At 43.4% G+C, this 1,153,433-nt stretch overlaps 1 protein-coding gene, 1 long non-coding RNA gene, 1 other non-coding gene and 3 pseudogenes across 4 annotated transcripts; 4 read left to right on the top strand and 2 right to left on the bottom strand.

Annotated features, from left to right (window-relative positions):
- Positions 1 to 88,194: 88,194 nt before the first annotated feature.
- LOC126101022 (uncharacterized) lies at positions 88,195 to 195,331 on the bottom strand. Of its 2 annotated transcripts, none has more exons than XR_007522245.1 (3): positions 195,203 to 195,331; positions 179,946 to 180,143; positions 88,195 to 88,340 (listed from the first exon to the last, which is right to left on the bottom strand). It is a non-coding gene; the product is annotated as an uncharacterized LOC126101022 (long non-coding RNA). The 2 variants fall into 2 exon arrangements; XR_007522244.1 differs by lacking the exon at positions 195,203 to 195,331 and adding an exon at positions 193,983 to 194,106.
- A 288,207-nt stretch (positions 195,332 to 483,538) lies between these two features.
- Positions 483,539 to 483,656, top strand: LOC126102437 (5S ribosomal RNA; annotated as a pseudogene).
- A 41,231-nt stretch (positions 483,657 to 524,887) lies between these two features.
- LOC126102416 (5S ribosomal RNA) lies at positions 524,888 to 525,005 on the top strand (annotated as a pseudogene).
- Positions 525,006 to 561,282: 36,277 nt separating this feature from the next.
- Positions 561,283 to 1,065,626, top strand: LOC126101354 (optomotor-blind protein). The gene is made up of 9 exons (XM_049912023.1): positions 561,283 to 561,327; positions 561,514 to 561,959; positions 779,550 to 779,663; positions 788,843 to 789,005; positions 1,003,042 to 1,003,188; positions 1,005,295 to 1,005,371; positions 1,050,661 to 1,051,080; positions 1,054,138 to 1,054,482; positions 1,061,542 to 1,065,626. The coding sequence occupies exons 1-9, from the start codon at positions 561,283 to 561,285 to the stop codon at positions 1,062,128 to 1,062,130; spliced, it is 2,346 nt and encodes a 781-aa protein (XP_049767980.1). The 3' UTR covers positions 1,062,131 to 1,065,626.
- Positions 823,119 to 823,236, bottom strand: LOC126102480 (5S ribosomal RNA; annotated as a pseudogene).
- Positions 913,942 to 914,013, top strand: Trnat-agu (transfer RNA threonine (anticodon AGU)). The gene has a single exon. It is a non-coding gene; the product is annotated as a tRNA-Thr (tRNA).
- Positions 1,065,627 to 1,153,433: the final 87,807 nt, after the last annotated feature.

The raw sequence follows: 1,153,433 nt of genomic DNA, 5'->3' as shown, positions 1-1,153,433 counted from the left end.
GGGATCAGTTCCATCTCTTACCAGTTTATGAGATATGAATCTCTCAATTGCTGTTGCCACTATATCTTTGAATTTGAGCCACATCTCGTCTACATTTGCATAGTCAGTTCGGAAGGAATGGAGATTGTCTCTTAGGAAGGCTTCTAGTGACACTTTATACGCTTTTTTAAATAAAATTATTTTGCGTTTGTTTCTGGTGGATTTGGAAGAAACGGTATTGAGCCTAGCTACAACGACCTTGTGATCACTAATCCCTGTATCAATATAGACGTTTCGACATGGGTCGATACCTGGCACCTCAGAACCGCTTATGCTGTTGATCCATAAATGTAATCTTTTGTGTACTCCATGTGTACTGTTATAACAAAAAATCTCGAGTAATTGGAAATTTCTAAAAAGGCGTAGTAAATTTTTTTCCAGCAGTGTAGACAGATTTTCCTCACTCCGTCATCCCTGAAAGTTTCTGCCACATCACGGAAAGGCCGTGTACGTGCGGCGGTGGAACCGTTCTGCGCCACCTCCCCGGATTGTCTGCCGGCGGCGGCTGCACAGTGTGTGAACCGCTGTGACAAACGCGCCACGGATCGTGATGTTACGAGACTGTTCCTTACGCGCCCCGCGCGCACAACGGCCGCACGCAACTGGGAGGAGAACAGAGTGGCCGGGCTGCGTGGCGACACTAACCGCGGGCCCCGCGCACGGCCGCGTCACGCGACGTTCCGGCCGGCCGGCCGCCACAATGGTGTCCGCGGCCGTAATGGCCCGCCGCTTTGTTTCCACGGCTCTGCGTGTCGCGCGCAATTACCGGCCGGTCACAGTCACAGTCACAGTCGCATTCACAGCAGCAGCCGCGGCAGCAGGCGCGGGCGGCGCCCGCTCCGGGTCGCGCCTCGCGGCGGCGTTCCCGGCGTCGTGGGACGGCGAACAGCCGACGCAATTGTCGTTCGTGGACTACTGAGACACCGGATGCAACATACACTTGCAGACAAAAAAAAAAAAAAAAGTCCCACCTCGGAGGAATCGATAGATGTGATGTTTAATGTGTGTGAATTCCTAAGGGACGAAACTGCTGAGTCATCGGTCCCTAGACTTACATACTACTCGTTGTTGTTGTTGTTGTTGTTGTGGCTTCAGTCCTGAGACTGGTTTGATGCAGCTCTCCATGCTACTCCATGCTGTGCAAGCTTCTTCATCTCCCAGTACCTGCTGCAAACTACATCCTTCTTAATCTGCTTAATGTATTCATCTCGTGGTCTCCCTCTACGATTTTTATCCTCTACGCTGCCCTCCAATGCTAGATTGGTGATCCCGTGATGCCTCAGAACGTGTCCTGCCAACCGGTCCCTTCTTCTTGTCAAGTAGTGCCACAAACTCCTCCTCTCCTCAATTCTACTCAATACCTCCTCATTAGTTATGTGATCTACCCATCTAATCTTCACCATTCATCTGTAGCACCACATTTCGAAAGTTTCTATTCTCTTCTTTTCGCCAGCCGGAGTGGCCGTGCGGTTCTAGGCGCTACGGTCTGGACCCGGGCGACCGCTACGGTCGCAGGTTCGAATCCTGACTCGGGCATGGATGTGTGTGATCTCCTTAGGTTAGTTAGGTTTCATTGGTTCTAAATTTCTAGGCGACTGATGACCTCAGAAGTTAAGTCGCGTAGTCCTCAGAGCCATTTTCTCTTCTTGTCTAAACTATTTATCGCCCATGTTTCACTTCCATACATGGCTACATTCCATACAAATACTTTCAGAAACGACTTTCTGACACTTAAATCGATACTTGATGTTAACAAATACCTCTTCTTCAGAAACGCTTTCCTTGCCATTGCCAGTCTACATTTTATATCCTCTCTACTTCGACCATTATCAGTTGTTTTGCTCCCCAAGTAGCAAAACTCCTTTACTACTTTAAGTGTTTAATTTCCTAATCTAATTCCCTCAGCATCACCCGACTTAATTCGACTACATTCCATTATCCTCATTTTGCTTTTGTTGATGTTCATCTTATATCCTCCTTTCAAGACACTGTCCATTTCGTTCAAGTGCTCTTCCAAGTCTTTTGTTGTCTCTGACAGAATTACAATGTCATAGGCGAACCTCAAAGTTTTTATTTCTTCTCCATTTTAATACCTACTCCGAATTTTTCTTTTGCTTCCTTTACTGCCTGCTCAATACACAGATTGAATAACATCGAGGATAGGCTACAACCCTGTCTCACTCCCTTCCCAACCACTGCTTCCCTTTCATGCCCCTCGACTCTTGTAACTACCCTCTGGTTTCTGTACAAATTGTAAATAGCCCTTCGCCCCCTGTATTTTACCCCTGCCACCTTTAGAATTTGAAAGAGTGTATTCCAGTCAACATTGTCAAAAGCTTTCTCTAAGTCTACAAATGCTTGAAACGTAGGATTTCCTTTCCTTAATCTTTCATCTAAGATAAGTCGTAGAGTCAGTATTGCCTCACGTGTTCCAGTATTTCTACTGAATCCAAACTGATCTTCCCCGAGGTCGTCTTCTACCAGTTTTTCCATTCGTCTGTAAAGCATTCGCGTTAGTATTTTGCATCTGTGACTTATTAAACTGATAATTCGGTAGTTTTCACATCTGTCAACACCTGCTTTCTTTGGGATTTGAATTATTATATTCTTCTACGTTAACTAACCCAAACTAACTTATGCTAAGAAAAACACACACACCCATGCCCGAGGGAGGACTCGAACCTTCGGCGGGAGAGGCCGCGCAATCCGTGACATGGCGCCTCAAACCGTGGCCACACAGAGCGGCAGATGTGATCTACTCGCACATGAAAAAAATGATTACAGTTTCAGAAAAATCGAATGATTTATTCACGAGAAAAACCTTCATAAACTGAGCAAGTCAACAATTCGTTGGTTTACCGCTGATCCTCATGCGAGCAGTTATTCATCTTAACATTGATTGACAGACTTATTGGACGTCCTCCTGAGGGATGTCGTGTCAAATACTGTCCAATGGGCGCGCTGGATCGTCAAAATCCCGAGCCGGTGAGAGTGACCTGCCCAAAGCGCTCCAAACGTTCTCAGTTTGGGAGAGATCTGGCGATCGTACTGGCCCAAGGCAGAGCTTGGCAGACACAGAAATAAGTGGAAACTCTAGTCATGTGAGGACGGGCATTATCTTTCTGAAGCTCAAGGTGGTTTGCAATGAAGGGCAACAAAACGCGGGGTGTAATATCGTCGACTCACCGCTGTGCTGTAAGGATGCGGCGGATGACAACCAAACAGGCATGTGACGAAAAGAAATGGTACCCAGACAATCAGTCCTGGTTGTCAGGCCACTGTTTGGGGCGTCTCCAGACGCGTCTTCGCTGGTCATTGAGGCTTAGTTCAATGCGGGACTCATCACTGAATACAGTCAAGTGGTTCAAATGGCCCGAAGCACTATGGGACTTAGGAGCTGAGGTCATCAGTCCCCAAGACTTAGAACTACTTAATCCTAACTAACCTCACACTCATCCATGCCCGGAGCAGGATTCGAACCTGCGACCGTAGCACCAGCGCGGTTCCAGACTGAAGCGCCTAGAACCGCTCGGTCACAAGGACCGGCGAAGACAATCCTACTCCAGTCAGTGAGATTCTAGTTCCCAATTACCGGTGAAGAAGTGTCTGGATACACACCAGACAGCGGTTAGATAGTATCCTGAATGGCACCTGCCATAAGGCCCAGATTTTTGGTCTGGGGTAACATTTCTTTTGATAGGACACCTTTGGTTCTTATATGCGGCAGCCTTACAGCACAATGTTACGTCGATGATATTCTGCGCCCAATTTTGTTGCCTTTCATGACAGTCCATCCTGGCCTTATACAGGGTGTATCAGAAAGAATCTTCCGATCTGGCACGTCTATATTTCTGAAACTAATAAACATATACAATGAATGGCAAACTTAAAAATTTTTTCATACCTTTCCATAGGTGTTCAAATTGCCCTCCTTGAGATGCACTGCATACGTCAACACGGTTTTCAGGTTGTTCCCACACTGCAGCGAGCATGTCTTCAGTTACAGCTACCACAGCTGCTGTTATGCGATGTCTCAGTTCATTCATTATTGTTGATAACTGAGGTACAGAAACAGAGTCTTTTACAAACCCCCACAAGAAATAATCACATACGGTAAGGTCCGGTGACCTTAGGCCAGTAATGTAAGTCTTAATCATTTGGTCCAATGCGACCGATACATCGTTCCTTTTATTTAAAAATTCCCGATCTTCTAGATGTCAGTGTGGCGGCGTACCGTCCTGTTGGTAAATGAATTCGTTTGAATCAGCCTCCAACTGTGGGAAAAGAAAGTTCTCAAGCATATCGCGATATGTGCGTCCTGTAATAGTCTTCTCGGCAAAGAAAAATGGACCATACACCTTTCCCCATGAAACTGCACAAGAACATTACATTTAGAAAAGTTCCTCTCATGTTGTACAACTTCATGTGGTTGTTCCGTACTCCATATTCTCAGATTATGACAGTTCACCTTTCCATTTAAATGGAATGTTGCCTTATCACTAAACACTAAGCGTGGAAGAAAACTGTCATCCTCCATCTTACCAAAAACGAAATTACTTAACTCCGCACGTTGTTGTTTGTCATCTTCACGAAGAGCTTCAAATGGTTCTAAGCACTATGGGACTTAACATCTGAGGTCATCAGTCCCCTAGACTTAGAACTACTTAAACCTAACTAAGCTAAAGACATCAAGCACATCCATGCCCGAGGCAGGATTCGAACCTGGGCCCGTAGCAGCAGCGCGGTTCCGGACTGAAGCGCCTGGAATCGCTCGGCCACAGCGGCCGGCACTAAGAGTTTGCAGTAGCTGAATTTTGTTTGTTTCATGTTTAAACCTCGACACAACACACTCCAGGCGGACATCGGGGATATGTTGAGCTGTCGAACCGCACGGCGAACGGACATCTGTGAAAGTATGGCAGATGGGTTCGAAGTCTGTGTCAGACACTCGGGGACGGTCCGGCGATTTGCCTCTACACAAACAGTATGTTTCTCGGAATTGTGCATGCCATCGTCTAATGCTCTGTGCTCCAGGAGGATCCATACCATACCTAGTACGAAAGTCACGCTGAACGGTAATTACTGACCCTCACAGCTCTAAAAGTAGAACACAAATCGCTTTCTGTTGTCCCAACACCATTTTTACTAGAACTGAAGTTGTTGTAGACTGCTGTATCTAGTTGGAACCTGGTAAAACTCGAGAGTTTGCGCTTTCTAACAGTACGTTGTTCACGCACATGTATCAAATAACATAATAGTTAAAATTTTTCTTGAATCGGATGATTCTTTTTGATTCACTTTGTATGTTTCACCAAGATAATATTAGAGTTTCTATTGCTTGTCTTCGTGATTGCCAAACCCTAACTTGGCCAGCAAGGTCAATGGATCTCACCCCAATTGAGGCCTTTTTGAGCAATACCCTCTGGGCCCTCCAATTAGCTCGGGACTTCCAAGATCTAACGAGCCATTTGGACAGACTTCGGCATAATATTCCTCAGGAGGACATCCGGCAACTCTGTCAATCACTATCAAGTCGAATGAGTGCTTGTGTAGCGGCCAGAGGTGGACCAACACGTTACTGACTCGCTTAATCCGGGAGTTCTTTCTCTTGAATAAATTAACCAGTTTTTCTGAAACTGTAAATATTTGTTATTCTGTACATGCGAATCACATCTGCCGACTTCCGTCTCATTCGGATATTTTCTTCGTGGCGCGACTTCTTTTTATTTTCTTTTTCTGCAGTGTCATTGTCTGCAGCTCGTGGTCTCGCGGTAGCGTTCTCGCTTCCCGAGCACGGGGTCCCGGGTTCGATTCCCGGCGGGGTCAGGGATTTTCTCTACCCCGTGATGACTGGGTGTTGTGTGACGTCCTTAGGTTAGTTAGGTTAAAGTAGTTCTAAGTTCTAGGGGACTGATGACCATAGATGTTAAGTCCCATAGTGCTCAGAGCCATTTGAAACTTTTTTTTTTTTTTTTTTTTGCAGTGTCATTGGTCTTAGAGTACTTACGAGACTTTCACTCAAATAACGACATATTTAAAAGTCTTTAAGAATGCAGAAAGACACTATCTAGCGATAATGAGTACCTGCGCATCTCTATGTGATAGGTATTTATGCTACGCCTAAGTGACGCCGATAAAAACGGAGTTTTTACAAGGCTTATATCTCAGATTCTATTGATAATACTAAGGTAGGATCAAGTGTTTTGGCTATCGCTTGGACTAGGGACCGTTTGTATACCCATTAGAAAGATCGTCTTACAGTAAGATCCTACAATACAGGGTCGAAATTTGAATACACACGCTTCCTCTAGCTTAGGCAAATGGAGTAAATCAGTTTGTCCATTTTGCTTTAGATGTGGTTTACGGTGCGCCTTATGGCGTTTGGAGGTACCATTTAATTCAAGGGTAGTGCCTGAGAAAATCGACAAAAGTGTTTTTCACCGTCAGCAGCAGATATCTAAATAACTAACAGGAGCAAACTGTTCAAATTTTAATGGTCTATTCTCCGTCTATATAGCTATAATTTCCATCTTCCTGTTCACAAAAATCTTTTTTCATTATAAAGAAACATCCCAGAAACATGAGTTTCGGTCACTAAAACCACCCCTTGGATTTCAAGACGGCTATACTCAGCAAGTGGCTGCAGTTCTTACAATATATTCCTTATATCCTGACCTCGAACAACCTTGAAAATTTTTCTGATACCCTGTCCCTTTCCGAAACACAGAGGTTCAAATCTACCCTCGTTGTACTTGTAAAATAAGACGTAAAACCCAATCTGAGATTTAAAATTACTTTTGCGTTACCTAAATTTCACATGAGTAAACTATTGAAATTTTGCTGACCCATAAAGCTGTTTTTATATGGATGACATGCCATACTGTAGCAGGAAAAGAAGGAAACGAGCGGAAAAATGCGCCTGTCGCAGCCCAAGTAGGCGAATATGCCCTGTTTAAATGTCTTTGAATGAAAAATGGGTTATCAGCTGCATCTTTCTCAGCACGTTTAAATATTTCCCAGACTTTGTGGCATGCGTGCATATTCGCGTTGAAACTTCTTTATTTAAATGAGTGTGCCTGTACTTAAATTGCAGAATGACTGAGAAAATGAAGTTTCTACGTTATTTAATTCTGAAACAGCTGAGTAAAACTGAACGTACTGAGCCTACTTTCTCTTTACTTTTTCTTATCATGTCAACATTGACCCACAAAATTCTAGTACAACGCACTCTGACTGCTCAAAAAAAATTACAATCTGACTTCAAATAATTAATTCAAAAGAATGGCCCTGACTAAAAAGAAATCTTAACAATAACCTATACATTTCATTAAGCACTTACCTCACAGAAATCTTCATTTTTCGAACTACTGCAATACAGTGAGCGTTAATACTGCAAGCTAAATAAAATATTCTAACTACTAAAACCACTAACTAGTAATAGACATGTGGTTAGCAAAGGAAAGATATTGATGCAAATCAAATAATGTATTTTTTATCGTAATAATGTGACATCCAGTTCATACACGAATATAAATCGTCATTGACATCTAGTACAAAGGTATATAATCATGAATAATATTCAGTCTCCAAGTCGAACATGTACAGATCGTTAGCCTATGCTAACACTTCAGACCTCGACCCTCCATCAATGCTAACTTCTGACATCTAACATCCATCACTGCTGGCTGTTCACCTCCAACTGCCCAACAGTACTTCCATCACTGCTGGCGGCTAAATTTCAACTGCCCAACAGTACTGGCGATTAACTTCCAACAACAAGTCCGACCAGCCACAGAGTTATAAAAAAAGCGCAGTCAGAGATCCAATGCAAAGCGCTGCACAGCGCCGCCAACACAGAAGCAGCCCACTTACAGCGTTTTTTTTTTTTATTATTCTAAGAGATAAGAAGACAGTGGCAGTGGCAAAGAGACAGAAAATTAACAAATAAGATCGTAGACAGTGCTTGTGGTACAGAAAGAATAATGGAGACAGTGGCAGAGAGGGAGAAAGAGAGGAACAGTGGCAGAGGAACGCAGTTGACTGTGACAGAACGGTGCTAGGAAGAGAGTAAAGGAGACAGTAACACTGGAAGATGAATAAAAAGAAGGAGGAAGTGGAAGTGTGTGAGAACCAGTGTTAACGACGGTCGGAGTCCTTGCAAAGACAACGAGGAAGGAAGAGTTAGTGACAGTGAGGGGGGGCAGCAGCACTGGTAAGAAAAGAATGAGACAGCAGCTGTAAGAGAGAGCAAGAGTGAGACAGTGGCAGTGAGAGGATGCAATAGCAGTAGGACAGAACGAACGAGAGGCGGACCTAACAGAATAAAAGTCAGTACAGAAGCAGTCACAGCAAAATGGATCGTTAACGAGAGCTCAGTGACTTCGAACGTGGACTAGCGGCTGGATGTCACTTGTGAAACAGAACAATGAGTAACATTTCAACTCTTCTAAAGCTGCCCTAATCAAGTGTTGGTGATGCGATTATGAATCGTCACGTTAAATCAAGTCCAGGCAAACCTCATATATTGACGGGTAAGGACAGTCGAGCGTTGCGGAGGGTGGTTGCAAAGGAAACACAGGAACGCAGCGGAAAGAATCACTCGTGAGTTCCCAAGTGCTCCCGATAGTCCAACTCGCACGACTGGCTGTAGGGAATGAAAAAGAATGGGATATAATGGTTGATCAGTTCACTGTAAGTCACAAATTGGTGTAGTCAGTGCTTCGCTTCACATCAGACGGCGTAAAGAGAGAAACCACTGGAAAGTAGATGACTGCAAACGAGTCATATGGAGTGATGAATTACACTATAATCCGTAGCGATCCAATATTATCTGTGTGACATACACCTATCTTTCCCAGAAGGAATTCTGAAGTGGTATGTGCAAAAAACGACAAGCAAGATGACAAATGAATGGACTGTCAAACACTGATTATGGTTGTAGTACGGCCCATAGTATTATATCCGCTGAAGAGAATGTTGATTTGAATAAAAAGAATTCTCCATCATCACTTCCTTTTATGTGTACTTTTTTTTAAAAAGTTATCAGTTTCCAGCTTTTAACGATTAAATATATTACCGAAACATAACATTACAAACCCACTCTCTTGTCTGAGAAACACATTTGCCTCATATAACAATGGTAATAAAGATGCCCAAGTAAAATTATGACACAAATTAAAAATTTCGCCTAACTTTCCCAAAATGTGTCCCAGTAGACGTTGGCCTTTAAAAACATACGATTCAGTTGTCTAAATGTGGCTAGGAATTAAACAAGACTGTCACACGATAAAGTGCTGGGAAAAAAAAAAAAAGAAAACGTAATTCGATAAAAGGCTTATCCACTGAGGAGTGTGTGTGATGGAACAGGGGAGTGGTGGTTTATTTTTGAAATAGTTGGAGAAAATCCTGTTTTTCCGGGTAATAAACCATTATAATTTCACATTAAATACTGGTGATAAAAGTGAAGTCATTAATAATCCTGACCGAGCGAGGTGGCGCAGTGTTTAACGCACTGAACTCGCATTCGGGAGGACGACGGTTCAATCCCGCGTCATGCCATCCTGATTTAGGTTTTCCGTGATTTCCCTAAATCGCCCCAGGTTCCTTTGAAAGGGCACGGCCGACTTCCTTCCCCATCCATCCCTAATCCGATGAGACCGACAACCTCGCTGTCTGGTCTCGTCCCCCAAAACAACCCAACCAATAATCCTGATAAAAGTGATTGGACGTTACTAATGCTGATAGTGATGAAAGTGATATTTCAATAATCAACTAACATGACAATAAATTATAACAGGTCATTAATAAAACCGTAAGGCCAAGTAGCTGACTTGTTTAAAAAAATGGACTCTTTGTCTCAAGGAGGATATTGGCCCTTGACCCTGAAGATAAGGAGAGCTACTGCGTCAGCACACGCACTGATCAGCCAAAACATGATGACCATTGCCCACCGCAACGTTAGAGGCTGCGTGGTGGCGTTGAGGGTACGTGACAATTTAACGAAAGTATGTAAGCGGAGCAGATATGGACAGGGGATTATCGTAACGAAAATATGGGCTGCAAATGTGTAAATCCATTGAGATAAGTGACTTTGACAAAGGACAGATTACCATTACGGAGAGCCTGTGAACGAGTATCTCTAAAACGGCGAAGCTGCTCGAATGTGCACGTGATACATTTGTGAGCATCTACGGAAAGAGGTAGGATTGTGAAACTACCACGACTCTTCACAGAAAGTGATGTTCGGGTGCTTGTCTGCTTTGTACAATAGGATGAATGGCAATGCCAAAAGAGCACAATGCTGGTGCACGCACAAGTGTTTTGGAATACACAATTCATCGTGCACTGTTGAACACTGAACTCCGCACCAGACCACCCCTACACGTAGTTCACATGTTGACCCAACGACATTGCCAATTACGATGGAGTGTGCCTGAGGCCATCTAGATTCGACCGTCAATCAGTGGAAACATGTCTGCTGTTCAGTGAATCACATTTTTGCAACACTAGGTCGTTGGTCGTCTCCACAAACGCCGTCATAGTGGCGAATGGCGACTCGAAACGTGCAGCGCTCTACGGACGCAGGCTGGTGGGAGCATTATTATGCTATGGGAGACATTCTCCTGCGCTTGCATGGGACCTGTGGTAGTAATCGAAGACGCACTGACAACTGGGGAATCACCTAGATCCCTTCATGCTTGATGTCTTCCTCGAAGGCGATGTCATCTTTCATCGATATAGCTGTCAGTGTCTTGAAGCCATAACCGTGCTACAGTGGTTTCAGGAGCATTTTAGTGAACTCACGTTGATGTCTCGACGACCAATTTTTCCTGATGTAAATCGTATGGAACCCACCTGGGTGACTGTCGGGTCCGACCAACGCCTACGCCAAACAGCAGCCCATTATTTACGCGAATTACATCAGATGAACATTGACATCTAATGCTATATACCTCCACAAACGTACCAAGGAACTGTCGGATCTCTGATGCGCAGAATCAGTGATGTATTTCGTTCCAAATACGGACAGACTAGTAGGTGGTCATAATGTATTGGCTCTTCAGTGAAGAGTCTGGAATAATCTGACCACTGTCCTTGACATTTGACCTTGCTGATAACAATGGACCCATTATTACAGGAACGGATTTCACCCATTATTACCGTTAAGCTTATATTTTGAATGGATTATGCCATAAGAATTGTGAGTTGCATATTGAAACCGTTCGAATTAATGACGACAGTGCCTTATTATTTCATATGTACCTCAAGCCCTCACCCAATAAATGGAGATGTTAGTAACAATATAAAGTAACATAGGGTCTACAAAATGAGTTTCTGTGACCTCTTAATGAAACTGATGAGTGTGAAGTCGTGAACTACACCGGAATCCTCTCCATCTCAAGAGTAACATTTTTTATTGAAGGTGGTAGCCTGCCCAAAATTTGGCTTGGCGGTCGATTGCCTTCTGCCACTGACTAAATACTAATCACAATGCTTTCGAATATTTTCTATGGTTTTTCCAAAAACTGCATTTTTCATTAGTTCATAAACAAATTTTCAGACGAGTACATTGTGCAAGCCGTCTTTTCAGTTTTAAATGAATGTAGTCCTTCAGCCAGGACGACTGATCGAATGTAATAACACAGTGGACTTTACTCAGTTTCATCCCCAGCTTCAGACATAGCTGAAGTTTCCTGTAATGTACAAAGTATCTTGCTTTTCCCTCCACTGTTACCATCAACTTTGGTTAAGTATTTTACCACAGAAATTGGCGGTCAGTACACAGAGGTAAATCAATGTGTACTCATGCAGACTATTAGGATATGTCATGTCTACCTCCATGACCTATCATAGAATATACTGCCGTAGATGAAAAATCTCGTGATTTAACGATTTCATCACTACATAACGTCGAAATCCGTCCAATAGGTAGAAATTGCTGCATGGAGTATGCATACAAATTATTGACATCCAGATATGGAACATAAATTGAACTGACAGAATTTTGTTGAACATTCCACTCATTCTCGGGTTATTTGCATTTGCATGTCCATGCATGCATTGGAAAAGTCCTCTGTGAATCCCTCGTTCAAAATATAGTAATATGTCAATATCTGTTAACACTGATAAACAAGACATATTTCTTTTCAGTATTACATCCTACTAGAGCTGTGGTGCGTAGTGGCAGAAAGCGGGATGCATTTCGACATTTCCATGCATACATTCCAGAAGTGGTCGAAGCTATCTACAAGTAAGCAGACATCAGTATTCATATCAAGACGTGCATACTCCCCTAAATTAGAGACTTTTTTAAACTAATCCCAAACACGAAGCATATGTTCATATAGCAATGTTGTGTAACGTGGTTTCACTGAATCTCTCCGCCGAATCTAAATATTCGTATGGGAAGACTTCTATCCTCATTATAAACTGAAATTTATCATCATTCGGATGTGCAGCTCGAGTGAGATGCAAATGCCCCTGACGAATGGTTTTGGCAAGTTTATACAACAGCCTGGATGAACATTAATGAGTCCAAGAAGTACAGTGTAATACATACAGCATTCTCTTTGAAAATGAGATATATTTCTCGGTGCTGTTGGGTGTAGCACTAGTCTGATCATTGCACAAATCGAATATAGGCGATGTCTCAATGAGGACAAGAGCATCATACCTGCTCTAATCATGGAAAAAAAATGTATGTCAGGGAAATTTATAATTCATATTGCACCACAGATTATGGGCAACACCTCGAAATTTATCTGTAGACGACAATTATTTCATCGCAATTTCTTCTTTATTAGCTAATGGCTGCCATAAATATGTCAGTTAACTGTTTCCTCGTACACTGACTGATTTATCAGCGTTATGTTCATAGGAATGGTTGTGTGATAAATCGCATAAATTTCCTTTACAGAAGGTCAGCAGTCTTGCAGAATTTTCCCCAATGTATGATCCAAAATGATAGAGAGTTCTTTTTTTTTTTTTTAAAAAAAAAAAAAAAGAGATCTGCCTTGTTTGATGCAACCCCAACGAATATCTCTCCTGTGCCAACCTTTTCGTCTCAGTATATCCCAATATCTGTCTTTCTCTACAGTATTTTACCCTCTACAGCTCCCTCTAGCACCACGGAAGTTATTATCTGACATCTTAACAGATGTCCTATCATCCTGTCCCTTCTTCATGTCAGTGTTTTTCATATATTCCTTCCCTCATCGACTCTGCACTGAACCTCCTCGTTCCGCAAGTTATCAGTGCAACTAATTTTCAACATTCGTCTGCAGTATCGAATCTCAAATGCTTCGAATTTCTTCTATTCCGGTTTTCCACGGTCCATGTTTCACTACTAAACAATGCTCTGTTTCAAACACACGTTCTCAAATATTTCTTCCTATTTATTTGACACTAGTGACTTCTCTTGGACAGAAATGCCCTTTTTTCCAATGCTAGTCTGCTTCTCCATCCACTACGGGTTATTTTGATTCCTAGATAACAGGATTCTTTAACACCGTCTATATAGCGATCACACTTTCTTATCGTAAGTTTCTTCCTGTTCTCATTTTTGCTACTTCTTATTACTTTCGTCTCTCTTCAATTTACACTCAGTCCATATTCTGTACTCAAAACTGTTTATTCCATTCAACACATCCTGTAATTCTTCTTCACTTTCACTCAGTATAGCAATGTCATCAGTGAGTTTATCATCGACATCCTTTCGTGCTGGATTTTAATCCTACTCTTGAACCTTTCGTTTATTTCCGTCATTGCTTCTTCAATGTACAGATTGAACAGTTGAGAAGAAAGACTACATCTCTGCCCTACACCCTTTTTAATCCAGGCCTTTCGTTCTTGATCCTCTATCGTTATTGTTTCCTCTCGGTTCTTGTACATACTATATATTATCCGTCTTTCCCGATAGGTTGTCCCTATTTTTCTCATAATTTCGAAAATCTTACACCAGTTTACGTATTCGAGACTTTTCTACGTCAACAAATCCTATGAACGTGTCTTGACTTTCCTTCCGTTTTACTTCAATTATAAACCACAACGTCAGAACTGTATGTCTGGCGCCAAACTGATCGTCATATAACACATCCTGAATTATCTTTCCCATTCTTCCGTATTTTTCTTGTCAGCGGCTTGGGTGCGTGAGCTGTGAAGCTTATTGTGCGCTAATTCTCGCAAATGTCGACTCTTGCAATCTTTCGAATTTTGTGGATGATGTTTTTCCAATAGCCTGATGGTATGTCGCCAGTCTTATAAATTATACTATTAGCGTAGATAGTCGTTTTGATGCCATCTCCCCCAATGATTTTAGTAATTCTGTTGGAATGTTATTTATCGCTTCTGCGTAATTTGGTCTTAAATCGGCCAAAGTTCTTCTGAATTCTGATTCAAATACTAGATTCATTATTTCTTCCCTGTCGACTGCTCTTTCGTCTTCTATCATATCAGACAAGTTCACTCTTTCCAGCAATCTACTCTCTCCTCTGCGTTTAACAGTGGCATTACCATTGCACTGCTAATGTTTTCAGCCTTGCTTTTAATTTCACCGAAGGTTATTTTGGTTTTTCTACAGTCTGAATCAGTCTTCCTGACAATCATTTCTCTCTTTCGACTTGCTGACGTATTTCATGCAGCCATTTCTCCTTACTTTCCCTGCCCTAGCTTGTTATATCATTCCTAAATGACTTGTATTTCTGTATCCCTTAATTTTCCAGAGCATTTTTGTACTTTCTTCTTTCATCGATCAGCTGAACTATTTCTTGTGACATCCATGGTTTATTCGCAGTTACCTCCCTGGTACCTACGTTTTACATTCCAACATCCATGATTGCCCTTTTTAGAGGTGCCCATTCCCCTTCAACTGAGCTGTTTACTGAGCTATTCATTATCACAGTATCTACAGCTTCAGAGTTCTTAAAGCGTGTCTCTCCATTACTTAGTACTTGTGCATCCGGCTTTTTCGGCTCATTGAATCTTCCTGAGCAGTCTCTTAATATTTAGCCTATTCGTCATCACTACTAAACTGTGATCTGAGTCTATGTCCACTCCTGGATATGTCTTACAATCCAATATCTGCTTTCGGAATCCGTGCCTGACGATGACGTAATCTAACTGGAATCTTCCCACATTTCCCTATGTTTTCCTAGTGCACGTCCTCATCTTGTGATTCTTGAACAGAATAGCCGTTATTACCAGCTAAAATTTATTGCAGAACTAAATTAGTCTTTCTACTCTTGCCATTCCTACTATCAAGCCCTTATTCTCCTGTAACCGCTTCTTCTACTCCTCCCCTCCAGTCGCATTCCAATCCCGCATGACTGTCAGATTTTCATCATCCTTTATGTAGGGAATTACCAGTTCAAAGAACTTCCGTGGATGGGGCCTCCCGGCCGACGATGCCATACGTTCATTTCACCAGTTCAATAAACTCATATACTTTTTCCATCTCTTCATCTTCTGCTTGTGACGTTAGCATGTATGCCAGAACTATTGTTGTCAGTGTTGGTTTGCTTTACATTCTGATGAGAACAACACTATCACTGTACTGTTGACTTAACTCGCACCCTGCCCTACTTACCTTTTCATAAATATTCCTACTTCCATTATACCAATTTCTGCTGCTGTTGATATTACCCTATGAGTGCCTGACCAGAAATCGTTATTTCCTTTCCGTTTCACCTCCCTGACACCTACTGTATCTAGATTGGGCCTTAACATTTCCTTTTTTCGAATTTTCCAGCTTCCTTAACACGCTCAAACTTCCATGCCCCGACTAGTAGAACATTCACCTTTTTCTGATTATTTAGTCTTTTTCTCATTGTCATCTCTCCCTTGGCAGTCCCTGGGGATCTAAATGGTGGACAAGTCTGCAGTCTTTTTCTAATGGGGAGATAATCATGAAACTTTTTCAGTTACAGGTTATGTTGTGTATCTATAATGCAGTGGTTTCTATTGCCTTCTGTACCCTCATGACGCTGATAATTGCTGATTCTTTCACCTTTCAGGGTCAGTTTCCCGCGCCAAAGGAAAGAGGTTGCCCTAAATCTCTCTCCACTCATCTACCCTCTGTAACAAGGCCGTTAACTCAGTGAGGATGACTTCTTAGGCCAGAAGTCTTCGGCTGGCATTACTCACGGTTTTTTGTTGAAAATTTGAGCTCTGGTGTGTTTCGAACCTGGGACGCAGCACGTTTTCGTTCTTGCCTTTGGTTGAATTGTATGAACACACTACTTGACCAGCACCTGCATATGTCATGTGTCATTATGTTATGGTAGTGTGTGAGATAGAGGGGTCACCTTGACAGTACACCACAGGAGCGAGAAGACGTTCAAGGTCAATGTATACAGCAAATGGTACTCGCTCCAGCAGAGAAAACTCCAAACCTTTAATAATTTATCTACCTATCTAAGCGTATCTGTATGTACTGAGGCTTGTGTACAGCAATGCTGGTGATACTCTGTTGATGTATCACTAGTAAAAACCACGTTCAGACACCTAGGACGAAGATGTTGTACATGAGCATATTTAGTTAAATGTATTGATATAAAGCATAACATGTTTATCGAGCAGTAATATTGTATGTTGTCATCCAAGATTCTGCATGTTTGTGCCTCTGAACAGTGAAATGAGAAAAGTTAAGGGCCTTACGTAAAATCTTATTATCATTACACCTGCATTCACCCAAACCATGTACATGAATAGGTATATTTGAATTCTGCCTCTCTAAATTACTGATGTCCTCGCCATGGATAATTGTGTTCTATCATGTGTATAGTACGTGTAAACATCATACATGTCATAATAACAAGTGTGGTATATATGTTTCTTGAAATTTTTCCTGCAAACTAGAATGTATCATGCAAAGCCAAGTTCATCAGCAGTTTGAACATTAATAATAACCATTTTTTTAAGTTATATATTTTGGAAGCTAATACACCAAGATCCTCCCATTCATGGATTGCTGATGTGTGGGTAGACATCCAAGTACAAGACCAAACTTTGAGTTTTCTTGAATATATTTGTTAAAATTCAGATAATCCGGTCTGTAAAAGATTACAGATATGTTTTTTGTACCATTCATCGAATGGGGTGCCTTACTATATCACTTCAGTTTTGCTCCACATATATAAGTATAACTGGTGTCTCTGGAATTCCATGCCGCTTAGAAATTGTGAAATCACAGCATAACAATACATTGCATTTAATGGCTGGATATTTCAGTTTATTTGTGATATTGGAAACTCATCATTCTCAAATAAGTTACACACATATAGAAATATGAGGGACTTACCATAATGAACAATACTGTTGACTCAGGCCTATGACATTTTAGTCCTAAGTGTACCTCACTTCAATGAATATTGTAAATCTATGTCTCAGATTATCACAGATACTTCGTGAGTAGTGTGGGCAGAGGATCTACAGTTGGCATTATTGTTATTATTTTATTATTATTATTACAATGATACCCTGTATTAAGGAAATGCTTAGCCCAAGTTGAGGCACAGACCAACTCAAGCAGCTGGGTTGTAGTGCCGTGATGAGACACTGGGCAATGGTATATGGTACCAACACATGCAGGCTTCAGAAGTGGCACCCACTGTGAACAGCTGAGCTGTGGCGGTAGCACACTGATGTGTAGGGACTATGTGATAACATCCACTGTGAGCAACAAGTTTTCACTTACAGAATGTTAGATTCAGTTGTAATCAGACATTCATTGAAGAATGTAGATGCTTTGCCAACTGTGAACACCTGAACATTGAAACAGAGGGGGAGGGAGAGGGGGGGAGTTTAGGCCACCTCGAGCTATAGTGTTATAGCTCAGATGGTAGGGCACTTGCCCGCGAAAGGCCAAGGTCCCGAGTTTGAGTCTCGGTCTGGCACACAGTTTTAATCTGCCAGGAAGTTTCATATCAGCACACACTCCACTACAGAGTGAAAATTACATTCTACTATTAAAGCAGTTTCAACAAATGGTTATAATGGAAGGTTGATGTTTGTGCAGTAGCTGCTTAAGAACTTTCACATAGATGTTACAAACTAAGAAAGAGGGCACTGTTAAGAGAGTTTCTCTCTCTCTGCAAGCACTAATCCCGACTTGCAGGGGTCTGCTTGTTAATTGGATGTGACATGCTAATTTTAAGGTGTAGCCGGATGTCCTTCCTGTCGCCACCTCGTACCCCCTGGGAAGGAATTAGTGTACACCCTGCATCTAGTATAATTCATGAAGTAGTGCAAACGTGTTCAGATGTCTGCAAGCCGTGAAATTGAGGCGGAACTTGGCGACCAGCTCGGTATTCACTGAATGGGATGTGGAAAACCACCTAAAAACCGTCATCCAGGCTGACCGGCACACTGGCCCTCATTGTTAATCCGCCGGGCAGATTCGATCCAGGGCCGGCGCGCCTACCCAAGTCCAGGAAGCAGTGCGTTAGTGCTCTCGGCTACGCTGGCGGATTTTTAAGAGAGTTTATACAGCTAGATAAATGTATTTAATTTAAAAGCACTTATTATAGACTAGGTATAACTGATAGTTACTTATAGACTCTTTTTGTTAACACGCATAAAGAAAACGGTTGCCATTGCCACATACTGCTATATAAGATCTTTATAAGAAAACATATATAGAGAGGCGATTAGACATGTGTAGAATATAGGATGACATATACTTTATGCTTGATAGCCATTTTCATATAATGACCCATTCCCACATACACGTACAAGAGTGATCATTTAACATTGGTTAGTGTACTACAATATAAGAAAGACTAGACAGTTACAATACTTAATACAGCAAGATAATTATATCGATACCACAACCCAATTATAATAGTATGATAAGCTAGACATAACCTGTTGTCATTCATAAACTTATCTGATCAAATGCGAGAAAATACCACTTATATTGCTGCCGAGGTCTTACGTCATAAAATGCTTTGCCTGGATTCTGCAACGTAAGATACTTACAAATATATATTGAAGTTGGACATCTACGATTCCGCTGTGTGCATACACAAACTCTTGAGTCTGAGATACTATCATCGCGAGTAGTAGCGAGCGAGCAGTTGTCGAGGGGAGTCAGAAGTGTAGGACGCGGGTTGCGGTCGAGAGAAGCCGCGCGGCATGAGAGGTCGCAGCCTGCCGTGGTCGTGCTAGGAGTGCCGGATGAGACTTTGGTATTAATTGAGGAGTTCTTGGTAATTTGCCTTCTCGCTGCCTGTAGTTGTAGGTTGCTTGCGCACTGGAGGGATTTTGTCAGATTTATGTAAGCATACACTCAAAGTCATATTTGTATTTTTGCTGTGGCCAGGATCGTGTTTATTGAGTATAGACATTGTGGAATAATTAAAAGTCTGTGTAAAGTTTGTCAGCATTTAAATCATCAGTTTTCTGTATATAGTAAATTAAAAGTTTGTGTTGGTTTCTTTAATTTTTCTTTACATCGTTTTTTAAGGTTAATTGACCAAACCACTCCTGATAATTCAATTTCTACGTATAAAAGTGTGCCAGAAATTATTGCAATTAGTCCATGCACTGCACTCTGCCTGGAAGGCAGTATTGCTTTTTTAAATAGTTTAGCATGTTGCTGATCACGAAGGTGTAGCGGCAAGACGAGGCAAGTTGTCTGTTGCGTAAGGAGCATTGCAGAACAGTTGATAGGATACGTTAGAGGATATTTTAAAACTCGCAGTCAGTTGGTTGAGAATTGATATGTTATAATTCGTGGGAGTTTATGCCTGTGACGCAGTCACTGCCCTGTGGAAATGTACTGCCTCACCAACACAGTTAGACCGCAATAGACCGGTGATGCTGTATTGTAACATATCACCCCGGACTACAAGTCCATTATAAAAAAAAAAAAAAAAAAAATATGCCTTTGTTTGATTCCGGTCAGAATTACAGTAGTATCTGAGACAGGATGCCAAATACATACGTTTAAATTATATACTCGTACACTTTTACACGCCTCTGATCCTCATCATTATCCTTTCTGTATAGTAGGTGTCACATATTTGGCACCAGTACATGTATTTAAAAAAAACACTAGGCTCAAAATATCCTGTTCGTAAAATTTTATCCTTGTGAGTGTATGTACGATTTAGGAATTGAGATTTCTGAATTTTTTTTTTTTTTTACATATTTGAATGCTTGCTAATTTTATCAAGTGCCAGTCATGAATATGTCAGCAATTGTTGTAGTGACTGGAACACTACCCATTATACATGGAACGTGTTCTTCATTGCACTGCCACAGTGTAGAAACATTAAGTACGCGACACACTCCTTTCTAGTTCATCTGTGTATGTAATTCAGAATTCTATCCTTGGATGGAAGGATGTAGGCTGCGGTAGGCACTGGGAGGAAGCTTGCACAGGATAGAGTAACATGGAGAGCTGCATCAAACCAGTCTCAAGACTGAAGACCACAACAACAACACATCCGTAGTACTGAGAGGCTTCAATTATTCTCTCAAGGTACAGAAGTGTTCTGTTATTTAGGAAATAGTACTCTCTTCATAGTTGGCGAATGCTAACTAAATATAATACTTAAATCTGTACCGCAGACGCCGAACTGCAAGTATATACGGCACAGGCATCTCAAATGTGTCACATACAGAGCTGAACATCACATTCACCACTTGGAGAGAAAAGGCACACAGGGTATCCAAGACTGTATAACCATATATTGCAGACAACTCCTTTACAATACCCATAGTCCACACTAATATTATAAATGCTGAGGTAATTCTGGATGTTACACTTTCAAGATTAACCTGCTCAAGCGATTTTGAGGAAATTTGGGATGGATATAGCTTGAACACGGAGGAAGAACATCGGCTACTTTAGAAAGTGAGTAATGCAAGATACTTACTGATTTCAAGAATATAACTCGAAATATGGAGCAATAATCACTCTCTGAAAAAGCTATTTAGTATTTGACTTTTGAACTTCATCGTATTTGTGAATACTGTACGCTTTTATTGCTTGATATGTTCTATAGTATATGATTCAACATAATAAATACAGCACTTATACAATCCTCAATGTATTTAATCCATGCTTCTAATATGTCACAAACCAGTCGTATTTTAACGGCTGAGAGTCACGCGCCTCTTCCGACTTCTGAGACACTTGAAGACTCACAACGGTGTCCTTTAAATGCTGTACAGTAAACAGAGAGACGTTGTGATTATACGCGTAGAATGTGGGAGGCTTATTTTGAGGTTGCGTTCGATTATGATATACAAGCAGTGCAGCGGGTAACAGGCAGAAGCGTGAGGATTGTGTCGTTATTGTACGTACAAATGTTATAAAATTCACTCTACAACGTTGTTGTTGTTGTTGTGGTCTTCAGTCCTGAGACTGGTTTGATGCAGCTCTCCATGCTACTCTATCCTGTGCAAGCTTCTTCATCTCCCAGTACCTACTGCAACCTACATCCTTCTGAATCTGCTTAGTGTATTCATCTCTTGGTCTCCCCCTACGATTTTTACCCTCCACGCTGCCCTCCAACACTAAATTGGTGATCCCTTGATGCCTCAGAACATGTCCTACCAACCGATCCCTTCTTCTGGTCAAGTTGTGCCACAAACTTCTCTTCTCCCCAATCCTATTCAATACTTCCTCATTAGTTATGTGGTCTACCCATCTAATATTCAGCATTCTTCTGTAGCACCACATTTCGAAAGCTTCTATTCTCTTCTTGTCCAAACTATTTACCGTCCATGTTTCACTTCCATACATGGCTACACTCCATACAAATACTTTCAGAAATGACTTCCTGACACTTAAATCTATACTCGATGTTAACAAATTTCTGTTCTTCAGAAACGCTTTCCTTGCCATTGCTAGTCTACATTTTATATTCTCTCTACTTCGACCATCATCAGTTATTTTGCTCCCCAAATAGCAAAACTCCTTTACTACTTTAAGTGTCTCATTTCCTAATCTAATACCCTCAACATCACCCGACTTCATTCGACTACATTCCATTATCCTCGTTTTGCTTTTGTTGATGTTCATCTTATATCCTCCCTTCAAGACACCATCCATTCCGTTCAACTGCTCTTCCAAGTCCTTTGCTGTCTCTGAAAGAATTACAATGTCATCGGCGAACCTCAACGTTTTTATTTCTTCTCCATGGATTTTAATACCTACCCCGAATTTTTCTTTTGTTTCCTTTACTGCTTGCTCAATATACAGATTGAATAACATCGGGGAGAGGCTACAACCCTGTCTCACTCCCTTCCCAACCACTGCTTCCCTTTCATGTCCCTCGACTCTTATAACTGCCATCTGGTTTCTGTACAAATTGTAAATAGCCTTTCGCTCCCTGTATTTTACCCCTGCCACCTTTAGAATTTGAAAGAGAGTATTCCAGTCAACATTGTCAAAAGCTTTCTCTAAGTCTACAAATGCTAGAAATGTAGGTTTGCCTTTCCTTAATCTTTCCTCTAAGATAAGTCGTAAGGTCAGTATTGCTTCACGTGTTCCAGTATTTCTACGGAATCCAAACTGATCTTCCCCGAGATCAGTTTCTACTAGTTTTTCCATTCGTCTGTAAAGAATTCGTGTTAGTATTTTGCAGCTGTGGCTTATTAAACTGATTGTTCGATAATTTTCACATCTGTCAACACCTGGTTTCTTTGGGATTGGAATTATTATATTCTTCTTGAAGTCTGAGGGTATTTCGCCTGTTTCATACATCCTGCTCACCAGATGGTAGAGTTTTGTCAGGACTGGCTCTCCCAAGGCCGTCAGTAGTTCCAATGGAATGTTGTCTACTCCGGGGGCCTTGTTTCGACTCAGGTCTTTCAGTGCTCTGTCAAACTCTTCACGCAGTATCGTATCTCCCATTTCATCTTCATCTACATCCTCTTCCATTTCCATAATATTGTCCTCAAGTGTATCGCCCTTGTATAGACCCTCTATATACTCCTTCCACCTTTCTGCTTTCCCTTCTTTGCTTAGAACTGGGTTTCCGTCTGAGCTCTTGATGTTCATACAGGTGGTTCTCTTATCTCCAAAGGTCTCTTTAATTTTCCTGTAGGCAGTATCTATCTTACCCCTAGTGAGAGAAGCCTCTACATCCCTACATTTGTCCTCTAGCCATCCCTGCTTAGCCATTTTGCACTTCCTGTCGATCTCATTTTTGAGACGTTTGTATTCCTTTTTGCCTGCTTCATTTACTGAATTTTTATATTTTCTCCTTTCATCAATTAAATTGAATATTTCTTCTGTTACCCAAGGATTTCTACTAGCCCTCGTCTTTTTACCTACTTGATCCTCTGCTGCCTTCACTACTTCATCCCTCAAAGCTACCCAATCTTCTTCTACTGTATTTCTTTCCCCCATTCCTGTCAATTGTTCCCTTATGCTCTCCCTGAAACTCTGTACAACCTCTGGTTCTTTCAGTTTATCCAGGTCCCATCTCCTTAAAGTCCCACCTTTTTGCAGTTTCTTCAGTTTTAATCTACAGGTCATAACCAAAAGATTGTGGTCAGAGTCCACATCTGCCCCTGGAAATGTCTTACAATTTAAAACCTGGTTCCTAAATCTCTGTCTTACCATTATATAATCTATCTGATACCTTTTAGTATCTCCAGGGTTCTTCCATGTATACAACCTTCTATCATGATTCTTAAACCAAGTGTTAGCTATGATTAAGTTGTGCTCTGTGCAAAATTCTACCAGGCGGCTTCCTCTTTCATTTCTTAGCCCCAATCCATATTCACCTACTACGTTTCCTTCTCTCCCTTTTCCTACACTCGAATTCGAGTCACCCATGACTATTAAATTTTCGTCTCCCTTCACTATCTGAATAATTTCTTTTATTTCATCATACATTTCTTCAATTTCTTCGTCATCTGCAGAGCTAGTTGGCATATAAACTTGTACTACTGTAGTAGGCGTGGGCTTCGTATCTATCTTGGCCACAATAATGCGTTCTCTATGCTGTTTGTAGTAGCTTACCCGCATTCCTATTTTCCTATTCATTATTAAACCTACTCCTGCATTACCCCTATTTGACTTTGTGTTTATAACCCTGTAGTCACCTGACCAGAAGTCTTGTTCCTCCTGCCACCGAACATCACTAATTCCCACTATATCTAACTTTAACCTATCCATTTCCCTTTTTAAATTTTCTAACCTACCTGCCCGATTAAGGGATCTGACATTCCACGCTCCGATCCGTAGAACGCCAGTTTTCTTTCTCCTGATAACGACATCCTCTTGAGTAGTCCCCGCCCGGAGATCCGAATGGGGGACTATTTTACCTCCGGAATATTTTACCCAAGAGGACACCATCATCATTTAACCATACAGTAAAGCTGCATGCCCTCGGGAAAAATTACGGCCGTAGTTTCCCCTTGCTTTCAGCCGTTCGCAGTACCAGCACAGCAAGGCCGTTTTGGTTATTGTTACAAGGCCAGATCAGTCAATCATCCAGACTGTTGCCCTTGCAACTACTGAAAAGGCTGCTGCCCCTCTTCAGGAACCACACGTTTGTCTGGCCTCTCAACAGATACCCCTCCGTTGTGGTTGTACCTACGGTACGGCCATCTGTATCGCTGAGGCACGCAAGCCTTCCCACCAACGGCAAGGTCCATGGTTCATTTATTTATTTTCATTCATCGTCACTTTAACGCTGTTTAATAAATTTACGAAGCCAGCATTTTATTTTATTACCGTCACCATCACTTATCGTAACAAAACTACTGATAAGCGTCAACAACTCGTGACCATGGGGTCGTCCCAGGTTCAATACTCAGCCGGGTCCGATTTCCTCCGCTCGAGACTATGTATGTATGAGACTATGTATGTATGTATGTATGTATGTATGTGTGTGTTGTGCTTATAATCATTTTGTCATCATCGATGAGCAAATCACTGAATCGGCGGCAAATGAAAACAACTTACACCAAACGGCCGAACATACCAAACGGCGTCTCCTGGTCAATAAAATCATATGCACATTTCATTTCATTCATATGCGAGCGCAGCTGTGCGGAACAGCTGATAATATTATAATGCGAAAGTAACACTGTCTGTTACGTTTTCACGATTAAACTGCTGAATTGGCTTCATTGAAATCTGGTGTCGAGACAGCTGGAACCCTGAGGAAGAACGTAGGTTACTTCGGTAAAAAAGAAAGAGAAAGGATTTCAGCCGGAAGAGAGTGAAGACCTTATTCAATATCGTATGTTCCATAGTGAATGCTCACAGTTCGACCATCTGCTTTCTGTACTATACGGCCTGGTGAAGTGACGTCTGGAACTGCGTTATATCTCTGCAACCTGGTCTATACGACACTCAGTGATTTTTTACTTAAATCTAAAGAAGGAAAATAATTTGCACACAGGATTAAAGATCTTCCTTTAAATGTCACTGAGTATGACATCTCACTACATGAAAGTTAGACTAATGTGCAGATGTTTGCTGCCCGATTTATTTGCAGTCATCGTGAGGAACATAAGGCACAGGTGTCGGATATATATGCATTGAAGTTTTAATAGCACTGAAAATTATAAAACGCATTCTATACTGTGAAACAGTAACCTAATACTTCAGGAGGATTTTAGTCTCCAAACGAATCAAAGTAGCGCATATTATCTCAGTTTTTCTTTAATGGATGCCACAACCTCTTTCAACATCTAAATTCACAATTCCACATTCATTTGTATTCCGTACGTATGACGCATAAACACTCCTCAAAATGTTTGTGTGTGGAACTTTTTCACGGATTTAAGCAGATATGTGTATTTGGGAGTCTGTCTGGTAGAAGAGGTAAGAGCTTTTTTATGCATCAGCAATCCCATCCGAAGTCGGTTAAGGTTTTAAATATAATGCTTTTGCTATAACGACAGTGTCCACAGATTTATTGTGTCTTTTGGCTTCAGCAAGCTGTTATTGAGCGATTTTTGCATTCTTTACTAGTATAGCGAAGGTTGAAACGCCTCCTGCTAGAAACTCTATCGCCGGCACATCCCCGATGCAGATTCTTAGAAACGGGAAAATCCACCAGATGTTTTATGCATTGGCAGAATGCTTAATGTTGTAACTTCTTTATTTGCTCTGTGCCAAGGGTGGCACTATAATTTTGTTTACATTACAAGGCCTGTGAGTCACTGGGCTGGCGTACAGTATGTGCTATCGGGCGCAAGAAGAGAGATTTCACATTTCCAGGCCATGCCGTGGCAGATGGGCTGCGAGCCGAGTTCTGGAGTGTTGTTGACTGCGGAGTCCGAGCAGTAAGGCAACAGACGCTGCCCAGCCATTTGGGGCATATCATGGATTTGTTGGATTGGGACGTGGCGCTCGCTAGAGAAGAGTGGGCAGCTGTAGCTGTGATTCGTGACACGTTGTTCGCAGTACCTAACTGCGAGAGCCACTAGTAACTCTGTTTAACACACATCCAGAGAGGCAGTTCTTCTGCGAGTACTGTAAGTTGTGTCATAATTCTGGCCTCGCTTAGACGCAGTGGCAGTTTTGCAATAGCTTAGTTTTTCATGTTCTGGTCAGGCTGCATGCCACAGGTTGCTTTGCATGTCATGCGCGTGATCTTTCGGAATCAGTTGTCCTTTTTTAAAGTCTATTTAGACTGCTGTAAAATGTTGCTGTGCATTGTGGCTGATACTGAATTGTTTCAGGTAACCATTTTAGTGGTTAACTGTGATGTAAACTATATAGGGTGATGAGGTTTCATTGTTTGGCAGTCCGCATGCGAATAGAACCAGGTGGATATTAATAGTAGTCCACTTTCAGCAAGTATGTCTGGGATTCAACTGAGTCATTGATTTTCTCCCTAAAAGGGAAGCTACTGTTCTTCATTTATAAAATCATCTGTTTGTAATTATTCTGACGCTCCGGTTTCATTGCAAAAATTATTTTGGGTGCATGATTTTACTGTTAGAGTTCTTTTGTTTCTGTTACAATTAATTTTGTTATTAGTACAAGTATTTTCAGCTGTTTGTTTATTTGATCTCGGATCTCAAAGGAATTTTACTGTGCTGCTCCAAAGTACGATTTGTTAAATTTTGGTGTCTTCTTATTTAAATAAATGTACAGAATTTTGTTATTGGTAGCTCAATTCAATCAACCTATCCTATCCTTTCACCCTAACGCCTCAGTACCACCACAAACAATGGTATCAGAGCGCGCGCAATTGGCTGATTTGCGTTGCAATATGTCACTTGTCTGTTACGTTGCGACTGCCGTATTTACTTTATTTTTCAGGATGCCTGGTGATACGTGGGGCCCAGTTCTGTTCCGTAGAGAGGAGATTTCCAATGAATTGAAAAGATGGAAGATAGAACAGATCGGTATCTAGTTGAGCAATTACACCGGAAGAACCACATGCCTGTCGTAAAACGGATTACCCACCCAACCAAGGTTTTGCTGCTGCTGCAATCAGCACCGTCTTGGAAGAAATTTTACAGGTTACTCATATGGAGGCGGGTTGTACTCCGAATCAAGCGTGAAGATTGCAGATCCATTTTAATGACTATGTATACAGAAAAGATGACCTGGTGGGCGTATGTAGAGACCAGGAACAATGTTTAGAAACTTATAGCAAAACTATTACTGATGGGATTCAGGTTTGTAATGGGAAGTTAAGCGCATCTGAAACTGAAGCATATCAGAATGATAAAAGTCGCGATGACGAACAAGCGACACCTGAAAGTCTGTTCGCGAAAATTCAGAATCCATTCATGAACTTAAGAGTGAATATACTGACCTATATTTGTATTTGGTATACCAGATATTTAAGTTTTTTATTTTACTGTGGAATTTCAAAACAGGTCATCTATTATGGAAATGAGAGATTTGAATATGGTGAGGTTGACATTAGTAAAGATGAAGGATGGGTTACTGGAAGAGATATGACAGCCTACACGGAGAAATAACATTTTCAAGTAATGTAGGGGTAGAAAAAAATGGCTCTGAGCACTATGGGACTTAACATCTGAGGTCATCAGTCCCCTTGAACTTAGAACTACTTAAACCTAACTAACCTAAGGACGTCACACACATCCATGCCCGAGGCAGGATTCGAACCTGCGACCGTAGCGGTCGCGCGGTTCCAATGTAGGGGTAGAAGGCTCCGAGGCTCTGAGCACTATCGGACTTAACATCTATGGTCATCAGTCCCCTAGAACTTAGAACTACTGAAACCTAACTAACCTAAGGACAGCACACAACACCCAGCCATCACGAGGCAGAGAAAATCCCTGACCCCGCCGGGAATCGAACCCGGGAACCCGGGCGTGGGAAGCGAGAACGCTACCGCACGACCACGAGAAGCGGGCAGGGGTAGAATATGCCCAAGAATTTCTCCCAGAGAGCTGCAGGATGGCCACGAATAAGGGACGCGGGATTCAGTGGTAAACTAAGCAGAATGCGTTAAAAATGTGGTAACTTCGGGTCTCTCCTACCATTTATGTGGGTTAGCACGTGACACTAGATAAAGCGCCATATTATGCGCTCTGCCCAAAACCGTAGCTCAGCTGCATGTAGTTGATATTGTGGAGAGTCCAGGCATATAGAAAGGGAACATACGCAGGAAAAAGCCGAAGGTAAGAATTATTACAGCTGAAGCCCAGAAATGCTAAATTAATGAACGCTGTTAAAGATAACGGAACACCAGCTTTGCAACTTCTTTATGGTTCATTGGATAAATGACCAGTTTGTGTGTTGCTTGACTTGGGCAGTACTATTTCTGTAATATCACGTATCGATACCCCGTAACGGTGCGCCACAGTTGGCAATGGAATTGCAGGTTTCCATCAGACACTGACAGTGGTCACGTGGGATCTGGCGGACTCAATCGTGCTCGCCCGCTGAGCCACATCCCCAGCGGCTTCATAACTCTAGCGCCATCTGCCACTAAAACGTGGGAAGGCTGGCGACAGCGACTCAGCCCACTCGCTCTCGGATCCATTTCGCAACCTGGTCCTACACAGACGCCGCCTGGTTGCGGCTCCATCTTCAGCGTCCATGCTTTAGCACAGAGATACTCTCTTTCTTGGTGCCTTATTCGTAATCAGCCTTCATACAATTGAAGAAATACAAGTTAAGTAAATCTTCTGTCTACTGTATTAACTTGTTCAGTAATCACTTCTGCTCACGCCCAGCTTTCCTATGACGACAGTTGCCGCACTTCTCTGTTGCTCACCTCTCCTTACCTTTGTGTACGAAGTCGTGAACAACAGTTTCTGTAGTCAATAACCACTGTTTTGTTGCTAATAAGGGAGTCTGTAAATAGGGATGATTACTCTTATGTTCTGGTATTCTGGAGAGTATTTTACCGCTGGTAAATAAAGCCTGAGTTTAAAGGGATGGTTGCAGGTCAAGGTAACCATTGGTGATTTATCGTCGAAGGTCAGTATAAGATTGGTAGAGAATTTAGCGCCGAATTATTTTAATGGTACCGTTCTTATCATCAAGGTTGGTTTAATTCCTTACTGGTCTGGGCGAAAATTTAATTTTATGTTTGGTCCTCAAATTATGTTTCTGTTTTGCCATGGAACGGTCGACCAACGGGTATGGTAGTGGTTGATTCTGATAAACCTACCACTGGGGCAACTAGTGAGCACGACTAAGATTACTTAAACAAGCAATTAGCATATTTAGAAGAATTTCTTAAAATGCAGATCAAGGCAGCTAGTGCAGAATTACCAATTCTTTCATGCAAGAATTGGGAGTTACCAGTCTGCTAGAATATCGTATTGAGCTGACTGACTATGTCCCAGTTCAGAAAGCCTCATATAGATAACCAAATCGTAGTATGAAGACATTGAAGGAGTTGGTGGGTAATACACTAAAGAGTCAAAGAAACTGTTATACCTGTCTAATATTGTGAAGGGCACCTGCGAGCACGCGGAAGTGCCACAATACGACGTGGCACGGATTCGACTGATGTCTGATGTAGTGCTGAAGGAAACTGACACCATGACTCCTGAAGGGCTATCGATAAATCCGTAAGATTACAAGGGGGTGGAGATCTCTTCTGAACAGCACGTTGCAAGGCATCCCAGATATGCTCAATAATGGTCTTGTCTGGGGAGTTTGGTGGCCAGCGGAAGTGTTTAAACTCAGGAGTGTGTTCCTGGAGCCACTCCGTAGCAATTCTGGACGTGTGGGGTGTCGCATTGTTATGATGGAATTGCTCAAGTCCGTCGGAATGCACAATGGACGTGAATGAATGCTGATGATCAGACATGGTGCTTACGCATGTGTTACCTGTCAGAGTCGTATCTAGACATGTCAGGGGTCCATTGTCTGAGTGACTGTAGTTACCCAGCTAGATTTTTGCAGGTAAGGCTCATGCTCATTAAGAGTAACCATCAATGATTATTAAACAATATTTGAAACATTTTATCTAATATGCATACTGCTTTATATTCTGGAAAATGGCTGTCATAAAACCCCTTTTTAGAACAAATTTTTATATGCAAGTTTATGTAGTTCATGAATGACCAATTTCATAACCATTTGATAATGCATCTTTGAGATTGTCATCATTTGTCATAAAACCCCTTTTTAGAACAAATTTTTATATGCAAGTTTATGTAGTTCATGAATGGCTAATTCCATAACCATTTGATAATGCATCTTTGTGATTGTCATCATAGTTAATAATTGTGTTGAGAAATTTTTGATTCCCTTATACCACTAACATCTTAATTTCATAATTTTTTGTATTTTCTCATGGAGCTATTTCATATGTAGTACTTCAGCACACTTCATTATGTCTTCTAATAAATGTCTGCTGAGATCATATGTTTTTAAGAATATTAACTTTAATAAAGAGGGCGCTAACGAAAAGTCTCTTTCTCCAATATGTATTACTTCCTTCTTAATTTTACTCAATGTGCACCTAGTCTATATGGTCATTCACAGCTGACACCATATATTCTATCTAAATCTATGGTTCTGAGTCGTTTAAGAAAATTGTCAATCTTATCCCATCGTAGTGAAACACGTAAAGTGCTTTCAATAACAGGTTTAAATTTTGTTTGAGATATTCACCTATAGCCAGCTATCCTGCTCTCAAACATCGTAATTTTTGATGAATGGCTTTACATGTGGCAATAATTTGCTGTTTTGTTTACCTTTTTTCGCCTATTAAACTAGCATAAAGAGTGCATGTATAGACGGCTGCAGTGGCCGTGCGGTTCTGATGACCTCAGAGGGTACGTCCCATAGTGCTCAGAGCCATTTGAACCAATTATTTTGAAGTGCATGTGGATTATATATGCATTTGCAGACCACTTGTGGTAGACGTTTCTCCCACACTTTCAGGTGTGATGACAATGCTTTGAGGTTGAGTGTCGATTAACCTTTATAAACTTTCCAATTATTTCATCTGATTATCAGCCTTATTAATTTTTATGTTGATTTCCTTTTTCATGTTATCTTTGCCCACTTTCAGATGTCTAATACATCATTCAGTCATTACTAGTTTTGCTTCAACATACAAAAGTAATTTTTGTCTTTGAACATTCTCAGGGTTTTTTGTGAGGTTCTTGCAAATTTATTCATAGTGTGAGATACTGATATCACTCCTCCATTTAGATATATTTTAGTTCATTTTACACTATCTATATTTTTTTAAAACACACATGAAAATTTCTTCTATAGTCTGATATTTAATAGTTGTAATTTATCGATAAAAAGAAATCATACTTACTGTGATGCCAGGAGTTTGCACAAATGCTCTTGCAGTTATTGTAGGTCATATCAGTACAAATGTGATTTTCATAAATGTGTTTTATGTTCATGGTATCCTTTTTGAGAGCGATAATAAGATTTACATTACTAGAAAGAATCTATGTAAGTATTCTTGAATGTGTTCCGGAAATACAGAATAGATGTTTATTGTTATGCATAGGAAAGCAAAAAATTTTTGTTATCTGACCCTGCTTCTTGCACACTTCGTCAGCTGAATATTAAACTGCATTTGGTGTTACCTCATCTCATGGTGGTACTGCCACGTTTTCAGTGTGTTCATTTTATGTTAAATCATCAATTCCCAAAAGTATAACAGATATTTGGGCTGAAATAGTGCTTTTGAAATAAAGTATACATTTTCGAAATGGAGTCCCTCTGTAAGTGTTAATAAATGTCACAACAACATTTCCCTTGCCACAGTCTCAAGGACTGACAATCATTTATGGTGTATTGCTGGGTAAGATGCTGCCTTTCTGTTCGTCTTCATTTTCTTAGTAGTATCATATGAATTGTTGTTTACAGTTAGCTGTTTGGAGAGAGGCTGCTTCATCCATGCTGACACGTTGCGGAATACGAGTTTATATTGCTTTGTAAGAATATTAAAAAAATAGATCAACTCACATAAATGGTTTATACTTTTTATTTATTTCAAAGCATTTTATATATATTTGGACAGAAATCTTTTTTCGATAAGACCTCAATTCAGTTTGTCTCCTGTATGATGGGTTGATGACAGTATCACATATTTATACACAACAGCTATCATAATGTCTTGCTTATTCTGCTGGATGAAATTCCCAGTGCACACACTTGCAATAAATCACATTATGGAATTAATTTTTGTATACACTATTCATATGTTGCTGCTGGCTGCCTATCTTCCAGCACATGTATATTTTCATTATCATTAGAAATTTTCATGCAGTGTGGACAGTCCCCTTCACACACCATGTGATGTTCTAATTTTACTACCAGAGTTTGTATATTTCGGCTAACATAGCTGACATGTGAACATTCAGACTGTAGTTCCCATTCACAGCTGGTTAATACCATACTGCTTTTAAACTATAGCAGGTTTCTATTCACTATTATTCAAACAGTAGGTGCTGCCTTGTAACAGTATTGGTATAATTGCAAGATCTGACATCTTTTCCTGTGTGTTTTCCAAGACGTCACCTGCAACGAGGATAGCATTATGATGAGTTGTTATGTAACATTCATATAAAATATGATTTGATAGTATATAAACGAAATCCTATAGGCTGGGGACTACATATGGCATGACATTAATGCAGTGTGTATTATGTTGGTGGTTCCATACTTTTACTCTAGTGAAAAAAATTATATCTAGTTGTTTTTAATACTTATTTATAATGTCATTAATGTGCCTTACCTATCGGAAAAGTTCAGAAGTTAGCCAAAGCTATTACCACTTTCAATGCCATATCCTCAGTGTAAGGCTACCATCCATTAGGGATGAGCTTTCACATCCCACTTTCCCGGAACTTGTTATTAACTTATTGGCTGGAAATGACTTTCACTGTCTAAATACAGTGTTTCTCCAGAGTTCAATACGAGTATACGTTCCAGAATGAGTTTCGATGTGCATGGAGAATGTTTCTGCAGGATGCAATTAGCCTACGCACTTGTACCAGGTGAAAATGACTTCGTCCAAAATGATGATTTATATCAGGGAATCTCATAGCTGCAGTGTTCCACTGAGGGCTGAAACAAGGAGGACATAAAAAGCAGACCAGCACAAGCAAAAAGTGCCTTCCTGGCCAGTACTGTATCAAACATAGACCTTAATTTGAGGAAGAAATTTCTGAGTATCGATGTTTGGAGCACAGTATTTTATGGTAGTGAATAAAGAACTGTGGGATAATCATAATAGGAGAGAATCGAAGCGTTTGAGATTCGGCATGACTAGATAGTTTTGAAAATTAGGTGGACTGATACGGTAAGGAGTGGTCGGATTCTGCACATAATCGGCGAAGAAAGTAACGTGTGAAAAACAGTGACAAGAAGAAGTGATAGGATGAAAGAACATGTGTTTAAACACCACGTAAAATTTCCATGATACTAGCTATAGAGGGTAAAAACTGTAGAGAAAGACAGCGTGGAATAAATCCAACAAATAATTGAGGACGAAGGTTGCAAGTGCTGCTCTGAGATGGAGAGGTTGGCACGGCAGAGGAATTCCTGGTGGGCTGCATCAGATCTGTCGGAAGACTAATGAGTCAAAAAAAAAAGTTACCTGAGCATTTCGCATATAGGGTGAAATTAAAGTTTCACATTGTTTACCTCTGCAGGGAGGAAATGTAAGATCTCGCTTTACTTTTGTGCAACATCACTTTGTCCATCACCCTCTTCTTCAATGGTTCGTTTTGCTTTTGTGCATCTTCGCGTAATTCTTTACCCCGTTAAGAACTATTTGTAAAAGTAATTGGAATTGGTCGGGTGCATTCCTTCACCTGACACGTCGTGCACTTTGTGTGTTCATGTGAGTGATCGGATGGCTTCCAGTTGCCAATATGGATGTCTGCTAAGCGGCAATGACGGACGGGCTTTTAGGGAAATGGGGCGGGTGTGGGGAGTGGAATCTCCAAGATCACTGCGCTCACTTGACTGCGCAGCCAAGTGAAAGCTCCCACCAGTGCCCTCTTCCCCAGGGACTGTGATGTCACATCGCCTGCGTCGGCACTGATTAACACCCATGTCCCACATATTTGTCTTCACTATCGGATTGGGTTCTCATTTCTGTCTTATCACGTTTCGCTTGCATCTGCATATTTTGGTAATCAATACCATCTGAACTAGCTCTCAGTCGCAATCGGTAATGTCTGTTCCTACGTCTTTCTTCAAATGAAGGATTAACATTACATGATCGACATTAACATTACATGATCGACTCTGTCTCTTAATTTAATTTCTAACATCTGCGAATCAAGTATCTAAAGATCAGAGATGATATTTTAAATTTGCAATAATGTTGCTCTTTGGACTAGAGTATTCTAATTGGCTGTGTAGTTCTATCAAAACTGTATACACTCTGCGTTTATGTAATGCCTGCATGCAACATATCTAACTAAACTTTCGAGTAACAGTTGCTCGCAAATTAAACAACAACTCAGTTCGGTGGAAGCGAATAAGATAATTCATTGCAGTGTTTTCTCTGTAATATATGAACTACCTTTTAACGTTTGTACACCGTAAATGCTAAAGTTTATAACTTTTTATACAAACTTCTTTTTATTTTTATACGAGGGTCGTTCAGTAAATAATGCCTCACATAAAAAAAGTTAATATAGACAGGCAAACGTCCTTGTTGCTGCTTCACATCTGATGTTCGTTTTCTGCGCCGGTGAAGTTTCGATACATTCTGGCAGACGGCAGAGCCGTAGTACAGCGTCAAAATGGCATCTACGTACGACTCACGTTACAAACAGCATGCTGCTATTGAATTCTTGAGTGCAGAAAAAGAAACCGTGGTGAACATCCATAAACGTTTCTGTGCAGTGTATGGAAATGCTGCAATTGATGGGAGTACAGTTAGGCGATGGGTAAAGAAAGTTACAGCCTCAGGAAATGCAGAACAGAGCTCCATGATCAGCCACGCTCGGAACGTCCTGTCACAGCCACTGCTCCAGACATGCTGGATCATGCGGATACCATTATTCTTGCCGACCGGCGTATCACAACTCGACAATTGCCTCTACAGTTGTCGGTCAACATTAGAAGTGCGTCTGTAATGATCGAGACTCCTGGATATTCAAAGAAGTGCACACGATGTGTTCCATAAATGCTCACAGCGGACCACAAGATTCAACGAAAGGCCATTTCATCTGAATTGTTGGAGCGTTTTGACACCGATGGAGAGGCCTTTCTGTCCCTGATCGTTGCACACTCTGATGATGACGAGAGTGTCTCACGCAGTGAAAACGTAGCTACGGTTTCAGGACAAGAGCTTTTACCAGCAGGGAATACATGCTCTTCCATAACTTTGGGATACGGCCATAGAACGTGGTGGAGAATCCGTAGCAAAATAGGACATGGACAAGACATATTGGTGTATATTGTCACCATATTATGACTGTCAACAATAAATATGTTGTTGAACGACCCTCGTATGATCGAAGCCGACAGCAAAAGGAAATATTAGTGAGGGAATATGTGACATGCAGTAACTATTCTTGAGCACTTAACCCCTTAGTCCTTGTGCTAAAAAGGGTGTCGTGTTCCAACTTGTACATTTCAAAAGATGGTTTTATGAGCATGCTATAAGGGGCGATTGAAAAGTTTCCGTTTGGAGGCCGCACAGTTCATGCCCATCAGACAAAATTCCCGTGAGCACAGAGTCGATCATCCCACCAACACATCAAGTTGAGGTTACCCGTTTCGTGAAACGCCGTACCTTGCTGCATGAAAAAGTCGGTAACTGTCTTCTGCACATCCTTGTCTGACAAGAATCATCGACTCTTCAAGACCATTCTTAAGACCTCGAAGGATTGATCATCACAGGGAGAGGTATCGGGACTATCGGGCGGGAACTCGAGTCTCTCCCGTTTGAGTTGGCGTAACTTCAGCATTACGACATTTGCGATATGGGGACGGGCGTTAACATGAAGCACCAACACCACTTGTCAGATCATTCCACAACGTTACTTTTCGACAGACGTGCTGCCACATACAAATTCTTCATTCTCCGATTGATGTTTACCGGTGTTTGTCCTTTGCCAGCCAAGAAAAGATTATCAGCACGTTGGCCCTGTTTGGATACATTTGCTAATAACGTCGCCATATTTCACGTTCTTTCATTCACTGCACGCACGTCGGAAAAACACAAATGTCACACTAATTCCTTCCCCACATGACAGTGCTCACATTCCCGCATATCAGTCGCGCTGTTTTGCGTATACGTTGCAACAATGTCATCATAGGAAACCTTTTTGATCACCCATGATAACAATGCGCTCTGTTTTACCTGCAACATAGCGGCGGGTCCTCGTTAACTGTGTCACTCTTTTCACGATGAAATTTTGCGGTTAGTCGTTTTGAGTTGTAAATTATTATTGTTCACCACCAATTGTTAGTATTCTAAGTTAGTAACAAGTGCTCGACCTCGAATTACCATGCTAGACATTTTTTCGACACTTGGCATTACTTCTATGGTTATCTCATTATTTTGCTTCAAATACTCGCATCTTTTTAACACCCTCGACGTCGTATCACAAACGTTAAATTTCTGTAACGTGCACGCACTCTCAGGGTCACTTTTCGTTAATGCCTTCACTGATACTGTCCGACTCGCTATGACTTAACGATATTTTGTAATCAAACAGTCACATCAGAGTGGCACTGAGTTCATGGGCGTATGTGGATGTTCGAAAACGAGTAAAGAATTATTACATGAATGAAAATGTGGGGTGAACTCTGTGTTCGCTGAGGGCATGGTCATTTAGCACATTATGAAAGTTGGTTGTTAAAATTGTGTTTAACTGAATTTCTCAATAAAAATCTGAAAACTGCCAGATTTCTAAATTTATGATTACAGATTCAGATCTACGTTGAATAGTTGTATCTCCCTCTTTTCCAACATGAACTTATTTATGGAAATTACTTTTGCAAATGCCGGCCGGAGTGTCCGAGCGGTTCTAGGCGCTACAGTCTGGAACCGCGTGACCGTTACGGTCGCAGGTTCGAATCCTGCCTCGGTCATGGATGTGTGTGATGTCCTTAGGTTAGTTAGCTTTAAGTAGTTCTAAGTTCTAGGGAACTGATGACCTCAGATATTAAGTCCCATAGTGCTCAGAACCATTTGAACCTTTTGAAAATGTGATTTTAATTAATCAAAAATGCATCTAAAATTAGTGAAAAACAGTTTAATTCGCAATCTTATTTTATTTAAATATACCAGTTTCGGCCTAGTCTCAGGCTATCTTCAGAATAGCATTGTGAAGGACAGAAATCGTGCCAGTTACATAAAGAAGTCAGTGACTTGAATAAAGTAATTTGTATTTCTTAAAATAGAAGAGTAATTACCCTTGAGCTGAAACTAACAATGTCCAGAACAGTCAGTAGATCACAGTCGCTGAAACTGCCACTGCCGGCTAGGCATCATTGCGTTATATAGACCTGGTGAGGTTGTGTTTGTGCTGTATGACGTCAGCGTCAACCAATGAGGAAAGATCTACATAAATTACATATCATTTGAAGATACAATTTATGTAAAAGTGAATAATCGTAAAAAAGTTGTACCTTTAGGACAGAACAAATTGTTGAAAATAATGAGTAACTCTAATAAGATTATTTAAAAATTACTTCTCTTGTTTCTTGTCGTACCATCTGCCTGAAATAATTTATTTAACCAGTATAATATATCAGTAACATCGGCTATTTAATCAACAGAAGGTGTGCATAGAATAAACAAATGGATTTATGTAAAATAATTATCATCTCTTGTAATTACACAGTAATTACACTGTCTTCTGAATAATACGAAATTTAGTAGAACACTGGCGCATTGTTCTGGCCTGAACTTGCTACCTACTAATGCTGTTCCAATGGAGGCGTCGTGGTAAGATGGCCAGCAAATACCAAGGATGTCTCATGGACGCAGTGTGTTACCATAACGACTGAGGTCTATCGCAGCTGTCAAAGATAATCAGGATGTTGTCCTCTGGAATGGCTCCAGAACAGTTTTTACTATAAGTTGCCAGCAAAAAGCTAGTCCTCTTCATACTACAGACCTGTTTTGCACAAGTATAATAGCACTTGGAAGCCAATAAACTAACTGACAACTACTTCTAATAATCTGTCGAAAATGTTTATAGAGGTCCTATAACAAATTCTTACCTTGCAACAGATAACTTGACTCTGCTCTGGGTGCACTGAAAATTATGATCTGTAGTAAATCATTGTGCAGCTCTTTGAACTTTTAATTTTATGTTTTAGCAAATACGTTTTTTTAATTCTCTTAGAAGCTAGGTTAAAGACAGGCAATCCTACCTTTTTAGGATTTGTACACTTAGAGAAAGCTTTTGACAATGTTGACTGGAATAGTCCGTTTCAAATTCTCAAGGTGCCAGGGGTAAAATACAGGGAACGAAAGGCTATTTATAATTTTTACGTAAACCAGAAAGCAGTTATAAAAATCGATGGGCGTGAAAGGGACACAGTGGTTGAGAAGGGTTGAGACAGGGTTGTAGCCTGTCCCTGATGTTACTTAAACTGTATATTGAGCAAGCAGTGAAGGAAAGAAAAGAAAAAAATTGGGAGTAGGGACTAAAAATCAATGGAGAAGGAATAAAAACCATGAGGCTTGCCGATGACATTGTAGTTCTGTTAGAGACAGCAAAGGACTTAGAAGAACGGTTGAACTGAATGGTCAGTGTCTGGAAAGGAGGATATCAGATGAACATCAACAAAAGCTAAACCAGGATAATGGAATGTAGTCAAATTAAATCAGGCGACGCTGAGGGAATTGGATTAGGAAATGAGACACTTAAGGTAGTAGATGAATTTTGCTATTTGGGCAGCAAAATAAGGATGGTCGAAGTACAGAGGATATAAAATGTAGACTGGCTATGGCAAGGAAAGTGTTTCTGAAGAAGGGAAATTTGTTAACATCGAGTATAGATTTAAATGACAGGGAGTCTTCTCGGAAAGTATTTGTATGGAGTGTAAGGATGTGACACATGGATGACAAACAGTTTAGTCAAGAAGAGAATAGAAGCTTTTGGAATGTGGTGCTACAGAAGAATGTTGAAGATTAGATGGGTAGATCACTCAACTCATGAAGTATTGAATAGAATTGGGGAGGAGAGGAATTTGTAGCACAACTTTACCAGAAGAAGGGATCGGTTGGTAGGACACGTTCTGAGGCATCAAGGGATCTTCAATTTAGTACTGGAGGGAAGCATGGAGGGTGGTGGGTAAAAATCATAGAGGGAGACCAAGAGATGAATACAGTAAGCAGATTCAGAGGGATGGAGGTTGCAGTAGTTACTCGGAGATGAAGACGCTTGCACAGGATAGAGTAGCATGGAGAGCTGCATCAAACTAGTCTTTGGACTGAAGACCACGACAACAACATTCAGAGTCAGTTTTTATGGTTCACAGAAAAGTGCAAGGCGTGACAATACAAATTTTGCAAAATATGTTTTTTTCAACAGTGGGTTATGATTTGTGAAACACTTATAAATGACCAAAGTAAGTGTTCTGAAATTCAGCCTTTTTAATGACACAAAAGTAAATTTCAGGTAAAATGAATAACCATCATTCTCTCTCTGTGCATTGTCATAGTCGATAGTGTGTGCTTCCACAAAATATTTCATTACAAAAATTTGTTTAAGGAAAGGGAAGCAACTATTGATGTCACCTGCATCGGGAATTTCATCGGAATCAGTGGCAACGAGTGAAAGTGTGTGTCAGACTGGGATTCGAACCCCGGATCCCCTGCTTACTACAAAGTTGCGTTTATTATATATATAGTGAGGGGAAATAAATTGTACATATTTTTTGTATTTTTAATTTTAATTTTTATTTATTTATTTATTTGTTTAGTATATTTGTAATTTGTATTTCCTATATACCACACTGAAAATAAATGTACCTAGCACCGCGTCATGTACTGAGTAAACAAAACAAATATCTCGGTACTTTCCTACACTGAGGTAATATATATGGGGAAACGAAAAATGTCAATGGGTATCTTCTCCAACCTGTTGGCGACCCAGCTGCGCAGAGGGTCGTGGAGGACGCTCCCTAAATAATTAAATATTGTCCATATTGATGTTGTAGGTAGGTCCTAACGTCCAGTACACCTTAAGGTCCATCGTGAAATAAGTATTGTACTGCATGCCCACGGACCCACGTGACCGTGTTGGTTTTGGTGCGCGGGAAATACTGTTCATCCGGAAATAGTAGAAGCCGAGGTGTGATGTGTTCCGGAGTCAGTCATAGAAAATACGACAAAATTTGTCGCACCAAGCGCCATACGTCTTCTGCCGCGCCACATGTGAGACAGTGCTCGTCCATGTACGGTACTCCGCAGTCTGCACGTAGAGGCGAGTCCGCCGTATTTATCTTGTGGTGGCGTGATCGGGTGATTTGTTTACCGTTGACTGTGATTTACCATGCGGATCACACGTCTGTATCCAGTGTAACCGTGTGTATCGTCCCCCACACCACCTTCCAACTAACCTGAGGGTTTTTGGCCTCCATGATGTTTGGTGGGCGCTTCTGCTGAAGGATGCGATATAGATCCCGCGCGGACTGCTGTTTTGTCGGCGGTACTGTGAGACGGACATAACTGTGTTCAATGTAAAAGTGCATGATGTAGTAGTAGGATGGGGGTATGTTCTGCGTCGTCAGTGGGGGCCTAAGGGAGGATGGAGCTAAAGACTACAGCAGCAAACCTGTCAAACTTTCCGATTGGTGGCGCACGTTAAACACTGTGCCACCTGAACACAGTGATTGTCGCAATTGTGCGTACTGCCTCGGCACGCTTCCCTGCCGACCCACATTCCCACCCAGCGCCATCTGTCAGCAGTCCCCGCCCATGTCTTCTATGCTTGCTACTTTTAATTCCTGCAGGAAGTCGAAAGTACTTGTGCATCTGCACTGAAGATGATAGGTCCGTTGACCAACGAGGCAAATCGGTTCTACGACTTTTTTCGGAATTCATATAATTCATACCCTCGAAATGGTCTACACTTCAAAATCTCGTTCCAAAATCTCTGTCTTAGCATTATATAATGAATCTGAATTCTTTTGTTGTCTCCATGTCTCTTTCACATATACATCCTTCTTTCATGTTTCTTAAACCAAATGTTAGTGATGGTTAAATTATGGTGTGTGCAGAATTCTACCAGCCAGCTTCCTCTTTCATTCCTTCCCCCCAGTCCATATTCACCTATTGTTTTTCCTTTTCTTCCTTTTACTAGTATCAAATTGCAGTCCCCCATCACAATTAAATTGTCATCTCCCTTAACACTCTGAACAATTTATTTCATCTGATCACACATTTCTTCAGGCTCTTCACCATCTGAGGAGCTAGATGACATATTATAAACGTGTACTGCTGTGATAGCTGTGGGCTTCATGTCTACCTTGGCTACGATAATGTGTTCACTATGCTGTTCATAATATATTACCCGAATTCGTATTATTTTATTCATTATCAAACCTAATCCTGCGTTACCCTACTTGACTGTATTTATGATGCTGTATTCACCTGTCCAGAAGTACTGTTCCTCCTGCCACCCAACGCCACTATTTCCCCATGTATCTAACTTCAGCCTCTCCATGGCCCTTTTAAAATTTTCAAACTTACCTGCCTGGTTAAGGGATCTAACATTCCATACTGTGATCTGTAGAACGGCAGCTTGGTTATGCAAAAAATACAACCAATAGTTAAAAAAGGTACAACCGTCCACAGATAAAGGACATAAACGTAAAGTGTCACGTTTAGGTATTGTTATGCATCTGATCTTGGGTCACAGTGAAGAAATCGGTTCCCTTACCACAGTAATGTGATGGTTGATCATGAAGTGAAAACATTTACATAATATCGGAATTACAGTTTTACCGTAGCAATCATGGAGTATAAGGAGTCAAAATATATTAAATGAGATTCTGTAAGTAGTCGTCCTTCAAAAGTAAATCCACAACGCTTTGTGGCAGCTTCTAACGGTACACAAGACATTGATAAATTCAGTCTGTCTCACACAGATATTTACACGAGGGAACGTGCGTAGGAGCGAAACAAAGCGCAAAGATAATGTGAGGAAAGTGTAAGAAAGGGCAGGTACAAATCGACACGGGTATGTCATATTAAATATAAAAAAAAAATTTTTATTCAAAGGGCATGGCACAAATTAAATTAAAAAATACACATAATTTGGTCAAGTGAGCAGTGAAATTCTTACTAACTTAATAAAGTTTGTTTGAACGTTAAAGAACTCAATTCTTCTACTGGCTTAAATGTGGTGTGTGTGTGTGTGTGTGTGTGTGCTGGGCTCAGTATTCATAAACGACGCTAACAACAAGCTGCACACGGTGCTGCAGCCCTCTTTCCTGAGAACCTGTAGCGCTATCATTCGTTATACACAGGTGTGCAAAAACTAAGGACAAAAACCACTTTCGTGTGATGTTTCACTGACAGGTAACACAGCTCGATGAAACTTGGACTATTCATAGGAAGAACTGCTACAGCATAGTACAAGAGGTAAATGAAGGAAGTACGCAATGAGATGAACACAAATTTCTCTTTTATTCAAAGACAATAATTACATTGAACTCAGAGCTATTCTCTATGGTCTCGTGGACATTACAATAGGCTGGAGATGGAACTTAGAAGGATATGTGATCACCACTTACAGTAATATACCCTGTGCTACACGCTCTCATGCTGCACACAAGGTAGGTTAGGAGTTCTTGAGGTAGGATGTTCCATTCTTCCACCAGCGGAGTTGACAACTGCTGTATAGTCGTTGTTGCATGAGGACGTGCTCCAGTACAACTTCCAATGCTTACCGCTGGTGCTCAGTGGGGTTTAAGTCCAGGAAATGGACAAGCAAGTTCAGTCGCTGAATATCCTCTCGTTCCAAGAAATCATCGTCCAGTGCTGTTCGGTGTGGTCGCTCGTTGTCATCCATAATAATGAAATCAGATTCGGACCTCCCCCCTTGAAAAGTCGCAAATGGGGAAGGAGCACAGTGTTTCAGTAACGTTGACCAATGAGTGTATAGTGTTCAAAGATTTGGAGGTCATTACATTCATGAAACATTATGCCTCCACACGACATGAAAATGGACCACCAAAACGAACATATTCGACAGTGATCCTGGGTGTATGACACCTCTCGCACCATAAGAGTATGTCCAGAATCATCCCTGAAAACGATTCTATCCTCATCCGAGAAGACCCCTAGATCTACTCTTTGTCGGTCCAGTGTCTATGTTCTTAGCACCATCGGATTTCGTCCTGCCAACATCCAGGTGTTTATATTTGGAAATTTATTTTAACATTGCTCATTGAAATTTCAGCATATTAAACTTGATTCATAACTAAACTGGTGCCTTATTTAGGATTGTGTAAATGTGAGTTTGTAATCTTACAGAACACATCAAATATGGAGCCAAGATTGGGAGACTGCATACAACACTTCATTCATAAAGTAACACACGAAGAACGTTGAAACATATGCAAGAGGAAGTTAACCACTACCAACCGGTTCAATTTTCACCCAAAGAAGTTACGTTCGTTGCGCAATTCTGTCTGTCATGTAATTACCACACACTGGTATACTAAATTCATATTAACTCTCTGAGAAATCTTCCCGAAAAGAATAGCTGAGGGCTACTTTGATGATTACACCACATGCTTCGCGTGGTCAACTTGGTTTACACAAAGAGTGTAACTCCACAATAATTTTGATAATTAAAATAAATTAGATCGAAAAGCAATTTACAAAAGAAAAACCTCGAACTGGTTACTATCGTCTTACTATTAACCTGATGGGTGAAACAATTGTATAAGCACGTGGTACTGGTCTCACAAAGGACACCCCACGTGGGTTGAACATAAAGAAAAGTTGCTATATTGAAAAATATTGTCAAGACGAGACGTTATAATCTCACGAACATTCGCATTTAAGATTGATGATCTTAGTTAGAGTTACTGATCAACACGTGGTTCCACTTTACTCACAATGTAGTGACAAAGCAACTACTGGAAGATATTCTGAAATGTACACTCGAATCACTGCGTTGCAATTTAAGATAATATTAGATATCTTTAGAGATAAACCTGAAATAAAGGTGATTAAATTTTCAGTTATGCTGAACGTAAGAAATCCATTGTCCTACGGACTTAGCAGACACGCAGTTAGTCGGAGATCTTACCACTTCAGACGCTCGCCATGGACAGACTGCCGTGGTCCCTTCCTGAGGGTGGCTCACAAATACAAACGGAAGTGGCCAGAGGGGCAGCTTCCTATACCAACATGACAAGAGACGGACAGGACCATACTAAGAATAGAAACCTCTCTGCTTTTAGAAGGTGTAGCTACCTGTTCCAGCGTTGATCCTACTGTTCTCTAGCAGACAGGCTTGTCTGCTACCCTCAAGCATGCAACTAGAAATACATTTGCTCATTCATCCCCTCACACAGAAGGGAAGGGGGATGACAGTATCTTATCATATACAGTATATAAAAGAATGCGGATGTAGGTTCTGTCTGAGACTGTGTGACATGAATTACATATAAACTGTGTTTTAAAGTGTAGTAGTGTGACAGATCATAACCCCAACACTCTGGGAAAAGACTGTGCAGGGAATTTTCTGGCCATGCTAGGACATTCCCAAGCAGGCTTCTCACACCCTACTTAAACCAAAAGTGTAAAGAAAAGGCAAAAGGTCACCAGCTACTTGCTGAAACACAATAATTTCAACAAATCTTTAAAATCTACCAATTTCAAACAGAAAAAGAACACAATCTGTGACACCTATTTAAAAGATCGTGTTGACCTAATTCGGTCAGCAAGTAAAAACAATGGTCCCTGTGTCTTTAATATGGAAACAATTTCTGGTTGTTACCCTTATGGAGTTCACCAGTATTTGCTCATTGCAAGAGCCAACTGATCACAGGAAAATTTATGACTGTTTATTAACAAGTAAAATTTATGAAAATAGCAAACATCTAAAAAAACACCAATAAATAAAACACCTGCAAAATAGAAGAGTCAGTCTAATAAACACCAATAAATCGAAACCCTGCAAAACACACGAGTCAAAGTTTCTCTGACAGAAACACACGTATATGCATTGAACTAAGAACCGTATAATCACTGTTCACTGACACACTCAGTAGTTCCACTGTTTCGAGGCACAATATAAGGGGAGGGGGGGGGGTTCGTCGCCACAGCTGTCAGTAGGGATTTTTGTCGATCTGTTGCGTGCAATCCCCCCATCTCTGCCCTCTCATGAAGTTTCTCTTGGTGACCCATGTCACGTGCATCTCGATTTGGTTCCATGTTTGTGTTGTCAAATTCGTGTGGTATCCTCGTTTTACAGACCTGGTTGATATTCCTGGGCAAGGATGACACTTAATGGCTCTTCTTTGTGCCACCCTTAGCGACCAGAGAACATCGAACTATGATATACTGTCGCTTGACAGTAGGCATCCGTCAGGAAATGTTGATAGGCGTCGTTGAAGTCTGCCAATTTCTCTGGACAGTACATGTCGAAAGGCTCCATGCCCCTTTATCCCCTGTCTTCTCTCGTTTCACCGCGGCCATCTCGTCACGGTTGCGTGCGTGTGGTGTGTTGCCAGCAGATAGATTTCCAAGTGGTGGACCGTTCGGCCATCTCAGGTCATCGCCTCCACGAAGGGTCGCACTGGTGCGGCCGGCCATTAGCTCCGGGCGCAAGGGAAAGTGTTTTTCCCGTACCCTTCTTATGTTGTGACCGCGCTTCCGAAGTGGCCCGGTTGACAGTGTGTCTTGCTGGGAAACCCGCCTGTTTACAACTAGTTCTCCTCCTCGCTGCTCCCACTGTCTCGTAAGAGTTTAGCCGGTTCACTTTCACGTTCTCAACTGCATTCACAGAAATTGTTCATCATAGTTATGTGATTACAAAATGTCATACATAATACCGCTTAGTATTGTCTTTCACAATTTTTAAGAACTAAAGTGAGACTTATTCTTTTTTTTAAATAAAAAAGTTACATAAATCGGCAATATAAAAAATAAAAGTTAAATGACTTGACAATATAAAAAAATAAAAGTGAAATGGCTTGACAGTATATAAATTGAATTTAATGAACTGACAATATAATAGCTAAATCTACATCACTAATGTGGTTCACTTGCGTTTTAAAAAATCAAATGCTACTTATTAATTCACTAAAATGAATAGGATTATGCCTTGTGCAAGTATAGGTCAGGGCAGCATAGGGTTCACATGTTATTTACACACACACACACACACACACACACACACACACACACACACACACACATGCACACCTGTTGTCTATACTACAAACTAACTACCCATAAACATGTATTACTCAAAATTCTACTTCTATCCACTAGTAGTTAATCCAACAAGCTACTTCAATGCTACTTCAACAAAGTGTTTACACCACTACAACATTGTTCTAATTCGTCTTCTTCCTGACGCTCGCCGCATATGTCTTGTCACATGATAAATATGGAGAACTTTCCTTAAACATACACAGTAAAAAGAACAATCGTTATTTACACGCCAAAACATTTATACCAGTTGACACACCTGGTAAGAGACTCGCAATTATACATTTATCATACTCATATATTCGCACATAAAACAGTAAGAAAATTTCATCTAAAATTACGTTATCACAAGAATTAATTACATAGATGACTCTGAGCAGGGTAAAAATATTTTCCTTATACAGGTTTACTACATTTTCTTACCCATTTCGTTCCTTCTTTAAGTTACCTTTCGCTTCCAAATCAGTTATTTCGCCTGTGGTGGTTATTCCGGATTTATTTCTCATGAATGGCAAAATTGTGGTCTCCTCTATTCTGTTAAACAGTTTCATCTTAACATATTGAACTTACAACAGACACAAAAGATCCGAATCCTCCTGTAGTTTAAATGACAAATGTTTTGCTTCATCCTTATTACCTTAAACCAAGCTTTCCTTCGGTCCCATAATTAAAATTATTTAATCTTCCTCTACCTTCTAGAGGGAAATTTCCTCAGTACAAATTATATAGGCTGCAGTGCATCCCGCACCAGCGAAAACAGTAAGCTGTAATGGTCACAGCATCAGCAAAACACATAAACGTCGCTTTTCTAGGACAAGTATTAACGCATAATAATTTTTCAGGCTCTGGCTCAACATCATTTAAGACTACAAAAAGGATCCAAATTTCTGTTCCATTCTCCATTTGCTGGCAAACTGCTCGTCATTTGACTACCATAATAAAGTTTCAGGGCCACGTAAAGTACACAAACCACAACTCTTCTTTGACCTTGAAGGGAGTCAATCTACTTACGAAATCCACAGACAGCACTTTACGTACTCAGCTATAAAGAACAAAAAAGACATATATCATCAGTATTAACATATTAGCGTATATTGGGAAGCCATTGGTTAAACAATCGTATTATTGCATTATTGTTTTCAAGATTCCAAAGTTACTCATTCCTTTCTCAGAGTTCTCCTATCTTAAAATATTCATACAGCACACATACTATAGTAAGAGATCCTCATTTATACTGACAGATATAGAATAGTAATAGATAGATGGTAGCACTGAAAGCAGAAAATCGGAAACAAAGCTACTAACAGCTGGGGACCTGGGTTTGCCAGACCCATAATACCCACAGATCGGATATTCCCCTGAGTTTTGCATTAGTTCAACATAGATCTTGCTTCTCTCAGGAGCGACTCGTTTCAATTTAAACAAAACAACTTAAACAGTATTTCACTCGTTCACAAGGAAACCTTTTATCTTCACATTTGAACCAACCTAAATCCTAATTGCACAAGGAAAGAAAAAAAATTTATAAACATCACTTCAATCAATCACATAGAAACATCTTTATCATTATTTTTACCAACATACTATTCAAAATGCATACGTCACAAATTTAAACTAATCAATTCTTTCTCCTCACCGTCCTCTTTGCTTCTCACTGTCCTTTCTACTCATTTGCCATGTCGCTCATTTGTTCCGATTGGGCGCCTTCTGCGCTGATCGTTTGTCATTGCCGGTTTTGTTCATTTCCGTTTGCTGGATTATGTCTAGGGTTAGCCGGCCGAATTCCAACATCATGAGGTGCTCCGCCTACAGTCCTATTCCCACCGTATTCATCATAGTATCGATTCTGGTTGCTGTACCTGTAGCGTTCATGATCTTGTCCACGTCCTCGATCATTTCTGTTGTTCCACCTGTGTTCGCGACTGTCACCCCAGTTTCTATACGGCCGGTCCCGATTATTGTTCCGTTCGCGTCGCGACGACCAGTCACGCCATTGATTAGTAATACGGCCACGACTGCGGTCGCGCTGCTGTGCCCCGTAATAACTTTGTGCCTGATTAGGTGGGCATTCTCCTGTATTGTATTCCAACTCTTGGAGAAGTGTCTTAAACGTTTCCACGTCCTCTTTGCATCGTCCCGCAAGAATGACGTGGCGCAAGTGCAGCGGCTATTTGGTGATGCATATCCTCATTAGTTCCGCAGGCCCGTATGGATCATATAAAAATTGATTTGCCTGCAGCATGTGGTCGAATAGGCGTGATGGGCTGCCGAAACCAGACTGGTTCAAATTTGACAGAATAATTATGCCATGCTTGACCCTATCTTGTACCACTTCCAACCAATAGGCGGACAGAAAGGCTTGTCGAAACTCCCGAGTGGAGTTGCAGTGACGCACTGCCGAACTCACGCGAATCGCCGGTTCGCCTTCCAAATAGCCACACATATATTCTATCTTATGTGAACTTGCCCAGTCGGGGGGAAGACAAAACTCAAATTGCTCGAGCCATGGTCGTGGATGTATTCCTTTTTGCGAATTTCGAAATATCTTAAACTTTCTCATCGTAAGGAAATGTTTAAAATCAAATCCTCGCATTTTCTCCCGGCGAGGCCCTTGAATGTTTCTATTTTTCTCATGTCTGCCTCTCAAAATACATTCTTCCCTGTCGTCAAAATCTCCCTCGTGGCCGGAGTCCCTCTCTGCACTGTTCGTACGGCTATTATTAGTGCTATTGGCGAGTTTGGAATCACACGCCCTCCGTTTTTCCAGATGCGCCACGCGTTCTTGTAATTCGCCTGTTACAGCTTTGCGCCGCCTGTACACTTCGAACTGTCCCTTCTGAAATCTAAGAAGCGAACGCACTTCTTCGGTCTCTGCGACCGCTACCGGTGTAGTATTGTTGTCGCTATCCGTCACCTTCATCGTGCCTACAATGTCCGCTAATGCCGCAATCTTATCATGTATTTGTCTGTTGTCCTCCGCCCCAGTCTGCTTCAATTGTTCTACTTGCTGTTTGAGTGCGTGAATCGCTTGACTGTTGTCCACTACTGTGTTGCCAATGGACGTGGGACAATGCGTTTCCGTCTCCTGGACCCTTGAGTGTACCTGCTGGCGTTCCCTTTGGCATTCTTCTCTCAGCGCTTGGAAATTCCTAAGTAGCTGTTCTTCGAACTTCGATTCCACATCACGACTCCGCTTGCCCTGTTCTAAGGCTTGCAGACGATCATCGATTTGTTCAAATGCACGGTGTAATTCTTTCATAATATCACTTTTTATTTCACTTGCCAGATTGTTTATTCTTTGTGAGATATAATCGGACACTCTCTGCATCGACTTGTCGACTTTATTTGTCTGCTGGATTAGTTTTTCGTCTATTTGTTCGCCTAGCTTGCGGATCGATTTTTCAGATTTCTGCGTCATTTGTTCACCTAGCTCTCGGATCGATTTTTCGGATGATTCTTTTTGTTCTCGGAACGATTTTTCTGATTTCTATGCGTTTTCTTTATTTTGTTGCAATAAGGCTTTCATGAGTTCTGCCAAATCAGTTTGGTTAGTTGGAGGCAAATTAATTTCTGGCTCTGCTGTGAGCCCGTTCGTCCTGTTTTGCATTTCGTCTGAAGTATTTCCCATTGCATTTTTGGAACCGTCCGACACGTTAATATTCGAAATTAAATTACCCCCTTGGTCCATGTTGCTTAAGTTGTTGGACCGCCTACTTTTAGCTTGGTTACGTGTCTGCATTAGTTCAATTTATACCCGTTACGTGACACACTAATCAAAATAAACGCATCCCCCTAAAATTACGACAGTCACACGAAAGGTACCCAACCTAGTACGCACCTTTTCACACGCAAAACAAATTTATATCTTTGATCGAAGTCAGTGCAATTTACAACGAGAAAAAAAACCACATACATATAAAACAAACAAATATAGAAAACAAAACAAGACAAACAACACAATGCCGCTCAACAACGCCGTGAATCTTTTGAAAGTCTGCTCAGAAACAACGCAGAGGTTGTTTGAGCGCTGTAGGGGAAAAAATTAAGATTATACAACGCTCGCAATCTAACGTTTCAGAGATTCCAGAGTCTAGCGGAATCCCTGAGCAGGGTCGCCATGTGTAATGTTTTGCTTTAATTTGCTATTCACGACCATAAAAGTGGGTTAATAGCTGTGAGCTGTCTGAGGAAGTTAACCTTGTATTACTGAGCAATTTTTTCACCAGGTATCCAGTCTAGCTTACCAAATTCCCAACCAGACTAACATTAATTATAATCTTTTAATAGTCATATGACAACCGTTGATATATATATATATAAAAGAGAATTTAAATAAAAAGAAATAAATCAGTTTGTATTTGGAAATTTATTTTAACATTGCTCATTGAAATTTCAGCATATTAAACTTGATTCATAACTAAACTGGTGCCTTATTTAGGATTGTGTAAATGTGAGTTTGTAATCTTACAGAACACATCAAATATGGAGCCAAGATTGGGAGACTGCATACAACACTTCATTCATAAAGTAACACACGAAGAACGTTGAAACATATGCAAGAGGAAGTTAACCACTACCAACCGGTTCAATTTTCACCCAAAGAAGTTACGTTCGTTGCGCAATTCTGTCTGTCATGTAATTACCACACACTGGTATACTAAATTCATATTAACTCTCTGAGAAATCTTCCCGAAAAGAATAGCTGAGGGCTACTTTGATGATTACACCACATGCTTCGCGTGGTCAACTTGGTTTACACAAAGAGTGTAACTCCACAATAATTTTGATAATTAAAATAAATTAGATCGAAAAGCAATTTACAAAAGAAAAACCTCGAACTGGTTACTATCGTCTTACTATTAACCTGATGGGTGAAACAATTGTATAAGCACGTGGTACTGGTCTCAAAAAGGACACCTCACGTGGGTTGAACATAAAGAAAAGTTGCTATATTGAAAAATATTGTCAAGACGAGACGTTATAATCTCACGAACATTCGCATTTAAGATTGATGCTCTTAGTTAGAGTTACTGATCAAGACATGGTTCCACTTTACTCACAAAGTAGTGACAAAGCAACTACTGGAAGATATTCTGAAATGTACACTCGAATCATACTGCGTTGCAACTTAAGATAACATTAGATCTTTTTAGAAATAAACCTGAAATAAAGGTGATTATATTTTCAGATAGGCTGAACTTAAGAAATCCATTGTCCTACGGACTTAGCAGACAAGTGCTTAGCCGGAGATCTTACCACTTCAGACGCTCGCCGCGGGCAGACTGCCGTGGTCCCTTCCTGAGGGTGGCTCACAAATACAAACGGAAGTGGCCAGAGGGGCAGCTTCCTATACCAACATGACAAGAGATGGACAGGACCATACTAAGAATAGAAACATCTCTGCTTTTAGAAGGTGTAGCTACCTGTTCCAGCGTTGATCCTACTGTTCTCTAGCAGACAGGCTTGTCTGCTACCCTCAAGCATGTGGCTAGAAATACATTTGCTCATTCATCCTCTCACACAGAAGGGAAGGGGGATGACAGTATCTTATCACATACAGTATATAAAAGAAAGCGTATGTAGGTTCCGTATGAGACTGTGTGACATGAATTACATATAAACTGTGTTTTAAAGTGTAGTAGTATGACAGATCGTTCTTGTTTATGTGTAAAAGTAACACGTTCCACTACTCAGCCTCCTCCCAGATAGTCAGAAACGCCACAGTAAATTTAGAAGAGGAATTTATGCCGTAAATGACAACAGATTTAAGAAATTACCATGAAAGGAATCCAGCAGAGACCTTTTAACAGTTGTGTTACATATCTTGAGCAAATGATGTCAGTTACCAAAAGTCAGTTTAGAATGATCTTCTAATGCCTAAACAATCTTGACACTAATGATTTGTGCTACCAAGAAGTGTCCACGTGACTGTTTAAGTGAGAAACATTATTTTTTCTCTTCCAATTTCGATTGAAAAAATACCGAATTTGTTGTGGGACATCGTGGAATATTTCCACTTCAATCCCTATAATTTGGTGGAGTAGCGATAGGCGGCAGTGCTATACGTAGCTTTCAAAATGACATTCTAAGCACAGAGCTGTCAGTTACTTTCTTTTGGTGGAAAACCAGATCTCGCAGATATTCACAGGCGCTTGCACAATGTCTGTGGGAATCTGGCAGTGAATGGAAGGATGGTGAAAAGTTGGGCTCGGTGTTGTATTTCTCACATGCCGGCCAGCTACACTGCTGTGACTTTTGTAATATTGAAACATGTGGACACTGTCATTCGAGGTGATAGACAGACCACAATCAAACACCTCGCCACACAGCTGGACGTCTCTGTTGACAGTGGTGATACACGCATCCATCAGTTGGGCTACTCATAGGTATGTGCCCCCTTGGTACCTCGTTACCTAGCAGAAGACAACATAGAGCGACGAAGGACCATCTGTGCGGAATTGCTTGCCATTACGAGACTGACTGTGACAATTTTTTGTCGACATCATAATAGGCTATGAAACATGGGTTCATCACTTCAAACCGGAAACACAATGGCTTTCCATGGAATGGCACCACACCAACTCTCCGCCAAAGGAAAATTTCATAGCCAAACTGTCAGCTGGTAAGTTCATAGTGAAGATCTTCTGGGACTCTGAAGGGGCTACCCTGTTTGATGTTTGAGTGATCTGGTTTTGTGTAATCCTCCCCACCACTTGCTCTGAAAAGCAAAATACCAGCTGGGGTGGCTGAGCGGTTCTAGGCGCTACAGTCTGGAACCGCGCGACCGCTACGGTCGCAGGTTCGAATCCTGCCTCGGGCATGGATGTGTGTGACGTCCTTAGGTTAGTTAGGTTTAAGCAGTTCTAAGTTCTAGGGGACCGATGACCTTAGAAGTTAAGTTCCATAGTGCTCAGAGCCATTTGAAAAGCAAAATATTAAGCCAGATAGTGACATCCCAGACAGGCTCACTGTTAAACATTAGAAGAACAGCTGTTATCGGTGTACCTAAAATATGTCAGAGAGGAAGAGGGATCTCTATTTTAGGACAAAGGTTTACTTACACAGATTACAATACACATTCGGGCTCAGGATGCAAAAATTGAAGTCTTAGGAGCCGGAGGAGAAGCAGGTTAGTGTTGTAATCTTTGGAATATCCTACAGAGTCTAGGAAGATTCCATACCAAGAATATTAGGCAAGGAAAGTACAGTCATCAAATTAAATAAGAAATTAATGTGAAAAAGTGTGCAAGTCGAAATCTAACTGAAATTTCCGTCAGAAATATTGATAAACTAAGCAACTGTAGCCGGAAAATGTATCCTATCACCTGTATGACTTTGTTGTTGTTGTGGTCTTCAGTCCAGAGACTGGTTTGATGCAGCTCTCCATGCCATACAGTATAGCTGCATGCCCTTGGGAAAAAAATTATGGCCGTAGTTTCCCCTTGCTTTCATCCGTTCGCAATACCAGTACAGCAAGGCCGTTTTGGTTAGTGATACAAGGCCTGATCAGTCAATCATCCAGACTGTTGCCCATGCAACTACTGAAAAGGCTGCTGCCCCTCTTCAGGAACCACACGTTTGTCTGGCCTCTCAACAGGTACCCCTCTGTTGTGGTTGCACCTACGGTACGGCTATATGTATCGCTGAGGCACGCAAGCCTCCCCACCAACGGCAAGGTCCATGGTTCATGGGGGAAGGCTGTATGACTTATCCGAATTTAAACCTCACAGTGACGAGGCTGTCACGAGCATGAGGGAATTCTAGCTATTACTCTAAGCTTATAAAGTTCTGAGGTAAAAGCACGCTACTTACTTCAACATTTAGTGCCTCAGCAATGCGTCATTTACCTTTCACACTGTGCTGGCTTGTGACTGAATTTAACCAGTCGAAAACTTCCCTAAAATTCCGCGAAACAGAACACTGTATGTGTCCCTAGGCTATGACAAAATCGATCCGTACACTCGCCAAGGCTGGGCAACGTGCACAATATTGCCCTCCAGGTTCTTGCAAAAACGTTAACTAGAACGACTCGTCCCGTTTTCTCCGCTTTGGAGATCTACGAGGCATGCAACACAAATATGGCTGAAACAGAGCCCAGTGAACCAAAACTGTTTGCGGAAAAACCTCTCTCTGCGTCTCCACAGGGCGTTAAGCGCCCCGTTCAACACACGGTGCCTCTCTAGGGAAGACATTCTCAATTATCCATCCGAAACTGTGTATATTGTCATGAACTTCCCGCACTGTACCGTGGCCTTGCCTCGCACCAACACTGGTATTGCCAAGTGGGAGAACTCGGTACATTCCGTTGTTTGTTCAAGGTAACAGAGTTTTTCCTAGAAAACCTCTGCGACGCAATAACGTTGCCTTATCTCTCCTTGTCTCCCTTTCGTTCAGTCATTGTCCGAGTTTTTGTTACGCCGTTTAAGTTTCGTCTCGACAGATGTACTAGTATATACATGTTAAGCCCACTCGCCATTCAGAACAGGATCACGTGATCCAAATGTTTATTAAAACTACGCCTTAGAAATGTACAGAGTTGAGGACGCAGTCCATTGTCGTCTTAAATTGGCTCCCTGCGGCGAGGGTCGGTTTGTTGTGCCCTGCAAATGTTTCCTAAAGTGGATTTCCCTGTCGCGCTTCTGCGTCCTAACCTGAGCGACTGGCCCTTTTTACTTCAGTCCCATATTGCTATAAAAACGTACACGTTCATCTACATGCAAATTAGGAAGGTACTATTAATACCGTGTATACGAAAGACACTCCTCATTATGCAAATCAAGCTAATTACTTCCAAAATATGGTACATGTTGTATCAATCGAATCAACGTATAGTGAAGAATCACGCGTGAGGTGGTAAAATACACTTCAACGTTACATGGAGAAGGATATTTTGCTACCCTCAGGAAACTGAAGAAATGATTTGAGCGTGTTCGCCTCCACAAAAATGCAGCCCAAGGCCTCATCCAAGTCTGCGCACTGAATAGAAGCCAAAAATTTTCATTTGAAAGTTCTTCCTCATCCACCTTACAGCCCGGATCTGCCACCTTTCGCCTTCCATCTGTTTCGCTCAATGAAGGATGCACGTCACGGTTAGCAACATATGGGTAAATGGGAGGTTACTGATAGACTTTGTGTCAGGCGTCGACCAGTAGATTGGTACCATGCAGGCATGTAGGACATCCTAATAAGGTGGTGTAAGGTCGTCACACTGAACGGAGATCATGTTGAATAATAGGGTTTTGTAGTCGAAAGAGTGAGGAATAATATGGTGAATTGGATACCTGAATAAAACCAACCTGCTTTCAGAAAAAATGTGATTGATTAGTTATTGGAAGTTCCTCTATAACGTGTAGCACCTATATCCTACAAATTTCATCACCTACGAGAAATGGACTGGATGACAATATATAGTTTTTGTTCATATTATTAGTGTGAGCCTTTAAATGTTGATCTTGACATAATGTCATCGAAAATAAAGTGTAATGCTGCTATGATGTTAGATTAAGACAACTTGGAGGACCTTCTGTCAGGAAGTCGTGACTTTCGTATTGATTAAAGTGGAGTCAAGGCAACAGGTGAGCTGCCTTGTCCAGTGGTCGTATCTGCATGATAGGCAAGTACTTAGGGGCAACCAATCACTTTATCATAAAAATACACTGGAGAAATTATGGAAATAGATTGTTAATATAAAAAAGTTCCTCATGTCTTTGTTCCACGTTCGTCTCTATAGGCATGGCGAGGCACGCAGTACTATCTTCCGGATTGGCTCTGAGCACTATGGGACTTAACATCTGTGGTCATCAGTCCCCTAGAACTTAGAACTACTTAAACCTAACTAACCTAAGGACATCACACACATCCATGCCCGACGCAGGATTCGAACCTGCGACCGTAGCAGTCGCGCGGCTCCGGACTGAGCGCCTAGAACCGCGAGACCACCGCGGCCGGCTCTTCCGGATTTCCAGCCACTAGAATCTTTGTCTCCACAGCTCGTTCCTTTCCGTGCCCGTTACGTTAGTGGTGAAGAAGAGAGAAAACAGGATAATGTGTCTGCTGGAGCAGCGCCTCAACTTCTTAACTGCTGGAGTGTGATCACTTTCCTCGCTGTCCGCAAATGACTGTCCCTGGAGGAGCTCCGTATGTTTTCGCCCTCGTGTTTGCCTCGGGGCTGCGAGTAATTCCCGGGCAAGATAGCGCTGGGGAGGCGCCGTCTTAATCGTTATCTGCGTGCGTCGGCGCCGCGGCTTATCAGACGCTAGCCGCGCGGCAGTTACGGTGCAGAGGGCCGGGTTTATTGTCGCCCCGCCGTCCCAGGGCGCCCGTTGAGCTATCCACCAGCACCGATATGCCTCCACGATTGCCCAGTGTCCCCGTTTCGGGCCTCTTTCTTCTCCCTGTTGCAACTTTTCAACGAGTCTCTTGCTTATTGCTTAACTTTGCAGCAATAAATTTTCCTTACTTCATGAACACAGTTTTCATACAGATTGATGCAACGAAGCAAAAGATGATGCACGAAGAAAGGAAATAAAGATGAATGCTGATTGACGTGAGCCCACTGGCGTCACATTTAGGAGGACCGGCCGTCCAGATTTAGGTTTACCGTGATTGCCCTAAATCGCTTCAGGCAAATGCTTGTATTGTTTCTTTGACAGGGCATGGCCAACTTCCTCCCCCATCCTTCTCTATTCCGATGGGCCTGATGATATCGGTGTTTGGTCTCCTCCCCTAAATCAACCAACGAATCAGCCATGAGTCCACAAGCACGTGTTTTATCAGGATATGAACGCTTCTTCATAGCTGCCTCTCACTTTGCATGCATTTACATCAAAATTATATTTTTAGTGCTCACATATGTACATTATCTGTGATAGGACATCTTTTAAGATGTGGCCGGTGTGGCCGTGCGGTTTTAGGCTCTTCAGTCTGGAACCGCGTGATCGCTACGGTCACAGGTTCGAATGTATGGGAAATAAAAATAAACAAATAACAATAAATTTTTTTTAAAAAATTAACTTTTCAAAAGTGACAAGAACCTATAGTCACATAGATAAATTATAAGATCTGTAAAAATCATACAAAGTGATTATGAACAATTTTCGCATGTAAAACTGAGGTCATCGCTCACGACACACGTCTCATGGAACCATCTGTTGCACTGGCCAACACTCTTGACCCAGTTTTGTCCAGCAGTATCATAATAAAAACCACGGCATTCACCACAGCAGTTATCTTTGTCAAATGGTTCAAATGGCTCTGAGCATTATGGGACTCAACATCTTAGGTCATAAGTCCCCTAGAACTTAGAACTACTTAAACCTAACTAACCTAAGGACATCACACACACACCCATGCCCGAGGCAGGATTCGAACCTGCGACCGTAGCAGTCCCGCGGTTCCGGACTGCAGCGCCAGAACCGCTAGACCACCGCGGCCGGCTGGTATATTTGTCCTTGAGATTCGCAGACGAGCATGCTACATTCTCCTGTAACGTCGCTTTGATTGCTGTGTGGATGCTTTCTCCCACAGTTGTCTTCTGTAATTTTTGGATGTGAGAACGACAGACTCTTGTTTCCTAGACACATTTCTTCCAGAAACCTTACTTATTACAACTGGCACTGGTGATATTTCCTCAAATGACAACTGAGTAGACAACGGCCACACGAAGTCAGTGCCCACAGCGATGTCATCTCCTGCGGTGACTTGAGCAGTATCGTGTAGTGTAGTGACCAGTTCATATCCGAAGACATCATCAGCTTGTACATCTGAATTATATGGATAGATCCCACTCATTACATTGACAGTGGTTGTTGAGCACGTTTGAATATGTCGCGACATCTTCCTTTTGATGCCCTTTCCTGGGTGGTGACGGACGAAGATTCTGCACGCCTCATTGTAGAAGTGTTTGAGGCTTTTGAACTATGATACGTCAAGAGGCTGACATGTCACGTGTGCTGTGCGCAGAAAACACTGCATCTCGATCCCTAAGTGTGTTGGTTTATTTAGCACACTGGGGCCTTTATAGTGGGAAGCATGATCATCCAAAACAAGAAAATGTTTCTTTGAGGTCTGCACCCGTATTTGTTCAGATGGCCCAGGAAGAAAGAAAATACCTCATTGACTGTGTATCCAGATTCGGGCACCTGAATCGATGATCCATTTGACAACTCTTTTGAATACGAAGGTTTCTGTCTAACGCCATTCATGATTACCAAAGGTGGAATCGGGTTCCCTGTCACACTGCTGCAAACCAATACAGTCGCAATAGAACCCTTTTCTTCTGCAGTTGCGTGATAAGCGTCCTTCTTTCCTCTCGGAGAAATGACTTTTCCCTTTTAGAAAATTAGCTGAAGACCAACTTCGTGTGCACTGGTAATTCTTCCCGAATCGTCCCATTATCCAAGTGTGGCGAACAGTGTTCTGAGATTTGTAAAAATTTTCCAATTCTTCTGTATTGAGTCTCCTTGAGAGAGCATAAGACAGTCCCTGAGCTTTTTTCACAAATTGTAATGTTTTACTAGGAAAGAATAAATCCAATCATATCCTGCCTGCGCCGTGGCGGCAGTATTCTCGATCGTTGGGCCTCAGAGTGGTGCCTCTTTCTCCGTTGCGGGGCGCTTCCTGGCGGCGGGTGGCGCCGCCTCTGCCCGGTGGCGTGTTGTGTGCGCAGGCAGTCAAGTTTGGGCACGAGCGGCGCGAGCATTGCCTTTTGCGTCCGACGGTGGGTCCCTCCGCGCTGTCGCTGGCCGGGGCTGGTGTTACTTGCTGCTCCCCGGGACGGTGGTTGGAGTCGTCGCCTGATTACCAGCTTTCCTGCCCTGTCTGAATGCGCCTTGCTGAGGTCTGGGTGACAATATTCGTGCTGGATCATCTTCCTAGCGACGATTTCCCTGGACCGCGCCTAGGCATGAGCTTGTGGCTGTGATGCTCCCGAATATATTTTACAGGGGAGTACTTTTCCGTCCTCAGAAATTTGGTGCTGTTTGTATGTTTCAGCGTGCTATGGCTAAGAAGATTATCTTCATTGTTATGACAGTGTCGGAAACGTGGGCAAAACCCAGTGTTCGTGTTTCTCGGCATTCTGTGGGGTGATGTACCTTACTTAGTGTGTTTTTCTTGGCGTTCTATTGTGCCATTGCAGAACATTGTTTAACCTTTTCCCTCCTTACTCATCTGCAGAGTGCCTTTGGATCCCGTGGCCTGTAATTTCGCTTGTGCCAAGATCCGGGGTTTTCGCAGATAATTGATTAAATTATGTTTTGGAATTTATGGGATTCTGTGTATTTGTCTGGGGTTTTTGCTGGCCTGTGCCCATACGATTTCCCGTTTCCTCTCCCGGGCGTCGTACGTAAAGATTAAGGTGAGTGAATTTTGGTACTTTCCGTCGAGTGGTACGGTGGGCCCTATGTCGTTTTTTTTTTTTTTTTTTTTTTTTTTTTTTTTTTTTTTTTTTTTTTTTTTTTTGCACACTGCATGTCCCATCTCCCTGGCTTAAGGTTGGCTCCTCTGTGCCCGTGCGCGAGTGTGTATGTGGGCGACAGTGATTGTTTTCTGACTTGTTTACCGATTCTTGCCGACTTCCAGCATAGACTGCCGAATCTGTAATTCGGTCTATGCCATGTTACGTTTGCTTCAAGTTGGTTCGCACACTTCCCTTGGTAATGACATCTGTGCACCTATGAGATTGAATAATATTTTGAACTATTGTAAGCTGGCAGTTGTCACCGTGTGTGTTAAATTTTAACTTATATTTGAGTTTTGGTGTAACTGTATTTTGTTAACTGAGATAATTTTATCTTGCCTACTGCTGTGATGTCAGAAAAAAATTTTTAACAATCATAAATTTAATCTTACCTGTGAAGCCATATTTGTGGAGACTTGTTATTTAAATTTCATTGTCTTCCCAGCTTGCCCTTTGCTACTGTATTAAAAAAGTTTGTTGTTTTGATTAATAGCAGCTGCTTGTCTTAAAGGACTAAAGCTGATTTTGAAACATTGAGATATAGTGTAACTGTTCACTCCAATAAAGCCACCCTGTTAAAAGAAAAATTTTGGTGCTACCATTTGTTTCCACCCTGTTTCCCTTTCACAGCTCACTGCCATTTGTTTCGAACAATTAAATATATGACCAATATTGTTTCTTTCTGCATATTTGAAAGCGAGTTCTGTAACCTGCTGAGGTCATCGGTACCTAGCCTTACACACTACTTAATCTAACTTAAACTAACTTATGCTACAGACAACACGCACACCCATGTCCAAAGGAGGACTCGAATCACCTACAGAGGGAGCCACTCGAACCATGGCAAGGCGCCTTAGACTGCACGGTTACTCCGCGTGGCTATCATCAGTCACAGTCAACCCAAATCCTTTGGCATCCAGCAGTAACAAATGTCTTAGGAGTGTGTCCTTTACAGAAATATTTAGAGTGGCTCCTTTCCCATTTTGTCGATCACACACGTTGCCATTCAGAACTCTTGAATGCAACGTGTTTCTCGCTACCGAGAGTCGTTTGGCGGCAGTTTTAAGGGTCATTCTGCTGTCTCTGACTTCTTTAATAGCGGCCGCCAAATCCTCGGACATCCACTAGCAAAGGATTTCTTGTTTTTATAGACACCTGAAATATATATATTCACGTTACTGCAATTCAGCAATTCCAAAAATTTGGGGAGAAATCGACATGTCGGGGGCACCACAAATCCAACCAAGTTACACAACTAAATAAGAGATGGCACTGTAGTCAGCCAGTGAGTCATGAAATTTTCCCCTCCCCAGAAAACAAAGCTAACAGCATGCTTTCAAGAACACAATGGTTAGAAATCATCAGGTATTGTCATTGGTAATTTATAAATGGATTGTTGTAGCACATGACTCACAAGATTCTTCTTTGCGCCTTATTTCGTTGTTTAAAGTTGTTTTGAAAAACCAACACAATACGATCACGTTAAAACAAGATGTCCCACTGCTCAGAAATGTGTGTACTTCTAATCTCCTCCAGTGGTGTGTACTATTTTGCTGAGCAGTGTTGTGTTACAAGTGTCGGGATCTCATAAGTGTCGAGATATACCAAAATTATGTTATCCGTATTTACATTCGCCTTGTTACTTGCCCGGCCTCTGTGGCCAAGCGGTTCTAGGCGCTTCAGTCCAGAACCGCGCTGCTCGTATGGTCACAGGTTCGAATCCTGTCTCGGACATTGATGTGTGTGATGTCCTTAGGCAAGTTAGTTTTAAGTAGTTCTAAGTCTAGGGGACTGATGACCTAAGATGTTAAGTCCTATAGTGCTTAGAGCCATTTGAACCATCTTCTTACTTGTGTTGAAGCAAGTCAGGAAATGCATGAAATTTTTTGCTCGCAATACATACTTGATGCACATAGTGAGTTTGAAATCTGAGAAGACAGAATGTATTGTAAACACTGATTTTTTAATGATGCCAAAAAATCGCAGTAAGTGAACGGAGACAAAATTAGCGCTCTGTGCTAACTTTCCGTGACCATATTTCGATTGTGAGAGATCTCAAGAAGTGTGGTTTAAACAGAATGGCGCAGTTTGCTAAGAATGGAAGTTCCACGAAATGTTACTATGGATGTTTTCTCGTCGACTAAACTTCTTGCAAGGATGGTGTGGACTGGTAACCAACGATTTAATGTCCTTATCAGTTTTCACTGAGAACGCGTAAAATGTCAGGTTGGTTCCAAGAAACACATTCAGTCCCTGAAGACTACAGTTATAGATGTAATTTCCAAAAAGGAGCTAAATAAGTAACGAAAAATTACGTCAAAATAAAGAGACTGTGAGAACACAGTTTTGGGCGACATTTGAGTAATATTTTATGCATTTCTCAGAGAACGTACTTTAAATATCACAGATTTTTTGTTAATTGTTTTGTTATTACGATTTTCAAAACATCACGTTATTCTATATTAAGAGGAGGGTAAAACGACACCTGATTTTCCTTTAACAGTGAAATTTGTAATGCAGCCTCAACATTTATGGAGTACACATACGTAGGTTAACAATGCGAAAGCAAGTGTCGCATATACGCCCCGCACAGGGTATTTTTCGACTGGATGTGACTTGAGTGGGGTCCAGCCAGGACGAAGGAAGAGAGGTCAGTATTTTATGTCCCATCGATGACGATTTCAGTACGTACGGAGCACATACATGAAAACTGAAAATGTGGAACAGGAAACCAGCCTGTCCTTTTGAAAGTAACTACCCCGGCATGTCCATTATCGCTTCTGGAAAACCACATAAAACCGGTTTCCCTAAGCCCATATGGGCATATAATAGTTGTACCTCTAAAAAGCGAGTCTCTTACTCGATATGTCAAATAAGGTACTGCATGTAAGGGTAGTCATTCCCTTTGACCCGCAGTTTACTGAATTACAGTCAAATCGAAAGACTGACGATGGACGGCTTTATAACGATTCACGTTCAAATGGCTCCGAGCACTATGGGACTTAACATCTGAGGTCATCAGTCCCCTAGAACTTAGAACTACTTAAACCTAACTAACCTAAGGACATCACACACATCCATGCCCAAGGCAGGATTCGAGCCTGTGACCGTAGCGGTCGCGGGGATCCAGACTGAAGCGCGTCGAATCGCTCGGCTACTGCGGCCGGCAATGATTCACGTATTTCGAGAAGAGCTGTTATGATAAACAGTGTCAGGTACTTTTTTGTCTTTACTCAAGTTCTGTAACTACAGCAGAGGAGTATGTTATCGTATCCCAGTCCAAGAAAACTGACAACAGCCAAGAGAGCGGTGTGCTGGCCCTACCCCTGTCCTTACCGCATCGAATGACGCCAATCGCAGAGGATGACGAGGCGGTCGGTCGGCGCCGATGGGCCCGCCACGGGCTGTGGACGGAGTTTTACACTATCATATCGCTTCGAAGAACAGAAATCGTTAAAGGATCAAAAGTATTTGAGTTATAAACTGTATAGCGGCAGGTGTGGCAGCTAAATTTGTATGTTTGGCAAGACTTTCAATGTTTTCCAGCAAATTTTAACATGAGTCATCAGTTTAGAGAACCATACTTGTCCCATCAATGATATACATGTTAGCCGCTGGCTCATTACTTATGTTTAAAGAACATAAATGAGAAGACTGGTTACTGGTTTTCGGAACAGTGGCGCGTACAGTGACCAAGTGAAGTAAAGAGATACTACTGTTAATGTAACTCAAATAACCATCTTCCACGGAGTAAATTCTACTCTAACAAAATCTTAAGGTAGTGTAAAAGAGTGTAACAGGAAATCACAGTCGAATGAATGGACATGTTGTCCATTAAAGAGAGAGAGAGAGATAGACAGAGTCTACTAAACTAGGAGATTAGATGACAGATAGCTTGAGGAATGAGGCAGTTGTAGTTGTGTAGTTTTGTTTCCTTTTTCGTACCGATTTACTCAGATTCTGAAATGCTTTCTCTTATATGCCTCAAGTGCATATAACTCAGACTGTTGAAATATGGACGCCCTCAAAACAGAATTATCGAAAAGGGGGGGCAGAGTATGTGAGTCACTAAAATCGCATTTTCGAGGAGCGTCGTTCAAATTACCGATCATCGGTCCTGATTTAGATTTACCATGACTCCCCAAATAAATATGGCGCACCAGTTGCTCTGAAAACGCCACGGACATTTTTCCGTCCATGTCTGTGTTCAATTGGAGCTTGTGCTCCGTTTCTAACTGCCTCGTCATGCACAGAACACTACATATTTATTTTTCATATTTCTTTGGAATCAGAGTTTACAATATTCATTAGCAGATGGCGTACAAGATGAATTTCTTATACCTCGTACTAGTCTGTTTCAGTCAGAAGGGAAGGTGAAAATACCGTAAACGGTCAATCGCATCTACTGAAAAGCTATTTCCACTCTCTGATAATTCATGCAACAAATCGATTACACATAAACATAACGTCAGTTTCGCTATTGAATTCGATTCAGAAAAGAGAGTTAGAATGTGGAAAAAGTCAACCATTTCGACTAATTTAATGGACATCCTCGATGCTTGTGGATATAGCATCAATAAACGTTATGAATCATCTCCAGATATGATAACATGATTTGTGGAGAAATTTGTCTTCATCTGTTATGGTCCCGACGAAGAGCACTTATCAAGTGTCAATCTTCCAGTCTTGGCGCAACCTTTATTAACGAAAATAAACATGGCTTCCTGTACATCAAACACTAAACATCTCTAAGATAACTTAGAAATATTGTTGACTCCTATGTATATTGTTGTAATAAAGCAGTACAATTACATCTTGCGCTTTCTCCGTTTACATAATTTTGTTTTCTTGTATCAACAAAGGGTACTTCTGATCTACAATCGATTGCACCAAAGCAAGAGGTTGTTGATCTTGCCTTGTTTTGTATGCACACCTGTTGCCGCAAGAACTGCTTGGTCACCAGCTGACCTGGGGCGCTCCAATGAACTTCCGTACATGAGCCTGTAACTAACTTACAGGGTGTTTCAAAAATGACCGGTATATTTGAAACGGCAATAAAAACTAAACGAGCAGCGATAGAAATACACCGTTTGTTGCAATATGCTTGGGACAACAGTACATTTTCAGGCGGACAAACTTTCGAAATTACAGTAGTTACAATTTTCAACAACAGATGGCGCTGCAAGTGATGTGAAAGATATAGAAGACAACGCAGTCTGTGGGTGTGCCATTCTGTACGTCGTCTTTCTGCTGTAAGCGTGTGCTGTTCACAACGTGCAAGTGTGCTGTAGACAACATGGTTTATTCCTTAGAACAGAGGATTTTTCTGGTGTTGGAATTCCACCGCCTAGAACACAGTGTTGTTGCAACAAGACGAAGTTTTCAACGGAGGTTTAATGTAACCAAAGGACCGAAAAGCGATACAATAAAGGATCTGTTTGAAAAATTTCAACGGACTGGGAACGTGACGGATGAACGTGCTGGAAAGGTAGGGCGACCGCGTACGGCAACCACAGAGAGCAACGCGCAGCTAGTGCAGCAGGTGATCCAACAGCGGCCTCGGGTTTCCGTTCGCCGTGTTGCAGCTGCCGTCCAAATGACGCCAACGTCCACATCGTTTCATGCGCTAGAGTTTACACCTCTATCCATACAAAATTCAAATGCAGCAACCCCTCAGCCCCGTTACCATTGCTGCACAAGAGACATTCGCTAACGATATAGTGCACAGGATTGATGATGGCGATATGCATGTGGGCAGCATTTGGTTTACTGACGAAGCTTATTTTTACCTGGACAGCTTCGTCAATAAACAGAACTGGCGCATATGGGGAACCGAAAAGCCCCATGTTGCAGTCCCATCGTCCCTGCATCCTCAAAAAGTACTGGTCTGGGCCGCCATTTCTTCCAAAGGAATCATTGGCCCATTTTTCAGATCCGAAACGATTACTGAATCACGCTATCTGGACATTCTTCGTGAATTTGTGGCGGTACAAACTGCCTTAGACGACACTGCGAACACCTCGTGGTTTATGCAAGATGGTGCCCGGCCACATCGCACGGCCGACGTCTTTAATTTCCTGAATGAATATTTCGATGATCGTGTGATTGCTTTGGGCTATCCGAAACATACAGGAGGCGGCGTGGATTGGCCTCCCTATTCGCCAGACATGAACCCCTGTGACTTCTTTCTGTGGGGACACTTGAAAGACCAGGTGTACCGCCAGAATCCAGAAACAATTGAACAGCTGAAGCAGTACATCTCATCTGCATGTGAAGCCATTCCGCCAGACACGTTGTCAAAGGTTTCGGGTAATTTCATTCAGAGACTACGCCATATTATTGCTACGCATGGTGGATATGTGGAAAATATCGTACTATAGAGTTTCCCAGACCGCAGCGCCATCTGTTGTTGAAAATTGTAACTACTGTAATTTCGAAAGTTTGTCTGCCTGAAAATGTACTGTTGTCCCAAGCATATTGCAACAAACGGTGTATTTCTATCGCTGCTCGTTTAGTTTTTATTGCCGTTTCAAATATACCGGTCATTTTTGAAACACCCTGTAGATTACCATGGCTCAGACTACAGGTTTGTGGCCACATCTTCTTGCTGGTTGAACGCCGACTTTAGTCAGGTTTGGCTACTGCACTTTTGTCTTATAAATTTATTTAGCTCTAGAGCCGCGCTGCCCCTCCCGCCGGAGATTCGAGCCCTCTCACGGGCATGGGTGTATGTCTTGTACTCAGCGTAAGTTAGTTTAAATAGTGTGTAAGTTTAGGGACCGATGACCTCAGCTTTAGCTTTGGCTTGTTTTGCTTCTTGTTTGGCTGAAACTAATCGGACTCCTTTTGATTTTGCTGAGGGTGCCTTAGAAATTCACACGCGCATTTAGCTCTAGAAGTACACTGCGAAGATGTTTAATTATGTTTAGTTTTATGGTAAGGGACATATATTTATATTTGTCGTAAGATCTAGAGTGAACGGTAGCTGTAGTTTTAGGCAGAACGGCAGAATCACTCCTCTGGGAGGAAGACTTTTCTTTAAAATGCAGCTCCTGCAAAAGATGACAGGTAGAGGAACAAACAGTTCTAGAACAAAGCATTGTTAAGCCAGAAGACACTGTGCACAAATTTAGATTGCGACACGTGAAGTTCATGTGTGTCTTTGCTGTGTAGGCTACGAACGTGTGGAACTAAACGTGTTCCTTCGTTTCTTAAGTTCCGTCACTACAGCAGACATAAGAATCCACATACAAACTCCTTATACCGGCACAGATATACTTAAATAACGTACAGTCACGTTTCTGATCCTGATGGTTCCTCTTTTCAGTGCTGAGGCATCTACATTGGTCAACGGCTGTTCCGGTTCACCGTTAGTGACTCAAGTCCCATTCGCGGGTTGCCTATTTAACGACTTCCAAGCGCAACAAAAATAACATTTTCAATATTTCGCGTTGTTGCTACCCCAATATAAAATTTTTAAATGCTGCCATAATCCACTTAGTAAGAGGAAAGGTTGAACACAGTAAGACAGGTATTACAGTATTTTACAATGTACGTGTTGACGTAGGGTAGCTCACTGTTCGCTGATAGCCAGATTGCACTCTTATAGTATTTGAGAAGGAGAGCAGTTAGAGACTTGGCACAAGCTTTATACATAGTTTCAAACCGTTACGAAACATTTTCTTGATAAGGCCCGCAGAATGATAAAAGAAAAAAGTTTATCTCTTACTACATTTTCGCTGTTCATGCAGTAAATCTGTCACATCAGGCATGACAGTTTATTTGATTTCTTCTTTACTACTATATTCGCAAGACAGGATCCACATACAGCACTGAATGTACCTGCAAATTTATATCACCGTACGACACATAGTTCAGGTAATATAAACACTGAGATGCTTGAAAAATTAGCTTTTCCTTGAAAGAGAGCACAAATTACACAGACACTACAGTGTTTGATAATAAGAATACTTAAAGACTTACAACAAACTTTAAACATAATTTCAAATCTTTTACAAACTACTTCTTGCTTACATGATTAACGTCAAATATGTAACACTTTCACTCACTTGTAAAGTAATTATAAGTTTGTAGCTGTTTTATACACGTGTTTCAAGTCTTTAAAGAATCGAGAATTTACTGATGTTTACCTAATCCTTAACGTTTACTGAGTACATTAACACACCAGGATTCATATACTACACGCAGGATAAACACAGATTAATATTACAAACTTACAATTGGTACCAAACTCATACAATCATAGGTGTTAAAAAACAAATTAACCAAAGGGTAATACAGACACAAAACGAACACGAAATTAACCAAAGATGCAGATATTAAAGTACAAGACCCTAATATCTTTCCAAATCGGGTGGAAGACACGTGATTGTGAGATTAACAACATCCAGAAATAATGGACAGTATGAATGTAAATTCAGTGGAAGTGTAGGAGACTGTGACGACACTGGGTGATAATGACTGGAGGGAGAAGTCACACCCTAAAGCCAGAGGCTTACTATGTTGTGTGAACAGAAGCACATCCAAAGTACTGTTGTCCTCCTTATCTACTACATTTTGATAGACGTATTTAAGTGAAGCTGTTTGAAAATTGTGATTACCTCAGTATATATTATTTTAAAAGTTACCAGCTTCATCATCTTGCTCATAAGCAGCATGAAATGTCTTAGCAATAGAATTAAAAGAACTTTTGAGATCTAAAATTGAAGATTCTCTGCCGTCTCTTCATATGACGTCACTCTACTGGTGAGTCTGTGGTTCGGGACTGCACTTGAAATTTTTATTTCTGACATCAGACTAACACATTGTCGCCATTTTTCTTGGAGCCAGTGTATGTAGTCCGATGTTAGCTACCCTCAGAGATCATGTAGAAGCCCTTTATTTGTTTTTATGTCCCATTTTGTGCAACCTGCTTCTCTGGTCATCGACTTCAACTCATTAGTTCCCCTTCTAAGAAAGTCCAAGACAGTCTGACATAAAACGTGTAAGCCTTAGCAAAATTTTGTATATGAGGAGGCCATCGTCTCTTCGTCCAAGATTTATGTTCATTATGTTCAAGATTTATGTTCATTACCTTTTTTTTATACACTTACCAGGCACCTCAATTTTCCTCACATACTTGCATATGATAGAAGTTATAACTTAAAATTAAGATACCATAGTGATAAGTAGCAGTGATGTAATATACATTATCTAAAAATGTATGAAAAGAGGGCACTGACGAATAAATTTGCATTGAGATCAATTTAGAATCGATGTTCGAATTATGTGAAAATTTCCACATTTTGAAAGACACGTGCAACTAAAATCAAGTTAAAATTACAGTTACTTACATGACAATGTACAAAGGCACACATAGAGATTAAAAAAAAAAATCTGTTTCTGTACTTAAACAGGTAATAACGGATCTTGGGTCAGCCCGAACGTGACTCTCCTTGCAGATGTCTTAAAAGAACCCTGATATGTTCCGGTTACCAAGTATGCTGATCCAGTTTTAAAATCCATGCTAGAGGTAAACACGCTATAGGCGTGAACCCAACGCAAGTTTCAGTTACCAGGACTCAGAAAAGAACGGGGCTTCCGCAAATCGCATTCAACCAAGCAAACGAGGTGCTTATCTTCTTTTTCTTTTCCTTTTTTTAAAATAAATTTCCACCGTTTGACTGTTAACTGTTCTTTTTGTATATAATCATGATTTCGGCTCTATAGTCATTCTCAAGTGCATGGTGAAAAGTTAAAATATGTCTGACCTGTCTGTGATATGTCACCTTCGAAATAACATGTTTCTGGTCTTACAGACCAGTTGCCGTATCACAGGATACGAATGCATATCGAAGGACTTCCATTATGAGCAGTGAAAAAATCATTATCACACAGTATGGCGTATTTACTGTACACTAATGGTTTTTTCACTGTGCGCATGCGCAGTGTAGCCCTAATACGTATCTTTGATATGTACTCATGTCCTGCAACACGGCAACTGGTCTATAAGAGCAGAAATATGTTTTTTCAACGATGACATGTCACAGACAGGTTAGACATATTTTAACATTTCAACATGCACTTGAGAATGGCTATAAAGCCGAAATCATGATGATTAACAGTCAAATGGCAGAGATTTCTTTCAAAAAATTCTGTATAATTGTGGTTCCCCAAAAACGTAAGTGCTACTAACCATTCATTTCTACTCCGGAGAGAACTGACACGAGCAATGCTGGCAGGACCATATCCATCAACCAGAGCACCAAACCTGGGAACTATCCGACCAGAGGATACAACCCATATCCACGAAGGCAACAATGATTCTCCAAATGGCGTCGGCATACTCTCCCCGGTTAACATCTGACAACGACTACACGGCGACCATGACTCCATCTTCGGCTAGTGAGCCCTCTTAGCGTGCGGAACAGCCTCCAAGACAATACTCCACAGTGGGCCATGCGTGTCATTAACACATCCGTGACGATCTACTTGTGATTTATTTCCATTTGGGCCTGACTTTTGTTCCAACTTATACTGAAACTAAACGACTCAGAAATACGATAATACTATAAAAAATAATTATGCCACCATATCATTATAATTTTGACGTCAAGCCACAGTGGCCTGCGCAGGCCGACAGGAGAAACAGTGACGTTACGTTAGGCAAACCCGCATAACAACCCACAAGCAGGGAATCTCTTTCCACACTGAAAATTGTTGTTTTCCAGTTTTCATTCATATTTTGAACGGTGTATTTCATATTTTGATCTATTTTATAACTCTGATCACTTTTATTGACCTTGTTATATATTTTATAAAAATGTCAAAAACAAATCTCTTTATTTTTGTTTTTGACGGGATTGTTCTCTGTTCAAACGGAGACATAAGAGTTTTAGAAAATTAGAGACAAATAATAATCGATAGAAAGATTGTATTTACTATACAGGGGAACAGTTTTACATACAAACAATTGCAAATATATAAAAATGGAACATTCATTGAAATAAACTCACTTCTACTTATATGTATAAATGTATATCCAAAACAAATCTAAATTTCAAATTTTGAATGAATATATACGAGTATTATAAAGTATTAACAATATGTACATAACTTTCCTACTTGTATAAGAATAAAGAAACAAAACAATAAAATAGGAGACAAATTATCCTAGAGTTTCAATATAAAAAATAACACATATTTAAGAGCAGCAATAAAAAGCAACTAGTACTTATGGTGCTCCCTAAAGCAGGGAGAAAGACAAAACCCAGTTTGTTCTGGACACTGATGGGAAAAACAAACTGAGCCCACCCTTTTTTTTCTTCTCGTCCACACAATATTTACACCTTTTAAGACGCGTTCTTCCACCTCGAGGTTTTCCATCTGTTCTGGCAGGTGAATTTGCGTGATTGGTCTGTTTATTGCAGGATCTTCTTGATCTGGGAGAAAAATTTGAAACTATGGCCAAATGAAAATTGTGAAGATCAATTATTTCTGTCGCACGCGTCAGGTATAAATAGTGTGCATTTACGAGCATAAGATACAACGTATGAAGTCCAACCACCTCACGCCATTCCAACGGCTTGCGGGAAATGGAATAAACGGTCAGCATTTGGTCATTACTGTCACCGCCTTTCATATATTTATTGTATTGGGCAGTAGAGTTTGGTTTCTTCATGGAGATTCCACGGTGAGCTCTAGTGTCTACCAATTCGCCCCCTAATTCACTGGATATGACCAGTACTTCCGTTTGTGCTTCCATTTACAAAAATACATGCCATATTCGTTGAAACGACAAACTAACTCAAGTTTTTTTCAATATCATCGCAACAGTTTCTAAAGGATTACCCTTCCGAATGGAGCGAAGAGTACCAGTGCATTTTATTTTTTATTTTTGCAAGTAATTCATTGGCGAGGGAAACACTATTATAGCAGATCTCCGAAGAGAAGCCTGCTGCCAACATCATCCCCTCCATCATTTTCCTAATCACTTTTATAGCGTTATCCTTCCCTCTACTACAGGGTCTTTAGCACCACTGTATAAGTGGAGTTTGTTTACACTCCCATTAACATCAGCTAGTAAGCACGGTTGTATCCCACACTTGTAGCGTTTCCCCTGAACGTACCGACAGAACTTCAGCCTTCCCCTCTAACAGACTATCGACTCATTTATCGAGAGATTATGCCCGGATAACAGATTTTTTCCTAGAATTTACTGAAATGATTTATCACTGACAGAATTTTTTCGATAGGTACCATCCAGCATAATTTGTGGAAACATGTAGGCATGTCATGAGTAAAAGATACCTATTTCTGCTCATATGATTAGTGACGGACAATCTAAATATGTAGTGTTTTTTCCAATAGTCCTTCACCCTATTCATTAGCACGAGCCTCAGGTAAAAGATTATACCCAAAAATGTTTTTATTTCTTCGATGTTGGCACGCTCGTTTCACTGTCAAAAAACGCTTCCAAGGCAAAGGCATTTGTCTCTATACGTTCCAAGAAGTTTTGGGTACATAACACAAAGAAAAATGATATTGGTGTAATAGGAGAGGGGAACAAGTAAAAGATACATTCTTCCTCACTCCACTTGCCTTCAGAAAGGAAAATGGAAGACTTGGGAGGATGGTGCGTTTGAGAAACTGTGTCGGGTTATGAAGCCACGTTACTGGGCTCTGCCATTGCTGTGTCAGATGTAGCATCTGATACTTCAGAAGCGCAGGGTACTTCTATAGCGGCGGGTATATTTCCAAAGTTAGTGGCTTCCTCTTCATCCTCATCCGAACGAGATTTATCCGACAAAAATTCTAACACATCGTCCATCCATTTTCCACACTCGAAGTAGTTAAGGACTTTTTCTGCAGTGTAGGTTTTCCTGTTTTTACTTCCAGACGGCCAGATGAATGAACTCTCCGACATCTAAAAAGCGCGAAAGAAGAGAAACATTAAATTTTGCCCCAGGGAAATACTATTTATAGAAAAATTAGTTTATGTTTATTTTATAGGTACAGAGGAAACAGTAATCCCATTAGCGAACATTTGTGGACTAACGGGAGAAATAAATTGTTACTCCAGTAACAGACCATGCCCGAAGAACTAATTTTTCGTTGTTGGAAAACATCCATAAAAATGAAAATGCCGACGTGAAAAGACACTATGTCTTCCCTCCCTCCCAACCAGTTTCGTCAAAAGGCCCAGAACGTAGCAAAAAAAAAAAAAAAAAAAGATCTTGGATATGTCCCTGAGAATTTAATTTTATGAAATAAATTAAATCATTGTCTTACATTTGAGATCAAAAAGAAAACTATCAAAATGCTGGAGGTGAATATTCGATGAACTGGATCTGTTCATTTCACACTACGAATCATGGACGAGCCAGCCCGAATAACAGCAAAAGCTCTACTGAGGGCCTGGTCAGTGGTCAGAGTGTCCCTTTCGATCTGAAGGCCGGGCCAGGGTAGGTGCCTCGGCGTTGTGAGGGGCAGCTCACACCACACAGGCGTGCGCCGTTCGGGTGGCGCGAGGCGCCTTGAATGTGCTAAAACGCCTTCCAGCCCTCAGGCTGCCCTCTAACTAGGCCCCAAGTAGGCCGTCACTAGGGAACGAAACAAGGACGCTGAACCAGCGGCCGGAATCGGCTTGGTAGGGGCTTCAGCAGGCTTTCCCAGGGTAGTTTCGATCTTCAAGACACTGTCTGTTCAGTTCTTTCAATATCCCTCAGCCACTCTCCCAGTGTCAAACAAACCTGTGATCATTTGTTCTGTCATCCTGTGTTCACTTGCGATATCCCCTGTTATTGCTATTTGGTATGCGTCCCAGGTGTTCTAGAATGGGTCGCAGAAGTGATTTTTAAGCAACCTCCTTTACAGACTGACAGCATTCCACAATTAAACCAAAGATTTATGTATGTTTGCAGGTGGGGTATTCAGTCGGCAAATAACTGCTAAAATTCATGGTCAAGCATTCAGCTGTCATTTATTTTGCACTATTCGCTAGTAGTAATGGTTATTGACCGAAACTAGTACCGAATTATGCAATATAAATGATAGCTGAAGGTTTCATCATGAATTTTAACAAACCAAAGATCGCTACCTCCTGTACCCACGACTGAGCCTATGTGATCGTTCCATTTCATGTGTCTATAATGTGCTATACGCATGTTTTTGTATGAGTTGAGAGATATCAGTTGTAGCTGATAATATAGTCATGGGATACTATGCTTTTTCTAGTGTTACGAGCACAGTTGTACATTTCTGAACGTTTAAAGTAATTTGCCAGTCATTGCACCACTTAGAAATCTTATTGGGATGTGAATGAGTTTTAGTGAAGCCTCTTTCAGGCTTTCACACCCGTAGCTACTTCTACGCCTGATGACGTTTGGGGCACTCAACTGCGCGGTCGTCAGCGCCTGTACAAAGTTCCAATTTTTACACAGTCCAGTTTTTACACATTCCAGTCTAGACCCTGTCACGAATGATGATGATGATGATGATAACAACCAAATGGTGAGGATAAAACAAACACCCAGTTCCTGGCAGAGAAAATCCCCAGACCGGCCGGGAATCGAACTCGGGACCCCGTCATCCAGAGGCATCCACGCCAGCCAGTAGACCACGAACTGCGGACACGCCTGCCGATAACTGTCCATCGAAGATAACTTGCTGCGTCCTCCCTATCAAAAAATCCTCAGTCCAGTCACCAATCTTTCTTGAAACTTCTTAAGACAGTACTTTCGATAATAAGCGTAGGGGCAGTAAAGACATAGATGCTTTTCGGATATTGAGAAATCCATCCAACTGTCTTCATCCATGGCTTTCAGTGTGTCATATGAGAACAGCGATGTTTTCGAAATCAGTGCTCGTTGGCAAAGAGGAGGTGATTCTGTTTAAGGTACCGTAAATGCTGCTAAAGTCGATCAAAATTTATATATCTTTTCTTAAAAATATTTTTCTTTTGGTAATAAATTAAAACGTGGAATACATAATTTAGAATCCTCCACCCATCTTATTCTATAGTAAAAATTAAGTGCACATCTGTAATTATCGATACATGTTAATCGATAGAACAGTGATCGATTTTAGCATAGGAGGTAGCTAAGCTAAACTCGATCACCATTGAAAAAACACAGAAACATAATTTAGTTAAGTCGAACTCTAATTTACATTTCTAAAAAAAAGAAAATGGAACAAATGCAAAATAAACAACACCTAGGAACCTTTCTTAACGTATTATAGTTATTAATTGACACGTTATTTATGAGTTACAAACTTCAGGATATAATTAGATAACTTCAGACTCTCCGCAGCTCGTGGTCGTGCGGTAGCGTTCTCGCTTCCCGCGCCCGGGTTCCCCGGTTCGATTACCGGCGGGGTCAGGGATTTTCTCTGCCTCGTGATGACTGGGTGTTGTGTGATGTCCTCAGGTTAGTTAGGTTTAAGTAGTTCTAAGTTCTAGGGGCCTGATGACCATAGATGTTAAGTCCCATAGCGCTCAGAGCCATTTGAACCATTTAATTTCAGACTTACTTAACGGCCGGCCGGAGTGGCCGTGCGGTTCTAGGCGCTACAGTCTGGAGCCGAGCGACAGCTACGGTCGCAGGTTCGAATCCTGCCTCGGGCATGGATGTGTGTGATGTCCTTAGGTTAGTTAGGTTTAATTAGTTCTAAGTTGTAGACGACTGATGACCTCAGAAGTTAAGTCGCGTAGTGCTCAGAGCCATTTGAACCATTTGAACTTGTTTAACGTCCAAGGGAATAGTGTTTCTTAACAAGACAGAGCCTATCACAAACAAATAACGCTACTTCAGCACTGTAAAAATGTCAGTATACTGACTGATATGTGTAATATCAAAACCTGGCATTAAAACATATCGACCTCATCTGATATCCCGAGTTTTCCCTTTTGTTACAATATCAGCCTGCTTTACGGAAGGTTCGCCAACACCCTGAGGAAAGCTACAACACGCTTCTTTTCCTCATGAAACTGATTGTGAGGACCTGTACCTCATTACTGATATCAATAATTATCCCAACAAAAGATGTATGATTTCCACTAGTGTCTTGCAGATCAACTAGAACAAGATCTCCTGTGTAAATATTTCCTTCCGCAGAACTACTCTCAATATTAGATTATGCGGGAGAGCTTGCTCCTCTTCTAGCACTCATTTATCGTAGATCGATTGAGCAACGAAGGGTATTAGCTACTGGAAAAAAGTGCAGGTCATTTCCGATTTTCAAGAAGGGCCGTACGACAGATGCGCTCAATTATAGACCTATATCGTTGACGTCCGTCTGTTGTAGAATTATGGAAAACGTTTTATGCTCAAGAATTATGACGTTCTTGTAGAAGAAAAATCTCCTCTGCAAAAATCACCATGGATTCCGCAAACAGAAATCTTTTGAAACTCAGCTCGCACTGTTTCTCCACGAAGTCGACAGTGCTGTAGACAATATCTCTCAAACTGGTACTTGTGTTCCTTGACTTCAGGAATGCATTTGACACCATCCCGCACCCCGCACTGCCGCTTAGTGGAAAACATCCGAGCTTATCGAGTGAAGTGAAATGTCGTGTGGCTGGGACCTCCCATCTGGTAGACCGTTCGCCTGGTGCAAGTCTTTTTAGTTGACGTCACTTCGATGACTTGCGTGTCGAAGGGGATGAGATGATGATCAAGACAACACAACACCCAGTCCCTGAGTGGAGAAAATCTCCAACCCAGCCGGGAAACGAACCCGGATCTCTTAGCATGTCATTCCGTCTCGATGACCACTCAGCTATCGAGGCGGACAGCTTATCGAGTATCGGAGCAGATTTACGACTGGATTCAACACTTCCTTGCAGACAGAACTCAATACGTCGCTTTTAACGGTGTACTCTAAGGAAATATGATAGGACCGTTACTGTTTACAATATATATCTTCTAGAAAGGGTCGGATGATCTCCAAGGCAGTTCGCAGATGGTGCGGTTTTCTATAACGAAGTAGCAACGCCAGAAATTATTAACGATTTGCCGAATGATCTCCAGAGAACTGACGAATGGTGCAAGCTCTGACAGTTGACCCTGAACATAAATAAATGTAACATATTGCGCATACATAGGAAAATTAATACGCTATTGTATAGCTACACTATTCATGACAAACCACTGGAAACAGTATCTGCCGTAAAAATCTAGGAGCAACTATCCGGAGCAACTTTAAGTGGAATGGCCATAGGAAACAAACAGTGGGAAAAGCAGATTCCAAACTCAGATTCATAGGAAGAATATTGTGGAAACGTAAGTCATCCACGAAGGAAGTGGCTTATAAGGCGCTTGTTCGACCCATTCTTGTGTATTGTTCATCTATCTGCGATTACTACCAGGTAGGACTGACGGAAGAGATAGAGAAGATCCAACGAAGAGCGAGACTTTTCGTCACGAGCTAGTTTAGTCGGCACGAGAGCGTTACGGAGATATTAAACAAACTAGACTGACAGACGTGACAAGAAAGGCGTTGTGCATCACAGAGAGATTTACTATTGAAATTTCGAGAGATCACTTTCCTGGAAGAGTCGGACAACATAGTAACTTCCTCTACATATGTCACGCGTAATGACCATGGGGAGAAAATTCGAAAAATTAGAGCCAATACAGAGAATTACCGACAATCATTCTTCCCACGCGCTATTCACGAGTGGAACAGGGTTGGAGGGCTCAGTTAGTGGTACATAAAGTACCCTATGCCACACACCATTAGATGGCTTGCGGAGTATGATGTAGATGTAGATTAGGCCTGTCTGAGACGTCTCCTACTTCTGCTTGCATTTCCTCATCTTCACTGAGAGAAATACATTCTCAGTTGCCATTTTATTCCGAGGGCCCACTCTAGTTATTAATTCCATCAGGTACATATTCCCTTCCTCCTACTTCTGTATTATCTTTGTTCTCACCGCAGAAGATATCTTCCATGCAAATACCTTTCCCAGGTGGAAGGGACACTCTTTTCCCTTTCTCCTCTACGACTACGCAGTTTCTCCAGCACGAGCTCTCTGTAGAAGAGCGGTGAAGGCATCCGTCCAGTATGATTTTCTGGACCAACTGTCATCTAAGTCTGGAATTTTTTACAAAGTTTGTCAGGATTGAACGGGTATATCCCAGAGACCATAAACATGACCTTCACGTTTGTTGCAGACCTCAGATTACCCTCCTAGAAGGCTTTACAAAGGACAACTGGAAAAACACTTTCGTGAAGAAGCCGTCTGTTCTTGCTTTTCCACTGATTTAATATCTTCCTCGAAGGTTTCTTCAGAGGTCTAAAACATGTAACATCCAAAAGCTGGAGGTAGTAAGACGAAAGATATGTCAGTTTCCTCACAGAGTTTAACTACCTGCGGAGACAAATGACTGGATAGATTGTCACAAATTACAATTTCAGTCCCGGTTAATGTTCTTATATGTGGGAGCAAAACTTTCCTGAACCAAGTGACAGTTAGAAGGTCAAACCACTAGCACTTCAGTTTCAGACTGCTCCTCTCACACCTCCTCCACATCATCCTTGGTAGATGTGTTTTACCTTATAGTCTGTATAATGCCCCATCACCTGATGCACAAATCATGAGACTCTTGCTTGATTTACAAGTCTGCAATCAGCTCCGCGTGTTTTAGACCACGTTTTACCACAACTTTGCTTACTTTCAAGTCATATGTAAAACTGATTTCGTGAAAGTTAAATATGTTAGACGGTGGCATATCATGGAAGGTTTCCTGTAGATTGGTAAAGTAGCCCCTCGTTATCTCCCTTGTCATGGTATATCTTGATCTTTTTACATTCTCACATAATCGTGTTGTTACTGTTTTATTTCGTTGCATGAATTTATGCACCCATTCCTTTCCTGGTCTGTTACCTATAAATGTGCGTTCAACCCTTCCTTCATTATTCAGATAATCTTGAACTACGTCACAAAACGTCCTTCTTTGTCATAGGGAATCCCCATTCAGCAAATGTCATTTTCCCCTCCGCTGAATGTCGTTCTTCATCACAGGTTAAAGCTGTCTGCCGCCCACAACATAAAGAAAGCCTGTTATTAACTCTGTCATTGAGTGTAGAATATGGCACAGCATATTCATGGGAAGTCCTTCTGATTACCATTCGATCCGATTTCACAGCTTCAACTGCAGACAGCAAATACTTTTCGTCATAAATTTTATTCTGTTCGAGGCACTTTCGTTTATCTGTTGTTCTCGGTATGATCGACTTTATCCTAAAAAAAATGAATTTTGGAATTACTTGAATAATCCATGCGGCCGCTACGGTCGCAGGCTCGAATCTTACCTCGGGCATGGATGTATGTGATGTCCTTAGATTAGTTAGGTTTAAGTAGTTCTAAGTCTGTGGGACTGATGACCTCAGATGTTAAGTCCCATAGTGCTTAGAGCCATTTGAACCATTTGAACTTGAGTAATTTTTGATAGAAAACGCTTTTATATTAGAAACGGTGCCTCAATAGCACTGTTGTGGACATGTTTGAACTACGAATTTGAATTTTACGACGTTATCATTTTTAAATCAGCAAGTGCTATAGTTTGTTATTAGCTATTTGAAGCTTAATTGAAAAGATGATTCAAAATATGATATTTTTGCAGCTATAATCACCAAGATATAGATTATTAACTGCTGGATATCAAAGCAGTATCCTTTCCACTAACAGCTGCACAGAATTTGTAGTTACATCTGCGCCCTATAGATGTCAGATCGTGAAAATCTGAGATAGAATGTAAATGATTAACTCTAGCGTTCCTGATCGACTTCAGCGGCACTTAGGTGGGAGCAGAAATATGTTCCACATTTCTAAAAAAGTTGGAGTCAAGGATACTGAACGGTAGTTCTGTGCTTACAATCCGCTGCAGTGTGAAAATCTCATTTTAAAGCCGACAATTATTTCCAGTTCGAATTGCCACAAGATGAGACCGGTGTTAGTATCGTATCGAGTACTACCACTCGGAAAGAATGCAGTTTGCGCTACTCCCGTGGCAGAGCTATTATAAAGTGGCGACCGATGATGAAGATGTAAATTGTAGGTGATTGTTTGATGTTTAGTCATATATGTATGTATTTTCTGTTTCATGTACCAAAATGTGGAAACCATTCAAAAGACTGAACAACAGAGGAGAAAGGAATCCTTCGGTGAAGCAGAAAAACCGCAACTTTGAAATCCAGCAGCGTAAGTGTTGGTGGCAGCGCTCTCATGCTGCAGTGGCGGCTGTAGGAAACGCGGCGCCTTGACTGGCGCCGCCGGGTTTGAAGTGTGGCCGACCGGATGACGGCCAATACCGCGTAATTTTATAACTTTTGTTTTATTTAATAAGCTTTAAGAGCTTTAAAAAAAGGAATCGGAGGCATTACGTTTCAGCAGGCTCTTGGAAACAAGTCTATATGAGAAGGAAATATGAATTTGTATGTGTGTATATAACAAGCAAGGTAGATATTTCTACTACCAAGGGAACTGTGTCTTATGTAGCCTATGTAGACTGAAGGTGAAAGAGTAACCTTTATTAGTTGGTTAAGCTATAATTATGGTAACAAAAGTTTAAACGAACCAAGACAGAATTAGCTGAAGTAGTGTGGACAAATTCTGCCGGTGGCGGCTGTGGCCAAGCGGTTCTAGGCCCTTCAGTCCGGAACCACGCTGCTGCTGTGGTCGCAGGTTAGAATCCTGCCTAGGGCATGGATGTGTGTGATGTCCTTAGCTTAGTTAGGTTTAAGTAGTTCTAAGTCTAGGGGACTGATGACCTCAGATGTTAAGTCCCATAGTGCTTAGAGCCATTTGAACCAAATTCTGCCAGTCATTGCTAGTTGCAATGTTATACGGAAATCAGAAAATAGTAATGCAAGTATTATAGAATATAAGCTAGTGTGTGGTCTTCATCCACAAATATCAATAGTTAGTACTAAATGGGAAAAAGGACTATGGAATTATCCATTCCTTAAGTAACACGGACTGCACTTCGCAGACTAAGTGAATTTTAGGCTTAAGTAAGCTGTGTTTAATTAATACAAAGTAGAGATTGTGCTACGGCCTAGGTTCACAACTGTATGGACTGTTGTGCAGTTTTACGTAGTTTGCTATTATCTATTGGATCTGCTATGGTGCACTTTCTACAGACATGTTGTTACTTAGTTTTGTATAGAACAGGCAATCTACGAAAAATCCAGCACTCTGTCTAGGCAACAGCCGAATATCAGAACCGTTAGCGCTCGAAGTGACAGCCAAGGAAGTGACGAGAGAAGCGGTTATGGGGCAGAGCTGTTACACAGGCTTTAGAAGTTCCTCACTTCAGGTTTCTCTGAAGTATTTGCTGGAAGCGATTACTTTTGATTTTCATGGGTATTCCAATCGTCAGGAGTTTGGTAGAGCAGTCGAACAGATTGAATTGTGAGGATGTGATGTATGTCAGACAGATTTAATTTTAATAATGAACAGCAGTAGAGTTCCAGTACAGCACTCGTGGCTGCCGCATCGCGATCGCCAAGTGGAGTCGAGGCAGGGGCAGATAAGTTTTATAGTCTGACGATAATTTATGAAATTGTAGTTTTAGCTTAACGATGTCCATTATGGACAAACGGTAGATACTGTTATTCTGAAGAAGGTTGGGTTATCCCGACTGAAACCTGGGTAAATTCTAGGTAGACTGTGCAACTGAGGCTGTTCATTATTAAAATTAAAATTATTACATATACAGTTGCTGACATGGACGCGAAATATTGAAGATATTTTTTAAGTCAGACAGATTTGCATCCGAAGGTTGACAATGCAATCATTTAAAACGTTGAATAATCAAATCACGAGTATATGTACTGACACTGCAATGTGATCAAGGGAGGTGAACGAGGTAAACTAGTAGGTAAACGATGAAGTGCGTAAAATTCTTACCTTCACAAGACAATCCTGATCTCGAAGTTGTGAAGTCATACTAAATGAATGAAACATCACCTATTCACAGTTTAAAATAATGCGTTAAGATGCTACTTGCATACAGCATGTTACCGGGAATACAAACACACACACACACACACACACACACACACACACACACACACATAAGGGAATGCCGAACAGATATAGCTAGATATATGTAGTACCGAGGAAATGAAATACTCAGGGCGGACCAAAACTATCAGTAGCGTCGGTTTCCACAATGGGAGGCTACAAAAGGCGTCTGTATCACATGTTAGTGGCGGCCTAAACTAAGCTCCTGATCTGGAAAATCAGATTGTAGTCGGCAACGCGCCACGAATCCAACCACTAAACATCATGATGGAGCAAAGAGGAAAATCTCTCTACCCCGGCCCCAGTCAATAGACCGGAACAGTCGTGAGCATCGGATTCCGGGGCCTCACGGACATCATCAGAAGAATCGGAGCTTCTGTTTCAACACAGGTAACTACAGAATATACAAGGGAAAACCATCGGTACACAGTCTCTATGGCACAGGATTTGCAATACACAGGACGATCACAGACGCAATAATGGACTTCACATCGCGTAACGAACAAATCAGCATACTGACAAATATGTCGGCAAACAGGGCATACACGATCATAAACGCACACGCACCGACAAATGACCACAACAGGAAGGACCTAGACGCCATTGAGAACTTTTGGACAGTAATGGAGGAGATGATGATGATGATGATGATGATATGGAGGAAACAATCAAGAATTCTATTCTAGGAGACTTAAAACTAGGAAAATAATACAAATACAGACACATTACAGGAAGATACACACCACACCGTGACACAAACCTAAACGGGTAACACCTGATAGAATTCTGTGAGACCCATGACCTCAAAGTCATGTCAACGAACTTCAAGAAACCCATACAAATATTAACCACATGGAAACTCCCATATGGCAAGAGAGAATTACAGATCAACCACGTCATAATACAAAGAGAAGCGCAGAGGGAAATCCAGAACATCAACACACGAAAGTGCTTCTTTGACTCGGATCACCAACAACTACAGATAAAGACCGGGGATATCTATCACACAACCAAGAGAAAATGCTGGAGAAAATTAAGATAGGAACAACGCATAACTGGGATCAGCTATCAGGAAAGCTTCAGGAAGCCATGAAATTGGCAATAGCACCGAGAACCAGAAAACAACGCTGGTGGAACCACATATGTGACCTAGAAATAGAAAGACGAATCAACACATGGAAGAAGTTCAATAGCAACATGATACCAGAAAACTGGCAAGAATTTCTCAAAACACAGAAACAGACAAGTAAAATTATCCGTAAAGAAAAACGAAACTACGACAAAGTGAAACTAGAAGAGATAGAAGCAGACTTCACAAGGAACAACACGAGGAACTTCTACAGGACGTTCAGAGAAAACATGATGGAGTACCAAGCACCGAACCTCTGCTTTAGGAGACCGGAAGGCACACTAGAGACCAATAGCAAGAACAACTGTAACCTCCTAGCGAAGTGCTTCGAGAAACTCGTAAACGCAGAATCACTAGCACAAACTGGACACAGAGGAACCCGCAACAAACCCAGATAGCGAACCGCCATTATAGAAGTAAGAGAAATCATCAAGAACCTCAAGAACAATAGAGCAAAGGAAAGAATGGAGTCATCGAGTAATTCTGGAAACTAAAAGACCCGGATGTCACAGAACACTACACAACATCATGAAACAGATGTGAGGATCAGAAGAGATACCGAAAAAATGACGCACAGCATTGATACATCCTCTACACAAGAAAGGGGATAAGTCGGACCCAAACAACTATAGGGGCATCTAATTATTACCTATCACATGTAAGATATTTTCGAAAGCACTGCTAAACAGATCAGAGAAGCAAACAGACCACCTGACTGGCGAATACCAGGCTGGGTTTCGTAAACACACGTCGTGCCCTGAACAGATATGGAACTGTAAGATGATACTGCAACACAAGCAGAACATAACCATCATTTTCGTCGACTTCAAGAAGGCGTACTACTCAACAGACAGAGACACCCTCTTTAAAATCCTGAAAGAATACAGAGTAGATAGGAAGACGCTAACCATAATTCAGCACACATCTAAAGTGAAGTTCTGTGGAGAGCTCTTAGAATAATTCGAAATCAGAACAGAGTCAGGCAGGGAGACGGCCTCTCGCTACTGCTGTTCAACATAGTACTGGACAAAATAGTGAAGGAATGGGAAAATACACAGAAAGGAGTCCTGTTAGGAAAAGTAACAGTCAAGTGCCTAGTGTTCGAAGACGATGTAGCCATCGTAACGGTTATTTTGCTGATATTAGAATCTCCTAAACATGTCAAATACAAACGTTGGGATTACTCAAATCCTACAATAAGGAGGAAGTGCCACACGGCACAAGCTATGACGATTGTTTTTGTCGTATTGAATATTAGCACTCAGAAACAAGGCTTTTGTGTTTCTCTTGTGGTAGTCGAAATTTTAAAATAGTGATTGCTAAGTACTATTCCAATACATTTAAAACACGACGTAAAACACTGATCTCAAAAAGGTGCACTTGACTGTCAACAAAACTTGCACGACCTGCCCTGCGAAAATTCGTCTTTTATTGAAGGGGGAAAGTGTTGGATGTTGAGGAGGATAGGAAGAGGGGTGTAAGGAATGGAGCACTGATAGGTAGTACCGGTGGACAAGAACTGAATGTTCAGGAAGGAACGAGTAGTTAGGGGCGTCAGTAAGAACATAATTTGAATGGAAAAAAGAGCGCAGAGAAAGAAGGGGGAAGGGGAAAAGGGGTAGAGAGAAGCAGGGAAGAAAAGAAAAGGAAGCCTTCCTGAGGTGGAACGTGTGGATAGGATTTGCAGCTGGCAGGATGCGTAAATGTCGAGGCAGAGTTCATGATCTGTTGAGAGGATGTATAGTGTGCGCGGGTGAAGGGTTGGTGAAAAGCGTTGGTAGGGCCGCGGAGCGGCAAGGTACTGGAATAGGAAGCTGGAGGGGAAATAATAGCATTATTAGAGTCGAATTTGTTGGATATTCGAAGGTGTCCATTGTGTCTGAGGAGAGGTAGGAGCTTGATGGGCTGGTGTACGATCCACGTAGGGAAGGGAAACGGATGCAGAAAGTAAGGTAGGGTGCATGACATTCAAGCATTTGGAGGGACATACAGAATTTCTGTTGGACCGATATCTATGCAACATGTTCGTATGAGTTAGTGGGTCGGATCAAGCTTTCGTAGGAGATGAGGATATTCGAGAGCTATAATCCCCAAATACGGCCAGTTGGTAGTTTTAGAAGTTTTTATCTATTATGGGCTTTTTGTTGGATGGTTAACAGGTGAGGTTTCCATGTTAGTTACTAGTCGAAGGTTAGTCTAAAAATGGTTCAAATGACTCTGAGCACTATGGGACTCAACTGCTGAGGTCATTAGTCCCCTAGAACTTAGAACTACTTAAACCTAACTAACCTAAGGACACCACAAACATCCTTGCCCGAGGCAGGATTCGAACCTGCGACCGTAGCGGTCTTGCGGTTCCAGGCTGCAGCGCCTTTAACCGCACGGCTACTTCGGCCGGCGAAGGTTAGTCTAAGATGCTTTAGTGTATTATTAATCAGGACAGAACGTTCCTAAATGTTAATATAGAAATCACTTTTCGATAAGTTTAATAAACACGACGGTTACACATTAGAAAGGCTGTAGTCATCAATGATCTGCCAACGCTGGGTAACTTTTCGATTCCACGACTGTAGAAATCATGTACTTTTGAGGCAAAAAACTCGTCGAGACATGCTTGAAGCGCATTTTCATCCGAAAAGAAGTTTCCTGAAGGTTGTTCGGCAGAGAGCGGAAAAGGTGAAAATCTTAAGGCGTACGATCAGGAGAATAATGTGGGTTGCGGAACGACTTCCGAACCCAACTCCTGTAGAGTGTTTCCTGTCAGTCTAGCAGAATGCGGACAGGCGTTGACCAAGAAGAAGCATCTCTTCACACAGTCTTCCTGGTCATTGTTCTTGGATTGCGTGTGCAAGACGTACCAGTTGTTAACAATAAACGTCAGCAGTGATGGTTACACCTCGGGGAATGGATTCGTAGTACACCACGCTGGAGCTGTTCCACAAGATGTACAGGGTTATTACAAATGATTGAAGCGATTTCACAGCTCTACAATAACTTTATTATTTGAGATATTTTCACAATGCTTTGCACACACATACAAAAACTCAAAAAGTTTTTTTAGGCATTCACAAATGTTCGATATGTGCCCCTTTAGTGATTCGGCAGACATCAAGCCGATAATCAAGTTCCTCCCACACTGGGCGCAGCATGTCCCCATCGATGAGTTCGAAAGCATCGTTGATGCGAGCTCGCAGTTCTGGCACGTTTCTTGGTAGAGGAGGTTTAAACACTGAATCTTTCACATAACCCCACAGAAAGAAATCGCATGGGGTTAAGTCGGGAGAGCGTGGAGGCCATGACATGAATTGCTGGTCATGATCTCCACCACGACCGATCCATCGGTTTTCCAATCTCCTGTTTAAGAAATGCCGAACATCATGATGGAAGTGCGGTGGAGCACCATCCTGTTGAAAGATAAAGTCGGCGCTGTCGGTCTCCAGTTGTGGCATGAGCCAATTTTCCAGCATGTCCAAATACACGTGTCCTGTAACGTTTTTTTCGCAGAAGAAAAAGGGGCCGTAAACTTTAAACCGTGAGATTGCACAAAACACGTTAACTTTTGGTGAATTGCGAATTTGCTGCACGAATACGTGAGGATTCTCTACCGCCCAGATTCGCACATTGTGTCTGTTCACTTCACCATTAAGAAAAAAAGTTGCTTCATCACTGAAAACAAGTTTCGCACTGAACGCATCCTCTTCCATGAGCTGTTGCAACCGCGCCGAAAATTCAAAGCGTTTGACTTTGTCATCGGGTGTCAGGGCTTGTAGCAATTGTAAACGGTAAGGCTTCTGCTTTAGCCTTATCCGTAAGATTTTCCAAACCGTCGGCTGTGGTACGTTTAGCTCCCTGCTTGCTTTATTCGTCGACTTCCGCGGGCTACGCGTGAAACTTGCCCGCACGCGTTCAACCGTTTCTTCGCTCACTGCAGGCCGACCCGTTGATTTCCCCTTACAGAGGCATCCAGAAGCTTTAAACTGCGCATACCATCGCCGAATGGAGTTAGCAGTTGGTGGATCTTTGTTGAACTTCGTCCTGAAGTGTCATTGCACTGTTATGACTGACTGATGTGAGCGCATTTCAAGCACGACATACGCTTTTTCGGCTCCTGTCGCCATTTTGTCTCACTGCGCTCTCGAGCGCTCTGGCGGCAGAAACCTGAAGTGCGGCTTCAGCCGAACAAAACTTTGAGTTTTTCTACGTATCTGTAGTGTGTCGTGACCATATGTCAATGAATGGAGCTACAGTGAATTTATGAAATCGCTTCAATCATTTGTAATAGCCCTGTATAACATTATCTTCTCTGGATGTGCGGAGGTCTTCGTAAGTGAAGTTTCTGCTTTGTTTGGGCTCAGTCATTCCTTTATTTTCCTTGTGTTAACATGAAGACACCATTTCGCGTCACCAGTAACGATACGGTATGAGAGTGGTCGGTGTTGTTCACAAGCCAATTGATGACGAGCAAGCAGAGATGCGCATAAAGCCTCCCGCTGAGTTTTGTGATTTTGATATCGAGCATGCAATTCTCAAACAACCAGTTTTTGAACTTTCCCCATTGCATGCAAATGTCGCTCGATGGTGGAGTGATCACAGTTCATGACATTTGCCAGTTCTCGAATACAGTGACGTGGATCATAGCGGATCAACGCGTTTAAATGATCTTCATCAAATCCCGGAGGTCTTTCTCAATGTGGAGAGACATTAGTGTCAAAACGATGCTCCTTAATATGAGAAAACCATTTACTTGCCGTGCTGTGTCCAGTGGCGCTATCCCCGTACACTGAGCAAATATTTCTGCCTGCGTCCCTCTCTTGAACTCAAACAGAAGACTATGTCGCAAATGTTCCGCTTTCCACACTTGGCACTCCATTCTGTAGCATCCACAGCTCCACTCACTATCTGCAAATGACAAAATGGCAATACATATTGAACTACAAATAAAAATTACAATTGATAAATAAATATAAAACAAAAGAAAAGAGAACTGCGAAAAGATGAAAAACGAAAATTGTAAGATGTACGACCTGTTCTTAAAAAATGGGTAACAGGTGTATAATTTGGCAATAAATAAATAAAATAAAAAAATCGATAAATAAAGTCATAGCAGCCAGAATACTAACGTGTAAAACAAAAACGCTGCGATCTTACGCACCAGCATAACAGAGTGTCCCAGGGGGAATGGTCACTATTCGTATGTCTGGTATGATCATTCGAACCATTAAAGTCTAGTACACACGGGCTCCAAAGTGCTTAGCTTAAGGCATGTGAGCATTTTTTCATCTCCACTAATGTGAAACACGTCTGTTATGGCATGAATTTTAGAGCTTATGTTTACCAGACAATTTTTACTTGTTTTTTTCCGTATCACCTCCCAACAAAGTATGGAAATCAGAGAGATGGCAGTAGGAGAGTCTTGTCCATAGTTTCGAAGATGAAGTGCTCATAGCTCTGAAGCTATGTGCTTTAGAGCCCATGCTTGCTAGACCTATTTGCTTCGAATGTTCGTTCGTGTCATATCTTTGAATATAGACCATTTCATCCTGCACAAGAGCAGTTCTATCACGAAGCTGGTGGGCTACTTACGATACCTTTGTCTCCGATGAACACTCGCTGTCTAGGTTCTATTACTTCAGGCAGTAATTGTCACCGAGCGGTTCTAGTCGCTTCAGTCCGGAACCGCGCGACTGCTACGGTCGCAGGTTCGAATCCTGCTTTGGGCATGGATGCGTATGATGTCCTTAGGTTAGTTAGGTTTACGTAGTTCTAAGTTCTAGGGGACTGATGACCTCAGATGTTAAGTCCCATAGTGCTCAGAGCCATTTCAACCATTTTTTCTATTACTTCAAAAGTTTTGTTTGAGCCACCCACATATTGCGTATGCTCGGATGTTCGTTAACAGTCTGCAGTGTCGTACGTATTTTAAATAATGGTGTCATAAATACATTCCCTCGAAGCCGTTCTTCTGCTTCGGACACGTGCGTCTCTTGCTTTCTCCAGCCTGAAGCAGGTACTAAGAAATATTTCGCGTGGTGTCTTTTGTGGTACAACGGCTCCCCTCGACTTCCGTGTCTTCGTTTGAATATCGCAGGGGAGGAGAAGCGGGCGAACGCTTTTGTAGGCACAATTCCGTGCCCACGCATAAGCGCACGCACACACACACAGTCACACTCACGCACGGCCGTTCCTGCGTCCTCATTCAAGCAACCGGGCGGTGGCCAAGTCGAAATCTCGTCCCCGGAGAATATAATTGGCATCAAACGATCGCCGTAAGAATGGCGGCGGCGCATTCCGGCCGGGATAATGCGGCAGCGGCGGCGGCCTGTTGGTTGTTATTACAATAGTAAATAATATTCGGATTACAAAGAGCGCCGGCGCGCTTTGTTTGCCGGCGAGTGAATTAGGCCGGCCGGCCGCGGGCCTTTGTGCGCCGCCGCCCCCTCCGCCCCCGCGCGGCCGTGTTTACCCAGTGGCGGCCGCCTAAAGTGCCGGCGAGGAGAGGCGGGGCCCTGCCCAGGCGGGCGACCGGTAGCCGCACCGGCGTCTGCTGCGCTGCCGTCGGCAAACAGCGCAGCGGCCGGCCGGCGTCCACGGTAGCCGCCAGCCGCGCCGCGCCGCGCCGAGCCGCCGTGAGACCCGACAGGGCAAACCCGCCGTTCCTCGTACCGCCGCCCGTGCGACCCACACCCACGCTACATGCTTTTCCACTACCCGCCGTCTGCCGGCGGTGTCTGCGCCTCTGCCCGCTTAAACAGGCGCGTCCCACGCCGCGCCTCCATCGACGGTGACCGTAGAAGGTACCGTCTGGAGATCCTTCTTATCTCGACAAAGCGATAGTTTTCTAAAACATATTTCCGCCATTTGACTGTTACTTGTTCATTTATTTTACACGATCATAATTTCGGTTTTGTAGCCGTTCTCAAATGCATGTTGAAATGTTAAAATACGCGTCACCTGTTTTTGATATGCCATTGTCGAAAATTTTTTTTCCCTTAATTGTTATTTCATCCCTCTCACCCCATGTGGGTGGGGAATGGACTGTCAGCGCCACGATATTCCACTCTTCAGCCAAAAGATTAAAAACAAAATTAGACACAAAATATGGGGCTGTTTTTCTACTTAAAAATCAAAGACGGACAGTTAAAAAAGGAAAACTTCAAATTTTAAAAATACACAGAAGGACGGTGGTGTTCTGACAAAAAACGCTGAAGCACTGCACTTTCACTTAGAATTTGGAATGTGTGCACAGGGTGAGGAATATTGTCGGAGGAGACAGTATACTGCACAGGATTGAGGGGTGTGAGTAAAAATAGGCGTCTGTTAGGTAGAAAAACTGTGGAGATGACAGGTAGAAGCTGAGGAGGCTAGTGTGAAATAAAGTCGATGGAAAAGACAGAGGGTGAGTAACAGTCTGATGAGTGGGTAGGGTAGTGGTTACAAGAGGAAAGGGATGGGGATGGAAGGAGAGGAAAAAGGAGACAGGAGCTGTGATGGAGAGTTGGAAGGGTGGGGTAAGTGTTAAAGTTGGTAGGAGAGGTAAATGTCGGGGCAGATTGTCTGGGAGATAGAGTTGGCTGAAGTTGTGCTGGGCTACGATAAGGGGTGTGTGTAGTTGTAGGGACGGAGGGATGTGTTTGTGAAGGCGCGGCAGCATACCAGGGTTGGTGATCAGAGGGTAGAGGGTACAATTATTAGAATCTAGTCTGCAGGTAGCATAGGAGATTCGGGGGCGTTCGAAGTGTGGGAGGAGGTGCGGAAATTTGTTGAGATGGTACCAGATCCAGGTGGGGGAAGGTAGACGGCTGCGGAAAGCTTGACAGAGTACATGGCGTTCGGGGATTTGGAAAGATTTTCAGAACTTTGGTGGGGCGAAGATCCATGCAATATTCGCATAGCAGCGGAGGGACGTGTTTGTGAAGGTGCGACAGCATACCAGGGTTGGTGATCAGAGCGGAGAGACTAGAATTATTAGAATCTAGTCTGCGGATAGCATAGGAGATGCGGAGGAGTTCGAAGTGTGGGAGGAGGGATGGAAATTTGTTGAGATGGTACCAGATCCAGGTGGAGGAAGGTAAACGACTGCGGAAAACTTGACAGAGTGCATGGCGTTCGGGGATTTGGAGGGACTTACAGAACTTGCAATATTCGCACATCAGATGATCGATTCTTCGAAGAAACATATTTCTGGTCTTGTAGACCAGTTGTCGGATACAGGATATAAGTACATAACGAAAATATATAGTACAGCTGACAATGTGCACAGTGAAAAACCATTAACACATTGTATGGCCTATTTGATGGCCAATATATTCCTGTGACCTTTCGTCACTTCCCTTCATAAAGTGAAATATTGATGAACACAAGAGACGAATGCAGGTCACAGGAATAAATTTGCTGTTAGACAATCCAGTGTGTTACTGGTTTCTCACTGCCAATATTATGTACTTAGAATGTACTCATATCCCGTCTACAAGACCAGAAATATGTTTCTTCGATGTTGACATTTTACTCACAGGTCAGATATATTATAACACTTGAACATATACTTGAGAATGGATACTGAATAGAAATTATGATTGTGCAAAATAAATGAACAATCAAAAATCAAATGACAGAATTTCTTTCAAAATATTCTATATGACTGACTAACTGATACACGAAGGGCAAATCGTTAACATCGATATGAGTTCATGACTAGAGCTGTTGGTACTACTATTAGCGGTAGTAATTTTATTCATCTGTGGCTCACTTTGGCAAAAAATGTTCAAATGTGCGTGAATTCCTAAGGGACCAAACTGCTTAGGTCATCGGTCCCTAGACTTACACACTACTTAAAGTAACTTATGCTAAGAACAACACACACACACACCCATGCCCGAGGGAGGCCTCGAACCTCTGGCGGGAGGGGCCGCACAGTCCGTGACATGACGCCTCGGACCGCGCGATCACTCCGCGCGGCCTCACTTTCGCAGGGATTTTCGACAAGTCATGATATTCCAATTTAAGAACAACGAAGCAACATGACCGTATTACAACTGTCCTACTGAAGTATCACCTACGAAAGTAATACCGGATATGCCCCGCTCTCATATACAGTAAAACAAACTTGGGAAATTTAGTGTTAAGTATTTGATTCTAACTTCACTATCTACAGCAAGCCTAAGCAATCGGTTGCAAGTCTCGAAAGTGAAAGACTGGCACATTCTAGAAATATTGTGCAAAGCAGAAAACAAAATGTTTCAAGGGGCTAAACCTTTTTATATTGGTGTAATGACTTCAGATCTTGAGCCTAAGAAAGATCTAGAAAATCTAAGTGAAGTTAAATATGTGTCTTTTCTTGTTAAAAATAAAGTTTACATGACGTTTTGTGAAACGAAAGTAAGGAAAACATTCTGAGTGTTTGAATGTATACAAGCATTCACATACCTCTAAGTCTAATTTGACAAGAATGGGAGCCATCCCGGAATTTGCCAGAAGTAATTTACGATAACAAAGGAAAGCCTACATCGAGATGAAGATTGGAACATCCACCGTCTAGGACATAAGGACAGCATGTTTAAAACAGACCTAACTCATTTGGTTTATAAAGCAGAAAACAAGTCTTCTAATAAACAGCAGAATTCGGGCGGAAATTGGAGGAATAAGATCGGAGACAAGGCTAGTAGCCGCTGCAGTCCCTCAAGGCTCGTTCGTGTCCCCACTACTTCAGATCATTTACGAAAACATCCCAAAAACAGTCAGAGTGATAGTGGTCTGTTTTACCAGTGGGTGGCGTCACAAGGCAAACATGGCGAGCATATATGCACAACTGAACTTCTATGTAGAATGATGCAGCAAAAAATAAATAAAAATAGACCTAGGAAAGAAAGTCATTATTACTGTTTCAAGAAGCGACCAAATGTAGAAACAACGTTACGTTTCCACGAAAAAATTATTACTTGAAGCACAGCAATGAAATGTTTTGGAGTACTGATGAACAGACAAATGTTTTTCCATCATCACTTCCAGTAGAGAAAAAAAGCAGAGTTCTTGAATTGGCTTGAAAACTTATCCCACTTCTTTATAACCAGAGATATGAAATAAACAGCAGAAGTGTGGTTACACAAAGCTACAATTTAAGTAAAAATACTATATAGCAACACCCTCTGTGTCCTCACCACTGAGACTCAACAAGCGCTGCAAAAGAAAGTTCTACATTTGATCTTAAGACATATACGAATACAGAATAAGCAAGAACAACATAAACCGCACTGCTGCTACGGTCGAAGGTTCAAATCCTGCCTCTGGCATGGATGTGTGTGATGGCCTTAGGTTAGTTAGGTTTAAGTAGTTCTAAGTTCTAGGGGACTGATGACCTCAGATGTTAAGTCCCATAGTGCTAAGAGCCATTTGAACCATTTGAAGAACAACATAACATGAAAACAACAGAAGACCTGCTCAAGTTGATTCCATCCAAATTCACGACAAAATTCAGCAAGAAATATGCTTAACCTGACACATTCTAGGCGTCGGACTCTCCAATATACAACCCTGGTACCAACAGATGGTCTCAAAGGCTTTTGCTCTGAAGTGAATCATAAAATGAGGCAATAATTAAAAGAATGCGGAGAAAAACTTACGGACGTAATAAATACTCCCCAACAGCATTAAACGGGTGTTCAAAAATTTCCGTGAAAAACTTCGAGGACTTGTAGAGTGGTGTGAGTAGATAATGTTCTGTGCAGGAACTCGTGTCCGGAAACGTACGGTTTCCGGTCTTCGACGGTTTCAGTTCAGGTGTGTAACGCGTCCGCATCTTCTGAGAGAAAAAGAAAGGACTTAAGAGTTGCTTTTCTGGAATGAAATAGGGCAGAAATGATTACGTGTGCTGCCACTGAATGTCCGTCATGAAATGTGCTTTAAGCATGATGGTGCACCACTTGACGCTTCACGCGCGGTTCGGAGGAATGTCAGCAGACGATATGATGAAAGATGAATAGGCTGAGGTGGTCTAACCGCGTGGACACCGCGATCGCCGAATTTAACTACTTTGGACTACTTCTTGTGGGATCGTACGCAAAGTTTAATTTACGAGATTCCTGTAGAGGCAGAGGATGATCTGATGGTACGATTACTGGCCAATGTACTAGAAAATGAAGAGACACCGGGTGGAGTGAAGATGTATACCAAAACATGCAATGTCTGTAACAACGTTTGTGATCGCCGTATCTAGCCGCTATTGTAATGCATCAGTACTGTTCTGTACGTACAGTAGGCTGGTTTTTTTGTTTTGGAATAATGTAAACACGTAATGTTTAAGCGTTAATACAAACAGCTGTGCTTAAGTGATAAATGGATGTTTCATTATGTTTCCTTTCGAATTGTTACCCTATAATTGTACTGCGTCACGCCTAATTCAATTCCTCAAGCAGAAGTGGAAGAGATAAACCACTGAATTGAAATCATCGTAGAACGGAGACAGTATGTTTCCAGACGTGGATTCCCATTCAAAATATTATGTACACACTCCCCTCTAAAAGTCCTAGGAGTTTGTAACGTGAATTTACGAACACTGTATAAAGAGAAAACTAAAAATCTCAAACTGACAATTAGAAGTGGGGTCACCAAGAAGGAACTTTACAGAAGCGGATTTCCCAGTCAGAAATTACTCTTGAATCTTGGTGTTTTAGAGAAGATCGTCGTATTCCTAGTATAACAAGGAGAAACGCCTAGCAGCAGGCGTCGGAAATCGACATCACAGGATCGTGGCCTCTCTAGACAACAGTTCATCGTTACGGAATACTGGTACGTGGATCAGTCGAGATCCCATGACCGTGATGCGAATATGGGACAAACGGGTTTCTTGAGAGCTATACTCGACGTCATTCAGGATCTCAGCTGCCCCACCTGACTTGCACGCAACAGGATAGACATGTTCACTACAAGGAATTACAGACCCATATCACTATCGTCGATTTGCCGTAACGTTTTGGAACATATACTGTGTTTGAACACCATGAATCACCTCGAAGAGAACGATTTATTGACAAATAGCCAACACAGACTAGAAAACTTCGTTATTGTGAAACAAACTAGCTCTTTATTTACGCGAAGTAATGAGTGCTATTGACAGGGGATGTCAAATTGATTCCACATTTTTAGATTTGCAGAAGGCCTTTGACATCGTCTCTCACAAGCGACTTCTAATTAAATTGCGTGTCTATGGAGTATCGTCTCAATTGTAGGACTCGATTCGTGATTTCCTGTCAGAAAATAACTCGTAATAACTGACGGAAAATTCTCAAGTAAAACAGAAGTGACTTCTGGCGTTACCCTAGAAAGTATTATAAGCTCTCTGTTGTTCCTGAACTATATAAACGATGTACAAGACAATATAAGCAGATGATGCTGTCATTTACCGTGATTTAAATTGCAAAATTATTTAGACAAGATATCTGTATAGTGCAAAAACTGGAAATTGACTTTAAATCATGAAAAGTGTGAAGTCATCCACCTGAGAACTAATAAAATCCGATGAAATTCAGTTACACGATAAACCATACAAATCTAAATGCTGTAACCTCAGATAAATACTTTGGGCTTACAGTTACAAATAAATTAAACTGTAACGATCATATAGGTACTGTTGTGGAGTAAGTAAACCAAATACTATGATTTATTGGCAGAACACTTAGATCTACTAAAGATACAACTACACTGCTTTTGCTACGCCTGTCCGCTCTCTTCTTGAGTACTGTTGTGCGGTGTGGGATCCGCATCAGATCGGACTGAAGGAGGACATCAAGTTCAAAGAAGGGCAGCTCGTTTTGTATTATCAAGAAATAAGGAAGAGTGTGCCACGGATATGTTACACAAAATCATGTGGCTGTCATTAGAACATAGGGGTTGTTCGCTGCGGCAGGAACGTTTCATGGAATTTAAATCACCATCTTTCTCCTCAGAATGGGAAAATATTACATTGGCGCCCACATACATAGGGAAAAATGATCGTCATAATAACATAAGGCAAATCAGAGATCGCAGGGGCAGATTAAAGTTTTGGTTTTTCCCGTGTGCTGTTCGAGAGTGGAACGGGCGAGAAGTATCTTATCGATGAACCCTCTGCCAGGCATTTAACTGTAAATTAAGAAGTAATCATGTAGTTGTATACACAGAAGAACGATTACTTTAGTAAATGTTGACACAAACTGTTAGCGTCTATATCGTTTTCGACAACCTAGCCCTAATCAATAACTCAAATTTTTTTCTTGGCAAATGGCTGTGTGAAAGCATGCCGAGAGACAACCTACTTGAAATGTTGCTCCTAGTATACTTTGACTGAGCCATCAGCCAAGAAATAGTTATGGGCTGTTGATGATGAGTATGTAGTCGAAACTCGAAACCGGTACAGCCAGGAAACAATTTATATGAACATTTATTGAATTATTTTTCATTCATCGCTTCAGTCTGCGTATATACATCATAGATGTTTGAGATTTGAAAAGGTTTGTGGAACCACATAGTTTCATTTCACAGTACACTGAGTTCTGCAAGACGACGATTCAGCTCCCTGGCTGACAGATGTCCCTCCTTATCCTTCACCAGTCTTGTATTTCCAGTGAAATGCTGTTACGGTCCATAGCTTGATGGTGAAGAGGAGCAGTTCCCTTTAGCAAGCCGATACAAAACGGATCGGAAGACACGCAGCAGTTACACTGTGTTGACTCGCTCTCTCATCAGCAGGTGGTAATTGGAATTACCCTTTACAGTGGACTGAGGTTATGCGATAACATCACCCTGTCCCACTGAGGACGGTCACTACCACCGGGCACTGCCGTGTGGACGGATGTTAAAGAAGCTTAGGACCATACCGTCCAGTAACCCACAACATTTTGTGTAACTGAAAACCGCTGATGCCTGAAGTTCTTGATACGTCTGGGTAAATTTGTGAACGAATACAGGTCGAGTCCGTTTCCACCAGATTGGTGGTGTAACTGCCTTATTACCTGTCGTGCAGCATTTTATCACCTTGACGTACATTACTGCTTGATTCTCGGTCATGAGAGCTTCTATTTATTCATAACATCTCAATTAATTTTGCCACATCTAACGCACTGGCACCGACTGCTACACTCTTATCTACCCGGTACTGACAGACTTCTCGTCTATGATTGTAACCAGTCACATGACATCGTTTTATCATTTTCTAGCAGATTTATTTATGTTCATGGCATTACTAGAAGACTGCTGATTCGTTCCATTTACAAACAGGGTTCTGAAGCCCTGACTTTCAGTTCGAATGTAGATGACCATCTCTGACATGCCAGCTCCGATATTGGTGTTGTATTTTCCTTTGCAAGAGCTAGCGGGAAGCTGTAGCAACTTCATGAAGAAAAAAACGGTTCAAATGGCTCTGAGCACTATGGGACTTAACATCTTAGGTCATCAGTCCCCTAGAACTTAGTACTACTTAAACCTAACTAACCTAAGCACATCACACACATCCATGCCCGAGGCAGGATTCGAACCTGCGACCGTAGCAGTCACGCGGTTCCGGACTGAAGCGCCTAGAATCGCACGGCCACCGCGGCCGGCTTCATGAAGATACTTTGCTATAGCAGTTGTCATGGCCGTAATTATTCTCTGATTTAAATTTCCGTCAACAACCAAGTGAAGTAATCGACGGAAACGACACTAGGCAGACGAGACTGCCAAATATTGAATATGATTGACAAACAGAATCGTGGGACTAAAGTATATCAAGAAAACTGATAACAACTTGTTATCATGCTCTAATACCAGCAGAATAAATGGACCCGTCTCTAATTTCTGATCACAAACAAGAACAGCTGAAATGACACCTTTGCTATATAAAATGGTCTAATAAAGGTTGTAATTCAGCAAATGGACGACGAATGGTTCCAAGAAACATGGTCGGTCTCAGTATGGGGGCCGTTGGAAGAACCCATTGCTTCGGACTGCTTTTGGTCCAGTTTTTACCTCAAAGGAGTACAAGTAAATGGGATACTGATGTACTGAGCGACGTTGATGTACGTTCTGAGTGCTCTGTGACTGTAAAAAGTGCAAAGTGAGTATCATAATAGTTGGTTGAGTTGACGAAGACTGGAAATTACCAGAAAGGTTAGAAACTGCATAGATGAGCATAAGTCAAGGAAAACAGCCCGGAGAATACGTCAGTAAGAGAAAAAACCTCAAATGAATGCCTAAATATGGAAATACAAAAAGATTCATGGATGAAGGTGTGAATTAGTTAGAAACGAAATCAGTAGAAAGAAGATAAAGCGAAATAACCTGAGCATACAAAGAAGTCAAAGTAATTTTCGGATAATAGAAAAATAACCGTGTTAACGAGAAATAAAAAGTCAATTCCGCGGTGAAACGTTGATGAGAGGGAGTGTAGATGAAAAAAGTACATTGGCGGCATCTACGAGGGGGAGGACTGTCGAACTGATGCAAGATGAAAATGGTATCGATTTGGGGGGGGACGTAGGAAACCCAGTGCAGGATTAAGACCTTACTGAGATTTGGAAAAATGCGTTTAAACACTGCAGCTAGGTAATGATAACATTTGTTTGAAATTTCTAAATTCATTGAGAGATGTAGCAACCAAACTATTATCCACATTAGTATACTGAACTTATGTGACTGGAGATATACCACTAGACTTTCAGAAGAGTATTGTCTATACAATCCCTAGGAAAACAAAGGTAGCCAAATGCAAAAAATACCGTACAACCAGCTTGACTGCTCGAACATTCTAGTTGCTGATTAGAATAATGTACTAGAGAATGGAAAAGAAAATTGTGGATCTGATGGATGACCAGCAATTGGGCTTCAGGAAAGGTAAGGCACCAGAGAGGAAGTTCTGACGTCGTGCTAATGTTGTGGAAGCAAGACTTGAGAAAAGTCAATAAATTTTCACAAGATTTCTTTCACTAGACAAATACGTTCAATAATGGAAAGTAAATGTAGACGGTCCGCCTGTCCTGGTCTAGCGGTAGCGTTCTCGCTTCCCGAGCAAGGGCTCTCGGGTTCGATTCCCGGCGACGTCAGGGATTTTCACCTGTCCCGAGATTACTGAGTGTTGTTGTGTCTTAAGCATCATCATTCATTCCCATTACGGTCGGAGAAAGGCAACGGCAAACCACCCCCATTAGGACCTTGCCTAGTAAGGCTTAGCGGGTCTCCCGGAACGTTTCCTTACGCTCTGCCAAGCAGCAAGGGACTTCATTTCCAGATGTGGACGATTGGATTATTCAGAAAAGCTAATATACGCTTTAGACGAAACGAAGCAAGAATACTACAACCAACGGGGAAGAAAATGAACAGAGCAGACGAAAACAGTGGTTCTCGCACTACTAAAAGAAGTAAATGATTAGAATGACGCCGTTCTCCTCTGACGTTTAACGTGTGTATCGAAAAGAAACAACCAAAAGTAGGATCAGACATTAGGGTGAACGGATATCAATGATAAGAGTCGCAGGTAAGCGGTAATCACATGTGAAAGTAAGGAAGAATTATAGGACCTGTTGTGTGGAATGAACAGTCTACTGAACAAAAAATATGGATTGAGAAAAAACAAATAAAGACGAAAATATTAAGATGTAGTAGAAATGAGATTAGTGACCAAATTAATATCAAAATAAGGAAAGATATTCAAAGCATCGAAATCGTTAGGTCCAAAATACACAAATGGCACCAAGAGGAAAACCGAAAGAAGACCTGAACAACATGATCTGAAGAGAGGAAGAAAGCCTGAAGGAAGAGAATGAAAGAAATATGGCCACAAACTCAAGCAAATTACTGCCTTTAAATACTTTGTCCAGACCTAATGGGCTTATTCGCAAGTAATAACAATAGAAATACGGAAGGACTTCATAGAGTCTCTGAAGGAATTATGCTGCCATGACAGCAATTTAGAAGGAGACTAGCACTGGTAAAGAGAGAACACACTTTTCAGGTGCTCTAAAGGAATTCTGCCACCTTGATGGCAATTTATATGATGACGGACGAAACAGTATGGACTTAAAAAGCAGACTTGAACAACTAAAGAGCGCAGTCATCGTGAAATGAAATCCACCGCTAACAAGATATAGCTCTTAACTTCAGAAAGAAATTTTTGAGAATGTACTTCTGGAGCACAGCATTATTTGGAAGTGAATAATGGACTGTGCGAAAACAACAAAGAAGAAAATCGAGGTGTTAAAAATGTGCTCTGTGATTCTATAGAAGGGAGCTGAAACAACAATTTACTGGTAAGTAATAATAAAGTTATTTGTTGAATCGGAGAGGAAGGGAATAGATGGAAAACGCTGACTAGAAAGAGACATAGAATGACACAACTTGTGTCAAAACATGAGGGAATAACGTCCATAGTACTGAAAGGAGCCAGAAAGGGAAAAAACTGTATTCGAAGACATAGATTAGAATACATTTAACAAATAAATGGTGCTCAGAGAGAAGACTGATGACACAAAGAAGTGACCTCCTGTAAATTGTATTTTTCGTAGGCCGTTCTGATCAATCACAGTTTGGCAGTTGTCTCACTCACAAAACAACTTGCTCGTTCAGCGCAGTTTTAAATATCTTCACGTTGGTATCCTTTTACACATTTAGCCAGGCAGAGTGAAAACAAACAGCGACTGGTCATTTCAATTGTCGTTCGATGCTTGGTCACATGACATGCGTAGACACTTCATTTTCCCTGAGCTAGCTAATCATATGAGCTGTGCATAAATAAGCACACGATTCCGATGCAGATTCCCTCGTCCATAATAGTACACAGAAGTACAAACCAAATAGCATGAAAAAATAAATTAAAATTAAAATGAAACAATCCAAGAAATGTTTTATCCATATTTTTTATCCCTTCGAATATTATCTTTAATTTCAGATGATAAGTAAGTTTCTATATTGCTTCGACTGACTGTTATGTGGCTTGCTTCACTCGACAATCCCGTCTGAAATATTATAATTAATTTAACAGTCTGTTTAACAATAAACTTTTTCATTTTCTCACACACTTTAGAAGTTAGTGTAACATTTACCTATTAACTGCAATTATCTTCCACATAGTGCAAGAATGCAGATTCTTGTGAAAAAAAATCCAGGTTACTACATCGTAATAGTGATTCTCCATCAGTATTTTCCTTGTAGCCTTACTTTTTAAAATAACACACTTTTCTTGTATTCTTGAAGTTTATTGTTGCATATTTTTACAATTAGTCTCTCCTGAGGCTGTTTTCTGTTCTTGCATATAAATAAAGCATGCATTTTTACATTGCTCAAAATCTTTGTGCACGTCATATCCTGTGACGCTGTGCTCATCATAGCTACCACAGACTCATTTAGTAACGAAAGGTTCTGAATGCTATTGCTTGCAATTCTGAGGAAGCTAGTGCTGATTACAGTTAATTTAGGTGATTGTATTTGTTTATGAGTCACATTTATAGTGTGTGTGTGACGCTTACTTACAACTTGGAATGTGATAATGTGATACATATTTCTGAAAAGCGTGTCATATATGAGGGTAATGTCTGTAATGTTTGCATGTCGGCCATTATGAGCTATATATATATATATATATATATATATATATATATATATATATATATTCTAATTTTTTCTATTCTTGCTCCCAAATAAAACATACATTTTTTCCACTGCTCAGATTGTTTCTGCATGACGTTTTTCTTGACGCTGTGCCTGTCGTGACTACCGCAGAAATATTTAGTAAGAAAAGGTTTTGAATGACGTTGTTTGCTAGTTTGAAGAAGCTGATAAATGGGATTACACGTATTAATCGCTTAATTTTATATAAACACTATTCCCCATCAAATTTCCCATGAATAAAAACCAGTCTTATTTGAAGCAGTTCTAAAATATTTTACAGATTGGTGGTTGAAGATGGAGCGATTCGTACCAAAAGAGTTGTTGCGTTTTACTGCACGAGCTGACAAGATTCGAACAACCTCCCTCACTCATCTAAAATGTCTAGGTACCAGCTCTTTCACATTGTGTCTGCTGCAGTATTTGACGATGATAGTAAAGTGCAACATGGTTACCATATACCACTCATTTCCAACCTGTCAGTCAGTTTCACGCTTAGACATGAGAAACACATTTAATACAGTGAACTCTTGCTCGCGAGACGTGGGGATTTAGTTCCTGTTCCTGGCCGAATACTTTTTGAGAAACTAGTTGTGTTTAAACAACTTACAGCAAATTTATTACCATATTATAATGTCGTTACGAAGCAAATGCGGATTAGAAACACAAAATGAATGTTCTCTACGAAATTCGGCTTTGATTTTATTCTTCGACGTTAGGAAATGAGAAAACATAATGCTTCCCCCCCCCCCCCCTCCCCCTCGCAACTTCGCAATTTTCACGATTATGGTATGCAGGTAATATAAGGCATATAGTAGCCGGAGATTCGTCTACTATTTAATACACCTTTTCTGAATATATCTTTCAACTGTTGTTATTTATAACGAAATGTTCCTCAAATATAGTTTTAGCTTCTGGTTACACTACAGATCAATCTGTTACCGCCACACTTATTTCGTATCCACATTCGTTGGCTTAGCACAAAACACAACCAAATTTTAACCTTCTAACTTAACCATGTCCTCGAACTACGCCACAGACCAGTTCTGTCCAATAATAAACAAGAAGGAAGAAAACCTTCCTGACGCCACATACCGTAAAGAAACACGACATCCACAGGTAGTTGTGAATCTGTATCCTTAGCAATGAGCAAAATCAATTCTTCGAAATGTAGGCTACACTGCAGCTAACATAAATTCTAGTTGTAACACCAACATATCTTCTCTTTTTTGTAGTAGGCTTTACACAGTCACAAAGAAGTAAATTATGTACAAAATATTTTGTTCCCTCGAAAAAGGAACTAAAAATTAACTTATTATTCTTGTCACTACTAATCCGTGGACGAATATCACAAATGCTGTTCTTTTCCTTGGGAAGGAAAAACAACGGGCGCCTATGTACCGGGGTGGTACACAGCCACACGAGTAGACCTACTTAGAAAATTCTGTACTTCGGTGACTCATACTATACTTGTAATTGTTTTTAATCTTACTTACTCTGTGTGGAGCGCTGCACCTTCGGACTTAAGAGCACAATAATAATGTATGAGCAACTCATAGTTCATCTCTACAGTAAAGGTCTAAGACCTACATAAGTAACTGCACTTTGAAATGTTCATTGATGGATAATATAACATTATTTTGTGACAGTAAATGGAATTTTTGATTTAACTTTACACTGTTCTAGTCCTCAGGCTCACGAGGAAAGCCACTACGTTTTCAACAGATGCATGTAGTGTTCAGTATTGTCGTAATAAACTCACAAATTGCTTTTGCCTTGTTGATTTGAAGTGTAAAAATTACTAAATTTTGACTGATTTTGTCAACTGTTTCTATGAAGGGTCTCCATTCACTAAATTCTCGTGTACAGTGTGTATCTCACGGTTTTTTATAATGAAAGTGATGGCCAATAATAAAACAGCCGTGACACTGTGTTACTCGTCTCGTCTTCTAGAAGAGAGGTTTTCAAATTTCTACTTGGTACACCACAGTTTCATCCTAATTTACTCTAATCGCGTTAGACAATTACTGGTTTCTAAGCTCCGCCTGTACCCAAATGAGCTCCACGACCTGGCCATCGACGACTCGTTTGTTCAGTAGAAACTTCTTCGCGTTTACCTTTTATCTTCTGAGGTGGCGAGGCGCAAGAAACATCAAAGACGCGTCGTCATCGTGGATTCTCAGAGTAACCGTTAATAGGAAAATAAACGAGCAGTTTCGAGGAATTAATGATTCGCTCACTGTTTGCGTTCCGGACCGTCGTTTCTTCCGAGAGAGATTTATGAGCGGGCACGTAAAATAAATCCATAATTTCATATCAATGTGTAGCGCACAAAGCGCTGCCAGATTTATATCAACGCGTTACGGAAGTATAACAACGCATTGTTTCGCCAGGCGGTGGTTTGTCTTGCAGAGAACAAAGGAGCTGTGACCCGCATTTTTAAGATGGCGCCAAGCTTCTTATCTCACACATCACGCTCGCTAATACAGGTATGTATATGATAAAGTTGGAATTCAGCAGTCGAAGGACCGTTCCTAATTCTTTCCTTCCCCTATTGGAATAAATACAGCAGTCCGTAAATAAATAAGAAGAAAACTTGTTTTTAAGTAGTAAAGGTTACAGTGTGCGAGAGCATACTCTGATTCTTAGAAGAGAAAGAACCTCCAAACATTGTTATTCATGAGAATGTTTTTGTGAACGCATCTAAATTGAAATGTTAATATCTGACGGTTTCACTGCTTCTACGAAAGATAACAAAACCATTTAAAAATGAATTGTACGTTTCGACCGTTTTTGAAAATGAGGCACTGAATGTAAAGTTCTCTCTCTTTCTTGCCTCTTGCACACAGACTGACTCGCAAACACATGCACACACAAAGAACTAATTTATTTTAGCCCACAAAGCAACATCTGAAGTTGTAGGTCATTTACTTGTGCATGTCCCGCAAGAGCTATGTCGTCTTATAGCTATCTACTGCCTACTTCGTTGCTTTCCAAACGACAGATACTTGTAATTCGTACTTTCAAGTACAGATGCGATACTAAATGTTGCTGTATGAAAGAAGGACGAAATATAGGATAGTTTCTAAATGGTGTTGTCACATTTCAATAATTACATATAACCGGAAACGTTTCCGCTACAGTACGATGGATTAGTGACAACTAAATCCATTGTTTTACTACATGCAAAACCACAATAAGAACTTCTGATACATGTCGAAGTTTCGATGAGATGAATTACACACCTAACAGATCGGTGTAAAACATTTGGCAAGTACTGTTATAGGTAACGTGAGCAACTGGCTCATTAGAAATATTTACTTTTAACAGAGCAGTCTGAAGGCATTTCGCAAGTTTTTTTTATTTTTTTTATTTTTTCACAAGTGTTCAGGGACAGCACATCTAATAACGAACCCTTGTGAGCAATGTCTTTGCTTACGTTGTCTACGACGCCCACTCAAGGTCTTGATGCAAATTCCTGCACTAAATTTGAAGAAACTTTAAAAGACTTTCATACACCGCATTTTGTTTACGTCTACATATCTAAGAGTTACGTTCTACAGATTCTTATTATATACTACACCTTTTCCCTCGCATAGCTGTTACATTCCATGAAGATAAATTGTTGTTACTGCAATTGTGGAGCGAAATGAAATGAATTGTAAATTAGATGTAGGAGGCTTTTAGATACATTTACAGTGCAATCAGACGTTATAAGCTTATGCTTATTAACGTGATAGGAAGTTGATAACATTTCGAGCCTTTTCGACACTTAATAGAAGACCTGATTCCTTTCAGTAAGTGTCGTGATTTTAGTAGTCATTTTTGTTACCTGTCTCGGAACAACAGGTGAGAAAGACTAATGAACAATTTGAAGAACACAAAATAAGAAATAAAAGAATACTTTTGAGCTTTACAGTAAAGAGATAGTAACCGCTACCATGGAACTGAATTCGAACTCGAATGAATGACACTTAGTATTACATCCAACAATAATGAAGGAACTTAATGCCTTGTACCTAATATATGCTGTCGTATTACTAATTCCTTAGTCTTTCGAATTATCATATTTCGCAAAGAGCACAACATAACTGCATTTAAGTTTGTATCTTGAATGAATACAAGAAATACTGCACTTCAGTGTAGCCTGTATGTGATAATTATGAGCCTCTAGTGGAACATAATTCCTGGCGCATTCCTCCAGCAAGTTTAACACAGTGAGTGTGCTGCAGCTCAAGTAGTGCTTCTGTGATCTTTCCTCTCACACGTACAGAAAGGTTTCTGTCTCTGACGAGGCGGTTTGGTCGCTTATATAAGCGTTCATTAATTATTCGTTGCTCGTGATTCCAATTGCTGCGTCGCTCGCGTCTAATTCTTCTTCAGTGTGCCTATAAATTCAGATGGTATCTGATAGTCGTTTCCATTCCCGTATATTTAATACCTCCTAAAATTGTAGACTGTGAATAATTGCTTTCTGTTCCTCCACTTTCTCATTAATTAATCAGTGCCGACGGGTAAAGATTCACAGTTGTAATATATAGGCTTTCCTAAGCAGTAACGGTTTTTGTTTTTGGTTTAATCTCCATAATTAAGGTACTGCAGATGATTATCAATTAACCCTTTTTTCGCACGGAACTGTAAACTCCGGGAATATAAAGTTGTTACACTTCGCTAAAATTATCTTGCAACATTAAGATAAAGATCTTGCACAGTTGGCTGCGAGCATCTTCTATTAGTAAAGTAAACTGCAAGTGTGTAAACAAGAATTACTTGGTACCTATTATTGCCCGTTAGTTCAGTGACACGTATGAAAGATATAGCAGTATACACATACGATATGAAGCCTTATTGGATTTCGTTACATATTACGTTTGAGTGCTATGACGTCTTAACTCTCTACTGGTGAAATATAACGAGTGGTGGGAGTGCTGATTTTTACCAGTTTCAAAGTATCTGGATTTGGAATATGACATTCCGGTCTGCAGAATCTATTATCAGTCATTGTGTTTCTGAACTCTGACTGTGGAACGCTTTCGACAGACACAAATCAAGGCAGTAATTTATGATTTTGGTCACTCTGGTCTATGTTCTGAGATACATTTTGACTGTGGCATATAACAAAATTCATATACGTCTTCAACATTTGAATGTTATCACAACTTTCTAGCGTATCACAAAATTTCAAGATATGTCGTGATATATGAGTCAGTCGTAGTGGCTATTTCCGACAATTTGATTGCACTTTATGTTATTATGCGATGCTGTACACAGTCATGAGGCAACTAGATTTTATTAAGCTGATCAGTTTCTGAACCTGTCTTTCAAACCCTTTGCATTCCATTTATTTGTGAGCGTTTATATAAAAATTATTCAAGAAGGGCAAAACACGCTACATGGTTACTGCGCTAGTTGAGAAGTAGAATGATTAACTTCAGTTCTGTTACTGTAATAACAAAACACAGCTGTAACTTCTGTCTTTTAATACGCAGTTATTACGTTGGGGTCCTTTATTGTCTTTACACAGTGAAACATTTTTCGCATGTAAAAAGGAAATATGACTATTGTTGAATATTTCTCGGGTCTCCAGCAGGGTGGTAGCGTTGATATATCGCGACGTTTCGGGAAGTGTCATACTACCCATCTTCTGGCGAAGATGGGTAGTCGCAAGATATCATTAGTCTACGCTGGGAAAGCCTACAGTCACATACAGGAAATATGACTTCAATTTTCTGACAGAATCTGCGTTAGAAGTATTCCTTTCGACATTCATTATTAAAAGGGACATAGAATAAGTCAATACAGTCTCTGTTTCTCATTCTAAATCTTTATTACAACACAAGACTGAAAGTAAGAATAATTATTATAACACTAATAAAAATCTTCATGTACTTTTACATTCCTTTCAGGGATTAACCTGCGACAAAAAGACGAAAACTGTTAAAAGTTTACCAAGAGTTTGCGAAATGGAAAGGGCTTGCATGACAGTGAAATGTAAAGTAGAAAATTAGCCTAAGGCGGAAATACAGCTAGCATTGTCTTGAATTTTTTTGTGATTCATTTCGATGTTATGCTTCCGTCGTGCGATCATATATTGGCTCCCTACAAATGTCCACGTTTACGTAGTAATACAAACAGTACACAAGATTAATCAAACCACAACGTTTATGTTAAAAACACACATTCACTTCATTGACCAAAGTTAAGAATACACTAAGTGACTGACTATGTTGTACAACAGTTTTCATTAAATTAAATGTAATTTTCAAGGAAATACATTCCACCACGGTAGAACAGCTGGGAGAAATTTAATAAGTTTAACGATTCTATCCGTGAAAGCTAGCGCTTCACGGTCTCCTTTATTTTTTTCCGTGGCCTCTATATTTTTACTTCAACCTGCAGATAACTTAGTGGTATTAATTTTTCAATTTTTATCACTGTCGAATAAACACGTGGAAATACAGTTGAACAAGAACTCTTTATCGGTGTAAATAGTCTGAGTACGAATCCCCGATGGGGCTGAATTGGTCATGATAGAAGACGTAAATTATCGTTTGATAAGCCGGCCGCAGTGGCCGAGCAGTTCAAGGCGCTTCTGTCTCGAACCGCGGGACCGCTACGGTGGAAGGTTCGAATCCTGCCTCGGGCATGGATATGTGTGATGTCCATAGGTTAGTTAGGTTTAAGTAGTTCTAAGTTCTAGGGCACTGATGACCTCTGATGTTAAGTCTTATAGTGCTCAGAGCTATTTGAACCATTCGTTTGATAAATGCGGACAGGATTGACTAAACATACACTAAACGATCGTTGCACTCTAACATTTACAATCAGTAAATAAAACACGCAGCTTTAAACAAAATGTAGTACACGTAATTATAGAAAATACCGTCTACTCAGTGCCATGCCGTTTAGGATTGCGTTGAGACGAGCGAAAGAATGTTGTTCTTCTTTGTGTAGTCAATAAGGATCTGCATGGGAACTATAGTAACCTGTATTAATACAGATCTGAACGGTATTCTTGCTCCGAGTGAAGTAATGAAGCAGCACAGCGCTGGCTGTACTGGTTTCTTGTAGTCTGGCAGATTATTATTGATAAAGTCTGGCGATGTAATAACGTATTTTGCATTGGAAGAAAACGGCGAGCGCACGTCTCGAAGTCTAGTAACACGGCACGTTTGCGATTAGGCCTACGAGGGCGACACGTCACAAGTTAACCGCGTTCTTGCTGCTTGCAGCGGGTTACTACTGGACAACATATCTAAAAATTAGCCAACAAAATTTGTTTAGAAAATGGTTCCAAAACGTTCTTTCTGATTTCGTGAGATAAAACATTACTGCATTTCATTTATTATTGCACTCATTGAAATACGGAGAAACTACATCACTACTAATCCTAAAACCTTGAAAGAATAGTTTAGTTTATAAAACAAGTACAAAGGGCAGTTGTTGTTCTGTATCTGTTTCATTCATAGCGGAGGAAATAATGAACAGTTGATGGAATCACCTCTGTTGCTCCTCCCTTTTTCCCCTTCCTAAGAATTAATTAATCATGAAATCTGTTACGGAATGAAACAGATTTTTAAAAGTTGTTGCGACCCTACGTAATATGGTAAACAGTAATAGTAAGACGCCGCCAGATTTTGTTTATGGGGCTGTCACAGTGTAAGGTTCATATGGATGCTTTTACAGTAGGCATCACATGAAATTTGAAGTATAGTGTTGAAGCTAGGCAATTCTTAAGTTAGCGACTTGAACTTCCTTAGAAGTTGTACGACTCTTGGAAGTTACTTAGACATGTAAATTTATTGGTGTGGTTCTTTTTATGGTTACATGAGCAAAGTTATGAATACCAAGTTTGTATTTAATGAAACAAAGGACTGAAGGACTTCCTAAAGCAATTTTCCACGTCTTGTGCTTTACGATTCTATCTGCATTTGTGTGTGTGTGTGTGTGTGTGTGTGCGTGTGTGTGTGTGTGTGTGTGTGTGTATGTGTGTGTGTATATATGTGTGTGTGTCTGTGCAGGACGAATGTTACACTGACTACGGCAGTATGCACTGCTTGCAAATTTAGCATAACCGTCAGATAGTTGAATCGCATTCCTTTCATATTTTAAATAAGTCAGGACAATTTACAAAGTTTATTCTTCTTGGACTGGATTGCGGAGAGAAGTAAAGTAATGGTAAACAGAAAAATAAAACGAAGTTAAACATTTTAATTTCTACTGTGAGCTGCTTCTGAGTCAATTTAGATTAAAGTATTATAACAGGTCTACAATCTATTTATGCTTCACCAAAAATTTAAAAGAGAATGGTTGTGATAAAGTATTTGTAGGCGTGGATTAAAGAAAATCAGAAATCCATGTTACAACAGTTGTGGAAGTATTTAATTTCGCAAATTTCCAATTTGCACGTCCCGTAGCATATCACAAGCTTTTGTACTGCTACGAGTGTGCTGGAATATTTCGATGTTACGTCAGGTTCAATAATACGAGCACTCAACATATAAATATAATCCTGTAAAGAATAAGGCAATTTTGTAACAAGAATTATTTTTAAGGGAGAAGAAATAAAAGAACTGAAGTTTGTCAGTGAGATTAAAGTCTAGTCAGAAATGATAAAAGAATTTGAAGAACGCATGGAAGTAATAAACATTGTCTTGAAAATAGGTTATAACATGGTTACCTACAAAATGAAAACAAGAGAAATGGAATGTAGTCAAACTGAATCAGGCGATGCTGCTAGAGGCAGTAGACGAATTTTACTACATGAGCAACAAAATAACTGGCGATGGCTGAACGAAAGAGGATATAAAATGCAAACTGACAACAGAAAGAAAAGCAGCTCTGAAAAACAAAAATATCTTACTACAGAAAATAAATCTAGCTGTTAGGATATCTTTCAAGAAACATTTGTTTGGAGTGTAGCGTAGTATAGAAGAGACACCTTAACGACAAACAGTATAAAGGAATAGATAATTTAATAGAAGTTTTTGATACTCTTATTACAAAAGTATGCTGAAGATAAGATGGGTAGATCGAGCGACGAATGAAGAGGTACTGAATCGAAATGAGGAGAAAATACGTTTATGGCAAAATTTGTTTAAGGCAGGTAACGAGGTTAATAGAAAATATCGTGTGGGATCAAAGACGTAGTGGAGGGAAGTGTGTGTGTGTGTGGGGGGGGGGGGGGGGGGATAGGAGAGGGAGGGGGGAGTGGCTAGGCAGAGACATTGCTACAGTAAACGGGGTCCAATGGATGTACGTTGCAGATGTTATCGTGGAGAGATCCATAAAACCAGTCTTTGGTTGAAAACCACTATAGAAACAGTGAGTAACGTACACTACCCAAACCGTCAACGGTATGAATAAATGTTGTCGACAGTTACTGGTTGTTATTCTTACCTACGTATCGCCTCATTTCGTGCACGGACTTTCTCATAACATCCTTTATGGATCGAATTACGAAGACTGGCCTTAACCCACATTGCATCGTGCCCAAAATGGAATCACTTCTACCAAAATTTGAACTGCAAAGCCAATTTCGACAAGAGCTTTCTATGTTTGGTTGTTAAATTTTCCATCCTTAATGATGTTTGCTTCAACACTGGACACACTAAAACCCGAGTTTTTCAGTGGAAATTATCAAGTACCTGATGTTACAGAGTCTAATTGCTAGATAATTACCTGTGAACATGATAATTAAGTTCGTTATGTAAAAAAAAAGCAGCGTTGGCATCCGTTTTAATGCGCAAACAGTTTTACGAAATTTGAAGAAAATTTAGGTTGTGTTCATTGCAATGAGTAGATACTGGACAATTAGATGAAAGTAAAATGAAATAAATCGCGAATGACTGTTGAAGAGATCGCCTCCAGAGTTGACATTTCTGTGGGTTCTGTGCACATAATCCTGCTGGACGACCTGAAAATGCGAAAAGTGTCATCCAGGTGGGTGCCACGAATGCTGACGGACGACCACATGGCTGCCCGTGTGGCATGTTGCCAAGCAATGTTGACGCGCAACGACAGCATGAATGGGACTTTCTTTTCGTCGGTTGTGACAATGGATGAGACGTGGATGCCATTTTTCAATCCAGAAACAAAGCGCCAGTCAGCTCAATGGAAGCGCACAGATTCACCGCCACCAAAAAAATTTCGGGTAACCGCCAGTGCTGAAAAAATGATGGTGTCCATGTTCTGGGACAGCGAGGGCGTAATCCTTACCCATTGCGTTCCAAAGGGCACTACGGTAACAGGTGCATCCTACGAAAATGTTTTGAAGGACAAATTCCTTCCTGCACTGCAACAAAAACGTCCGGGAAGGGCTGCGCGGTGTGCTGGTTCAGCAAGACAACGCACCCGTACATCGAGCTAACGTTACGCAACAGTTTCTTCGTGACAACAACTTTGAAGTGATTCCTCATGCTCCCTACTCACCTGACCTGGCTCCTAGTGACTTTTGGCTTTTTCCAGCAATGAAAGACACTCTCCGTGGCCGCACACTCACCAGCCGAACTGCTATTGCCTCAGCGATTTTCCAGTGGTCAAAACAGACTCCTAAAGAACCCTTCGCCGCTGCCATGGAATCATGGCGTCAGCGTTGTGAAAAATGTGTACGTCTGCAGGGCGATTACGTCGAGAAGTAACGCCAGTTTCATCGATTTCGGGTGAGTAGTTACTTAGAAAAAAATCGGAGGCCTTAGAACTTGAATGCACCTCGTAGTAGTTCAGAGGATGTCGAGAGCAGTCGTTCTGCTGGGCGAGAGAGTGTAGACGATCTGAGTGTTGACTGAAATGTTGTACTGTTCCGTTGGTGTAATGTATAGATGGAAGAAGATGCAACTGTCAGAATATATTTGAGAAAGGAGACGGGCTTGAGTTATGATTTATGATATACAATGAGGTAAAATGGTATTACAGTTTTCTTTAATAACAATCCCTCTTGCTCTCAGGTACAGTCAACAAAGCATCTGGCTCATGTTCATTTATTATACTTGTAATTCTGGTTTCTATGTGCAATTATAGTATTTCTGGTTTTTCAATTAATTCATTGTAAATGGTGTTTAAAATATTTTGTCTTATTGAGAAAGAACAGAGCCAGATACATGTACGTTGAGTCACACTACCACACACAGAACAGTTACACTTGTGCTTTGTTGTTTCGTAGCTTTTATAGTTGCAGTGGACTTAATTAATTTGGACTGATGACCTTAGCTGTTTAGTCCCCCTTAAAAATCGCAACAACCACCACCACTTAATTAATCAATTGTGTTAATGGAAATTCCTTGTCATTCTTTACTTTTATTTTATGCAGTCAGATTGCGTGCTAATACTAGTCAGGACCAACCGGTTAAGAGACTTCGTAACCAGTCACACAGCTAGTAAAAATAGTGCATTTATTCATTAATATTAGTCTTTTCTTTTTAATTACGTCCCCTTGCAATGGCTTTAAAATTTTGAGTTAAGGGAGATATAGAGCAAAAAGCATGTGTTGCAAATGAAGGAAAAAAGAAAATTCGTGTGTTAGATGAGTATGAAACAATAATTTATTCTCTTAAAAGAACAATTGAGCAATAGCTTGATCCAATAATTAAACACCCTGTGAAGCACCTATCTTTAGAATCCTGCAGTACAGTGAACAACGCTAATATCTAATCATTTCTAGTTGCTGATCTGAAAATTTTTGCAGGCAATATTTTACTGACATCTCAAATTATCCTCACTGTGATATATCTCAGATAAAATGTATTTAGAAATCTTTGATCTGAACTGACCTGATTATTGTACGAAACTGAATGGAAAATCTAGATTACGCAGTTATTTTTGAGTCATTCACTTATCACTCCTTAGTTTACCAAACTTTAATAATTTTAGATCGGAAAAGGAGCTTGAATATCAGTATAAACGGATCAGAAAATTTGCATTCAATCTTCATCTCTTACGGCTGTTGCGAAATAGTTGAAAGGAAAAAATAAGGAAAGATGAAGAAAGCAATAAGGGAAATACAGGTTTACATCCAGCATAAAGTCTACACCTTTACCTTTATTCCTGATCACGACATTAAGCAAATGTTAGTCTAGTCAATAAAATTTATTATGTGCGTTACCACATTTCATTGCATTCTCCAGCTAACCTTGTGCTTTCGAAATAAAAATTTCTTATAATGATTCATTGGATTTCTCTAGAGAAACTGATCTAATCTTGAAAAAGATACGTTATTACTAAAGAACAATATTTTGAAATAATTGAAAACCGAATCAAACATTTTCTTCTACTGATAGTACATTGTATTCCTTAAACTAAATTTTTAATTTGATTTTTTGGAAATTTGCCTAATAGAAGGGAATTTACTTAAATTGGTTATAAAACAGTGCATGGTGGAAATTAGTTCGTTTTAACCATAGATTAAGTGGATTCTGCTCTACTGTTGCCTATATTTTGCTTATGTTTTGGGAAACAGCTTAAACGTCGCCTAATCTTCCTCACCTTCCGTGCACCACTTCTCCTTCGGATGCTAAGCATGCCGTATATTGACTGAATATAATGGAAGTTTTACAATGCCATAAATAAAGTGACACTTGTGTTTGTTGTCTTTTCTGACACAAGGCGCATGCTCACTAAGTCAAAAGAAACTAATGTCATGACATGCATGTGTGTTTTGTGTTCATCAGAGACCTAAATGGTACGGGTACATTTTCATTTCATGATTGGAAGTTAGTGTTCTCTTTTCTTCGTAAGAGTAGAGCGTTTTGAAAAAACTCCTTCATACGATATTTGAGTAGAGTGATATATGTAGACAGGGTCCTCGCCATTTCGGACTGTTGTGACCAGCTGCTTTATTTTAGGAGTAAGTTTATTCCACTCACATTTCGGTAAATTTTGAAATATTTGAGAACTGAATTTAACTTACCACCTGACATATTACTCTGCTCACTTTCACGGAACGCTCTATACTTTCGGGTACAGTAAAGAGTTAACTAGATAAAAGAGAATCTGTGTGGATCCGCAGTTGCCAAACGTGAGACAGTTATATAACATGAACCGAGAAATTTCTTAAATAACATACTGAGTGAGTGATCCGAAGTACTACACCATAACGAGAAATACACTTGCGACCGTCGACATTCAATAACTTTGTCTCGAAATCCTATCATTTGAATTATTTCCTGTTTATAGGCCGAGAAGTTATTTCGTCCCTTAGCAAATATAAAATGAAATTCTTAAGCAATCTACAAATAAATATCAGTATGTTATTATTGTTACTATAGCCATGTGAAGTCTTTCCGCGAAGGGGTTCAGATCTTGACTCCCGCTGTCCTCGACATTGTCATTGTGGCCATATTCCATGCTGTGTTACTATCTTCATTATTATTTCTCTTCCTCCTTCTGCTACTGTTACTACGGCTGCTGCAATTGCTGTTAATTTTATCATTATTATTATTAGTATTAGAAACAACACCGAGCGAGGCCTGCAGACCTCCCATCCAGAGTAAATTTCCTTTGGCAAAATCGGGGATAGCAACTTCGAAAGGACGCAGGACGTTTGTTCTCCATCTCCAGTGATCTCGTCATACTTCTTTCCATCCTTTATTACTTGTTGGTGTGCGATCTCAATTTATCGTTTGATTGCAGTGTAACCGTCTATTCATTGCCTAGAACAACTTGAATCTGGTGTTTAATACACGACTGTTTCTCATGTATAGCAAGTCAGAGGTTCGAGGATTCTGTTACGGAATCACGTCTGATCTTATATCCTAATAATGTGATACTTTTATAGCTGGCTGTTATGCAGCAAATTTTCTCGTGTGTACTGTTGTCATAATGATAACTTTTTCCTAAGACAGTCAGCGTGAAATCCTTAGATTTGGGAATTAGCTGCCTGGAAGCAATAAGATACTGTCAGTCCAATTTATCATAGATTGAGAATTAAATCAGGATCAGCTTCAAAACTGCCTGTAAATATACTCAAAGAACTGTCCCATAATTCTCCTTAAGTAAGTTGGGAAAGCCTTAGAAAACCGGTTTCTCTGTGGTCCAACGTGCAATTGAACTCCGTTCCTGCCACTGATCGTTCAAGTATGTTACGATGAAGATGAAAACCATTTAGAAGTGTAAAGCGTCCATTTGGTAGTCAGTTAGCACCTGACATCTGATCCAGTCCAACTTTTCTTCAGTCTTCCTTCGGGTTGCAACCATCGTAAATGACGATTTTGGCACTGATCGCTGAAGGAAGAGAAATGTCACTCGGATAATATACCACGCTAATATTTGGAAAGAAGCTTAGGAGAGCTTATGTCATCTTTCCGTCGTGTCTTTACATGGAATGTCACCGCAGTGAACGGAGGCAGATTAGAGTCTCATAAGCCGTCACACTGACGTCGATAAAGAGATGAGTGTCTTAATCACTGTGCCATCTGAGTTACTAACTGTATGTAGGCCCATCTGCAGTACGACCCTGAGGTTTTCACAGTATGTAGAATAGAGAGTAGGACTTTCTGTTTTTTTTTTTAATGACAGCTTCGTTGTGTATTCTTTCAATAATAATTCTTTATTTGATATGAGTAATCAGCCTCTAAGACTATAAAAAGTATTTCCGACCCTGCAATATCTGACGTTAATATCTCACGTCGTTGCATCCATGGGTCAGTCGGGGAATGCTGCGTCTTTATTGACTTCACCAACTCTAGCAAGGTATTCTAATGAGGTGCGCACCAGCTGCACACTGACTACACCGGTAATTGACAGAGCGACTGTCAACAAGAAAACCTCAACAATGATTGTGCCTCTGCCTTGAAAGATATTTCGGAAGTCCTCCCCACAATCTTTCATTCTGAGCAGAAGCCTGGGTTACAGGCAACATGCATTGTGTATGAAGGTCGCAGGGTGCCGCAATAGCCTTCAGGGGCATAACCCATTATATAAGACGCGTAGCGTTCCTGGGAAGCGTCAGTGAACATTTTTCCTGTAACAACCGTTGTCCCCCATGACTTGATCTAGTACCCATAGAAGTTTGATGAAAAGACTTTGAAACACGCTGTGTACTGATGATTATTCACTGAAGGACCAAAGAAACCGGTACACCTGCCTAATATCGTGTAGGACGGCCGCGGGCACGCAGAAGTGCCGCAAAACGATCTGGCAGGGACTTACCTGATGTCTGAAGCAGTGCTGGAGGGAACTGACGCCATGAATACTACAGGGCTGTCCATAAATCCGTAAGAGTATGAGGGAGTTGGAGATCTCTTCTGAACAGCGTGTTGCAACGCATCCAAAATATGCTCAATAATGTTCATGTCTAGGGAGTTTGGTGGCTAGAGGAAGGGTTTAAACTCAGAAGAGTATTCCTGAAGCCACTCTGCAGCAACTCGGGAAGTGTGAGGTGTCTCGTTGTCCTGCTGGAATTCTCGAAGTCCGTCGAATTGCACAATGCACATGAATGGAGCAGGTGATCAGACAGCATGCTTAAGTATGTGTCACCTGTCACAGTCATATCTAGACGTATCAGAGGTCCCATACCACTCCACCTGCACACGCCCCACACCGTTACAGAGCCTCCACCAGCCTAAACAGTCCTTTACTGACATGTAAGGTCCATGGATTCATGAGGTTGTTTCCATACCCGAACACGTCCATTCTGCTCGATACAATTTGAAACGAGACTCGTCCGAGCAGGCAACATGTTTCCAGTCATCAACAGTCGAATCTTAGTGTTGAAGGGTCCAGGCGAGGCGTAAAGCTTTGTGTCGGGCAGTCATCATGGGTACTCGAGTGGGCCTTCAGCTCCAAAAGGCCATATCGATGATGTTTCTTTGAATGCTGACACTTGTTGATAACTCAGCACTGAAATCTGCAACAATTTGCGGAAGGGTTGCACTTCCGTCACACTGAACAATTCTCTTCAGTCGTCGTTGGTCCGTTTTTTGCAGGACCTTTTTCCGGCAGCAGTGATGCCGGAGATTTGATATTTTACGGGATTCCTGATATTCACGGTATACTCGTGAAGTGATCCTACGGGAAAATCCCCTCTTCATCGTTACCTCGGAGGTGCTGTTGTCCATCGCTCGTGCGCTGACTGTAACACGACGTTCAAACCCACTTAAATCTTGATAACCTATCATTGTAGCAGCAGTAACCGATCTAATAACTGCTCCAGACCCTTTTTGTCTTATACAGGCGTTGTCGACGGCAGCGCCGTATTCTGCCTGTTTAAGTATCTCTGTATTTAAATACGCATGCCTGTACCAGTTTCTTTAGCGCATCAGTGTAGTATAACAATGTCAGTTATTAATAAAGATTTAAATGTTTTTCTCAAAACTTAATGTTCTTTTCGAACGTGAGCAATGACTGCAGTCCAGATTTTAATGACTAGTCATATTTTTTCCGAACGTTAGGGTGAATTTCACTACAATTTATGCAAGAATCCAGGTATTGCACCACAGAAAAATGTATTTTTACGGTGCATATAAAGTCGTATTTAAACCTTTTTCATAACAGATCATATTTCGGCCAACTTCTGTGATAACAGGTCATATTTCGGCCGACTTTTGCTAAAAATTCATAAATTTGTCGGATCTTTAAAGGCACAAGAATAAAAACATGTAAAGGAGGAGGAGATTAGTGTTTAACGTCCCGTCGACAACGAGGTCATTAGAGACGGAGCCCGAGCTCGAATTGTGAAAGTATGGAGAAGGAAATCTGCCGTGCTTTTGTCAAAGGAACCGTCCCGGCATTTACCTTAAGCAGTTTAGGAAAATCGCGGAAGACCCAAATCAGGATGGCCGGATGCTGGGTTGAATCGTCGTCCTCCAGAATGCAAGCCCAGAGTTTTAACTACTGTACTACCTTGCTCGGCGAAGCATGAAAATATCGCTAACGTGACACTCTTTTAGCTGATATTCTCACAAAGAAACATAACAGCTACTAAAGTGCTTCATTTGTCAGCACTACACCAGACAAGCGGCGTAATACACTATACGGTTCGCTGAGGAAAAACATTGTTACGTTGGGTCGACTAAACGTTCTCAATGCCAACAAAGGTGGCTTCCGAGTAACAAATATCGCACACGAGGTCACACAATAAGTATGAATACAAACTCAGTCTGGACCAACATGCCGAAAGTAAAGTGCTCCGACAGCATGAATTTGCGTGGTCTCGTTGGTGATTTTGGAGAGAAGTCTTCAGCACTGTCGGAAATGTTATTTTCTAAACTCTGTGAAGCTATAGTGTAGAAAAGCGCTTTAACGTACAACAGCACTGTAATACAGTCAAAGAAGAGAGGTGCTGAAAAGACAGCAGACAACGCTGTTATTTGAGCAGACAGGTCCATTTTCGACCGTGGAATTATTCTTCAAGGACTTATATGAGATTATGGTGACTTGCAATATTACTCTGGGGAGGCTGAAGAATCCAAGCTCCATACAGTTCTTGGAGAAGTAATCTACGCATCCAGTCCCAGATGAATCTACGTAGAGAAAGATCTATTTATCTGCGTGCTATGAGGAGATGGTCAACAAAATACGTGTTAGTGTTGCTGATCAAAAGGTCTGGCTGTCCATAGATAATATCACAAATGTAGTTGGGCATGACGTTGCAAATGTTGGTGTTGTAAAAATTGACAGGCCTGCCGAAATCTTCCCCCTAACATGTGAAGTTCTCGAAAGAGTAAGCAACTCGACAATTGTCATTTTGTTCGACAGTTCTATGATATTACTGTGGCCGGATGATGTGAACACAGACAACGTTTTGATGCTTCGTAAACAGCCGAGGGATTTCAGATTATCGCTGTGAGGTGTACATCAGTTGCCTTCCACATGCGTTGCACAGAGTGGTGGAAGAGATATGATCAAATTACGCTGATGTGGACAATTTAATTACCTGTGGCAAGAAAATGCATGTGAAATCTCCACTACGGGCGCAGAAATTCAGCGCTGCTCCTCCTCCCTCAGCGTTTCTTATACTATAGAGTTCTTGGGTTAATGACGCTGAGTTTCACTGCACCAAATACAAGAAAACAAAGACACTCTTTTGTGAGCTAGATCGTGAGGAATCAAGTACTATCAAACTGTGAAAGAGATCTTTACAGATACCTTGTCCTGAAAGTTGGCATACATCAAAGCCAACTTTTCAGTGGTACCAAAAGCCATCACACGGGTGAAAGCTGATGATACTCAACTGTGTGACGCCTTGGACGTTGTACAAAAAGTGCAGAGCTCGTGGTCACGCGGCAGAAAAAGTGAACAAAAAATTGCAAAGTGCTCTCCGGCGGAATCCTGGATATTCTACAATGTGCAAAATTGGTGACAGCTGTCTGGGAAGGCCACAATATTTGAAGGCAGTGAACCAAAGCTGGCCTGCTGTGACCTCGCCGACTTCAAATACGCTCCTGTGACATTCCTGTTATGAGGAGAGAAGCTTTCCTAGGTAGAAAACTATTCTCAGCGACGATCTTAGATCTTTCAAAATGGAAACGTGAAAATGCACCTTTGTCCAGTGCAGTTCTGCAGAAACTGAAGATTGGCAGTATGTGTTGACAGATTAGGAATACTTTACACCTGTGGTGCGCAGTGGTAAAAACATAGTTTTGTTGTTTGGATAGGGGTTAATGTCTTGACTGTACATCGTTTCTTTCAGACACATGCAGACCTCTAAAAATAAGTGCCAGTCAGTTTCAAACTGTGCAAAAACAAAGTACTATTCTTCATTTTGTTCAGAAATGAATTTTGTATTACATGGTGTATAAAAAAAATCAACAAGAATGCTTTTAAATAAGCTTAAGTAAAGTATTTTATTTTTAAGGTCGTATTTATATAAGTCCTAGGTCATAAACGCTTGAATATCTCGCTGTTTTTATGTTACTGAAATCCGGGCTTTTGTATTGACGTATTTAACGTAACGAATCGCAGCAGAACAGGGACCCAGTTTAGTGAATAAATTGACTAGTTCAGAAAAGAGCGACATATGATAGTATAAAGTTATGGCATGGGGTGGAAGAAAGGAAAATTAGAGAGAGATGGGGATAGCTGAGAAGGTGTTGACGATGTGATGGAAATAAAAGGCCACTGTTGGAGAGAAGGAGACAGCTGGGATACAACAAGAGAGGGCTGCGCCGATGATAATAGACACTGATCTCATCTCCTGTTGAATACACTTCTGTTTTTGGACCAGATACAGGTTACTGGGTAGTTTTTCCGAGAGGTGTACGGCTCAAGAGAAACAGATAATGAAAGATTAAGTTATATACTGTCCGTCCAAAACGTTGCAAGACTGATTTCATTCCTGACGTATAAGCGGCGAAAGGTCATTGAGTACGGTGACATTTTCAGCTTACAACCGTAAACAAAAGACGTGCTTCGACCAGTCAGTTGTGGGGAGACGGTGTCAAGTAGTGGACCTGCGGCTGTACTGCGTCAAAATTATTGTGTCGAAAATCGCAGTGGAGCAACATGGCTAAATCAAGCTTTCAAGACAAACTCCAGGACGATTTGGAGAAAAGTGTATGCAATGTTTGTCCCGCACTTCCGCGACTCCCGTACAGAAACGACGCCGCTTAGACTCCTGCGGCCACTTGTTTGAAATGCGAAACGAGGACAATTTATTTCTGTAAGAAATCATCACTGGTGTCGAGACTTGGTGTTATCAACACAAACATACCAGGAAAACGGCAAAGTGCAGAAATTCACATGAAAGATTCAAAGCTTTGATGACATAACCGACATTCCAGTCCGTGTAACGCACGAGGTGAACAACATCCCAATGACGGACTTTTATGAGACTTCAAATGAAGGTACTGCGACTTGTGATCACGTGGAAAGGAGACTATTCTGAAGCATTAAAACCAGCATTTACCTTTCCTCTATTTCTTATTAATCCAATCTCGACTCTTTTTGACTGATGGAATATGCACAGAATGATGCCGGTTTAAGATCTAGTGTCGCTGTTGTGAAACCATAGTAGATGTCTGATGTGAGACGACAGATTGAGGACACAAGTTCATAAGAAACGCATGTCGAAAACATAGCGTGATATAATGGTGTCGCCGCGCGTGGTAGCCGGTAGCTATTCATGAACAACATCCTCCAAGCTTTTAAATACTTTTGGTAATATGCTGACCGATCTGTAATCGCACGGTAACTTGCATCAATACCTTTTGAGTTGGTGTTCTGCTATTTTATAAACAGTCTCTCGTATTGATCAGCATTGCTCACTGTCTCCTTCCAATTGCTGTCTCGCCTTGTCTTGTCGAAGGACCGAGCGAGGTGGCGCAGTGGTTAGCACACTGGACTCGCAATCGGAAGGACGACAGTTCAGACCTGCTTGCGGCCATTCGGATTTAGCTTTTCCGTGATTTGGCTAAATTGTTCCAGGCAAATGCCAGGATGGTTCCTTTGAAAAGGGACCGCCGGTTTCCTTCCCCATCGTTGACACAATCTCTAACGACCTCGATATCGACGGGACGTAAAACACTATTTTCCTTCCTTCCTTTTCCTTATTAAAGCGCCCTGTAACAATTATCATATCACGTGCTTGGATTATCTTGTCATCTCTCTTCTTTGTGGCCTATACATAAAACACAATAGTAAAAATTGGATACAATAAACGTGTTATATACCTCTTGAGTCAGCCTGGAAACGCTACTATACTCCTACCGCACGGATTCTGTTCCTGGCTTCCTTGTCAAATACACTCCTGGAAATGGAAAAAAGAACACATTGACACCGGTGTGTCAGACCCACCATACTTGCTCCGGACACTGCGAGAGGGCTGTACAAGCAATGATCACACGCACGGCACAGCGGACACACCAGGAACCGCGGTGTTGGCCGTCGAATGGCGCTAGCTGCGCAGCATTTGTGCACCGCCGCCGTCAGTGTCAGCCAGTTTGCCGTGGTATACGGAGCTCCATCGCAGTCTTTAACACTGGTAGCATGCCGCGACAGCGTGGACGTGAACCGTATGTGCAGTTGACGGACTTTGAGCGAGGGCGTATAGTGGGCATGCGGGAGGCCGGGTGGACATACCGCCGAATTGCTCAACACGTGGGGCGTGAGGTCTCCACAGTACATCGATGTTGTCGCCAGTGGTCGGCGGAAGGTGCACGTGCCCGTCGACCTGGGACCTGACCGCAGCGACGCACGGATGCACGCCAAGACCGTAGGATCCTACGCAGTGCCGTAGGGGACCGCACCGCCACTTCCCAGCAAAATAGGGACACTGTTGCTCCTGGGGTATCGGCGAGGACCATTCGCAACCGTCTCCATGAAGCTGGGCTACGGTCCCGCACACCGTTAGGCCGTCTTCTGCTCACGCCCCAACATCGTGCAGCCCGCCTCCAGTGGTGTCGCGACAGGCGTGAATGGAGGGACGAATGGAGACGTGTCGTCTTCAGCGATGAGAGTCGCTTCTGCCTTGGTGCCAATGATGGTCGTATGCGTGTTCGGCGCCGTGCAGGTGAGCGCCACAATCAGGACTGCATACGACCGAGGCACACAGGGCCAACACCCGGCATCATGGTGTGAGGAGCGATCTCCTACACTGGCCGTACACCACTGGTGATCGTCGAGGGGACACTGAATAGTGCACGGTACATCCAAACCGTCATCGAACCCATCGTTCTACCATTCCTAGACCGGCAAGGGAACTTGCTGTTCCAACAGGACAATGCACGTCCGCATGTATCCCGTGCCACCCAACGTGCTCTAGAAGGTGTAAGTCAACTACCCTGGCCAGCAAGATCTCCGTATCTGTTCCCCATTGAGCATGTTTGGGACTGGATGAAGCGTCGTCTCACGCGGTCTGCACGTCCAGCACGAACGCTGGTCCAACTGAGGCGCCAGGTGGAAATGGCATGGCAAGCCGTTCCACAGGACTACATCCAGCATCTCTACGATCGTCTCCATGGGAGAATAGCAGCCTGCATTGCTGCGAAAGGTGGATATACACTGTACTAGTGCCGACATTGTGCATGCTCTGTTGCCTGTGTCTATGTGCCTGTGGTTCTGTCAGTGTGATCATGTGATGTATCTGACCCCAGGAATGTGTCAATAAAGTTTCCCCTTCCTGGGACAATGAATTCACGGTGTTCTTATTTCAATTTCCAGGAGTGTAACTTTATCCCAATATCGTGTTCCAGATAGTTGCATTTAATAAAATTTATAGAATATTCTGTCGGTGAACAGAAGACATTATAAACTCAAATACACAGTGCAGGCTATTTTGCTATCCGTGTTCACTAATCTGTCTGTTCTGAATATATTCTCGTACACGTAGACTGAAGAAAACGTAAAGTTGATGGAAGAAACTCAGTGTGCCGAAAGCTTCACCACCCTGTCCTTACTCTCTCCCATCAACAATAGTACAAACAGAAACACACTGCTGTATAGGCACTCTCACAGACTAAAACTAAACTCTCTCAGAATAGGTCTTGAAAGACCAACGGTACTGACAGCCGCGTCATCCACAGCCTACCGACGTCACTGGATACAGACGTGGAGGGGCATACGGTCAGCACACAGCACTCCCTGCCTTTGCCAGTTCACGAGACCGGCGCCGCTACTTCCCAATCGAGTAGCCACAAAATGTGCCTCAGAAGGGCTGGGTGCAACCCACTCGCCAACAGCACTCAGAGGATCGAAACGGTCGTCCAGATCAGTGCTAGCCACGCCCAACACCGCTTAATCTGACGGAACGTGTGTTATCACTGCGACAAGGCCGTTGACACTCTCACAGGTATCTGCACTAAAATGTTGCGGACATCAGTCACACATCAATACGCCACGGAGTCAATGTGAGTGAACAAAGATACTGATTAACTTATCCACAAGGATTATTACACAGTCTTATAGGCTTAATTGTGTATCAATAAGTATCATAGATTAAATGACATGGAATTAGATGCACTGGTGCAACGTATCTACTACAACCAGAAATTGACATGACAATCATTTGTTCGTAATAGGTACCTTGGCTCGTGGACTTGCGTGAACCAGAGACACTTATTAAACTGTCATAAATGAGAAATGGAATTTAAAAAACACAAAAAAACTAAATGTAAATTGTGTGAAAATGCATCAATTCACAGCTGTGGTAAGGGTGAAACCTTATGTACTTTGGAAAAGGAGTACTCAGTAAGCAATCATGAGCAAACAATTCTTTTCAGGGGCGGCTTACTCATTTGGCAGTACACCACTGAGACTTGTGTGCTCTCGATACGTAGCCGAAAGCGCGATGTAGATGTTATGCTGTAGGTAAGCAACGGCCTGCTTACCATCCCGCCAGGAGGCATATGCGCAGTGCCCCGGCTCAGCCTCCGTTGTTACTCGCCGATAATAGGAGAATGGCCATCCAGTAGCAGCTCCTGGCGGTTAGATGGGACGTGGACGCTGCAAGCAACTGCTGGAGCTGAGTAGCACTCTGAGCGAAGGACTAGATTGCCAGTTTGTCAATTATATGGCTGAGGAATAAGCTCGAATCTGGTGGAAGTTGGCCTAGTGACTGGCTGAGCCGTATGGATTTGTTTCTTGATAATCTTAATGTGCAGACTGCACGTAAAGCTATCTGGAGTTACGTACTGTGCATTGCGGTTCTTATCTTGGGTGTTTTAGGCTTCAGTTAACGCCAGTATTGTTAAGCAGTGATTACCGCTATTTATACTAGTAAATCTGGTTTATCCATCTTCATTTCATGATTATTTTTTTCTCTCGCCTTTGTGTCTTATCGATAATAAACTCATGAATGGTATGACTTGTTCCTGTTATCTGTAGTTATATAAAGGCATGTTCAGTTTTCACATCTTAATTAAAACTATATTGGTATTATGGTTCAAATTTTGCTTTTACATTTGTATATGGAAATTAGAATCAGCCCACGTACAGTGTTAATGGCACATGTGTATTTATACTACAATCAATCCTGTTTACTGGGTTCGACCCCAATTTGTAATTTAGCTGTATTATCTGTGGTGTCTTCGGTGCGCAGAGTTAAATATATTGCTTGCTGTTGAAGACAGCTAAGAATTGTTCCTTAAATTTCATTTATACTTTCTTTATTGCTTCCTGTTTGGAGTGTTTGTGCTCATTGCCTGTTCTGAGTTAATGATGAAAGGGTACAGTACTGCCCGACATAGAAAAGATGTACAACAACATACTTTTTTTGTTCTTGCAAGCACAGCGTTTTTGTGGAATAACACCATTTTATTTAATACACTGAAGCCGGATACCAATGTGGGAAAGAAGGGCAATTTGTATGTTTAATTATTCAGATATGCACTTCCTTAAAACAGATCCTTGAATCCAGTTTGGTAATGTCTGTGAATTTAATGAATGGCTGGTCGTCTGCTGACCACATTTAGTTAAGGTAGATTATATAATTATCTTTGAGACAGTTCTTTGGTCACCTTTGGCTGAACAAAAGAGAGAAAGTATACCAGAGCACCAGAGGGCCTGGAATGTGGCTGACCAATACGGTGGCAAGGTCCTACCCCACTTCTGCGGAAGACCGGGATGACCATATGAACAGCCATGTTTCAGCACTCTGTCGCTGGTTCCTGAGGTGTGAAGACCTGCCCTATATGTGCTCCAGAAAAACAAAGTGAAATGAAAATGGTATGCACTTAGAATATTTAGGAGTAGATGAAGTAATAATTTCTCTTTTCGGAAACTTTTGGTGGGAGGCTGATGTAAATTGTTCTGAGAAAGATAGGCATGTAAAAATTCATGGGGAACATAGGATTCTTCTGAAGTGACAAAGAAACCTGTGTTGTAATCATCAGACGAAATACTAGCGTGTGGTAGTATTAACATGAAATACTTGCGTGTGTAAATCTAAGTTGAAAATAATTAAGATTTCCGAGTGCATAACTTGAATTAGAGACAAGCACGTAAGCGTGGTGAGTACAGTGGGAGTCTCTACCTTACTATGAGACAACAAAAAGGAGAATTAGAAGTGCTTGTCCTAGCATTCAGTTGAGGATCCGTGTGTGAAATAAATACGATACCAAAACTTCCATTACGAGATATATTCGTGTGACGCCAGCTTGATATTCAGATACTCTGAGAGTGAATTAAGGTGAGTGTATTTAATCTGTGTGATATGCATGAGACAGTAGCGAATTTAGAGGATCAAGCATGATTTTTTCCAGTACAGCACAAAATTCAGTCAGTTCGTTGTGTTGCTAATGAATGACATTACGAGAGTGTGGGAGAGAATGAAGTAGCAAAAGATTCCTTATCAATCCAGAAAGTGAACCGTAGCAATAGACAGAAACATTACGACACCATAGAATAGTAAATTTCTTATCTTATATCATGCCCATTGGGTGGAGAATCACTTGTTTTACTATTGTGTTTAAGTGTAGTGCAAGATATTTTGCAACATTAGCATGAAAGAATTTATTGTGATATAAGAGGCGATATATGAGATAAATAGTGGTCTTGATTATTTTGTGGGTAGCCATTTTGCTGAGGTATTTTAACATAACCTCCATTTTCTTGCTGGGTTGTCCAAGCTTTGGATAGAGTATATGCGACAGGAAGGAAATGTGGACTTGCCATGGTGGAGTGAGTCCATCAGAAATGTGCAATAGCTCTTAGTAAGATGCGTTATCCATTCCGTCGCATTAAAAAGTAAGGATGAGAATAAATTATAGCTTTACTGATAGGCACTAGGGCTCATATTTCAAGCATAGTTACTGTGAGTGTGATAATCATGAATATATTTCTGATGTACGAATAATAATTGCACTCGCTTGGCAAGCCACTCGTCTAGTAGGCCTGACTATTAGATGCCACAGAATGGGATAGGAACCTCCCAATGACTCAATGTGCAGTCTTGTTAATTTTATTGGTATGCTAACGGAAATGTTCTTCTCTTTGTTTTACTAAATAGTGCGCTCGTTTAATTTATGCTGAAATATAACGACTGCACTCAGCTGACTCTTAACAGTTTGTTGTTTTAAGGTAAAGTGTCCAATTTCTAAATCTAGAAGTGTGTTCTCCATTTGCTTATTTAACTTCCGCAGACTCACTAAAGGTATGCTAAAGAAATACATAAATACTTGTACATTCACGAAAGAAAGTTCCAACACCAACAAATTCTTAATGAGGAGTAATGAAATTTCGGGAATACATTTCTCTAGGTAACATATTGAAGTGATTAACATAGCAGGAGCTCTGGTTAAAGTAAGCGTGAGATAAGCCATTGGAGATGTGAAATGCTGGTACATTAATAGCCGGTTAGCAGGGGTCACGACCAGAATGTTGAATGCAAACATGCAAACTTGTATGTATTGTGTTGCGCCGGTGTCGCATGTCAGTTTGTAGAACGGAGTTTCATGCCTTTTTCACCTGTTCGGTCAATACAGGGACGGTTCATGCTGTTTGTGAATGACGCTGGAGTTGTCGTCCGGTGATGTCCCATATGTGCTCGATTGGAGACAGACCTGATGATGGAGCAAACCAAGGTGACACGTCGACAGTCTGAAGAGCATGTTGGGTAACGACAGCTGTATATGGGGTAGTGTTATCCTGTTGAAAAACACTCCGCTGCAACCTAACAGGTCGAATCACCAGACTGACGTACAAACTTTCAGTCAGAATGTGTGGGATAATCATGAGAGTGCTTCTACTGTCACCCCAGACTTCAACTCCAGGTGTAGGTCCAGAGTGCTTAACATGTAGGCAGATTGGTTGCAGGTCCTCAACTGGCGTCTTCGTAACCAACATCCATCCATCATTGGCACCAAGGCAGAGCCAGCTTTCATCAGAAAACGCTATAGACCTCCACCCTGCTCTCCAATGAGTCCTCGCTAGACACCAATGAAGTCTAAATGGCGGTGGCTTGGGGCCAGTGGAATGCACGTCTGACTCGGAGCTGTCCTCGAAGTAACCGATTCGTAACAGTTCGTTGTGTCAGCTAACTCTGACGACCATTACAACGGGTATTTAAAGCAAACCTGTTTTGCATCTTCATAGTGGGACTACTAGCACCACTCTTATGCGACCCATGCGAAATTTGAATGTGCATCGTCTGTCAGATGTAGAAATACGCCTACGAACTTTCGATTATGTAGCGCAACTCCTTCTTGGTGTTGCGATTTTTCCCGTTAGTTTATTATTTATAGAACCATTTTTATAAATTAATTTCGTTTTCGGGTTGAAACAGTATTTTTTTATGCCCTGGCACCTCGCTACCATGGTACATGCCAGCAGCGACACTGGAACTGGTCCTACAGTCAAAGATGCTAGCTGATGTTGTCGCCTCAAAAGGAAGATCCCGTTATTTCTTATTCCCATCTTGCCATCCACATTTCTGTTTTACTTGTCTCTAAATCACTTAAAGGAAATACCGGAAAGTCCCACTCATATTTATAAGGCCCGAATTTCTTCACTACTCCTCTCCAATCCGAGCTTAAGCTGCGTTCTAATGACCCTAATCTTCCCACTGACAGTTAGTGGCGTCGGCGGCCGTAGTCTCGATCCAATGTCATTGTGTCTTGAGCTTCTAAAATGCAAAAGCACGAAAATGGTTCAAATGGCTCTGAGCACTATGGGACTCAACGGCTGTGGTCATCAGTCCCCTAGAACTTAGAACTACTTAAACCTAACTAACCTAAGGACATTACACACACCCATGCCCGAGGCAGGATTCGAACCTGCGACCGTAGCAGCAGCGCGGCTCCGGACTGGAGCGCCTAGAACCGCACGGCCACCGCGGCCGGCTGCAAAAGCACCATCTCTTTGTTATTCTCAGGATGCGGGACCTGGTGACCAAAAGCTACTGGGTCATGAAGTACGTCACAACACAAATTTCTAATCAAAGTAAACTTTTTTAAAAAGTAAAACAACGCGAAAGCAAATATTTTGTTATTTTTATACGTATGCATAATACAATACCGTGAAAATACTCTGTACAGAATACAAGTAGTCTGCCACAAGATAGTCTTTCCAATAACAATCTGGGGCTTCTCTCTAATAACATTCAGTTCTCCAGTATGACTATTATAAGTACTCTCCCGTCAGATTAATGTAAACTCCGTCCGGACAGGCCATGAAGGCCCAACGTTACCGACCGGCCGCAATGTCATCCTCAGCCCACAGACATCACTGAATGCGGATATGGAGGGGCATGTGGTCAGAACACCGCCCTCCCGATGGATGTCACTTTTCGTAACCGGAGCCGCTACTTCTCAATCAAGTAGCTCCTCACTATGCCTCACAAGGGCTGAGTGCACTTCGCTTGCCAACAGCGCTGGACAGACTGGATGGTCACCCATCCGAGTGCTAGCCCAGCGCGACAGCGCTGAACTTCGGTGATCTGACGGGAACCGGTGTTACCACTGCGGCAAGGCCGTTGGCCAGTTTAATGTAACCACATGTCAAATGTCTGCAAAACCACCTTTTGGAGCATCGACCACTGCGAAACGTGCAGGAAGGGAGCCAGTAAGGTTCTGGAAGGTACTGACAGGCCATGCCAACTCCAGTGTTGTTAGCAGCTGCGTTAGGTTTCTGGGTTGGGGATCCGAGGCAAGTACAGCGCGATCTAGGCAGTACCATAAATTCTAGGTTGTGCTTAAATCCAGGGAGGATGGTGGTCAGGGGAATACGGTAAACTCACCCTGGTGTTCTCCGAACCATGCAGTAGACTGCAGGCTATGTGACACGTTGCACTGTCTTGCTTGGAGATGACATAGTGCCAAGGGGAAATAAACTGCATGTAGGGGATGACCTGGTCACCAGGGATAGATGCGCACCCCAGTAACTGCCATGAAAACATTCCCCAGAGCGTAAGTATCCCTCCTCCGCCCTGGACCATAACGACAACTACTGCAGGCTGTTTGCGTACAGACGTTTCTCGCCGTACACGCCAATGGTCATTTGTCTGATGGAGCATAAAACAGCTTCATCTGAAAAGGCCACTTGTCATCACTCAATGGACATCCAGTTGCTGTATGACGTGCAAATTCCAACCTACATCGCGGATGGACAGCAGTTGGTTTGGTTGTTGGGGGGGGGGGGGGGGGGGAGAGAGACCAAACAGCGAGGTCATCGGTATCATCGGATTAGGGAAGAATGGGAAAGGAAGTCGGTCGTACCCTTTCAAAGGAACCATCCCGGCATTTGCCTGGAGAGATTTAGGGAAATCACGGAAAACCTAAATCAGGATGGCTGAACAAGGGACTGAACCGTCGTCCTCCCGAATGCGAGTCCAGTGAGCTAACAACTGCGCCACCTCGCTCGGTTGGACAGCAGTCAGCAAGGGTTAATGGACCAGGAGCCTCATGAAGAGGCCCATACGCAGCGTCGTTTTCTGTACTGTCGTCGAGAAGACACTGTTGGTAGCCCCTTGGCTCATCTGAGCGGTCAGTTGCTCAACAGTTGGGCGTCTATTCGCCCGTGCACATCTGCGCAGTTGTCGTTCATCCCTGTCACCTACGGCCCATGGAGCATCACTATTGTCTCGGCACCAATTTTGGTTTGCGGCATTATACCATTCACAAAATACTTTAACAGCCACGTCGAGCGAACTGTTTACAAACATAGCGTTTCAAAAATGCTTCCGCCCTTGGCTCAAAAGGTAATGATCATCCTCGTTTGGGCGTCAGATAAATCGCTCCATTTCTGCATTACGACAATGACGTACTGTTTCCGCGTCCCTCTGACATGCCTTATATACCCTCAACCTCCAGTGCTACCGCCTGTCCTCTGTGAGTGGTTACTGCATGTTGACACTGTACATAGGTGGAGCTCACATTAATAGCACTCGGTTGTACACTTACGGCATGTGCCATGATAATGAAAATCGTTTTCCTGTCCATTGTTCACTAGAAGAATACTGTGGTTTCTTTCCACTTTCTTTTCTTGTACAGGACTGGCTGAGTCAGAATTGCAAGACGCCTGAACAATATCAGCCGGCCGGAGTGACCGAGCGGTTCTAGGCGCTACAGTCAGGAACCGCGCGACCACTACGGTCGCAGGTTCGAATCCTGCCTCGGGCATGGATGTGTGTGATGTCCTTAGGTTAGTTAGGTTTAAGTAGTTCTAAGTTCTAGAGGACTGATGACCTCAGAAGTTAAGTCCCATAGTGCTCAGAGCCATTTTTGAACAATGTCCTACACCGGTTTCAAAAATGGTTCAAATGGCTCTGAGCACTATGGGACTTAACATCTGTGGTCATCAGTCCCTTAGAACTTAGAACTACTTAAACCTAACTAAGGACAGCACACACATCCATGCCCGAGGCAGGATTCGAACCTGCGACCGTAGCGGTCGCGCGGTTCCAGACTGAAGCGTCCAGAACCGCTCGGCTACACCGGCCGGCATGCTGACATAGGTTACAAGATATATAGTAGTTACAATTAAGTTAAAATATACTAACATATTGTTGCGGCGTAGGTATCAGGTGAGTTACGCAGGCCAATCATCTGCGTAATTTTGCTGCAGGGCATTGCACTAATGCTAGCGAAATGGTCTGGAGATCATGGGTTGGTTGGTTGGTTTCGGGTATAAAGGGGCAAAACTGCAGGGTCATTGCTTCCTTTTTCCTGACGCAAAGAAGGCTCAAGGTACAAAAACACCCAACCACACACCTAAAAAGAAAACGAATGGAACGAACAAAAAACGGGGAAAACATACACCACAAGGAAAAGTAGTAGAAGGTATTAAAACCATAGAGCATACGGTCTGGGCTGGCGTGGGTAGCACTGGTCGATAGCTTATAGGCTGGCCAAGGAGTCACTACAGAGAAGAAACGACTCGCCAGGGCATGAGCGGATGCGCTCAAGAGCACGAGAATTGGCCGCCAGCTCTGCAGTGAAAACACTGCAGCCATCTGGCAAGAAGTCCTGTTCAGTATGTCCTCCATGAACATACGCGAAGCCAACGTGAACATCAGCCATCGAGCCGTTAGTGTAAACCACTTCATGGTTCCGGTACATGTCAAGAATCGAGAGGAACAGACAGCAGAGAGCTGCGGTGTTAACTGACCCTTTAGGGCCATGTGAAAAGTGCAGGCGAAGCTTCGGCCTAGGTGTACACCATGTAGGTGTACTTGAATGGACCTCGAGTATAGGTGGTAAAGGGAAGGACTCCAGACAGATGAGATCGGACGCGAACCGCAAGCTTAAGTCGAAGCGGGAGATAAACCGCCGTGTATGGGAAAAGGAGGTGGTAATTCGGATGCTCAGGAAAAATATGAATGTCTGAAACGTAACTGGCGAGCAGTTGCGCAAGCCTAACATTCAATGGAGGAACTCGGCCTCCAACGGGACGCTGGTCACTGGACTCGTCCTAAAAGCACCTGTTGCCCATAGAAGGCCAGAGTGGTGCAGCACAGGGCCGAGTAAACGCAACGCTGAGGGCGCCGCCGAACCATAAACCAGAGTCCAGTAGTCAAGGCGTGATTGTACGTGGGCTCTGTAGAGCTGCAGCAGCGTAGAGCGGTCTGCAAACCAGTTGGTGTTGCTCAGCCATTGGAGAGCACTGAGGTGCTGCCAGCACTTTCGCTTCAGCTGACGAAGTTCAGAAAGGCACATCAATCGGGCGTCGAAAACCAGTCCTATGAATTGAATGTCTCCACTACAGTGGATCCTCATTAAGGTAAAGTACTGGTTCCGGATGAACGGTACGACGCCGACAGAAGTGCATGACACACGACTTCGCGACTGAAAACTGGAAACCATGGGCTAGAGCCCATGACTGCGCCTTGTGGATGGCTCCCTGTAGGCGCCGCTCGGCAACACCAGTACTGGAGGAGCAGTACGAAATGCAGAGGTCGTCTGCATACAGAGAAGGTGAGACAGCTGCTGCTAGATCGTTAATGGCCACTAGAGATACACTCAATACAGAGCCATACGGGACCCCATTCTCCTGGATATGGGGCGAACTAGAGGAGTTATCAACTTGGACACAGAAAGTACGAAGCGATAGGGAATTTTGGATAGGGAGTGGACCCCGGAGACCCCGCCCATATAATGTGGCAAGGATATTATGTCGCTAGGTCGTGTCGTAAGCTTTTCGAAAAAAAAAAAAAAAAAAAACGGCAAAACGGCAAAACGGCAGCCAGGTGCTGGCGCCTGGAAAAGGCCGTTCAGGTGACAGACAAGGGAAATTAGATTATCAATGGTAGAGCAACCATGACGGACACTTTCCTGGCATGGAGCCAGGTAAGAGATGGAACTGATCCCCCATGGTACACAAAACAGGTCCGAACGCTGTTGCGGAGGCAACGGAAAAAGCATGCGAAGTTCAGAAGCAAGCGAAATCCCGAAGATTGGCTAAAATTTACAGACGCGCGAAATTTGGCACGGACTTCAATGCGAGATGCCTTTAATAGCTTCCACAACGAAACATTGTCTCGAAATTTGGTAGAAAATCCGAAGAAATTCTGGTCGTATGTAAAGTACACAAGCGGCAAGACGCAATCAATACCTTCGCTGCGCAGTGCCGATGGTACTGTTACCAACGACTGTGCCGCTAAAGCGGAGTTATTGAACGCAGTTTTCCGAAATTCCTTCACCAGGGAAGACGAATGGAATATTCCAGAATTTGAAACACGAACAGCTGCTAGCATGAGTTTCTTAGAAGTAGATACCTTAGGGGTTGCGAAGCAACTCAAATCGCTTGATACGGGCAAGTCTTCAGGTCCAGATTGTATACCGATTAGGTTCCTTTCAGATTACGCTGATACAATAGCTTCCTACTTAGCAATCATATACAACCGCTCGCTCACCGATAGATCTGTACCTACAGATTGGAAAATTGCGCAGGTCGCACCAGTGTTTAAGAAGGGCAGTAGGAGTAATCCATCGAACTACAGACCTATATCATTGACGTCGGTTTGCAGTAGGATTTTGGAGCATATACTGTATTCAAACATTATGAATCACCTCGAAGGGAACGATCTATTGACACGTAATCAGCATGGTTTCAGAAAACACCGTTCTTGTGCAACGCAGCAAGCTCTTTATTCGCACGGAGTAATGGCCGCTATCGACAGGGGATCTCAACTTGAATCCGTATTTCTAGATTTCCGGAAAGCTTTTGACACCGTTCCTCACAAGCGACTTCTAATAAGCTGCGGGCCTATGGGGTATCGTCTCAGTTGTGCGACTGGATTCGTGATTTACTGTCAGGAAGGTCGCAGTTCGTAGTAATAGACGGCAAATCATCGAGTAAAACTGAAGTGATATCAGGTGTTCCTCAGGGAAGCGTCCTGGGGCCTCTGCTATTCCTGATCTATATAACTGATCTGGGTGACAATCTGAGCAGTTCTCTTAGGTTGTTCGCAGATGATGCTGTAATTTACCGTCTAGTAAGGTCATCCGAAGACCAGTATCAGTTGCAAAGCGATTTAGAAAAGATTGCTGTATGGTGTGGCAGGTGGCAGTTGACGCTAAATAACGAAAAGTGTGAGGTGATCCACATGAGTTCCAAAGGAAATCCGTTGGAGTTCGATTACTCGATAAATAGTCCAATTCTCAAGGCTGTCAATTCAACTAAGTACCTGGGTGTTAAAATTACAAACAACTTCAGTTGGAAAGACCACATAGATAATATTGTGGGGAAGGCGAGCCAAAGGTTGCGTTTCATTGGCAGGACACTTAGAAGATGCAACAAGTCCACTAAAGAGACAGCTTACACTACACTCGTTCGTGCTCTGTTAGAATATTGCTGCGCGATCTGGGATCCTTACCAGGTGGGATTGACGGAGAACATCGAAAGGGTGCAAAAAAGATCAGCTCGTTTGTATTATCACGTAATAGGGGAGAGACTGTGGCAGATATGATACGCGAAAGCCATTTCAGCAAAGACGTTTTTCGTCGCGGCGAGATCTATTTACGAAATTTCAGTCACCATCTTTCTCTTCCGAATGCGAAAATATTTTTTTGAACCCAGCCTACATAGGTAGGAATGATCATCAAAATAAAATAAGAGAAATCAGAGCTCGAACAGAAAGGTTTAGGTGTTCGCTTTTCCCGCGCGCTGTTCGGAAGTGGAATGGTAGAGAGATAGTATGATTGTGGTTCGATGAACCCTCTGCCAAGCACTTAAATGTGAATTGCAGAGTAGTCATGTATATGTAGATGTAGATGTGGATGAGGCCACTTAACTCCAGGACCCAACATAACCGCCGACTTAACATACATTCTAACAGCTTACAAAAAACGCTGGTGAGGCTGATGGGGCGACAGCTATCCAAATCAAGCGGGTTTTTGCCGGGTTTGAGCACTGTAATGATGGTGCTCTCCCGCTATTTCGATGGAAAGACGCCATCGCACCAGATCTGGCTGAAGATGACAAGGAGATGTCGCTTGTAGATGGACGAGAGATGTTTGATCATCTGACTGTGGATCCGATCTGGCACAGGATTTGTGTCGGGGCAATATGAAAGGACGCTGAGGAGCTCCCACTCTGTTCACTGTGACGTTCAGTGCACGAGTCCTTTCCTTTCCATCCACGAAATACTGGGGGATAATTCTCTGACGTGGAGGCTCGAGCAAAGTGCTCAGCAAAGTGCTTGTCAATTGCATTTGCGTCGGTAGATAACACGCCATTGATGTTAAATGCAGTAACACCTGTCGGGGTCTGATACTAACAAACACGTCTGATCTTCGTTCATACTTGGGAAGGTGACGTATGGCACCCAATGGTCGAGACATACCTCTCCCAAGACGACTGTTTCCGTCTTTTTATAAGCTTGCGAACGTGGGCACGGATCCGTTTAAAAGCTATTAGGTGTTCTAGGGAAGGGTGCCTCTTATGTCGCTTTAGAGCTCGCCGACGCTCTTTAATGGCCTCAGCGATTTCCGGCGAGCACCAAGGTGCTGACTGTCGCCGGGGGCACCCTAAGGAACAAGGTATCGTGTTTTCCTGCCGCAGAAACGATAGTTCTGGTGACTTGTTCAACTACCACATCGATGGTTGCATGTGGAGGAGATTCAGCGGTGACAGCAGTCGTGAAAGCTTGGCAGTCTTCCTCGTTTAAAGCCCATCTTGGTGGGCGTCTGGGCGAATGGCGCTGGTGGAGTGACAGCAAGATGGGAAAGTGGTCACTACCACACATGTCATCGTGGGCTCTCCAGTGGACAAATGATAGAAGTCCTGGGCTGCAGAGGGATAAATCAACGGCCGAGTACTGCTATGTGCCACACTGAAATGTGTGAGGGCCCCAGTATTTGAGAGGCAGAGATCGAGTTGCGACAGGGAAGTTTCGGCATCTCTACCTCGGCCAGTAAGCACCCCAAAAGTAGGAAAGGTTTAGAGACTTGATGAGTCAGTGCAGCCAATTCGTTCAGGGGTACTGCGCCATCTGGAGGAAGATATACATTGCAGACAGTTATTTCCTGCATCGTCCTTATCCTGACGGCCACAGCTTCAAGAGGGGTATGAAGGCGCACAGGTTCACTGCATACCGAGTTCGGGACATAGACACAAACTCCACCTGACACTCTATTATAGTCGCTACAGTTCTTGTAATATCCCCTATAGTCACGAAGGGCAGGGGTCCACATTGCTGGGAACCAGGTTTCCTGGAGGGCAATGCAGAAGGCAGGTGTAAAGCTTAACAACAGCAGCTATTCCACTGGAGGATGACGTTATCATGAGGCTGGGAAGGCATGAAACATGCAATGAGGCAGGTTACACATCAGGGTCACCTGCTGCCACCGACTGAGTGGATGAGGCATCAGTGAGATCCAGGTCCTCAGGGAAACAGAGATCCCCACCTCATCCGCAGGTGCAACACTGGTAGGGAGTGGTGGTTTTGGGGCCACTGGCAGGTCCTTTTTCTTAGCAGACTTCTTTGTTTGCTTGCTCTCTCGCTTCTCTTTAGAGCCTGGCTTAGAGGACTTCTCTGAAGTAGCTTAAGGCACGGAGGAAGACCCTGAAGCTCTTCATCCAGCAGCTTTGGCTCCTTTAGTCACTGGCGAGTGTTCACTGTGTCATTAGTGGAGACCTTAGGACAGAGTTTCCCAAGGGACCCGTTCTGCACGAGAGGAACCGGAGGAGGTTCAAATGGCTCTGAGCACTATGGGACTTAACATCTGTGGTCATCAGTCCCCTAGAACTTAGAACTACTTAAACCTAACTAACCTAAGGACATCACACACATCCATGCCTGAGGCAGGATTCGAACCTGCGACCGTAGCAGTCGCGCAGTTCCGGGCTGAGCGCCTAGAACGAACCGGAGGAGGCTGTTGCTTATCTGGCTGGGGGGAGGTGACCGATGCCCCTGCATTTGGGAGCACCTTGCTCCCAATGTAGGTACTTTGGGAGCAATGGAACGACATTTTCCCCCTACCACCAAAGGGGTGGTGGCCCCGAGGGCCCACTGTTGGCGGCACAGAGATTGGTATGACTGGTACATGTGATGGCGATGGCAATGTAGCTGCAGCGTATGTGGATGTCAACCGAAAGGGTTGTAGTCGTTCAAATTTACGTAAGTCAACTGGTCCAGGTTCTTGTACTCCATGATTTCCGCTCCTTTTGGAGTTCTGTGCGGTCTGACGAGCAGGGGAAGTGCTGCTCTCTGCAGTTGATACAAGTGGGAGGAGGCGCACTGGGAGTATCTGGATGCCGTCTTCACATGTGGCGTTGGACGTGAAGGGGCAAGACATGTGCCCTCTATTTCCAGCTATTAAAGCACTGCATAGGGGGAGGGACGTATGGTTTAACGTTACAGCGGTATACTATCACCTTGACCTTTTCAGGCAATGAATCACTCTCAAAGGCCAAGATGAAGGCACTGGTAGCAGCCCTGTTGTCTTTGGGTTCCCTGTAAACGCGCCGGATGAAATGAACACCAGGAGCTCGTCGTCAGACTGCAAGAGGAGGTCGCGATGGAAATAATCGCCTTGACCATGTTGAGGATTTTATGGGGAGTGGCGGAAACAGGAATATGACCTAGCTAGTCACAAGCGAGTAACGCCCAGGATTGGGCTGGGGATTCTCTCTGAATCAAGACTGCACTGCTTTTCATCTTGGACAACGCTGTCACTTCCCCAAACTTACCCTCAAGATGTTCAACAAAAAATTGAGGCTTCATAGGTAGAAAGGAGTCCCCGTCCATTCTGCTATAGACTAAATACCAAGGTGAATATGGCTCTGTTCCTTCTGTAGCCCTACGTTCCTCCCATGGTGTAGCGAGGGAGGGAAACGATTTAGGGTCCTATGTCTCACCATCGTACTCGATCTGGCCCTTCTTAGAGACTACTGGCGCCTCGCGGTCACCAGCTTAGTCCCCTTCATTGCGCGTCATCCGTCCTGATGACACACACTCCGATCAGGAGCTCTCCTATGCGCGCCATCCAGCCACAGCAAAAGCCACCTGGCATGATGACTGTCGTCGGGAGTCCTGATGTCCCAGGAAGACAGGCATCTGCTCCTTGGCACACATGGGGAGTTTACAGCTCAGGCTTCAGCAGTGCGACCCCTGTGTTGTCGGAGTCCAAGCGTCCAGCGTCCAAGCGTTTATGCCAAACGATAAATAAAATACAATAATTATACAGAACTTCCTTGGGATACCCTCGAAATTACCTTTGCAACTGTCGATTTCATACGTTAAAACTGACATACTAAGATCTTTCTTCTAGAAAGTCCTGAATCCAGTCACAGATCTGTTCTGATGATAGGTTAGCTCATATTTTATTCGCAAATTACAATGCGGAACTGTACCAAATGTCTTCCTGACTGAAATCAAAGAACACGACATCGTCCTGGGCGCCGATCTTTACAGATTTCATAGACGATCAGAGCGAGCTGCCTTTCCCCGATCACTATTTAGAGAATCCATGCTGATTTTCGTTCCTTAAAAACTCTTAATGGTTGAGCAAACAACATATTCCACAATTTTACAACACTGAATAAGCGATCTAAGGGGTAGGACAAAAACATAGAAACACCACGAGAAATGTGGCTCTCGCGTGCCTGGCCGAAAGGCGAAGGTGGGATCTGGCCGCGTGGCAGCTGCCTTACCCCTTTCCAACAGGTACGGGGTGCTTCCTAGTGGTGATGACATCGTTTCCGAGCCACCACAGGATGCCTCGCCTGTTGGGCCAGTGGCCGATTCTCCGGCAAGGTCCCGACAGTCACAGAGGGCGGGCCTATTAGTTATAGGGAGCTCCAACGTTAGGCGGGTTATGGAGCCCCTCAGGAAAATAGCGGGTAGGTCGGGGAAGAATGCCAGTGTGCACTCGGTGTGCTTGCCGGGGGGTCTCGTCCGTAATGTGGAGGAGGCCCTTCCGGCAGCTATTGAACGCACTGGGTGTGACCGGCTGCAGATAGTAGCACATGTCGGAACGAATGACGCCTGCCGCTTGGGTTCTGAGGCCATCCTTGGTTCCTTCCGGCGGCTGGCTGATTTGGTGAAGACAACCAGCATCGCACGCGGAGTGCAAGCTGAGCTTAATATCTGCAGCATAGTGCCCAGAGTCGATCGCGGTCCTCTGGTTTGGAGCCGTGTGGAGGGTCTAAACCAGAGGCTCAGACGACTCTGCGACTATAATGGTTGCAAATTCATCGACCTCCGTTATTGGGTGGAGAACTGTAGGGCCCCCCTAGACAGGTCAGGCGTGCACTACACACCGGAAGCAGCTACTAGGGTAGCAGAGTACGTGTGGCGTGCACACGGGGGTTTTTTAGGTTAGAGGGACCCCCCCCCTTGGGCGAAACGATAAAATACCTGACGGCTTACCAGAGAGGACATTATCATCGTTGATAAAGAACGTCCGTCCTCAGAGACCAAAAACAGGAAAAGTTAACGTAATATTGGTAAACTGCAGGAGTATCCAGGGCAAGGTTCCTGAATTAGTATCTCTTATTGAAGGAGATAGTGCGCATATAGTATTAGGAACGGAAAGTTGGTTAAAACCGGAAGTGAACAGTAACGAAATCCTAGACACAGAATGGAATATATACCGCAAGGATAGGATAAACGCCAATGGTGGAGGAGTATTTATAGCAGTAAAGAATTCAATAATATCCAGTGAAGTTATTACCGAATGCGAATGTGAAATAATCTGGGTTAAGCTAAGTATCAAAGGTGGGTCAGATATGATAGTCGGATGCTTCTATAGACCACCTGCATCAGCAACCGTAGTAGTTGAGCGCCTCAGAGAGAACCTGCAGAACGTCGTGAAGAAGTTTTGTGATCATACTATTGTAATAGGGGGAGACTTCAATCTACCAGGTATAGAATGGGATAGTCACACAATCAGAACTGGAGCCAGGGACAGAGACTCTTGTGACATTATCCTGACTGCCTTGTCCGAGAATTACTTCGAGCAGATAGTTAGAGAACCAACTAGTGAAGCTAACGTTTTAGACCTCATAGCAACAAATAGACCGGAACTTTTCGACTCCGTGAATGTAGAAGAGGGTATCAGTGATCATAAGTCAGTGGTTGCATCAATGACTACAAGTGTAATAAGAAATGCCAAGAAAGGAAGGAAAATATATTTGCTTAACAAGAGTGATAGGGCACAAATCGCAGAATATCTGAGTGACCACCATCAAACGTTCATTTCTGAGGAAGAGGATGTGGAACAAAAATGGAAAAAATTCAGAAACATCGTCCAGTACGCCTTAGATAAGTTCGTACCGACTAAGGTCCAAAGCGAGGGGAAAGATCCACCGTGGTATAACAATCATGTACGAAAGGTACTACGGAAACAAAGAAAGCTTCATCATAGGTTTAAGAGTAGTCGAATCATAGCTGATAAGGAAAAGCTGAACGAAGCGAAAAAGAGCGTAAAGAGAGCAATGAGAGAAGCATTCAACGAATTCGAACATAAAACATTGGCAAACAATCTAAACAAGAACCCTAAAAAGTTTTGGTCATATGTAAAATGGTAAGCGGATCTAAATCCCCTATTCAGTCACTCGTTGACCACGATGGCACCGAAACAGAGGACGACCGAAGAAAGGCAGAAATACTGAATTCAGTGTTCCGAAACTGTTTCACTGCGGAAAATCGTAACACGGTCCCTGACTTCAGCCGTCGCACGGACGCCAAAATGAAAAATATTGAAATAAACGATATCGGAATTGAAAAACAACTGCTATCACTTAGTAGCGGAAAAGCATCCGGACCAGACGAGATACCCTTAAGATTCTACAGTGATTATGCTAAAGAACTTGCCCCCTTTCTATCAGCAATTTATCGTAGATCGCTGGAAGAACGTAAAGTACCTAGCGACTGGAAGAAAGCGCAGGTCGTTCCCATTTTCAAGAAGGGTCATAAATCAGATGCGAATAATTATAGGCCTATTTCGCTTACGTCAATCTGTTGTAGAGTAATGGAACATGTTTTGTGTTCTCGTATTATGACGTTCTTAGATAATACAAATCTCCTTCATCATAACCAACATGGATTCCGCAAACAGAGATCATGTGAAACTCAGCTCGCCCTATTTGCCCAAGAAATTCACAGTGCCGTAGACACTGGCGAGCAGATTGATGCCGTATTCCTGGACTTCAGGAAGGCATTTGATACGGTTCCGCACTTACGTTTAATGAAAAAAATACGAGCTTACGGAATATCGGACCAGGTTTGTGATTGGATTCAGGATTTCCTAGAAGAAAGAACACAACATGTCATTCTTAACGGTTCAAAATCTGCAGATGTAGAGGTAATTTCGGGAGTACCGCAAGGAAGCGTGATAGGACCTTTATTGTTTACAATATACATAAATGACTTAGTTGACAACATCGGTAGCTCCGTGAGGCTATTTGCAGATCACACGGTTGTCTACAAGAAAGTAGCAACATCAGAAGACTCGTACGTACTCCAGGAAGACCTGCAGAGGATTAATGCATGGTGCGACAGCTGGCAGCTTTCCCTAAACGTAGATAAATGTAATATAATGCGCATACATAGGGGCAGAAATCCATTCCAGTACGATTATGCCATAGGTGGTAAATCATTGGAAGCGGTAACGACCGTAAAATACTTAGGAGTTACTATCCGGAGCGATCTGAAGTGGAATGATCACATAAAACAAATAGTGGGAAAAGCAGGCGCCAGGTTGAGATTCATAGGAAGAATTCTAAGAAAATGTGACTCATCGACGAAAGAAGTAGCTTACAAAACGCTTGTTCGTCCGATTCTTGAGTATTGCTCATCAGTATGGGACCCTTACCAGGTTGGATTAATAGAAGAGATAGACATGATCCAGCGAAAAGCAGCGCGATTCGTCATGGGGACATTTAGTCAGCGCGAGAGCGTTACGGAGATGCTGAACAAGCTCCAGTGGCGGACACTTCAAGAAAGGCGTTACGCAATACGGAGAGGTTTATTATCGAAATTACGAGAGAGCACATTCCGGGAAGAGATGGGCAACATATTACTACCGCCCACATATATCTCGCGTAATGATCACAACGAAAAGATCCGAGAAATTAGAGCAAATACGGAGACTTACAAGCAGTCGTTCTTCCCACGCACAATTCGTGAATGGAACAGGGAAGGGGGGGATCAGATAGTGGTACAATAAGTACCCTCCGCCACACACCGTAAGGTGGCTCGCGGAGTATAGATGTAGATGTAGAAATGCAAGTTCGGAAATAAATAAATAAATACTAGCTGTTGTAATTTATCACTGACGGCACCTGTATAATATCCTGAGCACATTGTCTCAGTCGGTGTCAGAACAGTGTTCTCTACAGTTCTGAAAGCGTCGTGTCGCAGCTCAGTGAAGTCAAACGTGGAAAAATTGTTGATGATCGTATGCTGGGTGAATCAGTAATCAACGTAGACGAAGTGTTTGGTGTTTCAAGACGTACCGTGTCTAATATTTGCACCGCTTACAGAGAAAGCGGAGAAAAGACATCGCTGAATCACAATGTGGACGAAAATGTGTGCTGAGAAATCGTGACAAACATCTGCGTCTGTATCTACGTATATACACATAATCCGAAATCCACTGCACGGTGCGTGGAGGGCGGGGGTAGGAGAATAGTTGTGTAGTCATCTTCAAATGCCTGTTATCTAAATTTTCTCAATAGTGTTCCTCGAAAAGAGCGTCGCCGTCCCTCCATGGATTCCCATTTGAGACCTCGAAGCACGTCCGTAACATTTGTGTGTTATTCCAAGCTACCGATAACAAAACTAGCACATCACCTCTGAACTGCTTCGATGGCTTTCCTCCATCTAACCTGGTGAGGATCCCAACACTTGGGCAGTGCTCAAGAATAGGTAGCACTGGCGTCCTATATGCTGTCTCCTTTACAGATGAATCACAGTGTCCTAAAATTCCATGCAATAAACCGAAGCCGACCATTCGCCTACCCTACCACAACCCTCACATGTTCGTTCCATTTCATATCGCCTTGCAACTTTACGCCCAGATATTTAAGCTACGTGACTGTGTCAACCGGTACACTACTAATGCTGTATACAAACATTACCAGTATGTTTTTCCTGCTCAATCGCATTAACTTACATTTCTCTGCAATTATGGTCAGCTGCCATTCATCATACCAACTAGAAATTATGTCTGATTTATCTTTTATCATCCATAGTACCTGATGAAGATTGTTACGAAAACTAAGAGGACGGCAGCCGCGAAAGTCAATGCAGAAATGAAAGTCCACGCGAACGCGCTCAGCACCAAGAAAACACGGAGCTCCATAACAAGGCAACTGCGGAGCGATCTGCAATTCTAAAACCACTCGTCAGTGATGCATATGCCCGTAGCAGGAAAACGTGGTATCGAAGCCATAAAAACCGGGATTATGCAGCAATCAAAGAATCATTTGCTCGGATGAGTCTCTTTTTACTCTATTTCCAATTTCTCGCCGAGTTAACGTCCCAAGAACGAAACATGGCGGTTATGATTTGGATAGCCATAGTGATACTCCATGGGCCCCTTGGTTGCTCTGCAAGGTCCCAATGCTGCCAAGAATTATGTTACTATTCTGGCTGGTCAGGTCCATCTCATGGTACAATATTTGTTGCCATGTGGTGATATTGTGTTCCAAATGACAGGGTCCCTGTTCCCCTGCTTACGCAGCCCGCATCGTCCAGGACTGGTTTTATGAACACGAGGATGACTTGTCGCTTCTCCACTGGCCACCACATTCACCAGATCTCATTATTACTGAGCTCTCATTACTACTAAGATCTTATTATTACTTTGGTGAGAGGGGTGCATGATCGCTATGCACTTTCATCGTCGTTACCTGAACTTTCCAGTTCCTTGAAGAATTAGTTTGAATGTAAACGGGTTTCCTACGCCGTATTAGGAATGGTAATGGTCTGTGATTGTAATGTTTCGTTATATTTGCACAACCCCTATAGGCACATACACTTAGGTGCCAAAAGTAATGGGCTACCTCCTAATATCATGTCGGACCTCCTTCTACCCGGCACAGTGCAGCAACTCGATGTGATATGGACTCAACAAGTCATTCTAAATCCCCTGAAGAAATAATGAACCATGCTGCCTCTATAGCCGTCCATAACTGCGAAAAATGTTGTCAAGAGTAGTATCTCATGCACGAACTGACCTCTCGATTATGTTTGACAGATGTTCGATAGAATTCATGTCGGATGACCTGGGTGAGCAAATCTTCCACTCGAATTGTCCAGAATGTTTGTAAGTAGGCTGTTTATGTTCTTATGTTGGTAACACCACGTAGCGCTCTGTATGAAAATCACTGACTGTGCTATGTACAGTCTGTGGCTGGTTGGACCCATTGTTGGAATACTCGCTTGTGTATTGTTGGGCAGTTGGAGGTGAGCCGCCAGCAGTGCTGGACGTGGAGAGAGAGATGCCAGAGTTTTGAGAGGTTACTATAAGGGTACGCTCTCGACGTGTGTCCGCCAGAAAAAGGAAATCTGTAAAGATGGATGTCATTAATTGATATATATATGACTTTTGAACATTATTTAGGTAAATATATTGTTTGTTCCCTATCAAAATCTTTCATTTGGTAACTATGCCTATCAGTAGTTAGTGCCTTCGGTAGTTAGAATCTTTTACTTGGCTGGCAGTATTGGCGCTCGCTGTATTGCAGTAGTTCGAGTAACGAAGATTTTTATAAGTGATACATGAAAGGTATAGGTTATTGTTAGTTAGGGCCATTCTTTTGTAGGGATTTTTGAAAGTCAGATTGAGTTGCGCTAAAAAATATTGTGTATAAGTTTAGTGATGATCAGAATAAATAAAGAGACAACTGTCTGAGTACGTTCAGTTTAACTCAGCTTTCTTTGTATCAAATAACGCAGAAGTTTACTACACAGTCATTCATAATTTTTCAAGGGGATGTTTCATGTTCTTCAGATCAATTGCGAACCATTGTGGCCCAGTGGCATGGCGCATTGCCATCCGTAAAAATTCCATTATTGTTTGGTGGACATGAAGTGCATGAATGGCTGCAAATGGTCTTCAAGTAGCCGAACATAATCATTTGCAGTCAGCGATCGGTTGAGTTGGATCAATGGGCCCAGTTCATTCCTTGTAAACACAGCCCACACCATTATGAAGCCACAACCAGCTTTCACAGCACTTTGTTAAAAATTTGGGTCCATGGTTTGGTGGGGTCTGTGCCACACTCGAACTATACCATCAGCTCTTATCAATTGAAATTAAGACTCGTCTAACAAGGTCACTATCTTCCAGGGTCCCACCGATATGGTCACGAGGCCAGGAGAGCCGCAGGAGGGGATGTGCTGTTAGCAAATGTACTCGCGGTGGTCGACTGCTGGTATAATTCATTAACGCTACATTTTACCGAAATGTCGTAGCGGATACGTCCGTCGTACGTCCCACGTTGATTTCGCGCCGTGTTGCTTGTGTGTTAGCACTGCAAACTCTCCAAAACCGCCGCTGCTCTCTGTCGTTAAGTAACGTCCATCGGCACTGCGTCGTCCGTAGTGAGAAGTAAAGCTTGAAATTTGATATTCTTGGAACACTTCTCGAAATATTGAATTCCGTAACGATATCCGTAACGGAATGTCCTATGCCTATAGCTCCAACTACCATTCCGCGTTGAGAGTCTATTAAACCCCGTCGAGTGGCCACAATCAGGTCGCGGTTCTAAGCGCTTCAGTCTGGAACCGCGCGACCGCAACGGTCGCAGGTTCGAATCCTACCTCGGGCATGGATGTGTGTGACGTCCTTAGGTTAGTTAGGTTTAAGCAGTTATAAGTTCTAGGTGACTGATGACGTTAGAGGTTAAGTCCCATAGTGCTCAGAGCCATTTGAGCCGTAATCAGGTCGGACGTCTTTCCACGTGGATCACCTGAGTACAAATGACGGATCCGCCAGTGCACTGCCCTTCTACTCTATGTGTATGCGATACTGCCCTGTCTTTGTATGTGAATATCGTACTAGCATGACATGTGATCCCAGTGTAGTTACACTACTGGCCATTAAAATTGCTACACCAAGAAGAAATGCAGATGATAAGCGGGTATTCGTTGGACAGATGTATTACACTAGAACTGACGTGATGACATTTTCACGCAATTTGGGTGCATAGATCCTGAGAAATCAGTATCCAGAACAACCACCTCTGGCCGTAATGATGGCCTTGATACGCCTGGGCATTGAGTCAAACAGAGCTTGGATGGCGTGACATGTATAGCTGCCCATTCAGCTTCAATTCGATGCCACAGTTCATCAGGAGTAGTGACTGGCGTATTGTGACGAGCCAGTTGCTCGGCCACCATTGACCACACGTTTTCAATTGGTGAGAGATCTAGAGAATTTGCTGGCCAGGGCAGCAGTCGAACATTTTCTGTATCCAGGAAGGCCAGTACAGGACCTGCAACATGCGGTCGTGCATTATCCTGCTGAAATGTAGGGTTTCGCAGGGATCGAGTGAAGGGTAGAGCCACGGGTCGTAACACATATGAAATGTAACGTCCACTGTTCAAAGTGCCGTCAATGCGAAAAGAGGTGACCGAGACGTGTAAGCAATGGCACCCTATACCGTCACGCCGGGTGATACGCCAGTATGGCGATGACGAATACACGCTTCCAATGTGCGTTCACCGCGATGTCGCCAAACACGGATGCGACCACCATGAGGCAGTAAACAGGACCTGGATTCATCCGAAAAAAATGACGAGTTGCCATTCGTGCACCCAGGTTCGTCGTTGAGTACACCGTCGCAGGCGCTCCTGTCTGTGATGCAGCGTCAAGGGTAACCGCAGCCATGGTCTCCGAGCTGATAGTCCAGGCTGCTGCAAACGTCGTCGAACTGTTAGTGCGGATGGTTGTTGTCTTGCTAACGTCCCCATTTGTTGACTCTGGGATTGAGACGTGGCTGCACGATCCGTTACAGCTATGCGGATAAGATGCCTGTCATCTAGACTGCCAGTGATACGAGGCCGTACGGATCCAGCACAGCGTTCCGTATTACCCTCCTCAAGCCACCGATTCCATATTCTGCCAATAGTCATCGGATCTCGACCAACGCGAGCAGCAATGTCAAGATGCGATAAACCGCAATCGCGATAGGCTACAATCCGATCTTTATCAAAGTCGGAAATGGTACGCATTTCTCCTCCTTACACGAGGCATGAAAACAATGTTTCACCAGGCAACACCGGTCAATTGCTGTTTGTGCATGAGAAATCGGCTGGAAACTTTCCTCATGTCAGCAGGTTGTAGGTGTCGCCAACGGCGCCAACCTTGTCCGAATGCCATGAAAAGCTAATCATTTGCTTATCACAGGATCTTCTTCCTGTCAGTTACATTTCGCGACTGTAGCACGTCATCTTCGTGGTGTAGCAATTTTAATGGCCAGTAGTGTATATGCATTTGTCGGACGACACTTCTTTGAAAACGATAACGACCTGATATGCTAGAACACCACGGCAGTTAACTGCTGACTTCGATACTGCTGGACCAACTTGACAGCTCTTTCTGAGGTGCACCACCCGTTACAAAGGTTACTCACCCGCCCGGCACTTGCTGGCGCGCATTCGGCGGTGGGAGCCGCGTTTCGTCACGTCGCCGTCTCGCGCCGGACACGTACGCGGCCAGGGACAAACACAGGGCACGCGTGCCGCCGACCATTTTCAGCGAAACTGTTCCGGGAAAGCGACAAGATCTTTGTCATTCGAGGCGAAACCATGCCGAAAACCCGAGTGGGGCGCGGGCGCGCATACAGATGGCGCCTGCCGCTGTATACGGCCGCGCCGTGCGATATGAAAACCGCCTTCTCGGAAGCTCGCCCTCCTCCCCTGGCCGCCACCCGACTTCAGAAGGCGGTGGGCCGCGTCTTTGCCGCGAAAGAAAAATGTCTCACCGCGGCGCCCGCGGCATCGAAGCGAGGACCTCCGCCGCAAAAAGACCGTCACGTCCCGTCCGCCGACGTCTAAATTTGGTAGCATTCGCAGCGCGGTATAAATCTCTCTCGCGTTTTTGCTGCCGCGCGGCCCCGACATTTCCGTACCTCCCCGCAGCAGAGCCATTTTCACCTCGCGACACCGGGCGCCGTTTTTACGCAGGCGGCAGAAGTGGCTGCGAGGGCGCCGGACCGAGCCACCGGATCGGCGCTTCCAGCGGCGCTCGCCGGTCACGGCCCTAATGATGAAATAAACCACGGCTAATGTACGGCTCCGTCCTTATTAATTGACCTTCGGCGGCGGAATGATAAGCGGCAGACGGCCGAGAGAGGAAAAACGGGGAGCGAGATGCCAAATACAGGAGCGCCCTAGGCCTATCTGACGTTCCGGCGGACTGGCGCCCCAAGAAATGAAATTTATTATGGATTCCCGAGTAATATTGAGGGTCATTCTCATTCTGTCGCGGGAGGGGTAGAGAAGTCTGGAGGAGCGGTTGATTCGAGTTCTTCTGAGGCAGCCTACTCTTCCCCCCTCCCCCCCCCCCACATCCCCACCTCACAGCCGCGTCGTTCATTTCGTATTTCAGTGGTCAGAGATTCTTCCTCCCTCTCCAGATATTATGTCTTTTGTAGTTCGAATGAAGACGGCTTTTGACGTCCTAAACATAAAATGCCTCATTCTTATAGCCAAATAAAAAAAAAGGATTGAGTGTGTGCACAACAGTGTGCCGACGGCAGCGGCGTCCACACTTTTTCAGCCTCTGCTCCCCCCCCCCCCCTTTCCACCCTTTCTTATCCCGTTCCGCTTATTTGTGAATTCTTTTGTTGGAACAGTTTCTCGGCGGTTCGCTCTGGACGTCGTAACTCGTTAACTCGAAATATCGACGACCGCCAGCGGCAGATAGCTGCGGTCGTCTTAAGCAAGCCGCTACCAATGTGGGAGGCGTTATATGTGACTCTTACGTACAGTGTGTATCACAATGAACAGATAAAACGGTAATGCTGAAATACACGATATTAGAAGCAAAAATGTTCCAGTGTTTGGACCAAAAATGAAGCCGTTGGTTATAGCGTAGATACCACAAATTACACTACTTGTCAGTAAAATTGCTACACCAAGAAGAAATGAAGATGATAAACGGGGACTCATTCGATAACTATATTATACTAAAATTGACACGTGATTACATTTTCACGCAATTTGTGTGCATAGATCCTGAGAAATCAGAACTCAGAACAACCACCTCTGGCCGTAATAACGGCCTTGATACGCATGGGCATTGAGTCAAACAGAGCTTGGATGGTGTGTACAGGTACAGCTGCCCATGCTGTCCTTTTCTGAAGTTCCAAAATTTAAAAGACTTTAGAAGTAGTTTCTGAGGCCTGCAGTCCTACTGGTTAAAAACCTAATGCTTTATTTCTATACTTTAGTTATCACAAATACAACGTTTTGCTTAGGGTTGTGGAACTTCCATAGGCTACCGTAGACTATCTCCGCACCAGGTAATTGAGTAGTCAGCGCGAGAGAATGTCAATCCTAAGGGCCCGGGTTCGATGCCTGGCTGGAGCGGAGATTTTCTCCGCTCAGGGACTGGGCGTTGTGTTATCCTAATCACCATTTCATACCCACCAACGCGCAAGTCGCCGAAGTGGCGCCAAATCGAAAGACTTGCACCAGGCGAACGGTCTACACGACGGGTGGCCCTCGTCGCACGACATTTACATTTACCATAGACTATCATAAGAATGCGTAGACTATGGTAGATTTCCTGGTAGCATGGGTCAGTCAGGGCGATAACCGTCTTACCTTTACACCAGGTGTGTTGCATACCTATTGGGTTGGTTCAAATGGTTCAAATGGCTCTGAGCACTGTGGGACTTAACTGCTGTGGTCATCAGTCCCCTAGAACTTTTTTTTTTTATTGGTCATCAGTCTACTGACTGGTTTGATGCGGCCTGCCACGAATTCCTTTCCTGTGCTAACTTCTTCATCTCAGAGTAGCACTTGCAACCTACGTCCTCAATTATTTGCTTGACGTATTCCAATCTTTGTCTTCCTCTACAGTTTTTGCCCTCTACAGCTCCCTCTAGCACCATGGAAGTCATTCCCTCATGTCTTAGCAGATGTCCTATCATCCTGTCCCGTCTCCTTATCAGTGTTTTCCACATATTCCTTTCCTCTCCGATTCTGCGTAGAACCTCCTCATTCCTTACCTTATCAGTCCACCTAATTTTCCACATTCGTCTGTAGCACCACATCTCAAATGCTTCGATTCACTTCTGTTCCGGTTTTCCCACAGTCCATGTTTCACTACCATACAATGCTGTACTCCAGACGTACATCCTCAGAAATTTCTTCCTGAAATTAAGGCCGGTATTTGATATTAGTAGACTTCTCTTGGCCAGAAATGCCTTTTTTGCCATAGCGAGTCTGCTTTTGATGTCCTCCTTGCTCCGTCCGTCATTGGTTATTTTACTGCCTAGGTAGCAGAATTCCTTAACTTCATTGACTTCGTGACCATCAATCCTGATGTTAAGTTTCTCGCTGTTCTCATTTCTACTACTTCTCATTACCTTCGTCTTTCTCCGATTTACTCTCCAACCATACTGTGTACTCATTAGACTGTTCATTCCGTTCAGCATATCATTTAATTCTTCTTCACTTTCACTCAGGATAGCAATGTCATCAGCGAATCGTATCATTGATATCTTTTCACCTTGTATTTTAATTCCACTCCTGAACCTTTCTTTTATTTCCATCATTGCTTCCTCGATGTACAGATTGAAGAGTAGGGGCGAAAGGCTACAGTCTTGCCTTACACCCTTCTTAATATGAGCACTTCGTTCTTGATCGTCCACTCTTATTATTCCCTCTTGGTTGTTGTACATATTGTATGTATATGACCCGTCTCTCCCCATGGCTTACCCCTACTTTTTTCAGAATCTCGCACAGCTTGCACCATTTTATATTGTCGAACGCTTTTTCCAGGTCGACAAATCCTATGAAAGTGTCTTGATTTTTCTTTAGCCTTGCTTCCATTATTAGCCGTAACGTCAGAATTGCCTCTCTCGTCCCTTTACTTTTCCTAAAGCCAAACTGATCGTCACCTAGTGCATTCTCAATTTTCTTTTCCATTCTTCTGTATATTATACTTGTAAGCAGCTTCGATGCATGAGCTGTTAAGCTGATTGTGCGATAATTCCCGCACTTGTCAGCTCTTGCCGTTTTCGGAATTGTGTGGATGATGCTTTTCCGAAAGTCAGATGGTATATCGCCAGACTCATATATTCTACACACCAACGTGAATAGTCGTTTTGTTGCCACTTACCCCAATGATTTTAGAAATTCTGATGGAATGTTATCTACACCTTCTGCCTTATTTGACCGTAAGTCCTCCAAAGATCTTTTAAATTCCGATTCTAATACTGGATCCCCTATCTCTTCTAAATCGACTCCTGTTTCTTCTTCTATCACATAAGACAAATCTTCACCCTCATAGAGGCTTTCAATGTATTCTTTCCACCTATCTGCCCTCTCCTCTGTGTTTAACAGTGGAATTCCCGTTGCACTCTTAATGTTACCACCGTTGCTTTTAATGTCACCAAAGGTTGTTTTGACTTTCCTGTATGCTGGGTCTGTCCTTCCGACAATCATGTCTTTTTCGATGTCTTCACATTTTTCCTGCAGCCATTTCGTCTTAGCTTCCCTGCACTTCCTATTTATTTCATTCCTCAGCGACTTGTATTTCTGTATTCCTGATTTTCCCGGAACATGTTTGTACTTCCTCCTTTCATCAATCAACTGAAGTATATCTTCTGTTACCCATGGTTTCTTCGCAGCTATCTTCTTTGTACCTATGTTTTCCTTCCCAACTTTTATGATGGCTCTTTTTAGAGATGTCCATTCCTCTTAAACTGTACTGCCTACTGCGCTATTCCCTAGAACTTAGAACTACTTAAACCTAACTAACCTAAGGACGTCACACACATCCATGCCCGAGGCAGGATTCGAACCGGCGACCGTAGTGGTCGCGCGGCTCCAGACTGCAGCACCTAGAACCACACGGCCACATCAGCCGGCACTTATTGGGTGTTGCCTCATTTCGATATCTTTTTGTATGCGTGTGCCATCAGTGTCTTTGTAGATTCCCCTAGAAACTAGAAGGGGTGAACTGTCTAGAATCTAAGAGCGGATGTATAAACGGCCACGGATAATTTGTTCTACATAGTTTCCTTCTGTTTGTTACTTTTTATTACAAAATGAAAACTGTCAATGTTTAATTCAGGTTTTATTCGAAAATTGTTGATTTGTAACGTGAAACTAAGGGACGTTGCAGTAAAAGTTAAAAAGTGATTTATCATACAGCTCTAGAAAACGCTATTTCCTCAAAAATTTGAAGAACAAAAAATTCAAATCTCGCATCACTGCTTCGTCCACCTTATAAAAACTTGTTTATGTTATTCATAAACAACTTTCGCACTTATCAATAAAAACACGAAACTCTTACCTTTCATCATGTTGAAGTACTTTCTATTGAGTACAAAATAACAACAATAATCATACAGATCTTTTATGTTGCATGTAAAATATACTTGCATCACATGCAATTGCCTTGGTTACATAAAACGTTTCCGCTCTTCAGATCTGTCTCAAAGTATACTCTTCAATTACGTTACCATCTAACTGGGCTCTTCTTTGGAATGACCTGTGCTTTACCAATCATTACAACGGTTCGCTTTTCCAGGACCCTACCATATACTGCTGCTAGAAGAAGTTAAAGTTCTCTCACGTACTCTTCGTAGAATCGAACTGGGTCCAGTGATAGTGCAGCATTCGTGTCTTTGAGTGCGGTAACTGCAGAAACGTGAACTGTGGCGATGTTATTAGCAAATTCATCAAAACAGGACCAACGTGCTGTTGTTATTTTCTTGGCAGTCGAAGGACAAACACCCTCGGAAATCCATCGGAGAATGTTATGGGGCCGCATGTCTGTCGAAAACCACGTAAGGAAAACATGCGACGGGCGGTGCTGCTACTTGATGATAACCAACGTACCCTTGTCGCAAGCGTCCTAACACAGAAGTTGCACCAACTTAGCATACTGGTCTCTCCCTGCGTGATTATCACGCCTTCGGTCCCTTAAAAGCCTTGAAGGGTCGCCAATTTCTGTCGAAAGAGGGTACGCAGCAGGCAGTGACGGACTTCTTCACGCAGCAGGACACGGTGTTTTCAGTACTTTCAAGATCAACCTATTCTATTTATACACTACTGGCCATTAAAATTGCTACACCAAGAAGAAATGCAGATGATATACGGGTATTCATTAGACAAATATATTATACTAGAACTGACATGTGTTTACATTTTCACGCAATTTGGGTGCATAGATCCTGAGAAATCAGTACCCAGAACAACCACCACTGGCCGTAATAACAGCCTTGATACGCCTGGGCATTGAGTCAAACAGAGCTTGGATGGCGTGTACAGGTACAGCTGCCCATGCAGCTTCAACACGGTACCACAGTTCATCAAGAGTAGTGACTGGCGTATTGTGACGAGCCAGTTGCTCGGCAACCCTTGACCAGACGTTTTCAGTTCGTGAGAGATCTGGAGAATGTGCTGGCCAGGATAGCAGTCCAACATTTTCTGTATACAGAAAGGCCCGTACAGGACCTGCAACATGCGGTCGTGCTTTATCCTGCTGAAATGTAGGGTTTCGCAGGGATCGAATGGAGGGTAGAGTCACGGGTCGTAACACATCTGAAATGTAACGTCCACTGTTTAAAGTGCCTTCAGTTCGAACAAGAGGTGACCGAGACGTGTAACCAATCGCACCCCATACCGTCACGCCGGGTGATACGCCAGTATGGCGATGACGAATACACGCTTCCAATGTGCGTTCACCGCGATGTCGCCACACAAGGATGCGACCATCATGATGGTGTAAACAGAACCTGGATTCAACCGATAAAATGACGTTTTGCCATTCGTTCGTCGTTGAGTACGCCATCGCAGGCGCTCCTGTCTGTGATACAGCGTCAAAGGTAACCACAGCCATGGTCTCCGAGCTGATAGTCCATGCTGCTGCAAACGTCGTCGAACTGTTCGTGTGGATGGTTGTTGTCGGATCCAGCACGGCATTCCGTATTACCTTCCTGAACCCACCGATTCCATATTCTGCTAACAGCCATGGGATCTGGACCAACGCGAGCAGCAATGTCGCGATACGATAAAACGCAATCGCGATAGGCTACAATCAGACCTTTATCAAACTAGGAAACGTGATGGTACGCATTTCTCCTTCTTACACGAGGCATCACAGCAACGTTTCACCAGGCAACGCCGGTTAACTGCTGTTTGTGTATGAGAAATCGGTTTCAGAACTTTCCTCATGTTAGCACGTTGAAGGTGTCGCCACCGGCGTCAACCTTGTGTGAATGCTCTGAAAAGCTAGTCATTTGCATATCACCGCATCTTCTTCCTGTCGGTTAAATTTCGCGTCTGTAGCAAGTCATCTTCGTGGTTTAGCAATTTTAAAGGCCAGTAGTGTAGTTGCAATCCAGAGACGACTTCATCCTTGTCCATTTATGGTATGGCTGGTTCAAATGGCTCTGAGCACTATGGGACTTAACTTCTGAGGTCATCAGTCTCCTAGAACTTAGAACTACTTAAACCTAACTAACCTAAGGACATCACACACACCCATGCCCGAGGCAGGATTCGAACCTGCGTCCGTAGTGGTCGTGTGGTTCCAGACTGTAGCGCCTAGAACCGCTCGGCAACCCCGGCCGGCCATTTATGGTATGCACATGGGCATATTAGTAGCTATCTTCCCAGTGAAGAACATGCCGTTTCCCATGTCAAGGGTAGATATAATTTTGCTATGTGTCTTTTCGGGTTAAGTACGTTTAATCACATATTATCTAATCAACAATAGCTTTCAATATAAGAGGCGATGTTTCTCTTTAGTAGCACGTAGTGAAATTGATCTGTGTCGGTCGATAGAGTATAAGGGCGATAAAAGGGCGTTGTACGTCCTTTCACGCAATTACCATATTTTTACACGTAAACATAATTTGACCTATGCTGGTCAATCGCTATTACATGGCGATGAAATGACGTTGTTCGTTCACTCACGCGTTATTTTTAGTAATTAGACAAAAATATTAAGCTTGATAATATTTTTCATTCAGTGCGTGTCAGTAATAGGAGGTATAGCTACATCAACTGATAAAAACACCTACTCGAACATCAGTGTACAGGTTATCCGAAATTATTGCATTTTGGCGTGTCTTATCTTGCGGCTTCGCAGGCGAAGCGAGTTGGTTGTTAGCTGTCGACGGGTAACCCTCGAGATCTCGTGTCATTCGCGAGGGAGACGAGTGTCAACGGCTGGCGAACGCGAGTGTGATGACCGTTACACGTTTTGGAGTGAAACTGGTTGGGCGTTTTGCCGACAAGGGCAGCTTGGAGACCCAAGTTCTGTCTCTTCCCTGGGAACAAAATTTGAAGGGAAACAGTGAAGCTGTCGTCCTTCCGAATGCGACCACAGTGTGCTAACCACTGCACCACTTTGCTCGGTTCCGTATAGTCCAGAATCGGTATGCCAACTCAAGCAAAATCAACGTTAGCATTGGGGTAATCACCCTACAGACGCACCAGATTGAAGATGCTCGTTTGGTAAAACACCGTGTAATATATAAGAAAGTATCAGCCTCGATTGCAATAATGAAAGCGTTGCCTAGTTATCAGCCCAAGTAATTGAACCTTCTTCAGAAGATATATCTGATACTATAATATGTCTACGAGGGCATGGTCTAGAAATAAAACTAAAACAGCCCTAATAGGCGTAGTCACATTTTAAAAATGCGGTAGATAGGTACTAAGTCATCGTCCAGATGTCCGGTAGTCTCCAATGTGCGTTCACCGCGATGTCGCCAAACACGGATGCGACCATCATGATGCTGTAAACGGAACCTGGATTCGTCCGAAAAAATGACGTTTTGCCATTCGTGCACCCAGGTTCGTCGTTGACGGAAGACATCGGACGCGAAACACAATCTTAAGCCCTCACCTGGGCCTCCGATGCGGGAGATAAACCGCCGTGGATGGGAAAAGGAGCCGGTAATTCGGTTGCTGGCAAGAGGACTAGTCGACTGCGGTGTACCACAATTTGCGGGAAGTAACGTGGGATGTGAAGTTGCAACATAAAGTGACTAAGGGATCGAGACGTGGCTGCACGATTCATTACAGCCATGCGGATAATGTGCCTGTCATCTCGACTGCTAGTGATACGAGGCCGTTGGGATCGTGTATTTTAACAACTGAAAATTAGTAACCAATATGTAGCGAAATGTTGCATAAGATGCACCAATGGCCACACCAGGAAAGAAAATACCCGTGAAACCACTGATCCACAGAGAGATGGGCACAAAGGCATACAGAACGCTTCGTGGAAGATATTAACAGAGACCGACGTAGTTAACTCAAATTGTCTTTTATATCCAAAAAAATTGAGATTCCGCGCGTGATCTCTACGTCGAAGCGTTACGTTTGCGACACCGGTGGGCCTGTCTTCTGGAGCACTGTGGGTGGAAGGCGAGGGGCTTCCGGCGCCGCTGGCTGTCCAAGGAGGTGCGGCCCACATGCGACGCCAGGGGGCATTCGCCGCCGCCTTGCACGGGCGGAGTCGACGCCATTAGGCGATCCGCTAAAAGGTTCGTCAATATTTGAGCGATACCAAGACGGCCGGCCAGCGGCCGGGGCGCGGGGCCCACCCGGCGCGCCGGCTGAGGACCCCGTGGTTGAAGCCGGCGCAGGCCGCAGCCGCAGGCTCGCAGGGGCTTCCCCGCGCCTCTTCTGGCCACCGCGTAACACGAGAGCGTCCAGCCCGGTCCTGCCGTAGCGTCCTGCCGCGGTGCTTCAGCTTTTACTTGCTCATCACCACCGTCATTCACGAAAGGCGGTGTCCTTTTGGCGTAGCACCCACGCCCATCCCCCACCTGCTTGCATCCGCGGGTCCAGTATTCGGTTCTCCGAAGTGTCATAGTTTCCGTCTCTCGTTCCCACGCCAATTCAGCATTCCACCACCGCCAGTTTTAATGTGCTATAGATACACTGCGAAGTCACATTAATGTGACCACCACCTATTTTCCATGTCAACGTGCGAGGCGTGTTTTTTTAAGTAAGTTGTTGTTGTTGTTGTGGTCTTCAGTCCTGAAACTGGTTTGATGCAGCTCCCCATGCTACTCTATCCTGTGCAACCTGCTTCATCTCTCAGTACCTACTGCAGCCTACATCCCTCTGAATCTGCTTAGTGTATTCATCTCTTTGTCTCCCTCTACGATTTTTACCCTCCACGCTGCCCTAAAGTACTAAATGGGTGATCCCTCGCTGTCTCAGAACATGTCCTACCAACCGATCCAAAATTCTAGTCAGGTTGTGCCACAAGCTCCTCTTCTCCCCAATTCTATTCAATACCTCCTCATTAGTTATGTGATCTACCCATCTAATCTTCAGTGTTCTTCTGTAGCACCACATTTCGAAAACTTCTATTCTCTTCGTGTCTAAACTATTTATCGTCCACGTTTCACTTCCATACATGGCTACACTCCATACAAATACTTTCAGAAACGACTTCCTGACATTTAAATCTATACTCGATGTTAACAAATTTTTCTTCTTCAGAAACGCTGTCCTTGCCATTGCCAGTCTACATTTTATATAAAAAAAATGGTTCAAATGGCTCTGAGCACTATGGGACTTAACTTCTGTGGCCATCAGTCCCCTAGAACCTAGAACTACTTAAACCTAACTAACCTAAGGACACCACACACATCCATGCCCGAGGCAGGATTCGAACCTGCGACCGTAGCGGTCACGCGGTTCCTGACTGAAGCGCCTTTAACCGCACGGCCACACCGGCCGGCACATTTTATATCCTCTTTACTTCGACCATCATCAGTTATTTTGCTCCCCAAATAGCAAAACTCCTTTACTGCTTTAAGCGTCTCATTTCCTAATCTAATTCCCTCAGCATCACCCGACTTAATTCGACTACATTCCATTATCCTCGTTTTGCTTTTGTTGATGTTCGTCTTATATCCTTTTAAGACACTGTCTATTCCGTTCAACTGCTCTTCCAAGTCCTTTGCTGTCTCTGACAGAATTACAATGTCATCAGCGAATCTCAAAGTTTTTATTTCATCTTCATGGATTTTAATACCTACTCCAAACTTTTCTTTTTTTCCTTTATTGCTTGCTCAATCTACAGATTGAATAACGTCGGAGAGAGGCTACAACCCTGTCTCACTCCCTTCCCAACCACTGCTACCCTTTCATGTCACTCGACTCGTATGACTGCCATCTGATTTCTGTACAAATTATGAATAGCCGTTCGCTCCCTGTATTTTACCCCTGCCACCTTCAGAATTTGAAGGAGAGTATTCCAATCAACAATGCCAAAAGCTTTCTCTAAGTCTACAAATGCTAGAAACGTAGGTTTGCCTTTCCTTAATCTTTCTTCTAAGATAAGTCGTAGGGTCAGTATTGCCTCACGTGTTACAAGCTCCGTAAGTACCGTTTAGAAATTTGAAAAAGACGTGCTAAGATATCTCAATAATTTTTTTTACATGTGTACCTTAATCTACTTTTCTACATAATTTCCGCCAATATTGAGGCACTTGTCGAATAGTTGTACCAGTTTTTGAATACCTCCTCATAGAAGTCTGCCGCCTGACTTGGTAACCACTGCATTCACCACTGTTTTGACTTCGTCATCGTCTTGAAGACGCTGACCGCCCAGGTGTTTCTTCAAGTGCAGGAACAGATGGTAGTCACTGTGCGCAAGATCTGGGCTGTACGGAGGATGACCTAGAGTTTCCTATCGAAGAGATGTGATGAGATCTTTGGTCTGATTCGCCACATGCGGACGGGCATATTCTTGCAGCGAAACGATTCCCTTGCTCAACTTCCATTGACTTTTGCTTTGATTCTGGTGCGACGTAGGCCACCCATGTTTCATCGCCCGTAACAATTTGGCTTAGGGAATCATCACCGTCGTTGTGGTACCGCTCAAGGAAAGTCAATGCACTGTCTAAATGTTTGGTTTCGTGCACATCCGTCAACATTTTCGGTATCCAGCGTGCGCACAGTTTTTGCTAATTCAAGTGCTCGGTCACAATGCCATACAAAACAATACGAGAAACATTAGGAAAGTCATCCCGCAAGAAGGAAATCGTAAAGCGTCTGTTTTCTCTCACCTTCTTTTCCACTTCCTACACCAAACTTTCATTAACGACTGAAGGACGCCCACTCCGTTGTTCATCATGCATATTTATGCGGCCATCTTTAAATGCTCTCACTTACTTTCTTACCATTCCATCACTCATAATGTTTTCTCTTTAAACTGCACAGATCTCACGATGAATATCGATCGTTTTTAGGCCTTTAGCACTAAGAAATCTTATAACAGCCCGTACTTCACAGTCGGCGGGACTCACGATTATCGGAGGCATCTTAAACACTCAATACACAACGTAAACAAGGAAGAATCAGACTGTAATGGCTCTCAAATTGCTCTGAGCACTATGGGACTTAACATCTATGGTCATCAGTCCCCTAGAACTTAGAACTACTTAAACCTAACTGACCTAAGGACAACACACAACACCTAGTCATCACGAGGCAGAGAAAATCCCTGACCCTGCCGGGAATCGAACCCGGGAACCCAGGCGCGGGAAGCGAGAACGCTACCGCACGACCACGAGCTGCGGACGACAGTAATGGCGTCAGTGCGTAGATTAAGGTACAGGCTTTCATGTAAAAATAAAATTATTGAGATATCTTAGCACGTCTTTTTTTAAATTTCGAAATGGTACTTTCTTTAAAAACACACCTCGTATAATAACTACACACAGGTGGCTGCTTCCAGTACTATCAGTGGAGGAAACAAAGTGTGTGCTGCGTATGCGGAAAGCAGTCAGTCGTTGTTGTAATGCCGGAACGTAGCGATTTGTCTGACAAAGAAAAGGATAGGATTTAGGGGCAAGAGTTACAGCATTTCCGATACGTTGTGATTAAGGTATACCGTGCATTCCAAAATGGTGCTTTCGAAAACCGACGCCGAAGCCACAGACCATACACGACAGGGATGAATGATGGCTGCGAAGATGTGTACAAGCAAATACACGTGCAACGGTTGAGCAACTGAGCAACTGATCGCCGAAATGAACCAAGGTCTCCTCAACGATCGTTCAGCGCACATTGCTGACGATAGCATCTAGCAGCAGGATAACGCAAGGTGTATGGTTGCAAGAGTACCAGGATAAGCTTACGGTACTGGTGGTGGTGGTGATTACTGTTTAACGTCCCGTCGACAACGAGGTCATTAGAGACGGAGCACAAGCTCGGATTAGGGAAGGATGGGGAAGAAAATTCGTCGTGCCCTTTCTAAGGAACCATCCCGGCATTTGCCTGAAGCGATTTAGAGAAATCACGGAAAACCTAAATCAGGATGGCCGGACGCGGGATTGAATCGTCGTCCTCCAGAATGCGAGTCCAGTGTGCTAACCACTGCGCCACCTCGCTCGGTACGGTACTGCCATGGCCATCAAACCCAGTATTTGAAGCCAATTAAATATCTGCGGGACCAGTTAGTTCAGGGCTGCTCCACATCTCTGTCGGTACTTTCCTGAATCTCATTCACTTCCTACCTGCACGTCTCGCAGTGGTTCGCGCCCCAAAATGTGGTCATTGAGGCTTGTGACAGATGGTGACTTTAATATGACTTGATAGTGTACTATTCATCGTAATAAAGTCCGCCCCCATTAGCTGAGTGGTCAGCGTGACAGAATGTCAATCTTAAGGGCCTGGGTTCGATTCCCGGCTGGGTCGGAGATTTTCTCCGCTCAGGGACTGGATGTAGTGTTGTCCTAATCACATTTCATCCCCATCAAAGCGCAACTCGCCGAAGTGGCGTCAAATCGAAAGACCTGTACCCGGCGAACGATCTACTCGACGGGACGCCCTAGTCACACGACATTTTCATTTACATCGTAATAAAACGGTAAATGGGTAAAAAATTAATTTTCCTACATAAGTGCTTCGTACATCACTTTATCGTAACTTACAAGAAACTTCAATTCATCGGAATACATGGGGACTTCAGAAAAGGTACAGGGGATGGACAAAAGTATATAAAAAACACAGGCGCAACACATATAGAGTAAGGAAACCCTTAGCATTCAAAACGGTTTCCAGTCGTCTCGGAATTGTTAAATATTAGTTTTCAAGGCACTGTTATATAGTTTTTCCTGCAAATTATTCAGTAAAGCTGATTGGGGGGGGGGGGGAGAGATGTGGACAGCAATCACACACCCTTGTCTGCAGAGTAGACCACGGGGGCTGAATAATAGTGATATCTGGTGACTTTGATGCCCGGGAAGGCGCGACAATACATGTTCGTGCTGACTAAACCAGTTCTGGACGATGCCAGCTGCATGACTAGTAGCCCCGTCTTCTTGAATGACAGCATCGCCAAAGATTGTACCATTGAGTGGATTTGATCAGCCAAAATGGTCATGCAATGCTTGACACTAATGCGACCTTGCATAGTAATCACGCGGCCTATGGAATACCACGACATGACTACCCAAATGATCGCCGGACTCCCCCACTCCCCCCCTTCCCCTCACCACCGCAAGTTTCACTCTTGGGACGTAAACTTGGTCAGAAATTGGAAAGTGTCTGAAAGAAGACTCATCCAAGGAAATGACTTTCCTCAGTGGGTCCATAGGCCAGATTTCATGGGTCCGGCACCACATTTCGTATCACTTGCATTTGCATCACTGATAGGTGCTTTTAGAATTTCAGCTCTCCCTGTAATTCCCAGCTTATGTAGCTCCCTTCGTGTTGGTTATGAGTGCGACATTCAGTTCAGGCATGTTCTCATCTTTTGTCACAATCCTCTTTAGTGATCGACCGCAACAATCACTCAACACAGTTTCGTCTGCGGATGACATACCTCTTCTATTCCTGTATGCAGATACACCAAACACTTCGGCTACCTTGGATATAGGACAACCCACCATACGAGCACCAACAATTTACCCAAGCTCGAAAGCACTGAGCTCCGACGTAATGCATTTACCAATAAACAGATCAGTGTTCTGACCATGACTGACACTTGCAGCGTATTGAGGACATTCGACAGGTTCTGCTAATGGTCAAATACAACAGTGCAACCTGCTAGCTTGGTTAGCATCAGAATTTGTGTCCAAGTACGCCTTTCTCTCGGTGTTTCCATATTTTTGTCCATCCCCTGGAAGCTACACATTATTATGGCGGGCCAAGTACGTTTTATTGAATGCTGCATTTCACTTCAAAGCGACTCAAATACATGACGCTATTTCTCAACATAGTCATCAAGTCTCCATAAAAACGGCTGGAACGTCCTACGAATCGTTCAATACCTCGACGGCAGAAATCCGCTCCTTGGTGAGGGATCGACTCGATGACCTGTGTATGAACGACCTCATCGTCGGGAAATGTGCGATTGCTGCGCATCAGTTCCTCGATAGCCTGTATCTGTCCTCTGCTATCGATGTCGATGGTCTTCCTTCATGATGAGCATAACCCGCGGCTGTGTGACTTGGGTCAAATTGTTGACAACATTTCACTACGGCTGGATGCAACATTGCGTTTAATCCATACACCGACAGAATTTCGGAGAGTATTTGTGTTCAATTTGGAAGTTCCACCTACAAGAACTCAACTGTCGCGTGTACTTCAACTTTGGAGTGCGTTTCCAGTCGCCGCGCCAAGTCACTCCTACACTGTGATACTTTTGTTATTCGCACAGCAACAGAAGCATGTCTACAAGAAACCCAGAACCATGTACTTTCTTCCGAGAACGCGCCGCTGATGTTGCACTATAGTCTTAGAGTGGGAGGGACGGCTCACTTTTGAAATACCTTATACACCATTTGAAAAGAATTCGTCTGAAAATTTGAGAAGTAACCTGCTTGTGCCTTGCAAGTGACTGTAAAAACTATAGATAACAGCACCATCAAAATGTACACGATATAAAACTGAAACTTGTATACACCATTAGCAGTATTTAACTTAGCACTCGGCTGTGAACACAGAATTGCATACTGTGGGTGTGTAAGTGCAAGTGGGAGGACCGCTGTTTCTTTCAGCTATTTCCACATACAGTCGGGCTGTCAAATTCTCTGTAATTTTTTCTGTTTTCCCTTTCTCAACTTTGTGAGCCCCACTCGTAAAATTTCTCGGCAACAAGTACAGTCAGCCTGTGAATAGGTGACTTCACCTGACTACCATGTTCTACACGTAAATACTGCCTGCATGCCTACAGACGTGGGCAAGAAGCTGTAAAGCACCCCGTGTTAAACACAGCTAGTAATTGACTAGACATCCTAGCCATTTTCGTGACTCTTAGCATACGTGTTACTTCATGCTGTGAATGTTAACCGACAAATTTTGGCACTGATACATACAGCGCGTAACAAAAATGTAGGGCACAAATTGGAGAACAGAGCGTCACACATAGACGAAGATATTATTAAGCATAGGCCTGAAAACGCTTAGTTGCCCTGTTACAACTCAGTTTCAACAATCCCTAATGTTCCTATACTGCATCAATAGTGTTCTGCTTGAAATAATCACGTCGATTAAATATCTAGACGTAACGTTGCAAAGCAATATAAGATGTAACGAGCGCTTGAGGATTATTGCAGAGAAGGCAGATAATTTATTTGGAGAATTATAGGGAAGTGTGGCACATCTGTAGAGGAGACCGCATTTAGAACTCTTGTGCAATCCGTTCTGGAGTAGTGCCCGAGTGCTTGGATCTCCACCAGATCGTATTAAAGGAACACATCGAAACAATTTACTGGCGCGGTGCTAGATGTGTTCGACCAACACGCGAGAATTACGGAAGAGCTTCGTGTCCTCAGATGGAGGGGATACGACATTCTTTTCACAAAACACTAATGACAAAATTTAGAGAACCGACATTTGAAGCTGACTGCAGAATGAGTCTACTGCCGCCAACGTACATTTCGCGTAAATTTGACGAAGAGAAGAGAAATAAGTGATCACACGGATGTTTGCAGACAGTCGCGAGTGACTAGTAGCCGCCATGCCCCACACAGTGGTATGTGGAGTATGTACGCACACGTAGACGTTCATCAAGACCGTTTTTCATTCGAAAATGTGCCTTTCACTCTGCAGTGAAGTGTGCACAGTTTTGAAATTTCCTGGTTGCTTAAATCAGTTACCTGAACCGAGACTCGAACTCAGAACCTTGCATGTCGCAGATAATTCTCTAGCTGGTTATTTGAGGAAATTTCCTGGTTGCTTGAATCAGTTACCTGAACCGAGACTCGAACTCGGAACCTTGCCTGTCGCAGATAATTCTCTAACTGGCTGGTTGAGGACGTCTCACGGCCTGCTCTCGCCGGTTGTCTTCCGCCTGTACGTTTCTCTTACCTTCCAGTTTTCAGAATAGTTCATCTGCGTACCTTGCGGGATTACCACTCCTGCAAGGAAGGAAGGGTGGGGAAGGTTTCAAGGTAGGAGGGAGGTGCTGGCAGATATGATACGCTGGGGTCAGACCCTGATTCTGGACCAGATACATTAGCCAGGTTAGCTGGCTAGTAGAATTGAGAAGGAATTTAATTTAAATAAAAAATATAAACAAAGAAATTATCTCATGAAACGATACAGTTACGTCGGTTAATTTCTTTCTCCGTCAAGAACACTGTGTTATTAAAAGAATGAGTACAGTTTTCATGGAAGGAATTTGAGAGGTGTCCTGGAACATCCACAGAGGAAAAACGACGAAAAAACAGATAGAGAAAGAAGTTGGTAAAACTGCCCATGAGAGGCGAGATTCCCAGTTCGAGTCTCGGTTCAGTTCTAATGTACCAAAAAGTTTCTACGTCCAATTTCAGGTAATTACTCTCACAATCTACACTACTGGCCATTAAAATTGCTACACCACGGAGATGACGTGCTACAGACGCGAAATTTAACCGACAGGAAGAAGATGCTGTGATATGCAAATCATTAGCTTTTCAGAGCATTCACACAAGGTTGGTGCCGGTGGCGACACCTACAATGCGCTGACGTGAGGAAAGTTTCCAACCGATTTCTCATACACAAACAGCATTTGACCGGCGTTGCCTGATGAAACGTTGTTGTGATGCCTCGAGTAAGGAGAAGACATGCGTACCATCACGTTACCGACTTCGATAAAGGTCGGATTGTAGCCTATCACGATTGCGGTTTATCGTATCGCGACATTGCTGCTAGCGTTGGTCGAGATCCAATGACTGTTAGCAGAATATGGAATCGGTGGGTTCAGGAGGGTAATACGGAACGCCGTGCTGGATCCCAACGGCCTCGTATCACTAGCAGTCGAGATGACAGGCATCTTCTCCCCATAGCTGTAACAGATCGTGCAGCCACGTCTCGATCCCTGAGTCAACAGATGGGGACGTTTGCAATACAACAACCTTCTGCACGAACAGTTCGATGATGTTTTCAGCAGCGTGGACTATCAGCTCGGAGACCATGGTTGCGGTTACCCTTGACACTGCATCACAGACAGGAGCTCGTGCGATGGTGTACTCAACGACGAACCTGTGTGCACGAATGGTAAAACGTCATTTTTTCGGATGACTCCAGGTCTGGTACAGCATCATGATGGCCGCATCCGTGTTTGGCGACATCGCTGTGATCGCATATTGGAAGCGTGTATTCGTCATCGCTATACTGGCGTTTCACTCGGCATGATGGTATGGGGTGCCATTGGTTACACGTCTCGGTCACCTCTTTTCGCATTGACGGCACTTTAAACAGTGGACGTTACATTTCAGATGTGTTACGACCCGTGGCTCTACCCTTCATTCGATCCCTGCGAAGCCCTACATTTCAGCATGATAGTGCACGACCGCAGCTAGCAGATTCTGTACGGGCCTTTCTGGATACAGAAAATATTGGATTGCTGCCCTGGCCAGCACATTCTCCAGATCTCTCACCAACTGAAAATGTCTGGTCAAGGGTGGCCGAGCAACTGGCTCGTCACAATACGCCAGTCACTACTCTTGATGAACTGTGGTACCGTGTTGAAGCTGCATGGGTAGCTGTACCTGTACACGCCATCCAAGGTCTTTTTGACTCAATGGACTCAATGCCTAGGCGTATCAAGGCTGTTATTACGGCCAGAGGTGGTTGTTCTGGGTACTGATTTCTCAGGATCTATGCACCCAAATTGCGTGAAAATGTAATCATATATCAGTTCTAGTATAATATATTTGTCCAATGAATACCCGTTTATCATCTGCATTTCTTCTTGGTGTAGCAGTTTTAATGGCCAGTATTGTACCTGCTGAGTCGTCATTTGAAGCCGTTTCCTGAATCATTTTTAAGCTTTCTTGGGATAGCTTTCCTCTATCTTTGTCTTTGACTCTCCCCTAAGGATGAAAAAAAAAACCTGTTACCATTCGTGCTGCCCTTCTCTCTGCAGGTTCTATATCCCCACTTAGTCCCACTTGATATGGCTGCCAAACATTTGGGCAATATTGTAGGAAACGTCGCACGAGTGGTTGGTAAGCAGTGTCCATCTTATAATTCACTGCTACAGTATGAGTGTTGAATGGCTTACTACTGCTAGAACTCTTCTCACTTTACTTCGCAATAAGGAATAATAGAAAGAAATGTAGGTTTAATTGGCACATAGCCGGCCGCTGTGGCAGAGCGGTTTTAGGCGCTTCAGTACAGAACCGCGCTGCTGCTACGGTCTCAGGTTCTAATCTTGCCTCGGGCATGTATGTGTGTGATGTCCTTAGGTTAGTTAGGTTTGAGTAATTCTAAGTCTAGAGGACTGATGACCTCAGATCTTAAGTCCCATTAGAGCCAGTTGAACCATTTTTGTTAATTGGCACATAAATGGAAGGCAACATTTATATAAACGTTTGGCGTTTGGTCTACGGCAAGGTCGTCGATGAGAGCAAACTAGTCATATTTGAAACGCAGGAGGCAAGGGACTGGCACTGGCCTTAACTCCCAGTACCGGCGTTCAACTGAAATTATTGAAGCATAGTAACAAAAACCTCAACTAGGATGGCTCGTATAGAAGTTGAAACCCGATCTTCCATAATACCGGTCCATTGGTTGTCTGATGGTGCAGTGGTTCAAACAAAAGTAGTGCGATCATCTCTTCCATCGATTAAGATGCACATGACCTCTTAGAATGGAAAAACACAAAACGGTAAGGTCACTTACCTCCATCGTACACTTTCTGATTTGACGCCAATAAATCACAATTCACAAAGCTCACATTTACAGCATGTGTACGGTTTCAGAGCAATGAAATACTGCATCTCTTGTCGCGTTTTGCCACCGAGCGGATAAATGTTTCTCCGCAACACACATATCTTTATGAAGCGATTCAGTTTTCCAATACAGTGAATGATACACGCTGGAAATCCTGCTGCATTCCTGTTCAAATGTGTGTGAATTCCTACGGGACCAAACTGCTGAGGTCATCGGTCCCTAGACTTACACACTACTTAAACTGACTTAACGCTAAGGACAACCCTCACACCCATGCCCGAGGGAGGACTCGAACCTCCGACCGGAGGGGCCGCCTCTAACCGCACGGCCACTCCGCGCGGCTTGCATTCTTGAACGGTACGTTCCAACTGAACGTCTGTGCACGCTCAAATTGTTAACTCACTCAACTCAACTACGTGTTCCTGAAGAACACTGTCGGTGCGTACTGGCTGCAAGAGAGGTATTGCGTGCTGTCGGGAGGGCTGTATGGTCAGAATAGCTTGTGTCTGCTGTCCGACATTGAAGCAGCTACGTTGCACTCGAGCAGCTCCTAAATTCGTCTCACCGTGCACCTCGTTCCAGTTTCCAGTCTCCTCAACAAGGAAAAATCTGTAGCAGTATCGATAATCAAATCTCGACCCTGATTACGAAAGACAGATATGCTGGCCGCTGTACTGCTAAGGCGAACATTACTAAGTCGTTTTATTTCATTTATTTACAAATTTATATTCAGTTTTTATTACATGTACAAGTTGTGACGTAGTCAGGAGAGCTTTCCAGTGATCCAGCAAAATGTTTGTTTTATTATAATGAAATGTCCTCTTTGAAAAATTGTACAGGACTGTGCTTAAACTGACACACAATATTTTTAGCGCAACGCAATCTGACTTTCAGAAATCCCTACAAAAGAATGGCCCTGACTAACATTAACCTATGCGTTTCACAAACCGCTTACCTCACAAAAATCTTGGTTACTCGAACTACTGCAATACAGCGAGTGCCACTACTGCCAGCTAAATAAAAGATTCAAGCTACGGAAGGCACTAACTACTGATAGGCATAGTTAGCAAATGAAAGATTTTGATAGAGAACAAACAATGTATTTACCTTAATAGTGTTGAAAAGTCATAATATACATAGCAGTTCATGACATCCAGTCTTACAAATTTCAAAACTCCGCCATCTCTCTCCCCACATCCACCACTGCTGGCGGCTCACCTCCAACTGCGCAACGCTACGCGCTGTTCACGTCCAGCTGCCCAACACTACAATGGCAGACAACAATGCAAACTAGCCACAGACTGCACACAGCACAGCCAGTGATTTTCATCCAGAGAGCGCTACGTGGCGGCGGCGTTACCAATATAAGAACCTAAACAGCCTACATAAAAGAACCTAAACAGCCTACTTACAATAATTCCAGTCTTGGATCATAACGTTTATTAGTAATTAGGTCATTAACTTCGGTTGGTAGTGGCCAATTTCAGACCTAAAGAATATAAACACATAGAGGAAACCCATTTTACAAAACACTCCTAACTATAAGAATGTAAATCAGAAAGTAATTATAATACGACTGTACAAGGTAACCACACCTCAGTAAAAACGGTGCGTTGCATAACACAGATCACGCAATTACGTGTGATGGTGTGGTCAGACTCATTAGTCATTTCCGTTCGTCGAACAAATGGTATGTAACTGGCACCAACGAAGAGTATACACTGCACATGAAGAGTGACACAGTTACAATGCCGTGAGACGGCAAGGAACGAGCCTCAATCCAAGCCTGCTAGACGACGCCACTGCACGCAGTTTACACGATGCTTTACTTGATCACACAAATCTTGCAATTCACAATTACCGGTTTGGTCTACTCCCATCTTCAGGTCCGTTGCAAATAGAAAAACAATGGTGCAACGAACTCAGTTCGATTAAAATGGTTCAAATGGCTCTGGGGACTATGGGACTTAACTTTTGAGGTAATTAGTCTTCTAGAATTTAGAACTACTTAAACCTAAATAACTTAAGGACATCAGACACATCCATGCCCGAGGCAGGATTCGAAACTGCGACCGTAGCGGTCGCGCGCTTCCAGGCTGTAGCGCCTAGAGCCGCTCGGCCAATCCGGCCGGCTCAGTTCGATTAGCTGAAGCAAAATCTAAAACAGGCCTAGTGACACATAAGAAAAATTTAAAGAAATATTTACATGAGTAGCAGCTAAGCATACCAGCAATACATACCATAAAATGTTCTGATGTCGGCATCAACGACAAAAACTATACATTTACTTACCTAGAAAGTGCTGGTGATGGCCTGCATGCGTCCAGTATTTATACAAATAACTTTGGGCAGCAGAGGGCACTACAGCCAGGGCACAATAGTGACCAGTATAGTAAATTCAATACTCAAAATGAGATACGCGTAATCATTAATTAAAATTACTTCTTGTGGCAAAAAGAGCGTCTGACAATAAAACACTGACACACGATATGTGGAATTAGATCCATAGTTAACATCCACATAAATCTTGTAAAGAGTAATAATGGGTTGCTGCTAGCCTGGAAAAGTAAATAACACACAATTGAGAAAAATCTAGAATAAAAGTTTAAAAGTAACATAAAATCCACAAATCGAAAAATTTCAGCATGACAAAACAATTTGAACAAAGCCATAAGTGCAAGGTTATTAACAACTAGTAACTGAAATCTGGGTAGTCGTTGATACATCCGGAGTGGAATCTCAGTGGGGCCGCCTCGTGTCTTCTCTGTATGAAGTTGTTTTCGTGTGGCAGAGCTTGCGGAAGAAAGTCTCCCGCCGCTGGTGGTCGTCGCACATGACCGGACACCCAGCTGTCCAGCTGCTGCGGCTCTCGATGCTGCTCAAACTAGTAGGTTTCTGAGTACATCAGAATAAGAATTCAAGTTAACCAGCAATTCCGGTTGCGTTTTCTGTGTAAGTAAAATTCTATTCCCTCGAGTACATTCAGTAATTGTCCTTTTGGTGCCTTATGCAACACTTCCCCATTATCCTCTATGCTTCGACCCATAAGTTTTCCTTTATCCACAGGTCTGCCGAAAGCGCTCTTATTTTGTCTATATGTGTGCTCTCTACAACGAGCCATGAAATTCCTCCCCGTATGACTGCTATACAAATTGTCACAGTCTTGGCAGTTGATCTTGTAAGCACTAGACTCTAAATACACTCCTGGAAATTGAAATAAGAACACCGTGAATTCATTGTCCCAGGAAGGGGAAACTTTATTGACACATTCCTGGGGTCAGATACATCACATGATCACACTGACAGAACCACAGGCACATAGACACAGGCAACAGAGCATGCACAATGTCGGCACTAGTACAGTGTATATCCACCTTTCGCAGCAATGCAGGCTGCTATTCTCCCATGGAGACGATCGTAGAGATGCTGGATGTAGTCCTGTGGAACGGCTTGCCAAGCCATTTCCACCTGGCGCCTCAGTTGGACCAGCGTTCGTGCTGGACATGCAGACCGCCATGAGACGACGCTTCATCCAGTCCCAAACATGCTCAATGGGGGACAGATCCGGAGATCTTGCTGGCCAGGGTAATTGACTTACACCTTCTAGAGCACGTTGGGTGGCACGGGATACATGCGGACGTGCATTGTCCTGTTGGAACAGCAAGTTCCCTTGCCGGTCTAGGAATGGTAGAACGATGGGTTCGATGACGGTTTGGATGTACCGTGCACTATTCAGTGTCCCCTCGACGATCACCAGTGGTGTACGGCCAGTGTAGGAGATCGCTCCCCACACCATGATGCCGGGTGTTGGCCCTGTGTGCCTCGGTCGTATGCAGTCCTGATTGTGGCGCTCACCTGCACGGCGCCAAACACGCATACGACCATCATTGGCACCAAGGCAGAAGCGACTCTCATCGCTGAAGACGACACGTCTCCATTCGTCACTCCATTCACGCCTGTCGCGACACCACTGGAGGCAGGCTGCACGATGTTGGGGCGTGAGCGGAAGACGGCCTAACGGTGTGCGGGACCGTAGCCCAGCTTCATGGAGACGGTTGCGAATGGTCCTCGCCGATACCCCAGGAGCAACAGTGTCCCTAATTTGCTGCGAAGTGGCGGTGCGGTCCCCTACGGCACTGCGTAGGATCCTACGGTCTTGGCGTGCATCCGTGCGTCACTGCGGTCCGGTCCCAGGTCGACGGGCACGTGCACCTTCCGCCGACCACTGGCGACAACATCGATGTACTGTGGAGACCTCACACCCCACGTGTTGAGCAATTCGGCGGTACGTCTACCCGGCCTCCCGCATGCCCACTATACGCCCTCGCTCAAAGTCCGTCAACTGCACATACGGTTCACGTCCACGCTGTCGTGGCATGCTACCAGTGTTAAAGACTGCGATGGAGCTCCGTATGCCACGGCATACTGGCTGACACTGACGGCGGCAGTGCACAAAAGCTGCGCAGCTAGCGCCATTCGACGGCCAACACCGCGGTTCCTGGTGTGTCCGCTGTGCCGTGCGTGTGATCATTGCTTGTACAGCCCTCTCGCAGTGTCCGGAGCAAGTATGGTGGGTCTCACACACCGGTGTCAATGTGTTCTTTTTTCCATTTCCAGGAGTGTATTTGTTGCTGTTGTTGCCAACTTCGTGGCGTAATCTAGAAGCAATTGAACCTTTCTTTTGAAATCCAATTTTTACTTTTCTTCTTCTGTAACCTTGTGCAATCCTGTCGGAAAAAGAGCTGTTTTATGACATCCCAAAAAACTTCTTGCTCTTTGGATCTATTGCCTCCTTCTTGTCATGTGGTTTTGAATTTAGCTTGTTATAAAGGTTCATTAAATCACGGTCATCATACCCATTTTCCATGGCTACTTGTTTAATGACATTTAATTCTTCCTCTTCGTCTTTAGGGCTGAGCAGTAGTTGTAGCATCCTGTTGAAACAGCTCTGAAGTACGTCTGCAAGTTATAAGTTTACATGATTTCAAAGAGATACATTTCTTATAGTCAAGTATATAAAAACTTAGTTCATATTTTAAAAAAGAAAATGTAGAAGATAAAACGAAAGTGATTGTCGTTACATGTCCTGTAATAAATGTAACGGGAAAGGAGGCTTTATTAAAACAAAACCCTATGTCAGAAGATTACATAGTCTGTATACAATCGAAACAACTTAATTACAGGATGAACTGCAGCTCACTACTGAAAACATTATCAAATGTGGAAAGACGGAGGTAAAAGTCCCGCTTTCGTGTCTTGGTGCGGCACAGAATTGCATCAGATTCGCCGTTAGCTGTAAAGATTGTTTCACTACAGCAGCTTCGACCTCAAGGCCATTATCAAGTGAAAACACAAAAGATTTTGCTTCAACGTATGTCACACTTAAAAATCTTCCCATATGTGTACACTTCAATGTCAGAAGTGAGCCTTTTCACTGTAAGAATATAGTAGCACTGCACGAGCGCGAAGCTTCTTATATCGTGAAATTACGTAAATTACATGAGCTTTTGCCAGTGCCAACATCCAGTATTATGAAAACAGCAGCTCAGCGTGTCATCTTTACGATGAGTAGCAATCTGTCCTTTTCATTATTCAGTGCTAACATCCTGAACAAAAATTACCATCAACTTTTTCTATTTTTCATCAGCCCATACAGCTTTTTTTGCTTTTCCACTCTCTGAATTCATCAGTCCACATGTTAAACCACTTATATCGTTCTTCTGTTTTATTTATTCATGTCAGATGCAAATACAGTTCACAATAATTACCATTAAAAACAATAGAGAGAAAGACCTATTAAGTTACACTACTGTCGCCCAAAATCTTGCAATGTCAACTACTCTCGGATTTAAGAGCAGATCATCATCTTTTGTGCAAATGCAGGGCATAGTTGACAGACTAGAAGATTTTCCATAGAGTGTTCTTATCGCAGTCATAACTGGCGGCATCCACAGGGAAGTGGCATTTCTGGCGGTTACTCCTGGATCTCCTAATTCCAGATCGAAGACGGTTGACTGAACTCAACACTATCATGTCCAAGTGGGAGATTTACGAATGAGGTGACCAGCTCGAGTTGTTCTCAAGTCGAGAAATTCACAGTTTTTAATCCATGCTGTAGCTGCTGTTGCTTGCAGCACGGACGTAGTACTAGTGGAACTTCTTCTCGACTTCAATCTAGGGGCCGCTGAAATGTGCCCATATAATGGATGGGTTTCCTGATAAGTCTATTTTGTTCACTTCGCATTGGCAACTACTTTACAACGAACATCCAGTGACGCTATGCCTGTGAACTGGTAGACTTCTTGTAAAAAGTGGCGTAGGTTATAGCTATCCTGTAATAGGCCAACACGTTTCGTTTACTCTCTTGTCAACATTGTTTGTTTGGGTAGCTACGTAGCAGATGTGCACGCAAACTCTGAAATACTGTAACATGTTGCTGTTTCTGTCATTCCCAGGGTCTGTCGTCGAGATTCCCCCTCACACACACACACTACCAAGGGTCTTGCGGAGGATATTATTTCTGGATCAGTTTCATTCTCGTATTCTCGCAGTGCTGCTTGTACGTCAGAGTACGACCAGAGTGACTCCCATTTGTTTTGCGCACAGTTGAGTTTTAACTGAGTTTGGACGAAGTGGATTACGTTCAACACTCTCAGTGCGTCTATGAGATGACTTTCAATATCTTTAAAAGGTTTCACTTAATTCACTAGTGCCAAATCATCGGCATAAGGGAAACGTGTTCGCCGGAAGTGGCTAATTCTTACCGATTCTGAATGGTGACTCAGTGCGATCTCTGAAGTATTTTCTTATCATGTTGTTCTTGTTCTGTCATTTACCAGGCAGTTTCCTTCCATTTCCTTGTACCTCTGGGTTTCCCACAGACCTTCTCGGTTATCGTAACGAGATCTTCATTCAGAACGTTCCAATTCTGCTCAGCTGTTTTGGACCCAGACAAAACATGTTTGTTAACTGTGTACACAGTAAAGACGATGATGAAAAATGCCTCTGAGCACTATGGGACTTAACATCAATCTCCTAGAACTTAGAACTACTTAAACCTAACTAAGCTAAGGACATCACAAGCATCCATGCCCGAGGCAGGATTCGAACCTGCGACCATAGCAGTCGCGCGGTTCCGGACTGAAGCGCCTAGAAACGCTCCGCCACCGCGGCCGGCAAGTCGATGATGAGCTCGACACGTAAAGAATAAGTAATAAGTGCTGCTTTCAAAGCTTTCCATTCCTCCTCAACTGTTATGGTCCCAAACAAAATATTTTTCTTTCAGTCTGCAGAAAGTAAAGTCAATGATATTCTCAAAATGCAAAGTATACATCTTTACTCTTGTCTTTGAGAATATGTTCCGCTTTATACGTCGCGTCGGAAGGTACTGCGAGTGAAATGTCATGGTAATGGCATCGTAATCTCTAGTTGCGCTGGACAGTGCTACAATATTTACTCATGTGTGCTATAGCTGTGGCCTGCAGCTCGTGGTCGTGCGGTAGCGTTCTCGCTTCCCACGCTCGGGTTCCCGGGTTCGATTCCCGGCGGGGTGAGGGATTTTCTCTGACTCGTGATGGCTGGGTGTTGTGTGATGTCCTTAGGTTAGTCAGGTTTAAGTAGTTCTAAGTTCTAGGGGACTGCTGACCATAGATGTTAAGTCCCATAGTGCTCAGAGCCATTTGAACCATTTTTTTGCTATAGCTGTTTCTTCGACAGGCACTCGATTTCTCGACAGAGCCAATGGTGGTTATTCTCAGAAACTCGGACGTTCATAGTGAATTAACGTTACAGGTGGTCCGAATGCAGTTTTTGTAATAAATCCGTCGGGAAATATTTCACCATAATTTTATTATTACAATTTTATTTGCTGCCACATAAAAGCTGCATTTTTTCACTAACGATCTTCACGAACGCATGCAAGCATTGTCTTCGGAATCGATTGGCTGTCATTTTAGCAGATACCCTATTGCCCCATTCAGTAGGATTCTACTATGTAAATATTTGCTTTTCTATAGCCTTTCTCGAAGATCAGTAGACTGTCAAACATATTCTGCTCTTTTCGAACTATTTTATCCTTAACACACGTAACTGAAATAGAGAAAGAACGATTTAATAGAAGTATTTCCTCATTCATGTTATCTCTACCATCACCTATGTTACTTCCAGCTTGTTCAGCTACGTCTCTTTTGTCGCAGAAATGTTATCTACGTTGTAGTTTTCAAATTATTCTACGTCTGTTGCACGAATATTGTTTTCATTGTACATTAGATTTTTATTATGCTACTTCGATCAATTTATCTCCCTTGATTGTCTTTTTTGATACTTTATAAGCTTACATATGTATGTTCTTGCTAACTGTGTGCATCTGGTTGAGTTACGTACCTTTTCCATCTTTCTTGTTCGCTTAAATCGTTAGGGTGTCGTGTTGGTGCCTATGCTGTTTGTCGTTATAGTATTTTCTGTTGTTTTCAGCTGGTTATTTTCTTGTAAGGATTTTCCTGTTCCCAAGTTTCATATCAGTGAGTGACTGCTTTTGTTACATCTTTTCCAGTTATTTCAATTAATGTTTAGTGTTTTATCGTCTAATATGAGTTCATCCTTCTTTAGGAAGATTTAGTATATTTCTAGGTACAATAAAAACGATATTTTATCATTTTGCAGGAGGTTCGTTGTGCGTATTTGCTCTGGATCTTAGTTTTTCCTCTTACTGTATTATTTTATTTTTCTTCCTGCACATTCGAGGCATACTTATTTTGCATGTTTTCTATTTTTCATTCTAAGAAAACGTTCAATATACCTATCAATGTCCACAAAAATTAAATTATGTCCTTCGTGAATTTCAACAATTTTGGACAATTTATGTCCTTCCGCTGTAGAAGCAGATGCTAATACTAATATGTCATATGTAACACAATTCTATTGTTTTTACATTTATAGCTCCTTCTCGTTCGTTGCTGATAAAGGAGGTACCTGATTTGTTTACCCCTTCTTTTGCCTATTTCAGACGGCCGGAGTGGCCGTGCGGTTCTAGGCGCTACAGTCTGGAGCCGAGCGACCGCTACGGTCGCAGGTTCGAATCCTGCCTCGGGCATGGATGTGTGTGATGTCCTTAGGTTAGTTAGGTTTAATTCGTTCTAAGTTCTAGGCGACTGATGACCACAGCAGTTAAGTCGCTGTTCTAATGATAAAATTAATTATTTGTTTGTTATTAATGAGAGAGCATTTAACAGGCAGTTTAATCATTCGTACTGATTTGAGTTCAGAAGAATAAGAATATTTGCGAAGAGAACGAAAAATCGAGACGCCTAGTTACCATTACTTATGACGATAATGCAACTGTAAAATTATCAAGAAATTAAAGTTGTTAGGAAACAGGCAACTCAGTGTCTTAGTTGTTATGGTATCAACTGACGAGAAAAAAGAAAATGGATACATAATTCCAGTGTGGTTCAGTATTCACAGTGGAACATCGGCCTGCAAGGTGTTCCCCTCTGATAATCTGGGAGCTTTTCGCTCGCATACAGTACGTCAGGCTTGAGCTGGAGTTCGGAAACGTGCTGTTTGCGCGCGGCGTGAATAAAAGTGAAAAATAAAGGATTCCATTGTCCCATGTATGTTGGGTGAAAGAATGATATGAGTTTATTGTGCAGATTCTGGTGATTATTACCACTGTAACAAACTAATGCAGCATCAAATATATTTACAGATCAACGATTTCGGTCGTCTCAAACGGTTACTGACAGACTGTCAGTCTAACATCACATGGCCCTGCTGCACAGCTAGTGGTTCTGAAGACGCATGTCTGAGACTGTCTAAACATGCTAGAAAATAAAACAAAAACTCTTTTAGTAATCACAGTCGTCACCAGATGATGAATCAAAAAAATATCGTAGTTTGTATAATATGGTAATAATATCCAAAGTCAAAGGACAAACAAAACCTATAGCATTTGCGAGTCAGTTTGTAATGTTTGAATACAGCATTAATAGTGTGCTGCTCGGCACAGTCACTTTGATTGAATATTTAGTCGTGACGCTGAAAAGGGATATGAAATGGAACGAGCATGTAAGGACTGCAGAAGGGAAGGTGAATGGTCGATTTGGTTTATTGCGAGAATTTTAGGGAAGTGTGATTCATCCACAAAGGAGGTGACATACAGGACACTAATAAGACCCATTCTTGAGTACTACTCGAGTGTTTTGAATCCTCACTAGGTCGATCTGATTGAAGACATAGATTCGAACCAGAGACGGGCTGCTGCTTTGTTATCGGTAGGTTCGCAAAACACGCAAGTATTACGTAAATGCTCCGGAAACTGAGATGGGAATCCCTGGAAGGAAGGCGACGTTTTTTTCGAGGAATTCGATTGAGAAAATTTACAGAACTGTCTCTTGAGGTTAACTGTAGAACGATTTTATTGCCACCAACGCACATTTCGCGTAATGGCCACGAAGATAAGAGAAATTAGGGTTAGTACGAACGTGTGCAGGGTCGTCACAAACAGTTTCAGAAGCTTGGAAAGGTGTTTCTGGGTAGGTTGTACTGAGATACACTTCTTAAGAAAAAAATTTCATATGTTGCGCTGTTTCCGAGTTAGTTAGTACTTATGTTAGTGGATCACTCCGTTGCGCGCGCAGTTCAAGTGGCTCGCCAGATACAATTAGTGTCAGTTGCTCTCAAAGCGTTGATGATAGCGCACGAGACTGCTCAGCTGATGGTTCAGGTTCGATACTCACTACCGTTTCCCATACGAATGATGTATCGCTCTATTGCTCGGTTTTAGGAAACCAAATGAAAAACACATTTGGCGACACGGTCTCTGGCGGGCCGTTTGAATTTGTGCATGCAACAGCCAGATCGTCTAACTTCAAAGACGATTAAATGGGGAAAAGCGCAAGGTATGGATCTTTTTTCTTAACAATTACTTCTCAAGCTATCCTGCAGCAACTTTACGAGCTTTTCAGACTGTTTCTAACCACCCCGTATAGACAGTCGTTTCTCCCTTACTCTGTTTACGATTGGAACAGAACATACAACTAGTTGTGGAACACGGAACACTCCGCAACGCACCTTGCGATGACTTGCGAAATATCTATGTAAATGTAGATATACGCTTTGTCTCCACCTCCACAGATGGTCGGGACCCTTTCCGTTGCTACAACAGTGTTTAGCATCTTTGGACACCAATGATGCACATCGTCTCCCAAGGAAGTGTTGTGTGTCTATTACTAATAAATAAGTTCAACACTTACGTTACACAAATATTAGTGGTTGCTGTCTTGGAGATTCCAGCTCGATTCATGTAGTTCCCCTCCAATCTTCTGTGAGCTAGAAAGTTTGAAACTGACTCCATCATTCTCGAGAGGCCAAATGAAAATAATTTCTTATGTGCGCTGTACCACTAACATTCAAGCTGTAGAATGGCCTCAACTGGAGATGCTCGTATCAACCTGCGAACAACAGGAAACTTATTTATTTTTATTCACACTTAATACTTATTATCTACTCCCATTCTGTCTACAGGTGACATTATCATTTATGTGGAAGTGATATGCCTAGGAAAGTTTTGCGCAATCATATCAGATTATTTGAGAGGAACGTATGAATGAATGGGTAACACATTACTCTAAAGTTAGAGGGATGAGATGTTGCAAATTAGTAGAATTTATCTCACTAATCTGATATTCCATTTTTCTTTGGTATATTTACGTGACGCGAGGCACAGGCCGCACACTCCACACTTTCCTCGGCCTACCATAACATGTTCGTCTCTCTCTCTCTCTCTCTCTCTCTCTCTCTCTCTGTCTCTCTCTCTCTCTCTTTCCTACATTCTTTCCTTCAGTGACTACTCGTGTTGTTGTTGTGGTCTTCAGTCCTGAGACTGGTTTGATGCAGCTCTCCATGCTACTCTATCCTGTGCAAGCTTCTTCATCTCCCAGTACCTACTGCAACCTACATCCTTCTGAATCTGCTTAGTGTATTGATCTCTTGGTCTCCCTCTACGATTTTTACCCTCCACGCTGCCCTCCAATGCTAAATTTGTGATCCCTCTATGCCTCAGAACATGTCCTACCAACCGATCCCTTCTTCTAGTCAAGTTGTGCCACAAACTTCTCTTCTCCCCAATCCTATTCAACACCTCCTCATTAGTTACGTGATCTACCCACCTTATCTTCAGCATTCTTCTGTAGCACCACATTTCGAAAGCTTCTATTCTCTTCTTGTCCAAACTAGTTATCGTCCATGTCTCACTTCCATACATGGCTACACTCCATACAAATACTTTAAGAAACGACTTCCTGACACCTAAATCTATATTCGATGTTAACAAATTTCTCTTCTTGAGAAACGCTTTCCTTGCCATTGCCAGTCTACATTTTATATCCTCTCTACTTCGACCATCATCGGTTATTTTACTCCCTAAATAGCAAAACTCCTTTACTACTTTAAGTGTCTCATTTCCTAATCTAATTCCCTCAGCATCACCCGACTTAATTCGACTACATTCCATTATCCTCGTTTTGCTTTTGTTGATGTTCATCTTATATCCTCCTTTCAAGACACTGTCCATTCCGTTCAACTGCTCTTCCAAGTCCTTTGCTGTCTCTGACAGAATTACAATGTCATCGGCGAACCTCAAAGTTTTTACTTCTTCTCCATGAATTTTAATACCTACTCCGAATTTTTCTTTTGTTTCCTTTACTGCTTGCTCAATATACAGATTGAATAACATCGGGGAGAGGCTACAACCCTGTCTCACTCCTTTCCCAACCACTGCTTCCCTTTCATGCCCCTCGATTCTTATAACTGCCATCTGGTTTCTGTACAAATTGTAAATAGCCTTTCGCTCCCTGTATTTTACCCCTGCCACCTTCAGAATTTGAAAGAGAGTATTCCAGTCAACATTGTCAAAAGCTTTCTCTAAGTCTACAAATGCTAGAAACGTAGGTTTGCCTTTTCTTAATCTTTCTTCCAAGATAAGTCGTAAGGTCAGTATTGCCTCACGTGTTCCAACATTTCTACGGAATCCAAACTGATCTTCCCCGAGGTCGGCTTCTACCAGTTTTTCCATTCGTCTGTAAAGAATTCGCGTTAGTATTTTGCAGCTGTGACTTATTAAACTGATAGTTCGGTAACTTTCACATCTGTCAACACCTGCTTTCTTTGGGATTGGAATTATTATATTCTTCTTAAAGTCTGAGGGTATTTCGCCTGTCTCATACATCGTGCTGACCAGATGGTAGAGTTTTGTCATGACTGGCTCTCCCGAGGCCATCAGTAGTTCTAATGGAATGTTGTCTACTCCCGGGGCCTTGTTTCGACTCAGGTCTTTCAGTGCTCTGTCAAACTCTTCACGCAGTATCTTATCTCCCATTTCATTTTCATCTACATCCTCTTCCATTTCCATAATATTGTCCTGAAGTACATCGCCCTTGTATAAACCCTCTATATACTCCTTCCACCTTTCTGCTTTCCCTTCTTTGCTTACAACTGGGTTGCCATCTGAGCTCTTGATATTCATACAAGTGGTTCTCTTCTCTCCAAAGGTCTCTTTAATTTTCCTGTAGGCAGTATCTATCTTACCCCTAGTGAGACAAGCCTCTACATCCTTACATTTGTCCTCTAGCCATCCCTGCTTAGCCATTTTGCACTTCCTGTCGATTTCATTTTTGAGACGTTTGTATTCCTTTTTGCCTGCTTCATTTACTGCATTTTTATATTTTCTCCTTTCATCAATTAAATGCAATATTTCTTCTGTTACCCAAGGATTTCTATTAGCCCGCGTCTTTTTACCTACTTGATCGTCTGCTGCCTTCACCACTTCATCCCTCAGAGCTACCCATTCTTCTTCTACTGTATTTCTTTCCCCCATTCCTGTCAATTGTTCCCTAATGCTCTCCCTGAAACTCTCTACAACCTCTGGTTCTTTCAGTTTATCCAGGTCCCATCTCTTTAAATTCCCACCTTTTTGCAGTTTCTTCAGTTTCAATCTGCAGTTCATAACCAATAGATTGTGGTCAGAATCTACATCTGCCCCAGGAAATGTCTTACAATTTAAAACCTGGTTCCTAAATCTCTGTCTTACCATTATATAATCTATCTGAAACCTGTCAGTATCTCCAGGCTTCTTCCACGTATACAGCCTCCTTTCATGATTCTTGAACCAAGTGTTAGCTATGATTAAGTTATGCTCTGTGCAAAATTCTACAAGGCGGCTTCCTCTTTCATTCCTTCCCCCCAATCCATATTCACCTACTATGTTTCCTTCTCTCCCTTTTCCTACTGACGAATTCCAGTCACCCATGACTATTAAATTTTCGTCTCCCTTCACTACCTGAATAATTTCTTTTATCTCGTCATACATTTCATCTATTTCTTCATCATCTGCAGAGCTAGTTGGCATATAAACTTGTACTACTGTAGTAGGCATGGGCTTTGTGTCTATCTTGGCCACAATAATGCGTTCACTATGCTGTTTGTAGTAGCTAACCCGCACTCCTATTTTTTTATTCATTATTAAACCTACTCCTGCATTACCCCTATTTGATTTTGTATTTATAACCCTGTAATCACCTGACCAAAAGTCTTGTTCCTCCTGCCACCGAACTTCACTAATTCCCACTATATCTAACTTTAACCTATCCATCTCCCTTTTTAAATTTTCTAACCTACCTGCCCGATTAAGTGATCTGACATTCCACGCTCCGATCCGTAGAACGCCAGTTTTCTTTCTCCTGATAACGACGTCCTCTTGAGTAGTCCCCGCCCGGAGATCCGAATGGGGGACTATTTTACCTCCGGAATATTTTACCCAAGAGGACGCCATCATCATTTAATCATACAGTAGAGCTGCATGTCCTCGGGAAAAATTACGGCTGTAGTTTCCCCTTGCTTTCAGCCGTTCGCAGTACCAGCACAGCAAGGCCGTTTTGGTTAATGTTACAAGGCCAGATCAGTCAATCATCCAGACTGTTGCCCCTGCAACTACTGAAAAGGCTGCTGCCCCTCTTCAGGAACCACACGTTTGTCTGGCCTCTCAACAGATACCCCTCCGTTGTGGTTGCACCTACGGTACGGCCATCTGTATCGCTGAGGCACGCAAGCCTCCCCACCAACGGCAAGGTCCATGGTTCATGGTTCATGGTTCATGGCTACTCGTAGCAGGCAGTTTCTTTGCAGTAGAAATTCGTGCCAAGATGTTATCCTCATTCCTATGATTTCCAATAATTTTCTTTCCTCTCCTATTCTTAGAAATTTTTCTGAACGATAAATTACGCAAGAAAATGAAAGAAGATTACTAAGTTACATGTATTAAAAAACAGTTAAAAATAATTCGTATGTAATACTCAATACACTATTGAAGACGACAAATACAACTCACGAAAGTGGTAATCACGAAAGGAGAAAAGTACAACACCTTGTTATATTACAATACACTAAATAATGCATTTCACAAGAAAATTTTGTAACGAATATCTGTAGCTCATGGTAGTAATATCTTCTCATTCTCGTGAGCTCGACATCTCACTCATCGTGGAGGTATGAAGGTTGTGTAAAAGCCACAGCAACTTTTTTGTGATCCTGGAGTCACTACCGGCTGCCAGGCGTTCTGTGCAATGATATAGTAGAGCCAGGCGAAGAAACGCTGCAAAACTATTTTTTATAAGTTTGCTCGTGCGAATTTTGTATAATAAAAAGCTCTTTGCACAATAGAGAGCAACATTATGAGGCAGTACAGTTGTTAAGACGTTGACCTCATATTCGAGAGGTTTTCCTAAACGATTTTGGCGAAATGACGAGAAGGTTGCTTCAGAAATGTCAGGCCGACCATCAGTTCTTTTCTCATAAAGCGACATACATATTTCCTGTTTGTCCGTACATTTTGAGCTACCGTAGTTATAAAAATCACATAGAAACAGTCCCGACCGCGTTTTCAGATTTTTTATTCGTTAGCATCCGTTTCGACCTTTTCCTCAGACCATCTTCAGGCCTCTCACCGCCACTATGGCTGCTGGTGGTGGCAGACGGAGCGAGATCCTTAGGTTATCACTTCTAAGGATTTCGCTCCGGCTGCAGCCACTAGTGGCCATAATGCCGGTGAAAAGCATGAAGATTGTCTGAGGAAAGACCGAAACCGGTAGATACCAAATAAAAAGTCAAAAAACGCGATTGAGACTGTTTTTATCTGATTTTTAGCATTCATACCGATCGCTGTGCTCCAGAACGCTTTCTAAAATTTTAAGTACTGTATTTAATTTCATTGCATTACGATGAGGCATCATCATCAGAAAATCCCTCGATGAATAAAATAACTATTTTAATTATGTCGCTCAGTTCCGCGTTGAGTACTTTGTTCCACAGACACAGACATAGACCGACGACCGGCAACCGAACGGGTGTGTAGAATCTATGAGACGTGCGATGTACCATGAAACCTTCGGAAACGTAACATCCACACAATTCCGACCATAGCGACGGCAGATACGAGTGAAAACTGAAGCAGTCAATTCAATATCTCATGCATTCCAGATGCTAATAAGAATAATATATAGAAGAATAGAAAAGAAAGTTGAGGATCTATCAGTTTTGCTTTAGGAAAGCTGAAGGTGCCATAGAAGCAGTTCTGACTTTGCATTTGATTGTGGAAGCAAGACTGAAGAAAAATCCAAATACACTCATAGGATTAGACAATATAGAAATAGCGTTCGACAATGTGAAATTGTGCAAGATGTGCGAAAATTTGAGAAAAATAGGGGAAGCTATAGAGAAAGACTATATGTATTAAAACCAAGAGGGAACAAAAAGACTGGAAAAAGAAGAAAGTGAAAGTGCAGAAGAATTACAGAATCTACTGAATGGAATGAACAATCTAATGAGTGCAGAATACTGATTGAGAGTTAAGCGGAAAAAGACAAAAGTAATGTGAAGTAGCAGAAATGAGAATAACGAGAATATTAACGTCAAAATTGGTGGTCATGAAACAGTCGAAGTTAAAGAATTCTCCTACTTTTGAAACCAAATAAGCCATGACGGGCGAAGCAAGGAGGACAGAAAAAGCAGACTAGCACGGACGAAGAAGGCATTTCTGGCCAGGGGAAGTCTACTGACATCTGACACAGACCTTAATTTGAAGATTAAATTTCTGAGAATGTACGACTGGAGCACAGCTTTACATGGCAGTGAATCGTGGACTGGGGAAAAACTATACAGAAGAGAATCGTGCTACGGAAGAATCGGCGAAGGAAGCAGGGTAAGGGAAACAGTGATAAGAAGAAGGGGCAGGATAATAGTATATGTGTTACGACATCAGGAAATAAACTGTAGGAGTTAAAACGGTTTGTAAGACGGAGATTGAAATACATTCAGCAGAAAGATGAAGTGGCTAGAGGTTAATTCGTGGCGCGCAGCACCAAAGCAGTCAGAAGGCAGATGAGTTAAGAAAAATCGTTTCCAAAAGGTAAAGTACGTGCATATTATGTGACGTCTGTGTGTAAAGCGTAACTGGCCACTAGACGCCACTGGAGGCTGGGTCGTCAGTATAAAAGGAAACGAAGAGTATGGTGTTGTCAGCAGAGAGAATGTAACAGCACGGTGGATCGGTCATTGACTTTGAACGGGGATTGTCATTGGATGCCATCAGTATGACAGATTCATCATGGATATTTCAATCCCTCTACTGCTGCCTGAGTCAAGTGCTGATGATATGACTGTGAACTGGAAATTTCAAACAACAACAGCTTACCATCAACAGGCAGACATCATAGTCTGACTGATTGACCCATCGAGCACAGTAAAGGAAGGAATCACTTGAGCTCCAAAGTGCTATCAGCAATGCAGGTAACACAGTAACTGCACGTCTGGAGAAAAAAGGAATGGGATACGATAAGCCACACATTTCTGTAGTCACTCCTAAGCGACACTTGAGATGGTCTAAAGAGCGATGCCCCCGGACAGTAGACAACTTTACACGAGAGATCCGCAGTGGTGAATCACGATAGACCCTTTGGCAATCTGATGGAAGCGTTTGGGTTTGGTGAATGTCTGGAGAACGTTACTCGCCATCATATGTAGTGCCAACAGAGAAATATGGAGGCGGTGGTGTTACGGCATGTGGGTGTTGTGGTATCAACGTTCGACGCCACACTTGTTAGGTGTTGCAGATATCGACCGTGGTCGGTAATAGATATCGCTGGACCCGCGAGTAGAGCCGCTCCGCGGTTTGTGACAAGTATCTAGCGAGCTCTTGTTCGCGTCGTCAACTAGGAATGCAGCATAGCCTTCAGCTGATAGGTAGCAACCTCTAACAAGGCGCTTAGTTAAGTACGGTACAAGTAATGCCTCTCTAGATATTTGTTTGTAATTATATGTCCTTGTGACTTTGATTTGATTCCGAAGATGAAGGAATCACTTCGTGGCATTCGCTTCAGCCGTCCGGAGTGGCCGAGCTGTTCTAGGCGCTACAGTCTGAAACCGTGCGACCGCTACGGTCGCAGGTTCGAATCCTGCGTTGGGCATGGATGTGTGTAATGTCCTTAGGTTAGTTAGGTTTAAGTAGTTCTAAGTTCTAGGGGACTGATGACCTCACAAGTTAAGTCCCATAGTGCTCAGAGCCATTTGAACCATTCGCTTCAGAACTTTTCCAGAGTTTCGACATTCAATAGACCGCTCCACTCTTTTGTATCGGTTGTGAATAAATAGTTGCCACTATTTAAGTCCCAACCCTCGTACTTGCTGCCCACCGGACGTCAAGGACGGCAGTGTGTACACGGCCTTCTGCTTCCAGGTATCCAGAGGGAAATGAAGAACAACTCTCTGACACCTACGTAGTAACTCAACTAGAACTCTCCGCAACACGTTTTTAGCTTCCTCACTCCTAACGCTACCAATCTTTGCTGCTACCGTTCTTTACCCTGAAAGTGTATTCGCCCTTAATTAAATTATCGGAAGTATGGGGGAAGATCGGCTAACTGTGGGGGTTCTCTCGCCTGCCCTGATCCATCTACCAGCCCGGGTTTTCTCCTTAAATTTGTTATCAATTATGGAACAAACATTGGTTTCCAGGTCTAGGTTTTCCAGTCCTACATATTTTCATAATCCGATCACATTGTGACGGACGTCCCTAACTCCAGATGAACTACCTCTTGACCGAGGTGCTGTTGACCTCGCTGTGTCGTCCGTTAACCAACCAATCAAGCAGCCAAACAATCGGATCTCTGCCTTTCCCGTTTACTTCCCTAGTGAGTCGGACAGATCACGTGAGAAAGCTTAGCTCTACAGGTTACAGTTTCGGACCAACGCATCACAAGTGTTTATCCAAACAGTAACAGAAACTTTCATTCTTGAACGTTTGGATGATATTATTTCTGTCTGTCATACAAGCTTTCAACTTGTTTGCTCTAGAACATATTGCACAGTGCATTACCTAGTAAACAGGTCAGAATGCGGCATTCCGCAGCTAACCTGTGTGACTGTCGTCTCCTCCTATTTACCAAAAAGCCACCGCACATTGTTTGTCTCAAGTTCTTCTAGACTGAACTTAACTGAGAATGAAAATTCTTAGTCTGTATCAGTCAGTGTTTTGTTGTACTGAGAATTCCGACGGAAAATTGTCGGCTCGTTGTCTGTTACCTATCAAAATAGTTTTAGTCAAGTAAGTTAAAAATGTGGAACTATGGGTTGAAAAATAGTTTTTAAACACATTTCTACTCGACTACTTATTTCTGTTCAACAATGTCTCTTCAGTATCCAATGAGCTATTAAGGTAAAACAGTTTTAATCTACACTTTGAAAAAACTGTAATGAGTCTCCGACATTTTATTTCGGCGAAAGGACTGCCGAAGAATTTTATTGCTGTGCATTTCACTCCTATCTGTGGCATGTCATTGACGCTACATGATAGTGCACACAATTTTTACTTCTAGTAGCGTATTTGCGAATTTCTGTATTGATTTCAAACGTAAATTGACTGTTAATAGAAATTACATCCATTGATGAATGGTCAGTGAGGATTTGGTTAATATTTCCAGCTGTGTGCATAGTGTGTACCATGGGACCCAGATATAATTCGAGTCACCTTATTTTGCGGAATGTGCACTTTTCTCCCACGTGAAAGGCTATCTAAATCGATTGATCCGTATTAAATAAATAAATTAAAGTACGTAAAACATCTTTACTTGCTGATTTCTATCTCTTCCAAATTGTGAGTTATTCTTAGGGGAAGAGTGGAAGGACCTGAACAGTTTTCAAGGTATAGTGGATAGTGTTTAGTTTTAGTGTGTCATGAAAATGCTTGTCGGAATGTTTACTATTCGTATTTCTGGTTGACGTACTATGTTAATCTAAGGTGGGGAATTTGTGACGCTGCAAATCCTAAAGAGAAGAGTGTGCAGGTGTTTCCTTTTTTCAGTATCCAACGTTAACATATTTGTGAAAAACGAGTTAATAACGCTTAATCGCGTCAGAATCGATTAAGTCTGCCTGCTGGATCAAAAGAGAGAGAGAGAGAGAGCTGTAACGCCCGCATGTTCGATACTTCGGCCCAAATCCTGTAATATTTTCCAGCGCTGATGAACTGATGTTCCTCTGCGAATTACTTACCTACAGCCTAGTGAATGGTTTGGATTGTTTTTCATAGGCAGGAACTAAACCAAACCCAAATGCCACAGTGAATGAGAAGGCTAGTCTTTTGAAATCATATTTGCGATTATCCCATTCCTTCACAAATGTGTGATTATGCGTGATTACGTCAACTTCAGAAAAAGTTTGGAATGCGGTGTAAGAGAAGTTTAGATGGTAGTTCTTGACATCTGTGGAGTCATTCTTTCTACAAGACGCATAACGGCGGTTTACTTATGTCTGTACAGCCGTGCCTGCTTTCGGCTACATAGGATCATTTTGAATCAACAGTAATTACCTAGAAATTTAGGCCGGATAAGTCACAATAAAATTGTTACACTACCTGACAAAACATCTATAGCACTCAGATGATGAGGACGAAACAAAATAAAACTTCGTGAGTAGAGAGTGTACGTGATGTTATTTCAGTGATTACTACATCGCGTCCAACACAGAAATAACTTGGTTGTATGAGTACACTTGTCAGTATGGCACTGCATGCGCTCTGGGCTGGATGCATACACTTGTGCGGCTGGGAAGGATGTCATAAGGCCACTGTATCTTATACAGCGGCAAACACCTGCTGTAATTGGTCTTTGGTATAGTGGATAACGGGGTTGACGTCGGAGTTGCAAATATTAAGCAAACCCTTACTGAACATTTATCAGCGGATGTAGTTTGCCTTAGCAGCGAGCTTACGTTTGAAATCAGTACAGAAATTCGGAAATACACTACTAGAAGTGAAAATTATTTGCAGTATCATCTAGTGACAATAACCTTGCCACAGACGACTTGAAATATACCGCCATAAAATTGTATGGAAATACACTAGTCGAAATAAAATGTCCGAGACACATTAGAAGTACTGTATCGGGAACAGATCTGGGTGTTTTCTTGGTTTAGAGAGTACATAAACATCACGCTAAGAGTTCATAGAGATACTTGCGCTGGGTGGACGAGTATTGTTCTGCTGAAAAATGGCACCACGATACTGTCGCATGAGAAGGAACGCATTAGAACGTAGGGTGTCCGTGACATTCTGTTGCAGCCTAAGAGTCCCGCAGCCGTGACCTGAAGTCATGCCCGACAGCTCCCTGCGCCAAGACGCCACGAAGAACACCAGTGTGCCTCGCCAAAAACATTAGAATAATGAGATCTCTCCCCAGGTCGCCAACATACCCGCCGACTATGGTCATCCGGGGCAGTGTAGAGCCGCAATTTACCTTTGGACACAATGCGACGTCATTCGTAAACAGTCCGTGGTTCCCGGACACGGCACCATTCCAAACGCAGCCGTTTGTGTTGTGATGTTAAGGGCAGTCTCCGAATGGGACGGTGATTCACTTGTCCGGCAGCTGCTAATATCCAGACAATGGTATGCATTGACACAAAATGTTAAGATGAGTCTATTTCTTGTTCTCTGATGGCAGGCGCAGATTTGCGGTTACGATATGCTTGGTGTTCAATACGGCGATACTCCGTTATGGGAGTCAGACGTAGTCGACCGAAACCTTGATGACGAGTATGCAGTCCAGTATCGGACCACTGTCGCATCCAAATGACCGAAAAATCTGGATGCTGCACAATTTGACAGACCAGCGAAATGGAGACCAACAATGAGGGGCCTTTCAAACTCTGTAAGGTGCTGATAACGCTCTCTCAGGAGAGTACGCGGAATCTCCTCGTCGTTCGCTGCTATACTCAACGTCTGACACACACACACACACACATACACACACACACACACGGGCACACGCACACACACACACATTGACGTCTGAAAGTCTCTGAACCTGTTTTCATAATTTGAGCATTCATGATGCCTAGCTTACATATACTCTGGGATTGGGAGATTTAGACTTCAAGGTTATTGTTTGTCTGCTCTTGCCATCCAATTTTTCTACAACTGCTCTTGCTATTTGCCACAGAATTTCTGCTCGAGTACCAGGTCCGGCCAACGAGAGGTCGGTCGCCAGTGGACCTGGTTGTCCAGTTTGGCGGTAAACCCATTCTCTAACTGCTGCGCCAGTGCTTAGAATTGGCGAACAGTCTTTCTAAATCTATCACCAAGAAGTGGTACGCCTGTCATCTCCAATTCTCTGGTGTTCTGTTCTCGCTCTGGGAGACGCAATGCAAGGCATGAAGCTTTGTTTTGTACCCGGTGCAGTGCGTCAATATGTTTATTGGCTGCTTTGCCCCTACACCGCAATAGCGTATTCTATAACAGGTCGTATAAGGGTCAGGTACAATGTTACTCCACAGAGTCGAACTGGGGTTTAGTAGGGAATAGAGCTTTGTCATACGTCTGTAGCTGTTCACGCCCCTTTATACCCGACCAGTACTTGAAACAACATAAACAAAAACAACACTAATGCACTGTTGTGGTAGTTCTAACTGTCACAGAGAATTATAATTCTAATCATTTACAAATCCACTGCTGGTAGGTACGAGTGCCAATTACATTGACATCCGACGATGTCATATGGGTGCTTATCTTTTTTTTGTCAGACAGTGTATAGGTAACAGGATAGCTTACTCTTAAATTTCTCATAGTAAATACACTAAGATGGGCCAAGGAAAGGTATTTGCTCCAGCTGTGACGAGCTCGTTCAGCGAACATGAGAGTAAAATTGGAGAGATACGTGCCTACGGCCTGAGTTTCGTCGTCATTACCACGCGAATAGGGACCATGTTAAATGAAATTGGTCCAATTTCTACACTCTGCGGCTCGCCAAGTCCTCACTTTTGGAGAGCAGATGTACATCGAAACACTGATGAAGTCGACAGTATTATCAAACAATTTATACATCTGTTGTCGCCAACAGAAATCGGGGATACAAGTTAATGAAAGAGGCATCGGACACTGTTCTTTTTAACGACCGTAAACGAAGTGAACCTCGAATCGTCATTTGAAGCAATTTTTCATGGTTAAAAGAATGAATAAATCAATAAAATAACGAAATACACTTACGCATGATGGCGGAGAAGTCACATTACACTTACAGAATTATGAAGGTAAATATTTTATAGTAGTTGAAGTGTCGGCAGAATTGCCAACACTGTTTTTAGAGGAGGCCGAAATGCACGCTATAAGCTCACGCAGGCTGGCGTGAGGTCTGAAACAGGATACATAATGAATGCTATAAAGAAAAGTACGTAGCTTCTGGAATACTTAACTTTAATCCACATTTGTAGAACATTGCTCTTGATGATACAGAAGTATTATAGCAATTGAATACGGCGCCTTGCTAGGTCGTAGCAAATGTAGCTGAAGGCTATGCTAACTATCGTCTCGGCAAATGAGAGCGTAATTCTCAGTGAACCATGGCTAGCAACGTCGGCTGTACAACTGGGGCGAGTGCTAGTACGTCTCTCTAGACCTGCCGTGTGGTGGCGCTCGGTCTGCAATTACTGACAGTGGCGACACGCGGGTCCGTCGTATACTAGCGGACCGCGGCCGATTTAAAAGCTACCACCTAGCAAGTGTGGTGTCTGGCGGTGACACCACAGTAGTGTTGAAAGACTGAATTAGTGTGATGGTCGTCGTAAAAATCTCTTACCGGATACTTGCTACACGCAAGGCTGCAGTGAAATAGTAAGAGAGGCTGTAGCTCTGGCGGCAGCTCAAATGGGGGTTTAACGTCCTGTCGACAACGACGTCATTAGAGACGGAACACAAGCTGTGATTAGGAAGTGTGCGAAGTACCTGGCCGTGTCCTTCATCCCGGCATTTTTCTCAAGCGATTCATGTGATAGTTGATTGCTGTCCGTGTAGCCGTGAGTTAATTTTTCACAAGGACAACCAAAGAACGGAGAATTTGATTTCACAAATACGTTGCTAGTACAGATCGTGAATGCAACATAAATTTCCAGTAGAGTCCACTTTGCGTACAGATGTTACATTCATAAGAGCTGAATAAAATTTATAGACACCCTGAACAGTCGGCGACAGAGGACAGCAAACAATCGATGTATGAACGGAAAGGGCAACGGTACGTTGTAGAACTACTTCAGTTACATGAGTTGTGTTGGTCTTCATTATTTTTTATTTCTTGCACGAAGAAGAGAATAATATGCACTGTACAAATATAGGGTACCCTCAGCTGTCCGGAATCCGTGCTTCCTGAGTCTACGAATACCTCCACACGTGTCTCTCAGAAAACAGCAAGTGGCACAGTGCTGCCCTCACAGACAACCACACACTTCATGTGCTCGAGCTATGGTGACGAACATGAACTATATGCTGATCTTGTACAAAAATACAACACACACAAATTCACCAGACAATGGCATGCTGAATATATGGGCAATGCCTATCCGTCAGTCTAGCTGATTTTACACAAACAGAACTTAAATGTGCGAATTCTATTTCTGTTGGTCAGTTTGTTGGAAGATAACAGAGAGCGGTTTGTGAGGTGGCACTTCAACAAAGGTCTGCTCCCAGTTTACGTCATAACATATTGTAATCAGATATAATGACCTCAGTATTTTACGTTGAAGCAAACAGGGATATCCACTTGCACTGGGAAATTTGTGTACTTTCGGGTCAAGCGCTGAGTTAGCCATTGGCAACTTTTTGGGGAGTCACTGGAACTGTGTGCTTGTACGTATGGAAACAATCCAGAAAGCATGCTCATAGCTCTTAAGATATGCATTTTAGATGCCGTGTTTACCAATATTTTTTGCGTGCTTTTCTCCATACCATCACCTCTGAAAGTTTGTCGGTAGAGTTCTGGTTCACCCTCGTTTTGCTTTGCACCTACACGTGATGAGCAGTATTTGTCCGAGGTGACTCCAGCTGAGCACTGAAAAACGAAAATGCAAAATATCTGTCGAAACACCAGAGAAAATGCGCCTTGCGGATCTTAGGAAGAACACGCTGTATGTATGTGTGTGTGTAGGGGGGGGGGGAGGAGGGGGGGGGAGGAGGGGGGGGGGGAGAGGGAGTGAGAGAAACAGTCTCCAGTAATTCGTGAAGGTAACATGCCTTTTCAAACTTTTCTACTTTAGTTTGCGAGTTATGTAGCGACTTTTATCCCTCTATCTGTAATTTTGCTTTTTACGAGTTATTATTTTTCGCTCTCAAAAAGTTCAGCGCATCTCAAAGGTAATAGCGATTTCCAAGGTACTGCCAATTTTATTCCCTTGGAGGTATAGTCTTCGGCCTCATTATCCTGTTTAACCATGATAAAAAAAAGCCTGAAAAGGCCACTCTATACGTCCTCGTGCCTAACTCATTATTATTGTAACTTGGCGTGGTATGCTGTTACCATAAGCAAAGAACTACAAGATTCTCCTTTATCAATTTTTTTAACGGCTGGTAACAGCGCAGTTCGAAAAACGTGTGTTTTGATCCACGCAGAATTTATACTGCCGGCATTGAATAGCCTGTTTGGAAAGGAGGAAAGCCGTACGTAAAGGTGAATGCGATACCGTCTGTACCTGAATTATGATTACTTGTCGTCGTTTAGTAATTGCGGTGTACCACCGGCGTACGTTACGCGCGAGCACCGCGCACAAACGATTACCTGTCAGCTGTGCAGCGGCGTCACAACTCCACCCACTCCGCGCCCGCGGACAAAATTGTCAATTACTCACGGCGGGATGAAATAAGCGCTCGCGTATCCTCTGCGACGGGAACAGAATGCGCGGCTTGTATGGCGGACCGCGCGCGACATCATCGCATGTGAAGGAGGTTCCCGGCCCCGCACTGTTTAAAAAAATCCACCCGACCCGCCCCGCGCCTCCACGAGGCCTCCTGATTAGCCCCGGCGGGTGGGAGGGGTAGGGGAGGGGGCGGGGAGGGAAAAGGGAAGAAAGGGGAGGAGCGGCCCGCACAATGCTCACACAATAAAACACGCGCGCTGAATGGCGTAATTGCGCATTTCCTTACATGAAAAGCGGCTGCTGGCGGCTGGCTGCAGGCGGGCACGCCGCGGCCGTGGCGTGCTGCGGTGCGCTGGGCCCTGGGCTCCGGGCTTCTGCTCTCTCGCTATCTGGCCGCCCGCGCTTCCCTTATTCGGGCGCCTCCGCGGAGCGTGCCGCGAATGCAGCGCGCCCGCTCGCCGCGATGCTATCTGGCGCCGCGGACGCTGCCGCCTAGCGCTAGCGCCGCCAAGCGCTATCTGGCGACCCCGCCAGGACCGCGTGGGGGGCACGTACGCTCGCTTGCGAAAGCCGGTTGCGCACGTGCATCGCGCCATCGCCAGTATCCTGGCACCATATAGGCAGAAACGTCGTACGAGACTCGATAGAACAATTATGAAATGAACAAAAAGAAAACGACAAAATGACTCTGAACACTACAGATTCTCACTGCACTAGGCACGAAACTCAATGATTATAAAAAAAAATGGTTCAAATGGCTCTGAGCACTATGGGACTCAACATCTTAGGTCATAAGTCCCCTAGAACTTAGAACTACTTAAACGTAACTAACCTAAGGACATCACACACCCATGCCCGAGGCAGGATTCGAACTTGCGACCGTAGCAGTCCCGCGGTTCCGGACTACAGCGCCAGAACCGCACGGCCACCGCGGCCGGCTCAATGATTATAGAAATTCTTCCAATCCATATGTGGCACACAGCAAAACAGTCTTGGTTGCAATTTTAGTTTTTTTTTTAGTTTTTTATTTTTCAACGACGCGTTTCGCCTTATTTAGGCATCTTCAGGTTATCTTTTCTAGATGGACGCGAGAGGCATAATGCTTACCACCTGAGCCCCCATCTTACTCTGTTACTCGCTCCTGTGAACGGGAACGCCTTATGCAGATCTTGGTGCCTCTCGCGTCCATCTAGAAAAGATAACCTGAAGATGCCTAAATAGGGCGAAACGCGTCGTTGAAAAATAAAAAACTTAAATTGCAACCAAGACTGTTTTTAACCAATACGCTATAATTATGCTTTTTTAATCCTGTGAATCTTTCTGGAAATACAATTTCTTTCCTCACTTTTTTCCAAATTCTGGCGTAAAAATTTTTCAGTGCAGGTGAATCTTATTTACAGCTGGCGATTTTACAACAGGAAGTAATCACATGGTTGAGATTGGTGCTGGCAGGAGGACGATTCGACTGTGGTGTACCACAATTTGCGGGAAGTAACTGGGGTGTGAAGCTGCAACTTAAAGCGACGTAGGAAGCCTGCGACCTTGATAGAAATGAACACAGGTTCTTATATCACCGCTGAGTGGGTAGCTACATATACAAGAAGTTTCTCCTAACAATCGTCACATGGACTTTCTCTGTTGTGCCAACAGATATTTACAATCTTGTTTCTGCAGTGGTTAGCTGGTGTCAGTCCAATCAAATACTGCTCATCAGATGTTTCATTTGACTCCCAGTCTCAATGGAATGCGTCGGTTCGTTTCCTTTTTTGAACAAAGTGACTTTTAAACCGGAATATTACGTACCCATTGGATAGAGAGCTACCGGATTAGTCTAGTCCGATATTCGTTTTACCGATATGTATTAGCAGAAACAGTAAAACACGAGGAATAGCCGGTATTCCTACAGCGACAACGCAGCACGCTTCTGGATGGCGATAGCAGTCAGCGCTGGCCAAGGTGGTGGTGTTGCTGCTGGGGTACTGGTTATTCTTCGTGTTTTGCTGTTCCTCTTAGTATGTATCGATAAAACGAATGTCGCTCTGGACTAGTCTGGGATCGCTCTGTCAAAAAGGCACGTAAAATTCCACTTCAAAAATCATTTTACTTGTAAAGAGAAGCAAACCGACGCTTTCTATCGATTCCGAACGTCGCCTGAAAGACGTGATGAGCAGCATTTGTTTGGGCTGACTCGAGCTATTCGTTTCCAAATCAAAACTGCAAATACCTGCTGTAAAACCAGAGAAAATGCACCTGGTGACTCTTAGGAGAGACACCTTAAATATATTTGGGCTTAGCGTTACTGGTTCTTACCTATATAAATCACGACTCTTTTAGTTACCTTCCTAATATACTACTCCCACCCCTTACCCTCCTATCCTTCTTTAGTCCTCTTGCACACTGGTTCATTGTGTTCTTGCGCATTCAATGTAAATAATTGCATTGAATTTAACGACTAAGTCTCTTACCGGATTTCCTTTGTAATTCTGAAATACCGTTTCGTGTCAATCTGTTCCTCTACTCTGTAAATCCTACAGACTACACTACTGTCGTACAACCACACCATCTGGAGACATTTTCGATAGATATAATTTGTCGCGGCGATTCACTGTTGGTTGAGCACATATGTTGAAAAGTTATGAGTGTGATACCATACTTTGTAAAAACAAAAAAGAAGGAACAAGTGGGTACACAGTACGGCAGACAAGAAGGTCATTGAAAATGGAGCACAAGCTCTGATTCTTTCAAGAATGGGTAAGGAAACTGGCCGTGCCCTTTCAAAGGGACCATCTCGATATTTTCCTGGACTGCTTTAGGAAAACCACAGAAAACATAAATCAGGATGACCGGACATAGATTTGAAACATTGTACTTCAGAAAATGTAGGTCCAACGTGCTAACCCATTTCACGACCTTTCTCAGTATTGTATTTTGTATGTAGACATTCTGTATGGTATGTGTATTTTTGGAACAACCGCAACATCCTTACTCTTAATGATTATTGGATGGTGTGCTTCTGATCTCATTGCCTTATACTTCGTTTGAAGACGTTCTAAAGACGCACTACGCCCAATATGCGTCAAATAATTTGTTAAACCACAAGTGGTCTGTCCGTTTCAGGCGACACTGGATGTGCTTCAATGTCTCTTGTAACGCAGCACGATGATCCCAAACAATCGTTCTCGAGATTTCTTGACAAGTGAGCGTACAGTCGTGTGTAGCTGATCACTGGCAACCCTTTGTTCAACATGGCTACTTTTTTAGATGCAAGTTGCCATCATTTTCTTTTCAATACTTCAAGTCACACAGCACTCAATTCATCATGTTTATGGGGAACGACCAACTCTGCCGAGTGATTCTTATTTTTAACATGGAAGTAGTGAATGGTAAAACAGAGATGCCCGTTTGCTATTCTACCAAAGAGAGGAGAGGAGTGGCTATCGAGACGAAACTCTTTCGTCTCTATCCTACTTGTGTTTGATTTTGGATGCAACTGGTGAAGCACTTAAACGATAATGTCCTTAAATGTAGTTTTATTGTGGTCTTGAACCTATTTTCTCAACAACGGCGATGTTTTCTTGCGTCATTGCACTCACCAGAACTTCACCCTTCCTAGATACTTGCCGTGTAGTCTTGCCTGTTCGATAATCTAAAAATTTCCAAAAGACTATAACTTGCGAAGGAAAGAGGTGGAGAAAGCCGGTTGCAAATGCTCCTGGCTTACATGCTCATTTAATCCACTTCTGTAATCGAGACGAAAGTCATCTCATGAAAGTGATCGCACTTCTGCTCCCTACTGGTTAAAACAAATTCAACAACAATAATAAGGAAATTGAAACTTCCATGGGTTACCTACGAAGGACACCACTTTTGAACGTATTTCTCCGAAGCGAAATTAGGAGGTGAGTATGACACAGTCTGTCTCACAATTCTTTGTGACCACTGCCACCCTTACTAGACACAGTAAATAGAAAAGGTAGAAAAGCGCCTTTCGTCACATACTCCTTTGTTACACACGAGGCATCATCTAACTCCATTTACAGATGATACAAGAGAGGCGTCATGCATTACAGCGAGAATTACTGTTAAATTCCTGGAAATGTATGTTCCAAAAACTACCAGGGAACTTATTTCTTTGCTTCCATGCACACACACACACACACACAGTCACACACACACACACACACACACACACACACACACACACACACACGTACGCACGCGCGCGCACACAAATCTTTCGAAACAATCACTACGAGAACATGAGCGAAATTGAAGCTCATACGAATGTTCATCGATACCTATTGTTTCCACGCACCATTCGTGAATGAAATACGAAATACATACAGGGTGTAACAAAAATGTACGGCACAAATTTCAAGGCTGCATTCCTCACATGTAGACGCTGAAATTACGTTACATCAACATGGATCTGAAGACGATTTTGTTTTCTTCAACTCATTAGTCATGGGCAATACACACGAACAGAAAGCACCAGCATACCACATGCAACTCTTTCTCACAGGAGATGTTCAATATGCCCTCCATGGGCAGTCATACATGCATCAGCCAGCCGTCGCAGTGACTCTCGTCGGATGCTCTGACGTATCCCTGGAGTGTTGCGTATGGTTTCGCAGCTTTCCACGATACGGGCACGGAGCCTTGAACATCTTGTATTGGGGTGCCATACATAAAAGCTTTCATATGCCCCCACAAATAAACATCCAATAGGTTTAGGTCCGAAGAGCGTGGAGGCGAGGCAATTGGTCAATCTCTACCTATCCATCTACCTTCGAATCTGTTATTTCTAAGCCGATGGACATTAACATTAAAATGAGTAGGTGCACCATCGTGCATGAAATCCATGTTTTGTCGCACAGCCAAAGACATGTCTGTTATCAAATCAGATGGAACATTCTCTAATTATGATAACTTGTGCGCTGAGCCTGATTGGAAGAAAATGAGGCCTTACCAAACAATCAGCAAGCAATGAAGTATGTCGCATGGTAGCAGGGACATGTGAAACAAAACACTAACGGTGCACAACGTAATCAGACGTCACCGAGTGTGCATGTCCCCCATGACTTTAACGTTCTGTTCATGTGTGTGTCCCATGATTAATGAGTTGGAGAAAATGATTTGTAACATGGAAACAAAGTGCTTCCATACGAATGTTCATATAACACAATTCCTTCGCCTACGTGTGATGAATGTGTCCTGCAATTCGTGCCGCGCATTTTTATTAAACCCTGTATATAGTGGTACCAGAAGTACTCTCTCACACTCACCGGCAGTGGATACGGAGTACTGGTTTAGATTTTGCTGCATGAGATAGTCAGACAATACTCATAACATATTCTTTATGTATTGCTTAAGAGCAACAAGCTTGAAAACATCATTCCTAGAAACTGTCCATTCTCATCAATTAATCTCATTGTAGTTTCCCTGTGTTTACATAAAAAAAATCTAGAAGATGACTGCGTAACCACTCACTTCATCATCACTCTGAAACTTCTGTACTTAGTGCTATACCAGACAAACTTTCAGTATGTGGCAAATGTTCAAAAGAAAGCTCAGTAAATTTTAGTGCCGTTAACTGGTATGGTAAGCAAGGACGGGTGAAGCAAGGGGGTCACTAAAAGTAGATTGGCACAGGGAATTACAGGCCGAGAGAATACTAGCATGAAATATCGGCATTAATTTGAGGAAGAAATTTATGAAATCATGCGTTCGAAACTAAATCGTGTAGTGGAAAAACCGGAAAAAAACGAGATATGATGCTATAGAAGAATGTTTCCAATTAAGTGAACCGATAACACAATTAACGAAGAGGTTCTCCGCAGATTCGGTTAGGAGAGGAGCGAGCATGTGAAAAACGCTGATAAGAAGGAAGCAAGGACTATGGGATATGTGTCAAGACATCAGCGAGTAACTGCCTTGGTACAAGAGGGAGACATACACAGTGAAAACTGTACAGGAAGACATAGATGGGAATATAGCCAACAAATAACTGAGGACGCTGAGTGTAACACCCTGAGACGAAGAGGCTGGCATAGGAAAGCAGTTCCAGTTACAAGAAATAAAAAAAGAAAAAGAAAAAAAAGCTGAATTATGTTACGTGTAGCGAACCACGAGAAGCACTACGCTTTTTGCTATTTTGTAAATAATGACATCATTGGAAAATCTTGAACGCTAGTGATACACAACGTTGGTAATGTACAGCATCAACCAGATACGATTTAATTTTGGTTCAGTTCATTGAAGAAGCACCATTACCAGTTACGAATTTGTACATTCATCTTCACACAGCTTACATGCTGTTATCAAAATAGATTGACACTGGTTTTCCGGTGAGCTTCCGTGGAATGACCACTTGGAACATTTGTTTTCATCGTTTTTCTGCAACGAGCAACATGCCGTTCTTCACGTTCTCACATACACTTACAGTGGTCTTTCCAAATATTCATCTACGTCTGCATGAACGCCTTACGGTTTGTGGCTGAGGGTACTTCAAATACCACTATATATTCCCTTCTTCCCTCTTCCATTCGTAAATACGGGAAAGAACGACAAATAGCTCTAATTGCTCGAATTTTCTGGTTATTGTCAGTTCACGGGATGTATGTGGAGGAATGTTTCCCGACTCTTTTTTGAATGTTCTCTCTCTGATTTTTATTTGTAAATATCTCTATGCTGCGTAATGCCTCTCTTGTAGTATCTGCCACCGAAGTTATTAAGCATCTCCTATTGCTCCTGTGTCGACTAAACGATCCCGTGACGAAACGTGCCGCTTTTCGTTAAATCTTATCCATCACTTCTACCATGTATTAAACCAACCTGATAAGGATCCCAGACTGAGGAGTAGTACTCAAGAATAATTCTAACAAGTGTGATTACGTAAGCTTTCCCGGCGTAATAAATCTTGAAAATCTTTTCGGGTTTGCTGCCGGATCCTAAAATCAACTTGACTCGATATTTCGGCGATCCAACTGTTCGCCATCTTCAGGAATGCTGCTTCTGCTGATGAGTCCCGCTGAGAACTGACGCAAGATTGCAATGGGTTTCCTCTTAGCAAAACGTGGAATCCCGTATTATCTCGCATCAAAACTGAACGTTCTTCGGTTCGGCATGGATTGCGATATATCGCTGCCAGCAATGTTTCACCAAGGGCGGCGCCACCTCCCTGTTTTGAAAGGTAGAAACCGTGATGGGCGGCGCATGCGCCGTGTACTGAACGGTGGCCTATATAGGACGTTGAATTGCAATCTTGCGTCAGTTCTCAGCGGGACTCATCAGCAGAGGCGAACAGTTGGATCGCCGAAATATCGAGTCAAGTTGTTTTTAGGATCCGGCAGCAAACCCGAAAAGATTTTCAAAATTCTAACAAGTGTTTTGTAAGCCACATCTGTCACGGATTAATTACATTTTCGTAAGATTCTTTCAGTGAACTTGAAATCTGATTATCCTACATTTAGTTTTATACAGTCTTTCTACTGTAGGTAGCTGCGAATAGTTACTGCCAGGTATTTTACGGCATTTACTGTTTCCCGTGATTTGTCGACAATAGTGTAATCGAGCAGTAGCGTCTGTCTTCGCCTATTTATGCACGCTACATTACAGTCATTTACGTTCAGGGCCGACTGTTAGTCTCTGCACCAGTTATCGGTTTTCTGCAGGTCTTCCTGTATTTCGCTATAGACTTCGCGTTGCTATCTTCTTGTAGATAACCGCATCTGCGAATAGCCGTATGGAGCTTCCGACACTACGCACAACGTTATTAATGTAGAGGATGTTTTTTATTGTAACTTGAAACAGCTAAATATCTGAAAATGTCGTACCATGCGAGAAAAATATCATAGGTGAAAAGTTAATACTAGCAAAGTGACATCAGTCTGTGTTATGCTGTCCACCTCGTAACAACTTCTCTTGCAAGGGTAAGGTCAACTTCGTATTTCGAATGGAAACCCGCATTTTTATTGCATATTAGGATTTTACGCTAAAAGATACAACCGGTCTACCCAGACAACTGTTTCTCATTCGTGGCAGATTGCACTGCAAGCGATAAATATCAAGAGTTTCTGCTTTTGCAATTAATAACCGACACATCTGTTTCTACACTTCATTTATGATGTATGTGTATACCTTGGTGTTCTAACGGTTGATACCGATGTTGAAATGTTATTTCAGTGTTTCAAATGTGATTGTACAGTACAAATAATATGGCTAGACATTGACATATATGGCAGACTATTACATCGACGTCGTTGTTCCTGGATCACGCTAACAGTAGTTTCGAACCAGACACTGAAATGGCTAATCATATTGTACTGTACATAAAATTTGCAGCACTAATGTAAATTTCGAACATAAATATCACCATTAGGACATCGTAAATGAAATGTAGAATCATATGTATCGGTTCTTAATTGCAAACACAGGCGAATATTTTTCAATAGCAGTCCCGTCTATCATGGATGGAAAACCGTACGTATTTTTTGGCGCAGAATCCGATTATGCAGTAAAAATGGTGGGTTTTTGTTTGAAAATACGAAGTCGACACCGCCCACGCAAAAGGGATGGCTAGGAAGTGGCCAAATGTAGCACACATAGATGTCCACCTTTACTAACTTTTCACGTACAACATTTTTTCGTATGATACGTCGCTTTCGAGATATTTAGTTGTCTCAAGATAAAACAAACGCCCTGTGTACTGTAAACAGTAACGGTCCTATTACACTTTATTGGTGTACTCCTGAAATTACTTTTACATGTCAGTCAGTCATCTGTTCAGGTTCTTTGGGTAACAACACCACATGTTTTGACTCACTACCCTTTAATCTGATTGAAGTCATCAAAAGGTTGCCAACTGCATCGATATTTGATTCCAGCAGCAACGACTGGGCTCTACCTGTATTTCAGTGGGACTAATCCTGAACCCAAACGCCTGAGTCTCGATCATAAAAGAAATTATTTACGTTCAAAGCGTGATAAGCGTGATTAACCACGACTCAAGCACCGATTTATTACCATCTATAATTGCACCCACTATCCTCCTAAACAAAACCGGAGGATAAGAACAGATTTGAATGATCCGAAACCTAAATTTCAGAAACATAAGATGGACGTAAGAGTAGAGGTACTGCGCTTAGACCAACGAAGCGGCGTTAGGAAAGAGTAGTGGACGCCCACAGGAGTCTCCGTTAGCCCGTCGCTGCAGCCCGATATGTTATCGATTAATTGTACTCATCAGCAGTGATGATCTGGCCAACCGCCAAAGATATTTTAACGATTGATAGAGAAATAAGAAATCAACTGTTTCATACGACATCCATCCCGAAAGCCAATTCCCGCCACTCTGAAGGTAATCAATATTCTCATAGGCAACCGATAGTTAAATAAGGCTAAATACAACAAAAAACTACAAAATACACTCATCCAATCAAAATTATGTTCAAAATTTTTCCAAAATACTCACAGTAATAACGAAAATCAATAAATACTGAACATACATTACCAGAAACTCCAAATCCCTCAAATTCTTGTTTGTTTCTATCTTAATAAATTGTTACTCCTTTTAGTGGAGTGATGATGATGATAGGTGTATCTGTAGCATGCAGTAAGCTGCTAGTCACGAACTTTGAATCGGTAGGTTATTAATAGGTGTAATGTGCTGTTGTCACGAACTTAAAAATCGATGGGTTTTATGTAGGTGTACGAAATATTTTAAATAATATAAGAAACTTTTACTGTTATGTTACTATCACAAAAAGGGATAGCTGTCTGATTTTGCAATGGTTTTGTTTTACATGTTTTTGTGGGTAATTAACTATTGTAAATCTGTTGACAAAACGTAGTCCTTAAAAGTGAAATTTAGTTCCACGACATCTTTCAGAAACGTAACACGTAAAACCAAATCATGATAAAAAAACACATCAGATAACATTCTTGATTCGTCTCATGCATTTCCTCCAACCAGCAACTTTGCTCTCTATATCCTTCTCTCCAATCTCCCTATCGAAGCTCCGGCAGTAACAACCCAATGGTTTTTAGTTCGTCGTCCGGTGCTGCCCTCAAGGGACAAGAACGGGAACCGTCCGCGTGACGTGCGGAATTCGTATTCCGTTTCAGGATTTTCGTGCATGAAAAAACTTAATAATTACAAACAAGTGCATGTTTGAGGTAATAGTTCGTGCTGCGATCCAAAAGAAACATCGCAGATATGTGACTCGACTGATTTCCTTTGAAGCATCATTTAGTCACAGAGGACAGATAAGGAACAGGCAAGGAATTAAGAAAGTAGTTTATATTTATTGTCTATAATACAACACACAGTTACCAGTAATATTTATTTTACAATTGTTCTTGCCTACTTCAGCCCAAATAAACAGGTACTCGTCAGCGTTCAGCTTCTTCTTTCTTCTTGTTGAGAAAACAAACGGCTTATCAGGAAGCAAAGTGCCATACCGGACCTTAGCTTGTCTCTGATATACTCCATGTCTTCCACGAAAGAATATTTGCATCAGGGAGAGCTTCAAGGCCACCGTTGTGTGCATGGTTCCCCCATTTAACAGCCAATGTCAACCATGTACTGCCTCGAGCTGAGCTGCATTCTCAGTCCACGAAAAACATTTGGACCATCAATAAGCTGCTGCTTATTGAATTGGCCAGCAAGGTCAATGTCTATTGTCACAGACTTGTACACAGGCACAATGCGCCGGCAACGGCGACGATAATAACGTCGCCCACACATCGCAGAGGTACGTTAACACAAACGCAGACGGAGGATACGAGATAGACAAGTGTTCGGTCTTGCGCTGTGTAGAAACTAACAAGGTACTTTCAAGAAGTGTCTCGCGGGCTTAAACTCATGTTTTGACGTAGGCATAATCGATCCACTAGATGTCAGTAATGTATATTTTAGCTGCAGATTCCAGCTGGTTCGCAACAGAACATCAGTTGTAGGTAATCCATGCGAGCCGCAACATATTGCCTTGGCAATGCAAGAGAAGTATATCGTGACACTAAAGTATTTGTGTAGAGTGGTGCAGTGAGTTGAAAGTGGACATTTGTATTTGTGTTTGTATCGCGAACAATGAGAATTGACACAAACAAGGAGTTACAGATTTTACACTGGTCTGAATTACTGTCTTCATCACGTGAAGCACAAGAAGAAGAAAGAAACACTGCAACAGTTATTAAGACACTTGCCACTATCACTAATATCCTGAAGAATGAAGGACTATTGCAATATAACTGATATAGGAACAGCTTACGAGGCTTTTCCTAATGATTATGTTCCTTTAGATTATGTGAAGTAGGTAACCTGAAGCAAGAAAGTAAAGGCCGGTCATTGAAAACAGTTATACAACACTTTAGCCAGAACATTATGACCACCGACCTAGTATCGATGTAAACCGTCCAGGTGATGGCACCGTCACTTGGCGGGGAATGCTAGTCGGACACACGCACGGTGTATTTAGTATCAGTGAGCGTGCTGTCAAGTGTGTAGAGCGAGGAAGGCGCGCTATCTATCTGAGTTTGACCGAGGGCAGACTGTGACGGCCTGAAGGCTCGACACGAGCATTTCGGAAACTGCACGTCTTGTCGCGTGTTCGAGGAGGCTGTGCTGAGTGTCTCCAACACGTTGTGAAACCAAGGAAAAACCAAGTCGAGACGTCATGGGGTTGGGCGGACATTCCTTATTACAGATGTCGGACGTCGCAGGCTGGGCAGACTGATAAAACAGGGCAGGCGGCGAACTGTGGCACAGCTATCATCAGACTTTAACGCTGGGCAAAATACATGTGTGTCTGAACACACAGTGCACGGAACTCTCCTAACGACTCACTTCCGCAGTCGGCGGCCCATTCGTGTGCCAATGTTTATACCACGACATCGCCGAGTAAGATTGAATTGGGCACGTGACCATTGCCATTGGATGTTGACTTAATAGCCGGCCGCGGTGGCCGAGCGGTTCTAGGCGCTCAGTCCGGAACCGCGCGACTGCTACGGTCGCAGGTTCGAATCCTGCCTCGGGCATGGATGTGTGTGATATCCTTAGGTTAGTTAGGTTTAAGTAGTTTTAAGTTCTAGGGGACTGATGACCACAGATGTTAAGTCCCATAGTGCTCAGAGCCATTTGAACCATTTTTTTGTTGACTCAATAGCAAAGCGTTGTACGGTCTGATGAATCCCGATACGTTCTTCATCACGCAGGTGGGAGGGCGCTAATCCGTCGTCTTCAGGGGAACAGTTCCTTGGCACCTGTACTGCAGCACGGAGACAAACTGACGACGCTCCATTATACTCTGGGGAACCTTGACGTGGGCATCCTTGGGACCATCGGAGCTCGTGCAAGACACCATGACGGCCAAGGCGTATCGGACACTGGTTGCCGATCAAATACACCCCGTTCATGATGATCGTGTTTCCCGACGGTGGTGGCACTTTCAGCAAGATATTACGCTAAGTCACAATGCCAGGAGTGTGATGGAGTGGTTCGAGGAACACAGTAGCGAGTTCCAATTGATCAACTGATGTGCAGCTCCCCACCCCCCACCCCGCCACCACAACTCGCCAGATCTGAGCCCGGTGGAAACCATCTGGATTAAGATTGGAAATGGCATCAGAGCCCATCGCCCCCTCCCCGGAATTTACGGGAATTGTGTGTGAAGATGTGGCCTACCAAGGCCTCATTGTTTTCAAGCCACTACTCGTCGCCGCTATTGTCCTTGCCAATGGAGGACATACCAGCTATTAAGTAGGTAGTCACAATGTACTGGCTGATCAGCGTATCTATGTCTCGTTGTCAGAGATATTATGAACAACAAGGAACAAAACGTGAGGAACTCAAGGTCATATAGGAGTACGTCTGATCTACTTTTCAAGAGGCGAAGGCTAATTTCATGGTTGTTCATGATGCATGTACAAAAGCTAGAGCACTTGGACTGACGGATTTCAAAGCTGGATCTACCTGGCTGTGGAATCTTGAGTCACTTCACAGGATTATGTTTCACAAAGTTGAGCAATCTGTAACGGACATCCAGGATCAAGCGCAAGAAGAAAAAAATGGTTCAAATGGCTCTGAGCACTATGGGACTTAACATCTGTGGTCATCAGTCCCCTAGAACTTAGAACTACTTAAACCTAACTAGCCTAAGGAAATCACACACATCCATGCCCGAGGCAGGATTCGAACCTGCGACCGTAGCAGTCGCGCGGTTCCGGACTGCGCGCCTAGAACCGCTAGACCACCGCGGCCGGCAGCGCAAGAAGAGATAGACAAATCTGCGATTGCGTTTGGTATTGAATTCACGGACACTATCATTTCTAGTTATTCAGCAGCTGAAGTTCTAAATACCGACTAATCTTGATTTAATTATAGTATCGTCAGGGTGCACCCAACGTCTGGAGTATCACATTAGTATACAATGCAGCCAATTATTTCCATGGAAGGTAGACTTCTTCGTTCACTACTCATTATCTTCCAAGGACCAAGTGGTATATTTGGCCCGTTGTGCAAAAGAAAATGAACCGACATCCGAACATAAACATAACGGCTTCAAAATCCGGCCAAGTCGATAAGAGTATTCTTGAACAGTGGCAGGATAACTGTCTCTCTCCCAAAATTGTAACAAAATGTTGTCTGTTTCTGGATTCATTGCCACCTCATCAACAGGACCTGTTCGTAATTCCAAATAAGAACATGTAGGTAACCGTACCATTTGGCACAATTTTCCTTGTTCAGCCTTCAGATGTATACTTCTTTCCACAGTCGAAAAATTTCACTAAACGTTTTTATGACGGAGTTTTACTCGACAACATTGATACTGAACTCCACAGTCGTAACGCTATCATCAACCTTCATGCACGGAAGATCCAAGTTGCTCAACACCCAACTGTACAACTGCATCATTTATCCAAAGCGCATGTTGTCGTTTACATTAGTGTTTAAAGAATCTCTACACCAAAACCCACAAACATGCTCAATAATAGGTATGTACAACTAAATGGAATAAATACATAAATAAATTAATAATCGTTATGTTATACGTATGTTTCCTCTCCTATTCGTTACTACACCACTATCTATAAAGGCTCACCGGCGTGTATAATTACGGCTGTGTGCAGCTAAAATTGGTGCATGAAGTATTGATTACACCTAACGTTTCCATCATAACTGATTTATTTCAATATCGGTTAAACACCTCTCGAATTTCCAACTTCACGTTCGTCATCTTGAGAAATTACATCCGAGAACAGCAAGGACAAACAGGCATAAGTTGTTACGTAATTGAAAGCGTAGTACCTCATTCGCATCAAAAGTACTCTCTGCATTTTCAGAATCCACCACGTTGGTGATATTATCAAGTATATTCCACAAAGGTTTCGATAAATGTTATGCATTTGAAGCGCCAATACTGTGTGGTTCGTTCGCCGTTTGGGAGTCGCAGAAGGAAGCATTTTCAATGGATTGGACAATATGTTCCCTAGGATGGCTATCAGGGGAGGAACGTTATTCTGGTTTGACTTGATGAGAAACATGACCGCCTTATAATGCATCAAACTGCGGCAAAAAGAGATGCTTTCAGGCAAGCTTATATCTAACTGTGGAACAACATATCTATATGTTGAGTCTGCAATATGCTTTACGTTTACTGGAGAGATTTAGAACCCCCAATATTGTGAACACATGTCTGTAAATACACAATTATTTTTTTATAAATCTCATTCGTTATTTGTTCTATAGGCCTCCTCTTCAGGTTTGAGACATTTTAGTTGTGTGTGTTGTAGGCGTTCCCAATGAACAAATTAAATGGTAAACTTTCATAATGTATGTCGAATACTTTTAGATAAAAAATTGCTAACCCAGACGTTCACTGATAAGTAATTCACGATTTCTAGTATATGTGACGCAAACACACGTACAACTGTGTAAGTACATGTCTGACACACATTACGTTTTATCTGCCTTTGACACTCCACTGCCTCCCACCATTAGTAGAGGCTGCTGCTTTTAACACAGTGCTCGTGACGTCACAGTCAAAGCGTCAAGCGAGCTATTGGCTCACTTCTCAAACGGAAGTTCTTTGAGACTTCCTGGAGCATTAAAAGTGCCACTATGCGACTCGAAACCAGATCTTTATCGTTCACGAGAATTGCACTGACAATGAGAAAACGCCCTCCTCGAGTGACTTTCCTAGGCGACCGGCGACTCTCTACCAACAGCACAACCATGTTATTCTGAAAGATGCTTCTGTAAACTGTGCCACGAGTGTCTTACGACAGAAGACAGCAAGATCGGCGAATTTGAGAGAATAGCGACCGTCAGGCTGTTAAGTGCCTGCCGAGATTAGCAGGTTTGGTAGATAAGGCTGTACAATGTAGCTCTGTCATTTGCGGACAGGTTTTCAATACGATGTTGCTTTCACGGGTCCGTACTGTAAACTCTTTGAGGGAAAAATGCCAGTACAGACTCATACTCAGGACGGCTTCACCTGCGTACAGTTGTAATTTACAGTCTAGGTCTACTGAGTACTGATAGTAGCGACCGCAATCACGTAGATTGACACCGGCTTGCATTGTAAATTCTCGAAGAGAAAAGGACTAGGATTCCATAGGAAACATTGTTTCTGGACATAACACAATATATCGACAAAGATGGAGTCGGGTAGTGCTTTAATAGTATCTCCTGAGAAGATGGTACTTCATCTTGAAAAACATCGATGGCTATGAAAGCCTTAACTCTCATTTTTCTCCCTTCCTCTTGAACCAAGCGCTTTTCACCTACGTGGTGCGCGAATGAAGTAGCTATTCATAAAGTTTAGTCTAGCAATTTCAAGCAAACAGTCGGAGTTTGAAGACGTTTTTGGCTACATCCAAGTCTCAGGCTCATAGCTCAGCTTCTGACAGCTAGAAAACTTTGAATCTAGTATCGTTAAAATTTAGTTATGACAGAATCCTCTGGCAATGATCAACTAAACGGTGTATCCATAATTTCCCTATCCATTTTATTTTCAGTTTCTTGCTCCGTTAACGAAATTTCTGAGAGAATAGAAATTTCATCATAATGATTCCTAAATTATTATTTAAATAAAATAAAAAATTGATTTATAACATAAATTGTTTTTAAGTCTGACTAAAAAGTATAAAATAATTTCTCCTAGCCCCATAATTATTCCTAAACCCATATACACAGTTCTGAAAATATGTGGGGCGTATGCAGTACATAATTGATGGATGCATAATTAACCTCCAAACTATTATCTATTGCATGTGCTCCACATTTCTCAGAATAAACCTTCCAAGTATTTTCTTAGCTATTAAAAATTCACAATCATAAATTGTCAGAACTATCTGTATGGAGTTAGGAATCTGGGGCTAGGCAAATCTGTGACTAAACTAACGGTGCGTATTGACAACGACACAACAGTGCAACAAATATGCATTTGAAGGTAGGGCTGCAACACAGCTAGCTTTATAGTGCGGTCACAAGCAAAAATTGGCTGGCAAGGCGGGCGCCACAACGCCACCGCCTCAAGTCATACTAATTCTCGCAGATATAGCACAGCCATCTAGAAACCATATTCGAATACCGCACATGCAGCATGGATTGCATACCGATACCACCTGCGCAATACATCGATCCTGCAGCGAAGTTGAAATGTCAGGCATTATCAACCCCCCCCCCCCCCTCTCCCTTCCCGTATGAGGGCTGGATGAATCAGACAGAAAAGAAAGCGAGCTACTATTGCATTGTCAGCCAGTTTTTAGTTATGCAGGGAAGCCCTGATGTCAGGGATATCAATCCTCCCCCACCCCACCCATATGACGGTTGAGAGACAAGGAAGCTAGTAAGTATTACACTGTCATCCAGTTTTGTGCTAAGTTCAAAATTTGAAGTCTCCAGTTCATCGGAAACTTAGCTTAAAATGAACTGAAAACTTTGTGCCGAACAACCACACAGAAGAGCGACTTAATAAATCGTGTTAAAAAAATTTAAATTTCATTCTGGATTGTTGGCTGGAATATCCAATGGTGTGGGTTCAACCACTTAGGCTGAATGGTTGTTCTTCCTCCATACACATTGACCTCTTTCCTTTAGATAAGTGTTGTATTTATGTTTTTGAAGTGTAGATGAGGGTAATGGATGTGTGTATATTGTATGTGTTATGTTTATTTTGTATGAGCATGATGATAATGATGATGATGAGAGAAGGGAGAGGATGAAATCCAGTGCCAGCACATAGCCTACGTTTCTTGTATAGCACTGATGGGGCGCCAGACATGAAGCTCCCATCTGACAGACAGATCGTCTTCAACAGTGTAACATTTTTAACCCAGGACATTGGCGCGGAGACGTGATCAGGGACTCATCGCCACCACCTCTCCTTCCCTTGACAGCCCAACACTCTCAGCGAAAATTTCATCCACCACTAGGATTCGAACCGACATATGTCCGAGTCGAGTGACACTGCACCACCGAGCAGATGTGGGTTAGCAACATCAGTTACGGAGGTACGTCATTTGAAAGTTCGTGTTACGGTAGCGGTGTGGTCGTGGCCTGTCGAAACTGTAGTTCATCGTTCCGGTCTATTACTGCTTGTGATGGTCAGGATTAGATATATATCACGCGAATATGAAATCGATGGACTGTGGAAGGCTATACATAATACCATGCAGCCTCCTGCGACTATCGCCTGGGAGGGAAAACATATTGTTCCTTATGCCATTCCGCATCGTGAAACTTCTTCAAATACCTTAGTTAGAAAATGGGCTAGCCCGAAACATAACAAATATCCATCTGAATCATCAGTGGCTGTCACCACGGCGACCATTGTTAGTGCTTCCCTTGCGTCAGTGGCAGAGAGAGGCACACGGCACTGGTTCGCCCAGAACCAACACTGCACACATGCGTAGCATTATTTCGTCTTTCCAGACGAGTTCCTGCTTGGCCTTTAGAATCACTACTGGTTTGTCATGAGTGGAAGGTCTGAGGAGATCGAAAGTGGCCACACTGCATATGTCAGCCTCATATGGGTTCACACCTGGTGTGATGGTATGGGCTGCCACTGCGTACATCCCTCAATCACCTCATATCCGCGCAGCCTGCATAGCCTGTATTCTGGACAACAGATTACCATTCTGTCTCTTAAAATCGGTGGTTGCAATGTATCTTAGAAGTGTCCGTGACACTATTTTTCAGCAAAATGATTCGCTTGTGCTGCTCTAACCTAACCCAATATACTGTGTGTTCGACTGTTGGTCAGCATGTTATCCAGATCTTGGGGCCATTGAATCATCTGCTAGTTGATTGACAAGGGACTCGAATGTCATCACTCGTCACCCGCTACGATTGATGAACTCTCGCTTCGAGTAGAACCAGCATAGAAAGACGCAGCCATGTCTGTTATCCAGTTCATTTCGGCTGGATATCTATATGACTAGAGGTCTGTCGCTGCTAGAGGTGGCATCTATCCGTGCTTAGTTTCACTTAAAATTAAATCATCTATTCTTCCTACTACACTGCATACATAAAATAAGTAAAATTTCATTATATGCAATTCTTCTTGATGTATCATTTATAATGCACAGCAGTGTATTATCTATGTGGTTCGGGAAGACTTTATGAATATCTTTCACATTATAGAGAGGAGGCTGATAGATCTACAGTTTTGCGTGTGTTGTAAAATAAAGCTTTACAGTAGTAGTGTTTGAGAGAAATCCTACAACTGAATTTACGTATTTCTGTCTCTAGAGTAGCTCCAGTATCCCATGATGTATTACAACAAGATAAAACAGAACTATGTAGCTACCAGGTTTAATATATTATCTCAGCGTGAATCCCGAAACCAATTATCCTTCGAAAGTCTTTCGAGCCATCTAATTTTGCTACTACTGTAACAAAGATTACAGCCCAACTATACGATATGTGGATTGAAATCTCCATGATTTAATATTTGCTTACTACCGATAAAAATTAGTTAAGATAATGATCGTGATTTCGTCGAAACATCGGAAAAAGCTAACGTTTCAACCCTTTGAGTAAAATAGTGTTGTAGGCCAATTTTGCGATAAGGATTAACCGTACTGAATATCTAAAGTAAAAAAAAAAATTATTACCACCACCTAACAGTCCTCGTGTTAGCATACAGAAAATAAAGGAGTTATATCCACTCGCTTCCCTTACAATGCTGCTGGTGGGAGAAATATTGATTGTGTTTCAATTTCAGATATCTGAGTAACTACGGTAATGATGTCTTGAACCTTTTGAAGGGTTGGAAACTTTGGCTTATTGCGACATTGCAAATCAAGTCATTTCCATGTAGTTAATACAGAGATAAGTACTGCGTTCCCAAGTGAATAGCTGTCTTTTATTCGGAGAGCAGCGTGTGCGCGAGTTATGTAGAAATAGAGAAGAATGCGTGCGGAGCTCTCGTATGACGTGCGAGCTAACGAGCATTACGGGAGCGCTAATTTGGCTAAAGCTTAGGTCCGCGCGTGTATCACGCCAGATGGCGAGACCACTACAGTTATTAGCGACGCTGAAAGCTCGGCTGTGTGTTTGCTTTAGATTCCATGAATCACGCCACCCTTCGAACTGAAAGTTAACCTCTGTAGTACACGAATACAGCACCGACCTTCTTGTCATTCTTGGATGCCTGTCTTTTTCTAGTAGGACGCTGACTGAACTAGTGTTAAGCTAATTAAGTCACCTACTAGTAAAGTCTCAGATTCGTAACTTTAAGGTTGGTCGTACAACTTTCTTATAACTTTTTACAGGGACAGTACTTTGCATGCATGCGCTTCAAAGGAATCTGCCGCTTCCCCTTTCCTGGGCAACGTGATTCCCAGATCAAAATAAAAAGGTACAGCTCTAAATGGACCCTGCTTAATGTGGCGCTTTAACATTCAAACTGACGTTCGTATTGGGGTCATTTTGTATCACCACGAGTGGTCGAAGTGTCGTAATTCTGCAGACGAAATTAAAAACTCCACTATTTTTTTTAAAGAAAATGTACTAATTAAGTTTTACAAGTGATATTTAATTATGTCTGTCAGAGGTCGTACAAAACTTGGAATATAAGCAAAAGGAAAACAACGGTAATGGAATGCGGATTCGAATTAAATGGGGTAGGAAATGAGACACTAAAATTAGCAGGTAAGTTTTGGTTTTTGCGCTGCACATGGGACTGGCACAAACAAGAAGTGTTCCTGAAAAAGAGAACTATCTGAACAATTAATGTAAATTACAGTATTAGGTAATCATTTTTGAAAGCATTTGGGTGAAGTGTAACGTGGAGTTTAAGCAGTTCAGACAAGAATTTTATGAAATATTGTGCTACAAAGAATGCTCCACATTAGACGGGTAGATTAGATGACTAATAAAGGGATACGAAACTGAGAGAAAAAAAAAGGTACGACAGACTACCAGAAGGGAACGGTTTGACTGACAGGACACATCCGGAGACATCAGGGAATGTTCAGTTTGGTAATCTAGAAAGTGTGAATGTGTGTTGAGAGGCGGGGAGAGCGGAAGTTGAAACCTGTAGGCATGTATACCTTAAGCAGGTTCAAAGGCGTGTAGACTGCAGTAGTTATGCAGAGATGAAGAGGCTTGCACAAGATGGAGTAAGGCGCAGAACTGCATCAAACCAGTCTTCGGACTGAAGAGCACAACGGCAATATTTTAGAAAGTAATAATATTAGGATTTAATATGTTCTCTAGAGACGGAGAGGAAGAAAAGCTTGGGAAAGGAAATCCACCGTCTCCATTTCTATGGAAACATCCCAGCTTTCACACTAAGCGATTTATGGAAACGTCAGAAAACCTAAAGCTACAATATTGAATGGTGATTTAAGCTGCACTGATAAGTAATCAGTCACAATCTGCATTGTCTACCGCTAGTCATTCAAACAACTATTATGTTCTCTGTATCTACTCTTGTGAGTATTCTTCGAGTTAATTATGAAACTATTAAAAGATTTCTTTATAGTTAAGGCAGTAATGCATATGATTTCCTGACTGCGTAGATAATGCTACTCACGCACTTTGAATCACTGGCAAGTCACAGTTGGCTCGGAGGCCGTGATTGACACTGTAGTCACTTACTTAGAAAAGCTTACTTCACACACATTACTGCGTTTCTATCATCTTATATGAGAACTTATTACAGCTGCTTGTAACCAATAGGCGTCAGGTATAGCATGGTGTTTGTGTTGTTGTTGGCATAGGGAATTGGTGAAATATAATGAAGTCATTCAAGTTACTTTTCCTAGAACAGCACCAAGAACGAAACTTAATTAAGTGTTTTCATCCATTAAACGTATCACAATCAACAGCTACCAGGTCTTGTTTTCTAAACACGTTGAAGAACGATTTTGACTTTAACTTAAGTCACAGACTGGCGCCCTGATGATCAGAAATACTGTAGACGCCCCTACTTTCATCCTATTGGTGTCCACGTATATGTGCTCCTCCAGGAGTCGAATAATTTATCCCGTGTTGAACTAAATCCCAAATAAAGAGACAGGTTAACTGCTGATTAATATTGTTTGGTCCCTTAGTTTGCAGCTACATGTCTTCCAATAAATAACTGATATTTTGTTGATACCGTGCGCTGAAACGACAAATTAATTTCTGTCGAGAATAATTATCTAATTAATTTGTCTTTCAATTGAACCACTCTATACCTCTCTCTGTTGGAACAGCCTGTGGTTTGTTTCTGTATTAGATCACGTATTGTTGCAAAGTAAAGTTCTTGCATGTATACATTGTTCTTCTTCATAAACAATTCCTTATGAATTTTTAAGAGATTTAGAGGTTTTACTTTTCATCTACGCTATACGCTCGAAATGCCGCTTCTCTTCTAGTATTTTCTAGTGGTTTCCTTTCTCTCTTACTATGCTAGTGGTTTAAAAGACGTATGCTAACTGCTACATTTTTAACGCTGGTACATGCATTAAGATATTTAAGAAATGAAATGTTTAGCTTACATTAGCTGACTCTTGAGAATCAGATTTCGATCATTGTCTTCCTGCTACTTGTAATTTTTCGCCAGCTATCATTGAACAGTGTTTTTATCTGCTCCATTGTTAGCTGGCGTTTTCTCAATAGCTCTTCCTGAATATATTAAAGAGGAAAAGTGTAAAAACTTAATCCTTTCAATGTTTTTTGGATATTTATCCATTCAGAAGAATAATTTGTTCAACAACAAAAATGTAAAGATTTTACAATTTCAATAATTTTTTCATTCTTTTCGATCTGCATTTCTGCAGATTATATCGTTGGTCAGTTGTTGGATTGCGTAATACGAGATATTGATGAACTTACACTGAGCATCATGAGATGGCTATTTGTTCTACTTTTTTATTTAAGTACTTATTTTCAGCTATTTGACATGTTTCTTCTGATAGTAGTTACCCCACAGTACTGATGACATTGATGATTCAAATTTATAAAATAGGCCTTTCCAGCTGTCGAGTTACAAATATCGATACACTTAAAGCCGAAAAAAGAACGACCAAGGATGTAACACTTTACATAGGTTTAATAGGATCGCTACTTGGTGTCTCAAAAAAACAGATTCCACAGAAGAATCGTAATAAATTTTATGTGTCAGCTCAATCAGTGGGTATATTATCCCTTAGCATGATTTGTGTAGAGTGTAATATTGCAACGAATTCATATCTCAACGACGAATTGATTCACTCAGTCTACAGACTCTTCCCTACAGATATACAATTTTAGAGGAGCCACGCAACGCCATTTACCTTCCAGTGACCGTTCAGACATTGTATGATCTCAAATTGAATAATTAGAAACAAAATAGGAACCTCACTGATTTTCACTGTGGAAAAATCGACTACATTTTTTCGTTTGGAAGAGGATGGGCATAAGGCAAAACCAGCACATGCAGTCAACAGCACATTGCTTTACAATGGAAGCACGGTGTGTTATCGCCAAACAACCGTCATTTTCTTAAATAACTAGGCCTTAAACCGTGCAAGAAAAATATCTTTACTCAACATAACAGCCTCAGTTACATATGATAAATGAATTAGCCCCTAGGAATACTTCTTGCACAAACCTTTTCCTTCGTCATCATTCGAAAACAACGATAATATGCGCATTATCATCCAACACCAATATGCTTTAATCTTTCCAAGCCAACAGTTTCCTACAACTGGAGGGAAAATTTGTGAAAAAGGCCTCTACCCACAGTGCTGTAAAATCTATCAGAGGAAGTAAGTTGTGTGCTCTAGTGGAACGTGATAGCATACATTCCTAGGCGACAAAGTCACAAAGTCAGAGACATGACAGGAGGATAACGTCTGTCGACAGGGACTAATGCACATCTTACAAACGTCTCAAGATTCTGATGTGTTGTTTCAAGGACATAAAGCACATTCTACTTAATGTAAAGCAAGAAATCTTTTTAGTACAATTTGAAATTTATGGTAATGCATACATCTATGGAGCTGCCAATCTTGAAGAGATCAATTCTGCGCTTGACAAATTAATTTGGAAAATGGCGAATATCCCTGTAGCTGATGAGGAATTTTTAAAAGTTTTTAAGATATTGGGAGCTTTTTGAATTTTCTTTTTTTCTAAAAGTATTTTGAGAATCATGGACTATTAAAATATATGGTCGATTGGGATTATATTAAGTTGTCATACTTGCATTTCAGACCAGTATGAAAGCAAACCTGATATGTGTTTTGAATGAATTAGACAATTGTAATTCAACAGATGCACAAGTTTACCTTAATTCAGAAATCTATCTAATGGCAGTTTACAACAAGATTGAACCAATCTACAGCCAGCTGTTTGATATGTATGAAAGATTTCATCCAGCGTACTTTGGAGGTGGAGAGCCAGGGTTGTTTGCTAAGTCCAACGGATTTTAAGAAGCCAGCTCCACTGGAAATTATAAATTGCTCAAAACAGAACGTAAGTGTGAAGATTGTGATGATTGATGTTCATACTGAACTCGAAGCGTTTCAAAACTTGCCAGAAAACACAGCTGCATTTGCATTAATACTCCATGATCCCATTATAAACTATTCCCATATATGGGAATTACGTAGAAACTTGTGTAAATTTGTAGGTCTAGTTTTACACCTAAAGCATTTCATTATAGAATTTCAAACTTGCTAATTTTATAACCGATATCTAAGACTTCCTTGCTAAATATAGAGAATTCATATCTAAAGAAACGAGTTTGTTACCTACACAGCATTCTCTACAATCGTCACTCCCAGAAAACATGTCAGAGACATGAAATGCCACCACATGACAAGCAAAAGCATACCAACATTAAGTCTAAATTATCATGCAGTGCATCAGGTGATTATGGTATGACTTCTGAAGATATGAGACATCAATTCGAAATTTTGAACACATTGACTTGTTTGTTTCCATAAGGGGTGCTGATTAATCAATATATGATACATGAATTCTACAAGAACTCTGGAGGATGGAAACTGGAAATTTATGGGTATCCTCCACTGTATCACCATAAGCGGAAGAAGAAGAATATTTGGTGTGTGCATTAGATAATGTAATTAAGTTAGATGGCAGATAAAAGATTTTATATTTTAAAACAACCTCTCATCACTTATCTTTTCATACATGTGCCCTGAGTGCTCATACTTGCTGTCATCCCCCAAGATCAGGTGCATCCTTACTGGCTGAATTTTACCCCTACTACCACTATGGCCACATTCACCGTTATATAATGCAGGCCAGTAGTCCATACATTATTTCAGTCTGTTTGTAGCATTAATTGCACCAACAGCATTACAAAACACTCCAGCAGCTGTGACAGCAGTGGCAGCAGTGACGGCAAATGACTTCATCCTGAGATCAAGGAGGATACCATGGTATCCCTCTTGTTTAACGTAGTGATCTTGCACCATTAATGCAACACATTTCAGTGGAAGGCCTCACATATAAGGACCAGTTGACTTCTGTGTGCTCGTGTGTGTGTGTGTGTGTGTGTGTGTGTGTGTGTGTGTGTCCTTCGCGTTTTACTTGTCAAGTGTTGTTTTAGGATTGTTGAATTATGTCAATTTTTAAGCAACCCTGTAGATGTAGTCGATTTAACCACATTCTATGAGAATCCTGATGATGATGATGATGATGATGATGATGCTATGTAAAAAGCCTTACGCATATATAGCGCCTGTGTCTTCTGCAAGAGTACTTTTTCTATAAATTTTTAATTGTGGTAATTTACCACCTGCATGCCCAGTTCACATCAATGCCAGTGAGTGTGAATTGATGTAGGGACACTGACAACAATGATTTGGCTGCACAGTCTCATGGTATCATATGTGAATGTGTGGAAGTGTGTACATATGTGTGTAATACTTATTCATGGAGGTTTTCTAGGATTGTTGAATTATGATGTTTTACCACCCATCCAGTTTACTGCATCGACTGTGTCACAGGAATGGTGACCTGATCTGGACTAATGCATAAATATTTCGACGTACACATCTCGGCGCCATGATGACGATGATGGTTAGTAGTATACCTCTACATGTGAGAGCATGTATGCTTTCTGAGTGCTGTTTTTCTGTGTGTGCCCTTGCGTACTTACAAGCACTGTTTTCTATTTCTAGTGAGCATGACACCCTCAACATGTGGCTGCCAATCCATTACAGGCTGTTATGTTTGACTGAACCAGCTCTGTATAATGTGATGACTGGTGCAAACTGATGGCATTAACAGGTGCGTACATATGTTAGAGGAGAAGCTCGAAATGGGATGCATATCCTTGACTAATTCAGCTGATGTTGAGGTTTAATGCAAGTAATCATCCCCCCCTCTCTCTCTCTCTCTCTCTCTCTCTCTGTATATATAATGTGGTCCACTGATCGTGACTGGGCCATATATCTCACGAAATAAGATTCAAACGAAAAAACTACAACGAACGAAACTTGTCTAGCTTGAAGGGGGAAACCAGACGGCGCTATGGTTGGCCCACTAGATGGCGCTGCCATACGTCAAAAGGATATCAACTGCGTTTTTTAAATTGGAACCCTCTTTTCTATTACAAATTCGTGTTGTACGTAAAGAAATATGAATGTTTTAGTTTGACCACTTTTTTCGCTTTGTTATGTCTCATAGGTGAAATATACATATTCTGTATCGTGCACTTCAATGTTACCGATAAACTGTGTTAAAAATGGATTTCACAATGTTGAAAACATAAAAGCATCAACAGTAAGAATCCATTTTGACCCTCTAAACTGTGGTCAAAGTATGGTCCATGATTTTGAAATCGTGTAAATGATTCAATCTGTGAAAATGTACAAGTCTGAGAGGAATATATTGTACATATGTTTTTTGTGCATGGCAAAGTTATCTTTGTAAATACGGTATATAATTTCTGTGTCTCAAATTTATGTAAAAAAGATATAATTACTAACCGAACTGTGAAACTGTATGAACTAATCCATGTCGGAATACACATATTTTGAAAAGTATATTATCTTAAATGTGTAATCTATTTTTAAGAACACTGCTATGTCAAACTTAACTCACCCTCAGTCCTGCCAGATGTATATTTATGATATGAAAGTGCTATACCATACAACATGCTCTTACTTACTCATTGCACAAGTCTTATCTGTAAGAAGAAATAGATTTATACTTCATTAACGGTGTTCATTTTTATTGCATGCAATGAGCAGGTAGCCTGCATTGCACATATCTTTATATAAGAACAGATACTTTTCACTAAAAGATTACAACCATTGAGTGTGTCAGTAATAACACAGGGTGACTTTTTGAGATGTGCTGGCAGTTCGATACACACATCCACTGTAGGATTTGGAAGGCCAGCTGCATGAAAAGCAGCCCACATCCCTCCCAGCATTGTACAGTGTAGTACAGGCCCACCAATGTTTAAATAAAGATTCAGTTGCACCCACATCATCTCAATTTAAATGTTTAAACTTTAAATATGAGCATACCATAGGAGGACCAAAACTTAGGGCAAGTCAGTTCTTGAATTTCAGATTAAGGGTGGCAACTGTTTGAACATGCAAGATTTGTCAGTGAACTGTGATGTCAGAGGGGGCAGATGGGAGGGGACTGCTTAAAAATGCAAGCCTCAATCATTTTAAACTTAGAATAAATGGACTCATAGTCCATGTGAACTTTAAAGTTATGAGAGTGGAGAAGAGTAATGATTTTTTTTTAATTTCCCACCATTTAAAACTTAGGACTGGATTATATACGCAGCTCTAGTGACCTGGCTACCTAGCTGGCTGTTAAAGTATCCACCGTGTCTGTCATCTTGGATTCTGACAAACCAGGAAAACTGTCTGACGTCTTCGATGTTATACTTAGGACAATTAGGTTAGGTCTACCATTTTGGATTCTGACGTCATAAAGGCTGCCCTAAGGTTTGCCATTTTGTATTTTATACATAGAGCAACTGGGCTCACTCCGCAACCTTTAATTTTTTAATTTTGTTGCATTTCTTTATATTTTCTGCCATTTTATGTATAGGGCACATGGCCTATGAGGTCATAGGAGTAGAGTGGAGGGAAAATCTAGAAACAAGTATGATAACATCAATGACATATAGGAGGGGGAAATGTGTCAGCAGTGCATACTGTCCCAGAACGAATCAAACCACTCTGCACACTTATAGAAAGTAAAATTTTGGTTTTACAAGCGTACCATGTCAGCAAAATTATGCATTGCTTTTTGTTGGAGTTAAACTGTTTTAAACGGATCTCTGATAGGCATATGCTCCAGTTTGTATCTACCCTATGGAACCCTATTAGATACATCATTTACATTATGTTTCTCTTCTTTCATAATAACACTGGTGTCAACTGCAAAAATCAATTTTGGTGTCATCTTTCATATTAGTATCATTTGTCATGTTTAGTGGACCCATACCTGATCCCTGTGGCATCCCCAGCACCACCACCACCATACTTTACACAGCCACAATCATATTCATAACTCCTCCCTGTTTAGTAGCACTGCGGACAACCTTCTGCTTCGTACTTTCCAGATATGAAGTGAATAATTGTCGTTCTTCCTCCCTAATCCCTTAAAGTTCCAAATGATGCGAAAGTTCGAATGGTCCATAAAATCAAATGCTTTTGTTAAATCAACGAAAGTACCTATTTTTCTCGACCTACGGTTTGGTCCTTCTCGTGCCTCACACACAAAAGAATAAACAGCATTTTCTGTGGATACTCTCGTTCCGAACCCAGCTAAGAGTCCGATAGCAAATTATGTGTACTGAGATACGTTACTACTCTCTGGCAGTTTACTTTCTAAAAACCTTTTGAAAGTACTGGTGGCAAAGAAATTGGTCGATAGAGGCATATATTATCTCTTTCACCCTTTTTGTAAAGTGTCTTCACTAACGAGTATTTCAGTCTGTCAGGGAACTGAGAACACCTAAAGGACATGGTACACAAATGACTGTGTAGAGAACTGTTGAATGGTGCTCTGATCTCCATAGTCTTACTTGAAATATCATTAAACTCATGGGACGCTTTGCTCCTTAATAGTGTAATAATTGATGCAGTTTCTCCAGTACTTCTGTCCTGTAGTTGTATGTGATGTAGTTGTCTCAAAACACCTGCTTTCAAGAGCTCTACATATTAAATTAAAATTTTATTTTTTACAAGCCGACTACTGACAAGATGTGATTATGTCCTTTACAAATTTCCTGTGCAGGATCCTTGAGAGTATTCTCATCTTCAGTATAACGAGTTTTCTAGAGAGAGCGGAAATCTCCTATATCTAAAATAGCATCGCTCACGTGAAACATAACTCATGCTTTTCATATACGATACCCTATGCAACACGGATGCAGACCAACAGGCAAGTTCTGCAGTTCTACATTTCCGAAAAGCATTCGTCGTTGTAGTGCTTTGCTCGCTGTGTTTTTCTTTCGTACTTCAGTCAACCCCAAATTGTATCGCATGGGTTTTTCATTCAGTTTCTAAGGGAGGAGTATGCTGTATATTTTTAAATGCTGGATTGATTTACTCTTAAATGCTGCTTTTTGTATTTTCTTATTTTTTGTTCGTTAATGTTCGAGAATACACGAAAGGTTCTCAAATGTGTGACTGGATCGATAGTGTTTTAGTAACAGAGCTGATACTTTGTCCTATATGGCGAATGTTCATCACATGTGCAGGAGGGAAAAGTGATAATTCCATGAACATAAATGATCTGTTGGAGAGGGCGGACAGTAATCTGCAACTGTTTGTTGATGACACCGTTGTGCACGAGCCAGTATCGTCGTTGAATATCTGTAGATTGACGTGGTAAAGATTCAGCCCATTGTTTCTTCTTTTTGTTCCAGTATTTCTTTATTTGTTCGCTGTGTTTTTCTTACGTACTTCAGCCAACCAAGTGTTTTACCGCATGGGTTTTTCATCGAGTCTATAAATGTGGATCGTGTTGTACTCGTATATTTTTATATCTTGGACGATTTGCTCTTGAATGCAATTTTTTTAGATTTTCCTTAATTTTTGTTGGTTTACTGTAGTGAATTTTCCTTGATAAGACGGGGTTCAAAAATTCTGTATGATTGCTCGTAACCATTATGTACAGGTACAGAAAGCTGAGGTCGCTGTTTTCCTGCGGATTCTGTCCTTCCTTTTTCTTTATAAACCAGTAACCAGCCACTGTTAATAACGCTGTTTATTTTCACAAATAGTGTCGTTATCGGTTTTGAACTGACAAGTTCATCCTCAGATGGCTGCTCGAGTTTAGACAGACATAAATGATGTTTACAACAGTTTCCAGCTTTTTATTCCCCCTTCTGATGTATGTTCCTTGGAGTGGTGGTGTATTATAGCAAAAACGAATGTGAGAAACTGTCTATTTAACAGTAACTGTACCTTTGCTTTTAATCTGATAAATTCAATGTGATTTTTTTCATTCACTTTCCATTTTAATCTTTTAATTGTAAAATTTTCCTCGGGACTTCCCCTTGTTCTCAAATTTTCTATTAGAGACATGGTTTCAATGCCATAGTTTCTGGTGCATAAAGTGCTTGTGTTCTGACAAATGTATTATGGTGTCGTATTTTGTCTTTCGTGATGTAGAATTCTTGTTGAATCTGCTCCAGATGAGTTTTCATCAACTTTGTAATGCTTCATCTCTTTCTTTATTAGCTTGGCTATGCCAAAAATATCTCCTACACACTCGAATTTTTCCACCTGGAAGATGTTCTGTAGTACGGCGATTAAAGGTTCACTGTTGAAACCTGTTTAGCTCCTTTCCATTCACTGAATTCCTTGAAAAATTTTTGCTGTTCTCCTATAAAAATTTCTCTACAAAGTAAATTCTTCTTATTAGTTATTGCAGAGGATGGTAATGCAAATTATTTGAAAAGAAGGTGAATTTCATTTTGCATATCTTATTATTATTTATTGATTAATTTCCTAAAGCTGCATTTCTGTTTGTCTACAGCAGGTCATCTAACATATTCTTTACATTAATTATTCTCCACATAACATTTTTGAAAAAATTCCTACCTAAAATATTGCAATATTATAGATATTAGTTCATACAATATGACATAACAGTAAATAGTCTATTTATATTCTACATACACAGACATCTGCACATTTTCTTCGTTTAAAAGATATCAGCTAACAGTAACAATTTTATTTTAATTTGGTTATATCTTAACAGTATTTTCCGAACATCAAATGTTCTCTTTATAAAGTTCGTTTGCTTAGTGTTCTGATATTTTTGTTGTCTAAAAATTTGTCTAGCATGGCATACAATATTCGTTTGTCTACAGAATTAGATGTTTTCCTAAAGCTAAGCTAAACTCCATTGCTTTACCAATTTAAAGGATGGTTTTAAAGGATTTATTTTACACGTGAACTTTTACCTACATCTTTTACCTTTTTTCCTACATTGCCATCGATTTCTCAACGCAATTCTTCCTTTGTAGAACCAATTTCCACATGCTCTGTTCGTAGTAGTGCGTTTGGTTGGAGTATAGCCATCTGCTGACTGCTGATTTCACTTCTGCATAAATCGCGAATTTCTTCTTGGGACTAAACAGATGAAACTGTAACGGTGCTTGGACTCTACTGTATGGTGTATGCCGGAGCACCACCCACCCAAATTTGTCGATTATCTCACAAATAGGCGTAGTAACATGGGACGTACATTAACATGAACATGTTTGACACCGTCAGCATTAATGTTAGGCCTTTCGTCACGAAGGACACGACCCAACTTAATCGAAGTTTTAATCTCGGCCTCAGCATTCACAATGGTCCTGTGTTCAGCAAAGTCCACCAGTTATGTACCATGCATATCCCAGATCACTGTCACAAGGATGACTGAGTCACTTTGAATTTTTGTCGCACTAGGGAAGCAGCATGTCTTCACTCCATAGAGGCCTGCATGATTTCTGGCGTGTAGTTAACGCCCACATCGACAGTGAATATTCCTTTCAGAATGTAGTGCCCTTCTGCGGCGTAACTCTTTTAGTGTTCCAAGCTTGTCATCATTCACTGGCCCTTCTGGTTGTCTGTCAGGTTCTTAGGCATCCAGCGAGTACTAAGTTTACAAAATATCAACGTGTCATGAAAAATATAGGAAAAGTTGAACTGTTGCGATAAAGTTCACAGTTGCACACACCGGTCGTTCAAAAATGCTACCTCAATTGCTCCGACGTTCTGCTGGGTAGGGACTGTTACCGGTCGCCTGGAGTGTGGTGAATTACTAAGATTCACACGGCTCTCTTCGGAAAATGCACATCACCTGGAGTCACTTGTACGGTCCATACACGCCAAACATGTCTCTGTGAATTTCACTCGGTTTCTGCTCTTTGACGCACATATATCGAACTACACTTCACTGCTCTTTACATGTTGACGACACTGATATGCAAGGCACGTCTGCTTCGTAGTTCACGGTTCTCTCGCTAGAGCTGCAAGTGAAGACAAAATACCCTCTGTAGAGCAAACTTCAAACTATATTGTCGTAAAATTTCAACATTTCAGCAGTAGTTCCAGACGAGAATAAAATTCCTGTGCGTTACCTTCCGATCTTCCCCGCATATTTATGAAGAAGAAAAAAGAGCCACATTTGAAATGGGTACTGAACAGAACAGCTCGTATAGAATGGAATATAAAATACTACATAGATATGCTGGAGAGCTATGTCGGAAAATTAACCAACAAATCAGGGATGTAAAAAAAAAAAAAACATTCACCGGTATACTTGGGAAGGCAGGGGAACCAGATCTGTCATTGACTATATAATAACAGATCAGGAATTCAGGAAGGCTGTGAGGGACACACGTGTATTCAGGGGATTCTTTGATGACACTGATCATTATTTAATCTGCAGTGAAATTGGGATTGTGAGGCCGAAAGTGCAGGAGGTCAGGTCCATATGTAGGAGGATAAGAGTGGAGAAACTTCAGGATAAGGAAATCAGGCACAAGTACATAACAGCGATCTCAGAAAGGTACCAGGTAGTTGAATGTAGCCAATTACAGTCATTGGAAAAGGAATGGACAGGGTACAGGGACACAGTACTAGAAGTGGCTAAAGAATGTCTTGGAACAGTAGTGTGTAAAGGTAGGATGAAGCAAACAGCTTGGTGGAATGATACAGTCAAGGCAGCCTGTAAAAGAAAAAAGAAGGCGTATCAAAAATGGCTACATACCAGAACCCAGGTAGACAGAGAAAGCTATGTTGAGGAATGAAACAAAGCCAAACAGATAATTGCAGCATCCAAGAAGAAATCGTGGGAAGACTTTGGAAATAGGTTGGAGACCATGGGTCAAGCTGCTGGAAAACCATTCTGGAGTGTAATTAGCAGTCTTCGAAAGGGTGGTAAGAAGGAAATGACAAGTATTTTGGACAGATCAGGAAAACTGCTGGTGAATCCTGTGGATGCCTTGGTCAGATGGAGGGAATATTTTGAAGAGTTGCTCAATGTAGGTGAAAATGCGATCAGTAATGTTTCAGATTTCGAGGTAGAATGGGATAGGAATGATGATGGAAATAGGATCACATTTGAGGAAGTGGAAAAAATGGTCAATAGATTGCAGTGCAATAAAGCGGCTGGGGTGGATGAAATTAAGTCGGAACTCATCAAATACAGTGGAATGTCAGGTCTTAAATGGCTACACAGGATAGTTGAAATGGCCTGGGAGTCGGGACAGGTTCCATCAGACTGGACAAAAGCAGTGATCACACCAATCTTTAAACATGGAAACAGAAAAGATTGTAACAACTACAGAGGTATCTCTTTAATCAGCGTTGTGGGTAAAATCTTCTCAGGTATTGTTGAAAGGAAAGTGCGAGTATTAGTTGAGAACCAATTGGATGAAAATCAGTGTGGGTTTAGGCCTCTTAGGGGGAGTCAGGACCAGATCTTTAGCTTACGGCAAATAACGGAGAAGTGTTATAAGTGGAACAGGGAATTGTATCTATGCTTTATAGATCTAGAAAAGGCATATGACCGGGTTCCTAGGAGGAAGTTATTGTCTGTTCTACAAGATTATGGAATAGGAGGCAAACTTTTGCAAGCAGTTAAATGTCTTTACATGGATAGTCAGGCAGCAGTTAGAGTTGACGGTAAATTGAGTTCATGGTTCAGAGTAGTTTCAGGGGTAAGACAAGGCTGCAACCTGTCTCCACTGTTGTTCATATTATTCATGGATCATATGTTGAAAACAATAGACTGGCTGGGTGAGATTAAGATATGTGAACACAAAATAAGCAATCTTGCATATGCGGATGACTTAGTTGTGATGGCAGATTCGATTGAAAGTTTGCAAAGTAATATTTCAGAGCTAGATCAGAAATGTAAGGACTATGGTATGAAGATTAGCATCTCCAAAACGAAAGTAATGTCAGTGGGAAAGAAATATAAATGGATTGAGTGCCAAATAGGAGGAACAAAGTTAGAACAGGTGGACGGTTTCAAGTACTTAGGATGCATATTCTCACAGGATGGCAACATAGTGAAAGAACTGGAAGCGAGGTGTAGCAAAGCTAATGTAGTGAGCGCTCAGCTACGATCTACTCTCTTCTGCAAGAAGGAAGTCAGTACCAAGACTAAGTTATCTGTGCACCGTTCAATCTTTCGACCAACTTTGTTGTATGGGAGCGAAAGCTGGGTGGATTCAGGTTACCTTATCAACAAGGTTGAGGTTACGGATATGAAAGTAGCTAGGATAATTGCAGGTACTAGCAGATGGGAACAATGGCAGGAGGGTGTCCACAATGAGGAAATCAAAGAAAAACTGGGAATGAACTCTATAGATGTAGCAGTCAGGGCGAAAAGGCTTAGATGGTGGGGTCATGTTACACGCATGGGAGAAGCAAGGTTACCCAAGAGACTCATGGATTCATCAGTAGAGGGTAGGAGGAGTCGGGGCAGACCGAGGAGAAGGTACCTGGATTCGGTTAAGAATGATTTTGAAGTAATAGACCTAACATCAGAAGAGGCATCAATGTTAGCACTGAATAGGGGATCATGGAGGAACTGTATAAGGGGGGGCTATGCTCCAGACTGAACGCTGAAAGGCATAATCAGTCTTAAATGATGATGATGATGATGATGATGATGATGATGATGATGATGATCAGGGATGTAGTAATTGCGGAAGTGAGAAACAATTATCATGGCAAACAGGAATTTACATACAAAATAATGAAGAACTTGAACGAAAGTACAAAATATGATGGAAGAACAGAAGTGATAAGTAAGGCACAATGGCTGGACTACTATAACAAACTTCTGACAACAGGAGACGTTCTAAATAAAAAGTAAAGAAAATGATATTCACGAAGAAGAGAAACAGATAACAGTAGATATAATAGAAATGAAGAAATTAGAATATGCAATGTGTAAAATTAAAAAAATAGAAAAACACCGGGGATGATGTAATTAACACAGATCTGATTAAATAAGCATCCCGCACACTGAAATCTCGATTTCTCAGCTATATTAACAGACGCTGGACAAATGAACTTCCTGAGGACTTGAAATTTGCTGCAATAATAACTATGTACAAGAGAGGTTACAGAAGACATATCAAAAACTATGAGCATGTCTCTCTCCTAAGACAAGGTACAAAACAATTCAGTAGAGTGACACATTTACTATTCAGAGACTAAGTGAAATCTTTCGATTAAGAATAGAGAGAATCTATGGAAGACAATGAACAAAAGAGGAATACCTTTGCACATAATTAAGGCAGTTGAAAGCCTGTGCGACGCCCACGATCAGAAATCGGCGTCATAGGAAATGGAAAATCCAAGCCCAGGACAAGTTTGGCAGTAAGACAAGGATATAGTTTGTCTCCGACTCTTTTTAATACGTATACTGACGGTATTATTGGGCAGTGGACAGGTAAATGTAGTTTTTATACTTACGCCATCAACGACAAGAGTTATTGTACCACATTACTCTTTGCTGAAGGTCAAATTATGATTACTGATAGCGAGAACGCACGCCAAATACTTGCTCATTATTTATCAACATTTTATAACGCACTTAAACTTTTAGTATCTCCAAATAAAACGGAAGTTTGTCTTGCAGGGGTCAGGAGCCAATTCCAAGCAAACTAACAATAAACGATCAGACAGTAGAAAGTGTAAACTCGTTCAGCTTCGTAGGAAATACGAGGTGCATTCAAGTTCTAAGGCCTCCGATTTTTTTTTCTAATTAACTACTCACCCGAAATCGATGAAACTGGCGTTACTTCTCGACGTAGTCGCCCTGCAGACGTACACATTTTTCACAACGCTGACGCCATGATTCCATGGCAGAGGCGAAGGCTGCTTTAGGAGTCTGTTTTGACCACTGGAAAATCGCTGAGGCACTAGCAGCACGGCTGGTGAATGTGCGGCCACGGAGAGTGTCTTTCATTGTTGGAAAAAGCCGAAAGTCACTAGGAGCCAGGTCAGGTGAGTAGGGAGCATGAGGAATCACTTAAAAGTTGTTATCACGAAGAACTGCTGCGTAACGTTAGCTAGTTGTGCGGGTGCGTTGTCTTGGTGAAGACGGCCGCGGTGGTCTCGCGGTTAAGGCGCTCAGTCCGGAACCGCGCGACTGCTACGGTCGCAGGTTCGAATCCTGCCTCGGGCATGGATGTGTGTGATGTCCTTAGGTTAGTTCTAAGTTCTAGGGGACTGATGACCACAGATGTTAAGTCCCATAGTGCTCAGAGCCATTTGAACCATTTTTTTTTTTTTTTGTCTTGGTGAAACAGCACACGCGTAGTCTTTCCCGGACGTTTTTGTTGCAGTGCAGGAAGGAATTCGTTCTTCAAAACATTTTCGTAGGATGTACGTGTTACCGTAGTGCCCTTTGGAACGCAATGGGTAAGGATTACGCCCTCCCTGTCCCAGAACATGGACACCATCATTTTTTCAGCACTGGCGGTTAGCCGAAATTTTTTTGGTGGCGGTGAATCTGTGTGCTTCCATTGAGCTGACTGGCGCTTTGTTTCTGGATTGAAAAATGGCATCCACGTGTCATCCATTGTCACAACCGACTAAAAGAAAGTCCCATTCATGCTGTCGTTGCGCGTCAACATTGCTTGGCAACATGCCACACGGGCAGCCGTGTGGTCGTCCATCAGCATTCGTGGCATCCACCTGGATGACACTTTTCGCATTTTCAGGTCGTCATGCAGGATTGTGTGCACAGAACCCACAGAAATGCCAAATCTGGAGGCGATCTGTTCAACAGTCATTCGGCGATCCCCCAAAACAATTCTCTCCCCTTTCTCGATCGTGTCGTGAGACCGGCTTGTGCAAGTCTGAGGTTGTTTCGGTTTGTTGTAACATGATGTTCTGCCTTCATTAAACTGTCGCACCCACGAACGCACTTTCGACACATCCATAACTCCATCACCACATGTCTCCTTCAACTGTCGATGAATTTCAATTGGTTTCACACCACGCAAATTCAGAAAACGAATGATTTAACGCTGTTCAAGTAAGGAAAACGTCGCCATTTTAAGTATTTAAAACACTTCTCATTCTCGCCGCTGGCAGTAAAATTCCATCTGCCGTACGGTGCTTCCATCTCTGGGACGTATTGACAATGAACGCGGCCTCATTTTAAAACAATGCGCATGTTTCTATCTCTTTCCAGTCTGGAGAAAAAAAATCGGAGGCCTTATAACTTGGCCGGCCGCGGTGGTCTAGCGGTTCTGGCGCTGCAGTCCGGAACCGCGGGACTGCTACGGTCGCAGGTTCGAATCGTGCCTCGGGCATGGGTGTGTGTGATGTCCTTAGGTTAGTTAGGTTTAATTAGTTCTAAGTTCTAGGGGACTTATGACCTAAGATGTTGAGTCCCATAGTGCTCAGAGCCATTTTGAACCTTAGAACTTGAATGCGCCTCGTACTGTCACATTCACGACACTGATACGAAAGGAGGTACAAAGATATAATTATATTGACAGAACAATCTACAGAGCCCTCAAAACTAAATTAAGAGAGGAAGACCACTCTATATAAGTTCTACAAAACGATTTCAGTTGCAACCATGACATATGGAAGTGAGTCGTAGACGGTAACAAAAAGAAATGAACGAACGATAAAAGTATCGGGAATGGGGTTCCTAAGAGGGGTAGCTGGGTGCACTCCATCCGGCAGAAGGGTGAGTGCTGACATCGGAGAAAACTGGGATTTAAAACCTTAAATGAGCAGATTAAGAAATAAAGAAACAACTGCAAACAACGTGTAACAAAAATCGAAGACGGTAGAACACCCAAAATTAACGATGAATTATTTCCTAGTGAGCAGAAGATATCTAGATCAAGAGGGCATAACAGCCAAATGTCTAAGAAGAAGAAAAGGAGTGATGAACTGGGGTGAAGAGTAACAATCTCTAGAAAAGTATGTTACTTCTCACCAATTATACAAAAAAGGCTTATAAGCAGACTCGCAGGAGGTACAGATGAGAGGAGGCTGAAAAATTAAAAAAAGGTAATTCCAAATCCAATTATAAATAAGTTAATGTTAAATAGGTGAAATCATTTTGCTAATCCTGTAAGCATAAGAAAGATTATTATCCCTCAGCAACACAAGCATTAGAATGGAAATCTCTGTTTTACTCATGATGACATCTCATACAGCTGTCCGACTAACACTGATACAGCACACAATCGCATTCAGGAGCCGATATAGAATAATTAACATACAATCTCTCTTCCACACTGGCGAAGTGCTCTGAGATCTACAAGAAGTATTTTATGTTCGTGTTAAACTGCAAATACATATTAATAGCGCATTTGTTTGAACTGATTATATCATACCCCATTATTCGCTATTTCTTCGCGTAATCAATTACGAAACTTATTAATCTGATCGTTGTTCGTTTACTTTCAGCCATCAAGTGCTCAGCTAGTGCTAGTGCTAGTGCTAGTGAGTGATGGGTGAGGATGGCCACTACATTGCTCAGTTTATGTGATCTATCACTGACATAATTTTGACCTATGCGAGACCGTTTAACCAAAACTATCGTAGAATGAAATTTTCAGTCTACAGCGGAGTGTGCGCTGATATGAAACTTCCTGGCAGATTGAAACTGTGTGCTGGGTCAAAACTTGAACTCGGGATCTTTGCCTTTCGCGGGCAAGTGCTCTACCAACCGAGCTACTCAAGCACGACTGACACCCCGTTCGCAGGAGAATTTCTGTGAAGTTTGGAAGGTAGGAGACAAGGTACTGGCGGAATTAAAGCTATGAGGACGGGGCGTGAGTCGTGCTTGGGTAACTCAGTTGGTAGAGCACTTGCCCGCGAAAGCCAAAGGTCCCGAGCTCGAGTCTCGGTCCGGCACACAGTTTTAATCTGCCAGGAAGTTTCAAAACTGTCGTAGCTTACACAGTATCTGAGCAAAGATACCCGGACACCTGTTAGTGGAAATTAAGTTCGGGTGTGTCCACTCTTCTCCTTTATGACGGCTTGAACTGTGCTGGGGACACTTTCAACAAAGAGTCTGAATGTCTGTGGAGATGACGGCTTGAACTGTGCTGGGGACACTTTCAACAAAGAGTCTGAATGTCTGTGGAGTAATAGCAGGCCATTCTTCCTCAAGAGACGCAACCAGAGAACGTAATGACGTTGGACGCTGGAATTTGGAGTGAAGTGGTTGTTTTAACTGATCCCAAAGGTGTTCCATTGGGAAAATATCGCGATATGGGCAGGCCAGTCCGTTTCAGGAATGTTACTGATTACAAACCATTCTGTCATATATTCTACTTTACGACATTGTGCATTGTCGTGTTGGTAAAAACACTTATCGCCTCAGAAGTGTTCCTCTAATGTACGCAGTGTACAATGCTGGTAGGTATGTTCGTGTCCTTTCACACTTAACGTTTGTTAAGCACAAGAAGGAGACCACACGCTAATCCCGAAAGAAAAAGCACATACGTTAACAGCATCTACTCTGTACTTCATGTTGGCACTAAACATGATGGCGCGTAATGTTCTCCATGCATTCCACCACCTCCTACATAGCATAACATAGCATTGCCTACAGATATGTGTGGCTTCTGATGCGTTACAGGATCGACGTACCCCATTCTTTCTAACTCCCAACGGACAGTCATTGTGCTACGTGAATTACTCGTAGCACTTCGGAACTCAAGAGTGATTCCTTCCGCTTATTTTATGTGATTTTTTATAACCCCATTCCGCAATGTTCAATGGTCCTTTCCCGTCAGTAGCTGAGGTCAGCATGGTCTTGGTTTAGCTGGGGTCGTTCCTTCGCATTTCCACTTCATGCATTTCCGCCTGCTTAGCTGGGTGGTGACGTGCACGCCTCCCATGCAAGCGGATGCGGGCTCGATTCCCGGCCGAGTTGGAGATTATCTCCGCTCGGGGACTGGGCGTTGTGTTGTCCTCGTCATCATTTCATCCCCATCTCCGGCGCGCAAGTCGCCCAATGTGGCGTCGAATGAAATAAGACTTGCACTTGGCGGCCGAACTTCCCCAACTAAGGGCGTCCCGGCCAACGATGCCATACGCACATTTCCATTTTTCTCCTCTTCATAGTTACATGACCAATAGACGACTTAGGCGGCTTTAGAAGGACTGAAATTTTGCTGATGGATTTGTTGCTCGGTTGGCAAACAATGACAAGTCCTCGTTCCAAGTGACAGAGCGCTACAGATAGACCCACCACCGGCCGGAGTGGCCGTGCGGTTCTAGGCGCTGCAGTCTGGATCCGGGCGACCGCTACAGTCGCTGGTTCGAATCCTGCCTTGGGCACGGATGTGTGTGATGTCCTTAGGTTAGTTAGGTTTAATTAGTTCTAAGTCCTAGGCGACTGATGACCTCAGAAGTTAAGTCGCATAGTGCTCAGAGTCATTTTTTTGATAGACCCACCTAGCTTCTATTGCTTCTCTACTGACAATACAATACTGCACGCTTGCTATTACATTGACGGGTCGCTTCTGGTGACAGATATTGGTGAATTCCGTGTTACATAGGTTGTCCGGATACTTTTGATCAAATGGTTTGTACATTAGGAGGAGGATTGTGGGGCGATGTGCAGTGGTGATGAACAGTGAGATGCGTCAGCTTGTAGCGTGCACGTAGAACATTAACGTCGAATTGCATGTTAGTTTAGATATGGTGTGAAACTTCCTGGCAGATTAAAACTGTGTGCCCGACCGAGACTCGAACTCGGGACCTTTGCCTTTCGCGGGCAAGTGCTCTACCATCTGAGGAGCTCTACGTCTGCCAGTATCTCGTCTCCTACCTTCCAAACTTTACAGAAGCTCTCCTGCGAACCTTACAGAACTAGCACTCTTGAAAGAAAGGATACTGCGGAGACATGGCATAGCCACAGCCTGGGGGATGTTTCCAGAATGAGATTTTCACTCTGCAGCGGAGTGTGCGCTGATATGAAACTTCCTGGCAGATTAAAACTGTGTGCCCGACCGAGACTCGAACTCGGGACCTTTGCCTTTCTCAGGCAAGTGCTCTACCATCTGAGCTACCGAAGCACGACTCACGCGCGGTCGTCACAGCGCTATTTCTGCCAGATGGTAGAGCACTTGCCCGCGAAAGGCAAAGGTCCCGAGTTCGAGTCTCGGTCTCGGTCGGGCACACAGTTTTAATCTGCCAGGAAGTTTCATATCAGCGCACACTTCGCTGCAGAGTGAAAATCTCATTCTGGAAACATCCCCCAGGCCGTGGCTAAGCCATATCTCCGCTATATCCTTTCTTTCAGGAGTGCTAGTTCTGCAAGGTTCGCAGGAGAGCTTCTGTAAAGTTAGTAAGGTAGGAGACGAGATACTGGCAGAAGTAGAGCTGTGAGGACCGGCCGTGAGTCGTGCTTCGGTAGCTCAGATGGTAGAGCACTTGCCCGCGAAAGGCAAAGGTCCCGAGTTCGAGTCTCGGTCGGGCACACAGTTTTAATCTGCCAGGAAGTTTCATATCAGCGCACAGTCCGCTGCAGAGTAAAAATCTCATTCTGGTTAGATATGGTGTGTTTGCATCACCTGTATGTTCTTCAGTATCTGTAGCATAAAGCTAACACAAGTACAACGTCAAAAATTTTAACCAACGTGGTAAGGGGGTGTTGTTGATTGTAAATTAGAAAAATAGTTCACGATTGCAGACTATCTAATTTATTAAAATGTCCTGTTTTAGCACGTTTTCAACTGCCATATTGAGATTATGAGCTCTGCGAACTGCAACACGAACACAATTCAATGGAAAATCGCAAGATCTCGCAATGGTGGAGGTTTCTCTACTCGAATCCAAATGCACTCAACTTAAAGCTTGCAGGATCCGGTTCACGACGAGGTCGTGCACTCTCTGTGACCACAGGCCTTCGATCCGTCAGTCCATGCGCGCCACCAACGGTGCCGGCGTGCTCCCGTACTGCGTAGTCCTGGCTCCTACTGAGTCCCCAAGAGAACTACCCACTGACACCACCCGGAAGAACAACAACGTCGCCCCAAAGACAGGGCCACAGTTACTACATATCGATAACCGCGGCTGATGCCACTGGTGGATAGGCAACGCTTGCGAAACCAAGTGGCGCCAGTCAACATGAGTAGAAGACACACCATAGCAACCATGTCCACTAAACGATATGGTCTGGCCTCCAACAGAAGACATAAACCTATAACAGCACCAACGCGAGCCGCAACACGGCTCAAGTTACATCTTTTAGTGGTATACACACAATTGTCTTACTATTTTTTACATTTTATTCGCACGTTATAATATTCTTTACGCAACTTAAGTCCACATTGGCTGCAACTGACGTAATGCAGCAAATGCGCGCCCCTTGTCACTAGCTGCAGTTACCGTAGCGACCTCACGCAGCTGTTCACCACACTGGCAGCTCCAGTAAAGTGGGTAAACACCACGCTGTAGTACCTCTGATCTTTGTACAAGTCATATTCGAAAGGTAAGGTCCGATTAGGCGCGAAATGGAAACCAGTGTGAAAATCCGATCGAGCTTTGCACAGATGTGTTGAGCATTGTCTTTAGTGTGCCTGTCGATCGCCTCTCAACGCTCTTTTCAGTCCAGAGCGCAAAGTGATCTCGCAGAAATGCCTAAAGCAACAGTGTCTCCCGCCAAGTATGTGGACTTGGTGAGAGATTTCACCTAAAGCTATGCAGCCCACATAACATAAATGTCATGCGTTTCTTTCTTCAAGACAATTCTCAGCCGTTTTCTGCAGGGGTAATGAAGACGCTCCTGCATCGTTTCCAATGGGAAGTGTTTGATCACCCACAATACAGCCCTTAATTGGCTCCCTATGTTGTTGATGTCTGCTCACACGAACCGCTGGCTATGAAGACAACTTTCTGGCACAAACAACGAAAGGCAGACCAGCGTAGAGAATTGGCGGAAAGCACAAGCTGCTGCTTTCTGTGACAAGGGGACTGGAAAGTTTGTACAACGCCACGACAAACGTCTAAGTCAGAGCGGCGACTATTTAGAGAGGTAGCTGAAGGTGTGTCTAACTTTTGCGAATAAATTTTTTTTTCTTTTAATTCTCACTGTGGTTTTCATATCGCGACTGATCGGACCTTACTTTCCGAACAGCACTCGTATATTGTGTAAAGACTGACTTCTGTAATCAACAAGCACTTCCATATCTTTATAGTGCTCATAATATGAAGATAGCTGTTTACACGTTCTGCGATCTTGACTAATTGGTAGTGCGTTAAAGGCAGCAAAGATTGTTTTCCGAGCATGTACATTTTTCTACTCGGCGTCTTCATCAGGTGTTCCCTGAGACTGTCTCATGCAACACCTGATGAAGACGCCGAGTTACGACGTCGAAATATCGTGTTAGGAAGACGCGAACCGCCGGCAGTACACCCGATTCTACGAGATGACAACATATCGCCCGGAAAGTCTTAGAAATTATAGAGAAATACGTGTTTCAGTGATTCTGGAAATTCACCCATAAGTGCAGAAAATTTGTAAGAAATTAATTCCGTACATTAAAAAATTTTAAAGCTAAATTTATGAAAATTGGTATTTCATTTCTCGGTTAAATACAGGTTGATTCAAAAAGAATACCACAACTTTAAAAATGTGTATTTAATGAAAGAAACATAATATAACCTTCTGTTATAGATCATTACAAAGAGTATTTAAAAAGGTTTTTTTTCACTCAAAAACAAGTTCAGAGATGTTCAATATGGCCCCCTCCAGACACTCGAGCAATATCAACCCGATACTCCAATTCGTTCCACACTCTCTGCAGCATATCAGGCGTAACAGTTTGGATAGCTGCTGTTATTTCTCGTTTCAAATCATCAATGGTGGCTGGGAAAGGTGGCCGAAACACCATATCCTTAACATACCCCCACAAGAAAAAATCGCAGCGGGTAAGAACAGGGCTTCTTGGAGGCCAGTGATGAAGTGCTCTGTCACGGGCTGCCTGGCGGCCGATCCATCGCCTCGGGTAGTTGACGTTCAGGTAGTTACGGACAGATAAGTGCCAATGAAACTTTATAGCTCCCTTAATTTGCCGACAGATAGTGCTTAGCTCTGCCTTTTGTCGTTGCAGAGTTTTAAATTCCTAAAGTTGTGGTATTCTTTTTGAATCACCCTGTATAATGAAACACTTGTGAGGGGATTAAAGTTGCTACGGGTATATCCCACAAGAACTTGATTAACAAAAAATTTGGACTCCAGCTACCAGAATCGTTAATTTTTTTGTTGTTCAGAAGTACATTCGGAAAGAACATGATTATTTGGTCTTCATTAGCACGAAAAACTTAGGCGCTTTTACTTGTGAATAGTATAAAAATACGATTAAATAAAAACAAAACAAGAAAATTCTGCAGGCCATACAGTCTATGCCAGCGAAGCAGCAGGTAGTAAACTAGTTTGATATAAATCTGTCACTTCCTTCACACACTATTACACTGCATTTAAGCCACATCTAATCTACATTTACACCATGTGATCAAAAATATCCGGAGACCTGGCTAAAAATAGTTTACATGTTCGTGGCGCCCTCCATCGATAATGCTGGAATTTAATATGGTGTTCGTCCACCCCTAGCCTTGATGACAACTTCCAGTATCGCAGGCATACGTTCAATCAGGTGCTGGAACGTTTCTTGGGGAATAGCAGCCCATTCTTCACGGAGTGCTGCACTGAGGAGAGGTATCGGTCGGTGAGGCCTGGCCCTAAGTCGGCGTTCCAAATTATCTCAAAGTTGTTCTATAGGACTCAGGACTCTGTACAGGCCAGTCCATTACAGGGATGTTATTATCGTGTAACCACTCGACCACAGGCCGTGCATTATGAACAGTACTTGATCGTGTTGAAAGATTCAATCGCCATTCCGATTTGCTCTTCAGCAGTGGGAAGCAAGACGGTGCTTAAAACATCAATGTAGGCCTGTGATATGATAGTGGCACGCAAAACAACAAGGGGTGCAAGAGCCTTCCACGAAAAACACGACCACACCATAACACCAGCGACTCCGAATTTTACTGTCGACACTACATGCTGGCAGATGACGTTCATCGGGTATTCGCCATACCCACACCCTGCCATCGGATCGCCACATTGTTTACCGTGATTCGTCATTCTGCACAACGTTTTTTTTTTCCACTGTTCAATCGTCTGATGGTTACGCTCCTTACACCAAGCTATGCGTCGTTTGGCATTTACCAGCCTGATGTGTGGCTTATGAGCAACTGCTCGACCATGAAATCCAAGTTTTCTCATCTCCCGCCTAACTGTCATAGTACTTGCAGTGGATCCTGATGCAGTTTGGAATTCCTGTTTGATAGTCTGAATGGATGTCTGCCTACTACACATTACGACCCTCTTCACCTGTCGGCGGTCTCTATCGGTCGACAGGCGAGGTCGGCCTGTACGCTTTTGTGCTGTACATATCGGTTCAAGTTTCCACTTCACTATCACATCGAAAACAGTGGGCCTAGAGATGTTTAGGAGTGTGGAAGTCTCGCGTACAGACGTATGACACAAGTGACACCCAAACACTTGACCACGTTCTAAGTCCGTGAGTTCTGCGGAGCGCCCCATTCTGCTCTCTCACGATGTCTAAGCACTAGTGAGGTCGCTGATGTGGAGTACCTGGCAGTAGGTGGCAGCACAATGCACCTAATATGAAAAACGTCTGTTTTTGGGGGTGTCCGGATACTTTCGATCACGTAGTGTACATCAGGGCTGGGCGCGTGAGCTGCCCGCAAGCATAGGGGGAACGTGTACCGCCGTGCGGGGCCGACGCCCGCGCAGTCGCGTCCTCTTGCTTGCGGGCAACACTAAACACTCCCAGTAATACGCAATTGACAACTGACGCTCGAGTCTGCAGTGACGCCAGTATTCTTTACACACTCGTAATAGTTATAATAATACGACAATGACACGAATTCTTACAGAGCCAAATAACATCTGTGTAGTATCTTGGGAAGTGTAGCTATAGAGAGGAACCTGGTGTTACACAAAAATGCCATTATTTGAAAAAGTAGCAACAGCTCATAACAATTCTGTCGTGGAGAAAAGGAAATGAATTTACGCAAATGTGCATGTTTTATGTGCTATCTCGTCTCATAAAGCTTTGCATCTCTACGTAAGTTGAAAAAACGTTGTAAAACAAAACACCTGTACACAACCAGCGTACTTCACGAAAAATACTGCTGATTCTCGTAATATTTTGGCACATTTTGCCAGCAGATTAAGGCGATGTGATATGGCGTGCAACGCTGATGTATCCTGCTGGATACCAGCTTGTTTCGCCTTGTTCCTCATCAAAGCACATACACCTGATTTTTGATTAATGGTTACAGGAGATTCATCTGTTGCGATCGACGAACGTTTCTACCAACGAAGGTCATATTTGTCAATAACGTTTTCTGAGCAAGAAAATTTGTCATCGGCAGTAGCTGCATGTGCATTGCCACTAAATCAGAGAGTTCCTTTATCAAGGTGAACTCAACGCCAACACTTCTCACGAATCCAGCAAGCTGTTGTTTCATTTGAAAAGAAAAATCGTCTTATCTTTCAGTTGCGTGTACATTTCGTTTAGCCGTTTCTTCGATGTGACAGTCCGCCCCCGGTAGCTGAGTGGTCAGCGCGACAGAATGTCAATCCAAAGGGCCCGGGTTCGATTCCCGGCTGGGTCGGAGATTTTCTCCGCTCAGGGACTGGGTGTTGTGTTGTCCTAATCATCATCATTTCATCCCCATCGACGCGCAAGTCGCCGAAGTGGTGTCAAATCGAATGACTTGCACCAGACGAACGGTCTACCCGACGGGAGGCCCTCGTCACACGACATTTCATTTATTTCGATGTGACTGCAAACTGAAAGACGAACTGTTTTCAAAGCCAGAGGAGTCTCTGGACACAAGATTGCTGCGGCAGCAACGTGATGCTGCTTTGGGTATTTTAAGAAGTAAATGATAGCTGATTCTCAGTGGATCATCACTGTTGACGACCAGGTTCTCTCCCTGTATATACGGTACAAGAAAGCGATAAACTGATGGCTAAACCACATAACGCTTTATAAACAATAGTAACATTTTCGAGAAATGACAATACTTCCATCTCTCTTTTGTGTTTTACCTCGAGATGTGTGGTCTTGTACGTATCCAAAATTATTACGAACTTCCCGGGACGGAGCTGAAAATGCACCTCCAGATTTTACTTTTTCCACGCAGATAAAATAGCATTACGAAACAGTCACTGAGGGCTGTTTTGTGTGCCAGAAAAAATTTAATCTTCTTCCCGCTGTTGTTTGAAGTGTAGGCATCCGATCCATTTTCGTTTTTCGGATCTAACTCTTTCTCAGCCATTTTCCTCTCACTAATTTCTACGTATTACGAACAGCCAAAGACACTTAGACACAGACAACATAACGACACGATTGAAACAGGAAAGTCTTGCAGCGTGCGCATCGGTAGCAAACGAGCAATGGTAGCAGAGGTGGCGGGGGAACTGCTCGTTGTCAGCGCCCACGAGCAAGCAGTATGGGCACCCGCGAACACGCGCTCCCACAATAGCGCATCTGCCGACGCCTGACTTACTTAGTGACGTGGGAAGGAGTGAAGGTTGTCTCTTAGGAAGGTGTCAAGCGAATTTTTATCTGCTTCTTTAGACTCTCCCGCCAGTTGCGTCGTTCTGGCGCGTCAGCCTGTAGCGTTCACTTCGTACCGAACGAGGTGTGCAGCGGTTAACACGCTATGCTCGCATTCGGAAGGACGACGCTTCAAACCTGCGGCCTGCCATCCTGGTTTACGTCTCCCGTTATTTTCATAAATTGGTTCAGGCAAATGCCAGAATGGTTCCTTTGGAAGGGCACGGCCGATTTCCCTCCCCATCCATCCCTAATCCGAGCTTGTGCTCCGCATCTAATGACCTCTACATCTACATCTACGTAAGATATTCCTCAAGCCACGGCACAGTGCGAGTCGGAGGGTGCCCTGTACAGCTACTAGTCATTTCCTTCCCTGTTGCACTCGCAAACAGAGCGAGGGCAAAATGACTGTTATATGCCTCCGTACAAGCCCTAATTTCTCAAATCTTATTGACATGTTCCTTAAGCGCAGCATACGTTGGTGGTAGTAGAATCGTACGGCAGTCAGCTTCAAATGCCGGTTCCCTAAATTTTTTCAATAGCGTTTCTCGAAAAGAAAGTCGCCTTCCTTCCAGGGATTCCCATTTGAGTTGCCGAAGCATCTCCGTAACACGCATGTATTGTTCGAACCTGCCGGTAACAAATCTAGCAGAGCGCCTCTGAATTCCTTCGATGTCTAACTTCAATCCGACCCGGTACGGATCCCAAACACTAGAGCAGTACTCAAGAATGTTTTTCACCAGCGTCCTGTATGCAGTCTCCTTATAGGTAAACCACTCTTTCCTAAAATTCTCCCAATGAAACCGACCACTAGCTTTCCCTACCACAATTCTCTAATACTCGTTCCATTTCATATCGCTTTCCAACGTCGCGCCTAGATATTTAAACGACTTGACTGTGTGAAGCAGGACACTAGTTACACTGTAACCGAACATTACAGGTTCATCCTTCCTACTCATCCGTAATACCTTCAATTTTTCCGCATTTGGAACTAGCTGACATTCATCACACCAACCAAAAATTTTGACTCAGTCTTCTTGTATCTTCTTACAGTCATTCAACTTCGACACCGTACCATACACCACACAATCAGCAGCAAACAACGGATTGCTACCCACCCTGCCCGCCAAATTATTGCTGTGTATAGACAACATACGGTCGCAGGTTCGAATCGTGCCTCCGGCATGGATGTGTGTGATGTCCTTGGGTTAGTTAGATTTAAGTAGTTCTAAGTTCTAGGGGTCTGATGACCTCAGATGTTAAGTCCCATAGTGCTCAGAGCCATTTGAACCATTTTTGCATAGACAACAACAGCGGTCTTGTCAGGCTGCCATGGGGCACTCTGGACGAAACTCTTGCCTCCGATGAACATTCGCTGTCGAGGGCAACATACAGGGTTCTACGAGGGTAATCCCAAAAGTAAGGTCTCCTATTTCTTATAAGTACATAGACCTGTTTATTTCTACACTGGTTTACATCAGTTTACAGCTTGAACATGTAGCTATTTTTCGACATAATCACCATTTCTGTCAATGCATTTTTGTAGACGCTGTGGCAGTTTGTGTATGCCCACGTCATACCAGCTCGCCGCCATGCTGTTCAGAAAGTTATGAAACTCTTCTTTCACCTCGTCGTCGGAGCTGAATCGCTGGGACCACTATTAACGCTGACAGGTTCTGTGAGACTCTGAAAAAACTCCAACGGGCAATTCAGAATCGGAGAAGAGGAATGTTGAGCAAGGGCGTACACATACTCCATGAGAACGCTCGCCCACACATCGCTCGGCCAACCATTGCTCTCCTGCAACAGTTTCAGTGGAACATAATCACCCACCCACCCTACAGTCCTGAGTTGGCGCCCAGTGACTATCACCTGTTCCTAGGTTAAAAGAACATTCGGCCGGAAAGCGATTCAGCTCCGACGACGAAGTGAAAGAAGAGGTTCATAACTTTCAGAAGAGCATGGCGGCGAGCTGGTTTGACATGGGCATACAAGAAGTGCCATAGCGTCTACAAAAATGCATCGACAGACATGGTGATTATGTCGAAAAATAGCTAAATTTTCAAGCTGTAAACTGGTGTAAACCATTGTAGAAATAAACAGTTCTGTGTACTTATAAGAAATAGGAGACCTTACTTTTGGGATTACCCTCGTATTGCTTAAGAAGTCTTCGAGCCACTCACGGATGTGTGAGCTTATTCCATACGCTCGTACCTTCATTAACAGCCTGTAATGGGATTATGTGTCAAAAGCTTTCCGGTAATCTAGAGATATGGTACCTGCCTGTTGACCTTCATCCACAGTTCGCAGTAGATCATATGAGAAAAGGGCAAGCTGATTTTCGCACGAGCGATGCTATCTAAAACTATGCTGATTCGGCCTCAACAAATTTGTCGACTAGGCATTAAACACTAATCTCCTCATCCACTGTTGCCTTCGTGGTGCAAGTGGAACATTTACGTCGATTTCCATGTTAGCTTCGATATGGTGAGTTTACTTCATCACTGCAGTGTTCAGAATGGGAATCATCTTGCAAACAACGCAAGCATTGCATTAAAGGCAATGGAGATAGTTCTCACAGCGTATAAATTGTTTATGAGAGAGTTTAAAGCAGAAACAAAGGATCAATGTATGGCTTACCGTAGCGTTGCCATTTACCAGCGGAGACAACGGGCTGGATCGTGCAGTATGGGATAGAACAGAAATCACAATGGTGGCCCCGTAAAGCGTCTCTCTGCGCAGAACGTAACAAGCGGCCGCCTTCTTACGAGCAAGCCACTTTTATAGGAGGTCGTAACAGCGCGATTCCACAGTGTATCTACTCCTATTACTATCAGCCGTCCATTACACCACAGGACTGTATCCCCTTGTGATACGCTACATAGTGGAGTGAGGGATTTCTCACACATGTGAACGTAGCGAGGCGTCTGGCTGCTGACGTTGGCAGTTACGTTGCTGCTGGTTAACCAGCAGGTTGCCCTGCTCGAGCACCGTCGGCGAGCAGGGAGGCGACGGCCCGTTGTGTAAGCAGAGCGGTCTGTGCCGCGCGGATGCCGGCTAACGAAGCGACTGATGTAAGCGGCCAGCCCGCAGACAAAGGCGGCCGCCTCGCTCCGATGTTGGAGGCTAGGATCGTGTCCGCCTCTCTGCCGCTGCTAGCTTTTATATAATGCGCGGCCGCGTTACGCGCGGTACTCAACAGCGTGAAAGCAGCGCAAGTGCAGGCCGGTCAGCGTACGCCAAAGCCGTGAAAAGTGGTCAGCGGAATCAATAGTCAGAGCTGAACTGTAATACACCGACGTAAAGTAACTGTTGTATCTTACACTACTGGCCATTAAAATTGCTACACCACGAAGATGACGTGCTACAGACGAGAAATTTAACCGACTGGATGAAGACTCTGCGATATGCAAATGATTAGCTTTTCAGAGCATTCACACAAGGTTGGCGCCGGTGGTGACACCTACAACGTGCTGACATGAGGAAAGTTTCCAACGGATTTCTCATAAACAAACAGCACTTGAACGGCGTTGCCTGGTGAAACGTTGTTGAGATACCTCGTGCGAGGAGGAGAACCGCGTACAATCACGTTTCCGACTTTGATAAACGTCGGATTGTAGCATATCGCGATTGCGGTTTATCGTATCGCGACATTGCTGCTCGCATTGTCGAGATCCAATGACTGTTAGCAGAATGTGGAATCGGTGGGTTCATGAGGGTAATACGGAACGCCGTGCTGGATCCCAACGGCCTCGTATCACTAGCAGTCGAGCCGGCGGCGCTGGTCTAGCGGTTCTGGCGCTGCAGTCCGGAACCGCGGGACAGCTACGGTCGCAGGTTCGAATCCTGCCTCGGGCATGGGTGTATGTGATGTCCTTAGGTTAGTTAGGTTTAAGTAGTTCTAAGTTCTAGGGGACTTATGACCTAAGATGTTGAGTCCCATAGTGCTCAGAGCCATTTGAACCATTTTTGAACTAGCAGTCGAGATGACAGGCATCTTATCCGCATGGCTGTAACGGATCGTGCAGCCGCGTCTCCATCCCTGAGTCAACAGATGGGGACGTTTACAAGACAACAACCATCTGCACGAACAGTTCGACGACGTTTGCAGCAGCATGGACTATCAGCTCGGAGACCATGGCTGCGGTTACCCTTCACGCTCCATCAGAGACAGGAGTGCCTGCTATGGTGTACTCAACGACGAACCTGGGTGCACGAATGGCAAAACGTCATTTTTTCGGATGAATCCAGGTTCTGTTTACAGCATCATGATGGTCGCATCCGTGTTTGGCGACATCGAGGTGAACGCACGTTGGAAGCGTATGATACTGGCGTATCATCCGGCGTGATGGTATGGGGTGCCATTGGTTACACGTCTCGGTCATCTCTCGTTCGCATTGACGCCACTTTGAACAGTGGACGTTACATTTCAGATTTGTTACGACCCTTGGCTCTACACTTCATTCGATCCCTGCGAAACCCTACATTTTCGCAGGATAATGCACGACCGCATGTTGCAGGTTCTGTACAGGCCTTTCTGGATTCAGAAAATGTTCGACTGCTGCCCTGGCCAGCACATTCTCTAGATCTCTCACCAATTGAAAACGTCTGGTCAATGGTGGCCGAGCAACTGGCTCGTCACAATACGCCAGTCACTACTCTTGATGAACTGTGGTATCGTGTTGAAGCTGCATGGGCAGCTGTACCTGTACACGCCATCCAAGCTCTGTTTGACTCAATGCCCAGGCGTATCAATGCCGTTATTATGGCCAGAGGTGGTTGTTCTGGGTACTGATTTCTCAGGATCTATGCACCCAAATTGCATGAAAATGTAAGCACATGTCAGTTCTAGTATAATATATTTGTCCAATGAATACCCGTTTATCATCTGCATTTCTTCTTGGTGTAGTAATTTTAATGGCCAGTAGTGTAGTCTACAATTGTAAGGACTACCTCAAGTCTGTATGCATCATTCTGGCCCTAAATAGAATGGATGGACAAGAATACGGGGCCGTCCTCTGTGGCCGAGCGGCTCTAGGCACTTCAGTCCGCAACCACACGGCTACTACGGTCGCAGGTTCGAATCCTGCCTCGGGCATGGATGTGTGTGATGTCCTTGGATTAGTTAGGTTTAAGTAGTTCTAAGTCTAGGAGTCTAGGGGACTGATGGCCTCAGATGTTAAGTCCCATAGTGCTTAGAGCTATTTGAACCATTTTTTGAAGAATACGGAAAGACCATAAACATAACACACTGCTACGCCTCATATGGTATATGAAAACCGCGTTCCACTCTTGTCAGAATGGTTTCCAGTGTAATATTAACCAGAGGTCACCAAACGTTTTTCACAGTTGACCGGATAATCGACAAAATGACGAAGGCGGACCACGTCATCATTCTGTTCATCACTTGCTAGTCAGTACGAAAGCTTTGGAGAAAAAGACGAAAAACAGCAACGGTGAGCGAAAAACAAAGTTCATCATCCCCTGTTAATCATGGGCTGAGGGAGATTCAATGCACAATAGAGAAGGTCGACCAACATATTTACTAAAAAAATGTCATCAGTTAGGCGGCTTTGGAAAAGAATATGTTACATCTCGCATAGTAGTGCGCACATATTCGAATCTCACAAACTAAGCAGCAAAAACCGTTAGTGTGATTTGCGAAACTGACATTTTTACTTCAAGATATCATCGATATTTGGTTCGGTATTGCAGCATTCAATCAAGGGAACTGCATTCAAATGTTCATCAGTCAATTAAGTTCGATGTTCTGACTTGACACACTACATTTGTGAAAACGTTTTCTTACAGCCATATGTTCTAAACACTGATGCAATGCCATCGGCAAATTGCTTCAGTTTCGGAAACTCGACACCGGCTAAGCAGTGTATAATTTTCCCTTCTATGTGCTTTTCTTTCCGTAAGTCATTTGGTTACAAATCAGTTAGCTGCAACTATAGTTCAACTGGCACGTGATCAAGATTCTGGAACAGCAGAATGTCACTCTCATTTCCGTCAAGATATGAAATCTCTCCAAAAAGTGATTCGTCGAGTCATGAATAATTTTTTTCTCCGCGCGGAGTGGCCTCGCGGTTTGAGGCGTCGTGTCAAGGATTGCGCGGCCCCTCCCGCCGGAGGTTCGAGTCCTCCCTCGGGCACGGGTGTGTGGTATAATTTAGTTTAAGTTAGTGTAAGTAGTGTGCAAGTCTAGGGACCGATGACCTAAGCAGTTTCGTTCCTTAGGAATTCACACACATTTGACTTTTTTTCACTAACGGTAAATATGGTTGGTAATTCGGTGGCTGTAGCACAAAAGACTTTGAAACTGTTCGATAACGGTAAATAAAGGTTCGAATCTTCGGTGGCTGTAGCACAAAACTCTTTGAAACCGTGAAAGTAGGTTTCCTCCTTCCAATTGTGCTACAAACAATGACAGATTTCTCCGAAATCCGTTTATGATTCTGTAGGTATCAAAGACGAGGTTATTCTTTCCCTAAGGTTTCAAGTTCACTTCATTCATGTGGGTTGTATTGTCGACTAAAATAGTAAGTTCGTCAGCCAGATCAGCTGTGGATCAGCTGTGGATCAGCTCTATCTTTTTCAATAAAAATAATATCAATTTCGTAATTTCGGATCTCGTAAAAACGGAGTAGAACTTCAGAACTTTACCTCAAGTGAGCCACCTACCTGCTATGTGATAAAGCAAGTAAGAGAAGTCCGAATCATTTTTCTTTTTCAATAAAAGCGTGGACCTGACGGTGATTGAGTGCATGTTCTCGAACAAAGTTCACAGCAGAGAAAGTCTGGTTTCAGTACGCAAAAAGTATTTAAGTGTTTTTTTTCCACATAGTGCTTACTGATGTACGATGGAGTCTATGAACTGATCTTCCAAATCAGTCCCGGTCATTTAACATAAAATAATTTAAGGCACATAGCAGCCAGGAAGTGTCCGCATGTGTGAAGATCTCCTAATATTCTAAACATAATACTGAAATTTAAATTGTATCGCAATGTCTCGTGTTGCCTCGGCGGGCCGGACGAATTGACGTTGCGGGCCGCAGTTTAGCGACCCCTGTCTTATAAATAGTGGCAAGTTCAGGAAAAGATGCAAGTGAATAGCATTCATGCACCTTTCTCTCCAAAACAAAGTTTCAATGATATTGAGCTCTAATGACTGTGACAACCAGAGAAGATCCCACAATTGTAGCTCCTGCTCACAAAATCAGTTCTGCACGATTTGACCAGCGTGTCATGGATTGGTCCTGATCAGACAAAATGGTCACGCCATCCTTTGCAGTAATGAGACTTAGTAGAGTATCCACGAGGATCATGGAGTACCACGATGTGACGGCCAGCATCATCACCGAGCTCCCACCATATTTCACTCTAGACGTAAACTCGGCATTTTCCAACTGCTCAGTAGTCCGGTTTTTACGACTTCGCCATTACGTTCTCCTGTTAAGAGCAACTGCATCACTGATGAGTGGGTTTGGAATTCCAGCAAGCCCTGCAACTTTGTGTCTCTGGAGCTCACTTTGTGTTGTTTTGGTGCAGCTTTCACGCTTGTGGCATTCAGTTATGCAGTGACTTCTGCAACTGTCACTCTTTTATTTTTCTTCATAATCCTTTTCAGTGACGATCACTCAGAGACTTCCGTTCGCATTGTCTCTATGCCGCTGAAATTTTCCGCTTTTCCTGTATGCTTTATAAATCTTCCATACGCTCCCTCTTGAAACACTAAACTCTTCGGCTGCCTCCGTTACAGAAGCACCAACAATTTGCCCATGTTCGAATGCACTTAACTCGGACAAAATGCACTCATAACTACACTGAACACTCTTCCGACTATGACTGACGCGTTGAGGACACTGCACACTCTTCGTTCGTGGTCAAATACAATAGCGCAAACTGCAGGCTTGGCTAATATTTGTATTTATATTCCAGCACGTATTATTATGGTGTCTCCATATTTTTGTCCAGCCCTTGTACGTTAAGTATGTTTAAGCTCTGGAAAATTTGGAAGCTTAGAGGCCAATATTATGCTTTTGAAAGTGTTCCAACCATTTACTCATTCTCGTCGGTTTTTAAAATGACGCACTCTGTTTCAGTGAGACCTCAATCTGCCCAGAGAGGACTATCATGAAACAATGGCGTACGTCCTTGTCGAGAATGTATCCTTAACTAAGTCGATCATGGATGTGTAAGTAGGCTGTTTAGGTTTTTATGTTGGTAACATCACATAGCGCTCTGTACGAAAATCACTGGCTGTGCTGTGTGCAGTCTGTGGCTGGTTTGCATTGTTGGAATAGTCGCTATTGTAGTGTTGGGCAGTTGGCTGTTAACAGCGCGTAGCGTTGAGCAGTTGGAGGTGAGCCGCCAGCAGTGGTGGATGGGGGTAGAGACATGGCGGAGTTTCGAGAGCGGATTATCTGGACGTGTGTCCATCAGAGACAGTAAATTTGCAAGACTGGATGTCATGAACTGCTATATATATTATGACTTTTGAACACTATTAAGGTAAATACATTGTTTGTTCTCTATCAAACACTTTGATTTGCTAACTATGCCTATCAGTAGTTAGTGCCTTCGGAAGTTAGAAATTTTTTGTTTACCTGGCAGTAGTGGCGCTCGCTGTATTGCAGTAGTTGGAGTTACGAAGATTTTTGTGAGGTCAGTGATTCATGAAAGGTATAGGTTATTGTTAGTCAGGGCCATTCTTTTGTAGGGATTATTGCAAGTCAGACCGCGTTGCGCTAAAAATATTGTGTGTCAGTGTAAGCACAGTCATTTATAATTTTTCTAAGGGGAAGTTTCAAGTGCTACCCACATGCATTCTGAAGAACGTAATGAAAGATTTCTACTCATGCTAATGTTGACAGCACTGTTATGCATTCTTCTACAATGGATGAAACGAGTACATTCTGTACGTTCTGCGAGGTTAATTACCACACGACTGAGTAAACCTTCTAATGGAAAATGGAAGAAGATAGAGACATATCATATATTTTACAGACGCTCGAAATTTATCGCGGACTTCAGTACGAGATGTCTATAACAGTTTCCACAGCGAAACTTTGTCTCGAAACCTCGCAGAAAATCCAAAGATATTCTAGTCGTATGTGAAGTACGTTAGCGGCAAGAAACAATCAATGCCTTCTCTGCGCGATAGTAATGAAGATACTATCGAAGACAGTGCTGCCAAAGCAGAGTTACGAAACACAGTCTTCCGATATGCCTTCACAAAACAAGACGAAGTAAATATTCCAGAATTTCAATCGAGAACAGCCGCCAACATGAGTAACGTAGAAGTAAATATCCTCGGACTAGTGAAGCAACTTAAATCATTTAATAAAAGCAAGTCTTCTTATCAAGACTGTCTACCAATTAGGTTCATTTCGTAGTTCGCTCGACGAAACATCCATACCCAAAGACTGGAAAGTTGCACAGGTCACACCAATATTCAAGAAAGGTTGTAGGAGTAATCCACTTATTTACAGGCCCATGTAGTTAACGTCGATATGCAGCGGGATTTTAGAACATATATTGCCGGCCAAGGTGGCCGAGCGGTTCTAGGTGCTACAGTCTGGAACCGCGCGACCGCTACGGTCGCAGGTTCGAATCCTGCCTCGGGCATGGATGTGTGTGATTTCTTTAGGTTAGTTAGGTTTAAGTAGTTCTACGTTCTAGGGGAATAATGACCTCAGAAGTTGAGTCCCATAGTGCTCAGAGCCATTTCAACCATTTTTTAGAACATATATTGGGTTCGAAAATTATGAATTACTTCGACGAAACCGGTCTATTGACACACAGTCAACATGGATTTAGAAAACATCGTTCCTGTGAAACACAACTAGCTCTTTATTCACATGAAGTGTTGACTGCTATTGAAAAGGGATTTCAGATCGATTCCGTATTTATGGATTTCCCGAAGGCTTTTGACACTGTACCACACAAGCGGCCAATAGTGAAATTGCGTGCTTATGGAATATCGTCTCAGTTATGTGACTGGATTTGAGATTTCCTGTCAGAGAGGTCAAAGTTCGTAGAAATTGACGGAAAGTCATCGAGTAAAACAGTAGTGATTTCTGGCGTTTCCCAAGGTAGTGTTATAGACCCTTTGCTGTTCCTTATCTATATTAACGATTTTGGAGACAATCTGAGTAGCCGTCTTCCGTTGTTTGCAGATGACGCTGTCGTTTATCGACTAATAAAGTCATCAGAAGATCAAAACAAACTGCAAAACGATTTATAAAAGATATCTGAATGGTGCGAAAAGTGTCAGTTGACCCTAAATAGCGAAAAGTGTGAGGCCATCCACATAAGTGCTAAAAGGAACTCGTTAAACTTCAGTTACACGATAAATCAGTCTAATTTAAAATTTGTAAATTCAACTAAATACCTGGGTATTGCAACTACGAACAACTTAAACTGGAAGGAACACACAGAAAACGTTGTGGGGAAGGCTAACCAAAGACTGCGTTTTATTGGCAGGACACTTAGAAAATGTAACAGACTTACTAAGGAGACTGCCTACACTACGCTTGTCCTTTTTTAGAATACTACTACGTGGTGTGGAATCCTTACCTGATAGGACTGACGGAGTACATCGAAAAAGTTCAAAGAAAAGCAGCACGTTTTGTATTATTGCGAAATATGCGAGAGAATGTCACAGAAATGATACAGGATTTGGGTTGGAAATCATAAAAGGAAAGCGTTCTTCGTTGCGACGGAATCATCTCACGAAATTGCTATCACCAACTTTCTCCTCGGAATGCGAAAATATTTTGTTGACACCGACCTACATAGGGAGGAACGATCACCACGATAAAATAAGGGAAATCAGAGGTCGTACGGAAAGATATAGGTGTCCATTCTTTCCGCGCGCTATGCGAGATTGGAATAATAGAGAACTGAGAAGGTGGTTTGATGAACCCTCTGCCAGGCACTAGAATGTGATTTGCAGAGTATCCATGTAGATGTAGATGTAGAACCATACACTATCGCGCATCAACGTTTATTTCTTTACGGTGTCTCGGTAATATAGCGTCAGACTAGGATTGCATAGGTATCGGGTTAGATCCCCCTTTAGTCCGGTAATATTTCACTTCCTTCACAGCTGCCGATGTTTATTAACGCGAAAAATTCCGAGTTACACTGTAATTCGAAGCCTAGCCCTGCAGTATGACTTGCCTAGTAAAGCATTTTGGCGTTCAAACGAACTTTCGGGTTGAAGACAGCTTTACATTTATTGAGATATTTGGAACATACAACTTTTTTTTATTATTCTAGTATATTCCTAACTAAAATTTGTATAGCACTGACTCTTAAAATGAAATGGCTCAGAGTGCAACTCAATGAACTTCAGTTTTATGATTTAACTGCACTTTGAGCCATTTTCTATATTAGACTCTGCTTATTACAAAACTGTGTTACCACTGTTCCGTCAGCGATGGAAAGTTTAAATATTTATGTAGCCCTTATTCTTTCTTTTCTAACGGTTTAGTTACTGGTTAATGTTTCTGGTTCATTACATTTCAACGTGTGTTCTATAGCTATTATAATTGTTATAATATTTTTATTAAATTTGGTGCTTAGAGCTGTGAGTGCAGGTACGCTACCTGGCGACTGCCGCCAAATCTGCTGGTTCTCTGCTAGCGCGATTGTACCACAATATGATGTCAACATTCGCAGCAATTAGTACCTTCTTTATGAAATGTCAGCGTGATGGACGTCGTGTTATGGTTTCTGTTTATTGAGTTGCTTAATGTATTCCGCCTAGGTTTTTTAATTGACGTCATCTTATTGGCGCAATAGCCTTTATTCTCTGCAGGTTTTTTTTACATATTGACATTCATGTGCTTCTTTATCTACCCTATCACATAAGACAACACCAGCTGGTTTGCATATTACATTACGTGATTTACAATGACCAGTTATTTATGTTTATATTTTTCGGCCATAAAACAAATACGCAGATCGGACGATGGCCATCAAAGACCGAAATGGATAGTAATTTTTTCTACGGTTGAGTTGAAAAGTAATTAAAATGTAATTGCCAATAGGGGTTAACTCTGCTCCACTGCCAACCCGGCTCGTATTTGGATGAAAAGTCCCGGACTTTATAATGAGCCATTACTCGACAAGTTCACGTCCCGCGGAGAATGAAAAGCAGATTTACAAAATTAGCCTAATACACTGATGAAACAGAAGTAATAGGATACCTCCTACTGTCGTCCCGGCCCTCCTTTTGCTCGTCGTAGTGCAGCAGCTCGACGCAGCATGGACTCAACAAGTCAGCTGAAGTCCCCTGCGAAACTACGGTGTAATCGTGCTTCTACAGCCGTCCGTAACTGCCGAAGTGCTGCTGGTGCAGGATTTGGTGCCGAACTGAGTGGCCGAGCGGTTCTAGGCGCTACAGTCTGGAACCGCGCGAGCGCTATGGTCGCAGGTTCGAATCCTGCCTCGGGCATGGATGAGTGTGATGTCTTTAGGTTAGTTAGGTTTAAGTAGTTCTAAGTTCTAGGGGACTGATGACCACGGCAGGTAAGTCCCATAGTGCTCAGAGCCATTTGAACCATTTTGAAGCAGGATTTGGTGCACGAACTGACCTCTCGATTATGTTCCATAAATGTTCAATGGGCGTCACGTCGGGCGATCTGGGTGGCCAAGCCACTCGCTCAAATTGTCCAGGATGTCCTCAACAATTGTGGCCCGGTGACACGGCGCGTTGTTATTCATAAAAAATTCCACACTTGTTTGGGAACATGAAGTTCACGATTGGCTACAAATTGTCTCGAAGCATCCGAACACAAATATTTCCAGTCAATGGTCGTTTCAGTTGAACCAGAGGACCCAGTTCGCTCCATGTAAACGGAACCACACCATTATGGAGCCATCACCGCTTCCACAGTGCCTTGTCGACAACTTAAGTCTATGGCTACGTGGGGTCTGCACCATATTCGAGTTCTACCTTCAACTTCTACCAACTGAAATCGGACCTCATCAGACCAGGCCACGGTTTTCCAGTCATCTAGTGTCCAACCGATATGGTCACGAGCCCAGGAGAAGGTGCCGCTGGCGATGCCGTGCTGCTGGCGAAGGAACTCGTGTTGGTCGTCCGCTACCATAGCCCATCAACGCCAAATTTCGCCACACTCTCTTAACAGATACGTGCGTCGTACGTCAACCATTAATTTCTGCGGTGTTTTCATGCGGTGTTGTTTGTCTGTTAGCACTGACAACTTTACGCAAACGCTGCTGCTCTCGATCTTTAAGTGAAGGCTATCGGCCACTGCTTTACCCGTGGTGAGTAGTCCTTGAAATTTGGCATTCTCGCCACAGTCTTGACACTTCGGATCAGAGACTATTGAATTCCCTAATGATTTCCGAAAAGATTTTTTTTTCATAATGCGGGGCCACAGTCATAATATGTTTCTTTAAAGTCAGTACCGTCATTAGACTGTTATTTATTTACAGTGTTACATTTACACTTTGTAAGTAGGCTGTTTAGGTTTTTCTATGTAAGTAGGCTGTTTAGGTTTTTATGTTGGTAACGCCACGTAGCGCTCTGTATGAAAATCATACAGTCTGTGGCTGGTTGACATTTTTGGACTATTCACTATCGTAGTGTTGGGCAGTTGGATGTGAACAGCGCGTAGCGTTGCGCAGTTGGAGGTGAGCCGCCAGCAGTGCTGGGGTGAGAGATTTCAGAGTTTTGAGAGCGGACGATCTGGACGTGTGTCCGTCAGAAAAAGGAAATTTGTAAGATTGGATGTCATGAACTGATATATATATATATATATATAATGACTTTTGAACACTATTAAGGAAAATACATTGTTTGTTCTCCATCCAAAATCTTTCATTTGCTAACCATGCCTATCAGTAGTTAGTGCCATCAGTAGTTAGAACCTTTAGCTGGCAGTATTGGCGCTCGCTGTATTGCAGTAGTTCGAGTAACGAAGATTTTCGTGAGGTAAGTGATTCATGAAAGGTATAGGTTATTGTTAGTCAGGGCCATTCTTTTGTATGGATTATTGAAAGTCAGACTGCTTTGCGCTAAAAATATTGTGTGTCGGTTTAGTGTTGATCAGAATAAGTAAAGAGAAAAATGTCTGAGTACGTTCAGTTTTGCTCAGCTGTTTGAAAATCAAATAACGTAGAGGTTTCCCAGCAGTCATTCTTAACTTTTCTAAGGGGATGTTTCAACTTACTCAATCATGATTTCGGCTTCAAAGTGCCATTATCCAGTGTTTTAAGTGTTACAAATTGTCTAATAGTGTATTTTAATACGACAGCATGCCATCTTATGCAATTTATAACACTTAAAAACACTTGATAGTGGCACTTTGATGCCGAAATAATGATTGTGTCAAGTGTAAATGTAACACTGTAAATAAACAACAGTCTAATGGCGGTACTGACTTTAAAAAAATTTCCGAAATGAGTCTAGCCCCAAGAACCATTCCACGTTCAAAGTGTGTTAATTCCTATCGTGCGCCCATTATCACCTTTTCACATTAATTACCTGAGTAGAAATTACACCTCCGCCAAAGCACTGCCCTTTTATACGTTGTGTACGCGATACTACCGCCACCTGTATACGTGCATATCGCTACCCCAAGACTTTCAACACTTCGGTGTATGTTTAGTTCGGATAACAGCAAGTACTGAAGCATGTCAGTAATGATGAAAGCCGCGTAAATTGCCCTCGCTCGACGAGAGAGTCTCCAAAGATCCCTGTAGAATTTGACTGATGTTGCCCGGCGAGTTTCGACTGGGATAACGTACAACGTGCGAAATCGGCGCGGTAGCCGGGGCAGCGCGCTGCCATCAATGGGGGGAGCGGAGGCGGCTCGCGGCACAATGGGCCATAACTCGGCCGTATCGCGCGCCATGCATCGGCAGTCACTCACCACGCAGCGGAGCCGCTACTGCCTGCCGTGGCGGCTCCTCACCATTTGCCGCACTTGCTGGACTCTTGGACCAATACCTTTCCATACCTTTTCAATAACTCCCCATATTTTCCTCTAATTGGTCAAATATTAGAGCGAAGCGAAGATAAGGCTCTCTGAAAATTACACAACAAATTTTTGCCCGTATTTTCAAAGCTAAAGGAAGAGTCGCAAATGGAAAAATTGAGCAGCGTAAAAGATAGTTTACTTGCTTGAAAGTTATCAGGGTAGTTTCTAAAAATTTATGATGTGTATATCCAAACTGAAGTGAAGAATGAAAATTTGCATGAAGGCCGGGTTTCGAGCACGGGCCTCCTGGTATTTCATACATCCCATGCAAATGTGCTAAACTCATAGCTACCCTGGCACAGTGGCTTTGCACAACTACACGGACTATCCTGAAACGCCTCCCTCCGCAGTCCAAATTCCCATTCTTGTCTCAACCTCCTTGGCATTCTCCCTAAGCTCGAATAGCATAGCAGAGGCCCCCCAACTATGAGGTAGTACCTCACCACCGAAAGAAAGCAAGAGACCCGGTTTAGAATCCCATCCATGGTACAGATTTTCATTCTTCTCTTCAGCCTGCATGTATTGTAACACCCCAATTATAGAACCTATAATGAACACACTTTTGTTGCAAAAAGAAATAGAAAGATCAGTCATCCTGACAGTGATGACAGCTACCGACAACAAAATTTACACTCTCGACAGTTTGATTAACAGGAATGTTATGTAAATACCAATGCTTATCATAAAGAAGAGACTGAATGAAAGAATACCTTATGATACAAAACAGAAACTTTAAAGAAAGAACTCAAAAATTACTATTTACGAAGGTTAAAGCCCAGACCATAAATTGACCAAAGATAACATTCATCCTAGAAGAGAGTGGTAGCCGCATCGAGCTGTAAGTTCGATGTGGCTACATTGTAGCTCGGTAATGGAGATGTTAACTTCACTTATCTCTTGTACTCTTGCAATAGTAGTACGCATGTTAAGCGTTACTATATTGTTTTGAAAGTTTTACGACTGGAAGTATTAGTCAGAAATCGGACTGAAGTAAAATCATCTTTACCGTTTAGACAGATAACGAGATAGTTGATATATGTGACAGAAAAATAACTCGTGTGATTACTGATTGGTGATGGGACTTACTCTTCGTTATACTTAACAGTTACGAACATCAAAGGACACAGAAAGAGACTGATCGCCGACATAAACTCAATTATTAGACTTGAGTAGGCAACAGATTAACGCAGTCACGAAGAACTTACAATTCTGCTGTATTGTCAGAAGCTATCGTCAAAGTTAGAATTGCTGATGTTAACAGACGCAATCACCTGAATGATATATCGGTGTGTATGCTCAGTGTAGGGACAAATAATTACGAAGAACAATAAACTTTAATTCAGCTTTAATTCTTCGTTTCGCCTACATCATAAACGGACATTTAATTTGTGTTTGTGGAATTAACTGATTCTTCGGATAACATAAAAGTGAAAAGTGATTTAGTGACAATTTAACTGTGAACAACAATAAGTTATACCGAAATACGGCGCATTATGAACATTGCTCAAGGGTATGTTATCTCTGGAATTACGTCATGTAGTTGTTGAATACGCGACGTAGCGACGCCTTGACGAAGGAATAATAATTAACAGCTGAATATCGCAAAATCATAATGTGGCATCGCCTTCAGTGATGGACTGACGATTCAAGACATTACATTTTCAACGTTTGGATACCCATTCTGAAACCGGACATAAGAACTACAGTCAGCAAGTTCGCGTGAACTGAAAAGTCTGTCGCGAACACTCAAAGGACTTTTGGTTACCATTTCAGATCAAGGGAGTCATCGCGTTATCGAGTGGTGTAGTCGCGCTATTTATAAGTGGAGAAGATCGACTGGCTTCGAACACCATTACTTTAATTACAAGCAAGGGCGGCGCACACACTCCGGCGTGCTGCTCCATCGGGACGTTGACATCAGTTTTGAGAGACAGTTTCTGGAAAATAACCAAACCGCGCGAGGAGTTTGTTTTTCTCATAGTTCCAAACTGGCGTTGTGATCGACGGACGCCGTTCCACGTCATCTCGACTGGACAACCATCGCCATCGACCCGATACAGAACCATACGTCACGGTATACAACACAGACGTTTGAGACTTGAAAAGGTCTCTGGAACCATATAGTTCCATTAGTTTAAAAAATTAATTCGTGATTTGAGGGAAAATTTTTGTCTGTATTTTCATAGCCAAACGAAGAATGGGAAATGGACAACAGTGACATCACTTTTGCTGTGAAGTATTCAAGAGGTTGGAAGTAATAAGAGTAATTAAGAGTAAAAAGACTTTATAATAAGAAATAATGTGTAAAAAAACTGCCAAATGTTCTGTGAAGTGATTTGTCTAAAAATTGGGAATAAAATAGCTTAGAGAAACTGTTGAATCACCTTTGAATGATGTTCTGAATCATGTACAGCAAACGAGGTGTCGATCGAGAGTTTAAAGTTCAATGTTTGACTTGGAATCTGAAAGAGCTGTAGAGGTATCGGCATCTCATATCCTATACATGATTTCGAGCATCAAATACGTCTCTAAACTCTTTTATTTATTACTTTTAGACAAATCATTTTACAAAACGTTTAATACTTTCTTTTTTCTCTAGACATAATCGCCGCAAGTTATACATTGTCAGTAATTGAATGCTCATTTCCCAAACAGGATCATTATAGAATAAGTCCAAGTCTATTTACGCATTTTAACACACAAGAGATTTACATACAGGCAGGGTGTTTCAGAATGATTCATCCGATTTCACTAGACTGTACGAGGATGATACAAATGAAAACCTTAAAAATGCAATAAAATTACTGAAAGTTGTTCTGTCAATTTGGTGGCAGGCGGGAGCTATGCATTTGTTTCGAGAAATGACCAACAGCAGGCAGTCTCTTATGCGTCACAGACAAGAAAGCCGTGCAAGTACAAATTCAATCATTCATTCATTCGTTTATGGTATTTCATACATCCCATGCAGAACTAGTCAAGGTGCACATTGACAAAAGATGAAAGAATCACATAAACTTGACTTGGGTATTGTATTAACAATAAACTGTAGCTGAGCTGCTTAATGCTATTCCCGCTTATGTCGTATATATTTAATCAAGAAGTTAGAAAGAAGCCAACGGCCTTGCCTTAGTGGTGACACCGATTCTCCTCAGATCGCCGAATTTATGCGCTGTCGGGCTTGTGTATGGGTCTCCCGAGAGCTGCTGGCAAGCGAGGTGCACTCTGTCTTTGTGAGAGAGCAATGAGCAGCAACTTGACAGAGAAGTAGCGACTCCAGTCATGATAACTGTGCGCTGACAGCATTCCCCTTCACACCCGTGCCCAGTGAAACCTACGGCTTGAAAATGAGACGGTCTTCGGTCAGTACCGTTCGACCTTCAGCGCCTATGAGGGTAAAGTGTAGTTTTAGTTTTGAAATTAGAAACAAAGCTCCTACTCTGAAAAAAGGAAAAAAGGAACGGTGCTGCCTCCCCATGGTATGGATTGTTTCAATCCCTTTGCATCAGATGTCTAGGGGTGATTTTTAAATCGCGTCATGGGGTACTACTTCCATTGCAGACAAAACGTGCACTGACGCTTCTCGGCGTCCCTAGACGTCCTTTAGTATTCGCCGGCCCTGGACGATGAGACATCACATAACTATCAGGTCTGCTAACCAGCTGTACTGCGTAATATCTTCCCAATTATATTGATAGAGCGGTTTTCAAGAAGAAAACCGGAAGAATGAGAGTCCCTTAGTAAAGAAAGATATTTTAGACACGAATCAGGAACTTTAATTTTGCTGGGCCTACTCCCTTTTGTACAGAGAAAATGAATGAATTATAGGAAATGCACAAGGCATACAGGTGCCGCAGAGTGCACACACCCTGCCCCCCTCAGGGGCATAACAAACTAAAAGGCACACCTATTGTCACTGGGAACCGTCAGCGAAATTTCGTCTCTAGCGTAAGTCGTTTCCCAGCACGTGGTCTTTCACCTCTCGATGTTTGTTTCAAATACTTGAAGCAACCTTTACAATAAAAATACCGTTTCTTTTTATTTTTGCTTTACTGTCATCAGTCTTCTCACCGGTTTTATCCGGTCTGCCACGAATTTCTCTCCTGTACCAACCACCTCATCTCACTGTAGCTCTTTGTACCTTATGTCCTCAATTATTTGCAGGATATATTCCAGTCGCTATCTTCCCCTGTAGTTTTTATCCTCTACAGTTTCTCTAGTACCATGGAAATTATTTTCTGATCCCTTAACACACGTCCTATGACATATCATCATGTTCCTTGTTTTGTCTGTGTTTTCCATATGTTCCTTTTTTCGCCCACTCTGCAGAAAACCTCGTCATTACTTACATGCTCAACTGATTTTCAACATTTTTATGAAGCACCACATCTGGAATGCTTCCCTTATCTTCTGTTCGAGTTTTCCCACAGTCCATTATTCACTACCATACTACACTGTGCTCCAAACGTATATTCTTTGAAATCTGATGTTCATAGTTTAATACTTGGCTAATTACAATTGTTTTTTGCAAAGAATATATATACCAGCATCTTTAATAATTCAGTACTGTTTGCAATACTTTCCTAATTGCCGAGCAGCTTTACAATGACAATAGCAAACACAGTTGTTCAATCCTTGACCCTAGATATTCAGCTAAGTTATAGAATAAGTGGGTAACGAAGTATGCTTTTTATTTTACTTTCAGTTGATGTGAATCCCCAGTTTCATGTGTTATACTGGACCCCCCTGGTTGTAGAACATCTTCTAACCTGAGCACATGAATGCTGAACGGTGGACAAGGAGTCGATGTCTACACGAAAATTATTTTTGTGTCTTGTACTGTGACTGTTTAAATCACAGTTCAGCAGCAACTCATTTTAATTACGGTTGCCCCATTGTAGACTTGCACGTCGGCCGGAGTGGCCGAGCGGTTCTAGGCGCTACAGTCTGGAACCGCGCGACCGCTACGGTCGCAGGTTCGAATCCCGCCCCGGGCATAGATGTGTGTGATGTCCTCAGGTTAGTTAGGTTTAAGTATTTCTAAGTTCTAGGGGACTGATGACCTTAGAAGTTGAGTCCCATGGTGCTCAGAGCCATTTGCACCATTTTTTTAGACTTCCACCTCGTCGGAGCAGCACTCTGTAATAAATTCTTTGAGTAGTTGAAAGTTCCCTGCTAACGTCCACTTTCTATTTGTTAATGATTTTCAGTCAGTAACTGGCGCACTTATCTCTGATGATATCTGCAAAAGATGACTTTGTAACCAGTATCGATATGTACAGTATGGATTCTTTGATTTCGAAATGTTGAGGGGAAAGAGTGGCCTCCTCGGATGGCTTTTGGGGATTTACAGCCAACCAACGAGTTGACAGTGTAACGTACATGCTTTCGATAGGTTTTGGAAGAGTCTGTTTTCGAGGGGCAGGGGAAGGGTTGGAGGTTAGATGCACTTTGCAGTTATTGATAGAAAGTTTTTTCTGTTTGTGGTTATTCGAAGTGTTTGCTCGTTGGGAAGATTTGCTATCAGATCATTCGTGCGGTGTTCGTAACCCACAGATTAATTTTCACTGATTTTGTGTATTGAACTTTCTGTGATTTTCAGAACGGTGTTAAGAAGTTTCGTATATTTGTAAGTTTTTTAAGCCTGACGCTGGTTGTATATATATAATGATTTTTGAAAGCAACTAACGTAAATACATTGTTTGTTCTGTATCAAAATCTTTCATTTGCTAACTATGCCTATCAGTAGCTAGTGCCTTCAGTAGTTAGAATCTTTTATTTAGCTGGCGGTATTGGCGCCCGCTGTAGGGCAGTAGTTCGAGTAACGAAGATTTTTGTGAGGTAAGCGATTCATGAAAGGTATAGGTTATTGTTAGTCAGGGCCATTCTTTTGTAGGGATTGTTGAAAGTCAGATTGCGTTGCGCTAAAAATATTGTGTGTCAGTTTAGTGATGATCAGAATAAATAAAGAGAAAACTGAGTAGGTTGATTTTTGATCAGCTGTTTGAAAACCAAATAACATAAGTTTTTCTAGCACTGTAATTCTTTACATTCAAAGGAGAAGTTTTAAGCTCAATCGCCCTATCCATCAGTTAAGCTCATCTTATGTTCTTCATCGAATCGTGCTATTTGACTCTTCTGATTGCTTGGCTTCTCAGTTCACGGGCACGGCTTTTTTTTTGCGGGGGGGGGGGGGGGGGTGGAGCGTAGTGGTTTGAGTTGGATTATAACTTGATTTTGCAGACAATCATACGCTGTTTTTCATTTTCACTTTACTTTGTTGTTAACAGCTCCATTTATCGAAGCCCCTGAAGCATTACGAGTGCTGAATCAAGAAACGCTGTGGCTGAGAACGTAATATATTATAGCGTATGTGTCCATGTTGCAGTAAGTAAATAACAGAACGTTACGTCGAGGTATTCAGTATGCTTCGATCTGCACCTTATTCGAATGGTTTTGGGATGTACTGCCAAAAGTAGCTCATTTTTATATATGACTATTAAAATTACAGAGAGGGGCCCACCGAGCGAGGTGGCACATTGGTCAGCCCACTGGATTCGCATTCGGGAGAACAGCAATTCAAACCCGTGTCCGGTCATCCTGATTTAGGTTTTCCGTGATTTCCCTAAATTCTTTCACGCTAATATCGGGATTGTTCTTTTAAAAGGGCACGGCCTATATCCTTCCCTAATCCGATGGGACGGATGACCTCGCTGTTCGGTCCCCTCCCCCAAAATTAACCAACCAACCAACTACACAGGGGCGTAGTTTTAAATTGCACAGTGATCGACTATACACTTGTCACTATTGTACTTAGTAATTTTGTTACGATCTTAAGAGTGAACTTTGTATTCATGCTATGCCTGCTTTTCGTTAAATTCTTCGCTTTTCATTAGTACGAGGTACATTTATAATTTCCTTTTTCGTTGGCGAAGTCGGATGAAGTTACAAAATTGGTTACTGAGTCATGAATTTAATTATAACAAGGCGTAGTTTCACTTTATCAGGGCTTAATGGTTTTACTTACACTAGTAGTTCTATTATTAGAAAGAGTAGGTGACTTAGAATTGACCGACCACTGATGACCTTGAACTGCGGCTCTTCGGATTCCTACATTATCTGCAGCTGTAATTGTTTTATTTCAAATCCTGTCTAAAGGTCTAATTAGACGCTGATGTTACTAAGCCAGTGGAATTCATTACAGTGTGAAATCACTTTGCACTGATTCAAGTGTGTTATTGCAGCAATTGTACGAGTGGTACAGAAACTTTAAAAGAGGCCCAAATGTAGTGGAAGACGCTGGAAGGACGATCCATGTACACCGCGTTGTGACGAATAGAAACACTGCCGCAGTGGAAGAGCTTGCGAAGGGAACAGTCGTATTACTATAAACGAATTAGCTATATGTTGCATATTGCTGTTGGTTCAGCACACAGTAATTGTCCATTATGTGTTCCGATTCAGTAAAGGGTCGGAAAGATGAGTACCACGTCATTTGAGTGCTGAATTAAGGGATCGTTGCGTCGATGCCTGTGATGGACTTTTGCGTCGCTCCCAGGCCGAAGGTATTATATCTGTGGACAGAATTCTTACAGTAGATGAAACCTGGATGCACTATCACCAACCTTAAACGAAATTATTGGGCAAGAAATGGCACTATAGCTCTACCCAAAAGCAAAACGTTCAGCACTCACTTACCGGCTGGAACAGTATGCTCACTCCGGAATACAATAGCGATAATTTTGGAGCCTTGAAGGTGATTAACATTGTCTGCTAAATCATACTCAAATTTGCCATAAAATCACGTATGACCTGCCATAAGGAGTAAACGACAAGGGCTAGTGATGGCAGGTGTTTTGTTTGGAAACAAAATAGTGCTCGTCCTCATACTGTCCGCTCATCCGTAGCAGCAATACACGATATGAAGTCTCAAGTCACGAACAGCGATCTTGCTCAGCAGACCTTTCCGCGAGTGACTTTCGGACAATTGAAAGAAGCCCTGATGGGCTAGCATTTCAGAAGCAATGAAGGGGTGCAAATATAGGTTCACGAGTAGCTGCATCCACAAACAAAATAGTTCTACATGCGAGAAATCCAAGCACCTCCGAAACGGCTGCATGACTGCATTACACGTCATGGGGACGACACTGAAAAATGATACACACAAAGACAAGAAAAAGACGCTCCTCGAGGGATATCGTGCCAAATTCTGTCCAATCGGAGAGTAAGATCGTCAAACTCCCGAACTGGTTGGAGGGCCCTGCCCATAACGCTCCAGACGTTCTAAGTTAGGGAAAGTGAGGAGACATCTGTCGACCTTGTTGACCAAGGTATCGTTTGGCAAGCACGATGACAAACAGTTGAAACTTCGGCCGTGTGTGGACGGGCATTGTCTTGCAGAAAAGTAAGTCCAGAATGGCTTGCCTCGAAGAGCAACGAAACGGAGCTTAGAATATCGTCGAAGTATCGCTGTGCTATAAGCGTGCCGCGAATGACGACACTCCAGACCATCACTCCTGGTTGTTACGCCGTGTGGCAGGTGGCAATCGTGCTGGTATCCCAACGCTATCTGGAGCATCCTGCTGGTTATCTGGCCTCAGCTAGAAGCGGAACTGATCACTGAAGACAATTTTACTCCAGTCAGTGAGATTCCAGATCGAAGGAGAGTCTGGAGACGCCCCAGACGGCGGTGTGGTACCAACATGTCACCCGTCTTAAGGCGTGCCAGCCAGGAGTGATGGTCTGGGGCACCATCTGCTTTCGTAGCATCGCCCCTTTGGTTGACAACCGTGGCACCCTTCGGCACAGCTGCACGTCGACGATATTCTACGCCCCGTTTTGTTATCCTTAATGGCAAGCCATACTGGGCTTACATTTCAGCAAGACAATGCCCGTTCAAACACGGCCAAAGTTTCAACTGCTTGTCTTCGTGCTTGCCAAACTCTACCTTGGCTAGCAAAATCTGGGGACCTCTCCCCACTAGAGAACGTTGGCAGCATCATGGGCAGTGCCATCCAATAAGTTCTGTGTTTTGACGATCTAACGCGACAATTGGACAGAGCTTGACACGACATCCCTCAGGGCTACGTCCAATAACTCTGTAAATCAGTATCAAGCCGAACAACTGCTTCCATAAGGACAGGAGGTAGATGAACGAGTTACTGCATTTCTCAATTCTGAATCTCTTTATCTTGAGTAAACCATTCCATTTTTTTGAACTAGTTCTCAGTTGTCAGTCTCTAATGTGCATAACATATGCCGATTTCCGTCCCATTCGAATAATTATTTTGTGGTCTGTCTTTTTTTTTTGTTTTAGTGTGTGACTAAGGTTTTCATTTAAAAACACTTATTCCTTCTAAATGAATAAGACTGAAAAGTGGGTGAATTTTAACGTAGGCAATGACGTTTACATGGGCATCAGTTGTAAGTATTCAACTCACGTGGTCTCCGATACGGGTCTCTGTGATGCAGAAAGCAGTCAACACGTCTGCAGAGCTCTATGAGAGAATTATCACTGAGTCATTTCAGTTGAATATGACTCATCTGAATGAAATTGTGAACCGTTTCCTCACCAAACAGAGCAACTTCAAAAGCCAGAGCCTGTGTTAAATTGTACTAGCATGTCAGCCTTCCTTGTAAAAATGGCTCTGAGCACTATGGGACTCAACATCTGAGGTCATCAATCCCCTAGAACTTAGAACTACTAAAATCTAACTAACCTAAGGACATCACACACATCCATGCTCGAGGCAGGATTCGAACCTGCGACCGTAGCAGTCACGCGGTTCCGGACTGAAGTGCCTGGAACCCCACGGCCACCGCGGCCGGCTCCTTCCTTGTAACTTTGTTCATTACGAAGATATGAACAGTTGCGCTCCAAAATGATATTCCAGACGGTAGTACTCAATATTTAGATTGGAGTATCGAAAAGGAAGAAAAGTCGATATTGCATGTAGCGTGGGCGCAGCGCCGAGTTCATTAGCCCACACTAACCGAGCTTTATGACCAAGGTGCCAGTTCAGGAGATTGACCTCACGGGGAAGGGAGCGTAGCATCACTTTGCTCATAATTTATAGTGAAGTAACAAAGTGCGAGCCGTTCGCAAGAGCATCTTCACAGCACTTAGATGCTGCAGGAACAACCAAACGTAAAGCTTGAGGTGAAGTGTGGTGACACTGAAGTGCATTGCAGAGTGCTGATGGGTTCAGGAACTGGGCGCCTATTCGGTCATTCTTGCCACAAGACTATGTCTTTGACATAGACCGACCGGTACAAATATTTCCCGTTAGCGTGCCCAGTTGGAAAGGTAAATATTAAATGTTAGTGGAGGACCATGAATGTCTGAGGATTGTGCAAAGGCTGGGATCCATTCGGATTGAAATGAAAGACTACAGCTGTTGAATAATTATTATTCACAGTATGTTAATTTCCGTAAGTTAAAATATGAAAATCCGCCATTTAGCGTACATAACATTAGCGACTAGCTTAGGACAGCTGACTGACCGAGAGTCCATTCACATTACTATCTTCGCTGCGGCAAGTGTACCGTAATATGCCCTTCCACGTGTAGCCTATTGATTATTGTACTTTGAGTACAAATTCCTCCAGAGAGGGCATCACTTTCCAGTGACTAAGTTCAAAATGGCTCTGAGCACTATGCGACTTAACTTCTGAGGTCATCAGTCACCTAGAACTTAGAACTAATTAAACCTAACTAACCTAAGGACATCACACACATCCATGCCCGAGGCAGGATTCGAACCTGCGACCGTAGCGGTCGCCCGGTTCCAGACTGTAGCGCCCAGAACCGCACGGCCACTCCGGCCGGCAGTGACTAAGTTGAACTTAACAAGCCAATACTCTAACATCCAAAGATCAGGTCTCAGCTTGCAGCTAACCAGTCCTAGGTGAGACGTGGGATGTTTCATCGGCAGTCCGCCTAGATGACTTCGATCTACTATGTAGCATCCAGCGCGGCCTGATGGACTTGACTGCTATGAGTTGCTGCCGCTCATCTTCGCCGTCGCGTCTGAGAAGACTTGGTGTCTCCTACGGCCAGGGCTCCTTGAGGCCTAGTTGATGGTAACTGGTAAGCTGCCAAGCTACCACCATCCTGCGGAGCACAGTAGCTGCCGCCCTCTGACCTGCATCTACGAGCAGACAGACATTGGCGTCGCGGGCCGTTTTGCGGAAAGGCCGTGACGTAATACCTCGCAACTGCGGCTACCTCATGCACAGTTGCTGGGTTCTTTTCTAGGGCACGGTCTACGACATCAACAAGAGTGTCTTGGTAACTTGCTAGCCATGCTGCTGGCTATCAGGACCATGTATGTAATGTCTGTAGTGTGTCTGGTCAGCAACCCCCGCTGATGCAGCTGCCCGCTCCGTGTGCATCACCGTCGCTGCAGCAGACAAAACTGTCAGACGAGCAGGTGTCGGTGCATTCAACCTTGATTGAGCTTCAAATTCTCGCCTTGCCACTGGCCACCTTAAAGAAGATATCTGTGTACTCATGAGCAATAAATATATATTCTGGTAACAGTGTCTTACTGACATCTAAGGGCACGTCACAGATTCTGCCCCTGCACTCTGCACCACACCATCCCAACAACCGTAAACGACATGGCACAGGCCCTCTGTACGAGAGCAATACCTCTTTTTTTCAAATAGCGGCCTATATTTTTTTTCAGTAATTCTCTTTTCTCTTCAAGATCTGTTCTAAAACATATCACATTTTCACCTAAAAACAACATTCAACCTAGGTGTCGTAATACAAAACAGGAACGGGAATTTTTATCACCAATTTGTAGTACTGTAATTAGAGTTGTAAAATCATCGTGAACTACCGTAGACTTTTCCTAGTAGTCTTGGTCGGTTAAGAGGATAACCGAGTTATCTGTATGTTAGGTGTGTCGCATACCTGTTGGGCATTACCTCATTTACGTCTCTTTGATTGCGAATGCGGTCTATGTCTTACTAGAGTCTCCTAGAAACCGGAAGCCGTTAACTGTCTAGAAACTGAGTGAGTATTTGTAAAGGGCCGTATTACCTACGAAACATTTTTGTTCTACATAATTACGTTCCTGTCTATTACTTAAAAGTAGACAGTATTCATAGCAAAATTGAAACTGTCAACGTGTATCGTAATATACATAAAAATACAGATTTATCACACAGCGTTAGAAAACGCAATAACCTCGAGAAAAGGTAAAATTAAAATAAAAAACACTGTTCACCAAAAACACTTCAAACACAGGTTCAGTGCTTCGTCAGTTATAAGCAGCTTTTCTACTAATCAACAATAACAGAAAACTTGTCGTTTATCGTGAAGAAGAACATTCTATAGAGTGCTAAATAACAATAACAATTTATAGATTTTTTTTATGTTTGTGCATGGAAAGTATACTTGCATCAAAAGCAACTGCTTTGGTTTCGCAAAGGTGCAGAATTTGGGTACTCAACTAATTTTTATTACTTACAAAACGCAATTTGTATTGATATAAAATACATAGTGGACCAACACTGAACGATGTGTGGCTCTGGTTGTGTGCAAAACAAATACACACAAAAAAGGAGAAATCTTCGTCTCCCAGTTTCTCTCATAGATTGATTTGTGTTTGTTTCCCTACCAATACTACCAATTCTACCCGTAATCCTATCATTTGCTACGTCTTTTATGTAGTGTACCAATACTACAGAACCGTGGTTTTGGTAGAGCGCGATTCTAACTGTAATCCACTGCGCATCCAAAATCCGGTAGAATATTCGGAGATGATCAAAGCAGTGACCGTGGACAGTGATACACATTGGATGAAAGAATTAATAGCTGCTTGCAACGTTGACTGCTGAAATGAATTATAAATAAGCGTGATACGTCCCTCGATGTTCTCTGGAGTCTCTGGAATATCGCCATAGACTGCGTCTTACGTTCACCCTTAGATAAAAAGTCCGGAGGGAAGTCAGCAGACAACTGTCCCTCCACAACAAATCCTTCTAGCAAGATGGCATGGGTTGAGACATACATGCGAGGCTTATGTGCTGGACATCCATCGTGTTGGCACTACATAAATAAGCACTGTGATTCTTAGCGGCACTTTATCCAAATGACGAGAAAGTATTCTTGTGAGAATGTTGGCATATGCCCTGACATTTAAGTTACACCTGATGACATGTAGGGCAATAATTGTAGCACCAAGTGTCCTATACCAGACATTAACTCACCACTGATGATGATGTTCCAACTGTCTAAGCCATTGTGGACCAGTAACGCATGTTCTCCGTATTTAACTGTCCTCTGTTTGAGAAATACATTCATCAATAAAAATAATCTCTGAGAAAAGATTTACTGCTTGTGTCCAATGACATAACAGTACATGACTCTGAAAATTATATCCATGCAGCTCTTGGTGTTGCACCCTGCGATGTCACCCTTGGGCTCGACGACGCTGCAAACAGCATGGGGTCGCTGAGCCGTGCTCCGTCTCGCCTTCGTGCCTTTGACAGGATGGCGTCGTGTATCGAGATTGTCACCTCTCGTCTGTTCACTGGCGCCACTAAGTTTGCTCTCTTTCTCTGCCCGTGAGTGGGAGCAGCGACGTTTATCGATAGCAAGCACTGTGGTACTATCTTTGCAGCGACCCTTCTGTGTCGTAAAGGATACGTAGTGGAACGCCCATTGCATTTTTCCAGTTTGTGTACGATATCTGTAAGTAATATGCATCAAAAAACGTCGGATGATTGTTCATTTTCTAATATATGTTTTTTGGGGATGACCCAGTAGTTTTATTTTTTTTATTATGAGAAATCCATTAAATGTGGGAAAGTGCATTTAAATACGCCGCAAACAAATATTAGGCAAAGCCACACGTCTGTCTGTTACCACAACCGTTATTTCTCATTCGCTGTGTTCCACAACTGTCGACGAAATTATCGCTTTTCAACCTAATGTAGACCTCAGACTATGCTACAAATAAAGTTATTACTCCAGCTAAGGTTTCTAGGGAAAAGGGGGGAAGGGGGCGAAATCCAGTATAGTGCTCTAGCCCAGACATGTGCTCTTGCCCAGTGTGTGTTACCGATATGTTTAAGTTTTGATCGTTGTTTTCCTGTAAACAAACAGCTATATGCCAATCACATCTTCCTGTATGTAGTTTCTCAAAAATCCAGTTTATGTGATCTTAAGATAAAAAGAGATCAACGAGGGAATATTAACAGATCTAAGCAGTAGGCTTACTGACATCTCCAAATTGTAAGACTGCTATAGATGCAAGTCACTGATTGTCAGAGTGTATCAGTGGGACAAAACATTTGAAGTAAATCATAAAGCTTTAGGTTAGTTCAACTATTACTTCTTAATGTAGTAGGCAGTTACAATTTTCTTCCATATTTTCATGTATCTACATACTACACAAGCAACCAAATAGTTCCTGGTGGAGGGTACCTTGTACCACCACAATTCTTTGTTAATGGGTGCATAATAAGATTCTTTTTTGGTATACCAGTGCTCAGTAATAATCTGGTTTATTAAAACTTGCTATTACGTCCAAATCATTTAGCTTATTTCCTTGGTTCGTAAATTTTTGGAGGATGATCTTGGTTTGCAGGTTGCAGTCACCACTCTTTTTTTTCTGTTTTTGTTTGTACCCATAAATATCTTCATTAAGTAAATCAACTGTGCTTGTCAAACTGGGAAGAGGAGACGAAAAGGCCTCACATGTACAAAATAATAATAAAAGGAAAGATTCCAAAAGAGTTCCTGACAGCAAAATGTAAAACTTAATTGTTTTTGGATATATTACTTACTTATATCCTTCATTCAAAAACTTAAGAAGGCTGTTAGTTTAGTGTCTTCAAGGCATAATGCTGTTTCATTGAGCATCGCAACAATCAAGCCTGAGACAGTAGTGTACTATGATACTACCTATGAAGAAATTGATGCACTGGGTGTGAAGTGCACGGTTTAGTCTACCCAGCAGGTGTTTCAGAAGATGGCCCTGCACTATTCTATAGCATCACGAATATTTGTGTGGTATATACATTAGTGATATATTCATCACTGACAGAAAATTGAATAATCACATTTTTGCTTCAAGATCATCCTGCAGACATTTATTTAAGGATCTAGGGACATTCACAGTAGCTTCTCAGTATATATACTCTCTTACGAAATTTGTTATTAACAACCAAACACAATTCAAAAGTAATAGCAGTGTGCATAACTACAATACTAGGAGAAAGGATGATCTTCACTATTCAGGATTAAATCTAACTTTGGCACAGAAAGGGGCGAATTATACTGGCACAAAAGTCTTTGGTCACTTACCAAATAGTATCAAAAGTCTGACAGATAACCAACAAGTATTTAAGAAGAAATTAAAAGAATTTCTGAATGACAACTCCTTCTACTCCATAGAGGAATTTTTAGATATAAATTAAAAACAAAAACAAAAAATTATTAATAAAAAAATAAAAAATAAAAAAAATAAAAATAAAAAACAAAAAATGAAAAGTTGTTATATTAACATAAGTATGTTGTTAAATTAACTTAATTATGTCTTGTATTGGAAAATTTGACTCGTTCCACATCATTACGAAATATCGTATTCATGATCCATGGAACTAGTATTAATCTAATCTAATCTAATCTAATCTGTCGTGGTGTGTCAGGGAGTTGGCTTAGGACGGAGGAGCAGTGAGGTCCGCACAGCGCCAGTGCTCGCCGGGACAGCTGGCGATACATGCACTGGCCGATGGAAGGATATGGTCCCGAGAGTGCAGGACCACCTCGAGGTCCGGATTCAGCGAGTTTAAGTTGAATGGATCGTTATATTCGATTAGTGCCACCCTCAGAGGTGTGTGTGTGTGTGTGTGTGTGTCCGTCCGTGGAAGTGACCTCATGAAAATAAGCTGTCAGCCGACGATTCATACGGGCACTTTTCCCTTGCCTGACTTGAGCGGGGACGACCGTTGGTTTGTCGTTCGGTCGGTCGGTCGTCTCATCGGACGACATGTATTTGGTCTTGCGACCGCTTCTGGGCCCTCTATATTTGTGTCGACTTGTGATTCGTGCTTGTTGTTTCACAGTGACTGGTTTTAGTATTGCTTGAGTTGTTGGTGGAACTGTTTTCGCGGGTCGGTGTGTAGTGTATCTAGTGTGTTTGAATGAGCAGCTGTTTTAACGCTGTCTGCGGACTGCATTGTTGAAGGGGTTCCTTCTGTCGATCGGTGTTTTAAAAGCCGGATTCTGCGGACGCAGTGCTGTCTGTCACTTCGCCCTCGCCTGAATTATTCCATCGCTGTACTGGTGATCAGATGTTAGGTTGATTTGGTAAGAGCGTTGGTCGGCGTTCAAACTGTCCCTAGTTTGAGCTGCCATCCTGTTACGTGAGCATAACGCTTGGCTGTCATTCTCACCGCTTACACAGCTGTAGGGACTTTTCTCAGGTCGATCCTTGGAGCACTATCTGTGGATCACTCCCTTCTTTATTTGGTCGGATTGTGTCAATTGTTTAAAAATATTTTCTTTAAATTATTCCTATTGCTTGTGGCCTTCAGCCGACAAATAATTTGAATTATTTCTTAATAAGGCCTTCAGTCGTCAGCATAGCTTGTGTTACAGTCTATTTTTTTTTAAATGATTGTTTTTAAAAAATTATTTCCTTACATAAAATGTATGTGTTTACGGTGCAACCAACGGTAACTGAATAGGCCCCATCCACAACTTTTCCTGCTTTCCCTAAGTACCACGTCTCAGTCGCCATATGTGAAAAAAGCCAGAAGTCAAAATGTGACGCTTAAAATGGGTTAATGATCTCATGTTGGCACAAAATTTCACCACAGTTCTGGCCAACAACACCGTGGACGCGTCACATGATGGAAAGTTCGTCACAGACCCTCTTAACCAGAGTTCACCCCCTGCTTTGGAGGTCAGAACCGCGACTCCCAACTTTGAAATCACGCGTTTTTCTTATGAATGGCCGAGGAAGACGTTTAAGACACACCAACGCTCAGGATCGATACGAAAAGACATCAGGGGCTGGCACAATGGGCGTCAATAATACCAGTCCTTTTCTTGACACTTTGATTCTCAAATATTTCACGATTGAAAACAACAGTTTGCAGTGCGATGAGCAACAGGAAGAAGTTCTTGATGATCTTTGATACTGCTGGCATCTCCCTGACATTTCAACCATTCTCTAAGGACATTCTGGGCTAGTACTCCAGTTTTACGTAATCTAGCCCCTTTGGAGCGCAGCGGGACCGAAATTTTTGCTCTGTTGTACGGAATGGAGCCACTAGGGGCTGCTCAGAAGAACATGATCCTTAGCAGCAAAGGGTATTTATGTTTCTCAGTGCTCCTATTTCACGTCCTCCTGTGGCGTTATCATGGAGGGATTCGACGTGAATATAGTGGCAGAATTTCCTCTAATAACCTCCCACCTCCCATTTCGCAATACCCTCGGTGCCACACGCCCACATTTATTGCGAAAATTTCAAAAATGTGTCTTTACAGAGTAAACCAGGAAGATCGGAGGGGTGTCAGATTGTTACCTAATAAAAAAATAAAGATAAAAAAGACCTCCTCCCGAACAGGCCTTGAAAGTCCAACGGTACTGACCGGCCGCCGTGTCATCCTCCGACCACAGGTGTCACTGGATGCGGATATGGAGGGGCATGTGGTCAGCACACAGCTCTCCCGGCCGTATGTCAGTTTCCGAGACAGTAGCCGCTACTTCTCAATCAAGTAGCTCCTCAGTTTGCCTCACAAGGGATGAGTGCACCCCGCTTGCCAACAACGCTCGGCAGACCTGATGGTGACCCATTCAAGTGCTAGCCCAGCCCGACAGCGCTTAAATTTGGTGATCTGAAGGGAACCGGTGTTACCACTGCGGCAAGGCCGTTGGCACGATTTGTTGCCTACCTGCAGTAATCAACCTACTGCCGCCATAAAATAGGTGTGGTGACAGGAAAAGCAAGGCAGTATCAGCTCAAAATTTTTTTGGGTTTGCTTGGTTTTTGTAATAAATCCCTCAAAGATAGAGAGAGAGAGAGAGATAGAGAGAAATATCCTGGGTGCTGCAAACGTTATGATTTAGGATTAGTTTACGATATTGTTGCGCGATTTACACCTTTAGTGTATATGTTAAGTATTCACTTTCCCTACAGAGAGAAGCGTGGGAAGTATTTCAGCGGACGAAATCGCCCCATCAGAACGCAGCGGACTACACGCGTCCAACAGCCCACAGCGTAAATACGCGCCAGGTGTGTCGGTCATCGCCTTGTTTGCTCCTATCGCTGCCGGCGTGGCCCGCGCCACTAGTTTGCGGTCGCGCTCCCAAAGCAGCCCTTAATTAACGAACCCTGGCCGCTGCAGCTCGGGAAATAAAGGCAAATTACTGCAGTGTGATGAAACACGGCGTACAGAAAATTAATTCGAGTTCGAATTCCCAAAAACGTGATTCGGGGAATCAGGTAAATTTGTTACGCAAATATGACGGACAGACGGAACGGAGGTATTTTCGAAATGGTCTTTCTGTTTAATGCGGCAGTATCAAAACACAGCGTACTGAATTCAGGGACCAAACAATTTACGACTGGAAGAGGCACATGCGGGACACAGTTGTCAAATATTTCTGAATCGTTGTTCCATTGACGCGGGAAGGGCCGCACGAACACTTTATTTTTTCTACCCTTTCACTACTTTCCCATTACTAAACTAAATATTGAGTTTCGAAAGGCACTATTGCTGTTATCAATTGAGATATCTATGTCCACGCAACGCATTCAGGAACATCAACTCGCTTGTTATTTTTCACGTACTTCAGTTCCTTTAGCTGTTATACTACAAACAGTGAATGACCTACTTGACACACCTACTTGGGAAGAGAGCGTGACGACTGCAAATCGGGATACGGCCTGAGGTGGGTACTGTGTACCAAAACCGGTAACACTAGGCAAAATAAATATACTTTTCCAGTACTGTATTGTTCCGCAGACAATATTTTGGGAACATGAATGAACTTCTCCAACCAGCAAGTATCACGTATTTCCTTATGGCCACAGATCTTCTACAGGGAAGTTCACTTCCTTCCACTAAACTCCGTCGCTCACAAATGTATAGCATCATTTGGAACATTACTGCAATGTAGCACAGCACACAGAGGTATGCAAAGTGATGCAAAATTGTTTTTCTTTTTCGTGCAATTACAGTCCCACGGCTTCAGTTGCTTATTCTGTTATTTGTTCGCTACTTATTTCGGGGCCGCAACCCTATCCTCAATCTTTTAGATCACTCTCAGGTCAGCCAAGCCGTCATATTGCCTTTCAGCTTCTTTCCGGTCAACAGTGAAGATTTTGTAAGTAGGCTGTTTGTATGTTGGCAGCGCTATAGATCGCGTTAATATCGCGCCCTCAGCAACAGATTCTGTGGTTGGACGGACTAGCAGTTACCGATTGCATAGAGAAGAGTGTGTGTGTGTGTGAGTTCTTAAGAGACCAAGAGAAGTGTATGGACGTGTGTTTCTTAGCGGAGACTCTATTCTGGTAGGACATGCATTGTAAAGTGAGACGCAAGGAAACGTAAAATGAGGATAGATGTTGTTGGTAATGTTTGGTTTGTGGAATTATTGATAACTTTATAAATTTTGGAACTGGATGTCACATGAATAAGGTAAAATTTTCTAAATACATTGTTTGGTCTTCAACAACATCTTTCTTTTGGTAACCATATACCGCCTAGTAAATAGAGTCTACAGTAGTCAGAACCTTTAATGTAGCTGGCAGTAGTTGCTGCCTTTTGTAATTGATGTAGTTCGTGTTACGAAGATGTTCTGTGAGGTAAGTGACTTACAAAAATAAGGGGGTTCACGACTGAAATGAGTTTAGGCAATTAAGAGAGTTGGAGGTAGTTTCATATTTCTTTAATTTCATATTTTTGGAATTTTATTAATGTTTGGATTTCTTGCAAATCAGGACCATTCTTTTGTGTTAATTATTGGAAGTCTTGTTGTCACCGTATATCAGTCAGATTGCTTTAGGCTTGTATGTTGTGGGTAATAAATCAGTAGGTTAAGTTTGAGTTGCCTTTCTCAGGGAAAATTCTGTAGGTCAGTGTTTAAATGATAAAAATAATTAAAGACGTAGTTTCAGTTTCATGTTGCAGCACGACGGTCTTGTTGATCGCAACGAAACCGCGAAACTAGTAGCGAACGAATACGAGAGTCATTCAATAAATAGTGCAACACAACATTATGAATCACCTTCAAGAAAATGACTTACTGATGCATAACCAACACGGATTCAGTAAATATCGTTCTTGTGCAACACAGCTAGCTCTTTATTCCCATGAAGTAATGAGTGCTGTCGACAAGGGTTCTCAGATCGATTCCATATTCCTAGATTTCCAGAAGGCTTTTGATACCGTCCCTCACAAATGACTATCAATCAAATTAAGTGCATATGGAGTATCGTCTCAGTTGTGTGACTGGATTCGCGATTTCGTCTCAGGGAGGTCACAGTTCGTAGTGATAGACGTTAAAACACCGAGTAGAACAGAAATGATATCTGGCGTTCCACAAGGCAGTGTCATAGGTTCTCTGCTGCTCCTGATTTATATAAATGATCTAGGTGATAATCTGAGGAGCCCCTTAGATTGTTTGCAGATGACGCTGTAATTTACCGTCTAGTAAAATCATCAGACGATCAATTCCAATTACAAAATGATCTAGATAGAAAAGTGTGAGGTCATCCACATGGGTACCAAAAGAAATCTGATAAATTTTGGGTATACGATAAATCGCACAAATCCAACGGCTGTCAATTTGACTAAATACCTATGACTTACAATTACGAGCAACTTAAATTGGAAAGTGGAATGGTAGAGAAATAGTATGAAAATGGTTCGATGAACCCTCTGCCAGACACTTCAGTGTTAATTGCCGAGTAACCATGTAGATGTAGATGTAGATTATTTTCTGAGAGTAGGTTGCCTTTATTCGGGATTCCAATACACCATATTATTCCCTACTCTTTTGGCTACAAAACCCTATTTTTCAGCATAATCTCAGTTCAGTGGGACGGCCTCACGCCATCTCACTGGGAGGACCTGTGTACCCGCATGGCACCACACTACTGGTCGGCGTCGGAGTCAACGAGTTGCTGCATGACTACTGTTCCCATCATCCACGCACTGCTTCCCGCAGAGTCCACCCTTCATTGGGCCAAACAGGTGGAAGTCGGAAGGTGCGAGGTCCGGGCTGTAGGATGGATGAGGAAGAACATCAAATGAAATTTTTTGAGCTCCTCTCGCGTGAGGGCTTACGTTGTCATGGAGAAGGTTAAGTTCATTGCGTTTTTGTGAGACGAGCACGCTGTAGTCGTTTCTTCAATTTCTTGACGGTAGCACAATACACTTCAGAGCCGATCGTTGCACTATGAGGGACGACATCAAACAGAATAACTACTTTAGAATCCCAGAACACAGTCGTCTTGACTCACCGGCTGAGGGTGCAGCATCGAAATTTTTCTTCGGTGGAGAGGTGTTGTGGTGCCACTACATGGATTGCCCGTTTGCTTCCGGTTCGAAATGATGAACCTATTTTTCATCGCCTGTGACAACGAATTGTCTCGATCAGCCTAGTAATGCGCAAGCAACTCTGCACAGATCGATCTTCGTTGCTCTTCACGGTCTTCAGTTAGCTGACGAGAAACTCAGTGTGCACACAAAGTACCCCAACTGGTGGACGAGAGAGTCGGCACTACGAACAGAGGTATCCAATTGTGCGGTAAAGTGTTTGATTGTGATCCGTCGATCCCGGCGAATGAGCCTGTCCACAGTTCCAACATTGCAGGTGGCACAGCTGTGTGCGTCCAGCCGGCACGTGGGACATCGGACTGGTTTGCGCGATCTTGCTGCGATGACGACGAACGCCTCGCACAACGACTCACCGTGCTGTTGTTCACTTCCAGCTCTCCGTAGACGTTCTGCTAGCTCCTATGAATATCTACTGTGCTCTGGCTTTCTGCCGAAAGAAACTCAGTGACATCCCCCGGTTTGGAACGCTTCTCCGTTACAAACGCCATGTTGAAGGCTACGTATAAGATCGCCATCTATCAGTACCTCATGAAACTATAGAATCTGAAGGGATTTTATTCCACGATGTCCCACAACAAATTCTGCACATTTCCAACCAAGTTGGCGGAGAGGTGTGTCGTATTACTTATTGAACGTCTCTCGTTCAATGTAACGCAGCATGCAGTGGTGTGCGAAGTAATGCGGAAAACGTTTTTTCCACGTGTTATTACAGTTCCAGTTATTTACCCTGTTATTCCTTTGTTCGTTGCCAATTTCGTGATCGCAGCCAGATACACAAGTTATCGTTTCCTTTCAGATAAATCAATCTGGCATCCTGCACGCCGGCTCTTTTACTGTGAACAGGGAAGACTACAGCACGAAAGCCATGGTGATCTGAACGAGATCGAAATCTCGAGGTTGGGTCTGCGATCTTGAAACAGTAGCGAACAAATAAATAACAAAATGAGTGGCTGTTTCCAGTGGAAACCATGTCATTTGCATTACTGCTCGGTAAATTTTTCTCCCCATGTATTAAATGACGCTAAGCAGAAGTGGAATCGGCCTGGAAGCTCATAGCATCCGTCTCCAGTAAAAACGTACTACAGTAAAGAACAAATCTCTGATACTGCTGCACACATGTACCAGAAATGAAATTTCGTCATTGAGCTTAATGTCATATATTTATTTACGCTTGAGATCTAGTAAGCTAACAGTGTTTTAGAACTGGATCTAGTGGACAGTGAAATCCCAGAAAAGTGCCTTCTTTTCCCTGTGAATCTTTAGCCTGACATTAATCTGCATTAGCAGCGGTTAGATCTCCGAGGTAGAAATGTACGAGTGTCGTTCGCTTATCGTCCCATAAGCAGGACTGTGTGTTACCCCATTTATAATTCTAGCTTTGCTCAACAACGAAAACACCATCACAGTGAAACAGCACCTTTGAGTATTTATGATTATACCTGTAAGAAAAAAAAGGGATTGTTTATTTAAGGGAGAAGTTGTGGGTATTAGGATACATAAGTTGAACATAAATAAGTAAACATTTGCAGATGTGTGGTGTCTTTTCTGTCAGACTTCTCCGACAGACATATGAATGATCCACCTGCCCCTAACGTTGGGTTTTATGCAGCCTGCAGTGCTTTCAAAAGCCACACGGAAGATTTTCGTATTGCCTCGCTCACTATGCACGAATTATTAGCTCTACATAAAAAAATGAATAGGATCTTTTTGTAGTAAATTTAATGTTGTTAAATTTCAAGTTAAGAAGCATTTTCGCTAGAGGCTATGGTTTCTGAACTGTTAAAGGAAAACATACAAGAGGAACATTAAAATGCTTTTTTTATTTTTGTAATTAAATTTTTTACTGAGATATGTTTACTCTAGAGGCCATAGCTAACTGCTGAGATGGTGCAAAATGTCTCACGTTTTACAAGAACGGAATGGTAAGGTCTTTGTTGACATCCTTTCGGAACAGACATTTGCTATGTCTCAAGAGAGCACTCAGGTGCTAAAGCATCTCTCATGGATCGTTCCCTGCAATTTGTTACCACTTGCATAATCACCCTGTATATCTCTAAAATATATTCTTTTACTTCGGTAAATAATTATTTACTTAATTTATTCTACATACCACTGAATATGCTTTAAAGTTTTTGGTGAAATGTGGATTCGTTAAAAACAAAAATAAATAATCCTAAAAGGGAGTAACAATTAAGCCTTGTCGAAGTATCGACCTTGCTAGATAAAGGATATAGTAGGGGTCAGTGAAGTGAAGTGGAAGGAAGACAAGGATTTCTGTTCAGATGAGTATCGGGTAATATCAACAGCAGCGGAAAATGATATAACAGGTGTAGGATTCGTTATGAATAGGAAGGTAGGGCAGAGGGTGTGTTACTGTGAACAGTTCAGTGACCGGGTTGTTCTAATCAGAATCGACAGCAGACCAACAGCGACAACGATAGTTCAGGTATACATGCCGACGTCGCAAGCTGAAGATGAACAGATAGAGAAAGTGTATAAGGATATTGAAACGGTAATGCAGTATGTAAAGGGGGACGAAAATCTAATAGTCATGGGCGACTGGAATGCAGTTGTAGGGGAAGGAGTAGAAGAAAAGGTTACAGGAGAATATGGGCTTGGGACCAGGAATGAAAGAGGAGAAAGACTAATTGAGTTCTGTAACAAGTTTCAGCTAGTAATAGCGAATACCCTATTCAAGAATCACAAGAGGAGGAGGTATACTTGGAAAAGGCCGGGAGATAAGGGAAGATTTCAATTAGATTACATCATGGTCAGACAGGGATTCCGAAATCAGATACTGGATTGTAAGGCGTACCCAGGAGCAGATATAGACTCAGATCACAATATAGTAGTGATGAAGAGTAGGCTGAAGTTCAAGACATTAGTCAGGAAGACTCAATACGCAAAGAAGTGGGATACGGAAGTACTAAGGAATGACGAGATACGTTTGAAGTTCTCTAACGCTATAGATACAGCAATAAGGAATAGTGCAGTAGGCAGCACAGTTGAAGAGGAATGGACATCTCTAAAAAGGGCCATCACAAAAGTTGGGAAGGAAAACATAGGTACAAAGAAGGTAGCTGCGAAGAAACCATGGATAACAGAAGAAATACTTCAGTTGATTGATGAAAGGAGGAAGTACAAACATGTTCCGGGAAGATCAGGAATACAGAAATACAAGTCGCTGAGAAATGAAATAAATAGGAAGTGCAGGGAAGCTAAGACGAAATGGCTGCAGGAAAAATGTGAAGACATCGAAAAAGATATTATTGTCGGAAGGACAGACTCAGCATACAGGAGAGTCAAAACAACTTTTGGTGACATTAAAAGCAACGGTGGTAACATTAAGAGTGCAACGGGAATTCCACTGTTAAATGCAGAGGAGAGAGCAGATAGGTGGAAGGAATACATTGAAAGCCTCTATGAGGGTGAAGATTTGTCTGATGTGATAGAAGAAGAAACAGGAGTCGATTTAGAAGAGATAGGGGATCCAGTATTAGAATCGGAATTTAAAAGAGCTTTGGAGGACTTACGGTCAAATAAGGCAGAAGGTATAGATAACATTCCATCAGAATTTCTAAAATCATTGGCGGAAGTGGCAACAAAACGACTATTCACGTTGGTGTGTAGAATATATAAGTATGGCGATATACCATCTGACTTTCGGAAAAGCATCATCCACACAATTCCGAAGACGGCAAGAGCTGACAAGTGCGAGAATTATCGCACAATCAGCTTAACAGCTCATGCATCGAAGCTGCTTACAAGAATAATATACAGAAGAATGGAAAAGAAAATTGAGAACGCGCTAGGTGACGATCAGTTTGGCTTTAGGAAAAGTAAAGGGACGAGAGAGGCAATTCTGACGTTACGGCTAATAATGGAAGCAAGGCTAAAGAAAAATCAAGACACTTTCATAGGATCTGTCGACCTGGAAAAAGCGTTCAACAATATAAAATGGTGCAAGCTGTTCGAGATTCTGAAAAAAATAGGGGTAAGCTACAGGGAGAGACGGGTCATATACAATATGTACAACAACCAAGAGGGATTCCAGTCATGAAGTGACTGGTCTGTTCCGCACTCGGCGATATGGCGAGTACATCTCAGTCTATTCCGGGTTTGTTGTTATCCATCTTGGTTTCTTAGAAAGTCTCTCAAGATCTTCTGTGATACCTCGTGTGCCAGGATGTTAAGGATGCTGAAGGTATCGGCACGTTGTATTAGGGCATAGGCGTCATTGTTGGGTAATTGTGGTTCAAATGGCTCTGAGCATTATGGGACTTAACATCTGAGGTCATCAGTCCCCTAGAACTTAGAACAACTTAAACCTAACTAACCTAAGGACATCACACACATCCATGCCCGAAGCAGGATTCGAACCTGCGACCGTAGCGGTCTCGCGATTCCAGACTGTAGCGCCTAGAACCGCTCGGCCACTCCGGCCGGCTGGGTAATTGTGCTCTTAGGTCATGCGCCACATCATCATATAACAAACAGTCATAGATGATGTGCTCATCTATGACTGTTTGTTATATGATGATGTGGCGCATGACCTAAGAAAACAATTACCCAACAATGACACCTATGCCCTAACAATACGTGCCGATACCTTCAGCATCCTTAATATCCTGGCACACGAGGTTTCACAGATCTTGAGAGGCTTTCTAAGAAACCAAGATGGATAACAACAGTCTCACTAACATAGGTCATAAAAGATTTCATCTGCCACCCGCTCTGATCAAACTATATCATAACAGCATCCTATCATCAGTAGTAGGTTATGCGTGTGGGGTCTGGGCGCGCAGGCTCACGAGGGTGATACCAGCCATGGCCGTGAGAAGAGTGCAGAGAAACATGATAATGCGATCTGTAGGGGCCTACATAACGACTCCTGGGGGGGGGGGGGGGCTCTACTGTTGCTGATGGGGTTATATCCATTAGATATAAAAATAAGAGAACAAGCAGCGTGGTACTGTGTCTCCAAGGAAAGGTAGACACGACCGGGGACATCTTGGGGGTTCAGGTGGGAGACAAACTTGCTATCAAAAGAAGGGGGGAGGGGAGGAGTTGTGGCAAACATCATGTAGGTTCGGGAAAAGAGCTAGCCAGCGTGTGACTGTGGCTCAAGATGGTACACCTGAGCACATCATCTACCTGGTAAGACAAACAGTACGTGAAATTGGAGAATCGGCTGGTAATTTGATACACTATATTGAATTTTGCTGTCTTATTCATGTGACGTTAGAAAGGGAGTAACGCTGTCTGTCGTTTTGAGGAAAGGATCGCTCAGTGGGATGGGTAATGCCTAAGAAGTAAAATGCTTTTAATTATCAGGTATATTTTGTATGGTTTTTAAATGGGTGTATACGATTGCAAGTGACAAGAAAAGCTTTATAAATTTTCTACCGCATGGTACACTGAAGACCTGAAGAAACTGGTATATCTGCCTAGTATCGTGTAGGGCATCCGCATACACGCAGAAGAGGCGTAATACCAGCTGGCATGGACTCGACTAATGTCTGAAGTAGCACTGGAGGGAACTGACCCCATAAATCTTGCAGGACTGTCCATAAACCTGTAAGAGTACGAGGGGTGGGGATCTCTTCTGAACAGCACGATGCGAGGCATCCGAGGAATGCTCAGTACTGTTTATGTCTGGTGATCTTGGTGGCCAGCGTAAGTGTTTAAACTCAGAATAGTGTTCATGGAACCACTCTGCAGCAATTCTGGACGTGTGGGATGTCGCATTCTCCTGCTGGAATTGCCCAAAACCGTCAGAATTCACAATGGACACGAATGGATGCAGATGATCAGACAGGATGCTTACGTACGTGCCACGTGTCATTGTCGTATGTAGACGTATCAGGAGTCCCACATCACTCCAACTGCACAATACCCACGCCATTACAGTGCCGGCCGGCCGAAGCGGCCGTGCGGTTAAAGGCGCTGCAGTCTGGAACCGCAAGACCGCTACGGTCGCAGGTTCGAATCCTGCCTCGGGCATGGATGTTTGTGATGTCCTTAGGTTAGTTAGGTTTAACTAGTTCTAAGTTCTAGGGGACTAATGACCTCAGCAGTTGAGTCCCATAGTGCTCAGAGCCATTACAGTGCCTCCACCAGCTTGAACAGTCCCCTGCTGACATGCAGGGTCCATGGATACATGAGCCTATCTCCATACCGCTCGATACAATTTGAAACGAGAATCGGCCGACAAGGCAACATGTCTCCAGTCATCAACAGTCCAATGTCGGTGTTGACGGGCCTAGGCGAGGAATAAACTTCGTGTCATGCAATCATCAAGGCTACACGAGTGGGCCATCGGCTTCGAAATCCCATATTGATGACGTTTCGTTGAATGGGTCGCACGCTGACACTTGTTGACGGCCCAGCACTGAAATCTGCAGGATTTGCGGAAGGGTTGCACTTTGTCAAGTTGAGCGATTCTCTTCAGTTCTCGTTCCAAAAAAATGTTCAAATGGCTCTGAGCAGTATGACACTTAACATCTATGGTCATCAGTCTCCTAGAACTTAGAACTACTTAAACCTAACTAACCTAAGGACAGCACACAACACCCAGTCATCACGAGGCAGAGAAAATCCCTGACCCCGCCGGAAATCGAACCCAGGAACCCGGGCGCAGGAAGCGAGAACGCTACCACACGACCACGAGCTGCGGACTCAGTTCTCGTTGGTCCCGTTCTTGCAGGATCATTTTCCGGCAACAGTGATGTCGGAGATTTGATGTTTTACTAGGATTCCTGATATCCACGGTACACTCGCAAAGTGGTCGTGTCGGCAGGGGTGGCCGAGCGGTTCTAGGCGGTTCAATCTGGAACCGCGAGACCGCTACGGTCGCAGGTTCGAATCCTGCCTCGGGCATGGACGTGTGTGATGTCCTTAGGTTAGTTAGATTTAAGTAGTTCTAAGTTCTAGGGGACTGACGACCTCAGATGGTAAGTCCTATAGTGCTCAGAGTCATTTGAACCATCTTTTGAAGTGGGGAAAGTCGCCACTTCATCACTGTCTCGGAGATGCTGTGTCCCATCGCTCGTGCGCCGACTATAACGCCACGTTCAGACTCACTTCAATCTCGATAACCTACCATCGTAGCAGCAGTAACTGATCTAACAACTGCGACAGACACTTGTCTTTTAAAGTCGCCGACCGCAGAGCCGTATTCTGCCTGTTTACATATCTCTGTATGTAAATTCACATGCCTATACCAGTTTTTTTTGCGCTTCAGTGTATAACTAGTGTGTTAGAATGTATTTGCTCAGAACTGAGTGTGACTGGTGAAAGCCTAGTACGTGAGTTAACAGCATATGCAGTTTTTATTTTATGGAGTTATAGTTTTATTAACTGTAGTTCTACTACAAATTTATAAGAGAATTTACTTGTATAGACAATATTTTCAAAACAAAAAAAAATGGTTCAGATGGCTCTAAGCACTATGGAACTTAACATTTGAGGTCATCAGTCCCCTAAAACTTAGAACTATTGAAACCTAACTAACGTAGGGACATCACACACATCCATTCCCGAGGCAGGATCCGAACCTGCGACCGTAGCGGACAATATTTTCGAGAATTAATGTTTTTGCTAAGAATTTGGTAATATGATACAGCTGTGCAGCATTGTTTGATTCTTGTTTGGACTACCGATGTCAGGTAAATGTTTTCAAAAATTTCTTTTGACATTCATGTGGTTCATGGTGTGGGTTCCTGCAGTCATGTCCTAGTTCACGAACCACGGGCAACGTATGAGTGGCCAAGTAAGTGGTCCCGACAGTCGGGGTACCAGTTACTTTGGAATAAGGCAAGGCATCTCGGACATATTCTGAGTCGTGGTCACCTTCGTGCTCATACGGCAAAGGCTACCAAATCCACCGGTTAGTCCCTCAGCCGTTAGGGGTAAAACCCAATGGGACTCGGGGCAAGTAAGGCTAGCAACCTGCTTCCCTGGTACTTTAAATATGATGCTGGCAACAATCAGAGCAAAATGCCTCGGACCTTTGGAGGTGACGGAGTTCCACCTCTAACTGACAAATCAGGGGCTCCTAAGATACGACTTGGCAAACAAATGGTAATGAGATGGAGAGCTATTAATATGAATGGGGGCTACTCTGGGAAGAAGGTAGAGCTGGCAGAGGCTGCAAGTAAGATGGGGCTGGACGTTTTAGCTGTTAGTGACAGTCGGGTAAGGGGTGAGAAAGAAGAGGAAGTGGGAGAATACAAGATCTACCTGTCAGGAGTCAAAGCAGGAGTAGCACAATGGGGTGTAGGGCTTTACATCAGGAAAGAAATGGAACCCAGCGTAGTTGCAATAACGTATGTAAACGAACGACTGATATGGATAGATTTGACAGTGTCTAGCAAGAAAATTAGGATTGTGTCAGTATATTCGCATTGTGAAGGGACAGATCAAGAAAAGATGGATAGTTTTTATGAGGCACTCAGTGATGTAGTTGTTAGAGTAAAGGACAAGGACAGTGTTCTGCCCATGGGTGATTTTAACGCCAGGATTGGAAATCGAACAGAAGGGTATGAAAAGGTTATGAGTAAATTTGGAGAGGATATGGAGGCCAACAGGAACGGGAAACAACTCTTGGATTTCTGTGCCAGTATGGGCTTAGTAATCACAAACTCCTTTTTTAAACACAAGAACATTCACCGGTATACTTGGGAAGGCAGGGGAACCAGATCTGTCATTGACTATATAATAACAGATCAGGAATTCAGGAAGGCTGTGAGGGACACACGAGTATTCAGGGGATTCTTTGATGACACTGACCATTATTTAATCTGCAGTGAAATTGGGATTGTGAGGCCGAAAGTGCAGGAGGTCAGGTCCATATGTAGGAGGATAAGAGTGGAGAAACTTCAGGATAAGGAAATCAGGCACAAGTACATAACAGCGATCTCAGAAAGGTACCAGTTAGTTGAATGTAGTCAATTACAGTCATTGGAAAAGGAATGGACGTGGTACAGGGACACAGTACTAGAAGTGGCTAAAGAATGCCTTGGAACAGTAGTGTGTAAAGGTAGGATGAAGCAAATAGCTTGGTGGTATGATACAGTCAAGGCAGCCTGTAAAAGGAAAAAGAAGGCGTATCAAAAATGGCTACATACCAGAACCCAGGTAGACAGAGAAAGTTATGTTGAAGAAAGAAACAAAGCCAAACAGATAATTGCAGCATCCAAGAAGAAATCGTGGGAAGACTTAGGAAACAGGTTGGAGACTATGGGTCAAGCTGCTGGAAAACCATTATGGAGTGTAATTAGCAGTCTTCGAAAGGGAGGTAAGAAGGAAATGACAAGTATTTTGGACAGGTCAGGAAAACTGCTGGTGAATCCTGTGGATGCCTTGGGAAGATGGAGGGAATATTTTGAAGAGTTGCTCAATGTAGGTGAAAATGCGGTCAGTAATGTTTCAGATTTCGAGGTAGAATGGGATAGGAATGATGATGGAAATAGGATCACATTTGAGGAAGTGGAAAAAATGGTCAACAGATTGCAGTGCAATAAAGCGGCTGGGGTGGATGAAATTAAGTCGGAACTCATCAAATACAGTGGAATGTCAGGTCTTAAATGGCTACACAGGATAATTGAAATGGCCTGGGAGTCGGGACAGGTTCCACCAGACTGGACAAAAGCAGTAATCACACCAATCTTTAAACATGGAAACAGAAAAGATTGTAACAACTACAGAGGTATCTCTTTAATCAGCGTTGTGGGTAAAATCTTCTCAGGTATTGTTGAAAGGAAAGTGCGAGTATTAGTTGAGGACCAATTGGATGAAAATCAGTGTGGGTTTAGGCCTCTTAGAGGTTGTCAGGACCAGATCTTTACCTTACGGCAAATAATGGAGAAGTGTTATGAGTGAAACAGGGAATTGTATCTATGCTTTATAGATCTAGAAAAGGCATATGACCGGGTTCCTAGGAGGAAGTTATTGTCTGTTCTACAAGATTATGGAATATGAGGCAAACTTTTGCAAGCAATTAAAGGTCTTTACATGGATAGTCAGGCAGCAGTTAGAGTTGACGGTAAATTGAGTTCATGGTTCAGAGTAGTTTCAGGGGTAAGACAAGGCTGCAACCTGTCTCCACTGTTGTTCATATTATTTATGGATCATATGTTGAAAACAATAGACTGGCTGGGTGAGATTAAGATATGTGAACACAAAATAAGCAGTCTTGCATATGCGGATGACTTAGTTGTGATGGCAGATTCGATTGAAAGTTTGCAAAGTAATATTTCAGAGCTAGATCAGAAATGTAAGGACTATGGTATGAAGATTAGCATCTCCAAAACGAAAGTAATGTCAGTTGGAAAGAAATATAAACGGATTGAGTGCCAAATAGGAGGAACAAAGTTAGAACAGGTGGACGGTTTCAAGTACTTAGGATGCGTATTCTCACAGGATGGCAACATAGTGAAAGAACTGGAAGCGAGGTGTAGCAAAGCTAATGCAGTGAGCGCTCAGCTACGATCTACTCTCTTCTGCAAGAAGGAAGTCAGTATCAAGACTAAGTTATTGGTGCACCGTTCAATCTTTCGACCAACTTTGTTGTATGGGAGCGAAAGCTGGGTGGATTCAGGTTACCTTATCAACAAGGTTGAGGTTACGGATATGAAAATAGCTAGGATGATTGCAGGTACTAGTAGATGGGAACAATGGCAGGAGGGTGTCCACAATGAGGAAATCAAAGAAAAACTGGGAATGAACTCTATAGATGTAGCAGTCAGGGCGAAAAGGCTTAGATGGTGGGGTCATGTTACGCGCATGGGAGAAGCAAGGTTACCCAAGAGACTCATGGATTCAGCAGTAGAGGGTAGGAGGAGTCGGGGCAGACCGAGGAGAAGGTACCTGGATTCGGTTAAGAATGATTTTGAAGTAACATGTTTAACATCAGAAGAGGCACCAATGTTAGCACTGAATAGGGGATCATGGAGGAACTGTATAAGGGGGGCCTATGCTCCAGACTGAACGCTGAAAGGTATAATCAGTCTTAAATGATGATGATGATGATTCATCAACTCTCAAGTACGTTCCAGGTCCCTAAACCAATATCAAGCCATCGTTAACAGTTATTGTTATCTGCAAGATGGTGAGACAGTGAAGAAAATCGGGAATGGAAAAGTAATATCTCCAGTATTACGTGTTTTTAAGGCTGCCGTTCTGACGTTAGCTAAAAATGGTACGCGCAAAGTGCGTAAGCCAGAAATCCCAACGGCTCGCCGGCCGGCGAGGCCGGGCGGTTCTAGGCGCTACAACCTGGAACCGCGCGACCGCTACGGTCGCAGATTCGAATCCTGCCTCGAGCAAGGGTGCGTGTGATGTCCTTAGGTTAGTTAGTTTTAAGTATTTCTAAGTTCTAGGCGACTGATTACCTCAGAAGTTAAGTCCCATAGTGCTCAGAGCCATTTTTGAACCCAACGGCTCAATTACGAGCTGAACCGCGTTCCTGCGGCGTACAGCAGTTCTGATATTGTAAGAGCGGTCTCGTGGCTTCGTTTGCTCTCGCCGTAACGCAGGTTGACGTGGCCCGCTAGTTGCCGTTTCTTCTGCCGGAGCTGTTAGCGCAGGTCGCTAACTAACCAAATTCCCGCTGCCGCTGCGCCACCCGCGGCGACGCCCGGTCGCGGTGGGCAGGATGTTAAGCTAACTGCAAACTGCAGCCGGCTTTATGATGGCCGTAAAAGCGTCTCTCATCAGCGCGGATGAAAAAATCGCTTTGGAAACGAGCATCAACGGCGAGCACCTGCACCCGCCGCGGCGCCCCACTTGTTCACTTACAGTTCGGGGAAAGTATGGACTTAACGTCCGTCGACGACGAGGTTATTAAGGACGGAGCACGAGCTCGGAGGTTGTCCGTGTCATTTTCAAAGAAAATAGAAAGCAATATTTCATATTTATTTATTAGCACAAAATAATCATCTTTGCCTGATAATGACGAGTAGTAAACTAGTCGAAACGTTGCAAAAACATTACGCCGTACTCGCCTCATAACACCTGAAGATTTCATCAATAATACGAGTAAGTCTCATACAAAATTATATCCTATGAAACTAAATAACTATAAAGACCACTGACATTGGCAACTTAAGTTCACCATGTTCAGTAACTTTTATTGCTTTAATTGAATGCTCCGTCGGTTTGTTGTGGTCTTCAGTCCAGAGACTGGTTTGATGCAGCTCTCCATGCTGCTCTATCCTGTGCAAGGTTCTTCATCTCCCAGTATCTACTGCAACCTGCATCCTTCTGAATCTGTTTAGTGTGTTCATCTCTTGGTGCCCTCCAAGACTAAATTCGTGATCCCTTTACGCCTCAGAACATGTCCTACCAACCGATCCCTTCTTCTTGTCAAGTTGTGCCACAAACTCCTCTTCTCCCCAATCATATTCAATACTTCCTCACTAGTTACGCGATCTACCCATCTAACCTTCGGCATTCATCTGTAGCAGCACATTTCGAAAGCTTCTATTCTCTTTTTGTCTAAACTATTTATCGTCCACGTTTCACTTCCATACACTCCATACAAATACTTTCAGAAACGACTTCCTGACACTTAAATATATACTCGATGTTAACAAATTTCTCTTCTTCAGAAACGCTTTCCTTGCCATTGCCAGTTTACATTTTATATCCGCTCTACTTCGACCATCATCAGTTATTTTGCTCCTTTACTACTTTAAGTGTCTCATTTCCTAATCTAACTCCCTCAACATCACCCGACTTAATTCGACTACATTCCATTATCTTCGTGTTGCTTTTGTTGATGTCCATCTTATAACCTCCTTTCAAGTCACTGTCCATTCCGTTCAGCTGCTCGTCCAGGTCGGTACTTGGATAAAATAATTTCATGATATTTTGCAACAAGTTTACTGTTGCGTTATGATAGCGTAACACACCGAAAACCGGTTTGTCACTACATAACATTTCTTACAAAACTTCAAATGACTGTATTGGTTTTCATAATATATAGGGTGAGTCACCTAACGTTACCGCTGGATATATTTCGTAAACCACATCAAATACTGACGAACCGATTCCACAGACCTAACGTAAGGAGAGGGGCTAGTGTAATCGTTTAAGACAAACCATACAAAAATGCACGGAAGTATGTTTTTTGACACAAACCTACGTTTTTTTAAGTGGAACCACGTTAGTTTTGTTAGCACATCTGAACATATAAACAAATACGTAATCAGTGCCGTTTGTTGCATTGTAAAATGTTAGTTACATCCGGAGATATTGTAACCTAAAGTTGACGCTTGAAACCTCCGACGTTCAGTTGCGTGTTGCAACAAACACGCGCCACGGTCGGCGAGCAGCATCTGCAGGGCCATGTTTACGATAACGACCGTGTTTACGAGTGTGGCTGTAGTGCACTGTTGTGGTTTGGTCTAGCTGTCGCAGTGTCCGCATGAAGCGCTTGCTGCTATTGTTATTCTGCATTCGTCTCCGCACGCAGACCAACTGTAGTACACCCTGTTACCAGACGTCTGTGATAGTGTAGTGTTGTAGGAACTGTGACCATGGTGTATTCGAACTCTGAAAAGGCGGAGATAATACTCATCTATGGCGATTGTCGACGAAATGCAGCTGAAGCCTGCAGGGTGTATGTGGAACGGTACCCGGACAGAGAGCATCCGAGTGCCGCACATTGCAAAACATCTACCGCCAACTGTATGCAACAGGTATTGTCGTAGCACGCAAACGGGTCCGTAGCAGGCCCGTCACAGGAGAAGCGGGTGCAGTTGGTGTGTCAGCTCCTGTTGCCATGAACCCACACATCAGTACACGGGACATTGCGAGAGCCGGTGGACTAAGTCAAAGTAGTGTCATGCGCATACTGCATCGTCACCGCTTTCACCCGTTTCATGTGTCGCTACATCAGCAATTACATGGTAATGACTTTAATCATCGAGTGCAGTTCTGTCAATGGGCATTAACAGAGAATGTGTTGCAGTTCTACCTATTTACCGATGAAGCGGGTTTCACAAACCACGGGGCAGTGAATCTACGGAACATGCATTAATGGTTCGTGGACAATCCTCGCTGGCTGAGACAGGTAGAGCGACAGCGACCGTGGACTGTAAATGTATGGTGCGGAATCATTGGCGACCACCTCATTGGTCCTCACTTCATTGCAGGGGCCCAAACAGCTGCAACATACATCGCGTTTCTACAGAATGATCTGCCAACGTTGCTCGAAAATGTCCCCTGGAAACGCGTCGACGTATGTGGTATCAGCGTGATGGTGCACCTGCACATTCCGCAATTAACACTAGGCTGACCCTTGACAGGATGTTCGAGGGGCGTTTCATAGGACGTGGAGGACGCATAAATTGGCCAGCCCGTTCTCCTGATCTTACACCTCTGGACTTCTTTCTGTGGGGTACGTTAAAGGAGAATGTGTACCGTGATGTGCCTACAACCCCAGAGGATATGAAACAACGTATTGTGGCAGCCTGCGGCGACATTACACCAGATGTACTGCGGCGTGTACGACATTCATTACACCAGAGATTGCAATTGTGTGCAGCAGATGATGGCCACCACGTTGAACATCTATTGGCCTGACATGTTGGGACACACTCTATTCCACTCCGTAATTGAAAACGGAAACCACGTGTGTACGTGTACCTCACCCCTCATGGTAATGTACATGTGCGTCAGTGAAAAAGACCAATAAAAAGGTGTTAGCATGTGGACGTAATGTGCTGTTCCAGTCTCTTCTGTACCTAAGGTCCATCACCGTTCCCTTTGGATCCCTACGTAATTCGGTGCTCTCCGATACACACGATCGAACAGCGAAGGAGTGGTACTCAAGCGTCAACTTTAGGTTACAATATCTCCGGATGTAATTAACATTTTACAGTGCAACAAACGGCACTGATTACGTATTTGTTTACATGTTCAGATGTGCTAACAAATCTAACGGGGTTCCATTTAAAAAAAACGTAGGTTTGTGTTAAAACACATACTTCCCTGCATTTTTTTATGGTTTGTATTAACCAGTTACACTAGCCCCTTTCCTCACGTTCGGTCTGTGGATCCGATTCGTCAGTATTTGATGTGGTTTACGAAATATATCCAGCGGCAATGTTAGGTGACTCACCCTGTATAATCTTCGGGTACGACAAACTTAGGAAGTGGCAAGTTCATTTCTACACCATTCTTAGGTAATATGTCCTACAAGACTAGCCGCCTTCTGACTAGAAAATACGATTATAAAGCTACCTTCTCTAATAAAAATATTTTGAAGAAAAATTCAGTGCTGAACGAGATCCTTTACAAATTTTGGCGTCTATAAAATCGTATGAAAAGACTGTCCTAGCTGTTATATAGGGAAGACTGGTTGCACCTCTTGCGTGAGAAAGGGGGAAATATTCATAATTTTTCTTTTTCTAAACATTTACTAATTTCAGATCATTGTAAGAAACTGTAATTTTACTTAAGGAAATAAAAGGCTGGAAATTAGCTTTACCAGAAGAACTTGAAACATATAAACGTCGTACTAAGAGAGGTGGTAACGTTTTGAACGATCAGTTGCAACTCGCGAGTAAGCACTTACTTGACCGCTGTAAGCAGCTGCTCACGGTCGCATAATACATGTTTACTGATCTCTCCTCAAAATATTTCTCTGAACTGTCTAGTTATGTTATATTATGTTGACCGGGGACCTAGAAACGACGGAGAGGCTCCGTCACCGCAGCAGTCGCAGTGGTCCACAACCCACGACGACTACCGCAGTCCACTTCACCCCTCCGCCTCCCACACAGAACCCAGGGTTACTGTGCGGTTCGGCCCCCGGTGGACCCCCCAGGGAACGTCTCACACCAGACGAGTGTAACCCATATGTTTGCGTGGTAGAGTAATGGTGGTGTACTCGTACGTGGAGAACTTGTTTGCACAGCAATCGCCGACATAGTGTAGCTGAGGCGGAATAAGGGGAACCAGCCCACGTTTGCCGAGGCAGATGGAAAACCGCCGAAAAACCATCCACAGACTGGCCGGTTCACCGGACCTCGACACAAATCCGCCGGGCGGATTCGTGCCGGGGACCGGCGCTCCTTCCCGCCCGCAAAGCCGTGCGTTAGACCGCACGGCCAACCGGGCGGGCTGCTATCTAGTTACTTACATTTCATATCACTGTTTTTCATTTTCATGCCCTTTTCAGTACATGTTCCTGTAGTTGGTATTCCACAAAACTGTATTTTGTAATACGGTTTACATTTTTCTACGTAAGCCTCCGTACAGTTAAGCAGAAAGATCTCATTTTTTGCGTTGTAATGTAACTGTATCCATGTTACTCTTTCCTCCGCCTTTTTCTAAGAGAAGTAATTTTTTTTGTGATAGAATTGTAATCTTTCTACACGCTAAATGTACGTGCAGTGTCATTCTGCTACATAAATGATTTACAGATAATTTTGTATTTAATGTATACCTTTAAAATTACTGTATTTATTACTGGCCTTCTGTAAAAATTGTCATTTTGCCTTAAAGTAAAACTACATTACTTAACACCAGCAATACGAAGTGTACGTGTATGTATATAGCGCCCGCTGCATTCCAGTTTTTCCTTACCGCTTAAGCTTCCATAGTGTTAAGCGTAAGTTTCTCTTTTTAGCGACGTTGTTTTAGCTCGTATTTGCTCTTCTTTCCCCATGCATTTGTAACACTGGTCCTTTGCAAACAGAACTCTAGCTTCTGAACACTGAATTTACGTACAGTATTACTCTGTCAGCAAATGTATTAGAAGTCTTATACGGAATACATACCTGTACATTTATTGCATTATTAGTAGGTTTGTAGAAGAAATTTTCATTTTAAATGATTCAGATAGCTCTAAGCACTATGGGACTTAGCATCTGACGTCATCAGTCCCCTAGACTTACAACTACTTAAATCTAAGTAACCTAAGGACGTCTGGTTGAAATCGGTCCACTGTTTTAGGAGGAAATTTGGAAGATATATATATATATATATATATATATATATATATATATATATATATATATATAATTTGTGTGGATAATTTAGGGTTTATGAGAATGAAACATTCCGTAAAATGTGTGTCTAGTTTACATTGCTTACAGAGATACAGGTGCTTACAGTCACAAGTTTTCATTTTGCGTGTAGGTAATGCGGTACCTAAGGGTTTATTTGTTAAATGCCATTTTTGTTTTGAAGTTCAAACTTGTGACGTTCAAACTTGTGACATTTAGACTTGTGACGTTCAAACTTGGGATTCTGACGTCCAAACTTGTGACGTTCAAACTTGTGAAGTTCAGACTTGTGAAGGTGTGCTTCGGTTTACGTAGTTGAACTTTTCAACTGTTATTTGTGCCGTGTCGAACGGAACATTTGATTTCTGAGATCCAGAGAGTAATTTTGAGCGGAGTGCCGCGCTGGAGCCGCAGTACGTGACTGTTAACGAGCGTCGCCATCGTCGTGCTGGTAGCGAGTACGAATGGCGGAGAACGCGGTCAGCTGCAGTAAGTGGATCCAGCAACATCTTCTGAAGCCCAGTGCCGTCGTCGCGGTGGACCGGCCTGCGGCGCGTCGCCAGGGGCTACAATGGCGCGGTGGCTGAGGTGTCTGTAACTGCAGGCTGGGCGTGAAGGGGTTGGAGAGGTATGTCGCTGCACGGAGACGAACGCGCGAGGTCTTGGCAGAGCCGTGAGTGAGGACCTCGCGAAGCTGGTGTTTTAAAGTATTGGCTCAAATGGCTCTGAGCACTATGGGACTTAACATCTGAGGTCATCAGTCCCCTAGAACTTAGAACTATTTAAACCTTACTAACCTAAGGACATCACACACATCCATGCCTGAGGCAGGACCCGAACCTGCGACCGCAGCAGTCGCGCGGTTCCGGACTGAAACGCCTAGAACCGCTAGGCCACCGCGGCCTGCTTTAAAGTATTGTCAGGCGGACGTCACTGCGGTGTGGGCGTGTCGTGGCCACTGTGTGGACACAACAGCCTGGAACAGCCTTTGAACATTTTTGATAACATGGTACACGGAAGTACATTATTGGTGTGTTACAAGCTGTGGTTGCTTATTGATGGTTTACAGGAGTGCGAGCGAGTGCGCGCCCGTAGATTATGTTGAAAAATAGCATTATGTAGCCTAACGAGTGGGGAGTAATTGGTGAGTAATATGGAGTGTTGTAATCCCGAATAAATCCAACCTGCTTTCGGAAAAAAATGTGTTGTTTATCTCATTAAACGCTCCTCGTATATATATATATATATATATATATATATATATATATATATATATATATATATATGCTGAGTATGCCAACTTGGGTATTCCGTAGGTGTGTTTAACGCAAACGCTGCTTTCACTTACAGAGAATATGGTAGATGTTTTCTTAACCGAAGAGTACAGGATTCAAGAGTTTTTACTCTTACGTGGTACGGGACCAGCACCCGAATATACATACCAATTTGCATGTTACCAGAGTGTGGTTGAAGTGCAAGACATTATTCAGTTGGTATAATGTAGCCCTGCAACAAGAACACACAGAATTTCTACACGTATTCACATACCAGAATACGACATCCATTACATATAGACAGATTCCTTATCATTTACAGTCGAGTGAACACCTTTACGAATGATGTTAATGGAAACTATTGGAGCTTTGATCTTCTGACTAGTGTGATGGAACGTGCCTCGAATTCCTCTCCTGTGTCGGAAACGTCAGCTCAAAGTAGGACTTGCATCTTACATCCACAGCTATTTGCAGGATGTATTCCAGTCTCTGTCATCCTCTACGGTTCTTCCCCTGTACAGTTCTCTCTAGTACCACAGAAATTATTTCCTGATGTCTTACTGGTGGCCGAGCAGTTCTATGTGCTTCAGTCTAGAACCGCGCGACCGCTACGGTCGCAGGTTCGAATCCTGCCTCGGGCATGGATGTGTGTGATGTCTTTAGGTTAGTTAGGTTTAAGTAATTCTAAGTTCTAGGGGACTGATGACCTGAGATGTTAAGTCCCATAGTGCTCAGAGCCATTTGAACCTGATGTCTTAACAAATGTACTGTCATTCTGTCCCCCCCCCCCTCCCCTATGTCAGTGTTTTCCATAACATTCTTTTCCTCACCGATTTTGTGAAGGACCACCTAACTCCTTACCTTAACAGCACATCCAATTTTCATCATTCTTTTGTAGCACCACATCTCAAATGCTTCTATTCTCTTCTGTTCCGATTTCCCCATAGTCCATGTACATTCACAGAAATTTCTTCCTCAAATTGACACCTATGATCGATGCTGGTAGATTTTCCTTGGCCAGAAACGCCCTTTTGTGCAGTGCTAGTCTGCTTTTGATGTCTTCCTTGCTCTGTCCGTCTTGAGTTATTTTGCTGCCTTGGTAGCAGAATTTCTTAATTTCACCTGCTTCGTGATGACCAATTTTGATGTTGAGTCTCTCGCAGTTCTCATTCCTCTTACTTCTCATTACTTTCGACTTTCTTTAGTTTACTCTCAGTTCATATCTGTACTCATTAGACTGTTCATTCCATCCAACAGATCCTGCAGTTCTACTTTACTTTCACTGAGAATAACAATGTCATCAGCGAATCTTATCAGGGATATCCTTTCACCTTGAATTTTAATCCACTTTTGAACTTTCATTTCTGTCATTTCTTCTTCGATGTGTAGATTGTACAGTAGAGGCGAATGATTGCATCCCTGTGTTGTACAGCACTTCGTTCTTGGTTTTCCACTCTTATTGTTAGAATTTCGAGGATCTTGCACCATTTTACATTGTCGAACGCTTTTTACGGATCGAAAAATTCTATGGAAGTGTCCTGATTCTTCTTCAGTCTTGCTTCCATTACCAACAACAAAGTTAGAATTGCTGTTCTCGTATCTTTACCTTTCCTAAAGGCAAACTTATCGTTAACTAACAGATCCTCAATTTTCTTTTCCATTCTTCTGTATGTTAGTCTTGTCAGCAACTTGGATGCATGAGCTCTTAAGCTGACTGTGCGATAATTCTCGCACCTGTCGGCTCTTGCAATCTTAGGAACTGTGTGGATGAAGTTTGCCTGAAAGTCTGAAGCTATATAGCCAGTCTTATGGATTCTACACACCAAAGTGAACAGTAGTTTCGTTGCCAGTTCCAGCAATGGTTTTAGAAGTTCCCATGAAATGTTACCCATCCCTACTGCCTTATTCGATCGTAAGTCTTCCACATCTCTTTTGCAGCCTGATTCTTGTACTGGATCCCCTACGTCTTCTATATCGACTCCAGTTTCTTCTTCTGTCACATCAGACATGTCCTCCCCCCATAGAGATTTTCAGTGTACTCTTTCCGTCCATCCGCTCTCTCCTCTGCATTTAGCAGTGGAATTCCTGTGCACTCTTTGTCGTTAGTTAACAGCAAGACGCCGAGGAAGCTCATTGGTACTGTTTACTGCCGAAGGCATTTTTACTCTTATGGTATCAATAACACTAACATTCACCCCCGCAGTTTTTAGCCTTCAAGTGACACATCATCGAAACCTGAAGATGGCTGGGCAGAAATGGTCACGTTTCTTGTCCATCAACGTCGTTTCAACTTACCCTTTTAGATTTTCCCCCGAGGGGATGACTGAAAGGCGAATTCTGCAAATTCAAAGCAAACATAAGACACGAATTCATCGTTTGGGTTATGAATCGTGCTGTCTCTGTAAAATGACCCCAAGACGTCACATGAAAAGCTAAGATGGTGCTGCGAAGAGAATTCAGATGTGCATTAAAGTTAGAGATATAACTTATGAAAATAACTTTGAATTTAATTTTTCTTTGCTTAAGGGGAGCCGGAGGTGGTCAAATCCAAAAAATTACGATTTTTTTTACTACCAAAAATTAATTGGAACATTCCTCTTTAATGTAAGCTTTGAATTATTGTTCTACTCGCCATAGAAGTGGAGTTATTACCATTTTCTCCCAAGCCTGCAGAGGAAATGGGCGGCCGCTGAATGCATCTAACACCCTCTCGTGACTTCCTGGCGAACTGCTTGGGATTTTCTCGGCCTGCTACGCATACAGCGCTTTACGTTACGCATACAGCGAGTGTGCAATGGTTGGCTACATTGTTTTCTGTGACAAATGAAGCGCTAAGAGTGCGGAACATCGTCTCTTTGCTGTTTACCGTTTCGAATTGGTTCAATGTTGCGCCTGTTGTTGGTAGTATTATACTTCTTGTGTAAAGCGTTGTTCTGGTTACGATGCCACGTTTTAGTAACCGTGTATATAAGAAGAGGAAGAACGTAGGGAAAAGAAAATTAACACTAATACCAAGTTGCGATACTACAATTACTGAAACAGTGCGTTGCCGGCCGAAGTGGCCGTGCGGTTCTAGGCTCTGCAGTCTGGAACCGCGAGACCGCTACCGTCGCAGGTTCGTATCCTGCCTCGGGCATGGATGTGTGTGATGTCCTTAGGTTAGTTAGGTTTAACTAGTTCTAAGTTCTAGGGGACTAATGACCTCAGAAGTTGAGTCCCATAGTGCTAAGAGCCATTTGAACCATTTGAAACAGTGCGTTCTTCTGCTAAGCAACACATGGCCGGCCATAGCCCTGTGACATCTTCTAGCAAGAAGCTGACTGGTGGAAGTGACAGATTTCGTGAATATGTTAGTGACAGTGATGATATTAACGAAATACTGAATACTGGATTATTATCTTCTGTGCTGAAAGAAAGTGTTCTGTGCAAAATGTGTTCAAGTGTAGGAGTGGGACTAGAGACAACAAAGCACTTTGGTTTAGCTTGTGAGATGAAGATAATCTGTGCACGTTGCAAGTATCAAGTGACTTTCTACAATTCACATGCCAGAGAAAATGGACGATCTAGAGTGTTTGATGTGAATGTTCGACTTGTGTATGGTCTTCGACCCATTGGAAAAGGGTCTGCTGCTGGTAAACTTTTTTGAGGTATTATGAACTTGCCATCGCCTCGAAGCAAATTTGGGTGCTACTGTGAACTGGTAGGATCCTCTGTTGAAGATGTGGCTTTGAAAACCATGAAGGAAGCAGTGGAGGAATCTGTAGAAATGAACAGTGGTTCTAGGTATTTGGTAGTGGCATTAGATGGTTCCTGGCAAAAGAGGGGTCATAAATCCCTGAATGGGGTTGTAACTGTTACTTATGGTGATAGTGCAAAAGTGATAGATGTTGCAATATTATGAAAACATTGTAGGTGCAAAAATAAAATCAAAGGAGAGCACAGTGGAACCTGTGAGGCAAATTTTAGTGGATCAAGTGGAGCAATGGAAGTGGATGGAGTGAAACTAAATTTTGAACGTTCAGTTCCCAGATACAATGTTAGGTACAAATACTACCTTGGGGATGGTGACTCCAAAGGTTTCAAGACTATAGAGGAACTGAAACCATATGGAAATGAATTTGGAGTTGAAAAGTTGGAATGCATTGGGCATGTGCAAAAGCATATGGGTGCACGGCTTCGAAGGCTCAAACAAACTTTGGGTTCGAGTAGGCTCAGTGATGGAAAGACAGTAGGAGGGAGAGGCAGGCTTACTGATGAGGTGATTGAACGTCTACAGAGATACTGTGGGTATGCTATAAGGCAAAATACTAGTAATGTTAGTGACATGCGAAAAGCAGTGTGGGAATTGTTCCTTCATATTGCCTCTTCCAGTGAATACCTTCAACACAGCCTGTGCCCAAAAGATTCCTGGTACAAATATAATGCATAAAAGGACTATGATCACAAAAATAGTTTGCCAGCAGCTGTGATAAATGCAATAAAACAAATTTTTCATGACTTAGCACAGCCAGAATTGTTACACAAATGTCTACAAGGAAAGACGCAGAATCCTAATGAGAGCGCAAACAATTTGATTTGGCTCAAAATGGCTCTGAGCACTATGGGACTTAACATCTGAGGTCATCAGTCCCCTAGAACTTAGAACTACTTAAACCTAACTAACCTAAGGACATCACATACATCCATGCCCGAGGCAGGATTCGAACCTGAGACCGTAGCGGTCACGCGGTTCCAGACTGAAGCGCCTAGAACCGTTCGGCCACACCGGCTGGCAATTTGATTTGGAAAGTGATTTCTAGAAGGGTGTTTTTAAGCATAAAAACACTGCACTTTGGCATTTATGATGCAATAGAAACCTACAACCAAGGGAACAGTGTGAAGTGTGAAGTTCTGAAGGCATTAGGATTTACAGCTGGGGGTGAACACTGTACGAGCACTAAGAAATATTGACAGAGAAAGGTTAAGAGGAGCAGAAAGAAGAGAAAGGCATATGAAGTATGATGGAACAACAGGCCAGAAAAGAAGACAGAAGAGGAAGCTTTTGGAGGATGAAGAAGAAGACTGTGATAATCCATCCTATAGTGCAGGAATGTATTGAGAAACTTTGATAGCCATTTCCCGTAAATTATAATTTTTCGAATATAAGGAACATTTTCTCAAAATCCACTCAAGCTAGAGAGATGAAATTTTTATACAGCACTCCTAGTGGTCAAACTTACATTGTAACACAGCCATTTAGCAATATGTTCAGTAGTTTCATTTCAGTTTAATTATAAAGCAATTATTTGTAAAAAAATTTGGGTCATTAATAAATAAAATAATTGGAAGGAAACTAGAAAGGATACTCCAAAATCCCTCTGTCATAACTGCAATACTAAACCACTCTATAGGTAAAAAAAAATTCAAATTTTTCTATTTGGTAGTTTACTCATAAATGTTCCTCAAACTTAGTGATTTTAACATGGGCAGCATAGGCACCTCCGGCTCCCCTTAACACTTTTTGTATTTGTTTGGGTTACATTCTAACAGCAACCATTCAAAACTGTACATATATCATGCATCATGTTATTTTGGAATTAGCCTCTGCCAGCACTTCCTAAAACTTACCATACAGGCAGTTTTTCTTGATTTCAGCCAACTAATTAGCTCATAAACGACGCATCATACGAAAAAATTCGTCTAGGTGATAAGTCAATATTAGTAATGGGGATATGACTGTTCTATACATGGCCACATTTTAGCTACGCCTCCTATGTGGGTGGGGTCAATGTTGTATTTTCAAATGTGAACCTCCACCTCCACCCAATTTTTATTGCAGATTCGGTTTTTACGCCAAAAAATACGTACAGTTTACGCCAACCAATGTTTGTCATTCCAGGCAGATTGCGCTGCAATCGACAAATATCAAGAATGCCTGTTTTTGCAATTAAGAACTGACAAACTTGATTCTAATTTTCATCTGCGATGTGAATGTAAACATTTTTGTTCTGACGGTTGATATTTATGTTCGAAATTTACTGAAGTGTTAAATATTTGATTGTACGGTACAATATACTGGCCGTTTGATTGTCTGGTTAGAGATGTAAGTAGGCTGTTTATGTTTTCTTTATGTAAGTAGGCTGTTTATGTTTTCTTTATGTAAGCAGGCTGTTTATGTTTTCTTATTGGTAACGTTACGTAGCGCTCTATATGAAAATCACTGGCTGTGCTGTGTGCAGTCTGTGGCTAGTTTGCATTGTTATCTGCCATTGTAGTGTTGGGCAGTGGCAGCTGGATGTGAACAGCGCGTAGCGTTGCGCAGTTGGAGGTGAGCCGCCAGCAGTGCTTGATGTGGGGAGAGAAATGGTGGAGTTTTGATATTTGTAAGAATGGATGTTATGAACTGCTATATATATTATGACTATTAAGGTAAATACAATGTTTGTTCTCTATTAAAATCTTTCATTTGCTAACTATGCCTACTAGTAGTTAGTGCCTTCCGTAGTTTGAATCTGTTATTTAGCTGGCAGTAGTGGCGCTCGCTGTATTGCAGTAGTTCGACTAACGGAGATTTTTGGTGAGGTAAGTGATTTGTGAAAGGTATAGGTTAATGTTAGTCAGGGCCATTGTTTTGTAGGGATTTTTGAAAGTCAGATTGCGTTGCGCTAAATATATTGCGTGTCAGTTTAAGCATAGTCGTGTATAATTGTTCTAAGGGGACGTTTCAGAGACTACATTTAGAATAGCCCAGGAACAACGAAGTTGATGTAATAGTTTTCTGTTCCCATTGGGAAACTTGATACCGGTTATTCCCCTTGCCTTCCACCACTGGGTTGCTCGATTTCTGTGAGTCCTCTTGCCTCTCACCAACGTCAGGTGCTTGAGAATCCATGTCAGGTGCACCTGTCATTATCACTTCGTAGACGTATTTCCTTATTACAGTGGCTGTGCTTTGTATTCTGCCAGTAGCCGATTTGTGGACTCAGCACAATCCATACGCTAGCGAACGGGAAACTACGTTACAAGTACCTTTTTTGCCAGAAATGTCAATGTCTAGCCTACTTGTACTGTACAGTCACATTTACAATACTCAAGTAACGTCTAAAGATCGGTATCAATCGTTAGGAATCAAGGTTTTATTTTACATCATAAATTATACGTAGAATCAAATTCGCCAGTTCTTAATTGCAAAAACAGGCACTTTTGATATTTGTCGATTACAGCGACATCTGCCAAGAATGGGAAACATTGATTTGAATAAATCGCACGTATTTTCTGGCGCAGAATTCGAATATGCAGGAGGCGTGGCCAGAAAGTGACCATGTATAGCACGGACAGATATCCCCTTTACTAACATTAACTTTTCATCTGGATTTTTTTTGACATAATAAGCTGTCTGGCCATCCTGATTTAGGTTTTCCGTGATTTCCCTAAATCACTGCAGGCAAATGCCGGGATGGTTCCTCTGAAAGGGCACGGCCGACTTCCTTCCCAATCCTTCCCTAATCCGATGAGACCGAAGACCACGCTGTCTGGTCTCCTTCCCCAAACCAACCACCCAACCAATAAGCTGTCTCAAGTTACAACAAAGCCCCTGAATATTGTTATGTCGCGTAGCCTGAGGAACAGCGCCCAACAGCAAGTATTCGGCAGCAACAGGGCTACAGAGTATGCGGGGAAACCGCAGTGGCCAACGACGTCGCCTCGTGACGATACCTCAGCCACTCCATAGCCGCCTTTCGAGGGGATGGCAAAGCGCGAGGGGTCGCGAGCCTCAATAAAATGTTATGTGCTGAGATCAACCGAGTGGAAGGCTTTTAAGAGGGAGATTATAAATGTTTCACCCGCGGTAGGGAGGCGAGCTTAGCCGCGGGATCCGGGGCCGCTGTGCTCCGTTCCCTTGTTGACCCTACTAGCGCACCTTCTTGCTTGGCCACTGTCTCTCTCTCTCTCTGCGTTGTGTTTGTGTGTGTGCGTGTGCGTGCGTGCGTGTATGCATGTGTGCGTGCTACGCTCGCACGTTACCTCTCCGTCACTTTACTCTGTGTATCTGCGTTTTCACTTTCTCGAGCACCATACGACTGTAACTAATTAGAGAAGGATGCTCACAGACATATCTTCCGTGGATTAGATTCTATCCACAGTGTGGTTAACAAGTAGTATACCTCGTGCCACAGGGGCAGTTTTAAGAATGAAGTGTGAACTATAGCAAAATCGAAATTCTACAATTCAGTAGTCTCGAATGGTATCTAACAGACCTCTGCAGAAGGAGGAATGACGGGAGAGGTTCTTACACATATATGAGTATTACTGCTCACATACTATAAAAATGGTTGTACTTATTTATGCATGTATGTATGTATGTATGCACGTATGCTCCATATCTCCTCCTAAACCACTGGACGATTTCAACTAACCTTGGCACGCAAATCACTGTCTGGGAATCATCGGTGAGGGGATGAGTGCCACCTACCTATCCAAGGAGGAGGGTGAGAGTGAGGCTGAAAAAGCAGAGTAGCCCACGACGTGAGAATACTCATACTTCAGTTCCCCAGTACTTGAGAATGGGAACACTTGGAGAGTTGCAACTAACTTTACACATATTTTAAACCGCATGAAACTACTTCTCGCTGACTACCCCACAAGTGATGGAAGGAATAAAGCTTTTCGTTTCTTACATTTTCGCTGTCCATGCAGTAAAACTGTAACTTCAAGCATGAAGTTTTAATGTATTACTCTTTACTACTGTCTCTATTTGCCAAAAAAATGTTTAAAGGCAGTATCCAAAAAAAAAATTTATCCTTGTACGACATAGAGTTCAGAAGGTACCACGTCATAAACATTGAGCTGCCTAAAAATGAGCTGCAGCACGATTTCGCATGTACACTATGTGATCAAAAGTATCCGGACACCGCCAAAAACTTACGTTTTTCATATTATGTGCATTGTGCTGTCACCTACTGCCAGGTACTCTATAACAGCGACCTTACTAGTCATTAGACATCGTGAGAGAGCAGAATGCGTCGCTCCGCGGAACTCACGGACTTCGAACGTGGTCAGATGATTGGGTGTCCCTTGTGTCATACGTCTGTACGCGAAATCTCCACACTCCTAAACATCCCTAGGTCCACTGTTTCCGATGTGGTAGTGAAGTGGAAATGTGAAGGGACACGTACAGCACAAAAGCGTACAGGACCACCTCGTCTGTTGACTGACAGAGACCGCCGACAGTTGAAAAGGGTCGTAATGTGTAATAGGCCGACGTCTATCCAGACCAACACAGACGAATTAAAATCTGCATCAGCATCCACTGCAAGTACTATGACAATTAGGTGGGAGGTGAGAAAACTTGGATTTCATGGTTGACGGCTGCTCATAAGCCATACATCAAGCCAGCAAATGTCAAACGACGCCTCGCTTAGTGTAAGGAGCGTAAACATTAGACGATTGAACAGTGGAAAAACAATGTGTGGAGTGACGAATCACGGTACACAATGTGGCGATCGGATGGCAGGGTGTGGGTATGGCGAATGCCTGGTGAACGTCATCTGCCAGTGAGTGTAGTGCCAACAGTAAAATTCGGAGGCGGTGGTGTTATGGTGTGGTCGTGTTTCTCATGTATGGGGCTTGCACCCTTTGTTGTTTAACGTGGCACTATCACAGCACAGGCCTACATAGATGTTTTAAGCACCTTCTTGCTTCCTAGTGTTGAAGAGCAATTCGGGGATGGCGATTACATCTTTCAACACGATCGAGTACTTGTTCATTATGCACGGCCTGTGGTGGAGTGGTTACACAACAATAACATCCCTGTAATGAATGGGCTGGCCTGCACAGAGTCCTGACCTGATCCCTACAGAACACCTTGCAATGTTTTGGAACTCTGACTTCGTGCCAGGCCTCACTGACCGACAGCGATACTTCTCCTCAGAGCAGCACTCCGTGAAGAATGGGCTGCCATTCCCCAAGAAATCTTTCAGCACCTGATTGAACGTATGCCTGCGAGAGTGGAAGCTGTCATCAAGGCTAAGGATGGGCCGACTCCATATCGAATTCCAGCATTACAACTGGAGGGTGCCACGAACTTGTAAGTCATTTTCAGCAAGATGTCCGGATAATTTTGATCACATAGTGTAAGTATACGGTCAAAGCTACGTTATAAAGCCCATTCTAAATCCTTGGAACGATTTCAACCAATTCAGGTACACGTATTACTTACAATTTGAAAACAAATACTGTTCGGTAAGAACCACCAGCCCCTACTGGGGAGAACATGATGACGTGGAGAGAAAAGGGAGAAGGGAGAGGAGGAGATGGACAGACAGCAAGGAGGAATGAGAAGATGGACACAGATATGGGTAGGAGGATAGAGAAACGAAAGAACCAATGGGTAGAGGGGGAGGAATAGAGAGACCGAGAGAAGGATGATGAGGAGGAGGGCAGACGAGTGGAGGCTGATGTACAGAGGAAGGTGAGGAGATGGACACAAGCTTGAGCAGATGGTAGAGAAAGGAAAGAGGAGGAGATGAATTACAGTGGGCAGTAGGAGATGGACAAAGAGGGAAGGAGCAGATGGACAGAGGGGGGAGGAGTTGTCTCTCAGAGAGAGGGGGCTGAGGAGACTGGCATAGAGAGGGACAGAAGGAGATGAACAGAGAGATGGTTAAGGAGGAAATGGACGGAGAGAGAGGGGGAAGAAGGAGATGGGCTAATAGAACACCCGAAGAAATACATTCGATCATTTCTTAGAAATCTCGTTTTTGCTCCCTGAATTTTCTGTATCAACATATTTGCAAATGGTTCATATTTCAGTATCAAACAACCTTCGTAGTATTCTTTTCTTATTATGCATTATATATCATACCCAGAGACGTAAATATTCGTAACTAGCCTACACAATGGGAGTCTCTCCTAACAGTCGTCAGGCACAATATTTCTGGTGTTTTGGCAGATAGTTGTAATTTAGTTTTTGCATTGTATAGCTGGAGTCGCTGCACGAGTACTCGTTATTCATTATTCATCGACATATACTGTCACTGTTAACACATGTCCATAAAACAAATATCGCACTAGACTTGTCTGGGACCGCTCTAACGAATGGACACGTAAAATTCCGCTTTAACAAACATTTTGATTGTAACGAGAAACAAACTGACTCTTTCCATCGACACGGGGCGTCGCGAGATGTGATGAGTGGTATTCGTTTGGGCTGACTACAGCTACATAATTCAAAAACGAAATTGTAAATATCTGCTTACACACCAGATAAAATACGCCTGACTACTCTAGGGAGAGACCACCCAGTATTCCTACCTTCTCCCAGAAGTCACACTGTCTTCTCGTTTAAGTTCCAACAGTACTATTCTGGCGAATTTTCATTAAATATAGTGCTTAGTTTTTACATTACATATTGACGTTTAAAACTTTCACCCATTAAGGGGATGAAAATCTCGACCGCCGGCCGCTGTGGCCGAGCGGTTCTAGGCACTTCAGTCCGGGACCACGCGGCTGCTGCGGTCGCAGGTTCGAATCCTGCCTCGGCGTGGCTGTGTGTGACGTCCTTACGTTAGTTAGGTTTACGTAGTACTAAGTTCTAGGGGACTGATGACCTCAGATGTTAAGTCCTATAGTGCTTGGAGCCATTTGAACCATTTATTGAAAAACTCGACCGTGGTGAATTAAAGTGTTCTGAAATAACAGCAAATAGCAGACTTTTCTTATGGTTCAATTTTTATTATACCACAATACCCCTTAATGCCACAGACAGTCATTAAAAGTGTATAGCATCTGGAAACTCAAAACTTGTGACGGTATGAAAAAAAATGAACGATAACAAAAGACGACTACTGCATTTAGTTCTGAAAACCTATACTGACGCTTAATTTCTAAGACACTCAGTATCTAATCAGACGTTGCAAAGACTTCTGTGTTATACACAGACGCATACACACGCAAACACACACATACGGCAAGCATGAACTGCGCTGGTAAGGGAAACTAATAAAATTGACACGTGAGTAGTTTTCTTGTTCCCAAATATAAATACCTCTGTGACGATCTAGTGCTCTAGGAAATATGCCGACACAATTTTCAGATATCGTATTTTTTCTGGTGTATACAGATAGAAAAACGAATTCTAATTTCATTCAGATTGTCTCAGAGGGGCACCATTAGTCAGATTCCGTAATTTCAGTTTAATAATCAGTAGACTCTTTTCGAGTGTTCTTAGTAAATCCCGAGCTGCTTCGCAGTATGTCATGGAGAATGCACGATTGCTATTATTAATGGCGGTCGTGCTATAGAATGGCCATAAAAAGCTGCGTGGTCGAATTAGTATTGTACGAGAAGAGTAGTCTATGATTCGACATTGGATTTCACTCTCGTCCTTCTCTCTCTTCTCATCCTTATCAATAACATAAACGTAACACTTCACTCTACAAGCATTCATCGCCGTCACATTCACCGGAGTATTGTGCGAGAAACCGAACATTCAGTATTTACAATGGGAACAAGCCAAACAGTATTGTGGCCAGAGAAACAACTTTCATCCTGCCTCAACTGTGGGTTCCATAATTACTCTGGGAGATGTCTCACCAAATTGGAACACATGAAATATTAATTCACTTTATTACATTAATGACTAAAAGATTTTCTTAACTTTGACACACTTCTTTACCACGACAGTAATGGATGATTTACTACTGTCATTGGCTAGCAAAGCACCACTTGATGCACAGATTAACGAACTATCCTCTCGCAGCACAAAATGCAACATTTAACAGCGCTACATGTTCATCTGGAACTTTAACTACACGTTGGTCCTAGATGTTGATATTGATTGCTGTAGATGAGGTCTCGATCTGTGTTGAGCTCTTGCATGCTCTACACTATATTGACCTCCGCGTGAGATCGCTGCCATAGTGGGAAAAGTCTGGTCTTCAGGAGTACCTCCCATATGTCGTTGCGGATTGCAGTGGGCCCTCGATAATGTCTCTGGTATCGATTCGCGTACCATCTCTGGACGATTTTACAATTAGTAGGGATGAATAGAAACTTTTCGATTTAGGCGGATGAACACTTGGCAGGCACACAAGCCAGTAATTCCGTACAGGATTCATATACACTCCTGGAAATTGAAATAAGAACACCGTGAATTCATTGTCCCAGGAAGGGGAAACTTTATTGACACATTCCTGTGGTCAGATACATCACATGATCAAAAAAATGGTTCAAATGGCTCTGAGCACTATGGGACTTAACATCTATGGTCATTAGTCCCCTAGAACTTAGAACTACTTAAACCTAACTAACCTAAGGACAGCACACAACACCCAGCCATCACGAGGCAGAGAAAATCCCTGACCCCGCCGGGAATCGAACCCGGGAACCCGGGCGTGGGAAGCGAGAACGCTACCGCACGACCACGAGATGCGGGCATCACATGATCACACTGACAGAACCACAGGCACATAGACACAGGCAACAGAGCATGCACAATGTCGGCACTAGTACAGTGTATATCCACCTTTCGCAGCAATGCAGGCTGCTATTCTCCCATGGAGACGATCGTAGAGATGCTGGATGTAGTCCTGTGGAACGGCTTGCCATGCCATTTCCACCTGGCGCCTCAGTTGGACCAGCGTTCGTGCTGCACGTGCAGACCGCGTGAGACGACGCTTCATCCAGGCCCAAACATGCTCAATGGGGGACAGATCCGGAGATCTTGCTGGCCAGGGTAGTTGACTTACACCTTCTAGAGCACGTTGGGTGGCACGGGATACATGCGGACGAGCATTGTCCTGTTGGAACAGCAAGTTCCCTTGCCGGCCTAGGAATGGTAGAACGATGAGTTCGATGACGGTTTGGATGTACCGTGCACTATTCAGTGTCCCCTCGACGATCACCAGTGGTGTACGGCCAGTGTAGGAGATCGCTCCCCACACCATGATGCCGGGTGTTGGCCCTGTGTGCCTCGGTCGTATGCAGTCCTGATTGTGGCGCTCACCTGCACGGCGCCAAACACGCATACGACCATCATTGGCACCAAGGCAGAAGCGACTCTCATCGCTGAAGACGACACGTCTCCATTCGTCCCTCCATTCACGCCTGTCGCGACACCACTGGAGGCGGGCTGCACGATGTTGGGGCGTGAGCGGAAGACGGCCTAACGGTGTGCGGGACCGTAGCCCAGCTTCATGGAGACGGTTGCGAATGGTCCTCGCCGATACCCCAGGAGCAACAGTGTCCCTAATTTGCTGAGAAGTGGCGGTGCGGTCCCCTACGGCACTGCGTAGGATCCTACGGTCTTGGCGTGCATCCGTGCGTCGCTGCGGTCCGGTCCCAGGTCGACGGGCACGTGCACCTTCCGCCGACCACTGGCGACAACATCGGTGTACTGTGGAGACCTCACGCCCCACGTGTTGAGCAATTCGGCGGTACGTCCACCCGGCCTCCCGCATGCCCACTATACGCCCTCGCTCAAAGTCCGTCAACTGCACATACGGTTCACGTCCACGCTGTCGCGGCATGCTACCAGTGTTAAAGACTGCGATGGAGCTCCGTATGCCACGGCAAACTGGCTGAAACTGACGGCGGCGGTGCACAAATGCTGCGCAGCTAACGCCATTCGACGGCCAACACCGCGGTTCCTGGTGTGTCCGCTGTGCCGTGCGTGTGATCATTGCTTGTACAGCCCTCTCGCAGTGTCCGGAGCAAGTATGGTGGGTCTGACACACCGGTGTCAATGTGTTCTTTTTTCCATTTCCAGGAGTGTATTTTGGCAAAGATATTCAAAGCTATGCTGTATCGCCTTTCTAGTGATTTAACATCGACATTGTTGGCCAGCCACACAGGAGTACAGTCCCAACAGCACAAATTACGCAATGAGTAAAACCCGTATTATGAAACCTGGAGGCTTGTCTTGTAATGGTTCTTTGTTTTTTTTTATTTATTTGAGTAATCCCTTTTGAGGGTACAATAAATCAACTTTGGTTTTGCTTCTTTGTGTTCGGTTGTCATTGCTCCCAGACTTTCATCATCATTCGAAACTGTCGTGCCGGCCGGTGTGGTCTTGCGGTTCTAGGCACTTCAGTCTGGAACCGCGTGACCGCTACGGTCGCAGGCTCGAATCCTGCCTCGGGCACGGATGTGTGTGGTGTCCTTAGGTTAGTTAGGTTTAAGTAGTTCTAAGTTCTGGGGGACTGATGACCACAGATGTTAAGTCCCATAGTCCTCAGAGCCATTTTTTCGAAACTGTCGTTCCTTTTCTTCCTGGGTCCATCTCTTCCTTTTGCAGATCTCTTTCTTTTTTGAAATCCTGCCTTTTATGTTGCTTCTCTAAAAAGTATTCTGTTGTCTATTATGTCCACTGTCATTCCTGTGTTTTTCGTATCTTTGTCAATTTCGGTGAACCGTGCTGGATTAGATTTGTAGCATTTTAGGAAGTTGAAGATTTGCTTGGTTGGTCTGTTATTATTCGCTCGGTAGATGTGACCACAGAACTGTAGTTTGCGTCTCCCCCTTTTTAGGTCTCAATATTTTTCTTAGAGTTATTCTTTTAGCATTTTTAAGTTTTTCAGGATCCCCAGATCTCAATAGTTTAAGTGTTACTGCTGTATAGAGCGTTTCAGGTCTTAAGACCGTTTGATAGAGATTAGTTTTGTGTACCAGGACAAAGTTTTTCGGTTGTATATGTTTTTGTTATTTGGAATACCCGTTTGCATTCTACGTACTCTATTTTCTATGGCTTTCGTTTTGTGTAGCCTATTATCCATTCTCCTAGGTGTTTAAAGCGCTTTGTTTTAGATATTGTATTGTTAGGAATTTTAAAATTGGAAGGGCATCATTGACATCTGGCATCAAATGTGTTTCAAATGATATTTTTAGTCATATTTTGTCTACTTGTTTCTTTACTTCTATGATTTGTCCTTTGGCAATACCCAGTTAGTCAGTAATTGATGTCATGTCATCTGCAAAAACTAGACAATCAATGGTCATTTTATTTTAGTTTCTTCCTGGTTGAACACCCTTAGTATTGATGGATTTTTTCCCTTCCCTCACTGTCTTTTCTAATGTGCAGTTAAAGAGTAGGGGTGATAAACTACTCCCTGTCCTACCCCTCTTTTTATTTCAAAAAGCTTTGACATTTGTCCATAAATTATATTTTTGGTGTTTTATGGTTGGATCCAAATTCCTTTAAATTGTTAATTAGTGCAGTTGTGTCAGTTGAATCATATACCTTCTCAAAATCTAAGAAAGTTAACTTGTATTTCAAGTTTTTGGCTTTCGTCATTTCTGTTATACTCTTCACATTTAATATTTGCACTGCATAAGACCTTCCCCTCCTAAATCCTGCTTGATACTCTCCTAGTTGTGGATCGAGTTATTCTTCAGTTCTCTTTAAAAGTGACATGTCACTGGTAAGAGGTACATGCCTTTATATTTGTTAGGATCAGTTAGTTTTCCTTTATTATGTAGCGGATGTATTAATGCCGATGTCTGTTACGATGGTAAGCTGTACGTTGTCCAAATTTCATTAACGATTTCTATTAGACACAGAATAATGTTCTCGCTAAGGTGTTTCCACAAGTCAGCAACTATATTGTCTTTTTCTGATGCTTTGTTATTTATAAGTTGTTTTATGAATTCCTCTATTGTTGGTGGCTTTGAATCTGATTGTGTTTGGATTACATTATCAAAATGAAATTCGTCTTTTGGTGGATCGCACTTGTGTAGTACTTCGCAGTAGTCCGGAAGCATTCTGCAGTTCTCCGTGTTGTTACATGCAGTCTTTTGTATTTTTGTATTTATGAACTCCAAAATTGGTGGCCTGTACTTCTTTAAACTATTTATCAATCTTTTATAAAAGTTCCTTGTATCGTTTCGACTCAACTGACGTTAGTTGACCTTTTATGGGTTGTACTCTGATCTTTTTGAGACCTTTTAAGGCATGTTTCCTCGCGTCTACAAAATTTTTCCTGTTCTTATCATTTTTATTTCTGTTGCAGATATTCCAATCTCGTTGTCTCTTTACAATTAACTCATCACAGTCATCATTTCAAAAGCATGTTTCCATTTCTTTTGAAGAGGGATAGTTTCTTCTGCACTTCCAATAATGTCTTTTTGAATTTGTTCCCAGCATTTAGATACTTTTTTCCAACACCATTTCGTAATCGGTTTCTCTAGATAACTTCTGTATGTCAGACTTTCTGGGTTCATATTGGATCTTTCTTCTAGATATGGGTCTACCTCTGAATTTAATGCTAATGAAACTGGCGCTCTTGGCCACTTTTACATTGAGTACCTCCACTGCAGAGTATCTATTGATAAAAACGCTATCGATTTATTTTTCACCCATGTCGTTTGTATTCTAGGCAGTTTTTTGAAGAATGTAGATTTCAATACTACGTTATGCTGCCTGCGTAAGCATAGGAGACTTTTTGTGTTTGCATTGGTTCTTTCATGTATAGGAACTTTTCCTACTATTGATCTGTGCTGACGTTCTTTACCAGTTGGTGCATTAAAGCCTCCAGGTACTACTTTGTTTTTAGATGGAATGTGATCAAGGGTGTTTGAGACATTTGGTCAAAAATTTTCTGTTTCCATTTTCTGTATTCTTGTTCACTCGTTTGTTGGTGAATGTGTATTTAAAATCGTGTAAATTCTGTTTGATGATATGAATGTTAGTGTGGAAAGTCTTTCATTAACTTATTAAGAATTTGTAATTGAGTTTAATACGCTTTTGTTTTCGATGAAACCTGTTCCAAACGTCGGTACGTTTTCCATAACTGTTTTTTTTCTGGTTTTTCCTCAAATATCCCGAATCCTTCTGAATCGAAAGAATGCTGATCAGAAAATCTTGTTTCTTGCAGTGCTGTTATCATTCCGTTTTCTTCATTAGAAAGTTTTTCAGTACCTTTTTTTTCTTCGGCTAATGTATTACGATACCGATTTTCATTGAACAAAGGCTGATCGTATATTTCTGAGAACAGAAAAAGTAAAGAAAATGAACCATGGAGTATTAGGCTTTAATGTCTCGTCAACTATGTGGAGACGGAGCATATGTTCGGATTGTACCAAAGGCAACATTTCGGCGTTTGCGTTAATCGATTCAGGAAGTTCACGAAAAACTAACCTGACATGTCAGTAGTCAAACAAAATAATAAACTCCGAGAGATAAGAAAATAAAATTGGTAGACTAACAGTATAGTCAATGCTATGATAAAAATGGAAGGTACGTAACTGTGATCAGCAGCTTGTTCACTTCTAAGACAAACTCCCAATTGACGTCAGTGTCTTAGTCATCCTGAATTAGAATGCTGTAATGATTTTTGTACGCATGTTCTATTACCATGATGGACGGCGGTTGTTTGTTTGTTGCGAAAACGATATAAAAGAGCTCGACTTTTCTTACAATTAGGAAACCTCATAGTTGCAAATAAAGTTACGCCCTCAATTAAATTATGGGTGATATCTTCGACAGCCTCATATTTTTTACTTACTGATTTGGCTCACGATTTCCACTAAATATGCTAGTTGCGACAGGGTCAGCGCAGAAAATCAGTGTGCTTTTCGTAGCTAAAAAAAGGGAACCAATTCAACTTGGAACCGGATCATTTGTGAAGCCTTGTTTAATGGAGCGTTTACGCTCCTAGCAGCGTACAGTATCACCAATTTCAGTTTTCAATATTAATTATAATACACTTTATATGACAATAACATATCAGGAAGAATGAAGGCGATTCATCTCCAGCGTATTCGTCACTATGCCCTTCATCGGTACGGCGTTAAACGATGATCTGTCTTCCTTTCCCTAGTAATACAACAAACTGATGAGGTATGCAAAACTCGTTAATCAGCCACTGTAAGTGGCAACTACAGGAAACAACTGCGAAGGCCGACTAATGCTGATGTAATAAGTATGCAGGCAAAAAAGGACTGGGCAGAGGGGCAGGACGACATCAAAGAAGTAGAGACGCCATTAACTTTAAAAATGTTTATTCATTGTATAATTTAATTACATGTCTGTCTGAACCACTAACAGTTTACTAATTTCTGCTCTCGGGCTACCAACCATCTTCAAAAGGGTTTAAAATAGATCGATACAACGTATTTCGTTTACTTTTTTTTTATTAAGAATCTAGATTTTTCTCTTTCCTCTTTCTCGTCATCCCTCTTCTTTTATAAGAAGCAATGCAATAAAAGTTTTACCTTTTTTGAGTAAATTCCTTAAGATATCATTGGTAACAGGTAGAGGTTGCGGTTGATCTTAACATCACTTCTATCAGGTACTCATCTGCCTCATTTGCTACGTGAGAGGTTACATGTAAATGGCCAGAAATAAATAAATGTTGCTGCGCGGTCTAACGGCAAATGTGTCATCGTGCATTCTTTGTCCAGGAAATACTCGACGAGAATTGTTTGCAAAAACCCAGCGGCGAGCGCAAAAGCAGCGGGATCTGTGTCCCGCAGGGGCCCGTTAATGGATTCCTGAAAGCGACGGCATAACCAGATAAACAGAATGCGAAGCGTTTGCGGCCGATCGTCGCGCCGATGCGACTGCGACTGCTGCTACTGGAATCGCGTTTGTCCGCAATATTCGGATATAATGGTAATGATAGGGTGCGCAAATATTGGCTCCAAACTAGCAATTCCGTGCCCACGCCCTCTGAACATCCACTCCTTTGTGAGAGCAAACGAAATTAAAACGCCATTAACGTCCCCAAACAAGCCGCTAGGATTGAAGCGCGGCAAAACAAGGCAGTGTTTTTTTTGTGTCGCCTCGGCTCGCGCTGCGGGAGATGTTTGTGATCGTCGCCGGGCGAAATGGGTGCCCGACCGAAGCGCGCGGAGTAAGCGCGATGCGGCCTCCCGGCTCTTGACTGCCCCAGCTCATTTCATTCGGTACAAGGGGACGGTTTTGAAATTTTGTGCTTCTTGTGTAATCCTAAGTGAAAGCTAGACATCTGGATTAGATAAACTCTCAGGTAATTAATGAGGAACCAGGTTCCTCTCTTCTCCCTGGTACGTAGGACACATGAGAAGGGCGAAAGTCCCCGAACTTCAAGAAGAACGTTTTAATAACGGTACCAAAGGAGACAGCTGTATTACCGCAGTAACACTATCGTAAGCTATGGTTGCAAAATGATCTACAGGACTGGTTCCCAACGTTTCTGAATCTGTTATCCCCGAATGCAATCAGATGTCAGATGGTCGCGTCCCCTCCCCCCTCCCCCCTCCTCCCCTTTCCACATTAATCATCATCAGCACCAAAATAAATTTTGTAATGAAAAAGAATTTTCTTTAATCACTTTCATTTTTCAAATGACAACTGATGGAAGGTAAATAATATTTGGGTCGTGTCCCACATAAAACCTGTACCCGTCAAATACCGGTTAATCATCTCTAGTTGAATTCTTGTGAGGTGGCAATACTGTCTCGAAAGTTGGCTACACTGCATTTCATCGGAAGTTGAGTGCAACTCTGTGTTGGGGCTTCCGTTGTGAAGAAGCTCGTATCGTTGTGTTGTTACAGAAATGGAGCACTTTGCATTAGAACGGCGAATTGACACTGCAGAGTTTTACATGCATACAGGGTTCATCAAGGAATGTACGTGAAACTAAAAGAGTGGTAATAGAGTGTATTCGAATTAAACACGATTACGCTACAGGAATTAAATTAGAACAGGAAACGTTAAAAGAAGTAATGAGTATTTCAGTTTTGTGAGGAAAATAGATTATGATGACCCAAGTGAAGAGGATATGCAATTGAGACTGACAGTACCAAAGACTTTGCTGAGAAAGAGAACAGTTAACTCTGAATGTAAATGAGGTATTCTGCATCTACATGATTACTCGCAATTCACAATAAACTTGCTGACGGAGGGTCCAATGAACCACCTTTAAGCTACTTCTCTAAAGTTCAATTCTGGAAAAGGAACACTTAAATCTTTCCGTGCGAGCTTTGATTTCTCGTATTGTATTATTATGAGTATTTCTCCCTGTGTGGGTGAACAGCAACAAAATATTTTCGCACTCTGAAAAGAAAATTGATATCTGAAATTTCATGAGTAGATCCTGCCGCAAAGAAAAACGTCTTTGTTGTAACGATTTTCATCCCAATTCTCGTATCATATCTGTGGCACTTTCTCCCATATTTAGCGATAACACAAAACGAGCTGCCCTTCTTTGAACTTTTTCGATGTTCTCCGTCAGTCCTGTCTGGTAAGGATCCCATACCGCGCAGCAGTACCACAGAATAGGACGGACAAGCGCAGTGTAGGCAGTCTTTTTTTTCTTTCGTTTTTTTTCTTTTTTTAACCTTAGCATTTTCTAAACGTTCTGTCAATAAATCACACATTATCTGTGTCATCGTTGCAATTTAATTATTCGTAATTGTAATCCATAAGGGTTCAGCTTAAGTTACAGCATTTAGGCTTGTGTGATTCATCGTGTCACCGAAATTTTGCTGATTCCTTTTAGTACACAATGGATGAAATCATACTTTTCCCTATTTAAAGTTAACAGTCACTTTTCGCTCCAAGTAGATATAGTGTCTAAATCATTTGGCAATTGCTTCTGATCATCTGGTGACTTTATAAGACGCTAAATAACTGCCTCATCTGCAAAAAAACTTGGGGAGCTGCTCATATTGTCTCCTAAATCATTTACGTAGATCAGTAACAGCAGAGGGTCTATAACACTTCCTTGGGGAACCCCAGATTTTACTTTTCTTTTAGTCGACGACTTTCCATCAATTCCTATGAACTTGAACTTTCCGATAGGAACTCATGAAACCAGCCACGCAAGTGAAACCTTCACAGGCACGTAGTTCGGTTAGAAGATTCGGTTGTGTAAAAATATGTAATCAGTTTGACATCCCTTGTCGATAGCACTGCTTGCTTCGTAAAAGTAAAGAGCTACTTGTGTTTCACAGGAACGATATTTTCTTAATCCGTCTTAGCTGTGTGTCATTAAAGCATTTTCTTCTATGTAAATTACTTTGTTTTAACACACTATATGTTCCAAAATCCAACTGTAAATCCACGTTAGTGATATGGGTCTGTAATTCAGCGGATTATTCCTATTAAGATGTTTCTTCTTACTGTATTTGTCTGCCCTAAACAGAAGTGAAGCGTGAATGGTAAACAGTTCAGAGAGAAGGAGAATGAATACGAGCTAGCGGTATTGAAAGGAATGTTGCGGATTAGATGGGTAGATTGGACAAAGGATGAATAGACCTTATGAGACTTCCACCCAGGATCCTACCTACATTACTGGATCGAGCAACACAGAAAGAAAGAACCACAAAAGACAGATTGTTACGCGATTCTTTAACATTTTTATTTTGTGGTTTCATGGACAACCCCAACTCAGTACCTTGTGACTCATATCCATTCTTTCGGAACACGTACTTAAGATTCTTAATGCCGTAATTCAGGTGGTACCCTTCAGAAACAGTTGTAGATGTATTTAAATGCTAATGTATTTAAAACATCTCTTTTCTGGAGAGGGTGGTCAAAACACTGCACACTGAGAGCTCACGGTGTACACAGTGGCCGAGCTGTCCATCAAATGTTCGTTCAACCAAAAAATCTAAAAATATCAGCTTTCCTTCTCTATGTGTCTGTACAGTGAACCAGATGTTTGGATAGATGTTATTCATATGATCCATGAACTGCTACACTATTACACATCATCGGCCTCTCGGTAAAATTAAGATGGGAGAAATGAAGCCAAATTTTATGTGTGTTCCTCAAAATACTCCATTAATAGTATCACCACTGCAGGAGACAACGGATAACCCTTAGATATTCCATCTATGTGCTATGAATGGGCACTTCGACAGTAGCCACGACAGTCAGTTGTTTAGGACGAAGAGGATTGGTGAATTCGTCAACAGCTCGAGATTAGTCCTAGATTTGATTATGAGTGCCAAGTGAGCTTACCTACCGTTTTTATAGAACTAGCTTATTCCATTGTTGTTTTCAGGGTTGGGGAGGGGGTGGTATTGATACTGTAATAATATGATATTTTCTGTTGTAAGTACACAAATAAATTTCCCTGCAGATATACGTTCTCCACTGTGGTACTTCCAGAGAAATCTGACTTCATAATTGTACAGAGACAGATAGTGACGTTCAGAGCTTCGATTTGAAGCCAAATTCAAGTACACGTCAATCTACAAATCTACATTTTAAAGCTGTAGGGTACAAGAAAAAGGGACAGCATGATAGTACATGTGTTAAGGGGTCAGGCAACAACTTGTACGATGCTAGAAGGTATAAAATAATGAAACTAGTCGGAAGACTGATAAAAAAAGAAAAGGCGTGACAGTACTGTGTGAAGTGGTGTAATGCTAAAACGTAGGACCATTATTTACGAGGTCAACGACTCATCTACATCAACGTCCACAGGCTTACTTTGCAAGACAAACTTAAGTGTTTGGCAGAGAATTATAGGACCACTTTCAGACTACTTCTCGGCCGTTCCACATTCGAATACCTGAAGTACGTGGGGAAAATGAACAACGAAATCTTCCCGTGCGAGCTCCGATTTCTCTTACTTTATTACGATGTCATTTCTTCTTCTCTAGCTGGGAGTCAACAAAATATTTTGACATTTGGAAGAGGAATATTGTGATTCATATTCCGTGAAATATCTCGTCGCAACAGAAACACCACTGTTTTAATGATTTCCACCCCAACTTACTTCTCATATTTATGACACTCTCTTGCCTTTTCGCGAGCATTCACAGCGGGCTGCCTTTCTCTGCACTTTTTAGATTTCCTCCGTCAATTGTATCTGATAACAAACTCATACTGCATAGAATTACTCCGAAAGTGGGTGCTACCAGGTGAGATGGCGCAGTGGTTAGCACACTGGACTGAGGACGACGGTTCAAACCTGCGTCCGGCCATCCTGATTTAGGTTTTCCGTGATTTCTCTAAATCGCTTTGGGCAAATGCCGGGATGGTTCCTTTGAAATGGCACGGCTGATTTCCTTCTCCATCCTTTCCTAATCCCACAAATCAGCCAACCAACCAAGAGGACGGACAAGCAAATTGTAGGCAGTCCCCTTAGTAAATATTTTTCACCTAATAAGTGTCAGCCAATAAAACGCAGTCTTTGATCCGCCTTCCACATAACACTATCCGTGCGATTGCTCCAATTTTATTTGTTCGTAATTGTAATCCCTAGGTACTTAGTGGAATCGACAACCTTAACTCTACGCAATTTAACGTGTAACCGAAATTTGACAGAATTTTTTAGGACTCATGTAGGAGACCTCAAATTTTTCATTGTTTATGGTCAACTGCCACTTTTCTCACCATAGATATATCTTGTTTAAATCATTACGCGACACTTTTGATCTTCTGATGACTACCAAACAGTAAACAACATAATCACCTGCTAAAAATATAAAAGAACTGTTGTGTATGTCTCCTACGTCACTTATAACCGATTAAAAATATGTGAGGGCCTTAAATACTTCCTTGGAGAATTTTAGATATCATTTACATATCATTAGATGACTTCCCGTTACTTACTACGAACTGTTGCCCTTCTGATAGGATATTCAACGGGTTAGTTCTGTTTAGCTTCTTGTGGATTGATGTGTACTATACACAGCCATACACATTTATGTTTTCCTTTATTTCCCCGAAAGTGGTTCAGACCAATTCCAGGCTGATTCCTATGAAGAGACATATCCAATCCTCCCCCCCCCCCCCCACAACTATGCTTTCTCAGTCCAACCTTGTGCTACTTCTCTAATGACCTCTGAATCTTCCTTCCACTCTTCCCTAGAGCTAAAGTTCATGCTTTAAAAGAGGGACAATATTTTCACGGTAGCAAAATATAATGTGTACCACTTCCTGAAGGTGAGCTGAAAGCTGAAACAGTTATGTTTTTAAAAAAATTACATTTTTTGCTTGTTTTTCAAATAATTTCATCGTACAAAACATGCTACTGTTGCAGTTATCAAGCCAGTTTGATGTGCATATTTTATTCGTTACATAGCCGCAGTTAGTTCCATACAATCCAATTTCATATATGAGTGATCGATGTCTTTCCGTCAAGGCCTCTTCTCTCTATCTCCTGCCTCATACGTATAACAACGAATGATGAACAGGTTTTGAATTGCTCCCACCCTAATCGCCGGTCCAGTACGGCAGATGACCTACTGTGCGCTTGCCATATCTAGATGCTCAGGTAGCTTCTCTTACCAAATAATAATTAGGCGATCTTTCCACACTTTATCGCTGTATCCAGCGATCTTAGTCAACACCAGTTTTTCACAGTAGTACCTCACACACTCCTATTCATTAGCTTGAGGCGACAGTTTTTGGCAGCTTTCACAAGCACCGAAGAAGGCGATCACCGCTGCCACAGCAAATGAACCAAGGACTGCATACATCGTAATGGGACCCCAGATGAGGTCGTCCATCGAGGGCTTGATCGTCACTGCCATCTGAAACGATATGAAACGAATTTTGTCAGTGTAAGAAAGAAAATTATTTTTTATCGAAACGGATTGGTACATATGAAAGCAGCAAGCTCTTCTTCATTGATGGCTATTATCAGCCAACGCTATAAACCTCTTACGGCCTATAAACCCGGAGAAGCGTAAAACCCTCCTCGGTTATCTCGGCTATCCATTCATTCAAACACCATTACGAATAAATCTGCGCAGCCAGAAAGAAACTTTCACTATAGAGTGAAACAGCATGGCTGATCAGGAATATGTCCTAAGCCTTAGCCTCTACAGTGACAAATCTCTCAGGAGCTGAATCATTCTATACGCAAATGAGTTGCTGCCCCGTATCTGATGGTGGAAAGTAAAACTTTAGTAACATTTTTGGTACGTCATGCGCTGTACTCTGGTAAAATTCATCCAATTTTTGAAATGATATTAGATCAGTTTTATTCTTAACCAAAACATCTAATTTGACTGCTGGTTTGGCATCTATTTGCCCTTTTCGAAAACCTCACTCAAATGGTAGAAACACACCTTGTGACTGAATCTGTATGATACGCATTCGTCAGTGGTCGGCAGTGGCTCTCGATTAGTCACGACAGAGTATCCTCTAAAATATGGTTGAAATGGCTCTAAACACTATGGTACTTAATATCTGAGGTCATCAGTCCCCTAGAACTTAGAACTACTTAAACCTAAACCTAAGGACATCGCACACTTCCATGCCCGAGGCAGCATTCGAACCTGCGACCGCAGCAGCCGAGGGGTTCCGGACTGAAGTGCCTAGAACCGCTCGGCCACCGCGGCCGGCAGAGTATCCTCTACAGAGATTAGTAATGGGCACTGGTGGATGGATCATAAACACAAGTCAGGGATGAGGAACATTTGTATCGCATTGTTAAGAGATTTTAAAGAATATTGTAAAATTATCAAACCATTAGTTTAGAAAGTCACGGTTGCGAAATATTGAGACTAATTGTTTACAGAAGGATGGGAAAAGCGATAGAAGCCGACATCAGGGAAGATCGGTTTTGGTTCTAGAGAAATTTGGGAACACGTGAGGCAATATCAGCATTGTGACTTTTCTTAAAACACGTATTGAGAAAAGACAAATCTATATTCCTAGCGTTAGTAAATGTAGAGAAAGTGTTCGAGAATGTTGACTGGAATACACCCTCAGAATTTCCTAATGGAGCTCTGATAAAATATAAGGTTGTCTCCAACTTGTACAGAAGTCAAACTACAAGTAGAAGGATATGAAACACAGGCAGTCACTGGAAAAGGAGTGAGACTCAGTTGTAGGCTTGCCCCGTCGTTACTCACTCTGTACATCGAGCTACCACTAAGGAAAACCAAAGAAAAGTTTGGAAAAGGAACTAAAGTCCAGGGAGAAAAGATAAAAATTTCGACAGAATTACAATATCACGAACAAACCTTATTCGTATCTCTGTATACGATGCTAGGGATCCGTCCCGGCATCGTTGGCGTAGCAAAAAGTATCTTGACCAGACGGCATCCATCGCTTAGCGATACAGAATGGTCAGAAACCGACTGAAAAGCTTGTAAGGATGTTGTAGAGTAGGCTGTGCCGAGAAATAATTGTTAAGAAATAAATTCGATACGTAGCGCCATTTCCGAGTTTATTAGCACTAAATTTTGCCAATCAGGACGATGCACGCGCAAATTCAAACGACCGGACAAGTACAATTAATGCCACTTGTTCCCGTAACGTAGACAATAGGGCACGAAACCGCTAAGTCTTTGGCTGAGGTTCGATCTATACTAACATCCCATGCCCAATTTCTGTATCGTTCTCTTGTTCGGTTTTAGGAAACCATTCAAAAAACACGTTTGGCGACAACGTCTCTGGCAGCTTTCCCCACAACATTATGTGTGTGATCGTTCTAGTTTAAGTTAATTGTAATCACTAAATATTTAGCTGAACTTACAGCCTTTAGATTTGTGTAATCGTGCAACCAAAAATTAGCGCGTTGTTTTCAATATTTAAGTGGACGCTTTCGTACTTTCATTATTGACAGTTGCCACATTTGGTACCACACAGATATTATGTGTAAATCAGTTTGCAACTGGTTTTGATTATGTTATGTTCTTACAAGACGGAAAATGACAGCATCATCTGCAAACAATCAAACAATCTGAGAGGGCTGCTCAGATTGTCTCCTAGATCGTTTAAGTAGATTGTTTTTTACATCTACAATGACTACTGTACAATTCACTATTTAGTACTTGGCAGAGAGCAGAGAGCCAACTTCAAGCTATTTGTCTACCGTTCCACTCTCGAACAGCGAGCGGGAAAAACGAACGTTTTAATATTTCCGTGCGAGTTCTGATTTCTCTTATTTCATTATGATGATCACTTCTCTCTATGTAGATGGGCGGCAAAAATGTATTTTCCCATGTGGAGAAGAAATTTGATGATTAAATCTCATGAGAACATCCTGGCACAATGAAAGCGCCTTTTTTTTTTAATGATTGCCACACCAACTCACTTTTAATATTCGTGACACTCCCCCTCCCGATTTCGCCGTAATAGGAAACGAGCTGCCCTCCTTTGAACTTTCTTACAGCCTTTCCATTTTTGCATTCGTAATTCAACCGGTAACTAGCGCATTCTTTTTAGTATTTATGTGGATGCTGTCAGACTTTCTGTTATTGAGAGACAGTTGCTACGTTACGCAGCATCTAGATGTTTTGTGTGAATCATTTTGAAATTGGTTTCGGTTGTCTGATGTTCTTAGAAGACGCTAAATGGCAGCATCATCTACAAACATCTGAGAGGGCTGCTCAAATTTTCTCCTTCGTTGTTTATGTAGATGAGGAACAGCAGAGGGCTTATAACATTTCCTTTGGGAATACCAGGTGTTACTTCTGTTTCACACCACCAATCCAGTCTCACAACTTAACCGATACTAGTTTGATTAGATACAAGTTTGATTAGAAGTCGCGAGAAACGGTGTCAGAAGACTTATGGAATTCTAGAAACATGGAATCGATCTGAAGTCTCCTATCGATAGCCCTCATTACTTCGTGAAACAAAGAGCTAGTTGTGTTTTACCAGAGAGATGTTTTCTGAATCCTTGTTGGCTGTTTGTCAGAAAACCGTTTTCATCGTGGTTCTTCAGAATGTTTGAATATAATCGACGTTAATGATATGGATCTGTAATTCATCGAATTATTCTTATTTTGTTTTTTGGGTATTGGTGTGACCTGTGCGTCTTTCTACTCTTTAGGTACGGATCATTCGACGAGCGAACGGTTGTATACGATTTCGAAGTATAGAGCTATTGTATCAGTATACCCTGAAAGGAACTTGACTACATCCACTTGAATCTGTTTACTGTAGTCAAATATTCGGCTCCCTCTACAATTTGTCACCCAACACACTACCCTCAAGTACAAAATTAACTCTCCCTTGATGTCTCAGGCTGTATCCTATCAACAAGTCACCTACTTTAATGAAGTTGGTTATTAATTTCTTTTCTCCCCAATCCGATAAAATATTCCTTCATGAGTTATCCGATCTAATGTGCAGCATTCTCCCTTAGCATCGCCCTTCAAAAGCATCGGTTCTAATTCCCTCAGAATCGCCTGATTTAATTCGACTGCATTCCATAGCCCTCGGTTTACATTTGTTGATGTTCATTATGTAATCTGTTTTCAAGAGCCTATCCATTACTATGAGCTGAACTTCATCGTATTTGCAAATCAGTGAGGAGGTACAATTGTACCAATTATTTTAGGGGATTTTGAGATAACCGATGTCTACCGATACTGGTAATTAAGAGACTGTACAAAATAGACTGTCAGTGAACTTGTGCTTTTCACATCGTCGATGACGTCACAGCGCTTTTAATGCGGCGCAGCCTGTGGGAGGAGCCAGCGCGTGGAGCACGGAGCGGCGCCTGACCCCGCGCCTGCAGGGCGGCAGCGACGCGTGAAGACGCCAACGCCGACGCCGACGCCGCTGACTCAGCGGCGCCTGCCCCTGCTCTTCCCCTCCTCTCCCTTCCCCTCCCCGGCGCCGCTTGATGATCCGTGCGAGGCGGCGTGGCGCGGCCATCTTGTCATTAGGCGAGGCGGCGCGCACGCACGTCTCGCACGCTCACGCACCCCGATGCCCCCCCCCCCTTCCCCACACATCAGGCCGTCAGGACGTCTACCGCTGCACCGGCGTCGGCGCCGGAGACGGATTTTTCGGCCCGCCGCCGCCGGCTCCCCATCCGAACAGACAGATGAGCGGCTCCGAATTAACAACGCCTGCCGTGCAGTCCTTGCCTCGCAGTGGACACGCACCTGTGATTCAGGGGCGCGACAAAGGCGTCAGCTCCCGTTACTCTGCGCATCGCCGGTCTCCCTTAATTGCTCCTGTACCGGGATCTCACAATAATGACTGCACCAGCACCCCAACAGGCGCTATCTACACTATCTGATCAAAAATAATCCAGACACCTATTACTGGACATTAATATGTGGTGTGTTTACCCTTCACTTTTTATGGCGGCTTCAGCTCTGCTGGGGACACTTTCTGTGAGGTGTCTGAATGCTTGTGAAGAAGTGGCAGCTCATTCCTCCTCAAGAGCGAAACCAACGAGTAGGTAGTGATGCTGGACGCTAGAGCCAGGTGCGAAGCTGAACGTTACAACTCATCCCGAAGTTTTTCCAATGGGTTCAGTTCAATATCATGGGAAGACCAACGCATGTCATGGTTCAAATGGCTCTGAGCACTATGGGATTTAACTTCTGAGGTCATCAGTCCCCTAGAACGTAGAACTACTTAAACCTAACTAACCTAAGGACATCACACACATCCATGCCCGAGGCACGATTCGAACCTGCGGTCGCGCGGTTCCAGACTGTAGCGCCTAGAACCGCTCGGCCACTCCGGCCGGCCGCATGACTTGCTGCTATTTGACAGGGTGCATCGTCACGGTGATACAAACAATCATTGTATCTGAACTTTCATCTGCTGCCCACGGTACGCAATACTGTAAAATAAACTATGTAATCAAAAGAATCCGGACGCCTGGCTAAAAATGACTTACAACTTCGTGGCACCCTCCATCGACAATGCTGGATTCAATATGGTGTTGGCGCACCCGTAGCCTTGATGCGAGCTTGCTCTCTCGCAGGCATACATTTAATCAGGTGCTGAAAGGTTTCTTGGGAAATGCCAGCCCATTGTTCAAGGAGTGCTGCACTGAGGAGAGGTACCGATGTCGGTCGGCGAGGCCTGGCACGAAGTCAGCCTTCCAAAACATCCCAAAGCTCAGGACTCCGTGCAGGCCAGTCCATTACAGGGATGTTATTGTCGTGTAACCACTCCGCCACAGGCCGTGTATTATGAACAGGTACTCAATCGTGTTCAAAGATGTAATCGCCATCCCCGAATTGCTCTTCAACAGTGAGAAGCAAGAAGGTGCTTAAAACATCAATGTAGGCCTGTGCTGCGGTAGTGCTACGCAAGACAACAAGGAGTGCAAGCCCTCTCCATGAAAAACACGACCGCACCATAACACCACCAACTCCGAATTTTGCTGTTGGGCCGGCCTGTGTGCCGAGCGGTTCTAGTCGCTTCAGTATGGATCCGAGCGACCGCTACGGTCGCAGGTTCGAATCCTGCCTCGGGCATCGATGTGTGTGATGTCCTTAGGTTAGTTAGGTTTAATTAATTCTAAGTTCTAGGGGACTTATGCCCTCAGATGTTAAGTCCCATAGTGTTCAGAGCCATTTTTTTGTTTTTTTTTTTGTTTTGCTGTTGGCACTACATGCTGGCAGATGACGTTCCTCGGGCATTCGCCATACCCACACCCTGCCATCGGATCACCACATTGTGTACCGTGGTTCGTCACTCCACACAACGTTTCTTCACTGTTCAATCGTCCGATGTTTACGCTCGTTACACCAAGCGAGGCGTCGTTTGGCATTTGCCGGCCTGATGTGTGGCTTATGAGCAACCGCTCGACCATGAAATCCAAGGTCTCTCACCTCCCGCCTAACTGTCATAATACTTGCAGTGGATCCTGATGCAGGTAGGAATTCCTGTGTGATGGTCTGGATAGATGTCTGCCTATTACACATTACGACCCTCTTTAACTGTCAGCGGTCTCTGTCAGTCAACAGACGAGGTCGGCCTGTACGCTTTTGTGATTTACGTGTCCCTTCACGTTTCCACTTCACTATCACATCGGAAACAGTGGACCTAGAGATGTTTAGCAGTGTGGAAATCTCACGTACACACGTATGACACAAGTGACACCCAATCACCTGATCACGTTCGAAATCCCTGAGTTCTGCGGAGCGCCCCATTCTGCTCTCTCACGATGTCTAATGACTAGTGAGGTCGCTGACGTGGAGTACCTGACAGTAGGTGGCAACAAAATGCACCTAATACGAAAAACGTATTTTTTGGGAGGTGTCCGGATAGTTTTGATCACATAGTGTATGTTGACGTTCTTCCGTCCTCCTGTGTCCTTAAGTACAATAACTGTATCACACCCTAACGTCGAAAAACACAATTTGTCGGTTTCCCCCTAGGTATATTTTGATCCATTACACAACTCTTTTCCAGTCACCCAGTGGGGTCGGTCTTTAGAATACCTAAAGGGTCGATTAGCATTGGCTGTAGAGATGTGATTCGTACTAGAAGTTGCTCGACCGTTTGCCCCACTCTTTTCAACTTCGTACGCAATTTCATCGCGATATTTGGACTGCTAATAGCACTTTCTATCTCAGGAATGATTCCTTCCCCTGATTTCTAGCAATTTTTTATATCCACCCTCCGCAACACTCGATAGCCCTGTCTATCAATACATGAAGTGTGCCTTGTCTTGGTTCAGCTAAAGTCGTTCTTTCGCGTTACTCTTTCACGCTCACATCACCAACAGTAGACGGGCAGCTTTAGCAGAACAGAAATGTCCCTGATGGGTTTGTTACTCAGGTAACATCCACTGACCAGTCGATTCTCGAGGTCACTGGAGCCTCCTGACCCATTTTGCTGTGATTGCATCCCTGCTGACAATACTCCCCGCCTCCTTTTATACCTGTGGCTGCTTCTCTCGTGACATCCAGTGGCCAATTTCTCATTACATAGCAGTGTCCGGGTGCTACTGATCAGATAGTGTACTGCATCTTCACTATTATGATAATTCCTCACTACACTGAATAATCACACGCCATCTATTACAAAGTGACGGCGAGTGTGTGAAAACTGCAAGTAAGCAACGTGATCTACACTCGAGAGAAAATAAAAAAATTGCCCCTCTGATGGTTTAAGGCTGCGTTTTCCACAAGAAATGTCTTTCTTCTGAAGATACTTCAGTTTTACGGCAACTAATTATATCCAGCTTTCTCACAAGGACTAGATGCCAAAAGTACTATGCGGAAAGGCCTACAAAATGCATCTCCCATGAAAATACATCGTTTGTCAAGCTCACACTTGCAGAATGTTATTGTGGCACAAGTGCGTGACTAATAGATGTCAAATCCATCTTTTTCCGAGTTGAGATATCTCCTCTGTGGCGATGTTGGCAGATGAAATATTCCGTGTTTTCCCATTTTTTTGTAGTCATTAGTGTCAGGGTTGTGCTATCACATCTAAAACACCACCTCTTGAGTACTGATATGTATTTGTTCTCTTAATGCTCAGTTGTTCGCCGACCAGAGTGGCCGATCGGTTCTAGGAGCAACAGTCTGGAACCGCGCGACCGCAACGGTCGCAGGTTCGAATCCTGCCTCGGCCATGGATGTGTGTGATGTCCTTAGGTTAGTTAGGTTTAAGTAGTTCTAAGTTCTAGGGGACTGATGACCTCAGATGTTAAGTCCCATAGTACTCAGAGCCATTTCAACCATTTTTCAGTTGTTCCGATGGAGCTCTATTAATAATATTTCCATATAGATATGGTGTAACGTATTACGTAAATAATTATTTACTTTCATACTGAGATGACTGTTATAAACCGGCCGGCCGGTATAGCCGAGCGGTTCTAGGCGCTGCAGTCTGGAACCGCGCGACCGCTACGGTCGCAGGTTCAAATGGTTCAAATGGCTCTGAGCACAATGGGACTTAACTCATGAGGTCATCAGTCCCCTACAACTTAGAACTACTTAAACCTAATTAACCTAAGGACATCACACACATCCATGCCCGAGGCAGGATTCGAACCTGCGACCGTAGCGGTAGCGCGGTTCCAGATTGTAGCGCCCAGAGCCGCTCGGCCACTTCGGCCGGCGGTCGCAGGTTCGAATCCTGCCTGGGGCATGGATGTGTGTGATGTCCTTAGGCTCGTTAGGGTTAAGTAGTTCTAAGTTCTAGGGGACTGATGACCTCAGAAGTTAAGTCCCATAGTGCTCAGAGCCATTTATTATAAACCGAAACCGGTAGTAATAATACAGGAGTGTTCAAAAAGAAGGAACAGATTTCAAACATTTATTGCATCCAAACTACAAAAGATAGAAACGCAGTTCCAATGCTCCTGGAATGAGAATATTTCAAATTCTTATGCACTCAGTGTGAGCATCATGTATTACACGATAGTTAATATAAAAATGTGGCTCATTTCCTGCCACACACCAAACAGCTGGTCTGTTGTTACAGAATTCACAGCTTCTGCAATGCGATGTCGGAGATTTTCTAGAGTGTCAGGCATAGTGGTGATAAGGGGAGATATGAAATACGGCTTGGAGGTTCAGCTCCTGCAAAAGGAATAGCTTCATCCAGATGCTCCTTCACGTCTTTACTGAGAAAATGCAACGGTAAATAATGAAGGAAGCGAATCTGTTTCCTGCCAGCACAGGATAAAGGAAGCTGCTTTCGTTTCATTTTTAGTTTTATTTCAATTAATAATCAATAAAAAAACAGAAAACATGTTATAACGTCTTCAATGTTTGTAGTCCTGTCGACCTCGGTTGCGTATAATAACAGGGTAGGTCGATAATTTTACTTTGTGACTGTCTGAAAACAAAATTTCAAATTCCGATTATAAGATGAAGCGTAGCACTAACAAAGTAAGTAAAATACAACAAAAAATGGTTCAAATGGCTCTCAGCACTATGAGACTTAACATCTGAGGTCATCAGTCCCCTAGAACTTAGAACTACTTAAACCTAACTAACCTAAGGACATCACACACATCCGTGCCCGAGGCAGGATTGGAACCTGCGACCGTAGCCGTCGCGCGGTTCCGAACTGAAGCGCCTAGAACCGCTCGGCCACCGCGGCCGGCAAAAGTACAACATATAGGTCAATATCCACTAAATCCGCAAGCAGAACCTTGAATTATTACTACATCACAGAAAAGCAAAATTCCAAAACTGTTTATAACCTAAATGTACAACACCTTAAGTGTCAACTAAACAGTATAAACAAAAATATATACACATTCCAGGCCGCTGATGATGTTTTACAAAGAATAAAGATGAAAAGCGTGTGACACAAAAACTGTGTCTCATTCAGTTGTAATTAAGCGGTGGTCACTAAGCAAAAATTATCAACATACAGTAACAGAAAACATGTCACATTAATTGCAAGTGCTGTCGGTTTTTAGTTGAATATTTTGTACCTTGTGAATGAAATAACATAGGAAGAACGGTAAGGAAATGTAATTCGTCGATGGAAGAAGCTGATTTCATCCCCAGGCAAGATGTTGCCCTCCTCGCTTCTCTATGCGTTTACGACGTTACCTGAATGACACCATTCCAGGACGTTGGACTGCAAGAGGAGGATCAGAAGATGAACTTCATTGCCGGTGGCGTCCCATATCTCGGACATCACACCTTATGACTTGTGGCTTGTTACGTAACAGTCCGCGTTTTTATCCCCCTTCGACTGACACTCTTTAAAGTCTCCGATATCGCATTTTTGAAGCTGTGACTTCGATAATGACAGACCAGTTGTTTCGTGTGTGACAGGAAATGAGCCACCGTTATGATATTTCTCGTTTAACACATGGTTCTCACACTGAATGCATAAAATTTGGAACATTCCTCTTACCAGGAACGTTGCACTTGTGTTTCTAGCTTTTGTTGCTTGGAAGAAATAAATGTTTGAAATCTGCCCCATCTTTTTGAACAGCCCTGTAGAGATCACACAGACAGCTGCGTATGATATATTCCTCAATCAATTCGAATCATGTCATCCATATTATTTCATAAACGCTTCATCACATCAAAATGAGGTTTTAAAAAATCGATTTTACGCGAAGAGTTTGAGTAGTTCACTACGTTGGTAAATAACTGAGAAGGTAAGGTGAAATGGGATATCGCTGCGTCACTCCTAGGTTAGTTCAGTACTTGTGCTGATTTCTAGTACATTATCTCAATACAATGTTTGAGTAACTTTCAAAAGTGTGACCGAATTCGTCTGGTTGCTAATACACTCCTGGAAATTGAAATAAGAACACCGTGAATTCATTGTCCCAGGAAGGGGAAACTTTATTGACACATTCCTGGGGTCAGATACATCACATGATCACACTGACAGAACCACAGGCACATAGACACAGGCAACAGAGCATGCACAATGTCGGCACTAGTACAGTGTATATCCACATCTCGCAGCAATGCAGGCTGCTATTCTCCCATGGAGACGATCGTAGAGATGCTGGATGTAGTCCTGTGGAACGGCTTGCCATGCCATTTCCACCTGGCGCCTCAGTTGGACCAGCGTTCGTGCTGGACGTGCAGACCGCGTGAGACGACGCTTCATCCAGTCCCAAACATGCTCAATGGGGGACAAATCCGGAGATCTTGCTGGCCAGGGTAGTTGACTTACACCTTCTAGAGCACGTTGGGTGGCACGGGATACATGCGGACGTGCATTGTCCTGTTGGAACAGCAAGTTCCCTTGCCGGTCTAGGAATGGTAGAACGATGGGTTCGATGACGGTTTGGATGTACCGTGCACTATTCAGTGTCCCCTCGACGATCACCAGTGGAGTACGGCCAGTGTAGGAGATCGCTCCGCACACCATGATGCCGGGTGTTGGCCCTGTGTGCCTCGGTCGTATGCAGTCCTGATTGTGGCGCTCACCTGCACGGCGCCAAACACGCATACGACCATAATTGGCACCAAGGCAGAAGCGACTCTCATCGCTGAAGACGACACGTCTCCATTCGTCCCTCCATTCACGCCTGTCGCGACACCACTGGAGGCGGGCTGCACGATGTTGGGGCGTGAGCGGAAGACGGCCTAACGGTGTGCGGGACCGTAGCCCAGCTTCATGGAGACGGTTGCGAATGGTCCTCGCCGATACCGCAGGAGCAACAGTGTCCCTAATTTGCTGGGAAGTGGCGGTGCGGTCCCCTACGCCACTGCGTAGGATCCTACGGTCTTGGCGTGCATCCGTGCGTCGCTGCGGTCCGGTCCCAGGTCGACGGGCACGTGCACCTTCCGCCGACCACTGGCGACAACATCGATGTACTGTGGAGACCTCACGCCCCACGTGTTGAGCAATTCGGCGGTACGTCCACCCGGCCTCCCGCACGCCCACTATACGCCCTCGCTCAAAGTCCGTCAACTGCACATACGGTTCACGTCCACGCTGTCGCGGCATGCTACCAGTGTTAAAGACTGCGATGGAGCTCCGTATGCCACGGCAAACTGGCTGACACTGACGGCGGCGGTGCACAAATGCTGCGCAGCTAGCGCTATTCGACGGCCGACACCGCGGTTCCTGGTGTGTCCGCTGTGCCGTGCGTGTGATCATTGCTTGTACAGCCCTCTCGCAGTGTCCGGAGCAAGTATGGTGGGTCTGACACACCGGTGTCAATGTGTTCTTTTTTCCATTTCCAGGAGTGTATCTCCAAGACTTGGTTTTCATGAATAACGCAATTTCTTGCCTCTTAATAACACAGTTTCTTCAGTTTCTCTGTTGATACAAATGTTAAACATTATGTACATTACACAGGACCTCGTACGTTACCCCTTGTTGCAAGTATTGTTGCAATACCTTGAACCTAGGTGAATCATTAGAAGTGTTTCGTTTAAATGTCAGGTGTTTGAGATTTTCCATGAAGCATCTAGCTCCACGGAAACAGGCCACAAAGAAAGAGAAAACTATTTGCTAGGCAATCAAACTAAACGGGCGAGGAAGCAGAAAAGAGCGCTTTCTTCAGCAGAATAACTTCGAAGTAGAGAACAGCAAATTACCGTCAAGTTAGTAACAATGACGCATGCTGAGACCTGAGTAGCAGTACATCTCAGAAACGAACCGTAAAGAGCCCACTGCTGACCTGTCACAGAGGCAAAAGATATTATCGCAGAACGTGGAAACAGAAGTTGGAAGTATATTCTTAGAAAACAGGTTATCTCTATGTGGTTAATTCTAATGTCCTCCCTTAAAGTAAACCAGAGGAGGTAACATGGTGTGGTTAACGTAAAATGAATAAAGTATCTGATCATTTGAGCGTCACTGATTACCGTACCAAAAAAAATTGAGCTTTTGTAGAATATAATGATGTCCGACGTGCTGTAATAGAAAAAAAAAGGATCGCACACTGCTATGGAGGTGGAGCTGGAAGCAAGTCTATAAAACGGCTGCTTCTACCAACCAGAAACAATAAAAATGTGAGTAACATAAGCCATCCTCATAAACATTAATGCCCGATCCCAAATTAGTTTGAAAGAAGCAGAAATTTCTCTGGTGAGAAGTAATTATTTCTGGAAGCGTTTAATGGCCTACATCGCTTTTAATAGACCTTTACCACTTTTACATCCTTAAATAAAAGTGCCATGCCAGTAAAATCTTAGCGTATCTCCCGCACGCGATGCAGGTCCTCGTGGGTGGTAAAGAAGACTTCACAATAAATTACGAGACGGTGGTCGAATTCCACAAAAGGCAGCGGTTTGGCTCCCAACACTCGTGCGTCATCCTTCTTTACGTAACGAGGCGGGCAGTTTGCGAGGAACGCCGCAACCAGCCCCTTGGCACCGATTACCCACAGTCTTGTGTTCTGCAGCCGCTGAGAGACAGCCGGCCTGATGTGGGATTTAGATTTGCAGGCTTGAAGACAAGGATTATATAATTAATGGTGACTATACTGAAATTACATTTTTCGTTGAGTCTCTTGACACGAATGAAATTCCACCTCCCTTTTTTAAATACAATTTATGTTCCGTCGCTGCTGATTTTTTTGAGCGAGCTTTAAAATAAAAAGAATGCGCTTGTTGATTTTTCCGCTGAGTTCTTTTATACCGTTTTCTACATTATACACTGGTCGACTGTTGCTACGTAACAGAGTCATTGTTGGGAAGGAGTAATCACAGGCAACGATGGACGACACGAATCGCAGGTATGTACGTAATAGAGATGGAGTGGTATAGTTCTAACGAAAAGTAGTATAGATTTCATTAAATGGGAAAACTGGATAACAGACATTAATATTGTTTAATACAAGTCAGATCCGCAGATAAAGGTCTATATTGGATTGTCAGTAAGGAATATCCCCACCTCAGGTAGTAATGCACATTTTGCACCTGTTATTCATTCTGACAGTTGAAGTGTAGAGAAGTCCGTGGTGGCTATTTTCCCACCGCTCTCTCAAGGTAGTTTTCAGTTCTGCCCTGTCCGCCCCCGGTAGCTGAATGGTCAGCGTCACAGATTGTCAATCCTCTGAGCCCGGGTTCGATTCCCGGCTAGATCGGGGAATTTTCTCGGCCAAGGGACTGGGTGTTGTGCTGTCCTCATCATCATCCTTTCATCCTCATCGACTGCAGGTAGCCGAAGTGGCGTCACATTGAAAGACCGGCGCCCAGAGAACGGTCTGCCTGACGGGGTGCCGTAGCCATACGATAAAATAAAAAATAAAAGTTCTGCCCTGTTCGGGGAAGGGGTGTTCTTTGAGAAACACGTCCGCCAAGAGAATCCCAGACATGCTCTTTAGAGTTCATGTCCGAGAAGTACGCAGGCCATCCCATTCGTTCAGTATCTTCACTTTCCAATGTGTCTGATGCCTCAGAGATCCTCTGTGGTCTGGTATTGCCGTCCACAAACAGAAGTTCAAGACCTATCGCACCCCTAAACAGACGGACATAATCTTGAATAATACCTACCGGACCCATAAACATGATCGACAACTATCTCCTTACCATACCGTTGTGCTGTGACGGTACCTCGCGCAACGATATGCAGTGGCATTTTGCCATTGTACAAAATCCTGCCCACATCATAGTATCTAGGCCATACCGATGACATTCGTGAACATCCTATGATGCGTAAGGCGTTCCCCTCTCTCTCCCACTAACTGGTGACCACAATCACTTGCCGAAGCGGGATTCGTTGGAGGACATCACTCTGGACCACTATTGCCGACCCCAACCAACATGCTGCTTCCACCAACAAACTCTTTCTCGACGTTGACGTGGCTGAAGTGAGAAGCATTTAACAGAATTTCAAGCATACAAACCAGCCTAATTTAATCGCGGCGATATGGTTCTGGCAGAGACACGTGTACCGGTAACGTTTACAAGGTCTGTAGCCATCTGCCTTGGAGTGATATGTCTGTTCCTTTTCGCCACTAGGACTACGAGTCGGTCAGCTTTCACATAGCGATTCGACCTTCAGAGGCCTTTTTTAATCGCGTTACACGCACCAGTTACTGTGGCACCCTGACTGAGTTCCAGCCGTCCAGCAGCTCATCGACGATCGTAAGCACTCAAATGATGTCTGGCGGACATGCCACCGTACCACGAAATGTCTCACTAATCGGTTCCACAACAACGTTCGTTAACAATGTACTGCATGAACTGTCGAATACGCGCAGAGCGTTCGTGCAAAGGCTTCGTTGCAGTCAACACGTCCCGCCATCGGCATTTCCTTTACTGTCACTGGTCGTGGATCGCGTAGCAATTTTGGGTTTTCGGTAGCAATTGGCAGTTGTTTCTTAGGAATTGTCAGTTGTTCCTTAGCAGTTGTCTGGCAGTGTTCCATAGCCATGATATGCACATTAATGTTATTACCATCACTATTTGCTATAATAGTTCGGTAAAAATTTTCATTACAGCGGTAACCAATGACTACATGTACAGGCAGAGAAAATTCCTGACCCCGCCGGGAATCGAACCCGGGAACCCGGGCGTGGGAAGCGAGAACGCTACCGCACGACCACGGAGTCTCGAAGTATGAACATTACACAGTTCAGCATATGGAGCAAATGGTTTGGTTATTTCGCATTTGATTTGGTCTATGCTATGCCTTAATGCGTTGATGGAGGCGGTTCCTTAGAAAACCCAAAAAGGTGGGTTTTTTACCATATTTTCGTACCAAGGCCGAGCCACGAATTCCAAGACCACTGTGCACAGTAAATGGCTGAAATTTTTATGACGTGTTCCTAAGATCCAGATCTGCAACAACGTTGAAAATTTTCTTTATCCGTTTCCGAGATACAGAGTTTCAAAGCTACGTTATATGTATACGTAAAATAAACTCGTAAAATCCTTTGTGAGACGAAATCTAAATGATAAATAACTGAAAAAAATTTCTCAAATGTTCACATATCCTGTAGGCATTTATCTGGATGTGCCACCTTCCTGTTTTCAAAAATCTTTATCTGTTATCCATAAACACACCAAAAATAAGGCTTTAGGATACCAAACCCGAGCCGCAGCTTCCAAGACGGCTATGAACAACTCGTGGCTGTAAGTTTTACGGTATATTCCTAAGATACCGATCTCGAACATTCTTTGAAAATTTTCATGATAACTTTATCTATTTACGATATACAGATGTTCACTGTTACCTTAGTTGTACATATAACACACGCAAGTAAAATATGCACGTAAAATCCACTGTCAGGCGAAAACGTAGTTAATAAAGTCATGTAGTAAACGAAACTTTCAAATCATTCGTTTTTTCCTAAGACGGGTAGCGGGAAACAACTGCTCTCTTTTCATAACGAATGAACGCTCTCCAGCTAAATACAGGGCGGTCCATTGATAGTGACCGGCCCAAACATCTCACGAAATAATCATCATACGAAAAAACTACAAAGAACGAAACTCGTCTAGCTTGAAGGGGGAAACCAGATGGCGCTGCCATAGGTCAAACAGACATTAACTACGTTTATTTTTTTTAAAATAGGAACCCACATTTTTTATTACATATTCGTGTAGTACGTAAAGAAATATGAATGTTTTAGTCCTTTCGCTTTGTGATAGATGGCGCTGCAGTAGTCACAAACGTATAATTACGTGGTATCACGTAACATTCTGCCAGTGCGGACGGTATTTGCTTCGTGATACATTACCTGTGTTAAAATGGACCGTTTACCAATTGTGGAAAAGGTCGATATCGTGTTGATGTATGGCTATTGTGATCAAAATGCCCAATGGGCGTGTGCTATGTATGCTGCTCGGTATCCTGGACAACATCATCCAAGTTTCCGGACCGTTCGCCGGATAGTTACGTTATTTAAGGAAACAGGAAGTGTTCAACCACATGTGAAACGTCAACCACGACCTGCAACAAATGATGATGCCCAAGTAGGTGTTTTAGCTGCCGTCGCGGCTAACCCGCAGATCAGTAGCAGACAAATTGCTCGAGAATCGGGAATCTCAAAAACGTCGGTATTGAGAATGCTACATCAACATCGATTGCACCCGTACCATATTTCTACGCACCAGGAATTGCAAGGCGACGGCTTTGAAGATCGTGTACAATTCTGTGACTGGGCACAAGAGAAATTACGGGACGATGACAGATTTTTTGCACGCGTTCTATTTACCGACGAAGCGTCATTCATCAACAGCAGTAACATAAACCGGCATAATATGCACTATTGGGCAACGGAAAATCCACGATGTCTGCGGCAAGTGGAACATCACCGACCTTGGCGGGTTAATGTATGGTGCGGCATTATGGGAAGAAGGATAATTGGCCCCCATTTTATTAATGGCAATCTAAATGGTGGAATGTATGCTGATTTCCTACGTAATGTCCTACCGATGTTACTACAACATATTTCACTGCATGACAGAATGGCGATGTACTTCCAATATGATGGATGAATGGCTCTGAGCACTATGGGACTTAATTTCTGAGGTCATCAGCCCACTAGAACTCAGAACTACTTAAACCTAACTAACCTAAGGACATCACACACATCCATGCCCGAGGCAGGATTCGAACCTGCTGTTCCAGACTGTAGCGCCTAGAACCGCTCGGCCACCCCGGCAGGCCATGATGGATATCCGGCACATAGCTCGCGTGCTGTTGAAGCGGTATTGAATAGCATATTTCATGACAGGTGGATTGGTCGTCGAAGCACGATACCATGGTCCGCACTTTCACCGGATCTGACGACCGCGGATTTCTTTCTGTGGGGAAGGATATTTGCTATCGTGATTCACCGACAACTCCTCTCAACATGCATCAGCGCATGTGCGAACATTACGGAAGGTGAACTACTAGCTATTGAGAGGAATGTCGTTACACGTATTGCCAAATGCATTGAGATTGACGGACATCATTTTGAGCATTTATTGCATTAATGTGGTATTTACAGGTAACCACGCTGTAACAGCATGCGTTGTCAGAAATGATAAGTTCAGAAAGGTACATGTATCACATTGGTACAACCGAAATAAAATGTTCAAACGTACCTCCGTTCTGTATTATAATTTAAAAAACCTACCTGTTACCAACTGTTCGTCTAAAATTGTGAGCCATATGTTTGTGACTACTACAGCGCCATCTATCACAAATCGAAAAAAGTGGTCCATCTAAAGCATTCATAGTTCTTTACGTACTACACGAATATGTAATAAAAAATGGGAGTTCCTATTTAAAAAACGCAGTTGATATCCGTTTGACCTATGGCAGCGCCATCTAGCTGGCCATCCATAGCGCCATCTGGTTTCCCCCTTCAAACTAAACAAATTTCGTTCTTTGTAGTTTTTTCGTTTGATGCTTATTTCGTGAGATATTTGGCCCGGTCACGATCAATGGACCACCCTGTATACGCTTTTGTGAAATTCCCTGACAGATGAAAACTGTGTGTCAGGCTGGGAGTCGAACACAGGCCCTTGTAGGTGACAGGCAATGTTTTTCTCCTCTGAGCTATCTAGGCGCGACTCGGGATCCGCTACCGCAGATTCAATCCTGCCGGCACCTCTTCCGCTTTTCAAACTCGCCCGAAGTTTCCCAGAATATCTTTCTGGCCTAGCGATGCCGCAAGAATGAGTATCATGGAAAATGGCGCAGTACCGACCTAGGGGCTATTCTCGGAAAGAATCTTTGCTATGGAGTATATATACACTGTTTTGGATCTTTTCAACTCATTATGACTGTGTGCCTGTGAGGTTTCGGAAGAAACGGCACGAGGATGATATAGCTGCTGCAGTGAAGATTGTCCCTTGTGTCTGCATAGCTCAAATGGTAATATCTTTGTCCGTGAATTGCGAGGGTTCAGGTTATAGCCTGTCTGGTACTAATTTTTAAACATTCATGAAATTTCATAGCAGGGGGCATTCCGATGAAAAGTGAGATATCTATTCTAGAAATACTCCGTTGGCTTTGACTAAGCAACATCCACATGTCATCCCCTCTCACAACAGTGCTCGTCCTTCAGTCTATCTGAAGAGCTTCTCAAGCATTTAAAAATTTTTGGATGTATAGATAGAACTGGCACTATAAAAGTGGGGTGTGAGTCGTGTGTGAATAGCTCAAATGGTTCGTTGTTTTATCTTCAGTTCTACTCCCAGAACTTCTTAATACGGTCTCATGGATTCCTACTAATATTTGCTTTCCTCACTTCCTCAGTTCCTGCCACTCTTTAAACAACATACACTTTGAACCACAAAGTCTTTCCAACACGAAAACTGAAAGGTTTGTATTATGACTATCTAATTGTTACGTCAAACCTCTTAACCTGAACCGTAGCCCATCCAGCTGATGACCACTTGGCGTCTAATGACTAAAACTGGTCGTAGTCGCGCATCTTCTTGCAGCTGTGACTGAAACAAATAACTCATTATTTTGAAGAGCACTCTATTCATTAACCATTCCACTAAGTGTAGCATATATTATTATTCATAACTGCTAAACGTTCTAAAAATAAATTCCATTCGCGTCTTCAGCAGTCTGCGAGATGAAGCTACGGCGTTACTTACTAATAGTGTAAATATATTACCTTTTTATCTACTGTCATGGTAGCTATGAATTTTCTCACTACAGTCAACTCAGTTTACTGTCTTGAACGGATGATACGTATTTAGAGAGTTAACATTTTGCCTCAGTCATAATCATAAATCATTCTTAACTAACCGCCGGCCGCGGTGGCCGTGCGGTTCTGGCGCTGCAGTCCGGAACCGCGAGGCTGCTACGGTCGCAGGTTCGAATCCTGCCTTGGGCATGGGTATGTGTGATGTCCTTAGGTTAGTTAGGTTTAAGTAGTTCTAAGTTCTGGGGGACTTATGACCTAAGATGTTGAGTACCATAGTTCTCAGAGCCATTCTTAACTAACCACGTCACGAGTGGAAAATATATTCCATACCTCATACGATTTAATTGACGATTTACCCTGACAGACCCATTAACCCTTAGGTCTTTTAACTGCTGCTCACAACATGGACCAGCATTTGAAATTTATTATACAACCGATCATTGAGGTGTTGTGGAATCTTCATCGCAGTCCTTCAACAGCCAGTGCACTTCCGCTAAACACTGTACTCTCTCCCTCTCTCTTCTTCCTCCTCCCTATTTCCATCCTCCCCTTTGCGTATGTCTAGGTGTCATCTCTCCTTCGCCATCGCTCTCGCTCTCTCTCTCTCTCTCTCTCTCTCTCTCTCTCTCTCTCTGTGTGTGTGTGTGTGTGTGTGTGTGTGTGTGTGTGTGTGTGTCTCAGAGTAGCAAAAAGGCCAGCTGATATTTGCAACATGTGGAAAACCTCCGTTCTATTTATTCATGTAATGAAGTACTCACAATATCTGTGTCTCAGGACGAACTTGAAAATCGTCCCATGCTATTAGTAAACGTACAGAGAATAGTTCTTGACATCGTAATAGCAGATAACACAGAAAATCACGAAGAGGGAGGAGTTGGAAGAACATACCTCGTTTGGTAACCGATTCTCATGTCTCTCCTCCATTTGTATTGAAGAGGCCGAATGTAAGCAAATAAAATGACAATGTGACGAACACACCCATCTGATGTCCAGGATACTACCGTTGATTTCAAGTGATTGCAATAGACTCATATGAGAGGAGTATGAATGTCTTAAGAAAGAATGCACAGTAAAAAGATGCCTAAAAAATAAATAATGACATTGCTACGAGGAGATGCTGAAAAGTATTGCCTCCAAATTTTTATGTGAAAACGTTTAAAGATTTTTAAACAAAACTAACTTTATTAACATTCCACATACTTCGTGTATGCTTGTCTAGTACTCAGAATCGTCACCCTGTTGACGAACACATTTCTCCCTACAAGAAAGTAATTTGTTGACACCGTCACTGTAGAATGTCTGACTTTGTTGACGCAGACACAGCCTCACCTCCGCTTGCGCCGCTTCAACACTATTAAAGTAAAGCCCTCGAAAGTGTTCTCTAAGTTCCGAAAACAGATGAAAATCGGATGAGGTCAAGTAGGGACAATATGGAGGATAGTCGATGACAATGAATCCAGCGCTCTTGTGTGGCCTGGCATTGTCGTGCTGAAGGGGAGGGATCTCCGTGTGTGTATGAAGTGGTCTACGCCTAGAAACTCGATTAAAGCACGCTGTTTGTCACGGATCACCACAGTTATGCTACACATCGCCATCTTACACACTGCAATTCAGAGTACTTTATCCATCTTTTTGATTTGCAACTCCTTGGATTGGCCGTGTTTGCAGTTAAAATTTTTTTTGTATGTGAGGTCCGCCAGGTACGCAAAACACCGTTTTTCTCAGTACCCAAATATGTTTCGGCACCACTATGCCATCATCAGTGGGTTTTCGTTTTTATTTATTCACAGACAACACGGTCGAATGGGCTCATCCAATCGTAAATTTATGTCTCGAACGTCTCAAGCGAACTTCATTCGAGATACAGAACTAAAATTATGATGCTTACGAAACGCGTGTACCAAATCCACTGTACTTAAGAACGGCATGTGTCTGTACTAGCGACGTAATGATATGCATAGTCTGCAGAACGCTTACTGTCCAACATCACGCCGTAGAACAGTGAGGTGAATTTAGACGGAATGTATCTTCCCAACAACAATTCTATTTTGCACATCTGAATGCTCGCTGCAGAGGGTTGCAATTTGCGTCAGCAAAGCGAATACTAATATGCATAACATGAAATATCCCAACCGATATTGAGAACAGAATAAAAAATTCGGTGACATTGCTTTTCAGCATGATCTCGTACACCGATGGTCACTACGATAAAGCTTCGAAGCGACAAGAAATAGATTTCACATAAAGCACTTATTATTTCATGCAGGGTAGCCAATAGAAATGGAAAAAATACTACATATATTCTATGAATAACTTTGTGATTTTCATGGTTTCTTTCGAAATGTATGTCGGTGTAATCATCAAGTTACCTGAATTAATTCAACTGGCTCTGAGCACTATGCAACTTAACTTCTGAGGTCATCAGTCGCTTAGAACTTAGAACTAATTAAACCTAACTAACCTAAGGACATCACACACACCCATGCCCGAGGCAGGATTCGAACCGGCGACCGTAGCGGTCGCTCGGTTCCAGACTGTAGTGCCTGAATTAATTGTGTGCAATTTTAAATACGTAACTTTTCTATCGGTCCAGCTTCAAACTTTCCGGAGCCGGCCGTTGTGGCCGAGCGGTTCTAGGCGCTTCTGTCCGGAACCACGCTGCTGCTACGGGCGCAGGTTTGAATCCTGCCTCGGGTATGGATGTGTGTGATGTCCTTAAGTTAGTTAGGTTATGTAGTTCTAAGTCTAGGGGACTGATGATCTCAGATGTTGAGTCCCATAGTGCTCAGAGCCATTTGAACCATTTCAAATTTTCCGGACAGTCGCTAATAGCCGCTAAAATTGAAGCCTATCATCCACTCACGTAATTTTTACACGACCGATTTTCTCTTTACTCAGTGAAACGAGAGAAATAGCTCACCTGTTAATTATTGCACAATTGATGGGGCATGTTTTGCTATTGTATTCCCACGTCTCATTTGTAAAAAAGGAAACTTCTTACTGCTGATAGTTTCTGATGCTTTTTCTACGTGGCACTGTTAGCGAACACCTGTTGCATGTCCCAGAGTGTTACTGCACTGCGGTTTTGCCCGTGAAGCAGACGGCTCTTGTGACGACTCAGTAAAACTACGGGATACGGAGGGCATCGAGGGACATTCTGTACCTAGGTGCCGTGTAGCAAGAACATACATTTAATGTGCAAGAACCAGTACTCAGCAAGCTGACGTTGTGGAAGTCGCTGGACAGTGCATGGAAAAGAAGAAGATGTGACACTTTCACAATAGCTCTAGGACTGTGAAGTTGCTGATACAAGAGAAGAATGCAGCAAGGATGTCACAGTTGTTCAATGGCCAGGTCTCGCACAGTGGCTTAGAGGGAAAAACTGGCGCTGTGGCACTGCCTAGCTAAAATACTCCCAAAACTAAGCAGTTGCTCTCAGTCATCGCCAGCTACCAGCTGAGGGGAGGTAGGTGACATTCTGTGCACCGAGACGTAACATCCAGCTGCTGTTACCAGATTCAGCCGCCAACAGCTACAGTTCACTGCCTGAGCTGGGTCTGAATGCCACTGACTTGGCGCCTTTACAGCGGCGGGTCACTTGCTGAGTGACTGCCATCTGTAGCCAGTAGTCTTCCTGGAAGACCGGTGTTCGAGTATGGGCATCTAGCTGATCAGCCATCGTGACCTTGTGCGGGCAAGCACAGTCGATGTCCGTGGGCCAGTGGGGACACATGCTATCATCTGCCAAGCCAGAGACCACAGTTTCTTCTGGTCACCGCTCGTCGCTGTCAGCGCCTCTGCAACCGCCTCTCTAGCCGCCGCCATCGCCCTGGGGTACACAAAGGGTTGCCGTTCCGGCAGGCTACTTCTTACTGGGACGCCACACCTGTCATTGGCCACATTTCCAGCTCCATTTTCACTGCCATGATTGTTACGAAATAAAGGACCATTTCAACCAGCATGAAGGACCACTGTACGACACATACCGCTGCTCCACTGCAACCACGGCCTGGGACGTGACGTGAACTGCCACAGATGCTGATCCATCATAGCCAGCTTCACCTTCCCTCTCAGCTGACGCTAGCCAGGAGTGATACGCCAGTATAACGATGGCAAAGTACTTTCTACCTGGTAGTTTACATTGATGACCCAGTGATGACCAGTAACAGCAACAATCATTTGTGAGGTGTAATAAAATAAAATTACTTGCTTTCTAGACGGAAAACTGAAAATCAAATGCTAAAATATCATTGCCTCTGTCTCGGATTTTATGTTATACCTGGTCAAAAGAAGTTTACTTAGGATCAGATGCCAATCGAGTTCACAGACCTTCTGACACAGCACTGAGTGCCGCTTAGAATGGATAAGGCAATGGATACGTGGCCTTAGAGGCGCTGTAGACTTGCCACATTTCAAGCCCTCAGAAGAGGTTTCGCTTGTGGAAAAAGTCGACAGAAATTAATGGTATTCCGATGCAACACTATAGCAAGAAAACAAAAATTTATAATATTATCGATTTGGCAAGAGTGGCTACAGCCACCCGACATTGAATGATAACATCGGTAGGCAAGTGACAACTTGCGCTACCTAACAAAAAGACTGCGCATAAAAACGGGGGTCTTCCGGGGCTCCTACCTCGGGTTCTATTGGTGAGAGATAGGTATGGTCAAATATTTTCAATAGCTCCTGGGTTAGGGAGTCTCGATTCAAAAATTGGTTCAAATGGCTCTGAGCACTATGGGACTTAACATCTATGGTCATCAGTCCCCTAGAACTTAGAACTACTTAAACCTAACTAACCTAAGGACAGCACACAACACCCAGTCATCACGAGGCAGAGAAAATCCCTGTCCCCGCCGGGAATCGAACCCGGGAACCCGGGCGTAGGAAGCGAGAACGCTACCGCACGACCACGGAGTCTCGAAGTATGAACATTACACAGTTCAGCATATGGAGCAAATGGTTTGGTAATTTCGCATTTGATTTGGTCTATGCTACGCCTTAATGCGTTGATGGAGGCGGTTCCTTAGAAAACCCAAAAAGGAGGGTTTTTTACAATATTTTCGTACCAAGGCCGAGCCACGAATTCCAAGACCACTGTGCACAGTAAATGGCTGAAACTTTTATGACGTGTTCCTAAGATCCAGATCTGCAACAACGTTGAAAATTTTCTTTATCCGTTTCCGAGATACAGAGTTTCAAAGCTACGTTATATGTATACGTAAAATAAGCTTGTAAAATCCTTTGTGAGACGAAATCTAAATGGTAAATAACTGAAAAAAATTTCTCAAATGTTCATGTATCCTGTAGGCATTTATCTGGATGTGGAACCTTCCTGTTTTCAAAAATCTTTATCTGTTATCCATAAACACCCCAAAAATAAGACTTTAGGATACCAAACCCGAGCCGCAGCTTCCAAGACGGCAATGAACAACTCGTGGCTGTAAGTTTTACGGTATATTCCTAAGATACCGATCTCGAACATTCTTTGAAAATTTTCATGATAACTTTATCCATTTACGATATACAGATGTTCACTGTTACCTTAGTTGTACATATAACACACGCAAGTAAAATATGCACGTAAAATCCACTGTCAGGCGAAAACGTAGTTAATAAAGTGATGTAGTAAGGGAAAATATGCTGTAAAGTGTCACCGTTATCTTCAGAAATCTGTTAGCCCCATATTGTAGTACTGAAGCACATGCCAAATTTTTGAGCACGTAAAATCAGGCCTGATGTGTAAAATTAGGTTTGCGTTATTTCAGTGTCACATAAGTGAAATATTAAAATTTTACTTACTCAGCTATGGGAGCTTGTGTGAGTGAAAGGTGAGTTTCATGCCAAAATTTTTAGAATAAAATTTAAAGATGCGGGACAAGGCAGAATGAGGCAGCTAGTACCTGACTTTTCTGTCAGAATCCTTTAAACAGCAGCATATTTGTCTTCTCTGTTCCCCGACAGGAGCATTTTTCCGCTGGTTTTACCATACATCCTTTCATTGGACGAAGCGAAACTTTCCTGTATTTTGTGTCTATTACTGCACAGTTTTTACAGTATGAAACCATTTTCAATTTAATTTATAAACAAAACCAACCCAAATGGTCATATTTGGATAGGAGCGTAAGATCGCATCCACTGATACATGTAATTGTGTAATCCCAGCAGACCGATCATGTTATTAGATTTCACAGTCACAGGAATGAGAAGTGTATCTAGTACAGTAGTTGTTCAGCGTATCACACAAAACATATGGACGATTACAGCTGTGAGTGGTACATCGGATATCTCCAGGTAATGAGCCTTGTCCTCTTGAAATGAACCATCCTGGTGTTTGCCTTAGAGATTTGGAAAAAACAAGGAAAAGCTAAATCTGGATTTTCAATTCTGAGCCTGGATCCTGCTCGTTCTGAACCCGTGTACCGTGTCTTAACCACTGTGCCATGTCGTTTGGCAACGAGAGACCACCACATAACACAGAAGTGTAGCAATCCTACGTGTACGGCGTTTAGTCACATACATCGAGTAGTTCAGATAACGCACGCCTAACTTTAAATGTTTGAGGTACATCCGGATCGAAAGGTTTTGGAATATAGCGCGTGGTTGAAAATGGTTCAAATGGCTCTGAGCACTATGGGACTTAACTTCTGAGGTCATCAGTCCCCTAGAACTTAGAACTACTTAAACCTAACTAACCTAAGGACATCACACATATCCCTGCCCGAGGCAGGATTAGAACCTGCGACCGTAGCGGTCGCGCGGTTCCAGACCCAGACGCCTCGAACCACACGGTAAATTTAAAAGCAAAGATGGTAACGTTAAGAGTGCAAAGGGAATTCCACAGTTAAATGCAGAGGAGAGAGCGGATAGGTAGAAAGAGTACACTGAAGGCTTCTATGAGGGGGAAGATTTGTCTGATGTGACAGAAGAGAAGCAGGAACCGATTTATAAGAGATAGGGGATCCAATATTAGAAGCAGAATTTAAGAGAACTTTGGAGGATTTAAGATCAAATAAGGTAGAAGGGATATATAACATTCCATCAGAATTTCTAAACTCGTTGGGGGAAGTGGCAACAAAACGACTGTTCACGTAGGTGTGTAGAATGTATGAGTCTGGCCTCATACCATTTGACTTCCGGAAAAATCATGCACACAATTCCGAAGAGTACAAGAGCTGACAAATATCGCACAATCAGCTAAACTGCTCATGCATCCAAGTTGCTGACAAGAAAAATATACATATGAATGGGAAAGAAAATTGAGGATGCGTTAGATGACGATCAGTTTGGCTTCAGGAAAGATAAAGGCACTAGAGAGGCAATTCTGATGTCGCCGTCGATAAAGGAAGTAATACTAAAGAAAAATCATGAAACTTTCATACGATTTCTCGATCTGAAACAAGCGTTCGACAGTGTTAAATGGTAGAAGTTTCTCGAAATTCTGAGGGAAAAAGGAGTAATGTATAGGGAGCGACGGGTAATATATAATATATACAAGAGCTTAGAGGGAATAGTAAGACTGAACGAACAAGAACGAAGTGCTCGGATCACAAATGATGTAAGACAGGAATCTTAGTCTTTCTCCCCGACTGTTCCATCTTCGCATCAAAAAAGCAATGATAGGAGTAACAGAAAGGTTCAGGAGTGCAATACAAATTCAAGGTCAAAGGAAATTAATGACAATATTTGCTGCTCGGTTAAAGTGAAGTAGAATTACAGGATCTGCTGAATGGAATGAACAGACTAACGAGTACAGAATATGGATTCAGAATAAAAGAAAGAAAAACGGAAGTAATGATAAGTAGCAGAAATGAGAACAGCTAGAAACTTAATATCAGGATTGATGGTCAGAAAGTAGATGAAGTTAAGGAATTCTGCTACCTATGCAGCAAAATAACCAGTGACGGACGGTTCAAGGAGGACATCAAGAGCAGATTAGCTCTGGAAAAAAGGGCATTCATGGCCAAGAGAAGTCTACTAGTATCAAACATAGGCCTTAACTGGAGGAAGAAATTTATGAGAATGTACGTCTGGAGCACAGCAGTGCATGGTAGTGAAACGTGGCCTGTGGAAAAACCGGAACAGAAGAGAATCGAAGCATCTCAGGTGTGGTGTACAGACGACTGTGGAAAATTAGATGGATTGATGAGATGAAGAATGAGGAGGGTTGCGCAGAATCGGAGAGGAATGTAATGTATGGCAAACACTGACAAGAAGAAGGGACAGGATAATACTGTGTGTATTAAGACATCAGGTAAACATCCTTGGTACTAGAGGGAACTGTAGAGGGCAAGGGCAAAACTGTAGAGGAAGACAGAGTTTGGAATACATTCAGCAAATAATTGAGGACGCAGGTTGCAAGTGTTGCTTTGGTATGAAGAGGTTGGCACAGGAGAGAAATTGGTGTCGAGCCGCATCAAATCAGTCAGAAGACTGACCAAAAAAACACAGTAGTTACCGGTCCGGATGGCCGTGCGTGTTACAGAGCTACTTCTAGAGGAGAACTGCATCGGGTCCGGGGCCCTGTGGGTTAACTTCAAGGGTCCGTGTGCCGGCCAGCCTGGGTGTGGCTTTTAGACGGTTTCCCACATCCCAATAGGTGAGTATCTGGCTGGTACCCAAGTACCGCCGCACTTCACGATTCTCAAACGTTTCAAATACTTTCGCTCACCTTCCCATGTATTACAGAATGTTGAGGTAAACATGTTTGGTCCCGGGGAGCAACGGGGTGGCAGACAGGGAAGACATTGGGCCACCCCTTAAACCAACCATGCTAAATCCGTAAATAACAACACCGGACATGCTCCGATGCGGGATAAAGGAACAAGCCAAAGAATAAATATTTCGCACAGTTATTGACCGAATTTAAAAATGTAAAATTCTGTCATACTCTACTCATTAAGAGACAGAATGTTACGTTGAAGGTTCAACACTATACGTGACGTATTAAAGTTAGGAACTGTGTTTAACTTCACTGTATTTACACAGCACTTCAAAATGAGAGCATAAAGTTTAAACATAAGTTATTCTCGCTTACGGTCCCCCAAAATAATAAAAGGAAAACAGTGCATCATCTACTAAACGTTGGTTGTTCATGCAGTGAAATTTCAGCATCAAGCATGTTTTAATTTATTATTTCTTTACTGCCAACTGTTTTCGCTACCTATTTGGCAGACGGCATACTATTGATACGTACAAAGTTATACCACTGCACAATTCATAGCGTGCAAAAAAAGGTCGTTTCAGAAGAATGTAAATACTTCTCTAAATGAGTTGAATAAAGTTTATTTATTTATTTACACGTCAAGTTCCGTAGCACCAAATGGAGGAGCAAATCTTCAAGTTCATGGAAGGTTTCAGTGCATGAAATTACAACACAAAAGAAATAGTAGATCAAAATAAATGGGTATGAAAGTCAACCGATAAGTTTAAGTAAACGCAATCAACAATACAACAAGAATCGGCTTATTTTTCTAGGAATGTTTATGGATGTAAAAAAAGAGCTTATGAAGGTGGTTCTCATAGTACTCTACCACTGAAGTCAAACATTTAGCATATTAAGGAGTTTCTAAAGTAATCAGACGTTTGAAATACGAGTCGTTTTATACGTGGGAGTTCGAGTCTTCAATCAATCAGAGATGGGGGAAGGGGTTAATGGTCTGTTCTAAGTGTATATCAGGTCGACTGAAAAAAATCAGAGATTTTAAAAATGTTTTGTGCATACATTCTTTATTTTTAAAATATCTAATCAATTCCTATTAATTAATACCAACAAGTTTCTTTCTGGACTTTCTTCCGAACAGCAGTAGATCTGATGGGGCAGACTGATACAGCAAGTACAAGGTTATTATAAATTATTGAAGCGATTTAATAAATTCACTGTAGCTACATTAACTGACATATTGTTACAAAACTCAACACTTCAGATTTCTGTCACGAGAGCGCAGTAGTGAGGATTTAGGCAAGATGGCGACAGGCCCCGAGAAATCGTACGCTGCGCATGAAATGCATTCACATCAGTCTCCGTAACAGCGCAACGACACTTCAAAACAAAAGTTCAACAAAGATCCACCATCTGCAACCTCCACTAGGCGATGGAAATCAACGAGTCGACCTGCAGTGAGTGAAGAAACGGTTGTCCGCGTGCGGAAGAGTTTCACTCGTAGCCCGCGGAAGTCGACGAACAGTGCAAACACAGTGCTGAACATGCCACAGAAGACAGTCTTGAAGATTTTAAGGAAAAGACTGAAGCTGAAGTTTGTAATTGCTACAAACCCTGACTACCTATGACAACGTCGGACGCTTTGAATTTTCTGCAAAGTTGCAACAAAGGGATAATATTCGTTAAAAAGTCATCATCAGTGATGAAGCAAGATATTTTAGTGACAGAGACATCAGACTGGCACAATGTGCGAATTTGGGCGACAATACCAGGCTATGGTGCAGCACGTTCGAGATCCGCCAAAAGTTAATGGTTCTGTGCAGTCTGACTATTAGAAGTTTACGGTCTATTTTCCCTCTGAGGAAAGACCGTTGCAGAACACGTGTATCTGGACATGCTGGAAAATTTTCTCATGGCATAAGTGGAGACTGACAGTGTGGACTCCATCCATCAACTGGATGGTGCTCCATCCAACTTTCATAGTTTTCTTTCTTTTTTTATATTTTGCGATCATCAGTCTTTGAGTTGATGCTGCCGTCCAATTATCGCTCTCCTGTGCCAAACTCTTCATCTCAGAGTTGCACTTGCAATATACATTCTCAATCATGCTGGATGTAGTCCAGTCTCTGTCTTCCTCTACAGTTTCTAGCCTCTACAGCTCCCTCTAGTACCATGGAATTTTCACTGATGTCTCAGTAGATGTCCTGCCATCCTGTCCCTTATTGTTGTCAGTGTTTGCCATATATTCCACTCCTCTCCGATTCTGCGCCAACCCTCCGCATTCCTCACCAAATCAGACCACCTAATTACCCACATTCGTCTGAACACCGCATCTCAGATGCTTCAATTTTGTTCTGTTCCCGTTTTCCCACAGTCCATGTTTCGCTACCATATAACACATAGATGCAGACGTACATTCTCAGAAATTTCTTCCACAAATTAAGGCATTAAGGCTGATGTTTGATATTAGTAGACTTCTCTTGGCCAGGAATGCCCTTTTTGTCAGTGCTAGTCTGTTTTTTGTATCCTCCTTGCTCCGTCAGTCATGGGATGTTTTGCTGGCTAGGTAGCAGAATTCCTTAACTTCACCTAATTCGTGACCATCAATAATGGTGTTAAGTTTCGTCTTTCTTCGATTTGCTCTGAATCCATACTCTGTACTCATTAGAATGTTCATTCCATTCAGCAGATCCTGTAATTCTTCTCCACTTTCACTGAGTAGCAATCTCATCGGCGCACCTTCTCATTACTATCCTTTCAGCTTGAATTTTTATTGCACTCCTGAACCTTTCTTCTTATTTCCATCATTCCTTCATCGAAGTTCAGATAAAACGGTAAGGGCGAAAGACTACATTCCTTTCATAATGATGTTCGTGAATTCTTAAATAGGAAATTGAGAAACCGATGAATCGGTCGAGGTGGGACTGATCATCATCAGTCATAACATCGACTCCATACTCTCCCGATGAAATCCAATACCATATGTTTTTGTATGTGTGTGTGTGTGGGGGGGGGGGGGGGGCAAGGATGACGTAAAAGATTCAGTGTTTAGGCATCCTCTACAAACAAACCTATCAGAACGGCGACTTCGCATCATCAGTGCTTTTGAACAGATTGATCGGGCCATACTGCGCCGTACGTGGGAAGAACTTGATTACCACCTTAACATCTGCAGAGTCAGTAGGAGTGGTGAGTGGGACACACATGGAACACTTGTTTAAAGAAGCTTTTTGAGTTTTTCTGTGTGTGTGCAAAGCTCTGCAGAATCAGTAGCGGGGCACTCGTGTAACATGTCAAAAGAAGTTTGTTGAGTTTTTATCTATATGTGCAAAGCCCTGTGACAATATTTCAAATAATGTAGCTACAGAAAATTTGTGTAAACGCTTCAGTAATTTGCAATAACCTTGTTCATGCTGTCACCCACCGATGGGTAGAAACGTCATTGAAGATCAAGGCGAAGCAGGCATGTTTACGTCGTGCCCGGTAAACAGAAGTGTAAATGAACATTCGGGAGTAAGTGCATCTAGAACAAGCAGCGGTGCAGCGAGACAAAAGCGAGTGTCCCGCCAGACACAAAGCTACGCCTGGCGGGGAAGACAGCTTTCGCAAACATTCGCGCTGCTACGCCGTGCGGCGGTAATAACGCTTTTAACAACTGGGACCGAGTCCTCGTGACGTTTACACAGTGGCGCAGTAAAGAAATGTTCTTATCGCGGATCAAATGTTTCAGGCCGCTTTTTTTTTCTCTCCCTTTTTTTTTTACCCCCGCCGCCGTCACATTCGGTTTACGTAATACGTTCATCCAGCCCCTATTAACAGCAATCGTCGTTTACATCCGTCAACCGCTCCCATTAAGAGAGATAATTACCCATAAAAGTGTGCGTCCGGCTCTGTATCCGCTGCCATAAAACACGCTCGAGATAAGCGGACGCCGACTTAAAAGGAGAGGACGCGGTCGGAAGAACAAAGGCCCGCGCGGGCGACGCGGCGCTTTGCATGGAAACATCAAATTGTTTGCGCCACTGACACACACGCGCGCGCGCGCGCGCGCGCCCGCGCGCACACACACACAGAGACGGAAACCGCAAGAAGCGCGTGGCAATCCGAATTCCAGCGCGCGCCACGCCGCCCGCAGCTGCCCGGATTACTGGCGTAATAAAACTGCATACCAATGCCGAAGGCTACACCGGCCTCGGCGGCAACTCGCATTCTGTGCGTTAAAGAAAAAAGTGCATCGTGCTCTGTGTTGAAACGCCAGAGTTTTGAAGTTCACTGCTCTAAAGCTTCACCGAACTTATATCTTTACCAGTGCTGTACAGGGTGTCCCACGAAGGACCTATCAATATTCACTCATATGACAGCAACGATTATTCGAAACAAAAAATGTCTAATAAACATTTCATTATGTATGCAGACAAAAGTGACAAGTAAAAATTCGTACCAGCGCAGGCATTTGAAATGGCTCAAATGACTTGCTGAAAGAAAAGCATAGTGAAGGAAAAATTGTATTTTACTACTGCTTAACCGATGTCGAGCTTCCGAAACTGAAGCAATTTGCCGATGGCATGGCACCAGTGTTTCGGACATATGGCTGTAAGCAAACATTTTCACACATGTTGTATGTCAAGCCTTCCCCATGAACCATGGACCTTACCGTTGGTGGGGAGGCTTGCGTGCCTCAGCGATACAGATGGCCGTACCGTAGGTGCAACCACAACGGAGGGGTATCTGTTGAGAGGCCAGACAAACGTGTGGTTCCTGAAGAGGGGCAGCAGCCTTTTCACTAGTTGCAGGGGCAATAGTCTGGATGTTTGACTGACCTGGCCTTGCAACATTAACCAAAACGGCCTTGCTGTGCTGGTACTGCGAACGGCTGAAAGCAAGGGGAAACTACGGCCGTAATTTTTCCCGAGGGCATACAGCTTTACTGTATGGATAAATGATGATGGCGTCTTCTTGGGTAAAATATTCCGGAGGTAAAATAGTCCCCCATTCGGATCTCCGGGCGGGGACTACTCAAGAGAACGTCGTTATCAGGAAAAAGAAAACTGGCGTTCTACAGATCAGAGCGTGGAATGTCAGATCCCTTAACCGGGCAGGTAGATTAGAAAATTTAAAAAGGGAAATGGATCGGTTAAAGTTAGATATAGTGGGAATTAGTGAAGTTCGGTGGCAGGAGGAACAAGACTTCTGGTCAGGTGACTACAGGGTTATAAACACAAAGTCAAATAGGGGTAATGCAGGAGTAGGTTTAATAATGAATAGGAAAATAGGAATGCGGGTAAGCTACTACAAACGGCATAGTGAACGCATTATTGTGGCCAAGATAGACACGAAGCCCACGCCTACTACAGTAGTACAAGTTTATATACCAACTAGCTCTGCAGATGACGAAGAAATTGAAGAAATGTATGATGATATAAAAGAAATTATTCAGATAGTGAAGGGAGACGAAAATTTAATAGTCATGGGTGACTGGAATTCGAGTGTAGGAAAAGGGAGAGAAGGAAACATAGTAGGTGAATATGGATTGGGGCTAAGAAATGAAAGAGGCAGCGGCCTGGTAGAGTTTTGCACTGAGCATAACTTAATCATGGCTAACACTTGGTTCACGAATCATGAAAGAAGGTTGTATACATGGAAGAATCCTGGAGATACTAGAAGGTATCAGATAGAATATATAATGGTAAGACAGAGATTTAGGAACCAGGTTTTAAATTTTAAGACATTTCCAAGGGCAGATGTGGACTCTGACCACAATCTATTGGTTATGGACTGTAAATTGAAACTGAAGAAACTGCAAAAAGGTGGGAATTTAAGGAGATGGGACCTGGATAAACTGAAAGAACCAGAGGTTGTACTGAGTTTCAGGGAGAGCATAAGGGAACAATTGACAGGAATGGGGGAAAGAAGAACAGTAGAAGACGAATGGGTAGCTCTGAGGGATGAAGTAGTGAAGGCAGCAGAGGATCAAGTAGGTAAAAAGACGAGGGTTACTAGAACTCCTTGGGCAACAGAAGAAATATTGAAGTTAATTGACAAAAGGAGAAAGTATAAAAAATGCAGTAAATGAAGCAGGCAAAAAGGAATACAGACGTCTCAAAAATGAGATCGACAGAAAGTGCTAAATGGCTAAGCACGGATGGCTAGAGGACACATGTAAGGATGTAGAGACTTATCTCACTAGGGGTAAGATAGGTATTGCCTATAGGAAAATTAAAGAGACCTTTGGAGAAAAGAGAACCACTTGTATGAATATCAAGAGCTCAGATGGAAACCCAGTTCTAAGCAAAGAAGGGAAAGCAGAAAGGTGGAGGGAGTATATAGAGGGTCTATACAAGGGCGATGTACTTGAGGACAATTTTATGGAAATGGAAGAGGATGTAGATGAAGATGAAATGGGAGATACGATACTGCATGAAGAGTTTGACAGAGCACTGAAAGAGCTGAGTCGAAACAAGGCCCCGGGAGTAGACAACATTCCATTAGAACTACTGATGGCCTTGGGAGAGCCAGTCCTGACAAAACTCTATTATCTGGTGAACAAGATGTATGAGACAGGCGAAATACCCTCAGACTTCAAGAAGAATATAATTATTCCAATCCCAAAGAAAACAGGTGTTGACAGATGTGAAAATTAACGAACTATCAGTTTAATAAGTCATAGCTGCAAAATACTAACGCGAATTCTTTACAGACGATTGGAAAAACTAGTAGAAGCCGACCTCGGGGAAGATCAGTTTGGATTCCGTAGAAATATTGGAACACGTGAGGCCATACTGACCTTACGACTTATAGAAGAAAGATTAAGGAAAGGCAAACCTACGTTTCTAGCATTTGTAGACTTAGAGAAAGCTTTTGATAATGTTGACTGGAATACTCTCTTTCAAATTCTAAAGGTGGTAGGGGTAAAATACAGGGAGCGAAAGGCTATTTACAATTGGTACAGAAACCAGATGGCAGTTATAAGAGTCGAGGGGGATGAAAGGGAAGCAGTGGTTGGGAAGGGGGTGAGACAGGGTTGTAGCCTATCCCCGATGTTATTCAACTTGTATATTGAGCAAGCAGTGAAGGAAACAAAAGAAAAATTCGGAATAGGTATTAAAATCCATGGAAAAGAAATAAAAACTTTGAGTTTCGCCGATGACATTGTAATTCTATCAGAGACATCAAAGGACTTGGAAGAGCAGTTGAACGGAAAGGAAAGTGTCTTGAAAGGAGGATATAAGATGAACATCAACAAAAGCAAAACGAGGATAATGGAATGTAGTCGAATTAAGTCGGGTGATGCTGAGGGAATTGGATTAGGAAATGAGACACTTAAAGTAGTAAAGGAGTTTTGCTATTTGGGGAGCAAAATAACTGATGATGGTCGAAGTAGAGAGGATATAAAATGTAGTCTGGCAATGGCAAGGAAAGCGTTTCTGAAGAAGAGAAATTTGTTAACATCGAGTATAGGTTTAAGTGTCAGGAAGTCGTTTCTGAAAGTATTTGTATGGAGCGTAGCCATGTATGGAAGTGAAACGTGGACGATAAATAGTTTGGACAAGAAGAGAATAGAAGCTTTCGAAATGTGGTGCTACAGAAGAATGCTGAAGATAAGATGGGTAGATCACATAACTAATGATGAAGTATTGAATAGAATTGGGGAGAAGAGGAGTATGTGGCACAACTTGACAAAAAGAAGGGACCGGTTAGTAGGACATGTTCTGAGGCATCAAGGGATCACAAATTTAGCATTGGAGGGCAGAGTGGAGGGTAAAAATCGTAGAGGGAGACCAAGAGATGAATACACTAAGCAGATTCAGAAGGGTATGGGTTGCAGTAAGTACTGGGAGATGAAGAAGCTTGCACAGGATAGTGTAGCATGGAGAGTTGCATCAAACCAGTCTCAGGACTGAAGACCACTACAACAACAACAGTATGTCAATGTCAAGTCAGAACATCGCACGAAATTGACTGATGAACAATTTAATGCAGTTCCCTTGATTGAATGCTGCAATACCAAACCAAATATCGATGATATCTGGAAGTAAAAATGTCAGTCTTGGAAATCGCACTGACGGTTTTTGCTGCTTATTTTGCGAGATTCGAATATGTGCACACTACTATATCAGATGTAACCTTTTCTTTTCTAAAGCCACCTAATTGATGACTTTTCTTAGTAAATATGTTGGTCGACCTTGTCTGTTGTGCATTGAGTCCCACTCAACCCATGATTAACAGGGAATGATGAACTTTGTTTTAGTTCACCGTTGCTGGTTTTCTTTTTCTCCGGAGCTTTCAAACCTACTAGCAAGTTTTCAACAGAATGATGACGTGGTCCGTTTTCGTCATTTTGTCGATTATCCGGTCCGCTGTGAAAAACGTTTAGTGACCTCTGGCATAATATTACACTGGAAACCGTTCTGAGAGAAGTGGAACGCGATTTTCATGTACCCTATGAGGCGTAGCACAGTGTTAGTTTGTGGTCTTTCCGTATTCTTCAAAAAGTGGTTCATATAGCTCTAAGCACTATGGAACTTAACATCTGAGGTCATCAGTCCCCTAGAACTTAGAACTACCTAAACCTAACTAACCTAAGGACATCACATACATCCATGCCCGAGGCAGGATTCGAACCTGCGACCGTAGCAGTAGCGCGGTTCCGGACTGAAGTGCCTAGAACCGCTCGGCAATCATTGCCGGCGCAGGGATTTGAACCCAGGTCGTGTGACCATGCAGCAGGTACTCTAACCACTACACCAGCCTGACACAGTGGCTTTGCATAACTCCACAGATTACCGTAGAATGCGTCCGCCCCCAGTAGCTGAGTGGGCAGCGCGACAGAATGTCAATTCTAAGGGCTCGGGTTGGAGATTTTCTCCACTCAGGGACTGGGTGTCGTGTTGTCCTAATCATCATCATTTCATCCCCACCGTCGCGCAGGTCGCGGAAGTGGCGTCAAATCGACAGACTTGCACCCGGCGAACGGTCTACCCGAAGGGAGGCCCTAGTCACACGACCATAGCACGCCGCCCTCCTTAATCCAAATGCCCATTCACACTTCAGCGCACTTGGTGTTTCCCCAAATTCGAACAGCATTCCAGAGGGTCTCCACGAAGGCTTTCCAACTGTATTCATTCGGTGCTGAGATGTTTTTCCAATACTGTTGGAGAGGCTCTGCAACGCCATCAGATTTTAGGGGGAATACCAAGTGGGCAGAGGCGTGAATGGGAATTTGGCTTGAGCAGGAAGGCGAAGCTTTACAGAAGTGAACTTCAAAACTGTGGCGGTTCAACACACTGCATGGTGCACTTTCTTCTGTAACGTACAAAGCCACTGTGCCGCGGTGGTGTAGCGGTAAGTGCATCTGCCTAGTGAGCGCCGGCACGGTAGCTAAGAGTGTTCGGTCAGAGGGCTGCATGCTCTCTGTAATAAAAAAAACTGAGTCAAGGAATCAACGATCAACTTGAACGGATGTCTTGTGACGTCCGCCCAGACCAAATGAAACGAACTATATCGAACAAAATGAAAGAAAAAAGTGAGTAGGTGACCCGGGTTCAATACCCTGACTTGGTACAAATTTTTATTTGTCACATTTGTCTGCATATATGATCAAACATGTTTACTAGACGTTTTTTGTTTCGAATAATCGTTCCTGTCATATGAGTGAATATTGACCGTTTTTCATGGTGCACCCTGTACAGTACCAGAAAAAATATAAATTAGGCGAAGCTTTACAGAAGTGAACTTCAAAACTGTGGCGGTTCAACACATTGCATGGTTACTTTCTTCTGTAACGTACAGAATGCGAGTTGCCACCGAGGCCGGTGTACCCATATACACTCCTGGAAATGTAAAAAAGAACACATTGACACCGGTGTGTCAGACCCACCATACTTGCTCCGGACACTGTGAGAGGGCTGTACAAGCAATGATCACACGCACGGCACAGCGGACACACCAGGAACCGCGGTGTTGGCCGTCGAATGGCGCTAGCTGCGCAGCATTTGTGCACCGCCGCCGTCAGTGTCAGCCAGTTTGCCGTGGCATACGGAGCTCCATCGCAGTCTTTAACACTGGTAGCATGCCGCGACAGCGTGGACGTGAACCGTATGTGCAGCTGACGGACTTTGAGCGAGGGCGTATAGTGGGCATGCGGGAGGCCGGGTGGACGTACCGCCGAATTGCTCAACACGTGGGGCGTGAGGTCTCCACAGTACATCGATGTTGTCGCCAGTGGTCGGCGGAAGGTGCACGTGCCCGGCGACCTGGGACCGGACCGCAGCGACGCAAGGATGCACGCCAAGACCGTAGGACCCTACGCAGTGCCGTAGGGGACCGCACCGCCACTTCCCAGCAAATTAGGGACACTGTTGCTCCTGGGGTATCGGCGAGGACCATTCGCAACCGTCTCCATGAAGCTGGGCTACGGTCCCGCACACCGTTAGGCCGTCTTCCGCTCACGCCCCAACATCGTGCAGCCCGCCTCCAGTAGTGTCGCGACAGACGTGAATGGAGGGACGAATGGAGACGTGTCGTCTTCAGCGATGAGAGTCGCTTCTGCCTTGGTGCCAATGATGGTCGTATGCGTGTTTGGCGCCGTGCAGGTGAGCGCCACAATCAGGACTGCATACGACCGAGGCACACAGGGCCAACACCCGGCATCATGGTGTGGGGAGCGATCTCCTACACTGGCCGTACACCACTGGTGATCGTCGAGGGGACACTGAATAGTGCACGGTACATCCAAACCGTCATCGAACCCATCGTTCTACCATTCCTAGACCGGCAAGGGAACTTGCTGTTCCAATAGGACAATGCACGTCCGCATGTATCCCGTGCCACCCAACGTGCTCTAGAAGGTGTAAGTCAACTACCCTGGCCAGCAAGATCTCCGAATCTGTCCCCCATTGAGCATGTTTGGGACTGGATGAAGCGTCGTCTCACGCGGTCTGCACGTCCAGCACGAACGCTGGTCCAACTGAGGTGCCAGGCGGAAATGGCATGGCAAGCCGTTCCACAGGACTACATCCAGCATCTCTACGATCGTCTCCATGGGAGAATAGCAGCCTGCATTGCTGCGAAAGGTGGATATACACTGTACTAGTGCCGACATTGTGCATGCTCTGTTGCCTGTGTCTATGTGCCTGTGGTTCTGTCAGTGTGATCATGTGATGTATCTGACCCCACGAATGTGTCAATAAAGTTTCCCTTTCCTGGGACAATGAATTCACGGTGTTCTTCTTTCAATTTCCAGGAGTGTAGTTCATTTGATTCTAGTGAAAGTGTTCTCTAAATTGCATACCCTAAGAGCTATGAGCACTTCTTCATCTTCGCTACTGTGAAACACATCTCATCTTACTTCTGTAGTGGCAGAAACTGGAAGATTTATTTTTCTCAGTACTTTGTGGCTGGCCACTGTCACTAAGAACAGTAACAATAATAATAATAACAGTAGCAATAATAGTGTGAAGTAGGTTTCACATGGTTACTGTTGTGTTGTGTTGTTAATTGGTTCGTTTATTTGTTGTGAAGTGATTAATGAAGCAGTTTCTGGTCGACAGCGGAACATTTTACAGTTCGGAGAAAGCATTTTCAGGAGGTGTTTAATAATACATGTCTCCATTTTACAGTCACACACAGATAGCATTAAGTAAAAAAATATGTTTGCAGTGGGTGGATTATGTGACGAAGACGACGTTCACACATTCTTTTCACAATCTGTAACCTCCACGACATTGGGTCAAGCGATAATATTAGTATTTGTACAGTTCGAACTCGTACGGCCGTGATCACATTTGATTTGGCTGCCATGTGTGTACGCTTTTTGCCGCTTTGAATAAACAGAGTGTTGTCCTGGGTGAACAGTCCTGGAGGTTATCTACATATACGAATAAAATTAAAGTCTGCTCATTCCATCTATCCAACAGGAAAGTAAACAGAGAATTGAAAGTAATCTTCCGCAATAAAAATTTACTACATGTTCGACACCCAAAATATTTGTGGGTGTCTCGGATTCGTAATAATTAGGAAACACCAAAACTTAACAGGACACAAAGACTCAAGAAATAACGTATTAAGATAACTGGCTGCTGCTAACTGGGGATCTAATGCATACATCTTAAGAACTACAGCACAAACATTGTAGCCGAACACTTTCCCCCGCGTTTGGAGTATAAGTAACCATGTCAACAAAGCAGATACCCATCTAAATGACGAGATGGGGATTGAGACAGTAACTCTCAAATCTACACCAATACCATGGCTGTCAGTGTTCGCCAATATTGCCCCTGCAAATTTCCAACAATAACAAGCAATAACAAAAGAACTGAGGAAACTCAAACGACCGAGAAACTGACTGAACAAATCAAGAAACATTAAACAACTTACCACGCACCCGAACAGAATCTAGAGAACCATTCTGACTAAACAATGGCCAAGTCGTCCCACAGAGCTATAATGTAAGACATGACTAGAGAAATCAGTAGACTCCTTCGGCGGTCATAAAAAGTTACGTAAAACAGATTCAACCATCCAAATCCCGGGATTGAATCAATGAAGAAAAATATGGAGCTCACTCAGCCATAACAGAACTGGCCAAGCCGGGGCCAAAGCAACGCTACACAAGTGGGGAATTACCGATGACAACCAATACGATTGTGGAAACCGGAACTAACATTGGAGCACATTTTGCACAATTGATCAAAAAGAAACTTCATGGCACCTAAAGCAGTTAACTGACTGGACTCTTTATATACGAGGGCAGTTCAATAAGTAATGCAACACATTTTTTTTCTGAAACAGGGGTTGTTTTATTCAGGATTGAAATACACCAGGTTATTCCCCAATCTTTTAGCTACACAACACTATTTTTCAACGTAATCTCCACTCAATGCTACGGCCCTACGCCACTTTGAAATGAGGGCCTGTATGCCTGCACGGTACCATTCCACTGGTCGATGTCGGAGCCAACGTCGTACTGCATCAATAACTTCTTCATCATCCACGTAGTGCCTCCCACGGATTGCGTCCTTCATTGGGCCAAACATATGGAAATCCGACGGTGCGAGATCGGGGCTGTAGCGTGCATGAGGAAGAACAGTCCACTGAAGTCTTGTGAGCTCCTCTCGGGTGCGAAGACTTGTGTGAGGTCTTGCGTTCTCATGAAGAAGGAGAAGTTCGTTCAGATTTTTGTGCCTACGAACACGCTGAAGTCGTTTCTTCAATTTCTGAAGAGTAGCACAATACACTTCAGAGTTGATCGTTTGACCATCGAACAGAATAACCCCTTCAGCGTCCCAGAAGACTGTAACTGTGACTTTACCGGCTGAGGGTATGGCTTTAAACTTTTTCTTGGTAGGGGAGTGGGTGTGGCGCCATTCCATTGATTGCCGTTTTGTTTCAGGTTCGAAGTGATGAACCCATGTTTCATCGCCTGTAACAATCTTTGACAAGGCATTGTCACCCTCAGCCACATGACGAGCAAGCAGTTCCGCACAGATGGTTCTCCTTTGCTCTTTATGGTGTTCGGTTAGACAACAAGGGACGCAGCGCGAACAAACCTTTGAATATCCCAACTGGTGAACAATTGTGACAGCACTACCAACAGAGATGTCAAGTTGAGCACTGAGTTGTTTGATGGTGATCCGTCGATCATCTCGAACGAGTGTGTTCGCACGCTCCGCCATTGCAGGAGTCACAGCTGTGCACGGCCGGCCCGAACGCGGGAGATCAGACAGTCTCGCTTGACCTTGCGGCGATGATGACACACGCTTTGCCCAACGACTGACCGTGCTTTTGTCCACTGCCAGATCACCGTAGACATTCTGCAAGCGCCTATGAATATCTGAGATGCCCTGGTTTTCCTCCAAAAGAAACTCGATCACTGCCCGTTGTTTGCAACGCACATCCGTTACAGATGCCATTTTAACAGCTCCGTACAGCGCTGCCATCTGTCGGAAGTCAATGAAACTATACGAGACGAAGCGGGAATGTTTGAAAATATTCCACAAGAAATTTCCGGTTTTTTCAACCAAAATTGGCCGAGAAAAAAAATGTGTTGTATTACTTATTGAACTGCCCTCGTATATCCGTGTTTCCGTTGTCGTAAGAAGTTACGTAAAATAGATTCAACATCCAAATCCTGGGATCGAATCAACCAAGAAAAATATGAAGCTCACTCAACCGTATCAGAACTGCTTGCATTGATAATAATATTATTCTTACAAATAATTTAGTTTCGTGATCCAAACACAATCGAACCTTTATGCTTTTACCCCTCAGGGGGCTAATTAAACTCAATATTAACCACATATCTAATATTTAACAAAGAAATTCACCAAACAGCCATGCAAATTGAGAAGTTATTTTATTTCATTTTCGCTACCAATTTCGGCTATTCAATATGGCTTCTTCAGGCCCCGTATGCACATCTCAAAAATTATCGATATTTGCATGCTGGGACCATCTATTTCTGGTCGTCGTGAATGCTCGAGTGCTACCCTCGGAGACTTGGCTTGAGTTGCAGCGAAGTCTTCGAAGGTAGCACTTGAGAATTCACGACATCCAGTAACAGATTGCTCCAGGATGCTAGTATCTATAATTTTTGAGAGGTGCATATGGTGCCTGAAGATGCCATATTGCCGAAACTGGTAGCGAAAACAAAACACCTTCTCAGTTTGCACTGCTGTTTCGCGAAATTCTGTGTTAAATATTTGACCAACCATTGTCCCATGCCCACAATGGACAAAGTCAGCTCTATACCTTGAAATACATATTACGAAATGCTTCAGCGATGTGGATGCGCGTTCATGCACAAGAATAGAACGCCGTTTGTAAGAGATATGGGCGTTTTTTACGAATTACAAGCTTCAACCAGTTACAAAGCATATCACTGTGACATTGTTTACTGTTGGCTACTTCTCCTGATAATATTTCGGAATTGGCGCTTGGGAGTTCCAAAAGAACCTGTCACTTTCATTTTTCCTGTGAACTTGAACTTCTTTTAGGTTTTAGATCCTGAGTATGTTCATTCCATGTTCTGGTGTTCGCTCTCTGGTTAAAAGTGATAAATTCAACATCACCAGTAATAATTCGTTTCAAAAACATTTCTCTCCCAATAGCTTGACCGGCCAGTTCTTCATTGAATTATGTTGAGACCTACAGCTGCGCCAGTTATTGATTGTGACATATGAAGGGACTGTGAGTAAAGTGCATTTAGTTTGCCATTTCATCAAGAATAATTCGATGGTTATTCAAAATTACATCAAAGACTTGCACAATATTGGCAGCAGTAGCAGATGTGAGTGGCCGTTCTGTTCTTTCCTCGGCTTTCACGCTTGTTCGGCTCCATTTAATTTGCTCAATGAAATGGAAAACACTTTGGCGTGGTAAAACTTAAGCCCCTAACAGTACTGGAAGTCTGTTATAGATTTCGCTCCATAGTACACCTTCAGACCTCAAAATACGGATTAAAGAAGGATGTTGTTCATTGGTACAAATGGGGAGTGGCACAACCAGTTTACTTCGTAACTGATTAGACACGCAGAGACCTGCCACTAGCCAAAGAGATTGGTGCTTTCTAGCGACTAGAGAGCTCACGAAGCTGTACTACCAACCTAACGAATGTATACGGTAGATTCTTATTTGATAACCTCCTAGAAGAGGAAGACTACGATTCTGCAAACAGATGTGGAGAGATCGATGTGACCTGATGATAATGAAGATGTAGCTGATGTGGGAGGTTGTATTGGTGGTGATAGTGGTTGCGGTGGTGGTGATAATGATTGTGGTGGTGCTGTGTAGTTACCAACCTTAACAAAGACAATAACTTTGTCAACAAACGAAAATATCTTATAAACCTCCACTCACGCGTGACTGGGTGTCTTCGGAAAAAAATGGAAAACGAGAGGTATACTTTAGGAAAGGCCGCCCGCGCTTTAACCTCCACGTGTATGTTGGTAATACTTGATAACAACAGTCTTGGGAAGTTATGAGGGTGTGACACCTCATTTGTTAGACAGTCACGTTTAACATGGGAGAAAAATTGAGTTTTTAACATGTAAAGTGTTAGGGTGCGTGCAAATTGGATCTTCGGAGAAAAACGTTTCGCCTGCAAGGTAAAATACACACTAACATAAATGAATAAGCTAATACTGAGTTTCCATTTTCTGATTTTGTCACAGCTTGACACTGCTATTACTGATATATACTCGTATGTACAGTGAAAGCCGCTAGACGCAAGTAAACAGAAAATAATGGAAAATGGAACTATCACCTTCCAAGTTAATATATTGTACATCTCCGGCTACGCCGCCAATCAGTCTGTGTACAAAGCCAGTACTTCACATTGACATTCGTTAGCTTCGCCAACTCACAACCAGACCATCACGTTCCAATTTAACGTAGACTTCGGGCTGTGCTACAGATCAGTCTGATTCCGCAACATAGATTCCGTCTTTAACACGAAATCAGTAGCAATATTTGAGCACAGACAGCGTAAATAGCAAAATAAGAAAATGAATTCAGTGCTGTCCACACAACATTACTAAACTGCATCATTTTGTCATCACAATCAAGATCATATTTCAGAAGAAATCGTTAATAAAAGGCGAAAGGCCCAAAAGTGATTATATAGGGTAATCCCAAAAGTAAGGTCTCCTATTTTCTTATAAGCTCCGACTACGAGGTGAAAGAAGAGGTTCATAACTTTCTGAACAGCATGGCGGTGAGTTGGTATGACATGGGCATACAAAAACTGCCACAGCGTCTACAAAAATGCATCGACAGTAATGGTGATGATATCGAAAAAAAACTAAATGTTCAAGCTGTAAACTGATATAACCATTGTAGAAATAAACAGGTCTAAGTACTTATAAAAAGTGGGAGGACTTACTTTTGGGATTACCCTCGTATATACAGTGTTATTACAAATGATTGAAGCGATTTCACAGCTCTACAATAACTTTATTATTTGAGATACTTTCACAATGCTTTGCACACATACAAAAACTCAAAAAGTTTTTTTAGGCATTCACAAATGTTCGATATGTGCCCCTTTAGTGATTCGGCAGACATCAAGCCGATAATCAAGTTCCTCCCACACTCGGCGCAGCATGTCCCAATCAATGAGTTCGAAAGCATCGTTGATGCGAGCTCGCAGTTCTGGCACGTTTCTTGGTAGAGGAGGTTTAAACACTGAATCTTTCAGATAACCCCACAGAAAGAAATCGCATGGGGTTAAGTCGGGAGAGCGTGGAGACCATGACATGAATTGCTGATCATGATCTCCACCACGACCGATCCATCGGTTTTCCAATCTCCTGTTTAAGAAATGCCGAACATCATGATGGAAGTGCGGTGGGGCACCATCCTGTCGGTCTCCAGTTGTGGCATGAGCCAATTTTCCGCGGGCTACGCGTGAAACTTGCCCGCACGCGTTCAACCGTTTCTTCGCTCCCCTTACAGAGGCATCCAGAAGCTTTAAACTGCGCATACCATCGCCGAATGGAGTTAGCAGTTGGTGGATCTTCGTTGAACTTAGTCCTGAAGTGTCGTTGCACTGTTATGACTGACTGATGTGAGTGCATTTCAAGCACGACATACGCTTTCTCGGCTCCTGTCGCCATTTTGTCTCACTGCGCTCTCGAGCGCTCTGACGGCAGAAACCTGAAGTGCGGCTTGAGCCGAACAAAACTTTATGAGTTTTTCTACGTATCTGTAGTGTGTCGTGACCATATGTCAATGAATGGAGCTACAGTGAATTTATAAAATCGCTTCAATCATTTGTAATAGCCCTGTATATTACAACAGAATAATATGAAGCAAAAGTAAAATTAGAAGGAAATATCATCCACAAAATGCCATTAACTCGTACGTTAGTGGTACAAAAGTATGCAGAGGTCAGGGAAAATACGGGATCACGAAGAACACAACACTTTACTGTGTCTAATAGGGGGTAAGAAAACAATTGGTATTCAAAACAGCTTCTAGTCGTCGCGGAATAGATAGGTACAGGTGTTGTACGGTTTTCAAGAAAGTCTCACTCAATTCTTCCTGGAAAATAGTGGCAAGTTCAGTTAACGGTGATGGCAGTGGATAGGGGTCACGCACGATTCTCTACAAAGTAGACCACAAAGACCCAATAATACTGGGATCTGGTGACGCTGCTGGCCAGGGGAGACACGATAACCCATCCTTGTGCTCTCAAAAAGAGACATGGATCTACATCTACATCTACATCTACATGACTACTCTGCAATTCACATTTAAGTGCTTGGCAGAGGGTTCATCGAACCACAATCATACTATCTCTCTACCATTCCACTCCCGAACAGCGCGCGGGAAAAACGAACACCTAAACCTTTCTGTTCGAGCTCTGATTTCTCTTATTTTATTTTGATGATCATTCCTACCTATGTAGGCTGGGCTCAACAAAATATTTCCGCATTCGGAAGAGAAAGTTGGTGACTGAAATTTCGTAAATAGATCTCGCAGCGACGAAAAACGTCTTTGCTTTAATGAGTTCCATCCCAATTCGCGTACCATATCTGCCACACTCTCTCCCCTATTACGTGATAATACAAAACGAGCTGCCCTTTTTTGCACCCTCTCGATGTCCTCCGTCAATCCCACCTGGTAAGGATCCCACACCGCGCAGCAATATTCTAACAGAGGACGAACGAATGCAGTGTAAGCTATCTCTTTAGTGGACTTGTTGCATCTTCTAAGTGTCCTGCCAATGAAACGCAACCTTTGTCTCGCCTTCCCCACAATATTATCTATGTGGCCTTTCCAACTGAACTTGTTCGTAATTTTAACACCCAGGTACTTAGTTGAATTGACAGCCTCGAGAATTGTACTATTTATCGAGTAATCGAATTCCAACGGATTTATTTTGGAACTCATTTGGATCACCTCACACTTCTCGTTATTTAGCGTGAAATGCCTCGTGCCACACCATACAGCAATCTTTTCCAAATCGCTTTGCAACTGATACTGGTCTTCGGATGACCTTACTAGACGGTAAATTACAGCATCATCTGCGAACAACCTAAGAGAACTGCTCAGATTGTCACCAAGGTCATTTATATAGACCAGGAACAGCAGAGGTCCCAGGACGCGTCCCTGCGGAACACCTGATATCACTTCAGTTTTACTCGATGATTTGCCGTCTATTACTACGAACTGCGACATAAGTGAACACACGTCCCTATTGTCTTGAAACTAAGGATAATTTACGGATCAAAACACTGCAGCATGAGATGGACACGATCAGCCAAATTGGTCTCATAATTCTTGTCCGTAATGCCACCTTGCCGAGTAACCATGGAATACGGCGATATGGCTTCCAAATACTCGCCGAAGTCCCGCCATGTTTCATTCTTGGGACGTAAACTCGACCAGAAGTCGGAAACAGTGAGAAACAAGACCCAAACGTACAAATGACTTTCTTCCATTGTACCATAGTCCAAGTTTCTCGCCTTCGACATCACACTTCCCTGTTATAGGCGTTTGCATCACTGATAACTGGTTTTGGAATTCTAGCTCGGCCTGCAGTTCTCTGCTTATGAAACTCCTCCCGTTTTGTTTTTGTGCTGACAGCATTCGTGAGTGCGACATTCAGTTCTGTAGTAGATTCTGTAGCTATCGTTCTGCCATTTTTAGTCACAGTCCTCAATGACCGTGCATCACGATCATTCAACATACACATCTGTCCATGTTGTGATTATCCAATTATGTTTTACCACGTTCTCTGTATGCAGCATAAATCTTCGACACGCTACTTCGTGAAATACCAAACACTTCGGCTAACTTGATTACGGAAACACCCACTATAGGAGCACCAACAATTTGTCGGTTTCGCTTGTTGAGGACATTGCACAGGTGCCATTCGTGACCAAACATTACAGTCCAACCTGCAGACTTGGCTGTCATGTAGATTTATGTTTTAGCATCTATTTCTCGTGGTGCTTCCAAATTTTGTACTATCCTCTTATTTGTTGCCTTCAGTTTAGTACAAGAACGCATTACCAGCATCTGCACTGCAATGTAACAAGTGCAATATGTGAACAACACTTTATAAAGTTTGCCCAAGTTAATTACGTAGAGTTGTGTAAAATGCTTAGTTACATACAGTTTGAGCTGTGAAACTGGTAGCTTACATCGGTAAAATGAGCAAGGCATTCATAATGGAATTCGTTGTTTCCTGTGACTTGCCAAGTCATTTCATTTTTACCATTTGATGTGTCATGATTAGACCTACTTGTATGTTCCATTAAATATACGTGTATGTAGCTATTACTTGCTTCACATTTTCTTTCACAGTTTTACTCGTTTCTTCGTTTTACATTACTACATATACAGCGAGCAAATTCGTCTGTTGTGGGTATATATTTTACAAGTCATATGACACCCATTTGAGATACTAATATCTTTGCACTCTCAGGCTCACACATTTTGCGTGCTTACACCATTTTCATTTTACCACTGTTGATATCCGACATCATATTGCCTTCACGAACGATTCCTTTCATGATGTATTGTAGATGTTGTTTCTATTTTTATGCAATCTGATTGGTGTTTCTGTGCTACCCACGTGGCTACTGCTCACACAGTATGTGGAAGAGCGGGTATACGTGTACCACTAGCAGCGGCCGCCGAGGCTTCGTATGAGTTGCACTAAGCAACTACGGCCGGACACGTCGTCTGGCGCAGTGGTAATAAATTATAGACACAAATCTTCTACGGAAAGAAAGCGCTGCGTGGAATTTAGTTCAAAATAATGCACCAAATTTGCACTAATTTTTTATAGATTGTATAGATAAACGTTTACCTTGAACCGGTCTGTCTATCAGTAAAAAGCATATGAAAACTCCTACAGTAGTTCTTGAAATCAGTCTTCACAAACAGGCAGAAAAACATTGCGGGGGGACAGTATTTTATCATACATGTAAAGAAAATATGTGAAGAAGGATTCTGGTGAAACTCCGCTGCTCTCTTGAGTACTGATGGCTGTTTACTTCTTTACCGCTGTTCACCTATCAATCATATTTGATCATTCTGATAGTTTTAAAACTTGCCTGAAGAGCGGAATGTTTTAGCGTTGGTTGGTTCAAATGGCTCTGAGTACTATGGGACTTAACATCTGAGGTCATCAGTGCTCTAGAAATTAGAACTACTTAAACCTAACTAACCTAAGGACATCACACTACATCCATGGTGTAGTTGTATATATAAATGTTTCCCTTGAACCGGTCTGTCTATCAGTAAAAAGCATATGAAAACTCCTACAGTAGTTCTTGAAATCAGTCTTCAGAAACAGGCAGAAAAACATCGCGGGGGAACAGTATTTTATCATACATATAAAGAAGATATGTGAAGAAGGATTCTGGTGAAACTCCGCTGCTCTCTTGAGTACTGATGGCTGTTTACTTCTTTACCGCTGTTCACCTATCAATCATATTTGATCATTCTGATAGTTTTAAAACTTGCCTGAAGAGCGGAATGTTTTAGCGTTGGTTGGTTCAAATGGCTCTGAGTACTATGGGACTTAACATCTGAGGTCATCAGTCCTCTAGAACTTAGAACTACTTAAACCTAACTAACCTAAGGACATCACACTACATCCATGCGCGAGGCAGGATACGAACTTGCGACCGTAGCAGTCGTGCGGTTCCGGACTGAAGCGCCTAGAACCGCTCGTCCACCGAGGCCGGCTGTAGCGTTGGTATCCCAACGGTTCCCCCCCCCCTCCAATATGGAGTGAGAGAGATGAAATAAGACCAAAGAGAAAAATATCTGTATTCAGATTGCTGAGAAGAAAGTTCAAGCATATCACGATTTAAAGTTGGTGGACTTTAACATCCCACGTAAGAACACTTACGTTTCAAGTTTGGTTTATTTTTAACTCCATTGTTTTATATTTGGCGATTGCTTTCATTGAGCTTGACAATGACAAAATATCGAAATATCAGTCGCAATAAATATTTTTAGTAGAGGGGATTAAAAGATGAAATACCATTTATTATGGAAGGCCAAGTAACTTTTATCAAATCTTACTCTACGCTTCAAAAAGACACAGATATACGACGACATAATCACTAAGTCCCTTTGAACAACGGTTAGAGAGTTCTATCCAGCGTCCATTTCCTTGGTCACTGAGCCCTCGAGAAAGGTGAACGTCCTAATCGCCGAAAAATATGCAGTGCGGCGAATCACTTCCTCGACAGCCTCGATATTGTGGTGTGTAGTCGATTCGTTCCCAGTCAACATCACCCACATCTGTGCAGCCTTGGTGAAATTATGGGCACCATTTCACTGCGGCTTGTAATCGACATTGCATTTGGTTCGCCTACCGCCAGGATTTGCGGGTGTGTAAGTGTGCAATGTAGACCATTGGTCGTCAAACTGCGGCTCGAATCACATATTCCTACGGCCCACCGTATTCAGCCGCATTTTAGAGGAATATGCATCTAACAAGTAACAGCCGAATCCAAAAACGTCAGCTAACGTTAAGAGCTTAAGAATGTAGTTTTCCTTCTCATTTACAAATAAAAGTGCTTAGAGAGACAGTAATGCTTTAAGATGTGCTTAATTTCAGTTAACGATGGTGAATTTGGCCGTGGGCTAAGTAAAGTTAATTGCTTACCTAAATGGCAGACGAACAGGTAGCGATGCTGCCACATGGTTAGAGGATGTGGAGGGGTAATGGTTTTTTTTTTTCACCCATGGCTGACAACTCACGGCCGTGTGTTCGTCGTACCGCTCAGATGCATGGCATGAATTTCAGATGGAAATAACATGGATTCATGAGTGCGTATTAGATGATGGTACTGTTTGTTTCGTGGGGCGCTCAACTGTGCGGTTATCAGCGCCCTTACAAATTCCCAACCTTCGCTCAGTCCAATTTCGCCTCTTTCATGAATGATGATGAGATGATTAGGACAACACAAACACCCAGTCATCTCGAGTCAGGCGAAAATCCCTGACCCCGCCGGGAAATGCGTATTAGAGAGGCTGTTGTGATGCGAACCAATCAGTAGAAGAAAAATGATACTGAAGACATTTAGCAGATATTGTGAGTGTGCATTATACTGCACAACGCATTTCAATGTAATTACCGCCATTAATCAGTTAATCATCCACTCACGCAGACAACACAACAACACATAGTCAGGCACTTACAGTGCGACATCTTTGATGTCGCTGAGGCTGGGAACACTGTGTAACAGTAGACACAAAATGTTCCGAACAGTGCTTTTAATGTACTTCAGTATAAATTTGAAAACTGAATAAATCACGGAAAATGTAGATAGAGAGCTACAAATTGACTCACATGCTTGGAATGACATGAGGTTTATTAGAACAAAAAAAAAAAAAAAAAAAAAAAAACGAAAGTTCAAAAAATGTCCAACAGATGGCGCTTCATCTGATCCGAGTAGCAATAATTAGCATAACAAAGTAAGACAAAGCAAAGATGATGTTCTTTACAGGGAATGCTCAACCATTATTCCTGAACAATAGCTGTAGTCGAGGAATAATGTTGTGAACAGCACTGTAAAGCATGTCCGGAGCTATGGTAAGGCATTGGCGTCGGATGTTGTCTTTCAGCATCCCTAGAGATGTCGGTCGATCACGATATGCTTGCGACTTCAGGTAACCCCAAAGCCAATAATCGCACGGACAGAGGTCTGGGGACCTGGGAGGCCAAGCATGACGAAAGTGGCAGCTGAGCACACGATCATCACCAAACGACGCGCGCAACAGATCTTTCACGCGTCTGTCGGACATTTTCGGAACTGTTTTTTTTTTTTTTTTTTGTTCTAATAAAACCCCATGTCATTCCAAGCATGTGTGTTAATTTTTACCTCTCTATCTACATCATTCCGTGGTTTATTAAGTTTTCAAATTTATACTGACTTTTTGATCACCCGGTACTTGAGGTGTGGTGGAGTAAGGGGGGCAAAAGGCACGGTCAGTGGCCAACTTACCGCGTCGTCTGTTGGGGGCTCATAACAGACTAAAATATGTAGGTTATCTGCTAATAATGGAATTGGTATATATGTGGCCCCAGGTGTCACCCCACACTGTCAGCGTTAGGTCTTGAGCAAGAAAGTTCGACGACCACTGATTTAGCTGTTTTGCCCACGAGAGCTGTACTGTTTCTCACACTCCAGTTTTGAAATACGTCTGCAGTTGCGGCATCATTTCTCTCGCACAGTCTGATGCACCTCTTGACCGTGTCGCTGCAAAACTGTGTGTCTGCAGGACACCCGAACGTGTGGGCTGTTCTCGTTACGCACTACTCTAGCTGCGCAAGCTCTTAGTGGTGGACGACAAATGTAAGTTACTTTCTGAAACCAGTTTGTAACAGCCATGGCCTACAATGAACCAATACGGTCAATAACCGTGCAAGTGTCGCTGTCGGAAGAGGCAGTGATCACTCTCCCGCTCGCAGTCAGACGCTGTAGTGGAGAGCGCCGCCGGTCAGGTCGGCCATCTCGATGGCGGCCACAGCTCCAGCCAGCCCTGGCGCCAGTGGCGAGCCGGGCCCGGCATCTGCAATTAAAATCGCGTCCTCTCGGCCGCTGCTGCTCGCCTTTAATTGGAAATGCTAAACAGCGCGCCCGAGGGCGCAGCTAATCCGCGCGGCGCAATTTTGACGTCAGTGCACGTGTCCGCGCGCGCCTGTGCCCCCACCGCCAGCAGCGCACTCGGCCCCTCGACCTGGCCGGCCGGCGCTCTCTTCCCTTTGGTTCACCTGCTTCATTGTGCGCGCCGGCCCCTTTGCCCCCTCCCGGTCGGCGGATGTGTTTCGCGGTGTTGTGGTTCATTCTCCTCTCCTCTCTACGACCGCGCCGAGACGAGTCCGCACTACAAATGGCGCCGAAAGCTGCGTGGCAGGGCGGATTGAAATTTCATGAAAGATGTCGCCGCAACGAAAAAAGGTGTCTCTTTTAGCGTTTACCATACCAACTCGCTTATCACATCCGAGACACTCTGCCCTATTTCGCGATAGTAAAAAACGAGCTGTCTCTCTTTCAATTTTTCTATGTTCACTGTCAATCCTACCTCATCAGGATCCTATATCGTGCAACAATTCTCGACAGACGGGTATAGCGTCGGCAGTCTCTTCATCAGATTGCTACATCTGCTAAGTATTGTGCCAATAAACGCTTCGCCTTCTGCACAACATTTCAGTTTCAGTTTTTTTCTTCTTTTTTCTTCGGCTGTTGTTCGGTATCTAAGGATCTTTCGTGCAGCCTTTTAGCCTTGGCTTCCCTTCAGTTGCTTTTTATTTCATACCTAGGAGATCTATCCCTGTCTGTCCCTGCCCATTTTTGTGCTCCCTTCTTTCGTCCATCAACTGAATTATTTCTTCTGTTACTCAACGCTTCTTCTCCCCTGTACCTATGTTTGTCTGTCCAAATGTGACTGTCGTTTCCCAGCTGCTTATTCCCCCTAAACTGAACTGCCTGCTGTAGAATTCATTATCGCATTATCTACAGCCTTAGACAGCGTCAAACGCAGCTCATCATCCCTGAGCTCTTCAGCATCTCACTTCAGTCCATAGTGACTCTTCTAGACGCTTCTCTTAAACTCCACTCTACTCTTCATCATTACAAAAAGTAAACATAGGCTTCTGGGTACCTCTTGCAGTCTCATATCTGATTTCGGAATTCTGTCTGATCGCGATGTAATGCCGCTTGAATCTTCCTGTGTCTCCAAGCGTTTTTCAAGTATAGCCCCATCTCTTGTGATTTTTGAACAGACCGTTCGCTATTACTAACTGACACTTAATTCAATTACTCTTTCACCTCTCTCATTCCCATTAGCGAGCCCATATTCCCCGGTAACTCTGTCTTCTAACCCTCCCCTTACTACAGAATTCCAGTCATCCAGGATTATTACATATTCAACTCCCTCTATAAGTTCGGTACCCTCTTCTACTCGTGAAGTCGGCATGAATAGGTGCACTATTATTGTTGCCGTTCGTTTACAGCCAATTTCTTATGAGAACAATCGAATCACTGAACTGTTGACAGTAAATCATTCACAGCACAACCCTTCCATTCATGACGAATCATATACCAGTTACACCATCTTCTGCTGTTACAGATTTTACCTTATATTCGTCTGACCGGAAATCGTTACGTTCTTTCCATTCACTTTCTCAAATTCCCACTGTATGTAGACTAAACCATTTCATTTTCTTTTCAGCTTCCTTACCCCATTCCGACTTCTGACATTCCACGCTCAGACACTTATAATACTAGCCTTTTTCAGATCTTTCCATCTTTTTTCTAATGGTCACTTCTCCCTTGACAGTTCTCTCCTGGAAACGCGAATGGAGACTGGTGTGGAATCTTTTGCAACTGGGAGAGGTCATTACCACAGTTTCTTAGTTATCAGCCACAAGTCCTGTAGATACGCAATACATGTCTAATGCAGTGGTTTCCATTGCCTTTTCCATCGTCATGGCGTTGATCATCGCTGATTATTCCGCTTTTAGGGTCAGTTACCCACGTCAAGAGCAAGAACGTGCCCTGAACCTCTGTCCGCTACTGGGCCCTCTTTGACCAGGCCCTCCTGATGGAACCAAGAATGACCCGCTATAGGGAAACCTTTGACCGCCACTGCTGAAAAATTTTAAGCAAAATTTAAACATTGTCTTCCGAATCCGGGGTGGTTTCTGCAGTAGTGGCAGTGAACAAGAGCATCTGTTTTATGATCTAATGATGGCTCATGAGGGTCAAAATCGCTAATTTCATTTTCAAATTGATTGTGCCGTCAATGAAATACCGTATTTTCAAATAAACAGTAACTTTACGTCTCCAGTGCGACTTAATTTTTGTTTTTCCAAGAAAAATGAAATGACTAGTAGTAAAACGTACAGTAGTCTGTCGCCCATAATGTTTATTGCATGTCAAGATTTCGGTCACTGTGTGGCTATCTTCAGTGCAGAAAATGTAAATTAAAACATGAATACCACTTATATATACACATAGTCCCAAGTGGACTATTCATGAGAAAGGCTGATTGCGAACTTGCATTTCCTGGACTGAAGATGGCCACACAGTGACCGAATTCTGGATCTTTAATAAACATTATTTGCGATTGATTGTTGTGCTGTTTACTACTTTAAATGAAATTTGTCTCTGGGCACATCTGCTTCCCCATGGGAGAAAACATGATAAAAATGAAATGATAGTATGGCATTATTGGTTGGGAGACATCGTTTGGTGTCGTTCAGGTGTCTACTGCAACTCTTCCTATGTGACGCCAGCTCGGGGTGTTGCGCGCGGAAGAAGATGAGATGCAGTGATGAGGACAACGCAAACACCCAGTCCCTGAGCGATGAAAATCTCCAACCCGGCCGGAAATCGAACGCAAAACTCCTCAATTTACAGGCAGCGACGCTAAACTAGGCCACGAGATGCGAACTTCTTTCCAATGTTTCCTTCTTCTCTGAGTTATTAGTCGCCCACATTTCACTTCCTTACATGGAAAAATTACAAATCAATGCCTTCAGTAGAAGCTTCCAAACAACTAACTTTATGTACAGAGTTAAAATGTGTCTTTTTCAGAAGCATTTTTTTTTTCGTTTGCCATTCTATATTTTAGCCATTGTCCTTTTAAGTGCCTGGCAGAGGGTTAATCGAACCACCTTCACAATTCTCTATCACTCCAATCTCGTATAGCGCGCGTAAAGAATGAACACCTGTACCTTTCCGTACGACTTCTGATTTCCATTATTTTATCTTGGTGATGGCTCCTCCCTGTGTAGGTCGGCGTTAACAAAATATTTTCGCACTCGGAGGAGAAAGTTGGTGATTGGAATTTCGTGAGAAGATTCCGTCGCAACGAAAAACGTCTTTCTTTTAATGATATCCAGCCCAAATCCTGTATCATTTCTGCGACTCTCTCTCCCATATTTCGAGATAATGCAAAACTTGCTGCCTTCCTTTGAACTTTTTCGATGTACTCCGTCAGTCCTATCTGGTAAGGAACCACACCGCGCAGCAATAGTCTAAAAGAGGACGGACAAGCGTAGTGTAGGCAGTCTCCTTAGTAGATCTGTTACATTTTCTAAGTGTCCTGCCAAAAAACGCAGTCTTTGGTTAGCCTTCCCCGCAACATTTTCTATGTGTTCCTTCCGCATCAGCAACACCGGTTCTCGTAACATTACCGAAATTAAGCGCTTTCTGGTATGGCAAGCACTTTGACGGATGACCACCCGGGTCTGCCGAGCGATGTCGGCAAACGGGATGCACTCAGGCCTTGCGAAGCCAACTACGGAGCTACTTGATCGAGAAGTAGCGGCTCCGGTCACGGCAGAGCCGTATGCTGACCATACGTGCCTCCCTATTCGCATCCAGTGACGTCTATCGGTTGAAGATGACACGGCGGTCGGTCAGTGCGGCTGCGCCATCGAGGCACGTTCGGACAGAGTTTAGTTTTTTACGCAGTATTTTGTCTTGTCTATACTTCAGCGATCGTCATTTACTATTACTATTAGTATTCATTTTCTGTGTTCCTCCTTTGAAAGTGCCTGATGGAGAAATCGTACAACTGGTGAGAATTCGGCATCCGAACATGATTATACGTGTTGAAAGGACTTGCAATAAGCATTAATAATGAAAAACGTTAAGTTCTACACTTCAGGAAGTAAAACTGTACTAGTTTTTATCGAGACGGTTAATGAAATCAGTAATTTTATATGAGTATTTGTGACGAAGAATGTGGGGATGATAAGTGGTTCGAACCCTTAGAATCGGTTAAAGGTAAAGCAGATAGCAGGTTCTGCTTTTACGAGCATAATACCAAAACAAATATTTCCAAAGCGGTGAGGACGCGGAGAAACTAGGTGTGTGGTTGGTGGCCACATTGTTGTTACTGGCACTTTCCTTACTCCTAAGCAACCATACTCGCTCCTCTTTGAGGCGCTCATTTTTCGGTTGACAGCCGTTCAGAATGGAATTCCCGCTCGACGCTAACGCCAAGTGCAAAATTCGCGCAGTTTCTGATCACAAAAGGTGTTAAACCGATTGAAATGCATCGCTGATTGACGGATATGTATGGAGAATCGTGCATGCAAATAAAAAAAATATCGCAAGTTCCAAGTGGTGCAGAGACTTTACAGCCTGTTGCACTGTAAAACATAAAGATCAAAGCAGCGGAAGACCGTCAGTTTCCCAACTGACAGTCGGAAGATTGAGGAAAGCGTACGTGAAGATCTGTTGATAATGTATCTCTGCATTTTGGTTTCTGTGGTTTACCGAAGCATCACCCACAGGATTTTACAACAAAAGATGCATTTTCGGAACCTGTGCGCAAGAGGATGCCACGAATGTTGAAGGGAGGCCAGAAACGGTAACGAGATCGTTCTTCCAGCCAATTTCTTTGCCACTGTGCAGAGGGAAAGGACATCTGTTTGGACTTGATAGTCGCTGGTGACGAAACCTGGCCGTCCCACTTTACAAAAATGGTTCAAAAGGCTCTGAGCTCTATGGGACTTAACATCTGAGGTCATCAGTCCCGTAGAACTTAGAACTACTTAAACCTAACTAACATAAGGACATCACACACATCAATGCCCGAGGCAGGATTCGAACATGCGACCGTAGCTATCGCGCGTTTTCAGACTGAAGCGTCTAGAACCGCACGGCCACACCGGCCCGGCTCCGAGCGGTTCTAGGCGCTTCAGTCTGGAACCGCGTGACAGCTACGGTCGCAGATTCGAATCCTGCCTCGGGCATGGATGTGTGTGATGTCCTTAGGTTAGTTAGGTTTAAGTAGTTGTAAGTTCTAGGGGACTGATGACCATAGATGTTAAGTCCCATAGTACTCAGAGCCATTTGAACCATTTTTGAACCGCTCGGCCACAACGGCCGGCCCAGCGTTCCACCTTACACCTGAGACCAGATAACAACGCGCGAGTGGTTATATCCCTCTTCGTCCGTTGAAATTGAAACACTCATAGTCTGCCGGTAAAGTTGATTGAAGTACGTTCTGGGACCGCTGTTGCTATTGTTGTTGTGGTCTTCAGTCCAGAGACTGGTTTGATGCAGCTCTCCATGCTACTCTATCCTGTGGAAGCTTCTTCATCTCCCAGTACTTACTGCAACCTACATCATTCTGAATCTGCTTAGTGTATTCATTGCTTGGTCACCCTCTACGATTTTTACCCTCCACGCTGCCCTCCAATGCTAAATTTGTGATCCCCTGATGCCTCAGAACACGTCCTACCAACCGGTCTCTGGGACCGCAAGGATGTGTTATTGGTCGACTTAATGCCTTCTCGGACCACAATAAACGTTGGAAAGTACTGTGAAACGCTGAAAATCTCAGACGACAATTCAGAAACTGAGAAGAGGAATTCTGAGCAAATGCATAAGCATTCTTCACAACATCGCTCACTCACACATTGCCCTTCAAACCGTCGCTCTTCTCAAACGTCTGAATGGAACATTTTAACTCACCCGCCCTATAGCCTGGATTTGGCACCTAGTGACTACCTCCGTTTTCCTAAGTTGAAAGAACATTTGGCTGGACGGTGATTTGATTGGGATGGAATACTTGTGTAGAGAGACATTTTTGGGGAAGCGGTGGCACTCGCTGTGATCAACGGCATTTTGTCGGTAGAATATTGGCACAAAAAGAATTTCCTATATGGCAGTGTAGTACAGCGTGTTTTAATCTACAACACATTACTAGGAATTAGTTTAATGTATGCTGAAAGGTCGTAAAAACTGCGACGAGCCCCTTTTTATAATAACTTATTTTGCCTTTACCAGCTCCAATCTGTTTTGTCGATCTTCAGATGAGTTCTAAGTTAGATTGAAGGTGACTTTGGTTGTGAGCTGGCGAAGACAACGAATGCGAAAGTAAAAAAAAAAAAAAAAAAAAAAAAAAAAAAAAAAAAAAAAAAAAAAAAAACCTGAACTGTTTCGCAGTGAGCATTGCTGTGAACGCATTCCATCTCCTACAGATGTGTCACTCGACACAAACGTCACGATTCAGCTGCGACAGCCAGTTGAGAGGTTTAACGCTGCAAGGCTACGCCATCGAGCTGGTATTAAATGGTCTTACAAACATATTCCACCAAAATGCATCGACCGAAACGGTGATTGTGTAGTTAAGTGATCACCCTTTAAAATGATGTAAATGTTACAGAAAATAAACTGTTTTGTTAAAATCTGGTCGGACAATAAATTTCATGAGTGTACACAAAAGACAGTGTGAATAGCTTCGGCAGCTATTTTCTGGGAGGAGTGTAACGGACGTCATGGACTATATTAAGCAGCAAGTACGTGAAGAAAATCGCGAAAACCTACTCAAACTACGAACTTCAGTTTCCAGTACAAACCACAGCCTCCTGTACAGGGTGTCCAAAAATATTCCATATTCTAACGGGGGTGGTTAAGTTGTATAAACATGTGTCCGGAAACAAATACTTGTTGTGGTATTGGCCGTTTCAGTTGTTCTTCTAGAACGGTGAGTAGTTAGTGGCATAGCCGCCTTCCTACTGACGTCCGGTGCCGGATTTTTAGTGTTAGTATCTCTCAGTGTACTAAAATCCTCTCACTGTGACGCTGCCAATCCACGTGTATCGTGTTGAAGTTGTGACTCCACTGAGTGTGAAGAGCGAAAAAGCGTCAAACGGAGTTCTATTATTTCATATGGGAAATACCATACATGTTACTCAGTTATAGTTAGCTAGCGGCGCTGATCGATAGGCACGTCTTATACACGCAAAATGATAGCTTCAGCGCAACATTCCATATCAGAAAAAGATCAAAAATGGTTCAAATGGCTCTGAGCACTATGGGACTTAACTTCGGAGGTCATCAGTCCCCTAGAACTTAGAACTACGTGAACCTAACTAACCTAAGGACATCACACACATCCATACCCGAGGCAGGATTCGAACCTGCGACCGTAGCGGTCGCGCGGTTCCACACTGTAGCGTCTATAACCGCTCGGCCACACCGGCCGGAAAAAGAAGCAATAGTTTGTTCCTCAGACTAGCAGACACAGAAGCATTCCCGACAAGAACTAAAGATAATGGTAGACTTTCACTGCCCATGTCTCCAGCCTTTAAAAGAAACATTCAGATAAAAAGCTTAAGAAGGTTTTTCAATTTATCAATCGATGATACTTGAGAGAAAAAGGGAATCCTGTCTATTTAAATCTGTTTTACTTGCTACTCCCTCCTGTCACCTATCTTTCATCGCAAGTGAAACACTGAAAGTTCTCCAACTGTCCTCCCACGCCAACTACTTAAATGGTTGTGGCTTGTCTACTCACTACAACTGCTGAGCTTCTTTTCTTTCACCTTTAGAATGAATTCGGTAATGAATGTACTTTCACCCTTCGTTTGGTTTGTCTCAATTTCAGCGAAATTGGAAGTATTCGGAATGTATTCTAACCTCTCTCTTCCCCTAGAGATTTTACCCTCTACTACTCTGTCTAGTCCCTAATAGCTTAACACTTGTCCTATCGTCTTGTCCCTTCTTCTTTTCAGTGTTTTACACATATTTCTTTTCTCGCCGATTTTGCAGAGAATATCCTCATTTCTTTTCTTATCAGCCCACCTGATTTTTCAACATCCTTCCACAGCACTTCGATTCCCTTCTTTTGAGTTTCTTTTTCACCTTTCGTTCCACATCGACATCCGTACTCTGAAAACCACTGTGAAGAGCATGACCGAGGGTACATCTCATTACACCCGCCGGTTTCTTCATGTTCCATTCACGTACGGAGCGCGGGATGATTGATTGTTTAAATGCCTCAGTGAGTGCTGTAATTAATCTTGTCCTCAGGATCCCTATGTGAACGATACGGTCAGCGTTGTAGTATATAACTAGAGTCATCATCTAAAACTGGCTCCCGACAGTTTCTATGTAAGCTTTCTAGGGGATAAAGGAAGTGTATTCACATCTGCGATTAGGAACAACCGTCTGCTGTATAAGGAAATGACGACAATGAAATTTTGTGCCTCACCGGGCTCAAACCCGCATTTCCCGTTTTGCGCGAGCAATCGTCTTAACCACTTTGGCTGTCTCTGCACAGCTCATGGCCAGACATTAAGTTCCATATGTCGTTGTCCATACTTCACAACTTGCACTCGTAAACATTATGTACAGTTAGGGGTGAAGATGGGCGGTGAGAGGGGGGAGGGGGGAAGAATGGGGAACTAATGTCCGAAAGAATATTACGTCGTTCTTCTTAACAACACAGGCACTGTAATATCTTTTCTCGTGATAGTTTATCATCAAGAGTCTCCCAGGACACTGACTCCAGCATTTATGTGACACCCTCCAACGGATCAAACAAATCTGTGATCATCTGTGCGTCTCTTCTCTGTATAAGTTCAATAACCCCCGTTCGCTCTACTTGGTTCCGGTCCCACATACTTCAGCAGTATTGTGAAATGGGTCGCACGACTACTATACCATGTGTACTCCAGACGTACATTCTCAGAAAATTCTTTCTCAAATTATGGTCAATGTTTGATACTGTAAAAGTTCCTTTGGTTCGGAATGCCTTCTTTGTCTATACTAGTCTGCTTTTTGTGTCTTTGATTCATCTACCATGTGTTATTTTGTTGCAATGCAGCAAAATTACTTCACGTCATCTATTCTATAGTCTTCAGTTTTGCTGTTAATTTCGTAGCTAACCTCGTTTCTGCCTATCCTGAATATGTGTACTGTCAAGGCAAATTCCGTGCTCAGGTGGCTTTTCATACCATTCAGTATGCTCCGTAATTCCTCTTCCTCGCTTTGAATAAGGATAGCATTGTCATCGGCGAATCTTGTCATTGATATCCTTTCACCCTGTATTTTAACCTCAATCCTAAACATTTCCTTTATGACCGTCATTGACCTTCTACGTTCAGAGTGAACAGCAGGGTAGATAGAGTCAATCCCTATCTCTCATCTTTCGTAATCTGGTCCTTCGTTCTTGGTCTCCCACTCCTGTTCTCCAATTTTATATACCGAGTGTCTCACCTATGAGCCGTTAGGCGAATTTTCTCCAGTATCTCGGCAGATAGTTGCAATAATTTTTTGCCTTGTGTAGCTGGAGTCCTCACGCGACGTCCAGTCCCGACAGAAAGTGTCGGTTTGTTTCCCTTTACGGGAAAAATGATTTTTAAAGCGCAATTTTACGTTCCCATTCGACTGGAAGGTCCCAAACTATACTAGTGCGATATGTTATCGTCGGTGTGTATTAACGAGGACAGTAAAACTCGAAGAAAAGTCAGTACTCCAGCAACGTTTACTGAGCAGCACTGCCGGCGTGTCGGTAACGGTGAGCGCGGGCTAGGGCGGTGCTGTCGCCGTGTTTTACTGTCCCTCTTGAGACATGTCGATAAAATGAATATGGCAATAAGTTAATTTGGTACCACTATGTCGAATGAGCAAATAAAATACCCCTTTATAGACCCATTTTGTTTGTAACGGGATAGAAAACGACGCTTTCCACCGACGTTGGGCGTCGCATGAAAGACGTGATGAGCACTATTTCTTTTTCCTGACCGCAGTCTCACGTGCAAAAACGAAGTCGCAAGTATCTGGCGATACATTAGGTAAAATGCGCCTGATGACTGATAGGAGAGACACCCTGTATACACTGAGGTGACAGAAGCCACGGAATACACTCCTGGAAATGGAAAAAAGAACACATTGACACCGGTATGTCAGACCCACCATACTTGCTCCGGACACTGCGAGAGGGCTGTACAAGCAATGATCACACGCACGGCACAGCGGACACACCAGGAACCGCGGTGTTGGCCGTCGAATGGCGCTAGCTGCGCAGCATTTGTGCACCGCCGCCGTCAGTGTCAGCCAGTTTGCCGTGGCATACGGAGCTCCATCGCAGTCTTTAACACTGGTAGCATGCCGCGACAGCGTGGACGTGAACCGTATGTGCAGTTGACGGACTTTGAGCGAGGGCGTATAGTGGGCATTCGGGAGGCCGGGTGGACGTACCGCCGAATTGCTCAACACGTGGGGCGTGAGGTCTCCACAGTACATCGATGTTGTCGCCAGTGGTCGGCGGAAGGTGCACGTGCCCGTCGACCTGGGACCGGACCGCAGCGACGCACGGATGCACGCCAAGACCGTAGGATCCTACGCAGTGCCGTAGGGGACCGCACCGCCACTTCCCAGCAAATTAGGGACACTGTTGCTCCTGGGGTATCGGCGAGGACCATTCGCAACCGTCTCCATGAAGCTGGGCTACGGTCCCGCACACCGTTAGGCCGTCTTCCGCTCACGCCCCAACATCGTGCAGCCCGCCTCCAGTGGTGTCGCGACAGGCGTGAATGGAGGGACGAATGGAGACGTGTCGTCTTCAGCGATGAGAGTCGCTTCTGCCTTGGTGCCAATGATGGTCGTATGCGTGTTTGGCGCCGTGCAGGTGAGCGCCACAATCAGGACTGCATACGACCGAGGCACACAGGGCCAACACCCGGCGTCATGGTGTGGGGAGCGATCTCCTACACTGGCCGTACACCACTGGTGATCGTCGAGGGGACACTGAATAGTGCACGGTACATCCAAACCGTCATCGAACCCATCGTTCTACCATTCCTAGACCGGCAAGGGAACTTGCTGTTCCAACAGGACAATGCACGTCCGCATGTATCCCGTGCCACCCAACGTGCTCTAGAAGGTGTAAGTCAACTACCCTGGCCAGCAAGATCTCCGGATCTGTCCCCCATTGAGCATGTTTGGGACTGGATGAAGCGTCGTCTCACGCGGTCTGCACGTCCAGCACGAACGCTGGTCCAACTGAGGCGCCAGGTGGAAATGGCATGGCAAGCCGTTCCACAGGACTACATCCAGCATCTCTACGATCGTCTCCATGGGAGAATAGCAGCCTGCATTGCTGCGAAAGGTGGATATACACTGTACTAGTGCCGACATTGTGCATGCTCTGTTGCCTGTGTCTATGTGCCTGTGGTTCTGTCAGTGTGATCATGTGATGTATCTGACCCCAGGAATGTGTCAATAAAGTTTCCCCTTCCTGGGACAATGAATTCACGGTGTTCTTATTTCAATTTCCAGGAGTGTACCTCCTAATATCGTGTCGGACTTCCTTTCGCCCGGTGTAGTGCAGCTACTCGACGAGGCATGGACTCAACAAGCCGTTGAGTACTGCAGAAATACTGAGTCAAGCTGCCTCTACAGCCGCCCATAATTGCGAAAGTGTTGCCGGTGCAGGATGTTGTGCACGAACTCATCTCTGGGCAAAAAATGGGATCCATAAATGGGTTCCATAAATGTCCGGTGGGATTCATGTGGGACAATCTCGATGGCGAGATCTTTCGCCTTAAGTTTCCAGAATATTCTTCAAACCAAGCGCGAACAATTGTGGCCAGGAGACATGATATCGTTGTTTGGAGATCCGTGAATGGCTGCAGATGGTATCCAAGTAGCCAAACACAACCATTTACAGACGATTAACGGTTCAGCTGGACCAGAGAACTCAGCCCTTTCCTTATAAATACAGCCCACACTATTGTGGACCAACCCCCAGCTTGCCCAGTGGTTTGTTGACAATTTGGGTCCATGGCTTCGTGGAATCTGCGCCACACTCGAACCCTACCATCATCTCTTACCAACTGAAATCGGGACTCATATGACCATACCAGGATTCTCCACTCGTCTAGGGTCCAACATATATGGTCACGAGCCTAGGAGAAGTTCTGCGGCTGCGTCGTGCCGTTAACAAAGGCACTCGCTTTGGCCGTCAGCTGCCAAGGCCTATAAATGTCACACTTCGCCCCTTTGCCCTAATGGAGACTTTCGTCGTACGTCCCACTGCGGTTACTTCACACAGTGTTGCTTGACTGTTAGCACTGACAACGCAAACGCCGCTGCTCTCCATCATTAAGTGAAGGCCGTCGGCCACTGCATTGTCCGTGATGGGCGGTAAGGACTGAAATTTGGTATTCTTAGCATAGTCTTGTCGCTGTAGATCTCGCTAACGATTTCCGAAATAGAGTGTCCCATACATCTAGCTCCAACAACCAACCAATCCGCGTTCAGAGTATGTTAATTCCCTTAGTACGGCCATTTTAAAGTCGGAAAAGTTTCACATGAATCACCTGAGTGCTAATGAGAGCTCCACCAACACGATGTCCTTTAATACCTTGTTTACGCGATACTGTAGCCATCTGTATATGTGTATATCGTTAGCTCATGACTTTTGTCACTTGTGCAGTGTAGTAATGCATATCTCCCGTCTTTGCCTACAGCTTCCACCTATTTTCCTGAGATTTTCGAATATCTTTTTCCATTTCAGACTGTTGTGTTCTTTTCAGACAGTGTTCCATTTTGAGCGCCTGCTACTTCTCTAAGGACTTCGTAGTCGACGGGGTGTTAAATCCGTATCTTCCATTCTTCTTTCCTTTATCGTTCTTTATGAACTCGTTCTTTATGAACTTTTCCTGAGATTTTCGAATATCTTTTTCCATTTCAGACTGTTGTGTTCTTTTCAGACAGTGTTCCATTTTGAGCGCCTGCTACTTCTCTAAGGACTTCGTAGTCGACGGGGTGTTAAATCCGTATCTTCCATTCTTCTTTCCTTTATCGCTCTTTATGAACTCCGAGGCTTGGTCATCAACTGCAGTTACTATCTCGTTCCCCGTCTTAACTTTCAGGTCCTGTTCTCTCTGCGTATCATAATTTCATAAGTAGAAATTGGAACGTCTTGCGGAATGGGCTGGAGCTCCTGCAGTTGCTCCCATAACCTGTGCATCGACGCGACAGGAAAGAAGCCTCCGACGTCCCTGTCGAAACGGCCGGGACTCCGTCGTGCTCCTCTCTGAGAAATCGACCGCCTCGGCCAGCACAGGGCAGAGGTCTGTATCGGAGGCAGCGGGTGGCGGGCAACGGCAGGGCACTCTTCTGGAAATGTAATTAGTGCCGCCCGCAGCGGCGCCGACCTATTTGGACGCTGCGGCTGCGGCTGCTGCCGGCGACGTCCGCCGTCCGTCAGGCGCGTCGCGACGCTCCCGCCCCCTCTGATCGACGCCCTGCTAGTTGCGACGTCGCCCGCCAGAGGTCTCCACGTGTAGCCCAGCTCCGAGCCCAGCGGCATATTACGACACGGACCTTCCTCCGAGAAACCTCTGTCAGTCTACACTGCCGAACAAAAAAAGTAAAGCTCCCAGAAGACATGGTCGGACGTCAATATAACTTCGAACACGTACTCACCATTAGCGGGTTTGTAAATGGAATATTCTCGCTTTGACCTGTAATCTCACGAAGTTCCGCTAGGTGGTGGCGCTGTACGTAGCCTTCAAAAGGGCATCTATAACGGTGGTGCGCTACAAGCAGAGAGCTGACACTGTGTTTCTCTTGACGAAAAGCCAGAGCACCACAGATATTCATAAGCACTTGCAGGATGTCTGCGGGGACCTGAAAGTGAACAAAGGCACAATGAGTCGTTGGGAGAGGTGTCTGTCATCATCACAACAATGCCACACCTATCACCCGCGTGCCGGCAGACAACACACAGCTGTGACTTTCGGATTGCTGGAACGTGCGGACACTCTCATTCGAGGTGATCGACGAATCACAGTCGAACACCTCCCTGCTAAACTGGCACTCTCTGTTGGTAGCGCTGGCTCACTCATCCACCAGTTGCGGTACGCAAAAGTGTGTGCCCACTGGGTTCTTCACCGCTTAACGAAGGAATATCTGTGCGGAATTGCTTGCGCGCTGCGAGGCTGATCGTGACAATTTAGTGTCGCACACATTGACAGGCGCTGAGACATGGGTTCAACATTTCCAACCAGAAACAAAATTGCAATCAATGAAGTGGTAACACACCAGCTTCCCTCCAAAGAAAAGATCAAAACCGTATCTTCTGCCGGTAAAGTCTGAAGGGTCTATTCTTTTTGATGTCCTCCCTCATGGTGCAACGATCAATTATGAAGTGGATGGCGGTATTCTTAGCAATGTGTGAAAACAACTTCAGTCAGTTCGTCGCCACAAATGTGCAAACGAAATTCTTCTCCAGCACAATCCTGCACGCCGGCCGGAGTGGCCGTGCGGTTCTAGGCGCTACAGTCTGGAACCGAGCGACCGCTACGGTCGCAGGCTCGAATCCTGCCTCGGGCATGTGGTGTCCTTAGGTTAGTTAGGTTTAATTAGTTCTCAGTTCTAGGCGACTGATGACCTCAGAAGTTAAGTCGCATAGTGCTCAGAGCCATTTGAACAACCGAGCACATCCCAGAGGAGCTCACAAAACTTCATTGGACTGTTATTCCTCATCCACCCTACAGCAAGGATCTCTCTCTTTCCCACTTTCCTCTCATTCTCCCAACGGAGGATGCACTGCGCGGGAAGCAGTACGTAAATGAGAAATTGTTGATGCAGCAAGACGTTGGATCCCACGTATGCCAGTACAGTTGTATCATTTGGGTATACAGGCCCTCCCAGTAAGGTGGCGTAAGACCGTCGCATTGAATGGAGATTATGGTGATAAATAGGTCTTTGTAGCCAAAAGAATGAGGAATAATATGGTGTATTGGGATTCTGAATGAAACCAACATGTATCCGAAAAAAATGAACACCGTTCGTAAAACGGCCACAACAGTGCATTGGTGTTGTTGGTGTTTAGTGTCGTTACTAATCCTTGCAGGGCATATTAGGGGTGTAAAGAGCGTCAGCTGTTCAGTGATTACTGTGGAGCACACAGACATGCCGTCGATAACAACATCTGACAGTGTTTGAAAGAGGTCTCATTGTAGGTCTCCATTTGACCAGCTGGTTGACGCGTGAAGCATCCAAATGGTTCAAAGCACTATGGGACTTAACATCTGAGGTCATCAGTCCTCTAGACTTAGAACTACTTAAACCTAACTAACCCAAGTACATCAAACAGAGCCATGCCCGAGGCAGGATTCGAACCTGCGACCGTAGCAGCAGCGCGTTTCCCGACTGAAGCGCCTAGAACCGCTCGGCCACAGTGACCGGCAGCAGTATCCAGATTTGTGAGGCATTCCCATGTGACAGCGGCCCGATGTTGGACGCGTGGGAACGTGAGGGCAGGCATACTCGTCATGAAAGGTAATTTCAATCTCGTCTGACCTCCATGAACAAGGACCACCGTATTGTGCGCCAAGGAAATCGTATCCTTTACATCAGTGCCTGCTATCCGAGGCCTGCCGCGGTGGCCGAGCGGTTCTAGCCGCTTCAGTCCGGAACCGCTCGACTGCTACGGTCGCAGGTTCGAATCCTACCTCGGGCGTGGATGTGTGTGATGTCCTTAGGTTAGTTAGGTTTAAGTAGTTCTAAGTTCTAGGGGACTGATGACCTCATTTGTTAAGTCCCATAGTGCTCAGAGCCATCTGAACCATTTTGCCATCCGAGAAAAAGAATTGAACTTCCTGCACATTCTGTCTCATCCCGCACCATTGGATAACAGTCAGACAAGGCAATTACCGTCAATGCGTACTGTTGCTTTAACATCACAACACAAATGGCTTGATATGTTTTGTTGCTGTGACCTGGAAACATGGACTGGTAATGGATGTTGTCGTATTGCGTTCTGCTATGAATGGCGATTCTGCACAACCCTGGGTGACCTGTTGGTGACCTGGAGAGGGATCCCATTCTTCCAAAGTTCCAGTGTTACCCGTGACGTCATGGTGTAGAGAGCCATCGGATTTAACGTAGGGGCTTGGCTGGTAGGGATGAGTCAACTCTGACAACACACCGATACGTCACAGACCTCCTGTAACTTTATGTGTTCCCTATCATGCAGTTGTATCTTTGTGCCATATCTGAATCTGACATTGCTCATCCACACGTGTCGCTCTGAACTATCTGCTGTGGTACACTTATAGCCAGCACGATCCCCAGGTGTACACGTGACAGTATAGTGTGGGATCAGCTCGGAAGTCAACTACGTGGCAGCGCCAGAATTCACCAAGTCAAGGATCAGTTAAAACAATAGTGGACCAGCTTACCTCTGGAGAGGACACAGCGACCTTATGGCACTCTTCCCAACTGAATCACTGCGTGCGTCTTCACCAACATCATACTGATAAGTGGGCTCGTACTGCCAACGTCTTTGTAAATTTGATTTGATATTGTAATGAATGAAATAGTGTCACATACCCTGTCATCTCGTGAGGTTTTATTTCGCTTCCTCCTTCCCTGGATGTCGTTAACTCTATTTTTCGACCGCCGGTAACGGGAGCAGAAGCCTTCCACAGTAGACATCGCAAACTCCAAAATGAGCTAATGTGTACGGAGACTGGTATCTATTAGAAGCACGTTTTATTACTGCTTGTAATACAAACTAAATCCGAGAAGCTCAAAACACTAACATATCTTGTTCTGACACACAAACGCAAATTATCATGGAAACCTCGTCTACTACCCATTCAACAGAAATGTCGCAATATAAAAAAAAACTACAAACCGTGTGAACTTGGTGTTCACATCCCTCCACTATCCTCCACACGCTTGGTCGGTTCTCTCCTGTGCTATGCCAATGCAGCCTGTATATCCTCTCCACGAGTTCCATCAGTCTGCCCAACGCCACGCACCCTGATCGTGCGATGCTTTCCATATGCATTTGCCTTCATCACTCCAAATCAGTCTTATACATTCATCTACTGTCCAGTGTAATCACCGAGGTAGGTGGTGCAGTGTTTTGCACACCAGACTCGCTTTCGGGAAGACGATGGTTCAAATCCTCGGTAGGCCACTCAACATTATGTTAATGTGATTTCCCTAAATCGCTTGCGGCAAAGGCTACGACGGTTTCTTTGGAAGGGCACGTCCGATTTGTTTCCCCATCCTTCGCTAATCCAGCCTTGCGCTCCGTCTCTAATGACCTCGTTGTCGATGGAACATTAAACACTACTTTTTTTTTTTTTTTTTTTGCTTCCTTCCAGTGGCGTCGCACTTTATGCGATCTCAATGGTCGCAATGCATTGATTACAAAAATGTGTGGCTTATGAGAAGCTGCTCGATCATTCTACACCATAATTTCTAACTCCCTACTCACAGTCATTGTGCTAGTTGGACTACTGGTAGCGCTTTGGAACACAGGAATGTTTACTTCCTCCACAATGATCGAAGATTCCTATACGTCAGCACATGAGGTCTCCCTGGTTTGGTTTAGCTGTTGTCGTTCCTTTTCGTTCCCCCTTCACACTCACATTACCAACATTCGACTTGGGCAACTATGCAAAATGGAAACGAAGTCCCAGGGTTCTCGACAGAGCGTAGGGGAACGATGCGGGAGACACACACCGCCGTACTAGACGAGGTTCTAATGGAGGTGGGTTGCCGTTGCCTTCCTCCGACCGCAATGGGGATGAATGATGATGATGAAGACTACACAACAACACCCAGTCATCTCGGCGTAGGTGAAAACCCTGACCCCGCCGGGAATCGGACCCGGGACCCTGTACTCGGGAAGCGAGGACGCTACCCTGAGACCACGAGCTGCGGACTGGGCAGCTACAGAAGGGCCAAAATGTTCCTGGTGCATCTGTTAGTTGGGTGATCCAATCACTAGTACACGTTCGTAATCACTGAGCTCTCCTGAGGGACACATTTTGCTGTGCCTGCTCCTCTACTGATAACGCACCAATTCCCACCTCCTTTCATACTGGTGTTTCCGCCTCTGGTGACATCGAGTGGACAATTCCGCTTTGCGTAGGGGTACATGGATACTTTTCATCAGATATTGTACATCCACAGGACTTGTGCATTTGAGAGTCTCCTAATAGAGGTTTGCTTTTCTAAACTAAACAAACAAACATACTTACGAGGGTTGCCCAGAAATTAATGCACCGCACTTTTTCCTTCAACAATTCTTTATTGAACATATTGAGAATTACACAAACAAATAAATGATGTTTTATCTACACTATTTTTCCACGTAATCTTCATCCCACTCTATCGCCTTCCTCCAGCGCGAAACAAGAGCGTGTATACCCTGGGGTGCCAATCCTTGTCCTGGTGGCGGAGCCAGAGCTTCACTGTGTAAATCACTCCTCATTGTCCTCAAAATGTCTTCCACGAATGTCATACTTTAGTGGCCCAAACAAGTGGAATTCCGTGGAAGCTAGGTTAGTGCTGTAGGTGGATGGGGTAAAACTGTCTAACCCCGTTTCGCGATGTGTTCAGCAGTCCTCAGACTTGTGAGGAGCTGAGCGTTATCGTGTTGCAGCAAAACATCTTCTGGGTTGTTGTGGCGCCGAAGTCGCCAGAAGCGCGTCTTTGTTTCGTTAATGTGTTGACATATGCTTCTCAATTAATGTACCGCCTGTTGGCATTACATTAATGAGAATCACACCTTCACAGTCGCAGAATATGGTGATCATGACCTTACCGCAGGAAACAGTTCCTTTGAATTTTTTCTTCTGTGGGGAGTGGGAATGGCGCCATTCCACCGACTCTCGTTTTGTTTCGGTCTCAAAATGGTGAACCCATGTTTCATCAACTGTCACAATCCGGGACAAGAAGGCCTCCCCCTCAGCTTCAAAAAGTTGCCACAAAACAAGATAAATGGTTTTTCTATACGATTTGTGGCCAGCCGTTAGGCACCACGGGACCCATCTTGCACACGCTTTTGAGTATGCAAGAGTGCGGATAATTGCATCCACACATCCTTTGCTAATTGACAGAAGCAGCGCCAGCTGACGAGGCGTGATGCGTCTGTCCTCGCGAATGACTTCAGATCGCTGCAAATCGTGACGCTACGCCGAACCGCCTTCTGTTGACCTCACCCTCCGTGCCCAGCGACTAACTGTACTTCTGACTTTGCTCAAGTGTTTTTGATTATTCCCACAATTTCTTTCTCGAGATATTCAATGACGGCACTTTGCTTGTAACGTACATCACATACAGACGCCATTTTGAAACTGCCCTGCAGCTATGCTATCTATGGGAAGTGACGGAAACTTGGCGGGATCACTTAGGAGACTTCAAATAATACATACGTAACGTCTCGCATTAGTAGAATTGTTTTCGGCTGAGAAAAAAAATGCGGTGTATTTCTTTCTGGGCAGTCCTCGCAGATCTCATCCTGCCTCCTCACATATCTGCACTCCTTGGTACATCCTAACGTCCGTAAACTCGACTCCTGGGTAGATGCAGCGACTGTGTACACTGTTTGCTAATTTCTCTAAGCAATTTATTTTAACAGACTACTTCTCCCACACAAAGAAACACCTTTTACTACTCTTTCTTCCTCATAACCATAGTCATGGCCTGGCATCCATCCTAATTACATCTACCCAAACCCCACCTTTCCCTACCCGCATCACACTGATTACCACATCACCTCCTGCTCCGCTAATATCTCTCAGCTGCACTACCAGTAGCTCTCAACCACTCCTACCCCAAATTGTCCATCCCCAGTGCAGGTCCTTCCCGTTTAAGAGCAAGTTCTTCACGATTTTATATTTCATGAATATGAAACAATCATTTCCATAATTTTGAAATTCATTCATACTTTTTTTTTACTATTTCTAAAATTAGTTATATTGACTAACAATATTTTCAGTTGAAGGCCGTGGTGGCCGAGCGGTTCTAGGCGCTACAGTTTGGAACCGCGCTACCGTTACGGTCGCAGGTTCGAATCCTGCATCGGGCATGGATGTGTGTGATGTCCTTAGGTTAGTTAGGTTTAAGTAGTCCTAAGTTCTAGGGGACTGATGACCTCAGATGTAGTTTGGTCGTAGGGTCAGTATCGTCTCGCGTGTTTTAACGTTTCTACAGAACCCAAATTGATCTTCCCCGAATTCGACTTTTGGAAGTTTTTCCTCTATTAACTGTGCTGCCAAACTGGATAGCCATGCTTCACTCATTGTAGAACTAAAGCATTTTTAAAAATGTTTCTGACTTGACAAAAGGAAGCTCAGTTTTCACAACAGCCCTTGGTATATCAGGACGACCGCGCATACTTCTGGGCAACTCGACATCACATCTATTCCAAGTCTTGTACAATAGACATTTTTTTATATCTGTTCTTTAAATAGAGTTCGTATCAACATTATGGAAACAGAAGAGAAATGCCACGAAAAAATGTCATAGAGAAATTCAAGTGCTTCAGTCTTAAGATCTTCATCATAGATGGTAGATATGAAAAAAAACTGTACTGTTGCGCACACTTCTATAACATATATCATTGCTCAAAACCAGGTATTTAGTTGCGGAGGAAGGTAGTAAAAGAAATATTACTTCAGATCCAGTTACTGACTCTGTCATCTTTTCTCGCGAAGATCGTCTTAAGTGTTGTCTACTGATGTAATTCGTTTATTACGCAATTTACAATGAATGTCCCCACTTCCACAGATGTTTTAAGCTTCGAAAAGTACTCTGACATATGATACTTTCATGATAGCTGTTTCTGACAACACCAGAGCCATTAGTCGGAGTAGTAAGACAATAGACTCGCATACGGAAGAACAGAGAGTCAAATTATGGTCGGCCCATCTAGGTTAAGGTTTCCTGTGATTTCCTCCCTAAACCGTTTGCTGAAAATTCTGGGACAGATCCTTTCGAGAAGACATGTTCGATTTCATTAGCCCTCCCTCCCCCTCCCAAGCTTGCGATTCGTCTTTAAGGCCGTCATCGTCGACGGAGCGTTAAATCGTAACAGCCCATCTTTTTCTGACAGCGCCGCCCTTAGAAGTAGTATGCAGGTGTGACGTCCAGACTCTCAGAGTGGAAGGCCTTAGTTGCTGAATTAGTTCTTTCCATAGCTTTAGACTGAATCTGGAAATGTAAAATCCATTGCTATGCTGAGTTAGTTACATTTCTTACTCTTACGAATTATGTTCGTAAGAGCCTTAAGAGCGTTAATGAAACTCTCTTTAAGTATATAGATGATTTCTTATTTGTCAGCCAATGTGTTGTATGTGGTGTCTTATCGTAAAAGTGGGTAGCTTTGTGACACTTATAGCACTTTTTGTAACATAACCTTATACAAATAGGCAATGTGACATTTAATTTTCACATATATGGAATTTTATTAGCTTAATCCTTTAATTTTGTTAGGAGTAAATTTTGTTTAGTGAAGTTACGTATTCTAAACATGGAATATTACTTGTTACAAAGTTAACCCCACCCCCTTTCCATTTTATTGGTTTTGTTATATATAGTGTTAAAGAAATAGAGTTGTCACAAGGTTTGCGAATTTGATGAGAATTATTTTTGTAATTTTCTTAAAATCCAGGCACATCCTCATTGGAATAAAATAAGAAAATCTAAAAAATGCAAACTGCATTTAGCAAGGTAATTAAAGAAAACCTTTAGACACTAATTTAGACACGTGCTCAGTGGAACCGTATGTGGGAAAAACAGGTCAGAAAGCTTACGTTTAATACACTGTTCTCTCAGCAACGTTACTAGTTCAGACTCTTGGACACTTACTGGTCGGTGGTACGACGAAAAACAAAATCATGACACATTCAACACAATATGCTGAACAACTGCATGTTATATTCAGAAGCAAAGCTATAATGGAAGACAAATGTCTTTTCTATCAAATCGTTCACAAACGACCCTAATTTCATTAACAAGACTTGTTTTCTACAACTTCAACTGTGAGACTTGTTTGTGCAGGTATGGGTGGTTTCGCAAAGTTAGAAATAACTTTTTTCTCTTTCGAATCGCTGCAGGTTCTTTCTTGTAAAATTTAACTCTTATATAGAATGATATGGACATATAACTTATTTATCTCAAATAACTTTCAGTAAATCAGCAGTAGCAGAAGGCTGCCAAGAAATCTACTAACATGTTTTCGCACATAACAACAAAATGGCTTCGTGTAATGCACATAGACTACTTGACGCTTCCATCACTAGTGGTAGCACTGTGCAACAACGCACTACAGCAGAGCTGTATGTTGAAGCTTGACTCGAATCACTGATTTAAGAATAAAAAGCTGAAACGCACTCTTGCCACAATGTAATACCTCAGTCACAAAGCCTACTTTTACCTGTACCTTGGAAGAAACCACTTAACAAGTTTTACATGAGACAGTCGGAGAAAACGTACCAAGTTTTTAAATGCAACCAACGACGTAGCTTGCTGTCACCAAACAATTTGTAGTTGTTCCCATTTCTTTCGAATACACGGCTCTTTCTTGATTAGCTTCTTAGCCTCCACAATGCCTTTAAGAATTAAATTTAAATTGCTAATCGAATGTTATTTTTCAAATTTTTTATATGACCCTCATGACGGATTCTCCGCCATAGTTTTAATTGAAACATTTGCTCCTACGAGTATCTAGCCCTTTTCCCATTATGTCTTCGTTAATAATCCTATCCTAATGCAGACTGACTTTCGACCTCGGAAAAAGAGGTAACGGTTTCACATATCTTTAAGTTATAATGTTGTTCGAAACAATATTTAATTATTTTAACGTAGCGAAAGGCTCCTCTTGACTTTTCCATTTTATTATTTTTTCCATTTTTCCTTTGTATTTTAATTTTTCCTCATTTGTTTCTATTTTTTTCCTGAAACACCTTATCCTCTGCGGCATTGTCCCGGTCGTCCCAGCCTAGCAACGCCCCTGATACACTCCTGGAAATGGAAAAAAGAACACATTGACACCGGTGTGTCAGACCCACCATACTTGCTCCGGACACTGCGAGAGGGCTGTACAAGCAATGATCACACGCACGGCACAGCGGACACACCAGGAACCGCGGTGTTGGCCGTCGAATGGCGCTAGCTGCGCAGCATTTGTGCACCGCCGCCGTCAGTGTCAGCCAGTTTGCCGTGGCATACGGAGCTCCATCGCAGTCTTTAACACTGGTAGCATGCCGCGACAGCGTGGACGTGAACCGTATGTGCAGTTGACGGACTTTGAGCGAGGGCGTATAGTGGGCATGCGGGAGGCCGGGTGGACGTACCGCCGAATTGCTCAACACGTGGGGCGTGAGGTCTCCACAGTACATCGATGTTGTCGCCAGTGGTCGGCGGAAGGTGCACGTGCCCGTCGACCTGGGACCGGACCGCAGCGACGCACGGATGCACGCCAAGACCGTAGGATCCTACGCAGTGCCGTAGGGGACCGCACCGCCACTTCCCAGCAAATTAGGGACACTGTTGCTCCTGGGGTATCGGCGAGGACCATTCGCAACCGTCTCCATGAAGCTGGGCTACGGTCCCGCACACCGTTAGGCCGTCTTCCGCTCACGCCCCAACATCGTGCAGCCCACCTCCAGTGGTGTCGCAACAGGCGTGAATGGAGGGACGAATGGAGACGTGTCGTCTTCAGCGATGAGAGTCACTTCTGCCTTGGTGCCAATGATGGTCGTATGCGTGTTTGGCGCCGTGCAGGTGAGCGCCACAATCAGGACTGCATACGACCGAGGCACACAGGGCCAACACCCGGCATCATGGTGTGGGGAGCGATCTCATTCACTGGCCGTACACCACTGGTGATCGTCGAGGGGACACTGAATAGTGCACGGTACATCCAAACCGTCATCGAACCCATCGTTCTACCATTCCTAGACCGGCAAGGGAACTTGCTGTTCCAACAGGACAATGCACGTCCGCATGTATCCCGTGCCACCCAACGTGCTCTAGAAGGTGTAAGTCAACTACCTTGGCCAGCAAGATCTCCGGATCTGTCCCCCATTGAGCATGTTTGGGACTGGATGAAGCGTCGTCTCACGCGGTCTGCACGTCCAGCACGAACGCTGGTCCAACTGAGGCGCCAGGTGGAAATGGCATGGCAAGCCGTTCCACAGGACTACATCCAGCATCTCTACGATCGTCTCCATGGGAGAATAGCAGCCTGCATTGCTGCGAAAGGTGGATATACACTGTACTAGTGCCGACATTGTGCATGCTCTGTTGCCTGTGTCTATGTGCCTGTGGTTCTGTCAGTGTGATCATGTGATGTATCTGACCCCAGGAATGTGTCAATAAAGTTTCCCCTTCATGGGACAATGAATTCACGGTGTTATTATTTCAATTTCCAGGAGTGTATTATCTCTCAACAGTTTCCTTAACTGTGCTGTTATTATTTTCAGCAGATCCTCTTCGATTAAACAACATGCCGTGACGTGGCACACTTCCCAACTGTCAGAGTTCCCTACAGCGGCACACGCCGTTGCTTAGCGACAATTTGAAGCGAGGTGACTGGAGGGCAACATTAATGTGTCCGACACCAGTCAGCAAAATCAACAATTCCATGAAGAGCACCAACGGCTCGGAGCAACGTTGACAGTCAGAAGGTAAGACATTTTAGTTTAGCCAATATATGGCACCCACACGCCAGACGCGAAATCGACTGCACCTTGCTGCAGAGGCATAACATAAATTTTCACAGACTTTACATTTAATGAACCTGGGCATCTTCGACACAGAAGTTGCATTCAGGGTAATATGATTTTGCAATCCAGGCATGGAGACTGTTTATCAAAGATTGCCTGAGGTAGTTTGCGCTGGAAAAGAATGCATTTTATAAATATTGTAATTTTAGAAAAATCGGAATGCTACAAATGATATTGTCTTTTATGATACTTCCGTATCAAGTGATATTTGTATTCGCATGTATAGATATTCCTCGAAACGTCGAGTGTGGCGCCGTGATGTCTTGAATCACGCGTTTTCCATGCAAATATCATAAGAAATAATACACATTTACAAGAATTTCTAACGATTGTAGGCGAACTTCAAACATCAAGCTGTAAATCTCTCATAAAATACTTCTGATTTTTAACTACAGATGTCTTATAAAGGGAATGAGATGCAATTTGAAATTCTTTTTTCTGTGACGTATATTTAAGTAAGGTGGGTCAGCTTTCGTCTTGTTCACATACTCAGTCCCCTTAGTGTGCTCTCATAGTTTCATGGCTTTACATCTCCCTACTACTGAATCGGTAGAGATAATTGGAATTCGACCTGCTAATGTGCTGCTTCTTCCCGCTGCCAAATTTGGCCTGACGCTATAGTCATCACTATTTACTGTTGTATTTCATTTCTATAATGAGTAATTTGTTGCAGTATCAGTTGTTTACGACCTCTTACGCCACTGCCTATCCAATAATCTGAAACGTCTTTTTTTCTTTTGCCTGTGATCTGTACCTACGCAAGGCCTGCATGGTTACTATGTATTTGGCATGGCTAATTTAAGGGGTGGCCGGATGCCCTTTCTGTCACCATCCCCTCACCTTCAGGGAGGGAACATGCCGCAACGCAATGTTATCCATGTGAAATGGCGTGAACGTTTTCTAAATGTTTGCGAATCGTGTAACTGAGGTGGTACGTGGGTACCAGTCCAGTATTTACCTAGTCAGATGTGGGAAACCGACTCAAATCTGTGCTCTTACTGACCACCACACCGTCTCTCGCCGTTAATCCACTAAGCGGATTCGATCAGGGGCCGGTATACGTTCCTGTCCTGGAAGAGACTGTCCTGTTGAAAAATGGCACCATGATATTGTCGCATGAGAGGTAACACATGAGAAAGCCCGACGTCCGTGAATCACGGTTGTGCCATCAGAATTCACTACCAGCTGTAACCCATGGCTCACCACCCAATGCCGCCAGGTGCAACACCGCTGTGTGTCTCCAAAACATTGGAAGAAAGGAACCTCTCTTCAGGTCGCCACAGTATTCACCAACGATGGTCTTCCAGGTTAGTGCAGAACCACGATCCATCGCTGAACTCAATGTGGCGCCATTCCTCAGCAGTCCATGCTTCATAATCACGGCATCCCTCCAAACGCAGCCATTTGTGTTGTGGTTTTAATGGCAGCCTGCGTATGGGGGAGTAATTCAAAATTCCCTTCATACTCTGTCACTATCTGGAAATGCTGCCTGATACGAGTACACCGCATCTTCGTGCCCTTCACACTGATCACTCAACATCTGACACTGCTCACTCTCAGTATATACCATAATAGGCCTGATGACAACACTAAACACAAAATGACTCTCATACACTTTGGTGGCCATTCCACATGACACATGCCCATCAACAGTGTGTAAATTTACGAATTTATATTGACGTCTGACCATGCCTTCACAGTGTTTCACTATATTTGTCAGGCAGAGTATTAATAGAATTGCTGAGTTAGCTGACAAATAATTTTTATTTGTGGAGACTGAAAATAACGACTGGATGAACGATGAGGTTGTTCCGGACAGCTTTTGGTAAACTAAATATAGGTTTCCATACCAAGCTTGAGATATGTCTGAAAACAAATGTTTAAGCCCATCTCAAACGGAGTAAGGTTCCCCGTACACCTGGCAAACTTGAATATTAGCTTGCAGGGAGTTCAGACAGCATATCGAGGCATTCACATGGTGTAACATTCGGTACGACAGGTAGCTAGCTCGCTATACTGCATCAACGGCGTGTGCACAAGTTGGTTCTCTGCAGTCTGTTCAAACGATTTTAAGGAAACTATTCGGTAAAAAAAAAAGAAAAAACTTATTCTCTCGCATCTCATAGCTTCATTTGCCAGCTTCATGATGAACTGTCTATCATTTCATTTATAGGCATAGTTATTGTGATATTTCGAAATTAAATAAACTCCTGCATTAAATTCAAATAGTGTGGAATGGAAAATAAGGGTCACTATGAGTTTGCGTTTGGTAAATGTTAGAACACACACTGTTGTGTATTACATGTATCTGACATAATTCAATTATTTTTAAACTTTAGAGGAAATCTATATCTACCTCCAATCTAGAGAGCAAGGATTGTATGTGTTGCACCCAGTTTCAGTCACACTTATCAATGATAATACCAGATTTACATTTTGCTGCAACATGACTGAATAAATTACACGTTTATTTTTATTCCGAGGATGGGCTTTTTCATAAATTATTGACTTGGTTTTGTCTCAGTTGCTAGTTTAGTAATACACCATTTCATGAATTTACTTCAAATTCAACTGCATTAGAATATTATTGAGATGATCCTTTGTAAATTCAACTATATTTTAGCAAATAAGCAGATTTTACACGGCAACAAGAATAGTTTGGTATTACTCAAAACTCGTTACTGATGATGTGAGTCTGGAGAAAAAAAAAGGAGTAGGAACTCAAGGGAAAATAAATCGACACTTCTGTTGAAATTTATAATAAATGATTCCTGGGGACTGAAAATTGCCAAAGGATCTTATTTCAATATATAAATAACCTGAGTAACATGAAAACAATATCTGCCCTTATGCAGAATGGAGGATTGTAGTTTCCCGCCTCAAACATACTTTAGTTCATCAGACTTACTGATAATATGTTCACATCTTTATGAGTAGTCGACAGGATTATATAAAGCATAGTGACACCTATTTTTCATTGCAAACTATTCGAATTTTATGCAGTAGTTTACTTAATTTCGAAGTATCACAATAACTAAGACCATCAAAGAAATGACAGTCAGTTCTCCACAAAACTGACGAATGAAGTTATTACAATTGAGAGAATCAATATTTATACCGAATAATTTCTTTACAATCGTTCGAGGAATGTTGCAGAGGAGCCAGCAGACGTGTGACATTCTATTTGGTCTCGCAGATTAAACATCATTCTCTGTGAGTTGCTGGCTTACAGGCCGTGACATCAGATGATAAACAGGACTCCTGACTCGCAAGTGTAGATACCATTCAAAGCCCTCAACAAGGGAAATAGCATTGAGGCTAACATGGAAATATGCGAAGGTCTCTGCAGAGAAGTCGGCTTGCAGTCGATGGAGTTTGCTAGGGAGCCGTGTGAAAGCCAGCAAGTAATCTTAAAGTTAATGACGTTAGAAAACCTGCAGGAGCAAGATGATTGAAGGCGTGACACGTAGGGAAGCCTATAATAGCTCTTTATCCGTCAGTGGATGTCAAATGGCTGCTGCTGTTGATGATGAAGATAAAACTCCAGTTAACTGTTACAGACTATGAATTGTAATCACAACTGGCGGAGGATCTGAGTAAACGACAAAATACTGAAACACGGTTGCACTTCTTTGTTTTTTTTTTCAATTTCTTCTCCAAACAACAGAGCACGATATTTGAGATACGATCCATTAAACAGACGCGCTTCCTTCGGGCCAAAGTCCCAGCAAACTGAAAGTGGAATAGAGGGAATCCCAATTGGAAATATTTCGGAGGGGTTTTCAAGTTCCGCCATTCGCCTGATAACGAAGGGAAACTACCAAAAAGTTTGGTTGGGATCATGGGATTAGGAATGTTTCTTTCTGGGGCAACAGTTAAATCGTCTCAAGAAAAATTTAAATGTGTGGGTGTGCTTTTTTTTTCATTCTCTACTCCAAGAAGTAGAGCGGACTGTTTGATATGAGATCCGGCCCATCAAAGGGTCGCCGTTCTTTTCAGCTAAGGGAGACAAGGTGGGAATGTCTCCCTCAAAAACTCTCGGATATCATCTCTCGTATGCAAGATCAATTTTCAGTTACGTATTTTGGTTTGTGTGGGTGGAATCAGTGCAAATGACGATCACCAGCCTTATCATGTATCACTTATTGTCAACGAAAAACAGCGTTTCGGTTTTTAATACAAATAAACTGTATTCAAAGTGTAAGTTTATGTGCAGTTCGATAAAGTTACCACAGTGTAGTCAAACACATTCACTTAAAAGTTAATTGTTCAATGGGATTGTAAAATGCGAGAAACAATACCTTTTGTGCTAAAAATTGTTTAGTAGTGTTTTCATTTTGACTGAGGTTAATTATTGAAATTTGTGACATTTGTGAAGATGCTTTATGTAGGAGAGAATATGACACCTTTTGCTGTACTTATAGGTCTTATTTTACTTGAAATCGATTTTGGTTTTATATTACACCATCTTCAAGCCCCTCTGTGATACTTTATGATCATGTGAATACCAGGCACTCATCTCTATACACTCACACAGTGTAAGGGATCGATACGTAGTAATGACTATCAAGTGTCCACATAATCACCTTGTATTGTAGAGGAGGCTAAAGATGGTGTAATGTATCACAAAAACAAAAAATAATACAGCCACATGTGCTGTCTCTACTACCTAAAGATATAGTAACAGCTGTCGTCCCGTCGGCTTTCGAATGATGGACGTATAGAGATTCATGAATATTTGTAGAGAGTTTATGATAGGAGCAGAGGCTGGCAGCTGATTCTTAACGTAAGTAAATGAAACATATCGATAATAAACAGGTCAACTGCCATGGACTTCTTGATGTCGGATCAACGATTTATTGTATTTTAGAGACTTCTTTCAGTTTCTTAGCATTTACGTGCGGAGAACGTTAGTGTTACGATGAGAAAAAAAATGACAATCACCTTTCTTTGGAGTAATTCTGGGAAGTTGGAAGTTCTCAACGGGAGAAGTGCCTTAAAAAACACATGTAGTTCTTCGATACTGCCTGTCTCTCGGGAATTTTCATCAGGTCGGAATGACTGATGCATTTAAATTTATAGGTACAGAAGGAAAACAATAAAGAGGTACTCAATGCATCCGAATTGGTAAAGGACCGAGAAAGTGATCTCTCTCATGTAAATGGCTTCCTTTTACGTTCGCAGCACTTGACTTCATCATATTGCTGCCTCTGTCTACGGAACGCGCAAAGGAACAAAGTTTTAGAGACGCATATTCACGACGGTAAACGCTGTCACTTTCTCGCGCAGAATACGTGAAAAAATGGGAGAACGGTGTCATAAACCTTTTCTCAGGTATCCACTGTCATACACCACACAGTGACTTTTGCTGTATTAATTCTGATACAAATAAATCATTATTACTATGCATAGCTTCCATAGCTGCGCGCTTGTTTTCCCTTCCATTTTCAGTTCGTGTTTCTCAATACGAAAAAAATTCGGTGCATTCTCACGAATCCGTGTTAAATAACATTAAGGAAGCACTATTGAGCAGTACTGACATTAGACTGTACCTCAAAATCTTGTATATTCACTTATATTTCTCGCAATGGCGATAAACACAGTGCGCGAGAAGCTATGGCGTAGAGAAAGTTTACAGCTAGGAACTATTCTCTGGTTTATTATAGAACTGGAAAAAGGAGCAATTATTGTATAATGCAGGAAAAACATGAAGCAGGTATCGGTAGATTATTTTTTCCTTAGTATGACTGTTTTTTTGTAAAACCTCCAGATTAAATTTTTCAAGATGGGTTGTGTTTTTCGGTAGACACTAGTTACCTGAAGCGGTTACCTTTGTTCCACTACCTACCTATATTCAGCAGTTTCACATAATCAGCCAGATCATACTGGCGATAAAATCAGGACGCTGTGGTTCTTCCCAAATAATTTCATTAGACAGTCGCAGGTTGTCTGTTAAGATATCCCGAGTGTTCGTGCCATGTGTGTGAATCGTCACTCCCTGCACCCGCCTGCGAAACAGCGGTTATGCTGGCCGCCAAGCAGGCAGCAATGTATTGCGGCGGCCCTTCATTCCAGGTTGGCCTTCACAGAATTAAATCGAAATTTATTAATCTCAACAAAATTTTTATTACTTGTTATTGCCAGAGATAGCATTATTTCGGCATCGTTAGTCTTTAGTCAGCTATGTTTGCCACTTCTGAAGTAAGGTGATCGTATTGGTGAGGTACTACATATTGCAATGCTTGCCCCCGTGTGTTGTTTTGGGTCGTCAGTTTTCCGAATGGTCTGATGGGCCCCCCCCCCCCCCCCACGATTTCCTCTCCAGTGTCAACCTCTTTATCCCAGACTAACACTATATTCCAATCTCTGTCTTCCCCTACACTTTTCGCCATCTAAAGTACCACGAAAGCTATTCTTTCACGTCTTAACGCGCTCCCTATCTGTTCTATCTCCTTCTCTTTAGTGTTTCCATAGGCTAAGTTCCTCTCTTCGTCGATTCTGCGGACATTTCGTCATTTCTTATCTGATCAGTTTACACATTTTTCAACATCCCTCTGTAGTATCACATCTCAAACACTTGGATTATCTTCTTTCCCAGTTTCCCTACCATTTAAGATTCGTTTCCACACAATGCTGCGCTCCAAACCTATGTTCTCAGAAATTTCTTCCTCAAATGAAGGCCGACGGTATATGCTAGTAGACTTCATTTGCACTCTTTGCTTTTGCTAGTCCAATTTTCGTGTTCTCTATGCTTCGTCCATCATGTATTATTTTGGTTACTAGGCAGCAACATTACTTTAGATTCCAGTCCCAAATTTTGACGTTAAGTTATCACTTATCTCATTTCTGTGGCACCTCACCACTTTAGTCTGCCTTCCGTGTGCCCTCATTCATTCCGTTCTACAGGTCCTGTGGTTTCTCCTCGCTTTCACTGAAGACAGCAATGGCATCAGCGACTCTTATCATTGATGTCCTTTCACCCAGAATTTTAATCAGATTATTGAACCTTTCCTTTATTTTCATCTTTGCTTCCTCCATGTATAGATTGAACGGTAGGGGAGAAGAAATGCATCCCCGTCTTACAACATTCGTAATGCGAACACCTAGTTCTTGGTCTTTAGTTCTTATTTTTCCCGCTTGCTTCTTGTACGCATTTTATATTACCGGTCTTTGCGTGCAGCTGACACCAATTTTCCTCATAATTTCGAACTTCTTGCAACATTGTAAATCGTTGAACGCTTTTTCTGAGTCGACAATTTCCATGAACATGTCATGCACTTTCTTAAATCTTGCTTCCATTCTCAAGCGCTACATCAGGACTCTCTCTCTGATGCCTTTACCTTACCTAAGGTCAAACTGATCGCAATATACCCTCAATTTCTTGTGTGTGTATCACTTATTTATTAGATGAAAATAATCTGTTTTAGATTCACATTTTCTGTGGTTTTCCTAAATCGACAAGGCTCTGATGAAGAGAACTTGGCTGAGGTCCTACACCATTCTTAGCTAATCCGTGCATGCACTCCGTCTGTAATAAATGTCGTCAACGAGAAGATAAACCCAGATCTCCTTCTTTCTGTATTTACCCCGCCAGGAAGAGCGCACTAACTAAGCAGACTTCGCACATATATGTTCGGACTGTGACCCAGTGTCCTTACAATCTCTCAACCATCAATTTCCCTAAAAGACGAAAACAGTCCGCATCATACATCTACGAAAGGTGTAAAATTTGCTCCTTGCTGTGTGTATAGGTCTTGTGGCAAACAACACAAAAATAAATAGTAATAGAATTATTCATATGCTGATGGCTTAAGCACGGGTGTAAAGATACTGTTGCTCTCCGCCTCCATCGGTTTGTCGATCTATTTATCTTCATCTACATATATACTCCACAAGTGACTGTACAGTACATGGTGGAGGGTACATCGGGGTTCCGCAAGAACTACGTCATCTTTCTTCCAAGGATTTCCACTTAACTTCCCCAAGCATTTCTGTTACACTTTCGTAAGGGCCGTATTGTCCCGTTACGACACTAGCAGCGCGTTTCTGAATTCGTCCGGTGTCTGTCGTCGTGACTATCTAGTTTTCTTATTTTACTTTATACTTCTAGTTTCGTAGAAGCAAACAGAGTAGCAATTCTCCATGGTCATGGAAAGAGTCAATACATGAAATCAGCGCCAGAAAAAGAAGTTCAAATGTCCGTGAATTGCTTAGGGACCAAACTGCTGAGGTCATCGGTCCCTAATCAGCATCAGAAAAAAGGTAATAGATAAAATAAAATTTACACGAATCCTATGCAGATTAAAAGTTGCTGCGTATGTACTAGCATAATCAAAAATATAACATAGGAGTCTGCTTAATTGTTTTCCAAGAACTCACCAACAGAATGGAAGGATCAAATTCTTCAATTCAGGCTTGTAAGTGTGTGGATTACTGCTAAGATTTTCTAATTCTTGTGATTACTTATTGAAAATGGAGGCAGCAGAATACTGCATGCCTTTCTGCACAAGAGTCAAGAAGGTCCGATCCCAATGCACACCGAATTTTTCGCCAGTATTAACTTAGCAAAAGCTGCTAATCTTATTATTCTTGCGAATAAGGTCATATTGTTACCAATAGAAGTCATTAACGAAAATATATATTAAGAAGTCAAACTCAAAATTCCGAGTCTACTGAACAGGGGTCTATAAGAAGTTCGCGAGCTGCGAATAGGAAAATTTGCCACCACAATATAGCACCGTATGTCGCACGCAAACTAAAATAAGTAAAGTAGACTAATTTTGTTGTGGAACTATCATTTACTACAGATAATTTTCTAATGGTAAATATAGCAGCGTTCTGTTTTTGAACAATATACTAAATATGAGTTTTCAATGACAATTTACCATCTAACTGAACACCTAAGAAAGTGAATTGTTCAGACTCATTAATCATGTGCCCATTATGTGTAACACATATGTCAGTTTTAGTTAAAATGCATGTTAGAAACGGCTAAAACTGAGTCTTACTGTGATTTAGCATAAATTTATTTGCTACAGACCGTAAACGTATAAACGTATGTCTTCTACAGCACTGTTTGATACATTGACTCTGTTTCACTCAATATCCTTCACTACCTAGCTAGTGTCATTAGCAAAAAAAAATTTTAGAATCACGTAGCATTTACTCATACACACGGTGTAACGGGTATAGGTAATGATACTTTTATATGTAGTGCCTCAATATGTACAGCCATCAGTGTTTTTGTTTTTTCCCTGCATCTAACAGACTTCCCTCAAACTCGTCACAAGCCTTACGGACTAATGTTTTTCGCGTGGATGTACCTCGTCCACAAAGTTAACGACGCCTGGGGGTATAGACTAACCATTTTGCGTCAACGAATCGACACTTTAACACTTGACCTACTGCCCAGGGGAAAATAAGCAATAATGGCTACCTCTATCCACATGTACTTGGAAGTATTAACCAACCTAAAAACATACAACTTGTAATAGCTATAAATATTAGTCTGTAAATGACTAAAATACTGATGTTATCTTGTTCAGTACACCATACTCAGTCACCAATGCAAATATCTGCGATTATATCCGTTACGCCCGGTATCTAAGAAACAGTAGTTGTCCTAGCATTGATACTTGAGGCACGCCCAAATAGGGACTCCAAATGCTGCTCTTGGTCGCAATAGCGTCTTGTATACGATTTTCTTTATAGATGCATCGCAATTTCCCAGAACCGTTTCAACAAATCTATATCTTACGCTCACCTTCCCTAACACTGATCTTACGTGATCGCCTCATTTCACGTAACTTCCTAGTATTATCCCTAATACTTACACAATTTGACATGCTCGTGATGTTCACCACTAATCTCATTATCAAATACTACTGAGATGTTTCTCTTTGTTATGGGTGTTGTCCATCATTGATCCACAGTGAAAGAGTTGTTATTCTTTACACCTCTCTTCCTTTATATCTACCGATCTGTCTATTTCTCTACCTACATACCTATCCATCTCTGTTTGATATCCGCGAATTCTCTCTTCCCGGAGTCGACTGACATGCCAAAGTTCTATGTAGCAAAGTTGCGGAATTTCCGTGTGGCAGTGTGAGCTACGAGCGCGCGCCAGTCCGTAACCAAAACTGCCCCGCTCTGTGCGTGACAAGTTTACGGTATTTCCATATTTCTGTGAAGAATGTGGCTGTGGAAAAAGAATTGAACACACGACCATCTCCATACTGAAAGAAATATGATTATAATTAACGTGTCGTCGATATCGAGGTTGTTACGGACTGATAACAAGCTCGTAATATAGCAGGCTGGGGAAGGAATTGGCCGTATCAGTTTTTAAGGAACCATCCCGGCATTTTCCTCAACCGACTTAACCACGGAAATCTGAATGACCCGACAGGCCTTTTGAAACTTCTCCTCACGAAAGTGAGTCCGATGATCAGTGAAAAGTCACCCAGTAAGACCTCTGTATTATGTCAACATGTCATCTTCACGTAGATAAAGATATATTTTAATTTACATTTACATATATACTCGACAGGCCACCGTGTAATGCATAGCGAGGGCTACAATGTACCAGTATTATTTATTTTCTTTCATATTCCATTCGCATATGTAGAGAATGAAAGATGACTGTGCCTATGTACGTGCCTTTATGTCTTATTTTCTTGTTAGTTTCTTGAAATAACAGATGACCGCTGCATAACGGTCGCATATTCTTCGTCCTGTACAGTTTCTCTAAATGTGCCGACCAAGATTTTTCGAGAACAATGTTTTTCTTCCAAGGATTCTCATTTAAGTTTTCCAAACATTCCTGTTGCTTTTGTACCGGCTGCAATGACGTGTTACTATCGTTCCTGAATTCGATTTCTATTATCGCGCCTGTTTGATAAGGACTCCGTATAATATGGAAGTAATGTCAGCAAAAATTTCACGGGTGACATATTTCTCACATGTAAGATAACTTCGAAGTTCCAGAGTGAATTTTCAGTACGTACACCGATTAGTAATTCGTTGGTAGACTAAAACTGTGTGCCAGACAGGGGTGCTAACCTGGGACCTTTACCATTTGCTGGAAATCGTTCTACCGATTGAGATATCTAAAAGCAACTCAGACCGAGATTCATAGTTTTTTCCCGTAAGTACTCTTCTCCTGCCTTCCCAACTTCATACTTGTTCCCCGGCATATCCAGCAAGCTACGCAGGACAGCTTCTCTGTAGTTTGTTAGCAGAAGACAGGTACTGCCAGAAAAATGCTGTGAGTTGTGCTTGCATAACTCAGCAGTAGAGCACATGTCCATGAAAGATGAATGTCCCAAGTACGAACCCCGATCTACAGCACAGTTTTAATCCATTGGGGAGTTTCAATTTCCTAGTGATCATACCATTTATGTCTTGTCTTCCACATCCAGTTATTATTTATAGATTGATAGTTATGGTGTGGAGCTTCCTGTCTAATTTTTAATTTAGAGCACAATTTAATGAGATATTTAAGCCATAACTTCCCAAAGTAAGCTAAAACACCGATTCAATTGGACAGAACATGCTGTCAAATAATACTTTTCATTATGTTTGGCAGGTGTCTGTCAGCTAATTCACAACGAAATTTACAAAATTATGTTTTTATGTTCTGTTTTTTTGCCGGTAAATTTCTAGCTCTACCTATTGGCTTATTTTATACATTCAGTTATACCTTGCGAAAGTGACTGAAATCAAAGTTCGTTTCCGTTCATAGTTTCAAAAATCTGGAATAACATTTGCACACTTCATACTCTGATTTGTTAAAACTGAAGAGAAAAATGCCCATTGTGTCATATTTTCGACGATAAGGTGCTTCAGTCGAGAACCGCTCTGCTGCTACGGTCGCAGGTTCGAATCCTGCCTCTGGCATGGATGTGTGTGATGTCCTTATGTTAGTTAGGTTTAAGTAGTTCTAAGTCTAGAGGACTGATGACCTCAGATGTTAAGTCTCATAGTGCTTAGAGCCATTTGAACCATTTTTTTTTTTTTGAACTTGCGTTAATTTTGGCATAAAAACACTGTCTGGAATGAAGATTTACGAAACACTACCATTATTTTATCGAATCCAAGTGAAAAACAAATCTTTGGCAACCTGGAGAAAGACATGCGTGGACGTTGGTGTGAGTCGGACGACGAAGTGCAAGAGTGGGTGTGGTTGAAGTATTTCAGCAGGCGACCGCGTTCTACCAAACCGGAGTCGATCGCCTCGTCTCCCAGTAGAATAAATGTTTTAAAAGCATGTGGTGATTACTTTTCAATTGAATCTTTCTATGGTCCCGTTGCGGTGGGTGTTACGTTTTCATTTGACTGCCTCTTACACAACTAGACCGACATGACATTCAGAGTAAAAGTAAGTGAAATCGTTATTGTTCGGTGAAGTCGGGAACTACATCTGAGCAGTACCGAGGTGCAGGACAATCTTCAAAACAAAACAAATAATACATCCATACGTGAATTAACGAAACAAAAGAAGGCTCAATACTCGTTGGTGAACGAAAGCCTCTGTGAACGTGATTATTTACCGAGGATGTAAACGCTTCTCGTAACCGTGTCGGGATATGCACTACCTAGAATATTTTCTGAATATCTCGGTGTTAGAGACTCGCTGTCTCCGGTAACTGGTTGCCGAGCATTTGCATTTAATTCGATTTCTTACACCCATTTATCTTTGTATCTGCATTGCTCTGCAAATGCCTTCACAAAAGTGCAAATATCATCGGTGTACGCAGTGTGTCCTTTTCGAAAACAGATTTGTTCCACTCAACTCACGCTTCTTGCTGTTGACAATAGTAATGCCGACTTCTCTCTATGTCCTAAAGTTTGTATTCAGAACTGCTCGGTTCGACCTCTGGTTGGTTTCTTCAGCAGTGTTACTTGTAAATTAACAGTGATACAAAACAGTATAGACGCATTCACTGACGAAGTGTTGGCCGCTATGTACCTCGTGCATTAGTTTACTGAATGCTATGGAAGAATGCCGAAATGACTCTCTACTGCGCTGTTCCCGTATGTACGGCAACGCCGACACACTACTTTTGCAACTGTACATAGCCGCCTACGAGAAATCGGATTCCTCTTTCATAGAGTGGAAGATACTACCTGTGCAAGGCATCCAGGACACCCAATCTGGAAGAGAAAGTGTTTCACGCAACTGACAGCAACCGTGCCGCCAGTAGTCGGCGCCTCCCACGAGCTCTGAGCACAAACAACAATTTTGAGAATGAACTACATGTTGGCAACTGGATAGCACAGGGCTTTTCACTGCTGTAAAAGTATTTTTACAGAAACGGACGTAACGGCATTAACGAACAGAACAAACCTTTATTACGTTATTATTCTGAAATGATCCACCGGAGGCCACTAGTAGCTTATACCAAAACACTCAGAAAATACTTCGAAATTACCTCTGAGAGTTTGTTATAGGAGTATATGGTATACAGATATATAGCAGGATAAGGAATGGAAGATATTGGCTTTACTAACAGCTCAAGGAATTAACATAAAACTCGTTGCATTCTGGATAAAAGGGAAACAAGATAGTCCATTAAAAAAGCATCGCCTCTGCATAAAAACATTTTCGTACATTAAATTTGCAGGTTTCACAAAGTGTTCGGAAGATTCGATAAATAAATAAAGTAGAGAAGAGTCTCTCATCGTCACTTTTGGTCAAAGAAATGATAGTTGAACCCCAGCAGTCTGCAAAACATGGCACTTACAGCCGGCTTTACTAACATATCTATTGCTTCAATGCGAATATTCTGAAAATGACTTTAGAACACGAAGTTCTTTTCTTCTCATAGTAAATATAAAGCATTTCTATTGTATTACAGACATGATCTCGTTAGATGTTATGCACTTTTGTTGGAATCAACGGGAAGTTCAGGCGTAGAAGCGATGATTTCTTAGACTTCCGATGGCCGAAGTAATACACGTCGCATCACCCGCACAATCAGAAAATCGGCTCTCCTGCTTTATACTTCGAGTGAAACCCACATTTCTGCCCTGTGAATTTTGCTGGCAAAATATGGCAGTCCTGAACAAATGGTTCAAATGGCTGTAAGCACTATGAGACTTAAAATCTGAGGTCATCAGTCCCCTAGACTCATAACTACTAAGTACCTAACTAACCTACCGACAACACACACATCCATGCCCGAGGCAGTATTCGAACCGACAACCGTAGCGGCAGCGCGGTTCCGAACTGAAGGCAGTCCTGAACAGACGGTTGGTTTACCCCAAGTGGTTTCATCAACATTGCTAAAGGTGCGGGTCGACTAGCTTTCCGTGTTCTTCAGAGTTCATTAGCCCTGGAAGTCTTGTGGCTCACTAGGGATTAAATGAGAAGACGTGGATAAAAATTCCACTTCGTGTAACGAATAGCAGAATAGCAGCCCTTTTTCAACGCGGTAACCGTAAGCGAAAGGGCGGTCCGAAACATCATTCAACACCACTCGCTTATCCCATCATTTTTCGGAAGTGCATTTGCTATATAATGATTATAGTAATAATTTCCCGAACACACACCCAAATGACGGTGCAACATCATATACGTAGCGAAATATTCGAGAACACTAAACCAGATTGTTTTCGTGATTTTTCTACACCACCTCAGGCGAAAGTTGGAATGATTTCTAAATAGTTCACGCTAGTTTTCCCCACCAGTACCAGACGAGAGGCAACCCAGCGCTTAATGACATCTATGAAATATTAAATTTCTTTTCTCCATTGCGCCACTAACATACCAATAACTGTCCAGGCTTTCTTTATGTCACATTTCGCTGAAGATTATTATCAGTCGGTTAGCGTACAAAATGAAAGTATCAGCCGGCTAGTGTACAAAATGGAAGTCGTTTACGTTAACTACATAGAATACATAGTGACAAACTCATGTTGAACAGTGCTTTGCTCATAATCAGCGTTACTGATTCGATTAATTTTTTTTATTATTATTATTATCTGTTTTGCGTTGCACATAACTGCCGAACAGTACGAGCATTAAGAAAAAAGTAAGAAAGCACTTGTAACAGGACAAGAAAAGTGGTCTTGCTTTCCCGCAATTCTGAATTTTCTGACGAATTTGATAGCTTGAGATTCGTGCTCTCTTCATACGAACGGTGTATCTCGGTAAAATCGTAATGTTAATACGAAGCTCCAAGCAACTACTGTAGAATCTAACTGTTTTGCAAATTTTAATCTCAAAAAATTTTATGAGGATTTTCATACAGTATAGAAAATTAGTGACCTTCAAAAGGATGCATCTAACCGTATGTGCTATAAGTAATCATTAATTTCCTATCCCGAAAAACAAATCGAAACCACTGTAGACCTTTTCGGAATACGTGCTTTGTGATTTCATATTTCGTATATAGGGATTTGTCCGGCATGGGAGCACATTCAGTTTTCGCTGTCTGATTTATAACTAGGAATAGTAGCTCATATTTATGTTCAAAATGAACAGCACAACACCTTCCGCTATCGGAAAATTAATTACACATCGGCGATTAATACTATAAGCAGAAGTATTTCTGAGATACTTTAACAACTACTCTGACGAGCATTTGCAATAAACTTGCCTCTTGTGCTTAAACGTATATGTTAATTACCCAGTAACCTAAGAAACAAACAAATCATTTTAAGATAAACATCACGATCGGATACTGGGAAAGCCATGCTGAGTCTTCAGCGTAATGGAACAAGACCGCTAACTGCATAATAAATTACACGTCCTGGACAGCTGTAGGCCAGTAGCCGCCTTCTACTGCAGGTTGCATATTAAGTTTTTATTCCCATTTAGGACTTCCGCACTTCGATGTGGAGGTGAAAGTAACGGCGAACTACCTTCCTTGTTTTCTTCAGTTCAAATACGTAGTACTTGCAGTCCACAGTACTCTTTGTTTTAAAATCTTCCGCTGTGATCAGCATAACTGTAGAAACCAGCTATGAGCGGTAGCCATTAAAGATTTAATTATCATCTCAAAGAAACAGAGGTACATAATTGTTCGCTCGTTTACAGGTAAATGTCTCCACTACTGTTCCAGTCTGAAATCCAAGCGCTACACTACGGGAGCACGCCGGTACAGAAGCCACAACACATATCTCCACTTTATCGAAGGGTTGCGCCATTCTGTTCTAGTCGCCCTAGCAGCGTGCTACAATACTATGGTGTGGTGATTTCATTGTGTACCAGGGCAGCCGACACATACCTACAAACAAAAAACTGCATAACTTTATTTCTTCGAGGTGAAAATTAAAACTTTGTTACTACCCATTGTAATAAACACACTGAGGTGACAAAATTCAAGAGAGACCGCCTAATATCATGTCGGCGCTCCTTTAGTCTGGCATAGTGCAGCAGCCCGACGTGGCGTGGAGTCAACAGGTCGTTGGAAGTTCTCTGCAGAAATGTTGAGCCGCGCTGCTTCTGCAGCCGTCAATAATATCGAAAGTGTTTCCGTTGCAGGATTTTGTGCGCAAACTAACCTCTAGAATATGTCTCATAAATGTGTACAGGATGACCTCCTCCTGCTGGTCGGCGGTCGTAGCCGAGAGGACATAGAGCCAAAAATCGAAAGGGCCATTGAAAGACTGCACCAATGGTGCCTTAAAACGAAAATGAAAGTTTCCCCTACTAAGTCTACTTATCTATTACTAAAAGGTCAGCTCATTAGAAATCCTACAGTGAGAATCGATGACTCACCAGTTCTTCGGCGACGTGAGGCGCGATATGTGGGAGTCATAATTGACGAGAGATGGAACTTCGGAAAGCACATAGAAACCGTAACACAGAAAGGCTTACAGATATTAAATAATCTTATTTCCATTGGAGATAAACGATTTCATCTCCCCCCTCATCTCATTAAACTTTATCATAATAGCATCCTGACATCAGTAGTGGGTTACGGCTCGGGAGTCTGGGCGCACAGGCTCACGCGGGTCGTGCCCGCCATGATAGTGAGAAGAGTCCAGAGAAATATGATATTAAGATCAGTAGGGGCCTACAGGACATCACCAGGGGGAGCTCTGTTAGTTATAATGGGGCTCTGCCCGCTTGATATTAAAATTAGAGAACAAGCGGCATGGTATTGGGCGAAAAAAGGAGATGGGGGAAAAATAACAGATATCATGGGTGTGAGAGTAGAGGATAAGAGGGAGATAAGAAACAGAGGGGAGGAACTGTGGCAGAGGAATTGGGAGGAAGATGAAACGGGGAGAAGAACATTCGAGTTCTTACCTAATGTTAGAGAACGTGGGACCATGAAGTATTTCGAACCCACACGAGGACTCATCCACTTTCTCACTGCTCATGGACCCTATCCGACATACTTATGTCGGTTTGGGAAAAGGGCAACCCCCGAGTGTGACTGTGGCGCGGCGGAAGGAACTCCCGAACATGTGGTTTTCGAATGCCCTCTCTTCAATGACGTGGCTGAAACATATAGAGACAGACTTCCACATAACGAGACATACGACCTTCTAAGACAGGAAGACACTTTTCATACCCTGAATGCTCTGGCAGAAGAGGTATCACGAAAAGTTTTAATAGAGTACATAAGGGATCTAGGGTAAATACCAAATTCTCAACCAACCAACCGATTAAGACATGATCCCAATCCCATACCGCCTGTGCGTGGAATGGCCGACTTCCATCAGTTGGAAACCGCCACGTACGGGATTAGGGGGAGGGGATCAACCATACCGATTACGACAAAGCACCAACTAAGACGTAGGTTAAGTTAGTAGAGTAGGATTTAGATTAGAATACTAACATAGGAAGCTGCAGCGATTACTAACCTTGGCCGGCCCAGTGCCAGGGGCACGCTCCTCGGGGTTAGCTCGGGGAGCCTGGCCACTCCAAGTAGGTTTATACTTACTGGCACACCTGTGACGCTGCAGTTAGTAGTCATTTCTAGGTTAGAAGTAGGTAAAATTAAACTGCTCATTGCTACCGTAGGAAATTAACCCTAGCTCAGGAACATAAAAGTAGTAGTTCACTAATAGAAATTGTAGGTAAATTAAACTCCATTGTTACTGTAGGAATTCAACATTAGTTTAAGAACTTAACAGCAGCTCACTAACACTAATTGTAACATTAGCTGCAAAAATATTTCTGACTTATGTAATAATTATGGCCCACTAATCATGTCAGGAGGTGGGCTAAACATGTATAATTAATATTGTTGTTAATAAAGATAAATTTTTTTTATTTATTTTTTTTAAAAAAAAATGTGTACAGGATCTATGTCGCTCGAACTGTCCAGAATGTCCTTCAAACCAATGGTGAACAGTGTTGGCTCGCTGACGCGGCGGATTGTCATCCACGCAAAGACCGTCGTTATTTGGGAACATGACGTCGATTAATAGCTAAAAAAGCTTCTGAACTTGTCGAACATCCAGGGGACACATTCGTTTCCATGGAAACACAGCCCATGACATTATGGAGCCACCACCAGCTTGCACAGAGTATTGACGACTTGGGACCACGGCCTCTTACGGTCTACAGCTCCGTCGAGACCTACTGTCAGCTCATACCAAATGAAGCCGGGACTCATCTGACCAGGCCATGGTTTTCCATTCATCTAGGATCCAACCGATATCATCACGAGCCTAGGAGAGGCGCAGCAGGCAATGTCCTCTGTTAGCATAGGCACTCGCGTCGGTAGTCGGTTGCCGTAGCGCAGTGACGCCAAATTTCGTCACATTATCCTAGCGGATACTTTCGTAGTACTTCCCACATTGATTACTGTGGTTATTTCAAGCAGTGTTGCTTGTCTATTAGCATCGACAACTCTACGCAAACGCCGCTGCTCTCGGTCGCCAAGTGAAGGCCTTCGGCCACGGCGATGTCCGTGGTGAGAGATAACACCTGAAATGTGGTATTCTCGGCACATTATTGACTCTGATATATTAAGTTCATTAAGGATTTCCAAAATGGAATGTCCCTTGCTTCTAGCTCCAACCGCGTACAATGTCTGTTAATTCCCACCGTGCGGCCAAATCACGTCAGAAAGATCTTCACATAAATCACCTGAGTATAAATGCAGCTCCACCAATGCACTGCCCTTTTACACCTTGTGTAAGCGACACTGCCGCCATCTGTATCACCGAATGAAGTTTTAATACATTTATTCTTTGCTACTCAGTCGAGTTAGCTAAAGGAAATCCCTGACACCTGGCAGCCCTTTCGACAGCTTTCAACTACGAAGCTCAAACGGCCGTATGCGGACACGATGACCATCTATAGAACTATGAAGAGGTGTTGCCATATAGACTTTTACAACATCGCGTTGTAAACAAGCGGAGTACTTGCGCCTAGCTTGCAGAAACTGTGCGTTTCCAATAGAATTTTTGGAAAATGAATGTCTGGATAGTGCCGGGTTTGTCAGCTAGTTGTCGATAAATTGCATATTGTTGCGACGCCTCTTTATAGAAAAGTTTAATATTTAAGGGTGAAAAGCAAATGACGTTGTTTTTTTATTTTTGTATTTTAGTTCGACTTATTACTCACTATCAGGAAATAACTAATCAGCATTCCCAAAAGCACGAGAGTAGGTGAAACCAAACCTTATAAGTAAAAAAATTAGTAACTGCACAGAACCATTGGTCATGTTAGTAGGCAGGAATTGTCAAATCAAATGGTCGTCACTCTTGTTATATGTCTTAATATGTTGTAATAATTAGCGGCTTTTACTTCGTGTGGTACGTCTGCATAGCGAAATACATCAGAAGTGTAGGAATTCCGATGTAAACAATGGCTACTGCACGAGGGACACCTATCAACAAAAATGTCGCTTGGTCTCTATTTTTCTGATACAACATTCATATGCACGCAGAAATATTATTATTCTTTTTTATAGGGAGACGGATAATGGTCAGTTAACGACACTGTAAGAGTATAAGAATAATAAAGATGCTGTCATTTACAGTCTAGTAAAGTCACCAGAAGACCAAACTGGTTCAAATGGCTCTGAGCACTATGTGACTTAACTGCTGAGGTCTTCAGTCCCCTAGAAGTTAGAACTACTTAAACCTAACTAACCTAAGTACAGCACACACATCCATGCCCGAGGCAGGATTCGAACCTGCGACCGTAGCGGTCGTGCGGTTCCAGACGAAGACCAAAACGAATTGCAAACTGATCTACGCATGATACCTGTATAATGCGAAAAGTGGCGATAGGCCCAAAATAATTATAAGCGTACAGTATCCACATGAGTACTAAAAAGAACCCCTGAAATTTGGGTTACATGATAAATCACACAAATTTAAAGGCTGACAGTTTAACTAAGCGTTTAGGGATCACAGCTGCGAACAACTTGAATTGGGAAACGCAAACCAAAGACTGCGTTTTATTGACAGAACACCTACAAGATATAACAGGTCTACTAAAGGGACTGACTACACTAAGCTTGTTCGTCCTCTGCTAGAGCACTGCCACGTCGTATGAAATCCTTCCCAGATTGTACTGATTGAAGATATTGAAAAAGTTCAAAGAAAGACAGCCGTTTCGTACTATCGCGCTATCACGAATGGGGAAGAGACAGTCACGGATATGATAACGCGAGCTGAAGTGGCAGTCACTATGACAAATGCTTTCGTTGAGGCGAGATCTTTTCACGAAATTTCAGTCTCCTCCGAAAGCGAAAATATTTTTTGACACACACCTAAATAAGGAGAACTGACCATTGTAATAAAATAAGAGAAATCAGGGCTCGCACGGGAAGACTTATGTCTTCATTTTTACGGAGCGTTGTTGGAGTGGAGCGGTGGAGAAATAGTGTGGGAAAGGTTCAGTGAATTCTTTGCCAGGCACTTGCATTTCCGAGTAGTTACGTAGATTTAGATAGTAATGTAGTACAAGCGCTTTAGAAACAGTTTACATTTTATTTCCGTACCTATCATGTGGTAGGCATACATTTCAGTTTTAAGTAAAGAACAAACAATGCCTGGTACATATCATGAAATCGAGGAACTCCAACTCGCGGATGAGGTATACTAAGACGCAAGCCACTCAAACTAATCAATGTCTAAGGACATTTTGTTGTTGTTGTTGATCATACGTTTACGAATGAATACCTGAGACATTACTTTGTACGCCTAGCCAAAATACTTTTCTCTAGGATTACATTTTCATCAGCCAGTTTTTTCGAAAAACTTCTGGTATACATTTGATTTCAAGATTCAGTATCATGATTTAATTTTCTTCCCTCTCTTTCTTAATTCCTCAATTAATTCATTCACTCAGTCATTCACCCACAAATCGTTTTTCATAAGTCTTATCATGAAGGAGAGTCATGAGGGATGTGGAACGACTCAAATTATAGAGAAACACTTGTGCTTTCGCCATTATTGTGCTTGATCGTCAAATCTGCCTCACATCGTCGCCTACCAATGCTCTGTGGTGAGATGTGAGTCTCCAACGCTAGTCGCCAACTCGAGGTTCAAAGGGCTCGGGACTCTAAACATCTGAGGTCATCAGTCCCCTAGAACTTAGAACTACTTAAACCTAACTAACATAAGGACTTCACACACATCCATGCCCGAGGCAGGATTCGAACCTGCGACCGTAGCAGCAGCGCGGTTCCGGACTAAAGCGCCTAGAACCGCTCGGTCACAGCGGCCGGCCCAACTCGTGGGTTAACTTTCTTTCAATCACTTTCCATAAACGCCCATAACAGCAGCACGCGAACAGACGAACAGCTTCGCCGTTTCAGAAATGCCGACGTCAGGCTCGGACCAAGCCCTTTTCCGAAGTCACGTATGTCTGTGGATTTCCCCACTTGCGGCACGTATCGTTGCAGAACGATTCCCCACTGATCTCTGCTCCTGCGTCGCGTGCCCATAAATCTCCCTGACAGCTTTCATCCTGGCCTTGGGCATTGTTCATATGTTTCAGCTCATCGGTTTACGTTCCATGACCAAATAGCTTTGGCGCGAATGGTCTCACGGAATACTATAATCAAATTAAATTAAAATGTGGACGTTTAGCTTATTGAATTTCTTAAGAAAAGTTAGCGCCATTCTAATCATTAACTTTTTGTCGATTACTTGGAGAATAGGCTAGCTTCAGAATTGGGAGACCGGGCTCAGAACAAATATTTGGTTTACGAATTCAGCTGTCCATTGCAGTTACACTTCATTCCTATTAAAAAGCGTTTCACAGTATACACCGAGAATTATTGCCGAACAAGGTAAGTACCCAGCGTTGCCTGGGTACGAATTTATTCCGTAAGCCCGTCACCTTCTCCGCCCCCTCTTGTCCACCTCCTCCACCCCCACTCTCTGTGTATCTCCTGTTCACATCTCTGTATATCTGCTCCTCCTGACACCTTCTGTCCCTCTGTTCCTTCCCGTCCCCCCCCTCCGGTTTATTTACTCTTCAACCCCCCCTCCCAAAAACTGTCCATATCCTCCTCCCCATCTCCCTGTTATGAGTCCATCTCCTCCGTTCATCTCCTCCTCACTCACTTTGTCTTCTCCTCCACCTTTCCCTGTTCATCTCCACCTCCCTCTCTCTGTCCATCTTCTCTTCCTCTATTTCCTCCTTCCATGCCCTCCGACAATCTTCTTCTCTGCCGTCTCTCAGGCCATCTCCTCCTCCCCCCTCTCTGTCCATTTCCTGCCCTTCCCATCCTCTGTACGTCTCCTCCTCCCCTGTCTCACTTTCTGTCTCTTCCTGCCTCTGTTCATTTCCCCCTCCCTCTCACTATGCCCATCTCCTCCGCTCTTGTGTGTGTCCATGTCACCCTTCCCTCCCTCCGTCTGCACATCTCTTCCCCCTCCGTTCTCTTCACGTTATCATTCCCACCCCAGTAGGAGTTTACTGGTTCTTACCCCTACAGTGTTTCTTTCCAGATAGCAATATGTGTACCAAGTTCGGTTGAAATCGATTCATGGGTTTAAGAGGAGCTTTTTACCCGCGGCATTGCCAGAGTACGAACATATCAGATATGCTTCACATGTGTTTAATGTATTTCACACATGTCTGTACACATATTTCATCTACATCTCCACTGAAATTCGCCCTGTAGTTTTGTTTTCTCGTAACTCAATCTCTATGACGTCATATCTCTGGAACAACGTGTTGTACAATGAAATAATTTTGCCGGTACATTCAGTGATACATTTGGATACTGTAAGCGAACGATGTTCTGAATAGAGTTATTAGCAAAGTCGTAAGGAATTAATACGTCATGTAGAATGCGACAGTTTCTCACGTGTCTCGATGTTTCTGACGTCATGTTTCCTGAACTATGCGTCGTACAATAATATAATTTTGTAGATACACTTATGGGTACGTGTGAATACGGTTCATAGTAAAGCAACAGGAAATAAAAAGTTCGTGTCTGGATCTACAGTTTTACTGTATGAACAGCGAAAACGTAATAAGCGACAAGCTTTCCTCCTTTCAACATTTTGTACAGGGTTTGTCAGCGAGACAAAGTTTCTTAAAGCTTTGAAATTATGTGTAAGATTTGTTTCAAGCCACTAAGCGCTCTCATTCTCAAATACTGGATGAATTCATGCGATTTGGGCCATTTAACTTTTTTACCTCCACTCTCGCCCCTTTCATAAGTAGATGGTTCTTACCCATATAGCGATTCTCTCCAGACAATAGTAATACGTGTTTTATGTTTGGTTGAAATCAGTGGTGACTTAGGAGGAGATGCAAACTACACACACACACATACACACACACACACACACACACACACACACACACACACGTACACTTACGAAGGTGGTTTGACAAATCTGATAAATTTCCATGAAAGAATGGGACATTTTTGTTGTGATTGCATAGTTGGAATGCTTGATTATTCCAAGGTTCGTATAAGGAATTTCAACTTTTTACAGCGCATAATTTATTGTTGACAGCCGTCTGAAATGGTCAGTGTGTCGACTACGTTTAAAAATGGATAAAACCGAGTTTCATGGTGTTACTAAACACTCTCATTTGAGGGTTGCATTGCCGCACAAATAAAAACAGAACTGGCTGAAGTTCATGTGGACTCTGCACCATCACAGAAGACCAATTACTTTTGGATTAATGAATTTAAACGAGGTTGGACAAGCATCCAAGACGAAGCGTGCTCCGGCAGCCGAATTGAGGCAACACGAAACCACTGACAAAATCCATGATATGATAATGGAAGACTGCGGAATAAAAATTCGTAAGACTGCTGAGAGTGCAGGCATCTCTACTGAACGAGTGGATAACAGCCCGTACGGTGCCGCAATTACCCATATTCGACCAATTGCGCATCCAGCATAACATCTGAACACGATGTCTGGCAATGTTTAATCGCAAACCGCAAGACTTTTTCCAACGATTTGTGACTGTTGATGAAATATGGATCCACCATTACACACCAAAGTCTAAACGGTTATCAAAACAACGGACAAAGTCTGATGAAAGAGCACCTAACAAGGCAAAGGCCATTTTTTTCAGTTGATTAGGTGATGGCCAATGCTTTCTAGTTGAGGGTGGGGAGATTCCCATGAAATAATCCCCATATATTACGTGGAAAAAGGCAGAGCCATAACCGGAACCTTCATTGTTGGACAGTCTGAAGCTTGCATTGGCAGAAAAAAGACCAAGGCTGGCACGCAAAAAAGTGCTCTTTCGCCAACAAATTGCACCATACCATTCATCAGCGATAACAATGGCGAAAGTGCATGAACGGGGCTTTCAATTGGTTCCGCACTCAACCTATTCACGCGACTTAGCCCAAAGTTACTTCTTCCAGTTCTCTAACTTGAAACTTTGGCTTGCTGGGAAGAAATTTTCACCAAATCAGGAAGTGATAGTTGCACTCAATGAATATTTTGCAGTTTGACGGGACATATTTTTTCGATGGGATGAAAGAGCTGGAGGATCGCTGCATCAGGTGTGTATCCCGCAAAGGAACTATGTCTGGAAGTAATGTAAATTGTTTACGAAAGAAAGATTTGTTCTTGCTTTTTAATCAGATTTGTCAAATCACTCTGTATGTATGTATGTTGTAAGCCTATATGGAACTCCTGACCAACTCACTGGATTTCTCAGAAATCTGTATCTAGATTCGAGTTGCTGCATAACAAAAGAAGATGAGGAGAGTATTCTGAAAGGCGCCAGAGAAGGACGCATTTGTACACATAATGAGAAAACCTATGGGCAACTCCAACTAGGCTTACGGATCTGGAGTTAGCTGATGACATCGTTCTTATTGCAAAAAGTACCGCAACGCTTACAGCTAATGACTCCCAACCTGGATGCAATGGCCAGTTCTGTAGGGCCAAAAATAAATATCGTTCAAGCAAAAACAGTATGCATAAAAATGGAAATCTGTCTACTGAATTTATTACGCAAAGGAAGGTACTACAACATATTGAGCGATTTCCCTGCGTCGGTAGCCTTATCTGTAATAAAGGGGACATGGATCCAGATATGGCCAGCGGAAATGGGAAAAAATCTGCAGCCTGCCAACCAATGCGATTAATATGGCAAATGAACTCTCAGTATTTCCTCAAATATTCAGCTGTACTCTGTCAAGCTGTCAGAGGCCGACACTTATGTGGGACCTGGAAAATATCACCAAAATCGGCACAGAAGTTCAAGTGCTTGAGGCGAATTTTGAAGATCAGCTATGGCGACCACGATGATGAAGTACTGAGAGGAAGTGATCTACGCAGCCTGCACAAAAGCGTCGCTGAATGAAAACTGAAGCCTACAGGGCATGTTCTACGCGTGAAAGATGAAAGAATGTCCCAGTAAGCGCCGTTGTGGAAACCAACGGATGGATAAAGAAGTAGAGGAAGTTCTCGTAACGCCGGGAAATGAATCTTGGCAAAGGGTCTTCAGTCAATGGACATGAACTGGGAGGGAGCTGAAAACCTGGCATCTAAATGGTTCAAATGGCTCTAAGCACTATGGGACTTAACATCTGAGGTCACCAGTCCCCTAGACTTAGAACTATTTAAACGTAACTAAGGACATCACACACATCCATGCCCGAGGCAGTATTCGAACCTGCGACCGTAGGAGCAGCGCGGTTCCGGACTGAAGCGCCTAGAACCACTCGGCCACAACGGCCGGCACCTGGCATCTGATCGAGTTCGCTGGTCTAAACTTGTTGCCCGATATGCAACCTACGGTGGGTGGACAAAAATGTGGAAACAGGAAAGACACAACACATTAAACATGTCTAATACGGTGGAAGACACCAGTTGGGACAGTTTCCAGTCGTTGTGTATGGTATCCTGCAGAACCTGATACCATTCTTCCCGCAAAATAATAGCAACCTTAGGTAGCGATGATGGAGGTCGTTAATGATCACGAAGCCTTCTCTCCAAAGCAGATCACAAAAGCACAATATTATAGAGATATATAGTGACTGTGGTGACCAGCGGAAATGTGAGAACTCATCCTCGTGCGGGAGAAAACAGTCCTGGACATTGCGAGCTGTGTGAACAGGGTCATGTCGCCTTGGAACACAGCATCGCCATTGGCGAAGAAACATAGCAGCGAGATATGGGCCTGATCAGCCAAATTGGTCACATAATCCTTGGCAGTAATGTAACCATGGAGCCCATGCATGGGCTACCACGATATAGCTGTCCAAATCATCACCAAACACCATTAGTGTTTCATTCTTAGGGCATCAACTCGGCCAGGCATTGGAAACGGTGTGGAACAACACACATCGGACCATATTACATTCTTCCATTCCATAACCCAGATTTTATGGCTGCTGCACTACGTTTATCTGTTATGGGCGTTTCCATCACTGATGATTGGTGTTGGAATTCCAGCTCGCCATGCAATTCGCTGCTCACGAAGCTCCCTTTGTGTTATTTTAGCACGAGTGTGACATTCGGTTCTGCAGTGACTTTTGAAGCTGTAGTCCTCCTACTTTTCGTCACAAACCTCTCCAACGGCATTATTCACGTTCACTCAACACATTCTTTCGCCCGCGCTGTGCCTTAGCGGATGAAGTTTTCCCGCTTTAACTTTATACGGTACAAATCTTTGATGACATCCCTCTTGAAACACCAAGCATTTCGGCTATCTTGTTTACTGAAGCATCCGCTGTACGAGCACCAACAATTCGCCCACGCCTGAATGAAGTGAACTCCGACATACGGCACTCACAACTACACAGCGCACTTCTCTGAGTAAGACTGTCAGTTTCTAAATACTGACGACACTGCACAGGTGACGTTCGTGGTCAAATACAACAGTACAATCTTTAGGCTTTGGTAGAATCTGAATTTGTGCTCAAGCGTGCATTTCTCTCTATGTGTCCGTATACGCTGACGGAAAAATAAATTAGTACACGTGGAAAGACGACATTGCTTTTGATCCAATGACGGTATGTACCAGCTAGGGAATGGTAGCTCTACGTACTGATATTGGTTTCAACGTCGTCTACAGACAGCGTAGTGCCTGTAGCTACCAGAACGCCATTTGGATCTACCCTTTAATAGGGAATGCTCACAGCCAGAAGGCTCAGTGTGGTGCATATGTGTGATTCAATGACAAGCAGGACACGTAAATGCACGCGCGCTTCCTACAGCCAACTGAGCGAGTTTGAAAGGTGTCAAATTGTGGCCATCCGAGTGGCAGGATAGTCCTTTCGGGGAATTACCACACAAAATGGACGTGCTACGTCAGTTCTGCTACGATTCTGGTATCAGTGGTCACGTGGACGTTGCTAACACCCGTACTCGAGGTTCTTGACTTCTGCGCAGCACAGACGCCCGCCGACGTGTCAACATAAATTGTTACCAACCGGTTATTAGCAGCGGGACTACTGGCACGCACGCCTCCAGCCTGCCTTCCATTCAAGCCAGAGCATCGACGTGCACGGCTCGACTGGTGCCGTGAGAGGGTCACTTGGCAGATGGAATGGTCTGCCGTGTTGTTCAGCGATGAAAGTAGATTTAGCCTGCAACGAAGTCGTAGTCGTTCGTGCGTATGATGTAGACCTCGTGAGCGCTGTTTCGTAGAGTGCATTCGTTCAAGACACACTGACCCCATCCCGGGTCTTATAGTCTGAGGTGCAATAAGCTACAGCTCTCGTTCACCTCGGGCGTCTCTGAAGGGGATGCTAACCAGCTGTCGGTGCCTGCAGCATGCTGTTAAACCCGTTCTTTTGCCATTCTTTCTGCAAGAAGATGATATGTTGTTTCAACAGGATAATGCTCTCCGACACACTACAGGTGAAACTCAACGTGCTCTCTAACACGTGTAGTAACTTTCCTGTCCAGCACGATCTCCAAACTTGTCTCCAATCGAGCACTTGTTGGATACGATGAGACGAAAAGTGACTCGTGCGACTCGCCAGTCAACAACTCTTCCAGAACTACTACGTGGATCGTTCAATAATTAATGCCCCACAAAAAAAAAAAAAAAAAAAAAAAAAAAAAAAAAAAAAAAAAAAAAAAAAAAACCTTAATATACGAGGTTCACTCCAAAAGAAATCCACACTATTTTTAAAAAAATCCTCCTTTTATTCTACATGTTTCTAAGTTTTAAAGTGTGTAGATACATCCTTTAGGAGCAATATTTTCATTTCTCCACATACTTTCCATCCCTCTCAAGTGCCTTACGCCTCTTGGAACCGGCGCCTGTATACCCGCACGGTAAAATTCTGGACCAACCTATTAGAGCCACTGTTTGGCAGCGTGCACAAGGGAACCATCATCTTAAAACCTTGTGCCACGAAGAGACTCTTTCAGTTTCCCAAAGAGATGATAGTCACATGGAGCCAGGTCAGGACTGTAATGCGGGTGTTTCAGTGCTGTCCATCCGAGCTTTGTGATCGCTTCCATGGCTTTTTGACTGACATGTGGCATTGCATTGTCGTGCAACAGCAAAACATCCTGCTCAGTCGAGCTTGAACTTTCTTCAGTGTCGTCACATACGCATCAGAATTTATGGTGGTTCCATTTGGCATGATGTCCACAACTTTTGTAGCAGAAGGTGTGGTTTGAATTTTTTTTCTTGGGTGAATTTGAATGATGCCACTCCATTGTTTGCGTCTTCGTATCTGGTAAAAAATGATAGACGCATGTTTAATCACCTGTCACAATTCTTCCACGAAATTCATCTCCACCATTCTCGTACTGTTCCAAAAGTTCGCTGCATACCGTTTTTCTTGTTTCGTTGTGAGCCACTGTCAGCATCCTGGGAACTCACCTGGCACACACCTTTTTTAACGCCAACACTTTCAGTATTCTGCAAACACTTCCTTCCCCTATCCCAACGTAGCGTGATAATTCGTTCACTGTGATGCGTCTGTCAAGCGTCACCAATTCGTTAACTCTGTGCACATTGTCTGGAATGTGTGCAGTACGAGGCCTGCCGCTCCGAGCACAATCCTCAATATTGCCGTGCCCGCTTTCATCACGTAACCTGCTTGCCCACCGACTAACTGTACTGCGATCGACAGCAGCATCTCCATACACCATTTTCAACCTCTTGTGGATGTTTTCCAATGTCTCGTTTCAACAGCACAGAAATTCTGTGACAGAACGTTGCTTCTGACGAACGTTAAATGTAGCAGCCATCTTGAAGACATGCTGTGACGGCGCCACTCACGGGAATAGGTTCAACTAAGTTTGAAAACAAGCAGGAAGGATGTATCTACACACTGTAAAACTTTCACACATGCAGAATGAAAACTGTATTTTTACAAAAATAGTGTGCATTTCATTTGGTTCAAATGGCTCTGAGCACTATGGGACTTAACATCTGTGGTCATCAGTCCCCTAAAACTTAGAACTACTTAAACCTAACTAACCTAAGGACATCACACACATCCATGCCCGAGGCAGGATTCGAACCTGCGACCGTAGCGGTCACGCGGTTCCAGACTGAAGCTCCTAGAACCGCACGGCCACACCGGCCGGCATTTCTCTTGGAGTGACTCTCGAACATACACGAACGTACTTGTTGGTGCTTCATATTTGATGGTTTTTTTTTTTTGTGAAGTGGTGAAGTTTCGAACCGTTCTGGCAGATGGCAGAGTCATAGTACAGCGTCAAAATGGCGTCTACATACGATTCACGTTACAAGCAGCGTGCTGTTATTGAATTCTTGTGTGTAGAAAAAGAAACCGTGGTGAACATCAATATACACTCCTGGAAATTGAAATAAGAACACCGTGAATTCATTGTCCCAGGAAGGGGAAACTTTATTGACACATTCCTGGGGTCAGATACATCACATGATCACACTGACAGAACCACAGGCACATAGACACAGGCAACAGAGCATGCACAATGTCGGCACTAGTACAGTGTATATCCACCTTTCGCAGCAATGCAGGCTGCTATTCTCCCATGGAGACGATCGTAGAGATGCTGGATGTAGTCCTGTGGAACGGCTTGCCATGCCATTTCCACCTGGCGCCTCAGTTGGACCAGCGTTCGTGCTGGACGTGCAGACCGCGTGAGACGACGCTTCATCCAGTCCCAAACATGCTCAATGGGGGACAGATCCGGAGATCTTGCTGGCCAGGGTAGTTGTCTTACACCTTCTAGAGCACGTTGGGTGGCACGGGGTACATGCGGACGTGCATTGTCCTGTTGGAACAGCAAGTTCCCTTGCCGGTCTAGGAATGGTAGAACGATGGGTTCGATGACGGTTTGGATGTACCGTGCACTATTCAGTGTCCCCTCGACGATCACCAGTGGTGTACGGCCAGTGTAGGAGATCGCTCCCCACACCATGATGCCGAGTGTTGGCCCTGTGTGCCTCGGTCGTATGCAGTCCTGATTGTGGCGCTCACCTGCACGGCGCCAAACACGTATACGACCATCATTGGCACCAAGGCAGAAGCGACTCTCATCGCTGAAGACGACACGTCTCCATTCGTCCCTCCATTCACGCCTGTCGCGACACCACTGGAGGCGGGCTGCACGATGTTGGGGCGTGAGCGGAAGACGGCCTAACGGTGTGCGGGACCGTAGCCCAGCTTCATGGAGACGGTTGCGAATGGTCCTCGCCGATACCCCAGGAGCAACAGTGTCCCTAATTTGCTGGAAAGTGGCGGTGCGGTCCCCTACGGCACTGCGTAGGATCCTACGGTCTTGGCGTGCATCCGTGCGTCGCTGCGGTCCGGTCCCAGGTCGACGGGCACGTGCATCTTCCGCCGACCACTGGCGACAACATCGATGTACTGTGGAGACCTCACGCCCCACGTGTTGAGCAATTCGGCGGTACGTCCAACCGGCCTCCCGCATGCCCACTATACGCCCTCGCTCAAAGTCCGTCAACTGCACATACGGTTCACGTCCACGCTGTCGCGGCATGCTACCAGTGTTAAAGACTGCGATGGAGCTCCGTATGCCACGGCAAACTGGCTGACACTGACGGCGACGGTGCACAAATGCTGCGCAGCTAGCGCCATTCGACGGCCAACACCGCGGTTCCTGGTGTGTCCACTGTGCCGTGCGTGTGATCATTGCTTGTACAGCCCTCTCGCAGTGTCCGGAGCAAGTATGGTGGGTCTGACACACCGGTGTCAATGTGTTCTTTTTTCCATTTCCAGGAGTGTATGTTTGTGTGCAGTGAATGGCGATGCTGCAGTTGATAGGAGCACAGTGTAGCAATGGGTAAAGTAAGTTACAGGCTCAGGGAATGCAGAAATAGAGCTCCATGATCAGCCACGCTCGGGACGTCCTGTCACAACCAATGCTCCTGACATCCTGACATGCTGAATCGTGCGAATGCCATTATTCGTGCCGAGCGGCGCATCACATCTCGACAACTGGCTCTACAGTTGTAGGTCAGCATTGGAAGTGTGTCTGCAGTGATGGAGACTCTCGGATATTCAAAGATATTCCACGAATGCTCACTGCGGACCACAAGATTCAAAGATATGCCATTTCGTCTGGATTATTGGATCGTTTTGAGACAGATGGGGAGGACTTTCTGTCACGGATCGTTACGGGGAACAAAAGCTGGGTGCACCACTTTGCGTCGGAAAGAAAAAGGCAGTACATGGAGTAGCATCATCTTCATTCACCACAAAAGAAGAAATTCTAGACAAACATCTCTGCCGGAAAAGCCATGGTGTCAGTTTTCTGTTATTGTGGTGGTATCATTCTCGTGAATCCAAGAGGATAAATCACCAATTCAGAGGCACACTGAAGACTGAATAAACTCAAGAACCGTTTCCGACGTCTTCGATCGGACAAGAATCCAACAGACAACTTGCTCCAACACAATAATGCACGCCCATACACAAGTCTGAGAACCCGGGAACACATCACCAAATTGGGATGAACATCACTGCCACATCCATCTTACAGTCCAGACCCTGTACCCTCGGACTTCCATCTCTTTGGGCCGCTTAAAGATTCTCTACGGGGAACACACTTTGAAGATGACGAGAGTTTCAGTCATGCAGTGAAAACATGGCTACGCCTACAGGACAAGTGCTTTTAGCAGAAGGGAATACATGCCCTTCCACAACATTGCCCTACAGCTATAGAACGTGATGGAGACTACGTAGAAAAATAGGACATGGACAAGCCATGTTGATGTATGTTATCACCAAATTCTGACTCTTAACAATAAATATGTCCTGAGAAAAAATGTGGGGCATTATTAATGAACGACCCTCGTACATGAACAGGTAGAACTGGCGTATCATAAAGTATCCCAGGATAGCATTCGCCACTTGTACTATCGATTGGATGCCAGAGTGAGATACTGTATCGCGGCCTGTGGTGGCTACTCCACGTACTAATATAGGTGTTTCACCACGGGTCCGTAGCTGGTACCTCAGAATCGTTTGGGCTATAATCATTTCACGTACTTCTTATGCAGTGTTGGATTAACTGGAATCCTTTGAAACAGTGTACTATTTTCTTCTTCCGGCAGTGTATTCGTTAAGCCCCAGAAAAACAAAGTCTAAGGTCATTTGTATGCGTAAGTGATGAAACGGAACTAGTGCAGGCAATATGAGTGTCGACGGGGCGGCTCCTGAATGGAGCAGTTGCAGCAGTAGTCGAGGCACGAGCCCGTGGTGCGGCGGCAGCGACTGTACGCGTCCGGCACCGATCGCGGACCGCGGCGAACAAAGCCAGCCTCCCGCGCCGTCCCTGTCCAGACAGGGCAGAATCCATTACACGAATCCAATTATCGACGTATAGCGAGCGGCCGCGGCGGCGGCTGCCTGCGCTGGCCACACACGGACCACACACAGACCAGTCTCCGCCGTTTGCCTGCCTGCCTACCTGCCTGCCTGCGTGGCGTCTCTCCCCCACGCTGGTAGCCGGTTCGAGGCCCCGGGAATGCGAAAATCGCGCCGCCTCTGCGGGCAGCGCGGCCTCACCTGAGCGTCAGAATGTCGCCATCTCCGTCTACACCCATTCACGGCAAGCGCCCTATACGATGTGTAGCAGCGGGTACCTAATGTGTCAGTGTAGTTAGTTACATGTTCCACAGATTATCTGGAAGATTTTATATTGAAACAATGTGCAACGAGTATATTTACAGAATATGTATACATGATTAATTTTAGCGTTATTGAACGTACTCTGAGGTGACAAAACTCACGGGATGGCGATATTCACTTATACATATAGCGGCACTATGACGTGCATTGAATTGGCTTAGCTGTTACTTGTACTCGGATGATTCAGAACGCGGAATGGTTGGTGGAGCTAGACGCACGGGGCATTCCATTATGGAAATCGTTAGGGAATCCAAAAATATGGCTCTGAGCACTATGGGACTTAACTGCTGAGGTCATCAGTCCCCTAAAACTTAGAACTACTTAAACCTAACTAACCTAAGGACGACACACACATCCATGTCCGTGGCAGAATTCGAACCTGCGACCGTAGCGGTCGCGCGGTTCCAGACTGGAGCGCCTAGAACCGCTCGGCCACCCCGACCGGCTGGGGAATCCAGTATTCGGCGATCCACAGCGTAAGGAGTGCGCCGAGAGGAGCAAATTTCAGGCATTACCTCTCACCACGGACAACGCAGTGGCCGACGGCCTTCGCTTAACGACCGAGAGCAGCGCCGTTTGTGTAGAATTGTCAGGGCTAACAAACAAATAACACTGCTTGAAATAACAGAAGAAATCAATGTGGGACTTACGACGAACACATCTGTCAGGACAGTGCGGCGAAATTTGGCGTTTATGAGCTATGACAGCAGACAACCGACGCGACCGCTTTTGTTATGAGCATGACATCAGCTGCAGCGCCGTTCCTGGGCTTGTGACCAAGTCGGCTGGACACGAGACGACTGGAAAACCGTGGCCTGGACAGATGAAACCCGATTTCAGTTGGTAAGACGTGATGTTGGGTTCGAGTGTTGCTCATACCCCACAAAGCAATGAATCCCAACTGTCAACAAGGCACTGTGCAAGCTGTTGGCGGTTCCATAATGGGATGACCTGTGCATACATGGCGTGGACTGGGCACACTTGTCCAACTGAATCGATCACTGACATTTTATGTTGGGCTACTTGGAGACGATTAGCAGCCATTCATGGACATCATGTTCTCAAACATGCCACTGAGCCACAATTGTTTTCGATTGGTTTGAAGATCATTCTGGACGGTTCGAGTGAATGATACGCCCACCCTGATCACCCTACGTGAATCGCATCGAACATTTATGGGACACAAGCGATAGGTCTTTTCGTGCACAAAATGATGCATCGGCAACACTTTTGCTGCTGTGGAAGGCTGTAGAGGCAGCACGGCTAAACATTTCTAGACGGGACTTCCAACGACTTATTGAGCTCATGCTACGTGGAAATGCCGCACTACACCGGACAAAAGGCGGTCCTATACGATATTTCGAGGTATTCCATGACGTTTGTCGCCTCAGTGTCCTGGTCCTATTCCTGCAACTGCGTTTAATTTTTTTCTTTATTTTTTAAATAATGACCACCATTTGTGAATTAAAAATTCGTCTGTGGAATAGAAGGAGTAGTAGAGAATAAATTATTTTACGTTTGATTAAAACTTGCCTTCCTTCCTGTCTGAGGTTTCATGTTATTGGAGTAATGTTCAAAAATTTTTGTTCAGCGTATTGAACTCCTTGTCGAGCCACTGACAGCTTTAATAATCAACTTAACGATGTTAAACTTGGAGAGATTGAAAAAGTCAGCCAACCAGTTGCTGAGAAATGTTTGTAATAATAATATTGAACCAGAATGTTGCTATAATCGCCGTTGTTTTATTGCTGTAGATTATACAGAAGCAATACGCCTATTTCTGTTCTATAGCCATCTTCACGCTATCTGCAGGCAAATATGCTTTGTTAATAGTTGCAAAATTATAACTCATGACAATTTAATTAGTGTGTAGGTACTTATGCAGCAATAAACTTATAAGACAGCGACAGCGCCACGATGCAATATGGATTCAAGCACCATACAGTCAAACAGGATTGTTATTATTTATAATTTGGCAACTGTTAACAAAGCATACTTGCCAGAATATATCATGAAGATGGCCGTAGAGCTGAAATAAGCCTATTGTTACTGTATAATCGACAGCAATAGAATAAGATCAATTACAGCTGCGTTCTGATTCAGTACTGTTACTACAGTGTCATTACAAGACATCTACCATGCTGCGGGCCCGAGAGAAAATAAATAAAGGTTTACTGGAATCAATGTTTCGATAATTTTTAAATTGTTTTCTTCGTAAGGTGTAATGGACCTCGTTACTTTACATGCTGATAAAGTACAATGAATAAAGCCAAACGGCTCTTGTCATATGAGACAATCATTTTACCAATACAAATAATCACAAACGAGGCCTTACGATGGCAGCAATTATTTATTTCATTAGTGGGAGATTTCTTTGTGAGGTATATGAAGGAGCAGTAAAAGTGTTTTAGTTTTGTCGTGTCAAAAAATTGTTAGCCAATGTATTAGCTTCTTTCTTCGGAAAAAGAAAGGCAGGAAGAGGCTAGTACCACGTCAGCAACGAGATTACTGAGGCGAACCACTACCTCAGTCAGAGAAGCACAGATGAAAGAACCATCTGTGATGGATGTAAGAGCCGGCCGAAGTGGGCGTACGGTTCTAGGCGCTGCAGTCTGGAACCGCGAGACCGCTACGGTCGCAGGTCCGAATCCTGCCTCGGGCATGGATGTGTGTGATGTCCTTAGGTTAGTTAGGTTTAACTAGTTGTAAGTTCTAGGGGACTAATGACCTCAGAAGTTGAGTCCCATAGTGCTCAGAGCCATTTGAATCATTTGAACCATGTATGTAAGAGAACTTTCCATCATTACTCTGAAGTGATATACGAACCCTCGGTAAATCTAAACAGGTTCTAAAGCCAGCTCTTTCTAACTACGAGACCTGTTTCTTAACCAACGTGACCCATCGCTCGGTTCTCTTCCAAAATTTCTCATCAAATACTTGAATCTGAAGGCTACCATTATCGAACTGCTGTGGTGTCACGTTATAAATAGAAGAGTCGCGCTCCTGAATTTCTTAGATTGCCTTATCTAATCCAGCGTGGTGAGAATTGCAAACCATTAGCAGAATTCTAAACGTTGGCACGCAATAATGTGTTACGTGTTTTGCTCTAGAGGCATACTACATTCACATTAAATATCCTCAGTAAATTTAACTCATCGATTTGCTGCCTTATGACTTCTCTTATGCTTTCGTCCCGATTCATATCGCTTACGCACTTTGCGTTACGGTTAGTTACAGCTCCTATTAGTGTCAGATGAGATGCAAAAAGTTGTTGAATTTTTAATCAAGTATGTGACAACGTCTGTCTCTTTTACGTTCCAAAGATTCAGCTTCTATCGTAGTAGGCCTGTATTAAGGTAGCAAAGACTTGATAACACTTTCATCTAAACTGGCCAACCTTGAGGAAGCATACGTTCCCAGTTGTTGAATTATTTCCTTACGAATTGCGTTTTGTAACTCTCGATTAGGTTTTTCCGTGCTCATGTACTCAAGAAATACGTATTGAAAAGAAATCTGTGTCAGGATATAAGTGAAGAGTTTTTAATATCGATAAAAACAGATGTTCTGTTAATATTTATATTAAAATTCTGATATTTTAATTGATGATGCGAAATATTCATACTCTGGATATATTATAAGGGCTGTCAAATGAAAACGAAACACATGGAAAAGAAGTAAATAAACTGTTTATTATTTCAAAAGTTATCGCCATAACTTTGACTACATTGTTCCCACTGAGGGACAAGACGGCCAGTGCTTCCACGGAAAAGTTTTTGCCGTTGCCCACGGAACTAAGACTATACGTGGGCGTGGACGTATTCGTCCGAAGCAAATCGACGGCTACGAATATCTTTCGTCGGGGCCCCAAAACTGTGGAAATCGGATGGAGAGAGGTCGGGACTCTATTGAGAATGTGTAAGGGCTTCCCAGCGAAACTTCTCCAGTGTGGTAGAAACAACCTTGGCAACATGTGGAAGGGCTTTATCCTTCAACAAAATGATATCGGTTGCCAACATTCCTGGTCATTTGAGCGATATGATGCGCTTCTGTTTTAGCAGAATGCCCATTATGACAGACAGCATCATTCTATTACAGGTTAATGCCCGTCCACATTTTTCCGAGGTTGTTTCAACTACGGTGCAGAAGGTTCGCTGGGAAGGCCTTACACAACCTCAGTACAGTTTCGATGTCTCCCCAGGCATATTTTTGGAGCGTTGAAGTAATACATTAATGGTCGTAGATTATCTTCGGACAAAGCCTGGTTACAATCATGGTTCCATAGGGAACTGCAAATGTTTTTCATGAAGGCACTGACTATTTTAGCTTTATGTGGGATCAATGTGTTAACAGTTATGGCGATTACGTTTGAAATATTAAACAGTTTTCCAACTTTTTCCAGCTGTCGAGTTTTGGTTTCACTGTTCCTAGAACAAAATTTATGAGACTAATTACATTAATTAATGCGTGGTTTCTGTCCTTTCGCACATGCCCGTAAGAACGGACACCACGCAGGTTCCGGAGCTGTGTTACACTTTATGTAAACTGAAGGGGGAGGGGGAAGAAAGGGAAGGAACTGTTGATTTCACCTTCTTCGGTACTTTGTGCGAAATCAGCGGCGACGAGTGAAAATGTGTGCTGAACCGGGAGTCGAAAGCAGGATCTCGTGCTTACTGGGCCGTTGCGTTAACCACTGCGCCAGCCAGACACAGTGTTTCTGAAAAATGCACAGACTGGCTCGGCTCGCTACCTGCCCGATTCACATTATCACCTAGCGGCACCTAACCACCGTTCCCGTCCATGTCCTCCACGCTAATTTTAGATTCCTGCTGCATGAATGCGTGGTATCTGCTCTTTCGGACATGTTCGAAAGATTCCGCCCAAAGACCTGATGCAACTGATATCATTAGTTCCTTCCCTTTCCTTTCATTTCTTCCCCCCCCCCCCCCCCCTCCAATTTACACAATATTAAGGGACTAAGATATTGTATAACGATAATATTATCTAAACGTTAATGAGCAAAATAACGAGTAAGTGTTTTCATTTTTAATCTTAACAGTTTTGCCAGTAATCACATTCCGGTTCCGGGAGAAACGGTTTCGTAAATTCCTGTAAATATAGCAATTATTTGATCGAAATCTACAGATACATTTCTCTGCTGACATTTTGTCACTCCGCAGTCTTCATTTAAGAAGTTGTTTGCGACTTGGTACTTAATTCTACGTTCCGCACAGACTATTGGTTGTATAATAAAAAATACGGCAATTTTTTACAGTATTGTTGTTATAGATATATTACCGACTCTCGGACCGAGCGAGTAGGTACAGCGGTAAGATGTTGGATATGTGTTCGGGAGGATGGCGGTTCAGATCCCTGTTCGGCCATCCAGATATACGTTTTTTCCGTCGTTTCCCTAAATCGCTCTAGGCAAATAACGCGCTGGTTCCCTCAAAAAAGACAGGGAGATTTCATCGCCCATCCTTCTTCAATCCGGGCCTGCACTCCATTTTTAGCGATCATACCGTCGACGGGACGTTAAGCTCTAATCTACCTTTCTTTCATTGTATGCATATTCAGCAATATCTGGAGCAAGACACATCCAATTGCGCTGCGTATCCGACATAGTATTTTACTTCAGTGAATGTTACGTATCAATAAAGAGTGATTCTTCTAACTCATCGTTTCCTTTTCCGGGGTCTTCCTGTATAAGTTTTGAAAATGTTAGTAGCAGCAGGTGGGCGGATGCCCTTCCCGACGCCAGCAAGGACAGAATTATTGTACCTCATCTCAAAATGGTTCAAATGGCTCTGAGCACTATGGGACTTAACTGCTGACGTCATTAGTCCCCTAGAACTTAGAACTACTTAAACCTAAGTAACCTAAGGACATCACACACATCCATGCCCGAGGCCGGATTCGAACCTGCGACCGTAGTGGTCACTCGGTTCCAGACTGTAGCGCCTAGAACCGCACGGCCACTCCGGCCGGCGTACCCCATCTGTCGGCGCCTAGATAAATCTCATGTTGAGGTCTGACAACTCCGTTCAATGTTTGCAGAGACGGAACGAGGAAACCAGCCCGGTATTTACCTAGCTGGGAATGGTGGATACGGGAAAGCGCCTAAAAACCACATCCACGCTGGCCGGCTCACTTGCCCTCATCGGTAATCCACGAGGAGGATTCGATTCGGGGCAGGCTCCCTCCCTGAATCCCGGGGGAGGCACGTTTACGCACTCGGCTGTCAGGACGGGTGTAGAAGAGAATGCAATGATTAAGGCAAGGGAATTAATTTTCCCTTCATTCTATGAATTGTAGTGTGTCAATTTCTTGAGTGTAATATTATTGCTCTAATAAACTGTAATTCCATAACAGTAGACTCTCCTGCACTACATCGAACTTTCAAGCTTTCTGCATGTTTGCAATAATGCTATTGGTGGGCGAATCATCTAAATCCCCTACAGCGTGACTCGTGCGGAAAGTTAGCGGCGTTTTAGATTGGAAGACTGTCATTCAATTCCAGTGAAACCACGACTGTTGCGTATCTGCGGTTACAAAAGGTAGCTGGTTCTGAAACTGCTACATTTCCAACTTAAGGAATTCTAATAATTCAATATAATAACACTTATAAATGAACATTTAGTCCCAATAAAGTTCGACCATTATATTTTGTGCTCTGACCACGATCTTTTTTCAGTTTTGTTCTACTAAGTATCGTCTAAAGGTTAAACGCTTTTTTTGTCAAGTACATATGTTGTGCTCTGGGGCGACCTGTGTGGTTGAGAATGGAGAACACACCTCGCACGCCCCGATCGCTATATAGAAATCTTTATTACTCCAAGATTGCTGGTTTTAACAGTCTTATGCTTCCATCATACGATCTTATAGAACTTATTATGAATGTGCCAAGTGACATTACATTCTTTTAAATCTGTGCGGCAAACTCGGGAGAATCACGTCCGACGCCGATTTGCATGGAAGGGCGTTTTTTTTCCAATATACAAGTTTGTATATGTGTGGCATACCTTTTGTGCTTTGACTTTATATGTAATGTAATTCGGCGCTTTCATAACAAGCTCCATAAGTTCAGAGACGGCAGCATAATACTATTGTAACTGTTCATCTTGGAACAATAAAAGTTTTTATACTGCGATCGCGGCATACTAAGGTTGTGCTTCATGTCCCCCTTTTTTGTCAGTTGAAGATTATTGTGTACAGAACTGCACACGCACTTTCATGCGAAGACCGTTTAATCTTTTGTGACAATATTGACTTTGCAATAGATTTTACTTATGAGCATGGATTGTCATGTATTGGTGAAGCATCCAAAGTGTGACTGAAAGCTATGCTGCTTCACAATGGGATTAAGTAGCCATATATGCATGTGAACCACTCCGCGAGTGTTCAAATGGTTCAAATGGCTCTAAGCACTATGGGACTTAACATCTGAGGTCATCAGTCTCCTAAACTTAGAACTACTTAAACCTAACTAAGCATCACACACATCCATGCCCAGGGCAGGTTTCGGACTGGAGCGCCTAGAACCGCTCGACCACTGCGGCCGGCTACTCTTCGAGAGTGGTCGAAACCTATGACAAAAATTTCTATTAGAAAGCGAAGTGATACAGTCGTTAAGGCAGGAACTCGCATCGGAAGGCCCTTGGTTCAAAGCCCGTTCGAGAATCCAGATACAGCGCTCCTTGATTTCTCCAAATTGTTTGAGGCAAACACTACGTTGGTTGCTTTGAAAGGACGAGAAGGGTGCGTCCCCACACTGAGCTCGTGATCCATCTACAATGACCTCGACAGGACGCCAAGAATACATCTTCATTCCTTGAGTCCTTTGAAACTCCTTCTAAGTAGGATCAAATACCGCGAATAAGAGTGTTACATCCGTGGTGAACTGAAAGTTACTGCGCTTGTGTTTGAGATACAACGTGGTATCGTAAAACATTTCTTTGTGAGCGGTACAACAGAACGAATGGCATTGCCTTAGCTAAAAAATAACTGGTTAGATCCAGTATTACTAATTCCAGGCAAGAAAAAAACTGGCACATACACTCTCTGTGGCTCTATACATTGATCGATCATCGCCACCACACATACCGAGATAAGCCAGATGCAAATCTTTGCACTGGCCCGCATAAAAATGATAGGCGAGCGACCCGATGGTCGAAGAAAAGGTATCTTTGTATGTCCTCAAATAAAGAAACTGAAGATTTTGACCACTCACTGCACTCAGCAGACAGGGCTTCGTGGGAGTCCTGTAAGAATTTCGACTTCAGTTTGCTAGTTTTGCATGTTTGCAATTCTGTTTCCGGCACTCACCTGGATATCTTCTTAGCGAATCTCGTAGCTTTTGGCGATGAAGATGGTGAAAGGCTGCACCTAGCGATTTCGGGCATTGAAATAACGAACTCCTCGTCCGGGTGGTTAAGGCACAAGGGGTATCAACCTGCCGCCGCGTCATCCGCTGCCTTGGGGCGTCACGCGAATGTATAGAGGGACATGTGGTCAGCACTCCGCTATCCCGACCGTTTTGCCGACTTTCCAGACCGTGGAGTTGCTACTGTTCGGTCACGCAACTGCACAATTGGCATCACGAGGCTGAGTGCACCTCTTATCAGTCTTCCCACCAAAGAAAAATCCGTGGGAGTTCCGGGAATCGAATCCGTATCCTCAGCATAGCAGTCATCTACGCTAAACACTTTGCTACGGTGGCAGAGACGTTGGAATAAGGTGCCGACCAAATATGTTGAGTGATTAATTGGAAGGGACATTCCACTCGCAAAGTACTGTACTTCACGAGAACGAACAGCTCTATCTAATAGGTAAATTCCTAGTCTTGTTGTTTGCTGAGAAGTCTCATAGTTCGGGAAACTGGAGCAGAAATCACACAGAAACATTGCCTAATACAAAAAAAAAGTTTTATTTACGACTCTACAAGATCTATCTGTATTAAATTTTGCGACATCAAAAACCTTTGCAGATCAGTTACTGAACAGCTTTGTGGCTGAGATGGCGTTCAAAGCCGTGATCTCTCTTGCGCGGTTACCCTCTGGCTCTGCTCCAGACGGCTTCACATTATTAGCATTTTAACCCCTATTTCTATTCTGCTTTACTACAAATATTTGTTTACATCAGCGGCAGGTTTCTTCCTTATTGTTAAATAGCGCTTTACTTGTTACATCATCTATTTTATTCACAAGCAGTGGGACACAAAGCAGTTTCACGGCAAATCTCCGTAAACAAGAATCCAGAAATAGCTCATATCCTAATTTAAGATACTGTCGCAGGTTTCACTTCAGGTGACTTGGGGACACCACGGTAATCTTATTTCTGTATACATCGCCATGGTGCCACGCGGGATTAGCCGAGCGGTCTCAGGCGCTGCAGTCATGGACTGTGCGGCTGGTCCCGGCGGAGGTTCGAGTCCTCCCTCGGGCATGGGTGTGTGTGTTTGTCCTTAGGATAGTTTAGGTTAAGTAGTGTGTAAGCTTAGGGACTGATGACATTAGCAGTTAAGTTCCATTTCACACACATTTGAACAATCGCAATGATCTGGAACGACACTGCGCCCTAATATGACCACGTTCTCTTAAGCGCTGCGGTATCTTATCCGGTAATTTATGCGGAAAGTAATTTTAATGTCTAGTTCTGCACAGCCAGAAACTGAAAGAGATAATGGCCAACTTTTTTGCTTCCTACAGAATGACACTTTTAAAAAAGGTACTATGAGGCTCGTTCAGAAACTGAAAACAAATCGCCGTTTCACCTCAAATTTTCCAGTATTTGAAAACAAATAATAAATCTTAATACGTGGTCAAATGATCAACGAAATATATCCCCTTATTATGTATAGAGAATTAATATATAAATTTATTGCACTGATTTCTATCGATTTTTCTAAATATGAGCAAGTGCACTGAATTTGGTGATGTCGCTAGTAGCTAACTTTATACGATTGTGCCAATTTCACTCATATTTTTGGGCCAGTCTCTAGTTTATTCTCTAGTTTGATGTTATGATTAATGAAAAGAAGTTCTCCAGGATGCATTCCAAGAAACTTACGTTATGGAAAGTTGATGCAATCTGACATCTTTCACAATACCACGGTTTTTAATAAAATGCAGTCGTTTTTTTGCTGAAAAAACTACAAATGTGTTTGAGGGTGAATATGAATTTCACATATCTATATAAATAAAAATAAGTTGCCGCACTGAGAACGGCTTGACCGATTTGGTTGACCATTTTTGTTGGGTTCGTTATAGTTAGGACAATGATAGTTTGAAAGAAAATTTTTGGAAAAATCCAACAAATTTTTATACGACAATAACGAACATTCTGACGTACAAGAGCTGTATACTTTTGTAATATATATAATATATATGCGTAATATATAAAGGGGGAGCGTAGTTACGATAAATATTCACAAGTTCTCGAATGATTCACTTCTGATTTTTACGCGATTCTCTAACAAACATTTGGATGGACGTAGGCAGATAGGCTGTATATTTTTGTAATATATGTAATTTATACATATATTTGTAACATATAAAGGCGGAAGCATTGTTACCACAAATCTTGGAAAGTTCTTGACTGATCTGCTTCCAATTTTACATGATACTCTAATGAAGATTCGCACGGATATAAGCTATGTATTTTTGTAATTCATTACATACATAAATATATATGTAATACGTAAAAGCTTGTTGTCGTTACCAAACTCCTCGAACAGAGTTTGGTTTGAACAGTAGTGCTGTTGACAAGGTGACTCTTGCATATACCATTATTTATATACATTTGACGATGCTAGCGCTGATTTTGTGTTTAGCCATTGACGATGCCACTATGGCTCCAGTATATTAGGACATGTTTTTATAAAACATATCTGAAGATGGTCACTATAGACCGAAACTGGTAGTATGATGACAAAAATTTGTGACCATAGACGTGATGTAAAGGAAATTTATTTCTCGAAAAGATCTTGGCGGATTTACTTCTAATTTTTGCGTAATACTCTACTGAACATTCAGACGGAAATGGAGAAGGAGAAGGATATGGACAGAGAGAAGGGGGAGGAGGTTATTCGCATACAAATGTGGGGAGAAGGAGACGTTCGGAGAGAGACAAGAGAGAGAGAGACGAGAATATGATCATAGAGAGGGGTGCAAGTAATTTAGGATGTATGTGCCGTCTCCAGACATATTTGGCAAATGCGAAGCCTTGCCGGGTGTCCTAGTAATCATTATACTTTCTGGACCAGCGAACAAAGCAATAAATAAGTAAAACCGTAAAGGAATAGAGGAATCGTTGTACTAAGTAAAACCATAAAAAAATAGAGGAGTCATTGTACTTACTTAGATAAAAGAGGAACCAGTCTGGTTTTCGGACAAAATAAACTCAACTGCTATGCATATTCCATAATCTGATGTGGTAGGAATCAACGCTGCAAAAAATTAGGCTGAAGACACCTGACCTCGGTGTTTCATGCTTACGATCCGAAGAAAAACCTCCATAAATAAGTCTTTATGGTTAACATAATTATGTTCTCACTAATTAAATAATTAGATCATTACAATTGGCAACACTTATTCTTCAAATCTAATGACTGAACATGACGTAGCGATAAACTGTTTTCCAGTGAACATTCATAGCAGTGTTGATGCCCGTAACACCCTTTCGCATTTATAACAAACTAAAGTAATCTGCATATCTGCTTACAGATTGCAGAGCCGCCTAAAAATGCTAGTAATAGTCAGGAAAGTGAGAGATAATTTTCATTTTGAACAGCTTCATTTTCTTGTAAATGTGTTACATTAATTCCGCCTGTAATTAGGCACGTAAAGGGAACGGAGACAACAGGCCTGAGCACGATAAACGAGGCCGTTCGTTACAGATGAATTTTTCAAACTACAGTGTGTCTGTGAAATAATTTAAGGCCTAAACAAGCAATTCCTGTGGCCCTCAGGTGATAATAGGTGCACTTCAAGGGAGGAACGGTAACGTATTGTATATACCTGGCACAAATGACGGAAAAATTTCGTGTCGCTGGTAATTTTCATAGAATAGCAGTAGCTAATGTCCGCCATTACGTCGTAAATGTTTACTCCAGTCACATCCCTCCATTTGTGAACGAATACAAGTTGTATGGAAGTTGCCGGTGGAATAGTCCACTGTGTTTCTGACCTAGTATCATTCCTAAAATTAACGGTACGTGGATCGTCACATGTTTCTCTGAGCGTCACATGACAGTTACGAGAGCGAGACAGTTGCCACGCAACTGCCTTCACACAGAGACAGTACACAAGTCACATTATAAAATTTATTTTGTTACACGCTGGGATCCGAGATGGGCGCAAAAATTATTAAAGTAATAGTCTGGAGTAATTATTCAGAGCAGTGTCACTTGATTGCATTCCTTTTTGCCTTTTACGATACTTCTTTAAACACTAATTTATGTGAGTATACGTTCAGAAAGCCACTAATATACACATGCACAGAGCAAACAAAGCGTACATTTGTTTGTCGTTCACAGCGTTTGAAGCTTCATTTCAAAAACAGCGATGCTTCCCGCAGCCTATCGGAGTAAATAAGATCAACACAGAGTTAGATTGTGCACAAATAATCCCACCCACACTTCGCAAGAGCGTCGCGTATAAATTTCATTTTTCATTGTGATAATAGTTCCTTACTCAACTAGCTTTTCGGTAAAGGCGTCACGGTATTTCTAATTTCTTATAAGGCAGTTTCTTGCTTTATGGCACATAACAGTATAAATATTCTTCACTAAAGAAACGTGTATACTGTTCTACCGATGACGTAAACAAATTTTCTTGTTCTCTCCTGAAACGAAGACAGTACGTTTCCTTAACTTCTGTTATTCCACTTTCAAAATGACGGTGAAACTGCTCTGAAAACGTGCAGTGTTAGGTAGTTCACTTGACGATGCATGGGATATTAATGTTTTAAAGTTCGCTCGTCGAGATCGAGACAGACAAGAAGCACAGAGTTGCCAAGGAAGCGGAAGGAAATTGTCCATGTCTTTGCAAAGGAACTAGCCCATAATTCGTTTTAACTGGTGTAAGGGAACTACCGAAAACCTATATCTGGATTGTTGGACGGGGATTCGAACTGGGCTCTTCTTGAATATCAGTGCAGTGCTTTAAGCACTCAGTCATATCTCTCTGTCTCAGCTAACAAAATAAAGTCACACTAATGCCTACACTCTTACTGATATCATGTGTATTACGCTGTCTTATGATTGAGACTTCTAACAGACGTACAGGTTACCTGTTACTTGCTGGGTTTTAATTTTTATGCTTGCAGCAGACGCAATTATTCGTAAAGAAACTGGTGAAACACATTGCTGTGGTGAATATAAAAGTACGAAAGACTTGAATCAGACTTACAAACCACAAGTTTGAATTAAAATATTTTCTGCTCCCAAGGTTTTTAGGTCATTTCATTTTGTCAGTAGAGACGATGATTCCAGTCATCACGTTTATTACTGATCTTAAGTAGGCCAACAATTACTTGTGGCGATTTGCTTTGTTTCTTCTATTTTCGTTTGCCCCTATAAATGGAAATTACGTTATTTTACTACAGACTAAGTCGACAAATGTCTGTTCTATGAAGATGAGAAGTGCTGTTTCTATGTATGCGTGTCACTTAAAAACACGTTGCCACTATAAGATTCCTGCTACAGCAAGACGAAAACAGACAGTTCACTTCAGATTGGTTTTCGGAGAAAACCCTCTAAAATCTTAAGGATCTTTTTTCCCGACGCTTCCACTCTGGCAATTGCACCGCCTTTACGACAATGCAAGAACTGACTTCTCTCTGATGATGGTGATGAAGGTGAAGATGATGAAGATGATGATGATGATGTTTGGTTAGTGGGGCGCTCAACTGCACGGTCATCAGCGCGCGTACAAAGTCAAAATCCGTAAACAGTCCAATTTTTCCACATTCCAATCTAGCCACTGTCACGAATGATGATGATAATTATGATGATGAAATGATGAAGACAACACAAACACCCAGTACCCGGGCAGAGAAAAATCCCCAACCGGGCCGGGAATCGAACCGGGGACCCTGTGATACAGAGGCAGCAACGCTAGTTACTAGACCACGAGCTGCAGATGTCTTCTCTCTGAGAGATCATCCTCGTCAGGAAGTGACCTAAACTATATTTTATCATTAGGAAAAGTTTTACAATACTGAGAATGTATACAAATGGAGGATTGTGAACCTTTTCATCTTACTTGCTGATAACAAATGCATTGACTCCTCTCCTAAGTGTAGTAGGAACTCTGAGCGCGGTAAGATAGTGGTTCCAGTCTCCGTCTAGCCATCCAGATTTGTTTCTTTGGTTTCTCTGAATCTCTTAAACAAAGTGTTTCCTTCCAAGGCCTTTATCCGTCTCTAATGACCCGGTCGTCGACGAGTGGTTAAGCCTTATTCTTCTTCCCTCGATTCGTCTTTCTCAAATTGTCAGAAACTAGCAGGTTATACTTTTGACTGTTCTGTAGATACAGTTTTTGAGAAAGACAAGTGTATCTGTTGTTAGTAGCAATAGTTATAAGTGGTAAGTGCTAAATGCCTTTTGAAAATGGTAATCGTGGTGATTTAACGGTTCTCATTCTCCTTGTCGATACACCGTTGCTATACAGTTTAGGGTATATTCCAAGATTTACCAACAAAATGATTTGCTTTATTAAAACGAGGAAAATTATCAGCAATCTTTGCCTCACTGACACCTTGAGGAACAAAAATACGGTTTTCTACAACAAATTTGGATACTTCTGCCAAACAGATCATATAAGTGAAATGTGCGAAATCACAAGAAACAAGTTGTAGATGCTCATGACTTCAACAAATTTATATTTTCCACAGTTCACCTAACTACACAAGACTGATGAAAACCCATGAAAGAAATTTCATTAGCAAAAAATATTTTGATACATTGTAAAAGAGGTGTAAACTAGTAGAGTACTAAAGAGACCGCCTAAACTACAGTTGTCTAATTGCTGCGCGGTATGGTGGAATTTTTACTATGTAGGACGTCAAAAATTTGAAAGAACGGCATCTCGTTTTGTATTATGGCATGGCGAAACAGGGAGAGAACATCACGGATACAAAAAGTGACTTGCGGTGGAAATCATTAAAACAAAAACAAAGGCGCTTTTCGTGGCGGCAAGATGTTATCTCGAAATTTCACTTTCTCCTGCGAATGCCAAAATATTATGTTTAGTCCCACCTAGATAAGGAGAAATCATCACCGTAATAAATTAAAAGAAGTCAGAGCTGGTATAGGAGGGTTTAGGTGTTCATTTTTCCCACGTGCAATTCGGGAGTGGAACGGTCGACAAGTAGTCTGAATATAGTTCCATGCACCCTCTGTCAAACTGTGAACTGCAGAGGAAGCATGTATGTGTTAATGCAGATGTAGAATCAATGATCGAGTTATACCAAAGCTCCACTGAACGGTCTGTGAAGGAATGAGAGCAAAGCTAAGATCTGTAAAGCTTTGTCTGACAACTGTGCACATGCCAGCTCTTTAGTAAACAAGGGACACATTGTTGTGTGTTGTAACACTGCTTTTAGGCTGATCTACTAAAATATTAAAGCCTATTGCTGTATCTGTCCTGCTAAAAGCCTTACTTTCAGCGTGGAAGCAGGTGGTTCTAAAAACTACGCCCTCTTGTATTTTTTTTTTCTTTTTTAAATAAACGCCCACTATCAGTGGCTCCTTGTCCGTGCTAGAGCAGCAGTCTTTTGGATACGACCTCGCTGACGGCGCATCAGCCAAGTACACACTGAAGCGAGAGTGTGTGTGGGTTACCGGCGGCCGCCCCTTACATAACTCGCTCTACAATGGACGTACTTCTCCGCTGCGCCTCCAGAGCTTCTTTCTTCGTGGTGTGAGACGCTTCTCGACTGTCTCAGAAACCTCTCCGCCCTTTATGGGTGTTCTAATGGCCCTGCTTTATCTTGGAGTGGCGTCTAAAAGTGTGCGTGGGCGCACAAAAAATTAAAAGACGCCGCCCGTACAATCCCCCAGGACCGGCTTTCGAAGAGATTGGACAATTTGGAGTTTGCTCTCAGTGTATGCAGGTCTTGACAAAACTGCCCTTTTCATTTGACTGAGAGCAAATCTTTCTTTCGTAAAAGCTATTTTTTCTACACAAACTCTGCAGAAGTAAATATCTAATGTAATGCAATTTATGTCTTTCAACTAGTCTGCTACTTGAATAGAACGTCTCTGCAGCCGCCGAGAGTACATCCCATGTGCAACAGAAGTGAAATTGCGACTCACTTGGCAAATGGACCAGACGGAAACTGCTAATACTGGGAGAGACACCTCATATGCCCCAATCCACAACAAGAGATTAAAAAGCGCATGAAAAGACACATATTTCCAAACCATGAGAAAGTAACTGAATGCTGGCGAAGTCACCACGTACCAGAATAATTTAACAAAGCAAAGTTAACTGGATACGTAGTATGACAATTAATGGCATTCTTACGCTATCGTTGCTCGCAAATGCTCATAAGTACGCCCCAACCAACAGAATAAGAATATAGGCCTTACACAATAGCTGCTTAGACCCGATATTGTCTCAATACCTTACCAAAATCCACCAAATCGTACTCTTGAGCTCAGATATCTCATGCGCAGAATGAAATACTATGCTAGTATAATTCATACTGTACGTATTATCATTTTATCTGAGAGAGATCAACGAATGAATAGTGACAAGAGTGCTATACTTAAAATTTAGCATGATCATGACTGATGATTGTGTGGGTAATTCTCAAACTACATATTTAAATATTCATAGTTCGATTCCCTGTCAAACTTATTGCTATTACTAAGACGGAACATGACTGTCTGTTCCACTTTTGCTCAGTGTATGCATAAAATGCGAAGCTGTGCAATGGTTTGCACCCACATCACGCTGTAAGTCCCTTACACTTGTCTCGATACGCAAGTTTACAGGTTGGAATGCAACAACCGACATCCCATCAGCAAAAATTTTATATCTCTTAAACCATAACGGTGCTCAAACGACCGTCTCAAGTAATTACTGATTTACGTTTGATTAAACTGTGAAGAAAGTAACCTACTATTATTTAATGCTACTAGTAGTCGAAGACAGCACAAATTACAGTGTACGAATTTACCGGCGTTAAGAATGGCCCAGTGAAACTCGAAGGACTTCTTTCAGTCTCCAGCTTTGACACTGTCTGCCATCGAATGCAGCAGTTCAGAGGAGCTCGAAGTTCATATTTTTGCTGCACAATTCTCCCAGAAAATGTTTTACTAGCCACGATGGCCATCACATTCAATCGAATTACAATGCCCAGCGCTACCTCCTGCATATAACTATACAAATCGCTCTCTGTACCAGCTCGTACCATAAAAATAAATAAACTATGGAGAGGGGTAGCTTGACGCAATACCTGTTTTTGATATTCTCTTTTTTTTAAGCAGTTCGTGGCTGTCGATATTTTAAATTTATTGAGAGTGAAATATACTAAGTAAGTGGACAAAAGCTGTTCAGAAAACTGTAAGAATATAGCAGTGAGCATGAACAAAACCGATTAAACTAGGCAGATAATTTGAAAGGAATTTCAGACGTGCCAAACACACTGAATAGAGCACTCTACTGTTCGTTGACAATGTTTAAAGATGTTAGGTCGGTGGAGAAATTTTGACGCAATCCAAGGCGTTATGTTGGAGAAACAATGGTGAAGTAAATCGTAAGCAGTCACAAAACTGGACTGACATGAATAGATGCTCAGAAATGGCAGAGAAAATTGGCTAATTTAAGATCATATTGTCAGAGATCGGATTTCAGACACGGTCACATTGATCAAATTACCTTGTGACATCTAAGTGGAGAGATATAAAGGACACATGCAAAGTCAACTTCGTGGAAAGAAGGCCTGAGTATGAGGCAGAGGGTGTTCTCAGCTGGGAATATTTGGGAGAGGTTTATCACATCCGTCATTCGCCTGGTCACTGTTGTAGAACAAACTTTTTTTTTCAGCCAGATATATCAGTTGACTGGGAGTTGAACCCGTGTACTATGCGCACTATGAACTTGCTGCTTAAACCTCATCTACGAGCAATATGATACTAAAATACAGAGAACGCTACAGCCTGTCTATGCAACAAAATAGCACTGGTTTTATTTTCATTCCTTTCTCAAAGTGGACAGAAGAGGGTCTTTTTTCGTCTTTAATTCGAATATCAGCCTACATCTGTCAGAGAGCAACCAAATTCGCTAGCTGAGCACGCATTTACTCGATTTTTTCCAGATACTGTGAAAGTACCCTTCAGTCGTACTTCGCAGCTCCGGAAGACCGAATGTGGCGGTCGCTACGTTCTAGCTTCTCAACGGCCACAGTGTGCTTATTGAGATAAAAGCTTTTCTGACTGTATCTGAACATTTAATAACGTTTAGCACTCCAGCCATACGGGAAAATGGGGAGAATCCACTGGTTCGTTAACGCTGTGACTACGATCGGATGGCTCATTGCCCGTGAAAGAGAGGATTCCGGGAACGATTCCCTGTTCGGCAAATAGGTTTACTTACACAATTAATCAACACAGCGCATACGGCCCAGTAGATCAGAATAATGCCAACTCACTAATTAGTAGTTTTTTGATAACCACGCACCTTTCAACAATAATTTATTATATCAACATCTCCACACTCACATTACCGTTTTCAGCGTGTTAACTGCCATCTTCAGATGTGACAACAATCCGCATATATTTTTCTCATAATCTACAAAAACTAGTTACATGCGTACTGAACGTCATGACAAATGGCATAAAATACGCAGACATCTCGTCAGATGGTCTTCCGTTTATGTATCTGGATCTTTTGGAGTTTCTCAGATCAATCTCCCTGTTACCACCTTTGCGTTATCGAGAATTACTTACAGATATACTTTGTTAGCCTACTGTTAAGTGCTTTAAGCAACTGCCCAAAACCACATATTTTTTCTTGCTGCTTTCGTTAATTGTGTTCTGATTACTGATAATTTCGATCAATAGTTCGAATTTGTTGATAATATCCGGACATCTATGGTTCTGACTCACAGTTTTTCCTTCTGATATGTCTAATTTATAGCTCTATGTCTAATTTATAATCCACTTGCATGAAGGTATTCGATTTTCGACTTCCAACAAAATGAATATTTTTGCAAAATTGGAAAAGATTTTTTACTGTGAAAATTCTCGGGTGCTGCTTACAATATCTCCGTTTTTGTAATCTTTCCGCTTACAACAGACTTTTCTAAACTAATTTCTTCAACGAAGTCATCTAATTTCTAGACAATACTGGGCTTAATCATTTGTCTTTCGCCCATTACTATTTTCGCGAATTATTATTGTTTCTGGTTATTGCTGTTGCTCAATGTTAATGGCAACAATTGTGAAATAAGTTGACAAGCAACACAATAATAAATAAGAATACACGGTTTTTATTTCGTAGTTCGTTGTCGCACAGGGTCATCTGGGAAGAAACACTAATCAGCCGCGAATTTAAATATTTATTCTCACGCGGAGAAACTTCCATTGTGAGCGCGTTAACAATAGTCCATCGCTAAAGCTAAATCAACATTTTAACTAAGTCACATCTATTTAGTACCCTGCGAATCCATGATGGTTCATAATGAATGTCCTTATAGTGCTAATTTGATCGATTCTACATTACATTCCATATTTAACATTAATGACAATAGGCACGTCGTGCGCGAAATAATGTTTTGTGTAATTTGTCATTAACACAATTTGGCTATGTCCTTGCACTGGCTTGAAAGTCATCTCGTAGAATAATACAAAAGCTACGAGAGACTTTTTCGACGCAGTACGGGACAGTGACTGTCATTACAAAATGTATACGTCCATACTAATCAATATAAATGGTCGTTTAAGATTCTGGACGAATATCATACGTTTCTGGTTGACAGAGGAACGAAAATTTATCTTAGCTGTAGAGCTTTAAAGGACGGCTTTCGTTAATAACTTTACCTTTTTACATATCGACGTTAACGACGATTCTACGCGCAATATCAGGATTAAATAATACACAGTACGGACGTTAAGTCGCTCCTAAACGCAATAGCGATTCTGTCTGCTAGCTAACCAGCGGCCGGACCATTCCTTCTGCTTCTGTCTGTCAACTGGCGCCAGTACGCAGGCACCACTATTCTTCTCTAAATATAGGAGCTATTTATATCAGCTGTTACAGATATTGCTGCTGAGTTGCTGTTCTGTAACATTACGCCTGCGCAACATTAACGGGCGCACAGTGTTAAGGAAATTAACAAATACAATAAATAAATACTATTTTCCACACGGTATACACAAAGCAACTTTAAGAAATATGTCCAGGAAAAGGTCTGAAGTCTAATAAAGAGTTTATAGAACTCGGTTGTGGGCTTAATGGCCGTAATTTGTAGACCTTCCTCAATCGCAGTTCTGCAGATGAATCTATCAACTGACCTAAGAGGCGACTGTAGAAAAACAAAACTAAATGCATTTATTATCCATTATTTTAAGGCGATAAATCGCGAGTGGTTGCTATGTCTGCCCCATTCATCTTGTATTAACTGCTAAGTGGTAGTGCTTGCCGTCCAGAGTGGCCTAAGTTAATTTTCCACGGTCGTTTCTGTCCAATCAGTTCTCATTTATTCATTCATTCATTCATTTTTACCTTGTAATATTATGATCATCATGATCTCTCTTACTTCTAACCAGCCAACTACATCTTTTACAGTATATAATAAAAGACCTACACTTACTAGGATCTCTGCACTTAAAACGGTAACAGCTACAGTAAAAAAATTAAATAAATTAAAAATATTTAAATAAAAGTATATTTTTGATGGACCAGGTTTTAAAATCAAACTTAAAGGTATTACATAATTTCTCCTACCGTCATACATGTTTCATACCGCATACAGGTAGCCCTTACAATCATTTGCTGTGAATTTAATGTGAATTTTTAACAGCTATGTCAATACTTGCAAGATTTAAAACGAAAAGCGTGGAACGCATGCTATACTATGCAATCATGCATTCACGCATCAGTTATTAATTGTATGGGCCCCACGGTTTTCGTTTCGAATTTTAAAAATATTTCCCTAGCTATTAAAAATTTACAATAAAAAACTATCAGCACTATTTATATGAGGTTAGGAATCTGTATAGGAGTAAAAGGCTCTACTTTGTACTGTTTAGTCAGATTTTAAAACGTGGTACATTAAAAACACATTTTTATTTAAATAATTATTTTCTACTTTTCAGTTTTGGGTGTGTGAAATTTTTCATTCGGTTTCAAAGATTTTAATGAGTTTACAACAAAGACAAGTAATAAATTTGAGTTTTGTTTCAGTTTCTCTTTACGTGACTGAACCGATATATTGATTTCTCCCATGTATATCTGCGAAAAGACAATTAAGATAAAAATTAGAGAGGTATGAGCTTACATGCTTACCAGCAATCGTTCTTTCCGCGAGTCCAAAATGGTTCAAATGGTTGTGAGCACTATGGGACTTAACATCTGAGGTCATCAGTCCCCTAAAACTTAGAACTACTTAAACATAACTAACCTAAGGACCTTACACACATCCATGCCCGAGGCAGGATTCGAACCTGCGACCGTAGCGGTCACGCGGTTCCAGACTGAAGCGCCTAGAACCACTCGGCCACTATCGGCCGGCCTTTCCGCGAGTCAATCGAGAGTGGAACAGAAAAAGGGGGAAATGGCAGCTTACACGAAGTACCCTCCGGGACAGACCAGGCAAGAAAGCGAGTTAATACTGCACTGTCAACCAGTTCTGAGCTATATTTAAAATTCAAAGTCTCTACCACATCCAGAAGATAGAGTAATATCAAATGCTAAATTTCCACTACACGGACAGACAAACAAAGAGTGAGATATCCATCCTCCCTTCCCCCTCTCTCTGCCCAGACGTCGCCGTCCGCTTGCATACCGCCTGGAACGCATTCCGACACTACCTGCACAGCATGTCGGTCCTGCAGAACATCTAAGATGTCAGGTGTTACCATTTTCAATTCGTTCCTCACCCTACAGATCAGATAGTCAAGAAAACACGTTAATATTGCATTGCCATCCAGTTGTGAGCACTGTCTCTAGTGCATCGGGCTGTTATCCTAAAATCAATCGCCAAATTTATATTGAATTGAAAGACAAGAAATCGATCTAATGAAGAAGTCGTAAAAATGGAAATAGGTCGGTGGATTTAAACTGAGGCCTCTGACAGCAATGGGCTTGAGACGTGTGTGGAAGAGGGAGAGAAGGAGGAACAAGCCAGAGCTCAAACGATGAAAAGCTTAGGAAAGAAACTTGTGTGAATGACTGAGTAAGAAAAAGAGAAATAAGCATGACTGAAATATTTGCTTCATTGCATGACCGAGAGAAGCTGCACATGTGTGTTACTTTATTTGGGAAACATTATGTGGCTGACAAATCAAGTACTTCAGATTTTTCATAAATGCAATAGGAAATTGAAATGTGTATAGAGTGCAGGGTAACTTTTTCCAGAGGTGGACAGCAGCACGGAGATATTTTAGAGCTTTTCTACTAATGGGAGCACATATTATATTAAATAAGCGAGATCAGTTGCATCGTGATGATATGATACATACTCCATCTCTGACACAATACACTGAGAGAAGTGACACAGTGTATGGCCGTCACGTTTCTTGTTTGGCGCAACCTTCTTAAAGATGAGTTAAGTCGTCTCTTAAAAATTGCACATTACCCTCAAATATCCTGACAATGCCATCCGGCACAATTGAATCCACACGAATTGAAGCCACATCCCATAAAATAGTTCAAATGGCTCTGAGCACTATGGGACTTAACATCTGAGATCATCAGTCCCCTAGAACTTAGAACTACTTAAACCTAACTAACCAAAGGACATCACATACATCCATGCCCGAGGCAGAATTCGAACCTGCGACCGTAGCAGTCGCGCGGTTCTGGACTGAAGCGCCTAGAACCATTCGGCCACCACGGCCGGCCACATCCCACACGTATGACGACATTGCCGACTGTTACCCGGCAAATGTCTGTGGCAATACATTTCCGGGCGAGAAGTGTTTACACGGGGTCACGCTATTGCTACAGAATGTTCGAACGCTAGTGGAAGCGAGTGGGGTTGTCCCGCTTTTGCATCAGACGAGGTTCGAATCCTGCCTTGGGCATGGATGTGTGTGATGTCCTTTGGTTAGTTAGGTTTAAGTAGTTCTAAATTCTAGGGGACTGATGACCTCAGAAGTTATGTCCCATAGTGCTCAGAGCCATTTGAACCTTTTTTTTTCGAGGTATGAAGTTAGAAAGAATAACAGAAACCGGGCTTTTTGTGTGTTTTCTAAGTAAGCAGAATGCTTCAGAAAGCTTAGATCGTGAACTGTTGTTGATTACATATTTTTTCCAGAGTTTTATCGGAATAACGAAACACAATTTCGTGTATCCTGTACAAACAGTCGGTCGGAGAATTGTTAACACCTAAGTATGAGAGAGTACACAACAGTTAAAAACTGACTAGGGATTGCCCTTCGATTGTTAGCTACTGGGGATTTTTACATAAGTTTAATGTGCATGTTTAGAGTGCAATAATCATCAATGAAGCTCTTAGCACCAGATTATGCAATCCTTTGGTAGGAAGACTGAAGGAGTAAGTTTGAAATAAGAATACAATTTTTATTTTTATTTTATTTTTGTTCGCCAGCTCACACCACGGCTCACACCATAATTCGTGCCTCTGTCGCGTCTCGAGATACCGGGTGGTTATAAACAAAGTGCACCTATACGCAGAGGATGTAATTACCGTAGGGCAACGAAACTTGGTAGATATACTAATGCGTTAATGCGGATTCGATTTATGCTGGAAAAAAACTAGTTCCAAGTTTGGCCACCAGGTGCAAATTGGGCGCTGTGTATGCAAGAAAGACATATGGAACTGTTTCCATGTATAATGGATTAGGAAGGGGACATGGGCAGCAAAGGTCAAATAAATGAGAAAGGCATGATGAGTTTATTATTAGCTGCCACTCACACCATTTGTTCAGTATGAACCCGGAGACGTCGACGAGATGCTATACAGTGCCAGATTTTCACCTGGCGACCCAAACTGGAACTAACTTTTTTCCAGCGATAATCGGTTCCCCATTGACGCATTTGCGTTTCTACCAGCTTTCGCAGCCATAACATAACTGCTGCCCCCACTGGGCCTCCGTGAGTACCTGCACGTAAGCTATTCGTACAGCCAACCGGAACAAACTTTAGAACTAAAGTGCAACGGTACATATTCGCTCAGACACGGGACTGCAGTTTTGTCGGCGAGAGAAGTAGGGAACATAGATGAAAGCCGGAGTGAAACATTTACAGACACGGACAGAAAGATATATTGCCCTACAATAGAGAAGATTCTGAACTCCTGGTTGACATTACCGGCAACCGCTTTCAGCAGTACGACGGCAACTACTTGTAACAACCTGTAGCATCATGAATACTGGCCTGCCATACCCCAAATATGCTGTATATCGCAACCACATTGCAGAAATATTTACTGCAAGGCTATAGTGACAAAATATTGACGTAAAGTTAATTGCTAGAAGGTCGTGAAAAGTACCACGTGAGTCCATGTGTAGTGAAGAAAATCATTTCAGCCAGGAGATCTTTGAGATTATCTGACTGCGTCTGCTTCTGGGCTTTAGACACATTCCTCGAGGTGACAGTACTTTATCACCATCCAGAGGTCACGTTTGACTTGCGGAATTTCACGGACGCGAAGAAAAAACAAAATAATACATTTTTACGTTCGTGTATGAAACTGTACTTGCATCAAAAGAAATTGCTTTGATTAGTAAAAGCGCAGAAGTTACGCAATCAACAAATTTTTATTACTTATAAAGTGCAACGTACATTTTCTAATGACATATAATGCCCGATCGACTAACACTGAATAACGCGCTGTTGTAATTATGCACAAAACAAACAAAAACCAAGAGAAGTCGTCTCAGCTCCCAGTTTCCCGCTCACACATTCATTTATGGTTTTTCTTCCTACACAGTGCTACCAGTACTACCAGTAATGCTTCAACTTGCTGTGTCATTTGAGTACCAAAACGACCGAACGTCGTACGGTAAATACAATAAAGTAGTGAACTAGGCAATGGTATGTAGTTGCTAAACATGTATGAGAATTGCATGTACATCCTAAATTCCTTGTCCCCCACCTCTCTCTCTCTCTCTCTCTCTCTCTCTCTCTCTCTCTGTGTGTGTGTGTGTGTGTGTGTGTGTGTGTGTGTGTGTGTGTGTGTGTGTGTGTATGTATATATATATATACCTCTTGCCCCCCCCCCCCATCACTGTGTGCATAACCTCCTCCTCCCCCTCTCCCCCGTTTTTGTGTCCGTTTCCACCTCCCCGCTCTCTATGTCCACTATCGTTTCAATATTCAGTAGATTATCGCGTAAAAATCTGAAGTAAATCTGTCAAGATCTGAAACTTCCTGGCAGATTAAAACTGTGTGCCGGACCGAGACTCGTTCTTGGGACCTCGCTCTCGATTCGGCACAGAGTTTTAATCTGCCAGGGTCCGCAGCTCGTGGTCGTGCGGTAGCGTTCTCGCTTCCCACGCCCGGGTTTCCCGGGTTCGATTCCCGGCGGGATCAGGGATTTTCTCTGCCTCGTGATGACTGGGTGTTGTGTGATGTCCTTAGGTTAGTTAGGTTTAAGTAGTTCTAAGTTCTAGGGGACAGATGACCATAGTTGTTAAGTCCCATAGTGCTCAGAGCCATTTGAACCATTTGAATCTGCCAGGAAGTTTCAAATCAGCGCACACTACATCTACATTCTACATCTACATTTATACTCCGCAAGCCACCCAACGGTGTGTGGCGGAAGGCACTTTCCGTGCCACTGTCATTACCTCCCATTCCTGTTCCAGTTGCGTATGGTTCGCGGGAAGAACGACTGTCTGAAAGCCTCCGTGCGCGCTCTAATCTCTCTAATTTTACATTCGTGATCTCCTCGGGAGGTATAAGTAGGGGGAAGCAATATATTCGATACCTCATCCAGAAACGCACCCTCTCGAAACCTGACGAGCAAGCTACACCGCGATGCAGAGCGCCTCTCTTGCGGAATCTGCCACTTGAGTTTGTTAAACATCTCCGTAACGCTATCACGGTTACCAAATAACCCTGTGACGAAACGCGCCGCTCTTCTTTGGATCTTCTCTATCTCCTCCGTCAACCCGATCTGGTACGGATCTTACACTGATGAGCAATACTCAAGTATAGGTCGAACGAGTGTTTTGTAAGCCACCTCCTTTGTTGATGGACTACATTTTCTAAGGACTCTCCCAATGAATCTCAACCTGGTACTCCGCTGCAGAGTGTCAAGATCTTTTTGAAATTTCACGTATCAAAGTTCCCCCTTTATACGTTACATATATATTTATATGTGTAATATACTGCACAAATATATAGCGCGTACCATCCGAATGTTCCTTTGAGTATCATGAAAAACTTGAGGTGAATCGGCCAAGAACTTTTCGAGATTTATGGTAACTATGCTTCCCCTTTATATATTACATATATTTGTATATCTTACAGATAATATAAAAAGGTAGTGTTTGTTCATCAGAGTGTCGTGTAAAAATCTGTAGCAAAGCGGTCAAGAATTTTTGGAGGTGTTGAGTAACAACGTCACTCCTTTAGATATTACATAAATATGTATATATTACGTATTTAACTATGAAACTGATTTTTTTGTTATGAAATATTTCACAGCAGAACTGTCAAACTGTATACAATTTATTTACTTTCTTTCTCATACCAAAAACGTTATTACCATCAACAATTATGAATACAACCCAAAAATAAAGGAATAACCATATCGGTCGAGCTGTCCTCAAATGATAATCTTTCACAGCTGATTTTAATTTGCGAATTTTTCGTTGGATTTTTCTAAAAATTGTTTTCATACAAGCAAGAAAGACAAAAATCTATCAAATCTGACAAGCTGTCTTTAACTCAAAATGTTGAAATGTATGTGAAATTGTATGGGAGCTGCTGCTGAGGTCATCAGTCCCTCAACTTACACACTACTTAACCTAAATTATCGTAAGGATAAACACACACACCCATGCCCGAGGGAGGACTCTAACCTCCGCCGGGACTAGCCGCACAGTCCATGACTGCAGCGCCCCAGACCGCTCGGCTAATCCCGCGCGGGTGTTTTTAACTGATGATATTTCTTACATGCGGCAACTAATATTAACTTCCGACTTTCCTGTTGCATTTTCCAAAAATTTTCTTTCATACAAACCTTGTCCCCGCAATAACGAACACAACAATAAAAAATCCCGCAAATCGGTGAAACCGTCCTCAGACGATGATCTTTCATACATTCGACAACAGATTTTTGTTTTTATAGACAAGCTACAGTAAAATATGACCCTTGTAAACACACTTTACGTAGGCACATGAAGCGCCGACGTCGTCATACAGGCAGATGGTTTGTTCTAACCAGTTGGAGTTTTCACTATACGCGACACAGTCGAGTGAGGCAGACCGAGTGGCTGCAGAAGTTTGTGCTTCACCTCGGCTCCCGAAATTTCTGTAGGAAGTCTTCCGACGCTGTAGAGATTGTCGACGTTGCAGTATAGGGACCAGCAGGTGAACCCGCCGCGCGGAAGGACTCCGGACCGCCGGAGCGAAAGCGCAGCCCGGCGCGGCAGCTTCTGCCGGGACCGTCCCGTCGCGTGTCGGCGTGTTTTATCTGCTGATGGTGGGCTGGCGTGAGGGAATGCCGCGCAGTGACAGCGGCAGCAGCGCGCGCTAACCGACTGGCGTGTTCCTCTAATGAAGGCGTGTCGTCGCATTACGCTGGCGCCAATTACTGCGCCACTAATTACTCTGACGAAAACTCGTGCCGACAAGGCAGATTACGCCCGCGCTCCTTATCAAGCGGCAGTCCGGAACAATATTTGTGGACGGGCGCACCCGCACACATTTAACAGTGTCCGCCGCGTCCGACCGCGGGGTGGGGCTCGGCAGCGCCGCTGCCTCCTCGGGTTGATGCCATATTTATCGCGGCCATTTGAATAACGCATACGTTATTGCGCTCGCTGGCGAAGAAACATGGGCCTGCCGCATGTCACCGGCGATTATCTGTGACGAATCTATCCATTATTCATTACCGGGCCGGTACGGATACGTCTCATTTAAATTAGCTAGCGCTCAATCTCTCTAGTAGTAACGCTCATTTACATGGCGACGAAAACTGTCCCGGGAGCAGCGGCAGCGGTGATTTTGGGGGATAGCGGGAGAAGAGGTGTGCTGTACTTATTTTACTGTCGCACGTAAAATGCGATGCCGCGGGCCGATGAATGGAGACCGGCTTTTTCATCACGGCCCAGCAGATTAGAGCCGTTTCTCTGCCGTTTGGACGGGAGTATCACGTTTTTAAGCGGCGCTGCAGACGTGGATGAAGCATGTAAAAGTCCACTTCATCGATCGAGATAACGTGCGCCCGACCTATACAGCTCGTTTTGAGTGATAGTGAACTGAAACTCCTCCCCGTCAGGCTCTATTATGATCTTTTCGTCGCAAGTCTGGCTGCCTTGGACATATTCGTGTACACACTCAAAACCACTGTTCGGTGTACTTTGGGACAATGTTACCCATTCGCAGTTCTGTTGCTCTCTGACAAAACTCGGCTCGATAATTTTGGTACACCACAGAAATAAATGCTGTAGTAAATGGTAGAATTACCGGTAATTTTCGTAGAATTTATATGGAAAGAGACATAAATGAATGGGTAAGCGAGGAAATGGCAGCCATCGACTTCTTTCTCTTTACTTTTTTTTGTTGTTGATTGTTTTGCACACAGTAAGAAACGCACTTCATTCAGTGTTAGTCCATTGTGTATTTTATACCCTTACAGAATATAAATTGCATTTTAAAAGTAATAAAATAGTTGTTCACGTAATTTCTGCATATTTATGCAATCATGTGTGTGTGTGTGTAATTATTATTGTTGTTATATTGTACTCAGTAAAAACGTTCTTCAACATTATCAAAGGTATCACTTTCCTGTTCTTACTGATAAATGCGAAAGATGAGTACCAGACAGAAGGATAACCATGAAGAATAAAAATGTTCTTAGATTACCTTGCCGTTTATTTATCCTCAATCAGTTTCTAGACAGTTCACTACCTGCAGTTTCTGGGAGAATCTAGTAAAACACCGATCAAATACATAAAGAAATCAATAGTTACGAGTTAAAGTCTGATACGTATGCAACACACCTAACATGCAGGTAATGCTGGTATGATCTTAACTGACCAAAGCCACTAGCAAAACTATCATAGTAGTCTGTACTTACTTATGGTAGCGTACGGTAACCTACGGTAGTTTTACAGCTCTAGTTTCAATCACCGAAAGTAAAACAAGGATAATGAGATGCAGTCGAATCAGATCGGGTGATGCTGTAGGAAATATATTAGAAAAATATAATTTGGGAGGCACAAAAAGCTACAATGGCCAAAGAAAATGGGATCTAAAATGCAGTCTGGTAACAGTAAGAATTTCTGAAACAGAGAAATTCGTTGACATCGAAGCAATCGTTCTTCCCGCGAACCATACGCGACTGGAACACGAAAAGAAGGAAGTGGTAATGGTACAAGAAGTACCCTCCGCCATACACCGTAAGGTGGCTTGCGAAGTATTGATGTGGATGCAAATGTAGATGTAAACGTTATGAACTTCCTTTCTGAAGGCGTTTTTCTGGTGTGTAGTCTTATTCGGAAGTGAAACAAGGACAGTAAACACTTCGAACGAGGAGAGAACAGGAGCATTTGAAATGTAGGTTGACTTTTACACAGATGATGACAGCAACGAGCCACTTTTTACAACACTGTTTATTTATTTACACAGCGCTGTTACCGGTTACGCGTTCACCTTTAGACGGCTAGTTCACGTCTTTACATTGGATTTCGCCTTTTGTTTCCCCACCTGACAAAACTTCCTGGGGGTGGTCCTGCCGAAGAAGAATGCGCGCCATTATGTTCCAGTGCAGGTTTCTCATCATCTTGCAGCACTGAAAACTGTATTTGTACATTTTTGTACATATGAATATGCACATAATGTAAAGCGCCACTAACACACTAAGTAGTTTCATCATGTGGAAGTCTGTGTACAAAGATGGGGATACTACAACCATAAACATTGTTATTCTTATTAGAGTATGAAAGGTGCTTTACATTGTGTGCATATATATATACACACAAAAGTGCATTACACAGTTTTCTCTGCTGCAAGATGGTGAGCAATCTGCACTGGAACATAATGGCGCGAATTCTTCATCGGTACCACCAACCCAAGGAAGTTTCGTCAGGTGGGGAAAAAATAGGCGAAACCCAATGTAAAACGTGAACTAGCCGTCTGAAGATGAACCTGTCGGTTCGAAATCGGTAATGGCGCTGTTAAAGTAAATAAATAGCATTGTAAAAAGTGGGTGGTTGCTGTAATCTATTATGTAAAAGTGAACCTATATTTTGTACACAGCCACGAGCTGAAAATGTCAGTTTTTGACAAAATAGCATTTGAAATGTCGTGATTCAGAAGAATGCAACATGGGTTCTTTGTGAAACATGCTCTGTAGCTCTAATATACAAGGTGTCCCAGTAAGAATGGCCAATATTCAGGGATATTATGGGAAGGCTCATTTGAAGCAAGTAACTTCATATGGACATATGCCCTATCCCGAATGTTTTCCGAGAAAGAACACTTTTAATGTACGTTTGTTTTTGGCTAGTGAGGTGCACGTATGTCTCTTACACAAGAAACCTCTTTGACTTTTGTTCTGTTCCAATCCACCTCGTTGCTTTCAGAGCCTTTGCTCTGGATGTCTTTCTGCCCGTAAACTAGCCCGTTGAACGCGCAGATGTCCGTGGTCTATTGTGATTGAAGTAGTGCGAGGAATCGAGTGAAGCATCGGTTAACTGTGTTTGTACACTCGTTGGCTGAAATGCCACACATCTACACTTGCAAAGAATATGCAGATACGGATTACGTTTACGGCTTCTGCGACGGTAGTGTTCCTGTTGCCGTCGAAGAATATCGTTGGCATTTTCCGGAAATTCCTGGTCGTAGAGTTTTTGCCACAGTATGTGGAACAGGTACTTTTCTTAATAAGGCGCCGTTCAACGACCTGTTCAGGAAAAGCAACACATCACTGAAATGGTAGAGCGTAATTCTACTGCCAGCACACGGCGACTGTCTGCACTATCAGTGTGTCTCACGTCTATGCCGAACATTGCGTGCGGAGAACTTCTTCACGATGGCGACAAAGCGAAACGACTGGAAGTTTTTCACTGGTTAAACGAACTTGTCATTTACTTCCATTAGTAGTATTCACTGATGAAGCCACGTTTACACGAAATGAAATCAACAAAACACATAATAATCATCGATTGTCGCAGGAAAATCGCCACGCTACAGTGGAAACCGTTTTCATAAATGGTTTTTCACTCCATGTTTGGTACGTCATGAGTGGTAACATGCTAATGGATCCAGTCATTTTACAAGAGCATCTTTTTTTTTTTTTTTTTTTTTTTTTTTTTTACCAGACTTGTCAGGGAATACGATACTGTAGAGCTTGTGTTGTTAAGAAGAATGACGCAAAGGAACGGGAACTGTGGCAACTGCAGCCGTTATGAAATACATGAATGTGTTCGCAGTTACGAATACGAATAACCATCAGCTGTACAAGGAAATGATGACAATGGAAACCTATGTCGGATCGGGACTCGAACCCGGATATCCTGCTTTACGCCAGCCGTAGCCTCAACCGCATCGGCTATCCGTGCACGGCTAACGGCCAGACCCGAACATTCATATGTCGTCGTTCCTGCTTCAAAACCTGTACTCCCACACACATTATGTAATTCCCGTGCGGGCGAGGACATTTTAATAGAAAGTCGCTGTCTGGTATCGGCGGATAAATATGATATTCCAGTATATCTGTTGTTAAGAAGAACTATGCAGTGTTACTTCGGACTTAAGCATGCATGATCAAGGATTCGGAAGAACTAATGCACGAAATGAACTGCATAAGCGCATCATAACCGCTGCGTCATTACAGAAGGTGCAGCGGCAAGCACTACAACACGTTCTGAAATACGTTGATGTTCACGGTGAGACATTGGGACCTTTATTGTGAACTGTACAACAGCTGCAGTGTGACGTATGTCATATTGCTTAGAGGTGAATGGGTTCAAAATACGTATTTTTCAATTCACGCTTTGTAAAACGCATGTTGTAATGTTTACTAACGGTTGTGCATGTCTAAACCTGACGATGTACTGAATAAGAGAGAAAATAAATAATAATGTATATTAAATGTGTTCTGCCTCGGAAACCGTCCGGAATGCGGCATATGTCTGTATGAAGTTTTTTGCTTCAAGTGATCGTAACTGTCATATCTCTCAACAGGCTATTGATCATTCCTCCTGGGACACACTGCTTTTGCGGAAGTTAATAATAACATCCAAACTGCTTTTAGCGACTAGTTTTACTAATAAATTACATTTTCAAGTCGACAAACATCACAGACAGAATTTTACTATTACGTAGGTAGATTTAAAATTGGAATTTCTTGACAAAACTAGTCGTCAATACTGCATTATTCGCTAAAAGCCGATGGTTATGGTAACATGAATTTCTTCAAATATTGAGGACGTACTGAATCGAATTGGGGAAGAAAGAAGTCTATGTCACACATTGACTAAAAGAAGGGGTCGGTTGATAACCACATCTTGTGGCATCAGGAAATCGTCAAACTGTTAATGATTTGGGGCGGGGGGGAATGTGGTTGGAGGGGAGACAGAGGCTTGACTACAGATTAATCAGGTTCAAACGGATGTCGGTTGTAGCAGTTGTGTAGAAATGAGGAGAACTGCTCAGGAGAGACTAGCTTGGAGGGCTTCATAAAACCAGTCTTCGGACTGAAGATTATGACGACATACTACTCCATTCGCGTGTGGTGAGAGGAATCTGACCTTATCCTCATGATCCCTAAATAATAATATCATGGATGCTGGAAAATAATTGTAGTAGGTAGAGCAAGGGCAGCATGGATGTCTGTGCTCTCTATCGTTCATAAGACTACGATGGAAGAGGCAGAATCGCTCCACAGTTTACCTGCAGTATCGGTTTTCTAAATTTAGTCACCAGTATTTTGCGAGACTAATGTTGCCTTTCTACTAACTATTCTCGTTTTGGCTTGCTTAGCGTCTCTGTTACATTGTCACCCGCTCTGTGATGACCTTACACAATCTTAGGAGCGCCCCTCTGAATTCGCTCAGCGTCTTCCGAGAAGCCTACTACATGAAGACACGAAATAATTCTTGATATCGGGTCGCTAAGGAATCTTGCGTGCGGTTTCCTAAACAGATTCACAGCGCTCTCCCAGAATCGTAACAACACGTCTAAGTCACCTGTTACTTTTTCTTGCTAATTATTTCAGTGTCAGTTAAATTTCATATTGCTTCGTGGAGACAGCCCTAGATATCTAAAAGATGTGAAAACTTACAGGGGCTTATCATCAACTGTGTACTCGGATACCATGGGTTCCTTCTTTTGTTCTGCGTCAATTATTTTGCATTTGTCGATGAAGTACAGGTATCATACAGGGTAAAAATAGACCAATCGATTGCAATTTTCGTGTCTGGCGATGGAAGATAATTGTTTACGAGAGCTTTCCTGAAGGTTTTAGATGTTTGCCGCACGTTGTCACACAACGAGTATAAAGACTTTACATAGTTAAAAATTATATCTACTGATTTTTCTCCTCCTGTGCGGACCACAAAAGCGTAAACAAAGCCGAGAAAGAGATCTAAGCCCAATCTGTATCGTTATACATACCTAATTGATAGTCTCTTTTCATTAACATACGGTGGATAACACTGAATTAGCTTGCACAATATAACCGAATGTCTCATTTTTACAAAATTGAAATTGAAAAAAATCCAAAGTTATGCATTACTGACTTTGAAGTGACCGTGCTTCACTTTGCCAATGTTTCTAAATAGATGAAAGGATTCGGTATTGTTGGATTATGCCATTACTAATCTTTCAGTGGAATGCCACAAATATTAAATATCTACGATAGCCACCAAGAACTATTTGAGGTGATAGGATCGCGTAAATCTTATTTTGGAGTAAACAGATGTCAAACTGATATTCACTGAGAGAACAATACGAGAGTATCATTCAGGCACCAAAAGATAGTTTACAACATTCTCATCCGACAAATTACTGTTATCAACCTGGAATTCTTACCAGTTTGCATAAAAGCAAGAGATAACGATGATTCAGAGAAGGACTGTGCGATTCCTCACCAATTTATTTATTTAATTCGACTCTGTCACGAAAAATTTCAGTGAGAGGTCTTACAGGAAAGACAATACCCAATGCAGAAAAGTTGTCTCTAAAATTTCCAAGAGCAAACGTATCTAGACGAGTAAAAAAGTTCTTTCCTGTTTACGTCTTGAGTAGCAGCAATGTCTACAATTTTTTTTAAAAACAATACAGCCTATATAGACACGCTCTGTTCCTGTGCACGCTATGTAACCATCACATACTAGCGGAATACGTACGCTGTTCAAATTTACACCCACTGTAAAATGTATATCTCCCACCTCCCGTAAGTCCAGAGAGTCGAAAGCTTGGTCTTGCCGCTTTCAATGCGGAAAATCTCTTAGTCAACGTGTGAGAAACGCTACAGACTACGGAAGTACAATCTACCTTTCAAATACGTTGAGTTTCCCTCTTTGGCTCTTGTAAATACAATTAGTCTGAATAAAGAAATAAAAAAATAGTATCATAAGTACTCATTGTCCTTGTTGCATACTAATTTTAATGAACAACACACCAATCAAATTTCCATTTTAATTATTATTTTAAACACAATGTTTTCGGAATGATCTCCCACCTTCAGGATTTTTTCCTTACACAGACGATTGTATTCTACAATTAACAAACACCGTCAACCTCTTCTAAAATTATGTGATTTCTCTGTTTCCATCGTCCAGTTTAAATCAACATACACAGTCCCAATTACGAATATATCAAAAGCGCATCAGATATATCACATTCTGTCTTAATTTATAATGAAAACACATAACATTATTGAACTGGGCAAGCTACTGTCGTCTAAAAAGCATTCAACTGTGGGCAGTTGCGAGTCATTGTGAAGTTTTCTTGTTCAGTTCCATCGAGACTAAATACTAATAAGCAAACGAATGTGTGGCGTCTCGATAGGTCTGGCCAACGGATTTCGATTTTTATGTGTCCACATTTCTTTGAGCAAAATATGCACGTCTAGGTCCTTGTGCCAAGTTTGGTAATAAGTTTGTAAGTTTCGCACTCAGATAGGAAGTTGCCATCTTCGTGGAGTTTGGAATTTTTATGATAACAAGGTGAAAGGAAATGAAATAAAAAGGGTAAAAGAATGATTCGAAAGAACAAAAATACGACTTGCCCAAAAGATATAAGTCTACTGGAGAAAAGGCAAGCATTAATCGAGAAGCATCTGAGACTAGAACGTGGTCCTCAAACAGCACAAACAGATACCAAGAAAAGAAAAGCATTCTTGTAAACATACTGAAGGCTGTTAATAGCTTCTAAGACACCTGATAAGCAAATAAGCTCATGCAGAAATTTGTACAGCACTATTAAAATCAGTAACATTATTGCCTAAGTCAGTGGTTCACTAACTGCTGCTCCTTGACAATATGTTTACATAAAGATGCCCTTTCCTTTCTGTAAACATACATCACTGAAGTAAGACCAATTAAAATAGTAAAAATCAACGTAGCAAGCAGGGGGAACCAGATTTTTCTCGTCGCTAATGAGTACTTTTTCGGCAACAATCTGAAAATCTTTCTTTTAGATTCCCGGTGATTATTGGAAGTACACGACTTTATGCAAGTGTCACTCCTACAACATTCTGTGCTGAAAATATTCTGAAATTTATTTGTCTCCTTAGAAAACATTAATTCCCATCACCAGCACTGCCCTTAGCATATAGGCCTATGTAGCAGCACTACAGGTTGCTGGGATGTGAATCTGTGTCGATCACATACAAAACTCCGGTTTTCAATCTATTAGTAGGTTATGGTAACTGATTTTGTTTCATCACTTTCCTTGATTTTTCCCCAATATCGGTAAAATAATAGCTCTTTATCCAATACGTTATAACAAGAGCATTCAATCGGAAAGACTTCTCTCTTCAATGACCTAGTGACCGAAAGCATGCCAAACCAGGAAATCAGTGTACTTTATGAAGTCGAGTCTTATTTGAATTTAACGATCTTCAACGCTTACTGACTAAAACGCATGGCAGATTTTCGAACCATATGGCGTTATTTTTGAAATAAATTGCATTACGTGCTAGTTTTGTAACTTCGAACTTGAAGCTTTGTTGTAATAACCGTCTTAGTCAGCCATTTATCAGACGGAAAAACAGAACAGAATTCTAAATGCAATAACATTTGGTTTGTTTGAATGGCAACATATACATCACGCTGTAACTATAATGAACATGATTTATTTGTGAAAAAATTTCCATTATGACATATAATGTTGATATGTTACGTAAAATAAGTCGCGCGTCTCCAACAAATTCAAGCTGCAGTAGCGGTGACGGCGTTGCAGGACATAACACATTGCTCAGCACTTTTCCAATTGCACCCCACGGAGAGGTCAAAAGATAATAGAAACTTTTTTTAATATTTTTAAAGGAACATGAAAAGAAAGGATAGTTACACACCACAAACGTCTCTAACTCTGATAATACTAATACGTGGTGCACAGAAAATGACAGACTGCAACTTTTTATTTCATATTTATAATGACGTTTATCGACTTTGAAGCCGTAAATTAATTCCTCAGTAGACAATAATAACGCTGTAGACCAAAACTTATAATAGAACAGCTTCTTATGGAAATTAATATGTCATAAAACTTTACATCCATTTGGAGATAATTGGAAATAACTAACAGTATTAGGAGAATCACTGTAAGCACAAATACGCAACATTCATTACCGTATGAAACTGGACAGCAAAATTGTTCGGCTGTTAAAAGTCTAAGAACAAACCATTGAATGTCATTCAGCAATAATTCTACTACTTAAACGTTGTTTCAAATAGAGAATTGTAGTTACTGGCGAAAAAACTGAGGATGCATTACTTTTAATAAAACCGACGGAAAGAAAACAGAACAAGCGTTATAGGAGGAAACTGCGCGAAACGGCAGGCTTATTTCAAATATTCTTAATACACCTCGGAAGCGGAGAAGTGATTAAGGTCGCAACAGGTTGTTCTGGTCCAATCGATATGCTGAATGTCACGGAGAAGATTGAAACCGTTTATCGCTGGCATTCTACAGTACAAATATGAGTACCAAAATGATAGCACAGAGGAAAGTACGTTTTTCTTTTGGCGATACGTACACAAACTCTACTTGTTTTTCCTATGAGTAAATAAATAGGTAAAGTGAATCAAGTAAGATTTTAGCATACAGTCTCCGGTTTGCCGGAAAGGAAGGAAACGGAGCGGAAGTAATTGTCATACATGTAAACATTATGATTTGTTACTGGTAAGGACAGTGAATCAAATTAGTTATGAGGATTAATTAGCTTCATTTTCCAAAGAGTCGTACAATGGTTTAGCTATGGTCGCAAATAAGAAACTATGACTTCTCTAATTAGCAAATAAATAAAAATATGAAAAGTGTCATGCTTACAATGAAAATATATATTTTTCTGAAAATATCTATTTTTCCGACTAAGTAATCGTGTTACGAGTAAGTTTCTTACGATGCCATCTATTAACTGTAGATACTGCCGCAAACAAGAATGGGAATAAATGGTCAGCTTTGTCACGTGGTGAAATGCTTTCCGAAGAAGTAATTAACCGAAAATAACAGCTTCATCCGCTACTTTTTGGTTGAAACCGACTTTCAGCATCATTACTTAACAACATTATGATTACAACATTAAAACGCATCTTCCGTCCCGAAACTAGAAATTTCTACATCTGTCTTTGCTAACAGAGCAGAAAATAGTGGACGTTACTGTGATTACAGTGTTCCGTAAATTGGGTGATCTATCCGTTTAAAAAGTGCTAAGAGAAGAAACATATCTGCCGAATCTTCAAAATATTTCAGTATTTCATGTATGGGGTTTATTTACTTATTCAATAATTTAGTAACAAAAATAAAAACAGGCTACACTATTTGGCACTGTCGTGCTGAGTGAAGTAATGTGAGCACGACTACCAAGGAAGCGCTGTAGCCACGATCCAGCCGAAGTGAAATGCAGCCTAGGAGCTAAGTTCTGGGAAACGAGACCACGCGGAGAAAACTTGCGATACACGGCCTCCGTATATCGATTACGGGCGCGAGAAATCGTAACACGCCTGCAACGGCTCCGGCCGCGGCAGCTGTCGGCGCGCTAGTGACGTCACCACCCACACACACATACAAACACACAGACACGCGGCGGGAGGGGAGGGGGGTGGTGTGTGACGTACCTGCGTCCCTCCGCGTCGCAGCGCCGCCGCCGCACTGGCCGCCAGAGACGCTGGCGACGCCGCGGGCAGACTCCGCGGGCGGCCGCGTGGCGCGCTGCCGGCGGCCCACTAGCGCGGCCAGCGGCGGGGGGAGGAGTCCGCGTTACGTAAGCTCCACCCAGCGCCGAAGGCGCCGCGCTCCCTCCACTTCCTCTCCTCCCTGCGCCTCCTTTTACCTTTTTTAATCCGCAGCTATTCTTTTTTTCTGGCCCAGCGGCTTCACGTGTGTGTGTGTGTGTGTGTGTGTGTGTGTGTGGCGCCGGACGCCTTGGCTGGGCGCAGCCTTCTCTTCCCGCGTGGACTTTGAGACGCGCTCTAAGACGGCCAGCATTACGCTAATGCGTACCGGTGCCTGCACGTGTACTGTGCCCTCTCTCTTTCTCTCTCTCTCTTTCTCTCGCTCTCACTGTTTCTGTTTTGTTGACTTCCGCTCACTGAAACGTTGTCAGATTTAATTACAATTAATTAGTCTCTTTTCTGCGTGGACCACGTGCATCCTGTGTTGTGACGCTACAGTACGTGTCTGCCTCATGAAACCTGTTTACGCTGTAATTTGCTTTCGTTCACAGGCATTTATGGACTACTTAAAGCTGAGTCCAAAACTGAATCAAGATTCTATGCACCTATGCACCTGATGTTTGTGCGTGTGTATGTGTGTGTGTGTGTGTGTGTGGGGTGGGGGTGGGGGGGGGGGTTCAGAATTAAGCTTAACACATTTCGGAGTTTTCGTCTGAAGGACGCAAATAAACGTAATGAGCTCTTCACTGGAAGAATTTCAACACTGATAGTGAGACGAATATACGAATAAAGGTTTACCGAAACTACTACAGTCAGTCGCCATTTGTTTCCTCGCTAGCGATTCTCCGTCAGATAGCATATACATATTGCATGTTTGCAGCATTGTGGGGGTCGTGTTTAGTTATTACTATCTCTCGATTTCTCCTTATTTCACACATTACACTGGAAAACAATACAGTTTTCCAGTGACGTTAGTTTAACAGCACTTCGCAAATTTAGCCACAGGTAACAACTTCTACGTGCTTCACGTCGTACGAAAAAAGTTGTAAGTGAACGTTTTAAATGGTACACAGCTCACAGAATTTGAGGAACAACTGGAAAGTTTTAATTTCCTCCAATAAAACTTGACTGCTGTTAGCGTCAAATTAAAACCCATTATCAGCTTCTATCAGAATGGACCGGTGTCAACACGTTCCTGTACTACCGTGTGAATAAACTTATCTGCAAGCAGAGTTCACTCGTCCGAATCCTAGTACACTATCAGTGACTTTGCTTCCTGGTTCTTTGAGTTGCGGGTTACTGAGGATTTCATATCAAAATGGATTATTAATATCATTGTCTTGAACATCGAGATAGAGATAGCGAGAGAACTGTATGTTGAATAATGGAACCAGTTAATTCAACCATCACAGAGATATCAGCAGTTAAATATGACAGAATAGTCATCACAACATCGTATTATGCAGCAAATAAATACGCAAAATGTTAGGAACATCGTTCGGAAATTAATAGACATTATTCACAATTTTTGCTTTTTCTATAACTTACAAAGTTTAATTCCATGACACATATTCTGGTTTACATTTTTCACAGTTCTTCCTTCAAACATTAAAAGAGAAGTCTAATGACTGACACTGTCTAGTACCTGACCGTTGGCATGAACTCCATATTACTTAACTAGGCATCATCCTATTGGAAATGATACGCCTTTGTCGTTCGCCGACATTGCAACCGATTTACTCAAATAATTATAGGGCTGCTTAGAGTTTAAGACGTAAGGGAGACATATTAGAGTCAGAATTTATCAGAGCTTTGGAAGAGGAGATAACATTCCTTCGGAAATTCTAAATCATTGGGGAAGTTAAAGTCAAGCAACTATTCAAGCTAACTTGTATAACCTATGAATCTGCAGACAAATCATCACACTTTCGGAAACATATCACCTATACAATGCCGGAAACAGCATGTGGAAGTATGTGCGAGAGTTTTTCCACAATCAGCTCTACAGCTCATGTATCTAAGTTGCTGATGAAATTAATATGGAGAGGAATGGAAAAAAACCTGAGAATCTATTAAGCGAGGAGCAGTTTGGCTTTAGGAAAGACAAAGACACCAGGGAAACAGTCCTGTTGCTGCGCTTGATAATGGAAGCAAGACTTAAGTAAAACCAAGACACCTGCATTTTGTCTACCCAGAAGGAGCGTTCTACAATTTAAAATGATAGACTATTTTCTAAATTCTCAAGAAAATACATGTAAGGTGTAGGAAAATGCTAGTAATCTCCAGTATGTACTACAACCAAGAGATAAAAGCTAAGAATGAAGGATCAAGAACGAAGTGCTCGAACTGCTCCTTCTGTTCAACCTGCACATCGAAGAAGTAATGACGGAAACAAAAGAAAAGATCTAGAGTGGGAATGCAATTTTGGGTGAAAAGATATCATCGATAAGATTGGGTAATGACATATCCAACCTCAGGGAAGGTGAAAAAGAATTACAGGACATACCGAGTGCAATATAAAGTCTGCTGAGTATAGAATATGGACTGAGAGAGACTGAAGGCCGCGAAGGTAGTGAGGAGTATCATAAATGAGATTTATGAGAACTCACCATCAAAAAAGTGGAAACCAGGAAGCAGATGACGTGAAGGAATTTTGCTAGCTTGAAAGCAAAGTTATGTATGACAGACGGAGCCAAGAAGACGTGAAAAGCAGGTTAGCACAGACAAAGAGGACATTCCTGGCCAACAGAGTTCTGTGGTATCATACAGTGGCTTTAATTTGAGGAGTAAATTTATGAGAATGTACGTTTCGAACACAGAATTGTATGGGTGTGAATTGTGGACTATGATAAAAGTTGAGAAAAAGAGAATCGAAGCGTTTGAGATGTGATTCTACAGGATGTTAAAAATCAGGTGGACTGATAAGATAAGAAATGAGGCAGTTCCACGCAGAATCAGCAAAGAAAAGTCGTTTGGAAAATACTGATAAGAGGAAGGGACATGATGAAGGACATGTGTTAACAACGTAAGGCTGTACCACCATGGTAGTAGAGGGATATGTAGAGGGTAAAACGTGTAACGACAAACAGAGATTGGAATACAGCCAACAAATAATTGAGCGCATAGGAGGACATAGGAGAGAAATTCGTGGCCTGCCTCATTTCACCAATCAGAAAACTGAAGACGTAAAATAGAAAACTGTTATAAATCCAGGGCCAACACAGCTCTAGTCTGGCCAGACACACAAATTAACAATACAAAACATCATTAGCATGAACGTACGATTCCAACCGTGGTTACGAGACCGTGACCAACGAGTATCTCAGAATAGGATGAAAGTACGTGTGCTGAGACCTCAAGGAATAGCTTCCATGCTGCTTGAGGAAGCTACAGACGCAAAAAGCCGTAGCGAAGACAGAGGCTGGAAAATGTCGTAGAAATAAATGACGAAGTAGAGTGCAATTCTACTCTGAGATGAAGATACTGGCACAGGAGAATTCGTAGCGGGTCGCAGAAAATCAGTCATAAAACTCGCGAAAAATACTAAATATTAAGAAAAAGAGTTAAGCTTCTACATGATCTCCGAACAACGGTATATCTTGGGATTCCATGCACAACAAATCGTTCGTAGAGGTGAGATAAGATAATAGAGATGGAAAAAATCTTAGGATCTCTTGACTATCGAACATCAGTATTTTAGACAGATATTCAAAACTACCTGGATGACAAATAGCGGTCCTGTTTCAATAACTGGTCTTTTACGGAGCGAAATGGTACAATCAGGTGCCTACAAACGAATTCTTTATTCTTTTCATGTATCTTAGATCCACATGCTTCCCGTTTTTGTTTTAAAAGGAGATTTTACTTTCGCGGGGTTTATCTTTCGAGAGACTGTCCGAAAGTTTAAAAAATGTTTAAGAATAGCTGCTCTTGTACATGGCACAAACTGAAACTAAACGGAAGGTAGGGCTTACTGCGCCGTCGAAGTCGTGGTCTCCAGACACGGAGTACTTTCTCAAATTGCACTAAGCCAGCTGAGGGCCTATCTGCAGTACTAATGTGTAGAGATATGAAGAGGGCACGACTGCGTAGTGGTAATTGTAGGCAAATGAGGTGCAGGCTACAATTCATTGTAAGGATACAAGGAAATAGCAGGTTTTTACAAGAAAGAATGGCATACAGTACACCAGCATGGCCGAAACTTCAGTACTGCTTTAGTGTATGGGGCTTCCTTCAGGATTACTCAGCATACAGTGAATGGGGGGGGGGAGGGGGAAGATGCCTTACGTTTTACTTTTTACGAATTTCGACTACAAGGAACACATTTTTGTGTTTCCAAAAAGAATTTCATATTCTGGAAGGTATTTAAAATCTTATTTTTGCATACAAAAATTAAGCTTCACTTGACGTATTTGGAAGTTTGGAGTTCAAAGGTCTGAAGATCAGTACACCGATTCAACACCATGCATCCCCAGACCATAACACATGGATCACCAAAACGATCATGTTCGACAAAGTTCCTGGGTGCATTACGTGTTATCACCTTTCGCCATACGATGTTACGTCCAGCACAGTCGAACATGATAATTTTGGTGGTCCAGGAGTTACTGTATCGAGAGATATAATGTTGGATGGGCGCACTGACCCCAAAATATTTCCATACTGTAAACTCATCTGCCAACGTTATTGTGACACAGAACTTCTTCCCCCAGTGTGTATTTTGAGGGCTGCATTTGGCTCTGAATTCATTTTTATGGATGACAATGGGCGACAGTATCGAACAGCAGAGGTAGAAGAGTTCTTAGGTCAGGAGGATACTCAGTGAACGGACAGACCTGCCCGTTTCACCGACTTAAATTCCATGGAGCACGTGTGTGAGGCGTACTGCAGAAGGTCCACATGCACCAATGACCACCAGAAGTTGTCAACCGCGCTGGTGGCGGAATAGAAAGCCTAACCACAAGAATTCTTTACCAACCCGGCGGCCAGCATGGGAGCACGTTGCAGAGCATGCATTGCTACCGGTGGGGATCATACAGCCTATTTAGAACCATGTCCCGCTTTTTGTAATGTCTAAGGGTCCATCATGAACCGTTGGACTTCAGCGCAATTGTTGTCTTTGAGTAAGAGTGTCATTTCGTGCCGCGCGGGATTAGCCGAGCGGCCTGGGGCGCTGCAGTCATGGACTGTGCGGCTGAGCCCGGAGGAGGTTCGAGACCTCCCTCGAGCATGGGTGTGTGTGTTTGTCCTTAGGATAATTAAGGTTAAGTAGTGTGTAAGCTTAGGGACTGGTGACTTTAACAGCTAAGTCCCATAAGATTTCACACACATTTTGTCATTTCGTTTCGTTTCACTGCGTATTTCTTTCAGTTATCTTCTGTACTATACCGAAGCTCTTCTTTTCATGTATGACCCAAATTTCATCGACTTATTTTACTTGGCAGTGGCACATCTGGCGAATGTTACTTTCGTCCTTAATTTCTGCACAAAGTTTACTATCTATACACGAAAAAGAATCGCGGCAGATGGTATTACAAGGGAACTATTCGTCGTGCTATGTAAGTGTGTAACTAAGCAGTTCTCTTAGGTTGTTCGCAGATGATGCTGTAATTTACCCTCTAGTAAGGTCATCCGAAGACCAATATCAGTTGCAAAGCGATTTAGAAAAGATTGCTGTATGGTGTGGCAGGTGGCAGTTGACGCTGCATAACGAAAAGTGTGAGGCGATCCACATGAGTTCCAAAAGAAATCCGTTGGAATTCGATTACTCGATAAATAGTACAATTCTCAACGCTGTCAATTCAACTAAGTTCCTAGGTGTTAAAATTACAAACAACTTCAGTTGGAAAGACCACATAGATAATATTGTGGGGAAGGTGAGCCGAAGGTTGCGTTTCATTGGCAGGACACTTAGAAGATGCAACAAGTCCACTAAAGAGACAGCTTACATTACACTCGTTCGTCCTCTGTTATAATATTGCTGCGCGGTGTGGGATCCTTACCAGGTGGGATTGACGGAGTACATCGAAAGGGTGCGAAAAAGGGCAGCTCGTTTTGTATTATCACGTAATAGGGGAGAGAGTGTGGCAGATATGATACGCGAGTTAGGATGGAAGTCATTAAAGCAAAGTCGTTTTTCGTCGCGGCGAGATCTATTTACGAAGTTTCAGTCACCAACTTTCTCTTCCGAATGCGAAAATATTTTGTTGAGCCCAACCTACATAGGTAGGAATGATCATCAAAATAAAATAAGGGAAATCAGAGCTCGAACAGAAAGGTTTAGGTGTTCGTTTTTCCCGCGCGCTGTTCGGGAGTGAAATGGTAGAGAGATAGTATGATTGTGGTTCGATGAACCCTCTGCCAAGCACTTAAATGTGAATTGCAGAGTAGTCATGTAGATGTAGATGTAGATGTATGACCGCTTTTCGATGTCTATCTGTATCATTACCCAATGCAAAAATTCATCAATATGGATCAAAACAGTGGCAGAGCGCGAACAATTTACTACAGTTGTGTTCTTCCGCCTCTTCTGGAAAATGCTGCGTACGAGGACGACACAAAAAATTGAGACTTTCGCTTCCCATTTACGTATTTGCCAATTAGGTTCGATTCGTGGTTGTCACCTATAAAGTAGGCCCATTTTGAGTTTACATGCGTCTGCATATGCGCCTTTTGCGGCTCAGAGATTTTCTACGTGATGTTTTCCGCGGGGATATCTGAATGGTGTGAAAACTGACAGTTGACCCTAAATAATGAAAAGTGTTAGGTCATCCACATGAGTGCTAAACGGAATTCCTTAAACTTCGGTTACACGATAAATCAGTCTAATCTAAAAGCCGTAAATTCAACTAAATACCTAGGTATTGCAATTACGAACAACTTAAATTATAATAATAATAATGGCGTGAGACGAGGGCCTCCCGTGGGGTACACCGCTCGCCTGGTGCAAGTCTTTCGATTTGACGCCACTTCGGCGACTTGCACGTCGATGGGGATGAAATGATGGTGATTAGGACAACACAACACCCAGTCCGTGAGCGGAGAAAATCTCCGACCCAGCCGGGAATCGAATCCGGGCCCTTAGGATTGACATTTTGTCGCGCTGACCACTTTTTTTTTACATAATGGAGTAACAATAACAAACATAAACTGCTGCTAGCATTTTTTTTATATAAGACGATGACCTTTATAAAATAAAATATTGCTGGGAAACGTAAATAAGTGGACTTTTTTTTACATAATATTGAAAAAAAATATCCTGCTTCTGTCAGTACAAAACAATAACGGTCTACGTTCCTCTTTTGGGCGCGTACCTCGCTAATCCCGTTATACCTCGCGTTGGTGTCGGGTACGTCTTCACGTGTGGTTGTGGATCCTCTCCACTGTCCTGGTCCTTTCTTGTTCTGATACGTATAGACAATAATTACATTCTCTTACCCGGGACACCCCAATTGGCTGGGGGATCAAGCAAGGCACTCCCTAAAAAATTTGCGTAATATGTTCGATATCTCGGATGTCTCATAAGCTGTGGTTCAAATGGTTCTGAGCACTATGGGACTTAACATCTATGGTTATCAGTCCCCTAGAACTTAGAACTACTTAAACCGAACTAACCTAAGGACAGCACACAACACCCAGCAATCACGAGGCAGAGAAAATCCCTGACCCCGCCGGGAATCGAACCCGGGAACCCGGGCGTGGGAAGCGAGAACGCTACCGCACGACCACGAGATGCGGGCTCATAAGCTGTGAGTGATGTTCCCGTAGTAAGGCCCAAAAGTCGAGAACATTCTTACTGCCGTCTCGGAAAAGATAACGCACAGTCAAACCTCGAACCCAAGTCACTGCGTTTGTCTTTGTTCGGGGATAATATGTCCTATCTGGGAGAAGTAGTATGCGTGGTTCTATTGTTTGCGGCCCCACCCGAAGGAAGAAGGCGATCATTTTTTTGACCAAACACCATACGTCCGCCGAAGGACCGCATATCAGGCGATGCTCCTCAGTGTCTATAACATTGCACTGCGGACACAGTGGCTCGTCCGCCATATGAATTGTATGCAACCTGGAACGAGTCACATATTACCCATTTACCACCTGATACCACAGTGCGCGCGTTCCCGTATCAAGGTGTGGGTGGTGCACTGTACGCCATACCACTGACCACGTAACTGTTGGTTGGCGGCGCTCTACGGCATTATTCGGCCGTCGTCGAGTCAAGATGTGATATATATCACGTGTCGTTGCCGTCCTGGTAGTCGGTAGTTCCATATGTACATAACTGTGTTCCACAAAGAAGGTTCGCATATGGGCAAGCGATGGTGAGATGTGAGACACCGCTACCGGAGCCGAACGAGAAGATGGAGCGAGTTCGTCTATCAAGGTGCCCGTCAGACTGGTGTGGTGTCGTGTCCACATCTTTATCATTGTGGTTACATAAATAGCCACTGCTCGGTCGCGTACGTGGACTAGTCCAAGACCTCCACGACTACGAGGAAGGGTGAGGGTTTCGTATCCTACCTTAAAAAGCAGACCTGTGCTCACAAAATATCCTAGTGCCGCTAGGATTCGGCGTGCCAACACCACCGGCATAGGAAGAACTTGTGCCAGGTGTGGGATGCGAGAAGCTAGATAAATGTTGGCAAACGTGGCCCGTTGTATCATATCCAGTTCCCTTAACCTGTGACTTCGGACACTCGCACGAATTGTTTGCAGAAGATGTCTGTAACTCAGTGCCGCCGTGCGTCGAACGTCTGTAGTGAAGATAATTCCTAGGCATTTCATCTTGTTGATCGGCTGTAATGGTGCTACACTTCCTGTCGGGAGTCCTCTCCCGATGTTCAACGCTCCCGACTTTGCCATATTCAGGCGACTTCCCGTAGCCATACAATACAAATTAATCCGATGAAAGGCCGCTCTTGCCTCGTCGCCTGACCGTGCTCCCGCAGAGCAGCGGCTCGACAGCGATGGCATACAATATCGTTGACAGCGGACACCCTTGTCTGAGCGATCGTGATATGGCGATGGGTCCCACCAAGCGTCCATTGATGAGCACTTTGGATGCGGCTCCGTGGAGTAGTCTCATGACGACGGTGACAAAACTTTCCGGAAACTTCATTTTCGTCATCACGTCCGCAAGATAAGCATGACTCAGCCTGTCAAATGCGCGATCGAAGTCTATCGATACCAATACACCCCGGAGACATGTTACCACTCAGCTACCGGGGGCGGACAACTTAAATTGGAAGGAACACGTAGAAAATGTTGTGGGGAAGGCTAATCAAAGACTGCGTTTTATTGGCAGTACACTTAGAAAAATGCAACAGATCTACCTAAGGAGACTGCCTACACTACGCTCGTCCGTCCTTTTTTATAATACTGCTGCGCGGTGTGAGATCCTTACCAGGTAGGACTGGCGGAGTACATCGAAAAAGTTCAAAGAAGGGCAGCACGTTTTGTATTATAGCGAAATATTGGATAGAGTGTCACAGGAATGATACAGGATTTGGGCTTGACACCATGAAAAGAAAGGCGTTTTTCGTTGCGATGGAATCTTCTCACGAAATTCCAGTCATCAACTTTATCCTCCGAACGCGAAAATATTTTGTTGACACCGACCTACATAGGGAGGAACGATCACCACGATAAAATAAGGGAAATCAGAGCTGGTACGGAAAGATATAGGTGTTCGTTCTTTCCACGCGCTATACGAGATTGCAGTAATAGAAAATTGTGGAGGTGGTTCGATGAACCCTCTGTTAGGCATTTAAATGTAATTTGCATAGTATCATTGTAGATGTACACTCCTGGAAATTGAAATAAGAACACCGTGAATTCATTGTCCCAGGAAGGGGAAACTTTATTGACACATTCCTGGGGTCAGATACATCACATGATCACACTGACAGAACCACAGGCACATAGACACAGGCAACAGAGCATGCACAATGTCGGCACTACTACAGTGTATATCCACCTTTCGCAGCAATGCAGGCTGCTATTCTCCCATGGAGACGATCGTAGAGATGCTGGATGTAGTCCTGTGGAACGGCTTGCCATGCCATTTCCACCTGGCGCCTCAGTTGGACCAGCGTTCGTGCTGGACGTGCAGACCGCGTGAGACGACGCTTCATCCAGTCCCTAACATGCTCAATGGGGGACAGATCCGGAGATCTTGCTGGCCAGGGTAGTTGACTTACACCTTCTAGAGCACGTTGGGTGGCACGGGATACATGCGGACGTGCATTGTCCTGTTGGAACAGCAAGTTCCCTTGCCGGTCTAGGAATGGTAGAACGATGGGTTCGATGACGGTTTGGATGTACCGTGCACTATTCAGTGTCCCCTCGACGATCACCTGTGGTGTACGGCCAGTGTAGGAGATCGCTCCCCACACCATGATGCCGGGTGTTGGCCCTGTGTGCCTCGGTCGTATGCAGTCCTGATTGTGGCGCTCACCTGCACGGCACCAAACACGCATACGACCATCATTGGCACCAAGGCAGAAGCGACTCTCATCGCTGAAGACGACACGTCTCCATTTGTCCCTCCATTCACGCCTGTCGCGACACCACTGGAGGCGGGCTGCACGATGTTGGGGCGTGAGCGGAAGACGGCCTAACGGTGTGCGGGACCGTAGCCCAGCTTCATGGAGACGGTTGCGAATGGTCCTCGCCGATACCCCAGGAGCAACAGTGTCCCTAATTTGCTGGGAAGTGGCGGTACGGTCCCCTACAGCACTGCGTAGGATCCTACGGTCTTGGCGTGCATCCGTGCGTCGCTGCGGTCCGGTCCCAGGTCGACGGGCACGTGCACCTTCCGCCGACCACTGGCGACAACATCGAAGTACTGTGGAGACCTCACGCCCCACGTGTTGAGCAATTCGGCGGTACGTCCACCCGGCCTCCCGCATGCCCACTATACGCCCTCGCTCAAAGTCCGTCAACTGCACATACGGTTCACGTCCACGCTGTCGCGGCATGCTACCAGTGTTAAAGACTGCGATGGAGCTCCGTATGCCACGGCAAACTGGCTGACACTGACGGCGGCGGTGCACAAATGCTGCGCAGCTAGCGCCATTCGACGGCCAACACCGCGGTTCCTGGTGTGTCCGCTGTGCCGTGCGTGTGATCATTGCTTGTACAGCCCTCTCGCAGTGTCCGGAGCAAGTATGGTGGGTCTGACACACCGGTGTCAATGTGTTCTTTTTTCCATTTCCTGGAGTGTAGATGTAGCTGTAGAGGTGGGATCTGCAGGAGATTCACTGTTCGTGCCTTTCGGCGGCTCACATGAACAGATCTGTTGCCAACTGGTGTGGCAACGGCCTTGCCGCAGTGGATACACCGGTTCCCGTAAGATCACCGAAGGTAAGCGCTGTCTGGCGTGGCCGGCACTTGGATGGGGGACCATCCGGGCCGCCATGTGCTGTTGCCATTTTTCGGGGTGCACTCAGCCTCGTGATGCCAATTGAGGAGCTACTCGACCGAATAGTAGCGGTGTTCTGACCACACGCCCCTCCTATCCGCATCCTCACCTGAGGATGCCACGGCGGTTGGATGGTCCCGATGGGCCACTTGTGGCCTGAAGACGGAGTGCGTTGCTTTTTTGTTGCAAACTGGTCATCCAAAGCCAATGAGATAATCAGTTGCGGGTTGCTTAGCGTAGCATAAATGTTGCTTTAGGTAGGTAAACGACTGAGCAATTGTCACGCTAAGGCAGGCACTTCTTCAGCAAAACGAGCAGTTTCGTTTTCTTTCGGACGAGGTCGTAGACGTCTTTAGCGGGCACAATAGAAGGAAAAACGGATGATTAGGGTTCGATGTTCCACTGACGAGGAGGTCATTAGAGCCAGAACTTAAGCTCGGACTAGGCAAGGATGAGAAATTAAACAAACCGCGTCCTTTTCGGGAAAACCGTCTCAGAATTAGGCTTTAAGGAGACCAAGGAAAACATAGCTCAGGATGGCGGGACGGGGCTCTGAACCATCGACCTACAGAATGGGAATCCAGTGTCTTCCTACCAGTGTACCACGGCGCTCGGTCAGACAGGAAAAGCCAGCTCAATGGATCATCTCCAGAACCAGTCGTAGAAGATTGTTTAACAGGCTGCAATACCTTTATAAATATAATACGTACAGGGTGAGCACAATGTCTTTCCCCATCACAAAAATTTATTTATATGGAACTATGCTAAATACTGCTATACTTTTTGTTGCAAGTGATAGCGCAACTCTTTAAAGTTTTTTTTCCTGTAAACACTTGCACATGACTCCGTTTTTCTGTAGGTGGTAACTTAACACATGAATTTTTTATCGACACCCTTCTACATCTGTTCTGACAGCATCTTATTTCTTTTCTCTTTCTCTTGTTACTGGTAGTGTAATTTTGGACTACTACTGCACAATAGCGCTTATGCACGAGAAAGACCAATGTGTTTTGTGGGTCCGTGAAACACGGTCGCCTATTACAGTTCAGCAACAGTTCCGAACTGCGTATAATCGGGATGTGCCAGATGTGGCAGGTATCAAAAACTGATACGAAAAGTCTAAAGAGACTGATAATATTGTGACATTGCAAAAGGCGGTAGATGTGGAGTGAGTGACGACACTTCGATACCCTGCTCACAGCTTTTCAACTCATTCCGCGGAAATGGACGTGTGGTGTTCCCAGAGAAACAGGAGCACCTGAAAACACTGTTGTGAAGATTTTACGGAAACGACTGAACTTCTGTGCATACTAAAGGCAACCGCTGCGTGCTCTGCAGCCATATGATAGACCGAGTCGTGCTGAATTTCTAGCAACAGGCGGGACCGAATCGGTGCAGACAATGACTTCCTTAATAAAGTTTGTTTGTCTTATGCAGTTACTTTTCTCTTCTCTGGCAACGTAAACGAGAATAATATATGGATCTGGGGCTCCGAGGATCCTCATATCGTGGTACAGCAGATAAGAAACTACCCGAAAATAAATGTGTATTGCGGCTTAATACACGGCTCCGCTATTGGACCCTTGTATTTCATTCAGCTTACCATTGGGGCAACAGTTTACTTAGACGTATTGGATTTTCACAGTGCACCTCAGTTACAGGTATTTCAACCATGTGGAGTGTTTCAACAAGATGGTGCGCTGCCACCTGGGGGTTATTTTTCCGCCAATCCTAGAATGAAACCTTTCCGAACAGACAGATCGGTATAGATTGTCCTACACCAAGGCAGTCAAGGTCACAAGACATAATCCTTCTTGATTAAAGATAATGTGTTCATTTCACCAGTTCCTGATGTGCATACTCTCACGGCGCAAATGAGAATGCTGTAGGAGCGTTGATACAACAAATGTCAGAAAAGATATGAAGAGGAACTGAATATCGCCTAGACATACTACAGGCAACAAATGGAATACTTATGGAAGTGTATTTGTAAAAAAACTTTATAATCTGACCTACCATCTGCAACAAATCACATAGCATTGTGTAGTATGGTTCCTTAGAAATAAATTTTTTTAGTGATGGAAATACTTTATAGTCACTCCTTATTTCACCGACGACATATATCAGATGGTTATAACCAAAGTGCAGGTTCTCACAGAGGTCCAGTGTGGGCTGTAACTTCCGTGTGACAGCGAAACTTGGTAGATATGCCAATGGGTTGATGCGGAGCAGAATTAGGCTGGGAACAATTAGTTCCAGTTTTGGCCACGAGGTGTAAATCTGCCGCTGTGAAAGCAAGAAAGACGTATGTAAATGTTTCCGTGTGTAACGGTTTAGGAAAGGGATGTGGACAGAATAGGTCAGGCAAGTGAGAAGCGCATAATCTTGGTTCTATTACTAACCTCCGTTTTCACAATTTGTTCAGTATGAGCGCCAGAGATGTCGACGAGATGCAGCGCCCATAAAAGGACGTGATCGACAGTTGCTCGCAGCAGTTTCGGTGGAATCTGAGCAACGAGTTTCTGCATACTGGCCTTCAGAACAGGTAGAGACCGAAGGTGTAGCCAGTAAATGCAGTCATTTAGATACTCCAGAGCCAAAAGAGACATGGGTTCAGATTAGGTGATCTTGCAGGCCATGCATTTGGAAGACCCCTGGAGATAACACGTTTGTGGAACGCTGTATTAAGCAGGTCTTTCACTTTGCGAGCGACGTGAGGTCTTGTCCCATTTCGTATGGTAACGATGGTTTCCATATAGTTGCGCTCTTCTAAAACAGGAATCACATGGTGTACAAGCAGGTCTCTATAACATGCAGACTTCACGGTACACCTGACAAGCCCTCTGGGTATGTTCTATTTAAAGAAAAGCGGACCGAGAACAATGGTGCTTGGAAATCCACACCACACAGTCACATAAGGCGAACGCAATGGTTTAACTGGTTCAAATAGCTCTAAGCGCTATGGGACTTAACATCTGAGGTTATCAGTCCCCTAGAACCTAGAACTACTTAAACCTAACTAACCTAAGGACAGGACACACACCCATGCCCGAGGCAGGATTTGAACCTGCGACCGTAGCAGCAGCACGGTTCCGGACTGAAGCGCCTAGAACCTTTCGGGCACAGGGGCCGGCGAACGCAAATGTTTGTTCATGCACAACACACAGTATTACAGTACCCCAAATTCAGCGGTTCTGTGTATTCACTGCGCTCTTTAGTGTAAAATGTGCCTCATCACTCCACAGAATATTGCCCAGCCGCATGTCATCAACTTCGATCCGTGTCAGTAACCGAAGAGCTAATTCAGAACGTTGCTGCAGATTAAGAGGCTTCAGTTGCTGCGCCGTCTGGATCTTGTACGGGTACTAGTGTAAAACAGACTGCAAAACTTTCCGTACTGTTTACCGTAGGATGGACAACACACGCGACACTGCACTAGCACTCGCACTATCCGGGGCAAGTGCTGCATGGTCAGTTACAGCAGCAGCAACCTCAATAGCTTCCACGGAGATAGGATGACTCCCTCTTCCTGGTGCCACATCAAGCTCACCCATGTTTTCGAATTTCTCATCATCTTCTTTAAACCATTTAATGACACTGGGCCTTTCCCAGGACCTTTAAGACAGCGATATGCTCACAATGCAGCACTGTAATTGCTGCTATTCACGTAAAACAATTTCACTAACAGCGCACAGTCTCTCTTCTCGGTAGCCATTCTGTTCACTCATGTTATGTTTTCTCAAGTGGCAACATGGATATACAGGGTTACAATTATTGTACTTTATTGAAAAAAAAATCGTATATCAGTTACATACTTCTGCGTGCATACACTTTATCTCACATGTAAACGTCACTATGTAAGGTGGCAATAATTTCGCACCTTACAAGAACTCATTCATATACGAGGGCTATCCTCAAAGTACATTACGTTTTGGAATTAAAAATAAATAAAGTATTGGAATTTTTTTATTATATACAGATGAAAGCCAAACTTACATACTACTTTTCTACATAGTTGCCATTTAAATTAAGGCACTTACCGTAGCGATGGACGAGCTTGGAAATTCCTTCGTCGTAAAATTCGGGCGCCTGCGCCTTCAACCATGTGGTTACCTCTTCTTTTGGGACAGAAAAGGTGTGATTTTTGTGGATTTCCTGAAAAGAGACACTACAATAAACTCTCAAAGGTATTGCCAAACTCTGCACAACCTCAGAAGAGGAATACAAAACAAGCGCAGGGGAAAGTTGGGCTCAAAGATCTTGCTGATTCACGACAACGCCCGGGCCCACACGGCAAATGCCACTCGTGAAGTTCTCGAATCTTTTAAGTGGGAGTTGTTTCCTCATCCGCCGTACAGTCCCGACCTGGCACCGAGCGTCTTCCACTTATTCCCAGCAATGAAGAAGTGGTTGGCTATGCAGCGTTTTGATGACGACGCACAGCTTCAAGAAGAGGTAACCACGTGGTTGAAGGCGCAGGCGGCCGAATTTTACGACGAAGGAATTTCCAAGCTCGTCCATCGCTACGATAAGTGCCTTAATTTAAATGGCAACTATGTAGAAAAGTAGTATTTAAGTGTGGCTTTCATCTGTATACAGGGTGTTACAAAAACGTACGGCCAAATTTTCAGGAAACATTCCTAACACACAAAGAAAGAAAATATGTTATGTGGACATGTGTCCGGAAACGCTTACTTTCCATGTTAGAGCTCATTTTATTACTTCTCTTCAATTCACATTAATCATAGAATGGAAACACACAGCAACAGAACGTACCAGCGTGACTTCACTTTGTTACAGAAAATGTTCAAAATGTCCTCCGTTAGCGAGGATACATGCATCCACCCTCCGTCGCATGGAATCCCTGATGCGCTGATGCAGCCCTGGAGAATGGCTTATTGTATCACAGCCGTCCACAATACGAGCACGAAGAGTCTCTACATTTGGTACCGGGGTTCTAGCAGCACATGTAGAGTATCCCGTATGAAATCATGATAACGTGCTCCATTGAGCGTAGGTGGAAAAACTAAAATGAGCTCTAACATGGAAATCAAGCGTTTCCGGACACATGTCCGCATAACGTTTTTTCTTTATTTGTGTGTGAGGAATGTTTCCTGAAAGTTTGGCCGTACCTTTTTTGTAACATCCTGTATAATAAAAAAAATTTCCAATACTTTATTTATTTTTAATTCCAAAACGTAATGTACTTTGCTGATAGCCCTCGTACATTGCCGTGATCCACAAACACAATTAGGTATCATGTGATGGGTTGTACACCGTATATACGAATATATAAAGGAGACTGGCATTGTCACGTACGTCTTCTAAATAACTGTTAACGCTTATTGCATGAAAGGTGACGGAGTGGCTTTATTATAAAAATGGCGTAATAAATGATTGTCTATACTAGTATAGGTTGGAACGCCAGTGGAGATGAAACGGCAAGCAGAACTCAAGCTCTGGGTGGAAGGCCCACACAGGTGTTGGTCCTGCTTAAACACAGGAAGTAGCTAGACTGACATCGTGGCACCTGAGCTCTGCAGCACAAGAGGGTGACGGCCGGCCGCTATTGTAGTAGGGGCCGGAAGGATAACCGGATAATACTTCCGAACTCTGAAAATCTTGGACACAGGTGAGAGGAACGAAGAAGCGGCACCCCGAAACCACGCAGGCTGGGTTATTTCCAAGGATTTTTACTCAGAAGCGTACCACCGTAGGAGTGTAGGTTTTTCCTCGCAAACTTTCCGCGCTGGACGACAGCAGACTAAAATATGGTTGCTCGGCGTTCGGAAGAATCTGTAGAGAGGGAGAATATTCCGTGGTTTCGGGAATATGATTCGTTTTCGGAATTACGATGGTAGGGGAAGCTGGGAAGCCAGCGCTGGTGAGACGTGGTCTTCCGTTGTGAGTGCCCGTGTGTGACGGTCTCTCGGTATCATCTTTGTTGGTACAGACGAACTTGCTGTCCTTTATCTCAGGAGAGTTTATAGTTAGAACAGTTAGGCACTGTACTGTTGCGAACCTATGCGATTGTGGACTTCACATCCGGGTTGGAAGTCGTCGTTGAGTACGCTGCGTTCAGTAATTGAGAGCACTTTCTCTGCCTATGCTTACGTTGAGACCTTATCTGAACTCCGTCCTTGTGGCTGGGAGTTCGCGTTTCTCGTCAGTAGAACACAGAAAGGAGAAGACAGTATTAGAGTGTATTAGTCAGAGGACCGCCTTCTGCCGTCCTAGTGTTTGAAAGTATTTTATTTTGTGGCTGGCGTTCTTCCATCGACGCAGAGGTGTACGAGAACCGGGACGCCGACACACCAGACGCAGTACATACGGTGATACCGCAAACTGCTTCGGCTTATTAGGGCTATTAAGCTGAAAAGCTTTGATCACGTTAGTGTATTTTCATTGAGGTTCCACACCACCGTAGATCACTTTTGAAAGTAGTGTCTTCTAGTGTTTGGTACGTAGATGATGTCAGTCATTTCGCGTTATTGATATTAGATCGCACAGTCATAATAAGGGGCAGAGCTGGGTAATTGATTAGTAATTTTACTTAGGAAATGTAAACTTGGTTATATAAAGGTTTTTTTAATCTACAATAAAATATAAGCAGGAACAACGTTTATCATTTAGTTGGATTAGTTGCCTTCCTCATTCATTTATGTTTAGATTGTAATTTATAGAATTAAGAGATACTAAGATCTGATTCAGCGGGTAGTCAGACAGGGCCAAATCTTCATTTTGGCGTTTATTATTTTCCGTTCCGCACATTCATTTTAATCCGCCTGGAGCAGCATCTTGGAACTACAGATATTCAGATTTAGGTTATGAAGCGTTCGATATGCTGCCATCACTGGCGACTTTGTGGCGCAGACAAATAGCGAAATAATGCGTGACTCGCTGAAGTGTCAGGACATCGATGCTCTCGATGACCTCCTAAATGGCTGTTTTCAGCTCAGCAATACGAGGTGCATTCAAGTTCTAAGGCCTCCGATTTTTTTTCTCCGGACTGGAAAGAGATAGAAACATGCGCATTGTTTTAAAATGAGGCCGCGTTCATTGTCAATACGTCCCAGAGATGGCAGCACCGTACGGCAGATGGAATTTTACCGCCAGCGGCGAGAATGAGAACTGTTTTAAATACTTAAAATGGCGACGTTTTCCTTACTTGAACAGCGTGCAATCATTCATTTTCTGAATTTGCGTGGTGTGAAACCAATTGAAATTCATCGACAGTTGAAGGAGACATGTGGTGATGGAGTTATGGATGTGTTGAAAGTGCGTTCGTGGATGCAAAAGTTTAATGAAGGCAGAACATCGTGTGACAACAAACCGAAACAACCTCAGGCTCGCACAAGCCGGTCTGACGACATGATCGAGAAAGTGGAGAGAATTGTTTTGGGGGATCACCGAATGACTGTTGAACAGATCGCCTCCAGAGTTGGAATTTCTGTGGGTTCTGTGCACACAATCCTGCATGACGACCTGAAAATGCGAAAAGTGTCATCCAGGTGGGTGCCACGAGTGCTGACGGACGACCACATAGCTGCTCGTGTGGCATGTTGCCAAGCAATGTTGACGCGCAACGATAGCATGAATGGGACTTTCTTTTCGTCGGTTGTGACAATGGATGAGACGTGGATGCCGTTTTTCAATCCAGAAACAAAGCGCCAGTCAGCTCAATGGAAGCACACAGATTCACCGCCACCAAAAAAATTTCGGGTAACCGCCAGTGCTGAAAAAATGGTGGGGTCCATGTTCTGGGACAGCGAGGGCGTAATCCTTACCCATTGGGTTCCAAAGGGCACTACGGTAACAGGTGCATCCTACGAAAATGTTTTGAAGAACAAATTCCTTCCTGCACTGCAACAAAAACGTCCGGGAAGGGCTGCGCGTGTGCTGTTTCACCAAGACAACGCACCCGCGCATCGAGCTAATGTTATGCAACAGCTTCTTCGTGATAACAACTTTGAAGTGATTCCTCATGCTCCCTACTCACCTGACCTGGCTCCTAGTGACTTTCAGCTTTTTCCAACAATGAAAGACACTCTCCGTGGCTCCACATTCACCAGCCGTGCTGCTATTGCCTCAGCGATTTTCCAGTGGTCAAAACAGACTCCTAAAGATGCCTTCGCCGCTGCCATGGAATCATAGCGTCAGCGTTGTGAAAAATGTCTGCGTCTGCAGGGCGATTACGTCGAGAAGTAACGCCAGTTTCATCGATTTCGGGTGAGTAGTTAATTAGAAAAAAAAATCGGAGGCCTTAGAACTTGAATGCACCTCGTAGCTTTGGGGCTATTGTTGTACATCTGGTATTTAATATAGCCCCACAAGAAGAAGTCGCACGTGTTTAGATTTGGAGAACATGGAGGCCAATTGATGCCCTTGCCAGAGGCCTCTCGGTACCCCAGAGCAAGAACGCGGTCCTCAAAGTATTCCTCCAGGACATTTAACACTCTCCTGCTCCGATGAGATCGAGATCTTGCATAAACCACATGTTGTCAAAATCATGGTCACTTTGGATAATGGGGATGAAATCATCTTGCAACACCTTCACGTACCGCTCTGTAGTTGCCACGCCATCAAAGAATATCGCACCGATTGTTCCGTCACTGGTAATTTTGGTAATTTGTGATAAGGTCTTATTGGACCAAACCGCTGAGGTCATTGGTCCCTAAGCCTACACACTACTTAATCTAACTTGAACTAACTTACGCTATGGACTCACCCATGCCCGAGGGAGGACTCGAACCTCCGACGGGGGATAGCCGCACTGACCGTTACAAGGCGCCTAGACCGCGCGGCTACCTCGCGTGGCCCGTGACTGGACAATGCAAACCACACAGTCACCCGTTGAAGGTGAAGAGACTTCCCGATCGCGAAACGCGGATTCTCAGTTCCCCAAATGCGTCAATTTTGCTTGTTGACGAACCCATCTCAATGAAAGTGGGCTTCGTAGCTAAACCAAACAACAATGCGCATACTAATCCATATCATGCCCGGCGGCCAACAGTGCAGTTTAACGTCCTAACGCATACCGTTCAGAAATTATGACGATTTTATTTCATATATTTCAATAACTGTCACCCTGTAATACCGTCATACAAACGGAGTGCAGTGCAAATTTGCACCTGGTAGCAAAAATTGGAACGAACTTTTTTCCAACATAAATTGACTCAGCGATAATGCATCCACCAACTTTCGGGGCCGTTCGGTAATGACACTGTAAATCCGTGAGTAGTTGTACTTTAATTGTAACCACCAGGTAGATCGTATAGATGAGAGGGAAGTTTGCATATTTCAACAGTATCAGGTCTACATGTAACACCTATGATTGACTTATTTTGTATCTGTATCGATATTTCTATGTCAATTTGTAGTACTGCTTATGTATAATGTTGTATCTGTCACGGAAATTACTTGACAATGTATACATATCTCTGTTATGTGAAATTTTGAACGACGTTATCTAAACTATGCTTGTGAATTTAAATAACTACTGGAATAATTGTTGTCTAATGTACTGTAAATTACTTGGCCAATTGTTAGGGAACGTAGTGTTGAATGTAAAAGATGTGAGGAAGCCCCGCAGCTGCGGAAGGAGGCTGACGGAGTGGAAAAGCTGTGGTTGGCGCGCAAGTGGCAAATTGCCCTATGTGATGGATAAGGACTCTGAGCTGAGCAGTGCTGTGGTTGGCATCTCGTTAGCACTAGCTGATCATCGTGGCTCATATTCCTGGAGTTTTGAGGCCAGAAGAGATTATGGGCAATATTTATGGGCCTCGGATGCTGCATTTGGGATACCATTATCATGGCATGATTTTTTGGCCCTATAAATATAATTCCGACGCCAAGAAGATATGCAACAGGGCGAGGCCAACGGTATTGCTATGACTGCAACGCCTTCAGATTAATAGCCACTGCAAATTATGCCACCAGTACTACCAACCTTCCACCAAATTGTTAATACTGGGCACTCTTTAGATGGATCAGGTATTTGTGAAATTTGGTCGATTTTATAATAATAATTGTGGTGTTGCTAAAAACTCTATCTTACTCTCGTGATTATCACAAATCACAAAGCTGGGCAGGAATCCTATCCTATTGAATTTAATTCTGAGTGTCCTGATTTATTATGAGAAAGTGGGCGAGTTTGAATTTAATGTTGTGTTGTTGTTTGCACAGCCAATAATATGTCTGAGTAAGACAAAAGACTGCTTATGAAAGCCCATTTGTTATTTAAAGTGTAATAGTTTTTTGTGCCTTGCTTAATTAATAATTAATGATAAGAATACTTACCATTTCTCGTACATATTGGTGTAGTTTTGTTAATGAGCATGTTTCTGCAGACCATGAAAGTTTAAGGGCCCTCATGCACTAGGCTAGTTAGTTAATGAAGCAATGCAAAGGTTCTTTCAGAGACAGTGAAGTTAGATTTGCATTCTGTTTAGTTCCTTCAAACCGAGTTTAAGAAAGAACAATTTACTGTGTTATCTATTCTAATGCAAGTTTGTTAATGAGCAGGTACTAACAAGGGAACCTCCCCATCGCACCCCTCTCAGATTTAGTTATAAGTTGGCACAGTGGATAGGCCTCGAGAAACTGAACACAGATAAATCGAGAAAACAGGAAGAAGTTGTGTGGAACTATGAAAAAAATTAGCAAAATATACAAACAGAGTAGTCCATGCTTAAGATATGCAACATCATGGATAAATTGAGCTCATGAGTGCCGTGGTCCCGTGGTTAGCGTGAGCAGCTGCGGAGCGAGAGGTCCTTGGTTCAAGTCCTCCCTCGTGTGAAAAGTTTACTTTCTTTATTTTCGCAAAATTTTGATCTGTCCGTCCGTTCATTGACGTCTCTGTTCACTGTAGTAAGTTTAGTGTCTTTGTTTTGCGACCGCACCGCAAAACCGTGCGATTAGTAGACGAAAGGACGTGCCTCTCCAATGGGAACCGAAAACATTTGATCGTAAGGTCATAGGTCAACCGATTCTTCCACAGGAAAACACGTTTGATATATTCTATACGACACTGGTGACGAAATGTGCGTCACATGACAGGAATAAGTTGTCGACCCACCTAACTTGTACACTTGGCGAATGGGTGGAAAGATTCTTCTACCTTGCCCGATTTAGGTTTTCTTGTGGATGTGATAATCACTCCCAACAAAGTGATGAAAACATAAGAGTTTGTCTCATTAACTGCAACAAATGAATGCAACAGATACACAGTCGCACAGTTTTCCCTTTTATCGTTTTCAAATTTTTCTGTGTGTAGACCGTTAAATCCTGCATATATCCAAGCAAATCTGAATATGTCCTGGAATTTTTGAGAGCAAAGTTGATTATGTGTGAGTGCCTGAACTTTGATAATTGGTTGATAAAAAAAATTAAACTTTTCACCCGAGGGAAGATCTGAACCATTGACCTTTCGTTCCACATCTCCTCACGCTAACCACGGGACCACGGCGCTCCTGAGCGCTCACCATCCTTGATGGTGCCTATGTTGCACATGGACTACTCAGTTTGTATATTTTGCTTATTTTTTTTCATAGTTTCACACAACTTCTTCCTGTTTTCTCGACTGATCTGTGTTCAGGTTTTCAAGGCCTATCCACTGTGCCAACTTATAACCAAATCTGAGGGGGGTGCGATGGGAAGGTTCCCTTGTAAGGAATGAAGTTACAGATTATGATAATTAGCAGACCCCCTGATTTAAATTCAGTCCTTTCAAGCATTTCCCCGCTCAGTATTGCCGCTAGTTTCATGTGTGTCGGTAATTGGTTTTATACACTGTTACACATAGTTCATTTAAGGTATGTGTCCTTGAGAGGCATATGTTACTATTTACTATCTCATTGGTCATTTGTTTGTTAGTATCACATTTATCTGCAAGGTTAGGTTACTGTGTTGTCAGATACAAGAAAGAGTTTTGTGTGTTGGTCAAAGAAGGTTAGATTATTCTTAGCATTTCCACCTGCTTTATCATTTTGCTTGACACAAGAGTGTCTAATATGGTTGGCGACCAGTTTTAATATGTAATGTTACAACTTGCTTTTGTGCTGAGAGAATGTTCCTGACCCACCGTTTATTGTTACTTATACTCGGCTGCAGTGTTTCGGAAACGAATCCCAGTTTGACTGTTCTGTTTCCATTAGGTTATCTCACGGTCACAACTTTCGAAAATTCCTCGCAGAGGTATAACGTTAGCATCGATTGCCGTTTTAAGGTGGTCGTTGGTACTGTAACATACACATTTTCACATAAAATGTATATCTAGGCGAGATAACGCGTACACGGAATTTAGTGAGTCAGGCACGTCAAGCACTTGATTGGGGATCCCCCAAATTGCTGCTATACTCTCTATTCTATTGTTGATGTTGAGTTTGGACTGTACAGATTCTAGGCAGTCCCGCTGTGATCGTGGTGCCTTAAGTGCACGCCTTTTTGGTAAAGATGACTGTGATGAAGAATGATAGCAGGGACAACGCCAGTGGAACAAGAGCTAAACCCCAAGAAGTTGGCCAACCTGTCTCCGTGTCATCCTTTGCAATATGATGCCGATTGGAAGTGGATTGGTGGGGTACTGCTCTCCCAGCCGTTGTTGACTTTCCAAACTTTGGGGCCACTACTTCACATTCCAGAAACTCCTCAACTGGAATCACAAACCTGTGTACAGCCCATTGCAGTCCTTCCACCAAGGAAATTCGGCTAGCAGCATCGGGAATGAACCAAGGTCTTCTGCATGACAGACCCTCTGCCCACTCAGCTATACAACACCAGAAGAACCTGTTGTCGAAAGCTAATTGCGAAAATTCAAATAAAGTCAGGCAGATGACTGTGGATTAGAAATATTTTTAGGAGTATAGTTTCTTAAGTCATTTGGATTTTAACCAGGTGTCCCCGAGCCGTGCTGGTTCGTGTCGATAGAGGTTGTCCCCTATTATCTGTGGCAATTACCTAGCAACTGGTGTGGTCTTTTTCCACCACAGTGCAATACCTGTCCTCCTGCCAGATTTTACAGGGTTCATAACACAGGCTGAGATTCAGGTTGTTTTGGGCTTCGCGCAGTAGCAGGTGAGTACAAAGTAGTGCTTGCCAAGAATAACGGGCTTTGGGCTGTGCCGACTAGCAAGTGGAAGACGACGCACATTCCAGATGGTATACTGCAAGGGTGTGCGGTAGCCCAAGGGCCTGGGTTAGTAGTGGACGGAGGCCAGATGGATTAAGGAACCAACTGCCCACTCCATCCCATGTGCCAGCTGTCGCCACCAAGGAATAAAAGCTCGTGAGAACGTGTTCTGCAAACAGTGCCTCGTGTTTCGATGAGACTAATCTTGGCTAGTATCGTTTGATTGCCAAGTTTCATCTCTTTCTGTAACAACAAGGCAATGTGACCTAGTCATAACACTGTTTCTGACATTGAATATGGTGTGAGGCGTGGCACTCCTATTGTTTTCTGGCCTTAACAGAGGGCTTCTGGACTTTGGTTTATTGAAGCCTCTTTGTTTTGGAGTTTAAAAGATTTATTAATTTACCTTCTTTTTTTCAAAAGCTCACAGTTATAATTTCATTAATTTTTGCTCTGTTTTCTCTGCTGATTAATCACTTTGCTGATTCTTTAATTAAAACAGATGGCTTTATTAATGTTCTTAATTTCTGTTCCATGTTTTGAAGGGTAATAGCTTTCTCAGTGTTTTAAAATTTTCAGAGCTCTGATACTTATGGGGTTTAAGCGTTCGTGAGAGCATTTATCCTGTACATCCCATCATGCAGACTTGATACTCATAGATTTTAATAAGTTTATTTAATATTATAGTATGGCCAGTTACTGTGTGACCTTAACCGCGGCGTCGGGCAGAATGCTAGAGACTGAGGCTGGCTCCTGGTTGTATGGCATGAGTTCGACTTTCGTAAGTACATCTCATTCAGAAACGAAGTTACTCTTGTATTTTCTTTTATTTTATACCTTTTGGCAAGTAATGCAATTTATTCTGTTATTGGCATACTGGCCTGAGGAAATAAAATCATTCTCGTTCGGTGAAGTAATTATTTTCTTGGTCTAGCAACTTCCACGCACGACTCCTCACGCCCTACCTGTAGCGGAGGGTAGTTATCTGGGTGCAGCCAAAAGTAGTTATAAAAAAAATCTTCTTAATAACACAAGTTGGTGCATGTTAAGAACAGAGATGAATGATATGCAGAGTCCACCCTTTTATGTTCGTGTTTTGCGTGCTTCATCAGTTATGAAACCAAGGTGTGTACTAGCAATTTAGTATTTAAAAAAGGAGCGTGTCGAACATGAATTGAAAATACGTGATACAATAAATCGGTATTTCTGGAACCTTTTATCAACAGTAGATTAGGATACCAACCATCGTTATTGAACTTTACGATTCCATTCTTTATTCTACTACTTTTTTCATAACTTACAAATCTGATTTTCAATAAAGAAGCCTTTGGGATCGATGCATTGTATGATAACAATTATTTATAATTTCGTCTTTTTTTTCATGTGCTTCGTAATATTTTGAGAATCCATTTTTACCTCTGACTGTGAAAAAGTTAGTTATCCAGTAAATTCCATTTGTTTCTTTTGTCTGTTTTGCTATTATCTCATGTTTTGTATTGTTTGGTCATTCAGAGTCCATTCAAAATTTTGTACACAAATATGTAATCACATTATTGCTATAAATTTTATTTATATCCTGAGTCACGTTTCCTTGGTAACTGTTACCGCAAGCCCGCAGAAAAAAAGTGCAAGACTTATTTTGCTTATTTGTTAGTTTAGGAAAGATATAGAAATCACTTCTGCAAAGATGTATCGCTGATACATTTTAACAAAGACTTTTGCTATCAATACGTAATTTTCATGTAACAGAGTCTTTGTTCAGTTTTCGAAGAGTACAGTCTAGTTTTGTCAGTGTCATTGAGTGAAGTATTTCTGGTGTGACTTTTGTGAACTCATTGTACAGCACGAATGTCGTTTTTACCTAATTCTACAACTATTAATGAAACAGGGAACTGAAATGCAACATAGTCTCATCAATCTGGACTCCGTTATAAATTAACTGTGATTTTTTTTAGTGAAGTCAATAAAGTTGACAATGTGAAGTTGATTCATGTACATCTATATCTACATGGCTATTCTACTAATCACGCTTAAGGTTCGTCGAACCACCTTCACATTAATTCTCCATTAATCCACTCTCGAACAGCACGCAGAAAAAAAGTACACTGATATCTTTCTGTGCGAGCTCTGATTTTCCTTATTTTATTACGATGATCGTTTTTCCTAGTGTAGGTCGGCGTCAACAAAATATTTTCACATTCCGAGGAGAATGTTGGTGACTGAAATTTCGTGAGATCACGCTGCAACGAAGAATGCCTTTGTTTTGATAATTTCCACCCCAAATCCTGTATCACGTACGTGACACTCTCTCCTCTACATCTCAATAGTAGAAAACGTGCTACCCTCCTTTGAGCCTTCTCAATGTTGTCCATTAATCCTATCTGGTAAGGATCCCAAATCGTACAGCAGCACCCGAAAAGGGGATTGACAAGTGTAGTGTAGGCAGTTTCTTTAGTAGATCTGTTGCATCTTGTAAGTCTTTGGTTCACATTCCCCACAACATTTTCTGTGTGTTATTTCCAGTTTAAGTTGTTTTTAATTGTAATTCCTAGGTATTTAATTGAATTTACGGCATTTAGATTTGACTGATTTATCGTGTAACTAATGGTTAACGGGTTCCTTTCAGCACTCTTATGGATGACCTAACACATTTTATTATTTAGGGTAATTTTCCAGTTTTCGCAGCATACGTAAATTGTTTTGCAATTTTTTTGACCTTCTGATGACTTACTAGACGATAAAAAAGAGCATCATCTGCAAACAATCCGGACGGCTCCTCAAATTGTCTCCTAAATCGTTGTAAAGATAAGCAACAGTAAAGGGCCTGTAACACTATCTTGGGGAAAGCCAGAAATCACTTCTGTTTTACTCGATGACTTCATGTCAGTTACTAAGAACTATAATTTTTCTGACTGGAAATCACATATCCAGTCGCATAACTGAGATGATATTACATAAGCACGTAATTTGATACTAGCTACTTGTGAGATACGGTGTCAAAAGTCTTCTGGAAATGTAGAAATACGAAATCAATTTCAAATTCCTTGTCGATAGCTCTTGACACTTTGTGTGATTAAATACCCAGTTGTATTTCAAAAAAACTGTGTTTTCGAAATCCGTGTTGACTTTGTGTCAATCGACCGTTCTCTTCGAGTTAATTCGCAATGTTTGAACACAATATATGTACTAAAACCCTTCTCCATATCGACAATGACGATATAGGCCTGTAATTTAGTAAATCACTCATGTTGCCTTTCTTGAATATAGGTGTGACCTATGCTACTTTCTAATCTTTGGGCAGCACTGTCATCGAGCGTATTTCCATTGCTATTGTTCAGAGAAGGTACTGGTTGTGTCTTCTCACTAGCATATTTTACATATGACCAAAATCTCTTTGGACTTTCTGTCACATTTCGAGACAATGTTTCGTTGTGGAAACTTTTATAAGCATCTCGCACTGAAGTTGGCGCTAAATTTCGAGCTTCTGTAAAAGATCGTTAATCTTGGGTATTTTGTGTTCGTTTAAAGTTGGCATGTTTTTTTCTTTGTTTTTACTAGAGTCCTCTGACTTATTCTGTGTACCATCGGGTCTCACGCCGGAATCCTTTGTTTTTGTGAAGGTGTTAATTTCACTTTGTATGGTAGATACAGTAATCCGTTCTGAAATATGATTTAAAAAAAAGAGTTCCTGCACCAAGAAGATGTAAAAATTTTGAATTTAACCCGGATATGAATATTACAGACCAAATTTGTTACGAGAGAAATGGTTAGCGTTACATGAGAGTAAAAAGAACAATATAAGATATTTCTTGATAAAGTGGGTTGTGATCAAGTTATTAAAAATGATAATAACCGGTGTTATTCTGAATCATGCAGTAGGACGTATCTCATATCAGTCCAGTTTTAGACTAGCCATAAGTTGATGACAGATGAGATCTGGACGATTTGCTAAGAACATTTTTAGGTCAGATGGAGAAATTAGGCAGTAAATCAGAGAACATGGAATCTAGAGTGGGAAGGATAGAATCAACAGCAAAATCCAAGAGAGACTTTTTTGAAACCTAAAATACAAAAGAACAGTGAGCAAGAAAACAATGAAATCTCAGAATTAAAAATTAAGATGGAAGCTGGCTTAAATATGGTGAATGCCAGAATAGATACAGTTGAATGGAGTCACGGTTTTATAAAATGAATTCGTCAAAGAAAATTGCAGGTAGGGAAAGGACACTGAATAGTTAAAATCCATACACAAATGAATTGAGGAGATGGTCGATTGTTAAGGTACTGAAACAGAGAGAAAAATAACTAAATCACTCACAGATTCGTAAATAAATGACATATGAACAACTGTTACAAATGAGTGAATGTTTTGGTCAAAAAAGTAAATGAAATGCAGGAAAATATTGTACGCAAAAATTAATACATGGGTAGTGGTACCATGTAGTCCAGTTTATCAGTGAACATGTTTCCTTGTGACGAACGCCTTGTTGACATCTCTGCCCTCTTTGAAGATGTCTTTGAGCCTGGTATATTAGAGAAGTTAAAAATTAAATCTGTCAAAAAATTTCTTAAGTAGGAGGCTCTGTCATGGGCCAATCAAAATTTTGATCAGTGGGGAACCTTTAGTGATTTTAAGAAAAGTTGTTTAAACAAGTTCTACTTACCATCTGAGGAAGCTAGAATTAAGAGTGAATTTCTGGATTGGTCTACTTTTACAGGAAGAAATGAAAGTATATAAGATTTTTGCAAAAACCCATTACAGAAACTAGTTCAATTAGATAAGTCTTTTGGCGAAATGACTCAGACTATGCATCTAAAGGAAGATTATCTGTAAGACTACAGTGGGGTCTATTTCTGGCGCCAGACGATTGACCTGATCAACTTCTTGAATACATAAATATATTAGATACGATTATAGAGAGAAATCATTCACAAAACTTTAGCCTTGAAAATTATCACCATGGAAGGGAATTGTAAAAGAAGGGATCATGGGAACTTTAGACATGAAAATCAGGATGGTAGGACAAGAGGTTACAATTGAAATGTTGATACAGAGGTTGGGAAAGAAATTTTAACAATAGAAATGGAACCAGAATGAAAATTTCACTCTTCGGCAGTGTGTGCACTTATATGAAACTTCCTGGCAGATTAGAACTGTGTGCCAGACCGAGACTCGAACTCGGGATGTGTTGCCTTTCATCGCCAAGTGCTCTACCAACTGAGGTACCCAAGTACGGCTCACGACCTATCCTAACAGCTGTTAGTTCCACATGTACCTCGTCACCTACCTTCACAGAAGCTCCCCTGTGAACCTTGCACGACTAGCACTTCTGGAAGAAATGATACTGTAGAGACATGGCTTATCCACAGCCTGGGGGATGCTCCCAGAATGGAATTTTCACTCTACAGCGGAATGGGCGCTGATATGAAACTTCCAAGCAGATTAAAACTTTATGCCGGACCTCAACTTGAACTCTGAAATGAAAGATGGGATGGAGAAAATAGAACGCAATCAAACTGGAGGCAGGTCAGCAGAGGAAACCATCTGGAAAACATTGGATCACTTCAGTGAGGACATGCAGTTTCTGGGGTGAACAGATCAAATTACAATAGAATCTCTAACTTTTTCTGCAAAAAGGAGATGTTGAATAATTTTTATAAACAAAGTCAAATCACATAGGTATAGCATCAAATGATTGATTAAATTTCGATAAAAAATCTGGGGAACTATATGGAATAATGATCCAGTAATGAATATATACGTTCGAAAACAAGTTGAAAATCAAATTTGAGTACAGAGGCTGAGAGTGATTTTTTCAAATGGTTGAGAGTGAGGTTCAGAATAATAACAAAGCAATCAAAATATATAGTAGTTCTGAATTGGAGAGATTGGGGGAGGAAAGGGGATAGCTTGAAGAAAAGAATGATGGTTTAGTGAATAATGCTACAGGGCTACATGAATCTGTAAAGATTATGCAAGGTGGGAAAAAGGTGAAGAGATTGTTGTTATGGTACTGTTGTCAATAAAGGAGATGTTGAGGATAATGAGGGTGATTATAATGTGTATATTTAAGTAAATGAAAATGAAATGTTGAATCTGTGTGTAGATGATATTTTTGTTGATGAAATCAGAGAGAATGTAGTGACTGATTAAATTGCATGTGAAAAATAGTTGTTGCCTGTCCATTCTAATCAGCCCACAGTCATTCAAGACCCTTGAGAGGAGTGGAAACAATATGTGTAATTTACATCTGTGTAGAAGTCTGGAATGTAAAGGATCGAGATAGTTTGAAGGTTTTTATGCAATCACTCTGGGAACAATGTTGAAAGGGAAACATTTGGAGTCATTTAGCAAAATTTAATGGAGCCTAATATATAAACTCGCAGAAGGAAGAGAAAAATGAGCTGACTGAGGAATGTGTAACTAATATTAAATTCTTTTGTTTCCAGCCAATGTCAAAATTAATACCAGGAATGAAGATTCTGATGCCTCTGTTGATTTAGTGAAAACTTAAGCTTCTGTTAATTTATTAGAAATTGGAATGGATGTAATTGTGAGAAATTTCTAAATTGTTGAAAATAATTTATTACATTAAGGTTCAGGAAAGGAGGAAATTGTTAAAGAACTAGATTGTCCACACATTAAAATAAAAACAGATCAATGGGAAGTTAAGGGCCCAATAGACACAGGGAATCCTACAACAGGAATACCAGGAAAACGTAGGGATAAAATCAGGAATGGGAAGTCTTTAAGGTAATGCCATTAATTGCCATTAATTCCAATTAATATCAAAATAGCAACTTAGTAAAAAAGTCAAACATTCTTAACATTCAAAACTCAAAATGTAAATTTTATGCATAGGTGCTTGGTGCTACCAAATTTGGAAGAAAATTTTATCTTTCTCAAAGACTGGGTTTTGAAGGTAGAAGAAATTTCTGTTTGAGTGAAACCAGAATAATAATTACTGAACTGAAGAATAATGTCACCTTGAAAACTGATTTGTTTACTTTAAATTTCCATGATAATTCTAATATTAAAGGTACAGTAAGCATGGTGATTATCTATATCTTTTGGAGGCCATGTTTTTGCCACTCATGGAGGCTACACCATGTTCTAGAAAAATGAGTGTTTCATCATTGGTCAATACCCAGCACTTCAGAACCTCTTGTCCTATTGATCTGTATATGTAAACATTGTATGTACTTCATGTTCACTTTTACAACAAAAAATTTTGAGTGACTTGGAAATGTCTAAAAGGGTGCACTAGTTTTTACACTATTTTTATGCCAGTGTAGTTGGATTACATAATGACACTGTACTAAAACTTGTAAGTGTGATCCTTATGACAAAGATCATGTGCAATTTCTAACTTTTAAAAGTTGTAGCTTTCCAGAAAGAAGGATAAATTTCACAACATTTGGAAAATAAAGATTCTTTGATTGAAATTGAAAACCTTACTTACACTTCATTTATGTACTTATAGAGTTCAGTACTTATAACATTATGTGTCATTTAATCAAAAATATCTGTCTTTCCTGGAGAGTGGTATTAAAAAGTAACAAATGGGCAAACTGCATAGCTTGAGTTGGCAGTGATTTTCGTGTGAAAACTATCTCTATTCCTATAAAACTAAAAAATTTTCTTATGGCCTTATAAATGTTGCAAGTCTTATTCATCAAGTTTCTTGTAGGTGGGAAGTGAAATACAGGTCTGTATCCATATTGAGAGGAGGGAACAAAGAGGGTTAACCTCACATGATGTTTTCTACTGTTTTTTAAAGACCTTCCTGAATCATTTGTCAGCAGCCAGAGAGTTCTAGGTTCGTGAAGGCAATTATTTTCCCTTTGCTGAAGAAGGTATGTATATGTGCATTTGGTATTGATTTTTCTTATGTCCTTTATAAATACTTCCTGAGTCAGGTATCATTACTGCTGAAGTAAAGATAATATCTCCTTTGCTACCCCAAAGTGGAAGAATGATATGTGTTTAGTAATTAATATTCTTTGTGTACTTTCTTATTTCTCTATACTGTATTATTTGCTCTTCTGTAAAATGGATATAAAATTTTTTTAAATTTGGGGATTTGTAAAATGGTGCATTGGAGCATATTAGTCTGGCATCAGGGTAGTAGAAGTACTAAATTTTGCAGTTTATTCAAAACATAATTTACTATGAATGTCAAATACTAGTTTTAACAATTTGTGTATGAGGGAAAGTTGCTGGTTACTCAGCTGAGTTGAAACAAATTAATTTTATTAATTATGTTATTTGTCTTATAGTTAGTAGAAATTATTATCATATGAAAAGTGAATTTGTTTCCATGCACTATGTAAAAATTATGTTTATTTGATAGAAAATAAATCCACAATTTTGCAATCTCTTTGAACTTAGTTGTAAGGATTTTTTAAATTCATACCCAGTTTACACTTTCTTACACACATAAACACTTATTTTCTTTAGTTAAGGCATGCCAATCTTCCAAACTAATAGAGCAATAAAAATGTTTTCAGAATCTGTATCGGATATCACTGACAGAAGGTAACTAAAGGAAAAGACCTAATGAAGACAATCTGCACTGTTATACATACGTTGAACACAAAAAAAGGAGCAAAGGTTAAGGAATAAGATGTCACTTAGAAAATAAACAGTTGTTTTCGTTTATAGACACAATGAATGAAAAGAAGTGGAGATGAAAAAATGTTTTAAAATAGAATTATGCAAATTTGTAATTTCTTGTGTAAGTGTAAGTGTACGCTGAATGCATTGACATTGATGCAAATGTGAAATATAATAATTTAAGGTGTCTGCAAATATTTGGGGGGTGTTTAAAATCTTTCATTTGAGGTAAAGAGAGTCATTATTAGTTTTAATGTACATGTTTGCTGTCAAACCGCAAACTGACCTTATAGGGTTCAGTACCTCAATCAGTGAAGATGGAACCATTATGGGATTACTTTGTTGTCCATGTCTCTGTCTGTATGTTGAAACGTCCCCTTAGAAAAATGTATGAATGATTGTGCTGGTAAACCCGTTACATTATTTGATTTTCAAACAGCTGAGCAAAACTTAACGTACTCAGACATTTCTCTCTTTACTTTTTCTGATCATCACTAAACTGACACATAATATTTTTAGCGCAACGCAATCTGACTTTCAAAAATCCCTACAAAATAATGGCCCTGACTAACAATAACCTATACCATTCATGAATCACTTATCTCACAAAAATCTTTGTTACTCGAACTACTGCAATGCAGCAAGCGCCACTACTGGCAGCTAAACAAAAGTTTCTAACTACTGAAGTCACTAACTACTGATAGGCACAGTTAGCAAATGAAAGATTTTGATGAAGAACAAACAATGTATTTACTTTAATAGTGTTCAAAAGTCATAATATATAAATCAGTTCATGACATCCAGTGTTACAAATTTACTCTCTCTGATGGACACACGTCCAGATCATCCGCTCTCAAAACTCCGCCTTCTCTCTCCCCACATCCACCACTGCTGGCGGCTCACCTCCAACTGCGCAACACTACGCGCTGTTAACAGCCAACTGCCCAACACTACAATAGCGAATATTACAACAATGCCGACCAGTCCCAGACTGCACACAGCACATCCAGTGATTTTCATACAGAGCGGTATCTGGTGTTACCAATATAAAAACCTAAACAGCCTACTTACAATGTTTAAAGGCTAAAAACATCTGGGGAACAGATACAGATATCAAGTTGAAATTTATACAATGTAGTAAGGTCTATGTCCCTTGGCTATGTAAAAAATTGAAACAATTGTGTGATATGACCATTTATGTCATATTTTGATATTTGTAAACTGAATCTTCAAAAACTACAGGGACTTGCAGTTGATCTGGAATCATGAACTAAACTAATAATGGACTTTGAATCATGAAATTTGGCGAGCAACAAGATTTTATACCACAATTGAATGCAAAATCCTAGTACTGTTAATTTATAATTACATTACAAAAAAATATTTTATGTCATTTGTAATTCTACTACCAGTGTGTCTGTCTATTGAGATCCCTTTTTCTCAGAAACGAGAAGTGAAATCGAGTTGAATTTTATGGCACCTAATATGGTCTATAAGCCCTTGGCAGTGTAGAAAATATAAGCTTCTAAGTGTATGCAATCAAAAGATAAGGCCATGTATGTCACATATTTTGATTTTCGGAAACTCATTCAACAAAATCTATAGCATAAATTCTGTATACCTCTCTCCATGATGGCAAGTAGCACAGTTTTGCAGTAAAAGTAAAGGAAAAAATCTGAAAATTGTTCATTTGTAATCACATCACACAAAACAAATATTTTTCTGCCAGTCCATCTGTCCATTTCTATATACCCCTCTTCTCAGTAACAAGTAGATATATCAAGCCGAAATTTATACCACATGCTAAGGTCTATGGTCCCTTGGCAGTGCAAACTATTGTGCCTCTAAGTGAATGCAATCAAAAAATACAACCTTTTATCTCCCACATTTTGATAATCTTAAACTCACTCAAAATCTAATGGGTACTTCCTACTGAGCAAAATAATGTAATTTGGCAAGTAGAAATGTTTCACAGTAAAAGCGAAGGAGAAAATGAAAAAAATTGTTTATTTGTAATTATCTCACACAAAAATATTTCCTTCTGCATATGTTAACCAACTTCAAACTAAAAATTAAAACACTTTCTAAGGTCTTGCAATTTCTGTGACCAACATATGCCCAGTATCAAGATCGATAACACGCAAAAATCGTCAGAATTTTCTGTTCCTGTAATCGATGAGCTGTCTGTATTAAGTTCAGATGGAACTTTCAGAGTGTGATTCCTACTCACATCTGGCCTTTTTTTCTGAAGTTGCCAAAAAACTTTTCTATATTTGCCTGATTAGAGTATTTTCAAAATTGTGCAGAATGTGACACTTCTGAAAATGAAGATCTGTATTTGTCTATATTCAAGCTTAGATTTACAATATGCACAAAGTGCTGCAAATATCTTTAAGGGTAAAGCAAAAACTCGTCTAAAAGTCACAATTTTATTAGCAGCAAATTTTTTGAATTTTGGGGTAGTTATTTTTCTTATAAATACTTATTTTCCAAAATGATGAACAATCCTATGCAGTATAAATTCGTAGGATTGTGTAGGGGAATGGAGTGGAGGGTAAGTATTTTAGCGAATCGATACCTCAGGGAACTTTGTTCAACAGTAGATTATGATCCTACAGTGCTTATTGAAGTTTAAAATTCCATTATTTTTTCAACAATGTTTGTTTGAAAATTGCAAGATGCTAGGTATTTCCGAAAATCAGGATGAGTTTCAAAATTGTTTTTGATTACTGCGCCACCACTTTTAAAACTGATATCCTACAGCACTGTTTCCCATTGCATTGTGTTTAGCATTTACAAATCAGATTGTTCTGATAAGGAAATCTTAATACTTCGTTTACATCATTGTAACATATTTTGTTGACTGGAATGAGTGAACAGGACTGTTAGGGTGACCAGCTAGGGAAGACAGCATTAGTAAACTGTGTAGAAGACTACATGTGGTGTTGATTTGTCTGATATAAGTCGCTTTGGCCAACGATGGTAAGGTAAGTGCTGCTCTAAGTGTTTGTTCTAGTGTTCAGTAACTTTCCTAGTCTCAGACACATTGAGTTCCGGTTCAAATTAATCATTCGTATAACCGAGTTTAGGACTTAGTCAGTGAGTGCAAATAATGATCAGCTCCTACTAGCTGGAGAATTACAGAATAAGTCATGAAGTTACAAGTTAGACTCAGTATATTAGAATGGCAAGTCATATTATTTAACAGTAATGAGGAATCTTCGTCTATGAGCGAAGTTGTAATACCAGCGGCAGTTAACAACTCGCCAAGGGGTGGTGCTGGTGAGGTATCTCCCACAATTTAATAAGTTACCTGACCACGTTCCGCCCAAGCTTCAGAGTACTGGCAGTTTATCTAATGGGGATGGTTTTCTATGCAGTAAGAACACCATGCACATATGGTTAAGGTTACTGTTCGAATGATACATATCGTAATTCAGGGTTGCTTGAGCGGAATGGTTGCCGCCAATTTGCATTATGGGGGTTTGATGAACGAATTATGGGGACGGGTTTTCCATGAAAATTTCTCTAATTGACTCCAGAACGAATTTGCTAACCAATACTTCTTTCGGTTACAGTCTTGTGCCGAGATGGTCATGCACTTTATCAAGCAGATCCGAACCGCAATTTTGGCGTTGTCCTAAACGTCAGTGAAAGGTGACCAGTGAATAACATTTTGGGGAAATGTGACCTGAAATTTGTTTTGCATATATTCTTTACAAAGAAACTAGGACTCTCGCTAGCCTTAATAAAGTTGCTGCAGTTATAAAGACCATTCACTATGATGATGAATAACGTGATGCTAGGAGTCAGGTTAACGATTCTGTCTTTAAGACTCGGTGAGTTCACAAAGAAGAATAGTGTGTGATCCCACCCAAATAGAATTTATCACTGCGCAAAGCCTAGGCATTTTGTTCAAGATTGTCCAACTGGATGAGAGAGATTTTGGAACTGCTGGCGCCAAAGAAAAATGAGCTGGTGCAGGGACAATAAGGTCAGTATGGTTGTGAAACAATCACAATCGTGTGTGCGCTGTTAATCATGAACCTGTGTGCACCTTGTTAGATTCACGCAGCAGTGTATTAATTCTGGATTATGCCTGAATTCGAAATAACTTGATGTCTGTAAGTTCTATCTACTGGAGTCGGTAAATCATCACTGCTGCACTGCCAATACACAGGCATTGCCATTAGTGGTTATCATGGCCAGAAAATTTTGTTATTGTTAGGGGCTTGTCCACTGATTTTTTGTTAGGTTGTGACTTTAATGAGAGGGCTATTTTGATTCTTGGGTGTTGCGGAGGCAGTTCTGTTTTACATTTCAGCCATGCGAGACTTATCGATTATGTGATCGTAGGCGCAATCAGGGCATTAATAACATCTCAATAATTCTGTAGAATAAACGCTGCTCACTTGGAGCAATAGGATGCCGAACAGCTTTTAAGGGTGCTTAAGCGGTTTCCTGATGCACTGACTAACAGAATGTAGGTTCGAATAAGAGTCAGCATCAAATACAGTTGACCTATAGCGTAACAGTGCGCCGCGCAACACATTGGATTGCCCTCCAAAGTTGGAGTTGTGCCAGATTATTGAAATTCTGGTCGCTGGTGGAGTTATCGGGGCATCAACCTCCCTTTCTAGCACTCAAGGAAAAATCTTTGCTAATGCCCAAGGGCTATTGGTCGGTCATGGAATATCATGCCTTCAACTAAATGGTAGTCTTGCAGTCAGTTCCGTTACCAGATTCACGTAACTGTTTCAAGTGGTTCAATGGGGTGCGTTATTTTATTATGTCAGGCCTTAACGATGCGTGCCATAAGATACTCTTAATAGAAGGAAGTAAACACCTTGAAGCATTTTGTACCAATTCCAATTTATTTGAATTCAAACTTGTTCCTCTTCGGTTATCTTAAATTTAAGTGTTTATAACAATATCTGTGATGCAGTAGTGCATAGCAAGCATTTCAGGATCATCTGGAACATGTTAGGCGACGATTAGTTCATTTTTGTGAAGTGGGATTAATAGTTAAACTATCCAAAGTCGATTTCGCCTATAAGGACATTTCCTTTCCAGGACATATTGTTTCTGCTGCCGACGTGAAAATTGATCAGAAACCTACCAAAGCTATTCAAATTTTCTCCACCTAGGAAAGGTGTAGCATGATAAACTTCTGTAGGACATCCATATCTAATTTCGCTCAGGTAGCAGCCCCTTCGAATCAGCTGCGCTGTGAAAAGGGACTCATTCAGTGGACTGATAGTCCGCACGCTTGATTTGATGTTCTTAAACTTGCCTTAAGTTGGGCTCCGGTGGTGATGACTCCAGCTTTTGAACGGGCATTTATAGTTCAAACTGATGTTTCCAGTACTGCAACTGCTGATGCCCTCCTTTAGGATCAGAACAGTGACAGAAAACCAGTCACTTCTAGGGCCTCGTCTGATATCGAACTGAAATACTCTGTCTGCGAATTATAAATTTCACCTCGAAAAATTCAAATTTTATCTGGAACATGTGGTACTTTAGCTAGTGACTAACAACCAAGCACAAAGCAGGGTGCTCGCCCAACTGTATAAAACAGAACGGATCACAATTGCGTTGTCCGCATTTCCGCCTTTCGTTTTTCAGTGAAGCATATGACAGTATAAGATAATTAGGTCGCAGATGCCTTATGTCTGATCAGAGAGCTGTAAGGATACCGAGTAGGGAGGGGGGAGAGGGGGGGGGGGCTTGATTTCGGCACTAATGGCCGATATATTTTCTCTGTTCAGTAATTTAAGGAAAAACAGGATCAGGACTCATAGTGTTAAGAGGAGGCTTCTCGATGGGGAACACATACAGGGTTAATAAAGGATTCTTTATTACCTCACTCAGTATGAAAAGAAATTAAAAATTTGTCTCCATAAGTAGCTTGTCTCTGCCGTTCACCTGAGTCTTTGGTTGGAGGACTTCGGAATTTATGAAACTGTAATGAAAATCAAAGAGCACCTCAGCTTGTCTCCGTAAACTGAAAATTTCAGAAGTCTTGTTAGTGAGAGCGAGGCCTGTAATGTCGATAACCACAGTCCTAATACTTGTTATGGTCTTTTTCATTCTGCCTTGAAGAGAAGCCCTTGGGGAAGTTTATAGTTTATTTGGGTCCCCTTCCTCGACCAAAAAGGGCAAGAGATATGAACTTGTGATCGTCGACAGATTATCCAGTTTCCTGCGGTTGATACCCAGTAGAGAGATGAAAATCGGATTCACCATTCAACATCTTGCTAACGTTGTTTTCTATTTTTGGCCCGTTTAGGACCTTTGCTCTTTATAGTGACCCCACTTTTGTATCTAGAATGGTTAGGTCATTCTGTTTTGGGAATGCGATGTCTCACATTAACACCATTCCTTATTATCCGCAGCCCTCTTTTGCTGAATAGGTTAATCATAATCTTAAATCCACTCTCATTATTAATCATGTTCACACTCAGACTGAGTGAGATCAGTCTATACCCTAGCTGAAAATGGCATTTAATAGTACACATTCAAAAGACCCACAGGGCAACCCCGGCTAGTCTGATGTTTGCTTACCCACTCAACTCTCCTCTGTCCCACGGGTGGCCTGTTAATGGTCTCCTTCCAGAGATGGTTAACTCTGAGCTTATCCGAAGAAATTGGAGTCGTGCTAAAAATAATATTGACCTTGCACATCAGAGTGGCTGAACGGTATAATCAGAGCAGGAGGCGCCCTGACAATCTGAATGTGAAAGAATTCATCTCTGTCAAAAATATAGGGCCCAAGGCCGGGGTAAAAAGGAAATTTCTGGTATATTATCACTACGTTTTGTAGCGCCATGCAGGGTCTTTAAGATTTTGAGCCCAGTTAGCTTGTTGGTAAAAAATCTGTCTACCATTGCCCTATTCACCTAAACGAGGCTAAAACTGATCTATGTACATAACTTGTAATCATCATATTTTGTTTTGGGGAGTGGGTTGGAGGAGGCAGCGAGACTGAGCCATGTCAGCTCATATAGCTGAATGTTGTCCTGTCTTATCTGTGGCAGCAACTGGTGCCACTGCATCTCACTATAGTGCACGACCTGCCTGCCTTCTATTACAGGGCTCACCATGCAGGCTGAGATGCATTCTGTTCTCGAGTTCTGAATGCGTTGGACAAGTCCAAATTCGCGCCTGCCGAGTGCTGCAGGCCGTGGGCTGTACACACTAGCAAGTGAAAGACGACGCGCTGGCCAGATTGTATCCTGCCAGTACCTGTGGTAGCCCCAGAACACGGCGTGGGGGCTGACAGAGGCTGGATGGACGAAGGAACCTCGTGCTGCTGACTCCATGTGCCTGTTGCCACTGCGAAGGAATTAAACTTGGTGAGAACGTTTCTGAACATTCGCTTTCAACGTTTTCGCATTCTGCAAGCAGTGGCTGGTGTTTTGATGACGCTGATTTCGGCTCGTGTTGTTTGGGTGTTAAGTTTCATCAGCCCCTCTACAGATTGGGTAGTGCATCCTAGTCTTAGTAGTGTTACTGACGTTGCGCAATATGAGAGGCATGGCTCTTCTATTGCCCTCTGATCATAACAGAGGTCAGTCGCACTTGGGTTTGACTGACGCCTGTTCTGTGTTTTGGAGCTGGACAAACCTATTAATTTCATCTAGTATTTTCTGAAGTTCGTGGTTGTAATTTCATTAATTTCTGCTCTTTGTTTCCTCTTCCTTAATCACTTTATTGATTTTATTGGTTAAGATTGATAGTCTTATTAATGTTATTAGTTTCTGTCCTGTATTCTCAAGGGTAATAGTATTGTTAACATTTTAAAATTTTCAGAGCTCTGAAACTTTTAAGATTTAAATATTCACGAAAATGATACTAAGTTTGTCTTATTGCTTTTTTATTGTAAGACTTTTGGCAACTAATTAATGTATTTTATTCTGTTTTTGCAGCACTGACCTGTTGGAAATCAAATAATGTTTTGAGGGAGGAATAATTATTTTCTTGTCCTTTCAACCCCACTCTCAGTTCCTCACTTGCTACTTTTTACTTGCGCCACCGCTCTGCACAGTAAAGCTTTACTTGTTCACAGAGACAATATGAGTATGCAATAAACACTTGTTTATTTCCACACCACCATAGTTACTGTAAATGTCCGACTGATCATTACGATCACTTAAGGCATAAGAACAAAAAAACGTAGGAAGACTGGGGTTCAACGTTCTCCTCAACGGCATGGTCATTAGAGGCGTAACACAAATAAGGACTGGCAGAAAGATAGGAAATCTGCCATATATTTTGCAATGAAACCGTCCTGGTTATGAACCACCGCCCTCCCGATTGGAGGTCCAGTGTGTTCACCACTGCGGCACCTCGCTCAGTAATGTGCAGTAAATGTAGAACCGTCAAATAATCTGTATTTGTTATGACTGGATTATGTCCTGAAGCGCTGTTGACCTTTCTGTTTGCTTATGTGGAGGACATATGTTCTTAAATGTGTTTGTTAGCTTTACACGACACCATATGACATTTATTTGCATGTGATGATGCATATACATATTTTACACGCTATAATACACTCCTGGAAATTGAAATAAGAACACCGTGAATTCATTGTCCCAGGAAGGGGAAACTTTATTGACACATTCCTGGGGTCAGATACATCACATGATCACACTGACAGAACCACAGGCACATAGACACAGGCAACAGAGCATGCACAATGTCGGCACTAGTACAGTGTATATCCACCTTTCGCAGCAATGCAGGCTGCTATTCTCCCATGGAGACGATCGTAGAGATGCTGGATGTAGTCCTGTGGAACGGCTTGCCATGCCATTTCCACCTGGCGCCTCAGTTGGACCAGCGTTCGTGCTGGACGTGCAGACCGCGTGAGACGACGCTTCATCCAGTCCCAAACATGCTCAATGGGGGACAGATCCGGAGATCTTGCTGGCCAGGGTAGTTGACTTACACCTTCTAGAGCACGTTGGGTGGCACGGGATACATGCGGACGTGCATTGTCCTGTTGGAACAGCAAGTTCCCTTGCCGGTCTAGGAATGGTAGAACGATGGGTTCGATGACGGTTTGGATGTACCGTGCACTATTCAGTGTCCCCTCGACGTTCACCAGTGGTGTACGGCCAGTGTAGGAGATCGCTCCCCACACCACGATGCCGGGTGTTGGCCCTGTGTGCCTCGGTCGTATGCAGTCCTGATTGTGGCGCTCACCTGCACGGCGCCAAACACGCATACGACCATCATTGGCACCAAGGCAGAAGCGACTCTCATCGCTGAAGACGACACGTCTCCATTCGTCCCTCCATTCACGCCTGTCGCGACACCACTGGAGGCGGACTGCACGATGTTGGGGCGTGAGCGGAAGACGACCTAACGGTGTGCGGGACCGTAGCCCAGCTTCATGGCGACGGTTGCGAATGGTCCTCGCCGATACCCCAGGAGCAACAGTGTCCCTAATTTGCTGGGAAGTGGCGGTGCGGTCCCCTACGGCACTGCGTAGGATCCTACGGTCTTGGCGTGCATCCGTGCGTCGCTGCGGTCCGGTCCCAGGTCGACGGGCACGTGCACCTTCCGCCGACCACTGGCGACAACATCGATGTACTGTGGAGACCTCACGCCCCACGTGTTGAGCAATTCGGCGGTACGTCCACCCGGCCTCCCGCATGCCCACTATACGCCCTCGCTCAAAGTCCGTCAACTGCACATACGGTTCACGTCCACGCTGTCGCGGCATGCTACCAGTGTTAAAGACTGCGATGGAGCTCCGTATGCCACGGCAAACTGGCTGACACTGACGGCGGCGGTGCACAAATGCTGCGCAGCTAGCGCCATTCGACGGCCAACACCGCGGTTCCTGGTGTGTCCGCTGTGCCGTGCGTGTGATCATTGCTTGTACAGCCCTCTCGCAGTGTCCGGAGCAAGTATGGTGGGTCTGACACACCGGTGTCAATGTGTTCTTTTTTCCATTTCCAGGAGTGTATGTACTGGCGTGACAAAAGTCCTGGGATACCTCCTAATATGGCGCCGTACCTTCTTTTGCCCAGCGTAGTGCGGCAACTCGACATGGCATGGGCTCAACAAGAAATACTGAACCTTGATGCGTTTATAGCCGTTCATAATTAGCAAAATGTTTCTGGTGAAAGATTTTGTGCACGAACTGACCTCTCGATTGAGCCCTATGAATGTTTAATGAGATTCCTGTCGGGCGATCTGGGTAGGGAAACCATTCGCTCGTTTTGTCCAGGACGTACTTCAAATCAATCGTGATCAGTTGTGCGCTGGCGACGTGGCGCATTGTTACCCATAAAAAGTAGGTATAGATGGTTTCCAGATAGCCTGACATGTCCATTTCCAGTCACTGATCAACTCAGTTGGAGCAGAGGATCCAATCCACTTCATATAACACATCCCACGCCATTATGGAACCACCATCAGCTTTTCGACAAACTGGGTCCAAGGCTTCGAGAGCTCTGTGCCTCACCAGAAACCAACCATCAGCTTACCAACTGAAATCGGGACTCATCTGACCAGGTCACGGTTTTGCAGTCGTCTAGGGTCCAACCAATAACGTCACGAGCCCAGGAGAGGCGCTGCAGACAACGTAGTGCCGTTAGCGTCGGTCGTATAATGCCGTAGCCCATCAATGCCAAATTTCGCCCCACTGTCCTGACGGATATGTTCGTCGCTCGTCCCATATTGAATTCTGCGGTTCACGCAGTGTTGCTTGTCTGTTAGCACTGACAACTCTACGCAAACGCCGCTGCTGTCGGTTGTTCAGTGAAGGCCGTCGGCCACTGCGTTCTCTCTGGTGAGAGATAATGCCTGTAATCTGGTATTCTCGGCACACTCTTGACACTGTAGATCTCGGTATACTGAATACCCTATCTCCGAAGTGGGGTGCCCCATGTGTCTAGCTACAACTACCACGCCGCTTTCAAAGTCTGTTTATTCGCGTCGTGCGGCCATAATCACTTCGGAAACCGCTTCACGCACTGCCTTTTGTGCCTCATGTACGCGATACTACCGCCATCTCACGGCAAGAAAAAAGTAATAAAAGTGAGATAGTGTTAATACTTTCATCCTTCTTTACCTCCTCTGTATTACTGCAGATGACGTGTCACTGAGCACATTTGTACTGTGCATGCAGTACGCGTGAGGTGCCTAGTTTTTTCCACTGCTCTGTGTGAAATACATAAGTTCTTGTACACTTCACTAACCTGCTGTCTTCATGATGATGATGTCCCCAGCGCAGAAAACAGCACGCAGGTCGTGGATTCTTTTTCTTGAGGCTGAAATTAACTTCGCAAGGAACTGCTGCTACGAGTAAACTATAACTCATTTGGGATGCCACTCGCGTTTTTATTGATGTAGACACGAGAAACTATTCTTGATCACAACGTATTGAACATATTTTTCCATAGCCATTATATCTGGCTAAAACAACATGAAATACATCCTGCCACAGACAACAGTCCGCAGCTCGTGGTCGTGCGGTAGCGTTCTCGCCTCTCACGCCCGGGTTCCCGGGTTCGATTCCCGGCGGGGTCAGGGATTTTCTGTGCCTCGTGATGACTGGATGTTGTGTGATGTCCTTAGGTTAGTTAGGTTTAAGTAGTTCTAAGTTCTAGGGGACTGATGACCATAGATGTTGAGTCCCATAGTGCTCAGAGCCATTTGAGCCATTTTGAACCACAGACAACATGTCTGTCTACTGGAACCGTCAGAACTGGAGAATAAAATTACATGAATCAAATGCTACTATTACAGACAACATGTCTGTACCTAGCGACGGTCGGAACTGTAGTAAACAAAATTGCATGAAACAAATTCTGTTATAACAGACAACATGTCTGTCTAATGGAACGGTCAGAACTGGAGAGCCGGACTGCCCGAGACACTTCGCGCGCCAAGCCAGCAAGGCGTGACCCGAACGCCACCGAAGTGCATCGGCAGTAATATCGTCAGTCTTTTGTTTTAGTAATATTTTGATTTTTATAATTTTGAAATGACTGATTGATAGCTGGCTGTTGAGAGATGTTTATTTAAAAAAAATGAAGTAATTTGGATGGCAGATTTAATCAATAATATCAACTAAAGTTTAACGTTTTGGCGCCCTACTGCCGAACACAGCAGCCAATCACAGAGCAGCAGGATCATGTAGGCGGTCTTTCTCACGGGAATGGTACCGAATCTGTCACCGGTACCTCATCCCACATTGCGTCATCTCCATGCTTCTTGCATCTCCACTGCCCTGGGAATAGCTTCCTGGAGCCTAATATGATGGCTGAATAAGCCAGAAATATTACAATCTGTACACGTGCATATCGGTATCCCATGACTTCTGTCGCCTCATCGTGATATGAGTAAGAAAGATAAGGAAATTGCTGCGTGCCTACGAATAGTGCGAACTGAAAGAAATTGAGAAATTGAGGGGGGGAGGGGAGGGGTTGATGGGGTGGGGAGACTGGAATTAAGAATGCAGAACGCGTCGCGGTGGAGGGCAGAGCTGTGCTCGCCGCCTTGAGCGAGGTGCCGCGCGCTCTGCGGGGCCGCGGCGTCGCGGCGTGAGGTGGCGGCGCGGCGAGGCTGCGCGCTGCGACACGCAGCATCGCATGCTGCCGCCACGCCGGCCGCCGGCACGCGCCGCACGCATTCCCGTCACGCAATGCGTACATCATTAAGGGGCACTGCCATTACCTGCCGAGCGCGCGACGCGCAGCCACTTCGATCTGCCGCTCGCGGTCTCTTCGATGACCCGCGGCGCATGAAAAAGAGCAGACAATGAAAGGAAATATGTGTGTCTGTGTGTGTGTGTGTGTGTGTGTGTGTGTGTGTGTGTGTGTGTATGTCGAGTTTAAGCATGTGTCACTGCCCAGAGGCTTTGATGGAGAGGCTAGTCATGGAACAGTCTTCATATCTAGCTATCGATATTCAGACATTGTCTAAGCAGTACGAAAAATTGGTCATATCATAGCACAAGAAAACGGCGAATACGTCCTACGCCTAGTTAGGGATGTAAAAGAAGAGAATTAGCTTTTCGACTGATGTGGCAACTTGAAAGACGTTTAAATCAAAAGACTTTGACATATTCGCGCTTTTCTTTCTTCTTAGTATTAATACCCTTGTCATCTAACATAATCCATCGTGTCAAGTAAAGTAACACGATACATTGTGCCATGGCATATAACATACACCTGCCGTCATGCCATCCAACATGACATTTGTCACGTCGTGCAACATGACACAACGTGTCATCAAAGTTTAGGACGACTGCATCCCCACTCAGGAATAGTTCTTATTACAGATACACCCTCCACTCTCGGCTACTTCCTATTGCAGATGCATCCCACTCTCCAGAAGCACATAAATCTCTGTCTATTTGTTCTTACACCCCTCACCATACATGTAACAGGGAGTGGATCTAAGAGAGCTCACTGCGCTGAGGATGTAGGGTTGGTTCCTAAAAAAGTGCGAATTCGTAAAAATGTTACGACTTAAATGTTTTTGAAGCTGCCAGATAAGTCGAAAAGCTAGTTCCCTTCTTTTACATCCGTAACTCTGCCCAGGAGATATTCGCCTTTCGTTGCGCTAGGATAGGAGTATTTTTCTTTCTGGTTCCTAATTTTTACTCTACCATAACTTCACAATAGGCCGCCACAGTATGACAACCAATGTTGATTTTTGTTGGCCTGGACGACGATTGATCCGGTATAGGTTTCTTGCTGTCTTTTGAATCATGTTATAATGTGTAAAGCCTCCATAAAACAAAAGGACTACCTTTAATTACATGTATTTGTCTGCTTTCTTACAAAGTTTGAGCCGATTCGTTCAGTTTTAAAGTACAAAAGTACCTATAAAAGTGTATCTTTTGGACATAAAATCCAAAGGAAGAAAGATTTCTTCAACGGGTTAAAATTCTCTTAGACCAACGTCCGACACATAGGTGGAACAAATGTGAACCATCAGTCTCGCTCCAGTCAGGAGTTATTTAAGGATGACTGTTTCTGCACATAAAATTGGAATTAGGTTGCTCGTTTTTGTGCATAAAATGCGAACAGTGCACATATAAATGTTGCTATTAGTTGAGCATTAATTTCAGCACAATTAAAATACTTCGCAGAAAGAAATTAATCGATTCACACAGTTTTCCTTGCTCGACATACTGTAACATAGCTACAGTAATACTGATGTGTGAATGGCTATACGGGTGGCCTTTGCTGCGGGCTACACCAAAAACTTTTCATCCCATGCTCCTAGCTCAAATAGCAATCAAGCACCACGACCCACCCACAAACTGCAATTCTGCGTACGGCCTTTTAAACACGCTTCCGCACTGTAACGATTCTTCCGTGTTCTGATGTTACAGTATAACAAAATGGTTCAAATGGCTCTGAGCACTACGGGACTTAACTTCTGAGGTCATCAGTCCCCCAGACTTAGAAATACTTAAACCTAACTAACCTAGGGACATCATACACATCCATGCCCGAGGCAGGATTCGAACCGTAGCGGTCGCGCGGTTCCAGACTGTAGCGCCTAGAACCGCTCGGCCATACCGGCCTACAGCATAACAGATTACTACTAATTCACAATTATGTATATCTTATCTAGCTCTTTTAGAAAATGCCCTACATACTGCAGTGGGAAATATCAGCACAATGCATCAACTAGAACAACAATCGGAAACGTACTTCAGATGTTCAGAAATTAAAATTTGGTGCTTCACAAAACAAAAAAAAAATGTAATATGCTCTGAGTATGGTATCAAGGAAACAAAGCTGAAATCAGTAAACTGGCTGTGACAATTTGTTAGGGGTACAGGATATGGAATGACCACACATGCATAGCCCTGGTAAAGCCAGTTGGCAGACTTACGTTCATTTGTACGATATTGGGAAAAAGGGATCAATCTACAGAGAACATTGCTTACAAAACACTTGTGCAACCTACGCTATGATATTGCTCAAGTGTGTTCGACTAACACACACTAAGAAGGGAAGGATGTTGTCGACAGATTTGTTTGACGCCTACACTTATTCTCTGAATATGAGACTTGATAGATGCTTTTAAGCACTCCATATAGGAATGAAACAGGAAGAAACCTTAAAATGTGGTGCAATGGGAAGGACCCACTTCCACGTACTTCACAGTGATCTGTAAGGTATGGATATATATGTAGATTTAGAGAAGCAGATCTAGAGTCATAGTATACACACTGAAGAGCCAAAGAAACTGGTACACCTGCCTAATATCGTGTAGAGCCCCTGCGAGCAGGCAGAAGTGCAGCAACACGACGTGTCATGAACTCGACTAAAGTCTGAAGTAGTGCTGGAGGGAACTGACACCATGAATCCTGCAGGGCTGTCCATAAAACCGTAGAGGGAGGAGGTCTCTTGTGAACAACACGTTACAAGGCATCCCAAATATGCTCAATAATGTTCATGTCTGGAGAGTTTGTCGGCCAGCGGAAGTGTTTAAAATCAGACGAGTGTTTCTGGAGGCACTCTGTAGCAATTCTGAACGTGTGGGGTGTCGCATTGTCCTGCTGGAATTGCCCAAATCCGTCGGACTGCACAATGGACATGGATACAGGTGATCAGGCAGGATGCTTACACACGTGTCACCCGTCAGAGTGTAACGCCGGAAATGTAAATCCTCCTATTTACATCTATAGTACTATAAATTATTTTCTTTATTTTGTTACCTGAAAATATGACATTTCTGTGTCTTTATATATCGTAATTGTTTTACTATTTGTATATATACATATTTATGCATTTATGTCGATGTATAATTGGTTTGTTTTGTAAATATTATTTGTATTTTTACGCTGGGTCTGGCCTAGGGAAAACTATGCTATCGAACGACTACACCGATAGGTCGTGTGGAGAAGCAAAGTGTTTAGGATCTTTGGTAGTGTTAACTCTGCCGCGTGGAGCGCGGTCAGAGGAGAGTCTGGCTGGGGTAGGGCGGTGGAGCAGGTGTGTTGTGTGACGCTCCCGCGAGTTGCCGCGCTTTCGGGGTTTGGCAGCATGTAATTGTGCTCGACTTGCGATGATAGTTTCTGACACTGTGTCGCGGACGGGAAGCATTAGCTGGCGCACATCAAGAGCCCGTTTCGCCTGGTGACAGTGCCGAGAAGAAGGCGCGCCAACATCCAGCTTCTGCAACAGCGACGGCCGACAATGAGTGACTGTCGCCACCTCCTCGACCGACGACTTCAAACCTTCAATCAACCAACAAGGAAGACTGGAAGCACGTAAAGTTTTAGAACTGTGTGGCAGACCTCAGCTTTTAAAATTGTTGCATCACAAAATTACAGCAACTTAACATGAACCTTTGTTGCTCATTGTCCCTATTGAATTACCAAGCAGGGTCCCTTCCTTTTCCGAAATAAACCCGAGTGTCGTTGAAATTCAGACGCCAGCATTAAAGTAATATCATTCCATTTCACTGCTTTAATTTCAGAGTTCAGTTAAGGTATTCATAGCTGGCTACAATATTTAGATTACCCAAGCACAAATTAGGAGTGCGAGTTTTGTTAGCATATTTTAGCTTACCTGTGACTGCAGCTCAGCTTGGTACGTACTAAATGTTACTATTGTCAATTGTTCAGAATCATTTAATTCAAGTTCAAAGTTAAATCTCTTATTTATAAATTGCTTAGATTCAAGTAGCTTTTGAAATGATTGTTGAGGTAGCCCAAGATTAACCGTATTTTACTAAATTTCGATGTGCTTCAGAAACAAAGCTCACTATTAATTTCAGTCACTAAATTAACTTTCAATTTTCCGGTTTTATTAATTCTTTTGCTAAATTAAGTCAGAGTGTAGCGAAATTTATTACTTCTGACAATCTTTCAGTTTTCACACTACACGTGTCAACCTTCAGTTGCCACGCTTCTAGTGCTAATTATATGTGTAATAACCTTTCTTTTTCAGTTACTATAGTAATTGTCCATAGGGCTGGCGACCGTAATTTTCCCCAAATCTCTAATATCTAATTTCCGCTAGTTAATTGTTAACGTAACGGTCGCACATTTACTTTCTTTATTAACTTTACCCCTTTTCAAAATTAATATCCACAAGTTTCATTTGCATTTTTCTTTTCATTTAGATGTAACCCTTTCCTCCCTCTTTACCGACAGATTAACTTCGGTGACGATTGCTTTTCCCAAATCTCCATTACGTACACGCGGTTTAATTTTTCACTGTCATTAAGGTCGATGAGTGAGGGGGAGGTTACAAGAGTCGTATCTAGAGGTATCAGGGGTCTCATGTAACTCCAACTGCGCAGGCGTCCCACTCCATTACAGAGCCTCCACCAGCTTAAACAGTCCGCAGCTGACGTACAGGATCCATGCAAACATGAAGTTGTTTCCACACTGGTACATGTCCATCCGTTCGATACAATTTGAAACGACACTCGTCCGACCAGGAAACTTGTTTCCACTCATCAACAGTCCAATGTCCAATGTCGCCCAGGCGAGGCGTAAGGCTTTGTATCGTGCAGTCGTCAAGGGTAAACGAGTGGGCCTTCGTCTCCGAAAGCCCCATATCGACGATATTTCGTTGAATGGGTCGCACGCTGACACTTGTTAACGTCCCAGTATTGAAATCTGCTGCAATTCGCGGAAGGGTTGTGCTTTTGTCACGTTTAACGATTCTCTTCAGTCTCGTTGGTCACGTTCTTGCAGAATCTTTATCCGGCCGCAGCGATGTCAGAGGTTCGATGTTTTACCTGATTCCTGATATTCATGGTACGCTCATGAAATGATCTTACAGGAAAACCCCCACTTCATAGCTACCTCGGAGATGCTGTTTCCCATCGCTCGTGCGCCAACCATAACGCCATGTTCAAACTCACTTAAATCTCGATAACCTGTCATTGTAGCAGCAGTAACCGATCTAACACCTGCGTTGACACTTGTTGTCTTATATAGGCTTTGCCGACCTCAGCGCTGAATTCTACCTGTTTACATATCCTTGTATTTGAATACGCATGCCTATACCAGTTTCTTTGGCGCTTCAGTGTATTTTTCCAATTTGTGTAGCACAATGATTTTACTAAATCGTTATTTAGTTACGATTAGTCTTTATTCGGCTATTATGCGATTTTAAAGCGATCCTGCAATATTAACAATGGTGATTTTTTTGCATAAACTTATAAAATTATATGGTGTATGGCTTATGTCTACACGATCCAGTCACATTAGTTTGACCACCGCCTGCTCTCGACGTCAACGTTCAGTAACCTCCCACAAATGGCAAGTGGCAGCACTAGCAGTGGTGGGTACATGAAGCGCCTCGGTGGGACACGGAAAGCGGTGCAGTCATTGTCGCAAAGCGAAAACAGAGAGACTTATCTGACGTCCAAAAGGGCATCGTCATTGGCTTTCACATCAGGAGTGGAAGCATTTCCGTAACCAGAATGAGATTTTCACTCTGCAGCGGAGTGTGCGCTGTTATCAAACTTCCTGGCAGATTTAAACTGTGTGCCGGGCCGAGACTCGAACTCCGGACCTTTGCCTTTCGCGAGTAAGTGCTCTACCAACTGAGCTACCCAAGCACGAAAGGCAAAGGTCCTGAGTTCGAGTCTCGGCCCGGCACACAGTTTTAATCTGCCAGGAGGTTTCATTTCCGTAACCATTAAGTTTATAAACTGTTTGTGCGCCGACGTGGATAAAGTACACAGGGCATGGCAAAGCGGTGACATCCAAAACTGGCGTCGAGGCCGCTATGGAGCACCACGGGTCGCAGATAACAGGGGTGAACAACGGCTGCGGAGATGCGTGAGGGCGACTAGATGCGCAACTGTTGAGCAACTGACGGCCCAAATGAACCAAGTTGTTCATCGGCAACGAAGGCTGGAATCTGTACTCCAGTACCACAAAGGGGCGTTCACTGAGTGACAACAGGTGGCCTTTGCAGATGAATCACGTTTTATGTTCCGTTGGACAGATGGCTGTTGGCGTGTACCGTGTGAAACGTCTGAAAGCAAACACACTGGTAACAGCTGTCGGAATGGTGTTGGGCGGAAGAGTGAGCGTTACGGTCTTGGAAATGTTTTCGTGGCGCTCCCTGGGTGATCTCGTCATTCTGGAAGACGCAATGGATCAACACAAGTATGAATCTACCCTTGGGGACCACGTCTATCCCCACCTGCTGTTTGTTTTTCCTCGGCACGACGGCATCTACTAGCAGGACGAGTCAACGCGTCACACAGCTCGCTTTGCAAGTCCGTGGGTGGAACAGCACCAGTCCTCTGGCTAACACAGTCCCTGGATTTAAATCCTATCGAGAATCTGTGGGACCAGCTCAATAGGGCTGTTCGCAAAATAGATACTAAACCGTGAAACCTAGCGCAGCTGGCCTCTGCACTGGAGTCTTCATGGCTCCACATCCCTGTTGGTACCTTCGAAAACTTCACTGACTCTCTTTCCTGTCTTCCTTCGCGTTGCAAAAAGTGATTATTCAGACTTTAGACAGATGGTCAGCCAACGGCCTTGCCGCAGTGGTAACACCTGTTCCCGTCAGATCACCGAAGTTAAGCGCTGTCAGGCTGGGACAGCACTTGGATGGGTGACCATCCGGTCTGCCGAGCGCTGTTGGCAAACGGGGGGCACTCAGCCCTTGTGAGGCGAACTAAGGAGCTACTTGATTGAGGAGTAGCGGCGCCGGTATCGTAAACTGACATACGGCCGGGAGAGCGGTGTGCTGACCACATGCCCCTCCATATCCGCATCCAGTGACGGCTGTGGTCTGTGGATGACACGGTGGCCAGTCGGTACCGTTGGGCCCTCATGGCCTGTTCGGACGGAGACAGAGGGTTGCATTACTGTGAGTGGACCGCCTATATTCTTAATTACTTGTTTTATGTTTCAGGTGGTACAGTATAACATCCTGGAGTGATATGCTCGCTCATTTTCCAGGTTTGTGTTGTTGCACTTCATCCGAAATTTCATTTGCACCTATATTCGTTTTAGAGGAAAGCTTACTCCAGTGACGCGTATATGTATACAATGAGTTTACATTCGTGGAAAAATTAATGGTGATAGCCGCATTACAAACATCGTATTACTATATGTTTTCATGTATCGTGCAAAGATATTGTTTGTGTTGAGAGTTCTGCTATTTTTAATGTATTTCCCGGTATCGTGAGGGATGAAATTCACCCTCTTTTCTTTAGGAAATGAATAAAGTTTTCTAAATATTTTTTGTGCTTTAGTTCCTTTTCTTGATCAAGAATTTTGTGGATACGCGTCTGTGTGGATATAGATATAGAGCTCTTGCATGATATCCGTTAGAGTTCCTTCGGATACACATTGCAGAATTTGCGTTGAATTATCTATTCTTTCTGTTTTGTGTTTACGATTGCGTAAGCGCATGTAAAATGTAGATTGATTATTTTCGGAGAAAGCGAAGTTCTTTCCTGTTTATCCAATGTTAAATTGATTACTATACTGCAAGAGATTTTACACAGTCTATTCAGCACCTCAGCAGCCAATTAAACGCAGCAGACCTCTCGAAACAAATATGTCTTTGAACGATAGGCGAAAACATTTAATATTACGATGATTGTAATATAGCTGTTACCATTCATTTTCCGCGTATTTAAACACACAGGGTGGTTACAGTTAAAATTCCATTTTGAAACGCTGTAACAAATGAACCGTTGTTCAGAATGACGTCAAATTTGAACGGATGTTATCGAAGTATGGGGAGACGTTATGGGGACAAAAAAAAAATTTACGAATATTTTACCACTAGATGGCGCTGTAAGCGCCAGAATGCGAAAACCAAAGACGCGAGAGGCACGGCTGCTCCTCAGTTGGTGTCCGAGACCCAGTATGACTTTCTCGATGCATGATCGCGCACTGACGGTGAAGCTCTTTTACAAGAGTCCGCCCCGATAGCTGAGTGGTCAGCGTGACGGATTGCCGTCCTACGAGACCGGGTTCGATTCCCATCTTGGTCGGGAATTTTCTCCGCTCAGGGACTGGGTGTTGTGCTGTCTTCATCATCATTTCAGCCCCATCCGGTGCGCAGGTGGCGTCGAATGTCCAAGGCGGCCGGACCTGCCCCGCAAGGGGTCTCCTGGCCAATGACGCCAAACGCTCATTTCCGTTTTCTTTTACAAGAGCGGCGACTGTGAACCAGTAGATCTGTAGAAGTTCCGTACACTTGAGGGTACGATAAAAGGCGATGGTCTGATGTCTACCAAGGATCTGGAGAAAAAGATTACAAAATTCTAATAGATATGTTCTTCTGAGGCTGCAGCGTGACAGAGGGATAAAAACAATTAATCTGACGCCTGTGAAAGTGGCCACAGCATTGCTGGAGGGCTCGATTGGCGGTGTGCAAACATACAGTGAACAGGAAACTGCACTGACTGCGGACTTGCCTAACCAGACTGTGTATAAAATTCTACGAAACATTGCGCATTGTTATCCATACAAAATTATCCATATTCAGGAGTTGCTTCATGTTGACCAGCAAGTAACACTAACGTTAGCTCTAGAATCTATCGCTCGCATGGAAGGGAACAGTGATGGGCCATGGAACATTCTGTGGACAGACAGGGCCTTTTTCCATATCTAAGGACAGGTATACGATCGGACACAAACTCATACTGCTTCATTCTGTAAAGGAAACTGTGTGGTGTGGGTTGAGGGCACCGTTTATATTAAGGCCACATTTTTTTATATAAACTGAGTCATTCACTGACTTCTGCATTCTGCGGGCCCGTCAGAAACGAAACTTTTACTTGTAGAGCTTTATTTAAAAAAAATCCTAGAGTCGGCGGGCTAAAACGCAATAAGAAACGTATTGCTTCCTCCAATACACATTCTGTGTAATGAACACGACGTTAAATTACACAGTTGCTGCTTTCATACCAAGGGGCTATGATGGATTTTTTATGGGGTATCGTCCGTGAAGGAAATGGGACTACAGTGAAGCGATATTGGAACACAATGTACCCTCAGCATACACCGGCATGCTGAGAAGAGATAGATGTACCTGTATAAACGAACTGTAATAGCCTTATCGGAAGATTCAGCCAAAAACTGAACTGCAGAAATGTTTGACGAAAGTAGTCACAATCCACATCCTAAGACGCGCTACACGACGGTAGGAGCTCGACATTCGCCTTAAGAAGTTGCAGACCCCTGGTAACTCACACTTAATGGTACACACTAACTTGTTTTAAATGAACAGCGATTCGCTAATAGAGCCTCGAGTCATAATCACATCTGTGATGTAACTCATGTGGAGAAGTGTTCAGGTCTGTCCAGGTGCCATGGTCATCTTCTCCGTAGCCGCTATTAGTGCAAGTGGCCTCTAACGGTCTCAGTCCATCTCCTTGCTCTTCTCCCTTCGTCTCTTCTACCTCTGCGTTGGTATCAGAAGACTTTTAGGTGAATATGGCCGGCCTTCACTACTAATACATGGCATTTCCAAGATGTTATGTACCGTGTTGAGACCTGATTTTACTTTGAGATCCTTAAGAATTTCGTTAGTGCTTATCCTGTCTTATAGTGTGTAGCCAGCTGTTCTTGCTACGAACCGCACCTTGGCGTTCATTAATCTCTGTTGGTGATCTCGTTGGAGTATCCAGGCTTCTTTGGCATACAAGACGGTAAGAGTGCCCAAGGTGTTGTGTAGTTAAAACACTGGTGTGCTGCTGAGCAACAGGTGGTCTGAAGATCTTATTTATTAATCCTGTGACTTTTGTGAACTTTGTGATTTTGTGTTGTATTTATTTTGCTTGTATGTTACACAGTTTGTAACCTAAGTATATGAATGCTGGTACTGCTTGCTCGATCGTTGTGCTGCTTATTGAAATTTGGGTTCTCTTGTGATCTTTCTACATTTACATCTACATGGATACTCTGCAAATCACGTTTAAGTGCCTGGCAGAGGGTTCATCGAACCACCTTAACAATTCTCTATTATTCCAATCTCGTATAGCGCGCGGAAAGAATGAACACCTGTATCTTCCCATACAAGCTCTGATTTCCCTTATTTTATCTTGGTGATCGTTCCTCCCTATCTAGGTCGGTGTCAACAAAATATTTTCGCATTCGGAGGAGAAAGTTGGTAATTGTAGCTTCGTGAGAAGATTCCATCGCAACGAGAAACGCCTTTCTTTTAATGATGGCCAGCTCAAATCCTGTATCATTTCTGTGACACTCTCTCCCATATTTCGCGATAATACAAAACGTGCTTCCTTTCTTTGGACTTTTTCGATGTACTTCGTCAGTCCTATCTTGTAAGAATCATAACTTTGGATTGATTGAAGGAGATCTCCACGGCTTACATTTTTGTAGTTGTGTCCATGCCGTACACGGATCTCTGTGAACTAACTTCGGATTCTGCAAAAAGTACCTGGTCATCTGCAAACAATAGTGTGCCTAGAGGGCAGCATAAGTCAAACCCACTTCGCTATGGAGCCCTCACAAAATTGACGGATGAGATGACTGCATTAGATAAAATTAAGAGAAATCCAGAAGATGTATGAAGTATGGGAAACTGCTAAATCAGAATGGGTAAACCCGACCAAAATTTTGAAAGAATCAACAAGCGAGAGCATAGGTGCATGGTATCCATTAAATATTTCTGTCTGCGTTGTAACTGAAACTTCCTGCCAAATTAAAACTGTCTGCCGGACTGAAACACGAATCTGAAATCTTGCCATTTGTGGATAATACTCTTTCCCACTGAGTTTTTTCACTTCTGCCAGTACTCCTTCCCTACTCCCCCAACCGCACTGCTCTCCCACATACCTTTCTGAGAAGCCTGTCCTGGAAGAAATGCTTCTGTGAAGTTTGGCAAGTAGGAGAGAGGTACTACAAGCGAAACTGTGAGACGCACCTCGATAGCTTAGTTGGTAAGACTTTTGCTCGCAAGGAGCGAAGTTCCCGATTCGAATATTGGTATGGCACACAGCTTTAATTTGCCAAAACGATTCACTGCAGAGTGAAAGATTTATTTCGGATGTGCTGTAACGACAGCGAACCTTCATTAAACCTAAAGCAATACAGTATCTGATCTTAAGTATCCGGACACCCTGCTTCATCTGGTTCAAAAAATGGTTCAAATGGCTCTGAGCACTATGGGACTTAACATCTATGGTCATCAGTCCCCTAGAACTTAGAACTACTTAAACCTAACTAACCTAAGGACATCACACACATCCATGACCGAGGCAGGTTCAAAAATAGCTCTGAGCACTATGGGACTCAACTGCTGAGGTCATTAGTCCCCTAGAACTTAGAACTAGTCAAACCTAACTAACCTAAGGACATCACAAACATCCATGCCCGAGACAGGATTCGAACCTGCGACCGTAGCGGTCTTGCGGTTCCAGACTGTAGTGCCTAGAGCCGCACGGCCACACCGGCCGGCGCGTCATCTGGAAATGACCAAAAGACGTCAAGGGAGCGTATCAGACAGTATTCTTTCTCGTAGATCAATATCATCCACGTCTGTGCGGCATTTTTGGCACCATTCCACTACTGCTGGACGCTACATTGTAATGGAAGTATGTGTCACCAAAGTTTCACGGTGAATCTCTGTGCAATGTATAGACGTTTTGCCCACAAGAATCATACGTCTTGCAAACTTCAACTTCGTTAAAATTTCCAGTTCTCGCACCGTCTCCATCTGCAGTAGCAATTTGAGCAGCAGGTGGTATCACAGTGCCACAACGGACTGTCAAAAACCCGTTACTTCAAAGACAGCTCCGAGGCAGATGCTCTGTAGCGTGCATTCCACTGACCTCAAACCTCTACCATTTGCGACTTCAGTGATGTCGAGCGGGAGCTTGTAACGTTCCCACAGAAAATACCCTCTACCACGCACCAATTAATCATTTTCAATCAAACCATCAACATTAATTCACTTTGGAAAAGTTATCTGATCTGATTTTCTCGTAATATATGCGGCGACAGCTCGACGACGCCAAAGTATTTTCTAGTGCGTTTATTCTTTGAAATAACAGAGATGCATATATGAATTCTCCATGGTTGTTAGAGTGGTAACGAGGACAGCTTCTGGAGTATCTGTTGAGGGATTGACGTGTTTCTGAGAGATACATATTCTGCTTTTCTTCTCGCTAAAGCGAGCCAATTAACATTTGTGCCGCTAGCGGTTTGTTTGAGGAGAAAGAGACTGTAAAAGGAAAATAATTAAGGCGTGGAATCACCGGAGATCTGGATATGTAATGGAGATGGATTTAATACACAATTTCCTCCATAAATAAGGTTTGTGACTTTTTTGTTCTGGGGTGAATGAACGAATGAGTTTTTTCTGAATCATTTGATGATCACATTGGCCCTGTAATTAGTGGGGAAGTTTCAGCTGTGTCGGAGAGAACCTGCAATCACTGAGTCTGTGTTAAATCGTCCAAAAAAGGCTTCGTACACATCTGGAATTCGCAATCTTTCGTAAAAGGAACAAATTGTCCAAACGATTGATTCTCCCGACTGACTGCAGTGTTTAACAGTAATAAGAAATGTAAAGATCTCTTACAGCAAGCCAGCCGCTGATTACCAAGACGAAGGACTCCACCAAAGATCCTATTTGGCTGATTTCACGTAATGAAATATTATATTAAAAACTGTACATAGATAAAGGAGAGAAAGAGAGGGAGCGAATGAAAATAGAAATAATACTAATAATCCTCCATTAGTCTAATTTTTCGTCTGTCTTATCACGGATCAGCCAAGAACGGGGAGGGCCTTACTTTACTGTATAGATTTATGTGTGAAGGTGAAGGGATCTTAAAGGCAACAGATACACGTCTATACAGACAAGACATTACACAGAGATAGCGGCTAGCTGCATTCATCATCTATTCTTAGATAAAGAGACGGCAACTTATTATCCGAACATTTAAAAAGGTTAAAAGCTCACTGGAGGGTAGGGTGGAGGTCTGTTGTGTTTTCTGATGAAAGCTGGTTCTGCCTCGATGGCGGAGGTGGCCGTGTGTTGGTTAGAAGGAGGCCAGTTGAGGGCCTACACCCAAGCTGTCTGCTTGCTAGACACACTGGACCGACACCTGGAGCTGTAGTCTGGGGTATGATTTCTTATGACAGCAGGAGCACTCTCTTGGTTATCCCACTCACCCTGACTGCAAAACTGTACGTCAGTCTGTTGATTCTACTTGTTGTGCTGCCATTCATAAACAGCATTCCAGGAGTTGCTTTCCAACAGGATAACGCTCGCCTATATACTGCTGTTGTAACCCAACACACACTACAAAGTGTCGACATTTTGCCTTGACTTGGTCGATTGCCTTATGTCCCTGCAGTTGAGCACATCGGGGACATCATTTTACGGTAACTCCAGCGTCATCCACGAACAGCGTTAACCGTCCCTGTACTGACCGACCAAGTGCCACAGGCACGGAATTCCGTCCCACAAACTGACGTCCGGCACCTGTACTACCCAACGCATGCAGTTTCCTTGGCTTATCTCGCGTTTATATTAACGTGTGATCTTGCAGTGTAGATCACTTGAATATGTTATCCAGATAAACGTATTTCGGGATTTCATCACTGCATTAATCACTTTAGCGTGCTGCGATTTTTTCCGTCAGTGTATACCCATATTTGTCGAAGGCACCGAAAGAACGTCAATATTTTGATGTAATTGTTTCATCAACCCCGATGTAGACGCCCTGGAGATATTTTCCCATTAAGGGGAACTGCATAACTTCTCCCATCTACCCGGCCGGAGGCCCTAGCCACGCGGCATTTCCATTTCCCACTACTCCTGGTCCCATAAAAAAGGAAACATCGCAGCACAACCTATGTTATGATAACATGCTTGTAGACTACAGCAAATGCAACCGATTGCATGTAGGTTATTTATCGCAAGGGATTTAGCAGGCAATTTTGTTCCTCCATCTCCCGTGACTTCAAGAGTCTACACGCTTCGGCTATCTCTGTTTCAGTTTTGTAACAGTCACGAAGCTGGTAGATCTGCGTTACGGATAACAGGTGCATCAACACTGTCCAGGCAATCAAGGAACAACATTTGGGGGAAAAAAAATTTCCAACAATGATGATGTTCGCACAGCGGTTTCGAATTGCTCCATAGCCAAATAGAAGATTTCTGTCGCCGAGGAATTTATCGACTGGTCGAACGTTCCGACCATTGCTTACAGAGACTTGCTGACTGTAGATAAATACGTTGAAGTAACAGAGAAACTGGTACACCTGCCTAATATCGTCTAGGGCTCCAGCGAGCACTCAGAAGTGCCGCAACACGACGTGGCATGGACTCGACTAATGTCTGAAGTACTGCTAGAGAGAATGGATACCATGAATCCTGCAGGGCTGTCCATAAATCCGAGGGGATGGAGATCTCTCTGAACAACGCTTTGCAAGGCAACCCAGATACGCTCAAAAATGTTTATGTCTGGGCAGTTTGGTGGCAGCAGAAGTGCTTAAACCCAAAAGAATGTTCCTGGAGCCACTATGTAGCAATTGTCAACGTTTGGGGTGTCGCATTGTCCTGCTGGAATTGCCCAAGTTTGTCGGAATGCACAATGGACATGAATGGATGCAGCTGATCAGACAGGATGCTTACTTACGTGTCACCTGTCAGAGTCGCATCTAGACGTATCAGGGGTCTCATATCACACCAAATGCACGCGCCCCACAGCATTACATAGCCTCCACCATCTTAAACAGTCTCCTGCTGATATGCGGGGTCCATGGAATCGTGAGGTTGTCTCCGAATTCGTACTCGTCCATCCGATCGGTAGAATTTGAAACGTGACTCGTCCGACCAGGCAACATATTTCCAGTCATGAAGTCCAATGTCGGTACTGACAGGTCCAGGCGAGGCGTAAAGCTCTGCGTCATGCAGTCATCAAGGGTACACGAGTGGGCCTTCGGCTACGAAAGCCCATATCGATTATGTTTCGTGGAATGGTTCACCCCCTGACACTTATTGATGGCCCAGCATTGAAATCTGCAGGAATTTGCGGAAGGGTTGCACTTCTGTCACGTTGAACGATTCTCTTCAGTCGACGTTTGTCCTGTTTTTGCAGGATCTTTTTCCAGCCATAGGGATATCAGAGATTTGATGTTTCACCGGATTCCTGATATTCACGGTGCACTCGTGAAATGGTCGTGCGGGAGAATCCCCACTTCATCGCTACCTCGGAGATGCTGTTTCCCATCGGACGTGTACCGACTATAACATCGCGTTCATACTCACTTAAATCTTGATAACCTGCCATTGTAGCAGCGGTAACCAATCTAACAACTGCGCTAGACACTTGTTGTCTTATATAGCCGCTGCCGACCACAGCGCCGTATTCTACCTGTTTACATCTCTGCAGGTTTCTTGGCACTTCATTGTAGTGTCCATATCTGTCTCACTTTCAGGAGCTCTGCAGCGGCTTGGGGTGCCATATAAATGTTAACACAGTCCCCTATTCATTTCTTATTTTATAGACCAATTTAACACTCATTGGATAACTTTGTTTTTGTATGATTTGCACATTTTAGTTTCATTTGCCAGTTTTTCGTGTCATACCCTGTAGTACTTCTCTATTTCAAAATCATTACGAAGTTAAGCTCGTGCCTCGCACTCACTCTGCTAAACAAAGTTGGAGCCAGGTTTTCTTTTCCTTCCGTGGCCATATGCTGATCGTCTTTAGTTGCGCTAAGTACACTTACACTCAAGTTCAGAACACCTTGGACGTCTACAGATAGGACCTTCATATTCACAGGACATGTACATTAGTGTGTTCTGCAGAAATGATTAGAATTTCAATCACCTCTCTTCAGAATGTGACTTGTTGCCTAGCAGGCACAGGGTCCGCCATGGGCCCTGATAACTTGTTCCATGCGTGATGGCATCGACGCGTATGAGGCGCGAAGGGCGTCCTGTGGTATAACCATCCATGCTGCACTCACCTCGTTCCAAAGTTCGTCTGTGGTGGTTGGCACTGGGTCACAGCGCTGCACCCGTCATTTTACCACATCGCACATACTTTCGATTGGCGACAAGTCTGGTGATCTGGCGGGCCATCAGGAAGGCACATGACCGTGCAACAACGTGTGGTCGTGTGGCGTCTTGCTGAAAAGTGGCATCTGGGGTATTGTACAGAAAGGGTATGGCTGCGGGTCGCTGGATGACATTCACGTAGGTCACAGCGCCCTGGATAGGCACCAACTGTGATTTGTGGCTGTACCCAATAGCCCCCACACCATAAGGCCTTGAGTTGGCGTTGTATGTCTTGGGCGAATGTAGTCAATGTGATGCCAGTCTCCCTGTCTGCGGCGAACCAAACTGCGGCCATCATTTTCAATCAAACAGACCCTGGAATTGTCCGAAAACACCACCTGCGGCCATTCCTGCCCCCGTGCCGTCGCGTCGCTCCATCAACGTTGCCGCCTACCATGTTTTTACACATTCGTCAAAGGTACGCGCAAAAGTGGACGACACGCGCTTCACCGTCGGCTTAATAAACGGCGACCGTTATCCCTGATAGTGTGGGATGTGTTAGACTCTTCCAGTGTTGTGCCAGAGCCGAGGAGAATGCAGATCTGTCCTGGAATGCAATTCGGATGAGGTGTCCATGTTCTCGGGAGTGGTCTGGGTGGTGCGACTTGACCCATCTTGTCATGTTCTGCGGCCTTCCGTGAACTATTCTGCACTCACCTGTTGCACTGCCGAAAAATTTCGTTGCACATTAGCAGCAACTTCCCAGATGGATGTATCACATTCTTTCATGCCAATGATGCGCCCTCTTTCAGGGTCACTGATTTGTCGGTATGGTTCGCGCAGGCGTCCCTGAGGCATCCTGGATGTCTGCTTAAGTCATACTGATCCATTACCTTCGGTTTATAGTGACAACGAGGGGCCGGCCGCTGCGGCCGTGCGGTTCTAGGCGCTTCAGTCCGGAACCGCACTGCTGCTACGGTCGCAGTTTTGAATCCTGCCTCGGGCATGAATGTGTGTGATGTCCTTTGGTTAGTTAGGATTAAGTAGTTCTAAGTTCTAGGGGACAGATGACCTCAGGTGTTAAGTCCCATAGTGCTCAGGGCCATTTGAACCATTTGATTTGACAACGAGGCTGCGGTCACATTTTACCGGTAGGCGGTGTAACGCCGTGATATCAATTTCGACCTTGCACCTGCGGACCGACATGGTACAAATGCTAATCATTTACGCAGAACATACAAATGTACATGTCCTGTGAATATGAACGTCCTACCTCTAGTTGTTCAAGATGTTCTGTTTTTTTCTGAACATGAGTTTATTTACAGACTTTTTCTGCAACTAAGCACCACTGTCTTCTCATCATCATAGACCTACTTACGTAATTCCGATCTTCGATTATACTCATTCTTTTGATTTCATCCAATCTTGTTCCAAGTTCTACTGCAGCGACTGAATAACGGAAGAACATTAATGAAGTGGTCCGCAGTTCATCACATTTGCACTGTCATATAAGGTCGAGGAAACCCCATCTGATGTAATTAACCACCAAGAAAGGATGAAATGGCACTTCCTGATGAAATCTTCACAAATTCGATTCTTCCTTTCCGTCAGTCTGTCCAGTCATTATATACAGGGGACTCTTATTAATGGTGAAAAACCCCCGAAGCGACTTAGGTGACCCTCAGACAAGTAACTTAATATGAGACACATGGAACGAAAATGTCGAGAAATATCCCAAAAGTGGATGACAAGTGTTGAACAGGTGACGTCGTCAGATGACGTAAGTCATCGCACAAGCAGCGGTAGAAACTATCGATCTATCGCATCTGATCATCCATACGCAAATAAAGTATTCACATCGGTGTGGCTCCGGGCCTACGTCGGTGACTTTAGCGCGTGCGGCTGTGGGTTAGAATCTTGCGTTTAGCAGGCAGTATTTTTTACATCGCGTTAAGCAATTTTATGTTTACATCGAGGTAATCTTTATTATTTAATTCACCGGTCTCGCGGCCTCCGCTGGTTTATTCCAAAGTGCAGTACAACAAGAACTTACCGTATTGCGTCACAATTAAATGAGTATAAGCTTCCGAATTGCGTCGTTACGAGTAAATGACCCACGTTTTCTTTACTAAGTAAGGTCTGTGAACGAAACAAGAAGGAAAGAAACGGAAAGAAACTCAAAATAATAACAATTTTTGCTTGGCTACATCTGGTGACGTCATAGTCTAACATTCATCATCCCACTTTTGGGGCATTTCCCGACGTTTCCGGCCCTATTTATCAGTTTAGTTAAACTGTTCGTGTACAGAGTGTAAAACATGTGAGAGAAGTGTTACTATTTAGAAAAAGTTTAGCACCTACGTCTTCTTATTACCTCTGAGGACTGAGTACCTTTAAAAAATCATCGTTACGGTAGTTTTTACGACATTGCTTAAAACATGAGGCTCGTACTTATGCAATGAGGAAACACATACCTTTTCAGATTCGAAATACGTCAGACGACTGATTACAGATATTGACAAAATACATAATGACGTTGATCGCGTGTACAAGGAAAGTTTCGTGTCGAAAGTTACAGGCCTTATCGCTACTGCTTGGGAACACGTGAACCGTCTGTTGTCACTCGGGGTTATCGTCACGGTTAGGTTTCGTAGTGGCAGCATTAAGTGTCATGTGACCTTCGCTATCAGCACCGTGCGAAGTCTGAAAACACACAGCTCTTGTTTCCACGCCACGTCGGGTACTATCTTTGACGACATCGTCATTGTGGAAAAATAAAATTACTCCATAGAAGGCGTTCCTAACAGAGAAGCAACCAGTTTTCGGTTGGTTATAAACCAACTTCGATTCATGTATGAAGATGGTATCTGTTCTTTCGGACACGTCCGAAAGAACAAACACCATCTTCATATAGTTAACGCTAACCGGCCGTTGACCTTCTTCTTCTGTGCTGGATGCACACCCATTGCCCGAACTCTTACGAAACTCGGTAAGATTGTCTGCCGCGAGTAATGAGTGTAATGGGCAGGGGCACTACGAATGTAGAGATGGACATTAAGTTGGTAATGTGGGTCTCACGGGGAGCGTGCAAGGGATAAGTCCCTGAAGTCGCACTATCATCGGTGGTTCAGATGGACAGAGCGCCTTCCATGTAAGCAGGAGATCCCGGGTTCGAGTCCCAGTCGGGGCTCACATTTCCACCTGTCCTCGTTGATGTATATCAACGCCTGTCGGCAGCGTAGGGTCTTGATTTAATTATCATTTTAACTTCGATTCAGTATTGGGTGTGGAAACTATAACCTAACTACAAAATTAGTTACGTTATACACTGAATGCAGCCAGTGAAATAGTAGAAGTAAGTGAACTAAATATTAGAAAGGGTTTGAATGTACGTTTTGTTGTCAGACTATCGTCGTGGTTTCATAAAATAGCAATGTGTGAACAGGGAACACGGGAATTTTAATGTGTTAACATCGATTATTGACAGATGGGACCACATTATATTGCTTAAAAATATGAGGTCGTCTAAAGTAATATCATCACTCGTCGACCAGTAATAACAATCAGTGGAGACAGGAGAAGTTCAGCGGTGTTACAATTCGGAATCATTGGCTACTCCAAATTGACATCACGTAAGAGTGAAAATTATTCCTTCTGACGCAGAGATGTTATTTATGTCAATGACTTTTTTTTTAAATGTAGGGCCTATTGTGCAGTAACGTAAATCAGTAGACTTAAACTGCCGAACAGTTTCGCTTGTGCCCAATATCCTTCATTTACACTTGTGTACTGTATTGTCAATAAATTCTTGTCTAAAGCCAACGAACATTTACCTAAGGGGGAAAACGATGGTTTACAAGAATATCGCTCCAGTTTTTAAAGTTTTTGAAGTGAGCTGCTGATTTCAAACGTAGCTGCACTTTTATTGACGATAGAGTAAGTGACATACACCTGAAAAGTGCAATCCCAGATGAGTAAACAGAGAAAGTGAACAATATGCTGCCGGACGGTCAGTGATTATAGGCATATAACATAGCCGACAGCACAAGAGTATCGGAAGAAACAGTACAATGCATTGTACACAGAAAGTTGAAAGGTACCTTCGTGTCGTTACTCATAGTTTCCGTGTTGTTCGCAGTCTTATGGCACGCGTACATGGTCGAACTTAACTGTAAAAATCTCTCTTATCTACCCACGTATTTTTCGCAAGCCAGTACATGACCCAAGAAGTTTGTCACTTGAACCTCACTTCTGAAGCTGGCGCTGTTCGTGTATGCTCTTTTTGACCCTAGTTGGAATGGCTAGAAATGCAGATAAAGCACCTCTGGCATTGACTCTGGCACATAAGGGTAGGAAAGGCGCGACACCTCTACCATTTTGGTAAATTCCAGTGTTATTTTGTTTTTATCCTATTCGTAGTTTCCATAATTATGGAAACTCACGACATAGTCAGATAAATTGTAATAAAACTGTTTTTCACTAAACGTATGCGGAATGACATCAATACAAACGTCCAACACCTTGTCAAATTGTTGGTCAATCGAAATATCTCTCAAACACGTCACACACACACTAAGTTTGACAAACGCCTCAAATACCACTGTAAACTGTCAAATATTTATCAAATATAGCAAAGTTTGACAAATTTCTGATCGTGACCGCGGCCAAGAAACACACGTTCTGGCGGGCGCGATACAAATTTTGCGACGCATTTCTCCATATATTATCTTGTAAATGACTATTGGTGAAGTCAAGTGGGTTCACTGCACTGATATATTTAAAAAATATTCTTGCTAAGGGTTGCTGCCTCGATTTTTCTGGTGAGACGGGGTAAAATTTGTCAATTCTCCAAAACCAAATGATCGACGTCGAGTAGGTTTCTAATTACATTCAGAAAGATTCCAACATTAGACCACTGGACTGTATAACTTACATCGTGAGTGACTACACTGCCTACATAGAATAAGTCAGTACGTCATGAAGTCCAGCAGAATAACCACAGTGCAAATTCCCACGGAAACAAGTGCAATTTTTCGCTCTCAATTAGGCCTCGCCAGATCCGTGTCTTTTGTAAAACACAAGCTAACTATTAGTTCCCAGTCGGACAGTGGGCACCTTTCTACCAACCACGACGAAATTCATTAAACCGCAACACTCGCCCACAGATCCGAAGAATTCCTATTTAGAATTTTATACCCACAGCCTAGAACGCCCTTGTAAATTCTTATAGGCTTTCTGCATCGATTTCAGAGGATCACCCGCTCGCAACGTGGAAGACTTAAGACTGTTGGAACATAACCTACAACCCTTAGGACGTTCGAGGCCTCCTACCTAATAGGGCTGCAATAATGCTCCAAGCAGATCCCCAGAATTGTTATAGGGTTCAGCCCTCTCAGGAAACCAGCCTCTTAAACAGAACGAAAACTTTTTCTTGGGTCGTTGACTGCTCTCGCTAGCCGCTGCGGCATTGCTTCCTGCCACTTCTTTCTGCAAAGTTTACTTCCAACGGATTGTGGAAGGCACCTACTTTCTTAGGGAAGTACGAGTATATAGGCCTGAAGCCAATCTCGTAGCCTTCACCCACAAACGACTTTAGCCTGAAGACGGAGCGACCAACCAATCAGCTTCTATCTCGACAATGCCACCTACCGGTTACCGGCTCTGCTGTCCAAAATAGCTGAGAGGACGATCCCACGCCACGGTGTAGTCAAGAATGATAGTTACAAACTCAACAAACTTTCTACAGCAAGGGTGTCAAAGTTATTTAAAGGTGATAAAAAGCAAACGTAAATCTTACCAAATTTAGAAAAGAATCTGTCAGAATTTCGATAACAACTCGTTACTGTGTCAATCGCTTCATGCCAGAAGCGAACCAGGACTTCTAGAATGTGGACTCGCACCAAACAAAGGCGAAGTTCCTCTCATCATACAGAATAGTTATACCAACAATATTATGGAAAGGGTAGATTGCTACGCACCTTAAAGACGACTGACTGAGTTACAGACAGGCACAACCGAAAGGCTGTTATAGATTGAGCTTTCACCCAACGCCTTCTTCGGAATAGAAATCTTAAGACTGTCTGCAACTCAGTGTGACGTCTTTACTGTGCGTAGCAATCTATCCTTTTCATAATGTTATTGCTCTTGTAAGTAGGCTGTTTAGGTTTTTATGTTGGTAACGTCATGTAGCGCTCTGTATGAAGATCATTGACTGTGCTCTGTGCAGTCTGTGGCTGGTTTGCATTGTTGGAATTTGCTATTGTAGTGTTGGGCACTTGGCTGTTAACAGCGCGTAGCGTTGTGCAGTTGGAGGTGAGCCGCCAGCAGTGGTGGATGTGGGGAGAGAGATGGCGGAGTTTTGAGAGCGGATGATCTGGACGTGTGTCCATCAGAGAGAGTAAATTTTTAAGACTGGATGTCATGAACTGATATATATATATATTATAACTTTTGAACACTATTAAGGTAAATACAATGTTTGTTCTCTATCAAAATCTCTCATTTTCTAACTATGCCTATCAGTAGTTAGTCCTTCAGTAGTTAGATTCCTTTATTTAGCTGGCAGTATTGGTGCTCGCTGTATTGCACTAGTTCAAGTAACAAAGATTTTTGTGAGGTAAGTGATTCATGAAAGGTATAGGTTATTGTTAGTCAGGGCCATTCCTTTGTAGGGATTATTGAAAGTCAGCTTGCGTTGCGCTAAAAAATTGTGTGTCAGTTTAGTCATGATCAGAACAAGTAAAGAGAGAAATGTCTGAGTACGTTCAATTTTGCTCAGCTGTTTGAAAATCAAATAAAGTAAGGGGTTTACCAGCACAATAATTCACTAATTTTTCTAAGGGCACGTTTCACTATTTCAACCTGGAGTTTCTGTTGTTAGAAATGCTACATGGATTGTTTCTGGAATACAAAGAAGCGTTTTTATTTTTGAAAATCGCAAAGAATATAACAATAACCCCTAATGCTACGCAAATCTACAGGGCGAAATGGTTAGTACAATTCGTGAGCAGAAATCTGTAACAAAACAAACTCGTTGTCATCTGTCATCAGGACACCGCATCTGCCCACAATGATTTTCTTGGCGACTGGAATGTTGAGGGGTATGGAGAGCGAACTGTTGAAACATTTACTGTACACACTCTTCTATTCGCTGTTCCATATACTCTATTGCACCATCTGACCGTCAGCTAAGTCCATACCTAACGAATATTTTACTAGGTAAATCTCTTTAAATGAAGGTTTTGTGGCAACGGTAGATGAAAATCTTGTATATATTCAGCAACGGAATTTACTCACGGTAGGGAAGCAAAATAACCCACGAAGGACGAAGAAAGGAGGGCATAAAAGGCAGAACAGCACAAGAAAAGAGGACATGTTATCATACATATGCCTCAATTGGAGGAATAAATTTCTGAGAACGTACGTTTCGAGCACATCATTGTATGATAGTGAATATTATGGAAAGTGCGAAAACAGTACAGAAGAACGAACGTCGAAATGGCAGATATTGAAATAACCGATCGCGGAATTGAAAATCAGCTACAATCGCTTAGTAGTGGAAAGGAGTCAGGGACAGATGAGATACCTATAATATTCTATAAAGATTATGCGAAAGAACTTGCTACCCTTCTAGCAGCAATGTATCGTAGTTCACTTGAGCAACGGAAGGTACCTAACAACTGGAAAACAGCGCAGGTCATTCCCGTTTTCAACAAAAGGCCGTAAGACAGATCCACACAATTATAGATCTATAACGATGACGTCAATCTTTTGTAGAATTATGGAAGTTGTTTTATGCTCAAGAACTATGACGTTTTTGGAAAATGAACATCTCCTCTACAAAAATCAACATGGATTCCGCAAACAGAGGTGCTGCGAAACACAGCTCGCTCTGTTCCTCCACAAGGTTCTCAGCGCAGTGGACAACGGCGCTCAAGTTGTTTCCATGTTCCTTGATTTCACTAAGGCATTTGACACCGTTCCGCACTGCCATTTAATTAAAAAATACGAGCTCACGGAGTATCGGAGCAGACTTGCGATTGGATTCAAGACTTTCTTGCAGATAGAACTAACCCGCCACTCTTAACGGAACTAAATCGACAGATGTAGAAGTAATATCTGGAACACCACAGGGAAGTGTGATAGGACCGTTGCTGTTTACAATACATATAAATGATCTAGTAGAAAGCGTCGGATGCTCTTTAAGGCTATTCGCTATTGTACCAAAGTAGCAATGCCGGAAGATAGTAAGAACTAACTGAGCGACCTGCAGAGAATTTATGAATGATGCAGGCTCTGGCAGTTGACCTTGTATGTAAATAAATGTAACATAATGTGCATACATAGGAAAAGAAATCCACTACCGTACAGCTACACTATTGATGAAAAACAGCCGGAGACAGCGTCTGCCGTAAAATATCTAGGCGTAACTATCCAAAGCGACCTGAAGTAGAGCGCTCACATAAAACAGATAGTGGGAAAATCAGACACCAAACTCAGTTTCGTCGGAAAATCTTAAGGAAATGTAACTGATCCACGAAAGAAGTGGCTTATAAGGCGCTTGTTCATCCAATTCTTGAGTATTGTTCATCTATCTGGGATCCCTATCAGGTAGGACCGCTAGTGGAGATAGAGAAGATCCAACAAACTGAGGCGCGTTTTGTCACGGGATCGTTTAGCTGGCGAGAGAGCGTTACGGAGATGCTAAATGAACTCCACTGGCAGACGCTGCGAGAGAGGCGTTGTTTGTCACGGAGAGATTTGCTATTAAGATTTCAGGACAGCACCTTTCAGGAGGAGTCGGACATCATATTACTTCCCCCCCCCCCACATACATCTAGAGTATTGACCACGACGAGAAAATTCGAGAGGCATACCGACAATAATTCTTCCCACGCACTATTCGCGAGTATAACAGGGTTGGAGGGATCAGATAATGGTATCGAAAGTACCCTCCACCACACACCATTGGGTGGCTTGTGGAGTATTATGTAGATGTAGATGAACATCGGAGCCTTTGCCGTGCGGTGCTACAGAAAAATGTAGAAAATTAGGTCGACTGATAAGGCAAGAAAAGCCGAGGTTCTCCGCAGATTCGGCGTAGGAAGGAACATATGGAAAACACCGACAATAAGAATGGAGAGGATGACAGAACATGTGCTACGACATCAGGGAAATGTCTGCATGGTGCTAGAGGGAACTGTAGAGAGTAAAAACTGTAGAGGAAGACAGAGATTGGAACACATCCAACAAAAAGTGGGTGGTATAGAGTGCGAATGCTGCTCTGAGATGAAGAAGTTAGCGCTGTAGGAGAATTCGTAGCTGCCCGCACCAAATCAGTCAGAAGACAGTTGACAAAAAAAAAGTGTCCATACTCTGTCACTGTCACATGGCTTACTTTATCATCTCACCCTCGTAGCTGACTATATGTTCAGAATATGGGACGTATGGTAGAACCGAAATAACACGACAATAGAGAGTACATTAAAGAGGCCTTTGTGGTGTCACCGCCAGACAACACTTGCTAGGTGGTAGCCTTTAAATCGGCCGCGGTCCGTTAGTATACGTCGGACCCGCGTGTCGCCACTATCAGTGATTGCAGACCGAGCGCCGCCACACGGCAGGTCTAGAGAGACTTCCTAGCACTCGGCCCCAGTTGTACAGCCGACTTTGCTAGCGATGGTTCACTGACAAATTACGCTCTCATTTGCCGAGACGATAGTTAGCATAGCCTTCAGCTACGTCATTTGCTACTACCTAGCAAGGCGCCATTACCAGTTACTATTGATGCTGTAAAACATGTACCGTCAAGAGCGATGTTCACCATTTATGGATTAAAGTTAACTATTCCACAGCTACGTCCTTTTTTGCTAGTCTAAATTCCTTGACCTGTTCCAGACCTCACGCCAACCTGCGTGAGCTAAAACGCGTGCCTTTCGGCCTCCTCTCATAGTGGGTTGGCTCTCTTGCCAATCCACAACAGCCTTCATGTTGTGTTGGACTGACTGTATGCAGAAACAGAACGCATAAATTAGGACAGAGGGTTACCAATCAAAATATTGTCCTCCTATCTGAGAAGTAAACTTGTAAGTTCCACGTCGTTAGCCGTCAAAAACTGCACCCCTTGATACGCTGGCGGTCCACCTATGGGAATGGCGTGAAACCTATAAGCATTTCGCTATTAATAGTTAAACCAGCAGCAGATTTTGTTATTTATCTATGCACCACAATATACAGCTCTCACAGGCTAATGACGTGTTTCATGATGCAGCAGGGCGCTTTGAGAGTGCCCATGTACACAAAATCACATGCAGCCAACCAGCAGTCACGACAACAAAATGAAATAGTCTACAGAGGCAGCGGTAGCTCCGACTGCAGTAATTATTGCTATTGCGATGTGACGTTTATAGTTACACCTTTGCGATGCAGCTTTGTATACGTCTTCTGCGACGCTAATCCAATGATATTAATTGTTCTTGGACGTCGTTTCAGAATGGTTATTGAAACAGTTGTCAGGCAAAAGAGAAACGGGAAGAATGGTAGATATCTGTCAGCCGGCGGGGATGAGCTCATCTGAGGCGGAACGCAGCTCCTACTGGAGAAGCACCATCGAAGAATTTGGCCATAATTGTGCACAGAAAACTCTGAAAATTTAAGTCTGGTGGGTGAACGGGGTTATGAATGTCACTCCTCGTGAATACAAGTCCAACGCCATTTCTGGTAGCATCATAGCAATCTTCTTCTTCTTCAGCTCAGACAGAAAAGGTACACCTGTTGCCGGAATCGTTGGCAGAATCGACAGGCCATTGTGATTATATTTTGTCCCAGACAGGCTTTTTAGATCAAGAATCATTGCTAATATTACTTATTCCATGTGCCTGGCCGACCTCGGCTCCTTGACCTAATCCTCGAGGGTGACACCGAAGTCGCTGGCCACTTGCTGTTGCTTGCTTTTCTGTACGCGACTGTTGGAAATAACAGCAAGCAATATCATTCTGGAACCAGTTGCCAATCGCAGGGCCTTCCCTATATTCTTTTATTACAGCAGACAGAGGAGGACTTGGTGGTGCTGGGTATTTAGTTACCCTATATGAAGAGTAGTCCGTTTCCGTAGCCCAGTGATCACCTTGTGTGGCTTCTATGCAAAGGACCCGCGATCGATTCCTTGTGCTGCCAGAGATTTTTTCTTGGTCTAAGGAGCGGAACGGGGTACACTCTGCCTCGTAATACCAGCTGAGGAGCTACGTGAGCAAGGAGTAGCGGCTCCAAGGTCAAGAAAGCCGACAACGACCGGGAAAGCGGTTTGCTAACCCCACGCCCCTTCGTACCGCATCCGATGGGGGCATGTGCAGCGGTAGACATGGCGATCGCTAGGTCCTGATTGGTCCAGCAAGGTCAGAACACGGAGCTGCTTAGTTTAAATTTGAAGAATACAATGACGGGAGGGCATGCAGGTTAGGTTCATTTGAGTGAGAAATAGAGACACCGCCAATATGTTTCAGAATTATTTATTATTTGTTATGTTTAGATGTATTGAGTCTTCTACCATTAACGAAGGACACATATTTTTACTGATGTTTTAATTAACCATCAACAGTGATCGCGGAGAAGAACGCACCATTTAACACGTATAGGTCTGTCAACTATGCCCTGCATCTTTCACAGAAGATCTTCTGCTCACGACTCCGAGTGCAAATTGTGTTGCAAGGTTTTGTTTACAATTAAATTATGTTGTATTTCCTTCTGACACGAATAGATAATAAAAATGATAATAATCAGCGTTCGCACTTCCGAGAGGAGACAAGTCTTTGGTGACGTAATGTAATGTTGTGAGTTGTGTAAAAGTATTTCAAATCGCTTTACGATCGTTTTGTAAGTGGGCTGCTTCTGTGATGGCAGCGCTGTGTAGCCCTTTGCATTGTATCTCTGACTGCGCTTTCTTTGTAAGAGATTCTGTGGCTGGTTGGACTCGTTGTTGGAAGTTAATCGCCAGTAGTGTTGGGCAGTTGGAAGTTAGTCGCAAGCAGTGATGGACGTACTGTTGGGCAGGCGGAGGTGAACAGCCAGCAGTGATGGATGTTAGACGTGAGAAGTTAGCATTGATGGAGAGTAGAGGTCTGAAATGTTAGCGTAGGCTAACGATCTGTACATGTTCGACTTGGAGATTGAATAATTATACATGATTATATACCTTTTTACTAGATGTCAATGACGATTTATATTCGTGTTTGAACTGTATGTCACATTATTAAGGCAAAAAATACATTATTTGGTTTGTCACAAAATCTTTCCTTTGCTAACCACATGCCTTTTAGCTCAAATGTTCAAATGTGTTTGAAATCTTATGGGACTTAACTGCTGAGGTCATCAGTCCCTTACACACTACTTAACCTAAATTATCCTAAGGACAAACACACACACCCATGCCCCAGGGAGGACTCGAACCTCCGCCGGGACCAGCCGCACAGTCCACGACTGCAGTGCCTTAGACCGCCTATTAGTAGTTTGTGGCTTTAGTAGCTAGAATCTTTTATTTATCTGGCAGTATTGACGCTAGCTGTATTGCAGTAATTTGCGTAATGAAGATTTTTGTGATGTAAGTGCTTATGGAAATATATAGGTTATTGTTAAGATTTGCCGACCGGAGTGGCCGAGTGGTTCTAGGCGCTACAGTCTGGAGCCGTGCGACCGCTACGATCGCAAGTTCGAATCCTGCCTCGGGAATGGATGTGTGTTATGTCCTTAGGTTAGTTAGGTTTAAGTAGTTCTAAGTCTAGCGGACTGATGACCTCAGAAGTTAAGTCCCATAGTGCTCAGAGCCATTTGAACCATTTTTTGTTAAGATTTCTTTTTAGTCAGGGCAATTCTTTTGAATTAATTATTTGAAGTCAGGTTGTAATTTTTTTGAGCAGTCAGATTGCGTTGCGCTAGAATATTGTGGGACAGTGTTGACATGATACGAAAAAGTTAAGAGAAAGTAGGCTCAGTACGTTCAGTTTTACTCAGCTGTTTCAGAATCAAATAACGTAGAATTTATATACGAGGGCTTGTTTTTTCCCCAACCTTCGATCGGCTGCGAAAATAGAACCACAATGAATTTCCGTTAAAGCTTTGTGCAGATGTCTTACGCAGTGTCTCTACTACCCTATTCCAACGCATCACGTCGCATAGACAACGAGCTGCAGACCACCGTAGGGAATTGGCAGAAATCACAGACGACTGCCTTCTTTGACGAGGATATTGGAAGGCAGGCAACACGTTACGACAAACGCTTAAGTGCAGCGGTGACTATGTAGAGAAGTAGCTGGAAGGTGTGGCTAAATGTTGCAAACAAAACATTTTTGTTTTTCACTGTGGTTTCCATTTTTTCATTTTTAGATATCAAAGATCTTTCACAGCTTTTACTGTATCACCCCAGTTTTGAAGGAGAGCTGTCAGTGATTTTCTCCTTTCAAATGCACTTCGTGACGTTGCCTATAGCTTTCATTACGTCTCCCCTATGGTTAGAAGCTTTGGAAGCTGTCCGCACTTCTCTCCTGCGCCTTTCTTACCTTGGCCCATGAGGTGTAAGTCGCAGCAACCGTAACATGATTATCTGTTCGCTTGCACTTTATTTCTGTTCCCGAATTTTCTTTTCCTTCTTCTTCGCTTCTTGGGCGAATGAATGTGACCTTTTACCATGTTTACACGGACTTGATTGATTTTATTACTCTTTTAGGAGTGGGCGGTGTGACACTCCTTTCTAAAAAATTACTTTTTGTGTTAAGATTTGTAACCCAAGAGTCGATATGTTAACATTTACGTTACCTGTACAAATATACGAAGGTGCGGCCTTCCATTTTTTCGTGGCCAACCAGGAGATGCATGACTGTTCGCTTTTGTTTTTTACCTTCTCGCTTTCGTCATGTAAGCGTCCTGCTCTATAGCCCTACATAATTTGTAAAATATTAAGCTAAATCTCAATTAAAATGTATTTCAGTACTTTCCTGCCATACCACTTAACTACTGTTTCATTTTCCGTGCTTTTGTGGGAGATACGCATCATATCGACGTGACACCGATCCGCCATTGACGTGAGTTTATTACTAATTCTCAGTGTTTATTTATACGTTATTATACAACCTGGACGTGCAGTCTTTTGGAAAGGAAGTACGAAAGTTTTATAATTACTCAGTATAGAGCGATTACCAGATAGTGGTATTCAGTTTACATTTCAAAATTCTATCGGTCCAAATCTGTAGTTGGCGCTGCTACCAACATCAGTCTAGGACAATCACATCGTAGATTCAGGTGATTTTTTGATGAGCGGAGGTAGAAGCCAACTCACAGGGGAAGGGGAGACACGTGGGATGCACAGCTCCAGGGCATAGATTGTTTAATGAAAGTCAATCCACATTGGGAAAGTCAGTCACTTCTCTGAGCTTTTGCCCGCCGCAACATGGGCGGAGAGTCACAGAAACAAAAGTGGAGAAATTTGGATTTTTGTGAAAGCTCAGGAGGGCTTTGTTTGCGACTCTCGAAGAACGGGTTTAAAGCACAGTCTCAATCAGTTCCTTTTTCCTGACCACCTTCGGCTCCTTTCTCGTTCTTGCCCAATCCGACCCAGCACCTTATCGCAAATGCCCTTAACGTCGACGAGATATTAAATATTCTTCCTTCCTTCCAACTGCAGTTGGAATAAGGGGCGATACGAACATAGTGCCCACTCTCCCGGAACGGTTAATTGCCTTTCACTAAAGTAGATAGCGATGTGGCACTTGATTTACGCAAAACAGACAATGAAGGCGAGGAGAGCTGTTCTCCATCTGCATCTCGCCAGCATGGTAGGCTCGCCGCAGAAGCGACACCCCTTCGAGCGCTGAACAGCCGGCTGGACCGGTGTTTTAAGGGTTGTTACCTCCACCCTGGCAGCGCCGGCGGTGTTTGCGTTCACCGCGAGGCCAGGGGTGTCAGGTGACTCTGGCACCGTGTCTACACGCAGGGGCTGTTGGGGGCAGGGTGGAGCTTGTCTCTCGCCGAGGGGTGACGGGCAAGACGAGTTCTCGCCACACCCGCCTCTCTCGTGTCCGTCTGGATGGGACGCGAAGCGGGCGCGGCTTCCAGAAGACCACTTGACTGGGCCTTCTTTCTATCGTGATTAGCGGTTCTCTGGAGTACAGGGTCCACTCAATGGCCACACCAGCCTACTGACTGGCCGCTTTCTGGTAGCAGTACCGGAAGCAGTCTGGAGAACCGCATGGTGCTTCTATTACGACCGCAGCATGAAGTGCATTCACGCAAAGTGCACTCCACGTGTTGTTCATCTAAGGCAATATTTTTGTTAAGAAACCACCTCCTTACAACGGTAACCATACGATAATTTATAGGGGATTGGGGGAGGGAGGCAAACTTGGGAGTATGGAGTATTTTTAATCTTTGACAGACGATCCGACGCTATTAAAAACCTGTTTCATGCCGACTTTTAAATCATTTTCTTGAAAGAAAAACACCTCACTACACTTTCCTTTCCCTGAGAGCTAGGGGGGGGGGGGGCGCCCTGTCCCCCACCTTGCCCCCCTTCCCCATCTTTCCAGGGGCATATCAAAAAGCGCCATCTTCGGCTCTATTTCAGTCATTAGTTCAGCCACTAGAGCATATGCGTCCTTGCTCGTAGCGAAGGCTGACGATCACACTACACCATCTTCGATTGTATGTCAGCGACTAGTTTCTCCGTCTCCTAGTGGACCATTTGCTATGTACCTTTCCTTGCAATTACTGATATATCTCAACCCTCAGAATATGTCTCAAATAATGAGTCTTTCTTTGCTTTATAAAATGTCGCAAAGAACTAGGAAGATCAATTGAACGAAAATGGATAGAGTCTTGGAAAAAGGTTGTAAGATGACTGTCAACAAAAGGGGTAATGAAATATTTAATTAAGCCAGGTGATACTAAGGGAATTATATTAGGAAATGAGTCATTGAGAGCAGTAGAATAGTTTTGCTGTTTGAGCAGTGAAAAGACAGACGATGGTCGAAGTAGGACATAAAATTCAGACTGGCAATAGCAGAAACCGGTTTTCTAGAGAATAGAAATTTCTTAATATCGAACATAAATTTAAATGTTTGTGAGACTTTTCTGAAGGTATTTGTCTGGGGTGGAGCCTTGTACGGATGTGAAACACGGAAAGTAGACAGCTCCGACACGAAGAAAATAGCTTTTGAAACTTGATGCTACAGGAGACTGCTGAAGAGTAGATGGGCAGATAGAATATCTAAAGAGGTACTTAATGGAACTGGGGTCAAAATGGGAGGCAAAATTTGGGGCAAAAAGGGGGGAAAAAACTGAACCGAACGACCAAGGCTTGACTGCAGGACCCACATCCAAATAGTTGTAGGTTGCAGTAGTTCTACAGCGACGAAGAAGGCTGCACAGGATATACTAGTGTGGATGGCTGGATTAAACCAGTCTCCCGACTGAAAAGCACATCAACAACAAACAATTCCACTTACTCTTTCATTTGAAGAAAGTCTTTGACGTCTGATATTTTTAATGTACGGGGTATATTCAATAAATTATAATACAAATAAATTTCAAAAACATTAAATCGTTTTTCAATATTTGGCTCCAAGAGTCAACTTTAACACACATAAACGAAAACAAATGGTACGTAGCACCGAATAATCCTGGTTTTCAATTCGTAACTGTGGTACAACGTCATGAAGAGTTTCTTATATCGATGAATTGTTTCCCGGCTGTACAATTCAGAATTTTTATCCCTCCTTTGGAGTCGCGTTATTAGTCCTATATGGCGCTGAAGTATTTGTTGTAACATGCGTTTTCAACTTATTGCATTTCTTGTGAGATTTGTTTAGATTTCCTTTTAAGAGAATACAATGAATGTTTGTCTTGGTAGGGTTAATAAATAGGCCGATCTTTTGACTGTGGTGAATTAGATGGTTAGTCATGCATTGATGCCTGATAATGTAGTCGACATACCTGATGTTATTAACAAGTTTCTCATTTATTGTAGTCTTCTGTCAACGCATCCTTGAAAAATTACCTCCGAATAAATGTTGAACAAAGGAGAAAATAATACAGTCATCACGAACAGTCTTCCTGGTTCAAGCATTTTCTGAAGTACCTTGATCAATTTAGACATCCACTATCTGATTCCAGTATACGTGAGTGCAGACCGTTGCAGTCAGTACCGATCTGAGAATGATCTTATGGTCTTTCTCAGTTTTTCACGTTTCCCAATTTTTTATAATCTACAGAACAGGTATAGATATCCACATTCATACCCTTGCACCGATGTTCAACACAGTTTCTGAAACCGAACTGATTCTGATCTATGAGAACAATTCAGAGACGTGCTGCTAGGTTTATCACCGGTAAATTCGATCAACACACTTGTATCACGGAAATGCTCCATGAGATTAAATGCGAATCACTGGAGCAAAGAAATCGTTCTTTTCTCGAACCAGTGATGAGTAAATTTGGAGAACCGACATTTTTGACAGACTCCAGGACGGCTCTACTGATATCAAAGTGCATCTCACCTAAGAAGAAAAGATTAGACGTATCAAGCTCCAAGCAGACGCTTATAGAAAGTTTTATCCGCTGGCTTCATTTGCGAGTAGACGCGTGTGAGAATGGCTGGTATAGCAAAAGTTGCCGTTCGTCGTTCACCGTATAATTGGCTGCGGAGATAAGTTGAACTTCTCTGGCAATAGTAAGAACTAAGGCAATAAGAGGGTCAAAAGTAAAAAGACACGAACCTTAACATTTCGTTTACACGAACTAAAATACGTCTGAAGAAACACATTTCTCATAACGAGTTTCCGGTTTCAATTTGGCATCACACAAGTTTTATTTCCGAACTACCTTGAGTTTTTCGCGCAGCTCTTCTTCGATCCAGTCGAATCGAACTTAATACCTTCAGATACATTTGTACTTTAGGGAAGTTAGTATAATCTAGAGGTGACAAATCTGATGTATTAGATGGATGTAGGACTGTTGAGGAATGCTTTTCAGTGAGGGTCTAACAATTCATTGCTTCCGGCTGAAGCACAGCGTTGTCTAACAGTGAAAGAAGAGAAGTGAAGATGTGCGAGTGAATTCGTTGCCTCCCAGCAAGTAACCCTTTTAACACTTACTAGTAGAATTCATTAGTAACTGCTCTACTTAGATGCATTAATTCTTTGTGAACGACGCCACTGCTGCTAGAAAAATGTTCTATATCATCTTCGTGGCAGATATTTTTTAAGTGCAGTTATTAGGTCATGGTGATGTTTCACGGATCTATTAGAAACACTGACGTTTTAAAAATTTTAGAGCAAAATTACAGATTCTCATAATCAGTAACAATATTCTATAAAACTTTCTCATCATGATGCACAATGTCTGTACTCACAGTGCGAAACACGAACACAGAACAATGAGTTATGGTAAACGTCACACATTTGGACCACGATGGGTAGACCGCTACCTCTCAAAATGACTTTCCAAAAGGATTCAATCTGTGTATTTGAACAGCCGTTCGATGGCTAGGGTTAACAGGAAGGCTGAGAACTTGTGGCTTGCAATGTGTGCAATGTTCCCAGAGAGATGTGTGGTAAGCAAGTTTAGTGATATTTATACTCAGAATGTCACACGGAGGTGATGAACATTTAGGTGATATATATATTGACGCAATTAACGGGGCTTTCATTAACAGCTACCAGTCGAAGAAAATGTTTTGTTAAAGTTACTCATTTATAAAAATGCATTTCACTTCCAGGTATGATACTGCTTGCAGTTAGAATTTTACTTTAGCAATGCTTAACCTATTCATTACAATACTTTCTATAAAATATGTTGATGGTTACGGGCCGCCTTTGATGCTGCCATTGAAAACAATGCTGTCCAGTTGCCTGGTGAATCATTTCTTTCATGCAGAAAAAGAGACACTGTCCATTTCATTCTGCTCACACTTATTTCATATGTGCTGTCGTAATAGCGATCGTAGACAACAAGGGAAACGTCATTGTACCCACCATTACAGAAACATACACGGCAGGATGGTAAGGATCCACCAGAAAACTGAACAATATTATTTGCACTCATTAGTAGTCTCTCATGATAAATGTTGCATTATTTCATTTAAGTATTACTGAGGTTGTTCGAAATATAAATGTTTGCAGTGCCTATGAGTGTTCTGCCGCCAGCCAGAGTGGCCGAGCGGTTCTAGGCGCTACAGTCTGGAACCGCGCGACCGCTACAGTCGCAGCTTCGAATCCAGCCTCGAGCATGGATGTGTGTGATGTCCTTAGGTTAGTTAGGTTTAAGTAGTTCTAGGGGACTGATGACCACAGAAGTTAAGTCCCATAGTGCTCAGAGCCAGTGTTCTGCCAGAGACAGAAACGTTTCATAATTAAAGAAATTAAAGGAAACAATTATTTTGACTAGAAACTGAGAAGTGATTAGGAACGCAGTCATATCAGAACGAAAAAAAGTATGGCAGTTGTTATTTAAGTGTTTAGTATAAACGATCCTGAAATTGCCTTATGAAGTGGCCAGTGAGCATAATGTTGTACTTTGTAGGAAGTTAAACAGTGTGAAAGTTCATTCCCATATCATAGTATTCTACTGGCTCGGCAGTATTGAACATGGTGCGGCCTCAACTTGTCACGAACTACGGATTGGCTCTCCGAGTCAGGTACAAATGAATACACACTTTAGCATGAAAATGGTTTTCAGTTTCATATAATCGCTGGCAGAAGTGCTAGTCGTATTAAGAGCTACAAAAAATATGCTGTTTGCCTAATATATTATGACTAAAAAGCTGTGTGGCAAAGGAACAACTGTAAAGGGGCGGACTATGGAAAGAGACGTGTCAACATGGTTCTCAACTACTGTTGGCCGACCTCAGATCACACAAAGGAACTAGGAACGTCACTGGAGACACAGAATAAGGGTGGCGGTAGACTGCTGCCTCAGATTCGCAAGGTCCTCATCTTCTTCTTGTTTTTGTTCTCTTTGACAGAAATTTCCCATCAGAACAGGTGAATACGGTATTTAACAGTAGCAACTAAGTTTACCGGATCGCACTCTGATAAGTGAGATCGGTGCAAACAGGAGTCCTATGGATTGGAATTGTTTTTACTGGAACAACATTTGATAATTTTTTCTTGTTGGACTAATAAGGGGCAATAAAGATATAGTAAAAGCAAGAGAAATCGTTGAGGTTACACATGCAATACAATGTGCTAAGAGGAGCCCTTATTTCTTCCAGATCTCTCTAAAGAAGCAGAATGTAACTACAGCAGCGCTATTGGATAACTCATCGACAATAAACAAAAAAGTACGGATATATCATGTTGAGTTGTATTGCAGGATAGGGCTCGACTTGATCTTAAGAGTGCTGCGCTTCGGATAACTCTAAAATGAAAGTATTCACTATTGTGTATTATATATTTATAAATACATCCATTAGTCAAAATGATATCCGATATTACGTAAACGGTGAACTAAATCGACCCTGATTCCTTTAGTGTGGACTCTAGCTGATTAAAAATAGTTCAGGTGTTCGTGATGTGAACGCGTACAGGTATCTTCTAAAATATAAGTAAGTAGATACAGAGATACCAGTTGCGTTTATTACATCATATGGATAGAAATGAACTAGATTTCTGGAGGATTTACGGAATCGGTAAGTCAGTTACTTGGAATGGAGGAAACGAAAAAAGGTCAGAGCTTAGAATAGGGAAGAAAAATAATTATTTTTTCTGAAACACTGCCGAAGAACTGGGAAAGCAGTTTCGGAAAGCGTTTGCTTACACGTCAGAATTATTCTGAAGTGAAATCGGACGAGAAGAAACTGATTCTGTGGGAAAATGTTGAAAACGAAGAATACCGACAGAATAGGAAGTGAAAATTCAGTAAAATCAATAGGTACGGAATGATGTCTATTAAATTCGTAGGCTTCCGTTGCTGCTGTCGTTTTCAGTAAAAAAATTGTGGGTATTTGACAGCGTCTTCGTGTCGCTATATGGAGCAGTGTTTCGGTCACTTACAACAGTGGTCGAGATTTGGTCAGTAATACATGATGACGCGGTATCATAATCAAATGAGTTCTATTGAAGAATTCTGTTGAAATATTTCACCGACTCCAGTAATAAATTTGGAAGAGCTTTACGGAAGGTTTCAACCCAGGACGTGTGGTTGCTCTAAACGAGTCAAAATGCCAGTGGTGCGCTAAGTGCTGTAGCGAATAAAACCACCGGATAAAGCACTTTCACAACCTAACATCCAATGTAGAAGAAAAATTATTTTGCCACCGAATTCATTTTTCACGGACAGGCATTAAAACCACAAAAATAACGCGAGTAAAAATGTGAAGTGGGACGTGTTTTAAAAACTAGTAACTTGGCCGGTACAGCAGTGAGAAAACGTTCAGTGACCGATGTGAACCTGATCTACCTAAAGCGTACTTTGTCAAGATCTTACATATCATATTATGATACATTCGGGGCCTGATAGAGCCCAAAGGATGAGAACGAGCAAATAGACTCAGTCATATTCTTAAAAAAAACTAAGTGCAGCAAAAAACGATACAGGAAAGAAAACGATATTCTTGTTTCAGGTTAAAACAACTTACTGTTCATTCGAAAAACAGTTTAAACGATTGAATATAAATTTGTAGCTATATGTCAAGTGCAGAGGAACCGAGAAAGTATACGATTATTTCTTTATTAGTAAAAATTAAAAATTTAGTAAGCAGTCGGTTGGCGAATATCCGGAAATTCAAGAGAGAATGTAAAGAAATGCCGTAATTTTAAAAGAAACTATCGTACCCCTTGCACATAAGACGGCGAAATTCTTGTTACTGAGGAACCCTTGAACAACACATTATGCTACAATCTAAGTACTTGTGGGTGAACGGATAACTATTTACTCGACCACATCTAGCTATCATTACTTAACATTGTGCAATGAGTTTGCTTTATGGGGATGAATTGGTCGCAAATGAGAACAGTTATGCAAATGAGTTTACGTGGTTTTCAGAAATGTCTTGAATTCAGTGTAAACGCCAGAAAATGTGAGAACCTTTTTTCTCTTTTTCCTTTGTCAGAAAATTCTGAGAATAAAGCATAAAGGTCTGATTGGAAATTCCAACTCGGTTGGGCAATAAAAGCAAGAAGACCTTCCAAGTAAAAAAATAAATCTTCCCCTAGTCAACACCAGAACAGCATTCATACTCTATAATGAATATTTGGTACGGAGATTTTGAGTCACTGGTTACTTAACAGTCGAACCAATGGTTAATATCCGATCGTTAGTTCGAACACCACATTAAAAATCTTAATCTAACTGAAAGGCGTTGTGCCTTTTACAGCCGCAAGCCTGTGAACCATTCATTCAATTCGTTATGAGGAAATGACAGTTCATTGTATGAGTAGAAAATGACAATTTCATGCCCAAGAAAGATTCTGGCAGAAGTGAAACGCACTGAAGGTATCAGAGATAATTGTTAATATCAACCCAACCATCGAATTCATTATTTCACACTTTCGCAGCCAATTAGTCTATTTCACCCGTGGGTCATGAAATCATATGAAAGTGAGGAATTGTCCTATCTTTGCGCTGCTTACACACTCTTCACGAAATAGATAGTAGGTACTTGTCTGACTATATTAATAACTACTATCATTTTGTTACATATAGTTTCTACGTTCTCAAATCTGTTAAGGTAGGGCGTTTTCTTGGGCTGAGTATGACAGATTGTTGTCGTCGGTCTTCAGTGTCCCGCGCGACAAACCAGAATTGCTATTTAACACAGAATTATTGCATAGTGATCCGTAACAAGCATGACTGATCAACAACACGTCGATGCATATGACTAGAAGAACGCGACTTGCGCGTTGATATTTCAACCACTGACTAGTACGTTATGTAGCAGTGGAGTTCCTAATATCAGTTCTCATTTCTTCAGCGATAGCGTTATTTCTGTCAATAAACAACAACGGGCTCACTCTTCACTGGTGAAGACGTGGTCATGCCAGTCTTGAAGATAGCGAGTCGAACGCGCAGATCAAGCTTAGCGCCAATATGTTTGATGTATAGCTGGTTGCGATTTGGAAATCGTTTCCAGAATAACTGAAAACGATAAAGTTCTTTCCTTACTATTTTACGGAAGTACTTTTTTGCATTCATTCCCAAAAAGTATTCTTCGTAGGTTGCCATTATATATTTTAGAGCACATGATTTTTATCCTTAAAATAGTGTTATGTCAGAAACATACCTGCTCTAGGTTTTTATTTTCGAGAATAGTCATAGGTTATACTTTTGATGCAGTAATTCAAATTTGTGTTAAACTACAGTCATTTGGTAGGACATTCTGCTGTTTGGTTAGGAGAACATTTGGACATACACAAAAGGATCAATGGGATTGCGTTATTTAAATGTAATTCTTGGATTAACATTCCTCAACCATCGGTATCAGATACGCAAAACTCATCGCAAAGCTACCAAATTTTCGCTCGGTGGCTGCGAAAAGTTTATATAAGAATTTTCGAAATTGAAAATGTTTGATCCTGCATATCAGAGTACGTGATTCCCCCCCCCCCCCCACCTCACCCAAACACACAAACACCCCGAAATGCACCACAAACGAAAACGTCTTCAGACCGTGTTGTTGTGTAGTACCTGACCAACAAGCACGCAGACATTCACCAGCGTCTATGCTTACCGGACATTTAACAGGACATGTAGTAAACAGTAAGGAAGTTCAGATCAGTCAGCCTCGCAACGTTTGTTTCTAGCAAAATTACTCAAACATGGTGATTCGAGAAGGCCGTCTCAGCTTCCCTCAGTCAGATCAGTAAGTGATATGTGTAGATTTCAACATTGTCGGGACGCAATATATGCCAGTATCAATAACGACTTGTTTATCTCGTCGGTGGCCGCTACGGAGATGCTGAAATACCTCAACTGACAGAGCCCCGAAGACAGACGCCAACTATCTCATTAAACCTACTTAAAATTTTCTAGTACCAACGTTAAGTGAGGATTTTGGAAATATACTACAACAGCGGATTTCAGGCTGGCGTTCGGTGCAAGAAACACAATGTACCGTCATTCATCCACTTAAGAACTAGTCCACAAAACACTTGTTCGACCAAATCATGAGTATTGTTTATCAGCACCAAATGCTATTAACAGAAGAACTAGAGAACATCCAACGAAGAGCGGCCCGTTTCATCGCGGTATAGTTTGGTAAGCGCGAGAGCAATAGGAGAGCCCCAACAAATTCCAGCGTCTGTCTCTACAAGAGAGGCGTTCTGTATCGCAGTGAGAATTATCGTTGCAATTCCGACAGCATATGTCCTGTGACATGTGTTTCAAGGCATGACTACAAGGTCAATATCAGAAGGATATAAGCTCATATGGAAGTTTGTGGACAATTGTTCTTCATATGCAGCTTTCACGAATGGAAGAAGGGTAATTTGGAAGAACACTTGCAAGTGATATATATTGAAGATGCGAAAACACGGTGCCGGCTATCCACTGTGAGGATCGATACGTAATGTGCGGCGAAGGGAGCAACTTTTCGAATACGGCATGAAACTAATATCCCGTGTTAATATGAAAACGCACAATAACTGTGTCAATTTGATATAATTTATTTAAAAATAGACACAGTTCTATGTTGTAGGTACTTTTTATTGGTCCTACAAAGTATGACGGCATAATTAACTCTGTATGACGAGCTCATTTACGTCTGTAATAAGCTCGAATACTCCACACATACAGTCAATGAGGACCACGAGGCTGTCGTGCCAAGCCATCTCCTTTTCAAATGACCAGGAATTCGAATGATTTTTTTGTAATTAAATCGTAGGGCGAAATATGTGAATGGTTTAATGTAACTGGATCAGTTTTTACTGTCAAAAATAATAACACCGAACATATTGCTCCCACAGGGTCAGCGAAATTAGGATTACGCTAATTACAGCGCAAACAGACGCAATGAAACATACACCACACTGCATTTGGAAATGAAAAGTGAAGAAGCCATAGTAAGTGGTGCAATGAAAAGTACCCTCTGCCATGCACTTCACAGTAATTTACAGAGTATGGATGTTGATCCACAGATTGTGGCTGTGCAGAGCGTAGTGTTCTTTTGTTTATCTCAGAGATTGTATGCGGCGAGCACGCGCAGTGTTTGACAAAGTGCGGCGAGGCGCGACCGCGCTAGCTGCCGGCATGGCGCCGCCGGCCGGCGCACGAATTACGAGATAAGCGATAAATAAAAAACACAGCGGAGCCCAAGGAGAGGAGGCTGGCTGGCGGAGCGCCAGGCTGCGGTTACTCACTGCGCCGCGCCGCGCCGAGGGCCGCACACGGAGCTGTCACTCAGGGGCGCGAGGGGGCGGGGCCAAACCGCCGCCCTCCCTCCTGCCGCCCCCTCCACGGGCCGACACGCTCTGACCGCTGCAGCGCCGGACGTGCCACCTCCAGGGTGCAAAAATCTCTCCGCCGCCGTCGCCGTGGCCCAGGCGACGCAGTACGTACGTGTGTGTGTGTGTGTGTGTGTGTGTGTGTGTGTGGTTGGATGAGCGTCGGTGTGTGAGAGACGGGAGGGGAGCTGAAGAAGCGGGTGGGAGGGGGCCGGCGCGGTCTGACGCCCCTGCCTCCGGAGGGGTGTCGGAGGGGAGGGGCGTGCGCGGAGTGGGGACGGGGTGTCAGGTTTCGAGGCCTCGGTGTTGCAGACCCGCGCCTCGGACCAGTCCAGCGTGAACCATTGTTTGCCACAGCCGCAAGTCCGACGGCGCTCTCCCGGTCGGCGCTGCAGAAGGTCGTCCGGCTTCGCAGGCGAGCAGGGTAGCCGCCACGGCGACGGCATCTGACGCGGCGCGGACTCGGCTGCTGCGGCTCCAGGCGCTGCTGCGAATATTTTCCTCCTTTTTGCGGCCGAGACGCCGTACGGAGTACTGAGCGGCAAGACGGCGGCGGCAGCAGGGCGAGAAAAGGAAGACTGGAGAGGAAGCGAGAAAGAGAGAGAGAGAGAGAGACGGAGTGAGGAGAAGCAGCAGGGGATTACGACTACCGGCCGAGGTGTTAATGTTCGGACGGTAACCGCGCGCTCTTTCTCTGTCTCTCTTCCCCGCCGCGACGCTGCCCAGCCGCGCTACGGCTTCGCGCCCCCTCCACCAGCGAGAATCCCGACGCGCTTGCGCACTATTGGCCGTGCGGCGCCGCCACTCGCGCCGCGTGCGCCAACCGGCGGGCGGCTGCCCCCTCCACGGCGGAGCGTGCCGACCGCTCCACCCGGCGAGCCGGCGGGGAAGTGGCCGAGCGGGCGCCCCCTCCCCAGCGCGGCGCACACTTCCCCTCATTAACACTGGAGAGTGGCGCGAGGCCGGGGTGTCGCTCGGGTGCTGAATCTCACGCGGCAGGCGGCCGGAGCGAGGCGAGGCGTGGCCAGCGCCAGAGCGACGCCGACGCGGACGCGCACACCACGCAGCGCGCGCCCATATCGATTCGGGTACCGCCGCCGCAGTTTTAGGCCTACGGCTGGACTGTGTGGACGGTAGCGGCTTACCGCGGCGCCCGGCGCGCGCCACTGGCGTCGACAGTGACTGTGTGTGACTTGGGATTGTTGTCCTTTTTTTTTCTCGTTTGGTTTTTTGCGCCGTAGCGACGGTTTGTTTCGCTCCTCTGAGACAGTGACAGTTTCGTGTGCGAGTGCAGCCGGGACAGGACAGTGCCACGTGTGCGACCATGGCGAGGCCCCGAAGGAGGCGGCAGGTGTCGTCGTGCGAGCGCGATGCCCGCCGTCGCTGAGACGGCGACCAGCGCGCGAGGCAGCGGGGATTTGCAGCCACAGCCCGTCGAGCCGAGCGCTCCCTCATGAGATTCGAGCAGAGCGAGATCCTGCGCTCGCCCCCGTCTCGCGCCATGGCCTACCACCCGTTCCTGCTGCAGCGGCCCACGGACTTCAGCGTCAGCTCGCTGCTAACGGCCGGCGGGGGCGGCGGCGGCCTGTCGGCGAGCGGTGGCGGAGGCGGCAGCGGGGGCGGTAGTCCGGCCCCACCGCCCCCGGCCGGCTGCCAGGCGGGAGGCGGCAGCAGTAGCGGAGGCAGCACCAGCAGCAACGGACCCGCGACGACGCCGCCCGGCGCCGCGCAGCAGCCGCCCCCGGCCCTGCCTCCGCCCCCGGCGGCGCCGGCCGTTCCTCCGCCGCCGCCGCCTCCGCCGCCCCCGCACCCGGCGACGGCGGCGGCGGCGCACCAGTACCACTTCCTGGCGGCGGCAGCTGCCGCGGCGGCGCTGGGAGGTGCCGTCGGTCCCTACAAGCTGCCCCCGGTCGCGGTGCCGCCCCCGCTGGCGGCGCACGCCGCCCACGCCGGCCCCGGCGGCCCGGCGCACGCCTACACCACGGCCGAGGAGGTGCTGGCGGCGGCGGTCGCGTCGCACCACCCGCACCACCCCGCGCTCGTGCGGCCGCTGAGGCCGCCGCTGCCGCCCGACGACGACGGCGTCGTCGACGACCCCAAGGTGACCCTCGAGGGCAAGGAGCTCTGGGAGAAGTTCCACAAGCTCGGCACCGAGATGGTCATCACCAAGTCCGGCAGGTTAGTGCCAGTGTCTTCTTTCCGTGTGCAGTAGACCGCCTCCATTCGCCTGTGACGAGTGTACATGTGCTGCTGTGTGACTATAACATCGTGTATAACCTATTCGTGGCTCTAGTAACTTTATCGGACGATTTACTGCCGATCAAATTTTTTCCAAGTGGTAAACTTGCAGTTTTCTACGTTTTACACAGTACGAAAATCTTCTATAATGATGCATCCTCGCCCGCACCATAAGCTTACTGAAAAACCTTGCAAGTGCCGGTCAGATTATCATCACACGCAACAGCCCCTCTAATATTGTTTGGAATTCACCGTCGTAATAACTATGTCTCGTAGCCTAACCATTAAGCCTAACGCGCTACAGCGTTAGTAAACAACGAAAATACCGTCCTTAATCGGCGTTCACGCGTAACAAAATAGTTCTTTCCGCATGGCTAACGACAATTCACAACAACAGAAACCAGAGTGACGTCGCAGATAATCATACTAACAAGTTTCATCATTTTTAAAAATCTTTTTAATTGGTCTAAGTATTTTTATGCTATGCGCATAATATCACGGATATTATTACCCATTTTGCATCGATTCTTAGAATTTTTCTAACAAGCTTCACTGCGTCCGTACGTCATTTATAATATAACTGTTCACACAACTGCAACTTCCCTCTGGTTGCAATTAATATTTGGCACTCATCTGCCCGAATGTCGCCCTGTTCTCTAAAATTATAACCTGTTCCAGTCTTGCGTTAGAAACTATGCGCAACGTCTTAAAACAAGCTCTGATACCGATGAAGCATTGTAGGTTATACGAGAAAGAATTAACAGTATTGCACATTTTTTTAAATTTTCACTGCCTCAGTTAACGACGTAATGTATTTCTTACGGAACGCGGAAAGCTGCTGCTTCTACACGCGTTCTTTTTGCCATAGAGCATACCGAGGGTAATTGTGACGTGTAGTTTCCAGTCATTCGTTTCGACACAAATTCTTGATACTATGCCCCAAATATAATTTTGCAGAGGCGTCATGCGAATGCAATTTTACTCAGGGCAGCTATGTATCTGTAATTTACGCTACCACACGCGTGTGTCGCACCTGGTTTCGGCTGTTGTACTGTCACATGATCAGTGACATCCGCTTTCTCTTATAGCCTACATCAGCACTGTTAGTTATTTAAATGTTGCGCGGAAACAATTTACGTTGCGTTTGTATTTCTGTGTATCCTAAACAAATTTTTCGAACCACGTGGTGATACTCTTCTCTCATTGAAGACTGACTCATCGTTTGTAATCCGTTAGTGGTCAGTATATTCTAAAATTTGTAGTTATATTGGAACTGGGATTTAATGTATCGATATACACAATACTATAATGCATGAATGTTCCGGATATTCATACGACTTCCTATTTTTTGTTATTTAGGGGGGAAAAGTGAAATTTTAAATAACTTTTACGGTGACGATTGCTTTTGGCTTCCGATTAATCGTGCATCGAAATATTTGTCTTCATTGGAACTAATTTATTGGGCATCTATGTCAGGAACAATATCTTCGACGTTGTTGCTCAAATTAATTACGTGAGAGCGCCGTCTGTTGAAATTCCCCAATAATTAGTAGCCCGGCATAACCTAATAATTTCCTATTGTAGCCTGAAAAAATTATACCCGATTACATTGATGAAATTATAATCATTCAGTAACCATTTACACGATAATACGCTGCGCATCAAATAAACCCGGTTTAGAAAATATATTTTCATATCTTCTCGACACTTCTAAATCACGAAATTAAACGTTAGAAAATACAGAACACTGTAACCAGACGTGCTTGTTTAGTATTTAACGGGAAACCCATGTTTCTACGTGACTCGTTTGTTGTACGCGAAGTTACGTACCCCGCAGATTATGCTTTCAATTCGTACAACTCAACAGTTGCCTTAATACCATGTAATCCTCACTTCCTTAATTCTCTTTATTTACGTGCGTAATAATAATCTAAACAGAATCTTGGATTTTTCTGTAATTTTGGGCGCTACACAACCCTGTCCGTCCTCATTAACGCGTGTCGTGTTGCAAAGAGCAGCTACGAATTGTAAGAACTATTAAAATTGAAACCATTGGTGTTTCAGTTCCAATACTTTTGAGTATATAGTCCTGTCTGAGTGAAACGTGTATCATTTGTCTCTGAAAAACATTATGTATACGACGTTTGGCAAGTGTTTACCTAAAAGGGAAAATGTTAATCGCGAAAAAAATCAATTACTTTTTTTTCGTTAGTCACGTATTCTGAACACAAGATGATGTGAGTACGAAATTCTCTTTTGTTTTTCTTTATTGTCTGTCAGTTGGCGTTATTTATGCCACAGTTATTGAAATAACCGTCTCATGATTGTGTTTTGTGAGGTGCAAGTGACTTCACGCAGACAGTTTTGGTGTGAAAGTAATCTCAGAATGAAATCTAATATACTTATCAACAGAAAATACAGAGTTTTCACTCTTTGTTACGAGTCAGCACAATGTATTAAGTTTCATTAGCTCCCTGCGTTCATATATAGTCTTAACAAGGTTACAAATTTGTCAGTATGCAAATCCGTCGCTGGACAAATTACGCCTACCCGCTCGCTACGACGCGCGTGCGTTTACCCCTTTCCACCTCTATGGGCTTGGCGAAGTTGACGATAGAAGTCCGAGGGATGTCGTATCTCTGGCCGCTTCATCACGATCGGCTGTTTGACGAGCTATTTGCCAGTCCACGATGAGCCCTAATGCGTTTGCCGGCGAGTAATGAACCGTGTTACAGCGGCCGTTACGACCTAGCCTCTCGAACGCGGATATTTTTTTGTTCGCGCACTGTCGTGTTCACACGCTCACGGAGAATTTTCCGGTAAACACCAGCATCCCGGAACTCGTTACAATACTCAGAAAAAATTCCTTAACCAATCGGGCTGACGATCGTTGAATACGACTATTAGTTTTCTCTCTGATTCACAAATTATGTTCTTGCTTCTACTGCGATCGGACGATGCTTTTTCTCATGTCTTTGAATGCTCTCTCTGTTTATACCGCAAATTCTGATCGTTACTGTAACGCTAAATATGACTGTTACTCGTAATATCAATCTGAGTCCGTTAAAATATCGCGTTCTTGTCTTGATTTCAGTAGAGTATCATGTGCTTCTCTCTCACACTCCCCAGTCTGTGCTTGTAGTTCAGTTCTTTTGAAGCTCCTTACTTTAAATATTTTATTCCTGTGCACTGAAAGAAGTTAAGTAGATGACGATCGTACTGTTCAATATAATAACCGCAAACTCGACGGTTCTATAAGTAATTTTCTACAGCCACAATCAAACAACACATTTATAATATCAATTAAATTTGTTCCCTTAATAAGACTGTACAACAATTGTACTGAGTTAATAATCAGTAGTATTTAAACCATACGTTAGAAATATATATTATACTGTAGATTGCAAACCAGAAGCATAAGAGCACTAATTGAGAGAGTGACTGCACAAAGATGTGTTTTTCAGTGTTCCCTACTTATTCTACACTTCTAATGCTATGCCATAACTGTGCAACACGCTGCTTCCCATCGTAGAATGAGAGGAAAGGTGCTTTCGTGTATCTTTATAAGGCCGTTCCGATACAAAAAAAAGTCGTCCACCAACTCCTTCAAACACGAAGAAGCTCTTTATTTTGTTACCAGTTTCCATCATAAGTGGTTATCACCAGTACAGATACCTTCACGATCTAGATAATTTGCACGGACAGAAATTATACCTCTACTTTACTAATTTGTTGTGTGGTTTTCCATTTGCTTAAGCAACTACGGAGCTATCTGACGTCAAGTACTTACAAATTCCTAAAAAACTGAAGGATCTCTATTTTGACTTCTGCACTTGCAAGCAAAAGTGGACTTCTTAGAATGGTCATTAACACTTTAGTGTAAATAGACAGACGGTTGAATAGTTGTAGAAAATTCGATTAGTGTATCTGTCACCTACCTCCTAATATGAAGCCCAAAAACTGCGGCCATGCGTGGCATCACTAAAGAAAATGTAAATTGTGAAATTTTTACATTACAAGGACTCAGTTCACACAGGAAACAGTAATTTCCAGTGCAGCCTTTATTTTTTATTGTGTAGATAAATATGCGGAATGAATAGGTAAATGATTACACTCAGCAAGCAAGAAGAGGTGATACTGTGTTTTCCCCTCTTTTTTTATACTTTCCTCAAACATACCCTTTTGTTGCTGCTTTAAATATTGTAGTGACGTGCAAAATTAACCTACCACTAAATTTGTTCTCATAATCTGTATCAAAGCTTGCTTTAGTTCACTATAAACTTCCCTGTGGTGTTTTACGGAAGTTACGTCATGTGTAATTCTTTCGTTCTTAAGGATGCTCTCTTCTAAACAGATGCGAGCAACTAATTGTTACCTTATAAGTAACAGTTCCATTATCTTCTGTGTGTGTGTTTCCCAGTTGCAGTGACGATATATTTATTACAGATAATTCACAAGAGTTATACGAAATAAAAATAATACGGAGGGAGCACCAAATTGTGACAGAAAAATATTTATGCCTCTCTTTGAACTTGTGCCCGGTGTAGTCGGTTGTTTTTGGAACTGATGTGTTTTCTGCTCTAGGACACAAGCAACAGATTCGCTTGCACTGCGCAGAAAAAAAAAGGCAGAGAAATAAGCAGCTCAAGAAAGTGGTAGAAAACGCGATATTAATTCATCCAGTAGTTGGTGATGTAATGATTGACGGATTTACGTCCTGTTATGACCTCATCGTTACTGACTGGCGTCGCAGCCTTTCTGGCAGACAACGCAGCATCATTTGTAGCGTCACTTGACGGGACAAGTGATGTGTAAGAAAGCATTAGGTTTTCAAAAAAAGTAGATGCATGCAATTCAGTTGCTTGACAGTGAAAATAATAAACGGCTGTTTTCTGTCACTGTCTCTGTCCAGCAGCTCTTAAGCCTCAACGCTATCGTCGAAGATAAAAAAAAAGGTCAGAATAAGCCCATTGCCCTCGGCTGCAACTTCCGCAGACCGTGCAGCAATTTTCACCGCACGACGAACGGCTCTGACAAAGAGTTCAAATATTAAAGAAAGCACCCTTCGCTGAAAGTTTGTGCTTTACGTCCCTTTAAATACATTCTCCTGCAGTTTACTATCCGCGTATACGACACAGTTTTTCTACAGTATTGTACCAGCCAACTTGCGTCTAAAACTGACATTATACTATGGAATTTGAGAGTTTAGTGTGTACTCTATTTCCCAAGTAAGTAAATATAAATTATGTTACTTAATAAACTGACGCCAAACAAATTCGGAAGCAGTGATGTGCGATTACTGACATTTTACTGCACTAGTTCTGGAACTGTCAAAGCGGAATTCCAGACTGCTAAGTCGTTTAATAAGTAATATGTATTTAAATCTGCCATAAGAAAGCAACAAAAACTAACATAATTTTATGTTATTACTCATTTCAACATTGTTGCCTACGAGATTATTGTTTTCTTATCCCGTTAAAACTGTGGACGAAGAGTTAATTATGTTCCAAATCTATCTTCACCAACGTTTTTTATTATGAGCATTTCCCACCTGCAGAAATGTTGCTGAAAATTCATAGAATTAGACAGGCGTTAATAGAGGATGTGAACGGAAATGATTACGATTTACCGCTAATATTTGCGATGTGCTTCATGAGGAACAGTAGAAAATAGCATAATTTTAGCAGCGCAATCCTATGCAATGATTTTGCATCAGTGAGTCATGGAGAGAGCAATTCCTTCACGTGCACTTTGCGAATTAAATTACTACTGCCAGAATTTAAATTTTAAGACTAAATTTGGTGGCTTATCAGTAACAAAATGTGCATTCACATAATCGAAATTTTATTCGCATTTGCTCTGTTTTGAATCTCTACAAGCCACTAAACATAAAACAGATTGTGCCAAGAATTTTATAAAGTTAAAACTTGTCATAAATAATGAAATTTAATGTCATATTTTTCTCACTTTATATTCATCAGACAAGAAGCAGCCACAACAGCGTTGGCCTTGTAAGACGCCGTTTTCGATTTTTATGTTGAACATTTCCTATGTATATAGTGGATAAAGATGCATCAACACACTGCTGTTACCCAACGAAAAATTTTGTCCCTGTTATTCAGTGCAGCAGAAATTCCGTAAAAGTGTTTGTTTGAAAACACTAGATGCAAAGATATGTTGCACAAAATTCTGTCTATTATATATCGCCCACAAATAATACTGGAGAGACATTATTTTTACCGCAAAGACGGTAGCTATGCAAAATTTTGCCACAGAAATGTAGCTAGAAATGTTGTGACGAAGTTTCACGTAACACCCATTTTCGTGTCGTATTTCCGATCGGTAGAGTTATACTCGCTTGCGGATTTAACTGTTGCGCGTAATTTGCTTTAATTTTCACCGCTGGTGCTGCCTGTAAAATATCGGGTTGTCTTTAACAGGCGAATCTGCAAATCTGTTACGATCGTATTAAAAATTTAGTTTAAACGCTGCGTGTATAGGATATTTTCACATTGGAAAACGCAGTTTTACTGCATTGTAAAATCTACGCTAGCAAATAGTTTCCCCGTTTAGCGAAAACCGTTGGAATTTTTGAAACTTCATTCAATGCAATTAAAAAGGTAGAGAATAGATAGAAAAAAACCGAATGCGAATTGCGACCGGGACAGGAGTATTACAGGTAGAATGTACAAAGTTTAAACAAGCCCCTGAAATGTAATATGCAGACAAAATAGCCAGCAGAGGGTTGTGTTAAACTGAGTATTGCATTTCGGGAAAGTGCTAAACTGACCGTGCAGTCCCCATTTCGTTCCCAACAAAGCGATGAAAGCAATTAGCGATGCGTCGCGAACATTACGGAGTGGAGAATGAAGGCAAAACACGCGGCCTGTGAAACTACAGCTATCAAATTCAGAGCTATAGTACTGGCGAGATTTTTTGTCCCATTTCAGTGGCGATGTCGTTTCAACGAAAGAAACAAATTCAGAGGTTTCCTTTCACGACTGATGCTGGGGTTTTCTTTTTCGTGCTCTTTAGTTGAAGAGGAAAATGGCATGGTATTGTTTGGTGCTTGTGATTCACGTAGTAATTGGAAACTTCTATCGAGTCTGTCACATTTATAAAAGAACGAAGTTTTTAAATCAAGTGTCCTAAATTAGGAATTCTTTACTTCTGCATGTCGTCTGGTTTGAAATGGTCATGCAGTTTAAACTACTTTAATCACGTATGAGAAGGTTTCGAGGGCGCAGATTTTTTTCTTTAGTTGCCTTTACCAAATGTACGTATCAGAGAACCCGCAAGTTTATCTGTGAAAGCCGTGTTGGGCAAAGTCAACATGTAATGACTTTCGGTAAATCTACTGAGTTTTGTTTTCCTTGACTGTATAATGTAACAGCATCTCCTAAATGTACGCGAAACATAATATGACGGCAGTTGTAGCTATTAATTTGTTCCTTGACAAAAAAATTACAAAGGTTTGAACACGAGAGGTGTCAGCTACTACTTCGCTGATTCCTACATCGGAATCAACACGATAACACCCATAGTTTAAATGCCCAACACACTTTTGTTTGCGTCATTCCTGTCATATTTGTTAAGAGATACTGACTGATTCGTCACACCTCACAAGTCTCTTCAAAAGTGAGTTTTGGTATCTCATGTATATTAAGTTCTGCTTCTTTGAGAACTTGGTTCAAATTGCAGATTCTGTTAACAAATATAGCTATCCAGTCTCAGGAGGATTACGTCCGAATCAATTGATTCCCACTGCATCATATGCTATCAAAGTAAAATTACTGTGAGCTTAATGTAACTAACTTTAACTAATGACATTGGTTACTGACTGAAAATTCAAGGGTCTGTTACAAAGCAACCAATAAAAAGAAATCAGTTTCTTACGTCTCGTCGCCAATTGCCATCCATGCTTGCGTTGCAGGAAAATAACTGAAATAATTTTGTGCTCTGTGTTTCTGCTTTTGTATATGTTACAATTATTTTTAAAGGCATGTAAAAACATTGTCTAGCTTCCACTGCCTTGTACTTCCGTACAGAAATGTGGCGTGACAATGTTCTGTTCAGTGTTTCCTTAAGATTTCAGATTAATTGTTAATCGGTATATACAAGTATGACCAGCAGCAATAAAGTTATATTGTTCGTAATAAAATATTGCATCGTATTTCCATCGTAGAAAAATCTCCGTAGGGACATAGGAAGAAACAAATCACATGAGATTTCCTCTGCACAACAGTGACTAGCCAATTCTGCATTTTCGGATTTCCTCTCTTTCAGAAAATTTTCTTAGAGAAAAATATTTCCCCTCGTCGTTTGATGCGCTTTTCGGATTATTTCTGTACTCAACTGCATTGGCAATTTTCTGTCAACCTTCCAGTCGCGGACTGGAACATAGCAGTACCGCATATTACATTCGAGATCAGGGCTGTTATTGTTTTAACTGGCTCCAGGAGTGTAAATGTAAATCTAGTCTATAGCTGATCGACAAACACTCCTAACGTCATCATATTTTTTATCGTTAAATTACAACGATAAACATTTTCATCGCGTGACACTCACGCTCTTTCTTCTCAGTACACCTAATTCATTGGTTTTCTGATCCACTTAACAGCAAATTTGCTGCTGGAATGGTAAACCAATCTGCCAGCTGGTATTTTCTTATCGCCCCTTTTACATAGTTACCACCATTTTAATCCATATGAATGTGGCATTTTCTAGCCGTTTGTACATTTATCTCCCGCAGCCTCTTTTGCGGTACTAACTAATGCCTTCACGAATATGTACAAAAATGTGCAGGACAGTTTTCTTTCGATGTTAACTGCAGCTTGTGACGCGGAGAAGTTTCTCGCTGTTCTAAATTATTGTACTACCATCTAGTTGGGTAAGAGCCTGTAATAGCACCGTGGGGAACGAATAACGATTTGCGCTGTTTATCTTTGCTGTGTGTGTCCCAAACGCGCCCGATAGGTCATGATTTTGAGGTATACACTTACGGTAGGCGTTGTTCGTCTTTGATATGTATCATTAATGCGCCCCGACAGATTTTGAAGTCTACTCTTAAGTAATCTTGTAAGTGGTTTTCCTGCATAAAAGTGTTAAAGTAAATTTTAAACCGATGTTCTACTTGGTGCACATTATTATCCTAGTAGTAATGTCATGTTCTCCTCAAAAGCAAAACAATACCTTAAAAAATACGATAGAAAAATCTTTTGTTGCTTCTCATTCATTTGCGTAAAAATAACTACCAATAACACATTCTGATAATGAACGGAATCTACGTCCACCCAAAAACTCTAAATCATGCGTCTACAAACGGAATCTAATGCATTTCACGAAAAGACTCATATTTCCAACGTCAGCTATTTAATTTGGAACGACCACATAAGTTAGAGATAAGAATCCCAAGGCTGGAAGAGCTAAGTTGTTCACGAAATCGGTCACGCACCAAATTCATTCAACCGATTTTTTTGTACTGCCTGAATGAATTCGTGCCGCATTAGAGTTAACGGGAAAGGCACATACGATGCGGAAAAGAACTGTGCGATACGCTAAAGTTTGGTTTAGACAATGGGAGGACACAGCAGAAGCTATCAATGGTCTCTAGTGGGAGACAGTGGATATCACTCTTAAGATTCCGAGGCGTTCCAAGGAGCTTCTAATTCCACGTTCTACTTCGAGCCCCCAAAAAATGAATGAAGACGATGTGGGCCACTAACTACCAATTGCCATTTACTTTATGGTGGTTTTTGTAGCGCAGGAAAAAATGTAGCAGGTTCCTGCTGTTTCGATCTTCCGTCTGAAGACTGATTTCATGCAGCTCTTCAAGCTAGTCTGTCCTGTGCAAGACTCTTTATGTCTGTATAAGTAATGCAACCTACAGGAATTTTACTTCACTTATTGTAGCCATTTCATGGGATCCCTCTATAATTTTTACTCTCCAGACTTCCGTCAATCACCAGCCTAATCTTGATTTCTCATGAGGTGTCCCATCAACCGATCCGTTCATTCGTCAAATTGTGCCATACTGTTATTTTTCTTTTTTTTTCTTTTTCAATTCATATCAATACTTCCCCATTACCTACTCGATATGCACACCCAATCCACAACATTCTTCAGTAGCATCACATTTTAAAAGCTTCTATACTCTGCTTCTCTGTACTGTTAATCACCCATGTTTCACTTCCACGATACAATCTAGACAAACACCTTCAGAAAGGACTCCCATACATTTACATTTATTTTAGGTATCAACAAAAATCCTCGTCTTTTCAAATTTTGTAACTACAGCCAATCTGCACTTTACATCGTCTCTGGTTTCACCATCATCAGTTATTTTGTTGCCCAAAGAGCAAAATTCGTCGACGACTTTAACATCTCATTACGTGATCTAATTCCCTTTTCACTACCTGATTTAATTCTTCTGTGTTCAATTACACTTGTTTTATTTTAGTGATATTTGCCTTGTAATCTCTTTCCAGGAAATTATCTATTCCTTCCCAGTCCTTTGTCGCCTGACAGATTTACAATGTCGTCAGCAGATCTCTAAGTTTTAATTTCTTCTCCCTCAGCTCTTCCCATACGTCTCTTCGATTCCCTCCACTGCTTGTCCAGCGTACCGACTGAATAACGTCGAGGATACACTACAACACTGTCTCATTCGCTTCTCAACCACTGCTTCTCTTTGTGTCCTTCGACTCTTATTTACGGAGTGAATTGGCGCTACGGTTAGCACAGTGGAGTCGCATTCGGGAGAACGACGGTTCGATCCCCCATCCAGTCATTCGGATTTAGGTTTCCCGTGATTTCTCTAAATCACTCCAGGCGAATTCCGGGACTGTTACATTGAAAGAGCACTGTCGATTTCCTTCCCCATCCTTGAAACAATCGAAATTTGAGCTCCGTCTCTGATGAGCTCAGTGGCGACTCGACGTTACATCCTTTTCTAACTTCCTTCCCTCCTTCAACTGTTATAACTGCAGTCTGGTTTCTGTATTTGACTCCTACTACCTTCAAGATTCCAAAGAATGTATTCCACTCAGCATCGTCCAACGCTTCCTCTAAACCTACGGATGCTGTGAAATAGGTTTGCAATTCTTTAACTGGTATTATGCTAGGTGGTTCAGCTGCCACTACCGATTTCCTTTTAGCATCCCGCAATGCTATAGTTGGGCTTCGAAAACCACGCTCGAGATTTTCATGTTCTCTCACTCGCTATGCGCAAATTATTGCATGAAATTTAATGTAATTAAATCTTATACTGAAAAAAAAAGAAAAACTTGCAAAAGTGACCTTCAGACGCACCCCCACTCCCACACGCAGCCCCCACGAGTCAGAATTTCTTGTATGTTGCTCATGACACGCCTTCCTACAACTGTACAAAAGTTTGCGACTGCACGAATTATTTCTCGCATTCGAAATTTTTTGGTCTTCATTGACTGGCTTTATTACGGCACAGGCTTACTCGAACCCTTGCAAATTATAAAAATGACGTCTGTGTAAATTACGAATAACAATTCTGGAACTACAACAGCGAAGAGTAAACAATTACATCGTTGCAGTCGTCAGGCCCTCTGACTGCGAAACTGCTGTGTTTGTAAGGATTAAAAGCCGGCCGCCGCGGTGATCTCGCGGTTCTAGGCGCGCAGTCCGGAACCGCGCGACTGCTACGGTCGCAGGTTCGAATCCTGCCTCGGGCATGGTTGTGTGTGATGTCCTTAGGTTAGTTAGATTTAAGTAGTTCTAAGTTCTAGGGGACTGATGACCACAGCTGTTAAGTCCCATAGTGCTCAGAGCCATTTGAACCATTTTTTTTTTTTTTTTTTTTTGTAAGGATTAAGTTTGGCTCGAACTGTCAACGTAATTAGTTTTAGCGTAAGGTTTTTGAAAAGTCGGTTTTCTTTCATTACCAACGCAGGCATCTTTAAATTAATAGTGTGAACGAAACAGCCTACTGTTCCGGTGCCGTAATGGTCCAATCATTAGAGACCAAAAAAGGTTAAATATCGGGAAGAGTTCTTGCAGTCGAAATTTTTTGTACTGTGGTAGGAGGCGAGGCCAAGGACAACATACTTGAAATCCTGATTCGTGGAGAGATGGATGTGGGATGGAGGTGCATTTGAAAGTTCTTTTTCTGAGTAACTCGAGAACTGTGGTCTCGGGTGGAAACGTTTTGGGGTTTAACTACATTAAATTTCTTACGAAAAGATCGTGTTCATTTTTTCTTCAGGAGCAATAGTTCGCGCGGTTGCGAGCGAGAGAATTTAAAAATCTCCCGTGCAGTTTTTGAAGGGTGGATATAACGTTGCGGGTTGCATAAAACGGAATCGGTAGGGTCAGCAGAATCGGCTTGTATACAAGCGGTATGGTCAGTATGATGTAGCGTACATCACTGAAATCGGTGTCGATTACTGGGCAGAAGCACGCGCGTGACTGTGGTCGGCACCGATCGTTGCGTGAAGCCGGCAGACCACAGAGCTAGGAGCGCGCGCACGCTCGTAGGAGGACAGTTGCACAGACGTCGATGGCGGGCGTGCCGGCTGTTTCGGTATTGCATTCGATCGCCGGGGGCGCCTCATTCGGACCCGTTCGCACCGCAGCGTACCGCGGTCGGCGCCAGAGCCCGCATACATATTAATGTGGACCTCACTAAATCACGCTCTCTCATCTCGCGAGCCAACATTTTAACAGCGAACTGACTCACGCCGAGCTCTAAATCATGGCTTCAGCCGTTGTGGCTCGGCGCCACCTCCGTGCCGGCTGCACGAAAATCCTGCCGATCCACCTCTTTCTCCGTAGCGTTCCAACTGAATTAGTGATTTCCCACGCTAATTCGCGCAAAGTAGCCTCGAAAGCTGCTCGAATCTTTGGGTTCCTCCTCATCGTACCGACCAGAAACGAGAGAGAGACAGAGACAGAGAGAGAAAGACAGAGACACAGAGAGAGAGAGACAAACGAGAGACGGAGTTGGAAGTTTGTAGCTCGGGTCGTTATCTCCAGATTTATTCCATACCGAAAGGATTTCGAACGTTTCGAGATAATTTCAGTGGGATTCGTTGGAACAGAAGTGATGACAATTGCAGTAGTGTACAAGATATCGAACTTTCTTGACCACCCCAAGTAAAGTTTTGTCATATATATATATATAGCTACTAGCAAGACATAACCTACATGACCGCCTTTCTTCTAACTTCATTTCGTTACCAAGATACAAGCAGCAATACCTCTTTCGTAAACAGCATCACATATACTTTTAGAGTTCCGTGCCTCTCTATCTGTAAAAACGGAACCCTTGAAGTCTCTGTTGCCCGTCTGTCTGTCTGTCCGACTGTTAAGAACCCTTTTCTCAGGAACGGATAGACATATGAAGTTGAAATTTAGGTGACATACTAAGGTTTATGGTTCCCTGGCTATGTAAGAAAGTAAAGTTTGTAGGTCAATGCAGTCAAAAGATACACGCAAACTCACTCATTACAACCTGTAAGGTACATCTCGCTGGCGTAGAATCATGAAATTTTGGCAAGAAGAAAGGTTCACAGTACAAGTAACGGAAAAAATCGAAAATTGTTAATTTGTAATTGTATGACACAAAAAAATATTTTTTTAATATTTGATATCAGACTGAGTGTCCCTCTGTTAAGTCCCCTGTTTCCAAGGAACGAGGAAACGTATCGAGTAGAAAATTATGTCACAAACTAAGGTCTATGGTCCCTTGGCGGCGTAAAATATTTCAGCTTATACGTCAATGCAATCAACAAATTCCGCCGTTTATGTCACAAATTTTGGTAGCTTGACAGTATCGATATCGAGAACAGGCAACAATGAAAATGGCTCTAAGCAGTATGGGACTTAATATCTGAGGTCATCAGTCCGCTAGACTTAAAACTACTTAAACCTAACTAAGGACATCACACACACTCATGCCCGAGGCAGGATTCGAACCTGCGACCGTAGCAGCAGCGCGGTTCCGGACTGAAGCGCCTATAACCGCTCGGCCACAGAGGCCGGCTAGGCAATAATCGTCCACATTCTCGACCACCGAGATGGGTGAACAGTCTATTTACTTAATTAAGTTCGTACAGAACCCTCTATGCACAAGCCCTGGTCGCATTTATCAGGTTTTTTTTTTTTTTTTTTTTAATTCTGTAATCCACTTCCTCTCCTCAAAACTGGTTCAGGAACGTATCACAGTATGCCACTCGCTAAACATTGCTGTCACAAAGTACAGGTACCTTGGGTACCATAGTTCCTCGACTTGCAGGAGTTGACAGTAAACAAAAGGAAACAAAACTAAAATTTACAACTAAGATAAGGTAGAAATGCTACTGATCTATTGAGGGTGTTGGTTAGCAGAACAGTAACTGCAGTAATCATTTCTTATTTAAAATCCGTGTAAATGCAGCAATGCAGTAATGTAGTAGTTTCAAACTATATGTTCTGTGTAGTAAAGTCCCTTCTTAATTAAAAACTGTATAGTCATTACTTTCCTGTCATTGTGGTTGACTGACCGACGACTGTGAATTTCCCATGTGTCCCCATTTGTTTACTGTCAACTCCAACAAGTGGATGGCTTGTGCTACCCAGAGCACGTGCACTGCATGCTTGTACATAAGAATCAAAGCCAGTTTCGTGCAGCGTTCTTAATAACTTCATGTTTACCTGAATGGTACGCTGTGATACGTTATTGAACAGGTCTTGAGCAGAGGACGTGGATCACCGAATAAAAAGTATTGGGAGTAATTTTTTTAAAAAAAAGTACTGCTGTTCATATCTTCCCAACGAACAAAGATAAAAAAAGAGGCAGTAATGCTAGTTAATGTCCCTCTGGTAGCTAAACAATACTAGCTTGATAAATTTATTAGTTTTTTTTTTCGCTTCTGGACCAAAGGTTATTTGGAATGGTGAAGCAAATAGAACACCGTATATATCGCTATTACATTCCCAAGTAACGATAGTGTTTGCAGACGAACGGAGTACTGGAACCACCAGAAATTGTTGAAATAATATTTATTTACGGAAATTAAGAGAGATTCCTCGGCGTAAAATACGCCAAGAAAGCTTTCTTAAACTTGATGCAGTATCAATCTCAGACTTGAAGATCGCCGCTCGATCGAAACTAGTTATTTTTGAATAAATATTTTATTACAGCATCTCTGGCTGATTCCTTAATACTGTTCTTTAAATACATTCAAGTTGTGTAAGTATTATAAATAATTGTTTGAACAAGTAACGGCGATTATAAACGTATTTGGGAGAAGGGATCTCCCATACTACCTAAACGCTTTCTTTTTCCTTTTTTGTTTTTTTCTGCACGTACCAATAAATTACATTTCACAGTTACCCATTATTCAGTGAATAGGCCACTTACTGACATCTGTATCTTCGTAAGTCGGAGTGTTCGCTCACATCCGCTGAAGATAGGCGATGAAGGCTTCCTTGGTCAAATACGTGGTACGTGAGAGGAATTTCATAGAGTTGTTGACGTCTTCTGAACGACAGACGGAGATCTTACGGTTCGCGAACTAAGGATAAAAATAAATTTACCCGATCTTCTGATGATTGTATTTTAATCATGTCACTGACTGACAAAATACTCGAACAAGTCAAACGGTTTCTGCTGAGCCTTCTACCTAAAACGCTGAATCGGTACTCAGAATCTAATGTAGATGCGAGAAAAATAAAAGAAAAATATCTCGAGAAAAGCCCGACAAAAATTAAAAGCTGGCCGTCAGATATACGTAAATATTGTCTCTGTAGACAATCACGTTATACATTGTTGTGGTATTCAACGCTGAGACAAGATCTGTTAGATTGCATAGTAAACTATAAGCTACTGCTTTCCCCTTAGCCCATCCCAGAACGAAATGGTAAGAACGTTTTAAAATGTTTACATCATATTTTACGATTTTATCGTGTGGACAGGCATCAAATATGTCAAATGGAGATATTTTAAGGTTATATGGCATTTGAAACACAGTACTTCGTAAAGGTGAGGTACGGACAGTGTTTAATGCATATAACAACATTAGCATTCTTGACATCTGAAATATATGAAATGTATGACATTACTAAACGTTGCAATAACTGTCAGTGGAAGCCATAACTATTTACAAATTGTGATTTCGCGTAGTTCACACTTAATATGAAAACAGATTATGCTAGTCAGTAAGAATATTAAATTATACGACTGTCCTCTCCAGATCGGTTCCATTTGACAATTCCTGTCCCAAAAGATGAAGAATGAGAAATCTTTGGCTTTCATCGTATTCCTAATCATAGCCGCCGTCACTCATTTGCCGTATTGGTCAATGTTGTAATACACAATCGATTTTATAATTTAGTGCGCGTATCCCGTAGATTTCCTCTTAATATGGTTTAACGAAATAATAATTTTGGTTTTCCCAAGGGAAAGCAACGAACTCCGCAGTTACTTCGGCTGTGGAGAACGTTGAAAATATATACCATAATAAATTGCCAGCAAACTTTCAGGGAGGAAAATTTGTCGTAATTGTTGGATGCATAACAAACAACAAGAAAGGACTTTCGACGTTTCACTGAGTTTCAGGAGCGTCGAACAGAATGCACTAATAGACACTTGTCAGTTGGCACTGTCCACTGGGTCTCTATTACGAAGCATAATTTCAGTAGTAGTCTAACTACACTTAACGCCATTGAAATCGATACTTGGATTTTTTCCATTTCTGTTGCGTTTCACTGAGGATTACTGCAGCCCTGATGCTGTAACTGCCATCACAGATAAGTAGAATTTTGTAATCGTTATTAATTAAATCTCAGAAAAATATTATTCTCCTCAACTGTATTGTCCGTTTAATTTACCACACTGTTTAGATCCTTTGTCCGAAACGCTATTCACTAAAAGATCCCGATAGACGCGTTAGTAAAATACGCCTCCACAGAAGCGACTTGTTTAAACAGTTTGTGATATTGACAGCAGTGGCTACATGAATGCTACGTCGCGCCGCTAGCTGAGGAGCTGTCGGCGTGATTTGTGCAGTAGCTGTCTCTGTAACGTCCCACTCTACTGCGACAGTCCACTGTCGTAAATATTCTTCGGTGAGATTTCGCGAACAATATTGCCGTCTACTCGTCCAGCACCCATTGCGCCCACTAAAATATTTCAGTGACAAACAAATACGTAGCCAGTTACATATGCCGGCAGGGTATAATAGCTCCTTTATTCGTGATAGATAGGGCTCATAATTTCACCCCCGTTTTCCTCTTTCGTACTTCGAACGTCTTTATTTTTATTCTTTTGCGAGAAATCGCATCTATACGTCCCCATTTGGTTCCATGGCTACCTCTTTCTGCGTCTTTTACACAACTTTCAAATCGCTGGTATCATGTAAGTTTATGTATATTTATTTAACTTTTAAGTACAGCTGCCATCAACCTGAATGCTGGTTTTGAACACCGCAACACTACAAAAATTATTCCGCTTTGCAATGCTTTCCTGAGTTCGCGAAAGTAACCAAGAAGAAAGCTATATAGCTAACGGCATAACACCTCTTGGTTGCTCTCGAGTCAGAAATGAATATTTCTTTGCTGACATATTCAGTTTTGTTCTGATTAACTACGTCAACTTTGTATCCTTAACTGTTAAAAAGTGTGTTAAATTGAAAATTTACTTTGCCAGATTTTTAAAGTGATAATGATTTATATCTGATGAGTGTGAAGAAGTGTCTCGAACTAAATAGGGCACTGTTTCAAGCGCAAGAGGCAGATTTCGCTTCAAGTTAGGTTTCTGTGGTGACTAAAACAAGCAAGCAAAGAAGGAAAATATGCTCTCGTGAGCTGGTTAGATGTGAAATATTTATGATTCACGTTGTGTGTAGTGATCCACTTTTACTGCTTCTATAAATGCTTACGAATGGCTGATTTGTTGGGACGTAATGATAACATTCAATTATTACTATTCCACTGAGGTTTTTTTTAAACCACTTTCCGGAAAATAAGCCGCGTATCAGAAATGATGCGCTACGTAAGCAGAGCCTTGAGTATTTGCACGGTCTGACACAGCGATTCGTTTTAGAGTAACACCTCGTTGTGCACTTACTCGTTGTAGACACTTGTAATTTTTAAAAATCTACTTTAGAAAAATTGCTAAGAACCTTTTCTATATATCTACATATCTGTAGAATACATGCTTCATTTCTATGTTCGTGTGTATATGCTATTCTCTGCACGCAGTAAAGGACCGACACAGTATATCTGAACTGTCACAGTTATTCAAGCAAAAGGCAGAACTATTTTAAAACTTGAATCTGTGCAAAAGATTTTCAGAAAACATCCGGAATCATTTAGTGCTCGTAAGTCAGATCGTCATAGCAGTTTGTCTGTCTGGCATCTTTTAAAGGAAATATTTTCTTACCTGAAATTTTGTACTTATTTCCTTTGACTTTCTATCTCACATACTCTCTGAAATTCTGAATAAATATTCGGAGGTTAATCAAATGTCTATTTCACAGTTAGAGGAACGTTAAGAATTCCGTTTCTAACTTTCTTTCTGACTGTATTGTTACATACTCTGACTATTGTCCCATTCTAACTGTCGATCTGGCTCAAACTCTTGTCTGTCACTTGGAACATTAACAGTTAAAGTCTCTGAAAGTACCTCCATGGTGGCATTTCAGTCCTAAATTCAAAATAATATAAAAAGCTAGACGTCGAGCTGCAGCATATTTAAGGTGAAACCTGTGCATGTATCAAATCTATAAGTATTTCTTTGAGATTAATTTTTTTATGCCGATGGGAAAGGTATAGCTATTAAGTAGATTCAGAAACGCGTTAGATGTTTTTCTGTGGTGTAAAAATGTAGCTTTGTTTTTAAGCATAGCGAGAGCTGTAACATTTGTTGTGGGAATGCATTTTGAACAAAATACTGACGAATTCAGAAGCCTCCTTTTGATACAACCCCTTATACTCAAATTTAAAACACTACTGACTATGAATAATCGAATACTATATTTTGCAGACTGTTGCACTTGCATTAAAGATTTCTGCAACACTTTAGTGAAAATTGAAAGGTTCCTCCGGGAATCTGCTTTTCATTTGTTCAGCTTGATTGTTAAATACGCTGTTACTCATTTTCTTGGGGAACGTAATTTGTAACTAATTTAGGTTTATGTGAAAACTTTATTTATTCGTGTACTCCGAAGGGTCTGTAGGCGAATATTAGGAACCTTTAGGTATTAATATTAATTTCTCAATATTTTCATCTCTTCTTTTGTTACACTAATTTAAAAAAAACTGGTATCTCGGCGCTTCTATCGGAGCTGTTTGATGAATTTGTACAAAAGTGTTTGCAGTTTGTAGAGTATAGGATCACTGACAGTTTGAACTTGTTAGAAGATATAAGATTAGTTCTAAAGGAATAAGTAGCAATTTTGTGGTCATTCATTGTGCAATAATTAACTTCAGTCAACAATAGCTGTGCCTGAAATGAAGCTGGAGCTTCTTTGAATATTACTCAGATGCAAGGCGCACAGAAATTGAAAACTATAAAACTTCCGACGTTTTCACCAGTAGGGTGTGCCTTTAATTTATTGTATTATGGTTTTCAAACCTGTGAACTTATAAACTGCATGAGGAACAACGTAAGCATTGTGTGACACGTCACATAGCTGTTAAAATAATGTCGGTTTAAATGACTGACTGCGGCATAAAAGTACTGTTGCCATGAATTTTCGTGTCGGATGGCAAATCTAGCGATCCGCACTCGTGTCGCCGAATAATAAGCCTATATTTCACATTTAATTCTGTTGAAATATGGATTCCTGTGTTTCCATATTGCTTCCTGAACTGAATTAACGGTTCCACCCGGCAGTGATAAATTAATGAACAAAGTGCGGCCGCGTCGGACGCACCTCCGAAATTAGCCCGCAGTGGACCTTTTCAAAATTTGCTCAGAATTATCGACTGTCAACCCAAATAAGTTAATAAATTTCTTCTTTCATCTGTTTGCCATTACCAGCTTCCGCCCTGGCGGTCGGTGGATTTGTTTTCACTTTCGCTGCACAGCTATTTGTCACCCGTCTTGTATGCGCCAAAATTCGGGGTTTGTTAGTGGGGCCTTTTCGCCACACGACCGGCCAGAAATAATGGCCCGTTTAATTAGAAGCTGAATTACGTTTTATTTTCTGGGAACATCATAATCTAGTCTTTTGTAATGTGCCAGTGTGTAATCAATCCGGAGCAGCTGCGTAGATTACTCCGCACAGATCGTGTTTTATGCGTAAATTCTATAATACAGTAGATACCATTTACAATTTGCTTGAAGCGCTCGTACTTGGTCTTTTTAGTATGTCCCCTCTCTCTTCTCTCGCTTATCAATTTCATTCCGCTATACACTTCAAATCAAATTTCTCAATCGTTCTACCAACTTTCAGAAAAAAAGTCACAGTTCCTTTCGTGTCATCCGCGTATCCCAGTTTTCCCCTTTCACAGGATCCATACAACACGGCAGATAAACACTTCTGAAAGCCAAATTATATTGATCGTTATTTCATGTGGGCGGAAAGTTCTCAATGTCTCGAACGAATACATTGATTCATTTAAGACAGTTATCACATATACTCTACTGTACGCTTCAGTTGTTATTGTACTAAGAGTAAAAATTTCTACATTTCGTTTCTGGTGTCCATTTAAGATATAACAATACGTCTGAAATCTTGTTTGCTTACTACTGATAAAATGGTGTCTGGCTTCTATGCCTTGTTGTCATAGGTGCCAAGGGCTTTTCCCCATTTCACGTAAAATTAACGTGAAATTCCTATTCACCGTCTAACTTTGCAATGTTGCCTGCAAAGAGTATCTCTTTCTACCCGTTCTGTCCTACTTTAGTGCCCTTTTAGGTGTTAATGAGTTTATTCCTACCTTACCCACCGCCAAAATCATATTACTTTGGTGTTTCATTGAAACTGTTAAAAGAGAAACTCGAAGAGAGAACAGCAGAAACGCTTATCGGAGAACTTCTCATCCGTGTCCGTTGTGGGAAGCTGAATGCAACGTTTTAGGACATCTTAAAGATGTCGCCAGACCTCTACACAAGTAAACAAGTAAGGTATTATGTTCTGGTGGGAATTTGGTACATACCTGGAGGCAGAACGAAAAAATTCTTAAGGTCATAGTGACTGAATAGCTATTTATGTTGCTACTCAGTAGCTTTCTTGGATGAAAACATTCAATGTAAGGCATTGTAATCGCTCTGGAACTATGAATAGGACTAACTGTGCCAGTGGTACATTAATCCACTTAACGTTAGTCTGTATGTCCGATTACGATTACATACTTAACGTAGTTTTGCATCTTAAAAGTCGATTTAAGGAAATGCTAATAATACAATGCCCGTACTAGTGTAATCACTTTTCATACTTAAAACCGATCAGAGTTTTCTGAAGCCGTGGTATATTTTGATTAGATCGTGTTTTTGGTAAGTTCAAATGTTTGTCAGAACAATATACATGGCAAACCAGGAGTGTCCTATAGAAAACGATATAAAACAGCGTTGCAGTATATGGACGAAAGTAGTTATAAATCCTAAGGTTAGCAAATGATTAATATAATTCTTCTACTAAGTCAAGGGATGCTTTGGTAATTAAAAGAGGTGGGCTGCTTCGAACTGTGAAGAGAAAGACGGAAGTGATGTATCAGAGAGCGCAAGAACATTTTGTTTAACATAAAATTCTTGGTATACAAGCAAGCATAAGAGGAACAGTCTGACTGCGAAGGTGGTAAGGTTATACGAGATGGCCTTCTTACGAGGCGAAGAGCAAAGTTACAATGACTCACATTATTGTGTACGTTTCTCACTCTCTTCTGCATCGTACAGTCTCTGAAACTGTACCGGTGGCAGTGACTTCGCATTTTATTTTTACATTTGGTTTAGCTAAATACATGGCAGATTGTCAATAATGTGGTGGACAGCGAGACGAGGTCGACTAATTGAAACAACGGCAGACAATGCGCGGTTTTTGGAAGTGATTTCCTGTCGTGTGTGATATTCCGACAGCTGACGCAGTATGCAACCATTGATCCTATTAATGTTCCAGTCTCAGTGACAAAAATAACGTAGTTCACTGCTGCAACTTCACCAAATCTCAGGAGGGATTAGTTACATATCAAAAATGGAAGAAAGTTGCGAGGTCCGTACTTCGTTTGGTTGCGGTAATATTATTGACAGTTTGTTCTCAAATCGATAAACAGCTTTTCATCATTTCGGTGTGGGCATTATCTCTGGTTGTTTCGAAGTCTTACCGTTACACAAGTAAGAGAAATGCGTTTCACTTATTCAACACTATAAACGGCGTTTTTTTCCAGATGTCAAAGAAGTGGGAAAAAGTAGAAACATCGAAAAATTCATCATCATCCATTTCGATCACTTGGTGATGTGGCCTCTGACGTGCAACGTAAATTTCTGTCAATCTTGAGCTTCCTATAGGCAGCTGAATCCGGCTGCCTTTGTTAACTCTGTTCCAGCTGACCGCTGGTCATCCTCTCTGTCTGTTTTGGTAAATTAACCTCCAGTGTAATACCGTTTTTGACCATCTGACATGTTTTCTTTTGGCGACATGACCAGCCCATTGCCAGTTCAAAGTATTTACTCTTTCCATTATGCCACTGACCTTTGTTGTACCTCCACTACTTTCTTTCTATCCTTCTCTCTATAGCCCAACATTGATCTTTCCATTCCTCTTTGAGATACTGTGAGTTTTCTGATAATAAACTCGCTTAATGTCAATGTCACAGTCATAAATTATTACTCGCAATGTACCTTGGTGAAAAACTGTTTCTTTTTCAGTTCAGGCGATATCCTAGACGTAAAAACTAAAGAGCATCTTCCGCACGCTTGCCGGCCCAATGTTATAGGTCGAAATATTCCTGGTTTGAAGTTTCCTTTCATATTTGCAACTTGACCCGTAGAGATATATTCTGTGACCCTTTGTAGCTGAGTATCTCCAACACATGTATTTCCTTCCGATGTCGATTCATTTATCATGACCTTGGTTTTATCATAATTCGTTTTTAGACCAACGTCAGAGCAGACTAACGCAATTTCACTAACTAATTTCTCAAGTTCTGAAAAATACTCATAAGCAAGGAATGTTAAAGTAGGCAAACAAAGAAGTGACTATAGAACCTACTGATTTTACCGTGGCAACACCGTTACGAATCTAAAGATATTGATGTACAACGAAACTGAAGCTGTGTTACTCAAAATAGCTTCTTTGCCTGACCAGAAAAAAATACGGGTTGCATCCTGATAGGAGAGCGTTTCATTTTATTCTGTTCTATTATTTCAAAAGAGACAGGATACGATATTGCATGCGCAGAATAGTACTGCCAAATTCTATGGAGATAGGAGGTAGTTTTTAGTTAACTGGTATCAGTGAAAAATATATTAGCAAAGATAGCTCTCAGTCGCAACAACCTCTAACATCCGTCTTTTCATGGTGTTGTGTAGAATCCGTAAACTCCTCATCTCAAATTCTGAGGATCTGTATCTTCTGTTGTTTCGCAACAAAATGTGTCATATTGATCAGAAGAGATACGTCGTCAGCTTCGGTGCTATATACCATTTATGATACAATAACCACAGAAAGGAGCTGATAGCGCGCAGGAAGGAGACAGAACGACGTGTACTAGAATCCCGGACACATCTATGATCACCTGTTCCATGAGCTTTATCGTAACATGGCTGAACACTTAAATAGTGATAATCTGAACCTTCAGTGTATAATTAGTATTTCTGAGATTGCAACTCATTTAACCATATCCTTTTGAAACGCAGTCTACATTAGTTTCAAGGTTCACCTGGTCAGATTACGCTCCGTTCTCTAGACCCCAGTCACTAATAACGCACTCGGCTACTTTATAATTTTACCTCACAACTGAAGTACAATACCTTCACATGGAATCATCCTATAATATCTTTTCGCTGTTAGATTACGTGATTTATACGTTTCTTAATGGATATCCAGTACTTTGATTAATAGCAGTGGATTTTCAACAATTGCTGCCGGTTGAAACTGAAGTTTTGTGACCAAGGGCGTAGATGAAGCATGTGTTATGGTGACAATTTAATCTGTTTACAGAGTTACTGACACCTAATCTCTCTCTCTCTCTCTCTCTCTCTCTCTCTCTCTCTCTCTCTCTCTCTCTCACACACACACACACACACACACACACATACACACACACTAAACGTGACTCGAAAATTTTCAGTTATGTTTAGAACATATTCCGTAGAATAATAAATATCTAAAAAGAATTAACGTGTCTCTGGTTTATGAAGTGTTTCGATTAAGGAGCTATCAGATGGGTTATTGACGCATTCAGTGATTAAATTTGCAGCAGAATGATTCCCAGTAGTTCGCGTTCAATAAATACCAACATCGGCGACAGGCGTTTTCAGCCCTCCCTTTGCAGAATTATGTGAAACATTCTCATTCTACATTCCAACTCGTTTTTAAGCCTGCCAATGCTTGTAAAGCAAGTTACCTGTCCGTCTCTTACGCATTGTTCAAGTCTGCACGCTTTGCTCTCTTTCAATCACACACAAAGCCTTCCTATGAACTAAGAGGAAACTAAGGACACTGGTCATTGTTGCCGATCCTTTGCTCTCAGAATTTTAGCTTCAGTCTGAAAGATGTAGTTATCCTGAAAGTATATGCAGCAATAACTAAAAGAATAACTTTCGATAAAACTGCATAGACGGCTTTGAACAACCAAAAGACACCATATTATTTGAAGATCGCACAAATGACATATTTATAGAGGAGCAAAATTAGAGATATTAATTGAAAAGTGTAATAGTAAGTGGATATTGGGGAAACTGAGTTCTTTTACGCTTTAGACCTCCCGCCATACATTCACAAATTAACATCTTTAGAAAATGGGACACATATTTCTATGAACTTACGTACTGCAAGTGACGGGTAATTGCATTAAACATAAAAAAATTCCACTTCATTCATAAAAGGATACGCACATATAATCCAAATGAGTTTGCGTACGTCCGTTGCACATGCATTTACGCCGGTAGTTGTGTCTAATGTGTGCTGCTCATGGCGATAATAAAGAAGGTAGCTACGAGATGACACAGTTTTCCATAAAATAAGTTTTTTAACATTTTTTCTCATAGAGCTGCCTCGATTGAGTGTAATTGTTATAAAAGCCAGTAAACTATGATCTATGTATTATCTTGTAGAAAACCTATTTTTAACAGACTTAGAACAAGTTGTATTCCAGCATTCTTCTAAAAACGGTGAAGATGAAAGCTGCGGGCTTGAAATAAATATCACATATTCTGTAAAATCTCTACTTTACTAAATAATTTCGTTTGTTATGTTGCCAGAGACAAATAACAGTCCTTTTGCCAACTCCAGTGGACATAATTAAATCAGACTTTAATATGTTTTCTGGGTCATTTCTTAGTTTTGCCCTGTGTGGGTGATGGTCAACATCTCTCCATTTGCACATAATGTGAAAGACAATCAAACAATTTAAAATCAGAGATGGTAAAATAATCTATAGTAAAACTGAGTGCAAGTCCAGATCCGCACTAGCACTAGCTGTTTATTGTGTTTTATGACGACAGGTTTTATACCATGAAGGTATATCCTCAGGTCTGATCTACGAGGTTATCTCTCTAATTGTAGAGACGGGTTAATGATCCTACTTCTGTGCAGAGTAGTTCATAGACTGTGGCCCATCTAGCCTGATTCGAGTCCAGACTGTGAGTGCACATTCCCTCGTAGCACGTGACGAATGCAACTAGGTCAGCCGTCGAAAAACTGAATCGCATGGCCACCGGGACACCTACCTCGTATAAACATGTTGTCTTTGTAGTCCAGTCCATTCTTCTGTATGTCACGAGTGTAGTTCCTGTTACTGATTTTAAGCAAATACCTTGCGTCTAGTACTGTTAACACTACACAGATTATTTACTCATTCGTCTTCCAAAACCTGTCGAGTAACACGTAATGAACTTTGATCATGATATGTCTGCCACCTCTGATTACTATTATCTTCATATGTGCGTCCACAGCCTCAACTTAATTTCTAAATCCTAAATTTCAAATATTAACCACAGGCTGTAAAATTCCTTTCACGAGATGACCTTTATTGCATCATGAACTCATTACGTTATTGGCCAGTTGTGGCCTGTGTCCGTTTTGAAGTGCCAGTAGTATGGATATCAACGAAGTACAACGATAAAGCACTTTTTTGACATCGTTACACATTGGATATTATAACTGCTTTTAACGCTACACAGTTGCATATATCACCGTCCCAAGTGTAAACAAGTTAACGGCCATTACAATAACCGAACTGTAACTATGTCAAAAATGCTGTATACCTTTTTTTACTCTGTTGGTATTGTTATTACAGGCATCTGAACATGACCACAGACCGAAATTGGCCAGTAAGCTAACGTAATACATGACGCAATACAGGACGTCTTTTATACAGAATATTACAGGCTGCGGTGGATATCTGAAATGGTTTTAGCATTCTATTATGGTTGAACCACTCATAACTCCACGTTTTTCTTTTTGCCACTAGTCCGGCGAATGATTTATATGTCCTCTAAATTTTCTTTTCTTGTGTCAATCGTTTCATTATTACACTCAACATCGCCAGTAAATTACTTTTCGTCTCCCACTCCTTCCAGAAGGTACTACTTTTCTTTCCTGTTGGCCCTGCCGCAGCACCAGTTTGACTTATTTATGAAAATCGCAGCAGATGTCCCTTTAACCAGTCTCTTCTTCTGATAAGAATCGTCCCTAGACTTCTATCGCTTGTTCTTTTTCATACGTCTTCATTTCGTATTTTTCTGCCCGCTTAAATTTTTACGTTCTTGGATAGCACTCTATTTGAAATCCTTAAAGTTTCTTCCTTTTCGATTTCCGATCGTCTACGTTTCACTTCCAAACATTGCTGCGCTCTGGACGCCAACATTCAGGAACGTCTTCCCCATATCCCTATCAAAATTTGACACCATGAGAGCTCCTTCCCTTCTTGGTTCAGTGAGTGTAATTTTGCTTCTCTGAGAGCAGAATTCTTCTACTTCTCTCACTGCTGTGTCGTTACCAGTTTTCGTGTTAGTTAGGTCTTTACCTTCTGTGTTTGCTACTCTTCATAATCTCTGTCTTCGTTTTGTTTATCCCTCCGTCACGTTCTTTGTTAGATATACTGTCATTACGTTTCAACAGTTCATCTAAGTTTTCCATACCGCTGGCCAGAAGAGCTATGTCGTCTACGAATCATTATCGGAGAAACAATGAAGGAAGTGAAATAAAATTTCAGAAGAGGAATCAAAGAGCTTTGGTAACAGACATCACTGCTAAGATTCCAAGTTTGTCCGATTCGATGGTACTCTTTCGTCCCACTGATATTCTCTTAAATCTCATGATCTCACTGCTTATACAGTTCCCTCTCTCCAAGGTTTCCTCAGCCTTCCACGTTCTCTGCGGATCGGTGGTATCTGCTGCATAGCCTTCTCAGGTAACCTGTATCCGTCGACCCGTTGCACAAGACCATACCAAATTAATTGTTTCTGTTCAATGTTAGTTTTTAATAGCCCATCCACGCTCATTCCTATTCGAAACGCTTCCTTACATATTTTATCTCTTCTGGGGGTTCCCAATGACGATATGAACACGTCTGTTCCGGAGACCTCCAACTTTTCTTTCTGTTTGTTGTAACACTCCGTGCCTCTTCCCCATAAAAGGCAGTTTTAAAATTCGAGTTGCGCAGGTAACGTATTTCCGCTTCTTTCCTATTTTGTTTCTCCAAAGGATTTAGTTTGAACAAGAGGTCGTTCTTACAACATGAGCTATTCGTTTCGCAATTTTTAATCATCTTTCCCCATCTTATCAAATTCTACTCCTAGATATAAGTAACTGTTGCAAGCTGCAGTTTTCTCTGCATGGAGTTGGATGCTAGACAGTCCTGCCCCTCTTCTTCAGATTCTTCCCTCACTTCAGAACCTCTTTCTGTTTCTGCTCGTCGGCTGAAAGATTATTTCAACTCATATGTGCATCAGGGAGATGTAAAGATGATAATATGATGCCCCAAGTCAGATGAGTGTGGGGGTGGTTCGAAACATCACAACCAAATGAGTCCAAGAGCGCCTTGGTGGCTATGCGTGTATGAATGCTCTTTTTGAGTTTTTCAGGGTCTCAAAATATCGTTGTGCATTGGTGGTGTGCCCATGCGGCAGAAATTCTATCAAAACGATGACTTTTCGGCCCCAAAAACGCTGAGGCCAGGATTTTTTCTCCCAAAATTGGGATCTGAATTTTTTAGCAGATGGAATAATGGTGTGACGCTATTGTAACGAAGATCTTTTTGTCTCAAGCCTGTAATGACCGTCCTTGTTTCATCTCCAGTCACAAGAGAGTTCAGAAAATCCATACCTTCAAATTCAAGTCGCTCAAGAAACTCGCGGGCGCTACTGACCCGACTTTTCTGGTGCTGCTGGCAGCTGTTTTGGGGCCCATCTTGCGCAGTGTCCCCGGTATCCCAGCGTTTGTGTGAGTGTCTCGCATAAGACAGTCTGCAGCGTTGTGGAAATATGGCAGAAATTTCATCCGCTGTCAGTCGGTGGTCTTCATGAACAGTTTCCTCGTTTTTTGCACCAACCTGTCAGTCAGAATGGGGGATCTTCCACTCTTCTGTTAGTCACGAACATTTGCTCTGCCTCCACTAAACTCCTTACTACACTTAAACACACTCCCTTAAAACACCTTCGCTGTAGGCCTAAACCGTTTCGACATGCAAAAAAAATTAGGTAGGTGTTATCCTTCCTGCAATTAGGAGCACAGTACGTGGCTGCAATTGGCGGGATTTCTTAGCGACGTCTTTCACGCATCTAGACACTGCAAAGTGAGGTTAGGTACTACCGTGCTCCTGCAATGCTTGCTCTGGTTGGGGGACCATCCCCCCTCCCCTCTGTACCACTCAGTGCTGCCAGTCCTCAAAAAATTAGAAACCACAGCCTCTAGGGTCACATACACTTACTTTCTGAAAATGTCTTGTATCATCCAAGATGTCGGAAACTGGTCCTTGGCTAATTTTTATTTCTTCCACTTCCACCTCTTGTGTGATAAGCCGAATACCAAGACTTAAACTTCTCTTGCGATTCTCGATTCTTCTCTGAGAGATTGTCTGTCACTGCGTTCTTCATCCTTCAGACATAGCTGACCACACTGGAAGGATCTGTGTCACCTAACTACTGTGGTGTATTTTTGCCGCACACTACTACCATCAACTCAACAAGGATTATTGCTGCTTAGTTCCCCCTAAAAACCGAATTAGTGCACGATACATTCTTTATCGGTAGGCAGCATCGTTTTCTTTTTACTGTCCTAGCGGCGTGCTACGGTACTGTGACGTGCAGATTTCAATGAGTATCAGGACGTGCAAAGAACACGAAGTAAATTATATAACTTTATTTTTTTCGTGGCGATAAGAGGGAGTAATAAAAATAGAAGGCCAAGAACGAAGTGCCCAGTTTTAAAAGGGAGTTAGACAAGGATGCAGTCTTTAGCCCCTACTGTTCAATCTATACAGGATTGATTCAGATACCCCTAATAATGGGCTTTGTGCAACCCGCAACGCATTCAAAAACCACGAGCGAGATCGTCATACTATCTCGCTAGCTATACGCATACTGTTTGTCCTACAGAAAAAAATGAACTGATCTTTTTGTAGGAAATTTAACGTAATTAAATTCTGTACTGAGATACGTTTCCGCTAGAGGCCGTAGATTTCTGATTATTCAAGAAAAACGTACAAAAATGACCTTCAGATGCGTTTTTCCTTGAATAACTAGAAATATGTGGCCTCTAGCGAAAACGGATTCGGTATGCAGTTTAAATACATTAAACTTTCTAAACAAAGGTCTTGTCTCTTTTTCTGTAGGACCACCAGTTTGTATGTATTGAGCAAGAGAATATGAAAATCTCGTGTGTGGTTTATGAAGACATCATAGGTTGCAAAGAAACCCATCGGTACAGGCAACTGAATCATCGTGCGCATCGAAGAAGCAATAATGTAACGAAACTTTCAAGAAGAAATGAAATTTCACGCTGAAAAGATATCAGTGATGAGATTTGCCTATGATCAAGCTATCCTCAGTGAAAATGAAGAAAAATTACGGTATCTGTTAAATGGAATGAACAGTCTAGTGAGTGCATAATATAGATTGAGAGCAAGCTGAAGAAAGACGAAATTAATTGGAGAAGCGGAAACGTGGTTAGCAGTAAACTTAACATTAAAATTGGTGTCCACAAAATAGACATATTTAAGGAATACTTGTAACTTGGAAGAAAAAAACATACGACGGACGAAGTAAATAAGACATAAAAAGCTGACTAGTACAGGCGAAGGGGGCATTTCTGGCCGAAAGAAGTCTAGTATTATCAAACATCGCCCTTAATTTTAGGACGAAATTTCTGAGAATGTGCGTTTGGAGCACTGCAGTGTATTGTAGGGAAATATGGACTGTGGGAAAACCCGAACAGCAGAGAATCGAAGCAGTTGAGATGTGGTGCTACAGAAGAATGTTGAAAATTAGGTGGACTTACGAGGTAAAGAATGAGGTGAGTCTCTGCAGAATCGGCGAGGGAAGGCATGTATGGAAAACACCGACAAGATGAAGAGACAGAATGATAGGACATCTGTTAAGATATCAAGGAATAATTTCCATGCTACTAGAGGGAGCTGCCGAGATAGACAGAGATCCAGCAGATAACTTAGGAAATAGGCCGCAAGTGCTACTCTAAGACAAAGAGGCTGGCACGAGAGAGGAACTCATGGTGGGCCGTATCAAACCAGTCGTATGACTGATGACTCAAATAAAAAATAAGAATTAAAACTTTGACTACTGCTCGTAAGCCTGAACATATATCAGATGGTGGCAGACACTAGGAAGACGGTCGCTGTCTGGGTGGGTGAGTGGTGGATGAAAGGTGACAGGCCTCCAACGCTCGGTTGCACCGCCAACAATTTCGGCACCCAGCAAATTGCGCCCCGGCGCAGAGTCGCAGCTACGGAATGGGACGCATGCGCGGGTCCTTCGCACGGTTTCAAAGAGTTGGCGGGATTCTGCTGTACGCATGGGCGCCTGCGAATAACGGCGGCCGATCCCGGCCCTTTCGCCTCCACCGATGCGTCGTTGTGTTCGGCGTCGGAGGCGTCGCGACGCTGAGAAATCGGCTTAGCGGCGGCGCGCACAGCCTAACAGGTTTAACGCCTCGTAAACCGGAATATTGTGTTATCTGGCTCAGCCTGCTCTGCGGAGGACGAGCGTTGAGTTCGGGGGAACCGCGATCGACCCTCAGTCGTATTCGATATCACAGATTCCCGTAAGGGGATAGGAAGGGGAAGCATTTATGCCAACTCCAAAACGCCGCAGCTCTATGAGCCGTGCGCGCTTGGATTCCTAAATACTCAACAGCTGACATCAGTCGGTATGATATCCTTGCAGTTGCTTCTTTAGTGACGTATCATGAACTAACAGTACTAATAAACAAATAATAACACACAGAGGGAGAACCTATTGACGAAATAAATCTCTCTCTCTCTCTCTCTCTCTCTCTCTCTCTCTCTCTCTCTCTCTCTCTCTCTCCCCACCCCCTCCCTCCGTCCCTCCCTCCCTCCTCCTCACCCTGTGTTTCGTTTTTTCTATGTTTAACAGCGACGAGATCAATAAACAGAAGAGCATAAAAAGTAGGTACAGTAACATTTGAAACCTAATATTACCTGTTAGTTTTTAACCTGAGTGCACATTAGTTACTACACAGAAATTAACTACACAGAACTGCAAACGTGGGCGGTATGAAAACAAACTTGTAGCATTCATTCACAATATGATAGCGCTCACTCAACACAACATAGTAAATGGGGCTTCAGTCTCAACTTTCTCACAAGTATGTTAAAAACAATCCACTTAGAAAACACACAGTTTTGTTTTACAACATGACACAAATGTTGCTAAAATTGCTCGTGACTTATTGTAATGTTGCCCATATAGTGTACTTGTCGGTGCTTGTAACAGTATTACACCCATAACACTGTATGTCACATTCCAGATGTCTCCGTCTCCTAGAAGATGTGATGGTAAATACAGGGTGATTCCGTGACAACGTTACAAACTTTCAAAGATGATGGAGAAGGGTAAATGTATCAATTTGAGGTAAGGAACCCCTAGTGGGGAAACGACCAAGCCAAAAGTTATAAGCGAAAATCGCTCTGTTACCTCTGACGACGGAACACATGTACTGTTACTGTTGTTGCTGAGATCGTAGGGCAGCCAACTTTAAGAGGTAATAGCATGGACCAAAATAAGAAATTTTCTGCTGAACATGGACACTAAATTGCATAGCTTCACAGGTATCTTAGATAGTGTGAAACACGTCTGCAAGCTCTTTGCTATCCATATTTTGGAGGAACGTGGTATTGACCAACACAAGATGAAAATGTCCAGCAACTATGGGATCTAAAGTGCATACCTTAATAGCTATGAGCACTTGTTCATCTTCGCTACTGTGAAAAACGTCTCTTCTACTGAACAAGTGCCCAAAGTTCTTAAGGTATGCTTTGTAGAGCCCATATTTATTGGACATTACTTCCTTGTTTTGGTCCATACTACCATTTCTGGAGGTTGCCTGCCTTACAATCTGAGCGACAACAGTACCAGTAGCATCTGTCAGAGGTATCAGAATGATTTTCGCTTATAGCTTTCCACTCATTCGTTTCCTCATCATCCCTGAAAGTTAGTAACATCATCATGGAATCACCCTGTATTTGTTGTCGACCAGAGCGTGGCGTCTGCTATGGAATGCTGAAGAAAAACAATAGGCGATGAAGTCTTGAGCAATCATATCACTCTTTCGTGCCTCGATAGTTTGCCAAACACTTCATAGGCGTCAGAAGTTCAAACAAACCATTAAAAAAAGAGGATTTTAAAATGGATTTTTTGCTACATTTTTGTTTTTAAGTAACCACTACCCTTATTGCAGTGAGATGGAAGCAGTATCTACTCATCTGTTTCTACTTTTACAGTTAAATTTCCCGGCTGTCCATTGACGGAATTCTTCTCGTACGCTACCGTCACACAGTCCACTGTTCCGTGTTTTCTTTATTACCAGCTTCTCCCGTTTTGTGTAAACCCGTTGTTGGTGAAAGCCAATCATCTGCATCTGTGACTGCGTCTTTCATGTCGACACTGTGCTACTATTCTCTGGCTCACATCCCTTCCTCATCCAATACGAGCAGGTACACAAGCAGAGCCACGGATTTTTAAGCAGAGGAGAAGTCGATGGGCCTCTTTCGCATGAGAACTCGCCAACTTGGGCTCAAGACGGCAGCGTCTTTAACGAGCGGGCGGTCGCAGTAAGTGCGCTTATCGACTTTGCTGTCGACTTTTCTCGCCTGCTATCTCGCGTGCTCGGGGCGGTGTATCGACCAGCGCGCGGCGGCGCGCGTACACCGCCAGCCAGCATCCCGGAGCCACACAGACGCTGCGCTTTATTCTCGCCGTGGCACGGCCGGCCAAGGCAGCGGCGACCGCCCATGCTGTAACGCGACCACGATTAACGCCCTGAATCCGCGCCAGCGCCCATAACTCACTCCCCGTAAGCTGCGGTCGTCTCCCAGCCTTTGTTTCCCGTGCCAGCAGGTTGTCTGTCTCTGCTGCGTGCCTGTGCTGCTACTGTTGTGTCTTACTCTCCACCGACAAACCGTCCCCGCTGAGGAAAACAGGCGAATACGTCAGACCTCCGTCGCCTAACATTCACAGGCTGCGTGCGATTAGTTTCTCTTTCTGTCAGGGCTTAAGGTCTCGTCAACATTCTCCAGAAGGCTTCACACTGTCGTTCAAGTCCGGCTCTCAATCAAAGTGAGTGGAGTCTTCATCTCAGCCGTGCGACTGAATACACGACTTCCTGTCAGAGAAGTCACATTTCGTAGTAACTGACGGGAAGTCATCCACTGGAACCGAAGTGGTGTCTAGGACACATCAAGGAAGTGTCACAGGCCCGCTGCTGTTCTTAAACTATTTAAGCGATTTACGAAAAAATCTGAGGAACTTTCTTAGATACTGTCGTCAAAAGTCATAAAAAGATCAAAAAGAAATGTAAAATGATTCATACGAGATATCTGTAAGGTAATATTATCATCAATCCGAAGATTGTTTTGAACACGAAAGCACTTTGCTAGGCATGCTCCAACTGGAGGTGGTATGCCGTTCCCTTCTTCCGAGCTCTGAACTGACTTACCCAGCGCATTATAGCCATACCTACAGTTTAACGTGGTTTCCAAACCACGGCGTTTCTCACATCAACAAGAATTGCCAGAGCTGAAAGAAGTGACATAATGACAGATATAAATCCTAGGATTGACCGGGCATCGAACCTGAGGCCTTTGGATTTGTAATCCGGCACTTTACCACTGAGCCACTTGATGCGAAAATTGGCAATTAACTATAGACGATAACAAGTGTTAGGCCCTTCACATGATTTTTGAAACAATATTCGTTGAATTTCGGTTACACATAAATCGAGGAAATTTAAAGGTTGTCGATACAGCTAAATGCCTATCACACAGAAAGCGCTCAAAATGGCTCAAGCACTATGGGACTTAACATCTAAGGTCATCAGTCCCATAGACTTAGAACTACTTAAACCTAACTAACTTAAGGACATCACACACATCCATGCCCGAGGCAGGATTCGAACCAGCGACCGTAGCAGCAGCGCGGTTCCGGACTGAAGAGCCTAGAACCGCTCGGTCACAGCGGCCGGCCCATAGAAAGCGCTGTGGGAAAGGCGAACCAAATGCAAGACGCATACGAGGTACAACAAACCTAACGCCATCAACTGTTTACATTTCGCTTGTCCGTCGTCTTCTGGAGTATTGCTGAGCAGTATTTGATTGTGGTTCGATTGATGAAGGACGTAAAAAAAGTACGAAAAAGAGCAGCTCGTTTTCTATTATCGCAAAATGGGGGACAGTGTGTCACGAATATGATATCGGAATTGGGGATGGCAGTCAATAATACCATAGCGTTTCTCGGTGCGGCGAGATGTTTTCAAAAAATTTCAATCACCCACTTCCTCCTCTGAATGTGAAAATACTTTACTGACCCCCAGGTACGTAGGGAGAAATGACCTCATTAATAACAAGAGACACTGTGATTTAGTTGCTCATATTTTCTTCGTGTTAATCGAATGTGAAACGGCCGAGAAATAGTCTGAAAGTAGTTCTGTAGACCTTCCGGCAGTTGCAGTCATAGATGTAGGTGAAAGATATCACCAGAGACGAAGATTCGCTTCACTAGGACAGGGATGCAGGAATTATCAGATGTGGACCGTTTCTTCAAATGGCTCTGAGCACTATGGGACTTAACATCTGAGGTCATCAGTCCCCTAGAACTTAGAACTACTTAAACCTAACTAACCTAAGGACATCACACACATCCATGCCCGAGGAAGGATTCGAACCTGCGATCGTAGCGGTCGCGCGGTTTCAGACTGAAGCTCCTAGAACCGCTCGACCACTCCGGCCGGCGGACCGTTTGTTGCTCAGTCCCATAATTCGTATGAAACAAACTACAGAAACAATTGTTTAGGGTACCTTCTAAAAATACTCTGAGTGCAGAGAAATTACGGGGACAGACGTCTTCAGTTGCAAAAAAAAAAAAAACAAAAAAAAAAATCGTTTACCCGGGACGTAGATCCTTGTTCAGCTTTGACTACTGACTGTTGTTTATCAGAATGACAAGGCATGGATTCCTCCAATTTAGTCCGTGTTTTAACGCACCAAGGCGTCCGTTCTTCTGAGTAATTACTGAGAGGAGCAGTCAAGCAGCGTCTGGGACTCCATCCTAGATGTTTCCCCGGATGGTTCAGTCGAAAGAACATTACCCTCATATGGAGGGTTTGTGCTTCAGATCCCGGTCTGGTAGAGTTTAACTTGTTACAATGAATGGGAATCAACAGAGAGATTGTATCCCTCACAAGAAAAACAAATTTCTTCTCGTTTTTTCCACATTTCACAAAGTGAAAGTGCCTGAAAGTAGTGAAAAGAGAAGACACTCGTCTATTCTGCAGCGCTTGCGTTTTTCATTAAGGGTTTTATGACTCACTGTGAAGTCCAAGTACGAATTATTTGAAATCAGCTGTCGTTATGCTCTTCTATATCATAAGGTTTCAATTCCTTGTTGACATCTGTCTCCATGCCGAAGTTGTTGTGCTTGACGAACGAATGACTCAACACATTGTGAATAGATTTAGAATGCATCTGACGAATTTCTTACGATTGCTAGTGCCATCATAGAGTTTAATAAATAATTCCTCACTGCTGTTATTTTAATTAGCTTTCACATCAGTACTGACAAAGATGGCTATTATGCTGCATTGTAAAATACAGTATTGCGTAACTAATAAAAACTTCTGTAACACCGTAAAGGTTTATATTAAATTTGAATTCCATAGTGGTATAATGGATATCTTATGTGGTTTGATTATTTGTTTTTTTTACAAGTCTTTTCTATCGATTTTAATTTTTGCAGTTAAAAATATATGCTAATTTATTCTTCACCCTTCCCGATTGAAAAAAAAATCCGATTGTTTTAACCCGTTGCTATAATAAATATCTTTCCTATACCAAGGAAACATAATGAAGTTGCAAAAAAAGTTATACTATAGAGAATATTTTATTTAGTATACAATGTCCATGCCTGAGTACTATCCCACAGTTACAGAAAAGCAGTCATAGGGCGGCCGAACTAGAGATAAAGAAACGATTCTGCTATCTTAAAATCAAGAGCTACTTTTATTTATAATTTATCTTTTCCGAGATCAAAATGCTCCCTTGTCCTTCCTTCATCGCGGTAGTAGATCAGAACAGAATCTACGTTGCTGCAAACCCGTAAGAGAATACTGTCCAAAGCTACACTTTAAACAGTCGATAAAAAGACGCCACTTTATTACGCTGTGTTCCGAGTACCCAATATTCTAAATTCAGTTAAAAAAACCTCCGAAGAAAAATTAGTGATTATTCGATAGAGTTATTTCAGGTTTATTCGCAATTGTACGTACACATAAAATGGCATCTATATCTACACGGATACTCTGCAAGTCGCTCAATAATAGAAACAAAACGCATATTTATTTATTATTCCCTGTTCAGAGAGAAATTTCGTATGCTCCCTTACAAACTCTCTAAATATTTGCTTTCGTATATATACATAATTCGCTGCAGATTCCAGCTGTTAGTCGGTTGCTGTTGAATTGTTGTCGCCTTTGAGATGGTTTCCATCTTGTTGGTGCGTCGGTGGCGGGAGGGTGACGTGCTACGGGAATAAATAAAACTACAGCGACAGACACTACAGGGAAATTATTGCGAAGTGGAAAATATATAGATGTTCGCATCGAGCCGCTTTTGGAGCCCGCCAGTCAGCTGTTCGTCGCTGCGTATCTGCACCCACGTCGGTGTACGCACTTTGCCAATGGTACTCAGCTGCCCCGCCACTATCACACTACGCGCCACACCTGGCTACGCGCATGCGAGAAATCGATTGCGCTAATTAGCGGATGCGTGCTTCGTTTGCGAAAATACTGCTGCGCTGACTTCTAAGGAGACTTCAAAGTCGGCGCAATCTTTTGTCGTTGCTCGCTCTTTACCATCGAAGTCATGTTATTACGGTATTGATCGACGTTTGCGTGTGTGTGTGTGTGTGTGTGCGCGTGTGTGTGTGTGCGTATGTGTGTGTGCGCGTGCATGCCTGATGTGAGTTCGGTCGGTAACCAAACATGAAAGACCGCAGGAATATTAATTGCTGGAAGGTATTCGCTTGTAAAAGCCAGGCAACTTTATTTACCCATCGCATCGCCAGCAACTAGCAGCGTATGTGTGTTTTTTTTTTTTTAGCTCAGCGTTATAGAATTCCCCGCATTGTTCGTTGCCAGATCTTCATTGGACTTTGACGCACATTTCTCGCGGAGGTAATTACAGTGCTAATCGGGCCCTCAAGTGTTTACGCGGGACAATTAACTCGTTACTTCGGCCACAACAACATCAACAACAACAACAACAGCGGGCTCATCACATCACATCACATCACATCGGCTCTCTTTTGAATGTTGACTCCAATGGATGACATTTTCAGTGACACGGCCTCTTCTTCCATTCTGTGGCGTAGCTAAGTGCACCCTCTGTCAATCCGTCGCTTCGACACCACGTCACGAAAACCGTCATTTGTGAATTACAGACGTCACTCTCACTGTTCGCGTAACAGGTATTTGTACTGAAAAGATAATTAGAAAGCACCTTTACTGTTCACATCAGAAGTATTTGCACCGAAACGATAATTAGAAAGCTGCCTTACTAGAAACTGATCTTACCCTGCTTACAGTGTAATCTATCAGTTAAATCAATCAGACCTGTCAGTGACGGCTGTTTACAGTATAACCAATTACTCTCTTGATGCAGTGCTACACGAGGTACGTTAGAATATCGTACTACAAATCGAGTCATCTCCACCTGCCTTGTCAGTCCGACGCTTCCTGTTTCCAGAGTTTAGTTTTTTTCAACTGAAGTTAGGTCATTTCAGATCATAAAACAGGGAGTGTTCCAAAAGCTGTTCTTCATTTCAGAGGTTGCTCTTTTAGGCTACAGTCAGAATGTGGTAGCATGTCACAAGACATCGTGGGCAAGTGTTGGAAGTTACGTCCACACAGTCCCACGCACACTACATTAATTTCTAAAAACGTTTACAGCACTTCCGAGATGAATTAAATGCATACTGCTGTGCTAACTGAAAGTAATACCCACTGGTAGTTCAGCTACCTTCAACCGCAGAGCTGATATACTCGTGAGAATTTATTATATTTACTATAATTACGACAACCTAAACGATGGTGTTGCTCTGCGCAGACAGAAGTATTCGTAACTAAGGCTCAGCCTGCTAAGCAATAGGCTCAAAAGCCTCTGAAGACGATACGATCACCGAAAGACTCATTTAGAATGTTTCATGGACGCTGGAGCAAAGAATTAGAAAACTTTCTCTTCTCTGGACTACAGTTGCCATCCATTTTATTGGTTGAATACTGATATAGGAAATTTCTTGGTAACTCTGAACAGTATTTCTCCCGTATATTTGTCTCATCTACATACTTCTCCGTAGCAAAATAGATCCTCAGGTGGAAGCAGCAGCCCGCATCTCGTGGTCGTGCGGTAGCGTTCTCGCTCCCCACGCCCGGGTTCCCGGGTTCGATTCCCGGTGGGGTCAGGGATTTTCTCTGCCTCGTGATGGCTGGGTATTGTGTGCTGTCCTTAGGTTAGTTAGGTTTAAGTAGTTCTAAGTTCTAGGGGACTGATGACCATAGATGTTAAGTCCCATAGTGCTCAGAGCCATTTGAACCATTTGGAAGCAGCATGACGAAATGCTGAAAGCAACTACCCAGCTGTCACTAAACTGCTGTATAGCAGCCGAGTACCGAGTTCAAAACAACAGTCTCCCACATGAAAAGGAAACAAATAAGTTCCTTGAAATACTGCTAAAGAAAAATATTCTTGGTAAAAAATATAAACTTAAATATTTAGTTTCTTACAAACCTAAGTACGTAATTTGAAAGTTCAGTGGGTTTTCGAAGGTATCTCATACGTTTTCCCCGACTAAACACGTACATGCTTTTTCGTGTTACCGTTGTTCCTAATTTTTGCAATGCTATTCTCTTCACCTTCGTTTCTAGAGAAGAACTCTATCATTAATTTAGACATCTACTTTCTTACAATTGAGTTACAGAAAACATTACAAAGTGTTTGGCTTTTAAGGATACAAAAACTAGCAAACTCCTCCTAGCTAACGATAGGCGAAAAAAGTACTCCTCATAAATGTGTCACATTTTTCGATAAGCTGTATGTGAATGAAATTTTCATGGATTATAAGGTAATTCGCTCCAAGGCAGATGTGATACCGATAAGCAAGTGCTGACATTTTTACTGTTTTATACTTACAGCTCTGCACGAACATGCGTGACTACCATAGCGTTAATTGTATTCTTCGAAAACGATACAATGCGAACACGTTAGAATACGAGAAATGGAGAGAAAGTTTCAGTACTCTTTTTGCGACAGGAATTCATCAGGAAGTGACTTCACAGATACAATTGCTGTCTTGATGACTGTTTACTTTAGAGTGCGTTACTCACAATGAAAGGGGAAATCGGTTCTCTACATACCATTGTTAATGTTTTTCAGGGTGATTACTGTATGTGATCCCTCATCATGTCTTTTAATAGAGGTCACGAACGTTTTTAATCTCAAGCAAAGAGTGTAACTCACGTAATATAGTCTTATCTTTACAAAAGCGAATAGGTTGTCAATGTCTGAAAAAGGTGTCTTGATTACAGTTCGTGTTTTCAAAATGCATTCCATGAATGTAAATTTCGATATGATTCCTTTTTTCCTTACGTACTTCTCTCTCTCTGATTGTGTGTGTGTGTGTGTGTGTGTGTGTGTGTGTGTGTGTGTGTAAATTTTCAGGTATGACATGAACAGAATCTGTGATTATGTTGCCTCGGAAGAAATATACTCCAGATGCCGTACGGACGCATGGAGATATTTGTCGAAGCGTAATAGTCGTTGCATAGCTTCTACTGTGTTTTTTCTCTTCGAGAGCAAGGAAAATGAAGATAACTGCTTAGAACTGCTTGCCGTGGTCTTTAGCTCAAAATGTGTCTGTAACCAAACTACCACAAAAAACTCTCGGAAATTCTGTATCTATGTTTATCAACAGTAATAAGCTGTGCTGGATACTCAGTCATTTTAAAAAGTCATTCATAGAATGCAGTAGAACCTCGGGCCTTTAGCAGGTACCTAAAGTATACTAATTTTTTCCCCGCAATCGTATAATACAACGTACCAGCGCAAGTTTTGTGCCTATGTGAAATCAGATGTTTAGTAACTATTGTAGAATGATTAATCTCTTGCAGAAGTAAGGTAAGACCTTATGGGACCAAACTGCTGAGGTCATTGATCCTCTTGCAGAAGTGCTTTCTCTTTTGTTCATCTACCAACATCGTTTCTGAACGAAATTAACTGAACGAACTTGTTCGTTATCGTTCCTGCAACAATGTCTAAATAATCTTTCCGGCATCAGTACAGTAACAACAGTGATCTCAGCCTGTGAACGAACATTGAAGTACAAATTTTAAGACAAATGCAAATTATTGTCGATGTTAGATAGCAGCAGTGTTGATGTTTGCAGTCAATAACTGCTCGCATTTGTCATGTGAACAGCAGATAAAGACTTGTACATTTTTCATTGTTTTAAAGTGCGCTCTTTGCGACGTGCAAAATATGTCCCGTGCTTCAATCGCAGAAAAAAGCTTGCGCTTGTGGGATGTTAAACGTTTCCCTTCCCAAACTTAATCATTCCGTGGCCGATATTGTGACACAGTTACTTAATCATAAAATTTCTCTCTTTCTTAACACGATACAGACACGCATGCACTTAAGAAATTCACTCAATAACAAATTTAATAAATTTTCACCACCCCATGAATCACTGTTGCACATGGACACACTGATTTAATTACAATTCTTCTATGAAACACATCTTTCTATTGGTTCGGCTCTGATTCTGCAAAAACCCACATCTCCGAAACATGTTCCGACTTCTTCTGTGATCCGCTGTCGATATATATATGACAACATGCGCGCGGGACTTATTCGCTTACGGCAATCACTCCTACTTGGTCTTTCAAAGTCAATAATTCTTACAAAACTTACTTTTTTAGAAACTTTATTTTGTAGGTATCCAATTTCATAACGTAAGATAATACAATTTATTGGTTCATGGTGCTTGTTCCTGTTAAATCAATGCCAAATACAGATTTGTAAGCTCTTTTAGAGTCCTCCAATTGAGTTTCATATTTCATCTGTTGTATCAATTATCAAAGGCTTTTGGGTAAGGACAGCAGTGAATATATGAGCTGGATAATCAAAGCGTAGATTGTCAGCTGAGAATTGTGCTTTAGGATAGGCCACATTACTATTTGTCTGAAAATGACGCTGGGTTCAAAGACCGGGTAAAATTTTATTTTGCAGTTTTATTGAGGCATCAGTTCATACAATTCAAAATACCTTCCTGGCATTATCACAGCTTTCTGCAGCTAGACTTTACAGGACTGTATCATAAATGTTATGTAAAACGTGTCCATGCGTATACCTTGTTTCATGCTAGACTGTGGCTAATAGAATACTAATTTTCCATGAAAGTTGTCAGTGATGTTGTTTGCATTCAATTTTCACGATCTGTTTCATGAACTAAAGATTGTTTGTACAACTTATGGCAAGCCTAGTTTATTGTATTTGGCACCAAATTACACCGCTCTTTTGTCAAGCACAAGTGGAAGCAGAAATGAGTTTAATATTAAGATAACTTCAGAAGTGGAAATAAGTAATTATTTTTGAACCTAGTCGTCCATACTGTTCACATGAAACATTTGTAGCCTGCTGTTGCTTCTAACTATTAAACTGTAGTCATGTACATTGTATTTGCGTATTTTTGTACTTCTCTGTTGTTTGTACACTCCAGTATCAGTGTCCTTGGAGAACACACCTCACAAATCAGTTTGACCTTCACCCATCGTGAGTTTGATCTTCATCTATCTTAGAGCTGTTATTAAACTGTACCAAATGTGAAATACTTTTCTATACATTTTCTAGCAACAGTTATTCTGATACTGATTCGTTCTGAGCAGACTGTGATCCATTTCTCTGCAACATTAGCATATTTTATGTATCTTTATTCCTGTAGATGTTCTTCCTCATTTTGAAAGTTCTCTAGCGGTTCAGGCGCTCAGTCCGGAACCGCGCGACTACTACGGTCGCAAGTTCGAATCCTGCCTCGGGCGTGGATGTGTGTGATGTCCTTAGGTTAGTTAGGTTTAAGTAGTTCTAAGTTCTAGGGGACTGATGACCACAAATGTTAAGTCCCATAGTGCTCAGAGCCATTTGAACCATTTTTTTTTTTTTTTTGAAAGTTCACGAAACAACTTGAACTTCCTTTCGGTCATTAACCTCAGTTTTAAGGGTATATCAGTCCTAAAGTTCAATGTTCCCGTCTTTATAAGGGCACAATAGTAGCGTTTTTGGCCTATTGCTCACAGTCTGAGTTTTAACGAGATCTGCGCGTCTATATACCATTTTGTTGCTTTTGTTCTGGAACTGTTCCGTATAATTTTCGTAAGATTTCATTTTTAGTAGCTTCTACTTATTTTTATTGTGTTTTCCTTTTTTATTTTGTATTCTTCCAACAACGTGTTTCGGAATAATATTTCATATTACTTTAAATAAGGTGTCTAGTGTTCTCTCCCACTTCACCTATTATGTATCGGGAACGTTAAGGAATTACTATCTCACAAAATTAAAGCTTCCTGTTGTTTTAGCTGTTAATCCTGGATAACAAAATTTAAGGACTGCTTTGACACCAAACGATATTTTTTAACAACGTTTATAATTTAACCACTTCAGTTGTTTCAATAGTGCGACGCTTAATTTCAGACGTTCACCAATGTATTCTATTTGAATTTACGTACCTGGATTTAAGTAATATTTTCAGTTAATCGCAACATGTTCACGACATACAGGTACGCTACATGCTGTCGTTGCAAAGCTTTCTAGACCAAGGTGAACATTTTTAACTTTGATAACATTGACCTGTATTGCCAGGTATAATTTCTTTTGAATATGTAGACAGGATTAATCAGACAACGGATCTACGGGGAAGACACGAAAATATCGTTTACACATTAATGTTATACACCACAGCTACGGAAGTAGTAAGTATGTCCTTCTGAGTTTGAACGTCATAATGTCGCAGGATTCATAATGTGCCTAGGTGGCGCCCCACTGTCTACAAGGAAGCCTTCGATGTAGAAGAAGAAGACTGTTATACAATGATAGCCTCTGTAACATGCTATCATCCGTTGCTCTTCCATGTGACGCGGTGTTAAATTCGATACCGTATTGACGCAAATTGATGTACATGGAGGTCAGAACAGTCGTGTGAAAAGACAGGTCTAATGTATAACGTGGTCGGAAAAGTTTCCTTTACGAGGTAAGAGACTACTGGACGTGTGATTCCTTGTATCAGACTAATATGTTTACACATTTGGTTCATATTTATTGCACCTAAGTAAATTTGCGACGATCGGTAAATTTTATCGATACTCAGAGCCCTTACTCCCTCATTTGTGGAAGTGAAAGGCACAGAAAATTAATAGAAACGGAAAACTGTTTCCCTAAAAATTACATGCATACACTGTCAAATCAGAAGTATCCGGACACTTCATGTAATGTGGAATTGACCACTAGATACCACTAGAGGTGGACATGCCAGTATACGAGGTTCACTCGAAAAGAAATGCACACTATTTTTGTAAAAATACAGTTTTCATTCTGCATGTTTGAAAGTTTTACAGTGTGTAGATACATCCTTCCTGCTTGTTTTCAAACTTAGTTAAACCTGTTCCCGTGAGTGGCGCCGTCACAGCATGTCTTCAAGGTGGCTGCTACACTTGACGTTCGCTAGAAGCAACACGCTGTCATAGAACTCCTGTGCTGTGAAAACGAGACAGTAGGAAACGTCCACAAGAGGTTGAAAAAAGGTGTATGGAGATGCTGCTGTCGATCGCAGCACAGTTAGTCGCTGGGCAAGCAGGTTACGTGATGAAAGCGGGCACGGCAAAATTGAGGGTGTTCCTCGCAGCGGCAGGCCTCGTACTGCACACACTCCAGACAATGTGCAGAGAGTTAACGAATTGATGTCGGCCGACAGACGCATCACAGTGAACGAATTGTCACGCTACGTTGGGATAGGGGATGGAAGTGCTTGCAGAATACTGAAAGTGTTGGCGTTAAAAGAGGTTTGTGCCAGGTGGGTTCCCAAGATGTTGACAGTGGCTCACAAAGAAACAAGAAACACGGTATGCAACGAACTTTTCGAAGAGTACGAGAATGGTGGAGATGAATTTCTTGGAAGAATTGTGACAGGTGATGAAACATAACTGTATCATTTTTCACCAGAGACGAAGAGGCAACCAATTGAGTGGTATCATGCAAATTCACCCAAGAAAAAAAAATCCAAAACCACACCTTCTACTGGAAAAGTTGTGGCTACAGTGTTTTGCGTTTCTGAAGGACTCTTGCTTGTGGACATCATGCCAAGTGGAACCACCATAAATTCTGCTGCATGTGTGACGACACTGAAGAAACTTCAAGCTCGACTGAGTCGTGTTCGACCATATCGGCAAAAGCAGGATGTTTTGCTGTTGCACGACAATGCTCGGCCACATGTCAGTCAAAAAACCATGGAAGCAATAACAAAACTCGGATGGACAACACTGAAACACCCTCCTTACAGTCCTGACCTAGCTCCATGTGACTATCATCTCTTTGGGAAACTGAAAGACTCTCTACGTGGAACAAGGTTTGAAGATGATGACTCCCTTGTGCACGCTGCCAAACAGTGGCTCCAACAGGTTGGTCCAGAATTTTACCGTGATGGTATACCGGCGCTGGTTCCAAGATGGCGTAAGGCAATTGCCAGAGATGGAAATTATGCGGAGAAACGAAAATATTGTTCCTGAAGGATGTATCTAAACACTGTAAAACTTTCAAACATGTAAAATAAAAGATGGATTTAAACAAAATAGTGTGCATTTCTTTTGGAGTGACCCTCGTAAAAGGCGGGGAGTATTGTGTTTTCAGTAGAGAAATAATAACAACGGAACGGACCTGTCACGAGAGCTCCGTGGCTTTGAACGTGGACTAGTCTTTGGATGTCGCCTGTGTAACAAATCCATCACGGATATGCCAGTCTTCCTAAGGCTGCCAAGCCGTCTGTTGGAGATGTGATGGTAAAGCGAAAACACTAAGGAACAGCCACAGTTAAAGCAAGACCAGGCACAACTCATGTGCTGACGGACGGGGACCGCAGATCACTGCGGAGCGTGGATGTAAAGAATCACATGAAATCAGCAGAGGGAATCAATCGTGATTTTCAAAGTGCTACAAGTAACACAGATAGTACGATGACTGTGCGTGGGGAGTTAAAAATAATGGGATATAATGGCCTAGAAGCTCCTCATAAGTGACAAGCGACGATTGAGATGGTGCAGATATCGACGCCACTGGACAGTGGATAACGAGAAAAGTTTGGAATGATGAATCATCCAGTATCCTCTGTCAATTCAGTAGAAAGGTTTATGTTTGGCGAATACCAGGTGAAGGTTACATACCATCATGTGCAGTGCCAACAGTGAAGTGCGGTGAAGATTTGGAAAGGGGGGGGGGGGGCGTTTTGCGTGGTTAAGGTGTGGAAAACGATAAGTTTGGGAGGATATGGTAACATTTAACAACATTGTGCCCAGTGTGTAGTACAAGAACAATTCGAAAGCGTTAGTGGTTTGTACCAAGACGACAACGCAGCCTGTCATAAAGTAGCATCTCTGAGGCAATAGTTTATGGACAGTAGCGTTCCTGAAAGAGACTAGCCTGACCAGAGTCCCGACCTGAAACCAGTGGGACACATTTGGGATGAGTTAAAACGTCGAATTCTTTCCATACCCCATAGCTCAACATCGCTATCTTCTCTAGTTTCGGCTCTTGAGAAAGAATGGACTACCACTCCTCCATAGACATTCAGATAACGCACTGAAAGTGTCCCCAGCAGAGCCGGTTCTAGGCGCTACAGTCTGGAGCCGCGCGACCGCTACGGTCGCAGGTTCGAATTCTACCTCGGCCATGGATGTGTGTGTGATGTCCTTAGATTAGTTAGGCTTAAGTAGTTCTAAGTTCTAGCGGACTGATGATCTCAGATGTTAAGTCCCATAGTGCTCAGAGCCATTTGTCCCCAGCAGAGTTGAAGCCGTCATAAAGGCGAAGAGTGGACACACACCACATTGATGTCCGCTAACAGGTATCTACACACTTTCGATCAGACAGTGTATTTAATATCATAATGTCTATACTATTCTTATGAAGGAAACATTGCAATGTGACTAAAAAAAATGGTTCTGAGCACTATGGGACTTATCTTCTGAAGCCATCAGTCCCCTAGAACTTAGAACTACTTAAACCTAACTAATCTAAGGACATCACACACATCCATGCTCGACGGAGGATTCGAACCTGCGTCCGTAGCGGTCGCGTGGTTCCAGACTTAACGCGCCTAGAACCACTCGGCCACACTGGCCGGCAATGTGAGTCAATTTAAATGAAATAGACGTACATGACAACAAAGTATATCTCCAATGATAAAATAAGGGAGCAGCGAAATATAGATCAGTTTGGAGTTGTGTCGTTTAGCATGGGATATGCAAACGACATCTTCGTTTCTTTAGCTATTGAAAACACAACAGAAGTGCTGCGTGGTTTGCCATATATCATAATTAAAACAGTGAAGTTTGGAGGAGAAATTTCGGAACCATTCCTCATAAAAACAGGCTTAAGACAAGGTGACTGCCTATCACTGATCAACTGTGAACTGGAATACATAATGAGAGAATGGTACAAGGGCAAACCAAAAATGATAAGAATTCGAAGGGCAAAAGATAATATTAGCTTAAACTGCTTGGGATTCGCTGATGATCTTGCTCTCCTAGCCAACACCGTTCAAGAAGCCAGGCAAGAAGTGAAATCACTACAAGAAATAGCAGAGAAAGTAGGCCTTGGAATATCATTTGAAAAAACGGAGATTATGCTAACCGATACACCACTTGCAAACAAAATTACAATAGGAGAAGAGGAAATCAAAATTGTTGATAAATTTAAATATTTAGGCGAAATAATAACATACAATCTAAATGAGAAGCCATCATGGCAGAACAGAATAAAAAAACTGAACTACGCAAATTACATTACCAAAACTACATACAACAAAAAAAGCCTATCTATAGATGCAAAATTACAACACTATAAAACAGTTACACAACCAGAAATAACGTATGCAGCTGAAACTATCTTCAAAACAACTAATACAGCAGAAATTGACAGAATACTAAAAATAGAAAGAAGAATAATTAGGACATGTATAAATAAACAGTATAAAATAAATGGACATTGGAGAATAGCATCAAATGAAACAGTATATAAGAAAATAGAACCAGTTATGAGCACAATCAGGAAGAAACGCGTCTCATTCTTTGGACATCTGATGAGAACTGCAGAAAACCGAATTAGTAAAAAAATAATACAAAAATTGTGGAATAGCAAGAGCGACATTAATGGATCACAGAAATTAAGGTAGATATAAAAGAACTTCAAATTACAGTAGATGACCTAAAAAACAAGACAGAGAAAACCAGAATACTGCAAGACCCGCAAACCAGACTACAAATGAAAATTAATAAAAGGAGTACAGGAAGAGTGGTCTCAAATGAAGAAAGAAAGAAAATATCTGAAAGAATGAAGAAATATTGGGCAGACAGAAGAGCAAAACACCTTTCATACAAGAATAGACTCTAATAATTATATTACCTAAATATCGTGTTAAGTTATTGTTGAACCAAATTGCATCCCTGTGTAACAACTTGTTTACAACTTTGTATTTTTGACTAGAGTGGTCCAATGAAGGCCATAAAATAAATAATAATAATAATAAAACAATCCGTCCCCGTCGACCAGTTTTCCTCTGGCGCCCACACGCACCAGGGCTCTGCCGGTTCGCCAGCAAGCGCTCTACGCCCCCGCATTTCTCCCATTTGCTGACGCGTCACTACCACCACCACCAACCAGCGTAGCGTGTGGCCCCACGCGAACGGCGTCTCAGAGGAAACGAGACGATTTCCAGGCAGCACGTCCCTCTGCTCCGGCTAGCCAAAAGAAAAGCGTTTGGCGCGCGGCTTTAAAGGCAGCGGCGCAGGGCTCAGCGGAGGCCGCTCGCAGCGCAGGGCCGGCGCGCCGCGGCCCTATCGCCCTTTACGGCTGAGGGCTCGGCTGGTCGCTTCCCCGAGGAGCACCGCCGCCGCCACCGCCGCCTCCACCGCTTTTATTGGCTCGTCTTTCACGTGGTTTAGTGGTGCCGCGGGAATTCTTCACCCCTCCCCTTTTTAGCTAGCCCTCAACTTCTTTTCCTTTTGAAAGTCATATTAAGATCTCTTCCGCGGCGACGGATATACATAAAAAATGGAAGAGTGCCGGGGTATCAGAAGCAGCAGGAGTGAGGGAGACAGCGAGAGCAGAGAAGTGGAGTGGGAGATAAGAAATGGTCTTCCCTCTCTTTTCCTCCCTTTTTTTTTGCATTGTTATTATTTCACCGTCACCCTCGGTGTACAGCCGACCGGTGTCGTCTCGAGAGCAAATCAGGGGGAAAAAGGGAAGAAACGAATGAAAACAGTGCATAGGCTTGGAACTGAGACGCGATATTAAGCGATTAAAGAAACTCAAAAGAGCTTCCGCCGTTTCTGAAGGCACGAGTCCCACTCATAGCGAAAAAAAAAATGTAAAAATCAAACAGCTCGTTTCATTGCCAGCAAATCGAGGATTTGAAAATGAATTTCGACAGTATTGACACTCGACAGCTCACCCTGAAAATGCGGTTTCTAAAAGTAATAGTAGATCTGGAAAACACCATGTTGATCATACAGGCCTACTTTCATGCTCATATATGTATCCTCGCTCTTCACAAACTTTTGAAAAAAAAAAGTTTAAATGGCTCTGAGCACTATGGGACTTTACTTCTCAGAAGTCCCCTAGAACTTAGAACTACTTAAACCTAACTAACCTAAGGACATGACACACATCCATGCCCGAGTCAGGATTCGAACCTGCGACCGTAGCGGTCGCGCGTTTCCAGACTGTAGCGCCTAGAACCGCACGGCCACTCCGGCCGGCCACAAACTTTTGAAACAGGATTTGTCCGACCGTGTAGCACCTAGATGATTCGTAACAGATGCTGTCACGTGGACTGTACGACAAAGCGTCTAATCGCCTCTCATCGCACTTGGCGGTGCCACACAATATGTTTGTCCTGAAGGTCGAGTGTTCGTCGGAAACAAAAGCAAGGTCGGTCACGACCCGGGGGCGAGTGGTCTTACAATTCATGCTCTTAATATATGCAAAGGAAAGAGTGTACGACACTCTTATACTTTCGGATGGCGATGCTGTTCTGTATAGCAAACTACTGACCACTAAAAGGGAGGTCGATTCGTATTAATGTACCATTTTCCCTGCGCCTTGTGAATAGAATCTCACTTTATCCGAAAGCAAACGCAAATACTGCGTATAAATACAGGGTGGCAGAGAAGGAAAGGTGAATATTCAGGTGTGTGATAGGAACAGTCACTTGAAACAAAAAACTTCATATGACCAGATGCCCTTTCCCGAATGGTTTTCAAAATGGAACGTATTTAATGTACATCACTATTTATTTTCTGGTACAACAGTTAGTAAACATTGCAACGAGCTGATAATTTTAACATGGTTTGGGGCCACGGTCATGTACGACATTTTAAATGAAAATTCCCCCATTTGACTGTATAGATCGTTTATTCTACTGTTCTACTGTACAATCATGACTTCGGGATTTGGCCATTATCAGGTACCACAATGTTGGGCATGATCGGACTTCAAAAGAAGTCATCGTCGAAATATATTAAACTTGGTTATATAATGCACGTGTCACAGTGTAAAAACGAGAACAAAAACAAAAATAAATAAATAAACTGCAACTTGTGTTTTACAAATTGAAAAATACGTTTTTTAAAACATTCACTATCGCACGCGTCACATTACTGCTGTTTGTCCAGTTGTGGCAGATATGGCTTGAGTCTCTTTTTGTGCACAGTCAAAGCATGTGCCGATCTACTTTGTGGCTTAACATGCTCATTTAATTACAAATATTCTGACTTTACATGGATTTCATCAAATAAGAAATCGATCTTTCACTTTTGAATTTACCCTAGAAAATTAACGACCAGGGCTGACGATCTGGCAAGCATGGATGTGGCTTTTAGGCGGTTTGCCACATCCCACCACATTCATACTGGGCTGGTACCCGCAAATCCGCCTCCGATACACGCTACGTAAACATTTAGAAAAACCTTCTCGCCCTTTCACATCAATTCAACTCTAGACGATGAGGTACACAGATTTCGTCCTGAGGGGTGAATAAAATACTGTTGTCCTTAGATGTTAAGTCTCTTGAGATCCTTAATCAATAGCAGGAGCTCTTTTGAGCTTTCACAGGAGTAAAATTTCCTCTACGTTAGTGGTGCATTTTCTGAACTGGATATTTTTGAGAGAGGACTTGGAATTGTATCCTGGACCGAGACATGAATTCGGAATTCAGGGAAGTGAGCTGGTGTGAAAGCCTCATGGAGCGACTGCGAGCATCGCCAGAACAAAAAAACCACGTGCTACCGCAGTGTGTAGCAGGCGGGAAAACGTAATGAGGTTACGGCCACGGTCTCGCGACGTGGCTATCAGTTTGACGGGTATGGGCGCCGGAATCCCTTTTCTTCTTCGCCGCCTGTTACTCTCCTTAATTAGTCTGCTTGGGAAGCGTAACTGTCGTTGAGAGCCGGTATAAAGGAGACCGTCTGTGTAAGTGTCAGCAGCGATTGCGTTCTCAAGACGCCGTGACACAGGAAAATAACGGCGCAGGAAACGAGCACACTCCTACATCGTCGAATGTGGTGGGGAAATATCGAAAGTATCGTATACTTTTTGAAATTCTGAAAGTAGCTGAAGTAATATACGGAGAGGGGAAGGTATATCAACACTACAGTATTTCTAAGAATCGAACGACGTGAAACAGAAGCAGTAGTTCAGAAGTGAAACGTGGTTGCTTGCTACGAGTGGTTGCTAATTAGTCTTTGGCTATGTAGGGAAAAAATTCTGTTATGAATTTGAACTAAATTATTTGCTCAACACATTCCCCCTTGGCCTCAGCACATTCGTGGCATCTTTGCGCTAACTTCTTTAATCCCACTAAAAAATAAATAAAAATTAAAATAAATCGATTTTGCTGCAAACCGCTAATCTGTAGCTTTTCTGGCTTCCTCATTGTTCAGAAATCACCCTCCCTTGAGATGTTTGTTGAAGTTGGGGAACAGATGGCAGTTTGACGGGAATAGATGTTTTAGGACTTAAAATTGAGGAACTCTGATGTTTTTGCTACGTGATGGCTGCCCTGGGAAGAGAGCTATTGTCTTGCAGAAACAAGATCCCTTTTCTCAGATTTCCTCGACATTTGCTTCAGTTTGTCGAGAAGTTCAACATAGTACTTTGGCATCTTGGTTTTACCATGTTGCAAGTAGTCAATAAGTAGGATTCCATCATTACGCCAAAAGAGCGACCTCTCTGCTGATCTATGTGCTTTGGAATTCTTTGAACGTGGAGAAACACTGTGTCTCCATTCTTTGGACCGTTCTTTGGTCTCTGAATCATAAGTGTACATCCATATTTCATCCATGGTGACGAGACGTTCCAAAAATCCCACAGAATCCCGGCGAAACCGGGCCAGAATGACCTGTGAAGCAACCAATCTTTCTCGCTTTTATCTGTATTGAGACAATCAGGAACCCATTTGACTCAGACCATTCCCATGATCAAAATCTCATGAATAACATAACCCACACGTTATCGCATATGCTTAGGATCTCTTCTGTCTTCTTAGCAGTTATGCTCCGGCTATCTAGGATCATGGAATGAACAGCATCCACTGTTTCCGGAACTATGACTTCAGTTATCCTTCAAGGACGCTCCTCACCTGCAGTGCTGAAATGCCCCGTATTAAATGCAGCATAAATTTGTTTGGTCATGTTCCCTTAAAAAAAAAAAAGCACAACTTTCTTTAACTCTGAATACCCTATTTTCTTGAGCCATGTTCACTTCAGACCCGCACAGAAAAATGAAAATCAAAGTTGGTGCTGCCGAGTTACTGTCACATATAATATATGGAAAATAACTTTAATGTCAAAACATCAGAATCAATCTACATCAATTTTAAATAGGAGAAGCGAAGGATGTATCAGCACCCTCCCGTATGCTCGGTGTTATTCAATATATAGCGTATTTCAAAATGAATATCCGGGTTTTAAGGCTTTGTAACATTCAACTTACAGTTACATTCAACTTACAATTGTAAATAATGCATCAGATAAAAAAAACTCAAACAGTTTTTCTTACGAGTGTTCAATGTGAGCATCACTCGCTACAGGGCACATATCGAGTCGATATGTGGCAGCTTTGCAAACGAAATGTTACCGCATGACAATGAATATTTTCTAGATCGTGTCGTCTTCAGTAATGAATCGTCACTTCTCCTAAGTAAAAAAGTTTATGATGCTCTTCCTGTGGTCAGCAAGTCCCTGCAATATGGTGCAGTTCCAACGAGACTCCTCTAAATCGACAGTTCTTTTGTGCCATATCGCGGTGTAAAGTTTATGGACTTCTCTTCTCCAGTGATGCAAGAGTAACTGGTGTTTGCTATCTTGATGTGCTAGAACTATGATACTTTCCTTAACTGGAAGAAGCTGATCTGCGGAACTTTATTTGGTAGCAAGATGGTGTGCCGCCGCATTAGCATAACACAGTACCATATTGGTTAAATGACTTTATACAAAACCTCTGTAATGTCCGCAAGCGGCCGGATGACAGAGCTTGTTTTGCATGGCATCCACGTTCACCCGATTTGACGGCATGCGGTTTTACCTTTGGCGGTTCATAAAGGATCATGTGTACGTACCTCCGCTACCAGCTGATCTACCCGACTTAAGGAAAAGGATTAAACCCGTTCTTGCGAGAATTACACCACGCACAGTGAACAAGGCTTGGGAAGAACTCGCCTATCGACTCGATGCGTGCCTTGTGACGAATGGTCCTCTCACTGAACATTTCTAAGGAAAACTGTTCGAGATGCTCTTTCACTCTATGTATTATTTACAACTGTAAGTTGACCGTAATAAATGTTACAAAGCCTTAAAACTCGGAGATTTATTTTGAAACACTGCATTATGTACATTGGACAAGCAGTAAAGGAAACCAAGGAGAAATTTGGAAAGGGCGTTACGAGACAGGCGTGACAATTCCAGTGATAATGGTGATCGGGAACGTTTCACCAGTAATCCAGTCTCAGCGTAATAGGTGTCGTAGAGTCTTAAGAATGACAGAGCAGTAACACACAGCACGCAGGCGCAAATGCAAGACCACGGACAAAGTGTTTAGATGTGGCCTTGACGCGCCGAACAGTGATTGCTACCTGCGGCTGTGATTGTGCCTGTGGCGACGCGACGTTCACCTGTCGCCGCGGCCGAGACAGAACGTCGGCTGATGAGATAATGCGCGGCCTACTGTCTGCGCCGACGCCGCCGAGGCGCGCCTGAAAATGCCTCGCCCAACGTGACGAAACGCAAGACGCGGACCAATGCGCGAGGCGACTGCCAGAGCAGCACTATAGGGCAAGAACGGCTAGCATACCAAATAAATCTGTACTACCTGTCACAATAGCATGGGAGAATTGCTACATTTTGCTTATTTAGCATGTAAGGCTCGAGACAGACTTATTGCTCGTATTTATTCCTTTACTGCACTGCGAATTCACTATAGCGAGCCATTTTTGTTCGGTAACTTTTGTCACAACGAAGATTCCGGTACTCTTCTTTTGCGAATGCATTGCTTATGGGGACTAGAAATCAGCACTTGTTTTCCTTCCTTTTACCCCAGTTTTCTTTAAACTGCAACGAGTTCACGTGTTGCTTTTGCTCTATCCACGTCTCTTATGTGGTTCCTCTCTCTTCTTTCCCGACACCCCGAGTTCGTGTGGCTTTCCTGATTGTGGCCTTCCTGATTGTGCCTCGGTTCTACAATTTCGGCCATCCGTATTCCTTAAGGTCTTTTTCATTTTGTTCGTACCAGTTGGGTCAACTATCATTTTTCAAGACTGTGGGTATCGTGTTGGTTAGTGTATTTTAGTCCATTCTTTCTCTGAGTCCCGTGTTCTGAACACTTCGCATATGCATTGTAACTAGCAAATGACGCTCTTATTATTATTATTGAAACGTCCCCTTAGAAAAATTTATGAATTACTGTGCTGATAAATCTCTTACATTATTTGGTTTTCAAACAGCTGAGCAGAACTAAACATACTCATACATTTCACTCTTTACTTATTCTGATCAACACTAAACTGATACACAATATTTTTAGCGCAACGCAATCTGACTTTGAATAATCCCAACAAAAGAATGGCCCTGACTAACAATAACATATACCTTTCATGAATCACTTACCTCACAAGAATCTTCGCTATTCGAATTACTGCAATACAGCGAGCGCCAATACTGCCAGCTAAATAAAAGATTCTAACTACTGAAGGCACTAACTACTGATAGGCATAGTTAGCAAATGAAAGATTTTGATAGAGAACGTACAATGTATTAACCTTAATAGTGTTCTAAAGTCATTATATATATATATATATATATATATATATATATATATATATATATATATATATATATATATATATATATATATATAAGTTCATGATGTCCAGTCTTACAAATTTACTCTTTCTGGCCGGCCGGTGTGGCCGAGCGGTTCTAGGCGCTATAGTCTGGAACCGCGCTACCGCGGTTCGAATCCTGCCTCGGGCATGGTTGTGCGTGAAGTCCTTAGGTTAGTTAGGTTTAAGTAGTTCTAAGTTTTAGGGACTGATGACCTCAGAAGTTAAGTCCCATAGTGCTCAGAGCCATTTGAACCATTCTTTTACTCTTTCTGATGGACACACGTCCAGATCATCCGCTCTCAAAACTTCGCCATCTCACTCCCCACATCCACCGCCGGCCGCGGTGGTCTAGCGGTTCAGACGCTCAGTCCGGACCCTCGCGACTGCTACGGTCGCAGGTTCGAATCCTGCCTCGGGCATGGATGTGTGTGATGTCCTTAGGTTAGTTAGGTTTAAGTAGTTCTAAGTTCTAGGGGACTGATGACCACAGATGTTAAGTCCCATAGTGCTCAGAACCATTTGAACCATTTTTGAACCCACATCCACCACTGCTGGCGGCCCACCTCCAACTGCGCAACGCTACGCGCTGTTCACATCCAACTGCCCAACACTACAATAGCGAATATTCCAACAATGCCAACCAGCCACAGACTGCACACGGCACACCCAGTGTTTTCATACAGAGCGCTACGTGGCGTTACCAATATAAAAATCTAACCAGCCTACTTACATTATTACTGTCATTATTATTATTATGAAATATGGCTTTCGAAAACACAACACGCTTGACCTTGTGAAGAAACTGTACCCTTAACTTCATCCTATTGTGAAGTGAATACTGTCATGTGGACGTCAAAGTATTTAGCGATGGAGCTCTAGCACAGATGAACTAGTATTGGGAAAGAAATTGGGTGTAACTTTGCATACACTGGTAAACATTCTACGACCAGGAATTCGACGGGTCGGAAAGCACTGACGGCATTCTTCGACAGCAGCATGAGCACCGTCACCTAAGGAGCCACAAACACACACTACATTTGCATATTCATCATTAGTCTAGATATGTGGCATTTTAGCTAACACGTGTACAAACACAATAAACGGACGCTCATCTCTGATATACACTGCTTCTCGCAGTATCTCTCCCACAAAAGACTATGAATAGCTACACGATCAACGGGCCAGTTTAATGGCAGAAAGACATCGCAAACAAAGAGGTTGACAGCAGCGAGGTAGGTTGGGCTACAATAAAACTCCAAACAGGTTGAGTAGGTAAGAGACATACGTGCGCGCCACTGCCCCAAAAACAATTACGCGTTAAATGTGTTCTTCCTCGGAAACCATTCGGAGGAGGCCATATGTCCACAGTAGTGTTTCACTTCAAATCGGCGCTCCTGCCACACCCATGAATATTAACAATTCCTCCTGGGACATCTTGTATTACACCATGATAAGCAACTAATTTTCTTATTCGAAGCAATGACGCGTCGACAGGCTGTAACTTGTTACTCTGAGTAATAAATTTGAATATATAAACCGGTAATTAAGTATTTATAAACTTAACTGACTTCTTCGTTAATGTTTTAAAAATTTCGTTTAGTGCCAATGAAGATCACCGGGTACACAATTCACCCACCGCCACCAAACTTGTGACACAGACTCTCGTAATAACTCATAACGACACTAAAATATTTTACGACTCCGAGGCAACTTAACAAAGACTTGTGGGCTAACGGGCCTATCGCGTATCATCACGCACCACAAATGATTCCGAAGCGTCGAATAAGAAAACACGACGATACTGTAAGCCATTTCTGCGAAGTTTTTATTCTACATAGTAAATTATCTCTTTGTTAGCTGCTCTTAGCAACGTTAATTAGCAGGAATATCCGCGTGCACGACCTGACTTCCGTGCATGTTAGGGTCCCTTGTTGTGACGTTTACTGCATTTTTGCTCGGGCGAAGTCTTGGTTAAAAGAAATTTATGTGCCAGCCAGCCTTTTGGTTCGCTTTACTATAGTGCTGCGGATATTTATTGGCGACAGGTGTCGCTCGTCATCATGCGAATGTTAAGCCTTTATATGCTTCGCAACTCAATGACCAGAACTTGATTGTGGACTATGCGTCGACTGCGGCTCGAGAATGAGGGTTCATAAATGTAAATTCAGCCCGCGAAAATTTCGCACTCCCGCTCATATAAAATGAGAATCAAAAATACTTAGATAATCTTTGGAAGCGAGTTTCGTACACAGAAACAAGGAAAAAAACCAAGAAAAGATATATCTGGTAATTCATAGTTTTTGATTTGTTATAGAGAGAACGACATTCATTTACAATATTCATTAACTTATAGAAAACGTTCACAGAGTCTTCTTACTGCTTCTAAGGAATCAAGAACTCTTCAGATTGAAGATAGTAGCATCCTTTCAAAGGATTCCTAAAGTCCCATGTTTCTGTGACATATTGAGGAAGTCTCTTCATGTCTGATATATTCTTTGGATGCTGGTGATGATATTTGGTTTGTGGGGCGCTCTACTGCGCGGTCATCAGCGCCCATACGAAGCCCATATTTTAACCAGTCCAATTTTGCCTCTGTTTCGAATGGTGATGATGATGATGATGATGATGATGAAATGATGAGGACAACTAAGACACCCACTCCCCGGGCAGAGAAAATCCCCAATCCGGTCGGGAATCGAACCCGGGACTCTTTTGGTAGAAAGCATAGAGCTACCCGCAGACAAAGTAGAGTTGACTACGGTCAGATGAATATGGCGACCACACAATTGATCTTCCTTCAGCTGCCTTGATATGTTATTCATTGGGAAAAATATTTTAACAAAGCAATTTAAATGTGTTTGGGCACAGAATCATTGACTCATAATTCCTCTTATTACTAGAGGCACGTTTTATTGGAGGTTAGGAAGAGTTCTTCAAACGGTTCCTTTTTGTCGGCAGAGTCACATATACTGTTCTTTCCATTCGAAATGAAATATTTTGGCTCATAAATTATTATTTTTTCCTTGTTCTGATGTTTAAGACACTGATTTGAACTTCAGGAAGTGCGAGTTTCTTCTAGCTGGGGGATTCTGGTTTCCTTAATTGGTAAGAGTCAGACACCGGGATGGTTCCTTTGAGAAAAACATAAAGAATTACTGTCATCTGTTCTTCACTTTCCCATTTTTTGCTAAGTCTCGAATGAGCTTGTAGTCGATGGGACATTAAAAGGATTGTTCATCCTTGCTTGTTGCGTTGCAAGCAACCTGTTCGCTAAGTTGATAGAGGTACTTCTGTTATAACCATTACGTTAATAAACCCAACTAGTAGCTATTAGTCAAGAAGCAATTCTCACTGTGTCCATTTTATTCGAACTCCAGTTTCCTGAACGTGAGAGACAAGAGCTCATCATTTCTTCCCGTCATTATTTGTTCCAGAAACTTATCCGTCTCACTTCAGTTTATTTGTTTGCTTGTTTTACTATCCCTGTTCCTGACTCTCTCTACAAGAGTTACACAAAGTATTTTGACACTCGCTTGCTACACTCACCATCCTTTATTTGGAGTACTATAAGCCTCACTTCAGTTGCAAGTTTCAGTTCTTTCGTTTACTGAAAAATTATGTTTCTAGAACTGAAATAAAGGCGAACGTTACAGCTTGGTTAATTGTGTTGTCCCCTAATACTCATTTCGCCTCATTAGACGGGAGATATTTTAAGGTTTAGGTATTCAAGGCCTTGACACCTTGACACATTATCGCTAGATGGAATGTTTCCGAATTAGTTGAACTTACAGAATGACTCTTCACTAGTTTCATTTGTAAGGAAGCGAAACTTTGTTCCATCTCCTATCTGGACGGTATTACCGGTTTTTTACCTTGTACTCAATATAAGTTGCTATACTTATGAAGCTGAGTTTCTCCTGATTGCATGTCGCCGTCTACTAAATTGGAGCCATTTTGTTTAGAATTAATTTCGTACCCTTTCTGGTAAGCTGTCTTTGATCTCCGGATGAGTTTCACTTTGTCCACTTGTGATTTGGTCCTACAAGTGAAATTAGGCTACTCGCCAGTGAATTATCCGCACAATAGTTCCTTTTATCGGAACCCTCAGCTAACATAATTGACAACACTCTCATTTCCTTTCTTGATAGAGCCAAATTAGGCGAAAGAGTGACAAAAGACTGGACTTTCATCTGAAAGAAACTGACTTCAGACTCAATTCGGCCACAATGTTTTTCGTTCGAGAGGTTGTTCCTGTTGCTGTTTCCGCCTATGTCATGAGGACATTGTTCTGTCTGCAAGGTCCTTACCAATAGAAAGAGCTCAGCACTTAAGAAATGAGACCTTTGTTCGTATCTCCATCTGGTTAATTTCATTCAGGTTTTTCGTGGCTGCCCTAACTATAATCCACGAATCAGCAGCCATTTTACACACATCTCTCTCTGTCAGTGTGCAAGTGAAATTCAGGTTTATTTGCGTCAGGCGGAGTGACACGCAGAAATAAACTTTCGACTGAGGCTGTAATACCGCAGGCAGCACGTCGACTTTTGTTATGGATCATTTTCATCCAACACCCAAATGCCGAAACACAATTAAATTTTTATACGTTGTCTTCGGGCAATGTTTACGCAACATTAATTGGTATTTCAAATGTAAACATGAGCTTACGGTCACTCTAATTAATGGTAAATTAATTAAGCGGAGCGTGTATCGGATTTCGAGGGCGGCGCATAACGCTTTCGTCAGTCCGGCACGTAATGAAATTTGGCGTAGCGCTCTATTTGTTCCATCCCAGCCAATAGACGTCGATTCTGTGTCGCATCGCGCGCCATTGTTTCGCTTGTACGCGTTCGTTCACGACGGGGATGAATCGCTAAAACGCTTCCTCTCACGAAAGTCGATGTAATCTCTTTTTCGCAGTGCAAAAATTTTCGTTTATGGTTTGGCGGCAATGCATCTATCGAGACTTTCCCTGTTTATAATACTTTCCAGATTCAGAAGAAGAAGAGCTACTGTTTTAACTTCCGGCCGTTGCAGGCTGAAGATTGTATTGCCTCCTGGCAGAACTAATACTTAAACGGTATAAACTGTCTCTGCACCACCGAAATAGATTTCCGAACGTTTGTCTCATAACATGTCCCTTCGGTGACGTGGTCGCTATAGAGGGACCAGAGAAGACACATCCTGTAGTTGATAGCGCCAGAGTCTTTCGACACATATCAGCTTCAGTTCATTTCTGGATGCTAGTATACGGTTTTAGAACGCTCTACTTGTGCACTGTACACGATTTATTTGTGCAGATTGCTCTCTTTCGCTAATTCATTTTTTTGAAAGTTAATCCGTTCTGAGAAGCTATGAGCGAAAGAGTTTCCTGGCAGTGTAATGAGAAACCAACGATGCCTTTCGAGTACTGGATTCTTGGCGGACCGCTAGGTATAACCTGTTAAACAACCGACGTGCTTCGTCAGTTACAAAAGACGTAAATTATTACTAAGTTCAGTATAAAGAGTGGAGAGCGCTAGAAAGGAAAGAATCAGAAATTTCCTGCGAAGCAGAGAAGACACTTTATTCCTTTACCAAAAAGGAATTATTTTAAGTGTAGTTTCTTCCTTCGTACACTTTTTTTTAAAAGAAGGCATAAAATGAAGACTCGGAACTAGTCGTCGATTATCATATACTGTTACGGCTCTCTTTTCCCATGCTTGCAAGATAATAAATTTATAAAAAGTGGATGAGAAAAAAGACCAAATTGTATCTTGCAAAAGACCGTCTCGACATATTTCTCAGAGACTGACAGTAGCTGTGTAATACTCTAATCCTTCTAATGATGTGACGTCTGATTGCTCTCACGTTTCCACATTACAGAGAAATAAGTGCAGTCGCTGTGTTAATGGACAATTCTTGTTCGTGCTGTCCTTGTGGAGGTTATTATTACTCGACTTCTAGGTGCTCTTAGTAAATTACGCGTACTGAACACAGTTCCGTTACTGATCAGAGACCAAAAGAACATTCGCTCTATGCAAATCCTAGTCCACATAAGCAATTACATTCTGATATTAACAGTGGCGTTGTCAGAAACCATCTAACTACAGAAAGAGAAACAGATAAGCGAGTATACTGCATTATAGCCACACGTCAGGTTGGTGTTGGCATTGAAATTAAAGGCACGGATGACCTGCTATATTATTCTTATACAGCGGATACGGGAGACCGTGAACAGTCATGAAGATGAGTGACGTGACTGATATGTTAAATGTCTCCCACAACATTTAGCGAAATCAGAAACGAAAAGTTGAAGTTTGCACAGTCAGCTGCGTCTAGATGTAAAATTTTAGTGCGTCTTCTGTTAAGCGTGCCTGTTCGAGACGCTGTTGGACCCAGCATAAGGACCGCAGTCTGTGGCACATTAGTGGTTTGCCAAGCTGATACCTACAATTTAAAATCATCTGTCGATTCTCAAAAAGGCTTATTCCTTCACTTCGAATCGCTTACTTTCTCCAGATAGCATAATTTCTTGTCTCCGTAAAGTGATCATTAAGACTGCGTCACAAAAAGCAGATAAAATGAGTTACCCTTCATGGTCCCCAATACTCTCAACTGCTGTTCGTTTCTCCGTAGGTGTCATATCCTGCTGTACGTTTCATACTTTGACGCATATAGTAGAATAATGGTCTCCCGATTTTCTGTGCCTAGGCAAATGCGTATTTAGACGTATTTATCCTTTTTAGACGTTCCGTACTTCATTAAACTCCTACTGAAGACTACAAGAAACTGTGAATGGTTGTGATTGTTTTACCTACCTTTTTGTAATCTAAACATGCTATTGCAATCTCGACAGCAAAAAGAATCGACATTTCAAATGAACAATTCACGTATTGGAAAAATAATTGCCGTATTATGTGAAGTAAACCACAATAGCTTATATTATTCTGCAATGTACATTTTGAAGCATAGCTTAAGTGATTGTGCAGGCCTTCTCCACGAAGTCAGTTCGGTAGAGAATATTACCTGAGCAAGTCTGATTGACTGTAGACGGAGAAATGGTTGCAAAGGACGTTGAGTATACAGCGTGTTTATAAATTAATTAAACAAAAACAATCTGTCATCGTGAGAAAGGTAAATAACGTACAGAAATGATTGATACAGCATCGAATAATGCATATGTTGCATTTACAAATGTTCAATGTGGTTTCGTTCTGTTACACGACAAATGTCCAATCTGTAATCAATTCCTAAAAAGCAAGTTTCGTTGTATGGTGCCAGCTGCTTGTTTTATCCGTTGTCACAACTCGTCGACGTTACCCGGAAGTGGAGGAAAAAACATCCTGCCTTTAATGTAACCTCATATACAGAAGTTCATTGAGGTTAGATCAGGTGATCGTGGTGGTCAAGGATATTGCACACCTCGTCCAATCCAAGTCTGCACATTCCTACAGAGGTACGCAGCGATTTCACTATGATAATGTGGTGGAGCGCTATCAATTACTCTCTTTTGTGTGGTGGCTTGCGACATTTGTCTCTGAACTGTAGTAGCGGGTTTGGATTCATAGAACCATAAGCAAAACTACGCACTGTCACACGACTCCATGACGAATGTGGGAATAATTCATTAGCGCATTTAACCTAACGGGAACGTCGGGAACTAACAGCATTAGAGAGGGGGGGGGGGGGGAGGAATAAAAAGCCGCGCGGGATTAGCCGAGCGGCCTGAGGCGCTGCAGTCATGGACAGGTTCGAGTCCTCCCTCGGGCATGGGTGTGTGTGTTTGTCCTTAGGGTAATTTAGGTTAAGTAGTGTGTAAGCTTACGGACTGATGACCTTAGCAATTAAGTCCTATAAGATTTCACTCACATTTGAACTTTTTTTGGGGGGGGGGGGGAGGGATAAAACTTGAAGATGAAGTGCTGTATCAAACATTTCTGCTTGTTATTTCTCCTTTGACAATTAAAGGTTACTTTAGTATAACCAATTTATAAAACCCTAAAAACTGAATATTCCAGCTTACAATTTATCGTTGAATAAGGTGCTAATTTCTCGCGTATGACATCGCAATATAGCTGCTTCCACTTATCATTCCACTTTCACGTGCTGCTGAGCAGAAACTTTCTGAGAACTATTTATAAACTCGATACAATGTCAAATAAACGTAAACTCGTATATAAAAGTGTGTTTATAGATTATCTCAAAATTACGAAAGTCAGTAGAACGATGAACTAACACCCGCGCTGCATGCATCACTTTAAGGTGTCAAAGTGGTAGGTACCATATAATACACACTAACTGAAATATCACTGTCTTCACTGAGGCTCGTCAGATTATGTGAAATGAAATTATTCTGTGTTTCGGCCCCGACGCGTTTGTAGTGCAGATCAGTTAGTATTTTTAGTAAGACTGGGGCCCATTACGATTTGATGCTTCGATAGCTAGTTATATATATTAAATGCAGTTATCCGTTGTCAAGAAGAAATTTTTCTGGGATTGCCTACTAATTTCCCTGTGGCTACCATAAAACGCCAGTATTCGCATGACGTGATTTGGGGAAAGTACGGAACAGGGCACAGTAAAGAAAAAGGAAGGTGATAACGAGAGTGCAAAATCGTGCCAGTGGTGTGGCGCGTCGCTGGCTACATTAAACACTGGAGGTGATGGAGTACCGGCGGTCCACAAACGGAGCCCCGCGGAGCGCCGCGCCGTGCCGCGCCTGCGCAGTGGTAGCTGCGTGCAGCGCGCGGCGGACCACCGCGGTAGCAGCCTCTGGCCGGCGGCTGTTTATAGAGGCCGGCCGAGCACGGAAGGACCGCCAGACACGCGCCCCGGCCCGCGAGCCAGGTCCGCCGTGGGCGCGCTCGCCGCTCGCCATCCCGTGGCGGTGTAACTGCGTTAGCGCTTTCACTCCCAGCTGCTACCGAGACCGTTAAAATTAAACGCGACCTAAACTTTCTGAAAGTGAACCCTTGCTGTGAAGAGCGCCAGAGGATGAAATCTAGGATGATGCGGCACAAACCAGTTAAAAATTACCTTGTGTGACTTTTCCGTTCTTCTGTCTCTAGAGTTATCCTGACAGACCTAGCGTCACTGACACGTTTGCCGTCCATCTTTTAATTGTCGCCTGGGCTGGACATGAGGTAGAAAAAATTAACATGTGTGTGAGGATGGGTAGATCGTGACGAAGACCAACAAACTGCACTCAGTGAAATACACGGTGATGCCATGGAAAGCTTCTTCCTTGTCATTCTGATGGAGTTAAGCCACCAAGGATTATCTCTGAGTTGGGAACTTCCAATTCGCTCGTGCGACGTACGATATATGATCAAAAAGTAACGGAATTTTCTAATGTCGTGGGCATTAAACAAGAGATTTTCAAATCTTTGTCTTGTTAGTACAAATGTTCCTGTTGTATGCTTGCATTTTCAGCTATCTTGAATTCTTAACTTATTATTGATAGTCAGAAACATTATACTTGTTTTCATGTACTCGGTGAATTTTTACTTCCGGTAAAGATGGATCAAAGAATCTGCGTTAAGTTTTGTTTAAAAAATGGATTAAAGTGCAGCACGCACTCGAAATATTAACTGCGGCTTCTAGTAAATCTACTACGATTAGGACAAGAGTTTACGGGTGATATAGCCGCGAGGGATTAGCCGAGCGGTCTAAGGCGCTGCAGTCACGGACTATGCGGCTGATCCCGGCGGAGGTTCGAATCCTCCCTCGGGCATGGGTGTGTGTGTTTGTCCTTAGGATAATTTAGGTTAAGTAGTGTGTAAGCTTAGGGACTGATGACCTAAGCAGTTAAGTCCCATAAGATTTCACACACACTTGAACTTGCACGGGTGATATAAACGTTTCAAAGAGGGTCGAGAAGACGTTCAAGGCGACGACTGCTCTGTACGCCCTACCACATCAATTACTGACAATATTGTGGAAGAAGTAAAGAAAATGGTACTGAAAAACCACCGAATCATCATCAGAGATGTTACTGATGATGTCGGCACATCCTCTGCCTCATGCAGATTTTTGGGCGTGAAACATGTAGCAGCAAAGTATGTTCCGAAATTTTTGAATTTCGACCATAAACGAAGTCGCATACACATCGCTCACGAATTTCTGAATGAAGTAAACAACGGTCCAAATTTTCTAAAGGAGGCTACAACAGGTGTCGAAGCATGGGAAAAGCGTATGACATCGAAACCAAGGCGCAACAGTCCCAATGGAAACTGCCTGAAGAGCCAAGACCAAAAAAATTCGACAATTTCGATTACAGTGAGACAGTGCTTCATGATTTCCTGTCTTATGGCCGTACGGTAAAGCTACCTCGAACTTGTGCACCTTTGCGTCAAGCAATCCGAGGAAAACGACCAGAATTGTGGCGAAACCACTCGTGGAAATTGGTCATTATAATTCTCCCATTCATACCTCAACGTTTTCTCCCGATTTTTTGGCAAAAACCAGAACTGTAATGTGGTATCAGCCACCGTTTTCGCAGGACATGACCCCCTGCAATTTTTTTTATTCCCATAGGCTGAGGACAACCGTGAAATGACGTCCTTTTGCCACCGCTGATGAGATAAAAACAGAATTTCTAAAGGAGCTGAACACCGTAACGAAGAACGAGTTTCAAAAGTGCTTCCAAGATTGGAAAAGGCCGGGGCACAAGTGTATTATAGTTGAGGAAGATTACGTTGACAAAAGTGCTTCCAAGATTGGGAAAAGCTGGGGCACAAGTGTATTATAGTTGAGGAGGATTAATTTGACAAAAGTGATTCCAAGATTGGAAAAAGCCGGGGCACAAGTGCACTGTAGCTGAGGAGAACTGTTTTGATGGGGACAAAGTTGATGTTGGTGAATAAATGAAGAATCTTTAACCAAAGCAAAAATTCCCGTTACTTCTTGATCACACCTTGTATTTCTGCCAGTACCTCCCAGTCAACTTGTGGGTATATCGTACTTCACATTTTAATGTAGTGCGTTTCATATTTTGACACTGGTGCAGCTGTAAACTTACGACATTTGGTCCTTCGTCCTGTGTTCAAGTGACGCCGATGTGAGTGGAGGGCTTCTATTAAAACTGTACATAACCCAGCTTAAACAGGTTTCTGTGTGTTTTAAAGTGACTGGCTTATCCAGTTTTAGTTTAATGATGCACAATTCACATGTATCTGCTGTTATTTTCTTATTTTTTGGTGCTGAATCTATTCTTTTTTACATATTAAACAGTAGACTTGCTACACGCTTGGGGCTAAACAAGTGCATAGTTGTAATCGGGAAGAAAAGTGTGGGAACACAATCTTTAGCACCCACACACAATTAAGTAATATAGCACTGTCGTAAATTACATGAAGGAATTTAGTAATAATATAGAAATAGACAACGAATTTAATGAAAATTACAGTTGAGAATTGTCTGATAATGTATAAATAAATATGAAACGAAAAATGTTTAATGCTTACCGGAATAGAATAAGCCTAACATAGGCAGCTAAGCACTAATTCCTAAACATCTAGAAACAATATGAGAATTTAACACAAAACTTTAAGACAGCATTGCAGACTTAACAGGAAAACGATTTGAACTTCGATAACAGACCATGCACCCGAATGTGTGCACTATTTTGTGAGCTCCAATAGCGGTGAAAGAAGATTGGCACCAAAGGCTGTAGTGGAGTATTGATAGAAATTGCTAGCAATGATATTTTTAAAGAGAGGTTTTAGGATTACCGTTTTACGTACCATGGACGACGAGGTTTCTGACAGTTATAGGGAAAGAAACAGCCCCTATCTTTAGAAAGAAACTATCCGGCGTTAGTCTTAATTGAATGTCGAAAACGACGGAAAATCCAAATCTAGATGGCCGGACGGTGGTTTGAACCCCTATTATTTCAAATTCAAGTACAGTCTGTTATTTATGGTTCCACTTACAGCTTAGATCAGCATGTTGTAAAATATCTATGCACCTATGGATACACATGTATCTTTGACTCAGATGTTCCAGTGGAATCGAAGATAGTAAACAAAAACATGTTGCTAGCGTGTCATGTTCTGTTCTGACTCTTTATTTGTTTTGTTTGACGTAAAGGTGCAGATGGTCATGTAATGCTCCTCCACGTTAGAAATTTAAGTGGATGGCTTTGGGAACACATCCGACATTCACTTTATGGATTGTGAGAAATTCCTAAAGGCCTATCAGGAGCTGGATGCCACTTACTCTATGGACGGTCAAAGTAATGTAATTGTAAATTAGGCTACAAATTTTTTACAGAAAGAGTTCATTTTTCTGCCTAATGAAAGTACCCGATCTGTAATTTTTTTCTGTTTAGAACAGGACAGTTTATCAACTGTCAGTTGTATATTTCCTTCGGACCACTCACGCTGAAGTTACCGGTTTCCATCGTCCGCAAAATATAGCAAAGAGATTTCAGAAAAAAGTCGTCTGATAGGGGTTTCACAAACTTTTCTTCGAATAATAGATACATTTTGTGCGGGAGCTCAATGTATGAAGAGTCTGTGAACTAGCTAGTATCGTACCGAAAGCCTTTATTGCATGTTGCCATCTGAAGCCAGGAATTATTATATCGTCATCCGCAGTTCGTGTAATTTAGAAATGCGCCGTTAACCATGTACCCAGTGAGATTCGCCGTACTTTTAAAGCAATGGACACGGATCTATGGGGTCGGGTGTGTTCCCACGGCGTGTCGCTTCGTACCCATTGTCCGGTTACATGCACCAACGGGAGACAAGACCAAGTACGAGTACAGAATTGATGGCTTCGAATGATTGCCTCAGCGGGCATAGATTATGTGGTAATGCCTAGTGGAGAATTACGCACTTGACGTGGTCGCGTCTCTCGTTCTCCAGGTTGATATACGGACGAGCGGTACTGCACAGATTACCATACCGATGAAGCGCTGTTCGACTGATGTTCATCGAGCTTGCGTTTCTCAGAATATATTCGCTCGAAGAAAAACACATTTTACACATGCCACTTTTGCACTACGTGCCTTAACGTAAAGACAACATAAAATTTACTTTCACTTAATAGTGCTACCTATAAGACGCCTGCAACGTTTAAATTTTTTTAAGTTTTTTGTTAAGACTTCAAGATTAACTGAAGTGATGTTTGAGACTTCGTAAATTTGCACGTTTGTTAATAATCCAGAACCAAACACCACTTACGCCAATGTTGTAGCGACAGTCATGACAAAATTCGTTCTATAGATGTACTACATCTATGTGCTTTTTTATGTAAGCGTTGCAATTCCTCTGTGTGTGTGACAAGCAATGTTGGAAAATGGTTAACAATAACTCCTTTTTGTACTTCACACTGTTAATAATTCATACTTGGGGTATCATTCATCGTTAACACTAACACCGCACAACCGACGAATGACAGGAATCGTTAATCAGTAGATTTCACAGATTTTACAAAAAGATACCGTAACAGTGGCATGATTCGTAAGAAACATGAAACATTTCTATGGTCCCTTGTTAGACTGCGTAAAAGTGCCGAATATAATGCTGTCAATGGGTTGCTTCTTCATGTACAGAAAACATGGAATATGGGAAATAGACTGTTAAACGAACAGCGAAAGAAATGGGTTCCACGACGTAAAAAGGAAACAGAAGAAATTATCCTTTTGTAACACCAATTTGACGTTGTACGTCATTGATAATCAGGACGTTGAGCATCCAAAATTAACGTTGTACACGAAAATACGAAGTTAGATCTCTGTGAAACAAATACTAAACAGTGGGATAATCTCTGGTTGTGCACGAGTTCGTCCGTTGTTTTCGGCTAAATGGCGTCGAGAACACGTTTTCGGAACACTATCAAGTGAATGAAGTTTCGATAGATACGAAGAATTTTGATGATGCGGAAGTATTCTGTAATCTAACAATGGGGAACGTTTCACGTCGAAATGGTGAGTGCTTGTAGTTACTTCCAAAAATGTATTCGCCAGCTTTACTGCACTACATGGAAAGTGACTGAATTATCTTAGGTAATGAAACACTGATAAGGCAGAGTACCTAGCGTATAGAATAACATACGAATAATTCACATAAGGTTATAATGGATTAGTGCAAATGCAGAATGTTTCTTGAACGAATAATCTATTCCGCAACTCGTATCGTTCATGTTCGTCAGAGATTACAAACAAAGGCGTTCCCTCTAGATCGCCTTAAATTAGTGATGTCGTAAGTCTCTGAGTTAGTATCAAAATGCTGACCGATTAACAATAAATATTCTTTCCTATGCTCGTACAGCTAATAGAAATAAGCTAAAAAGATCAGTTAAAATAACTGTTACACCTCACTTCATACCAACATAGATTTAAAATTTTGCGGTTGTGACGACTAACACATTCACATTGATTTCTTTGGCGCTCGGGTGCCTTGTTATTAATCGGAAGAACGCTGAAGGTTAGTGAAATACGTTATGTATTATTCAGATACCGCTAACACCTGCGCTGTCGCAATAGTAACCATAACGATTTTGTTGAATTTCATTTCAATTATGATTGTGGGACCTGAAAATTACATTTTTTGCAGTGTACACCGTTACGCGCTATCATTTTATAAGGACAATTCCGACTTCGTTCATAGACACTTTTAAGCTTTATGAGAATTTGGTAACACATTTGAGCTTTGACTGCCTCGTGATGACTGCGTGTTGTGTGCTGTCCTTAGGTTAGTTAGGTTTAAGTAGTTCTAAGTTCTAGGAGACTGATGATCATAGATGTTAAGTCCCATAGTGTTCAGAGCCAACCATTTGAACTTTCACAAGTCGGACTGAGAATAAATAAACATGGAGGTATTAGTGTCAATACTTGACTTGTTAGTTATAAAAAGTAAATATTTACAACCGGTATTCTAATAAATACACATATAGTACAACTAATAATTTGTTTACGTGTGCGTTTGAAGAAACAGTGGTGATTTCGAACTTGCTGGCCGGCAACAGCAATTCCAGGCAGGAGCTCAAGTTCGCAGTCTTTCCATGTAGCCTCAAAAAGAAAAAAAAAAGAAAATTAGATTCAGATCTGAGAAATTGGTAGCCATGGGTCTGGTCCCAGCTTTCTAATTTACCGAGATAATTAATATTTTTATAGAGAACCACTAAGGTTTCTAATGGCATTCGATGTGTCAATAAAAAAATTCTAGACGAATTATGTCTACGTCTGACCGATTAACCAAGCACTGTTTTTAAAAATAAAGCAAACTAAATGAAGTTTTACAACATTTCACCATCGGATTAACACATTTTTCGAATATTTTGAAACATTAAGAGTAGTTCTGCTGAGAATGTGTTTGCTTTTGTGACGCTAGCACTATTCTTAACGTTTTTAAAAGTTTTAATTCTTTCGTTGTGCTTACTTTTTCTCTGCATTCATGGGTCAATAGGTTTTATGCTTGTACTTTGGTCTGTAGTTTAGAAGCAGCATCACCGTCCTGAGTGACAGACGCGGCTTCGAGTCTTGTCTCGGACATAAACGTCGCTTTCAAATGTGACTCTGCTACGTATGGTCTCGAAACACTTCAGAATGTAATTGAGAATCGACTCTGACTTCGAATTTTATGCTCTGCGTCTGATAAATGCATAACTAGTTGAAAACATTGCTCTTGAACTTCAATTACCAATTTTTAAAAGATAGATTAAATTTTAAAGAAATATGACACACACCAGTTACAAGTTCCCGTCGTACATTTCATTCCGCATTTATTTTCTAACGATGACTTTAGCGACCGACAAGAAATAATACATTCCTTCTAACAATAAATCGTCGGTCCAGTAATCTGTTCGACGTTTAATGTTGTTCTTATCATACTCCAGAACGCAATCAGGTAGTGCATTACGAATTGATGAGCTGGGTGATAAGAACGGAAACTCGTGAGAAAAAATTTGGATTTAAAGTCTCCTTGATGAAGAGGTCGTCCGCGACAGGAATCAAACTCTGATAGTGAAGCGTCCAGCCATCCCGATTTAGATTATACGTGATTTCTCTAAATATCTCCGCGCAAATGCTGGAGTGGTTCCCTTGAAAGTTCACAGTCGATTTCCTTCACCGTCCTTGAAACAACCCGAGTTTGTGCTCCCTCTATAATGACCTTGATGTCGACGGGGCGTTAAAAACTAATCGTCCATTTTTCCTCCTGCAAAAGCGAGGTTCTATAAGGAAGTAGGTTGTGTGTTTTCAGAGGAACCATCCTAACATTCGATATAATCGACGTAGAGAAGCGACGGAAGACTTAAATTAGGATAGTAAGACAGAAGTTTGCATTTCGCATCTCTCGAATCTGACGTCTTTATCCAGCGGTAACAACTAACAGACTTCCCGCTGATAAGAAATCGTTAGACCAGTAACATACTTGTCATTTCTGGTTGCTTGTTTGCATGCCCCAAAGCATCCACGAAGAATATTTTGAGATTGATAAATTAGGTGATATGCATCTACATCTAATGTCTACATGACCACTCTGAAGTTCACAATTAAGCGCCTGGCAGAAGAGTTACCGAACCACCTTCAACTTATTTCTCTACCATTCCACTCTCGAACAGAGCGCGGGAAAAACACTAAATTTATCCGTACCATCTCTGATTTCTCTTACTTTATTACGATGGTCAATCATCCCTATGTAGGTGGGAGCCAACAAAATATTTCCATACTCTGAGGACGAAGCTGGTGATTGAAATTTCATAAGAGGATACTGCCGCAACTAAAATCTCCTTTGCTTTAATGATTGACACCCCAATTCGCGTATCATATTCGTGACATTCTCTCCCCTATTTCGCGATAATACGAAACTCCTGCCATTCCTGGAACTTTCTAGATGTTCTCCTTCAATCCTGTCCGATGCGGGTCCCACACAGCGCAGCAGTACTCCAAAAGAGGGAGGACAAGCGTAGTGTAGGCAGTCTCTTTAGTAGACCTGTCGCATTTTACAAGTGTTCTGCCAATTAAACGCAGTCTTCGGTATCCTTTCCCCACAGCATTATCTACGTGAGCGTTCCAATTAAAGTCACATCGTAATTGTAATCCCTAAGTATTTAGTTGATTTTACAGCCTGTCGATTTTGTGTTTTATGCTGTGACCGAAATTTAGCTGATTCCGTTTAGTAGTCATGCGGATGACTGCACACTTTTCATTATTCAGAGTCAATTGCCCCATTTCGCACTACACAGATGTCATTTCTAAATCGTTTTGCAATTTGTTTTAATCATCTGATGAGTTTATAAGACGGTAAATGACAATATCATCTGCAAACAATCTAAGAGGGCTACTCAGATAGTGTTCTAAATCATTTATGCAGTTGCGGAGCAGCAGAGGACCTATAACACTCCCCTGGAAAACGCAAGACATTACGTGTCTTTTTTCTCGATGATTTTCCGTCAGCTACTAGGAACTGTGGTCTTCCTGACAGGAAATCACAAAACCAGAATGAAATTTTCATTCTGCAGCGGACTGTGTGCTGATATGAAACTTCCTGGCAGATTAAAACTATCTGCTGCACCGAGAATGGAACTCGGGACCTACGCCTTTCGCGTGCAAGTGCTCTACCGAATATTTTCTTTTTTTACTTGATTTTGTTCGTTAGCATTTGGTCTGGGCGGATGTCACATGACACCCGTTCAAGTTCGTTATTGCTTCCTTCACTCAGCTTTTTATTACAGAGAGCGGGCAACTCTCTCACCGAACACGTTGGCCGCGCATGTTTAGCCGAGCGGTCTCAGGCGCTGCAGTCATGGACTGTGCGGCTGGTCCCGGCGGAGGTTCGAGTCCTCCCTCGGGCATCGGTGTGTGTGTGTGTGTGTGTGTGTGTGTGTGTGTGTGTGTGTGTGTGTGTAGGTTTGTCCTTAGGATAATTTAGGTTAAGTAGTGTGTAAGCTTAGGGACTGATGACCTTAGCAGTTAAGTCCCGCCGGCCGGGGTGGTGGAGCGGTTCTAGGCGCAACAGTCTGGAACGGTGCGACCGCTACGGTCGCAGGTTCGAATCCTGCCTCGGGCATGGATGTGTGTGATGTCCTTAGCTTAGTTAGGTTTACGTAGTTCTAATTTCTAGGGGACTGATGACCTCAGGAGTTAAGTCGCAAAGTGCTCAGAGCCATTTGAACCAGTTATGCCCCATAAGATTTCACACACATTTAAACATTTATTTGAACACGTTGAGCTACCATACCGGCACCGACTGAACTACTAAAGCACGACTCACGACTTGCACTCACAGCTTTACTGCCGCCGTATCTCGTAGAGCACATGTCTGAAATGTGAAGGTCCCGAGTTCGAGCCTCTCTCCAGCACACAGTTTTAAGCTGCCTGGAAGTTTCGAACACAAATCATGTCGCACAGTTGAGGCGATACTCCATATCACGCAATTTGTTTCGAAGTCACTTGTGAGGAACGGTGTCAAAAGCATTCTGAACCGGCCGGTGTGGCCGTGCGGTTCTAGGCGCTTCAGTCTGGAACCGCGTGACCGCTACGGTCGCAGGTTCGAATCCTGCCTCGGGCATGGATGTGTGTGATGTCCTTAGGTTAGTTTGGTTTAATTAGTTCTAAGTTCTAGGGGACTGATGACCACAGATGTTAAGTCCCATAGTGCTCGGAGCCATTTGAACCATTTCGAAGCATTCTGACAAGAAAGAATACTCCTATGAAGGATGGAGACGGGGGAGGAAGTGGACTGTGTCCTTTCCAAAAGACCCCCCTACCCTTCCCCTCGACTGAAGTAGGTTCAAAATGGTTCAAATGTCTCTGAGCACTATGGGACTTAACTTCTGAGGTCATCAGTCCCCTAGAACTTAGAGCTACTTAAACCCAAATAACCTAAGGACATCACACACATCCACGCCCGAGGCAGGATTCGAACCTGCGACCGTAGTGGTCGCGCGGTTGCAGACTGTAGCGCCTAGGACCGCTCGGTCACTCCGGCCGGCGACTGAAGTAGGAAAACGAGGCAAAACCTAAATTCGCTTCACCAGATGAAAATCTGACCTTAACTCCTCAAGAATTCCAGTTCACCATTGTGACCTCTGCGCTACGTCTCTCTCTCTCTCTCTCTCTCTCTCTATCTCTCTCTCTCTCTGCCGAGACTGGTGTTTTGCTGACTTGCCGAGAGGCAGTGTTTGCCGCAATTGCCGACAAGCTCTGGCAGGCAGTGCAAATATTTCATATGGAGTAGGTGGCCACATAAATGTTTCGTGACTCCGGCAGTGTGTCCGACCTGAAGGCGCTTCGCCCGAACAAACGGAATGGCTGATCGGAGCCGTGCAGGATTCGCCCGTCGCCCGCGGGCTCAGCGTTTATTCAGGTGGCCAGCCCGGAGTACCCGTCCGCTTCTTCCGCCGCCGTCGGAGACACGGTTGCGCATTTAGAATTTATCACCAGCGCCGTCGGAGACACGACGGGTGCCGCCAGTCGACGGCCCGTGGAAACACGAGAAGTAATCCGCGATAAATGGACGAAAATTGACGTCGTGTGCGGCACGGAAGGTGGCGTGTCTCCGCCCGCAGAGCCGCGCGGCTCGCGCCGCCTGCCTGCCTCCTGTAACGCGTTTCGGCTTCAGTTCACAGAATTACGTCCGAAAGAAAAAAAAAGTGGAGCGGAAAAGGTCGCGTCATAGACGAATTCTGCCCGAACGCGGAACCGCAGTCGCGGTACTTTTGAAAGCGAGAAAAGGAAAATGCGAGGCAATCGCTGCCGGCAGGCCGGCTAGATCCGTTCGTATCTCGCGCTCGGCAAAGAATCGTGAACGCTCGGATCGCGTGAAAAATGAAGCGTGTCTGTGGGGCGAGCCTTCTAGTCACGACATCCGCAAACGGCCGTCGGGTAACGATGTTGTTAAATATTTGTAACGGCCACAGAACCACGTCCGGAAAGGGAAAGGTGGACGGTACACTCCTCTCTTGCGCGTCAACTAATTCCCTATTGGTAGTTATATGCTATTACATGGATGCCTCCCGGCGGGATGTTCTAAATTGTAAGGAAATGCGTTACACGTTGAAAATATACGCTACTGGCCACTACACCAAGAAGAAATGCACATGATAAACGGGTATTCATTGGACAAATATATTATACTAGAACTGACATGTGATTACATTGTCGCTCAATTTGGGTGCATAGATCCTGGGAAATCACTACCCAGAACAGCCACCTCTGGCCGTAATGACGGTCATGATACGCCTGGGCATTGAGTCAAACAGAGCTTGGATGGCTTGTACAGGTACAGCAGCCCATGCAGCTTCAACACGATACCACAGTTCATCAAGAGTAGTGACTGGCGTATTGTGACGAGCCAGTTGCTCGGCCATCATTGACCAGACATTTACAATTGGTGAGAGATCTGGAGAATGTGCTGGTCAGGGCAGCAGTCGAACATTTTCTGTATCCAGAAAGGCCCGTACAGGACCTGAAACATGCAGTCGTGCATTATGCTGCTGAAATGTAGGGTTTAGCAGGGATCGAATGAAGGGTAGAGCCACGGGTCGTAACACATCTGAAATGTAACGTCCACTGTTCAAAATGCCGTCAGTGTGAACAAGAGGTGACTGAGACGTGTCACCAATGCCACCCCATACCATCACGCCGGGTGATACGCCAGTATAGCGATAACGTATACACGCTTCCAATGTGCGTTCACCACGATGTCGCCAAACACGGATGCGACCATCATGATGCCGTAAACAGAACCTGGATTCATCCGAAAAAATGACGTTTTGCCATTCGTGCACCCAGGTTCGTCGTTGAGGAAGTTTCACTACAATGTGTTCACTGCTGGAAAGTTAAGGAGTAATTCTGAAACCCAATCACTCGCTGTAAGTCAGACACTATCTACCTTATCCTTCGTGTCAGAGCTGTTAACCATCCAAGCGATTCAGGAGAGCATCTGCAATGAATGGTTGGATACTATCAAATAAATGCTCTGACTCGAACTTTGATACGTATTCTGACAGACCAGTGGTTGTGGAATTACCTGAGGAAACAACACACTTCCGAACGGGCAGACTGGAACAAAATGCGTGCTGTCCACCAGTCACAGCTGTACCACAGTTCTATGGTGTCAACTACCCAGGTTATTTACTATCACGTTAGGCGTCGAATTGTAAATCAAAACTGCAAAACAAACAGGCATTCAGATGAAAACATGATGCAGATGAGAATAGTGACACTAAACTGTCTCTCTTTGTTCCAGTGAATATGGTTCAAATGGCTCTGAGCACTATGGGACTCAACTGCTGAGGTCATCAGTCCCCTAGAACTTAGAACTACTTAAACCTAACTAACCTAAGGACAGCACACACATCCATGCCCGAGGCAGGATTCGAACCTGCGACCGTAGCGGTCGCGTGGTTCCAGACTGTAATGCCTAGAACCGCTCGGCCACTCCGGCCGGCTCCAGTGAATAGATTTAGGTGTGATCCACTCTGCCTAAACTATAACACTGAGAGTTCCCGGTGCACTTAGATACACAAGGCCTATACTTGCCAATCATCACATGCTTTTTGCACTATCTATCAACTAATGGCGGCCGGAGTGGCCGAGCGGTTAAAGGCGCTACAGTCTGGAACCGCACGTCCGCTACCGTCGCAGGTTCGAAACCTGCCTCGGGCATGGATGTGTGTGATGTCCTTAGGTTAGTTAGGTTTAAGTAGTTCTAAGTTCTAGGGGACTTATGACCACAGCAGTTGAGTCCCATACTGCTCAGAGCCATCTGAACCATTTCAACTAATCCACCAAGATAAGTTAGTGTAAACGTCATATAGACATCGAAAATAAGAGTTAGGACACTAGTTCGGCCAGCCGGAGTGGCCGAGCGGTTCTAGGCGCTTCAGTCTGGAACCGCGTGACCGCTACGGTCGCAGGTTCGAATCCTGCCTCGGGCATGGATGTGTGTGATGTCCTTAGGTTAGTTAGGTTTAAGTAGTTCTAAGTTCTAGGAGACTTATGACCACAGCAGTTGAGTCCCATAGTGCTCAGCGCCATTTGAACCATTTCAACTAATCCACCAAGATAAGTTAGTGTAAACGTAATATAGACATCGAAAATAAGAGTTAGAACACTAGTTCGGCCAGCCGGAGTGGCCGAGCGGTTCTAGGCGCTACAGTCTGGAACCGCGCGACCGCTACGGTCGCAGGTTCGAATCCTGCCTCGGGCATGGATGTGTGTGATGTCCTTAGGTTAGTTAGGTTTAATTAGTTCTAAGTTCTAGGGGACTGATGACCTCAGATGTTAAGTCCCATAGTGCTCAGAGCCATTTGTACCATTTGAACAAGATTGGACAAGAACGGGGAAGAAACTGACAGTGACACTTTCGAAGCAAAATTCATGGCTTCATCTGAGCTATTGGATAAGGGAGATCTCAGTCAAGATGAACGTGACGGAGGTTCGAAAACAGGGGAAATACATGTCTAGCTCCATAACAACTGTGCCATCATACTGAGTAGTAAGGTTAGCATTTAACGTTTCGTCAACGTCAGCGTCACTGCGGACGGGGTAACAGTTCAGTAGCTGGAGGGTGGCGGAAGTAATCGGCCGTTGCTTTATTCAAGAAATCGTGCCTGATGACAAATCGAACGTCTGAAGGTTCCAGCTCTGACATTAGAGGCCATTGTCATAAGCACTGCACCATCTCACTCGGCTTGCTCACCTGAACTTTCGCGTTTTTGTTCGTCATCGCTGTTTTCTTTTTTTATTTAATAACGGAAATCGCTCCGGAAGCGGTTACTTCCTGTCTGGGGAGAAGTTCGATGAGGCTCCGGTTTCCTACAGCCCATTTCTTTGCTCTAGGTGGAAGGTTTTCTTTTCTTTTTTACGGCAGCAATTCCGGTAGTGCTGCGGCCCGAGCACGGTGTGTGGTCTATGACTGGCGTTTAACCTTCCGGGCAGCCCGGAGCAAAGCGTGGCAGCTGCGCCTAATCTGGTGAGCGACCGGGTCTGCCCGCTTCATAACTGCTCCAAGAGGGCCAGAGGGGGGGGGGGGGGGGGGGGCGTCGGCCCGCGCGTCCCGAATTAATATACGACTGACTGACTGTGTGTGCGCCCAATTACGATAGCTCAATCTCTTCTGGACCTTGTTTCCCTGGCCGTCACTCCCACCCCAACATTCCCGGCCTCCGTCTCAAAACACACACACACACACACACACACACACGAGTGCCTTCTCCCTCCGCCCCTTCTTCCATCCGTTTCCCCCGTCTCAATCTATCCTTCACTTCTCTCCTCGCCCAGACACCGGAATACTGATGACGAATTTTCCAGGTAATCGCCCGCAAGTCGTCAAATAATTAGAGCAATCTTGTGCCATAAATTCGAGGACGATGTATCTGGTCCCGGGGTGTTTTAATAGCAATATCCCATTACGAGGCGGAGAGGAAGGTAGCGCCAGCGACTGGCAGCCGTCTGGGGGGGAGATGGCCCTGCGGATAGCGAGCCGCGGCGTTCTCGGGCGCGCCGTTAACAATTAGCACTGGCGCCGGGCTACCGGCCACCGGCTGCTACTTGGCTCTGGTTCTGCTGGCGCTGCTGCTTCAGCTACATTTATTATTACTCTGGTCGCGATCAATAGCCGGGAATCTGCCGCCGGCTGGAGGGACTCGGGCGGGCCTGGCTGCGAGGGAAACACAGGGACCACCGAACGCTCGGGAAGCATCTTATTTCAGCTCCCCCTCGCATTTTTTTCGATTATCGATTTTTAAACGAGAAAATGTGCCAAATGTGTACTATAGTACCCAGACGAAGACTCTCTTTGGAGAGACAGTGAAACCGGGAGACAATTTCTCACACCATATCGTATGAATCAAGAAATAAGAAATGATTGTTACCCATCTTCCACGTTATTTATTCTGTAGATTGAGCGAGATGTATACGAAAACAAAGAGAAGTTTGGATAAGGAATTAATGCCCACGGAAAAGGTTATAAAAGATTTGCTGATGACACTGTTATTCTTGCAGAGACGGCAAGGGACTCTTAAGATCGATTGAACGGCATGGCTGTTGCCTTGAAACATGTTACAAGATGAATGCCAACAAACTTAACATGAAGGCAGTGGAATGCAGTGTAATTAAATGTGGCGCCGGTGTCCGCAGCTTGTGGTCTCGCGGTTGCGTTCTCGCTTCCCGAGTACGGGGTCCCGGGTTCGATTCCCGGCGGGTCAGGTATTTTTCACCTGCCTCGAGATGACTGGGTGTTCCTGTTGTCTTCATCATTTCATCTTCATTCATGAAAGTGGCGACATTGGACTGAGTGAAGGTTGTGACATTGGACGGGCGCTGATAACCCCACAGTTGAGCGCCCCACGAACCAATCATCATCATCATCATGAGGCGATGGTGACGAGGAATTGAGCCATTAAAAGAACTTAACAATGGCTGATATAAAGGAGAAGTAAAACGAAGAGCGAAAATCATAAGAAAAGGTTTTCTAAAAAATATTATAGGAATACGTGGTGTCGGTTCTTTCGGACATTGCTGCGCCACGCGTTCATACAACTGATTCGCCTCGATTGCCTACGGATGCACAACCTTCAGTGTGGAAGCACATTTACGTTAGACCTCCAGCAGGAACGTCAAGATAGTCCGAGCATTCGCAAGAAACACTTTGTCCGAATGGCGCAGTGATTAACGCAACTGCCTAGTGCGCAGGACATCCCGGGTTCGAATCCCAATTACACATTTTCACTTGTCGCCGCGGATTCCGCATAAATTCCCGTAGCGGCTGATACCATTAGTTACTTCCCTTCTCTTTCCTTTCTCCACTTCCAACGTCAATTTGTGTAAAAATAAATTTATCAATATAAATTTCTTATACGTATTGATTAATGGTTTGAAATGAAGCTGAAAGGACAACTATCATGGTTCCAGCAGGCATTAAATGAAGCAAGCATCAACATAATGGGCACCCATAATAGTAATTTATTTAGGATCAACATTCAGAAAATGTTCTTCTGAGACGAACAAAACAGGAAAAGCGTAATAATTCGAACAGTTTTGGAGTAGAGATCTGGACATGTGAATCGAATATGGGAAAAGAGGAAGAAGAATGCATGCAGCAAGAATTGGAGTTTTCATTTGCGTGCTCTATAATAGTGCTATTCGAATATATAAATAAATAAATAAATTTCTGAATTCATCATCCTGGGTTTTAGGCTTTTATGGAACTGAATTATGGACAATAAAGATAGTTTTTGAAATGTGGTACCACAGAAAATACTGAACATTAGATGGAAAGTTCGGATAGCTAATTGGGAGGTATTGAATCGAAATGGAGAGTAAAGGCATTTACGGCACAACTTCGTTAAAAGAAGGATGGAAAACACTCTGAGGAACAAGGAATTGTCAATTTGGTAATGGAGGGAAGTGTTTGTATGTGGGGGACGGGGTGGGGGGGGGCTGATGGGGATTGTAGATGGAAACCAAGACTTGACTATAGTAAGCGGTTTCAAGTGGATGTAGGTTCTAGAAGTTATACAGAAGTGAAGATGCATATAGAGGATAGACTAGATTGACTTCATACAAATTTTCATAGTGAAGTTCACCAACATCACCACTACTACCACCACCATCACCACCGCAACAACAGCAACATCAGTCTCTTGATACCCGTGAATACTGAACCGTTAGCCATGCAAGGCCAGGTTGTATCATTGTAATCGACCAGCAGTGAAAATTAGACTATTGCCTCTCATGGGCAATGCTCTTTCTGAGCTATCAAACTATGCTTCTTCTCTGTAACTACGGTTCTTATCATTTGCCAAGCAGAGGCAATCCTGTAACATATGAATGACTAACACCCCTGGGGGAACGGATATTGCTTATTCCCAGCAATGTAAATAAAAACCGTTGAGTCAGTAAGTGGATGTGTCTGGATGGTTCTGTCGGCCATTCAGAGCGACTCTCGTACAAGGAAGGTAATATAATTTCATCTCTGGCCAGTATTTAACAATGTTGCAGTTCAGTGCAGGCAATAAATGCCGATTTTCATTGACATCTTGAAGAAGCTGTCTTACATGTTCGACTATCATTTCATATGTTGGGTGTTTCGTAAGGAATAGAATCTACGTGTCTGAACGAAGAGAGTCTTCCTAAGCGCATCTGCTCCACCATTCATTCGCTGCAGAGGTGACTCTATGAATTCTCGGAACCCATGTTTGCTGAAAATCACGTAAATTCTGTTTTATATCTCAGACCACGCCCAGTGAGAAACAAACGCAGGTACATTCCCTCTAAAGACCATTAGATACACTAAACGGAAAAACAGAGACCAAAAATTTAGAAAAAGGATTAAAGAAAGTCTGCTCATAGTCACCTTTCAGATCATACGTATTTCAAAGACACCTGAGACTGCAGTGCATTGTAAGTGCTTTTCTTAGTTCTGTATTGATAGCAGTGGTCTGCTTCCGTGCTGTTCTGTTGGTATTCGTAGCGCCAAGAAGTTCTTGTGTACAGTTTTCTTACATTGCTAACATGCACAGCTGTCAAATCCGATAAAAACTAGTCAGAAACTGTAAACCCTAAACGACAAATACTTTACCACATTCTGTCTTCAAAGAGTGTAAATTCCAACAGAGATTATTTTTCGTTCTGTCCTGTGAATGCTATAGGCCCTTCTTTATCTGTTTTAGTACAAACATATGAATAGATACATTGTAGTGGAGTCAGAAAGTTCAGTATCTTGCCGCAATGACGCTAGCCTTTCGTGTGAAAGGTTATAATCCTGCAGAAGACCGCTCGTTGCAATAGCTCCAAACAGCAAGGATGCAACATTATTCCTTTTAAATTGATCAAACTGAAATAGAAATGATGTGACTGTTTGCTCGTACTAGATGGCTTCTGGCCTTGAGAAGTCCTGAATAGGGCTGACGAAGTAGAGCAGAAAGGCCTCTTTTCTACTTTGCTTGAAGGTTGTGCGTCACTCTGAAATATCGATGTAATTGTTTGTCGATGAAAGTACAGTCGTGTACCCTTTCAGATTCAGAAGTTATAAATGTCAGAGCAATCCAGAAACACTACGCCGGAAATTTACTCCTTTTCCTCCGTCACTGCACTGGCCGACGTTCGCAGATCGCGTACAAAATGACCGCAAGGAAAAGGGCGTAACCTTTTGTTTACAGCACCGTCGAAATTATTGGCAGGAGTTTTGCAATGCACTATGACATCACCTACTCGTGTTGTTCAACACCTCTGTAAATGTAGTCTCCAAGGAAACAGTTGTTCCGCTTTGCTTTTACCCGTCTCACAGTTTACTGCATTTTGTTCATTCCGGTAACAATGTTCACACCTCATACCTAAAACATGCAGTTCTAAAAAAGTCCTCAATATTATAATTGTCACTCACTGCAGTAGTAGATGAATCTGGTCCAAAGGCTTCTTTGTGTAACAATACCTTTAAATGTTTTACTTTTTGGTAAATGACCACACGAGATGTAACACATCAAGAATATGAACTCTTTTTTCGGGTTATCAGTCGAGTAGCAGCGTTGTCTTAATGGAATGTTCCCTATTCGCCCATTTTTGTTTGGAGAAGGCTTGCATCTAGACCGGAAATCACTCGGTTGGTAACCCAAGAACAACAAATTTTGGAAAGAATAATGTCTTCCCTTCTGGTGAATATTCCTATGCTCACCTGAGCGTCTCTCTAAGACTCATATTTATTGCACGACTAAGTTAACGCAAGAGAGGTAAACTTTAAATTTCTTCGTCTTCCTCTTAATTAGACAAGGCAGTGAGCTCAGCCACCAGAACAATACTTACAAAGAGAACTGTATTACACTCATAATATAGTTTTCACGGATAACTCGAAAACGGAACAACACTTATACACATCGTTGCCAATTGAGACATGTTCTTTAAATTTGCCCCTGCGTTTCCGGCATTTATGTAGCGTCTTATTGAGCGAGACCTTTCTTTACATTTATCCATTAGCCTGAATAATACCCATTTTCATACATTGTCCTCGCCGTCTTTCAAATCAATTAATGCACGAATTTTTTTTCCTGTCTTTCCTCCAAAAATAATTCCACGTATGAGTCTAGTGGCCAGATGTTTGTGCGGATATCGCAAAATATAATGCGAAGTTCAGAAACACCTTCTCCAATTTTTCTTCCCGTGAAAATCTCACTAACAGAAACTGAATCGAGCTTTTTAGAAAATCAAAAATGGTTCAAATGGCTCTGAGCACTATGGGACTTAACATCGTAGGTCATCAGTCCCCTAAAACTTAGAACTACTTAAACCTAGCTAACCTAAGGACATCATACACATCCATGCCCGAGGCAGGATTCGAACCTGCGACCGTAGCGGTCGCGCGGTTCCGGACAGAAGCGCCTAGAACCGCTCGACCACCGCGGCCGGCAAGAAAGACAAGATCAGGTCTATATTTTCTCCTCGCTTTTCCCATCCTCTCATGGTTACTATAGTCACATTAATGGATCTACTTTAAATAAACTGTATGATTTTACGTGTTGGAAGTAGGTGTATTGCGACGGGAAACGACGGTAGGTTTTCTTTATCAGAATGTAGTCACTCATAAAAGGAAGTTTCATTAAAATTTATATGAGGAATACGTACTTATTGGACAGGGTTAACGTGAAAGAACCACCTACAAATAGGTGGAGGAAACCCAACCGATCTTCACCTTACCCCCTTTCGAATCACACTCCTTCCCAATACGAGCACAGTGGCTGCGCTATTTTGGTAAGTAAGTTCCCTAGCTTCATTTTGATCATACCAGTGATATGGCTTATAAACAGATATACCGTGTACGTGCGTTCTGCATGTCAGTGTTGAGGGATCGCTGGAGCTATTTGGTTGTCTTTACTAGTGTCTGGTGTACAGCCATTAATGAGTCGCGACCGTGAAATTGCGATTTTTACGCGAGGAGAGACTATAGAATTCTCCAGCTGCCACTTTGCGACTGAACAATGTCCTAGGTATCCGCTGCTCGGCCTGTCAGATATTAATGCGCCTGAATGGCAGAAATGACAGGCCTGGCGGACGCCACTTGTGACGAATAAAGGTTATTGATTCCGAGGTCCGCACTGCTGCTGCGACTTTTGAGGAAGAATGGAGCAGCTCTGAGCAGTGGCTCCTCGCCATCATTTTTCCCCATTGTACGTATTTATAGTCGCTACCATTATGGATGCAAATTAAAAAGATGCTTAAGCTGGGTGGTTTGACGACGTATTTAAGACGTTATGCTCCTGCTCAAGAGAAAGGGAAGAGCGACATTTGCTGCTTCATTCCTCCGCGAGGAAGCCATTTAGTAGATTTTTCTCAGATGAAAAAAATTTCTCTGTGGCAAAGTATTGGCTGAACCGAATACTTTCAAAGACCTGAAACTTGGTGTTGTGCTGGGACTCGAACCTGCCACTTTTTCGTGTTAGTACTCTTACAACGGAAGCGCAGTAGTTACGGGACAGGAGTCGCTTTAGAGACGACCAGAATCATCATCTGACCATCACGATTTAATTATTCCGTGGTTTCTCTAAATCGCTTAAACTAGCTCCTGGAATGGTCCCTGTGAAAAGGACGAGGCCGAATTCCTTTTTCGTCCTTTTCAAAACCGACGTTTACTGTGTCTCTAAAGACCGTGTCATCGATAGAGCTTGGCAACAGGGCATTCATTCACTTAATCTTATACTGGACACCTCTAGGCATGGTTCCACCTCTCATTTACATGATCTGCCATCCTTTTTTCTTCCTATGCTCCAAAATTTCATATCCTGGCAACGACAAAGTCAGTTACTCTGTGTGTATGGTGTAATTCTAACCTGAAATCAATAATCTCATTCCAGCAACCTGGATTATGCTTCTAGAGGTGCAGAATCTTGCGGCTATTGACGTATCTGAATTGCTGTCAGTAGGAGGTACAAGAGGATTTCAAATTACTCACCGCAATCTTGATAAAGTTTTTATATCGTTTCATCATAAAACAACTACGACAGAAGTATAGAAATCTAAACTTCACTGAGTCTCATTAGATAATTGAAATGTCTTCTCCAGGTTTCCAGAAATTACAGGTAAACATTCAGCCTGTATCGTTAGGTCTTTACATCCTCTAGACCTTAAATGGCGTAGTCTTTAAAAAATTGTACCATATAGAACTCCCTGACGAACATGATCGTAACAGTATCGATAGCAGTTGCACCTCTTCTGTCCAACAAATGTGAAAAATGAAGCGACTGCCACAATCTTTATGCCTTAAATGGAAGATTAGGGTCTAACAACCTATCGATGACAATGTCATTAGTGACGAGAACAAACTCTGGATTGGAAAAAGGTTGGGAAGGAAGTCGGCCTTGAATTTTCAAGGAAATCGTCCTGGAATCTGTCTTCAACATAATATAAATCATAGTATATATATATATATATATATATATATATATATATATATATATATATATATATATATATATATATATATATATATATATTCGTTTATGATGTGCTTTTCTTTAAGGAGAAGTATATCTTGTTGACTCATACCAGGATCACCACTTCTCATACATAGGTTTTGATCCTGCATTGCGTTCTCTACTTCTCTGGATCTTTCAGTAAGCAAACTACGTAAATTATCACAATAAAACTGGATTCATTACTGGGACAAGCTATTTCAAATGCAGTTTTGTCTTAATAATTTAGATTGCGTACATTTTAAGTTTTCGATTGTACAATGAAATCAGAGATATTTAGCAGTTGGCGGTAATACGAAGAGGTAACAACGCACTTTGCTCAAATGAATTTAGCTCCACTTTGTTAAATAGGATTACAAGCTTTCCGTGTAGACCCCCGTTCACTTGTTGGACTTTTTCCTTCTCTGGCTGAGTCAGCAATGGGCGTTGCGTGTAGATGATGGCGAGAAATGAGCACCTGTTTTTCCCGCTGGCCGTGGACCTGCTGTAAGTATAGGCGTTCGCGAGTTATTTGTTCTCAGATAGCGAAACATGAGCAGTGTAACAAGTAGGTATTGAGATCTCGCCGAGAGATTACCGTGGTCTGCAGTGGTGGAACTGACGAACTCGTCCGCATATATAATTCGCTCTGCATCGACCAATTTTCGCTGCATGTTTCACCCTTTTCGTACACTTATAATGATTAATGCGTTGATCGTTATCCACGTTCTCGCAGTTTGACAATTTGGTATTGCCTTCGGAAGGCAAACAACCGAGAAGTGTGGAGCGTGATCGGTAGCAGTATTGGGATTTGAACACGGGACCCTTCACTTTGAACTCTGGTCTTATTGTTTCCTTAAAGGATAACAAACGAATTATGGAATAGTTCTTTCAGTATGATAACGTTTTCTGCCTGTCCCTAACATCACCGTTTACTATTTAAAAATAAGCCGCTGAAAGTAACAATCTCTTACAAATTTCGTCAGAAATTTCTCACATTTACACCTTGACTCACTGCTAATGTGTTAGTTTAGTTTTTCACTTGTTCTTACGTTCCTTAGTTTTCTACTTAAATTGTCTCGTAACTAATTGGAAATTACAATGTTCATCGATAGTATCTTGCGAACTGTCCCTCTGTTTAATTAGAGACTTTGTAAGTTAAAAAACTAACAAAAGGTCTCTTCTACAAATCATACTGAAGCAAGAAAATATATTTGTAATTCAGCAGTTTAATCTTGCAAATAAGTGAATCCAGCTCTGAGAGAAATGGTCGACATAGACAGTATGAAATGACGGAGCATTGATAGTTTAGAGGTAATGTATGAAAACTAGAATAATGACTAGTAGCAAGTAGAAGAAACTGATTATCATCAGAACTTTTAAGCTTAAACAAAGGCATTTAGGTCAATAACATAGTGTAATAATCTCGCGATGTCACCCAGAATTATTATTAGATTTTGTAAATAGTATTTTTAGAACAGAGCACTGTATACACGAGAAATACCAACTGCGAGAAAATCACAGTTTATATACGCCTGCAAATACGTGATAGAAAATCTTACGAATATGTACTGGAGACATATTAATGAAAAGCTACCTTCCAAACGGAAGTGTTGGACGTGGTTAAACGAATAATGTTCCAATATCAGATGTAAAATAAATAAAATAAAAACTTCCTTCCGTTAAAGACAACGAAGGAGTATCAGTGATATGCCAGAATTAAGTGGGGAGAGAACCTACGAATTGCCAGAGGTGACGTTATAAGTAGGACACAACGAAAATTTTATGACAATTCTTCTTTCAGATTAGTCCACAGCTCGTGGTCTGGCGGTCGCGTTCTCGCTTCCCGAGCACGGGGTCCTGGGTTCGATTCCCGGCGGAGAGAGAGATTTTCGCCTGCCTCGACATGACTGGGTGTTTGTGTTGTCCTCATCATTTCATCATCATTCATGAAAGTAGCGAGTTTGGACAGAGCAAAGGTTGGCAATTTGTATGGGCACTGATAACCACGCAGTTGACGCCCCACAATCCAAACGTCATCATCATTATCTTTCAGATTAATATAGGTGGTAGAGAACATCAAAACAAATATACTTCGATGAGGAACATATGGTCTCTGAAATCAGCTAGTAGCGTTAGGGACATTTCGTTAGTGGTGCTGACGTGGTCTGTTGTGTTTGTGTCGCTGCCTGGGAATGTGTACTGACATTCAGAATTGCTCTGTGTACGGATGGTTGGCTCTGAGGTCTGCTTGGAAACACACAGATTCATTCGTAAACATTACAGCATGTGACAACAGCGGTGACTTCCTTGTAAACACTCCGATTAAGATGCAGTCATTGGTTCAAATGGTTCAAATGGCTCTGAGCACTATGGGACTTAACATCTATGGTCATCAGTCCCCTAGAACTTAGAACTACTTAAACCTAACTAACCTAAGGACAACACACAACACCCAGTCATCACGAGGCAGAGAAAATCCCTGACCCCGCCGGGAATCGAACCCGGGAACCCGGGCGCGAGATGCAGTCATTACCGCCTTGTGGCAACAGCAGTGAACATGGACTGATTTACGTACGCTGAAATGTACATACATCTGGTATATGGGTCTGTGAATGGAAATGGAGGAGCTGCAGTGAGAAGTGCCGACAGCGCGATCTGACCCGACAGGTTTCACAACACCAAACTTCCTGACGTCTGCGTTGCCAGCTACGTGAAACATGTACTTTCGTTGCAAGAATGTTTAATACAGGTCGGAATACAACAGTGAGAACTCTCGAAATGGAGGCCGACATTCTGCGACATGTTGAAGACTCTCCATCTACAGCTACACAACGTATTGCACACATCCTTGGCGTCAGATATAATCTTGTGTGAATTGTTTTACATGACCAGCACCTTCATCTTTTTCATCTTCAGTGCGTGGCTGCATTACCACCTGAAGATTTTCCCCAACGCTTGCAGTTCGCAGAATGGTTTTCACAACAGAGTGCCCTGCAGTCCTTATTTCTGGATGAGGTCCTGTACGTCGACGAAGCTTTGTTTACTCCTGAAGGCTGTATCTATATCCACATTTCTCATGTATGGCCACACATGAAAGCACGAGATATTCGACCTCGTGCTCATCTACAATGAACCGATGTTAATGTGTAGGCCGGCATTCTCGATGATAGGTTGATTGGACTATTCATTGTTCCATTTCGCCTGAACGGGCGGAGAATTCACATATTCGTGAAACTTGCGTTGCTACAACAGCAGGAGGGTGTACCTCTGAATGATAAACAAAGGATGTACTTCCAGCACACTGGGTGCCAAACCATATCAGGAAATATCTCAGAGCCACTTTGCGGAATCGATTAATCGGTCGAGGTGACACTGTGGCCTGGCCATCCAGATCAAAAAAATGGTTCAAATGGCTCTGAGCACTGAGGTCATCAGTCGCCTAGAAAAAAATGGTTCAGATGGCTCTGAGCACTATGGGACTTAACATCTTAGGTCATCAGTCCCCTAGAACTTAGAACTACTTAAACCTAACTAACCTAAGGGACTCACACACATACATGCCCGAGGCAGGATTCGAACCTGCGACCGTAGCAGTCCCGCGGTTCCGGACTGCAGCGCCTAGAACCGCACGGCCACCGCGGCCGGCAGTTGTCTAGAACTTGGAACTACTTAAACCTAACTAACCTAAGGACATCACACACATCCATGCCCGAAGCAGGATTCGAACCTGCAACCGTAGCGGTTGCGCGGTTCCAGACTGAAGTTCCTAGAACCGCTCGAAAACCCCGGCCAGCCCACCCAGATCACTTGACGTCAAGTTTCTATATACATTCCCCTCGGGGCAAATGAAGCAGCTGGTGTATGAAACCGCTGTGCTGTGCTGTACTTTCTTCCATTTCAGCTAAAATGTAATACAGATTCTTTGATCCATTTTCTTCGAAAGTAAAAATTTGCTGAGAATTCGAAACCAACTGTAACCTTTTCGGCTGACAACAATAAACTAAACATTCAAAACAGCTGAAAATGCATACATACATTAGGGTCGTCTGTACCAACAAGATAAAAGAAAAAGGTTTTGGAAATTAGATATATAAGGCCACAGAAATTAAAAAATATTGCCGTTACTTTTTGGCCACACTTTGTACATTTATTTTGATGTTCTGTTCCTCTTGTATTACTCTGAGATAATAGGAATAGGAAGAATGAGTAGTTGCAGTATTAAAACCAATAAAAGAAGTAACGGAGAGCTGACAGCGCCTAGTTGTGCACTTGGCTGGGAGCAGCTCTCGGGCTACAGCAGGCGGTGCCTCCCACACTTTCTGTGCCCAGCGAGTGCAGCCGTGACATCAAACAGCGGGCACCAGAGCCGGCGCGCGGCTGTGGCGAGAGAGACAGAGCGGAGCGCAGTGCCGGCGGACCGGCGATCGATGCGGCCGTGTGGGCCGTGTCGGGCATTTAGGCGCGGACCTGTTTGCCGATGGCTATCTGGCGGCGCGTGTTTGACGGCGAACTGGGCCGCGGCCGGCCGGCGACACGAATTGCCTGTGTCGGGACACCGGACACTATGCTAATGCGCCGCGCCCTCCCGCACAAAAAGCTGCCGCCGTGCGTCCACGGGCTAGGCGCCTCTACATCTACATCTGTAGCGCCGCCGGCCACTAACTTACCGCTAATACGCCACACTTGTACCACACCATCTGGGACTGTCCTGGGATGGTCGCCAAATTTAAAATGGTTCTTCCTGCATCATTCTGTACAATGCAAGTAAGTTACAGCCGTGCGTCCACAGGCTAAGCGCATTTACACCTACATCTGTAATGCCCCTGACCACTATCTTGTCGCTAATACGCCACGCTTCTACCACACCGTCTGCGACTCTCCTGTCACGGTCGCCATATTTAATATGGCTCTTTCTACCTCATTCTGTACAATGTAAGTAAGTTACAGCCGTGCGTCCACAGGCTAAGCGCATTTACACCTATATCTGTAATGTCCCTGGCCACTATCTAATCGCTAATACGCCACGCTTCTACCACACCGTCTGCGACTCTCCTGTCACGGTCGCCATATTTAATATGGCTCTTTCTACCTCATTCAGTACAATGTAAGTAAGTTACAGCCGTGCGTCCACAGGCTAAGCGCATTTACACCTATATCTGTAATGTCCCTGGCCACTATCTAATCGCTAATACGCCACGCTTCTACCACACCGTCTGCGACTCTCCTGTCACGGTCGCCATATTTAATATGGCTCTTTCTACCTCATTCTGTACAATGTAAATAAGTTACAGCCATGCGTCCACAGGCTAAGCGCATTTACACCTATATCTGTAGTGCCTCCGGCCACTATCTTATCGCCAATACGCTACGCTTCTACTACACCGTCTGAGACTGTCTTGTCACGGTCACCAAATTCAAAACAACTCTGGGTGCCTCTACATATACACCTGTAACACTGCTGGTCTCTATACTGCTAATACTCGACACTTCTGCAGCAATGTCTGAGACTGTCCTGTCACGGTCGCCAAATTTAATACAATCTCCCTACATGACTGTGTACTATGAAATTAAGCTGCAGACACATGTATACAGGCTAGGCGCCCCTACAGCTACATCCGTAATGCCGCCGGTTACTAGATTACCACTCATCAGCCACACTTCTACCATGTTGCCTGAGGCTGTCCTGTCACAGCTGCCAAATTTAGTACAACTCTCCCTGCATGGCTGTGTATAATGAAACTGATACACTGTGGTGCAACATGTGTACGAACATTCGTCATCAAACGATTTAGACGCTGTGTGTGAAGCTCAGGCTGCACAGTCCTCGATCCATAAAGTTAAGAGACACTAGGGATCAGAAAAACCGACCAGCCAGTACCGATGTTTTAGTCCTGAATAACCGGTATTTTGTGATATTTATTTGAGCTCGGTTATAACAGTCATTTTTATTTTTTACTAATAACCGAGTAAAAAAAACGAAATATCAGTTAGCCGTAGCTGCAATGCTAAAATTTGTCATTACTAAATAAATCTTTTTTAAAAAGGAGTAAGTTTTAATTCTTAAAATTTGCATTAGTTTGAAATATTGCGTTGTTATAGGAAATTGGGAAAGCAATCAGTGCTATTTTAAAAACAATGCCGACTGAAACAAGTAACAAACACATGGCATAAGAATTGAAACATAACTGCTGAGATAATAATGTCCCTGTTGCCATGTGTCGTGGCCTAAGGAACGTGTGTGCGTGCAGTGTGAAAGACTCGCATACACCTGGTCTATACGGTAGTTTCTCGCTGACGTCGACAGACGTCCTTTGTATTGCAGAATGGCACCAATCCTATTCTGGAAACACTTTACGAATTGACGTAGCAGTGAAGTCCAATGCTTCATTTGCTTTGAAAGATTAAAGCTTTGTGTGCCATTTCTATGAAACAATAAAAAATGAAGGAAATTATGGTAACAGTAACAAATTAAAAACTTAAAATTTCATTCATAGTATACAATAAAAATAGAAAGTAACTGATCTGCTGTGTGTACATAATACGCCTTTTTCTGCTTGTAGAATTTTAAAACGGACAGATAAACACGAATAATAAGATTCCTTCAGCATCAGTTTCACTCTTTAGCACTGATTATTCGTAATGCCCAAATAGTGGTACGATCCCCGATTACAACATATTTTTTGAGCAGGATTTAAAAAAAAATTGGAAACAATACTGGTTATTGTCTGTAGTGTTCAATTACTTATCACTTTTCGAGGAAAGCAGCGAACGGTGAATCAGTTAGTTTACTTTTATTTGTCTGTTTAATTTAATATTTTGATTCTGTGTATATTGAAACTAAGCAAGTCAGAATTTTTCAATCTTTGTTTGATTTCTAAGTATATTACAGGAAATAATAAGGAATAATAAAAAACAAAAAATGGTTAATTTGAGAAAGCGGTCATTCTGAGCCGTTTTAATCGTCAGGTTAAGCTGGCGTGGGAAGAAAGCCATATAACCGAAACTCTGTTGTTTCACCAATAACCACTTTACCTAAGAGCCACAGTTAATCAGAGTGTGCTCGGATTCAGAAAATGTCGTTCCTGTTCAGCACAACTCGCTCTGTATTCTCATCAAGTAATGAGTGCTACGACAGGGGATCTCAAATTACATATTTCTAGATGTATAGAAGGCTTTCGATAACGTTCCTCACAGTCTCCTTCTAATCAAGGTGCGTGCCTGTTTAGCGTCTTCTCAGAACTGCGGCTGGATTCATGATTTCCTGTCAGAATTGTCACAGTCATAGCGATTAACGGAAAATCATCGAGTAAATCAGAAGTGATATCTGGCGTTCCCCAATGAAGTTTTATAGGTCATATGCTGTTGCTAATCTATACGAACAATTTAGGAGACAATCTGAGCAGACCTCTTAAATTGATTGCGGATGCTTCTGTCATTTACCATGTAGTAAAGTCATCTGAAGATCAAAACCAATTGCAAAATAATTTGGACAAGATATCACTATGGTGCAAAAAAGTGGCAACTGACTTTAAGTTACGGAAAATGTGAGATTATCCACACGAGCTCTAAAAGGAATTCGTTAAAATTCTGTAACACGATAAGTCACACAAATCTAAAGACTGTCAATTCAACTAAATCCTAGGGATAACATTACGATCAAATTAAACTGTTACATTCACAGAGATAATGTTGTGAGGAGGACGAACCAAAGACAGTGTTTTATTAGCAGAATATTTAGAAGATGCCTACGAAAGCGACTGCCTACACTACACTACATTAGAGTATTCCTGTACGGCATGGGATCTTAACCAGACAGAACGGAGGAAAGCGAAAAAGTTCAAAGAAGGGCCGTTCGTTTTGTATTATCGTGAAATAGGCAGATCGTGTGATGGATATGATACGTGAACAGGGGTAGCAATCATATACGCAGCCTAGTCACATTAACGTGACCACCGCCTATGTTCGATGTCAACGTGCAATAACCACTAACAGACGGCAGGTGTCAACACTGTGTGTATAGAACGTATCGGGGGGTCGCGGAAAACAGTGCAATCGCTGTCGTAATAGGGAAAGGTAGCGATTTATCTGATGTCCAAAAGGACATGATCATTTGCATCCTGGCCAAGGCTTGATGCAATTCCGTATTTATATAACGTGAACTCAATAATCGTTTATTAACTGCTGTTCTGTGTCTACGCTCCTTTGGATTAAACAGCGTTACATATACATCAGGAGCTACGTGGAGACAATTTTATGAGTATTTGTGACTGGCGCAACACCACGAAGGATCCCGGAGAATCTTCGTTTGGAGAATTTCCTTGTATCTTCTTTCGATAATAGAGTGTTGCGCAGTCAGCAGTGAATTAGCGAAAATGAATTCCCATGAACAGTTTGATAATTCAATTCGTGCCAAATAAGGTGCACTTATCAGTTAGTCTACCACACCATGAGATTACATTTTGTTACATATTCCAGCACAGTTATTTAGCAATGTTAACGTTAGCAACTCAGACTCTTACGCGACAGCCACGTTTCACCTCGGAAATGCTGTACGAGGCCGTGTCCCAGACTGGACGCATGGCATTTAGCTTGTTGCATTACCAAGCAACAGTGTCTTGTTACCGTATTTCTGTCCTTTAAAGCTTTTTTCATGAGAAATTACTTTCTCAACTTTTCTCAAGAGCGTACGTTAAATGGGTCCACGAGAATAATGTGGGTAATGGAAGTCCGGAGAGAAATTACACGTTGCGTAAAAGGGTAATTTGAAGCAGCTGAGTTGATGGTTTCTTGGCATGTGATCCTTGTAAATAAACAACTAACTGGTGAAAAAGCGACCAGATTTACGATCCAAAAGGTAAATTGTCGCTTTCTCAACGTAACGCTCTTGACACAGAAGTGGAACGGGATGTGCCTTGAAAAAATGCTGAAATGCCGATTGGAACAGTGAGTTTTAACATTTTTTGATTTATGCAGTGCGTTACCTCGCATCGAAAATCCGTCAAAGGTTTTCCATCAATCAGATACAAAAAATAATTTTGCTTTTCGTACTCACTGAATACCACTGGCCTCACACACGTACCCGAGGAAATAAGTATGTTTCCTGATATCTTAGTACCACGTACAGGATATTTTTTTCTTTTTTTAGCATGTAGACTACGAATAGGAGATAAAAGGTTGTCAGTCCTGAAATATAGTTTTCCCGTCTCAAATTTTGTGAATTGTGCTGTCTGTAAACAACTACTGATCTTAAATTCGAAATGGAAGGACGTATCCTTTCATCATTATCATACGTTTTTCTGGGAAACTATGGATATTTCCGGTCGCTTATGTCTGATTGTGAGATGATAAAAACGAAAGGAAGGAAAAAAACACATACAGCGTTGTAAATTTAATTCCTCAAAGGCAGTAGAAATGTAAATATTAACAGATTTTTTTTTTACACTAGCGAACAAAATTTAATCTCTTTTGTCTATATCTTAGAGGAAAACAGCTAACCTATTTCCTAGGGGACTGAAAGCGAAAATATTCATCAAGATATACCCAACCCTCATAATTAGTACTGTTTCTGTTATTTACATTTATTCCACGTGTCCGTCGCTAACAGGCCCAAAGTGTGGATATGAGAAGTTTGAATCTAAGAACATATTTCACTTTATTGTCTCATAGCTCCACATTCAGTCTGTTCCTACCTTTGTACTTCCAAAGAAATGTTCAAATGTGTTTGAACTCCTAAGGGACCAAACTGCTGAGGTCATTGGTCCCTAGACATACCCACTACTTAAACTAACTTAACGCTAAGGACAACACACACATCCATGCCCGAGGGAGGACTCGAACCTCCGGCGGGAGGGACTTCTAAAGAAATTGGACACTTCATCAACTGAATTTAAGTCTATCGTTGTGACAGTACTGTAGAAACGGTTACCCATGAACATATTTCTCCCCAAGGGACGAAAGCAAACTCCTTTATTTTGGCTTCGCTGTGACGTGGTAGTTTCATAATCGTACAAAATTCCTATGCTAGTTTCGTCCGTGGCATGAGCCAAAAATTGAATGTAGGTCTAATTTATATCAAAAGTATTGAGCATAATTGACTGATTTCTATATCTTTATTAAGTTATGGCTCAACGTCGAAGTGACTGACAAGTAGACAAATACTGCAGTATGTAGCGACATGTTTCGATATAGAAACAAGAAGGAAGGGAATTTAGAGCGATCTTGTTGTAAGTGCAGTAATATGATGATCACCTTGAAAAGCAGCCACTTAAAGATTCATACTCTTTTTATTATATACACTATGTGATGAAAGGTACCACCTACTAGTGGACGTTAATGTGAGGAGAGTTCACTCATCGCCTTTATGACGGCTTGCACTGCTAGAGTAAGACGTTTGAGTGTCTGTGGACGATCGGCAGCCCATTCTTCCTGGAGAGCCGAAGCCAGGGAAGATAGTGATGTTCGACGCTGTGCACTGGTCAACGATCTGACTCATTCCAAAGGTGTTCCACTGGCTGCAGGCATGTACTCTGGGAAGATCAATGTTATTGTTTACGGACGGGTGTATTGTCTTGCCAATACAACCACCGCCTCAAACTGCTCCTATACCGTATGCACTACACAATGACGTAAAATGCAAATCTGACTGTGAGACAGAGCCATCTAAACGGGAAAACTACTGAAAAATTACGTACTTACTGGTGTATATAAGCTACACGAGCGCGAAAAATGCGCGAGTAGCAGACTAATAGGTGGTGGTCGCAATTTGAATGAGACAGCCGTTAAATCAGACTACCAGTAGACCAGTGAGACCCAAGAACTTTTCTGCTCCTTACGTTTCGTCCAGGACCGCGCTGGACTTCCTCAGAGGCGCTGCTCTGCTGAGTCTTGCCGACTCAAGACTCAAGACTCAGCGGAGCAGCGCCTCTGAGGAAGTCCAGCGCGGTCCTGGACGAAACGTAAGGAGCAGAAAAGTTCTTGGACCACGACCTCACATCCCGGAAAGTATATCAGCAGCCATGTCACCCGGTCGTGAAAGCCTCCATTCTACAAGACCAGTAAGAGCCGGCAGAATATAATACGTCGAAATCGGTAATGAGAACGCTTGTGTTAATTTAGGCTAAAAAGCGCTGTCTGATCATAAATATCCGGTCACACCTACGTAATGCTGAACTGACCGCTAGATGTCGCTGGGGATGGACCCGCCAGTATACAAGGAGGCGGCGGGTATCGTGTTGTCACCAGAGATGTAGTAACAGTAGAATGGCTCTGTCAGAACAGCTCAGTGACGTCATTGTATTGGAAATTTGTGGTAAGTTCCTAAGGGACCAAACTGCTGAAGTCACCGGTCGCTAAGCTTACGCACTACTTAATCTAACTTAAACTAACTTACGAAGGACAACAAAAATACCCATGCCCAAATGGTTCAAATGGCTCTGAGCACTATGGGACTTAACAGCCGTGGTTATCAGTCCCCTAGAACTTAGAACTACTTAAACCTAACTAACCTAAGGACATCACACACATCCATGTCCGAGGCAGGATTCGAACCTGCGACCGTAGCAGTCGCGCGGCACCCATGCCCGAGGGAAGACTCGAACCTCCGACGGGGTGAGCCGCGCGGATGGTCGTTGTATGACACCTAAGTTACGTATCCATAAGAGACGTTTCAACCCTTCTGAAGATGACCCAAACGACTGTTGGTGATGTGAGTGTGAAGTGGAAACGTGAAGCAACAACTACATAAAAACCAAGACGACGCAAACCTCACGTACTGATGGACAAACACCGTCGAGTATTGCGAAGGGTGGGTGTAAGGAATCGCACGCAGTCAGCGGAAAGATAACTCTTGAGTTCCAAATTGCTACCAGCAGTCGAGTTATCACAATGATTGTGCGCAAGGAATTAAAATGAATGGAGTAAAATGATCGAGTAGCTTGTCATAACATCTAAGTCTACATGATTACTCTGCAGTCCGCAGTTTAGTGCACCAGGCAGAGGGTTCATCGTATCTGTACTCAGTGCTAAGCGATGCTTCGTGACTCTTGAGGTGGTTAAAGAGCGACGCAACTGGACAGTGGATGTATGGAAATGAGTGACCTGGAGTGATAAATCACTCTACACAAATGTTCAAATGTGTGTGATTTCCTAAGGGACCAAACTGCTGAGGTCAACAGTCCCTAGACTTACGCACTACTTAAACTAAGTTATGCTAAGAACAACACACATACACCCATGCCCGAGGGAGGACTCGTACCTCCGGCGGGAGGGGCCGCGCAATCCGTGACATGGCGCCTCAAACCGCTCGGCCACTACGCGCGGCTCGCAGCACTCTATACCCTGTCTCAATCCGATGGAGGGGTTTGGATTAGGATTTGGAGAGTGCGCGGCAAACATTATCTGCTTCACGTGTAGTGCCAGTAAAGAAGACTCAGAAGGTGATATTACGTCAGGGAGGTGTTTTACGTGGTTAGTGTGTGGGACCCCTATTGTGCTTAATAAAACGCTAAATGGGGAAGAATACAATTACATTTTGGAGCATTGTGTACAGCATACAGCAGAGGAATAGTCCGGAGATAATAATTATTCGTATCAGCACCACGGAGCACCCTGTCATTAAGCAAAGTCTGTGAGGCAATGGTTTTTGGACAAAAATAGACTATCTCACTAAGATTCTCGGCCTGAACACAATGGACAGCTTTGGAAAGGGTCAGAATGTCGACTTCGCACCGGACTCCAGCATCTGACACACTCTGGTTTCGGCTCTTCGGGAAGCTGGGATGCCATTTCTGCACAGACATGCAGACACCTCATTCAGAGTGTCCCCAGCGGAGTTCAAGCCTTTATAAAGACGACGAGTGCAATCACCTCATATCACTGTCCAATAACAGGCGCACGGATATTTTTCATAGTGCACATTTTTGCTGTTGATTGTATATTAATCCACCAGCGCAAGCAGGATCTTACGGAACGAGGGAGAGGAAATGTCCGGTAGAGCAGAGAGACCGGTGTGGTGATACCCAAGAAGGCGCGCCAGCTTGGCAGGTGCTAAAGTAATCGCCGGTGAGCGGGTATTTGCATGCAGATGGCCTCCGCAGCGATCAGCCGGCAAAGACACCGCCCGGTCTGTCACGCGGCGCCTGCCTTAATAGGAACCGCGGCCCACGGCGCTTCCAGCGCTGGTTGGTCTCGCAACCCGTGGACGAAGCCGCTCTCCTCAAATGTCAGCTGCTTTCCACACCGCTCGCTCCTGGATCAGACTGTTACACCGTTTCTGCCTTGCGTATTAACGTCTATCCGGGAGCTTGGAAAACGAGCAATATGAAGTTTCTGTTACGGGGATTAAGGCTTGTGTACTATGCAAGAAGATGTATTTCTGATGCTCAGGCTGGCAAATTTGTGCTATCATCAGTGGATGCTTTTCTTTGGGTCTGTAAAATACAATCATGTTTAATGTCACATTGGAGTCTTCTTATGTGGTTCTATAGCGTTGACGTAATTTATATGACAAAACCATTTCAAACATTCACCGAAGATACAGAACAGCTATCTCGCAGATAAACCTCATCTTAAGGATATCGGAGAAAGATGGCCTACAGACCTCGAGATCAAAGACAAAATACACGAAAATTTCTAAAATACGCAGAAATCGTTGAAAAGAGATTTCGGAAACGTTAATATCGTACTAAAGTTAATAAAGCGGAAAATTTTAAATACTTTGGAGCTAGTCGCGCGACACGATGATGCATTGCAGGAAGCTACGAGGGCGTGCTGAAAAGTAGCGCCTCCGAATTTTTTCTATGAAAACTCTTAAAGCTCTTTAAATAAAACAAATGTTAGAATATTCTACATCTTTATTCTTCATGCCTACATATTTACTTCTCAGCATAGTTAACCTGTCGGGGAAAGCATTTTTCTCAACAAGATACTGGTTTGTTGACACCGTCAGTGTAAAATGTTCGACATTGTTGACGAAGCCACAACCTCACCCCATCTTTAGCACCCCCTCATCACAGTCAAAGTGAAGCCCTCGAACGCGGTCTTTAAGTTTTGGAAACAGATGAAAGTCGGATGGGGCCAAGGCAGGACTATGTGGAGGATAGTCGATGACAGTGAACCCAAGTAGTCGAATTACTACAGATGTCCAAGCGCTCGTATGTTGTCTAACACCGTCATGGTGAAGGAGAGGATGCCCCATATGTGGACGAACTCTTCGAATTTCAAATTCTATTAAGCACGCTGTTTCTGACACACCTCACAGGTATTTTACAGGTTACACAGGTTCAGAAAGTGCCAGAGACGATGCCAATACGTTACGGACTGTGATTTGTGAGGTTAGCGACTCCTGCGCGCGCGCGCGCGCGCGTGTGTGTGTGTGTGTGTGTGTGTGTGTGTGTGTGTGAGTGTGTGTGTGTGTGTGTGTGTGTGTGTATGTGGCGGGTGGGGGGGGGGAAGGGTGTAGTTGCGGAATAGGATGGAAATTTACTAGACTTGTATGCAACACAGTCTAGAAACCGCGTTCAGGGTGTGTTAACCAGCGCACTGTTTCGATTCAGGATGCAAAATAGTGTTTTACGTATTACACTATACAAACACGTACGACGAAAATGATGACTATAAAAGGCAATCAGTCGTACTACCATTGCGATTATACCTGTAAAAAACCAAAAGCATTGCTCTCCGAAAGAATCAAACGAAATAATCTGTCCGTCTATTCAAAACGCCATTACAGAACACAGATCGCAAAACAGTTGAATTTGTTGCGTGACTCCACTCTGACAGCAACTGTTACCATTGGTCTGTTGGCGCACTGTTGTAAAATTGTGGCCTTTGGCCGTTGTCATTATTCCATTAAGAGGATGTTCAATAAAATAATAATAGATCTTGAGTACATCATATTCACTTACAGTTAAAACGAATGACTCGACGTAATTTACACTAAGTATAATAACTTACTGGATACATTTGTAGCTCCTAGATCATAAAATGGAAAACATTAACAATGTAGTGGTAGTTGTTGTTTTAATGAACTTTTTACAGTGGTATACTGTATATTTGCAAATATGATGCACACATGTGTCATAGATATTCCGTGGCTATGTACCAGCGTGCATAAAGGGCTAGGAATAGTACGAAACTTTAATGACACTTCAACATTGTGTAATCTATCAGTTACAATAAAATAATAAAGCTAGTAATATCTACTTATTAAACCCATATCATCTTACGAAAATAAACTAAAAATTACGAGTTGCAGGCAGTCATAGATTGCTTCTCGTACCTTTTCCTAAACCACCACATCCTTTTTGATACATACTTCCGACTTTAAACTGTGAATTCCCTGTCCTACGATTTACATTAATTTTAAATCTACTAAATTTTTTCGGGCTGCTATGCAGTGGTCACAGGGATTACGTTGAAAATCCCAACGTTTCGTCCGCGACTGTGAAGAACATCTTCATGGGAAGGGAAAGGTTGGGAAGGGGGGGGGGGGGGGGCGGCGTCCCCTAGCTCAACGTACGAAAACCGTGGCTTTCTAGAAATAAAAGTAAGTTTTATTACAGCATACACGTGCGCTGAAGCTTGATGTGGTGCTGGCTGAGGTAGAGAGAGAGAGAGACCCTTGTAAATCGCAATTCTTTATCCACGATTAACGTCGATCCCGCTTTACCTTTTCTTCTGATATGAGTCATGTTTTATCTCTTACTCTCCCGCCAGTAAGCCTTCTCCTTCTCATACCAGCCACCCTAATCTATCTCTAGTTGTTCGCGATGAAACCATATTTCCAGTAAATTGGAACCAATTTTATTAGCATCTACAAACGCTTGTCTCATAATTCCAAGGGCAGACCTTTCAAAGCAACTGTTGACTCTATCTTATCCGCAGAAGAGCGTGAGTTTGTGTTGACGTTATTCCCCCACAAGCTTGCAAGCTAACTGGTTACTACTACAAGTAATGATAATATGTTACCCCCGACGATATCTGCGCAGAGCATATCTCAGAAGGTAATGCCGCGTACGTTTACCTTGACAGGGCCTGTATGTGACAGCTGGTGTATTACTTGTACTTGTGGAGTGCCGAGGGCTGTCACCGGCTATTCTCTGTCGCCTATATCAAATTCCACACTCATTTAATATTTTCTGCTTAGGAGGTTTTATAAATTAGACTACTGATCTGCAACGCGATTAATGTCTTGCGATCAGAGTCCAAACGAATGACTCTTACCTTAGCAGTTTATTTTTCTGCTGGTGTTCTTGCAATTGAACTGTCGTGACAAGCCTCGGGAATATATTCAAAGGTTCATTGTATCATGACATATCTCTCTCTTTCTCATTCCTCACACACGCTGGCACGCAAATTGTGCTGGCCTTATGATGTAGGGAACGCCGTAGGCACATTTAAGGATTGGGAAGAGTGTGGAAGAAGAAGGATGGCAGACAGAAAATTTCTGAACCAATTATCTGGAAAGTTAGTTCTCGACGATTTGTAGATTGTGATCTCGATTAAACACAGTTACTGCACGAATTTCCATCTTGCTGTGCTTTAACTTGAAAATCACAACGTTTCGTAGACGTCTCACGAGGATATCTTCATGGGGGGAGGTTCGGGGGAGGGGGGATGCTGGGTAGGAGTGATGGGTGTGTCTTTCTCCGAAGTACGACCACTACATCTACAATAGCAAGCAAATAGTGCGTCATTGGTGTGTACATTTTTTCGGAACCGGACGAACGCTTATTAGACGTGTGTGAAGCCACGCTCAGATTGGTCTGCGTACCTCAACCTCACCAATGGACGTTATCCAGCGTACGGTTTCGATTCGGGACCCAAAATAGTGCTCTAGTGCTACATTACACAAGCACGTACGACCAAAACGATGTTTAGCCTGTGAAAGGCAATAAATAGCACAACCATTGCGATTATACTTGTAAAAACTAAAAGCATTGCTGTCCGACAGGATCAAAAGGAAGAATCCGTTCGCCTATATAAGACGCCATTACGGAACACAGATCGAAAAACTAATAATATCGTTCATGATAACGATGACCGTGAAAAGAAGAACGTTTACATTCGTACCAGATATGATTTTTTTTTTTTTACTTTTACTGAGGTATTTCGTTTCCTCGTTAAAGTGAAACATTCGCTGAATAATAATCAGGCGGATAAATGTGTGACTTACGACTGCGGTGAGTGCGCATGACATTTAGTACAGGAGTGGCGCTGCCGGCGGAAGGCTAGAGGAGGGGCCGAGCGTTGCGGGTTAGGAACACACATTATCTCGCGAAATAAAATGACTTTATAGCTGTCTCGTGGCGGCGTCACAGGACGTTAGCAGCGTTATGTACTGACTCTTGTGCCGCACTGCTGTGTGCAGATTTTAAAAGCGTTCGCCATATAGCCTAGTTGGCTTGACTTGACCGTGTTGCGTAAAGCGTAGCGCGCTAGCTTGCGACACAGGTAAGAATGAAGGAAGGTTCGCGTTTAACGTACCGTCGAGCTCAAGGACAAGCGTTGGGAAAGAAATCCAGCGTGGCCGTGTCTTAGAGTCTCCGAATTTACGTCGACCGATTTCGGATGTGAGAAGTCCGAACGGTAATCGTCATCCCCTTCCTTCGTGAATATCAGCCCACTGTCTCGATGAAACAGGGAAGTGAGTCAGATCTGCTAGGATAATAACAGAGGGAGAGGTGTATCGATGTGTGGGAGTGTGGTTTCTTATCTGTTTCCCGCACCGCTTTAGGTAAGTGACAGAGTCCGCGTCTAAAGCGCAATATATGTATATCAAATAAATCATAGGAAATAATCAACCCTTTCGTTGGTACACAGTGCTTAGCTTTATCGTCTTTCGTTAGGTGCCATCAGCAACAACATCCGGCCACAGTAATACCAGAAATACTACACAAATGTACTGGCGAAGATCAAAATAAGCAAAACACGGCTAATTGTACTTTCGTTTTAATAGGTAAATAATTATAAATCGTGATCCCTCATGGAGTTAAAGGAGGGAAAAAATAATAATAACGACAACAAAAATTTTCTTATGAATGGCTTCTATGTTAATACATCTGTCCCTTTTGACCTTTTGATTCGAGTAATCTACCAAACCTAACACAGGAAGTGTTCTTTCAGGCCGCCTTTTGTATCCGTCTCTCACAAGCCCCAGTTTTGCGTAATGGTACCAATGAGATGTATTTCGTTCTCAGGACCTCATTTCGAAATTAATCTTATTAGATGGTGGGCCCTGGTGGTCCAAATTCAGCATGAAAAATGCATCGCGTTTCCAAGTTAATACTTTCTGCCATTATTTTTACGTACGGAACCGCATGCCTATTACGGTCGCAGGTTCGAATCCTGCCTCGGGCATGGATGTATGTGATGTCCTTAGGTTAGTTAGGTTCAAGTAGTTCTAAGTTCTAGGGGACTGATGACCTCAGATGTTAAATCCCATAGGGCTCAGAGCCATTTGAACTATTTTTGCATGCTTACATTCAACAATTTGGTGGTTATACCGGTTAGTAATTACCAGCAGTAATTTGCTATGGCTCACCTCGCACTTACATTAACTTTCGATCTTGCAATGCTAATCAATTAATTATCTTATCTAGACAAATATATTCCCAAAATTTCTTTACTCTAAATTAATTGTTTTTGGCGTAGCGATATTTCTTCCATCAGTGTATTTACGGTAAGGAATCGGACGTTTGTCTAAGTGGTATTTCAGGTTCCAAATAATCTCCGCATTCGACAATTTATCTCTGTCTGTGGTACTGCTCTAAGCTTAATGTTACAGACTCCGTTCGAGATCGCTGGGGGGAGGTTGTGTATGTTTGCAGTCAAGCAGATTGCATTAAGGTAACGATCGCCAAAACGGGTACCGCCTAATCAAAGGGAGTGATGTTTCCCCATTTAAGGCCAGGTCGAGTGGAATCGCCGTCTCGAAAGACGGGAGTCTGTGTGGGGCAGTGGTGCAGCGTTGTGCAGCGGCGAAAGCCAGGTGGCGTCTGGCGTGTGGCGTCGCTCGCCCGCTGCGGCGGCCGTGAATGCGGCGCGCGGGGTGGCAACGCGAGGGCGCTAATTACGCGCGCGGGGGCTGCGAGAGGGCTAATTTGCGACACACGCGCCGCTGGGCCGCGCCGGGCAGGCAGCGCAGCCACCGACTCCTGCCCCCGCTCGGAGCAGGCGTCCAGCCTCCCGGGCTCCCACACACTGCAGATCGTTCTCTCAGACCGGCCTCACTGTTCCACTAGTAGTAGTAGTACGTAAAGTCCGGGCAGGGAAAGGGGAGGCTGACATTGTTTGCTCACTTTCGGCCGATCGGCGAAGTGCTGCGGTGACAGAATTGTTGCGCACGCCCTGCAGTCTTTCTCAAAAAAATTTACAGAATGTATTCGGCAAAAAAGGTTCATTTTTGTGTTACTTATAGCTTTATACACTAACGAGTGACAATATTATGACCACCGACTTACTATCGATATAAACCCGCGTCCAGGTGATAGCAGTGGCACTGGCGGGGAATGACTACTAGTCAAACACAGGCACAGAGCATGTAATATCAGTGAGCGTGCTGTACGTGTGTAGAATGGGAAATGCACGTGATCTGTCTGGGCTGACCGAGGACAGATTAAGATTACCCAGAGACTCGTCACGAGCGGAAACTGGACTACTTGTCGGGTGTTCGAGAAGTTCTGTGGTGACTGTCTTCAACACGTAGCGAAACCAAGGTGAAACCACGTCTAGACGTCGTGGGGTTGAGCAGCTGCTTACATCACAGGCTGGGCAACTGTTAAAACAGGATATTTGGCGGACTGTGGCGAAACAAACATCAGACTTTAATGCTAGACAGAGTACAAATGTGTCTGAACACTTGTAACGATGTGCTCCAGCAGCCGACGACCCGTGCATGTGCAAATGTTAACACCATCGGCAACTACGACTGAAATTGGCCCGTGATAATCGGAACTGGACGTTGGCATAGTGGCAGAGCGCTGCATGGTCTCATGAATCCCGACACCTTCATCATCATGCCGATAGGGCGCGAATCCGTCGTCTTTCAAGGGAACAGCTGCTTCACAGGTGTACTGCGGGATTAAGTAAGCTGGCTGCGGGTTCGCTATGCTCTGGGAAACATTCACGTGGGCATCCATGGGTCCAGCGGAGCTTGTACAAGGCACTATGAGGCCAAGGAATAGCGAACGCTGGCTGCGGACCATGTACAACCCTTCATGACGATCATGTTTCCCGACTGCAGTGGCATTTTTCAACAGGGTAGTGCGCCATGTCGCAAGACCCAGAGGGTGATGGAGGGGTTGGAGGTGTGGGATCCTTGCCCGATAGGACTGACGGATTACATCGAAAAAGTTCAAAGAAAGGCAGCACGTTTTGTATTATCGCGAGATATGGGAGAGAGTGTCACAGAAATGGTACAGGATTTGGGCTGGAAATCATTAAAAGAAAGGCGTTTTTCGTTGCGACGGAATCTTTTCACGAAATTCCAATCACCAACTTTCTCTTCCGAATGCGAAAATATTTTGTTGACACCGACCTACATAGGGAGGAACGATCACCACGATAAAAAAAAAGGGAAATCGGAGCTCGTACGGAAAGATATAGGTGTTCATTCTTGCCGCTCGTTATACGAGATTGGAATAATAGAGAATTGTGAAGGTGGCTCGATGAACCCTCTGCCAGGCACTGTACTGTAAATATCAGGAATCCGGTAAAACATCAAATCTCCGTCATCGCTGCAGCCGGAAAAATATCCTACAAGAATGGAACCAAGGACGACTGAAGGGAATCGTTCAGCGTGACGGAACTGCAACCGTTCTGAAAATTGTTGCGGATTTCAATGCCGGGCCATCAACAAGTGTCAGCGAGGGAACCATTCAGCGAAACGTCATCGATATGAGGTTTCGGAGCCGAAGACCCACACCTGTACCCTTGATGACTGCACGACTCAAAGCTTTACGCATCGCCTGGGCCCGTCGACACCGACATTGAACTATTGATGACTGGAAACACGTTGCCTTATCGGACGTCTCTAGTTTGATTGTATCTAGCGGATGGACCTGTACGGGCAAGGAATCTATGGAACCTACTTGTCAGTAGGGGAATGTTCGAATGGGTGCAGGCTCTGTAATGGTGGGGGAGTGTGCAGTTGGGGTGAAATGGGACCCCTGATACGTTTAGATACGACTCTGACTGGTGACACGTACGTAAGCATCCTGTCCGATCACCCGCATCCATTCATGTCCATTGTGCGTTCCGACGGACTTGGGATATTCCATCAGGACAATACGACACCACACATGTCCAGAATTGCTACAGAATGGCTCCAGGAACACTCTTCTGTGTTTAAACACTTCCTCTGGGCACCAAACTTCCCAGACATGAACATTATTGAGCGTATCTGGAATGCCTTGTAATGTGATATTCAGAAAAGATCTCCACCCCCGTAATCTTACGGATTTATGCACAGACCTGCAGAATTCATGTCAGTTCCCTTCAGCACTACTTCAGACATTAGTCGGGTTAATGCCGCGTCATATTGTGACACTTCCACGTGTTCGTCGGGGCCCTACACGATGTTAAGCAGGTGTACCAGTGCACAATGTTTAGTATAAGTACACATGCTGCACGCCCAGATATTATGCGACAAACTTCGAGGATTGTAGAAGGAGTTTTGACGAACTAATCGAGGATAGGAACACATGTCCGCAGACATCATTCGACGACGCTACAGAGAGTCGAAGTTAAAAGACGCCGGAGCCTGCTATTAGGCCACCCATTTTGTGCACTGACTGATCGTAGGCTGAACATTTCGCATTGTTGTTTGTTATTCAGTGGTCGCAACTGATAGCCGTGATCGCCATTGGAGGAGATGGAGCTAGCTGCTGCGGAGACAGGCCTTGTCTTCTATTAATTTGATGCTCTGATGCCTCAGTGGATGACGGTTCAGGACAAGGGTTTTTATCTCGCAGTTTATTTTTCTCCTGGAACCCTCTAAAATCTCCAGTATTTTTCGATGTACAGGAGAATAAAGCAGTGCAGAAGTGAAACCAGTACAATAAAACCTTGCAAATACAGGAAAGGTCAGTCTACCAACCTCACTGTACTTCGCTGGCTGCTGGGGCAATTACCTTCAATCATCGAATATAAAAGTACATTGCGAGACGCTGTGGCGACGATCCCTCATCGTACAAAATACCGCTTGCTGCCGAAGGGGCGACCCAGCGACTGGCGCCGACGCCCATGACTTCGACTCATAAAGTTCGTTGGATGACGCTTCCCGACACTGATTCCTATCCTTCATTGGTTCCTCGAGATACCCTCCACAACCTCTCGAAGTTTCTCCAATATTTCCTCGACACGCTGTATGATGTTCGCGTTGAGAATTGCACTGGGTGATACTTCTAAGAAAGAAATGAAAAGTATACATCAGGACAAGTGAAATATTTGTACGTTGAGCTAATGGAAGTAAGTGCAACCACATTCGAGAAATCATGACAAACTTAAAATGAAAGAAACACCTCATCGTTCTATTGGTTGCTGCAGTCGATATTCAGAAACGAAAGGCTACAAATCAAACTCTCCATTCATTCTACAGCCGAAATTACGCAATATAACGACGAAGTCCGCGTTCTGAAACACGGCGGAGTCGCTAGGCAGGGAGAGGGTCTCTTCATTCCTCAACTTCCGTTGAGCCCAGCACGCGGAGGGAGGGTGTTCCAGCGGAACATAGTTGCGCGGAGGAGGATGTGGGTTCGCAGGTCACCACGGCGCGGCACGTACGTACACACCATTTGGCCGGTAAATTAGAGGAGCTCCTTAATTGCCGGCCTTAATCTGCGCCGCCGCATCTGCCGCGCATTAAGGCTGCCGCCCAATTAGAGGCTTCGTTACGCGGGGGCGTCTCCGGCGCCGGATCACCTGCACGCCGCGAAAGGAGCGCCGAGCTCGATGGTCTCAGGCCGTCCCGAGACCAGGCTCGCCCGACAGGCTCGATCGCGGGTTCCGCCGCAGGCTGCCTTGCCTACGATATTTTATAGGCTCCTATACCTAATATCACTGCTATACCCAACGGTTGAATTCAAGCGCGGCCCAGATGTCGGATTTGGAGGGGATCCCCTCAACTTGCTGTCATCCTCACTTATAACATGTCACAGATTCAGGCTATTTTAATAATAAAGGCGATAAAATACATAAAAAGGTTCCATCATAATAATCTGTTTCAAAATTCATACTCCGGAAACCATTATAGGGTGCATGGCAGGTGATACCTTGTATCACTACTTGTAATTCAATTCCCTGTTTCACTCGCAAATGGAATGAGGGACGACTGTCTACATGCTTCCGCACGAGTCGATGATTTATCTTGTGTCTAAGTTCTTATGCGGTGTATACGTTGGCGGCAGTAAAGTGACATCTACGTCGTACTCCGATAGTCCCCTAAAGGTGCGTGGCGGAGGGTATTTTTGGTACCACTAACTGATTCCCCCTTTCCTGTTCCACCCGCGAATAACGTATGGAAAGAAAGCCTCTGTATTACCTCTAATTTCTCGAATTTTCTCATAGTGGTATTTATATGGGAGGAATAATATTTTGTCCGATTCTTCACGGAAACTGCTCTCTCGAAATTTCAATAGTAAATCTCTCTGTGATGCACAGCGCCTCTCTTGTAACGTCTGCCACTAGAGTATGTTTAGTATCTCACGCTGACTAAACGGTCCCGAGAGGAAACGCGCCGCTCTTCGTTGAATCTTCTCTATCTCTTCTATCAGTCCTACCCGGTAAGGGTCGCACATTGGTGAACAATACTAAAGAATCGGTCGAAGAAGCGCATTGTAAGCCGCTTCTCTGTTGGACGAATTACGTTTCCTTAAGAGTCTGCCTATGAGTCTCAGTCTGGCTTCTGCTTTTCCTACTGTTTGTTTTATGTGTGAGGTCGATCTAGATAGGTACTACTAGGTGTTTTACGGTAGATGCTGTTTCCAGCAATTTCTAATCAACACTGTAGTAGTGCAGTAGTGTCTTCCATTTCCTATGAATGCCTTCCGCCCAGCGTATTGTAACAAATCGACGTGGCATGGACTCAACAAGTCGTGGAAGTTCCCTGCATAAATTCTCCATTGTGGTGGTCAGACGTTGTCCACTGTTGCCTTGACGACGAGTATACCTGCGCTCTGATCGCAAGCAGTCTAACGTCGGGCCTCTGTCACACCTGAACGCCTCACAAATCTGGATATTGCACGATTCGACCAGTCGGCGAATAGAGAGCCACAATGAGGCTCCATCCAGTCTGTCAGGTAGCGATAACGCTGCCTCACACGAGTACGTGGTACTTCATCTCAACGTATGACGCTGTTCAAGCTCCCCTAGGTCTGGTAACAACACTGAACGTGAAAAAATCTAACACACTCTTGTGGCCATTCTACCCGTCACTTTAATTGCAACTTTAATCATTTACATAACTGTCTTTGGTGTGTACGAGTGGGAGGTTACATTGACATACGACCATGTCGACAATGTCTTCTGGATGCTTCACTTCTTTTTTGTCAGGCAAAGTATTTAAATTTCAAAATAAGTGTCACACGCTGAGTATAATTTCTTGGAAGTGACGCAGACATTGTCAAGTGACGCCGCAATGCACCATAAGACGGAGAACGAGTTAAGTAGGTGATCATTGTCGAAGTGTTCCGAAATCCTTACATCACCGTTGGCGACGCCACGTCATCTTGCTTGACCACGCCCCCCGACCTGCGAGCGGCGTTGTCAGCTTGACGTTCCGAGTCGGCCAATCCACTTGCTGGCTCCATTGAGGCTGCTCTCTTCCTGCCACTTGTGACAGCGCGCGGCACGCTGGTTGTCCCGGCCCCTAAGTGACCGCTCTTCCGCTGGTGCCAATCATCATCTTCAGCAGCAAGCACTGTGTCATCTGTGAGGGCCAAGCGAGAGTGGCGAGAATTCTCACACATCACAGGTCTGGAGAACCAACGGCACGATAAAATTAAAAAAGAAAAAGAAAGGAAGATCTGAATTTAGCGTCCCGCCAACATAGAGGTCATTAGAGATTGAGCGCAAGATCGGATACGACCAAGGATGGAGAGGGAAACTAGCAGTCTCCTTTTCGAAGGAACCATCTCAGTATTTGCCTTAACTGATTTGGGGAAATAGCAGAGAAACTAAATATCGATACCCTGACGAGGATTTGAAGTCCAGTGCTTCCGAATGAGGGCCCACTGACTTAACCACTGCTAGGGCGCTAAGTGTAAACGATTCTTCGTGTTCAGTTGTATGAATAAGCTAATTTAAACAGTCATTCGTCCGAAACTGGGGAGAAGGTACATTGCAGCAGAAATTAACACACATACTGAGCACACAACTATTAATTCTACTACGATGTAAAGGGAATTAGTCACGTCATATCTCATAAACATCCATTCGACCTTCACGTGCTCGATGCAAAGGAGATGTATATTACGATGTAGAAAAACATGAAAGTGTATCTCTCTGAAGATCTTTAAAGTTAATGGATCATATTCTGCACCTACTCTCGGGGAATATGTTCCGCATTCGGGAGGATGACTGTTCAGATCCGCGTCTGCCCATCCTGCTTTAGGTTTTCCGTGATTCTCCTGAATCGCTTCAGACAAATGCCGAGATGGTTCCTTTGAAAAGGCACTGCCGATTTTCTTCCCCATCCTTCCCTAAACCGAGCTTGTGCTCCGTCATTGTCGACGGGACGTTAAACACTATGTCCTCCTCCTCCTCCTCCTCCTCCTCGTCCCCGGTATAACAAGGGGTCACGTCCCGTCAACGGAATTGCTCGTTAGATGGGTATTGAGTCAGGGAAGGGACCGTGTCCAAAGATAACCAGTTGATGAACATTGCTTTCCAGTTTCCACTGCTCAAAGGAAGTTATAAGGTAGAACTTGCAGATAATCAAGCAGTCTAGCGTATCAGTTCCAATAAAAAAAGAGGAAACTAGACGATGTAAAAAACGATTTTACAAAACGTACTTGACGAACAGTAACCATTTTATAACAGTATATGCCAGTGGCCAGTGAAGAATGGACAAGTTAAAGATAGTTGAAAGATACCCACTACAGTCTGCTTTATCGTATTTTGACTGTCGTCATATCTTGGGTATATCATGAATAAACCTGCGTGCTCGTTACAACCTCTTCTACTGCTATAATAAATACGAATGATGTAAAGTTGGGTGACATTATCCTTCTGTTGCAAACAGCCTTATCTAAATCTTCTGGTTCGAAAACGGTTCATCTCCATTACATTCAAACTGGATTACTGAGTCCTCTCGATGGTTAAAGTATGTTATGATGGTGTATTTTGTTTCATTGTGTGGCCAACTGCTACATAGTAACTCCACGAGACCATGCTTAAACCCGTTGCTCGACAGTTTTTTGTGCCTCCTGAAAAATTTACTTTCTGAGCAACGAGCCCTTTTCTAAGTTACCGATTCAGCTGTTATGTTGTTTTTTCTTGTTTTTTTTCTGTTAGAAATTACGTTAGCAAATTTTTTAGCAATTTTTTGTACGCTGGTGGCTTAGATATGGGATGTGATTAAGTAAAATACGAAAAAATCGTAACTGAAAGCTTTTTTGATTATATTTCCTTTTAATTACCTCCCCAATACTGATTCAATCGTGATTGCGAAATGTGAGTATTCAGTGGTGTGACGATGGACGATTGGAACACCGGCGGGCCGCCTTCAGTGTCGGGGGACCCTTGGCAGCGCGGCGCCGGCTGGCTAGCTGGCTGGCTTTGGCGGCGACTTGGGCGCCGACGCCGGGCGTCGCGGCGCGCACAGAGCAGCCCTGTGGCCGAGCCCGTATCTGCGACGGCCATCGCGCGTGGCGACGGCGCGGCAGCCCAGAGGTGCGCTATCGACGCGTTATATCCGCCACACAGACACACACCACACATACCACACCTGCCCGGGCCGGGACTTAATTCTGCCCGCGCAGCTAGAGTTTCTGCGGGCGCCGCGTTCAACACTTTATTTGGCGGCGGTCGCGCTCTCCCGCTGCTCGACCCTTATGAAAGTCCGCTCTTTTTATAAATATACAAAATGGCGGCGCTCTACGCCAGAGATGTTATCCTTGTTGTAAATAATATCACCTTCAAATAGCGCGCTCCACAGGTATTTTCGTTCCCTTACGTCAGAGACTGTGATCATTGTTGCCTAATCTCTGGCAGCAACAATTCTCTTGTGGGGTGTACTGGTAGGGACTGCTGAGCTAATGCTGCACTATGTGATCAAAAGTATCCGGACATCCCCCAAAACATACGTTTTTCATATTACGAGCATTGTACTGCCAGGTACTCCATATGAGCGGCCTCAGTAGTCATTAGACATCTTTAGAGAACAAAATAGGGCGCTCCGCGGAACTCACGGACTTCTAACGTGGTCAGGTAATTGGGTGTCACTTGTGTGATACGTCTGTAAGCGTGATTTCCACACAACTAAAGATCCCTAGATCCACTGTTTCCGATGTGATAGTGAAGTGGAATCGTGAAGGGACACGTACAGCACAAAAGCGTACAGGCCGACCTCGTCTGTTGTCTGACAGAGACAGTTGAAGAGGGTCGTAATGTGTAATAGGCGGACATCTATCCAGATCATCACACAGGAATTCAAAAGTGCTTCAGAATCCACTGCAAGTACTAAAAGGCGGGAGGTGAGAAAACTTGGATTTCATGGTCGAGTGGCTGCTCATAAGCCACACATCAAGCCGGTAAATGCCAAACGACGCCTCGCTTGGTGTAAGGAGCGTAAACATTGGACGAGTGAGCAGTGGAAGAACGCTGTGTGGAGTGACGTGCCAGGCCTCACCGACCGACATCGATACCTCTCCTCAGTGCAGCACTCCGTGAAGAATGGGCTGCAATTCCCCAAGAAACCTTCCAGCACCTGATTCAACGTATGCCTGCGAGAGTGGAAGCTGTCATCAAGGCTAAGGGTGGACCAACACCGTACTGAATTCCAGCATTACCGATGGAGGGTGCCACGAACTTGTAAGTCATTTTCAGCCAGGTTTCCGGATACTTTTAATCATATAGTGTATGTTTGGGCCGCATCCGGTTAAAATTTCGTCATATTTCAAATACTCAAGATAGCTGTGTAATCAAGGAGTACTAGAACTTCTTTTTTGTTGACGTCAGCGACGAAACATTCGTATGACGGTAACACAGCGTGAAATGAAGAATTAGTTATCCGGTCCCGATCAAGGATCTGTGAACTCAAATACAGTGTCTCTTCATTGGGCGCATGATCTCTCCTTACTGCCAAAATTACTCCAACTTCCCTTCACGAAGACTACGTGATTCCTCCTTATCTGATTCTCAGCTAAAGCGTCCATTATGTTGTTGCATACGTATTGCGGAATTGACCACTGGGTGTCACAGGAAAAATGGCTCTGAGCACTATGGGACTGAACATCTATGGTCATCAGTCCCCTAGAACTTAGAACTACTTAAACCCAACTAACCTAAGGACATCACACAACACTCAGTCATCACGAGGCAGAGAAAATCCGTGACCCCACCGGGAATCGAACCCGGGAACCTGGGCGCGGGAAGCGAGAGCGCTACCGCACGACCACGAGCTGCGGACGTGTCACAGGAGGCGGACCCTCCAGTATATGTAATATTTCATCATAATTTATTTTTCACCTACTGACCATTACTTAATATAGTATAACGCAAGTGTATCAGTGGCACGGAATGTTTGGCTGTGACACTTCACTATTTACCTCCATGAGCTTTACAATCGAGTACCGTTTAGACGACATGGGCTGCAATATAAATACGATAATCTCTGATTTTGATCGTATTCATTCCATGCACTAGCCTGACACGTCGAATATAAAGAAAACGAGACTGTTTGTCATGCGAAAGGTAGACATAAACAGACAGCCAAAGCTTCCACTTTATATACTCCACCTTGATGACAGCTCTGATTGTTATATTGTGCGATACTGGCGCGGATGGAAACCAGTCTCATCTCTTTCTACAACATGAAAATTAATAAAGGTAGCACGAAAATATTAGTGGTGAGCAGACAAAACATCGTTGCCCAGTGCTCACTTAAGTGAGCGACTGGGGACCGTCCAATTCTTTTCCTATCTAGGGAGTTGAAGTACTTCAGACCAATACAATAACCTTCTCTTGTTTCGGCTCTTGGGGAAGAATGAGCTGCCATTTCTGCACGGACATTTAGGCTCTGTACCACACAAGCAGCTCGTAGTGAAATTGCGTGCTTATGGAATATCGTCTCAGTTATGTGACTGGATTTGTGATTTCCTGTAAGAGAGGTCACAGTTCGTAGTAACTGACGGAAAGTCATTGAGTAAAGCAGAAGTGATTTCTGGCATTCCCCACGGTAGTGTTATAGGCCCTTTGCTGTTCCTTATCTACATAAACGATTTGGGAGACAATCTGAGCAGCCGTCTTCGGTTGTTTGCAGATGACATTGTCGTTTATCGACTAATAAAGTCATGAGGAGATCAAAACAAACTGGAAAACGATTTAGAAAAGATATCTGAATGGTGCGAAAAGTGGCAGTTGACCCTAAATAACGAAAAGCGTGAGGTCATACACATGAGTGCTAAAAGGAACTCGTTAAACTTCGGTTACACGATAAATCAGTCTAATCTAAAAGCCGTAAATTCAGCTATATGCCTGGGTATTACAATTACGAACAACTTAAATTGGAAGGAACACATAGAAAATGTTGTGGGGAAGGCTACCCAAAGACTGCGTTTTATTGGCAGGCCACTTAGAAAATGTAACAGACCTACTAAGGAGACTGCCTACACTTCACTTGTCCGTCCTCTTTTAGAATACTCCTGCGCGATGTAGGATCTTTACCAGATAGTACTGACGGACTACATCGAAAAAGTTCAAAGAAAGACAGCACGTTTTGTATTACCGCGAAATATGGGAGAGAGTGTCACAGAAATGATACAGGATTTGTCTGGACATCATTAAAAGAAAGGCGTTTTTCGTTGCGACGGAATCTTCTCACGAAATTCCAATCACCAACTTTCTCCTCCGAATGCGTAAATATTTTGTTGACACCGACCTACATAGGGAGGAACGGTCACCACGATAAAAAAAAAATCAAAATCAGAGCTCGTACGGAAAGATATAGGTGCTCATTTTTTCCGCGCGCTATACGAGATTGGAATAATATAGAATTGTGAAGGTGGTTCGATGAACCCTCTGCCAGGCACTTAAATGTGATTTGCAGAGTATCGATGTAGATGTAGATGTAGACCTCAATGAATGTGATCCCAGCAGAGCTCAAGCCGTCATAAAGGCGAAGGGTAGACAAACCTCATATTAACGCCCGTGAATAAGTGTCTGGACATTTTTGATGAGTTAGTGTATACTTTAGTTAACGTAGTAGCAAACTCTATACATTTTGTTGACTGTTAGCCACAGTATGACTACACTGAGAACTATTACTAATCTCCGCCAAGTATCTTCTGTGGTGTACGGTCACTTTTAACCTCAAGAAAGCACAAGAACCAAAACAAAAAAATCAGTTCAGTCGTAATCCAGCGACTTCAGCTGAAGATGAGAGCGAATCTTGGTTTTGTGGGAACGTCGAGCAGTCCGAGCCTCTCGACTATCGCGGCGACGCCTGCCCGCAGAGCTGTCGCGCGCAAGGTGAGCAGGTGGAGCGACTGCGTAATTGCCGCACACGCAGTCGCAGTGCGTGAGTGCGTAATGCGGCACCGCGGCCACAAGACGCGCCGCCAGGGCGACCTTCGCAACAGGCCACTTGCAGCCACCTTATCGCGGACTTATCGCGTGCTTCAGTGCCGTACAAGTGAAAATGCAACTGTATCTTCCGCGTCCAAGGCCTTTCGCAATCAAGGCAGATGGCGTCAGTGAAGTGATAGTCGTACTTTAGGGGAGGAAGGCAAGATTACTCAAATCAACGTACGAGTATTGTGGAATACATAATGCAACACATTTTTTTTTTTCTGAAAACGAGTTGGTTTTATTCAGGATTCCATTGCGCCATATTTTCTCCACATTTTTGGCTACAAAACCCTATTTTTCAACACAAATCTCCGTTCAGTAAGACGTCCTTACATCACCCTGCTGTGAGGGCCAGTATGCCTACATCGTACCATTCTAGAGGTCGACGTCAAAGTTGCTTCAATAACCTCCCCGTCATCCACGTACTGCTTCCCGCGAAATAATCCTTCATTGGGACAAAGAAATAGAAGTCGGAAGGTTCATACTCCATCAAGTATGACCCACAGAGACGTCCAGTAGTGCAGCGAGGTGTTTGCTTGTGATCCGTCGACCACATCGAACGAGAGTGTCCGCACGTTCCTACACTGCAAGGAGTCACAGCTCTATGCTGCCGGCCGGCACGCGACGGATCGGACACGTTTGAGCGACCTTGTCGCGATTGTGACAGACGACTCGTCAGCAGGTCACGGTGCTTTTCTTCACTGTCAGATGTCCGCAGACGTTCTGCAAGCGCCTATGAGTGACTGCGATGCTCTGCTAGTCCGCCAAGTGTCCAGTAGATACCATCTTGGATACTAGCGAGAAAACTGTTCGGTATCACTTGTGGGCGGCTGCTAAACACTTATACAGTGTCCAGTCACATTAATCTGACCGCTTGTCAAAAACCTGAAGAACCACCTTTTAGAGCGCGAGACATACAGCAAGAGAGTGAATGAGTTCCTGGAAGATGGAGAAAGTGATGTGGAGCCATGCAGTTCCGTGGCTAGCTGCATTAAGTTTCTCGGATGGGGATTCATGGCGCGAACAGCCCGATTGAGGTTGTCCCACAGATTGTCGATTGTATACAAATCCGGAGAGGTTGGGGCCCAGTCGAGTACGGTAAACTCATCCTGGTGATCTTCGAACCACACCCGTACACCTCAAACTATGTGACACGTTTGCATTGTCCAACTGGTAAACGCTTCTCTTCCGAGGAAAAACAAACTGCATGTAGATGTGGACATGGATACCAAAGGTTAGATGCATACTTTTCTTGATCAGCTGTGCTTTCCAGACTGACGAGACCACCCAGTGAATGCCACGAAAACATTCCCCAGACCAGAACGCTCCCTCCACTTTGCAGGGTTTTTACTTTCAGACGTATTTAGGCGTACACGCCAACAGCCATTTCTCCGTTGGAACATAAAACGTGATTCATCTGATAAGGCCACCTGTTGCCACTCGGGGCATGTCTAGTTGTGGTATTGGCCTTCGTCGCCGATGAACTGCAGTCAACATGGATGCATGAACTAGGAGTCTGCTGCCGAGTCCCAAACTCAACAACGTTGAGGAGACACTGTTGGTAGTCCCTTGGTTCATCTGGGCGGTGAACTGCTCAACAGTTGCATGTCTATTCACCCGTACACATCTCTTTAGCCATCGTTCACTGGCGTCATCTCTGGCCATTGGTGTACAACAATTGCTTCGGCGTCGGTTTTGGATAGCGCCATTTTGATCCGCACGGTATAGTTTAACCACGGCGGCACGTGAACAGGTGATACGAATTTAGCCGTTCCGGAAATACTTCCACCCTTGGCCCGAAAGCCACTGATCATCCCATTCGGCATTACTACAACGTCTGCAACGTTTTCCGCGACTCCCGGCACGCTTTATATGCCCTCCACTGCTAGTGCTGTCGCCTGCTGTCTGTGTGTTGTTGTTGAACCTTGACGTCGAACGTAGGTGGTGGTCATAATGTGAGTGGGCGGTGTAGATCACCGTAGATTCTTAGCGCTTCCTTCGTCTTGGCCATCGTGCCACGTCTAGTGTCACCAGACCGAATAGGCGTAACGCAAACTATGAGGAGGGTCTCCAATTCAGCTGTCAATCCCAGCAACTTCAGAACAAGATCATGAAGTTGTCGCTTGTAAATGTCTGTTTTACGTTTAGATTGTGGTGCCTGGCAGAGACGCTAGAGAAGTTCGGCTTAATTGATAAAGCGAAGTGCAGCGGCGAGCCGGCGGTATCGAGCTGCGGGCTGTTTGCGGGATGACCGCGGGGGCGGCTATTGTCTCCGCCGCCCATTGTGGGTGGCAGGGCGGCGTGGCGCGGAGCCCGCATTCGCCGCCGGCAGGCGCGCACTCCTCTTACAGGGCCGGCGCCGCTGTGCCTCCAAACCGATTCCGCCGCCCTGCGACGCTGCAAGCAACTCCTAAAACTCCCTGCTCTCTCTTCCAGTGAAATCCACGCAGCTCCGCCGTAAACATCGATCACGTCGAATGCGAAAACTGAACACCAGTCATCACCACACGCTTTAAGACATTTATCCTACCGGATGATCAGCTCCTGTTTCGTAGAACGCGGTCGGTTGCTGACGGATCGACATCCGCACTCTCGTCGGACTAAAACCTACGTCCAAGCATGTCATTCTTCAGGTCACCAAAGATGTGGAAATCAGACGATTAAAGATCCGGGCTTTAAGGAGGATTCTGCAGTGTTTCCCAACCAAATCGCAGAAGCGTAGCCTTCGTCCGATTGTAGTTTCACGCCCGAGGAATTTGTTTTCATGTGGTCTCTGGAGTCCACGTAGTGAGCGGGCGAGGAATGCATATCACGTCTGTTACATAACTGTCTGAAGGGTAGTCGATTCGTAGGCTGTAGACGTATGGTACTACAACAGTTTAGACGAACGCACTAGTCGACTCCGCCGACAATTAGTGCCGTAACCCAACAACTGCATGTACCTGCGAGGAGGCATTATGCCGTTCCCGTACCACAGCCGTGACAGTATTTAAGAATAACAACAGTGGGGCCACCTATAGCGCAAAATGTGTGTAAAGACGAGTATTCGGTTTTCATTTGACTGCCTCTTACACATCGCAAGTGACTTCAACCTCTCTCCTTATGAAATACCTTTAAGAAAACAATCTACTGGCATATAACCAGTACGGATTCAGAAGAGATTGTTCTTGTAAAACACAGATGGCTCTATTTTCACACGAAGTGCTATCACCTCAGGTTGATTTCATGTTTCTATATATCCAGTAAGCTTTTGGTGCTGTCTCTCATATGCGACTTCCATTCAAATCATGTGCCTAAGAGTTCGTCTGAGTTACGGCGACTGCGTTCGTAATTTCCTGTCAGATAGTACATAGTTCAGGTAACAGATGGTCAGTCATCGAGTGAAACCGAAGTGTCATCTGCGATTCCTCATGGGAGTACATAGATCCACTGCTGCTCTTAATCTATACAAACTATTTAGGAGACGATGTGAACAGCCCTCTTAGATTCTTTGGAGATTATTAGTCATCGGAAGATCAAAAAGAACTGCAAAATGATTTTGGCAAGATCTGCGCATGGTGTGGAAAGTGGAAACTGACCCGAAACAAGGATAGCTTTGAGACCCATCCCATGAGCACTGAAAAAATTTCTTAAAAATCAACAGATTTAACCGTGGCCTCATCAATGGATTAAAACCAAAAATAAATTAAATTGGAACCGTTTCATAGAAAGTGTTACGAGGAAGCAAGACAAAGACTATATATTTCATTGGCTGAACAGTTAGAAGCTATTACAAATCTACTAAAGTGGCTACCTACGGTACACTTGTCCGTCATCTTCTGGGACCGAGCGAGGTGGCGCAGTGGTTAGCACACTGGACTTCCATTCGAACAACGGTTGAAACCCATGTCCGGCCATCCTAATTTAAGGTTTTCCATGATTTTTCAAAAACGCTTCAGGCAAATGCCGGTTTGGTTCCTTTGAAAGAGAACGGCCGACTTTCTTCCCCATCCTTCCATAATCCGATGAGACTGGTGACCTCGCTGTGGTTGATTTGAGGGAGGGGCCAACCATCCTCTGAAGTACTGCTGCATGGTGTGGAATCGTTACCAGACAGGACACCGAAAATGTTCAAAGAAGAGCTGTTCATCTTGTATAATCGCAAAATTGGGTATGATAAACTAGTTGGCGTGTCACTCATTAAAACAAAGGCCTTTTTCGTTGTAGCGCGAGGTCTTCACGAAATTTCAATCAACGACTTTCTGCTCTTAGTGTCAAAATTTCTTGTTGACTCGTATGTAACTATGGAGCGAAGTCTATCGTAATAAAATAAGAGCTGCCACTGTTCACACAGAAAGACAGAGGTGTTCACTTTTTCTCACATGCTATGGGAGAGTAGAACGATCGACAAGTAGTCTGAAAGTGATTCTGTGAACGCTCTGCCAAATACGTAAGTGTGCATCTAGTAAGAGCTCTCCTTTTCCTTCTGTTGGTAGTTGTCAGTTGAATAGAGAATTCAGTGATTTTCATAAATACACTCCTGGAAATTGAAATAAGAACACCGTGAATTCATTGTCCCAGGAAGGGGAAACTTTATTGACACATTCCTGGGGTCAGATACATCACATGATCACACTGACAGAACCACAGGCACATAGACACAGGCAACAGAGCATGCACAATGTCGGCACTAGTACAGTGTATATCCACCTTTCGCAGCAATGCAGGCTGCTGTTCTCCCCATGGAGACGATCGTAGAGATGCTGGATGTAGTCCTGTGGAACGGCTTGCCATGCCATTTCCACCTGGCGCCTCAGTTGGACCAGCGTTCGTGCTGGACGTGCAGACCGCGTGAGACGACGCTTCATCCAGTCCCAAACATGCTCAATGGGGGACAGATCCGGAGATCTTGCTGGCCAGGGTAGTTGACGTACACCTTCTAGAGCACGTTGGGTGGCACGGGATACATGCGGACGTGCATTGTCCTGTTGGAACAGCAAGTTCCCTTGCCGGTCTAGGAATGGTAGAACGATGGGTTCGATGACGGTTTGGATGTACCGTGCACTATTCAGTGTCCCCTCGACGATCACCAGTGGTGTACGGCCAGTGTAGGAGATCGCTCCCCACAGCATGATGCCGGGTGTTGGCCCTGTGTGCCTCGGTCGTATGCAGTCCTGATTGTGGCGCTCACCTGCACGGCGCCAAACACGCATACGACCATCATTGGCACCAAGGCAGAAGCGACTCTCATCGCTGAAGACGACACGTCTCCATTCGTCCCTCCATTCACGCCTGTCGCGACACCACTGGAGGCGGGCTGCGCGATGTTGGGGCGTGAGCGGAAGACGGCCTAACGGTGTGCGGGACCGTAGTCCAGCTTCATGGAGACGGTTGCGAATGGTCCTCGCCGATACCCCAGGAGCAACAGCGTCTCTAATTTGCTGGGAAGTGGCGGTGCGGTCCCCTACGGCACTGCGTAGGATCCTACGGTCTTGGCGTGCATCCGTGCGTCGCTGCGGTCCGGTCCCAGGTCGACGGGCACGTGCACCTTCCGCCGACCACTGGCGACAACATCGATGTACTGTGGAGACCTCACGCCCCACGTGTTGAGCAATTCGGCGGTACGTCCACCCGGCCACCCGCATGCCCACTATACGCCCTCGCTCAAAGTCCGTCAACTGCACATACGGTTCACGTCCACGCTGTCGCGGCATGCTACCAGTGTTAAAGACTGCGATGGAGCTCCGTATGCCACGGCAAACTGGCTGACACTGACGGCGGCGGTGCACAAATGCTGCGCAGCTAGCGCCATTCGACGGCCAACACCGCGGTTCCTGGTGTGTCCGCTGTGCCGTGCGTGTGATCATTGCTTGTACAGCCCTCTCGCAGTGTCCGGAGCAAGTATGGTGGGTCTGACACACCGGTGTCAATGTGTTCTTTTTTCCATTTCCAGGAGTGTAAAAAAAATACAGCAAGGACGCGAGTAAATGAATCCACCGGTTTTACGATGTATCTTTTTGAATACCACATAATTCCGTATTACAGGAACTCTTACTAAGAAACAGCTATTGAGTAAGAAAACAGTTTAATGCCCAACCGGTAACAGCGTCTTTATATGTGTGAAGAGGAAGAGAAATCCAAGCTTGCTTTGTTGAAGGAGTGGTTTTAGAACTCGCTTAAAATGCAACATATTAAAACAGTGCTCCTCAGCTACTTGAATGTGTTGAATACAGTCGTTTGTATGTAATTGAAGCTGTGTAATACCAAAATATTTTTACAGTTTTGTCAGACGAGACCTCTTATTTGAAGAGAGTTCTGTTTTTGATGGCAGCATGTAAGTCATCTTTTCATGTCAAGTGCACTGAGCTGATACTTGCCCCGCATTGATTTGCTCACGACACCTGTACTTTATGCTTCGTAAAACGCTCAAAATTTTTCAAGTTACAAGTTTTGTTACTCGATCGTGAAACGTTTAAGTTTCTTTTAATTGTAATTTGTATATATTATGGACTACTTTGATTCTTGAATCAGTCACTCCCTTCTAGATTCCTCCTCTGTAGGCTGTGTTTGTCTCTGACCACTCTACGAAATATTTTTGCTGTAATAAAGCACATCTGTGGAATGCATCTTGCGCATTATGAATACTGTTTTCGATTGATTTTCTATAATGTCAGTGCGTAATAGTTTTGATTTTCTGTTATGTGACGGCGCATCGGAAGAAAACTACAAGAATATGACCCTCAATCTTCACTTAACTTCTTTCTGGCCTAACAACTGGCTTCTAGCGCTCATCGTAAATGTGTTGTTATTCTAAATACAGGAGTGACAACTCACAGTCGGAATTTGTCACATTACTCAAATATGTGACTGCATCTCATTTATCAACAGAGATACTGGTGAGCTAACCATTTCATTAAATATTACTCATAGTGCACACAAGTTGCACATAGAAATGAGTAGCAGTAGATCCATGGTCTTGTCGCTTCTTAACATTAAAAATATTCATTTGTAGCCCCATGTTAGTACCACTCCATATATGAAATTAGGTCCAGGCAAAGTCTAATCTAACCGGCGACAGCAGTCATGTATAACGCCTGGGGCGGAAAGCCACACGTGGTCGCTCTCCTATAACAGTTTTATGACCGGAGGTGTGCCGTGTTCGTACACTTTCTACGGGTAAATTTATTTTACGCTCAGAAGCGAAACACGGCTCTAGACCTTTAAGTGGCTGTCTTCCGAAGCAGTTGGTGTTTACGTGTGCAAATAGTGCTGGGAGTACACACGTTCGGTGTTAACGGTCTAGCGAGTGCCCTCTTCTCACAGTGCCGTTAGGAACTGTCAGGAGAGAGGGAAGATTTCTCTCCCCGTCGACACAGATGGTGCGAAGACCAGGCAAGTAAAGAAACATGTCGTGTCATGCTTAAATACCCTGTATTGTAATTTCTTCGACTCAGAGCCTACAACAGTATAATGCGGCTGACCTTTGCTTTCCACAATAATATTAAATTCGTTCGTTTTCGACTCTGTGCGTCTGCGTGTTTTAGGGTTTCAGACGAGGTTGCGCCAGAGACATGATACTTCTGTTTAAAAAAGAACTTTGCATTCGGAAATCACTCTGTGAGTTAGAATCCTCTCGGGCGATTACTTAGCGGTCGGTAAGAATAGTCTTCAAACGGAAACACGTTTTTACTAGCGTCACTCCTAATTGCTCTGATTCAGTTCCAGTGAGACGACAGTGTTGTAGGACACAGAAATTCTCGACACGGGTCGGATGTTTTAATTTAAATATTCCACATTTTTTCTCAGTCGCTCTTCCCGGGTATGCAGGCATAGTAAGCTGCAAGATCTTCCTTAATTGCCTGAGCCGTGATTCTTCTGTGGTGACCATGTTCTCGACAGAACAATAAATGCCGTTGGAAATAAGATGCACTCGTTGCACAGTCATATCTGAGGGAATGTGTGCTTCATTATCACGTGTTAGTTACATCAACAACTTTTTCTTTTTAATTTATAGTCTGTTTCTCCTGTTTTCGATATTTCAGACAGTGGATAGGGCGTGACGATAGAATAGAGCGGTTCATCTGGATACTGATGTGTTTCTTACATATCTTCTAGTTACATTGACCTACACGAATTACAACACGTAAGACTTTATAGCGGTAATATTCTTGACCTCGGTGGGTGGGTGCTATTTTCGTTAACATGAATAAGCTAAGGAAGAGTTAAACGTTAGGACGTTTACGGCTAAACGTCATGCTGAGATCGAGAAAATTCCTGGCGGACACGTAAGTTTCACGGAAGAGACCGTTCTATCTTCAAGAAACCACCCCGGCATTCGCTTTAAGTGATTTTTGGGAATTCGGGTCAAACCTAAAACAGTATAGTCGGGTTTCACTGCGACACTCGTTCACTTTACAGAAGGATTCTGAGTTGACATTGAAAATTGGTTACAGATTCCAGCGCATTCTAAAGAAATTTTTTTCGTGAAACCTTTTCCTGATACACAACGTATTGGATTTCTTCTCGGAGTCTTCGGCAGACATTTGAGTAACTATATGCGAATGGTATCTGTTCTTTCGGACGTGTCCGAAAGAACAGACGCCATACACATATAATTCCGGCGATCAAAAGCCAAGGATCATTTCTGCGCGGATGCACACATACGCTCGAACTCATGCGAGAATAGGCCTTGCCACGAACATTGGGCTGGGAGCACTACTTTTGTAGTGTGTGGAGTAAGTTGAGAATTTGGGTCTGCTGGAGGGGGGGTGGGGGTGCCCCGGATAAGTCCCCGCAGCCGCATTTTTTCCTGCTTAGGAGTTAGAGCGCTTGCCTGGTAAGCAAGAGATCACGGGTTCGAATACCGGTCGGACACACATTTTCAACTCTTCAACGTCCCGTACACAGCTATGTTTGTAATTCATCAAAAATTTTGATGGTTTACTCAACATTATTGGTGGTGGACTAGACCCAGTGGTGCAGGGTGACACTTTAACATAGTCAGTCACTAGTGTTGGTGAATTTCGAAGAAAAGGGGGAAAAATACATTCGAGTAATTGTCACCCGAAGAACCAGAGTAAACATCAGATTTTGACATATACAGCTTCCATCACTTTAGAATATATTGCTAAGATAATTGCGCTGTTCTGCTCTGCGCCTTATGGTCCGCAGTAATAAGCACGCTGCGTAGATTCAGACTGCGGTCCAAGCGATATCACGCGACACTGGGCGGGGGTGGGGGGCGAGGAGCAGCGTTGCACTCGGATGAGGCACAATGCCTCTGTGTTATCTCCCCACCAACAGCGACCACTCTTCTCGCTGTGAAGAGCCTTCGATGAGAAACAGATCTGCTGTGTACGAAAAGAGTCACACCTCTCAGTAACCAAGATACTCCCTGCTTCCACGACACAGCAGCCTTGTACGCGACGAAATATTGGTGTGGCGTTCAACAAGTTTTCCAAGAATCATCTGAGTATGTTGGTCTTCCGTTACCACTACTAACAACCGAAAAAAAGTTGTCCGGAAGTTACCAGAAATCGACGAATAAATATTTCAGAACCGTACTTTCGAGCTGAAGACGAAGTAAATTCTTCCCGCTGTGTCATCTTGTAGCATCTCAGCATTGACTCCAGTATTAGTTCCGGAATACTGTCGCTAACGAAATCTAGTGAAGTTGAGCAACTAGTCATTAAGAAAGTGGCGTTACGACACACTGGTGTCCTTGCATTTTGTTCCTTATTGACTAAAGTGAATATTTTATTGGAGACAATATTCTGCCCCTCTTTGTGAAGTATGTGCAGCGTAGATGACGTGAGACAAGTTAAAACAGTGTGCCTGCATTCAAGCACAGACTCCTACGCTTCCCTGTCACTGCTCATCAACCGGAGCCGTCCGACCACACATTATTCTCCAAGGAATGTCGCTCATACCCACCATGTAAAGTTTGAATCTGGGGACTTATCCAAAATTTTAACTGATAACGATTTTCTGGTTTCAGAAAGACAACGAGAAGGAAACAGTTCTGTTTGCTGAAGAAATTATATGGAGTGCCATAGTAAGTTTTCCGGATGTTCCATACTGAAAATCATAGCGAGTAATAAAACCCACTGAAGACGATTTATAGCTGTCGAAACATATTAGGGTAAATAACAAGAAAGCAGAAACAGTTGATGAATGACATAACCAGCCACAAATACTTTTTAATGTTTTATTTTAGTGCCGTAACCGGTTTAGGGATACCACGCCCATCTTCAGATGGCCATTATTTTTAGTTACGTAGATATTTTTATCAATTGCTCCACACTGCACAAGATTATTCGAATATTTGATGCCACTTTATCAGTTGTTTTCTTAATAAAAATCCCCAAAAATGCTTGCATTTTTAAAATATATGTATATGATGCAAAATATTTGTGTTTGCAGTGGGACTGCAATGCTATTTAAAGGCTGCACGTTCGCCGTTTTCCCTCTCCCAGCACTCAGACAGTCTGACCGTGAGCCGAAATCTTGGTCGCCCCTGTTCTAGATGGTTCTTCTTATTGCTGTTAAGGGCCGCTATGGTGTCTCGTATAAGGTTTCCTGAATTAATGCCGCTTGAGAAAATAAGCAGATAAAGTTTCTCATAGCTCTGTCGTGTTCCCTCATACACATAGACCTAATTCTCCACTAAAGGTCTCTAAACTGTCCCAGTATCATTCTTTTAGACTCTAGGGAAGTTACCTGAGATCGTCGATAAGATTTAACTAGTGTGTTAAGCTCAAATCCAGTGCTTTCAGTAAAGAACGAAACTAAAATGCGTAACGGCAGACATTTCAACACCTATGATTTCCCAGGAAAAATGCCTGTTGTGCAAGGCATCCTATGTGTCACAGGCTTGAAAACTCTCTCTTCCCCTGACCTATAAGCTGCCCAGAAAAAACTACAAAGCTGGCCTGTACTATTCCCACACAATACAACTGTCATGCGAGGCAGTCTGTACAGCAGGGGCTGGAAAACGCGTTGTTGCCTGTATCTCCGCTCCTACTGGAGCTAGGAGATTATAAAACCCACAGTGCTGATACTCGTAAGGCCAGCTGTTTCGGTGCCAAATTTAGTTGAAACTGATCCAAGGGTTTGGAAGGAGATCCTGTACATACTCCGATACACTCTACATAACTTGAACTGACGGTGCTGAGAGATTGTCTGACCATGAGATGCAACTGGACCACAGTGTGGCCGGGCGAAAACTTCTGGAGCTTATTGAGCATCCCAAACGACTTGTGCCTCTGAGTGTAACTGGACAACGTAAAGTGTAGCGTCTTTCCTTGCCTCTTCAGATCAGATCTTAACCAAACACCAGTGAAGCAGATACTACTTTTTTCAGAGTAATTGTTCCCTAGACATTCTCATCTTGCTACTACATGCCTTTTCTCCCTGTCAAGAGCTTTCTTGGCCAATGTATCATTGTGCAATCCGGAAGACAATTCTCAAAGGTCGTCTCTTACAATGGTCTTCAGTCTTGTTAACGGAGTCGTTAGTCGAAGCAACCAAAATGAGTGTCCAAATGTCTTCTAAATAGCATTTATACTGTCTAGTATTGCGTCTGATTTTTCATAAATTGACAAATTTCATTTTACTATTTAACTTTGTGGCCAGATGCTCTTCATGATGCCACAGTCTTCAGGCTAAACTCAGGAAGGGAATTCGTGTGCACCGTCTTGTCTCTGAATCGAGTAAAATCTGTTCTATGTGTCAAAGTATTTCAACTGTCGATGTATCCTGTGTCTTTGAGACGGAATGTGAGGAACAGCCCAGCATTTACCTAGACGATCGTTGTAAGCCGCCTAAAAACCAGTCAGCCAGTGTATCAGCCCTTGGTGGTTAACTCTCCGCGGGTCTCGAAAGTTAGCTGGTTGATTGTTACGCTATAAGAGCTGGTCAATGATATTACAAGCGTAAATATGTTGAAAAAGAACCGAGCATAGAAAGGATTCCGTGTTACAACTGTCGCTTCTGGCTTCATTAGGGAACATGCAGGAAATTAATCTTAGAATCTAAAGCCACATTAAATATTAAACTAATGTGAAATTACATTCGTACGCTGCTCCAGCAGTCTGAAGTGCACTCTTACGGGCTGCCGAGTTAGCTGATACAAATGGACTGACAGCCGTGATACTGCTGTTTCACGCCGAACGCCGTGCCGAGCGCGGCAAGACAGGTGGAGGGCGTCGCTGCGCGTCGAATCAATCAGCACGGGAATCAGCGGCAGACCCGCCCACGCGTCAGCGCGCCGCCGCCCACGCACCGGGCTGCGTGTAGTCACCGCCGCGCGCTTCCCGAGCCTTACGTGGTGAGTGTTCGCGAACGAGTGTCTGCCGACGAGGGGGAAAGTACCGCCCCGCAAACGACCTTAAAACACCACAGTAGATGCGTTACAAATTCCCGGCATCCAAGTCGTTGTGTTGAGACGGGTGCCGCAATGGCTATAACAGTTCAAAAAAATGGTTCAAATGGCTCTGAGCACTATGGGACTCAATTGCTGAGGTCATAAGTCCCCTAGAACTTAGAACTACTTAAACCTAACTAACCTAAGGACATCACACACATCCATGCCCGAAGCAGGATTCGAACCTGCGACCGTAGCGGTCACGCGGCTCCTGACTGTAGCGCCCAGAACCGCACGGCCACTCCGGCCGGCCTATAACAGTTCCTTCACTTCCTGGAGGGGGGGGGGGAGGGGGAAGACAATTCAAATATACAACGGCCCATCTGAAATGGAGCGTCCGGTTTTTGGCCCATCAGTCTCCTGACTGGTATGATACTGCCCGCCACAACTCATGTGACAACCTCTTCACCTCAGAGTAGCAATTTCTTCAGTTATTGGTGGAATATATTCCACTCTCTGTCTTCCCCTACAATTTTTGTGGCCTGCAGCTCCCTCTAATACTGCACAAGTTAGTCGCTTCTGCCTTAGCAGATGTGCTACCATCCTGTCCATCGCTACAGACATTGCTTCCCACATTTTCTCGCCGATTTGCTGAGAACCACCTCATTCTTATCAGGCCACCAAATTTTTTGACACCTTCTGTAATACCATGTCTTAAACGTTTCGATTCTCTTCTTTTCCTGGTTTCTCATAGTGCGTGATTCAGTTCCATATACTGTTGAGCTCAACACTTCCAGGCTCCGAAATTTATTTCTCAAATTAAGATTTTTGTTTGTTTGTTTGACATTAGTAGATTTCTACTAGAGATAATGCCCTCTTTGGCTGAGCTAGTCTGCTTCTTATATCCTCCTTGCTGCGTCCGTCGTGCGCGTTATTTTGCTTCCCAGCTAGAGTTCCTTGACGACATGGTTCCCAATTCCGATGTTTAAGTTTAATTTCATTTCTGCCGCTCCACAATAATTTTGTCTTCCTCTGGTCTACTTGCAGTCTATATTCTAAGCTCATTTAACTTTTCATTCCATTCAACAGGTTCTGTAATTCTTCCCCACTTCACTGAGGATGGCAATGCCACAGGCGAATCTTCCGATTGATCACCTTGTACCACAAATTTTGATCCCATTCCATGTGCCTTTCCTTATTTTCTTTCATTACTTCTTTAACATATAGTTGGAGCAGTAGACCGAAAAGTCTTCCTTTCTCCCCGTTACACCGTTTTCAAATCGATCGCTTCTCTTTTGCACAAAAAAAAAAAAAAAACACGTTCAGTCACAGATCGTGCTATTTGTTTCAATATAAAACGCATTTCAAGTTCTGGTGGCTCATCTTCAAGTGCCAATTTTTTGAATTTTGGTTACCACTGCTCTTGTTAAAGAGTACATAGGTACAGCACAGCAGGGCATATTGTGACTACAATTATTACAAAACTTACGCAAAACTGGAAAATAAATTAGTGTGTACTGGAGTGGTTACATAGTTCCAACGCACGGTTTGACAAGACATATTTATGTACATACACAAGCTCTTTGTCTCACAATATATTTCTCAAACCAGTCAAGGTAGGTGGTTTGAATTTTGTATACACATGTGCTGTGAGACGAAAAGTGTATATGTGTATGAAGATGCCTGCTCATACTGTGTTTAAAAACGGAACTACTGCAGGAAACATTCACCTTTGTCTTAGTTTTGTAAAATTGTGATAGTGTGACACCTTGTAATATGCCGATGTTCTCTTAACGGGACCAGTACAACACTAAATTCAAAATATGAAGCAGACTGATAAAGCAACTGAAGATGAGACCAGTAGACTCGAAATGGATCGTGTATCGAAATTAAAAAATCACGATTTGTGCCTAAAGACATTTGTTTTCTTTTTTGCGAAGGTGATACAACCGCAGCAGCAGCACTGACAGCAATGGACAAAATTAAACTCGCATCTCGTTCTCCCATTCCCGTTGTTGCCTCTTGGTGTTTGCTCAGTGTGTATAATTCCTGTCCCTCTTCACTATTTTTTTCAGTGGTTTGGTCTGGGACTCTCATTCGGCAGAAACGAGCTTCAATTCTTCGCTCCGGCGTCCTGAATAAGGTTCTTCGAGCTTTCCGTTAACTGCTTGATCCTGTGGAACGGCTACAATCGACTTCTTGTCCCACCCGACTCATTTCCTGCTCGTGTCCAGTCTGATGGTTCAAAATGGCTCTAAGCACTATGAGGCTTTACATCTGAGGTCATCAGTCCTCTAGACTTAGAACTTTTTAAACCTAACTAACCTAAGGACATCACACACATCCATGCCCGAGGCAGGATTCGAACCTGCGACCGTAGCAGCCGCGTGGCTCGAGACTGAAGCGCCTGGAACCGCTCGGCCACTGCGGCCGGCCATCTCTGATGACTACGACATCGACGAAGCGACTAATCTCAGTTTTCCGTCTTGCTCTACGCGTGATGTGGTTTCGCTCTGCGTGTGTGTGCACACGCAAGCACGCTGTCGTCTCACTAAGTGGTGGTGTTGCCGTGCAGCCTTGGCGACACGGTTGTCTTCAAGACAGTCGTCGCTGTGACGAAAGACGGAACGGCGCAGTGGCTGCTTCCACGGCGGCCGGAGAAGCGGTGCGCGGTAGCCTCGCCGGCCGAGAGTCGCATTCCTGGCCGGCGAGCGGTGACGGCGCCGGCATGTGTCACCTGCTTGCGCAACGGGCCGTCCATTGCTAAGCGCGCAGAGCGGGCGCTTCCCATTGTATGCCCGGCCTTCCGACTGTGGCGTGAGCGCTCTGCAGTCGGCTGCGGAACAAATAAGACAAATAGTCGGCGACCGTTAATACATTTCTGGTGCAAATATACGCTTGAATGCATCTAGGTGAACCTCTATTCTGAGATAAAGGAAAAGCTGTCGTCAACGCGTAGGTTGGTCTGAAGTAGAGATCAGAAATGAGTTCCGCATATGCGGTTTAAACTCTCCAACGAGTCCTGTGACGTCATCTTCGAACTCTCCGTCTTCGTATGCCCCTAGCCTCGGCTCGTGGGTCTTCGTTGCAGCCCAGCCGTCACCCGAGGCTGCTGTCGAGTACACGTGGACTCGATTCAGTCAGAAATGAGAGCGAGTACATTTGCTCGCAAGTATAACCGCGGACTCGCGGCATTCCTGCTAAACATGCAACCGTTTTGAAACAAATTTCTTCCATTAAACTGTAAACCACTGCTCATTGATCTCACACAGTCATGATTTCGGGTTTATATCTGTGGTGTGCGTACTGTAAGACCTTCGGTACACACGCCATCAGATTATTTGACTTGTCGCTCTAACGAAGTAGGCGAGTGTCAGCAATATGTCTCGTGGTCTTATCGTGGCGTGTTTATCTTCTGCCATTAGGTCAGGTGATAGAAATGCCACTTGCACGCTTAGAATAGAGATTGACGGTGACCAACTTTAAACAGAACTTGATTAATTTTCACACACATTTATTAAAATAATAACAAGCATAAACATTACGTAACTTGATTCTGGATGCTATTTACAACTGACATTCTGAAGTTTTGGTCTTGGTACATTAATCTTTTTCTCACATATCTCTGATACTTGACAAAGTGTCTATACATTTATCTTCATGGCTATGTACGGGAATATGATAATCTTCTTAGGTGCAGACTGGAATTTGTCTATAGACTGGTGCAGACAAATGCAGACTGACTAATCGGAGGTCTGTACACTCGTTATAATACCTCGCGCGCTCAGGTATCACTGCGCGAGTGTGATCCACGAGGAGAAAAGGTTCTACGTTAGCAGCAATCTCATTGGCTGCGTTACATATTAATACGCGTATCGGTGGAAGCAGAATTTGGTCCGTCTCTAAGGCAGCGCCATCTCGTAGTGCGGAGACGGACGAGCGCTGCGCCTGCGCTGTTGTGCTTAGCGGGGCGCACTCTAGTGGGAAAGTTGTGTACGCGCTGACTACGCGGTACTATGTACACAACAATATCCATCCTAAAGTGCAAGTTGGAATGTTACAGAAGGTCCGACCTGCCTAAATGACAGAAGCATGTTCGATACAAAGACTGACTGGTTAGCAGTGAATATTATTCTGTTTGTACATACTTTTACATAGATAAAACTTTTTCGAAGAATGCTGTAAATTTATTGTAATATTTAATAACCGTTTAGATAATATGTAACAATTACACTGGCGTATGCACACGTCTGAGACGTCAACGAGTTTGTAACGACTGAACCAGAAAACATGAGGATGAAATGCAATCTCCTAAATGGTGACTCATTACTAAAATAAATTACAGAGAACAATCATAATCTACTCGACTCGCTGTTAGCCAATAAATGCAAGTTGTCATGACCAAATGACTACAGAAGTAGCGCGCTTTCCTGTCGCGAAGATTTAACAGTGACGTTGCTCTGTGCCCACTCTCGTTTGACGCGGTCCGTAAGTTTTCTCATGGTGAAGGTGGAAAAATAAAAATACAAACATTGGTCGAAATTGGTATGTTTTTCGTCTGAAGCGTGGACTGTAGCATGAAACTTACTCCAGGTATCAACCCTCCTCTAATGGAACACGTCTGCAATTATGTACCATGCCGCAATTAATTTTCGTCTTACACCTCCACAGGGTCACAAAACACAGCTTCGTTAAAGACCATCTCAGCCGTCTTGCCTGTGCTACTTTGCAACAGCAAGTCGTGCACTGAACCTCCTTACTAGCAATAAGTTACTAGTAGCCTGACACTGCTGCATGCTTCAGTAAGAGGAACGATGTGGACGAGTATGAAGCGACCGTAGAGCCACAGGTCTCAGACTCGTCATGCTCACCGAACTACAGTGGTAACGAAGAAAGCCCGTTAACACTGCTGTAACAGCGGCGCCTTGATTTGTGAAGTATGCGACCCGAAAATTAGACTCCTAGTAGCTCCATTTCTGACCTGTAGTCTAAACAGCGCAGTGCTGGTCATCGTCTTATTGGAGGTGTCGGGTCCTTACGTCCTCGTAACCTTTGAACTGACTTCCTTGCCCACTTATAGAGTAACTTACCATTGAACGTTTACACCAAACCGCGGTACAAATTGACATTTTTCTCATTAATAAATAATTTCCAGAGGTCTTCATTATCATAATCAGGGAGGAAAACGTAGGGAAAAATCGTGTCCACGTCTCGTGGGACTGCTTGTACGTCTGTTTTTCCTAAAACTTCCATTGGAATAATAGCTAAGCGTCACATAACCAAACTCTTCTTTTCGAATGACCTCGAATGGTGGCAGAAAAAAGTACATGATTTTATCCAAGCAAACTACAAATGCTCAAGTTTACCGATAGATGAGAGCTTTGACCATACAGAATAACTTGTCGGAAACCTGGGTTTGATATCTTAGACCATTCTTTTTAATATGAAGAATAATGTCACATCACAGCAAGTTCAGTTGGACAAATTGGTTGGTCTGTTTTTTACACTTCACAATACAGCTCAGTAAAAGTGAAATCCTTCGACTGAAGAGATGTAGGACAAAGAGAGGCCAAATCTGGATCCTTCTCAAAATAATTGGTCGTAAGTTGTCAGATGGCCTGTACCGACTGGAATGATTAAAAGTATGTGACACATCGAATCAACCAGGGAACGAACACATTAGGTTCTACGGACAACATTATTAAATGGACGAGAAACGATTAACATTACAATTTTTTATAGCTCTTCGCAGTATTAATGCTTTAGAGAAGCTGGAAAATGCGCAAAAAAGACATATCGTGAAACACAAACACAGAACAGCGACCTTACAAAGCAAAGAAAGCAAGCAGCCAGCCAGGGAAAAACTGAGACTCTGCGCAGAGACGAAGACAACCAATAAAGTGACAGCTGACCGTGTTCTCTGATATAACTTGTATAAGCATTACGAATGTGTTGAAACTATTACACTGTTGTCAATTAACACTGAGTTCTAAACAAATAACATTTAGATGCCACGCGCTTCGAATGAATTCTATTCTTAATGACAAATATAGCATACAGAATTACATTCTCTCTTAAACTAAAGCTTTACCTACGTAAGAGTCCCATACGATTATGGCTTGTAGCATAACTAGTAAATAACGATTTAATGCATAAGTAAAGTGCTTAACGCTGTTTTCAATGAACCAGTGGGAATAATAAAAGGATCTGCGATCAATCGGACTACGTCGTTCGTATCCTCTCGTTCCTTATAGTGGCCGAATATCTTGTCATCTGTACTTATTTTTATGATTCCATCAATAACGTGAGCACCAACTGTTAACTCTACGAGAAGTAACTGAACTGTAAACTGATGGTTTTAGACCCGCAGCATATTTGTGATAAGATCTTGGTTTTTAATAGTTGACTGTAATATGAAGGTTATTTGAAGAGATGCAGCACTTATCTCATACAGCGTAAAGCCTCCATACGACTTGCAAGTAAAATCTTTTTTACAGCACACGTTCAGCGTGTTTTTTATGTAACGAAATAAATACCAACGTGCTTCATTTTATATCATAACGGTTACAATAAGCACCTAACGGAAAATAGTAGAATAAAAGAACATCGTTTTGGAGTAGTTGCACAATATTGTGTTTACGGCATCATCATCCGACTTGCTTGCCTTTTTCGTCCTTGTAACTCGACACCGTTCCCCAGACAGACAACCTCTTCTTTGTTCCTCGTAGGAGACCATGATAAGCAGCTTATGTATACCGGACGCAGTGATCCACGCGCCAACGTGAAACATTGCATAATTCATGAGCTCTGCCCTGAAACAATTACATACCACCATTTCATAAAATTCTAGAGGCTGCCCCGTCAGTAATTGCTTGTGACAGCTCTCTGTCACCTTGGTATCCTGTACAAGGCACCAATTTGAATGCCTTTATTACCTCTCGTGTTAATTTCACTAAACGTGAAAACATAGTCATCACGCCGTTGTAGCATGATGAATGTCCACAATTTCCATTGTTTTGCTACGTCACACTGACAACTTCATCATAAAATATGTAATTACTTTTGTAAAAGAGAGCTTATCTGAGATTGATCGGAATACGTTAATTACATTGCACGTTTGTCAGGATGTCACTTCACGGCTCTCCTCCGAGTTCGCCTGCTACCGAAAAAGCTGTCCCCCGCGCTTTGAAAGAATTTCTTCTCTTTCTTCCCATTGACCAATAGGAGCTTGTGCTATAATCATCTCATCTTCGACGAGACATTAAAACCTGACCTTGAGAAATGCAAAGCTGCTGGATTCGAGTCCTGGTCCGACACACAGTTTTAATCTGGGAACCACTTTCAGATCAGCGTTTATTCCGTAGCAGAATGAAAATTCGTTGATAAACCCAGACTTACTTACTTTTTAACTGCTACTCCATCCCACTAAGGATAGAGAATAAAGTTGCAAGTGGTATGTTTGAGAAAGTGGTGCAACAAAACGTTTACAATGCACTCATTCTTCTATGTGACAGTTGTTACGTGCAATAACTTCCTGACTTATTACCACAATGGTATAACAGGCGTAATACTAGTTGTAGAGGTTGCATTTTTTTTTTTTTTTTTGCGGTGTCAGTCTTTTGGCTGTTTTGATGCAATTTTATATCATTTACCAAACTTTTTGTCTATACGCTCTCTACACATCCACTAAGCCCAACATTTTAAACAAGTTTTGTAGATTTTTGTCTTTATGTACCCAAAATATGTAAAATACTGTAAAATGTAAACATTCACGGCAGAAAATGTCAAACCTATTAAAATATTCTGGGCTGTAATGTCACGTTCAGATGAACTTGTTGTTGAAGCCCCTCGTTTAATCCCCATCTGCTGAGGACATCTTCTTGAAAAACTCTTGACCGATTTAATTAGATTTTTTAAACGACACTTTACTAAATATTTGGACAGACATAGGCAGTAATTTTAGTGTAAAGTGCAAATATATACAATATATATTATAGGGAAATATTGTTAACAAAAATCTCTAAATGTTCTTATGCTATTTACTTCGCGATGTTCTAATACTCATTCAGACGGCCTAGGCTATACATAAAAAAAAACCATGTACGAGCTTATTGTTGAAACCGACTATATAGAAAAAAATGTTTTGCTGTGCTGTGAAAATGTGCTGCGTCGTTTTCTTCCTCTGTCAGTGTTACCGACGATAACAGGGCATTTAAAACATCAGACAAATTATGTTTCCCTTCTACTTACGTATTTTTAAACAAAAATTCTATGCAATACCAATGTGCTGTTTTGTTTTCTTCAATGTGCTGTTTTGTTACACGGAACAGGAAAGTTGTATCGGCTTTTGAGCAGAATATTACTGGGGAATCTGAATTTTCTGAAATTTTGTGATCCTTTGCAATTAAAACAATGCGAAATTCTGTCAATATATGAGTGCAGAGTCTCGCGGTGGTAACATTCATGATGATGATGATATTTGGTTTGTGGGGTGCTCAACTGCGTGGGTATCAGCGCCCGTACAAAATCCCAATCTTTTCACTGTCCAGTCACGCCACTTTTCGCGAATGATCATGAAATGACGAGAACAACACGAACACTTGCTAGTCCCCGGGCGGAGAAAATCCCCGATCCGATCGGGATTGGAACCCGGGACCTCTTGATCCAGAAGCAGTAACGCTGGCCACTAGTTCACGAGCCGCGGACCGGTAACATTGAATGAAATGTTCTCCCTTGATGCGGCTGGAAACCAGAGAACTTTTTATTCACTGTCATTGAAGCTACTATTCTCAGAGTTCCAGGAACTGGAGAGGTCTCTCTCATACCTCGTATTTGAATGATCCCAACCGATTTATTACATAATTTGGAACAACTTCTATTCCCAGTCAATGTTTCCTTTTCCTATAGGCTACCAATCGACAAGCCTCGAGGTCAGAATGAGGAGGGGAGAGAAGGTAGACAGAAAGGAAGGGGGTGGAAATGTAAGTGGAGAGGAGGATGGAGGAGATGGAGAGAGGGGGAGAGGAGCAGATTTAGAGAGGGGAGGGAGTGGAGACAGTGACAAAGAGAGAGAGAGAGAGAGAGAGAGAGAGAGAGAGTGGGAGGGAGGGAGGAGGTGATAGACAGAGGGAAGTGGAGATTGACATAAAGAGATTAGGACATACAAACATCAAAAAAAGTTTTGCATCACCTCGGTTCGGGGAGTTCCGGAACCTGTACAGAAAACTGGAATAGCGATCAACATAAATATCATTTCCACGCTTGTTATTGCTCATGAAAGCCACACATTGCGTGTTGTACTACCATACAGCGTGACCTTCAGAGGCGTTGGTCCAGATTGCTGTACACACCGGTACTTCTAATAACACTTAGCACGTCCTCTTGCATTGACGCACGCCTGTAGTCGTCGTGCCATATCAAACTCAAGTTCATCCAGATTGTTCCACTCCTCAACGGCGATTCGGCGTAGATCACTCAGAGTGGCTGGTGGGTCACGTCGTCCATAAACAGCACTTTTGAATCCATACCAAGTATGTTCGACAGGGTTCATGGCTGGAGAACATGCTGGCCCCTCTAGTCGAGCGATGTGGTTATCCTGAAAGAAGTCATTCACAAGATGTGCACGATGGGGGAGCGAATTGCCGTCCGCGAAGGCGGATGCTTCGCCAATATGCTGCCGATATGGTTGCACTATCAGTCGGATGATGGCATTCACGTATCGTACAGCCGTTACGGCGCCTTCCATGACCACCAGCGGCGTACGTCGGCCCCACATAATGGCACCCCAAAACAGCAGGGAACCTCCACCTTGCTGCACTCGCTGGACAGTGTATCTAAGGCGTTCAGCCTGACCGGGTTGCCTCCAAACACGTCTCCGACGATTGTTTGGTTGAAGGCATATGCAACACTGATCCGTGAAGAGAACTTGATGTCAATCCTGAGAGATCCATTCGGCATGTTGTTGGGCCCATCGGTAACGCGCTGCATGGTGTCGTAGTCGCAAAGATGGACCTCGCCATGGACGTCGGAAGTGAAGTTGTGCATCAAGCAGTTTATTGCGCACAGTTTGAGTCGTAACACGACGTTCTGTGGCTGCACGTAAATCATTATTCAACATGGTGGCGTTGCTGTCAGGATTCCTCCGAGCCATAATCCGTAGGTAGCGGTCATCCTCTGCAGCCATTGGGCGGCCTGAGCGAGGCATGTCATCGACAGTTCCTGTCTCTCTGTACCTCCTCCATGTCCGAACAACATCGCTTTGGTTCACTCCGAGACGCCTGGACACTTCCCTTGTTGAGAGCCCTTCCTGGCACAAAATAACAATGCGGACGCGATCGAACCGTGGTATTGACCGTCTAGGGTTGGTTGAACTACAGACAACACGAGTCGTGTACCTCCTTCCTGGTGGAATGACTGGAACTGATCGGCTGTCGGACCCCCTCCGTCTAGTAGGCGCTGCTCAAGCATGGTTGTTTACATCTTTGGGCGGGTTTAGTGACATCTCTGAACAGTCAAAGGGACTGTGTCTGTGACACAATATTCACAGTCAACGTCTATCTTCAGTTCTGGAAACTGGTGTGATGCAAAACGTTTTTTGATGTGTGTAAATGCAATACCCATACATATTTAGGAATTATGGACTACTGCCTGGTTCGCTAGTATTTTGTGTGACTTAGTCATGCTTGGATGTCGTAACCAATGTGCACTGAATTGTTCCTTTTCCTAATGAAGGCCACGAATAGACTTTCGCCTGTACTTTTCCACTATTTTGCAGGTTACCTGTCCATTTAATTTTTAGAATTATTGGATTGCACCATATTTAAAATGCTCCTGCTTTCTTTCTCTGCGGTTTTCTGATAGTCCTCTTTTCTCTTCCGATACGAGAATGTAGTAGCCGTTATCCTGAACTCCATCCAGTCAAATGCACTATTACAAGGGAATTAGTTGTTTATAACGATGGACGTCAACAAGGCTCGAACAGTACGGCAGATGCCCAGCGTGGAAGCTGTGAGAGCGACCACCTGCCTGCAGATGCGGCAGCGAGACACCTGGCGGTCTCCGGGTGTGGGCCCGCACGTAGGCCGCGCCTTTAGATGTAGATGGGGCAAGAAACACCGGCAGTGCGCCTCGCATGGCTAATCCGGCATCTTCGCCGCTGGCGGCGGGGTGCCGCTGTCCGCGGCCAGCATGCCGATGCGGGGCCACTGATTCATCCCGGAGTCGCGCCGGCTCGCGTGTAAAGCCGTCACATTATGGCAGGTATACTGCCACGCCCGCGCCGCCGACGCCCGGGCCCGTGTCGCGTCCGAGGCGGCGGGCGTGAGGAGCGTGCCGGACGCGTTCGCACCCGACCGTGGCGCTCTCTCTCTCTCTCTCTCTCTGTCTCTCTCTCTCTCTCTCTCTCCCCCTCCCTCCATCTCCCCCTCCCCCTCTCCCTCCATCTCTCTCTCTCTCTCTCTCTCTCACCCTCTCTCTCACCCTCTCTCTCCCTCCCTCCTATCTCTTCTCCTCTCCCCTCCCTCTCTCCTTCGTGTAGGAGAAGCAATCAGCCTCACATGCTCTACTCCTCAATGGCACCATCGACGCTCACACGAGGGTACCGTAGAAACATTCCCTCGTCGATTTCATTCATATTGGTAAGGTCTGTAGGGTACCACTAAGATTTCAACATATACGTCGTGAAAATTAAGAAAACCGACGAACTGCAGGGACGGATTCCTGTCTGAAAATGGAGGAAAAAAGTTGTTATGAAAATCTGTGGTAAGATCTTATGGGACCAAACTGCTGAGGTCAACGGTCCCTAAGCGTATACACAACTTAAACTAACTTACGCTAAGAACAAAACACAGACACACACAGACACACACACACACACACACACACACACACACACACACACACACACACACACACACACACACACATGCCCTAGGGAGGTTTCGAACCTCCGACGGTGGGAGCCGCGCGAACCATCGCAGGGAGCCCCAGACCGCAGGGCTACCCCGCGCTGCATGTGTTCGGAAATGCACAGCGTGCGTGCTACGACAGCAGATCGTCCCTAAACACAGTACAGAGCTGCATCCCATCACGTCATCACAGATGTTCAATGTGGCCTCCGTGGGATTACATTTTTTTTATTTTCGTCTATGATCACAAAATGTTATATCCTCAGACTATAGATTTCGGTGAGCAATGAACATCTTTAGACCTGTTTTCGAAACATGTGCTAATACAATGTGGCTATAGCAACATCGTCAACGGTTCTAGGTGCTTCAGTCCGGAACGGTTGCAGGTTCGAATCCTGCCTCGGGCATCGATGGGTGTGATGTCCTTAGGTTAGGTAGGTTTAAGTAGTTCTATGTCTCGAGGACTGATGACCTCAGATGTAAAGCCCTATAGTGCTTAGAGCCATTTTTAACATCATCAAAATGATAAACACAAAATCAGCTCAGATTCGTCACACATTAATGAAACATTGTCTATACCAGAGTCATTTTGTTAACATCGCTACTGTTCAAAACAAACTCCGTGGGATTGCAGGTGATAGGTATATCAGCGATTGTCATGCAGGATACACATAATCGTACTTTTGCTTACACCATGTTGGAGGACCACTTCCCCGGACGTTGTGCTAGAGTTTGTCTCAACCCGGTCCTCCGAATCTGTGTAGACTCAGCCCGCCTCTTATCTGCTCGTTCGTCTGCCTGAAAGGGCCCATGATCACACAAACGCCCAAAAGGGATTTGAAATGTTGCGTGATGTGGTTGATGTCTCTGAGGGTACTTGTTTTGGTATAGTCATGCTGTCTCCCGACCGTTTCGGTCTGCTTGGCCGTACGCAAAAACCATTTAGGGTTGTTTCCGACATTAATACCGGACCATTCTACTGCTGAAGAACGCTGCGTCAGTCACAAAGCCTGCAACACACAAGGATCACACAGCACATGGACAGAGCGGGCCAAAGTGGCCGAGCGGTTCTAGTCGCTACAGTCTGGAACCACGTGGCCGCTACGGTCGCAGGTTCGAATCCTGCCTCGGGCTTGAATGTGTGTGATGTCAAATAACAAACCTCGTATTCTTAATATCAGACATCTAAAATGTCTACTTTTAAACCACGATAACTTTTGGTGATACTGCCTTGTAAAGATATCGCAAGTAGGATCGAGTTGGGGCCGATAACGTCGCAGTACAGCGTTTATAGGTCGGGAACATAATAATTTCCACTTTTAAGAAGCTATTCTTTCAGGCTGTGAGTCGCAGGGGGTTCTGCATTCGACGGCCGCACATCTAAATTGTTCCAGTAAACGATCGTGTCACGAATTATGTCAAATATTATGGCAATTAACTTGCAGAATCTTCTATCGCTTCTCTTCGATTTATTTTCTTTGTGTCGAGTTTGTTTTAAAAGGTAGAGTAAAAAAGACGGTAACCTTGATGAAGGCGGAGGCAGTATTACTACCTCTGATCACCAGTCAAAGGAGCAAAACTTGCACTCGTGACATGCAAGTGTTTCAGTTTTCTCGTTTTTGCACCTGTAGTTGCTCCGCCTCCTGGCACAGTGATGGGGGCCTGGGTTGAGGCAGACCTTCCTCCCACGGGCCAATCACTCGCTGGAAGCCATAAACATCGCAGTGGCCGCTAATTGGTTGTAAGCAGCGAGTGCCTTGCCAAAATAAGTCACGCCAGCAGTCCATCACAGCGCCACAACCTGTTCTCAGCGCGCAGCTCACGGATGTGACAGCGTCCCACCGATACACTCAGAATATATCGGAAGACGGTAGACCTCATCGTATCCTTCTGAGGTCGTAAAGGCATGAGACCTACATTCGTAAAGGAGATCAGAAGCAGATTTTAGAAATTATCATCATTATTAAACCTTTCAAAAGCGTGACATACCTTGCACTACGTACACTCTACGGAAAAAAGACAAGGGCGCACCTCGAAGCGTTATCCGAGTGGAACGCTACCGGTGGATGGATGTACAGGTACAGACAAACAAATGATTACAAATTCAGAAAAATGAATGGTTTATTCGAGAAAAAGAGCCTCACAACTTGAGCAAGCCAGTACCGCGTTGATCCTCCTCTGTCCCTTGGGCAAGCAATTATTCGGCTTCGCATTGATTAATAGTGCTCTTGGGTGTCCTCTTAGGCGATATCGTGCCAAATTTTGTTCAACTGACACATTAGATCGTCAAAATCCCGAGCTGGTTGGTGGGCCCTGCCCAAAATGCTCCAAACGTTCTCAAGTGGGGAGAGATACGGCGACCTCGTTGGCCAAGGTAGGGTTTGGCAACTACGAAGACGAGCGGCAGAAACTCTCGCTGTGTGTGAGTGGGCATTGTCTTGCAGAATCGTAAGCCCAGGATGGCTAGCTACGAAGGGCAACAAATCGGGACGTAGAATATCGTCGACATACCGCCACACAGTAAAGGGTGACGCTATGAAAGGACATGGCACCCCAGACCATCACCCCTTGTTGTCAGCACGTATAGCGAGCGACAGTCAAATTGGTACCCCACCACTCTCCAGGGTGTCTCCAGAGACGTCTTCGGCCTGGAATCTAATTGGCAGGGTAAAAGAGTCTCCTGTGATGAGTCCTGCTTCGAACTGATCTCCGATGATCTCCGAAGACATGTCTGGAGACGTCGCCCCCAAGATACAGGCGACTAAATCATTCACTTCAAGAGCACCAGATTTATGGTACTCAAGGGTTACTCGTTTTACGGTAACAGTGTTTACTCGCCGCCTCTTCAAAATTACATTATCGTCAGCGCTATTTTCTTTTTTAGATCGGAATTACATAATTCTATAAGGTGCATTCAAACAGAAAGAGCATGAGGCTATGAAATGAAAACCGCTAAAGGGATCGTAATTCCATAGCCTACGGAAGAAGATATGGTTAGTGTAAGAGTGCTGAGACCACAAACTCGCCACTGGAGGTCTTGGGTGCACACCAACATGAAGACAGAGCATGCACAACAAATGTTCAAATGTGTGTGAAATGTTATGGGACTTAACTGCTAAGGTCATCAGTCCCTAAGCTTACACACTACTTAACCTAAATTATCCTAAGGACAAACACACACACCCATGCTCGAGGGAGGACTCGAACCTCCGCCTGGACCAGCCTCTCAGTTCATGACTGCAGCGCCTGAGACCGCTCGGCTAATCAAGCGCGGCAGGGCGTGCACACGTCGACCCGAATACTGTGCTCAGTAATGCTGAAAACAGAGAAAAGAAGGCTTCAAAAGAAGAGAAAAGGAGTGTCGTGCGTTTTCTTACAGCGGAAGGTACGCGGGGGTTGAAAATTCATCCAAAATGGCGCAAACGTACGGAGAGCACTGCACGTCCGCTGGAGTTCCGACGCTCAATTCGACCTCTGGGGCAATGGCTGTCAGCGGAACTCTCCGGTCGTTAATAATGAGGACATCCACCTGCTGGACAATGGTATCCATAATGCGGTATGGCATTTCACATTGTGCGTCATCGCCCAACGACATCCGTCCTTCCTTGAATCGCTTTTGCCGCGCCTTGTCCCTTGCAACGGACACGCAGTACTCTCGGTTCACTCGCGCCATACTTCGATGAATTTCCGTACCCTCCACTGCTTCCGCTAAACGCGTGACACCCTGTGCTCTTCTCCAGAAGCCTCCATTTCACCATTTTCAGCACGCCTTAGTCCAAGTGACGATCGACGAGTGCATGCGCTTGCATGGTTGACACGTGGATGTGCGCCCGTGTCCCTCTAGCGGCAGGTTTGTGGTGTCAGCGCTCTTATACAGATACCTCTATATTCCACAGGCAATGACATTACGCCAACGGCCTTGCCTCGCTGGTGACACCGGTTCCTGTCAGATCGCCGAAGTTAAGCACCATCGAGCTTGGCTTGTACTTGGATGGGTAACCGTTCGTGTCTGCATAGCGCTGTTGACAAGCGGGGTGCATTCAGCTCTTGTGAGACCAATTGAGGAACTGCATGACTGAACACTAGCCATTCAGGTCACGAAAACTAACATCAGTCGGGAGAGTGGTGTGCCGACCACATGCCTCTCCATATTCATATCCAATGATGCCTGTCGGCTGAGAATGACACGGCGGTCGGTCGGTACATTTGAGCCTTGCGAGGTCTTTTCGGACGGAGAAGAGAGTATGGTATTACGATTTCTTCATCGGTTTTCATTTTTCCGGCAAGTTTATTTTAGAACGCATCTTGTACAAAGAGACGTACAGCAGCTAAGAAATACAACTACTTTCATCTATAGTTTTACATTGACTTATGTGTTGTGATTCTAACTTTACAACTGTTATCCCTGCTACTTAGCTCCTTTTTATAGAGCGAGTTTCTGCTCCTGCCAAGAGGCAGGTGTGTCTGTGCCACTGTTTTGGAAAGTCTGTAGTAAACATTAATATCATTACTTGCAATGTTTTTTTAGTAATCCCAACGTAGTGTGTTAGTAACCACAAAACGAAAACTACTTCGGAGCAGCGCAACTATAAAACGAAAGAAACTGAACACATTATACCGCACCCCAGCAAGAGCCGTGACGCAACTCCGAAACGCTATATTTGAGAAAAATCGACTTAAGGAGTTCTACGAAACTTATATTGAAATAGTATAAGCATCTTTTAAATTTCAAATATGTAAATTTGGCAGTAAATTCCATCGTATTCTATATAACAGTAATATGGACAAACAGATATCTGTTCGCGACTAATGTGATGTGTTATCAGGTAGTTGTTGATTAGTTCTTTGATTTATCATTTTTCTTGATATTCTAGAAACTTTTTTGCTTTCTTTATGACCCCTCATGTAATACTTTCGCACCCTAAATAACACACACACACACACACACACACACACACACACACACATATATATATATATATATATATATATATATATATATATATACTTTGTAATATAATACGGCATCCGAACCTCAATCAGGCAAAATTAATATTTAATTTCAAATATAAAATGAAAAACAAGTTAAAATTCTTGTATTAGAAAAATTGTAATTTATGAAATTAATACAATTTAATAATTAGGTACCATTTACGGAACACAGTTTACGAAAACATAGAATCACAAATCTGGACACAATGCAGGAATACTTTTCACCGAAATATGGGGTTCTGTATGAACTTTCCTTATAACAGGAATTTCCTTTCTTTTCTTGTACTCCGCAACGCATGAAATTTCATAATATTTTCAACAGCTGTAATCGTCCAAACAGTGCCTGTTCTTTCAGACGTGAAGCATCTCTGAAGGACATCGTCTTGTAAGATATAGACGCTGTACAGACACCGATATTGCAATAATCAATTATGTTAAAATTACATTCAGCTTACATTACATATAAAACTTGTCACAACGCAGAATGAGCCATTCTACTTGAATGGCCCACACACACCTGCCAATAGAACGCTGAAGTGGCACTGTCATTGCCGTGGCGAATCATGAAGTAGAATGCAGAAAAACTGACACAGCTGCGCTGAAGTGGACAATTTCCGAGATGGAGATGTGAGGTTCCTCGAGCACGTTTTGGCACTTCATAGGTATTTCTCAGCGACACAAACAAAATATTGCCGCTTTTTCACTTGTGTTTTTTTTTCTTACTAGCGTGCCATATGTGGGATGCAATGTTGTGCTTTATACGTCCTTGTTGATTAAGGGTCTGAAGATGCTAAACATTTAAGGTCATCAATCTTTTATTCAACCCCGAGAACGGAATCTGTGTACCCATCTGTCTGTTTCTAGAGTTGGTTGTATGTGCGAGTGAGAGAACGTTTTCTAAATGTTTGCGCTGGTGCGCGACGTGGGTACCAGCTTGGTATTTATCTAGTGGGATGTGGGAAACCTACAAACCACATCCAGGCCAACCACATCGCAAGCTTTCGTCGTTAATTCGCGAGGCGGATTCTATTCGGGTCAAGCTCGCCTCGGCGAGTTCAAAAAATGGTTCAAATGGCTCTGAGCACTATGGGACATAACTTCTAAGGTCATCAGTCCTCTAGAACTTAGAACTACTTAAACCTAACTAACCTAAGGACATCGCACACATCCATGCCAGAGGCAGGATTCGAACCTGCGACCGTAGCGGTCGCGCGGTTCCGGTCTGCAGCGCCTAGAACCGCTCGGCCACCCTGGCCTCGGCGAGTCTTAGAAGTAGTGTGTTAAGACGCGTGGCTACCCAAAGTTATTGTTTTATACGGTATTTACATTATTTTTGTGGAGAGGGAGGCTACCACCTACTTTACCCTACTCTGACATTCCGCTGGCCACCTGAATGTGATCAGCGAGGTCCCCAGCACTTATTCCACTTCCTTCACCCTCTGTCACATTTATAAGAATCTGTTCGTCGCCGGCCGGTGTGACCGAACGGTTCTGTGCGCTTCGGTCTGGAACCGCGCGACCGCCACGGTCTCAGGTTCGAATCCTGCCTCGGGCATGGATGTGTGTGATGTCCTTAGGTTAGTTAGGTTTAAGTAGCTCTGAGTCTAGGGGACTGATGACCTCAGATGTTAAGTCCCAAAGTGCTCACTTGTCAGTGCCGAAATGTCCGTCAGGCAGGCCCAACAGTCTCTGGTGACATGGCTTGCGGCAGACAGCTTTTATTTTAGTCGTTCTGTACGACATTATAATTGAGGCCACTGCTTCATCGCCTTGTGATTAGGTGGCATCGGCTTCAGTATCACTTACTTCTGAATTTCTGATATAGCTATTCTTTGTGAGCACCAGCCAATGTCTTGCCGACACAATTCGTAACTATGATGATTTGTTCTGCACGGCCGACGATTCTTGTATCAACTGCAGGTGTTTGCGACTGAATTTCGCACGGAGGGTGCGATAGTGCAAGTGTGAGGTGGCGGGCAGGCACGACTCTGTGAGAAAGGCAGCGCGGTCGGCGCCTGTGGTCTGCTGGGCCGAGCTGCCTCTGAACAAATATTTCTCGGAGCGGCGGCCAGGCCACCGCCGAGGAAGGTCCGCCGTATTTGTCGTGGGCGGCGCGGCGATGTTTATGTACAACAGCGCCCGATCGGGTTTCTCCGCGGCCCACCCGACCTGCTACAGGGCTGGCGGGCGCTCACCAGCCCGTGTCTCCGTGTGTAAGCCTACTGTTCTTCCGGCACGTATTGTCCATCATCTGCATCTCGTTGTAAAGAAACTGGAACTGACTCAACGAGGGTGCTCGAAACCATTCCTGAAATATAAGACAATACGCAATCAGCAAACGTTCCTTTATTAATGTGTTACTAAACAGCAGCCAAATGTGACTGTCTATCCCCACAACATTCATCGACCAGTTTGATCGAAAGAAAAAAGTGTGGGGAGCGGTAGATGGCGTACGGGTCATGACGTTTCCCTCCTCTCCACCCCCCTTACGAAAAAAGAACACATTACTAACAGAGTTTATACTTGTGCAATTGCACTATCTGGTCAAAAGTATGTGAACACTCCTATAGAAAGCTCAATGGGCCCTGAATGTTACTAGACGCGGACTCGCCCGTACAAAAGGAGACAGTGTAGCGTAGTGGTTAGTGCGTTTACCCAGGAGACCCGGGTTCGAATCCCGGCCTTGGTACAAATTTTCATTCGTCGCTTCAGTCTGCGTATGTACATCACAGATGTTTTAGACATGGAAAGATCTCTGCAACCGTTTAGTTTCATTCGATTAGAGACAGGGATTAGTGTGCTGTCAGTTAAAAAGCAGCACAGCAGAGCTCAGTGACTTCGAACATGGACTAATCATTGAATGTCACCTAACCAACAAATCAATCAAGGACGTTTCAACCCTTCGAAAGCTGCCAAAGCGAACTCTCGGTGACGTAATTGTGAAGTGGAAACGAGAAAAAGACAACAACAGCAAAACTAAGACCAGGTTCAAATGGTTCAAATGGCTCTGAGCACAATGGGACTTAACTGCTGTGGTCATCAGTCCCCTAGAACTTAGAACTACCTAAACCTAACCTAAGGACATCACACACATCCATTCCCGAGGCAGGATTCGAACCTGCGACCGTAGCGGTCGCGTGGTTCCAGACTGTAGCGCTAGAACCGCTCGGTCACTTCGGCCGGCTTAAGACCAGGCAGATCTCAGGTACTGACGCACAACATTGTGAAATTCGTACTTTACAGGTACAGTTTGTATAAGCAGGACAATGCACCCTATAATTAAGCAGCATCTGTGAGGCAATGTGTGGACAACTCCTAAAATAAAGGAACCAGCCTATAGTCTACATTTTAACCCAGTGGAACACCCTTGTTATTAGTTACAATGTAGACTTCCCTCCAAACCCCGAAGTCCAACGTACTATCTTCTCTTCGGCTCTTGAGGAAGAATGGCGCTGTCATTCCTCCACAGTCTTTCAGGCACCTCATTGAAAGTGTTCTCATCAGATTCCAAACCGTCGTAAAGGCGAAGAGTGAGCACACTCCATATTAATGTCCACCGCATATTTTTGATCAGACAGTGTCCTGGTACTGAAATTTCGGGAATAACGTAGGGTGAAAACAACGTCTTGAAAATGGCTTCGTATGTTTGACATAGGATACGTCGCAGTTGCTTCCCTTACGGCCTGCCCACTTGTACGGTCTTGCAGCATACCTGTAGAAACCTTTCCAGTCAGTTAAGCAGATAACTCTGCCGTTAACCAGGCTGAACATACATGCTGCCAACGATAAATCCTACACTGTTCCTGACTCCACAGATAGATCCGGCTAATCACGGGAAGTTGAGTAAGTCAAATCAGAAGGGGAAAGACCCATCCTCTCAGAAAATGCTGTCATGAAGACTGAATAATCCGAATGTGGGCGCAGTTACACGCCTGATTAGCCATAGCTTGCAGACCTGCGTTCACAACCGTAGTGACAATAAAAATACTTGCAATAGGGAGCACATTTCCACGTAAATTACGACATTGTCAAAGCTGTGAGCGTTTACTGGTTTACTGGTTTCTTCGGCCGCGTCCTCTTCGGTGAACCATCCCTGCATAATCTCTGAACGATTCAGAAGGAACTACAGAAAACCCTAAATCCGTAGAACCACGTGGGACTGGAAGTCTTCTCCTTCCAATAGGAGTCTAATGCCTTGACCTCTACACACTCTCGCTCTATCGCAGTATTTTAATCACAAGACTCATAGCTGGACATCCAGATTCAGAAATTTTGCCGATTTCTTCATCAGTCTTACACGTTTCTAAGGAATGAAATAAAATTTATGTGCAAACTGATGCAAAAAATCCTGTACCTGCTGTCTACCTCCAGTAGATTTCCTGTTCCAGTAAAATTACTTACAGCGGTCACTGACGACATTCGACTAGAGCGTTAAGCTCCTAAGAGATTTATGTACCACCTCTAAAGAAACTCTGAACGGTGTGCATAAAGTAAAACACTGTAGACGCTCTTCTTAAAGGTCTAGAAATATATTATCGGGAGTCTTATTCACGTCAGCCCACGACAAGTGTGGACCTCAAAAGTAATCTCCAATTTTCCTTCATCTCTCGCAGAAAAGGAAGAAAAAAGTCGCACTGATCTCAATCTCTTCGCCGCAGAATATACATGAGTAGATGTAATCAGGCGTAGAAGCTGGTTTTGACATAATTTTGGGGCCTCGTAGTGCAGACATTGCTTGTCTTAGATTCTCTTCACTCTTCTGGAAGGCATACGAATAACTCCGGTGGCATCTGCGAATAAAACGACTTTCGCTTCATTTCTCGCGCAGTATCCAGCCATTACTAAGTCCCTGTTGCCCATGAGATTACCAACAGGAATATCGAATAAGATACACCACGAGAGATGTGAAATCCCGTATGCCGTGTCACGCCCGACGATGGATGTGACGACGTCAAACCGTAGTATAAGCTTACAATGTTGTTGGATCACACAACGTGCAGTTCCGCTTCAGATAAAATGCTTGAAAAGCTTTATTTACGTTGCACGTCGGGGGAAGACCCGTGGTATTACTCAAGCGTGTGTGGAAGAGCCGGAAGGTGGACACTCAGTAAGACGTGATGAGCTTCGGCAACAGACTGGTGGAGGTTCAAGTGAGCGCCGCGGACAGCCCTACGCAACATCCGAAGTACTGTGGTTCTACTGCAGTTCTCTGTTATGGACCATTCCACTTAACCTCCGCAGAGATTCGTCAATTGGACTTTTTTACTGCCATGTAAATGAGGAAACTGGCATTAGCATATGGTTTACATGCTTCTCGTGCACAATGGTAGGAGAGACTAAGCAGTTCTTTCCATGAGCTTTGAGAACCGCAAAAGCTGCTACAGGATACTAATGAGAGAAAGTAGTTACATAAGGAGAGGGAGGCAGAAAGCATATTGTTTCAGCATTTGGAGTGAGGAATAAGGCTTTGGAGGAGTAGAAATCCATATTACATTGATTTACATAAGGCTATTCTTAATAGTCCTGACATGTATTCCCCATGTCCGATCGGTTAGTCGTTTTAGTCTGTTTTGGCTATTTTCTATGATTAATATGTGACGGTTGCAGATTAGTTTGTAAATGAGTGTTGGTTCTCGATATTTTAGTGTTTTAGTTAAATGGATTGTCAGGTGAAAATCTCTAAGGCTGACTGCTCATGCGGGATTTTCTGTAATTATTGACTGAGTTTTCGTAGTACTAATGGAAAGGAACAACTGATTATAGTAGCAGGTAAAGTTGTCGAGATAGGTTTGGAGGGAGTCGTTGGGATGAGTAGAGGATAAGATGGGCTCCAAAGAAGGTAGTGTCATAAGGGTATTAGTGTGCTGTTGTTGCTCAAGGGACGACTGAATAATTTGAGAACAGCTGTTCTGCAACTCATTCTGATGTGCTGTGAGCCTCCAAATTCCGAGCAGTTCGTACTAGGCGTCTGTGTGGATAATATTTCGTCGTCTAGTTTACGACGAAAGTACAGTGTTGTGCTGACAGTTTCCAGAAACTGTACTGGGTTCATCATAAGAATAAAACTGATGGAAAGGTTATACCATGTATTCTTCCACGTTTGCTGGAATCTAATTGGATTCCTTTCACGTGGAACGGAAGGCAAGCTGTCTCCAGTCCAGTACCATGTAAAGATATGTTTTAAGCTGTGCGTTACGCGCACATCGCCAGATGTATGGGACAATACACTGGCTAACCTACACTGGTGTGAGCGGCTGCAGTTACGACTTAAAAAGAAACGAGCAGAGAAACATTATAGCTTAGAATGTTATTTAATTTTTAAACAGAATGGATTAATATTCGGCAGAACTCCATCAATACCGCACGCTTCTTAGGGGACCAGGCGGAAAGCATAACATTCTCTCGTTCGTAGATAACATACTATTGTAATTAAAAACAAGACTGAAGCCACTGAAGGTATTAGTTACAGTCAGTTGTATGGTAATGTCACAATTACTTCCACGTTAACTTCCGATATTTCAGTACTGGAACTATCATCTGCTACGTTGATAACGAGCCGATCAGTAACAGAATCGAAAAAGCCATCCAGGCCCCCCATTTTCTCCTCTTCTATTATGACGGCTCAGTTCGGTTGTGTTCACATTGCAGTGGTACGCTGGGAACTATGAAAGTGCGGCATTTGTTTGGTGTACTCAGTGCTGTGAACATCATTGTTGTCATGTTTTCGCGACACTTAACTACTCTGGCTCGCGGGAAACCACATTTGGGGTATAAAACAAAGGATACAGTCCAAATAAAGAGTTCCTTATTTTTAATTTTTGTCGTAGATATGTAATTTGCCATGTTTTCTTAATGTAAACAATCTTTATTCACAATCTTTTATAAAATATCTATAGTTAAGAATTTAAATTTGCAATGAGAACTGGAATTTTGAATGTAGTGTGTAATTAGAAACAAGACGTGCATTTTTCACTAAAATGGGGATTAGATAGATTTTAATTGGAATATATTTGATTAATTTTACATTTAAAAGGTGTAGGTATTCCAAATTAAGCGAAAAAAAGGTGAAAGCGAGATTTGAACCCTCGATTCATGGGTTGTGCAGAATTATTATTGTACATCGCTACCGATTCAGCAACGCATGTTTCACTACGGAACAGATACCAGCGTCAGCCGTTTTTACACTTCGTGCTAACAGCTCGACAATCAGAGCTCAACGGTACAGAGACTGCGACTGTACACGTGTTTTGAAATAGAAACTACACAGCTTAAATATGATTAAGAAAAAAGGTGGTTGCTTTTAATACACTAGAATACCTTAAAGTTCCATAGCAATATAAAGTCCAATACATACACAATACTTTAAATGCGAACATTTTAGGTTAGCCTTTACTGTGACTGTTATTGACATTAAATGAAACAATTAGTTTACTGTTAGCAGTCACTGTTTATTTATCTCGACGACGCGTTTCAAAGGTTTAAACCTCCATCATCGGGTGTATTTACATTTGTTGGTATGACGTGTGTTTTTGTGTGTGTGTGTGTGTGTGTGTGTGTGTGTGTGTGTGTGTTGTGTTACTATTTTTGGGGGGAACTTAAGACAGTATACATGTGACGTGTTAAGAGCTACGACAGTGAAATGAATCTCTGACCACTGGAGACAGTCTCTAGGTTCCAACGAAAAACAGTAACACAACACACACACGTCATACTGACAAATGTACCGAGTGATCAAAAAATGAGTATAAATTTGAAAACTGAATAAATCACGGTATAATGTAGATAGAGAGGTACAAATTGACATACATTCTTGGAATGATCAGAATAGCAATAATTAACATAACAAAGTAAGACAAAGCAAAGATGATTATCTTTACAGGAAATGCTCAATATGTCCACCGTCATTCCTCAACAATAGCTGTAATCGAGGAATAATGTTGTGAACAGCACTGTAAAGCATGTCCGGAGTTATGGTGAGGCATTGGCGTCGGATGTTGTCTTTCAGCATCCCTAGAGATGTCGGTCGATCACGATACACTTGCGACTTCAGGTAACCCCAAAGCCAGTAATCTGGGAGGCCAAGCATGACGAAAGTGGCGGCTGAGCACACGATCATCACCAAACGACGCGAGCAAGAGATCTTTCACGCGTCTAGCAATACATTGTTTTTTTGGTTCTAATAAAACCCCATGTCATTCCAAGCATGTGTGTCAATTTTTACCTCTCTATGTACATTATTCCGTGGTTTATTAAGTTTTCAAATTTATACTGACTTTTTGATCGCCCGGCACATCCATCTGATGATGGAGGCTTAAACCTTTGAAACGCCTCTTGGAGATAAATAAACAGTGACTGGCAACGGCGAACTTGTTGTTCCATTTAATAACATACGTAGGATCTACTTCTAAGAGCGCAACAGTGCCAGTGGATGTGTGCTATTGCTGCTGACCAGTCATCTCGTTTGTGTTTGTTTGCATCAGTTTTATTCTTATGGTGAACGAGGTACACTCTATATTTACGTGTCATAGCCCCCCCCCCCCTTCCTGCAACGTTAACGTGTTGTAGGCGAAGCTCGTGGATCGGGTGACGTGCGGCGAGGGCGCGTCGCGGGCGGCGAGTTCGCCGGCTCTGCTCGCGGGAACCTTTGATCGCACGCGGCGCCGGCGCCGGCGTCTGCGTCGGCTGTAACGCGCCTGCTTTGCACACGGCGGGCCGAAATGCGGCGCCGTTCAGCCGGTCGATAAACTTTTCATCAGAAAATGCGGAGCGGGGTTCGGAGGCGGCGCGGAGACGCGCTGCGCCAAGTCGCGGGCCGGCCGACGCCTTCGCGTGTTCTCCACCTCACCTTTGCACTCCGCTCCAGCCTCCACGTTAACGCGATTATCTTCTTTTTTATCCTAACTAAACATCCGTAGCATACTGTTCCGCATAGAAACACCAGCACCCTAAAATCGGCAAGAGTCTTTATCTGACATGGGTTCAAATGGTTCAAATGGCTCTGAGCACTATGTGACTTAACTAGAACTTAGAACTAATTAAACCTAAGGACATCACACACATCCATGCGCGAGGCCAGGATTCGAACCTGCGACATAGCGGTCGCGCGGTTCCAGACTAAAGCGCCTAGAACCGCTCGGTCACCTCGGCCGGCTATCTGACATGGGAATCGTCAGATTCTTGTCTAACATCTCGTTCGCTAGCAGGGAGATGGCCCCATGGGTGTGGCTTTATGAAACCCTCTATACGGTCGCGCAGCTGGTTCCAGGCTCCACACTCTGCAGCCATTGACGCTGGTGGGCCCTCTTTTGTGAGTAATCCGACAAAAAGCAATTTCATAATTTAGCGTGGTATTCTAGAGCTTTAAAAAAGTGGCAGCACGTAGATAGGCGGTGTATCACAATGAATAAGTCACATTTACTACGCGTAGAGGTTTGTGGGTTCGAATCTCCTCAGGTGCCTTCAATTTTTTTATTTTTTAATCCTCATTGAATTTATGAATGAAACGCACACGACACTGGTGTAATATTATACAATATTTATTATTCTTTACATGAACATGTCGGCTTCTACGCCATCAGGTACAAAGAGCAGTGAAATTTTGTAGGATCAAAGATTTTAAACTACGGCATCTACAGAGCATCTCTATTTCCAGACATGAAAAATGTTAACGTTAGAATTAGGAATAAAACAAGATGGATAATTTCAGTGCAACTGCGATGTAATATTATTTGACTAAGATAAAAAATGTGACACACTAAATAATAAACTGTAGACAAATTACAGTAGTTGCACATAGAAGCACATAATTGAACATTAAACTTACGTGACATTTACATGACGGTACAACAGCCGAAAACTGGTTCGTGTAACAAATAATAAACGTTGGAGGATATTACACCAGTTTTGTGTGTATTTCATTCATAATGTACAAAATATTCTACCAAAAACCGACGGAAGGGTCAATCAGTGACTGATCGAAATGATTTTCATCATTTTTATTCAATTAATTGATTTAAATGAAATCTTTTTATTTGTAATCCTTTGTCACACATAAAAACTATCGTACTAACTACCGAACTATCGATGAGAAACAAAAGATGAAAAAATTTAAGCAACATTTACATTTTTTCCGATGCTAATCATCATACAAGTATTTAAAAAAACAATTTGTTATTGGACTTTGGACAAAATAACGCAGCTGAATATTTCAAAGGAGGAAAGGGTTATAAGTAAAACGAAATTCAAGCAAAATGAGGAATAGAAATAATGAATGCAATAACACGCACGAAAATATTAGATGATGAAACTAAGATATTAAATCGAAGTTAATACATAATAGTAATAATTATAAAATCACATGAACAAAATTCCAAACGAGTGAAGAGTCAAAGAAAGAAACATAAGAGCAGATGAGAAAGGTGATATAATAATTACGATTATGTGAATAAGGATCAGAAGTAAAAATTGTTTAAATCAATTATTTGAATAAAAATAAATGAAAATCATTTCAGTAAAGACGCAAAAATAAACAATTTCAAATCATCTGAGAAGATTCGTTCCCATAACCTTCTCCACGTGAAGAAGACACCTTAACCATTACATTCCACCCCTAGCCTGAGTAATGCCACTATTTTTAAACCTTTAGAAAATCACGCAAAATTACGATTTCTTTGTCGTTGATTACTCGCAAACAAGAGCCCACCAGGGTGGGGTGAATGGCTGCAGTATGTGCAACCTGGGACCCTAACCTACAAAACCGTACACATGGTTTTAAAAAGTCAATCTCACCCCTGGGGCCCTTTCTTTCTAAGCATAAAGAGGTGCTGAAATCTCCAAGTATAACGACGCGATGTTTGATTTTCTAATAAATATTCACCTAAGTCACAAATATATGCTTGTAGTGTTTGCTGAATGTAGATCATTGGCGTCTTACCTAATTATTTTCACAGTCAGGGAAGAAAGTTAGCTGTTAAAAACCTCTTTAACTAGCGACTTGTGCATAAGTTGCACATACATGGGAACACCACATGTAACGAATTGTTTCCTCTGATATTGCTCGTGGGCTACCGTCTAGGTATATTTCGGGGATATAGTTCACCTATTGAGAACTAGGTTGGCATCATACAGTGCTTTTATTCTTGACTATACAGCAGACTATGATCAAATTTGGTTGCGACTGTTAGGTGAAACAAATTAAATTCAGGCTTTACTTGAGGTAATGACAGCGAAACTCGTGTGTTTCATGAAGTTCTGGTAGTACACGCTGTAGTTCTGCTATCTTTAGGCGAGTGAATGTTTGGCGTTTTCAGAGATAACTGTTGCATCTAAAAGGTTATTTCATAATATGTTATTTAATAATATTATCTGAGATCATTTTGTTTGTTACTACTGTTTCGAGATCATTCGTCTTGTCTGTCGATACTAGTTGGCTTAAGATACACAATGTTTTTCGAACTAATTGTCTGATCCCTAAATCTTTAGAGGGAGAACGCAAGATCGCGTTCGCTACACATGTAATACCGTTCTAAGCACTTCAAGTTTTCGTGGCTCCCTAAGAGGACTCAGATGCTTCTCACATTTCATTAAATATGCTGACAGACGTGACTACTTCTGTACTTCTCGGTACGCTCCAGCTATTACATTCATCGGTCGAATATTGGTCTCGTTAAGTTAGATTAGTTGCTAGTATTTTAGTTCTAATTGTTCCGTTCTTCGTGTAGTGGCAATGTGTCGACGATATCAAGATATACAGGTTGGTCTGAAGCAGTGTGAAAAACTTGTAAGGGTGTTACGGGGTTGGTTGTGCTGAGAATTAATTGTTAAGAAAGACATTTGATACGTTGTACCGTTTCCGAGTTAATAAGCACTGAAGTTAGCCAATAATGCCGTTTGTCGTGCACTATCATTAGCACTATGAGAAGGTACAACTGTATCTGGCGGGCCGCTTGAATTTGCGCGCGCAACTGCCTGTTTGGCTAACTTCAACGCTAATTAACGCTGAGACGGCATAACGTATCGAATTTTTTTCTTAGCAATTATTTCGCATTACAATCTACACCCCGACAAGCTTTATGGACTGTTTCTTACCACTCTGTGTGCCAACATAAATTCACGTTTATCTACTGAAGCTTATATGGAAGAAATGTGAACCACTTAACATTTTCAGCTTTTTCTTTTTTTTTAATCTTTGATCGTCTTCCAAAATTACAAATTCTCCATAGAAAAAAGTCATCTTCAGACATTAGTTTTACTGTTAGAGCTGTTAATGATACATGTTACAGGTAGAGCACATGTGTCAGTGGAAAGGTTCTCACCGATGAGCGTCAGTCTGTACCGACATGCTTAGCCGAGTCAAAGACGAGGACAGAGTCGTGTTGATAGCGCGCTGCTCGGTGTGGGTCGTGGGGTACCAGTTGTGCTCGGGCTCGACGTAGCTCGCGTCAGCAGAAGGCCTGTCGCGCTTCGCACCGCAGAGCAATTTGTTCAAATAATCGAATCCATTAGGGTCAGCGAGTGACTGCGCAAGAACAAGGCCCGCAGGCAGCGGGGGTCCGCGGCGAATCCTGAGTCAGAGGAGACCGCAGCGCGGGCGGTCCTGCGCGGTCGACCAGTGGGACCGGGCCACATCCATTCCTCTTGCACAGCAGTCGCTCTAAGTCTGCAAGTTTTCGTTTGTTTTGACCAACGGAAACGTTGGCGGGGCAGATTTTCATGGCTTGTAGATACTGTGAAACAGAATAGAATTCTACCTGCTTCATCTCGGCACCGTAACTTTCCGGAAAGAATTCTCTCTCCGGAAAGTCCGCAGCTCGTGGTCCAGTGCGTAGCGTTATTGGCTCTGGATCGTGGGGTCCCCGGTTCGATTCCCGATCAGGTCGGGGATTTTCTCCACCCGGCGACTGGGTGTCAGTGTTGTCCTCATCTTCTCATTGTCATTCCGGTAGTGGCGAGACTGGAAATGGGAAGACTGGAACTTGAACGGGAGCTGATGGCCACGTTGTTGAGTCTCCCACGAGCCAACATCACATCATCTCTCCGGAAGATCTTAATGCATTAACGTGTTTTGGGAGTTATGATAATAAACAAAAGCAATGTAGTAGGTTTAAACATGTTCGAGGAAAATCAGGGTCGTTTTTGATTAAATATCTAGTTGGATCAAACACTTACCACAAGGTTACTTTAGTACACAACACATTTTTAAACTGTGGGAGTCTGTGAGTATGTACGCGTATAGCCAGTAATACCCCGATCCGGATCGCATGCTTTGTTGTCATCTGGAGTCGGTCAGTGTCATTCCAGCTGACGCGTTTAGTCCGATTTCACATATTTTATTGACTGTTTTGTAGCCGTATTACGTAATACACATGACCATGACTCTTAACTGAGTCGAAATCGGTTGTGTGAATATAACTGTAACGTAACTCGCAACACCGTTGCAGAACTCAGCGCTTCGAGGAGTGGCAGTTCACTCACTTCCTCATGACTAGGACAACATGAAACTCGTTAAAATATTCGACGAAACCATGATCCATGCTTCTAAGACAGTGGATTTTTGCCTCTGCTACCACGTAAACCTCTGCCTTCAAATTGAACACATTTACTATTCTTTTTTCTAAATTCTGGAGCACTTACTGAAAGACAAGTGTCATAATACTATACTCGTTTTTGAAAGAGTTATCTAATACAGTTGAAGAACAACATAGTTCTATTAAAAAACTGCAGCTGTGTCGTTAGACACGCCCAACAATATAACTTGGTATTTTGCGTGCACTCTGTATTCAGAATTTTGTTTCGATATTGATGCTTATCAGACCAGTAGTGGTGTTCGTGTTACGTGACTTTTCCCGTGGCCAGTGTCGTTTGGTAGTTGTCTACGGTACAATGTTAGACAGGACATATCGTTGAAATACACTGTATTTTTTCTCCTTTATTATTAGCAAATGGTTCAAATGGCTCTGAGCACTATGGGACTCAACTTCTATGGTCATCAGTCCCCTAGAACTTAGAACTACTTAAACCTAACTAACCTAAGGACATCACACACATCCATGCCCGAGACAGGATTCGAACCTGCGACCGTAGCAGTCCCGCGGGTCCGGACTGCGCGCCTAGAACCACTAGACCACCGCGGCCGGCATATTATTAGCCTACCGCTCATTTTTAATTCGCCGGCAGAATTGATCTAACCATACACACACACACACACACACACAAACACACACACACACACACACACACACTCACTGACACTCACACACACACTCACTCAAATATATAACACAAAGTAAAATTTACATAATAGAAAACAGAAAGTAGTCATCAGTCCCCTAGAACTTAGAACTACTTAAACCTAACTAACCTAAGGACATCACACACATCCATGCCCGAGACAGAATTCGAACCTGCGACCGTAGCAGTCCCGCGGGTCCGGACTGCGCGCCTACAACCACTAGACCACCGCGGCCGGCATATTATTAGCCTACCGCTCATTTTTAATTCGCCGGCAGAATTGATCTAACCATACACACACACACACACACACACACACACACACACACACACACACACACACACACTCACTGACACTCACACACACACTCACTCAAATATATAACACAAAGTAAAATTTACATAATAGAAAACAGAAAGTAGGTCAATTATTTCTGTTATAGGCCTGTCAGAATGTTGATGTGCTGTTCGTTATTCGCCTACGCGACTGTCACTTCTGTTAACTGAGCCTCTATCAATTCCAGAAAGTAAAGTTTTTACAGCCACACATCGTTAACGAGCTTACTGCTGTCACTTCTGCTCAGTTTTCGACGACCTACGAAGTCAGATTCACGTCCATCACCGAGTTTAACCCTCCAATGCATATACTACTGATTGACAAAATTTGTATGAAACATTTTCGTTTGATTTCGCCTGCGAGAAAGCTTCTACTAAAACTCTGATAATTTAAGTGTGTGCCTGCATTGACAACGATATCTCACCAGCATCTTTAAAATCAAAAGTATACATTGGAATCGTGCATAACAGAGGTACTGATTGCCTTTCTCCGTTTCTCTACAACTGCAAAATGTATGTGGCAGTTCGAAGCGTTGCGCTCTCTCACACAAAAAATTTGCGTGTTATCTCTTCAATTCACCCCAGGATAAATGTAGGAGACCTTGAAGGTTGGTACAAAAAAATGGCTCTGAGTACTATGCGACTTAACTTCTGAGGTCATCAGTCGCCTAGAACTTAGAACTAATTAAACCTAACTAACCTAAGGACATCACACACATCCATGCCCGAGGCAGGATTCGAACCTGCGACCGTAGCGGTCACGCGGTTCCAGACTGAAGCGCCTTTAACCGCACGGCCACACCGGCCGGCAAGGTTGGTACAAGAAACTCCATTGGAGTCACTGCTTGGCGCAAATGCCGTGCGCCATTCAGCAATGACTGAATCATTTTCTCCGTGATTTAACATCTGCAACAAGTCTGGGGACATGCAACGGAGTACCGAGGACACAATAACCGTGAAAAGATGTTTTGATAAGAAAAAAGGAGCATTTAGAATGTTTACCATTTCCACGCTCCATACGGCACATGACATAGATGCATAACTGAAAGTAAAGAGAGAGAGGAACAAAGAAAATTCCGTCACAGTGCCAAAGGGAAGAAGTAGCGGTGCGCAGGACGTCGCCCGCCGGGGAGAGTCGCGTGGGTTGTGGCGCCCTCGCAGTCGCGATGTTATCACGCGCGCCCGGCACCCAGCAATTGAATTGTCTGCAAGTCGGCCTAACCACTATCATCAGCTAAACAAACATCCCATCTGTCAAATCCCCACTTGCGGGCCGCTCCTTCCCCCGGCGCCACGGAGCGTCTTCGCTGGCTCCGTCTGCTCCGCGCCTACTCCTCCTTTTCTTCCTGCCCGGGTCCTCCTCGCCCTTGTTTTATTTACGAGCCCCCTGGCGCCCGCTCGGGACCGAGATTGCCGTACCGAGGCCCGGCAAAAACGAGCGCGTCGCGGACCGCAAGGTGCGCATTACGCGAATACTTTCATTACAAACTGCTGGTAATGCGGCGCTATTATGCGCTGCCAAATCACACAGTCTGCCGTGCGGGCCCCGGCTCCGGGGCATCACACCTCGCGGTTTGGGGGCGGCTAAGTGTTTCGCTGGAAATGCGCAGCGGCGCGGTCTGCCGGTTCGTTACACACGCCCATTCACTTACACGAAGGAGGCAGCCCCGACCGGCGCTCGTTTCTTGCCGGGATCCTTCGGCAGCTTCCCACGGGTGCGCAGACATCTCCTTGTCACTTCCGCGCGCAATTTTGTTCCAGTCATTAGGCGACTACACTGCACAGGTAGCACACGAAGAGCGTAGAAAAAACCTAGAATGAGACTCTCGAAGAGTGTGGCTGGAAATGAAAATTAAGTTATTAAATAGAGTAGTAGAATTACTAAAGGCTACAGTAGGCTATCATAAGTACGCTTAGACTACGGTAGTTTTCTTACCAGCCCTGGTCAGCTAAGATCGTAACTGCGTTACCAGTACATTAGGTCTGTTGCATACCTGTCAGGCGTTGCCTCACTTCTGTCTCTTTGTTTGCTCATACGATAAGTGTTTTACTAGATTCTTCCAGAAACTGGAAGTGGTGAACCATACGTAATGGGCCGTGCGATCTACAGAACATTCCTGTATTTCCTTGTCCATCACTTAAAAAGAAACTGAAATTGTCAATATTTAATCCAGATTTAATTTGAAAATTGTTGATCCGTAACGTGAAATAGCGGAATGTTGTTGAAAAAAAAAAAAACCAGCGACAGAAAATGCAAATTCTTCACAAAAAGGTAAAATTAAAAAAACACACTCTGTCTCTTCTCAGCGATCACAGGCCCTGTAGACCACGCGCTACATCAACGATCTGCTACCACCGCCTTCTATCTCTCGCAGCCTTTCTCCACCCTGTGCAAATTCCTAATTCTGCGATGTCCTTCTCAATGTCATCTTTCCACCTTGTACGGGGTCAGCCCAATGGTGTTGCTGCCTGAAGAGTTCCTTCAAATGCTTTCTTAGTGATTCTTTTGATTTCCATTCTAGCACACTGCACAAAAAAATATATAAAACTTTGCTTTGCTTAAGTATATAAAAGCTGTTTCTGTTATTTATAAACACTTTCTGCACTTATTAATAATAACAGGCATTCGTCAAACCCAAAACTTTCCAACGGATTGTCTCAGGGTATAGCGTGATTCATCGCTCCAAATCACTCGTTTCCAGCCATCCGTCGTCCAGCTGCGTCGCTCTTCACACCCCTTCAAGGTTTGCTCAGCACTGACTACAAAAATGTGTGGGTTCTGTGGAACTGCTCGACCATTGCAGCACACTCCGACATCTAGTGGTCAGTTCCGAATCCACCTGCCACTGCGCAGTGCCAACACTGAAATATGGAGGAGGTGGTGTTACGGTAGTGAGGTGTTTCTCGTGGTTAGATCGTGGTCCACTTCTTGCGCTTCAGAAAACGCTAAATGCGGAAGGATATGAACATATTTTGCACCATTGTGTACTGCATACAGCAGACGAACATTTCGGGAACGACTGTTTGTATCACCATGACAGTGCTACCTGTGAGGCAATGATTTCTGTATAATAACATTTCTGAAACCGAGTGCCTTGCCCAGAGGCTCGACCTCAACTTAACTGAACACCTTTGTAGTTAGTTAGAACGTCAGCCTCGGTTAAGACTTCCTTTACTTTCGCCTCGTGACGGGGAATGTGCTCAATCCACCATAATGGCAGAGGATGGACACGCTCCATAATAGGTGCCCAGATACTATTCATCAGATAGTGTATTATGACTCGCCTTCTCCTTGCCAGGTGTCAGCTGCCTCGCTTGGACTCGAAAATGCACGAATGCTTCGTACATTCTAGTCTCGTAGCCGGGACAGCAAAGTCGTGTTGGCGCGTTAGTACTCGAGTCTAAGGTAGCCCGTTCGATTTCTGAAGGTGAAAAAAAAGAACTTCTTCGCCTGTATTTGGTTGGGTAGGTGAGATGGAGAGGCGTCTGTTCGTGGCCTCCAAACGGTGTGGGAAATTTCTGGTCGTAACCTCATAAAGTGAAGTCTTGTGACGCAGTAGCTGGTCATCCGCCGCGCAGGATTAGCCGAGCGGTCTCAGGCGCTGCAGTCAAGGACGGTGCGGCTGATCCCGGCGGAGGTTCGAATCCTCCCTCGGACATGGGTGTGTGTGTTTGTCCTTAGGATAATTCAGGTTAAGTAGTGTGTAAGCTTAGGGACTGATGACCTTAGCAGTTAAGTCCCATAAGATTTCACACACATTTGAACATTTTTGAGCTGGTCATCTATCCAACGGATGATTAATTTCGGTAGCCCCTTCGATGTGTTTTGTCGTAAGTGTAATGAAATGAGTATTTCGTTGGGACTACCTCCACCACACACGGGAACGAAAGGAGAAAAGGAACTGTGAACACAGGAAAGAAGAAAGCTGACATATATTTTGAACATCCTTTTTGAGGGATTCTCAGCCGATCACGCCATATTTTTGTTTTGCCAGCCCCGTAATGGAACCTAACAACCAAACGCAGAGCCGCTTTCTTCTCTAGACTATTGGCGAAACGGGTCAAAATGTACCACACTGAGTTCGGCACGCTGTGCGTATCGCCAGAAAGCGAAGTTGTGTTAGCACGATGACACTAGTCGTGAAGGTTACCGGTTCGAGTCAATGTTGTGTTTGATAATTTCATCAAAAGTGTTTCCCACGCAAGACATGAATAATACTGTTGCCATTTGCGGTGTCATACTGCAACAATGTCTGTGGTTGAGACATATTGAAGGTGGAGAACGGAATTAAAGATAATCACAAGGTCAAAAGGCGTAATAACTGTGTAGAAAAATCGCGATTGTGATAGTGAATACTGTTCCTAGCATCTCAGTTGCTATTTTCAGATCTGCAATACGGGCCAGCATGTAAGCCGATATGTGAGTTTGCTGCCGTGTGCGACGGACACGCGTCGCCTCCTTTGCTACTGTGTCCGCTTCCTTCATGGTCCGCTGCCCACCGGAAGGACACCTCTCTGACTAGGGGAATCGCGGTGGTGTACTATAACTACCGCCTGCTTTCGGTGAGCGGTATAAACAATCTCATAATAAAGACATAGTTTAAAGTGGGGAGTACAAGGCTAGATTTATGACTCTACGTGTCGTTTAAGAATGGTTATGTCCGTGGCATTTTGCAGTTCAATTTTCACAAGTCCGTCTTAATCACATAGATTTCTTTACTCTTTATGACCGGTTTCGGCTTATCGCCACCTTCAGATCGTTAAAATATTCTGGTATAAATCATTGTCAAGTTAAACATGTTTAACTTGACGATGATTTATATCAGAATATTTTAACGATCTGAAGAAGGCCATAACCCTAAACCGGTCATAAAGTATAAAGAAATCTATGTGATGAAGACCGACTTGAAATGATCGCGGACTCATATACAGACTTTATGTCTTCAATTGATAAATTCAGCAGTTCGTAAGCAATGTATGTAGGCTATCGATAAGTCCGTCTGCACCTCATGAAAGGCAGCAGGCAACAAAATTTATGTTCCTGATTCGCTTTACTGACTGGCCACAGCCTTTGTCTGTTCTAGTGTTGGCGCACTATTTTCATGCACTTCCACTACCTCAATCGGTGAGTTCACCTCCTAGGCTTGGAGGGACTTTCCTCCGTCTCTTCCTGTCACACACAATTCTAAAAGCCCTAAGCATGAGCCAGATAAATTGCATAGTACGTTCATAAAATGTAAAAATGAACATAGACTTTAAAATAATATTTAATAAAAAATGCACAAATGGGAAAATATGGAAAATTAAGAAAAAAATAAAATATATACTTGTATTTGTGCATGACTGAAAGTGTTGCCAGTGTTACTTCACACGCTACGGTCGCAGGTTCGAATCCTGCCTCGGGCATGGATGTGTGTGATGTCCTTAGGTTAGTTAGGTTTATGTAGTTCTAAGTTCTAGGGGACTGATGACCTCAGAAGTTAAGTCCCATAATGCTCAGAGCCATTTGAACCATTTTTTTTTTTTTTTGTTACTTCACAGATACACCACGTGAGTTGTTGGGGTCTTCAGTCCGAAGACTGGTTTAATGCAGCTCCTTGTGCTATTCTATGCAGTGCAAGCCTCTACATCTCTGTATAATTACTGCAGCCTACATCCTTCTGAATTTGCTTACTGTAGTCATCTCTTGATCTCTATCTGCAATTTCTTTCCCCTCACACTTCCCTCAAATACAAAACTGGTGATCCCTTGATGTCTCAGAATGTGTCCTACCAACCGATCCCTTCTTCTAGTCAGGTTGTGCCACAAATTTCTTTTCTTCCGAGTTCTTTTAAGTATCTACCTATTAGTTAGTCTACCCACCCAATCTTCAGCATTCATCTCTAGCAACATATTTCAATAGCTTATGTTCTCTTCTTGTCTAAACTGTTTATCGTCGATGTTTCACTTCCATACATGGCCACACTGCACACAAATACATTCAAAAAAGAGTTTCTAACACTTAAATCTATATTCGTTGTTAACAAATTTTTTTTCTTCGGAAACTCTTTTCCTGCCATTGCCAGTCTACATTTTATACCTCCTGTACTTCGCCCATCATCAGTTATTTTGCTGTCCAAATAACAAAATTTGTCTACTAGTTGAAGAGTCTCGTTTCCTAATCTGATACTCTCAGAATCACCTGATTTAATTCGACTACTTTCCATTACCATTGTTTTGCTTTTGTGAATGTTCTTCTTCTATCCTCCTTTCAAGACACTGTCCATTCCGTTCAACTGCTCTTCCAAGTCCTTTGCTGTCTCTGACGGAATTAAAATGTCGTCGGCAAACCTCAAAGTTTTTATTTCTTCTGCCTTCCTACTCCTAATTTTTCTTTGGTTTCCTCTACTGCTTGCTAAATGTAAAGATTAAATAACATCGGCGATAGGCTACAACCCGGTCCCACTCCCTTCTCAACCACTGCTTCCATGTCATGCTCCTCCTCCCTTATGACTGCCGTCTGGTTACTCTACAAATTGTAAAGAGTCTTTCTCTCCCTGTATATTGGCCCTGCTACTTTCAGAATTTCAAAGACAATATTTCAGTCAACATTGTCAAAAGCCTTCTCTAAGTCCACAAATGTTATAAACATAGATTTGCCTTTCCTTAACCTGTCGTCTAATATGAGTCGTAGGGTCAGTGTTGCCTCGTGTGTTCCTAAATGGTTCAAATGGCTCTAAGCAGTATGGGACTTAACATCTGAGGTCATCAGTCCCATAGACTTCGAACTACTTAAACCTAAGGACATCACACACAACCATGCTCGATGCAGGATTCGAACCTGCGACCGTAGTAGCCGCGTGGCTCCGGACTAAAGCGCCTAGAACCGCTCGGCTACATCGGCCGGCGCGTGTTCTTACATTTCTCCGCTGTCCGAACTGGTCTTCCCCGAGGTCGGCTTCTACTATTTTTTTCCATTCTTCTGTAATGAATTCCGTGTTAGTATTTCTCAACCATGACTTGTAAGACTGATAGTTCGGTAATATTCACACCTCTCAGAAACTGCGTTCTTCAGAGAAAGCAGCAGACACAGTTTACGTGTTACAAAATCTCTCAAATCTCAGATCACACACAGACACACACACACACAGGCCAGTGTGACTGTGGCGGTGTGCTCCGAGATGGCGGCCCAGTGGGTACCTTTCAGGCGTATTACGGGCAGTTAACACACGGCGGCTGCGAGCGTCTTCTCGGCAGCGGCTGGGGGCCCGGGGAGGGGCCGCCGTGCCATCTGCGTGTGTGGCGGGGGACGCGAACAATGCGCACGGCTAATTACCTGATGGGCAGGGACCGATCCGTCCGAGCGGGCCGCCGGTTGCCGCGGCCATTGTCTGGGCGCGCCTCGTGGGTGGGTGGGTGGCGGGCCGACATACACGTCGGCGCCGCTCACGCTGACGCTGACGCCCAGTTCCGCGGCTCATACGCGCTTTGTATGAGCGCGATTATGAGGCGCCCGTCAATGTTCCGGTCCGCGCTGCGGCTCTCAGCCTGTTCGCACAGGAACAACTGTGCGGCCGCTGCAACACGCGTTCAGACCGATACTGGTAGACGGCCTGTCAGCGGGGCAACTGTGCGTGCCGGCATTCAAAAGGAAAAGAAATACCTAGCGCGTTCAATGCGTCTGTCATCGATGGTACAATAATATATGACGACCCAGAAGGAAAGGGCAGGAACATGGGAATATTATACGTCCCACTGACGTCTAAGCCGTTGGACACATGACACTAACGGCTTGGTTCAAGGATAAAAGTATACGACCGTAGGCTATATGATACGATTGTATTCGATCGAATTTTCTGACACTGAGAAATTACAAGAAGTAATATGTTTCCCTTGGGAAACCTTTCTGCCGATTGCTGTGGTCGAACGGTTCTAGGCGCTTCAGTCCGGAACCGCGAGACTGCTACGGTCGCAGGTTCGGATTCCCCTTCGGGCATGGATATGGATGATGTCGTTACGTTAGTTAGGTTTACATAGTTCTAAGTTCTAGGAGACTGATGACCTCAGATGTCAAGTCCCATAGTGCTCAGAGCCATTTGAACCAGAACGTTTCTAAATCCAAGATCGTAATAAATATTTATTTATTTACAAACAACCAGTTTCGACAGATTTCGCAGTTATCTTCCGGTCTTCAAAAGTGTATCTTATAAAATGTTCTTCCCCGCGCCCGGCCATCCTGATTTAGGTTTTCCGTGATTTCCCTAAATCGCTCAAGGCAAATGCCAGGATGGTTCCTTTGAAAGGACACGGCCGACTTCCTTCCCTAATCCGATGAGACCGATGACCTCGCTGTCTGGTCTCCTTCCCCAAACAACCCAACCGAATAAAATTCATCGTACATTTTTGAACATGGAACTCCGCAGCAGACCACCCTTACGTGCTCACATGTTGACCCAACGTCATCATCAGTTACGATTGCAGTGGGCACGGGACCATCGCGATTCAACCGTCGATCGATGGAAAAATGTCGGTTCTTCAGGTGACTCACATTTTTGCTGCGCTAGGTACGTGGTCGTCTGCACAAACGCCGTCATTGAGGTGAACGGCGGCTCGAAACGTGCAGCGTGTCACGGACACAGGCTGGTGGGAGCGGTATTAAGCCATGAGAGACGTTCTCCTGCGCTTGCATGGGACCTGTGGTAGTAATGAAAGACACGCTGACAGCTGCGAACCACCTGCATCCCTTCACGCTTGATGTTTCCCCCGAAGGCGATGTTGTCTTTCTAAGTATAAGTGTCCACGTCTCGGAGCCAGAACCACGCTACAATGTGGAACCCATCTGGGTCGCTATCGGGCGCTACCACGGCGTACGCAAATCAGCGGATCGTTATTCGCTCGAATTACGTGACCTGAGCATTGAAATCTAATGCCACATTCCTTCACAAACCTACTGACAACTATCAGATCCGTCATACGCAGAATCATGTTGCCTTTCGTTCCACAGACGGGCGTACGACCTATTAAGCAGGTTGTCGTAATGTTTTGGCTCGTAAGTATATAACTAACATTGCGGGTTGCATAAAACGACGTCGGTAGGGGCAGCTGAATCGCTCTCTACGTAATAACTCAAAGTAATAGTACATCCGCGCTGCGACAAATGCTGCAGAGAGGCGGCCGAATCGTCCTCCCGACTCCTGTACTGACTAATGTCTCCGATGTGGACGGCGCGTTAAATCGTAACCGGAGTGAAACGCGGCGACCCTGAGTGGCGGCACGATAGGCTGTTTCCCGTATTTCATCGCGGGATGAGTCACGGCCGCAGATCTGGCCCACGGCGACTTTCAATTAGCGGCCGCGGCGGGCCGTGAGTCAGCGGGCAGCGGCGACAGCGCGATAGATAGCGGCCGGCCGCCGCCTTTGAAGCGGCAACACGCCGCCCACGGTTTATCGGCTGCGATTGTTCCTACAAACAGGCTGCCGGCGCGCCGCCGCCATCCCAGCCCTGACTCGAGAGTCCGGTCGTACTTGCCTGCCACATGGCGCCGACCTGTCTCCAGCCGTGGCGTCGCTTTCTCCCCAATATCTTCCTCGCCCTTTTCCACAGCTCCCTAAGATGTTCGGGATCCGGTTCCTCTAAACTCTCCTGACACAGCGATACTGTTCCAAGTTCCTTTCTGATTCGAAATAAAGAATGATGGTAGCATAATACAGCGGGATGGTCAGTTTAGCCCTTCATGTACCAGTGGCTTCAACCAGAAATCATTTTTTTAAAGTAAAGTGCCTTTCGCATGAATCCATCGATCTTATTTGCAAGACGGAGACATCTACTGGTATACTGAGGTACTTCTACAAATGTAGTGCACTGTACCAGTCACGGCGTTCAAAACAACAGCGCGTGCAAAGATTGCGCTACGTGACTGTAGGAGATGGTGACATATGTGTTTTTAGTGATCATATTGAGATCATTGACAATCCAAGTACCTGTATCTAAAGTTATTGTAACGTAACGTTTAGTTTTTACTACTGCTGTTGTGAGTGGTTCCGAAATGAAACCACTGGAGCAGTATGTTGGCTCTGAGCTCTGTGGGACTTAACTGCTGAGGTCATCAGTCCCCAAGAACTTAGAACTACGCAAACTTAACTAACCTAAGGACATCACACACATCCATGCCCGCGCCAGGATTCGAACCTGCTACCGTAGCGGTCGCGCGGTTCCAGAATGTAGGGAGGATTATGTAGTATTGATATAAATTTACTAAATTTTAGACCCAGTTTTGCTTGATATTTAGGACTATAATTTGTTTAGACTTTATGGGCTTATGGAAGTTTCGAGACCTGGGACTATGTATAGGAAAAACGCGAAATTGTTTCACATAATTACATTTCAAGAAATGATTAGCGGTTGAAAACTGCATGTCCCACTGGTTCCAAAGCGAAACCACAATTTTAAAACAATTGATTGTTTACTTTTTTACAATTTCTTCTTGTATTCGTTGCTTAACATGACAATGAAAATTAATTTTCTGAAAAAATGTAAAAATTATATTCCAAAGTGAAACAACCTCCTTAAAACAATTGATTATTTAAATTAATTTTTTTATATTCTTGGGACTCAGAGGGTTAAATGGTGTATATGTTCCTATAATCAAGTGGTGTTCTAACCACGAAAGTCTGAGCTAACAATAATGCTATTCCAACTCAAAAATCAATGGATTTGTACTCCTGTTCTCGCTCTGTACCTTTTCTCACCGCACAAAACCCAGATCATAAAAACACGCATCGTTCTCCCACATCGATAACTATTATAAATTAAAGTCCCTCGCCTGTTTTTTTTCTGTGTGTATGTTGCGGCTAATATCAGGAACGGCTGTAGAGATTTTGATACTGTTTGCCCTAACAGATAGGCAATTCCAGAGGAAGGCTTGTGTATATAATCTATTGTTAATAATAATAATGAGTGTGTAATACACAATGTGAACGAGAATTCCAAAGACAAACTTTCAGAATTGGCAGTGTGGATCAAAATACGTACAACAAAAAAGGTCCAGTAAACGAGGGCTCTAAAGTGCTTACCTGAGATGTATGAGCACTTGTTCATCTTTGCTACTCTGAAACACTTCCCTTCTACTCAACACGTGCTCGAAAGGTATGCATTAAAGAGTCCATATCCACTGGACATCCTTTTCTTGTTTTTCCCCACACTACGTACTCCCCAAACTGGGAATCTCTCGCATGGATCGTCAAGCGAATTTTCTCTGGTGTTTCGAACATAATTTTTGCAAGTTGTAGTTGGAGTCACCATCCCCCTCCCCCCCCCCCCCCTCACATCCCGCTCATCACGCCTCACATACGACGCCCAGCGTCGACGTAGAAGGTCGACAACACGTGAACACCAGCTGTCAAATTTGAATGCAGCACATCTCGATCAGGCAGAACAAAGCACACTTATGATAGGTTCATGTGCACACCGTATACTGATGGTTTGAAAATCTATCCACTACACGATTTCTTTTTTGCACTTCATAACGTATTTGGTATAGCAACCAGTACGTGTGATATGGGGAAACAAGCTGTCGTCTTTGCTATGTTAAATTTTTTTGTTATTTACCAATGACACGTTTCACCTTTATTTAGGTATCTTCGGACTGGCTGATATTTGGTACATGGGATACGAAACATAAAATATCCCAGCAGGTAAATGGCCCTTATCAAAGCTTTAAAAACGCTGTGCAGTGTCATTATTACGACATGTGGCGCAGTCCACTGCAAACCAAACGTTATCAGGCCCACAGTAAAGCTTTACATCATAAATATGCCGGAGGTGTAGTACATATTCTGGTTACACACATCCGAAGATGCTAAATAAAGGTGAAACGCGTCATTGGGAAATAATAAAAAAAAAATTAATACTGTAGCCAAGACTGTTTGTTTCTTCACAAACGACTTTTGTTATTTAATACGTGATAAATCAGAATTTGCGGAACGTGGCATGCACTGAATGAATAAGAGCATGTGTGTTTACTATTGTACAAATGAAGAGAAATATTGTGAGAGGGAGGTGGAGAAAATATTACATCTGTGAGTTAGAACATGTGCTGGTATTAGCGAGGTAGTACCGTAGACCCGAAATCGATCCAAGGCAATGTTACATGTGGTAAAGAGAAAACACATAATACGCAGCTGGCATAGTTGAGAGCCTGCTAGTGGTGCTTAGTAAAGGTCTTAGTTAAACAAAGAGCCTCCTGGAAATGATGCGGACCTTTAAAACTACCGAGCCCGTGGTGTCCAGCCAGAAGTATTCAAATATGTGTTGGCTATGCTCTTATATCACTCAGGTAACTACTTTAATATCTAATGCCCTTCAGAATTTTACTTGTAGATTTCTTTTCATACATTTAGTTTCTGCGTTTATGGCTCCCTGTATAACAAATCAGCAAGGTCGACGTATAACCACTATAACACTATCATTTTCAAATTGCTGCCTGCGTCAACACTAAAGTTGTTTTAAAGTTGCTAACAGATTGCGGAAATTGTTCAAAAAGTCTCATTCTCGTGTGTCTGCCATCCTTTAACACACCGGATCTCAATTCAGCCACCTCCTGAAACGTGTCGTCCCACAACAAAGTCTTCCGTAAAGGACCGGCAAATTTGATAAAAAAAAGTACATCCGAAGCAAATTTGAACTACACGTAAAACCAATATTTAAAATTGAAATTCTGATATATATATATATATATATATATATATATATATATATATATATATACGTGTAAGTTTATGCTAATGCCGTTTCGTAGCGACAATGTTCTTACGCAGTAGAATACAGTTTCAGAAAGGGGCTCAGCAGGATTCGAACCCGCACCGCCTCGGGTTCTGAAGTGGGCGGAGCTGCGCATGCGCGCTCGGCCATCTGTCGACCTGCCCGCGCTCCCAAGGTGTGCAGCCGGCGGCAGCGGCTGCCAATACAAGGCCAGACCGCCCCCGCACACAGCCGGACCAGTGACCACAGCATCCGTACACTGTCTCATTTCACTTGGTGGGCTGCTTGCGGCAGTCCTACAGAGGCCGGCGACGAGACGAGAGAAAGACATGTTCCTAAACAAAGATCACGAGAACAGTGGTCAATCACTGGCGAAGGACGTTAGAAGAATAACATATTACTAGGGCACAACAAAACGCAATTTTCACATTATGATGGCAGGCCAAGTAACTTCAGTTGACTATTGCATTATACTTGAAAGTGACACACACACAGTATACCCACCAAGACTGTAAATAAATGTCGGAACTTCTACTAATTGTCGAAGACTCTCGACGAAAGAAATGCGCTCCTTGGTCACGGAGCCATTAGAGAATCTCTGTGTGAAGTCTTCATTCTTATTTTTCGTCCCCGGAGGTTGTTTCATCTTGCCGAACAGACGAAAATCGCTTGGTGAAAGTTGTGCACTGTATGGCGGACCAGCATCGCCCTCGTCTGTTAGGCCTTGCTCAAATTGCTGGCATCATTTCACTGGGCCTGGTCGCGGCATTGTGTTCGGTCTATACGTCACCAGAATTTCACGGTGTAACCGTGAGCGGTTTACATGTTTTGTCCAGAAGAATCTTACCGTAGCGCGTACTTCAAATTTGAAGTAAGTCTCCAGTTAGCGCGCCATTTTACTCGCACGGTGGGATGCTCCTGTTACCCGTGCCGCAAGAGACCTGTGCTTCCAAGATACACGGAACATGTGCCCCCTTCTGACAATACTTCACTCTTCTTTCGTAATGGTCTTAACATGTGATGACATGTATAACTTTAGTGTCTGAAGGCCCACCCTGATTTCTTAACTCTGTCACGGAATTTAGCAAGTAATTATCTCATTGAACCACGTCGCAGTTTTCCTTGAATCTGATTTCGTACAGTGTCAGTAATGATAGCGCTACCATCGCCTGTCGGAAATTTTGAGACAAGAATCTAAAAAATGGTTCAAATGGCTCTGAACACTATGGGACTCAACTGCTGTGGTCATAAGTCCCCTAGAACTTAGAACTACTTAAACCTAACTAACCTAAGGACAGCACACAACACCCAGCCATCACGAGGCAGAGAAAATCCCTGACCCCGCCGGGAATCGAACCCGCGAACCCGGGCGTGGGAAGCGAGAACGCTACCGCACGACCACGAGATGCGGGTAGACAAGAATCTACTCGATAATTCCATAACATCGTTTTTCATAGTAACCGGAGTAAATATAACGCAATCAATGATTTAATATTTAACGTTTTTAAGAAGTAATTTGTTATATCTTGAACTTGCCCCAACTGCTTTTGCTAATTGATAGCACTGTCTCTCTATTTTTGGTTAATCTGAAGTTGGGTCTTCAACAAATGAAACTACTATCTAACTGCTTCTTTGTATTGCGATCTGCACGAATAAATTTATACTGAACTACTACGGGTCGCGTGTCTTCTTAATTGGCTGCCAGGTCTTATAAAATTTGTAATACTATATATGAGGAGGACAACTATATAATTAACGAAACTAACTGGAACCAGATGATACAAAGAACGCTTGCAAGCTGTGGAGAGAGAAATCAACAACGATGACGAAATGAAATTCTAGAAGGTGATGGCTGGCTGCTTTATTAGTATACGGGTTGGAATGCTTCAAAATGTTCAAATGTGTGTGAAATCTTATGGAACTTAACTGCTAAGGTCATCAGTCCATAAGCTTACACACTACGTAACCTAAATTATCCTAAGGACAAACGCCGGCTGGAGTGGCCGAGCGGTTCTAGGCGCTATAGTGTGGAACCGCGCGACTGCTACGGTCGCAGGTTCGAATCCTGCCTCAGGTGTGGATGTGTGTGATGTCCTTAGGTTAGTTAGGTTTAAGTAGTTCTAAGTTCTAGGGGACTAAGTCCCATAGTCCTCAGAGCCATTTGAACCATTTTTGAACCTAAGAACAAACACACACACCCATGCCCGAGGGAGGACTCGAACCTCCGCCGGGACCTTGGAATGCTCGCCCCTAAAGAGTTAGACCTTATGCTGATACAAAAATAGCGTGCGGTAAAATGTTGCAACGGTGCAGTTAAAAATACAAGTGATCAGAGGGAGACAACCAAAAGTTCTTGTCCATAATAACAGGAACTATACAGTAGGACGAAACTACATACAGACAATATCTTCTGAGAATGTTTGAGAAGAGATTTCGAAGCAAATATTGGATTATAACTATACAGCGTGACGATCAGTGGGAAGCTCAGGAAGAAGTTAGTGCAAGTGGAACATAGTGTCTCATTCTCACTGCGAGTAATCAGGTGCAAGAATAGCAGAAAAAGAAACGAAGAATGCTTTCCAGCTTTCATGACTATGTACAGAGAATAACCGTTTGTTTTTCGCAGGGCTTCACAGGCATCACGTCGGCGGCTGTTTCTTGCATGCCCCCTGCCTCTTCATTGGCCACCGCGTGTTGTCCCGGGTCAGTGCGGAAGCGACATAACTCCGCAGCGAGGGGCGGGTGCCGCAGTCCTGTCGAAAGGCGTAAATTAAAGTCGAGATATCTGAGAATCGGAAGGAAGGCGTAGCTCCACCCGTGTGCAGCACCACACAAAAAGGCGGGACACGAGTAATTAAAACAACCGCATTTATGAATTAATCATTCCTATCTAATAACGTTGTCAACCCACGCCCACCAATGGCCGTTCGTAACCGGGTCATCCATTATACATGACAAGTAGACCAAATTGCCTGACAAAAATCACGGTTATTACTGGGGTGTATGTTTCTGAAATTGATAATAGATTACGGCCTGTCGTTCGTTTTTCTCTTACGACTCTCGTCTATGCAGTCTCCCTCTTCGGCGTTCATTTCTTTTTCGCCCGTTCGCCCAGCCGTTGTCTTACCATATTTTTTCCTCTCTCCTTCGTTTTGTTTTGTTTGTTTTCTTCCTTCCTTCCTAACTCAGCATGCCCCGGCGCCAGGCGGACCGACCACCCCCTCCCTCCCTCGCGCTCCCCGACCGGTCCACCCACTCCACCGAGACGGAGACAGAACAACTGCAAAAGTATGTATCATCATCGTATCAAGTTTCGGAAAATTACAGCTTGCGCCGCTGGTCCGCGCTGCACCATTTTTATAACGACCTCTAAAGAACGGGCGCTGGCGCTGGACCGGCCGGGCGCCAGCCACAAAAAGGAGCAGCGCGCGCCCGAAAACAAACACGCGGCCCCGTCAAATTATCTACTTAGACGTAATAGGTACGCGCGTAATTATTGTGTTTTGCATGCCATCGCGCCCGCTGCAGCCGTGCGCCTCCCCTTTTTTCGTCCATTCACGTAATGGTGGGGCAGTCTCAAGCGCAGGCGTACGGAGCGGGGCAGCAGTTATGCCAAAATTATTCTGCACCGATGATCCCTCGCGAGTTATAGAGACGTGAATTGATTGCCAGCTTGAATGTGGTGGGTGCGATTATTCGTGACGAGGCGCTACGTGCTTGTGTGTGTGTGTGTGGGAGGGGGGGGGGGTGTTTAGAAACTCGCTACTGGCATGACCACCCGTATATTTAGTCATGCACCTGATCTCCGCGAACTTACGGACGGTGATACACCTATAGCCTATAATTCTACGCGTACCACTTGGAAGTGCACCAGTCTGCGTTAAACACGATTTTATGGCGTCTCACAAAAATACCTAACTCTATTATTTGTCTGAAGACAAGAGCTGGATCTATGAACAGAACCAAGGCGAAATAAACTGAAAAATAATCTGCCAAAATAAAAAAATAATGGGTAGCGAGAAAAAGGAGGTACCACCATCAAACACACCTACTTCTCGGTTTTGACTGTCTAGGAACCAAAAGGAATAAATCAATACCCATTGGCTCAAATGTCTCTGAGCACTATGCGACTTAACTTCTGAGCTCATCAGTCCCCTAGAAGTTAGAACTAATTAAACAGAACTAACCTAAGGACATCACACACATCCATGCCCGAGGCAGGATTCGAACCTGCGACCGCAGCGGTCGCTCGGCTCCAAACTGTAGGGCCTAGAACCGCACGGCCACCCCGGCCGGCCAATACGCATTACATGACCATAGAAATTACATGTTATGTTTCTTTTTGTACCAGATATCATTGCACTTTCTAGCAGAGGTATTCATTATTTTCGTACCTCAAGTTGCCTTTTTAAGGATCCGTGGTTCTATCTTAAAAACGGATACTTATACACTCACCTTGTAGACCGTCAGTTCGTGTCTGACTGCTCGTATGACAGTTAAGAACCCTTATCCTCAGGAACTGGTAGACATATGGAGATCAAATTTATGGCTCAAATGAAGAACTATAGTCCTTTGGCGGTGCAAAAGTTTTAGGCCTATAGGTCAGTTCAGTCAAAAGATACAGCCATTTATCACACATATTTTGATCCTCGAATACTCACCCATTAAAACCTAAAGGGTACTCCCCGTTGACTTAGACTCATGAAATTCGGCAGGAAACAAGGTTTCAGAGTACAGGTAGAGTAAAAAAAAATGAAACTGTTACTTTGAACTTATATCCCGCAAAAAATTTCTTTTTGGCATTTGAACATACATTGAATTCACCATTCAAAATCGCAATAGACGAACATTACTGCGTGCAAACCTAAACTGTAAGTTGTAGTCATGGTGTTAGTGAGTAAAGAAATGAAAATTTCGTCCATAAGGGACAGCATTATGAGGGCGGCTTCTGTTTTATTTGTAAGTAAATAAATGTTTTATTAAATCTTCTCCCTCGCCATATATAAACTGAAGCTTCTTTTGTACATCTACTATAGCCTGAAGAACTACAGTACAGATTTTGATACGGTCTTAGAATTTCCGGGATCATTAACTTCAGAGTATCGATATCGATAACAGCGAAATTCATATATCTCATAGTCTTCCTTTCCTTCTCATCTAACTTTTCTTTCCCTCCTTTTGTCGTTGAGAACGTATATTATGTAGTACAATTAATTCCCAGTTTCAGAAACGAATTTTAGTACCTGATGTTGGTGGTATTGAGGGATTTTAACACGTCATTTCTTTCATCTTGCCTTTCTCACGACCGTTAACGGCATAAAATGAGCAGTTCTTGAGTGTTACTGAATATGAGATACGAAATCTGGCGTAGTTTTTGTCCGCTGCAGAGATAAGTCGTTGATAAACCGAACAAGGTTGGGCTGTTGTTAACAGGTTGGCGCTATATTCAGGCGGACTTTCCGATTTTCCCTAAATTACTTACAAATGCCTGAATGGTTTCGGCTATGAGGTCGCTGCCACCTACCTCTTCAATCACTGTCGAAGCTGGCCTGTTCTGTAGGTAAATGCATGTATGTATGAATTATGTTCTTAATCGTTAATTCTATCACATCCCCAGTATTTTAAACAAAGTGATCCACGAATGGAATACCATTACCACTTCATCGAAATTGAGGTACACTGAGGAGTGATATACAACGTTTATCGGAAGCTGCAGCTTCAGACAAAAGTCCAACGTAGAGCATACTGCTTTACAAGCTACTGTGTTGTTGCCATTTGCCTTCACTATTTCCTTACTATTACTGCTTTACAAGCTACTATGTTATAGCTATTTGCCTTCTTTATTACTATGCTATTACAAGTGATTATCGAAGTTCTCTTTTCCTTTTAAAATGTTGGTATAATGAAACACCACCTACGAGAATTGGGATAGCATTCTTATTCAGTGTTGTATTATATTCCTTATTCCCTAGAGTTCATTTGAATTTTGAAGTAACAGAGGGAACTTAAAATGTGATTTCGGTTTCCTTGCTTGTATATTTGCTCCTCTTGCAATGGTATTGTTAAAGCAGTGTGACGACTGTGTACGGATATATCATTGATGGCGAAGAAAGAAAATAATTGCTGTCGCATGCAGGCAAACGAAGTGCTACAACTGAAGAGTCCAGTAATTGTATAGATACGAAAAACAGTAAAAGCGCAAGTAGAAATTTCATATATTTCAGAGATAAACAGACGGACAAGACAGAGTTGCGTCTTCTTCAAACAGTGGCTCAGAGGCAGATCAAGCGCTCTCTGTAGAAAAATGCAACAGGTGTGCAATGTTCAGTAACAACAACGAAAGCCTGGCCGTGTTTCCGAATTTTTTCATTTTGATTCGACGATAACCACTGCAATATCTGTGAAACCGCTGATGGAACGTGCTTGGGGCTGTAGTAAGTCTTAATGAATGGTGACTGCCGCGTGCTGGGTGTGACGACAGCAAGGGCTGGGGCGGTGGCCCACGGAATGTGGCGCTCGACGTCTATGCGTGGTATGCGAAACGAGCAGCCATGGCTTCGTCTCGTGTCGCCCAAGCCTGGCCATCCAACTGCACGCGCCCTTGCGACGCCGTGCCGTGCGGGTAGGTAGGGACTTCCCATTAACTTGCAGTGCTAACAGCTCAGCGAACTGCGATGGCGCTCTCCATGTTGGGCCAAACCCCGTTATTTTTGTTATGTCGATCATGTTTGCACCTACTGGTCCAGAGGCAGGTTCGGGCAGTATGAACCTTGGTGTGTGTGTGTGTGTGTGTGTGTGTGTGTGTGTGTGTGTGTGTGTGCGCGCGCGTGTGTGTGCATACTTGGGTGCGTGCGTGTTTGTTTTACACGGAGAAGACAAAACTTACACCGTTGGTGGCACCGTAATAAATACGCCTCAAGCGTTATCAAAAGGAACGGTTTTAGAATCTCGATCTCATTATTGTGACCAAAAAATTCTCACACATCGCTATAATCATTTCGGTTGAGTCACTTCCGTAAGACCGCGGCTGATATCTTTCCCCTATATTCTGCTGCAGAGCTGGTGCTCTGATAACCCAGATGCCGATGGGATCCTTTCTAGCATCACATTTTGTGGGCACAAACTTTGCTTTCAGCTCATAGAGTGTGTTGCATGAAGCAATACTTCTTGCAGAATAAAAAGGATTTAAGTCACATTGCATACTGCCTTGTTCTTCGCAGATATCCCAGACATTGCCAGATGGAATTTAAGCTTTACCTAAGGTGAAAAAAGAGCTGTAACAACATTTCGTGAAGTAGATACATCTTGCAGAAGTCTCTTAAGCTTTTAAGAATTGTTACGCTCCCTTTCCAGTACATTTACTCTGAAGTGGGTTCTGTTACTGACACTAAAAATCAGTTTCATTTCACCTATGACAGAGCAAATCACAATTAACGACACGAAAATAATTTTCATTTACGCTTTGTTCAAAAATGGTTCAAATGGCTCTGAGCACTATGGGATTTAAATACTGTGGTCATCAGTCCCCTAGAACTTAGAACTACTTAAACCTAACTAACCTAAGGACATCACACACATCCATGCCCGAGGCAGGATTCGAACCTGCGACCGTAGCAGTCGCGCGGTTCCGGACTGCGCGCCTAGAACCGCTAGACCACCGCGGCCGGCATTTATGCTCTGTCTTCTTGTTTAGGGTTCAGAGTTGAGTTGTATACTGTGAAGTAAAAGTAATCAACAAGCTCCAGTTAACGAGTGAGAAACTGAGAATCCCAACCAATTCATACGAAATTAGACATTCCTCCTACAGATTACCTAATTATCTACATTAAAGACTAAAAATTCATTTACGTTCATGCCAAGTACCCGTATTCGTGGCAAAACTGCTTGACAGGCAGGAGTGTGTTTTAAATAGACCTATTAAACTATTTTCTTTGAAAAACAGCCGTTTAAGAAAGTAAACATTAAGTTATAAGCAGAGGATAAACAATACTACCTGATGAAGGAAGCAGATTTTTTTTTCAACATTTTATTTATAATTTTCTAGATTCTATTAACAGTATGACAATTATTGAACTATATGAAAAAAAGTAAATTAGTTAAAAATTACGGCGTGCACACACTTTATTCAACTGTAAACGTCACTACAGATATTCGGATTTAGTTTGTGACATGTTCGATATGCCTGCAATCATTGGCGATGATGTGACGCAGACGAATGACGAAACTGCATGACGCGCTGAAGTGTCTGAACATCGATGCTGTCGATGACATCCTGAATGACTGTTTTCAGCTCAGCAATGGTTTTGGGGTTATTACTGTACACCTTGTCTTTAATATAGCCCCACAAAAATGAGTTGCATGTGTTCAAATCCGGAGAATGTGTACCCCAGAGCCAGAATGCGGTTCCCAAAATGCTCCTCCAGGACATCAAACACTCTCCTGCTTCGATGGGGTTCGAGGTCCGTGTTGCATGAACTACATCTTGTCGAAATCAGGTTCACTTTGGGTAATGGGGGTGAAATCATCTTCCAAAACCTTCACGTACCATTCGATAGTCACCATCCCATCAGGGAATATCGCATGGATTGTATCGTGCCTGGACACTGCACACCACACAGTCACCAGCTGAGGGTGAAGAGACTTGCAGGTTGCGAAATGCTGATTCTCAGTCCTCCAAATGCGCCAATTTTGTTTATTGACGAGCCCATCCAAATGAAAGTGGACTTCTTCTCTAAACCATACCATATTCACATGTACGCGGCCAGCCGTGCAGTTTGAACGTCCTAACGCAAACCGTTCAGAAGTTACGACGATTTTACTTCATACAGTTTAGTAATTGTAACGCTGTAGCTGTCGTTAGTAAGTATTGTTGTCAGCAAGATATTGATACTTGATTGTTAATACAGTTTGCATTTCTCCTTCTTAATGCGATCTACAGATGAAGATGAACGAATAAACGTAAAAAAATAATTGCAGGCCACTTCCTTCAATTTGTCTTCAAGTCAGTTCTTAATATCTCTTCATTTTCATTGCTTCCAGTGGATAGTTTACCGAACTGGTGTGGCAACGAACGGACAGTGTGCAGAGGTAGTATTAGTTGCCAAACACGAGAAACAGGAACGAAGGTTTAAACGATAGAGACTGATGTGCCGGTCGACAGAGAGAGAGAGAGAGAGAGAGAGAGAGAGGTGTAAACCAGTCGCCCTTTTCTCGTCCGGTGTAGCGTGAGCTTCATACGAGTAAGTTCAGAGCACGGTCGTGTTATTTGCATTAGGTGCTTTTACGGTCCCTAGTCGGTTTTACTGCATGTGTTTATTCGACGGCTGCACGCTTTGCCCCACGACAACCCACGTGGGCACCGGGTTCGTAGCTCCGCTGTGCAGTAGAACCGCTGTGCAGTAGGCCAGTCATTAAACTAGAGAAATGTCTTCTCTGGAGACGAAGAAGGTTGTTCCCATGCCATTCGCGTATATACACTCCTGGAAATTGAAATAAGAACACCGTGAATTCATTGTCCCAGGAAGGGGAAACTTTATTGACACATTCCTGGGGTCAGATACATCACATGATCACACTGACAGAACCACAGGCACATAGACACAGGCAACAGAGCATGCACAATGTCGGCACTAGTACAGTGTATATCCACCTTTCGCAGCAATGCAGGCTGCTATTCTCCCATGGAGACGATCGTAGAGATGCTGGATGTAGTCCTGTGGAACGGCTTGCCATGCCATTTCCACCTGGCGCCTCAGTTGGACCAGCGTTCGTGCTGGACGTGCAGACCGCGTGAGACGACGCTTCATCCAGTCCCAAACATGCTCAATGGGGGACAGATCCGGAGATCTTGCTGGCCAGGGTAGTTGACTTACACCTTCTAGAGCACGTTGGGTGGCACGGGATACATGCGGACGTGCATTGTCCTGTTGGAACAGCAAGTTCCCTTGCCGGTCTAGGAATGGTAGAACGATGGGTTCGATGACGGTTTGGATGTACCGTGCACTATTCAGTGTCCCCTCGACGATCACCAGTGGTGTACGGCCAGTGCAGGAGATCGCTCCCCACACCATGATGCCGGGTGTTGGCCCTGTGTGCCTCGGTCGTATGCAGTCCTGATTGTGGCGCTCACCTGCACGGCGCCAAACACGCATACGACCATCATTGGCACCAAGGCAGAAGCGACTCTCATCGCTGAAGACGACACGTCTCCATTCGTCCCTCCATTCACGCCTGTCGCGACACCACTGGAGGCGGGCTGCACGATGTTGGGGCGTGAGCGGAAGACGGCCTAACGGTGTGCGGGACCGTAGCCCAGCTTCATGGAGACGGTTGCGAATGGTCCTCGCCGATACCCCAGGAGCAACAGTGTCCCTAATTTGCTGGGAAGTGGCAGTGCGGTCCCCTACGGCACTGCGTAGGATCCTACGGTCTTGGCGTGCATCCGTGCGTCGCTGCGGTCCGGTCCCAGGTCGACGGGCACGTGCACCTTCCGCCGACCACTGGCGACAACATCGATGTACTGCGGAGACCTCACGCCCCACGTGTTGAGCAATTCGGCGGTACGTCCACCCGGCCTCCCGCATGCCCACTATACGCCCTCGCTCAAAGTCCGTCAACTGCACATACGGTTCACGTCCACGCTGTCGCGGCATGCTACCAGTGTTAAAGACTGCGATGGAGCTCCGTATGCCACGGCAAACTGGCTGACACTGACGGCGGCGGTGCACAAATGCTGCGCAGCTAGCGCCATTCGACGGCCAACACCGCGGTTCCTGGTGTGTCCGCTGTGCCGTGCGTGTGATCATTGCTTGTACAGCCCTCTCGCAGTGTCCGGAGCAAGTATGGTGGGTCTGACACACCGGCGTCAATGTGTTCTTTTTTCCATTTCCAGGAGTGTATGACCCATGTGAGGAAATACGGTTCGGACGATAATTATCATCATCAAGAGTAAATTTGATGAAATACCACACAGAGATACTTTTTATTTCTGCAGTTTATTTTACTCTAACATTTTTATTACAGTCTATTCACTCGTTTGTCTTTACAATAATTACCGATATCGTTCCTATGTTTTATTTAGTTTGCAAACTCGTCTACTATCACCAAAATGATGAGTACTAAAACATGTCGATTTTATTCTGGTACACAGACTTACAGATACGGAAACACACACACACATTTTCGTCAGCGAGGTATCGTCCCGGAATAAAACTTAAAATAGCTCCAACCCCCAAGTCCTTCGTCTATAAGTCAAATGTCAGAAGTGGCAATCCTCTCCAAAATATTCCAAATGCCTACATTGACACCGTTCGCAGACTGTCCGATCTATTCCTCGGTGTACATAATACTACTACTACTACTACTACTAATAATAATAATAATAATAATAATAATGCAAAACTGTGCAGCAGAAAAATTTGCAATTAATGTAATAGTTAATAAAATGGAAAGAGCATTTTTTTTAAAAAAGTCTACATAAAGAAAAACATATCTGAAAGACTTTTTCGGAAAGCTAAGACCAGAATGTTTATATGCATATGAACGCTTAAGTACGAATTGTAAGCTAAACAGAAAGAGCTGCTTAGAAGCCGGATTATTAGAAAATAATAGGTGCAATACAAGCTAGAAATGTTTTAAAAATAAGAAGTAATGAGGAGATCTATGAAAATACGGAGGAAATATCAGAAGTAACAGCGAAACCAAGATTAATCCTCTTCGGACACTTCTTCCGAAAAAATGAGACTAGGTTAACGAAACAAATATTCCTGTATTTCTGGAAAAACAAATCGACAATACCTTGGATTACAAGAATAGAAGAAGAACTATAGAAAAACTACGCCGAAGAAATGAAACTGCAGAAATGAATCTTTTTAAGGATAAAATACTTAATTTTGAAGTATTTCAGGGCATAACAAAAAATAAATGAGAAACAACATTGATAGAAGGAAGGAAACCACAACACGAGGAGAACATGAAGTACTGGAAGAATAGGAAACAACAAAGAAACAGGAGGAGGAAAATAATACTAATGAGGACAAAAATACTTAACACGTGTCATACGAGCAAATTTTTCAATGCCTATAATGCATTTTCGAAAAAAGCAGCACATAGTTAACGATCAACGACAGCTATCATCAATATTTTCCTGACCAGAGTTTCACCAATTCTATGAGGTCGTTCATAACTATTACCTGTGATGACGGATTTTTACCTTCCTATTCTGCCGAGACCCTTTACTGAAACCGCTGTGTAGTTTATACCGTTCCTCTTGCATTTTTTGCAAAATTTCTGTGTGTACCTACTCTTGTTCTGTAGATGGCACAAATATCTTTGCAGAACATCATTAATTTCTTCTCGGCACTTGACTTTGAAACTCACTGATCTGTTTGTCTTATATCTGGCGAGATATTCTTTGTTGTTCATGTTATCCATTCATCTATAGTTACCATTCCTTTATTCTTTTATTAGATACTTTTATACGGAAGTTCATGAGTTGTTTCAGAAAATGTACATCTTCTATTTGGTTTAATCTGTTTCAAATTTTTCTATCTCTTATTTTCAGTCAGTTCCTACAATTTATTTACATTTTCTGTCCACGACAGCTACTGTTTTACACTGCTGCAGACTGGACCCTATAGAATGCAGCCAGCCTACAAAAGTGTTCATTCGATTAATGCCGAAAGTATGTCTGAAAATTCGTGGGAAAAAATACAGATAGAAACATAATTTAAAATACCAGCTGTTTAAGCGGCAATTAACTGAAAATTAAAACAGCTACCGCTGCAGTATTGCAAGAAGTTGAGAACAAGTCGACAGGCATCTGAGGTTAGTGTTGCGAGCCATTCTCGATACCCATTGCACATTTTCTGAAAAGTGATGCAGCAAGAGCTTAATTGGGCATGGAGGGGAGGAGGGGGGAAAGCTTGAACCAATTTGGAGAAATCTCAGGAAAACTAAATCGGGATGAATGCACACAGATACCTATACCCTTCCTCTCAAATATCAATGCAATGTGAAGAATATTACACCCGCTCACTTGCTGATTAAAAACCAAGAAGCCTAAGTCAGTATTTAGGTCTTGTCTTTCTTTAAGAATCACCAACAGAGCTTTGTAAGAATCGTGTCTTCGAAACTGCGCGCGACAACCTCCCAAATATCCCTATGGAACAAGAAACATTTACTTTTCCCACATCGCTCTGTCGTATCTACCTCATCGTATTCCTGCAATCATTTTTATTATGAATACTAAATTCTTCCGTATCAAAACTTATTTTGTATCGATCCTACGTTCATATTTTACAAGAACTGTGGGATTTCATACCGATAACATTAAACAAATTTGTCTATGTTTTGTGCTCATGAAAAAGTTTTGCTGATGAATATATCACCATAATTTTCATCGGATGAATTCTACAGAGTTATTAAGCTGAAAGCTGCAGATGTTTCACTGTCAAGACGTACCTGATAAATCGGTTTCATGGGGAAAATGTACGGGCATCATAGAACGTCTTTCAATAGACTCCCGCTTTTGAGAGTACGAGCAGCTGAGATGAACATGAATAAGACGTGGTTATCGGAAGAGAGTATCCGAACACGACAATTTTGTTAATGGCTGGATACCGTATGTAAGCATATTTCTATGATAAACGTACTTTCATAAACAAAAGTGTGTGTGACATTTTTCACCCACCAAATGCAAGTCTTTTTATTTGACAGCAGTTCGGCAGTTTTCGCGTCTATGATGATAAAATGGTCATGAGCACAACACGCACATCCAGCCCCGAGCAAAGAAAATCCCCGACTCCGTTGGGTTGCCGGGTATCGAAAGCGGGACCCCGTGTTCATCAGCAACGCTAACCACAGACCACTGGCTGCTGACTGTACTTTAAAAAGAAAACTACACGTGAGGGAAAGGCGCAGTGTCACTGCACTTTAGTAATTCGTTTGAAAGTCATGAAAATAGTGTCCTCATTTTCTTGTGTGAACTTCGCACAGGATTAAGAGCTGCGAACCGTTCGTTCCGCAGGAGAATTTGAGAGAACTGCTGGTGCCACGGCGTCAGCGGATGCACGGCAAACCCGGGGTTGTTTTTTGTGCCGCGTCGCGTCGTTCTCCGCCTGAGATTGTCTTAAACCTCAAATCACTGCTTGCACCACACACAGCCATTAAAGTGGCAGCCCGAGCCTCTTGTTTGCTAACGCGTCCTTCTGGCTCACTTGCTCTTGCGCAGCTGCTTTTGATGAGCCACGAGAGAAATGTTGGTTGGGTGCCGCTAGGTGGTTTCTGCTGCTTTCCGTATCGAACAGGCGTCCTCGTTCTTTAATAGCCCTAATTCTCGCTGGTGCGACTCCCTTTGGAACCGTATGATAAAACTTTCTGAGGGAGTACGACATTCGGTTGAGAATACTGAGGTGTATTTTCCAGTGAATAATTCAAAGGGTTCAGCGAAAAAGCGCACTAACACACAGGAGCATATTTTTAGTTATTGCATGTTACAAATTTGGCTGAATTCAAAGCGAAGAACATCAATACAATGAGATAAAACAATTTATGCATTAGGCTACATTTTGCGTGAAACTAACAATGTTCAATTTAAAATTCAGCTGTCCTCGCAATGATGTCGCATACCTTCTACCACACCTTCCCCCTCTTTCTCTCTCTTTTCTACACACACACACACACACACACACACACACACACAAAGATACGAGCAGTGACGTTAACATTAGTTTGTTTCCAGTTAAAGATAGTAGCTTCTGTCGATCCACTTTCCTCCAGTTATATTACAATACAGCGTTAAGATAGGATGTTTTGGCATTCAATCACTCTCAAGCGTCAGAGCTGTGACGTTCGTCCTAAAAACTGCGATAACAACGGGAACGGAAAAAAGAAGTAGTGCATAATTTCGTTGGTATAAATGATTTCCTAATATTATTTCCCTATTTTCAATCTGTCACATTCTGTCCTCCAATACTAAATTGGTGATCCCATGATGCCTCAGAACACGTCCTACCAACCGACCCCTTCTTCTAGTCAAGTTACGCCACAAATTCCTCTTCTCCTCAATTCTGTTCAGTACCTCCTCATTAGTTACGTGATCTATCCGTCTAATCTCCAGCATTTTTCTGTAGCACCCCATTTCGAAAGATTCTGTTCTCTTCTTGTCTGAACTATTTATCGCCCATGTTTCACTTCCATACATGGCTACACTGCATACAAATACTTTCAGAAAAGTCTTCCTGACACTTGAATCTATACTCGATGTCAACAAATTCCTATTCTTCAGAAGCGCTTTCCTTGTCGCTGCTAGTCTACATTTTATATCCTCTCTACTTTGACCATCATGTTCTTTTGCTCCCCAAATACGAAAACTCATTTACTACTTTAAGTGTCTCATTTCGTAACGTAATTCCCTCGGCATCACCTGATTTAATTTGACTACATTCCATTATCCTCGTTTGGCTTTTGTTGATGTTCATCTTATATCCTCCTTTCAAGACACTGTCCATTCCGTTCAACTGCTCCTCCAGATCCTTTGCTGTCTCCGACAGAATTACAATGTCATCGGCAACCTCAAACTGGCAGATTTGAAGCTCTGAGGACTGGTCGTGAGTCGTGCTTGGGTAGCTCAGATGGCAGAGCACTTGCCCGCCATACAGAGTTTTAATCTGCCAGGAAATTTCAAGTCTCGAAGTTTTTATTTTTTCTCCAAGGATTTTAATTCCTACTCCAAATTTTTCTTTGGTTTCCTTTACTGCTTGCTGAATAAACGGACTGAATAACATCGGGGATAGGCCACAACCCTGTCCTCACTCCCTCCCCAACCACTGCTTCCCTTTCATGCCCCTCGACTTTTATATCTGCCATCTGCCATCTGGTTTCTGCACAAATTGTAAATAGCGTTTCGCTCCCTGTATTTTACCCATGCCACTTTCAGAATTCGAAAGAGAGTATTCCAGTCATCATTGTCAAAAGCTTTCTCTAAGTCTATCAATGCTAGAAACGGGGGTTTGCTTTTTCTTACTCTATCTTCTAAGATAATTCGTAGGGTCAGCATTGCCTCACGTGTCCCAACATTTTTACGGAATCCAAACTGACCCTCCTTCCCTAGCACAGGAAAACAATGCTCAGGTCTCTGCGCCTCGCCAGCGAATTACGCCACGAGTAAAAATAAATGATAGTGGTGGTGGTGGTGGTGGTAAGTCCCTATGGGACCAACCTGCGGAGGTCATAGGCCCCTAGGCTTACACACTACAATATCCAACTTATACTAACTTACGCTAAGGATATCAAACACTCCGATGCTCGACGGAGAACTGGAACCTCCAACGGTGGGAACCGCGCGTAGCGTGGCAAGGCGCACTAGACCGCGCGCCTATCCGCGCGGCAAAAATAAATGGTATGAGAGACGTTTTCTAACAGATGGCTTGCACCATAGACTACAGCGTCATCAGCAAACAGTCAGAGAATTGCTGCCCGCCTGTCCTAGGCGATAAATGCGCAGTTTCTTCCAGCTGTAGCGTCTGACACATATACAAGCGAAAGCAATCCAGGCGTCGGCTCTCAGAGTGCGAACACGCACCGCGGCAGCCCGCGGCGCCCCCGTATCTAGATGGAGAAAAGCTACGGCGCTATCACAGTGCCCTGCGGAACGCGGCGCTATCTCAGGTTGGGAGCGACGGCGGGGCCGCTCGTCTCCGGGGCCGGTAGCCGGTCCCGGGTCGGCGTAATGTATGCAGCGAGATGTTTTCGATTTCCCGCGGCCGCCACCGCCGTCATTAAGTGGCGACGCGTATCTCTGCGGCGGCGCTCTAAGAGCCCCCGGGGCCGTGGCCGCGAGATAAGCGGGCGGCTACCGGCGGCTCCGCGGCCACAAAAAAGCAACACCGGGTCCGGCCAGCCCGCGCCGGCATCGGGCCACCTCGCGCCGACGCGACGCGCGACCCGCGCCTGCGCCAGGCCCCGTGTCCGCTGCCCTGCGTGCGGGCGCGCCTAAACACGCCTCGGCAGTGCGTGCTTCGCACGTCTCTGCTTCTGCGGGTGGGGGGAAAAGGGCGCAAGATGCGTGGGTGGACCGACTGGAAGCAAGCGCTGGAGAAGAGTGGCAGAACCCGTTAGCCTTGTATCACCATTGTTGGGCTGTACTTTGGAAATTGCGATTGTTTATGACGTCAAGTACGCACATCAAAAAGGTTTTGCATCAATCCGGTCACGAGAACTCCTGAAGCTAGACGTTGACTGTGGATATTGAATCACAGACACAGTCCCTTTCACTGTTCAGTGATATCACTAAATCCGCCCGAAGACATGTATGAGCAGCAACGGGGATCCGACAGCCGATCAGTTCCAGTCATTCCACCAGGAATGAGGTACACGGCTCCTGTAGTTTGTAGTTCAACCGTGCCTAGACGGTCAGTACCGCGGTCAGATTGCGTCCGCATTGTTACTTTGCGCTAGGAAAAAATGGTTCAAATGGCTCTGAGCACTATGGGACTCAACTGCTGTGGTTATAAGTCCCATAGAACTTAGAACTACTTAAACCTAACTAACCTACGGACAGCACACAACACCCAGCCATCACGAGGCAGAGAAAATTCCTGACCCCGCCGGGAATCGAACCCGGGAACCCGGGCGTGGGAAGCGAGAACGCTACCGCACGACCACGAGATGCGGGCTTTGCGCTAGGAAGGGCTCTCGATAAGGGAAGTGTAGAGGCGTCTCGAAGTGAACCAAAGCGATGTTGTTCAGACAGGGAGGAGATACAGAGAGACAGGAACTGTCAATGACATGCCTCGCTCAGGCTGCCGAAGGGCTACTACGGCAGTTGATGACCGCTACCTACTGACTATGGCTCGGAGGAACCCTGACAGCAATGCCGCCATGCTGAATAATGATTTCCGCGTTGCTACTCAAACTATGCGCAGTAGGCTGCATGATGCGCAGCTTCACTCCCGACGTCCATGGCGAGGTCCCTCATTGCAACCACGACACTATGCAGCACGGTACTGATGGGCGCAACAACATGCCGAATGGACCGCTCAGGATTGGCATCACGTTCTCTTCACTGATGATTGTCGCATATGCTTTCAACCAGACAATCGTCGGAGACATGTTTGGAGGCAACCCGGTCAGGGTGAACGCCTTAGACACACTGTCCAGCGAGTGCAGCAAGGTGGAGGTTCCCTGCCGATTTTGGGTGGCGTTATTTGGGGCCGACGTACGCCGCTGGTGGTCGTGGAAGGCGCCGCAACGTCTGTGCGATACGTGAATGCCATTATCCGACTGATAGTGCAACGATATAACCAGCATATTGGGGAGACATTGGTCTACATGGACGACAATTCGCGCCCCCATCGTGCACATCTCGTGAATGACTTCCTTCAAGATAACGACATCGCTCGTCTAGAGTGGCCAGCATGTTCTCCAGACATGAATCCTATCGAACATGCCCGGGAGAGCTTGAAAAGGGCTGTTTATGGACGATGTTACCTGCCAACCACTCTGAGGGATGTACGCCGAATCGCCGTTGAGGAGTGGAACGATCTGGTCCAAAAGTGCCCTGATGAACTTGTGGATAGTATGGCACGGCGAATACAGACTTGCATGAATGCAAGAGGACGTGCTACTGGGTATTTGAGGTACTGGTGTTTACAGCAATCTGGAGCACCACCTCTGAAGGTTTCGATGTATGGTGGCACAACATGCAATGTGTTGTTTTCATGAGCAATAAAAAAGTGGGAATGTTGTTTATTTTGATGTCTGTTCCAATTTTCTGTACAGGTTCCGAAACTCTCAGTACTGAGGTGATGCAAAACTTTTCTTGATGTGTATACATTTTAAGACAAAAGAAAAAAGGAAAGACACGACGTACTAGGAAGGAATTATTGGGATGGGAAGATAACCATTTGATGTGATGTACAGGAAAAGATAAATAAATAATTACAATTTCAGAAAAATCCGATGATTTATTCGAGACAATAAGCTTCACAAATGGAACAAGTCATAAAGGTGTTGGTACAGTTCTGACCCACTCCCAAGCAGTTATTCGGCTTGGCGTTCATTGATAGAGGTCGCTGGATGGCTTGATGCGGGGATGTCGTGCCAGATTCTCTGCAATTAGCACATGAGATCTTCAAAATCTCGAGCTGGATTGTAGCGTCCCGCCCATAATGCTCCATTTATTCTCAACTGAGGAGAGATCTGGTGACCCTTCCGCTTAAGGTGGGGTTCGACAAGCACGAAGGCAAACAGTAGCAACTCTCGCCGACTGCGGGCGGGTGTTATCTTGCTGAAATGCAAACCCAGGACGGCTTGCCTTGAAGGGCAGCGAAACGGGGTCACAATATCGTCGACGTCGCGCTGTGCTGTAAAGGCGCCGCGGATGACAACAAAACGCCTCCTGCTACGGAAGGAAATGGCACCCCAGACCATCACTCCTGGTTGTCAGACCGTAAGGGGGGCGACAGTCAGTCTGTTATCCCACACCTGTCCAGGGCACCTCCAGACACTTCTTCTGCCTGGCATCTCATTCACTGGGCAAGAATCGTCTTCAGTGATGAGTTCGCTTCGAACTGAGCCCCGATGACCAATGAAGGAACATAATTCTGCCCGCAAACGGCGATAGTTTCTACTGCTTGTGTTGGCACTTTTCAAACCATACCTTGGTCAGCAAGGTCGCCGGATTTGTCCCAAATTGAGAAGTTTGGAGCGTTATGGGCAGGGTCCTCCAAGCAGTTCGGGATTTCGGCGATCTGACGCGCTAAATGGATAGTATCTGGCGTGATAACCTCGCAAGAGGACATCCAACAACTCTATCAATCAATGTCAAGCCTAATAACAGCTTGGATATGGATCACAGATGGGACAGCGCCTTAGTGACTGCTCAGTTTGTGAAGTTCGTTGTCTTGAATAAATCATGGAATTTTTCTGTCGATTCCCGGTCCATTCTGATAATTCCTTCGTGGTACGTGTTTTCTTTTTTTTTTTTTTCTTGGAGTGTATAAGTTAAAACAGTTACGTCAGTCACATTTATTTGACCAACAAAGTGTATCAGGGACTTACGCCCTCATCCTTAGGTGAATCAGTGACTTCCGTTACAGTTTCATTTGTTGGATATACGCGGCTACCTGATTTCACTAAAAATCTGTTGTATATTACTAAACGGCTGGATTGGTAGCCCGCTCCTATTGGTAAGCTGCCTATCGAACTCCTTCCAAATTTTAAAGTTTAAAGCACAGTCATAATCTACTCGTTAAGAGGTATAGTGATGCTTTAAAGGTATCTGATGAATAGCATCTCTATAACTCAGTCTGTGTGAGCACTGTCCGTGAAACCCAAAGTTCCGCGTTCGATTCCCGAACCGATCGATAATTTTAATCTTCCCGGATGTTTGAGGAAAAATGATTGTTATAGTAAGACTCTCGCAGGATGTCGTCAGCGTTTGTAAAATCGTTAATGCAACATTGTAACAGCCGATTTACATTAACAAACTGTTTTCAAGCAACCACGTCGTAACGCTTTAATGCATAGTGTTTGTCCAATTCAGTTGTATGCCAGGGAGCCAAAATGTAAGCTGTACCAACTTTCATGTGGTTACATGCAATTCAACAGTTTGTCGGTATTATGTCCCCTGCGATGTTAGATTTTTGGTGGTAGGGAATGGATTCGAACATCTCACACGCATAACATCGTCGTATATTATGCATTAATGTATCGTTAGGCACTAGATTCAAAATAACATCATAATCGAAATCAGCCGACAACAAATACTATAAAGATGTTACAGAAGCGAGCAGTGACTTCATTTAAGTAATCTAGAATGCCTGCGGGAACCTATGTCGAGGAAACTCCATTGGGAATTGACGCAAACATGGATACGCTGCTGTGCAATGATCTGAATTGTTCAGTATTTGAGGTAACGGCTGCTTTTCTGCGGGTATCTCTGTCAAGAGTACACGAAGACTGTTCCAACGCAGTCGAATTACGTGCGAAGGAATGAATTCTTCGACGAGTATTAACGCTCAAAAGTCTTTTGTCAAAGCTACGTTGCAGCTAATGACCTAACGAAGATATCGGGAAGTGCCCGAGGGAGGTCCGTGGAATTGGCGTGAATAAAGACGCCCACCATCCGCGCGCAGAGAGACAAAGTGCCTGAAAAATGGCAGATTGCAGACGTGAATGGCTCTAATTTCAGCGAGACTGGTCAGGCAGTTGTGTCGTTTTGAGGCGAAGCAATTGTTATCTCGGTATCGAGCTGACGAGAAGAACAGTCTCTTTACTTTTCCAATGCGCCATAAACTGCTAAGATATTTCGTAGGGCATTCTTCAAGCTGTACGAAGGTATAGAGGCTAACTTTCACTGAGCTCCGTCAATACTATTTTACTACAGATCTTGACATTTATCAGTTATGTGACGTACTTATGACCTCGGAAGATATACAGGTACAATCAGACTAAGAGAACAGGGTCTCTGTGCTATAACGCTGCATAACTTTAGATGAAAACATTTTGAACTACACTGTTCTCCAAAACTTAAGGACGAAATAGATAAAGTAACATAAGATGTTAATTACTCGGTGGGAATTAATGACAGTTCTGGAGCGTTTTCAAGAGGTCTCCCAGACGGGCACAGAAACCTGAATTCAGTGTGACTATAGCACCACTCAAAATGAGGCATTAAAGGAACAGGAGAAGTATAATGTGTGTCTGTCAGTCAGCGAGCAGTATGGTGGGATGTGATGTTCTTCATTGCAGTATGGTCCGGAGACAACATTTGGATGGCTTCACACGGGGAATGATGATGGAGAAACTGGCAGAAGGACGAAGTGTGACGACTGTAGTCCAAGAGGTTTGAACTGCTCACATTATCGTTTCACATACATGGGGAGGTTCCCACATTACAGGCACTGCTCTTCGAAGCAGCAGAGGTAGTCGATCACGGTCAATTTCTGCGGCAGATGACTGCTGCATTGTACAACAGGCAAGAAGGGACAGACGGGAAACAATTGCCGCCACATCTAACAAAATTAGAAGGCACACAGTGTCATAGTCAGCAGCGGCACGGAGACTACTTGGGGATGGTCTCATTGCCCGACGTCCAGTACGTTGCACGTTGTGCACCGTTTGCGAGAGTGACAAGAGCATGGGGATCTTACTTTCATACTTACACTTATTGAACAAAAAGTGTTCACAAATACTAAAGAGGTAATTATGATATTTGAATTGTAAGAAGAAAATTAAAAGACGACAGGATAGAGAGCACAGGTTTGCCCCACTACCTCAGGAATCCAGGCATGAACGTCTGCATATAGTTCCTCGAGCTATAGCATAAAACTGGGCCAGTGAGAAATGGGGTAGCGTGCTCTTCTCGGATGAAAGCAGATTGAGTCTGAGTAGTGATTCTGGACGTACGCTCATATGGCGAGAGGTGGCCTCAGTTAACGCTCACAGGAACGTTGTCTGAGATGATTGTTTTGGTGGTCCAATTGTTATGCTGTGAGAAGCTATAAAGTTGCTTGTCTCATCTCTGTAGCCTTCAGACTTCTGACTGGTTTGATGCGGCTCGCCACAGATTCCTATCTTGTGCCGACCTTTTTATCTCAGAGGAGCACAACAGCTCCTCAGCAAGTACTTACAGCCAAAAAAGAAAAAAGATGCACCACGAAAAAATTATCCGAATGGGACGGAAATCAATAGATGTGATGTACATGTACAGGAAAACAAATGATTACAGTTCCAGAGAAGATGATTTGTTCAAGAGAAAGGGCTTCACAAATTGGTAACGCGTTGGTATACCTGTGGCACTTACGCAACCAGGTATTCGCCTGCTGACAGAACGGGTGGATGTCTTCCTTAGAAATAAAGAGCCAAATTATGCGCTAGATCGTCAAAATCCCAAGCTGGAGGGCTCAACTGGGAACAGATCCGTCACCTTGCTGACCAAATCAGGGTTTAACAAGTACGAAGACAAGGTGTAGAAACCGTCGCCGTGTGCGGGCGGGCATTATTTTGCTGAAATATAAGCCCTGTATGGCTTGCCATGAAGGCCAACCTGATGGGGTGCAGAAAATCATCGACGTACCACTGTGCTGTAAGGGTGCCGTAGATGATAATCAGACTGGTTTTACTATGGAAAGAGATGGCACCCCAGACCATAACTCCTGGTTGTCGGGCCGTATGCCGCGCGGGGTAGCCGCGCGGCCTAATGGCGCGTTGCCGGCCAGGGTTGGCCGAGCGGTTCTAGACACTACAGTCTGGAAACGCGCGACCGCTACGGTCGCAGGTTCGAATCCTGCCTCGGGCATTGGTGTGTGTGATGTCCTTAGGTTAGTTAGGTTTAAGTAGTTCTAAGTTCTAGGGGACTGATGACCTCAGAAGTTAAGTCCCATAGTGCTCAGAGCCATTTGAACCATTTTTTAAGGGCGCCTTGTCACAGCTCGCGCAGCTCCCTCCGTCGGAGTTTCGACTCCTCCCTCGGGCATGGGTGTGTGTGTGTGTGTGTTGTCCTTAGCGTAAGTTAGTTTAAGTTGAACTAAATAGTGTGTAAGTTTAGGGACTGATGACCTCAGCAGTTTGATCGCATAAGATCTTACCACAAATTACCAAATTTTTGAGCTGTATGGCGGCAACAGTCAATTTGCTCTGGAATATCGTTGACTGGAGTAGAATTGTCTTCAGTGATGAGTCTCGCTTCGAATTGAGCGCCGATGACGAGCAAAGACGTATCTAGAGAGTCCACAGACAGTGGTGGGATACCAGCCTGACTGTCGCCCCGCATACGGCCCAACACCCAGGAATCATGTTCTGAGGTGCCATTTCTTTCCAGAACAGGTCCTCTTTGGTTGCCATCCGCGACACCCTTACAGCACAGCGGTACGTCGACGGTATTCTATGCCCCGTTTTCTTGTCCTTCATGGTAAGCCGTCCTGGACTTACTTTTCAGCAAGATATTGCCAGCCCGCAGACGGCGACAGTTCCTACTGCTTATCTTCGTAGTTAACAAACCCTACCTTGATCAGCAAGGTGGCCGATCCGTTCCCAATTGAGAACGTTTGGAGAATTTTGGGCAGGGCCTTCCAACCAGCTCGCGATTGGCCCGACATCGCTCAGGAGGACATCAAACTACTCTTGTACTTGTACTTGTACTTGTACTTGTCAGTAAGACGGTTTTATCCTTGAGGGTGTTGTATATTTTTATTCGCGCAATACGTTCCCGTGTACCCGATTTTTCAGTTGTACACTACTTAACCGCCGCTCTGCTAATATCGTCACTCCTGTCGTCTACTGCAGTTTCATTATTACCAGCCCCGTACCCTGAGGCGAACTCAGAAGAGCGGAGCGCTGCTTGTGGAACGCGAGGGGCGGTCCGGTCCTGACGCGGCTGTTTACGTTTGACAGGGGCGCAGGGTCTTCGGCGGCGCAGAGACAATGGCCTGCCGGACCTCCCGCTGGGACGGGCACGCCGCCGGCGCCACCGCTGTGCCTGAAACCCTGCCCAGGGCCCGGGCTGTGTCCTCGCCAACAACCGCCTCAATCCTACCTGGTGTCGAGTAAAAGTCCACACCGCTACAGCCCTCAGCTCCCTCCTCCCCCCTCCCTCCTCTCTCTCTCATTCCTACCCTTCCTCCTCAGTTCCCCAGGCGAAATTAAAGCAATCTTCATACGGTACGTCGATATATTTTACTTTGGGGCCGTCTAATCGCAAGTGAATAAAACACAACTTTTGTGCTATACGCGTTTCCCCCTTATTGTTTGCGAGACATCTTCAGTGACAGATTTGGTGGATGCGGATCTACATGTGTTTGTGTTCCTTTGTTGCAGCTGTTCACCGTCTACTTATCGCCATTTGAATTAAGAATTCGCTGGCACGCTCCAAAGTTTTTCTTCTTTTTCCTGAAACGTTTCTGCTTATACAGGTCGTTCACAGAGCGTCTTCTAAGCTTCTCTTTTCTCACACAGTCTATCATTTAGCATCTCCTCCCTTTGCAGCCCTTTTCTGTTCACGTCATGTTTCCTCTGGTCTATCCACCTCGTTCGTGCTCTTCCAGTTGAGCTTCCCCCGCATTATGATCATTCTTTGGCTCTTCTTGCAAGTCTTTCGGGCCTCATTCTTTTAATGTGGCCAAACCATTTAAGCCTTATTCTCTCCACTTTTTCGGCAGGGTGTGTTGTATTTTTTCATTTTCTATCCTATCCTGTCCTGTCTCGTCTTACCCAGGATTCCTCGCTGAAAGCGCAACTGTTTTGCTTGTATTTTCCTCGGATTTTTCTTTTTTCACGTCCAGCACTGTGATCCATAGGTAAAAATTGACGTATAATATGATTTCTATATCATGATTTTTGCTATGGTAGATATTTTTCAATTTAATTATTTCCGATACACAATAATAACATTTCGAAGAATTTTCAGTTCTCTCTGAAATTTCATTCTTGAATCCTTGATGTTTCCTTTGCTGGACAATTTACTTCATAGATACTTGAAAGCATCTACTTCTTTAATAATTTTCCCATTGCAGTTTACATTCTACATGTACCATTTTTTTCTGCTGATTTTATTACTTCACTGTTTTATTACTTCACTGTTCGTCAAACTTATTTACGTGTATGTTTCTTCTATTACTCTCTGCCAGTTGTTTAGCTGTTCTTCCAACTTAAATTCATTTTCTTCCCAAATCATCACGTCATCTGTATGTGCTACGATTCTCATATCACCTGTTGTTACCCTCCGCCAGCTCTCCTTATGATGTTGCCCATGACTGTGTTAAAATGCCCTGGTGAGAGCACAGTTCATTACTGAACCCCTCCACTCGTTGTAAGCCATGTAGATCAGCATCCACGATATCTGCCACAGAAGATGTGTTACAAACAATAAATGTGAAATGCTAATGGCACAAAAATTGTGTTTTGTTGAGTTGTAATCAAACGGTCCCAGAGCAATAATTATTATCAACATACCGTAGTAAAGGCCCCCGGAGTAGACAACATTCCATTGGAACTACTGACGGCCTCGGGAGAGCCAGTCCTGTCAAAACTCTACCATCTGGTGAGCAAGATGTATGAAACAGGCGAAATACCCTCAGACTTCAAGAAGAATATAATTATTCCAATCCCAAAGGAAACAGGTGTTGACAGATGTGAAAATCACCGAACAATCAGTTTAATAAGCCACAGCTGCAAAATACTTTACAGACGAATGGAAAAACTAGTAGAAGCCGACCTCGGGGAAGATCAGTTTGGATTCCGTAGAAACACTGGAACACGTGAGGCAATACTGACCTTACGACTTATCTTAGAAGAAAGATTAAGGAAAGGCAAACCTACGTTTCTAGCATTTGTAGACTTAGAGAAAGCTTTTGACAATGTTGACTGGAATACTCTCTTTCAAATTCTAAAGGTGGCAGGAGTAAAATACAGGGAGCGAAAGGCTATTTACAATTTGTACAGAAACCAGATGGCAGTTATAAGAGTCGAGGGACATGAAAGGGAAGCAGTGATTGGGAAGGGAGTAAGACAGGGTTGTAGCCTCTCCCCGATGTTATTCAATCTGTATATTGAGCAAGCAGTAAAGGAAACAAAAGAAAAATTCGGAGTAGGTATTAAAATCCATGGAGAAGAAATAAAAACTTTGAGGTTCGCCGATGACATTGTAATTCTGTCAGAGACAGCAAAGGACTTGGAAGAGCAGTTGAATGGAATGGACAGTGTCTTGAAAGGAGGATATAAGATGAACATCAACAAAAGCAAAACGAGGATAATGGAATGTAGTCGAATTAAGTCGGGTGATGCTGAGGGAATTAGATTAGGAAATGAGACACTTAAAGTAGTAAAGGAGTTTTGCTATTTGGGGAGCAAAATAACTGATGATGGTCGAAGTAGAGAGGATATAAAATGTAGACTGGCAATGGCAAGGAAAGCGTTTCTGAAGAAGAGAAATTTGTTAACATCAAGTATAGATTTAAGTGTCAGGAAGTCATTTCTGAAAGTATTTGTACGGACTGTAGCCATGTATGGAAGTGAAACATGGACGATAAATAGTTTGGACAAGAAGAGAATAGAAGCTTTCGAAATGTGGTGCTACAGAAGAATGCTGAAGATTAGATGGGAAGAGCACATAACTAATGAGGAAGTACTGAATAGAATTGGGGAGAACAGAAGTTTGTGGCACAACTTGACCAGAAGAAGGGATAGGTTGGTAGGACACGTTCTGAGGCATCAAGGGATCACCAATTTAGTATTGGAGGGCAGCGTGGAGGGTAAAAATCGTAGAGGGAGACCAAGAGATGAATACACTAAGCAGATTCAGAAGGATGTAGGGTGCAGTAGGTACTGGGAGATGAAGAAGCTTGCACAGGATAGAGTAGCATGGAGAGCTGCATCAAACCAGTCTCAGAACTGAAGACCACAACAACAACAACAACCGTAGTATTGTACGCATCTGAGGGACACAGGTCTACAGACGTTCAGGATGTTACAGTATGCTTGTTCGAGCCCTGGGAAGTTCTATCCGATGTGTTTCAGAATCATGAGACACTGTATAACATCTTCACTTTCACTTTTAACTTTATATAGCTGAGCACTCTTGCTTCCATCCCTAGTACCACATTCCTGAGCAAACAACTCTTTCTAAATATTCACTTGTGTCGACAGAGTAGTTTTCACCTTCATACATTTCATTTAGGAGTATCTTTATTCATACGTAGTTTACTTTTATCGGTATACTGAACATGTCTAGGTATGCATTATACTTCACGAACAACAAAAACAGTTCATGTATACAGTCATTTACATACTTACACGTCTAGTTTGATAAGGATGGGATAGGTAATCGGCCGTGATCTTATGATAGGACCCATCGCGGCGTTTACCTGAAGTAATTTTGGGAAGTCACGGAACATTTAAATCGTGTTTTCCAGATGAATATTAGAGCTCCTGAAAACAAGATCAATCTGTTTCAAACAGTGCTACCTTATTTTATTTATCCTTAGCGTCCAATACTGTTCTATAGAGAAGATGTTTAATACAGTAAAAGACTAGTGCCACACCGTTCATTGAATTCTCACTGCAGGTCACTGCACACTCTACACACATTGTTTTATACCGTAAAACTGCATACACTTTCCACAGATTTTATTTATCCCTAGCGTGCAATACTGTTCTATAGAGAAGATGTTTAATACGGTAAAAGACTAGTGCCACACCATTCATTGAATTCTCACTGCAAACTTTACACACATTATTTTATACCGTAAAATTGCATACACTATCGACAGATGTCAGGACCACGGCGACGACGCCTGGCTTCCGTGTTGTGTACTGCAGCTTCCCATTCACTAGCTTGAAAAGCTGAATCAGCAATCCTCTGTAACAAGTGAGATGCTCAGTTCCCAAAGAAGATGAAATATTAGTATTGTACATTACATAGCTTTGGGAATAAGTCTTTACAGATAAGAAAAAAAATAAGTACAACATAGTGTTATGCGAAATAATATGTGGTTTATTATTGTTATTACTATTACTTAACGTGTTACGTTTTACACAGAACTCCAAATCTTTGTTTCTAAGTAATCTTCCAGTGTATCGAATGTACTGCTGAACAGGTGTTTTTAACTGTCTCTTTAAATAACTTCTCCTTGGCAGAAAATGCTGTCTATTTGTTCATCAAGCAGTACGTATTCAGTTTATCGTAGATTTCATGTTTATTGCTTCACGTTACTTTACTTTTTTGTTCGTATATTGTCGGCAGAATTTTCATTCACTGCTTTACTCTTTCTGTTTGTTAAGTATCCTAATCTTCATTTAAAGGCATGCCATTCGCAATCCCATCCCGTTTTAATTATAAACAAAGCACTTATAAAACCGGAAATCAGGTTTGAACATCATAGCGCTTTACGAGGTTTGGTCCTCTCGTAAGTTCAGTATCCTTACCTGAATCCAGCGTGGGACAGCGATTACGTAAAAAAAGTGTATTTTCTTAATTTAACGCGAAATAGGGAGAGATCAACTAGGCTCTATCCAGTGTATAGAATTTTTCTCAACATTTAAGGGAAAAATATTTTTAGGTATCGGTAGCGATTTTCGTCTGTTTACAGTATGGTTCAGTTCTCATCTACAGCAGGATCGTAATAATAACGTAGCTAAAAGTACACTGAAACATTTACTACGGGTAATAGTATATTTGTTGCTCTTTGCGACTTTCTGATTTGAAAGCTTCCTAGTCAGCTTGAAGTTTTATCTTCCCTTTCGAAACTCCCTACCACTTTCTCTAAATGGGACATGGACTACGACGATAATGAAGTTAATCGTTGCTTCCCGAGGACTGGGAGCAGACATTGTTAGAATAAGTAAAAAAGGACAGTAGATGAAGAAGTTATTGTTGCTTATGAAACCTGAATGTGTTAGTGTTTAGACAAACGAAATGACTGATGCGAAAAGTACTGTCTTTGATGTATTACTTGTGAAAAGAAATAACCTATGTGAGCTGAATGAATTACTGGAAGGAACAGACTGGAGAATCTAGAACTCGTAGCGCTGAAGAATGGGGAACAAAAAGAAAAGACTTTGTACAAAACAAACAAATGATTGACTATAGTTAAGGTATCACTTTGCGATTAAATGTCTAGGATATGCATCTTGAAACCAACTGTTGTTTCCTAATTCATCGCCTTCATGTGCCAGCTCTTCAGGGCCTGTCGAGACGAGACTGAGAAAGTGTCACCCCACCCCACCAAGTCCCCTGGTTGCCCGCTCACCTTGAGACAGCAGCGTGAAATTCGTCACTTAGCCAGCCCGCGGACACAATACACTGTTTCCTAGGTAGCGAGCGACCCGTTGTCCGCAAGGTTGCCGCGTCTTCCTTTTCGTCAACAGACACTTTCTCCAGCTGTACAGACGGTCAGACACCATGCAGAAACTGGTGAATCTCGCTGCTATAAGATAATTGCTCATCTAGCGCCGTGTACCACTGACAAAGCTGTTCACGAATCAGCAACTACGTCGATTCCAATAATCTTGTCGTGAATATAACCATCTGAAGAAAAGCACCAATAACAGTCGTTTGGGGTATACCGTATTTCGGTATTTTCGGCGGAAAGACTAATTAAGTTTGTAGGCTGTAGTGGAGACTATGTTAAAGGGTTCAAGGTATATAATTTATGACGAAATTTTTTACGATCCATGTGATTTTATTGAAGAGATTCAAGTCAGATTGTGATATATCGGGACTGTTGCGACTGCATGAGTGGGACCTAAAGGGTGGCTAATACAGTACCTCCGTTTCGGCTTCACCTTAAACTGTAAGTCCTCCTAACTGTCTCGGAAAGTTAGTTCAAATACCATATAAAGACGATGCATACCATCTGCAGCAGAACCTTGACTAATAATGCAGTACAGTGTTGAAACCAAGTTTCCGGCTAAGGACACATTTACCTTGATATTGTATACCGATGTAATACTACAATGCACCAATACCACTGCACCTAATAAATGTTTTCCCATGAGAGTTCTTGGACCTTAGTGGTCAATTCACACTGGGCATTATGGAACGGAACTTCGAATGATTCCACAAACAATTTCAAATTACGGTAATCAAACACGCCGTCAAAGAAACGGTACGGGATTAGATGGAAAGGAACGGGGCGTATGGGCAGAGTCTGTGTCACGTACCGGTATTCTCGGGAAAAAAAGTATTGGCGTTGGCGTTGGCTGGAGGAACAGAGACGTAGTCTGCTAACATCGTAAGTTAACCCTTTTCTCGCTGCGTTCAGCCATGTTACAGGAGAAGATCTCGTAATTTTGCTTCTCTGTAATCCTGCTACCACTTGTTTTGCTTTCGTGAGACACTGAGATGGTTTCCTGAAGATTCTGATACTTTTCCTGTGAGTCTTCAGAAATTTGGCAAGTGGAAGAAGCGAAAAAATTATTTAGCTTTTTCAGTACCTGTACGAAGGAAAAATCTACTCTGTGCAAGAATAAGAACATAATGAATCTTCTTGAGGATAAAGTTAAAACAGCCAATTAGATGCAGAAACGTAAGATTAATTTAGACCCCTTGACTAGGTTTCGACGTCTTTAGAAACATCTTCTTCAGACGACTCAACAGTAAGGCTGGTTGCATAATGGTGTGGAGATGCGTTAAAATTGTTGCCATATGGCACCAATGAAAGATAAAATTCACCTCCATGACAGTAAAACCATAAAAATCGTATTGATCGTCGTTAGACAGTACTTCACAAATGTAACTAGTGCAGCTGCTGCTTCCGGCCCTGTTCAAGAACACAGGGAAACAATTTTCTCAAAACTCCAGTCTTTAAGGGTGAAAAAGTCATCTCTAATTGAGATCAAAAATATAGTTTTCTTTGACGTGATTTGGCACAGAGAAAGAAAATAAGATAGCGAGAATAAAGTAAAAAGGTGCTACGTATTGTTTTCTACATATTGTTTGGCGCATTTGTATTTATAAATTTTCATGATGAAACAAAGTTTGATGTTTTCAAAAGTTTGGACCTCACTGTACCTGTTCTTCCAGTTCTCAGCCATGCTTACCGTACGATTCATCTTAGATTGGTCATTAAACTCCCCCATCATTGCTGGTTCTTCAATTATGCTACCATATTTCGCTTTTTTCCATCGACCTCATTTTCACCGTTCTGTATGTACATCCACGTATATACATTATACACCGCAAGCCACTTTACAGTGAGTGACAGAACAGGAATCTGTTAAATTTCGCTTACACGATAAGTAACACAAATTTAAATGCTGATAGTTCAACTAAATATCAAGGAATTACAAATGCGAACAACTTGAATTGGAACGACCGCGTAGAAAACGTTTCGGGCAAAGTGAACCAAAAACTGCATTTTATTGGCAGAATGCTTATAAGATACAACAGCTCTAGTAAGGACACTGTCCACACCACACTTGTCCGTCTCCATATCGCTGCGTGAAATGGGATCCATAGCTACTAGGACTGACGGAGGACACTGAAAAAGTCCAGAGACTGGCAGTTCGTTTTGTACAATCGCTAAATACGGGAGAGTGTCTCGGATATGGGAGAGTTAAATGTACACCTGTCATGACTACTTTGCAATTCACACTTAAATGCCCGGCAAGCCTTAACAATTTTGTATTTCGCTACTGTTCCACTCTCGAAAAGCGCTAGGAGAAACGAAGACTTACATGTTTCCGCGTAAGCTCTGGTTTCTCTTATCTTATTTAGACGATTATTTCTTATCATGTAGTTGGGCAGCAACAGAATATTTTCGCACTCTGGGATGAAAGTTGGTGACAGAAATTTCGTGAAAAGCTCTCGGCGCAACAGACAACGCCATTGTTTTAACGGTTGCCATCCGAAATCGTGAATAATATCCGTGACACTCTCTCGTATTTTGAGATAATATAAAACGAGATGTCATTTGAACTTTTTCGACGGGCTCCGTCAATCTTATCTCAAAAGGACGCCATACGGCACAGTAATACTGCAGCAGAGGACGGACAAGCGCTGTGTAGGTAGTCTCTTTAGAGGGATTCCTTAGTGGGATTTATACGTGGTTCAAAATGGTTCAGATGGCTCTGAGCACTATGGGACTTAACTCCTGAGGTCATCAGTCCCCCAGAACTTAGAACTACTTAAACCTAACTAACCTAAGGACATCACACACATCCATGCCCGAAGCAGGGTTCGAACATGCGACCGTAGCGGTCGCGCGGTTCCAGACTGAAGCGCCTAGGACCGCTCGGCCACCCCGGCTGACTTATACCTCAGTGGCAGCGTAATTGTTGTGTAGTTTATTCCAATACACATAATTTAAATTTACCGAGCAGTGTTCCACGAGAATTACATCGTCATTCTTTCGAGAATTCGACGAGCATTTCTGTTCCGTTTTGTATGGGCTTACCAAGCTGTTACGGTCAGTACGGGGCTACGAGTGTGAGGTTCTACTGAGCGGTCCGTATAGCGCGAACACAGCTCCAATTCACAGTGGCTCTTCCTTCCATCCCTTTCTGTTGAGGTCCAGTGTGAATCGACGTCAGATCTGCGAGTAGCTCTGTGTGTCCTGTCGCCCCGTTAGCTGCGAGGCGTGTCGGTGGCGGCGGGGTCGGAGCAAGTGGCAACGCCGACCGCCGCTGGCTGCGGCGCCTCCCGAACAACACACCGGCTCTCATTTACACGGCTAACGGCCCGGAAACGCGCCGCGACCACCCCGGGCCGTCAGCGCGGCCAGACAAACGGACGATACACGGCCGGCCTCCCGCTGCGCCCCCTCTGTCCGCCACTGGCGCCAGTCCGGCGAGAGGGACGCCGTGCTAACTGGCGTGCCGCTGGCACTCCGCTGCACTGCGTGCAGCAGCCCGATCGAGGGAAATGTGTGCACGATCGTAGCCGTAGTAGCACCGTGGGGCGTTTTGTATCCGTATTATAGCCCGCATCTCGTGGTCGTGCGGTAGCGTTCTCGCTTCACACACCCGGGTGCCCGGGTTCGATTCCCGGCAGGGTCAGGGATTTTCTCTGCCTCGTGATGGCTGGGTGTTGTGTGCTGTCCTTAGGTTAGTTACGTTTAAGTAGTTCTAAGTTCTAGGGGACTGATGACCATAGATGTTAAGTCCCATAGTGCTCAGAGCCATTTGACCCATTTTTATCCGTATTATACTCACGAGCAGAACACGGCAAGTGCAATAGTCCGATTTCCCAGAAACTTCGCTCACAATCAGCGGTAGAGCGGTCAAAATAAGAGACCATGCGTCTCGGCTTATCCGTAGACACTCGACCGTTTCTGAGAAAACGACTGTCAAAGTTTTCGACGTACTTTATGTGCCTCTTTGCGAGTAAACAGTTCAACCGCAGCGATGGCACAGTGGCCAGCGTTGCGATTTCGCATTTTTGGGTTCCGTTTTCGAAGTTCGATAATTACTTTTAATTTTGATTTTCATTTATCTACCCATGTTGGTAGAAGATTACTTAAACGAATGTTTTCCAGCTTGTAATGAAATACCGTTTTACATGAAAGTGGTACCTGTTTTTTCGGACATGTCCCGTAAGAACAGATACCATCTTCATATACAGGATGTCACAAAAAGGTACGGCCAAACCTTCAGGAAACATTCCTCACACACAAAGAAAGAAAATATGTTATGTGCACATGTGTCCGGAAACGCTTACTTTCCAAGTTAGAGCTCATTTTATTACTCTCCATACAGTGACGTGGTCAACGTTACCTTGTACAGCAGCAACTTCTCTGACGGTGACATTGGGGTATCGTCAACTGCACGAAGAATTGCCTCGTCCATTGCAGGTGTCCTCGTCGTTCTAGGTCTTCCCCAGTCGCGAGTCTTAGGCTGGAATGTTCCGTGCTCCCTAAGACGCCGATCAATTGCTTCGAACGTCTTCCTGTCGGGACACCTTCGTTCTGGAAATCTGTCTACAAACGTACCGCGCCACGGCTATTGCACCGTGCAAATACATACATCAAATGGGCATCTGCCAACTCCGCATTTGTAAGCATAGCACTAACTGCAAAACCACGTTCGTGATGAACACTAACCTGTTGATGCTACGTACTGATGTGCTTGATGCTAGTACTGTAGAGCAATGAGTCGCATGTCAACACAAGCACCGAAGTTAACAATTACCTTCCTTCAATTGGGCCAACTGGCGGTGAATCGAGGAAGTACAGTGCATACTGCCGAAACTAAAATGAGCTCTAACATGGAAATTACGCGTTTCCGGACACATGTCCACATAACATCTTTTCTTTATTTGTGTGTGAGGAATGTTTCCTGAAAGTTTGGCCGTACCTTTTTGTAACACCCTGTATAGGGTGAGTCGCGTAAGACGTAACATCCCCTTTATTCCGGGGGCGATTGCACGTATCGGCATGCGGTTTTAGGCAAATCATAGAGGACTATGGGGCACATACGTTGGTACATGCAGAATAATCACGACGTTTATATTGACCGAGATAAAGAGGCAAGTACCTGTTTTTTAAATGGGACGCTATACTTTTTTTGCCATCATTCGAATGCTCTGGAAACGACGCGTATCGTGATGTAACGCATGTTGCTATTGTGATTCAAACTCTGCTTAAAAGGGGGCGGATGAGGATTTACCTACGTAGCGTAGGCCGTGCATGCTGCATAGAGCACGGCAACTCGGCCTGCGGGTCGCGAGAGGCGTGTTTACAGTCTGCAGCCGCGTCCGACCGCCTCGACCCTCAATCGTACAATATTTCCCAGCGTCTTTTAAGCGAAGTTTGAATCACAATTGCAACATGCGTTACATCACTATACGCGTCTTTTACAGAGCGTTCGAATGATGGTAAAAAAGTATAGCGTCCCATTTTAAAAAAAGCCATGTACTTGCCTCGTTATCTCGGTCAATATAAGCCGGCCGGTGTATCCGTGCGGTTCTGGGCGCTACAGTCTGGAACCGACAGCCGCTACGGTCGCAGGTTCGAATCCTGCCTCGGGCATGGATGTGTGTGATGTCCTTAGGTTAGTTAGGTTTAAGTAGTTCTTAGTTCTAGGCGACTGATGACCTCAGAAGTTAAGTCGCATAGTGCTCAGAGCCATTTCAACCATTTGAACCATCGGTCAATATAAATGTTGTGATTATTGTGCATGTACCAAAGTATGTGCCCCATAGTCGGCTATTATTCGCCGAACACCGCTTGTCGACACGTGCAATCGCCCCCGGAATAATGGGGGTTTTACGTCTTACGCGACTCACCCTGTATATAGTTAAGGCTCACCGGCCGTTTGACCATCTCCTTCAGTGCGGATGCACAAACAGTGCCCGAACTCTTACGGGAACCGGCGCTAAAGCCGCGAGCAATGAGTATGATGGGCAGGGGCACTATGAATATAGTGCGGGACAATAAGTTGCGAATGTGGGTCTCAGGGGAGGCGTGCCAGAGATAAGTCCTTGCTGTCGCACTCTACTGTGTGTCCTCAGTGGCTCAGATGGAGCCGGCACGGTAGGCTCTGAGCACTATGGGACTTAACATCTGTGGTCATCTGTCCCCTAGAACTTAGAACAACTTAAACCTAACTAACTTAAGGACATCACACAACACCCAGTCATCACGAGGTAGAGAAAATCCCTGACCCCGCCGGGAATCGAACCCGGGCGCGGGAAGCGAGAACGCTACCGCACGACCACGAGCTGTGGACGCCGGCACGGTAGCTCAGCGTATTCGGTGAGAAAGTGTAGCTACCCTCTGTAATAAAAAACTGAGTGAACAGATCAACGAACAACCTGAACGAGTGTCATCAGACGTCCGCCGCGAACAAATTCAACGAACAATATAGAACAAATATGAGATAAAAAAAAGGATGTGTAGAGCGTCTGCCATGTACACAGGAGTTCCCGGGTTCGATTCCCGGTTGTGGCACACATTTTAAACTGTCCCCGTTGACTTATATGAACGCCTGTATGCAGCTAAGGCAATTCATTTCATTGTAATTTCAAAATAACGTTGTCCTTATTCGTCTACTAATACTGTGGTGAATGATTTGAAAAGACCAAAAAAAGACAATAATTGAATGGAAAAATGATGGTTTCGGCGAAGTTCCTGGAGTGTATCTTGATTCACAATAAACTGAAAGCGTCACGTTTCGGAAAAGTGATCTATTACCTGTGCTTTGTCGCCAAATTATTGCCAACGCGTGAAACATTGAGCAATGCTAACGACGTTTCTTTACCTGGTGAGAATCAAGAAAAGAAATGTCGCTGTGGCAAAGCTGCCTTCGAGCGGTGCTCATTTTGTTTGGAATTCCTACGTTTCGAATGTTTCTACGATCAGTGTCATCCCAGGGAATGCACAAAATCTTCGTGAAGAATAAACACGAGAATAAAATATCAGAAATAAAAGCTGGTACAGTAATGAAATACAAGAATGTGTGAATTTAAAAACATTGCAACCCCAGAAAATACCAAACAAACATAAATGATACATGTATGACACTTATTGTGGAACCAAGCTTATAATACCCTTGTATCACCTAACTTGATGAGAAACATTAGTGTAGTAACATTCTACTGACGGAAAAAAATGGATAAAAACAATAATGTTTCGAACACGGGACGCAGAAGGTAGGAGGCTGCCACCCTAGATCTTGCGCTACCAATTGCGCTATCAGCGCGCGCTAAAAGGCATCTAAAGTATGTCGATAACAGAGACGGTCGTTTTCTCAGGAACGGTCGAGTATCTACAGATAAGCCGAGACACGTGTTCGCTTATTTTTGACTCCTCTTCCACCGAGCGAAGTTTCTGTGCCGGCCGGTGTGGCCGTGCGGTTCTAGGCGCATCAGTCTGGAACCGCGTGACCGCTACGGTCGCAGGTTCGAATCCTGCCTCGGGCATGGATGTGTGTGATGTCCTTAGGTTAGTTGGGTTTAAGTAGTTCTAAGTTCTAGGGGACTGATGACCACAGATGTTAAGTCCCATAGTGCTCAGAGCCATTTTTGAAGTTTCTATAAAATCGGGTTACGGAGCTTGCCGTGCCCTCCACATCAGTACAAACGGTACAGTCTGTCGGTAAACTCAAGAGCTAACGCTCTACTGGGGGCGGGGAGCGGTCTTTTCCTGAAGAACCCTGAAACTGTTCTACAGGTGAACCAAAAATCAGGTCTCAGTTTCCTGTCATGTAGTGTAGCGCAGCTTGCAGTGATTTACGTCGACTTTCCCCCCGTGTGATTTTAGTTACCAGCGTCAGTCAGTTCAATTTGTATAATTAGCGACATACTTGGTTATTCAGAAGTGGTGGATAAACGTACTATACTGCAAAAAAATGTGCACAATATGAGGAAGAGGTATTTGCGTTGTAAAGAGCGTTCGGTAGTCTCTAACGTAGTTACAGCTTGTACTGAGGAATCGACACGGAAAGAACTTTTAATTAATATGTTTTGCCAGTCCCAAACAGAGAGCTGCAATTTATACAAAAGTAATGCCACTAGAGAAGACTAGCTACGCCTCAACAGCGCCCTCTAGCCAACGCTGTAGAGCTCAGAGAGTGCCGTCTTGATTTCTGCCCATTTTCATCAAGAGCAGACGACTTGGAAACATCGCTTCGACTACGTAGTGGGCTAGCTTGCTATTGTGACCTTGATTCGACATGGACATGCTCATCCTAGCCAAAGTTATGCAAGCCTTTGTTTACTTGCGTTTTTTGACTCCAGTAAAAAAGTGTTAAAGTTACACGCAGTACCGAAGTGCTTCACCTCTCCTGCTCCTATCCGCTTCCTCTACTCTCGGCCTATATTACAGAAGTAGTTCACAGGAGCAGACCCACGTGCCACCTATCCAGGCGGGATACAAAACCCGAAATTTTTCTCGGCACACACTTGATACTGTGGATCTCGGAACATTGAATTCCCTAACGATTTCCAAAATGCAATGTCCAATGCGTCTAGCTCCAACTCGTGCTCAGAGTTCGTGTGGCCGTAATCACGACGAAAACCTTTTCACCTAAATCACCTGAGTACAAATGACAGTTGGGCCAATACACTGCCATTTTATACATTGTATGCGTGATTCTACCGCCGTCTGTATATGTGAATATCGCTATCCCTTGGTTCAAATGTTGAAATGGCTCTGAGCACTATGGGACTTAACATCAAAGGTCATCAGTCCCCTAGAATTTAGAACTACTTAAACCTAACTAACCTAAGGACATCACACACATCCATGCCCGAAGCAGGATTCGAACCTGCGACCGTAGCAGTCGCGCGGTTCCAGACTGAAGCGCCTAGAACCACTCGGCCACATCGGCCGGCTGCTATCCCTTGAGTTTTGACACTTGAGTGTATACTTCGTGAAATATAAATCAGTTAAACTGGGTCCATCTTTTGAATAACCCTGTATATTACTGAGTGGTGAAAATCAGTATGCCATGACCAGATGCTAAATATGGACATCATGGAAGAGCTAGGAAGGAGCGCTTTATTCTGATGCGCAAGCGATATCTCGCGTCTTTTGTAGTCTATTAGTAACACCAGTCCCCAGTTACGGCGTCGTATGGGTGGGGGGCGAAGTGTGTCTAAATTTGAGCCGGCTCTAAATGATGGGCGCGGTAAATCTTTGTAATCTAATTCACAGGCGATGATACTGCGCTGTTACACCGAATGAAAGGGGAAAGGGAGGGGTGTTGTGGAGGGCGCGTTAACAGATCGCCGGAGGCAGGGGTCGCGTGAAAGCGCTGTCGGACCGGTCCGCGGCGGCCGGCGCGCGCGACCGTGAGCGTGAACGTGAACGTGCGAGAGAGTGCGCGTGCACGGGGGGCGGCTGTTGTGCCGGCCGCGGGCAGTTGGGGAGCCGCATCTGTCACCGCATCGATACTCGTCACACGGCCAATCGCAGCACGCCCCGCCGGCCTCGGGGCCGCAAAATGGCTGCCACCACGTGCGGTACGTAGGCCAGGACTCAGCTCCGGGACCGCGTGCTTTCTGACCACACGCGCCGTCTCTCGCAGCCTCGCCAACCGTGTCTCGGACCCTGCTGCTGCGTGAAGAATTTGCAGAGCTTCGAGGAACTAGCCGTTACGTAGCAGTACTAGGAAGTCACTTCCTTCCACGTTGGTATTTATTTTATTTACTTATTTATATTTGCATTTGGTCATACAGACCGTACAGTCATCTATGCATTAAAAGATTTCCTAACACAAATACAGGGTGTTTCAAAAATAATAACATGTTTTCAAAACTCCACAATTATTGATAAAAACATACTAGAAACAGGGGTTGAATTGCAAAATGGAAATGGAAATAGCGTTCTCGCTTCATGAGCACGGGGTCCCGGGTTCGACTTCCGGCGGGGTCAGGGATTTTTCCTGCCTCGAGATGACTGGGTGTTGTGTCGTTTTCATCATCATCATTCATCCCCATTACGGTCGGAGGAAGGCAACGGCAAACCACCTCCATTAGGACCTTGCCTAGTAAGGCGGTGCGGGTCTTCCGCATCGTTCCCCTACGCTCTGTAAAGAAGCACGGGACTTCATTTCCATTTTTTTTTATAGCTAAGTTCGTCATAAACTTTACACAATGTATCTGTTTTTACAGAAGTTATGGCGTCTGTTATTCTGTTCTTCACTTCTACGTCACGAGGTAAAGGGGGGATGACCACACTTTCCTTCGCGTGTCCCCATAAGAAAAACTCTCATGAGGTCATGTCTGGCGATCTTGGATCCCAAGAATGTAGGGCACTGTCTCGGGGTTGAGTCAAGTGTCATCGAGAAACACACATACTTCGTTGTGCCATAGTTGTAGAGCTCCATCCTGTTGCAAAATGAAGTTATCAGAGTCCTCCCGAAGTAATGAACGAAGCCAGTTCTGCAGAATTTGAAGGTTGCTCATTCCGGTCACTGTGTTATTACTCAAAAGAGAAGGGATCGTACTCTTTTTTTTTTTCACGAGAAATGCTACAAAAATTTCGCTTTACGGGAGTCACTTTCGTGCTGTGTAATGCCATGACTGTTCTGCAGTCCTCATATGAGCACGTTAACGCTTACATGAAATGTTGCATCATCACTGAAAAATAAGCGTGACAGAAAGGTAAAAAGATGTCGTTTGTGTGCTGCTGGTGTACACATAGAGCATTTGTAATAACGTAGCTAAGACTTTAATATTTTGTGAGTATTTTTAATTTCATCCCACTTTTTTAGCACGTTTTTATCAATAAATATGGGGTTTGAAATCAGGTCATTTTTTAAAACATTCTGTCTGTTACATCCACACAAAAATTTAGCTAATACTTGGTGGCCAAGATAAGAGAGGCTCCCTATTATACTGAAAGTGGTATCTGAAGCTGAGTGTTGTTATTTCTTAACTCTAACGCGGCGCTCGAGCGTGTTCATTTGTATGTCACGTGATGTCCAGCGGCGATTTAGAGATCTGTGTTGCACTGTTAGTAGTCATTTTGAAGTTTATTGTGAATAAAGTTCTGCAGAATGCCTTTTTCATTCGAACAAAGTTTACTCTTGATTCTTTTTTTGGATGTAAATCGTTTGAAACGTTAAATGAATGGTTCGAGATAAAATATACGGAGACACCTGCTCCTGCAAAAAGTGTTTTGCGGAAGTCGATTACTAAAGTTAGAGCAATGGGTTCAGGTGCTCGGGCCTTACGTAACCGCGTAAAGAAAGTTTGTTTGCCGGAAAATACGAGACTATAGTAACAAGACCACGGAAATCAACTAGGCGTCTATCCTCCCAACTAAACATCAAACGAACACCATGCCAGAACTTGTTGAAGCTGTTATGTATGAGAGCATACAAAGCAACAGCAATGCAAGCGTTAAAACTTAGGGATTACGCTCACCGACAACATTGTTGCGAACGGTGACTCACGCTATGTCAGTGATGGATATCTTGATTCAAATCCTTACATCAACTCACACGAAACATGGTTTCACCTTAGCAGGTACCTGAATTCTCAAAACACACGCTATTCGTCAACAGACAATCCCAGGGAACGGCTTGACTTGTCTCTCCATGATCTAAAAGTTGGCGTTTGGTGCGCAGTTTCAGGCCAACGGATTGTAGGCACCATTCTGTTTAGCAAGACTGTGAATTCTCAGGTGCACATGACGGAATTGCAACCTTTCAGAGCGCACCTGACGGAGGAAGAACGAGAGTATGTATTTTTCTAGTAAGATGGCGCTACGACGCATATTTCACGGTTCTCGATGTCACACGTGCAAGAAGCTTTCGGAGAAGTGGTAGTTTCCGCAAGTTTATGGCCCCTAGATCTCCCGATCTGTCTACCTGTGATTTCTGTTTGTGGCGTTTTTCACAGGTTAAAGTCTACAGTAACAACACGCGTGAAACTGAAGAGTTGAAAACAAACATTCACTATGCCATGCCGGAAATCACATCAAATGAAATGGCAACAGTTTTCAGAAACATCTTGAGACCTGCTGTGTTGTTTATCGATGTTAATGGTGAACATGTTCAGCTCTTCCTATGAAGTATCGATCTATTGAATGTTCAGTATATTGTTCTTCATAATAATAATTTACTACTCTGTATTCTGTATTTGCAGTAAACATGTGAATGCGGCCTCTTTTTTTTTTTTTTTTTTTTTTTGCCTATCCTGTATTTTATACATTCTAGTATCGTTTGTAAATAGCAAAGTCATTAACAGTTTGTAGCTGTTGGCCAGATAAAACTTAAATGGTTTGTAATTTTTTTTATGATTGTGAGGACATTTGCATAAAAATACAAAGCATATAGTTCTAAACTCCAACTGGTGTTTTATTATTACACTCATAACATTGGTACCCAACAACCATATGACTACAAAATGAACCACGGTTGAATCTCACCCTTATAAGGGATATTATTTGTCTTCTGTTTTCCGTAAAAAAAGGTAAATCAACGTTTTGGCAAAAATCTGCCCGCATGTTTGGGTGTGTTTTGCATCTCCACTGTTCCCATTCTTGAGAGGCTCGGTTTTTTTTTAAAGTAGATTGTTGATTTCAAATTGTGTGTGTTTAAAATAAACAGCACTTCCCTCTACAGTCTTTTGTTACAATGCCTGCTTCACCTTCAGACGTTTCTAGTATACAAAACGTAGCCTTCTGTGTTATAGAGAGCAATATGCGGCCCTTTCTATTAACGATTTGCACAGGATCAAGATTTGAATGGCAAGAACACTACTGAGACTAAGGGTGATTGTAAACGAGCAACCACTTTGATAGTTTTTATTTTTCAAATTACACGTTATGTTCCAAAATTATGCATGTAACAGATGTTGTTCATTATCATCATCATCAGCAGCAGCATCAACAATAAAACCAGTTTGGCTTAACCTAATCCTCAAAGTCTTGGGCACAGCCATCTTTCGTTCGTTCCTTCAGATTCCAGTCGTCCGTGTTTTTGTTTGTAACACTGTGCCCTTGGTTTATTCATTACACACATACGTTCAGTTCATCTCTATGTTCTTTTTTAAGCATTATGTATCTCCAGTCCTTGCTTTCTACTTTGACTTCCACTCCTGTCCTGTCCAATAGCGCACATTTTATTTATGATCTCATCTGTTCTTGTGACGAGGCTAGGTAGAGCAACTGTTAGCACACTGAACTATCATACCGCCCATCCAGATTAAGGTTTCTCGAAGTTTCCCTAAAATGGTTAATACAATGCCGTGGGGGTTCCTTTGAAAACAACGTGGCCAAATTCCATCTCCTAGCAATGTTTCTATCACATCTGTAATGAGGACGCTGTCGCCGAGGTGCTAAATCTTAATCTTCCTTCTTTCCTCCTATTCTACTCGCTCTCGTTAAATTGATATCGAAAGGTCACCCCCCATAAAACTATGACTTCAATGATATTCATAGAATTATAGAAAATTAGACTGATTCCAGTCAGCTGTTTCCAAACAGCGCTTTTTGAATCCCCCCCCTCCCCCGATAGTGAAAATTTCGGAGTTTTATACCGACGTCGCAATTGGATACAGACTTGATGCCGCAATACAGGCGTCACAACTTCAGCAAAAAATGTAATTTTTTGTTAAGTCAGGATCAGAATTGCTGCAGATTCACATTACCAGTTTCATCTGAGATTATCTCAAAACATAAAGAGCATGGGCCACTTCGGGAGTAGCAGCATCATTTCATAGTGACATTATTGAGTGAGTCTGGTCCAGTGCAGTGACCAATGCGCTCAAACATCAATAGCATGATACCGTACAATGTTTCAACCTGTATGATGCAACAGCGAAGGTCTATTATACTTTTTTCTCTTGTTGTCCCACTATTAGGCTGACGCCACTGATTACGTTCCGTTTCCGAACATTTCACCTCGTAAAAGCGTGATAAAGTGCATGGAAATTGAAAGCAGCATCTTGTACTCATTAATCAGTATTGGAAAACGTTAGTCTAGCAAGGTGGCCTTATCGCTGTTGATCAGTGGAGATGCTACAAAGCAAAACTGCACCATTTAACTTTCAATTTATTTATAATTATATTTTTCTCTGTTAGCCAATGTTGCCACCGCATTCTCGGAAGCTGTTTGCTTCTGTGCTTTGTCTTATTAACACCATATTTTTTTCTTAGATGATTGTTCCTGTTTGATTGCAGAACTGTGCTCCACAAAGACAGTGACTGTGCTTATTTCATTTATGGAGTAGTATAACCTTGATTTGCTACTTTTTTGATGCTCTTTGCAGCCGATAATAGCTACGTGAGTAGGAAGGCCCTCTTTGCAGGACGATGCCTTCCTTTTTCTGTGACGCCGAAGAGTTCTGCTGACTGAGTGTGTGGTGTTTTCCTTACAGGCAGATGTTCCCGCAGATGAAGTTTCGCGTGTCGGGGCTGGACGCGAAAGCGAAATACATCCTGCTGCTGGACATTGTGGCCGCCGACGACTACCGGTACAAGTTCCACAACAGGTAAAGGCGCCGGCTGTTGTTTCTCTCCCCACAGAGACGCGACTCGCACGGCCGGCCAGCGGACGCGAAATGACACGCGGACGGGATACTCGCGTTCTGCCACCAAGGGCTGCAGAAAGAGATGTAAAAATGTGTGACGAGATGTACAAAGCACAGGAACGGAAAGCAGAGAAAGGAAAAACAAACACTCTTGTTTCTGTTTTCACAGACGCATGTTTCCCGCCTACAAAGTTCGAGTGACAGACCTCAACAAAAAGGCAAAATACATCCTCCTTATGGACATCGTCGCCGCCGATGTCTGCAGATTTAGGTTCCATAACAGGTACAACCAAAAAAAGATTGCATCTTATTCGCAGACGAAGTAGTGTCGGTTAGAGATGGTTCTTCCTGCCAGTCCATTCGCGGATATTGGTTTGTCTTTTTCGTGTCAATTGTGTTAGCAACTGAAAAGACACGCTTCTTCATTCTTTTCGTCCTGCGTAAATCTCGGTCAGACTAGCTTCCTTACTGTTCGTTGTGTTAGGCGAATTCTTCTCAGAGTTGTGGTGCTCCATAATGGCTGGTTACATTACCGATTACAGTCAACACGAAAAAGACAAATCATTGGTAACAAAGACAATCTCATGTATCGTTTTCATTCATTACTGTTCAATGCGAAAGGTTTTTCAAGTTTATTCCTAGTTTAGTGTAGTTTTTATTTGATTTCTACTTTATTTTTCTTGTTTTTTGTAATTTTGGCCCCTTTTTTATAGGCGTGGTGGGGGTCGTATATGCAGAATTAATGAACGTTTTCACCCATTGTGAAACACACAGTAAATCAAACCGCGTAACATTTGAGCCAAATACTTTTGTCGTACGAACATATTTAGTCCATCAAACGTGATTAAACGGAACATAACCTAGCAGCATGAACTAGGCTGGGACTGACAATCTTTTTTTGGTTGTATTATATAAAAGCAAACCCTGAGTCGTTTTTCAAATCCAGTTCCAGCATCTTTTTCTGCAGCAATAACTTCCTGTTCCCATATAAACCGTGAATTATCAAATGTTACAGTTTATCGACTTTTATTTATTTTCGAAGTACGTGACATCTGGTTACTATGGGTTTCCCACACAGGCCTAAGGTAGATACGTCTAGTACTTCATAAAAGGTTCACGATATTGGACGAAACTTTTTGCAAGTGATTGTAAGAAAACAAAGCAGTATTTACATTAAAACAAAGGAGGGCATTTTACTGCGTGTTTAATCATTTAGAGAAAGGCTTCTTGTAATTTTGCTTGAAATGAAATTATGTGCATTTTTAAAAGGCAATCGATGCAGTGAAATGTTTCACAGACAAAGCTCACTAATTTCCCGGATAGCAGGATGAAATTTGCCGCACAAACAAGTTCAGTCCTTTCTGAGAAATGTTATACTGCACTGAGTCTACATCTTTAGCCTTCACTTTCAGCTACGAACCGGACCTCCTTTCCAAGTATCACTGCAGACACAGACAAGTAAAACGAGACACACTATATTTTCGACAGCTGTACAGTGTTATTAATAAAAGTACATAAAAAAGCTTTAGAAGGTTCAATATACTATCGCCTAAAAGATTTGTTCACACATCTTGAATTGTTCATGAAAGAAATCATGAACACGCTCCTTCTATGAAACAGCCTTTGTCTGCTGTTCAGAGTTCGCTTGCAACCTTCTACCTTCTAATTAATCAGGCCTTCTGTCAACTGCAGTTAGCTGCAATAAAACCCCAAAAGCACAGCATAACCACTGATTAACTTAATTTAGTGACGAAGAAACGGAGAATCTGCGCTTCATTTTGAGGTGTACTTCCCGGATTTTAGGTCGTCAATGCAGCGCTCAGGAATGAACCATCGCTACATATTCAGATATAATGAACATATGTAGATCAACTTTGATTTAACACAGAAACATCTTTTTATGGAGTTCATTTTTTCTTATTTTACATGTTTACTTAATGTAATGAGCTCTTTATCTGAACTTAATACTATTTTCAGTTCTCTAAACGAATCTGTCTGCATAGAAATTAGGCTGACGATGTAAGATGTACGATTGTCGTCTAAAAATGCAAGTAAATTTCAGAAACGCCTCCCCAATAAGTAACTTTTGCTTCAGTGGTTTAACAGACCAACGTACTTGTCAATTTATTTTAAAAAAGTTACGATACTATGAAAAATACGCAGCTGCAGAAGTAAATAAATACAAAGGGAATTTCTGTGCTTGTTTCGAAACGCTTCTGCAGCCAGTTGAGCAGCTTCGACCCGGCGTATCGGATCTCCTCCCAAGTTCCCGCAACATTTGATGGACTAATGACCCGTCCGCAAGGCGTCCGCTAGCCGAACTTTGTGTGACGTGTGGTGTCTGCTGTTTGCTCTTCTGCTGCCGCTGCCGCCGCCGCCGCCGCCGCCGCCGCTGCTGCTGCTGCTGCGACACGCTTGTGACCACTACGGCGCCCTCCGCTGCCCGCCGCAGAACAGTAATCCGACACGGGTGCGCATCGACTTGCCTTGTCTTGCCCTGCCTTGCCTTTCACCGGTTCTCAGACCGCAAAAGGCACCTCGGTCCGGAGACCGCTTTGCGACCCACGCAGGATCTGGGAACTGTTCTACAGCGTCCGAGCTTATTGCGCGTCGAAACAGCGCCTAACTCGTCACGTAGGCGTTTCACGTCCACGTTCCACCCGCAGGATGTTGGCTATAACTGCAACCCACTACAGGGGCAAAGAACACCGTAGGTGATCCACTGCTAGCGAGTATGGAACAGATTGTACAGGGGGGACATGTAATGATATCTTCTACAGCAGGGGTGTCCAACTTTTTTAGGTTACTTATGCCACATTGGAAGAATACGAGTTGTTTTGGGGCACACATAACATATTTAACACTAACCGGTGAGAAAAGAAAGAAAAAATGGTCGGGGGTTCATAGTTAGCACATTTAAGTAATTTAGAATTTATTGATTTATGATTCTTTACTCTAAAAAGCAAAATCAGATAAATCTGACATTTTACATATGAGATTTCATTAATAATTTTATATATAAGTGATTACAACTCATAGAATTAATGTCACAATTGACTTACGGTACTTAGCAGTCTTACGGTACTGTGAGACAGCAAACATTGGCAGTAACTGCAATCCGCACGAGGATTTCTAACTGCTGCCGGCTTAAAGTGATCAGAAGCACGATGAAAAAGGTTCTTTATCACAGTTGCCAGAAATAACACAGAATTTCCTTGTATTTCCATAAATTAATTTCATTATACGTGTCTAAATTCGTAGTTCCACAGTTGCAGTCGAAGTAACCGTAAGACAACATAGTAGCGCGTCTGACGGATTGGCCGGGTATGTGAACGAGACACTGGGGTTTCAAACATAACAAGAGTGGCAATGATAAGAACGTGATGGACCAATGATAGAATAGTATCGTGTGACAGGAGTTTCAAATTGAAAATATTCAGTTTATCACAACTTTACATTTTTTTTTCTATTTTTACCGATTGTCTGATGCTCACTTCTTGGGCAGCATTGAAGTTGCTTTGGGCCGCATGCCGTACGCGGGTCGCTGGTTAAACACCCACGACTTACAGCCTAAGGTATTACCAATATAATCTTGTGATGACTTCCAGCTGTAGTCAAAATGGCAATTAAGTAGTGAACATTGTGTTGTGCTTTCGGTTACACTCTAATTGAGTCTTTAGTGCATTCCGGCAAGTTTCAAGATAACTCACCGCTTGAGAACAACAGCATAGAGCTACAGGAGAATAAATTAAGAAACAACAATAGAGCTGAAAAATAGCAATGCCACAAAGGATTTCAGCGCAAAATGGATAATCGCTTATAAATGAAATTCTAAACTTCTAGTGTAAAAATTATAGATACTGCAGAGGATCCTACGCTACATGTGCTGAGATTTGGAAGTAATAGTATTTCAAGTTTTCATTGGCGAGATGGAACTAGGTGGCAACAACGGTTAGCACACTGGACCCGGGTTCAGGAGGACGTTTGTTCAAATGCCCATCCAGATTTAGGATTCACGTGAATTCTCTAAATCGCTCCAGGCCAATGCCTGGATGGTTCCTTCGGTAAAGACACGGCCGATTTCCTTCGCCATCCTTTCTTAACCCGAGTTTGTAATCCGTAATTAATGAAGGTGCTGTCAACGGGACGTTAAATTGTAGTATTCCTTCCTCCCTTTCTTTATTAACATGAAAAGTTTACATCCAGAGCTATATATTAACTCGACAGCAACTGCTGACGACCGCTGGTGTCAATGTGTGGATTGTAGAGGCTTACAAAATTTTGCTGCCCTCCTTAATATCCCTTTTTTTCATGTTCTCACTGTACTTGGTTTATTATCACATGTATATCTGTATAATTTTGACCCAGAAGCTATGGGACGCCAGAATACCTACTATCTAAGGGAGCTACTAAATGACAGGAAAATATAACACAACTCGTATCCGCCAGTAGCTAAAATCAGTTGTTGAAACAAAGTCGCCCAAAATTCGTATCGACTGTAAAAATAAAAACAAAACAAGTATAAAGTTGAGCCCTATGTCCAGTGGGTATTTTGTTAGAACAGTGGTTATGGTGATACGAATCTAATTAATATCGTTTCTCCAAACACTTCCAAAATGTAGGAAATATTCTTAAGAACCATAATAAAATCAAAGAAAATAACATAATGATTCTTTGAGAAAAGAAAATAAGGTTCAAAAAAAGGCAAATGGTTTGTGAGAAACTGAAAACAGGCGAAGACTGAAATCTCTAAATACGAAGAAAGCATATACTGGAGAATACACGTCTCGGGACACATTTAAACTCAACGTGGGTGATATTACCAGCCAACAATGAAATCTAATTAATTGTTACTGCTTTCCTAAGCAGTGTGAACTGAGTATGTAATAATTATTCTTAGAGCTGTAACTTTCCTGCATGTGGTCTGCAACGAAAATTAGGCTTACTGCGCATTTTCACAAGTGCAAACTGTCACAGCTTATCTGTTGTTAGCGACTGGCGATGTTGTCAGTACTGAAGACGAAATGATTGACCCCTTCTAAATATTGTTTTGTATAAAGCAAAATGACGTCGAAATGTTTTACTGAAGATGACAATAACCCGGAAGCCAACGCCTGCACGTGTAGGAAACTTGTTTGATAATGTTCCGCGGTGGTGATATTTGGATTTTTAAGGAACGTTTGTGGTCACAAGCCTGTTGCTGCCTTCAACTCTTTGATACAGCTATTATATGAAAGGTAGTGTAGCTATTTTATTAAAAGTAGTGTAAGTATAAAAACATTTATCACGCTGAATGTGTCACTGATTTTTGCTGATTATCTGATTCATAGTGAAAAGGTATTTTTTATGTTTTGGTTGTTGTGCTAATTCTGTTATCCAATATCTGTGTCGATTAGGAATCAATCAAGTGCTAAAAAATGGTGAAATATTTCGTGAAAGATACCAGCTGTGTTCTGTCTACTTGCTGTCATTTTTGTCATTTTGTCCAGCTCATTTATTGGTAGTTAAATATAAATCGTACTTTTTTTTTATTTTGCGAAGATGTCTGCTCTGTTGAACTGTACTGTAAATCATTTCTCGGTGAATCATTGCTCTCGACAGTTATTGCACGTTTCATGCCCACTCTGGAACAGAGCTTAGCTTTGTAGTGGTGAAAACTATTCTAATCACAATTAGCTCTTAATGTAACCGACCCCGTGAATATGAAATTAATCCCTGGAAACAAAATTTCCTTTGTTATTTCTTGTTATGTCTCCTTGGTGTCCTTCGTTCGTCATCCGTGGTTAATAAATTGTTATAGCTAAGGCTCGTTATGGAACAAAAGACAGAGGACGTAGAATATAACACTTACAATCAAGAATAGCGCCTTTATCGTGTCTACGCTTTGTGTTTATATTGCACATGCTAGGAGTACATCAGTTTAATAAACAATTTCTCGTGTCAAAATCAGATATGTTAGAAACTATCTAAATATACATTTAATTCCCAAAACTTTCTTCTTGGATACGTTCACAAATTCCTAGTAGAGTAGACAGTAAGGCTACAGTGAAAGCGGAATGAGGAGCGAGAAGTAAGAAGCAACGGAGTCCTGTGGAATCACTTGAACCATGTCTGCAGCGCATCCTTTACGCCGCACACGTGAGATGAAGTGTTTTTGTACCGACGGTTATGGACGCGGCTGGCTACTTAGAGAGCTCAGGAACGCTGTCGGGATTCACACATCATTGTTGACTTCATACTCCCAGCTGTGCGTCAGAGGTTATTCCAGCACTTGAAGTGAGGAGCAGGGAGCTGAAGGATGTTTGCAATACAAGGCGCTTCCTTTGGGTAACTTGTACTTAGGCCGAAACACTGAGACAAATATTTTGGCAGCAGACCGTGCCGAGAAATTCACACGTGATGTAGCACTGCACATTGGCGACCGTGAAACTGAGGTATCAACAGGCACCTGCGGCTGACCACATTTAAGCATTATAATATTTGTACTGCGTTTCCTATTTTTCTAGTCTTCTAATTTATACTACATACCACACGCAAAAAGTCTCGCAGCATTCTACCCGAGGTTTCTTTTCCACTGACTACGAGCACGTTAAAATATGGCTAATTCTGAAAGTTAAACATAGAAAACCGAGGTTATTCTTCAGTCCGAAAGTCATTCTCGAATGAAATAATACATTCATGTTCCATCAATTTAATTTCTCGAACCATGACTTCGAGAAAGTTTGAAGGAAAAAGAATAAAAAACAATACATGTAAATTTTCCAGTTTACGTGAGGACGTAAAATTAAATGGTGGAATAAAAACAATTATCAAAGAAAGGAAACGAACTACAAAATTCGTTCTCACCTCACTTAGATACCACTTACTTACCCGTACTTAATGAAGGTTTTCTTTCAATAGCAGACATCATCGTAGCGCCTCGCAATTTATGTTTACCCATGTCTTGTAAACCAAGTGTGTCATAGAAGAGTTTTGGACTTATCTTATGACTTCTCTTCTGGTTCACGAATGATGATTATGTTATTACTTTCACGAGACCATCATGAGCGGTATGTGAGAAGTCGTAGGGTATGTAGTCTATAGATTACTCACTAAAAATGGCATTACACAAATTTTATACGGGTATTTTTCCTAATTTATATTTCTCAATTCCGTTTTAATTAACAAACGTGTCACCATTCGTACACCTACTCTCTTTGTGCAACAGGTATATCTAGTCACTCCACACTTTCAGTTTCTTTCTGACTACTTTTAGAGAACAACAATATTTCTGTGCCCTGTGCCGAATCTACTACGGCGTACCGTCACAGTGAGAGTAAAAGGCTTAGACGAATACGAAAAATTTGCAATGGAAAAATTATTAAATTATCATACGAACAAAAAATTGTTGTTTTCATTTTTTGTTACAGTCTCCACTTCCTTGCAATAAAATCAGTTCTGACTGCTCGAAGGCTAGGGCAATTGTAGTTTCTATGAAAACAATGTATTTGTGCTGGAGCACGCTAACCAATAACTACGTTCAGCTAATTAAATGTAATAACAGATAATTCGTATCGAATTTCGCTATTAAAACACTCCCTCACCCCCCTTCCTTCTCTCTATCGCCCGTGACCCGCAAGCATTTCAGTTTATTGCAAGTACCAGCAGTGTAAAACAGCGTTCCTTCCGCCATTAATTTTTTTCAAATTATTTCACTAGAAGCTAGTTGTCGTGACAAACGTTCGGTGTGGTAACAGGATGCTTATGACTAGCTCTGTTCAGCTACAAGTGCGATTCTGAATCTGCATAATTTCATTTATAAACAACAGGAAAACTGCTATGAAAAGTATTTCAGAGTAATCTATATTCAAAATATCACTGTCAAAGATTCAACGCACAGGAAGAGTTTTCTGCACTTCCGGGCAGAACAACGTAGGGATAATGAAGAGGTGGAGGTGCACCGTTCCCTAACACAAACTCGGGGATTGACACCTTCAACTTTTGTAGGCCTATCTTCGTCAGTTGCTTGTAATATTACGGTATATTCATAATTTTTACGTTTTGCACCGTTTGACTACAACTGAATGAAACACAATTTTTGTGCCATACGCGTTTCGCCTTTATTCTCTCCAAGGCAACTCCAGTGGCCTGGAATACATACATTTTGGGGCAATGTACCCATAAGTTTTAAACAATTCTGATGTTCGTTTTTGCTATGATGTAGTAATATTTTAAATTCTACATACAGGTTGCGTGGATGATTTTCTACATATTACGCTTCTGATCCATTTCTAGTGCCGTTCCTCTTCTTATAACTGCCACTTGGGGTCTTCTCCACATTTCTCAGCACTCGGAACTGAACAGTTGTTTTGATGCGGAACTTGTATTTCATTCAGTTGCAGTCAGACGGTCCAAAAACTAAAAATTATCAATATATCGGGGAGTGAGAGATCTAGACATTCAGTTTTAGCAGTATGTTTTATTCAGCAGACTTTTATCTACGTTTTTATTTGCCAGGTTCTTTTTCTAGTGGTGCAAATCAACTGTCGAGGAGATGATCATGGAGGAATAAGTGACTTTTGACCTAGCGTTGCAATCATACGTATGAATTCATATTTTACAACAGTTTAATTTCATAATGTCACATTGTTTTCAATAAACTTCGTAATTTTGTATGTAAACTCTTACTATTATTAACAACCACTAGCTTCTAGTTCAGCATAATGGAAAAAAATGTTGCGGCAATGGTTGCACAAGTCAGAACGATGGTGAGAATTGTTCCTAGATGGATCGACACCGTACAAATTTGGTATAATCCTATTTTCTGAAACTGACAGTGCCATTGTCAAAGGTTTCCTTTTATGCCATTGATTAATCTTATTTATTTTTTTAGAAGAAAAAAGTACAGCTTGCTTACCTAAGACTTCTTGTTGTGTGCCACCATTGTCAGTCATGAGCGATTTTGTGTTCTTATCTTGATGTTGCATCACATCCGATTCTTAAATCTAGTCAAGAGTAATGTAAAAGTACTTTGACATACCAGTCTTTTTAGTCGCTAAGCATTTCCTCTGCTCTACGTCGGAGCGCGCCATATTTTGTAAATTTAGTGTCTGTTGCTAATGCAGTATGTGATGAGTGCTGTCTGTGTCTGCTGTTCCCAGCCGGTGGATGGTCGCCGGAAAGGCTGACCCTGAAATGCCTAAGCGCATGTACATCCACCCGGATAGCCCATCCACGGGCGAACAGTGGATGCAAAAAGTCGTTTCCTTCCATAAGCTGAAGCTGACCAACAACATTTCCGACAAGCACGGCTTTGTAAGTACTGTACGTTCGTATCCACCACATTATTATTCTCTTTTTCTCTTTTCCTTCACTAGATGTCGTAGTTTGTAGTTTGCATGTTTGAAGCGCAAGCGTTGTGGGTCACCTCTGACGAATACTGAAAACCAGACAGGTGCAACAAGAGAGCTATTTGAAAGTTTTGGACGTGCTTGACAGCCGCATAATTGAGGACAATAAGCTGGAAATATTGGAGATATATTTTATAGTAAATAATATTATGAAACAGAAAAACGAATTACTGTACACCAAGTCTCGCTCTAAGTTTCTACTTTACTCCAATGTGATATTGAGCAGCAAAAGCAGCATTCAGGAATTGGGACCTTTTATATCGTGCAATCATATATTCAGTTACGTGTATAATTCATAAACTGTTGTTTAATTGCAACAGTTTGTTTTCGTTTGAAATGTTATAGACGACTACGTCCTATTAGATAGCAACATCATCAGGCAGAATAGTACGCTAATCAGAAGAGTGGTGGCGGAAAAATAGTTCTGTACTTAAAATAACTACAGATTTTTAAAGCATTCCTTGAAGATATAGCCCATTTAACGCAGTTCTGATTTGTGTGTTTCAGAAATATAGTGAATAGTCTTGATGAAATTACTTCCTACGCAGTTTTAGCAGATTGCTCACTGCAAGATTTTTAAAACCTAGTTGTTCTGTTCAGTGTTGCCAACTATTAAAGTTTTAGCTGTGTACCTACCATAGTTGATGTAATCACCTCAGAAGTTGGTTTTTAACACTCAGCATGCCTAAGAACGACAGCTCTTAATATTTAAAGTCCGAAATATAGTTCTAAATTCATTGTAGAGTTATTGGATCGTTCGAAGAACCTTATTTGAGTGTGATTTTATTCATTTTGAGTACTATAGACTTTCGAATTACTAGCACTGGGAGCAGTACACTGAAATTCAGTTGCCTACAAACCTGTGCATAGTACGAGGAATATGTGTTCCTAACGCACTTGGTAATCATGTGCATTTCACATAAATTATTTTAAAATGAGATTGCCTAATGTATTGATAAAGGATGTATGGCAATAACTTTTTACACGTAAGTGTAGCAGTATTTCGGTAAACACCTACATTCAAACATTCTACAGACTCATTTACCGTTTGAGTCTCATAATTGTTTCGTATTAGTGGTTCGAACATCGTAAGACCAAAACCACTAAACCTGACTACCGTCACAATTAACTGTCACCGCAATGACTCAAGTATAGATACCGTGACTGCACTGAACGTTAGTTTCGTACTGCTACCAGTCATATTATTTATTTTGTGTTTTATTGTGAAAGTGCCGCAATTAGCGGCAAAAATAAATAAATTACTTTCAGAGTTTGTAATGGAGTAGTGAAAGGGGAGAGTACGATTGAATTAACGGAAACTAAATACTAAGAAAGAAGCATATGGAATATCAGACCAACTGTGTGACTGGACCCAAGAGTTTCTTGCAAACAGAACACATAATGTCATTCTCATCGGAGAGAAGTCTTCAGACGTAAAAGGAACTTTGGGCGTGGACCCAAAGAGTGTGATACGGCGATTACTTTTAACAATATATATAAACAGCATTGTGGATAATGTCGGAAGTTTCGTGAGACTTTCCACGGATAATGCTGTTGTATACAGAGAAGTTGCATCCCGCTACAAAAATGTAGCGAAGTGCAAAAGGACCTGCGGAGTACTGACGCTCGGTGCAGGGATTGGCAGTAGGCCCTTAACGTGTTGTGCACAAATGGGCAGAAAGCTCCATTGCTGTCTAATTACACGACTGTAAAACAATCACTGGAAGCAATCTCATCCGTAAAATTTCTGGGAGTATGCGTGCAGAATGGTTTAAATTGGAACGACTACATGAAATTAATAGCCGGTAAAGCAGATGCCAAACTGGGATTCACTGGAAAACTCCTCTGGATGGGTAGTCCATCCATTTACAACAACGACGTTGAATCAATACTTCATTATTTTTCATCAGCGTGGGCTCCACACCAGGGAATAGGGGAAACGCAAAATGTTCAAAGAAGAGCGGCGCATTTCGTTGCATGTTTAGTAAGCGCGAAAGGTCGTGGATATGTTCGGCCAGCTCCATTGTCAGAGAGACGCGTTCTGCACCGCGTTGTGATTTACTGCTCGAATTCCGAGAGCGTAAATTCGTGGAAGAGTCTACCAGTATAATCCTTCTTCCTACATATATCTCGCAAAAAAGACCATGAGCATAAAATTAGGAAGCTTCGAGTTCGCACCGACGCTCACGAACAATCTTTCTTCCCGCGAACCATTCGCGACTGGAAGAGGAAAGGGGGAAGTGACAGTGGTATACACAAAGTAAACCTCCGCCAACATTGTACTTGGGTTTGTGGACTGTAGACTAAGGTATAACTTAACCTTTACGTATTTTAGTTTAAATTCGAAACACGTAATTTGATATCCTAGCTATGTCCTGTAAACGGAGAGATAGGCCTCACTTGAAGACAGAATTTCTCTATATAGTGGGCGGCAGTGGGGCGGCCCGACTGTAGCGCAGGACAGATTAAATGTAATTGCTGCGCGGAGGGTGTGTGTCGGCGAAGATGGCACTACGCTCCACCACGGGGGAGCGCCTCCCCGTCTTGGCGAACAATGGAGCGGGTCGGCCATTGTGCTCCGAGGGGGCCCGTAGACAAATTGTGTCTTGCAGGGGTCGCGCGCCGATGACTCGCGCCCAGCCGGAGTCCGGCCTGTGGGCACATCAAAGCAGGCTGCCGGAGCGTCTTCGATATTCGTGGGAAGAAAATTCGCTAGTGGACGGGATAATACGGGAGGGGGTGTTTTGTATACATTAAACCTGAAGAAAGTTCTGAGGTCCACTATTTAGCCGAATTTATGTACTGGAGAAAGCAGGGGAGCCTGAGCAAACGACTGGAACCTACGTGAAATATTGATGCAGAGTTCATTCAACTCGTTGTCATAAATTCGGGACCAAACCACCGTTTCGCCCTAGGACTTTCTGTGTCACATTCGAAACAACTTTCACCTAGTACGAAGAATTGTACACGTACAGAAATTTCCATTACTTTCATAAATACAGCAGCAACATAAAATGTGCGCTACCTAGAAACTATCGAAAACACGTTTTAATGGCTGCTTTCTTCGGCCTAATAGTGAAACATGTTATTGCTTAGAATTTCGTGCTACACTTGAACTGTGTGGTATCGACTGACATCTGTCACAAACGATGAGCAATTGTACACGGCGGATGCGTGCACCGGTTCCTCACGTTATCTTGTGCCTTGGTCTGATGATGGTCTTATAGACCGAAACCGGTTACTATAATTCAAAAATAAATAAGCGTTTTGGAATGCTTTCTATTATAATGTTAAGTATTCTCGCTGTTGTTCCACAGTCATGTCGAACGCCTGTATTTCTATATTTAAAAGCCCAGAATTGCGAAATGTAACATCGAACGATAATAATCCAAATTTGTTGATGTCAGCATTTTCCACACCAAGTACACAACTATTCGTTTTACAAATTCAAAAGCCTTTCTTGTGCAAAATTATGTTTATTACGTTCCAGACTCGTCTCGGCTTATGCAATAGTCATGATCAGTCGATTTTTTTCTTGAATTGTGCTGTACATATGATATTTTCATTCATATAAAAATTATGGCGTGAACAGTTTCTGGTCTATAGCTACGGAACCCAAAGGAAAAACAGAATTAATCTAGAAAAAATCTATTGAAGATGCCTTTAATATAAATGTAAAAACTTGTGTGGAACGTAAAGAAACATTATTTTGCAGGAAGAAAAGGTTTTTGAATTTATAGAACGGATAGTAGCTCAGTAAAAATTAATTTTCATTGACAGAATCTACCAGCAGTGCAGTAGTTGACGTACAAGTGCTTTAATATTACTTTGACATATTTTTGACGTTCTGGGCGGCAGACATTCCTCAGTTACGCTGATAGAAGCTACATGAGTGGGGGACGAAAAGGCTATTCACTGCTTGAGGTGGGCAAGATATTTGCGTAATATAGCGGACAAAAAAGAGTGTGATATGTGCAGAATACGGGTAGTTGACTCTACGAAAATTTCTCGCGGAGTCGTTACTAGACGAATCCTAATTGGCAGGATTCATATTAAGGCTTGACATGAAACATATATACAAAGATTTCCCTCTGAAGAGTGAGCAAAGGTTCGTGGATAAGCGTGCATTTTTGGATTTTTGAATTGCCCTGCTAATTGGTGAAGACCTGCGCCTAGAGTACTTAAAACATAGAAGTATAGTACGCCGTGGACAGAGGTGGTGTACCGGCCAGCAGCGTCGTCAGAACGCACGCCAGTGGAGATCGTTTGGAGCGTTATGAGCAATGCCTTCCAACCAGCTCGAGATTTTGACGATCTAACGCGACAATTGGATAAAATTTGGCACGACAACCCTCAGAAGGACACCCAACAATTCTGTCAGTGTCAAGCCGAATAACTGCTTGCGTAAGGGCCAACGCGTTGTGGAGTTGCTCAATCTGCGACGATTTTTCTCTTGAATAAACCGTGCAATTTTTCTGAGTAGCAATAATCTAGAATGAGATTTTCACTCTGCAGCGGAGTGTGCGCTGATATGAAACTTCCTGGCAGATTAAAACTGTGTGCTGGACTGAGACTCGAACTCGGGACCTTTGCCTTTCGCGGGCAAGTGCTCTACCAACTGAGCTACCCAAGCACCACTCACGCCCCGTCCTCACAGCTTTACTTCTGCCAGTATCTCGCCTCCTACATTCCAAACTTTACAGAAGCTCTCCTGCGAACCCTGCAGAACTAGCACTCCTGAAAGAAAAGATATTGCGGAGACATGGCTTAGCCACAGCCTGGGGGTGTTTCCAGAATGAGATTTTCACTCTGCAGCGGAGTGTGCGCTGATATGAAACTTCCTGGCAGATTAAAACTGTGTGCCGGACCGAGACTCGAACTCGGGACCTTTGCCTTTCGCGGGCAAGTGCTCTACCATCTGAGCTACCCAAAAACGACTGACGCCCCGTCCTCACAGCTTTACTTCTGCCAGTACCTCTCTCAAGAGCACTTGCCCGCGAAAGGCAAAGGTCCCGAGTTCGAGTCTCGGTCCGGCACACAGTTTTAACCTGCCAGGAAGTTTCTTAGCAATCATCTGTTTGTCTGTGCATGTACGTCACTCTTACGGAATTCCGCCCCATTCACATAATTCCTTCGAGGTGCGTTTTTTTTTTTTCTTTGTATTTCAAATTTTCAGAGTTGTTACTCTCGTTGGTTGAGAGCTACGGCTGGCGATCAAATGGAGTGTTCTTGAGAAGCAGCTTAGGAACGTTCCACATGACTTTGGCCAACATAAACTGCCTCTACGTACGTAAGAAATGAGTACTAGCGCCGAGAACAAAAAATAGAAATAATTTAATGCTGTACTAATTTGACGGAAAATGTGCGTAGACTGTGGAGAGTTAACGGAAGATAGGGATTCATATTAGGTCGTGCCCTTCAGGCAGTGTATTAGACTGACGTTTGCATTCTCTCCGAGGGAATAGCGACGGCGTAACAGAGGGGCTTGAGCCTTATATCGAGCACGGGTGAGTGCGAGGAGTATCGCGTGGCGGCGAGGGACCCGAAGCGAGCCCAGCGCGCCGCAAAATGCGCCGGGCCACGGGGAGCGGAACGGAGTAAAGCTATTTCCCCCGCCGCCTGGGATTCGGGACGTGTGGGTCTGCTTGGCGAGGCTCCTGAGGGCGCGTGCGCCGGGAATCGATATCCCCGGCGGGGCGGCGGCGGGACGCGGGGTGGGAACGGGCTGATTGCTGACTTGGCTGATGTCTTCTTTCCTGGTGCTGCTGCTGCTGCTGCTGCTGCCGCCGCCGCCGCCACAATGGCGCAAGTTCGTCCCCGAGCTGAGTCAGAGGTGGCCCACCGCAGCCGCACCGCAGATAGCTGCTCGCATGTTGCTGCATGCCGCCGAGGAAGCTCCTTGAACAGCTCCGTCCCTAATGACCTAAATGTCGACGGGACGCTGAACTGCAAGTCGTCGCATTTTCATTCGCTTCCGGCAAACACTACCCTGTGCGCTAGGTGGTTTTAGGTAGGTACTCCATAACAAGCAGCTTTCTCAATACCTACCCCATAGTAGACCAAGAAATGTTCGCTACTGTACGAAAAAAAAAAAAAAAAAAAACAAACAAACGGCGTGACGCTAATGAGACACTGCTGGATGAGCGTTATTTCATTGACCTGTGGACTCTTTCTTGCCTTTTCTGCTCGTCTATTGACTGTTAGCACTGAAAAATGGTTGCTTCTTGGTGCCGGTGCATATTTGATATTCACGCTCTAATTTTCAGAACAAGGAAATTCGTAAGCCAGGGATTTTGAATGAAAGGAGAAAAGAGACTTCTACGCTCTCCCGTAGCCGTATCACAACGTTCAGTAAACATAGTAGATTAAGTTCTACGTTAATATAAAAAATCGGAATACTCGTAATTGTCAGACTAAGTTTAGCAAGTCAGTGATCAGTTGCCTGACTGCAGCATTTCATTGGGCGCGTCATAACAACAACATTGTTGTTCAAAAAGATTTCGGGTTTGCAGCGGGTCGTCGTAAACTTCATTGCACGATATTTCGGCTGGACAACTGGCAGCTATCTTCAGGTCCAGCTGTCCAGCCGAAATATCGTGCAATGAAGTTTACGACGACCGGCTGCAAACCCGAAATCTTTTAGAACAGTTGATTCGCCGGGAAATTTTCAAATTTTACAACAACATTGTTATCCACAGTCACTTTAGCCGGCGAAATTATTATAACAGTAGCAACATCTAATGTTCTGAGTCCATATTTTAGAAAGAAAACTGTCACAGTTCCTTTCACACATAATTCAGCATAGGACTTCTTCTTTCTTGCGCATTTTCATAACAGATTGTGTGTTACTTTTCTCTCACCAGATGATTAGCAGAGCTGTGGAAAAGAGTTTCTCACGCAGTCTCTGCCGTCAGTAGTTTCGTGTTGCGTCGCGTTTCTGATGTTTGCAGTGTTCAGTCTTTAGAGCCGAGTGTTCTGAGTGCAAATTATCAGAATATTGGCAGGAATTTCTGGAAACAGTCCGTGGTTTAACGAAATGTGGGCTCTTCAGACACACATGTGTTTGATATTATTTAAAAACAGTTCGCTGCCAATCTGATGGGTACGCATAGCCTAACATAATAAGTAATACAAAGTAATGTTCCTTAGTTCTAGAGACTGAAAGTACGGTAACTGTAACACGTGCCAAAACCTGTATGTTTCTTGACAAACGGCATTTTCAAACAAATACGGACTTTATATTCCATGCACTCACCTCTGGTTACCCATTATTTCTGTTTTCCTTTCTCCAAACGCAAATCACTACGACGCAATTGAGTTGAGGGTGTGAAAATTCGTTTTCTGCACCTCTGTTGATCATCTACTAAAAGAGAATCAACACACAATCTTTGATGAAAAATGTAGTAGTAAAAAAAAACAAAGAAAAATCGACATGAGGAGTAGTATGTCAACCAATCCCGAAAAGCAACAGCGGTTGGAATATCGCAGTAATGTTAAATTCGAGCATGAGTTTGCTCCTCCATGCTGCCACATCCTTGAAAAGCCTAATGGTAGGTCATTCAGTAACGCGTTATATATATTTTTAGAGAAACATATCTAACAAATTTGTCAGTTTCTATACGGATTAGAATACCAAATAATTAACATCCTGTCTTTCTGTGCAGTTTCTTTCGTCTTTGAGTGCACCCACCAACACTATCGTAAAAGTAATAAATGCGCAGTTGAAATTCATGGAATGTAGGTGTGTTATAGAAAATTTGTGATGCCAAGAATACGCTCCAAAATGTGTTATTTTTTTGAAATGCTAAGGCTTTTTCTGGAACGTTTCCAACTAGCCTAGCAAATTTAAAGCTGTTCAGTGAGCTTCCTCTGTTATTTTACGATTTATACATGTTTTTGCAGGTTTGCTACACAGAAAATATTTGTTATACATCGTTCCTATTGCTTTCTTGTACTGCCACTTAATTCATCTTAAATTAGCGCTAAATTAAGCAACAGGAAATTTATGGATTATCTCCTCCATTAGGCGTATGCTGGAACTATTGCAACCTGGTGCCTACATATTTTTTGACGGAATTGATTTTATGTTTTGGTGTCTTACTATCAACAGAGAACAATTTTTTCTGTTTTTCCAATTCAGCATTCAATATCATTCTCAGTGTAGTTGATTAAACTTAAATACTAGATGAATATATTTTTATTAAATTCATTTTAAACATCAGCTGTTTTTTTGTCCCAATAGTTATCTACGGTTTCGGTTATTAACCATCATCCAGGATGTAGGGTTCAACAGATTAGTTAAAAGCATCCCATATTCTTTTGAAATCGAACAATATCGAAATTATCCAGTGAAATTGTTCGAGCACCTGACATAATTTGTCTTAGAACACTGACAGTCATATCTCATGTCAAATAGACAAACAACACAGGAAAAACACAACGAACCATTGCTAATTCTAAGACAAATTCTGTCAGGTGTTTGTACAATTTCACTGGATAAATTCGATATTGTTCAGCTTCAAAGGAATATGGGATGCTTTCAACTAATCTGTTGAACCCTACATCCTGGATGATGGTTAATAACCGAAACCGTAGATGACTAATGGGACAAATAAACAGCTGATGGTTAAAATGCACCTTATAGAGTATTTTACTGCTGTTGAGCCTCTCTTTATGGAAATATTACGAATATTTTGTTGTTGATGGTATTGGCCGAAATCCGAATAATGGTCTCAAGACAAGAACTATTAGAAAACGTAAAAATTATAATGAAATATTTTTAGGATATAGTCTTCATGATGGGATGGCCTCGTTGCATATCTAACCGAAAATTAACTGCTCATAATTTTGTGGTCAACCGACATGCGATCATAAGTTGGTCTCAATGAATGACTATCGGAGTACCTGATGATTACGTTTTTGTCTTATTACTTATTTTTTTGCCATCGAAACATTTATAACCTTCAAGGTGCTTGACCATCTAACGTTCAAGGCAGATTGTATTTAATCAAGGATACTAACAGCTCTGCATCATCACCTTCAGCTTGTTAATGTGATTTTTGAGCTTTGACTATGGTATTCCAGACAGATTTTCTTATAAACGTGGGTTGAATGCCTATTTAGCAGTAATGGTTCGCAACGTAGGAAACGTACACTTTGGGCGAGAGAAAGAGTAAGAAAACGGCAGATACCGTCGCCAGCGTTATCAGCCACACTGAGTTACGGGCTGGGAGGAAGCAGCGGGCGCACAGTAGAGACCGATGCGCAGGCGACCAATTATTTAGCGCCGCGGGAGGGCTAGTCGATATGGTTATCGGCGACGCCGTGCGTGTGTCCCGCCTGAGCCAGCTGAATATTTCACGCGCGCTTTCGTGCCGCAGCGCCGCGTCCGTGCTATCGCTGAAACTCTTTCCGCCACCTGCGGGCAAAAATCACGTAAGAGGCGCTACGAGGGGCAGCCTTCCTAGTAAATCATGTTGGGTTACTTCTGTGTGTATGCTAGCAGATCCATTTTACATATGAGAGATGTAGTTGCCTGGACTGGAATTGCGCGTTTGTCAAAGCGTTGTTGTTTGGTAAGTAAACACTCGTACTAACTTCTAAGTATGCCAGAGCCGAATGACTTTGAACCGTTGCGTTTTCTTTTTTTTTTTTTTTTTTTTTTTTAACGATTTTGTGGTTAGCGGTCTCTCAACATGAATATAAATCGGATACCCGTACAGCTGGCATTTATTGGAAAGGTTGTTACCTTGTTACCGTCAAGCTATCGAGTTTAGCGATACTGTAAAAGCAAGAAGATATTTCTGACCATAGCCCAAGAACTATACGTCACTGCTCTTGCTGGTACAATGCTGCTGAGGGAAAGGTCAGTCTCTTGACTGTAATAAACTTCTCGAAAAATATCAGTTGAAAAAGTGTATGTGTCCTGATCATCACTACGCTGAAACAAAAGAATTCAGATTAATTCAGATCCGGTATGGTGCTTAAAATGGCCTTGCCCGGTGGGAACATGAGTTCGCCGAAGTTAAGTGCTGTCGGGCTGGACTACAACTTGGATGGGTGACCATCCAGTATGCCGAGCGCTGTTGGCAAGCGGGGAGCACTCAGCCCTTGCGAGGCACACTGAGGAGCTACTTTATTGAGAAGTAGCGGCTGACATACGGCCGGGGGAGCGGTATGCTGACCACATGCTCCTCCATATCCGCATCTAGTGACGCCTGTAGGCTGAAGATGACTCGGGGGCCGGTTCGGTACCGTGGGCCTTCATGGCCTGTTTGGGTGGAGTTTAGTTTAGTTTTTATGGTGCTTAAAAACGAACGCGAGTATTTATTTGCCAAACGGAAGCGTCTTTAGTACCAATCTCAGCGAGACTGAAAAAATGGTCTTTACCTGAAATGCGTCGTCTATTGCATACTTCCAACAAAAAATCTCAAGTTAATTTTATAACGACTTATTTTTCGACTGGAGAATGTGGATCCTAGTTTTTCTTACATCTAAAGCGGTTATTAGTACGTATTTTCAGTGAGGAGTATGTACTGTATATAACAGCAGAAGCATACGCTGTTAACATTTTATACAGCGGGGAGTCGCTATTAATCGTCATTTGAAAGATTTCATTACTCGTTCTCCTCCAAATGAACTACTTTTACGTCTCCAATTAATTCACTGTCGACGAATCGTCTTATATAGCCTCGCTGGCCACAGAAATCTGACGGTTTCTTCGCACTCCAAAGGTTTTGTTTCTTGAGTTGTTCAGCATTTCTTGCTTTCGTTACTTGCGACGCAGTGTTTAGGACATCGAGATACAGGTTCTCCTGAACTAGAACTAGGTTAGTGTTATTGTTTCAGAAAAATCTCAGACAATTGCCTGGACCAACAGAGCCCAAATGAGCTATTATTCCGTCTTTAATATTCGCGATATCGAAAGGACTTGAAATTCATATTATTTAATTTCTTTCATTTCCGTTTTGACTACTGAACCAAGTAATTGGCACAGGCATTTTTTAAAAATTCTTTTATATAATGTGTGGAATTTCCAGCAAATCTGATTACGGAATTCAGTCGTTCCACAAAAATAATAAAATGAGGATCCGTACGGTAAGGGATGGAACAGAATCTGGCGATATTAGTCAAGAAATTAGACTAGATTGTTCAGTGTGCCTCACTTTCACAATGATCGAATTGACGGTATCATTCATAATGACACATTACGAAGTGATAATATAAATTACATGGGGTTGCTATTTCTACTATTTGCCTGTGATAAACTTATAATACGAATCAGAAGAAAACTTTTAAATTAAAGTAGACAAATAACTGAACAACGCAGATGACGTAGACCAGAAACTGACCACATCCAGACATTTCTGTGAGACCATGCAACATGCATGAAATATAATGTAGGATAAAAACATTAATTAAACTATACATAGTAATAGTCTTGCCTTTGCTGTTGCGTGTTTGCGGATGTTGGATCGTAGAAACTGATCAATAACGACGAAATCAGAGGGGAAATCCCCCCCTCCCCTTCCCCCGTAGTAGTGAGATTTTCATTATACGACCTTAAAAGAAACATCGATATGAGACAAGAACTAAATGAAGAGATTACTATAACTGTAAATTAAAAATACATACTGGACTGGGATCTAACGTACATATTATAACAGAACAATTAAAGCTGAAACACTATATAACCCAGCAGGAAAAAGAAACGTTAGATATCCCTTAAAGTACGCATGAACAATTCTGAGGGGGTTAAATATCTTCAACATTTCGCGGCCCTGTCAGCAACTGTATAAATATTTTAATTTTAATAATGAACAGCCTCAGTTGCACCGTTTACCTTGAATTAACCTAGGTTTCAGTCGGGATAACCCAACCTTCTTCAGGATAACGATATCTATCGTTTGTCCATAGTGGACATCGTCAAGCTAAAACTACAAATCCATAAATTATCGTCAGACTTTAAAACTTTTCTGGCACTGCCTCGGCCCCACTTCGCGACCGCGATGCGGCGCCACGAGTGCTGTACTGGATTTGTAGTTTTAGCTTGACGATGTCCACTATGGACAAACGATAGATACTGTTATTCTGAAGAATGTTGGGTTATCCCGACTGAAACCTAGGTAAATTCTAGGTAAACGGTGCAACTGAGGCTGTTCATTATTAAAATTAATTCTGACGGGGAATAAGCCAATGAGCTTAATCGTTGCATACAGTAATGCTAATTTCCGTACAAACTACAGCTATTTTCCTGAGAATTTCGAACATCTTACATTGACGATTGCTTTTTCTGGGACATCCCCCCCCGCCCCCCCCCCCCCGTCGGAGATTCGAGTCCTCCCTCGGGCATGGGTGTGTGTCTTGTCCTTAGCGTAATTTAGTTTAATTAGTGTGTAGGCCTAGGGACCCCCAGCAGTTTGGTCCCACAGGACCTTACTACAAATTTCCGATTTCTAGGTCAACAAGTGTTTTAAACGTATCTTCATTTGTCGCAAGTCTCACTTCCCTTATCAGGCGCAAAACTGGACCGAATCTTTCAGTAAAATCAGAGCCACTGGCCGCCCCGATCCAGAGCTCCGCCCCTGATGATCCGGCCGTCGACGGCCCGCTGAACCCTTCACGCCGGCTCTCTCGCAGTGGCCCACGCGCCGCCAGCGCGGCTTCCTGCGCGCTTACCTGCCGGACCGCCGCGGCGCGCCAAAGAGCGCGCGGGCCTTTATTTTAGAGCGGGCCGGGCCCTGCCTATCTGAGCAAAGAGGCGCCCGGCCCCTTTCAAGGTGTAATCTTAGATGCTGGGAAAAGCGAGCGCCCGTGTTATTCTACCCCCTCCACCCGGCCCCTGGGCCAATACGTCCTCCTCCTTTCTCTCATCCAGTGCCCCCCTCCACTCGATCCTCTGTTTCTGGTTCCGCCGGTCTTTCTGGGGTACCTACGTACACAGTGACCCCCGCGACGATGGTTGTGTCGGCGGCGGCCAGAGTGGTTGAAAAACTCAAACACGGCGCGGCTGGACGCATACCGCGACCCCCACCCCCTCCCTAGCCCGCCGCTCGCTGCCGCTGGATTGAGAGGGGGTGAGGAGGAGGTAGGGGGGGGGGGGTGCATCCTGCCGCGGCGATATTTGCGCAGGCGGCGCGCTCGGCCTAAGTAGCGCTCTCGAGTTGCTGTTGTCCTTGGCGGCGGCGGCGCGCGTTTGACGAGGTGGACACCGCTCCCCGGCGCCTAATTGAGTTTCGCTGTCAGGGATGCAGCGCCTCCGGACCCCACAACCTGAAACCACTGCGGCCGGCGCCAGCGCCCAACCTCGGACACGCCGTCCTGCTGAACCTTCTACTCTCCCTTTTTTTTCTCCTCCCCTTTTTGGGATGCGCCCTCCCCGTGTTTTTCCGGGTCGCTTTCGCCGTTGTCTGTCCGATCGCATCCAGTTCAATGACCTCATTGTCTAACGTCTGTAGATGCAGAACCTGGGAAGATCTTTCTAGATATAGTGCAAAGCAAGCAGGCGCAGTGTTCCACCATTTAGAAAGGATGCCAGTTCAAATCCAATTTCTAGGTAGTGTCCTCCCGTGTTTTCCCAGGTCGCTTCCGCTGTTGCCTTTCGTATTGCATCCAGTTCAATGACTTCGTTATTTAGCGTCTGCAGATTCATAAACTGAGAAGGTATCTTTAGTAATACTTCCAATACGCAGTGATCTACAATTTAGGAAGAACGCCAGATCAAATCCCATTTTTGGGTTGTGTTATTCCCGTGTTTTCCAGGTCGCTTTCGCTGTTGCCTTTCCGATCGCATCTAGTTCAATGACCTCGTTGTAGCGTATGCAGATGCAGAAACTAGGACGACATTTTGAACAGTACTACCAAGCACTGAGACGCAGTGGTCTGGCATTTGGGTGGACGGTGGTTTAAATTCCCGTGTGACCATATATATAGGTTTTCCGCAATTTTTCTGAAAAGCTGGCCGCGCGGGGTTAGCCGCCGGGTCTCAGGCACCTTGCCACCGTTCGCACGGTTTCCCCCGCCGGAGGTTTCGAGTCCTCCCTCGGGCATGTGTGTGCACCGTGTCCTTAGCGTCAGTTAGTTTAAGTTAGATGAAGTAGTGTGTAACCCTAGGGACCGACGACCTCTGCAGGTTGGTTTCATAGAAACTTACTACAAATTTACCTGAACCGCTACAAAGCGAATGCTGAGATGGGTCCTTGAAAAAAAAAAAGACATGGCTGATGTTCTTCCTCAACCCGAGTTTGTGTTCTGTCGTCGACGGGACAGTAAGCAATAATTCCCCTTCCTATTCTTAAAGTGACTCTGTAGCAGTACAACAGGAAAGATTCTAAATGCGGTATAATGCAACAGAGAAGAGCCCCTAAATTTGCAAGACGGTTAGAGCAGACCCGAGTAGTGCCACCGACATCTTTTACAGGCAGAAAGGGCACACAAATCAAAACGAAGAAAGAAATACACGGACACCTACGAAAACCCATAGCCTTATGATAGGATGACAGCGCTTAGTGCCAGGGCTACTTGCTTAAGTTAGCACTCCGTCTAGCGTCCTTAGATGTAGATGTTCAGAAACAGTTCTCCAACATCTTTGCCCGGCAACACTTGCTTTATACTTCCAAACCGGTCTCTGCGTGACTTGTTGATGAAAGTCTGTATGCTACATTAAAATAATACGGTTTACTGTCGTCGATTAGTTATCCAACAATCTTTGCAGGGGAGAACGTTGCACAATTTATTTACAAGAGCTTGATTTACAAGTGTCAACGATTTTCTCCAGCTGTTTCTAACTCTCAAAATAATCTAAAACAAACCACAAAGAAATACATCACAAGCTTTACACACAAAAATAGATACATATTGAAGAAGTTGTACGAAATATTTTCACAAAATGATGAATAAATGGCTCAAGTTGGTGATGCATTTTGTCTTCTTTTAGAGAAGATATAATTTTTTTTATAATAGGGTCATTCTTAGAGTCACTTATAAACAGGTTAAATTCTTCCGCAGCAAGCAGTGACTTAGTCACATGGCGACACCATCAATAGCAGGGTGGGCAGCGATGAGACAGCAGTACCTCTACGCGCTTGTTGCTTTGGTCAGCACGCTGTTATCTCATTAGCATACATGTCTCTTCCTGAAGCCGTTAAATACGACATTAACTATCCTAAAAAGTCTATGTAAAGTATAGGGACTCGCTTCTGTGGCCTGTAGCCGCTAAATCAGTTATTCCAGTGATACGCTGCCCCATGATGCCGGTTCTGCTCTAAAGCGGCTAGTGGAGGTAGATAAAATTGGCTGACATCGTGAGATGGTGATTGGTCAGCGCATAATACCTTTTTATCTTATTGTTTCCTGATGAGTTGAGTGCAGTTACAAAGGCTGCCCCAATATCTTATTAGGTGAGGTCATGACTGTCATTCTTGTGTGGTACTACAAACATGCCATCAACTAACAGCAAGAATTCAACTACATAACTCCTGGGGGAGAAACGTTCGTTGATACCGAGTGGCTATTTGTTTCACAAAATATAAGGCATGGTGGAATTGCAACCTAGAGTCAGTCCGCAACTGAAGGACGTCCAGGCGTGCCTACTGACATGTGCGGTGCTGGTCCGTTGGGAACTGATTTACTATGTTGCACTGTGCGACCTGGAAGATTGCGCATCCGAAGAGTTTAGAATTTCAGTTTTTTTGTGGTTGTAGCCTTCTGGCAGATAGGACGAGATGGGTCTACTATTCGGTGACTGTGTGCCCCTCACCAGCGGTCGGAACGAACAAAAAATGGAACCCAGAGGAGTGAGCGTCGTCATAACGACTGCTGAAGTTGGACTGCACGCTGGCGTAATGGAAGAGTTCACGCCATCAGAGTAATTCGAAATATGGTAGTTTTCTTGTGAGCGCAAAAAGCTAAAGATCGAAAAAGTTCAAAGAAGGGCAGCTGGTTTTGTATGATTGTGAAATAGGAGAGAGAGGAAGGTTTTGATGGTCATGTACTTACTTATACAGAAAACAGAAACGTTCTAGAACGTGAGTTAGTGAAAAACCTACCAAATATTGTCATATATTTTCCAAACGGTAATTGTTGAAGCTATTTATGTTTATTCTTTCGTCTGGCCATAATACTGTTTCTACAATATATACCGAGATTGGATTATGCCACATTCTTTACTGAGCGTGCTGCTGCACGAATTCTTCGATATCCCTGTGAGAAATAGTTGTGTCAGCAATGTTTTCGGCTTTCGAGTTCCGATTTCCGTATTAAAATGAAAGCTTTAACTCTATTTGCTTCAAGTCGACAGAGAAATGATACAGATAACAACTAGTCAATATCAGATTCAATGTGTGCTAATGAGTTGAAGAGCACATTCGTACCTTTGTAAGACTATTCTCCCCATGATATTTGTACTGTTACTTTACGTAAGGTAAGGCAACATCAGGAAGGGGATCCTTACTCAGCGGCATTTATCTCCTACGCTGGAATCATGTTTTGTTTTCATTTAAGTCTCAAATGCTGCATTCTACATGAACAATGCTTACCAAGCAATGCTATTCTCTGGTAGATTGTCACGGGCATGCTACGCGAGTTGGGGTGGCAATCATTAAAACAAAGCCGTTTTCCGTTGCGGCTGCATCTTTTCACGAATTTCATATCACCAAGATTCTTCTCCGAATGCAAAAATACGCAAATGATCAAGCAAGCGAAGTCGCAACTCACACCGGAAGATTTAAGTGTTTGTTTTTCACGCGCGCTGTTCAGAAGTGGGGCAGTAGCTTCAAGGTGGTTCGATGAACCCTCTACCAGGCACTCAATTGTGAATTCCAGTCTCTCTCTCTCTCTCTCTCTCTCTCTCTCTCTCTCTCTCACACACACACACACACACACACACACACATACTCACTCACTCTCCTACCGCTTTAAACGTGGAAATCATGTTATAGGACTTTATTCCTGTGTCTGCTTCCTCTTGAAATGTCCGCGAATTCTTCATGTTGCACTAGCGTTGTTTGTATAATTTCGGATCAACCTCTTCGGTTGACTAAAGCTTTTACGCCTGCTCGTATTCAACTTCCTCTAACTTTCGAAGAAATTAAATGTCGAGATGAGATGATCTTCAAAAATTATCATTTCAAACAGACGAAGTTTGATTGACTGTAGTGTATCTTTGCTCTGCATTATGCTTCATAGTCTGTTCACCTATCTCGCTTCGAGCAGAATTGCCCATTACATACATGTATGTCAATCCGCAACAGTGTGTGCGGAGTAACGGATCTTCCGCCAAAGTTTAACTGACTTCCAGAGCTGGGCTCACAGACCGTCCCTTTTGCTGTCAATGCTCTCGTCAGAACAGCTATCCGGTCATGCCCTAAAAACTAAACTGAAAAAAACTTATTATCAGGAAGGCGGCAGGAATGCCAGGAAGGTTTAAAAAAGGACTCTTACTTGCCACGCCCCTTTTCCTTTGTTGCGTAGATAATGGCCAAGATTTCCAAGCAGTGAAGGCGTTTACATTGATTCTAGATATTCATTGACGAATGGCTCGAAATCGAGACAAGAAATCATGATTTAGGTACACTACTGGCCATCAAAATTGCTACACCAAGAAGAAATGCAGATGATAAACGGGTATTCATCAGAAAAATGTATTATACTAGAGATGACATGTGATTACATTTTCACGCAATTTGGGCGCCTAGATCCTGAGAAATCAGTACCCAGAACAACCAACTGTGGCCGTAATAACGGCCTTGATACGCCTGGGCACTGAGTCAAACAGAGCGTGTACAGGTACAGCTGCCCATGCAGCTCCAACACGACACCACAGTTCATCAAGAGTAGTGACTGGCGTATTGTGACGAGCCAATTGCTCGGCCACCATTGGCCAGACGTCTTCAGTTGGTGAGAGATCTGGAGAATGTGCTGGCCAGGACAGCAGTTGAACATTTTCTGTATCCAGGAAGGCCCGTACAGGACCTGCAACATGCGGTCGTGCATTATCCTGCTGAAATGTAGGATTTCGCAGGGATCGAATGAAGGGTAGAGCCACGGGTTGCAGCACTTCTGAAATGTAACGTCCACTGTTCAAAGTGCCGTCAATGCGAACAAGAGGCGACAAGACGTGTAACCAACGGCACCCCATACCATCACGCCGGGTGATACGCCAGTATGGCGATGACGAGTACACACTTCCAATGTGCGTTCACGCAGATGTCGCCAAACACGGATGCGACCATCATGATGCTGTAAACAGAATTTGGATTCATCCGAAAAAATGACGTTTTGCCATTCGTGCACGCAGGTTCTTCGTTGAGTATACCGTCGCAGGAGCTCCTGTCTGTGATGCAGCGTCAAGGGTAGCCGCAGCCATGGTCTCCGAGCTGATAGTCCATGCTGCTGCAAACGTCGTCGATCTGTTCGTGCAGATGGTTGTTGTCTTGCAAACGTCCCCATCTGTTGACTCAGGGGTCGAGACGTGGCTGCACGATCCGTTACAGCCGTGCGCATAAGATGCCTGTCATCTCGACTGCTAGTGATACGAGGCCGTTGGGACCCAGCACGGCGTTCCGTATTACCCTCCTGAACTTATTGATTCCATATTCTGCTAACAGTCATTGGATCTCGACCAACGCGAGTAGCAATGTCAGGATACGATAAACCGCAATCGCGATAGGCTACAATCCGTCCTTTATCAAAGTCGGAAACGTGATGGTACGCATTTGTCCTCCTTACACGAGGCATCACAACAACGTTTCACTAGGCAACGCCGGTCAACTGCTGTTTGTGTATGAGAAATTGGTTGGAAACTTTCCTTATGTCAGTACGTTGTAGGTGTCGCCACCGGCGCCAACCTTGTGTGAATGCTCTGAAAAGCTAATCATTTGCATTCACAGCATCTTCTTCTTGTCGGTTAAATTTCGCATCTGTAGCACGTCATCTTCGTGGTGTAGCAATTTTAATGGCCAGTAGTGTAGTTGTCCGTCACTTGAGGGCTGAAAATCGACGATCAACGTGTTATATATCCGATCAGACTGGTGCTCCGTTTTTTATGACGTCGCTGTTGCTGGAAAGGGGGGGGGGGGTGAAAACGAGAGAGGTTGCCTCCCCGGAGAGCGTCGAAGTCTGGCGGTGGTTGTCCGGTAGACGTGCCTCAACCGGAAGCAGGGCGGTGTTGACAGGTGTTTCGTGGACTCGCCGGCAGCGGGCGCGGCATGGCACGGCGCCGAACCCTTGCCGTGCTCGGCCGCTGTGGCTGGCGCTGGCTGGGTGTGCGCGAGGCGCCCCGCTGCCGGCGGCAGCTGTGTCGGCAGACATCAGACGGCCATTGTGCCGCGCTGAGGGCCCAGGAGCGGCCAGCTGGAAGCTGCGCCACCCCACGCAGCCCCTGCCGCCGGCTGCCGACGCCGTCGCTGCTGCTGGCTCCAAAAAACCTGGCCAGATCGCCGCCCTGGGTGCAATGCGCGCACTGCCACAGACACTGCACCGGGCTGGTCCCCCGCGATACATCAGTGCCCGGCTTCCGCAGAAATTTATCTGAGAAGGCGATCATCGGACCGGTTAACACTTTGCCTTCCGCACGACTCGTATGAATCTATTCGATTGGCGCCGTCTGGTGTGCGTACTGTAAGACCTTCGGTACACACACCATCAGATTATTTGACTTGTCGCTCTAACGAAGTAGGCGAGTGTCAGCAATATGTCTCGTGGTCTTATCGTGGCGTGTTTATCTTCTGCCGTTAGGTCAGACGATAGAAATGCCACTTGCACGCTTAGAGTAGCAGATTAACGGTGACCAACTTTCAACAGAACTTGATTAATTTTCACACACCTTTATTAAAATAATAAAAATCATAGACATTACGTAACTTGATTCTGGATGCTGTTTACAATTGACAATCTGAAGTTCCTTTGGTCTTGGTACGTTAATATTATACTCACATATCTCCGATACTTGACAAAGTGTCTATACATTTATCTTCATGGCTATGTACAGGAATATGGTAATCTTATTAGGCCCAGACTGAAACTTGACTATAGACAAATGCAGACTAATCCAGACTGACTAATCGGAGGTCTGTACACTCGTTATAATACCTCGCGCGTCCAGGTATCACTGCGCGAGCGTGATCCGCGAGGAGAAAAGGTTCTACGTTAGCAGCAATCTCATTGGCTGTGTTACATATTAATACGCGCATCGGCGGAAGCAGAATTTGGTCCGTCTCTAAGACAGCGCGATCTCGTAGTGCGGAGAAGGACGAGCGCTGCGCTTGCGCTGTTGTGCATAGCGGGGCGCGCTCTATTGGGAAAGTTGTGTACGCGCTGACTACGCGGAACTATGTACACAACACGCTGGCAGCGCTAGTTCGGATTAGTTGGCTTGTCGCCGGCTGCTTGTCACCTTTCCGTTGATGACAAGCTTCAAACACATTGACTTTTGCGCGCTTTAATTTTCCTGAAATCCTTTATTTTGCCGTTTCGTTGCACAAACACGAATCTTCTTTTCAAGCAACTTCTCTGCAAGTTCTACACTGTTACAGTAATCATCCCCGCAGAAGTGAAAAATGTTCAAATGGCTCTGAGCACTATGGGACTTAACAGCTGTGGTCATCAGTCCCCTAGAACTTAGAACTACTTAAACCTAACTAACCTAAGGACATCACACACATCCATGCCCGAGGCAGGATTCGAACCTGCGACCGTAGCAGTCGCGCGGTTCCGGACTGCGCGCCTAGAACTGCGAGACCATCGCGGCCGGCTGAAAAATGTTCAAATGTGTGTGAAATCTTATGGGACTTAACTGCTAAGGTCATCAGTCTCTAAGCTTACACACTACTTAACATAAATTATCCTAAGGACAAACCCACACACCCACGCCCCAGGGAGGACTCGAACCTCCGCCGGGATCAGCCGCACAGCCCCCGACTGCAGCGCCTTGGACCTCTCGGCTAATCCCGGGCGGCACAGAACTGAAGCCACTTTCCATCACAAGGTATCAATAGTTCCATCACTGTTTTTGCTAAAGGCTGTCCAGCGCTGGAATATATCTTGAACGAGGAAATGTATCCCGTACTCGAATCGCACAGTATCCGAATGAGTATGCCGTATTTCGTAATTTTCGACGGATTGAAAACTTTAAAATTTAACCGTCCGCGCCACGGTATCATTCCTTCTATTTACATGTTTTGACTTAGTGTAAAGGTTTTTTTTTAAACTTTTTGGAAAAATAATCAATTCCGAATTGCACTTTGACAATCCGGTCGGCATTATCCGGTTTATTGTTGCTGTCGCAAAAATGTAAAAATTATTTTTCACTGCGGTTCTAGGCGCTACAGTCTGGAACCGCGCGACGGCTACGGCGCAGGTTCGAATCCTGCATCGGGCATGGTTGTGTGTGATGTCCTTAGGTTAGTTAGGTTTAAGTAGTTCTAAGTTCTAGGGGACTGATGACCTCAGAAGTTAAGTCCCATAGTGCTCAGAGCCACTTAAACCATTTTATAATATTTGTCTGAATCGGTTGCGGGACATCGTTTTGCGAAATATCGGTGTGTCTATCGACGGATTCGTTGACCAAAATCATCGATCCATGCTTTTTTTTAAGATTCCCAGAAGGATAGCAAGCCAAAACCATTTTCTAAGTTCGGCTCCCGTAACGTCGGCAAATTTGGCATTTTTTAAATCCAGTTTCCTTCTATTGCAATTGAGACGGTAGTACTTGTCGGTTTCGTTGCTAATATATTCAATTAGATCGATACGAATATATAATTCTACGATATCCTCGACGCTCTGTGTCTCTTTGGGAAATATGTTTGGACCCGGGGATCCTTAAAATTTATTATTGGTCCTCGGTAAATCAATGTCTGACCACTGTGCACCGTCTTCTTTGTCTGATTCAGCTGAATCCGTTGGCAACCGTAGCGTTCGCCGAATTCTCCTTGGACATATTTCACTATCTTCCTACGATTCTGCTTCACTTTCATGTTTTTGGTATCGGCCAAGTCGTCCGGAACGTCAGACAAGAAGTCTCTTTCGTCCGCCATGATGAAAGAGCACAAGTACAACAAAAATTGTTCTCGTGTGTAACTTATTGTTACCTAAACAAAACACCAGCAGAATGCAAAAGATACTAAAGTGCTGTCGCTGGCCACTGCATGATACTATGCTCACGACAGCACTGTGGTGTCGCCGGCCACTGAGCGATACTGTATAGACGACATCGCTGTGGTGTCGCCGGATGGCATAGTCTTAATCACGGATTTTGACGTGTCTTAGGTATGTTAAAAGAAAGACCTACCCTGAATATCTGGCGTGCTGCTTTCCATGCGACGGCCCCTATCTTTCCACAAAATGGATACTGAATTACATGCCTATCTGTTATACGTCTATCGTTAGTCATGTTTCTGCCAGCGTGCGTAGTGCAGAGGCTAAGATTCACGCCTGCCATGTTGATGGTCCGGGATCAGATTCTGCCTCTGTACTTTTGTTTCTCAATTTCACCGTACAGGATACCATTAAATAGTATATTCCATGCAGAACTATTTGAAAATTGTCATTGCCAACATACTAACTTGTTCATAAATCAAAATAATTACAGCAAACTTTCTCCAAATGTGTATTCCATCTGTTACAGGATAGATTGCGCGTATTAAACCATCGACAGCGATGATTCGTCTTTCGACCAGCAGATCTTGTATAGCGCTAAATACAACATCTGCAATTGCAATGGAATCAGCGTGAATTGTGCTTGGAAGTGTACTTTTAAGAAGTTTCAAATCGTGAAACAGTCTTTCGGTTTATATGGTGGCTATTAAGTAGTTGGAAGGTGGAGGGGGAGAAAAGAAGGGAGAGGGAAGGGACTACTGATGTCACCTGCTTTCAGACTTTATGCGCAATCAGCGGCGACGAATGAAAATGTGTGCTCGACCGAGATTCCAACCTGGGATCTCCTGCTCACTGGGCGGCTAAGCTAACCACTGCGCCACCCGGACACTATCTCGGGAACCCTTTCGGCTGACCCACATTCCCACCTAGTTCAACTTATCTGCGGTCCCTGTCCACGTCATACATGCTCGCTACTTTGAGAGTCCGGTAGAAGGTCGGACATAATTGTACATCGGCACTCAATCTGGTGGATTCATTGTCCACCGATGTGAATCAGTTATATGAATGTGTGGTGTTTGTTCTTTCGGAGATGTCAGTCTGATAGCGTCAATGAAATCGCCCTTGGATCGTTCTTCACGCTACTTCTGATGGATCTTCTTTTGGCTGCTCTTCTGTAGAGATTCTTGCTCCTTTTATTTCACGATACTCTTTTTGAGAGACACTACAGTGACAATGCGTTGCAAACAAGTGATGCTGGCAACGAACGACAGCCGTCGGTTTAGGAGGCCTAGGAATTTCGTAACGGTCTCTGAGGGAGAGGGGAGAACAAGAGGCGAGGTTATGTTTAGGAAATGCAGGAAGCGAGCGTTGTCCAGATATTTGGAATCCTGAGTAAGAACAACAAATCTAATAGGCCTACAGGTTTGAAGATAGTTTGCTGCAATGACTGATTTATTATGAAATTACTGCGCCGAAAATGACTATTTTTGAATAATTTTGCGTGATATATTCTATTTCATGATATTGTGCACGATGAAATTGAGAAATTGACAAAAAAAAAACTAGAAAGTCAGGATTTGAAACCGATCCATCACTGTGATAGGAGTGAGCCATAGCCGCTACACCAAAGCTCGTTTTGGAAATGTAAATAACGTTACAGACTGAGGCGGTACACATATAACTTTAACATCGATTTTCCTCAAAAGCTAGGGACCGTCTCTCGAATGGCCGCTAACTAGGTACTTAGGGGAGGTCCCTCTGCAACATAGCTGACACTCGTCACATTCCGTGATTAACACATCTAATGGTTCCCTTGTGAAAGGGAGCATGGTTCTAAAACTGTCATTTTTCATTTAACTGATATGGCGAGTTTGAAAATGTATCGTGTCTCAAAGGCTAAGTTTGATATGATGTCCAGGTAACGAGTGATAGCTATGTACTCGAAGTTAGTGAGGTAATTTGCTTTGATTCGTAAGTGGTTGTCTCCGTGATAAAGTACGAGACTGTAGATGCAAAGATCTCGGGTTCGATCCCCAGTCAGTCCTAGAATTTTTACCTGTTGCTTTTCACTTCTTTCACCTCACGCAATGTTTGCTATTGCGATGGTTTCTACGTTAATCTGTAGATTCTTCTGTAACTGGCTGGTAAGTCAGTTCAAAGCCTGGAGGAAGGTAAAGTATTCCGCCTCTCGTAGGACCATGCCTAGTATGTCCTGTAGTGTTTAAGCTGCCCTTCCAGTTGTTGACAGCTGTATCTCTTTCTTCAAGTAAATGGTTAACGTATTTTATCAATATATCCAGAGTACATCTTTGCATGTTGTTTGATTTTTGATTCAGTGATCTGAAATTACATCCTTCTTAAGATTAAACTCAAAGTATCAAGAAAAAGTGCATTCATATCCAAGGATTAAAGTGCCACTGGAAATTTAAAAAAAACGTAATAATGACAAAATCCAACTGGATATCAACAAAAATATCCAGCAAAAAACTACGCATTTGTACTCTTCATAGTGGTGGCTCAGAAACTGAACTTTAAGGACAGGTATTTAACTTTGATGCCATATATAACACTTTCTTTGCTTAGAGAGCTTCACATCTGATCACTTTAATCGATTTACTTGATACTTTCATGTCTACCGGTGTATAATTTTGCTTAGCATAATTAACGTTAAAGAAATGTATTTTGAAAGCATTATTTTTTGGGTTGTTTAGTTAAATGTAACCTGGCACCAGCATTCGACTAGCTGAATATAGGAAACCTCCCAAAAGCACCTGAAACTGGCCTAGAGAAATGACTTCTAACAGCCAAGGATTGAACTACAGTGGTCTTCGTCTCCACCATTTGGCAAGGAATGTTGTGCAGCCATGTCAATTCATATTTCCCGTCGCGATCAGCGGTTTAGTAGGATCACCTACAGTCGTTGCTAAAATGTGTGATAAATTAGTTATGATTAAAACGTCTATAGTCCCAGATTTCAGAAGGGTGGTAGCGTCCCTGTTACAATCGCCCCCCCCCCCCCCCCCGAACCTCCTTATGGATGCCACTGAATATGTGGCTGCCAACTGATTGTCGGTAAACAGCATTTCGTATCCAGTGTCAGGATTAACGTTTTCAAACAGCTGCCGACACGCGTTACATCGACTACTTATATATTTTATAGGCTGTTTGAGATGACAACAAGATACCGGCGTTCGGAAGGACATTCAATATCAGGTATTAGGAGAATCGCCCATTAATGCTTATAGTTTGGGTAATTGGCTGTTTAAGTTCCATTACGCAATATTTACATGAAACTGCGTTATTCCATCATGCTCCGACTTCATCTTTAACATTTGGCTCAGTTTTTTCCATTAATTTCCGGTGAACATTGATAACCGAAGAGGTCCTTCCATGAAGAGAAGTGGCACGCAGATCATCTATTTTTGTCGGGCTGTATGTCGGATAAGAGGTAGGTTGAAACTTCCTGGCAGATTAAAACTGTGTGCCGGACCGACACTCGAACTCGGTACCTTTGCCTTTCGCGGGCAAGTGCTCTACCATCTGAGCTACCCAAAAACGACTGACGCCCCGTTCTCACAGCTTTACTTCTGCCAGTACCTCGTCTCCTACCTTCCAAACTTTACAGAAGCTCTCCTGCGAGACTTACAGATGTAGCACTCCTGAAAAAAAGGATATTGCGGAGACATGGCTTAGCCAAAGCCTGGGGGATGTTTCCAGAATGAGAGGAAGGTAGGAGACGAGGTACTGGCAGATGTAAAGCTGTGAGGACGGGGCGTGAGTCATGCTTGGGTAGCTGAGATGATAGAGCACTTGCCTGCGCAAGGCAAAGGCCCCGAGTTCGAGTCTCGGTCCAGCACACAGTTTTAATCTGCCAGGAAGTTTCATATCAGCGCGCACACTTCGCTGCATAGTGAAAATCTCATCCTGGAAACAGGCAGGTTGTTATCCTACCGCTGTTTGGGGCACCTATAATCACGTCTTCCCTGTTTGTCGGAGCTCAGTTCGAAGCGGGGCTCATCACTGAAGACAATTCTACGCCACTCTATAAGATTCCACGAGAAAGACAAGTCTGGAGATGCCCAGACGCCAGTGGATTGTGATACCAACTTAACTGCCGCCCACCATACGGCCTGACAGCGAGGTGCGATGGTGTGGGGCGCCATTTAATTTAATAGCAGGACCTCTTTCGTTGACATTCACGGCACCCTTACAGCACAGCTGTACGTCGACAATATACTACGCCCCATTTTGTCGCCCCTTATTGAAAGGAATCCTGGATTTTCATTTCAGCAAGACAATGTCCACCCGCACACGGTGATTGTTTCTACTACTTGTCTCTGTTCTTACAAAATCTTACCTGTGTTTGCCTGTACACGTACGTCACATCTACCGATTCCAGTCCATATCGTATAATTTCTTCGTGGTGCATCGTCCTTTTTCGTCTTAGAGTCTATTAGTAATGAAAATTCCTTCCAGCACCAGGATTGGAGCCCATTGGATTGGCGTGCATTAGCGGCCTCGGCTTCTCGGGCAAGCTACTGTGCAGCTGAGAATACTTTCCCTCCGTGATCATGCTTCTATCGATGGGACATTAAGCTTCAACATTCCTTTCTCCTTTACTTACAAGCCCGATGTCCCAGGTGTAAATTAGGAGCGGTGGCAGGAAGCCAGTGGCCCGGACGGCAGTCCTGGCGATCCTATAGCATTGCGAGGGCGTTTCGGCAGGGTGCGATGCCTTTGGCCGCGACTGTATCCCGGACCCCGGAGACCCACCACCACGGTTGAACGACACGAAGAGCCGGGCGGCGCTATTTGGCCAAGCGGATTAGCAAGCTGCAGCGGCGGCGGCGTCTTCACCCTGTTAGCGGTGCCTGGCGCACAAGAAGAGGAAGATGACAAACAGAGGAGCCGCGCCGGGCCAAACTGGAGCAAACAGCCGAGGGCCGGGCCCGGCCGGCCGCAGGTAGGGAAGACACTGCGCGCTGACAAAGATCCGCCACTTAAGGCTTTCAGCCGACACCGAGCCGGCGCCGACGCGAGCACACACGCACGCACACACACACACACACACACACACGCACACACACCCGGCATGCTACCCCCGCCCGCCTCCAGATCGCCCTCCAAATTGTTTCTCTTTGTTTCCGCCCCCGCTCTCGGGTTACAGTTTCCGCGTCGCGGGGGCGGCCGTCCGCTGCCTGCGGTCGCCCGACCATTAACTCGCTCCACCAAAGCGCCGCACAAAAGGACAAACATCTCTATAAACTGACCCTGCCGCTCTCTCCGATTTACCATCGCCGCTGGTGCTGTCGCCCCGGACATAAATTTCCCACGCCAGCTACCCTGCATCTGGTCACAAGCTGGAGACAATCCCCTTTTTTCGCTGGCTGAAAATTTATCACTGGCGCTCTCGAGACTTGCTTTGCATTCGAATAACTCTCTGTCGTTATTTATGTTTACATATTTCAGTCTCAGATTCTACTCCCCCGAACTACTGTTGAGCAATTATCAATAATGAATTGCGTAGATGAATTTTATCGAATATGTGTGTTATGTGTATACCACATTTATTACAGTAACATTAGTGGTAGTAGAACACAAAAAGAGAACAGTTCATCTTATCTTGTTACGGTGTCAGTTTCCAGGAACAACTACAAACCATTCAGATACTCCAGAAATGACGTCGGGTCTTGCTACGAAATGACTGAAATACTTTTCTTAGAATTGCACATTTTTTATTAAAAACTTTGTTGTCACATCCATAAAGTTCACAACTATTTTCATAAAATAGTGTAAGTTTAAGTTAGATTAAGTAGTGCGTAGGCTTAGGGACCGATGGCCTCTGCATTTTGGTCCCATAAGACCTTACCACAAACTTACCACTGATGAGTAAAAGGGCGCGAATGTGTCGAAATATTTTGGTTTAAATGTCTTTGAAGCTGCCAGATAATTCGAAAAGATAGTTCCCTTCTTTCAAGTCGCTAACTCTGTCCATGACATCATCATCTTTTTTTGTGCTACGACGATGGCATTTCTCATTATGGTTTCCTTGATAGAATTCCCTGTACCCAGCGTCCTCGTCAGAGAACTATCACGTACGAATTGAATTTGACTTGTGAGAAAAGCTGTCATTCTCTTTCTTTTTTAATGTTTCAAGGTCCGTCTTTACAGTGGGACCAATAGGAGCATTAGACCTTTTTAAAAGTGCTCCTCGAAGCGCTACGGCGTAGCCTATCCGACGAGAAAGGCGTTGGTGGCAGAATGGCCCTGAGAGGTTGCACGTCTACCGCCGTCGGTTGCGGCCTCTTTGCAAACATTATCCTTCCTTTTAGCGATCGGCGGACCTGCAGAGCACTATTTTGCGGGGAGCGCTACCTGCGTGGGAACGCGTGGGCGGTAATTGGGGTGGCACTTCAAAGGCCCCGCCGCGGATCGAAAGCGTCCGCCCTCTGGACAGCTTCACACCAGGGCGCGCGCTTTGTCTGTAAGGTCACTCCCCGGGAAGAAGAAATAAAAAGTAATAAAATATCTGGTGGTGGGGCCAGCCTGACCTTACTGGCAGTCTGTTTCCGCGTAATCGCGCACATCAGCCTCTGACATCATTACATGAAACGTTACTTCCTCTCGCGTCCGCATCTTTAACCAAGGGCATCCGTCTGGTGTGAACGGCAACTTTCCGTGGGTGTAATGCTTGTCTGAAGTGCTCTGAAACAAGTGCACTTCTAGTCGTAGCTAGTGATGTACTACTCTTTTCATTTCCAGCTCGTGAAACTTCCATTTCTTCCTATTGCAGTCGATCCGTAGCAGACGACAGGATACACACTAAGCTCACGGTTTTGCTTTACCAGTAGTTACGTTTTTTTTTCAGGTCTAAGCTTTCTCAGGTACGACAGAACTGATGTGCGCGGGAATTACGCTAAAACACCGGGTCGCAATGAGAGATGAAACAGAAAAATAAATTAATACTTTCATTGAGTTTCGAAGGAGCAGAACCCAACTTCCTGTTACTAAGTTTCGTCGATATTTGAAATATCACAATAGTTCCTGAGCACTATATAAACATTTGCTGCTCTCGCTCCTACGAAAAAGATGATGGATGCTTAAAACATCTTTATTGACTGATAACAGTCATCTGTCATCGACGAGAGGAAATAATTTTGTCGCCAACAGTTTAGCATGCTGAAGACAAAAGGAAATGGAAAATGAAGCTACGAAGCTACTTTTTTGTTCTTCACCTTATTACTCACTCCGATCTCGTGAAAGTTAAAGGAGAAGTAAACATTGCTATCAAGTCTCAGTTATTGACAAATACTCAGGCAGTGACTGCTGACATCGCAAAGGATTTGTTGTCTTGTATCGTCTAATTTGGTTTTGAGATTCTAAAATACATCTTTTCCAGTTTGTCAGAGTCTTCATAAAGTTTTGCTTCAGGACGTGTTCCATTACACGTCTCTCGACACTGCTGGGTGCAAATGTGTTGTGACTAATTTACTTTGTTCTTTAACGTTTCAGGTATTCTGCTAAGGTTATTCGGAATCGTATCTGAAAAGAAGTGGCTTGGTGGGTAAGCGGATGATTCATTGGCCCGGGAATCCGTCCTCTGTTGGTCCTATGATTACTCATTTCTTTATCGTTCCTTTGGGTAAATGATTGGAATAGGGTGAGTGACAAATGTCAAGTTGCGCCATGACTGGGAGTCCACTTTAAACCGTAGTTGCCCCAGTAACTGGCTACGTACCAACAACCTTTGGGCTTATGTCAGATTTATCTTGTCTTAAAAATATGCTGTCATTTCCAGGCCATGTTTAATTCCTGGACGTTGACAGAGATACCCATCTCAGTTTGTTTCCTAATGGGTGAGTGTCGAAACCCCTAAACTGTGCGTCGCATTTCATGATCGCTGTAGTGGCTATTCTTAGGAAAATCGAAACAGTGTAATAAATGAACAGCTCGTTAATAAAATCGGTCTACTGTCTTCTGAATAGATTTTTGCTGTACCAGTGTAGATTTCGAAGCCAACGGACCTTCATTGCTACTCATATGTAAATGTACCAGACATTCTGTTCAGGAAATATGCAATCTTATCTCAAAAATAAGTAGCTCGGTGGCTAATCGGGTAAAGTTCACCATAATTTCGCCAACGTCAGTCAATAATATAGAACGGCGATAAACTTGGGGACAATATTATAGAAAAAGAAGAAGGTGAGGATGAGAGGGGAGATATGATACTACAAAAAGAAGTTGATAGAGCAGTAGAAGAAGTGAAACAAGGGCACTGGACTACACGACAATCCGTCACAATTATTTAAATCCTTGGGACAGCAAGTAGTCTCAAAATTATTCCGCTTTGTGTCCAAGATATGAGAGACAGACGAAATATAATCAGACTTCAGGAACAGTGTAATAATTCCAGTTCCAACATATGTGGGTGCTGATAGGTGTGAATATTCTATGTGGTTTCGGGATTGTAGCCGGATCATATTGACTTCTTAGCACAATATTTCGGGTGGCAAGCGTGCAGCCATTTTCACCTGTGTATCCGCCACTGGAGACTGCTAGCTCACGGTGACGGCTTCAAAGGCAAAAATTGCCGCGGAGACGCATGCGACAGTAGGCCGGTGGTCATAATGTTCTGGCTGGTCAATGTATGTGCCATCCGTACGGACCCTAATTTAGAAGAATCGTTCTGCAGTCAGCCTCAAAAGCCGGTTCTCAAAATTTTCTCAATAGTGTTTTCAATTCTTTCAGTTTCTTCCCTACGCCAGGAACCCCCATTACTTTTGTCACCACAGAGGAGATTGTGCAACGATCAAACGACGGTATGTTTGTTCGAACCTCCTGGTTAAAATTTAAACTCAAAATTTAAAACTTCAGATTTCCTATTGCTTTCTTCTATTGCCACGTTAGAATGATCAACGAGTGACTGCATAGAAGTCTTAGACTCGCTTAGCGATTTTACGGAGGACAAGAAATTTCTCGGGTTCTCGGCAATATCTTTTGTTAGGGTATGGCGGTGAAAGTTGTTGTGCACTTCGCTCATCGATCTTATTACAGATGCACCAGTTTATACTAATTTTGGTAAGCTGGTTCAGACGGGAGCGGGATGTGGTAGATGTGCCGAAATGAAGAGGCTTATACAGGATGGAGTAGCGTGGGGAAGTATATCGAACCAGTCGTCGGACCGAAGACCTCATCAACGACAATGCACTGTAGGTACTATAGATAAGCGTTTCTGTCTTGTCGACATCGCAATGATTGCCTTTACATAACGACCAGAGTTGCGCTCTACCAAAACTATTGTTCGGCAGTCTTGGTATACTACATAAATGACGTAGTAAATGGTAGAATTACCGATAATATTGATAGAACTGGCAGGGAAAGCAACATAAATGAATGTGCAAGAGATAAAATTGGAACAGACAACTTCTCTTTATTTTTTTGTTAATTTGATCTTTTGTTTTGCTCATAATTAGAACCTCAGATCGTTCAGTGTCTGACCATTACGTATTTTATAAATTGCTGTCTGTAGGTAATAAAAGTTGGTTGCTCGCGGAACTTCTGCGTATTTATGTAACCAAGGCAATTACTTTTGATGCAGGTACACTTTACAAGCAAAAACATACAAAATATGTATGATTGCTGTATTTTGTACTCAATTCAACGTTCTTCATCATGGTCAAAGGCAAGAGTTTCCTGTTATTATTGATAAGTGCGACAGCTGTTCACGAATTACTGAAACGTGTTTTATATAAGATCGACGAAGTATTGAGCGGTGTTTGATATATTTTTGTTTTGAGATTCTTTTCTTTTACCTTTTCGTTGAGGAAATTGTGTTTTATAGCGCTATGGAATAAATTTGTATCTTTTGAAATTTTTAGTACAACATTGCTCTGTTTCATGTAACAAATCAACAATTTTCGAGCAAAACCTGAATTACACTTTGACTACTTCGGTTTTACTATAAATACACTATTTATTATATAATAGACAGGGGGATAACTACGTAAACAAAAATATTCCATAGGTTACTGGCGCTTTATATATATTCAGTCATGACGCTGATCCCGGTGGAGGTTCGAGTCCTCCCGCAGGCATGGGTGTGTGTGTTTGTCCTTAGGATAATTTAGGTTAAGTAGTGTGTGAAATGGTTCAAATGGCTTTGAGCACTATGGGACATAACTTCTGAGGTCATCAGTCACCTAGTCTCGGTCCGGCACACAGTTTTAATCTGCCAAGAAGTTTCATACCAGCGCACACTCCGCTGCAGAGTGAAAATCTCATTCTGGAAACATCCCCCAGGCTGTGGCTAAGCCATGTCTCCGCAATATACTTTCTTTCAGGAGTGCTAGTTCTGCAGGGTAAAGTTTGGAAGGTAGGAGACGAGGTACTGGCAGAAGTAAAGCTGTGAGGACGGGCCGTGAGTCGTGCTTGCGCAGCTCAGTTGGTAGAGCAATTGCCCGCGAAAGGCAAAGGTCCCGAGTTCGAGTCTCGGTCCGTCACTCAGTTTTAATCTGCCAGGAAGTTTCAGTCCCCAGAACTTATAACAACTTAAACCTAACTAACCTAAGGACATCACACACATCCGGCCCGAGGCATGATTCGAACCTGCGTCCGTAGCAGCCGCGCGGGACCAGACTGTAGCGCCTAGAACCGCTCGGCCACCCCGGCCGGCTAAGTAGTGTGTAAGCTTAGGGACGGATGACCTTAGCAGTTAAGTCCCATAATATTTCACACACACATTATACTCGGTCGGTTTGTATACGGTTCACTGCTTACAGATCTTAGGGGAGTCTAGTAAGACTGTTTGTACGCATAAAGAAAGCGATCGTTATGAAGAAACGCCGGGTAGGTATGCAACACACCTAACGCTCATTTAACACGGGCACAGCCTTAATTGACCAAAGTTGCTAGAAAACCTAGCGTTGTCTATGATTACTTACAGTAGTCTGCGATAGTTTTACAACTATAGCAGTGACTAAAGCACGACAATGAAGATGCGAGTTCGAAACGTAGATTGACTTAGTAGAGATGGTATTTAAGAGACAGCAGACGGGTTTGAGTGTTTAAATTCTACTTTTACGCTGCACATCGATTGAGCCAGACGTTTTGACCTGCAAGGGGACGTGTTCTTCAGTGTATCTGGTCAGATGGCAGTACTGAAGAAACCTGTACGTGGAGAGCGTCCTCCGGTCCGCCAGTAGGGCAGGGCCCGCGCCCCGCAGTCTGCTTGTGGAGGCACGGCGCGCCGGCGCCTCCGCAGCCGCCAGCCGCTTTGCGCGCGCCACGGCCACGCGCTGACTGAATTAAGGCGACAGCGACGTCGGCGACTGTGCCGGCGCTCGAGCTGCGGCTGGCCGCGCCATGTTTTAAACATGCCCGCCGCGTCCACAGCGCGCGCTCTCGTAAAGAGCTGGAGGGACGGCCGCTCTTCCCGGCGCCTCGTCACGTCTTCCCTTCCCGAGGATTCCAACGCCGCACAAACCGCACCATCTCCATGGGAATTTCGGTTCGGCGTGTCGGCTGCACAGACGGATTGCGCGAGTCAAGTAATTTCATGACAAGATCTAGAATCTTCCAGCCGTCAGCGACTGTTCCTGAGCTATATACTTCTCGGCGGGGATAAGGTCTTCCATTTCGGGATAAAACCTGCACGTTAGGTAGCCTGGAGTCAGTTGCGGCTCGATTTGTGTTGTGCTGTAACTTAATTCCTTTTGAAAGCATGCCAAAACTAAACTCATCCCGAATAGGCCATGAAATGAAGACCCAATGATACCGACCGGTCGCCGTGTCATCCTCAGCCCATAGAGCTCACTGGATGCGGTTGTGGAGGGGCATGTGATGAGCACACCGCTCTCCCAGTTTCTGAGACCGAAGCTGCTACTTCCCAATCAAGTAGCTCCTCAGTTTTCCTCACAAGGGCTGAGTGAACCCCGCTTGCCAACAGCGCGCGGCAGTCCAGATGGTCACCCATCCAAATGCTAGCCCAGCCCGACAGCGCTTAACTTCGATGATCTGACGGGAACCGGTGTTACCACTGCAGCGAGGCCGTTCGCTTTTTTGCTTTAATCTGGGAGCAGATAAGAGGCTGTTATGGTGTAGCCGCAGAACGAGGTATCAGGCGAAAGTGGGTACCTCACGATAGCACCACAGCTAAAGACTCCAAACGCAGCCGGGAAATTATTTACGTTCGAGCGCAGTGACCCTCTCCCTCTGTCAGCGATCGATTGCAATAATCTCTTACGACGACGCAGTTCATATCCGGCCGGGTGAGAACAGAACAGTTACGCTGAACTAAATGTCAGTAGAGACTACTGTACTCTAATATGAACTACCATTCTGTAATGAAGTGCTAAATTTTGTAAGTGCCGACGGCAGCATCATTCATATTGATCTGTGTGAATACTAATTGTTTAATAATTAAATTTTAATGAATTACTAATAACCTGTGTGCGTGTTGTCGTATGCACTCCACCTCCTTCTGTACTACACTTGCTCACAATACGCTACCCCTGTTTTCATAGCTGAAATGTTATCCTTTTTATACAATGCTGGAAAATAAAAACGCAGCGCCCTCAAGGGCAAGGTCATTTCATGGACAAGTGATGTGACAGGCAACAAAATGGTTCAAATGGCTCTGAGCACTATAAGACTCAACATCTGAGGTCATCAGTCCCCTAGAACTTAGAACTATTTAAACATAACTAACCTAAGGACATCACAAACGTCCATGCCCAAGGCAGGATTCGAACCTGCGACCGTAGCGGTCGCGCGGTTCCAGACTGAAGCGCCTAGAACCGATCGGCCACACCGACCGGCTGTGACAGGCAGTTCGTCACTGTAGGAGTACATGCCAACAAATTCCGAGCAAATGAAACACACATGTCATAGTAAAACGTGCTCGGACAGCCTTATCAGTACACAATGTACAATTTCCAACCCCTCCTCTATCCAGTCATCTGGCGGCAACAGAGACAAGTGATCATAAAGGTACCGAATGCTACTGGTATCCTATGACTGTGTGTCCCAAGCATTCTACACCTTTTGTTGCAATTCAGCAAGGGCTCATGCAGGCTCTGTGGAACGGAACGATTAAGTTCCCCGTTCATCTGTTCTTGTGGCTAGCGCTGCTGTCTCTCGACTCCGGGCCACTGGGTTCGATTCCCGCCCCGGTCGGGGATTTTCTCCATTCGGGACTGGGTGGTTGTGTTGTCCTCATCATCATCGACGCGTAAGTCGCCGAAGTGGCGTCATATAAAGGGATTTGCACCAAGCTGCAGAATTCCCAGGAAGTGCCATCCACACTCTTCGTAGGGTCCCATGCTCGTTCAGCTCACGAGAGATCTCGTGATCTTGATGATCAAGGCAAATGATGAACAAGCACGTAGTGCAGCACCAACTTATGTGGACGTGCACTGTCCTGCCGATAAGGAAAATCACCTTCCTGTCTAAGAAACGACTGTAGCACAAGAATAACAACTTCTGCAATGTAGTGGGCACTGGTTGTTTTAGCCTCCAGAAACACCAAATGTGACTGCAAGCTGTAACTGAATCCCCTCCTCCCACCCACCTAAACATGAAGCCTTGTATGGGACCCGTGTGTCGTGGACGGATGCACCTCGGAATAGGCCGGTCACCAGGTCAACATCGTGCGTTTTGAACGTCCGTCACTCGCATAAAGACAGAACCTACTCTCATCACTGAAAACAACAGAGTGCCATTCCACTTTCCAGTCGACTCCCTCCAGACACGAGATAAGCCGTGCTTGGTAAAGTTGTGGTGTCAGTGGTAGCTTGGCCACAGGCCCACTGATGGACAGACAATATCTGCAAACTGCAGGACGTCCGTCATGGAGACACCATTTTGGACAGATCAACTTTTAACTCCTCGGATGGGGGCTAAAGATGATTAAATTTGTTAAAAAAAATTAAAAAAAATGTTGTCCAAGAATCAATAAATAATGTGCTAAAAGATTTACGCTGATTGCTCCATTAGTTAAAAATGGTAAGAATACCTTATTTTATAGGGCGACTGACGACATAGGACCCTTAAGACGAATACCTACAGAAATAGCTTCCTAACGTTTAAATTCATATTCGTGCCTCGTAACAATTTTGTCTTCTTGAAATTTATCGCCAATAAAGGTACTTCTTCAGGTCGCTAAGGTATATAGCGACAGGTATTATTTTTCATTTGTTTTTTTATAATCCTGGGTGAGAGGGACAAGTAGCGTATTTGACAAAAGCGCCACTGGAGAGCAGTTCCCGGTACGTGCGAGGAACCCCTTTGGGTACAAAAGTGGTGCAGATGCCTTGCTGTTATTTTCTTGTTAGTTCTGGAGAAAAATCACATTTTCTGTTTTGGTAAGCCGAAAAGTTTTGTCGTGAAGTTACATAATTTTAGTATTATGGCTTATTTTTCACAATATTGCTGCAGATTTTTTATTACGTGTTTGGCAAATGTGTAGGCACGAAACTAACCTAAAATGGCCACCGAGTTCGTGCCTAAAGACAGAAGCTGGAGTGGGCCATCCCTCCTTGACAATCAGGAGAGGAAGATAATCGGGACAGACGGACCAGTGTTATTTGGGAGAGATGGACCACTTGTTTTAATGTGAAAGAGCTGGAGCACAACTGAGTTTAGCTTCAAGGCACGTGCAGTAGTCTCGGACTATGATTATTTGTCGGAAGACTATATCAGCAAATGGAAGACCACAATCTCACACACAGGCAAAATAATCACTTCAGAACTCATCAAAAGACCTACTGATCCTAAGCACACCAGAAGAGCCGACTTACCGGCGTAAGTCAATTTCTTTCACTGACGCAACTCCGGACTCCACTCCTACTAAATCTAAAAGTTTCAAAACAACCACCACAAAACTGACTATTTCTAAGCAAATATGTAACATATAAAATCTCTGGCAAGAAATATCATCTGTTTCTTCAATTGATCTATCCATGCATTTTAAAAGGGAGATAGCAACTATATCCAAAGAGCTAAAAGCTGCAAAATAGTTGAAACTGTAAAGAAAAAGAGGGATAAAAAAGAAACAGAAAAACGCAAAAAAACTAGCAAAGGAAGAAGAGGAAAACAGACTGAAGAAGCTAAAAATGAAAAATACTGAAACATCTCACCGTGTTCATCACATGCCGACATTGTAGAAGATTAATAACATAACTCTGATCGATGGGATGAGAATGAGTGTGATGGGTGTGCTGAAATTCATTACGAAGCTAACAAAAATGACGATTGGATTCAGTGTGTTTTCTGTTTACGTTGCTCACATGATGTTGATCAAGGTTTGGTAATAAGTGTAATTGCTGTGGTAAGAGAAACTCGAGGCAGTGCTTGAACAAAGCTAACAACTCATTTGAAAAGCCAATGTTCAGTAAAGATTTATAATAAACTGAAAAAATTGTTTTGGACTAACATATTTAATAGTATAATTCCATGTTCATTACAACATCCTCCAAATAAAAATATGAAACTTCAACTGACTCTTTTCTTCATGTGTAGCCATTTTCATAGCGTCCATCTCTCCCAGTACAGTGGCTGATCTCACCTATACAATTAAGGATGAGAGGGACGACTCATCCATAATTTCATTTTATCATATGTCTCGCATTTTAAGTGGCAGTGACATATTGCACTTAAGTTTATATGACACTTTATACGAACATGCTGCCAGAAGTCCAAAGCAGCTGAAACCGCACAAATTTTATAGTGAAGGAAAAAAGTTATTAAAACCTTCCGGACTTAACCCTAGCTTTAACGATAGATGAATTATGGTCAATTTCTAAGAATTTGATTCGAGAGAGGGCGACAAGAGTTATTTTAAACAGCCGCAGCTAGTTGCTCGTTCAGGAAAAACAGCAGTCAAACTCTGACACTGCTTAAAACGGTCCCAATAGCTGCGCGTGCAAGGTACTCAAAGGGACCGCGTCCCGAGAATGTACTTTCCACTTTCGACGGCGGCTTCTCTCAAGTGCGCGCTCGTCTGCTGGAACTAGCATGCATAGGCGAGCCGCCGCGAATCACGATGCCAGCGGAAACGTGTCTAGGATGGCGTACTCGGCGCGCGCCATAGACCTGGCATTTGTTGTCGGAGACGTGCGCCTCATACCGCCGAGGGATCTTCTTGCGGCGACCGTGGCGCTCCGTTTCTCTTGGCACGCACGACGAAGCACCTGCGTATCGAACACCCCTGCCGGTCTTACGTTACTCGCTAGAGAAGGTCTAGCAGTGGCACCGATATACTGCAGTTCTCGATTGAGTTCTTGTATTGCCACGGCGATTCATCTGCTCGTCCCCCTTTTTCCTGGCACGTATTCGCAGCGAGGTCACCGTGACCAGTACTGCATTGCACTGTTCTTGTTTGGCGGAGTAACATCTGTTTCAGACCAACATAGCGTGTTAATCACAGAATAAAACGACCTTAAGCAAAGCACTGGATATGTAACGCATTTTGCTGATTGTTTTTATCTCGGCGTAAGAGAGGGACTCACTTGAAGTTAATCTTTTGACTCTCCTCTCATTTCTAATAGTGCGCCTTTGGCCTGGATTTTCGGAGGTTCTCCTTGGGTATAGTCTGAATTCCAGAGTTGTCTCCGATAATTTCCAAATTAGAAGAGATTAACAACAACAACAGCCATCCCCAACATCACAGAAAAACGAAATAAAGAAACATAACTGAATAAAATGTCCTCAAATTTGGCTGGAAAGGACAATGTATGTCTTAAAACAACTTACTCTTCCCTCAATAGGAAGAGAATGTAACGTGTTGAAAAAAACACTGATAATGCACTTTTGGAGCATAGCATTGTATGGTAGTGAATCATGGTCAGTGGAAGAACCGAAAGAGAAGAGAATAGAGGCGTTTGAGTTGTGGTGCTCTAGGGCAATGTAGAAAATCCGGTGGCTCGATAACATAAAAAATTAGGAGGTTCTATGCAGAATTCGATGAAGAAAAAAGGGTAATATGGAAAACAATGACCAGAAGAAAGGATGGGATATTTGGCAGTTACAAATGGCAAAACGGAAGCCCAGGCTTTAAATTTCGCGTTTAAGAAATTATTCACACAGGAGAATCGTACTAACGTACCTTCGTTTGATTCAAATGGCTCTAAGCACTATGGGACTTAACATCTGAGGTCATCAGTCATCTAGACTTACAACTACTTAAACCTAACTAATCTAAGGACACCACACACATCCATGCCTGAGGTAGGATGCGAACCTGTGACCTTAGCAGCAGCGTGTTTCCGGACTGAAGGGTCTAGAACCGCTCGATCACAGCGGCCGGCTACCGTCGTTTGACCATCGAACAAACTCCCGTATGGACGATATAGTAATAAGCATCTCTGTCGCAGAGAAAGAAATGAAAAAGGTGAAAACTAATAAGTCGCCAGGTCCAGATGGAATTCCAATTGGTTTTACGACGAGTACTCTACAGCCCAGACCCCTTACTTAGCTTGCATTAATCGTGAATCTTTCGCCCAGCGCTGGAAACTGGCGCAGTTGACTCTTGGTTATAAGAAGGGTAAAAACCCAGATCCGCGAAACTACAGACCAATATCCTTAACATCAGTTTGCTGCAGAAGCCTTGAATACATTCTCAGTCCGAATATAACATTTTTTTTAAGACAGAGAAGCCTATGTCCACGAAAAAGCACGATTTCAGAAAGTATATCGAGTGAGAAACTCTACTTGCCCTCTTCTCACATGATATACTACGAAATATGGATGACGGGCAACAGACAGATTCACGTCTATATTTCCGGGAACCATTTGAACGATGCACCGCTGCAGAACATTAATGAAGGCACGAGCATACTGGACAGGGCAACAGATATGTGATTGGTTTGAAGACTTCTTAAGTAACAGACCAGGTATATTGTCCTCGACGGCTAGTGTTCATCAGAAACAAGGACATTGTCAGGAGAGCCCCAGGGAAGTGTGGTACGAACGATGTTATTTTCTATATACATAAAAGATCTCACCGACAGAGTTGGCACCAATGTGCGGTTGTTCGCTGATGATGATGTGGCATACGGAAAGGTGTCGAAGATGCGTGACTATGGGATGATACAAGATGAGTTGGGCAAACTTTCTAATTGGAGTGATGAATGGCAGCTAGCTCTAAATGTTGGAAAACGTAAGTTATTGTGGATGAATAGGAAAAGCAAACCTGTAATGCTCGGATACAGTATTAGTAATGTGCTTTTTGAGACAGTCACGTCGTTCAAATATCTGGGCGTAACGTTGCAAAACAATATGAGATGGAACGAGAACGTGAGAACTGTGGTAGGGAAAGCGAGTGGTCGACTTCGGTTTATTGGGAGAATTTTAGGAAAGAGTGGTTCACTTGTAAAGGAGACCGCATGTAAGACGCTGATGGGGCCTATTCTTGAGTATTGCTCAAATGTTTGGGATCCATACCAGATCGGATTAAAGGAAGCGTGCGAAGCAGTTCAGAGGTGGGCTGTGAAGTTTGGTACCGGTAGGGTCCAACAACATGTAAGTTTTACGGACGTGCTTCGGGATCTAAAATGGGAATCACTGGAGGGAAGATGACGTTCTCTCCAACGAACACTATTGAGAAAATTTACGGAACTGGAATTTGATGCTGACTGCAGAACGATCCCACTGCCGCTAACACACATTTCACGTAAGGACCACGGAGATAAGGTACATGAAAATAGGGTTCATAAGGTTTCATATAGACAGTCGATTTTCCCTCGTTCTATTAGCGAGTGGTGCAGGAAAGTTGTACAAGGTACCTTTCGCCACGCACCGTACGGTGGCATGTAGAGTATATATGTATATGTAGATGATAAGACGTGCGTTAACGTACTAGAGGGAGACAGCGGGTGGAATACATTCAGCTTGTAACTGAGGATGTAGGGTGTAAGTGCTACTCTGAGACTGAAGAGATTGACGCGGGAGAAGAATTCATGGTGGGGTGCATCAAACCGATAGAAGACTCACGACTCAAACCAAACAGAATGCAAACTTGTCTGTTTTAAAAAATATTCTTATGTTCCTTCAGTATCTGTCCATCTGTAGCAAGAGCTGCTAATGATTAGCACTTGCCCGTCCACAGTTTGGGGAATCCCTTCCTCAGGTGACAATAACCAGCTCCCCTAACGACGGAAAGCGCTATGCTCAGTGTGCCTGTGATTCGAGTAGGTTGTTCTGGGTGCTGTTTCCAAGCGATAGAGGACCAGGAGAGAAGTGTGGAAAATGGCCCAAAAATCTCATACTCAGAGCGACAGATGATCCACGTCACGGTCATCAGTTCAACAAGAAAATACAACCTGAGTCTCATAAGCAAGCGCCCTGTGATCTCAGCTATACGGGAGTGTTACACGTGCAATTTTTAATAGATGATTTAATAAAAGAAGAGAGCTTCCTTCCGTGACACTCACATTGTAACACAAACATTTTAGTGCTAAGAAGCGTGAGAAAGTGTAGCTCAAAATGTAGTAACATCGTACTTTTAAATATGTGAGTATAGTTTAATAATCATGGTTAAGGAATCTATTTGTTGCACTCCTCCGTTTACCGTGACCGTGGTTAGCTTTGAAGGCACCTGTTATTCACGAAATAACGTTCCACAAATAGGTAAAGATAACATTTCCTTGTATTCTGCACCCACCATCGTGTCACCCTGACACAATGGCACGCTATCTCTATCACTGAGGAAACTATCCCAATCCAAGGCTAGGGACTTTCAGATAGAACCATGACGATTTCGAGGTAACTGTAGCACCCCAGCACACAAAGCCAGGGCAGGCAGTCGTTAAGCCATTAACGTGGTGGGTAGAGGGACAGGACAGGCGTCGCTGGCAGTTTCCTCGGAGTGCCAACTGAGCATTATCGCGCGTCAGATCTCGCTTCACACGTTACAGCGTTGCCATTTAGAAAAGTTGCACCAGGCGACCGCAGATTGCATCGCTAACATTACACGACAACCAACTCCCAGTCTGGGATTTTATCCCAGAATGAAATATTTGGTACGTCGACGAGCAATCTCCAGATGACCATCCAAAGTCAGAAGTCTGAAGCGTTGTGCAACCATACAGAGTCGTACAGAAAATCTGAAACGCATTTCACCAGTTTTCAAGCGAGTAAGATCATACAGGAGCAAAATAAGTCATGAAGCTTAACATCCATGTGAACCACTAATAATTCTACTTCACATAAAGAAGAATTCCCAGTATCAATTCACGTTTTGAGTAAGTAGGTGAAATGAGACTTAAAAACCTTACCGTCGGATTGTTAATCTGAGATAAGGGGAAATACCATAGATTAGAATATTTGAAATTTACGGCATCTCCCATACTAAAGGGCACAGTCAAAATGACTGCCAAATAGGCTTAGTCGACTATCTGCATAATAACTAGAGGAAATAGTATCTATAACCTGTCTGTGGGTTGGGTTGAGTTGTTTGGGGGAAGAGAACAAACTGCGAGGTCATCGGTCTCATCGGATTAGGGACGGACGGGGAAGGGAGTCGGCCGTGCCCTTTCAAAGGAACCATCCCGGCATTTGCCTGGAGCGATTTAGGGAAATCACCGAAAACCTCAATCAGGATGTCCGGACGCGGGATTGAACCGTCGTCCTCCAGAATGCGAACTTGTCTGTGCTTCTAATTACGTCCACGGAATATTTTGGAGAGCACCGCCTATACTGATTCCATTTGTATTGAAACCATGAATACTGACTTGAGTGGACGACTTCTTAGAGTACAAGACAAATAGTCGGGTACAAGACAAATAAGGAAGGTCGAGTTACGTATTAAAATGCTTACTACAGATAATCTAAATATTGTCAGGTCAGCAGGTGCGAATCCGTTTCATTAATATATAAATATTGTACACGAACTTGGAAGTCCAAAAATAAACTTTATTGTAAAGTCAAAGCTGTTATTACTCTAGGAACTGTGCTGCCATAATTATTGTAGATCTTGAATATGAAAGCTATTACCCATGCCTCTTTAACGAAAATCTCTTCGAACAGACAAGAGAATTAGGAGCAGTGGAAAAAAGATTTGATAGCAAAGAAGTGCGGCTTCGTGATATAGAACTACTTTAAGACTGTTTACAGAAATAGGTTGATCAATTATTTATTGAGGGAACTGTATCTTAATCAGTTATTGTCATGACCTCAATTACCCGGAGTGGCCGTGCGGTTCTAGGCGCTACAGTCTAGAACCGAGCGTCCGCTATAGTCGCAGGTTCGAATCCTGCCCGGGCATGGATGTGTGTGACGTCCTTAGTTTAGTTAGGTTTAATTAGTTCTAAGTTTTAGGCGTCTGATGGCCTCAGGAGTTAAGTCGCATAGTGCTCAGAGCCATTTGAACCATTGAACTTAATATTATTCTGGTTGCTACACTCATCTGACAAGATACCTTAAGCCAAGCGTTTCACCATTTGGTACAATTTCTTTCCTTACAATCTCTTCTACGCATCGAAACTCAGATACAGACAAAAAAATATTATGCAAAGTGTCCTTGTAGTATTTTGATGTATGTATTCAAAAATGGTTCAAATGGCTCTGAGAACTATGGGACTTAACATCTTAGGTCATCAGTCCCCTAGAACTTGGAACTACTTGAACCTAACTAATCTAAGGACATCACACACTTCCATGCCCGAGGCGGGATTCGAACCTGTGACCGTAGCAATCTCGCGCTTCCGGACTGAAGTGCCTAGAACCGCACGGCCACACTGGCTGGCGCTGTAAGTATTAAGTACCTTCATCCAACCTACTTGAAACAACGCTGTGGAACGAAGTACTTACGGACCTGTTAGTACAGAGTAGTGGTACAGATGATGCTGTGCCATCAAACCTTGGGCTCACATTTAGCAAGCACTCGTCTATCTAGAGTCAGAATCAAAAAAATACATTGTTCAATGTATGGCAATAAGAGCCTTAGTCACTTGCATATCGTGGCACACAGAAAATTGAGAATATTAACCATGAAACAGAATACTTCCTTCTTCGTCTTTTAAGATTTTGACCTAACTGTGAATCAGCACGTTACGTGAGGTATTCTACCTGCGATTTTCAGCGCTTGTCAGCTGTCTTTACTAACGAGTTACAAAGCATAAGAACCAAAGTGTGTATTGCGGTATAAACACACGCATTGACTGTCATAATGAGGGGTAAGTTGTGCTTATTCATACACAAGTAATATGATCATTATAGTAGTTGAGATGTATTCACATACCTGAAAATCGGAAGTAATGAGGCCATGGTAGGTCACTGGAGGGAATTGGCACCACATCTGCAGGCACAAGTCACCTAATTCCCGTAAAATCCGGGGAAGGGTGGACGACGATGAGCGCTGACATCATGTACAATCAAATCTAAGATGTGTTTGAATGGCTTCGGATTTGAGGAGCTGGGTACCACATCAATTGGCACTCGCCACGGTGTTCCTCGAACCACTCCATCACTGTCTCGCCCTTGTGACATGTGGCATTACCTTGCTGAAAAATTCCACTGCCGTCGGGAAACATGACCGTCATGAAGAGGTGTCATGGTCTGCAACCAATGTTCGATACTCCTTGGCGTAGGCATCTTGGCGTGAGCTCCACTGGACGCATGGATGCCCATGTGAATGTTCCCCAGAGCATAATGGAGCCGCCGACAGCTTGTCTCCGTCCCACAGCACAGGTGTCAAGGAGCTGTTCCCGTGGAAGACGACACATTCGCGCCTTCCCATCGGCATGAGGAAGAAGGTATCGTGATTCATCATACCATGTAACACTCTGCCACTGTGCCAACGCCCAGTGCTGATGCTCACGTGCCCATTTCAGTCGTAGTTGCCAATGCCGTGGCGTTAATATTGACACTTGCTTGGGTCGTTGGCTGCGGAGGCCCATCGTTAGAAGTGTTAGGTATACTGTGTGTTCAGATACACTTGTACTCTGCCCAGCATTAAAGAATGATGCTAGTTCCGCTGAAGTTCGCCACTTGTCTTGTTTTACCAGTCTTCCCAACCTACGACGTCCGACATCTGTGATGAAAGGTGGCCGCCCAACCCCACGACGCCTGGACGTGGTTTCACCATGGTTTCTCCATTTGTTGAAGACACTCACCATAGAGCTCTTCGAACACCCAACAAGTTGTGAAGTTTCCTAAATGCTCGTGCCTAGCCGTCGGACCATCACAATCTGCCCTCGATCAAACTCAGCTAGATCGCGCCCTTCCCCGGTCTACATACGAACAGCCCGCTCACTGATACTACATGCACCGTGCGTATGTCTGACTAGCAGTCATTCCTCCCCAGGTGACGCTGCTATAGCCTGGACGAGTTTATATCGATAGTAGGTCGGTGGCAATAACGTTCTGCCTGATCAGTGTATGTATGTGGCATGAGGTAGGATGGTGCAGTGATGAGATGGGAGGAAGAAGAGCTTGAGCGTGTACACGTATTTCTTTGAAGGTTTCACGCTGTCGGGCAGATCAGGGTTGGGAGATTAGGCAAACTTCGCTCTTGTTGGCCAGCACAGCAGACCTTCCAAAATTGATCAGTCTAATGTGGAATCATTCGACAAGTGATTTGTTCGCACAGCCCCTCGTCGCTACGTGACATTTGACCCGCTACACGGCGCGCTGTGTAATTAAAGGGTTGGGAGGCCGGCGACACGTTTGCTCCCGTGTTCGCGTTCACAACAGCGGCTGGACGACGAGTCGCTAAAAGTCGTGCGTCCGCTCGGACACAGGGGTGGCAGCGGCGAGGTAGGGATTCGCGCGGCTGGCGCGTAGCTAAACAGCCAATCAGAGCCGTCCCCCGACAAACATCATCAGCTTTTCAATTTGCGTAGCCCCCGAACTGTTTGGCCGGCCTGTGTTAAGTGCGCCGCGGGGCCTTCTGCCGCGGGGGAGAACAATGCGACAGTAGCGAGTGACCCGTGCAAATAGCACGCGCACAAACACGCCGCCACGACACACACAGTGTCGGGTTGCGCTCGGTTTGCGCGGCGCCGGGCGCCGGATGTGGCCGCGGCGTCGGGGGCGGCCGGAGGCGGCGGGGGTGGGAACGGGGCCGGCAAGGGACCGCCGACCAGGCCAAACAACGCGGGCGGACATCAGCATGCCGGCTGCAGCCAGCTGGCCGCGCCGTGTCAATAGCAATTTAAAGCGGGCGTGAGCTGAGTGGGCCAAGTCCTCACACCGACAACGCCTCCCGGGCGCGCTTCATTTCGCGCGGCAGTCCACAACTTGGCCTCGGCGAGGTAATCCTCTTCCAGTTCACGAGATATCAGTGCTACGTTAAGACCGTGCCCCCGTTATCCCAATTTTATTCCTTTGTGGGATAAGTACAGTACTACACGAGAATCCTTCGAGTGAACGATCGGGGTGCACTAACTTGTCCAGCAGACATGCAGAATGTTGAAAGTAGAAGCGTTTGCGACCTATCAGCTTCTTTGCATGCAACATACACTGTGCAGCTGCGGCCTGCGCTATCTTGTTTTACTCTTTAGTGCATAACATGATCTTGGAAATGATGCTGGGGGCTAGGTCTCAGACAATTTTCCCCAGAGACTAACAGTCATCGGGGACAGTTAAAACTTTTGGGCTGAGAGGATGTGGTCAATGGATTAAATTAGTTCCTGACGTTCCCTCCTTTTCGTTAGCCAGATTATGGACCGCATCGGGAAAGTCTTGGCCATGTACGAGGATGAATCAATCCTTAAACATTTTATAAAAAAGTCAGTTCCAGTATCTGCAGTATAATCTTTATTTGCTTCTGTTAAGAGATTTCTGCACAACTAGCTTGCTGTTTCGGATTACAACGTCGTTTTTAAATGCACCTATGGGACTTCTCAATAGTGAATCTTATTTATGTCTCACTTATGTTCAATAAGACAGTTTTAAAAATCACAATTTTGCGTAGTACCCGTAGCTGACGATCTTACGGAATTTATGGGCCGACTGTGAGCTCTCTGTTATGAAATATTACTACCGTAATCACGTAGTTTTTATAATGTGAAATTTTTCATGATAATTATCTGACAGCCATTTGACAGTTATGGTCCTTAGATGCTATATTTTTACAGACTTTCCATCTTTGGGGGTCAGGGATGGTGCTTGTTGGACAAATACCTGTGATATCGTGTGTTTCTATGGGTCAAAAATTTCAACAAAATTTTCTAAAAGCCGCTTAAACAAACAGCAAAGTGAAAGGGTGCTTAAGAACGACCAAAGACGTATGGCAACCACTAGCAACACCTGGAGTATATGAAAATCCCTGTCGGTGGGGAGAAGTGTACATTGGGACCACAAAAATAACTTTTAACGCCTGGTCAGCCGAACACGAAAGAAACTGTCCTTTTGAACAAACTGACACATCGGTCAAAGCGGAACATGATTTCCGAAATGGAAACCACGAAATAAAATAAAGTGTTTGAGCAATGACCACCCATTATCATGTGTCCATAGAGACGCCATTGAGCTTCCATACATCATAATAATTTTAAAAGAATGAGAAGTGAAGTCAAATAAAATATACGTACAGACTTTGTGGCAACAGAAAGGTGATCGAATAATTTTAATCCAGAACGTTAACGCCAGCCAGAGAATATTACTCTCTCGGTATTATATGACGAACAGTGATGCCCACTATACAGCTTACACATTCAGGGGAAAGGGGAATGGGGCGAATCTTTGACACAGTTGCCGTTTGACCTCCGAAGATATCTCCCGCATTGAGAGATGAAACGTCGTGGAGTAGTCTTATGTATCGATCACATCTCAGTTTTAACTGACGCTAACCCCTGCCATAAAACCCTGCATTGTGTAAATCGTTAGGGACTTTCATAGTGGAATGAGAACGCTCTTTGTTCTTGTTTCGGACGTTTATATACGTAGATGAGATTTTATAATTTCCAGGGATTCCAGTGAGCCACCATCACTTCATTATCCTCACCCATAAAACATCAGTACCCATTCTTTGACCACATCAACGTGACCACTCCACGCTCTTATCATTTAGCACCCTCACAACATCATCCCACACTTCGTATATGCGAAACCTTCCGTCTTTTAGATTTACCCATCAGATGACAATGAATATAATTGAGTTCCACAGTTGACTATGTAATAGACAATAGCTGTAAACATTTAATTCACAACCTTTATTGAAAAAATAAATTCATATTACGATATTCATTGTACGTTTATAAACGTGCAGAACCAGAAGTGCATTGCGGGGCGAAATACATGCAGTGGTCGTGACAATGGTGAGGAATCGTTTGAACAGCACAAATTGAAAATCACCTCTGCGTCGTCTAGGGCTCTAGGCCATTCGATAGATCCCTACAGAAACAGCCCCGTAAAATCCTTTCGTGTGAAGTTAGTAAGTCAAACACCATTGTTTGCGAAAAATTGTGGGTTTTCACACTTACAAGCGGTATAATTTGATTAGAGAAAATACTGTAATTCGAGAACATTCTCAAATATCTCTGAAACCTAAAAGAGTGTTGTGGACACGACATTGTAAATAGAGAGAGACAGAGGAATGAATGACATATAAATAACTAGAAGAAACTGAATTCATCGATGTATCTCAAATGGTTTCCGACAACAATAACCGGTAACATGTTACAAAGTAACTAAAAATGTCCTCAACCGGGAGGTTGGGTTAAATACCGCAGTGCTTTACTAGGCATGGTCCTATTGCAGGTATGCCCTTTCTGTTTTCCGACCTATAAACTCTTACCCAGCCAGTTACAGGTATGCCTACTACTTAAGGTGGTGTCCGAAACTCTGCATTTTTCACATGAGCGAATTATTTCCAAAGATGAAGCAAATGAAAATCTTAGAACGGCTGGCGGTCGAATCCACCGCCAGACATCGATAATCATGACCAGTTTTAGTGGATTGGCTCCAACCTTAGGCCATAGTCTTTCATTTTAGTTCACATGAAAAACTCTCAAGCACACAAACTGAATAGATATTCTAAAATAAATTAATTATTCATTTAATTTATCAGAAAATGTAAGCATGTTTAAAGTATTGATGCAAAAAGTCTAGAATTTGGTTCCATTTTGGAATAAAGGTCTATCCTGGAGAAGTGTGTATGTGAGTTTAATGCTATTTTGAAACTTCTAAGTCCGTTCCGGAGAGCTGTAATGACGAACTAAACCCGAACTTGTCATCTGGACGTGGAACAGCTTCCGAAATGTGTCGTGCTTGATAGAAATAAATAGTTGCGGAGTGTTCCTGTTCTTTAAACACTGATGTAACCAGAGAGTACCACGAGTTTCGGCTAAATGAAGCTGTTTAGTTGCTCCGAAGCGCTCCAAGACGGCGAATTTAATTTTTTTTTCCTGTCTGTAGCCTACGCGATCGACTCTAGGCTCCGCAAAAGTACCATATGGGAAGAACAGAGCCGCAGCGCGGCGAACGACACCCCGCCTAATCCTTTGATCGGCGACCGGGTTCGCGGTAACAGCTCTCGCGGCCGCTAATAGGATTGTAATGCGGGCTGCGCACCCTCGGCAGCGTCTAAGTAGATTTGATATCGCCGCAGCTATCCATTACGGGGTGGGGCGGGGAGCCTGCCGCCCCCGGGACGGTTGATTTTAATGCTGATAGAGAGGCTCTGCCCATCCCTGCGCTGGTACAGGCCCGCCACACCACCGCTGCTGCAGCAGCACAGTCTGTGTCGCGGGACGGTATCTTACGCCTGCTTGGCGCCCGCACAGCGCACACTGGCTCCCGAAAGGATTTTACGGCAGTGGTGGATCTTGACCACATCATATTGGCGTGTACCAAGTACTCAGCCGCACAGATGGTGTTATACAGCAGATTGGTTGAGGGGGGCTATTTTCTCCCTAATAGTGTAACTGCATTAATTCACCGGCTGGTATATATGGATATTATTTGCTCGCCAACTATTTAAAAGACGTCGGTATACCGATTGACTTATAATGTGTGTGTATCTTCTCCTCCCAGTCCTCAATTATAAGTTGCCATGGATGTTACTCTCATCTGGAACTGCTCCAGTTCGAATCCCGTGTTGTAATTTTGCGTGTGTGTGTTTTTAATTTATATAACGAACTTACTGGTGTACTTAAGTCTTATCATTATTCTATTGTGAAAACTGGACTGATCTTAACTTGGCAGTGTTGTAACTACTGTTGGCTATCTGTTGTTTATCTTTCAGGGTTTTTATTTTACATTATGATCGACTTCTTTTTATTGTTGTTTTGTGGAAATAGTAGTTACGTTAATATGGCGCATCTGTGACTACCGCTGGCTGTGTGGTCTTTGCTGCCCAAAGCCAAAACGTAAATAGATAAGGAAAAGACTTTAGCGACTGCCACTCCAGAACGACGAAGTTCTCAAAAAGGTCAGAAACTTCGAGCTTGAAGATCACAAGATTTTCGAGCACTGTTAAGTACAAAACATTTCGACCATATCTGCAGAATCAAAGCTAGCATAGTGCGTAGCTTGTTATGTCTAGTAGTCGCGAAATTGCTGGTTCGATTCTTACTGGTAGGAACTTCCTGTTAACTTTTTTTAAAATTTTGTACTTATTATAGGATAGAAGTAACACGCTGTGATTGTTCCAGTTTTTCTTATTTCCTGATTGCTATTAAAAATTAGAGAGCAATTCCGCTTTATGCAAGACACCTTTTTGTAGTTTTATTTTCACCCAGACATGTTTCAGCACTTTTTCTGCTGCTTTCGGTGGGTTTATTTGTTTATTTTATTTCTCATATGAAGTTATTGGTTGTTAATGCCGCTAGCTTTAAATCTACTACGCAATCTAGAGCTTGTCATGGGTTTTGATGTTCTAGTGTTTTTTTACCTTTGTGTCGAGTTGCCACACTTATTTCTTTCGCTATTGTCATTACATATGTATTTTGTAAGATTTGTTCTCTAAGCATAGCGTCTCCGTCACGTTTATGTGACATTACAAGCCCTACACTGTGTTGTAGATTTAAAGCTACAAGTATAAGCAACCGATAGGTTCATGTGAGGAAGAATATAAACAAATAACCCCACTGAAGGTAGCACAAAAAGTGCTGAAACAAGGTCTTGGTGAAAGCAAAACAAATGGTGTTTTGCATAAGGCCGAATTCCTTTCCATTTAGAATGGAAATGTTAACTAAAACTATTGAATCTCAGTGTTTCTTTAAAAATAACAACATTTTGTATTTAATATCTAACCGCATGAAAATAAATTAACGTTTGATGCAGATGGGTGAAACTCCATATTTTTAAATGAAAAATTATGTACATCAACAATACTGTCCAATTTAGAAAAAAATTATATTATGTTCTGTGCTTTTGTATACAATTTTAATTTACTGTGATTACTCGCATTTTCGTTCGATAGTGAATAAAAATAAAGAAACAGGATATTTTTATTAATATAGTCTGTTTCAATACCCATGAATTAACATTTCCATTTCACTACACGGGGTGTCCGTCCTAAGAGTTGTCAGGCGTATTTTCTCTGGGTGTTTTGGCAGATCTTTGGATCTTTGTTTTGGCGGTGTGTTGCTGTAGTCAGTCCAGAGAAATACTGTTCACTACTTCTTTGGTGCGACTCCCGGTATCGACCGAAAGGGCTCGTTTCTTTCCCCTTACGAACAAAATGATTTTTAAAATGGGAATGTTCAATGTCAATTCTTTATATGGTTCCAGGTTAGTCTACTGCTACATTCGTTTTGTCGATGTGTATTAACAGGGCCGGTAAAAGACGAACAGTAACCAGTACTGCAGCAGCGACTGAGAAGCACTGCTACACGGCGGCTGCGGCCAGTGTGACACGCTAGTCACTGTTAGACTACTGGTTATTCATAGTATTCATCAACAATATTGAGCTTTTGTGGTCTACTTTTGAGAGAAGGGTACGTGATCGCTATTCACCTTCATCATAGTTACCTCATTACCATTATTTTGCAGGAAGAATGATATAAGATTCCCTTGAAAATCACACAGGACCTGCATTTGTCCGTTCAAAGACGACTGGTAGCTATTTTGAATGCCAACGGCTTTCTTACACTGTATTAGGCATGGTAATGTATTGTGGTTTGGTGTTTCCATATTTTTGTCCACCCCATGTATCGACTGGTACGTAGAGCTTCGAATATATGACTGCATAATCAGTATTACTAAATGATTAAAACGGCCATCCATTCCCAGTTGCAGGTTTCCTGTCTAACGGCATCCAGGAGCAACAAAAACTTGTTTTGTAGTACGTCATATAATTATTGACCACATTTAAAATACGTTCGTAATCTACTCATTATGAGGTATAATACTACGTTAGATGTTTAATACATCAAATCAAGCATTAGAGTAAGAGACTGTGTGTATGTCTCCAGGCAGTGTAATTGAAGGCGAGCAAGTTACCCAGACTATATTCATCAAGCATTTGTGAATGAGAGCATTTAGCGACTTCCAACTAAGTTTACACATAATTTCAAACATTCACGAAACGTTTTGTCTCTAACACTCCCAGCAAAATGATCAAAGGCAAAAGGTTTATCGCTTATTACGTTTTAGCTATCCATGCTATAAAAGATCAGGACCAAACACGATGTTTCAAGATTGCTTGTTTTCTACTAAGTACATTTGCAACAGTTTTCCAGGCAGTATACCACTGAAGATACCTGCAAAACTGTATCGTTGTACAAAACATAGTTCAAGAGATGTGTCACAAACATTAAGATTCGTGAAACAGTTTTTTTTGTTTATTTTCTTACTTTTATTAAAAGTACGATTAAAGGCATTTAAATGTTTATTTCATACCGATCATGTAAATTACTAAGTTGATACCACAATATTTGTCCACCTCCGTAGGTGAGTGGCAGTATGATTGACTGCCATGAGGAGGACTGAGTTTTGATTGCCGGTAGTGTCAAGGATTTTTCCTTGGTAGATGACTGGAACGAAGTGCACGCAGCCTCATGAGGCCAGCTGATGAACTACTCGACCGATACCGTTTAGTAGCGGTTCCAATGTTAAAAAATCCTACTATAACCGGGAGAGTAGTGTAATGACCACATACCACTCTGTGTAGCATCTAATGACTCCATTCGCAGCGGATGATATGGCGGTTGGTGGGGTCCCATTGGCCCGTCTAGTGCCAGAGCATGGAATTTTCCTTCACTTTTTACCAAAATATTTGCACGAAATTATATTGTTCGATTGCAGTTTAATTACTTTGCTTTTGTAACTTGCCATTGTAATGATTTAGCCTGAAGTGAACAGTTTGAAATGCGCACTATTTGCCAAAAAGTCTAACATTAACGTATAGAGTGCTTATCACTTTCTTAATTTACCACTTCTGGTTTGTGTTAATGCCGTGAAAAGCTAATCGTTTGCATATCACAGCATCTTCCTCCTATCGGTTAAATTTCGCGTCTGTAGCACGTCATCTTCGTGGTGTAGCAATTTTAATGGCCAGTAGTGTACATACTTGATGTCGAATATTTAACTCATTAATCTGGAAAGTAATCAGATGTCTCGAACAGTTTTATATGGGAGTTCGATCCTGTGAAACGCAGGTGGGGGGATTACTGGTATAGACTAAGAGAGAACGTACAGGGACTAAAATTTTGACAAGTCCGCCTACTTGTAAGTCTGAGAAAAATACGCAAACACAGTGCAAATGGCGGTTCGAAATCGCGGAATGCCGTTAAGAATGGTGCGCTCCAGCGTGTTTTGTTGCAACAGCACAGCGAGTGGCGGGAAACCGGCGAGGCGGCAGGTGAGAGACGGTGCGCGGTGCGCCGGGTCAGTGAGCTGGCGCGGGCCGCGTAATTTGCAGACGAGGCCGGCAGTCTGCACAGCGGCCTGTGTGGCTGGCCTTTGGGCGCGCCGTGGGTGCGGTCAAGCGGCGGCCGGCAGCTAGCGCTGGCGCCCAAAAGGCGGCGCCGCGCTTTGAAGTGCCGCCGGGCGCCTCATTAACTGCGCTCTCGCCAGGAATGCTCGCCGCCCGTCACACCTCCAAATGAACACGCCACGCCCTCTCCACTGTTCCGCAGCGCGGCCACACCGGTCACTTTACCCACCACCGCCGTCAGTGTCGCAAGCAGGACGCCACCGATCGACTCTACACGATACAGTGATACTGCGCACTGAGCCTTCATCACTTCATCGTATGATGTCGTCATCTTGCGACCCGAACAGCCATTTTTACCATTCCCTAGATAGAGCTGGCTCTTCGGAAAATGAACTATTACAGAGTCTTTTCAGCCAAATACCAGACTACCTGGAAGTAGGGCAGAGGCTGTCCCAGCTAGGACAGTTTGGAGATTTCTAGATTCGACATTTGCCTCAAAACCGATGAAAATCTGCAGAAAAGTCTGGTCAGGAACGGGGAAAGGGAATTCTTTTTTCTTCCCGGATGAAGCAATTGAGGACCAATTTATTCGTTGTTCTTTTGTTTTCTCCCAGTACTCTTTCATTTATTTTAACTTAAGTTCAGTCTTGATCACAACACTTATGTCTCAATAACATAGGTGACCGGTTTCGGTTATATTTATATAACCATCTTCAGACCCATGGCTTCCTTGCAGGATGGTAGGCGGAGCTATCCTCAACTGCTACGAAGTGATCAGTTGACTTCGTAGACTTCGTAGCAGCTGAGGAGAGCTCCGCCTACCATCCTGCAAGGAAGCCATGGGTCTGAAGATGGTTATATAAATATAACCGAAACCGGTTGTGATCAAGACTGAACTTTAGTTAAAATATAATACTTTATTGATCACTGTTCCAAAAATGTTTACCAAAATTGTACTCATTCATTTATTCACTATGTTTTTTCGTCCTCTCTTCTGACCACTTCAGATCATCTTTTTTTTCACTCTGCTATACTGTAAATCCTTCTAAACTCAATACTTCATCTCTAAATACTTCTCCGTCACTATTTCAACAAATTTTATATAACTTTTTAAACACTGTTTCACTTCGTGGATCCAGTTTCTTGACTTCTTATCCTACAAATAAGTGAAGAACTTTATGGTCAGTGTACGCTCCTGCATTCGATGTATATGTCCAAAAAATATCAGTCTCCTTTTTCTCATTATTTCTGATATGTTTTCTATGTTTCGATAAATTTCATCGTTTCTTCGTAATTTATAACTTTCCTTAGTTTTTTGTGGGCCTAATATTTTCCTAACGATTCACCTTTCTAGTATTTCTAATCTACCTAAATTAAAATTAACTGCTAGACATTAATTTGTATAGAGACATTCTGGTTGCAATACTGTATTATTGGATAGGCATTTCTTATTGTGAAGGATCTTAGTCGTACCATACGCCTCTCCCATTTTATACACCCTTTCTTCTATAGCTACCTTTTCTAATCCATTTACTTGAATTATCCCATCTCCTGAAAATATTTCTAATTCGGTTATCTTTAATTAAAGTGAGAGGATATGCCTGTAACGTGTTTTTGAGAATGCAGACAGTTGTGAAACTGACCTCGAGGTATCAGTACTCTCTGCATTACCAAGGCACAACTTGTGTGTGCTTTAGGTACACTGAAAGAATACCTTAACTTAACGATTCATTTATTGTACTCGTTTATGGGTCTTGTGTGTTGTCTATGCGTGCCTTCAGAAAAGTGATTGGAACTCATTTACACCTGCAAACTTCTTGTTTCCAATACCTGTATTGTCTTCCTGAATGCAAGCTCAATTGCCGAAACATCATTATACTTTCTGTGTATGTCATTGTTGGTGCTGCATGTGGCTTTAGGAAGATTTTGTTGCCACTTTTCTGCAATATCAGAGGATTAGGGCCTAGTCATTTTCACAATTTTCCATTTCCTGTGGATTTTCTGTCACTCTACCCTCATCTTACATTTGTTTGTTGTTACACTTTTCTGACTTTTCCAGTGTCATGTTTTATATTTTTTTATGGTAAATAGGTTGTATGATTGGAAGTAAGTGTGTGTCGTATGACTCTAAACAACTGTGTATTTGTGTGTGTGTGAAAATGTATATGTTTATGTGGAGACAGAGTAAACGTGAAGACTTGTCCGACATGTGCAGTATCCCTATGTTGATGGAAACACGTAAATAGCAGTCGTCCGTCTTACGTGATTTTTCTTTCTTTCATTTACCCTGCCTGTTGGATCGTGCTGTGTTATACTACCAAACATTATCATCTTGCTTGCATTGGTTGCTCCTGTTGTATTTTTCTCTGTGTTTGCGAATTAAATTTGGTTTATTAAAGTCTGTCTTCTGAAAAACACAATGTATTTCTTTTTTCTGTTCACTCAAACGTGTCTTGACACGTATGTGTCATTTTTTGTGAGTCTTGATTCATTTCTGGAACCACATTCATTGTGATGCTGGATTTGTACAATTTGGCTTGCTTTTACGCACTTTTAAGGGTTGATGGCGCGTCGTGCTTTCCGACGTGTTATACATTTTTAGTGTGTTCTATTTTAATTATAAGTGCCGTTGGAAAGAAAACAAAACATATAAAAAAGTACCTAAACTGTTTATTATTTCAAAAGTAGCCACCATAACTGTTGATGCATTTATCCCTCTGCGAGACAAAACGGTCAGTGCCTTCATGAAAAAAATGATTGCGATTTCCCGCGTAACCGTGATTGTACCCAGGTGTGCATCTTTTCGTCCGAAGAAGTCGTTGGTCACGAATATCTTTCGTCAGGGCTCCAAAAATATGGAAATCGCGTGGGGCTGATCGTAACTGTATGGAGGATGTGTAAGAAATTCCCAGCAGAACTTCTGCGGCGTAGTCGAAACAAGATTGACAAAATTTATTAATAGTTATAGCGATTACTTTTGAAATAATAAACAGGTTACTTACTGCTTTTCTCATTTGTATCGTTTCCATTTGACTGCACCCTACACAGACACCGTATTTCGTACGTTTTACACTTCGCTCTGACATAGTACCATACGTTTCCACACACGAAAACGATATTTTGGAGAAAACTTAAGTCGCCATACTCATCTAGAGTTGATATGCCCTCAAACATTCGATGCTACTGTGTTTTGTTCGAAGACATGTGTGGTACATTCTCGTTATATACTTTCTCAATTCATCACTGAAAATTTTAGAAAAATAAAATTATCGACGAACTTACTCGTAGAAAGAATAACGTCATCTTCAAGTTAGAACATTTTGCAGCACTTCTAAGAAATCTTACACGTTGAACGTTACCGTGCATTCGGAATTTTATTTAGACGCTCAGGTAAGTCAAAACTTAGTAATTACTAAGCTGTTGATGTAGCTTGTAATGTGGTTTCATTTTATCAACACTCGTATTGAAAGGTTTTAGGTATTAATGTCGATCTTGTCCTGGAAACTGCACGGTGTTCCAACGAGGCCGTTGTTCGTCATCTTTAGGTGCGGCTGGAGATGACTGCGTCTTTGAGATACCGTGCAGTTTCCACTACAACATCCGAGATCGCGCCCGAGAACCTATCAAGCAGTATTCACTTCGAGAAAGTCTGAAGTAGACTCACGTTCTGCTTCATGCAGCAATTAGAAATACGAGCACCCGACAAATTTATTGAAAATAAAATAATGTGACTCTAGTGCGTTTTGTAAAAGAAACGACTGCCTAGCGAGAACAAAATAGAAAATATGTTTGAAGTAATATTACAAACTCTACGCTTCCAAAAATAATTTTCCTAACAATTTATTAAAACATCAATGTTAATTGCAGTAGCTCTAGCCTGGCGCAGCTACAAACATGTCAGTCCAAAACAAATGCCACAAAAGACTTACTGATCCAAAAACAAAATTTTCTTGTTACTGCACGGCAACAGTGGGTTGTGGACTCAGTAGCTCTTGGCCGACTGTTCACTTGCAAATAAGTCTTAAGCTGTCGACCTTCTTCCATCAGTCAGCAATAATTTGAAATTAATATTTTTCTAGCTTCTATTTGAAATTAATACTTTTGTGGGGAATAGAAAAAGGAATGCAACTGGACCGTTACAACTTTGGAAGTATGTACCTAAAAAACTTTTCATTCCTTTACAACTCGAGTTGCTGTTCAGATGTCCTGCCATTCCGGAAGCCTTAGAGTAGCTGCTGTACGGAACATTCTGCAGAGGATGGCCGCTGGCAGTGTGTGTATTGCGGCAGGCAGGCGCCGGACCCCGCAGCGACCAGCGACTGTATCGTGCGTCATTAACATAACGCATTCCCTGGCAGGGTGTGCCGGCGCGCCACACGCGATAGCCCTCGGGGCGGCCGCCAGCCCACCACCAACTGCTGAGGACGCCAGGAGAGTCGAGGCGAAACACCGCAGCCGCGCCGTGCACGCACGCTGCTAATCCGGACAGTGGCTACAAGACATTCTGCTCCTGTCAGGTCCAGACCACCGACCACTGCTACTCACTTGGCGTGTTGTTTCCCTCGTTTTGCCGACATGATACTTTGTTTTATCGTTGATAATTGCCAGTGGACTAACCTTTTACAATTCACTGCGACTATGTGACACGCCTGTGGCTTCACGATAGCATGTTTGAAGGTTGGACGAAGATCATCACAATATTAACGGCTGATTGGATCACTGAATGTACTGCACTGGATAATAACAGTATGCTAATCCCAAGTTGTTCAAAAAAATGGTTCAAATGGCTCTAAGCACTCTGGGACTTAAAATCTGAGGTCATCAGACCCCTAGACTTCGAACCACTTAAACCTAACTTACCTAAGGACATCACACACATCCATGCCCGAGGCAGGATTCGAACCTGCGACCGTTGCAGCAGCGCGGTTCCGGACTGAAGCGCCGACAACCCCTCGGCCACAGCGGCCGGCCTCAATTTGTTTGCTTCTCATATTTTTCGTTGAGTGACCATTGTCATTGTCTTCCTCGGACATGTTGCTGTGCTCTTCAGTCTGAAGATTCATTTGATGCAGCTCTCCATCTAGTCTGTCCTGTGCAAATCTCTTCACCTATGCATAAATAGCGCAACCTACAACCTTTCAATTTGCTTACTGTGTTCAAGCTTTGGTCTCCCTGTACAAACCCTCCCGCCCCCCTCGCCCACTTCCTTCCGTTACCACTTGGCCGTTCCTTGATGCCTCATAAGCTACGCGATCTACCCACCTAACCTTCAGGGTTCTTCTATTGCACCGCATTTCAAAAGCTTTTATTCTTTTCTTGTCTGTATTCCCATCTTGTACGTTTCACTTCTGTTCAAGGCTACTCTCCAGACAAATATCTTCAGTAATAACCTTCCCTAAATCACTCCAGGCAAATGCTGGGATGGTTCCTCTAAAAGGGCACGGCCGACTTTCTTCCCCATCCTTCCCTAATCCGATGAGACCGATGACCACGCTGTCTGGTCTCCTTCCCCAAACAACCAACCAACCATCAGTAATAACCCCTACATTTATAATAGTAATTAACAAATTTATCTTTTTCAGAAATGCTTTCCTTGTTATTCCCCGTCTGCATCTTATATCTTCCCTACTTCGGCCAAAATCAGTTATTTTGGTGTCCAAATAACAAAATTTATTTGCTACTTTTAGCACCTTATTCTTAATATAATTCCCTCAGTACCACCTGATTTAATTCGACTGCATTTTATTATTGTTGTTTCACTTGTATTGATGTTCATCTTACAACCTCTCTTCAAGACAGTCTACTGCGTTCAAATGAGCTTCTAAGTCCTTCTCCGTCTCTGACAAAATTACATAGTCATCAGCACAGCTCAAAGCATTTATCTCTTTTCCCTGAACTTTAAATACCTTTCCAAAGTTCTCCGTGGTTTCAAAAATGGTTCAAATGGCTCTGAGCACTATGGGACTTAACTTCTGAGGTCATCAGTCCCCTAGAACTTAGAACTACTTAAACCTAACTAACCTAAGGACATCACACACATCCATGCCCGAGGCAGGATTCGAACCTGCGACCGTAGCGGTCGCGCGGTTCCAGACTGTAGCGCCTAGAACCGCTCGGCCACTCCGGCCGGCCCTTGGTTTCCTTTACTGCTGGCTCAATACAAACTGAGTAACATTGGGAATGGGCTGCAGCCTTATCTCATTCTCTAACTATGACCTCCCTTTCTTATCCTTTGATTCTAATAACTTCAATCTTGACGCTGCGCAAGTTGTAAATATCGTTTCGGTAAGCATTTGTGCCTGCTACGTTCAAAATTCCAAAGAGCGTAATCCTGACCTTATTGTCAGAAGTTTTCTCCAAATCCACATATGCTGAATACGTAGGTTTGCCTTTGTTGAGCCCATCTTCTAAGATAAATCGTAAAATTAGCATTTCTCCGTCTGTTTCTTGTAGATGACGTATCAAGAGTATAACTGCACCGTGTTTATTTATGTGTGCTGTGCTATTTACGTGTACACTGCTATGTATATGGGCGAGACAGTTTATGAAAAAGAGGGGATGGAGAAGATGATATGTGCTTCATCACAGACGGCATTCCTCTAACTTGCCACAAAGTAGCCTCCGTGCTTAGCATACCCGTTCACTGAAGAGTTAACCATAGACAGTAAATTTATTCAGGAAACCATTCAACAGCATGGCTGATAAAAATCGAATGACTAAGTAGCGTGAACCGTGCTTCTTTCGAAGAGTGTGAGGGAGAACACAGAGATCACAGCCCCTTGCTTGCATGGGATCCACTGCCCTCATTCCTAATAATTTTACTGGGAGTACAATCATAGGAAAGCTGCACACCAGAATATTCTCTCCCATTGTGGATCAGGCAGCAATGATCGTCTTCAGTCGAACTGGTAAGATGCTTTTGAGAGCCACCGCGTTATAGCACGCTCGATCATCTAGGTGACTGATTGTGTGATTAGGTATCCTGTTATCAGTCGTCCGTTGATTAAATCGGTTCATAGATTTATAAAGCATCCACTGAAATAACAAATTCCACGAATTGAATATCATGTTTATGACTGATTCTTTTTATGTCGTTTGTCATGGAAAGAGAATTTTAGGTCCACTGTCAGATCCGCCCGTGATGAACATTTTGTAATCGCCACGGAGGCTTTGAAAGTGCCACCACATCAACGGCTGTCCTCTCCAATGGTCGTTGAGAGATCTCCTGCCCCAAAGTAGCCCTCGGCGCGCCTATATCAGTTGCAGCCTCTCAACGTGATGAAACGCAGCGGGGACTAACTAGTGTCATTAATAAGCCTGAGGGCCTCATTTGGCACTCGCAAGCAGAAATCACTTTGCCGTAACGTAAGGGCAGATCTGGATAGGCTGACCGCCGAAGCGCGATCTGCAGGCCGCAGAGCCATTAATCACGAGGCTGTTTGTCTGGCGACACGCGATACTACAACAGTCCGACAACAACCAGCACCACCTAATGACCACGCGTGTCCCCCCCCCTCCCCCCCTCATCAGTACAGTGGAGTTCTAACACCTAACTCTCATTCGTTTCAACTGCTTGCCGTTAGATTTTGCTTGTCCATCCATCCTTCTCTCACTCTTTTCTTCATCAACAACTTCTCGTAATGGACGTAAAACTGCCTAAGGTTCGATCCTTTCTCACGTCAGTCAATGAAGAGCGATAAATGGATATGGTGTGCACTTGTTCTGGCCACAGTTACATAGTTGTGGGTACTTCACGGCGTTATTAATCACTTCCATCCCTTCTATACTTTCCAGTGGAACATGAGAAAAAGAGCTACACTGCACATTCTAATATCTCTCGTTAGTATTCCGTATACCCCTAAACGTCACGGTAGCTCATTGGAGGCCTGAATCAGTTGTCTAGGGACTAGGGGTAACATATTTGGCTAGTGGTCGAAACGTCTTGGGCCCTGGATTCTAATCCAGCCACCGCTGTTCAGTGAGGAAAAAAAAAAAAATTAAAAATTAAATTTACCTCGATGGAAGTTGAGAGATGGCATGCGACATCAACACAAAACTGCTGACAAAAGATAATGATGAAATGAACAGAACGAAGAAAAAAAACCGGTAAAGTATCAGACTACAAATCGAAGGATTACCGGTTCGATGCCCGATCACTCCTAGGACTTTAATCTATCATTTGCCATTTCTTCCACCGCTGACAATTTTTTTAAAAGTGAAAATTACTGAAATGTCCATAGTTTTCAGTCCACGTCAAACCATAAGTCCCGTTATAACACACCCTCTACGTTTGGCTAGGTAGACAGTTTAAAGGTCGGAGGACGCCAGCGGCGTATCACCTGTAATAGGACCATACCTAGTAATCCACAGTGTTTTACAGACAAAAATTTGTGTTGATGACAGCTTTATTTACCTTCGCCACTACACAAACTATATGATGGTGTCGTTAGAATCTTTCTACAGGCTGACTTCAATATTGACCCTCTACAGTTGCTCATCTTAACAGTGTGCTACATTTCTAGAGATTTTCAAGTAAGGTAATCGCTTTTTGATAATTTCATGGTTGCTACTCCAGCAGCACATTTCTATATTCAGACGCCAATCATTCCATTGAGGATTACGCATATTTAGCTAATTTAGAACAGCTGTTCTCACGAAATATTGAACGCAGTCTTCTTTGCAGAGACACTGCGCTCTCTCAAATATCTCCCAGTAAATCTTTCGTCTCTCAGGCTCTCTTCTATCCGTTCCCTCTAACAGCTCTCATGTACTCCTTGGTTTCAGTACACTTTGCAGCGTTCAGGGCTACACATCGAAATGATTTGGCGAAGTACGATATAGCCTCATAATGTGCAGATCAGCCTGATTGTTAGATTAAAAAAACGGTATATTCACACAGGCAACCACAAAATAGTTATACAATTACATTAATCCTCATGACGCATACAAATTAGTCTCACTACACTAAGGAAGGTTACCTTATTGTTCCAAAGCTAAAATGGACAAAGATCTGGATTAGTACCAATGACTAGGCAACTACCAATGACAATGACCAATAACAATTAACATTTTTCACAGTAATCAGAGACTGGGATTCACTTTTACGGAACAAATCTTCGGTAACGAGAATACTTTCCCTGGAAACTGCCTTTTGATTCTCAAATCATAATCGAAAATGATGTTCTGCAAAAGCATTTTGTAGTGAGGTTTCCTGTAGTCACGTAAGCTTTTCAGTGGAAGTACAGCGGAATTATATCGCCGTGTAAAAGGAAACACGAATTGCAAAGTCGAGAGGAGTAGCCATTCTAGTGTGTGTGTGTGTGTGTGTGTGTGTGTGTGTGTGTGTGTGTACGAGAGAGAGAGAGAGAGAGAGAGAGAGAGAGAGAGAGAGAGAGAGAGAGAGAGAGAGAGAGATTAATATTGTACGAAAAAACCACCATTTCGGCTGCTGCTATTGTCACGCAACAAAAGAGCTGCAACTTCCATACTAAAGTCCAGTGCCAGCGACAGCATTTTTCATAGTGACACTGAAATTTACTTTGAAAGTTCTAAGTTTATTTATATTTGACGACGGCAGTAGCCGAAACGGCATGGGAAATAAAGAAATTGATTAATATATCAATTCAGTTTTATTCACAAAACATTCAAGTGGCCTTTGCTGAGGCTGCTGGCGAACTGCAGCATCCTCTTGAAGTTACCTCCACAAGATTGAGTGGCGTGAGCCGGCAGCAGACCAGAGTACTGTGGCTTGGGGAGTACGTTCGCTCGGTAGCGTCCTCTGGTGAGCCGTGGTCGCTGGCGCCACTTATTGTAGGGAGTGGTTGCTTCCGGTGGCGCCACGCAGCGCTGGCGTAAGCCGCCAGCTCCCAGGGACCAGGCGCCTCGCCGCCAGTCGGCGCGCAATGGGCACCAATTGGCGCGCAGCGTGTCGCTCGTTCGCTCAAGAGGGAAGTGCTTCCTCGCTGCCGTGAGAGGCGTCTGCAGAGGCGCGAGGTAGTCCGGGCTTCCCACCGCGGCTCATCACCGTGCTGAGCCTTCAGCAGCTCCATTCGCTGAGGAGACGTCAGTTAGGCCTTAACAATGTGTTCTAAGAGGCGATAAAAAAATTCCGTTCGGAGGTCATACAGTCCAGATCGGTATGCCAATAAGACAAAATCGCCTTGAGCGCTGGAGGCAATCATCCCAACGACGCACCAAGTCGTTTGGTAAAACACCTTCCTGCTGCGTGAAGAACTTACGACTGCCTACTGCACATCCTCGAGAACGTTTCAAGGAACCAAAGGCGTGATAATCGCATTGGGGGAGATCAGGACTGTAGGGCGGGTGATCGAATGTTTCCCATTTGAGTTGGCGTAACTTCTGCGTTACGACATTCACGATATGGGGAAGTGAATTATCATGAAGCAGCAGCAGCCCTTGTAGTTTTCCTGGACGTTTCCCCTAAGTTGCACGCCGTAATTTCTCCAGCGTTGCGCAGTACCGTTCCCTAGCGATGGAGACACCAGGTTCCTCTAGGCTGGCCTCCCAGATCGACCAGTGTCTTGTGTCGAATTGGAAGCAGCACGGAACTCGGTTCACCATTCCACAATGGTGATTTTCGACAGACACTGTCACCAATCGCTTGTGGATATACCCTCTTTCCAAGGAAACCGCGTCGTTCAGCGCTACACCTGGTGCTCACATAATTACTGCAGTTGGGAAAATGGGCTGAACTGCGGATACTAGAATATATACATGTAAGGGCCACGCGCAGGCGGGCTGTGAACTGTGACGTCACTGTGGACTCTCCAACGACCCTGCACTGCATTGCAGCTTATTGGCACACATGTTTCACTCATACGCAGGTATGAACGTAATCGAGATTTTTTCCCGTTTTAGAATATTTGCTGTTATTTTTGTTAAACTTTACATTAGTCTGAGTACTTTTTCTAAGGTCGGTGAAATGCTAGTGTAAAGCCTCCGAAGGTAGTCAACTTCTTTTACCATCTCGGAACGTACTGATTTATTTCTGGGCGAAGAGACCCACACAGGCTTATGCCTTATACACCTGCAGTACGAAGAAACCCCTATAAGGTCATTTTAAACTCTTTCACTGTATTAACATGTTTTCTTTTTCTATTCTGGAAAGTTATGTTACAACTTTTTTTCAGTTTTTTTCTTTCTCCATTCTCAGTACGCTTACTACTTTTGCTTTTTTTTATTAGCCTTCTGGGTAGCTTTCGTTATGATGAAAATGCTCGGTCTACGAAACACATTACAGCAAAGTCCTCACAAAAGGTAACGCTTTATAAAATAGTCAACGTATAATCGCAGCCTTTGCGATATCTTCAGGTGACCAGTTAGTACACCGTCCTTTCGTAATCACTTGCTATTAACCAAGAAAGATCTCTGTATCACATTTCGAACATGTCTCAAGTTCAGGAACTCAGCGCTACATACTGATAAATGATCCTGTAAATCTGGATTCATTTGTCTAAGGTCTTTTATTTCTGTTTCCATAGTTTCTAATTTTTGGCGTGAGCACGCCTTGTCGCATTCGCAACTGTGCTTCTGTCCACTGTTAACGTTGTGTCTAGTAGTAATTTTTTCTTAATTAGTAATATATTTACCTGTAAAATATTTTCTGCTTTACAGTAGCTTAGATTGTGTACCCGAATATTTCCTTCATTGCACCAGAGGATAGTACATTTAGATCTCAAATGGTATCAGTCTTCAACTTGCGTTTCGAACGAATAATCAACAGTTCCCTTTTCAAGTGCCTTTCATAATACGAAACAGTGAGAAGTGTTGAGCAGACGCTAGCATTTTCAACTAGACATGAGCGTTTTCAAATGGAAACGAATCTGCATCTTTACAAGTATTTATCAACTTCGTCTCATTATTTTTACAAAATGTATGAAATTTAACTCCTAACTTATTTATTTGTCTGCTCTTCTAAGTACAACTGGCGATCGCGCAGCAAACCATTATTCTTCACTTAAAAACTTACTCTGAGAAATCCTTTAAAATACAGAAAATTACGGCGTCATCTGTACTCAATCGACAGTTACTAAGAAAAATTCACACTTCCGTAAACAACCCTGTTTTCACTCATAAATGTAATTGCCACGCAATACGTTATGGCAAGTGCAGGCTACTGAGTTCTGGGTTCACTCTGACGTCAGTGCCGCGGTTTGCTACTGCGCATATACCTTGTGATCCGTACCGTGCATTCCTGTATCCGTGGGCTGTGCTGTGCAGGGATAACACTTCTCGCGATGGCCTCGTCATCTACAGTTACACCATAATACTACATACCTGCAACTGTAATGGCCGGCCGGAGTGGCCGAGCGGTTCTAGGCGCTACAGTCTGGAACCGCGCGACCGCTACGGTCACAGGTTCAAATCCTGCCTCGGGCATGGATGTGTGTGATGTCCTTAGGTTAGTTAGGTTTAAGTAGTTCCAAGTTCTAGGGGACTGATGACCTCAGAAGTTAAGTCCCATTGTGCTCAGAGCCATTTGAACCAATTGCAACTGCAATGATGAGTCAAATGGGACACCATAAATGATGGGAAAAAATAAAGTGTAGAACAGTTTGGGACGACCTATGTATCTTTCGATCATAGCTGTCACATGTGGAGGAACTTTCGAACTATTGACGTAGTGTAGGACTCTCGATAGAGACCAAGAAGAATTCGCAATACTAGCTGCATCTCGGACGTAAGGTATCAGATGGAGGGAGCGGGAGTTGCAGCCGGTAGGTGCGTGTCAGGTGGAGCGCGTCGGACTGTACCGCTGTCCGCTGTTTGTTTTTGTTATAATGAGCTGTTTGTTTACGGCCGGGCCCCCGGCGAGGTCGGTGATGGATGGCGGAGAGGCGCCCGCTTCTACCTGCGCCGCGCCTGCGCCCACCTGCTGGCAGGCGCCGACAGCTGATCGGCGTCGGCGCCAGCCCGTTCCGGCGTCTTCGGCATTCCTCCCCCCTCCTCCCTCCCTCCCTTCCCCTCCCCATAACAGTCGTAATCCTCCTACCCCCACCACTCGAGCTTTGTTCCGAGGCGCCGGCCGGTCGTTAGCTGACCAGACTGTCCGCCAGATAACTGATGTAATTTGTTTCGTGTCTACTGCGGCGCGGGAAATCTGATGCCACATCTTCTTCCACGCTTACATTCGTCTGGCTGTGCGGTAGGCGCCCTGTGTAAATGTGTGACGCGGTATTCGAATTCCATCGCCTACCTGCGCCGCTGCGCGCACATCGCTGATAAAACGTCGGGCGGCTACTGCGACCTTCCCGGCGCCGTTAATGTGGTGCGCTGTGTTTATTCAGGCACAAATGCTGTATGATGGGCTGCGGGACCCCTCCTCCGACATTCTTTCTCGATGATCGAGCTAGCTAGTAACTCCGGAGAGAAATTTGCATTTCACAGTAGCTACGCATCCTATCTCGTTTCTCCCCGTAACTGTTGAGAACGAGGCTGTTAAGTCCCTAGAAGTACCCCATTAAGTCGGCGCACCAGGAAGTTGTCTTCGGTTTCCTGCTACGACGTACATTCTCCGACGCTCCCACGTTCTTTTGACTTCGTGTGTGACCGTCTCTCATTGCCTACTCTCAGTATTTGAGGTCCCTGGATGTTTCTGTGATTACAATTGAATGATCGCTTGTATAGGGGAAAGCTGGATTCAGTCCTCAATTTCTTTTCCCGTGTTTATCCTGAAATTTGTTGACGCGAATTCACGTAGTTAGAGGCACAGCAGTTTAGCCTATTGGACTTTATGCATGGTCAGGGAGACATAAATGGTATCTTCCTCTCCGCCACCCCTTTCCAAAGTAATAGTACCATGCTGTGAGCGAATCACCGCCTTTTCAGTTCTTGTTGATAAACTGTAGCGTATCGTTGAATGCTCTACATTCCGAGAAACTTATCAAAGTACTTAGCAAGTCATCTCTCTTCTACGGCGGCGGCACTACAGTTTTGTGCGATAATCTGCATGTAATTAACGACGCAGTTTACTGCATCACCATCATATAAAGAACCTGTCGATGTTTGAAAGCCAGGTCTTGGATAAATTAGTGTGCTGAGAAAATAAACAGCGACTGGCTACAATCTGCTGTGTGTTTTTACCCCTGAGTTGCAACTTCACGAGAACGATGTTTCATATTCCCGTCTGCCCATCCAGATCTAGTTTATTCATAGCTTTCTTTGATCGTTTAAGACGGATGTCGTTATGGTCCTTCGAAAAAGACATAGCTAGATTCCTATCTCATATCCCCCCCCTCCCCCAATAAAACCTCAGACTCCGCCTCGAATGACAGTCGTCGACAAAATGTTAATCGCTTACCTTTATACATTACGCCTCAGCGTTCAGAAGCAATCGAAATAGTCAAGATAAACTGATCTGCATGTATTCCAGTTAATGAAGTCACATTATTACACTGTAAGAACTTAATGTCCTTGTATTTTACCAATATGTATTTAATAATTCAATAACGTACACTGTCCTTCAGAAACGTAAGTGGGAGTTTATGAATATACGTCAAGCAGCAGATAAGAATACATACTGATACACACACAAAGGTTACGAGAATAACATACAGGATGAGTCAGCTGCCCACTGATGTCGTTTCATTCAAAATGCAGTGTTATATCAGGCCTTCAAAAACCGCGCACGAGATTTCCATATTCTCTTTCTCGACACGCGCTAACCATTATTCTTACAGAAAAAAAATGAACAGGACTTTTTTTGGAAATTTTAAGTAATTAAATTTTGTGGTGGAATAAGTTTTTGCTGGAGGCCCCGATTTTCTAGTTGTTCAAAACAAACGCAAAAAAGTGACCTTCAAACGCACTTCCACCCCCACACTCATCCCTCTTACCACAGTACAAAAATTTTTTACTACGCGAACTATTCCTGATATTCGAAGGTTTTGGTCTCTATTGATTGGGTTTTTAGGCCACCAGCATAGCATTTCGTTAACATTATCCGTTATTAATTTACTATAGATTATTCAACGTACCTGTGAGGGTAATAAAGGAAAACAAATTTTGTAAACGTTACGCCAAAACTAATTACGTTGACAATTCGATCGAACTTACAAGCACAGTAGTTTCGAAATCAGAAAGCTTGGCGAACAAAACGATGTAATTTTTTTATGCTGTCATAATAATCACAAAATTGTTAGGTAAAATTCACACGAACGTCAGTTTTACAATTTGTAAACGCACGACTAAGTCGGTGACATAATAAGTCCTGTCAATTAAGACCAAAGAAAGGTCGAATGTGGGGAAATAATTACTGCAGTCGCAAATTTTTGTGCAGTTGTAGGAGGGGGGTATCATGACCGATATACTAGATATCCTGACCGGTGGGGTGGAGTGTGGGAAGGGGGGGGGGGTACATTTGAAGGTCAATTTTGTACATTTTTCTAGAATAACTTAAAAGCTACGACCTTCAGTAAAAACGTATCGCATTTCAAAATTTAACTACATTAAATTTTCTACGAAAAGGTTAGATCATTTTTCTGATGATGATGATGTTTGGTTTGTGGGGCGCTCAACGGCGTGGTTATCAGCGCCCGTACAATTACCCAATCATTGCTCAGTCCAATTTCGCCACTTTCCTGGATGATGATGAAATGATGAGGACAACACAAACACCCAGTCATCTCGAGGCAGGTGAAAATCCCTGACCCCGCCGGGAATCGAACCCGGGACCCCGTGCTCGGGAAGCGAGAACGCTACCGCGAGACCACGAGCGGCGGACAGAGATCATTTTTCTGTAGGACTAAATAGTGCGTGGTTTTTGAAGACCAGCTATAACATTGCGGGTTGCGTAAAACGATACCGGTAGGGGCAACTGACCCACCCTGTGCGGATAAATAGAGCACTTCTTCTTATTAAAGAGTCTCAGTAAAGCAATGACGCGTTCCCGCACTGATAGAAGCTGCACACGGTTATTTACTTGCAAACCCTAATTACCTACTCTCACTTAGTCGTGTGTTAGAATATCATGAGGGAATCAACAGCCGATCCTCCAGGATAGGTGCCGCTTGTGCTGGCCTGACGCAGCTATCTGAAGTACCACGCGTTGCGTCGTGCTTTAGAATATGATCGAGTTTGCATGAGGTAGGAGACTGCCAAGTGATAAAAGGGGGAGGGACTCAGGAGGAACGGCGATAGCAGCGCCAGCCAGCCTGGCCGCCCGCCCTTTGCCCTTCGCCCTTCCGAAGCGACCCGGCCCCGGGCCATTTCTCTGCACCACAAAGGTCGCGTCTCACTTCGGCCTTAATCATGTTCTGTAGCGGTACAGTCGACTGCAAGTGTCTGTGGAGCAGCTCAACCCACCAGACCCGTACCTTCTGCCTCCCCCCGTTCTTCCCCCTCCTCCTCCTCCTCCTCCTCGGATCTTTGTTCACAGTCTAAGAGTTAGTGTCTTAACATGGTATATACACCAGCTCGCTGTAATCATCACTCTCCTCAGACGAACAGTAGATAGAACACTTCTCAGAGCTATACTACTAACTTGTACTTCCACATAAGATCCAAACTTATAATGGTATCTTTCTGATATCTACGACTGCAGAAAGAAAGGAAGGAACTGCAGATACAATAAGATCTGGTGGGCAAAACTTAGCTTTCCGACAAGAAGTCAGGCATCAAAGTGGATATAAAAATGCATTAAAGTGACATCTTAGGGTGTATGATGAAGCGTATGTAGTCTGTATACCACTTTCACTACCCCTCTATTCTAGTTCCAGTCGAAATTTGTTCGTGGAAAGAACAATTTTAAGTCTCCATGTGAGCTAGAATCTCTCTCATTTGACGTTCGCGGCCTTTACTCGAGATATACGTATTAGTTGTCTCTTCTTTTAACGTGCGCTTTCGGAATTTTAACAGGAAACCACACTGTGCTGCAGCACGCCTCTTAATCAGCGTCTGGCACTGCAGTTGGCTGAGGCTTTAGCACTTACTAGATAGACCTGTGACGAAACACACGGCTCTTCTTTGGATCTTCTCCATTTCCTCTATCAATGCTACCTGCTATTGATCCCAGACAATCTAGTATCTACCTTACCTACAATTGGGGCACTTTATATCGCTCCTTAAGCGTACTTTCAGAATTTTATGTAGGTAGCTGTTTCTAAGGATTATTCTGAAATCAAGTTATCATACAATAAAGGGTTGTAAGTACAATACATTACAATTGCTTATGTTGCAACTGAAACCGAACGTTGATGCTCTGCTTGTGTTCCTGCATTTCGTTACAATATATAAGCGGACTTGCAGAATATCGATGCTTGCTGCAGGTTAAAGAAATGTAATGTATTGCTCATGAAAAGTCTGAAACCCCCATTATTGTTAAGATCGACGCCTGGTGCATTATAGCTGAATCGGGGGCACCAGTCGTAACTGGAATAGACAACAGGGGCAGAGAGAGTTTTACATAGAGCGTCTCTACCAAAACTACGGCGCTATAGTATTGGTACACTACATAAATCACGTAATAAATGGTAGAATTGAGGGTGCTACTGATAGCATTGGTACGGAAAGAAGCATAAATTACTATGTGTGAGAAACTGGGACACGAAGAGTTTTCTATACTTGTTTGTAGATTTGTTTGTCTGTCTGTCTTGCACATAATTTAGGACCACTCATCATTGATTGTTAGTCCGCTGTGTATTTTATATCCTCACAAAACGTAAATTATATGTTATAAGTAATAAAAATAAGTTGATCGCGTAACTTCTGCACTTCTGTGTAACCAAAGCAATTGCTTTCGATGCAATTACAGTTTACATGCACTAACATAAAATATCTGTAAAATTATTTTTGGTGTTTTGTACTGACTAGAACGTTCTTCACCATGATCAAGAGCAAGAGTTTCCTGTTGTTACTGATAAGAGGAAAAGTCGTTTGTATATAACAGAAACGTGTTTTATATAAGCTCGACGAAGTAATGAAACGATATTTGATATGCTTTTCTTTTTTCCTAAATTTTACCTCTTTTTGAGGAAATTGCTTTCTACCGCTGTGATAAATATGTACTCATATATTTCCACAGTGAAATTTTCACTCTGCAGCGGAGTGCGCACTGATATGAAACTTCCTGGCAGATTAGAACTCTGTGCCGGACCGCGACTCGAACTCGGGACCTATACCTTTCGCTGGCAAGTGCTCTACCTCGTCCCGAATTCCGGCACACAGTTTTCATCTGCCAGGAAATTTAAAATCTTTATAATTTTTTTCTATAATAGTCCTCTGTTTCACGTAACAATTCAACAATTTTTAAATTAAATCTGAATTATTCGTTGTCAGTTTCAATTTTGCTGTATATACCATTTACTCTAATGTAACAGACAGCAAGATAACTACGTAGAATGTAAATGTTCCGTAGGTAAGAGGACCATTTACGTTTGCTCACTCAGTTTGTAGACGGTTCACCGCTTCCGGTTTCTAGGAGAATCTAGTAGGACACTGATCACATACGCGAACAATGAGTTGAAAATGAGGTTAGCCCCGATATGTATGAAACACACCTGGCGCACAAGTTACGTGATTACGACCTCTACAGGAAAACAACGTTAGTCTACCTTACTTACGGTAGCCTACGGTAGCTCACGGTAGTTTTACAACTCCGATTGTACACAAACCACCCTCCCCCACGCACGATAAGCCTGCTTGCTGAGTACAGATGTAGACTTCGAGTAGAAGATTCACAGGAATCAACGCACTTCGAACTCAAAACACTCGCAGCAGCGCGTCTAGATTAATCAAGTGGAACAGTTTGCAAAGACTGAATCTGCGTCGGATCACAGATTTTGGAGGTTGCCACTGCTCTCGTGGCAGTAGCTCAGTCGTAGTAAGACAGGTAGGTTTCAGAGCGGCGCCCCCATTGTCGGGCGAAGAAATTTGGCGTATTGCGGGTGCTCACGCAGGACCTCGCGCCACTAATGCCTTTTGTGCGTGGAGAGGAGGCAGCGGCCGCGGTACATTACGGTGCGTCCGCTGGCGCCGTCGCCGGCGTCGGCCGCAGGTGGGATTCGCTTTGAAGTGCACGCCCCCGGAAATTCAATCTCCCCGGGGACGCCGGACGGCGTCTGCGCGCGGCGTCTCATCCGGCGCCACGGTCTGGTCGACGGCAGACGTAATGAAAACGCCCTGCGCTCTGCGCCCTCGAACGAATTTACTCGTTCGGCGCCATCGCCGGCAGCTCGTGCTCGTCGCAAACGGCAGTTTTGGATTAGCCGACATTGTGACTTTTGGATTAGCCGACATTGTGACCGGTATCTGGAACTTGAGCCAGTCGTTCGGTTTCTGCTTCATCGCAAAAAGTCTCTGACGGTACCGCTAAGTTACATACGTTGTTGTTTTGGTATTCACTCCGAGCTCTGGTTTGTTGCAACCCTCTGTTGTGGGTTGGCAGGAGAGCCAATGAGAGGAATGCGAAAGGCACGCGTTTTAGCTCACGCAGGCTGGCGTGAGGTCTGGAACAGGACAAGGAAATTGGACTGTAGAAAAAAAGGACGTAGCTGTTGGAATACTTAACTTTAATCCATAAATGGTGAACATCACTCTTGTCGGCACATTATTCATAATCTCAATAGTAACTGGTAATGGCGCCTTGCTAGGTCGTAGCAAATGACGTAGCTGAAGGCTATGCTAACTATCGTCTCGGCAAATGAGAGCGTATTTTGTCAGTGAACCATCGCTAGCAAAGTCGGTTGTACCACCGAGCGAGTGCTAGGAAGTCTCTAGACCTGCCGTGTGGCGGCGCTCGGTCTGCAATCACTGATAGTGGCGTCACGCGGGTCCGACGTATAGGATTTAAAGGCTACCACCTAGCAAGTGTGGTGTCTGGCGGTGACACCACACCCTCCATGATAGTCTACCCTATGCAAGTCCATTTATGTCCGAACCAGCGAATCCGGCAATACATCGCAACTCATAAATATGCATAGGAATAGTATAACATCCTAAACACCTTCGCCCGCATCTCGTGATCGTGCGGTAGCGTTCTCGCTTCCCACGCCCGGGTTCCCGGGTTCGATTCCCGGCGGGGTCAGGGACTTTCTCTGCCTCGTGATAGCTGGGTGTTGTGTGCTGTCCTTAGGTTAGTTAGGTTTAGGTAGTTCTAAGTTCTAGGGGACTGATGACCATAGATGTTAAGTCCCATAGTGCTCAGAGCCATTTTTTTAAACACCTTCCTTCCCCTCTCTCTCTCTCTCTCTCTCTCTCTCTCTCTCTCTCTCTCTCTCTCTCTCTCTCTCTCTCTCTCTCTGCCCATTACCTTCTTCCCACTCTCAGATTCCAACTCCTCCTCCTCCCCCATCTGTCTGAACTTCACCTTCTCCTCCCTCTCACCGTGCATCATCTCGTCCCTACTCTCTAAATCCATTTTCTCCCCCTCCCCCCTTTTCTACCCTCTTCCCCTCTCTTTGTCCTTGCATCTTGTTTATTGTTACTGCAGATGATTTGATTGAGAACTGATATTGCTTAAAATGAATAGATAAATTGGTCGGGATCATTGGTACACAGTGTATGAGAAAGACCACTCAAGCTGTTAGATCTGTGAGGTAGTAGCTTCAGCGACTGTATCTTGCATAGATTTTGTCTGCAAATGGTTAGGATTGTGAAGTTTCGTCCGACTCCGTAGATTTATTGCAATCATAAGCCGATACGCCATAAATTGAACTTTCCCGTTTTCTTTTAAAACCGGAAGAAAATAAATCATGACATTGTTGTGAATACAATTTTTGTTTAAACATTTATGCAGGAAGAAGGAATATGTTTGGGGGGGGGGGGGGATTTGTCTAAATACTCTGCTATCGCGTTGTGGATCGACTGCGAGGAAGAAAACGATATTGCGCATTTTCACTCTACAGAACAGCATTTTCTTTCTCGCAGTTGGTTTTAACATAAAACCTCAACATTGTCGTTTAATGAAATACAGAACCTATGTATGCCTGAAAAGTTATTAGTGAATTGTGCAAAACGTTGAAAATAATCGGCCAAAAACTTTTCGATATTTTTGGTAGCAATGTTGAACATCAACTTGCCTTCATAGAATAGTATAGAAGATTTTAAACATATATTTATGCACGAATATATTTAAAAAGTAAGTAGTCTAATTCTGTGCAAAGGTTTATTAGATTCTCGCGTAAAAATTTGAAGTACGGCAACCGTACTTCACGAGATATTTGCTTATAATGTTGCTTCTTTGCATAGTGTATTAATTCTTATATATTCAAAAAATAAGTAGTCTGTGTCCGTACTAAGGTTTACTGGAGTATTCTGTAAAATTGGAAGTAAAGAGCTTTTCGAGATTTTTGGTAATAATGTTTAACTCAAACTTACCTTTATATGGCAACATAGAATTTAAATGTATGTTTATGTACCAGATATTTAAAAAAAATATGTGGCCTATGTCCGTGCGAACTTTTCAGAGAGTATCAAGCAAAAATCTGAAGTAAATCGGCAAAGCATTTTCCGACATTTTTGGTAGCAACATTAAACAACGACTTATTACTACTGCAACTACAAACAGCTGAACCTGATTCTGTATACATCCCTTGGCCTGCCTCTACATTTCTTGTCCCCCACATTTCCCTCTACTGCCAAACTGCGAATTCCTTGACGTCTGAGGATCTGCCCTGCCAGCCGACCTCTCCTTTTACTGAAGTTGTGCCATACTTTTGTTTATTTCCCAATTCGATTCCCTGCCTCCTCATCAGGTACTAGAACTATGCATCTAATCTTCAGAGCTCTTTAGTAGCCCTCCGTTACGAAAGCCTTTACTCTCTTCTCCTCTGAACTATTTATCCTCCACGCTCCACTTCGGTTCAAGACTACACTACAGACAAATACCTTTAGAAAAGACTTCCCAACTGTATTAGAAGTTAAAAAATTTCTCTTTTCCGGCAATGCTTCTCTTATTATTACCGGCTAATCTTCTATACTCTCTCTATTTAGACATTCATCAGGCATGTCACTGCCCAAATAGCAAAAATCATGTACTACTTTTGCTTGTACATTCGCCTGACTGAATTTGACTATATCCCACACCATTGTTTCATTCTTCTAGATGTTCACCTTGTAATTTCCCTTTAACGCACTTCCATCCTTGCTCTTCCAAGTCTTTTGCTGTTTCTGACACAGTTACGATGTCAACGGCAAGCCTAAAGTTTTTATTACTTCCCCCTGAATTTTAATTCGTTTCTCAGAATTTGTCCATAGTCTTCTTTACTGCTTGCTCATGTACATATTGAATAACACTGAGATGGGCTGTAACGCTGTCTCACTCCCTTTCTCTATGCTCTGAAGTGCATACCCTAACAGCTATGAGCACTAGTTTACCTTCGCTACTGCGCACATCTCTTATAACTCTTAAGATATACATTTTGGAGCCAATGTTTACTAAACATTTTTGCTTCCAATCATCGTTCCTGTCACAGCACTGAATACAGACGATTGCTCCTGGAACATTCTGTATGCTCACGCTGTATATTCGGACTTTTTGTACCAGGAATAGCATCACTTTTACCGTTCGATATTACTATAAGGGAAGTGGCTTCGTGTTGACATTCCGTCTTGTGAAAGCACACCTTAATTTAACGGTGATATTGTCTTCCATTCGGTAGCAAAGGAATGTTAATGTTTAACGTCCCGTCGACGACAAGGTCGTTAAAGATGTAGCACAAGCTTGATTTGGGGAAGAATGGGAAAGGATATATACGGTACCACAGAAAATTAACCACCCATGTATTCACTTTTAAGCGATTTAGGGATACGAGGGGAAATCTAAATCTGGGCGGCCGGACGGGGCTTTGAACCTCGGTCTTTCGGAATATGAGTGCAGTGTCCAAAGCACAACTTCACTCGATCCTTTCGATACGTTGACGCTCAGTGTTAATCAATCTTATGTTCACATTCCTTACTTACAGGTCCCTTGCTACTGGAGTCCTTAGGCTTAAGAGGAGAGATATCTGTATGGACTCTTCGGATGTGACTTCTGCCTCTGGAATCTGTTCTATACGTTCGGGTAAGGGTGCGAGCTGATGACACGGAGTGATAGTGTTTTGTTTCCGATTTGGCTCAGAACGCGGCGTCAGCTGGTTGGGTGCCGATGGGGCAGAGCAGATACTAACGGCGAACCATCCGGAAAATGCGGGGTAATTACAGCAGGCGGGATCCCGGGGCTACCTGCAGCGTGGTGCCCGCGGCCGTCTCGTTTCCCTGGTCGGGCGCGGGTTCGCCTCCCAGGGCGATTTAGTGGCGGGTAAATTTAGTGGTGAGGTGTCAGGCCCGGAACGCCCCCGGCATCGGGCGCGTATAATTACGCCCTCCTACCTGCTCCTTCCTATAGCCGGGCCTCGCTCCAACCAGACACGCAACTGCCGTCCCGAGCTGCTCAGCGCGTCCTCACACAGTCCGCTGTGCCTTTACCTTTCCTCGAGAAAACGCGTGCCCACACTTGTGACAGGTACCTACTTATGAGCTACATGAAATGTATTCGCTACTGCGAATATGGACAACCACCGTTTGTATAATAGAATGACGACAATGTAAATTTTTGCTGGACCGGCACTCAAACCTGGATTTCCCGCTTGTCGTGAGCGGTTATCTCACCATCAGGCTATCCGAGAACGATTCATGACCAGACCCAAATTTCCAAATACCGTCACCCACGTGTCGGTAACCTACACTCGTACACGCATTGTGTATATTCCCTTACAGGGGAGTCCTTTTAATTCGGAGAAGCTTGCCCTATATCGGCGTAGGAATAGATGTATTGATCGTATGCACATGGTTCACGACATGTGAAACTCTGGATCTGGCCGTGAGCTGTGCTCGGATAGTCCTAATGGTAAGGCGGCTGCTCGCGATAGGCGAGATATCTGGGTTCGAGTTCCGGTCCTGCACAAATTTTCTTTCCATTATACAGCTGATTGTCGTCCATATTCGCACGTATGAAAAGATTTCATGTACTTCATAATCGTTGTCGTTTGTTGCTTGGCATTGTTCTTCGGAACAAAACAAGCACTGTAATGTCGTATCGTATCCTCCTTATAATTTGTCGAAACGACAAAGGTTTAAACTTAACGTGGCGATGATGTCGAGGTCGTCAGAGACGGGGGACTAGCTGAAATGGAGAAATTTATAGGAAAAAATAGCTTTCTTAGGCATACCCGTAACACTGCTGCAGGTCGCTAAATAACAAAATTCCCTTGTTATAAAACTTGGTTGACGGGTACGACAAATCTTCAGAATATCAGAAACAGGACTGCTACAGTTTACCTTGACAGCTACAGTAGTAACCATTTGGATTTGCCATTTGACACGAACTTCGTATCAAGTTTGCTTCTGATATCCTGATGATGGGACATGCTCGAAACGTATCACTGACGTTTCTGTAACAAGTTGATTCCCAACGATGGCCCAACAAGCCGAAAATCTGTTCGAAATAAACATATATTCATCTTCTTCTTTTTCCTGTATTCAAGAACTGACAATTTTTTTAAATTTAATTTTGCACCGAGTGCTAAAGAAATATCGTTTCCACAGAAATTGTGGTTTCTTTTCTTCTGCATTGTCCTTCATATTTTCTTTAGTGGGACACTCCATTGGCTGATATTAACTAGTGTTTCTCATTTATGGAGAATATTTGTAACAAAACATTTAATCTGCTACCACCTCGAGATTTCAGTATGTAGCTGCCCTGCTGGGGCTTGCTTACTGATCCAGCAGTATTTTAAGTCAGCTTTTTCTTTTATATTTCCAATAGTTTCCTGCTTGATACTAATACTTGTCTCATCTCTTCCGACATCTGTTACGAAACTGAGTAGTTACCATTTGCTTTTCTGCTGGACTAGACTGACAACCTGCAAACCTAGCATGGTTTTTGCAGGTATTCGATCTACTTCAGGCGGACTTCATATGGCATTCAAATGCTGGTAAAAGTTCGAAAAAAAGCAGAAATTTTGCTAACGGGCTCATTCATGCTTTCGGAACACAATTCAAGTATACTTTCTGTGAGCAGTAGCCTAATATACTGGTGATTGTACCGAATGCTCATTCTACTCCACACCCCTTTACTTGGCTGTTGCTATGTGAAAGTGCTTGCGAACTAATCTTGCTGACATTTAGTGTGTACAACATTTTTTGGGGATGTGTGTAATTCTTCTAATTTTCTCAGGATAGTTCCATTCTGTAACCTAAAGTGTCACTGATGGGCATATTTAGCGCGCTACTCAATTCTTGCTTTGAACCTACAGGGGATGTGGCAGAGGGAATGATCAACAGTCATAGATATGACAGGAACGGTCATTCGGAGCAAAAAATCTAGTAAATATGTGCACTGAAATGCATAATTCAACAGCTATGAGCACTTATTCAGGAGAACAGATGTGTTTTCTGCAGTAGCTAAGAGGGTGCTCACAGCTGTTAAGGTATGCACTTTACGGGCCATGGCTTCTGGACATTTTTCATGTTTTGCACCATATTATCACGTCTCGAATATGGCAGGCAAAGAGCTTGCAAATAACAGATGTGTCTCGCAACATCGAAGATGCAGAATTGCTCATAGCTCTTACGGTATCAGTTTTAGAGGCCATGTTTAATAGACTTTTTTGCTTAGAATGATCGTCCGTGTCATATTTCTGAAAACTGTCCATTCCTCCTGGGACACCCTGAAAGGATGCGTGTTGTTTCTTTGTAATTCTTACAAATCTACAATTTTATTCCGATCTTGATGAAATTTTTCACACTCTACCTTCAAGACAAGAGAAAGATCACTGTTTACATAAGGTTTCGTAATCTGACTTGAAACATATGGGCTATGTGTGCAACATATAAAGGGGCAAGATTTTGACAAAAATCTCTAAAAGTTCTTGAGATTTCTACATTCAGATGAAGCAATGAAGAAAATTAACGAAAAATTAAATGCCTATCAAACGAAATACTTCGTGGTAAACTGAATGTAGTTCCTCTCGCGGGAATAAATTACAGTGGCAATACTCATCTTGGAGATAGTACCGTCAGACTTCACTAAATCATGGGACTAGGGAAAGCTCGAGAATTTGACAAAAACATGATTGCAAACTGTTATTTATTGATTAGCCGCCGCTGTTACGTATGGCTTATACGGTAGAAGATGCCTTAGTCCGTGTTTCATAGTTGTTTCCATTATTAAAATCCGCAGCACCATACAAACGCTAAGGCAGTTCGTGGATATAGTACTAACAAAAGTCACTAGGTCGGGGACCGATCAAAAGATCGAACAGAACCGGAAATTTCCCGAACTCTGATGTAAACTGTTAGAACAGTTCAAGTCATGGTAAAACACAATCAAACTTTAAACAGTGAAACGTGATCCGAAATAATAGGCGATGAATTCTTCAAAAACAGAATGAGATACTTATTGCAAAATATAACAACAGATGGCGCAACTAATTTTCTTTTCGTACCGGAGGAAATGTAAAGTTGAGAAAATTTGTTCGAAAAAATGCATTAAAAATGTCAATAGAAAATCATGTAATTTCTATCGCAGTTGAACAGGACCAATCGCTTCGTGTGCCCGACGTTAAACCGCCCGGGCACCGACAGGCACAGCCGGCCACGGTGGCCGTGCGGTTCTAGGCGCTCCAGTCCGGAGCCGCGCTGCTGCTACGGTCGCAGGTTCGAATCCTGCCTCGGGCATGGGTGTGTATGGTGTCCTTAGGTTAGTTAGGTTTAAGTAGTTCTAAGTTCTAGGGGACTGATGACCACAGCAGTTGAGTCCCATAGTGCTCAGAGCCATTTGAACCATTTTGAACCGACAGGTGCTGCAGCTAGTAATTAAAAGAAATAGTTGAAAAATGCTTCCTTGTGGGAAACCTCACTGTTTTTGCCCCCCTCACAGCTGGAATACTATTGAAGAATGTGATAACTTTCAAATGAGTCTTGGTGGTGTACCGGGTGATCAAAAAGTCAGTATTAATTTGAAAACTGAATAAATCACGGAATAATGTAGATAGAGAGGTACAAATTGACACACATGCTTGGAATGACATGGGGTTGTAGTAGAAGCAAAAAAATACAAAAGTTCAAAAAATCTCCGACAGATGGCGCTTCATCTGATCAGAATAGCAATAATTAGCATAACAAAGTAAAACAAAGTAAAGATGATGTTCTTTACAGGAAATGCTCAATATGTCGACCATCATTCGTCAACAATAGCTGTAGTCGAGGAATAATGATGTGAACAGCACTGCAAAGCATGTCCTGAGTTATGGTGAGGCATTGGCGTCGGATGTTGTCTTTCACCATCCCTAGAGATGTCGGTCGATCACGATACACTTGCGACTTCAGGTAACCCCAAAGCCAATAATCGCACGGACTGTGGTCTGGGGACCTGGGAGGCCAAGCATGACGAAAGTGGCGGCTGAGCACACGATCATCACCAAACGACGCGCGCAAGATATCTTTCACGCGTCTAGCAATATGGGGCGGAGCGCCATCCTGCATAACCGTCGTAATTTCCAGCAGGTGTTTATCAGCCAGGCTAGGGATGATGGGATTCTGTAACATATCGGCGTACCTCTCACCCGTCAGGGTAGCAGTTTTGCTGTCCAGCGCCATCTGTCGGACATTTTGTGAACTTTGTTTTTTTTTTTTTGTACTAATAAAACCCCATGTCATTCCAAGCATGTGTGTCAATTTTTATCTCTCTACCTACATTATTCCTTGGTTAATTAAGTTTTCAAATTTATACTGACCTTTCGATCACCCTGTATATAAAAGAGGCTCTAATACGAATCCTTGTGGATCGCTAGACGTTACTTGCGCGTCTGAAGGAGCCTCGGCCGAATATTCGGCACGAGAATGCGTGTGTCCCACGAGAACACGGCCGGGAAGGGCGCGCGCCCGGCGTCGGCCGCGCACCACCTCGCCTCCCACACGGCGCCATAAAGCGTGCTCCGTGGCGCCGGCCCCTAATGGTGATCCGAGTAACTCCACAAGTAGGCAGGCGGAGCGACGGCCGCCCCGCGATGCCCCCGGGCTGCCCACGGCTGAGCCGCAGCACAGCGTCCGGCTATCGGCCGCATCTTTACTGCTGCTTACATTAACGGTGATTTACGCCCGTCACAAACTTGTAGCTCGCTGGTTGCTTTGCTCCGTTTATTGCTTGGCTCCGGGGGGCGTCGATATCATTAGCGGACGCGCGCCTGTCAGTCTCCGGATGGGCTGGGAGGGGCGGAGCGGAGGCGACGTAAGAACAAAGGATTCGCCAACTCGGCAGCGTCGCGTCGCTCAGCCGTGAAGCGGCCTCCTGCGAGACGCGGCCCCCGTGCGATCAGTCGACGCCTCTTGTGACGACCTTTTTCATCGTTCGCCGACGGACAGGTGTCGGGGCGCCAACCCTCCGCGTCAGCCGTGTTTCACGTAATTTTCTGCTACTGTTATTTATTAACCCAACATTTCACACGGTACTGAAATAAATATACCGATTTAAACAACAAGTTACCGTCAAGTTAATTGCCGGCCGCGGTGGCCGTGCGGTTCTAGGCACTTCAGTCCGGAACCGCGTGACTGCTACGGTCGCAGGTTCGAATCCTGCCTCGGGCATGGATGTGTGTGATGTCCTTAGTTAGGTTTAAGTAGCTCTAAGTTCTAGGGGACTGATGACCTCAGATGTTGACTCCCATAGTGCTCAGAGCCATTTGAACCAATCAAGATAATTTGTTTTCCGACAATCCGAAGAACTGACCGATATTACCACAGTGACGATATGTACAGGCATTTGTTTACACATGGCTTTACTTACCCGTCTGCATCCGTAGCTGAGTGGCCGGCGTTGCTAACTGCCTGGCGGAGGACTCGGGTTCGATTGCCGTTTCTGACAAGGAATTTTTCTTGGTGGGAGGACTGGTACTGGGTGCGCTCAGCCTCTTGAAGCCAATTGAGGAGCTACTCGACCGAGTAATGCCTTCTCATAATCACGAAAAGCGACAACGGCTGGGAGAGCTGTGCGCTGACCGCACGGCCCTCCGTACCGTATCCATTATGGTTCACACACAGTCTAAAAGAGTAATAATACGAAGGCCATTCGGAAACTAAATTTGGAAATCTGTGGTACGTCCCTATGGGACCAAACTGCAGAGGTCATCGGTCCCTAGGCTTACACACTTCTTAATCTAACGCTAAAGATAACGCACACACCCATGCCCGAGGAAGGACTCGAACCTCCGACGGGGCAGACGCGCGAACCGTGGCAAGGCGCCTCACACAGCGTGGCTACCCCGCGATGCTCGGAAAGTGACGTCCGATATGTCGCGAAATGGAAACCACAGTGAAAATCCGCTGAAGTTTTGCGCAGATGTGTCGGGTAGTGTCCCTAGTATGACCGTCGATCGAGGCACGTCGCTCCTTCCGATTCTGAGCGCACAGTGAACACCTAACGATGCTCACAACAATAGCCAGGTACACTATGTGATCAAAAGTGTCCGTACACCCAAAAAACATACGTTTTTCATTTTAGGTGCATTGTACTGCCACCTATTGCCAGATAATATCAGCGACCTCAGTAGTCGTTAGACATCGTGAGAGAGCAGAATGTGGCGCTCCGCGACACTCACAGACTTCGAGCGTGGTCAGGTGATTGGGTGTCACTTGTGTCGTACGTCTCTACGCAAGGTTTCTACACTTCTAACCATCCCTACGTTAACTGTTTCCTATGTGTTAGTGAAGTGGAAACGTGAAGGGACACGTACAGAACAAAAGCATACACGCCGACCTCGTCTGTTGACTGACAGAGGCCGCCGACAATTGAAGAGAGTCATAATATGTAATAGGGAGACATCTATGCAGTCCACCACACAGGAATTCCAAACTTCATCAGGATCCACTGCAGATACTATGACAGTTAGGCGGGAGATCTGAAAACTTGGATTCGATGGTCGAGCGGCTACTCATAAGCCACACATCACGCCGGTAAATGCCAAACGACGCCTCGCTTGGTGAAAGGAGCGTAAACATAGGACGACTGAACAGTGCAGAAACGTTGTGTGGAGTGACAAATCAGTGTGGCGATCCGATAGCAGGGTGTGGGTATGGCGAATGCCTGGTGAACGTCATCTGCCAGCGTGTGTACCGCCAGTAGTAAAATTCGGAGGCGACGGTGTTATGGTGTGGTCATGCTTTTCATGAAGGGAGCTTGCATCCCTTGTTGTTTTGCGTGGCACTATCACAGCACAGGCCTACATTGACATTTTAAGCACCTTCTTTCTTCCCACTGTTGAAGAGCAATTCGGGGATGACGACTGGATCTTTCAACACGATCGAGCACCTGTTCATAATGCACGGCCTTTGACGGAGTGCTGACCTGAATCCTACAGAACATCTTTGGGATGTTTTGGAACGCCGATTTCGTGTCAGGGCTCACCGGCCGACATCGAAACCTCTCCTCAGTGCAGCACTCCGTGAAGAATGACCTGCCATTCCCCAAGAAACCTTCCAGAACCTGACTGAACGTATGCCTGCAAGAGTGGCAGCTGTCATCAAGGCTAAGGGTGCGCCAACACCATATTGAATTCCAGCATTACCGATGGAAGGTGCCACGAACTTGTAAATCATTTTCAGCCACGCGTCCGGGTACTTTTCATCTCATAGTGTATGAGGGCCTGCTGAGAGATTACGTCTGATGATGTGCACCCTACATAACATGACTGTCACACGTTTCGTTCTTCATGACAGTTTTCGGCCTCACTCTCCAGGGGCAATGAAGATGCTCCTGCAGCGTTTTCGCTGGGAAGTGTTTGACCACCCACAACACAGCCCGCCATTGACTCGGCCCGGGTCGCATCTCTGCTCACATGAACAGCTCGCTATGAAGACAACATTTTCACGCGGACCACGAGCTGCAGACGAGCGTAGAGTACTGGCGGAGACCATAGGCCGCTGCCTGCTATGATGATTGTATCGGAAAGTTGGTACAACGCTACGACAAATGTCTAAGTTGTAATGTGTAGCTAACTATTGCTAATAAAACATTTCTGTTTTTCATAGTGGTTTCCATTTCGCGATTGATCGGAATTTACTTTCCGAAAAGCCCTCGTAATAATAATAATAATAATAATAATAATAACAGTGCAGACAAAAGTGGTCGGAAGAAAGTAGACAAACCTTCTCAGAAAGAATGAAAGTCAACTGGAAAAACAAGGTGAACCCAAAGAAAAGTTGAGCGAGCTATTTCGTAAACGTCTTGCGTTTATTAGTAGAATTATTATTATTATTATTATTATTATTATTATTATTATTGTTAGTATCCAAGTATTGTTTCCTTTTGCTGATCATGATATTCACTCTGATAGACTGACAGTTAAGACAACTGCCCTAGATACCATTAGATACCTAAGAACGATGGACCGTCAGCAGAGTATTCACTGATGTACCCTCAGAAACTCTTGTACCAAGAAAACGAAAATCTGGCTACACACACAGAAAGAGACAGGCTTAATGATGATTATTCAAGATAAAATAATAAAACTCAACCGGTATCTGAATTCCACACACAAAGCAAACAATGCAGAGGATGTGCTATACTCGTGAAATTATAGATCATACTTACGTATCACAATATGCTGACAGTCGCTTCCCAGCTTCTGTTACACGCACCGTAGCTGTAGCGTCTTAACCAAACTCTCACAATCATAGAACTGGCAAAACTTATTAGCCGTTGCGTGTGTGTGTGTGTGTGTGTGTGTGTGTGTGTGTGTGTGTGTGTGTGTATGTGGATGGCATTTGGAACGGGGGCTATACTATTTTAATATTCTTAAACACACAATATCATGTATGACAGATAAAGTGTAAATTTTATTTACAACATCAGAACGGAATGACTCAGATTTGAATTAAGGTTGCATAAGATCTCTTTCAAGGCACTTGAGTGACAAATTCTTCAGGCATGTTAAGTTGCATGGCATCTTCATCTTCTTGCAATGAGTGAAGAGATAGGGAAGTGCTGGGCTTTTGGTGACAGGTTTCGTACGTCTTAAGAGAGTTGTAAAGGCGCTCAACAGATCCTAAACGCACACACTACAAGAAGATTATGCACGTCACACGGGGAGATGTAGGAATTATTTTCATACATTATAGTCGCAAAATTTGAAAAACCATGGGAGAACTACGATGATAGAATCGTAGAAACTAATGCACTCAGACCATGTTTTTCCTAGCGCAGAATCCGTCGCTAGAGTACGGAATGCACATGCTATCTCTGGCATGTAGTACGGAGATGTAAGAACGAACTAAGAAACTGAAAAACGGAGAAATATAGACTACAACTTATTCTAAAGAATACAGCAGAAGGGAGGGAAGTTAGACTTTGACGAGTTGAGCCTTAAGGAGGTTGCACAGACTCAGTTGGACAAGGTCGAGAGGGAAGAAAATGAAATCCATTTCATGTGATCCATGGAACCTCCGTACAAAGTGAAGACGGCTGCAAGGGCATTCGGACCCCATTCCTGAGTAAGAGTCTAGTGACATAATAATGTTGTTCCTCCCTCACTCGAAAATAGATGTCAATAGAAGTAAGTAACGACTATCGAAATACTAGCTGTAAGAACTTTTTTTTCAGCTGTATTAAGACGTTTCCGTAAGTTGCCCTGTTGCTTTGTCACGCTTCTCATTTTCTCTCTTTATGCAAATATGATTGTCGCATTTCTCAGGCATACCTGGTACTCAGTCCCGCAACATGTAATCTCTGGCTTTTTTGTCGGTGTTCACTATACGTTGGGGCGTTTTTATAAAGACTGTACCGTGCTTTATAGACGCGCGTCGGTCGAGCTTCGAGTCGGAGAGTGGTATTACGTTGCGTAATCAGGCACTGATGCTATTTAATTGCGGCGTGGAAGTCGAAACTCGTAATTTTTCAGCGCGTCAACGAGCCGCTGTTAGTGCCGTCGGGGCGTCAGCCGTAATAACCGTCCGAGCCTTCTGGTGGGGAGAGGAGGCCGGAAAAAAGGAAAATGAAACCAACGGGCTGCCAGTTATCCGTAGCTAGTAAAAGTACCAGCGGGCTCACAGGGTGTGCTGTGTGTCATGAAACGCGAGTAGAGGTCTGCCCATGTATTTGCATATATATATATATATGTGTGTGTGTGTGTGTGTGTGTACGCGTGCGTGCTACGTAGCCAGAATCTCGTAGTACCTCATAAATTTTGCGATTACTGCCTCCACGTCAACAATTAATGTGAAAAAGCGCGTCACGCAGATGGAATAACCAGAGGTAAGCTGTAACGGGAATATTTAATGCTCGGGCAGTGTTGTTACGCTATAATTTATCAAATCTTTGAACAGGTCACTCTATTTGGTGACTGTCTATACTATAGACCCATCTCTGTGATACTGTTACCGTCTCCGCTAAATTGCAATGGAAACCTGTCGATGAACAACTTGTTTCTAGTACGCTAACTTGACCGGATAATTAGCACTAGTCAGTCCATACAACTAATGCAACACTAAAAACATCAGTTGTGTGAAATCTGATGGAGGTTACCGACTGGAACATTTGTGATGCACCTATTTTTGAACAGATCTCTAAGTAGCTGTAGAATTTATATCGGAGTTTCAGTTTTGTAACCGATTGATAACTTTTAAAATCGGTTCCGAATAACTTCGTAATTGACCCAACGTAAGCCCAAATCTTTTTTCGTGTGTTCCTTCGAGGGGGAGGGGGGTATTAAGGGACCACTATTTTTATCATAAATATCAGTCGCTTTGCTGATAATTTCAGTTTCATACCTGTGCCTTATGTCGGTCGCCAAAATGCAGCATGACACATAAAAACTACTTCGTTTCATTGAACGTGTATACTGTATCTGAAAAACGACATCATGTTACATGCTTGCAAGATATGATTTGAAATGGTATTAGTGTCAAAGATCGTACCACATCTAGCCAAAGAGAAACATCGGTAATGATCATTCCAGATAAGGTTTAGCAGAATTATTGTTTAATTCCAAGTGAGAAACGTTCTCTCATTGCAAGGTCAGGTGCTTAGTGCAACTCTACTGCCTGACAGCGTAGTGTACGTGTGAAAAATGCGGTTTTATGGCCACATTGATCTGTCGTATTTCACTTGATTGCCCGTAACTGCTCGTATTCATTGCCTCTGATTACGGATGAAGGACCTTACATACAGTTTTTCCAAACAGTAGAGCAGTGTGTTCTTTAAATAAGCTGCGTGTTGCTAGCCTCCAGCACAAATTAAAAACTTATGAGTTCCACTTCATTAAGGGAACTCCAGTGTTATCAGCATACTATTTATCAAGTATACAGGTGTCATCGCTTGACATACGATTACTTTTTGTAATACATTTAATGAACTAGGCTGCCATGTAGGTAGAAGAGCTGGAACATCCAAAAACGAAAATAACTACGAAAACAACCAAAACAAGACTTATACAAATGTGGCTTATACGCACTTCAAAGTAATGATTGCAGTTGGTCAGCAATTTACAAATCTGGAAACGAATTTGATCCGTGTAAAGTATTCCGAAAGTAATGGGTGCATTTAACCATGTTTTTATCAACTATTATTAATTAACATAAATTGTAATCGACTGATATATTAAATATGTTACACAATTTCCAATAACTATACAGAAATAAAAATGGTACTAAAATCCTTCCTTGTGGAAAGGTATCACCGTTCAGTGTCTGTAGGAAGATACAAGATGACTTTGACAGAATTTCTAGTTGGTGTAGTGAATGGTAGTTCGCTCTAAATTAGAAAAATGCAAGTTAAGGCAGATAAGTAGGAGAAACAGTCTCGTAAAGTACAGATACAGCATTAATACTATTAATACTGTGCCACTCGCTTGACACAGTCGCGTCGATTAGATATCTAGGCGTACCGCTGCAGAGCGATATGAAATGGAAAGAGCTGGTAAGGGCGGTAGTAAGGGAGGCGGATAGTTGGCTTTAGTTTATCAGGAGAATTTTAGGAAAGGAAAGGAGACAGCGTGTAGAATACTAGTGCGATCCATACTTGAGTACTGCCCGAGTGTGTGGGATCCCGACCAGGTCAGATGTAAGAGGCACGTCGAAGTAGTTCAAAGGCGTGCTTGTAGATTTGTCACCAGTAGGTTCGAACAGCTCGCAAGGAGTACGGAGATACTTTGTGAACTCAAATGGGGATCCCTGGAGGGAAGATGACATTCTTTTCTCGAAGCATTATTGAGAGTATTTAGAGACCCGGCATTTGAGGCTGACTGCAAATCGTTTCTACTTCCGCCAACATAAATTTCGCATAAGTATCATGAAAAAAAAGATAAGAGAAATTAGGGGTCGTACGGAGGCATTCAGAGACTCGGTTTAACCTTACGGTAGCTTGCGGAGTATTTAAGTAGATGCAGATGCAGAAACGTCACTGGTTTAATACAGAGTCTTTTCGGCGGAACATTTCACCTGTATTGAAGTATTTTGGCGTCGTACATGGGCGGTGGTATCTCAATTGCTGCAAAGTGAATTTTAAAGTAAGTAAGCTGTGTTTTCGTGGGACCAGTTCATGGAAGCTAACCCTCCAAAACCCGGGTTATGTCACTGCGAGTAAGAAATTCTCCCGACTTCCCATAAATGTTAGGGAAACCAAACGCGAAAACTTCCAAATGCAAGATGGGAGAGATAAATATAGTTAAAATATACTGATATGATAGTTTTAAAACTATGGCAGCCACAGATGAAGTAGTTATGTGTAATTGACTGAGCAGTTCATACAGTACATCACTTCCGGCTACCGGGCACACTGTGGACACCTCGTAACTTGGGTTGTCAGGCGGTACTATCGCTATTATGTTGGGTGGCAAACATACGTAAGCGTGTCGGCTTCCGTACTCAACATTTTCCAGGTTAACATTTACGAGCGACATCGTCCATTGGTTGACATAGACCTACAGGAACATATTTTAATCGGTAAAGTGATGACAGTTCGTGATTTTAACACAGGTTCGACATCCATCATTGGTGATGGTTTTACCGAGTGTAGGCAGAAAACTTAGCCTAACCACGCCAACTGTTACCCTCTGGCATTCTCTAGTAGCTCTCTGTACATCACATAGCATTATATTCAACTGAAGATGATACTTTAAAAGTTGCGAAACATGTTTAGTGAGTTTATAACTGACTCCAATAGAAACAGCTACTGCGGACTGTTGGACTTTTCATTAAGTTTTATATTGTAATAGCTTTAACACCTATATATACATACACCTGATGTACTGTATGAATTGGTCAATCAGTTATGTATAGACTGACATGAATAAGACCGGATAATTTCAGGTAATTTAATGTCGTACACAAACGTGTCTCTTATGTTACATCAAAACCAACTTTTATTCGCTAAAATTGAGGCTATGAACATCTGAAGCGGTCGCTTACGTGGAATGCTTGCAATCGGTCTTAAATTGACAAAAAGAGTGGAGAATTATACGCAGAAGAACTAATGCAGCTGATAGTGCCTGAAGAAGCAAAGAGCACGTCTTGAGTGACTGGCGTCCGACGAAACACGCTCGCCCGGGCAGGCAGACTGCGGCACTGGAAAATTGGGCAGCGTCTGGCGCCGGAGCCCCGCGGGAAATTGGGGTCACGGAAGTGTGAAGTTTGTTTTACCATTATGTAAATAACAGTGCTCGCCACCTACCATATCATTAAGTGTTTCTGCCTGGAAATTTGTAGGAGGTATTAAAAAAGAATTTAGTGTGTGTAATGGCGGGCGAGCGGGCCCGGGACGGGAGAGATGCGAGGACCGGTTTTTGTGGCGCGCAGCCCCGTCTCGTTGTCACTGGCTAATGGCTCAGGCCGGCTTTATGGCAGCTCGCCTCAATTGGCTTGCGGTCTCTGTCGGAGCGAACGGTCACTGACATTCCGGAGGAATCGCTGCCGGTGTACGCGGCCAATTAGAGCTGCCGAGTAATTCCCGTAGTGACCGGCGGACACTTAGCGGGTACCGACTTATCGCTGACCTCCACGCAGGGGCACGGCCGCGGGATTTTATCTGATGAATGCTCGGGAGTGGACCTTCTGTTGCTCATGCCTAAGTGCCAGCGGCGCTGCAGTAGCTTGTCAGTGCTCCACAGCGCGCAAAGGTGTAAGGCGGAACAGTTTGTGTGTGAATTCCTAAGGGATCAAACTGCTGAGACTTACTCCCCACTTAACTTATCCAATGAATAGCACAAACACCAATGTCCGAGGAAGGACTCGAACCTCCGGCGGGAGGGGCCGCGCAATCCGTGACATGGGGCTTCTGACCGCGCGGCAGTGAAAGTCAGTAGAACTTATTTTTAAGATTTCAAAATCCATATGGCACGTATGAAGCAGGATACAAGATGACTTAGCCTGAATTTCTAGCTGGTGCGATGAATGGCAACTTGCTCTAAAATAAATAAATAAATAATAAAAAATACACAGACACGTCTATTAAATACGATACTGCAATGCCTATGTTCTTAAGAAGTACAATGTAATGTTCCTTCCGACTTGCCGGACCAATATGGCATCGTACTTCTTAACAACACAGGCTCTGCACGGATACGCCGAACGAACATTGTATCGTGTTTCTTAACGACACAGGTATTGCTGTACAGTATTTGTCCGCCAATACGAAGCAGCAACTTTCAGTTACAGTATCCCCCCCCCCCCCACTCCCGTACGGGAATTACATAAGGTCTACGAGTGCAGGTTGCGTCCGCCCCCGGATAATCTGTAGTATATGTAAAGAAGTTTCTTCCACTTCTGCTCCATCTATCATGGTGATGTTTCCCTCATACTGCCCCACCTAACAGTGTAAACTAGAGGAAGAGATCAAACCAGAATACACAATGTGCTTGTTGCATCACAAGTGCATCACATACAGAAACATGAACTCTAAATCAATGCATCGATGCTAAATATAAACTCTTATGCTTGTCCTGCAATGTCTACCCAAAAAAAAGATGACAATGGCCATGTAATAGGGTTTAAGGAACAACAATATGAGGAAAACGAAAAAGGAAAATATAAAAACGAAAAACTATAAAATGACAGTCATATTAACCAACATTAGGAATATAATAGGTTAACACAATAAAATGTCTTTTTTTTAAAATGTATCGTTGTTAATATATTTAAATAAATACAGGGTTATTACAAATGACTGAAGCGATTTCACAGCTCTACAATAACTTTATTATTTCAGATATTTTCACAATGCTTTGCGCACACATACAAAAACTCAAAGTTTTTTTAGGCATTCACAAATGTTCGATATGTGCTCCTTTAGTGATTCGGCAGACATCAAGCCGATAATCAAGTTCCCCCCACACTCGGCGCAGCATGTCCCCATTAATGAGTTCGAAAGCATCGTTGATGCGAGCTCGCAGTTCTGGCACGTTTCTTGGTAGAGGAGGTTTAAACACTGAATCTTTCACATAACCCCACAGAAAGAAATCGCATGGGGTTAAGTCGGGAGAGCGTGGAGGCCATGACATGAATTGCTGATCATTATCTCCACCACGACCGATCCATCGGTTTCCCAATCTCCTGTTCAAGAAATGCCGAACATCGTGATGGAAGTGCGGTGGAGCACCATCCTGTTGAAAGATGAAGTCGGCGCTGTCGGTCTCCAGTTGTGGCATGAGCCAATTTTCCGCGGGCTACGCGTGAAACTTGCCCGCACGCGTTCAACCGTTTCTTCGCTCACTGCAGGCCGACCCGTTGATTTCCCCTTACAGAGGCATCCAGAAGCTTTAAACTGCGCATACCATCGCCGAATGGAGTTAGCAGTTGGTGGATCTTTGTTGAACTTCGTCCTGAAGTGTCGTTGCACAGTTATGACTGACTGATGTGAGTGCATTTCAAGCACGACAGACGCTTTCTCGGCTCCTGTCGCCATTTTGTCTCACTGCGCTCTCGAGCGCTCTGACAGCAGAAACCTGAAGTGCGGCTTCAGCCGAACAAAACTTTATGAGTTTTTCTACGTATCTGTAGTGTGTCGTGACCATATATCAATGAATGGAGCTACAGTGAATTTATGAAATCGGTTCAATCATTTGTAATAGCCCTGTATAAACCCTTATGCCTGTCCTGCAATGTCTACCCCCCCCCCCCTCCCCCCAAAAAAGATGACAATGGCCATGTAATAGGGTTTAAGGAACAACAATAAGAGGAAAAAGAAAAAGGAAAATATAAAAACGAAAACCTATAAAATGACAGTAATATTAACCAACATTAGGAATATAATAGGTTAATAGAATAAAATGTCTTTTTTTAATGTATCGTTGTTAATATATTTAAATAAATATATATGGTTAAAAAAAAGGTAGCTGAGTGGTCAGCGCGACAGAATGTCAATCCTAAGGGCCTGGGTTCGATTCCCGGCTGGGACGGAGATTTTGTCCGCTCAGGGACTGGATGTTGTGTTGTCCTAATCATCATCATTTCATCCCCATCGACGCGCAAGTCGCCGAAATGGCGTCAAATAGAAAGACTTGGACCCGGCTAACGGCCTACCCGACGGGAGGCCCTAGTCACACGACATTTTTTTTTAGTTCAAGTTGTGACGCATAAACGACGACATATTGATGTTTGGATCCGGCCGTGAGTCGTGCACGGACAGTCACAGGGGTTAAGGCGACAGATCGTTTAAAACGAAAAATCCGGGAATGGGATATACACATGCAGTGAAAGCATCAGTATATTTGGACGTCCATATTGTAGATGACCACCTTGTTTCTGAGTTGGCGAGAAAGTATATTTCCAGACAGTTTGGTTGCTTGAGTACTACTAACAATGTCGTACAAGTTCCCGGATCATTATGGTGTGCAGTACTTGTAATGAATACAACCAGGCTGAAGAAATGTCAACAGTAACGCTTAAACTACCGGCTGACGAATAACGCCTCTGAATTTCGCGGTTACACAATCGCTTCTAATGTCCGAACACCTTTTTGAAATGCGCACTGCTTCCGTGTGGCGACAAATGCCGTCAAACGTACTGACTATGATGAAGTAGCCAGCCCTCTTAGCAAATCTTTACATGTCTACACATGTCTTTCAACCAGCTTACCGAGTCCATTTCTTGGTCTCCCTTTACAGTTTTTACTATTACTGTTACTAGGTCATAAATTACTAATAAAGCCTTAGGAAGTTTAAATTAATCAACAATACGACAACTTTCAACGTATTCATCCATTAGACATTTGGGATGACAGAAAAACACTTGAGTACTTTATTATTTGTTCATTATTGCTACTAATTATAGTTCTAGTATTCAAACATATTGCATTATTCTTCATAAATCTGATCTACTCAGCAAGAAATATTTTTGAGAAATGGGCTCTTACTGCCAATCCGACCATCGGGATTCAAGTTACTCGAAATTCCCCTGTTAAGCCCAGGCGAATGTCAGCATGGTACCTTCAAACGTGGTCACGGTCTATTTCGTTGCGCAACCTTCTCCACCTTATTCAGTCATTCAAATAGTAACATAGCGTTATTATGGGACGTCAGTCTCCTTCCACCCTTCAGCCTTCTAGTGCTTCTCCTTACAGTAGCTCACAAGGAAATATTATTTGAGCCTCATCTTTGAGTCTGTTGTTTAGGTCGAAATGGGTGAACTTCTACAGCGCATGTTAACATGATATGCAGAGCTCCCTGCAAAGTAATGCTCATTATACGTCAACATCACGCCATCATTTCATATTGCCTGTACAGATCACGTCAAAATTGGCGTATTATACTAATTGGTAGTTCAGGTCTGACATCTGCCGAGAAAATAAGTGAATCAGATACGTATGTTAATTACTTCTTAATTGTGAGAACGAGACGCTGCAGGATTTTATATCACTTTCCTCCATCCTGGAAAGTCTTCACGCAGACTTGAGCCTTCGCTGTTCATCGAGTATACGAGGCTAATTAGGGGATCGGAGAGACGCGAGGGAAATAACTGGGTAGCTGCCGGGCGTGAATACTCCGCCTTATCTCGCACCTCTCAGCAAGGCTGAACTTGTACCCGAGGCCCTTTTAACTTGAAACTCTGCCCTTATCACGTGATTTTATGATACTCGAGCGTTATAGCAAAATCTTGACGCACCACCACTTTGCAGTACCGCACGTGTTACGTACCCGTACTCATTATTCATTGCATTAGCAGTGAAGCTGAAGTGGGAACGAAATAAAGTACCAGCAATTAAGATCATTTTGTTTCCTTTGCTTCATACAACTCCTTGATTGCAGCGCTGCAGCGAGCTCTGCAGTTCCCGAGAAGCTATCAAAAATATATTTTATGTGAAAATATCAGTGTCTACCATTACAAACTTCAGTACCAACTCCTCCAAGGAAAGAGATGATGTTTGGGAGGCACGTCGCCATAATCCCTGTCCGACCATTCATGCCTGTATTTAGACTTTTGTGGTTTCCTTAAGTCGATAAGGCTTCCCCGTCCTTATTTACCAGAGCTTCTGTTCCATCTCTTAATGATCTCGTCCTAATCTGATCAACTCCTGCACTCAACGTATTTCGAAGATTATTTGAAAATTACGTGCTTCACTACATCAGTAGATAAAAGGTGAGACAATTGGGAACACAACAAAATGCCTACCCGTAGCTTCAGCTCGCGCAAAATAACGTGGCGTCAGCTAAGAAACACATTTTTACCGTGAGAGCTGAACGATTATATCTTGTTGTTCCAAAGGGGAGGACACCCTTGTTGATCGGCTGCACACTTCGAGCGTTTTCATGGCACAGATGTCTTCATGCACCGTATGCAGGGAATGTTGTTCGTGACCAGCCATCATCAAATTTTGTCAGCATAGGCAAAAAGGAAGCAGACAATCTCATTAAAAACTGTGTGCTTGAGAGGATTACAAGAACCGATAGGTATTTCAGTTTCTCACAAAAGAGAATAGAGGAGAGAGAGGGGGCGGGGGGGGGGTGTAGGAGGGGAAACATAGCTACAAGTAGTTCCCAAGACGTGTCTACTTTTGACAGATGTGCAGGAATAACAACAAAATTTTATTTTTAAGGTATATTGCCGAAGAACTTGTCAAGGAATTGACACACAATTTTAAGTTGACACACTTTCCTTATTTTACTTTTTTCAGGGTTGTAATAAGCGATATTATCTGATATCTTTTGTATGTGTGGGTACCATAGTCGCTAAAAATTTATCCAGGGAAGCCATTGTCCTCTGAAGGCTGTTTTTATTTTCGAAATAAAACACTGTATTTCATGCTTTTTCGCTATTAGCTAATTACAACTCCTTGGGCATTTCTTATTCGGGTGGACGACGGTTCAAACTTGCGTCCGGCCATCCAGATCTTGGTTTTCCGTGATTTCCCTAAGTAGTTCCAGGAAAATGCCGGGATGGTTCCTTTGAAAGGGCACGGCCGATTTCATTCCCCATTCTTGACATAATCCGAGCTAGTGCTCTGTCTCTAATGACTTCGATGTCGATGTCGTTCGTTTTTCATCCCTTCTTTGTTTTATGAGATTTCATTCTGCCAGAGTGTGCTTTGATCTTGTTCCCTTTGGCTGATCCTTTGTTTATGAAACTAATTTTTCTTCGACATTCTAATGAAAACTGCTGGCTTTGAACGTCCAGATTCGTCGAATACGTAATCTGTGAATACGATTGTTAACAGACTTACTGGTTGTAGCTTACAAGTTATACAAGGTTTGTCTGTAAGCTTCTGCTGTTGAACTCCGCGTCCCCTGCCGTACGGTGCCTGTTCACAATGGAGCCCCCACCACTAATATTGTTCCCTCCCCTATCGCGCCGTCTGCAAAGGTACCAGTCAAGTTATTTTGTGCGCACTGTAACTATCACTTATGGAGATAGCTGATGTTAAATGCTTAAGTGAAACTCTTTTATAATGTAATCGATATGTGCTGTCGCTCAAGAATATTTTGTATGGTCACCTGCAGCATAGCGACAGCAATAAAGACGGTAACACACTGTCAGACTCAGAATGAGAGCTACCTAGTTTGTGGCTCTTCTGCACCAAACTCGAAGCTCACTGCGACACCGGACGAAACATGGAGCGCATCATACGCTACCAGCCCACAACAAAAGAGTTACGGCGTTCGAGCGGAATAACCGCGCCGTGGTCCGGTTAATGAGGACCGTAGCGGGGAGCGGCCGAGAGAGACAAGACTCCAGAGGTCCACCGTTCGAAGCCCGCAGCTCTGCGGTTTCCAGTTCCCACAGCGCCGCCTTTTGTCGGGTCAGCTTTCTCGTCTCGCAGGTGCGCTGTCGCTTCTCTGCAGTCCTTATTGGAAGCGATGATGTCCCGAGCTTCATATCCCTCATTAAGGCTTCCGAAAAGGAGAGTACTTCGCCGCCAGCATTAGTAGCGAATAATTGTCCAGAGTACAAGGTGACCAGAAGCAAAGTGATGAAGAACACAGGCTCGTATCCCAGAAATTATAATTTTTTTCTGTTTTAAGTATATTGCAGTTTAAGAGAGTGTTACACCAGACAATACTTTATGCTTACCCTGCATATTGGTATTACTGTCTTCTTAGAGATGTGGTTCTTCGATGCAAATAAATGGTAGGCCTTTTGTGTCTTATGATTTGCTTCCTTTTATTTACAAAGAATCCTTAGTGGCCCGTAATATATATTTGTTGTGTTCTATAATGTTTCCAGATGTCTTACTAGATTACATTTTTATCGTTATTCTCTTATTAGCAGATAAGAAACAACTTTTTGGAGCCTAGTACCCATCTGTAAGTGAATCATGAAAAAACTATAATTAGTAACGCATCTAGAAATACTGTAAAACACATTTATATTATGGATACAACAAACATCTATTAACGCCACTATGGATGCTGCGTAAATAAAAGGAAGCTAAACAGTATGGCATAAAAACAAATACTTTTTTTAACGCTGAATAGATGGACCACATCTCCAGGAAGATGACAAAAATAATACACTGTATACCACAGTCATCAGCAAACTCTATTTTTAATCTCTGAGATTTAAAATGTAATGGGATATCGTGTATGGTACATTTCCACAACGACCCCTGGTGATGCCCTATTAATAAAAGCGAAACGCGTCTCACGTAGCACTCCTCTAAACTGCAATATGCTTACGTTACGACAAAAAAGAAAAAGTAGCAGTTACGGAAATGACCATCCAGACACACACTGTATCTTTATTTACATAACTGAAAATAGAAAACTAACAAAATTTAAAATTTGTTAGTTGGTAAAGCTTACGTGACAAGTGGGATATTGTTGCAAGAATAGCGAAGAATTAATGTTACCTTTCGATTCAGATGAGCAGAGAGAGAGAGAGAGAGAGAGAGAGAGAGAGAGAGATAGAGAGAGAATGAGCCACATTTGTTACAATTCGAATCGCCATGCGGATTTGGGAGAACCATGAGTCACAAAATTTGATGTGGCCAGATGATGCGAACTTCCATCAACCGCAAAAGAGTCGAGCGACTATATCACATCGCTCCGTAAGTACATGTAGACATTAATTTTCTTTACGACCAAGGAAACTGATCAGCTTGCGGAATAACAGAAGTAGCTTCTTGAAATTGCCATTTAGTACTGTTTTGTAGGGACTGATATGCCATCGGACGAATGTTAAATTCATACGACCTCTCCGATGGAACTGGCCTTTGTGGCCGAGCGGTTCTAGGCGCTTCAGTCCGGAACCGCGCTGCTGCTACGGTCGCAGGTTCGAATCCTGCCTCGGCAATGGACGAGTGTGATGTCCTTAGGTTAGTTAGATTTAAGTAGTTCTAAGTTCTAGGGGACTGATGACCTCAGATGTTAAGTCCCATAGTGCTCAGAGCCATTTGAACCATTTGAACATCAAATTGGGCGAAAGTTAACGCTAACCTCCTTCCCTACATACGTGATTCACTTGTTTCTCAATAGTTTTGTAGAAGGCGTCGCATATACGATGCCATCTTTTCCCTTCTCCTCTTTTCCATTCGCGAAAAGTCAGTGGGATGAAACACCGTCGGCACATCTCAATTTAATCTATAATCCCTCTTATCTTGTTTACACGATCATTTTGCAAGACGCATGTGAGAAGTAGTAATGTATTTCTCGACTCTTGTAGGCGTTACGACAGTAATTCATCCATGATGCGCAACTCTCTTCCGTATCGTCTGTTATGGTCGACCGAATTTTTTGTTGACAGGTTACTTTGTCCAAAGTTTCTTCCAATGAATCTTAGCCTCACTACCGCTTTTGCCAAAGCTAATATAACGTATTCATTTCACTTTATGTTGCAACAAACGACTGATCCCCTGTGTTTTAGAGAAAGGAGAAAATGATTCGGATTGTATTTTAGTGAAACACAGATTTCATATTTGCATATATGTGAGTGGCGTCTTCCGTGTCAGACAAGTCCGACAGATATCTATATTTCTGGGGAAAAAAGGGTAACTGTTCCTCGACGTTTGTTACAGCGCGAATGCAGAAATACAATATGAACTCCTACGGGAATCAGGATTTGCTAGTATTGAGTGTGATGGACGAGCTAAGCTGCATTGCAGTGTGCGGTAAGTTGGAACTCTGAGTCGTTTAGAGACCGTGTCCGGATGGCCGAAGCGGTTAAGGCAACCGACCATGAGAAGCGCTAAGTCCGGCACAAATTTCCAACTTTTATCCTTACATTACCACAATGCTTTGTGCGAAATGCTGTAACGATATCCCATTCATCATTTCCCTTTCCTTCTCTTCCCCTTACTACATTTCATGTTACATGGATTTCACATCTACTTACCTTTTGACATCGATTAGTATGAATGATTTTTCTACAACGTCTTTCACATATCAATTTGTGGCTTGATAGTGTTCGACAGTAGCATAGCATATTTTTCCCCTTGAGACTGTACAGCACACCTCACTTCATGCTGAGGACTCTGCCCGCTTGCGGTATTTGCGGGGCAGGAGGTACAGTGTTTTGCAGCAACACGCGCGTGGCGCTGGCTTTTGCGGTGAGCTGTACCGGCGCCGCCGCCGCCGCCGCCGCCACCACCACGCCCACGTCTTCTCTAATGGACGGCGTCGGCGTCGGCGGGTGTGGCGCCCGGCCATCCTGGCGTCGCAAGAAAGGGAGGACGTCCCGGCGCCGCATTAACCGAAATCACATTGCCGGGGACCCGCCCTGCGCCAGACGCCGGCCGCCACTCCCCACAGTAGACTCCTGACTCCTGCGCCGGCTCCCAACTCAGCCGCCTCTCCAGGGAACTTCTGATCACACGTCGATTTCCCCCGTAAACATACCCATTACTGTTTCTACAAGTTTTCTGTCTGTGTACCATACAGTAGGTGTTACATCGCTAGCATCTACTGCAATCTGCAATCACTTCTTGACGAAAAACTTCCATTCAGTTTTTGAGGGAAGCTGACTGACTGGTAAACCAGTCTAGTGACATTTATAAAGGCGGTCAAAAACTTTCGTTTATACTTTTTGTGCTTGATGGTATCCACTGACTATCATATCTTATACAGTTGTGCAAGATACATGATTTTTCAGGTTTTTATTACGTCGCTTTCTTGTCTGTCATTTCTGTTGGGTACAAATTTTGCAATTGATTTTAAACCAACTTCTCCATGAACTAGAGACTGAAATTTCAAATATATTTGAGAAATGGTGGACAATGCAGTATTAAACTTCCTGGCAGATTAAAACTGTGTCCCGGACCGAGACTCGAACTCGGGGCCGTTGCCTTTCGCGGGCAAGTGCTCTACCAACTGAGCTACGCAAGCACGACTGACGCCCCGTCCTCACAGCTTTACTTCTGTCAGCACCTCGTCTCCTGTGAGGACGGGGCGTGAGTCGTGCTTGGGTGGCTCAGTTGGTGGAGCACTTGCCCACGAAAGGCAAAGGCCCCGAGTTCGAATCTCGGCCCAGCACACAGTTTTAATCTGCCAGGAAGTTTCATATCAGCGCACACTCCGATGCAGAGTGAATATCTCATTCTGGAATGCAGTATTAACTCGCTTTCTTGTTGGACTATTCGGTAGGTGTTGGGATGAAAAAGATCTGTAGCACCTGACATCTCGGCTCTTCTGCACGACCGGTGTATGGTGCAGGTAGTATCGAAATGTGTTCCAGGCAGTATGCGAGCTGAAGGGCATGACTCAGCAGAACGAGGGGGAAGAGGACATGTTCAAAATGTGTGTGAAATCTTATGGGACTTAACTGCTAAGGTCACCAGTCACTAAGCCTACACACTACTTAACCTAAATTATCCTAAGGACAAACACACACAACCGTGCCCGAGGGATTACTCGAACATCCGCCGGGACCGGCCCCACAGTCCACGACTGCAGCGCCTTAGCCCGTCGGCTAGTCCCGCGCGGCGAAGAGGACATGGACAGGAAGAGGAATAGGAGGAAATGGGTTCAGTATATTCCACATACACGTACTTCGGTGTAGCTGTAGATAAAAAGTTAATAAGAAGCAGAAAATAGTTATTACCAAAAAATTTGGTATACGTGTTTACAAACTGGACTAAAAAAAATAAAATAATTTCTTTTTCTAAGACCATAGAGATAGTCATGAAAATAAGTGCTTGTGAATTTTTAATACCTGTAACAGTATTTGTAAGTTGTAAAACGAGAAACGTGTAACACATGCAATAGATAACTGTTTAGATGTGAGCTATTCACGCATCAATGATGTACTGCATGTGCCCCATGTTTTCCGTTATCAATCCTAGAAGTATTGTCATAAATATTTACAAGGATGAAATTTTAGAACTGTTTATATGGGGCTAGGAGAAATTATTTCATACTTTTTCTTCCGATTTAGAAACAAGTTATGTAAGGGGCGATCAAAACGTTTCCGTATAAGCACAGACATGTAGACAAAAGACTAGCGAGGCTTTCGTACCTTTCCGAAGAACGTACGATAAATGCGGAAACGTGAACTATGGCGACGTTATTAGCGAATGCGTGAAAACAGGACCAACGTTCTGTTATTCTTTTCTTGGTGACGAAGGACAAACACAGGTAGATATCCGTCGGTGACTGAAGATTGTGTATGGGGTAGCATGTCTGTCGAAAAGCGTGAACTTCGGGGAAAAGTACGACAAGGGGGTGCCGCTGCTTTATGATAATACACCTCCTCATCTCGTAAATGTAGAACGCAGAAATGGTAGGCACCCGAATACCGTTCCTATAGTCCTTATATCTCCCCAGGCCTTCGGTCCCTTAAAAAAGGCTTTGAAAGGTTGACGATTCCCGTCAGACGAGGATGTGCAGCAGGCAGTCACGGACTTATGACGCTGCGGACATGGTGTTTTACGAAACAGCTATCTTGAACCTTGAACGTCGATAGGACGATTGCCTTAGTGTACACAGCGGTTATAACTAATTGACATACTGATTCTGGACTGCACGGCCTTCGGACGGAAACTTTTTGATAGCCGTTATAAGAAAAATTTATTTTATTTAAGTAATTTTTGTCATCTATCAATGAGCATATATCTATTTGCTGTCTTGAAAATGAGCCACACGTTCGAAAGCAGCCACTAAGATCCGAGTGAAAAGTATGTCATTCTTTGAAGTTTTTCATCCAGAAGAATGGCGAGGTCTTAATTAGTCTAGTCTCAATTAAAGTTGTTGGATTGTTACAGGGCGTTTAATTTTTGACTTTGGAGTAGTGAGAAGCTTAAATGTGCCTCGTCGATCAAAGCGAGCTTGGTCATCTTAGCCAAGTCCATCACTTTTATCCAACATCATCTCCTGTTAGCTAATGGTTCGCTTTCTGTTCTAAGGCCTCTTTTTGCCGAACAAGTCCACACTCCCTAATACACAACACTCCTGGGGATAAAAAGCGAAGCCCCAAGGAGAATCGCACGCTCGCGCAACCAGAGCGCACTTTCGAGAGCGTCGCAGGTTTCCCGTACTGGAAAATTAACCTTTGTGATCACACTGGTTCACTAACTCGGAGCCGGCCGGTGTGGCCGAGCGGTTCTAGACGCTTCAGTCTGGAACAGCGTGACCGCTACGGTCGCAGGTTCGATTCCTGCCTCGGGCAAGGTAGTGTGTGATGTCCATAGGTTAGTTAGGTTTAAGTAGTTCTAATTTATAGGGGACTGATGACCTCAGATGTTAAGTCCCATAGTGCTCAGAGCCATTTAAACTAACTAGTATTTCTGGAATCATTACTAGCACAAAACACTAACTCTGTCCCAGAGAGGCCACGACTTCCCACTTTTTCAACCACAATTTCTAAATAGTCACCCAGCCACAGTCATCTGTCACCTTTCTAATTGTGTTTGGACTGGTAATTTATCTTTGACTTTATCCAGTTTTTTGGTGTGTTTCGTCTGATTTCTATGATCGGTCTTCTATAAATCTCTCTATTCCAGGGTTGTAAATTTCAAAACTTGTATGTAGGTACAACTTGGTTTTAAGATTTTTTTGTAATTTTAATAGATTTTCACCACCCTTTAAAGCAAGAACGCTAAGGAACTCCCCGTTTAGCGTCCTAAACGTATGGCCACCATCCCCATCATCATCAACATCACTGGCCTCCCCAGTATCGCAAGCCCCAAAAAGACCTCGCGAAATTAACATTCAGTCCATCCAGACAATATCTGCTACGGATGTTGGAAAACAATGGCTGTTATTAGGAAATTACCAGTCACAGAAATCAGCCTAGTCGTTTCCGACCACTGCCTATTTAGGAAGATTAGGGAAAGACAGGACAAACGTCCTGAGGCCGAACACCAACCTCCAATTTGCCGATACAGGCCCCAGCGATCGCGACAGCGTACAAGAATAGCACACAATCGCGTCCAGAAAATGAAATGTTACAGATTATCCTCGATAAAAAAAAAAGAGGCGCAGTATCGGTTGATCGGCTGTGGTCGCCACGGCTTGTTTCGACCTCCTCGATCCCACTCCACGGCTTACGGCGGCAGCGGCGCATTATCTGCAGCTCCTCGTCGGCGCGTACTGCTACAAAATAGCAATCGCCCGCAGTCGCACTTAACGACCTCCGCCGCTAGAGCGCGCGCCGCCTGTGTCCGTCATCGTTAAGAGCCACCGGGCCGGCGACATTTTTCTTGCCGCGGGATCAGATAAAACGAGGAAGGCGCTTTTTCCGCCGCCGGCTCGCCGGGAATTTTCCTTGTGCTCGGCGTTTTAGACTCCTACGGGAGCTGGCGACGGAAACGGGGCCCGCACGTCATCCGAGGTGTTCTTGTCAGCGGGGACGTCCGGCCCGTGACAGGTGCGAGGCGTCTGCGCTCACACGGCAGCGGCCGGTTACTCGGCTGGCTTTGGTAGGGACCATAGTTCCTTATTTGTCTTATATTCTTCCCAAGAAACATGTCTGTTAGGTTAGATGTGCTGTACCTGGTCCTGTCTCATATTATACGGGGATACTCCGAACCAAAGATTGGGTTGGTTTGTATGGGGAAGGAGACCAGACAGCGAGGTCATCGGTCTCATTAGATTAGGGAAGGAAAGGGAAGAATGTCGGCCCTGCCCTTTCGAAGGAACCATCCCGGCATTTGCCTGCAGCGATTTAGGGAAATCACGGAAAACCTAAATCACGATGGCCGGACGCGGGATTGAACCGTCGTCCTCCCGAATGCGAGTCCAGTGTCTAACCACTGCGCCACCTCGCTCGGTCCGAACCAAAGAGTTTCGCTAAATATTTGGTCTTACACTTCATGATATGGACATGTACAACAGCAAAACGCCGGTTTTCGCTGACTGTCATCGAGGTGGCCGCTTTGACCCTTAGTACTGGAAAAAATTTTAATACCAGTATTTGACTGCTAAGAAGGACGAGAATACCCATTTGTAATGTTACAGCAGCAACGGCAGTCTACACAAGCACTACTCACACTTGCAGAATGAATTTTCACTCTGCAGTGGAGGGTGCGCTGATTTGAATTCTCCTGGCAGATTAAAACTCTGTGGCGTACCGGGACTCGAACATTTGTCTTTCGCGGAAAAATATTGTACCGACTGAGCTATCCAGGCGTGATTCACAACCCGCTCTCGGTTTTACTTCCGCCGGTGCCAAGTCCCAGGTTTGAGTCCCGGTCCAGCACTGTGTTCTAATCCGCCAGGAAGTTACTTACCACAATGATTACCACAACACCAACGGCTTGTTAATGTCGATACAAGGGAGGGCTCCATCTAAGTTCTTGAGTGTATCCTAAAAACAAATTAAGTGAACCAAAAAGTGTCGAAGATGAAAGAATCGACGATAGGGATGGAGATTATCGCTGAAGCAACTGGTTTTCGTTTGTATTATTTTTTTCTTTTCAACACCAGTTTAAACGGACTGTTAAAACCGCTCGAAATAAGTTTTCTGAAACAACCGATTTTCGGTTTTTTTATTTCTACCTGTTATTTCCTGTAATAAATGTAGAAAGTGAACAAAGATGGAATAATTTTAAGTCCCTGAGTTTCAAGATACATAGTAGATCAGAATAGTAAATTAAATAGACAAAAGAAAATTTAGCCCGTCCACTGTTCGCACCTTTTTCCGGAAAGTTATATATGGTTGACTAGCACAAAAAAATCACCACTATTCTCTCTGGTGCTTCAAAATTTTTGAAACTCCGCTCAAATATCACACTGTAACCGGGAATCATACCACTATTTGGACATTGCGGGTAGTCAGTGCTACAGCGTGAAAACTGAGGTTGAAGAATATTTTCCGTGTTATTTGTCCATTTTCATTGGTACAAGCAAGGCGTATTGCGTAGACACAGCCAGCATATTAGCTGCTTTCTATTTTTACTGTAAGTTTGAGTGTACTGTTACGCTCTAAGTTTTCTCCTTATATTATGCCACAAGTTTGTTGTGGCTTCTCCCGTTTATAATCATTTAAAGCAAATGGAACATTGGATTTCACTGATAGCGCACTTCCTAACGTATTTCCAGACTAGGGATGGTGTCTTTCTATATTACAACTGATGTCTGACGACGGAAGTGAGGCATTGCCTTGCAGACGAAAAGAGGAAAGTCTCGCTTATTCGGCCGGTGTGGCCGTGAGGTTCTAGGCGCTTCAGTCTGGAACCGCATGACCGCTACAGTCGCAGGTTCGAATCCTGCCTCGGGCATGGATGTATGTGATGTGCTTAGGTTAGTTAGGTTTAAGCAGTTCTAAGTTCTAGGGGACTGATGACCACAGATGTTAAGTCCCATAGTGCTCAGAGCCATTTGAACAATTTTCTCGCATATTGCATGTACATGTGCACGGTGTAACAGACCACGCCACATGGTAACAGGTACATTATTGCCTCCCCAATGCTGTACAAATTCTAATGTCATGTGTTACTCGTTTCTGACGGCATTATTATGAAAATAGCCCTGATCACTTCTCCCATTTTCTGCAATAACGCAAGATTTCGAAGCAATGCAAATATTACAAATAAAAATTACTCGTTCTTTATAAAGGGAAAGAAAAATTTTAGCACTGCTGCTACGGGTGATTGATATTTCGGTCTTTCAGCCTGTTGCGATTAAATAATAAAAAGTCTGTTACAACCGAGACCAAACAAATACCTAAAAATACCGGTTATTCAAAACTAAAGTACCGGTATCGGTTTTAACCGGGCGGTTTTTCCCGTGCCTATAATCGACGCGGTATACTAAAAATGATGTAGAAGTCAAGCCAAGTAAAGAGTAGGGTCACACGGAAGAAAGTGCTATTTTATATTTTTCGAGCTCACTGTGTCTTTTCCGCAGGTAACTCCGGAAGCTTTGGAAATCCGTCCGGCCAGCGCTGTGAAATATGGACAGAGCCCTTCCACGGGAAAGACGTGTTGTGTCTCTGAGGTCACCGCGAAATATTACTTAATTATAAATAAGAGGCAGATAGGAGGACCTGAAAGGCAGAGCGGCCACTTTTTGGCCGCGGGCCCCCGCTGAGACGTCTCTGGACAGTAAATCCGTGCGCTCTGGCCGCCGCCGCCGCCGCCGCCGCCGCGGGTTAATCAGTCGGTCAGCGGCGAGGCGAGAGCAGCGGCTACCGTGGGCCTTCCTCCCGCGCTGTCCAGATAAACCCCATAATTCAGCGCGCCGCCGCGCATTAATCACCCGCCCGCTACCGGCTGACGTGAAAACATTAGTCACGGCCTCTACTGGCCGGCCCGCAAACATCCGGCAGCGCTGACGGTAATTACCAGCAGATTGTACACACAGTCGCCGGCCTAACTCATATTACACCTCTCTGCGCGCGCGTCTCCTCGGGAGCTGCCACGTTTCTACGGCTTATTAATCACTGGCGGGCAGTCACGGTCCGCGTAAAAGGGCGCCCCTCTGCGCGGGGAATATTCCCGGAATGAAATAAGCGGCCACAAAATAAAACGAGCGAGCTAAAGCGGCGCTGTGCACCTCTTGTGGTGGCCGCTGCTGAGGGTGCGCCAGATATGAAACGTTTCCCGAAGGCGACGCCGATGTTTTGGGACATTTCGTGGTAGGAGTACACAAGACAAAGCCGCGTCAGAGGCTGCAACTCATCAGCGATCTTGTATCACACGTACATGACTTTTCTACCAGATGATGTGGTGTGGCCGAGCGGTTCTAGGCGCTTCAGTCTGGAACCACGCGACCGCTACCGTCGTAGATTCGAATCCTGGCTCGGGCATGGATGTGTGTGGTGTCCTTAGGTTAGTTAGGTTTAAGTAGTTATAAGTTCTAGAGGACTTATGTCCTCAGATGTTGAGTCCCATAGTTCTCAGAGCCATTTGAACCATACACTGAATGACCAAAGCTGGTACTTTTGTGTTTCTCATGGATTACCCAAATCATAACAGTCGAATACTGCTATAGTTAATGCTAATAAGTGACGGCTGACATTCTCGTGACCCTGTAGCTGGGGGCTCTGGACTACTAATATCCATGAAAGCTCCGGAATTCGGTTAAAATTAATCGAAATTTTACCTCTCGTCTCGTGTCCGTCACATTCTTATTAGCAGGCGATATCAAGCCAAGCTCTGCTGTCTGCCGGTGCTAAGTGTTTGGTACTGAGAAGTTCAGTTAGGTCGTGATATGTCTGTCGTATTTGTAAATAATAAATAAAAACAACTGTATTTGAAGACCGATAAATGCTTTTTTCAAAATTTCAGTATGTCGCCTACCGCTCGAATATACATCTACGCACGTCTATGGCAGCAACCAAAATAGCAAAGAGCGATATATTAATCAGTAAAAATATCTCCGTTTGTTCACCAAAAGCATTCTAAGCGAAACAATAGAATCACTGCAGAAACGTTCATCAACTGAAACAGATTCGCCATCTGGGGACATTGCAACATGTTCCCCTTTCTTTGTCGTTACTAAAGAAAGTAAAATGAAGCACTCTCATTATTATTGATATTGTTTCTATTATTATATTAATTCACAAATTTCTCATTCACCATTCTGGAATAATGAACTTTCGAAAGAGATGAACTTCCAAGGGCTGTGTTTGAGGAGACTGTTGAAATGCAAAATTCAGTAGTAAGATCGTGGTGAGATAACACGGGTGCATCTATAAGAGACTGTTTTAGTGTCTCAAATTCCGTTTGAGCTGTATTGCACGGAATTCCGTGCGATGGATGACGATGGCTCGAAGCGTGGGGGTAGAAGTCAGTGTGGTTGGGTTTTCTTTATACACTGCGACCCAGGGATCTGTCCGTTCTGCTTTTAACTAACAGACCGAGAAGAGGTAGCTAGTCTTCTCTTCCGAGTTAGGTTATAAATTTTATATTTATTTACTGCTATTCAGCTTAGGCCTCGGCTCACTTAGGAAGTGAGACTCGAACTGAGAGGCTGCCGTATGACGAAGCGTGGGGAAGCTGACGCCACCCGTGCGATGGCGGGCTTTGGCGCCGGCCGAGATGCGTATCCCGGGAGTCGGCACAGAGGCGCGGCTGTTCCCAGGGCAACACCGGGAGCTGGCCCGCACAGTGGACGCTCTGTCTTCGCCGCATTCCGGCCCTATAGCCAGCCGACACGGGTTTGTCGGCGTTTTCACACAGCGCGGCCCGAGAAATACGTGACGGCCTTTCCAGGAACGCTCCCGCCGTCTCAAGTAGAAGGCGGGGTGACAGAGCAAATGTCAGATGTTCTGATTCCGTTGAACTACATTTTCTTCTTCTTCTTCTTCTTCTTCTTCTTCTTCTTCACATTCTTCTTCATCTACACATTTTTCCATCCATTTCTGGCCCTGTTAGGTCTCACCTATTTAGTCTACGAGCATTCCCTCTTCTTCCTGGGTGTTAGTAAGTTTATATTGTAACAAATAAGCCCTGAGTCACAAATATTAAGTCAAAATTGACTGGTTTCGACGCTACTATGAGCGTCGTCTTCAGAATTAGACTAACTGTACTAAAACATTAGGTATATAGTACCTACTAATTAAAGTTTGTACTGACTCGAAACGATGCAGTACTTACAAGTCACATCGTGCATGCAATATAGGGCTGTTCAAAAAGATTCATCCAGTTTCGTAAGACTGTATCTTGTACGTGAATGAATATGTCGTTTAGTGAATAAGATACGAGCTTACCGAGTAGCTCGCCAAATATTGACAGGATTGAGGACCTTCTAAGAGACGGAACTCGATATGCTGTTCTAATCGGGATGAAACCGACAGGTATACGCAATTTCTGAAGTACCACATAGGGTCATTTTGACATGTATAAATGATCTAGCGTGTAACGTCGGAGACTCTATGAGGCTTTTTCAGAATATGCTATCGTCTATAGTGAGGTTCCAACTCCAGCAAATGCAAAACAAGATGGGGACTGGTAGTGGACTCTTAACGTAAGTAAATGTATCATACCGCACGTAAATATGGAAAGAGATCCTTTATTGTTCGATTATGCTATGGTTGAAAAGTTACTGGACACAATAAGTACCGCAAACTATCTCGGAATAAACGTCCGGAGCTATCTGAAATGGAATGACGGAATACAATAAAATGTAGGAAAGTAGATGCCAAGTTGAAATTCACTAGCAGATCTTAAGGAAATAAAATTCATCCACGGCAGAAATGGCCTATAAAACATTTGTTTGGCCTATTCTTGAGTGTTGCTTATCAAGCTGGGACTCTTTTAAATTAGGATTAACATAAGAAAGAGAGATAGCTCATCAAGCTGGGACTCCTATCAATTACAGGAGAGAGAGAGAGAGAGAGAGAGAGAGAGAGAGAGAGAGAGATCCAACGAAGAGCGGTATGTTCCCTCACAGGGACATTTTGTAAGCGCAAGAAGGTTACGAAGATGATCAATAAACTCCAGTGGCGAACTCTACAAGAGAGATGTTGTGTATCGAGTAACTGCCGAAATTCCGAAAGCGTGCGTTCGAAGAAGAATCTGGTAACATATTATTTCCTCCAACATAATTAACGAGAAACGGCCAGGACGAAAAGCTTAGAGGAATTAGAGATCATACGAAAGTTTATCGACAGTCAGTCTTTTCATACACCATGCGATAATGGGACAGAGAAGGCAGTAAGACCAATCAAAAACTCAGAATATAGTTTCACTATAGAGCCTATTTCAGTCAAATTCTCATAAAATACCGCTCGTGGACAAGTTTTGATTAGTATGCTAAAACTGTGTTGGAACAAATAAGATTCAGAATTTCGTGAAACTGTTTATTGCAATCAGTGCTCACAGGACTGCCAAGTGTGTACACAATGACCAACTCATAGCTTGGTACTGTTGAGGCCGCGTCATGCGCGGTTACCGACTGCCTGGCTGCCAGCAACCCGATTCGAACGTGCCGCCTGTGTTTGCCACCCACTAGCTTCAAGTAAACAGTGTCCAACCGTACAAACAAGCGGGCGCAAGAGAACTGCCGCGAACATCTTGCTGCATGAGAACACTATCTCTGGGTACAACTTGACGATTCACTCTTGACCACCAATCAATCACCTACTCGAATGTCAGAGGCAAAACGCCAATCGCGCAGCCAGCCCCCCATAGGCAGCCATACTTCGAACTGTCCGACGGCATACCAAAAAATGACAAGGAAGACCATTCCAGAATCTAGCAGTTACTTGCCCTTAGGAGGACCGCTGCATAGACAATCCACAAGGAGTATAGTGGTTTTAGTGTTTATAATGACTCGACCCAACACCCAGAATGATTTTATGTATATTGTTTCAGTGCCTTGATGCAAGACACCAGAATCGATCGAACTGACAGACACGCCGCTAGGATGGTAACAGGTCGGTACAGCCCCTAAGAATGTGTAACTTCTGTGGAATCCTTGGAAGGAAGAAGACGTTCTTCTCGCGAAATTCAGAGAATCTGTATTCGATGAAGACTGTCCGTCCATTGAGGTGCCACCACGGTACGTCTAGCGTAGGGATCGTGAGAATAAGACAAACGAGATTAGCGCATCTTTGGCGACTTACGGGAAGTCGGCGTCCCTACACCGCCGCCGGGAGCGTCCGTATTGACTGGCGGCCATGGCAGCCCGGCTGTCGACATGCGCACTGCCCGCCGTCGCCGCTGTCTTCGCCACGTCCTCCGGACCAAGGAGTCGCGCCTCCCACACACTTCCCTCCACACCACCAAGACAATCGTCATTCTAAAGTAGTTTCCCTAACACCGATGTTTTCTTCGATCGTATTCTTCCAACACTCGCCGGATTTTAGAGAAGACGCAGTAGCATGAATCAGACGCGAATTGTGCCAACAGTTTACTCGATGGAATATTAGAAATCTCAGTACTAAAATTCCGCTCGGGTGTTATGTGGCATGGGGAAGAAACTCCTCTTGCCTGTTCTTATAAAAAAAGCCACAAGACGTCATCCAAGTTACTATTTCTGCAGATTAAATTTCATCGAATAACAATGCTAGTCCTGATTTCCCAAAAGCTACTTCACTTAAGTCACAGTCTATTCTGTGCCCGGAGGAACTCGATGTACTGCAGGTTGCTACTCGACAAAATTTTGACACAGCAGTCGACTCTCATTATCCTGGATGCAACAAACTATGTAATTCATATTTTGCAGTTTCTTGGCTCGGAGCATCAGTGAGGAGTAATTTCATTCTACCACAGAGTTTATCTCAGTCAATACTTGCAAACTGTTTTTACTCGCTGTATCAATTTAGACTGTCTAACTTATTCATTATCAAAGTTCATAAATATTGTTTAGCTGATGGCTGCATCACAACATGGCAAGAGTCATTGTTTCACTGACGCTCCTAGCATGTTTTACTGCTGTCATGGACTTTTGATAACAGCTCTCAATTGAAACAAAGCCGAACGATTTTACCACCTCACGGGAATGGCACCATCTCCTGTTTGAAGAGAAATAGCTGTGAATGAAGAAAGAAAGTGAAGTGGGAGAGAACATATCCTCTGTATGGACACGAGCCGCATCCACAACAACGGAAGTCAGTGAGGAATTTCGTTAGAACATCGGCGGGACTTATGATGACTGCTGAAGAGCTAGGTAGCAACTATGGAAGGTTACGACTCACCTTCCCCATGGCTGGAAAAGAGTTTTAGAAACTCTACCTCCTGGCTTTGACGAGAATTGGAAGAATAGACTGAGATCTGGAGGTGGCAGATCGAATGTTAATTTGACAAGATGGGGCTACACTGATCAAAACGTAATTTAGTGCGACTGTTTATCATATGCTTCAATGCCGACTTTGTCCAGCCTCCTGTACAGAAGACGAACCTCGTCAAGGAACAGAAAATGCATTGGAAGTGGCCAAGTTTTGGACAAAAGTAATATAGCCATAACTATGTGTAACATATATGTGTCTGATACAGGAGTAAATAAATTAACAAATAAACACTATCAAGGGGCCACAAGAGAGATGTCGTATAGCAGCAACTTCTCTTCGCAGGAAGACAATACCTCTGGGTACAAGCTACCGATTCGCTACTGTCCACCAGCCCCATGACAGAGTAGCAAGACAGTAGCCTACCGTACAACCTCCGAGTCACAGGAATCGTTATTTCGAGCTTGAGTTGCACTCTACCAAAACTACAATTTTGTATTTTTGTTACAATACATAAATGACATAGTAAATGGTAGGATTAATGTTAGTACTGATATCGTTGGTAGGGAAAGAAACACAAATGAATGTACGAACGAAACTGGAAGACGAAGACATGGCTTTCTTTTTCGTTTGTTTATTTGTTCTGCACTTAATTAGAACCGCACATCGTCCGATGTTAGTGCACTGTCATTTCAAAACAGAAAGCGCATTTTATAAGTAAAAAAAATAGCAGTTCGCGTAACTTCTCTGGTTTATTGTAATCAAAGTAATTGCTTTGTACTCGATAGAACGTCGTTGTTCGGGATCAAAGGCGCGTTCAGTGCTGCTATTGATAAGTGAAAAAAGTTGTAGATAAATAACAGAAAACTCGACGAAATACTGAAGCGATGTTTGATACATTTTTGTTGTGGAATGTGTTTTTTTCATTTTATTTTGTATTTGAGTAAATTGAGTTTTTTTGGCACTACGTGATAAATCTGTACTTTTTTTAATTTTTACTATACCACTCCCCTATTTCACGTAACGAATCAACAGTTTTCGAGTTAAACCTGAATTAAACATTGACAAATTCCTATTTTGCTATAAATACTACTTATTTTTAAGTAACAGGCAGGAAGATAACTCTGTAGAACAAAAAGTTCTATAGGCTATGCGGCCGTTTACACATACTCAGTTTCTGGACGGATCGCCGCTTCTAGGAAAATCTAGTAACACACTAATCACATTTGCGAACAAAGAGTTTGCGATGAGGTAACGCCCGATAGGTGTGCAACACACCTAATGCAGAGGTAATGAGTTTACGACCTTAACTGACCAAGGCTACGAAGAAAAGTACCGTAGTGTACGTTCACTTTTGGTGGTCTACGGTAGCTTGTGATAGTTTACAACTCTACTTTGAAATGTCCAGTGGCTCCCCACGATGTGACGTCAGCTTTCACCTGCCAACCAGAATAAGACAGTATATAGGGAAGAACTTCATAATCTAACTGCTCGACACACTGTAGAAAACCTCTGCATAGACGGTCGAAACGTCGGTGGTATAGCTGTTTTTGTGTTAACAGTAAAGCTGCCCAAAAACCGAAGTGATTTCATCGAGACTGACACAGGCCACAGAAGCCTACAAACTTACGTCACTGGAACAATATTCTCTTCGCCGACGATACGGATCTTTTTGGCGCCGCAAACTGATGTAGCAGGTAGGACACTACCCTCCCCCGGGCTGACACGGGTGTAGTCAACTACCAGAGATGGTCGGACATTTTCGCTGCACGGGCAGCGCGTGTCGAGACTGGGAGCGGGCGGCCGGTCGGCGGACGCTGCGGCGATACCATCTGGGGCGACGCACCGAATAAAGCGAGCCCGATGCGCTTATCAGCGTGCATACGAATGCGCTACAAGCGCCGCGGCCCGTGGCCCGCAATAAACAAAGAGGCGCCTTCCTTATCTGCCGGCGTCGCGTCGCGGTGCGCCGACTGACGACTGCAGCAGGCGGCTATGTCACCTGCGACGCGCGCGTCCCACGGACAAACCTGCTCCGAGATTTTTCTGTGGTTTTCCGCGTACGAACTTTCAAAGACGCTACTATTCCTCAGTATCCTTCTTTGTTGGGTAGTCTGGTGACTTACGCATCAAGTAACACAGCGGACTGACTCATTTGCCTGTTACGCGTCCATGTGTGACCGGGTAACAAATAAGGAAATCTACTTCTACAACTACTTCATACTCCGCAAGCCACCCAACGGTGAGCAGTAGAGGGTACTTGTGGTACTAATAACGATCCCCCCTTCCACGTACCAGTCGCGAATGGCGCATGGGAAGAAATGGCTCCAAGCACTATGGGACTCAACATCTGAGGTCATCAGTCCCCTAGACTTAGAACTACTTAAACCTAACTAACAACAGGACATCACACACATCCATGCCACAGGCCGGATTCGAACCTGCGACCGTAGCAGCAGCGTGGTTCCGGGCTGAAGTGCCTAGAATCGCTAGGCCACAGCGGCCGGCTGCGCATGAGAAGGGTGATTGTCGGTAAGCATCTGTATTAGCTCTAATTTCTCAAATATTCTCGTCGTGGTCATTTCGCGAGGTGTATATTGGAAGAAGTCATACGTTCTCCGACTCTTCACGGAAATTTCTCTCTCTGTTTTCAATAGTAAACCTCTCCGTGATGCACAATGCCGCTCTTATAACGTCTGCCACTGGATGTTGTGTAGCATCTCTGTAACGGTCTCGTGCCAACTACACCATAATCCTCCTTGGATCTCTTCTATCTCTTCTATTAGTGCTACCTGGTAATGATCTTAGATTAATGGACATATCTCAAGAATCCGTCGAACAAGCGCCTTGTAAGCCACTTCCTTCAAGAATGGCCAGCCCTTGTGGCCGAGTGGTTCTAGGCGCTTCAATCCGGATCCGCGCTACTGCTACGGTCGCAGGTTCGAATCCTGCCTCGGACGTGGATGGTGTGACGTCCTTAGGTTCGTTAGGTTTAAGTAGTTCTAAGTTTAGGGGACTGATGACCTCACATGTTAAGTCCCATAGTGTTCAGATCAATTTGAACCTTCAAGGGTGAGTTACGTTTCATTCAGGTTCTTCCTATGAATCTCAGTCTATCATCCGCTTTTCCTAATATTTGTTTTATGAAGTCATTCAACTTACGGTTGATCTGGATAGTTACTTCTAGATATTTTACAGTAGATACTGTTTCCAAATGGTTCAAATGACTCTGAGAACTATGGGACTTAACTTCTGAGGTCATCAGTCCCCTAGAACTTAGAACTACTTAAACCTAACTAACCTAAGGACATCACACACATCCATGCCCGAGGCAGAATTCAAACCTGCGACTGTAGCAGTCTCACAGTTCCAGACTGTAGCACCTAGAACCGCTCGGCTACTCCGGCCGGCCTACTGTTTCCAGCAATTAGTCATCAACAATGTGTATATACAGTAGTGGATTTCTTTTGCTATGTGCGCGCAATATATTACATTTATTTATGTTCAGGGTCAACTGCTACAGACTGCACCATCTATAAACCCTTAGAAAGTCCTTTACCAAATCAGTGCTGTCTTCTGGTGTTGCTTCTTTCTTACAGACAACCGTATTATTTGCGAACAGTCTTAAAGAGCTTCCAACGCTTCCTACTGGATTTTTTATGTAAATTGTCGACAGTAACGGCCGCGGCACTAGGAGGCGGCGGGTGATGTATCAACGGGAAGGATCCGCGTTACTCGTTTGGAAGCACGCTGTGTGGATTTGGGGCCTTTCTGAAGCTATTGGAACTAGTAAAAATCTCCGACTGTACTCGGTACTGAATCCGGGACCTCTACCGCCAGAGTCTAATGCTCAACCCCCTTGCACCACCACGGTCACCGAACAAGAAGATAACGCCCGATATGAGTCGCGTCTGGTAAAATTTAGTGGCTCGTTATGAAATGTTCGCCTCGCGTTAACGGAGCTGCTGAAAGTGTAGGAGAGGAAGGACGACCGGTTCCCAGGGGAGATAGTGGAACGTGCGGGGCGACAGGGCAGCGGAAGTCGGCGACCTGGCAGGAGGGCCCAAAGGCGCCGCCCCCGCATCTCGGGCGCCGGGTGCACCGCCCTTGGCCCCCGGGTTCCGCAGATAAGGCCCACCAGCCCCCACACGCGGGGGTGCGTCGCAGCCCTCTAATGAAGGAAGCCGCCGGATAAGGGTTACACCGCCGGTTCCTCTGAGGGCAAAAATAAATAAATAAGTAGCGGTAAAAAGAAGTGGGCGGCAGGGGGGGCCGTCATTTGTCAGCGCTATCGGCGTTAATCCCGCGCTAATGGCGCGCACACGACTCGCCACCGGGCCACGGGCAGCCGGCGGCGGCGCGATTTTCCACCAGTTTCCGCCCGCGCAGCTGAGATAACAAATGTCGCCTCGCGCCGACTCACGGATCCATTCCGACTCCCAATTTACGGACGGGCCCGCAGCGGCTGGAAGAGGTGTCGCCCGGCGGGACCATCTGCCACGCAGAGCTAGCTCCACGCCACCACAAGACACTTCTCAGCCGTCTGGTACACTGGAAGAGTGGAAGTGCCAATCGTCCTTAAGTGCTGAATCTCACATATGTCGTGACAATAAGAAAAAGTATCTCCTTTTGTAGAAAATTTATTTGTATCCAAGAAACCGTCTACGCGAGGGTTTCTTACAAACTTAATTATGTGTACAGACAATTCATCCATTCCACAGATCTAGGATCTCGACGATTTTTGCCTGTTATCGACATTGATACTCATGAGATATCGGTCCCAGGGATTCCAAGACTTTCAAGAATGCAGCATCAGAGTCGGATAACAAATGACAAAAGAACAGTTTTTTATGTGATATGTTTACAAATTACCAATTGTCGGATTTTTTTCCCCTTTTCTTGTACTGCGAAACCTTGTGGCCAAATTTAATGATTCTACCGTATAGATTTTAATGGGTGAATCTGCATTTAAATATGTGGCGTAAATGGCCGTACCTTGCATTGGCTTAGAAGCGTAATATTTTTACACTACCCAAGTTCTGTAGACGTAAGTTTATGACATAAATTTCAACTTTTTACGTTTGCTCGTTCCTGAGACAAAGAGTTTTGAACAGTTGGACAGCCTGACGGGTAGACAACAAATTGATCCTATAAGGGTTCCGTTTTTACCGACTGAAGTACAGAATCTGAAGAATTAAGAAGTTATTCTGATACCAGAGAATTCTGGCTCCTCAACTCATCAATGCAAAAAAAACTAATCAGACAAAATATAAAATTAATAGTTTATTAAGAGCATTCTATGTGTCACACTAAGGAACTGACTGGTTCTAAGTGTCAATAAGAAAGTTTTTGTTTCAAGCGCCATTAATCCGCCTGAGGCACTATGGTTTATTTGTGAGAATACAGAATTACAGCATTAATGTTTTAACTAGTAGAAATATAGCCAACAAACAAGTGTTGCTATTTAGTGTGACTCGTTGCGTCAATGCATTAGGGCCTGTGTTTTCTCTAAGATTTGTTCTGACAGTTACAGCTTTATCTCTTCTATCAGTGATTTCTTAATGTAGCTTAATAACTAATTGCACCGCCAATCGTGGGCGATTCAGTTCAATGATCACCATCACTTAATAGGACCTTAAATTGTAAAGTGCTGGCCGTAAATGGCACTGGACTTATACCTGGTCACGTAGTTACTTAACTCTGAGAAAATGTTAGACGATGCTTGATTCTGCTCCCTAGTGAAGTCTGTATTAATCAGTTCAAGAACATTTTGGGACACGGTGAATGCTCCTAACATTACAGTGTCACAATGCTCTATATCCACAGAGGATGTGGTACTACGATATCTGCTTTCGGACCATTCACTTTTTAACACATCAGGTCTGAGGAGTGATGCAAAATTAACGAGTAAGACACTGGAAGACACTGTAAGAGAGAAAGTGAACAACACTTGAACCTATACAATGAAAAGCTGGGAGGGAAGTTAAAAAGGGGGGCACTTGAGACGGAAGGTTAGTCAACAATGAGGAAAGAAGTCGTCAATTAAGTACTGAAGGAGATGCTCCGGTGTTCGTTTGAAGTGATTTAAGGAAACTGCCAAGAAACCTAAATTTGGGAACTCGTTCTCATCAGATGTACGGCTAGCCGGAGTGGCCGAGTGGTTCTAGTTGCTACAGTCTGGAACCGCGAAAGCGCTACGATCGCGGGTTCGAATCCTGCCTCGGGCATGGATGTCTGTGATGTTCTTAGGTTAGTTAGGTTTAAGTAGTTCTAAGTTCTAGGGGACTGATGACCTCAGAAGTAAAGTTGTATAGTGCTCAGAACCATTTGAACCATCGGATGTACAAATGTTGTGTTAACCACTCAGCACCTAACTCGGTAAAAACAAGAAATAAAAATACGACGGCTAACTGACGTTTTGTAACAATTGTACTTAGTGCATGTTCATTTGCTGTAACTGATATACTTGCGAGGGGCGTTCAGTAAGAAATGCAACACATTTTTTTTAAAGCAGGCTGGTTTTACTGAGGATCCAGTACACCATATTATTCCCGATTCTTTTAGCTACGTAACCCTGTTTTTCAGCACAGACTCCGTTCAATGCAACGGCCTTACGCCATCTTACTGCGAGGGTTTCTATGACCGCATGTGACCACTGTAATGGTCGACGTCGGGGCCCACGCCTTGCTGCGTCATCCGGGTGCTGCTTACCGCGGAGTGTATCCTTCATTGGGTCAAACAGGCGAAAGTCCGGGGTGTATGATGGATGAGGAAGAACAATCCAATGAAGTTTTGTGACTTCCTCTCGGCTGCGCAGAGTTGGATGAGGTCTTACGTTATCAAGGAGAATGAGAAGATAGTTTGCACTTCCTTGGCGATTAACACGCAGTTTCCTGAGGACGTGTGCGGCCGACCGCAATGAAGGAGACCGGACAGGTTTACGAGACCTTTTTGTGAGTATGACAGACGTCTTGCCCAACGGCTCACCGTACTTTTGTGTCGCCGCCAGGTCACTGTAGACATTCTGCAAGCGCCTATGAATATTTGCGATGCTCTGGTTTTCCACCGAAATAGATTCAATGACACCTGTCTGTTGCAAAAGCATCTCTGTTACAGACGCCATTTTGAAGACTACGTATAGTGACACCACCTATCTGAACTTAGTGGAACTGTAGGGGTTGGAGCGGATAATATTCTACTACATCCCACAACAAGTACCCCATTTTTTCAAAAGAAATTGGCCGAGAGAAAGAATATGTTGTATTACTTACTGAACGCCCCTGTTTCTAGATGGTGTCAAAGATGTAGAGTAATAACGATGATGATTTCCTTTAGCATTGTAGTCCTATAAATTTATTCGTTTATGAAACGGTGAGCATTTTATTGATATGCTAGCAGTAGCGACAGGAGTTCTCTGATTCCACTCACTACGTGGAACAGGAGAATAGGGGTCTACTTGGTTTCCTTATGAATACCGAGACCTTCGTAGTGAAGTGGGATCAGAGACAGTAATGTTTACAGAAGTAAGTTATGGCTAGAATAACGATTCCGTAACAAAGAAGCTCTCGTCACCTCCTTTCCCGACTTTTAAACTATGCAGTAACCTTTGCACAACTTGGTTGGGGGAGAACTTTGAGCTAGTTTCGCGGAGCTGCACAGCAGTTTTCTTACCCGCGAATGTCTCCGCCGCCAGGAAGGAAACCGCATGCCACACTGTTTGGTGCGGCGGCAAGCCGAAGCCGAAGGAGGAGGCTGCCTCAGAACGGCGACAAATTATGGCCCCTGGAACTCGGCCAAGCCGGCTCTGTGAACGCCGCCTTGCCGCTCGCTAGCGGTCAGGTGCCGTCGCGTCGCCGCGCCGCGTTTACGATCTAACGGGGAAAAAAGGGAGTCGAATAAAAGTTATTTTCTGAGGGGGCTACTAAACACGGTGTCATGAAAAAATATTCAGTGTTTTATCGGAATTTACTGCTCTGGAACGTGGCTCAGCGTGTAAGCAGTACTAAACGCGCTATGTCTGCTGCTATGTCTCATAAAAAAAGGCACAACTGGTTGATTCCATTTCCTGTTGTAGTTTCCGGATACATCTGCCTCGTCCAGCATCACTCGAGGAATTGTAATAGTTTATCTGAACTGACTGGTACAAAATCAGAATTCTGGATTTACATCCATCGATCCCCAGTGTAGTTCACACTTCACCAGTACGTAAGACACGTGCAAGCCACTCGATTTTCGATTCTGAAAATGACAACTCGTCCTTGCCCTGTCCGAGCTTTTGCTCGGCCCTAATGACTACGTGGTCGAAGGGATGTCAAACCTCGATCTTCCTTTCCGCGTCACATTGATTTTCCTGAAGGCTTCAACCTGTCAATATTTCCAGACTTCCATTCAAATCACGCCTGCGTTAGTCGGGCTGCATACTGCCTAAAAGTTCCGAAAACGTTTTGACACGGCTTCAGCACTTACGACCGTCTGAGCAAAAACGGCACATTTTATGTCTCAGTCACTCCCTATTACACGAAATAGCAAGAAGCGTTTCGGCAAAACTCTGACGTCTTCAGATGTGTAAATTATGAATGCAAGAGGATAAATTCCTACAACACTGCAAGTATTCTTTGATACGATGTTCCAAAACCATTATAAAAGGAATGACAATAGGATGTTTTGTTTTTAACGCGAATGATGAAGTACTGGGTCACGCCGCTATGTACAATGTTAAGTGTCGTGAATTTTAAGATACGGAGAATGCTCATTGTACAAAGAATTTCACCTGCCTCAGCTTTATGATGAGCAAGGGAAATAATGTAAGAAGCAAACTACAAATGACGAATGTGTCAAGACGGTCTGAAATACGTGGTGTAATACAACAAAGTAGAAATATTTGTGATAGTAAGTAGTGAATCTATACTTCCTGCGAACTACTGGTCAATTCTAACAAAAGGCCAAAGGAAATTGGCAAGCTACAAATTTCACACTTACTAAAATATTCCGGGCTATTATGCCGTGAGCCGGACGGGGTGGCCGAGCGGTTCTAGGCGCTACAGTCTCGAACCGCGTGACCGCTACGGTCGCAGGTTCGAATCCTGCCTCGCGCATGGATGTGTGTGATGTCCTAAGGTCAGTTAGGTTTAAGTAGTTCTAAGTTCTAGGGTACTGATGACCTCAGAAGCTAATTCCCATAGTGCTCAGAGCCATTTGAACCATTTATTATGCCGTGCTCGGATGAATTTCTTGTTGATATCCAAGTTACGTCCCCTACTGCGGAGGATATCTTCAAGGGCGATTATAGATTTGTCGGTTGTCCGATACACGCCGTGACTTGCTTCAGTTAGAAGCGGATGACCATTGAAAAAACTGCAACCTCCCTTCAAGAAGGGACGACACGCTAATTTTCAACAAGAAATTCATCCGAGCCGTCATAATAACCAGAAAAAATTTCAGTAAGCGTGAATTTTCTTGCCGGGAAAGTCTGCACCTTACAAGTTAGAGATCTGGTCGGTCGACCAGGTAATTCAAGTGGTAAAACACTTGTACTATATCTCTCACAACAAGCGAATAATAACTCAGGTTTGTTTACCTTTTACGAAAAATGTCAAGGAACAAGTTTCTCCTTTTTTCCAAGTAGTTCGCATGGACACCACTGAATTTAGTCGATGAATTTCATTTTTTCTCTGATAAGAGTACTTACTCTCTACATGCATTTGGAATACAACATGTCATTTTCATGACTGTGAATTATTTGTGAAATACATGAGTCGTGGTTGAAAGCACATTTATTTCGATACATTATGTCTAATTCTAAGTAATGTCGGATGTGAAATACGATAAAACGGAGGAAAATCATAATTGTTAAATACGATGACTGTAGGTGTTTATCGTCATTCAGTGGTACAGTAAGTAAAATAATGTTTTACGCTGTCGTGCTCCCTATCAAAAGTATCTTAATAGTTTACAATAAATTAAATATTCGTTCCAAACACTTAGAGAACTTCCCTAACAGCCATCAGCTGTGGTGTTATTCCGGAGCGGAACATTACAGAAACAATCCTTCATTTATCTTCTGCCTCACATAACCCGTATAACACGACGCTCTACAACGCAGAACTGGCTTAGAGTTGCAACGTGACATGGGAATTTGACCGTCACGAACATTCCAAGAAACCTTATTCACAGCAGACCTGAACCAGAGTCATCAGTTCCGGAGTGGATCAGGAATCTGACAAGCTAGAGATTTGGTAGGTCGGCCAGATGTACTTGGATAACTCAGTTGATAAATTTCTAAAATCCAGAACTGGGCTCTAGTCCATAGGCATACAAATTTAACGTGACAGTACGCCACAGTGTTGCGAGAAACTTTATTTTACAATGAACCTTAGTGAGTAACATTGGTTCCGGAATGGAGTCAGGTCCTTCTGGGTCATGAATCTCACAAGCTTCATAAGTCATTCAGACGAACTGAAATAGCTCAGCTGGTAAATCTCTACAGTGGAGAACTGGATTCGAGTTCAGTATGGCAAGCAAATTGGACCTGACACTATGGCACGGTGTTGCGAGGAGTCTTACTCGCCGGCCAGGGTGGCCGAGCGGTTCTAGGCGCTTCAGTCTGGAACCGCGGGACCGCTACGGTCGCAGGTTCGAATCCAGCCTCGGGCATGGATGTGTGTGCCGTCCTTTGGTTAGTTAGGTTTAATAGTTCTAAGTTCTAGGGAACTGATGACCACAGATGTTAAGTCCCATAGTGCTCAGAGCCATTTGAACCTTTTTGAACGGCGTTGCGAGAAGTCTTTATAATGAACGCGAAAGAGTGACGTCGGCTACGAAGTGGAGTCGGCGTCCTCTGAGTCAGCAATCTAGATTTGGTGGGTTGACAAGATGTTCTTGGATAGCTCAGATGATAAAACTCTACGATGCAGAACTGGGTTCGAGTCCCACAGTGGCATGTGAATCTGACTGTCACGAATGTTGCGAGAAATGTTGTTCTACAGCGATCTCGGATGAAGGACGTTGGTTCGGGAGTGGAGTCGGTGTCCTCTGGGTGAGGAATGTGGCGCTCTTTCGGATACCGTCGGTATCTCCGAGCTGAGAAGAGAGTTATCGCGAGGGCGGGCCACGGGCCACCCAGTGGCGCCGGGCTGTTGGCGCTAATGGCTGCCCGTCTGGGGTGGCGACAGGCGGCGGTGGCGCGAGCGGAAGGCGCGCCGGCCGGAAGCTGGCGTGGCGGGGACGGGGGTGTCGCCGCGTCTGAAGTTGCCGACTCGGCTAATGAGCGGCCCGCGTCGCTACCTGATACAGATAGTGGCGCCAGCGTGAGCGCGGCCCGGCCCCGGCGCCAAGTGCTCGGCAGTTGCCTGCCTCCCCCTCGCCACCTGACGACGGCGCTCGCTCACAGCTTTGCGTGTCCGGCGGGAGCGCTGCTGCGGAACGGTCAACCGGGTGATCGCAATAAGGCAATCCCAGTCTTGCCACTTCGCAGTACATAAACATCAACAGATGGCTGTGAAGACGTTGTGGAATAAGGGATGGGTTGTTGATGAGCAGTTCGAATACTAGTTCGATGCAGACTGAAGCGACGAATGGAAATTTGTACCTGGCCGCGATTCGAACCTCCATCTCCTACTCGCTAAGCACATGCGCTAATTACTACGCCATCCTGGCGCAGTGACTTTACACAACTCCATGGACTACGCTAACAGCCTCCCTCCTCAATCCAAATTCCCATCACGCCTTTGCCCACTGCATAGTGAACAGGAGACCAAGGTACGAATTCTGCCTGGGCTTGGTATAAATTTTCATTCGTTACTTAATCTGCACATACACATCATAGATAAGAAACTTCCTGGCAGATTAAAACTGTGTGCCGGACAGAGACTGGAACTCGGGACCTTTGCCTTTCGCGGGCAAGTGCTCAAAGATCTGAGCTACCCAAGCTCGACTCACGCCCCGTCCTCACAGCTTTACTTCCGCCAGTACCTCGTCTCCTACCTTTCAAACTTTACAGAAGCTCGCAGGAGAGTTTCGGAAAAGTTTGGAAGGTAGGAGACGGGTTACAGGCGGAAGTAAAGCTGTGAGGAGGGGGCGTGAGTCGTGCTTGGGTAGCTCAGATGGTAGAGCACTTGCCCGCGAAATGCAAAGGTTCCGAGTTCGAGTCTCGGGTCCGGCACACAGTTTTAATCTGCCAGGAAGTTTCATATCAGCGCACAATCCACCGCAGAGTGAAAATCTCATTCTGGACACATCATAGATGTTTAAAGCTTGAAAAGGTCTCGGGCACCATATATTTTCATTTGATTAACGTACTTATACCTTGGTTTCATGCAGGATCCCTCGTCTTGCTCGATGCTGAGTTGCTGTTCCAATGGAGAGCCTCTGCAATGCTGTTCAAGTTTAGAGGGAGTACCAAGTGGGCTGAGGTGTGAATGGTGATTCGGATTGAGGAGAGAACCGTGCTAGGGTAGTCCATGCAGTTGTGCAGAGCCACTGTGGCAGGATGGCGTAGTGGTTAACGCATCCGCCTAGTGAGCAGGAGACCTAGGTTCGAATCCTGGTCTTGGTACAAATTTCCATTCGTTGCTTCAATCTGCATTTACACATAATATATATTTGAGCCTACAAGAGGTCTCTGGAATCTTATAGTTTAATCTGCAACCTTGTCGTCTGTACATAACTACTACACCCTACATACACTCCTGGAAATGGAAAAAAGAACACATTGACACCGGTGTGTCAGACCCACCATACTTGCTCAGGACACTGCGAGAGGGCTGTACAAGCAATGATCACACGCACGGCACAGCGGACACACCAGTAACCGCGGTGTTGGCCGTCGAATGGCGCTAGCTGCGCAGCATTTGTGCACCGCCGCCGTCAGTGTCAGCCAGTTTGCCGTGGCATACGGAGCTCCATCGCAGTCTTTAACACTGGTAGCATGCCGCGACAGCGTGGACGTGAACCGTATGTGCAGTTGACGGAATTTGAGCGAGGGCGTATAGTGGGCATGCGGGAGGCCGGGTGGACGTACCGCCGAATTGCTCAACACGTGGGGCGTGAGGTCTCCACAGTACATCGATGTTGTCGCCAGTGGTCGGCGGAAGGTGCACGTGCCCGTCGACCTGGGACCAGACCGCAGCGACGCACGGATGCACGCCAAGACCGTAGGATCCTACGCAGTGCCGTAGGGGACCGCACCGCCACTTCCCAGCAAACTAGGGACACTGTTGCTCCTGGGGTATCGGCGAGGACCATTCGCAACCGTCTCCATGAAGCTGGGCTACGGTCCCGCACACCGTTAAGCCGTCTTCCGCTCACGCCCCAACATCGTGCAGCCCGCCTCCAGTGGTGTCGCGACAGGCGTGAATGGAGGGACGAATGGAGACGTGTCGTCTTCAGCGATGAGAGTCGCTTCTGCCTTGGTGCCAATGATGGTCGTATGCGTGTTTGGCGCCGTGCAGGTGAGCGCCACAATCAGGACTGCATACGACCGAGGCACACAGGGCCAACAGCCGGCATCATGGTGTGGGGAGCGATCTCCTACACTGGCCGTACACCACTGGTGATCGTCGAGTGGACACTGAATAGTGCACGGTACATCCAAACCGTCATCGAACCCATCGTTCTACCATTCCTAGACCGGCAAGGGAACTTGCTGTTCCAACAGGACAATGCACGTCCGCATGTATCCCATGCCACCCAACGTGCTCTAGAAGGTGTAAGTCAACTACCCTGGCCAGCAAGATCTCCGGATCTGTCCCACATTGAGCATGTTTGGGACTGAATGAAGCGTCGTCTCACGCGGTCTGCACGTCCAGCACGAACGCTGGTCCAACTGAGGCGCCAGGTGGAAATGGCATGGCAAGCCGTTCCACAGGACTACATCCAGCATCTCTACGATCGTCTCCATGGGAGAATAGCAGCCTGCATTGCTGCGAAAGGTGGATATACACTGTACTAGTGCCGACATTGTGCATGCTCTGTTGCCTGTCTCTACGTGCCTGTGGTTCTGTCAGTGTGATCATGTGATGTATCTGACCCCAGGAATGCGTCAATAAAGTTTCCCCTTCCTGGGACAATGAATTCACGGTGTTCTTATTTCAATTTCCAGGAGTGTATGTTTGAAACTTGCTTGCCGGCCGCGTTGGCCGAGCGGTTCTAGACGCTTCAGTCCGGAACCGCGTGACTGCTACGGTCGCAGGTTCGAATCCTGCCTCGGGCATGGATGTATGTGATGTCCTTAGGTTAGTAACGTTTACGTAGTCCTAAGTTCTAGGGGACTGATGACCTCCGATGTTAAGTCCCATAGTGCTCAGAGCCATTTGAACCATTTGATTTGAAATTTGCTTACTGTATTCAAGCCTAGGCCTTCCTCTACAATGTCCCCCTCCCACCCCAAACCCCCCCTCTTCCTTTCATTGCCAAACTGACGATTTCTTAATGTCTCAAAATGTGTCCTGTCATACTTTCCTTTAGTCAAGTTGTCTCAAAGATATATCTTTTCTCCTATGCTGTTCAGTACATCCTCATTTGTTATTCGATCTACCCATCCAATTTTCAGCATTCTTCTATAGCACTACATTCTTGTTTGGATTGCATATCGTCCACGTTTCACTTCGACACGAGGCTACACTCCAAACAAATACATTTGGAAAAGACTGCGCGACAAATTTATATCAGATGTTATTAAATTTCTGTTATTCAGAAATACCGTTCTCGCTGTTGTCAGTCTGCATCTTACAGCCTCTCTAATTCGACCATCATCAGTTGCTTTACTGTCTCAAAACTCATCTGCTACTTTTAGTGTCTCATTTCCTAGTATAATTCTTTCAGCATCACCTGATTTTATTCGATTTCTCTTCCTTAGCCGTGCTTTACTTTCGTTCACGTTCGTCTTATACCTCCTTATCAAGTCACATTCATTTGTTCCGTTCTGATAGGAACATGCCCTCGGCAAACCTCAAAGTTTTTTCTCTCTGAACTTTAACTTCTTCTACAAATTTTGCTTTCATTTCCCTTACTGCTTGTTCATATGTACAGGTCGAATAACATTGGGGAGATGCTACATCCTTGTCTCACTCCCTCTCAGCTACTTTCTCCTTACTCTTATAACTGCAGTCTGCCTTCTCTGCAAGCTGCTGATAACTTTTCACTCCCTGTAGTTTAACCCTCCTACCTTCAGAATTTCAAAGAGGATATTCCATTCAATATTTTCAAAAGCTTTCTGGAAATCTGCAAATGCTATGAACGTAAGTTTGCATTCCTTCAGTCTGCATTATAAGTCTATGTTGTCATCAGAAGAAACAAATCTAGCGTTCTATGGATCGGAGCGTGTAATATTAGATCCCTTAATTAGGTTCAGAAAATTTAAAAAGTCAGATAGATAGGCTGAACTTAGATATGGTGGAAATTAGTCAGTGCGGTGGCAGGAAGAACAGGTCTTCTGACCAAGTAGGTACAGGGTTACCAAAACAAAATAAAAAATGGTGGTAATGGAGGTGTAGGTCTAATGGTGTATTAGAAAACTAGGACTTGAGTAAGCTTCTATGAGCAGCACAGTGAACGTATTATAATAGACCAGATTGATACAACACCAACAACTACCACAGTAGTACAAGTTTATATGCCTACAATTCTGCAAATAATGGATAGATTGAAACGAAGTAATATTAATCGTTTAAGAGACCGTCGATGTCGAAGTTGTTGGAGATGGAAAACGAATTGGGAGTGGACAATAACAGGGAAGGAAATCGACCGTGATCTTTTCAAAAGGAGCATTCAACCAATCGTCTACAGTGTTACAGCAAGCTACGGGTAACCTAAATCTAGATCTAGATAGTATGAGTCATTAAAAGCTACAAAACGTAAAAAAAAATGTTTTGGCAATTGTGACTGTAAAAATCTGCTACTCTCCTAGTATTTATTGCAGTCATCATAACTTCACACTTCTTTGCATTAAATTTCAGCCCATACCATCCCACTACTTCCTCCCACATCTCTCCTTCTCCATTCACCCCCGCTCCTTCCCAACATAAGTTATTCAAATGTTTGATCTGGAAATCGATACAGAGAATTTCATTTATGAACGCAACTGCGCTTTGGGAGTTCCGGAGGTACAAATTTATATTTTTAACAGGTAATTACTGTTGCTCTCTTAAATTATTTAAAAAAATTTGCCTCGTTTACTGCTTGAAAGATTCTGAAAAAGAAATCCACTTGAAGTAATTTAACAGAGATTAAAGTATTTTTTTAAAAATTGACTGAACCTAGTTTTGAACCTAGCTCTCTGGTAGCGAGATACTAAAATGAACTGACGAATGCACGTTTAACGTGGAAATAAGGAATGGAAGGTGACGATGCTGGGCTTCCATCTTGACTTCCTTCTTTCCTTGATTTGTCTTGGTTTAAAATGAGTTGAAAACAGTCATAATCGCAGTAAAACATTTATTTTCAGTGGTTATCTGTTTCGAGGAGTATGCGACCATCTTCAGGTCATTCATACACTGACGGTAGGTGGTGGCGGTGAATAGAACAGTTGTTGTGACTCCAAGAGCGTCAGTTGCACGCGTTCGTTGAGTCACAACATGTTCTCCGTTCACCGCCACCGCCTACATCATAGTATAAACGGTGTGAAGATGGTCATATTCTGACCGAAACCGTTTGTAATCCATTTTAAGGCATTTTGGCTAGATCACTGTTTTTCTTCACGAGAAATATTGTAAAAAAATTATTGTTTTGTTTTGATTTGATTTGAACAGGGGTATGAAAACAAAAGACGTTCTAGCCCACTACTGCCCGCACCGAAACAAGATTTACTGTCCAGTTTCCCTTCCTGTGATTATAGTAAAGTCAAAAAAACGTGTGTGAAATCTTATGGGACTTAACTGCTAAGGTCATCAAAAATGGTTCAAATGGCTCTGAGTACTATGGGACTCAACATCTTAGGTCATAAGTCCCCTAGAACTTAGAACTACTTAAACCTAACTAACCTAAGGACATCACACACACCCATGCCCGAGGCAGGATCCGAACCTGCGACCGTAGCAGTCCCGCGGTTCCGGACTGCAGCGCCAGAACCGCTAGACCACCGCGGCCGGCGCTAAGGTCATCAGTCCCTAAGCTTACACACTACTTAACCTAAATTATCCTAAGCACAAACACACACACCCAGGCCCGAGGGAGGACTCGTACCTCCGTCGGGATCAGCCGCACAGTCCATGCTTGCAGTACCGTAGACCGCTCGGCTAATCCCGCGCGGCGGTAAAGTCAGCCGTTAGTCTTAAAGAGTAGTAGGAGGTCCTTAACTAATTCTTTATAGCAAAGCATTTCTTTAGGAATTGACGACCCTAATGTTCTGTGTCTATTAAGCTCCAACGCTTCGCATTAGAAGATTAGGTCTGGTGCAGTTTCATCGCCCTCGCCACACAGCCTACACCTAAGGGCTTCTTCCTGTATCCCCGATGTGTGTTGCTGTTTCTTAAAGTTCCCGTGACTTATCATGAGTCCTACCATGAGTTTAGTCTGCCTCCCGTTCAAGACCGTGATTACAGAACTGCTCTTAAAACATGGCTTTGGCATCATTACTCAGCACGCTTTTCTATTTGTGTCGAAGTCCAATATTCTACAGGCTATCTTCGTTTTGATGTAGGAAAGTTCCCATTCCACTAGGTGGAATCGTCGCTTCTGTCCTAGTCTACCTATTAGCTTGTTCATTGCCACTGATTGCTGAGTGACCAGGGACCCACAGCAGTTCTACCCTATTATTCTCCCTAGTACCATAAGGGCTTTGTAGCATCCTACAACGATCTGTGCTCTCGTTGCATGGGCTGATAGATTCTTCTTGCCTTACGATCGTTGCATTTGCATTTTCTTAGAGGCAGGAAACTCGTCTTAATGACATTTTCCAAATTGATGCCCCCTCTGGCTGAGCGGAAGGGTTCGTGAGTGGATGGACTCGCGCCGGCGAGAAGATTGCTAATATTCCGTCCTTTCCCTGTCTCCGGCGGTCGATGGTGCCTGCCGGGAGAGGCGCGTCAGTCTGCTCCTTAGCGGGCGTTGTTTTAATCTGGAGCCGCTGACAGCAGCGGCAGCGGCGGACATTTTGCCTTGTCACCGTCTCCGGCCGCTGAAATATCACGCCGCTTCATAACCACACTTCCCGCGTTTGTCTCCTCAGCTCGCGATCCCGCTCTCCGCCAGTCTCCGTTTCCCTTTCCCTTTTTTTATGTTATCCCTGCTCCTCTCCGTCACGTCTTGTTCTCTTTATTTCCCTGACAGAAGTCCTCTGTCTTGAATACCTTTGTTTGTTGCACCCTGCGGCCTCTGGTGATGCTTTGGTGGTGGGGCGAAATATTTTTGCCAGGCGCCTCGCAGGAAAAATGTAATACAGATGTCGCGCTTAGATGCCGAAGGTTCTTCGACAGCGCGATGGAATGTGTTAATAACATCGACGTGGAATTCGACAGCCACTTTGTAGGGACGGATTCGACAGTTCTTTTGACGGAATCCTCAGGCGGAGCTGACATCCTGCAACTTCTTCGTGTCTCACACTTCTGATCTACGATATGCACCTGTATTAAGCTCAACTCTCCATCAACAGCGTTCCTCTCTATCTATACGCTAAAAATGAGCAACTCATCTGTCTACATCTGCATCTGCATGTTGCTCTGCAATTCACAATTAAGTGCCTGGCAGAGCGTTCATCGAACCACTTTCAAGCTATTTCTCTACCGTCCCACACTCGAACGGCACGAAGGAAAAATTGTTCTGTGCCACCTCTGATTTCTCTTGTTTCATTGCGATAGTCATTTCTTCCTAAGTAGATGGATTCAAAAAAAATATTTTCGCAGTCGGAGGAGAAACTTGGTGATTGTAATTTCACGGAAGATTCGGCCGCAACGAAAATCGCCTTCCCTGTAATGACTTCCACTCTAGTTCGCGTGTCATAATCCTATTCCACGATAACTTAGGAAAGTAGTAAGAGTGTTTTGTTATTTGAGCAGTAAACTAGCTGATGATAGTCGAACTGAAGAGGCTATAAAATGAAGACTGTCAACAGCAAAGAGAGCATTTCAGAAAATGACAAATTTGTTAACATCTAATACAAGTGTAAGTAAGTAACATGTATTCACAGTTGCGAATACGAGCGACCATCAGCTGTATAAGGGAATGAGGACATTGAAAATTTGTGCCGGACCGAGACTCGAAACCGGATTTCCTGTTGCGCGCGAGCGGTCTGCTTAACCGCTTTTGCTATCCTGGTACGACCCACTGCCTGACCCAAAGTTCCATATGTTGTCGTTCACAATTATGTAATTCCCGTACAGAGGAGAACATTTTCATTGAAAATTGCTGCCTGGTACCACTGGATAAATGCGACAGGCCTACTACAGTAGTTCTTAACAACACTGGCACTGCAACATCGTATAAACATAAGTGTTTGGAAGACTTCTCTGAAGGTATTTGAAAGGAACGTAGCCTTGTGTGGAACGTGAACGATAGACGGTATAGTCAAGTAGATGATATAGTCTTTTGAAAAGTGGAGTGTGAGTCCAAGACGTTCAGAATTCCCTTTCTGTCTCAAAATTTACTCCATGTGCGTACCCGTATGGTTCAGTCAGTAAAAACAACTCAAATCCTTAAAGTTTGCCCACCTGAATTGTCCTCCTGTCTCTAATAACTTGTCTGCACACCTGATTCACATCTCTTGCCAGTCACATTTCTTACGCCCAGAGGAAAATAGTTTAAATACAACAGTAATAGAGCATAATGATTTTCTCCTAGATTACACAACTTTTCCAAAAGTACACTATATTTCTTACAAGAAAAGCAATGATAGTAAACAGAAAAACACTTCCCAATGTTCTGCAAAATTATATTTATTTGTTCTCGAACCGGCTTTCACCTTCTCAGGCCATCTTCAGGTGACAACTGAATCTCGCAAGCACGTATATATATGATGTGCGACTTACCAGATATTATTTGTACTGAAGATATAAAAATAGCAGTGTGTTTACATAGTAAAATATTACAACAATTTCGTTAGCTAAAAAATCTGTGTAAACAAAGTTTTATGTGGAGATATATTTAACAAATGATGAGAAATATGATGAAACTGCATTTTGAATCTGGTATTTGTAACAAAAACTTAACAAAGAGGAAAATGGAAATTGAGTCTGATAATTTAATTCTATGTCATGTGTTTGTTGATTTCCTGTATTTCCAGCAGGGTCATCTTTCTGATTTTTTGACAGAATGTAAAACTTCACATTCTACATCATATCGATGGTTTTCCACTAAAAGATGGCCAGCAAAGATAAAATCTTTCCTCCTTAATCGCCAACTTCTCTCATGTTCACGTAGCCCATCGCCGCAGCTCTGACTGACCAATAAGCTCTTTCTCACACGTCTTGCAAGAGATTTTATACAAGTCACTCTGTGCCAAGGGTTGAAGTTCGTACTGTCGAACAAAAATTTTGATATGTTGTTGGTATTACAAAATGCAGATCTATAGTTGCGAGATCCTAATTTTTTACAAGATTGTCTGAAATTTTGCCAATATATGGAATTTTTGACCAGGATTTGTAACTAGTTATTGTAATTATTGCAATATTTTCCTATTTAAACACTTTGTCATTTTTGTATCTTCTGTACAAACAATATCTGTGTAAATCGCACACCAGGTATTGTGTGTTTGGGGAATTCAGTGGACGTCTGAAGATGACCTGAGAAGCCGAAATTCAGTTCGTGAGAAAATAAGTATAATTTTGCAGAACATTTGTGTTTTCCTGTGTAATGTTATTATCATGTTCTTCCAAGCACCGACGGAAAATTCGGTTAAGGAAAAGTAGTCTATAAGTCAGATTACGGATATGCTTTGTTTGTTTTCGCGTGCCATATTATTTCGGTAGAAACGAAATACAAGTCTCGGCGAGCGTTCTCATCCATGTAATTGTAAACATTAATTTCATCTGTTACATAAAAGAGAGTGCAGCAGTCTAAGCCTCGGCTCGAAGCATCATTTGTTACGCAGAATAAAAATTATCACATCGTCTTCGATTCTTCGTTCCAATACAACTACCACATCCCTTTGGCAAATGTTCATTATTTCTGAAATTGCATTTCGCTTTAACTACGTATCGTCGATGGTAATTTTTTCTCTTTTCAAAATTACGCCTCAGGCTTAGCCACATAACGAATTTTTATTCACATGGATCTAGGCTGTAAATGTTATGAATTAAATTTCAGTGATATGAACACTTTAGTGTAACTTGGTTAACGCCGAGCACATGAAAATCTTATAACTCTTTCCTTAGGTACACTAGTGTAAAAACTATAACTAGGAAAACAATAACTGGGAAGTTGGGCTCCTACTACTTAAGCACAACTTACAAAATTTTATAATAGCTTCTGTTGGCATCGAATTCGACGGGAAGTTGATCCGAAGAACAGGTCCTCAGGAACAAGTACAGTGGGACGAAGTCAGTACATTCAAAAACAATGAAAATACCGTTTTGGAAAGCCGCTAAGGCTGAAATACTTAAACGATTTTGATATTTGTTGAACAATGTAAATGTTATTTAAAAATTTATCTTCCAGAAAGTGTAATAAAGTTGATTAGTTGTATTTTCATTAGACGATCTGTAATATTTGCAACATTTTCTTTTGGTGCGAAAACTGTTTGTAGACAAGAGTTAAAATTGCATTAACATTCAATTAACACACTAAGGTAATAATCTAGAACACAGCTATATGAACTTAAATACTCCTGCGGTTACGAAAACCGGATTTTTTGGTACGATCTGTAGAAAAGTGTGGAAAAACCGATCATAATGTTTAGCAAGTTTGGAAGACATAGTGACGAGATTTCTTGTATGCTTGTATGGCATATCAGGCCAAAATCACTAAATTAAATACACATTTGTAGCATGTTTGTAACTTGAAGATGAAATTCTTAAAACCAATGATATAATCGTATTCTGCTTAAAAACGAAAACAACATTCTGTCTCTAATTCTCGTGTGTCAGAAGAGAACTGCTAAGTTCCAGATGAAAGCAGAATGCTCATCAACACGAAGTTGTAGACAAAGACCTTTTTACGACATATGCCCTCGCCTTTTTATGACGTCGGAACTAAGCTACTCAGCTAGTTACATGGGGACTTAAAATCTTTCCGGTAAAAAGTTCCCATTTTTTAACATATATAACTATTGAGATATGTGCAAACTACGATAACAGATAGGAAAAAAGAATGTTAGTTCCAACTGTGAACCAATAAAGCAAGGACATTTCAAGCGGCATACATCTGCAATAATGTCTAACGGAGACTTCGACCTCACGAATAACCAAGTGTCCGATGTCAAACTATACCCTAACTGCCTAGGAAACTTGTACTGATCCACAGATGTAAAAATTCCAAGAAGTCGTCGAACACGATAGCAATGATTTCTCTACCGTAACTTTGAGAATTAAATTTCAATACAGAAACGCGTTGATATAACAATAAAAGACATCCGACATACCAGTGAATATCTGACGATGAAGCTACACTTCGAAATGTACATTGGTGAACGAAATACACAATTGAAAACGGACTTATCACGTCTATCATTCACTGTCTTGCTTTCGACCGACTACAGTGAAATGAGTGCTTCGCTGAAGTCATAAATGACATGTTGGGATGAGGTGAGATTCAATTTGAGGATGATCACTAACACTTCACCACCAAAGTGCATCATAGTATGACGCACCATAGAGACGTGTCCTCGCCACGGAGCCCGTCCTGTGACGGTCCAGAGTACGTGCCCCCTCACTGCGGAACAAAACAAAACATTTAAACTATTCATTATTATCAACGGAGTTCTATAAACGTTATCAGCTGATTAGTTTCTGTTCCTTCTTTCTTTCATTTCTTCACTTCCTCACAATGTGTTTTGAGGGAAATAATATACAGCGTGATTAAAACGTAGTATTCCGTGTTTCGTAAGCTATGACCAAATCTTCAGCTAAAACACATCTCTTCTAATGCAAGATGCTTGCTGTTACGAACGATATACAGAATGCGCAGTAAACAAATGAGGACACATACTTCTGTCATTGTCTTTGGATACAAAATTTAGTAAACAACTGTTAATGAATCAATTTTACACTGTAGTTTATCTTTGTCCTAGGCAGCGCACAGGAAATGGCAGGCATGATCTTCTGTTATGGTGTGGCAAATGGAAGAAACCGTCGAGCCCCTTTCCTGTATGCTGAGAAACATCTAGAACATCTGCACAGGTATTCAGCCGGTCTTTTCCAGTGACTAACAGACTCTGGCTCCGAAAGGCACCAGCCTGTTTCCTCCGAAATGCCAAAGAATGCGTCACACAGACATTTAATGGCCAGTGGATCGTTCGGGGAGGTCCTTTACGTTGGCTAGCTCGTTCTGCCGATCTTAATCCCACGAAATTTTGGTTGTGAAGACATTTGAAATGCTTGGTGTGTGCAAGCCCCATTAATGACGTAACAACACTACAGGGGCGCGTCGTCAACTCTTGGCAACACATCTGTTACCTGCCTGGAGTTTTTTAGAGAGTGAGAAGAGTCGGACAGAAGCAAGCCTCATTATGGATGGACACCATACTGATAACCTCTTTCATCGATGGCCGCAAGTGCAGAGCGTGTGTAACAGCAAGCAAGTTACAACGAAGCTTTCTCTTCCACGGTAATAGAATAATCTATTGTCATTGGTTTATTCATTTGCTTACTGTTTTCTGTAAGTCGTACATAATAGCAAAGAGCGAGCAGTAGAACAGATGTGTTTCACATTAGTGAAGATGTACAACTTTTTACAGCTCTTAATGTATCCATTCTAGAGCCCATGTTTACTGGACATTTTTTTCTTGTTTTGGCCCTTACTATCACATCTTAAAATTCGGAATACATTTTTTTGACGCTCTGTAGACCTATAAACGTACCTTTACTGAAATGATCAGTTCTACTCATATTTATTTTATTTTCTTGCGGCTTTCTACATGGTTCAAAAATGGCTGTGAGCGCTATAGGACTTAACATCTTAGGTCATCAGCCCCTAGAACTTAGAACTACTTAAACCTAACTAACCTAAGGACATCACACACATCCATGCCAGAGGTACGATACGAACCGGGGACCGTAGCAGTCCCACGGTTCCGGACTGCAGCACCTAGAACCGCACGGCCACCACGGCCGGCGTCTTTCTAGACTGGAGATTTCTAACAAATGAAATAAAATTGTGGCAAAACCATAGCAACATTAATCGTCTTTGCTACGCAAAAGCAGTTCTATGCTTCATCTTAAAAATAAATATTTTGCAATTACTTATGAGTTAAAATTAATAATCAACAGAGACTCGCACTACTAACTTAGCCATTGCCGATTCAAAGTCCAAACCAAGTGAGTGGCGGGAAATAAGTATGAAGGTGTGCTGAAAAATATCGGCTCTCAATTTTTTAAATGAAAACTCTTAAAGTTGTTCATATAAAATAAACGTTATTAACCTTCTACATTTATAGTCTTCATGTCTAATTGTTTATTTCTCAACATAGTCGTTCTGGCGATGAACACATTTCTCCCAACGAGATACCAGTTTATTGATACCCTCACTGTAGAACGTTTGTTGACGGAGCTGTAGCCTTACCTATACTTGCATCGTCTCAGCACTATCGAAGTAAAGCCTGCGAAAGTGTTCTTCTAAGTTTTAGATACTCGGTCGTCCATTCCTGCTTCTGCCACATACGTTGAACTCTTCGAATTTGTACGTGCAGAAACTCGATTACAGCGCGCTGTTTCTCGTGTGCACATATGTTTACGTTACACAGTGCCGTGTTAGACGCTACTATTCGGAGCCTTCTAACGTCAGAGGATTGCATCTTGTGTCAGTGAATGTCGACCGAGTAATGCGCACCTCGACCAATACTGGGATCACACGCCCTCGTATTTAGTTCCGTGTCACCCTTCCGTTCGCTGACCGTTTGTTTCTGTGTACAGCGGAGATCGCTCGCACCGATGATTCCTTACTATATGAGGCTGAACCTTGCGCTCGCCGCCAGAGTTAAAGGGTTAAACAGACAGGTGCTGCACGGACACCTATCTTTTCCTTATGGCGGACAGCCTAGAAACCAATGTTGACCCCTGTGGGAGCCACGTTAGGCAGCCAGCGCGCCCTGCCGCGCCACCGATATTTAATAACGCACGCGCTCGGTTTTCCGGAGTTAATTATAAGCGGGCAGGGCTTTTATTTCTGGACCCGTTAGTTCCGGACGGTTTCCCCGCATTCGGGAAACGCGCCATATGTCGCAGCGAATAAATCCCCCGTGGCGGCGGCGGAGGCAGCGGGCGCGCATATCGATAGGTCGACACTTTTTGCAGCATTGCAAATCGGCGGCGCATTAGCATGCAATTATGCCGGAGAGCGCACTAATGCTCGCCGCCATTACCGGCCGTGGGAAGCGGCGTGCCGGCCGCGCAGATTTTTACCTCCCCCGCGTGCGGTGCGCATTTTCTGCAGGGGTCGCGCCTCGGGTCCCGTCCGAATTATTATTGTATCGGAGCCGGACAAAAACGACACAGAATTTTTAATTTGGGTTCGTTTTGTGAAATTTTGTTTTGTTACCGCTTTGTTATCGGGAATAGCCGACAGATGATCGGCACTGAAACGTTCTAAAAGGACCATGGTACTGTAGTAGTTTTTGCAACATAGCGAATCTCCTATTAGAACCACCGGATTCTGGAACCTTTTAGATGTGGGAAATGGGCCTCTATGGGACTGTCCGCCATTTACCAGTACACACAAATTTCGGACTTGTTTTTAAAAACGAAGAATTACAGCAGCCCACTTTTCCCCTTAAGTACGTTATAAGGAACTTCCTAACAAAGGTGTGGCATGTGTAAGTCAATGAGGTACATTTTATCACTAAAGTTTTTTTTTTTTTTTTTTTTTTTTTTTTTTAGTGGTACAGAGGTGTTCTTCTAAATTTGGTGAAATGTATTTAGGTCCTACAATTTGAAAATGAGGGACAACTTATTCTCGCGAAATACAATAGCATGGTTTCTTTTTATGCTGGGTATGTTCCTCCATGCCGATAGCTTCACTTTTCCCAATTCTGCTGTAATACAGACAACGCAACGATTCTTTGCAGACAACGTCGATGAGTTCAGTAAGTTACCTAAAAGGACAGTCCTGCATTTCCTCTTCATTATTACATGTTCGAAATATTATATAAACCTAGGTTAAACAACACTTTCACACACACTAAGATTTTCAGGGAAACTGGGAAATATTAAGGTTAAACGTTGCGTCGAGTGCGACGTTAATAGGAATGAAGCACTAGCTCGGAAGGACCCAGGATGGGGAAGGAAATCGACTGTATCCTCTTGAAAGAACACACTCTCGATATGGCTTAATGGAGTTGGGGAAACGGAAGGGAAACTTAAGACAGCATTACTGGACATTCAATAATTTTATTTTACTGGCTTTCGGGACGTGCCCATGCAGTCATCTCAACAGCTCATTGTAATTTATAACGGTACGAAGTTAAGGACAATGCAACAACCAGTCCCGAGGCGGAGAAAATCTCCGATCCGGACGGGAGTCGAAAACTTTCAATAATTAATAACGAACTACCGTTTAATAGAATTTCTAAGGACTTCGCCAAAAAGGCGCGACGTGAACAAACGAAATTTAATGTATCTTCATGAAAACCTGTGGGCATCTAGGTTTTACAGATTCTAACGCTGTTTCGGAGGCATTAATAATTTACGAACTCAGAATACTTGAAAGTTGTCACGAGTCCTGACGCTAGGGTTTAATGCCGTGCATTGTATCAGTCCACGTAAAGAATTGTTGTTGATTAGTATTGTTCAGTTGTTTATTAGCGGGGACATTTTTTGAAGGGGAAAGTGTGGGAGCGTCACAATGTTTAGCTCCAACAATATTTTGTTAAAAAAATAGGTAATTTGGAAGAATTATTTTGTGACGATAGTTCAATTCTAATTTTTTTGGTGGCAATGTTTGTATTTATTTGCTACAGATTTTCGTGTACTTTAACAACTGCAATATAATTTTCACATGTTTGTATATGAAAGCTCTTTCCTCAAGTCCAAGTAACAATTAGTTTCAGAGAATTTATAACGTGCTTATAATTTACATTGTTTTTCCAAATTTTCCATTGTAAAACAAAACATGATGACAATTATGTTACTTTCCGCAGTGCTGGTGTTTTCTGTTGTTTTTGTCGATTATATATGAGCAACATTTAAGATGATGTAGATTTTTTTACATAGCAATATCAATTTCATAAATAATCGGGGGTTATGCTGCTACATTCTCTAAGTTACGTTAGTAGCTAATTGTAAAAAGTAAATATTTCTCTTGCACGTTAAAGGAGGTATACCGAGAGATATTCTGCGTTAGCAGATTCAGAGACAATATAGAAACGGCGAGTGTAAATATGAAATTGTGCAATTGATATTTATGAATTTATTGGGTTGAAAAAAAACGCAGATAGATGTATACAACTTCGTCGCCGAAACTTTACTATATAATTTTACTTGCTAAGTTTCTATACATTTCGTGTACTCTTATCGAAGATGCTCTTTTGTTGGTCGTGAGAAAATGTGATATTTAGGCGGTACCTACTAGCTACTGACGGGGTCTCTCATATTTTCGTATTGCCATAATAAAACTTGTCAGCAAGCTTCTTACATATCATGAAAACAGTGTACGGCTTAAGATATATTTTTCACAACAAAATTATCTTGCTTCCCATTTGCGATGATCTGTTTTAAAGGGCACGGAGGGCCGTTTGAATCAGAATAGGATGATTTAGGATGCACTTAAAATAAATTTGTCGAGGGAACATCGTTAATACTTTTAGAACGTGGAACGCAATTTTTTTTTAACTTGTCCCGAGTCTTTAACGCTTCAGTGTAAGGCTCTTACCGGAAACTGCTTAGTTGTTCGTAGTACCGCACCCCTGAATTGTATGTAGCAGAAGAAAACTGCGCTAATTGTATGAAGGAAAAAAAAAAGAAGAAGTAGCAGGCTGCGTGCTGAGACGCAGCTAGCAACCTCGTGCTCGGCGGGCGGCGTGGCGAGAGTAGTTGGCGGCGCGGCCGCTGCGCGGCGCCACGTACCGGGACGCCGTGGCTGGCTTCAGGCGCCGTGTCGCGCGGCGTTACAAGGCCCGTGCGGCGCTGTTCGCAGGATTACAAGCGGCCTCCTCCCGGGATTACGGCCCCACTCTGCACGTGCAAGTTTTCTGCCGACGCTGCCACGTGCGTCGGGTCACCTTGGAGAAACCCACCGTACGTGCGGCAGCGCTCGAAACTTCCGGCAACATCAGCTAAAGTGACGGACGTGCTTACTTTTACCTTTCCACTTTCTTTTTCTTTTTTTCAACTAAGCGGTAGAAATAGTGCTATGAAACAAATTACCCTTCGCTCTGCTTCCTTATTTCCCAAAGCGTTAAAAGAGGTATAAGATAGAAGTTCATACACTGCCACAGACACTCACTCTTCATCCAGTAATACCACGTCACATGCACTCCTGATTGATTCAGCTTCTAGGATTTTTTAATTAACTTGTGCAACTTATTCTACATATTTTTTATTCACGTGGTAGAAAATGTCATTTTTACCTCAGGTTTTAACTCCCGAGACAGGTTTAACTCCCGAGACACACTATTAAGTTTCAGCTAGAACTGATGAAAAAAAAAAAAAAAAAAGAAAAGGACACAACTAAATATCATTTATATGTTTTCTTTTTCTGGACGTTATATTTTCAGTCTCTTGGTAAGCAGAAAATGTCTGAAAATCATGTATCCTAGAAGATGTCTGAAAATCATGTATCTTCATTTCGAGCTTAAGCTCTTTTCTGGATAAAGTGTATTGTGTACTGAAAACAGAGACGTCTTATTTTCATTGCAAAAATGTGTTTTCGTCCACTACCTTTACTGATCAACGTTGGTAAAAGAAAAACAATGGTTTGTTAACCTACAGCTACGCACCAGCTATGTTTAAATGTATCAGAGCAGACACAATAGCTTATCAATAAACACGTTCATTCTTCATTTAACAGGTGTTTTCAGCGGCTTTCACTTTTAGTGTCTAAATGTATTACTTTCCAGAGCTGCGAAGTTTGTTTCATGCTGTTGAAAATAATAATAATTCTGAAAGGAATTATGAGTATAAATTTTATCTTTGAGCCCGGTATAGGAAACGTGACACACCTGTCACTTCGGCTTTAATCGTCTCCCAGTTTAAAAAAAAATTACAAGACATTTGAATATAAAAGCAGCATGTAATCTTGCGGGAAAATTCATATTCGTCTTTTGCTGAAAAATCGTGCATCTTTCGCTCTTGTGTCAACCGTAAATTGCGAGATGGCAGGAAAAAAAAATCTAGCACTACTACTGCACAAAATATTTCCCTTTACTTGTAATAAACGACGACGATTAACAGAAGGTACATTCGGCGCTCGTCTACTATCAGAAGTATTCTGCATTTTTGGTTACAGGACGTTTCGACCGGACACCTTAGAGTTACAACACTATCACATAGTGGGTCCAATGTTAGTCTCTTAATTTGTAATAGTGAGTGTGCTGGTATGGTTTGAAGCACGTCTGTATATTTGGGAAGCGTGTGATGTGTGAACTTCGGTGTATTCTTGTGCTTTGGTAGCTCGCTGGACAAACAGTTTCGGACACTTTAAACTAACTACCCTCACGTTCGGCGTTCTGTATTATGATGATTCTATAATAAGACGGTACGGAAGCCCGCGAAAACGTTGGATCATGCACGATTAAAATGAATCACGAAAATTAGGAAGAAGAATGTGCGACAATCCTGTTCTTCTACAGTACATCAAGCACAGCGACAGTGAGAATAAACGACATTGTGGCTCATACAGATGCACTTTGAAAACAATTTCAAACCATTTTTGTGACATCAGCCCTCCGGAAGGCTTGGTGTCAACTCTGTGTCAGTTATCTGTTGGACTCCTTGGGTTGAAAAACATACAATTTTGTTCTACTCGTATCTGTTAATTTCGAACCGTTTTTCGGCATTTTAGACCATCATTAGTAAACAAATGGTTCAAATGGCTCTGAGCACTATGGGACTTAACAACTGAGGTCATCAGTCCCCTAGAACTTAGAACTACTTAAACCTAACTAACCTAAGGACATCACACTCATCCATGCCCGAGGCAGGATTCGAACCTGCGACCGTAGCGGTCGCACGGTAACAGACTGAAGCACCAAGAACCGCTCGGACACACCGGCCGGCATTAGTAAACAACTGACAAACAAACACAAGAGATATTATAGCGAAGGGAACCAGATATTAGAAGTTATGATGCTATTAACACACACAGAATCTTTGGCTGTGGCAGTGGGTGAGAGTTATCATGTCGGGCTGTCATCGTTCATGTTATACTCCAAACCTCTTAAATTATAGCGTTACAGTTTACACGATAGGTTGTAATTCAACACTATGTTTAACGTGTTTGTTGCATTACATGAGTGATGAGCGCTTGATTTAACAGTTATCAATTAATGTGACGACTAAAGATTTTGTGGGTGGTGGTCATATCTCGTTTGGTTTCCTAATATATGGTATCTCTTGTGGATATTAGTGAGTTGTTTCCTATGGCCTAATGAGTCGAAAACTGGTTCGAAATGAATAAATATTAGTACAACACAAAAGCAATTTGTTTGTATTTGAACGTTGAGTTCGAAATTGTTCAAAAGTGACGGAAGAATCGACAAGTATGAGTTGTTGGATATATATTCCAATCTGCGTATTCCCCCACAGTTTTTTCCCTCTACAGCCCCCTCTTGTATCGTCACTCAGTGACGTCTTAACACATGTCCCACCATCCTATCCCTTCTTCTAGGTGGGTCCTAATGCTTTTCACATATCACTTTCTTCGCCAAGTCTGCAGAGAACCTTATCATCTCTCATCTCTCAGAAGGGAATAGGAAAGTAAATCGATAGTATCGGAATAAAGCACCCGCTGCCATCCTCTTTATAATAGAGGTTAACGCAATGCACAGGTTATTTTACGATTATAGGTACAAACGAAAGGACCGAGTACAAGCCAATGAAACAAGCAAATAATCTTAACAAACGTAGGGCCGACAACCAATGTTTTACCCGATACGACGTATATACAAGTGCAGTCAAGCAAGTGTTACAACACTGGTAATGCCAGAGGCTGCATTTATTTCGAAACACCGCAAGTTATCCGTTTCTTACAAAATGATTAACTGCCCTCGTTTGATTTTTTTGTCATCATTCCAGATACCCAGGTAGAGGAAAACAGCGTTTCAACAAGTTTGTTGCTCGTGGCTCGCCAATACCATGGCCTACGAGGTCCCTCTATTTCAACCAGCTGGATTTTTTTTTGTGCGAATATTTAAAAGCTCTTGTGTATTCCAGCCCTGCTGATACTGTCTGTGAATTCCAGGAATGCATTGTGGATGGTTGTAGATGCATTAGAGACACGTCTGGGATTTCTAAAGGTGTGCGGTCATCGATAAGGAGGCGTGCTGAAAAGCATGAACATGAACATGGGAGACACTTGTAATATGTTTGTGCTCAAGCATGTACCCTCAGTTTGGAACCTCGGGAACTCTGTTATGAACTGTTCGCGTTCTGAGTCATAATACATCTTTGGGGAAGTAGTGATTTCCAGACCTATGTTTGTCAGAATTATTTGCTTGTTTCATTGCCCTCTACTTGCTCTTTTCGTCTTTACCTTTGGCAACACCCTGTAGTTGTAAATGTAGATGTAGGCGACCTATTTGTGAGTGAAAGAAATGAGAAAATGTTGCAGGCCAGCTCAGACATATTTGAAAGCCAAGTGCATACAGTGTGACGGAAGAGTTGTTCATCCTGGTGCTAAATGCTCGAAGGTTCAAGGAAATCGTTAGTAACTGATAAGTAGTCCAAGACACAACAAATGTTTCCTTGCTCAAGGTGTGTGCTTTGGGTAGCGACAGGTTGTGTGTGGCAAACTGCGCCCTTTTTCAGCTAGCAGTTGAATGTATGTGGCAAAGAGATTTTTTTTTTTAGTCATTAATCTTGTGAGTGGTTTGATGGCGCGCGCCACGAACTCATCTCCTACGCCATCCCATCTCAGAATGAGAATAACGCTTTCGAGGTACTTCCTCAATTGTTTGTTGTATATATTCAAATATCTGTCTTCATCTATAATTCTTACCCTCTAGAAGCAGGGTGTTATCCACTGATGCCTTAAGACATGTCCTATCAGCCTATCAGTTGTTCTTGACAGTGCTTTTCAGATGTTTATTTCTTCGCCGATTCTGTGAAGAACCTCGTCATTCCTTACATTATAGGTCCATCTGATTTTCGACATTCTTCCGTAGCACCACATCTCAAATGCTTCGATTCCCTTCTATTCCGGTTTTTCCACAGTCGGTGATTCACTACCATCCTATGCTCTGCTCCATACGTACAGTCCCAAAAATTTTCTTCCTAAAAATGAGGCCCGTGTTTGATGCTAGTAGACTTCTGATGCTCAGGAGTGTGCTCTCTCTGTTTGTTCCAGTCTGCTTTTATGTCACCCCTTTTTCCTCCGTCGTGGGATATTTCCTTCCAGGGTGACACAACTCATTAACATTGTCTACTCCGTGATCACCTATTTTGATGTTACGTTTCTTGCTATTCTCGCTTCTGCTACTAATGATTACTTTTGTCTTTTTCCGATTTACTTGGGAGTATCCATTACACTGTTTATTCCATTTAACGGATCCTGTAATTTTATTCATCTTCACTGAGGACAGCAATGCCATCAGCGAATCATATCATTAGCATCCTCTCACCTTGAATTTTAATCCCACTCTTGAACCTTTCTCCAGTTTCCGTCCATGCTTCTTCGATGTTTAGATTGAACAATGGGGCCGAAAGACTGCGTATCTGTCTTACATCCTTTCTAATACGAACACTTCGTTCTCAGTCTTCCAGTCTTATTGTTCCCTCTGGGTTCTGGCGCATATTGTAGATTATCGCTGAAGCTCAAGTCTGGAACCGCGCGACTGCTACGGTCGCAGGTTCGAATCCTGCCTCGGGGATAGATGTGTGTGATGTCCTTAGGTTAGTTAGGTTTAAGTACTTCTAAGTTCTAGGGGACTGATGACCTCAGATGTTAGGTCCCATAGTGCTCAGAACAATTTTGAACTGTAGCTCACTCCAATTTTTCAAAAAATGGCTGAGCACTATGGGGCTTAACTTCTGAGGTCAGCAGTCCCCTAGGACTCAGAACTACTTAAACATAACTAACCTAGGGACATCACACACATCCATGCCCGAGGCAGGATTCGAACCTGCGACCGCAGCGGTCGCGCAGGTCCAGACTGTAGCGCCTAGAACCGCTCGGCCACTCCGGCCGGCACTACAATTTTTCTCAGAACTATGAACATCTGTGATAGTAAAAATTTGTACGAAAGATTCTCCGATCACCTTCGCAGTCTGTGTTAACTTGCCAGCCATTGCATAAGTCGCTAATGGGTAAGTTCGCTGCTGGAAGGCGTACAATTTCAATGGTATTCCACGGCCGACCGCCCAACGAGGGCGGAGAAATCTCAAAGCAGCAACAATTTGGTTCCCTGCCCCTGCCGCGACAGCTGGACCTCACTGGGAGAGGGAACATAAATCGCGGCGACAGCCACCTCGTTTACCGGCGATAGCCGCGGCTGTCGGTTCAGCGCTTTTCCTCTCGCGGGCCGGACAATTTTCTCACTTTTTTCCCTCGTTTTTCCCGCCGGCCGCAAGTCGGCGGAGAAAAGGAACGGGGAGTTCGCCGGCCTGCGACAATTTCCCCCGGTAGCGCGCGGGCGCGTGTGTGGACATTGGCATGCCGGCGGCGGCCGCTGGCCACAATGGCACAATCACACGGACCGGCGCATTCCGGCCGACAGATTACAGGCTGGGCTTTTTACGGGGGGCGGCGGGGGCGCGTAATTTCCCACCTCCGTCTCCGTTTGCGTCGCCCGCACCCCCCGATCGGCCCTGCGGGAGGCGCTGTTACCCCAGTCGCCCGCTGCACGCCGGACACGTGCGAGAAGCCGAACGAGACGCGGTCCTGTTCCACGAGCAACTGCCAAGGAAAGTGAGACCTCAGCTTCCCCCAGCGTATACAATGTTCAAATAACTTACGGGGAAGTAGCCGGGTGACGCCGTCGACAACTGCCGAAATTTCGACAGGAGTGCACTCTGTCATTTTCATGGAAAAACTGCGTCAAGTAAACGCTGTGCAAGCGCATTTAAAACTTCGGTTTTCAGAGAAACTCTGTAAAGATACAACGCACACACACACACACACACACACACACACACACACACACACACACACACACTGTAAACACTAGCGCCAACACAAACCAAAGATGACCATCGTCAGTAGTTATTGACAGTGAAATTAATAATCAACGGGTCAGGTAGTATAAACACTGTCCTACTGTTTTTTGACAAGTGATACAGCAGAATTCCACGCAGAATGTAAACGAAACCATCTCTGTTGCTAAAGCTACTTGCTAATTTAATATCATAATAACACTATCCCGATGGCTGGAAGTGTATGCCAGAATCTCCGTGTTATTATACCCTCTAGGATGACAGGTGTCAAGACAATGTTCTGCAATGGCGGTTTTTCTCGGCTGTTGCCGGCCGGAGTGGCCGAGCGGCTCTAGGAGCTACAGTCAGGAACTGCGCGATAGCTACGGTCGCAGGTTCGAATCCTGCCTCGGGCATGGATGTGTGTGATGCCCTTTAAGTTAGTTAGGTTTAAATAGTTCTAAATTCTAGGGGACTGATGACCTCAAATGTTAAGTCCCATAGTGCTTAGAGCCATTTTAACCATTTTTTCTCTGCTGTTGTAAGGGTGTGTGCTGCTTATGCTCAGTGTACCGGTCCTCCACAGTCCTGAGAGTCAGACCAATATAAGACGTGCTGCAACTGTAAGAATTACGATAGACAACCACCTTATGCAAACCCAAATCATCTTTTACGGAACGTAAAAGGCCCGTGATCTTAGATGGTGGTCATAAAACACACTTTACCTCACATTTCCGCAAAATACGACCAATTCTGTTCGAAATTCAGCCTGCGTAAGCCAAAAAAGACTGTAGACTTTAGTGCCACATCGGTGTTATCATCACTCACACAGAGCACAGTAGGTCAATAGCACCACACATGTTGAATCTGTCTGTCACTATAACCATTCGGACGAAAGATGACTTTGAGACAGCCGGCCGTAGTGGCCGTGCGGTTCTAGGCGCTACAGTCTGGAACTGAGCGACCGCTACGGTCGCAGGTTTAAATCCTGCCTCGGGTATGGATGTGAGTGATGTCCTTAGGTTAGTTAGGTTTAATTAGTTCTAAGTTCTAGGCGACTGATGACCTCAGAAGTTAAGTCGCATAGTGCTCAGAGCCATTTGAACCAACTTTGAGACAGGTCGTCCAATATTAGTGATTTCACTATTGGAAACTTTGGTTTGTGAAGGCGCTAGTGTTTACAGCGCGTGTGTGTGTGTGTGTGTGTGTGTGTGTGTGTGTGTGTGTGTGTGTGTGTGTGTGTGTATGTGTGTTTTCTATCTCTATGGAGTTTCTCGGAAAATCAAGAGGTTTTGAACTCGCTTTACTTGCTCTAATTTTGCATTTAAAGTGGGGTATGCTCCTGTCGAAATATCAGCGGTTGTCGACAACGTCACCCGGCTGCAATCATGTAAGTTATTTGGCCAAGGACGGTGCTAATGTTGCTACTTCATTACGGAGTGTCTTCGCGATACGTGTTCGATGAATATTTGAGTAATAGGACTCAGTACGTCATTGTCGTTCTTCTTATGGTTTTCAGTTCGAAGACCGGTTTGATGCACTTCTACACGCTAGCCTACCTTACTATAAATTTCAACTGTCTTTATCGCAATATAAGGATAAGGGCAGTCAAATGAAAACGAAGAGCACAGGAAAAAATGGCCACATGCGGGTAGGACTCCCGCTTTGAGGGTTCCGTAGAAATTTAATTATGTATATAGACAATTAACCCGTGGCGGGAATCGCTTACCTCCACGATTTTTACCTGTTATCGACACTGATACTGGCAAGACAGCGGCTCCGGTAATTCAAAGACTGTAGGGAATGTTTTAATTTTAATTATGAATCCAGTTAACAAATGGCAACAGAAATATTTTTTTTCCTAGTGACATAATTACAAGTTAACAATTTTTTCTTCCTTTTACCTGTACTGTGAAACCTTGCTTCTTGTCGACTCTCATTAATCTAACTCAAGGTTTTAACGAGTGAGTTGGCTTGTATCATACTATTTGACATAAAGGGCAGTATGTTTTCATTGCATTCACTTAGAGGCTCTTTTTTCCGAAGGAAACACAGCCCGTAGTATGCCGTAGTATGATACAATTTTCAGTTTGATAAGTGTACCCGATCCTGATAAAAAGGAGTTTTAACAGACAGACGGATACGCAGTCGGACAACAAACGAAAGAAATTTTCGTGTGATATAATTACAAATTAACGATTTTGGGATTTTTCCTTTGCTTTTTCTGTGAAATCGTGGTTCTTACCAAATTTCATGGTTCTAGGTCAACAGGAACTACCATATAGATTTTGATGAATGAGTCTCCGAGTATCAAAATATGTTACATAAATCACTGTATTTTTTGCTTGGATTGACTTAAAAGCTAACATTTATCACACCTCGAAGGAACTATGCACTTCAGACTGTGACATAAATTTCAACTTATCGCCTAAGTAAAATGCCAGAATGGTTCCTTCGAAATAATGCGACCGTTTTCCTTCTCAATCCTTCCCTAAACCGAGCTTGCACTCCGTCGCTAATGACCTCGTTGTCGGTGGGCCGTTGAACTCTAATCTCCTCCTCCTCGTCCTCTTCTTAACAAACAACAAAATTTTTTTTTCGTGTGATATAATTACAAATTAACAGTTTCATAAATTTTTCCTTTATTTGTACTGTGAAATTTTGCTTTTTGCCAAATTTCATGATTCTAGGGCAACGGGAAGAGCCCTACAGGCTTTGATGGGTGAGTTCGGGAGTGTCAAAATGTGCCATAAATAGCTGTATCTTCTGATTGTATTGGCTTAGGTGTTTCACTTCCTTACATCACCAACGGATGTATGTGAGACAGATTTTAAGTTGTTATGTCTACTCACCCCTGAGAAAAAGGGTTTTTTGACACTCGGCAGACAGACAGCAGACAGATGGACAACAAAGTGATCCTATAAATGTTCTGTTTTTACCGACTGGTGTACGGAATCCTAAAAACCAAATAAACTGATTATTATTTCATAAATAACCTCCATAACTGTTAATACATTCATCCCACAGTGAGACGAAACGGCCAACGCCTTCATGGAAAATGTGTGCAGTTGCCTACGGAACCGTGATTGTAGCGAGGCATGCACCTCTTTGTCCGGAGCATTTCGACGGATACGAATGTCTTTCTTCAGAGCTCGTAATCAAACATATGGAAATCACATAGAGAGAGATCGGAACTGTATGGAGGATGTGTAAGGCTTTCCCAGCGAAACTTCTTTAGCGTAGTCGAAACAGGCCCGCCAGCTCCAGGGAAGTCGTGATGACATTTTTCTTTGACTGCAATGGCTCGTTGCTGATTGACTTTCTGCAACACGGCGCCACAGTTAACCCACAGCGGTATGTGGACACTTTGCAAGAACTGAAGCGCGCCATCGAGACAAAACGCCCGGGAATGTTGATGGACGGCATCATTCCGTTGCAGGATAATGCTCGCTCGCAAGTTACCAAGGTTGTTTCCACTGCGCTGCAGAAGTTTCGCTAGGAAGCCTTGACACATCCTCCGTCCCGATCTCCCAGGTAGATGCCATTTTCCTTGACTTCCGGAAGGCGTTCGATACAGTTCCGCACTGTCGCCTGATAAACAAAGTAAGAGCCTACGGAATATCAGACCAGCTGTGTGGCTGGATTGAAGAGTTTTTAGCAAACAGAACACAGCATGTTGTTCTCAATGGAGAGACATCTACAGACGTTAAAGTAACCTCTGGCGTGCCACAGGGGAGTGTTATGGGACCATTGCTTTTCACAATATATATAAATGACCTAGTAGATAGTGTCGGAAGTTCCATGCGGCTTTTCGCGGATGATGCTGTAGTATACAGAGAAGTTGCAGCATTAGAAAATTGTAGCGAAATGCAGGAAGATCTGCAGCGGATAGGCACTTGGTGCAGGGAGTGGCAACTGACCCTTAACATAGACAAATGTAATGTATTGCGAATACATAGAAAGAAGGATCCTTTATTGTATGATTATATGATAGCGGAACAAACACTGGTAGCAGTTACTTCTGTAAAATATCTGGGAGTATGCGTGCGGAACGATTTGAAGTGGAATGATCATATAAAATTAATTGTTGGTAAGGCGAGTACCAGGTTGAGATTCATTGGGAGAGTCCTTAGAAAATGTAGTCCATCAACAAAGGAGGTGGCTTACAAAACACTCGTTCGACCTATACTTGAGTATTGCTCATCAGTGTGGGATCCGTACCAGATCGGGTTGACGGAGGAGATAGAGAAGATCCAAAGAAGAGCGGCGCGTTTCGTCACAGGGTTATTTGGTAACCGTGATAGCGTTACGGAGATGTTTAACAAACTCAAGTGGCAGACCCTGCAAGAGAGGCGCTCTGCATCGCGGTGTAGCTTGCTCGCCAGGTTTCGAGAGGGTGCGTTTCTGGATGAGGTATCGAATATATTGCTTCCCCCTACTTATACCTCCCGAGGAGATCACGAATGTAAAATTAGAGAGATTAGAGCGCGCACAGACGCTTTCAGACAGTCGTTCTTCCCGCGAACCATACGCGACTGGAACAGGAAAGGGAGATAATGACAGTGGCACGTAAAGTGCCCTCCGCCACACACCGTTGGGTGGCTTGCGGAGTATAAATGTAGATGTAGATGTAGATCTCCCCACGTGCGATTCCCATGGTTTTGGAGCACTGAAGAAGGACATTCGTAGCCGTCGATTTGCTTAGGTCGGAGAGGTGCAAGCCTGAGTACAATCATTGTTCCATAAGCAACTGCAAAAATTTTTACATTAGTGCACTGACCGTCTATACTCACAGTGGTATAAGTGTATGAACTGTTTTAGTGATTTCTTTTGAAACAATAGAAAGGTCACATACTTTTTTTCCATTTGTCTCCTTTTCATTTGAATGCCCCTTATTTAAAAAAAAAAAACAAACTAGATGATACGTGGTTTTGGTTGACTAGCTACCACCCTCAAACCATATCTATGCTATAATTGATACCTAGATACCGTGTTAAACACACCAACATCGTTACTAAGCGTAACTTGTCAGGCGTAGGGTAAGCATGAATTGTAGCATACAAAACCATCAGTGTCTTCTACTGATTTTATATGCTAACAGTCATGCTTTCACTAACCTTTTAATACTGAACAATTACTCTTAGTAACGACGTCGTTGTGGTTAGCACTATACTCACGTTCCAATTAAGGTAAAGCGAGGCATATTCGTGATAGATTTACACTACAACATTTTTCGCTCTCTAACATGTAACCATTTCACCCAGTTATATGTATCATATTGACAGGATAAACTACAAGTAGAAATGTGACAATTTTTATGTTACATGTAGAACTGGATCAAGTACCACAGTCAGTAAGTAATTTCGTGATATACGTAGGTATGTGCAATTTCGTAATAGTTATTAGATGAGTTGTAGAGCGCACTTAGGCCAACAATATCTGACAACGATGATAATTTATTAGTAAACTGAACAACTAGCCAAAAATATGATCATGAAATTACCTGTATCACGAAAATACTTTCCTTTACTTTATAGTGTTAAAATTTACAATAAATAATACAGATTCCTGTCTCTCCCTCACGTGATGATGTCATGTCTTACAAACTAACCTATCTCGTGTCCGTCAGTTCATCTAAGTATGACTACTGCAACAAACATTCATTTCAACCTGTTTAACGATTGTGAAGCAAGACAAAAAAATTCTTATAAGTATTTTCATTTAAACGTAGGAAATAACTTGCACAAAACACGTAAATGTTCAGTAGACTGAGGTGCATATAATAAGTCTTAAGTTGCTTTAGTCATTCGTCATCAGACAGGAACATCATATTACAACACTTATTTAGAATGATCGCATTACTGTACTGAATTTGTACAGATATCAGATTGTGCTAATACTCGTTATTTGTAACATATACACATCAGCTGGTTCTACTGAGAAACTAAACAGTGGAGTAGATAGAGTTGCCCACAAATAAATAATTTAGACTGCTTTCAAACTGAACTTTACTAGTAGTTAAGCGTTTTAAGGCTGCTGACAAGTTATTGAAAACATGTGTTCCTGAATAATGGACACCTTTCTGGGCCAAAGTCTTCATGAAGATTAGTGTTACTTCTAGTACTGATTCCATGAAGGGAGCTGTTGGCTTCGAAAAAAAGAGATATTTTAATGACAAATATTATTAATGGAATAAGTATATTGGGAAGCAGTGGTTAATATCCCTAATTCCCCGAACAGTCTTCTGTGGTATGTTTTTGAGTTTCACACCACAAATAATTGTTATTACACGTTTTTGGATCCGTGAAACTTTAGCTTTGTGTGATGAGTAACCCGAAAAAATAATCCCATAGGACATTATGAAGTGAAAGTAAGCTAGGTCTTTGGAGGCTCATATCACCTACGTCTGACAGCATTCGCACTACAGGTAGGCGCTTCAGTAGTTGCGAGATATGCTCCTCCCAGATGTCTTTATTATTAAGCCTAACCCAAGAATTTTACACTGTCCATTTCTTCTGCCTCTTTTTCGTCATATTTGAGGTACATACCGGCGGGAACCTTTTACAAGTTCTAAACTGTATGAAACGTATTTTTTCAAGTTTAGTGACGAAGGAAGGGCTAGGAAACATTTATTAATGTCCATGTCATTAATCGATCTTTTTAAGACTATACTTGGTTTTCTGTTGATTTCAGTGTTAAATCATTTGTAACAAAACTTACTTGGAATGTGACAGAGAAAAGTCATTGATATACACAAGAAAAAGAAAGGGGCCTGCGATGGAACACTGTGTGCTACTCTATGTAATTAGTTCTGAGTCGGAGGATGCCTGATAGCTTAATGTATCTCTTATTCCTAATGACACGCTTTTTTCCTGCCAGAGGTACAGGATTACATAAGCAGTGATAAATATCTTAAACGTATCACATTGTATAAGTGTTTAGTTATGGCACTGAGAAGTGAAGTGAAATGGGACGCTCATATAAAATCAGTATTACGGAAGGCAAATGAAAGGGTTATATATGTTTCAAGGATTCTGGTAAAGTGCAGTTTAAAGAAAATTTTATCGAAGGCGCTAGTACGATCTATGCTACAGTATTGTTCCTCTGTTTGGAGTCATAAAAAAATAGGAGGACGACATAAAAAAAAATCAGAAATGCCCTAAGATGCATAGTAGACTGTTGTTGTTATTATTATGGTTGATATGAAACCATGTAGTACTAGCCACTGCTAGTCCTTGGATCAGTCGCCGATCGAAACTAGAACACTTAGAGAACTTATATGAAACTGTGTCAAAAGAAAGCCTAAGGCACACACAAAATTTTATCATTACCACTGCTACAGAACGTATCGTCCATCCTTGACGAAAGTATATTTATGATTATGGAGAGTATTTTCTCTGCCTGCAACGTAACCATCGGCAGTTTTGTTCTATATTATTTTCTGTAAATAGTTCGAATATACTTCAAAAATTATCACATGGACCGTGATAAGATAATACGCACTATGCTGTATCTAAATGGACGATATACTCCTGCTTTGGAGTGAAAGGAAATTAACTATTATATTCATTTTAATGTTTGACATAAGGAGCCCCATGTAGCCAGTGGGCAGTGCTGACACGAAATACATTATTTTGTAGTACTTAATGGCAGCAAAGTCGCTAAAATCTGATGGAAATATCATCGACTTATTCTCAAAATAAAAATCTCTGGATTACCGAGATTTCAAGTTAGTTGTGTACGTTTCTCAGCAGTATCTAAGTCAGTGGAAGCTGAGGCAGGTGGTTTCTTTACACGGTACAGCACGAACATTCAGCCACCTGCAGAAACTGTCGGGGAGCGGCCGCACTCAGCTTCCCACGTCAGGTCCCTATCTGCGACGCATCGCGCACCGGAGCACTTCTCTTACAAAACACCGGCTGGGAATCTTCTGTGGCGGCCTGCCTGTTCTCTGCGTTCTGCGCTTCATTCTGCTGGTTTCAACTGTTGCTCGACAAACTGGTCGCAGTTCCTTCTTTCTTTCTGTTCTACGTCTGTTACCTCACTTCTTTATATCAAAAAAATACCACACGCTAAATTATTTTATAGTACACATTCCAGCATGCAATTTGTACTCTATTCTCTCAGCTTCCTTACACTTCACCTGCTATGTCTTTTCTTATATGTTTCTAACTCTTCCTTATTTTGTTTGATGCAATACCCATACCTTCCATCTCTCACTTCATGTCTCGTATATCAGTATGTCCCACAGGTTCCAAACTTTATATTACGTTATGATTTGCTAACTGCTGCATCGCTGCTTTTCTTGATCTAAGTTCTACGATAAATTTTTTTTTTTTTGATAAGCACACTTTTGAGGTAACATTTTTTCTCTTTTTTTACCCAGACATGTTTCATTGAAGTTAAAGTATTTACAGTTTTTCTCTCTTTTTAAAATTTGCTTTCTTCTTACCGCATGCTGTGGTTTCTGTAGCTTTCTGTGCTTTCCAGTTTGTCATTTTTACTGGATTCCACATTGTCTTCTGTGTGAAACTACAAATGTAGGTTACATTGTCTCACTGTTTACGTACCTGTGTAAGAAAGAAGACACATTTTTATTTGCTCAGGGCGGAATCTATCCAGAAATAAATTTATTTGTAAGCAAAGACTGACCCGAGAATGGGCTTCAACCTCAAGACGAATATTTCATTCTATGTCACACATTACCAAATGTGTTTTCCTCACGAATTGAACCTTTTTATCGTCTTTCCCAGTATCCCTGTTGTTTCTCACTATACAAAGATTCTGCTTTAGAAATATCTTTATCGACACCAGCTTGTTTATATTTACCTCGTACATGAGTGTAAAGTCACCTTTTGTTGAGCAAGTCATGACGAAGCTGGGACTTCACAAACCCATGTCTCACATGGCGTGGCTCCATCAAGAGCTTGGTACTAACTAAAATACTCAAGTCTGACCAACAATTTTACCTTGGAACTTTTCCATTGGATCGCGTTTCCATACAAAAGTAGTAACAGCTACGCATCCAGTTGCAGTTGATGTGATATAAGCCGAGAAAAACGGCAACAGAAAATGCACAAAATATGCCAGAAACAGAGGCAACAACCATAAAACCATGCTGTGACGTATAGTAATCAAGGTATTATGAAAGAATTCACTGATAACAATATTTAAGACCCAAGCAGTACACAGTAGTAATGTTTTATAACTAAGCTATTTCTGCATGTTTTAGAGTAAAATAACTCACTGATTATGGAAATTTATTGTCGTCATTTCTGACCAGTTCTTCCTCATTTCATGGTCCTTTATCGTCTGCTCACTTTTGACCCTTTCCGATAGGTGTTCACGTTTTGGAGCTGACACGTGGCGAGCATAAACCAGGTATTCCGTCTCAGAAAATTAGAATGTTCTCCGATTTTGAGGACACCGGTCACTTTGATCGCGTGTTAAATTGAAATTTCTACCCACTCGTCTCGATTTTCGTCTGTCACAGTGTACATTATCCATTTTTTGAGCCACATGAAAGTCTGCAGTCAACATTTTTTGTTAATGTAGTAGTTAAGAGCACTGCATCAAAATTTAATCTTTTCTTAAGCACGCCAAAGTCAGTCCTCAGTTCTGAAAAACCTCTGAGAAATTCGAGAGCTCTCGTGGCTCACTTGAAGTTCACTCTGTCGATAATCCATTACGTCACGTCACAACAATACAGCCTGCGAGGGGGAGTTTGAAAAGTTTAAGTAGCGATCAATAATTCATCACAGACAAGGACGTCATCATACTTCTTTTCTTAAAAAAATAAATATTACTCGCACTATACAGTGACGAGTTCACTTGGTTAGTTTAAAAATTGTTGTGGACAGTGTCGTGTTTTATGGTAAAAGAAATGAGGTTGTACGAAGAGAATATTGAAAGGACTTTCTGTTGAGTCTCCAATATTTACGCCGACCGGCAGTAAATAAGTTTTGCTGTTTGCACGGGTACTGTTATTAATTGACATGTACCCTAGTTAAATGTGTAATTCTTTATGCGTGTGATTATATATATATATATATATATATATATATATATATATATATATATATATATATGAGAGAGAGAGAGAGAGAGAGAGAGAGAGAGAGAGAGAGACTCGTTCCCAGAACGGATAGGAAGCTTGCAAAATGTAGAACGAGTCAATTAAATTCGTTAGCAGTCTGAAGCAGGTAACAAAAAGCATCTTCTGACAACCATCCCCTAGTCTTCGCGTCGTGCATACTGCTTCAGATGCTTGAGAATAAATATAGCATTCGATATTATGACGCAAATTCGGTTCATATAGTCGTAGTGTCGTTTTCAGAAGGAATTGTAACCACGCTCAGCGTCTTGCTTACGCTGGAAATATTCATTACGTAGCTTTCTGTGGTCTTAGCCGGCATCACAGACAAGATTTTGATCGGGAGTATCAGGACTTTGTGTGGATTCCACGCCCGCGGTAACGCGGGACGGCAATTTCAAAGTATAATCAGGCAGCACGTGTCCGATCAAACAGCGAACACCACGTGGGGAGGAAATAAAAAGGAGATGCGGCCCGGACACCGCTGCTGCTGTTGTTAGCGAGGGTGTTGGTGTTGGGCGTGTCCGCGCGTTGCCAGACGAACGGCTCCCGTAAAAGCTTAATTAACGGCCGGCTGTTAACAAGCTGGGACACAGCCGGTGGCCGGCAGGTAAACAGATTAGCTGACAAATAGCAGACGCGCGCCTGTCGCCGGTGGAGACCGCCGTTTCCTCACTTCGCAGTCGGTGACGCAGGGTTCGACTTCACGATGTTTCGCTCATTGCTCGTTTCTCATGATAGCGCCCATAGGAGACTTGACGTCCCTTGTAAAAGCTCGAAACACATTATTACGATTTTTTCAAGCTAACAGCCAGCGAAAATTGCACGTTTTTGGGAAGTACCTGGTGAAAACCGATAAGAAAATAAGAACGCCAATTTGCCCGCCAGATACCGAGGAGAAGCAGTTAAGACAACAGGTTTTCATTCGGTATGAGGCGAGTTCACTTCCTCGTCCGGTCATATTAAGTTAGTCGTTTCGTGCTTTTGATAAATAAATTTCTAGCCGATATCCTATTATTTCCCATCACTAAATTGTGCAAAATTTTCCTATTCAATCTTTGTCCAACCGAGCATGTACTCCCTCCCTAATTACCACGTCGCCGATGGCACCCTACCTTCTAACCTCGCTTGGGAATCAGTGATACATCTCGATAAATATGTGGTTGTAAGGCGAAATTTGTTTAGTGGTCATGCGTTGCCAGACATTATTGCTAGTTTGATTCATAGCACAATCATGATAGAAGATCCTTATTTCCTTAGGAAACGCAGATTGTACAGCCACGCATGATGGAGAAGCTCACAACCCAATTCGTCACCGTCACTAACTTACGCTATTCCAGCAGTTCTTGTAGGGCGTTTCTTAACTTTTTCTCTCGAACGAGGCCACATGGATGATTTCGAGGAATCGGATAATGGAATTCGTCGGAGGAGACAATCCCTCGTCCGTTCGGGGACTTCTGTCAGCTTCGTGGAACAAATTAAAACTTCTTTCGTCCACTAGTGTAGGTGCAGTTGTAAAATATTTCTGTGCTGGACATACCTCGGGGTTCACAATAATATCGTTTAAAACTCACATCAGATAATGAGGTACAGCCTGTCGACCATCCACCAATCGTCACTTATCTCGATAAATGTCTTTTACTTCGGCATTTAAGAGTTTACTATCACCCATATCGTACAAGCCACCAAGAAGATTAAGCATAATGTTGAAATGTAGCCAGAGGATTTGTCAAGAAACCATAAGTAATTACGTCATTACAGTTGTGTGTTAAATGGTATTCAAGTGACCGGTGGTCCAGTGGAAAAACGCAGGTAGGAAATTGTGGTTTCAATCCTACGTAAATTTCGGAGAATTTCATTGTGGTTATTGAAGCATAGCTGATTCCTTTTCTTTAGCTGCAGGTATTCTCATTTGACATCAGCGAGAATAGGTCGCAAACAGAAGCAATGGGGGTGATTCGTTAGGGTTTGAGGTTGTGGCAACGCATATATCTCACGAACAAAAGACACGTGATTTAAAGTTAAAATAAGTGCGATGAAGTTCGTGATGGCCGTTTTCTCTATCTGTAAGCATCTCTCTCTCTGACTTTCTCTCTCTCTCTCTCTCTCTCTCTCTCTCTTTCTCTCACTCACACACACACACACACACACACACACACATACATACACACACACGAGAAAGAGAGGAACAGGCACAGAGATCCCCTTCTTGATTACTGCGGTCGCTACTACTAACCTGACCACGCGTAGCGCAGTGGAATACGGTATCCGTGATTCATCTGGGGTTTGTGGTTTGTGGAAACGATCGAACAGAAGGTAAATAACAAAACCTAATACGTTAAAAAACGGCATATATACGGAAAAGCACTGAAAGATCAGAACTCTGATCGTAGTGAAGCTCTGGTCCCTCTGCATTTGTGCAACACAGTAACTGATTATTGATGAAGAGAATTATTGCTGCGAAGGAGGCTTCACTCGTGAACACCCGCAATATTACGTGCCGTACACGTCGGTGCTAATGGTGAAAGAACAGGATAGAAATTTTTACTCGTTAGTTATGAGACAACGCAATAACCGAGTCTGGCCAGACTGCCTTTAGAGTTTACCACTTTCCTGGGAAATTTTTGTGGAAACTCCAGCGACAACATAACAAGAGTCAAGTGTACACTGAACTCGTCTTTTCAAGAATTTTCAAACACTGCTCAGAACAGTATATCGTTCCATTAAAACACCATACTAGTTACTCGCTTATACAGTAGTTGAGAGGACTGCATACATAACAGAATAACGTGTTTATCTGCACGCTATCATCTACCGTAAGCTTCGTTGCGATATCTGGAAGCGTTCACGAAATTAAACGGGTGCAGGTTTTGGGTGATTCGCTGAATGTATTGACCAATATTTTTGAGAAATACTGCATAACTCTTACCCCGGACTATACCTCATTTCCCCTAGTAGAAACTTTCTGGGCTGTGTCTGAAAACTGCGCTATTCTTCAATCATTCGACTTGTTCCCACTAGTGTAATGGAGGAAACCTTCTAGCAGCAACATATAAATGGTCCCAGAATAAGTGATATAGTTTGCTGCCGGCAAAGCGAACTGAAGGCAGCGCAAGCTGGTAGCATAACTGTGTTTACGGCCGAGAAGCGGTGAGGGAGGACAGCAGAAAGCCTACACCCATATGTCCGTACAAGGGATGCGCTGTCACACAACCAACAATTTACCATCGGTCAACATTTTTTACTCACAATACTTCTCACTATACTGTCACTTACACGTTTATTTGCAGCCCAGCGTTTGTGTATCCAATCGTACATCCAACAATTTACCATCGGTCAACATTTTTTCCTCACAAAACTTCTCACTATACTATCACTTACACGTTTATTTGCAGCCCAGCGTTTGTGGATCCAATCGTACATCATGCCTCTTTTCGTATGACACTTTTTAAAACCAAACCAAAGCTGGTACGTCTTGGTACTGTTCATAATAACGCAAAAACTGCTGCTTAATGAGACTTAACCCTATTGGTAATGGGATGTTTATTTCGTATACTTTGCTTTTTCTCCTTTTTTGAATCCTACTCAGTACAGCATAGTGTCTTTCCCGCCGTTATTTGCACACCATTGGCTTCACTATGTCATCAAAAGTATCTGAACAACTATTAGTGGACATTAATGTGGGATATATCCACGATTCGTCTTTATCGGTCTTGAACTCTGGTGGGGGCATTTCTCATAATTTCAGCGAGGTGTCTCAGTGGCTGGGGAGTAATGGTAGACAATTCTTCTTCAAGAGCTGAAACCAGAGCTGGTAGTGGTGCTGGACGCAGGGATATGAAGCAAAGTCGACTTTCTAAAACACCTCAAAGGTATTGCACTGGGTTCAGGTCGGCCCATTTCAGGAATGTTACTGACCACAAATCATTGGCTCACAAGTGCTGCCTTATGACAGGGTGCATTGTCATGCTGATACAAACAATCACCTCCTGATTGTCCATCTACTGTACACAGTACACAATACTGTAAAATGAGTTCATAACCTTCCGCACTTCGTGTGTTTTTAAGCAAAATAAGGGAACCGCACCGTTTCTGCGAAAAACACCCTCCCACTCTAACACCACCTGCTCCGTACTTCACCTAGCGAGGTGGTGCAGTGGCTAGCACACTGGACTCGCATTCGTGAGGACGACGGTTCAATCCCGCGTCCGGCCATCCTCATTTAGGTTTACCGTGATTTCCCTAAATCGCTCCAGGCAAATGGCGGTATGGTTCCTTTGAAAGGGCACGGCCTACTTCCTTCACCGTCCTTCCCTAATCCGATAAGACCGATGACCTCGCTGTCTGGTCTCCTTCCCCAAACAACCCACTCTTCCGTACTTCACCATTACGACTTCACGTGATGGTAGGTAACGTTCTCCAGGCAGCCTACAATACCAAACCCTCTACCGAGGTTCATCACTCCAAATACTCATTTCCAGTCATCCTGTGTCCGTCCAGTGGTTTCGCTCTTTACACCACCTCAAGCGTCGCTGAGCACTGAATAAAGAAATGTATGGCTTATGAAGAGCTGCTCGTCTATTCGACTATTGTATCGTACATTTTGCGATTTGGCATACTGCTGTTCAAGTTGTGAAATCAGTGTCGTGCACTAACAAACAGAGTAGCATTTAAATTAACTCACGCACGTTCTTAGTCTCTTTCGGACGTAGGTAAACGAATGTAAAGTTTAATGTAATTGTTTCTTTTAAAGTCACGAATACCATGCAACAGTGTTTTTTTATTAGGCGTTTTTCTCTCGTCTACACACCTACGTGACATGTCTTTTGAACAAATCATTAGTATCTGCGAGCACAGTTTCCAAGTGACTAGTGACATAGTCATTGCCCTATTCTGTCTTTGCGGAGAGTTACACTTTTTATCCTTTACAAATTAAATGTGTGTGAAATCTTATGGGACTTAACTGCTAAGGTCATCAGCCCTAAGCTTACACACTACTTAACCTAAATTGCCCTAAGGACAAACATACACACCCATGCCTGAGGAAGGACTCGAACCTCCGCCGGGACCAGCTACACAGTCCGTGACTGCAGCGCCTAAGACCGATCGGCTAATCCCGCACGGCTTTACAAAGAATATTCAGTTGTTTATACGTAAATAACGATACTTTGAAGTCATTATTGTTTCTTTAATAACATTTTCGATAGCGTTATGTGGTTAATTTGATTGCGTTATGTGGTTATCATCCTTTATTGCCTTTCTTACTATGGGTTAAAGGCCCAAATGTTTTACTTTTCAAGCGTTACAATTAAACTTCGGTCGAGACTTTTACTGTCAATTTTTAAAAATAGTTCCTGGGGAGGGCTCCCAATACTCTCGTCCCCATAGTTTCTTTCCAAATTTGGAATCTCCGCTTACGGCATGAAACTTCTGGAAGCAAACATGGAGTGAGTGTTATGATACGCAGAATGTTTCTGTGGCATTCTTTAGGTGATCTCGGCACAGTGGATCAACACAAGTATGAAACTATCCTTGGGGACCATATCCATCCCTACATGTAGTTTGTTTTTCCTCGGCATGATGACATCCACCAGCAGGACAATGCGAAGTGTCACACAGTTTGCAGCGTACGTTCGTGGTTCGAAGAGCACCAACATGAGTTTACCATACCGCCATGTCCACCAAACTCCTCCAATTTAAACGCAGTCGAGCATCTGTGGGAACACCTCGATCGCGCTGTTGGCGCCATGGATCCCCAACCGACAAACCTAACGCAGCTGGCCACGGCACTGGATTCATCATGGCTCTACATCCATGTCGGTACGTTCCACAACCTCATTGACTCTCTCCGTGCACATCTCGCAGTGGTCCGCGCTGCAAATGTTTTTGACAAGCGATCACATTAATGTGACAGGACAGTGCAACTACACCATTGTATCGAAAGCTAAGATTTGTTATTCTGGAACGAGTCGCTGTGTGAAGTCAGGGGGATTCTCTTGCCAGATGAGGATCGACCAACCGCGTCGCGGCGCCCTCGATGTCGCCTCGCCGCCGGAGGCCTGTCTTGGCAGCAGCTAATAACGGCGACAGCCACAATTTGCCCTGCCCGGGGGCTCGAACCGGGCCTCGGCTGCTGCGGGGCTTCCCCTCGCTAGTCGTGCCGCGCGGGCCGGGGCGAGGCGGGGGTTCCCCGATTTATGACTGCGGGCGCGGCGCGCCGTCAGCTGCTTCCTGGCCGCTTCCTTCCTGCGCCCGCGCATTGTGGTCGCCGCCACGCTGTCATTCGGCGCCACGGCACGGCGCAGCGCGTAATTCTTGCGTCGCTTCCTTCCACGCCGCATTACTCACCGCAGCGCACTCCCAGCGCACTGCCAACGCAGCGCCAGCCGAGGCGGGGGCCCGTCCGTAGCGGGGAGCGCTCGCCGCCGGCGCAAGCCGCTCCCTCATTGACGTCTCCTTTATGCCGCCTAATTCAGAAACTGCATTTCAGTCAATAGGGGACGTTTGCCGCACTTCAGCCCGCGGCGGTTTATTTGACGGGTGTCCAATTGCGGGGGTGGGGAGCGGCAGGACGGAATTAGGTGACGGCGACAACGCCCTATCCTCAGTGTGCGTGGTCTTGCATGTCTATGTGTGTGTGAGTTTCCATTTTTCCCCTCCTTGAGCGCCAGTAATCGTCAGTACGTGTGCCTGATCTCGCACCAATACCTTTTTTTATTCTCAATAAGGAATGAAGCTGAAGTAATGAATTACAGTTTGCTTCAAGGATGGGAATTGAACCAGGGTCTACTGCCTACTAGTCAGATGCGTTGTCCACTACACCACACTGAAAATGAGGCTAACACAGCTGCACGTATTACTCTAGCCCAATGCCTTCCGTAACACAAATTTCAATTCACACCTCACCCCTCTTGATCCCCCTCTACTTAGATCGTCAAAACTGCAGAGGCTCTGTGTTGTTATCATGCCCGGTGGTGTATATAAGGAACGTGAACACCGTCAGATGCTTAATCATTATGAATGATACGCAGACGCCAAATATTTGTATGAGACAACTTTATTGCCACCTGACGGAGTTTGGAAGGGACCTCGTGTATGGGCTTTCGTCTGGCTGTCTGACCGAATTGTGCAATATCCAGATTTGTGGGACATTTGGATGTTACAGTGGCCCGATGTTGCGACTGCATGGGAAGTGGACAAGGTTCCGATTTGACCACCAGAAGGGAGGATCGACGTATTGCACACCAAGCACATTGTAACCGCTTCACATTTGTGACTGCTAGCCGAGAACAGACAATGTAGCTCCTGCAACATTGTGTATCATCCTATTGTTCTGACGCTAGGTATAGCCGGACTAGGAAAGTACCGTCATAAGCGTAGTCTAACGATAACAAAGCGACACAAACGGCAGCATTTACAAGGGTGCCGTGGCGGGGAACCATGGACAGATGATGAATGGCGTCGTATTCTGTTTGGTGGTAAACGCGGTTCTGCATTACGCTGGAAGAACATAGACGGCGAGCATGGTGACGACCTGTGAGGGAACTCACTCTCCCAGTGTTCTGGAGGGGCACAGCTGCGTTATTCCTGGCGTCACGGTGTGGGGAGCGGTAGAGTATGACTTTAAGTCACATCTAGTAGTGACCGAGGGAGCTCTGACGGCACAACAATACGTCACAGACAGCCACCGTCCTGATGTACTACCTCTAGTGCGACAGTACAGTGGTGTCATTTTTCAACAGGACAACACTCGTCCACACATGGCATGTGTGTCTACGAACTGTCCGTGAGATGTTAAAGTGCTCTTGTGGTCAGGAAGACCGCCAGATCTGTCATTGATAGAACATGTGTGTGACCAGTTCGGATGTCAACATCGTCTGAATGACTAGTTGTAACAGTTGTGGGCCAGTTTACCTTAGGAGAGGATACAAAGATTATATTACACCCTTTCGAACCTAAGCTGTGCACGCATCCAGGACGTTCAAGTTATTTGTAGATTTGACTCGATATTGTAGACACTAAAGTCACATCATATAATCCATGAAGTTTCCTCCTCCTCTTTTGGAAACTTCTCTTTGGCAGCAACATGGTGGGTTGTGCAAAGCAGCTTGTACACCCTTTCTATTTCTTGAGTGAAAGGTGAACGTCCTTGGTAAATTATGAGAGAGAGTACGCATCAGACCGACTAAGTTAGCGCATTTATTAGTACATTGAAACAACATTCGACAGAGTGGTGGTTCAGATCTTATCCAGTCATCCTAATTTATGTTTTCCGTTTTTACGTGAAACCGTTAAGGGATATGTCGGGACGGGTCCTTCGAAAAAGATGCGATCTGTATTGTTTACCATCTTTGTTCAATAAGTGCTTGTGATTATTTATGACATCGTCATCGATCGGACGTAAAATCATGAAGTCTTTTCCCATCAGATTGCAAAATATAAGCTGGAAGTAGTAATATTATTCATATAATGTTTTCCAGCTTTGGAGCTTATGTCAATACGATTGCTTCTCTTTCGATTCACAGCAGTGACAGATTTTTCTTCTCGGAAAGGTCCACTGCATATAGGATTACAATTGTAAGACAAGTAGTAGCTCAACGATGCATAAAGGCCAGGCAACCACCAATAATGGAACTTTTTTAACCTAAAAATATGTTATTGGATAGATTTGAGTACAAAACTGTATTCAATGTATTTTATACCAACAAAAAGCTTGTAGTGTACGCTCGCTCGCACATGAGACAGAGTAAATATAAAACCCTGTCTTTTCACAAGGGACAGTGCATTCTATAGATCACGTGTTACAAAAGAATGAGAAAAAAAAGATTGTATCAGAGTTGTAGTAGTCGAGTTAATATTTCTATACACATTGATTGTAATACTCGAGACACCACGGAAAACGATAAATCTCCAATTCACAGCTCACGTCTACACAGTTTTTCAGTTTCTGCATGGAATGGTACCAACTGATTATCTGGCCAGTTTTGCACTACATGACAATGCTCATTTGGAGGTGTCACATGTTCAAGGCTAACCATTAACAAGGGCGCCGGAGAGTATCGAATAGAAAGGAGGATAAGGCTCAACTCTCCGCCGTAGTCGAGATCATTGGACGTGGAGCACAAACTCAGGCTGGAGAAGTATAGAGAAGGAAGTCGACGGTGTTGTTTTCAAAAGAATGACCACACTTTGATTTGAGTGACTTAGGGAAATCACGATAAACGTAAATTTGGTTCTCCTAGGCAGAGATATGAACACCTCTCCTGCCGAACGTGAATCCGGTGTCATAGTCAGTACACTCCGTCGCTCAGCTTGTTAAGAACTATTTCCCTCGTTACATCTCAAGTTTAGTGCTCCTCCGTATCTCTCTCAACAAGAAAAAAAAAGCTTATTTTCCTACACAGTTTTTTTTCTTCTTGAGGGAGTTACGTAGGACAGTCATCAACTTGTCTGTTCTCTGAAAGCCCATCAGTTCATGCCAGACACTACCCCTGCATTTCCCCTCCTTTTTCATCCCCATGGAGCTGGTGGTAAATGATTATTGCTCTGCTCTCTAATCGTGAATCAGTACTCTCTTCTTGTTGTCTCGCCTTGTCCCGTTTCTTCTACGGGATCACCATTGTTATATGATCACCATTGTCATATGGGTTGAGGCATATATTTGGTAGTCGGTAGTCGGATGTCGTACTTGAAGGAATCTGTGTACCTTATCTCTCTGCGTCGCGAGTAAATCCGTATTTAAGGGTTCGGATGTTTCTAAATGTTTTGCATAGACCGTGCATCTAAGGCAGGACATGGGTAACAGCCGATATTTCCTTAGTTAGAAGTGGGAAATTACCTAAAAGCCACATCCTAGCCGGTTGACTCACAAACCCTCATCGTTAGTCCGCGATGTGGATGCGATCCAGGCCAGTCTCGGCTCCCCAGGTCCCGCAAGCGACGCGTTAACGCTACCCTGACGATGCTCTCGAATCGAGCGTAATACACGTGAATTAACCCGGCGTGCCTCTATACAACATAGGTGGCTACTACACAGGGTAGAGTCTTTTGATATCAGCCTGCGCGACACAGCTAAAGATAACCGTCGAGAACGGAGCTTCATGAAAAGGCGCCGTAATGAGTGGTTTGTGGCGCGTCCCGCTGACCGCTATACGACGCTGGGGGCGGAGGGAGGCGGTCCTCGTATCGATCCCCGGGCTGGGCGCGCCGTCCCCTACACGCACAGCCCCTCCTTCTTACTAGCCCTGGGCGCCCTAGCGCGAGATAAGCGCGTCTCCCGGACTGCGGAGGTATTAAACGTGCTCAAGTTGCAGGCACTGCGCCACGACGAAACCAGTGGCGAAGCGTAGCACAGTGTCAACGTAAAGTGAGAGGATGTTACACCTGCTAAGAATGGGGACTGTGATGAATTCTGGAAACAAGGCTCGTAGGTCATAAACACGTGAAAACTGAGAGAGTGGGAGAGAGAGAACGGGAGGGATGGAGAACAACATCCGCCCTTCAGCATCAACAAGCGGTGGAGAAAATAAATAAAAAACGATAATGCTCGCTTTGAGTGAATTCAGGAGACCTTTAGTTTCTGCTTATTTGGTCGAAGATTCGTAATCTCAAATGCATCAGGAACTCCAGTGTTCTCGTAAACTCAGTGACCGCCAAAAATGCAAATCGTATTTCAAAAAGTATTTCAAGCAGCTAAGAGCAAAGTGGTTTTTAGATTAGAGCATGTATGTGAATACTTCTACACAGCCACTGAATCTGTCACAGAGAAGACTTGGTGTACGTAACTGACCTTTGCCAAACACTGGCATGAGTATTACGTTAATCTGGGTAATTTTCAAATGGCCTTATTCCAGGACTTCATAGGGTCGACATGCTAATCTGGATTTGACAATGTTCGCAGTAGAGTGTGGCCCAATGCCCTTTCTGTCGCCCGCAAGGATGTAATTCGTGTACCTCATCTGTCTACGTTTAGTGTTGATTCAAATGGCTCTGAGCACTATGGGACTTAACTTCTTAGGTTATCAGTCCCCTAGAACTTAGAACTACTTAAACCTACCTAACTTAAGGACATCACGCACATCCATGCCCGAGGCAGGATTCGAACCTGCGTCTGTAGCGGTCGTGCGGTTCCAGACTGTAGCGCCTAGAACCGCTCGGCCACCCCGTCCGGCTACGTTTAGTGTTATTCCATGTGAAGTTCTGGGAACGTTTCCGAAGCGGTTGCATGTAGTTTAACTGAGGCGGTTCGTGGATAACAGCCCGGCATTCACCTAGTAGACTGCGTGAAACCGCCTAAAAACCACATCCAAGCTGGCACGTGCGTTCGTTGTTAATCGGACTGGCAGATACGAACCGGGCTGGCGCGCCTCCCCGAATCCCAAGAGCAGTGTGCTGACGCGGGTTAAGTGTATCTACCCAATGTGATTGTCTAATGACGATTAGTGAATGCAGTGCACGAACGCCTGGGGATTAAGTATTGGAATGGAACGCTGAGTGAATGCCGTTCACGATGAATAGCTTCCTTTTCTATGGAAATAAAACACACGTTGTTCAGCTGAAATTACCTACTCAATCGACAGGTCGCTATAGACATAGATTGATGCCCTAATGCTGAAGGCTGTTTGGAATTTAATTCAGTGCACAGCTGCCGTGAATGGTGCCCAGAAATGTCTTCATCTTTGCTGGTGTCAATCAAATCATCAGGATTCGTTCTACTTACCCCCACCTTTATGGTCACGATGTCACTTAGCTGTAGCTACCAGGGGAAGGAATGCATCATGAGTACATGTAGGAGACAAAGGTAGAAAGGCAAAGTATTCTTTATTGAATAAAAAATATCAAGTAAATTAAAAATTAGAACACGCTGAGGAAGCGTTCAGTTGTTATGAGAAACGAAAAATTTTAGTGTTTATGTAGCTTGTATTAAGTAAACAAACTAAATGCTAATTAAGTACACGTGTTTACAAGGAAAATTCTGTGTCCTGATTCAAAATCCAGCTCACACCTCACTTGGATAGGGATATAAGTTATGGAATGTGTTGTTTGAAGAATACAGGGTGTCCCAAGAAAACTCGATAAACTTTAGGGACAAGTTCCTTATACAGAAGTATCTAGCAAACGTGGCCTCAAAATGCATACATTGTTCGTCCTGAATACTATGAAACAGATCTCTTCTACTGCAAGGTCTTTACTTCCCGTGTTTTGGTAGGAGAAAGTATCAAACAAAACAAGTAAAATATGTGTAGTAAACATGGGTTCTAAAATACATGCTTCAAGAGCTATGAGTAATTGTTCATCTTCTCCAGTGTGAAAAACATCTCTTCTACGGAACAAAATGCTCGTAGATCTTAAAGTATGCCCATGTTTACTTAATATCTTTTTTATTGTTTTGATCCACACTATGTCCTCCCAAAAGTTTTTTTTTTTTTTAAGGATCCTGTCTTTAAAGTTTGTCAGTGTTTTTCTGATACACTGTATGTAGCACTCGCAGTCGAGTCGTGGTGAGAATACGTCGTCCATTCCAGTTTCTGTGAAGTGTCTCCACGTTTTCCCACGGCAGTTCGAAGGCGGCTGATAGTTCTCGATACTCGTCTGGATAGAGAAGTCAGTATGTCTTTCGTGAGAGTGAAGATGAGCGTGGGAAGTTTCCTTTTTCCCAAACATCAGAAAAAATAAAGCGCCCTGTCTTTAAGTAGACAGTCAATACCATGACGAGGCAACTTCAAATTTTTGCTTTCGAGAACTGCTTTTCTCATCGCTGGTCCACGAACCAAACTGTCCCGATGCTGACAGCAAAATCTGGTTCCTTATTATTGGGAGTGATGGAAGAGGATTCGGAGATATCGTGCTGATAATCTTGCAATAGGTCAGTGACGGTACTTAGCGCCGCCCGAGTTTGCTCCAATGCGATAAATACCGTCTGCGGCGGCTCGGTCGAACTTCGTGTGAGGCGCTAGCAGCGCGAAACTTTTCATTGCGACAAAGGAGGGCGGCGCACAGTAATCTGTGGGGAGCGCCTCAGAACCACAAAGGAGGCTGTTATTGTCCCGCCTTGTGGCGCCAGTTGCGAGTTATTTCGGCGCATTACGTATTGTGTGGCGGCGGTTCGCCTATAATAGCCACGGAGCTGAGACAAAGGGAATGGCCAGCGGAAAGGGTTCGGACGAGGGGCGGTGGGCCGCGGAAAAGTATCCCGCAAGACGCTTTTTTCATTACGGCTTATTTCTAGAGAGGCTATCCTTATAATGGAAACTGTACTAGAAATTTGTGAGAAATATCCACGGTCAATTCCCTTCTTTTTATGTCTTACTCTAATTATAGACAGAACGAGATCGCATTAAATTGAGTCTAGCTTTTTAGTTTTAATATCTAGATATCATTACAGATAGTGAAAAGGAAAAAAAAACATCTTTTTTATACTGCTCTGTTTCTTTACGTTTGTGTCAGACTGTAAGAATACAAACATCCTTAAGAATGTATTCCATTGAAAGGAAACTACAACAAATGTGCCAGATGGACATTTCACGTACGTTGTATTCCAATATAAACGTATAGCGCACCCATTTGGCTTACAATTCTGAATTATTGTTTATCCTAGGGAAACTCACAGATAAACGAAGTATAATTTGTTTTGATTAAAGCACGAAAAAACGGTCTGATTATGAACTGTGAAAATTTCGAAACCGGTAACGGTACTTTTTAAATAAAATAACCTAAAACCAAATTCTGGCTGATTGTTGTACTCCAACAACAATTTATTTCATATAACAGCCATGGTCTCCACCCATGTCTTTATTTGATAAAGTTGCATGTACTCCTTATGCTTTTTTGGCGTTGTCTGACATGACATCACGAGAGCTGCCCGTTTTTTGCAGTCGAAAACAAGAAACAAGAGTCTTTATGCCAGGGCACCCACTCAGAGCGCAATACGCGTGAACCTCAGCGACGTCACGTAACACGAATTTATAATGACTGGAGAGATATCTGCCCTAACACATTGACGCAGAGCTTGTTGATCACGAGCTGATCATTTATATTTACTAAAAAATCGTCAATCTCAGAGGTGGCCCTCTGATAAAATACGGTAGTCGAGACGGGCTGTTCATCTTTAAGTTACCGAATTCAAATGTTCGCCCATTAATTATGACGTAGGTTTAAAGATTTTTGTTAAATCACTTCAGGGGATAGCTGAGATGCTTCCTTTCGCTGCACCTCAACTTGAACACAAATATCAACTTCTATAGATTTACTAAGGATTGAAATTGTGGCTCTGCCGAGCTGTAAGCTTTCCCCAATCTTAAAAAGTATTTAGACATAGCAGCTAGTACGTTTCTGTTTTAAAGAACATTACTATGTAGTACAAGTAGCAAAAGCAATGCACTCGTATATACTACTGATTCATGCTATTTGGTTGGTAATGGGCCTCTAATGAAGAAATTTGGCCAGCCGTGAGGGGTGTAATACTCAGTGCTTGATAAAAAAGAATGAAGCACCTAGATACATAGTCGGATGTCAGTTTAACCTCGAACGTACACAAAATCAGCGGGTATGTAAATGATAAGAACTGCAATTCTCTGCGACAGCTAGAACGCTCACCAAAGTGCGTTAGTGTTATTAGTGCGTAGTATCTTACTAGGACTGACAAAAGATGTAAGGGACGTGAACAGCGTCAGACGTCGCGTGATGACCGTGGAGGACACGGGAATGCCGCGTACTCGTATGGGATAGAGTTATCAGCACGTGATAAAGTTTGAAAGGAGCCATTTGGCCGGATGATCGAATCTTGCGGTATCCAGATTAGCGGGACATTGGGATGTGACAGTGACCAGATGCTGGGCTGCAAGGGAGCGTGAGGGCTCGCATACTCGTCGTCAGAGGTCAGATTGACCACGTGTGACCATCACAAGGGAGGATCCCAGTACTGTGCACCAACACATAGTATCTCCTTCACATCTGCGCCTGTCATCTGAGAACAAGTAAAGGACTCCCTGCAACATTTTATGTCGTCTCGCAGCTTTGACTGGGGACTATCATCAGCCATACTAGTGAATTACGGTCACATGTGTAGGCAGCCGTTAACAGCACAACACAAACAGCTGCGTTTTTAGTGGTGCCTTGGACTGGGAAGCATGGACTTCTAATGAATGGCATCGCTCTGTATTCAGCGAAGAATCCCGGTTCGATACTAGCCCAGATGACTGTAGTCGGCTAGTATGGCAGAGACCTGGGAAGGCATTCCTCCAATGTTTGGACAGCCATATCGGTGCCACTCCTGACGTCATGATGTGTGGAGCCATCGGGTATGACTCCATGTCACGGCTGGTAGTGACTCAGGCAACTCTAATGACACTGCGGTACGCCATGGACGTCCCGCGTCCTCATGTGTTGCCTCTCATGCGACAGTGTCATGGTGCCACTTTTGAACAGAATAATGCTTGTCCAGTACATAACAAGGGTCTACGCAATGTACCATTGGGCTATTTTTCAACTGGACAATGCTTGTCCGATACATGGCAAGTGTCTCCACGATGTATTGTGGTGTCATGTTTTAACAGGACATTGCTCGTCCAGTACATGACAAGTGTCTGCACGATGTATTGTAGTGTCATTTTTTAACACGACAGTGCTTTTCCAATACATGATAATTGTCTGCATGATGCTGAGGTACTCTCGTGGCCAGCAAGACCCTCCACATCTGTACCTGATAAAAAAAAAAAAAATGTGGGACCCTCTGCTGTCAAACTCCGCCTCAGTGGCTGAATCCAGAATATCCAAGGCGAGTTACAACAGCTGTGGATAAGCTTGTCTCAGGAGAGTATACAACGGCTTTATGACACCCTTCGCTACAAAATCAATGCGTGTATCCAGTGCACAACATCACTCTCATAAGTGGCCTCTTACTGCCAAGTTCTTTGCACTTGTGACTGTTTTGTAAACACTGAAATAACGTCAGATACACTCTCAACGTTTCTTCCTGCCTTCCTGTGTGTTCCACTTTCTTGTCATACAGTGCATAGATAAAGAGTGAGAATCATAGGAAAAGACTAGCAGCCCATGGGGATCCGTCGTTTTATCCTTCAACACTGAAAGAAAGAGTTCCACATGTCTACTGACCTTAATTTCAAGGTCCATTAAACATTCAAAAATGTGCGCGACGTGAGTGACCGTGAGAATGTTTGTGTGTGCGACCACCCGCACGCGTTTCGGCCTATGCTCGCGGCGGCGTCTTCAGGTGTGAGAATATTCGGAGAGCCCCGCGGCTGGCGGGACGTGTCTTCCGGCGCGTGAGCGCGCGGCCCGTATGCGGCTCGCAGCCTTCCGCCGATACGCGCCTTTGATCCAGCCGATCTGTCGCTGACCCACCGTGTCAAATTTACGTCTAGCGTTATTTAGGCAGCGCAAGTATCGAGGACCTAACACGTTACTATTTTTCTTACAGCGGTTTTAGATTGACACATGTATGTGGTACGTCATTATATTATAAGATCTAGTTCAGAAAATAGTCGTCTCCGGTTATCGATGGAATAACAGAATCACGTTGACGTATCCGGAGAATTCCTCAACGAATTTGCCCAATTAAGCTTATATTCGCACGATTTTCTGTACTAATTTTTCTTCCTTTTCTGTGTTTAAGTTTCGATTTAACTTATTCCCTTTAACCGTCTCTTTACTGTAGCTGCTGTTCTGTACATGGTCCTCTATGTCCTCACACTTGTCTCTAATATAGATTCTTAAAGACTCTTAAGTTGTAATCCTGCCATGACAGTGCTTCGAATGCCTGTTCACATCCACTCTATGCTGGAATTTTATGCTGCACAATCGGGATCAAATATCCATGTACGCATCCATCCAGATTCGGCTTTCCCATTGGTTAAACCATTCCAGGTGAACTCCGAGATGGTTCCCTCAAAAGGCAAATGTCGTTTTCCACTCATTTTCTTGGACATTTGAATTGGTACAAGTAGAATGTCGAGATCGTAGCCGTAAGAGAAGCAAATTCAAATCTGTGTCGAACTATAATGACTCTTCGTGAAATGCCCTGACAGTTATCAAGGCTTGTCTCCTTCCCCATGCTTCCCAGACAAAGCTAAACTTCGACTAACTCGCTGTTCGTATGTTAAACCCTTGAAAACACGTGTACGCCTAGGAGACCGTCGTCGTTTTCTCGTTTCAGGAATAAGTCATGAACATTAAAATATCCCCCCTGAGTTTAAGAATGGAAGTAAAAGCACCCGTGTAAATGTAAAACTGGGCATAAGTAGAAGATAAATTTGTGGCTTGTCTGTCAGCCAACCAACATTGTGACGTTGCCATTTTCACTCCATTCTCTGTTATTTTCAATGCGTCGATTTTTTCAAGGCCGTGATTTCTGAATGCATCACTGTTCAACCAAGTAAATAATTCGATAACATATGTGGGTCAATTAATTGCCGAGAGTTCAATATCCTACAAACGCTCTACTCACATATAGTCCGATTTTTTAGCACACAGATGACAGAGGTAAAACTATAATATGTGTTTGTGAACATCCTACAAGTGATAAGTTTTTGTCTTGTTCCGTCTTTGATCTACCTTATCCTCCTAGTTTCTCAAACACATATTTCAGCTTTTACGTCGGTCATCTGTGTCAGACAAAAACTTAATTACATCTCAGTAGCGTGTTTTTAGAATACTGAGTTGCCGGCAATTCATCAGACCCAAGAACATTACCGAAGGTTTACTTGGCTGGATATAGATGCGTTCAGAAGTTACGTCATTGGACAATCGACTTATTAAAAGTAATAGAGAAAGGAATGAAAATGCGCCGGCCGAAGTGGCCGAGCGGTTCTAGGCGCTACAGTCTGGAACCGCGCGACCGCTACGGTCGCAGGTTCGAATCCTGCCACGGGTATGGATGTGTGTGATGTCCTTAGGTTAGTTAGGTTTAAGTAGTTCTAAGTTCTAGGGAACTGATGACCTCAGCAGTTAACTCCCATAGTGCTCAGAGCCATTTGAACCATTTTTGAATGAAAATGCAACATTATAATGTTGATTGGCTGACAAACAAACCACCGGATCTGCCTGCACAGTATTGCTGAAAATGTCTCCAGAATTGATGGACGAATCTTTTGTTTTACGATGAAAGCAGAGTGCCATCTGTTAAAGCGCCAGTTATCAAATTCCTTGATTCAGTTAGTCACTACAATTTCTGCTGGTCTTCAAATTTTGTTTTGTAACAAAAATTTAGAAGACAAAAATTTTGAAGATCATGTGAAGACCTGAAGATGACAGCAAGGTATGGCGAAACCAGTTGTTGAAAATAAAGGCATATTTATGCTGTCTTGGTTTTAGAAAGTTTTTACCAGGTAAAACAGACCGTTTCTTCTAATTTCTCAACAAAAGGAAATTCTGTCAACTTCTGAAATGGGTTTGGGTATCAATATGGTTGGATCGGCATTCAGTTTCACTTGCTGTAGAACATGACTCTACGTTTTATTGCTTCGCTATCTAATTCCATCCTTTACTTTAATGATATTTGAAATGAGCAATAAATGATGGGCGTTGCTGCCTCACGGTGAATACTGATGTTCGGCTACCGGTAGTTGCTCGCGCGTGTGAGTTTTGACAAACATTGCAGGAGTGGCGACAGCCTCGAAGGCCCAGGAATCTCGTCGTCGGTGCCAAGAAGTGTCACTCATTCACATTCTCCCCCCGGCTGCGTTTAGCACCCTTGGGACGGCGCCTCTCTCTCTCTCTCTCTCTCTCTCTCTCTCTCTCTGTGTGTGTGTGTGTGTGTGTGTGTGTGTTTAGGTGCGTCCTGCGCACGCCGCTGGCATCTCGCATGCGAGTCCACGCACCGTCATAAAGCATCGGCGCGAGAGTTGGTCGTGATGCGAAGGCCCCCGAGAGGAGCTGTCGCGATAAGCAACGGCGGCGGGCGGGCCGGTGGTGATTCATACGACCCGGGGTTCGGCTGCCTCGCAACGCATCAGCTGGCCTACCGCATTGCGTCCGCACTTTATAAGAGCGAGCTTTTGCGGCCAGAGTATATTTCAGTAAAATTTTTCGTGGGTGACCCTGATGAAGGCTGTCTGCGATAGTAACCGAGACTTCGCCAGTTGTATCACATATGACGTGGTCAAACATCCAGAATAGTTTTATTGAGACACGCTCAAGTCACGTTTAGCTGTATTGCTGTCTAAGGGCTTCTCCACTCTTCAGCAGTTTCCCTCGTTACCTCTATCCCCATTATCCATCATTCACTATTGTATTAACTGGAGACCTAGAAACGACGGAGAGGCTTCGTCCCGCCGTAGCCCTGAGTGGTTCACAACCCAACAACAGGCCAGCAGTCCACCCACCCCTCCGCCGCCCCACACCGAACCCAGGGTTATTGTGCGATTCGCCCCCCCCCCCCCCCCCCCCCCCGCGGGGAATGTCTCGTACCAGACGGGTGTAGCCCCAAATGTTTGCGTGGTAGAGTGATTATGGTGAATGCGTACGTGGAAACTGTTGTGACTTGGCAAGACAACCAAGCCAATCCGAGGAGGAAGCCGAAAGGCACGCGTTTAAGCTCGCGCAGGCTGGCGTGAGGTCTGGAACAGGTAAAGTAATTATACTAGCAAAAAAGGCACGTAGCTTCTGGAATACTTAACTTTAATCCATAATTGGTGAACATCGGTCTGATGGTACATGCATCACAAGATAAATAGCAGATGATAATGGCGCCTTGCTAGTTCGTAGCAAATAACGTAGCTGAAGGCTATGCTAACTATCGTCTCGGCAAATGAGAGCGTAATTTGTCAGTGAACCATCGCTAGCAAAGTCGGCTGTACAACTGGGGCGAGTGCTAGGACGTCTCTCTAGACCTGCCGTGTGGCGGCGCTCGGTCTGCAATCACTGATAGTGGCGACACGCGGGTCCGACGTATACTAGCGGACCGCGGCTGATTTAAAGGCAACCACCTAGCAAGTGTGGTGTCTGGCGGTGACACCACAGAAACTTTGTTAGCGCAGCAATCGCTGACACAGTGTAACTCAGGAGGAATAAGGGAAACCAACCCGCATTCGCCGTTTTAGACGGAAAACCGCCTCAAAAACCATTCACAGGCTGGCGGATTTGTGCCGGGGACCGGCACGCCTTTTCGCTCGGGAAGCAGCACGTTAGACAGCGCGGTTTTCCGGGCCGGCTATCATTCACTATCATTGCAGTCTTCCTCTTTTAGTCCTCTCTTCCTCATCATTCCATCTATTCCATATCCGTTACATTCCTATTTCGTCATTCTTTCTCCCCTCTGTTCTGCATATCGTGGCTGCCTTTTTTATTCCATCCATCTCTACTACCTGTAGTCTGCCTCTCTGCCGCTTCCCCACAGTCCATCCGACTGCACCATATGTTACTATACTTTCAACTACTGTTTGCAGAATCCTCTTCTCTGTTTCTTCTGATATTGCCCTGCTCCACAGAACTGTATTAATTGCCCACTGCATCCCGCGTTCCACGTCTGATTTACAGCTTCCCGATGTACGGATAATCAATCCTAACTATTTCAATTGCTTTATTGCTTCAATAGTTCCTTGGAGCAGTGTTATGTACCTTCCATCTTCTCCCACAACTAGATATTCTGTTCTACTCATATATATTCTAAGATCGCCTCGTTCAAATGCTTCCGTTGGCTCGAAATCCTCTCTATTTTGTGCTATCAATACCTGATATCGGAAAGTAATAATGAGAATGTAATTACATGCTGGTAACGAATTCCCACACTTCAGTATAACTGATTGCTTTCTTCCATTTATACTGCGTATACTAATCAGTGTCAGCGACGTACTGCAGCTCCGTCGAGGTCCTTTCGATGTTTGAAATGGGCCACTAAACTCCCTCTCTACTTTAATTACTGCATACGATAGCTGGTGTATTATCCAAATTAGGGATATTTGCTGCGCTTCTGTACATTGCTTCCAATAGTGTGTTCATATACACAGAATGATAAGATTTTCCTAATCCATAAAAATGAGGTGTACTTCCTTACCTTTAAAACACGCAGTCTCACTTAGTATAAGTACTGATTTACCTACTTTCCTGCTTTTATTGTGGAGCTTTGGCACCAGATCTCTTCTTTTTTCTATCAGAATTTCTTCAAAGAGTTTCTTCCACTGTCAAGTTGTATTGTTGGCGCGGACTGCAAGCCAAATTTTGTAGCCCAAAGAACTAGCCCGTGTGCTGTTTAGAATGAACTCGGAAGTTGTCACAGAGAAAGGCTATACCCATGGATACCATCCCGTGATTCTTCGTCGTGACGGCCTCCTGCAACCTCATCTAGTGGTTTCTCTTGTCTGGTTCTCTGATGGTTTGCCCCTTACGTGCATAATCTGCTAGTGCAATACCGTGTCAGTCGTAAAAATCACTCAGATCGTCTCTCTCAATGGTAGCTGGCTCTTCACATTTTTCAGAAATGGTGAATCCACATGTTTGCACTGCCTACTTTGATCATAGGGCCATAGTGATACATCCAGTCCTCGTCTATGGTGGTTAGATCACTAAAGAAGCAATCTGGCTTGGCCTAACACAGCTGCCATATTTTCGCTACTGCTACGGTTTGAGGGTGTTTTTGAATGGGTGTCAGGCGATGTAGAACCCCGGGGACGGCGACCTTAGTCATGTTCAAAATGTCGTTCGAGATGCTGATAACTGATCCATGGTTGATCTGAACTTTTTTTCCACTATAGCCTCGATTATGACACGCCTGTGTTCGATTACCAGCGCTTCCACTTTTCTTACGATCCCACCTTCTACGCAGAGAGATGGCCTGCCACAGCGTTCCTCGTCGTTGCTTGTTTCACCACTCTGGAAGCGCCGTCGCCACCTAAACGCTCTCATATGATTATTTAATTCAGAAATGTCCCTCACGCTTCGTTCTCCTGTAATTACATTGCCAGCCAAGCTTTCCCAACAGTATTGCCAAGTGTGGCTACGCAGCCGCCTGCTGCTGGAAGTTCAGCGGACAGGACAGGGCGCCTCATGCGAGCACGAAAGTCGCGTAACCAAGAACGCGGTGCAATTAACGCCTGTCGCCGCCGCCGCCTGGGCAGGGAAAGTACCCGCGTCGGTTTATGCCCGCTTTACTGCCAGTGTTTTCTGCCCCTGCCCGCTCAGGGCGCCGTTAACTTTTTAGGGCCGTCGCCTTCGCCGAGAAGAGTCCGGTTTTAAGGTTGTCCGGGGCCGGGCTTTGTTTGCTGGCATAATTTACGCCACGTGCGGATCCGTTCGGTTCCCGTCTCCGCCCTCGGGAGCAGCGTTTAGGATCGTAATAAAGCTATACTGTTGGCCTGACCGATGTCGACAAGCCCGCGGCGACTCGCCGCAGCGAGGACTGAAGAAAATTCCTCTGCGACTTTCATTCATTCGTTACGACGAAATACATTTTAATAGGGTGCCCGTCAAGCTAACAGCACGCACTATTGAGTTTATAACAGAACTTAATAACAGGATCGTGGGATATGTGTGACACTGAACAACAGATGTACGGGAAGCTGCAGCAGAAATGCCCGACTAGTGGTTTTGGAGGCACTGGTTACGCGATCTCTTCTCATGCCACGTGGATCTACATCTACATCTACACCCTGCAAGCCACCTTTCTGTACTAGTATTACTAGTCTCTTTTCCTGTTCCAGTTCGTATGGATCGTGGGAAGAACCATTGCTGATAAGCCTCTGTTGAGGCTCGAATCTATCTGAGTTTATCTTTGTGGTCTTTTCGCGAGGTATATGTAAGAGCAAGAGGTGTATTGGTTGACTCTTGTAGGAATGTAAGCTCTCGGAACTTCAACAGTAGACTCCTTTCTTGCAAATGCCACTGGATATAGGTCAGCGTCTGCGTGACGGTTTCGTCCTTCCTAAATTAAAATTTAACGCGAGGTCTTTCACTTCTTTGAACCTTCTCTATTTCCTCTATCAGTCAAATCTGATTCGGATCCTATATTGACGAGTAATACGGGTTCAAAAATGGTTCAAATGGTTCTGAGCACTATGGAACTTAACTGCTGAGGTCATAAGTCCCCTTAGAACTACTTAAACCTAACTAACCTAAGGAAATCACACATATCCATGCCCGAGGCAGGATTCGAACCTGCGACCGTAGTGATCACGCGGTTCCAGACTGTAGTGCCTAGAACCGCTCGGCCACTCCGGCCGGCGCAATACTGGTATTCAAGTATAGGTCGAACGAGTGTTTTGAAAGCTACATCCTTCGTTGATGGACCACATTTCCTGAGGATTCGTCCAATAAATCTCATCTGGCATTTGCCTTCCCCGTGATAAATTTTTTGTTACCGTTCCATTTCAAATCGCTCCGTACTCGTACTATTAGGTGTTTTGTGGAAGTAACTGCTTCCAGTGATTTTCCTGCAATCCTGTAATCAAACAATGAAGGGTCCGTCGGTGTATTCGCAGTATGTTACATTTGTCTATGTTGACGGTCATTTGCCACCACCTGCACCAAAGGGCCATCTATCCTGGTCTTCCTGCATTTAGATACAATTGTCTAGCGGCGTGATTTCTGTTTTTACGACAGCATCATCCGCGAAAGCCCCATGCCACTTCTGAGATTATCTAATAGGTCATTTTGACATAGTGTGAAAAATAATGATCATATAACACTCAAATTTCAGGCGACTGCATTCAGCTAACCTTGTTTCACTTCTGTTGCTATTCAAGACACTATACGTTTCGCTCAGTTTCTCTTTTGGGTAACCAAATAGCAATATGAAGCAGTTACAAGCCCAGGTGTCACTTCCCTCAGAGAACCCAGTGCACAGAGCCAATGAAGCGAAGCGGAGACTGCCAGTCGCTGACGCCTTTCCGGATGGGATTTTTTCCCCCAACGTGAGCGGTGTTCTGACACCGCCAGGTCCGGCAGACTTAAAATTCCCACGCAGCGCGGCGGCGACGCTGGTTTACCTGGAGCCGGGCGGCAGAGCCGTGCGGTGTTTTATGTGTGGGCGGTCCCCGTAATTCCCTTACTCGTTAGGCGCCGGCGCTAAATCTGCCGCACCTCCTCCTGCGAGGACCAAATTAACGCTTTCCGGCCCGTCTGCGCCACAGATCTGTTTTAGTGCGCCCAGTCACGTATTTTAGAGCGCCGGAGGAAACCGAGTAGGAAGGTATCTGCTTGACTGGAGATGATGACGTGTCAGAAACAGCTGAAGAACTAGGTGCTGGTCCTCAGAATTCTCCGTTTTAATCAACGTTTGGAATTTACGCAGACACACACACACACACACACACACACATACACACACACACGTCTGTTTTAAAATAATAACAAATATTTTAATAACCAATATTTTATATTTCCTCCTTTCAAGACCTGTTCAGAATCGTTCGAAAGTAATCATTAAAATCAGTCACGTAAACATTACGTCGACAGTAATCAAATGGAAACGCAAGGAAAGTGCACACTGCTCATTACTCTTCTGTCAACTTCCAATATTAATGAGAGAAAACATGATCTGTAGTAGCTCTTTGCCGGTCGCTGTGGCCGAGCGGTTCTAGACGTTTCAGTCCGGAACCACGCTGCTACTACGTTCGCAGGTTCGAATCCTGCCTCGGGCGTGGATGTGTGTGAAGTCCTTAGGTTAGTTAGGTTTAAGTAGTTCTAAGTCTAGGGGCCTGATGATCTGAGATGTTAAGTCCCATAGTGCTTGGAGCCACTTGAACCATTTTGAAGTAGCTCTTTACGACGACTTGTTTTTCCAAGCCCATGAGTAATAGTACGTCGCAATTGTCAAACAATTTTTGCTACACGCAAAAATAAGGCGTTATATCCCGTTTTTACATTGTGAATGGATCCACGTTAACATGACAACTTTAAACATCATACAAGCAATACTTAAAGCTAAGTTCGCACTATTTTGTTTTAATTTGTCACGTTAATGTGGATCATGCATTCCCAGTTTAGGAATGGAATATAACGTCTACGTTTTACGTGCAATGAAAAATAATTTGACAGTTACGCCATGTAGCACGTAATACTATGTATTTTCCTGAAAATGGCGGACATTGTTTTCTTTTATTAAACATTTGGAATCTGCGTATCATCACTAAAACAAATATTTTAACTTCCGTTGTCTCTTCGTTAGTGTGCAGAGCACTTACGCAAACCTTCAACTGAAGACGATTGACTGATTGTCCGGCGTGCACTTTTCTTGTTTTCCATTTGTTTACTGTCAGCTCCTGTAAGTAGAGGAGTTATATTCGCCCCCACACCTGCACTGAACAGAGCTGGAAAAAAATTTAAGACCACCACCAGGAAATATCATTTACGTCAACCACGTCCTTAAACTTTCTTGTAGTTCACTTTCACATGAAATTTCCTTTATTCTGTCTTGTTAGAGTAAAAGTTTGAAAAAAAGGAAATAAAGAATTCTCTAATTCAAATGGTTTGGAACCAATCAATTTTTTAGTTTTTTTAAAAAATGACGATTAATCAGCTAGTTTTTAAGGAGGAAAACGATCTGGCTGAAAAGTTGCTCATCACAGGGTTGAGAGTCTTGGTACACAAACAACATACTACACTAGTGCGCGTTACTATAAAAAATGTACAAAATTGTTGTACCCCATTTTTGGGGTTTCTTTGTCCTTAAAATGACACCGCAAAACAATGAAACAAAAAACAAATAACTCGTGAATAACAGAAGGTAGGTGTACCACAGAACTTTCAGAAGGAATATAACATCTGTGTCTATTGCCAAATGATAGTCAATGTCGGATATTAAAAAGGCGCTAGAAAAAAGTAAAGATCGATAAAAAATAGATCATTTTAAGAATCATACACCCCATAATGACGAGGTAAAACAAATTTTGTAATTTTTTTGTAGTGCAAGGAATGCTATGTTTTCTGATGGCCCTTTGATGAGCGGCTTTTCATCTAGTCCATTTTAACCCTTAGGTGATTAATCGTCATTTATTAAAACACAGAAAAAATAAGTAATTTCTAAACTATATGAGTTAGAGTTCCTTTTTGTTGCAAAATGGTTCGCTAATAAGGCAGAAAAAAAGTTTCATTACGAAAAAAATTAGAAGATTGAGATAACTGGTGGTGGTCTTAAATTTTATTCCGGCAATGTATGTTAATACATGATACTGAAAATCAGTTTTGTGTTATGTTTTTAATAACGTCGTGCTTAGGTGAATACTGTGATACGGTTCTGAACATGTCTTGAGGAGAGGAAATTGACTACGGAATTAAAAAAAGAGATTTTATTTGAAAAAGATGTTCTGCTAGTCATATATTTCGAACGGACAATGTTACAAGACAGGTGATCATGTTGCCTGATGTCTCAATAGTAGCTAAAAATTTCCGCAAATACAAATATGTTGTTACGGGCACCGCTCACTGCAGTGTCAAATATTGTCATAATTATTATGAAAGTATTTGAAATTTTCGATTAAATCTATATCTAAATTAATATGTAATTGTTTTATTTAGTCATTGGAATATTCAACACAGATGACTTGATCAGTGAATACTAGCTGTGCTCTCGAAGTAGGAAACACAGTTGTATAAAAATGGGATGCATACAACGTTTTGTGAGAGTTGATATAACTCTAAGTAATAATGTGAGTTAAGGGATAAAGTGATTCTCCCTCGACTATTACGAAATTATTGAATTTTTTAAGAAAAACCGGCACTCAATGCTTCACTAGGCATATATTTACGCATATCCCACCGTGAGACTACAAACTCGCACTGCCTTCTTTAATTTGTTCTCATGGACATTCTGTATTTTCCAAGCCCTTCTGCGCACACACACACACACACACACACACACACACACACACACACACACGTAGAAAACTATGTCCAGGAGTCATAAACAGTGTGCAGCTAGAGAGTGGGTATTAGCCACAGAGTTGATACGCCTCTGGTTCGTTTGGCTGGGTGTCGTTAATACCTCGTTTCTGTATGCGGAAATTCGTTATGATTTAGTGTTGTTCCTCTCTCTCTCTCTCTCTCTCTCTCTCTCTCCTACCAATAGCAACCCGCTTGCATTCTATTACGAAAGTAAATATTAGTTTCTCGCCGAGTCAAGGGAGGTCTAAATCAGCACCCGCAGCGGTGGCCTTATCGCTAGCCTTAAAGATTGAAATGTTAATTACAAATGGTTACTGTCAGCTGTGCCAGACCCCTGGAGGAACGGCGAAAAAAAGGGGTGAAGGCGGACCATTCCGGACGACGCGGAGCTGGTGAGTTCATCAAAAGTAATATATTCGTGCTGGCCGGCGGGCCGACCGTGGGGTAATTTAGTACCGCCACGAACGGCCCAGGGAAATTAAATATTTTGCACATGTTTACACAGGCCGCCGTCGTTAAGGGGCGTCGCGCGTTTTGCGGCCGCATCAGTAAAAATTTCACTTTCCGCTAATTTACGATCGTGTTTTTCCCCTATGCGCACCCACCCACCCGTGCTTCGGACTGACCTTTCTCTCTCCGCGCGGCTTGCTCCCTCACTCGTCGGTCTCGCCAACAGTTTACGAACTTTGTTATAGTCTATTAAAAGTACGCGTCTTGTACAGGAGAGAGAGAGAGAGAGAGAGAGAGAGAGAGAGAGAGAGAGAGAGGAAGAATGGCGGAGGGAAAAGAGCCGATAACGGCCTCTATACCCGCGGCTATATTTCAATCAAGTTTATCGCCCTTATTACGACATAACTGCACTGTGTAAAAACCGATCTGCTTCCCCGCCCTTGCACCTCGCTGCTGGCGAACAAAAGACTTGAGCCTGGTACGTTCGCTCCACAGATTGAGCTTCGCATGTACAGTGAAACTCCAGCAGGTATACCGTTCACGTCAAACTCCGTTGTTGCCCCTTCTCCCTTTCCTGATAACCTTATTGCTGCTCCCAAAGTTCCACGGCAGCTCCTGTTTTTGTTGTTCGAAGATGATCGGGAGTCTGATATATCGATGTTGTTATGCAAGTACACGTTCTTTGTAAATTACTACTGTCCTCTGCTACAATTGTTCCCTCAACAGGAATACAGCCGATTTCTTCCTTATTCTTGTTAGAAAGACATTAGCTGTCTATTTACCTCTTTGGACGGTCTGGGCTTTGAGTACCCCGCGGTTTACCTATGGCACTTCGGACGATTGCTTCAAGTCACCCATGATTTCCTGTGTGATCCCCGCCCACATGGGACAGTGCTTCTACAATCATCTTGTTACCGAGAGCCACTTAAACAATGACGGTCCTTTCTTATAAAGCTGAGAATACTTCATTTGCGGAATTAATAAGTCACAGATGGTGTTAGACGCGTACAGTAGATGCCTAGAAGTGCCAGCGTTAACGTGCGAGAAATAAAATTATTACAATCAGTCACGAATGAAGCAAGCAACTGACTTTGGTTTACTGGACACATAGACCTTGCTTTCAACAGAACCAAGTGCAAATTCTTCTTCATCTGTCATGATGTAGCCTCTTCTATGCTTGCGAAAATCAAACCTGAGCTATGACAGGTACGATACGATAAGGCAACGGACCAATCATTCCTGTACTCTGATTCAAGCTACATGAAAGCTCCAAACGTAATGACTCAGATGTTTAGCTGTATTCTAACCATTCTTGCTTTTTGTGCTGAAATCATGGTATTTGAATAGAAATCGAGTGTTTTCACTATCGTATTCGTCAGTTTTTTCTCCTCTTTAATTAATCTATTAGAAATTGATATACGAGGGTAAAACAGCCCCAAGTTCAGTTTTTCATCATACCGTTCCTTTTACGATCTTGCTTAATGATTTATTCACTAAAGTAATTTTTGTATTGCAAGTATTCTGAGCTATGCTAAACCCCATCAGTTGCGAGTAGCACTGAAAACATAGAAACCATATTTATTCCACGATGTATTTCATTGTAACTCCATGATACGATACATTTAGTTGTTGTTAATACATAATAAACGGCTTTAAAAATACTACTTTTGAAATTTATTTTGTAGGCCGTCCCTAGCACATTATCAGTGTTTAGTCAAGTGGAGCGTAAATTTTGAAGAGCAGTATGTGCCGCTGTGCCAGTTCCCAGTTCCCACAGAAACCGTCCCCAATAGACAGAAGTCAATAGACCAGTTACATCTGAGGATGAAGTTACAGCTCGAGTAAAATAACTTGTAATTGAAAAATTGCAGGTACAGGGTCAGTGTCTCCGGAGTGCATCGAGCCACACTATACACGGTTCTACAGGAGCCTGCGAAATGAGCAACACAACTATAACGTATAGTTCCAGAAAGACCTAAGATTGCCCGACCACTCACGCCTATCCTTGAGGTCATTGAAACCTCAATCACAGAGTTGTTTCAATAGAAGTGTGTCATCACTTTTTATATATTTGACGATAATTCTTAGACAAATGTCAGTACATCTTTTACAGTGGGCTGGTTTCAGCACTTACGGCTATTTTCAAGAAATCAATACGTACCATTGAGTACAATCAAGTTCAGAGAAAAACAGAACTCCTGGAACGACTAGAAACAGGACGCTCATATTCGCAAGACATGTGCATTAGCATGTTCTGCGGAAATGATTAGCATTTCACTCACCTCGGTTCAGCATGTATCCTGCTCCCTAAAAGGCACAGGGTCCGCCATGGGCCCTGATAACTTGTGCCATGCTTGATGCCATTGAAGCGCGTAAGGAGCAGATGGCGTCCTGTGGTATAACCATCCATGCTGCATTGACCTGGATCCAAAGTTTATCTGTGTTGGTTGGCAATGGGAGATATGGCTTCACCAGTCGTTCCGCCATCACTCACACATTTTCGAATGACGACAGGTCTGCTGATCTGGCCGGCCGGGGCAAAAGGTTGACAACCTGTGACACCAAGCAGACACACGTTTGTGCAGTAACACGTGGTCGTGCATTGTCTTGCTGAAAAATTGGGTGTTACGCAGAAACGGTAATTCAAATGGTTCAAATGGCTCTAAGCACTATGGGACTTATCATTTGAGGTCATCAGCCCCCTAGACATAGAACTACTTAAGCCTAAGTAGGCTAAGGACATCACACACATCCATGCCCGAGGCAGGATTAGAACCTGCGACCGTACGCAGTGATGACCAAAGCGACTCTATGACCGACTGAAAAACAGTAAACGGACTATATAGGAAGGAGAGAGAACTATGATGCCTCTAATGTTCGTCCTTTGAGGTCTGTTTACTGTTGAAGAGTCGGTCATAGCGCCGCTCTGATCATCACTGCAGGGGCAGTTTCTGTACATAGGCTGCCGCCTGTATTGTGACGCTTACGATGCGAATGGTTTGAAAACGGACACAAGTGTCCGAAACTAGTCACTATCAAGAAGTAAAATGAGATAATTCTTAATGAAGCTTATGACGGAGCTACAACTTTTTTTTTTTTTCAATTGTAATACAAGTCGCGGACCTATTCTTCACTTACAGCATGCTACAAGTTCGTATATAAAAGTATGAGTTGCGTTAACCACATATTCTGAACTGTGCCAGTTTACTGTTAGTCGTTTTGATACTTCGTGTGCTGGACTGGGACTCGAACCAAAACCCTTGCCTTTTGCGGGCAAAGTTCTTACCAACTGAGCTATCCTGTCTCGGCTCAAGACCTGCCCTCACAGCTATAATTTCGGTAACATCTCTTTCCTGCTCTCCAAGCTTCACATACGTTCTCCTGCATACCTAGCAGGACTAGCACCCTTGGAAGAAAGGATATTGTGCAATATGGCTTAGCAACAGCCTAAAGAACTGTTTCCAGAATTATTTTTCACTCTGCAACGGAATTGGCACTGTTAAAAAAAACTTCCTGGCAGTTTAAAAGTGCACTAGAGGAAGTAAATCTCTAGCTGCCAGACCCAAAACCGGAAAATCTGGAATGGGCGTTATATTTAGTTGTATGGTGATACAAGGTGCTGCAATGTGTAGTTTTCATGAGCAATGAAAAGGGCGGAAATGATGTTTATGTTGACCTCTATTCCAATTTTCTGTGAGGGTTCCGGAACTCTCGGAACCGAGGACACGCAACACTTTTTTTTGAAGTGTGTGTATGGTCGGATGCAACCGTAAAAAGCCGGGCATACCCCGCTAAATTCTGACACCTGATAACCCCAGTCGTGAGTCTTGCCTGGATAGCCCAGTTTCTGCTACTTTTAAATTGTTTCTGGATACTGCGAAATCGATCACTTACACACATATGTTTTTGCCGAGCAGATAACGATTTCCCTGAAATGCAGTGTGGAATTCTAAAATGGTGTAATACTCGTATGAGTCTCAACTGCAAATTGCTGCACCCTGTTAGGCAGAAATAAGTTGGGCGTATTGCGTTATCTGAGTCAGCCCATAGCTTTTCCTCCCTTCCCTGACACCATCTCTCCGCGCGATTCGCTTCCCGCTGTTTTTGGCCACCGCGCAATCCGCTCGATGCCGGCGGACTGCCTACGGACTGAAAGTACGACTGAGGTCGCGACGCCGCTTGTAGAAGATTTACGAGCGGCTCGTGCGGCCCACTGGTTTCTCGCGGCGGGCCATTGTGTGGCCGGCGTCCTGAATTGATGGTGTCAATGAGGAGGGAAGCGCGACACGGCGGTAGCTTAGCCCGAGCAGCCTTGTAGCCGCCTTAATTAGACAACACCTCCGGCTCCGAGCGCCGATAGCGCAGCCGCTGCTACCGTCGCCGCCTCTTTCAAGTCCGCCGACTTGCCGACCCGCGGCCAGTGATACCAACTTTTTCAGCGCGCCTGGCGGCCGCGAAGTTTCAGTCGCAATATCTCCCAGCTAGCTACGAGACAAGGATGGAGAGACCGACAACTTGCTGTGACTAACTGCCGTGTCACTTATAGCTGGACTCTCGTCGATCTTTACTAATCCGAATTACGTGGAGTAAGCTTACATGCCATTTAAATGGAGTGAAATCATAATGGTGAGAAAAACGTATTAGGTTGGTGCATAAGTTCGTAGCGTTTTTGTTTTGCATGTTGGCATTCCGGTTCCTATGGGCTTATTTATCGACTGCAAGTTTTTTCTTGTAGTTCAATTTTGCCAATTGAGTTTACATATTGTCATTTTCTCTTCTGGAGAAAGTGAGTGGAGCTGTGGATGCTAGAAATTGGAGTACCACGTCGAGAAATAGGAACATTTCCGACATATTCTTCTGTTTGAGTTCAATAGGGAGATGGCAGCAGAGGAGGCAGCCAGAAACATTTACGCTGTGTACGAGGATAACGTCACTGGCTGGAGCATGGTAAGAAAATGGTTTTATCGTTCTAAGATGAATCGTTTTTTATATTAGTGACCATCCAGAAGACTTTGGCAGTTTGATGAAGGTGGTTTAAACGCCTTAATCCACAATCTTCCACGTCAGTGTACTCGAGAACTGACAAATGTGACGAACTATGATCATTCCATCATCGTGCGATATTTACATGCAGTGGGGAAAATTTAAAAATCGGATGTACGCATACCGCATGCTCTAAGCCAAAACCACAAAAATCAGCTGGTGGTCATAAGCGCATATTTGCATGCTCGCCATCAATTAGCCCGTGAACCACACCGACCATTCCTCTACTATATCGTTACTGGTGACGAGAAAAGAAAATTGTTGAGGCCAAACAAAGCATCAAATCTTCTTACGAAGAACTGCGCGCATCCACAGAAGATATTGTTAAGCATCTGGTCGAACAGCAACTGTGTGATGTAGTTCGAATTGCTTCCCCAAGGTGTAACCGTAACTGTTGACAGTTCTTGTCAACAACTGAGACGTCTTGCGGACGACCTGAAGACTGCGAGAAGTGATGCTACTCCATGATAACGCCCGCACTTTCTGCTAGATTGACAAAAAACACTATAGAGGAGTTGGGTTGAGAAGTCATCCAACACCCACCTCATTTGCCAGATCTTGTGCCCTCAGATTTTTACGTTTTCCGCTCTCTGGCTAACAATCTTCAAGGAATATGTGGTCTGAGGCTTTCCCGGCGAATGTGCTGTATCCAAGGTTCTCGGGTGTCCAGCCGGATCCGATCGTCGAAGTTCCACGATATTTCGGCGAATAACCGTTCCACCATCATCAAGTGGTCCATCAGCACCACCCGATGATGGCGGAACGGTTATTCGCCGAAATATCGTGGAACTTCGACGATCGGATCCGGCTGGACACTCGAGAACCTTGGATACAATCTTCAAGGAACTTTCTTCCGGAGTGAAAATGCATTCCGTACATGGCTCGACGAGTTCTTCGCCTCAAAACCACGTGATTTCTAAACTCACGGAATCGAAAGGCTATCCCAGCATTGGCAAACTGTTGTAACAATGAAGGAAAAGTCTCTGTCATATGTATCTATTGTGTTTAAACATATGCAAAAAAAACCTATGAACTTATTCACCAGCCTAGTATTACGGTTTATGGACAAAAAAAGATGTTATCAAATTTTATGTCACTGTTATGCTTGGTTTTGCACCGAATAATGCCATATTTAGATTTGAAACTGAAATCTAGCACTATCTGCGTCAGCTAGTATGGTGGTGTGGGCATGTCAATTCTAACGATGCACACCATCTGCCTTCAGTGGTAGCAACAGTTTTAAATCCGAAGAAGGGCTAATCAGAGCTATACCGCTCAGTTCGCAAAGTAATAAAACAAGTTCGCTGACTTCTCTTGCGACACAGAGCCGCTATTCTGTACGATATGATGAGTTACTTTTAATGGATATCACACTGCTTCTGATATCTTTTGTTATCTTTGCCTAAGCTTTCTGATAATCGTCTCCCATGAGGCATTCGGATATGTGCGTTACAAATTTCGCAATTACCATTACATACGCCTGAAACTGAGTTTCTTCTCTCATACCAGAATTCGCGAACATCACTGTCGCCGGTGCGAAAATGATGACTGCTCGCTTTCAATCAGTCTTTTCAATGGCGCAGGAAACGTCATGTGCAAGTGAGGAACAGTGTCTGGGCACCGCATGTAGCGAGACTTCGTGTTGCGATTGATGGTGTTGTTCCATATACTTGTGTGGAAGGCTGAATGCCACAGCTGGTACCATCAAGCCCAGTAACGGTTTCTGAAAACCTAGTAAGTAAGTTTTACACTACAAATCCAAAGATCTCGTGATCTTTTTTTCCGACTTTTATCGCTTCTTTCAACACCTACAATAATTTATGTATCTGAAAAATCTGCATCATGGGTCATTCATTGTCCACGCTAAATTGTAGATTCCCCCATAACTTCCCAGAAAAATCACTCCGACCCTTCAAGGAAGATAGACCACCTTTAACAGTACCATGACTATTGAAGCACAGACGTGTTCAAATCGATCCTCGAACTGAGGACCATTTTGACTTTTTATACGCAAAAAGTGCCTCACATAAAACCGGTACGCCTAGAGTAGAGTACCGATTAACCATCTAGTCGAATTGCTTGTGAAGTGGCGTGGATGCCTATGGCCACCACTTCCAGCCTCTCTTATAGAAAGGTAACTACATATTTTTTTAGGTTACTGTTATCTGTTCTTTTTAGTTAGTTCATTGTTACTTGAATCTCGGGCGTGAGGTGTACCGCTTTTATGCGTGCTACCCTGTATGTTGTTTTCAGACTGAAGAACTTCTTGCTCCTCATCAGCTTCAAAATACACTTCAATTAGGACTGTGCGTGCTAGTTCGTCGACGTGTCTGATACAGAGCGTGAATAATAGTGTCATAAATGACGGACGAATTAGGGATCTGACTTGATTGTGTTTTGTAACCAGTTGCGTGGGAGAGGCGTGAGGAAGAAAGAGGAAATAATTATAAGGCCGTAAACTACCGAGCATAGTAATGATACGCCTACACGCGTGACGCTTTCTGCTACGCTTCTTGTCGGTGAGAAGGATACAAAATTGTAGCTACTGAGGAAGTGCATTCCCACAGTAGTTAACGCGATAGAACTGAACAGCAATGCAACACTTGAGTTCTGTTCTGAAACAAGATGTACTGAATTCGGTTGTGCCTTCAGAAAATGATTCAAGCACGCATGCGTTCCATGAAAACAAGAAGCATACCGCAGGTCTTCCAAATAAACCAGTGAAACAAGTACATCGTTAAAACGTGGATAATATTAAAGACATGTTAAAAAGTACAAAATATCGTCTGAGATTGAAATAACAAATTACTGTCAAATTCTATTCAGTTCCTCTGAAATTAATTTTCGATGTGATTTGAAAGACTATTGTAAGAACATGCACGTTGTTCTCACCGAAAAATCAGTCCGCGGCTCGTGGTCTTGCGGTAGCGTTCTCGCTTCCCGCGCACGGGGTCCCGGGTTCGATTCCTGGCGGGTCAGATGACTGGGTGTTGTGTGTCTTTCATTATCATTTCATCCTCATTCACTCGCAAGGCGCCGTAGTGGCGTTAAAGAACTTGTGGTGCGGCGGCCGAACCGCCCCGCGAGGGGTCTCCCGGCCACCAATGCCATACGCTCCTTATTTAAAAAAAAAAATCTTTAGGGACTGATATGATGAAGTCAAATACTGCACACATTTTTTCCTCGCAGTTACATACTTGCTGAAAGAGGACAGCAGATGGTTTAGATCTCAGAGCGACTAATTTTCACAGTCACGAAGGGTTCCTTTATGTTACCTTCCACTTCATTTTTCTGGTCTCTTCATTTCTGATGTTGTCGAAGTATGGGATTCTAACACTTCGTCTCGAGCAACTTATTTTCAAGGCTTGTTGATCTTTTAACCTCATATCTATTTCTCAAATTTCTGATCCATCTCTACATATTTCTCTATTACTTTTTTCTCTTTGGAGTATTATTACTCCTAAGGATTCTACATCTACATCCATACTCCGCAAGCCACCTGACGGTGTGTGGTGGAGGGTACCTTGAGTATCTCTATCGGTTCTCCCTTCTATTCCAGTCTCGTATTGTTCGGGGAAAGAAGGATTGTCGATATACCTCTGTGTGGGCTCTAATCTCTCCGATTTTATCCTCATGGTCTCTTCGCGAGATATACGTAGGAGGGAGCAATATACTGCTTGACTCCTCGGGGAAGGTATATTCTCGAAACTTCAACAAAAGCCCGTACCGAGCTACTGAGCGTCTCTCCTGCAGAGTCTTCCACTGGAGTTTATCTATCATCTCCGTAACGCTTTCGCGATTACTAAATGATCCTGTAACGAAGGGCGCTGCTCTCCGTTCGATTAAGTTTAACTGTCGAATAACACGCTTCTCTCGCCTAATATTACTTCTGCACTCTTTCCATTAGAAGGTGTTGGTCACATAATAAAAGAGAAATTTTGTTTACAAGTCTTTAGCTTATGCCGCTGTTTTATTACGGCTGTGAAACTGTCGAGCGCGGCGGTAAGACATATCAGCACTTAGGCGTTCATCAGCCGTAGCAGTCCACGCCTGAGCTGTGCGAAAGGCGTCGAGGTGTGTGCCGACGCTTCCTTCTTTTACCTCGTCTGCGCAAGAAGTTGGCAAGCGCGGGCGTGTGACGCGGCACGTCCGCTGCCGCTGAACTTCAAAGGGCGCGGAGCGGCGGCCGCTGCGAAGACCCGCTGGCTGCGCCGGCGAATTCCTTGTCGCTACCAGCCGCGGTCGGAGGCAGGCCGCGCAAGGCGCACGTGTTCCCGCCGACGCCGCCGTCGGCAACTTGTGAATACGCGCATTAGCACGTGCGCGACTAATCAGCCAGTTCACAAAAAAATCTTCCGTTATCATTTTACGACTTGTTTTATAAGGGGCGATTAAAAAGTTTCCGTTTGAGCGCGTCTCTGCTGCGTAGCGCGACCTCAATGCGGGAATAAAAGCACCGACTTGTAGGCAAGGCATTATCGAGGCATTCGTGTCTTTCCGACGCGCGTGCGGTAAACGCGAAAACGTGAACTATGGCGACGTTATTACCAAATGCGTCCAAACAGGACCAGCATGCTGTTGTTCTTTTGTCGGCTGCACGACGAACACCGGCAGACACCCATCGGAGAATGCAGAACGTGTATGCAGCAGCATGTCTACCGAAAACCGCCGTCGTGGCCGATTATCGAGCTTCCGGTTCCTTAAAAAAGGCCTTGAAGGATCGACGATTCCTGTCGGACGCAGACGTGCAACAGACAGTTATGAACTTCTTCATGCTGCAGGCCATGGTGTTTTACCAAACGGGATATTCAGCCAGGTGCGTCGGTGGAATGATTGCCTCAGTGCTGATGGCAGTTTTGTCTGACTGGCATACTAGTAATGAACCGTACGGCTTTCGTAGGGAAACGTTTTGATCGTCCCTTATATTATTATGTTATGATAATTCAGTGGCTCGGGTTTATTTAGAGTGTCTTAGAGAAGTTCGAGTAACCCTTAATAAAACGCGATGGGAAATGTGTACCTCTCCCGCTCCGTCACCAATGACATCTGTTTCAGGCACTACAGACTACAATTCATGACCTCCTTAAAAAGATTTGAAAATTAGAGAATTTAAACCGAAGCTCGTGTGAATGAATTATCTGACGATAAGAAGCAGCGATTGTTGCCTGCCGTCCTTTCCAGATGCCCTATCTCGATCAGGTGTGTTTGCTGCACATCGCTGTTCACACACGTTCAAATGGTTCAAATGGTTCTGAGCACTGTGGGACCTAACTTCTGAGGTGATCAATCCCCTATAACTCAAAACTACGTCACACACATCCATGCCCGAGGCAGGATTCAAACCTGCGACCATAGCCGTTGTGCGGTTCCAGACTCTAGCGCCTAGAACCGGTCGGCCACCCCGACCGGCCACACCTTAGGAATATGGTTTTCTGATCCAAGGAAGATCCCAGTTATGTGCAACAGCTGGGAAGGAACTCGGCTCATTTTATGATACGGCTTCAGATGTTATCGAGATACCTGCGCACATCTTATCACGCCAGCCATTCAACTCAATATGGCAAATAATCAAGTCGCATGTTCTTCATCTTCGGTTTCAGTACTGACTAACAATGACACGGATCTGTGCGGCGGATTGCTAGGCAAAGGGGGCCGGGTTCCATTCCCTGCCGGGTCGGAGATTTTCTCCGCTTGGGAACTGATTCTCGTGTTATCCTTACGTTCGCATCGTCAACACTGATATACGAGATATGTTTCATAGTTAGGGCATATACATTAACAAATTCAAAGTTTAATAGACATTTTTCTAGTTTTGGACCATACTATCTCCTCCTAAAATATAGAAAGCAAAAGGCTTACAGTAGAAAAGGTCCACTGCCAGAGTTATCAGAACGAGTTTTGGTTACAACCTCCGACTCCGTAGTTTCCGGACCAGGGTCCCTTACCTGATACGTTTACCCTTTCCCATCGCCTCTGAATTTGGTGACCTCATCACGAAATCGTCCTGTTTACCTACACACCTGCTAATGCTCCCGTGGTAGTTGTTATAGCCACGGCAAGGCGTCACTGCCACAAGACGCAGATAGTCGAGTGCGTTGCACGAAAGCATGTTAGGGGCGCTAATGTGCATAGTCTGATAGTCGTATCATTGGCTCGGCTAATATTTCATGAAGCATTCCGGATAGTGGTACAAGGACGTCGGTAAACGATAGTGCTCAAAGCGACATTGTACTGTATGGGTTACACTAGTCAAATTTTTATCTACTGAAACACGAAAGCAAGGCTTTCTGCACATATTTATAGTCACAGATATGGTCACCGAGTGCGATAATGGATAATGGTCGCGCTAAGTCTATCTTTACAGTTAATTTTCAGCCATTTTACGCCCTGTCACAACAAGTTTCGGTGTTACGTCTAGCACATTTCCCCGCTATTTTTGCGATAAATCTTAACCACAATATTTCTCATTAGATGCACTACTGTATGTCATTGATATGTTATTACATTTGCATAATCCCAGTTTACAATTTAAAACTTGATAAGCCAATCTCTGCGATGATAATACAAGGTCCAGTCACATCAATGCGACCACCTGTCAAAAGCATGAATTATCACCGTTTGCTGAGCGGACATGCTCTAGAAGGAATCGACAGGGATGTGGAGCCACGTCGCCTTCAGTGCCGCGGTGAGCCGCGCTAGATTTCTCGGATGAGGATCAATAGCGTAAACAGCCCGATCCAGGTGGTTCCACTGATTCTCAGCTTGATTTAAATCTGGGGAATCTGGTGGCCAGGACAGTAAAGCAAACGTATGCCGGTGCTTATCGAATCACGCATGTGCACTGCGAGCTATGTGACACTTTGCATTGTCCTACTGGTAGATGCCATAGTGCCGAAGAAAAACAAAGTGCATGCAGGGGTGAGATCATCGCCAAGGACAGATGAATACTTGTACTGAGCCATTGTGCGTTAGAGAATGACTAGATCACCCAGGGAATGCCAGGAAACATTCCCCAGACCGTCACGTTCCCTCCTCCGGCCTGCACCATTCCAACGGTTGTTGTAGGGCCGTCCACGCCAAGCCGGCCGAAGTGGCCGAGCGGTCCTAGGCGCTACAGTCTGGTGCCGCGCGACCGCTATGGTCGCAGGTTCGAATCCTGCCTCGGGCATGGATGTGTGTGATGTCCGTGGGTTAGTTAGGTTTAAGTAGTTCTAAGTCTAGGGGACTGATGACCTCAGATGTTAAGTCCCATAGTGCTCAGAGCCATTTGAACCGTACACGCCAACAGCCATCTTTTCGATGGATCATAAAACGTGATCAGTCTCAAAAGCCCACCTACCGCCACTCGGTGGACGTTCAGTTCCAGTATTAGCGTGCGAACTCTAGTGTTCGTCACTGATGAACGGCAATCAGCAACGTTCACTGAACGCTCGTTGTGATGACTGGGTGTAGTGTGATGTCCTTAGTTTAGTTAGGTTTAAGTAGTTCTAAGTTCTAGGGGACTGATGACCTCAGATGTTTAGCCCCATAGTGCTCAGAGCCTTTTGAACCATTTTTGAACGCTCGTTGAGGAGAGTCTGTTGGTAACTCCTTGGTTCATAGCGCCATTTTGCGATGCACGGTATACTTCAACCACTGCGGCCTGCGAAGAGGTTACTAACTTAGAAATTTTCGGAAAAGCTTCCACACTTAGCCAGAGAGGCAGTGATCATGTTCTTTTGGACTTCAGATAAATCCATCCGTTTCCCTATTTTAACGACTGCAATGTTTTTCGCGTCCCCCGACTCGCTTTATGTTCCCTCAACTGCTAGTGCTGCCACGTGCCATCTGTGAATGGTTACTTCACGGCCGGCCGTGGTGGCCGAGCAGTTCTAAGCCCTTCAATCTGGAACCGCGCGACTGCTACGGTCGCAGGTTCGAATCCTGCCTCCGGCATGGATTTGTGTGATGTCCTTTGGTTAGTTAGGTTTAAGTAGTTCTAAGTTCTAGGGGACTGATGACCTCAGCTGTTGAGTCCCATAGTGCTCAGAGCTATTTGAACCTTTTTTTTTTTTTTTTTTTTTTGTTACTACACGTTGACGTCGTGCATAGGCAGCGGTCACATTAATGTGGCTTTACCTCGTAGGACGAATCTAGTGTGAGCTATATGTTCGAATAAGAATCTTAGAGATGAAATTGGAATGGTCAAACTGAATGTGATGCGGGATTGCTGAGACGCAAGACACAAATTCTGGAGGACCTGGGTTCGACTATACAAACTTAGGTTGTCCGTGGCTTCCGTAAATCGCCAAATGCAAATGGTGGGATGTTTCCTTTGAAAAGAACACGGCTGACTTTCTCCGTTAGGCTCTCCCCATCCAAGCTCGCACTCCCTTTCTAACGACCTCACCATCAAGACATTGTGCCCTAGTCTTCATTTGGAGTGATTACGGCACATACACCGTAAGTGAATTAACGGACTTACATAGGTGAAGATTCAGCTTGCACTGTAGACTCGACGTCTGGTCTCGCTAAGTGCTGGCGGCAGCTAGTAGGACCTGGAACGAGAGCACTACGGCGGAAGGAAGGCGGCGTTCAACAGTTGGCAGTGTCGCTGCGGCTGGAGTCTGAATAACAAGGCGGCCGTGGAGGGCCGGGCCGATCGCATCGGCTGTCGCGGTCACGGCTCTGGAAAGCTGGAGCCTCCAGTTTGGAAGTCAGGGGACGTGCCGCGCATACCTCGCCGGGCCGCCCTGCCGCTCTTCACACTCGGCGAGGGGCGACACCGTTTTCTGCAGAGTCTCCGCTCTGCGATCGCCCAGTTGCAGCCGAAGGACAACTGCGTCCGTACGATTGAAATTTCAACGGACCTTCGGAGCGAACCGCTAGGACACCTTCTGCAACACTGCACTGTAACTATCTCGGAAAATTAACTCATATATTAAAATCATATATTGTGAATAAATATTAGCGTCAGCTATTTACGACAAACGAAAATTTATGGCGGACCGGGACTCGAACCTGGATTTCCCGACTGTCGTGAACGGTCGCTTTAACCGCTTCGGCTATGTTCAAAATGTTGAAATCTGTGTAAAATCCTATGGGACTTAACTGCTAAGGTCATCAGTCCCTAAGCTTACACACTACTTAACCTAAATTATCCTAAGGACAAACACACACACCCATGCCCAAGGGAGGACTCGAACCTCCGCACAGCCCATGACTTCAGCGCCTTAGCAGGCCGGGGTGGCCGAGCGGTTCTAGGCCCTACAGTCTGGAACCGCGTGCCCGCTACTGTCGCAGGTTCGAATCCTGCCTTGAGCATATGTGTGTGATGTCCTTAGGTTAGTTAGGTTTAAGTAGTTCTAAGTTCTAGGGGACTGATGACCTTAGAAGTTAAGTCCCATAGTGCTCAGAGCCATTTGAACCATTTTTTGCAGCGCCTTGGACCACTCGGCTAATCCCGCGTGGCACTTCGGCTATCCGAGCAACTTCCCTGTACCGGTACACACCTCCATGCGGCACGCAGTCACAATCCAAATGCTCGCACATTCGTGAAACTAAGCACAGGAAGACTATTGTTATTTGCATCGTTATTTTAGCCCCGCCAGGCGTGATTATACCGTTAATGGGGAAAGTGTTTATGCTGACGTAGTAACAGGATTCATTACATCAACACAGACATTGTCGCCATCAACAAATCAGGTATACTATTTCTCAAGTCAACATCCCTTTTTCTCAACAAATGGCTCTGAGCACTATGGGACTTAACATCTATGGTCTCAACAAATACCAAGCATACAGGGATGAATGAGGTATCATTAGAAATGTTTTTAACCGGTTTCTGATGCTACATACCGATATTGCTCTAAAACTTATTACCTGCGGAGAATCTTAACATAAAAGAGGCTTTTAACTATCAATAGGCAAAAGAGGATCATGGATTCCCAGCTTCGTAGCTATATTTGATGAAGCTAACTTATCAATCACGTACAAGAGACTCCCTTTTCACATTATCTCAGTGCAAATACCATTTTATCTGTTTTACGTACATATTAACTAGATAATAACCGTGACCACTGCAGTGGTCCATTACCTCTGCCCCTATCTCTTAAAGAAAATGAAGAACAAAACTACACGGAGATTACGTTTTACGTCAAATATCGTTTAGACCGAGGTTTTTAAACGCGCTGTAAAGAATTTTTTTTTATATAATTTTTGTGCATGAGTATTCATAAGTTCTTGATTATTTTTTACATCTTTCGGTTCATTTTTAAAAATTTCATTTCATGCCACTCCCACAGCTACACTTATCCCAGCCACTACACATGTTCTAAATACTGTCATTATTTAAAACTATGAAACTGCGAAAGTTACGCACGAGTCCCCTGGTTAACTTATAATTATGATTTTAGAAGTTTTCTCGACGAATAAAATATTCCATCAACTTTCGGGGGTGCGTCCACATTCGTAAGTACTGTGGTGCTGCTAACTCTGCGATTGGTATAGTTCATTCTTCAACGCATAATGTTTCATCTGTGACTGACGCTCCTGTTGCCGACAGTGTTATCTCTGACTCACGTGCATTTACTCTAGAGTAAAGTGTAAAGTAAAGAGTAAAGTGCCAGCCTCGACTCACGACCCACCCTCACATCTTTACTTCTGCTAGTATCTCTTGATTACTTTCACATCTTCATTTCTGCTAGTACCTCTCGATTATTTTCCAAATTCCTGCACATCGTGCGGGACTATCAGTCCTGAAAGAGACTGCAGAAAAACTGCTCAGTCACAGCCTAAGATTGTTTCCAGAACGATTGTTTCGGTCTGTAGTGGATTCTGCGCTGTAATGCTTGAAAAGCAGAACAGATATACTAGCAGTTGTAAAGCTGTGGGTGGGAGTCGCGAGTCGCACCTGGATGGCGCAGCCAGTAAAATAAATGTCTATGAAAGGTAAGTTTCCGGATTGAAGTCCCGGTCCGACACACAGTTTCAGTCTGCTAGGAAGTTTTGCATTGGAGTTATTCACTGCAGACCCAGTGCTGATAGCGTCGAGTGTGTCAACAGCTGCAAGAGTTGTACATTTCGTGGCACAGTCACTTGAGATGAACTGTGATACGCATAGGGGCTGTGTCGAAGTGGCCGTTCGCTCGCTGAGCTATCACGCGTCTCGCCGGCAGACAAAGAGTGCCGCTTGGTCCGACGTCGGCAGACGGCGTTATTTGTGAGATCCGGGAGCAGTGCAGTTTCCCTTGCTGATGTTTCCCGGAAAGCGGAAGACTGCGGCCGCATCAGCTTTCACCTGTCGTGGCGAACACAGCAGCTGCCAGGCTGCCACGCGACAAATCAGTCAGCTTTCGAGTCCCACGTGCGAAGTAAGTGCTGCGGGCCGACAGCTTTCACCGCCACCCCAGTTCCACAAGCAAGGATCTGCGGTCTCGCAGTCTCGCCCCACCCTCCCTTTACGTTTATACCGGGTGCTGCTATTCACGGAGGTCCAGTGCGGGTTGTCATTACCAAATGGCAGTGAAACTTGGTAGATATGCCAATACGTTAATACGGAGCCGATTTATGATAGAAAAAAATTGTTCCAATGTTGGTCACCAGGTGCAAATCTGGCGCTGTACAGCATCTCATCGACGTCTCCGGTTTTCATACTGAACGAATTGCCTAAGTGGCGGCGAGTAATAAACTCAGCATTGTGCGCTTCTCGCTCGTTAGACACTTCCCGCCCACGTCCTGTTCCTTACCCATTACATATGGAAACATTTCTGTTCGTCCATCTCGTTTTCACAACATCACCAGATTTGCACATGGTCGTCAAATTTGGAACTAATTATTTCCAGCGTAAATCTGTTCCTTATTAACGCATTAGCATATCAATCAAGTTTCGCTGCCAGCTATGAATAGCTGTACTTTAATTGTAGCTCCCAGGTATGTTGTGCGCCTAACACTACACAGCTACACCGCGACAAATAGCGAGTAAGTCAGAGACGTACTCTGGTACACATAATAACAAATCTACGTTAATAAACAGCTATCTCGAGGCAAGATCCCACTTGCAGTTTGCTTATCGCTTATTTAACGGCTTCCAAAGACTACGAGATTTTGATTTTCAATATTTCATGTAGTTATTGTCGGAATTTAAAATGCCGTCATACTCTACTAGTTAAGAGGCATAATTTTATGTTAAAGGTTTAACACATGAAAGGTATGAGGGAGCAACTCATGTTTCTTTCCGTGGCGTGGAATGTAAGCTCTCGAAATTCTAACAAAGGCAATACCATCACCATAAAGAATAGAATCACTCAACCTTTTTGTGATAAAAGTGGGAGTACTGCGACTAAAAAAATGGCTCCAAGCACTATGGGACTTAACATCTGAGGTACTGCGAACTGAAATAAATTTAAAAGTCTAAGCTATGCTGTAAGAGCAGGTATGATTCTCGTCAAATCTAGACACTTACTCTGCAGGTAGTTGAAGAATACATGGCAGAGGATATTTTGAGTTGTTTCTAGTCGCTCCCATCATCCTTGGCCCCGCATGAGGAGACAGAAAAGAACAAATGTACTCCTCCTCCATTAGAGCGCCGATATCACGACCGTATTCTTAGGGTGCTTGTAGTAAATACACGACATAGCGATAGTACTGTTTTTTACATAACACAGAATATTGATACATTAAATTTCCTCATTATTGCCAGAGGGACCGCATGATTCCTCAAAAGATTATCACCACGCTGACTGAACTATCTGCTGCACTCCTTGAATTTCTTCTATACTGAAGAGAAAACTGAACATTGCAGCATAACTTAAGAATGTTCACACACGCTGAATTTTTTCAGGATTCTGTCAACAAATCCCGGTTAAATATTTACGTTTCCGTAGTCACTTCAGGCTAACGCTAGAGATTATCCATTATGAAAGTAAAGGGCGCTGAATGAATTTAGTGGACCACACACAAAAAAAGGCCAGAGATAAGTTAATAGTAGGTCCCCTTCAGGTGTGTGTAGGAGTTGTATAATTACTTACGCCGTTCGTAGCTGTCCTTCAGAGTAACCATACTGCACGGTTTGTCCGTACGGAAACTTTCAAATAGCATGCGTCTGTGATTTATATAGACGTCGCTGCTTTAACGTAAAGCGTAACCACTTGAAATTTTTTATAAAGAGGTCCAATTCTATGGCACTGGAGCCACGGATTTGCGTGTCTTGTGTATCTGGCACAGTTAATGTGCTAGGCCACCTACTGTCGCCTGGAGTTCCCTACTTATCACTAATTGGTGGTAAATGTGGCGGAATATTATCTAGCAGTGACTTTTTTCCTCCATTATCACCATCTGCTTTGCTACTCCCAGCTGGAATTCTACTTGGTCGGGTCTCGTTGAGCCGGCGGTATGACGCAATAAATTGAGTATTTCTTTGCGGCGTTTGAGTCGCTACCGACAAGCTTGCGGTTCTCGCGGCTATTTCCTTATTCCATCGGCTCGCAATTCCTCTGGCACGGCCATCCCATTATTCTGCAGAACCGTGTAGCAATCGAGCACTTGTCGCCTCGGGTACAAGAGATGCGCTGCCCATTACGGAAGTTTCACCGAGCAGAATGGATTACCGCCGGCTTCCCTTCCCGGTAAACCGGTTTCCTTTGTCACAGATCTTCTTCTGTCCAGCTACATAAGTCACGGTAGAGGCCTCCGGGAGGAGATTGTCGTGTTGCGCACCCGTTAAGCGCGCGCTCCTTAAGTACTTGAGGGGATTCAATTGCTAAGTGATCCATTATTTTTTATTAATTTTCTGATCTCCTAATTAAAAACTATATATTGTAACGCGATTAGGAAGTACATACTATTTGACGGTATCTGTCATATTAGAAGCATTATCACTGGTGTGGAGCTGAACAGCCATCGATACGAACGTGAATTTTTTTCCTTGCTTTTCTTTGGCGTTAGTGTCTCATACAATGAAAACTCTTAGAAGACGGGGGAATTTGTGTTTATACATACTTCAGAAATTCGATTCAATTGCTACCATTCAGCCAGTATGAGAGGAGGACTCTTTATTTTAAGAACAACGATTTGATGTGCAATATTCAGTGTTAAACAACGTTGTCCTTTTCTTGATCTGATCCAGAGTAAAGAATATTTTATTGTTTATAATGAGGAAGGATGATTTATGGCAGTTACATTGCCATTACGTCGGACGGGTAAAGTTCTTATTTACATCATTAAGCCAAGTGCGCATTCCTCGACGATTCTAAGCGATTTAAGAAGTGTCCGCTGCTAGGTTTTCCTGATTTTCGTCCGGGAGGACAACTATACCGGTATCATAAAAGTCTTTCCCTGATCATAGACGTCCATACAGCATAAAATGTGGCACATAACAAATACTTTTTATCTTGAATTGTACTATAGTTTTTGTGTGCGTACATACCTACTGTTACTTTGTTTGTTACGTGGCCCAGTCACGTAACAACACCGGAAACGGACACTATCTGCGTACAACGTGTGCTCGTACCAGGAGAAAGCGCGATACGTCCTCTGGTACCACGAGATACAGTCACCAAAAACAGTCCAGAGAAACTTGCAGACGGCATACCATAGACAGCCACCAGAAGTTAAAAGCCTCAAGATGTGGAAAGCGAAGTTTAAGAAAACAGGGAGCGTCTGTGATCTCCCTGGAACCAAACTGCTGAGGTAATCGGTCCCTAGACTTACACACTACTTAAACTAACTTATGGTAAGAACAACACACACACCCATGCCCGAAGGAGGCCTCGAATCTCCGGCGGGAGGGGCCGCACAATCCGTGACATGGCTGCCCCTAATGCACATACAATTCAGACAGCGAGAAATACCTTCGTCTGAAATCCAAGAAGTCAGTCTGGAATTCACTGTGGACTGTTTTTGGTCACTGTGTCTCTTGATACCAGAGGACACATTGGATTTTCTCCTGGTTTGGGTACACGTTGTTGGCAAAAGATGCCCGATTTCGCTGTTGTTATGTCACTGGGCACTGTAACAAGCAATGTAACGTTAAGTACGTATGTACACAAATGCTTGAATATGTCACATGCAATTCAAGATAAAATGTATTTGTCTGTGTATCTCATTTTATGCCTCATGAATGTCTGTAATTAAGGAAAGACTTCTGGGACGCCAGTTATTTCAAACACGACCTGATCTGTCGCAATCGAGGCGTCGTAACCGCCGTCCCAGGCCGGATCTGGGAGTTAAACAGCAGGCCTGCCACCCTTGACCCTGTGCCCCGGTCAGCGACGCCAGCAAACGTTCGCCCTTGGCCGCCTTTCAGACACTCCACAATATCTGCTTCCTGTGTTCTTGCAAGTGAATGAGTTCCTTATTAATTTAAAATGTTATCACTGGCGAAACTCGTACGTAACATCCCGTCTGTGTCGAGGTGAAGGATGCGGATGCGTAATGGCCACAGTCTGTTACTGTTTCTATTCCCTGGGTGTGCTATCAGACAGCGGAAATGTGAAGAAATATTACTGAGTTACTGCAGTGTATTACTGAGTCAGTATCCGAGCCAACCATACGTCACTTTATGATTTGCGCTATTGTCTGATTAGTGTTTCCCTTAGTTTGAGCTGCAGTAGCAGATGAGATGGTGAAGTTACTTGTGTCGACATTCACATCATAAAACTCTGTTAGGCCGCTGACTTAGGGCGGTTGAGCTGCAAGATATGACGCCAATTCTCTCATTTTTCGCCCCAGGGTAAGATTATTTTGGTCTGACACTTTGTCTTGTCCTTTTCGTTAGCGTCTCTCTCTACCCCATTCATATAAATTTCATCTGATCCACAACACCATCCCCGTAACCTAAGAGTCATTAACGCTGAATCTCATCCAAGACAAAACCGAGCAATGCGGCAGATTCTACAGTCAATGGTTCTCTGTTCGACTACTTATAACAAGTTTAGTGTTTAAATATCACTACTAGTGAAAACTCCACTCGAGTGAAATCTCCAAAACAAAACCATATTAAGCATTCAGCAGCCTCCGACATTTTCGTAAATGACTGTCGCTGCTTTGGTGATCTTTCTATCCTTACTATGGTAGAAGTGAACGTAAGTAAATAAGTGAACGGCAGATTTAAATTTGGAGCCTGGAGGTACCAGTAACTGACCACGGCTCATTGCCCGCATGCGGGTTGTGGAGAGCCCTTAATGTGTGGTATGAGGTTAGCTATGGTGGGGGAGTGGGGGGGGGGGGAGCTTTAAAGACAGAACAATGGTGTCGAGTATTGGTAGTGGAGAGATGCAGCCGCAGCTTTAGTAAAGGAATCATGCTAGAATTCGGCTAAAACAATTCAGAGAAAACATATAACACGAAATCTCGATGGCGAAGCTATCTCCGTACTCCCACCCAAAGCAGCCATCCCTCTCCCCCCCCCCTCCCCCCCTCTCTCTCTTTCCCTCTCTCTCTCTCTCTCTCTCTCTCTCAATCACACACACACACACACACACACACACACACACACACACACACACACTCTATGGACGACATCACCTCAGAGATGTCCGCCCTGGTAGCTGAGTGATGCCGGCACCGTAGCTCAGCGTGTTCGGTCAGAGGGTTAGCTGGCCTCTGCAATAATAAAAAAAAAAACTGAGTTAATCGATCAACAACGAACTTAAACGGATGTCTTACGACGTCCGTCCGAGCAGATGCAACCAACAAAACCGAACAAAGTGAGATTAAAAAAAGAAAAAAAAAAAGAGTGGTCAGCGTGACAGAATGACAATCCTTAGGGCCTGGGTTCAGTTTCCGGCTGGGTCGGAGATTTTCTCCATTCAGGGACTGGGTGTTGTGTTGTCCTAATAATCATCATTTCATCCCCATCGACGCGAAAGTCACCGAAGTGGCTTCAAATCGAAAGACTTGCACCCGGCGAACGGTCTACCCTACGGGAGGCCCTAGTCACACGACATTTACATTTTTACCTCAGAAATAAAAAAAAATAGTCGCAACACGCTTGGTTCCGATCAAAGTTTTCGGGAGTTTTTCCCTGATCACGTGGTGAGTGTCGGAACTCGTAATGCACTGTCAAACACACGGGATCAGTAATCTCTTTGTCTCACTCTTAGCCTACTGGGCCGAGGCTGTAAACGGATGAGCATGAGGGTCAACAACTGCCGCCGTACTCTCAGGGGTAGGAAATGAAAGGCAGAGAGAAAAAAAAAATGGACGAAACTAGGACGTGCAATGAGCAGACGTTTTTGGTGTTCTGGTACGTCCAATCCTGGGTATCGATATAGGTTTAGAATTTAGCATCATTTTACCTTATACATACGGCGTTTGACATCGAAGTGAGGGTATAAGTCCTAATATACAGGGTGACCCAGAAATATTTGTCAGTATTCAGGGATATGAGAGGAACGATCTTTCGAATGAAACAAATATAGTAAACATGGGCTCTAGAAATTACCTTAATAGCTATGAGCATTTCTTCAGCTTCGATACTGTCAAACAGATCTCTTCTATTGCAAGCTCTTTGCTACCGATATACTGGGAGGAGGTAGTACGGTTCAAAACAAGCAAAAGATGTCGAGTAAACGTGGGCTCTAAAGTGCATACCTTACGAGCCATCAGTACCTGTTCACCTTTGTTAGTATGAAACACAGCCCTTCTACTGAAAAAGTGCAAGCCAGCCGCTGTGGCAGATTGGTTCTAGGCTCTTCAGTCCGGAACCAAGCGGCTGCTACTGTCGGAGGGTTGAATCGTGCTTCGGGCATGGATGTGTGTGATGTCCTTAGGTTAGTTAGGTTTAAGTAGTTCTAAGTCTAGGGGACTGATGACCTCAGATGTTAAGTCCCATAGTGCTCAGAGCCATTTGAACCATTTTCCATGTTTACTGCACGTTTAGTCTTGTTTTAGTCCGTAATACCTCCTCCAAAAACACGGAAAGCTAAGGTCTTTTAGTGGAAGAGTTTTGTTTACAAGTATCGAGGTTGAAGAGGTGGTCATACCTGATAAGGTATGCATTGTAGAGCGCACGTTTACTAGTTTTTCTTTTTTTTTTTTTCGAACGATCGTTCCTGTCGTACCCCTCAATGTGAACTATTCCTCCTAGGACAACCTGTACAATGTATGACGCATTGAAGGATGGCTGGATAGATGGTTGTTGCATTATGTTTCAGTGTGTCTGCACACAGTTTCAGACTGTCGCGAAAATATCACCGCAGCCAATATTTCACGTGGTATCCTTCGATGGGACCGTGCATAAGGCTGTATTTAGATTCCGTATCACACGCTCAGATCTGATAACGCTCCAGGAGAGATCAGTCGCAGGCTACACGTAATACGTTCCGAAGATTCCCACGGATAACTAGTAATAGCCGTGTCTGGATGCCGGCGGGTATCGAACAGCGACCCCCGCGATGGCCGGACGCCTCTCTCTGCCAGTAAAGCAATATTTCTGATGCGCTTTTGAGCTGCGTGCTGCGGCGCACGGTCGGAATAAAGCGGCGAGCCGGCAGTGGCTGTGGGAATAGCCGACCAACACGCGCCGGCGCCGGTGTTGTCCGCGCGCGGCGCGCCCGCTGGGAAGGGGAACGAGGCACGCGAAGAGGAGTGAGCGGTGATAAGCTGGCTGGACACGCCACGGCGCGGAAGCGGCCGCCACATACCACTGCTGGTGCTGCTAGTGGACAAAGGCCGGCCGCGCACACTTCCAGCACGGCGACATTACTGCGCTTTAGGAACCCGGTGTCACCGAGATACTGCCCGCAAACTTTCAAATTTTGCAATCGAAAGTGACTCAGACTGTGGTCTCAAAAAAAGTGTAGGTCGTGAGTTCGATCAGAGTTGGAATTATAGTAGGCGCAGGCATGGAGTCTTAATTATCGCCTCGAAAAAATGCGGTTACACATTTAATTTTGTGCTTGTTCCGGGATCTACATCTACATCGATGCTTCTCAGACTACCGTACTAGCTATAAATTTTGTCTGAGTCGCCTTGTATCCTCCTACAAAATGGTTCATATGGCTCTGAGCACTATGGGACTTAACACCTATGGTCATCAGTCCCCTAGAACTTAGAACTACTTAAACCTAACTAACCTAAGGACATCACACACGTCCATGCCCGAGGCAGGATTCGAACCTGCGACCGTAGCAGTCGCGCGGTTCCAGACTAGCGCCTAGAACCGCTCGGCCACCCCGGCCGGCAGTCCACTTAACTGTGACACCTTACTGTAAACACGACATCATAATCAAACAACCACAGATTACTCCCACTCTGTCCGCCACTCCAGACGACAACCTTGTCTCTGATGGACATTCACTGTCGAGGACAACATTCTGGGTTCTATTGCTTACGAAGTCTAGGAGCAACTCACTTATCTGTGAACTTATTCCATATGCTCGTACCTTCGTTAACAGTTTGCAATGGGGCACCGTGTCAAATGCTTTCCGGAAATCTAGATATATATGGAGATGGTATCTGTTCTTTTGGACATATCTCAAAGCACAGATACCATTCCCTATATAGTTAAGGTTAACTGGCCATTGACCTTCTTCTTCTGTGCGGATGCACACGCATTGCCCGAACTCTTAGGGGACTAGGTAACATTGTCTGCCGCGAGTAAGGAGTGTAGTGGGCAGGGGCATTACAAATATAGTGCGTGGACATTAAACTGGGAATGCTGGTCTCACGGGGAGCGTGCAAGGGATAAATCCCTGCAGTCGCACTATCCTCTGTGCCCTCGGTGGCTCAGATGGATAGAGCGTCAGCCATTTAAGCAAGAGATCCCGTGTTCGAGTCCTGGTCGGGGCACACATTTTCAACTTTCCACGTTGATTTATATCAACGCCTGTCGACAGCTTAGGGTATTGATTTAATTATCATTTCATCTAGAAATATGGAGTCTGCCTGTAATCATTCATCCATAGTTCGCAGTACATCATTTGGGGAGTCCTGCTCCACATTAAAATCCTCGCACTACAGTATGCCGCTAGAACGAACGAGAAGAAAAAGGCGCGTTCCAGTGATAAAGTGGAGTACCACGCTATAATTCGTTTCCGGCAACAGCGAAAATTTTGCAGCTGTGGCCGAGGGGTTCTAGGCGCTTCAGTGTGGAATCGCGCGACCGCTACTGTTGCAGGTTCAAATCCTACCTCGGGCATGGATGTGTGTGACATCCTGAGGTTAGTTAGGTTTAAGTAGTTCTAAGTTCTAGGGGACTGATGACCTCAGAAGTTAAGTCCCAAAGTGTTCAGAACCATTTGAACCATTTTGTCTGGTATAAAAGTAGTATTTAACTGCAGTAAGCTTAAGAAAAAAAAAAGGAATAATTATTGGCTTTGCGTCGATTTGTCACGTAAATGCAAAATCACCTGCAGCGACAGTACATTGTTATAATGTAGCTTCAAACAAATGGTTCAGATGACTCTGAGCACTATGGGATTTAACTTCTGAGGTCATCAGTCCCCTAGAACTTAGAACTACTTAAACCTAACTAACCTAAGGATACCACACACATCCATGCCCGAGGCAGGATTCGAACCTGCGACCGTTGCGGTCGTGCAGTTCCAGACTGATGCGCCTAGAACCGCTCGGCCACAACGGCCGGCTATTACGTAGCTCTTCGTGTTGGAAAGCTGTTCACGAGTTAAGGGTTCAGTTGGCGAAAATGGACGGCTTTCCACCGAGAAATAAGTCGTTGCTCTCTTGAAAGTAAAGTATAATAGCGGAATTTGTTGTTGAGGATGACAAACAGCTCCAAGCCACTGCATCAGTTTTCGATGCTCTGCAAGTCTTCCTGCATTTCGCTAGTCTTCTGGCGCTGAAACCTCCCTCCAGACAACGGCATATCGTCTGCGAACAGTATCATGCAGCGTATGTCGCTCCGGTTAGGCGGTATTTCATTCTTTTGTAGCAACGCCTAATTTACACCTTTCTTACCTCGACTACTCGCATCCTTCTTTCTGTCTCATTTCAGTTGTAAAGAACTGAATATTTGTCATTTTCGCATGTGCCGGGTCGAGAATGCCAACTGACCAAAATGTGGAAAATCGGAAAAATTAAAATGCGCGTTGTTGTTCCTTCAGTGACGATCTCAGAAGGCCGGGACGGTAGATGGTGGATTGCTGATGTGTTTGTCGTACTTGGAGCGGGAGGCCAGCTGGCGATCGACACTACCCGGCTAGGACTGAAGTCCTACGTGCGCAGGACGCTTCGACGTTTCCGCCCTCTTATCGAGATGGCCGCTCAAGCCATCCCACGTCAGAGCGCTACCTCCGTTGCGGACTTCACATTCACTGGGCGCTCCGCTCCGTCAATGATCCCGTGAATGACGCACGTACCTCCACTTGTAGTCTGCTCTGCACTCGCGTCTTAATCGCTAACCTTGTAGGCTCGTTACATTACCAATGTTACGTACCTCTATCCAGGCAGCAAGCGGACTATTTGACTGCTTCTTCAAATCAAATTTGTCCACGAAGGACGGTAATAACTGAAGCCAGGAATGGTAAATACTAGTCGAGGCTGAACTACAGGTAATTGGCATTAACGTTTGAAAACTCGAGGCACGCGCATCGTGTCCTAATAGGGGTAACAATTTTCATCAGCAGGTTCGCCAGAGAGAAATAGGTGTCTACGTTCTGGTGTTCATCACCAGATGATGCTCTAATGTCCTGGGTTTAACTTCCAACCTCTGCACTGCGCCTTATGGGCGTCCAGCATGCTGTGTTTACATGCGCCGTAACTGTTCGCTTTCACATTTTTGACATGGTTTCTGCATTTCGCCGGCTGCTGTGGCCGAGCGGTTCTAAGTGCTTCAATCTGGAACCGCGCTGCCTCTACGGTCGCATGTTCGAATCCTGCATCGGGCATGGATGTGTTTGCTGTCCTTAGGTTATTTAGGTTTAAGTAGTTCTAAGTCTAGCGTACTGATGACCTCAGATGCTAATTTCCCTAGTGCTTAGAGTCATCTGAACAATTCCTTTTTTTTTTTTTTTGCATTTCGGAAATACAATTTTTGATTGTGTTACGATAATTTGAAAATGGGTCCCGGCCCGAAAATGGTCAACGTGTGAATAAAAAATTGACATTTGCAACTTTGGCCTGTTTTTCGTTGCACTAACAAAGCTTCACGGTTTGAGGGCACAATATCATTTGCGTTTTCTTATATGTAAATGGCAGAAAAACATCTGATGCGTCAGCAAAAGGTCGCAGAGAGGCAACAGAAATTCATCTGCACTCGGACTGCGCCATGACTTCGACGTAGGGTGTACACCACAAGCCTTTTTCCCATTCGTCGACGTCAAGATCGGTCATGTAATGATAAGCCAGATTAGTTTAAGTACAAACTGTATCGAAATGAATTCAGTATTGTGTTTGTCTCACTAGTTCCAAGATTGAAGTCAATGTATTGGGAAGTAGGTGGTTTGAATTGCGGCAGTGTGTAGAGTTGTCACGGAAATTTAACCAGAGAGAAGACATGCCGCCGCATTATCTTTAGGAGGAAGCTTCTCTTGACATATTCGTATTGCTCTCATCTGTTTAATGGTTTGACGTGTCACAGAAAAGTGGCGTCAGATACAGCGAACTGCATTCGCTAGGGCCTTATCGCTAGGACCTAATGCTTGAACTGTAGTTGGTCACTATGACAGGCAGTTAAAACGTAGACTCTAACGTCATTTGTTTCCCTGTCACCACGTGGAGTGTTATCAAAGTATTTGCATAACTTAGAGACATGACGGAATAACCAGTCACTGTATAATTAGTGGAGGCGTTATGGAGAAATACTTGCAAAGCTACCGTCACTTTTTTAAAAATGAAATATATTGAATGGGAGAACTTGGAGAATTGTTTCGAGAATTTGTTGCCCCTTAAAACTGATATAGCAAATTGTTTTGCGTCTTCTTCAGGTGAGGTATGTGTTACTTCGAAGGGAGAATTCAGAACTAGTAGTGTCAGATATTTGACTCAGGAAAAATAATTTGTTCCACAGTAGATTCACTTCAAATCGTTCAAAGTGCTCTAAGCACTATGGGGTTAACATCTGAGGTCATCAGTCCCCTAGACTTAGAACTACGTAAACCTAACTAACCTAAGGACATTACACTTATCCATGCCCGAGGCAGGATTCGAACCTGCGACCGTAGCAGCCGCGTGGTTCTGGACTGAAGCGCCTAGAGCAGCTCGGCCACAGCGGCCGGCCTGATTCATTTTCTTGTATTAAAATGTATTCATTGAGCTGCAGCAAAATTAACATTCTTTGTCCGGTAATAAAATCCTAAAAATATAGAAGTCATAGCTAATCTGATAAATATTTCCAACTTACCTAAATTGTATCAGATTTCTACATACTAGTGAATAACTAATATTGTTTTCCTGGTATTTATTGGTCATTAAAAGTTATTTTATAGAGTCAAATATTGTTGAAACAAATAACAGTGTTTTCATTTGAAACTGAATTTATGTTATTTAAGTGTGTGTTTTAACATAAGCAGCGCATTAACTAACTAATTATTTAATTCATTAGGTAGAATGATGCATGAGTAAATTTAGCTGAATGTTGCTGTAGAATTTTTCTCAAGTAGTTAGCAGTAATTAACAGATTATTAACAATGATCTTGTTAACCTTCATCATGCTCCACACATTTCCCATTGACTATCAAACAGCCTGAAAACATACAAGATTTTCCTCCTCCCATCCTTTATTACAGATCAGTTAGAAAGGGTACATTAAACGCTACCGTTACTCGTGGGCTTAAGTTCAAAATACGAGATATGTATTACCGAAATTTGTTGTTCTTTATTTAGGATTCCGTTCAACAGGATCTGTTTAGTTAGTGACGTGTTAAAATAAACATTCACCCGTATTATGAAAAAGCTTTTATAATCAAAAGTTAAAGCGATTTATGTACTGCTTAAAATACCACCGAGATACAGCGTTTCTGTCGATCAGCAATAGCAATAGCAACAGCATTTAGTCAAGATAACATCTGCCTGCAGATAATTAACAAGTTAACTCTCGGTTTCGGAATAAAATCCGGTCGCAGGTTGCACAATTATTTTTATCTCGCTTTACCGATTTTAGTAGATCAATCTGTCATCTTTAGAAGCCTACAAAATGTGCGATATTAAGAATCATTAGACGTTGGCCTTACATTTATGTAAATTGTAAGAAGTATATTACAAAAAACTTATTGGACATTGGTTTAGCAGATGTCAGTTTCTTCTACACACAAGTTTAATGCCATGACATGTCCAAAATGCATATAATGTATTGAGAATTATAAAGAAGGATTGGCGCAATAGATAATGAATAAGTAGGAAGTTATTCATCATGCATCCTAACTCGGAGCTAGATCACGCGCCTGATGTATCTCGGAAACTTTATATTAATTTCGTCCAAGCAGCATCCATTGAATCATTTATTTAAGACATATCTAGTTTCGAGAGTTCAACTCTAATTTCCAAATGTTAGGAAGTCTACTCTAGAAACTTCTGACGTCCTGAATGGTTCGTTTGATGGTGAGTGTTCGACGAAATGTTACATCAAGTCAACAAGCCACAGTGCACCGTTTCTCAGACAGATGAATAGTGTTCAGTCACAGAGAGAAGACAATTTAGGTATTCTCGTGGCGCGAGGGGCGATAATTAGAGCATATGAGTCGCCGAGAGACCGGTCTGTGGCGAGTCGAGTATTAGCTGTGCCGCTGGAACCCGCTGGTTCCAGGAACCCCAAATTCCCGCCTCTCATCCCGTCTTCCGCCGTGCCTTCCTGTGTGGAGAGATGGAGGGATAAGCAGACCCGAACAACGTACTGCTGCACGCGCACCTGTGTCTGTTGCAGACCATCCTCAACTCGATGCACAAGTACCAGCCGCGCTTCCACCTCGTACGGGCCAACGACATCCTCAAGCTGCCCTACTCCACGTTCCGCACCTACGTCTTCAAGGAGACCGAATTCATCGCCGTCACCGCCTACCAGAACGAAAAGGTGAGCAAAGTGTGTTTTGCTTTCCGTCATGTCGCTCCCTGTTCCTAGAGTCGCTGTAGAAAATACCCCTCGCTTCTCACTACTTCCAGTGTCGTTCCTCAGACCTCCTCTGACACTGGAGCTCCGTTGCTTTTTATGGTCACTTTCTTTCTTTCATTCATTTTTTCCTTAATCCCACCCTTTCCATCACATTTGCTTGTAACTGCCTAGGTTTCCAAGACCAGTGTCAATTTGAATAAAAACGATATAGTAGTGCCTGTGTTGTTCAGAAGTACGATATGACGCTTCTTCGGACATGCATGCATGCGTGCATGTTTGAAGGAGCATTCCATCGTACTTCTGAACAATACAGACATTACAATACCGCATTTATCCGCCGACACTGGGCGAACCACTTTCAATTAAAATGTCTCCCCTATACGGGAATGCACTTAATAAATGTACGAGTGCAGGCTCTAGCCACATGGTTGACAATATATGGCAAGTTTTGGCCTGTCTGTGAGTCGTGTTCGGATAGTCTAATGATAAGGCGACCGTATTCGATGAGCGGGAAATTCGGGTTCGAGTCCCGGTCCGGTACGAAATTACATTGTCAGCATTGTGTTACACAGCTGGTGGTTGTCCATATTCGCAACTGCGAATACATGTCATGAATTTCAATAAAATGCTATTAAACAGTTACATGTCCATGAAGAGGACCACAGCAAAGACGGTCGAAATGACGCTTTTGTAGTTGTGTTAGTCTTTCATTAATGACATGTCCTAACACTCAAGACGACTTCATTAGAATATTGCTTTTATGTTCTACTTTTATTGTTCTAAGTGAAAGAGAACGTTATCTGTGTGTGTCTGTATCAAATAAGTCACTATGAAATATACGTTCCCAGTTGAAGTCCAGAGTGTGTTGTGGTTTCCAGACTTTATTCAATTTTATTTTCAATTTTGCTCATTTTTGCACAAGCGCTCGTACCAAGATGATAAATTCTCGATTCAAAAAGTTTAACAGGCGATGTGAGAAGAAGTAGGTATATGGATTAAAATATTACGAATCATTAAAAATAAGGAACTAAACCGACAGTGATCCTTTCAAGCCCAGATATATCTGTTGTCCTCCATAGTTCACAGTTTTGTATTCAGATAATAGTAGGCCAATATTTTACGCGACAGATGATATGATTAGTCTAGACATGAAGTGGAAGAAATTAACCGTACGAAATGGTGTGAGTTTGGAAATCTTACGCTGGAGCAGCAAAAGCGCTGTTAAACCGTGTGATTCCTCATTGGTGAGGAAAGTTTCCACGTCAACAGATGCGTAAATTGGTACAAATCCCGTATTTTCGATTCGGAGCAACGGAACGAGCTGTTTTTGAACGTGATTCGCCCCGAGAACATATGTGCTGTGGACGAAGTTGCACAAAAGTTATGGGCCTCTTTTTCTTTTTATTGGCAAAAGTAAAATCGTTTCTATCGAGTTAATATACTGTAGTGTTTCACTTATATGGAAGAAGAAACTGAAGGCGTTTCCAAACAGCATCGTATAACCTGATTTTTCTGCCTAAATAACGTTCTGGTTAGTTATTGGTTCGTAGAGTCGCGTCAGCGATCCACCTAATCGAATCACGGACCTCATGCTGCACACTGCATACTTATTTCCGTAAAAGCTCGTGAAGTAAATATTGGCATGGCTTTCTAAGGAAGGCTGTTATGATCTTGGCCAAACAGAGATAAGGAACACTGTTTAAAAAAAAATCGTTTACGTGGGTGTCGCCATATAAATAATGTCGACTTGGAAGTCTACGATAAGCCCAAGTTTGTACGAAACTAAACATTTTCGTCATACACAAATGCAACAATGTCATTCCTTTTCGAAAGGTCCTCGTATACAAAATGAGACAAAAAAAAATCCTAAGAGCTTCTCCTGGATAAGGTCTTGTATTGTTCATCAATCATTTCGAGATGAATTTGTGGTTGCATTGTTGCTGATGAAAAAGGTTGTCGAAAATAGTTATTGTCAGATCAGTGTGTCTATCGTCTGACGTTAGTTCGATCCTCCCGCAACCGCCTGTACGAGCGCTAACGTGTGTGTGTTGCTTGTTATGTTCGCAGATCACGCAGTTGAAGATCGACAACAACCCCTTCGCCAAGGGCTTCCGCGATACGGGGGCCGGCAAGCGTGAGAAGAAGTGAGTATCTCCTCTAGACACGCAAATGTTTCACCGTCTTGTCACTCAACACGCTTGAGTAGCAAATAGCTGAGATTATCAGTGGCAACATAATATAATTTCCTTCGAAAGAAAATACAGTATCAACAATGTGTAGAATAATGTGGATTTGAGTTCCTGCGTTTTCTGGCGGTGTACTGGATTTACTGCTGTTGAGTTACAAACCTTCGCTTCTGCTGTGGTACAAAGTCGATACATAAATTCGCTGTTCCTGGCAGTAAAGCGAAACACTGTTTCTCTATCCCGTGTGATTCTTTACAGTCAGTTGAGGCTTCATTAATAACTGTTACACTGTTTCGGGGGCGTCGTTTTTACCGCAAGGACGCTCAAATTCTTAAACTCATCATGTGTATCTGTCCAAGAGAGACAGTTATTGCCCTCGAAGAAAAGTAGTAATAAGGACAGAAGACTTCGTAGTCAGGGCAGCCAGGATATATCATTTTGATAATCGAATGAATTCAGCTGTGAGTATTTTATTTATAAGGGTGAACGGTTTCGCAGCGTTCTAGCTGCATCATCAGGCGCCGTAAAATCAAGTCATGTTCTGATCAGAAAAGCGAATGCGATGACCCAGCTTCCGTAGCAATTTTTCACTGTGTATGTTATAACTGGCGTCCTCTGCACAGCGAAAAATTGCTGACTGTGAACGCTGGCTCATCCTGTTCTCTTTTCTGATCAGCACATAACTTGATTTTATTGCTCCTGTTGATGCAGCTAAAATGCTGCGAAACCGTTCATGCTCATGAGTAAAATACTTACTGCCGAAGCGGTTTTATCTCCAAAGTAGTAATAACGGGTTGTGCCCTATGTTCGCATATCATGACTTTTAGGTTTCACATTCATCTTCACCTGCATTCCTCAAGCCACCTTCTGCATTTTGCGACACATGTGTCGGAGGAAATAATATGTTACCCGATTATTGTTGAAACGAACGCTCTCGAAACTTCAGTTACAACCCTCTCCGTGTTACACGACGTCTTTCTTGTAACGACTGCCACTGACATTTGTTCACCACCTCTATAATACTCCTCTAGCTCCGACCAAACGATCCCGTGACGGTATTTTCCGCTCTTCGTTGGGTCTTTTTGTCTCTTCTAGTAGTACTACCTGGTAAGCGTCCCTCACTCATATCAATATAACACTCCCTTGGGGTACTCCAGAAACTCCAGAATGAGATCTTCACTCTGCAGCGGAGTGTGCGCTGATATGAAACTTCCTGGCAGATTAAAACCGTGTGCCCGACCGAGACTCGAACTCGGGACCTTTGGCTTTCGCGGGCAAGTGCTCTACCAACTGAGCTACCGAAGCACGACTCATGCCCGGTACTCAGTACTCAGTCGTGAGTCGTGCTTCGGTAGCTCAGTTGGTAGAGCACTTGCCCGCGAAAGGCAAAGATCCCGAGTTCGAGTCTCGGTCGGGCACACGGTTTTAATCTGCCAGGAAGTTTCATATCAGCGCACACTCCGCTGCAGAGTGAAAATCTCATTCTGGAAACATCCCCAGGCTGTGGCTAAGCCATGTCTCCGCAATATCCTTTCTTTCAGGAGTGCTAGTTCTGCAAGGTTCGCAGGAGAGCTTCTGTAAAGTTTGGAAGGTAGGAGACGAGGTATTGGCAGAAGTAAAGCTGTGAGTACCGGGCGTGAGTCGTGCTTCGGTAGCTCAGTTGGTAGAGCACTTGCTCGCGAAAGGCAAAGGTCCCGAGTTCGAGTCTCGGTCGGGCACACGATTTTAATCTGCCAGGAAGTTTCACTCCAGAAACTACCTTTACATCTGTTAATTTTGTCCCGTTGATACTACCTTATTGAGTTCTATCTCTTAGAGGTCACACCAATATTCAGGAAAGGTAGTAGGAGCAATCCACCAAATTTCAAGCCCATTTAATTAACGTTGATATGCAGAAGAATTTTGCAACACATATTATGTTTGAACATTACGAATTATCTCGAAGAGAACGATCTGGCCGGCCGGAGTGGCCAAGCGGTTAAAGGCGCTACAGTCTGGAACCGCAGGACCGCTACGGTCGCATGTTCGAATCCTGCCTCGGGCATGGATGTGTGTGATGTCCTTAGGTTAGTTAGGTTTAAGTAGTTCTAAGTTCTAGGGGACTTATGACCACAGCAGTTTAGTCCCATAGTGCTCAGAGCCATTTGAACCAAAGAACGGTCTGCTGACACATAGTCAACACGGATTTAGAAAACATCGTTCTTGCTAAACATTACTAGTTCTTTACGTACACGAAGTGTTGAACGCAGTTGACAAGGGATTTCAAAATGATTCCGTATCTCTAGATTTCCAAAAGGCCGTTGACACTGTACGACACAAGTGGCTTGTAGTGGAAATGCGTTCTAGTGGAAGATCGTCTCAGTTATGCGACTGGATTCGTGATTTCCTGTCAGAGAGGTCACAGGTCGTAGTAACTCACGGAAAGTCATGAGTAAAACCAAACAGATATCTGCCGTTCCTTATCTATATCAACGGTTTAGGAGACAATCTGAGCAGCCGTCTTCGGTTATTTGCAGCTGTTGCTGTCGTTTACCATATAGTAAAGTCATCAAAACATAAATAAATTGTAAAACTATTTAGAAAAGATATCTGAATGGTACGAAAATTGGCAATTGATCTTAAATAATGAAAAGTGTGAGGACATCTACATGCGTGTTAAAAGGATTCCGTTAAACTTCGGTTATACGATAGATCAGTCAAATCTGAGCAACTTAAATTGGAAAGAACACATAGAAAATGTTGTGGGGAAGCAACCAAAGACTGCGTTTTATTTAGAGAACTCATAGAAAATGTAACAGATCTTCTAAAGAGACTCCTTACGCTACGATTGTCCGTCGTATTTCGGAGTACTGCCGCGTGGTCTGGGATCCTTACCAGATGGGATTAACGGAGTACATCGTGAAAGTTCAAAGAAGAGCAGCACGTTTTTTATCATCGCGAAACAGAGGAGAAAGTGTCACTGACATGATAGGATTATCATGAAATTTCAACCTCCAACTTTCTCCTCGAAATGCGAAAATTTTTTGTTGACGCCGACCTAAATAGGGAGAAACGATCATCATGATAAAATAAGGGAAATCAGAGGTCTCACGGAAAGAGACATGTGTTCGTTTTTTACGCGCTGTTCGAGATTGGAATAATAGAGATTTATTGTAAAGGTGGTTCGAAGTACACTCTGCTAGGACTTAAGTGTGATTTGCAGACTATTCACGAAGATGTAGATGTTGATGAAAGAAAGTCCTAAATCCAGTCACCAGTATTGCTCGTTAAATGATGGTGCTGAAGTGTACCGAAAGCCTTCCCACGCCCGGCAGTCCTTAATGCCAAGAACAGTTCTCCGTTCAGCGTTAAAATTATGGTTGTGCCACCGTTACAGTATAAGGCAAAATAAGATTGTTCTTATTAACCATTTTGAAACTATGAGCAATAAATTGTAGCGTATACGAAGAAAGTATTACAAAAGGAAGTGACGCGACCGAGGTTTGGAGCAGAACTGACATTTTACATAAAGGTGTGTTATGCCCAGAGTAAGAGAGGTTGAACGTAGTGCTAACTGGGGCGTACCATCGCTGGTCACTTGAGAACGGACGGACGTTGCTAAGAAAATGCCCCACCAGTTTCTTGATGTTTGGTCTTTACCACGTTATAATAGTCTCGTGGTTACTTAGAGCTTCTGCCTCCTCCGAATTTGTGCAGTGTTACACTTTTATTCCAACCGGATGGACGTGCAAGATATTACGTAAGAAAGAGGCCACGGTCAAACGCTTGAAAACGGCTGAAAGATAAAGGTATCGAACTTAAACTTATGTGCCCGTATTGCACATTTGCATAACGATAAGAATTTGCAAAATATGTTTCCTGTAGAAAAACGGGTATCTAAATGTTGTTGAAACGAGGCCACAGCTTTCAAGGCGATATGTCAAGGAAACTGAAGTTTTCTGAAAGGAAAAGTAATTTTTTATGCAGTTTTAGACAGTCAGATAGTGTGTTTAGCAGAGTGATTATAGGTATAAGGTGTGACGAAGGAGGTTTGACGATGGAAGCTCTCCGACAGAAGTCCAGCTTAAGAACTTAGGACGTTTATCACAGCGAAACACTTTAAGTTTTTCCAAGATATCGTCAAAGACGCAGGAGTGAAGACTATATTGGCTGATTATAAAACGACTTAACAACTTCTCTTACGTATAGAATTTTATTGAGATGACTAGAACATGTGGTTAAGGTGCCATCTTGTAGCAAAAATTTTATTCATTTCTTGTTGTAGTACCGAATTCCGTTACTAGGAAGTACAGGAAGTTGAAAATCAAAATGGCAGACTACACAGGATATGATGGGTAAAGTGTGACAAAAAATTAACTTCGGATGGGGCATTTCTTATATGACCTATGACAGTCATATTCAGCCACAATGAAACTTACAGTAGAAGTGAAAGTGAATGTATGGGATGATACTTGCAGTATTATGCTACAAGATGTCACCTCTATAAGCCTTCTGAACAAAATTCTGTACGTAAGTAAAGTTGTAAAGTCCTTTCAGAATCGCCCTATATACGTCCCTGTTTTCACAGTTACAAAATAGTTTCGACGTTTATCGCAACTATCACATACTCATATTAGACTTCGTGAGGTTCCCAGCACACCAAATATCAGAAGTAAGGAAATCAGAAAATCTGAAAAACAACCCCTCTTGTTTTGACGTACAAGACGAGGACGACAAACGCATATGTGAACAGATATCACACTAAGACCTTATGAAACTCTCTTGGCTTTCACTAACATAGAATGGAAGATGAACGTTTGCAGAAAACCGATACCGTATTGTTTCAACACAGTATCTTTATAATTTAAGCAACAGTCTTCTCTGTATGAGCGTACTACTAGGCACGTAAATTTCTGAATCATTTCAAGTAGTAATTTTGTTACTTTACACTATACTCCATCGTTACAAACGTTGACACATGCTTAGCTAGAACAAATAGTAATCGAGAAATGAAGTGCCTAGTATATTAATAAAATCCCTAAAATGAAGCTATCTAGATCGCTTGACGTATTTTCATTTATAACTATACTTGGACTAATGCGATCGTCAGATCGAAATATATAACTAATAAAACAAAAGTTCAGTATCATTTGAAATAAAACCTATGCTCCAGCGTGGTGTCGACTAACGTATATGAGGAGAGATAAAACGTAATTCGCTAATAAGAATAGGCTAGCACAGTAATGTTCCACAGTTGCAAACGATATATAATGGGAGGTTTCTGTTCAGACAGGATTTTAAATACCTTTTGATACAGATAAATTTAGCAAACATGTCTGAAAATATATGCCTCTCGTTTCAGCCACAGAATTACGTTTTGTCCATTCCATAATATTTCCTAGAGGGAACTGTTCGGCATCGTTAGCCAAAATCACAGTTGCCTCCTGCAAATATTGTAGAACATTCAAAACACGATCCTGTGGCGGAAGCGAAAGCCGTGCACTGAACATATCCGCCGGCGAAGCCTAAAGGGTCGTATCAAGTTTGAAAATCGTAATGTCAACATGCGTCCACTATGGTGCAGTTAGCACTTGAAGATTGTCTGAAAAACCGAAACTTGCTATAAAACAAACATACGCTGGCTGTCAAATAAATGTAATTCGGGTATCAGCTGTCGCTGTGCCTATAAATAATGCGTTCCATTCAGTACTTAACAGCTGCAAAGCAGCAAGTATCACATACATTTCATAACTAGTAAAAAGAGACTTTTCATTTTTTTATGAGAAAAATTCTGTGTTTTGTAGCTGAATCCTTTTGTTTTTAATCATCCATGTTTCGCTTGTTCGTGATAGGCATCATCAGTGGTATACAGTAAGAAGAAAACTATGTAATTCCATATTTATTTTATTTTGATACCTGTAGCTTGCCAAAAAATTAAAAAAAATACTAATTCAATAAAAAAAAGGTAATGAAATGAAAGTTGAGACACACACACACACACACACACACACACACACACACACACACACAGACAGAGAGAGAGAGAGAGAGAGAGAGAGAGAGAGAGAGAGAGCTTCCACCCCCACTCCCCTCCAGCTCCCATGATTCTTCAATCAACCCTACAACAAGTGGAGTGTGCAACAGGAAGTGCTATGTGCTATGAAATGTATCAGTGTGATCTACTACCAACTCGAGACCTGTAATGTGTGAATCCAGTGTTTACAAAAGAGTCAAGGAACACATAAAAAGGATAGGAAAACAAGGGTAAGTGATAAATCACAACCACATATTTATGTGTGCAAACTGAAGCGACGTCTGAAAATTTGTACCATGGGTGGGATTCAAACCTGCGTATCCTGATCACTAGGTAGAAGCGTTAACCACTTTACCACCCTGGCACAGTGGCTTTGCACAAACGCATGGGCTACCATAGCACGCCTCCGAATTCTCATTCACAACTCAGCCCACTTGGTATTTCTCCTAAACTCTCCAGCTATATTAATAGCTCCTCTCCGCCGAACTAAAAGGAGGATTCTGCCTGAAACCCAGGCATAGGTCTTTTAATCAAATGGAACTATGGTTCCATATACCTTTCCAAGTCTCAGACACCTGTGATGTATGGATGCAGACTGAAGCGACGAACTAAAATTAGTACCAAGACCGGGCTTAGTGAGCAGAAGACCGGGGTTTGAATCCTGGCCTTGATGCAAATTAGCTTCATTTGACCTCACGTTTGTAAATAGATAATTTTCTGTATTTTATAGACCACTGACGATGCCTGATATGGACAAGCGAAACGTGTTTGGCTAAAACAAAAACGAAAGAAACATTCACTTGCAAAAGACAGTATTTTTATATATGCATGATAAATGTAATCGAAGTAGCAACTGAGGAAGAATATTAACAAAATGAGTTACTGTTCATGGAGGGATGGGCTTTTCTCTTTGTTACTTGTTTTGAAGCGGAGCAGTGTAAACTGTTCATGGAGGGATGGGCTTTTCCTTTTCTTAATTTTTTGGAAGCGGTGCAGTGTAATGACTTTCCTTGGAAAATGAGAATGGTGGTAGCCCGGAGGCCCGCAGAGTGCTAGCGCCGCTCGAGGCCGGACGGTCTGTGCAACTGGTGCAGTCGTGTTTCAATCAAGCGCAACAGCTGTAAGCCAGTAATGTCATTAGGGAGCGCTGCGCGCACAGAAGCCGACGCTGCGGCCGCATCGGGAGGGTTTCCAGATGGGCTTCCGGCCGCGCTCGCTAGCTGGCTGGTGCTCCAGTCGGCGGCCTCACTGGCTCGCACGAATACCTGCTGCTGCTGCTGCTTGCACTTCACAAGAGGGTCATACACGCCTTGGTGTTGCTCTGTCCTGCGTGGCAACAACAGTAGGTCCTTTCGTTAGCTGTAAGTTCTCTGAAGAAAGGCTTGCAGTAAATTGCTCACCTGGCTATGGGAGGTTATGGTTTGGAGGGAAGAGATCGGCCCTACAATTCTTTTTGGACCAAATGGACATCACACTCCACTTTCCACGTCATGCAGATAATGCCGCCTTCCGTACTATCCGAGCAAAGGGCCGGTGCATCATGTGATAACTTGAAGCCGTGTACGGGCGTGTCGGTTCCCGTCCAGCGCATGATACAGCGTTTGCGTCGCACTTGAGACGCCTTGTATTTCAAATTATATTGCAGAAAGGATACGACATACATTATATGAATCTACAACTTCTACATTTGCACTTCGGAAGCCATGGTGCTTCGTGTAGCAAAAGACAGACTGCGTAACAAACCAGTATCATTCGGGTCAGATTACAATTTTGCCCAATTGTACTATATCGGAAAGGCTTTAGTGCCTTCTTTGGAGCAACTAGGGTAGTGTGGACATAAACCTCCTAGCAGCGTCGCAGTTCGGATTAAGGTATAGCCGGCTGACATAATCCCACAACCGTAACTTCTGTCTCAGGAAGGTGATACACCTTGGTCGAGCATAGGAAGGAGTGACGTGGTCAAAGTAGTGACTTATAGTATGCATGGGTTCATGGCTAGCTACATCTACCGTGCTCAACTGCTTCACAGTACAGTGGATTTCATAGGTCTAAACACTGGACTAATTTTTCTTTAATGTGAGTTGGAAACATTTTTCTGAATTTTTGAATTTCATGTAGGCTAAGAGAGATTTCCTGCACTTTGCATCAGTTAGGTTTTCCCACTTTAGACGCTCATCCAAAATTATGCTACTGTCTTTTACAGTTTTTTCAAATGGTAACTGGATCCTTTTAAGAAGTATGTCTGCAGATATACTTTCGACATGGTATGAGGATGACCTATGACTTCTGAGGTACAGCGGGGTCATGTGGCCCGAGTGTTGCAGACCTTGTAGCAGGTCACACTGATGTTGCACGATGGTAGACAGGGCAGCAAGTCCAGAAAACTAGTTCCTCAGCCGTAATGGGACCATAAATGCAGTGAAAATAACGATATGTTCTACTTAGCAGAATTCATTCAGCCGTTGTACTATAAAATTATACGTTGCCGTGTTGGAAGTCAGATCTGGAAGCTGTAGAGATTGAATAAGAGTCCCTAACTGTTCTTTCCACCAACTTGTCGTCTTCTAATGTTGTGTCCTCAGCGCAGAAGACAGCTTGTCCGTCGTGGGATCTTCTTAGGCGGAGACTGCTATGCTGTCATCTAGAACTTGAACATGAGTTTGTGCTTTTTTTGTGGGATGCCACTTGCCCAGGTTAGTCTCTGTATATACACAGGGAAGGATCTGTAGTACTGACAACCATGGTAGACAACACCTCTCATTAGTATATCGTGTTTGTGTATATTTTAAAATATCACTTTTTACACTGTCTTCTACAACACTCAACATAGCTTCCTTAACAGTACGGTAACTTTTCAGACAACTTCGGGTATAGAGTACGACATGTCCGTCCGAAGCAGAGATACAAGTCCGGCTCTGAGGAACACCCAAAACAGAGTGACTAGCGCAGCCGAACTACTTCGTCTCGCAGGCACGCCAAAGCGTCCCGAACGTGTCCGAAGCACTTCGTTTGTAATATTATTACTCTTATATTTCTGAAAATCAGTCACATTTAATAAACAATAATGGTAGACTCGTAGGGTAACCATGAGAGATTGTCATACTGAAAAGTGAGTTAAATAAAATGAAAAGTTTATAAATAATTAATAAGAGAAGTTAGGCGGTTTGGCGCCTAACACCTGAATGTTCCGACCAATCAGAAGCAAGTTCAGTACAAGTGGCGGACTCTCCCACGCGAATAGTACACACTGTACCACCTGCTGCTTGTACCGCACTCCACTTTTGTACCATGTGCTACTGCACGTGTATCAAGCTGCATCAAGGCGAGCTTCTAGCAAGATAAAATACTGACGGCCAAGGCCAGGAATATGACAGCAGTTCAGTGCTCCAATGGCGCGTGTTGATCCTGGGCGGCAGTGTTCGCTTGGTTCAGCTTGTGGCAGTAAGGAACGGCCACCAGTGCAGGCTGGAGAGTGGTCACAGAAGAGGCGAAGTCAGCACCTCGGGGTGCGCGCATGTCAGGCATACAGTGGCAGTCAGGCATACAGTGCAGGCGAGCTACGCTGATAGGCAGTGTTTTCATTTTACTACAAAATTCCTCTTTCAAGAAAAAATCAATTTTGGAAGTAAACCTGAATTAAACATTGATAATTTCAATTTTGCTATAAATACTATTTATTTTTAAGTAACCGGCAGGAAGATAACAACGAAGAACGAAAATGTTCCAAAGGTTACACGGCCCTTCATTTATGCTCACTCAGTTTCTAGACAGCTCACCACTTCCGGCTTCTAGGAGAATCTCGTAAGACGCAGATGGCATATACAGACAAAGAGATCGATATGAGGTAACGCTCGATAGGTATGCAACTCACCTAACATACAGGTTATGCGGTTACGATGTTAACTCTCCAAGGACACTAGGAAAGCTACCGTAGTCTACGCTTACTTATAAAGTCTACGGTAGGCTACGGTAGTTTCACAACTCTAGTAGTGGCGTAACATAGGGCTTAATTTAAGATCCAGAACTGGCACTCATCGTGATGCAGGACACAGGTCGTCATTCATAACTGATACTGTAGCGGAACTGCTCTTACATTACGTGTGTTACCCACAAAGATGTCACTGGCCAGACTAGAGCTGATACAGAGACGTAGAGGTGGTCTTCTCGTACACCACCACCGAAAAGGAAAAGGTGATGAGAGATGAGTGGTGCTCGGCGGCTGTGAATAGCCGTAACCGCACAGTGTACCGGCTGAGCACTGTAGATCCGCCTGCTGCGGCGCTGCCGTCGACGGCGCATTTCGCAGAAGCTCCGCAGCCGCATTCCTGGCGGCGTCGCCTCGGCCGCCGTCGTCGGCTGGGGCCACACGCGCGTGGCGCGGCTGATTGCCGATGCGCGCCGCCACTTTCACGCGGCGTGGCCGGCTATTCCCCTCGCTCCTCCCACCCTCCTGCCCGGTTCCCGATAACCGGCGTGACGTCCGCCCGCGACGGCCAGCTGCGAATAGCTCGCGACTGGCGGCGCTTTTGGCAACTTCCGCTGCACACGGCTGCCAGCGCCGGAATCCCCTTTGATGATGTATGCCCGCCGCGCCGTGTGACCAAACTACGCCAGCACCGGCCGTGACGCACGGGGCAGTTCCTCTGGCGCAGCTCACGCGACGCTCACGCCCCCTCCCCTCCACCTTTCCTATGCTTCCGCGGTGCGTACGCTGCTGCACCTGCCTGCAGCCTACACTCTGATACCCTGTATAACCTCTGCTTCAAGCCCGATTACACACCAATTAATTGAACTGAAAAACCATTTTTGGGAGATGCTACATGTAGTTAACGCGCACGAAACAAGAACTGATCGGGCATAAGTAAGACGTTTGTGCATCTGTACTTCTGAAAAGCAGACTTATGTAGAAGTGGAATATAGTGTATGGGTGTGTGCCAGTGGCAGTGACAAAGAGACGGAAAAATTACAAGTATTGGAAGATAGTAGACAGTGGTTGTGTCATAGAAAGAGCGAAGGGACAATGACAGTGTGAGACAAAGAGGGGCACAATGGGAGTGAACATAATTTACAGTTACAGAACAGTGCCAGGAAAATAGTGAAGGAGACAGTACCAAGGGGGAGGGGTGGGGGAGATTAAAGAGGAAGTGAAAGTGAGTGGGAGCCATTGATAGTGACAGACAAAATGTATGACAATGACAACGAGGAGGGGACAGATAATGACAGTGAGAAGAGACAGCAACCGGAAGAAATTAAGGATGAGATATTAACTGTAAGAGAAAGCAAGAGGGAGACAGTGACGGTGAGAGGAAATTTTAGTAGTATGACACGTCGAAGAAAACTGTCGCTGGTATAGATGAGACAATGACAGAGGGACAGAAAGAGATAATATTGATGAACTGGGCTGAAAGAGAGAGCTTGTTTATTTAATCATATGGCTAGGGCACCCCGTCGGGCAGACCGTTCGCCGGGTGCCGGTCTTTCAATTTGACGCCACTTCGGCGACCTGCAGTCGATGAGGATGAGAGGATGATCGTGAGGACAGTACAACACCCAGTCCCTGGGCGGAGAAAATTCCCCGTCCCAGCCGGGAATCGAACCCGGGCCCAGAGGATTAGACAACCACGCTCACCATTCAGCTACCGGGATTAGACAAATAGTGAGTAAGAAAACAACTGCGAGTGGATGGTGGTGTCAATTTGACACCGTCAACCCACCTTACAAGTCACGTGAACTTTTGAGCTGCAGCCTTTTTGTCGCTTGTGTGGACAACTGCATTCTTGAAACGCCTTTGAGCCCGAGGATGACGGTGCAGGGCGCCACGCTTTTGTACCATTAAAGAGGAAGGCTCTAGACATCTTTGAGCCAAATTTCAAACTTATGCGTTGCAATGGGAGAAAATTACGGAGTTCCGAAAAAGTGATCTTTTAATTTTGTTTTGGAGTGTAGTTAAGCGCCACTGGAAGCAGCAGAGGAGAAAAACTGCGTGGAAAGTAAATTATTTGGCCATCTTTCGATTTGCAGCTCCTTGTACTGCCCGTGTTTGCAATTAAAAATTTTTGGATGTGGGGTGCGCCAGTTATGCAAAACACCGTTTTTCTCAGTACCCAAACACGTTTCGGCACCACTGTGCCTTCATCAGTGGGTTTTAGTTTTTATTTATTCTGCAATGTGAACATTTTTGTTAAATGATTATAAAATTATGTGCATTTTTACTTCAAACAACACATCATTTTTTTGTACATACCTTTACATTTAGTGTGCATGAACTTTCTGGATCAATTTTGTGTTAATTACTACAGGTAGCTTGTCATCTGCAACCAAACGAATTTCGTGTTTACTTACGTTTTCGTGTGGCAAGCGCTTCCATTCTCCACATCATCTCAGCATGACGTGGAGAATGGAAGCGCTTGCCGCACGAGAACGTAAGTAAATACGAAAATAGGACCGAAAACATCGCGAAAAACTAAATTATATTCTAGAAGATGGGTTAACTCCCAGCAAAAAACTTTCTCATCAACATCGTTTGGTGGCAGATGACAAGCTACCTGTAGTAATTAACACAAAAATGATCCAGAAAGATCATGCACACCAAATGTAAAGGTATTTACAAAAAGAAATGATCTGTTGTTTGAGGTAAAAATGCGCATAATTTTATAATCATTTAACAAAAATGTTCACATTGCAGAATAAATAAAAACGAAAACCCACTGATGATGGCACAGTGGTGCCGAAACATGTTTTGGTACTGAGACAAACAGTGTTTTGCATAACTGGCGGACCTCACACCCATAAATTATTTGGGTTTAGTAGCTATGCACGTTAAGGGCATGACACCGTTAGGAGGTCGTACTGACGATCCGGGCAGCAGAAATAGCGAGGCTGTCACAGTTGGAGGGCGGCACGCGGGGAGACAAAAAGCCCAGTATGTAAGGCAGGCAGCTGACGTCTGTGGAGCAGCGCGCTGCGCGGACTGTGTGATCAGGACCGACCGCGGGGACGGCGGCGGCGGCACAGGTGGCCGGAGGACGGCTGCTATCAGACATCTGGCCGTACCGCACGGACGACACGCGCTTCCGGCGCGGAGCGCTCCGAACTTCCGCCGTCGCCGACAGCGACGGCCGGCATATGTGGGCTGGAGATAGCGCGAGCCCGCCACATACGGCACTGTACATCTCGCTGCTGTCACTACTCGGTCGGCGGAGATGGCCGGACGGCACTCTCCTGTCTGTTGTAACACTTCCGTGAGTGCGGCTAAAACCGTCACAGTGACATACTAATGGTTTCCTGGGGAGTAAATGGACTGGCACTGAGAGGGAAGAACGTCTTGCGTAGTCTTTGATCACAAGACTGTGCCAGTGGCTAATGCAATACGCAGTGCTTATAGCGCTGTTGGTAGTTTCCGTTGAAATTGTAACACCTGAAAGGGTAGCAAATAGCGAAATTTCACTTGCTGTGTCCGCAGCTCGTGGTCGTGCAGTAGCGTTCTCGCTTCCCGCGCCCGGGTTCCCGGGTTCGATTCCCGGCGGGGTCAGGGATTTTCTCTGCCTCGTGATGACTGGGTGTTGTGTGATGTCCTTAGGTTAGTTAGGTTTAAGTAGTTCTAAGTTCTAGGGGACTGATGACCATAGATGATAAGTCCCATAGTGCTCAGAGCCATTTGAACCATTTTTTTCACTTTCTGTACACACATAGGTTAGTAAGACGGATTGCATTTAGAGTTGATTTGGGGTTTTGCAACTTGCGAACTTCAAAGCGCTGGCGCCTATGGCAACATCAACAGTTTGAGCCCGTCAGGCATCTGGTAGAACTGACCTAGGAGCCTGATATAGATGTACGTCATACCATGCGGATTCAGTTACATGCTAGTGTTTATCAATCTTAGTGGCTGGCGAGAGATGCCGTGCCAATCTCTCGGTAGCCCGAGGTCGGATGTTTGCTGTGGGTTAAAGGTCTGGAGAGCGTGCCGGTGATTCAGAAAAGATAAATGTATGGCCCGAAAATTGGCAATAACGAAAAGTTTGAGGTCATCCTCATGAGAGCTAAAAGGAATCCGTTAAACTTCGGTTACATGTTAAATCAGTCAAATGTGAAGGCCGTAAATTCAACTAAATACCTAGGAATTACAATTACGAACAACTTAAATTGGGAGGAACGCATAGAAAATGTTGTTGGGAAGGCTAACCAAAGACTGCGTTTTATTGGCAGGACACTTCGGAAACGTAACAGACCTAATAAAGAGACTTCCTACACTACTCTTGTCCGTCCTCTTTTAGAATACTGTTGCGCAGTGTGGGATCCTTGTCGGACAATATTGATGGAATACATCGAAAAAGTTCAAAGAAAGGCAGTAAGTTTTGTATTATCGTGAAATAGGGTAGAGAGTATCACTGAAATGATACAGAATTTGGGATGTAAATCATAAAACAAAGGAGTTTTTCGTTGTGGAGTAATCTTCTCACTAAATTCCAACCACCAACTTTCTCCTCCGAATGCGAAAATATTTTGTTGATGCCGACCTACATAGGGAGAAATGATCATCATAAGAAAATAAGGGAAATCAGAGCTCGCGCAGAAAAATGGTTTTTTTTTTCACTCTGTTCCAGATTGGAATAATAGAGAATTGTGAAGGTGGTTCGATGAACCCTCTTCCAGACACTTAAATGAGATTTGCAGAGTATCTGTGTAGATGCAGATGTAGAAATCAACATTCGACAACTCTCTACATACATTATGTATCAAAAGGTATGTTGCAAGGCGTGGTGGTTGGTAGATGGGTAACTCGTCAGCGTATTATGCTAGTAAGCTTAATTCTGAGAACGTTCCGTTTGCGCATTACTGTTTCTGAAATGTGGAGGAGGAAGTAGGCAGATTGGTCCACACAGGCTAGGCAAACAGCAGGGGACACACTAAATATTACTGTCAGTAAACACAGCGTGCTCAATATGACAGCCACAAACTGCAATACATTTTTGCTGTCGCCTCATTATGCCTTGCCAGAATGTTGGAGAGACTTCTGAGATATCATGGATGACTCCGGCTGCCACTTGTCTTCGAGCCACAAGATTGTGGTGACTGCACGGGCTTCTCGTACATCAGGGTTTTCATGTACACTAGAACTGAAAATCCATTTGTGTCACATCTGCTGAGCGACGAGGGGTAAATGTTTCTGCAAATATCGTCGGACGATACACAAAATGTATCTTAGCTAGTGTCGGTCATATTGAAAACTTCCTGTAAGTGGATTAAACTGGTGTTTACTGACAGTAACGTACATTGCCTCCTTTACTCATTATCTATCTTGTGTGGTCCAAACTTCGTGCCTCCTTCTCTACATGTCGGTGACGCTAGGTCGCAAACGAAACGTTTTGGAACATACGTTTGATAGCAAAATACACTCCTGGAAATGGAAAAAAGAACACATTGACACCGGTGTGTCAGACCCACCATACTTGCTCCGGACACTGCGAGAGGGCTGTACAAGCAATGATCACACGCACGGCACAGCGGACACACCAGGAACCGCGGTGTTGGCCGTCGAATGGCGCTAGCTGCGCAGCATTTGTGCACCGCCGCCGTCAGTGTCAGCCAGTTTGCCGTGGCATACGGAGCTCCATCGCAGTCTTTAACACTGGTAGCATGCCGCGACAGCGTGGACGTGAACCGTATGTGCAGTTGACGGACTTTGAGCGAGGGCGTATAGTGGGCATGCGGGAGGCCGGGTGGACGTACCGCCGAATTGCTCAACACGTGGGGCGTGAGGTCTCCACAGTACATCGATGTTGTCGCCAGTGGTCGGCGGAAGGTGCACGTGCCCGTCGACCTGGGACCGGACCGCAGCGACGCACGGATGCACGCCAAGACCGTAGGATCCTACGCAGTGCCGTAGGGGACCGCACCGCCACTTCCCAGCAAATTAGGGACACTGTTGCTCCTGGGGTATCGGCGAGGACCATTCGCAACCGTCTCCATGAAGCTGGGCTACGGTCCCGCACACCGTTAGGCCGTCTTCCGCTCACGCCCCAACATCGTGCAGCCCGCCTCCAGTGGTGTCGCGACAGGCGTGAATGGAGGGACGAATGGAGACGTGTCGTCTTCAGCGATGAGAGTCGCTTCTGCCTTGGTGCCAATGATGGTCGTATGCGTGTTTGGCGCCGTGCAGGTGAGCGCCACAATCAGGACTGCATACGACCGAGGCACACAGGGCCAACACCCGGCATCATGGTGTGGGGAGCGATCTCCTACACTGGCCGTACACCACTGGTGATCGTCGAGGGGACACTGAATAGTGCACGGTACAACCAAACCGTCATCGAATCCATCGTTCTACCATTCCTAGACCGGCAAGGGAACTTGCTGTTCCAACAGGACAATGCACGTCCGCATGTATCCCGTGCCACCCAACGTGTTCTAGAAGGGGTAAGTCACCTACCCTGGCCAGCAAGATCTCCGGATCTGTCCCCCATTGAGCATGTTTGGGACTGGATGAAGCGTCGTCTCACGCGGTTTGCACGTCCAGCACGAACGCTGGTGCAACTGAGGCGCCAGGTGGAAATGGCATGGCAAGCCGTTCCACAGGACTACATCCAGCATCTCTACGATCGTCTCCATGGGAGAATAGCAGCCTGCATTGCTGCGAAAGGTGGATATACACTGTACTAGTGCTGACATTGTGCATGCTCTGTTGCCTGTGTCTATGTGCCTGTGGTTCTGTCAGTGTGATCATGTGATGTATCTGACCCCAGGAATGTGTCAATAAAGTTTCCCCTTCCTGGGACAATGAATTCACGGTGTTCTTATTTCAATTTCCAGGAGTGTATATTCACATGGTACCTATATACCAGTCACCACACCTTGTAACTTGCCTTTTGATATAGCCGGTAGATGTTGGGAGGGATAGCACGGGGAACATGCAGCCTTGCGTTACTTCTTTTACACAACTGAGACCTAGAAGATAGACATAGTCGCCTGCCTTGACGCATCAGAAATGTAATGCTAGCTGTCCAGATTATTGGCTAAGCGAATCATAGCTGATCACGTTGTGTATCCAGTGGCATCCAATACCATCAAACAATTTAATGTGTGGGGAGCAAAAACTGGAGACCAAGGGATGAATACCGTAATTAGGTTCAAATGGATGTTGGTTGTAGTAGTTATTCGGAGAAGAAAAAGTATGCACAAGACACAGTACCGTAGAGAGCTGCAACAAACAACTGCTGGCCAGTGAAGCTGAGTAGTAGAGTGAATTTCTGCAACACAGCAATAAGTAACACTTAAGCATCACTTGTAACCATATATTCCTAAGTTTGAAAGCTGTATTGTGCGCTTGTGGTCTTTGACCTCGTTGGTATAGTGAATATTTACTTCATTTAATTGTTTGACTATTCCACTTGTCATGGAAATGTAGATAAAGGTTTACTCTGTTTTAAGCTATTTTTAAGAAGCGAGACGATCTTATGAAGGAAAATGGCTAATGACAATCGCGTATTGAACGTCATTTTTGTAGCGTATTAAACTGTGTTTGTTAGTAAAATTGTAATATTCGTACTAGTTTTACCTACTCTAATCTGAGGTGGACTTCTCTAAGAATTTTTTATCGTTGTTCATCTGACGAGAGCATTGTGAAACATATTTTACGTTATTAAGCAGTAGAAGCCCAATTTCCTTAAGCCAACCTCTGTGATATTGAGCAACTACTCTGTGACAGCTCTATGGCGTCAGAATGTTAGTTTCTCTACTTCTTATTACTATCAAAAACCTTAATCAGGTATTTTATGTTTTATGTATTGTGCACACTTCGGAAGAGATAAATAAGTATCAAGTTTTCCTTGCAGTTGTGCATGTTTGGAATCTTGTGACAACCAACATGCTATTTCTAAATGAGAAACTCGTTGCGTAGCTTTCTTTCCGTACACCAAAGAAGCCGAAGTAAATATTCCAAAATTCAAATCAAGAATTGCCGCCAGCATTATATAGAAGAAGATATTCTCAGACTACCAAGCACCTAAATAAACTTAATAAAGGCAAGTCTTTCGGTCCAGACAGGACACTTATAACGTTACTTTCAAAATATGCTGCTACAATAGCTCCATGCTTAGCAATGATATACAAACGTTCGCTCGACGAAAGATCCGTAGCAAAAGACTGGAGAGTTGCACAGGCCACACCAATATTCAAGAAACCGAACAGGCCCATATCACTAAAGTTGATTTGTAGTAGGATTTTGGAACATATGATGTGTTCAAATGCTATGAATTACCTTGAAATTAACAGTCTATTGGCACGCAGTCATCACGGATGCAGAAAATATTGTTCTTGTACAACAAAGCAACTCTATATTCGCAAGAAGTAATGAGTGCTATCGACAGGGAATCTGAAACTGATTCCATATCTTTTTTTGGTTTCCACAAGGGTTTTGATACCGTTCCTCATAAGAGGCTTCTAATATGATTGCATGCCTATGGGGTATCGACTCAATTGTGCGAATGGATTCGTGGTTTCCTTCCTAGTAACTGACGGAAAGTCGTCGAGTAAAACAGAAGTGGTACCTCGCGTTCGCAAGTAAGCGTTATAAGCCGTCTGCTTTTCCTAATCTACATAAATGATTCAGGGCGCAATCTGAGTAGCCATCTTAGACTGCTTGCTGATGATGCTGCCATCTACCGTCTGATACAGTCATCAAAAGATGGAAACCAATTACAGAATTATTTACACAAGGTATCTGTAGGGTGGGAAACGTGGTTACCGACTCTAAATAATGGGAAGTGTGAGGTGAATCACGTGAGTGTTAAAAGGAGTCCGCTAAATTTCAGTTACACGACAAATTGCGCAAATCTAAACGCTATCAATTCAGCTAAATACCTAGGGAATACTATTAAGAACTACTTAAAATTTCATGTTCACGTAGATAATATCGTGGGTAAGGCGAATGGAAAACTGCGTTTTATTGGTAGAACCCTTAGGAAACGCAACAGGTGTTCTAAAGTACGATTCCATGGCTGTGTTATTCCGAATTTCGCCGGCCGGAGTGGCCAAGCGGTTCTAGGCACTTCAGTCTGGAACCGCCCGACCGCTACGGTCGCAGGTCCGAATCCTGCCTCGGGCATGGATGTGTGTGATGTCCTTAGGTTAGGTAGGTTTAAGTAGTTCTAAGCTCTAGGGGACTCATGACCTCAGAAGTTAAGTCCCATAGTCCTCAGAGCGATTTGAACCATATTCCGAATTACGATGCAGAGCTCCTTTGGACATACATGCCAAAAACTTTTCTGCTAGAGTATTGGCATGCTGCATGAGATCCTTACCAGATAGGATTGACGGTGGATATCGAAAAAGTTCAGAGAAGGGCAGATCGTTTTGTATAACTGCGAAATAGAAGAGAGAGTGTCACGGATATGATAAGCGAATTGTGTGGTAATAATTGAAAGTAAGGCATTTTCCATTGCGGTGAGATCTTTATACGATATTTCAATCAATAACTTCCTCCACCGGATTCGAAAATACTTCGTTGATGCCACGCTATATAGGGAGAAATGATAGAAATCAGAGCTCGCACACGAAGTGTTCGTTTTTCCTGCGCCCTGATCGAGAATGGAACGGTAGAGAAGTGGTGTGAGAGCGACTCGATGAACCTTCTGCCAGGAACTTAAATCTGAACTGCAGAGTTGTCGTGAACACGTAAACGTACAGAATGTTGACGGCGTTACTCCTGTCAACTTTCCGTGCTTCTGCTGAAATGCTAATCGTTCGCAGAGCGAAGTACACTTCACGCCTATTCGTCGTTTGTTGCAGCTGCCTTCGCGCTGTTGCAGTTTTGATGGCCAGTAGTATATTTGACTTCCCGCACAGGTTTCGGCTTTAGACAGTGGCAGTATTTACATAGATAGGGCGCCTTGGGGCCGGCGCTGGGTCCGGCAGCTAAGCCCCGTCTTTTTCCGCCCACGAGATGAGCGTTATCTGGCGGCGTCGGACGAGTCCCCCGCGGAGGAAGAAGCTGTTAGGCGCAGTCCCCGCTGGCGGCTTTATTGGCCCACTTTGCGAGTTATCGGGCGGGCATCGGCTGCTGCGAGTTACGGCTGGCGACCTCCCGGAGCAAGCTGACCGCCTCCGCCATCGCCGCCGGCGTCGTCTTTCTGGAAGCAGGCGCTGCCCGTTCCCAGGATCTGGACGTACAAGCCTGTTAACCAGGTAGTGTACGGCCGACATGGACCCCCCGAATCACTAACGGCAGAATGGAAATGTCGCGTACGACTTTGTACACAACAGTAAGAACAGGTGGTCTACGGAATGGTGCGTCAACTGTCGTCGCAGGTGCGTCGGACAGGAGCAGAAATGATTAGTGACCAAGTAACTCAGCAAACAGAAGATTTACTTGTATTTCTCCAAACGAACAAAGAGTCTTTACAAATGATGCAACGAAGAATAGACTCTAGCTGTTGCAATGGCAACAACGATGGAGTCGGTGCCGTCTGCAAAGCGGCTCGGAGCGCGATTTGTTTAAATCGCCGCCGCTGGCCGCCCTATACTGCGGTTGCAGAGGGCGCTCGCAGGCCACAGCCGCTGGAGGGTGGCTCAGCTGGTGCGCTCCATTGGGTTCGCTGGATCCCACACGACCGCTATCGGCATTGGACGGAAACTTGCTGTATTCCGTTGCCAGCTTGATACGCAAGTAGATTGATATCGATATGTGATACTACAGGAAGAATTTTCAAAATAAATTTTATTGTACCACACTAGTCCAACTGGCTGGGCACATCGTTTATACCAGACATGGAACTTATCCATAGTCATAAGACGGCTTTACGAACAAGTATAATTCACAGCTTACAGCAGAGGGGAATAGTGATGACAGGGCTTTTGTCATAAGTAGGAGAAAAACTGAGAAAACGGGAACGATATTACTTTGTTAGTGAGATGAGATACACCACAAGTAGCTCATTGTAAAATAAATAGCAATGGCTGACGATCTGATAGCCTTTATTTAAGCAATACTCAGACGAATGTAGAGCTTCCCGAGGAACTGGTTTCCAAAGCAAAACTATACACAAATATCTTAAAAATGGATGGTATTGAAAGAAAGTTTAATTTACATGCCACAAGAAACGATGCAATTATGAAATGAAATTATCACATATCAAACAACCAAGGGGGATGAAACTAAAGAGAACGTATAAGTCAATTCAGTTATTGTGCTGTAATAATGTATAAAATGTGTTTAGTTCGAGGAAAATATGTAAAATAAATTTTTATACTGCGTATAAAAGGCTCTTAATTTATATTTCCCTTTGTTCATTGCAAAAACGGAACAACCTCTGGCGCAAAAACGTTTTTTTAAGCTGCTGGTAACACAATGTTGGGTAAATCCTACATATCTAAAGCGCTGTACAACAACGTATTTTTATAAAAAATATAGACTAATTTTGCTTTATGGTTTCTGTGTAAAGCAGTTTTCTCGTCACTCCCGTAAAGTTTGTGTAAGTGGATTGTTCCATTCTGCAGTTAGTAGTACACAAGAGAGTTTAGTTTTAAAACCTATCCACCTACTCCGACCTGGACTCTCTATGTCTTTCCTAAAGCCCCTTTTACACGAACGACTTTGTACCTAAAATGGACTACTGGTTCTTGAATCGCCGTCATGTTCTTTCGTGTAAATCAGCCGCCAATCACCTCGCGAATGGATGGTTCAAATGGCTCTGAGCACTATGGGACTTAACAGCTATGGTTATCAGTCCCCTAGAACTTAGAATTACTTAAACCTAACTAACCTAAGGACAGCACACAACACCCAGCCATCACGAGGCAGAGAAAATCCCTGACCCCGCCGGGAATCGAACCCGGGAACCCGGGCGTGGGAAGCGAGAACGCTACCGCGAATGGATGAGTGACATCACTGATCAGTTAACTGTGCTGAGTGTTCAGCTCTGAAATCTTCGGTATTCTGTAGGAGCCACATGCGCAGAAACAGAGGCCTGTCACTTCTTCTCCTAAAATAGGAATTTAACCTATTCTCGCCGAACAAACTCCTGTCGTAGATATGGATTTTGTGTCTTTTTCTCTTTATTTTGTTCTTCGGTTTGTTTTTGTGACACATTTGAAGGTTGCTCGAATACTTGCTAATTTTTTCTTTTAATTATCTTCCAAAAGAGAGACGAAATATCTTAAAACAAAAATGTGTTTACTTTCTACGGTATCTGTACAAAAGTAAAGCCTACACTACGCATAAATAAAAATGTCAGTAGATATATATTTTAATGGAAATTGTTTAAGCAGTGAAGATGTCAGATCTGTTTAACGAGGAAAATAATGATTTTCGGTGTTATTTGACACTTAGAAGGAAAACAAGATACAAAGGATTAAGTAAAAACACGCTATTTTCAACATTTGAATATTGTTTGATACGTTCATAAGTATATATTTTCTCGAGGAAATAAATTTAAATGTTTTGAAATGTTGGAACGACATTTTCCCTTTTCTTTTAGTTATCGGGAGTGTGGAGAATTTGCCGCACGACCTTTGTTAAGAACACCCACTAAGAATGTGGATTTTGTCATCAGTAAACTCTTTCATAATTCTTGTTCCTACACTCTGTTACTTTATTTTGATATCTTCATAAAAACGATGGTCCTTCATAACCTCAGTTTCACCACTGAGCTGCCAAACTGCTCAGCATATCGCAATGATGACACATGAAATTTTGCCGTTGCCGTGTGACAGTAAACGATCACTCATGGCAGGTGAGACTAAAACGCCAGAGGCGCTCCAATAGAAGTAACCACGAATAGTTGATTCGAGACACGGAAATCGCTCGCGTAAAAGGAGTTTAACTCACTCAAATAAGGTTCAAAATGGCTCTGAGCACTATGGGACTTAACATCTATGGTCATCAGTCCCCTAGAACTTAGAACTACTTAAACCTAACTAACCTAAGGACATCACCCAACACCCAGTCATCACGAGGCACAGAAAATCCCTGACCCCGCCGGGAATCGAACCCTGGAACCCGGGCGCGGGCGTTCTTCCTTCAACTATCTTCTTTGATTCAGTATTATATTAATACAAAATTCTAAGACACAAACTTAGGAGTACACCTCCGTTGCAACTAAGAACCCAGGAACATTGGAATGTGATATATCAGTTTCTTTAGTCGTAACTGCTACCAATGTCCAAATTACGCATTTCAGCTAAACACGGTAGGTTCGCCATTGCCCCTTCAAGTATGAGGTTAGTGGAACATGCCAGATCTAAACTATCCCACGTAATGAAATGTCATAAGAAAATACTGAGTTCTGCTGGTGTATAAAAGTTCATTCCTCTGAGACGCAAGCTTTAAACTCGGTTCTTTGGTGGGGTCACGGTGAAAGAAAACCACGAACGGTCTGCGGTCGGGTGAGAAGGGGGTGACTTACCCGAAAGAAACAGCGCTCTAGGAGGGTTGCGCAACCCCCCAGGAATTGGCGTCGCTCAGATGACAATGGCGGTCGTCGAGTGGGCGCGAAACCGCAAGCGCGTGTGCGGGAAGGGATGCTGGCCGCGGGGTGACAATATCGCAACGGCAACGGGGCAAAGGGTTGCTGGCCACTGTGTGACAATATCGCCGCGGGGCGGCGTTAAGTGGCCCAGGGGCCTCCGGGAGGGTTGCTGGCATTGGCGACAAAGTGCACCGGAACAGACGCCGGCGAGTCCGACTTGTTGCTCTCTCCCCTCGCTTCCGGGAGAAATCAGTCAACTGAGAACGTGCTGAGAAACCCCTAACGCGTTGCAAAGAGTCCCATAACGGACGTATAATCTATATTACGTATGAATGGAACAATGCACAGAAATTTCGTTACAAATTGTGGAAAGATCACTTCCAGTCAGTCTCTCTCTCTTCCTCTCTCATTCACTCACTCTCTCTCCCTCTCTCTATGAAACGTTTCGACATTTGTTTCATCTTCAGATACATATGATTTATTATGCTGTTTTACCAATCTTTTCATGATATTTTCATCAGTACTTCTTTTCTGCCTCACCATCAGTTGTTGAATTGCCTAGTGATTGGTACACTCATGCTACGTCACCACCTCCTCCTCTCTTGTGCTTTCCTCGTTTGTTACACGTAGTAATCGGTTTCCTCCCTCACATTATTCCTCAGCCAGAATATTCTGCTCCCGACCCTCCCTACTCTTTCACAACCTCTTCACTTCCTTGCTAGAATCTGCACTGGTGCCTCAAGATGTGGCCTTGTCATTTCTTCTTTCTTTTCCGTACAGTTTCTAGCAATTTTCTTTTTTGATCGACTCTTCTCAACACTTCCTCGTTACTGACGTTGACTTCCCAACTCGCACCCTCTAATTTTCTTTATACGCCCTACGTCTCCAGCCTTCGATTCTCATCTTTCCGCACTGTCTATGTTTCTGCGCCATAAACACCAATTATCTGTACATAGCATGTGCCCAATCTTTTCTTCAGGTTTTTATTCTGTGGCCAAAATAGTGGTTTTCTCCTTTTGCTCAACACTTTCCTGGCAGTCGCTGATTTCGGTCACATTATGTGTCATATTTGAAGCCCTAAGTTATAATCTTTCCGACGAACGTGAGTTCTCCAACCTTCTCTATTGGCCCACCTATTGTGATTTTAGGACCGATTTCTTTTTCGTCCCAGCACCAAGCGTTTGGTCTTTCTGTTACCAAATAACATTGGCAGGCAGCCAGGAATGAGCACACGTCGTTTCGTCGTTGCAAATACCACCGCGATGTACCAGACTACTGTACGGATGAAACTTCCTGGCAGATTAAAACTGTGTGTCGGACCGAGACTCGAACTCGGGACCTTTGCTTTTCGCGGGCAAGTGCTCTACCAACTGAGCTACCCAAGCACGACTCACGCCCCGTCCTCACAGCCCCACTTTTGCCAGTACCTCTTCTCCTACCTTCCAAACTTTACAGAAGCTCTCCTGCGAACCTTGCAGAACTAGCACTCCTGAAAGAAAGGATAATGCGGAGACATGGCTTAGCCACAGCCTGGGGGATGTTTCCAGAATGAGACTTTCACTCTGCAGCGGAGTGTGTGCTGATATGAAACTTCCTGGCAGATTAAAACTGTGTGCCGGACCGAGACTCGAACTCGGGACCTTTGCCTTTCGCGGGCAAGAGCTTCTGTAAAGCTCGGAATGTAGGAGAAGATGTACTGGCAGAAGTGGGGCTGTGAGGACGGGGCGTGAGTCGTGCTTTGGTAGCGCAGTTGGTAGAGCACTTGCACGCGAAAGCCAAAGGTCCCGAGCTCGAGTCTCGGTCCGGCACACAGTTTTAATCTACCAGGAAGTTTCATATCAGTGCATACACCGCTGCAGAGTGAAAATCTCATTCTGGATACTGTACGGATGATTGGCAATAGACTTGGGCTTCCCCGCACTGTACAATAAGATTCCTGTATACGCCACCCATCGTGTCCTGAGTCACGAATATATTCAGCCGTCTGGGTTTGCGGCTCGAGCCGTCGCTGTCCCTTAGCGACGCGAGCAGACGACGTTATTAGGCAGGGTGTCGGGCCAGTACGTAAACAGTGCGTTGAACAGCTCTGGGAGCCCCGGGGCAGCTTCCTGCTGAGACGCCCCGGTGGGCCGTTGGAGACGCGTACTGTAGCGGGCGGGCGTGAGAGCGCCGCACGCGAGGAAAGGGTTTGTCTGGCCGCCGGCTGCTGCGGCTGCTGACAGCTGCGGCCGCGGTAAGGGGCCCCCCGCCGGCAGCCACTTGGCCGCCGCCCCGCTGCCTCACGTGTGACAACAGTCGCCCGCGTCCTGCACTTCTGCGCATGTGGCCGGAGGCTCAGTGTCACGTACCGCACGGAACGAAAGTGTGTCGCCGAGGCGAAGACTCGATACGGCTAACGTATCACAGCGATATGTTTTATTAAGGCCTACGCTGGAATGAGATTTACGCTCTGCAGCGGAGTGTGCGCTGATATGAAACTCCCTCGCAGATTAAAACTGTGTGACGGACGCGAGACTCGAACTCGGGACCTTTGCCTTTCGCGGGCAAGTGCTCTACCAACCCAGGCTGTAGTTAAGCCATGTCTCCGCAATATCCTTTCATCCGGGAGTGCAAGGTTTGCAGCAGAGCTTCTGTGAAGTTTGCCGTCCGGGGGGGCCGAGCGGTTCTAGGCGCTACAGTCTGCAACCGCGAGACCGCTACGGTCGCAGGTTCGAATGCTGCCTCGGGCATGGATGTTTGTGATGTCCTTAGGTTAGTTAGGTTTAAGTAGTTCTAAGTTCTAGGGGACTGATGACCTCAGATGTCAAGTCCCATAGTGCTCAGAGCCATTTGAACCATTTTTCTGAGAAGTTTGGAAGGTAGGAGACGAGGTACTGGCGGAAGTAAGGCTGAGAGAACGGAGCGTGAGTCGTGCTTGGGTAGCTCAGTTGGTAGAGCTAGGTCCCGAGTTCCAGTCTCGGTCCGGCACATAGTTTTAATCTGCCAGGAGGTTTCAAGAACTACTGTTTAGAAGCTACGTGACTTACTCCAATTCTCGTACAAGACTGCTTTAAATGGATCCCTGGGCTCTGTCTTGCTAAGGGTCTGCCGATACTTCGTCATCTCTTGGGCTGTTATGATGCTTGCCACTGGAGCCAACCCTAGTTTATATGTAAGAGGCAATGTACCGTCTGACTGACACACCGATTCATGATCGTCCAGCGCAAATCCTAAGAATAGAAACTTGAAATTTGGAGAGGGGTGTGGCTCTTACACTGTAGACATCGTTCAAGAAGGGATTGTTTGAAATTCCACTCCGAGGGGCATAAAATAGGGAATGAAAGCCTTTTTTGGGAATACGTCGTTATTAATCCTGGAATGGTACCTTTCATCGCTGCGACGAACATGCAAGGATGTTTACTGTACTGAGCCAGAGTACCGCTGCCTAGCGTCGTACGCGCTCAGCTATGCTTCGAGTGATCAGTAGTCCACGTGACCTTGGCGCGAGCAGTCGGCGGCACGCAGCCCTTGGTGAGTTTCCTTCAATAGTTTAGATGTCGGTTCGTAGAATCGACGAATGGGTAGCAGTGATCGTCAAAAATTCTTGGGTAGCATTCCAGGGTTAAGGCAATTTTGAAGCTAGAACTACGAAAACTGATAGTTGGTTACTCATGTGAAGTATCCGGACACCCCCAAAAACATACCTCTTTCATATTAGGTGTATTTTCCTGCGACTTACTGCCAGATACTCCATATCAGTGACCTCAGTAGTCATTAGACATCGTGAGAGAGCAGAATGGGGCGCTCCGCGGAACTGACAGATTTCGAACATGGTCAGGTGATTGGGTGTCATTCGTATCATACATCTGCACGCGAGATTTTCACACTCCTAAACATCCCTAGGTCCACTGTTTCCGATGTGATAGTGAAGTGGAACCGTTGGAGGACGCCACGTAAGTCATTTTCAGCCAGGTGTCCGGATACTGTAGGTCACATAGAGTATACTTGTTTGAGTATTATTGGGAATTCAACCACTAAAGGAGTAAAACAGTGGGTGAAAGTTATTTTGAAAATAAATCGTTATTAGAGAAAGTAATAATGCATTTTTAAAGGCACATCTATAAAAATTGATATTTGGCTCCTCGGTTAGGAACGGATAAATATGTCTTTCAGTGTTTTTGGAAATTCAGCCTCCTAAGACCGTGATATAGGAGACAAAATGTTGTAGGTACAAATGGCCCTGAGCACTATGGGACTTAACATCTGAGGTCATCAGTCCCCTAGAGTTAGAACTACTTAAACCTAACTAACCTAAGGACATCACACACATCCATGCCCGAGGCAGGATTCGAACCTGCGACCGTAGCAGTCACGCGCTTCCGGACTGCAGCACCTAGAACCGCTCGACCACCGCGGCCGGTAAAGTTTTAGGAAATTATTTCATTATGAAAGCACTTTCAAACCTAAATCTGTGAAAATTTGTGTTTTGCTTTTCTGTTAAAAATAAAAATAAATGTCTTTAACTTATTTTGGAAATTAAGCCTCTAAGAGGGTGAAATAGGGGGTGAAAATTTCAAGAAAATATTTATTTATATAAAAATTTTTAAGTAAAATCTATGAAAATTGATATTTCACTTCTCGGTTAGACATGGATGGGGATGGAAATTTCTATGGGAATATCTCCACAAGAAGGCATGATGAACAAAAACTTTGGGCTCCAGCTACTAGAATCGCTTTTTGGTCAGAAATACTTTAAGAAAAGACCATCCTTCAATAGACTTAATTATAGTGAAAAGTTTAGAAGCTGTTGCAATTTTGTAGTTAGGGCGTCTTGTGAGAGTCTGAGGTGAGTTGCATGTTGAAAAACATGTGCATATATTCACAAGCTAATACTTTTGGGAAAAATTTTGAAAATGGCGAGGAAAGGAGAATGAGGCATCTGGTACCCACTTTTCGGTCAGAGTCTTTTAAATGAACAAGAGCATATGCGCATTTTTTGCGGTCCGATATGAACATTTTTCCGCTGGTCATATTTTTAACTGAGTACCGTATTTTCTGAGAGGGAGATTGGTGACTAGGCCAGCAGTTGCCTGAACGAACTTGGAAAACCGCCTGAAAGAGAAAAAGCTCGCCTTCGAAGTAAACCATCGGTCATAAGTAGTTTCCAAGCAAAAAGTAAAAACGATGCGATCGAGCCAAGGTAACTGCAACAACCAGTTTCTATTCCGATCCTGCTCCTTCTTCAAGTGGCTCCGAAATTATTTTCAAGTGGCTCAGTGAATCGCGTTAGCCTTCCCCTTCTCCCGCTAAGGAATGTTCGCTATCTCGAGGACTGAATCCTGATCATTGAATCGCTAGGCACCATTGCCTCTCAGCTGGGGAGTGTCACCTGTAAATTTCAGACGTTAGCTTTTGAAACTACTTAAAAGTAAACGGTTATGTGTATATTGTAATTTTAGTCATAACAGCACGAATTTGAGCAACTGGTGCCTATCTACAAAGAAGAAGCTTAAAAAACTTTCTTATCACCCACACTTGAGTTCTGTAGATCTTCTAGGGGTCTTTACGAAAAGAGATTTTCAAAGCGGAAGAAAAGATGGTGTTTAGCCAGCTCAGGAACGTTACTGGTAACTGAAAAATTTGGGCAAGGTAGTTAGGAAAAGAAATAGTTGAGAATAAAAAGAAGGTCCGCTCTGGAAGTTTATAGAAACTGACTGGAAGAGATGTAAAAGAATGTGAGCCTATTCCATACGTACACGATACACAATAATGAAGACGAAGTTTGAGGTTGTGGGACACAACTGGAAGAGCAGAGATAACGATTGTACAGCATCTGTTTCTATTACAGTCAAAATGTAAATGGCGAAGACATTATTAAAATACTGAAACATCTTCCAGATACCACACATTGTTGTTTGAAGTTTGATTACAAGCAGTCTTAACGGAGTCTGCGTCATCTCTGAGTGCAAGCCAATAAGTCAGTCTTGACCAACTGTGTACTTCTTGCACGCTATGAATGTATTCTTGGACTTTCAGGTATGTAGTACTGAGAGTACCTGTAGAACCTCTTGCGTTGTACTTGTTTCATTTCCGGAGCTATGCATACCATCGCTGAGAAAATATTCTACGGAAGACAGTTTCGCCGTCTTGTATCTACGGCAATTCGTGTCGAGAGTGGGGGAAACAAATCGAGTGATAAGACTTTGTTCTTTCGTCGACGAGCACTAGCATGAGGTAAAGGGACTTTTCCACAAGTCATCTTTCACCACGTAGCATATCCAACATAGTGTATCAAGGAAAGTGAGAACTATCATAACTGCAAGCTGACACGGTAATAATTCTTCGTTCACACTTTCAGTTTTAGAGATCGACAAGTGGCATGAGAGTTACGATACCTTAAATAGAGCGCAATGGTCTCAGATGGAGATATTTCGGGCTAGGGTGATAAGGGGTGGGGGGGGGGAGTGGCAGCTGGAGGCGATGTATGTGTCGGTAGGAACAGAAGGCGGATGGTGCTTCCAGAAGACGTCCTTGAAAGTAATGGTCTTTAGGATTACGTGAATGTCATAAGTAAAGTGCTGTCGCATTCACTCATGGAGACAAAGTTTGGAATGAGTTACACGCACCGGCGTCCCAGACAAAAGGCCATTTGAACACCACTGCGTTTAGTGATGCATAAATACAGCGGAAATGTTGTTATTTAATGTGCCATTGATATGCAGAATTTCCTGAGGCGACGTACTTGCCTTCGAAGCACCTTGTCGCTATGATGCTTCCCTGACAGACCTACACTCACGCAACTTTAGCCGCTACTGTCATGCCCAAATACAAGATTGAAATAAACAAAGCAGGGACATTTAAGCGCTGTTTGTAGGTGAAAGATCCGTTAGCAGAAGACAGTCCCCACTCTGTTATCAGTTTTACACATTCACGACATGAAAAACTTCCGAGTGGCTGTGTACTTGAAACAGTTCGTGACTGCTCAGGATCCAGCTTTTGGGCTAGAGTTCGGAGTACTGTGTGTCATATTAGTGACGAGTACTTTTTCGTTATGAATCACATATTGTTTTTATGTTTTTATTGTGTCTGAAAATCTCTGTCTAATTTCGGTTTCCTGTCGAGCTGTTTTAGTGTGAACATCACCAGATAATGTCTGTATACGACATAACTGATTTACCGATGAGTTTTTTGTAGTTTATGTCTATCTGACATGAAGTACAAAGATACTTTGAGCAACAAGCAAGTATGCAGAAAAATGCTCATAAGTAGATTAAATGTAGTGATACTGTTTGAACAGAGACGAGTTCACAAGTCAGAAGGGTCAGTTATACTAGCTAGACATTTCATTTATTTCGTTAAAGCCAATATATTTAAAAAAACGGTGCATTTTTTGGGGATAATGCAAGTTATAGAGTATGGCCCACCACAAGGAAGGACCCTGAGACAGTGTAGCTTATCCGCTTTTAGAAAAGAGCACCATTATAGTTCACTTGGGTGGGGTCTTCGAGTGTCTTTGTTTGGCCTGTACAAGAGCGTTCACCTGAAAGCTAAAATGAGAAAGTCACCGTGTACCACTCGATGTGCTAATGTTTAAGTTATGAAGACGTGGCTTCACAGAGAGCTGTAATTCTCGACCATGTCGAAGTTCGCGCATATATTTTGCAGAAAGATCGTCATGACAAACTGAATAGAAAGATTTATAATCCAGTAGCGTCCGCATTAAAGCTTCACCAAAAAGAACAAACAAGGAAAGCTGCGATTACCTGACGAATGGAACACTGCGGTGTTCCTCTTGGCCTGGTTTTGCTGTATGGGGAGTGCATTCCCCTTTCTTCTGATCTGATTACAGCTCGCTTAGGCAGTTCTAACAATAACATAACTAAACATTGGATTGAAATCATCGTGCAAGTTGACGATCTCTAATGATTAACCACTGGCAGGGCAAGGGTCACATTAACTGCTAGGAAACATCCTGGGAAATATGAAAGCAGAGTGACATTTACTGACGCAGCCGTCAAACAGGCATGCAGTAAAATAAGAAAACGCCTTACCTGTAGGTGAACGTAATCAGCGGACTATGATTTATTGAGGGATTCTGTAGATATAATGTTACGCAAACAGGGTGAGGCACAAAAACTCTCATTCGGCATCGTTTAATAGCGTGCCGTTATCGCAATATCTTGACGATAGAGAGTAAAAGATTGTGTGTGCGATACATGATGCTTTATTTACCTACATTGACAAATGTCATGAGATGCCGATACGCTCAAGTAGAGTTGTCGGTAGCATCGACTACACAAGGTGTAAAAGGCCAGTGCCTTGGCGGAACTATCATTCGTACTCAGGTGATCTACATGGAACAGTTTCTGACGTGATTGTGGCCGCACGACGGGAATAAACACACTCTGAACGTTGAGAGGTAGTTAGAACTTGACGCATAGGAGATTCCATTTTGGAGCCTTTATTTGACGACCCTAGAGTAGTGGCGTTTGCGCAGAGTTGTCAGTGCTAACAGACAAGAAATACTGCGTGAAATAGCCGCAGAAATCAATGTGGGACGAACGACAAACGTATCCACTAGGACAGTGGGGCGAAATTTCCCGTTAATGGGCTACGGCAGCAGACGACCGACGCGAGTGACTTTTGTAACAGCACAACAGCACCTCCAGCGCCTCTCCTGAGCTCATAAACATATAGGTTGGACTCTAGACGACTGGAAAACCGTGGCGTGGTTGGACGAGTCCCAAATTCAGCTGGTAAGAGCTGATGGTAGGGTTCGAGTGTGGCATAGTCCTGAAAAAGCCGTGGACCCAAGTTGTCTACAAGGCACTGTGCAAGCTGATGGTGGCTCTATAATGGTGCCTGCTGTGTTTACATAGAATGGAGTGGATCCTCTGGTCGAACTGAACTGATCTTTGCCTGGAATTCATTATGTTCGGCTACTTGGAGACCATTTTCAGCCATTCCTAGACTTCATGATGCCAAACAACGGTCCGCCAAGTCACCATTGGTTTGAAGAACATTCTGGATAGTTTGAGCGAATGATTTGGCGATCCAGATCGCCCGACATGAATCCCATTATAAACTTTTGGGTCATAAACGAGAGATCAGTTTGTGCACAAAATCCAGCACCGACAACACTTCCGCGATTATGGACAGCTATAGAGGCAGCATGGCTCAATCTTTCCGATGGGGACTACCAACGACTTGTTGAGTCCAAGCCACGTCGGGTTGCTACACTACACCGGACAAGAGGGGGTCCGATACGATACCAGGGGGTATCCCACGACTTTTGTCACGGTCCCTGACCGGTTGAATTAACAGAAGAGATAGGCAAGATCCAACAAACTCTGGCGCGTTTCATCATAGGTTTGTTAAGTTGGCTCGAGAGCGTTCCGTAGATGGCTCAACAAACTCCAATGGAAGACGCTACGAGAAAGGCGTTGTGCGTCGCGGAGAGGTTTACAAGTGAAACTGCGAGGGAGTACGTCTAAAGAGAATCGGGCAACCTACTACCTCCTCTCATAGGTCTTTCGTGAATTGACCACCACGAGAATATCCGAGATATTAGAACTTATAGAAGTTTTACTAACACTCATTCTTTGCACAGGCTATTCGAGAATGGAACAGGGTATGGAGGATCAGATAGTGGTTCGGCCATACACAGTAATGTGGCTTGTGGAGTTAGAAAGTAGATGTAAATGTCCGATGACAACAAGTTCTTTGTCTTCCGACAATGTACGTGAGTCCGGTAAATGACAGGCACGAAGACGGAATCGGCGACGAAGAAGAATCGCAGAGTATGTGATACCGAAGTTTAAAAGAGCCTGTGAAGACAGTGACCGGAGAGCTGAAGAGAAAAGCAGCGACTACCGCGTAGACGAGAGGCGGACTTCGGCTTCAGACGTCCCCGCGCTCGCAGGGTGCGGCGTATCTCCCCCATCGCTGCCGCTGCCGTCTTGAGCTTTCAATTTGCCGGCCGGAATAGCGCATCTCCTGCCGCCTCGTTTCCATGTAAATTCGGCCTCGGCGGTAAGCTGAGCTGCCTAACCTACATTTAGCGGAGCCAGCGCCGGGGCGACAGTTAATAAAATTTGCACATTCATGACGGGTGGCGGTGGGCGGTTCACAGGGAGCGCGCCACACCGGCTGCGAGATGGTCGGCCTAACGAGTTTAGGCGCGCATCAGGGGTCGCGGACGCGGCGGCGGCGGCGGCGCGGCCAGAGGTCGCTTTAAACCCGGGGGTAATTCCTCGCCGAGCCCTAACTACAGGGCCCGTGACTCAGAGGACAAATATTAAACAAGCGCCTCTCCCCGGGATAGCCGCAGCCACAAAGGGTCGCGCCCAAACCGCACCGCAACGCCGCGCCGAGATAAAATAATTTGTCGAGGCCGAAAGCGCATCGGTTCCCCTAGCAGCCATCTTTGCTATCCATCTGTTCAGTCTACAGATCGTCTCTACCTGGACGTCTGTCCACCTGTAGGCTTAATACACCCCTTCATTTGAGCGGACATATTTAGGTGGACCAGTCATTGAAACAAACATAGACATTCATTTATTTAGGACCATTTCTTTTTTTTTTTTTCACCTTTCGATCGGTCACGAAATTAAAACCACTGTGAAAATCCAATGAAACTTTGCGTAGATGTGTTGTACAATATCTCTAGTATGACAGTCTATCGCTTCACGTCGCAAAATGGCTCTGAGCACTATGGGACTTAACTGCTGAAGTCATCAGTCTTTCACGTCGCACTTTTCAGTTCTGAGCACGCAATGAGAACGTCAAAATGCTTGCAACTAGAGCTGTAAGACTACCGTAGTGTGCTATAAGTACGCGTAGACTACGGTAGCTTACCTAGTAGCCTTGGTCAGTTAAAGATCGTTACCGCACTACCTGTACATTCGGTGCGCTGGGTACCTATCGGACTTTACCCCATTTCACTTATGCCATCAGTGTCTTACTACATTGTCCTAGACACCGGAAGCGGTGAGCTGCCTGCAAAGTCAGTGAGCATACGTAAATGGCTGCTTGCTGCGTAATATATGGAACATTTTTGTTCTACGTAGTTGTCTTTCTCTCTATTACTTAAAAATAAATAATATTTATATGAAAATAATTCAGAAATTTTTGCTTCGTATATAACAGTACAGGTTTATCACATATGACTCGAAAACGCAGCTCCCTGAAAGAAGCCAAAATTAAAAAAAAAAAAACACTGCACGACAAAAACATATCAAACATCACTTCAGTACGTCGTCGAGCTTATGTAAAACATATTTCTGTTATTTATAACCACCTACTGCACTCATCAATAATCACAACAGAAAACTCTTGCCTTGGACCATGACGAAGAACGTTCTACGTAGTAGAAGTAACGACAGTTATTAGATAGATTTTTATGACTCGTCATTTAAACTATCCTTGCATCAAAAGCAATTGCTCTCGTAACATAAAAGTGCAGAAGTTAAGCAATCAACTAATTTTTATTACTTCTGAAATCTGATTTATATTTTATGAGGCTATAAAATACACAGTGGACTAACACTGAACGACGTACAATTCTAATTACGTGCAAACGAACGTGGAAAGAACCCAATGGAAATTTACAACGCTTTGAGAGACGAATGTAGATCGTAGCACAGTATCACAGTGGTCTGCTCGTTTCCAAGAAGGTCGGATAAGCATTAAGGACAGCCCATGAAGTGAAAGGCCTCCGCTGCAAATGAAAAAAGAATTGCACCTCTCAGCTTATTGTTAATGGCATTCTGATCGAGGATCGACGGAATTGACGTGAGGAAATTACGTTGGAGGCCACAATGTCTGTCACTCCAGTTTACAGAATCATAGTTGAAAGATGAAAAAGTTGTTGCGGGATGGCTTTCGCATGACCCTAGTGAAGAGCAGCAAGCAGGTGTCCAGAAAATAGCAGAAGAATTGCTTCAACGTTATCGAACAGAAGGACAACAAAACGATTGTTGTACTTGTTGAAACTTACTGTATGGTGGGTGGGGAAGTATTTCTCATCCACATTCTTCGAGCATTCGTCTCACTGGTAGGGAATATACGATCTTGCATTATCGTACAAAATGAGAACACCAGCTGCAAGCATGACAGGCCTTCTTTGACGAATTTTCGGGTGCTTGTAGTACGCGCCTTTTACAGACGTCCACTACGTGTAATCCGACCTGACTATGTTCAAATGTGTGTGAAATCTTATGGGACTTCACTGCTAAGGTCATCAGTCCCTAAGCTTACACACTGCTTAACCTAAATTATCCTATGGACAAACACACACACCCATGCCCGAGGGAGGAATCGAACCTCCGCCGGGACCAGCCGCGTAGTCCATGACTGCAGCGCCCCAGGCCGCTCGGCTAATCCCACGCGGCACCTGACTATGTTTCAGCTTCCATTTTAAACCTGAATTACTCACAAATGAGCCACGCGAACTAGTAAATGCATGTACCACCGTCACGCCCTAAGTCTCGCTCACAAATGGTTCAAATGGCTCTGAGCACTATGGGATTTAACATCTGTGGTCATCATTCCCCTAGAACTTAGAACTACTTAAACCTAACTAACCTAAGGACATCACACACATTCATGCCCGAGGCAGGATTCGAACCTGCGACCGTAGCGGTCACGCGGTTCCAGACTGATGCGCCTAGAACCGCATGATCACACAGGCCGGCCTCTCGCTCACAACTGACGTAAATATCAAGCTGAACACGCCACCCTAGAGATGGCGCATGCGCAGTGTTCAGGACTTTTGAAATGACCCTCGTAAATAAAACTTCACGAAGCACGAGGGGTAACATTATAAAATGCGCTATCTGAGTACAATACGGATTCAAATGTTTCAAATGGCTCTAAGCACTATGGAACTTAACATCTGAGGTCATCAGTCCGCTAGAGTTAGAACTACTTAAACCTAACTAACCTAAGTACGTCACACACATCCATGCCCGAGGCATGATTCGAACCCGCGAGCACAGCAGTCGCGCGGCTCCGGACTGAAGCACCTAGAACCGCTCGGCCACAGCGGCCGACCTACAATACGGGAAACCCTGTAAAATACCCTGGAACTGTCGAAAATGCGGCAGGCAAGAGAAAATGTAGGTAAAATGCGGGAGACCTGGCAACTGTCGGTGACGCGCTCCGGTGGTTCATGTTTTGCCCCGGCTGAAGCACTATTAAAGGAGTCGCTGCGGCGCGTGACAGCGTCGCCGGCGCTGTGTGGGGCAGTGGGTGGCGATCAACAGCGGCGACGTTGGCAGGCGCGGCTCGGCGCGGCGGCTGGTGTGAGCCGAGAGGCGGTGAGCACCCTCGAAGCGACGGCCGACGCTTGCTCCGCATTATCGACAGCTCCTCGTGAGCTCGAGGAGGATCCAGATCAATAGCGAGGCGGCGCGGCGCGGCAGCCGTCTCGTAACCGCCTCACCGCCACCACTCGCCTAGGAGCGATCTTAGAATCCATTACGCAACAACACCAGAGCTCGGTACAGGGAGTGGCAGTTGTTCCTCGACACAAGCAAACGTAATTAAGTGTGCATAAACAGCCAGAAAGATCTATTATTGCTTGATTACACACCTCCAGAACTATCGTTGGAAGCAGACCCATGTGGACAGAGATGTCGCTTTGGTCAGTGGACGTCATACCGTCGTTACCTGTACAGTAGGTGTATTGCATATCTACCGGGCGTTTCCTCACAAGATCGTTCTCTTCAAGTGTGCGATAAGTGTCTTTCTGGATTCCCATAAAAACTGGAGGCAATCAACCGTCTAGAAGTTGAGTAGGGATATATAAAGTGCTGGATAACCTTCAAAATAGTTCTGTTCTACATACTTATCCTCCTACTTGTTATCGAAGAGCAAACAGTATTTATAGCAAAATTGCTATTGCCAGTGTTTGATTCAGGTTTTATTCGAAAATTATAGGTTTGTAACCTGAAAGAGAGGTATATTGTAACAAACGTAAAGAAAACATACAGATTTATCATATAGCGCTAGAAAACACAAAAACAAATCAAGGATCGCTTCAATTCTACGTCGAACTTACGTAAAAGAGGTTTATATTATTCATAAGGAGCTTTTGCATTTATTAGTAATAACGGGAAACTCTTGCACGACAATAATTATTCATATTTCTTATGTTTGTGCATGTAATCTCTACGTGCATCAAAAATAATGGCGTTGGTTACTAAAAAGGACATAAAGTACGTGATCAACTAATTTTTGTTACCTATAAAATGTAATTTATACAGGGTGGGTCCGCTACGGTCGCAGGTTCGAATCCTGGATGTGTGTGGTGTCCTTAGGTTAGTTAGGTTTAAGTAGTTCTAAGTTCTAGGGGACTGATGACCGCAGAAGTTAAGTCCCATAGTGCTCAGAGCCATTTGAAATGTTTTTTTAAACCTCTCTTGGCAAAGGTGTTCATTAGTTTGACACACTGCTGCGGTCGTGCTTACGCATATGAACGGTGCAAGGAGCATTTGAAACTATTTGAGGCTCACATCCTTGTCCTAGATGACAGCAGTTTACCGCTGCCGTTACTAACCACCTCGATGTCGACGCGACGTTAAACACTAATATTCCTTCCTCCCTTCCAACATGGTACGAAGTGTTAAGAGAGTGTTTGTATTGTGTGGTAAACAACGTTGCTTGCATGAGGAGTATGGAATTTTGTCTGTGTTGTTTGTTGTAGAAGAGTATGAGCTCCGGCGAAGGGAGAGGGTCAACCCATTGCCGGCACATGGCCTGCCATACTCGAATAGCACCAAAGGGAACGCCTGTCATCGGACAGACTAGCCAGAACTGTGTCATCATTGTGGAGAGGTTTGCAGTTTAATCGAGGACGGTGGTGCCATGTCGCTAGACCAGGAATTTAATGTCAGCATCTCTCTTCCCTTTGTGAGTCCAGTACTAGCGACGAAGCTCCCGTCCACCAGTATTGGTCGAGGCGGCTACGTCCGTGTACAATGTGGTTACACAGGATTGCGGAAACTAACACGGGCAGTGTGTGTGTGAAGGCCATTCCCTGCGACCGTTCTTTCAGTGAAGAAAACAAATACAATAATTAGGCATATTTTCTTTTAAAATATCTTTATTTCATCGTAAAACGTTTTGTACTTGCACACATCCTCAGATGTCTTTAAAACAGTTACGTTGTCGTTATTTTTATACTGAATGCTATATCCTTCATTCAACAGAATGCAGAATAATAACGCATGCTTAGGAGGAGAATACGAAGCTTTTGACTGAAGTACTAAAGACAACTGAAGCGCTCAAATTGTAAATCGATACCATTCCATCTGCTCGAGCCACGTGGCGCAGCGTATTCCAGTGAAGCTTTAGGTTTTTCGTGATTTAAATCACGGAAGCCAAAAGCCGATGTAGTTCTTTTGAAACGGCACGGCCGATTTTCTTCCTCATTTCGAGCTTTTACTACTTTTTTAATGAACCTTTCTTCGTGAGAAACTTTAAACATGCTTTGAAGTTATGATTGGGGCTTCAAACATGGGAAAATGTAACTTAGTGAATATGAGTAGGGAAGCGCTCCTTTAATGTTCACGTACAGCATTAGTGATGAACTGCTTGTCGTAGTCACGTCTATCAAACATCAAGACGTAATGTTGCAAAGCGACATGAAACGGCACGAGGACGTAAAGTCGGGTGTAGGGAAGAAGAACGGTTGACTTCAGTTTATTGCGAGAATTCTGGGAAAGCGCAATTCTTCTGTAAAGGAGACAGTGTGCAGAACACTTGTGTGACCAATTCTTGAGTAGTGCTCAAGTGTTTCGGATCATCACTAAGTCAGATTAATGGAAGACAGCGAAACAACTGAGAGGTGTGCTGTTAGATTTGTTACTAGTAGGTCCAATCAACATGCGATATTACGGAAATGCTCCGTGAATTCAAACGTTAGACCGTGGTTCTTTTTTCGAAACGCTATCGAGAGAGCTTAGAGAACCGGCAATAGTTATTGACCTGAGAACGATCCTACATACCACATGAGAACCAAAAGACAAGATGAGAGAAATTAGGGCACACACGGAGTCAATTACACAGTCGTTTTTCCCTCGCTGTTTTTGCGAGTGAAAAAGAAAAGGAATGCTAAGATCGGTACAGGGTACTCTTGTACTGTGTGGCGATTTGCGAAGTAAGATAAGGCGAAATTTCGAAACGCGTTTCAAAAGATGGTGTTTCGTTGTTGTATTCACGTTCACAGTACTCAGTTATTACCAAGAAACATGGCCTGTTATTAATATTGTACTCGTTTTTACTTCTGGAAGCGAACTTCACAAGGGCCCAGCGCACCTGACTGCAAGTCGGCGGCGGCCGCGCGGGCAGCGGGCGTCCAACTGCGCAGGCGCAGCTACGAGCACAAAGTGGCTGAGCACCCTCGAGCCTTGTTAGCGCCGGTTTCGTCGCCTGCGTTCATTAGCCGTGCCGAGCCGCTCACGCCCGCCGCTTTCTAAACACGACACCCGCCCGGCCCGAGTATCCCAGGCGAGTACCGCCTCTGGGTAGTCATGTGTAACCTCGGCGCGACGCCAATTTGTACTGAACGCCGGCTCCTAATATCGATACTCAGCCTCTACATGTACAACGCCGCGCTTGCTTACAGCTAGGTGACACTAAAGCGCTTACACACAACGAGCTCGCAGCGTCGTAAATCTTTCCGAGTACACACGCAGTGACGTCGTAATGATAATCGCGCAGCCGCACTAAATTGGAAGACAATCAGTCTCAACGTAGGAAGAAGAGAGCAGGCTGCTATACAGCAATGCACTGTTTACACCATACCTTCTGAAATAACATGATACAATTTATACTGTATTTATTGACTGGAGAAAAATGGTTCAAATGGATCTCAGCACTGTGGGACTTAACTTCTGAGGTCATCAGTCCCCTAGAACTTAAAACTACTTAAACCTAACTTACCTAAGGACATCACACACATCCATGCCCGAGGCAGGATTCGAACCTGCGACCGTAGCGGTCGCGCGTTCCCAGACTGTAGCGCCTAGAACCGCTCGGCCACGCCGGCCCGCTATTGACTGAAGATATCTATGTTCATGTAAAAGGGCTCTCGCTAGGGAGGAAATCATTTGCTGGTTAGGAATATTCCAGTATTTGAATGGTCACATTCGAGCGAAAACGAGTACACTGAATAATATAGTTAGTGAGGTAAAAATTGACACACGTGCCTGAGGTGACATGTGGTTTTATTGAAATCAAAAACGAATACAGAAACTGGCCAACAGATGGCGCTGGGCAACAACACGTCGGTGATGCCGTTTGAGAAACATATATAAAATGAGCTGTAGCGAGATAGGGAGTCAGACCATTCCTAGGACTTTTATGCAGGATGACATTTCAGGATCGCGTGCTGAGCCACTGCTTCCGTCATGCTTAGCATCCCAGGTCCCCAGACCTCAATCCTCTGATTATTGGTTGTGGAGTAACGTGACGTCGCAAGTATACCTCGACCGTCCGACCTCATTAAGGATGCTAAAAAGACAATATCAGATCCCAGTTTCTTACCATACCTATTGATGTCCGGTATAGTGCAGTTCATGACGTTGTCCGTCGACAATAATGAGCGAGGTGGTGCAGTGGTTGGCACACTGGATTCGCTTTCGGGAGGACGACCAGCCATCCTCATTTACGTCTTCCGTGTTTTTCGTAAGTCGCTATAGGAAAATGCCCGGATGGTTCCTTTAAAAGGACACGGACAATTTCCTTCCTCACGCTTTACTAATCCAATGGTACTGATGACCTCCCTACTCGGTCTCTTCCCCCAAATCAACCAACCACCGTACCTCCTCCTGTATGTAAGTCCAATGTTTTGACAACTGGGCCACCCCTTTGGATGTCTATCGGTTATTCTTCATCAATGTTACATCTTGCTGGCAATTCCCTTTAATGGTCCACAAAACACATGTTCGACAACAGGTTCTGTACCAGTATGAATCCGATCGCAGGTTCGAATCCTGCCTCGGGCATGGATGTGTGTGATGTTCTTAGGTTAGTTAGGTTGAAGTAGTTCTAAGTTCTAGGGGACTGATGACCTCAGAAGTTAAGTCCCATAGTACTCAGAGCCATTTGAACCATTTTGAACCAGTATTAATCATACGCTTTGTCATCAAATACCGTTCTCCTTCGGACAGAATGAAACACTGTCATGACTTTCTATTTTGCCATTCAGTAGCAACGACGTTTCTTCCCCTCTGATATATGGACAGATAAATGTACCTCTGTGCATTTTTTGTTTCGCGTATTTGATTGAGAATATTCTAGCGATAATTTGCAGTGTCTTAGGTCAAGTCTACCTCTACTTTCATTGCATACTTAGAACGCTTCTCACTGTTTAAAGCGTTTCCCTCTTGCGTAAAATAGTGACGTGAAAGTCTTACTACGATTAACTTTTTCTGGTCATCTCAGTAAGCAAGAGGATGCCTTGTTTCGGTACCCACAGCTGTTTCCCCCAGGGAGGAATCAATTTTTGTTTCCGACACCCCCACAGGTGACTTCCTACGACGTTATTGGAAGTGGCGCGCCAGCAATATCAATAAAGGCGTTCCACGGCCCCTCTCGGCATGTCATGCCCTACCACCGTCTACGCAGCTGCCCCAGCAAATTACTCGCATCGCTCGCAATATTATGTTACTGAACCAAGAAAGCTGTCTCCAGCAACAACTCAGTATATTTTTCTCTTCATAAATATTTTGACTTTCTAAACTCTTAATGTTTCTGACTCCAACGATTCTTGTTTGACGAGCTAAAATTACCTATGTAATTAAACGTTTCAATTTTTCGGTGCATTTTATTACACTTACTAAGTTCAGTAGCCCCTGAAAGACAGCCTGATATATGACGGTTATTAGATAGAAGCCATTTTTCACGAAAGGTCTCCATCCCACCAAACTAACCTCATTCAGTGCGGTATGATCGGAATTGGATCAGATGAGTACGAGTTGGTTGGCCACCAGCATAATCGGTCTAATTTCTCTGAAAGCAGGTGAAAAATTTGACATATTCAAGCCAACAGACACAGTAGAAAATACCATGGCTTACATTTCAGCAACTTTCAATATTATATTCATACCCATGTCTCACAACTTACAGCTACGGAATTTCATGAAATCACTTGAAGTGAATGCCACGAGCGTTTTATGGCCGACTCTTGTCCACCTTAAAATTTTGTCCCACTCTTAAAAACCATGTGAAATAGATAGTCTCTTTCAATATTTTTTCATTTATCAGTGAAATACCAAGAACTTTGACTTCTGTATACAGTCCTTTCGCTACGTATATTTCTTAAAATGTAATTGGTAGCCTTACTCTTTGTCATTTTCTTCCACCGCATTGTGATTCAGTATCTACAGAGAAAAGTCAGGGTGTTTTCGTCTATTACTGGTCGTCTGTAATTTGTTACGTACGCTTTTCTTCACCCTGCATGTTTTCGATTTATAAGCAACTGGTAATAATACTTCTGCTTCATATAGCTTTACCGTTGTCTCCACGAAACTGGTTATACTCTGTTCTGATTCTTCCAGTGAGGGAAAATTACTGTCAGCACTGTGGCTACATAAATCTTGCTCCTCCCCGCCTTTTTGCAAACTTTTCTGTGTGAGTCGACGTTGGCGTGTTGTGTGTGTCATACTATTTAGTCGCTTAAACAGTGTCTCTCTTGGTGTCACAAGGACGAATGGATCCATTCGTGATCGTTGGGCGTCACCTTCCGATCTTCATTATGGAAGTGTAAAAATAAGAAGACGCGTTATGCGCGGAAAGAGTCAGAGAGAGAGAGACAGATAGAGAGAGAGAGAGAGAGAGAGAGAGAGAGAGAGAGAGAGAGGGAGCATATTTTGCGGCCTCGGTAGAGTGGTCTCTTTCATTGCCCCCCGCCGCACACTCCAGCCACTGTCTAGTTTAGTAAAAGGCAAAGCTTTGGTGCGTGACAAACAGCCCATTGCTTCTGCTTCTGATTATCCCTAGAAAAAATTAATGTGCTTGGCAAGCTATCGCTTTCCTTTCTTAGCGTAATCCTAGTCGTGTCTGCTCTATGCCTCCATAATGAACACTACAATAGCTGAGTGTATTCACCATACCTAGACTACATTGCGGAGCGCCCGCTAAGACGGAAGCGGCAGAATGATGCTATTGCCTGGAGTGTCATGTGGTACACTGCTCATCGTCACTGTGCATAGCCCCACCATCCGTCGTCTTACACTTACCGCTGAACCGCTGGAGGTGGCCAGTATTAGGGGCAGAGTAGGGCTTCCCTGAGTGACAATAACGGCATTGGCAGTTCACCACAAAGCCGAAATAGGATCTTCTTGTGAACAAAATCGTGTATATCGCTTAATATAGGTCTTTCTGACATCGTCGTTTCGGTTACTGCCGTCATCACATCTGTAATTAAGATTAAAGGAACATGAGAGTGAGAGGTGTTTGTTACACATTATCAGGCTCCAAAATATGAAAAAAATTGAAAAGACAAACAGTTTAAAACAGTTCATTCAACAAAATTTAGAACTTCTTAGAAACCTTAGCGGTCAATATCAATAAGGCTTGCGCTTAAGGGGAACGTCAACATTCAGCCCTGATAAAAAAAAAAAAAATCAAAATATGTAAGTGCTAGATGAGAGTGGCGCTAGTATGATGGACGTTGTCTTCTATTTTCAGGATATGCCACACTTATAAAACAGCAAACATTCAAAGTTAAATAATAATATACATATAAATAATAATTTAACTGTGAATGTTTATTATTTTAAAGAGTGTCTATTATTTTGTAAGTAGGATCTGATAGGGGAAAAAAAAACAAGATAAAAAGTGAAGGCACCACCTCTTGCCTAGCACTTAAAACATCTTAAAATTATTTTGTGTTGAGCTGACAGTTGCTGCACAGCTTAAGTTTTAGACACCGAATTTTTTTAAAAAATTCGTTTATTTAGTTTTTCATTTTTTTATAACCTGATAATGTATAACTAACACCTCTCACTCTTATGTTCATTTAACCTTAGTCATAGATTTGATGCAGGCAATAGCCAGAACAACCTTTTATATATATATATATATATATATATATATATATATATATATATATATATATATATATATATATATGGCAGCCTAATACTAAACGATCCAGTCAGATTAATTCACAAAAATTCATAATGATCGGGGTCTCGTTTAGGAAATTTGTTTCCTCTATTAACAAAATAGGAACGTTAAGTGTTGGTGTGTATGCTTGGTAATTTTGAGGAGAGTATCATCTTTCCTTTTTCTTTCATAATTATTGAAAACCATACTGACTGCTAAGTTGTTGTGTACCGACATGTCTCCAAAAAAAAAAAAATAATAATAATAATGTTCAAATGTGTGTGAAATCTTATGGGACTTAACTGCTAAGGTCATCAGTCCCTACGCTTACACGCTACTTAACCTAAATTATCCTAAGGACAAACACACACACACACACACACACACACACACACACACACACACACACACACCCATGCCCGAGGGAGGACTCGAACCTCCGCCGGGACCAGCCGCACAGCCCATGACTTCAGCGCCTCAGACGTGTCTCCCTAACGTACTTTGGAGTCATATCTACCATATTGAAATGTCATGATTTATGGCAGCATTCGTCTGCTTGCACGTGTGGTGTGTTATAATGTATGCGTATTTTGTACCAGTAAGATTTAGACACGGAGATGTAGAATGTCGGTTGGAGAGTGCTGGGCAGGCGCTGAGACACGTTGGCTTGTTGCAGAAGGCAGGCGCTACTGGCAGCTCAGAGGCATCCCGTATCGGACAGCGGCGGCGGCGGAGGCGGCGGCATGCCCGGCGGCGGCCACCACCAGCCCGGCGGCGGCGGAGGCGGCGGCGGCGGGCCCGCGGGGGGCGTGGGCGCCGAGCTGAAGGCGCGCCAGGCGGCGGCGGTGGCGGCGGCAGCGGCGGCGGCCGCGGCGGCGGACGAGGACGACCGCCTGCTCGACGTGGTGGGCACCGGCGCAGACCCGCCCCCGCTACACCTGCACCACGCCCACTCCGGTGAGTCCCAACTCCGGCGCACAGCGTACGCTTCTGGCGATGCGTCGCTACTGTGGCCGGTAACGCTCCGAAAGGGCAGGTACCGCTCGCAACCGACGCTCCTAAGCACACCTGAGCTACAGGAAGACGTCAAGACCTTGTAAGATCTGTAGGATCGTGTGCTATACCGACTTAATGATGACACGTTAAATGCATTACTTCAAATAAGCTTCGACTGTATTGTGGTCATGTTTTGAAGTCTGTTTGCTCTCTGACACCTATAGGGGTCACACAGGCGTCATTGAAATGTTCATTAGCCGCCATTACGAACAATATACGTTCGATAACTGACCACACAAAACAAAAGTTTACACGCTATGATGCTAGCTTAGACGCTGCAACTAGACTGAGTAATCCGACAGTGCGCGCGGACGCTTATAAGCGTCAGCCGCACTGGCTCGTGGCTCGTTGTGACGCTTATAAGCGTCAGCCGCAGCGAAGGTGTTAATGCATAATCGACGAAGCAGTTCAGATAGTGATATTGTTACTGAGATATGTCGGTGCCCGAACAACTAATGTCTTTCGCCCCCTCAGTCAACGATTTTCCCGTCGCTAAGTCTCCATATTCGAAATCCTGACAACACCATACTCATAAGCATGAACATCCTTAAAAATTCTATGCACTGCCATTTCTTCTATAAATTAGTTGAATACTTTCGAGGCGTACCATGGCACGAGAACTAAGTTTTCTAGGTGACACAAAAACTTATCACATTCCACAGGATTGATGGTTGTCCGCTCAGTGTTTCTGATAGGTAGACTATCTTGAGACTTAGAAGGTAAGCCGAAAGAAGCAGCATAATTTTTCATGAGCACTGTAAACCAAACAAACCTAAGTTATACAGCAATTGATAATGCCGTAGCATTGTACCAAAGTGATCAGCCACATCAGGCTAAAAAACGAGAGGTTTTTTGGAACATGGGAAATTACATCCAGAAGCATACGAAAATTCAGTAATGAATAGATACACTGCACTGAATATTCCAAAGTGGAGGGGGGGGGGGCTCAAAACATTTTTACATACACAGTTTTCGTGACTGTCTAGGAAGAACTTCGAATCATGGCAGCCCCTAACCTAAGCGAATTTACTATCTTCTGTTCACCTGCGTTAATATCTCGCAGTGCCTTACAAATAACAACATTTTTTTCTGCGTGGACTGTTAATACATGTATTTATACACAATCAAATGGTTCAAATGGCTCTGAGCACTATGGGACTTAACATCTGAGGTCATCAGTCGCCTAGAACTTAGAACTACTTGAACCTAACTAACCTAAGGACATCACACACATCCATGCCCGAGGCGGGATTCGAACCTGCGACCGTAGCGGTCACGTGGTTCCAGACTGAAGCGCCTAGAACGGCACGGCCACACCGGCCGGCTCCCATATTTCCCAAATCTACAAAAGTTTTGGCTTTTATGTATAAATCTATTTCATAGTGATGTAAGTGATTATAGTTACGGTTTTATTAAGCGAACTGCTCTTTTCGTAATTATTTATGTTGTTGTAGTTGTCACTCGAAAATGGTACTTAGGCCGAAATCGCGACTGTGAATAAATACTATTAACAACAGTCCAGGAGGAAAATGTGACATCTACACTGAAGCTTGTCACTCGAAAATGGTACTTAGGCCGAAATCGCGACTGTGAATAAATACTATTAACAACGGTCCAGGAGGAAAATGTGAAATCTACACTGAAGCGCCCAAAGGAACTGGTATACACATGCGCATTCAAATACAGAGATATGTAAACAGAGAGAATACGACGCTGGGGTCGGCAACGCCTATGTAAGACAACAAGTGTCTGGCGGAGTTGTTAGATCGGTTATTGCTGCTACAATGGCAGGATATCAAGATTTAAGTGATTTTGAACGTGGTTTATAGTCGGCGCATAAGCGGTGGGATACAGTGTCTCCGAGGTAGCGATGATGTGGGGATTTTGTCGCACGACCATTTCGTAAGTGTTCCATGAATATCAGGAATCCGGTAAAACATCAAATCTCCGACATCGCTGTGGCGGGAAAAAGATCCTTCAAGAACGGGCCAACGACGGCTGAAGAGAATAGTTTAGCATGACAGAAGTGCAATCATTCCATAGATAGATAGCCAGAGATAGCTGCACATCGACGCCACGTGACGTGCGGTGGCGTCCCCTACGATATCCATATAAGCGGCGGCCCCAGCTCCTAGCAGCCAGTCGTTGACTCACCTCGGAAGATCTTCTCCGTAGTTGAGAACGAAACGTCAGGGAGAAGAAGTTCTACAGATCGACCACGGCAACTTTGCCCGGAAGTGTTTACTGAAGAAGTGCAGTCCTTCCGAAAATTGCTACAGATTTCAATGGTGGGCCATCAAAAAGTGTCATCGTGCGAACCATTCAACGAAACATCAACGATATGAGCTTTCCGAGCCGAAGGTCCAATCGTGTACCATTGATGACTGCACGACACAAAGTTATACGCCTCGCCTGGGCCCGTCAACGCCGACATTGGACTGTTGATGACAGGATGAGTATCGTTTCGAATTTTATCAAGCGGATAGACGTATACAGGGACTCTGCATGTCAGCAGGGGACTGTTGAAGCTAGTGGAGGCTCTGTAATGTTGTGGGACGTGTGCAGTTGGAGTGATATGGCACCCCTGATACGCCTAGACACGACTCTGACAGGTGACACGTACGTAAGCATTCTGTCTGATCACCTGCATCTATTAGTGTCCCTTGTGCATTCCGACCGGCTTGGGCAATCCCAGCAGGACAATGCGACACTTCACGCGTCCAGAATTGCTACAGAGTGGCTCCAGGAACACTCTTATGAGTTTAAACACTTCCGCTGCCCACCAGACTCCCCAGAATATTGAGCATATCTGGGATGCCTTGCAACGTCCAAGAGATCTCCACCCCCTTATAGTCTTCCGGATTTATGGACAGCCCTGCAGGATTCATGGTATCAGTTCCCTCTATTTGAGACATTAGTCGAGTTTATGGCAGGTCGTGTGCGGCACTTCTGCGTGCTCGTGCGGGCCCAACACGATATTAGGCAGCTGCACCAGTTTCTTTGGCTCTTCAGTGTGAGAAAGTTTAAGAAGTCTGTCCGATACACGGGAGGAAACGCGGCGCTGTGTGTTCAGTGTGAGTGTGTTGTTGGTGTGGAGACGGGCCCTCACGGGCCGGCCCTCAGCGTGGTTCTCGCTGTCCGCAGCGGGCTCGGCCCCCGACATGTCGGCGGGCGAGGAGGCGGCGCTGCGGCGGCGGCTGCACCAGCACCAGCACGCGCACGGCCACGCCGTGCCGCCGCCGCCGCCGCTCGGCCACCACGACGACAGCGAGCGCGACGGCAGCGACTCGAGCTGCTCCGAATCGACGGTGGCCGCCGCCGCCTTCAGCCGCGGCTCGCCGCCCCAGGGCGCCGCCGCCGGCGACTACCCGGCGCCCAACATCTCCGTGGGGCCGCCCATTCACCCGCCGCCCCACCTGCTGCCCTACCTCTACCCCCACGGGTGAGTACCTCCTCTTCTCCTCTCACAATACTGTGCCAAAAGAAAAAAACTGTCAGCGATAAATGTGTTTCACGTATCTACACTGACCACTGCGTAAGAGGTCAATGACTAAGGAATTTGTTGCTAGCGCACTGGAGCAGATGTAATTTCGATGGATTGCTCACGCGCTGCCTGCGATATGTAAGCTATAAGAGAATCTCAGACCACAGATCAGTGTTGTCAGCTGTAGGAACTGTGTGGCAGTAGGAGTAAATAGTAGCTAGCAGTCGTGTGTGTCGAGTTGGCAGGGCCGGTCGGGGGGAGCGATGGCGGTGCCTGAGCGATGTAGCATGAGGTAAAAGCAACCTCGCGCATATGTACTATTGATATATCAAGGCCCATGAAAATGTTTTAAAAAAACTCTTAATAATAATCATTCTTACAAAAAAAATTAACTTTTGACAGTCATTCATCTCAATTTAAAGAATTTACTAATTTCTCCAATCCATGGACATCCTAATTATTGCAAAGAAAAATCAGTTGTTCTTTTTATACATGACAAATCTATCAGCCAGCATTGCACTGGGCTGTGCCAGAAAAATTTCTTATAGGAACAGATATATATGCGTTATCAGGCGACCTTAATGAGGAAAGAATTTTCAGTTTTTGAGCTAGCAAGAAATTCCTTAGTCATTGACCTCTTACAACTAATATTACGAATATTACGGTTATATCCTAAGAAAGCTCACAAACGTAAAAATTAGTCATCCTAAGGTGACATCAGGCTTCTGTCGATTGACACCGCCTCTTGACTATAGCATGAATCCGGCGAGAAACTGTGTCCACAAGTGTCTTTACGTATTTTTCTAAAACCACCTAGCATCTAATGCGAGCCGTATTTCACACAGTAGTTAAATAATTTACAATTAAAACCCCTAAACCATGTAGCACATTTGTTGATCATATACACTACCATCGCATCAGATGGCTTACTGGTAGCTCCTAATCGCTACCAGTGGGACACCTTAGTATTAAGGAAGCTATGTCTTCACGAATCCCTTGTTGCAGAATTCTACATCTACGACCTATGCTAATATTATTGACGTCTGTGTTAGTGTGTCCCCATCTGCCGCGGACAACATCTACATTAAAGCAGATCGTTCGGAAACTTGTTTTTCCTTTAGTTACATTTTGTTACCCTCTCTAGCTTCCTGTAGTACCATGGAGATTATTCCCTGACATCTTAACACTTCTTGACATCTTCTCCCTTCTTCTTGTCAGTGTTTCCCATATGTTCCTTTCTTCTCCGATTCTGAGCAGGACCTCCTCATCCCACTTTATCATACCATCTAATTTTCAACATTCTTCTGTAGCAACACATATCATATGCTTCGATTCTTATTTTTCCCACTGTCCACGATTCACTACCAAAGAGTGCTATGTTCCAAACGTACATTCTCAGAAAAATCTTCCACAAATTAAGTCCTTTGTTTGACACTAGTGGGCTACTCTGCCTTTTATATCCTCCTTGCTTCGTCCGTCATGGTTTATTTGCTACCACGGTAGCAGAATTCCTTACATTCTTCTACTTTGTGATCATCAATTTTAATACCAAGTTTCTTGCTATTCTCATTTCTGCTGCTTCTCATTACTTTTGTCATTTTCTTCACCTTTACTGAAGCTAATAACGTGATAGTGAATATCATCGCCATCCTTTCATCGTGAATTTTAATCTCATTCTTGAACCTCATTTTTATTTCCCCGTTCCTATTTCGAAGTATAGATTGAATAATACGGACGAAAGGCTGCGTCCCTGTCTTATACCTTTCTCAATCCACACTCTCTGTTCGTGGTCTTCCAGTCTTATTGTTCCCGCGTGGTTCTTGTACATACTGTACATCACCCACTTTTCCTGTAGCTTCCTCCTATTTTTCTCAGAGTTCCGAACATCTTGCACCATCTCATATTGTTAAACGCTTTTCCTGGGTTTTGATTTATTTCTTTCTCGTTTCCATTACCGAGTCCAAAGTCAGAACTGCCTCTCTGGTGCCTTTACCTTTCATAAAGCCATCTGATCGTCATCTAACAGATCAACAATTTTCTTTTCAATTTTTATTTGTATTACTCTTGTCAGCAACTTGGACGCATGAGCTTACATGCTGATTCTGTGGTAGTTCTTGCACTCAGTTACACTTGCTATCTTCGGAATTGTACGGACGATATTTTTTCGAGGTCTTGTGGTACGTCGTGAGTGTCGTATATTCTACACACCAACTTGAATGGTTGTTTGGTTGCCACTTCCTCCAATGATTTTAGAAATTACGGTGCTATGTTATCTATCCTTTCTATCTTATTCGACCTCAACTCTTCCATATCTCTTTTAAACTACGATTCTAATACTGGATCGGCCATATATCCCTTACAGTCTCCAGTTGTTTCTTCTATGACGTCATCAGAAAAGTCCTCACCTGTACCATCCCCAAACAGTCCAGAACCCACCGCGCGTCTGCTCTGGAATGGGGACACAGGTGAGATAGCGCCCTCGTTCGCAGTTCCACCAGGGTCAACCAATGGGACACGACTGATCCAACAGCCCCGGTCCCCGTTCCCCCCACAGTCTTCCCTTTCTTGGAGACCCAAATAAGTCCTCGACATGTTCTCATTCATTCTCCTGGTTCTGCCGCAGTTGCTACGCTGCTTCTATTCGTCCTATGCATCGGAATTAGTTCTGATGTCGCTGCATTCTTGATGATATTCACTGCTTTCACAGCATTCAGCTCAGCACTGCCACGTACAGCCTTATTATCTCTTACAGAAACTTCATTTTCTAAATATTTTCAGAGCCTTTCGCTAATCGGTTTGCCACGTGCCACTTATCTTTGTTTCTAACAATGCCAGTTAGTATCCCAGTGCCTGTTATGTGAGTCTGCAGAGATTCATAGGCATTGGATTCAAATACAATGTAAAGAAGTGATCATAAAGTTTCCGTTCAAAGGCCACACAGTCCAATGACTAACAATCGCTGTGAGCATTGAGGCAATTGTCCCACCGACGCACCAGGTTGAAGATAGCCGTTTGTTAAAAACTGTGTTCTGCTGCGTGCAGAATTCCGTAAGGGCCTGCCGCACATCACCTCCCGACAGGAATCGTTTACACTTCAAGGCTTTTATAAGGGACCGAAGGCGTGATAGTGCCATGGGGAGAGATCAGGACTATAGGGCAGGTGCTCTAGTGTCTCCCACCAGCTTTCGTCGTCTGCAGTATTGTGCTCAAGGAACGTATTGCGTCTTGTGTCAAACTGTGATCAGCATGGAACTTGGTGTACCATTATGCAACAGACTTGCTTCCCCACACACATTCTTCATTCTCAGTTGGTGTCTACCGGTGTTCGTTCTTCGGCAGCCAAGAAAAGAACAACAGCGTGTTGGTCCTGTTTGGACACGTTTGGTAATAATGTCACCACAGTTCACGTATCTGCATTTACCGCACGCGCGTCGGAAAGACAAGAATGTCACACTGATCACTCGCTTATATAAGGCGACTTCGTGGGTTCAAAAATGGTTCAAATGGCTCTGAGCACTATGGGACTCAACTGCTGTGGTCATAAGTCCCCTAGAACTTATAACTACTTAAACCTAACTAACCTAAGGACAGCACACGACTTCCTGGGAGTCGCTCTACGTCGCATATACGCTGTCGGCAACGCCCTCAGACGGAAACTTTTTGATCGTCCTTTATACTCTGGTGTACCATTGGCACCAGTGCACACACACTTGTCGTACTTTTCTTTATCTTACATAAATACTGAGAGTATAGTCCAAGGCCTCTGATGTAGTGAATCATTCTCCTAAATGGATGCTATATGTATCTGAAGCCAATCATTGATGATGACACGGCGTGGAGCTACTGCTACGATTCAACCGCTGTACCAAATAGTGCCTGACAATTTCTCTGAGGTTAAGATTGAATGGGTTAGCGGGCCAGTTGATATGTAGTAGGGGGCCTAAGTGTTCATCAGATCACGAACGGAAACGTGGAGCCCTGTGGACACGGCTGATGCCATCTTGGAAGACGAGACCATCCACGGCATGCTCACCATAAAGATGTGGAAGAAATGGGAACACCTGGTCACCAGGTATGTTGAAGCAAACATCCTGGTTCATGTTCACGGGTAGCTGAATGTGTGGGATCAAGTCATCGATAGTGAAACACCCCTCCCCCCCCCCCCCCTCCTCGCCAAATGACAGAAGCACCTGTGGTCTAACTGCACCCTCAAAACACTGTGGTTTAATCGCCTCACCTTCGGTGTTCTCGACGTTTTGTATCTTTTGAAAAGAGGCAAAATTACGTCACATCGGTTCACATTACATGCCTTCAGTCAACTTCTGTCCACTTCCTGTGAACTTTGGTCAACTGGAGGCTTACGGCGCCATGAGCTGCTGTGATTAGTGGCCTTTTGCAAGGTACCAGTCCCCAAATGTCAACGGCAAGCATTCGCAATGTTCGCTCGGAAACTTCATGAGACTCAACTGACCTCACTGAAAGCAGGAATTCCTGTCGGGTTTGAAGCCGAATACCACTGACAGTGAATGACACTCGTCCCTGGTCCCTGTCAGTTATCACATTTTTACGACCACAGTTCTCACGTTGGGTTACATGACTGCATGTGGTACAGCGTTACTTATAAAAACTTCGGACAGCCCTCACTGTTGCAATAATAAATCAGGCCATTTCATTTACTGTGGTCGTGGGCACTGCAAAGCGACTAATGAACTCTTTCAAAAACTTCGGACAGCCCTCACTGATGCAATAATAAATCAGGCCATTTCATTTACTGTGGTCGTGGGCACTCTAAAGCGACCAACGAACTCTTTTAAGGGTTTGGCTTATATTTGATCCTGTGAGTGTCTTTGTCCAGAGCAACATTCTTCAGGCGACCAGTGCTAATCTTTTAATCGGGTGTTATCACGTTCATTTTTATAGGCATTTTAGTGTATTTAGCTACAGACAGAGTTGTCTCTCATTATTCCATTTTGAGATTCAGTGATTATTCTTCATTTTCTTCCGCTCACCCAAGGCTTACACTTTGTAAGCATTGCTGGTGGAGTAATTAGTGATACTCTTCTCGGAATTACAGTAAGATATTCGAGTCACGTTGACATAGTATTTCTGTTGTCTACTTAGCCGTCATTTTAAATGAGACACTGCTATTGGCGACTCCCATCGAACTGATGCTACGCTGGGGCCGGCGCGCCCATATAGGCGAGCAGAGAATACTCCCTCAATTGAAAAAGATACTAGCAGCGTCTCCGGTGTTGAAGAGGAACAAAAACAAAAACCGCTGTAACTAATCGTCAAATTCTTCCGTCGATTGAGAGCTTCCAGACTTAGCATAGGTCAGTGCCGGCTTCCTCAATTTGCTCGAAGTATAGCCCTTGTATCTACTAGTAAGATTATCAGTCAGGGTAAATTCACCGAATTGATTCAATATAGTCCCGGTAATGAGAAGCAGCAGCAACCAACCTGTGCGTCACTATATTTCAGTGAGTGTTCCTGGGCTAAGAAATGCCCGCCATTGCTGATTTTACATTCTATCAGGTTGCTGTAGCCTTGTGAGACGGAGATGCTCCTTACATCTGTCCTTAACAGTGCGAATAGACTGGCAAATGTAGGCTTCACCATAGTGTCATGGAATCTAATAAACATCGGCCTTCCTTAGCCGCAAATCATCTGTAATATAACGTCAAAACAGCATTAATCTCGGCTGAAGGACGATGTGCAGTCTCGGTGATACAATTTCTTTTCGGTTCTCTTAAAGATGAGCTGCAAAATGGACAGTGTCTATAAAATTCATGTCACTATGGTGAATCTGGTCGTATTGTTGAAGACAGGTTTGCAGAACATTGCAACTATACAAGATTACCGGAACCTGGAAAATTCGCGGTGGCGCAGCATTACTTAGCCGTCGCACATGCACTGAAATGTAATGAAGTACAAGTGGTTGCTGCTGCTTTTCGTTCCTGGGACTGTGTTCTGAAGCAATCGATTAAATTCTGACTAGCCGATAACCTTATTTAAGTGTCAACGTGTATCTTCTGAGCAAGTCGAGGAACCGTGCACTGACCTATATTAACACACGTCGTTCCCATTCTGAAGAAGAATTGGACAATTAGTTACAGGAGTAATACTTGTTCGCCTTCATCACCAGCGGCGCTACTACTATATTTTGGTGTGAGAGCAGCACTCAGCAACGCTTATAGGGATGGAAGTCTAATTCGTGCAGTATTCTTCGTGAGCTTCGTCGTTTAATCCATAGCGAATGTGCGTACTGTCGAACGGAGCGGCGATGACTTCTCTCGATTGCAGCTCTAGCAGCTGCAATGTTCTCTGGGGTACGTACCGTTGGAATACCACCTGGAGGTTTCTTTTTCAAGGCAGATTCTGTTTCTTCAAAATTACGCACCCACGTTGTAATCGCATGCGCAGATGGGGCACGTCCATGACGTCCAAGCTGGTAATGCTGTCGAAATGTCCTCTGCGCGGCAGTCGCACTATCACCATTTTTGTAAAACGCTCTCACAGCTACTGCACGTTCCAAACCAGTCCAATTCTCCATGATTACTAAATGGCAATGCGTTGACATCAATTGCGCAAAGTTTTGAACATCTGCCGGCGCTACAGTGCTGCCAACTGTAACGTTCAAAATTTCCCGTTCCCCTGCGCCACCCTGTAGAACTCGCAGCACGCGTCTGCTGGTGCGCCGGCCTAGCGCAAAGCCAGGCGTGTTGCATAACCGGCCGGCTAGGCGCCCAGCGGGCAGTGCGGCACTATGCTTTACAAATTTTTTTAAAATTGTTGCACCCTCGAGCCCCCGATTACCAGATGTACATCTAGCGAGGTGCACCGATGCCACATTTTTTCTGCTTGAAGATCCGTCTGCAAACTCGAGAGGATTATATTTTGTGTAAGAAACGGCGTCGCTATGGAGCAAAGTGGTGTTGCTGCAGCCTACAGGTTGTTGCTTTACCTTTGGAGAGATGAGTAGTTCTTTTGCAAAGACGTGTGTCGCTCTTGTTGCAGGCTGTACCCGCCTCTGGCGCCCGGTCCGCCGCTGTCGCTGTTCGCGGGCCCCGGCGGAGCGCCCGGCGCCGCCCCCGGACTGCTTTTTAACGCGCAGCTGGCCCTGGCCGCGCAGCACCCGGCGCTCTTCGGCCACTACTCGGCGCTGCACCACCCGGCCGCGACAGCCGGCGGGGGCGGCGCCGGGGGCGGCGGCGCGCTGCACCACCCGCTGGGAGCCAAGGGCGGCCGCTTCGCGCCCTACTCGCTGCCCGGCAACTCCGTGGGCTCCGCCTTCGAGACGGTGACGCCCGGAGGCGGCACCGGCGGGGGTGGCAGTCCCAAATCGCACCTGCACGCGCCGCCCCCGCAGCACACGCCTCCCGGGCCGCTGCCGCAGCCGACGCCCCTCGGACCGCTATCCACCGGCTCGAGTTCGCCCCCAGCTTCGCCGCCGCACCAGCAGCAGCATGAGGCGGCGCCGCCCCCACCACCCGCGCCCGCCGCCACCGCCAGTGAGCTCAAGAGCATCGAGAAGATGGTGAACGGCCTCGAGGTGAAACCGCGGGACGCCTCTCCCAAGTGCGGCGACGACAAGGTGGTGGTCTAGCGATCGCGGACTCCCTTCGATGTCGTCCTTTTCTCCAGTCGGCGCGGCTGAACCCGGGGTCGACGTCTCGGAGCGCCTCCAGTCCTTCAATATCTTCCACAGTCCAAAAGCCGGGCTGTTACCTTGTTGTACAGTTAGTAATGTGCTATCGACGATAACTCTGACAGCAGAATAAAGTGGGAGGAGCGAGCATACGTTTCAGCGCTTCATACACTGACTGGCGTCTTTCAGAGGCAGTAGTAATTTAATGGAGCAATTTTGTTCAGAAAATCCGTATGATGATTGCGGTCTTGGTTGAGATGTGCTTCTCCTACAGAAAGAACAACTGCTGTTCCATCAACAATTGAATTCGGCTCCGTATTGGTCATCATCAAAAGAAATGTCTGATGGTTATTAAAACCAATCATTTCGTGTCACTAATAAAATAACATCATTTCGTGTCACTATTGGAAGAGCACCCTTCTCTACGGACGTGCGTTTCATTGTACACGCCGTCTATAGTAAACATAGGTGCTGCCTACATTGCCGTGTCGTATGTCTGCCTGTTGACTCTGCATCCTCCTCCCACGTGTTCTCCGCGCTGTAAGAGCTGACATCGTGTTTTATACGATAGAACACCGACTGAGAAAAAGGCTATACAGACAAAGAACAATTAAAATTGCTGCATTGAAGATTTTTTGTTTATAATTTTTCCGCCTTACTAGAAACCGCTTAGTTTTGTGGAACTAACAGCGGCCTTGTCAAATTCATTTCCACTACCATACAGAAGTTTGTAATTTTGCCAAGAAGGACAGCGGACACGCCTAGAAACGAGTGCAACGAACCGTTGGTACATGGACTTCTCTTTTGAAGATAAACGAAATGGACATTTTGATCAACGAGTTTCGACACACTATCTGCCCCCCCATCTGGAAACTAGCGTCGAAGTTGCGCTTTGTAATACGATATCTACAGCTAGCTGTACACATATTATACATAAATAATTTTAAACTATGTAAATAGAAGAAGATTCAGCAAATAACAATATGCATCATGTACCATAGAACGTCTGTGTATAAGTGAATAAAATGTTTTATTTATACCAAAGAAAGTATGTTTGTTTATAAAAAATACAAAATTATTGTCTCTTGTAAATCATAGTGAACATACGAAGCTGGAACATGTGCAGTGACGAATAGATGAAGTAGGTCTTTGAGCTTTTGTGTGTCCCTGGCCTGCCTTTGTATAATAAAACAATTTTTAAGAAATTGAAAAAGATAATAAGCACGTTTGTAAGTACAATCATGTAATACTTTTCTGTTTACTGATTTGTAAGGCATGATACGATAACCTATCTGCTTGTGATCTTGTTTCATTAACGACACGATTTGTACGCCTCCTTTTATATGAGACGCAGTAATTTTGTTGAGAACATTGCCACACATATTATACGACTTACCCTGACTCTGCATGCGGAATATTTTATGCAATATATTCTGAAGAGTATAAATTTCTTACCTGTGACCCCAGTCTCGCCTGTAACTCATGGATTCACACAACAATCGAAAATAACAAGAACTCATTCTTTTCTCGTAGCATCCACAATATCTACCTGCCAATAGTAGGGCTTTTAAACGTAGTTCTGGCTAGTAATTTATTGACGTTGTCCGCCATTGAGGAATAGATATGGGCACATTCATTAGTTTCTCATAAAAATGCCTAAAGAAAGCATTATCGAGTCACTGTGTTTTAACACAGTGTTATATTACAGGGAAAATAACAGGAAACGTTGCATTCAATAGGGATCAGTCAGCAGCCAATTTTTTTTTTTATCTGGAATGTAGTGTACGTTAAGTAAGTTCACGACACCCATGTGCAATTTTTATAATAAATAAGTTCTGTAAGGAGCTTCTCATATTTCAGTTCCACATGTGGTATAAGATACAGATCTTGGGCATTGCTCACTGCATAGATACTCTATACAGGCGTTTTCAGATCCTTGGTGGTATAAAAGCTGGACTCGTTTCCAGCGTTCTGGAGAACGTGGCCCTAAGACTCCCATTTCTGAAGATCCTTCCCAGCTCTCAATCTCAGAGCTGATTGGCCTTTAACGATACGTGTGTCCTTGCAACATATTCTAAGGCGTGCTGATACATCACATCCACGGTTTCCAGTGGGTTTTGTATGGTTCTTCTTGAGTGGAGGAAGTCAGAGCATAGAAACAAAAGACTTTTCAGCTACTGGAATCGAAGATGCTGGCTGTACAGTTATCACTGGGAGTCAGTTAGAAACCCTCGTGCTCTGAAATATTGGTGAGAACCATGATACCACATTTTATGAATCAGCTCATCACATAAGTGTTGTGGCAGTGTAACAGGGATTAAATTTCTGCACAGAATTGTGCTTCAATTTTACTGTCGTACTGTAACTACATAGACTACCGACCAATATGCGAAATTAGTTCTGTAATATCCTGCTGAAGGGCATACTGTCTTCCATAAGATGAAAGTGTAAGAACAGAGTAGGCAGTTTTTGACTACTAGATCTAATGCAGCGGTTCCATACATTTTCCTGTTATGGACCCTTAAAAAATTACACCTTCCCATGGATCCCAATTTCATACTACAGTGGCTGCAAAACCAAAACATTCTGTTGAATACTGCTGTTACCTTCTGTTACCATATTACCACCACATGCAAAATCAGATAACCATATCAGAGTTGGCAGCATCTTTTTTTTTTTTTTTACTTAATTTTCATAATTGACTTCAAATACCTTTTGCTAAAAACTCTCTGCACCAATGGGAAGTATTAGTATTCTGAGTAATACAGTTTGGAAACCACTGCGGTAGCGGATGTACCCGATCTATGTCCGCTAATTTCGTTATTGTTAATGAAACACATATATTTGAAAAATACTGCACTCCTGTATCAAATTTTTCTTTTAAATATGTTTTGCTCTTGGAACAGCTAATTACCAATACACAAGTTTCTCTCGAACCTACAAGCAAGGTTTTTATGATCCAAATAAAACAAATTCACCACCTGTCATCCATATCTAGGAAAAGGCATCACGGTTTCCAGTGGCGAGCCTGTTTCCTCCCAGTCGTATTACAAGAGCTTGCCTGCTTCTCATTATTTTCTGTTGATTTCGTTAAAACTGCATAGAAATATAGTTATGATGACATTACCGATTCGCTACTTTAAAAGTATTTTTTAGTTATTCATACATGTAAGCACTTACCTCTCGAGTTGTGTCTTACTACTTACTGCTGTATTGTAATTGCGTTGGGGAAGCCGCTTCTCGCCACATATAACTGACAGGGAATACAGGTATGTCGCTGGCGCCTTTCCCCGCTTGCAACTCCATAAATGCGAAGCTGTCAAGACAATGACGAAACGGTTCTGTCCACTTCTCCCGAACTGCAAATACTTCACAGGAAAAGTGAAGGAACCGAACTCTTAGCAATAAATAACTTTTTCTTAGGCTGCTGTTATTATTGTGAAATAAAGCCGTAAACAAGAAATAACTCAATCTGTGTTAAACATTTTTTTCTTTACCAACCCTGTTACCTGTCCAACCTCTGTAGAAATAAAACTATAACTTTTCAGTGGAAGAAATCAATCGAACGGCTGGCAAGTTATTAACAGACGGTGCTGCCTCTTAATGTCGCCGAAGAATTTTGAATCGTTTTGCTTTGCTACGACGGCGGTAAAAACATTTTCCAGGACTGCGTAACTTGTTGACACAGGTAAGAAACCAGTTCTGTCTGATTCTGATGAAGTAGATTGACGCAGTTTTCTTCTTACTTGACACATTGATCTCTTCTACATATGGCAATTTAACAGGATCTTGACTTGACTCTTAGTTTGCAGTACTACGTGATATGCCCACTAAACTGTTCTGCTTCACTCCTAATGAAATAACTAAACAGTTTAAAATCACTATTTTAAAAGTATGATAATTACCTGATAGATCCTGACAATAACCCAGTGTAAATGATTACTGACACTTCCTTAACATCCAGGGATGATGCACAGTTACTGTTTTCTTGTTAACGTCACACTCCAAACTGTCTTCAACCACTCCATAACATGTAGCAAGTCATAGCCAATGAACGTAGTCCCTTGAAGGAATTTATCGATATTTTTTGCGTATAGATGTACCGTGAGTTGCAGAAACTTATATTATAAATGTTAGGTAGGTTCAAATATCACGTTTTACAGTGACTAAAGGGAGAAACATCTAAACATAGTCACGTGCCCTGTCAAACGCCATACGCCATGCTTGGCAGTAGTACACAAAATGTGCAGCGAATAGTTTTTAAATAATTTAGTAAAAAACACATTCAGTACATAATCTATGCTTCAAAACGATTTCAATTACATGTGACATATCACAACAGCTTATATATATATATATATATATATATATATATATATATATATATATATATATATATATAGATAAACGCTGAAGACTAAAAATCAAAGCAATAGAATGCAGAGAAGCAATCAACTAGCACGTCAGGTATTAAGTTCACGACGCAAAGCTGAGCCACATTGTTGTGGTCTGCGTTCTTCTGTCAAAAAAAGTCTCTAAGACGGCAATATCAATTACACAGAAGTTACTACATGTTTTCTACAGATAAATGAATAGTTATAGAAAGTATATCTCTGACGCAGAGTTGCTGTAAGTTAAGCCTAGTTTACACGATGACATTGGGTTGCGCCACTCGTTGCGTGGAATAAGTTGCACATGGCGGCACCAGTATGCACATCAGTTTCGTTGTGTCTGAAATGAAAGTTTTGGCAGCTGTACGTCGCACGAGTTGTGATGTAGTTAAGGCGTGTTGCGTGTAATCGCTGCATAAGAAAAAAATGAGAAACATGTTTCGATTCGTGACTGGATGAAGAAAAGACGTCAAATGGTTCAAATGGCTCTGAGCACTATGGGACTTAACATCTGAGGTCATCAGTCCCCTAGAACTTAGAACTAGTTAAATCTAACTGACCTAAGGTCAAGACACACATCCATGCCCGAGGCAGGATTCGAACCTGCGACCGTAGCGGTCGCGCGGTTCCAGACTGAAGCGCCTAGAACTGCTCGGCCACTACTACGCCGGCAAAAGACGTCAGCTCGGTTGCTCAGCAACCTTGCTGAAATAATTTATAACCGAAAATCGAAGAAGTTCTTTTAATTATCTCAGAATGTCACCATAACTGTTCACGTTTCTTCTAAATAGAGTTAATTATGCAATAAGGAATAAAGGTACTATAATGCATGAAGCACTGTCGCCAGAACTGAAATTACATATAATATTGCGTGCATTACAATCGAGAACACTTGCCATGCTGTAAGATACGGTTTTAGTTGGTGCTGACGCTTTTTCATTAACACGAATAATTATTTACATTAACAGTAACAATTATTAACATTAGCAACAATAATTTTTCGAAGCAGGCCGCAGTAAGAAGAGAATGGTTTGCAAACTACTCTCTTGAAGACAGATATGTACAGTGTCAATAATTCAAAATTCTAACATATGTGAATGGGGAGCCTGCAGCGACGTTTTGAATTAGATGAATATTGAATAAGGAATGTAGCTTCTTGAATTTGTATAGTCTTCCCTCCTGTCAACAATATTCCTTAACAAACAGGTGGCGAACTCGAACGATGGGGTTTTAGTCTTGAAGATGAGAGCATTGCCACAGCTAGAATTACACTTGCTTGTATTTTTCTTAATTCAGTTGTGTATGTGCTCCTAACTCAATAAATTTTGCCCTGCATCTCAGATAGTGTCAAACCATCTACGTTATGATCGCACATGATGGTCTCAGAGGCACCAACATGTTGCTTATTTTTGTAATCAGCATCACTGAAATCCCACAAACACCTATGCAAAGCATAGATATCCAAAAAGCGAACATTATTTTGCGTTCCTCACTTCATATTTCAGTTTGCCTACACTCTACGAACACACATAACCTCAAAACTCAAGAAAGCAGTGTCGCCAAAGTTGGAACACGCCGAAAGTGTTTAGTGTCACCAACGAGTTGCGCAAACGCGTGGCGCGCATGCGCAGTGGCCGATAGCGCAGTTAACTGCAACCTAGTGTCGTCGTGTAAACTAGGCTTTACGTGTACTTAACAGTATTTGACCATTTGTTGCCGACAGAGATATCCTTTGAACAGTTAATTACTTATCCATAGAGAACTTCCTCAGAATTGATTCTACAATCTTCGACATAAAAGAGCAATCAGCACTTCCGACTAGCTGCATGTTTACCCCATTCACTATTCCCTGATATGAGTTGGGTGCTTTCCTATATTCTATGATTTTCATGCAGTTGTTCTTTAGCTTTCATTTAAATACAAATTGTCATGATTTGACACGGGTCCAGTAGTGGTGGTGGTGGTGGTGGTGGTGGTAAGTTCCTATGGCACCAACCTGGTGAGGTCATCGGTCCCTAGGCTTACACACTACTTAATTTAATGTAAACTAACTTACGCTAAGTACAACACACACACCCACGCCCGAGGAAGGACTCGAACCTTCGACGGGGGAAGCATCGCGAACCGTGTCAAGGCGCCCCTGACCACGCGGCATGTACTGTAGTTGACGCCGTGTTTTTAAGCATGGATTATGTGAGAAATATTTTATACATAGAAAATTTTGTTTTTCTCTGTGACCACTGTGCCTAATTATGGTCTTTTTCCTTCTACACGAATATCTGAGGATGATGTATTGCTAGACCAAAACTGGTTGTATTTGGTAGACATATTGCTAATGCGCAAATCATGATTATTTAGACTTTTTTAAAAGTTGTAAATCACCTCCTCTTCAGAATAGTGTAAATATTACACGCTTAAGACTGAATCAAGAGTTTGAATGCTCGTTGCTGATAATGTGACTTATTAGATCAATATCGACTCCTGGAAGGAGTTATGACATAAGAGACGAGATTTTGATTGTGACTGAATATATTTAAAGAAACACGTCAATTACATATTATTTCACTGCTAGACACTTTTGCCCGGCATGTAAAGAAATGTCTAAAATCTTAGACTCGGTATCAGTGGAATAAGATAATAAAAAGGATAAATAAAAACTCTTTCAAAATGTTAAGAATATAATTTCGGGGACAGTGAAGATTGAAAACGGGAACCTAGGGTTTGCTTCGAAAACTCTGTTGGCACTTGGGTGAAACTCACCGTTATGGATTCGAGTTTGCTGTCAAAAATGAAATCAGAGCAACGTCTAAGTGTCAGAATAAAGACGCGATCTCTGGTTTTGAACGGTATTCCTTACTTGATTCCAGAGGCTGGTACGGTATGAAGAATTCTGTGGTAACCAATTACTCGGTCATTTTCTTCTTGTGTACCACGCGGATCAAAGAGAGGCCTGTACTGGCTTCACATTTCGTTTCATATCTTCTGTAGTTTTGTGTACTTCTTTTGTCTTTTTCGTTATACAACCTCACTAATTTTCATAGTCTACAGTCATAAGATCCTTCAAAATGATTATTCCTTGTTGGATGGTATTGTGTTATCAATTAAGACATGTATGTTCAGTTTTGGCGGTGTGTCCACATTCCTGAATCGTTGTGATATGTAAGCTTTCACTTCCGGAAATGCCACAGTTCCACGGTAAACAGCCAGGGTGTGAAACTGGCATTAAAAGAAGCTACGACCCCCCTTGAAAATGTCCCCCGCAGATGGGGACGAAACGTTGAGTTTTAGGGTGAAATCCAATCGACCACGGCAAAATAGTCCGGAACATTTTATTAATTGTGATTCCTCAATCGGTCGAGTATAGCATTTCACTTCCAGCAAAAATTTCATTTCAGATGAACATATATTTGATTCATCCGGAAATGTTGAACCTATCGATGCTATGCGTCTGTTTCGATCCACAACGTCATCAAAGTGGTTGTCACAAGCCGCTCAACTAATCAAACAAGCATAAAATACGTGCCATAACAAGAATCATAGTTACGCTAAAAACGTCACGTCCGTTGGTTTCGTCATCTTACAGCCAAATAGTCAGCTTCTAGCACAAAATACACTGTCTATCAAAAAGTGACGCGCCGAGAAGGGGAGAAGCAAACATAATAGAATTTCATAGGTTGAGATGATACGTGATGTTATTTCAGTGATTACCGTATCAAGTAAATTTAGAAAAAGCTTGACAATTGAGCCAACTTATTAGTAAGGCGTGGCACCACCTCTCACCTGATGCACGCATTGATTCGGTTCATAAAGGAGTCATTCAACCGTTATGTCCTCTCCTGCAGCAAACTGGCCCAAAAATGTTCCTTGATATCGTGGAAACTGGAATTCCGATAGTCTACTTCGGAGCTGATTCCACACGCGTCCAATAGGGGGCAGATCAGGCGATCTTACTTGCCACAAGAGTATCTCAACATCATGCAGAAAGTTCTTAGAAAGACTTGCCATGTATGTATGAGGACTGTCCTGTTATAAAATGGCATCATAACATTGTCGCATGACAAGTAATAAACACACGAGGGCACAGAATGTCCGTGATGTGCCGTTTTTCCATCAAAGTTCCCCCTATATCATAACCGACGGCTCTGCACATTGTGAGACCAGCAGTAACAGAGCTTTGCGTCCACAAAACATTGGAAGGATATGACCTCTCTCCAGGTCGTCGCCGTACTTGCGGACTATGCATACCCTGGGTAGTACAGAACCGTGATTCATCTCTGAACACAATGCGACGCAATTAATCAGCAGTTCGTACTTCCCTCTCACGGTACCACTCCAAAAGCAACCGTTTGTGTTGTGATGTTAACGGCAGCCTATGCGTACGACGGTAATTCCCAAACCAGCAGGCTTTAGTCTCCAACCAGTGGTACACGATGACACCGAATGTTGCACTGTCTACGTCTTCTTCTCGGATGGCAGAGGTAGATGTGAACGTGATAACGATGTATTTGGTGCACAATACAAATATCTTCACTTTTTCTGGTCTGACATGGTCGACCGGAAACTTTAAGACGACTGTACCTGCTCCCATATTCCCATGCGGTCTAACATCGGGGCCGGCCGAGGTGGCCGAGCGGTTCTAGGCGCTACAGTCTGCAACCGCGCGACATCTGAGTACTGCAGGATTCGACCATATGGCGGAAACGAGTTCCACGATGAGGCACCTTTCAGACTCAAGTGATCATAACAGCTGTCGCAGAAGACTATGTGGTATCTCCGTGTCCCTCACAGTGATCATCCAGCCTATGACACATTTCATACCCCTTATGTTGTCTACCACGCCTGGTAGCAACACTAACCACGAGCAACACTCATGCATTGTCGTCCATGAAGATGAATGCCTCGCCAATATGCTGCCGATATGGATGCGCTATCGGTCGAAGAATGGCATTCACTTATCGTACAGCCGTTACGGCGCCTTCCATGAACACCAGCCGCCTACGTCAGCCCCACATAATGCCACCCCAAAACAGCAGGGAAACTCTACCTTGTTGCACTTACTGTGCCGTGTGCCTAAGGCGTTCAGCCTGACCGGTTTGCCTCCAAACACGTCTCCGACGATTGTCTGGTTGAAGGCACATGCGACACTCATCGGTGAAGAGAACGTGATGCCAATCCTGAGCGGTCCATTCGGCATGTTGCTAGGTCCATCTGTACCGCACTACATAGCATCGTGGTTGCAAAGTGGACCGCACTATGGACGTCGGGAGTGCAGTTGCGCATCATGCAGCCTATTGGGCACAGTTTGAGTCGTAACGAGGTATGTCATCGACAGTTCCTGTCTCTCTGTATATCCTCCATGTCCGAACAACATCGCTTTGGTTCACTCCGAGACGCCTGGACACTTACCTTGTTGAGAGCCCTTCCTGGCACAAAGTAACGTTGCGGACGCGATGGAACCGCGGTATTGACCGTCTAGGCGTGGTTGGACTACAGACAACACGAGCGTGTACGTCCTTCCCGGTGGAATGACTGGAACTGATCGGCTGTCGGACCCCCTCCGTCTAATAGGCGCTGCTCATGCATGGTTGTTTACTTCTTTGGGAGGGTTTAGTGACATCTCTGAACAGTGAAAGGGACTGTGTCTGTGATACAATATCCACAGTTAATGTCTATCTTCAGGAGTTCTGGGAACTGGGGGTGATGCAAAGCATTTTTTTATGTGTGTATTTACGTACCCACAAATGGTGTGTGTATGTGCGGTGTTGCATTGACGGCCGTAATTGTCTTCTGGGTGTGTTACTTCTTTTTGTCAGACAGTGTAGATATTAGATGGCAATAAACATAATTGTCTCTGCATGTCTCACTTTTTTTTATCAGACAGTGCAGATGTATCGCTACATTAAAAACCATTCTTTAACCACAAATGCCACCCCAAAAGAAGTACAGAAAGAAAGTAAATGTTGTCAGTGGCTTGTTCCTTCTCAGTTTGCGTGCAATGACGCTACAATACATATTATTACGTCATGGTTCAGAGGTGACGTCTGGTGCAGGTAGTTTTACCTACGGGTACTCCACGGCTTTCATAAAACTCGGTATTGAATGTTATAAATTAACAGACCAAAGAACTTAGAGAAATATTGGCAATGTCTTAACACCCAGTTGAAGTGCTGCAGTTTACAAGGCGGTGAAGTCAGAAAAATTAGCTACCGCAGGAGAGGGCCATGTCTCTACGTTGACGTACCACCAGCTATGCCACTATGTTCTTTCAAACCATTTCCATTTCAGAAAATTTACCCTTCCACCCGTCTCAAGCCATGGGATATTCGGACAATTGGACCAAAGAACTTAGAGAAATATTGGCAATGTCTTAACACCCAGTTGAAGTGCTGCAGTTTACAAGGCGGTGAAGTCAGAAAAATTAGCTACCACAGGAGAGGGCCATGTCTCTACGTTGACGTACCACCAGCTATGCCACTATGTTCTTTCAAACCATTTCCATTTCAGAAAATTTACCCTTCCACCCGTCTCAAGCCATGGGATATTCGGACAATTGGTGCAGGTAGTTTTACCTACGGGTACTCCACGGCTTTCATAAAACTCGGTATTGAATGTTACAAATTAACAGACCAAAGAACTTAGAGAAATATTGGTAATGTCTTAACACCCAGTTGAAGTGCTGCAGTTTACAAGGCGGTGAAGTCAGAAAAATTAGCTACCGCAGGAGAGGGCCATGTCTCTACGTTGACGTACCACCAGCTATGCCACTATGTTCTTTCAAACCATTTCCATTTCAGAAAATTTACCCCTCCACTCGTGTCAAGCCATGGGATATTCGGACGATTTAGAATGTGGGCCCAACAGTACGGACCGGCCGCAGTGTCATTCTCAGCCCTTAAGCGTCTCCGGAAGTTCATACAGAGAGGCATGTGGTCAGCACAGCACTGTCCTGGCCATTGTCGTGTTTTCGTGACCGGTGTCGCAGCTTCTAAACCAAGTAGCTCCTCAATTGGCCTCACAAGGGCCGAGTGGAGCCAACTTGCCTACAGAACTCGGCAGACCTGGAGAGTGACCCGTCCTCAAGTGCTAGCCAAGCGCAACAGTGCCTAACTTCAGTGGTCAGGTAGGAACCGGTGTTACCACTGCGGCAAGGCCGTTGACGAAATGTAAACTACGCCTTGCGTTAAATCTAAGATGAATTTTCCATTCAACAGATGCAAAGATACATCAGTAGGCTGAAAATAACTCTGTTCTATGATTATTGATAATAATCTAAGCAAGGACGGTCGTTATCAACTACCATAAACTATATGGAGTGTCTTAAAACCGCGAAATACGGATGTGGCCTGGCACAAGCGCGTTCTTCTGAAATAGTATCATGTTGTGGATTATGTTATGCTGATAGATAAAAGTTCTGAACATTGGTTCATTTCCCATTATGTACGCAACTGATGCTCTACGTCATCAAAAGTATCTGGGCGCCTACTAGTGGTCATTAAGGTGGCGTGTGTCCACCAATCGCTCTTTTTGATGGTTTTAACTGTGCTGGGGAGACTTTCAGCACTGTCTCCCAGTCAAAGTGGAAGATTGGCAACCCATTCTTCCCCAGCAACTGAAACCATAGGAATTAGTGATGCTGGACGCTGGGGTCTGGAGCGATGTCGACGTTCCACCTGATCCCAGAGACGCTCCACTGAGTTCAGGTTGGGATCTGGAAAGGTCAGTTTATCTTCAAGAGTGTTATTGTCCAGAGACAATTGTCTCACAACTGCTGCTGTATGACATGGTGGACTGCCATGCTGATACAAACAATCATTGTTTCCGAACTGTTTCTCTGCTCTACATAGTACACAATGCTGCAAAATGTGCTCGTATCCTTTCGTATTGAACAACTAACCACGAAAAACACCCCCTTATCATAACACAACCTCTTCTGTACCTAGCTGTTAGCACTGTATGACCCAACCCTGAACCTCTCATGTTGTTACCATGGGGTATAGCGTGATTCATCCCCCCGGACCACTCGTTTATAGTGTCCACTGTCCAGTGGCTTATCTCTTCACACCGCCTCATGTGTCGTGTTTCTCCTAGCTCACTCATTTGTTACATAGTTTAATTCTTAATTTCTTTGCGTGTTTTTGGTACTTGCATTGTTTAATTCATAAATTTCGGGCGTATTATAGTATTTGAGAGTTGTAGCATCGCGTTTTAGTACCTGAATAGTGTAAATTCGCGTAGTCGTCTGTCATCTGTTTTTGTTTTGAACGGCCAGTGTCGGTTGGTCACAGTCAGTGTGCTCCCTGCCGCCGTTGGATAAGCAGCTGCAGCAGCAAGTCGTATACTCCTAGCTCACTCATTTGTTACATAGTTTAATTCTTAATTTCTTTGCGTGTTTTTGGTACTTGCATTGTTTAATTCATAAATTTCGGGCGTATTATAGTATTTGAGAGTTGTAGCATCGCGTTTTAGTACCTGAATAGTGTAAATTCGCGTAGTCCTCTGTCATCTGTTTTTGTTTTGAACGGCCAGTGTCGGTTGGTCACAGTCAGTGTGCTCCCTGCCGCCGTTGGATAAGTAGCTGCAGCAGCAAGTCGTATACTCCTAGCTCACTCATTTGTTACATAGTTTAATTCTTAATTTCATTGCGTGATTTTGGTACTTGCATTGTTTAATTCATAAATTTCGGGCTTATTATAGTATTTGAGAGTTGTAGCATCGCGTTTTAGTACCTGAATAGTGTAAATTCGCGTAGTCGTCTGTCATCTGTTTTTGTTTTGAACGGCCAGTGTCGGTTGGTCACAGTCAGTGTGCTCCCTGCCGCCGTTGGATAAGCAGCTGCAGCAGCAAGTCGTATACTCCTAGCTCACTCATTTGTTACATAGTTTAATTCTTAATTTCTTTGCGTGTTTTTGGTACTTGCATTGTTTAATTCATAAATTTCGGGCGTATTATAGTATTTGAGAGTTGCAGCATCGCGTTTTAGTACCTGAATAGTGTAAAATCGCGTAGTCTCCTTCCGCCGCCGAGCAGTGTGTCAGCAGTGCACAAGTGGCAGCATTACTGCATTTACTAGGCAATCTTGTATTTTAATAACCGTTTCAATTTTGTGTCGTTTTGTTTGTGCTCTCTGTAGATTAGTTCAGACGTTCTTTGCACAACAGTTTTTAGCATTGATAGGGACTGCAACTGCTGTGTTCGGATGCAGGCTGAGTTGGCATCCCTTCGCTCCCAGCTTCAGGCAGTGTTGGCTTCGGTCACACAGCTTGAGGCTGTTGCCAATGGGCATCACTGTGGGGGTCCGGATGGGGGTTTGTCGGGGACGGCCAGCTCGTCCCACGCATCCCCCGATCGGACTACGACTGTGGTTGCCCGGGATACTGCCCGCATTGAGGCTGATCCCTCACCTGTGGTAGAGTGGGAGGTCGTCTCAAGGTGTGGCAGGGGGCGAAAGACATTCCGGAGGGCTGAACGGAAGGCCTCTCCAGTTTGTCTGACGAACCGGTTTCAGGCTCTGTCTCAGGCTGATACTGATCTTCAGCCTGACATGGCTGCTTGTCCTGTTCCAGAGGTTGCCCCTCAGTCTGCAAGATCCGGGCAGTCGCAGAGGGTGGGCTTACTGGTAGTTGGGAGCTCCAACGTCAGGCGCGTAATGGGGTCCCTTAGGGATATGGCAGCAAGGGCGGGGAAGAAAACCAAAGTGCACTCCGTGTGCATACCGGGGGGAGTCATTCCAGATGTGGAAAGGGTCCTTCCGGATGCCATGAAGGGTACAGGGTGCACCCATTTGCAGGTGGTCGCTCATGTCGGCACCAATGATGTGTGTCGCTATGGATCGGAGGAAATCTTCTCTGGCTTCCGGCGGCTATCTGATTTGGTGAAGACTGCCAGTCTCGCTAGCGGGATGAAAGCAGAGCTCACCATCTGCAGCATCGTCGACAGGAATGACTGCGGACCTTTGGTACAGAGCCGAGTGGAGGGTCTGAATCAGAGGCTGAGACGGTTCTGCGACCATGTGGGCTGCAGATTCCTCGACTTGCGCCATAGGGTGGTGGGGTTTCGGGTTCCGCTGGATAGGTCAGGAGTCCACTACACGCAACAAGCGGCTACACGGGTAGCAGGGGTTGTGTGGCGTGGGCTGGGCGGTTTTTTAGGTTAGATGGCCTCGGGCAAGTGCAGAAAGGGCAACAGCCTCAACGGGTGCGGGGCAAAGTCAGGACATGCGGGGACCAAGCAGCAATCGGTATTGTAATTGTAAACTGTCGAAGCTGCGTTGGTAAAGTACCGGAACTTCAAGCGCTGATAGAAAGCTCCGAAGCTGAAATCGTTATAGGTACAGAAAGCTGGCTGAAGCCAGAGATAAATTCTGCCGAAATTTTTACAAAGGCACAGACGGTGTTTAGAAAGGATAGATTGCATGCAACCGGTGGTGGAGTGTTCGTCGCTGTTAGTAGTAGTTTATCCTGTAGTGAAGTAGAAGTGGATAGTTCCTGTGAATTATTATGGGTGGAGGTTACACTCAACAACCGAGCTAGGTTAATAATTGGCTCCTTTTACCGACCCCCCGATTCAGCAGCATTAGTGGCAGAACAACTGAGAGAAAATTTGGAATACATTTCACATAAATTTTCTCAGCACGTTATGGTCTTAGGTGGAGATTTCAATTTACCAGATATAGACTGAGACACTCAGATGTTTAGGACGGGTGGTAGGGACAGAGCATCGAGTGACATTATACTGAGTGCACTATCCGAAAATTACCTCGAGCAATTAAACAGAGAACCGACTCGTGGAGATAACATCTTGGACCTACTGATAACAAACAGACCCGAACTTTTCGACTCTGTAAGTGTAGAACAGGGAATCAGTGATCATAAGGCCGTTGCAGCATCCCTGAATATGGAAGTTAATAGGAATATAAAAAAAAGGGAGGAAGGTTTATCTGTTTAGCAAGAGTAATAGAAGGCAGATTTCAGACTACCTAACAGTTCAAAACGAAAATTTCTGTTCCGACACTGACAATGTTGAGTGTTTATGGAAAAAGTTCAAGGCAATCGAAAAATGCGTTTTAGACAGGTACGTGCCGAGTAAAACTGTGAGGGACGGGAAAAACCCACCGTGGTACAACAACAAAGTTAGGAAACTACTACGAAAGCAAAGAGAGCTTCACTCCAAGTTTAAACGCAGCCAAAACCTCTCAGACAAACAGAAGCTAAACGATGTCAAAGTTAGCGTAAGGAGGGCTATGCGTGAAGCGTTCAGTGAATTCGAAAGTAAAATTCTATGTACCGACTTGACAGAAAATCCTAGGAAGTTCTGGTCTTACGTTAAATCAGTAAGTGGCTCGAAACATCATGTTCAGACACTCCGGGATGATGATGGCACTGAAACAGAGGATGACAAGCGTAAAGCTGAAATACTAAACACCTTTTTCCAAAGCTGTTTCACAGAGGAAGACCGCACTGCAGTTCCTTCTCTAAATCCTCGCACCAACGAAAAAATGGCTGACATTGAAATAAGTGTCCAAGGAATAGAAAAGCAACTGGAATCACTCAACAGAGGAAAGTCCACTGGACCTGACGGGATACCAATTCGATTCTACACAGAGTACGCGAAAGAACTTGCCCCCCTTCTAACAGCCGTGTACCGCAAGTCTCTAGAGGAACAGAAGGTTCCAAATGATTGGAAAAGAGCACAGGTAGTCCCAGTCTTCAAGAAGGGTCGTCGAGCAGATGCGCAAAACTATAGACCTATCTCTCTGACGTCGATCTGTTGTAGAATTTTAGAACATGTCTTTTGCTCGAGTATCATGTCGTTTTTGGAAACTCAGAATCTACTATGTAGGAATCAACATGGATTCCGGAAACAGCGATCGTGTGAAACCCAACTCGCTTTATTTGTTCATGAGACCCAGAAAATATTAGATACAGGCTCCCAGGTAGATGCTATTTTTCTTGACTTCCGGAAGGCGTTCGATACAGTTCCGCACTGTCGCTTGATAAACAAAGTAAGAGCCTACGGAATATCAGACCAGCTGTGTGGCTGGATTGAAGAGTTTTTAGCAAACAGAACACAGCATGTTGTTATCAACGGAGAGACGTCTGCAGACATTAAAGTAACCTCTGGCGTGCCACAGGGGAGTGTTATGGGACCATTGCTTTTCACAATATATATAAATGACCTAGTAGATAGTGTCGGAAGTTCCATTCGGCTTTTCGCGGATGATGCTGTAGTATACAGAGAAGTTGCAGCATTAGAAAATTGTAGCGAAATGCAGGAAGATCTGCAGCGGATAGGCACTTGGTGCAGGGAGTGGCAACTGACCCTTAATATAGACAAATGTAATGTATTGCGAATACATAGAAAGAAGGATCCTTTATTGTATGATTATATGATAGCGGAACAAACACTGGTAGCAGTTACTTCTGTAAAATATCTGGGAGTATGCGTGCGGAACGATTTGAAGTGGAATGATCATATAAAATTAATTGTTGGTAAGGCGGGTACCAGGTTGAGATTCATTGGGAGAGTCCTTAGAAAATGTAGTCCATCAACAAAGGAGGTGGCTTACAAAACACTCGTTCGACCTATACTTGAGTATTGCTCATCAGTGTGGGATCCGTACCAGATCGGGTTGACGGAGGAGATAGAGAAGATCCAAAGAAGAGCGGCGCGTTTCGTCACAGGGTTATTTGGTAACCGTGATAGCGTTACGGAGATGTTTAACAAACTCAAGTGGCAGACTCTGCAAGAGAGGCGCTCTGCATCGCGGTGTAGCTTGCTCGCCAGGTTTCGAGAGGGTGCGTTTCTGGATGAGGTATCGAATATATTGCTTCCCCCTACTTATACCTCCCGAGGAGATCACGAATGTAAAATTAGAGAGATTAGAGCGCGCACAGAGGCTTTCACACAGTCGTTCTTCCCGCGAACCATACGCGACTGGAACAGGAAAGGGAGATAATGACAGTGGCACGTAAAGTGCCCTCCGCCACACACCGTTGGGTGGCTTGCGGAGTATAAATGTAGATGTAGATGTAGATGTGTCAGTTAGCGCTGAGCACAGAAGCTGGTGGGTTATGAGGAGCAGCTCGACCATTATGCCGCATTCTTCTTAGCTCCTCGCGCACATTGTGCTAGCTGGTCTGCTTGTGCACTTTGGAACTCACTTTCTGCTGATTTCAGGTGATATTTCATAACCACCCTCCTCAATGCATGACATTCTCTGTCCTTCAACACATGAGGTCTGCCTAACCTTAGTTAGCAATGGTTGTTCCTTCGCGTTCTCACTTCACGATCATACAACGAACAGTCCACATTGACAGCTTTAGAATGGTTGAGATGTCCCTGGTGAATTTGTCCCTCAGGTGGCATCCACTGACTAGCCCACGTTCCAAGTCACTGAACTCAGCTGTCCGAGTAATTCAGCTGTTAACTGCTTCTCTACTGAAAACACAACACACTCCGTCTCCTTTTACACTGGCGGGTCCGCTTCCCGTGACATCTAGTGGTAAATTTCTCATTATATAAATGTGTCCGTATACTTTTGAACAGACAGTGTGTACTCCAAAGAATATCATGCTCATTATAGACTGAAACGCTTGCCAAAAGTTTAATTTTGTGCCCCGTTCGTATAAAAATTGTAAGTAAACGAGATACAGAGAACTGCCTGCCTCCATTTCCTGCACCATTAGTAGAAAGAAAGATGACTGCAGAAGTAGCGATTTCATATGACTTCAAATTGTGAGAGACTGCGTGAAACGTATGTCCTGCCACTATGGAACTGGAGATGAGTCAATAATTTCAAGATTGTTGTCAATAAGAGAATAAATGAACAACTGAACAGTTTTAATTATTTAACGAACCAAGTAAAATACCAGTGTAATAGAGTACAAAAAACTAACTTAATAAGTTTCAGTATATACGTGGCGCTATCAACAGAAACTTAAAGTAAGCAGTTAGGAAGGAAGCCAAAAAAAAGCTTTTTAAAACTATGGCTGTGACGTTTCATCTGAACGGGAGTGAAACCTTGGTTGTCATAAAGAGAGGCAGACCTAGGAGCAAAGTGCAGACAACTAAGACGAGATTTCTAAGAGCAGTGAAAGGTTGCACACGGCAAGACCGGATCAGAACAGAACAAATTAGAAAGGAACTGAATCTTGAACCGAGAAACAACACAACAGAGAAATACAGAAACAGATGGAAAGTGCATCTGAGCAGAATGTTAGAAAAAAATCTCACGAAACAACTGTTGAGATAGAGGCTGAATGGAAGAAGAAACCGTGGTAGACACAAAATGAGATGAGTTCCACAATAATTTTTGAAGACAGAGCAGGCAATTAACCTAATCCCTCGAATGGATGATGATGATGATGACGACTGTACTTAGGTATCATTTTCTGTGCGTCGATCAAGGATAACATTTGTTCAGAATGATATTTGGTTTTAATACCTGCAATTCTGCAAAGAAGGAGCTACGGGATGAAGTTAGGTGATGTGCACGAGTAAAGTGGAAAGGATTACAGATTTTTGGAATGTTCTTTTAGTGATTCAAAGCGATATGGAAGGAGAACTGGAACACAAAACACAGGTGCAACTGCTTAGTCAGACAACGTGTTACTGACACAAAAGCCTCCGCAACGAATTACGTAACCATCTGGTGAACGGTAAACAACGGAAAAGTTTAATAAAGATGGGCGGGGCACGTATTATTTATATTAAACAAAACCTCGATAGCTGCTGAATGGCACGAGACCCCCAAAAAAGAAACAAATCGCAAAAGCATTCGAGTACAGTAAGAGAACCTATAATCTCCTTCGAATTCTTGAACAGTTTTGTCTTTGTTGTTAGCTAATATGCCATCTACCATCGTATACAACTTTTTTGAATCGTTAAAATAAAATGAATAATGAAATACTACCCAAAAAATCATGATGTTCTAGCAGACAGGAAGAAGGAGTACAGATCGACAAAGAAATAATGAACGCTAACTTTTTGGAGACGGTACAGGTAGATACGCAATCGGTAAGATAATACTTCAGATGAGTAATGAAATCATGGAACCAGTTTAGGAATCAGTATCTAATGCAGTTGAAGACAACAACTGCATGGTTATGGTGAGAAATGAACAGTTGAGTAAAGGGGTAAAGGGTTCATTTAATAAATCAAATAGTATTCACAAAATCAAGCCCCAAGCTTTTCGGGAACGGAAAGTTCGCAACAGTGAGTTTTACCAGTTTTGACTCATTGCATTAAGACAAGACAATGTAGTGACAAAATTGCTAAGAAAACCGACAGTTGCTCAGCATTCTGGAGAAATCAATTCTAAGAATTTCTAGGAGGGTCAGAAAAGAAACTACAAGGGAACAGTATCAAGTGGAAGATCCAATGAAGAATGCTATGAAGATATAATATGGAGACGGTTGGACATATATTTAGACTAAAGGATGGTAGATGAATGAAGGAACTTCGTCGCTGGATTCCAATAGATAAGAGAAAGATGATGACCCAATTAAAATTGAGGATATTACACCATAAAACGTACAGGAACGTTATGAATGCTAATAGCTGCAGAACTGTATCCAACAGTGGAATGTCAGACAACAGGAGATAATGATATACAGGCAGACAAATAGGAAAAGTAAGTGGAACGGAACTGTTTAAACTAATATTTATACCAATTTTACAAAATAAGTTGCTCTTAAAGATAAAACAAAAATTTTAGTCACGATAGCGCTTCTATTACATATAGTCTTAAAGTCCAAACTGCATGCATATGAGGAAGAAAATCGGCTCTGGGCTTGTTTCATATGTGTCACATGAAACCTAAATCGATCAAGTTAAATAGAAATCGAACCTCAGGTGCCAACACATTGTCTTAACTGGCGCGCATCATCCTTCGGATGAGCGCCAAAGACGGTATCAGATCCTAAACACATTTAAAATGGTTCTAAGCACTATGGGACTTAACATCTGAAGTCATCAGTCCCCTAGACTTACAACTATTTAAACCTAACTAACCCAAGGATATCACACACATCCATGCCCGAGGCAGGATTCGAACCTGCGACCGTAGCAGCAGAGCGGTTCCGGACTGAAGAACCTAGAACCGCTCGGTCACAGCAGCCGGCAAAAGTACATTTAAAAAGATGAAAATGCAGATGAATTCAGATGAGTTTCGCATGGCGAACAGAGGCAACGTAAGGTATATATTTTATTAGTATAATTGATGTTTCCAAGTCTCCGCATCAAACGCCTAGGGTGACAGGTCACGTCATGTGGGAAAACTTCTGTTAAACAAAAATGTTATCTGATGCTTCCTGGAGACTGAGTAGAGTGTAGGCCAGGGCCGGCCAAACGCTGCACAGTGTGCAGACGTGCGGAAGTGCTGCACATGTGCGCACGTGTGCGACAGCGAGCTAAATGAACGGCGGCGGCTCCACTTCCCTGTTTATGTGGTACAAGCAAGAGCGCAACTTACCCAGTCTCGTTTACCCCTGGTAACCGTAACCTTAACAGAGAAGTACTGAGAAATGGCAGGTACTGTGAAAAAGCAAAGGACGGGATATCTATGTTCTCAGTCGTTTAAAAATGACTGGGAACCGCAATTCTTTTTTGTAGTCGTTGGTGAAAACTCACAGTGTTTGCTACGCCGCCGAATAATAGGCGGCCAGCGTAAGTTTTGAATTGAAAGACACTAAAATACATATCACAAAGACGAGTGTAGTGTACTCAAGAGTGAAGAAGGGCAAGCAAAATTAAATGTCCTTAAGAAAATGGATGAGACACATCAACTCGATTATCATTTCTCATGACCAGTGACAAACGTGTTTGGATTTATTCCTTTCACAATTAAAAATTATTGTTTACTAACTGTGCATTAGTGCCTCATTCCGCTCCATGTTACATTATTATCAGGAAAGTTGGTCATTAAACCGATTGTTCCAATTTATACTTACATTTAGGGTTTTCTTTTAAATGTGTGAAGGGCTACGCTCAGCTGTAGTCGATAAAACGTAACATTCATCTAATCGTCGGTTATTATGCAGATTTCAGACTGAGCGCATGAAAGATGTAGCAATAATGGTATTGAAATAACAGGTGCTCATCGAGAAGTCAGCGGTTATCATTCTGTTCAGAGGTCAGTGAGACATAAATTATGTGGGTGTAACTGAGGGCACCGAGAATTAGTTATAGGAAACCTTGCATTAGTTTAATTTTATTTGAAATCATGAATAAGGTTCGTTGGAAGCCGCTAAGTGCTCTCTTTCTTAAATACTAGATCAAAAACATTACTCGTATTTACGTGCCGTCAGTCAAGCTGCCTTAATAAAAACCCACGGTTGTTAACTGTATTACTTGTCTTACTGGGTTAAACTGTTAACATAAAAGTAGACGTCTCAATGAGTAGACTGTGGCAGTGTTTAAAATGTTTAATACGCGAAATACCTTCCCATGGTTGGCTTGCAAGCTGTGGAAAGAGCACTAGAATGCGCCGGTACAGAGTATCCCAGTAAGTGGATAAAGCGACATCTGTGGGTAGAAACATGCACTACATGAACGCTGACGGCTGCGGCGTGCACGCTGTGACCCGGAAGTTGCACATGTGCAGGAGCACCGCACGCGTGCAGAATTTCTGGCCGGCCCTGGATAGGCCTTATGTGTTACCTATAATACAGCCAATGCTCCGTATAAAGGGTAGGTTTACAGTATCGTGATTCAACTTTGTAGCTATTATCAAGCGCAATGGTGAAAGATTCTGAAATGTTCGACATCCTGAATCACATGTCATCGTCAAAAAATTTCAACTTATATGTATCTGGTCACAGAAACCAGTCATTACATATGGCCAGATATATTTACTTTTCCACTTCACAAAGGCTAGAAAGCTGAAATCGCGTTAGTGTGAAATAAACGAATATGGAAACATACAGTGAAATAGCGGAAATTTCATTCAGAAAGTTCTACATGACTATGGCCCTCAACGATGGAAAAATCATTAATTTACTGTATTTATATTGTTTGTTAAGCTGTACATATACCAGAGAGAAGACTTCATCTTTTGGGTCTAGATTTTTATTGAAGCACAATCATTGTCCAGTGAAGCAGTTGCATGTGAGGGAGATATGATGTCGATAAATAAATGGGAAAGACATGTGAACCCTAATGTGAAATAAATTACAGTGCTATTAAATTCTGTATTTCAGAAGAACCTTCTCCACTATTTGTTCATGATGAATTTCCTCATCTTAAGCATACAAATATCGCAAGAAACTGAAGCACGTCTACACTGACCACCTGGGATGTCTGACAGTCATTAAAAAAACTAAAACAAAAATAGTGTAAAATGAAAGTCAATGGAACGTGGTTCCATTGGCCTTAAAATGCGTAAAATGATTTTTGTGGTTTTATCAGTAGCAGATCATACAAGACTAGATTTGTTTGTTTTCAGTAGGATCATAGGAATTCGAAATATCCCACATCCCACCCACAGTTTTGGGACAACATTCACATACACATTGAAAAATGATAATTTTCTTTTAACTGTTTAAAAAAGTAGGGCTTCCTAAAGATGAACGCACAAGTAATTGTACTTGCTAAATTTCACAGAGCTACAAGTCAATCTGCTCTACTGTAAATTCACACAACAGTCAAGAGTAAATTTAAAACTAAAACAGATCGCAGGGATAGTTTATATAGTTGAGAGAAAACGATAAATGAACAGTGCATGTGTGATTCAATTGGTTGTACATTAGCGAAGGTTCAGTGTGCAATATTACAACATTCGTTTAAAACACTGTATGATGACAAACAACCTATAAACTTCTTGGATAACAAGTTTTTCATTATTAACAGCTTACATAAATTGCCCAAAATTGGTGGTGCTTCACCCTCATGGGTTGCATAGATTATATGTTTGTGATCAGAAAAATCTTTCTCAGTACTCAGAGGAAACCAGAGCAGAAAAGTCTAAACAGTCAGCTTGTGGACAGAATACAAAGGAGGATCCAAACAGGTTATAACTATGTTTGGATTGGAACAACACACCATAACAGTATAATTTCAGAGATGTGAACTTTTGAACTTACCATCTTTATTCCAATTATTGTTTTGTATCCAATGTACAACTTATAAAATTCATAAGGCATATCATTTCATCCTCATCTTCCCTCGAACCAAAGACAATATGGTTTTGCAATATGCAGGTGGTGCAAAACATTTTGGTACCATTATACCTTGGAAATTGAACTTGTAATACAAGTGCATAATAATCAATAGTGAAAACTGATATGGGTGAAAGTATGAAGTAGTAGAAGCAAAATGTTGCAGAAAACATTAATCTGTAAATGAGCTGTTTGTGAGGGAATTGTGAATACTTTGTTACTGGCCGCCACTGACTTCGGCAGTATCCTTCAGAATAAGACTGTATTTTAAATGAAAGCTTTTCCATTAATTACCCATCTAACTTGTCTCATATTTCACCCATGGGCCTTGGGTGATATATGTGGCACATGCATGGTGAGACACCGAAACATTTTGCTGCCGAAGCACGGCAGCATCTAGAGGCTCGGTATGTCTAAATGCAGATATAAGTCGAGCAAGACGTGTAGCTTGGGCTTCAAAGTCATCTGGCCGCAAACCACTCGATATTTTGGTCTGGAATCGTCTCAAAAGGACGTCTGCAGCACTTGCTTTGATAAGATTTACAACTGGAACAGCAAACTGTGCCGTTTTGTCAAGATTTACGAAATGGTGCAGTATTGTTTGAAAGAATTCGTAAATCACTGCAGATATGAGTGCACATTGCACCCATATGCAAGGGCGACACATGGAACATCTCCTTTACAGGTAGAACTGTACAGCGAATTGTGACGTGTAACGCTCTGAAATAGTATTGTATTGCTTATTGAGGCAGGCCGAATTTATAGCACAATCACGTGGGCACTTAACTAAATACTTACATTTAAAATACATTTGCGCAAACTAGGACTATATATATATATTCACAAACACACTTTCGAAAATATCTCGCAAACGGCCTATTTGGGGTCCATATTGACTGCAATGTTTTTCGTTGTACACACACACACACACGCACACACACATACACACACACGCACACACACAGGCAATATACAGGATGGTCCATTGACCGTGACCGGGCCAAATATCTCACGAAATAAGCGTCAAACGAAAAAACTACATATAACGGAACTTGTCTTGTTTGAAGGGGGAAACCAGGTGGCGCTATGGTTGGCCCGCTAGATGGAGTTACATATTCGTGTAGTACGTAAAGAAATATGAATGTTTTGGAAAATAATAAAATCATTGAAAAATGATACAACACCTGAGAAGATGGATTGATTTCGGAAATCTGGAAGTTAGACCAGAAAAACGTTACACCCAAAATCCACAGAATCGTCGAAAATGTTTTGGAAACAGGTAATGTGCTGGAAGAATGTAAGCCAGCCCTAATACACCCGCTCCGCAAGAGTAATAACTACAGAGGAATTTCACTACTGCTTGTAGCATTCAAAATTCTGTCCAAGGCCCTGTTAAATCGGCTACAGTCTCAGATAGATCCACAGACAGGAGAATACCAAGGAGGGTTCAGAAAGAGAAGATCATGCAATGAACATATCTAGTGCCTGATAACAACGTTAACAACGAGAAAGTCCAAGAACATTACAATAACATTCGTCGTGTTCAAGAAGACCTACGACTCTATAGATAGAGGAACACCCTTCAGCACAATGGAAGAAATAATGCTGGACAACAAGACCAGAAAGCTAATCCAGGAATCCAAAGTGAAGTTCATGTGCAAGTTCTCAGAACCTTTCGATATCAAAACAGAAGTGAGACAGGTAAATGGCATGTCACTCATTTTATTTAAGTCGGTTTTAGAGAAAATAATCAGGACATGGACAAAGGAATTAGTGGGATAAAGATGGGGAAACGGCTAACATAAAATATCTGGTCTTTGTTGATGATATAGCCATTGTAACAAATAACAGTAGAGAAGCCAAAGTAGCTCTAGAGACACTCCGCGCAATCTCAGCCAAAACAACCACAAATCTCATAAAAAAACCTCAGTAAATGGACACAAAAACCACAGACAGACATCCACTGGTAACGAAGATTGGAAAAATAACACAAGTAAAAAGTTTCTACTACCTGGAAGAGATGATTCAGAAAACAGGACTCAACTCGACAAAAAATGGAAAAAGGGTGACAAAATTACAAAAAGCGTACAGACTTGTACGAAACCATTACAACAAAGTAGTATATCCATGGATGCCAAATTAAGACTCTATAGTCTTACAAAAGGCCTTGTATGCCGCAGATAGGACAGTAAACATGGGAAGGACGAAAATTAAGGAAATGGGAAAACAAGAGAGGAAAATACCGAGAAAGATGTACGGGCCACTTCAGAAAGAGGAGATCTGGATGTAGAGATAGACAAAAGAACTGTACAAACAGACACAGACGATTACAAACACCACCAAGAGAACACAAAGTTCGACAGGTATATACATAGGATGAACTGATCAAGAAGATCTTTAACATAGTGAAAACAAACTGGGTAAGGGAAACCATGGAAGTGTTCAAGAAACTGAACATCTCTGCAGAAGAGATGACAGACAGGGAAATGTGCAGGGAAAAAAGCCAGAAAACAGAAAATTTAGTAAACGCCCAAAGAGAAGAAAACAAGAAAGAAGAGAAGAAACACAGTGAATATGACAGAGGTGTTTGGGTAGAAGAAAGAAATAGACAGAAAAAGTGCTATGAAAACTGATTGTGTTTTAGCGTTCTCCTTAAGGAGGAATTAACGATGATGATGGTGATAATAATAATAGTAATAAAAAGAGGCGATCAAAAAGTTTCCATCTGAGGACTTTGCTGCAGAGTATATGCAACGTAGAGCGACTCCGATGCGAGTATATGAGCACCGACCTATGGACAAGGGTTAGTGTGGCATTCGTGTCTTCCCGACGTATATGCAGTAAATGCGGAACTGTGATCTGTGGCAACGTTATTACCAAATGCTTCCAAACAGGACCAACTTGCTAATATTCTTTTCTCGGTTACCGAAGGAAAAATATTGGTAGACATCTATTGCAGAATGAAGAATGTGTATGGGAGAAAATCACTGTTCTGGAATGGTGCGCCAAGTTCCGTGCTGGTCGCGATTCGACACAAGACGCCGGTAGATCTGGGAAGGCCAGCTTCAACTGGAGGGTTCAAGTGGGAGACACTCGAGCGCCCACACTGTAGTCCTGATTTCACCCCATGCGAATATCACGCATTCATGCCTTAAAAATGACCTTGGAGCTTCGACGATTGCTGTCGGATGAGGATGTGCAGCAGGCAGTTATGGACTTCTTCAAGCAGCAGGACACCATGCTATACCAAACGGTTATCATCAACCTAGTGCGGTCATCAACCAGGTGTGGTGGTGGGTTGCCTCATTGCTCATGGTGCATTCAGTGGATTGGCATACCATACTGGACTGTACTGCTTTAGAGCCTTTGTACTACTATGGATACATTCACCTGTTTCAGTTTTCATTAATAATTACGATATTCCCTGTAAATCACAAGTTAAACCACTTAGATACACAAATACTTGTTTCTTTAAGATGCGTGATGAACACAGTACGCAAATAACGACCATCTTTTAAATATTTAGCAAAAGCCATTAGTATGTAACGAATTGTCTAAAACAACGAATAAATTTTATTAGTAACAAATTTCATTTTTAAAAAAATCCCACAGAATGACACAGCTTTCATCTCATACACTGTCACAGTAACATCAAAACACAGGTATTCTGTAATGTATTGGCAAGCTCTCTTATAAAATAGTTAACATTTCCTAAATTTCAACGTAAATTTAGCTCCAACTCAAAATACAGACTTTTATTCTGGCTTCTCCTAAAATAGGTAATTCTTCATAAAGTAAGTAACACTGTCATACTAGCAGATCATGAAGTGTGTGGAATCAATTCTATATTTCACGAAGTGGTACAAATTTCAAAATAACGGCAAATAATCAACAGATCCACAGCAGGCCCCTTTGAGCCGGAGAAACTATAGTCAACACTGAAAAATTCTTAACAGCCCTGCATGAGTAACGCAAAATAAGGAAACTGAACTTCACAGAGACTCTAGAAATTCTGACCCATGAAACTGTGTGTTAAAAGAAGACCGACAGTGAAATACACCACAGTTCTCAAGACAATTAGGAAAATTTAGTTTAGAGACTCCCACGTACTCTAATCATTCTGTTTCTATTTCATTTCCACTTTAGTATCTTCCCCTCCTTCGAAAATTAAAATTAAAATTTTCATTGCTTCAGTTAATTTATAACGTATATCGTTAACTGTAAGTCTAAGAAAATTCTTAACATTTCGATAGCGATCTTCCTTTCTAGGGTGATATGAGTGTAAATCAGAAATATTTTAGACTGATATCTCTCCAAGTAAACAGCTCATGTGACACTGAAGTAATCGCAGCATTCTGTACATGCTGCTAGTATAAAGCTAAGATTGCCGTAACTTGTGTAAAACTCCGTTTGCTTATAATATTCACGGAAATCAAAACTTACGTATTACACGACATCATTAGGTTTAAGCACCTTTCTATTTTAAATAGTAGTGGTGGATTAGTGCGACTCATCAGGATGCAAATAAATATTCGTGAATGTCAGAAGACTAACTTTTCGTAAGAACGTACCACGGAGATATGATTATTGTTATGACGATAATAAAAGACGCTTCATACATTGAAAAACATCAAGAAATATTGGGGAAAAATAAAAAGGCGAAAAAAAATGTTGCAGTTTGCTAATTTCCTGTATGTCATAGTTAGAACGTCAATGTTTTTGAGACACTGTCAGCGACAGTGGAGAGCTGGCTATGCAGCCATTTCATAATACCGCCGCAGCACAGTTTATTGCAAAAGAGACTCCACAACATGAATAACACCAAAGGCACAAAACAGTGGTGGCTACACTTTCCTTGGCCATCAAAAGAAACAACTGACTTCAGAGCGACAACACATGTTACAACAAAATAAAACGCCCGTGAATTTTATTTTCAATGATTTAAGCCAAAATCATTCCTGATATAGAGTACAAATCAAATACCCTTGAAAAGCATGTAAAAAATCAAGTTTTTTTGATCGTGATCCATGTGTACAAGCGATGCAATGGGATTTAAGATCAGCTGTGTTTACAGGTAAACATCACACCGTAAGAAGTAATGTGACCACGGAAGCAATGTATTTAGAGGACATCTGGATATTTACTCCAGAGATACTCTTTGCAGTTAACTGATATGCATCAACTTTGCCTATCAATGCAAGCAACATTAGTAATTTGGATGGCGCCGCAAAATGACATCAAATTTGCATTTGTTTGGTAATAATATCACGACATATTTGTACGCCATACATTTACGACTTAGTCGAAAGCGGGCGCTTAAAGAAATACAGTGATAGTTGCTGTATGGCAAGGGCACCAGCCCGACTAAGAAGACGGCGACCGAAGATGCGCCTAGAGAAATAGCATGATGCACGATGTATGCAACGACAGGACCTGCTGTAGGGTATCAGATGGGTGTAGATGAGGACGTTGTGGATCTAAAAATAACCGTAAATGGGCAGTGGATGTAAATTTAAGTGCCAGAAAATTGGTTCTAAGATTCTTGTCAGGATTTCTGAAGTATCAGATACATGTAAATACATACCTAATGAGAAAACAGTATGTGCACAAACGGTTAATATTGTAAGAAATAATGAGAATAATCCATACACATAAAAAACGGATGCATGTATAGGAGTGCGTGTATGTATGCTCGACATGTCCGCTTAAAGTTTTGAACTAATTTGTACCAAACTTGGTACACAAATCCCTTATTGTCGGGGAACAGTCCCTGTTGGGGTAAGAACCACCTACTTCAGGAGATATGAAGTTATAAAAACTGAGATGTTTGAAAAACTGCCTTACAGTACATGACATTTAAATTTATTACTCATTTGCTACTCGCTCTATTCGCAACACATTTTGCAGATGCATCTGCATATACCGCTGAATGAACCCACAAAATTATAATATTGAATGACACGTGACATTGTGCGTGGGACAACGCTCCATATAGTGGCAGGTTTCGCTCAGGTTTGAAGAAGGTCTGTACGAATTAATTGGTATCATTGAGATCACATGGAGGAACCACACAAGTAAGTATCTCAGGCAGAAAGAAGAATAGGTCATAACAGTAACAGTAGTAATGATATGTGTCGTGTGACAGAGCAGTTCGACTCCAGGCGTGAAGATGAATGGAACTGTATGCCAGATGATAATGGTCCTGTACGTGGCGTGAGCGGTAATAGAAATATCGAAGGACTTTCGCCGCAACAGTGGATGGAAAGTTTTGACTACAAACACCTCCTGTCGGTGCGAAAATTCGAGGTCTGTCATAACTCGCCAAACAGAATCCATCCGAGAGCATCGTTGGAGCAGTTTTGCCATTACACCTCTCACTGAGCCTCGTGGCTATCGCATAGAATTTGTGTGTTCTTGCTTAGATGGTGAACCAGCCCTTAGAATGTGACCCACTGCACAAAACAGTACTATGCATGAGGAGTTCTTCCAGATGTTCTTGATGGTGTAATGGTCAGACATCATGCAAAATAGAGTAAAAAAGGGTAATAATTATTCAGAACCACAACCAGTTAGGATTTTCGAGCCCAACTAGGGTCTTTGAGCAGATGAATCAGAAGAGTCAGTTCTTATACAGTCCGGCAGAATAAATTAGCCAGTCCACTTATGACTGGACTGAGGACTTTTCGGTAGGGAGGATGCAGCATTTTATCTTCGATGGAGAATCATTGTCAGATGTAGAAGTAACTTCGGGTGTACCCCAGGGAAGTGTGTTGGGACCCTTGCTATTCATGTTGTACACTACTGGCCATTAAAAATGCTACACCAAGAAGAAATGCAGATGATAAACGGGTATTCATTGGACAAATACATTATACTAGAACTGACATGTGATTACATTTTTACGCAATTTGAGTGCAAAGATCCTGAGAAATCAGTACCCAGAAGAACCACCTCTGGCCGTAATAACGGCCTTGATACGCCTGAGCATTGAGTCACACAGAGCTTGGATGGCGTGTACAGGTACATCCGCCCATGCAGGTTCAACACGATACCACAGTTCATCAAGAGTAGTGACTGGCGTATTGTGACGAGCCAGTTGCTCGGCCACCATTGACCAGACGTTTTCAATTGTTGAGACATCTGGAGAATGTGCTGGCCAGGGCAGCTGTCGAATATTTTCTGTATCCAGAAAGGCCGGTATAGGACCTGCAACATGCGGTCGTCCATTATCCTGCTGAAATGTAGGGTTTCGCTGAGATCGAATGAAGGGTAGAGCCAAAGTGCCGTCAATGCGAACAAGAGGTGACCGAGACGTGTAACCAATGGCACCCCATACCATCACGTCAGGTGATACGCCAGTATGGCGATGACGAATACACGCTTCCAATGTGCGTTCACCGCGAAGTCGCCAAACACTGATGCGACCATCATGATGCTGTAAACAGAACCTGGATTCATCCGAAAAAATGACATTTTGCGATACGTGCACCCAGGTTCGTCGTTGAGTACACCATCGCTGGCGCTCCTGTCTGTGATGCAGCATCAAGGGTAGCCGCAGCCATGGTCTCCGAGCTGATAGTCCATGCTGCTGCAAACGTCTTCCAACTTTTCGTGCAGATGGTTGTTGTCTTGCAAACGTCCCCATCTGGTGACTCAGGGATCGGGACGTGACTGCACGATCCGTTACAGCCATGCGGATAAGATGCCTGTCATCTGGACTGCTAGTGATACGAGGCCGTTGGGATCCTGCACGGCGTTCCGTATTACCCTCCTGAACCCACAGATTCCATATTCTGCTAACAGTAATTGGATCTCGACCAACTCGAGCAGCAATGTCGTGATACGATGAACCGCAATCGCGATAGGCTACAGTCCGACCTTTATCAAAGTCGGAAACGTGATGGTACGCATTTCTCCTCCTTACACGTGCAGGCAACGCCGGTCAACTGCTGTTTGTGTATGAGAAATCAGCTGGTAGCTTTCCTCATGTCAGCATGTCGTAGGTGTCACCACCGGCGCCAACCTTGTGTGAATGCTCTGAAAAGTTAATCATTTGCATATCACAGCATCTTCTTCCTGTCGGTTAAATTTCGCGTCTGTAGCACTTCATCTTCGTGGTGTAGCAATTTTAATGTGCATTAGTGTATATTAATGACCTTTCAGATAAAATTAACAGTAACTCAGGAATATGGAGATGAAGTAGTTATGTATGATGAAATACTATCTGAAAGAAGATGCTTAAATATTCACTAAGACCTTGATAAGATTTCAAAGTGGTTCAAAGAGTGGCAACTTGCTTTAAATGTTCAGAAATGTAAAACTGTGCCCGTCGCAAAATGAAGAAACGTAGTATCCTGCGACTATTATACCAATGAGTCACTGTGGGTACCAGCCATTTCATACAACTATCTGGGTGTAACACTTCGTAGGGATATGAAACGGAAGGATCATATAGGCTCAGTCGTGGGTAAAGCAGGTGGTAGACTTTGGTTTATTGGTAGAATCCTGGAGAAGTGTAAACTGTCTCACAAAGCAGACTGCATACCAATCACTCGTGTGACCCATCATAAAATGCTGCTCAAGGGTGTGAGGCCCGTAGCAAATAGGACTAAGAGAGGGTTTTGAACGTATACAGAATAGGACAGCACGAATGGTGACTGGTTTGCTTTATCTATGGGAGAGTGTTACAGAGATACACTATGTGATCGAAAGTATCTGGACACCTGGCTGAAAGTGACTTACAAGTTCGTGGTGCCCTCCAGCGGCAATTCTGGAATTCAGTAAGCTGTTGGCCCACCATTAGCCTTGATGATAGCTTCCACTCTCGCATACATACGTTCAATCAGTTGATGGAAGTTTTCTTGGGGAATAGCACGCTATTCTTCATGGAGTGCTGCACTGAGGTGAGGTATCGATATCGGTCGGTGAGGCTTGGCGCGAAGTCGGCGTTCCAAAATATCCCAAAGGTATTCTATAGGATTTAGGTCAGGACTCTGTGAAGGGCAGTCCATTAGAGGGATGTTATTGTCGTATAACCACTCCACCACAGGCCGTGAATTATGCTCGATCTTGGTGAAAGATGCAATCGCCATCCGTTAATTGCTCTTCAACAGTGGGAAGCACGAAGATGCTTCAGACGTAAACGTAGGCCTGTGCTGTGATAGTACCACGCAAAACAACGAGGGATGGAAGCCCCTCCATGGAAAACAGGACCACACCAAAACACCACCGCCTACCAATTTTACTGTTGGCATTACACCCTTTGGCAGATGACTTTGCACTAGGAATTCGCTATACCCACACACTGCCATCGGATCGCCGTATTGTGTACCGTCATTCGTCGCTCTACACAACATCTTTCCACTGTTCAATCGTGCAGTGTCTACGCTCCTTACACCAAGTGAGCCGTCGTCTGGCATTTACCGGCGTGATATGAGGCTTATGAGTAGCCTCTCGACCATGGAATCCAAGTTTTCTCCCCTCCTGCCCAACTGTCATCGTACTTGCAGTGGATCCTGATGCAGTTTGGAACTCCTGTGGGATGGTCTGGATAGATGTCTACCTATTACACATTACGACCCTCTTCAATTGTCGGCGGTCTCTGTCAGTCAACAGACGATGTCGGCCCGTACGCTTTTGTGCTGTACTTGTCCCTTCACGTTTCCACTTCACTATCACATCGGAAACAGTGGACCTAGGGATGATTAGGATTGTGGAAACTTCGCGTACAGACGTATGACACAAGTGACACTCAATCACCTGGCCACGTTTGAAGTTCGTGAGTTCCGCGGAGCGCCCCATTCTACTCTCCAACGATGTCTAATGACTACTAAGGTCGCTGATACGGAGTACCTGACAGTAGGTGGCAGCGCAATGCCCTTAATGTGAAAAACCTATGTTTTGGGGGGTGTTCCGATACTTTTTATCACGTAGTGTAGGTACTGAAAGAACTGATCTGGGAGACTCTTGACGATAGACGTAAACTATCCTGAGAAAATCTATTAACAAAGTGTCAAGAACTGGCTTTAAATGATGATTCTAGGAATATACTGAAGTCCCCTGCGTGTCGCTCACATAGGGATCTTGAGAATAAGAACTGGGGTATTCAGTCATTTTTCCTGCGCTAGATATATGAATGGAACTGGACGAAACTGTTACAATGGGAGGTATCCTCTGCCACGCACCTCAAAGTGGCTTGCAGAGTACAGATGTAGACGTGTTCAGAATATTTCAAACGTGAGGCGTTGTGTGAAGTGTTAGGTCGCATGTTAAAGTTAGTACTTCATAATGGAACCACAAGCTAAAGACAGTCGCTACCACATGCAGCACCAATGAGATACGTCGACGAAGATACGCTCTCAAGGTATTCCGTAAGCTGCCGCTGCTGAAAGTCTACTTACATCAGAGTGCAGCGGTGACGGCCGGCTCTGTCAGCAGCCACATCTTACTTCAAATCCAGGAGCGGGCACGAGTCGTTAGTCAGAACAATGTACCGAAATACAGGCTTAAATGTAAAATTATGTTTGACTGTCACTCGGCACAACAACAAAGAACAGTGAGACATTACAGTGCTGTTATTCCATGTAACAATGTTATCACTGTGTTCTCACGTTTTATCAAATGTATATCTTCACTCGTATGGACATGGCTGTCTCTGAGATTTAAGTATCTGTCATTAAAATGTGGTACTGGAAGTGATATAACGTTAATTACATGTTGTAACAGCAACTCGACCTCCTCCAGAAATTGAATACATAGAACTGTCATCTAGGCTTGACACGACATGTAGAAAAAGGTTGATTATATTTGAATATAGTTGGTGTTTGGAAAATTTGAGAGGTTAAACAGGTTTAAGAGTTCACTGTTTGTTCCTATAATGAGATGTCAGAGAAGGAATGGTTGATAGGATATTGTAGTGTCTTTTCCAGCGAGGTCTTCTTACGTTGCACGACTGTTCCTTTACAAGACTGTGGTGGTAGAGAATGTTCATTTACAAAGTGGCTTTATAAATAAATTTAGTGTGTTTTAGTCACTGCCTCCAGGTGATAACTTTATCAAGATTTTTTGCAGCTGCGATGATGTTTTGATGAGTTGAGTATGATGAGTTCGTTGATTCGCCTTCATGCAGACGTTGCTGTGAGGTGATTTTTCTAATTTTGGCTGGTAAATACAGTTGTGCTATAGTCAAGAGGATTCAAAAATGACTTGTACTTCTTCTGGACATAATTGTGAATTAGTATGAATATTCCCAGAGGCTGAAATGGAAGGAAGGACATAACCATTATTTTATCCACAGGTTTTGTGTGTGTCATTTATTACTATTGTGTGACTGAATATCTTTACATGATGGCGTATTTCTTTGGCTAGTTTTCATACGCATTTGCGACTTACATTTTTGGTTATCAATTCTGTACATTTTTATTATTAGTTGCACAAATGTTTTACTAAATTGTCTTATTTTTGCGCATACCATTAGTGACATCTATCTGTGTTCACTATATGCACATGACAAAGTCACATTTTTATCTACCAGTTATGTATGTAACGCTGATTACATTTGAGTAGCAGAACACGCCTTGTAATTTTACACTCTGACCTATAGTTTCACTGCTTTTAATGTACAACAGTGGGTTCCATTAGTTTTTTTTTTTTTGTTCATGTGATTTTCGTACATTGTTCTTTCATGATTTCAGTTCTACTAGGAACTCTGAATTGTAAGTTGTTGCTCTATTATACGAAAGCTCACATTCTTTGCTTATACTGATTCACTTTGTGGATAATGCTGAGTGTCGGTGGCACTATTTTGGATAACACTAGATGCGAAAGTACGATCTCTGGAGACCTACAGAGAAGTAAACCATTCCAATCACCATTCAAGTCAATTAAAGGAAGTAATAATGTCATGCAATGGAAACATCTTACTGAAAAGTAACAGAGATGACGAAACAAAGGGCAATAATAGGGGTGCCACGCCACGCACTCAAACATATTAATGAGAGGAGCGATCACGTAATCTGCAAGAGAAGCAAGTGGTCAGTGTAAAAATAAGATTTATTTTCGTCAATAGAAACACATGACATACCCACTGAGGCGAAGAATTGAACATTTAGTACTGGGACAAGGAGATCTAATGATGAACTGTAACCTTGTCGTAGATGAGTGGGCATGATAAGTGCAAGGTTACGTGATAATACAGAGATACGACCAGTGATTGTAAGCATGGTTAGGAAGTTACAGAAGCAACACGGAAAAATGTGATCGAACACCACTGAGATTGTCAAAGCACATAGTGAAAGCCAACTATCCGACTCCAAAGTATTAAAACGGAGTAATTAGCTCTTGAAGAGAGTGAACTAATATTATTGCATCCCGATCGAATCGATGATTGCAACGACAGGGCGTCTTACCATACTCTTAGCGTAATGCAGAAGGCAGCAGCAGTGGCAGTTGGATACCCTAAATTCAGTTCTCTTTCTGTACTCACTAGGAGAGGTCCCAGTGGTGGAATCGACTTTTTGAAATGAAGTGTACCGTCATGTAAGTTAAGACGCCAGTATCACGCCGTGCAGCCATTCGCACTGGTGGGCTTTCGATTGGGAGTAATTGACGAAAAAGTTTGGGTATTTTGCATGGTGCAAAAAAAAATGTTCAAATGTATGTGAAATCTTATGGGGCTTAACTGCTAAGGTCATCAGTCCCTAAGCTTACACACTACTTAACCCAAGGGAGGACTCGAACCTCCACCGGACCAGCCGCCCAGTCCATGACTGCACCGCCTCAGACAGCTCGGCTAATTACGCGCGGCTGCATGGTGCAGAATGACGTTAAAAAAGTGGAATAACGAAATTTGGTTGCGTGGTGTAATGGATTAGATAATAGCTTCACATGCAAAGGTTTATGGGAACCAATCTCGTCAAGTAAACTATTTTCTTAATTTTTAAATCTTTATCAAAATGATCTTAATCATTATTTTTATCCAATTAATTGGTTTAAATGTAATTTCTTATTACTATCCCTTTGTCACATTATTTTATTGACCATAGGAACTTCTACATTTGTTTAATTTTTTTCTTCATATCATTCTTTTTCCAATCAGAACTTTTATGAACATGAATATAATTATAGGTATCTATTATAGTATGGAATTATTTGAAAATACCGATCCATCAGTTAAAAAACAAAAGACAAAATAATCTATTTATATTGACTGTGCTGTGATGTGAAAAATGTATTTTTCGTCACCAGATGTGCAATTTTCTTGTATGGTAATCGTCATACAAACATTTAAAATATTATCCAAATACCTGTCGCACTATAGACAAAACAAGGCAAATGAAGATTTAAATGGAAGAAAGGATTACAAATATAACGAAATTCAAAGAACATGAGAAATGGATAAAATTGAAGTAATAATGTGAGCGAAATGAATATGAATACGAATAGAACTGGGCCTAAAATAGAGCCCTCAGGAACACCAAAATGTATATTTCTTAACGAGAGTTGGAACTTAAATAGCGGCAACTATTTATTCACAACCGATACAAAACAGCTACATGCTAGCAGCTGTTACTGCCCTTCAGAGTAGTCACCGGTGTTGTGTAAAAACCGTTGCCAGCAATCTGGAAGGCGTAGTATACCGTTAGCAGAGCCTGTTCTGTTGATGATGTGAATGGAGCGGTCTACAGTCCTGTCGAATCTCTGGAACAGTTTTTAAGTGAATGCCACGAAGTGGTTCCTTCATCTTCGGAATCAAATCAAAGTCACAAGGACTTAAGTCCGGGGAGTATGGGGGATGGTACAGTACTTCCCAGTCCCATCGACCGAACAGAGCAGCCACAGCTTGCGGTGTATGTGCCCGTCCATTGTCGCGCAAAATGATGGGTGGGTTGAGCAGAAAGTGTAGCCGCTTCTTTCGCAAAGCTGGTCGCAGGTGATGCTCCAAAAACGAACAGTAATACTGTGCATTGACGACCTGCTGTGGAGGAACGTAATGCGTTAGGGTAACACAGTGGAAATCACAGTCGTTCACGAGAATCACCAAAACTTTAGACTGCTCCACCCGCACCATCAACAGAACAGGCTCTGCTAACGGTATACTACGCCTTCCACACCGATGGGAACGGGTTCTACACAACGCTGGTGACTACTCTGAAGGACATTAACAGGTGCAAACGTGTAACTCTTTTGTACCGGATGTGAATAAATAGTTGTCACTATTTAAGTTCCAACCTTCGTATTTGACCTTCTCCTCTCCAGAATTTCTACATTAGGGTACATAATCTCTGTGCACTGTTGTCTACCCTTTAAATATGTTTTTAGCAATTGCATGAGTTTTCCAGTGACACCACTCTTCGCAATTTTTTATAAGAGCACATCATGACGTACTCTATCAAAAGCCCTTGAGAGATCCAGGAAGCCTCCTGCTGCTTGGGATTTTCATTTATTTATTAAAGTGCATTATGAACAAATTGTACTGCTGCTTAAGTGGTACTTCGACCTCTTCTGAAACCATGCTGGAAATCACTTAATATGTCAGTACTGTTGTAATGTTCCAAGAATTTTTTAAATATTATTTTCTCTGTCGGTTTGCTGAAAGTTGAAATTAGAGCAATGGGTATGTAGTTCTGTACATGCTTTATATCCCCTCTTTTTGTGTATGGGTGTTCACTACAGATAGTTTCAACTTGTCAGGGAACACACCGTCTTCGAGAACACAGTTTATTAGATGAACTAGTGGTTTCATTAGTTCATGCTTACATTTCTTCAATAAATATGGAGAAATTTCATCTAATCCTGCTGATTTTTTGTTTCTGAGGTTATCATAAGCTGCAGAATGCCATATGTCCTTAATGCAGGTAGTATACTACAGCTCTGTTTGTTGCAGGACTCAAATGAGTGCTGTATATCCTGTTTCATAGAGACATCATTTTCGACAGTATCTATGAAATAATTACTAAAAATATTGCTGACTAGAAGAGGATCAGAGATACCTTCATTATTCACAGTTAACTGTAATTATTATTTTTACTTTCTGTTTCATTGTTTCTGATTTTATTCACAATTGACCAGCAAGTCTTTGAAACGTTATCTGAACCTTGTATATGTTGGCTGATTCTTTCTGATTTTAATCTCCGGACTTCTTCACGGTACTTATATTTGTACTGCTTGTAGAATTCTTTATGTAACTCAATCTATGTGAGCTATACATGTTTTCCATTTTTTCTCTAAGATCTTTTGTTTTAAAATCAAATGGCACATGTTTTTTATTTTAAAGGTTGATTTTTCTGGATCTCACTTTTTTTAATGGCATAACTCTGTTTAAGTGCTCAGTCATAATTTCTGTGGACATGTTCCATTTATTGTTGACACCTATGGTAGTCATAAGTGACTCCCATGATTCCTGGCTTAAACTGTGTCTTAGTGTAGCAATGTTGTTTGCAGATAATATTCGCCTGTGCTCATACATTTTTTTTTTGTTTGAATTTGGTATTACATTTTAACACTAGCGTTTGGCCTAAATGTTCTGAAAGGTGACCATTTATTACGTCTGTTGAGATGATGATGTCATAATTTCTGATAACATGATCAACTGAACTCCAATGTGTGTTAGTTATTCTGGTGGGTACTAGTCCAAGAAGATCTTTAGCCCCATAAGACTGGATACAATCCGTAAAACGTTTCCTTCCCTGACCATTATGTAAAGTGTTGATGTGCAGAGCTCCCAGTATGACAAGATTTACACTTCTACAGCCTGATATTAGTTTACTTAAAACTCCATCAAGTGATTTCAGAGAAGCATCAAAGCTTCCACAGGGGCATCTATATACACCTATGACGGAAAGGAACAGTGCAAAATGTGATTTTAAGAACTGCATTTTCGAAATCTTTGTCAACACAAAAATTGTTCCTCCATAGCACTTTTTCCGGGGTGGTTGTGAACTTACATTTTCTTCAGTAGATGGCAACAACACCACCTTTACTGTGGTAGCCTTCTAATTTGCAGTACTGAATGTGGTTCACTGTTTTCTGGTGTTCTGTAACTATTACTACATGTGAAGATATGTAACTATTACTATATGTGGAGATGGTCTGTGATAAATGTTTCAAAAGCATCTATTTTGTTTCCTAAACCCTGTACATTATAATGCAAAAGTAATCAATTATTCTCATACGGACTGACGTCTGTTTGAGGCACATATGAAACACATACACTTTCATCTGGTGTTGCGCTGTTGGAAGGTTTTATTGTCTTAAGAAAACATCGCTCTTGTCCTGCCGATGTATTGTTTTACTGACCTGGCATTTCACGGTTGATTCTCCCAAGTATTCGTTATTTTTGTCCTTGAGAGGGATAGCCTCTGTAGCACAACACTGCACATTCAGTTTGCAAGTCACTGTTTCCTGGATCCATTTTATAAGTAAGTCCTTCCCTAGTCTGTTGATATATAGCCATGGGATGTGTGGAATCTTCTTCCAAGACAGCTTATGTCCACAAATGTAGCATTTTTGAATCTCGTCATGTATTTAGGATCTGTTTATTTGCGCTTCGCACTTCTCTATTAACACACGACCAGATTGGCAAGTCATATCGATGTGGAACAGAGAAGACGATTACGTTTGAACTTCTGAGCTCTTGTAGCCTTATTTTAAGCTAGATCAGTATGTCTTTCGTTTCGTTTTTTGCTGTGTCATTTGTTCCCGCAAAGAACACAAAAAGTCGTTATTTGTTGTTGCTGTTTTCATGTCATGGTTCACTGCCTGAAATTTTGTGCCTGGTTTCACTATGTTAGTTATTTTGTGACTGCTTCTAGACTGAAATTCAGCTGCTATGTTCCGTCCTTGATTACCTGCAAATAGGTTTACTTTGCACTTTTAAGCCTACTGGTACTTGAATGTTGCGTGGTGGAACTGGCTTTTTTTTTTTTTAATCAGTCGATAATCCAACTTGAGGAACACTTGATTTTGATTCACAGCCGGCGACTACACTCACGACTGAATTTTTTTTTTTTTTTTTTTTTTGCTGTGGTTGAAAGCGCCTCGTCGTTCTTCGCTTCCGATGTCCTTTTTCTTTGCATGTGGTTCGACACAACTCGTTGAGATATCACGGCCTACAGTTGAAACCACCTCCAAAGGGTCCTCGTGCACAAATATTTTGTCACCGGTACTTTTACTGTTTACATGATTTTGCAGTTCTTGCGTGGTGTATTCGTATTTTCACTAGCAGCCGCAATGCTTTGCGGAATTTGTCGAGTACTCGGCTCACTATTTCCAAGCTGAAAATTCGAGAGAGCGATATATTCAGAGAACTGATTATAAATTGTAAGCTGGACACACGTTCGTTTAACTTCGTGATTTCGTCTTTACATTTTGCAAACGCCTTCTTTTTAACAGCAAAATTAACCCTTTTTCGCGGAGAAACATGTCGAACTTTGTCGCTGGCCACCATGTTAATTGACAATTTATAATCATGCACTAATTATTCAGACTATAAGGAAATCAGAAGATTACAGTGAAGTATTCTCGGCTAAGAGTCGACACGTGAAACTACCTCTTTAATTATATTTTTTATTAAACAATGACCTACAGAATTTTCCCTGACAAAGACAACTCTAACTTAACCTATTATTTTATTATCTACAATATACAAGCCCAACCCAATGTGACTACTATACATTGACAACAGGACGACCAATAATTAACACAAAAGAATGGCCCAGAATTGTAGGAAATCCTAACATAATACAAATCCACAAAAAATAAAAGGATAATGAAACTACCTCCAACTCTGTTAATTGCCTAAACTCATTTCAGTCACGAATCCCGATAGTGGAAACCCCATTCTTTTTCCTAAGTCACTTGCCCCATAGAAAATCTTCATAACACGAAATACATGGGAAGGGGAGGTTGGCAAAGCTTACAGGTGTCAGCATAGGTGGGGTTGGTGGGATCAGTCATGGGAAAATTCCTGCAGTACTGGGTGTTGGAGCTGCACCTTTTTTAGATTGAAGTCAGCTGATAGATATTCCTGCTTAAGAGAAGTCTCTCTAACAAAGGAACCACTTTTGACAAAGCTTAAGTATCCGAGTAACGAGGGAATTAGTATATTTCATCAAAATATACAAGGTATTAGAGATAAAGTTAGTGAACTGCTTATAGATGTTGACTCTGAATTATTGGTATATCTGAACACTTCGTAAATAAGGAGATAATTCAAATGCTTCCTTTACCAGGATACAGGTTGGCTGGCAGCTTTTCGAAGAGCTCTTTGCGGTGTGGGGGAGTAGCCATGTATGTGAAAAACGGCATCGCATTTGAGTCAATCGTTGTTTCAAAGTACTGCACTGAAAAGGTGTTTGCATGTTGTGCAGGTGTGGCTAAATTTAACGGAGCTAAACTTCTAACTGTTGTTATTTACAGATCCCCAGACTCCGAACTCACAACATTTTTGCTAAAGCTGGAGGAGGTTCTTGGTTCACTTTATAGGAAATACAAAAAATTAGTTATATGTAGTGACTTCAACATTAATTGTATAAGTGATTGTGCAAGGAAGAGGATGCTGGTAGACCTCCTTAATTCATATAATCTTATGCAAACCGTATTTTTTCCAACGAGAGTGCAAGGGGGGAACAGTAGAACAACCATAGACAACATTTTTGTTCATTCCTCATTACTAGAAGGCCATTCTGTTAGCAAAAAGGTGAATGGCCTTTCAGATCATGATGCACAAATTTTAACTCCAAAAGATTTGTGCTGCAACACGTGTTAAATATAGTCATCAGCTGTTTAGGAAAGCTGATCCAGTTGCTGTAGAGACCTTTGTAAACCTTATGAAGGAACAAGAGTGGCAAGATGTTTATAGCGCTGATACAGCAGACGATAAATATAATGCTTTTCTCAAGACTTTTCTCGTGCTCTTTGAAAGTTGCTTTCCGTTAGAACGTTCGAAACAGGGTACTAGCACAAACAGGCAGCCTGGGTGGCTGACTAGAGGGATAAGAATATCTTGTAGAACAAAGTGGCAATTATATCAAAACGTTAGAAACAGTAAAAATCTAAATGCGGCAGCCCATTACAAACAGTATTGTAAGGTGCTTAAAAATGTTATTAGGAAGGCAAAAAGTATGTGGTATACAGATACAATAGCTAAATCTCAGGACAAAATTAAAACCATATGGTCAGTCGTTAAGGAAGTGGCTGGTCTGCAGAGACAGGTCGAGGATATAGAATCAGTGCGTAGTGGGAATGTCCGTGTTACTGATAAGTCGCATATATGTACAGTATTTAATAATCACTTTCTGAATATAGCAGGTGAACTAAATAGAAACCTAGTCCCAACAGGGAATCATATAGCGCTCTTAGAAAAAAGTGTTCCGAGACTGTTACCTGAAATGCTCCTCCATGATACTGACAAGAGGGAGATTGAGTTAATAATTAAATCACTAAAGACCAAGAACTCTCATGGATATGACGGGGTATCTAGCAGAATACTGAAGTACTGTTCTATGTATGTTGGCCCAGTACTTAGCCATATCTGTAACTTTTCCTTTAGGAGTGGTCGGTTTCCTGACCGATTAAAGTACTCGGTAGTGAAGCCACTTTATAAAAAGGGAGACATTGATAATGTTGACAATTTTAGACCTATTTCTATGCCATCGGTGTTTGCTAAAGTTACCGAGAAGGTTGTATATACAAGGTTACTGGAGCATTTAAATTCACATAATTTGCTGTCAAATGTTCAGTTTGGTTTTAGAAATGGTTTAACAACTGAAAATGCTATATTCTCTTTTCTCTGTGACGTTTTGGACGGATTAAATAAAAGGTTGCGAACGCTAGGTGTTTTCTTTGATTTAACGAAGGCTTTTGACTGTGTTGACCACAAAATATTACTGCAGAAGTTGGACCATTATGGAGTAAAGGGAGTAGCTCTTACTTTAAGAAGAAGGTAATTCTCCGCAATATTGAGAGTGGCAGTGATGTTCAGTCCCAATGGGGCACTGTTAAGTGGGGCGTTTCCCAAGGGTCGGTGCTGGGGCCACTGCTGTTTCTTATTTCTATAAATGATATGCCTTCTAGTATTACAGGTGATTCAAAAATATTTCTGTTTGCTGATGACACCAGCTTGATAATGAAGAATCTTGTGTGTAATATTGAAACAGTATCAAATAATGTAGTTCATGAAATAAGTTCGTGGCTTGTGGAAAATAATTTGATGCTAAATCACAGTAAGACTCAGTTTTTACAGTTTCTAACTCACAATTCAATAAGAACCGATATTTTGATTAGACAGAATGGGCATATTATAAACGAGACGTAACAGTTCAAGTTCCTAGGCGTTCGGATAGATAGTAAGCTGTTGTGGAAAGCCCATGTACAGGATCTTGTTCAGAAACTAAATGCTGCTTTATTTACCATTAGAACAGTATCTGAAATAAGTGACACTTCAACACGAAAAGTAGTCTACTTCGCATATTTTCATACGCTTATGTCGTATAGTATTATTTTTTGGGGTAATTCTTCTGATTCAAAAAGGGTATTTTTGGCTCAAAAACGGGCTGTTCGAGCTATATGTGGTGTAAGTTCGAGAACCTCTTGTCGACCCCTATTCAAAAATCTGGGAATTCTTACATTGCCCTCACAGTATATATTTTCTTTAATGTCGTTTGTTGTTAGCAATATTACCCTATTCCCAAGAGTTAGGAGCTTTCACTCAGTTAATACTAGGCAGAAATTCAATCTGCATGTGGAATGCACTTCCTTCACTCTTGTGCAGAAAGGAGTGCAGTATTCTGCTGCATCCATTTTCAATAAGCTACCACAAGAACTCAAAAATCTTAGCAGTAGCCCAAACTCTTTTAAGTCCAAACTGAAGAGTTTCCTCATGGCTCACTCCTTCTATTCTGTCGAGGAGCTCCTGGAAGAGCTAAAAAATTTAGCAAATTCCAGTGTTACATTGTTAATTTTCTTTATTTAAACTTACGACTTGTCACCTGAACATGTTTTTTTACATTTCATTTTATCTGTTTCTAATATCGTGTTATTATTCCATGTATTGACTCGTTCCATGACCATGGAGACTTCTCCTCAATTTGGTCCCACGGAACAATAAATAAATAAATAAAACAGCAATTACAGCGAGTAGCAACAACAGCCAGCTAAATAAAAAGATTCTAACCTCTATGGATTCTAATTACTAGGAGACATATGGTTATCAAAAAGAGCAAACAATGTATTTAGAAAATTTTACCTTAATCTTGTGACATCCAGTTCCAAAAATGATATAGTTGTCCATAATTCCACTGCCCAAACATTATCAACCATACATCTATCTTCATACATTTCCTTGCGTATTATCTTGTAAAAATATCATTTCATCTCACTTTACATGCATGTCCTACCAACACAGAGTCTCCACTAAGAATATCATGTCCATACACTTACTCGTTAACTGCTAGTCCGTCCAACCACAGAATCTCTTACCGAGGACGCAGAGCGCTGTCAGCGAAATTAACACAGTGTGTGACGCTGCCAACATTCAAACAGGCCACTTATACTGTCTTCCGTTGCCACTCGCTGCCTGTTTGTAGAGGAGGAAGGGAGTGGTCTTGCTCTTGATATTTGTATTGATACTTGTGGATCTGTGTGCTTTCTATATCTCTTTTCTGTTATTTGACCCCTTATGTGTAACTGAGATGAATAAATGTCAGCTTCATAATTGTCCCCATTAGTGGTTGTCTGCTGCGTCAGTTCTGCCATTAGTCGTAGCTCAGACGGAAAGGTAGAGAGGTTTAACTCGACCACCATGCCAGTTGTATGAGCAGATAGTCAAAGTTAAGTTGGCAAGCGAGTGATGTAATCATCTCTGGTAGCTACCCCTACTACGGACGATAGAAAACGTGGTTACCACTCGTCCAGCAGTTGAGCACTTTGTTGCTGACAATGAGAGTGTGTGGTAACAGACGTGTCTCCAGACACTTTGAGTATTGAGATATTTGAATGTATTTAGCGTATGAGTTTGAACGAATACCGACATGTGTGTATATTTTATCCATTTCTGTGCTATGGACTTAAGCGGAGCTTCCACAAATTGACAGATGCTCAGGGTTGAGCCAAGACTTCTCCGCAGGGTATTTAGTGGTCCCCATAGATTATCAGTATGGGTATTAACTTCCAACAATTTTCCTTTTGTGGATCGACGAGTGTGTGATTACGATAATTCTATCTGAAACCAAGTATTTTTCTTTGTGTGTGTGTATGTGAACTTATACTGGCATTTCCCAATCACTATTCAGTGTTGACATACTGCTGAAGTTAATGCTCATGTATTGTGGGGACCATGCGTGAGTTTTACATTCATGAGTGGTTTGATTGCGTATATCCAGACTGGATGAAGCATGTTGGCTAAATAAATCATTTGAATAGAATATTGAAAACGAACTCAAGACTTACATATATTTCAGTCCTGCCTAATCATTAATGTATTCACGAAAGACAAAATCAGTTACTTACAAGGAAAATTGGATGTGACACTCTGATCTTTTTGATCAATGATCAAATGAAATATAGCTACGTGCTAAATTTTTTATGAGGGGCAGGGTCAGATTGCAATCACGACAAACGGATTAATGACCAAATAATACTGCCATGATCATTTATATGTAACCAATAATAGTAACCATAATGGAGATGTTCACCAACATCGTTGGTATTTTATTGTCCAGGAGCTGATGATGAACAGCATCTGTTAATTTATCCGGTAAAGCGTTTGTATCTAAGGTAGTCACCTACAATTCCTGAACATACATTTATAGCAAAGCCTTGCTTCTGTGGTCGCTCGAAGATTTGTATCTGCAGACACTTGGTTATTGTGGTAGTTTATTATACCACTTTTTTTGAATCCCGCCTCATTCACAAATCAAAAGCGAGCAGTGATTTGCCGATCTTAAGCGCTCAGACTTATAATCCATTGTAATGACTGTAATCCAGTATGCTGATCTTGTGGCCTGAGAACGAGCACTCGCTTTAAGAGAAACTAGTTGTTATTAAACACCAAAGAAGTTGTCTAACCATCTGTTCACAATTGTTTCGCAAGTATCTTCATGAGACTGTGTGGGAAGTGCAACACTTTGTTTCCCAAACCGCCAATGTTACAGATGGTTCAGATTCTAGCATATCAACAAACAGTCTAGCAAGTACTGTAAAAGAACTGGATACAATCGTATGGGAAAACTGGCAGTATTGCTATTGGTATAACGCGCTTTAGTATATATAGTGGAGCGAAGGACGTAAGTCAACTAATTACACCGCTATTAATTCAAGGCGGTTGGCTTCTGGAGGACGCCATCTCGCTGTGGGTAAGAACTGTCCCGTTCTTTTAGGAAGCGGAATGAGAACGAAACTGCTATGCTCAATAGTACACTATGTGATCAAAAGTACCTGGATACCCCCCAAAACATACGTTTTTCACACTAGGTGCAATTTGCTGCCACCTACTATCAGGTACTGCGTATCAGTGACCTCAGTAGTCATTACACATCGTGAGAGAGCAGGATGGGGCGCTCCGCAGAACTCACGGACTTCGAGCTTGGTCAGGTGATTGGGTGTCACTTGTGTCATACGTCTGTACGCGAGATTTCCAGACTCCTAAGCATCTCCATGACCACTGTTTCTGATGTGATAGTGAAGTAGAAACTTGAAGGGACACATAAAGCACAAAAGCGTCAGGCCGACCTCGTCTGTTGACTAACAGAGACCGCTGACAGTTGAAGAGGGTCGTAATGTGTAACAGACCATCACACAGGAATTCCAAACTACCTCAGGATCCACTGCAAGTACAATGGCAGTTAGGTGGGAGGTGAGAAAACTTGATTTCGTGGTCGAGCGGCTGCTCATAAGCCACACATCACGCCGGTAAGTGCCAAACCACGCCTCACTTGGTGTAAGGAGCATAGACATTAGACGACTAAACAGTGGGAAAACGTTGTGTGGAATGAGGAATCACGGTACACAGTTTGGCGATCCGATGGCAGGGTGAGGGTATGGCGATTGACCAGTGAATGTCATCTGCCAGCGTGTGTAGTGCCAACAGTAAAATTCGGTGTCGGTGGTGTTATGGTGTGGTCGTGTTTTTCCTGGAGGTGGCTTGCACCCCTTGCAGTTTTCCGTGGCACTATCACAGCACAGGCCTACATTGATGTTTTAAGCATCTTCTTACTTCCCACTGTCGAAGAGCAATTTGGGGATGGCGATTGCATCTTTCAACACGATCGAGCACCTGTTCATAATGCACGTGGTTACACGACAGTAACATCCCTCTAATGGACTGGTCTGCACAGAGTCGTGACCTGAATCCTATAGAACACTTTTGGGATGTTTTGGAACGCCGACTTCGTGCCAGACCTCAACGACCGACATAGATACCTCTCCTCAGTGCAGCACTCGGTGAAGAATAGGGTGCCATTCCCCAAGAAACATTCAGCACCTGACTGAACGTATACCTGCGAGAGTGGAAGCTGTTATCAAGACTAAGGGTGGGCTAACAGCATACTGAATTACAGCATTACCGACGAGGGGTGCCACGAACTTGTAAGTCATTTTCATCCAGGTGTCCGCACACTTTTGATCACATAGTGTATGTCGTTCAAACACGCCGAAGTCAGATTTAGTGAAAATGCTTATGAAGGTGTCACTAAGAATAAACGTTGGCATGTTCTCATTTATCAAGCTCTGGATGAAATTATTTTGATGTACGAATTACAGCTCATTCTCTCCTCTGCATCAATATCTTCGTCTGGAGAGGGGTTTCCTTTCCCCCATCCGTACCTCGAGTCTCCCCCACCCAGAAAGAAGGAGAGAGACAGCTTACCAGTCGACTCAACTCCCAGAAGTGACTAAAGCTAGCAATACCACATGAAATGATTAAATAGGCAATATTCCCGAATACTGCGTTCGGAAACCATTCAAACGGGGATCCTGAACTTTTGCAGTCAATCGCTTCCACCCTATCTACAGGTTCAAGGAATTAGATGTTTGATAGACACTTTCGTTCCATCTGTGGAAACGTGTTGTACTTGCTTAAGATTTCGGTGCAGTCCACACATACATGCAGTGTCGTGTACAGCCAAGCTGATGCAAATACGGTAGAGTCGACTCGTTAATTCAATACAAAGCAGTCTCTGTGGCTTGTTTACATTGCCGTCAACCAACAGAGCGTGTTCATGCCCAGGGCATATTCGCCTACAGAAAAACAAGAACTTAAGAGGTGAAAAATATGTAATATTAAATAGTAAAAAATGAATTTAAGAAGTAATTATACCTAAAAGCTTACGATGAGAGAAACTTTCACAATGATAGTTCGGAATCAGCTACCTCTCACAATGTTGGGAGCAACACACTGGCTCTGAGCACTATGGGACTTAACTTCTAAGGTCATCAGTCCCCTAGAACTTAGAACTACTTAAACCTAACTAACCTAAGGACATCACACACATCCATGCCCGAGGCAGGATTCGAACCTGCGACCGTAGCGGCCGCGCGGTTCCAGACTGTAGCGCCTTTAACCGCTTGGCCACCACGGCCGGCTGAGCAACACTCTCTTCCCGTCCTTAAAGAGTTGCGGAACGACAAATTTAGGTACACGGATGATGCAGAAACCAACCAGCATAGGAAATAGCCCAAAAATGACCATCTCTGCATTGAATTGAGGTGGTACAACCAGCTGCACAGCAAGCTGAAAGCACGTGTCTGCTAAAGCCATGTACGAGCATGGCACGTCCATAGTGCATTCGAACTAATAAACCTGAACCTAAGGAAGGTTTTATTGCCATAAATGAAGAGAACTTTGACCGGTGTCGTTATTCAGGGGACACCAAAGTAATAAATACTTTTCGGCCTCAAACACCAACGCAAATTCGAGAAATACCGAGCTGGAGTACGTTAGCAAACTCTTCTACGGCAGAGTTATACACTCCAGACCTGCTTCATTACTTAAATTACATTTTCGTTATTATATAAAGAGGAGAGAAGAAAAATGGGGCGATCTGAATAACTCAATGGAAAGAGAAAACTGACAACGAGGTGAAGTTATTTGGATCCCGTCACAACGTTGGTAGATTTCACACCTGATATGTGGTTAAATTGCTTTGGACACCCAGATCACTTTGTACATCGTGCTCCTGGACTCCTGCATGAGGCGTCTCCTGAAGAGTGGAGATGAACAGAAAATCCTACTCGTTCGCCTGATCTGTTTTCCCTTGAGTTCTTCTCGTGGGATCATGAGAAGATTTCTGCGTGCAGGAAACCTGTCCAGATAGAAGCGAACCTAATGGTTATAATTCTCCCTGCCTGAGGCATTGTTAGAACCATACCGCGATTGTTCCTGATGGGTACGAAAGATTTTTATTGGACATGTCTGCACACAAATTTAGGAAAGTCATTTTGACCAAATTTGATGAATGTCGCTCATTGACGAAACTCTGTAGAGAAATAAAATTATTATGAACATGTATCTACTTAGTTTTTCACATAACAAGTAAAACAAAGATAAATTTGAAATTTTGTTAATTTCGCTTGTAGCTTTTTCTCAGTACAAGCTTCTTGTCTGAAATTGATATATTCGCTCTTCTCGAGCATTCCTGGAAGTCTATATCATCATCACAGGAACATTCCTTAGTTATTTAATAAGCAACTGTACGAATGACTCAAATACATAGTACCTTGTGTACCTGTTGTGCGTCATATTTACGTCACTGTCTATACGATTAACTGTACATATACACTACTGGAAATTGAAATAAGAACACCGTGAATTCATTGTCCCAGGAAGGGGAAACTTTATTGACACATTCCTGGGGTCAGATACATTACGTGATCACACTGACAGAACCACAGGCACATAGACACAGGCAACAGAGCATGCACAATGTCGGCACTAGTACAGTGTATATCCACCTTTCGCAGCAATGCAGGCTGCTATTCTCCCATGGAGACGATCGTAGAGATGCTGGATGTAGTCCTGTGGAACGGCTTGCCATGCCATTTCCACCTGGCGCCTCAGTTGGACCAGCGTTCGTGCTGGACGTGCAGACCGCGTGAGACGACGCTTCATCCAGTCCCAAACATGCTCAATGGGGGACAGATCCGGAGATCTTGCTGGCCAGGGTAGTTGACTTACACCTTCTAGAGCACGTTGGGTGGCACGGGATACATGCGGACGTGCATTGTCCTGTTGGAACAGCAAGTTCCCTTGCCGGTCTAGGAATGGTAGAACGATGGGTTCGATGACGGTTTGGATGTACCGTGCACTATTCAGTGTCCCCTCGACGATCACCAGTGGTGTACGGCCAGTGTAGGAGATCGCTCCCCACACCATGATGCCGGGTGTTGGCCCTGTGTGCCTCGGTCGTATGCAGTCCTGATTGTGGCGCTCACCTGCACGGCGCCAAACACGCATACGACCATCATTGGCACCAAGGCAGAAGCGACTCTCATCGCTGAAGACGACACGTCTCCATTCGTCCCTCCATTCACGCCTGTCGCGACACCACTGTAGGCGGGCTGCACGATGTTGGGGCGTGAGCGGAAGACGGCCTAACGGTGTGCGGGACCGTAGCCCAGCTTCATGGAAACGGTTGCGAATGGTCCTCGCCGATACCCCAGGAGCAACAGTGTCCCTAATTTGCTGGGAAGTGGCGGTGCGGTCCCCTACGGCACAGCGTAGGATCCTACGGGTTTGGCGTGCATCCGTGCGTCGCTGCGGTCCGGTCCCAGGTCGACGGGCACGTGCACCTTCCGCCGACCACTGGCGACAACATCGATGTACTGTGGAGACCTCACGCCCCACGTGTTGAGCAATTCGGCGGTACGTCCACCCGGCCTCCCGCATGCCCACTATACGCCCTCGCTCAAAGTCCGTCAACTGCACATACGGTTCACGTCCACGCTGTCGCGGCATGCTACCAGTGTTAAAGACTGCGATGGAGCTCCGTATGCCACGGCAAACTGGCTGACACTGACGGCGGCGGTGCACAAATGCTGCGCAGCTAGAGCCATTCGACGGCCAACACCGCGGTTCCTGGTGTGTCCGCTGTGCCGTGCGTGTGATCATTGCTTGTACAGCCCTCTCGCAGTGTCCGGAGCAAGTATGGTGGGTTTGACACACCGGTGTCAATGTGTTCTTTTTTCCATTTCCAGGAGTGTATATCATAGGACTTATCAACAACGGTATAGGATTTAGTCTCTGTCTTGATGCAAAACACTTTTGTTTATTTATTTATTTCCCAACCTAGTTTCAGCGACAAATATCGCCTTCATCAGTGTGTTCTTTGATTCTCAAACATACGTAAATAAATAACAAAAGTGTTTTGCATCATGGCTTACCCACAATCCTATATAGTTGTTTTTGTATACAAGCACGGACCGATGGAGGAGTTTCGACTTAAAATTATCGTAGGACTTATGACTTTCTAAGAGACCCACTGCAACCACTGCTAGCTGGCTCTCGATCCTGATATAGAGTTCTCTATTTTAAATAAATGAGGGCGATCTTTACAGAGGATGTATTACGAGAGGCAGAGATCAAAGTGAGATTCAAGTCGGAGAACAGTGGTACTACAGTTTCTTCTACCTTTTCAAATCCCCATACTGTCAAGGAATATCTAACTCCAGCTTCACAAAACACTGATCAACCCATAGGACTGTATGTCTGCTAAAATTAGAGTGTCTCGTTTTCAACTGGAAAGTTGTAGAGTGACAACATCTTCGGAAACGTTCGATGTTACCTTACATTGTCATTAGCTAGTAAGTGATTAGAACTTTTGGTAGGGACACGAATATCTAATTTTACCTTAAATGCAGTGATTTTTAGGCAGCAATTTAATCATAAAAAGTAGGAAATCGTTTGCAAGAGTATTGCAGTCATCGCCAAATCACGTGAAACAATGTGGTCCAACCGGTGAAAAGCACATAGTGAGATGTAGAGACGCAAAACTACTGGAGGAGAGGCCAAGGTAGCGTCACAACACAGCAGAGCAAGTAAGGACGTCGAAAGTGGTGGACGTAAGAGTCAACGATGGCGAGTGATGTGGAGTGTTGTAGATATACTGAAATAACTAACAATTTTAGACAACACGCTGAGAGCACAAGATAGGTACGACTATTGAATAGGAAGATTATCGACCGTGTTTTATTTCAACAAAGTGGTGAACGTGGTGAAATAACGAGTTGCGGTCAATGATAATACAGGGTAATTCAAAAGGAAGAGCAGATTGCAGCTGTTTAATACAGACAAACTATGAGAGATAAGACACATTGAGCGTGTCACTGAATAGCAGAAGGTTCAGCGTTTTACATCTGCACAGATACCATACTATACACTCATCCTCGGCAGCATGCGTTGCTCGAGGAAACATCAAAACGATAGTCCAATTCCACATGAATCAACATATCGCTGTTTATTGAATCGACGGATTCAACAGTTCGATTGCTCAGCTCTTGAATAGTAGCTGCCGTGGGTGTAGCACCACAGAAAAAAATCGCAAGGTCTGGTGACCTGCGAGGCCTAAAATAATGAAAAAGATATTGTTTTCCACCTCTTGCAATACATAGTTTTGCAGCTTGTATAGGTATAACATTTCTGTCACAGCTCCCTCCGCAAAAAACTTTGTGAACAGAAAAGGCAGAAAACACATTTAGTTTCGGCGAGTCTCTTACATATTCGACGACGACGCAAGGATTTTGTGACCCCCAAATTCTTATATTATGGCGGTTTTATTTACCAGATAGATGAAACGTTGATTCGTCCGAAAAGATGAGTCGTTTGGGAAGAGTTTCCTCTGCCATACACTCGAGAACTGAAATACGAAATTCGTACCAGCTGTTATGCTACTCCAGAACCCAGTTGATGGAGTAATAACAACTTTTAAGGCTTCATATACAAGCGTGTTTTCAGAACATACCACACCGTTGTTTGAGGAAGTTGAAGTTCCTGGCCCGCTCCGTCTTGTGGACTTCCGAGGGCTCCGTGCGATTGCATCTCGGATACGCTCCAAATTTTCTTCAGACATGCGTGGGAGACCAGTGTTCTTCCCTTGGCGTTTCTACACAGATTCCACGAATTTTGTATGCCAGTCTTAAATGTGCTTGTGCAGATCGGCTTCTTGCCCAACCGACGGCGGAATGCACGTCACAGTTGAAGAATGGATTGACTTCGGGCGAGTTCCAACACATAAAATGATTTCTCTTGTGGTGTAGTTACCAAGTTGCTACAAACAAACGACAGTACAGTTGCGAAAAAACTTTGAAACTCCCTCTATCCGGTGTCATGCGCCATGTGTTTCTGTATTTTACAGTTTGTCTGTAATAAACAACTGAACTCCGTTCTTTCTCTTTGAATCACCCGATGTTGTACTGTAACAGTTGGCACCGTAAAGCAAAGTTGAATTAATAAGTCATGACTCAAAAGGAATAACTGTAGATCTATTACATCACTGAATAATTTACCTACGAATCAATGTCAAGGAAAGATCGACGCACTCACCGCGGAGGTCCCCATGAGCTTCCAGAAAATACAGAGCATATAGTACGCAACGTGTAGAATACTTCTTCAAAGTAGGAGATACGTCGGAACGCTGTTTTGAGGTAAAGTCTACAGATTTTCTGTGATCAGGATTAAAGTTTGCATGCTGCACATTTCATTGCAGTCAGGTGACATCATATGAACAAATAGAAATTGTGTTGCACAAAGTGACATTTAAAACCTGAAAAATAGTAAAATTCAGAAGACGGCATATGATACAATTTTAAGGAAGATCTACGTTCCGGCATAAGATGAGATCACTGGGATGAATGGAGAATCGAGCGTAATTGTGAGCTCGATTACATCTGAAACAGATCAGTTACTGAAGGCTGATGAGAATCAAACGCCTTGTATGGAAGGTTATGTCGCTCGGATGGGAGAACGTATATAGTCTTTGAAATCCAGAATGAGATTTTCACTCTGCAGCGAAGTGTGCGCTGATATGAAACTTCCTGGACGAATAAAACTGTGTGCTGGACCGAGACTCGCTCTCGGGACCTTTGTCTTTCGCGGGCAAGTGCTCTACCATTTGAGCGACCCAGGCCTGGGTAGATCAAATGGTAGAGCACTTGCCCGCGAAAGGCAAAGGTTCCGAGTTCGAGTCTAGGTGCGACACACAGTGTCAATCTGCCAGGAGGTTTCGTGTCTTTGAAATCCATTGATTTTACTCCCCGTTGAAGAAGACCAAGTAGATAGAAAAAAGGGAATTTGGAGAGAGACTTAACCCAAGAGAATTTGCTGCGGATAGGCATAGAATGTGGTTGGAGGCAGAAAGCAGGCAATAGAATCCAGTGAAGAGGAGCCTTGTAGCTGCTCCCTGTCCAAGGTAAATGGAGAGTCCATGGCGCTCAACTTGTGACCTGGCTTCTAGCCTCACTGCGGGAAGAATGCAGCGTTTCGTTCGCCGCGGCACTAGGAAGATGTAGGTGGCGAGCCCACCGCCCTGGTAGGATTTTACCCCCTGAAAACCGACCAGTACTCAATTTGATACTAGACCGAGTGAGCTGTGACCATCCTGGAGGGAATGAAGTTAAATCCTCGCTGCTAACAGAGACTGAACCAGGGCCTACAGAATCAGGGTCGAGTGCTCTGCCCGCTAGACCAGCACGGCGACTTAAATTAAGAAAGTTTTGTCATTGTAGATAATTTGCCATACTGTATATCGGTGTTATGGTTCGGCATATCGTCAAGTCACCTGATGTACATTAATGTTGTAATCTATACTACACTCCTGGAAATTGAAATAAGAACACCGTGAATTCATTGTCCCAGGAAGGGGAAACTTTATTGACACATTCCTGGGGTCAGATACATCACATGATCACACTGACAGAACCACAGGCACATAGACACAGGCAACAGAGCATGCACAATGTCGGCACTAGTACAGTGTATATCCACCTTTCGCAGCAATGCAGGCTGCTATTCTCCCATGGAGACGATCGTAGAGATGCTGGATGTAGTCCTGTGGAACGGCTTGCCATGCCATTTCCACCTGGCGCCTCAGTTGGACCAGCGTTCGTGCTGGACGTGCAGACCGCGTGAGACGACGCTTCATCCAGTCCCAAACATGCTCAATGGGGGACAGATCCGGAGATCTTGCTGGCCAGGGTAGTTGACTTACACCTTCTAGAGCACGTTGGGTGGCACGGGATACATGCGGACGTGCATTGTCCTGTTGGAACAGCAAGTTCCCTTGCCGGTCTAGGAATGGTAGAACGATGGGTTCGATGACGGTTTGGATGTACCGTGCACTATTCAGTGTCCCCTCGACGATCACCAGTGGTGTACGGCCAGTGTAGGAGATCGCTCCCCACACCATGATGCCGGGTGTTGGCCCTGTGTGCCTCGGTCGTATGCAGTCCTGATTGTGGCGCTCACCTGCACGGCGCCAAACACGCATACGACCATCATTGGCACCAAGGCAGAAGCGACTCTCATCGCTGAAGACGACACGTCTCCATTCGTCCCTCCATTCACGCCTGTCGCGACACCACTGGAGGCGGGCTGCACGATGTTGGGGCGTGAGCGGAAGACGGCCTAACGGTGTGCGGGACCGTAGCCCAGCTTCATGGAGACGGTTGCGAATGGTCCTCGCCGATACCCCAGGAGCAACAGTGTCCCTAATTTGCTGGGAAGTGGCGGTGCGGTCCCCTACGGCACTGCGTAGGATCCTACGGTCTTGGCGTGCATCCGTGCGTCGCTGCGGTCCGGTCCCAGGTCGACGGGCACGTGCACCTTCCGCCGACCACTGGCGACAACATCGATGTACTGTGGAGACCTCACGCCCCACGTGTTGAGCAATTCGGCGGTACGTCCACCCGGCCTCCCGCATGCCCACTATACGCCCTCGCTCAAAGTCCGTCAACTGCACATACGGTTCACGTCCACGCTGTCGCGGCATGCTACCAGTGTTAAAGACTGCGATGGAGCTCCGTATGCCACGGCAAACTGGCTGACACTGACGGCGGCGGTGCACAAATGCTGCGCAGCTAGCGCCATTCGACGGCCAACACCGCGGTTTCTGGTGTGTCCGCTGTGCCGTGCGTGTGATCATTGCTTGTACAGCCCTCTCGCAGTGTCCGGAGCAAGTATGGTGGGTCTGACACACCGGTGTCAATGTGTTCTTTTTTCCATTTCCAGGAGTGTATTTGCGAGTGATTATAAACAGCGCATGTGAAGGGACTGCAGGTGTTTTCGCAATACTGAAGAAATTTGAAGTTGGGAATCCGCTCTATATCATCTGAGTTATGAGGACAAAACTAAAGAAAAATCATTGTACACGGTGCACTCACATTAATGCGACTACCTCTTACGTTCGACTTAACATGGTATAACTATTCTCAGACAACAGGTGGCAGCACTACCAGTGGAGTGTGTATAAAGCTCGTCAGAGGGGAGGACACGGAAAACATCCAAGGGATATGAAATGGGCTTTCGGACTGAGGTGGAAGCATTTCAGAAACGACTTAGCTTATAAACTGCTCGCTAGCCGTCATAGTTAAAGTATACCGTGCGTGGCAAAATGGCGCTATCAAAACCGGCACCGAAGCAGCTGCGGTGCACCACAGGCCGTAGGTGACAGGCGGAGATGTGTACGGGTGAACAGATGTGCAACCGTTGAGCAGCTGACAGCAAAGATGAACCAAGTGGCTACTATCAGAACGAAAGCTCAGCGATCGTTGCTGCATGTGGACCTCCGTAGCTGGCGCCTGATTCATGCACCCATGCTGACTGCCTTTTTTTCTTTTTTTTTTTATAGAGGTGGAGCCCCTCCACGCCCACACCGGCATGGTGGCCAACTCAAAAGTTCTACTGCCATCTCTGCATAAGGGTTAGTTTTCACTAGAGTGAGGTGTCGCAGGATGTGGATACTGCGATGTTTGCGTACGTCTGGTTTTGGTTAACCATTAATACTCGCTCATCTGGAGATAGATTTGGTCGAAGTCGAACGAAGGGTAGCGATTTGAAGGGCAGAGGAAATTAAGTACCAAGGCAAGAGCCAGAGGAAACAATACCTCTCCGATAGTTAGGTCGGGTGGTAGGAGCAGTAGCGGATGTCTTGCTGCGTGCGATAGGTCGTTCAGGGTGGGCTTTGTTAGTAATGGGTATCATGCATGTCGATGCCTTTGACGTTGTGGGGTGCTGTTGCTCGGCGGCTGCCGCTGGCTGGCGGTGTTGAACTCTCGATCAGCGTCAGCAACCTGCAACAGGTTTGTCATCGTTTTGTGTCCGGTAGGTCATATATCGGATGCAGAGTGTAGGGTGATGTCGGCGATTTGTTTGTGCATCAGTGGGCGAGCTCGCCGGATTCCCTGCTGTGGCCCGTTGGTCGGCTCTAATAGCAGATGGTAGTTACCAGTCAACGTTTCTGATACGCAGGGGCTTGCCGACGTTTGTCGCTTGTTGGAGTATGTTAGCTTGCCATAGGTGGTTATGCCTTAGCTAGTAGTGTCTTTGGCCGCTTATGTTTCACCTATGGTTATGAGCTGACTGCCGTTCATCACTGACGAAGGCTGTAATTTGCACGCCAGTACCACAAATAGGCGTCTACTAAGTGGTGACAGGTACTCTTTTCAGATGAGTCACGTTTTGTGGACGGATGGCCGTCGGCGTGTACGGCGTGAAACATCTGAAAGCAAACATCCTGCGACAACATTACAGTCTGGGAAGAGTCTTCGTGGCATTCCGCGAGTGATCTTGTCATTTTGGTATGCGTAATGGATCAACACAAGTTTGCTTCTATTCTTGGGGCCGTGTCATACGCTGTATGAAGTGCAAAGTGTCACACAGCTTTAAGTGTACGTGAGTAGTTCGAGGGGCACCAAGATGAGTTTACCCTACTCCTCTGGCCACCAGACTCCTCAGATTAAATCCAACCGAGCATCTGTGGAACGACCTCCATCGGGCTGTATGCGCCATGGATCCTCAGCCGAGAAACCTATCACAGCTGGTCACTGCACTGTGGTCAGTATGGATCCACATCCCTGTCGCTACCGTCCAGAACCTCACTAACTCTCTTCCCGCGCATCCCGCAGCGATCTGCGCTGAAGAAGGTGGTTCATCAGTGGCGGGGCGTGGTAGTGTTGCTGTGTTGCACTACTGCCAATAACTTTACACTTTGTACGTCCTCCTTTCTTATGTTTTGGTTTAGGAAGCCTAATATATGCAATGAAATATGTTACGATCAACTACCTTAGCTCGTGCAAGGTCCTAGTGCTTTGTAATGGACCCAGAAACGCTGCCGGGCTGGGAGCAAACTGGGGGAATTCGCACTCTCATCGCATCTCCCTGACGCAATTCCCTGGCAACTCCATTGTACTACCAGCAGGGTCGGATCGAGACCTGTCTGTAGTACCAGATAGCACGCTCGCCAGTGATGTCACAGTTTGTCACAGTCGGCATGCAAAGTCCGTCTTCAGAAACAGCTCCAGTTGCCCTGTTAGGTGCACCACTCCACGGAGGACGTTTCCCCCACCTTTCTCTCCCCCGCAACGTTACTTTGTTGTCCAAGTAGGTAGGTACGCCATTCCACCACACACAAAGTTTCCAGTATTAATATTGCAACAACAATGATAACTTTGTTTCATCCACAAATCTGGTTTGAGGGCAGAAATTCGGAGGAAATATTTTCGCATCACCCTAACTGTATTCCGCATTTTTAGAGGTTAAATTTAATCCTAACAATGTGATATTTGGGAAAGTGACTGGAATATTGCGATTTTCTGTGTTACTGCAGGCTGTAATTTTTGTTTATCACGTTCTTGAATATTAGTACGAAGAAGCGTGTGTATACATTGTAAGTAGGCTGTTTATATGCTTATATGTTGGTAGCGCTGTATAGCGCTCTATATTACATCTCTGACTGCGCTGTGCACACTCTGTAACAGACTCTGACTGGTCGGACTGGCAGCTGGAGGTGAACAGCCAGCGGTGATGGAATTTGGGTGTAAGTAGTCAGGAGTGATAGGGGTTAGAGGTTAATAATTAGCACTGTTGGAGGTTTGCAATATTAGAGCGAGCGGATGATCTGGACGTGTGTCGTTCATGGGAATGTAATTTGTCGATGATTATACAGGGTGTTACAAAAAGGTACGGCCAAACTTTCTGGAAACATTCCTCACACACAAATAAAGAAAAGATGTCATGTGGACATGTGTCCGGAAACGCTTAATATCCATGTTAGAACTCATTTTAGTTTCGTCAGTATGTACTGTACTTCCTCGATTCACCGCCATTTGGCCCAATTGAAGGAAGGTAATGTTGGCTTCGGTGCTTGTGTTGACATGCGACTCATTGCTCTACAGTACTAGCATCAAGCACATCAGTACGTAGCATCAACAGGGTAGTGTTCATCACGAACGTGGTTTTGCAGTCAGTGCAATGTTTACAAATGCGGAGTTGGTAGATGCCCATTTGATGTATGGATTAGCACGGGGCAATAACAGTGCGCGGTACGTTTGTATCGAAGCAGATTTCCAGAACGAAGGTGTCCCGACAGGAAGACGTTCGAAGCAATTGATCGGCGTCTTAGGGAGCACGGAACATTCCATCCTATGACTCGCGACTGGGGAAGACCTAGAACGACGAGGACACCTGCAATGGACGAGGCAATTCTTCGTGCAGTTGACGATAACCCTAATGTCAGCGTCAAAGAAGTTGCTGCTGTACAAGGTAACGTTGACCACGTCACTGTATGGAGAGTGCTACGGGAGAACCAGTTGTTTCCATACCATGTACAGCGTGTGCAGGCACTATCAGCAGCTGATTGGCCTCCACGGGTACACTTCCGCGAATGGTTCACCCAACAATGTGTCAATCCTCATTTCAGTGCAAATGTTCTCTTTACAGATGAGGCTTCATTACAAGGTGATCAAACTGTAAATTTTCACAATCAACATGTATGGGCTGACGAGAATCCGCACGCAGTTGTGCAATCATGTCATCAACACAGATTTTCTGTGAACGTTTGGGCAGGCATTGTTGGTCATGTCTTGATTGGGCCCCATGTTCTTCCACCTACGCTCAATGGAGCACGTTAACATGATTTCATACGGTATACTCTACCTGTGCTGCTACAACATGTGCCTTTACAAATACGACACAACATGTGGTTCATGCACGATGAAGCTCCTGCACATTTCAGTCGAAGTGTTCGTACGCTTCTCAACAACAGATTCGGTGACCGGTGGATTGGTAGAGGCGGACCAATTCCATGGCTTCCACGCTCTCCCGACCTCAACCCTCTTGACTTTCATTTATTGGGGAATTTGAAAGCTCTTGTCTACGCAACCCCCGGGCTGCATCAGCGCATCAGGGATTCCATGCGACGGAGGGTGGATGCATGAATCCTCGCTAACGGAGGACATTTTGAACATTTCCTGTAACAAAGTGTTTGAAGTCACGCTGGCACGTTCTGTTGCTGTGTGTTTCTATTCCATGATTAATGTCATTTGAAGAGAAGTAATAAAATGAACTCTAACATGGAAAGTAAGCGTTTCCGGACACATGTCCACATAACATATTTTCTTTCTTTGTGTGTGAGGAATGTTTCCTGAAAGTTTGGCCGTACCTTTCTTGTAACACCCTGTATAATTTTTGGAACTGGATGTCATGGATGATTATGTAATTTTGGAACTGGTTGTCACATTATTAAGGTAAAAATACATTGTTTGCTCTGCAACAAAATCTTTCCCTTGCTAACCACACGCCTATCAGTAGTTACAGCCTTCAGTAGTTAGAATCTGTTAATTAGCTGGCTGTATTGGCGCTTGCTGTATGGCAGTAGTTCATGTAATGAACATTTTTGTGAGGTAAGTGACTTATGAAATGTATAGATTATTGTTAGGATTTCTACTAATTCAGAGCCATTCTTTTGTATTAGTTACTTTAAGTCAGGTTACCAATTTTAAAGCAGTCAGAAAGCAATATCCTTGAATATAGTGAGTAATTAATTAACAGGAAAAGTTTGAGCTGTATTAGTCAGGGCAAATTTTGTAGGTCAGTGTTGATATTAAGAATAGCAAAGAGACAGTATAGTTAATTTCACTCAGCAATGTAAGTAGAAAATTTAAATAAAGAAGTTTCACCTTCCCAGTTATAGCAGTTTAATTAAAAAATCTTTATTGAGAGGTTCCATCATGTTGTGATGTTTTAAGCTAACTGAATGTTTTGGTTCTTGATACTGCTGTTTCCTATGCGTTGCTGTATCTGGTGCGTTCTGGACAGTTAGAAATATCTCTCAGATAGTTTCTAGGTTGTGGAACGCGAGTAAAAATGAATAGCGTAAATAATCTACTATTTACGGAGTTTTCCTCCGTTTCTTGTGAGGAAAAGCTTGCTGTAAAGAGCCTAGCAGTTGTAAATATCGTTCAAAATATTAATACTGGAAGTCGAGAATTTAAGAGAGCATATATAAAAAGGATATTTATAAAAACAATGATTGGTTATGTGCCTAGTAAGTTAAAAACTCGTTAGTCCATGTTAAAAACGCATTATTCCGCTTCTCATGACTGTTGATTGGCGGGAACCATCATGGACGAAGGGGAGAGTTATGGACACAAATCATCTGAGCAGCAAAGAAAAAAAAGCATAAATCTTCAGCTGTTTACATATAATAATGTTTAAGACTGGCACTTTTAGGAACTGTGAGTGTAGCCGAACAATTGGGAGGAGGATGTAGGAGGAAAGTTACGAAATGTAACAAAGACGTTAGGAGTAGTGGGTATATGTTAAATATTTTGATAAACTGTCCTTTGAATTGGCCTTAAGGGGTCTGAACCTTCATCAAACCCTGGTGATATCAGAGGACTAATTAATTTTAGCGTTGAACTGGATGCAGCAGTATAAGATCATTTGGATGACGTAACTATATTTAAAGGAAATCCAAAATAATTCACAATGTATGTCAGTTCCTCTAATTACGTAGCTCATTACGCAACGAAAATAGTTTTTATATGCTGGTCAAAACAATTACGGGGTCAGTTGAGATATCTAGGTTCTGAAGTATTGTCATCGGTAGAATGAACTAAAATGGTTCGACGCCTTTCTCTCAGTTCTACGGAGTCGAGAAAACAACATTACGGTCACCGAGATAGAGGTAATAACGGAAAGTTGCTGCAGAGGGGATTGGTGTTGACTTGTGTTCACTCTACCAAACGAATTACACAAGCAGTTGGGTTCAGATAGTGTAGTGAGGAGGTAGTGCAATGCAACGACGATGTGACAAACCCGAAACAATGGCAATGAGAGACATAGGACGGCTGGAAGCGGGACAGACACAGAGGGAGGTGGCTGCAGCTATTGGACTATCCCAAAGTGTAATTTCCAGAACCAGGACACGATTTCAGATAACAGGAACCATTAATAGAAGGAAAGGCCAAGGTCGTCATTGGGTAACGTCAGCAAGAGATCAACGTTATCTCCATCGAGACAGGAGGCTGAATGCAACTCGTTATCTCCGTCGAGACAGCGAGACAGGAGGCTGAATGCAACTCAGCTGCAACGCACTCTCCAGGGAGCAACATGACGCGCAATATCAACACAAACAGCCAGAAATCGCCTTCGGGAATGTGGCCTCTACGCAGGGAGGCCTATGGTGTGTGTCCCATTAAAACCAGGACACCGTTTAGCCCGCAGAAAGTGGACGGACGAACATGAGGATTGGAGTCGTAAAGCATGGCGCCGGTTGCTGTTCACAGATGAGTCATGATTTTCTGTTCAGCCGGACAATCGTCGTTCCCTCATTTGGAGAGAACGTGGAACTCGGAACAATCCTGCTTGTGTGCAGAAAACATTACCGTATCATGGTGGTGGATGAATGGTGTGCGCAGGAGTCAGCATTGGCGGACCTCTATGCCGCAACTTTTGTTGTGCCCTAAGCTGTGCCATAGGAGATGGGTTCCTTCTGGTGGACGATTACGGTCATCGCCATAGAGCTGCATTGGTGGACAACATGCTTGAAGCTGAGGGAAATGAACGAATGGAGTGACCAGCCTGTTCACCGGACTTAAATCCGATTGAGAATGTCTGGGCTGCACTTGGCAGACGCATTGCAGCCAGACCAGCACCTCCCACAAGTGTTGCAGAGCTGGATATTGCACTCATGGAATAATGGCCAAATGTTCCTCAAGAGCTGATTAATAACCTCATACTGTCCATGCCACGCAGGTGTGCAACTGGACTGGCAGTCCGAGGTAATCACACACCATGTCAGAGGGTAACTAGAATGACTGTTTCACTATTATGGTAGTAGCCCCATGGTGCCTCGCTCTACGTAAATTTCATGTAAATTCATGCAAAGCGTTGAGACAGCAAAATATCGTACTGTATCACACACAAATTACAGTTAAAACCGATATCTGAATGAAATACTTTACCATATGTCTATTGTGTATGATATCTCACCTGATCTGCTAACTGTTTTGAGCAATGTAGATAGTCGAAAAACCGTAGCATGCTCATTAGCACAGATATTTTTAGGTCACAGACATATCTCTAATCTTTCGCAGGATCTTAAATTAGATTTGACAAACTGAATTTTGTGACTTTCATACACCATGCATTCTAGGGGTGTTACATCATAACGAATGACTAGAAACAAGGTGCCGAGTTAAAGAATTTTCTACCTTGCAAGATTGTCAGAGAAAAATTCAACCTTGAAATTTCGGTGCACGATCCAGCTTCAGATGCCAGCGGCCGCCACTGTTACTCGAGCTTTTGACAGGTGATCATATTAATGTGACTGGACAGTGGATGACGTTGCGTGAAGGGTTATTTGGGTATTGTCTGAAGCACAGATAAAACTAATCAGGCAGTTGTAGGAGCTGGAAGGGAGGGCACCTGTGTTGTTTCACAGCTGGGTTTGTCACCTGCTTCTGCTCTGACAGGCACGCGCCCGAGCGTGATCAGTAAACGCGCACGTGCGCCACAGCACACGACAACTGTCGTTGGCACGCCTTTCTCTTTCCCTCTCTCTCAGTGTGTGTGTGTGTGTGTGATCACTAATATTTACGTTCACATCCCCCTGCCGCACCCCACGCCGGTACGCGCCGCGGAAACGACACAAATCACGCAACTCGCCTGACAAAACCTATTTCTGTTCTAACGAAAAGGCTAAAAAGAAGAGGTGGGAGGCGTGGCGGGAGAACACCAGTAGAGGGGGGAGGGAGGGAGGGGGAGAAAGAGGAGACGACGACTGCCGCCGCTACCACTGCGAGCGAAAGGGCTGGCGGGGGCGGAGAGGGGCCATCGCGAGCTGCCGCCCGCCCCCGTAACAATCGCCAGCAGATACCTACTCGAAATGGGCCTCGCGTTTTATAAAGCCTCCCGCAGGCGGCGGTAAAATATGTCGTGGAGGCGGCACCGCCCCCGCCCCCGCCGTGGCTGGCCGCGACGACGCCGGCGCTCCATTATCGGTTCAAATTTTGTTTGAGGTCAGATCTTATCGGCGGCGGTGAGCCGCGCATCGGAGAATTTCAATTTAAAGGCATTAAGTTTATACCGCGAGCGGAGAAATGGCCGTGTAGTGGGCGACGGGCGAGGGAAGGCTGTGAAAGAGGAACGGCGGCACGGGCGGAGGGAAGGGTGGTGTAGTAAAGAGTGCTGAAGACGTAGGGTGGGGGTGGAGGAAGTAGTGGGCGACACACACACACACAGCGTACACGCGTGGCGGCCAGTACCACGCCGTCCCAGGTCGCACCGCCGGCGGCAGCGCGGCCTCGCGCGACGCGATCAAAAAACTTGCTTAACTCCGGCGGCGATCAGATTAGGCACGAACCGAAAAACGACAATCAATTTATTAGCGGCGCGGCCGTGCCAGGCCGACGCGGCGCCGGCGCCGCCCCCGCCAGCCGAGCTGTCGCCGCCCCACCCACGAGCCGCGGGCCACGGGCCAGGAGCCGGCATCGTCAGCACGGTCTCCTCCCGCCCTGCGGCCTCCCAACTAACGAGAAGTGGCTCCCTCCTGCCTCCGCCACCTCCTGCAAGTCTCGGCGCCGAGCGAGATAAAGGGCCGGAGAGTCCAGTTCGCTAAATGAGCTCGAGTTGCCGCCGACGTGGAACCCTGTCGAGAGAGCGACACACACACACACACAACTCGGGTACTTCTTTTCGTGCTCTTTAGCGCATTTTCTTCCTTCCGGTCTTTGCCTTCACGAAGCTGTCCGAAGCTGCAGTCCCTGTCAATTCTACTTCTACCTCTATCCACAACAAGCTACCTTATGGTGTGTGGCGGAGGGCACTTTCTGTACCATTTGACACTTCCAAGCCTTTCCTGTTTCAGTCGCTAGTGGCTCACGGCAATAACGATTGCTCTTAAGCCTTTGTGTGGGCTCGTATCTCTGAAATTTTACCATCACGGACTCTTCTACGTCTTCATCTACATCTACATCAGTATACGCACTCAGCAAGCCATTGTATGGTGAGTGGCGGAAGGTACTCTGCACCATTACTATTCATTTCCTTTCCTGTTCTATTTGTGGATAGAACGGGGCAGAAACGTCTGTCTGTATGCTTCCGTATGAGCCCTAATTTCTCGCACGTCATCTTCGCGGTCGTTACGCACAACGCACACAATAGAATCGTTCATCAGTCAGCTTCAAATGCTGGTTCTCTAAATTTTCTCGATAGTGTTCTTCGGAATGAACATCGCCTTCCCTCTAGAGATTCCCATTTGAAATACAAAAGCATCTCCGCAACGTTTGCGTGTTGTTCGAACCTACCAGTAACAAATCTAGCAGCTCGTCTCTGAATTGCTTCAGGTTTTCCTTTAATCCGAACTCTCACGGGTCCCAAACGCTCGAACAATTCTCAAGAATAGGATGCACTAGCGTCCTGTATTCTTCCAATAAACCGAAGACGTTCATTCGCTTTTCCAACCACAATCCTCACATTCTCGTTCCATTTCATATCAGTCTGCAACGTTACGCTCCTATATTTAAACGACGTGACTGTCAAGCAGGATACTACAAATACTTTATCCGACAGTAAAGGTTTGTTTTTTCTACTCATCCGCATTTACTTAAATTTTTCTACATTTAGAACTAGAAATATTGTCTAAGTCACCTTGTATCGTTCTACAGTCACTCAACGTCGACATCTTACCGTACACCAAGGCATCATCGTCGAGGACAACGTACTGAGTTCTACATCTTAAGAAGTCTTCGAGCTACTGACGTTTCTGTGAACCTATTCCATATGCTCTTACCTTCTTTAGCAGCCTGCACTGGGACACTGCGTCAGATTCTTTCCGGAGATTTAGAAATATAGAATCTGCCTGTTGTCCTTCATCCATAGTTCACAGTATATCATGTGAGAAAAGGGGAAACTGTGTTCCTCACGAGCGACTGTTTCTAACACCATGCTGATTCGTCGGCATAAGCTTCTGGGTCTCAAGACAATTTATTATATTCGAATTGAGAATATTCTGTAGAAAATCCATGTTATGGATATTGGTCTGTGATTTTACGGGTCCGTTATTTTGCCCTTCTTATACACAGGAGTCAACTGCGCTTTTTAGAGTCGCTTGGGACTTTGCGCTGGACGAGAGATTCGCGATAAACGCAAGCTAAGTAAGGGGCCAATGCCGTAGAGTACAAAAACCGAATTGGGATTCCTTCCGCACCTGGTGACTTATTTGTTTTCAATTCCTTTAGATGTTTGTCTACACCAGCGATGCTTATTACTACTCGTATGTCGTCCGTACAGGAGCTTGTTCACTAGTCTAATGATGATATCCTTCTTGCGTAAACGATTTCTTGGACGTGAGATTTAAAACTTCGGCTTTCGTTTTGCTATCTTCAACTGGCACGCCAGGCTGGTCAACAAGTGACTGGATGGAAGCCTTAGACTCATTTAACAATTTTACAATGGACCAGAATTTTCTCGGATTCTCTTCCAGATATTTTACTACGGTATGACGCTGGTGGTAGTTGTATGCTTAGCACATAGATCTTATTACAGACGCACTAATCTCTACTAACCTTTTCTTGTCGTCATTTGCGCGTTTTCTTTTGAACCGAGAGTGCAACAGCCTCTGATTCCTCAGCATTTTCAGAATCTTGTTCTTAAACCATAAGGGGTCTTTTTCGCCCTTAATCCCCTTACTAGGCACATAATTCTTCAGACCACGATTTACAATTCGCTTAAACTTTGCTCATAATTTCTCTACGTCCATCTTACTGGAACTAAGTGATGCCAGTTCAGTAAGTGAGATACTAACAATTGGTTATCTCCTATTTCTAGCAGAAACACTCTCCTAGGCTTCTTAACTGATTTATTAACTTTCGTTACCATAGTTGCTATAATGACATTATGATTGCTAGTCCCTGTTTCTATACTGACATTGTCGGTAAGATTCCGCCTATTTCTAGCTACTAAGGTCTAAGGTATTTCCATTGCATGTGGGCTGCAGAACTAGCTGCTCAAGACAGTTTTCAGAAAACGTTTTCAAAAGTACTGCGCCAGACCGTCTGTCTGTAACCTCTGCAAAGAATCCAGAGACATTTCAGTCTCTACGCGATACGTTAAAGTCGCCTCTAACTAATAATGCGTGATCTGGGTATTTACGCGCTACTCACTATAGACATTCTTTGAATGGCGCTAGAAATGTGTTCGTTTGCTTTCGTGGTCAGTGCCGCTACTTGTGAATCAAGTAGCTCCTCAGTTGGCCACACAAGGGCTGAGTGCACCTCGCTTGACAACAGCACTCGGCAGACCCAGGCGATCATCCATCCAAGAGCTAGCCAAGCCCGACAGCGCTTAACTTAGGAGATCTGAGGGAAACCGATGTTACCACTCAGACATGCTCATTGCCTCTTACATCTATACCTTACTGTAAAAGTGAAATGACTGGTAAATCCTAGAAGTTACCTGTAAAACACAACATTTACCATCGTGTTGTAGTAGTAGTCCGAAATGTCTAATTTCATGCATAGATTTTTAGCTGCTACTAACAGCCACTGTTAACTCTTAGGTTTTACCCACACGAACTGGTAAAGCCGTATTGTCAAAAAATATCATATTGGCCTTTATTGAATAGTTTGTACTGATTGCAAAATTAAGTTATTTAAATATTATTGCATTCCAATATGATTATAATGAGTAATATTCCGTATTAAAACTAGTGAAAAATGTTATACAAAGATATTATAAAAAGTATAATCAGTTCTTTTCGAAGTTAGTCATCGGAGGATAGAAAATTTTGTCAGATCATTCTGGTATACAAGTATGAACTTCGATTTACTGTCTGCGTTTGCCTGCATGTCGATTAAGTCGATTCGGCATCGTGAATTCATTTCACTGTGTGTGATAGGTTTCGCTACAACACTGTTTTTCAGCATTTTTTGTTGTATTTGACGTATTTCACATAGCCTCAAATATATAACAATTGATTCAATAGCCACATTCGTGTATTTACGATTCAGTTCCATAATCATCCGAGTTGAGCCGCCATGGCCTATAGCAACTTAGATGCCTTGTATTACGTTCGACAGTTAATCAAAACAAACGTAATAACGAATTTCTTCGTTCCCAGCAGATGCTGCTGGTATGAATTTCTCCACACGTCCGATGTTCAGAACATCATATAGCTTCAAACGTCTGTAGTGAACAAATGTTTCATTGGCAACGATTTTTGCAGTTTCAGTTCACTTTACAGACTATGATATTGCTCAGTAGTTACATAAAAATTGTTGTCCTTTTTCTTTTTTTCTTATTGACTGATTCACTTAAAAGTTCATAAAATCTCTTACGCTTGACATCACTCATTCTGATGCGAAGCTGCACAAGAAACAAACTCCTAAAAAGAATCGCAACGATGACCGTACGTGCGCGCGAGTTACTCGGTACGGACTGAAGCTACGCATCGGTGTGAGAGGGCTGACAAATAAAAATTTACGACGAAGAAACACGTCTGAACCTGCACGGCGGAGGTGGGAGTCTTCGATTCAGCTTTTTTACCAGTTCGCAAGGGTAAATCCTAAGATTTATCAAGTCTCTTGGTAAAATTTCGGAATGTCTGCATGTAATAAGAAGTTTAGGACTGTTACCACGCTGTGATCGCAAGTGTTACGATTTACGAATCATCTTACTTTTATAGTAACATATACACTGCAAGCCATCTTATGGTGTGTGCGGGGATGGTACCTTGAATACGAACGCCACTTCCAAACTTTCCCTGTTCCAGTCACTAATGGTTCACGGGAAGACCTATTGTTGTTAAGCCTCTGTGTGCGCTCGTATGTATTTAATTTTATCTTGGTCTCTTCTCGAGATATACGAAGACGGACGCTATATATTAGTTGACTCTTGTAGGAAAGTGCGCTCACGAAATGCAGGTCGTGACACAGAACGCCTCTCTTGCAACGTCTGCCATTTTATTTCGCTGAGAAACACCGTGACGCTTTCGTGCTTACTAAAAGGTCGTTCCATGTATAGTGAAGTTTTTTTGACGTTTGTAACACCTTCCGTATGTGTAACATTTTCGGTGTATATTGTTTACATTCAGGCCATCTGCTTTTTATTTTCATGCCAGTATTTCAATGTAAACTGAAAAATGTTTCATCGGCATCCATGGAACGACTGTAATTGAACCTGAGGTCGGGATTTGGGGCGCACTCGCGTAATGCCAGCTGCTGCTTAGCCGCTGTGTTGGGAGAGATCTGTAGATCAACTACAGATTCGGTCGTTTCGTGATCTCAGAAGCGCCGGCAGTGCCTTCATCGAGCTCTGGACCATCCCAGACCGCAGTACGGAGATTCTCGGCGAGCGTCGCACCTGAAATTAAACGCCGAACACACAAATCCGTGGGAAGCCAAAGCAAATGGATAAATGAACTCTCCGGAAACTACAACTATTGACCACTGGCGGAAACTCCGTGACACGAACTATGAAGTGAATGGAATAAATGAACATGCTACGATACGAGCTGCTCTTCATAGATCTTCACTGTTTCCTCTATCAATCTAATCTGGATCGGATCCCAGACTAACGAACAGTGTTCAAGTATTGGTCAGAGGGGGGTAGTTTAAACTTCCTGAGCCTTCTTCCAATGAATCTGAGTCTAGCATCCTGATGACATGATTCCTCCACTTTAATTCATTCCGTAAACATAAACTAGATACTTCCTGGCAGATTAAAACTGCGTGCCGGACCGAAACTCGAACTCGGGACCTTTGCCTTTCGTGGGCAAGTCTCGGTCCGGCACACATTTTTAATCTGCCAGGAAGTTTCATATCAGCGCACACTCCGCTGTAAAGTAAGAATCTCGTTCTATAAACTAGATATTTTACGTATGTGACTGCTTTTAGTGATTATTCTGCTATTCTGTAATTATACTACAACGGGTCTATCTGCCATCTGTGTTCATTACGTTACATTTGTTTATGTTGAGGACAAACTGCTAATCCCTGCAGCAAAGGTCTATTCTCTGTAGGTCTTGCTGCACTTTGGTACAATTTTCTAGAGTTACAGTTTCTCTGTGTACAGCACCATAATGAGCGAGAAGCCTCGTGGTACTTCTGGCGTTATCCAATGGGTCATATTTATATACTGTGAAAAGTAGTGGTTCTATAACACTCTATTGAGGTATGCCCGAAGTTACATGTTGTTTTCTGTTTCACAGAAACTCTTCAGTCCAATCACACAGGTAGTATGATATTTCGTACACTATTATTCCGTTCATTGGTTTGAAGTGCGGAAATGTATCGGACGCCTTCCGGAAGTCAAGGAACACGATATCAATCTGGCCGACGGAAACGGTTCGATGATAATCGTTATCTACATCTACATCTATCATCTGTAAAGATGGACATCCCAGATATCTTTCTGAGGGCTAGAAAGATTTTAAAACTGACAGTTTTTGTTATAACTGATTCAGAGAATCTCGAAAACTTTCGTTCCCCATGACCTAAATTTGACAAGAAGTACACAAATTTTGTTCTGTCTCAAGCAACTGACAGTTATCCACTTATTATTTTTAAGATATATTACTTTGATACCTGAGTCGTAAACATATTTCAGTAGTATAGGCAAAGCACATCTTTTTGTGTTATCAATATGAATAATGATGACAATTTTTGATTCATCAATCTATAAAGTAGGCCTATACCAGCGACAACACACCGTGTGATACCACGTATAATGTGACCGACGACAGTGCTGTTAAACCGAAAATTACGAAAGACTTTTTCCGAAATTCATTCAGCAAGGAAGATGCAGTAAATATTTCAGAATTCGAATTAAGAACAGCAGTCAACACGAATAATTTGGAAGAAAAATCCCTCGGTGTTGTGAACGAACTTAAGTCAACTAATAAAGGCAAATCTTCCAGTCCAGATTGTGTACCAATTAGGTTTCTTTCGTTCGCAGCTCGTGGTCGTGCGGTAGCTTTCTCACTTCCCGCGCCCGGGTTTCCGGGTTTGATTCCCGGCGGGGTCAGGGATTTTCTCTGCCTCGTGATGACTGGGTGTTGTGTGATGTCCTTAGGTTAGTTAGGTTTAAGTAGTTCTAAGTTCTAGGGGACTGATGACCATAGATGTTAAGTCCCATAGTGCTCAGAGCCATTTGAACCATTTAGGCTTCTTTCGTCGTATGCGGACGTAATGACAATCATATGCAACAGCTCGCTTGATAACAGACAAGGGAATTGCACGTGTCACGCTAATACACAACAAAGGAAGTAGAATAAATTCGCTGAATTATACACCCATAATGTTACCTTTGTTTCTAACAGGAATTTTGGAACGTATGCCGTGTTCCAACACTACGAAATATCTCGACCAAACTGTCCATTGTATTACCAGAACGTAATGAGAAACTGTGCCTTAAGGGTATCAATTCCTGTCAGAAATGTCACAGTTCCTAGTAACTGACGGAAAGTCACCCAGTGACACCGAATTGACAAGCTGGGATCGCCAAGGAAGTGCTATAAATCTATGTAAACGATATAGGAGACAATCCGAGCATCCTGGAACGCAAATGATGCTGTCATTCACCGTCTAGTAAAGTAATCACGATCAAAGTGATTTGCGAAACGATTTCGACATGTGTCAGCATAGGTCGAAAAATGGCAACTAACAGTAAAAGGTGTGAGGTCTTTCATATGAGTACTAAAAATTGCCTTAAATTTCGGCTACACAATAATTCACCTTGAACTAAATACCTAGGGATTACAATTAAGAACAACGTATTTGGAACGATCACTTACAGAATGTTGTTGAGAAGACAAACCAAACATTGGTTTTTACTGGAAAAACAAGTAGTAGATGCAATAAATCTATTAAAGAGACTACGTATAATACCCTTGCCCTTATTCTTCTCGAGTGCTGCTGCGCGGCATGGGACCCTTAAGAGGCGGGATTGACGAAGACATCCAAAAAGTTCAAAGGAAGGCAGCTTGTCTTATATTGGAGTGAAATAGCGGAATGAATGTCACAGATAAGACAAGCAAGTTGAGGTGGCAGTCATTAAAACAAAGTCGTTTTTTCGTTGCTGCGGAATGTTTTCAACAAATTTCAGTCACCAATGTTCTGCTCTAGACGCAAAAACGTTTTATTGACTGCCCCCTACATAGGAAGGAATGATCAGTGTGATAAAATAAGAGAAACAGAGCTCACACAGATATATTTAGGTGTTCCTTTCCTCTAGGAGCTACCTGAGAGTGGAACGGTCGAGATGTAGTGGGAATGTGGTTCCATTAACCTTATGCGCAACATTTAACAGTGAATTGCAGAGAAATCACGAAAGTGTGGATGTACTAGAGGACTCCAAAAAGAAAGTTACCTACTATTATGGCAGGCACAGTAACTTTTATTTGACTGCTGCACTACACTTCAAAGTGACGCAGGTACATGATAATATTTTTCTACATAGTCACCAAGCTTTTGCACACAACAGTCGGAAGGTGCTACCAATCATTCAATTACTCGAAGATAGTAGTCCGCTCCTTGGTGGCGGAACTCTTGACCAATTTGCTTCAATTTTTCACATGACACTCAGACGGACATGAGCTGCATCTTTCATATAAGTATGATACACAAATATCTGTGTACTACATAAAGGGGCAACGTTGTTAGCAAAAATCTCGAAAGGTTCTTGAACAATTTACTTAAGATTTTTACACAATACTCTAATAAAGATTTGGGTTGACACTGGCTATATATTATTTTAATATACACTCCTGGAAATTGAAATAAGAACACCGTGAATTCATTGTCCCAGGAAGGGGAAACTTTATTGACACATTCCTGGGGTCAGATACATCACATGATCACACTGACAGAACCACAGGCACATAGCCACAGGCAACAGAGCATGCACAATGTCGGCACTAGTACAGTGTATATCCACCTTTCGCAGCAATGCAGGCTGCTATTCTCCCATGGAGACGATCGTAGACATGCTGGATGTAGTCCTGTGGAACGGCTTGCCATGCCATTTCCACCTGGCGCCTCAGTTGGACCAGCGTTCGTGCTGGACGTGCAGACCGCGTGAGACGACGCTTCATCCAGTCCCAAACATGCTCAATGGGGGACAGATCCGGAGATCTTGCTGGTCAGGGTAGTTGACTTACACCTTCTAGAGCACGTTGGGTGGCACGGGATACATGCGGACGTGGATTGTCCTGTTGGAACAGCAAGTTCCCTTGCCGGTCTAGGAATGGTAGAACGATGGGTTCGATGACGGTTTGGATGTACCGTGCACTATTCAGTGTCCCCTCGACGATCACCAGTGGTGTACGGCCAGTGTAGGAGATCGCTCCCCACACCATGATGCCGGGTGTTGGCCCTGTGTGCCTCAGTCGTATTCAGTCCTGATTGTGGCGCTCACCTGCACGGCGCCAAACACGCATACGACCATCATTGGCACCAAGGCAGAAGCGACTCTCATCGCTGAAGACGACACGTCTCCATTCGTCCCTCCATTCACGCCTGTCGCGACACCACTGGAGGCGGGCTGCACGATGTTGGGGCGTGAGCGGAAGACGGCCTAACGGTGTGCGGGACCGTAGCCCAGCTTCATGGAGACGGTTGCGAATGGTCCTCGCCGATACCCCAGGAGCAACAGTGTCCCTAATTTGCTGGGAAGTGGCGGAGCGGTCCCCTACGGCACTGCGTAGGATCCTACGGTCTTGGCGTGCATCCGTGCGTCGCTGCGGTCCGGTCCCAGGTCGACGGGCACGTGCACCTTCCGCCGACCACTGGCGACAACATCAATGTACTGTGGAGACCTCACGCCCCACGTGTTGAGCAATTCGGCGGTACGTCCACCCGGCCTCCCGCATGCCCACTATACGCCCTCGCTCAAAGTCCGTCAACTGCACATACGGTTCACGTCCACGCTGTCGCGGCATGCTACCAGTGTTAAAGACTGCGATGGAGCTCCGTATGCCACGGAAAACTGGCTGACACTGACGGCGGCGGTGAACAAATGCTGCGCAGCTAGCGCCATTCGACGGCCAACACCGCGGTTCCTGGTGTGTCCGCTGTGCCGTGCGTGTGATCATTGCTTGTACAGCCCTCTCGCAGTGTCCGGAGCAAGTATGGTGGGTCTGACACACCGGTGTCAATGTGTTCTTTTTTCCATTTCCAGGAGTGTATATATCTCAAATCACAGGGATACGTTATTAGCAAAAATCTCGAAAAGTTCTGACCCGATTTAATTCACATTTTTTACACGTTGTTCTAATAAACGTTCGGACAGACATAAGGTATATATTTTAATATATGTAAGTTTATATATAAACTCCTTGGTACTATATAAAGACAAGTGGTCGTTTAACGATGTTACCAAAAATCACGAAAATTTCTTCACCAATGAACTTAAAATTTTTACACGATGCTTCATTAAACTTCCGGACAGGTATAGGCTACCTAATTCTTTAATTTATATGGTGTAATAATGTACATATAAAATTATAGTACCATACAAAGGCAAATTGTTGGTTAAAATTATTAAAAAGTCTCGAAACGTTCTTGATCGATTTGCGTCAAATACACTCCTGGAAATTGAAATAAGAACACCGTGAATTCATTGTCCCAGGAAGGGGAAACTTTATTGACACATTCCTGGGGTCAGATACATCATATGATCACACTGACAGAACCACAGGCACATAGCCACAGGCAACAGAGCATGCACAATGTCGGCACTAGTACAGTGTATATCCACCTTTCGCAGCAATGCAGGCTGCTATTCTCCCATGGAGACGATCGTAGAGATGCTGGATGTAGTCCTGTGGAACGGCTTGCCATGCCATTTCCACCTGGCGCCTCAATTGGACCAGCGTTCGTGCTGGACGTGCAGACCGCGTGAGACGACGCTTCATTCAGTCCCAAACATGCTCAATGGGGGACAGATCCGAAGATCTTGCTGGCCAGGGTAGTTGACTTACACCTTCTAGAGCACGTTGGGTGGCACGGGATACATGCGGACGTGGATTGTCCTGTTGGAACAGCAAGTTCCCTTGCCGGTCTAGGAATGGTAGAACGATGGGTTCGATGACGGTTTGGATGTACCGTGCACTATTCAGTGTCCCCTCGACGATCACCAGTGGTGTACGGCCAGTGTAGGAGATCGCTCCCCACACCATGATGCCGAGTGTTGGCCCTGTTTGCCTCAGTCGTATTCAGTCCTGATTGTGGCGCTCACCTGCACGGCGCCAAACACGCATACGACCATCATTGGCACCAAGGCAGAAGCGACTCTCATCGCTGAAGACGACACGTCTCCATTCGTCCCTCCATTCACGCCTGTCGCGACACCACTGGAGGCGGGCTGCACGATGTTGGGGCGTGAGCGGAAGACGGCCTAACGGTGTGCGGGACCGTAGCCCAGCTTCATGGAGACGGTTGCGAATGGTCCTCGCCGATACCCCAGGAGCAACAGTGTCCCTAATTTGCTGGGAAGTGGCAGTGCGGTCCCCTACGGCACTGCGTAGGATCCTACGGTCTTGGCGTGCATCCGTGCGTCGCTGCGGTCCGGTCCCAGGTCGACGGGCACGTGCACCTTCCACCGACCACTGGCGACAACATCGATGTACTGTGGAGACCTCACGCCCCACGTGTTGAGCAATTCGGCGGTACGTCCACCCGGCCTCCCGCATGCCCACTATACGCCCTCGCTCAAAGTCCGTCAACTGCACATACGGTTCACGTCCACGCTGTCGCGGCATGCTACCAGTGTTAAAGACTGCGATGGAGCTCCGTATGCCACGGCAAACTGGCTGACACTGACGGCGGCGGTGCACAAATGCTGCGCAGCTAGCGCCATTCGACGGCCAACACCGCGGTTCCTGGTGTGTCCGCTGTGCCGTGCGTGTGATCATTGCTTGTACAGCCCTCTCGCAGTGTCCGGAGCAAGTATGGTGGGTCTGACACACCGGTGTCAATGTGTTCTTTTTTCCATTTCCAGGAGTGTATTTAGACGATGCTGTAATAAATGTTCAACTTACTAGCCTATAACCATTTGAATAAAATTTGATTACCTTGTAAACATTTCAGGCAAATCGGTCAAAAATAAAGCGTTATGAGAAACTAAGTGGAACAGTTCTTGGACGATTTACTTGAAATATTTACACGCTACTCATATAAATAATCACGTGGTTATAGGCTACATAATTTTTTAAACAAACACTCGAGTGTCATGTGAGAAAAGCTTGACGACTATGTACATAAATAATCTCACGTAACTGCGTCACTTTGAAGTGTGTTGCAGCAGTCAATTAAAGGTTACTTTACCTATCCTATTAATGGGTAACTGCCCAAATAAAAGTTACGTTACTTTATCTACCCTATTAGTGGGTAACTTCCCAAATAAGGGTTAGGTTACTTTACCTACCCTATTAGTGGGTAACTTCCAATTACCTACCCTATTAGATTACTTTACCCACCCTATCAGTGGGTAACTCCACTTTCCTTTTTTTTTTTTTTTTTTGGGTGATATGTTACAATACAGCATCACCGGTCTATTGCGGTCTAACTGTGTTGGTGAGGCAGTAAATTTATCCACAGGGCAGTGACTGCATCACTGCAATTCACTTTGGAGGTGTGGCGGTGGGACTTGTAGTCCCGTACCACCCTCTGACGGTGACAGTACTACATGAGTCAGGCAGAAAAATGTAGCCTAACGTGGGCAGGTAGGGTGGGAAAGTATTGGACGTAGAATGGGGGCTAGTCCCGCCAAAGGATGCGTCCGTGGCGGGCGTGCCAGGCCTATCGTTAGCCATGGTCGGAATCCGATTCCTCTAGGATGGTTAGGGGAACCGGATGTCGATGCCAGCGGCGTGGAAGTGTGGTCCCAACGTGGCGTAACCCATGGACGGTGTCCCGCAAGGCACCCACTTTGTCATAGAGCCACCGCGCATTGTTGCGTATGGTCGCCTTTAGGGTGACGATATGCGCTTCCTCGTGTAGAGTAACAATTCTCGTGAGTGGCGGGGCGTGCAAGCTCCACCTGAACGCCTTGTTCTGCAGGCGCTGCAATGTCCGCATCCTGGTGACACTAATCGTGGCCCATGCAGAAGATCCATACGTGAGGGCAGGCAGGATAACTGTTCGGTAAATGCGGAGCTTGGTATGCAGGTTAAGTTCCCTACTGCGACAGAGCGGGTACAAAGCCCTGGTTAGCTTTTGCCCCTTGTTGGTGACATACTCCGCATGACAGTGGAAGAACAACTTGTGGTCCATCTGGACCCCGTGATAGGTGGTTGTCGGGGACCAGGGCACCTGCACACCTGCAATCGAGATATTGCGGCGGAGGACTGGGCGCCGTTTCGTGAAGTAAACTGCCGTAGTTTTGGCGGCATTGAGAGCTATTTTGTTTGTCCGGTACCAGGTGATGGTGGCGTCCACCTGTCGCTGGAGGCGGGCGTCGACGGCGTCAGTAATGCGGCCAGTGGTGTATAGTGCTGTGTCGTCAGCATATTGTGCAAGGTAACACTTGGGGATGACCGGCATGTCACTGACATAGATATGAAAAAGGATGGGAGATAGCACCGATCCTTGCGGAGTGCCTGCCGACAATTGGCGAATGACAGAACGCATTCCCCGTTGAGAAACTAGGAAAGTCCTACCACGGAGGAAGTCATCCACGATCTTGACATAAATATCCGGTACAGGGGTCTGTGTCAGCATCTTGTGTGCCAGGTTGCCTTCCCAGATCTTGTCTTAGGCGTTTTGCAAGTCCAGAAAAACGGCAGCTGTCGACTTGGCAGTGTTGAAGCCTTTGCTGATGTGTTCAGTGATCCGTAGGACCTGAAGTTCAGCAGAGAGTTGCGAAGTGAATCCAAACTGTTCAGGACGGATCGTCCCAGCTGCCGCAAGAGGTTGGGAAAGTCGGTGAAGATTCACAGATTCAAGGACCTTCGCTATAGTATTTAGGAGGCTGATGGGCCTGTTGTTGGTGGGGACTGTAGGGTCCTTGAACCTCTTGGGGATTGCAATCAGTTTGGCTTGTTTCCACTGAGGGGGGAAAAGGCCAGACGTGAGACAACAGTTTAAAATCTTGGTGAACAAGATGATTGGTGTGCGGGGAAGGTGGCAAAGATGTTCATTTAAAATTCCGTCCAATCCAGGGGCCGACTGGCCATATTTCCGTCGAACGATGCGCTGAATTTCTGCCATGGACGTAAGAAGGGGAGCAGACTGGGGTGGGCGGTTGCAGCAAGCAGCAACAGCTGTCAGGACTTCATGTTCTTCCTGTAGTTCGTTCGGAGAAAGGTCCTGGACCAGAGGGTGGTTTTGGGCCTCGAACGCATCTGCCAGCGTTTCCACAATTTGGAGGGTATCATACGACAAGCCTGCTGCTGTGTGAATAGGATGGGCAATCGCTGGCATAGAACGCCGCAGGGTGCGAATGACAGCCCAGTCAGATTTTTGGTGGAGTAGGAAAGTGGACATCCTGTCCTCCCACTGTTCAGACCTCCATTCGTCGAGCCGGTGGCTGAATTCGCGTTGGAGGCGTCTCATTTGGCGTTTGTCCTGAGGGTCACGAAACTGCTTCCACCGCCGGCGGTAGCGGTTCTTTTGCACCTTCAGCTCTCGTAACAGATGGGGCAAGTCGTCCAGGGGTGTTAAATTTCGAAGTGCAGTGGAGGTGGAGAGTTTCACTGCTTTCTGTATTTTGGCGGTAAGGTAATCCACAGCACGGACTATATTGGCTGGTGTTGTCAAATCGAGGTCGTGTCGAGTGGTGTTATTAAGTACCCTGGCAAACTTGTCCCAATTGGTGAGGGTCGCAGTGGAATGAACATCAAATGAAAGGGCAGCATTGGTGAGGTGCAAGAGTACTGGCTCATGGTCAGAGGCCAGTTCGTGGAGAACTTCCAGTGAAAACTGAGCGGTGATGTTTTTGAAGATGGCCACATCCAGAACGTCTGGCTGGCAGTTAGTACGGACTGGGATATGGGTAGGTTCGTGGGGGCCATGGACTGATAGTGCTAAAGTATCCTACAGGTCAAGGAGGAGCTGGCCTTTGGGGCTAGACACGCGAGAATGCCAAGCTGGGTGCTTGGCATTGAGATCTGCCCCAATGATGAGCCTGTCGAAGGATGACAATGTGCGGAGGTCTGCTTCCAGCAGTGGCTTGTTTGGGCTCAAATACACTGCAGCAAAGGTAATGGCACCAAGGCATGTGGAGATGGTAACCGCTGTGGCCACTATTTGTTCCATTGGCTGGAGAGTCTCTTGGGTATGGACAAGAGCTTTGTTGAGGAATACAGCTGTGCCTCCACCACGGCGGTCGAGGCAGTCAGAGTGGTAGCACACCATGTTGCGAAAGCGGAAATCGTCTGCCAGATTGAGGTGTGTTTCTGTGACCAGTAAAACATCCACACGATGGTCATGGAGGAAGGTGTTCAATTCCGTCTTCATCCGTTTTATGCCATTGGCATTAAAAATGCAGGTGACAAGATCCAGAGGGGCTGGTGGTGGTGTGGAGGTCCATTCGTCATTACAACAATATTTGACTAAGCCCTTCCACTAGGGCGATGACCTTGGAGAACCCGTCCTCCGACCGACGGATTTTTTGTGCAGTGTCACGAATAACAGCCCGGATATGGGGCTTCGTGAAAAAGGAGATGACCTGGAGGATTTCGCGCATGTCCGCCCGAAAGGATGCATCAGTCTCCGCTACTGGGGGAGGGTTCCGGGTGGTCTGCTTGCCCTTACGGCGCGCAGGTGCAGGTGTAGTAGTAGGCAGAGTGGGGGTAGGGGCAGAGGGCTGAGATAGAGCCACAGATGGACTGGAGGGAGCTGCAGCTGGCTCCTGTAGTTGGTGAGCAGTGGGAGCCGTCACGGAAGACGGACAATGAGGAGGAGACCGGGCTGCAGCAGCAAAGGATGTTGTGGGAACCCGGGCAGGAAGCGGCACAGGAGCCACCGAGCCATCTGGTGCCTGATTGGCTGGTACCAGAGAGACTGCTGAGGACAGTGCACCAGGCTGACCTCGCAAAACAGGATAGTTGGTCATGTCACGTAGCGGTGGCGGAGGTCGCTTTGTTCTCGGTTTCTTTTTGGGAGGACGAGAAGACTTCAGTGCCTTCTGGTAAACAGGGCATCCCCTCCAGGATGCCATGTGGTGGGGATCGTGCGTCGTTCCCAAACATCTGGCACAGTTAGGTTTCTCCAAAGCAGGGAGTGTGCAGTTCTCCAGTAAATGTGGGCCAGCACACTTAACACACCGCAACGGCAGGGAGCAGTAATTTCAACACACCGCAACGGCAGGGAGCAGTAATTTCCAGTATGTCGTAAACGTTGGCATTTGCGACAGATGGCTGGGAAAGGGAGACGACGTGGGTAGGGCAGGGGATCAATTCCCTGGTCTCAGGATTCCTCTTGCTATACTGGTGGACCAAAGGATCTTCGAAATCGAGTCGAAGCAGTTCCTCCTTGACCTCCTCTGCCGTAACCTCTGGTGGCAAGTCCTTGATGACGATTTTGGTGCGGCGATTACCCGACGTCTGGTGGGTAAAGTAAGGCATCGCCTTTGATTTTACGAAATCGAGAATGGTAAGGTAGTCGTCACTACTGTCAAACAGGTATTTCACATGATCTTTTTGGTAAACAGCTCTCAACTGGTCGACAATGAGCCGCTAGAGCTCAGTGTTCAGTTTCGTATAATTAGTGCCATTATATACCACAATGGGGGGTATCTCCTCTTTCTTCAGAGGGCTTGGCGGGATCTCTTGAGGAGGGTCGGGAGCATGAGCCATTTCCTCATCCACAGGACCATCCGGTGCGGCGTCCCACGGCAGGGGGGTATCGGAACACGATCCGCTGCCACCGCAGCCCGCGTGGGCGGAGGAGCGTCTGGAGCGACGGCCAGAGGACTTTCCGACTGGGTCAGGGTGTCAGGAAGACTCGCCACGGTGGCGGGACGGCGTAGAGAGGGGTGCAAGTACGGCCGGGTGGTGGTCAGACAGAGCCGATGTGTTCACCGCTTCACTACGAGAAAGATCAATTACTAGGCGGTCAGGTGAATCGCCGGACGACGACGACGACACGGATGAGCGGACCCTGGATGAGCGGACCCTGACACGTGATGGTGGACAGTCTTCATGATGATCGGTTTCAGTGCCAGTGGTATCCACCGGCGATTTGTGGCGGTTGGCGCGATTCAAGCGGTCCTTCGCCCGTTGCGGGGTGGCCGGCGTTTCCGACTCTCTACATAGTGCGCCCGGCACGAGAGAAATACGCACATCCAACAGTTCCTCACTTACGTGATAGATGTTAACATGCTTTCTGTTAAAAGTGACTGCGAGAACTAAAATTCTGTGTTGTTCAAACGTGCTGTTTCGTTTTCCTTCTTGCAGTCAGGCTTGACAGAAACAGTAGAGCACTTAAACCACTTGACAAATTGTTTCTCTCAAATATAGTCTTTCTGCTTGTATATAATTTTAAACAAAAACTATTTACACAATTATGTGTTGTTTTGTTTTGTTCCTCACAGTCGGTTTTAACAAAAAACAATAAAATTGTATTTATGGCTCATTGCCTTGTGACTGGGACACTACTACTAATCTTAAACGTTCGAATTTTTGCAGTGCTATCCATTTTCAGAGCAAAACTATGCGAAATACTGTCAACGAAGTTACAGCCTTCACGGATACGGCACCCGGCGAGGTCTCTCGTACTTCTCATACCTAAGGTCCCAAGTTATTTATCCATTCATTTTAAGTTCCCAACCATGGAATCGTTGGCAATAACAATAACCAAGGTTCACGACCAGCGAGGTGGGGCAGAAGGAGATCGACAGAACACGGGGAGGAAATGGACATAAAGGGGAAGGAAGAGACGCACAGAGTGAAGGGAAGGAAGAGGACATGGACAAATAGACGGGAAAGAGGAGATGAACAGAGAGGGGGAGGAGAATGGGATGAGGACGTATGCCCAATTTCCACACCGGTTTAGTAATTGCGAAGCATTTCCGGGTTCGATAGTCACATAATAATGAGTGACGATCTAGCTGTAATCGTTATTCTTTGTGATAGGGCCTTATTTCCAACTGCTTCCTAGTCCACTTCCATATATGGCTGCGATCACTGCGTATGAAAGTGTGTGCTAACGTAGTGACAAGGTGACGCTTTTCGCAGAACAGGTTCGGCTTCAGGTTTTTGTTGTATCAGTGGCCATTAAACCTTTTTGCTCAAGGGCCAATAGCGACATTGTGGAGCCGCACCTCACGCTACACATGCTACAGCAGGACTTCGTAAAGTTGGGCACCTCCCTCCCCCCTGCCTCCCCGCACCCCACAGACCCCCCCCCCTTATCCCTCCCCCCCCCCGCCCTCTCGCCCCGGCACTGAATACTGAAAGTCGCTACCTTCTGGAACGAATGCCGGACATTTGCCACGCCGGACATTTGCCATGCTGGACATTTGCCACACTTGCCCCTAGCAAGGTAGCGATCCCTCAGGTAAGGGATGCCCTTCCTCGTACTACTTCTGTCTGCTTTCAAACCACCGTCTCCACATCTTACTCGATACAACCAGTACGTAAGGACCTTCTTCTTCGACATATTGGCGAAATACAGAGCTTCTTTTCCGAAATCGAAATATTTATAGCTTCTGGGAAACGAAAGCAATACCGACGATTATGTCACAATGTAATTAGTTCTGCCAAGTATAAATATAGATTCCTCAGTCTGTACGGTAGCTTCCTTTCACGCTTACTGATTGCGATAGAAACAGTCCATCGCAATGGGAGCAACAAGAAAGGAACGATGTAAAGAAAATACGAATGTACGCTAATCATTTCTTTTTGATCAGTGCATTTGTGCCTACTTTAATTACTACAACTGCATGTCCAAAACACAACAAGGAAAGAAGAAATGTGTATGTGAATGTTTGAAAAGAAGAACGACATACTCTACATTAATTTACTCTCTAAAATGCGATATCCCTTGTGGTGAAACATTAGTTAATAAAGTGTAGTACGTTCACTAAATAGAGATAAGAACATTTATGATTGACATGTCATCTAAAGTCGACGTGCCATTTTAAAATGTAAGAAATAAGCAACTGAAGTAATACAGTGTGCTATGCTTGTAACGTACGTTGTTGTTCTACATTGTTTAGCTCTGGTATTTACAGGGTCACAGAGAAAGCATCCTAGGTTTTGGAGCGAAAATCCGTAATTGTAATGATCTGCACTACAACAGAAACAAGAAGCACAACTTAAGGAAAAATAATGTAATGTGTATTCCAGCTCACAAGCGACATTGAAGCAGATAGTTCCTGTGACTTAGTATGGGCAGAGGTTACATTCGACAACCGGACTAAATTAATAACTGACTCCCTTTACTGACCCCCAGTCTCATATGAAACAGTTGCTGAACAGATCAAAGAAAACTTAAGTCTCATCACAAACAGGAACCCTATTCTACAATTATAGTTGGCAGTGACTTCAATCTACCTTCCGTATGTTGACAAAAATACATTATCAGACCCTATTGTAGATAGAAAACAACTTCTGTAATTGTTCTAAATACTTTTTTTTTAAATTATTTTGAACAATTAGTTCACGAGGCCATTCAAATTGTAAATGGTTACGAAAACACACTTGACCTCTTAGCCACAAATAATCCTGAGCATCACGACGGATACAGGGATTAGTGAACACAATCGTAACGAGGCTCAACTCCATAACAAAGAAATTCACCAAAACTAAATGCGAAATATACCTATTTATAAAAGCAGCTAAAAATTCGGTTGACTTCTTTCTAAGAGACAGTCTCCAATCCTTCCAAACTATGTAAGTGAAGACCATATGTGGCTTAAGTTCAAAGAAATAGTATCAACAGCACTCGAGAGATTAATACCGAATAAATTAATAAGAGACGGAACTGATCCCCCATGGTACACAAAACACGACAGGAAGCTGCTGCAGGAGCAAAGAAAAAGGCACGTATAATTTAGACGAACGCAAAATATTGGCAAAGTTTTACTGAGGCTTGAAATTTGGTGCGGATTTCAATGCGAGATGCATTTAATAGTTTCCACAACGAAACTCTCTCTAGACATGTGGCGGAAAATCCATAGAGATTCTGGTCCTATGTTAAGTAAACCAGCGGAAAGGCTCAGTAAGTGAGGAGGAGGAGGAGGAGGAGGAGGGGGGGGGAGACAAGGTGTGGCAAATGTCTGGAAACCTTCAGGAACAATTCGCGTCGACTCTTCTCTGTTTCAGATTGGTGCTGCCCCCATCCCCTTAATATTTACATGCATTATGTAGTACGAGACACGATCACAAGCGGTTACTAAATGTTCCGAATGCTATCTTTCTCTTCTTCAATGGGAAGTATTAGAACGACCCTAATTTAATTTCATATTTCTTGCTACAAATAAGAACTACTTTGTGCTTACGGTAGCGACTGTTGGCTATACCTGACTCCTTCGTCGAATAAAATTTTTGTGCAGTTGCTGACAATGATCAGCCATGTCTATGACACTGAAATACTCCAATGCAGGGAATAGGAGTTTTAAATTGCTGAACGGTGGTTTGACGAGAATGAGAATTTTAGTGATGCATTCACGGGAGCCGAATGTTGGCGCTGACTGAAGTAATGTTTGTGGTCGTATGGGCCAACCGCAGGATTCTCCACTGCCAGAATTTCACAGAATGATAACCAAAATGTTTGCGACTGTATAAAGTAATATACAGTCCAGCTGATCAGTTTTCAATAAACTAAAAGAAAGAATACTGAGCGCCTGTCTAACTGAATCCAGTCCACCTTATCCCTGTGAAAATAAAGTTCGCTTGTCAAAAAAAAAAAAAAAAAAAAAAAGAAAAGCTCTGAGCACTATGGGACTTAGCATCTGAGGTCATCACTCCCCTAGAACTTAGAACTACTTAAACCTAACTAACCTAAGGACATCACACACATCCATGCCCGAGGCAGGATTCGAACCTGCTACCGCAGCGGTCGCGCGGTTCCAGACTGAAGCGCCTAGAACCGCTCGGCCACCCCTGCCGGCAAAGTTTGCTTGTCGTGCGTATACTTACACTGTTCATGTAGCTTGGCAGATGCATATGAACGGTGTTAGGAAGGATGGGACTTACTAGTAACTGGATTACTCTGAGTCACTATTAAAAACGAGCCTGCTATCTGTGTATTTTAGACTGGAGGTAAGCGCCCAACTTGATTTATCTGATGGCCAAATTCACCAACGTCAACCAGAACTAAGCGCATATTAAAATATTACTGTGACAGTGAGTGTTTTTGTTCGTTATTGGGTAGAAAAAGTAGACTCTAAAGAATCTCTTAATGTTAGAGGACATTTTTGGATTCGGCTGTTAGTTACTTAGCTGCTGGTAGTTGCAGAGAACGGCGAAAGGCACCATTGTTGGACACACTTTGACGACCAGTGTGTTATACTCTTTTGATCCATCGCGGATACGGGACAGCAGTTGGTCGAATATTTACCAAAGAAAAATCGCCAAACAGCCGTATGTTTTCAGAATTTATTTTATTTAGACGACCAGTTTCGGCATTTCATTAATACTCCAACTACCAACAATAAAATTAACAAACAACTGCTGAATATCGCATAGTGTCCTGAGTTGCAATACTCACTACACACAAACACAATAAACATACAAAAGCCCAAACCATTTCAGATGAGAATAGTTCGAGTTTCTACCGAGACCTTCTCACTGGAAATAAATAGAAATAGGCTATTATCAACCAACAATCTACTTAGACTATATTACAAATCCAATTATAGTATATCACTTCCCTCTACATATTACATCTTATTTTCACCACACTCACTGTATTACGTTTTGTAATTTTTCTTTGACGTTTGCATTATATAGATTAAATTCTTATCAACTAGACTGAAAGAAATTATATAGAAACACTTTAACAACTGTTGAGCATTCCATTCGCTGCAATCTTAGAGAAATTTTTATGTATTATGTTCTTTGTGTTGTATTATGTAAAAAAGGATTAACAACTGTATACCAATGTTGTTGTTGTTGTGGTCTTCAGTCCTGAGACTGGTTTGATGCAGCTCCCCATGCTACTCTATCCTGTGCAAGCTTCTTCATCTCCCAGTACCTACTGGAACCTACATCCTTCTGAATCTGCTTAGTGTATTCATCTCTTGGTCTCCCTCTGCTATTTTTACCCTCCACACTGCCCTCCAGTGCTAAATAGGTCATCCCGTGATGCCTCAGAACATGTCCTACCAACAGATCCCTTCTTCTAGTCAAGTTGTGCCACAAATTTCTCGTCTCCCCAATTCCACTCAGTACCTCCTCGTTAGTTATGTGATCTACCCATCTAATCTTCAGCATTCTCCTGTAGTACCACATTTCGAAAGCTTCTATTGTCTTCTTGTCCAAAGTATTTATCGTCCATATTTCACTTCCATACATGGCTACACTCCATACAGATACTTTCAGAAACGACTTCCTGACACTTAAATCTATATTTCAAATTCAAATGTAGTATATCACTTCCCTCTACATATTACAACTTATTTTCATCACACTCATTGTATTACGTTTTTTTATTTTTCTTTGACGTTTGCATTATATTAATTAAATTCTTATCAATTAGGCAGAAAGAAATGATACAGAACCGCTTTAACTATTGTTAAGCATTCGATTCGCTGTAATCTTAGAGAAATTTTTATGTGTTAGGTTCTTTGTATTATATTATGTAAAAAAGGATTAACAACTGTACACCAATAAGATTGTAATAATGAGAAGCCTTTTTATTAGATTTAGAAGCATCTGACCCACCCTACATTTCAAGGCGGTGGGTTACTCTGTACTGTTAATGAACTAAATAAATAAATAAATAAAACTGATTAATTTCATTAATGTCGTCTTCAGGACCATACGCACTGAATGTGTAGGCAGACAGATATATCGGTATATGCATAAGTGGATTCCGTGAATTCGTTCTCCGTGTGTTTATTTCGATGATTTGACAAGTGCCGGCCGTAGTGACCGAGCGGTTCTAGGCGCTTCAGCCTGGATTTCTTATCGAACCTGCGACCATAGCGGTCGCGCGGTTCTAGGCGCCTCAGCCTGGAACCGCGCGACCGCTATGGTCGCAGGTTCGAATACTGCCACGGGCATGGATGTGTGTGATGTCCTTAGGTTAGTTAGGTTTAAGTAGTTCTAAGTTCTAGGGGACTGATGACCTCATCTGTTAAGTCTCATAGTGCTCAGAGCCACTGAACCATTTTGATTTGAGAAGTCTGAAAACATAAGGCTGTTGGTCGATTTTTCTTTGGTAAATAAATTTTGTTATACGGTTCTTCACCTGTGGAAATACCTCCTTCACTACGTCGTATCATAGTGCAGTAACGCTAAAGCTTCGTGTGGAATTGTTAACGTTGTCTCTCACGGCTTTACGCTCGTCATCGATCGTAAGGGTTAAACAGTCAAGAGAGTTGGAAAACGGTAATGTGGACACCTCCAGCAGCAGCTCTGTGCCAAATCCGATATCTGGTCGAGGGCTGTAAGATTCAGTATGATGTGATAATTCGGGGATAGGTCACAAACGGAACGCTGCCGCCTTCTTAGCTTCATTAGGGAGTATTATCTTGAACTAAGTTATCTCAGCAAAAAGCTTTTTAACTCCAAAAACGTTACAGCAAAGGCGATTTTAGCTGAAAGACGGAAACATGAACGGAAAAATTAAACATAGAAACTAAATATGCTGGAATAGCATGGAATGTGGTCTGGAAAAATATCAGTAGTGATGTTCTTTCGTCTAACGTGAGAACAGCGTGGTACAAGGTAGTCAATAACATTATCAGCACTAATGAGCGTCTCTTTGCCACCGGTTTAAGTGACACTAACCTCTGCAGCAAATGCAACCTCGTTGATAGTGTGCCTCATCGTTACACATGTGCAGATCGAATTATTAACTGGAGGTGGACCAGGGAGAAAATTGCTCAAATAACAAGAACTTCAGCAAACAATGTACCGACTAACATTTTCTTCAGACCAGAGGAAAGTTACTACCCTCAGGCAAAAAATAACGCAGTGATTTGGTTAATGGGCAAATATACAAGTAATGTTTTTAACAATATTGGGAGCGATGAACATATTGAATACAAGATGTATATGGAAAATGAATTGGTGAAAATACTTAAATATCAGAATCACAATAAGAAATACGGTAACATGCTCCGAATTGTCTTCAACAGAATGGGTATAGGTTAGGGACTGGATTCCTGGTAGAGAGGGAATGGGTTGGGTCACGTACCCGACCCTAACCTCACCTGCAAGTCACACATGAAAAATAAATCAGTAGAATAGCAGATACAAGAATATGGCGACAAACATCTGGTGTCCGATATAAAGGAAGTTCTTGAACTCCCTATGGATGTGTTTAGAAGGCTGGATCTGACAAAAATAACAAGGGAGTGAAGTATTTTGCGATGTCGCTGTTCGGGGCTGCTCTTTTGTCCACGTAATTTACCCTGGAAAGAACACACGTCAATGATTTACTGAATGATTAATTTGGGTCTGGGAAATGATGATGAGGAACCGGCTGCAGAAGAAGAAAATGTGCATGCTGAACTGCCACCAGTTGAAGGTGACAGTGAAGGTGCTAAATTGTGCTACTGCTAAAGACTCATTCTTTGGATGCTGTAATTTATGACTGCAATTGTCTGTCACCTTGAAACTTCCTGGCAGATTAAAACTGTGTGCCCGACCGAGACTCGAACTCGGGACCTTTGCCTTTCGCGGGCAAGTGCTCTACCAACTGAGCTACCGAAGCACGACTCACGCCCCGTCTCACAGCTTTACTTCTGCCAGTATCTCGTCTCCTACCTTCCAAACTTTACAGAAGCTCTCCTGCGAACCTTGCAGAACTAGCACTCCTGAAAGAAAGGATATTGCGGAGACATGGCTTAGCCACAGCCTGGGGGATGTTTCCAGAATGAGATTTTCACTCTGCGCCGGGCGTGAGTCGTGCTTCGGTAGCTCAGTTGGTAGAGCACTTGCCCGCGAAAGGCAAAGGTCCCGAGTTCGAGTCTCGGTCGGGCACACAGTTTTAATCTGCCAGGAAGTTTCATATCAGCGCACTGCGCTGCAGAGTGAAAATCTCATTCTGATCTGTCACCTTATTTATGTCATTTCATTGTAGCCATTTTTGTTACTGTTTTTGTTGGTTAAAAAAAAAGTGGTAGAGCACTGGTCTCGTAAACCAGGGTCGTGAGTTCGACCCTCACAGAAAGCATTCATTTTTTTAACTTTCCTGTTGAGAGCAGAGTTAGCTCGAGCAGCACCTAACACATGGCAGTACACTGAATGAAAGGGAAGTTCTACAACCTATGACAAGTATTCTACTTGCCTCAGAGGTTTTCAGTTCGTATGAGGGTACGTCTCTCCGATGTGGTTGCTCGTTAGACCACGAGCTGCAGACATCTCTTGCGCAGACCTCTGTGCAAACAAACAGCAGTGTGCGGGAGGGTTTTGGGAGGTCTGTCGCGAGATGCGCAGCGCTTCCCAGCAGTGCCAACGCGACGAGGCGGCCTCGGACAGCCGCCGGCCTGGCGCTGCCTGAAGCGGGAGCGAACGAGCGCCCGCGGCGAAAGCGGGCCTCCACCGCGCTGCCCACGTCGCACTTCCTGCGAGCCGGCGAGGATGCGTAGCGGCAGATAGCGCCGCGATTACAAACCGGTCCCCTCGGCACGACAGCCAGGTTCGCAGCGCGGAGGAAGGAAGCGGGCAAGGCTGCCTGCCTCCTGTCGGCCAGACAAGCCCGCACAAGCGCCGCCTTCTCCCACGACGCGCACACTCGACGCAGGTGATACTCCTCAGGCCGTCACGCAACAGACTCGCGCACTTTCGGATGCAGCCTGCAGCTCACATTTTCTTTTTCTTTCGACAAGTGTTCAGACGACGTTCGTTTAGGTTCCGTGGCATTGCGCGAAGTCACACTCGCTGTTGCGGTCCTAGCCGTCCTCACAAGCGACGTGTTTCTCATCACGAAGCACTCAAGACGTGGTGTCAATCGCGGTTGCTGTACGATCTGAAACTACCTGCTACGTCTCACGGAACGTGCTCCTCATTGTGATATCCGACCGCAGCGCTCTCTAATGGCAGTTCTCGGACGCATCTGAAGAGCAAATCACAAGGTTTGTTTACGAAAACGGAAGCGCGTAAAATAGCTGCGTTG

The sequence above is a fragment of the Schistocerca cancellata genome, chromosome 9 (assembly GCF_023864275.1).
Source record: "Schistocerca cancellata isolate TAMUIC-IGC-003103 chromosome 9, iqSchCanc2.1, whole genome shotgun sequence".
NCBI classification, from domain to species: Eukaryota; Metazoa; Arthropoda; class Insecta; order Orthoptera; family Acrididae; genus Schistocerca; species Schistocerca cancellata.
The sequence above is the reverse complement of the archived record's forward strand: the minus strand, read 5'-3'. Positions and strand labels throughout refer to the sequence as shown.

Bases quoted from the DNA above. Each gene is read 5' to 3' on its own strand.
- LOC126101354 (XM_049912023.1), top strand. From the start codon at position 561,283: ATGGCCTACCACCCGTTCCTGCTGCAGCGGCCCACGGACTTCAGC. The intron at 1,003,189-1,005,294 runs GTGAGCAAAGTG...TTATGTTCGCAG, and splicing joins CCGCCTACCAGAACGAAAAG to ATCACGCAGTTGAAGATCGA. The intron at 1,051,081-1,054,137 runs GTAAGATCTGTA...GTTGGTGTGGAG, and splicing joins CAGGAAGACGTCAAGACCTT to ACGGGCCCTCACGGGCCGGC.